The sequence below is a fragment of the Rhinatrema bivittatum genome, chromosome 4, assembly GCF_901001135.1.
Source record: "Rhinatrema bivittatum chromosome 4, aRhiBiv1.1, whole genome shotgun sequence".
Lineage (NCBI taxonomy): Eukaryota > Metazoa > Chordata > Amphibia > Gymnophiona > Rhinatrematidae > Rhinatrema > Rhinatrema bivittatum.
This window is the reverse complement of record NC_042618.1, coordinates 115346476-116398217: the sequence shown is the minus strand read 5'-3', so window position 1 is coordinate 116398217 and position 1051742 is coordinate 115346476. Positions and strand designations below refer to the sequence as shown.

The window sequence follows — 1051742 nt, the reverse complement described above, 5'->3', positions numbered from 1 at the left end:
TAATATGGGAAAATTAGAATGTATAGCAGTGAATGATGTCATAGACTTAATTGGCATCTCAGAGACATGGTGGAAGGAGGATAACCAATGGGACAGTGCTATACCGGGGTACAAATTATATCGCAATGACAGAGAGGAGCACTCGGGAGGAGGTGTGGCACTTTAGGTCCGGGATGGCATAGATTCCAACAGGATAATCATCGTGCAAGAGACTAAATGCACAATTGAATCTTTATGGGTAGAAATCCCTTGTGTGTTGGGGAAAACTATAGTGATAGGAGTATACTGCCGTCCACCTGGTCAAGATGGTGAGACTGACAGAGAAATGCTAAGAGAAATTAGGGAAGCTAACCAACTTGGTAGTGTAGTAATAATGGGAGATTTCAATTAGCCCAATCAGGACATGCTAGAGAGATAAAGTTCCTGGATGGAATAAATAACAGTTTTATGGAGCGATTGGATCAGGAACCGACGAGAGAGGGAGCAATTTTAGATCTAATTCTCAGTGGAGCACAGGATTTGGTGAGAGAGGTAACAGTGGTGGGGCTGCTTGGCAATAGTGATTTAATATGATCAAATTTGAATTGACTGGAAGGGGGACAATAAGTAAATCCATGGCTCTAGTGCTAAACTTTCAAAAGGGAAACTTTGATAAAATGAGAAAAATAGAAAAAAACTGAAAGGAGCAGCTACAAATGTAAAAAAGTGTGCAAGAGACATGGACATTGTTAAAAAAAAAAAAAAAAAAAAAAAAAACCATCCTAGAAGCACAGTTCAGATATATTCCACACATTAAGAAAGGTGGAAGGAAGGCAAAACGATTACCGGCATGGTTAAAAGGGGAGGTGAAAGAGGCTATTTTAGCCAAAAGATCTTCATTAAAAAATTGGAAGAAGGTTCCAACAGAAGAAATTAGGATAAAGTATAAGTGTTGGCAAGTTAAATGTAAGACATTGGTAAGACAGGCTAAGAGAGAATTTGAAAAGAAGTTGGCCATAGAGACAAAAACTCACAGTAAAAACTTTTTAAAATATATCTGAAGCAGAAAGCTTGAATGAGAATTCCCTTCCCTTTTAGGAGGAGAATGAAAGTTATTAGAGCGTTTCTAATCTGAAATTCTTTATGTGATTGACTAAGTTCCTTTGTTGAAGGTATCTGTCACCAATGTAACTTGGTGATGAAGTAGATAGAGTAGTGTTTCCACCTAAAGGATGTAGAGGGTTTGGCCACCAGCACAGTTCTGTTTCATTTCTTGTGAAATTCCTGCTTTGGTTGGCAGGGATTGAGTTAGCTGGTCTCAATGGGAGCAGAGGCCCTACTGCAAGAGCGGTATGTGAAGGCTGGTTAATGAATCTACGTGACTTGCAGCCACCACGTAGCTCAGAACAACCAGTACTTCTCTAGCTGTTGACGGATCCATGCTCAACAGTCTGTGTTTAAGGGGCCTGAGAGTGTTTAACTGATCTGAAGGAAAGAAAGCACTCTCGTGCAGAAAAACTAGTATGCTTCAAAGAATTTCATTTTCTGGGAGGGAATTTCTCAAGATTCACCAAAACCCTAACAACTTTAGGAGCTGGATTGATTCACCTTTCCAGGAATTCACTCTTACAAGCAGTTATCCACGACTATATTTAGCCCTTATCCGGCTACATTCTAGAAAAACTAGAATTTACCTGGATAAAAAAAAAAGGGGGCATTTTAGGAGCGTTCCAGGGAGGGTATATTTGGCTAGGTTAGCCAGACTACTAGACCAGGTTCTGAGCAGGCCTAAAGTTATTCGGCCTTTAAACAATATCTGGCTAAGCAGTGTTGTCATTACCCCAACAAAATAAAAGTACAAACTAGAGAGCAGCCAATTCCCTTCCCCCACCCCCCACAAAGCATGATACTAAAGTTGTACTCTCCTCCCCCCAAACCTTTTTAAAGCTTGAGGGCGAGGCTGAGCCCTGGTCCCGCTTATGTAACGAGCTGCTTCTCTGCCTTTCCACACCCCCCCCCCCCCCCCCGGAGGGTCCCTTGCTCCTGGCACAAGATAAAATAGGTATTGGCCAGGATGGGGGGACAGGAGTCTGCATTCTTCATTGTGGCTGCTGGGTTGGGGGGGAAGGCAAGGAAGCAGCCAATCGTCGTGTTTTACAAGTGGGACCAGGGTCTGGCATTGTCCTTAGTTTTAAAAAGATTTGAGGAGAGGAGGGTAGCAGCAGTGGCGGACTCACAATGTCGGACCAGCCTGGGTATCCACCGTCCAGGCCTGCCCAGGACACGTCACGTGGTCTGCCGAGCGCGGCTCTGTCATGGCCGCGCTCGGCAGACCACGTGACTGGAGCAATCGGCCCACCGGGGGATGCCCAATCCCCCGATAGGCCAATCCGGCCCTGGGTAGCAGTAGGGGACTACAGCTTTAGTATGATTCTGTCACTGGGGAGGGAGGGGGATTGGCCACCCTCTAACTTGTACTTTTATTTTACTGGAGTAATGACAGTGCTACTTAGCTAGATATTGTTTAAAGATATCCAGTTAAGTGGCATATTAGCCAGCCACACGAGGCCAGGTAACAAAAATGTAACCGGCTTCATTCAAGCGTAGCCGGTTAGGTTTTTGTTGTCTAGCTACACGTAGCCAGATAACTTTAGGCTGGTTATATTCAGTGGGACATTTATGCTGCTGATTGAGCACCCGCTTTCCTAATGCGCACCCATCCACCTCTTTCACGTCATACAGAAGGCTAATGAGCCGCTGCATTAAAAAAGGAGGCACTGGGGGAAATCGTGCATCCCTAGTGCCTCCTCTGTATCGGGCACCCAGGAGAAGTGGCTGTGCACGGGTAGTGAAACGGACGCTCAATTTTCCAAGTGTCCGTTTTCCTAACCCGTGCACAGCCATGGGTTAGGAAAATGGACGCATGTAAATTGAGCATCTGTTTTCCGAACCTGACTGCTGGCAAAACATTTTTTTTCTTGCTGCTGCTTTCTGTGGTTCCTCCGACTTAATAGTGCCATAATAAGTAGTGTTTTCTGCTTTTCTGTTAAACTTTAGGGCTCCTCAAGACTTAATGTTAATTTTTGAGGGTTAAAACGTGCACATCGGGTGCACATTTAGTTTTTCATAAGGGGTACTAGCTAATAGCCTCATCAACATGGAATTTACATGTAATGAATGCTATTAGGTATGTGCTGGTTTGGACACCTGTTTTGGACGTGCAGATCCCTTTATTGCATAAGGCAGTGGTTCTCAACCTTTTTTTTGGCTGGGACACATGCATGGCACACTGAACATATGACCGTCACGGGGCTACATGTAAACATACACTCTGCATCCACGGGAACCCCCCTTGATCCCTAACAATGAATGCAGAGCAGACTAGGGCATTACCCATAGAACTCACCATGCAAAAAAAAAAGATATTCTGGTTCTGATGACAACTCAGTAAAAGCAAAACAAACTCCTTTTACTACCAGGCACAATAACCCTCCTTATGAAAAGTTAATAATTTACCACTAATGCATATCCTATTGAGAAAACACAACAAATAAGATTGATACAATTGCCTACATGCTAGTAAAATACCTCACCTCGGGCACATGCACAGAACCTACCTTCACCAAATACAGAAAGACCACACATTTATAAATATGGAGACAAACTGGAATGGAAAACCAAAAAAAGCCACTCTGCATGCAGTGCAAACCTGGAGCAATGGAAAGAGAAATATAGCATCTAGCAAAGTCCCAGGATCTGCAATAATGCACACAAACTAATCCGCACAAAGTTACGCCTGCATTATGGAACACATAACAACCCTATCTATGAAAAAGCAACACTACAAATATTAAATCAGGTCCTAAACATTAGAGATGTGAACCGAAATCGGTTCCGGTTTTGGATTCGTGGACTATCGGGAAATTATTTTTCCCGCGGTCCAATCGTTTTTTTTTTTATTGGCTGTGCCGAGCCAATAACCCCAAAACACAGCCCAACCCTTTAAAAATTTGTTCTTTAGTATACCCCCACCCTCCGGACCCCTTCAACCCCTCCCCAAAATTTTTAAGTATCTGGTGGTCCGGTGGGGGTCCCGGGAGCGATCTCCTGCGCTCAGGCCGTCGGCTGCCAGTAAACAAAATGGCGCCGATGGCCCTTTGCCCTTAGCATGTGACAGGGTATCCATGCCATTGGCCGGCCCCAGTCTCTGTGTCTCACACACACCCCAGTCACCTCCCTGCCAAGTCTCTCTCTCTCACACACACACACACCCCAGTCACCTCCCTGCCCAGTCTCTCACACACACACCCCAGTCACCTCCCTGCCTAGACTCTGTCTCTCACACACTCCCCAGTCACCTCCCTGCACAGACTCTCTCTCACACACACCCCAGTCACCTCCCTGCCCAGTCTCTGTCTCTCACTCACACACCCCAATCACCTCCCTGCCCAGTCTTTGTCTCTCACACACACACACCCCAATCACCTCCCTGCCCAGTCTCTGTCTATCACTCACACACCCCAGTCACCTCCTCTCACACACACACACACACACACCCCAGCCACCTCCCTGCCCAGTCTCTGTCTCTCTCACACACACACACACCCCAATCATCTCCCTGCCCAGTCTCTGTCCCTCACACACACCCCAGTCACCTCCCTGCCCAGTCTCTGTCTCTCTCACACACCCCAATCACCTCCCTGCCCAGTCTCTGTCTCTCACACACACTTTGCTTAGAGCCCCCAATGCTGTGTTCCCCTTTAATTTCGCAGTGGCAGATTTCCCAGTGCTGCCGCTGCCTTCTCAGCCGCACTGAAGCAGCAAACATTGTTGGGATATCCTAGGCTCCTGCTGCGCCCCCCCCCCCCCCCATCCATCTGCCTGCTTTTATGGCTGCTGGGAGGTCCAATTGCCCCATCTGTAATCAGCATGGCTGAATGCCACTTTTACTTTAAACGCGGTTCTGCCGCGCTGACTGTTGCATTGGGGCGGGGGGGGGGGGGGAGAGAGAATCCCCTGAGCAACCGGCCTCTTCGTGCTTGTGACTCACTGCCGCTTTGGGGAATCCCTACTCTATCGTGGTTCCTGGTGCCACTGGCCTCTTTTCTTTGTGGCTCGCCGCTGTGTTTAATTTCAGCACTTCCAGCCCGTGGCGGCCACAGGGTTGGACTTCTTCGCCGCCATGGTCCTGGACACTGCCACTCCTTCCAGCCCCCCTCAAACCACCCCACCCCCGGGCTATGAGATGCCCCCCTTCTTCCTGCCCTACCAGCCAATCAGAGGCTTCCTCCTCCCACTGGCAGGAAGGGAGGAGGCTTCCAATTGGCCTGCGGGGCAGGAAGAACGGAGGAGGCTTCCAATGGGCCCGCGGGGGCAGGAAGAAGGGAGGAAGTTTCCCATTGGCCCACGGGGGGGGGGGGCAGGAAAAAGGTAAAGGGAAGTATTACTGGGGCTGTGGGACACCAGGAGCCACGACACACCAGCTGGTGCTTGCTGACACACCAGCTGGTGCTTGCTGACACATTGGTGTGTCGCGACACACCGGTTGAGAAGCGCTGGCATAAGGGGTTATGAAAGCGTGTCCAAAACATTTCCAACCGTGGGTTAACCTGTGTGCTAGCCTAAGCACACAGTATTGCATCAGCCTGCTTGTCTTTACCTACCTGAAATCAGTTCTCAGCTGCACCTGAAAGTCGAAAATCTAATACAAAAATTCTTTATTCTTAACAAAACATTAAGTAGTGTTCCAGTTACAAGTAAAGCACCACAGTCTGTACTTATCTGATTGGTTATACAATAGTTGAAAGAATGAGTTCTTTTCTAGTCAGGTTTATATTGTAACCTATATCCGCAAAGCAGGGGTACAGGGTGACTGCTGAAGTTGGTGATGCACCAGAAATTTTGCGGCTGCGAGATGCCCTAGAACACAGTCCACCCTCCTATATTACTCTGTGAGCACTACTTCCTTTGATGCAAAAAGCCTATCAATTTTATGTCCTAAGCATCTAAATTCTTAGAGGGAAAATTAGCTAAAGCCATCCCTTAAACTAATTGCGTGATCTACTAATATCATTTACAATAAACCATGCGAATGAAAAAAATATTTTCTGCAAGAACATTCAAAATCATTTTTATGCATGTAAATAAAATTAATAAAGAGCAAACTTCTGTTCAAAATAGAAATGAGAGAGGTTCATAATGCCATAAAAGACAGAGATAAGTACTATAATTTTCACAGCAAAAATTCATTATATAAGAACGGAACCTTTAAAATACAGACAAACCCTCACCAAATAGAAAATAGAAAAATGCCACCAAAAGCTGTACTGGAAACCAGAAGTCCAACTATTATTATTCCTCGCAAAACATCAAGCAATAAAATCAAGAGATATAAAACATTCATAATATTGAAGCCATGATAATAAAAAGAATGTGTCAACCCAGCCGACGAACATCCAATAATTTTTTAAAACTTGCATAAATTTGTTTTATTTCTGAAACATCAATAAACTATTTCAAAACATCTGATGAATAAAACATCCAATAATTTAAAAATGTTTTTAATATGTTCCCAAAAAAACAATAAAATGTTTCAAAACAATAGAAACATCAAATTGCACCCAATAATTGAAAATAATAAGGATTAAAAAATATCCTGCTCTCCATACCTGGGACCTTTCGATTTCCACTCACCCTGAGATTATCATAGATTGGGGAGGAGGGGCCACATAAACTATCTCCTCTCACTCTCATTTACACATACATACTAACACATTCATTCTTTCATACAGTCCCTCTCATATACATGCCAGTACTCTCACACACATACAAAGATTCTCTGTCCCACATGCCTTCCTGTCACCAGGCCCTAGAACACTAATATACCACCTACTGGGCAAATAGAAAAAGCCAGACTGCTACAAATCCCTACAGAGAAACTACACACTAGTCAAAATACTGCACCTCTGTCACACACATGACAGACCCTTACCTAATACAGAATAAGGGACTAAAAATTAGAAACAGAAATATTCAGGCAAAACCAGACTCTGTGAACTCTGGAATACTGAAGAAAAAGCAAAATACAAACATGTAAGAAATGCACATTCCCAAAAATAGCATATTCCAAATGCTGAAAGGCATTTATTTTTTTTTTTTACTTTTGTTGTCTGATCTTATTTTTCTAATCGGTTGGGCCCAGTCTCTTTTTTTCCCATTGTCTGTCTTTTTCTTTTTCTTTTTATCAGGGTCTCTTTTATGCTTTGTTTCTTCTCTCTCCTCCTGTCTTCTTTCCTTCCTCCATATACATACACAGGCTCTCTCTCACATGCATGCTCTCACACACAAGCTTTCTCTCAGACAGGATCTCACTCTTGCATGCTGTCTCTCACATACACACAGGCTCCCACTCTCATATGCTCTCTCTCACTCTTTCATGTTCCCATGCACACACAGGCTCTCACAAATACAAACACACACACACAGGCTCTCACTCTCACATGCTGTCTTACACACAGGCTCCCATTCCCCCTCAAATACATACAGACTCTCACTTTTACATGTTGTCTCACTCATGGATACATAGACTCTCACATGCAGGTTCCCACTTCCATACATACATATACACACACAGGCTCTCACTCTCACATGCAGACTGCCACTTTCTCACATACATACAGGTGCTATCTCTCACATGCAGGCTCCCATTCCTCCCCATAGACACACACACTCTCTTACACAGCTTCATATTGCCACTCAAACACACAAGTTTTCACATGCTCTCTCATACGTAAGGCTCCCACACTCATACGTACACACACACACACACACAGGCTCTCATTCTCAAGCACAGGCTCCTACTCCCACAGACCCATACATTCCCTCACACCTATACACAGGCTCTCACTCCCACATTCTCTCTCTCTCACATACCATACAGGTTCTCACACCCACATGCTCTCTCTCAAATACACAAACACACTCAGGCAGGCTCCCATTCACATCCCTCCCAAGCAGGCCCCCATTCACACACACTCTCCTAGGCAGGCTCCCATTCACACACACACACACACCCAGGCAGCTTAGCATTCTCTCTCACACACATACCCAGGTAGGCTACCATTCACATACACATACACTCAAACACAAGCAGGTTCCCCATTGGGTCAGGAAGGCTGCCAGCGATCAAGAAGAAGAGCAGTCCTGGTAAACTGTCAGTGGACAAGAAGAGGAAGAAGCCTGTTCTTCCACTGCTCCTTTCTTACCTGCTCTGCGCTATTCAAAAATCACGGGGCTAGCACTTCCTCTATGCTGATCTCGTGATGCACAAGATCAGCATAGAGTACATATTGGTTACATGTGGTTTGAAGGCCGGCACACAGAGAAACGAGAGAATGGTTTCTTCCTTTTCTCGGCCGCTGGTGGATTCCCGGGCCTGTTACTCTTCTCAGTGACTGTCAGCCACCCAGACCTGCTACTTTTCTCGGCTGCTGCAGGCTCCTGGACCTCTTCTTTCTTCAGCTGGCGGTCTCCTGTTGCCTCTCTTTTCGGCCGTCGGTGAGATAGGGTCCACCAGCGACCTCGCGGGCCTCTTCCTCTTCTTAGCTGCCGGTGAGATGGGAGTCCGCTGCCGGCCTCCCAGTCCTCTTCCTCTTTACAACCACTGCTCTCCTGGATGTGCACGCAGTTAGTGGTGCACGGCACACCCCGTTTCAAAGTTGGTGGTGCCTGTGCACTACTGTGTACTATGATTGCTACGCCCATGCAGGAAAGGAAAAAGTGTTAAATATTGATGTAAAAACTGTTAATTGATAATTCTGCCAATATTTTTATGGTGTTAACTTTTGTCTTTGGTTTTATTTTTTTTTATTTTAAATGTAATTGTAATCCATCTGATTAATGCTTTCAAACTCTATTCCCTCTCTATATCTGGGAGACTGCCTGTGTGGGTTCAGTCCTTTGTTTTCCTTTGAGAAGAGCAACCTTTTTTCTCTACCAGTCTTCAGTTTAGGTAACATCTTACAGTGGCTCACTCCCTACCAACAGAAACCCAATTACTATTGCCACTGCACCACTGAAGCAGAAGAGTCATTATCCCAAAGTATCTGACTGGTTAGAGAAGTAAGTCCAATCATTCTCCTGAACTGAGATGTAAGGCTCTCACAAACTCTTCTAGAATTTGGTCAATTCTTTCCGTTTGACTTGGATTTGGGGATGGTATGCTGAAGAAAAGTCAGAGGTTATTTTTAGATTCTTGCAGAGGCTATGCCAAACCTTGATATAAATTGTACCCCTCAGTCACTCACAATATGTTCAGGGAGTCCTGCAATCTAAAAATATTTTGGAAGAGGTGTTGGAGCAGAGCCGTGTTGTCTGTGGACCCTTGTTTCATTTAGGGCCACCAGTAGTGTTGTTGATGCAATTCAAGCATTTGTGCCCACCCAAGGTGACCTGTGACATGGGAGTCATGGGCCCATTTCAACACTTTCTCATGCAATCTGAACAGTACGACAGACTTCCTTGGAAAAATGGGTACTATAGAGGCCAGGAGTATCTTAGCAGGATCAATGATGTGCCTAGGAGGTTCTGGAACATCCTCTGTCTGGAAGGAATGAGAAAGGGCATCTGCCCATTGGTTCTTGAGCACTGGGAGATATCATAATTCAAAATCGAAGTGAGTGAAGAACAAAGACCAGTGGGCCTATCTCATATTAAGCTGTTGAGCTTGACATAGATGTTAAAGGTTCTTGTGATCTGTGTATATTGCAACACAGTGTTGAGCTCCTTTGAGTAGATGATACCACTCCTTGAGAGCTTGATTGATGGCCAAGAGCTCTCAATCTCCATTGCTGTAGTTGCGTTCAGCTGGAAAGAACTTCTTAGAAAAGAAGGTGAAATAGTTAAAATGCTTTAGATTCTTTTCAATAAAGAATTTCAAAGTGAAATATATATTGCTGGTTTAAACTTCTGCACTATGAGGTCCCAGGAACAGCATGAGTTGTTTGTTACACGATAAGGATGGTCGAATGTTTCATTGCTTCCATTGTGATTAAAAAGGGAAGCTGTAAACGTAATCTCCCTCAAGATGATTTCAAGGTTAAATTAGCTTTCCCAGAGTAGTTAGGAATACAGATGTCTTGACCCTGCCATCTTCAAACAAAAAGTGCTTATCATTACATTTTATCCTGGTAAGAAAATGAATTTCAACCTTGCATATGCCATGTCAATTTGGATTCAGTCAGCTTTTCACACTGATAACACATGCGCATGTAACTACAATTAAAAAGGTTAACCATAAAAGAACCTCCAGTCTCTAGTCCTTTTGTGCTGTTTGTAACTTTTTTTCATAACAGATGGTGCATTGCTCCAGGAATCGAAGGAGGGGACCACGCCAGCTGACCTGGAAAAGTACAGCTCCACTGGTCAAGTGCCCTTCTCTCGATTCAAACCGAAGACAGGACAGGATCCCTGAAGGTATTTGGTTTGTTTTAATCTCTGTCTTTTTGAGCTGTACCACTTGTATTGCACTAGCATGGAGATCTTCACGGGAAATGTTACTTATTATTTTTTGTGCTATGATATAGAGACTGGTATGTTCTTTTAAATAAAGTGTTATTTAGTTTAAAAGATTAAGGCCTTTATACAGTCTAGTAAATAGGCAATGATTTCAGGGAGGTGGACTCCTGGTGAATTACAGGGAGGTAAAAATCCCTGGGGATACAGCCTTGGTGAATAGGCTGGGACAGTCTAGGTCAGTGATGGCAAACTCCAGTCCTCGAGTGCCACAAACAGGCCAGATTTTCAGTATATCCACAATGAATATGCATGAGATATATTTGCATACAATGGAGGCAGGGCATGCAAATCTTTCTCATGCATATTCATTGTGGATATCCTAAAAACTTGGCAGTCTGTGGCACTCAAGCACTGGAGTTTGCCATCAATGGTCGAGGTAAATACACTGGGATAAGCATGGGAAGTGCATCCCTGCTTATGTGAGGTAGAAGATAGGAATTCCTGCCTGGGAGGTCCTGGATGCAGTGTGTGTATGTCTGTGATACGAAAGGGGGTGTGTACTGCTGGGTATGGGGGACCTACTCAGTAAAGTAATCCCAGAACACCCCCCCCCCCCTATTACTATAAGGCAGTGATGGCAAACTCCAGTCCTTGAGTGCCACAAACAGGCCAGGTTTTTAGGATATCCACAATGAATAGATTGAGAAAAGTTCAGCTCATTGTGGATATCCTGAAAACCTGGCCTGTTTGTAGCACTAAAGGACTGGTATAAGGTATATTTTAAGAGTCGCGCATGTTTGCCAATGCTCGCACATTAACACAATGATTTTATAACATGCACGATTTTATATCTATGCTCGTGATGCCGTCTCGTGTGAGTAAGTGGGGGGATTTTAGTAGATGTGCACGGCGACACCTTAGGGCCTATTTCCCTGTTCCCTCCCAGTTCGCCCCTGTAAAGAAATGGACTTCTTAAACCACTACCTGTCTCTCTTTTACCCAACTAGCCCTGACCCCTAAAACCCCTCTGACTACCCTAAATGTTTTAAATTTACTGCTTACCATAGTAGCAGCAACTTACGAGGTTGTCTGATCCTGGCGCGTGGTTGTCAGATCCCGGTGAACGCTTGTGTGCAACTCGGACTTGATGGCGCTGTTCCGGCCAACTCTGGCTTGTCCCTTTTTGCGAAATCCTTTCCAATCCGCGTACCAGGAGATACTTGCATGGCTGCGGGCCTCTTAAAATCCGTATGTCCCAGTCACGTACGTATCTCCCGGATTTGCGGCGCACAGGGCTTTTAAAATTCGCTCTTGTATGTGGAAAGATTACAGACCAGAAACAGTACAGTATATGTTTGAATGGCATCCTGCCACTAAGGGAATATTTCCAATTGACGGTACTTTCGAAAAGCTGTGACAATTAAGAGTTTTTACTGTTAGAAGGTTCCTGTACAATTTCTGCATTGGTTTCAGCTCCTGCATACAGGGAAAAGATGTCTATTATGGTTCAGGATATCTTAGATGACCCCGCATACCAAGCTAATTTATACCCCAGATCTCCCTTCTGCCCACAGCGACTACACTCCCAGCTCCAAGAAGTCGGACTCTCCAGGAACTGCTGCTAGCCCTAGCTCAGTGCCACCCATTCACATATCAGTTAGGAAAGTGTTGTGCCAATAATGATTGAAGTGTAAAGTAAAATATTTTGATCTATTAGAAACTCTAGAGTTGCTTCTGCCATAAGAAAGAGTTTGTTTTTACTGTCTGCATTTATTTTGGATACTATCTATCAGCATTCCAACTTTCTGCTCTGCACTATAGTATTGTGAGGAATGTTTGTGCAAAATGTGCTCATCTGAAACAGTTTTCATATGACAATTAGCTTTTCAAAGGCTATGAGTATTGTTTAATTTGTTATAAAAAAATGATAGATTGCTTTAATGTTCTTCCTTGTTTCTGAATTAAAAGGAATTATCTACAATGCATTGCTGTCTTTGAGGATTTATCATTGTAATGTTTGTGCTTTGTGAATGTTTAAAAATCATTCTGAGGGTCTATTTAACTTTTCATTTCCCTCCGAGTTAATGTATTCATGCACTTGGAAACACTGTCTTTTTAAAAATATATTATTTATTTATAAATTTGGCAATGTTAACACAATTTTTGTACCAGAAAAACATTGAGAAATGTGCCATATAATAAACGCTAAATAGCATCAGTGACATCATATTAACATTAAAAAAAACAAACCAAAAAGTAATCATCTCTGCATATTTCTCAAGTTTATAGGAAAAAAGGGGGAAGCAAAAGAAAAAAAAAAAAAAAGAGAGCAGTAAACATTGAAATAGAAAAAAAGAAATAGAGAAGCATACCAGACATCATCATTTCCAAATTGCCATACCATCTTAATGAGCTTCTTGGGCATGCAAATCCAAGAACAATTGCAATCGAGAAAGTTCAGAATAAAGATAGTTAACATTAAGATATTTCACTAAGCATTTACATGGATATCTCAAGGTAAAGTGTGCACCTAACGACAAAACCTCAGATCACATGGAAAGAAATTTCTTCCTACTCTCCTGAGTTACTCTAGTTAAATCAGAAAATATCCAAATTTTCTAATCTGTGAACGGTATTTCTATCATTCAAAAAAGCGAATGAGACCAATAAAAGTTAGTCTTTTAGATATGAGATCATGTGAAGACTCAAAGTCGGTTAAGTTTAAAGAAGGATCTTGTTCTTGATACTCACGAGTGCCAGCAGACTGCTGTGGTAAATAGTAAGCTTTAGTGATAACAGGCATTGGGGCAGATTTTCAAAGGGTTACAAACGTAACATACACGCGTAACCCCCGAAAAGCTGCCCAGCGCGGCCTGAGCCTATCTTGCATAGGCTCGGCGGCGGGCGTAAGCCCCGGGACGCGCGTATGTCCCAGGGCTTCGAAAAAGGGGCGGGAAGGGGGTGGGGAAGGGGGCGTAGTGCCGGTCCGGGGGCAGTTCCGAGGCCTCCTTCATGGGGCCATGCCTGAGGTTCGCGCGTCGGCAGCTGGCCGGCTTGTGCAAGATACGCCTGCTTCAGGCAGGCGTAAGAAATAAAAGAAGGTAGGAGGGGGGATTTAGATAGGGCTGGGGGGTGGGTTAGATAGGGGAAGGGAGGGGAAGGTGGGGGGGACCGAAAAAAAGTTCCCTCCAAGGCCGCTCCAATTTTGGAGTGGCCTTGGTGGGAACAGGGAAAGCCATCTGGGCTCCCCTTGGGCTCGGCACACGCAAGGTGCACATGTGTGTACCCCCTTGCGCGCGCCGACCCCAGATTTTATAACATGTGCGCGCATGTTATAAAATCGGGCCTAGATTTGTTCGCGCCGGGTTGCGCGAACAAATCTACGCCCACGCATAAGTTTTAAAATCTGCCCCATTGTGTCTTGGGGAATCTTGAGAACTTGTGAAATATAATTCTTGAAAAGTTCCTTAGGTAGACTCAATTTAATAACTGGAAAATTAAGAACTCTCAAGTTCAAATTTCTCATAACATTTTCAATGTTCTCAAGTTTTTTAGATTGAATTAAATCAGACTATACCAAGGCATTTTGTGTCTTTTCAACTGCGAACAAGTGTGACTCCAAAGCTTCAATCTTACTCCCTTGTGAGGAAACCAATTTGTCAATAACTGACACATGCTGGTTGGTATCCAAGGAAATCTTTGCCAAAGAGGAAATGGAAGCTCCTATAGAAACCAAAGCATTCCAAACAGCATCCAATGTAATAACTGGGGGCTTAGTTAAAATTGTCTTTGGAGCCAGATTATTCTCGGTATCCAAGCCACCTTCGCTCAAGGGAGAGTTATTAACACCTGGTCTCCTCCAAATAGCATTGGTAAGGTCTACATCAGGGGAAAATTGGGTGCAGTTCCCAAGATAGGCGTAGAAGAAGCATCTATAAAAAACCCCTCTGCAAAGTTAAGATTGGTAGCAGCCACTGCGGCAGTGCCCCCAGGCACCAGAACAGCCCGATCTAAAACAGGGTTTACCAGACTATGCACTGCTTCTACAGGCATCTTGCAGAAAGGAGGAGATGGTGTGGTAGGTGCAGCGGGGCTCAAAGATGTTTCATCAGCCCATGGTGTCAGCATCCGCTAGGGCCATCACCGGTGATAAAACCGATGTTGGGAGAAAGAAACCCTCAATCCGAGACTGGAGGAAGTTTTGACAGACTCCCTCAACTTGGCTTTCCTCTTAGTGTGGGCATAAGGAAAAAAGAGGAAACTGAGGAACAGAGAGAGCTCCAGCCCAGCTTCTCAGATGGCAGCCATCTTGCTTCCCCCTGGAAAAACTGTCTTTATGAATAATACTATTGGTTCTGAAAAAAACGTTTTCTATTTTTGATCATTTAAAAATACAATTTTGGTTTATATAAGACTGAACCGAATCCAAAGTGATCCCACCCTCAGGAATTCACTCATCGTTGCAGGAAAATTGCTTTATTCTGGCGAGAGGTACTTCAACTTAAGGGAGTCATTTATCAACGTGCTATATTGCGTTTTCGCATGCGTTAAGGTGTTTTCGCATTAAAAAAACCCACCTTTAACGTATGTGAAAATGCCATAATGCATAGTGTGATGCAAACTAGAAACAAAGGGGGGGAGGGGGGGAGTTTGAGGTGGGATTTGTGGCCAAGTGGGCTGGCTTCATAATTTGCGAAGCCATATCGCATGGCTTTAATGTGTATTTTAACTACACCTTTTTCATTTGCTTAAAGCCATTTGATAGGGCTTTATTGTGCTATGTGATGTAGGCTGCTGGAGATCCAGCCTAGCTATCAGGGCCCTTCTACAACCACTGGGGGGGGGGGGGGGGGGGGGGGATGGAGGGAGTGAGCCTAACCATAATGCCCTCATACTAGGTAGGTATTTATACCTCTACATGAGGCCTACCTAGTCACTTGAGGAGTGAGGAAACTCACACAAAGGTCATCAAATCTTCACAAGAGAGCACTGTTCTGTTCGTATGTCTCACTCTGAATGTCAAAGTGGCCCCTAACCCCTACACTAATACCTAACCCTCACCTCGAGTGACTAGGTAGGCCTCAGAGGTATAAATAATACCTACCTAGTATGAGGGCATTATGGTTAGTCTCTCTCTCTCAGAAGGGCCCTGATAGCTAGGCTGGATCTCCAGTAGCTTAAAATATATATCACAAAAGGTTATCACAGTTTGCGCTATGATAGCACACTTTGCAATAAACTGCCTATTACAATAAAACACTCCCCTTTTCCTATTGCCCAGTAACAATTTTTCATTAACTTCATATTACAAAGCACTAATATAAACTATTTCTGAGATAGTTTAATAGGTTCATACAAGCTTTAAGGACTTTAAAATTAACTATTTGATATATTTTTGAAAGACATTGGGGCGGATTTTAAAAGCCCTGCGCGCCGGCTCGCCTATTGCCCCGGGACACGCGTAAGTCCCGGAGCTTTCGAAAAGGGGCAGGAGGGGTCATGTCCGAGGCGTTCCCGAAACGACGCGGCGTTTCGGGGGCGTGCCGATGCATTTCGGGGGCGGGCCTGGGGGCGTGGCGCCGGCCCGGGGGCATGGTCGAGGCCTCCAGACCAGCCCCCGGGACCGGAGGACGGGGCGGGGCTGCCGGCCGACGCGCACAAAGTTACGCCTGCTGAAAGCAGGCGTAACTTTGCCGAAAAAGGTAGGGGGGGGTTTAGATAGGGCCGGGGGGGGGGGGGTGGGTTAGGTAGGGGAAGGGAGGGGAAGGTGCGCCTGGTGCGCGAACAAAAGTACGCGATCGCGCAAGTATTTAAAATCTACCCCCAAGGTAGGAACAGCAATACCGCATTGTGATGAAATTGGTGCCATGGCAAATGATCCAATGAGAAAAAAGGAAACACTCAATAAAAAATAAAGGATAGATGGACATTCATGGAATACAAAATGATAGTGTACAATAAGAAGCCCGCACTGTACATTCCCATAGTGCAGGCTTCTGAAAATTTCCAATTGGAAAAACTTCCAGTCTTTGCTCCTGGTATCAATGAAGTACCGCTGCCTTATTCATGGTGGAGAAGTCATCATGGAGACTGAGGATTATGTGATTTGTTATGGTCTCATAGCCACTTCTCCATCTCCGGAACAGTATTCAGGATCAAGACTTTAGCATTCACAAACAATTTCAACTTTGATGGATATATCATAGCGCAGCGAACATTCAAATGTTGAAGCTCTCATTTAACTCCAACAACCTCCTATCGCTTATGCTGTAAATCTACTGAAAAGAACATGATTTTATTGCCTTGGTAGGTTATCTCTTTCATTTCTCTGGCAGCATCAAGGACTCTATGCTTTGTCACAAAAACTGTGTAATTTGATATTGACCATCCTAAATCTTCCCCCGGAGGTGTAATCATGCCATTACTTCATTCAAGAAATAAAATGGTGGCCAGCCATTTTAAAAAGAATTCAACTGCGTTTGAGCCCTCTATATGTTCGAGAAAGCTGTGGATCCTGATGTTACACCAAGCAATCTATTTTCTAAATTGTTGATTTTATCCAATAACAATCCATAATTTCTATCGATCTTCTCGACTTAAAACCTATGGACAAGACTGACATTTCCATGTCCGTTACTTTTTGTTCCTGATCCTCGAGTCTCATAGTGTTATCCTGTACCATTTTAACTAAATCCATCACTTTTTCAATAATTCCCATGCGGGAATCCATCTTATTAGATATTTTGTCAGCAAACTGTTCCATTAGTTCACCGATAAAAGTTTCTTGTTCATTCATTTTGGGAGGCGTAGTTCCAGTGAGTCTTCTGCACGAACTGGCTACTGTGAGACTGCAATAGCAGTAGTTTACTTCATTGGGAGGCCCACTCAGCTCATTAATCAGTAATCAGTAATCTATTATCTGAGTCCTTATTTTGAGTCATGTGGACAGTAATAGGACTTAGGCAGCAGAGAATATATATTGTTAAACAAAATTAGCAGGAGCTCAGTCGGGACACAGTCACTTCCTTCAGAACATGACCCAGAAGTCCTCATTGCATAATATTTTATGTGCAATGAAAAATATAAAAATATAACAAATATGTTAGAGACCTAAGATTAAAATAACATCATTGGAGAATATTACTTCACTGAAAATAGAGTGGTGAACAAATTATGAAAGTCTCATTTATAAACATTTTATAAACTGGAAAATATCCAAGCAGATTTTTCTTAGATGAGCACAATTCAGTTGGTGCTGTTCTTGTACTACATGAACATGTGCACGGGAACTTCCTTTTCAAAATGATTGGGAATGCTAAACATAATTCTAATTAATTACCCCCTGGACACAGTGAAGGAATTTGCTCAATATTGGGGGTGCCCATACATCCACTGCACCCACAGAGCTGGCACCTATGACCTTGCGCCCATATTCAATCATGCTTTGGGGCACAGTCATTTTAATTTTATTCCTTTGGTTTTGCATTTCAGTTGGAACCATTTTCTAGCGGTGCTATGATACATTGCACATTCACATCCACATACAAGCTTTCCCCATTTTTAGCCCTTGTCCATCTTCTAGCCAACACAGTAACAATTCTTAGTCAGGAGTCAGAGACATCTACCTGCAGAACTCAGTACGCATGCCACTGGGGTTCAATAGTGCAGTGTTTCCTAGTTGTCTCCTGGAGGCACATCTATCCAGTCAGGCTTTCAGGATTACTACAATGAATATGCATGAGAGATGTGCATACAATGGACCCATCATATGCAAATCTCTCTCATGCATATTCATTATGGATATCCTGAAAACCCAGCTGGTTAGGTGTGCCTCCAGGAGAGTGCTGGGAAGCAATGCAATAGTGAATGACCACTGGGACTCCGTTCCAAGAGGCTGTAATTGGGGCCTCTTCAATATACCTATGACCAGCTAGCCCAAAGTGCCGATGCTAGTCTTGTTAATCCAACCAGTTTTCATTTACAATTCCTTAAATTCAAATTATGAGGAAGTTTCCAAAGAATTTGGCACCATTCTAAAATCTAACAAGCATGACACATTCTCGACTGTGAGATATTTTTAGGAATAAATAAAATGTTGTACTTCTAGTCTTTTACTGGAGTAGGGAGAGCAATTTCTTGTGAGCATTTAGGTTTAAGAAAATCACTCTGTTCATGAGATTTTGACATTCATATACTTTTCATCTAAAGCAAATGCCAACTGAAAGCAGCAGCCTTTTTAGTTATATTTCATCCAAGTAGATTAGCTTCAAGCGAAATGACACAAGCCATTCTGATGGAAAGTCTATTAAAGCTAAAGCAATCAATCATTAATGATGCAATCCATCCCATAGCTACTGCAGCAATCCATTTACACCTAAAGTAAACTCGCACCTGCAGTATCTAAGGACACATAGATTGTTTTCATTTACTGCTCTTCTGAATTCCCAAGAGAAGAACAATGAGCTTAATTTTAAACAGGTGGCACAAGTTTCCCATTTTTCATGACAAGTTTTTTTTTCTAGGCTCGGTTTGATGCTGTTGCATCTAAAAGAAGGCTGCTGGCACCCTCCAGTGTTAGGTTTAGGAAAAAAAAAAAAATCGGAGCCATATTCTTAGCCGGAAATAAAATAGTGTGGCTGCTATGTTAGTCCACTTGGACAGGGCCGGCTTTTAGGGCAAATAGCATCCTGGGTGAAAACTGTTGACAGCACCCCAACTCCTCCCCTCCAACTGATCCCCATATATCACACATATTTCTGAAAAATATGCATATCCTCTCACTCAGCCTTCCTTTTCCTTTCCTCCCCTTTCACCCCTTCCCTCTCACCATTCACCCTTTCCCTTCCATTCTCTTCCCTTTCACCCCCTTCCCTCCCACATGCTCACCCCCTTCTCTTTCACTCTTCCCTTTCAACCCCTTTCCTCTCATCCACTTACCGCCTTCTCTTTCCTTTCCTCCCCTCCTCCACTCAGCCCTTTCCCTCTTTCACTCCTCCTTCCTACCCTTTCTTTCCCTCCCCTCTCACTCATCTCCCTTCCCTTACCCTCACTTTCACCACCTCCCTTCCACTCACTCAGCTCAATTCTCATTTCTTCCCTCCCTTTACTGAGAGTAGGAAAGGGAGGGGAGTGAATTGCCCACTCAGTGAAGTAGCCAGAATTGATTTTTTGGGGGGGACCCAAGATTAACATGGGTGGTGGACAGTAGCATACAGGTCGAAGTCCTACTAGTTGTACTCTTATCAATAAATAATGCCTTACAATGCAGTCGACAATTGATTTCTGGCTCTGCAACAGCTATCGTTCATCAAGGGTGACAATTTATCATATTTTAACTCAATTATTTAAGGCACATACCAACATTAAATATTCCTTATTAATCTGTATCAATTCATTTTATATTTATTATATTTTATAAATATACAAGAAGAATATCATGTAAAAATACAAAGAACACAGAACATAAACATCAGATCCAATCGTAATAAACCAAATAATGTATTATTTTATGAGTCCTTTTTCAAGAAAGGCAGAGAACATCATATTTACAATAAAACAGCAATAATCATAATAATCATATGAACCTGAGATGTGCAATGGGTGCAGAGCAGAGCTAGGACAGTTCACATTACAACCCAACATGCAAAATAATATATTCAAATTCAGGTGTCATCTTAGCAAAACAAAATCCCTCCAGAGTTAAACACACTGGGGTACATTTAAAAAAAACAAAACACGAGCGTGTACTTTTGTTCGCGCACCAGGCGCAAACAAAAGTATGCTGGATTTCAATAGATATGCGCGTAGCCTTTAAAATCCGGGGTCGGCGCGCGCAAGGGGGTGCACATTTGTGCACCTTGCGCGTGCTGCCCGTTCCCTCCGAGGTCATTCCAAAATCGGAGCAGCCTCGGAGGGAACTTTCCTTCCACCTCCCCCCACCTTCCCCTCCCTTCCCCTCCCTAACCCCCCCCAGCCCTATCTAAACCCCCCCTACCTTTATCGCTAAAGTTACGCCTGCCGGTGGCCCACAGGTGCGCTATCACATGACCCGGGGATTGGTTCGGAGGCCTCGGGCACGCCCCCTAGAACGCCCCCAGGCCGGCACCATGCCCCCTGGAACGCCCCCCGGAACGCCCCGAACGTCGCGTCGCCCCTGACACGCCCCCCTGATGCGCCCCCTAGAAAAGCCCCTGGACTTACGCGCGTCCTGGGGCTTGCGCGCGCCGCCGAGCCTATCCAAAATAGGCTCGGCGTGCGCAGGGTTTTTTTTTAAGGGTTACGCGCGTAACTTATGCGCGTAACCCTTTTAAAATCCGCCCCTTTATGATGCAACATAAACCTTCTGCAAAAAAAAAGAAGTCATCTAGAATTTTGCCATACCATACTATAACAATACTAACTTTCAGGTCTCAAACAGCAGCAACCTTATCTATGAGATGACACTATATAAATATTATGACAGGCCCTAGAACACTAATACACCACTTACTGGTATAACAGAACAACCCAAACTGCTATAAATCCCTACAGAGAAACTACATGCTAGCAGAAATACTGCACCTCGGTCACACCCGGCAAAACATAGACCGATCCTTATCTAATACAGAAATAAGGGACTACAAATTAGAAACAGAAACATACAGACAAAACTGAAATGGAAAGCCCAAGAAACCAGAATCTGAACAGTGGAACTTTAAAGAGAGAACAAAATAGAAAAATATAAAAAAAAATGTACATTCCCAAAGATTCCAACCTTTGTCTAATCTTTATTTTTGTAATCTTTGTTGCATTTTTATTTTTCTAGTCTCTTTTGTCAACTTTCCCCTTGTCAGTCTTTTCCTAATTTCTTTTTCAATGACTCTTTTCTCTTTCTGTTTTTTCTCTTCTTCTCTACCCTTCCTGACTCTCTCTCTCACAACACACACGTTTTCTCAAACACAGACACACACTGTCACTCTCACATGCTTTCTCTCATAGGTTCCCTCAAACATACACACGTTCTGACATAAAGGTGAATTTTAAAATCCTGGCACATGCATCAATTGGGGGATGCATGAATAAGTCAGGCTCGTGTTGTAATGGTTGATGTGTAAGTCATAAAATAAAAGGATTGAGACATTTCTGAGGGGTTTAAAGGGTCTTGGTGTAAATGGGGGGAGTATAGGTTATCAAACTCGGGGGGGGGGGGGGTGAGGTTGGAGGACCTAGCTGTTAACTGGATGAACTGATGGATAAACTGGGAATGGCGTTGGCATGCGCCCCTTTTAAAATCCCCCAATTACATGGAAGAAGTGGGATTTGCATGCCCATGCATGCACCCACTTAAAATTTGGGGCACATGTATGTATGACCAGGCTATTAAATTAATTAATAGATTTATTTATTTATTTGGGTTTTTTTTTAATATACCGCGGCACGTTTGGAACATCACCTTGGTTTACAGTATAACATAATGCAGCAAATGGCTTTACATAAAACAAATGAAAAATAATTGAAAAATAATAGCAGTTAACATGCGCACATATATGTGCACAAGCTATAAAATAGCTGTATCCCTGGGTGCAAGCCGACGCATGCGTGCAAATGTGCGGCCATGTGCTGGTTTGAAAGTTACTGTCCCTCTGTCGCATACACATACAGACTCTCATATGCTCTCTCTCACAGGATCCCATACATGCATATATTCTCCCTCTCTTAGACTCTCTCCACACATATGCTCTCACTTTCACAGACTCCCCCCCACACACACACATATGCTCTCACTCTCATATGCTAACTCATACAGACACAAGCTCTCACTTTCACATGCTTTCCCATACACACAGGCTCTCATGAGCACGTTCTCTCTCACAGGCTCCCATACAATCATATACAGATATGCTCTCACACTCACAAATACACTCTCATAAACTTTCCCACTCACACATATGCTCTTGGTCTTAAAGGCTCTCTCATTCACACACACACACACAGAGGCTCATGTTCACACAAATGCACATATACAGAAACACTCTCACTCACACAGACAAACCGGCTACCATTCACACGCACATAAAGAGGCTCCCACTCATACATACATACACACACAAGCTCCCAGTCTTTCTCTCTCTCTCACACACACACACACACACAGACACACACTCCATCTCTCTCTCCTTCTCAGGGTCTCTTCTTCAGCCTCCACAGGATGGGGATCTGTGATAGCTCTCTCCTTCAGCCACTGTAGGATAGGTTCATGGCAATTCTCTCCTTTGACCACTACTGTTTTTCTTCTGCCTGTGGAGGGTGAGTGAGTGGAAACCTTGAGGACTTGTCATCACCATGTCATTATGGTTCCTTTCTTCTGCCCATGGAGCATAATTACTTTGCTGACATGGTTTTTATCTTCTGCCTGCAAGGGATAGGAACCCTGTGGGTGTGTCATCATCATGCCATCACTGTTCATTTCTTCTCAGCATGTGTGCGATGGTGCCACTTGTGTCTTGGTGCCTTGGGTGAATGGCCAGCCCACCCTAGCCAAGGCCGGCTCTGCACTTGGATATGTAGACCCTGTCATGCTGGGCCTGCTCCCAGGAACTACAGGCAGATGATACCTGCATCCAATGATAGCCCTAAAATCCAAATGAAAGCAAACTCCCAACACCCCCTACAACTTCCAAAACCAAACTGCACTGCCCCAGAGTTCTCAGAGAGAGCTGCTTTTATTTCTTCCAAAGGGGATGGCCATCCCATAAAGAGGAGGCAGCAAAACATTGCACGGAGCGGCAGTAGCCACAGAGGCATTCACGGAGCGGGATGCCAGTGGCCAGTGGTTGTTGTTCCACCTTCACGGAGCGGAAGGATGGAGGCCTGCCATCTCCATATTTAAAAAAAAACAAAACAGGGGTGGGCAAGAGTATGTAAAATTAACGAAGAGTTCATAAGCTATAGGTATTACCAATTATTAGGCTTATTCAATATTTGTTGATAGATAATGTGGCTACTTCACTTTCAATACATATCCAACATAGCTCTCTGCTTCAACAGCAGGGGAGAAGTAAAACTAATACTTCACGCTTATCCAGCATAGCTCTCTGCTACAATGGCAGGGAAGAAGAAAAACAACCAATAAGGGCTGAATAACATAGTCTGGGTAAAACAAATAAGCATGGGTGTGGCTTGCTTATTGCGGCGGTTACTACCCCTAACTAATCAAGCTTGATACTTCACTTGGATGCAGCTCCATCACTGCTCTCTGCATTAATGGTGGGGGTGAAAGGGAAATAGAACCTAAGGTTACTAAGAGCCAAGAGAAACAGATAAGTATGAGAAAAAAAGAAGTGTGAGGCTTGCTGGGCAGACTGGAAGGGCCGATTGGTCTTCTTCTGCCGTCATTTCTATGTTTCTATGTTTCTCAAAGGGGGCGAGGCTATAATGAATGGAACCTCCTCTACAATATCCAACCTATCTGTATTCCCCAGCTAAAGGCGTCAACTAGGGCCTTAATAATGAACCCCAGTGGGTCATTAAACATGCTTTCTTGAATTTATATCACTCTCAGATATATATTGAAAAAAAAGGGCCGAGTTTTCATTTTATCTAAAATGATAGAATGTTTTCAAATGTAAAAAACTGATTTATGACTGTATTTGCACTAATGAACACTAACTAGTATAGGGATTAGGGAACATTCCTTCCATCTTCAAACAAGTGTCAAAAATGTCCATTAATACCCGACACCAAAGCATCGCAACACTTTGTCCCACTTGAGCATTAAGAATGAAATTGTGAGGTCTGTAAGTTACAATATCATTTATGACTGTGCCACACCAAAATCTAGGAGTAAAATGTGTTTGAAGAAGCAAGTGTAATAACCTTGGAGGAGTAGCCTAGTGGTAAGAGCAACAGCCTGTGAACCAAGTAAAATAGAGTTTAAATCCTGTTCATGCTCCTTGTGACCTTTGGCAAGTCGCTTTACTCTCCATTACCTCAGATACAAACTTAGAACTTCGTTTACCAAACCTTTTTCCCCATTTTATGCCTATAGGTTAAAAAGCTTGTAAATCAGGCCGTTACCTTATAAGCCCTCTGGGGACAGTGTAGGGTGATATCTCCTGTTTATCAATGATGCATCAGTTATGAATTATAATAACCATGCACAGGAGAAATTCTGACAGGCCCACAAGAGAAGGACTTTTACCCAGGTGAACTTTAAACTGCATTGCATCAGTGGAAACTAGAGGCCTTGTTCTAATGCAGTATAAGATGCCTTATCAGAGAGACCTGTTTTACCAGTACTGTGCAAATAAAGAAACCAGACATAAGAGACAATAAGACTTAAGATCCTAAGCAAGTGCCATAGATATTCAAAAGGGCAGCCTGAAACAATACTGACACTCTGACACAGGTTGGTATGACGACGTGGCAGTTTCGTCCCCAAAGAAATGAGGGGGGGACGGGGGGGACCTGCCAACATTGCAGTACCCCTTCTGAAGTAATATAAAGGGGGATAAAAGATCTGCAATGCAGCAAGAGACCCTCCACCCACCACAAGGGTATGCATGAGCTTATAAGCAGAGAAATATAAGACGGGGGGGGGGGGGGGGGGGGAGTGCAAAGAGTCTGAGGGAGGTTTGGTTCCAGAAAAGAAAAAAAAAAGGAAGCAGGAAAAGAGGCCTGAAAGAAGAAGAGCCTCCTGGCAGAAGGACCCAGAAGCCAAAAGGGGAGCAGGTAAGGAGGAAGAGGGGGAAAAAATCCTGAGAGCGTGAACCTGTGCTGAGGTGTCCCAGGAAGAAAAAGGAGGGTCTGAAGTCAACCAGACCTCCCTGCTATCCCAAAGGGTGAGAACCAACCCTGCCTGCTCTGCCAGCCAAGCTAGGAAGTGAGCCTCTCCCCTGCCCATGCTCTCCAGCAAGCCAGCCCGGAATCTGCATCAGAGGTGAACAGAGGAATCGCCTGAATGTTGGAATCAGGGGTAAGTAAGTTAGCCACAAGTATTCATATCATAAGAAGGCTAAGGTTTATGGCATGTTTTGTTACCATCCATGATACAGAACTTTCTTTAGGGAAAACTGGTGTTTAGTAACCAGATGTTAAAGATAGGAATTATTTTTGTTATGGTTTTGAGGTGTTGGCCCCTATGACATAGTGAGGGCAAAGGTAGCGCCGGCGCCATTTTGAATACTGGCAATACGGCCGGAGTGCAGGAGGTCGCTCCCGGACCCCCGCTGGACTTTTGGCAAGTCTTGTGGGGGTCAGGAGGCCCCCCCAAGCTGGCCAAAAGTCCCTGGGGGTCCAGCGGGGGTCCGGGAGCGATCTCCTGCACGCAGGCCATATTGCCAATATTCAAAATGGCGCCGGCACTACCTTTGCCCTGTCACATGGTAAGGGCAAAGGGCCATCGGCGCCATTTTTTTTAGCGCAGCTGATAGCGTGGGAACGGGAGATCGCTGCCCGCGGCCACCCTGGACCACGAGGTATGTGTAAAAAGTTTTTTGGGGGGTCAGGAGAGTGGGGGAGGCTAAGGGGGTAATTTTAAAGGGTCGGGTGGGATTTTTTTTATTGGACCATCGGCGCCATTTATATTAGTGGCAGCCAAAATGGCGCCGATGGCCCGAGAGCGGGAGATCGCACCGGGACCCCCCCCCCCCCACTGGACCACCAGGTAATTTAAAACATGTTGGGGGGGTTTGTTTTAAAGGGTCGGGGTGGGTTTTAGGGTTGTTTTGGTGTGCCAGTTTTCCCGCCCTCCCCCTCCCCACAATTTACGATTTTTCACGAAAAATCGGGGGAATTTCTATTGTATCGCGACTCTAACGATTTTTGACGATTTAAAATATATCTGACAATTTTTTAAAATCGTCAAAAAACGATTCACATCCCTAATGTCTTACAGCAGACAGATCCCTGCACCCCCCAATCGGCCTACAACAGAAAAATATCTTCTGTACCTAAATGTAACTCACTTTGAGCTAACAATGAAAAGGCATGAGCTAAATAAAAAAAAAAAAGAGTAGGATCAATTTTTCATAAATAATATGTATGTACATAAATAAACAGTTCAATTAATGTCTAATTACTTTTTTTTTTTTGCAATATGGAATTTATTCTTAGGCCTTTTCCCTCCCATTGGTCCTAGCCCTTTATGGGCTTAATCTGACTCTGATCATGTTTAATTGATCCATATCAAAAAGCCAATTTAAGTGACTGGAAAGTTTGTAACCCTCCCAACCACCGAGCTAAAGTTGCAGAAAGGACTTAAGAAGGCAAGACACTGCATTCCCTTGTATCCATGGGTTAAAGTATGACCTGTCATTGATGAACCTGAAGGTTTATCATGGTCCCAAGGTAAAGATTCCTTGTATCCATTTTTAACTGCATTTCCTTCAACCCAGTCTTGCTTGGCTTTATAGTTCCTGACTTATTCTCATTATCTGTCTTATTTTTAATAAATTCCAGTTTGAACTTAGATGAGGCCTTTCTTTTCCTATGCAATAGAATAGAAGCAAAATTATTTGCTTCAGTATATGGCACTGGAGATGACTGATTAGGGTTTTAAATGTCTGCTGTTTATTAAGTTTATATCATATTCTGTGCATGTTTCTAATTGTGTCTGAAATATGTGTATTTTATGAAAGTGCTATATTGGAAGCCACAATGAACAGTCATTTGAATGGAATGAATAGGTTATAAGTTTTATTAAAGAAATCAAAGTAAAATAAAATGAGGCAGTTTGGCTGTAAACCAGCTGTCAGAGATCCATAGGGTGACACAAGGATTTTGGTCCAGCATCTTAAGTAATTAACTGTTAGTCTTGCTTTAATGCTAGACTCTGATGCCTCAGCAGATCTCTGTCAGAATTCCACTAGCCAATATATGATTTACCCTGGGTAAAAAATTAATTTATTGAATGTCACTTCTACACTAGAACTTTCCCAGCAAAACTAGGGAAATTCTGAAAATGCTGAATTCAAACCAGGATGAAATTTGCCTGTTATCAAGCTTGATCTCTATGAAATTCTCCTCCTGTGTCCTTACTGTAGAGAAGGGACTGTGCTAGAGGCTGCTAAGACTGGATACAACTTATTTCAGCCCTGAGATCTGTTCTGAACCAGGGGGAAGCTTGACTTCAGGTCCCTTAGGGATAGGATAATCAATCACATTTGGAATCCAGTGAGAGACATTCCACTCCAGGAATTGATGTTCCAACAAAATAAACCTTACTTAAAGTTCAATTTCTTTAATATTGTGACATAAAACACATTGATTTGGAGATGAGTCAATTGTTTCACAAGGTTACATCACAAACTAGGGATGTGAATCGTTTTTTGACGATTTAAAATATCGTCCGATATATTTTAAATTGTCAAAAATCGTTAGGGCCACGATACAATACCAATTCCCCGATTTATCGTTAAAAAATCATAAATCGGGGGAAGGGGGAGGGCAGGAAAACCGGCACACTAAAACCCCCTAAAACCCACCCCCGACCCTTTAAATTAAATCCCCCACCCTCCCGAACCTCCCCCAAATGCTTTAAATAACCTGGGGATCCAGCAGTGGTCCAGAACGGCGGCGGTCCGGAACGGCCCCCTCAATTGAATCCTGTTGTCTTCAGCCGGCGCCATTTTGCAAAATGGCCGCCGCAAAATGGCGGCGGCCATAGACAAAAACGATTCGACGCAGGAGGTCGTTCCGGACCCCCGCTGGACTTTTGGCAAGTCTTGTGGGGGTCAGGAGGCCCCCCCAAGCTGGCCAAAAGTTCCTGGGAGTCCAGCGGGGTTCAGGAAGCGATTTCTTGCCGCAAATCGTTTTCCGTACGGAAAATGGCGCCGGCAGGAGATCGACTGCAGGAGGTCGTTCAGCGGGGGTTCCGGACCGCCGCTGAACGACCTCCTGCAGTCGATCTCCTGCCGGCGCCATTTTCCGTACGGAAAACGATTCGCGGCAAGAAATCGCTTCCTGAACCCCGCTGGACTCCCAGGAACTTTTGGCCAGCTTGGGGGGGCCTCCTGACCCCCACAAGACTTGCCAAAAGTCCAGCGGGGGTCCGGAATGACCTCCTGCGTCGAATCGTTTTTGTCTATGGCCGCCGCCATTTTGCGGCGGCCATTTTGCAAAATGGCGCCGGCTGAAGACAACAGGATTCAATTGAGGGGGCCGTTCCGGACCGCCGCCGTTCTGGACCACCGCTGGATCCCCAGGTTATTTAAAGCATTTGGGGGGGGGGTTCGGGAGGGTGGGGGATTTAATTTAAAGGGTCGGGGTGGGTTTTAGGGGGTTTTAGTGTGTCGGCTCACGATTTTAACGATTTTCACGATAGTTTACACACCCAAACGGCAACAATACGATTCCCTCCCCCTCCCAGCCGAAATCGATCGTTAAGACGATCGAGGACACGATTCACATCTCTATCACAAACCTAATCTTCTAGACTCCCTGGAGTTTATTTTCTGAAATCTGATTCTCTTACTGAACGGCTCTAAGAGCTCCTCATCTATGGGGGATATCCCTTGTACCTGTTATCCAATGCTTTGAATCTTTCTGACCTCTTTTTGCCTCCTTGCTGTACCAGATGGGCACCCACTCCTTCTAGTATGTTCCAGATGGGTACACTATCCTCTGGAACACTGTCTGGGTGGCATTAGGTCATGCGGGCTGAGCAATCTAGGATGCAACTACTAGTTTCAGTCTACTGACTGGCAAATCCCTAGAAGCACAAAAATCTGATGGTCTCCAAAAGCAGGACTTTTTCCTGCAAGGGAAAAGAAACACTAAGAAATAGGAAACCATTGCTCCTGAACAAGTCCTATATCTTAGGACTGTGACACCAAATGAGGAGATGGAAGCTTATAATATATCTTTCTCTCTTGAGTAGCAGTCAACATTAGCAAGGAGAAATAACTCACTAGCTCTTTGCTTTGGGCCAGTAGGTTTTCTAGAGGGTATACCACAGATCTATGCACGGGAAAGAGAGAGACTGCACCATATCTGAAAACTAATGCTCGCTGGCTCCTCACTACTTCTGCTTACTTGCACTGCTTCTGGAACACTCTAGGAGTCACTATAATATCTGAAGGAATGATCCACTCTGGTACCTCCCCTGAGAGGGGTATATTGGTAAATTGTTCAAACCTACTATCTACTCTCACTACCATCTTGCCTTTGCTGTGAGAGACATTATGTATGGCACAATATTCTTTATTTATATTCTGCCTTTCAGGCACTTCAAAGCAGATTACATTTAGGTACTGTAGGCATTTCCTTGTCCCCAGAGGGCTTACAACCTAAGAGCCTCATTTACTAAACATTTTTCCCATAGGGACGGAAAGGGAGAAAATCCTTAGTAAATCAGGCAATGGAGGGTGATGCATCTCGCTAAAGCTCACAAAGTGAACCCTGGCTTCTCTAACCACTGGGCTGCTCCTGGGTTGAATCAGAGCATTTTCATGTAGATATGTAGAGGTTTGATCACATTTTTACACGCACAAAAGAAAGTATTGCACAATGAAATTGGTTCAGGCAAGTTTTTGTTAGTGTTCATGCGTTTCATGTGAGTTCCTCAAACTGAGAAATCCAGGAACTATAGAGTTAAAGCACAAGTTTTGCATTCTGGAGGACATACTTCATGTAAGCTGTGAATTTGTCTTATTACTGTGCTTTACACAGATTTTCATTGTAAATGTTGCTTCCTTCTACTCGCAGTCCTTCATGAACAGGGCTGATCTGCTGTGCCTGCTTCTAAGATCATTCAACATCATGTATACAAGCTGACGAATATTTTTGTGTTATATATTTTTTTAAAGGAAGAATGTGGTACCTCATATAACAGTTGAGCTTCTCAATTTTTTCAGAGAGTGCTCACAATTGAATATGCATCGCTTGCACAAGTACTATTCACCAGTCTGTTTGTTGACTGTCCGACTGGATAAACTTTGATTTTAATCATTGGTATCCACATTCCATGGTTTACATTTTTTTCTTTTTCGTATTTTAAATTTATGTCAGAGACGAGACACTTATCGTTTATATAGCGTGGTTGTGACAGCTTTTAACAACACCGGCCTGACCCGACACGGTACGTGTTTCGTAGGCTTCTTCAGGGGTAAGATATTTTTACGGTGTGTTTGCAAAGTCTGTCCCGTTGTGTTCCGTTATTGCACGATCTCAGGAAGCTCAAGGAAGAATCCAGCTGAGGCAGAACTTTGACGACGGAGCCAGATGTCATCCAAAGCACCACAAAGGCTGGCAGGACAAGATGGCTCAGGAGCACAGGACACCAGTCCACTGCCGGCATCTCCCATGATGAAGCTGCGTCACCCGGAGATCCATGGCCGGCAGAACAGAAGGCTCCGGAGCAAGAATGAACACCAAGGAGGGCTAGAACACCAGGAGGTGAGACATTAGGAGATGAGACACCAGGACACCTGGACGGGGACCTCAGGCAATCAAGACATGGCATGACGAGACGAGACAAGGAGCTCCACGAAGAAGACAGAAGACCTGACGGAGCTCTGGCAGGCAGGAGTCTCCAGACTGAAGTCACTCCGATGCAAGGCAAAGAACAATGGCAAGACCAGCCCTTTTATAGGGCTGCAACAGGAAATAGTCACTAGGTGGGGCCCAGGGCATATCCGGCCGTGGGCCCTTTAAATATAGAAGAGAGGCGCGGCCGCGCACCTAAGAGGAAGGAAGCAGGAAGCTGGCTGTGCAGGACCGTGGACAGCGGTCCTGCACCGATGTCCACGACACAGAGGCAGGGCTGGGCCGAAGACGGCAGCGGCTCCAGCCACTGCAGGAGGCCCCGGAGGCGGTTCCAGCCGCCAATCCAGGCCGGGGCTGAGATCGTGCAATAGCGGAACACAACGGGACAGACTTTGCAAACACACCGTAAAAATATCTTACCCCTGAAGAAGCCTACGAAACACGTACCGTGTCGGGTCAGGCCGGTGTTGTTAAAAGCTGTCAGAACCACGCTACATAAACGATAAGTGTCTCGTCTCTGACATAAATTTAAAATACGAAAAAGAAAAAAATGTAAACCATGGAATGTGGATACCAATGATTAAAATCAAGGTTTATCCAGTCGGACAGTCAACAAACAGACTGGTGAATAGTACTTGTGCAAGCGATGCATATTCAATTGTGAGCACTCTCTGAAAAAACTGAGAAGCTCAACTGTTATATGAGGTACCACATTCTTCCTTTAAAAAAATATATAACACAAAAATATTCGTTAGCTTGTATACATGATGTTGAATGAACTATAGTTAACTAATACATCTTATGTTTTACAGTTTCTAATTACAGTCAGTGCTTCTAAGATCAGACCAGACTAGTGGGTTATCAGCAGAGGGCAGAAAGAGCACAAACCAAGCTAAATCTGCTGTTTTACATCAAGAAAGCATCAGACAGTGCAAGCCTATTCTGTCCTCTCTTATTCACTGCTATTCTTTAGTTATTCTCTTTTCATGTTTCAATAGATTTATATATTTTGTCTGCCTCCTTTGTGCCATCTTTTCTTTTTTCCTACCTTTTTCACATATTCCGTTCTTTCTCCTGTCATTTTGTTTATAATTTTTAAGTGATTATCATCAGTAGTGTTACCACTAATGCACAGAGCAATTCATCTCCTACCCATTCATGCCTTCAGCAAGCTGTTCCCTATCAGCAATCACTTGATGAGACACAGGACTGTTTCTTGAAATGCCAATTCAGAGTGGTGCAGGGTAAGTAGGTCAAAGGCAGTCTTGGCATTCAGAAGCCCATATTCACAGTCACTGCCCAAATAGCAAACTCACAGCTGCATGAATCATGGAAGTGTCTCCACGATAATGGGCCCCTTCCCCCAAAAAACTTTGCAGCTGTATTGCAGCAAGGCAAAACAACAAGGCATAGGTCCTTTTGTGACCGGGGCAAGCTCAGGTTGGCGCCATTTTGAAAAAAAGCAATAACCAGGCTCAGGGCTAGGGAGCATTCTGGACCCCAATGCATCCTATGTTGCTTTTGGAGGTTAGGGGGTGTAGGAGGGGAGTTCGAGGGATGGAGAAGGATTGTCTGCTAGACTCATTGAGGTTTTCTACCACTTGGGGGATTGGGGGGAGGGTTAGAAGGACCCTATATCCCAACAATTTTTTTTTATCACGGGGGGTGGGAGGAAGGGGAGGGTGATTGCCAGGATATACTAGTATTGAAAGGGGGTGAGGAGATGCTCTTTTATTGTAATTTGTGAGGTTTGGGGGAGCCATCTCATGCAAACGGCTAAATTCTATTTTTAACTTGGGATGTCAGGGCCTCTTCGAGTGCCGGCCCTGGGGTGAGGGCAGCTTTGACCCCCCCCCCCCCCCACACACACACACCTTTTTTAGGTTTTTACTGGGATTTATTTTTATTTTTTTACATGGCCCTTTAAATTTAATGTGGGAGCCTTGGGACCCTCATTAAGATACCAAGATTCCCGCATCATATTAATGTTTCCTCAGGAGGTGGTGTTAAATTAACTCAGCTGCTTTACATGGATTTCAAAATTCATGCATGCAAATCCCATGCAAATCAGCTCATTGTCATAGGGGAGGGAATCTGGGCAGTGCTACGTTAAATATCGCTTGATATACGCTGTTTAATGCATGTTAGAGCCCTACTCCGGCTTGAAGCATCTCCCAGTCAGCCAGATAAACATAGTCAGCTAACTTTGGAGGTATATTCAATAGTGCAGCTACTGGCTAACTTTAACCAGCTAACTTAGGACAGCTCTTTAGCCCAACCAGACTTAGCCAGCTAACATAGGCCTGGATTTATCAAAATGCACTAAATATTGCATGTGATAGGAAAAGGGGTGTGTTTTATGGTAATAGGCAGTTTATTGTGATTTGTGCTAATACCTATGCAAAGTGCTATCTTAGCACAAATTTACAACAACTTGGGGGGGGGGGGAGAGAGAGAGAGACTAGCCATAATGCCCTCACACTAGATAGATATTTATATCTCTATGGGAGGCCCACCTAGTAACTCAAGGTGAGGTTTAGGTATTAGTGTAGGGGTTAGGGGCCACTTTGACATTCAAAGTGAGATGTATGAACAGAACAGTGCGCTCTTGTGAAGATTTGATGACCTTCGGAGTGAGGAAACTCACCCAAAGATGAGATTTGTGCAATGTTCTCTCAACCTAGCTTGATGGACTCCATGAAAGGTCATCAAATCTTCACAAGAGAGCACTGTTCTGTTCGTACGTCTCACTTTGAATGTCAAAGTAGCCCCTAACTCCTACACTAATACGTAAACCTCACCTCGAGTTACTAGGTGGGCCTCCCATAGAGATATAAATACCTATCTAGTGTGAGGGCATTATGGCTAGTCTCTCTCTCTCCCTCCCTCCCTCCCAGTGGTTGTAAGAGGGCCCCAGCTTCACAAAACTGTGAGCTTGGCTAAAATTTCCTCCCCTTTTTCTCATTTGCATTGCACCAAACATTATGGTGCTTTTGCATGCGTTAATGGCGTTTTCACACATGCAAAAATGTCATATAGCATTTTGACAAATGACCCCCATAGATGGTTAACTCAGATCCTCCCAGTTATGCCCATGGAATGCCCCTAACTTAGCCGGCTAACTAATTAGCCTGCTAAATTATAGCTTCCTAAGTGCCCAAATATTCATTTAGCTGGATAACTTCTGAGTTATCCCTCTAAATGCTTCTGAATATGAACTTCTCAGAATAAAAACAAGATAGAAACATAGACAGAAACACAAATGAGATGGCAGGAAAAAGACCATTCTGGTCTATCAAGTCTGTCTATCCACACCAACTATTCAGTTTTATAATCTCTATCACTCCCTCAGAGATCTTCTGTGTTTATCCCATGCCTTCTTGAATTCAGATATTATCTTTGTCTGGACCCCCTCCATGGGGAAGCTGTTCCATGCATCCATTACTTTCTGTGAAGAAATATTTCCTTAGATTACTCCCAAGTCTACCCTTCATCCCATGACCCCTCGTTCTAGTGCCTCCTTTCCTTTGAAAGATGTTAACCTCCTGTACATGGAAACCTTTCGAGGTATTTAAATGTACTTAGCCTATCCTTCCTTTCCTCTAGGGTATACATGTTTATATCTTTAAGTCTGTCCCACATGCTTTAGAACAAAGACCACTGATCATTTTAGCAACTACCCTCTGGACCAACTCCATCCTGTTTATATTCTTTTGAAAATGTGGTCTTCAGAACTGCACACAGTATTCCAAATGAGGTCTCACCAGGGACTTATACAGGCTGAATATCACCTTATTTTTTTTCTGCTAATCATTTCTTTCTCTGTGTAGCTAAGCATTCTTCTGGACTTTGCCGTTGCCTTATCGACCTATTTGGCCAATCAGATCCTGCTCTTCTTTCATACTTATGTAGCAGGTCCCCCGTCTGTTGCTTTATCCTTAACTAGGGATGCCATGGGACTGGGACTGGGACCAGACTGGGAGGAAGAATTATTTTCCAGGGCCCTGGGCACAATCACTCTTTGGTTTACTCACAGCTCTCCCACTAGGTAGAAAATCTCACCAAGGTGCAATATTGTCCAGAAAAGGAGCAAAGAAACAAACTAAGTAGAATAGGCAGGAAAAAAGACTCGACCCAGTGTCTATCCATTCAGCCCTTGCACTGGAATCAGCAGGAAAAAATTCAGAAGGAATATGAAGGTGGTGTTAAAAATAAATCCTTTGCTACAAATTAAAGAAAAGGGTCCAGGCACAAATTCTCAAAAATTGAGAATCAGCATACAGCAGCAGATAACCAGAATAGAACATAGGATTTCCTTGTCCATGGTAAACCTTCTCATCACTCTCCTATCTCTTGCATCTTCATCCTCAGTTAATATATATACTCGCTAGTGGGGCAGGACAACTAGAGTGTGGCTTTCCGCATCAGTCAATCTGTTAGAAAAATATTCCAAATCAAAAAATATCAAAAAAACTTTCCACACTTCCCAAAATCTTAAACTGTAATCCAATTATCTAACATTGATGCTCTTGATTCTCTTTTCATACTCTCTCCATTGTCACTTAGGCAAAAAGATATCCAATTCCAATCCCCTTCCCTTCCCTTTAGACCAAGAAGTCAAAAAAATTATCAAAAATCAAATACTTCTCCTCAGTTGAGACTCTGGAAAAATCTCAAAACAGCTCTCCTTCTCTATCTCACCTCTGCACTGAGATTAAGGGGTGATCTCCAGCTCCTACCCCCTCTGTTGAGATCCTGGAAAGGATGTCTAGCTCCTTCCTCCTGGCTTCTTTAGCCATGTCTAACTGACTATTGAGCATACTCCAAGGGTACTTATACCTCCTCGAACCCTATCCTCCCAAAAAGTGGAATTTGGCAAGGGAAGGATTCAAAATGCAAGCTCACTCCCACTGCCCATAGCTGGAAAAATCTAGGGATTATATTTAGTGATGGGCATTGCCTCTGTCACACTTAGAAGCATCTCATCCCCTAGAGAGTACCACCTCAAGATTATCCAATATGATCGCCCCCAGATCCTGCTCTTCTTTCATGCTTAGAAGCATCTCACCCCCTGTACTGTACCTCCCTTTTGGGTTTTTACAGCCCAAATGCAATGCTGCATTTTTTAGCATTAATTCTTAGCTGCCAATGCCTATACCATCTCTCAAGCTTTGCTAGATCCCTCCTCATATTTACCCTGTTTCAGATTTTGGTATCATCCACAAAAAGACAAACCTTTCCCAACAATGTCACTCATGAAAATATTGAAAAGAACTAGTCTGAGGACCAATCCCTGCAGTAAACTCGCTAGTAGCATCCCTCTCCTCAGAGGGAACCACCACTACCTTTTGTCATGGAGATGACATGGAGCACTTTCATTGTTTCCCTTATCTTTTATGAATCAATGCACATAGTACCAATTTCTTCAAAATAAAAGTTGTGTCTTCGTATGCTGTGATGCCTTTTAAAGGATCAACAACAACGGTATTGTTATTCATAAGCTTTCCAGGCATCCGTGGCCTCTTCCCTCACATGTCCCTTCAATTTAGAAAGACTCCATTTTTCTCTATTCTTTAGGAGCAATATGGTTCTTTCTTAGAACTCTACACTTCCAAACAGTGGCGTGGACAGGGCCTTCAAGGGATTCAGTGAATCCCCAGCCCATAGACATTGCTACAGGGTGGCAAGTACCACCCCAAATTTATACATCGGATTGGGCAGGGGTTTGGTTTATCCAAATGTTATAACATTTTCCAAAATACCAATATAATATCTCAAAACAGCAGGCATATCACATAACATCCAATAATCAAACTAAAAAGGATTTAAAAAATCTCCCTCTCTTCATATCTGGGATGTTTCCATTTCCAGCCACTCTGAGATGGTTATGGATTGGGGATGGAGAGCTGCATAAACTTTATCCTTTCACTCACACAAACACAGGCTCTCACTCCCTCACTCACATACACCCACACACAGGCTCTCCTTCACACAAACTTACACGCATTGGCTTTCACCTACCCACACTGGCTCTCACCCACACCTACCCACCCAAACACACACACACACACACACATACACACACACACACACACACATCCCTGATATTAGGATGTTCGGAGATGTGATCTGAAGCAATCCAATGTAAAACTGACAGTGCTTCTCTTCTGCCATACCGAATTCAATTTAGATGTTGCTGAACTCTGACTCTGACAGAGCGTGCTGTTTTGTCTATATATAATAAGTGGCAAGGGCACCGAATAAAATAAATCACCCCAATACTTGCACAAGTAGTATGACATTTCAATATATGCAGACCGATTTGCAAAAGAGACATCTAATGGCTTGAATAGAGAAATCAAGTGGTCTGTATTTTATTAGAGCTTAACCTCAAGTTGTCCTGTGGTTGGATGTCATTACATTTTCTTGGCATGTGTTGTGTGATTGGAAGCTGGAAATGTAAAATTTCTTATAAGATCAATGACATGTATGGTAGCCATTTTAAAGATCTATGAGACTACGGTTTTCTCTATCTTTAGCGTTTGTATCATTGCCTTTTTAAAAAATAAATCTGAAGAATAGTTCTGTAAGCTCATCTCTAGGTGATGATTAAAAAAAACAATGGGGACCATAAAATAATTTATGTATCTTGGGGCTAATTCCAACTTCAAACTCTCTCACTCAGTCTCTTTGACCCCAGGGCTGGGTTCTTTTACTGGAGGTGGAGGGGGGGGGGGGGGCAGGAATTTTTCCTCCATGGCCCTAGGTAGCAGGGGTGAAACTGTCTCCTTTACCTGGGAGAGATACACCTTCTCTTTCTCCTCACTGGATGTGAGTGCCAATAAACAATGCGAGAGACTCTGATGAAATGTCCAAAAATCAACTCTTCTCAAAGTGTTTTCTGATAATTCAATGGCACAGTTCACATAAGTTCTTATTACCACAAATGGCATGTGCAGCTCTCAATCGCTCTCACTATTTGTGCAAGGGTCTCTCTCTCTTTAGCAGGGCAAGGGAAAACACTTACCTTCCAGGGCTTGGATAAGTAAGGTTCCCAAGTAGGCAAGGTTATTCTTGTTTGGGCAGAAACTAGTAAGAAATTAGTAAGAAAAATGGTAAAACAGTCTTTGCACAAAGACCCTAAATACTTCTTCCCCAGTACTCCAAGGGGGGGGGGGGGGTCCTCAGAATATCTCAGATTTGATCTTTCTCACAGTTCTCTCTCTCTCTCTCTCTCTCAATACCTCGATGGGAAGAGGATCCCAACAGGAACATTACAGTTCTCTCGATGCTCCTCCTTCAGGTCAAGAAGAAAGCAGCAAAACCTTCCTACCAGCTCTTCTAATCAAAAATCGTCTTCCCCAAAACTGATTCCAAACACCAGAAGTAACTTGCAACAGGTCATCACCATTCCTCTGTCCTCAAGGAGGGTGCAAAGGGGAAGGTTATCCTTATCCTGGCCTCCCCCAAGGAGAGACTTCCCCAAAATCTCTCTCCAGGCCAAAAAACAAAAAAACAGGGGGGGTTCTTGCAAGGCTTCGAACAACAAAAAAGCAACCCACAAGATAGATCTAACCAGCCAATGAGTGGCCTGGAGAGGTAGCTTCTTGACCTTTTCCCATAGATTGCAGGCAGATGGCACCTAGGATTAAAAACCCCTGTCTTCCTCTAACTTCAAAAATCAAGCTGCACTGTCCCACCCTTGCACTGCTGAAATCTACTTTCATACCACAAGGGGAATGGCCATCTCTCAGCACCCTCAAGAGGATGGGCTGTACCCAATGGTGTCTCCTGTAATTTACTAATCTGTCTTTCCTAGCTCAGGAGGTAATTAGGGCCTTAATGGTAATGATGCCAAGGGACATTACAGTTCTTTTAAGATATTTCCCTTTTTTGTGACTTATAGGTTACTTTCTTTGGGCCTCTGAAGCAGGTGTTGGCATGGCAAAACACTGACAGTGTTGGATGCTAGCACAGAACAATTGATTACACCGCTGTTTGATAACTGCTACAACATCCTTCTTCTTGGAGCTCATGTAAGGGCCACATCTCTCGCTTAAGCTACGTTGACATTAGAATTTTAAGAAGTTGATGGGATATTGGTAACTTCAGAATTCAGTTTTAATATGCAATATAGATTAGAAAGGAAGCTTGAAAAAATGTTTTGTTTTTGTGACAATGCTGTGATTTGAAAAGATTGCACTAAAAAACTAATGGTACATGATTGTATGCGGTGCATTGTAGCCAGCACTTGGTTGAACAGCAGCTTGTATAATACCAGATGAACTTGTACTCTTTCAAGTTCTGTGGTTAAAAGATGAGGGTTATTAAAATTTACACTGCTCATTTTTGGATTTATATGTTTCCTAGCTCTGTCCTGGGGGAATACCAGCCAGTCAGGTTTTCAAGATATCCACCATGGATATGCATGAGATAGATTTGAATGCACTGCTTCCATCGCGTGCAGATTTATCTCTTGCATATCCATGGTGGGTATCCTGAAAATATGATTGATTGGAGGTCCTGGACAGATTTGGGAAGCCCTGTCATATGCCGATACACTACAAACTCATCACACTTGAGAGCTTTCAAAATGCTGGCAAACAGTATTTCAAAGAACAATAGTAACCTAGAAATACATTTAGAGAAAGCAAATTGTAAAAAAACCCAAAAAACATTTTTATGGAAGCATGGAAACTGACGTTAATGAGATAAGAACAAAGTACTTCATGCATAATTTTGATGAACATTGTTCTTTAACATAGATAAAGTGGGGAGTCTTTTAGCAGTTCATCTGTGGTAGCTCAGTCATGGACCCTGGTTTGGCTCTTGGGGATATGATGCTGTTTCCAAAGATTCTCTGTTAGAAAAGTGAGGTGGTAGAAGGGTGGAGTAACGTATCTCATGTGCAGCAGCACATTAGCTAGTAATGTCACATTGGAATCCACAATTCTAAAAACTTTTCATATAATATAGAGCTGCAGTCCTTCCTCCCCTGCTCCAGGGGAACAAGTAGATATATGTATATCATTTCTCTGCTGGATGAAGCATAGCAAACCCATCATTTGCCTTTTTGCCACTTCATGCACAAAGAGGCTTGCTGATGGTATTTGCTATCAGCAACATCCTGTACCTCACCTTTATTGAAGAGCCCCTATGGTGTCTGACCTTTTGTAGCTAATTAGCCTCTTGGTAATGACAGGAGTTCATTAAATAATAAATGTGTTTTATTGCTTCACCCATATATGATCTGAACATGACAGCAAATAAAGATCATATGGCCCATTCAGTCTGCCCATCCACATCTCTTGCTCAGCTTTATAGTCTCTTCCTGTTTCTTGAAAAAAAAAATAGTCCACCAATGGAACCTGAGAAATACAAAACAAAGGAGAGAAATTCTCTCCTATCCACCATAAACATAATAAAAAATGCATATCCTGAACATAAATAGATTTAAAACAGAGAAATGAGACAAAGAGAAACCTTTCTATGATTAGAGAGGCTTCACAGAAAAACAAAGCCTCCTGTAAAGAAACAAGAACATTTTGGCAGGTCAGTAGTGGAAAAGAGAGAACCAATTGAAGCCCTCCTAGCACTGTATAATTATATCTGTTTTTGTAATGGAACTTTTCTGTATGACTAACATTTAAGGATTTCTAATTTTATGAATAGGGCCTTTCTTAAGGGGTGAGGAAAAATTGACATTATAATGACTGTCAGTGGTAGGGCCGTGCCAGCCAACATCTGACATCGCTTCCTGCTCCTCCCCTATTACTGATACAAGGGCCAGTGGAAAGCGTGAACTCGTCACTCTTTCCCCTTCACCTGCGCTTCTGCTGCTGCTGTACAAGTGTACTGGTGGTCCAGGAGCTGCAGAGTGCCATGCGGCAGAGGTATCAGTGACAGGCCAGGAGCTATAGAGTCAGATGGTCTGGACATGTCCTATCCCCTTTCCTGCCCTTCAATCTCAGAATTTCAGAAGGCGTGCACTCCCTCACTCCCCCACACACATTCTGGGGCCAATGCTATATAAAATGCGGAAAACGGGCACTGAAAAGTCAGCGGCCGCATTCTTAACATGCACATGGCTCCCGCAAGGGGGGTGCCATGTTATAAGCAAATTAGGGGGTCGCGCTAGCAAGGAGGTGCTAGGGTCACTTGCACGACCTTAGCGCCTCCTTGCTAATGCAACCCCGCGGTTACCAGCAGTCTTCCGGTTATGACCACCGATGCTGATAAACTCAGCGTTGGTTTTCATAACTGCAGTCCGCCGGTTATGAAAACCGATGCCGAGCATATCGGCGTCGGTCTTCAATGCGGCCGACTGATGGTTTTTTTTTTTTTTAACCTTTAAATAAGAACAGAAAAGCATTTTTTTTCTGCTTTTCTGTACTTCCTTTCAATGCGCTCAGCAATGGACTCTCTACCTGGGTAACCTCAAGCTAGGTTGAGAGAACATTGCACAAATCTCATCTTTGTGTGAGTTTCCTCACTCCGAAGGTCATCAAATCTTCACAAGAGACCACTGTTCTGTTCGTACATCTCACTTTGAATGTCAAAGTGGCCCCTAACCCCTACACTAATACCTAAACCTCACCTCGAGTTACTAGGTGGGCCTCATATAGAGGTATAAATACCTACCTAATATAAGGGCATTACGGCTAGCTTTTCTCTCTCTCTCTCTCTGCAAAAACACCATATAGCAGTTTGATAAGTGAGCCAGAGATAAAGCCTCAGCCCTTTATTTTAACCACTTCTTCTTCCCTTCTGGGAAGAATAGTAATGTTGTTTTAGGACCAGTGTAATGATGTTTTGGCTGCTGCCTTTTCACGAGTAGAGTGGTTGCTGTTTGAGTTCTGAGAGCTAGTGTTGTTTTACTAGGGGCAGGTTTGCCGTATAGATTCTTAGCAATTTTTTTTTGTGGGGTTTTGTGTTAATTCAAAATGTGCCTGGTAAGGGAGAGGTTGGTTGTGTCACTGTTACGAAAGTAACAAAAGAATTTGAATTGTTTTTTTATGCTGATTAGTAAGGGGCAACATTCTAGTTCGGCCTAGCCAGAGAGCTCAGCCAATCATGTCAGAGACTACTTTCAGCCACAGCAATAAGATTTCTTTTACTTTATACATGTTTTGCATTTTTCATCAGACACTGTTCCATGCCTGCCCTGTGTCGGCGCGGGAGCTGGAGTAGCGCTGCACGTCCAACCTGCGAGGGGCCGCCCCGGAGCCAGGGACTTCCAGTTCACCTGCGGAGTGTGAGTGGTAGCGTAGGTCAGCGGACCTGAGGAACTAGGGAGCCGGGATGTCGCTACAGGGAGCGACCCGGCTCAAAAGCTGAGCGGGCAGTAAGGTGACTGAGGAACTCGAGGAAGGCGGGAAAGAGAAAATCCCCTCCCGGGGTGCCCTTGGTGGAAGTAAGCCCTGGGCTGCTTCTGTTTGGGAAGCAGTTCGGAGGAAAGGGGTTGTGAAAAGTTAGGTATTGGTTTCTTAGAATGTATCCAACAAGTTTAGTATTTTAAGTGTTCTGGTGTAAATTTTCTACAGTTGTATCAGTAGCATGGGATTTTCTCAGTTGTATCAGCAGCATGGGATCTTCTCAGTTGTATCAGTAGCATGAGATCTTCTCAGTTGTATCAGTAGCATGGGATTTTCTCAGTTGCATCAGTAGCATGGGATCTTCTCAGTTGTATCAGCAGCATGGGATCTTCTCAGTTGTATCAGTAGCATGGGATTTTCTCAGTTGTATCAGTAGCATGGGATCTTCTCAGTTGTATCAGTAGCATGGGATCTTCTCAGTTGCATCAGTAGCATGGGATCTTCTTAGTGTTTGGATAATTGCCAGGTTCTTGTGGCCTGGTTTGGCCTCTGTTGGAAACAGGATGCTGGGCTTGATGGACCCTTGGTCTGACCCAGCATGGCAATTTCTTATATATATGTAACTTCCAAGGGTGGAAAAGGAAAGGGAGTGAAAAAAACTAAACATCTGTCCCTCCAAAGGCAGCGACACATAAAAAAACACCTTTTCTCCGTATTGTGATTATAAACAACACAAATGGTTTCTCTGGAAGGAGGGGAGAGAAGTAATAGCCATAAGATTTGGTTGAAGAAAAAAAAAAAATCAAATAATCAAATCCCAAAGTACAATTATGTGTTAATTCACAGCAATAAACACCTTGATTCATTCTCAAATTCAATAAAATGTACTTTCAAAAAAGAATACAAACGGAAGAAATATTATTTTAGAAACAAGTAAAACTTCTTTTAATACTTTCCAGGAAAACCTTTAACAACTTCAAGTGAAATATTCAGCAGGTAAGTATATTTCTTGTAACTGTTTGCCTTTTCAGGTTTTTCAAAGAATTCAAATATTAACTTTCTTTTTTCCTTTTATCTTGAAGGTTCAAGAATTCACCACCACCCCCACCAACAACAACAACAAAAATCAGATAAGTTTCAATTCAAATGATCAACACAAACTTGTAGTGCAGATTTCTTAAACCGAGAATATGATGCTTTTCTCGAAATATTTTCACTCTTTGTTTCTTGCAGGTTTCAGTTCTTACTCAGAAAATCATCACAGAGATATGAATTATCTTTAATACTAAAGAGGTGAGAAGATTACACTTCTGTCCATCTTTCCTTGTCTCTCATTACTTGTACTATTTTCTGTGGGTTCAATCCTGAGTATTTCTGTGTGGATTTTCTGTCTGTGCTTCTGGCCAGAAATGTACTGAATTGTAACAAGTTCTGCAATCCTTGCCAGTGCTGCTGGAGTGTGTAGGCGTGCTTTCTTCTTCTTGAAATCTTTGAACATCTAGTCCTTGGGTCCTCTGGTCCACATCTGCCCACACCACCTACTATCCTGAGCAATATCAAATCAAAAAGAAAGGCAATTTACTCTTTATGCAAATTATCTTCTGGCAGAATCTAGGTATGCATTTGCCTCATTTGCTGGAACCACTGAACTGGATTGTGCACTAACTAATAAAAAAATAGAACAGAAAACATGTGTGTTCTTATTTAATTTCTATTTGTTATTCCAATTTACTTTTCTTCCTCAAATTATCAGGTGATTTTTCAAAAGGATTTACACATGTAACTACTATTGAAGCAATTTTCAAAAGCCATTTAGCTGTGTAAAGTGCACTTATGTGAATAAATCTTATGGACAAGTCAACGGTATGCATTGTAGCAATTTTCAAAAGCCCACTTAAACAGGTAAAATACATTTACAAGTGTAAAAGCCAATTTTAAGCATATAAATGCTTTTAAAAATCAGGCCCTATGTGTCTGTTGGTCTTACTGGCAAAGAGCTTTAGTAAAGAAGGCTTTTAGATAGCAGAGAAATTTTCCATAGATTTTCTCCCCAGTTATTATCTAGGAGATTTAGTTTCAATCACACACTGTTATAAGTCTCAAAGAAAAACTGTCTTTTTATAGCAGTAGTTGACTCTGCCAGGGTACTTGTACTTCTGTCAGATGTTACAGCTTCTGGATTTAATTCCAGACTCTGACTGAACAAATCCTTGGATTTAATGTCAAAATTCACAGTTACAATAAATCAAACAGAGCCAATCAACCTATCTCATCTCATCAAAGAAAAAGCCAAAAGAGATAGGAATTATATGGTGAAAAACAGCTAAATACACCAAAGCTTAAATGAAATTCATAAAGATTTTAGATGCAGAATAATATTGTATGGATGTCAGCACATCAGTTGTGGGTCTCACATTCGGCCATCACTGGACTTCTCAATCATTCACCCTAAATCATTTGTGTAATTTTTGATTTTTTATATTCATGTGAAAATATAATAACATACAGAAGTGGACTGTGAAAATCGAGTCAGACAATGTGGTTGAGTTAATAAAAAATGTGCAAGTGTTTCATAAGAACCATCACAAACAATTATAAGTCCCAGTGTGATAACCAACAGTCCCCAAAAGATGACGAGCGATTACCCATAAAATTTATATGGCCCTAGTGTCCACTCAGGAAAATAATCGCAGAGTCCAATGGTGTTCAACAAAAAGTTTACTTGAGTTTGAAAATCAAAATCCATGCCAGTATAGAAAAAAATGAGAAACAGCATCAGAAAAATCAAAGTTAGAAAAACCTTTGTCTCTTTGTTCATGACACTCCTCCTCCTAGATGTTGTTCTTACCCCCGCACCAGCATCTACTTCCAGAATCCCTTCCCCTTGGGAGGGTAGGGTAGCCCCTTTGTAACTCCAGCATGCGAGGGCTGGAAAAAGGTGACCAAAGCCCTTGCTCAAAAACACTAGTCTTTCATTCAAATAGATCCAAAAGGCTCCTTCAGAAATGCCCAAAATCTAGAAATCTTCACACTCTTCACCCTTGCCGCTGAACTTAACCATAGGCAAAAGAGAGGTAGAACCCATCCCCTCCAGACACCGGGGCAAATCCCTTCCTTCAGGAACTGGTTCAACTCCAAAAAGTACAAAACTCTTCCAGTCTCCAAAAACTCCTTTCCTGGTCAGTCCACTCTATACGGCAGCAAAGACCACCTCCTGACCACTCCTCTTGGGGCACAGCACAGCACAGCAACATCTTACTCCTTCCAACTCTCTTTAAGTCCTTCTTCCCTCTAACTCCGAGCATGCTCACTGGGGACATTTATATTCCCCAGACCCACCCCACAAAAAGGTGGGAATAATAGGGCAAGGTGAGGATTCCAAAATGCAACTCCCTGGAAAAGATGGGGAAACATTTTAGTGACAGGCAAAGTAGGGTCACATATATGATTTGACTGTATATTTCACACTTTCCGGCATTATAAAAGATACTTTATATAAATATTTTTAGGGTGATTTTTATACCAGTATTGATTAAGACATTTGTAGACTGCTGGCACAGGCATACAAGACGGCTTGCTGAAGTCTCAGTAAGTCATGAACTTGCTTTGTACCCTTATTTACTTAATTCATTCAAGATCTTTAGTATCATTTTGTTTATTTTTTTCTTTCATTATTTAGATTGTATAAAAGAGTCTGCTGCACATTAGTAATTATTAATGGTAGAGGATTTTGTTTGGATTTATACATAAGAGCACTACTTTAAAAAATATTTTTTGGTATACTGCAATTATTTTGCTATATCTATCTATGGGGGTCATTTATCAAAGTTACTATATGGTGTTTATGCATGTGTTAAGCACCTTAATGCTACAACCAGAGGGGGAGGAGAGAGAGAGAGAGAGAAAGAACCTAGCCATAATACCCTCATCCTAGGTAGGTATTTATATCTCTTTAGGAGGCCCACCTAGCAAATCGAGGTGAGGTTTAGGTATTAGTGTAGAGGTTAGGGGCCACTTTGACATCCAAAGTGAGACGTACGAACAGAACAGTGCTCTCTTGTGAAGATTTGATGATCTTCGGAGTGAGGAAACTCACCCGAAGATGAGATTTGTGCAATGTTCTCTCAACCTAGTGTTATGGTTGGAGTGGATTCTTGGGTACTGTGGTGATGACCACTCCCACATGGAGGAGCCCCGTGAGGAACCACAGTACTAGGCTAGACTCTAGACACACAAACACAGAGATTTGTCTTTTATTATACAGCAGAATGATACCATCAGAGGTGGCAGTAGTGAGGTGATCCAGAGGTAGCAGTCCAGGGGCCCTCGGCAGAGGAGACCCATCTCGCAATGATAGTGTAGGGAGTGCAGGATGCAGGTTCCCAGTGCTGATCTGTAGATGAGACAGGCTGACAATGTTAGATTACTCACTAAGTTGGTTGCTGTATAGATGGAGATCCCTGTAGGCAGAAGTAGTTGAATACAGGCACCGAGGCAGGGAGAGCAGGCCCTCGAGGAGCGAGTACCTGATCCTGATAGGCACCTGAAAGAAAGCAAAGGGCCCCCGAGGAGCGGATACCCAGGTTAGTGAATTACCCCGAAGGGCAGAGTGAGCTTCCAGTGGCAGCAAGGAAGCGGCAGAGTAGCTTAGACCAGACAAGTCCAATCCTTGCTAACTCGAATTGTTAGCAAACGAAGGGCAGGCTAAATACCCGGATAGCATGATGTCACTCGAGGGGGCCGCCCCCGAGGTTCCCGCCATGATGTGGATAAGGACGTGGGTGGTGTGCACACGCGCACCCTAGGAGGCCCTCAGGAGAAACATGGTGGATTGCCTTGCCATTGCTGTTCCGGGGATGCTGGAGAGAACGTCATGCAGATGCGGCAGTAACCATCTTCCCAAGGCTAGTGGAGAGAGCAGAGAGAAAGTTGAGGCACAGAGGTCAAAGCCGTCTGAGACTGACGGATGCAACACCTAGCTTGATGTTACCCAGGTAGAGAGTCCATCAAGCTAGGTTGAGAGAACATTGCACAAATCTCATCTTTGGGTGAGTTTCCTCACTCCAAACGTCATCAAATCTTCACAAGAGTGCACTGTTCCCAGGAGTGTGCCATCAGAGGTAAGCATGCATAGAATTCATGGAGGTCCAGCCATCACTGGTGAAATGCACGCTACTCTCTTCTGCCTTAGACAGCTGTTCCTGTATGTGACTACTGCACTAGTTGTATAGGGCAGGGTTGTCCTTCCTACTAAATGTAGTTCTGGAAGAGACTTTGTAATTGGGTGCTAATACATACAGCACATATTTAAAGCCCACTTTGTCCATTAATTGCTGCCTGCCTCTTACCCCAGAACACTTGACCCATGTTTAACCGCTGTTCACATGGCACCCTGCTCCATGTCGCCACGCTTTGAAGGCTCGTGCTCCACTCTTGGGGCCAACCCATTCCAAGGAAGCATGTCTCCACTAGAGTACATAGCTGTGAGGTCATAGAAAGAGTATAGATTATTCAAACACACTCCAATGGGTGGTGCCTGAAGTTTAAGAGAACAAACAAAGCCAAGGTTGGAGTCCCTTAATACGAGAGCAGTGAGTGAGTGTTTGGAGTAGCTGTAAGAGGCTCCAAGCTGAAATCTTGATGAAATTCCTATTGAGCTGTGGAAGCCAAATTTAGGCTTTTAGGTGGAAAGTCGAAATCCAGAACCCCAGAGGTAGGCCGGCGCCATTTTGCTGTACGGCAATATGGCCGTACAGCAAAATGGCGCCGGCCGTACGGCAACACGATTCGAGTGCAGGAAGTCGTTCCTGGACCCCCGCTGGACTTTTGGCAAGTCTTGTGGGGGTCAGGAGGCCCCCCCAAGCTGGCCAAAAGTCCCTGGGGGTCCAGCGGGGGTCCGGGGAGCGATCTCCTACACTCGTGACGTCGGGGAACAGGAACCAAATGGAGCCGGCGCTACCTTTGCCCTGTCATATGACAGGGCAAAGGTAGCGCTGGCGCAATTTTCTATCAACGCGCCCAACGCCCGAGAGTGGAAGATCACAACGGGACCCCCCCACTGGACCCCAGGTAATTTAAGACATTTTGGGGGGGTTCGGGAGGGTGGGGGATTTATTTTAAAGGGTCGGGGTGGGTTTTAGGGATGTTTTAGTATGCCGGTTTTCCCGCCCTCCCCCTTCCCCCGATTTACGATTTTTGACGATAAATCGGGGGAATTCCTATTAAATATCGCCTCTAACGATTTTTGACGATTTAAAATATATCGGACGATATTTTAAATCGTCAAAAAACGATTCACATCCCTATTAGGAACTGGGCAACATTTTGAGGATTCTGATCCTATTCTGAAAGGACAGACTCCATCTTAACCAGGGTGGAAACAAGCTGCTAGCACTAAAAAAGGAGATAGAGTAGCTCAACAACACATGCCTATAAATAAAGAACAGATTGAGTTAAAAGATTCCAAATTATCCCTGTTAATTTCTAGGAAAATATTTATACAAATAAAAAACGTACCTTGAAATGCTAATGCCAGAAGTTCAAAATATAAGATGGGAGATTTAGAATGTATAGCACTGACTGGAGAAATAAACATAATTGCCACCTTAGAGACTTGGTGGAAGGAGGATAACCAATGGGATAGTGCTATACCAGGATACAAATTATATTGCAATGAAAGGGTGGATGAAATTGGTGTGGATGTGGTGCTTTATGTTGGTGATGGCAAAGAGTCCAACAGGATATAGATCTTGCAGGAGACTAAATTCACAGTAGAATCTTTTAAGTGAATTTTAAAAGCCCGGTCCGTATAAAAACCAGGAGATGCATGCACAAATCGAGCCAGCACACTGAGCAGATTTTAAAAGGTGCCTGAGTACATGCGTATTTCCCGTGTGATAGCAGGCTGAATTAGCCATGCTGTCCTGGGATCTGTCAATCAGGTCCGGGAGGCGGAGCTTGATAAGCAGAGGTTAGTTTTTTGTTCCCTCTGCGGATGCGCGGCTGTTCCCGCGCAGGAAGTAACAGATTCTCCTCAGTCTGTTTCTTCCGCGTGTGGGATCGCACGCGGAGCTATCTTCTCCTCATGTCCAAATCGGGCTTTAAGCGCTGCCGCTGCGGCAAGGTGATGTCGGTCACAGATGGCCATGACCAGTGTTACCGATGCCTCGGCGGCACCCATGATGTTCAAAACTGCGAATTTTGCTCCAGAATGTCGCCCAGAGCCAAACGGCAACGGGCATATCGATTGAAAGAAATGCTGAGCACCTCAGACCCATTGGAGGCCCATTCTTCACCGGGCTCGGTAAAGAACCCTCCATATTCAGTTAAGAGAGCAGCCTCATGGGATGTAGGACAAACTTCACGGGAAGAGCAGGGCTCTGACTCTCCCGTTCAGATTCATTCGTCCGGTTACTCGACCGGGCGTCGACACGGGACTTCTCGCCGCGCCACAAAGCGCCAAAAAGACACAGTCAGGATATGGCCAGCGCTTCGGCGCCATCAGACAACAGTAAGGCGCCACCGGAATCTTCCACGCGCCACAGGGCGCCGCACATTTCCGCTCACAATAAAGCGCCGCGCCCATCGGCGCACAGGGTGCCGTCGCACTCATTGGTGTGCAAGACGGCGCCGGAGCAAGCGGCGCGCAAGACGCTGCTGCAGCCAACAGTGATCTGTGCTTTGACCACACAACCTTTGTCGAGTCACGTACGGACTATGGTCACAGTCAAGACAGGTCACAGACCGGAATTATACTCCTTATCTGGGAAACCGGTACAAAATCTGGACGAACACAAAAGACATCATAAGCGTAAACACCACGCACGATCACACTCTAATTCCAATGACTCTAGACATAGGACGTCAAACACCTCATCCAAACGATCAAAAGTCACACATAGTCCACCTGATTTCAAAGGACGAGATACACATAAGCGTAGACACCGAACGCATAGTCAGGAGATGCCATCAGGACACAAATCTAAAGACAACAGTCCATCTACCTCTAGGTCCTCATGGGCGTCACATCATCAGACAAAACTCCGGCATTCGCCAATCTGCCTCACCTCGTCGCAATCATCTCTGTCTTCGGCAAGTGCCTTAGGAGGATGGGAAGATATACCCCAACCACTCGAAAACGTGGAACCACATGGCAAGAGTAAAACCACCATGCCTCAGGCAACAAAGGACGCATTTTGGCTCTTGTCCCAATCATTGGCTGGCTTTTACGAATCTCTGGAAGCCTCGTTTGTGTTAGACAAATCAACACCAGATTCAGTTCTCGAACCAGTTACTACACCTCTGAAAGCTGCAAGGGCTGATCCACTTTCCTCCCCGAAGGAGATAACCCCGTGTCACTCGCCGACACCTCTGGATTCTCATACAGATTCTTACTCCCCGTCCAGATCTCCATCCTCATCTACGGGGTTTCCTTCAGATACACCGAAAGGCCCTCAGGAACCATATTCCCCACCGGAGGATCTTTCATATCCCAGATTCCTGGAGAAGATGGGTAATATCCTGCAGCGTCAGATCCAAAAGGATCCTGATCCTAGGTCAGAAACCCTAGGATTATTAAAAACCTTTGATGTGCCCGGGGAACCCACCACTCTTCCTCCGCATGATATCCTGCATCAACTGCTTCTGAAATCTTGGGAAACACCTCAGTCAATGCAAGCGGTTTCCCACAAATCAGACATAAAGTTCCGAATCAAGAAAGACATGCCTTACGCACTTCCACAACTGCCACACGAATCGGTAGTAGTGGAGTCGGCAATGAACCGCTTTAAGAAAACCAAGCTTCACGCCACCTACCCGCCAAATAAGGACCACAGATACCTGGATGAAGTAGGATGGAAAATTTATCAGAATGCGTGACTCACCACAAGGATAATGCATCATCAGTTCTACATGGTTCAGTACATGTATGAGTGCATCCAGGCAACGAAAGGCTTACTCTCAACTACGGGAGACCAACCACCTAATACCCTACATGACATGGAGGAATGCACCCGACATCTCCTCTGATCTGTGTATGAGGGCATGGAGACCTCTTCCAGGGCGTCGGCAACAGCCATAGCGGCACGAAGGACAGCGTGGCTTCACTCCAGTTCCATCAGGGAGGACGTCCACGAGAAACTGGCTAACCTTTCATGCACGGGGGAAAATCTTTTTGGCACAAAACTGCAAGAAACAGTGGGTAAACTGAAGGATGAGGCATTAGCGGTGCAATCCTTGCAATCTCAACCATCTTTCCAGTCCTCCAAGTGTTTCTACTCGTATTCTCGCAGGCCACCATTTGGCCACAAACCTTACAGGTCGTATCAGGGATAACGCCCCCAATCATATTCCACATATCAGAGACCACAAACTAGCCAACATCAATCACAGGTACCTCGTAGAGGTAAACTGTGTACCCCGAGTCAGCAAGGCCAGCAACAAGCCCCTGCACCTAAGGCGTCCCAGTCTTTTTGAACTTCAAGCCGCCACCACCAGGGAGAATTCAGGCGTGCCTTCATTTTTGGGAGCAAATAACAGCAGACCAGTGGGTATTGGAAATTGTGAGTCACGGGTACCGTCTTCAATTTCGGACAAAACCGAACTTACCCCATTTGTCCACCTCACGGAGTGCCAGGAATCAATTTCAACTAGAACTCGAGATCTCCAACTTATGCCACCAGAAGGCCATTGCACTCCTCTCCTGGAATCAACACAACAAGGGGTTCTACTCCCCTTATTTCCTGATTCCCAAACGATCGGGAGGCCTACGACCCATTTTAGATCTTCGGGAACTTAACAAATTCCTGATCAAGGAAAAATTCAAGATGGTATCCTTGAAGTCCATACTACCACTACTGCAACCCAATGATTGGATGTGTTCAATCAACCTGAAGGTTGCGTACACTCACATTCCAATCCACCCCTCCTCTTGGCGGGTCCCATGCTTTCGCTACAAACATCAGCATTACCAATACAAAGTTACTCCCCTTTCGATTATCAGCTGCACTCAGAGTGTTCACCAAGTGCATGGTAGTGGTGGTGGCTCATCTCAGACAACAGGGAATAACAATCTTCCCCTACCTGGACGATTGGCTAATAGTGGCCCTGACCAGGGAACTACTCCTGCGTCAACTCCACCAGATCCTCCAATGTCTACACCAGCTGGGGTTAGTAGTCAATTTCCAAAAATCTCACCTACAGTCAACTCAGCAACTACAATTCATAGGCGCTTATCTGAATACCAGACAATCCAGAGCCTATCTTCCACTGGACAGACAAACTCAATTGCAACAACTCCTACAGAGCTTGCAGACAAAACACATAACCTCGGCGCGACAAGTGCTGGTACTTCTGGGTCATATGACAGCGGCCAATTACCTGGTTCCAAATACCAAGCTACACATGCGACGCCTACAGTGGGGATTGAAGCGACAATGGAAGCAACACATACAACCTCTCAAACAACCAATCATCCTTACCACAGAAATGAAAAAGGAAATCTCTTGGAGGCTCCTACGGTCCACGTTAGTGAAGGGAGCATTGTTTCGTCCACCCATCCACAACACAGTCCTCACTACAGATGCGTCACGGAAGGGCTGGGGAGCACATCTAGATGTACACGAGACACAAGGTTTCTGGACCTTGGCGGAACAGAATCTACAAATCAACTTACTAGAACTCAGAGCAATTCACAATGCTCTGCAGGCCTTTCAGAAATTTCTACAGGGCCGGAGAGTCATGGTATACACAGACAATCAAGTTGCGATGTTCTATATCAACAAGCAAGGGGGGTCGGGCTCGTGGCCCCTTTGCAAGGAAATGTTAATCATCTTCCAATATGCACACCAACATTGCATACACCTACAAGCCACTTATCTGCCGGGCGTCGCAAACACAAGGGCAGACAGGTTAAGTCGCATCTTTCATCCCCACGAATGGTCCCTCAATCCAGAGGTAGCGCTCAGTATCTTCAACAGGTGGGGGACACCATCCATCGACCTGTTTGCAACGGAACTCAACAAACAAGTTCCCACCTTCTGTTCCATACGACCCAGCAATCTTCGGATAGCTCAGGATGCGTTTCTAATATCGTGGTCGACAGGTCTCCTATATGCCTTCCCTCCGATACCCTTAATCACCAGGACAATTCAGAAGTGCATAACGGACAGAGCTCAAATGATCCTTATTGCCCCGGCCTGGCCTCGTCAACCATGGTACACTTACCTTCTGCATTTATCCAGCGCCACACCAATCCATCTTCTGAATCGACCAGACCTTCTAATTCAGGAACACGGAACTCTCCTACACCCGTTGCACTCCTCCCTCCACTTAACAGCGTGGAGGTTGACCAGCTGTTATTAACAGAACAAAACATTTCTCAGCAGGCTCAACTTATATTTTTGGAGTCCAGGAAACCCTCCACCAGACGGAATTACAATTACAAATGGCAACGGTATTCTACGTGGTGTGCATCCAAAAACATATCACCACTGGATTGTCCACTGGAGCGGCTGGAAGATTACCTACGTAGGCTATACGACGATGGATTAGCCACTAGGGATGTGGAATCGTTTTCCCATATCGTCTTAACGATAGAAATCGTGTGGCGGGCAAGAAAATCGTCTTAGGCACGATTTTTTAGTTAAAAATCGTTAAAAATCGTTTTTTTCCGATTAGTGCGCACTAACTCGAGTTAGTGCGCACTAACGGGAGTTAGTGCGCACTAACTGGGAGTTAGTGCGCACTAACTGAAACATGATACAATTTGACACTTTTCAGGTCAGTTAAGGTCAGTTTTAGGAATGAATATGTATTCCTATTGGCTGCCCTCCTTATTTATTCATGTTACCAAGTTTCCTACTGACAGTATATGGGGGATGGGAAATGGAAACAGTTGGTAGCTTGACAAAACAAGTAATGTGATCAGTCAATGTGACTAGAACTGTGCCCTAACCCTGATACCAGGGGTATTGTGATCTTCCTGCACACAGTGCCCTATCCCTATTAATACCAGGAGTGTTGTGATCTTCCTGCACACAGTGCCCTATCCCTAATACCAGGGGTGTTGTGATCTTCCTGCACACAGTGCCCTATTCCTGATACTGGGGGTGTTGTGATCTTCCTGCACACAGTGCCCTATTCCTGATACCGGGGGTGTTGTGATCTTCTTGCACACATCCCGATATCAGGGATAGGGCACTGCATGCAGGAAGATCACAACACTCCTGGTATTAATAGGGATAGGGCACTGCATGCAGGAAGATCACAACACTCCTGGTATTAATAGGGATAGGGCACTGCATGCAGGAAGATCACAACACCCCTGGTATCAGGGATAGGGCACTGTGTGCAGGAAGATCACAATACCCCGGAGGAGTGAGGGTCAGGCAGCTCCCCCCTGTCTGTGAAGCCAGCCTCTCACTAGTAATGCAGGGAGGGAGCTGTCTCAGACTTCACCATCCTCCCCCCCCCTTACCCACACACCATTCACTAGCTGGACATGGGGGAAGTCAGGAGTGAGGGTCAGGCAGCTCCCCCCTGTCTGTGAAGCCAGCCTCTCACTAGTAATGCAGGGAGGGAGCTGTCTCAGACTTCACCATCCACCCCCCCCCCCTCACCCACACACCATTCACTAGCTGGGACATGGGGGAAGTCAGGAGTGAGGGACAGGCAGCTCCCCCCCTGTCTGTGAAGCCAGCCTCTCACTAGTAATGCAGGGAGGGAGCTGTCTCAGACTTCACCATCCTCCCCCCCCCCCCCCTCACCCACACACCATTCACTAGCTGGGACATGGGGGAAGTCAGGAGTGAGGGTCAGGCAGCTCCCCCCTGTCTGCGAAGCCAGCCTCTCACTAGTAATGCAGGGAGGGAGCTGTCTCAGACTTCACCATCCTCCCCCCCCCCTCACCCACACACCATTCACTAGCTGGGACATGGGGGAAGTCAGGAGTGAGGGTCAGGCAGCTCCCCCCTGTCTGTGAAGCCAGCCTCTCACTAGTAATGCAGGGAGGGAGCTGTCTCAGACTTCACCATCCTCCCCCCCCCCCTCACCCACACACCATTCACTAGCTGGGACATGGGGGAAGTCAGGAGTGAGGGTCAGGCAGCTCCCCCCTGTCTGTGAAGCCAGCCTCTCACTAGTAATGCAGGGAGGGAGCTGTCTCAGACTTCACCATCCTCCCCCCCCCCCCTCACCCACACACCCATTCACTAGCTGGGACATGGGGGAAGTCAGGAGTGAGGGTCAGGCAGCTCCCCCCTGTCTGCGAAGCCAGCCTCTCACTAGTAATGCAGGGAGGGAGCTGTCTCAGACTTCACCATCCTCCCCCCCCCCCCCCTCACCCACACACCATTCACTAGCTGGGACATGGGGGAAGTCAGGAGTGAGGGTCAGGCAGCTCCCCCCTGTCTGTGAAGCCAGGCTCTCACTAGTAATGCAGGGAGGGAGCTGTCTCAGACTTCACCATCCTCCCCCCCCCCTCACCCACACACCATTCACTAGCTGGGACATGGGGAAGTCAGGAGTGAGGGTCAGGCAGCTCCCCCTGTCTGTGAAGCCAGCCTCTCACTAGTAATGCAGGGAGGGAGCTGTCTCAGACTGGTATCAGGGTTAGGGCACTGTGTGCAGGAAGATCACAACACTCCTGGTATTAATAGGGATAGGGCACTGTAAGAGATGACTGTAGTAGATTGAATAAAGATCTGATGTTTCTGCTCTCCTCACACCAAACAAAAACAACACACAAGCAGAGAAGCCCTTCTTACAAAGCTGAGCTAGTGAGTTAAGTAGGAGGAAAAGTAAACATACTGGTGCCAGTGTGGCTACTTAAAAAATACACTTACCAACAATCAATTACATATATTTGAACTGTGTACAGTTCCAGCCAGGACCACCTTTCTAAAATGCACAGTGATTGGCAAATTCAACATGCACTAGCATTTCAGGTGCCTGCTAACAAAAATAATAAACAAACAAGTTCTAGTCAAGTGAGTGCTGATCATTAACATTACTTTTTTGTCAAGCTTCCAACTGTTTCCATTTCACATCCCCCCAACCATATTGGTAACATCAATAGATAAGAGCACAGCCAGCCAATAGGAATACATACATACATATTCATTCCTAAGTGACCTTTACTGACCTGGGAAGTGTGAACACTTTGTTTCATTTTCTGTTGGTGTTCGTTAGTTTCCAGTTCCATTTCCCATCCCCCCAACCATCACCTCAGTGGTAACCTTGGTAATATCAATAGATAAGAGGGCAGCCAGCCAATAGGAACACATATTCATTCCTAACTGACCTTCAGTGACCTGGAAAGTGTTTATTTGTATCATTTTCAGTTAGTGCGCACTAAATCGAGTTAGTGCGCACTAACGGGGAGTTAGTGCGCACTAACTCGAGTTAGTGCGCACTAACACGATTTAACGATTTTTAACGATAAATCGTTAGAATTTCTATTGTATCGTGATCTATAACGATTTAAGACGATATAAACATTATCGGACGATAATTTTAATCGTTGAAAAACGATTCACATCCCTATTAGCCACGGCTTCAATTCGCGTTCACCTCAATGCCATCGCGGCCTACCATAGACCATACAATGATGTCACAATAGCAGCTCATCCACTCCTCTCTCGTTTCATTAAAGGACTACTGCACCTTAGACCGCCTGTCACGAAGCCTGCAGTTCTGTGGAATATTAATTCAGTCCTAGAACAACTGATGCTTCCCCCCTTTGAATCAATGGAGACAGCACACATAAAATACCTGACATGGAAGGTGGTATTTCTTGTCGCAGTCACCTCGGCGAGACAAGTCAGTGAATTACAAGCACTGGTACACTATGAACCGTACTTACAGTTCCTTCATCAAAAGGTAGTGCTTTGAACGCATCCCGCTTTCTTGCCAAAGGTAATCTCTCACTTCCATCTTAACCAAACTATCGAGCTACCGATATATTTCTCGAAAACACATGCCAATGAGCGTGAAAGACTACTTCACACCCTGGACTGTAAAAGGGCGCTAGCGTACTACAGAAATAGGATGACCTCACCATCACGTCCGTCTCAACTTTTTCTTTCTTTTGACCCTAAAGCTCTGGGTACACCGGTGATGAAACGGACCATATCAAGCTGGATAGTCAAATGTATCCAATTCTGTTACGACAAACAAAACTTACTTCTTTCGCAGAAACCCAGAGCTCATCAAGTTCGTGCCCTATCCACTTCATGGGCACACCTGAGGAATATACAACCAATAGACATTTGCAAGGCAGCTACATGGACATCTCTCCACACCTTCACCTCACATTACTGCCTTGATCAGCAAGCCACTGCGGATACCAAGATAGGACAAGTAATCCTACAATCCGTACCATCTAAGTCCAGGTGATTGCCACATCTCTCTTATCACGTTCCATTAGAGAATAGATCCGAACGTGATTGGGAGCTTGTGACTCCCAGGACAGCATGGCTAATTCAGCCCTGCTATCGACAGGAAAAAACAAGTTTGCTTACCGTAAACGTTGTTTCCGTAGATAGGATGAATTAGCCATGCTGACCCACCCTCCTCCCTAGCAATCACGAGCTCCGTCCATAACATCTACTGCTTTAATCACAGACTGAGGAGAATCTGTTCCTTCCTGCGTGGGAACAAAAAACTAACCTCTGCTTATCAAGCTCCGTCTCCCGGACCTGATTGACAGAACCCAGGACAGCATGGCTAATTCATCCTGCTATCTATGGAAACAACGTTTACGGTAAGCAAACTTGTTTTTTCCCTCTACATGCACAAAAATCTTTTCAAAAAAAGGGGTGGGGTGTGGGCATTCCTAGATTTCTCAATGAAACCAGCGCATAAATACTGTTACGATCCTGCTGCGGCTAGGCTGCGAGGAGTCCCTCTTCCTTCTGCCAGCCTTCCGACGCCGAAGAACTCGTGTGGCCAGGAGGCCGCTGACGCTTGCCATCTCGCGGCCTGGAGGCCACTGCCAGTTTCACCACTTCCTGTGGTAGGAGACCACCGCCGAGCACCGCCCTTGTTCCTCTTCGTGGCCAGGGGGCTGCCGCCGAAGTTGTCTATCTTCACGGCTTGAAGCCGCCGCCATCGCCGCTGCCTTCTTCATGGCCTGGGCACCGCATCTGCTATCTCTTCATGGCTAGGCCGCCACCGAAGCCTTCAGTCTTCGCGGCTGGGAGCCGCCAACGTCAGTGCCATCCTCCGCGGCAGGAGCCGCCTCCACCTTCCTCTTCTTGCGGCCGGGAGGCTACCCTGGAGCTCCTCTTCAGGGCCTGGAGGCTGCTACCAGTATCTCTTCAGCAGCTGAAGCCGCCCCCAGCCTTCTCTTGTGGCAAGAGCTGCCTCAAGCCTGCTTCTCCTGCACAGCATGGCTGCTGTCCCTGGTCCTGCCTCCTTAGGCATGGGGCCGCACCTCCTCTCAAGATTTAAAGGGCCAGAAGTGGGTGAAGTCCCTGGCTCCTCCTCATGATGTCATCGAGTCATTTCCTCTTCAGCCCTACAAAAGGGCTCAGCCTTCAGTTCCTCTTCGCCTTCGCAAGGAGTTGGTCATGGAGGCGGACCTCTCCTGGATCTTCAGTTCCAGCTCATCATTCTAGGAGTCCTCCGTGATCCTTCTTCACTTCTTCAAGGCACTCTGTTCTTCGTTGGTCTTCCTTGTCTTCATCCATGGTTCCTGAACCTTCGTTGTCATCCTTGTTCCATGTCCTGGTCTTTCGACGGATCCTGTCCTCTTGTCTTCAGATGTCCTGATGTCTCCGTATCTTCAGATGTCCTGATGCCTTTGTGCCTCCAGATCTCCAGATTTCTTCCCGTCTTCAGATGTCCTGATGTCCCCATGTCCAGATGTCTCCCTATCTCTGGATGTCCTGATGTCCCCTTGTCTTCAGATGTCCAGACGTCTCAGCCTTCTGATCTCTTTGTCCATCATGTTCCAGTCATCTCTGTGGTCCTCCTCTCTAGAAGTCCACTGATGTCCAGATGCCATAGATGTCCTGATGTCCCGAGGTACCGATGTCCATTCATATCTGATGTCCTACATTCCAACCCTGATGTTCCAAGTCTCGCTTATGATGTCCTTTGTCAGGTTCTGATCCTGAAGTACCGTTAGTCCTCAAGCTCCTGGTGGCTGGAGCCCTCTTCCGGTTGGATCTGTCTTCGAGCACTGCCTGGATTCCTCCTTTGTCCTGAACCTCAGTCTTGTACTCGCTCCGCTCTCCGCGTAATATGCGACCAGCCTCTTCAGGTTGTGTAGGGCGCACCATGGGACAGGGTGGTCCGCGACCAGCCCACATTGGCTGTGTAGGGCACCCTGAGGGGCAGCGCCTGTCTAAGTCTCCGAGTATCCTGAGTCCTTATCCTCTCCTGAGTCTTCCCAATTTCCAAGTCCTCATTGGAGTATCCGGAATCCTCGCCTGACTCTCAAGAATCCACTTCTGATCTTCACCTTCATCTGAGCATCTTACGTCTGAGTTCCAAGCCACCTCAAGCCTTCATCTCATCTGAGTTCCAAGCCATTTCATGTCTTCATCTCATCTGAGTTCCAAGCTACCTTTGTCTTCGTTTCTTCTGAGTTCCAAGTTTCCTCATGTCCTCATCTCGTCTGTGCTCCAAGTTACCTCTTGTCCTCGTCTCATCTAAGCTTCCAAGTACCAAGCATCCTCATCTCGTCTGAATCTCCAAGTGTCCTCATCTTGTCTGAGTCCCAAGCTCCACATGTCTTCGACTCATCTGAGCCTCCGAGCTTCCTCATCTTCTTCAAGTCTTCAAGCCTAGTCCAAGTCCAAGATCCCATCTTGTTCCAAGCTCCAGTACCATCGCCTGTCCTCGACCTCTGTCCATCCTGCCGCATCTGCTGCTACCCAGTGGCAGGTCTGAAAGGGCTATCGAGTGGCTGGAGGGCTACCCCAGAGACCAGCATTGCATTGCTGGGTCTCTACCGGTGCGTGCAGGTTTGGCAGAGGTTAGGGCGGTGGTCAGCCTGCTCCTCTCATGCTGGGACACGTCTTGCCTGCCGCAGCACTTCCACAGAGCTCCTCTCTGCAGTCGCGTCGTGGTTCATGGGCACACATCCTCCAGAACTGGGAGCGCTCCCTAGCACTCCCTCCCACAGATTCCAACAAATACTTACAAGCACAGGCATGTACTGGGGTTCCCTGCCATGTAACTTTCCTTCTGCTATGGGATAGTGTGTAAGTCATAAAAAAATCTAGGCATGTCAGCAAGGTTTTATGGGTCAGGACTAACAGGGGGGAAGAGAGGCTATTAAACCTGGGGGATTTGAAAGTCCTATCCCTTGTTGGGTGAACTGGGAATGAACTGGGAAAACTGGAAATTGTGTTGGTGCACATGTCTACTAAAATTCCCCCAATTATGTGGTAGAAGCATTTGTACGCACACGCCCACTTAAAATTGCATGCACATGTGTGCGTTCAGCCTATTTTATATCATGCGCACATATATGCATGCATGTTCTAAAATGGTCGTGTCTCTAGATGCGATACAGCAAACACACTCACATGTGCGCCTGCACCACCGTTTCAAAGTTACCGTCTTAATGGGTAAACATTCCATGTGTGATGGGGAAGAGTAAGGCAGTGGGGGTATACTATCATCCACCTGGCCAAAATGAACAGGTGGCAATGAAATGCTAACAGAAATTAGGGAAGCTAACAAATTTGGCAGCACAGTAATAATGAGAGATTTCAATTACCTGCATACTGACTGGGTAAATGTCACATCAGGACATGCTAGGAAGGTAAATTTCCAGGATGAAATAAACAACTGTTTCTTGGAGCAGCTGTTCTGGGAACCAACAAATGGGGTGCCATTTTAGACCTAATTCTTAGTGGAACAAAGAATTTGATGCAAGATTTAAAGGTAATAGGGCCACTTGGCAAAAGTAATCATAACACAATCAAATTTGACAGAATGACTAGATGTTAAGTAAATCTACTGCTCTAGCATATAACTTTCAAAAAAGAGACAAATAAAATGACAAAAAACTAAAAGGTGCAGCTTTTACGTCATGCTTGGACATTGTTTAAAAATACCATCTTGGAAGCCCAGACCCAGATGTATTCCACATATTAAAAAAGATGGAAGGAAGGCCAAATGACTGCCTGCATAGTTAAAAGTGAGGTAAAAGAGGCTATTTTAGCCAAAAGAGCTTCTTTCAAAAATTGGAAAAGATCCATCTAAAGAAAATAGAAAAAAGCATAAGCATGTTAGATGTAAAACATTGATAAGGGTGGCAAAAAGAGAAGATAAAAAGAAGTTGGATATAGAGGCAAAATCTCATGATAAAATCTTTTTTTAAATAGATCCATAGTAGGAAGCCTTTGAGGGAGTCAGTTGGAGCATCCAGACCTCAGCCTCGTCTTGCCACTGCTTCCTCATTGCCGCTGGCCCTGGCTCCAGCTTGCCCCTGAACTTGGCCTATTCAGGCTTCAGCCTGTTCTTGCTCAGGTGTCTCCTGTCTGACTTTGGTTCTATTGGCGCCCGGGTCTCCGGGACTCTGCCTCATCCAGTACAGATTTCTTCATTCTATTGTTGCTGCCTCTGAGCTGACCTCTTGATTCTTCCATCGACGATGACATACAGAGGCCCACCTAAGCCCAGCCGGCCCCGGTACCCAAAGGCTCAACCCGCGGGGAACGAGGGCTGGTATTGGTGAAGCGCCAGCCGGCCTCCGTACTTCAGCCCACTCTGCCTGCTGACAGTGGGGTCCCGTAGAATCCCTCCTACGGGCAGCATCAACCCCACCTCGGCCCAAGGGTCCACCTCCGGCACAACAAGTCCTCCAGGCGACACTCCTGAGAAAATAAAAAAGTTATGGGTTAGGAGGCAATGTCCTACTATGAATTGTAAACTGGTTAAAAGACAGGAAACAGACAGTAGGATTAATGATCAGTTTTCTCAGTGGAAAAAGTAAACATTGGGGTGCCTTAAGGGACCTGTACTGAGACCAGTACTTTTTAATATGTTTATAAATGATCTAGAAAAGGGAATGACGAGTGAGATGATCAGATTTGTAGATGACACAAAATGATTCCAAGTTGTTAAATCACAAGCAGATTGTGAGAAATTGCAGGAGGACCTTGGGAAACTGAGCATCCAAATGGCAGATGAAATGTAATATAGACAAGTGCAAAGTGATGCACATAGGGAAAAGTAACCCACACTGTAGTTACACAATGTTAAGTTCCATATTAGTAGTTATTTCTCAGGAAAAAGCTCTGGGCATCATTGTGAAAAATACTTTGGAAACCCTAGTACAGTGTATGGCAGTAGTCAAAAAGGAAAGCAGAACATTAGGAATAATTAGGAAAAGGAATGGACATAAAATGGAGAATGTCACAATACTTATGTATCATTTCATGGTGAGCGTACACCTAGAATACCGTTACACTTCTTGTTGCCACATTTCAAAAAATATATACTTGAACTGGAAAAGGTACAGAGAAGGGCAATCAAAATGATAAAGGGGATAGAAAGGCTAAAGAACTTAGGGCTGTTCAACTTGGAGATGAGGCAGCTGAGAGGGGATATGATAGAGGTTTATAAAATCATGAGTGGAAGAGAAAGGAGCTGACAGCTGACCCCCAACTCCAGGTAGGGATGGAGGCCACAGATGTGGAGGTGATCCTCCTCCGGGACTGGAAAGGGGGTGGAGGCTGGTGGGAGGGCCAATGGACTCAATTTAAACCTGGGCTGGCCTACCCACCAGCCTCTTTCTTTCAACAGTTTTTGGCAAGTGCTTTGCTTTCCCTCCCTCAGCCTTTCTCTTTCTTAGTGGCCTTACCTCATCGATGAGGCCTTTGGCTACACTATGCTGGGGCCTATCTCACGTCCCGACCCCGGCCAGAAAAACTGCATCCTTTACTGAAGCATCTGCAGGTTTTATGACTCCTACTTCAGTAGTTAGTTGTATTAATTAGAAACTGTCATTTTCAAGTGCTAAGTCAACTTTGGCGTATGTTGCTTAATCAAAGCCCACATGATTATGTCTCTAGCAAAGAACCTGTTGCTAGGAGACAGTAGCATAAATATAGAATTATATTCAAGTGGTTTGAATCCTTCACTTTTTAATTTTGGTTCACAATGTTTATTAGTTTTAAATATTACAGCAATATCTACACTCAACAAATAGCTACAGAGTGGGAGTGAAGAACCCAAAGCATATAGAGTTCATAGCTCAAATAGGATGTTCCTCAGATTTATCTAAAAGGTACAGGAAAAGTCAAACTATAATGGCATGAGATATTGTACTACTTTTATTTTTCTGCTATGGCAATCTCATACCTTCTTGTTAAGCAAACCATGCTCCAAAGACGTTTTTATCAATTTATTTATGAGCTTTCCAGTTATTTAAGGTAACTTTCACAGCTCTAGAGAACTTAGGGGTCGATTTTAAAAGCCCTATGTGTGCCAAAGCCGGGAGATCTGCACATGACTTGGCCTCGTGCGCGCTGAGCGGATTTTAAAACCTGTGTGGGTACACGTGTATTTCCTGGTAAGCACATAAAAAATGTTCTCACCAAAGAGGCATGGGCGGGGCATGGGTGGGCTGGAACTGCACCATGAAGTCTTCATGTGTTTCGTGCACAAGCGTGCACCACATAACTTTACCTTTGCTATGGATGGCTTGTAAGTTGTGTAACAAAAAAAACTAGACTAGTCAGTAGGGTTTTAAGGCTCAGGGCTAATAGGATAAAAGGGAGGCAAGTTAGCTAGGGGGTTTAGAAAGTCCTCTTCTTTACTGGGCCGAACTTATTGCGTCTGTGCGCGTAGCTGCTAAAATTCCCCCCAGTTACGCGCTCCAGTTGCTATATCCACGCAGATGCATACGTTAATATAAAATTGTTCCCATATATACACCCATATAGTCAATTTTATAACACGCACATTTGCATGTATGTTATAAAATCGCTGGGTCCATGTGCGTGTGCCAGCAATTTGATGCACATGTGCACCCATGCACAGGTCTTAAATTTTACTTCATAATGTACATTAATCTCTTAGAATATTTAGACAAAGAATTGGGAAATAAAGACTATTTTATAAGGTGTTCAAATGATTCTGTGTATCATAAAATATAGAGTTTGTGCTGATTGGGTTACATGTATGGTTTTCTACTACTTCTTTAAGAGTTAGTCCCTCTATCAATGTGAATTTTTCTATAAAATTATCTTAGAAGTTGAAAAATGGAGTCTATTTGTTTCTGTTTTCTAGCAAAGAGCTAGGTGCAAACAAAAGAAAAATGCACATGATAATTTGGCTTGAGGATAAATTTAGTTTTTATTTTCTATAAAATAATTTTACAGTTGAGAAAGATGATGATCAATCTCACTTATGAACATGAATACAAAAAAAAGGAAAATATTAATCTCAAAATAAGAATAGTTTTATGTTATGTTTGTTTTATGAATGTATACATGTAATCCATTCTGAACGGCTATGTATCTTGGAAATTGAGAAATAGAAGACTTTGAAATAATAATAATATTCAGAGCCCCCCATTAAGCTCCAAACAATAGTTCAATCACAAAGAGAAAAATAAAAAGAAAGAGATACATATAAAAGAGAGGGCAAGATACCAGACAGTAATACACATATATAATATCTAAACTCTATTCAGAAGTTGAGCACAAAACCAAACCTAAATCAACCAAGTGAGGCTAATTCATGTGTTACCAACTATGGCAGAATTCTTTTCAGCATATGACTAATTAATCAAGGTCTCTGAAAAAAAAACCTATTGCCCTTATATTTAATCTTCACTTAGCAAGGTAGTTCAACAAAATTTGCACGCAAGTCAATCACTTCTGATCTTAAGGACAAAATTGTCTTTCTTTGCTCCTGGGATTTCTCATGAAACATCTTGTTACAATCTGATTTTAACACCAAAAAGTTTCTTATCCAGCTTTTGTAACGATAACTTTAACATCGTGTCTTGATCTGGTTCCAGAAGGAATATTACTAAAAGGATGGATATTTTAAACTGCAAACGTAAAGAGTCCCCTGATATCAAGGGGTGAAGTATCTCCAATAACAAAGGGTGCAGGCCGGCAGTCGCATGTTATAACATTCGGGGGTCGCACGCCAGATTTTATAATCCGCGCACGCACGTGCGTGCGGCGTGCGCAAGTGGGGCAACACTTTTGCAATTCCCGTGTGGCGACGCATCCTGGGCTTCCCCAGTTCCCTCCCAGTCTGCTCCAATTAAGGAGCGGACTGGGAGGGAACTTCCTTACCCCCTACCTTTCCCCTCCCCTCTCCTCTTCTCTCCTCCCCACCCCCAAACCCTTTCCCTTACCTTTCTTTTGTCTTATTTTGTTGCTTGCTGCTCCAACGGAGCAGTAGCAACCTGCGCGCGACCTCACTCCCTTCCCCGGTACAGCGGCAAATGGCCGCTGTACCGGCTGCCTCCAGTCCTGACCCTCCCCTCCCCGTCCCACCCCTATTCTCTGGCCCGGCACCTCTGCGTGTAACAGGAGTTATGCACGCAGCCGGGCCCCTTCTGAAATGCAAAGGGCGCACGCAATGCCCGGCTGCGCGCATAAGCCCCGTTTTTTATGTGGCACCAGCCATTTAAAATCAGCCCAAGTATGTCTTAGTTTCACCAGGAAGCAGATTTTTTGTTATGTGGATCTAACGTTTTGGAACTTTCTTCCATTTGAGCGTTATAAGGAAGCTAAATATTTAGTTTTCAGGAAAAAATCTTAAAGCTTAGCTCTGCAGTCAGCTAAGGGGGGGTCATTTATCAAAATGTGAAAAGCCCTGTTAACACATGTGATAGTACCATCTCGTATGGTGCGATGCAAATCCAAGGAGGGGTGGCTTTGTCAGGCTGCAGAGTGCTATTGCACAGACTTAACACTGATTTTAACTACACCTTTTTCAGTAGCGTTAAGCCATGTGATAGCTTGTGTACAGGGCAGTAAGGTGTTAATGCATTTTGTGATATCTCCTGAAAGGCCTGTTTTAGTAGGTTTGAAGCTCCTGGAGAGTGAGTGAGTGAGAGAGAGAGAGAGTGAGGTTTAGGTATTAGTGTAGGGGGTTAGGGGCCACTTTGACATTCAACGTGAGACGTACGAACAGAACAGTGCTCTCTTGTGAAGATTTGATGACCTTCGGAGTGAGGAAACTCACTCCAAGATGAGATTTGTGCAATGTTCTCTCCACCTAGCTTGATGTTATCGTAGGTTTTTATAGTTTATTTTATTTTGCGATTTATGAATATCTTATTGTATTGCTCTCCACTAATTTAATTAGTGGAAGATTATGAAAGTTAAATAAATATGGAGGGCTGTCTAGAGGAATATTACAGCAATGGGGAATGTTCAGTGCATGTAATGGTCCGTCCATCCTTAAAAAAGGTAGGTCTTTGTAAAAGTCTTTATAGGTGTCTTCATAATATACTGGGGAGAATCGATGCCTTGAAGGAGAAGAGAAAGGCAGCAAGAGTGCTGACCTATTCTCTGGAGAAAATCTCCAGCTTCTCACTTTTTCCATTGGAAAGGCTTTTTTTTTCACAAAGTGGGCTTGTTTCCAGTTTTGTTGCTGCTTTGTGAGAGTAAAAATGTTTCCCCTGAATATTCCTCCAAGAGAGGAAATCTCAACCCTTTGCAAAATCTTCTTTGCCAACAGATTTCTAGTAAGGTGTTAAAAATCCACAGCTGGGAGCAGGGCTGATGCAAGAATATTTGGCACCCTCGGGCGAACCTTTGGTCATGTACCCCTCCAACTCCAACTCTCTGGGCCTCATGCTAGGGGGATTTTGCCATCCCCAAAACTTTAGCTATCTAGGTGACCACCTAGTTTGCCTAATGGAAGCACTGGCCCTGGCTGGGAGTTGTATTCAATATTTTGTACAAAAGAAGTTAGTGAGGAATCTGTGGGTGCAACCTTTGGAGGGTGTCCATTTCACAGGAAGGAACTAGGAACCATTCCTGAAGTACTGTGCAACTTACAGGAAACTGCAAGAATCTGTAATGTTAACTGCAGAGCCAGCATTGTTCCTGGGAAGAGCTTAGAGGCAAAGGGACCAGGTAAAGGGCTCTTGGAGTTTATTTTTTTCACTGCTCTTTATTTTTTGCATTTTCTTATGAATTATAACTTTTGGAAGAATCCAAAAGTCTGAACTCGATTTTTGTGTTTTAAGTAAACTTTTTGTTTTTATATTGACAGATTTGGGTGTGTGATTCCCTTAGGTCTTACAGCAGAAGTTGTCCCCCAACAGGAAGAATCCTTATTCAGGTCTGCAGCCAGTTTTTCTCCAACACTGCCCTTCTTGAGGGTGGCCCCTTACCTTTTTCAGGGAGTGCCCTGACAAAGGGGGCCAAAAATAAATGGGCACACCTTCTGCTCCTTCCCCTCCCCTAAGCAGGAAGATTGGTGGGCTGTAAGGCAGAAGGCAGCAGGAGAGGCCGCTGGCCGCCACCTGGTTAGGTTCCGCCGGCAGCCTGCCGCCTTCCTGGGTGTGCTGCTCTGGGTCTGTTCTCTTCGGTCAGCAGGACTTGGGCTCCCTGCTGGCCGCTGCTCCTGCCTGAAACGTTCTTCTTCCCAGGTGACGACAAGAGATTGATTGGTTGCACAGTGGCTGGCACCCCCTCCTTGTTGTCACCCAGGGCGTACCGCCCTCCTCGGCCTCCCCCCCCCCCACTTAGGATGCCTCTGTGTTGATTTCAAACTGTTTAAAAGACAGGAAACAGAGAGTAGGATTAAATGGTCTATTTTCACAGTGGAAAAAGATAAACACTGGAGTGCCTCAGGGATCTGTACTTGGACCGGTGCTTTTTAATGTATTTATAAATGATCTGGAAAGGGGTTTGATGAGTGAGGTGATCAAATTTGCAGGTGACACAAAATTATTCAGAATAGTTAAACTACATGCGGATTGTTATAAATTGCAGGAAGACCTTGTGAGACTGGAAGATTGGGCACCCAAATGGCAGATGAAATTTAATGTGCACAAATGCAAGGTGATGCACATAGGGAAAAATAACCCTTGCTGTAGTTACACGATGTTAGGTTCCATATTAGGAGCTATCACCCAGGAAAGAGATCTAGGCGTCATAATGGATAATACTTTGAAATCGTCAGCTCAGTGTGCTGTGGTGGTCAAAAAAGGAAAGAGAATTTTAGGAATTATTAGGAAGGGAATAACGAATAAAACAATGGATATCATAATACCTCTGTATCACTCCATTGTGAGACCGCACCATGAATTCTTTGTGCAATTCTGGTCGCTGCATCTCAAAAAAGATATAGTTGCACTGGAGAAAATACAGAAAAGGGTGATCAAAATAATAAAGTTTATGGAACGGCTAGAGATGTGAATCGTGTGCCTGATCGTTTTAACGATCAGGTTCGGATGGAGGGAGAAAAAAATAGGATCGTTAGAGATATGAATTGGAATCGGTTCCGATTCCAATTCACATCGTTAATTTTTTAGTGAGGCCTGAGCAGATAAAAAAAACCCCACCCCGACCCTTTACAAATGACCCCTTTGCTTTCCCACCATCCCGAACCCCCCCCCCCCAAATGTTAAATTACCTGGTGGTCCAGTGGGGGGGTGGGGGGGGGGGTGTCCCGGCGTGATCTCTCGCTCTCGGGCCATCGGCGCCATTTTGGCTACCACTGATAAAAATGGTGCCGATGGCCCGATAAAAAAACCCCACCCTGACCCTTTACAAATTACCCCTTTGCTTCTCCCACCCTCCCGACCCCCCCAAAAACCTTTTACATGTACCTGGTGGTCTAGCGGGGGGTCCGGGAGCCATCCCTTCAATCATACCCTCGGTGCTGGACTGGTTTCAAAATGGCCCTCACTTTGTCACAGGGAGCGACGGTCGCTCCCTGTGACATAGTGAGGGCAAAGGCGATCGGCGCCATTTTGAAACCAGTCCAGCACCGGCACCGGCACCGAGGGTATGATTGAAGGGATGGCTCCCGGACCCCCCGCTAGACCACCAGGTACATGTAAAAGGTTTTGGGGGGGTCGGGAGGGTGGGAGAAGCAAAGGGGTAATTTGTAAAGGGTCGGGGTGGGTTATTTTTTTATCGGGCCATCGGTGCCATTTTTATCAGTGGTAGCCAAAATGGCGCCGATGGCCCGAGAGCGGGAGATCGCGCCGGGACCCCCCTTCACTGGACCACCAGGTAGTTTAACATTTTGGGGGGGTTCGGGAGGGTGGGGGAGGGTAAAGGATTGGTTTTAAAGGGTCGGGGTGGGTTTAGGGGTTGTTTTGGTGTGCCGGTTTTCCTGCCCTCCCCCCAAATAATTCCCGTACTCGATTTAACGATTTTTTATGATAAATCGAGGGAATTCCTATTGTATCGAGTCCCTTACCGATTAATGACGATTTTAAAATTATCGGACAATAATTTAAATCGTTAAAAAATGATTCACATCCCTAGGAACGGCTGCCCTATGAGTAAAGGCTAGAGGTTAGGGCTGTTCAGCTTGGAGAAGAGATGGCTGAGGAGGGATATAGTAGAGGTATACAAAATCACGAAAGGACTTGAACAAGTAAATGTGAATCGGTTATTTATTCTTTCAGAGAATAGAAGGACTAGGGGGCACTTCATGTATTTAGCAAGGAGCACATTTTTAAAAAATCGGAAAAAATTATTTTTCACTCAATGCACAATTAAGCTCTGGAATTCATTGCCAGAGGATATGGTTAAGACAGTTAGTGTAGCTGGGTTTAAAAAAGGTTTGGATAAGTTCCTGGAGGAGAAGTCCCTAAACTGCTATTAATCAATAAGGAATAGCCACTGCTTGTTATCAGCATAAATAGCTTGGGATTTATTTAATATTTGGGTGTTAGCCAGGTACTTGTAACTTGGATTGACCACTGTTGGAAACGAGATACTGGGCTTGATGGACCCTTGATGGACCCAGTATGGCATCTTATGTTATGTTGTTATGTTTTTATATCTGCTATCTCAAATGGTGTAGTGATGCTTTAATACATTTCCTCAAAAGGTACTTCAAAACAGACAGATATTGTTCTTTTCTGCAGCACCCTGTAGTTAGTACCAGAGTTCCGCTTGAATTTCTTTGTTGTTTTTCCTCTGATTTATATAGAAGATATCAGTCCATCCAGTTCACCTTTCATCAGATAATACCCATGTTAAGCAAAATATATTTTGATGTAGTGCAGAAGGCGGCAATAAATTATGCAGCCCTTCGTCTAATTATGTTCCACAGGTACAACATCCCTCCCTAATCCCAAGAAGACTATCGGATGCTGGTCCTCAGTGTCACTCTATTAAAATATTAATAACATGATAATGTAGGTTAATAATGCAATGTTGATGCAAATGAATTGAGTTGCAAACTGATTGACAAAAGAAGCTCATGACATCTCACTCAAATATGACTTCTTTACTGCACACCATGGTCACCCCAGAAGGAATGGAATACATATTTTTTCTTCACATGTAACAGGATATGACATACTGTTCTCTCTCATTGTGTCCTTGTCACATAATGTTCCTAGGCAATGTTATGATCCAATGCTTGTAAACATTTTGCGCTGTGCCCTTTTCAAAGGAGTAGCAGAAATGCACCAAGAAAGAATAAATGCTATTGTATTACTGAACTTATGAAACTGTCCATCTCATACAAATATCCTATTATCAAGCTCTAGACATTCTGAAAGGCTAATCAAGAAGGGCACAAGGCAATCTGCCCTTATTCCCATTATCCACAATATTAGTTTTATTTTCTCATTTCCTCATCTGTGGGTTATATCCACAGAGCTAAGGAAACAAGTCACGTTGTGCCAGGCTCCAGAGTTCTCAACCTGCTGATTCGGTAATGAATGATAATTTTAGGACTTGGGGAAAAAAAAAAAAAAGACATTCTGAAATTTGTGATGGTGATGTTATTAATGTCTGTAGAGACAAGCGATGAAAGAAAGAATTGACATGCTCATTAGAAGCCAGGCTGCCATATTCAGTGAGATTGAAGTGAAGCAGCTCCTCACCTTTACCCCCTCATAGCTGGAATTTGTCAAGGTTCTGCGTCAGATTCCTTTTTATTCTCTTTTTATCATTTTGACCTTAGTTATTACTATTTTTTTTTTCCAAATTCTGTTTCCCCTCTCGCTTTTGTGTAGAGGATTCATAATTCTTTCTGTTCTTCTGTCCTCTCTCTTCTGTTCTCACTTTGTGCTTGGATTGTCCTTCCTCTGTCTTTTCATGGATGTCTCATTCTTTGGAGTTGGAGTGCACCAGCTACCACGAATACATAACTAATACCTCAGCAGATTTAAAAATAGACAGAAACAGAATTTCTCTATCTACCATCTTTCTAATCTATCCTTTACCTTCTTTTAAATCCCCAGTTTGATAGCTACACTGGCTTCCCACTTCAGTTGTTATAAACACTGTAGTTTTGTCTGACACTTACATGTCACTCTTGCCCTAGTTAAATCAACCAACTTTCACCTCCTAGGCTCCTAAAGATTTCCAAATTTATTTATGAAACAACTTATACAAACTGCCACCCTTTAACTTGTTAAAGATCTTGTTACTAGATCTCTCGTGATCAGTCCTTGACTCCTTAATCTTTTACAAATGAACCAGAATAGAGACACTTATAGTGAAGCATAACATGCTAATTTCATTCTCATTTTCTCAGTCTTTATTGACTTCCTATACATCACAACACCCTGTTTAAGTTTTGGTTCAACTGGAACCAGTGCTGTGATTCTTGTAAACTAAAAGGTGAATTTTAAAAGCCTGGCACACACCAAAATAGGAGATATGTGCACAAGTTGGGCCAGCACGCGCCAAGTGGATTTTAAAAGCCTTCTGGATATGTGCATACTTGCCACTACGTGCACAAATGAAAAGTTCAAAAAGGGGGTGGGATGTGGGCATGGTCTGGGCGGGGCATGGGCATTCCTGGATTTTAACTTGAAATTAGCGTATAAATGCTTACACACACAGGCTCATGCTGGAGTCCCCTGGGGCGTAACTTTAGCTCTGCTATGGTTAACGTGCAAGTTATAAAATAAAGATAGACAGATCAGTGGGGTTATAGGGGAGAAGGGAAGCTATTAAACTAGTGGGATTTGGAAGTCCTATTCCTTACCTGGATGAACTGGGAACGAACTGGGGAAAACTAGTAATGCTGTCAGTGTGCTTCTTTTAAACCCCCTCTCCTTACGCAATAGAAGCAGCATTTGTGCACATAGGTGCTTGTCAGCTTAAAATTGTGCACACAGTCAGATTATTTTATAACAGCACGCATATACGCACCTATGTTATAACATGGCCGGGTCCCTTGGTGTGTGTTGACAAATGAGCACACATGTGCCCATGCACCTATTTAAAAGTTACCATCCCTATCTTTATTGTAATTTTAATAATGATACAACAACAGTTCAATACAATACATGTTACACAAATAATCATTGTATATGTCTCACAGAGCTGGGCTTCGGATACCATGAGTGTTCATTTACAACTATTTGAGGATATTTTCCATATTTTAATAGTCTAGTCATTGCAGCAATGGTTCTGAGGCTAGAAGCCATACATCTGGGCTCTTTCCAGAATGGACTCTAATGGACAAATTTTCAAAGGCCTATGTGCATAAAAACTGGGGTTTACACACGTGTCCAGGCCTTGCCTGCAAACCCTGGTACATGCACAGGTGCCGGGCCTCTCCAAAGGGGCTGGCCATGGGGATGGAGACCAGCTGGGACAGCGGCCATTAGCTGCTGTTCCAGGCAAGCACATGCCGGCAGCCGGCTGGCACGCGGAGATTACTGCTGCTCCAGAGGAGCAGTAAGTAATAAAATAAAACATTTTGGGAAACTTAGATTAGGTTTAGGGGGTGGGGAGGAGAGGGGAAAGGGAAGGAAGGTTAGGCAGGGGGGTAGGAAACTGGGGGAGGCCCAATTGTGTTGCTGTGCGTATTTAGCAAAAATTTGCCCCCCTGCACATGCCACCCGCGAAGATTTTAAAATTCGGTCGCATGTGTGCGCAGCCATCTGATTCTATAATGTGCGTGCTGGCGCGCACATTTTATAAAATCGGCGCAACCATGTGCGCACGCCGGGAACTGCACGCACATGGGCGGGCACGTGCTGCTTTAAAAATCAACCCCTAAATGTGGTCACTAGGTGTCATCTGCTTGATGTCATAACTCCTTCCCTCTTAGGAGTTGTAAATGTTGCCTCTTCAGCATCATGAACCCTAGTCAACCCAGGGGGCAGAAGACATAATCTGGCAATAAAACTGGCAACTTTCTGCAGGGAATTGCACAGTCCTTCCATTGAGCTACTGGGCTAGCCCTAGCCTTATTCTTGCAGCAGAGGATTATCACATAGCCTTTCCATTGTGGATATCAATCAGAGTCAGTAGGCATCAGCATGGGCCATATTGAGACTCTTGGGCCTCATGGTTTCAGTGGTGCATGTTACTCCCTTGGCACATCTTTACATGAGAAATGCTCTGCAAATTAATAGTGCATTACATATTGAACACCATGAGTCTTATTATACTGGGCAACAATGAAAGTGTTACTGACCTAAAAAGGTCCTACTCTGTAGTATCTTGATGTGCTGAACACGAATATGACCATGAAAAGTTTTTATTGGCTCTCGTTTTGAAGATATTTAATATAGTTCACTTTCTATGTTTAGTCATGTAAATTTATCCAGTAGTACTGTAAATAAGCCTAGAATGATGTAATATTGCATCATATTGCATAATACCATCATGCACACACCATCCAGAGTTTATTACATCATTTTCTGATGCAATGCAGTTCTACTGCCATGCTGCTGCTGAGTAAGCTGACGTCAGCTGTAGAGTATGGAGGCAAAGAAGACACTTGAGGCAGCTTTCATCGCAGGCAGGAAGAGAAGGGGTGAGCCCTCACGAGGCTCTTCCTTTTATTGTACATTCATACAAAGGCAGATGATGTGTCATTACATGATTGGCTACTTTCCCATAGCAACAGACGAGTCCCTACACTATTGGCTTTGGCTCAGGGGGTGTGCACGGATCATTTCATTGGCTGCTGAAATCTATACCTCCTGACTTTGTCCTGCCTCTGACTAGGGAACACCCAGCCCTACTTTCAGGCTATCAGGAATAATTATAAGCCAGAGAAATACATGACAGTCAGGTATCCTTTCCCAGGCAGAGACTTAAGCACAAGTGATGCTTTTATTCAGGCAAAGTTCAGGGAGAAGGGAAGTTAAGTGTTTAAACCCTGAAATGGCTTGCTGGCAAGCGCATATTTCCCACATCTCACCCTTTCTGTTTTTGTTTAGGTAGCTCAATAAAGCTTTAGACCCTTACTGAAATCTGTTATGTCTTGGTATGGGCTGGAAATAGGGGAAGGGGGATTATGGAGAGAAGAAAGCTAATTCGACGTGGTGTGCCAGCTGCCGATGAGCTCCTGAATTTCCATATCACCCAGAGCTGGTGCAGGTGGTGTGCCAATGCTGCAGGGCTCAAAATTCCCTATTAGGCATCTTACAAGACATCTTTGTATCAGGGCTGAGAGCAAGGTTTCAATATGGATATGAGGGTTGGGTATGCACTGAATACAGCATCACAGGCAAATAATTAAGATAATTATGGTCATTATAATAGAAATCACCCTTTTGAGACCAGAAATATCAGGGAGCCAGGACCATAGCCAATCCCATGGAGAAGTAGGTATTCTGCCTGAAAGTGGTGCATCAGCAACCATGGTTTCTATCTGCTCTATGGTATGTGTGAGGTTTGCTTTATAGTCTGATATGTACACACAGCAATGAGATCCAATTAATGCACAAACACCACCCTTTAAGGCTAAAATGGTTTCTAAGGTATAGCTGTTCTGTAATGCTACTTCTCTAATCTGAGACTTCTGTTGTGAGTAGTTTTAATGCATGGACTGTCTGATTAAATATGGCAGTCGTCCAGTTAGCTAGGATGTGTAAGTCTCTGTAATTCATAGCTGTCCCCATTGGGGGAAACAGGCTTCTAGCTATCTGAGTTTCTGTATACTTTTCTATGGGATTATTTATCGCCTCCCTTTTGTTACGGAGCCTTGCTTTGGGTAAATTTTTGACTGCATAGTATGAGGGGAGGATGTAGCCTAGAGTGCATCTGTCTCTCCATCTTGGGGAAATGTACATATATGCTCTACGCCCACATAACATCCATATGTTTCCTAACAGATAGTGGACATGTCATTGGTTATCATTTGGGCTATATAACTACAAAGGGTAAATCCTTCATCCCCTCTATACTTTCTGTACCTGCTTGGGTCTCCCACTGCACATCCTGAAATCTGCCAATTGCATACATATATGTGGTATAATTATGTAAGTGTTCAGTGATTAATACAAAAGTTTGGTTACAATATGGATATTTCCCACCTGAATTCCCTTCCCATCCCCTGTATCATAGTCCCAACAAAGAGCGGCAGTCTCTTGAATACAGCTACCAATCAGGCCTATCCTGTAAAGTGCGGCCGTGTTTACCCTGCTCCTAAGCCGCTTCTAACTCACGTTTCCGCCGCGTTAGCCCTTCCTGCGATCCCGAATCCCCTTTAACCTACTCCTACCGCGTCCTAAATTCCCCGGGTAACCCCTTCCGCCCGCGGCATGCATATTGCATGCAAACGAGCGAATTAGCGCGATATTGCATGCAAACGAGCCAATTAGCTATTCCCCTAGCATCCCGTAACCCGCGCCCCGACTAACGCTACCTTTCCCTGCCGTTTTGTCGCGCGTTTAACCTGCAAATTTACCGCCTACCCTGACCCAGGCGGTAGAGGCATGGGTAAGGGTAGGTGGCAAGCTTTCCCCCAGCCCCCGCTCACCTGCCCCGGCCGCGATCATGGGTGCCGGTCTCCGTGGCAGCCCCAGTCCTCTCCCCTCCTCCAGAAGCCAAAAAAAAAAAAAAAAAGCGAAAAAAACGTTGCAGCCCCCCTCCGATGTCCGGACTGGGGCTGCCACGGAGACTGCAACGGCAAAGCGAGTTTTCAGTGTCCCCCCTCCTCTCGGAGCAGGGAGCGAAAAGCCGCCTTGCTCCGGGAGGGGGGGGACGACACTGACGGCGGCGAAGCAACGCAGAAGCAACGGCGAAACGACTTTTCAGTGTCCCCCCCCCTCTCGGAGCAGGGCGCGAAAAGCCGCCTTGCTCCGGGAGGAGGGGGGGACACTGACGGCGGCGAAGCAACGCAGAAGCAACGGCGAAACGACTTTTCAGTGTCCCCCCCTCCTCTCGGAGCAGGGCGCGAAAAGCCGCCTTGCTCCGGGAGGAGGGGGGACACTGACGGCGGCGAAGCAACGCAGAAGCAACGGCGAAACGACTTTTCAGTGTCCCCCCTCCCTCTCGGAGCAGGGCACGAAAAGCAGCCTTGCTCCGGGGGGGGGGGGGGGGGGGACACTGACAGCGGCGAAGCTTTCCCCCAGCCCAGACACCGGCAAAACTTGCTGTTTTGCAGCCATGAGCAGGAACGCGAAGATCTGGCTCCGATAGCTCCTCCCGACAAGATGGCCGCCTGCACGGGGAAAGAGTACAATTGGCCGCTCAAGACGTGACATCACGACATCACGTCTTGAGCGGCCAATTGTACTCTTTCCCCGTGCAGGCGGCCATCTTGTCGGGAGGAGCTATCGGAGCCAGATCTTCGCGTTCCTGCTCGTGGCTCATGGCTGCAAAACAGCAAGTTTTGCCGGTGTCCGGGCTGGGGGAAAGCTTCGCCGCTGTCAGTGTCCCCCCCCCTCCCGGAGCAAGGCTGCTTTTCGCGCCCTGCTCCGAGAGGGGGGGGGGACACTGAAAAGTCGTTTCGCCGTTGCTTCTGCGTTGCTTCGCCGCCGTCAGTGTCCCCCCCCTCCCGGAGCAAGGCTGCTTTTCGCGCCCTGCTCCGAGAGGGGGGGACACACTGAAAAGTCGTTTCGCCGTTGCTTCTGCGTTGCTTCGCCGCCGTCAGTGTCCCCCCCCCCCTTCCCGGAGCAAGGCTGCTTTTCGCTCCCTGCTCCGAGAGGAGGGGGACACTGACAGCGGCGAAGCAACTTACTTTTGCACCCGATCGGACCAGACTTCCTGGTATCTGTCATTTCAAATGACATTTGAAATGACAGATACCAGCGTGGCGTGAAGCCTTAGGCCCGCGCACCCAGGATCCTGTATAGGCGCTCTATCCAGTATCCTGGGTTGCGCGGGACTAAGGCTTTTCGGACGCGGCTTACATTTACATATAATTAGGCTTCAGGATCGAGCGGTAGGTGAGCTGCACTGTGCGGGCGGTAACCGCGGGTGCCGTAGGCACTAACGCAGCTCTTCCTACCGCTCGGTACTGGATCACCCTGAATGTGTAGTATGGTATTATTAACTGGAGAGTTAATGAAAACCTCTCTGTAAAGGATAATTAGTCCATACTGTAAGGTTAAATGGTACAGCATGCATCAGTAGTTCTCCGCAGGCTTGGGTTCTCATGTGTGTGCAGATCCAACAGTCTGTTTGATTCAACAGGTGTGAAATGTTCTGTGCATCGAGGACGTACATGTTGTCCTGTCAGAGTCCTTGTTCTGAATTCGCCATAGCTGGAGAAATAAGGCAAAGGATGAGGGTGCAGAACACAATTGTTAATGAGTTGGCATTCAGGCAAGAAAAGGCGGCTAATAAGTTCTCTGGAGTTTTCTCAAGGCCTTGCTGTTCTAAGAGTTGTGCAGATTGGTTGGATAGGGCCTTGATCTGTCCCCAGGTCATGTGGTGCTGCTTTTTGCAAGGAGTCCGATCTCTGTCCTTCTGAGGGCTGTGGAGGCTCAGGGAGAAGTTTGGGATCGGGTCCTGTAGACCTGGACACCTTTCCATCATTCCACGGCTTTATATACCTGTGGAAGCAAGCAGAGAAACATATCCTCGTTCCCCATTTTAAGGGAACGGGACCGTACCAGACATTAAATATTCTATACAAAACTGATGGCTGTGGGTGACTAACCCTAGTCCCATAATAATTACTCATGGCTGTGGTCTTAAATTTGATATGTTTAGATGATTTAAAGTAAACAATACTTTGTTCAGGGGGAAAATCCAGGGGCAATCCCCCCTTTTTCTTTTTGTTTGGTCCAGAGCTCTTAAGGGTATGATTGGCTCTCTCCACAATGGCTTGCCCTGTGGTGTTGTAGGGGATGCCAAATAAGTATTTAATGTTCAATTATTGACAAAATTCATGCAAAGGAATGGCTGCAGTAAATAGAGCCATTATCAGTTTTCCGAACAGAGGGTAACCCCATTATCAAGAAAGTTTTTATGCAGTGATCAATTTTCATTCAGTAAAATAGCAATAAATGTAAATTAATCATTTAAAGGAAAAGTCATTTGCTGTAAGCTGAATCAAATGACAAGTATATTAGACATTACATTAAACATATGTTACACAAAACTGACACATATTCATATTCATTATGCATTTACACAAAACTGACACATATTCATCCATTCTGCAAATATTCATTCATAGTCTTCTTGGCATCAAGACAGACAACAGATAACACATAATTTGAGCTAAAAATCTTATCAAAAGGTATCAAAAACAAAATTAGATCAAGGATCAAAAGTCAAAAGGTGTTAGAAAAATGTTACAATAAACTGCAAAGTGTTCACCTTCACATCTCCTCATGGCAGGAAGGCTGTAAATCTGGAAAATATTAAAAACTGGCATACAGCAAAAAATTACTAAGGTAAGGATAAAAGTGAGCTTCTTACTTTTTTAACCTTGAAGAAATCAATTCTATTATTCAATTTAATAAAATCAATTTGGATTTGCAAGAAAAGGTTTGGGAGGGATTGCTGTATATGTAGCAACCTCTATCAGTAAAAATTTTAAGGTTCAGAATTCTGTATAAATTTTGTGAAAAAGAAAATAAAACTGAAGTTTCCTTAAGACAGAAGGTCTGTAGGCCTGAAAAATAAAAACTATTATACAACAGAATTATTAAAACAATAATATAATATAACTTGTAAAATAACATAGCGCCTCCTAGTGGAGACACCATCATTACTTTATAGAATGCTACTATTGTGCCAAGTTGCAATCAATAATACTCTGAGCTTACTTTCAATGTGGAATATCAGAATAGAATTTCTTCATATAATTATTAGAATAGGAAATTAAACACGCTGTTTGCTCTGCTCTGTCTGCTGCACGCTAAAGTGACTGTAACTACTATTAATCTGTCTGAGTTATAACATATATAAACTAGAGAGAGAAACTGCAGTACTAAGTCCAGTTTTTTTTCTTTTCAAAAGTTCTCCCTCCCTCCCCCATGAGTGGCAAGCAAGAGTTACAGTAAAGGGGGGGAGGAGCAGTGTTTCTCAAAAGAAAAGAACTGCACCCAAGGAGTTAATCCTTCAGTCAATAGGAACTTAAAGATAGCATTGTTTAACAAGAGATAACATCAACCATAGACAATGGCTGGCGAGGATTTGCTGATTCCTTGCAGACAGATACTATTTTAATTTACTTTTGTCCTGAAAGGGAGAATCACAGTAAAAATATAAGTTCTGTACGCTAGCAATTCAAACTATAAACTTAAATCTCAGAGAAATGGAGTCATTTTAAATGTGAGCCAAATTAATTTTGTAAAAAGTGAACATTTCACAGGAAAGTCACACAGCAATTGTTCAAATTTCAGTACAGTTTTAACATAAGGCTGTGCATACACTTTGTGGGGGAAATACTCTCAAAGTATGCAGATTTTTTGTAACTGAATTCAAAGACTAATAGAAACCATTTTTTCCAAATCTGTACTGTTTGTTAAGAGAAACCATTTTTTTTTCCATAGTGATATTTTCTTTGCTTGTAACGCAGGAGTCTAATTAAATCCTTTTTTTCATATTGATATTTTCTTTGCTTGTAACGCAGGAGTGCAGCTGCTTGGCCCAAGGTCTTATACGCTGATTTCTTTGAAGACCTGGGGGCATAGCCACTGCTCATGGCGTTTGCTGCCACACCCAGCTCTTTAATCCCCTTTGTAATGGGAGAAGCTTGAATCCCTTTCAATAATTCCTCTCTTGTGAGATTTCCATGTTCTAGGTGAAATCCCATGCTGACCGTGGCACATAAATTGTTACCGGGAGCAGTGGTTTGAGATGGTAATTTACCTGGACAAATTGATGATGCAGAGTCAATGACTGTCTCAGGCAATGGCAAATGAGGGTACAGGGAGTGGTTGGTGGGGGAAGGGGATTGCAGGCAAGATGGAGGAAGGCTAGTTTTTCTGACCTCAGTGTTTTCAGTTTCCTGGGGCCTTTTCTCTGAGGTGGACGCAGAGGAAGCCACAGGAGCCATGTGAGTGTGTGTCCCCAGATGTTCTATTTCATTTTCTGTCCCCCTTTGTTCATGGTTCTTTTCTGTGATGGGGAAGGCTTGAAGTCCTTCTAATAATTCTTCTTCTGTAAAGTTTTCTTTCTGCGGTTTCTGCTGAAATTCAATGCTAATCGCCCCACCCAGGCCAGGTTGTGGCTCAATTGTTCTCAAGGGTTGCTTTTCTAAAGAAATGGGGAAGGTGTGAATGGGCTTGGGTGTGGGTATGGAGCGCTGATACAAAGAATTTGCTGTCTCTGAGGGAGACTGAGCTGGGGGAAGGGTATTCTGATTGAGTCTGCCTGCTTCTAAAAGCACATGGTTTGAAACTGCTGTCTTTAAACTTTTTTTTTCTATGTGTTCGTGGCCTCTGTACATTTTTGCCAGATTAATCTTTGCTTTATGGGAGCTCTGGGAGCCGTATGAAGACAATTGCCGATTGAAATCCATTCCTGGGTATTTAGAGTTCCCGCCTCCATTGAATACCAAGGGCAACGGCAAGCTATTTCACTTATTAATTTTTCTAAGTCCCCCAGGCTGATTTGCGCTATTTTTCTTCTGGTGATGAAATAATGGATATTGATGATTTTCTGCAGCTCCCTGGCATGTAGCCTCTGCTGTACAGTCAAATCATTGCCCATGCTCACGAGTGTGGGGAACAAACTTGCTGAGAAATACTTTAAAGATACTAAAAAATACCTTAAAAATACTTACGATTGCAAATCTGTTGAACGGTACGTACCTTAAGCTATGACCAGCCGAAATAAGCATGGAGTTTATCATCACTGTCGGGCTCACCAGATGTAGAGTATGGAGGCAAAGAAGACACTTGAGGCAGCTTTCATCGCAGGCAGGAAGAGAAGGGGTGAGCCCTCACGAGGCTCTTCCTTTTATTGTACATTCATACAAAGGCAGATGATGTGTCATTACATGATTGACTACTTTCCCATAGCAACAGACGAGTCCCTACACTATTGGCTTTGGCTCAGGGGGTGTGCACGGATCATTTCATTGGCTGCTGAAATCTATACCTCCTGACTTTGTCCTGCCTCTGACTAGGGAACACCCAGCCCTACTTTCAGGCTATCAGGAATAATTATAAGCCAGAGAAATACATGACAGTCAGGTATCCTTTCCCAGGCAGAGACTTAAGCACAAGTGATGCTTTTATTCAGGCAAAGTTCAGGGAAAAGGGAAGTTAAGTGTTTAAACCCTGAAATGGCTTGCTGGCAAGCGCATATTTCCCACAGTCAGCAGTGCACTATATGAAACCCAGTCAGAAAGGGTGAGCATTTGAAATATTCATGCTGGCTGACTACTGCTGGACACTCCGCAGAGATGCTCCCGAACAGGTGTACAAGAGACAAGCAAAGAAATCTAAGACGTATTCTATGACTTCATTTTTCAAACGGTATTAACCGTAGGTCTCCTACTATTGGCATACAATTCAAGATGTAATTATATTATTGCGTATTACAAAAAAACTAGAGCCAATTTTGCATTTTCACAGTCACATTCGTGTTTAGCACATGGAAATGTATAAGAATTGACTAATTTCATTTCAGTAACATGACTTTTGTGAAAATTTGTTGCCCAGTGCCAAATGTGGTCTTTAATATGATCCTACATTTCATAATACACCTAACTGCTATTGGGGTTTTTATGTTCAACTTTTTAAATGTGTGGCAAAATTTAAACAATGGTTATAATATTAATTAAATATTAGTCCTCAAAGAATTTTCTTTAATCCCCCAATACACCAAAAACATCATTCAGTGAATTAGAAGTGTGGCAGGGTTCCAAAATCTGGGTCCCTACTCCCCTGAGCTTTGCTATGCTGGGACAAATTATTGGGCCAATGTTTACGACTGAGCTATTAAAACTGTGTCTTAAACCTACTTAAGAGAACTTTAAAATGCCTAGCTTGCTAGCTGTTCCCTGCTGCAAGAAGAAAGGTGCCAAAGGAACTGTTAGTTTGTTAAAAATAATTTATTTTCACTTGCATGGAACCTATGCCTCTGCAGAAGCAGCAACTGCAGAGTTAACAAGTTGGAAGAAAAAAATGCCCTGACATAATCTGAATCGAATGGAGGAGACCACATGACTTTGGGAACCAGGAAGTAATGGAAAAAGTTGTTGCATCTATCAGAAGTGAGAAAAAGGATAAAAAGGTGTGTTTTTTTCCTCTGGACTACTCAGGCTTTTGGGGGAAGTGTCCCAGAGCTGAGCAGGGGAAGGAATAGGCAGGAGCTTTTCCAATGATTGGAAACATGCAGCATGTAGAAAGACAGCAGATTGAAAAAAGCAGAAGGTAGAAAGCCTATTGCACAGACTTGGAGTTACCCAGGGACGATTGGAGGCCAGTTGCTTGATAGTGGATTATCCTCTGGAGTTACTGAGATAAGTAGATAAAGACACACAGGCTGATGCAATATTAGTGCGTGTAAAATGAGCGCTCATGATTGAGCATCTGCTCTCCTAACATGTGCGGATACACCTCTCCCAGGCACACAATTTAATATTAAAATGAGCTGCCATGGTAAAAAGGAGATGCTAGGGGAAATTGTGCGTCCATTTTTTCCTGCTACCGGCACATTATACATGCACAAGATATATAGCCTGCACCATGTATATTGGGTGCTCCAATTTTTTTTTTTTACTTAGTATCCCAATGATACTAAGAGGAGGAATCACAGAAAACAGGATTTTTTTGTTTTTTCCAATGAGCCCTTGAGCGCGGCAGACCTTTACACCAGCCTTAGGCTGGCGTTAAATTTGCTGTGTTGCAATGAGCACATTGGCTGTGTGGGAAACTTTTTGAATCATGGGAATTAGCTAATAGTCTCATCTACATGTACTTTACATGTGATGAGCACTATTAGTTTTGCGGTGGTTTGGATGTGCATTTTGGACAAGCTAATCCCCGTATTGCATCAGGGGATATGGAAGTGCATCCAATTGCGTGAAAAGCTGTGTGCTCGACTGAGCGCACTATATTGCATCAGCCTGAATGTGGGAGAGTGATATAGAAGGAAAGGGATGTCTGTTATCCCTCTTTCTCAAGCTGGGGATTACAGAGCAACATTAGAAAACAGAACTCTGAAAACAGAGAGGTACCTTCACAGTTGCTGAAGTAACATTTCCTTCCTGGGCTGCCAGGATCAGAAGCAGTGTACAACCAAGATTTCATTCTAATATCAGATCAATACACAATTCTTCGAAAATACTACTTATGATAATTTAGAAGACTTCATATAATGGCACTGAGACTGCACCATATATTTTGGTGTCTTGTGTCCTAAAGGATCATGCTGACGGTGGTATAACCATCGGTCTATAAAAGCCTCATTTCACAAATTAGTAATATGTGAATAATGCCGCCGGATCACTAGTTGGAATCGTCTATGGTCGGAACTACGACGGTATCTGATTGTCTTTGAACCTCTGACTTTCATTCTTAATTAATTGAACATATTCTTGGCAAATGCTTTTGCTTTGGTTTGTCTTGCATTGGTTCAATAATTTCACCTCTAGTGGCACAATATGAATGCCCCCAGCCGTCTCTCTCTTAATCATGGCCCCAGTTCTGAAAACCAACAAAATAGAACCGGAGTCCTGTTCCATTATTCCTAGCTGAAGAATTCAGATGACCAGCCTGTTTTGAACACTCTAATTTTTTCAAAGTACATTTTTTTTTAAATTTAGAAGACCTCATATAATGGTACTGAGCCTGCACCATATATTTTGATGGCTTGTGTCCTAGAGGATTATGCCAATGGTGGAATATTCATCAGCCTATAAAAGTCTCATTTCACAAATTAGTAATATCTTTTATTTTTTAAAGTCATGTTTTTGTTGCAAGCAAAATATATGAAGAATTGGTCTACTTATCTTAAATCCAGAGGTAACGCTAAATTGCTTTCATATTTTCTTATGCTCATGCAAACTTGTAGAGACACCTATGTGATAAGTGCATCTATTGGGCATTGTTGGGTTGGAAAGGGTGGGTGTAGGATTCATCTATTCCAGTTCCTATATCAAGTAACCTGCAGCCCTCATTCTCATTCCCTTCTATCATGGGAGCAAGTGGGGTTCTTTCTTCTGTTACAGTATACCCCCTTACCTGGTGATGATCTCTCTGTATTCCCTGAGGGGATGCTACACAAGGAATCAAATATATAAAAAGCTAAAAATGACTGGAATGTAACCTTAATATAATACTAAAACTAAAATTCAATGACTTGAAAACACAGAATAAACTAAATTATCTCAGGTCTACATAAGACCTGTCTTCTGTATGTTTGGTGAGTAAGTCATATTATATGGTCTCCAAATATGACAAAAGTTAGTACACTTTCCAAGTGGTTTGGTTCCAACAATTTTAAACTCCATGCATAGCAGGACAAATAGTTTCCCTTCCACATTAACACATCTGGAAATATTTTATCCAACCAACTAATCAGCTTATACTAGAAACAATTCATGGGATTTGTCAATAAAGACCTGTTCATTCACAAAGCTTAAAAAGCAGAATAATGAAGACACCAGTATCTTTTACCAAGAATCCCAGTCAAAAAAATATAACATTTCCCCAAAATAATTGAATTTTCTGACACAACCATAAACAAATTGGTAAAATACCTTTAGGCATGTTATGATTCCTACATTCGTTTGACATTGCATCTGCCTACCAAGACTCTAACTGGGGAAAAGATCATTTTATGCAGGATATATAACTGTAATTCTTGAAGTATCATATTTATCACCTTATACATGTTACAAAGCAAAAAATATAAATTCCTCTATTGTAACTTTATATCTTTCTGCCATACATCCACTAGCTCTGGTACTAACAGAAGGATTATTTAAAAATTTATATTAATGTGATACTGAAGCTTTATTGGTTTCAAACATAGTATCTAAAAAATATAAATAAAAGATGAGTATCATTACCTCACTCTTCAGTAAAAAGATAGCAAAACAGTCTTGTATCTTGAATCTGAGGGAGTTAATATGATATTCCAATTATTGTACATTGACGATGATTTTACCAGAAAATCTAGCACTTTAGAAATTCCCATCAAGCTTCTTGAAGACAAGATACAAAGCAGCTGGGGGTAATAACAACAATAGTAAATAAAAAAAAAGATACGACATGAGAAATATGTGATCTCACATATTTCCATACATTCTTAGCACATTTAAATATTAGACTATTAGCACTAAAGTCAGATAAATTGCCTTTAACAGCATGAAAAATGACTTTTAGACTTAAAAGGAGATACCAGTTGTATATACAGTACATGTGTTCAGTAACTAATCAGGATCACCAATAAACCTAAGAAGGCAAGCCATATTGTAAAGTTTAAAATGTGGATAAGCATACCTCCTCCTGCTCTGGTTGCCATTAATTAACTGTGGTATTTTCCTTTGCCATAAAATTTTAGAAATAGGCTATTCGGTAATCTGAGATCTTTTGCTAATAATATTATGGGAAATATCAGTAATATGTAGATCAGTTTAGGTGCTAGTATAACTGTAATTAAGACAATTCTTCCTTGTATACATGTTAAAGCACTTGTCAGATTTAGTACAAGAGAATAATCTGTCATCAGTATAATTTTTGTAACATAAGCATTTATTGTATTTCCTACTTGAACTTGATCTTGCTGATTGCTGGAATGTTGGGTTGCTTGTGAAATCTGCTTTCCAGTTGAAACATTTGTCACAATCAGAACATGACAGTGACCTCTTAGTATGGTTTTCCTGGTAAATTGTGAGGTTTGCTTTATTAAAAAAAGTTTTTCCCATATTCTGTAGTTAAACACAGTCTTTTCCATTTGTTGATTTTCTGGTGTTGCATTAGTTCCCTCTTCCTACTGAAACCTATCCCACATTCAGAACATCTAAAAGGTCTCTCCTGTGAATGTTTTCTGTTATGCCAGCATTTCTTCCTTCTAATTAAAGTATATTGTCTGTCTTCACTATTGGATCTCTCAAGGTCTGGTGTCCTGCTGATGAAGCCACAGAATGATTTAAAATGAGGCAGTCTCAGACCAGTTGTTAGCCTGGATCACAGATATGGCCCCAAGGATCTAGATTGGTCCTCTGAAGGCTTAAAAGGGGTTGCTGGGAAAGGCCTAGTGTTTAGGCAACTAAATGGCTGAGGACTGCAGAGTGGAGCAAGAGCTCCAAGGTGATACATCTGGGGTATGGCAGGTAGGCAGAGTGTCAGAAAGACACCTAAAGTGGTACATCTGGGCATAGCAGAAGACAGAGTGGCATCATGTCCCCCAAGGTGGTTCATCAGGGACAAGATAGGTAGGCAGAGTGGTAGCAGCAAGACCCCTAAGGAGGTACATCTGGGTATTGCAGATAGGCAGAATGGAAGCAAGGCCTTCAAGGTGCTGTCAGTCATCTTGCCACTCACATGGAAATTCTGGAAACTCAAGCAAAGGCAAATTGGTTTTCAAAAAGACTAGCTTTTTCATCAAATCTGGTGCCAGCCTTGAGCACTGAGGGCTCACTATGGAGAAGACATGTTCACTAGGCACACTGATTGGTAGGCAGGAAAAATATTGTTGAGCCATTTTGGCTAAGTCTGGCCAGACTGCAGACTTATATACCCAATATGCCAGTACATCTGTGTCCATCTCCTCAATGGATTCTGCAAGATTACGTTTCACAGAAATTTCTGCTTCAGTGCCTTTAGCTGGGTTGAGCCGAAGGTATCTCTTGACAGCTGCTTTAGCTATAGCATGTGTTAAGAAGGATGATTCTTTGCGGAAAACATGGCTTTGGTGAATTGGGGGGGGGGGGGGAGGGGGAGGAAGTGATAGCTGACAGGATGCTGCTCCTGCTTGTACTGCTCTTTGAGATGGCCACTCTTTCCTGGACTGTGCTTCTGCCTCTGGCACTCCTATTCACATATGTTAGTTACCACCATCTCCTTCATGACTGTGAGATGCTGGGATTGAAAGGTAAGACTCCTATTCACCCATGGATCACAAAGTATAGCAAACTTGTGTAACCTCATTTCAGTGGATGGATGGAATCCTAATGGGTCCATAAAAGATTGTATATATCTCAGGGCTAAATCCAACTGTCATGTTCACCAGTTTTCTGGACCCTAGGGATGGGTTCATTTCTATTGGGACAGATGACCTTCAAGGCCCAGGCAGATAAGTGGAATCCCCGACCTCCTTCCCTCTGTGTGTTAAGCCTTCTCACTGATGGTGCTGCAGGGACCAGACAGGACACAATTTGTGTGTTCAAAATTAAAGTTTACTGTGGTTTCTTCAGAATAAATAAGTTTAATCAATTTGAAATAATTAGTCCAAAATACGTCTGGTTTCTTTTCACTCTGACTCCTCGTCCCTCCCTATCTCTGCATATGTAGCCTCCATACAGACTCCTGGCTTATAGCTTACGCCTTCTGGAGTGAGTGTATAAGTTGTCCAGTTGGGCAGGGTAATCCTAGGTGTTTCAAAGATACCCTTATTCCCTAAAAATTGTACCTGAGATCCACGAGATTTCAGTTCTTCAAAACCTTACCTGTGTCCCAAAGAGAGGAGATCTCAGGGATGGAGCCCAAAGATCTTTGCTCTTCTTGTGGTTATTGTACACACTGAACTCCTGCTGATGGACCTCTCTTGGGGAAAGGTCTGATAATGGAAGAAACAGTGCTAATATAACCCAGCTTCAGTGTGAGGAATGGTGGTACTAATCTTCCTCACAAACCAAAAGGGGAAAAACACTTTCAAAGTCCAAACTTCCTCTGGGAAGCTGTCTAATTTTTCCTCTAGAATATTTACTTTATGGCTGACTCCCTCCCCCCTTCTCAAACAGATAGTGATTCTGTAACTCAGATCCTCCATAGCATCCTTGATGGGCTTCAGGATTTGTACCAGCTGCCTCAACACTACCCAATCATAATGCCCCAGAAGGTGAGCCACACCTATCTCTGTTTCTAGAGAGAGGTCATTAAGGGGTATATCTGCTGCTCCACTAAACTCTGACAACATCATATAAGTGGAATTCCAGGGAGGGCTAACTTCTAGAATAAGATGCTTGTGCAGCATTCCAAATTCTTCCTGCTTTTCATCCATATAGGTGGATGGTCTAAGATCTCCATCAGCCCTATCTCAGATTTAACTACTCTGGAAAATTCTGCCCTGCTTACCAATAAATAATCTATTTGAGAAAGGGAACCATATGCCCTTGCTAAATGAATGTACTCCCACTCTAACTAGGTCATTCATCAAAATGCATTATGACATTAACGCATGCGATAGCAATGCTAGCGCATAGCGCTAATGCAAATTTTGGAAGGGATGGGATCAGGGAAGAGTCTGGGCGGGATTTATGAAAATGAGGGGCGATATCACATGGTTTTAACTCCAGAAATAACTACACCATTTTTCCTGGTGTTAAGCCATGTGATATGCCTGAAATGGCGATAACGCAATTTGCGATAAATTTTTAGAATTGCATTTTGGCCATTTGGGGAGAGGGAGAGAGAGAGACCACCTCTGGGAAGGCCCTCTCAGTGTGCAACTATTTATATCTCTATAGGAGGACCATCTAATAGTTCGAAGTGAGGTGTTGGTGGTGCTTTAGGGTTTAGGGGCCTGTTTCTCATGTAGAGTGAGACATATGAACAGCACAGTACACCTTGGTGAAGATTTGACATCATTTGGAGTGAGGAACGTCTCACAAAGATGAAATTTTGTATTATGTTATCTCGCCCTAGCTTGATAGTACCCTGTTATAGAGTCCATCAAGCTAGGGTGAGAGAATATAGTAGAAATGGCATCTTTGTGAAACTTTCCTCACTCCAAATGACATCAAATCTTCACCAAGGTGTACTGTGCTGTTCGTACGTCTCACGCTACATGAGAAACTGGCCCCTAAAGCACCACCAACACCTCACCTCGACCTATTATATGGCCCTCCTAGGGAGATATAAATATTTCACTGCATGAAGGCCTTGTAGATAGTCCCCCCCCCCAGGGAGAGAGAAAGAGAGAGGGAGCTCTCTCTCTTAGCACAAGATGCAAAAATAGGAATTATCACAGGGCACAATAAGTTTAACATACTACTGATGTAAAGCAGTATGTTATCGCATGGTGCAGAATTTCTAAAATTTCCCTAAACACACCCCTTTTTCTTATCACGGGCATTATCCATGCATTAATAACGCATTTTGATGAATCTAGGGTTTAAGAGATATAGAGTTTGCCTACAATCTACCAAGCCCAAAGTTCTACCCAAATATGGGATGCCCTTAGTATGCTTCATAGGAGTGGAAGAACCTTGGGAAGAGTGATCCAAATTTAGATCAAGAGCACAATTAATATCACCTTCCCATTAATATAGGTAAATGGGAAAATTCAGTTAGAGGTTTAACAATCCTAACAAAAAACCTATGCTCATAAACATTTGGAGTGTATATATTGCAATTAATTAGCGAGAATCCATACAATGATCCCACCATTATTAAATATCTACCCTTTGTATCTTCCAAAATTTTGGTAGCCTGGAAAGGGATTTGCTTCCCAAAGAAGATAGCCACTCCCACATTTTGATTGTTTGACTGAGCTGAGAAGACTTCCCCTACCCACTGTCTACATAGCTTTGGGTGCTCCTCCCTATCTAGATGAGTTTTCTGTAAGAGAAATCTGGATTTTATGACTTTGCAAAAGTTTATACCTCTTGGCTGCAAGCCAATGCTTGAAACATTCCAAGAAGAACACCTAATTGTAGATTGGGTCTTGTTGGCCAATTATGCAGATTTTAAATGTTACGCGCGTGGGGTACATTTGTGCACGCTACCCGGCACGCACAACTGTACACCCGATTTGCATGTTATAAAATCCCGGGTCGGCACACGCAAGGGGGTGCACACTTGTGCACCTTGCGTGCACAGAGCCCGAGGGGAGCCCCGATGGCTTTCCCCATTCCATCCAAGGCCGCTCTGAAATCGGAGCGGCCTTGGATGGAACTTTTTTTTTTATCCTCCCCCACCTTTCCCTCCCTTCCCCTATCTAACCCACCCCCCAGCCCTAACTAAATCCCCCCCCTACCTTTTTTTCAGGAGTTACACCTGCCCGAGGCAGGAGTTACGCCTGCCCGCGCCGGCCGGCTGCCAGCGCACCATGCCCTGGCACAGGCCGCTGTGCCAGAGCACTCAGGACTGCCCCCGGACCGCCACCATGCCCCCGGCCCTGCCCCCGGCCCGCCCATTTTGGAAAGCCCCGGGACATATGCGCATCTCGGGGCTTGCATGCGCCGCCGAGCCTATGCAAAATAGGCTCGGCGCACGCAGGGGTAGGTTTTTGGGGGTTACGCGTGTATCTTACGCGCGTAACCCTTTGAAAATCTACCCCTAAGTGCACATAACACAGGTAAATGGGCTTTGAAAATTGCTCTGATAGTGTTACATTTACATTTTCCTTTGAAAATTACCCTGTTAGTGTTTGAAGGGAACCCTGGTGCATGAATCCAGTCCAAGGACTATTGCTGCAATGACTGGAAAAATCCCTGGATAGTTCTGAATGAAGGCTCATGGCTCCTGATATCAGCCCTTGTTCCAATTGAGCTGGCAGCTCAAAGGAGCAGGAGTGAACTGTCAGATCCTCAAAAAAAAAAAAGAAGAAGAAAAGAAACGAAAATAAATTTCAGCTTATTAGTAAAAATCATGCTAGATTTCACTTAGCATAAAGGACAAAGCAAAAGCTATTTTTCAACACATTCAGTTGTGTAAGGGTTAAAACGGACTTGGAATGGAGATTTAGAGGAGATTGTCAGACATTGGCAGGCAGTGTGTTCAGTGTTTTAATTAACTGTGGGAAAAGGCCTGCGATTTATTAATTATTCAGGTCTCTGGCCATGAGAGTTTTTTTTTTTCTTGACTCGCTCTTTAATCATGGAAATAGTTTTAGCAATTTTAGTTAAACCAATCAATCACTTGTCATTTTTCATTTATTCATCCCTGTAAATATTAAAAGATGCCTTTTGGATTGTAATCTACCCAATTTTCATAATTACTTTAGATTTCACAGTTTAAATGACCACATACAGTGGCAAATATCTTACTATTGACGTAAGCCTATGATTCAGCTCCTAAGAAAAAAGTGCAGGCACCCATTCATTGAAGCTGCATTGCCTCTCTTTGACCATCCCCCAGAAAATATGCTGTGGTCCTTTCAGCTATCTCTATTAAAAACCTCTCTCTGTGTCTGTCTCTCTGTATACATATACATAACCTTTGGATTGGGGTCCTTTTTAGGCACATACACAATACCTAGAGATAAGGGGGCCTTCCCACTTCTCTTAAATGCGTCCGTTCTGGTCCTACAGGATTCTCCAGAGGGGAAGGACAACTTCCTGGGCAATAAGTTGCTGCTTCTTTCATAGGTGCTAATAACTAAACTGGAGGCAAAGCTGGTGTTCCAACACCATCTTTACTGATGGTTTAGTGTAAACATAAAATATGGCTCTCTCAAATACCTTCCAGATAATATCCACAAAACAAGTCAAGTGGGCAAATAAGTGAACCTGTGGTTCTTGGATCTCTTAAATCCCTCCTTATTCTGGATTAGAATTTCGAAGCCTTCCTGGGCAACAATAAATAGTGAGGCCGTTTTCCCTGTTTAAACTCCCCAGACAAATACCTTGGATCTGGTTGCTGGATATTTAATTTTCCACTTCTCTTCCCGTTTTAGTGCTCTGATTATACCGGATGGGCATGGGACAGCTGATGGGCCACCCTGGAAGATTCTCCTAGGCTCTCCTCTCCTTTTCTCGTTTACTTAATGTTGGAACCTGGACTTTTCATTTCTTTTGGAAGATGAGATAATGCCCTTCCTCTTGAAGCTCCTGTGGAAGTGTGTTCCAAATAGTAGGAGCAGCTACTGGAAAAGCCCTTAATCTAGTTTCTGTTAAGTGCAAATTTCTAAAAGACGTAACTACTAGCAATCGAGCTATGGCAGATTGCAGCATATGAGCAGGAGTGTATTATGTCACAATAGATCAAACATATTCTGTGTTGCGGCCCCGGTCGCGGCGCTCGCGACCGGGACCTTACCTCGATCTTCCGGGTTTGGGACTTGGGCTCGCTGCAGGGGTCCGCCGAGTCCCAGGCCTGTTCTTCGGCGGCGTTTCCGCGGGGGTGACGCCGCCGGGACGCCAAAGCCAGCCGCCCTCCTCCTAGGCGCGCGCGCGCAAAGAGCCCGAACTTGTAGGCCCTTTCCCGCCACTCTATGCTCCGCCCACCTCAGTGACGTCAGACGCTGGCGGGTATGTAAGGCCGGCGCCTGCTTTGGTTAGACGCCTTGCAACGAGGTTACCTTGGGGTTTCTAGTTGCTGTGTGTCTCGGAGTTCGCTAACATCTGTTAGTATCTCGCTTCAGTTCCAGCCTGGTTCCTGCTTCTGTGCCTTGCTTCAGCTCTAGCCAGGTTCCAGCCTCAGTATCCTGCTTCAGTTCCAGCCTGGTTCCTGTTTCTGTGCCTTGCTTCAGTTCCAGCCTCAGTATCCTGCTTCAGCTCCAGCCTGGTTCCTGCTTCTGTGCCTTGCTTCAGTTCCAGCCAGGTCCCTGCCTCAGTACCCTGCTTCCGTTCCAGCCTGGTGCTAGCCTTAGTACCTTGCTTCAGTACCAGCCAGGTCCCTGTCTCAGTATCCTGCTTCAGTTCCAGCCTGGTGTCTGCCTTGACCCCGGATCATCATCTCTGCGTCCCCGCTCGCCTAAGCCCCAGCGGCCGGGCTCCTACGGGCTCCTCCCGGGGGAGTCTCTGCTTCCAGGGTGAAGTCCTCCTCCTTCTTCTCCTAAGTCCCAGCATCCCGACTCCCACAGGCTCCTCCCGGGGAGTACGGGTTTCCAGGGTGAAGGCCTACTCTTCACCTGCTCCAGTGTCCGCCTCCCGGCCTGCACCTCTTTCATGGAGACAGTGGTCCACCTTTCCCAGTCTCCGCCAGGCTGGCCCAAGAGTCCACTAAACACTCACAACATTCTGCAGCTGTATTTTCTAGTGCTTTAAAAACAATTTCATTAATTTTAAATTGGGTTATTTGAAACACTGGGAAGCAATGCGGAGCCCACAAAGTTGAGGTAATATGATTAGGGACCTACATTTTTCGTGTTTATTTTATTTTTCCTGAGAATTTCAATGTTTATAACAAAAAGAAAATCAGAAGAAAAATCACTTTTCCACTGATTTTTCTCCTGTTTATTATAATAAAGTCATTTTGCCACAGAATTTTTTTTTTGCTATAACATTGAAACTCCCAGGAGAAACAAATAAAAATTGAAAATGAAGGTCCCTAATTATGATCAAAACATGATATCCCAGCAATTAAATGCACTACAGCATTTTGAACCAGCTGCAATTTCTGTACTGGTAGCTCAGGATGACCTAAATAAAGAGAATTACAATAGTCCAAGTAAGAAAGAGATAAGGACTGTATTAAGTTACTACTTCTTTCATAGGTGCCAATAACCAAACTTAGAGGCAAAGCTGGTGTTCCAACACCATCTGTGATCTGCCATAATTGGATTGCTAGTAGTTCCGTCTTTTTTTTTTTTTTTAAACCTTTATTTATCCATATTTGCGTATGAAAGCGGTGATGGCCGTATGGACAGCATCCTTGATGGCGTTGGACACTTTCTTTCGCAATTGTGTGCAGCCTTGATCTGAGGGGACAGTAAGGGGGGGGAGGGGTATTTCTTGTTGTTTTTGGTTCTATTATTGCGTTTGCACAGTTGCCAATGATGGCTGTTATGTGTAGTTCCGTCTTTTAGAAATTTGCACTTAACAGAAACTAGATAAGGGCTTTTCCAGTAGGTCCTCCTACTATTTGGAACACACTTCCAAAGGAGCTACGAGAGGAAGGGTGTTATCTCATCTTTCATAAGAAATTAAAAGTCCAGTATACAACATTAAGTGGATGAGAAGAGGAGAGTTCGGGACCTCTGCTGGGTCACTGCCTGGTCATTTTGTTTGTTCTTTCTGTGATTCCTAAAATGACTGTCTTGCCACAAAGTATTTCAGTTATTTGTGGGCGGCGATGTTATAGGGAATTTCCTAAGGCTAGTTTTGATGAGGCAGCCTGTGGGAATAGGACTTTAGTAACACCTTCATGGTTATCGCTAACTGCAACTCAATGGTTTTCTATTACTAGTTTATCTCTGTTGGTTGTATACAAATATCCGTTCTCTGAAGTCAAAGTCTGATATTATTTTACAATTACTTGTATCAGAGAACTTAAATATTCTATTTTTAATCAAAAATTGGCATACTGCTGCCAATATTTCCTTCTTACAATTAACCTGTCCAATGGGATACCGATTTTTACATAAACCACTCCATGGGAAAAGGGGAGGTGGAGTAGTAATCATACACAAAAGTTGCCTTCCCTTGAAATCTCTTGTTTTAGAATTAGGCCTTGGAAATGAGAGTTTAACATTTACACTTAATCATTGGGTTTTTGCTTTAATATATTATCTTCCTCTTTGTAAGGTTCTCTCAGTTTTAGTTGATTTCTTACAATTTATGCAAATTCAAGCAAAGAATATTTTGGTACTTGAAAATTTACATATTCATCATAATTGTTCTCCTAAGGAGATTTATTTGGATTATCTTACTTTAAGTTTTGGACCACTTAATAATACCAGAGACACTTGTAATGTGTAATGTAATACTTGATCTTCAGGTAAACACAGTCCCTTGGTCTGACTATTTTCTGGTTACTTTTAAATTTTATCCTATATTTAATATTGCCAGTTAAGATGCTCAATGCTCATACTATGGTAATACAGTGTCATATTACAATTGAATTGGAGAAATTTAGAGACAAATGCCAGATAGGAAAAATGGACTTGGTTTGATACATCCGCTAAGCCTTGGCTTCTTCTTTAGTACATAATCTGAGCCAAATTATCAATGTAGTTGCTCCATTAACTGTTTGTACCTGTTACGACTGTCGCTGCCCGACGTCTCCACTCCGCCCTCCTTACCTCTCTGGCGATTCCTCCTGTGGTTGATGGACATTTGGCTGCTGCGGAGTCTGCCTGCCGTCCTCTCCGGCGTCCTCGGACCGGCTTGGGCGCTGCCACCCGCCATGCTGTTCAGTTGCCTTAGGGTGCATGCGCAGCGCGGCCCTGCTTCAAGTACCTTCAGTGGCGCGAACCTCAGGGGCGTCCCCCTGTGATGACGTCATGCATCCAGGATACAAAAGGCCTATGCGATTGCTAGCTAATCGAGTTAGCAAAGGTTTCCTAACGGATGGGATTCACTCTCCATACCTTGCAACTCTGCCTCCTTTGGACCTACTCTATTTGGGGTACCCGCTCCTCGGGGGCCTTTCTCTCTTTCTTATCTTTCAGGTCGCTATCTGGAACCAGTACTTGCTCCTCGAGGGCCCATGTTCCTGAACTCGCTACTTGGACTCCACTTCTGCCAGGAAGACACCGCTGCCTATCAGTGGCGTAGCCAGAATTGATTTTTTGGGTGGGCACAAGGTTAACATGGGTGGGCTGTAGGCATGCAGGTCTACTAGTTGTTTTTTTACTGATAAATAATGCCAAATTATGCAGCATAGCATTCACATCTACGCCTAAGTATGAGGTTTACTTAATGATACAAACATAATTCACGGTGATTTGTGGTACCTTAGCCTTCTTATTATTACGATTTTATACACGGCTCCTACCTGTCCATAAATTTTGAGAGAGCGGTTGTGTTGCTTATATTTAAATTGCTAACATCTCAAAATATAGATATATATTTTTACCTTTGTTGTCTGATCTTTGTATTTTTCTAATCAGTTGGTCCTGGTCTCTTTTTCCCATTTTTTCCCTTATAGCTCATTTCCTAATTCCTTTTCAGTGTCTTTCTTCTATTACTGTCTTCTTCCCTTCCACATACACGCTTTCTCTCACAGACTCCCTCTCACACACTCAAGCTGTCACTCTCATATGCTCTCCCCCCCCCAAGCTCACATTCAAGTTCTCACTTTCTCACCCCTCCCCAGGCTTATATTCTTATGCACACACAGACGCACATCCAGGCACCCATTCTCACCCACACATATTCAAGCTCCCATTCTCATCCATACATATACACATTTAAGGTACTATTCTCACCCACACATACACACATTCAAGCACCCATTCTTATCCACATATTCAAGCTTCCATTCTCACCCACCCACACAAACCCAGGCTCTCATTCTCACCCATATATACACACATTCAAGCTCCCATTCTCACCCACCCACAAACCCAGGCTCCCATTCTCAACCACACATACACACATTCAAGCTCCCATTCTCACCCACCCACAAACCCAGGCTCCCATTCTCAACCACACATACGAGCTCCCATTCACCCACATATTCAAGCTTCCATTCTCACCCACATACACACCCAGGCTCCAGTTTTCACCCACACACACTCCCATTCTCATCCACACATACACATTCAAGCACGTGCACAGCTTCCGCTTTCTCCCCCAAAGCAGGAAGATCAGCTGCCTCTCCTGCTGCCATCGGCCTCCTGCTATCTTCGGGCGTCGGGCCATACTGCCCGCCGATCTTCCTGCTTGGGGGGGGGGGGGGGAGGGAGGAAGCAGACGTTGTGCGCTGCGCTTCCGCTCCCCCCACCCCCCCCGACAGGAAGTTTGGCGGGCAGTACGGCCCGACGCCCGAAGATAGCAGGAGGCCGGTGGCAGCAGGAGAGGCAGCTGATCTTCCTGCTCTGGGGGAGAAAGCGGAAGCTGTGCGTGGCGCTTCTGCTCCCCCAAACAGGAAGTTCGGCAGGCCGTTTGGTCCGAAGATAGCAGGAGAACGGGTGGCAGCAGGAGAGGCAGCTGATCTTCCTGCATTGGGGGGAGGATGCGGAAGCTGCGCGCGGCGTTTCCGCTCCCCCCCCCCCGAACAGGAAGACCGGTTGGCCATACGGCCGCAGCAGCGCTTCCCCATGTGTGCCGTGTTGGCGCGCGAGGCGTGGGTTCTCTTGTTCGCTGTCGCGGGGATGGGATCCCGCGACAGCCTTGCAGTTCCGGTGCCAGTTGGGTGGGCCTGGGTCTAAGTTGGGTGGGCACCTGCCCACCCAGGCCCACCCGTGGCTACGCCACTGCTGCCTATAACATCTGTAAGTTACCATCTCTATCTCTCAGAGCTATTCCCTGGAACCAGGTACTCGCTCCTCAAGGGCCTGCCTTTACTCCAGCTCCTGTGCTCCACACAGAGAGACCACTGCGTGAATACATTACCAACGAGGCTCTATTCCTGAACTCTGCATATCCTGCTACTACTCACAATATCAGTTCTTTCTATTACAGCACAGCCACTGTGGGATCGCTGTTCCAGAGCCTGAGGGACTACAAGCCCAACTGGGCTACTTTCCAGCTCACTACTGCCACCTCTGGTGGTTCACCAATACTGTATAATAAAAGAACTAGTGTGTGTGTGTCCCCCCGACGCTGAGCCTGACCTGTGGCCCATCACGGGACTTCCCCCATGGGCGTGGTCATCTGCCACAGGTCCAGGGATCCACCCAAAACCCTTACAAATAATAACAGTTCCTTGAAGTGTAGGCATGCACTGGTAACTTGGTTCACCAATAACTTGTGAACCACAAAAATGAATATGTGTGAGCTTGAACATAAATGGAGGAGACTTCATATAGATGAATCACAGAATTTATATAGAATTGCAAGGAATGATTATAAAAGATTGCTCACTGCAGCCAGAAAATTCTATTTTACCAATAAGATTACTAATTCTCTTAATCGGCCTTACCAATTTTTTTTTTACCATTGTTCATATAGGGGCGGATTTTAAAAGGGTTACGCGCACCGAGCCTATTTTGTATAGGCCCGGTGATGCGCGCAAAGCCCCGGGATGTGTGTATGTCCCGGGCTTTGCGAAAGGGGCGGCCTCGGAGAGAACTCTTTTTCTGGCCCCCCCCCCACACCTTCCCCTCCCTTCCCCTACCTAACCCACTCCCCAGCCCTAACTAAATCCCCCCCACCTTTGTTCAGAAAGTTACGCTTGCCCGAGGCAGGTGTAATTTGCGCGCGCTGGCTGGCTGCCGGTGTGCCATTCCCCGGCCTGGGGGCTGGTTCGGAGGCCTCGGCCACGTTCCCGGAACGCCCCTGGGCCGGCACCACGCCCCTGCCCCTGGAATGCCCCCGAATGTCACGCCGCCCCCGACAAGCCCCCATCACGCCCCCGAGCAAAGCCCCGGGACTTTCGCGCGCTGGCGGCCTATGCAACACGCAAGTCCCCTGCGCACGTAAATCCAGCTGGATTTACCCATGCAGGGCTTTTAAAATCTGCCCCTCAGGTTTTGAAACAATCTAATTCGTCCAGTTATCAAAAAAGGAAATTTGCCTATTGATAAGTCACCTAGTTGTACACCAATTTATAATCAGTTATCCCTTGGGAAAATTTTAGAAAATGCAGTTTTTCATTACAGTTAAATAATTTTTTTATGTTCCGAGAATCTTTTGTATGATAAACAGTGCAGTTTTCAACAACACCGCAGCACTGGAACTCTCTTAGCATCGATGAATGGTTTTCTGTTACGTGGAATGGATTCCGGCAGAACTGTGATTGCTATTTAGATATCTCCTCCGCTTTTGATTCAGTTAATCATTCTGTTTTAATTACCAGATTAAAGAAATTTACTATTAGTGGGATGGTTTTAAAGTGGTTTGAATTTTATTTATGCTCACATGAGCAGTGAGTTAAAATTGGTTCTTCTTACTCTGATTGCTTTTTTTTTGGAAGCTGGGGTACTCCAGGGTTCAATTTTATTTCTAGTGTTATTTAATATTTATCTTTTACCCCTATGTAGGTTGTTAGATTCTTTGAATGTCAATTTTATATGCTATACAGATGACATTTAATTATATTTCTCTGCTTTATCTGATATTGCTTCTCCTGTGTGACAGATAAAGTCAGATTTAGATATAATTGTAAAATGGATGGCTGCTAATGCCTTGGTTCTGAATTAAAAAAAAAAAAGGAAGTTTTATGGATCTCCAGAAATAAGAGGCCTGATCACTTAACCCATTTACGGGCTGATACAGTACAGTGCGCTCCGATGGAGCGCACTGTTAACCAGCCATTGGACGTGCGTTTTCCCTTACCCCTTATTCAGTAAGGGGCAGAAAATGCGCGTCCAACCCACCGAACCTAATAGCTCCTCAACATGCAAATGCATGTTAATGGCCCTATTAGGTATTCGTGAGCAATTCAGTAAGTAAAATGTGTTGCCAAGCCGCTCTCCCGTGGACTTTACTGAATCGGCCTGTTAGTTTTTAATGGGGAAAATATAAAATTTTCAGAGTGTGTTCACAATCAAGGCTTTTTATTTGATTCAGAATTAAATTATTCTCAACACTTGTGCCACTCTTTATCAGTTGGGAATTTTAACTTGAAATTATTAAGACATATAAAGCCTCTTCTGGATATCTCAGATTTTCATAATTTAGTACAGGCATTCATTTTGACATCTATTGATTATAGTAATTCTTTGTACATCCCTCTTCTAAATTCCCTCTTGCGAGCTTTGCAACTTTTGCAAAATTCAGTTAAACACTTAAAGGTCAATTTTAAAAACCCTATGCGTGCCAACACCGGGAGATATGTGCATGTCTCGGTTCAGCCCATGCCAAGCGAGTTGTAAAATATGTGCGAGTATGAATGTATCTCCCAGCTTGCACACAAATAAAATTTTTTTAAAGGGGAGGGGCTATATTTGCCGCTGTGCCGGAGATCGCGACATTCGGGGCATTCCGGGGGGTGGGGTATGATTCCGGCCCGGGGGCGTTTCGGGGGCATGGTCAAGGCCTCCAAAATCACTCCCAGGCCGGGGAATCGCGCGGCGGTGGCCGACCGGCGCGCGCAAGTTATGCCTGCCTGGGGCAGGCATAACTTTCGCAATAAAAGTAGGGATGGGGTGTAGATAGGTCTGGGAGGGGGGGGGTTAGGTAGGGAAGGGAATTAAATTATTCTCAACACTTGTGCCACTCTTTATCAGTTGGGAATTTTAACTTGAAATTATTAAGACATGTAAAGCCTCTTCTGGATATCTCAGATTTTCATAATTTAGTACAGGCATTCATTTTGACATCTATTGATTATAGTAATTCTTTGTACATCCCTCTTCTAAATTCCCTCTTGCGAGCTTTGCAACTTTTGCAAAGCCGCGCATGTAGGCCGCACATGCTTCTTTTAAAATCTACCCCAAAATAATTTACTATTGTATTTTATAAACCTGTGTGCAAATGATTTGTGCAAGTTAAAAAATACAAGTACATATGTATGCATACATGCTCACTTATATCTAAACTGCGAGCCCTGCTAGTCTGGACTTATTCAGATAAGTTGTCGCACTTATCCGGATAAATTCCAATTTACGTGGCTAAGTAGTGGCACTTAGCCAAAGAAGTCTGAAAAGCACTATTTGTAAGTCTAATTAGCATTTTTGGGACTTATCCAGGTATGTAAGATAGCGGATAAGTCTAAAAAAAAAAAAAGCGCTATTTATCTGGATAAGTCAAATTTGTCCATCTTAGTAGCAGCAAAGGCGCTACTTAGCCGGCCATGTATACACAAATTGTTGTACTCTGATGGTTTTAGTGTGCCCTTGGGCCTCAGCTCGACCCAGACCTTCAGGGCCGAACCAAAGGTTGACGGTGGCTCTGCATAGCTGACGGTCTTACCCTCTGCCAGGCCGGCAAGCTCCCAAGGCCAACATCCAAGGATGTTGGAAGTTGAATGGTCCTCCGACCATTCCGAGCCCTTTCAGACCTGCTGTGAGCAGCATGGAGCAGCAAGCCTGGCCTGAGGTTGAGGGCAGACGGAGACCTTGACACGAAGACAAGACTATGAAGATTGATGCAACGGCATCCCATGACACGAAGACTTGGGTTGAAGACATGACCCCAGGACTATTGAAGACGTGACACCAAGGCTGATGCGAAGACATCACGGACCAGTGGTCGATGCGACGGCATCCCGGACCAGTGGTCGATGCGACGGCATCAGAAACATGACGCTGAAGTGCAGACATAACGAGGAACTTGGAATCCAAACAAGACGAGAAGTAGGGAAGGCGGACATTGGCACTGTCTCTCAGGGCGCCCTACTCAGGCCACCCACGGGACTGAGTCGCGGACCACCCTGTCCCACTGCACGCCCTACACAGCCTTTGCAGGCTGGTCAAGTACCACGAGGAGAACGGGACAGCGCAGGAAAGATCCAGGACATGACGGCTCGAGAGCGCAGGACACCAGTCCACCTGCAGGCCACTCCAACCCGGGAAGGACATCATCCGAGGGAGTCCGGCCCACAGGACCAGAAGGCTCAGGAGCGGAGAAGACGAGGACACAGGAACGAACATCCAGGAAGGCAAGAACACCAGGACGTAGAAGATCATCAAGACACCAGGTCACCTGAACGAGGACCTCAGGCTATGAAGACATGACGTGGCATGACGAGAAGACGAGATGAGGAGCTCCACAAAGACAATAGAAGACCTGACGGAGCACTGGCAGGCAGGAGCCTCCAGAGTGAAGTAACTCCGATGCAAGGCGAAGAACAGACTGACTTTATAGGGCTGGTACAGGAAATTAGTCCCAAGTTGGGGCCAGCACACTTCCTGTGTCTGGCCCTTTGTGGCAAGGAGATGCGGCCGCGCGCCTAGGAAGCAGCAGGAGAGCTGTGCAGGACCGCGGAGAGCGGCCTGCACTGACGTCAGACCCCGAAGAAGCAGGGCAGGGCCTGAGGAGCAGGCCCTGACGTCGGCAGCGGTGTGTCACGATGGGAAAAAGGTTGAGAACCACTGGATTATACGCTCCTTGTAGATCCAGTTTAGAAAACATTCTGGCTTCCTGTAGGCGGTCAAAAAGTTCCGCTATCAGCGGTAGAGGGTATCGGTCTTTGATGGTAATCGCATTGAGTCCGCGGTAGTCAATACAAGGGCGTAACGTACTGTCTTTTTTCCCAACAAAGAAAAACCCGGCCCCTGCTGGAGATTTGAATCGTCAAATGAATCCCTTCTGTAGATTTTCTTGGACATATTCAGTCATAGCATGAGTCTCCAATGCGGATAGCGGATAAACCCTACCACATGGCGGGGAAGTTCCAGGAACCAAGTTAATGGTACAATCAAATTCCCTGTGTGGAGGCAATGTATCTGCAGCCTTCTTGGAGAAAACATCGATGAATTGTTCATACTGGGAAGGTAGGCCCTCCAGACGAGTGGTGCAGATAATGGTACTAGAGGCATTGGTTCTTTAATGCAAGTTCCACGACAGACTGGACCCCAATGAACCAGTCTTAGTGATGTCCAGTCAAACTGTGGGTTGCAACCAAGGAATCCCAAGAACAACTGGGTGAATGGCTTTCTGAATAATATAAAAGGTGATGCTTTCGGTATGATTCGGTGCAATATGGCAATCCAAGGGAATCATGTGATGAGTTATTCTCCCTGACAGAGGGTCTCTGTGGATGGAAGAGATGATTAAAGGCTTGGGGCACAGGCTGGTAGGGATATGTAGTTGTTCCACCACATCTTGCAGGATGAAACTTCCTCCAGCCCCAGAATCTACTAACGCCAATGTAGAAAATTTGTGATCTCCTAGAAGCAGGGTTATTTGTAATGTGAGTGGAGGAGCAGGAGTAGTGATGCCTAGGGTTACTCCTCCAATAATACCCTAGGCTTGGCAATTTCCCGGATGCGTAGGGCAACGTGTAATGAGATGACCCACTCCTCCACAATATAAACAGAGGCCTGCCTTACGTTGCCTTTGCCTTTCTTCTGGAGAGAGAGGTCCACGACCCAACTGCATAGGTTCTTCGCCTGACCTCTCTGTGTTGGATGTAGATCGAGCTGCCGGGGGAGAGGAATGAACAGAACTAGACACAGTTGTGTGTCTACCGGTACTATGTCCTTCACAAGCTCTTTCTTGTAAACGGCAATCAATCCTGGTGACAAGATCAACCAAAGAATCCAAGGAGTGAGGCAACTCACGGGCTGCCATTTCGTCTTTAATTTTGGATGACAATCCTTCCAAAAATATGGTCCGGAGACAGTTCTCCTCCCAATGGAGTTCTGATGCAAGAGTTCTAAACTCTAAGGCGTAGTCTGCCAATGGACGACCTCCTTGGCGGAGTTGAAGAAGCTTGGAGCCAGAGATTACTTGTTTTCCTGGATCATCAAATACTGTTTGAAACAGTTTCAGAAACTGAGGAAGATTTTGCAGAATAGGATCTGATCGTCTCCAGTAGGGGGAAGCCCATGCTAGTGCCTTGCCTTCCAATAAAGATAAAATATATGTAGTCTTGGTTAAATCATCCGGAAAAAGAGAAGCTTGTAGCTGGAAATGTATACTGCATTAGTCGAGGAATCCTTGGCATGAACGAGGTTCACCAGCATAACGTGGAGGAATAGGCAAAGGAATCATAGAACGAGCATTACCCAGCCCTATGGATGGTGGTAGAAATGATGAAGGAGCTGTCTGGACCGCAGCAATGGAATCCAGCCGGGCGTTGAGTCGCTCCAGGGAGACGGCTATAGATTCTAATATCCGTTGCTGCTCCATGACTTTCTGGGCTAGTCCAGGAATGGCCTGACGAGCAAAAGCCTCTGCTGGGTCCATGGCCTTGGTATTCTGTTACGAATCCGGAAGTGGACCCCTGTTCCGAGGTAAGGTTAGCACTGCCAGAGAGGGAGTTAACCCTCTCTGGTCCCTACCGTCGGAGGGCAAAGCTTGAAGGTTTGCCAGTCGAGTACAAGACTTCGCCCTGGAAGCTTGCAGTTCCCCCAGGAGGGGCCTGTAGGAACCCGGCCGCTGGGACTTAGGAGACTCTCTCAGGACTGAAGATTGGTCTGGATGCAGGCGCCTCCTGCAGGTCATTGATTCCAGATGGCTGGCGTCTCCAGCAGGTTGAGTCAGTCCAGGAGTCAAAGCCAAAGAGTAGTCGAAAGCCATTCTGAGGGTCGAAGCCAGGAGAAGGGTCCGCAGCCAGTCCAGAAGCAAGCCAGGAGAGGGATCCGCAGCCATTCCAGAAGCAAGCCAGGAGAAGGGTCCGCAGCCAGTCCAAGGTCAAGCCAAACGAAGAACGACAGCCGGTCCAGGGGCCAGAAGCCAAGAATCAGTCCAACAAGGAAGGAGAACAGAAGCAGGACGAAGACCAGGAATGGAAACCAGGAACACCAGCGCAGAATCCGGAACCAGAAGCCTCAATACCAAGGCAAGGTCTGAGAAGCAGACCTTGCCTTCAATACCTAGAATGAGGGAGGAGTCTCAGAAGGGAGCCACGACCATTTCCTGTCGTGGCCCCTTTAAATCTTATCTTCAGCCACACGCGCGGCTCTAAGGCAGCCAGGAAGGGGGAGGAGTCAGCTCAGCCCCGCTGGGCTCTGCGGGCGGCCTGGGCAGCGGCCAGGCTGTGGGAAGAACACCGGAGGAGGCTCCCTGCTCCTGCAGGAGCCTCCGGGTCCACCCGATGCCGTGGGTGAGTACCTGGTCCTGGTTGCGGACCGCTGCGGCTGGCGCCATGACAGTCAGCCCCGGTTGCGGCTTGCTGCGGCCGGTGGCCATAACAATATTATAATTAGCAGCTAAAACACTGATAGGACTTTATAAATCTGTGAATTAAAAAATCAAAATGATCTGTAAAAAGATGTCTTGTTATAATAACATTTAGATATGACAGGGAGTTTATTTTCTGGCCATTACAATACATGTGAGAGTTTGGCCTCTCTGCGTTTGGCCAAGTACTCCACAATTCTCCAAAGACATGCTAGTTCAAGCACTCCCTATATGCCTTAATGTTATATTTTAGGGATGTGAATCGTTTTTCAACGATTAAAATTATCGTCCGATAATTTTAATATCATCTTAAATCGTTATAGAACACAATACAATAGAAATTCTAACGATTTATCGTTAAAAATCGTTAAATCGTGTTAGTGCGCACTAACAGAAAATGATACAAATTGACACTTTCCAGGTCAGTAAAGGTCAGTTAGGAATGAATATGTATTCCTATTGGCTAGCTGCCCTCTTATCTATTGATGTTACCAAGGTTCCAACTGAGGTGATGGTTGGGGGGATGGGAAATGGAAACTGTTGGTAGTTGACAAAAAAAGTAATGTGATCAGTCAATATGACTAGAACTTGTGCCCTATTCCTGATACCAGGGGTGATGTGATCTTCCTGCACTCAGTGCCCTATCCCTGATACTAGGGGTGTTGTGATCTTCCTGCACACAGTGCCCTAACCCTGACACCAGGGGTGTTGTGATCGTCCTGCACACAGTGCCCTATCCCTATTAATACCAGGAGTGTTGTGATCTTCCTGCACACAGTGCCCTAACCCTGATACCAGGGGTGTTGTGATCTTCCTGCACACAGTACCCTAACCCTGACACCAGGGGTGTTGTGATCTTCCTGCACACAGTGCCCTAACCCTATTAATACCAGGAGTGTTGTGATCTTCCTGCACACAGTGCCCTAACCCTGACACCAGGGGTGTTGTGATCTTCCTGCACACAGTGCCCTATCCCTATTAATACCAGGAGTGTTGTGATCTTCCTGCACACAGTGCCCTAACCCTGGCACCAGGGGTGTTGTGATCTTCCTGCACACAGTGCCCTATCCCTATTAATACCAGGAGTGTTGTGATCTTCCTGCACACCGGCCCTAACCCTGATACCAGGGGTGTTGTGATCTTCCTGCACACAGTGCCCTAACCCTGACACCAGGGGTGTTGTGATCTTCCTGCACACAGTGCCCTATCCCTATTAATACCAGGAGTGTTGTGATCTTCCTGCACACAGTGCCCTAACCCTGATACCAGGGGTGTTGTGATCTTCCTGCATGCAGTGCTCTATCCCGCCTGCATTACTAGTGAGAGGCTGGCTTCACAGACAGGGGGGAGCTTCCTGACCCTCACTCCTCCCCTCCCCCATGTCCCAGCCAGTGAATGGTGTGTGGGTGAGGGGGGGGGGGAGGATGGTGAGGCTGAAACAGCTCCTTCCCTGTATTACTAGTGAGAGGCTGGCTTCACAGACAGGGGGGAGCTGCCTGACCCTCACTCCTCCCCTCCCCCATGTCCCAGCCAGTGAATGGTGTGTGGGTGAGGGGGGGGGGAGGATGGTGAAGTCTGAGACAGCTCCCTCCCTGCATTACTAGTGAGAGGCTGGCTTCACAGACAGGGGGGAGCTGCCTGACCCTCACTCCTCCGGAGTGTTGTGATCTTCCTGCACACAGTGCCCTATCCCTGATACCATTCACTTGCTGGGACTTGGGGGAAGGGAGGAGTGAGGGACAGGCAGCTCCCCCCTGTCTGTGAAGCCAGCCTCTCACTAGTAATGCAGGCGGGAGAAGGCACTGCATGCAGGAAGATCACAACACCCCTGGTGTCAGGGTTAGGGCACTGTATGCAGGAAGATCACAACACCCCTGGTGTCAGGGTTAGGGCACTGTATGCAGGAAGATCACAACACTCCTGGTATTAATAGGGATAGGGCACTGTGTGCAGGAAGATCACAACACCCCTGGTATCAGGGTTAGGGCACTGTGTGCAGGAAGATCACAACACTCCTGGTATTAATAGGGATAGGGCACTATGTGCAGGAAGATCACAACACTCCTGGTATTAATAGGGATAGGGCACTGTGTGCAGGAAGATCACAACACCCCTGGTATCAGGGTTAGGGCACTGTGTGCAGGAAGATCACAACACTCCTGGTATTAATAGGGATAGGGCACTGTGTACAGGAAGATCACAACACCCCTGGTGTCAGGGTTAGGGCACTGTGTGCAGGAAGATCACAACACCCCTGGTATCAGGGTTAGGGCACAAGTTCTAGTCACATTGACTGATCACATTACTTTTTTTTGTCAAGCTACCAACTGTTTCCATTTCCCATCCCCCTATATTGTCAGTGGGAACCTTAGTAACATGAATAAATAAGAGGGCAGCCAATAGGAATACATATTCATTCCTAAACTGAGCTTAACTGACCTGAAAAGTGTCAAATTGTATCATTTTCTGTTAGTGCGCACTAACTCCTGTTAGTGCGCACTAATCGGGAAAAAATGATTTTTTAACTAAAAAATCATGCCAAACACGATTTTCTTCTCCTGCCAGACGATTTCAATTGTTAAGACGATAGGGGACACGATTCACATCCCTATTATATATAATAAATGACAGTTGTAGAGAATTATTGACTATTCTAAAATGGAAGGAAACAACTTCGCTAGGTGATTGGGTGCTGAAGGTTATTTCTGTATATTGATATAACAACATAGTGGTGAAGGTTAAATGCAAGCACTGTAAAATGACTTCAGCAAATATTGTGGTCATAATGAGCACTCCAGGGTTATAGTGTAGTGGCTTATTTTCTTGGTAGCTGTTAGATATTAGTGGATCTACTTATACTGGCTATCTGGTAGAGCGTAGTCTTGTGGTTAGAATAGCAGACAGAGAACCAGGAAAGCTAGGACTGAAGTCCTCTGATGCTCCTTGTGACCTTGGACAAACCACATCACCCTCCATTGCCTCAGATACAAACTTAAGAGTAAATTTTCCAAAGGGACTATATGCAGGAAATTAGCATATACATACATAAGTAGCCTGTACTCGTTTATATGCTATTGTATTTATGTCTAAAGTATGCACACATTTTTTGTTTTGTGTGCACATTTACCGGTGCAAAAAAAAGGGGCAGTCTAGGGGAGTGCCAGGGTGGGGCCAAGAAGTACACATGGAAGTTGCTATTTTATAAGAGATATTTGCGTATAAACTTTCTAACTTAGTGGCACAATTTTATACCTGCTAATTAACTAATATAATTGATAGCAAACTTGTCTATTGTCTGCAATATTTTGGAGGGAGGTCTGAGTGAGCTGGTAGAGATTAAGGGTGAAGTGCTAGAGGGTGTAGGTGAGCCTGCAGAGGTATCAGTAAACTGGTGATTTCAAATAAGAGCACAAGGAAATATTTATAGATGAATACGTTATAAAATACCTGATTTTACATGTACATATTCTATTTCTTAGACACCTAAAATATACATGCATATGTTTATAAACTAGGTAGGAAAAGTTAGCACCTTCATTGCAGTGAAACATATGAGTGTACTTTTGGAGCATAAATACCCAGTATTTTATTAAGTGCACAGCCCCACTATGCAGTTTAAAAAATAGTAGGATAAATCTCCATATGTTGATTTATGCACACACACACAGTAATGCGACTAGGTTGGAAAGTTATCCTCATTGATTGTAAACCCTCTGGGGAAAGGGAAAATACTTACACTGTCTGAGAGTGTAACCTACTTTGAGCTACCATGGAAAAGCTGTGAGCTAAACCTAAATATGCATGTTCATTATGGATATCCTGGAAACCAAATCGCTAAGATGTGCCTCTAGGAAAGGTTTGGGAACCACTGTCCTAGAAACCTCTACCCCAGATATCTTTACTCCAGCTCAAAGCAGGAGTAAGTCTAGCTGGTATCCTGTTTGTCTGCATATCTTCTATTGTATCCTATGAGAGGAACAATTTATTAACTCAGGCAGCCATAACCATCTGTCACTAGTGAAGAGAGTGGGGGGAAGTGACAGCAGCACACACTCACGTATACAGAGTACCATAAAGACCAGATGTGGAGTAAATTGGCCGCAACTTTCTTACAACAATAACAATATACAACCATAACTATGTACGCAAGCCATAACATAGATAAGCTGCCAGAGCACCCCCTTCTGGTGCAGGCAGCATGCCACCTCCAGCCCAGGACCCACCACAACCAAGTAAGGCCCTGTTTTCCGGGAGGTAATCATCTTCAGGGCATTCCAATCACCCACCTTATCCAAGCAAGGTGACTGCCCAATCGAAGGATGGGGGCATCCGGTCTGCCACCACTCCAGGGCCAGGGGTCCTAGCAATAGACAACTCCTGTCGCATTGAAGTAGGGTATACCACATGCTGTGCACTGCCTCCAATTGGTGGCCTCCCTCACAGCTTGGGTACCACCTCCATATGGCCCAGATAGCCGCACGGCTTATCCGGGTCCCTCCCCTAACCCAACTGCAGCCAATGACTGGGAACCCAACAGCACCCTGTAAATGGCCTGTTTCAAATTGTTCAAGAACAGATCCTGTCCCATATCTGAGAGATGCACCCCATCGTTGCGGAACAACTCCATGCAATCCACGCATATCCAGTCGTGGTGCCTCAAGTGCAAGCCACCCCGTTGTTCAATGAATTTGCCAATCTGCTTGTTTAATGTCTTCATCCACCGCCCCCAAAGTGGCACGTTCAGGAACTGGTATACCCTATGATGTCTGACCAAATGAGCTTGGTGCAGGACATTAAGGACAGGATGATCGTGATGTTATTCCTCATACTGTCCAGGAGCAGGCGCCCGGGCGTGATTCCCAGATCATTGCCTCCAAGGTGTATAATTAATACCTCTGGGGGGGCAAATCTTGTCAACTGCTGCCTCAGTAGGGGGACAAGCTGGTTCCAATGTATGCCCATCCGACCTAGCCATCGCACTATGCCATCCATCGGCGCTACGCCCAGCTGCCCGCCAATAGTATTTCTCATTGCGCGCTGCTCCACCTAGAACACAAACAAGTGTCCTGCGATCCATATCACCCAATGTCAGCAGTGTGGGCCTGAAAGACAGAAGGTTTTAACAGAATTGGCACAGGGAGGAAGGGGAAACAATCCCACTTGTGAGATCCCCTACCTAAATCACTACGGTGCGCCGAGTCGCGGGGATCCGTTTACCTGTCTAATATAGTACAAGTATGCTGAAAGTGCCATCTGTTGATACGCTGGATGGTGGTATCCGACAAACCAGATGCAGCCGTGCTGGAGGCTGCCCAGATTCGTAAGAGTGAGTTCCGAACTGTTCAGACTTCTGATCGGCCATGTCCAGGGCATGCTTAAGGATAGAGTTAAATTGACACTTGCTCAGAGGGAGTGAGTTGGCATGCAATAGAAATTGTGTTCCCCCCGGAGGCTTGAGCGCCCCGTAGCATGCTGCATTGCCAACAGGGCACGTGACCAGGCCTGGTACATCAGTGAGTGTGACCGATGCCTCCCGGCTGAGCTGATCGGTCTTTGATCTCCGTATCCAGAGTCAGTTTTCCATCAGCAATGGAAACGTCACAAGCTCAAAGACCGGAGTAGTTGTGTCTGGCACTGGCCGCAGAAACTAGTTCATGCGACATGCGGTAAAGAATGTAATGCAAAAGACGGCTTGGAACAAGACTAGTTCAAAATGGTCCAGAACAACTGAAGGCAAACAGTGCCATAAGGCAAGCAGGTAATCATGCAGGATAGGGTGGCGCGAATTAAGGACTTGTGGATTGTAATTGGCCCAACCTGTAAGAACATGCCTAACGGGGAAGTCCCTTACTGGGTTGATCAAACCTTGGGCCTTTGCAAAAAAGGCATAACCCACCAGATTGGTTTGGACTGTGCCTCAAAACGTGCTATGCTACTTGACCTGTGTGATATATTCCACCGTCTTGAGTGAAAGATTCAGGTTCCCTGACCAGTAAGAGGCTTCCAGGAAATCCATGACATCATTGTACCCCCTCAGGTATGCTCACCAGGTAGATGGTGTGATCGACTGATGCAGAAAGTCAATTGCATCCTGTCTCCAATGCTCCAGAGGTGTACAGGAACCAGCGTCGCCTTTTCTTCGGTGTCTGGAGCGAGCCTCCAGAAGTCTTCCCACTTAGAACGAGAAAGGCAATCAGCAATTTTGTTACGAAGACTGGGGATGTGCCAACACATTTATCTGCAAACACCTCAAGACCATTAGCCTAAGGAGTTCCAAAATAGGAGTGCATCTCGCAGACTGCTGATTGATTATGTGAATGACCGCTTGGATTTCACACCAGAATATCACTTTTCTGTTCATCAGTCGCTCATGCCAAATGTGAAGCACTACCACTATCGGAAAAAGCTCCAGGAAGGTGATGTTTGATGTGATCCCTGAATCTACCCAATTGTTTGACCATATCGCCGTGCACCAGCTACCTTGACAGTAAAGGCCAAAGCCAATGCCCCCAGAGGCATCAGAGAACAGCTGTTAGTCAAAGCTGGATACTGGTGGGGTTAGCTACACCACTGAGCCACTGAAATTGGCCAGGAATTTTTCCCACACTCTGAGATCCTCATGCATAATGCAGGTAACTCGCAAGTGGTGATACTTCTTTGTTACTGTAATGGACACATTAACCAATAAGCGTAAGAATGCCCACCCCATCGGGATGACCTGACAAGCAAAAGCCAGGCTCCCGATTAGGGATTGCATGGCAGATAGGGTCACCTTGTGAGCCAGGCATGCGCCCCGGATCAGTTCAACCAGCTTCTGAATTTTATTGGTCAGGAACCTGGACAACATTTGAATGGTGTTGAGCTCGGTATTAAGCTTGATGCCAAGGAACATAAGCATCTTAAATAGTGGTTCCAACATATCTGCTGCCAGCAGAACACTAAGATCTCTGGCCATGGATTGAAACCTGTTGAAGAGATCTTGGCATGCATCTGAATCGCAAGGGCCGATGAGTAGAAAATCATCCAAGTAGTGAACAATGCCTGTCAAACTGGTACGCCGGGATAACTCCCAAGGAAAGAAGGTGCTGAAAGCCTCAAAGTGCACACATGAAACTTAGCACCCCAAGGGCATACACCTATAAAAGTAATAGGCACCCTCAAAGTAGAACTCCAGCAGAGGGAAGTCATCCAGATGCACAGGTAAAAGCTGGAAAGCAGATTCTATGTCTACCTTAGTCACAATCCTGCCCACAATCCCTGAGGAGGTCAAGCATGCTGTCGAAGGAGGTGTATTGGACTGTATAGGCCTCCTGGGCGATGAAATCGTTCACTGCCCAAGCAGCCGGGTAAGAAAGGTTGTGTATAAGCCTGAATTTACCTGGCTCTTTCTTGGGCACCACCTCTAAAGGTGATAAGACCATTCTGTTAAAGGGAGTGGGGGAAAAGGGGCCCACTACCCTGCCAAGACTAATCTTCAGCGATAGCTTCTCTCTCACAACCTCGGCAAACCTGGTTGCAGAAGGTGTGTTCGTGTGGCTTGATGGGTTCAGCGGACCCTCATAAGGGATTCTGAAGCCATCCTTAAAACCCTTGTGCAGAGTGACAATTGTGCACCTATTACTGTAAAGGCTAAGACCCATTGCCAGCTGTTTCCACCTAACTGGAGTCAAGGCTCTTGCATAAGAACTACTTGCCCTTACTGCTGGGAGCTTTCTTTGTACATTTGGTGGCGGGGTGACTAGCAGCGCAGGAGGTGCAAATGTGTTTGTACTTACAATCCTGTGTCGTATAACCTCCTTTATTATATCGCCAACAGGCTTCGACAGTGGGGTTAGATGCCCGTCCCTGACCTTGGGAGCCCCCCTGGGGCTGAAAGGAGCAATTGGTTGCTTGAGTCTTCGAGCTCCATGCTGTCATGTGGGTCAGCCACAACTCAACATCTTGCATGTCCCAGGACATGGAAGGGGTGTCCGCCATCCTTTCTCTGAACGGCTCGTCATAGTTTAACCAAGCAAATCTCTCGTATGTGGAGTAAGCACTGACAATGGTATCTAGGTAGGACCACATTGCCAAGTGTTGTGAGGGGTCAGCTCAGCTAAATATTGATGCCAAACATGCAAAGGTCCATGCCCAGTTATTAATATTCCTTGAGACCCGCTTGGGACCCATAGGAGCTTCATGCCGCTTGTGTCCCTTGCGCGCCCCTTCCTCCCGTCTGCGCCCTTCCATCTAAGCTAAATATGTCAGTATATTGGTGATGGTGTATGTAGCACCAGAATGAATGTGGGACACCCTGCCAAAGCTGCTTCTTAGTATTAAGGGGAGGTAAACCAGTGCTAGCAGCAATGGTATTCCACAACCTCTCTGCCACCGACAACCCATGGGAACAGAGGAGGATACTAATGAGGAACTCCTGCTGCCCAAAGAGTCAGAGCAGCAGGAGTGCCTCCTACTTTTCCTTTTGTGCCTCCACTCTGACACTTTGTTGCCCTCTGCCAGGTGTTGGTCACTGGCTACCCCCGCCATCAATGGCAGTTGATTAGATGTCTCACTAACCCCAAGCACTGGAGTGTCAATGTTGGATTCGCCTTCAGTAGAAACAGATGCCATGGACTGTACTCCAGGTGCCAGAGACAGATCCACATCAGTGGCATTCTGGAGGTCCAGGGAGACCAGAGTACCAGCACTGTTGGCTGAAGTGCAGGCAGGAGCTGTGGCCAGGCATCCTCCAGGGCGTGAGGGGGCTGTCGCCACAGGCTCCTGCAGTGCGGGTAAGCTGCTACTCTGGGCTTGTGGGCATGTAGCGAACCCGGAACCTCATTGTCCCATGCCAAGGGGTGCCCCAGGTTGCCATTGCAATTGGGACCCCTGAGCAAAACTCGAAGGCCCTGAGTATGGCCATGCGGGCCAGGAAGAAGGTATGGCCTCTGTAGCCCTCCAAGCCAGCTTCTGCACTGATGATGTGCTGTACGGAAAGGCAGGGAAGTTTTATGGCTGGGCTCCCCCAGCTAAATATCACCCTGTTCCTGAGGGTGTGAAACCACCTGGATAGCTGGCTGTGTGGCCCCCATGAGTTCCCCACCCCATTGGCTGGAGGGCCGATGGGGAGGACTAAGGGTTGCAACCATCTCCAGCAGGGTAACTACCCACAGGATGCCCTGATCCTGTCCCCCCCGCTGCGCTGCCATTCGTTGGGGTGCTAAAGTCAGCTGGCAGGTCCCTAGCAGGTAAATGAGACCTATGTCTGGCTCTTCCCTGAGAGCCTTGCGACCTCCTGAACCTGAATACCCTTGGGGTTTCTGGTCAGCAACACACCCAGCAATTCCTCCTCAGGTGCAGCTGTGCTCTGAGGATCCCCCCCCCCCCCCCCCCCCCATGAGGCTGGGTGGTGAGCCGGGGCTCTCGGTTTGCAACTGCATGGCATGGCTGTGACTTAAGTGAATAAAAACGGCCTTTTGGCAGCCCTGGGAGAAAGATCCGCAGTGAGCCTTGAACCCTGGCTTCTCCGGTTCTCAATCCGCTATACCAGAGGACCTACCTGAGCTTCCTGCTGAGGACCTACCACAGCGAAGGCAGCAGCGTGGGGAGCAGGAGCCAATAGGGACTGAGCTAGGATGTGCTGACCAGGTAGCAACCCATGCTGCTGCCCTCACTCCTTGGGACGGTCCCCGGGCTTCAAACAGACCAATGAGCTGTCTCTGGCCATCCCGACCCAGCCTCCACGCCGTCGCCGGGACTCTCCCCCTTTTCCCTATTGCCCTTCCCACCATGGCTTCGCACCGAAGGGGGGGGGGGGGGGATGACATCAGTGGCAGCGCGCGCATGTTATAAAATCGGATGTACATTTGTACACGCCAGGTAGGATTTAAAATCGGCCCCTAGGTGTGTGTGTATATATATATATATATATATATATATAAAAATACGTATAGTCTAAATACTTGATATCAGGCAGTATGCAAAATTGGAGCGGCCTTGGAGGGAACTTTTTTAGCTCCTCCCCCACCTTTCCCTCTCTTCCCCTATCTAATGCACCCCCAGCCCTACCTAAATTCCCCCCACACCTTATTTCGCCGAGTTACTCCTGCCTGTGGCACGGCCGCTGTGCCAGAGGACTCGGGACCGCCCCCGGACTGCAGCCCCGCCCATTTTTTAAATCCTCAGGACATACGCGCGTCCCAGGGCTTGCGCGCGCCACCGAGCCTATGCAAAACAGGCTCGGCGCGCGCAGGGGTAGGTTTTCAGGCAATGTAAAATTGCTGATTAAAGCACTCAAGGGTGACATGTACATGAAAAACCATATTTATTCATATTTTTCAAAATTTTTCATCTGTAAGTTTATAACAATATAAATGTATAACACTATTTAATGTGTACTAATACATATATACATATTGACTTATACATACATACAATTAAAAAGCTCTATATCACACCCTGTGCAAAAAATGCTACAAAGACCATAAATTCTTCTAAATCTAACATATATTTTTATAATAGATTGGAAAAGTACATTGTTCATTGCATTGATATATATGTGGTTCCAATGCACTGCATGTGTTCACATGAAAGCATACATACACGCGTAAGTTGCAGGGTAGAGATTTGTGTATTTTATAAAAGGCACATATATTCATATGTGCAGGTTATAAAATACTTGTATAGACCTGCTCTTGACCATATACACACATATATGCTGCTGCATGTATAGTTTGAAAGTTACCCTCTTACTTTATTGTAATTGTAATTCAGATTACTCATGGCTTTCTGAGGGCCAATGCACTTTCCAATAGGCCTAATACTATATAGGTTCTAAGTGTCATTTTTGTAAAGTTTTCTAATTAGCACCACAAAAACACAAGATTTGTCATACTGGGCCAGACCAACAGTCTGTCAATCCCAATATCCAGTTCCCAATAGAGGTGTGCAATATTTTTTTTTTGTGTCGTTTTTGTTTCATTTTATTTTTTGCTCAATTTTGTTTTTAAAATGGTTCAGGGATTTTTTTTCCCCAGTTTCCCCTAATTTCAGAGTTAGTGTGCACTAACATAACAAAACAAATATTAAAATATATTTAACATTTTCCTCTTCCTGACAGCTGGATGAAAGCAGCTATAATAAGCATTTATTCCTATATGTGTGCGTGCTGGGTTTTCCCTCATCAATTCCTATGGAGCCAGAGTAAATATGTGATTCAGTGTAAAGGCAGAAAAGGCAGTATAGGGATTTAAGTGTAGGCAGGCATATTTTACTTCTTGCCCTTAGATCATGTTGACATCAATGCCCAAGTATACTCAATGTGATTCCCCATCTTTATCAGCAGGGGAATGACATCACCTTTGACTGAAATAATGAGCAGGGACCCTATTTTATTTTGAGTAGGCCCTGAAAATCTGCCATCTGCATGTGGCCTGCTGGAGAAAACTTGGTTGGATGCTGGTTCTCTCTCCCTCTCTAATCTCTGGACTTCTAGTCCTCCTATCCTTATCCCCATCACTCAGATGATTGGAGAAGAGTGGAGTTTCATATACATACCAGCTTTCTCTGCCATCTAGATTCAGTCTCTCAGTCTGAACCATATGGTGCCCCTTAGAAATTGCAGGACCTATGTAAATCATATTGTAAATCTAGATGCCAAAGGAGGCTGCCACCTGCAGATATGAATCACTTTCTTTTCCTGCCAGCCATGTTGGAAGCAGTGACACATGCCAGCTATAGGGTGAAGAGGGGGACCCTGGGTGAACAGATCACATCGATAAGAGCAGCAGGCAAGCAGCTCCCCATTCTGGTCAAGATCTGCTTGTGGTGAAAGCTGGAAGTGTCAGTAGCAGATAAGGAGCCCTGAAAGCAATAGCACAAGCCTCTGAGAGACATGCAAGAAAAAGCAAGTGTAAGAACTACCCCCTTAGCTCCTGCCCCCAGCAGCATCAGGGAGATTGGGAAGCAAAAAAAAAAAAGAAACGAGACCCTCCCTAACAAAATTGGCCAAGCATAATAAAATTGGGTCCTTATTAATGAGATTCATTCATAAGGAAGTAAGGCAACTAATAATTGGGAGGCCTAGAGTTTCCACTGTATGCTGCAAGAAATTATTAGTAAATTAATGTTTTCCATTCAAAACTTTCTTAGGAAGCAGGATTTGAAAACAGAAGTGGGTTTGGAGAAGGCATAACTAAAACACACTCTCTCTCTGAATTGGATTCATATTGCTTACTGTAATCACCCTGTTTTCTGCTGATGGTAAGCACAGGCTAAGCACTTTAAAGGAATTTGATGGAAGCATTATCATTCTTTCTGTAAACGTCTTGGCTGCTACATTAAAATTCTAGTAAAACATTGATCCAGTTCTTACTTACTTTTTCTACCTCTCTTTCCCTCTTCTCTCAGCTTTTTTACATTCCTAATTTTGTTTTTGTTTTTGCTGCTCAGTTGCTTCTGGCAGAACTTTTTTTGTAGTGGGATTTTCTTTGAGATTAGTGCTAGGGAAGGAAGGGTGAAATGAATTGGGTACATTTTCGCAGCTTGATTCAAATGCCTATGCAGATCACTACTGGGTCCTACTAAGAAGACTATTCCATCAGATAAAAGGATAGCATACCGCCTATTTTCCAGCTCCCCATGTGGGCTGCTACAGTGGTTGCTGCATGCTTTAATAAAAGACAGAGACCCCTAGTGAGAGTGTGGATTCTTGTCCCTAGATTTATCAAAATGCTATATTCATAGCAGAAATAGCACCCACGATAGATAAAAAAAAAAAAAAAAAAAAAAGGGAGGTGTGGTTAGGCTAATTTCCCTGCTCCCACATTGCGTAGATAATTTTTGCGTCGCAAGCAATGTTATCAACTTGTGTGCAATGTTATTGCATTCTGTGATGCATCAGCACGTCGCACGTCATTAGCCATGGCATGCAATATTAGCGCACCTTGCGTTGTTTTATTCACTTTGCACAATTTTTTGGTTACATAAATACCCACTTCCTGCAGCTGCCTCTTTGAGGTTATATCGGGAGTAGGAGAGAGGAGTTGTTGGAGATAGTTGGAGCTTTTTATACGATTACTGAGTTGTCCTGTTTTGTGTTATAATCTGTTTGCCTTTTCCTTGGTCTCATTTGTCATTTGTGTGTGAAAGTTTTTGTTTGTTTGTCTGTTGGTCTTTTTTTGTGGAGGTGTGTGGAGGAGGGGAGTGGTTGATGAGTGGAGGGATGTGGAGGAGTGGTGATTGTGGAGAGGATGGAGCGTGAGAAGCGTGGGGAGAGAGGAAAGGAGAAGAGGAAGGAGGATGAGGGCAGGAATGCTAGGTGAAGGAGGAGTAGGAGTAGGGCCAGGAGTAGAGATAGGCAAGAGGGAAGAGATAGGAGGAGGCGGGAGGGGGAAGGGATAGGCAGGCAAGGAAGGAGGAAGGCAGGCTAGGGATAGAGAGAGAGGGCAATGGGGAAAGAAGTTTGCAGGGCAGGGAAGGGGGGGGGGGGGGAGAAAGAGATTGGTCTGGGAGAGAGAGTGAGGAAAAGGAGGACACTTCTCCGGAAGGGGAAGTGGTACCTCATTCTAGCAGCCAGGCAGGAGGACGTCCTCGGCTGAGGGCTTTCAAGTTTAGCATCGAGGACAATGAGATGATTATTGCTGGTGTCCTCGAGCATTACCCCTTCCTTTTTGGAAACCATGCATCCAGGACCTCCAAGGCATCGAAGGGCCAGAGCTGGTGCACCATTGAGCAGGCAATATCCAGATGGAGCAATGTCCAGCCAGTGCTGAGCAGGTGGACCACTGATACTGGGATATAAAGGCACAATTAAAGATGAAGGTCAGTAGCCACAACAAGTACTCCTGGCAGACCAGCAGAGAAGCCCCGGGGCCAATTGTGCTCGTGCCCATGGAGGAGCGCCTCATCCAGCAGCTGGGACCGGACGTGTTCAAGGGCATGGCTGAGTGGCTAGACATCATGCGAATCAGAGCAGGTAAGTTTACCTCAACTGTTAATGGCAAGGCTGCTACATTTGTGCACATCATTTGGCATAACATACTCACATTGTTTGAGATACAAAGTGTGCATGTCATGCCAAATGTTCCATGTTAGATTTGTAAATTGTTTTCTTCTTTGCTTCCACAGCTCTCGTCCAGGACTCTGCCGGTCCCAGCCATCAAGCCCCAGGGATCAGTGGCACAACTGGAATGTTAACTGCACCCTTGCTTATGGACGCAGAGACCCAGTTCAGTGAGGAGGAGAAGCAGCAGCAACAGCAGCATCACAGCCCACTCTTGGATATTCTGGGCTCAGCAAGCCCGCAAAATGTCAGTTTGAATATCTCTGGCTTAATGGAAGAACCCAGCCTGCAATGGGACACAGTGCAGGCAACACTACCTTGCTCCAGCACACCTCATGCCCCTTCTGAGGCCAAAACCTAATCTCGCAACATGGTGAGCACAGCACCAGCTGTGCCACCAGCACTCCCAAAAGCACCGTCAACGACACTGGCCTCCATACAGGAGCAGCTGCATTTGCTGGAAAAAAAAAAAAAAAAAAAGGAGCGAGCACTTCAGGACGTAAGATATCATTTACCCAACTGGTGGAAATCGGTGTGCAGACATTAGTAGTGTTCACACAATGTTTGCATCCTAAACACTCACAGCAACCTATGATTATTCAAGCCCAGAGTTGCAAGGGCTTGACATTATAAGCCATTATTCTACTGCGGCTACGTATGACGGTTGCAATGTCAGTGTTTCCTATAGAGTTCCAAACATAGCTGGATTATTTTGTATTTTGACTGATTCTGATTTTCAGCTACCTTGAGTTTCTTTAATTCCTTTGCTGGAAAAGAGCCATCGTGTGCAGCTACACCAAATATGGGCAGAGTTAGTGTGCCTGAGGAGGGCTGTCAATGGGCAAGCCCAGGCCATGCATGCCCAGATGGCAGTTCAGGTACAGGGTCTCACTACAGTGGCAACATCAATAAATAATCTCACTGCTATCATGACCCAGATTCTCCAAAGAATGCCGAAGTCAGCACCCGTGCCTTCCCCAGCACCACAGGACTCAATGCCACGCAGCTGCCCCCATTCTGAGAGATGATTGAGGGGGAGGCCCCCCAAGGTCATGCTACCTCCAAGTGGCAAGCCACAGCATGGCAAAGGCCCATGAAACCCCCCAAACACCTGGCCTCTAAGGCCAAAGAACAAGACTTGTAGGAGAAGCCTGGCCAGGCCATTGTACAGAGTTCCTGTACTGGCTAGATGTATGAAGCTTGCTGGACCTGTCCTGACTTCAGAGTTCCTGTGCCCACTTGATGATGGTGATGGTCTAAAGCATGCCTCTATAGTCCTGCAGTCTACTTCTAATGCCCTCCTCTAGACTCTGCCCATACTCCAGCTTCCATGAGGCCGTCTCTAGTCAAGGTTCAGCTGCTGACACATCTCACATGTCTCATCTGATGCTGGTGTGTCATCTCATCGCAGCCTGCTGCTGCCTCATCATGTCTAATCTGCTGCTTCTGATGCTTGTGCCTCATCTCATCTCAGCCTGCTACCAACTCCATGCTGCTGTGTCTTCTCTTGGGTCTCCTGCTTCCATGCTGCTGTGTCTTCTCCAGGGGCCCCTGCTTCCATGCTGTGGTCTTTGGTCCAGGTCGTCTGCCTCCATGCTGTGCAATTTGGTACTGGCCCTGCTGCCTTCTTGCTGACCTCTGCTGTCTTGGCCCTTAGGCTGTCTCCTTGAGGGCACTCTTTCAACATGGACTGTCTGAGGCTAAACTATAGCTATTGGTGTGCCACTTCTGCTTTCTATGTTCTTTCCTGTAATCATGATTGTGCAAAAAGGATAAGATGCAAAGCCTGTATATGTAATGATGCCATATCTAATAATGTATGTACAGGTCTATACACAATGGGGCGGATTTTAAAAAGCATTTACATGCGTAAATCTGGGTTTTACGCATGTAAATGCACTTTACTCGAGTAAGTGGGCTTTTGAAAATTGCTACAATATATGCCATTGAATCGTCCATAGGATTTATTCGCATAAGTGCACTTTACGTGAGTAAATGGCTTTTGAAAATTGCTACAATAGTAGTTACATTTATGCGCGTAACTCCTTTGAAAATTACCCCCAATGTCTTGTTCACTTCATTTATTTATTTATTTATTTTTTATTTAAAAACTTTTCTATACCGTCGCTAAGTTATGTACCATCGCAACGGTTTACAAATAGGCACAAAATAAGGTATATATAGGTAGTTATCATACATTCTAACAGGTGCCAGATAAGAATGGTTACAATATCATTAATAAAATTAAATTTTGGGTAGTGATGGATTAATCCAGTAAAGTTATTGAGATACTATGAGTTGGTCTACTTCTTAATCGCATTTATGTATTTATATTATTGTGATGTCATTTATTCTTATCTGCGCTTTTCTGTATTACAATGTCATGTGCTATTTACTATCTTGTCCTTGCAGAATGTGATTACCAAAGATGTTGACTTGCTTTGAATCTGTTGACTAGTTTTGTTCAGTAATAAACTGGTCACAGGTTAGAAATATACATTTTCTGGTTGTGTCTTGTCATTGTGTGGTTTTGTCTTAAGGGTTAAGGCAGTCAAAGGTGTGGCCTCCACATGACCTTGCATGCTAGTCTGCCCTTGCACACTCCTACTAAGCATTTATCTGGCAAGCAATAGGGATGTGAATCGTTTTAGGACGATTAAAATTATCGTCCGATAATTTTAATATCGTCTTAAACCGTTATGGAACACAATACAATACAGATTCTAACGATTTATCGTTATAAATCGTTAGAATCGTGAGCCGGCACACTAAAACCCCCTAAAACCCACCCCCGACCCTTTAAATTAAATCCCCCACCCTCCCGAACCCCCCCCCCCCCCCAATAACTTAAATAACCTGCGGGTCCAGCGGCGGTCCGGAACGGCAGCGGTCCGGAATGGGCTCCTGCTCCTGAATCTTGTCGTCTTCAGCCGGCGCCATTTTCCAAAATGGCGCCGAAAAATGGCGGCGGCCATAGACGAAAAAGATTGGACGGCAGGAGGTCCTTCCGGACCCCCGCTGGACTTTTGGCAAGTCTCGTGGGGGTCAGGAGGCCCCCCACAAGCTGGCCAAAAGTTCCTGGAGGTCCAGCGGGGGTCAGGGAGCGATTTCCCGCCGCGAATCGTTTTCGTACGGAAAATGGCGCCGGCAGGAGATCGACTGCAGGAGGTCGTTCAGCGAGGGTTCCGGCGCCTCGCTGAACGACCTCCTGCAGTCGATCTCCTGCCGGCGCCATTTTCCGTACGAAAACGATTCGCGGCGGGAAATCGCTCCCTGACCCCCGCTGGACCTCCAGAGACTTTTGGCCAGCTTGTGGGGGGCCTCCTGACCCCCACGAGACTTGCCAAAAGTCCAGCGGGGGTCCGGAAGGACCTCCTGCCGTCCAATCTTTTTCGTCTATGGCCGCCGCCATTTTTCGGCGCCATTTTGGAAAATGGCGCCGGCTGAAGACGACAAGATTCAGGAGCAGGAGCCCGTTCCGGACCGCCGCTGGACCCGCAGGTTATTTAAGTTATTTGGGGGGGGGTTCGGGAGGGTGGGGGATTTAATTTAAAGGGTCGGGGGTGGGTTTTAGGGGGTTTTAATGTGCCGGTTTTTCGATTTTTCGATTTTTAACGATTTTTAACGATTTTTCACGATATTTTACCCCCCCAAACGGCAACAATACGATTCCCTCCCCCTCCCAGCCGAAATCGATCGTTAAGACGATCGAGGACACAATTCACATCCCTAGCAAGCAATTCCATATGGCTTAGGCTATACAACTGAAAGCTCAATGTATGCTCCCAAGGAAGACAGCAAGAGCTAAACCTGAAGCTCCTTACTGTGGAACTTCACTCTTGGCTCCTGTTGCCTTCTTCATTTAGCATACTGTTAGCTAAGTATTGGGTACATGGGCCTGTATGTGAGATGGCTGCTAGGTAGCTAGTATTCGGCACCATACGCTGTCCGGTACAATTGGTGTCAAAATGTTTGACTGCAGGTACAGTAGTTATTAGGGATGTGAATCGTGTCCTCGATCGTCTTAACGATCGATTTCGGCTGGGAGGGGGAGGGAATCGTATTGTTGCCGTTTGGGGGGGTAAAATATCGTGAAAAATCGTGAAAAATCGTTAAAAATCGAAAAATCGAAAAACCGGCACATTAAAACCCCCTAAAACCCACCCCTGACCCTTTAAATTAAATCCCCCACCCTCCCGAACCCCCCCCAAATAACTTAAATAACCTGCGGGTCCAGCGGCGGTCCGGAACGGCAGCGGTCCGGAACGGGCTCCTGCTCTGAATCTTGTCGTCTTCAGCCGGCGCCATTTTCCAAAATGGCGCCGAAAAATGGCGGCGGCCATAGACGAAAAAGATTGGACGGCAGGAGGTCCTTCCGGACCCCCGCTGGACTTTTGGCAAGTCTCGTGGGGGTCAGGAGGCCCCCCACAAGCTGGCCAAAAGTTCCTGGAGGTCCAGCGGGGGTCAGGGAGCGATTTCCCGCCGCGAATCGTTTTCGTACGGAAAATGTCGCCGGCCATACGTGTATGGCCGGCGCCATTTTCCGTATGGAAAATGGCGCCAGCAGGAGATCGACTGCAGGAGGTCGTTCAGCGAGGCGCCGGAACCCTCGCTGAACGACCTCCTGCAGTCGATCTCCTGCCGGCGCCATTTTCCGTACGAAAACGATTTGCGGCGGGAAATCGCTCCCTGACCCCCGCTGGACCTCCAGGAACTTTTGGCCAGCTTGTGGGGGGCCTCCTGACCCCCACGAGACTTGCCAAAAGTCCAGCGGGGGTCCGGAAGGACCTCCTGCCGTCCAATCTTTTTCGTCTATGGCCGCCGCCATTTTTCAGCGCCATTTTGGAAAATGGCGCCGGCTGAAGACGACAAGATTCAGAGCAGGAGCCCGTTCCGGACCGCTGCCGTTCCGGACCGCCGCTGGACCCGCAGGTTATTTAAGTTATTTGGGGGGGGTTCGGGAGGGTGGGGGATTTAATTTAAAGGGTCGGGGGTGGGTTTTAGGGGGTTTTAGTGTGCCGGCTCACGATTCTAACGATTTATAACGATAAATCGTTAGAATCTGTATTGTATTGTGTTCCATAACGGTTTAAGACGATATTAAAATTATCGGACGATAATTTTAATCGTCCTAAAACGATTCACATCCCTAGTAGTTATGCCTTCACTCTGTGGGTGCCCAATCAATGTTGTAGCTATGTGCCCATCATAGTGCAGCTACAACAAATCATTGCCCTATTCCATTGTGAAGATATATCACCTCTGACCTAACAATGGGCCTTCTCTTTGGCTCTGGGCCTGAATGCTCTCATGACATCACTCTTTTCTCAGAGGCCTACTTGAACAGTTACTAAAGTCCGAGGTTTGGTTCATCAGTAGTGAACTGAAATATGCAGCTGCAGGGGGCGAGGGCCAGGGCCAGAGAGTACATTTTGAACATGTCAAGCTTGTGTAGTGTTACTTTAGCTTGGGCCCCCTTACTTGTATCCTCAGTACAATTAAAATGCTATGGGGTAGATTTTAAAAGACGCATGTGCGGCCTAAATATGCACGCACTACCTGGTGCGCGCACATGTACGCCCAATTTTACAACATGTGCACGCAGGCGCGTGCATGTTATAAAATCCAAGGTCGGCGTGTGCAAGGGGGTGCACAATTATGCACCTTGCGAGCGCTGAGCCGCACTGCCTTCCTCCGTTCCCTACCTCCTAACCTAACCTTCTCACCCCTTCCCCTAACCTTTCCCTCCCAGGCCTATTCTAACCCCCCCCCCCCCGACTCGTCTTACCTTTTGCGCCTGCCTCCAGGCACATGATCCTCCATCACAGTGGCAATGGCCGCTATGTTGAAGGTCTCTGGCCCTGCCCCGCTCCGCCCCTAGACTGCCCCTTTTGTAAAGCCCCGGGACTTACATGCATCCCGGGGCTTCATGCGCGTCGCCGGGCCTTTTTAAAATAGGCCTGGCACGCGTAAGGCCGGTTGCGCACATAACCCTTTTAAAATCCGGCCCTATGAGTACTCAACCTTTTTTATGGTTCACACTACACCAAATAGATCATCAACTTTCAGCTGCTGGAACATGGTGTTATCTGCCATGTGACAACTAAGGAGGAGTTGCGTCGTGTAGAGAATGGCCACAGGCCAAGAGCAGATGTCTAGAGGGCTGCTGCTGCTGTTTGGGACCATACGGTAAATACAACACCAGGGAAATATTTGACTCGTTCTCTCGAGTTACTACACAAATACACAAAGAGAGAATCTACTATATATTATAATCATATCGTGCAAAACATCTTTTTTATTGTTCATGGTAAAGCATGATTCTCACTAGACAAAGTTAAAACTGACTAATCACATTCACTCACTCCATACACACCATTAAAAGAAAAACATCAAAACAATGTGACACACTAAATTTTACAATGTAACATACAATGTAAATAGTATAACATAGTATATTCTTCTCACACAATTTTTCTATAATTTGGAGTATTCCCACAGTGCACCACAAATGTTTCACAGTACACCATCAGTTCTTATATCATTGTTTCAAACAATGTAACTTTATACATCCTTATTTTCTTATATTATTTTATTTTATATGGGGATAACTCAATCCTATTACTTCACAATAGGTTGTATAATTATTACATTCAATAATACACTATGTACTGAAACCGTCCCGTTTCTTCATAGGGATTAAGTGACCTTCACTCTTCAACATACACTATATCTTCAATCCGTCCCGTTTCTCCACAGGGACTAGATTCACCTTCACTCTTCAAACTGCGCTATATCCAACAACAGCGCCTTGTTTCACCCCCGCCGGGGCTTCATCAGGGACTCATCAAAACAAACAGATAGCATAACTTTCTATATCTTATATATACAAGACTCACTCCCACACAGGGTTATCAAGACTTAGTCTAATGCAAAATCAGCAAGCAGTTTAAGCATGACTCACATCCTTCAATATTATTGTTCCAATCTCTTCACCGAGTATATCTCCCTCTTCCACGACAACAGAAGTCACATGTCAGACAAACGAGATATACTCGGTGAAGAGATTGGAACAATAATATTGAAGGATATATTACATGGGAAGATGAGCAGGTGAATGAGCCCCTGATGTTGTAGTTGATTTTGATGGGCCCTGTAATGGTGTTGTCTGTGTTAATAAATGGACAGAGTTGGCATCTGTGTTTCTGGCAGGGACTGGTTCCTGAGTTGGTGTCATTGTATAATTTGTGGTTGCTGGTGAATATCGGTTTGAGCTTAGAGGGTTGCAAGTAAGCCAGGATAGGTTTGCCACCCACAGCTTGTAGATTGTTGATGATATATTTCAGTGGTTTCAACTGGGAACTATGGGTAACAACCAGAGGTGTTCTGTTACTATCTTTTTTTAGATGATCCTGTAGTAGAGTGTTCCTGGGCATTTGTCTAGTTCTGTTGATTTGTTTTCTTACCTCATTGGGTGTATACTGTAATTCCAAAAATGTCCATTATATATTCTCAAGATGGGAATCCCTTTCTGAGGAGTCAGAACAGATACGATTGTACCACAGAGCTTGGTTGTAGATGATAGACCTGGTGGTGAAGGGTGAGTGGAATTGGAGGCATGTAGGTATGTATGCAGTCAGTGGGATTTTGGTATAATTGCTTCTTATGTGTCCTTCATGTATTTGGACAGTGGTGTCCAGAAAGTGGACTTGCTGGGTGGCTTGTTCTAGGCTCAGGTAGATGATGGGGTGGAGTTTGTTGAATTCTTGGTGGAATTCTTTAAGTGCTTCAAGTCTGTGAGTCCAGATGATAAAGGTGTCGTCAATGTACCTTAGGTAAAGGAGTGGCTTCTGAGTTTAGGAGTTGAGGAAACATTGTTCTAAGTCTGTCATGAAAATATTGGTGTAAAGGGATTCAACAACAATGGTTGCCAGAATGGGGTTGTCTGGAAGATTGCCAACAGAGTGGAGTTTCCTCATTATATCTGTGGTGTCGCAAAGGTAGCTGGGAGTGCTGGTGGCATAGGGTCTGAGGATGGAGTCCATCTAGCCAGATATTCCTACTGTGAGGGTGTTGATGCTGGAGACAATGGGGTGTCCAGGATTCCCCAGTTTGTGTATTTTGAGTAATAGGTAGAAAGCACCTGGTTGAGGTTCTTGGGGTGTGTCTAGGTAAATCTGAAGATAATCCCTTCAGGAGATTGTGTAGTTCCTTCTGGTATTCTACAGTGGGGTCAGGGGATGGGAGGACAAGAGCTTGTAAAATGTTGTGTTGGAGAGTTGTCACTTCACTTTTCATTTGTAGTCCAATCTATTCATGACAACCAAAGCTCCTTTGTAGGCTTCTTTGATGATGATGTCTGTATTGTTTTAGAGGCTATGGATGGCTTCTCGTTCTATGCGGCTTAAGTTGTGGGGTAAGTGATGCTCTTTATTGTTTATCTCAGATTGAGCACATCATCAGAAGCATTCATTGTAAAAATCCAGTCTAATTAATGCCTATCTGAGGATGTCCATTGGGAGTTTCTGTTTTTGATGTTCTGAACATTTTTAACTCCTCCCCAACATTCTCTAAAATCCTATGTAGGTGATGTGCGACATCCACTACCTTATCACCAGTCAGGCAAGTTACCAAATGATCCACACACCCACTCATCACCCAGTTAGATACATTCCTAATAATGCAATTGCCAATAATAACAGTGCTATCCTTACCCTCCTGGGTATACACCCCTGAAAATGCATTCGCACTACGAGAAGAAAATGCATCACCTGAAAGGTATATTTCAGCTATAGGATTACTTTCTGTCATTCAGAAACTGCCAGAGTGGAGGTGAGACCACTCTACTATATCCTTGAAGGCAAGGCAGTCAGAAAGGATGGGCAAGATAGGCACACACCTGGGGCAAAAGGCAGAAGTAGGATGCCAGCCTGTCATGCCGTAATTGTCATTTCAGTGGCAGAAGTAGGCTTCCAAATGTTTCTATTGCAGGGAGACCACCCAGCTCCCTCACCTGGCCTACTGCTACATCTGAAGGGGAACTCTCCAACTGGCCACAACATTGGATGGGGAGCCCCCTTCCTGAATACCCAGTGTGTCATTGAGCCCAGTGATGATCCTGCCTGAAGATGTCCTCTGTCTCCCTCGGCAACTCCAGATCTGCCATGCCAGCCTCAAGAAACTACATTCATTCTGAGAACTGGGAGCTCTTTATGCTAGATAGATATACACACACAACTTCTCCCCAGCAGGCAGATAATTGTATATGTGGCACTCTATGCAAAATACTGGATAAGCTCCATTCTGCTGAGGGACTGCCTTTTTCATTATTTTTTTGAAGTCAATATTCAAAGCCATTTAGATGGATAACTTACATTGTATATATCTAAATGGCTAGTTTTGAACATTTCCTTTGCTTATGCAGCTAAACGTTAGTTGGATAAGTCATTAAATGGTTAAGAATTAGACGAATAAGCAAGGGGTGTGTTCGGGGCATTCTCTGATATTTGGAACTAACCAGATAAGTTATTTGTGAAACTCTAGACATGCCTGAGAACAAGTTTAAAGTTATCCAGGAATGTGTTATGTGGCAAAGTGCAAAATTAAAAAAAAACCCCAATCACAAGCCTGCTGGATCTAACACAACCTTCCTCCTCCCTTAGTTATAAAGGTTTGGCTCTACTGGACTAAGCCTGCAACCTCCCTGAAATCCCCTCCATCAAATTTAAAAAAAATATAAGGTCAGAGGCCAGTGCTGGTCTCCGCCCCTTCCCCCTCCCCTGCTCCCAAGTCTGGTATAATTTTTAAAAAATGTTAACTCTTCAGGGCCTTCATTTGTCCTGGTACCTGAATTTTGTTGTGATCGGGCTCAGATCGCTGGGAGAGTGTGAGCCTTAGGGCCATGGCACAACCCCAGGGCAAGGCTCCAAGGTATGCACCATGGATAGGAAAGCACATCTGGACACAGGCTAGGCTTGAGGTTAGAACACTCTTGAATTTGGAACATGGCTTGAACTTGGAGCATAGCTTGAACCTGGAACATGGCTTAAACTCAGAACATAGCTTGAAAACCTCGCTGAACCTGCATGCAGAGGAGTGAGACTTAACAACGCAATGCTGGTCTCGGGAGTAGCCCTCAAGCCACTCAATAGCCCTTTCGGACCTGCTGCTTGGGAACGGCTTGTGGTCAGGACAGATGGAGGCAGAGGACTCAAGTCAAGATGTAATGAAGGCTTGAACATGACTATGAAGACATGGACCTAGATGAAGGCTCTGAAGACTTGGACAAGACAAAGACTCGGAGCTCTGTGCCACAACGTGCCCTATCAGCCTGTGGGCTTCTTGTGAGCCATGCCGACAGTGGTGCAAATTCTGGACTTGGAACATGACCAGGATCATCAATTGGAATGAGGAAGAAGGCTTGGAACAAGGAACATGCTAACCTGCTGGCTGGACCAGCTCCATGAGACCCGAACTAGGAATATGACTAGGAACTTGGAACTCAGAACATGACTTGGAATTTGAAACTTAGAAATAAGGGTGGACTCCAAGGACTTGATTCAATGAAGAGGGACTTGGAAGCTTGGAAGCAGGCCTAGTGCTACGAGGTGCCTTACACAGCCTGCTGTGTGATGGTCATGGACCACCACGCTGGCACGCCTATAGGAACTTGGAAAGAAGATTTGGACTGACACTCTGGAGATGAAAACTAGGACTCTGGAAACAAGGAGCAGAACTCCAAAGACTTGGAAGACTTGACCCCAGGACTTGGGCAGCGATGTGACCTACATAGCCCACTGTGGGCTGGTAATGGTCCACGCACTTGCAAGACTTGGATGCAGGGTTCCAAGGGCTTGGAGTACTTGGACACAGGAACATGATGGAAATTCAGGAAACGTGGAAGACCTGGACTCAGGAACACAATGAAAACTCAGGAACCAGGAACAAGATGAAGACTCAGGAACAAAGATTTGAACTTAGGAACAAAAGTGAAGACTCAGGAATCGGGAGCAAGACGAGAGTCCAGGAACATGGAACGAAGAACCGAAGACATTGATTGTGGTAGCAATCCATTGCGAAGACCACAAAAGACTGGCAGAGAAGTTCTTTTATAGGGCTGCAGGCTTGATGAGGTTAAGACATCATCAGGAAGGGCTGCGGAGATTTTCCCATTGTGGGCCCTTTAAATTGAAAGGAGAGACATACGTGCATGCCTAGAGAAACACCGCTAGCTGAGAAGGTGCAGGAGCAAAGAGCAGAATCATCCCAGCACCACAAAGCCAGTTGGCATCGGCGGCATCCAGGCCGCAGAAGGAAGGTGGCATATTTCCCGTTGCAGGATGCGGCGCCGGGTGAACGTGGCAGCAGGGTAAATAAGTCGCTCACAGGCCTGACCATGGGTGGCAAATGCAATAATTTTAGATTAGCCTCAGCCTGGATTATGTAGCAGTCTACCATGATCCAGGCCCAGTGCTTCTGCCATCACTAGATATGCCAGAAGCATTACTTTGCTATATTTTGGATTAAGTCATCTGGTTAACCACAGCTAGATAACTTTATACCTAAATGGCAATATTAAAAAATATATCTAGTTATGTTTAAAGTTTTTCAGCTACTGTTAGCTAGATAACAGTAATTGGGGATCTTCAGTGGGATGTTTATCCCACTGAATATCACAGAAAACCTATCTGGCTAACTTTAACCATTTTCCTTGTTTTTGAATATTGGCTTCAATATTAATTATAAAATAGAGTGGGAATGCTTAAACAAAGTTTAAATTCATTATAATGCTAAAACTGTGTGTAAGAGATTTAAACAACTAGCCTCTCATGAGTGATTCTGTTAGGGTTTTGTAGCCTACTGCCTAGTCCCCTGAGCCTTCTTCCTTTGTAACCTAACTCTAATGGTAGCACAACTCTCAGCAGTTCACTCTGCCAGTGTCTCACTCCACTAGGGGTTCTCTTGCAGAGAGATTTCAGTTTTACATTACCATTTGAATTCAGCCACATCTACAGCCTATTCGTTAATGGGATTTGAAGCCTTTGGTCCAGAATGAGGTATATTGTCTAACTAATCTGCCCCCCCCCCCCTCTCAGAATACCCAAATGCGGTATATTGCATGATTTCTTTCAACCCTAGAAAAGCTAGAAAGCTCAGGCAAGCCTTACTTTTAATTCAAGCTGACAGTGCCTAACCTCTTCATTTTAATCCTAGCTTTCAAATTCAAATAGAAGAAGCCTCCTTTTTCTTTAAAAAAAATAAAGAATGATCAAATGATTAAATATAATCAAAGAGTAAGTTTAAGCAGTTTTACCTCTCTTCAATGTAGTCCAACTCTCAGCTAGCATATCATTGTGCTAGAGGTTCTACTCACTGCAGTTCTTCATCTTCCTCTTTTGTGAAGCAGTTTCAATCTTATTGCAAATAGTGACAATAATGAAATGAAATATCCCTGTGCCCAATTACTTTGTGAGGGCATTCCTGAGTCTGGGACAGATCTGGCAAGGTCCCCTCTTCCCCCTCCAGTGGGCTCTGTTGGTGCTTGGTGCCTCCACCAAAGGGTAGCTGAGATTTTTCCTCCTTTCATCATTGAAAAAACAGCTGGGGCCGTAAATAGGGCTGGCAGTATATACAAATATGTACAAGTTTAATTAGACTATATAATTATATACATTTCTATAACATATCAAACAGCTCGCTTAGCTCATTGGGAATATTAGTGAGCACCACTCGATAACCCTGCCCCTTAATGAGGTCATCTCCTCTCGAACCCATAATAATGGACTAGACACTGGCTCAGAGTCAAAAACCTTCAGAATAGCCCAGCTGCAGCTTTGCCGCATTGCCACTCGTGCTTCCTGTTCCTGCAGTGCCAGCTTGCTCTGTTTGATAACCCTGCCCTCCTGCATGAGATCATCTCCACTCAATCACATAAAAGCAGACTAGCTGCTGGAGTCAGTTCGCCTTAGGCATGAGCCAAAGGAGACATCCTCCTTAGTGTGCCTTCTTAGAATAAATCTATGTGGAGATACAGGAAAATATTCTTTAGGTGGGTCGTGATGTTGAGATAATTGTGTGTCCAGAAGGATATTAGATTTATTGTAAAGTCTCATTCATTAGTAAAAACATATGAATATAGGATACTGTTTAGTCCTCTTGAAAGTTATGGTATGGGACATAATCTTTATTATTTGAATATTGTAATTAGTTTTGTGGTTGGATTTTCAGGTGAATGGAATGACTGTAGTAGACGGAAACTGTATTCAAGCTCACCCAATTGAGGTACTGGACATGATCACTATAGAAGTCTAGAAGTTATAACTAGAGGTCATATGGCCTATACTTACAGTAGTTTGCTGTATCCTACAAGAACTGGCCCAATTGAGCAAGCAATCCATTTTGAGCATGAATTATAGTAATCTCAAAGATGGATATGTCGATGCTAGATACAGTAGAAATATAGATGTTGAAACAGCAGAATTTATTTTACAACATTCTTTAGATATAGTGTTAATTGCTGAGTCTTAACGTACAAATATTGACACTGTTTTACTTTGACAATTATGCCCCTGGGCTTTACTATGAAGGGAAAACTAGAGAAGGTAAAAAGGGGATGGTGTAGTGATTATTTATACAGACTGAACTGGTTTGAAGCAACAGTATTTAGAGAGAATTACTGAGTTAGAGTGTTAGGCTGGTCAATTGTTCTTATATATTGTCCCCCAGGCCAACATATTGAAAAACCTCTTTTAGCAGAGAAAATGTCATTATTACAACTGAATTTGAATACATTAATTTTTATTGTAGACTTTAATTTACATGTGGATGATATTGATTCCTCTTTGGCTAAGGAACTTTAGTTGTAATATCTACTATAGGTCTTGTGCAATTAGCTCAATGGACAACACAGTGCTCTGGTCATATTCTTATTGTAGGGGGTGGCAAACTCCGGTCCTCAAGAGCCACAAACAAGCCTGGTTTTCAGGATATCCATAACGTATATGCATGAGATAGATCTGCATGCACTGACTTCATTGCATGCAAATCTGTCTCATGCATATTCATTGTGGATATCCTGTAACCAGACCTGTTTGTGGATCTTGAGAACCAGAGTTGGTCATCCCTGTCGTGAGTATCTTATTGAGTTGAACTGTATACGTGTACATCCTCTTTATTCAGTTTTATGGTCCGATCATGTGGTTCTGTTATTTTCTTTATGGTAGGATATTAAAAGTTATGAAAAAGATTAAAATCTCCCACTTAAGACCAGATGCACAGGAATTATTCTTTAACTGGCAAATTTTATGAAATAATTATATATTTAAAGATATAACTGATGCAATTGATAAATGGTATTCCACCTTATCTAAGATTATGATGACTTGGTAACTCCTAAAAAAAAAATTAGCGCAAAGGTCTTATAATCATCCCTTGTTTTCATCTGAACTAATTAGAAAGTGGTAAGAGATATGCTGACTAGAGAGGAGTTGGTGCAAGAGTGAGAAATAAAGTTAAAGGAAAGAATATGGATCTGCTTTAAAAAGTTAATTTGACAAGAAAAAAAGAAATAATTATTATTCTAATCAGTTAAGAAAGGCCATAAATGACCACAGAGAGTTATAACATTTGGTGAATAAATTAACTAAAAAAAGCACCAGTTGTGGATTTAGCCGACATAAATGTAGAAGCTATAGCAGGATTTGTCAAAGACCTGAAGCCAGTATTTCTCTTGGAGTAGATGCTAGTATTAGAGATATGATTTGCCCGACCTTTCGGTTCAGCATTCATTATCGACCCGCCACAGGAAATTTCGTTTCCCGCGGTTCGGGCCGGGTTTTTTTTGGCTGTCCCGAACCGAAAAATAACAACCCCACCCCAACCCTTCAGATTTAATTAATTACAACCCCCCCACCCTCCCGATGCCCCCAAAACGTACCAAATGTCCCTAGTTGTCCAGCGAGGGTCCCGGGAGCGATCTCCTGCTCTCTGGCTGTCAGCTGTCAGTAAACAAAATTGCACCGGTGGCCCTTTGCCCTTACCATGTGACAGGGGCTATTGGTGCCATTGGCCAGCCTCTGTCACATGGTAGGAGAGCAGGAGATCGCTCCCGGGTCCCCCGCTGGACCACTAGGGACTTTTGGTACATTTTGGGGGCGTCGGGAGGGTGGGGGGTTGTAATTAATTAAATTTCAAGGGTTGGGAGTGGGTCTGTTTTTTTTTTTTTTTATATGCCCTTTATCCCTCCCAAAACGATAAGAAAACCACACAAAATTTTGTGGGTTTTCCTATCATTTCGTCGGTCCCCTGAACCGCGATGAAATAGGAAATATCTATATTTCCTAATTTGTCGCAAACGAATGCACATCCCTAGCTAGTATTACTATCGATATATGGACCCAGTTTCAACTAGTATCTGTTGCGCCGGGAGGTGGACCCTTGGCCTAGTGCAGGATTGGTAAGTTCCCTGGTCGGACCCAGAGAGCACCTGCCACCAGGAGGTGGAGCACAAGAGGAGACAGAGGCTAGCTGGAGCTTCGCCACTAGCAACCCGGGGTTCCCTTGGATTGAGCCCTTGGTTATCCGGGCCGCTTTGTCTTAGGTGGGCCTTGCAGGGTCTCCGTGAGAGAAAGTTCAGAGGTGTGCCCACCACGATCAAGGGTGCGCGGTCAAGGTTCAGACTGGAAGTCCGGGGTGCCAGAGAAGGCCAGAAGAGAGTCTCTGAATGTATGGCAAGGATCAAGGCCAGAGTCAAGGAAACGTGGTCAGCCAAAGCAGGGGTCAATACCAGTAGTCAATCTATGGATGGTCAAACAAAGCAGGGGTCAGGTTCCAGGCAGCAGTCAGACGTGGTCAGGGGTCAGGCAGAGGTCAGTTCCAGGCAGTGTGCAGATGTGGTCAGTAATCAGGCAGAGGTCAAATCCAGGCGGTGATCAATATAGTCAGGAACAAGCAGAGGTCAGTACCGAGAAGATAGTCCGAAAGGTACTACCTGGGGAGACGAAGGAACAGGAGGACGCTGGAACGAGACTGGACAAAGACTGGAAACAGAGAGGCAAACTAGAAATCACAGTGTGATCAACCCGATTGCCAAGGCAAGGAAGTGATGGCAGGGACTTCCTCTTATACAGCATTCAATCAGGGTGTGCGGCGGAGCTGGGACCTGTCCCTGGCCATTTAAGGGACCAGGCGGTCCGCGCGAGCGCCTAGGGGTGGGACCGATGCTACGGAGGACGTCAAGCCCCGCCATGAGGCCTGGCTGGAGATGGAAGGCCCAGCGACCACCGCCATGGGACGCCGAGGCCTGATGGTACTCGCTGCTGCAGCTGGGGAGGATGACCCGGGACCAGTGGAGGAGTTAGTGAGGGGAGCAGGCCCAGGTGTGGGTTGAGTGCGGATGGGACACGCAACAATACCCCCCCTTCTAGGCCTCCCCCTCCTCAGATGAGGCTTGTCAGGGTGTGCTCTATGGAAGGCCTTTAGGAGGTCTTTGTCAAGGATGTTCTGTGAGGGCTCCCAGGAGTTCTCTTTGGCCCCATACCCTTCCCAGGCTAGAAGATATTCCCAGCGGCTTTGACGCCAATGTACGTCGAGGACTTCTCTTACCTGGAGGGTGTTGGGTTCTGTGGAGACCTGTGGAGTAGGAGGATCTCTGCGGGACGGCCAAGAGAGAATGAGAAGCTTTAGTAGGGAAATATGGAAGGTATTATGGATTCCCATGGATCACGGCAACTGGAGTTGGTAAGTTACTGCTCCAACACGGCGGAGGATTGGGAATGGCCCAATGTATTTCGGAGCCAGATGATGGGAAGGAAGTCTCGGTCTGATGTGCTTTGTACTCAACCGCACCTTTTGAATGGGTTTGAAGAGTGGGGCTGACCGCTGATGTGCGTCAGCGACTTTCTTAGAGCGTTCCGCAGCTTGGGTCAGACGCTTCTTCACTTGGTTCCAGACATTACGGATAGTCTGGGCGGTGAACTGTGCTGCTGGTGAAGGCATGGAGAGTGGTACAGGCAAGGGTAGTCGTGGTTGTCATCCAAACACTACTGAAAACGGGGAGACGTCCGTGGAGGCAGCAATGTGCGTGTTGTGTGACAACTCGGCCCAAAGTAGTAAGTCAACCCGATTGTCCTGTTGGTCATTTACATAGGACCTTAAAGTTTTCAGGGTACGATTGGTTATTTCAGCTTGGCCGTTAGCCTGAGGATGGTAGGCCGAGGTGAAACTTAGATAATCTCAAATTTCTGGAACAGGACTGGAACAAAACTGGAACAAGGCTGGAACGAGACTGGACAAAGACTGGAAATGCAGAGGCAAACTAGAAATCACAGCATGATCGACCCGATTGCTAAGGCAAGGAAGTGATGGCAGGGACTTCCTCTTATACGGCATTCAATCAGGGCGTGCCGCAGAGCTGGGACCCGCCCCGGAGGTCGCCTGGATGGAGGTGGAAAGCCCGGCGACCGCTGCTGCGGGACGCCGAGGCCTGGTGGTACTCACTGCTGCAGCTGGGGAGGACAACCTGGGACCCGTGGAGGAGTTAGTGAGGTGAGCAGGCCCGGGTACGGGCTGAGCACGGACAGGATGCACAACAGTATCTTTGGTAGAAGTAGTCAATCTAAACTAATGTCCACTTATTATCAAACTGACCCTTATCCTTTCTTCAACATACACCTTCCACTTCATTCTTAAAGACAGTGAGGTCTGTATTCAAAGGCATTTAGCTTAATAACTCAAAAGTTATCTGGCTAAATTAATATTTGGGCACTTATCCAACTACATTCTAGCTGGATAACTTTTTATCCAACTAAACTTGACCATATAAATTAGGGGCATTCTGGGGCTGTAATTGGGAGGAGCAGAGTTAGCTGGATAACTTGACTAAGTTAACAGCTGGCTTTTAAACGTGGCAGTTACAATGGATTGAAGTTGATCCCAGCACGTTCTTGGGGCGAATATATTTTTGTTACTTTGCAACCATTTGTTGGAGCATTCTGCTTCTGGGATATAACATCTGATAGTGTTCTGGGGAAATATTTAAAGATAATGTTACCATGTGAACTTTTTTTTTATGATGATTGAGATTTTCACAATAGTAAACTTAAGTGTGTTTAGTGTGTATATATTGACAATTGCTATATTTTTATTTATTTATTTAGCATTTTTATATACCGACAACCGTTTGCACATCGTATCGGTTTACAATTAACTTGGAACTGATAGGCAAAGGCCTTTACAAGGAACAGTAACAATCTATCACCTTATTAAAAAAAAAAAGAACTTGCTTTCTTTTTGATATAGTACAGTTACCCTCACCATTTTGTCCATTCTCACTCTGCCTCAAGTATCACCCATGTGAAGAAATGCAACTGGGCTGGTGGGTACTGCCAGTCAAAAGGGGAACAATCCATTATGTTCAAACTGCTGCTGATGCCTCTGCTTTGCTGTTTAGTCCACACCCTCCTGGGGGACCGAATGTCACCTCCTTAACCACTGTTGGGGGTCCACATCCTCTTGGGGGATTGATTCTTCTCCCCTGCTGGGGTCTGCACCCTCCTGGGAAACTGAACTCCGCCTCCCAATCTGCCACTGGCAGACTGAATTCCATCTCTCAATCCAACACTAGAGATCCACGCTCTCCTGGAGGCCACTCACTACCTCTTGATCAGCCATTAGAGCCATATCCTACTAGGGCTCCAATTCCACCTACCAATCGGCCACTGCATCTGCTTCTTGGACCAGCCTTCAGCCTACTGCTGAAAGAGTTTGTATTGATAGGATTTATAGTTTAGCTAGGCTCATGGGTTTCCCCTTCTTCAACAATTATAGCTGTCAGTAATTTCTTCTTTTTTTTTTATTTTCCTTTTTATTAATTTTCAATATAATTACAAAACATAAATCTTTGTACAGAAAAATAGAAACTGAGACTATGATACTACATCATTAAAGGAAACATATAAATCAGACCTCAAGTTCAATATGGAGGGGAGGAGAGTGATGTAGGAAGCGCAATAAAAAGGAAATTTTAAAAAGAAACAGCTTAACGTATATTTACTACCCATTACTATTTACCTAAGTTATAGGGCTTTCTTGAGGAGAGGAGGTGGGCAGCATCCTTTTATGAGATTCTAGAAACAATTTAAATTGTTCTGGAGCAAAACATATATATATATATATATATCGTTGTTGTGCTTTAAAATACATTTACAGGGATATCTTAGCTGGAAGGTTGCACCTAATGATTGAGACTCCTGACGCATTGTCAAGAAGCCCTTCCTCCTCCACTGAGTGGCCTTAGCTAGGTCTGGAAAGATTTGGACAAACTGACCAAGGAAATTAACCCTCAGATTCTGGAAATAGCTATGCATGACCAAGCCTTGCTCATATAAGAATGAAATCAATAAAGTGGCTCTTTTGCAAATCTCCACTGTAGAGGATTCCAGGAATTCAGTTAAGATCCCAAAGTCCAGTTGGTGTTGTGCAGCATTCTCTCTGGAGCAAGCAAATGGAAGAAAATATGCTCTGTTAAGTAAAGGGATGTTTTCTGAAGAAATCTGCAATATCTCAGTCGTATACGTCCGCAAAGTAACTCGTGGCTGCTCATCAATTATTTTAGGAAAGTTCAAAAGCCGTAAATTCAAACGTCTCAATCGGTTTTCAATAAACTCGACTTTCCTGTTCAAAACCATATCTTCTTGGATTATAGATGAATGAACATTCTGCGCTGTTTTCGCTTGGTCTTCTAAACTTTGAATCCTATTACTGTGATCATTAAGCTGAGATTTATGCTCTTGTGTCAGGGCATCCAATTTTGAAGAAATAGCTAAAATTTGTGAGGAACAGCTTTGAAAAGCAGGCCCTAGCTGGGCCAGTAATTCCCATAGGGAATCTAAGGTCACCACTAAAGGTTTGGGGAGTGGGGTTACCATAGATCTATGTTCAGACTTGATAACAGATTCCAAAAAGGTCTGGAAACTCTGAGACAAAATCACCGTAGGCTCACCTCCATCGGGAGAATCCACTCGTTGAACAGCTGCTGAGACTTGTCAGGTCTACACTGCCCACCATTGATGAAGCTGAAACGCTCCCAATCTCCGCGGCTGCTCCCTCTGCTGCGGATTCAGGGCCCACCGTCTCTGAAGCTGCAAACGCCGAATCCGGAGAATACTGGGAGGAAATCACCAGCGGTGTCCTTAGGACGGGGGGAGGGGGGGGCGGGCTGAGAGAAATTTCCCCAGATGAGATGGCGGCTCCTCTTCTGGTCCCATCAGCGGGGTTCGCCGCCCCTGGTTTCAGGTAGTTTGTAGCAAGCTCTGGTATAGTTCGCTGCCCCGGAGGGAAGGGAGGGTGCCGAGGGAAAACACCCTGACTCTTCCTTTCCATTTGGGAGGCATCACAACTTCACAAGAATAAGAAATCAGAGGAAATACTATGAGCAGGTCAGACCAACGCTAGTCACATGCCACCATCTTGGCTCCTCCCCCCTCACTGTCAGTAATTTCAGCTTGCTTAAGCATACTAATAAGATACAATCGTATTAGAAAAAAAATGCTGTCTTCTCTATCATAACACCAATACCCAGGCAAAGAATAAGAAAATCAAGACTATAAACTCTCCCTTCCTGGTCTTTCTTCCACTATAAAAAGCAGATGCTTTATGATTTTGACCACCCAATGCGTTCAGACTGAGGATCCATCTATTTGGTAAGACCGCCTTTTGATACATTCTTAACACAAATTCCTCTTTTAGTCAAAGTTCTGCAGTTTTATACTTTTACATTATTTGTTTGTGAAGTGATATTTCACTCTATTCAGCAGTAAGGTTATGGGGAGTGTCATATGAAAATCTCCAGCCTGACTCATACCTCTACAATAGGGGTTTGGTTACCTTCACAATAAGGGTTCCATCATCTTTTCAGTCTGTTTATGACTTTCCTAGGCTGATAGTTCATATTGCACTGCCTCTTCCTACTACAGATCATTTCAATTGCAACATGTTCTCTCTCTCCCTTCCCAACCTGAGGGGGGAGAGGGTGTTTCACAAAATTGTAGATCAAGTTCTTATCAGCCAGCAACAGTGTATATGACAGCAGAAGATATGTATATTTGTGTGAAACGAAATAGGACATTTCAACAAAATGTCCCTTTTTGTTTCATTTTGTTTTTAAAAGAAAATAAAAGAGCAATGGAAAAAATTTTTGGTTTTTCATTCATTTCGCTTTTTTAAAAACATCACCAACACCACTATCAAAAAATACTCCTGGGCACCCCCTACCCCAGACCTCTTTCCTGTAGTTCCTTCCTTTGTCTTTCACTCCCTCCTAGACCCTCTTATCCTGTAAGAAGCAATCCCCTGATCACTCTAGCCCCTCTACTGCTGCTGCTATTGGAAATGGTGCCAGCAGATCAAGGCTAGTGGCATTGTAAATTTTTTCCATACAAAATGGCAGTGGCTCGATCCTAGCAAGTGCCATTTTGTATAACTAAGGCACCAGCCTCAATCTGCCAGTGACATGTCCAATAGTGGCAGTGGTGGGACAAGTCACCAGGGATCGCTTTTTACAAGATAAACAAGTTTGCTTACCGTAAACGTTGTTTCCGTAGATAGCAGGATGAATTAGCCATGCTGTCATGGGATCTGTCCATCAGGTCCGGGAGGCGGAGCTTGATAAAGCAGAGGTTAATTTTTGTATCCTCTGCGCCTGCGTGTGTGTGTTCCCGCGCAGGCAGAGTAACTTTCCTCAGTCTGTGATTAAGCAGGTACACGTCCGGTGTAATGTGATTGCCAGGGAGGAGGGCGGGTCAGCATGGCTAATTCATCCTGCTATCTACGGAAACAACGTTTACGGTAAGCAAACTTGTTTTTTCCCGTCGATAGCAGGGCTGAATTAGCCATGCTGTCATGGGAGTCACAAGCTCCCAAGTAAGAGACACGTGGCAATCACTGGTCCTGATCCATTGCAGCTTGCAGGACTGTGTGACCCAATCGTGCATCTGATGACGTTTGTTGGTCTAGGCAGTAATGCCTAGTGAACGTATGTAATGAAGTCCAAGTAGCAGCCTTACAAATGTCTATGGGCTGTATGTTTCTGAGATGAGCCCACGAGGTGGCTAGGGCCCGAACTTGGTGAGCTCTTGGCTTGCTTGAGAGAACGGTATTCCTTTTGTTGTAGCAAAACTGAATACATTGAACTATCCAGCTGGATATGGTACGTTTTGACACTGACAGTCCTGGGGCCTTAGGGTCGAAGGATAGGAATAGCTGTGAAGGACGCGTGGAAGAAGACGTCCTATTCTTGTAGTAAGCGAGAGCTCTTTTACAGTCTAGAGTGTGAAGCAACGCTTCTCGAGATGATGCATGTGGTTTAGGAAAAAACGTGGGAAGCTCTATAATTTGATTAATGTGAAATTGCGACACCACCTTTGGCAAAAAGGTAGGGTGAGTTCGAAGGACCACCTTTTGATGAAAAAACTGTAAATATGGTTCATAATGCACTAGTGCTTGCAGCTCACTGACCCGTCTAGCCGAAGTGACGGCGACCAGGAACACCACTTTCCAGGTAAGGAACTTTATGTGTGCCGATTCCAATGGTTCGAACGGAGGAAGCATGAGTTGTTCCAGTATTAAATTTATATTCCATGGAACCGGCGGCTTGTGTGTGGGGGGTCGTATATGCAGGAGACCCTTGAGGAAACGGGTGAGTAAAGGATGCGTGGCTATCGAGGCCTGTTTATATGGTTTGTGATAGGCCGCAATGGCGCTGAGGTGCACTCTAATCGAGCTGGTGGCGAGTCCCGTTTCGAATAAGGTGTGAAGATAATCCAGTAATAACTGTGGTGAGCAGTCAATGGGAGATATCTTCTGGGCTACGCACCATGTGGTATACCTTTTCCATTTATATTGGTAATTACGCCTAGTAGAGGGTTTTCTGGATTCCAGTAGAATGCATTGAGCCTCGTAGGAGACCTGCTGCTCAGTTAGCAACCACCTGTCAATCTCCACGCTGTTAAGTGTAGGGAGGAGTGCAGTGGGTGCAATAGCGTTCCCTGATCCTGCTGTAGTAGATCTGGTCGCTGTGGCAGTTGTATCGGTGCCTCGGTGGAGAGGTGCAGTAGGTAGCTGTACCAGGGTTGTCTGGGCCAGGCTGGGGCGATGAGGATCAAGTGAGCCTTGTCCATTATGCATTTTTGAATCGTTCTGGTAAGCAAGGGAATGGGCGGAAATGCATATAGAAGCCCCTGAGTCCACGGAATGAGGAAGGCATCCTGCACCAGCCGACACTTGCTGGGACGAATCGAACAGAACCTTGGAAGTTGCGCATTGAGTTCCGTCGCGAATAAGTCTATCAATGGCGTGCCCCACCTGGCAAAGACACTGAGTACTACGTCCCGGTTGAGGGACCATTCGTGTGGGTGGAAGATTCTGCTCAATCTGTCCGCTCTCGTGTTTGCTATCCCGGGCAAGTAGGTGGCTTGGAGATGTATGGAATGCTGGTGAGCAAATTGGAAGGTGAGCAATGCTTCCTTGCAGAGGGGCCAAGAGCCCGATCCGCCTTGCTTGTTGACATAAAACATTGCCACCTGATTGTCCGTATATACCATGACTCGTCGCCCTTGCAGAAAGGGTTGAAACGCTTGGAGAGCGTTGCGAATCGCTCGAAGTTCCAGGAGATTGATTTGCATTGTCTGTTCTTTTACGGACCAGAGCCCTTGTGTTTCGTGAACTTCGAGATGTGCCCCCCAGCCTTTCCGGGAGGCATCCGTCGTCAGAACAGCGTCGTGCATGGGCTGTCGGAATAACGCTCCCTTTACTAATGTGGATGGAAGGAGCCACCAAGTTATGTCCTTTCTCATTTCCGCGGTGAGGGCAATCGACTGTGTGAGTGGCTGGGAGTGTTGACTCCATTGCCTCTTGAGTCCCCACTGCAGTCGTCGCATATGCAGTTTGGTGTTCGGGACTAGAAAATTTGCCGCCGCCATGTGGCCGAGAAGGACCAGGATTTGCCTGGCCGACGAGGTTGGCCGTGGTAAGAGGTCGCTTAAAAGGGCCCGCATCTGTGTTTGGCGGTCCTGCGGTAGAAACGCCCTGGATTGGGTGGTGTCCAGATACGCTCCTATGAATTGTAGGCGTTGCGTCGGCCTTAGGTGAGACTTCTTGAAATTGACCACCAGGCCGAGTTGGTGCAGGCAACGAAGGATCTGGTCTAGCTGATCGAGGAGATAGTCCTGCGAAGACGCTACCACTAGCCAGTCGTCCAGATAAGGAAAAATCATTATCCCCCGTTGCCGGAGATGAGCCACCACCACTACCATGCACTTGGTAAACACTCTGGGCGCCGCTGACAACCCGAAGGGAAGTACCCGGTACTGGTAATGTTGCTGTCTGTAAGTGAAGCACAGGTATTGCCAGGAAGAGGGGTGGATCGGAATGTGAGTATACGCGTCCTTCAGGTCGATGGAACACATCCAATCGTTGGGTTGCAGTAAGGGTAGGATGGATTTCATGGACACCATCTTGAATTTTTCCTTTTTCAGACACTTGTTGAGTTCCCGGAGATCTAGAATGGGTCGCAGGCCCTCCGATTTCTTGGGAATTAGGAAATATGGGGAATAAAATCCTTGATTGTGGGTGTGCGAGGGCAGTCGGACAATCGCCCTCTGTTGGCATAGGTGTAATATCTCCTGTTGGAGTTGTGGATGATTTTGGAAGGTCCTGACGGAGGGGACGTGTGGGAGATGCGGCCTGGACTGAAACTGCAACCGGTACCCGTGTCTGACTATGTCCAGCACCCATTGATCCGATGTTATCTGATCTCAAACTGCTAGTCGGGACTGGATTCTTCCTGGCGGGAAGGGTTGGAGTGATGGTGGCTGCAAGTTCAAAAAGACTGAGAGGTTTTCGGGGCAGTCGATTGTTGTTGGGCCTGCTGACGCTGCGCTCGAGGCCTACCCCTCCTCGGCAAAGTAGACTGTTGTTGTTGTTGGTGCGGCCTTTGGTATGGTTGATAAGTTTGATAGGACTGAGAGCGGTAACCTTGATATGGACGGAAGGGTCTCTTTCCGTAGGAGAGCTTACGAGAGTATGGAGTAAACCGCTTCGTCGGCTGGTATGTTGTATGAGAGTGCAGGGACTGAACGGCTAGTGCTTCGTCCTTGAGCTTACCCACCGTTTCTTGCAAATGCGCCCCAAACAGGTTATCGCCCATGCAGGGCAGGTTGGCAAGCTTGCTGTGAACATCTTCTCTAATGGAACTAGAGTGAAGCCATGCCGTTCTGCGAGCCGCTATGGCCGTCGCGGACGCTCTGGAGGAGGTCTCCATGCCCTCGTAGATTGAGCGGAGTAGATGACGTGAACATTCCTCCATATCGTGCAGGGTTTGCGGGGTCTGCCCCCCCGCAGTGGAAAGGAGGCCTTTGGTGGCCTGGACGCACTCGTATAAATACTGCACCATATAAAACTGGTGGTGCAGTATCCGTGTAGTGAGCATCGAGTTTTGGTATATCTTCCTTCCCACCTCGTCCAAATACCTATGATCTTTATTCGGTGGATAAGATGTGTGGAGTTTCGTCTTTTTAAAGCGTTGCATCGCCGACTCGACTACCACTGATTCATGCGGCAGTTGTGGAAGAGCGTACGGGGACTCTTTCCTAATCCGAAATTTAATATCCGTCTTCCGGGATACGGATTGCATGGCTTGAGGGGTCTCCCACGACTTCAGGAGCAACTTATGTAGAAGGTCATGCGGTGGAAGTGTGGTCGGTTCACCTGGAACGTCAAAAATTTTTAGAAGCCCCAACGTTTCAGCCCTAGGATCATGCTCCTTTTGAACTTGTAATTGCAGAATCTTTCCTATCTTTTCTAAAAACCTCGGATAGGAAAGGTCTTCAGGAGGTGAGTATGGTTCTTGTTGACCTTCTTGAGGGTCTGAGGGGAATCCCGTAGATGACGTAGGGGAATCCGAAAACGAATCGTCCCGGTCGCATGATACGGAATGGCCCGGTGATAGCGGACTAGCTCGCTGCGGACGGGAAGAGAGCTGTCCGTCCGCCTCATCCAGTGGTTCTGATGTCTGAACTTGCCTGGGGCTCCCTCTATCCTTTTCAGTGGTAAAAGATGCTTGAATGGCTTCGTAAAATCCTGATAAGGATTGTGATAACTGCCAGAAGGCATCCTTCGCCGCCGGCGGCATCGCTTTCAGCATGTCCTGCCCGCTTTGATCTTTCTGAGGACTAGGAGCATGATGTGACCGCTCCGGTTCAGACCCTGATCCCGGCGAAGCATGAGATGATGTGAGATATATCGCGGAGCCCTCGCTCCGGTGATGGGACCCTCGAGACGATCTGGACGTCGACGTGTTCGTTGGGGTATGTCTTGAATGCCTTGTGGTCTTGTAGTCTTGTGGTCTCGGTACGAGTCCCTCCTTCTCTCTTTACTACGACGAGAGACTAGGTCCTCTGCCGTGTCACGCGGGTCCCGTGAGCTGTGTGAGGAGGAACTGGATCTTTTATGATGCGAACTAAGCGAAGAGGAGTTCCTTGATCTCTTTCGCTTATGAGACTCCTTCCTTGTGTCCGACAATGCGTACAGCATTGGGTCTCGGTTTGTAGGTACAGTCACAAACTTCCTTGAGGGGTCCTTTTTATGTACCCTGGACGAAGGATCCCTCACAGTCCTGGAAGGCCCCGGTATTTCCCCGCCTTCTGTTGAATGTTCCGGCGTCTCGTGACTGCTGGAGTCCGGGCGCTTTGGCCTTGCCTGCGGTCGCTGTTTGTCTGGTACTTTAGGGCCTTCTGGTGCCCTGTGTAGGTGCTTTGTTTGTTGTGGCGCCGTATGCTTTCCTGGCGTCTTATCCTTCGGCACCGCACGCTTCTTGGCCGCCGTCTTGTCTTTCGGCGCCGTCTTGTCTTCCGGCGCCGTCCTGTCTTTCGGCGCCGTGCTAAGTACTGGCACCGTACTTCCTTTCGGCGCCGTACTTCCCTTCGGCGCCGTACTTTCTTTCTGCGCCGCACTGCCTCCCGGCGCCGTACGGTGTTTCGGCGTCGTACTGTCCCCCGGTGCCGTATGGTGTTTTGGCGCCATATGGGACCTCCGCTCCTTATGGGCCTGCGGCGCCATAGGGCTTCTTGGCGCCATTGTTAAGTGCGGCGCCGTGCTCTCCGTTTGCAGAGGCGCCATCTTTGCAGTAGCCGGCAGCGGTTTGTGCGGCGTCTTAGCGGACGGTGCCGCATCTTTGGCCTTCAAATCCTTATGGCGCCGTTTCTGCGGCTCATGACGCGGCGAGGGGCTGAGACTCGGCATCAAATGGCGGGATGTTTTGGGTTGCCTATGAGGCGAACGGCTGCGTCTCGAGTCTATACTGGACGTCGAATGAGAAGCAATTTTCCGGACAGGAAGGGTCGCAGGGCCCTGCTCCCTTGTTACCTGACTATCGGATAGAGCCTTAGGTGCCGAATACTGTATTTTCTTCACTGGTCCCGGTGAAGAGTGGGCCTCTGACGCCTCCGGGGTGCTGAGAAGTTCTTTGAGCCTGTAGGCCCTCTGTCGCTTCGCCCTGGGGGACATCTTTGCACAAAATTCGCAGGTTGACACGGCGTGCTCGCTGCCCAGGCACCGGTAACACCGGTCATGCCCGTCTGTTACCGACATCACCCGGTTGCAGCGGCAGCGCTTAAAACCTGATTTGGACATTTTACTGAGGAACAATTCAGCTCCGCGTGCGCTCCCGCGCGCGGAAAAAACAGACTGAGGAAAGTTACTCTGCCTGCGCGGGAACACACACACGCAGGCGCAGAGGATACAAAAATTAACCTCTGCTTTATCAAGCTCCGCCTCCCGGACCTGATGGACAGATCCCATGACAGCATGGCTAATTCAGCCCTGCTATCCACGGGAAAAAGAGAGAAGGGACAGAGAGGAACAGGGGAGAACCCAGGAATGTTTTTTTCTGGCTATGGGTTCCACAATTTTTTAGTTTAGTTTTTTTTTTAAATTTGGGCTTGTTTTTTTATTTTAAAGAAAGAAAATAAATAACAAATTAAACAGAAAACAAAATAAAAAAATATCTCCACATACCCCTATTAAGCACATATCCACTGTAAAAAAAAAATCTCTCAGAATTGTTTCTTCTAAGCATGAATTCTGAAAAAATGAAGCCCATCAGACTATAGAATCTGAAAGTAGAGAGATTTATATCACTTGCTAGCAACTGCATCAAACTCTAGCCTGTTATCCACAGAATAGCCCTTCTAGCAGGTGTTAGTAGTAGATTTTTCCCAGTCCCAGTACTTTTGTTTTCTACCTTCCTAGGTATGGAATGGAAAGCAGAAACAAAAACACAGGGGTGAAAGCAGGAAGGGTCTCACCCTGTGACATTTAAGGGTCTTCATGTTGCTTGCTTAATATCTTCCTTCACAGTTGAAACCACTGAGGAACGAAAGTCGCTCCAATCCAGACTGCACCAAAATATGCCTCTGAAACAAAAGGGAAGCCAGGACAGTAGAAATTCAAATAAAGAGTGGGTCACACTATGGAATGCAGGGCTATTCATACATGTAAATAAGTTATTTTCTCTAACATTAGTTAAGTATTTTAAGACAAATTGTCAATACGATCAGTAAAGTTGGTGCGGTGGTCACACCCTGAGGGCATAAAAAAAATTCTGTTATGAAAATCCTGTAACAAACGCTTCAAAAATTTGACCTAAAAAAAAACTTTTTTTTTTTTTTTAATATATACACTTCCAAAATTTAAAGCGTTAACAGAACTCTTGATGACACCTCATTTTAGTTTCTGCTGGGATTTTCTCCCTTCCTTCTTTTCCTCTAAACAGGCCTGCCAAAAAATCGGGAGCGAAGGCGGGTCGCCGAGGCAATCAGTCGCTCGGCCGAGCAGGTGCGGGACTCAGCCGGGCAGCGAGATCGAGCGCGCGCGCTCTCGCCCCTACCATCCGCTCCCTTGCAGGTCAGGTATGCGCCAGGCTGCAGCTCGGCTTCACCCCCGATAGCGGGCGCTGCCGCGAGTAAATCTTTTTTCACTTGAAGAGGCTTTCCGTTTTACCCTCTCCCCCTGCCTTCGCCGGTAGTTCTGTCTCCTGTAGCACGGGGCTCCCACAGCTGGAAGCTTTCTCTTTTTGCAGCCAGACGGAAGGGAAAAGACAAGTGAAGCAGTGTTGCATATGCGTGTGGTGTGTGTGAGAAAAGGATGAACATGTTGCTAGTGTCTCGTCAACCTTTCTTATTGATTTTTCTCTGCCGGCTCTGAACCTCAAAGCCCATATCTCTCTTCCCCAACTGGAAATAAATTGGGAAGAAAAATAATTTTGAGAAGAGGAATCCCTCTCCTAAAAGCCTTAAGGAACTGCAAGTGTCTTTCGGGTTTTTTTCTCTTCCTACCATGATCCAGGAGGCTCTTTCCTGTTTCTGAGGAGAAATAAAAAAAAGCAGAAGGGGGAGAAAGCCAATTCTTTGGTTGCTAAGGTAATTGTACTTAGTACTGTTAACATTGCCAACAGATTTTTTTTTTTTTTTAAAGTAAGTGTTTCTAGGATTTCCGCTTTGCAAAAAACATCATAGGACACGGGATGAAATTCTGTTAGTTGTTTTTAAACCGTAAATGATATTATAAGCTAAGGGAGAGAGGGGAATGGGCTTGCGAATATCTTTTTTTTCTCCTGTTGTTTTTGCCATTGCTGCTGCTGCAGCAGCTATGGGGATTTTTCAGGTTTTCTATGGATCCAGGCGATCATATGTGGTGGGGCTGCCATGCAGAAAATAAAATGTTCAGTTAAGGCTAATAGTATTTACAGACACGGCAGTGATAGTCTAGATTTAATTAAAGCAGAGACATTTCCGACAGTTTTGATCAGGAAGAAAGTGATCTTGTTTTTAAAGGGGTTGAAACGCAAGGAAATAAAAAAACAATGGCATAGCAGAGCAGAAATTGCGAGCTGGGTTTATCCTTGAATCGGGAGAATGTTTTCTTTGATTAAATGCCTTCCGCTGGTCTTCAGTAAAAGAAGTCGCAGATCTGGGAGTTTATCTAGATGAGGTGCGCAGCCTGACAGAACACCCGGGAAGGTCTCCGGGAAGCTGGTAACAAGTGAATGAGGGTCGAGGCAAGCGGCAACGAAGGCGAGGGCACGGATCTGGCTAAAATTCAGTTTGAAAGCCAGAGAGTGGAAAGTAAACATGCTTCCAGGAATAGGGGATTTAATTGCTTTTGAAGTACACTACTTTATGATTTTTGTGTATGCATTGGATGCCAAGCACATGGGCTTTGATGTGCACTTATTAAGATAAATACTTTAGAATGAGTCCTTCATTCATGCAAATACTATAGGGAAAAAAGATGGGCCTGAAAAATATGCCTCTAAATTACTAAAGAGAATTACAGATCTGAACAAGCTGAAGCCTTTTTTTTTTTCTTTCAAATGCAGAGGGAAAATAATTTGGGTAAAGGATTGCTGCGCTACTCCAACGTGGGCTCTTTAATCAATTAAATAGAAGACCTGAGTGACACTGGCAGTGGGGACTAGGAACTTGCTCTTTTCCTGACACATGCAGTTATAAGTGAAGACTACCCATAAGGGAGCAGAGCTGTCTTATAATAATTACAGTGTCATATTAGATGGGGCAGTTTGCTATATCTGCATGAATAATTATAGTTATTCTGCTAAATATGAGTATATTATCATCTTCATATAACCCCTCTTCACCCCTTTATAAAGGCTGCATTTTTGCACTTTTTGACATTTAGGGGTGTTTTCTTGCTTGAGGCCAGGTATTGGCATTATTTTAGGAAATAAGGAGGCCTTTGCAACCACACCATAGCTTTTCTAGTTTTATTGGATCATAGCTATGCATCAATACCCAGTAAATATTTACTACTGTATACTATACTGACAGTATTTTCATTTTCTGTGCATAAATAAAGGTGCCTCATCACTTGTAAAGCACAAGCATTGGTCTGCTCACAATGAAGGAGTATAGAAAAGGAAACAACTTGCTTTGTCTCTAAGGCATTTATAATAAGTGTTTCAGTAATGAGGATGCTCTTGATGCAGGACTGACATTTCAGCAGTTCTTGTGAACACCCTTAGATTTAGAGCAGCATATTAGAATTTCAAAATATATTAGAATTAAAAGTTTTTGGTTTAGTTATAGACTGGATTTTAATTCATGAACAGCAGATGTTCTTTGCTGTATCAGCTAAGCTTAGCGCAGTAGACAAAAGTCTTGGTAAATCTGTCATTAGAGCTCTCTAAAAAGAGGTCAGATGCTTCTGGAATGTAGTCATTTACTTAAGGACATTTTTTTTCTAGGCAAAATTAAAAGGTCTTTTTTGATCTCTAATAACAATGTAGTAGAAATTATTTTACTTGTGTCACTAGAGTTTATTTTGCATAGGCTGTTGCTGTTTTAATGTCCTGCTATATTATTATTGTTAAATATAAATTACAGTACAGAGTGCAAATATGATTCAATTTAAATGTTTTTATACACAGCACAAAATTGATTAAAGATTAGTGCCTCAGGGAAATATTGAACTTATTTGTATAGCTTAGTATAAGTTCTATATAAGCACATTGTTAAGTGCTGTATACTTGATGTATTACCTTTTTCTAGTATGCTGTCTTATGTTCTGGTTTGAAATAGAACAATTATCCAATAGCAACTATTTTTTTAAAATAGTCTCTTAGGGATATGGGTCAGTATTTTTTGAATAGTGCCATTACAGAAAGTAACATAGTTCAAGAAAGCCTGGGATAAACACAGAGAATCCTTAATTGCAGAGAAATTAAGTGAAAGCCAGAGATCTATGGTGCTCTATAATTAGCATCACAAAAGAGCACAAAATACAGGCTAAATGGGCTTTATGGTCCTTATCTGCAGTCATATTCTATATGTTTCTACATGCTGTTCAATGAAATGGAAACATTGAGTCTCATGGAATCTGACAGAGAATAAATGTAGTCATCAAACCACATTATTTTTCAAATGTATTCAAACTAACATAGATGTAGCTAATGGTAAGGCAAATGGAACTGGGGTACATAGGCTGAAAAAAGACCAATGGTCAACCAGAGGAAAAAAACAAACTGATACCAGATATTGATAAAGGCTGCAAGGGCCATCCAGTCTACCCATTTTCTCTACCTAGAGTCTTTGACTTTATCTTCACTTTACCACTATTATATATTCTTTGTACTTATCTCAGGCTTTCGTAAATTCTGATGCCATTTTTTTTCTCTACTACCTTCACTGGTTTCAGCCTTCTTTTAATTGCTTAATAGCTTCCTTTAAATGATAATCCTGAATAAGCCAACAACACTGTGTATTTGTAGGTAATTCTACAGCAGAGTGAAAAACTCCTTTCCAATCCCAAATTATGGTTTAAACCCACAGATTAGTATTTTTCTCTTAAAAAAAAAAAAAAAAAAAGTGTCCAGTTTCTTTTGAAGTTATTTAATGTTGTAGTCACTGAGCAGTGATGATATAATAGGGAATATATATAATTTACAGTGCAATGCTGATTTATGGTCAGATGATAGAGAATTCCACTTTTACTGTAACCATTGAAACATTTTACATTCCAAATAAAATGAGGGAAATCTAGTGAAATTTTTAATAGGTTGGCACATGAGCAGTTTTTAGAGTTTTGCTGTTTCTTTAAAAGCCTAGCGTTCCCTATCTTTAACTGCTTGTATGCAGTGAGACAGGTCATTCTAGAGTTGACAAATTGTTTGCATGGTCTGTTGGGGTTTTCTTTTTTTTTTTTTATTTGGAAGTCTATGCTTGGGAGTCCATAAGTAAAGGTTACATGAAAATAAATTGTAGCCTATTTTTAAAAAGCTGAAATTTGGGTATAAAAAACTAATTGAAATCCTACTACTTGCAAGCCTTACATTTGGATATTCGCTTGGTACACAGTGCCTACCCTGTCCCTAACCAGCTCCTGCTAAATAAAATGTGCCATTGATTTGGCCATTTGGCACCTGAGTGTATTAATACTCATTACTTACATTAATATAAGGGAGTCAAAGTACTGAGTTGCAAAACCTTTTGCCAAAATAAATCAGTACTGTGAACATTTTTTCATAGTACTGGCTCATTCAAAAATTATGAAATGAGATTTATAGCAATTAAAGAAAACCATAACTACACCTTCCTGAGGTGTAATTAGGTTATGCAGAAAATTACTGATTTCCACAATTTTCTGTGCAAAATTTAACTTTTTCATAAATTACTAATGATCTGATTTTCATGATTCTTCAGCTCATTAGTGATTTTGCATAAAATTTGTTTGCTTTTCCAAACACAATATTATGTGTGGAAAAGTGGCACACAACACATGCAAAAATGTTCAAATGTGATTATTTTCATTTTTTCTATGCGTTATCATATTTGCAAAGGTAAACACGTGTTTGGCATAGGCAACTCTGGTCCTGGAGTGTCACAAAATAGGTCTGGGTAATATGTGCGAGATAAAAAATTGCATTCAATGGATGCAAAACATGCAAATATACTTCATGCATATTAATTTTGGATAACCTTAAAACCAGACCTATTTGTGGTGCTTCAGGACAAGAGTTGCCTACCCCTACATGGGCCTCAAGGTCTATTTCTTGTAGTTATCTTGATTTGTAGCTAAACATCATGCCAAAGCAAGATTTGGGCATATTTAGTTTACAATGTACTCCTTAGTGCCTGAAAAAGTGGGTGGCTATGGGGGCGGAGTTAAGGCTGGGTAAAATTGTCACCTAGCATTAATTTTCACTGCTAGATTTCAGTTATTACCTCTGCCCACTCTCTAAATCTAGGCAAATGAATGGCAGTCCTAAATTCTGGTCCCCAAGTTTAAGATTCCTAAATTTAGGACATTTACATTGAAAAACTTAGGGACCTAAGTTCATTTCACAATTTTGTGAAATTTAGGTTCCTAATTTTTTTTTTCTTCTCCTTTTTCTTCTAGTTCAGTTTAGAACCAGGTCCTACAAAACTACAAAATGTATTACATTTAATTAATAGTGGTGTGGCCAATTGTATTGATATAAAGAGTTACCAGCTACCCGGCACACACAAATGTACACCCGTTTATAACATGTGCGCGCTGCCGCGCGCATGTTATAAAATCCAGGGTTGGTGCGTGCAAGGGGGTGCCGAGCCGAGCCCTTGGGGAACCCCGATGGCTTTCCCTGTTCCCTCCGAGGGAACAGGGAAAGCCATCGGGGAAAGGGCTCCCCATCGGGAACTTTTCTTCTGCTCCCCCCCCCCCCCACCACCTAGCTTGGTCCCATTTTAGCAAAAAAAACAAAACAAATTAACAAAGAACAAAAGAGAACAAAAATCTGACATGTCTTCCGACAAATAAACATCCTAACTCTTCCACAAAGAGAAAGCTCAGTGTCAATAAAATGAAAAAGGCAGCAAAAAGAAAAAAAAATAGACAATAAACATAGCCTTTATGGAGAAAATGTTGCTGGCAAAAAAATGAGCACAGCAAATGATGCTCCATAGTCCTTAGCCTTTGTGCGCCCCTTCATGTAGCCGCGGAGTGCAGTAGCAACCCCTTCCCTAGCTGCAACCACAACTTCCCACTTTAGCATTCGCCTTAGACTTCAGACAAACCAATATCTCTTCAGTCACCACATCCAGCAATTACTCAAGCAACCTCAGCCTCAACCTACTCTGGCATTTATCTTCCCAGCCTCCATCCAGCATTCAACTCACATCCAGCCGGCATTCTACGGACCTCAACTCCTATCCAATCCCCTCAGCTTGACTGGAATGCTATTCTCCTACTCGAGGTGGATCCATCAGGCACAGTCCAGCTCGACCCGAGCCCGCACCGGCCATCGTCTCTCCGCCCCTTCACCTCACCAGCTCCTCCTCCCGGATCAACACCTACCACTCTCTCCATGATGCGCTCCTTCGCTATCCCTATAATCTACAACCATTCAGCCAGACTGCTTAAACCCAAATCAATTGCTCTTCCTTCCAACCGTCAACAGAGGTTCATTCCCATCATGATATCACCGGTCACACAAATACTCGGCCTTTCACTATTCTCACTTACTCTATTCAACGCCCAATCCATCGCCAAGAAAACTCATATACTCAATGACTACCTGCTAGAAACCAAACCAGACATCTGTGCAATCACAGAAACCTGGTTGAAACCCATTCAAACCTACGACCTCCTCTCAATTCCTAGACCCAAAAAGAGAGGAGGAGGGCTGTTCTTAGCTGCAAAAAAAGGGCTTGGCCTAACACTTCATCTCTCAAATACTACAACTAACCTAGAATTCGCCTTCTTCAAATCCAGGTTCTTCAAATTGGCTTAATTTATGCCCCTCCAGGAACACTAGATTCCGACCCCTCTCCGGTCATTGAACTCATCGCAAAACACTTCAATGCGGACAAACCAGCCATCCTGATGGGAGACTTTAACCTGCATGTGGACGCCTGGCCACTCTCTTCGAACTGTGAAACCCTACTCACCGCACTCAGCCATTTGGGATTCAGGCAAATTGTCAACAGTCCAACCCACAAAGCGGGCCACAAATTAGACCTCATTTTCATAAATGAGGGCATCTCACTAGCAGCCAATCCAATTTGCTCTCTGGTCCCATGGTCGGATCACCAGATCATCTCCACGGCCCAAGAAATAAAGGATCACCCTCCCTAGGCTTTTCCTATAACCTCGGTAACTTTCAGGAAACCCTGCTCCAGAGAAATCCTTAGTACACAGCTCTCCAATGAATTAGCTAAATTAGACCTCTCTGACGCCAACACGGCTACCTCCTCCTGGACCAACATCACCAGCAAAGTAGCCGAACGAACCTGCCCATCAATCACAAAGACACTTCATCCAGATAGGGACAACAGGAAACCATGGTTCACTCCTGAATTGAAGTCCCTCAAGCAGGATCTCAGAAGTCACGAACATAGTTGGCGCAAAAATCCCTCCACCACAACCTTAGCGGCCTACAATTCACGCCTAAATGCCTATAGGAACGTCAACAGAACAAAGAGAGAATTCTTCTAAAAAAAGATCCATCACTTCATCTTCGATTCCAAAGCTTTATTCTCCTACCTATCAGCCCTCACCAAACTGTCCACTCCTCTCATTCCAGACGACCAAGCTACCAGTAAAGTCACAGAATTGGCAGACTTCTTTGAGAAAAAAATTGCCACCCTCATAGCGCCCCTCAAGGCGCCCACTCCACCGCCCCCCCCTCACCCCCCTCCAGTCATCAACAAAACTCATCTCTAGTCTCCTTCGAGTCTACGTCTTCTCTTGAAATAGAAAATATCCTCAAGAAAATTAAACCCTCTTCACACCCGTTAGACCACATACCGTCCAACCTGCTCTTCACCATTACAAATATCATCGCCAAGCCTATAGCAGAAGTCATAAACTGCTCTCTTGCTCAAGGGCTTGTCCCAGACCAACTGAAGCTCGCAATGCTGAAACCTCTATTAAAAACCCAACCTATCACCATGGGACCCAGCCAACTTCTGCCCAATAGCAAATTTGTCCATGATCGCCGAAAAAATCATAAACAAACAACTATCTGAATACCTGGAAGAAAACGATATACTCTTGCCCCAACACAATTTGGCTTCCGTAAGTCATTTAACACGGAATCATTACTATCCTCTAGAGATGTGAATCGTGTGCCAGATTGTCTTAACGATTAGGTTCGGCTGGGGGGGGGGGGGAATCTGATCGTTAAGATATGTGAATTGGAATCGTTTCTGATTCCAATTCACATCGCTAATTTTTTTTTTTTAGGGAGGTCCATGCCGCTAAAAAAACAAAACCCTCCCGACCCCCCCCCCCCAAAACCTTTCAACATTACCTGGTGGTCCAGGGGGGCCTCGGGGGACGATTTCCCATTCCCAGGCATCAGCTGCGCTAAAATAAAATGGCGCTGATGCCCCTTTGCCCTTACCATGTGACAGGGTATCCGTGCCATTGGCCGGCCCCTGTCACATGGTAGGAGCACTGGATGGCCGGCACCATCTTTAAAGATGGCGCCGGCCATCTTTTGCTCCTGCCATGTATATAGTATAATATATACCATGCCATGTATATGGTATATGTATATGTAAATGCCATGTATATAGTACATGGTATATACATATACATGGTATATGTATATGCCATGTATATAGTATAATAGAGTATTATACTATACTCTATAATAGGGGCTGATGAGTAAAGATGGCCGGCGCCATCTTTAAAGATGGCGCCGGCCATCCAGTGCTCCTGCCATGTGACAGGGGCCGGCCAATGGCACGGATACTCTGTCACATGGTAAGGGCAAAGGGGCATCAGCGCCATTTATTTTAGCGCAGCTGATGCCTGGGAATGGGAAATCGTCCCCCGAGGCCCCCCTGGACCACCAGGTAATGTTAAAAGGTTGTGGGGGGGTCAGGAGGGTGGGGGAGGCTAAGGGGGGTCGATTTAAAGGGTCGGGTGTTTTTTTTTTATTGGGCCATCGGCGCCATTTTAATTAGTGGCAGCCAAAATGGCGCCGATGGCCCGAGAGTGGGAGATCGCACTGGGACCCCCCCCCCATTGGACCACCAGGTAATTCAACATTTTGGGGGGGGTTCAGGAGGATGGGGGAGGGTAAGGAATTGGTTTTAAAGGGTCGGGGTGGGTTTAGGGGTTGTTTTGGTGTGCCGGTTTTCCCGCCCTCCCCCAAATAATTCCCGTGCCCTATTTAACGATTTAGGACGATTTATGATGATAAATCGGGGGCATTTGTATTGTATCGTGCACTCTGACGATTTAGGACGATTTTAAAATTATCTGACGATAATTTTAATCGTTCAAAAATGATTCACATCCTTACTATCCTCCCTCTCAGATACCATCCTCCTAAACTTGGAAAAAGGCCAACCATATCTTCTCGCTCTTCTGGATCTATCCACGGCCTTTGACACCGTGAACCATACTATTCTATTACAGCGACTTGCAGACATTGGCATCAAGGGCACTGCATTCAATTGGTTCAAATCCTTCCTAGAAAACAGGTTCTTCAAAGTGAGGATCAATAATAATCACACCCAGTCAGATCCAACTTGGGAGTCCCCCAGGGATCATCTCTCACCCACCCTATTCAACATCTACCTCCTCCCGCTCTGCCATCTACTCACCAATCTAAACTTAACTCACTACCTCTATGTGGACGACATTCAGATCCTCATCCCTATCACAGAGTTGCTTCACAAAACATGATCCCATTGGAATAGTTGCCTCCAGGCCATCAACCGACTTCTCACCAGCCTCAACCTTGTCCTCAATACCAACAAGACAGAGATCCTGCTAATAGCTCAAGAAGACAACAACATTCCTCTCAACTCGCCCAGCTCCTCCCAACTATCCAAAATTCCATTTAATCACGCACCACACATGAGAGACCTGGGTGTTCTGTTCGACAACCAGATTAACTTGAAAAAATTCATCAATAACACCTCCAAGGAATGCTTTTACAAATTGCAAGTACTCAGAAAACTAAAACAACTCCTACACCTCCGGGACTTCTGTTTGGTGCTCCAATCAATCATCTTGTCAAAAGTTGATTACTGCAACTCCCTTCTCCTGGGTCTACTGGCTAACACCATTAAACCCTTACAGATGGTCCAGAACACGACCGCCAGGATACTTACCAACGCCAACAAAAGAGATCACATCACCCCCATCCTTCAGAACCTTCACTGGTTACCTGTCAAATTCAGGATTCTCTTCAAAGCCCTCATGATGATCCATAAAGCCCTTCACAATATCGCCCCCCTCAATCTAACTTTCCAACTACGGCCTCACATCTCAAACAGACCGATCAGAAGAGCATACAGAGACACTCTTTACACCCCTCCTGCTAAAACTTCATTAAGGAAGCGTGCCCTGTCTACAGCTGGTCCCCCCCCCCCCCCCCCCTTTGGAACTCCCTCCATCCGGACCTCCACCAAGAACCCTGCCCCCTGGTTTTTAAAAAGAAGCTGAAAACATGGCTATTCAGCCAGGCCTTCGTGGAGAGATAATCCTCCCACTGTTACCGCCCGCTAGCTGATTCAGCTCTACCGGTTATCCATCAGCTACTCCAGTATTTCCCATTAGCATAGCATTCCCCTAAGCTCATTTTGAGGTTTCATCCTATATAGCCCTATGTTTATATTATACCTCAGTATACTTCTATTGTACCTAAATGTTCTTTGTTGCCTTTTTTGTTCATTATACCTCATGTTCTTTGTACCCGCCTCACGGCGATTGTTCAGTTTATATGTAAACCAGTTTGATATGTATCATATATAGGAACATCGGTATATAAAAATTAAAAATAAATAAATAAATAGTCCTCTCCATAATGTAGACAACATGCATTACTGTGGGAAATTCATGAAACAGGTATAATTTCACCCAGGATTAGTCCAAGTAAATAGGCACCGGGTGTCAGAAACTATAGCATTTATTCCATGCCATTACGCAACTCGATTCAGTGTGCCCCCCCCCCCCCCCCCCGGGGCAAACAAAATAATACAAAACTATGTTTTGTATCCTGAGCCATAGTAAGTATGTCCGCAGTGCAAAAAGGAAACTCTGCTATGGAAAAACAATCCATAAGAACATAAGAAATTGCCCTACTGGGTCAGACCAAGGGTCCATCAAGCCCAGCACCCTGTTTCCAACAGTGGCCAATCCAGGCTACAAGTACCTGGCAAGTACCCAAACACTAAGTAGATCCCATACTACTAATGCCACTAATAGGAGTGGCTATTCTCTAAGACAACTTGATTAATAGCAGTTAATGACATTCTCCTCCATGAACTTATCCAAACCTTTTTCAAACCCAGCTACACTAACTGCATTAACCATATCCTCTAGCAACAAATTCTAGAGCTTAATTGTGCATTGAGTGAAAAAGAATTTTATGTGATTAGTTTTAAATGTACTACTTGCTAACTTCATCAAGTGCCCCCTAGTCCTTCTATTATCTGAAAGAGTAAATAACCGATTCACATTTATCCGTTCTAGACCTCTATCATATCCCACCTCAGCCGTCTCCTCTCCAAGCTGAACAGCCCTATCCTCTTTAGCCTTCCCTCATTGAAGAGCTATTCCATCCCCTTTATAATTTATCATGCCCTTCATTGCACCTTCTCCATTGCAACTATAGCTTTTGAGATGCGATGACCAGAATTGTACACAATATTCAAGGTGCGGTCCCACCATGGAGCAATATAGAGGCATTCCTTCCTAATTATTCCTTACATTCTGTTTGTTTTTTGACTGCCGCAGCACACTGAGTTGGCAATTTCAATGTACTATCCACTCTGACACCTAGATCTTTTTCCTGGGTAGTAGCTCCTAATATGGAACCTAACATTGTCTAACTACAGTATGGATTCTTTTTCCCTATATGTATCACCTTGCACTTGTCCACATTAAATTTCATCTGCCATTTGGATGCCCAATCTTCCAGTCTCGCAAGGTCCTGCAATTTCTCACAATCCTCTTGTGATTTAACTATTCTGAATAATTTTGTATCATCTGAAAATTTGATTACCTCATTCGTCATATTCCTTTCCAGATCATTTATGAATATATTGAAAAGCACCATCCAAGTACAGATCCCCGAGGCACTCCACTGTTTATCGTTTTCCAATGAGAAAATTGAACATTTAATCCTACTCTCTGATTCTTGTCTTTTAACAGTTTGTAATCCAGAAAAGGACACCACCTCCTATCCCATGTCTTTTTAGTTTTCTTAGAAGCCTCTCAAGAGGGACTTTGTCAAACGCCTTCTGAAAATCCAAATTCACTACATCTACTGGCTCACCTTTTTCCACATGTTTATTAACCTCTTAAAAAAAAAATGAAGCAGATTTGTGAGCCAAGGCTTGCCTTGGGTAAATCCATGCTGATTGTGTTTCATTAAATCATTTCTTTCTATATGCTATGTGGTTTTGATCTTTAAAATAGTTTTCACTATTTTTCAAGTAGCCATATTTGAACAAAATGCATAAGCTCAGAATCTTTAAGCTGTTCTGGGAGACCAATTATCCGGATGTTATTTCTATGGCCTCTATTCTTCTGGTCTTCAATATGAGCCATGAGAAGCACATTTTCCCACTGTAAAGCTGGATGGTAAGTTGCTCCAAGTTCACTTCATGTGTTGCCGGTCTATTATCTATATCATCAAGTTTTGTAGTATGTCTTTCAACACTTTCTTTGATACCCTTGAAAGTTGCTTGGAACTTGTTCAGTTGCTCATCCATTGTAGCTGAAACATTTTTAGAAATTTCAGTGATCAGCTCATCTTTGAACATATGTAAAAAAGTTCACTTTCCTATGCCATTTTGGGTCTCCAGGTTTTGGTTTATCTCACAGCCCTCAAGCCGATTTTATTGACATAGCAATTGCACCATGGACCAAATAACCACTCCTTCCTTGTGGAAGCCAAAAAATAATATGGGCAAGAGATTTTTTTAAAAATCAGCACTGAGAGACAAAAAATTGCAAAGATAACAGAAGGCCCCAAGAGCAAAATGATTCTGCGATCTCTCAAGCAGCCATCTTGCCAGAAGTCTCCAATTTTAGGCTTCAAAGTGCACTGCTGAGCATTTTTTTTTAACTTTGAGGATGCATATGGCAAATAACCTCTATTTAATTACAGCAGTTTAAATCACTTGACTTAGTTCATTAGTTCATATTTGGGATATAACCATAATTATATCTATTACCTCTGCCTATTCCCTACAAAAGTCTTTCTTAAATATATCAATTCACTTCTCAGATTTTCCACAAAATTATGGATTGCTGCAGACATGCATATTTATATATCAAGCAGTCTCAAACACCAGCCTTCTTCCTCGTCTGCCACCACCTTCCTTCCATTCTCCCATGGAATCACAGCCTTTACATTGAGTGTGTCTATTAATAAGTTAAAACAACAGAAAGTAGGACAGCACAAGATCTGAAAAAGTGCATCCAAATATGTAAGACTACTGAGACCTGATAAGAGACAATCTATTGAGCATTATATTCACTGGAAAATTTCACATCGTATAAAATAACAACCATTGTTTCTTGCGCAAGAGATAGTTAAGTATATGCTCATCCTGCATGTGAAAGAAATCAATTCCCAAGATAAATTGCAGTATGGCAGAATGCTGCAAAAACAAAGGTGTGTTATATAGTGTATCCAAAAGTCAATGGCATAATGACATGGTTCCAGTGCAAGCAATAAAGGTTAGTGGGTACTCCAGAAGCAGTTGAACTCTCCAGTAGCATAATACAGAATAAAAGTTCACGTAAAGTAAATAAAATTAATGACAGAAGCTAGAACATCCTATAGAAATACTAAAGTTTCAATTCTCTGGCCTTTATGCTGATTGTATGTATGGAGTTCATTAAGTTCCCCATCAAAAAGCAGACAGGGTCATTTATCAAAATGGCATGCGTTAAGGGTTCATTGCATGCGAAAAGCACCCTTAACACATGCGATAAGCCCTTAATGCATGTGAAAACGCTCCCCTGTGAGGAAAGGCTGCAGAGGTTAGGGCTATTCAGCTTGGAGAAGAGATGGCTGAGGGGGGATATGATAGAGGTGTTTAAAATCATGAGAGATCTTGAACAAGTAGGTGTGAATTGGTTATTTACAGTTTTGAATAATAGGACAAGGGGGCATTCCATGAAGTTAGCAAGTAGCACATTTAAGTGTAGCTGGGTGAGAGAGAGAGAGACTAGCCATACTGTTCCAACACTAGATAAGTATTTATATCTCTATGGGAGGCCCACCTAGTAACTCGAGGTGAAGTTTAGGTATTAGTGTAGGGGCCACTTTGACATTCAAAGTGAGACGTACAAACAGAACAGTGCTCTCTTGTGAAGATTTGATGACCCTCGGAGAGCTCTCCGACGGTCATCAAATCTGTTCTGTTTGTACGTCTCACTTTGAATGTCAAAGTGGCCCCTACACTAATACCTAAACTTCACCTCAAGTTATTAGGTGGGCCTCCCATAGAGAGACAAATTCCTATCTAGTGTTGGGGCATTATGGCTTCTCTCTCTCTTGTGGCTCTTTGTATGTTGGAAATACCACACTTTTCTCAAAGTGTGAAAAAGTTATCGCAATTTGCGGTAACTTAGCTCTTCGCATAGGTATAAGTGCAATAAACTGCCTATTACCACAAAACACACTCATTTTTCTATCGCATGCGGTATTTAGTGCATTTTGATAAATCCAGGCCAGAATTAGCCATGATGCATTGGGTGATGTCATCTGATGGCACCAAACAGACCTATTTCTGTAACTCAGTAAAGTTTTTACTACTGAGCATGCACACTGACTCATGAGCCCCTCAACCTGTTTTTGTCCAAGCTTCTACAAGGATATGTACCATATCTCTCCTACATTTTTCTATTTATGGCTTTCTCTTTGCTGTTTTGCCTTTTGCCTCACTGCCTCAGCAGTAAACAGCACTTTTCAGTGCTAAAAAAAAAAAGTAAAATAAAAACTAGGCATTCTTCTTTACACAAAAGAAGAATGTCCAGTTCCAAGAAGGCCACACTTAGTGGCTTCAAAGATTGTGCCTGTGGCCACAGGCACAATCTTTGCCTGTGGTCACAGGCACAGGCACTTTGTTACAAGGTGCCTGGGACTGGACCATGACTTGGAAAATTGCTACGACTGTAGTCAGTTGTTCTAAGGAACTGGGGTTTGCAAAATGGTGGAGCTCCACAGGTCACTGGAGAGACAGAGCCAATCTTCTTCCTTTGTGCCAAGTCAAGCAAAGGCTTCTTGAGCTCACCCACCTATGGTGCCAGATTCCAGATCCATCATAGCTTCAGGGGTCGAGAAAGGTGCAAAAGTGCTGGGCTAAGGTACTGATATACTCCGTGATGCACTCCTGAGCCTTGTTTCCATTATGGGGCTCATCAGTGCTGATAAAGAAGCATCCTTCAGCATTGTTGGCATGGCTGATGCCATTGCTGCAGGCGCTCTCAATGCACATGGCACTCCTGAGGCATATGACACCATTGAAGCACCATCAGCACGGAAAACTATGGCACCATTGATGCAAAAAGCCTCAGTGCTGTTGATGCACAGATTCATGGTGCCATTGATGCATGATTCCTCAGTGCCATTAAATGTACTCAGTACCATCGATGCAGAAACCTATGGTGCAATCAGTACCTTCGAAGCCCATAGTGACTCTGACACATCACCCCTTATAAGCATTTGTGCTGACCTCAGCCTGCCAGTATTCTTTCTCCACCAGAAGGTAGGTGAGCAACTCATGCTGTGGACTGAAGCTTGATTTAGGGTAGTGGGACTTGATTGGTAGTAGGGAGCTACTGAGGAGAAAGATAAGTGTTCCCTCCCTCAGCTGAGCATAGTCTAGAGAGGAGTCAGGTGGAAATTTGATCTTAGGCAGCATCTGAGGTGAAAGATTGGTGCTCCTTCCCTTAGTGGAGCAGGCCTGGGCCAGGGAGCTACCAGTTCAGCTTGGTTTGTGTTCTCTCCCCTGCCCTCTTCTCTTTCTCTCTCTCTCTCTCTCTCCCCCTTTCTGCCTTCTGTTGAAAAAAATATTTTGGTTTTTTTTTTGAAAAGAAAAAAGGCAGCACAGAATCAGGTAGGAAGAAGGAAAGGGAGGAGGCCTCTGATTGGCCTGTTGGGGCAGAAAGAAGGGGATTCCATTTGACCCATGGCAGAAGCAGTATATGGCATGGTTGGAAGAAGGAGTCCCATCGACCATGGGGGCTCTAAAGAGAAGGTTTCTACCGCTGGAAAAATAGTGAGTAAGTATGGGAGGAGGAAGTGTATGTGAGGAGGGCATATGTGTGTGTGTGTGGGGAGGGGGAGGCAATGTATGTGAGTGGGCATGTATGTAAGAAGTCATTTTATGTGTGGGAGAATGAGGGGAATATGAACATTTGTGTGCAAATGAGCATATATGTATGTATGTGAGAGAAAGCATGAGTGAACATGCTAGTGTATTGAGTGTGTGTATGAAAGAGGAGAAAACTTATGTGTATACCACCTGACCTGCCCCCTTGCACTTCTCCCAGCTAATAGATGAAAATCTCAGGGTGACTGTAAATTGAAAGTTCCCTGGCATGGATACCTTTATTTCTCAGGTTGGTTCCAGAAATCTGTTCATATAGCTGCAAAGCAAAGTTCAGCCTTTGGATCATTATCCCTTTCTAGATACTGTCCATGGACTCATGACAGTATTACACTTGAAGTGGGAGAGTCTAGTTTTTTTGTGGAGATCAGTTACTGGTTCCACATTGGAGTTTCTGCATCTTTTTTCTTCACCCAGTAACACATTATGATGATGAAAAAAAAAAGAAAACTTGGAAGCCAGTGATGTCCAGAATGGGGTATATCTTAGATTTAAGAACTCTTGTGGAAAAGGGGCTCTATTCAAATAGGGATTCTCAGCAAGATTTATAGCTATTGTTCAGTCCTTGATCTAAAACTGACAAAATGTGGTGGTTATTATGTTTAGTAATACTCTTAGTGTGAAATTGTAAACACTGAAAAATAAAAATGGATGCGTTAATACATGAAAAACAATATTAAATGAATACCAATATAAAGAGGGGTAATGTATTCATAAGATAGGGGTAGTCCACAGGGATTGAATAGACAATGGGGTTTGTATATATAAAGTTCCATCCCTGAACACAAGAAACATTACACAAATATGGATTAACACCAGTAACAGGCAAGTATAGGAAATGATCAATAAAGACACAAACATTGAGGGGTAAATTTTTGATAAGGCCCTAACTGGCAATGTACATGTAACTCTTGTATGGTAGACCCGGATAACAGTTCCAGAGCCACATCTCACACTTCTGTTTGGGTTGATACTGTCACTATAGCACAAGATATATAATTCCAAGATTTCCTGCAAGGGGGAAGCTTCCTTTTAAGGCCCTCACATTGCATTACTTCAAGTCCCATTTTGAGTACTTGCATTCAGCAGTACTCAATAAGGTGACAAGTCAATGCGACTCTTGTTTATTTCCATTTCTCTTTTACTGATAAGATGAAATAAAGTTGTTTACAGCTGAGATTATTCACTTTGAGGTGAATTTTAAGACCTGCATGTGGGTGCACACACATGGACACAGCGATTTTATAACATACATACAGATGACTTTATGTTGATGTGCGCAAATGATGCCTTGATCACGTAAGTGGGGGGGATTTTAGTAGATACATGTGCTGAGCAGTTACCTGTTTTCCCAGTTAAAGAGAGGACTTCCTAAACCCCCTAGCTAACTTGCCTCTCTTTTCCCTGAATCTTAAAACCCCACTGAATGCATGCATACTTTGTTACAGACTTAGCCCACCCATGCCCCTTTTTTGAATTTTATGATTTGTGCATGCACCAGGAGATATGCATGTACTTTTGTGGTTTTTAAAATCAATGTGGTGTATACCAAGTCATGCATATCTCTCAGCTTTGGTGTGCATATCAATATGCACTATTTTATAACCTACTCACACTTATATGTGTGCCACTGCTCCTTGTTGGGGGAGAAAGAGGGAGGAGGAGAAAGAGAGAGAGACTTTTTATAGGGCTCAGCCTGATACTTTATATATGGACCATTGTAAGGGGGCACTTTGATTCAGGGTGAGTTTTCTGGAGGTCAGTTGGGGTTAGGGGGTGTTACAAACATATTCAGAGGTATCCATTTTAAAATTGACCTCATTAAAGAATTTTTGACCTTATAAGTGATGAAAAGGAGTTGATTTGTACAATGCATCAGACACTGCATTGTACAAATCAACCTCTTTTCCACACTTATAAGGTCAAAAATGTGTTAATGAGGTCAATTTTACAATGTGTCTGTAATAACACCCCCCTAACCCCAACCCACCTTCTGAAAACTCATCCTGAATCAAAATGCCCCCTTACAATGGTCCATATATGAGTATCAGGCTGAGCCCTATAAAGAGGCACTCTCTCTCTCATGTTCACCAGACTCCTGCAGCTAACAGGGAGCCATAGCAAAGTGGTACCCATAACACACATGTCAGTTGGGGAAAATTTGGAATTACGCATGTCAGTCCTGGCTCCACCTCTAGTACTATTTTTTGGGGGGCACACCTCTTCTTAGCATAGCTCCCACTCAGGCCACTTACATGCATAAGTGGCTATTTTTGCACATGCAAGGCTTAAAATCTACCTTTTTGTGAATAACTTCTCATAGTATTTCTTATATTGAATATGTTAGATCAATGTCATTTACTTCTTTATTTATGTCTTCCCTCCCATTGGATACAGGGCTAGTTAATGGCTTCCCTCCCAATGTAGGCAAAGCATGACTTAGTGCACTTTATATTACACAGTTATTTTAGTTCCTACACCTTTCTTGTAGTTTTCATTCTTAAAACTCTTCAGTTTTCTCACTATATCTCCTCTCTCCTCAGTTCAGTATCATTTTGATACCAGTAACTCCTCTTCATCATTGGTAGATGCTTATGGGCCCTTTTGAGGCCTGCTCTAACTCCCCGCTCTCCTTCTTCCTCTTTTCAGTATGGCTGGATGTTATACTCTCTTCAAACCTTGATGTTCTCAGATCCATCCTGCATGAAGTGAGTCTCTCCCAGGTGATAGACTAGAACTTAAGGGATACATTTTTAAACTTACGCATGTGCGTTCATCTGCACATGCTTCCCGGCGCTCACACATGGACATGCTGATTTTATAATATGTGCGCGCCAGCGCATGCATGTTATAAAATCCAAGAGCCACGTGCACATGCGCGGGTGGCTTGCGCAAGGGGGGGACTTATGCAATTTTCGTGCGGCGACACATCCCGGCCTTCCCCAGTTCCCTCCCATTCCACTCCAAATAAGGAGTAGACTGGGAGGGAACTTTCCAACCCACCTACCTAACCTCCTTTCCCCTTCCCCTCTCCCTAAACCTAACCTTACCTCTTATTTTTTTATTTTGTAAGTTGCTGCTCCTCCAGAGCAGAAGCAACTTGCGTGCTTCCCCAGCACAGCAGCAAATGGCCGCTGTACTGGCCACTTCCAGCCCCGCCCCTGGACCATTCCTTTCCTTGGGCTTAGCACTTCTGCGCATAACGGGCATTACGGGCGTGGCCAGGCCCCTTTGAAAATGCATGCGGTGCGTGCAAGGCCCGGCCACGCACATAACCCTTTTTTTGTACGTGCTTGACCCATTTAAAATGTACCCGTAAATTAGCTGAGTTTCAACTTTCTTAGAACTTCAAGCTTAAATAAATTAATTAACGTCTTTAAGGAGGATTGAGAGGGTGGAAAGAAACTCTCATCCAAAGAAAATACTCCATGGAGTCATAAGTTAATTAATAGAAAAATTGGAACACAGCACAGGACATCTATCTGTTCAAAAGCAAAGGGAAATCCACAAAGCAAAAATGGTGCCCTGGCTGTAAGTGCCAGAGGGACATACCATTCACTAGCTTCCACATAGTTGAATTGCTCACTCAAAATGTTATCACTGTCTTTCCCCACACCAATTGGTATATTCTTTTACCTAACTCTCGGGCTGATACAGTAAAGTCCGCGGGATTCAGTATTCAAATTAGGCCTGGAGGTAAAAAGAGGCGCTAGGGACACTAGCGCGTCCCTAGCACCTCTTTTCGGATCGGAGCGGCGGCTATCAGCGGGTTTGACAGCCGACGCTCAATTTTGCCGGTGTTGGTTCTCGAGCCCGCTGACATCCACTGGTTCGGAAACCGGACACCGGCAAAATTGAGCGTCCGGTTTTCAACCCGCAAGCCGCGGGCCGACTTCAAAGATTTTTTTTTTTTTAAACTTTTTGTAACTTTCAGGACCTCCGACTTAATATCGCCATGATATTAAATCGGAGGGTGCACAGAAAAGCAGTTTTTACTGCTTTTCTGTGCACTTTCCCGGTGCCCGGAGAAATTAGCGCCTACCTTTGGGTAGGCGCTAATTTCTGAAAGTAAAATGTGCGGCTTGGCTGCACATTTTCCTTTCTGAGTCACACGGGAATACCTAATATGGCCATCAACATGCATTTGCATGTTGCGGGTGCTATTAGGTTCAGGGGGGTTGGACGCGCGTTTTCGCCCCCTTACTGAATAAGGGGTAACGCTAGCGTGTCAAACATGTGTCCAGTCGCGGGTTGTATGGGCTAACCTTTCAGCCCATACAGTCGCGGGTTGTAAGGGTTAACCTTTCAGTCCATACAAACCAACCTGATATTTAAACATAAGGTACCCACATAGTTTGTGTTTGACAATTGGGTTGTTATGTGGATAAAAGGTATGCATGTACCTTAACTTGTTTCAAATGAAGGCATGTTGTATTTGCATTAGCTTTGCATGTACATTTTATTTTTAATTAATTGAACATGTGTAGTTGCAAACCACATATCTGAAACATCCATGGTACACCTCTTTTTAATGCAACCAAATGTACGCTCATTTTGTAAGAAGGAGCTGAAAATCCACTTTTTCAGATTCAGCTAATCCACCTGCATAATTCCTTTATTTTCAGCCATGAATTAAGCCTTTGAAAATGTATCCTTGGATGTATGAATAAAGACAACCCTGTCTGCTGTAGGCAAGGGTGCTATGATTGTCCAAGACTATATGAAAAATATACAATTTGTTCATCATTAGCATGTGTTGCAGGTTCGTGCTACTGGTCACTCTCCCAGTCGCAATCCAATGGGAATTCTCTGGTTACATAAGAAACTGATCCACTTGTTAAGTTTTTGGGGGCTGCTTTTTCATAGTCCCGCTGCCCAACTCCTCCTTGCAGCTTCCCCGCTTCCACCCTTGGAGGCTCTTCAGGCCAGGTACTCCAATCTCTACTGCCTGTACTTTACACTGTTTCTTCCGGAATGTCACAGCTTTAGGTTCAAATTCTCTCATTCCAGTCAGTGAGCTGGACTTAAGCACATATAGTCCCAGGTTATCTCTATAGTTTAAAGTCTCTATAGCTGTACTTCCATTCCATTCTTTCCAGGATGTCACAGCTACAGGTCCAAATCCTCTCAACCTTGTTAGTGAGCTGGGCTTAAGTATATATAGTCCCAGGTTCTCCCAGAAGATTAAAGTCTGTATATCTTTACTTTATCAAACCACAACAGTCTCAAATTCATGCGACAAGAAAGCAACTCTCACCTTAATCCTTCCTCACGCTGCTTACAGCTGATTCCTGCACAGCTAAAGCTTGGCTGCGCTCTATGGATCTGGTTCTTAGGGAACTAGGCCCTACTGCCACCTCCCACTGTAGTTTGCAGCTGGGGTTTATGTTGCCCCTTTTCACTATAACTACAACTACATCCACCCCATGGCAGTTTTCATTTAAAACTCCTGACCTGCAGGCTCCATGAGTATATCCTCCTCTGGAGATAATCTCCACCATTTGTCCTCAGGGTTGCTCAACACCTCCACCTCCATCTCCTTTGTCTCTTCATTTGGTTCTAGTAGGACTCTTTGCTGTTCCTGCCCCAGCCCTCCTTCACACAAGCTCTCACCCTTCTCCCACCATGCACGGGCTCTCTCATTGTCTTGATAGTGCAAGCCCTGGGAAGTTCCTCTCCCTCCAGACTCCCTGTGCCTGCTGAAAGTTGGAGTTCACCTCCTATTCTGATTTCTTTTACATACTGGATCTCCTTTCCAGGTTTTCCTTTCAGCCCATCACACATGTAAGGACAAATCTTTTTGTAATGCAAATTCTGATAATTACATACTTTTACCTAAATCAGGATGCATTATACACCTTTGGTCCAAAAGCGATTTCTACTCATTGTTATCAAATAAGACCCATTGGTATAATAAAAAGACCAAGTGATACAATAGGGTGAACAGTATCATGCGGTACTCAACTAATCTAAGAAATTAGCACCTTGGCAATTAATAGGATAATAATGAAAGTGCACCCATTTCCCCTAAAGAATATAATAGGAATATAAGATAAAATAGCAGGTGTACATAATCAAAATAATAAATGTAAAATAAAGAGAACAGTTTGTATATTTAATCATACTCATGGTGTAATGATCATAACAGAAAGCAATTTAAGTTCTCTTTTGATGTAGAATTCTGGGCAGCAATCTGTTTAACTTCTAATAATATGGCCTTCCCCACCAAAATGAATAATTTGCACATTAGATTTTGGGCCTGTGCCCATGTGACTGCATGAGACAAATTTTGAAGCCACCTCAATTCAAATATATTGATTTTCTTCTCAATTGAGGGCTTTCCACAAGGGATGTACATCTACTACCATTTTACAGTGTTTTGAAATTGCCGAGAAGAGGTTGTAACTGATGAGCCCAATTAGTATAAATGTCCTCCAGCAACTGATACTTTGCTCAGCATAACCTCTGTATCTATAGAGTTTAGAAAATTAAGGGCACTTGCTAAAACATCCCTTTTTACTTCACTTAGTGAATTTTGTCAACAATCTTCTGATACTGTAAATCTAGCTAGAGTTTCCAGCTCTGTACATAAGAGATACATCTAGGAATTTCTTGGGATATGTTCAATTGGGCTACAGTGATACCTGTTTGCTTTAGAAAATGGTGAATTTGGAACATCACATTTTCATGTGGTCTGTTTTTTTGTTTTGTTTTTTTAAATAGTTGGACCAATATAATTAGAACTGACCAAAAGATGTATCATGTTTCAAAGAATGAAACACACCTTATAGACAATCCATTGCTTTATAAATCCTGTTACCTTAGCAGAAATAGGAATATAAGATAAAATAGCAGGTGTACATAATCAAAATAATAAATGTAAAATAAAGAGAACAGTTTGTATATTTAATCATACTCATGGTGTAATGATCATAACAGAAAGCAATTTAAGTATCTATGTATAATGTCATTCAAGTATAACTCATAGCCACAACAGTTTTTTATACCATTCAAAATTTATACCAGTTAGAATAACACTTCTAATCAGGAATGAATTTCATTGAGAAACCTCTGTCTCCATACCTGCATATGCCACACCTCATAGGAACATACAGCATAAGAGAGAAAAAAAGACAATTAAGTTGAATTACATTTCTCTGCATGAGAGCAAATTACAGTATATCATCTGGTTTTATACCAGCCAGTGGTGGTAATTTTCATTTTATTTGTGGTGATAAACAATAGTACTTGTGTCACTAAAATCTTACATTATTCACTGCATAAAAGTCATATGAAACACAAACCAAAGCATTTGCTTTGATACTGTATCTCCAGTCAATGATGTTCATACTAGAGGAATGGATTAATAATAGTAATAATTAAAACATAATTTGCAATCAGATTGCTTCTTCAATAAAATCTAATGATGTCTGTGTCTAAAACACAGTAAACAGTTCTTATACAGTGAGACTGATAGATTGTAGTGTGTTCCTTTTACAGATATTGTTCTACTGTAGTGACTGCATTTTTCTCCATCAACAGTAAAGGCTGAATTATATATGACAAGTGGGTTATATCATCTGATGGCACCGAATAGATCAGTCTCTCTGATCTCAGTAACAAGTTTACTGGGCATGTGCATGCTGACTCATGACCCCCTCAGTCTGATTTTTGCCTGAGCTCATGCATAAATGTATGACCCCCCCCCCTCCCTCTCTTTCTAATATTGTTTCTTATTCCTTATCTGCCTCATGCAGCTTGTTTGTTCTTTGTACTCTTGCCTCAGTGGCCCCTCAACTTCATTTTTAAATGCTACCCAAAAAAAAAAAAAATGGGGTCAATATTCAAAGTCACTTAGATGAATAACTCACAAGTTTTCCATTGATAAGCAGGCTGGATTTGCCATGATTTGTGGCACCGAATGCACTCCTCTCTTAGGGGGGGTCATTCATCAAAACACGTTAGGGCCCTAATATCTGTGATAACACCATAACGCATGCGTTATTTTTCTCACCGTAAGACGCATAAGCAAATTTTCAAAATTTAGTCAAAGGGGAGGAGTTTATGAAAATGGGGGGTGATTAATATTGTGTAGAGATGTGAATCGTGTCCTCTATCATCTTAACGATCGATTTCGGCTGGGAGGGGGAGGGAATCGTATTGTTGCCGTTTGGGTGTTTAAAGTATCGTGAAAATCGTGAGCCGGCACACTAAAACCCCCTAAAACCCACCCCCGACCCTTTAAATTAAATCCCCCACCCTCCCGAACCCCCCCCCCCAAATGCCTTAAATTACCTGGGGGTCCAGCGGCGGTCCGGAACGGCCTCCTGCAATTGAATCGTGTTGTCTTCAGCCGGCGCCATTTTTCAAAATGGTGGCGCAAAATGGCGGCGGCCATAGACCAACACGATTCGACTGCAGGAGGTCATTCCGGACCCCCGCTGAACTTTTGGCAAGTCTTGTGGGGGTCAGGAGGCCCCCCCAAGCTGGCCAAAAGTCCCTGGGGGTCCAGCGGGGGTCCGGAAAACGATCTCCTGCCGCGAATCGTTTTCCGTACGGAAAATGGCGCCGGCAGGAGATCGACTGCAGGAGGTCATTCAGCGGCGGTCCGGAACCCCCGCTGAATGACCTCCTGCAGTCGATCTCCTGCCGGCGCCATTTTCCGTATGGAAAACGATTCGCGGCAGGAGATCGTTTTCCGGACCCCCGCTGGACCCCCAGGGACTTTTGGCCAGCTTGGGGGGGCCTCCTGACCCCCACAAGACTTGCCAAAAGTCCAGCGGGGGTCCGGAACGACCTCCTGCAGTCGAATCGTGTTGGTCTATGGCCGCCGCCATTTTGAAAAATGGCGCCGGCTGAAGACAACACGATTCAATTGCAGGAGGCCGTTCCGGACCGCTGCCGTTCCGGACTGCTGCTGGACCCCCAGGTAATTTAAGGCATTTGGGGGGGGGGGTTCGGGAGGGTGGGGGATTTAATTTAAAGGGTCAGGGGTAGGTTTTAGGGGGTTTTAGTGTGCCGGTTTTCCTGCCCTCCCCCTTCCCCCGATTTACGATTTTTTGACGATAAATCGGGGGAATTGGTATTGTATCGTGGCCCTAACGATTTTTGACGATTTAAAATATATCGGACGATATTTTAAATCGTCAAAAAACGATTCACATCCCTATTATTGTGTGTGATAGCATAATGCATGTTATCACATGTTTTAATGCTGGAAATAACTATACCTTTTTTCCTGGTGTTATGCCTGAAGTGGGATTTGTGATATTTATCCTGAACCCTGTTTCAGGCAGGAGGGGGAGAGTAGAGTAGAGTACAGTGGAGTGGAGTGTAGAGAGAGAGAGAGTCTCTAGGGTGGCACACCTATTTGTCAACTTTTTATACCACTGTAGGAGGGTCAACTAGAAACTCGAGGTGAGGTTTTGATGGTGTTCTATGGTTTGGGGGTAGTTTTACATGCACTACCAGTGGTACAAACAGCATAGTACACATCAGTGAAGATTTGATGTGACTTTGAGTGAGGAAAGGTACACAAAGATGAGATTTGTATATTGTACTCTTGACCTAGTTTGATGCACTCTCTACCTAGCTGCTATCAAGCTAGCAAAATGATGAATCTAGGTCTTAGCTAGTAGAGCTTTGAGCTCTACTGAGCATGTGTAGGAGATCCCATATGAGTAGTACCCCAAAAGCCGCCTCTGTCATTTTTTGTCTGAGCAAAGCATGGACATATGCTCAGTCTCTCCAGATATTTTTTTTTAAATCCTTTACATTTATAGTTTCTTTTTCATTTTTTCTTCAGTTTTCTTACTTTTAGTTTCATTGTTGCATTGTAGCATTTTTGGTGCTATAAAAAAAAAAGATTGTTGTATCTTCAGAATGTAAAGAAGTAATGTCCCTCACTGACTGTTACATTTTCTTCACTGTGAACAGATATCCCATGTTCTCAACACTCCACAGTATAAAGGAACTAAGTGAGTCTCTCAGGAGCCACAGTAAATTCTCCTACTGCACTGCAGCAGTGTCTGCCTTGCCGAGAAATGAATCAAGCAAGTGCTCCTCAAGGACTCCCCCTTTTGTCCTAAATTGAAGCCACAGGTTTGAGAAATACAATTGCCCTGCATCAAATCAGAGCCTTCTTGGAAGAAATGGAAAACACTAAGACAGCGTCGGTGAGGCAGGATACATCGAGTACGATGCACAGGCTGCATCCAGGAATCACCCAATGCACAGCATGTGTCTAGGCATCACCTGACGCACAGGATGTGTTTAGGAATCACCCGATGCACAGGATGTGTTGAGGCATCACCCAATGCACAGCATATGTCTAGGCATCACCTGACGCACAGGATGTGTTTAGGAATCACCCGATGCACAGGATGCGTCGAGGCATCACCTGATGCTTGAAGTAGGGGATGCCTCAAGGCACTTGAAGCACAGGATGTCTTGAAGCAGGAAGCATAAAGGTACTGGGAGGCTTATCTTATTTACACCCTCTAATTACTAGAGCCCTCATTCCTTCTAAATTGATAGCAGAGGGCTTCACATTAGAGACTCCAGCTCCATTATGCTTCATATTGTCACTTGTCTCAAAAAAAAAAAAAAAAAAGGAGAGGAAAAGAAACCTCAGACTGAGATGCAGGAGTCTATACTTGTCCTCAAAGGAGATATTCCTCACATCAGTCAGTTGACCAGATTGTAGAAATTCTAGTGGGAATTTTCTTATCTTGTTATTTTTGGAGATGGAAGGAATAATATAACTGCTCCTCTTCAGCACTGTGGCAGTAATACCTCGCACTGGAGTCCCAGCATCACACATTGGGGTGAACATATCATCGGAATCCTTGATTTGTGATTCTTCATCTTCTCCCTCCTGGTAGTGGAGCTGAATTGTTCAGAGGTGATTGACCAAGGTTCTTCCCCTTTGGACCAGAAGAGTCCCCTGATTTGTCGTCTTAGTTTTTGGTGTCCTAGATTGTAATCCCTCTTTTTCAGTAGGGGGTTCTACAGATATGACATCACCCAAAATACCTGTTCAAGGTTTATGGAAAAGTTGGGGATGACACTTAGCATCAAAGCACTCTGTTTATAAGTCTTTGGGCTCCTCCAGAATTTAGACGCTCATCAGTTCCGGAGGCTCTCCCAGTCCTCAACATTTAAAAATTGTTTGCAAATGAAAATGGAGGAAACACCTATCTCTGACATTCCTATGGCTAAGATGCTGCATTTCAAATGCAGAGTACATCATCTTTGGGTTCAGAGAGCTGTCATATCAGTCAGTCATTTTTATGTCCACTCTGATGAAGGCTGCCAGACAGTCTTCCAAAGCTTCATGCTTACTGCCCATAATTCTATGTACCAGTTCCATATGGTGCAATATCTTTATGAGTGTATTTAGAATTTGAAGGTTTTGTCTATAGTCTTCAGACAGAGGGTCTTATTACCCAAAATTGCAATGAGGGCAGAAGAGAGTATTTGTCATTTTCTCCATTCTGTCTACAAAAAAGAAAAAAAAAATTTCAACACTATTTTCATGCATCCTCAGCTTTGATTAAAGCTCAGTGTATGCCATGGCTCAGGGCAAGTGGCGACCAGGCCAATGTCCAAAGCAGTGATAGGACCTACTTGGTCTTAGTGACATATTAAGAAACGGAATGTAGTGGTCCAATGAAATTGAATTTAAGCAGAGGCAACATAGTCAATTGCCTAGGGTGCTAAAATTTGAAGGTGGAAAATATGCAGACCAAAGAGGAACCTGTCTTTGTTTTAGGGCCATGTGCTAGCACAGCTTCAAAAGGGGTATTGCTGTGGCACTCTGCCTATGAGCGACAAAATCTTAAATCCAGCCCTGGGTCAGTCCTATCCCTTCTGTGCTTACAAATGCTTTCATAGGTGTCAATTCCAGCTTTTCAAGCAGTACCTCCTATTGCCTTTTCTGGCTCGACGTCAGTACTAACTTCCGGCAGACCCTGGCAGCAAGCATGCTGTCAACTTATGACTACACAACAGATCTAGAACACACCATGGCCCAGTTTTTGTTCCGGAGGAGGACAAGATCTAAATCTTGGAGGCATAGTGCCAGATATCCAAGCACCTCTAAATCCTCCAAATCATGGAGTATGGATACTATCTGCATTTCTCCAACCTATCTTTCCCTCCATGCTGCTCAAATCTTGAGCTGCATCTGTCTCACTTAATGCTGCTTCGCCAAGCAGTGCAATCACTTCCTCACCAAAGAATGAAATGGCCAGTTTTTGTGTCTCAACATGACCTGGGTATTTACTCAGGTCATGTTGAGGAAGATTTGGACCCTTCTGGGTCTGAGACCCCTGAACAGGAATATCAGGAAGATTTGGACCCCTTCTGAGTCTGAGACCCCTGAACAAAAATCTATTTAGAGAGGAATTCCCTCAGCATGATTCTCCCTTTCATCCAATAGTAGGAATGGATGTGCAGTCATGATCAGAAGGATGTGTATGTTCATTCTTCCCACTACCAGTACAGGTTACTCCTGTTTGCCTTTATTGTTCCAAGAGTCTTTACCCAATGCCTTACAGTGGTAGCTGCACACTTCCATTGCCAGGGGATTCAAGTTCTTTCCTGAACCTGGAAGACTGGCTTTCTGCAATGAGCTCTCTTGAATAAGTGTTGCTTTCCCTATCAAAATGGTCCATCTTCTACAAAATGTGGACTTTTCTTGTCAATTTCCAGATGTTAAATCTAGTACCTTGGATATCTGGATAAAGGTGAACCGGTAGATGTAGTGTATTTGGATTTTCAGAAGGCGTTTGACAAAGTCCCTCATGAGAGGCTTCTACGAAAACTAAAAAGTCATGGGATAGGAGGCGATCTCCTTTCGTGGATTACAAGCTGGTTAAAAGACAGGAAACAGAGAGTAGGATTAAATGGTCAATTTTCTCAGTGGAAAAGGGTAAACAGTGGAGTGCCTCAGGGATCTGTACTTGGACTGGTGCTTTTCAATATATATATAAATGATCTGGAAAGGAATACGACGAGTGAGGTTATCAAATATGCGGATGATACAAAATTATTCAGAATAGTTAAATCACAAGCAGACTGTGATACATTACAGGAGGACCTTGCAAGACTTGAAATTGGGCATCCAAATGGCAGATGAAATTTAATGTGGACAAGTGCAAGGTGTTGCATATAGGGAAAAATAACCATTGCTGTAGATACACGATGTTAGGTTCCAAATTAAGCGCTACCACCCAGGAAAAAGATCTACTTATCATAGTGGATAATACTTTAAAATCGTCGGCTCAGTGTGCTGCAGCAGTCAAAAAAGCAAATAGAATGTCAGGACTTATTAAGAAGGGAATGTTTAATAGAACGGAAAATGTCATAATGCCTCTATATCACTCCATGGTGAGACCACACCTTGAATACTGTGTACAATTCTGGTCGCCGCATCTCAAAAAAGATATAGTTGCGATGGAGAAGGTACAGAGAAGGGCAACCAAAATGATAAAGGGGATGGAACAGCTTCCCTATGAGGAAAGGCTGAAGAGCTTAGGGCTGTTCAGCTTGGAGAAGAGACGGCTGAGGGGGGATATGATAGAGGTCTTTAAGATCATGAGAGGTCTTGAACGAGTAGATGTAACTCGGTTATTTTCACTTTCGAATAATAGAAGGACTAGGGGGCATTCCATGAAGTTAGCAAGTAGCACATTTAAGACTAATCAGAGAAAATTCTTTTTCACTCAACGCACAGTAAAGCTCTGGAATTTGTTGCCAGAGGATGTGGTTAGTGCAGTTAGTGTAGCTGGGTTCAAAAAAGGTTTGGATAAGTTCTTGGAGAAGTCCATTAATGGCTATTAATCAATTTTACTTAGGGAATAGCCACTGCTTTTAATTGCATCAGTAGCATGGGATCTTCTTAGTGTTTGGGTAATTGCCAGGTTCTTGTGGCCTGGTTTGGCCTCTGTTGGAAACAGGATGCTGTGCTTGATGGACCCTTGGTCTGACCCAGCATGGCAATTTCTTATGTTCTTACCTGCTCAGGGAATGAAATCCATTTAAGCCAGGATGGACTTGCAGGAGAGAGTGTTTCTGATGATGGATCAAGCATATGCCATGATAACACTCATATACAAATTACTGACTTATCACTGTGCCACAGCTGGAATGATTCTCATCACATCAGGAGCACTTTTGAGATATTTATTGTATTATTGTTGTTTTATGTTATGTTTTATTTGCTCGTTGATGGTTTATATGACTTGCTATTTTGTATGTTTTTAAGTATGTTAAAATTATTTGATTTTATGTTTATTAATCTTATGGATTTTTATTGATTATATATGTTGTTCTTGTAACCACCTAGTATTGTAGATAGGCAGGTCAAAGATTTATAAATAAATACATAAATAGAAATATGGTAGTGGCTATTGTATGTGGTCCCCCTAACCCGCCTTTATATCCATTATCTTCACTTGAGGTCTCCATTCTCAATGGGATCAACTGTCCCAATCATATCCACCACAATCCAGGTTTCCAAGTTGAGAACTCCTTTAGTGATAAAACCACCATATGATTCAGGATGGGGCACCACTTTTTGCACTTTTTCATCTAGTCTCACTACCAATGGACACCTCCTTGAAAGGGGGGGGGGTGCTCACACAGGATCATTCTGATTCCAGGGCACATAGTCTTGCCAGCACTCTTCCTTCTAATCTATGAGCAAGTTTGCATGCACACAGGTCATGAGCCATGCATTCATGGCAAAATATAGTGTGCACAAAAAATCCTGATATTTGCATTATTCTGGTTCATAGTGCACAAATTTGAACTCAGTTTATAAAATGTCACACAAGAGAATTTTTGCACACATAGCCTCTCAAATATTAGAAGGAACATTGCTCATGAGCAGAGCCATTGTCAGATCAGTCTGCTCAAATTAAGGGTGATCAGATACACTCCATCAAAGCTCATGCATCTTCTTTGAGGGGAGAGCATTTAATTCATACAGCCTACCAGGTTCCTGTGTTTCTATGTCAGCAAGCAGAGGAGTGTGGAATCATGGCTTCTGCAAGGAAGTGTTAAATATTGGCCTGACCTACAAGCTACCTATTGTCCAGGAGCATCCAACACACTGGATCACCTCAGAAGGAGTATTCCAACTGCATAAGTGGTCTTTGCAACAACTGACAACAGACGTACTATTCATTTTAAGGAGTCAGCTGTCCATTGTCCTGTTTCCATTGAAACAGAATAGAAAACCAGATCAAATATTTCTTCAGTTCTACTCAACAATCTCAGACTGGCTCAGGGTGCTTTCCTCTTTGATAGGAGGACAAGCCTCATGGATGTTTTTCCACAGCTACTTATGATTGCCAGGGAAGTATAAAAGATACTACAGAGCCATGTTAACTTGCTTCTTATAGCTGCAGCATGGCCTTGAGAGACATAGTTTGCATATCTTGTACTACTTTCCAGCAGTGCCCCATATATCTGGGAACAGATCCTATGTTGTTAACTCTGTCATCCAGGCCTTCCATACCTCTGTTGTTAACTCTGTCATCCAGGCCTTCCATACCTCAAGCCAATGGTTTAGATGCTGAATGCTCAGTACTTGCTCATCTCTTTGTCTACAGCAATCAAGAACATTTCGGTTCCAGCTAGCACACCATCTACTCGAGAGTGCTATACCTTCAAATGGATAGGATATTCTAAATGGTACTGACATAAAACCATGGACTCATTTTCTTGTGAACCCAAGCACTTGCTAATATACTTGTTCTTCCTTTCTGACTCAAGCCATGCCACATCACCAGTGAAAACATATCTCATTAACTTATAGGCTTACCACATTCATGTACCCACTAAACCAATCTCTATTCATCCATTGATATCTAGCTTTATGAAAGGCTTGTTTCACATTTAGCCCCTGGTTCAAAAATCTCCCCTTCCATGGGAGTCATCATTTCTCAACTTATGGGGCTGCCTTTCAGGCCATTGCAGAGATTTTCTTCAGTTCTTGACACTGAAAGTGGAATTCTCACAGGACAAACAGGATGGTAGTCCTCACATATGGTTGACATCATCAGGATGAAGCCCAATCATGGAACAATTTTGTCAAAGTTTTCAGAACTTTGACTGGTACCTACTGGGCATGCCCAGCATAGCACCAACCCTGCAGCCAGCAGGGGTCCCCCTTCAGTCTTCTTTTTTCCGCACAGCAGTAGCCATGTGGGTTAAGGAGCTCTTCAGAGATTCCTGACAGGAATTTTTCCTCACGGAACTTCATCAATATTTAAAAAAAACATTTTACCCCACAGGGGTCCCCTTATCGATATCTTTGCTCCGCAGTCAAAAGGTACGTTTTTTACCTGCTTGCGGTCGATTCCCGTCGAGTTTTTCCCTCGCGGCATACCAGCCATTGACCGCACCATGGCTAAATTTTGTCGAGGCCATGGCATCGGGTTTTTGTCGGTGCCCTGACTGCACTCAAACGATGTCCATCACTGACCCTCACATGGTCTGTGTGATGTGTTTGGGGTCCGACCATGATGTCCTTACTTGCACCAAATGTGCCCAAATGACACCAAATGGTCGCAAGGCTAGGCTGGAGAAGATGGGACTTCTTTCGGCCAAAAACCTCAACTCTATCGATTAGCTTCGATGTCATCTGAACCAGTGCCATCTACTTCGTGCCAGCACCAGGAAACTACTGCTGCCCGACCAGCTTCGACTCCGCGGGTGTCGACCCCCTCTGTTCCTCCTCAGGAGAAAGATGGAGGAGAACATCGAGAAAAACATCAACACCGCCATCGAAAAGCTCAGGCCACCGATACAGGCAAGCCCTCGGCATCGACGTCGTCTGAGCCACTGACAAAGAAGTCCTGAACAGAAAAGACCCCATCCTCTTCTGTCTCTGGGTCACCAAGGCGTTCCCCACCTGGACAGGTGCTGGGATCCGTGATTCCACCTTCACCGGTGGACCCTCTGTCTATGCCAGTGCTGCCTCCTACTCCGGAACCGGGTATCTATGCCCCAGATTTTCATGAGGAATTGGATCAGATGATCCAAGAGGCCATCGGTAAAGCACTCCAGGGGTTCAAACCTCCATCGATACCGGTGTCTATTCCTGCTCTGGCTTCCAATCCGATACCCATGGCGCTTGCACCACTATTGGCAAGAATGGATAAGTTAATCGGTGCCCTTCCACTGGTGCATCTGAGAGAACCAATGGCTCAGATTCCTTCCTCACTGACACCCTTGTCATCGGAAGAAGAAGAAGAATCATCTATCTCCATTCCGCCCTCCGGAGTGCTACCACCATCGATGCTTCAATCGATGCCTTCAGTTCCACCTTCAAGGCTATTGATGCCTAGGCCCGGACCTTCCGGAATAACACCGTTACTCCCTTCTGATGAACAGAAGGGAGTAACCGCTCTTCGGAGGGGAGGCCTGCGCGATCGGCGCCCAGACCCGTCGGGGTAAGGCCTGCTAAATTCCCTTCCCCCCGGCGGGCCCGATCGCCGACCGTGCGGACAGAGCAGCGAACCCACGGCGCTAAGACCCGCCCACCAGCCAGATCCGGCCAATCAGACAGCAGCAGAGGGAAGTTTAAAAAATCTGCTCCCTCCGGCGCTGCGTCTGACTGCCTGCCTGCTGCACATACTTACCTGAGGCTCTTCGGAGGGGAGGCCTACGCGATCGGCGCCCAGACCCGTCGGGGTAAGGCCTGCTAAATTCCCTTCCCCCCGGCGGGCCCGATCGCCGACCGTGCGGACAGAGCAGCGAACCCACGGCGCTAAGACCCGCCCACCAGCCAGATCCGGCCAATCAGACAGCAGCAGAGGGAAGTTTAAAAAATCTGCTCCCTCCGGCGCTGCGTCTGACTGCCTGCCTGCTGCACATACTTACCTGAGGCTCTTCGGAGGGGAGGCCTGCGCGATCGGCGCCCAGACCCGTCGGGGTAAGGCCTGCTAAATTCCCTTCCCCCCGGCGGGCCCGATCGCCGACCGTGCGGACAGAGCAGCGAACCCACGGCGCTAAGACCCGCCCACCAGCCAGATCCGGCCAATCAGACAGCAGCAGAGGGAAGTTTAAAAAATCTGCTCCCTCCGGCGCTGCGTCTGACTGCCTGCCTGCTGCACATACTTACCTGAGGCTCTTCGGAGGGGAGGCCTGCGCGATCGGCGCCCAGACCCGTCGGGGTAAGGCCTGCTAAATTCCCTTCCCCCCGGCGGGCCCGATCGCCGACCGTGCGGACAGAGCAGCGAACCCACGGCGCTAAGACCCGCCCACCAGCCAGATCCGGCCAATCAGACAGCAGCAGAGGGAAGTTTAAAAAATCTGCTCCATCCGGCGTCTCGCGCCGGCGTCTCGCGCCGAAGGAGCGCGACAAAGGGGCCTGCCCCTTTGTCGCGCCCCTTCGGACAGCCCCAAGGAAGCCCCTCGCCATTTCCACAGAAAACCGAAGGATATCTCCACTCCTGCTCAAACCGCTGACACTCCCGCGTTTACTACTGTTCGTGCATCAAGGAGGGGAGGCCTGCGCGATCGGCGCCCAGACCTGTCGGGGTAAGGCCTCAAGGTTTCATCCCTTCCTCCCGGCAGGCCTTAGCCCCAATCCCACAGGCAGCGGCACAATAGACCCGCTTACCAGTTCAAGCAACCAATCAGCGAGGGAAAGGATCATTTAAACAAACCTGAGCACGGACGCTGCTCGTCAAAGGGGTGCGAAAAGGTGGTTGCCCTTCTGTGGGCCCCTTCGTGCTGCACCTGAGCAACCATCTTTCCGACTCCACTCCCCCGCGACTCAAACAATCCCTCTTGAATCAATTAACTCATCGGAAAGTGAGGCCTGGAAATAACAACAACCACCCAGGACCCTTAACCAAGGCTCATCTCTGCTCTCACAATAAGTCCAGAGTAACACAAATATGATGACCCAACATATTCCCATCAGATATCACCGCCACCTCTTCAACATGCTCCCAGCTCAATCCCCTACAGCAAGAACTCCCAAATCTCTCATCCCTATCTTGATCACTCCCCTGACTCAGCTCCTAGGTCTAACACTTCTCTCAGTGACCCTATTTAATTCTCAATCTCTGACAAAAAAAACTCATATCCTCAACGACTATCTCTTAGACTGTAACCCTGACGTCTGCGCCATTACAGAAACCTGGCTAAAAAACTCGGATATAGCGCTAATCAACCAATTACCTACCCACAAATACGATTTTTTCTCTATACACAGACAAAAAAAACGAGGGGGCGGCCTATTACTAGCCTCCAAGAAAGAACTTAGACTAACATCTCATACAATCAAGACAGAATCCAAACTAGAATTAGGTTTATTCAAATCTAATCATCTGCAAGTCTTACTAGTTTATGCCCCTCCAGGAGTATTGGAAGCAGACGCCTCCCCCCTTATTGAATCCATTGTTAAACATATCAATATTGACTCTCCTACCATAATCTTGGGAGACTTTAACATACACTTTGAAGCCTCTCACCATACGCCCAATTGTGAAGCCTTAATCACCGCCCTCAATGCAATGGGATTCACCCAGATCGTCAACGGACCCACACATAAAGCAGGACATACATTGGACCTTATCTTTATCAACTCTAATTTCTCCATCACCAAGGATCCGGCTTGTACCCCCATCCCCTGGTCAGACCACTATCTGATAACAACCACCCTCACTTCAAATAAACAGACACCCAACACCCAACACCTCTCCTCCATTCACTTTAGGAAATCATGTGCTTCCGAGACACTCAATGAACAGCTCACTAAGGATCTCAAAAATATAGATCTATCCAACCCCAACACAGCAGTGCTCTCCTGGCACAAGATCACAGAAGATGTAGCAAATAAGCTCTGCCCATCTATCTCGAAAAGAATTAACCCCACAAAAAAAGGAAATCAACCTTGGTTCACCCAGGAACTCAAACAGTTAAAACAAGAACTGCGTCACAAAGAAAACAAATGGCGTAAAGCCCCTTCCCCCTCCACGCTTTCATCATACAGAGGAACCTTACATTATTACAGGTCATCAATTTTAAAAGCTAAAAAAGTTTTTTACGCAAATAAAATCCATGACTTCCAATATGATGCGAAGGCTCTCTTCTCATATGTGTCTCAAATTACAAAGTCACTACCACCACCGATCCCAGACAAACAAGCTCAATCCAAGGCAAATGAGCTAGCCATATTCTTTCAGCAGAAGATATCAAACACGATCTCCCTCCTCCCACCCAATACCAACACCCTCGTTTCATTTACCAATACCCATATGCTTAAGGAAGCCAAATTAGAAAACTTCGAATTAACTTCATCTAAAGAGATCGAATCCATTCTCAAGAAGCAGAAACCATCCAGCCATCCCACAGACAACCTACCAACCAAGCTACTTCTACTCATACCAAACACTATATCCGGACCACTGGCCAACATCATAAACTGCTGCTTAACCCAAGGACTGTACCCAAACATCCTAAAAAACGCCTCTCTCAAACCCCTACTTAAGAAACACAACTTAGACCCTAGTGAACTAGCTAATTTCCGCCCTATATCGAATCTTCCATTCTTAGCCAAACTCACAGAAAAGGTGGTTAACACCCAGCTATCAGAATATTTAGAAGATTACAATATTTTATATCCTTCACAATATGGTTTCCGCAAATCATGCAGCACAGAAACCTTGCTCATCTCCCTAACTGACCATATTATTATGGGACTAGACAAAGGACATTCTTTTCTTCTAATCCTTTTAGACATATCAGCGGCGTTCGATACCGTCAACCACGCCATCCTCCTGAATCGTCTATTAGACATAGGCATCTCAGGACAAGTCTACAACTGGTTCAAGTCTTTCCTTAGCGATAGAAGTTTCAAGGTCAGAATAAATAATAAAGAATCACCACCAACAAATTCATCACTTGGAGTACCTCAAGGATCCTCCCTGTCCCCCACCCTTTTTAATATCTACCTCCTCCCCCTATGCCAACTATTAACAAGCCTCAACCTTATTCACTACATTTACGCGGATGATGTGCAGATCCTGATCCCCATAACGGAATCCATCACCAAATCACTCTCGATCTGGAACAACTGCCTACATTCTATCACTAATCTCCTCAACAGTTTAAATTTGGTCCTCAATGCTAAAAAGACCGAACTCCTCCTCATTTCCGCCTTCCAAGATAACTATCAGTCACAGGCCCAACATAACCACGCCCTCTCTCATACTCAAGTTAGAGACCTTGGGGTTATACTTGATAACCGTCTTAACCTAAAGAGTATGATTAACACTATAACCAAAGATTGCTTCTTCAGACTACAGGTATTAAAAAGACTCAAACCCCTTTTATATTTCCACGACTTTAGGACAGTTCTTCAATCATTGATTTTTGCCAAAATAGACTACTGCAGCGCGCTCTTCACAGGATTACCCAACTCATCCATCAGGCCTCTCCAGATGATACAGAATGCTGCAGCTAGAATCCTGACAAGCACCAACCGGAATGATCATATTACACCCATCCTCCGAAATCTACACTGGTTACCAGTCAATTACAGAGTCCTTCACAAATCTTTAACATTAATACACAAATTCATCTATAATCTCCTTTATCTCGACCTTGAAATTCCATTAAAACTCCATACTTCTAACAGGCCAATGAGAGAAATATCCAAAGGAACGCTACAAGCCCCTCCAACCAAAGCCACACGACTCATCGCATCCAGGGACCGAGCATTTTCGACAGCAGGCCCAGCCATCTGGAACAACCTCCCTGCAGAACTTAGGCTGGAACCTTGCCTGCTAACTTTTAAGAAAAAACTCAAAACGTGGCTGTTCCGCCAAGCCTTCCCAGAACCCTGGGATACACATTAGGCGTTATCTACCCATGATTAATGGATCCTCCCCTCCTCTGAATACCTTGACAGCATGGATACCGACTCTAACATGTGGACTATCTCTAGTCTGGACTACCTCTAGTCCGGAATTTGTTTCTCTCCCTTTAACTTAACTTTATATTTCTCTTCTAGCTTCCTAAGCTTCCAAGTTCACAGTCCTCGTTGTAATGTAACTTTGTTTTTTTTCTTCCTTTATCTAGTTATTTTACCCCTGTTCGATGTAAACCGTCCTGATATGGTATTTAACCATGAAGGTCGGTATAGAAAAATGTTAAATAAATAAATATGGGAGCTGGTGATGAGCCATACAATCCCTGGACCGATGATTCGTCCCAGGATTCAGATGATTTGCCTTCACAGCCCTCTTCTCCTGATGAAAGGAAGCGTTCTCCTCCAGCGGACTTGTCCTTTATCAACTTTGTTAAAGAAATGTCTGAAACAGTTCCATTCCAGCTTCAGACCGAAGAGGACTCTAGGCATCATATGTTACAACTTCTCCAATTTCTCGATGCTCCTAAGGAAATCATGTCTATTCCTATTCATGATATCCTCTTGGACCTTTTAAAGAGAAATTGGGAGCACCTTGGCTCTGTGGCACCTGTCAACTGTAAGGCAGATGCCACCTATCTAGTTTAGCCAGCCCCTGGCTTCCAGAGAGCTCAAACAGATCATCATTCAGTAGTTATGGAGTCAGCCCAGAAGAGGGCACGATGCTCCAAACCCCACTCTTCCATTCCCCCAGGAAAGGAACAGAAATTTCTAGATGCGTTTGGAAGACGGGTATTTCATAGGTCAATGCTCATTTCTCGCATTGCTTCCTATCAATTATACATGATCCAGTACAATAGGACCCTGTTTACGAAGATTCAGGAATTTGCTGAAGCATTACCTCTGCAATTCCAGGACCAACTTCATGCCCTAGCACATAAGGGTCTAGATGCTGCCAAACATGAAGTACGTTCGGCATATGACATCTTCGACACTGCCTCAAGAGTTTCGGCGGCAGGAATTAGTGCGAGAAGATGGGCCTGCCTAAAGTCTTCAGACCTCAGACCAGAAGTACAGGACAGGTTAGCTGACTTGCCCTGTGCTGGGGATAATCTTTTCGGAGAAAAGATTCAAGAAGCAGTGGTGCAGCTCAAGGACCACCAAGAAACTGCGCCAGCTCTCCTTACTGCCTTCTGATCTCTCTTCCGAATGATCTTTTAGAAGAGATTCCAAGAGACAATTCTACCGGCAAAGGAGATTCTATTCTCCGGCGTCCAGGGATCGAGTTTCTAAGCCTTACCAAAAAGGACAATCCAAGCAACCTCGAGTTCAGGAGTCACAGCCAGCCCCCCAGCCAGGTCTAGTGTCTGGCTTTTGACTCCTTCCTAGACAGCAGTACCCAATCTCCACTTCCGACTATTCCCATCGGAGGCCGGTTGGGCCACTTCTCCAAACTGTGGCACACAGTCACCACAGATCAGTAGGTACTCGCTGTAATAACCCAAGGTTACCGTCTCAACTTTCTCTCTGTTCCACCGGATTCCCCACCTCGGCTGATGTGGGGTACATCTGACCACTCACCGCTCCTGAGCAGGAGGTCTCCCTCCTCCTCCTCCAGTCCCAAGCAAGAGAAACAGTGCCCCTCTCCCAACAGGGGCAGGGTTTCTATTCCCGGTATTTCATGATACCTAAAAAGTCAGGTGGTGTTCGCCCAATACTGGACCTTCGCACCTTAAAGAAATACCTACAAAGAGAAAAGTTTAAGATGGGACCTTGGGTTCTCTTCTTCCCCTTCTCCAAAGGGAAGACTGGCTCTGCTCTCTAGACCTCCAGGACGTGTACATACACATTTCCATTACTCCGTCACATCGCAGATTCCTGCTCTTCCTAGTAGGCCCAAAACACTTCCAATACTGGGCATTACCATTCGGCCTAGCATCTGCCCCACGATTCTTCACCAAATGTCTCGTAGTGGTAGCTGCCTTTCTCAGGAGTCAAAGTGTCCACGTCTACCCCTATCTCGACGATTGGTTGATCAGGGCTCCTACTCAGCAAGCTGCACTGACGTCTCTACGTCTCACGTGCCATACCCTGATCTCCCTATGGTTTCTCATAAACTATGCAGGAAGACCTTGTGAGACTGGAAAATTGGGCATCCAAATGGCAGATGAAATTTAATGTGGATAAGTGCAAGGTGATGCATATAGGGAAAAATAACCCATGCTATAATTACACGATGTTGGGTTCCATATTAGGTGCTACAACCCAAGAAAGAGATCTAGGTGTCATAGTGGATAACACATTGAAATCGTCGGTTCAGTGTGCTGCGGCAGTCAAAAAAGCAAACAGAATGTTGGGAATTATTAGAAAAGGAATGATGAATAAAACAGAATGTTGGGAATTATTAGAAAAGGAATGATGAATAAAACGGAAAATGTCATAATGCCTCTGTATCGCTCCATGGTGAGACCGCACCTTGAATACTGTGTACAATTCTGGTCGCCGCATCTCAAAAAAGATATAATTGTGATGGAGAAGGTACAGAGAAGGGCTACCAAAATGATAAGGGGAATGGAACAACTCCCCTATGAGGAAAGACTAAAGAGGTTAGGACTTTTCAGCTTGGAGAAGAGACGACTGAGGGGGGATATGATAGAGGTGTTTAAAATCATGAGAGGTCTAGAACGGGTAGATGTGAATCGGTTATTTACTCTTTCGGATAGTAGAAAGACTAGGGGACACTCCATGAAGTTAGCATGGGGCACATTTAAAACTAATCGGAGAAAGTTCTTTTTTACTCAACGCACAATTAAACTCTGGAATTTGTTGCCAGAGAATGTGGTTCATGCAGTTAGTATAGCTGTGTTTAAAAAAGGATTGGATAAGTTCTTGGAGGAGAAGTCCATTACCTGCTATTAAGTTCACTTAGAGAATAGCCACTGCCATTAGCAATGGTTACATGGAATAGACTTAGTTTTTGGGTACATGCCAGGTTCTTATGGCCTAGATTGGCCACTGTTGGAAACAGGATGCTGGGCTTGATGGACCCTTGGTCTGACCCAGTATGGCATTTTCTTATGTTCTTATGCAAAATCCAGGCTAGTTCCCTCTCAAATCCTATCATTCATAGGGGCCGACTTGGACACTCTAAAAGCGAAAGTTTTCCTACCTCAGGATCAAGCTTTCACTCTCACCTCTCTGGCTCATTGACTGCAGTCTCGACAACACTCAACTGCACGTCACTTTCTGATCTTACTGGGTCATATGGCCTCCTAGGTGCATGTCACTCCCTTGGCCCGCCTGGACATGAGAGTAATGCAGTGGACTCTAAAATCACAGTAAATTCAGTCTTCTCAGCCAAAGTCCACCATTGTCCACATCACCAACCAGCTCCGCTTATCACTGGCTTGGTGGATAAACCAATCCAATCTGCTTCAAGGCCTTCCATTTCAGGCTCCGGAACCTCAAATAACTTTGACAACAGATGCCTCCAACCTCGGCTGGGGTGCACATGTTGCAAACCTGCAAACTCAGGGCATTTGGTCTCCAGAGGAAGCCAAACACCAAATAAATTTCCTGGAGTTTCGTGCAATCAGATATGCTCTCAGGGCTTTTCAGGATCACCTTTCAATCAGGTCATCCTGATTCAAACAGACAACCAGGTGGCCATGTGGTACATCAACAAGCAAGGGGGAACAGGCTCCTACTCCTGTGTCAGAAAGCTGCACAGATATGGGCAGAAGTCCTTTCCCACTCGATGTACCTCAGGGCCACCTACTTGCCGGGAGTGGACATTGTGTTGGCAGACAAGCTGAGTCGCACTTTTCAACCACACAAGTGGTCTCTCAACCCCACTGTAGTGGACTCAATATTCCAACGTTGGGGTTACCCTCACATAAACCTCTTTGCGTCAATTCACAACCGCAAAGTAGGGAACTTCTGCTCTCTCAGTCGCAACCAACACCTTCAACCAAGAGACGCTTTCTCCCTCTCGTGGGCCAGCGGTCTCCTTTATGCGTACCTTCCACTTCCACTCATTTCGAAGACTCTCGTGAAGTTGTGAAGGGACAAGGGACTAATGATTCTCATAGCCCCTCATTGGCCACGCCAGGTCTGGTTTCCAATTCTCCACGACCTATCAGTACCCCTGCACATTCCTCTGGGGAAGGACCAGCTTCTGATCACTCAGAACAACGGCTGCCTTTGTCACCCCAACCTCCAGGCCCTCTCCCTGACTGCCTGGATGTTGAAAGGTTAATACCTCAACCTCTTAACCTTTGAGAGCCGGTTTTCCGTGTCCTAGTAGCTTCACAAAAAACTTCCAGAAGGCAGTCTTATCGTTACAAATGGAACAGGTTTACAGCATGGTGTACTTCCATGTCCATCGATCCCTTCACTTGTTCCACACCGAAGTTTTTGGACTATCTCTGGCATTTGTCAGAGTCAGGTCTCCAAACTTCTTCCATCAGGGTACATGTCAGTGCGGTAGCTGCCTTCCATAAAGGTGTTGGGGATGTACCTATTTCAGTGCAACCCCTTGTAACATGCTTTTTGAAGGGCTTGTTCCACCTTAAACCTCCACTGCACCCTCTGTCCCCTTCCTAGGACCTCAACTTGGTTTTGGGATGGCTCATGAAACCGCCGTTTGAGCCTCTCCAATCCTGCGATCTCCGCCATCTCACCTGGAAGGTGATTTTTCTTTTGGCGATCACATCCACTCGCAGAGTTAGTGAGTTACAGGCCTTAGTTACCTACCCACCTTAAACTAAACTTCGGCATGATAGGGTAGTACTCCGCACTCACCCTAAGTTTTTGCCTAAGGTAGTAAAGGAGTTTCATATCAATCAATCCATTATACTACCCACCTTCTTTCCCAGGCCCCACTCAAACCTAGGAGAACGGGCTCTGCATACCCTTGACTGTAAACATGCTCTAGCATTTTATCTAGACCGTACAGCTGCCCACAGGAAATGCACTCAATTGTTAGAGTCCTTTGATCCCATCAAATTGGGCAAACTTGTGGGTAAGCAGACTCTCTCCTCCTGGTTAGCGGACTGTATTTCCTTTTGTTACTAACAGGCAGGCAATCTGCTCCAAGACCGTGTTAAAGCACACTCTGTCAGGGCCATGGCAACATCAGTAGTGCACCTACACTCGGTGCCGCTTGCTAACATCTGTAAGGCTGCTAACTGGAGCTCTCTCCACACCTTCTCAGCCCATTATTGTTTAGACAAGGCTGGCAGTCGAGATTCCATCTTCGGCCAGTCTGTGCTATGCAACTTATTTGCGAACTGAGGTACCAACATTCTTCCACCAACCCAGTAGGGTTCAGGATGCCCTCTACTAAATTCCACCCCAGTTCTTGTGCCTGTTGCACGTCTCTGGGTACATTTGGAGCTTTGCTCGGGCATCCTCAGCTCGGTACTCACCCATATGTGAGGACTACCATACTGCTTGTCCTATGAGAAAGCAGAGTTGCTTACCTGTCACAGGTGTTCTCACAGGACAGCAGGATGTTAGTCCTCACGAAACCCACCCGCCACCCCGCGGAGTTGGGTTCGCTTACGTTTTATTATTTTATTTTTCGCATGTACTTTTTACTATAAGACGAGACTGAAGGGGGACCCCTGCTGGCTGCAGGATTGGTGCTATGCTGGGCATGCCCAGTAGGTGCCAGTTAAAGTTCTGTAAACTTTGACAAAAGTGTTCCGTAATTGGGTTCCATCCTGATGATGTCGCCCATATGTGAGGACTAACATCCTGCTGTCCTGTGAGAACATCTGTTATAGGTAAGCAACTCTACTTTCCTCACTGCAGTTACCTCAGCTATAAGAGTCAGCGAACTCTAAGTTCATGTCTGCAATATGCCAAACATATGATTTTTCCATGATCGGGTAGTTCTTCCCACTCATCTGAATTTTCTACCAAAGGTTGTTTCAGTTTTCCATATCATTCAATCCATTTCCGAGACCATGTGTCCATGAAGCAGAAAGAGCCCTTCATACCTTAGATAGTAAAAGAGTCCTCATCTAATAAAAGAAAAGAACTCAACTGTATCACCCTGCTTCACATCTATTTGTTGCATATGACAGAAACAGACTTGGTGTCAAAGTTGCCTAAGGTACATTGTCCACCTGGACAGTGGAATATGTTCAACACTGATACACTTTCTTAGGATTGCAATCTCAGTCATGGCTCATCAGCTCAGAGTTCTGCCTTCTCCTCTTGCTCATCTTAGGGTAGAGCCCTTAGAGTATGTTTGGCAAAGCTACAATTTGATTATCAGTTCGCACCTTTACTGAGTATGTGTGGGAGTTTCCACATGAGCGTTGCCTCGAGAGCCTTCTCAGTTTATATCATAGCTAAACACAGCTAGGTAGTCAACTCTTTAAAAGGAGGGCAGGATGCTCATGACTTATTCATCCTATTTATGGAAAACACCATTTATGCTAAGTAAATTTCCTTTTACTATCAATAAGCAGTCTGGATTAGCCATGATCTGTGGGGAGCCCCAAGCTGAGGATTGCAGCGGAGCTTATATTGAATAAGCAACCCGGACTTCATTATGGAGAGTAGATTACTGTGAGAAAAGGTTACGCAAATCTGCTTGTCCAAAGGTTACTGTCTGTCATTGATAGGTTGTTCAGGCAGCAATAGGACATAAAGGTGTGAACTGATGATCAAATTGTAGCTTTGCAAACATACTTTAAGGGTACTACTCTAAGATGAGCAACAGGAGAAGGCAGAACTCTGAGCTGATGAGCCGCAACTGAGAAAACGCTATTTATGGTAAGCAAACTTGCTTTATCTGTCCAAATGGCAATTTTCTAAATATTGAGTTACTTATACAACTAGTTTTTAGCTGGAGAAAAGAGGCATTCCGGGAGCGTTTCAGGGAGGAGTTAAGTTATCCAGCTAACTTAGAATTTCTGTTCTATCTGGCTAAGGTCCTCATTTACTAAGCATTTTTCCCATAGATATAGATTGAGAGAAAAGCCTTAGAAAATCAGGTAAGTTAGCTAGATAACTTTAGATCTGGTATTGGGTAGCCAGATAACTTTTTACTTAACTGGACAGAAGTTAAATTCAGCTAAGTTAGTGGGATAACTTAACTCCTCTCTGAAATATCCCCAGAAAGCCTCTGTTTTTTCTAGTTAGTTTTTAGCCGGATAATGATTTATCTGGCTACAATCTAGCTAGATATGTTTGGCTCAATATTTAGACATTTAGACATCTGCCATTTAGACATCTGCCATTTAGACAGATATCTTTGAGTAATCTGTTTAAATGGCTGTGAATATATATATATGGGGTTTGTTTTTTTTTTGTAGCATTTAAAAGTGATGTTGAGGGGCTGCCAAGGAAAGAGTAAATAGAATAAACAAGCTGCACGAGGCATATAAGGAATAAGGAACAATATTAGAGAGAGAGAGAGGGTCATACATCTATACATGAGCTCGGACAAAATCAGACTGAGGGGCTCAAGACTCAACCTCTGCACATGCTCTGTAAGAAAACTATTTAAGTAGTGCTGTAAAAAAAAAAACCCAAACAGAAATAATAGGGTCTGTGGTCTAATTCTCTACCTCTCCCTGTCCCCCTGTCAGGCCATGCAGATCCTCTACCTATTCCCCTCCTAAATTTCATAAAATGTTCCAGGCTTGCAAATTGGTCCTCCTCATTCCCTTCTGTTCTATTATTAATATTACATTGTACTACCACTGGACCCTCCCACCTCCCCTGCAGTTCTGTCTCACAGTGCATTTCCCCTCCTGCCCAGACCTTCCCATCCCCCGCCCCATATCATTTAAATCCCTGCCAGTAGTGGGGTATGAATTTACCTGCTCCTGGCACCCCAGCACTGCTTCTGTCACATTAATGTAGGAGACAGAGACCATAGCCCCCTTTGGAACCCTTGCACCCTGAATCCCACCTTTAAGGATCACTATTGTGCAATGGCTAGAATTCCTTCTCTCTTCGGGGACAGCAAATATCTTTGCAGCATCCCTAGCACCTGCCACCCCCATGTTCAGAAACCAGATCTTGAAATTAAACTCAAATATCTTGCATGGCAGCAGGAAACTGGGCCAGCCCCTTGTGCTGCATTTCTAATAATACCAAAGAGAGTTTTGGCTCTGTCTTTTGTAGATTTACTCTTTCAAATCATTTTATGCAAATCTCTGAATTTTGCAGAATAGAGATCTGTCTGAATAGACAGTGCTGAAATATTGTTGATAACATTGCTTTTGTTCTGTTTTTTTTTTCTATAATGACTTTACCAAATGATTCAGATGTATATTTTTCTTCTTCTTTCATAACATGAAACATTGAAATTTATGAACTATAAAATTAAAAACAAAATAGTTTCCCCAAATAGTTGAGCTGTTCCTGTGTTAAGATGGTGGCAACAGTAAATTGTCCAGAACAAAAATATAGTTGCCTATGTAGCAGCCTGCTTCAGATGTTATAGCCGAATTGGTTGCAGGGGTTACACTCAGTCCCAGGGCTAAGTCCCAGTTCACAGTCACCAGTCCTTTCACACCAGGGTATGACTTCGAGTGGGGAGGATGACCCTCCAGGGCCGAAGGTATAGCAGAGGAAAAGTCTCTTTCACTCATTGTCTCTCAAAGGTCTACTCACAGTTGCTGCTTTCCCTGTACAGTCTCTATACTGGTACCAAAACATTCACTGGATACTTGAATGGGGTTTCCAAATCAAATTTTGCTGCAACATAAATCTCCAAAGCTAATCATCTTGCTCTCATCAGTTAATCTCCAACAAAAATCTAGGTGCGAACTTGGTCTCAGTCTTGCTTCTCTGAGCGAGTGTCCCTCAGGGTAGCAGGCACTAGGAAAACCACCTTCTTCCAGGTAGTGGAAGTCAGATTCTTAGTAGGGGACCGGAGTCTCCAGTTCTCCTCTGGTATTAAATGGATATTTCAGTGAGAAAATCCCGAATGGCAGAAAGAGATGAAATCCTTATTCCCTCTCTCTCAGGCAGGAATGGTAGCAAAAACTTTCTCCCAACACAAGAAAAAAATCTTCTTCTATGGCAAGAAACTGCTGCCCCTCCATGGGCTATAGGATGGGTGCCACAGATCCTCATTTTCTGGACCTCTTCTAAGCAGGGGGAAAATGCTATGAAATGCAGGAATAGGAATCCAGAAAACACTTCAAAAATAAATTTCTCAAAACTGCTCACAGCACCTGTGACAAACCCAGACTCATCCTTGGCCCAGATAAACCCAGGTTGGGTACTGGGTCAAGGATGAGTTCTCGCCCTCCGAGGTATCTGGTTGAGGGCTTTAAATTGGGATTCACACCAAGGGCTCTTCTGCTTCTCCAAGAACTAAACCAAAATGTTACACACTACTATGTACACTTCTGCAGGTGCTGATTGGGATGGTATGCATCCCTCCTTTCTCTCCACCCAAAGCCTGAGCTAGGGACATCTAGTGGAGACCTTAGAGGTCTCTACTAGAGATGTGAATCAGAACCGGAATTGGTTCGGATTCCGGTTCCGATTCACATGTGGGGTTTTTTTCATCGGGGCCGGTCGCGGTTTGTTTATCGGCTGCGCCTGAGCCGATAAACAAAAAACCCACCCGACCCTTTAAAACTAATACCTTAGCTTCCCCCACCCTCCCGACCCCCCCCCCCCCCACACACAAAAAAACTTTTTACAGGTACCCTGGTGGTCCAGTGGGGGTCCCTGGAGCGATCTCCCGCTCCTGGGCCGTCGGCTGCCACTAATCAAAATGGCGCCGATGGCCCTTTGCCCTTACCATGTGACAGGGTATCTGTGCCATTGGCTGGACCCTATCACATGGTAGGAGCACTGGATGGCCCGCACCATCTTGTGCTCCTACCATGTGACAGGGGCTGACCAATGGCACCGGTAGCCCCTGTGACATAGTAAGGGCAAAGGCTATCGGCACCATTTTGATTACTGGCAGCTGATGGCCCGAGTGCAGGAGATCGCTCCCGGACCTCCGCTGGACCACCAGCAGCTTTTGGAAAGCCTTTGGGGACCCTCCTGACCCCCACAAGACTTGCTAAAAGTCCAGCGCAGGTCCGGGAGCGACCTCCTGCACTCGGACCGTCGGCTGCCAGTATTCAAAATGGTGCCGATAGCCTTTGCCCTTACTATTTCACAGGGGTTACCGGTGCCATTGGTCAGCCCCTGTCACATGGTAGGAGCACAAGATGGCGCCGGCCATCCAGTGCTCCTACCATGTGACAGGGTCCGGCCAATGGCACGGATACCCTATCACATGGTAAGGGCAAAGGGCCATCGGCGCCATTTTGATTAGTGGCAGCCGACGGCCCAGGAGCAGGAGATCACTCCAGGGACCCCCACTGGACCACCAGGTACCTGTAAAACGTTTTTTGGGGGGGTCGGGAGGGTGGGGGAAGCTAAGGTATTAGTTTTAAAGGGTCGGGGTGGGTTTAGGGGTTATTTTTGTGTGCCGTTTTTCCCGCCCTCCCCCAAAACGATAAGAGAACCCCCACGATCAATATCGTGGGGTTTTCCTATTGTTCTGGGGGAGCCCCCGATTTCTGACTATTTTGAAAATATCGTCTGATATTTTCAGTCGTCAGAAGCCCGATTCACATCCCTAGTCTCTACACCTAAAGCTGAACACATAAAAGATATTGTAGTAAAATGTCATCAAACTGGTTGTGTTTTGGATGTTTTGAATCAATCAGTATTAACAGCACACATAGGGGCCGATGCAATAAATCTGCGCAGAAAACGGGCACTCAGTGTTGAGGGCCCGCTTTCCTAATGTGCGTCCAATCACCTCTCCTGGGCAAGCGAGCGAATATTTAAATGAGGGGTCGCGCTGCCAAGGAAGCGCCAGGGACAAATGTGCGCTCCTAGCGCCGCCTCGGCAGCCCAGGAGAGGTGGCTGTCAGCAGGTTAGGAAAACGGATGCTCAGTTTTACAAATGTACATTTTCCTAACCTGTGCACAGGAAAATGGACGCTCATTAATTGAACTTCCCTTTTAAAACTTTTTTTTTTTTTTTAAACCTTTTGGTCCTTTTTGCTCCTCCAACTTAATATTGCCACGATATTAAGTCGGAGAAAGTACAGAAAAGCATTATTTTCTGCTTTCTGTACACTTTTTTTGGGCTGCTCAGAATTTAACACCTGTGCACTTTTTTTTTTTTTTTTTTTGGATCTGGGGAGAATAATTAATAGCCTCCTCAACATGCATTTGCACGTGATGAGTTCTTTTAGTTTCGTGGGGTGGGGGGGAGGGGGTTGGACGCGTGTTTTGGATGCGCAAATCCCCTTATAGAATAAGGGATTGTGGGCACGCGTCCAAAACCCGCATCCAACCATGGGTTTAAACAGTGCGCTCGGCTGAGCACACTATTGCATCGGCCCCCATATTGTTTTCAATTAGATTAACACAATTTATTTACTTTGCACATGTTCCTTGCCTTTCTCCTATTTTTCCTATAGAACAAAAACACAAAGCATTTTCTCTGCTCCATGCTGGTATATCTGCCTTTGGAGATGGAATGTGTCCTTATCATAGTTCTGTGTAACTCGGTGCTATTCTTGTCTTGCAGTTTTGAGTTAAGACCTCAGACATGGCACAAGGATCCAGTGAGCCAAGTCCTGTGGGAACAGCTGATCCAGAAGAAAGTACACCAAACATGATTGTCTACAGAAAAGTAAGGTCTTGGGTTTTTCTTTCTCTTTCCTGTACATTCTGGATGGATTGTGGTGTTGAGGCTGTGATCAATAATTGTATTTTGTGCTGGTTTGTTTAGTACTGGTTTTTACCTCTTGACATTTTGTTTTGGATGTTCACTCCCTTAAACTGGAAACAAAACAAGTCCATTCTTGTCATTTTCAATATTTTAAATGAAAGGGAATCTTGAAAAAATTAATAATTCAATGGTGGTTAGGCAGGGTCAATGTTAGCTGGGATCTGGAAAGAGCAGGGGTTTATGGCGCGTGGCCAAGAATTTGCTGTGATGGCTGGGCCGAGTTGGATGGAGTGGAAATATAGGATAGGATAGAAAACCCTGGGTAGTTGTGAATGAAGGCTTATGGCACCAAATGTCAGCCCTGTTTTGACTGAGTTTGAGGTATAAAGTGTAGGATGAAAATTGCCAGGCTGATAAAAAGGTGATTTTAGTTGTTCTGTACTTTGGAAATAAACTAATCTTAATTTTACGCTATTTCACTTAACATATGAAAGCGATTTAGAATAAAATAGATAAAAAGCGAATAATGTAAAATGCATCTATCTGTGTAATTTTTCAGCTACACATGCACAGGAACATAAACATATAGGGGTACATTTTATAAATCTGCGCGCACGCGTATTTTTGTTCACGCACCAGGCGCAAACAAAAGTACGATGGATTTTATAAGATACGCACGTATCTTATAAAATCGGCCACGCCCCCGACCGCCCCTTTTTGCAAGCCCCGGGACTTACGTGCGTCCCGGGGCTTGCGCACTCGCCGCCGAGCCTTTGTAAAATAGGCTCGCACGCGCAGGGCATTTTAAAAGGGTTACGCGCATACCTTATGCACGTAACCCTTTTAAAATCCGGCCCATAGCTTTCATGGCAGTAAAAAATTAAGTTGTTAACTTTAAAACAAGCACGCGGGTACCCAAATATGAGTGTATGTGCACGTGAGTGGACATACACTGGAATTTTAAATCATGCATGCAGTTGTGCACGTATGATCTAAAATATGTCTAGCGTGTGCAAGTGAGCTCCTAATTTTAAGCTGTTACTTGAACAAGTGTCCTTCGCTTATCTTCCTTAGGACATTATTGGCTTCAACACGTGCAGGTGAGTGCATTTAAAAACATGCTCACGTGAAGGGCATTCCCAATTTTACCAAGTAGTCCATTGGTTTTCCCAGTCGACCTTGAGGTCATCCAGACTTCTCTGGTTCTTCATCTTGCATTCCTCTCAGTTGATCCGGACCCCTCACTTGTCATGTTAGGCCTAAAAAGGGATTTCTGCAGACTTACACCTCATCAGGAGCAGCAGTAAATATACATAGCTAAAAAGCTGCTGCACACTGCTGTTTCCAGTTTTAAAATATGATTTACCCGTGTAACTGTTGGCTGTGACTCACCCCGGCTTGTCCATGCCCCTCCCCTTTTCCACCCCCTTTTTTTTTAGCTCACACACACACACACATGCACATAATTAGCGGATTTTAAAATATGCATCGCTCGCATGCAATTCACATACTTGCGTATATGGGCCTTTTAACACAAACAACGCTTTTAAAATTCAGCCCTTAAGGCAGCTGGAGGAGCAGGGCTGGTGGCAGTGTTGTCTGTAAATGTTTTGTGGGTGTGTTATTGGACACACAATTTCAGCTGTGAACGGCGGCAGGTCTTCTCCACATTGCAACCCCTGCCCCCGTCATGTTCCCTCTAATATTTTAAGAGGAGGAGATATGCATCTCCACCTCAACAATGTACTCTTTCTACTGTTTTGCCACCACTTCCTGCTGCCATCACCAAGGATCCAAGCTTGGCCTTTTTCCTCCTTTCTCCCTCATCCTGTCTTTCTCTGCTCAGCTTCCATCTGTTCACACCATTACTATCTCTTCTCTTTACACTCCTCTTTAGCTTTTCTCATATCTATCAGTTCCCTCACCTTCCTTTCTACTTCATTTACCTCTCACCTACACAACTATTCCTTTTCTACTCTCCCATCCCCTCCACTTCTTTCTCCTACTCCTCCATCTTCACATCATCTCTGTTTACGTGTGCGGTTAAATATCTGATTAATTCTAACTGCACAAAACTTGTAAACTGATTTTAAAACGTGCGCACGTAAAAAATCAGGGGTTACACGCATGGCTGGTCCCTGCACGCACTGCGCATGTTATAAAATCGGGTCTACATTTGTGCGTGCCGGGTAGCGCGCACAAATGTACCCCGCGTGCGTAGGATTTAAAATCGGCCCTTCCTTGTCTGATTTTTGAGGAGTCATGGGAAGGCCTGTCTCCCTTCTCATTCGGGCCCCAAGAAGTAGTAGGAAGCCCACCTGTCTCCCTGACTGGCCCTGAGGAGACATGGTAAAGGCCTTTTCCCCTATCCTTGCTAATCCCACTGAAGCCATTAAGCAAGCTATGGATTTACAGTGAACCATTTTATATATATTTCTGAAATACCCATTCTTTGAATTGTCATTTTTGGAATTGTAGTTAATTAAAGAACTTAATTCAACTTATTTAGGTGAAAAATATTGTTTCTTTTCAAAGAATCTAGTAGTACCAGTTTATCTGAAAAGCAAAGTAATTTTAGTCATTGGAAACCCCAAGAATGATCAAGTAAAAAATGACCCATCTATAATTTTCTTCTGGTGGCACTCAGTAATTTTGATAAGCTTTTAAAGTAGATAGAACAGGCCACTCTCACGTTATAAGGAAACATTGTCAATTATTGTCTTTGGGAGTTGAAGATATAAAAAGTGAGGCCTAACATATATTATTGATGGTGCTTTTGGGTTGAATAAATTTATAAAGTAAAAAATACAAATGCTTTTATTTAGCAAAATAAGTATTATAAGTTTTCGCTTTGTCGGACTGTGGAGTAATAGAATTATTTGGTAATAGTTTTGCTGCATTTAGAAGATTGTACTTTGTGCTTGCTAGGGCATTGATGATAAGAGTGTAAATTAAAGGGGAAAATAATGCAACATATTTTGAGAGAATGGTATAGATGTAGCAAGTAAAGTATGTATTCTTTTATTATAATTAAAGAAAAGGCAACTAAAGTGGCTTATGAAATCTTATGGTGGCAAGTACCATACTGAATTTGATATTCAGTTTATATGTGGGTTTGTGGTATGCTGACATTTTAATAATATTTAAATAAATAGTTGATTTGCAGATTGTGGTTAAAGTAGCACACAAAAGTGTAATAATAGAATAAATTGTATGTACATTTGGCCTAGGTTCTAAATTATGGTCTCATGCCACTAGTAACTAGATCATTCTCTCAAAATTCTCAAACTGTTTTGGTTATATTGGGATTAAGGTGGTGCAGAATAGAATGGTACTGTTTGCTTATTCCTTTAATTCAGTGTTTGGAGAGATGGCTTTTAGGGGGAATGTACCCTGTGTACATATAAGCCTGAGCTCAGAGTGGAAATTTGTGATTCAAAGAGAGAGATATTTCTGTGTGATTCTGAGTGAGGAGTCTTGGGACTCTTTTTAGGCCTGTTGGTGTTTTTTCAGTCCAGCAAGGCCATCCTTTACAAAGGATGTTGATGTGTTAAGGGAATTATCCCAGGCATTTGCCAAATGGTACCTGGGAGAAGGCATGGATGCTAATTACAAATGAGAGATCCTTTGGCTTTCTCTGGAAATTTCCTCCTCTGAAAAATGTAGTGAATCTGTGCGATTACTGATAGATTGTTTGAAGAATAACTAATACATGTAGGTTTTTAGATGAGCTATTGATCTAAAAGAACTGCTAAAGGAAGAGAAAGAATGTGATATTTTAATTTTTGTTACTGCTGTTATCTTTGCTGTGGAATGCTGTGACTCATTCTTTTGTGAATTTTATTGTTGGGTGACTGCTGCTACCATAGAAAAATAAAAGTTGTGTTAATTTTTAATGACAGGACATTGTATGAGACTTTGATTAAGTAATCCCAGGGTTGTTTTGAGGTCTATTGTTCTGCTAATGAATGGATAAAGACAGAAGATATTGTGCATGGGAACAGAAGAGAAAAGGTCATAGAAGAGAAAAGGTTTATTTTTAATTTCACTGTCCAGCATCTAACCGACTATAGCTGGGGTTTTTATCTTCCATTATCTCCATTATAGTTTTGAAAACCATATGCAGTTAGCTTAACTGGAGTTTAAAAAAATTTGGACATGTTCCTGGAGGAGAAGTCCATAAACTGCTATTAGTCAAGTTGACTTAGGAAATAGCCACTGCTTATTACCGGCATCAGTTGTTGCATGTGATTTGATTATAAATGAAATGTAAGTACTATACACATGAGAAATCATTACATGTGCATATATGTACATAAATATATATTTATATTCTGACACAGAAAACTAATTCAACCCTTTTATGTTTATATGTAACCCAAGTCAGGGGAACATATAATAAACGAGGTCCAATGCTCTTTTTTTGAGGTCCCACACTATCTCTATTAGTTAAAAAAAAACAAAACACACAAACAAAAAGCAATGACAGAAGCAACCTGCCACCACCAGTCAACTGTTCCTCCTAATCATACTGTTGTACCGGCAGTTTCCAAACCATGGATTTCAGAAGACCTCTAGGTAGATCATTAGATGAAGGACCATTGGGAATCTTCACCATGACGATCCTGAGTAAAAATAGACAGTTTTCAGCATTAGTTGTACGATTCTCAGAAAACTGTAGACTGCTCTTGCAAAACATTCTTTGCAAAAGCTAACAGAAAATAATGATAAGGGTTTAGAATGTTTGTACAGTAGAGCAACTTTTATCCAGAGTTCCATTATCTGGAAATTTCAAACATCCAGAAAAAATTTTTCTTGTGGCTGGGGATCCTCAGGGTCTTATAGAGCAGTGGGGAGAAGGAAGCAAAACTGGTTTGTGCCTCCTTTACAGGTGCCTCTCTCTAATACCTCCCCCTTTCCCAGTGGCCCAACTTGACCTCAACAGGCAAGCAGAGATAGTGCTTCTCTAACCCATTTGTCTTGCTGCCAGCACTCTTCCTGCATAGTTCACAGGCTCAGATAAACTGTTTAAACCACATAGTGCACCACAGATTTCTAGAAATGGCAGAGATAAGCTGGTGTTGTAGCCTATTGGAACAAAAAAAAAGAATGATGGCATTGACAGACTACGTAAGATCCAATGGGATAATTTGTATGCACACAGGCAGACATGAAGATAGAGGAAGGATGGGAGTGTGAATGAGTTAATAATTGATGTATGAAAAATAGGGGACAAGTCAGAGACATGTAGGTTGAGGGAAGGAAAACCTGAGAAATTAAATTGAAGTAGAACATCTGAGAACCAAGAAAAAGTATGAGGGAAGAAAAGTGTGTGTGTGAGAGAGTGGAAGAAAGATAGGGTATGAAAAAGACAGGTACTATATATAAGAAGGAGGAAACAATAAAGAGAGACCAAAGGTAGGAAATAAACTTAATCAATTTTGGTGGGAAAAAGACAAAAAAATCAGTAAAAATTAACTGGAGAAAAAGCAAAGAAAGGAAGATGTAATAGGGAGAATTTTGTAGCTGCATCATAAGGGTAGAAATCATTATTTTAGTTTTGGTTTACATTTAGTGTTCTGTTGTGCTTTTTCTGTGTTGTATAGCTTGACTCATGTTTTGGCTCATTCCTTAGCTCAGCTGTTCCTCGGCTCAGAAATCAAATATTCTGGTTTGTCTACCTCGTTACCAGACACATTCTCATTTATACTATCAGAGTGTAAGTATTGTGCCAGTAGAAAGAGGTTTGATTAACCAGCCTTGGCAGTCAGTGCTGCTAAGCAAAATATCCTTCCCTTTTTGCTCTATGATGATTCAAACATTTTTGCAAATTTGGAGCTTCGATCTATCAATATCCTCCCCCCCCCCCCCCCCCGCCTCCAGACTCCAGTCAGAGAAATAGTGATTCTGTAGATATTAAGTTTACAGATATTTTTATTTACATCACTGGGACTGTAGGAAATTATCCATAGTAAACCATTTTGGATTCTGCTATTAAGAATATTAGGGGTAGTTTTTAAACTGGCTGCATTGGGGCAAAGTCTGCGGGGACTTTTTATTTGCAGATGTTTCACCAATTTTCAAATCAAAACATTTTGCATCATTTCACTTTGAAGCTCATTACAGGTACAAAGTATCCATAGACATTTGCAGCTGCTTTTTGCGTGGGTAATTTTTAATTGAAAATGCTGCATGCAGATTGGAAAATCCAATCTACATATGTTATTTTCCTTCCCTGACCTAAACACGGCCTGGAAGTGCCTCCTCTAAATACAGCTCTAAAGGAGCACAATTTTCAAACATCCAATTATGCATGTAAATAGCTCTTTACTCTCATAAATGACTTTGAATATTGCCATCTTCAAGATCAAGAGCCCATTAAAGGATATTTGTGTGGCAGTCTAGTGGTAACTCTAGCACATTCTACTGTTGACATATATATTCTATTTTCCTGGCGTGTAGCCAGATGGACTCAGTACGAATGGGTTAGTATCCGCGTGCTAGCAGTTGGAGACGGATCTGACGTCAGCACGGGGTATATAGCCCCACAGGAAGCGCAGCGATTTAGTAATTTCCGTCTCCAAAGCAGTTTGGAGTGCCTGCACGCTGTTCAGCGTGCTTTCCAAGACTACTTTAATTTTTTTCTCTTTTCTTTTCGTTCTAGTTTCCTCTTTCCCTGTCTCCTCGACTCTTCCGCCCCGCGCTCCTCAGGGGACGTTCTGTCCATTCCCCCCAGTTGAGCTTCCCGGGGTGACTACCGTGGTCCCCCGGAGGTGAAAGTCCTCGGTCCAGCCGAACCGCGGCAGGGGCAGAGCCCCCCGGGGGAGACTCGGGTGGAGCTTCGAGGCCCTCGGTCCCGGCGTGGACGAGGTAGCGGGTGCTGTTCCTCAATCGCGGTGGTGAACAGTACTGGCCCTTTCCCCCGCAGCCGGAGACCACCTGAGTTCCAGCCCGGGAGCGCCGAAGATCTGGTAAGGCGTACGTCTCTTCGCCCAGGTCTCTGAAGCCTAGAGGATCGGCGGCGTGGCAAGCCGGGGAGGACGCCATTTTGTGGCCCTATTCAGGTATTCCGCGCCCGTAATAGGCGCGGCTTTCTTCCTCCTTGTGCGTATATGGTATTGTTTTCGCATATTGGCTGCCACTGTGAGTGTTTGCCGCATATTATTGAAAGCCTATTGCATGCCATAGAGCAGGGGTCAGGAACCTATGGCTCGGGAGCCAGATATGGCTCTTTTGATGGCTGCATCTGGCTCGCAGACAAATCTTTAATAAAAAAGTAAAAATTTAACAAAATCCCCCACTCTCCTGACACCCCCCAAGACCTGCCAAAAGTCCCTGGTGGTCCAGGAGCGATCTCCTGGACTTGGGCTGTCGGCTGCCAGTAGTCAAAATGGCGCCAACGGCCCTTTGCCCTCACTATGTCACTGGAGTCGACCAATGGTGGCGGTAGCCCCTGTGACATTGGGCAAAGGGCCGTCGGCTGCCAGTAATCAAAATGGCGTCGACGGCCCTTTGCCCTTACTATGTCACAGGGGCTACTGCCGCCATTGGTCGACCCCAGTGACATAGTGAAAGCAAAGGGCCATCGGCACCACTTTGACTACTGGCAGCCGACAGCCCAAGTCCAGGAGATCGCTCCTGGACCCCCGCTGGACCACCAGGGACTTTTGGCAGGTCTTGGGGGGGTCAGGAGGGTGGGGGGCTTTATTAGATTTTTACTTTTTTATTAAAGATTTGTCTGTGAGCCCTGGACCCCTGCTGGATCACCAGGGACTTTTGGCAGGTCTTGGGGCATCAGGAGAGTAGGAGGTTGTAGTAAATTAATTTGGTAGGTCTTGGGGGAGTCAGGAGGGTGGGGGGTTGTAGTTAGTATGGCTCTCACAGAATTACATTTTAAAATATGTGGCGTTCATGGCTCTCTCAGCCAAAAAGGTTCCCGACCCCTGCCATAGAGTGTATATTGCTAAACGGCTTACTGCTGATTGCCTATTGCCTACCGTTAAGCGTATATTGCTAACTGCTTAAGTGCTGATTGCCTATTGAATGCCATTAAGCGTATATTGCTAACTGCTTAAGTGCTGATTGCCTGTTGAATGCCATTCAGCGTATATGGCTCACTGCTTACGTGTTGATTGCCTATTGAATGCCATTCAGCATATTCTTACTATTGTGCGCCTGTTGTATTAGGCGCCTATTGTGCGCTTGCTGTATTAAGCGCCTATTGCTGCCGCATTTCTTCTTGTGCGCCTGTTGTATTAAGCGCCTATTGCTGCCGCATTTCTTCTTGTGCGCCTGTTGTTTTAAGCGCATAGTGCTGCCGCATTTCTTCTTGTGCGCCTGTTGTATTCAGCGCCTATTGCTGCCGCATATTATTACTATTGGGCGCCTGTTGTTTTAAGCGCCTATTGCTGCCGCATATTATTGCTATTGTGCGCCTGTGGTATTAAGCGCCTATTGCTGCCGCATATTATTGCTATTGTGCGCCTGGTGTATTCAGCGCCTATTGCTGCCGCATATTATTACTATTGTGCGCCGGTTGTAGTAGGCGCCTATTGCTGCCGCTTATTATTGCGCGCTTGTTCTATTTGGTATGGATCAGCACGCAGCCGCATCCTCAGCGGCGCAGCCGCTTGTCTCAGGCATTTCAGCCCTTGGCCTCTGCTCTGCATGCCACCTTAGGGCCACACGCAGTACTGCGCCAGACTCACTATGTGCCCAATGTGAGGTGGCAGGGGGACCCTCCGGCCAGGACCAGTCTCAGCTGCAGTTTCTTGACAGTTCCCCTGGGGCTACCCCGGATTTGGGGGGCAGTCTTGACCATTCGGGAATCCCGGGAGAGCTTGTACCCCGGTGATTCGAGGCTGCTTCCATTTCCTGGGTGGATCTCTTTAAGGGGATTCATGCCTTCGTCCAGATGCAGACGGCTTCCCATCCCGGCCCTACTGTCCCTGTTGCTCCGGTGGTTCCTGCTGTTGCTGCGGTTCCTGCGGTGGCTGCATCGGCGGCGCCTGCTGCGGCCGCCGCTACAGTGGCAGCACCTAGGGATCCTGTGCCTGGACCCTCACGGCCTTTTCGGGAGCGGGACCTCCCGCCTCTGGACAGTCCAGATCAATCGGACCAGGAGGTTTCGCCGGACGAGTCAGACCTCCCGGATGAGGGGGACCGCCCCCCGGGGATTGAGCCATATAGAACCATGAGGCGGTTCTTCCCTAAGGAGGACCTCTCAGACCTCGTGACTCAGTGTCTGGCGGAGTTGGATATCACTGGTCCCAGTGCTTCGGTACCTTCTGCGCAGAACCCCCTGCTGGAAGGTCTTCGTCCTACAGCTCGCCATTTTCCTTTCTTGCAGGCAGCTCAGCAACTCATCGATTTGGAATGGGCGGCGCCGGCGGCTTCCTTCAAAGGGGGCCGGGCCCTGAAAGGCATGTACCCATTGGCACCGGCTCTCCAGGACCTGCTGGCATGTCCTCAGGTGGACGCCTTAATTAGCGCTGTGGTCAAGCGCACTACTATTCCAGTGGAAGGGGGGCGGCCCTCAGGGAGCCCCATGACAGACGAATGGACACCATTCTGAAACAAACTTTTGAGGTGGCAGCTTTCTTTGCGGATTGCGGCCTGCTGCACGGTGGTGACACATGCCTGCTTGTCTCAGGTCAGGAACAACGCTCCAGCGGCTGACATGGAGTCCGCTCTTTCCTTCCTCACCGATGCCGCCTCGGATTTGGTTCGCACTACAGCTAAGGGGATTTCATCCTCCGTAGCCGCCAGGAGGCAGCTCTGGATCCGGCCATGGTCAGCTGATGCGCCTTCGAAGTCTCGTCTCACCAGGTTACCCTTTCAGGGCTCGTTTCTGTTTGGCAGTGACCTTGATAAGCTAGCCACTACCTGGGGTGCCTCTCCTGTGCCTAGACTTCCGGAAGATCGATCCAGGAGGGGACAGCGCTCCTTTCCACGGCCCTACAGGGGCAGGAGTTCCCAGCGCTTTGTTCCGTATAGGGGGCGCTATCAGGCGACTCGTCCTCCGGCCAGGAATCAGTCCTTTCGGACCAAGCAGCATAAGCGGGGGGCTGGCCGGGCTCGGGCCCCGGTCGCGCCCCGCAATGAGAATTTGCCGATTCATCTGGGGAACGAAGCCATAGGGGGCAGGTTGACCCTCTTCTACCCCAGATGGGTCGAGATTACGTCGGACCAGTGGGTCTTCGCCGTTATCCGGGAAGGATATTTTCTGGATTTTCATCATCTTCCTCCGGACAGGTTTGTGGAATCTTCATGTCCCCGGCACAAGACGGCAGCGTTAGAAGCTACCCTGGCGAGGCTCCTGTCCTTGAACGCCATCCTCCCAGTACCTGCCTGGGAAGTGACTTCTGGACACTATTCCATTTATTTCATGGTTCCCAAGAAAGGGGGCACTTTTCGGCCTGTGCTGGACCTCAAGTCAGTCAATCGCTACTTACGAGTACCGAGGTTTCGCATGGAAACTCTGCGCTCCGTCAAAGCCGCAGTCCAGCCCGGAGAATTCCTCAGGGCATTAGACCTGTCAGAAGCATATCTTCATATTCCGATCCATCCGGATCATCAGCGCTACCTGCGCTTCAAGGTTCTGGGCCACCACTTCCAGTTTCGGGCTCTACCCTTCGGGTTGGCCACGTCCCCACGGACATTCACCAAAGTGGTAGTAGTGGTGGCAGCGGCACTCAGGCGGGAAGGGATTCTGGTCCATCCCTACCTAGACGACTGGCTGATCAGGGCGAAATCTCGAGAGGAGAGCCTGCGGACGACCGGCAGAGTGATCGCCCTTCTGGAAAGCTTGGGCTGGGTAATCAACCTCAGCAAGAGCTGCCTACAGCCTTCCCAGTCAATCGAGTATCTGGGAGTGCAGTTCGATACTCGGGCGGACACGGTCAGTCTTACGCCCAAGAGACAGTTGAAGCTTCGACAGCGTATCCAGTATCTGATGGGTGCCAGTCGGCCCATGGCCTGGGATTATCTGCAGGTTCTGGGTTTCATGGCCTCCACCCTGGAAGTGGTGCCTTGGGCGCGGGCCCATATGAGACCTCTACAACATTCCCTGCTCTCTCGCTGGAGCCCCTGTCGACGGGACTATTCCACGCGCCTTCCTCTACCGGCCAGCGTTCGGACCCAGCTGCGGTGGTGGTTGCAGTCCAACCACCTGAGCAGGGGGTCGAAGATGTCCTCGCCCACGTGGACCTTGCTCACCACGGATGCCAGCCTGAGCGGCTGGGGAGCACATTGCGAAGAACTCACCGCACAAGGGCGGTGGAACAGAGAGGAGTCCACGTGGAACATCAATCGCCTGGAAGCCCGGGCGGTCCGATTGGCATGCCTGCGATTCGCTCACAGACTGCAGCACAGAGCCATCAGAGTGATGTCCGACAACACCACCACGGTGGCCTACATCAACCGGCAGGGCGGAACCAGAAGCCGACAAGTCTCTCTGGAGATCGCCCCACTGATGGTTTGGGCAGAAGCGAATCTGCAGGACATCTCCGCCGTACACATTGCTGGGAAGGACAATAGCACAGCAGACTTCCTCAGCAGGGAACGCCTAAATCCGGGAGAGTGGCAGCTGTCCCCCACAGCTTTCCAGATGATTGTCGATCACTGGGGGATTCCGGCCATGGATTTACTGGCGGACAAGTCCAATGCTCAAGTCCCCAGCTACTTCAGCTGCAGGCGCGACCTGTTCTCACACGGAATCGATGCCCTGGTCCAGCCGTGGCCTCCAGGGACTCTACTATATGCGTTTCCCCCGTGGCCTCTGCTGGGCGCCATCATCCACAGGATTCAGACGCACCGGGGCCTAGTTCTTCTAGTGGCACCAGACTGGCCAAGAAGACCCTGGTACGCGGACATGAGACGACTACTGGCAGGGGAGCCTCTTCCTCTGCCTCCTCTCCGGGACCTTCTACGTCAAGGTCCCATCCTCCACGCGGATCCAGCTCAATTCTCTCTTACGGTCTGGCCCTTGAGAGGGCTAGACTGAAGAAGAGAGGTTACTCGGGGCCCGTGATTGATACACTCCTCCGAGCTCGCAAGTTTTCCACATCCCTCACCTACGTCCGGATCTGGAGAGTATTTGAAGCATGGTGCGACACTCATGGCACCAATCCACATACCACCACCATACCTATCGTGTTGGATTTCCTGCAGGATGGGCTTCAGAAGGGTCTCTCCCTCAGCTCCATCAAAGTTCAGGTTGCGGCGCTGTCTTGCTATGGTCCCAGGAGGGATGGCAAGACCATCGCCAAGCATCCAGATGTTTCTCGTTTCCTGCAAGGGGTCAAGCATATTCGTCCGCCACTAAAGTGGCCTGTGCCCTTATGGAACCTTAATCTTGTTTTGGATTTCCTCGCGGGATCCACCTTCCGACCCCTTCGGGGCTTATCTCTCTGGTCTCTCACCTTGAAGTTGGTGTTTTTGCTGGCGGTGTGCTCCGCACGACGCATCTCTGAGCTACAAGCAGTGTCCTGCCGTGAGCCCTTTCTACGGATCAATCCGGAAGCTATCCATCTTCGGACGGTTCCCTCCTTTCTCCCTAAAGTGGTTTCACAGTTTCATCTTAACCAAACTATCTCCTTGCCTACCACGGTAGGTTTGAAGAAATCTGAAGAAGGCCGTTTATTACGCCATCTCGACATCGGCAGATTGCTGCCTAGGTATCTGGACGTGACACAAGACCTGCGAAGGACGGACCACCTGTTCGTCCTACACAGCGGGAAGAAGCAAGGTGACGCAGCCTCTCGGCCCACCATTGCCCGCTGGATTAAAGAAGTTGTCAGAGCAGCCTACGTGGAGGCTGGGAAGGCTCCGCCTCTACAGGTTAAGGCTCATTCTACCAGAGCGCAAGCAGCATCTTGGGCTGAATCCGGGATGCTGTCGCCGACAGAAATTTGTAAAGCAGCGACCTGGTCCTCCCTTCATACCTTTTCCAGGTTCTACCGTCTGGATGTCCAGGCCAGGGAGGACTCGGCTTTTGCAAGGGCGGTACTATATGGTCCTCAGGCAGCCTCCCGCCCCGGCGGGGAGTAAAGCTTTTGTACATCCCATTCGTACTGAGTCCATCTGGCTACACGCCAGGAAATGTTTGGATTACTTACCTGGTAATCCCCTTTTCCTTAGTGTAGACAGATGGACTCAGCATCCCACCCAGCTGCCTGTGTACATGGGTTTCACCGATTCCAGGTAAGCCATGGCATTTGTCTTACATATGGGCATACACTCTACCAGGTGTCTGCGCCTTCCGGTTGGGACTGCTGGCGGTCTCCAGCCACTGTCAATCGGTTAGGGGGGTCCTGTTTTCACTTTTTCACTTTTCACTGAGCGTCAGTACACACATCCATAACAGCTTTTGCAAGGAAGATTACTGAATCGCTGCGCTTCCTGTGGGGCTATATACCCCGGGCTGACGTCAGATCCGTCTCCAACTGCTAGCACGCGGATACTAACCCATTCGTACTGAGTCCATCTGTCTACACTAAGGAAAAGGGGATTACCAGGTAAGTAATCCAAGCAATATGGTTCCCAAACAGAATGAAAACTATTTTTATTGATAATCATTGCAATTTTATAAAATAAAGTTTTTTTTTAACAAACTTGTTCTAATCCAAACATAGAAAAGCATTTGGAGAGTAGAATGTTACATGGTATTAGTAGAAGGGATGAGATCTGAGTAAGAGATCACCTTTAAATGGATTGCAAGGACATTACAGTTATCATTACCAAGTATTTGATTAAATATATTTTAGAAGTTAAAGAAAATCATAACATTTGAAATTGTAGACTCATGAGTTTTAAGATTTGAGATTTATTTATTGTTAATAATTAACTTTATTAAATGGAGTTAATTTAAAACAATCATTTCATTAATCAAGCATAAAAAAACCAAAATATAAAATGTAAATTTGTATAAGCAACTGAAAAAATGAAAGGTTGACAAAGGATTTTAGATTTTAAAGAAAAAAGGACTACTTGGAAATCATATTTCTTCTGATTTGTTTTTAACAGTATTTTTTAAAATATATATTCTGAAAGTAAAATGCTTCTAAAAGCTAACTGAAGTCCTGGTTAACATCTTTGTATTGTTGAATTACAGCTTATTATAAATATTTCTAGTGCTGATTCCTCTGAGTCATAAAATAACTAAAATGTAGTTTTCTATACATTTACTAAGTTGCGTTTGAGGAAGACTTATGGATACATCCCTATTTCTGTTCCCAGTTTAGGTCCTTGGATCTTTGTTAGTAGCTGTCTATAAGCCTGTCCTGACTTAATATACACATGAATATCACTGACGGTTGTTAAGTCAAGTGTCAAAATGCTATGAGTAAGTTAGGAAAATACAGTAAAGCACTTTATATAGCAAGCTATCTCCTTTGAAAGTAACAAAGCTTTACAACCAAAGGGCCGGATTTTAAAAGCCCTACACGCCCCTACACAGGGGCGATCTGGGGGCGGGACGGGGTGGTCCGGGGGCTGGGCGGGGGTGGGACCAGAGGCCTCCCGCACAGCGGCCATTTGCTGCTGTGTTGGGGGATCACATGCCGGCAGGCTGCTGGCGCGTGCAACCTGTGCCTACCCTGAGGCAGGCGCAGAAGGTAAATTAAAATTTGGGGGAGGTTTAAGATAGGGCTGGGGGGGATAGGTTAGGGGAAGGGGTGGGAAGGTTAGTTTAGGGGGAAGGGAATGGGGGAAGGCTGCAGGCATCGGCACATGCTAGATGGATTAGTGTGTACCCCCTTGTGCGCGCCGACCCCCAATTTTATAACATGTGCGCACTTGCATGCCATCTTATAAAATCGGGCATACATGTGTGCACACCAGTAGCATGCGCACATGTACGCCCGCGCATAGGTTTGAAAATCTACCCCAAAGTTTGTGCAATAATGGGCAACACAAATAAATAAATTCTTCCCAAAATCTATAAATGCCACTAGTAGACTGTTGAGAAAATGTTTGTGAAAGCTGTATGAACAGAAATAGTGTTGTGTCCATCGGTGCCCGAACACCCTATCTCCACCCTCCTTTCCTCTCTGGCGCCTCCCTCTCCGTCCGCGGGAAGATTGGCTACTGCGGCGTCCATTTGCCGAGGGCCCTCGGGTGTTCCCGGACCGGCTGAATGCTGCAATCGCCATGTTTCCTGGAGGCCTAGGGGCGTGCGTGCAGCGCGGCCCCGATTGAAGTACCAGCATTGGCGCGAACATTGGGGCGTCCCCCAAAGATGACATCACCCGCGACGGATATTTAAGGTCTTGGAATTTGCTAACACATCGAGTTAGCAAGGACATGGATTGACAATGGACTCGCTTGTCTGTCTAAGCTACTCTGCCTCCTCGGACTTACCAGAGATACCCGCTCCTCGGGGGCCTCGCTCTCTCTTTGTTTTTTCAGGTGACAGTCTAGAACCGGTACTCGCTCCTCGAGGGCCCTCATCCCAGACTTACTTTGTATTTTCTTCTGCCTGGAAGTCTTCACTACCAGCTATCTCAGCTACATCAGTGAGTTACCATCGTTCTCTCTGAGCTTTCCCTGGACCGAGGTTCTCGCTCCTTGAGGGCCTTTACTTTCCAACTCCTGGGTTTCATTGGGACTTTGTGTGAGTGTTACATCTGCATACCCTGCCTACTCCCTATATCTCAGTCTCTCTTCAGCTCAGCCTCCAGGGATTGCTGTTCCAGTATCTGAGGGATACAGCCCTGCCGGGCTTGCCAGCTCACTACTGCCATCTTTGGCGGTTCACTATACTGTCTAATAAAGAACTAGTGTGTGTCTATCTCCATACTCTGAGCCTGACCGGTGGTCCCTCTCGGGATCATTCCCCCGGGGGCGTTGTCATCTGCTACTGGTCCAAGGATCCACCCACTACTCTCATATATAACTACAAATTCCGAACGGATTGCTAACTACTATCTGATTGCTCCTCCCATCATGTATCAGATCAAGAACAGATTGCTACTCCCTAGCAGATCCTGAACAGATTGCTAACTCCCTAGCAGATCCTGAACAAATACTTCATTAATAAAAATGTTTCTGCCATTTTTCTATGAACATTTACATATGATGTACAAACCTGAAATTAATTTGTGCAGTTTTAGGTGAATTTTAAAAACCTGGTGAGTGCATAAATTGGGGGATGCGTGAATAAGTCAGGCTGATGCGCACTAACTGTATTTTAAAAAGCACCCATATATGTGCATACAACCCACTACACACACATCTGAAAAGTTTCCAAAAAGGGGCGGGGAATAGACATGCTCTGGGTGAGGCATAGGCGTTTCAGGGCTTGGCCAAGAGAAGTATGTGTAAATATTTATGTGCGCCAAGGTCTCCTGCCATGTAACTTTACTTCTGCTACAGAGGACGTGTAAGAAATAAAAATAAAATGAACCAGCCATTTCTGTGGAGTTTAAGGTCTAGGGTACCTGGGGAGTGTGTAGGCTATCAAACCAGGGGGGGGGGGGGTTTGGAGGACCTAGCTATTAACTGGGTGAACTGGTGGATGAATTGGTTAAACTGGTAATTGTGTGGACGCATGGCCTTCTTAAAACTCCCCGATTCACGTGGTAGAAGCAGGATTTGTGCGCTCATGTACGCGCCCATTTAACATTTTGGTGCACATGTGTGCACAGCCAGGCTATTTTATAACATGCGCACATATACGCACGCAAATTATAAAATGGCCACACGATAATACACATGTACCTGTTTGAAAGTTACCATCCATCTCTAAGTTCAACATTTTGAAAGGAAGGAAGGGAGAAGATAAAAAATAAAAAAAAAATAGAAATTGCTGACTTGACATAGTTAATTAATAAATTAGTAGGGGAGACATTGCTGCACAAATATTATAAAATATGACTGAATAAACATTGTTTCCCCATTTATCATAGTACAGTTGTGAAGAGTATTAATGTCAATACCACTTGCTCTGCTCTTCCCTTCTGTCTAATATGCTTATATACACATGAAGAAGCTTTTGTTGCCTCCCAGGGAGACTGTAGATGCCAAACATACCTTTCACTGAAGAATGCGACTATCCAATCACGCCATCCAGGTTTAAAACACATAAGGTTGTGCTGATTTGTCATAATCCACTTAATGGCTAGAAGAACCACTGTAATCTTAAAAAGGATGCCTCTGCAAGAGCAAAGCTATTGTTACAAACATGAACTATGAGCGCAAAATTCACATATTGTACTGCAACTGACCAGATGTCATTTGAGCAAAGTATTTCTTATTTAAAAAATGCAAAACTAAATTTAGAAGTATTTGTGAACTATAACAAACCTTATCAACAGAAGAGTCACTATCTCACATCTTTACTTGCAGCTCTGCAGTTGTCACTGACTTTGGTTGTACTTCAGGAACAAAGTCATCAATATTTGTCACACTGCATGTGCACACAGACATTTAGTTATATCATATACATAATCCTTCCTCATCTTATTGTCATCATTCACTTTCCCCTTCTTCTCTCTTTGGCTCCCTTTAAACCTTTTTACCTATTTCCCCGATTCCCATCACCCTCTCTCCCCTTTCCCACTTATTCTCCCATCTGATTCCTTCTCTATCATCACCTCCCTCCATACATGAAAGGACCAATAGAAGCAGCAGTTCCATTGGAGTTGGAATCTGTGACTCTCTCTTGTCCCTGATTATTTGTCAGCAGTAATGCTTGCATTGTCGGTAATGTTGTTTAGAAGGTTGCATGTCTATGATGAAATTTGGCTTCTGAACTACATTTTCAATGCACAATTTAATGTGAATATATTAGCACATTTTGTAATAACATGGGCATGTTGGGACCTGCTGACTATCTCCTGAATTTCCCTCCCCTCACAAACAAGCCAAACAATCAATATTGGGTTTAAATAAGGTCACAGTTTATCCAACAATACCACTTTGCAATCTGAGCCCATGCATTATTACACAATTATTACACAATGCCCCTATTCCATTTCCTCATCTCTTTCCTCTTCAGGCCGAGCTTTGGGTGGTGGCCTGGGCATGATCCATTGGTTCCACCAATAGCCAACCCTAGCTTCCAAGCGGCCTTCCCCCACCTCCCCAGTGGACCTCTGCTTTACCAAATTCCTCCCACCCACTATGTCTCAGCAAGGGAGAACCCACAGCATGACTGACATCCCCACCAAGCCATCTCTGTTCTGGGGTTTCAACATAACCTACCCATCCCACAGGCTGATTCAATATAAAGAGGCAGATTTTCAAAGGGGTACGCACATAAGATACGCATGTAACCCCCAAAAACCTGCCCCAAGCTCCCCCTGCGCGTGCCAAGCCTATGTTGCATTGGCTGCCGGCGCGTGCAAAGCCCCGGGATGCGTGTAAGTCCTGGGGCTTTCATGGGGTGTGTGTCGGGGGGCGTGTCACAGCGGCGCATCGTCGGGGCATTCCGGGGCGGGGCTGTGGGTGTGGTTCCAGTCCAGGGGCATTCAGGGGGCATGGCCGTGGCCTCTGGACCAGCCCCAGACTGGAACATGGTGTGCCAGCAGCCAGCCCACACTCGCAAGTTACGCCTGCCTTGGGCAGACGTAACTTTTGAAATAAAGGTAGGGGGGAATTAGGGCTGGGGGCGGGTTAGTTAGGGGAAGGAAAGGAAAGGTGGGGGGCGCCAGAAAGAAAGTTCCATCCGAGGCCGCTCCAATTTCGGAGCGGCCTCGGAGGGAATGGAGGCAGGCTGCTGATTTTGCACAGCCTTGCGTGCGCCGCCCCCCGAATTTTAAAAGATACACGCGGATCTATTAAAATCCAGCTTACTCTTGTTTGCGCTGGGTGCATGAACAAAAGTATGCGTTCACGTACTTTTTTAAAATCTGCCCCAAAGTGCGGGAAAGCCGGCGCTCCGTGTTGAGCGCCCGCTCTCCCGACGTGCGCCCAGGCACCTCTCCTGGGCACGCGATTCTCTATTTAAATTAGGGCCCGTGCTAATAAGGAGGCGCTAGGGAGAATAGCGCGTCCCTAGCGCCTCCTTATTAGCGGAAGCGGCGGCTGTCAGTGGGTTCGACAAATGATGCTTAATTTTACTGTATAAGGGGTAATAGACGCACGTCGAAAACGTGCGGCCAAACGGGTGCTAAACTGTGCTCTCAGCCGAGCGCACTGTACTGAATCAGCCTGCCAGTATGCTTGTTAACATAAAAACTTCACCACCAAAATTTACAACATAAATTTACAGCATAATCAGGTTACCCACCAACTGTGACAATAATATAAACAACCATAGAACACTACAACACACCAACACAAGGGTCGGGAGGGAGGGAAAAAAGATATTCCAGAGAAGAGGAGGAAGGGTTTTAAAGGAGAAGGGAAGACACTTCCAGGATGTGACTCTCATGAGAACTGACTAACTCTAGGTCACTTAAGCCCAGGCTTGGTTCAAATTCTCATGAGGACCACCAGCAGCCCCATGAGTCACCTCCATTTAATTTTTTTTTTACATTCAAAATTAAACTCTGGCATAAGCCACATAATAGTTAGGAGAGAAAGGTGTGTGTGTGGGGTGGGGGGGGGGGGGGGAAGCCCACCACCACCACCACCACCACCACCACCACCACCACCACAACGTTAATGACAGCAGGCTGGATCTCACACTTCTGCCTTCCTGTTCTTTTCCAGTTATCCAAACTACTTAACTGTGTCTGGCTTTACAATAATTAGCCAAGTAACCCTTTACCATCTATCAACATTGTGCTCCATTGTATTTGTATGACTGACTGCTAAAGCTTTGTTTGTGTGGTCTATCATAAACAGCAAACCTGAAGGAGGTACCACCAGCATTGAATGTGTTAAGATATTTAAATATGCCTTCTGTTCTGTGAGGAAAATTGCAATTTTTTTCTGCATTGATAATGGGACACTGGACAATTATTTTTTAATTTACTTTTCTAAAAATATAAAAAGCTTAGTCATAACCGGTATGAATACAGATTGTTCTGATTCAAAATGGGGAAAATATATCTTGGACTGTGATAAGAAATAGTGACGTTATAGTGCAAACATAAAAGAAAAATCAGTGATTCTTTTATTTTATGCCAGTACCTGTCCTACTGTTGTTACTGCCTTAGTTGAACATTTTTTTTTCATTTGCTGCAATACACAATGTGCCAAGCTTCGTAACACATGTTTTCTGTTGTATCCTGGTTCTTAGTTTAACACACACTGATCTATAATTACATTTGCAAGACTTGCATGTGCTATTCAGTAATGATGTAAACATCTGCAAAATACAGGGGTACAAGGAGCATCAAAACAAGAGCAAATTGTCTTCTTGAGCACAGTATGATTTTGATCTCTGGTTATCCTATAAAGTTTCACTTATTAAGCTTTTTACATTTTTAATTACTTGTTAATCAATCATAAAGATGTTTGCCTATTGTAAATTGTGCAAGGACAATGGGAAGTATATTCACATTATAATCGCTATGTGGAAAAAGTTGGAAACAAGGGCAATGAATCAGCGCTGTTCAGCTACTTCCTTATTCTGCTAATATGAAATCAGATGAGTTCAATACACTCATCCTTCACCGCCACCCATTTTGATTGAAAACAAATTAGTGTATCCATAAGGCACATGCTAGAACAGCTTTTTGCCTTATTGTAATATGAAAAAACAATAGAAAGTTTCCTTGTCATTTTTTAGTGAAAACATTTCATATTAACAGTGATGACGTTAGGGCTGTTCTTATGGCTGAGCAGAAGCCTTGTGCCTTGCCATGTAGGTGACCCAGGTCCCAATTCCTGGTGCTGGCTCCTGCTCTGTGGAGTGGCTGTGTCTGGAAACACTGCAGAGCTAGCATGTAAAGCCCCTGGGAATGAGAAACTCACAGCCACCGTACAAAAGTGACACCTACTTGGCTGGCTTAAGTGCATCTGGGCTAGGTTCTAGGGGAACTGCAGTCCAACTCTCAGCCAGAGGATTGTTGCTGAAATGATTGAGTAGGATTGGAGGGAGAATAAAATGGGAACAGATTCCGGGTAGCTGTGAATGAATGCTCATGTCCAGCTGTGGCAGGTTCTGATTTAACTAGAAACCCAAACAAGCAGGAAGAAAGTGCCAGGCAAAAAAAATAATAAAATAAAGATGAAGCAGTATCCATGCTGAACTACTAAGGCCTCTCTGGCTTAATAAAATTGTGAACATTTCATTCAGAGCTCTGTAACAAAATAATAATACATTAGGGATGTGCAGCCAAAAAGTTTTCGTTGCATTTGTGATACGTATTCGTGGGGGGTCAATTCCGTTTCATGTGGAAGTATGGAGAATTCCATAAGTTGTTGATCTGTCAATACGTTACTACGGCGAGTTAAATTCCTGTCCCAGCTAAAATTAAAATTAACTACAACCCCCACCCTCCTGACCACCCCAAGACTTACCAAAACTCCCTGGTGGTCCAGCGGCGAGTCCAGAAGCCATCCCTGCATTCTCACACCCACGTTTGCCGGTTTCATCATGTCGCCGATAGCCTGTGTCACAGGGGCTACCGGTGCCATTGGTCAGTCCCTGTCACATGGTCACCGGCGCCATCTTGTGCTCCTACCATGTGACAGGGGCTGACCAATGGCACCGGTAGCCCCTGCGACATAGTATGGGCAAAGGCTATCGGTGCCATTTTGAGTCCTGGCATCGGACGGCAGGTCGCTCCGGGACCCCCGTTGGACCCACAGGGACTTTTGGCCAGCTTGGGGGGGCCTCCTGACCCCCACAAGACTTGCCAAAAGTCCAGCGGGGGTCCAGGATCGACCTCCTGCACGCCGGCCGTCAGATGGCATCTACCTGCATATCCCGATCCATCCGGATCATCAGCGCTACCTATGCTTCAAGGTTCTGGGACGCCACTTCCAATTCCGGGCTCTACCCTTCGGTTTAGCCACGGCACCGCGGACCTTCACCAAGGTGGTCGAAGTGGTAGCAGCGGCACTCAGACGGGAAGGAATCCTTGTCCATCCCTACCTAGACGATTGGCTGATCAGGGCGAAATCACGAGAGGAGAGCCATCGAGCAACCGACAGTGATCGCTCTTCTGGAAAGCCTGGGATGGGTAGTCAACCTCAACAATTGTTGCCTTCAGCCTTCCCAATCACTGGAATACCTGGGAGTACAGTTTGACACCCAGGCAGACAGAGTCATTCTCACTACCAAGAGAAGGTTAAAACTTCAGACGCGTCTCCGGTACTTGATGGGAGCCAGTCGGCCCATAGCTTGGGATTATCTGCAGGTTCTCGGCCTTATGGCCTCCACCCTGGAAGTGGTACCTTGGGCAAGGGCCCATATGAGACCTCTACAATGCTCCCTGCTCTCTCGTTGGAGCCCCTGCTTTCGGAACTATTCCACGCACCTACCTCTGCCAGCCAGAGTGCAGACCCAGTTACGGTGGTGGTTGCAGTCCAGCCACACGAGCAGGGGGTCAAAGATGTCCTCCCCCACGTGGATTCTGCTCACCACAGATGCCAGCCTGAGCGGATGGGGAGCACACTGCGAAGACCTCACCGCACAAAGGCGGTGGAACAGAGAAGAGTCAGGGTGGAACATCAACCGTCTAGAGGCCCGGGCAGTCTGATTGGCATGCCTACGATTTGCTCACAGACTGAGGAACAGGGCAGTCAGAGTGATGTCCGACAATGCCACCACGGTGGCATACATCAACCGTCAGGGCAGAACCAGGAGCTGACAGGTATCTCTAGAGATAGCCCCGCTGATGGCTTGGGCAGAGGCGAATCTTCAGGACATCTCCGCCGTCCACATTGCCGGGAAGGACAACACCACGGCAGACTTCCTCAGCAGAGAAAGCCTAAATCCAGGAGAATGGCAACTGTCCCCCACAGCCTTCCAGATGATCGTGGATCAGTGGGGGATCCCGGACATGGACCTACTTGCGGACAGGTCCAATGCTCAGGTACCAAGATACTTCAGCCTCAAGCGAGACCCGTTCTCTCATGGGATCGACGCTCTGGTTCAGCCATGGCCTCCAGGGACTCTGCTGTACGCTTTTCCTCCGTGGCCTCTGCTGGGCGCACCATCATCCACAAGATTCAGAAGCACCGGGGCCTAGTTCTTCTAGTGGCACCAGACTGGCCAAGAAGACCCTGGTACGCGGACATGAGAAGACTATTGGCAGGGGAGCCCCTTCCCCTGCCTCCTCACCGGGACCTTCCACGTCAAGGTCCCATCCTCCACGAGGATCCGGCTCAATTATCTCTTACGGTCTGGCCATTGAGAGGGCTAGATTGAAGAGAAGAGGTTACTCGGAGCCCGTGATACATACACTCCTCCGAGCTCTCAAGTTTTCCACATCCCTCACCTACGTAAGGATCTGGAGAGTATTTGAAGCATGGTGTGACACTCATGACACCAATCCACATGCGACCACAATCCCTATTGTTCTGGATTTCCTGCAGGATGGGCTTCAGAAGGGTCTCTCCCTCAGCTCCATCAAGGTTCAGGTGGTTGCGCTGTCTTGCTATGGTCCCAGGAGGGACGGCAAGGCCATTGCCAAGCACCCAGATGTTTCCTGCTTCCTGAAAGGAGTCAAGCATATTCGTCCGCCACTGAAGTGGCCAGTGCCCCTATGGAAGCTCAACCTTGTTTTGGATTTCCTCGCAGGATCCACCTTCAGACCCCTTCGGGGCCTGTCTCTCCGTTCTCTAACTTTGAAGATGGTGTTCTTACTGGCGGTGTGTTCAGCACGCCGCATCTCAGAGCTACAAGCGCTGTCCTGCCGTGATCCCTTTCTCAGAATCACGCCGGAGGGTATCCATCTTCGCACGGTTCCCTCCTTTCTACCTAAGGTGGTCTCACAATTTCACCTTAACCAAACCATATCCTTGCCTACCACGGCGGGTTTGAAGAAATCTGAAGAAGGGCGTTTACTACACCATCTCGACATATGCAGATTGCTGCCCAGATATCTGGAAATGACACGAGAAGTACGAAAGACGGACCATCTGTTCGTCCTGCACAGCGGAAAGAAACAAGGTGAAGCGGCCTCTCGGCCCACCATCGCCCGCTGGATTAAAGAAGTTATCCGAGCAGCTTACGTAGAGGCCGGGAAGTCTCCGCCTCTACAAGTCAAAGCTCATTCTACCAGAGCACAAGCAGCATCTTGGGCAGAATCCAGGATGCTGTCACCTGCAGAAATATGTAAAGCGGCGACATGGTCCTCCCTCCATACCTTCTCTAGGTTCTACCGTCTGGATGTCCATGCCAGGGAGGACACAGCATTTGCGAGGGCAGTCCTACAAGGACCTCAGGCAGCCTCCCACCTAGGCTGGGAGTAAAGCTTTTGTACATCCCATTCATTCTGAGTCCATCTGGCTACACGCTAGGAAATGTTGAGATTACTTACCTGATAATCTCCTTTTCCTTAGTGTAGACAGATGGACTCAGCATCCCGCCCAGCTGCCAGTGTACATGGGTTTCACCGCTTCAAGGTAAGCCATGTCATTTGTTTACATAAGAGCGTCCCTTTGCCAGGTGTCGACGCCTTCCGGTTGGGAATGCTGGCGGTCTCCAGCTACTATCAATCGGTCAGGGGAATCCTGTTTCACTATTTCACTGAGCGTCAGTACACACACACATCCATAACAGCTTTTGCAAGGAAGATTACTGAGTTGCTACGCTTCCTGTGGGGGTATATATACCCATGCTGACGTCAGATCCGTCTCCAACTGCTAGCACGAGCATACTATACCCATTCGTTCTGAGTCCATCTGTCTACACTAAGGAAAAGGAGATTATCAGGTAAGTAATCTCAACATTAGTAAACATGGAAGCAAAGAATTAATTTAGTCTTTCTGCAATGGTCTAATCTTTCCTAAGAGCCCCTTTAACCCCTCAGTCATCTAATGGTCCAACCAACTCCCTCACAGGTTTCTTGCTTCGGATATATTTTAAAAAGTTTTTATTATGAGTTTTTGCCTCTATGGCCAACTACTGTGGGAACACTGAGAGGAGAGGATCACCTTGCTGGTAGTGGAAATGAATCAGTAAGTTTTTGCTTGGGACATTGTCTTTTTTAAAAGTATTGGGGCAAAGTTAACTATTTGGGAATATTATTTAGTGTGTTTGTACCTTTAATAGTCAGAAAGGCAGTGAATAAACAAGTTAAACTGTTTGTATTTTTAAATAGTCAGTCAATAAGGTAGCTAGTAAGCAATAGGTAGTGTGTTTATTTTTAAAACTGAGTGTTCTGCAGACTTTTAAAGAACTGAGTGTTTGTATATAATACAAACTGAGTGTTTGTATTGAAAAAAAAACCCCACAAAAAAAAAATTAGCCAGAAGCTAGAAATAAGCTAGGAGCAGTGTATACCTAAGTAAAAAAGTTGAATAGTTCAGCTCAGTTACTCACCTTGGAAAGGTGTTGAGGTAGTGTGATTGGGTTTGAATAGGGACCAACATTTGTTAATCAAGAGAGCAGTGAGTCACTCTGGCTGACTAACTGAAGTTAGACTGTTTGTATTTCCCAACCCTAGCTCATCCCTTAATTTATAGGCAGTTGCCACTTTCACAAAAAAAACAAACAAACCATCAACAAAAACTTTATTGAGAATTCGATCAGACCCCGGTAGGCCACTACCAGACACATAGTGAATTCACTAATACATTTAAAGGACGTTAGACACATTCCTACTCCCATAGCAACCTAAAACTTAACTAGGAACTGATCAAAATTGAGATGAAGGCAGCAATCCAGCAGCAAGAGGGGGGCTTCCCAGTCTTTTGCATCGAGTGTCACATGTATGATTTTTTACCCACCGGTGAGAAGTTGTGCATGCGATGCAAAGAGCTCCTGGCTTTCAGAGAACGAGTCCAATGTCTGGAGGCTAGAGTGGCAGACCTGGAGGAGCTGAGGCAGACAGAGATGTATATAGATGAGACCTTCAGGGACATAGTAGTCAAGTCCCAACTTCAGACTGGCAGCCCTGGTGCTGCCTTGGAGGAAGAAGGTCTCATGATGGGAGAGCACCAACCAGGTGCAGCAGGAAAGGTTCCTGTAGCAAGGACCTGCTCTCCAGGTGATGCATTGTCCTTTCACTAGGGATGTGCATCACTTTTCCACGTATTTGAAATCTGCAACTTATTTTTTGCTATCTGTTAAATACGTGGGGAGGCGAAACGCATTGCGACTCCCCACGTATTAAACAGATTTCTGTTTAATTCGGCCTAAATAAAAATTTAAACCCCCCCCCCACCCTCCTGACCCCCCCAAGACTCACCAAAACTTCCTGGTGGTCCAGCGGTGGGGTCCGGGAACTCACTCAGACCCTCGGTGCTAGTTTCATCATGGTGCCGATAACCTTTATCACAGGGGCTACGGTGCCATTGGTCAGCCCCTGTCACATGGCCATCGGTGCCATCTTGTGCTCCTGTGACATAGTATGGGCAAAGGCTATCGGCGCCATTTTCAGTCCTGGCCTGGCGTCGGACGGCAGGTCGCTCCGAGACCCCCGTTGGACGCACAGGGACTTTTGGCCAGCTTGGGGGGGGGCCTCCTGACCCCCACAAGACTTGCCAAAAGTCCAGCGGGGGTCCGGGAGCGACCTCCTTTCACACCGGCCGCCCGATCCCAATACTCAAAATGGTGCCGATTGCCATCATAGTGAGGGCAAAGGTGATCGGCGCCATTTTGAGTATTGGCGGGACGGCGATTTTGAGTCTCAAAATGGCGGCGATCGACGCCATTTTGATTATTGGGATCGGGCGGCTGGCGTGAAAGGAAGTCGCTCCCGGACCCCCGCTGGACTTTTGGCAAGTCTTGTGGGGGTCAGGAGGCCCCCCCAAGCTGGCCAAAAGTCCCTGTGGGTCCAACGGGGGTCCCGGAGCGACCTGCCGTCCGACGCCAGATCAGGACTCAAAATGGCACCGATAGCCTTTGCCCATACTATGTCACAGGGGCTACCGGTGCCATTGGTCAGCCCCTGTCACATGGTAGGAGCACAAGAAGGCGCTGATGGCCATGTGACAGGGGCTGACCAATGGCACCAAAGCCCCTGTGATAAAGGTTATCGGCGCCATTATGAAACTAGCACCGAGGGTCTGAGTGAGTTCCCGGACCCCACCGCTGGACCACCAGGGAGTTTTGGTAAGTCTTGGGGGGGTCAGGAGGGTGGGGGGGTTGTAGTTAATTTAGTAGTAACGTATTTACAGATCGACAACTTATTGAATTCTCCATACTTCCGCATGAAACGGAATTGACCCCCCACGAATACGGATCGCGTATGCAACGAAAACTTTTTGCCTGCACACCTCTACCTTTCACACTGAGGATAACTCCCCAAGGCCTACTGCCCAGGATGGAAGGGTTAGGTCGGCCGTCATAGTTGGTGATTCAATTATTAGGAATGTAGATAGCTGGCTGGCTGGTGGGCATGAGGATCACCTGGTAACATGCCTACCTGGTGCGAAGGTGGCGGACCTCACGCGTCACCTAGATAGGATTTTAGACAGTGCTGGGGAGGAGCCGGCTGTCGTGGTACATGTGGGCACCAACGACATAGGAAAATGTGGGAGGGAGGTTCTGGAAGCCAAATTTAGGCTCTTAGGTAGAAAGCTTAAATCCAGAACCTCCAGGGTAGCATTCTCTGAAATGCTCCCTGTTCCACGCACAGGTCACCAGAGGCAGGCAGAGCTCCGGAGTCTCAATGCGTGGATGAGACGATGGTGCAAGGAAGAGGTATTCAGTTTTGTTAGGAACTGGGGAACCTTTTGGGGAAGGGGGAGTCTCTTCCAAAGGGATGGGCTCCACCTTAACCAGGGTGGAACCAGACTGCTGGCGCTAACCTTTTAAAAAGGAGATAGAACCTGGGGGTTCTGGATTTCAGCTCTCTACCCAAAATCCTAAATTTGGCTTCTAGAACCTCTCTCCCACATTTTCCTATGTTGTTGGTGCCCACATGTACCATGACAGCCAGATCCTCCCCAGCATTGGCTATAATCCTATCTAGGTGATGTGTGAGGTCTGCCACCATCGCACCAGGCAGGCAAGTTACCAGGCCATCCTCTCATCCACCAGCCATCCTGTTATCTACATTTCTAATAATTGAATCACCAACTATGATGGCTGGTCTACCCCTTCCCTCCTGGGCAGTAGCCCTGGGAGATTGTCCTCAGTGCGAGAGGACAATACATCACCTGGAGAGCAGGTCCTTGCTACAGGATCACTTCCTGCTACACCAGAGTGGATTTGGGACTTGGCTACTATGTCCCTAAAGGTCTCATCAATGTACCTCTCTGTCTGCCTCAGCTCCTCCAAGTCTGCTACTCTAGCCTCCAGAGATTGGACTCATTCCCTGAGAGCCAGGAGCTCTTTGCACCAAGTGCACACATACAATCTCTCACCGGCAGGTAAAACATCATACATGTGACACTCAGTGCAAAAGACTTGAAAGCCTCCCTCTTGCTGCTGGACTGCTGCCTTCATCTTCATTTTACTGAGTTCCTAGTTAAGTTTAGGATACTAAGAGAGTTGGAATGAGAGTACTTTAAATTTATAGGTGAATTTACTAATTAATCAGCTAGTGTCCTACAAGGGGATAATTAAACTTTCAATAAGGGCTGGTACAATAGTATGTTTTAGATAAGTCCCTGATTGATTTCTAATGAGAAAGTGTCTCTTGCTTAAAAATCAAGGGTTGAGTGGGTGTGAAAGACAGACACTAGAATAAACTAGAGATGTGAATCGTGTGATCGATTTCGGCTGGGGGGGAGGGAATCGGATCGTCGCGGTTTTGTAAATATCGCGTAAATCGGGGGAGGGCGGGAAAACCGGCACACTAAAACATCCCTAAAACCCACCCCGACCCTTTAAAATAAATCCCCCACCCTCCTGAACCCCCCCAAAATGCCTTAAATTACCTGGGGTCCAGAGCGGGGGTCCTGGTGTGATCTTTTACTCTCGGGCCTGCGGTGCGTTGTAGAAATGGCGCCGGCGCCATTTTGCACAAAATGGCGCTGGCCGTACAGCAAAACGATTTGACTGCAGGAGGTCATTCCCGGACCCCCGCTGGACTTTTGGCAAGTCTTGTGGGGGTTAGGAGGCCCCCCCAAGCTGGCCAAAAGTCCCTGGGGGTCCAGCAGGGGTCCGGGAGTGATCTCCTACGCTCCTGACGTCGGGGGACAAAAAACAATGGTGCCGGTGCTACCTTTGACCTGTCCAGGGCAAAGGTAGCGCCGGCGCCATTTCTACAACGCACCGCAGGCATGAGAGTAAAAGATCACACCGGGACCCCCGCTCTGGACCCCAGGTAATTTAAGGCATTTTGGGGGGGTTCGGGAGGGTGGGGGATTTATTTTAAAGGGTCGGGGTGGGTTTTAGGGTTGTTTTAGTGTGCCAGTTTTTCCGCCCTCCCCCTTCCCCTCCCCTTCCCCCGATTTACGATTTTTGACGATAAATCGGGGGAATTCCTATTGTATCGCGCTTCTAACGATTTTTGATGATTTAAAATATATCAGACGATATTTTAAATTGTCAAAAAACGATTCACATCCCTAGAATAAACTATCTCTGGTTTATTGATCTTCCCTCAGTTAAGTGTGGGGCCTCTGGAAGCTGGGGCTCCAGAATTCAATTCCTGGATTGCTTGTGGTGAACTCTGGCCTCCTCTCCCGGGAGATGCTGGGAGCAGTATGCAGATGAGCCTTCCAGTCCTCTTCTACTGACAAGACAGCATATGAACCAGGGGAGCATCTCAATGACAATGGTGTGGTAATAAGGGAAGAAGATGTCCTTCTTATTGTCTCCTTTCTGGTGAGCCAAGTTCCCTTACAGAGTTTTGTCTTTTAGCTGCCCAGTGAGCACAATGAAGCATATAAGGGAAATAGGAGGATAGAAGTTCCCTGGAATTGTTTTCTAGGTAGCCTGATTGGTTTAACTTCACAGAAGCAAGATATTGCTGTTATCAAGGGTTGGGCCACTGATAATATATCAGAGTTAGACCCAATAGGTATTGAACAAAATGATAAAGTGAGAGGAGAGAGAGAGAAAGATGATTGCAATCTGAAAACATAGAGAGACCTAGATCCAAAAGAACAGATGAAGAAAATTAAATCTAGGATAGCTAATAAGGTAGGGGAAGAGCAAATATCTTCAGCCAGAAAAGCTTCACATATAGAGCCACCCCTGAAGGAGCTAGGTGTTTGAAAAAATGAAGTAAAAGAGTCTGAAAGTTAAACAACTGGTAGAAACTGTGTGAGGAAAGACAGAGGTAGAACTGCAGTTTGAGGAAGCCCTGAGACAGTTGAAATATAAGAATGAACAGCAGGTGCAAGAAATCCAGATATTATTTGCATTATTCTGACTCATAGTGCACACATTTGAATTCAGCTAATAAAAAGTTGTACAAAAGAAACTTAAAAAATGGTGCGGGCCATCCATTGCTCCTAACATGTGACAGGGGCTGACCAATGGCACCGATAGTCCATCACATAGTAAGGGCAAAGGGCCATGGGTGCCATTTTGATTAGTGGCAACCGATAGCCCGAGAGGGGGAGGTCACTCCCGGGACCCCGCTGGACCACTAGGGACTTTCAGTAAGTCTTGGGGGGTCAGGAGGGTGGGGTGTTGCAATTAATTAAATTTTAAGGGTTGGGGTGGGTTTAGGTTTTGTTTTTTTTAATGTGCCATTTCTCCCCCCCCTCCCCAAAATATGATAAGAAAACCACACAAAATTTTGTGAGTTTTCTTATCATTTCGGCGCCCTCCCAAAATGCGACGAAATAGGAAATATCGTCTCTGTTTCCTATTTGGTCGCAAACGAATGCACATCCCTAGTGAAAAGACAAGAGAGTAAGCTGGAGGACATACTTGGGGAGGGGGGGGGGGGCAAAGAGCATGAAGAAAGGCTCAAGGTCATACCTACAATGCAAGGAAGTGTCATTGATTTTGATGATGTTTTATAATATAATCCACCTAGAACAGGCATGCTGGTAAGTGAGCTATAAATCTCTGTAAATGAATAAATATGGCAAGAAGACTCTGTCAGTAGACAGAAGATGAAGTGGCATTAGGCTGTTACCTGTAGTGGCATTAGAAGGCTTGATAAAGTTGAGGTCAGTTGGGGACAAGCCAAAGTTGGAAAATAAGATAGGGGAAGAAAAAAAGGGCTAAAATACCTACTAGTAGAAAGAAAAGTAATGGTGAGAAACTTTAGGACAACTATGTACAATAAAGACCTGCTGCAGATGCCAACTTATGCAAGATTTAGATTTGCAATAATCTGGAGTTCAGGTCAGAAGGGAAAAGGTCAGGTTTACAGAAATATAGGGGTCCTAAAAATGATCCATAATCACAGCAGAGGCAGCCAAAGGGGGGCTAATAAGACTGCAAGATACAAGACCTTTCTACAAGTACCCAGAGAGAAGAGTAATAGGAAGACTGGAACAGTTTAAAAAGTCTGAAAGCATAAGGGGACATGCAGGAAAAATAAAGAGTCAACAGCTTACAAAGTTTTTCTACGAATACCCATCAGGGAAAGCCCTAGAAGAAGACTACAAGTGCTCTCCGATGGAACTTAAAGCTGTGAGGTAGGATATGTAAGGGACAAAGGGTAGGGTAATATGCCTTCATCTTAAAACCTTTAAGAAGTTAGACTGATCCACTTAAAAACAAAACAAAACAAGAAAACAGAAACCTACTGATTCACTGGGAGATCCCTGTCTCTTGCAGTTTAAAATAGATTGGGAGAAACGGGGAAGTAGAACAGGCTGAAAGCAAAGAGAGAGAGAGAGACAGAACCAGGCGGAAGCCAAGAGGAAAGGCTTACCTGGACCCAGCAGCATAGATGCCTGCAGCCTTTGGCTAGGGCCGAAGTTGGGAAGTAAGTTCTATGTGGTCCTTGGAAATCAGGTTAGCTACAACTGACTATTAATGTACCTTACTGCGGTGATCCTGGTGTCTCAAGAGGGAAACTGGAAACTTTAAGTGTGAAGTAAACACTGATGCATGAAGTAAAGCCGTTTTGATTGCAAGCAGCTGGCTCTGGTATGTGTGTTCCAGAAAATTGTTAGCAGATCGTGCAAGGTGCAGCGGATGATGTTACAGCCTTATTAAGAAAATGCTTTCTCCCATTCCTGTGTATATCAAATATATGGACCTGAAACCTGAAATCTTTGTTGTCAGATGTCTTGAACATATAAACTTCAGATTAGATTAGATTGAAAGATAAGGAATTCAGTGGCTGACTAAGAAGTTTAATTAAACCAAGCAGCTGTATTGCTGTTCCAACGTTAGATGCCAATGAGTTTTTGAATACTGGAAACAGAATGAAGTGCATGATTCTTTGTAAGAAACTCTTTCTGGATGCATTCATTATTGCATTATTCCATAGGATCCAGGTCTAATTTTCTGCCAGATCACCAACCTGGAACCTTTTGTAGCTTGCTTCCTTTTCCCATTGCAGCTGAAGGGGAAGGTGGAAGCCACCACTGGCCCTGGTCTGGCACCTATTTCTTTTCTTTCTTTCTTTCTTTCTTTTTTTTTTTTTTTTTTTTAGAAAATTACCACTGATCTGATGCAACTCTCTCTCTCCCCCCCCCCCCCCTTTTCCTCTCTGTAAGACTATTTTCAGTCTCCTTTGGCAGTACCATAGACACTGACAGGTGAATTTTCAAAGGAGTTATGATTGTAAATGTAACATACTATTGTAGAAAATTTCAAAAGGCATTTACCTGCATTAAGTGCACGTAACACAGTTAAAACCTATGGACAATTCAATAGCATATATTGTAGTAATTTTCAAAAGCCACTTAATCAGGCATGTTCTGTAAGGAGTGCGGGAAAATGGGTGCTCAGTGTTGAGCGCCTGCTCTCCCAACGCACGTCCAGCCACTTCTCCTGAGCACGCGATCCTGTATTTAAATGAGGGGTCATGCTAAAAGGAGGCACTAGGGACGATTATGCACTCCTAGTGCCTCCTTGGCCCAGAAGAGGTGGCAGGCTTTAATTTATAAGTATAAAATGTGCAGATTGGCTGCACATTTTTTTTCAGTATCCCGGATGAAAAACTAATAGCCTTATCAACATGCATTTGCATGTGACGAGTGCTGTTAGTTTTGGGGGATGCACATTTTTGATGCGCTAAACCCCTTACTGTATAAGGGGTAATGGACATGCATCAAAAACGTGCACCCAACTGCAGGTAAAATACTGCACTTAGCTGAGTGCACTTTACAATATCGGCCTGAATGTGGATAAAGTACATTTATACATATAAAACCCAATTTTAAGAGTAAATGCTTTTGAAAATCAGGCCATGAGTGAATATTTCCTCTTCTGATCCCTTTCCATCCAGCTAATTTCAGGGTAAGTGAAAACCAAAAGTTCTCAGGTATGGACAGTATAGTTTGATGGCATGGAGCAACAGGGCAGCTTTAGTATACTCTCACATTGACAAAGGGAGTGATAATAAGTTAGTCTTAAATTTATATATTATATAAGAGAAAAAATACACTCTAAAAAGAGTGGAGCAAAAGCATTTAATGAACACAAAAAAGTCATAAAATAAAAAATAAATTGATTACAAAAATTCATTTATATATGTATGTCAAATAAAATATTCATATTTCAAAAATAAAGAACTACATGAAACTAATACACCAAAACTCTAATAGTCCTATAAGAACCAAATAAGAAGATAGTTTAAGAAGAAACTCAGTGTCCAACACATTTTTGTCTTACAATGTAACACTCATTCAGTGTGATAACAGAGAAAACTCAAAGGAGATGTACCTTTGAACAAATTGTTACAATATCCCTGAATGAATCAGCAGATTATGCTTGTACAATGTTACTGCTTAACAATGTTACCTTCATTCTCAATGTATTTAACAATAAAGATTAGAAAGTGTGTTCCTCTTGGGTAAACTGTTAGAATGCCCAGAGAAGTCATGAGTAGGAAAAGTCTTTGAACATGGGAACCAGGCTATTCCAGCACTGGAACTCTGTGGAAAGGGTGAGTCAAAAAAACCTCCTACAACAAAATCCAAATACATGCTTTCTGAAGAATCTCTTGGTGGCTGCTGCTTTACTATCACTGAAGCTTGCCCCATGTAGGGTGTAGATTAAGGCTCACAGGTCTTTAGCTCTTGTCCTTTGTGTCCGGGGGCAGCCTTCCCAAAGGATGCAAGGTTTAAGCAGGCATCCTTTCTGGAAAAAATCAGGATACATCTTGGCCATCAAAAATCTCACTCAGAAGATCTGTCACGGGTGCTTGCTCCATCTAGGGTGTAGAGGGGCTCACAGGTCTTAAGGTCTCTGGGATGAGAGCCCTTTTGCCCCAAAGGGAATCAGGCAAAAATCTATCTCATTGCAATTAAATAGTAAATACAGGACAATCATCTGGCAGGGCGTGCAAAGAGAGGAACTGCTTAAAAAATATAAAGTTCCTGATGAGGCAGGCAGGTCTCACTGGAGTGGAAATGCTACATCCTTACTGCTCTGAATCTAAATCATAGTGACTCCAAGGAACACTAAAATGGCTGGGCTAAACAGGATGAGACATCCAATCCAAACTCTCCATGTTGGGAGGGGCTGAAAGGGATGGAAGGCTCATAGATGTAAAGTTCTAAGCAGAGACATAGTGACATCTAGTGGCCAACTCATAGGGGTGCCACATAGGAGTTTTGTGTTTCCATGTGGATGCGGATTCAAACTGCTTGGTGATCACAGCAAATAATAAGCACACATTTTGTACATTGTGTTTTTGCTTGTATATGGTATTTAAATATGGAATTATAATAACATTTGATTAATATTTTTGCACATTGTGTTATTGTATATTGTTGAGAGTTTAACATTCCACGTATGAAGCTCTGACAGCTGAGATATTCTGATTTAAATGGGGTAGGAAGAAGGTAAATGATTAGATCACAATGGATTGATATGATTTTGTGTATAGCCCATTTTGGGCAGAAGATGGTGGATTTCTTTATCAGCATAAGCAATAAGGACATCATCTTCCGATTCCCTGTCTTCTTTTATATTCTAAAGGTGCGTAGATAGTATAACATTTTTTTCCATTAAAGGGAGTTTGGGCATCGTTGATTGGTTTTTGTGTTATTTAAGTAAAAAAGCTGCATCTCTTTTTGTTATTTAGAGAATGTAATGATATTATTCATTTAAAAAGAAATAGATAAAATATTTGCACCTATCTACAGTTTTCTTTTGTCATTAATGTTTATTTATCTATTTATTTATTTGTTTATGCATATTCCACCTTTTATGACTGTTCAGGCACTTCAAAGCAGATCACATTCTGTTACTATAGGCCTTTCCCTGACCCAGAGTGCTTGTTTCCTGATTTTCTTGGTTGTTTATATTGCAAATGGGCTCATGATCCAAGTAACAGCAACAACTGGTTTATGAACGGGTTTAACTATCACAGTTGTGGATCAGGATTTTTCAGCGTCTCAACTATTAGCAGTCACACCTGATGAAAACCCCTATGGATAGCTCATCTATTTTTTTTTCTATTGCACATTTCAATCAGAATTGTTCTAAATGGAAAACATCTTATATCAAACTCCTGCATCAGATTTTCTGAAGCTTTTAGTAGTTGATTTCTCACTAAAAATAGATTTTTAAGTTAATTATAATTGTACCCCAAGTCCTTAGGTAAGAATTTACATCAGTATTATTTCCCTGGTGTTAGTCACGTTAATAACCAGTATAACAAAAATTCAGTTTTCTTTAACGAATAACTGAACTTTTTGAACATTTTAATTTATAAATTAGAATTCAGTTTGGGGGTTTTTAAACACATCTGGTAAGACATGAAAATTTGTAAATGCTGGATTTTGTGAACAGCATATTATCCGTTGCTAGTCTACAATTCTCATCCATGGTATGTGTTCTGTGAAAGTCATCACCACTCAGAGGCAGCACGTACGCAGTGCTGAAATTGACTGAAAGTGTTCATAGAATGAATGAGGAAAAAATGTGGGTTTATGTATAATTATCAGCTAACTGCCCATTATTACCTGCTTCACCTTACCATGGGAGTTTTAAGTAGGAAGCCAGCTCAGCTGTCAACCTACAAGTAAAGCCATGATTGATGGTTTCAGCCACTCCTTTTTTTGTTTGTTTTTCTCATCCCTTTTCTCTAAGCACTGGAAAACAGGAGAAATCCCAGAATGCTTAGAAAAGGGAAGCTTAAGAAAACCCTTGGACTAGCTTATTATGTGACTCATAATATAAAGAAACTTGGCAGCTCTAAGCAGGCATACTCTAGGCTTAAAAGTCCCCCATTATCATCACAAGCCTCTAATTAGAAGAATCACAAGAAAGAGGCAGGGAAATCTCAGTGTTAGCCTTCTCAGTTTTGCCCATTTTTCTGTGTGCTCTCACCTGAATATCAATTGTTATTTCCTCTTTAGACCAGGCACCACCACATTCTCTGCATTCAGCAATAGCTTTTGCCAAGCTTTTCACTATTATTACTTTTATGCAAACAGGATTTGTTCAGATGAGTTTGAATGAAATCCAAGAAAGCTATTTCAAGTGCCTGAAAAAAAAAATTAGAGGCATTTACTATCAGTGGACAAATGGAAAGTATTTTGATTATGGGTGTTCTGTTGGTCAGAAAATCACAGTTAAAAGTGGAAGCAGTTTTCTGTTAGAGTGCACAGAGATCTTATTACTTTAACTGGCTTTAGCTGTGGGAGATCTTCTAATGTATGCCCATTTGGCGTTAATACAAAATAGCATCACTTCTTGGATATTCAGACAGGTGCTGCCAAGAGGGACAAACCTTACTCTGCCATTTTTTTTGTGTCAAAGCTTCTCTCATCAAGCTTCTTCCATCAGGATGACTCGCACAATTAAAGTAGGCTTTCAGAGACTGAAAAAAAATAAGTTTATAAAAAAATAAGACTATCGGATTATCTCTTGTTTTATGATTTGTAGGACATAGTCTCCTGGATTTAGTTTTAAAAAATAGGCTAGGAGCTAGATCAGTGGCAGTGCTCATGTGTTCAGCCATGCTGAGGATCTTGGTTTGATTCACAGTGGGCCAGATCTTAAAAAAAAAAAAAGCGCGGGCGTAGATTTATTCGCGCAACCCGGCGCGAACAAATCTACGCCTGATTTTATAACATGTGCGTGCAGCCGCTCACATGTTATAAAATCCGGGGTCGGCGCGCGCAAGGGGGTGCACACTTGTGCACCTTGCGCGTGCCGAGCACAAGGGGAGCCCCGATGGCTTTCCCTATTCCCTCCAAGGCCATTCCGAAATCGGAGCGACCTTGGAGGGAAATTTTTTTGCGATTTTTTTTTTTTTTTTCTTTTTTTTTTGTTTCCCCCCCCCCCCCCCCACCTTCCCCTCCCTTCCCCTATCTAGCCCACCCCCAGCCCTAACTAAATCCCCCCTACTTTTTTTTTCCGAAGTTATACCTGCCAGCTCACCATCCCCCAGCAGAGGCTGCTGTGCCGGAGGATTCAGGACCGCCCCCAAACTGCCACCACACTCCCGGCCCGGACCATCCATTTTTGAAAGCCCCGGGACATCCACGTGTCCCGGGGCTTGTGCGCACCGCCAAGCCTATGAAAAATAGGCTCGGCGCGCGCAGGGGTAGGTTTTCGGGGGTTACGCGCATAACCCTTTGAAAATCTACCCCAGTCTGATCCTTGGGTCAGCTGGTGATGACGTGGAGGTAGTGTTCACAGGCACTCCCGGGGGTGGAGATCATTGCATAATAGTGATACTTAGTGGTTGTATTTAGGCCCATAGTTGCAAGTTTCTGGAAGGAGCCCTTATGCTTTGCCCAGGCCAAGGGCTGTTGCTGTAATGAGTAGGCTAAATGAATTGGGAGAGAATATAAAATATTGGAAAAAATCTCAGGTTGTTGCAAATGAAAGTTCTTGGCACTGTAGCCCAACAGAGGCCAGATCTGATGGAGTTAGACAGACATGCTGAACAGCAGGAAAAAACTGCCAGGCCAAAAAAAAATTGATATCTGTTGCAGAATCTTAATATGGATAGAAGAGCACAGGGAGGTTCTTTCCTGAAGTAAGATTATTCAATAATTATATTTCTATGATTTCAGTTCCTTACAGAAATATCCTTAAATTTGTATTTGTATTTGTGTGCTAGAAGTTGTTTTTTATGGGCTGAATTTTCAAAGCCAGTTACACATGTAAAATCTAATTTAGAACATAAGAATATAAGAACTTCCATACTGGGTTAGACAAAGGGTCCATCAAGCCTAGTACTCTATTTCCAGCTGTGGGTAATCTAGTCACAAGTACCTGGCAGGATCCCAAATAGTACATAGTGTCCATGCTATTTACAGCCAGGAATAAGCAGTGGCTTTTCCCAAGTCTACCTGGTTAATAATGGTTTATGGACCTCTGGGAACTTGTCCAAACATTTTTTAAACCCAGCAATGCCAACTTCCTTTATCATATCCTCCAGCAATAAATTCCAGACCTTAACTGTGTGTTGAGTGAAAAAATATTTTCTCCAATTTGTTTTAAATGTGCTTCTTAATAACTTAAAATGTCCCCTAGTCTTTGTATTTTTTAGATCGTAAATAATCAGTTCATGTTTACTTGTTCCACTCTACTCATGATTCTATAGACCTCTTTCATATCATATCTCCTCTCAGCCATCTTGTTTTCTATGCTGAAGAGCTCTAACATGTTTAACCTTTCCTTTATCATTTTGGTTGCTCTTTTCTGTATCTTTTATAGTTCTATTGTATCTTATATGAGATGTGGCAACCAGAACTGCATACAATACTCTAGGTGCGGTTGCACCATGGATCTATGCAGAGATATTATCATATGCTCCTTTTATTCTCCATTCCTTTCCTAATAATTTTTTTTATCACTGCTGTACACTGAACTGAGGATTTCAACATATTGTCTACAAAGACACCTACTGTAGATCCTTTTCTTGGGTGGTAACTACTAATGTAGAACCTAACAATGTATAACTACAGTTTGGATTATTTTTCCCAGTGTGTATCACTTTTCATTTGTCCACATTAAATTTCATCAGCCTTTGGATGCCCAATCTCCAAGTCTCACAAGGTCTTCCTGCATTTTCACACAATCTGCTTGTGATTTAACAACTTGGGATAATTTTGTTTCATCTGAAAATTTGATCATTTATAAATATGTTAAAAAGCACTGGTCTCAGTATAGATCCTTAGGGCACTGTACTGGGACCAGTGCTTTTTCCTCCATTGAGAAAACTGACTATTTAGTCCTACTCTCTGTTTCCTATGTTTTAACCAATTCATTTCCTGTCCCATGACTTTTTAATTTTCTCAGTCATCTCTGATGATGAACTTTAAGTGCCTCCTGAAAATCCACATAAACTATATCCATCGGCTCACCATTATCCACATGTTTATTAACCCCTTCATATATTGTAGCAGATTGATGAGACAAGACTTCCCTTTGCTAAATCCATATTGGTTCTGCCCTATTAAACCATGTCTATTTATACAGTATGTTCAGTAATTTTGTTTTTTAGAATAGTTCTACCATTTTTCCTGTCACTGACAGGCTTACTGGTCTATAGTTTCCTGGTTCACCCCGGAGCTTTTTTGAAAGATTGGTGTTACATTGGCCACCCTCCAATCTTAAGGTACAATGCATGATTTTAATGATAAATTACAATGTACTAGTAATAGGTTTACAATTTCATTTTTTAGTTATTTCAGAACACTGGGGTGTATACCATGTGTCCAGGTATTGTAATACTGTGTAGTCTTTCAGGTTGCCCTATTACATCTTCCATGTTCATGTACTTTGTTCACTGAGATTTGTTTAAGTTCTTCTGAATCATCAACTTCAAATATCACTTCTGACACATGGTTTGAGAAATGGGATTTGAATTCATGCCTCCAAAGTGAAGAACAGGAAAAGAAAAAGGTTTATTGTATGTGAGGCTTGCAGAAAAACAGTTTGGAGGTAAAGCAGTGCTGCAATGTGTACCAGAGCACTGAAGAGGTTAAAGGAATATGGCTTAGGGAGCCCACAGAAGTGAAACAGCTGCCAAAATTTTCTGTTTGAACAGATATTGAGCAGAGGACTTGTGGTGCTAAACAGGGTACAGAGCCATAGGAGTGCATAGAGTGCTGAGGATTTTAAAAGACTGTGGCTCAAGAAGGAACACAGAGGAGAAAAAACAGGGTAAAAGTTTTTTCTTCAAAACAGAGCTGTATAATGGGCCTGAAAGAAAAGGTAGGTTTAAAGGTATCATTGCAAGTAAGGGGTTCAGCTCCACTTGCATAATCAGTACCATCAGTGAATAAGTAGCTGGAAAAGCAGGATTTTTTTGTCTTTTTTTTTTTACCTTTTCACAGAAAACTAAAAGGAGAGAGATTGTGTTTAAACAGGGTGTGGGCTCTACAGAAGTGAAACTGCCAGAGTTGCTGTGTCTCTGAACAAGGCTTTGCCCTCCAGAAGCAAGCATGAATTGACAAGTGAAGCAAGCACTGTTTCAGAGCCTCCGGATACAACTACAAGAAAATGCTCTGAAATGCTAGAGGGTCAATATTCAAAACTGGCCAGTTAAGTAACTTGGTTGATTAAAACTTATCTGGCTAAGTTATGGTATATGTTCAGCGGCATGGCAATGCCACTGAATATATGCATATAACTGAGCGCTTAGCCGTATAAGTCTAACCGGCAAAGTTTAGACTTGATCTATGGAACATCTAGCTTAGCCATACAATTTATGTGGCTAAGTCCGTATATCAGCAGTTAGCGCATAACTTGTATGGCTAACTCACTCCATCCTGATCCGCCTACCTTTTAGCTGTGTAAAAGACTTATATGATTAAGTGGCGGCTACTGAATGTGGGCGCATATTCAGCAGCTGCTACTTAACCACATAAGTCCTGCTTGTCTGGCTAAATAGTGCTGACTGTGCTTTGAATATCAGGCCTTAGGTTTTCTGAGCAAATGCCAGGAAAGAACAGAAAGCACACTGGACACGTGTAACTGTCCACCTGACCGAACTAAAGCTGGAAGCAGAAAATGCACAGCAGCTGAGTGAGTCACATGACTACAGCGCCACTTCAGTGGAAGCCGAAAGTGGTAAAGTGGATAAAGCCAGAACAGACCCTGAGTTGCTAGAACAGGGAGAATACCAGATGAATGAACCTGTAGTGATTGAGTCTGAGATATCAGAGAGCTCATGGTGAAGCTTTAGAACCTGGCCTGGAAAAGGCAACACAGACAGAAGGAGAAAGTATAGAATAGCCTGCTGGATGCAGCACTGATTGGTCTATGGAAAGTGCTGCAGAGCATCTAGTGAGATGTGCTGCAGAAGAGCCAGTGGGAGGTGTTTCAGAGAGAGGTGCTACCAGGAGCCCAGACAGGGTTGCTGCAGAGGAGCCAGAAAGGGGTGCTTCAGAGAGTCCGGAGGAAGGCATTCTAGAGTGTCCAAACACAGCCACTGTGGAATGGCTAGAGGGAGGGGATGCAGGTGGAAACAGCACAATTGAGTCAGAAAATGCTGTGGCAATTGTTGAAAGAGAGTGGAAACCTGAAGGAAGGAGGATTTTGCAGTGAGTGGAAAACAAGCCATTACAGGAACTCCCAAGTAAAGTCCAAAGAGTCCAGCTGGGGAATGAGTGAACTCAGAGCCATTAATGGACTCAGTTAAAGGACTGGGGGTGAACACTGGGCAAAGGGAAGAGAGGGTGGTGGTAATAGTATTATCTGGGTAACCCTAATGTGTGAGGGTGAGCTTGACCCTAGAACTCCGACCCCAAGCCTAGCTAGTGGGAGACCAGATGAAGGAACATGGGGATTTGAGGCCCTTCTCTGGATGGGATACAGGAAGAGTGAAGATGCTCAGACTAATGGGTCAAAACTAAGGGGGAGGGTATATGAAGTGGCCATACTTCCCCTCCCTAACCTGTGCTGAACCAGGCATCTAGCCTGGTTCACCATAAATCCTATAGGGAGAGGGAAAGAGAGAGAGCTATGTGGGCAAGATAAGAATGTGAACTCAGCTGGGATCACAATGAGTCAACAATGCCTAGATCTTTTTCCTGGGTGATAATTCCTAATATAGAATCTAATGTAGTGTAACTACAGAATGAATTATTTTTCCCTATATGCATCATCTTGCATTTATATACATTAAATTTAATTTGCCATTTAGATGACCAATCTTCCAGTCTTGCAAGGACCTCCTGTAATTTATCACAATCCGTTTGTGATTTATCACAATCCATTTGTGATTTAACTACTCTGAATAATTTTGTGTCATCTGCAAATTTGATCACCTAACTCATCAAGGTCTTTTCCAGAGCATTTATAAAAATATTGAAAAGCACCGGTCCAAATACAGATCCCTAAGGTACTCTGCTGTTTACCTTTTTCCACTGAGAAAACTGACCATTTAATCCTACTTTCTGTTTTGTGTCTTTTAACCAGTTTGTAATCTACAAAAGGACATAGCCTCCTATCCCATGACTTTTTAGTTTTCTTAGAAGCCGCTCATGAGGGACTTTGTTAAATGCCTTTTGAAAATCCAAATACACTATATCTACCGGTTCATGTTTATCCACATGTTTATTAACCTCTTTAAAAAAATAAAATAGCAGATTCATGATGGTAAATCCATACTGATTGTGTCCATTAAACCATTCTATGATTTTATTCTTTACAATTGCTTCCACAATTTTTCCCTGCACTGAAGTCAGGCTCACCAGTCACTAAAGTCAGGTTCAACGGACACAGAATGTCTCTAACATTTTCTCTACAATATTTACTATAGGAATGACCCCAGTCAGGGTAGTGTTTGGAATTCAGATTCTCCATGGCATCCTTGAAGGGCTTCCATCAGCTGCCTCATCACTACCAAATCATGATGCTGCAGGGGGTGATCCACACCTTTCTCTGTTTCCAGAGACAGATTATGAAGGAGTATCTGCTGCTCCACTAAACTCTGCAGCATAATATAGGTGGAATTCCAGGAGGTGCCAACATCTTGAATCACACACTTGTGATGCATCATGAATTATTCCTGCTTCTTACAAAGAAGCTGCTCGCCCTTCATGCTTCAGTGGAAATGTCCTTCTATTTTCCTACACCTCTCTATCAGGGCGGGGTAGGGCGGGAGAGGGCCAGTTGGGACAGTGCCATCAGGTGCTATCTTGGTGAAGCGCGCCAGCTAGCTGCTGGCATGCGGAATTTACTTCTACTCATGAGAGCAGGTAAATTTTAAAACACATTTTAGGTGAACTGGGGGGGGGGGGGTTTAGGGTCGGGGCAGAAAGGGGAAAAGGAAGGAAGGATAGTTAGGGGTTAGGGAAGCTCCTTCCCAGTCTGTTCCTTTTTTGGAGCGGACTGTGAGGGAACTGGGGAAGGCCTGATTGTATTACGTCCGCTTTTAAATAAAATCCCCTCCCTTGTATGCACGAGTGGGCACCCACGCTCCCATGCGTGCGCCAATATAAAATCGGGTGCGCATGTATCAGATTTTATAACATGTGCGCAACCTTTTAAAAATTTACCTTCCAGCACAGACTGATTCCACACAGAAAAAAACCTGTTAGTTAAAGACCGGCAGCTGGTAAAACTATTCTTCTCTTCAGTTTGTCAGTGTACTGTGCTTACCTCAGTGTCCAGAGACAAAAAAATCATTGGTCCTGCTACAATCTGCATACTGTTTTCTACCCTAACACTCCCCTTGTGAAGTGAAAAATCATAATCAGCAGCAGTGTACTGCCTTTGTTTTTCTGGTGAAGTGAGTGAAACCACTGCAGCAGAGAGAAGATCAGAAGCAGTCTTACATAGAAACATAGAAACATAGAAATGACGGCAGAAGAAGACCAAATGGCCCATCCAGTCTGCCCAGCAAGCTTCACACATTTTTTTCTCTCATACTTATCTTTTTCTCTTAACTCTTGGTTCTATTTCCCTTCCACCCCCACCATTAATGTAGAGAGCAGTGATGGAGCTGCATCCAAGTGAAATACCTAGCTTGATTAGTTAGGGGTAGTAGGGGTAGTAACCGCTGCAATAAGCAAGCTACACCCATGTTTATTCCCTTTACCCAGACTATGTCATACAGCCCCTATTGGTTGTTTTTCTTCTCCCCTGCAGTTGAAGCTATTCTGGATATGCGTGAAGCCTCAGCTTTTCTTATTCCCCTGCTGTTGAAGCAGAGAGCTATGCTGGAAATGCTTGATGTATCAGCTTCTCTCCCATGCCATGAAGCAGAGAGCCATGCTGGATATGCATCGAAAGCGAAGTATCAGGCACATTTGGTTTGGGGTAGTAACCGCTGTAATAAGCCAGCTACTCCCCGCTTTGTGAGTGCGAACCCTCTTTTCTTCTCCCCTGCCGTTGAAGCAGAGAACTATGCTGTATATGCTTGGAAAGTGAAGTATTAGGCTTATTTGGTTTGGGGTAGTAACCGCCGTAACAAGCCAGCTACTCCCCTCTTTGTGATTGCAAATCCTTTTTTCCACATTTCCTCTTGCCGTTGAAGCTTAGAGCGATGTTGGAGTCACAGTAAGCATCTGTATGTTTATTTAATAAGGGTATTGTCTCCGGGCAGTAGCCATCGTTCTGGTGAGCCACCCACTCTACATTGGCGGTCTCTTGACTTTATGGATCCACAGTGTTTATCCCACGCCCCTTTGAAGTCCCTCACAGTTCTGGTCTTCACCACTTCCTCCGGAAGGGCATTCCAGGCATCCACCACCCTCTCCGTGAAGAAATACTTCCTGACATTGGTTCTGAATCTTCCTCCCTGGAGCTTCAAATCGTGACCCCTGGTTCTGCTGATTTTCTTCCTACGGAAAAGGTTTGTCGTTGTCTTTGGATCATTAAAACCTTTCAAGTATCTGAAAGTCTGTATCATATCACCTCTGCTCCTCCTCTCCTCCAGGGTGTACATATTTAGATTCTTCAATCTCTCCTCGTACGTCATCCGATGAAGATCCTCCACCTTCCTGGTCGCCCTTCTCTGTACCGCTTCCATCTTGTCTTTGTCTTTTTGAAGATACGGTCTCCAGAACTGAACACAGTACTCCAGGTGAGGCCTCACCAAGGACCTGTACAGGGGAATAATCACTTCCCTTTTTCTTACTCGATATTCCTCTCTCTATGCATCCCAGCATTCTTCTGGCTTTTGCTATCGCCTTGTCGCATTGTTTCACAGACTTCATATCATTAGATACTATCACCCCAAGGTCCCTCTCCTGTTCCGTGCACATCAGCCTTCCCCCCCCCCATCAAATACATTTCATTCGGATTTCCACTCCCCATATGCATGACTTTGCATTTCTTTGCATTGAATCTCAGCTGCCATGTCTTCGACCACTCTTCCAGTTTCCTTAGATCCCGTCTCATTCTCTCCACTCCTTCCGGCGTGTTCACTATGTTGCAGATCTTAGTGTCATCCGCAAAAAGACAAACCTTACCTTCACCAGTGCCAAATCTACCTTGTACCAGTGCCAAATCTAAAAGTTTATAAGCTTATTTTTAAATCCTATGAAAGTTTCTACAAACAGCTAGAGAGTAAATTCAGACTGTTTCTTGCACATGCTCAGACTTTATGGTAGAAGTCGCTCAGCATTACTTAACTCAAATAGCAGCTATAGGCTATTTAAAAAGATGTTGCACTGTGATTTGTTCTCTGTGTGGTTTCCTTGCCAACTTGCCCTGCTTCGGTTCTGACAAGGCTGTGAAGTCACACAGGAAGAGTTGGTTGCTAGTTACCAGGTTTTTTTTTGTTTTTGTTTTTTTGCTCAGTAGTACACAGCCTAGACTTCAATGTGCCATATACTTGAATGGGAAACATAAACAAATGAGACATATTTTTATTTCATTCTTGGGTCCCCTCCATTTGTTTCAGGGGTCCACATAAGAAACAAATATGGACTCATTTGTTGTGTTTTGCCCATTTGCTTCAAACAAATGTGTATCCCTAACAACAAATTACATTCAGTAATGATAAGTTCTTGTCATAGAGATTATACAGTATAAGCAGATACTGTGGCAATGGGAAATAAAGTGACTTGTTGTTATGGATTGTACATCCTGCACACAAAGTACCGCAGGCAGACAAAACTAAATTAGGTAGCCTGTGCTATAGCAGCCCAGGGAAATGCAAAGGAAGACCAGAAAAGAAAAAGTCTTGCTACAGCGACAAGGGGGACCCTAGACATCCTGAAAATTGGTCCCCAAATTCCAAGCCTATTCCACTAAGCCAGTCTTTCTCCTCAGTTTCTTGTATTTGGATTAACTTATGCAGAATATTCTCATTTGGAGGACTTTGTTTTAAAACTAAGGGTTGTTTTTTTCAATTTTGTGACTATGGAGAAACACTTTGGAAAACAGGGCTCATACTGTTTTTCTGTTATATGTAGATATGTATGTTCATCTATTTGTGATAGGATTGTAAAATGCTATGCTACCTTGGCATTCTTCTGAGTTTAATAACACAAGCAAAATAGCAAAATCCGAAGCCTACATAAGAATTGGATGTGAACATGGTTGTTTAGAGGGATCTGTGTGACTGAAAAGAAATGGAGATGTTTATGAAGAAATGTCTGTCTGAGTGACAGTTTGAATGTAGGCTGGAGAGATTGCTATTAATTACAATAAAAAGGAGAGGTATAGCTTTTTAAAGAAAGACTTCCTTCTGTTGTAAATTAGCTGTATAAAAATTATTGAACATTTTCTGTTAAGCCTAACAGCACTATGATAAGTATATTTTTTTCTATTGGGATGTAAAGAGACTCCATCTTTTTAAAAATCAATTATATACATTTCTATTTGTGCCTTTAAGTTGCTAGTGTATAGTTATATGTTACATTAAACCATTATTGTGACAGGTGAGTTAGATTTATCAGACGTTGTCATAATGAATACCACTACAGTGGGGCTGGGGCTACTGTAAACCCTTTTTTTTTTTTTTGCCTAGTTAAGTGGTAGCAGCTGTCAAGTGCAGTCAATTGTGCCATAAATCTTTAGATGGAGACCTTTTGGCCTGCATCTTCTTTTTCTAGAAGCTGTAGGCTTTCTTAAAGTTAAATGGTCCCACAACACACACAGAACTGTGATTTCGGGCAAGACTTGTTGACTTACTTTTCCCTCTGGCGCTGACCCATCTGCGCCAGAAAAACCAAGAAGCTGAAATACTACGTCGAAACTTAAAGCCAAGCATTTGTGCTGAACAGCTGGCAGAACCCATGTTTAGCTGTCATGTGTCTGGTTTTTTTTTGTTTTTGTTTTTTAACCCAATTGTTTCCTCCTCAATCAAAACTCAACTCAATCAAAACTTCCAACTCAATCAAAACAAGGCCTAGGATTTGATGCCATGAATTTTCATTCACATCTACTTGGGAATTTTCCCCCTCTCCACTTGAGTCATTGCAAAATATAGTTTATGGCCTCTGGCTGAGGATTGTCTGTGCAACAATTGGGATAGATAGGAAGGAGGAGTTATAAAATGGGGAATTGTGAATAAGGGCTCATGGAACCATAGACCATTCAGATTCTGATTGATCTGGAAGCCCAAAGGAGTAAGAGTAAACTGATGGACGAGAAAATACTATCTCAAAGTTTTTCTTGCAACCCACCAGCTTAGAATAGTAATCATAACATTAATAATAATAATTTTGGATTTTATGCCCTGTCCAGAATAATAAATAAAGAAACCCCTAAAATAAATGGTACATAAATCCATACAAAATAGTCAGAATGTACAAAGATATGATCCCACTGTAAAAATCTTGTAGTGCTCAATAATTAAAAATCAGTAGACCAGATAAAAAGGGCAACTTATTAACAGACTACTGAGCTTTACAATATATTAGTGGCAGCGTTCAAGGGGAGCAGTAGTTCAAGATTCCAGCATTTATTTTTGAATAATTCCTTTTGACAAGCACTAAATGAAATAGAGAAAAGAAAGATGAAAGGAAGAATTATACAATCGTTTAAGCATCTTGTACTGCTCATTCACACTTAATCTTCCTTATAACCATCACATCTGTATGGTATTCTTGAAAAAGCAGAGGAATTCATACACTTTTATTTACATATTAGAGAATGATTAGTGGAAGTAAACCATCTTTAAAAAGATATCCTCTAATTGATATAAAAAGGAAACGCTACAGTAGAATTTAATTCTATATTAAATGTCAAGCAAGGATCAATTTGGCAGGGAAAGACTTCAATTTATTGAAACCAAGGTTTGTAAGACAGCAGTCTGTTTTAGAAAAGAGACCATTGCAATTAGCCATGGTAATGCACTAAGGAGTGAATTTTTACAGGGGTTCCACGAGTAAAAATAACATATATGCATGTAAGCAGTAGATACATGCATGTATGCTATTTCATAAACATCAAGAGTACATGCGTATTTTCAGTTTCACACATATATTTTACTGTGGGGACAAAAAGGGGTGATCTGTTTTGTAAGAGATACATGTATACATTAGCAAATTCATTTTACACCTATTAATTGATTCATGCTAGCGAAATTGGACTTATTTGTTATCTGCAGTTTTTGAACTGGTGGAGATTCAGAGTGAAGTCCTAGATGGTCTAACTGTCCTGGAGAAGGACTGGATGATCTGGTGGTAGTATCAGTGATTTGGTGATTTTAAGTGTTATGGGGCTATGCCAGTCACTAACATTATCCCTATGTGAGTTTTCTATCTAGGGGTTTTGATATAGATGATTCCTCTCATTGCTATAACTCCATTTTTTGTGGGATATATATAGTCTTTTGGAGCATGTCCAGTGCTTCAGTGGGAAGGCTACAGAGAAAAAGTTAGGAGTCACAGTTAGAGATTCTGTTATGATCAGGAGGTTCGTGAACCCTTGGACGGACGGGGAGGTTTGTACTACCTTGGGAGATGGCTCCGCAGGTTCCCCCGTTGGGTGGCAAGGCGGAACAGAAGTTGGAACTGGCTGGATCCTCGCTGTAGGAGACTCAGATGGACGCTGAGAGGACGCCGAGGTGTGAAGTCAGAGCAAGGGACAGTTGGATTTTCGCCACCGGAGACCCGCGGTCCCCCCAGAAGGAGCCCGTAGGGACCCGGGCCGCTGGGACTTAGGTGGACCTTTGAGAGGTCGAAGAGGCGTGAGGTCGGTGCAAGGGCCAACTGGATCTTCGCCACTGGAAGTCCGCGGTCCCCCCGGGAGGAGCCCATAGGGACCTGGGCCGCTGGGACTTAGGTGGGCTCTTGAAGGAGGATGGTCCAAGAGAAGTCCGATGTTGAATACCAGAGGATTGCCACTTGCCAGTCCAAAGTCACACACCGAAAGATCACCGCTTGCCAGTCTGAAGTCACACACTGAGGAATCACTGCTTGCCAGTCTGAAGTCACACACCGAAGGATCACCGCTTGCCAGTCCGAAGTCACACACCGAGGAATCACCAAGAAGAACCAGGAATCAGGAACCCAAGGCACCAGAAGACTCACCAAAGCAAGCAGACTTGCAGCAGAAGCGTTGCCAAGTCAAGGATTGACTGTGGGCAGTCTCCTTATATACTTCCCTGTGCCTGGCCCATCAGGCACAGGTGAAGTCAATTTGAAGGACGAGGCCCCTTTAAATTCTGTAAGGAGGTGCAGCCTCGTGCCTAAGGGCATGGTGGCCATCTTGGATCCTGGCTGCGGAGGAAAGCGGCCTGATGCCGGGAGGGAGGACCAGGGACGCCTCCCCTGCCGGCAGCCAATGTGGAGGTCTGCGCCGGTGTGCGGGGGCGAATGGAACCAGACTCCCAAGATTTCCCCGATGCTGCCGTGGCGGCCCTGCTGCCGCGGGTCACGTAGGGGGTTGCAGCCGCGGCCATCCATGGCCGCGGGACACAACAGATTCCTCCAGGATCTCAAAGCTGAGAGGATGGGAGAGCAAGAGAGTTCCCCAAGATCTCAAAGCAGGGTGATTGGAAAGCTGGAGATTCCCCCTGGATTTCACAGAAGGCAATTCAAGCATTTGGCAAAGAGGTAGGTATTGAGGAAGAATTTTTTAGAAGATTTTTGGATTTTGACTGACCAGTCTTTGAGGGTAGGGCATACTTGGGCTGGAATGAGAGATCTTTTGACTCATTTGACCAGGTAATAGATTGGGTGAAGAGAAGGAAGTAGACTTTTGAGCCACTAACTCAAGAGACTTGAATTTTTGATAGTTGACTTACAGTTGAAGATGTTTTGTTTGATGCCCTCTTTTGGATATTTTGCTTGGGGATATTTTTCTGGACCAGTTCATGCCAGAACTGGAAGAACACTCTAGTCATCCCATTCTCAATGGTGAGGATATTTTCAGTCAGGATGAAGGTGCAAGAGCAAGAAGAAAAGTGAGCAGAGGATAACTAGAGGTATGTTGATTCTTATTTTTGTCATCTTGATCTGGATCCTCTTTTTTAAATTATAGTAAAAATGATCTTTTATTTGAACACCAACTAATGACTCTAGTGTTTTCATTGAGTTTGACTGAATTGTGGACTTATTGGGATGGATGGACCCTTTTGTGATTCTTAGTATCTCCCTGTAGTGAAAATTTTGGCTTCCCTGCTTTTATTTTTCAATATTTGGCACTTTCTGGAAATCAATATAGAGTGTGAAGTGATTACGGAGATAGTGGTGTATAATGCCAGGGGCCCCGAGAGAAGTCTTTAGTCTTCCTCCCCTTCCGGACTTGAATCCAGACCTGTAGCACCCCTAATAGTGGATAAAGCATCCACACTGGAGACTGGCTACACAAGTACATGTGCAAGCAAGTATTTTAAAATACCTGCCTCCACATATAAAGCAGGGTTATTATGCATACATATTACATTTTTTACATACCAAATTATATGCATGTATGTTTATAAAATGGGTCGAGAAAGTATGTGTTTTCTGGAATTAAAATTATTCACCTGTATTGAAACATGTAGTTACTTTTGCAGCAGAAATATACAGTATTTTATAAACTGGGCAGCTCTTGTCATTTAGTTTATAAAATGCTAACAGTAATCTCAATGCTTCCACTTATGCATGCAAATGCTGTACTGCAGATAGATTTGAAAGTTATGCTGTAAGGGTCCTATATACTAAAAGTGCAATGCACTTAGCACATGTGCTAACCGCTTTAAGTGCACACTTTAATTACATGCTATTTAATTAGCCCCTAGCATGGGCTAAATTTAATTTGTACTTTAAGTACATGATGTTTAACTCCTGTCCAGAGCTGTAATAAACTGCTAGTGGCACCAGTTTTGCATACGGTCAGGGCCTTCAAAGGATTCAGTGAATCCCCAGCCCATAGGTGTTGCCCAGATTTATACATCTGATCGGGCAGGGATAAACCAAAACCCTGCTTGATCCGATTAACTGCATCACATCTAGCTATACCTCTCCCTCCCCCAGTGGGCAGCAGGAATCACTTTTATCCAAACGTCATCTCCTGCTGCCGTGGGACCAGTCTTGCAGCTCTTACCATGAGTCCAGCCCTGCAACAGCAGGAGATGACATTTGAATAAACGTGACTCCTGCTGCTGCCCACTCCACTACTCAGCAGGACGTGGCAAAGCCTGTCCCACGATGGCTGAAGAGAGAGATCTGATGTAATGGCAACTGAAGAGAGGAGAAAGATGCAGTGGCCACCAATAGACCCATTTCCACTGGCAGCCGAAGAGAAGAAGAAGAACGCGGTGGCTGTCAGTGGACCCCATCCCACTAACAGCTGAAGAGAGAAGGATGCTGTGGCCACCAGCAGACCTCATATTGGTATTTTGGGAAATTTTATAAACATTTTTTATGAGGTTTTAATTACTGGATGTTCTATTCATCAGTTTTTAAATATTCCTTTTTTTTTTTTTTAGTATGGTTTTATTTTTATTATTGATGGTTTATATTTTTTTATTTTTTTATTTTGTTTGTTGGTCTCTTATTTTGCCTTTGGTAAGAGTCTGTCTGATCTGTATGTGTGATCGAGGTGAGGGATTCTGCTGGTTTATGTGTGTTTATGTGTGTGATGGTAAATGGAACCTTCTCTGAAGAGAGAGCGGTTTTAAGTGGTGTACCGCAAGGATCGGTGTTGGGACAGGTCCTGTTCAATATCTTTGTGAGCGACATTGCGGACGGGATAGAAGGTAAGGTTTGTCTTTTTGCGGACGACACTAAGATCTGCAACAGAGTGGACACGCCGGAAGGAGTGGAGAGAATGAGACGGGATCTAAGGAAACTGGAAGAGTGGTCGAAGATATGGCAGCTGAGATTCAATGCCAAGAAGTGCAAAGTCATGCATATGGGGAGTGGAAATCCGAATGAACTGTATTCGATGGGGGGGGAAAGGCTGATGTGCACGGAGCAGGAGAGGGACCTTGGGGTGATAGTGTCTAATGATGTGAAGACAGCAAAACAATGCGACAAGGCGATAGCAAAAGCCAGAAGAATGCTGGGCTGCATAGAGAGAGGAATATCGAGTAAGAAAAGGGAAGTGATTATTCCCTTGTACAGGTCCTTGGTGAGGCCTCAGCTGGAGTACTGTGTTCAGTTCTGGAGACCGTATCTACAAAAAGACAAAGACAAGATGGAAGCGGTACAGAGAAGGGCGACCAGGAAGGTGGAGGATCTTCATCGGATGACGTACGAGGAGAGATTGAAGAATCTAAATATGTACACCCTAGAGGAAAGGAGGACCAGAGGTGATATGATACAGACTTTCAGATACTTGAAAGGTTTTAATGATCCAAAAACAACGACAAACCTTTTCCGTAGGAAGAAAATCAGCAGAAGCAGGGGTCACGATTTGAGGCTCCAGGGAGGAAGATTCAGAACCAATGTCAGGAAGTATTTCTTCACGGAGAGGGTGGTGGATGCCTGGAATGCCCTTCCGGAGGAAGTGGTGAAGACCAGAACTGTGAAAGACTTCAAAGGGGCATGGGATAAACACTGTGGATCCATAAAGTCAAGAGGCCGCCAATGAAGAGTGGGTGACTCGCCAGAATGATGGCTACTGCCTGGACACAATACCCTTATTCAATAAACATACACATGCTTACTGTGACTCCAACATCGCTCTAAGCTTCAACAGCAAGAGGAAATGGAAAAAAGGATTTGCACTCACAAAGAGGGGAGTAGCTGGCTTGTTACGGCGGTTACTACCCCAAACCAAATATGCCTGATACTTCACTTTCAATGCATATACAGCATAGCTCTCTGCTTCAACGACAGGGGAGAAGAATAACTGATACTTCACACATCCAGCAGAGCTCTCTGCTTCAACGGCAAGGGAGAAGAAAAAGGGTTCACACTCACAAAGCGGGGAGTAGCTGGCTTGTTACGGCGGTTACTACCCCAAACCAAATGTACCTGATACTTCACTTTCCATGCATATCCAGCATGGCTCTCTGCTTCAACGGCATGGGAGAATGACTGATACATCACGCATTTCCAGCATAGCTCTCTGCTTCAACAGCAGGGGAAAAAACAAAAAGAACAAAAAAAACCCAAAACTGATGCTTCACGCATATCCTGCATAGCTTCAACGACAGGGGTGAAGAAAAAAAGGATTCGCAATCACAAAGCGAGGAGTAGCTGGCTTGTTACGGCGGTTACTACCCCAAACCAAATGTGCCTGATACTTCACTTCACTTTCAATGCATATCCAGCATAGCTCCCTGCTTCAACGGCAGGGGAGAAGAAAAAACAACCAACAAGGGCTGTACAACATAGTCTAGGTAAAACAAATAAGCATGGGTGTAGCTTGCTTATCGCGGCGGTTACTACCCCTACTACCCCTAACTAATCAAGCTAGATATTTCACTTGGATGCAGCTCCATCACTGCTCTCTACATTAATGGTGGGGGTGGAAGGGGAATAGAACAAAGAGCTAAGAGAAACAGATAAGTATGAGAGAAAAAAATGTGTGAAGCTTGCTGGGCAGACTGGATGGGCCATTCGGTCTTCTTCTGCCGTCATTTCTATGTTTCTATCTATGTTTCTATGGTTTCTAGGAGTCTATAGCAGTCCGTCTTGTTCTTTTTTCAATAGGAGGTGCATTGGTCTTCTAGGGCCTAATTTAATATTTGCAGAGCTGCTCTTTCCTGGGTAGGGTTGATGCCTAGGAGTTCATGTGTGTGTTGAAATAGCAAATTTGTCTTTTGGGATAAACTGTATTCTTGGCAGGCTGTGATAACTTTTATTGGAGCTACCCTGTTTCCCCGAAAATAAGACATCCCCCGAAAATAAGACCTAGTAGAGGTTTTGCTGAATTGCTAAATATAAAACCTCCCCCGAAAGTAAGACCTAGCAAAGTTTTTATTTGGGAGCATGCCCGTCGCACAGAACACCAGAGCATGCAGCTGTGATTTTTTTACCCTGCAGGATTCACAGTTAGTTGTCATCACAAACCAGCATAACCAGACAACTATTCAGAATATAATAAATGTTCATTTTTTTGTTCAACAATATATGTGAATTCTTCTTCATGGAAAAATAAGACATCCCCTGAAAATAAGGCCTAGTGCATCTTTGGTAGCAAAAATTAATATAAGACACTGTCTTATTTTCGGGGAAACACGGTATATAAGTATTATCCAGAAATACTGTATATGAGTTATTGAGGCAGTATATGATCTGTCTTTAGATCTTAATATGTTTGAACTGACATCTGAAGAAGGGACTTATGTAGTTTTAAAAGCCTTTGTACAAAATTTTTAGGTACATGTATTTTTTTATTTTACAGGTATTTTAGGCAGCCTGGCTTGTTTTGTTTTCTAATTAGGAGGTATATTGGTGTTTTAGAGCCTCAAGTAATATTTGCATTGATGCCATCGATGCCTGCACCAGGGCCTTCATTACTTTCATCGGTGCCTCCGGTTATTCCTTCGATGCCTTCAGAGGTATCCAACTACCCTGTCCCTCTACAGTTCCTAGAGTGACAGGTGCTGATCCTTATGATACCTGGACTGATGATTCTTCACCAGACACCGATGATTTGCCTTCACCACCTTCACCCACTGAAAGTAGAAAGCATTCTCCTCCAGAGGACCTTTCTTGCATAAATTTTGTGAAGGACATGTCTGAATTGGTCCCTTTCCAGTTACTGATGGAACAGGACGACAGACATCAAATGATGGAGTTACTTCAATTCCTGGTCGCGCCCAAGGAAATTACCTCCATCCCCATCCATCAAGTTCTTCTTGATCTTCTCAAAAAGAACTGGGAACATCCTGGCTCCATTGCCCCAGTCCACAGGAAAACTGACTCTACCTATTTGGTAAAGTCAGCTCCAGGCTACTTTTCTGTGTACCCTCCGACTTAATATCATGGCGATATTAAGTCTGAGGCCCCAAAGGTAAAAAAAAAAAGTAAAAAGTAAAAAAAAAAAAAAGTAAAAATCAGCCCGCGGGTCGGAGGACTGACGCTCAATTATGCTGGAGTCCGTTTTCTGAACCCGTGGCTGTCAGTGGGTTTGAGAACAGAGGCCGGCAAAATTGAGCGTCGGCTGTCAAACCCGCTGACAACCACCGCTCCTGTCAAAAAGGAGGCGCTAGGGACGCACTAGTGTCCCTAGCGCCTCCTTTTACCGTGGGCCCTAATTTGCATAGGCCACCCTCCTGAATTGTGCGCCCAGGAGAGTGGCCTGTGCGCGCTTTTTTATGAATCGGCATGTGGGAGAGGAGTAGACAATAGTAGAATTTCACTGTGGGCTATCTATGCAAGAATAAATGACTCTAAACTCCATGGTAGTGTCCAAAATAAAGTTTTCTGGCAGACTAGTAGTTGGATATCGCACAAACGATTCAGTTCTTAGCCTCACAGTTAAGCCATTCAATTTACAGTTCTTTTTCTCAATTTATGCAGTAGTATCCCTCACAGGGTCCCAGGGTATTCCCACTTTCCAAGGAGTGGAGGAGTGAAGGCCCTGGGTAGAAGAGATACTCGCTTTTTTGCGTGACAGGGATTCCCCTCCGACTCTGGATAAAAAATGGACAAAACAATTTTGGCACAGAGAATTTACAAATTCCGTTCTCTCCCCAGGGGTGAAGACTCCGGAAGGGTGTCCTCAAGAAAATTCTTACTCACAGTTAGATCAGTATCCTTGCTCTTTTCCTAGGCACCTGGACCCCAGATGGGGGAGGGATCTTCCTGGAACTGCAACTCCTGGTGTTGCCGTCAGGTAGGAAGGCGCAGCCAAACACTTCCTTCAGAGCCTCAAAACCAAGTCTCTTCACTTGTAAATCAAATTAACACCGGAGGGTCCTGGCACCAGATTACCACGTCCTCATTGAGTTGTAGACAGGCAGGTCTTCCCTAACCTGTGCAGCCCCAAAAACAGAGTTCCCCAATCCCTGAGTCTAGATGGTACACAGGGTTTCACCAAGCTTCTTAACTACCTCCTAACTCTCCAAAAACTATGAAGGACTGACCATAGATTCCCTCTATGGAACTGCTTGAAAAGCTTTCAGGGGGACATCCATTTCATACCCCTCAGAAGGAGGGGCTGCATTTGAATGGTATCCTTCCCCGTACTGACCTGCATTCCTCTAGCTGGAAAATAGGACTTACCCAGGGCTTACTGGTAGTGTGACCATGGGGTTTGCTACAAGATTAGCTAGGTGTGGAAGAGAATAATCCTTATACAGTTAGGTTTTCAAGATTCCAACAGTAAATATGTATGAGGCCCCAAAAAAGCAGTCAAAAAAGCAAATAGAATGTTAAGAATTATTAAGAAGGGAATGGTTAATAGCACGGAAAATGTCATAATGCCTCTGTATCGCTCCATGGTGAGACCGCACCTTGAATATTGTGTACAATTCTGGTCGCCACATTTCAAAAAAGATATAGTTGCGATGGAGAAGGTACAGAGAAGGGCAACCAAATTGATAAAGGGGATGGAACAGCTCCCCTATGAGGAAAGGCTGAAGAGGTTAGGGCTGTTCAGCTTGGAGAAGAAACGGCTGAGGGGGGATATGATAGAGGTCTTTAAGATCATGAGAGGTCTTGAATGAGTAGATGTGACTCGGTTATTTACACTTTCGAATAATAGAAGGACTAGGGGGCATTCCATGAAGTTAGCAAGTAGCACATTTAAGACTAATCGGAGAAAATTCTTTTTCACTAAAAGCATAATAAAGCACTGGAATTTGTTGCCAGAGGATGTAGTTAGTGCAGTTAGTGTAGCTGGGTTCAAAAAAGGTTTGGATAAGTTCTTGGAGGAGAAGTCCATTAATGGCTATTAATCAATTATACTTAGGGAATAGCCACTGCTATTAATTGCATCAGTAGCATGGGATCTTCTTAGTGTTTGGGTAATTGCCAGGTTCTTGTGGCCTAGTTTTGGCCTCTGTTGGAAACAGGATGCTGGGCTTGATGGACCCTTGGTCTGACCCAGCATGGCAATTTCTTATGTTCTTATGTTCTTATAGATATGCATACATTGGATCTTCAATGTATGCAAATATATCTCATGCATATTCATTATGGATATCTTGTAAACCAGACTGCTTAGGTGTGCCTACAAGAGAGGATTGTGAAACATTGATATTGTGATGGAAGTATTAAGTAATATTGTACGTGATATTGTATTCCTTTTGTATATTTGTAAGTGATACTATGTATCTCCTCTTGCTGTCACCGTTAAGTGCATTCCTACACTCATCTGCCAACATGGGAGACTGCTAAAGTAGTACTTACTAATCCATCGAAGCACTTATTAAGTGCATGTTCAGCATTCAGAATGCTCATTTTCACTGTATGAATCACACTGTAGGCTTTGTGCCACTAGCTCCTGGCAAAGTATTCAATGTACTTAAGACACTTTTTTGTTTATCTGACTTCAATATAAATGTGATACTTCCCTGAGTCCTTTATATTATTTCCTTTTAAAAATATAGAGGTCCATATTCAAAAGATGTGACTGGGTAACTTGGGAAATTACTTGGATAAATCTTTGGTTTCAAATACTTCCCCCTTCTCCATTTAAATTTTGTCTGGGTAATTCAATACTCATACAAAATTCAGCCAGATAAAAAAGAGAAAGAGATATTCAGTGCTATCTGGATAAAATTATCCAGGTAAGTCTAGTTGTGCCGGATTGCTGTCTTAAACTTATCCAGGTAACTTAGACTTTAGTTGAGTATATTCAGCAGAACATGTATGCAGTTCCCTGTACGTACCAGGATCATTCCAGACTGTGGGTTATGTTCCCTGTCCAGCAGATGGAGTTAGAACCAAAAATTCCCAGGGGAGGACCTATATAGCCACGCCTCCCTCGCCTCAATCCTCAGTATAGTTCTAACTCCAGTAGATTGAGCAGGGGACACGGTGGTCCCCAGCACTTTTCTAGTTTTATTTTCTCTTTGAGGAATCAATTAAATAATATTAGATAAAGGTTTTCTTCTAAGGGATAGGTTTTGTAGTGTTCTGACAGGACCACTCCGTTCAAAGAGAGACACTGTTTTCCAGTCATGAACTTGCTGACAGGCTGTGTTTTTTGCCTGTCACTTTATTTCTCTCTTCCTATCTCTTTGTTTTTTTTCCTCTTCCTTGCCTGGCTAGAGTGTGGTAAGTGTTATTTTTATTTCATTTACAGTCATTGGTAGGAACAGGAATTTATGAGGGGTGAAAGTCTGTAGTGCCGACCGCTCCCCCTAGCCCCGGAGTTTTTCCTTTTCCCCTCCTCCCTTTCAGGGAGTGATTGGAGTTCCCGCCCTGCAGCTCTGCGACGACCCATTCCCCGGAGCTGCTCACCGTCGGGACGGCGTTTTTCCCCGACGGTCTCTTGGGGACGGTGAGGGGTCCGGAGGCCGAAGAGTTTTATTAATTCGCTGCTTCAGTTGTTGCCGCGCGCCGCAGCCGCCCCTCCCCCTCCCTTCCGCCGCGATGCAAAAATCGCCGAACGGCTCCGGAGCTCGGCACGGGCTTCAGCAGACCTCAGAGGGATTTTCTTCAGCTTTTCCTGAGGGGGAGTATGGCTTACCTGGTAGGCAGCTTGGAGGAGAGTCGGACCGCGCTGGCAGGAAGCGACATGCCCCTTTTCCCCTCAGCGTGGGAACGGCGGCCATTTTCTCAGCTGACTCGGAGGCAGCTCTCTCTGAGGAGGACGTCTATGCTCCTCTCCAGGTTTTCTCTAACAGTATGGCGTTTCGGAGCGCAACGGACCAGGGCAGGCAAGGGGACGACGTCTCGGGGGGGCCCCTCATCAGCACTTCCCGCTTTTTCGCCAGAATTCATTGTTTTAATGCACAAGGCATTTTTACAGAGCAGGGATCCGAATCTTGGAATTTGGGGTCCCCCTCCCCCCCAAACTGGCCTGCTTGACACAGCTTTCGACGGCAGACCCTCCCTTAGGGAGGGCTTCTTTGCCCACAGGGGGTGCGGGGTCCACTCAGGCCCCCCCCCCCGTGGTTCCTATACTGCTGCAACAACTGTCGGGGGATCCATGGCAAGATCCAGATGCGGATGATCCCTCCCTGGTGGCCCAGGTAGAAGGTGACGACCCAAGGGTCCTCCGTATTTTTCAAGCAGCGGAATTGGATGATCTCATCCCCCACATCCTCCAGGAAATGGACATTGACCCTCTTCTGGATCCTGTGGCTCAGGATCCGAAGATTAAGAAAGGGGATCCTCTCCTAGCGGGCTTACGACCTCTAGCGAAAGCTTTTCCCACGCATCACAACATCTTGCAATTGATTTCAAAGGAGTGGGATACTCCTGAGGCCAATCTTCGAGTCGGTCGAGCCATGGAAAAGTTATACCCTCTCCCCACTGATTTCTTGGAGATTCTTAAGGTTCCTGCTGTTGATTCAGCGGTATCCGCGGTCACGAAACATACTACCATCCCGATCACGGGCGGGACAGCGTTGAAGGATGTCCAGGATCGCAAGCTTGAGGTTTACCTCAAGCGTATCTTCGAAGTCTTAGCGTTGGGGATGAGGGCTGCTATCTGCAGTTCCCTAGCACAGCGAGCAGCTCTGCGTTGGGTACAACAGCTTCTCACTTCCCAATCTTTGCCACAGGCAGAGACTATTCAGGCTGATAGACTTGAAGCGGTGGTTGCCTATGGAGCTGATGCTTTTTATGATCTGTTAAGGGTCCTCGCTCGTTCCATGGTGGCGGCGGTGTCTGCTCGTCGTCTTTTGTGGCTACGCAACTGGGCGGCAGATGCTTCGTCTAAGACGCGCCTGAGTTCCCTTCCTTTCAAGGGTAGGTGCCTATTTGGGGAAGATTTGGATCAGATCATCAAATCTCTTAATGAGAATGCGGTGCACAAGCTACCAGAAGATCGTCCACGTTCTTCTAGATCTTTTTATTCCTCCAGAAATAGGTACCGGAATCAATGGAGGTCGTGTCCTACTAGACAGCAGACACCTCGGGCTTCTTCTACACGATCACACACCTGGAACCCGTCCTTTCGAGGGCGCCGCCACGATAAGGATACTCAAGGGGCAGGTCCTTCCTCGAAAGCTTCACAATGATGCCAGAAGGACCCAAGAGGGGATCCCCCACCTGGGGGGTCGCCTTACTCTCTTTTACAAGGAGTGGGCCCAAATTACGTCGGATCAATGGGTGCTGGACATCTTAAGACAAGGCTACGTATTAGATTTTGTACACGAACCCCAAGATCGTTTTCTGTTTTCTCCTTGCGGTTCCCGTCTCAAACAATTAGCAGTCCAACAGACTCTCGATCGTCTGCTACAGCTGGGGGCGATAGTACCGGTAGCGGCCTCCGAACTGGGAAAAGGTCATTATTCAATCTACTTCGTGGTTCCCAAGAAAGAGGGCACTTTTCGACCTATCCTGGATCTCAAGACGGTCAACAAGTGTCTCAGAGTTCCTCGTTTTCGTATGGAAACGCTCCGTTCAGTGTTAGCAGTCGTGCATCCGGGAGAATTCTTGGCCTCTTTGGACCTTACAGAGGCATACCTTCACATCCCAATCCATCATCAGCGCTTCTTACGCTTCAAGATTTTGGGACAGCATTTTCAGTTTCGTGCTCTCCCTTTTGGTCTGGCGACGGCTCCACGTGTCTTCACCAAGATCATGGTAGTGGTGGCGGTGGCGCTCCGCAAGGAGGGTATCCTTGTACATCCCTATCTAGACGACTGGCTCATTCGGGCGAAGTCGAGGACACAGGGTTACCGTGCTGTAGACAGGGTAGTACAGCTTCTTCAGTCTCTGGGATGGATCGTCAATTTCTCAAAGAGCAAACTGATACCGTCCCAATTGCTGGATTTTCTGGGAGCACACTTCGACACCAGCCGAGCCAAGGTATTTCTGCACCCGGACAGAGCTCGGGCTCTGCGTGCTCAGGTAACACGGTTCATGGCACTAGTTGCTCCCACGGCGTGGGATTATCTCCAGGTACTGGGAACCATGGCCTCAACAATCGATTTGGTTCCGTGGGCCTTCGCTCATCTCAGGCCTCTCCAGAGGTCTCTGCTTTCGCGATGGAACCCAGTGTCGAGAGATTTTCAAGCAGTACTGCCCATCCCGGATGTTGTCTTGCTCAGCTTACAGTGGGTGGCTGGACCCTCAACAATTAGCTCAGGGAGTGTCTCTACAGAACCCGGATTGGGTGGTCATCACCACGGATGCCAGTCTCACCGGCTGGGGGGCGGTCTGTCAGGACAGGTCTCTCCAAGGCCGATGGACGATGGAACAGTCCACTTGGCCCATCAATCAGCTGGAGACCAGAGCAGTCCGTCTAGCGCTGCAGGGGTTCTACCCACTGGTACGCAGTCGAGCTGTTCGGATTCTTTTGGACAATGCAACCACAGTGGCATACATCAATCGCCAGTGGGGCACCAGAAGCCATCTAGTCTCGTTGGAGACCGACGAGTTGATGACATGGGCGGAGCTACACTTACAGCGGCTAGCGGCTTCGCACATAGCGGGCGTGGACAACATTCAGGCAGATTTTCTCAGTCGACAACACCTGGATCCCGGAGAGTGGGAACTCTCGGAGGATGCAATGCGAAGGATAGTACAGCGTTGGGGGAGACCCCATGTGGATCTAATGGCAACCGCGACAAATGCAAAGGCCGCCCGGTTCTTCAGCCGCAGGCGAGAGCGCGGCGCGGAAGGAGTCGACACGCTGGTTCTTCCCTGGCCTCGACAGTGTCTCCTGTATGTCTTTCCTCCGTGGCCTCTAGTGGGCAAGGTTATCCGACGGATAGAGGCGCATCAAGGTCCGGTGATCCTAGTTGCACCAGAGTGGCCTCGTTGATCATGATTTGCAGATCTTCTCAATCTGGCAGTAGACGGCCCTCTTCGGCTCAGTCATCTGCCACGTCTTCTTCGCCAAGGACCAATATTTTTCAAGGAGGCAGATCGCTTCTGTCTTGCGGCTTGGCTTTTGAGAGGCGTCAATTGAGACGGCGCGGATATCCAGAATCTGTCATCTCCACGCTCCTGAAAGCTAGGAAGACATCCATGTCGGTTACTTATGTCAGAGTGTGGAAGTTTTTTGAGGAATGGTGCAAATCAAAATCGATTCTACCAACGCAGGCCTCAGTGACACGTGCTTTCCTTCCTACAGGCTGGTCTGGATTTGGGCCTTGCCTATAATTCTCTTCGTGTGCAGGTGGCGGCGTTGGGAGCCTTCCTACATAGTAATGACAGGGAGCTCCTGGCCTCACATCCAGATATCCTACGTTTTCTAAAGGGGTAAAACACTTGAAGCCTCCAATTAGACCACCTTGTCCTTCTTGGAATCTCAATTTGGTACTCCGGGCTCTATGTGCACCGCCTTTTGAGCCTCTGACTTCGGCCACACTCAAGGATGTCACCCTTAAGACCATCTTCCTGGTGGCGATCAGCTCAGCACGTCGGATCTCTGAACTACAAGCTCTATCATGTAGGGAGCCATACCTTCGTTTCACGCCAGGGGGAGTATCCCTGTGGACAGTTCCATCTTTTCTGCCGAAGGTGGTCTCGACTTTCCATCTCAACCAATCGATAGAGCTTCCGTCACTTTTATCCTCTGATTCTTCTGACCTGCGTCGGTTGGATGCCCGACATTCTTTGATACATTATTTGGAGGTCACTAATGAATTTCGACTCTCCGATCATTTGTTTGTCCTTTGGTCGGGACCCAGGAAGGGTTGCATGGCATCCAAACAATCAATCGCTCGCTGGCTGAAAGGAGCGATTATAGCCGCATACATCGGAGTGGGCAAGTCTTCACCTTTAGCTGTTAAGGCGCATTCTCTCCGCGCTCAAGCGACGTCATGGGCGGAAAGTTCTGCAGTTTCTTCTCAGGAAATCTGTAGGGCGGCCACATGGAAGTCTCTCCACACTTTCGCAAGACATTATCGTCTAGACATTCGCGCGCCGTCTCACGGTCAGCTTGGAGACAGGGTCATACGGGCAGGGCTGTCCGCGACCCACCCATGATGGGGAAGCTTTGGTACATCCCACAGTCTGGAATGATCCTGGTACGTACAGGGAAAAGAAAATTATTCCTTACCTGCTAATTTTCGTTCCTGTAGCACCATGGATCATTCCAGACCCCTCCCTGGTTTTGGGGGTTCTTTGTGGGCCATCCCTGCTTTCCTGTCTTCACAATATTTTCACTCTGTATCTCTAGTTATTGCGAGCTGTGTCTTTGAACACAGTGCTGTTTGCAAGTTCTCAGTTACAGTTTTTTGAGTACAAGTTAGTTGCTGTCACTTACAGCTGTTATTTTTTCTCTATATTTTTGAGATTAATTGATTCCTCTGGTTCTGTCTCTTCTCGTCTTGGCTTTGCTAGTCCAGTTACTGAGGATTGAGGCGAGGGAGGCGTGGCTATATAGGTCCTCCCCTGGGAATTTTTGGTTCTAACTCCATCTGCTGGACAGGGAACATAACCCACAGTCTGGAATGATCCATGGTACTACAGGAACGAAAATTAGCAGGTAAGGAATAATTTTCTTTTATGTTCTGCTGAATATCCAAGTAACTTTCACATCCCCAGCTTACTCAATATGGACCTCACAATTTTTTTGTGTAATAAAAGATTTCTGTTTATCTTAGTTTCCCCATTGAGTCACATGGCATTGATGCATGTAAGTGTTTTTGATCATATTTAAGTGAGGCGCATATCCCTTTGAAAATCTACCCCCAAGAATTTAGTTTATGCAGCTTCAGAGAGCAGATAATAATTCAGATAACCGCTTCAGATTTAAAATAACAAAATACAAAGAAAATAATATTTTAGCCAGAATGGTAAAGTATAGGCTCTGTTAAAAGAGGTTCAACCTCAGATGTGTAGGCTTAGATGTCTCATGTCCTAGGTACAGGAATTCAGCCTCATGTCTTTCTTTAGGCTCTTTTATCCTTCTTTAACCTCCCTCTCAGGGAGTATATTCAGGCTGGTGGGAAGAGTGGAGCAGGGTTTAGGAATTGAGCAGGGAGTTTAAGCAAACTTCCTCAATATCCTCTTTGAGATTTACGATCTCAGAGCTATCACACGGAGGAGCGCATAGCAATCTCCCTTAGCTCTCCATCTGAGCAGAAGTGAGCTGCCCAACCTGCTCCCTAATTAACGGAATCTTTCTACCTGGGCTTAGTTCATTGCTAGATGAAGACATAAGGTCTGCAATAGCAGGTCTCAGCCTGTGCCTTATCAGGGGATCCTTTTATCTCATCAGGATCACATTGTGATAGAGTTACAGTTTTCTTCAGCAGCTGTCGAAACTCTTGGCTGCTCAGTGGAAAACCTATCCTGGATTTCCAGAACAAGGCTGTAATCCAGTGTCAAATGCTTGCACCCTGTCACAGCTGCTAAGATACTACATGATACAGAATGGGAACCACTCTGAAAAACACTACAGGTATTTTATTAGATTTTTTTTTAGATATACAAGGCCTTTCAGCCTTGTTGTTTTAGCCTAAGATTTGTAGAATTTTATTTGCCGAGGTTGATAAATATGTTTCTGTCAAGTCCCAACTTTGGAGTAATCAAGCCCATTGAACTTCATTTGCTTCTGACATGGTGAAGCAATAGCTCCTTTTCTTCTCTCATTAATTGCTTTGAATTCTTGGTTGGCCTCTGCCATGTTGTCAATCTCATCTATATGTTCTTTTGAATCTATTATATCATTTCAGCTTTTTACAGATGTGCTGCAAGTCTCTGTTTCTGGTCCCTTGCTGTTTTTAATTTATATATGCCTGTGTTAGTGGTTTATGTTCTCTTTTGTTGGCTGTACTATCTATATGTAAATAATATGCAGCCCTGTTTTCCTTTTTTCTTATTTGACTAATCTTCTTTATCATATCTCTAATTGCTTCAGAATTGTTTGGCTATGGATGACTGAATGCCACCTTAAATTTCTAGTTCATAAAAAATAGCATAGGGTTGTTCATGGAAAAAATGTTTGTCTGTTTTTTTGTTTTGTTTTAAAATTCTTTTTTTTTTTCAGTTGATGTTTAACTTTGTTTCATTTATTAGAAATTAAATAAATGCCACAGCAGAAAGGAAAAAAGGCAAAGGAAAAAAAAAAAAAAAAAGGAAGGACCGTCCCCTTGCTAGAAACCCTCCCAGCACCCACATTTAAAAAGTAAGAGGTAGATTTTAAAAGCCTTGTGTGCGCAAAAACAGCCACATACACATGGACCATGCAAATTTTAAATAGCTGTGACGGTGAGAGAGAGAGAGCGACTCTTTATAAGGCTCAGCCTGACACTCAATATATGGACCATTGTAAGGAGGCACTTTGCTTTGGGATGAATTTTCGGGAGGTGGGTTGGGGTTAGTGGGGGGTGTATTGTTACAGACACATTCAGAGGTATTCATTGTGTAAAATTGACATCATTAAAGAATTTTAGACCTTATAAGCAATAAAAATTCTAACAAGAGGAGTTGATTTGAACACTGCAATCTCTGCTAGCTGCATTGTACAAATCAACCCATTTTCATCACTTATAAGGTCTAAAATTCTTTACTGATGTCAATTTTACAATGAATACCTCTTAATGTGGCTGTAACAACCCCAACCCACTTCCAGAAAACTCACCCCCAAATCGAAGTGCCCCCTTACAATGGTCCATATATAAAGTATCAGACTGAGCCTTAGAAAGATTCTCTCTCTCTCTCTCTTTCTTTCTCTCTCTCCCACTTAGATATGCGTGAAGAGTATTTTATACCAATGTGTATACTTTATAAAATATCAAGCAGCGAAATGCGCACATTCGGCCCTTTTAAAATCTACTCGTTTATGTGCCTGGGCCCTCTTATGCCCCACCCTCCCCAGATACCAAGTACCCCATCTGTGTGGCTCCAGTACTCAAAATAGGTCCATTTGCAAAATGATGGCAGCTTGTCCTAAGTTTGGTGCCATTTTGTTGTATGGCCATATGCTGTATAACTGAACAGCACACTGATGCTGTCCTCAGGGCTGGCCAGCACCATTTTGAAAACATACCTAGCAAAGTAGGAGTGACTGCGAATCGCTCCTGCCTCATTTTCACTACTGGAACCACACAGATGGAGTAAGTGGCTTCCAGGAGTGAGGGGGTGAATTTATGGGGAGAAGGTCTGGGAAGAGGGGGTGTTTAAATATTTAAATGTCAACCAGGGCTTTGGGGATTGTTTCCAAAATGAAAAAAAACCCAACAAATCCTGCCCTCCCCCCAGATTTTGGAATGCATTTTAAATGAAACAAAATGAGTTTTTCATTTCATTAGAAATCTAATATGCATCCCTACAGTAGATTAGATTTTTCTTCCCATATTTTGGTTTATTAACCTTTTTGTTTATCTGTAAAATTGTATTAGAAAAGACCATTTTATTTCTATTCATAGCAGTCTATAATCTCTCAGTCTTTCATGACCTTGACTATACTTTAACCGTATTTTAGCATTTGCTACAGTATCACTAAATTAATTCTTTGTCTCTTTAGTTATGTCACAATTAGATCTTTCTAATGCAGTCAAGCCTTTACTGTGCCAGGAAAATGTACACTTTGCCAAAGTTGCATTGCGACAAAAGTTAATTACTGACACAACATAATTTAAGAGAGGAAAATTTCAATCAATTATGTGCAGTGGTATGTGCGTGCATATATGGTCGCACGTAGATCGATGATAGTATTTTACAACCTGCATCTATAACATACGCGTGTATTATAAAATACATGTATCTTTAACCTGGAACATATGATGTGCAAATACATGCAATGCATTGAAAGCGAATATTTCAAAGCATTGAGTGCATGAACTTTTCCCACCTATTTAAATAAAAATACGCATGTAGGAGTAGATTTTAAAAGCTCTATGTGCAAAACCAGGGATATATGTGTGTCTCTCGGGCCGGTGTGCGGCACTTATTTTAAGAAGTGTCCCTGGATACGCATATCTCCTGGAACGTGCACAAAAGAAAAAGTCACAAAAGGGGCATGGTCTGGGCGGGGCATGGGCGTTCCAGGAATTTAAATGGAAACCAGTGCGTGAGTATTTATGTGCACAAGTGCGCGCTGGGGTCCCCTACTGATTAAATTTACTTCTGCTATACATGGGGCCAGATTTTCAAAGGGTTATGTGCGCCGAGCCTATTTTGCATAGGCCCGGCGATGCGCGCAAACCCTGGGACGTGCATATGTCCCGGGGCTTTGTGAAAGGGGCGGGGTGGGCGGGAGCGAGGCCTCCGGCACAGCTGCCGTACTGGGGGATTGCGCGCTGGCACTTGGCCAGCGCTCAACCTACGCCTGCCCAGAGGCAGGCACAACTTATTAAACAAAGTTGGGGAGTTTAGATAGGGCTGGGGGGTGGGTTAGGTAGGGGAAGGTGGGGGGGGGGGGGTGGGGTGGAAGGAAAGTTCCCTCTGAGGCCGCTCCGATTTCGGAGTTGTCTCGGAGGGAACAGGGAAAGCCATCGGGGCTCCCCTAAGGCTCAGCACGCGCAAGGTGCACTAGTGTGCACCCCGTTGTGTGCACCGACCCTGGATTTTATTACATGCACATGGATGTTATAAAATTGGGCATACATTTGTGCGCGCCGAGTAGCACACACAAATGTACCCCGCACGCATAGGTTTTAAAATCCGGCCCATGGTGTTCAAGATATAAAACAAAAAGAACTAGGCTAAATCAGTGGGGTTTTAAGGGTTGGAGCAGGTAGAGTAAAAGAGAGGTTAGTTAGCGAGGGGGGTTAGGAAGTCCTATCCTGTAACTGGGCAAAGTGGGATTGAATTGGTTTAACTGGTAATTGCGTTGGCACACCTGTAGATTAAAATCTCCCTCCACTTATACGGTAAAAGCGGCACATGCGCGCATCCATATAAAATGGCGTGCACATTTAAGTGCATCCAGCCGATTTTGTAAGATGTTATAAAATGGCCGTGTCCATGGGGGCAAGCCAGCATACGCAAATTCATGTATGCAGGTGTGGCTCTTTTAATGTTACCGTCATATAGTTTACATGTGAAAATAAAGTATGACTTACTTGCATAAAACCTGATTTACACGTGCAAGTCAGCATATTTTAAAACATGCGGGCATAATTGAAATTAACCAGTTCATCAATTACTCCACAGTTCGCCCAGTCCTTCTCCTGGTCATCAAGGCTCTCCTTGTTTTTCAGCCCAGACCTCTCCCTAGCCACTATTTCACAATATACAAGTCTGATATCAATTATGCAGATAATTAGCAGGTGTAAAATTATCCAATAAATTGCCAAATGAGCGCATGTGTTATGGGAGTCTCTGTTTAGTGGACCCTTTGGCCGACCTGCTGGAAACTGGGAAAGGTGGTCAATGTCTCTAGTGAATAGCAGGCCGGGAGGCAGATGTTCAGGCAGGACGTAGATCCTCTTCACCCTGGAAGCTGGTACTCCCCCGGGAGGAGCCCGTAGAAGCCCAACCGCTGGGACTTAGGTGGCTTCACCCTTGGAAGCTGAAGCCCCCCTGGGAGGAGCCCGTAGCGGCCCGGCCGCTGGGACTTAGGTGTGTTGTGGATCAGGATGGGTAACTGGAACCAGACTAGGACAGTAGCAGTACTGTAACTGGGCTCAGGTTCTGGAACCAGGCAGGAACTGTGGCAAGACTCAGGTACTGGAACCAGGCAGGAACTGTAGCAGGATTCGGGTACTGGAACCAGGCAGGAACTGTAGCAGGATTCGGGTACTGGAACCAGGCAGGAACTGTAGCAGGCAGGCTAGAACCAAGCAGGTACTATAGCAGGCAAGCAGGAACCAACCAGGTACTGAAGCAGGCAGGTGGGAACCAAGCAGGTACTGTAGCAAGCAAGCAGGAACCAAGCAGGTACTGTAGCAGGCAGGCAGGAACCAGCAGGTACTGTAGCAGGAACGGAGTGACGAAGCAAAGCGAGTTACTCCGGGGCACAGCGCAACAGGAAACCGGGAGGCTAACCCGTTGCAAGACAAAGACTGGATGGCCGCGGCCGGCTTATCAAGGCCGCGGCGTCTGACATCAGGAGTTGGGTGGAGTCACCACTGGCGGGAAATGGCCTAGAAAAGCGCCCAAGTGGCGCGCGCGCATCCATGGGAGGGCTCGCAGCGGCGCAGCCCCAGTGGGGACGCCACCAACCAGGCCGCAAACCAGGCCTCTAGAAGCGGGAGCAGGTCCGGGAGCCCGGAGGTAAGGGCCTGGCCGCAGTGCTCGCGGCCAGAACCGCAACAGCATGCATCTTTTAAAATAGCAACTTATATGTGCATAACTGTTGGCCCCGCCCTGGAGCACTCCTAGACCGTCCCTTTTTAATGTACATACTATATATGTGTGCATGAAACATAAAGTATGTGTACTTTTGACTTTTATAAAATATCAATTACGAGAGTATATGCCAATTTTTACACATGTCGCTCTTTGAAAATTATTCATAGGTAATTTCTAGGCTGCCTAGAAAAAGGAGGGAGGAAAAAGAAGTCTGGAAAATTGAAAAAGAGTAGCTATTCAGAGATAAAAGACAAGGGAATGAAGTATGTCTTCAACCAAGTGATTAATGAAGAAGTAAGCTAAAAATTAGAGGATGCTTGCTTCACTCCAGACACTAATAGAATAAAAGGTATCAAGGTAGTTTCACAACAGCTATGCTGAATTTTTACTGAGAGACTATGAGGGTAATTTTAAAAGGCATTTCTGTGGGTAAATCAGTGCTTTAACCACAGAATTGTTCCTTTTATAACATTGTCTGCACAATATGTAGGTAAAAGTGCACGCATAAGACCTGTATGTTTGCACTTTTACCTGCATTTGGGAGAGACATTCCAGGGGCAGGGTCTGAGAGTGATTTTTCATTTATGCTTTTTTTTTTTTGTGAGTAAATTTTTATGGCAAAACCACCCACACCACATAGATATAATTAATTATGTGTGTATAAGTTAAATTGGTGTAACCTATGACGGTAATTTTAAAACAAGCTCGTGTGCACACATACACTCGCATTTCAGCGCACGAGTGAAGATATGCTGGAATTTGCAATCGTAAGTGCAGTTGCATGTGCATGTAGTACTATAAACCAACCGCGAATAAGTATGCTCTTCATTTTAAAAAGTTACTCAAGCACAGCTAGCCTAGCATGCTTTTGTCCTCCATAGGACTTTGTCATCTTTTATGCACATATGTCAGCAGATTTTAAAACATGCTCGCATGAGGCACATTCCCAGTTTTCCAAAATACACCAGTTTGTCTAGTTAATATCGAGGTCTTTCAGACCCCTCTGATTTTTCATCCTGAACGTCGCTCAGTTGTCCTGGACCCCCTGTATTTTAAGCCCTAAATCTACAGACATGCTCCTTATCAGGAGCAGCAGTAAAGTTATGTGGACATCTAGTGTATTTGTGCTGCGGTTTTCAGTTTGAAAATATGGAGTCTTGGCCCTGCCCCGGAATACCAATGCACCACCCATACTATGCCCTTTTCCCGTCCCCTTATTCCTCTTGCATGCACAGGTATATATGTGTGTATTTTGTGGCTTTTAAAAATCCACATTGCTTGTGCGTGGCCCACATATGCATGATTGTGGGCATTTTTGAGTGAGCAACACTTTTAAAATCCACCCATGCATGATTAACAGCCTGAAAATGTACACGGCCTTTTACAAAATGATTTCCATGGTCATGAGGTTTAAGCAGTTTAAAGGTATGCTGGAAGAATCAGAGCAAGAATTTTTAGCTTCATGAGGTTCTTATTTAGAAGTTATCCAGCTAAATGAATATTTGGGCACTTATCTATCTAAATTCTAGCTGGATTACTTATTATTTGGCTAAAATTTGGCTGGATAAATTAGGGGCATTCCAAGTGTGCAACTGGGAGGAGCTGAGTTAACTAGATAAGTTATCCAGCTAAATCTGGTCATCCTGTAAATCTGTCCTAAAGTTAGGCAGATATACTTATCTAGCTAACTTTAGGATAGCTGGGTATAGCTGAGTATATTCAGTGGTGCGCTTGTGCCACTGAATATACAGGCTAAATTAGCCAGATAGGTTTATCCAGATAACTAGCCAAGCTGCACAGCAGCTGAATATGTACCCCAATGTATTTTTGATGTGGAAGAGACATCACAAAATGATCAGCAGGGTTTGTGCTCTTCTGTCTCCTCCTGTGCTCCGCCCCCTGGGGGCAGGTGCTTCCTGATCCCTACCAGGGAGCCGTTCTCCACTACTCCAGGACAAGGGTCCACCTCCAAGCGCAATAAAAGTGTTTATCAGGTAACTCTACCCATAGACCATTACAGTAATCTAGATGGCCAAGAACCAGAAACTGTAATACAGTATGAAATAGTTCTTTCGGAAGCATATTTTTCAGTTTTAATAATTAGAGCTTATGAAATGGCCCAATTAGCTAATTCTTAATGTGGGATTTAAAAGACCAGAATCTAAAATCACTCCTAAAATTTTTCCTTCTGTATTAACAGATAGCACAGTACATTCCTCCTTTAACATAAAATTTTGTTGTTCTGGTTCACGCTTCCCTATCCAAAACAACGTTGTTTTTTGAATGTTTAAAGACAACCCATGATTCCACAGCCATTCCTTAGTTTATAAACTAGCTTGTTCAAGCTTTAAGAATGGAAATACATTATGAGAATCGCATGGAACTAAAAACTGTATGTCATCCGCATACATAAAATAAATGTCCCAATCTCTGAAAAATCTCACCCCATAGAGATATATAAATATTAAAAAGGAATGAGGATATAGAGGATCCTTGTGGTACTCCTGAGTTAATAGAGTACCATTCTGATTGTTTACTTCCCAATATAGCCTGTTGTTTTCTCTCTTGTAGAAATCAAGTAAACCAGGACATTACTTTGCCGCATTTGCCAGCTTGTTGTAATTCCTGCAATAAAAGGTCATGGTGCACAGTATCAAATGCAGCAGAAATTTCTAAGTGCCCTGAGATCCCATTACCATTTTTCTGCAGATGACAATATAAATGATCAAGAAGAGAAGGCAAAAAAAAAGCTCAGTACTGTGTACTTGCCGAAAAGCAAATTGTTGATTATCAGATATTATTTTATTTAAAAACTCATCTAACTGAACTAATATACATTTTTCAAGAATTTTAGGCATACTAGGCAAATTTGAGATCAGATGATAATTCAGAGGAAGCAACCATTAACTCTTTCCTGACCGGAGTTACAGTGGCCATCTTCAAACAATTTGGCACTGTCCCCTCCTCTAAGGATGTATTAAAAAAATAAGAACAAAAGAAAAATCTTTCAAGTTTTTATTTGCTATGAAAGGACAGGGATCCAGCAGAGAGGTAAATTTCCTTAACTTTGAAACAACAATTTCAACCTCCAAGAGTGACACTGTTTTAAAAATTTCCCATAAAATAGGAGTATCAACATCAACAACACCTAATTGTGTTCCTCAAATTAGTTAAGGCTAAATTCCTCTGTGTGCTTAAAAGCTTCTGCACAAAAAAAGTGTCTTTTTCGTCACAGCCTGGCTAATTCTTCATGAGGCTTCACTCTCAAGTTTTTAACAATTGTGAATCACTCAAAGGGGCAGTTGACTCAATTATTCAAAGATTAGTATAATATTCTACTTTCACTTGCTTACAAAAAATCCTATAATCAGTCAGAGCAGAATTGTATGAGGATTCTGAAAATATATCACTTCTTTTTCTCCACACTCTTTCTGTTTGCCTCAACATCCTCTTTTTCTCTAAAGCCACTAATGTAAACCAAGGTAGTTTTTTATTCTTATGCTTGTAAGTTACCTCCCGAACTGGAGCAATCTCATTATTTATATTTGCCAATCACTGATTACTGATTCCATCTAGTAATTTCTTCTTCTCCTGATACAGCTTCCCAATTCTCGTCTGAAAAGTCTATGTGCCAGTGCTCTCGAAAGGCTGTCATTTCAATCTGAGGAAGCGTCATTCTTTTCACTTGATAATCTATCTTTTTTGATATCACAATTTTGAAACATATTAGGAAATGGTCAGACCCATAATGCTTTCAAAACCGTAAGATCATAGATACCTGTCTCCATTGCTGATGATACATGACCTGCACAATAAGTTTTAATATTCATTACCTGAACATAGTGCATGGCCTGATTGGCTACTAGTAAATCATATGCTCTTGTGGAATTAACACCATCCACTTGCATATTAAAATCTCCCATTATCAGCAACCTATTAAAACGTAAATAAAAACTGGCTAATAACTTAAGGCCATCAACTCAAACATTAATGTTGCTGATACATTTGGGGGGCAATAAATCAAACAAAAATGCCATTATGCTAATTTAAATATTAGGAATTCACATTGAGGAAGGGCCATAGAATCCTCGTTTTGCAAAGATTTGTGAGATCTATAAACGACCATAACTTCCTCACCTCATTTAACCGAGCGTGCCTGCTTTAAATATGTGTATCCTGGTGGACACATCTGATTCATAAGAACTAAATCATGATCATTATTCCAGGATTCAGTAATCATTGATATATTCAATTAATGATGGGGTAAATGCCAACATTAATATATTCAATTGATATTGGGATAAAGAGCCCGCGACTCCGTTTTGTGAGTGGGGCACAATGGGCGCGGGCAGAAGGCTGCATAGTCGAGAGGGAGGGAGGGAGAGAAGAAGGAAATGATGCGACAGCGTTAGGGGAGGGGAGGGACGTCAGCGGAGGGAGGCGCGGCATTTGGTTGGCCGGGGCCAGGCCTTAAAGAGGGAAGCCATGCGGCGGCAACCCCCTATTCACTGCCCAGCACCGGCTGAATCAGCATTCCCACCTGCCCTCCCATTACTACTGTACCTTAGGGAACCCTTAGATACCTGTTGCAGCCCTTGGCGTTGCGGCGCGGTGACCAGCGCATTAGCTAGGCCTATTGGGATTATACCTCTCGCCTTAGCAAGGGCCGGCGGCCCAGGAGCATGTGAGCAGGCAGACTATGAGCAGGCCGGCGACCTAACAGGTTAGGACCCTGACTCTCGACGCTTCAATGGCCTAGAGGGTGGAGGCGTGAAAGGGGGCACTGAGGGAGTTCAGTCGAAGACCCTGACTTCCACGGTTAGGTCGCAGGAAGCCCCATCCTAAGACTACACTGTGGCTATGATGGCCAGGTGTCTGCGACGTTACCACGGCTTCTATGGCCGGGGTACCCACGTTCGCCAGCTGCAGTCCTGGCTCATCACTTGCTAGTGGGGCACTGGTCACCAGGAGTTAACCCTATATATATATATATTAACCTTAGGTTAAGGAATGTTGTTGATTAGATTCATTACGATGCTTTATGTATTATTGTGCAAACTTGCAGTGTTATGTTTGGGCTGCGGCCATTATGTGACCAACAATAAAAGCAACTCTTGAACTTAAGTGACGTGATAGTGGATTATTATGGGCAGGTAAGGGAGACGGGGGACGGGAGGAGGGTGGGTTAAATGGGTGCAGCCATTACGTGCTGCCCACATTGTGCTGTCACTACTATGTTACTATATTGAATATTTACAATATAATCCATTTTGTTTCGTATAGACTGCATTTATATAACCTAACCACAGGTCAAAAAGACCATCATCTAGGTCACGTTTTAGTTCTTTCTGTAAAGGAACTAATACACTTATTCTTGGCACTATTCTTTTCTGGTACAAAAAATCTCCATATCTGCCATGGTACATGTGTACTGAGATCAGAATTGACAATAAAACTAATAATACTGATACATATGCCCTAATCATTATTAATAAAGAACAAATTCTAATAGAATAAATTAATACACTTGTTAGAACATCATATATTTTAGAGGCTCTATCATTAAAATACAAGAACATACAGACCTTTAATGCACACTCACTATCAGGATCTATTAAAATCACACACAGAAAGCTTTTTTTTTTTTTAATCCAGAATCCAGGGTCCCACTAAGGGGTAAACCGGCTTCCTTTTGTAAGAACCTCAGGGGATGCTCAGTGATGATTTCACTGCAAGCGCTGGCGTTTCCAGTCCAGCAGCAGTATCACTGTTCGCAGCTACTGCTATCAGAGCCGGGAAATAAAAGGCAGGTGCAGTATAGCAGCATTATCTCTCTCAGGAGGAGCACGGGACAATGTCTGATGTCCTTAACAGGCCTCCTTTTGTAAGTAGCTCAGGGGAAGTTCAATGATGATGTCACTGCAAGCACCAGTGTTTCTCACAGGACAAGCAGGATGGCAGTCCTCACATAAGGGTGACATCATCAGGATGGAGCCCAATCACGGAACACTTTTGTCAAAGTTTCCAGAACTTTGACTGGCACCTATTGGGCTTGCCCAGCATAGCACCAACCCTGCAGCCAGCAGGGGTCCCCCTTCAGTCTTCTTTTTTCCGCCCAGCAGTAGCCACGTGGGTTAAGGAGCTCTTCAGAGATTCCTGACAGGAATTTTTCCTCACGGACCTTCTTCAAAATTACAAAAAATGTTTTACCCTACAGGGGTCCCCTTATCGATATCTTTGCTCCGCAGTCAAACGGTAAGTTTTTTACCTGCTTCCGGTCGATTCCCGTTGAGTTTTTCCCTCGCGGCCTACTGGCCATTGACCACACTGTGGCTAAATTTTGTCGAGGCCATGGCGTCTGGTTTCCATCGGTGCCCTGACTGCACTCGAATGATGTCCATCACTGACCCTCACACGGTCTGTGTGATGTGTTTGGGGTCCGACCATGATGTCCGTACGTGCACCAAATGTGCCCAAATGACACCAAAGGGTTGCAAGGCTAGGCTGGAGAAGATGGGACTTCTCTTTCAGCTAAAAACCCCAATGCCATCGATAGCTTCAATGTCGTCTGAACCAGTACCATGTACTTCGCGCCAGCACCGGGAAACCGCTGCTGCCCGGCTGGCTTCGACGTCTCCGCAGGTGTCGACCCCCTCTGTTCCTCCTCAGGAGAAAGACCGAGGGGAACATGGAGAAAAACATCGACACCACCACCGTAAAGCTGAGGCCACCGATACAGGCAAGCCCGCGGCATTGATGTCATCTGAGCCACCGACAAAGAAGTCCCGAACAGAAAAGGCCCCATCCTCTTCTGTCTCTGGGTCACCGAGGCGTTCCCCACCTGGACAGGTGCCGGGATCCGCGATTCTACCTTCACCGGTGGACACTCCAGCTACACCAGTGCTGCCTCCTACTCCGGAACCGGTATGCATGCCCCAGGTTTCTGTGAGGACTTGGATCGGATGATCTAAGAGGCCACTGGAAAAGCACTCCAGGGGTTCAAACCTCCATCGATGCCGGTGCCAGTTCCCGAGCTGGCCACCGATCTGATACCCATGGTGCTTGCACCGCTATTGGTAAGAATGGACAAGTTAATTGGTGCCCTTCCACCGATGCATCCGAGAGAACTGATGGCCTCGATTCCTTCCTCACTGATACCCTTGTCATCGGAAGAAGAAGGAGAATCACTGATCTCAATTCCTCCCTACGGAGTGCTACCACCAACACATCCATCGATGTCACCGATTCCATCAGTGCTTCCATCGATGCCTCCGATGCCTCCCTCGATGCCCCCATCGATGCCTTCGGTCCCACTTCCAAAGCCATCGATGCCTAGGCCCGGACCTTCTGTAATAACACTGTTACTTTCTTCTGATGAGCATATGGGAGCTGGTGATGAGCCATACAATCCATGGACCCGATGATTCATCCCAGGATTCAGACGATCTGCCTTCACAGCTCTCTCCTCCTGATGAAAGGAAGCGTTCTCCTCCAGAGGACTTGTCCTTTATCAACTTTGTTAAAGAAATGTCTGAAACAGTTCAGTTCCAGCTTCAGACTGAAGAGGACTCTAGGCATCGGATGTTACAACTTCTCCAATTTCTTGATGCTCCTAAGGAAATCATGTCTATTCCTATTCATGATATCCTCTTGGACCTTTTAAAGAGAAATTGGGAGCACCCTGGCTCTCTGTGGCACCTGTTAACCGAAGGCAGATGCCACCTATCTCGTTCAGCCAGGCCCTGACTTCCAGAGAGCTCAGCTAGACCATCACTCAGTGGTTGTGGAGTCAGCCCAGAAAAGGGCACGACGCTTCAAACCCCATTCTTCCATTCCCCCAGGAAAGGATCAGAAACCTCTGGATGCATTTGGAAGACGAATATTTCATGGGTCAATGCTCATCTCTCACATTCCTTCCTGCTGCCTGCCCCTGCCTGCCAGAAGACCAGGAGGCATTCTCTCTCTCTTTTTGCTTGTTTTTCTTTTTTTCTCCCAACTAGGTTCGTCATTCATCCCCGCTCCATCCCTCCCTCCCCCCACCCCCCTCTCTCTGTTTTTACTCCCACAGAAGCCGCGGAACCCCCTGCTGACGGTCCCGGAAGCCGGCCCTGAGCCCCTCCATGATAGCCCTGGAGCTCAGTCTGTAGGTTCTGACAACATCTGACTACAGCAATCCCAGCAAGTTGGTCCTGAGTTGAAATATCCGCTCCCTCCGTACCCTTCTGAAGCTTGTTCCAGCCGGAACAGCCTGCTCCTCAGGATCCCTCCTCTCTGCCTGCTCCCTCTGGATCCTCTCTCTTCTGCCACGACCTCTGTTACCTGCCAAACCTTCTACTGCTGTTATCCTTTGGTGAACCCGCAGCATCATGAACAGCTGGAAACAATCTGAAATCTCCATCATATAAATCACAACAGAGCTGCATGGACACACAACCACACCACACCAATGCATGCAATAGAATAAAATGGCCTCTGAGTCGGCTCTGTCACTAAAAGCAAGCAAACGAATGGGTCTCCCTATTCAGCAAGTATAACCCTGGAATGTATTTTTACTATTTTGAATAACCCGCCATTGGACGCGCGTTTTCAACGCGCTAGCAGTACCCCTTATTTAATAAGGGGCCAAAAACGCGCGTCCAACCTCCCGAACCTAATAGCACCCGCAACATGAAAATTAGGTATTCCCGCATGATTCAGAAAACAAAAATGTGCAGCCAAAGCCGCACATTTTATTTTCAGAAATTAGCGCCTACCCAAAGGTAGGCGCTAATTTCTTCGGGCACCGGGAAAGTGCACAGAAAAGCAGTAAAAAAACTGCTTTTCTGTGCACCCTCCGACTTAATATCATGGCGATATTAAGTCTGAGGTCCCGAAAGTTTCGAAAAGTAAAATAAATTTGAAGTCGGCCCGCAGCTCTCAGTTCGAAAACTGGACGCTCAATTTTGCCGGCGTCCGGTTTCTGAGCCCATGGCTGTCAGCGGGCTCGAGAACCGACGCCGACAAAATTGAGCGTTGGCTGTCAAATCCGCTGACAGCTGCCGCTCCTTTTGCCTGTTTTTACTGCTGGGCCTAATTTGAATAGAGAATTACGCGCACAGGAGAGTGGCCTGTGCGCGCGCCAGGAGAGCGGGCGCTCACCCTCTCTCCCGCGGACTTTGCTGTATTGGCCCATCTGTGCTGCAGAAAAAATGACATATTTACATGAGTGATAATTCACTCCGCATGGCAGAGAGATAGGCGCTCAGCTGGTTGCAAATCTGCCTGTTCGGATGTTAAGATAAGCGCCTAGGCAAGGGCCTACCTAAGCTGACTGCTTGGACACGAAGAAAAACGCCTAGCTAAGCTGGCTGCTCAGGCGCCCAGAAAAGCGCCTACCTAAGCTGGCCACTCGGATACCGAAATAGATGCTCAGCTAGTTGCTTTTCAGGCCACTTAGATGCCGAGATAGGCACTCCAAGTCGGCTCTGACACTTAACTCGTGCCTTGACCATGTTTAGCTAATCGCCTCCTTTGCATACCCTTAGCATGCACTCACACAGTAAAAACCTCAGGTCTGTAAGCGCGTTTGTACGCGCTTTTTACCTGCGCAGAAAAACCTTATTACATCCCCGTACAGGGCTTTGTGCAGGAAACCACGCGTACAGGCGCTCACAAATGTGCGGCAAATTCAGCGCACCTTATTACATCAGCCCCAATTAATGAAAAATGTTCAGGCTAGCTTGGATGATATTTAACAGTATCTTGTGGATATTTACCCTGTGCTTATTTTTACACAGCTGTGAATTTCACATCCATAGTGATTAGACTGTTTAATTGTAGTTGGAAGGAAAAAGAAATATAAATAATCAAATACAAATATACCATTCTTATATGTCTGAAGAGCATAACTGATATGAGTCTAGTTAACAGGTGCCTGAGACTTAACAACATCTGTTAGTCATTCAAATTGATACATGCATGTTGTGTTCATAATGGGGGTAATTTTGTCACAGCCCATGTAATAAATGCATGCAGAAGTTACCGTATACCAATTTTCATAGCAAACTTACACATGAATGTTCACTTTGAACATTATCGCATGAAAATTACCTGTACACAATTACATCTATTAGTTTTTGCACAGGAATTTTTCAGATAGAATTTACATGTATACTTTAAAAATCCAAAAGTATGCACTTAAGTCCAAATCCATCTCCCAACTCTTACACTAGGGACACCCGTCATGATGTGTGAGCCCTTGAACCGTGGTGAGATTGGTGCCGCCCAACTGGTGAATCAACTGGGCCCCTCACCGATAGGAGGTGGACTCGTTTGGACTGGGACCAGATCTGGGTTTCACCTATACCAGCCTCTTCCACCACAGGTTGAATTATTGGATTCTGAGGCCGGCAGGACTTAGGAGAGAGTCCCGTAGACCGTAGAGCAGTGGTTCTCAACAGTTGTCGGGACACGCTGGTGTGTCCCAAGGTCCTGGGAGGTGTATCGCAGGGCCAGCAGAAGGCTGCTGTCTCCTTATCAGCCCGGATGGGAGTTGGTTGACTTCTCTTATATTGGGCCTGATGGGAGGCTACTCTTACTTCTTCTCCTCTTTCTGGCCCAGTGGCAGGCTGTTTCCTCTTTCATTCAGATCAGAGCGAGACATTGCCAGCTCCTGCTGTTCTGGGCCCATGGATGGAAGGCAAACTTTATCTTCCCCTGCTGAGTCTGGGAGCGATGCTGCTTATGATCTCTTCACCCTGTAGAGGTTGGGAAAGGAAATTGGGGATTCTGAGCAGATAGAAGTGGAAGGGAGATGGAATATGTGGGCTGCTGAGCAGGAAGAGGTGGGAAACAAGGGCTGGGATAGCTGGGTGGGGAGGGGGATGGGATGAAGGAGATAGGCAGAGTCAAGCAGGGGAAAGAAGGAGCACAGGGAAGAGGATTTGGGGAGTTGGGAATGCTGCGCAAGGATGTGAGTGTGAGCAGATGATTGAAAGGGAGTAACTGGGAGAAGTGAAGGATGATGCAAGCAAGGGAGTGACGGGGAACAAGAGACATATGTCAGTTTTGGGAATGTTCATTTCTTCTGTCTTTGGACTTTGCTTAGTGCAGGAGGAAATGTATCTCTGTTTCTAACTCTCCAGTTTTGCAGTGCATGCAGAATGGACTTTTGCGGTTTCTTTCTATTCCAATTTTGTCTCCACATTTGTAATTTGTGGTCTTTTATTTTGTATTTGGTGAAAGTCGGATCTGTATGTGTGAGTGGGTGAAATATTTTACTAGTATGTAGGGATTTGTATCAGTCTTATTTGTTGCATTTTTTCATTCTCAATAGGACGTGCACTGGTGGTGCACTGCTGTCTGAGTTCTTGGTGTTAGTATTGCTATGGTATGGCAGGTTAGCTATACATATGCTGAGTGTTTTGTTTTTTTTCACGTTTTGTATATTTAGAATGTGCCTATTAGCAAGGAAGTTTGTGTTTCTGTTACTGAGATAGCACCAGAATCAGAATATCTTTTTTATATGGCGAGTTGTATGGAGAAATCTCCTCTGCATCCATTGTTTGGGGACTCGGGGGGGGGGGGGGGAAGTTCCTGTGGATGCAGAGTACACGTTTACATTTAGTCCATGATGATCAAGTGTTCAGTGTGTCATGCATGTAAGCATTATCTGTCAGGTGTGTCCCAATAGAAAAAAGGTTGAGAACCACTGCCATAGAGAGCAGACAGGCAAGGTCTGAGAAGCAGGCTGGAGTCAGGGCAGGCAACAGACGTACAGCAACCATGCACTGGTCGAGGTAGGCAGAGGTCAGGGAATGTCAGAATCCAGGCAATGATCGAGGCAGGTGGAAATCAGGGAACGTTAGAATCTAAGCAGTGGTTGAGGCAGCAGGAGATCAATCAGAGGGGACAGGTGGGCAGGACCAGGAAAGTGCAGATACAAGGCTGGGGGTGAGGTACGGCTGGACAAGGCAAAGGCAGACTGGAACAAGGCAAGGCCAGAAAGGCAAGAGCAGGATCCAGTAGCAACACACACTGCGGCAAGGCAGGAGGACCTGTTGCTGAGGTGCCGGCTGGGAGCGTGGCTAGGTTTTAAATACCCAGATGCTCCTTTCTTTCCCGCCACAGGCCCTTCTTAACACAGTCCGTGGTACATGCGGACGCTTAGGGGGTGGTACTAACAGGAAGCAATGATGACGTCCTGAGCCACAGAGTCAGCATGTGATGTCTTGGTGAGTGAGTGAGGCCAGCCGCGGAGCCGTCCCACGGTTGGCCAAACATTACAGCACTTTTGCTAAATCTAGTTAAACTTAGGCATAAACAAGACATACACAAGTTTACCCACATTTCAGATGGGCATTTTATAACAAGCCTTTTCCATTTTACCTGTGGAATGCCTTTGAAAATTACCCTCCTGTCTCTAAATTTTTTTTTTCTGTACCCTTACAAAAAGAAACATGCTTTAGAAAAAAAAATACATATTGATATTGAACAAAGGAACATATATAGGATTTGATAGATGTTTCCAGAGAGAAACTCATTGTTGTTAATCTCATATCATTATCATATGCCAATACTTTTGTGTCTGGGGTGTCTTAAACTCTGATAACCATGAAACTGTGTGCTATTGTCATACTTTTGGTAAGGAGAAAATATGTTACCAAAATAAGGATAGTTTAGCATAGTTTCACGAGCAAAATGGCATATTTATATGTCTTCTCATATCTAATGATATTTTCATGTCATATTTGGTACATTATTATCCTTAATTATGACATTTAAATTAGCTCTGGACTAAAACCACAAGTGAAATGAAACCTTGATTCCAAGTCCTCAGTCATAAAGCTACGAAAACAAAACTCAATTAAACTGAATTTTTATTAAACGCATATATTATCTCCTGAATTTCTGTTCTAATTCATCTTTTGATGTATGGTATTCTGCACATTAGACCTTTTATTCCTGTCACTTGGACTTTTGACTATCTGTTTTCTGCAATACTGCAGTAGTTAATATGGTAGAGAGAATGAATGTTCTTGCAACTGTACCCCAGATAAATCCCTTTGTAATGAATCTCTGAATCTGCAGAAGTGATGCAATAATCTTTGCTATCCTTTAATTTTTTTTCTTCTTTGTTGGCAAGGTGGATAGTTGGAAGGGGAAAAATGGGGGATGCTAGCAGATGGTTATTATATGCAGAGCATCAAAATAGAAATACATTTTTAATCTGAAAATCAGTTTCACCACAGAAGGTGTTATAAGCACTTGATCTGAACAGATGAAATGCTCATTTATCAAAAAGAAAAATGATGATTTTAATCATGGTGAAGAATGTCTATTTAATTTGAAATTATCCATCCATTCTTGGCATCATTTTCTAGATACTAAATGACACACATCATAAGGATATCCCGCCCTCCCCCCAATCTGTTGAGTAGTTACCCTGCATATGAATGAAAGCTCTTCTCATGTTACTTTGCCAACTATCATTTCCTCCTCCTCAGCACTCTGTCCTTGCCTTGAATTTTCAGAGAAGGTGGGGATAAATCTGTCAAATTCCCTTCTTTCTCCTTTCCATACATTAGGTTTAATGCAAGACTCCATTCGTACTCCATAGAATATTTTACCATTTTGCTGGTTTGCGAATATAATTGGAATTTGACCTTAAATTTGTTTTTTCCTACTTATACTTTTTCCTACTTATAGTCTATAGGACAAAGGGTTTGTAGAAACAAGGGTGTGGTAAATGCTTTATATTCCTATTAATTAGTAGAAAACAATGGGGGTTCATGTTTTTACTGTGAGTTCATTGGCTTCTTCTGGAGCATGATATAAAGCAGTGGTTCTCAACCTTTTTCTGGCTGGGACACACCTGACAGATGGTTCTCACATGCGTGATACACTGAACATGTGACCATCATGGGGCTAAATGTAAACATGCACTGCATCCACAGGAATCCCCTCAAGCCCCAGCAATGAGTGCAGAGCAGATCTAGGGCATTACCCGTACAACTCGCCATACAAAAAAGATATTCTGGTTCTGATGACATCTCAGTAAAAGCAAAACAAACTCCCTTTACTACCAGGCACAATAGCCTTCCTTATGAAAAGACAGTAATTTATCACTAATACATATCCTATTGAGAAAACACAACAAATAAGACTGATACAAATGCCTACATGCTAGTTAAATACCTCACCTCGGTCACACACCCAGAACTGACCTTCACCAAGTACAGAAAAACCACAAATTATAAATATGGAGACAGAAACTGGAATGGAAAACCAAAAAAGCCACTCTGCATGCAGTTCGAACCTGGAGAAATGGAAAGAGAAATATAGCACCTAACAGACTCTTCGGATTTGCAATAATGCACACAAACTAACCCGCACAAAGTTACACCTGTATTATGGAACACACTCAAACAATAACGACCCTATCTAAGAAATACAACTATTAAACCAGGCCCTAAACACTAATACATTTCCTATTGGGAAAACAGAATAAGCCAAGCTGCTATAGAGCCCCACACAGAAATAATTGTAAAGCTATACTAAAAATGTTACAAAACAGCTGGTGAACAGAATAATATCCAACAATTAAAATCTCATAAAAATTATTAAAACATGTCCAAATATCAATAAAATATTTCAAAACAGCAGACATCGCATAATACCCAGTAATTAAAATGGCAGTCAATCAAGAAAAATAAATTTAAAAAGCTAACTTTACTTACCCTCTCCAGCAACTTTCCTACTCCTTTCCCTTCCAGGCCAATAGCACTCACCAGAAGCAGCAAGGACTGCTGAAGCTCTGTCCTCACAGTCTTCTTCCTTAGTGCCCACAACTAGTCACTCACACACACACACACACACACACACACACACACCCAGTTAGACCCCATGACCAGTCTCGGTCTCTCTCACACCAGTTATCTTCCTGACCAATCTCTCTCTGTCACACGCATGCTCTTTTTTTTTATGGTTTTGAGGTGTTGGAGTGGATTCTTGGGTACTGCAGTGATGGCCACTCCCACGGGGAGGAGCCCTGTGAGGAACCGCAGTACTAGGCTAGACTCTATACATGCAGACACAGAGAATTTGTATTTATTATACAGCTTTGTGGTACTGCCCAGGGAGCAGCAGCAGTGAGGTAACCCAGTAGAAGTAGTCCAGGGGTCCTCGGCAGAGGAGACACCGGTCCCATGTTCGAGTAGATGGTAGGCAGCGCAGGGTAGTAGAGGAAGTCCCGGATGCAGACTTCCAGCGCTGAAGCTGAAGGTAAGACAGACTGACAAGGTTAGTTACTCACTGAAGTAGATAGTTGTATTGATGAAGATCCTGGCAGGCAGAAGTAGTTGAATTGTAGGCACCAAGGTAGGGAGAGCAGGCCCTCGAGGAGAGAGTACTCGATATCCCAGGTAGGTACCTGAAAGAAAGCATAAGAGCCCCCGAGAAGCGGGTACCCAGGTTAGTGATGAATGACCCCGAAGGGCAGAGAGAGCTTCCAGCGGCAGCAAGGAAGCGGCAGAGCAGCTTAGACTGGAGGCATTTCAATCCTTGCTAACTCCGTTTGTCAGCAAACAAAGGGCAGGCTAAATACCAGGATGTCGTGACGTCACTCGAAGGGGACGCCCCCGAGGTTCCCGCCATGACGTGGATAAAGACGTGGGTGGCATGTGCGCGCACCCTAGGAGGCCCTCAGGAGAAACACGGCGAACACTGTCGCTGTTGCCGTTCCGGGGATGACGGAGAGAGCGGCATGAAGACGCGGCAGCAGCCATCTTCCCAAGGCTTGAGGAGAGAGAAGGAAGAAAGATGAGGCACAGAGGTCGAAGCTATCTGAGACCTACGGATGCAACACTCTTATATACAAGCTCTCAATCACACACAAATGCTCTCGCATCCATTCACACCAGCTCTCACTCAGGCACCCATTCACACCCACACACCGATTCACACCAACAAGCTCTCACCCAGGCGTACATTCACACCCACACACACAATCTCTCACCCAAGCATCCATTCACACCAGCTCTCACCCAGGCTTCCATTCACACCCACACATACAAGCTCTCACCCAAGCACCCATTCACACCAACTCTCACCCAGGCACCCATTCACACCCACAGACACAAGCGCTCACCCAGGCATCCATTCACACTCTCAGACACAAGCTCTCACCCAGGCTCCCATTCACATCCACAGACACAAGCTCTCACCCAGGCTCTCATTCACATCCACAGACACAAGCTCTCACCTAGGCACCATTCATACCCACACACAAAACTCTCACCAAAACCTCTTCTTCCTTCACTGCAGGGATGGCCTCCAGTACCTCTGCGGCTTTATTCCGGCGGGCCTTCTTTTTTTCGCCGCTCGGAGATGGGCTCCCGTGGCAGCCTCGGTCGGGGTCAGGCTTCCTTTTCACTGCTACAGGGATGAGCTCCCGTGGCGGCCTTGCTTGGTTGGAGTCGGATTTTCCTCTTCGCCGCAACAGGAATGAGCTCCCATGGTGGCCTTGCTTCGTCGGACAACACTGCCATTCCTCCCACCCCCGGGCTATGCAATGCCTGCCTCACCGGCCAATCAAAGGCTTCCTCCCTACTCCCACTGGCAGGTAGAAGGGAGGAGGCTTCCGATCGGCCTGAGCGGGGGCAGGCAAAATGAAAGAGGCTTCCCATTGGGCAGTGGGGGTAGGAAGAAAGGAGGCTTCCAATTGGCCCGCGTGGGCTGGAAAAAGGGTGAAGGAAAGTTTAACGGGGCAGTGGGACACCGGGAGACGTGACACACCTGGCGGGGCTTGGCGACACACTGGTTGAGAATCACTGTCCCAGACCATAGAAGTCAGGGTTATCAATTGTTTCCTGAATCCAATTTTCCTTTTCTCTCCTGCCATCAGAGTGGGGAGCAATGTTGCAGTTGCAATAAAAGAATCAAGGCTTATTGGTTAAGGGTAGTAATCTCCATGCCTTCTTCTAAGGGTAGTAACTGCTGCACCAGTAAGTTACCCCCCTAGATGCATTTCGTCATATCCTTCCTCTAGCCTTTTAGAGATCCACAGTGTTTATCCCATGCCCCTTCGAATTCTTTGACTGTTTTCATCTTCACCACCCCTTCTGGAAGGGCAATCCAGGCATCCACCACTGTCTTTGTGAAGAAATATTTCCTGATGTTGGTTCTGAGTTATCCACCCTGGAGTTTCATTTTGTGACCCCCTAGTTCTGTTGTTTTGTCTCTAACAGGAAAGGTTCAAAGTTCATGCATCATTAAAACCTTTTAGGTATCTGAAGGTCTGTTTCATATCTCCCCTGTACCTCTTGTCTTCCAGAATATTGCATATTCAGAACCTTCAGCCTTTTCTCATAGGTCTTCCGATACAGACCCCATACCATTTTGGTCGCCCTTCTCTGGACTGCCTCCACCCTGTCTCTATCCTTTATGAGATATGGGCTCCCAGAATTGAACACAGTACTTTAGGTGAAGCCTCACCAAGGACCTATACAAAGGCATTACCACTTTTTTGTTCTTACTGGTTATTCCTCTTTCTATGCAGTTCAGCAATCTTCTGGCTTTAGCTATCGCCTTGACACATTGCTATGCCATCTTCAGATCACCAGACAGTATCACCCCAAGATCCCTTTCTTGGTCTATGTACTCCAAACTTTCACGCCCCATCACATAAAGCTCTTTTGGATTACCACACCCCAGATGCATGACTCTGAACTTCTTGGCATTGAATCCCATTTGCAAATCTTTGACCTCTCTTTGTTGGAAACTGTGGGAGGGAGCGCTCCCAATTCCGAGGAGATGTGTGCCCATGGACCACGATGTGACTGCAGAGAAGAGCTCCGTGGAAGCACCATGGCAGGCAAGACGTATCCAAGCATGGGAGGAGCAGGCTGGCCACCAAGCCATAACCTCTGCCGAACCTGCACGCACTGGTAGAGAGCCAACAATGCAATGCTGGTCTCTGGGGTAGTCCTCCGGCCACTCAATAGCCCTTTTGGACCTGCCACTGGGGAGCGGCAGATGCAGCAGGATGGACAGAGGTCGAGGACAGGCGATGGTACTGAAATCTGGAACAAGACAGGACCTCAGCCTTGGACTAGGTTGACGGCTTGAAGAAGACTAGGAAGCTTGGAGGCTCAGATGAAATGAAGACACGTGGAGCTTGGGACTCAGATGAGATGAGGCGCTTGAAGACTCAGATGAGATGAGGACGCTTGGCACTTGGGAGCTTCAGACGAGACGAAGACACTTGGTACTTGGGAGCTCAGATGAGACGAAGACACTTGAAGACGAGGACATGAGGTAGCTTGGAACTCAGACGCAAGACGCTCAGACATGGGTGAAGATCGGAAGTGGATTCTAGAGAATCAGGTGAGGATTCCAGATACTCTGAGGATTTGGAACTGGGGAAAACTCAAACGAGGATAAGGACTCAGGATACTCAGACAAAGACAGAGGCTCCGGATCAGGGAGGAATCCAGGCAGTGCTCAAGACAGATCCAACTGGAAGACGGCTCCAGCCACCAAACTCAGACACCAGATAGAAACGGATTTACTCCCAGGAAGGTCAGCTGAAGACGAGGACCGGGGCGATGCGAAGCTGATCTCGGAGCTTAAGGACTGACAGTACTTCAGGATCAGAACCTGACAAAGGACATTAGAAGTGAGACTTGGAACATCAGGGTTGGAATGTAGGACATCTGATATGAAAGGACACAAGTACCTCGGGACATCAGGACATCTAGGCGTCAGAACATCTATGGCATCTGAACATCAGGGACCTCTAGAGAGGAGGACTTCAAGGACGTCTGGAACATGATGGACAGAGACATCCAAAGACAAGGGGGTGTCAGGACATCCAGAGATAGGAAGACGACAGGACATCTAAAGACGAGAAGACATCAGGACATCTGGAGACACGAAAACATCAGGACATCTGGAGACATGGGGACATCTGAAGACAAGAGTACGGGATCTGATGAGAGACCAGAACATAGAATGATGATGACAACAAAGGTTCAGGAACCATGGATAAAGACAAGGAGGACCAATGAAGAACAGAGTGCCTTGAAGGAAGTGGAGAGGGATCATGGAGGACTCCTGGAATGAAGAGCTGGAACTGAAGATCCAGGAGAGGTCCGACTCCATGACCAACTCCTTGTGAAGGCGAAGAGGAACTGAAGGCTGAGCCCTTTTGTAGGGCTGAAGAGGAACGCCCAGGATGACATCACGAGGAGGAGCCAGGAGGACCAGCCCTTTAAATCCTGTGGAGAGGCACGGCCCCATGCCTAAGGAAGAAGGCAGGACCTCGGCCAGCAGCCATGCTGTGAAGAGGAACTGAAGCAGGCCTGAGGCATTGGAGGCGGCTCCTGCTGCGAAGAGAGAAGACTGCAGGCAGAGACTCCCCGCACAGGGGAGGAGATGATGTCGGCAGCCTCCGGGCTGTGAAGAGGAACTCCAGGGTGGCCTCTGGGCCCAGACGAAGAAGGCTTCTGCGGCGGCCTCCAGGCCGCGGGAAGAAGGAGCTTTGGGGCGGCCTCCAGGCCGCTGAAGAGGACGTTGGTGGCGGCCTCCAGGCCGTGAAGAGCCAGAGGAGGTGGCGCCACCTCGGGGAAGACTGCAGAGTCAGCAGCAGCCTCCAGGCCACGAAGAGCAGTGGTAGCGGCCTATGCCGCGAAGCTGGACGGCGGTGGCAGCATTGGCAACGGCGTCTGGCTTGCCGCAGAGGGGAACATCGGCCTATCCCACAAGCAGGATCGCAACACACTTCAAGCTTTCTTAAATCACTTTTCATTCTCTCTATGGCCACTCAGTTGCAGATCTTGGTATCATCTGCAAATAGGCAAACTTTACCTTTTATCCTTTCCATAATGTCGCTCACAAAGATATTGAAAAGAACTGGTGCCAATAACCATCCCTGAGGTACTCCACTTAACACAATTCTCTCTTCAATATAGTTTCTATTTACCATTACTCACTGTCTCCTATCAGTCAACCAGTTTGTAATCTATGCTTACTCCCAACCTTCTTATTTTATTCACTAGCCTCCTAAGTGGGACTATATCAAAAGGTTTGATAAAATCCAAGTAGATCTCACCGAATGCTCTTCCTCGGTCTAATTCTCTAGTCACCCAATCAAAACAAATCAATCAGATTTGTCTGATAGGACCTTCCCCTGGTGAATCCATGCTGCCTTGGTTCCAACAACCCATCGGATAGTAGATATTTCACTATCCTTTCCTTCAGCAGTTTCCATTCATTTTCCCACCACTGAGTTGAGGCTAAGCAGCCTGTAGTTTCCAGTCTCCTCTCTGCTGCCACTCTTGTGAAGTGAGTCCATCACCACTATTCTCAAATCCTGTGGCATCACTCCTGTTTCCAGAGATCTATTGAACAGGTCCTTCAGCTCACCCACCAGCACATCTCTGAGCTCCCTTAGTATCCTGGTATGTATTTCATCCAGCCTCGTGGCCATGTCCATTTTCAGTTTGCCTAGCTTTTCTTATACATTCTCATCTGTAAATGGAGTTTCATCTATCCTATCCCATTTATAGTCTTGTCAATCAGCAACTGTCCTTCTCCAGGGTCTTCTTTGGTGAACACTGAACTGAAGTTTTTGTTTAATCTTTCCACCATTTCTTCATTTCTCGCCACACATTGCTCTGTGTCACCTTTCAATTTCACTATACCACTTCTGGCCTCCCTTCTTTCTCTGATATATCTGAAAAATGTTTTGTCACCTCGCTTTACCTCTTTAGCAATTCTTTCTTTCACTTAACCTTTTGCTTTTCTTATTTTTTTCTTCATCTCCCTCAATTTTAACAGATATTCTTCCCTGTTCCCTTTTTTGGGATCCTTTATATTTTTTGAATGCTCTTTTTGCCTTTATTTTTTCAACCACTTCCTTAAAGAACCAAATTTCTTTTTTTTAACTCTTACTCTTGTTTACCTTTCTAACATATAGATTTGTTGCCACTGTATTAACTCCTTTTAATTTGGCCCACTGTTGTTCCACCTCCCCCATTTTCTCCCACGTTTCTAGCTCTTCCTCCAGTTATGTCCCCATGTTGACAAAGTCCGTATTTGTTAAATTCAAAACTCGGGTCATCATGTGACTTTTCTGCATCTTATTTGTGATATCGAACCTTACTGCATGATGATCACTGGTGCTCAGGTGAGCCCCTCTCCATTGGTCAGCCCCTGTCACATGGTATGAGCACAAGATGGCGCCAGCCATCCAGTGCTCCTACCATGTGACAAGATCCGGCCAATAGCACGGATACCCTGTCACATGGTAAGCGCAAAGGGCCATCGGCGCCATTTTGATTAGTGGCAGCCGATGGCCCGGGAGCGGAAGGATGGCCCGGAGCGGGAGATCGCTCCCGGGACCCCCACTGGACCACCAGGTACCTGTAAAAGGTTTTTGGGGGGGGTCGGGAGGGTGGGGGAAGCTAAGGGGTTACTTTTAAAGGGTCGGGGTGGGTTTAGGGGTTATTTTTGTGTGCCGTTTTTCCCGCCCTCCCCCAAAACAATAAGGGAACCCCCACGATCAATATTGTGGGGTTTTCCTATCATTTTGGGGGAGCCACCGATTTCTGACTATTTTGAAAATACCGATGATATTTTCAATCTTCCGAAGCCCGATTCACATCCCTAATTTCTTATGTTCTTATGTTCTATGGGGCGGATTTTCAGAGCCCTGCTCGTGTAAATCCGCCCGGATTTACGCGAGCAGGGCCCTGCGCGCCGGTGCGCCTATTTTACATAGGCCCACCGGCGTGCGCAGAGCCCCGGGACTCGCGTAAGTCCCGGGGTTCTCCGAGGGGGGCGTGTCGGGGGCGTGTCGGGGGCGTGTCGGGGCGGTCCCTGTCGACGCGCCGTTTTGGGGGCGTGTCGGCAGCGTTTTGGGGGCGGGTACGGGGGCGTGGCTACGGCCCTGGGCGGTCCGGGGGCGTGGCCGCGCCCTCCGTACCCGCCCCCAGGTCGCGGCCCGGCACGGAGGAGGCCCGCTGGCGCGCGGGGATTTACGCCTCCCAGAGGGAGGCGTAAATCCCCCAACAAAGGTAAGGGGGGGGTTAGACAGGGCCGGGCGGGTGGGTTAGGTAGAGGAAGGGAGGGGAAGGTTAGGGGAGGGTGTTAGAGGATTCCCTCCGAGGCCGCTCCGATTTCGGAGCGGCCTCGGAGGGAACGGGGGTAGGCCGCGCGGCTCGGCGCGCGCCGGCTATACAAAATTGATAGCCTTGCACGCGCCGACCCAGGTTTTTTAGTAGATACGCGCGGCTCCGCGCGTATCTACTAAAATCCAGCTTACTTTTGTTTGCGCCTGGAGCGCAAACAAAAGTAAGCTATTCGCGGAGTTTTGAAGATCCGCCCCTTAGTGAGCAATAGATCAAGTATCACAACCTTCCTCAAGGGTTCCAATACTATTAGTATTGAAACTTCTTGTAGATTCCACAGAAGGGATACTCCAATCACATATGGCAGATTAAAATCTCCAGGAAGCAATACATCTCCTTCTTTTGGATATCCTTGATGAGTTCTCTCTGTCCAGTTCTTCTATTTGAGTCAGTGGCCTGTAGATCACTTCAGTAAAAATGGAAGCACCGTCTTCTTTTTTTTTTTTTTAGGACGGTCCATAATGCTTCTTCTATACCCCATGTCCCTTGCAATTCAGTTGCTTAGATATTGTTTTTAACATACTCCTCCCCCTTTTCTATCCTCTCTGTCCTTGCTTAACAAGTTATAATTTGAGATGGCCATATCCCAATCATGCGATTTTGTTGACCAGATTATGAGCATTTGTACTCTAAGCTTTCCAGCTGCTCTTCATAGTCACCTTTTCTGCTATTTTTGAACTGATTGATTTTGCTACTGTCTTTTCCCTCTTCCTGTTTTGCTTCAGGGTGACATGCCAAATGCACGGGCCACCTCCTGCCACCCTAGTTTAAATATCTCATCATGTATGATCTTAATGTACTCTTTCCTGCCTCAGACAAATGTAGTCCATCCTAACCATATAGTCTTTTATGGTTCCATTCACGGCTCCAGCTTCCAATGTATCCAAAACCATTTTTCTTACACCAGAGTTTTGAGCAAGACATTTAAATTATCTATATGGCAAAACCTTTCTTTTCCCTTTCCAGGAACAACCTTTTGAAAAGGCAATAGTTTTTGCTATGTCTCTAATCTTCTTCCCTAGATTTTGGAAATCTTCCTGTACTTTATGGAGACCGTTTCTAGTGAGGTCATTGGACCCCAGATGGATGATAACATTGATATCAGAGCTCTTACTTTTTTTTCTATAATTGCATTGACCACCTGGTTTGCTTTTCTATAGGCTGAGAATCCTGGAAGGTGTTCCCATCAAACTGAGTTCCCAAATTGGTTCCTCTTATGACTGAGTCTCCCAGTAGAAGCAGCTTTATTTTATGACATTTCATCATGTTGAAGGGTTTCTGAGGGCATTGGGGGCATAAACTACTATGACTGTAATTAATAAGCAATAGTAGCTTGTGATCTATCTAATGTTTGGGTAATTGCCAGGTACTTGTGACTTGCATTGGCCACTGTTGGAAACAGGATACTGGGCTTGATGGACCCTCGGTCTGACACAGTATAGCATATCTTATGTTCTTATATTCCTATGTTCTTATGGGTGACTACTTCCCTTTCAGACATCCCTTCATATTCTGTTGCTGAGGCTTCTTCATTTTTCAATGCAGAAAATACATTATGTAAGGGTAACAGTGGGGAGGATGGATGACTCTTCATCACAGGCCTTATTCTGCCACAGCCAACTATAATCCAATTATTACTGGGATTCTGAATCCTGAATGTCTGACTTTTCTGTGGGAGTGGGGTCAGATACACAGGATACTTCAAAGTTGGAGAAATTGGGTGTCTCAGAGTCACAGGTCTTGTTCTAACAGAGCCCACTCTACACCATTTATACCTGTGAGAGTTAGAAGTATTCTGGATGATGCATGGAAAAGGAGATTTGAAACTTAGACAATATCTCTTTCAGGTAATTTAGCTCCTTATTCATGGCAAATTGGACAACCCTTAATTCTCCAAATGATAGGCCTTCGGACATAAGCACTGCAATTGTTGCACTAAATAAAGGACATTGTGCTAATAGTGACTAATAAAGAAGTTGAGAGATTGGTACCTCAGTCCTAATATTATTCAATTATCCTATGTCCTTGGAAGAAATATTTAATAAGGAAACACTCGTGGGAGGGAGGCAGGAGGGTGGGAGGGAATAAACAGCAGAGATAAAAGCAAAATATATTGGAGAAATAAAGAATGAAATTATATTAAATTAGACTGTTAAATTTAGCCAAAACAGGAACCAGGTAATCTGTGCAGCCTTCAGCAAGATCACATGTGCTAGAGACTTGTGCTTGGTTCAATACCCCTTGCTGTGCAACTGATTATATCACACCAAGAATGTCTGCTACATAGGGTCCTATATTTCTCTCTTTAAAGCACATAGGGATTTTACAATAATAATTAGCTATACAATACCACAACACACAAGATAGAGTAAAAGCCTGCAGAAATACAACACTGTCTTTTGGAGAAAATTTTGATTTTAATTTTTTCTGACTATTATACAGCCACACACAAGGCAGAAGAAATAATCAATGTCTATTGGAAAACAATATTCCTGCAACCCACCAGAACAGATTGAAAACAACAGAGACAAAGCAAAATAAAGTGGAGAAATAAAGAATAAATGTATATTAAATTAGACTGTTAAACACATAGGGCCTGATTTTTAAAAGCATTTACTCATGTAAGAGGGCTTTTGAAAATTGCTACAATATATGCCATTGAATTGCCTATAGAATTTACTCACGTAAAAGCACTTTACTTGAGTAAATGACTTTTGAAAATTGCTACAATAGTAGTTACATTTATGCACTTAACTCCTTTTGAAAATTAACTCCTTTATGTGTGTGTGTGTAAGAGAGAGAGCCTGTGTATGTAAGAGAAAGGGAGTGTGTGTGAGAGCATGGGCATGTATATGAGAGAGGGAGTGTGAGAGAGAATGAAAGTGTTAGTGTGTATGTGAGAGAGAGAAGATAACGTTTGTGCAGCTCTACCTTCCCCAATTCATGACAGTCTCAGAGTGACTGGAAATCAAAAAATCCCAGATATGGCGAGCAGGAGATTTTTTAAAATCCTTATTAGTTTTAATTGTTTGGTGTAATTGTATGTTTCTCTTGAAATATTTTATTGTAGTTTTGAGAAATACAGCATTAGAACATTTTAAAATTATTGGATGTTTTATTCATCAAATGTTTAAAATATTTAATTGGTGTTTGAGAAATACAAATGTATACAATTTCTTTAAATTATTGGATGTTCATCTGCTGTTTTCATTTATTTATTCTTTTTATAAGTATGGTTTTATATCTCTTGATTTTATTGCTATGAAAATGATGGCACTTATCTCTGGCTTTTATAGCATTATGGTCATCTCTTCCTCATTTTCTATTTTAAACAGAAGTTTGCTCTTGAGTCTTTATTAATTTCACTTGCATGCAGAAAATGGTTTTGAATGTTTTTGTAGAAAATATTTTTTCATTCAGATATTTTATTGTTGTAACTGCTATTAATAGATTATGCAGTTATTTTAAGGGATGGACTTAGCCAATGTTCCCTTTAAGGATTAGGTTGCTGTGAACATAAAATTGATAGACTTTTTGCATTAAAGATACAAAAAGTATATCTTTACGATGTGCAAACGGCTATCGGTATAGAAGAGACTCTAAATAAATAAATAAATAAAATAGGGCTCACAGGATAGAAACATAGAAATGACAGTAAAAAAGGAACAAATGATCCACCCAGTCTGCCCAGCAAGCTTATGCCAATATCTGTTGCACTGTGCAGGTTACCTTCATGCTTATCAGTTTCCCAGAACGTAAAAGTCAGAACCCTCGGATGCTGTCCAAATCCAATATTCCCTAACCCCTGCTATGGAAGCAGAGAGCAATTATGGAGCCACATCAAAAGTAAGAACATAAGAACATGCCATACTGGGTCAGACCAAGGGTCTATCAAGCCCTGCATCCTGTTACCAACAGTGGCCATTCTGGCCAATACAGGCCATAAGAACCTGGCAAGTACCCAAAAAACTAAGTCTATTCCATGTTACCGTTGCTAGTAATAGCAGTGGCTATTTTCTAAGTCAACTTAATTAATAGCAGGTAATGGAGTTCTCCTCCAAGAACGTAACCAATCCTTTTTTAAACACAGCTATACTAACTGCACTAACCACATCCTCTGTCAACAAATTCCAGAGTTTAATTGTGCGTTGAGTAAAAAAGAACTTTCTCCGATTAGTTTTAAATGTGCCACATGCTAACTTCATGGCGTGCCCCCTAGTCTTTCTATTATCCGAAAGAGTAAATAACTGATTCACATCTACCCGTTCTAGACCTCTCATGATTTTAAACATCTCTATCATATCCCCTGTCTCTTCTCCAGCTGAAAAGTCCTAACCTCTTTAGTCTTTCCTCCTAGGGGAGCTGTTCCATTCCCCTTATCATTTTGGTAGCCCTTCTCTGTACCTTCTCCATCGCAATTATATCTTTTTTGAGATGCAGCGACCAGAATTGTACACAGTATTCAAGGTGCGGTCTCACCATGGAGTGATACAGATGCATTATGACATTTTCCGTTTTATTCACCATTCGCTTTCTAATAATTCCCAACATTCTGTTTGCTTTTTTGACTGCCGCAGCACACTGAACTGATGATTTCAATGTGTTATCCATTATGACGCCTATATCTCTTTCTTGGGTTGTAGCACCTAATATGGAACCTAACATTGTGTAACTATAGCATGGGTTATTTTTCCCTATATGCATCACCTTGCACTTATCCACATTAAATTTCATCTGCCATTTCGATGCCCAATTTTCCAGTCTTACAAGGTCTTCCTGCAATTTATCACAATCTGCTTGCGATTTAACTACTCTGAACAATTTTGTATCATCTGCAAATTTAATTATCTTACTCATCGTATTTCTTTCCAGATCATTTATAAATATATTGAAAAGTAAGGGTCCCAATACAGATCCCTGAGGCACACCACTGCCCACTCCCTTCCACTGAGAAAATTGTCCATTTAATCCTACTCTCTGTTTCCTGTCTTTTAGCCAGTTTGCAATCCACGAAAGGACATCACCATCTATCCCATGACTTTTTACTTTTCCTAGAAGCCTCTCATGAGGAACTTTGTCAAACGCCTTCTGAAAATCCAAGTATACTACATCTACCTGTTCACCTTTATCCACATGTTTATTAACTCCTTCAAAAAAGTGAAGCAGATTTGTGAGGCAAGACTTGCCTTGGGTAAAGCCATGCTGATTTTGTTCCATTAAACCATGTCTTTCTATATGTTTGTGATTTTGATGTTTAGAACACTTTCCACTATTTTTCCTGGCACTGAAGTCAGGCTAACTGGTCTGTAGTTTCCCAGATCGCCCCTGGAGCCCTTTTTAAATATTGGGGTTACATTAGCTATCCTCCAGTCTTCAGGTACAATGGATGATTTTAATGATAGGTTACAAATTTTTACTAATAGGTCTGAAATTTCATTTTTTTAGTTCTTTCAGAACTCTGGGGTGTATACCATCCGGTACAGGTTTGTCAATCAGGTCTACCACATCTTCTAGGTTCACCGTGATTTGATTCAGTCCATCTGAATCATTGCCCATGAAAACCTTCTCTAGTACGGGTACCTCCCCAACATCCTCTTCAGTAAACACTGAAGCAAAGAAATCATTTAATCTTTCCGCGATGGCCTTATCTTCTCTAAGGGCCCCTTTAACCCCTCGATCATCTAATGGTCCAACTGATTCCCTCACAGGCTTTCTACTTCGGATATATTTAAAAAAGCTTTTACTGTGAGTTTTTGCCTCTACGGCCAACTTCTTTTCAAATTCTCTCTTAGCCTGTCTTATCAATGTCTTACATTTAACTTGCCAATGTTTATGTATTATCCTATTTTCTTCTGTTGGATCCTTCTTCCAATTTTTGAATGAAGATCTTTTGGCTAAAATAGCTTCTTTCACCTCCCCTTTTAACCATGCCGGTAATCGTTTTGCCTTCTTTCCACCTTTCTTAATGTGTGGAATACATCTGGACTGTGCTTCTAGAATGGTATTTTTTTAAGAATAACCATGCCTCTTGCACATTTTTTACTTTTGTAGCTGCTCCTTTCATTTTCTTTCTAACAATTTTTCTCATTTTATCAAAGTTTCCCTTTTGAAAGTTTAGCACGAGAGCCAAGGATTTGCATACTGTTCTTCTTCCAGGCTTAATGATTAAGTTACCCCCATGTTTATTATTTTTTTCCCCAGACTGTAAAAGTCGTGACCCTTGGTTGCTGACTGAATCCAATTCCCCTTCTTCCACTGCCATTGAAGCAGAGAGCAATGATGGAGTTGCATTAAGCCTTGATACTGTTATTTGTTAAGGGTAGCAACTGCCATACCAGCAAATTAATATCACCCCCATGCACTCTTTTCTTTAATTCTATCCTCTATCCTCTATCTTTTAGCCTTTAAGGATCCACAGTGTTTATCCCATGCCCCTTTGAATTTCTTCACTGTTTTCATCTTCACCAACTCCTCCGGAAGGGCATTCCAGGCATTCACTACTCTCTCCATGAAGAAATATTTCCTGACATTGGTTCTGAGTCGTCTTCCCTGGAGTTTCATTTCATGACCTCTAGTTCTATTGATTTCTTTCCAATGGAAAAGGTTTGACGATTGTGCATCATTAAAACCTTTCAGCTATCTAAGGTCTGTATCATATCTCCCCTGCATCTCCTCTCTTCCAGGGTATACATATTCGTATCCTTCAGCCTATCCTCATAAGTCTTCTAATGCTGACCCCTCACCAATTTGGTTGCTCTTCTTTGGACCACCTCTATCCTGTCTTTATCCCTTTTGAGATACGGGCACCAATACTGAACACAGTACTCCAGGTGAAGCCTCACCAAGGATCTGTGCAAGGACATTATCACCTCTCTTTTCTTACTGGTTATTCCTCTCTCTATGCAGCCCAGCATTCTTCTGGCTTTAGCTATCACCTTGTCACATTGCTTTACCGCCTTCAGATCATCAGACACTATCACACCAAGGTCCCTCTCCCAGTCCATGCACATTACGCTTTCACTACCCATCACTTACAGCTTTTTTGGATTTCTGCACCCTAGACGCATGACTCTGCACTTCTTGGCATTGAATTCCAGCTGCCAAATCTTTGACCACTCTTCAAGCTTTCTTAAATCACTTTTCATTCTCTGTAATCCTTCAGACATGTCCACTTTGTTATAGATCTTAGTATCATCCTCAAATAGACAAACTTTACCTTCTGTCCCTTCTGCCAGATCACTCACAAAGATATTGAACTGAACTGGTCTCAAAACCAATCCCTGTGGCACTCCACTTAACACCATTCTTTCTTCAGAGTAGGTTCCATTTATCATTACATGATGTCTCCTGTCAGTCAACCAGTTTACAATCCACACTTCTACCTTAGCACCCATTCCCAAGCTTCTCATTTTGTTCATGAATCTCTTATGTTGGACCCGTATCAAAAGCTTTACTAAAATCCAAGTAAATCACATCATGTGTTCTTACCTGATCTAATTCTCTAGTCACCCAATCAAAAAAATCAATCAGATTTGTCTGACAGGACCTTTCCCTGGTGAATCCATGCTGCCTCACATGAGCAACCCACTGGATTGTAGATAGTTCACTTTCCTTTCTTCAGCAGAGTTTCCATTAATTTTCCCACCACTGAGGTGAGGCTAACTGGCCTGTAGTTTCCAGCCTCCTCTCTTCTCCTATTCTTGTGAAGCGGGACCATCACGCTCTTCTCTAATCTTGTGACACTGCTCCCGTTACCAAGGATCTATTGAACAGGTCCTTCAGTGGACTGATCAGCACATCTCTGATCTCCCTCAGTATCCTGGGATGTACCTCATCCGGCCCCATGGTTTTGTCCACTTTCATTTTTTTAGCTCTTCTCATACATTCTCTTCTGTAAATGGAGAATCATGAACTCCACCCCCATCCATAGTCTTGTCAACTAGCGACGGTCCTTCTCCAGGGTCTTCTTTAATGAACACTGAACTGAAGTATTTGTTTAAGAATTTGGCCATTTCTTCCTCTCTCTCCACACATTGATCTTTGACACCTTTTATTTTCACTATACTACTTCGGACCTTTCTCCTTTCTTTGATATATATGAAAAATGTATTGTCACCTCACTTTACTTCTTTGACAATCCTTTCTTCTGCCTGACTTTTTGCTTTCTTGATTTCTTTCTTCGTCTCCATCAGTTTCACTAGATATTCTTCCCTGTGTTCCTTTTTTGCAATCTTTTATATTTCTTGAACACTGCTTCTTTTGCCTTTATTTTGTCAGCCACTTCCTTTGAGAACCAGATCGGTTTCTTGTTTCTTTTACTTTTGTTTACTTTTCTAACATACAGATTTTTGTTGCCTTTGTAATTGCTTCTTTTAGTTTGGCCCACTGTTGTTCAACCTCTCTCATTTTCTCCCAGTCTTATAGTTCTACCTCCAGGTACATCCCCATTTTGACAAAGTCCGTATTTTTGGAATTCAAAACTCGGGTCATTGTGTGACCTCTCTGTAGCCTATTTGCGATATCAAAGCATACCGTTTGATGATCGCTGGTGCTTAAGAGGGCACTCACCTGGACATTAGAGACATTATCCCCATTAGTTAGCCCTAGGTCGAGTATAACTCCGTCCCTCGTGGGTTCCATTACCATTTGTTGAACAGAGCCCCTTAAAGGGCATCCACTATCTATCTACTTCTAGTAGATTCCATGGAAGGGATTCTCCATTCTTCATCCGGCAGAATAAATCTCCACAATCGACACTGCTCCTTTCTTTCCCACTTTTTGGATGTCTTCAACCAGATCTCTGACTAGTTCTTCCATTTGAGCCGGAGGCCTGTAAATCACTCCAGTAAAAATGGAGTTGTTTACAGGCCTCCTTGCAGTTCAGTTGCTTGGACATTGTTTTTGACATAAAGAGCTACTCCTCCCTTTTCTCTGTTCTCTCTGTCCTTCTTTAAGTTATAGCCCAGCACAGAGACAAATGGGGACAACAAAAGGAAGTTCAAGACAGATGAGCAATGCCACAGAGACTACTTTAGTTTAGCCTCAGCAGAAAAAGCCAAGAAAAGTGTAGGCCAGAAAATCCTCACTGTAGAGACAGATCACTGTAGAGACACCCTATTTCCCTCCTCCAATAGGGTGGGTTCATACAGAGGAAAGGAAAAGAAGAAGATATTGGCCAAAGGTCTTCATTCTCTATATTATAAATAGTAATTCCTGTCCACCGCAGGAGAGAAAGATTCAGAGGTGGTAAAAGACTACATTCTCAAAGCAGAGAAACTTATAAACAGACTTTTGGGGCTGTAAGTGATGTCTCTTAAGGCAGATTTCATTCCAAATTTTGGGCCCAGCAACTGAGAAAACATGATGTCTAGTAATATCTAATCTTGCTATTTTAAAGGTCAGAATTTCAAGTAAATTTTTAATTTGGGAACGAAGTTGTCTGGTCGGTTTATAAATATGAAGAGATGTATTTAACTAAATAGAAGATTCTTTATGTAATAAATTAAAAATTAAAGTGAGTATTTTATATTGGATTCTGAATGAGATTGGTAACCAATGTAAAGAATACAAAACCGGTTTAATGTGATCCCTCAGTCTTGATCCGGTTAAAATTCTAGTTTCAGTGTTTTGAATAAGTTGAAGAGGATGGATTGAATATGTTGGTAAACCCAAGTATAAAGAGTTATAATAATCCAGGTTGTTCAGAATCAGAGCTTGTAATACAGTGTGGAAGTCATGTGCTTCAAGTAGGGGCACATAAACTGACAAGTATCCATGTGAATAGATATGAGCAGCACAACAGTGGCTTTGTGGATCCCAGAGGTCATTTGGTGAGGCCAGATTGGTCTAGAGAGAAAGTGGCACCCAATCTAGAGTCCAGGAGGTGAGAGTTCCAGGTCACTGCTCTTAAAGGAATACACTCTCAAGGGACATGGCCACAAAGCAATTACAGGTGGGAGTGCGATAATCACCTAAGAAATCCTGCAGAGTCCACAGTCTTCTCTACCTGCAGCATTGCCCCGAAGTATTATTCATCATATTACTATTTTTATTCTGTAGGGCTCATCTGTTCTATTTTTAATAGCAATAAAAGCAAAAATATATCTTGTTGGTTGGTATTATATCTGGAGGAAAATATGTGGTCAGTTTGCTTATGTATATAGTTAGGTACCGTTCTGGAAACCAAAAAATCTGCTGTGTACGTTCCCTGCCCACTTTCTGATGCTCCTGGTTGTAGTTTATACAGGAGAAAATAGTCTCATTATTTATGGGACCAGTTTTTAAAAAAATGCCGCTTTCTGTCTTCATTTATTTTATTACGAGAAAACAATTGGCATTAGGAAATTGCTGTGAGTTAATGGAAAACTCATCACAGGAAACAATTTAAATGCTAAAAATGTATCAAACAAAAAAAAAACATTTTATGAACTTCATAATCTTGTGATCATTTGCAGCTGGGTGGCTCCATGGTTAAATCTGCACTGCTAAGTGGAAGAGGTAGGCTATATTAATTTTGACTTCAGCATCACTAATAGCCACAGGATGCTGAAGTAGTTCTCAATGTCTCTGCAAGGTAAGCTGAGACAGGAACAGATTTTATTGTGACCTTTAGCAGATGGCCATGTAACAGAATTGGAAGTGGCTCTTGAGGGGTGTGTAGTTAGCTCGTTCAGTCACAGGATATTCTTACAGTACTAAACTGTTATTTGAAAAGTTATATAAAAGGAAACAAGGTAGAAAATGGAGAATGAGCATGATGATTACTGATGAATGCTAAATCTGATGGATTAAGGAGAGGCCATTGAGATGAGGGTGAAAAAACTAACAATCTACAATGCTTTAACAAGCTTATTATTTTACTAGCTATCACTGTAATGAGAGGAAAGCATTCATTGGGGATTTGATTGACGTAAATCAGAACATAGCCAAATTATTCCCTTATCTACGCTGAGAATGGATGTAATTTACTTTATGTATGTATTTTTCTTATTATTCATTATAAGGTTTTCAATCATTTGGCAAATATTAATATATATTTTTTTAAATCATTGCATTTTCATCAGGGGTTTGTGTTCATAAGACTGTATTTTATTGTAGTCGCTATCCCATATATGCCAACATCTACAAGCTCTGAAGAGGAGAAATTCCTATTGAAATACATTAAGTACAAAAAATATTAGGGAAAAAAGGAAAATATTTGCTTTCCAAAAAATATTTTCTCTTCATCATAAGGAGAGTTGGCAGTTTCCCTCCCTTTATTTGAAGTGTTGGGGCAGCAATATACTTGGCACAGAGTGTTGGCACCCAATCATGACGTCTAGTATATCAGTGGATAGAGTGTTTGAGTAGGCATAACCGTAAATTAAAAAAACAAAACAAAACATTAGTAAATATGTGGCCCCTGTGTGACACAGAAAGGATTGCAGAGTGTATAATGTTGAGAGTGGGAAATACAGTGTGCAGAGAGTGTATTGTGATTAATGTGATTTCCCCCTATGGTAAGTACTAGAGAGGGCAAAAGAGCAGAGAAGGTTCCAGCTAACAAAAGGTTATCTGTTGGTCAAGGGGTGGTTCTGAATTTTTTGACAGACTATGCGGACGTGGACACTTAGGCCGCGGTGGGGTTGGTGCAACCTGTAGGGAGGAGCCCTGCAAGTCCCCACCATTGGCAGGTAGAGCTGGCTGAAGCAGAGGCCCATCTGGAGCTTCACCAATACCAGCCCTCCTTCATCTTAGGTTGAGCCCTCAGGTGCTGGGGCTTGCTGGACTTAGGTGTGGACCTCTTTGAAGGTGAAGATCTATTATATAGTAGATGATGTGGACCAGCACAAAGGAGGAGGTGAAGTCAGGTTGGACAGAGGTCTGGGCAGGCAGCAGGCAGACAGAGAAAGGTTCAGACCGCAGTCTGAGGCAGGCGGAGTTCACTCAGCATTGTGGTTCAGGCAGTGGTCAGGGAAGGTAGAATTCAATCAATAATGATAAACAGGCAGTGGTCAGTGGCAGGCGGAGGTCAAGCAGCCCCAAGATCCAGTCCAAGTTCAAGCCAGAAGTCCTATCCAAAGCCAAGCCAGTCCAATCCAAGTCAAAGCCAGAAGTCCAATCCAATGAGATGAGGATCAAAGAAGAGGAAGGAGGACAAGGGACCTCAAGAACAAGATGAATGCTGAAGAGAGACAAAGGGAAGGCTGACCATAAAGACAAGAACTCAAAAGACAAACCAGACTGCCAAGGAACTAGGATCAAGACACAGGAACTCAGGAGCAACACACAGCGGAATCAGGAACCAGGAAGCAAGGATATAGAAACAGGAAAAAGGAATGCAGAGGCAATGGAGTTGACCTATTGCCGAGGCAAGGAGCAGTGCAGCTGTGGGGCTTAAGTAGTCCTTGGGTGGTGATGTCATCAATGGATGTTCTTACCCCATTCACGACAGTGGCCCTTTAAGAAGGGCAGGATTGCGTGCATGTGCCTCTAGAAGGGGCTGGTTTGGCTGTGGCATCAGAGACCAGGAGATTGTGGCAGCCTGAGGGTGAGCAGGAAGGAAGCTGTGTCGGGATCCCACAAAGCAGCAGCCACATTCTTCTTGGAAGGCCTCCCCCAGTGTCTAGCAGAATCGGCACAGGTTTGGGACCAGAGGTAAGAGTGGCAATCTGCGAGATGGGCCCGCAGACCGCCGATTGCAACAGACTGGTTCAGCCCCTAGGGGCTGGATTTTGGAAAGGATATGTTACCCTGCATAGAGCAAGGGTGGTGTCTCCCTCAGAGTAAAGGGAAGACAGCTGCTGGAACCATCTCCCAGGGTGCCAGGGAATAGAGGTGAGAGTTGGCAGAGATACATCAATAGTGGCTCAAGAGAGCCTGAGTGAAGTAACCGGAAATTGGATTTAAGAGTTAAAAGTACTGGAAAGGAAAGGAACTGTGAATGGACCAGTGGGACCAGAAAAGGAAAAAAACTTGTGCCTGGTTGCATCCTGGAAACAGGGTTGAAAGTCTCCCGTTTCCTCCTGCAACAAGGGGAAATGAGTTGATTGAAACCATCCGAGATCTAAAGTGAGTACATTGAGATTTACTGAGCTTGACAAGAGATTTTAAACAGTGTGGCTTAGTTCAGGCTGAAGAGCAGTATATATATATATATATATATAAATATATATATATATATATATATATATATATATATATAATATACTGTAACATAAGTTGTCTAAGGCTTTCTTGAAGACTGAGAGTGAAGTCTTACTGGATTTGCTGTGAGACTGCAATGTATATTTTCCTACAATAATTGAAGATACCGCTAATAAACTATCTTTTCATTTATGAGCAGCGGTTTTTGGAGGTGCATGTGTGTGTGTGTATCCTGCGCTCAGTTTGGCCCTGCAGAATATCTGCTTACAGCCCACGACCTAGCTAAGATTAATTTCCTCACTTTGGGAGAGTTAGCCCAGGCTCCCTGAAGCAGAGAAGATGACCCCCAATGGACAGGGGGTTATAATATAAAGTAAAATTAAAGAAATGTGACAGTATGTATCCATTTCTATAATAAGTGGTGCTGTTATATTCTCTTTGGGGTCAATATTCAAAACTAGCCAGTTAAGTAACTTAGGCCTGGATTTATCAAAATGCGGTAAGTACCGCATGCGATAGCAAAAGGGGTGTGTTTTATGCTAATATAGTATTTATCGCAATTTGCGATAATTACCTGTGCGAAGAGCTAAGTTAGTGCACATTGTGATACCATTTCAGATTCTGCGATAAGTGCCAAACCTGATGTATTTCCTGCATTCAACCACTGGGGGACCAGTTTTTCAATGATCCCAGACACAGGAGAGAGAGAGAGAGAGACTGGCCATAATATCATGGCCCATAGGCAGGTATTTGTATCCCTAGGGTAGGCCCACCTAGTAACTCGAGGTGGGGATTAGGATAGCCTTTGCCGGCGCCATTTTTCATTACGGCAACACGATTCGAGTGCAGGAGGTCGTTCCCGGACCTCCGCTGGACTTTTGGCAAGTCTTGTGGGGGTCAGGAGGCCCCCCTAAGCTGGCCAAAAGTCCCTGGGGGTCCAGCTGGGGTCCGGGAGCGATCTTCTACGCTCATGACGTCGGGGACAGGAACCAAAATGGCGCCGGCGCTACCTTTGCCCTGTCATATGACAGCTAATACATATATTGTGACATCAATCTAATTTTATCAAGCTTTATTGGTGAAAATTTTTTTTATAAAAAACATTCACAATTTATCCCAAATACCCCACACAATAGATATAACAATAAAACATAATCATACCCACCCATCCATCACATATCATCCACACTCATTCATTCAACCTCTCATAAAACCTCATTTCCAAATTTCTGAACATTCAAATGCTTCGACGTGAAATACAAATCATCTCATAACACATTATCAAATATAGATACAATATATTTTGTAAGCAGAAAGAGTCAAATTGCACATAAGTTTATGCGTTACATGAACGCCAATCCTCTTGATCTCCTTGTATTCTCTCTACATGTTTCGCCTTTCCTCAGGCTTCTTCAGGAGAGCTTTTCCAAACAATCTCCCACTGCTCATGTATCCAACATCTATCCACAGGGCTTTCTAAAAACATTTTAACACAATTTACAATTTTTGAATTATTCAAATTAACACATTTCACAATTTAGTACTTTATAAAATTGTTTGAATACTATCATACCTGTACGTCCCAAAGAACTTGCCCAGACGCACAGCTTAACACTTCCCCGACTCCAACTTCACATCGTCTCAACCATTCAAAAACGTGGAACACATATCTCAGATTTACTTAAACAAAAAATAAAACCAATTAGAAAAAATCAAAGTAGATGAACTTCTCCCAAGAGACCACCAGCATGACAAACAACAGTCCTTACCTTTCTCATCTTAGGCGAAAGAACGCCATCACCACATCTCAAAAAAAAACGCTCCCATCGAGTGGATCAACGGAAGTAAGCCTATCCTCCTCCTAATTCCTTTTATACCAAGCTCTACCAATCAAATAACCTTAACTACACACTATCTCCACCCCTAAAGAACATTACATCCAAACCAATCAATGGTGCTACCATTCCAAACAGTCCACACCCCTTCAAGCCCGCCAAATTCAAACCTATCAGCAGAAGGCATTTAATAAGACTATACGGCTATGATCGAAAAAACTTTAAAAACATGTTACCCAATCGATTTTATCATTCAATCCTTTTGGCCATAAAGTCTGTAAATTAAAAATCCATCGCTGTTCCTTTTGCAATAATATTTTATTTATATTACCACCCCGTCTAGCAGAAACCTTTTGTAATACAAAAAAACGGAGATCTTCCACCGCATGATTATACTCCCGCCAATGTTTTACTAGGGGAGCTGTTTCCACAACATTTCTAATTCTGCTGCAATGCTCCAGTATACGAAGCCTCACCATCCTTGATGTTTTTCCTACATACAACAGCCCACATGGGCATTGCACAACATACACTACCGAACTGGTTTGACATGTAGTGAAATGCCTTAAGAAAAATTTTTTCCCAGACACAGGATGTGAGAAATCCTTTATTGTTAAACAAAGTTTGCATACACTACATTTAGTGCAAGGGGAATGTCTGCCTACTTTCTCATACACTTGCTCACTATCACCCAAATCCGAATGAACTAAAATGTCCCTTAAATTCCTAGATCTCCTAAAAGAAAACATAGGGGGATCCTGCATCCCCACAAAGCCACTCACAAGGTGCCAATGATTTTTAACAACCTGTATAAGGTCTCCTACCCGATTAGAATAGGGTAAGACACACACTAAAGCCGGTGTATTTCGTTGTGGCTTCGGATGTAGTAGTAATTCTCTATTAATATATCGAGCTCTTTTATAAGCTTTCTTCACTATACTTGTAGGATAGCCCCTTGCTCTCCTGAAGAAGCCTGAGGGAAGGCGAAACATGTAGAGAGAATACAAGGAGATCAAGAGGATTGGCGTTCATGTAACGCATAAACTTATGTGCAATTTGACTCTTTCTGCTTACAAAATATATTGTATCTATATTTGATAATGTGTTATGAGATGATTTGTATTTCACGTCGAAGCATTTGAATGTTCAGAAATTTGGAAATGAGGTTTTATGAGAGGTTGAATGAATGAGTGTGGATGATATGTGATGGATGGGTGGGTATGATTATGTTTTATTGTTATATCTATTGTGTGGGGTATTTGGGATAAATTGTGAATGTTTTTTATAAAAAAAAATTTCACCAATAAAGCTTGATAAAATTAGATTGATGTCACAATATATGTATTAGTTGTTAATTGGTTTGTGATATATTAATAAATTGCCAGTTTGGGTATCCTGTCATATGACAGAGCAAAGGTAGCGCCGGTGCCATTTTCTATCAACGCACTTGTGGCCCGAGAGTGGAAGATCACAACGGGACCCCCCCACTGGACCCCAGGTAATTTAAGACATTTGGGGAGGGTTCGGGAGGGTGGGGGATTTATTTTAAAGGGTCGGGGTGGGTTTTAGGGATGTTTTAGTGTGCCGGTTTTCCCGCCCTCCCCCTTCCCCCGATTTACGGTTTTTGACGATAAATCGGGGGAATTCCTATTAAATATCGCCTCTAACGATTTTTGATGATTTAAAATATATCGGACGATATTTTAAATCGTCAAAAAACGATTCACATCCCTACTATGTATACATTTAAAAATCCTATGAATGCATACTGTTTTACTTTCCCAAACTTAATACATCCCAGGAATGCATCTTTTTAACACAGCTAAAAGTACATGAACTATTGAATCCTGTGCATACTTTAGCTAAGCAGAAGAAAGCATTTTTCAGCCAGCCATGCTAAACTGCTTTGAAAATTTCCTTTATTATTTGTAACACAACCTATAATGACTCCTATTTATTTTTTAGGTCAGAGGAAGAGATGGGAATGAGACACTGATTGAACAAGGGCTTTTTAACAACAAATTAGTGTGAGTGTGTATGTGAGTGTGTAGGGTTGTTATTACTATTGGATTTATACTCATAAAGGAGACCTCTCAAATGAGATACTGAGGGGCAAAGTTAACATGATCCTACCTGACTTGCCACTCTGTCACTCTCTGGGAGGGCTCTGTTGTGGGCTATAAATAAATATAAGAACATAAGAGTCCATCAAGTCCAGTATCCTGTTTCTAACAGTGGCCATTCCAAGTCAGAAGTACCTGGCAAGTACCCAAACATTAGATAAATCACAAGCTACTATTGCTTATTAATTACTGTAATAGCAGTTTATGGATTTTTCCTCTAGAAACCTGTCCAAATCTTTTTTAAACTCAGTTACACTAAGTGATGTAACCACATACTCTGGCAATGAATTCCAGAGCTTAACTATGTGCTGCGTGAAAAAGAATTTTCTTTGATTTGTTTTAAATGAGCTACTTGCTAACTTCATGGAGTGCTCCCTGGTCCTTCTGTTATCTGAGAGAGTAAATAACTGATTTATATTAACTTGTTCATGTCCTTTCATTATTTTGTAGACTTCTATCATATCCCCCCTCAGTCGACTCTTCTCCAAACTGAATAGCCCTAACTTCCTTAGCCTTTCCTCATAGGGCAGCCGTTCCATGCCCCTTATCATTTTGGTCGCCCTTCTCTGCACTTTCTCCAGTGCAGCTATATCCTTTTTGAGAAGCAGTGACCAGAACTCCACACAGTATTCAAGGTGTGGTCTCACCATGGAGCAATACAGAGGCATTATGAGATCCTCCATTTTATTTTCCATTCCCTTCCTAATAACTCCTAACATTCTGTTTGCTTTTTTGATCGCCAGAGCATACACTGAGCCGATGATTTCAATGTATTATCCACAATGACACCTAGATCTCTTTCCTGGGTGGTAACTCTTAAGATAGAACCTAACATTGTGTATCTACAGCAAAGGTTATTTTTCCCTATATGCATCACTTTGCACTTGTCCATGTTCAATTTCATCTGCCATTTGGAAACCCAATCTTCCAGTCTCACAAGGTCCTCCTGCAATTCATCACAGTTTGCTTGAGAGTTAATGATTCTACATAATTTTGTGTCATCCACAAATTTGGTCACCTCACTCATTGTACCCCTTTCCAGATCATTTATAAATATATTAAAAAGCACCGGTCCAAGTATAGATCCCTGAGGCACTCCACTGTTTACCTTTTTCCACTGTGAAAACTGACCATTTAATCCTACTCTCTGTTTCCTGAATTTTAACCAGCTTGCAATCCACAAACGGACATCGCCTCCTATCTCAAGACATTTTAGTTTTCTTAGAAGCCTCTCATGCGGGACTTTGTTGAATGCTTTCTAAAAATCCAAATACACCACATCTACTGGTTCACCTTTGTCCACATGTTTATTCACCCCTTCAAAAAAATGTAGGAGATTTGTGAGGCGAGATTTCCCTTGGGTAAATCCATGTTGGCTGTGTCCCATCAAACCATGTCTATCTAAATGTTTTGTGATTTTATTCTTTATAACAGTTTCCATGATTTTTCCCAGCACTAAGTCAGGCTCACCAGCCTATAGTTTTCCAGATCACCCTTGGATCCCTTTTTAAATATAGGGGTTACATTGGCCATCTTCCAGTCTTCAGGTACATCGGATGATTTTAATGATAGGTTACAAATTAATTGAACTAGGTCTGAAATTTCATTTTTCAGTTCTTTCAGAACCCTGGGGTGTGTACCATCTGATCCAGGTGATTTACTACTCTTCAGTTTGTCAATCAGGCCTACCACATCTTCCAGGTTCACTGTGATTTGGTTCGGTTGATCTGAATCATCACCCATGAAAATTTTCTCCGGAAAGGGTAACTCTCTAGCATCCTCTTCACTGAACACCAAAGCAAAGAAATCATTTAATCTTTCCACGATGGCCTTATCTTCTCTAGGTACCCCTTTAACCCCTTCATCATCCAACGGTCCAACCGACTCCCTCACAGGCTTTCTGCTTTGGATATAAAGGTGAAAAATGGGAGATACATGAATGTGTTGGGCTGGTGCGCACTGAGCAGATTTTAAAAGATGCCCATGTACGCATGTACTTGCCACTATGCGCACAAATGACAAGTTCCGAAAAAGGCGTGGAGCATGGGGGTGACCTGGGCAGGGCATGGGCATTCCTGGATTTCACCTTGAAATTACCCAGTAAATACACACACAAGTGTGCACCAGGGTCTCTTGCCATTAACTTTATGTCTGCTATGGAGAATGTGCAAGTTGTAAAACAAAAAAATCTATATTGATCAGCAGGGTTTTAAGGGTTGGGTCTATCAAGAGAGAAGGAAGGCTATTAAACTAGGGGGTTTGGAAGTCTTAGTCCATAACTGGAAGAAATAGGAAAGAACTGTGAAAATGGCTAATGGCTTCGGCATGTATGACTTTTAAAATCCCCCCACTTATGCGATAGAAGCAGCATTTGCACTGATAGGTGCATGTCCACTTAAAATTGCGTGCACATATGCCCGCAGCCAGGTTATTTTATAACAATTTCAGGTGAGTTTGGCCCTTATCACACATATATCAGCATGTGAAATAGGGAATATTGACATTAAAAATCATTTGTCAAATTCGGTCCCCCCTCCCAGGAAGAAGAGAGCAGAAAATGGCCAATTGTCTTTTGTTGCGCATTAACCTAACTAATGTAAATGTTTGAGGGAAGTGGATTGGCTTTCAAAACTTATCAGTAACTTTTTCTGAGGGTCACTACCAGTCAGAGCAAATGCAAGGCAGTAATAATATTCTAGCTAATCCTATAAGACCAGCACAAAGGTTAGCTAGATGGTGAAAAATAAAAACATAGGTGAGCTGGGTATACTAAAATTGATAAATTCTCCCTTTTGTGATTTTCAAAACCTGTTTAGCTAAGCAGATCTAAACTTAAACTTTCTTACGCATACCATGCTACCACACACCATAATTACACTTATACATACCCATAAACAACTTACAGTAAGTCCATATTTATAAAATTAACAGATTCTAAAAGGAGAGCTCTTTCAATTCTTTTGACCAGTTATTCTTGATCACCCCAGCAAGTAAGGAAACTTCTTGGTGAGTTTCTATTATTCCTTTGCTGGTTTCATTGGCTATTTGCTCTTCTGTGTAGAAGAGGGTTTCTGAAGCACTTATAGTTTAAAAAGTAATGCATAATTTTGTCCCATTGGATGGGTTTAATGGGGTTGGTCACCTTCTTTTCACTCAATGATGGAGCTAGATATGTGGAAGCATTGATTCAGCAGTTGTCAGAGAAGTTAGGACAGATGTACCCAAGGGTGACTTGGGATGTGTCAGAAGATAACATTCTTTTGAAAATTCTTTCTCCATTCAGAAAAAGACACTTGCAGTTCTTAAAGTTATTTGTTCAGTAGCATGAATGGGGGAGGGAACACTTGCTATTTAATTTCTGAAGAAGATTTCTCAGATTTTGGGCCAACCGTATGAATCATTTGATTGAATCAAGATGAAGTAGGTTCAAGAACAAGATCAACAGGGCCTTGGCAATCAATGTCAAGCAAGGAGGTATTTGGCAAAGCCAGGAAGTTTGGAAAAGGATGTGACATGGTGTCTAGGTCCCCTGAACTTCTAAAATATAGAAGTATGAAAATAAGTAACCCCTGAACCATTCTAGGCCTCTGAAATGACCAGTGCTGTCATGCCACTTCTAGTTTAAATTTTTTAAAAAGTCTTAAAAAGAATACTTTTTTTCTTCTTTCTCAGAATACCTGCAGTTGTTAGAACTGTGAAAACAGCCAGCACTTTGTTAGGATAAGAAACAGAGAATGTCCTTCATAATTGATATATTCTAGCATGGCAAATTTCCTAGAATTTGTGTCTTAATTAACACCAAACTCTAGATAAATTATGTCTTTTGACCTTCTGTAATTTAGTATAGATATATGCGTATTCCAAATTGTATTCACATATTTATTCATTAGGAGCTTTAGATGCTCGATGCCTATGGTACTTTGGCATTTCTGTATCTGTACTCAGGTGCTCCTCTGTCAATTAGATAGATTGATGAAGTAAGAACAAAACACCCAGCTATCTTCACGAAGCACATCTGATGTAAAGGTTAAAGAATTTTTATAGCTAAATTTTCCTGGACATGTAACCTGACTTGTATGTGTAATTCTTTAGTAATTAGAACACATGAGACCAGATGTTTCTGAGATACTTTAACTTGACTTGTATTGAAATTGTTAATATAAGCGAGAAAAAGGTCAGTAAGAGAAAGTGTATATAAACTATGAAATCCAGACACTCAAGGCTGCTGAGCTATCCAGGTATGGCATGCCCGAGACCCTGGCTGATTTAACTTGTATTTGGTAAGAATCCATTTTGATTTTCATTTTTTGCTGTATCTATTACTTGACTTGATTGATTAAATATTTTCCTCATGTAAAATAAAAATCATATTCTTTTTTGAGAATATATCTCTGACTGAGTAATTGAGTGGCTCTGATCTCATAAATAATTAACTGAGCTCAATAGATGCATCAATTCTCAGGAACACTGATGTGTTAGCTTTATGTGACATGCAGTTCTAAGGTAAAGAGAGTAAACTTTAAAGGGAACTCCTTTTGTATTGTCTTTCTTACTTAGAATTTTGTATCAGAGCAGTGTTGCGCCAGAGGTGGACCCTTGGGCCGAGGTGGGGCTGACGCTACCTGTAGGAGGGATCCTATGGGTCCCCACCATTGGCAGGCGGAGAGGGCTGACGGATGGAGGCTGACTGGCACTTCACCAATACCAACCCTCATTCCCCGCAGGTTGAGCCTTTGGGTGCTGAGGCCAGCTGGATTTAGGTGGCCTCTGTCAGTGGTCGTCGATGGGTGGATCGAGGTCAGCCCAGAGGCAGCAACTAGTATAGGTAACAGTCTGTACTGGACGAGGCGGAGTCCCGGAGACCCGGGCGCCAACAGGAACATAGTCTGACAGAGGGCACCTGAGGAAGAGCAGGCCGAAGCTTGAATGAACGACGTCCAGGACAAAGGCTGAAGAGGCGTCTTTAAGCAAGCTGGGTTCAGGACTGGCGGCAGGCTGGGAAGCAGTGGCAAGCAAAGCTGAGGTCTGGATGAGGAGAGAATCAAAGGATGGTCAGACGAAGTAGAAGTCCAGGGCTGGAGAGAAGCAATGGAGTAGTCAGGCAATGCAGAGGTCCATGGCTGGAGAGAGGCAACGGAGTAGTCAGGTGATACAGAGGTCCAGGGCTGGAGAGATGCGACAGAGTAGTCAGGCAATACAGAGGTCTGGGGCTGGAGAGAGGCAACGGAGTAGTCAAGCGATGCAGAGGTCAAACCAGGTTAGCAATCCAAAGGAGAGATGAAGGAACAGGAACTCAGGAACTGCAGCAGAGCAGGAGGCCCCAGGGGCGGCCTGAGGATGGAACCGGTGGCCCACAGCCACCAGAGATGAGGGACCAGGTGCTGGATCATTTAGAAAGAGGTGAGGGGGCCAAGCCGCGGGTCTGCTGCGGCTAGCGTGCGTAACAAGCAGAACCGAGAAAGATGATAATTCTCAGAATCAAGGGACTGATGATAAACATTAGGAGAAGTAGAATTGTCCACAGGAATGTAAGATAAAAAGTTTGTTTTGTTATAGTTCCAGAGTCTGTATTGATAGAACATATTGCATTTTTCTTCCAGTCAGGGAGAAGAGCAGAGCTTTCATTAAGGAGAGCTTCAACAATGTAAAGACTGTGATTATTTATCCTTATGAGGTCATGATGTTTCAACCATCCTTCTCAGAATGATCAAGGTACAATTTGATAATGATGTAATCATAACTTCATAGGAAAACTTTTTCAAAGCACTCCTACAACTCCATGTCAAAGTCCACCAAAAACAACAATGGAGAAGACTGAGGAATGGTGGCTACTACTGGCTCAACATAAAAAAGGCTGGCAGGAGTCAATCCCTGTTCTGATCAACATAAGAATGTAAAATATTAAGACTTAACAATATACAACCAAAGAGACAAAACAATTCATTTATCAACCGTCTTTATAGTTTTTGAACATGGAGAACAACGTCATCAGAACTTAGTGCAGCAATTTTTAATCCACTGTCTCTCACCACGCAATGGGCCGCAAACAGCATCAGTCATTTTTTTTAGCACTTTAATGTAATCACTTGATGTTGTATCTCACTTTTTTAACCACCCATTCATTTATTTATTTAATTAATTATTTAACCAACCCAATTCCTTCATACCAAAAAAGTTCTATAAATTTTATTAAACTAAATATTTTCAATAAAAGTACTTAGCTCCCACTGTAACATTCCAAACACTGCCCCAACATGGACCATGTTTCGGCTGTCACCAGCCTTCGTCAGGGGACACCTCATAACAACAGATCATCAAGATGCCTCATTTATTCATGTTTTAATCCTAAAATAAACGAACCATTAAAAACATCCTCACACTATCACTCAAACCCGCCATATAACAATTCCCATATATGCCAAGCCATATCAGTTCTATTACTTCTCGCTCTTGTTTTATAATCATTAGTATCAGAACACAATCTTCATAATCTCAGAAACTGTCCAATGGGAAGATTAGATCTTAAGTGCTGTGGGTGACAACTTTCATATCGTAGTAAAGTGTTTTTATCAGTTGGTTTTCGGTACAATGTAAATTTAAAACCCTAATTTGGATACTTTTATTAAAGTACATATTTTCAATCATCAGAAAAATGATTCACATCCCTAATTTGGATCCCTTTTCCATTTCTTGAAATATGTTCTTTTAGATATTATAGTTCTCTCACCTCACCTTTTAACAATGCCAGTAGTTGTTTAGCCTTCCTTCCACTTTTTCTAATGTGTGGAATACATCTCCAAGGCCCACTTACTCTCCCAGAGAAATGAGTCTTTTGGAAAGGAATGGTATGGAAGTAGATTTACAGTAGTAGGGAAGGAGATAAGGTATTTAGCAATGCAACATATGAGAGAGTTTGCCAATATTTTATTTCTATACAAATCAGAGGATGGCACGTCTCTCAAATTTATGAGCTTTAGTTTTAGTGTGACAATATTAAGCCAAAAGAAACATATAGAAACATTAGGAGTGTGCATTCGTTTTTGCCGTATTGGCGATCCGCAATGTATATTGCACTATTCGTAGTATTCGTGGGGAAGTGAAACGTATCGCGATTCCCCACGAATACACGAATCTTCGCCGAATTATACGGCCACCTAAATAAAAATTTAAACAACCCCCCCCCTCAAGACTGAACCCCCCCAAGACTTACCAAAACTCCCTGGTGGCTCCCGGACCCCCCGCTGGTGGTCCAGCGGGGGGTCCGGGAGCCATCCCCTGCACTCACACCCTCGGTGCTGGTTTCATCATGGCGCCAATAGTCTTTGTCACAGGGGCTACCGGTGCCATTGGTCAGCCCCTGTCACATGGCCATCGGCGCCATCTTGTGCTCCTACCATGTGAAAGGGGCTGACCAATGGCACCGGTAGCCCTTGTGACATAATATGGGCAAAGGCTATCGGCGCCATTTTGAGTACTGGCATCGGACGGCCGGAGTGCAGGAGGTCGCTCCGGGACCTCCGTTGGACCCCCAGGGACTTTTGGCCAGCTTGGGGGTCCTCCTGACCCCCACAAGACTTTCCAAAAGTCCAGCGGGGGTCCGGGAGCGACCTCCTGCACGTCGACCGTCCGATGCCAGTACTCAAAATGTCACCGATTGCCTTTGCCCTCACTATGTCACAGGTACCGACGGTCGGCCCCTGTGACATAGTGAGGGCAAAGGCGATCGGCGCCATTTTGAATACTGGCAGCAGATCGCCTTTGCCCTCACTATGTCACAGGGTCCAGTTGGGTCTCAGGTAGCACCAACCTCGTCTCAGTCCAAGGGTCCACTCCATAATACTGGATAAGTCTAAAAAAAATGCAATTTATCTGGATAAGTTATAATTTGTCTAAGTAGCGGCAATAGTGCTATTTAGCTGTATAAGTTGGAATTTAGCTGGATAAGTATACACAAATGATATAACTGCATATTTGTATTTCTCACAGGACAAGCAGGATGGTTGTCCTCACAAATGGGTGACATCGAGGATGGAGCCCACCACGGAAAACTTCTGTCAAAGTTTAAACAGAACTTTGACTGGCCCCTACTGGGCATGCCCAGCAAGGCACTGACCCTGCAGCCAGCAGGGGTCTCCCTTCAGTCTTCTTTTTTCCGCGCAGCAGTTGCCACGCGGTGAAAGGAGCTCTCTTACCACGTTCCTGACAGGAATTCGGTATTTTTCTTTCCGAAGAAAATTTGCCCCTCAGGGGTCTCCCTTCGACAAATTTTTGTCACCTCCGCGGAAACCGGTAAGTTTTTTGCCTTTTTTCTTCGACTACCGTCGAATTTGGCCCTTGAGGCCTGTTGGCAATTACCGAGCCCGCGACTAAATTTGGCCTTAAGCCATGGCGACGGGGTTCCGTCGATGCCCGGATTGTACCCGGACTATGTCAATCACTGACCCCCATAGGGTTTGTGTTTTGTGTTTGGGAAGTGAGCATGATGTCCTGACTTGCACCAAATGTGCCCTAATGACACCTAAGGGTCGCAAAGCCAGGATGGAGAAAATGGGGCTCCTCTTCCATGCACCCACCCCAACGCCATTGATAGCATCGACGTCATCGGAACCGGCACCGTCGAAGTTGCACCACCATCGTCAACCCTCCGGTGACCGTCCACCATCGATGACTTCTCGGCCGTCTACTCCTGTCCCCTCCCCGGATGGGCGAGGAGACCGGAAGGACAAGCATCGCCATCGACGGCACAAGTCTCGGCCTGTCGAGGATCCACAGTCATCGACCTCTGAACAAGCCGAGCCACCGACTAAGAGGCCTCGATCAGACTTGGCACCGTCCACGTCTCGTTCGCAGGCATCGAGGAAACCCTCACCCTCTCGGGGTGTGGGAGCCGTGATCCCACTGGTTACGGTGGTCCCTCCGGCTCTGCCTCAGCCTCCCTCTCCCGTCGAGCCGGGTATTGTTACCCCTGGTCTCCGGGCAGAACTGGACCGGCTGGTCCAGGAGGCCATCGAGAAAGCGATGCAAAAATTCCAACCTCCATTGGCACCGTCTCCGGCACCGATTCCAGCACCGCCACCGGCATCGACCCCGGCACCGACTCCGCCACCGAGGAAGGAACCGACCACCGAACCTTTGGTGGAAGCGCTGGCACCGCTACTACAACGTATGGAGGCACTTGTACATGCCCTTCCATCGATGATTCCAGTAGCACCGACAGCGCCATCGTCTCCGACTGGATTTTCATCGGCGGGAGAAACACCGTTCCTGATTCCCCCTTCCGGGGTGGTCCCATCGGTGCCTTCTCGAATATCTCCACCGATTTATCCTTTGACTCCATCGGTTCCAAGACCGGCACCGACTCCATCGGCAGCACCGAAACCCTCGATGCCGTTCCCAGTACCGATTGTACCACCGGTTCCTCCAAGGTTTCCTTCGATGCCTTTGGATCCTCAACCTGGTCCATCGGGGCTTCAACCCCCAAGTGATCCCTATGATACCTGGGGTGATGATACATCTTCTGACACAGATTTACCATCACCGCCTTCTCCTACAGAGAGTAGAAAAAGATCTCCTCCAGAGGATCTCTCCTTTATTAATTTTGTAAAGGAGATGTCCGAAATTGTACCTTTTCAGCTGCAATCTGAGACCGATGACAGACACCAGATGATGGAACTGCTTCAATTTTTGGATGCTCCAAAAATCATCGCTTCCATCCCCATTCACCAGGTGTTTCTCGATCTCTTAAAGAAAAACTGGGAATCTCCTTCATCTGTATCACCAGTTAACAAGAAGGCTAACTCCACATACCTCGTCCAGTCAGCACCAGGCTTTCAAAAGCCTCAACTGGATCATCGCTCTGTTGTGGTTGAGTCCGCACAAAGAAAGGCCAAGCGTCTAAAGCCACACTCCTCCACTCCGCCGGTCAAGGACAATAAATTCCTGGACAGTGTGGGACGGAAAGTGTACCATGGAGCTATGCTGATTTCTCGCATAGCCTCATATCAACTCTACATGATGCAATATAACAGAGCCATCCTTAAACAGATGCAAGATTTTGCTGACACATTACCTGACCAATATCAGCCACAGCTTCAGGCCCTTCTTAACAAAGGGTTTGAAGCAGGGAAGCACGAGATCAGAACGGCTTATGACATCTTTGATGCCTCCACAAAGGTTTCAGCTACTGCCATTTCGGCCAGACGTTGGGCTTGGTTAAAATCATCCAACCTTCGCCCAGAAGTCCAGGATCGTTTAGCGGATTTACCCTGCTTAGGGGACAATTTGTTTGGGGAACAAATTCAGCAAATTGTAGCTGAATTAAAAGATCACCACGAGACGTTGAAACAACTTTCTTCTGTTCCGTCTGAGGTTTCCTCCAAACAACCACTTAAGAAGGACTCTAAGAAGTCGTTCTTTCGGTCACGCCGTTACTACCCTCCATCGGCCAGGCCTCGTCCAGCTCGATCCTCTACTAGGCCTCAGCCGCGTCAGCCTAGGAAACAAAGGCCTACTGTAGCCCCTCCACCGGGGCCTCAAAAAGAGAAGTTCAAAATGGTAACCCTAGGCGCACTGCTCCCTCTGCTACAAAGAGGGGATTGGCTGTGCTCTCTCGACCTCAAGGACGCTTATACCCACATTGCGATCACACAATCCCATCGCAAATATCTGCGGTTTCTCGTAGGCCACGACCATTATCAATACCGTGTCCTACCTTTCGGTCTGGCTTCTGCCCCACGAGTCTTTACCAAATGTCTCGTAGTGGTAGCAGCATTCTTAAGGAAGGAAGGTGTCCACGTCTACCCCTACCTGGACGATTGGCTAATCAGGGCCTCCACCCAACAGATAGCTCAATCCTCCCTAAAATTGACAATTCAAACACTCCTTTCCTTAGGGTTTCTTGTCAATTACGAGAAATCTTGCTTAGTCCCGTCTCAAACCTTATTCTTCATTGGAGCAGACTTGGACACCTTACAGGCAAAGGCTTACCTTCCACTTCAGAGGGTCCACACCCTAATGTCCCTGGCTCGCCAGCTCCAGTCTCAGAACACTGCCACGGCTCGCCAGTTCCTCATTCTCCTAGGACACATGGCATCCTCGGTTCAAGTCACTCCCATGACCCGACTAGCCATGAGAGTAACACAATGGACTCTACGACACCAATGGATTCAAGCTTTTCAGCCTCTGTCCTCCATAGTCACAGTCACACAAGCACTGCGCCTATCCTTAACCTGGTGGACGACTCAGGTCAACCTCCTTCAGGGCTTACCCTTTCTTCCACCGGATCCGCAAGTAATCCTAACCACCGACGCTTCTCACATCGGTTGGGGAGCCCATGTGGACGACTTTCAAACCCAAGGGTTATGGTCCAAAGAGGAAGCCGAACACCAGATAAATTTCCTGGAACTTCGAGCAATCCGCTATGCGCTCCGCACTTTCAAAGATCATCTCTTTCATCAGATAATCTTAATCCAGACGGACAACCAAGTGGCCATGTGGTACATAAACAAGCAGGGAGGCACAGGCTCCTTCCTTCTGTGTCAGGAAGCTGCGCAGATCTGGGCGGAAGCCCTCTCCCACTCCATGTACCTCAGGGCCACTTACCTGCCGGGAGTAGACAATGTATTGGCAGACCAGCTGAGCCGAGTCTTCCACCCACACGAGTGGTCACTCGATCCTCTGGTAGCGACCTCTCTGTTTCACAAGTGGGGTTCTCCCCGCATAGACCTCTTTGCGTCCCCTCAGAACCACAAAGTGCACGATTACTGCTCTCTCATTCGGAGCCAGCACTCTCGGCCGAGGGATGCTTTCTCCCTCAAGTGGACAACCGGTCTGCTCTATGCATTCCCTCCACTCCCTCTTGTGTCAAGGACTCTCGTGAAGCTACGCCAGGACGGAGGAACCATGATCCTGATAGCACCTTACTGGCCACGCCAAGTATGGTTTCCAATACTCCAGGATCTCTCCATCCGCAGGCACATTCCTCTGGGAATGGACCCGCATCTGCTCACTCAAAACGACGGATGCCTCCTCCATCCCAACCTCCAAGCCTTGTCCCTGACGGCATGGATGTTGAAAGGTTAGTCCTTCAACCATTTAACCTTTCAGATTCCGTTTCTCGAGTCCTGATAGCTTCACGAAAGCCTTCCACAAGAAAGTCTTACTCATACAAATGGAAAAGGTGCACATCATGGTGCACTTCTCAGTCCCTTGATCCCCTTTCCTGTCCAATCTCCAAATTCTTGGACTATTTATGGCATCTCTCTGAATCAGGTCTTAAAACCTCTTCTATCAGAATGCATGTCAGTGCGGTAGCCGCCTTCCATAAGGGTATTGGGGGTAATCCTATTTCAGTACAACCCCTAGTAACACACTTTCTTAAGGGCTTACTCCATCTAAAGCCACCCTTGCGTCCTCCGGCCCCATCCTGGGACCTTAACCTGGTTCTTGGTCGTCTAATGAAACCTCCTTTCGAACCTCTGCACTCCTGTGACTTGAAATATCTCACTTGGAAAGTGTTATTCCTTTTGGCTGTTACTTCAGCTCGCAGGGTTAGTGAATTACAGGCCCTAGTTACCTATCCGCCTTACACTAAGCTCCTGCAGGACCGGGCGGTACTCCGCACTCACCCTAAATTTTTACCTAAGGTAGTTTCGGAGTTTCATATCAATCAATCTATCGTACTACCTATCTTTTTTCCCAGGCCCCACTCCAACTCTGGAGAGCAGACTCTGCATACCCTAGACTGTAAACGGGCTCTAGCTTTTTACCTAGACCGTACAGTTTCCCACAGGAAGAGCACTCAATTATTCGTCTCTTTCCATCCTAATAAGTTGGGACAACCTGTGGGTAAGCAGGCTCTTTCTTCCTGGTTGGCGGACTGCATTTCTTTTTGCTATGAGCAAGCTGGCATTCCTTTTCAAGACCGTGTTAAAGCACACTCTGTGAGGGCCATGGCGACGTCAGTGGCACACCTTCGATCGGTGCCGCTTCCCGACATCTGCAAAGCTGCAACCTGGAGTTCTCTCCATACTTTTGCAGCCCATTATTGTTTGGACAAGGCTGGAAGACAGGACTCCATCTTTGGCCAGTCTGTCTTGCGTAACCTTTTTCCAACCTGATGTACCAACACCCTTCCACCTACCCGGTAGGGTGCGGATGCCCTTTCCCAAATTCTCCTCAGTTGTTGTGCCTGCTGCACACCGTTGGGTACATTTGGTGCAAGTCGGGACATCCTCAGCTCGGTACTCACCCATTTGTGAGGACAACCATCCTGCTTGTCCTGTGAGAAAGCAAATGTTGCTTACCTGATGTAACAGGTGTTCTCACAGGACAGCAGGATGTTAGTCCTCACGAAACCCGCCCGCCTCCCCGCGGTGTTGGGTTCGTTTTATTTTTACTTTCTAGGCACTGCCTGTAGCTTTGAAAATCAGACTGAAGGGAGACCCCTGCTGGCTGCAGGGTCAGTGCCTTGCTGGGCATGCCCAGTAGGGGCCAGTCAAAGTTCTGTTTAAACTTTGACAGAAGTTTTCCGTGGTGGGCTCCATCCTCGATGTCACCCATTTATGAGGACTAACATCCTGCTGTCCTGTGAGAACACCTGTTACATCAGGTAAGCAACATTTGCTTTCCCATTTTAAAGGGATATGCAAGTAGATGTTACCTGTAATTCGACTTTTACACATGTAAATCAGGGGATTTTCTAACGTGTGCAGCAATGAAATAACAAGCTTTACAAATTAGTCTACCAATTCACCCAGTTCATCTGCAATTCATGAATACCCTCTTGGCTGTTCAGCCTAAAGACCTCCCATTTCAATCTGATCTTCACCCAGTCAGTTTTTCACTTTTAAGATGTTTATAATCACTTATACCAGATCATGACCAGGCGTAAATATATGCAAGTAAACGACTTGCACGCGTTACTTTAGTAGGTTATAAAATAGCAACTTGCATGTGTAAATATTCACCCCTTCCTGGAATGCCCCTGGACTTCCCCTTTTTTATTCATGCAAATTTACTCACAGATCCTGATGTATACATGTATGTTGAGGTTTTTAAAATGGTATATACTCGAAAAATGCTAGTTAACGCGCACAAGTGCTATTTTTTATGCACACAACTTTTGAAAATTCAACTTTTAGAGAGAGACAGAAAAAAAAAGAAAGCTAACTTATCATCAGATTAAGCTGGTATACAAATTTTTAGAAGTTGTCTTGTTCAATGATAAAATGTAAACCAACAAATATGTGGAGGACAAGAGCACACCAGAGGATAAATCCGCTAAAAGCAGGGTGTGTTCAAAAGGTTGAGAAACATCTACAGGCACAAAGCCCATCTTGAAGTATCCGTAGAATTTTTATGCCATCAAATCAATTGTCAGGCAGACGTATTTTGCAGATTAAAGCAGTATAATCAATACACAACAACAGCACTGTGAGTTGCCCAAAAAGCAAGTGCTGTCCAAACGTAGTCACAGATTTATTTATAGATTCAGTCAAAGATGTATATTAGTCATTTCTGGTTTAATCTGAAATCCTTTTCCTTTTTAACTCACTTATTCTCTGCAATTCCCAAGTCAAAGGTCACACACACACACACACACACACATATATATATATATATATATATATATATATATATATATGTATACTGATCCAATAGCATAGCTTGAAAACTAAAGCCAATCAGCAGTTGAAGCATCGTTTTCAGTGACCCAGATTTAGTAAAATTTGACTACATTCATGTTGGAAGCATTTTGGCTGTAGACCAGTGTTAAATATAAACCATCTTAATTGCAGACAGAGAGCTATTCATAGGTGTGCAGATAATTATTCCAGGGTTTGAAGCTTTAAATTAAAATCTTAAGAGTATCCTTGATAATCCTAATTATTATCATCCTTTCCTTGTTACTAATAAATTTATTGAAATTAAGAAACAAGTTGATGATGAAAATCTAATATAAACATTCAAAACTGAATGGACCAATTAACTAGGAATCCTCAATCCTAACTGCAGGTTATGAGGGTAGTCATACTCTACAGAGGACTAAAAGGTTTTGTTTCTAAAATGTTGTCCTTTTAGTTATTTGTCATTGATAATGCTGGGGAAGAGCAAGCTGTCTTAGTACTTGTGGATACCAGTAAATTAGGAAAGTGCAGGAGGGAGATTCTGAAAGGCAAATTTTGGATTTTAGGTAAAAACTTGAAATCCAGAACCTCCAGGGTGTTGTAAACACCGCCACGGGACTGGCCCGCGAGCAGCTTGCTTACCTTCCTTGCCTTCTGATGCCGTTGCTCCCCACTGCAGGAGGAGTGCTACCGATGCCGACGTCACCACTTCCCGCCATCTTCACAGCTGTGCGCAGCCGCCAGCTTCCGTTCCTTTACACCCTGGAAGAGACACCGACAATCCTCTTCATGATGCACTGCCTCCCTAGGTGCGCACACCTCTGTCAGAATTTAAAGGGCCCGCAGCAGGAAAAGCACCGCGTCCCTTCCTGATGACATCAGCCTGCTTGCCCTATAAAAGGGCTCTTCGGTTTGTCCCTCATTGCCTTCATAAGGAGTTGTCCTGTTCCTGGGGTCCTGTTCAAGCTCTCCCTCCAGGAGTCTTTGGTGGTCTAGTCTTTGCTTCTTCAAGGCTTTAGTACATAAGAACATAAGAAATTGCCATACTGGGTCAGACCAAGGGTCCATTAAGCCCAGCATCCTGTTTCCAACAGTGGCCAATCCAGGCTACAAGTACCTGTCAAGTACCCAAAAACTAGTATATCCCATACTACTGATGTTTTGTTGGAGCTCCACCTTGTTTGTTCCATTTTCATGGTCTCTCGACGGTCCCTGCATCTTCTGTTCCTGATGTCAAGTTCCTGATGTTCCATTCCTCATCTCTAAGCTTCATCTTCCTGGTTTTTTTCTCTTGTCCACTCCTCCAGGCGAGTTAGTGTCAAAGACTGTGACTAGCTCACGGAAGGTTGTTAGGGTACCTAGTGGCACAAGGCCTGCGTGCTTCTCTGGTCCAGTCTCTGGGAGTCCCTTGTTTTTATATGCTGGGGTCCCATCCTTGGTTCTCAGTTCCTGAGTCCCTGAATCCTGTTTTTGGTCTTTGGGGTGCCTTGTCCAGCCTCCGTCCATATCAAAGTCCGAAGTCCAGAGTCTGCTTCACCTTTGGTGTGGTCCGCAACCAGCTCTCGGGTTGTGTAGGTGGTACAGCAGCGCAGGACTCTCCCAGAGTCTTTGTCATGTTTCCAATGCCAAGTCTTCATCGTGTTCCAAGTCCAGAGTCTGCTCCGCATTTGACGTGGTCCACGACCAGCACATGGGCCGTGTAGTTGTGACAGGGTCTACGTCTCAAACCTGAGAGGTCAGTTAAAAACCCCGGAACCAAAAATCCAAGGGGGGGGGGGAAGGAAAACACAGCGACACTGAGCCAGGGATGTCCCCTGGTTCCTTCCTCCGGTTGCTATTGAGACAGAGGAACCACAGGTGTGGGAGGTTAAGGGTGGAACTATGGAAGCCAATCCTTGGCTTCAAGGGGAGGGCCAAAGTGAGGGTGGAGGTTCCCGAGCCAATCGCCTAGCAGAGGAGGAGGAGTTTACTGAGTATAAGAGAGACTCCCTAGCCCAGCAGTTTGTCTCCTGCTGGGGACTGAAGGAGAAGGTCCTTGCTACTGGCTGCTCTAAAGGACTGGAACTTTGGTGCTCCTACTCAGATGGAATACGGACGGCTGGCGTAACTTCAAGGAAGGTGAGCCAGTGGATAAAGACTTTAAGTATCTGGATTTACCTACCTAAAAAGATATTGTTTCAAGAAAGACTGCCAGCGGGTGGTTGTATCTGAAGGGACAAGTCGAATATCCTGGAAATACAGTGGAAGGTGGCAGTTAGGCCCATGGGAGGGGAATGCAGCAGATTTCAAAGAGTCTCAAAACAAAATTGTCATGTTATAACGACATCGAGCTAACCCCGCAGTAGAACAACAATCCTAACCGAATACATCGCACGAATTACAGAAGAATAAGATGCACGATTAAAAATGTGTGATTATCGGGTCTTATTCTTCTGTAATTCGTGCGATTTATTCGGTTAGGATTGTTGTTCTACTGCGGGGTTAGCTCGATGTCGTTATAACATGACAATTTTGATTGTAATTTTAATTCAATCTTTGATGTTTTGCTATAGATTAACTGTATGCTCGTGATTATTCAAGAGTTAATGAGGGGTTAGTCCGATGTTTTATTGTTAAGTTATTTTTGTCCCATTTCTGAATGATACCGATGTGCTGTTATAAGCAACTTCTGACTGTGATTGCATAAGTTTATGTAAAGAGATGATTAAAAAATCCTTATGTAATTTTACCACTGTGGAGCTTGGCAGTGATCACTAATCTATATACGTTTCTTCGTTTATTCTTTCTTACTGCATTTTTGTCTGTGCTTGCATTGCACCTATTTATTTGATTGTCAGGATTGCGTTCTATTCTTTACTTTACTTTACTCTTTACACTATTTCTTAGAGCTAAAAACTTTTTTGTTAAAATGCATATGAACACCACATTGAGTTGTTTTATGATCAAACAATAACTATTATGCTTTGTTTATCAAATTCGAATTACTGTATGGATCCTTACCATGAGTCCCTCCCCCTTTTTGAAATATTGTTTTCTGTTACAGCATACGAATTCCGCCTTAAATACATCCCTCCCGATGCAGCCGCGTTTGGCGAAACACGGGTCCGTGTCGGGGGACCTTGCCTAAAAAGTGTGTTCTTTTCAAGCAATGGAGTTGCCGCCAATAAAAAGTTAAAATTTTTTACAACGTTGAAGTTGTTTTGGGACTCATTGAAATCTGTGGCATTTCCCTTTCTATTACTATTGTATGTTTGAAGTGCAGCACTTTGCTCCCATTTTTAGTTAGGCCCATGGGGCCAGACTTTTGAACTTTGTGAAAACATATGGAACTTTAGTTGGATGTTTTCTCTGACTGAAAAACAAAGTTAAAGGATATAAAGGCAAACTTGTGGAAGCCAACCTTTGCTGGTTGGGCCGGCTGGCTCAACAGGGAGGGCATTTGCCTTACACCCTAATCCTGGATGGGGTGTAAGGGGACGTGTGGAGAAAATCTGTAAATAATTTCTATTTGAGTTTTCAAGTGTCCAAGAGAGCCATCTTCAAGACTGGACCCTGGCGAAACTGAGTGTTTGGAGTCTATTGGCCAGGGGAGGCGTGACAGTAGTGCACACTGTGGTGCAAGGCTCTACCTGAATCTGAGTCTGAGTCTAAATCCTGAACCCGAGTCGTTGTCTAGTTTCAAGTTTTCAGTGCCTTTGTTTAAGTTCCAAGTCTTCAGAGCTTTCATCTAGTCCTTGTCTTCAGAATCATCTTCTGTTCTCCACCTCCATCTGTCCTGATGCACAAGCTGTTCCCAAGTGGCAGGTCCAAAAGGGCTTTTGAATGGCTGGAGGTCTACCCCAGAGACCAGCATTGTGTTGCTGGGTCTCACTCCTGTGTGTGCAGGTTCAGCGAAGGCTTGTGTGTTCCAAGTCTCTAAGTGCTTCCAAGCTTCTGTCCTGCCCATGCCTGGTTGTGTTCACCTACCACATTCGTTAGCCTCTAACCTGTTGGTTTCTCCTCTCAGATGGGCCTGGTGGACTTTAATGAAGAAACTGAAATTGTCTACAAATTGTATGCCCTTTTTGCCCATACAGGGGAATTTGGAGTTCCAACCAGGCATGCATTCCAAATGTTTTTTCTTATTGGTCTGAGTGGGGCATTACTCATCTTTATCAAGTTATATCGGGAGGGGGTGCGATGTTAACTTTACTGGAGCTACAATTACAATTTGGATTAAGAACGGTGGAACAAAAGTCATTCTGATTACATATAAACATGGAAGTAGCTGGATAATACAGAACTGAAGGCCTATGCAGGACTCCTCATTTTGAGTGACTTGTTTCATGGAGACCACAAAACCTGAAAGAATGGTGGTTTCTATGCACAGGGCATCCTTGTTTTCCTGCCACAATGAGTCTTGAAAGATTCCGGCAAATAGCAGTGCACATGTGTGTAACCCTTAACGGGGTGTGTTAAGTCCCAAGGGCATACAATCTTCTTTATATCTTCTGGAGCTGCTCCGGCTAGCTATTCCTTCCCACGCTGACTCTTAATCCCTGAGGGGACTCTTTTTATGGGGGGAAGCTCTCACTTATGGCCAGTCTGGGTGCTGTATTTTAGGTGCTTGCTATGAGGTGAGAGGCGGTAAGAACTCAGACAGGACCAGGACTGGGTGTTAAAATAAAGTTTACTGATTCTTAAAGTTAAATTAAAGTCCATTGTCCAAAATGATGAGTGTACATCTGTCTGTAATTACAGGGTTTCTTTCTTTGTAAGTAGGTGTCCTTATTACAGACCTTTGGGTAGAGCCCATGGTGATTTTAAATGCGATACTCTCCCAGCAGTTGTGGTGTGGGAATCTTAGTGGAGGGGTACCCTTTGCTTTGCAACAGTCCTACCTTTAGAAATCTTCTCTCCCATGGATACCCAGCCTGTCCTGTTTCTTTGGGGGGAAATCCTTCTCTTGTTCTTCCTTGGATTCAGTTGTTCATTCTCCTTATCTGTTACTTTAGGTGATTTTTCTGGTGGAAAAATCTGTGGACCATACTATTCACAGCACTGCAATCCTAGTGGGGAAAGGTGATCCAAAAACCTCCCCACTACTCTTTAGTCCAAAAATATGTTAACTCCTAATCTGGATAGCTTCTCTGCCCTCACTGTCTCTCGTAGCAGGAGCCATCACTGGTGCTTGCCTATCCAATAAAAAGAGTAGGCTACAGGTCTCCTGAAGAGAGCCCCTTGTCCCAAAGGGGTATCAGGCTTTAAAAGTCTATCTCACTGTAAATTATAAGAAGGACCCTCTGGCAAGGAGTGTACAGGGAGGTGTCTCTTCTAAAAGAAAACTCCTTTGGACCAGGCCGGGAGGCCCTCCCAAAGTGTGGGAAAAATACATGTTGCCTCTGTAGCTGCTTTCTCTAACTGAACCCTACTAGTGGTAAAATGGTTGGGCTAAATAGCAATTAGTCATCCAATCAGAATCTTCAGGTGGGAGGGTTTGAAGGGTATAGATGGCTTCCTTTCTAAGTGTGATCTCAGGACAGGGATACCGGGATAGTGGCATCTAGTGGCCAGACCTGATAGGGGTGCCACATGTGTTATGATAATAAAGTTACATGGGATGAAATGATAGCTGTGGGCAAGTTTGCTGTCTTCCATGTGTAGCCACCGTTTGTGGAGGAACTTAAAAATTAGTATGTTCCAGGGATATACCTGACTGTGGACAAGCAGCTGGTAGCTTTCAAGGGTTATGTCCCTTCAGACAGCAATGGTGTAATTATAGAACATTGTTTATAGTGGTAAAGTCTGAGAATACCTGTTAAACACAGACTGTATTGCAAATTTTCAAAGGAATTTTGGGGTTAATTTTAAAAAACATTTATGCACAGAAAATGCAGTTTTATGTGCAAAAGTGTACTGTTTGAGAATTACTGCATGAGTTGTGCGTGTAAAAATACCCAAGGATGTAATTTCGCGCTTACTTTTACACGTATTGCAGATTTGCATCAGGAAGCTCATTTACTTGTGTACTTTTGATTTTTGAAAGTATGCATGTAAATATTAATCAGGCCATTTACACCTACTCTCTAGCAGGTATAAATGTGTGTGTCTATGTCACACTAAGGTATGCGTGGTCCTGCTAATTTTCAATGTGGTCTTACACGTGTAAGTCTGCTTCAAAAATTAGGCCTGAGGTCCCTTCAGGTTTATGAAGGCTGCTATAAAATTCTTCTCTTTATATGCATAAAATCATAAAATGTTGGGCAAAAATTCCTAGAATGCACACAAGGAAGTATACTTGCTCCTAGCAGTGTGTAAATTCTAAATGTAAATTTATATCCAGACTTATGAAATCCAACTCTACTCCCTGGAATGACTACCACAATTGTCTGTAAAAGTACATGAATAATCAGGTTACATATGTAATTTTACATGCCTGCCAAGGCTATTTTCAAAGAGCCATTTAACATGCATCTGGGGGTGCTGTTATGCAGCTAAATTGTATCCTCTGAATATTGGTGTTTACCCAGCTAAATTAACTGGATAGCTGACTTTTTTCCCCCAGAGTGCCCTTGCTCTGCCCTAAACCTATCTACTTAACCTTTTAGCTATGTAAAGAGATGGCCAGAATAAGGGCTGGCTGTTAAGCGTGGCCAGATAGTGAAATGGTTCCATTTGTTGGTTAAGTCCAAACTTAGCTGTAAAAATGGCACTGAATATGGACTCTAAATCTATTTAATGCCACAATTTGCAAACTTTCTAAATAGAAACATAATTGAGAAGCATTAAAGATATTTTAATATGCTGATTCTGTCAAAATCTTTTAAGCAATCATTAGGGATGTTCACACCCATGATTTTTGTTCTCGTTTGTTTATGTGTTTTTTTAAATTTTGTTTTGGTTAGTTTAATGTTTTTTATGTTTGGTTTGTTTGTCAAACAAAAAACCCCATTAAAAGCCAAACTCCCACCCCCCAAAAACAATCAAAACCTCCTGGAGGCTTTCTGACTGCCCCCCCCCCCCCCCCCCCCCCACCACCACCTTAACACAAGGACCCAGATGGGGCCCTCTTCACACTGGCCAGAATCCCAATGGGGCCTGGGCCTACCCAATTGAGCTATAATCCATTCCCAGTTTGGGGCCTCCTGGAACTCTCCAAGCCCTTCATCCCGCCTCCTAAAAAATCACCAGGCAGAGACCTCCCCAGCCCCCACTTACCACTTCCATATGGGTCCAGTGCATTGTAAAGGGCAGGAACATTCCCTACTCACTACTTCCCTGCATCTGTGTATTGAAAAATGGTGGTGCTGGCCTTCCTGAGTGGTGCCGAAGTAACGTCACTTTAGTGCCTATCTCAGATGTGGCCAGCACCATATTGTGATGTCACTTTGATGCCACTCAGGAGGGCCAATGCTACCATTTTCAGGCACTTAAAAAAGGATTACTTTCAGGTGTCATAGGTATGGATGGAGACAGGGCAGAAGTGAGTAAGGATTGTTCCTGCCTTTTACAATATCAGAGCCCCTTGGGCTAAGTAGGGGATGGGAAGGTCCTTGGTTCCAGCAGTTTTTTTAGGAGAAGGAATGAAGGGGGTTGGAAAGGACTGGGGATGCCCTAGCTGGTCTTGGCTAAGTATTGCTGGATAGTTCCAAGCCCCATAGGTATTTTGGTCAATATGGAAAGTTGAAGGGGTCTGGCTGGCTTGTGTTGAGATGGGAGGAGGGTCAGAGGACCTTCAGGAGGCCTTTTTTGTTGTTTTCCCATCATGACAATGAAAATACAGAAACATTTTGGGGTATTTTTGTTGGGAGGTCTTTTTTGGATAAATCCATTTGGAATAAAGCACAAATGGCTCATGTGTCCTGATTTTTAGCATTCATTTCACACAAATGTAAATCCATATCAATATATCAATCAGTTTTCTGGATTGCCTTGATCATGACTTTTATCAATGGAAATTAGAGAAGGACTATTCTTTTTAAGTCTGGATACAAAGGGGGGAGGTACAAGCTGCTTTTGAATCACAGTCACTAATCCAGTTTTTGCACTCTGGAAAAGTCTGGATAAAACCAGCGAAAACCTTGCTATTTTCAGCCCACTAGTTACAGATCACAAAACTCTGCCTCCTCATAGCTGAATAAATGCATCTAATGCTCTGAGAAGTGCCTTGCCAGAAGGTACAAATATTTACAATGGCTGACTCCAGTGTGAGATTTATGTGATTGCACAAATCTGACCATCTTTCCAGTTCATAGTATTTGGTACGGTTTCTGTCAGAGGCAGGAAATTAATTTTTATTTACTTAAATTTTACCATGAAAGAAAGGAAATCATCATTTGGTTGATGTTGAGGATATGGGAAGAAACTTGGTATTTAGTGATTAAAGCTACTGTAATAAACATGTTGTATTGTGATATTGTAATAGTTCACAGTCTTTCATGTTGCATCTATCAAATGTCAGCAATTTTTTGCTAACATTTGCAACAAAGAAATCAACTCAGTGTTGAAAAATATCTAGAATAAAAGATGCAAAAAAATGATAATCCTAACTATAAGCAACATGGAATTTTTTTGTTTACTTTTGCCAGCCTTTCTTTTTTCCTCCTACAATGAATTCTGATACAAAATCAAGGACTGTGGAGAAATAACACTTCATAACTTATTGTTTCCAGTGCTAATAAGCTCTAGAGGTCTAGCAGCTGCTTTCAGCATGAACTGGAATATTTTGAATAACAAAAATAAGAGATATCTCTCCTAGCCTGTAGAAATCAAATATAGTATTGGCTGAATGGTGCTGAGTGATAAAAGATTTTGCACATATAAAAGCATAATTAAATATAAAATATATCCAAACCACATGGACACACATCCAGGGTACTCTAATTTGCAAATGTTTTTCATCTAGTTTTGTGGCCCTTGTAAAAAGCTTTTTATCAATTTAAGTCTTTACTTCTGTTCATGCATGAAGGTAGTAAATACACAATTGGGAGAGAAAATCAAATTGAAAGCTTAGATGAGGCTACAGACATATGTAGATTTTTATGAGAATGATGGTAGCTGGTGAATTAATTGGAAAGGGGCAGGAATACCTGAGTTATGCTTGCCTCATAATATTCCCCCAGGTCTCCTTATTTTATTCACAGTCAGATTATGATTACAACTGTTCTCTCCCACTTTGACTTCTTTGTTTGCAAAACCAGATATTTGCCATCCCTTTACAATTGGCAAGATAATCATGCCATGGAAAATTAGCAGTCTCAAATTCAAGGTAGTACAGAAAATTGCATTTCATTTAAAAGCATTTAAAGGCATATGTTCAGTAGTAGTTTAATTTTTTTTTTAATGCCTACATTTAATTCAAGGCCAATCTCCTGCTTTATCTCCTCAGAGCTGCCATTTCCTTGCCCTGTACAGGAAGTCAGCTTGCTAGCTCAACAGCCACATTTTACACCTCTATCTTTTGGAATGACCACCATATAAAATGCAATTCTATTCTTCACGACGGGTAATTTTCAAAACGATTTATGGTGTATTAATCCTGGTTTGTACATGTATTTCGACTTTTGAAAATCAGCTGGGGGGGAGGGGGAGGAGATCGTGCAAGAAAAAGTATGTACAAAACACGATTTCTTACATACTATTCCCAGCACTTGTGGTAGATATTCTGGGAGGAGGAGGAGGGGTTGGTGGAAACATTTATACATATACTTTTGATTTTCAAATGTATACTCATAAATGTACATGCAGAAAGTTACACTTGCTTGGGAGCAGATATAACTTCATGCATGTTTGTCCACGTTTACCAACACAACACATACATTTTTAAAACGCAATTATACGTATAGGTCTGCTTTGAAACGTCTGCTTTGAAAAGTCTCTACACCATCAGGTATTACAGGGCTATCCTCCAACCAAGAAGAAAGACAGTGGGGCCAATGTAATAAGATGCACGCTGAAAACGGCTGCTCTTATAGAGTGCCTACTTTCTTAACGTGCATGCAGCCACATCCCCTGGGCGCCCGATGCAATATTTAAATGAGATGCAGTGTTAAAAAGAGCACAGTAATGGAGAATTGACCATCCATAGCACTTAATAGTTTATTGCATCGAGTGCCCAATTGCAATGGGTGCTCAGTACAAACATCCGTTTTGATCCTGCTTCTTTTTTTTTTTGCTATAATTCACTTCAGAAACATCAGCAAAATATTTGGTGCCCCCTGCTATGGACATCCAAATTATGTGGTGCTTAAGAAAAGTGTTTTTTTTTTGTATTTTTTTTTTAATGAAGTGAAAATATAAAATTATTTTTCTCCATGAAAAGCAGTAAAGTGTCACAGTGATACTAAGGGGGAGGACATACTTACCACATCACAGAGAACCTATTTTTTCTTTTTTATGAGCCCTTGACTGTAAGTTGACTTTACTCTACCTCTGAGGCTAGAGTTAAATTTGCTGCATTAAAAATTGTGCGTTGGACACCCAACGTTTTACTGCATTGGGTAATAGTTAATGTCCTCATCTACATCAATTAACATTTGATGGGTGCTATCAGGTTTGCGTTTGTTAGGGCATGCATTTTGAATGTGCTAATCTCCATAGTATATCTGGTGCTAGTCTAGCATGTCCAGAACATGCGTCCAACCATGTGTAAACCCATGTGCTAGGCTGGGCGCACTTTATTGCATTGACCCCAGTGTCTGGAGGAGGCCAGGAATCTGTGTAATTAGCGATTTAGAAGTGAACTCAAAGGCACAGCACCTGAGCAGTGTATTTGCCCAATACAGGGGCTGTTCCCCACAGACTGACCTGTAGATGCAGGTCAGAGCTGGGCCTGGCGATCTGTGGAGTGCATGAGGGTATAGGTAGGTCGAGGCTTGGATTTAGGCATGAATCAGGAATTTGGTGAGAATCCGAAGTCAGGCATTGATCAGGAATCAAGGGCCACTCAGTCAGTGTTTCCACAGATGAGACCTCAGAAGACTGTTTGGACCAGCGTAGGTAGGATTCTTTATAAATATAGCTTCCAATCAGGGTACACACCCAAGGCTGGTCTAATTAGGAGCTTCCAGGGGTGTGTACAGATGGATAGACTAGGAAATTACTACCAGTGTTTCTTGATCAGCCGGTTCTGTGGCTAATCCTGAGTGTTTGTGCCCCAAGTTTTAAGAGCCACTAGCTCAAGAGCCCCTGTTCCTTTCAAAATACTCTCCCCCTCCAGATTGCTCCTCCTGAGATCTAGGTTTATCTAGGTGTTCTCTGTAGAAACAAGCTATGAGTCTGTGGGTGTGTACATACGAGGGATGTGAATTGTTTTTCTAACGAATTGAAATATCGTACGATATTTCTTAATTTGTTAATATACCAGGTAAAAAAAGAAACTATCACTTTTCCCCACGAATTTTCGTAAAGTTCGTTTTTCGGGTTAGTGCGCGCTAACTCCTGTTAGCGCACGCTAACTAAAAAAACATTTTATTTTTGTTATTTTTTGTTACTTTTTGCTATTTTTGTTAGCGTGCGCTAACAGGAGTTAGCGCGCACCAACCCGAAAAATGATTTTTCACTGAAAAAAAAACAGGGATCTACAAGAAAATGAGATTTTCCCGAGGCCAGACGAACCCGAAAGTGGGAACGATCGGGCACCTGATTCACATCCCTAGTACATACTCTGCTGTTTCCCAGCTATAATTCTCTGGCCCGTAGCCCTTCTAGTCAATAAGGCGGTATAGCCATTCTTGAATGTACATTGCATCCAAGATTTGCTAGACAATGAAGTCTTATTGGCCCTGGTCTGAAACCAGTTATGAAGGGGGCCATTGGCATCTTGGAAATGGCTTTGGCTTATACGGCTTCAGAAGGGCAACATGAAACATTTGGTGGACATGTAGGCTGATGGGGAGTTGTACCTTAAAGGCTATGAGGTCAGTTTGCTGCTGAATGGTAAATAGACCCATGTATTTTTGTTCCAGCTTTACCTCAGGCTTCCTGCTTTTTTACATAGCAAGTGTTGATCCAGACTTTGTCACCAGCTGCAAACTGTGGAACCTGTCCCAGGTCTCCGGGAAGAACTGGACCGGCTGGTCCAGGAGGCCATCATCAAGGTGATGCAACGACTCCAGGTTCCTCTGGCACCGACACTGGCACCGAGAGTGGAACCGGTCACGACCCGATTCCAGCAGCGCTGGCACCGCTGCTATCCCGGATGGAAGCGCTCATGACGGCCCTTCCACCGGTGATTCCCGGGTCTCCGATGGCTCCAGTGCGCTCCCTGATGACAGCTTCATCGGGAGGAGAAACACCGTTCCGCATTCCTCCTTCGGGGGTATTCCCTCAGCCATCGATGCCATGTCGTCCCTCGCCACCGATTCATTCATCGGGGGCGATACGCACATCGGCGCCTTAGATGCCGGCACTGATAGCTCCCAGGGCATCCACAGTGCCCCCGGTGATTCCTTTGATTTTCTCGGAGCCTCAGCCGGGCCCTTTGGGTATCCAACCCCCTTCTCGTCCTACAGGTCAGCCTGCTGATCCTTATGACACCTGGGGTGATGATACTTCCACAGACACTGATGACTTACCTTCACCTCCCTCTCCTACTGAAAGTAGAAAGCATTCTCCTCCAGAGGACCTCTCTTTCATTAAGTTTGTGAAGGAAATGTCTGAGATGGTCCCTTTTCAGCTTCAGACAGAGCAAGATGAAGGGAACCAAATGATGGAGCTCCTCCAGTTCCTGGATGCCCCTAAAGTGATCATTTCTATTCCCATTCATCAAGTTCTTCTTGACCTCCTCAAAAAGAACTGGGAAAACCCTGGATCCATTGCCCCAGTACACAGAAAGGCTGACACTACCTATCTAGTACAGTCAGCCCCTGGCTTTCAAAAATCTCAGCTCGACCACCATTCAGTTGTGGTAGAATCAGCTCAAAAGAAAGCAAAAATGATGAAGCCTCACTCCTCTACCCCTCCTGTCAAGGAACACAAGTTCCTAGACAGTATTGGTCGACGAGTGTTCTAAGGGGCCATGCTCATCTCCAGAATTGCTTCTTACCAGCTGTACATGACCCAATACAACAGGGTCATTTTCAAGCAAATACAGGACTTCTCTGAAACCCTGCCTGACCAATACCAAGAACATCTTCAAATCCTTGTCAACAAGGGGTTTGAGGCAGGAAAGCATGAGATAAGAACAGCTTATGATATCTTCGACACCTCCACTAGAGTGTCTGCAACTGCCATTTCGGCAAGACACTGAGCCTGGCTCAAGTCTTCTGACCTTCGCCCAGAAGTACAAGACAGGCTCTCTGACCTGCCCTGTATAGGAGATAACCTGTTCGGTGAACAGATTCAGCAAATAGTGGCTGAATTAAAGGACCATCATGAGACCCTCAAACAGCTCTCATCGATACCTTCTGACTTCCCTTCTAGACAGCCCTTCAAGAAGGACTCTAAGAAGTCATTCTTCCGCCCAAGGAAGTACTATCCTCCACCAACAAGGTCCCGAGTTATGAGGCTTTATAAAAAATCTCAGCCTCGCCAGCCCCGGAAACAAAAGCCACAAGCAGCTCCCCAGCCGAGGCCTGCTTCAGGTTTTTGACTTTCCCTTGGAGAGCAGCAGCCTGATTCCTCTGCCAGGCATACCAGTGGGAGGTTGATTGTGCCACTTTCACGGCATGTGGCAATCAATCACAACCGACCAATGGGTGCTAGCAATTATTGCTTAGGGTTACCACCTGAACGTTCTTGCTCTTCCACTGGAATTACCTCCTCTACAAGCGTGGAGAGTAACCGACCACTCTGTCCTTCTGGAGCAGGAGGTTTCCCTTCTTCTCCAGTTAAGGGCAATAGAACCAATTCCTCTTTCACAACAAGGCCTAGGGTTATATTCCCAGTACTTTTTGATCCCGAAGAAATCCAGGGGGCTTCGTCCAATTCTGGACCTAGGTGCCCTCTACAAGTACCTCCAGCGGGAAAAGTTCAAGATGGTAACCTTGGGCTCGCTTCTACCTCTTTTACAAAGAGGAGACTGGCTCTGCTCTCTGGACCTCCAGGACGCATACACCCACATTGCGATAGCTCCGGCTCATCGCAAGTACCTCCAGTTTTTAGTAGGCCCAAGGCACTATCAATACTGGGTGCTTCCATTCGACCTAGCATCGGCACCACGAGTCTTTACCAAATGTCTCGTAGTTGTCGCAGCCTTTCTCAGGAAAGAAGGTGTTCACGTCTACCCCTATCTAGACAACTGGTTAATCAGGGCCTCAACCCAGCAAGCCGCTCGATCGTCCCTGGATTTGACCCTACACACTCTAATTTCTCTAGGATTTCTCGTCAATTACGAGAAATCATATTTAGTCCAATCACAAACCTTGTAGTTCATTGGGGCAGACTTGGACACCTTACAGGCAAAAGCCTTTCTATCTCAACAACGAGTGCAAACCCTCGTGTCCCTCGCTCACCAGTTGCAGTCTCAGTATACAGCAAAAGCTCGGCAATTCCTTGTCCTTCTCGGACATATGGCGTCCTCAGTCCATCTCACACCAATGGCCCGCCTGGCCATGAGAGTCATGCACTGGACTCTGAGGTCACAATGGATTCAAGCGACTCAGCCTCTGTCAACCATTGTCCACATCACCGACGCACTCCGTCTGTTTCTCACCTGGTGGAAAGATCAGAACAATCTCCTCCAGGGACTGCCTTTTCGCTTACCAGATCCTCAACTCATTCTCACCACCGAAGCTTCCAACCTCGGGTGGGGAGCTCATGTGAACGATCTACAGACACAAGGATCTTGGTCTCCAGAGGAAGCCAAACACCAGATAAATTTCCTGGAGCTTCGAGAAATGCGATATGCTCTCAGAGCTTTTCAGGATTCCCTATCAAATCACGTCATCCTGATTCAGACGGACAACCAGGTGGCCATGTGGTACATCAACAAGCAGGGAGGCACAAGCTCCTTCCTTCTGTGTCAGGAAGCTGCGCAGATTTTGGCGGAAGCGCTCTCACACTCGATATCCCTCAGGGCCACCTATTTGCCGGGAGTGCACAATGTCTTGGCAGACAAACTGAGTCGTGTCTTCCAACCGCACGAGTGGACTCTCAATCCCTCAGTAGTGACCTCTCTCTTCCAGCAATGGGGTTATCCCCAAATAGACCTCTTTGCATCCCCTCAGAACCACAAAGTGGACAATTACTGCTCCCTCATTTGGAGCAAGCGCTCTCAGCCCAGAGAGGCATTCTCCCTCTCGTGGGCAGCCAGTCTGCTTTATGCATTCCCTCCACTTCCTCTTCTCTTGAAGACTCTCGTGAAGCTCCGTCAGGACAAGGGAACCATGATCCTGATAGCACCTAACTGGCCACGCCAAGTGTGGTTTCCCATACTCCAGGATCTCTCCATCCACAAGCACATTCCCTTGGGAACGCACCCGCATATGATCACTCAGAACGACGGATGTCTACACCAACCCAATCTTCAGGCCTTGTCCCTGACGGCATGGATGTTGAAAGGTTAATCCTTCAACCACTTAACCTTTCAGATTCGGTTTCTCGTGTCCTGATTGCTTCACGGAAGCCTTCCACAAGAAAATCTTTTTCCTATAAATGGAAAAGGTATACATCATGGTGTTCTTCGCAATCCCTTGATCCCTTTTCCTGTCCAATCCCAAGGTTTTTGGACTATCTCTGGCATTTATCGGAATCAGGTCTAAAGACCTCTTCCATCAGAATGCATGTCAGTGCGGTAGCCGCCTTCCATAAAGGTGTCGGGGATGTCCCTATATCGGTACAACCCCTCGTAACATGTTTTCTTAAAGGCTTGCTCCATATCAAGCCACCTTTATGTCCTCCGGCCCCTTCTTGGGACCTTAATCTGGTTCTCGGGCAGCTCATGAAACCACCGTTCGAACGTCTTCACTCCTGTGACCTAAAATATCTCACATGGAATGTGATTTTCCTTTTGGCTATCACTTCAGCTCGCAGATTTAGTGAGTTACAGGCCCTAGTTACCTATTCGCCTTACACTAAACTCCTGCAGGACCGGACGGTACTCCGCACTCACCCTAAGTTTTTGCCTAAGGTAGTTTCAGAGTTTCACATTAATCAATCCATCCTACTACTTACCTTCTTTCCCAGGCCCCACTCCAACCCAGGGGAATAGGCTTGGCATACCCTCGTCTGTAAACGGGCTCTAGCGTTCTACCTACACCGTACAGTTGCCCACAGGAAGAGCACTCAGTTATTCGTCTCTTTCCATCCCAACAAATTAGGGCAACCTGTGGGTAAGCAGACTCTCTCCTCCTGGTTGGCGGACTGCATATCTTTTTGCTATCAGCAAGCAGGCATTCCTTTCCAAGACTGTGTCAAAGCACACTCTGTGAGGGCCATGGCGACTTCAGTAGCACACCTACGATCGGTGCCACTTCCTGACATTTGCAGGGCTGCCACCTGGAGCTCTCTGCACATTTTCGCAGCCCACTATTGCTTGGACAAAGCCGGAAGACAGGATTCCATCTTTGGCCAATCTGTCCTGCGTAACCTATTTCCATCGTGACGTACCAACACTCTTCTGCCTGCCCGGTGGGGTTCAGGATGCCCTCTACCAAATTCCACCCCAGTTGTTGTGCCTGTTGCACGCATTTGGGTACATCTGGTGCATGTTTGGACATCCTCAGCTCGGGACTCACCCATATATGAGGACTACCATCCTGCTTGTCCTGTGAGAAAACAAGGACAAAGGAGAAAGCCAACAGTCACTCAGCAATGCATGGTTTGGAGAAATGTATCCTTGAAGGATACTAATGAAACAGGTGAGTTAGGGCATCTCAACAGAGAGGTTCCATTAAAAGCAAACATAGTCCATGTGCCTATATGTAAAAAATAACTGAAGCTAATGATTTCAGAATTATCCCTAACAACTGAAAAGCAGTTTGCTAATACAAACTAAAAACACACTTTGAAATAGCAAGTGTTGCTTACCTGTAACAGGTGTTCTCACAGGACAGCAGGATGTTAGTCCTCACGAAACCCGCCCGCTGCCCCGCGGTGTTGGGTTCGTAATGTTTTCTTGTTTTATTTTTCAGCACTGCCTGTAGCTATCAAATAAGACTGAAGGGGGACCCCTGCTGGCTGCAGGGTTAGTGCCATGCTGGGCATGCCCAGTAGGGGCCAGTCAAAGTTCTGGAAACTTTTACAGAAGTTTTCCGTGATTGGGCTCCATCCTGATGATGTCACCCATATGTGAGGACTAACATCTTGCTGTCCTGTGAGAACACCTGTTACAGGTAAGCAACACTTGCTATTTCAAAGTGTGTTTTTTGTTTGTATTAGCAAACTGCTTTTCAGTTGTTAGGGATAATTCTGAAATCATTAGCTTCGGTGATTTTTTACATATAGGCACATGGACTATGTTTGCTTTTAATGGAACCTCTCTGTTGGGATGCCCTAACTCACCTGTTTCATTAGTATCCTTCAAGGATACATTTCTCCAAACCATGCATTGCTGAGTGACTGTTGGCTTTCCCCTTTGTTCTAGTTTAAAAGCTGCTCTATCTCCTTTTTGAAAGTTAGTGCCAGCAGCTTGGTTCCACTCTGGTTAAGGTCGAGGCCATCCTTTCAGAAAAGTCTCCCCTTTCCCCAAACGTTTCCCCAGTTCCTTACAAAGCTGAATCTCTCTTCCCTGCATTGAAACTCTGGAGCTCTGCCTGCCTCTGGAGACCTGCACGTGGAACAGGAAGCATTTCAGAGAATTCCGCCCTGGAGGTTCTGGATTTCAGCTTCCTACCTAAAATCCTAAATTTGGCTTCCAGAACCTCTCTCCCACATTTTCGTATGTCGTTGGTGCCCACATGTACCATGACAGCCGGCTCCTCCCCAGCACTGTCTATAATCCTATCTAGATGATGCATGAGGTCTGCCATCTTCACACCAGGCAGGCAAGTTACCAGGCGGTCCTCATGTCCACCTGCCACCCTGCTAATAATCGAATCACCAACTATGATGGCCAGCCTAACCCTTCCCTCCTGGGCAGTAGCCCTGGGAGTCTTGTCCTCAGTGCGAGAGGACAATACATCACCTGGAGAGCAGGTCCTTGCTACAGGATTACTTCCTGCTACACCAGGGTGATGTTCTCCTACTGGGAGACCTTTCTGATCCAAGGCAGCACTAGGGCTGCCAGACTGGATTTGGGATTTGGCTACTATGTCCCTGAAGGTCTCATCAATGTACCTCTCTGTCTGCCTCTGCTACTCTAGCCTCCAGATATTGGACTTATTCCCTGAGAGCCAGGAGCTCTTTGCACTGAGTGCACACATACAATCTTTCACCAGCGGGTAACAAATCATACATGTGAAACTCAATGCAAAAGACTGGAAAGACCCCCTCTTGCTGCTGGACTGCTGCCTTCATCTTAGTTTTATTGAGTTCCTAGTTAAGTTTAGGATACTAAGGGAGTTGGAATGAGAGTACTTTAAATTTACAGGTGAATTTACTAATTAATCAGCTAGTGCCCTACAAACTTTCAATAAGGGCTGGTACAATAGTATGATTTAGATAAGACCCTAGTTGATTTTTAATGAGAAAGTGTCTCGTGCTTAAAAATCAAGGGTTGAGTGGGTGGGAAAGACAGACACTAGAATTAACTATCTCTAGCTTGCTTATTACCTCAGACACACACAAACTCTAAAGAATATATCCCTTAATTTCACCTTTCACCAAACTTTTATAAGCCCCAAAATTTCTGAAAGCTATACTTACCAATCCTCTTTAACCGTTAAATTAATCTTCACTCAGTTAATGGAAGGGTTTGAGATTCGCACGCCTCACGGTGCACGCTTCCAGTCCTCTACTGCAAAGGGTGCGGGGACTCTGGAAGCTGAGGCTGTGGAAGTCAATCCCTGGATTGCTTGCGGTGACCTCTGGACTCCTCTCCTGGGGGATGCTGGGAGCAGTATGCAGATGAGCCTTCCGGTCCTCCTGTACTGCCTAGAGCATGATACTGGGATCGTAGCCCAGTCCTAGGCCAAGATCCCAGTATCATGCTCTAGGCAGTAGAGGAGCACCGGAAGGCTCATCTGCATACTGCTCCCAGCATCCCCCAGGAGAGGAGTCCAGAGGTCGGCCACGATCCCAGTATCATGCTCTAGGCAGTACAGGAGGACCGGAAGGCTCATCTGCATACTGCTCCCAGCATCCCCCAGGAGAGGAGTCCAGAGGTCACCACAAGCGATCCAGAGATTGACTTCCACAGCCCCAGCTTCCAGAAGCCCCGCACCCCCCAAACAAATGTATCTGATCCATGGGGATCTGTGGAAGCGATCAGGCTGGGTCCTGATGAGTGGGCCTCAGGATAGGTCAGAGCATAATCCCTGACCCACCATCACAGCCTGGCCCAACGGCTGAGACCCAAAGTCTCGGCCTTGGCCAATGCCAGAGCCTGGACCCAGGCCCAACACCAGGGCCTTGCCCAGAGGCCAGGTCCTGATGCTGGGGCCTCAACCCAGACCCAGGCCTGACGCCGATGCCCAGGTCTCAGTCTAGACTATGACCTGGGCTTAGATCGGGTACCGACACCAGGGCTTTGGCCCGGAGGCCAAGGCCCAATGCCTGGACCTTGGCCTAAGCCAGAGCCTGGGCTCAGGTCCAATGGCACATCTGGCCTGGAGGCCGGGTCCTGATGCCTGAGCTTTGGGTTGGACCCAGGCCCAATGCTGGAGCCCGGCCCGGAAGCTGGGTTCTGATGCCTGGGCCTCAGCCTAGTGTCAGACCCAGACCCAGAGCCCAGGCCTTGGAGCATCCAGTGTCTTTTTATTTTCTTCTTCAACTGACTGTGTCCACTGTGGTTTATTAACTGGTGCATTTACTCCAGTAGACTTCGCCATTTTGATGTATGGCATTGCTGAACATTGTTATACATCAAAATAGAGCTGTCCGCTGGGGTGAATGCACCAGAGTTAATTAACTCTGGCACAGCCCCAATGGATGGCATCAGTTGAAGTAAAGAAGAGGACATCAGATGCTCTGAGATCTGGGCTCCAGGCCTGGGCCTCACCCTAGGCCAAGGCCCCGATATCAGGACCCAGTCTCCAGGCCAGGCCACACTGTCTGGCCTCAGCCCAGGCATCGGGACACAATTTCCTGGCTGGGCTGGAATGTTGAGCTTGGTCCTGGGCCCTGGCAGGGGGTGCTTCGCTTCTTACATTTGACCATCCAGGTGCTGCAATCTCTGGGATTTGTCATCAATTACCTCAAGTCCCACCTCAACCCGTCGCCAAACTTGGGCTTTATCAGGACCAGACTGGACATGGTTCCAGCCAAGATGTTCCTGCTCCGCGTTTGGGTGCTTGTCCTGTCGTCGCTGGTGTGCTTGATCTGCAGCCGTCCACATGTTTCTGCTTGTCTGCTGCTTCGTCTTTTGAGTCACATGGCTGCGTCTCTCCATGTCACCAATTTGGCCCGTCTGTGCACGCACAGGGCACAGTGGACCCTGTGGTCACAGTGGACCCTGTGGTCACAGTGGCAGCAGGCATCCAAGGACCTTGAAGAACGTGTCTGCATCACACCGCCTCTCCAGGTCTCCCTGTCCTGGTTGGAGGATCTATCCAATCTGGAACAGGGGATCCCTTTTCAGGTTCCCCTGCCTCAGGTGGTACTTACCATCAATGCCTCCCCTTTGGGTTGAGGTGCGCATGTGGACGACTTCCAGACGCAGGGTCGGTGGATGGCTCAGGAATCTCTATGGTAATACAACACAGAGAGAAATTCCGTTCCCCAATTCCTAATACTCTTTATAAATATAAAGGGAACACTACACCAATTATTTGTTAAAGTATACAATCAATAATAACAATATCTCAAATATATCTTTTATATAACTCTATATTAATTCACATAACTAAATGTTTCACAACTTTATTTGTTCATATATAACATCCACATAATACAAAAGTTATTACAGATTTATCATCATATCAGTTCACATAAATATTTATTTCATGGACATGGCAGTAATGTTCAAAGATATTTTCTTAAAATGAATGAAGGGAAAATGTATGGGGGTTATATTTTAAGAAAATATCTTTGAACATTACTGGCATGTCCATGAGATAAATATTTATGTGAACTGAAGTGATGATAAATCTGTAATAACTTTTGTATTATGTGGATGTTATATATGAACAAATAAAGTTGTGAAACATTTAGTTATGTGAATTAATATAAAGTTATATAAAAGATATATTTGAGATATTGTTATTATTGATTGTACACTAACAAATAATTGGTGTAGTGTTCCCTTTATATTTATAAAGAGTATCAGGAATCTCTGTCAGATCAGCTTCCTGGAGCTTTAAGCAATTTGTTACGCACTTTGGGCATTTTGAGACCATTTGTCCCACAAGGCAGTCCTGATCCGGACTGACAATCAGGTAGCAATGTGGTACATCAACAAACAGGGAAGCACTGGGTTGTTCCTCCTCTGTCAAGAGGCGGTACAGATTTGGTCCTGGGCTCTGTCGCAGGACCAAATCTGAGAGCGATGCACCTAGCTGGAATAGAGAATGTAGTGGCAGACCGTCTGAATCAAGCGTTCCGGCCACACGAGTGGTTGCTGAATCCAGCAGTGGTGGTCCGGATCATCCACCATTGGTGAACTCCAGACGTGAATCTTCTTGCCTCCCCTTACAATTGAAAATTCTGCTCCCTGTTCAGGATGGATGGACTTCCAACCTCAGAGTCCTTTGCCCGACATTGGGGCATGGGCCTCCTCTACGCATATCCCCCTCTTCCACTGGTCATGAAGACTCACTTGAAGCTCCAGCAGGACCAGGGGACAATGATTCTCATGGCCCCGTATTGGCCCAGACAGGCCTGGTTCCCACTCCTTTGGGACTTGTCAGTCAGAGATCCCGTCCATCTGGGGACCTCTTCCGATCTGATCACACAGGATCAAGGCAGGCTGCACCATCCAAACCTCCGAGCATTGGCCTTGATGGACTGGATGTTGAGCACCTAGTCCTGCAGCCCCTGGACCTCTCTTTGACGTGTCTCAGGTGTTGGTAGCTTCCAGGAAGCCTTCCACCAGGAAGTCTTCCACCAGGAAGTCTTATGGAGTGACGTGAAGGAGGTTCTCCATCTGGTGTGAGGGTCATGGCTTGGATTCCTGCACATGCCCCACTCCGAGGTTGCTTGGCTATCTGTGGCAACTTTCAGAGGTTGGGTTAAAAACCAACTCTGTCAGAGCACACCTGAGTGCCATCAGCACTTACCATCAGGGTGTGGGTGGTACGCCAATCTCTGTGCAACCCATTGGGAGGCAGTTTCTGCGGGGTTTGTTTCAGCTGAAGCCTCCCCTTCAGTCTCCTGTTGTATCCTGGGACCTTAATATAGTTTGGGCATGGCTCATGCATGACTCTTTTGAGACTTTGTGCTCCAGTGATCTTAAATTCCTGTTATGGAATGTTATCTTCCTGGTGGCGATCACTTAGGCACGCAGGGTTAGTGACCTTCAGGTGTTGGTTACGTATGTACCCTACACAAAATTCTTTCATGATAGGATGGTCCTGTGTACACAGCCTAAGTTCCTGCTTAAGGTGGTGACTGATTTTCATCTTAATCAGTCCATCATTCTGCCCACCTTTTTTCCGAGGCCTCATTCTCACCAGGGAGAAAGGGCTCTGCACAGTCTGTACTGTATCAGGACTTTAGCTTTCTATCTCGAACACATAGCAGGCCACAAGCAGTCCTCGCAGCTCTTTATATCCTTTGACAGGAATAGGCTGGGCGTTGCAGTGGGCAAGCAAACTCTGTTCAACTGGCTGGCAGATTGTATCTCCTTCTGCTATGAGCAGGTGGGCCTTCAGCTTGGAGGCCACCTAAAAGCCCACTCTGTGAAAGCCATGGTAGCATCGGTTGCCCACTTGCAGCAGTTCCCATTGCCGAAATCTGCAAGGCTGCAACGTTGAGTTCCCTACACACATTTGCTGGCCACTCCTGCTTGGACAAGGATGGTCGATATGACAGTAGCTTTGGCCAATCTGTCCTTTCCAACCTCTTCCAGGCTTAAATCCAACTCTTCCTACTTAGCCTGAACCCAAACAATGGGCCCTATCTCCCTACGTTATCCACAGCACTGCAGTTGTTTTGTGCCCATTGGCACCCGGTTCGGTGCCTGTGGATCATGGTAGTTATTGGGAGCAGCCCGTAGCTTGGTAGTCACCCATCTGTGAGGACTACCATTCTGCTTGACCTAGGAGAAAGCAGAGCTGCTTACCTGTAACAGGTATTCTCCTAGTACAGCAAGATGTTAGTCCTCAAGAAACCCGCCTGCCACACCTCGGAGTTGGGTTCTCCTGTCTTTTGTTATTTTATTTTTCGCTTGTAAATTCTATGTTACGAAATTGAAGGGGGACCTCATGTGGACATGCGGTTAGTGGCATGCTGGGCATGGTCAGTGTGCCAAAGTTCTAGAAACTTTAACAAAAGTTTTCCGTGCCAGGCTCCATCTGATGTCACCCATCTGATAGGACTAACATCCTGCTGTTCTAGGAAAACACCTGTTACAGGTAAGCAACTCTGCTTTACCTGCTTAAATGCCTTTAAAAATTATCCTCTAAAACTGTAAAAATACCTTGACAGCCTTTTGCTGTGTCTTTACTGTCTTATGCATGATTTATTCTAGTCTTATTTCTGAAAAGAGCATAGTCATGGATTGTCCTAAACTACAGTAACTATACTGTATGTGACTAATATACATTCTTTCCTTGAATTATGACAACTCCTCTGCACCCCCGTCAGATTTCTTTTTTTCTTTTGTGAGCATATGAAAGAAAGTGTGTCAAACAGTACAGCAACAAAAAACCCACCCACATATTTAATGTGAAGGTGAAGTAACAATTCTAGATTATCAAGCAAATTTATTTCTACTGCAATTACCAATTGTTAAGCTAGCATCTTTTAATGAGAGGTTAGTTGAGTCAGGTGGTATTCACTGCATAGAACAGAAGTGATTAAAAGATGTATTACATTGAAATATACTTTAAATTGTCTTCTAAACAGAATATGATGTTGGCAAATAAGAACCCTTGTCTGCCCAGTACATTTTATTGAGGTGTAAGCGAATGCATTAAAAAGCAGCTAGTGCAATTAGCGCCTAACATTTCCTGATTTAAAAAGTTGGGGGTTGAGTATTTTTAATTCATACATCACTGCACCTACATGCTAGTCAGGGCAAGTTCTTCACAAGAGCAAAAAGGGATATGATCCCATGTTCATCATCAATTACTAGAGTCAACGAATTTGCTGTCATAGGAACTGCATCTGGAAACACCAGATCCTGTTTGCTTTCTGGTGCTTCTTATTTCTAATTGGCCTCCAGTTCAAATTCTATAAAAACCAGAAGATGTACAACATGTGATTCTAGTATCAGAAGATGTTCCATCACCTACACCAAGACAGAGGGCATGTCAGTCACTTGGCCAAGTAGCAGAGTTGGTGAAAGGTTTCTTTACCTCATAGTAGCTAAGAATAAGGAGGGCACGATGCAACCATTTCTTTCCAAAATGTCAGCTTTACTTCCATGAGAAGGAGTCCCGGAATCCCCAATACATGTGGCGCCTAGCCAAAGGCATTCAGATGCAACAGACTGTAGCCACTCTGAGGATATTCACCATGAGTTCTCTCCTCCAAGGTAACTGAGGATCCCTCCTCAGTCACCAGCTTCATCACTGGAGTCCTGAATCAATGTTTCATCACTTCTAGGCTCTAAGGAATGATCAATGTAAATACTCTCCATGCCACTTTCAAAAAGTCCAGAAGACTTGTCTCCACCAGAAGTCCTTTTCTACTCCAGGTTTCAGGACAAATTGGGAAAAGCACTTGGAATGAATGTATGTAAGGGCAAAAATCCCTGTGAGAGGGATCTTGGGCCTCTTCTAGGTTTTAGAAGCTCAGCAACCCCAGCAGCAATTACAGTTCTTCATATCCTGCAAGATTTACAAATTAAAATGTGGGAAAATCCCATTTCTTGTGCCCCAGACTTGACCTCAGGGCAAAGTTTAAAAACAATCCCCATACTTTGGAATAGTATAATTACCAGAAGTGGTAGAATCAGCTCTTAAAAGAAGGAAGAAAATAAGAATATATTCGAATATGCCGCCACGGAAAGATCCCAGGTTACTGGACAATTTTGGCAAAAAAATGTTACAAAGCCCCATGCTTAATGCATGCTTATCAATTCTATATGGTTCAGTATTTACATGACTGTATACAAAAACTGACACTGTTGCTTCCAGCTGATATTATTTATTTATTTATTTATTTAACATTTTTCTATACCGAACTTCATGACAAGCTTCATATCAGACCGGTTTACATCAAACTTAGGGATTAACTGAACATTACCATATAACAGGAAGGCCGAAGCGCAGTTACAAATAACAGGAAGAATGAACTTGGGGACTAGAGTAGCCAGGAAATAAAGGACAGAAAAAAAACTGGAGGATGAGAACGTATGTCTATACCGTGGCTGGACCGGTCATTTAGCCTATTGGGCTGGGACTGAATGAAAAGTACTGTTGAAATGTTAGGCTTAAGGGAAGGCTTGGAGGAAAAGGCAAGTCTTGAGTTTTTTTTGGAAGGTAGTTAGGCAAGGTTCCAGTCTTAGATCAGTCGGCAGGTTGTTCCAGATGATGGGGCCCGCTGTGGAGAATGCTCGTTCTTTCGTGGAAGTTAGACGAGAGGATTTAGTTGGGGGAACTTGAAGGGTTCCTTTGTGTGCCTCTCTGATGGGTCTTGCAGATGTGTATAGTTTGAGTGGGAGCTGAAGGTCTAGAGGTAGTTGGTTGTGGATGGATTTGTGGATAATGGTGAGTGCTTTGTGCAAAATTCTGTATTTAATAGGTAGCCAGTGTAGGTTTCTAAGTATAGGCGTGATATGAGTTCTCCGGTTGGTGTTGGTTAATATCCTAGCTGCTGAGTTCTGGAGCATCTATAGTGGTTTGGTGGCAGAGATCGGGAGTCCTAAGAGGAGAGTGTTACAGTAGTCAGTTTTGGAGAATATTGTTGACTGAAGGACAGTTCTGAAGTCCTGGAGATGGAGAAGGGGTTTGAGTCTTTTCATAACTTGAAGCTTGAAGAAACAATCCTTCGTAATATTGTTGTTTGATTTTTTTAGGTTCAAATGGTTATCAATGATGACTCCTAAATCTCTAACTTGAGTGGTCTGAGGAATAGAGGTTGTCTGATCATGGCTGGTAGAATGGTCGGTGGAGATAAGAAGGATTTCTGTTTTGGCTGCATTGAGAACCAGGTTCAGGCTGGTGAGTAGGTGGTTGATGGACTTAAGGCAGTTCTCCCAGTAGGAGAGCGTTTTTGGAAGGGATTCTTTTATAGGGATCAGGATCTGAACGTCGTCAGCATATAAGTAGTGAATTAGGTTAAGGTTTGTGAGAAGCTGGCAAAGAGGCAGTAGGTAGATATTGAAGCGGGTGGGGGATAGAGAAGAGCCTTGGGGAACGCCTAGAGTAGATTTGAAATTAGGAGATTCTTTATTATTGATTATGATCTTGAAGCTTCTATTATTGAGGAAGGAGCTGAACCATTGGAGGGCGTATCCAGATAATCCAATGTCTGAGAGACGATTGAGAAGGATGCTATGGTTCAGGGTGTCAAACGCCGCGGAGATGTCTAAGAGAATTAGCAGGAATGAAATCCCTTTATCTAGGCCCATGAGGATGTGGTCTGTTAGAGAGATGAGGAGGGTTTCGGTACTGGATGACTTACGGAAGCCATACTGGGAGGGGTATAGGATTTTGTGATCCTCCAGGAAGTCCAAAAGCTGTGTGTTCACCACCTTCTCGGTGAGTTTTGCTAGCAACGGGAGGTTAGATATGGGTCGGAAATTGGAGAGTTCATTTGTGTCCAGGTTGGGTTTCTTCAAGAGAGGTTTAATAGATGCTGTTTTAAGATCATCCGGGTATATTCCTTGGGCTAGGGAGCAGTTAATGATGTCGGCCAGTAGGGATGTGCAGAGCAAAAGTTTAAGTTCATATGTCCATATGTCCAAAGGGGGTCCCATTTGCGGTCAATATGGACATAAACAGAATCAATGAGTTGAGTATATGTCCATATGTGCAAATAAAAATTTAAACCCCTCACCCTCCTTAATCCCCCCCCCCCAAGACTTACCACAACTCCCTGGTGGTCCAGCGGGGTCAGGACGCCATTTCTGACCAACTTTGCAAGGAGCACGTGACGGCGTCACGTCGGAGTGACGCGGCGTCACGTGATTCCCCGCGAGTTCCCTCCGGCACCCTCGTTTGGCCCAAAAGGAACTTTTGGCCAGCTTGGGGGGGCCTCCTGACACCCCCAAGCTGGCCAAATGTTCCTTTTGGGCCGAACGAGGATCCCGGAAGTGACCCCGCGGGGAATCACGTGACGTCGGCGCCACGTCAGAGTGACGCGGCGTCACGTGATTCCCCGCGAGTTCCCTCCGGCACCCTCGTTCGGCCAAAAGGAACTTTTGGCCAGCTTGGGGGGGGCCTCCTGACCCCCTCAAGCTGGCCAAAAGTTCCTTTTGGGCCGAACGAGCGTTCTGGCGCGAATCCGCGGGGAATCACGTGACGCCGTGTCACTCTGACGTGGCGCCGACGTCACGTGCTCCTCGCAAAGAATTTCAGAAATGGCGTCCTCACTCCTTGCTGGATCACCAGGGAGTTGTGGTAAGTCTTTGGGGGGGGATTAAGGAAGGTGAGGGGTTTAAATTTTTATTTTGGATCAACAATCGCGATTTCCAACTTATTCAACATAGCTATGTTGAATAAGTTGGAAATCCGATCGTTTATGTCTCATCACTTTTTTAAGTTAAAAAAAAAAAAGTAGCGTTTTACATTTATGTTCAATACGAATGCACACCCCTATCGGCCAGTGATGTGGAGATAGTGCCTGGGATGAGGAGCAGAAGTTTCGTTGGGATGTGGTCCATCGGGTGGCTGGATGGTTTCAACTTCTTGAGTGTTGATTCTATCTCCAGAGGGGTGGTGGGCTCGAAGGAGTCTAGGGTGGCTCTGGGGGAACATGTGGTGGTGAAGTTTAGAGCTGGTGGTGTTGAGTTGGTAGGGAGAAGCGCTAGAGTGTTTGCAATTTTATCCTGAAAGAAGAGTGCGAGTTCATTGGCTTTGGATTGAGCCTGATCGTCAGGAATGGTAGGGGCAGAGGGTTTAGTGAGTTGAGATACATAGGAAAACAGGGCCCTAGCATCATACTGAATATCATGGATTCTGCTGGCATAATAGTCTTTTTTTGCTTGTAGAAGAGAAATCTTATAAAGATGCATGGTGCATTTGTAATCGGACAGTGTTGTGGTGTTGGGGGTCTTCCGCCAAGTGCCTTCCTTGTGTCGGAGGACTTGCTTCATCCGTTTAAGTTCAGGTGAGTACCAAGGTTGCTTCCTTTTTTATTTATTTATTTATTTATTTATTTATTTGAGTTTTTTCTATACCGGCATTCACGGAGTTCGTATCATGTCGGTTTACATAAAACAAGGGGTGATCAATAAATTATAAACGTACTTAACTATAACATGAGTATACATTTACAAAATATAACAAATTATAACAAGTGCGCAGAAAAAGCAGTTACAATAAAACAAGGATGGTTCTAACTGGGAGTAGAAGAAGAGGATGATAGAAGTTTAACAAGAAGTTTAACAAGAAGTAGAACGTGCAGTGGTTGGTAAGTCTGTATCAGTTTATTGGGTGATAATCAGTCTTGCTGTATTTGGCGGTCGAGCATCAGTCAGATTTTTGAGTCCAATTGATTTTGAGTCCAATTGATGGTTTTCGTCTCTCTGGGGCAAAGTTTGTTGGCTATAGACTCCGTGATATTGCTCCAGGATAGAAGGGCTGAGTTGGGGTTGGAGATGTCTAGATTGGGGAGTTCCTTGGAAAGATGTTCACTGAGAATGTCGGAGCTACATTGTCTTCTGAGATGGATGGTGGAGTGAGGGTTTCCTCGAGTCGTGAGAGTAGCTGATATAAGTGAATGGTCGGACCAAGGGACTGGGGTGCAGTCTGGAATGTTGATGTATGATAAGTGTGAGTTTAGGAAGATGAGGTCTAGCGTGTGTCCTGCTTTATGGGTGGGTTTATTGACCATTTGTTCAAAGCCCATTGCCTGGAGTGTGGATAGGAAGGTTTCGCAGTTTGGGGAGATTGGGGAGGCGTCGACATGCAGATTGAAGTCCCCCAGAATCATAGCAGGTGAGTCAATGTTAATGTATTTAGCAATGGTTTCTATAAGGGGTGAGGCATCAGAGTCTAGTGATCCTGGCGGAGCGTAAACAAGGAGAATTTGAATATGTTTTGACTTGAACAGTCCGAGTTCAAGTTTTTTGGAGGAGGTCTTGACAGGTTGCTGGCTAAGATTCAATTCTTTCTTGGTTGCTAGAAGCAGAACACCCCCTCTTTTTTGCTGTGGAATCGCATTCCCTCAGCCATTATTGGATGCTATCTTTTTCGATTTGTCCATGAGGTGATCAATACCATCTCATCCTCTTCATTAAACTCCATTGCAACTCAATAAATGGCCTTGTTGAGAGCCAGTACCCTTTATGAGGATGTCCATGAAAAGTTGGTGAACATGTCCTGTCTTGGTTATAACCTTTTTGAAGAAAAGCTTAGAGAAACAGTGGTTCAAATAAAGAAACAGCACAAGGCAGTGCAGTCCCTCTCTTCTGCCAGACACCCATGATACTTAAAATATATAAGGTGATGGGAGCCAGATAGGTTACATCCAAGGGTATTGAGGGAATTAGAGAAGTATTGGCAGCTCCACTGGCTGACTTTCTCAATGCTTCTTTAGAGTTGGGAATAGTTCCGGAGGACTGGAGAGGGGCAGATGTGGTTCCTATTCTTAAAGGTTGAAGTAAGGAGGAGGCTGGAAACTATAGGCTGGTTACTCTAACTTCTGTGGTGGGCAAATGAATGGAATTACTGTTAAAACAGAGGATAGTGCAACTTCTGGAATCCAGTGGATTACAAGATCTAAGGCATCATGGTTTTACTAGAGGTAAATCTCGTCAGATGAATCTGATCAATTTATTTGATTATGTGACCAGAGAGTTAGATCCAGGTAGAGCAATAGATCTAGTGTATTTGCATTTCAATAAGATCTTTAACATGGTTCTGCATTGGAGACTTATAAATAAATTGAGCATCCTTGGTATGGAACCTAGAGTGACTGACTGAGTTAGAAACTAGCTGAATGGGAGGTGACAAAGGATAGTGGTAAATGGAGTTTATTCTGAGGAGGGAGCCATTGCTTGTGGTGTGCCTCAGGGATCAGTCATGGGGCCAATTTTTTTCAACATTTTCATGAGCAACATAGCAGAATGATTTGTCTTTCTGCCAATGATACCAAGATCTGCAACAGGGTAGATAGCCAGGAAAGTGTGGAAGGCATAAGGAGGGACCTAGCGAAGCTTAAGGAATAATCTAGAGACTGGCAGCTAAGATTTAATGCTAAAATATAAAGAGTAATACATTTAGGATGTAAAAACTCAAGAGGAGAATATTAAGATCCGCGTGCAGACGCACATGTGTGCATGTTTGCCAGCTTGTGCACATGGAAACGGCAATTTTATAACATAAGCATATACATGTGCCTGATATAAAAATGGTTATTTATTTATTTATTTATTTATTTATAATATTTTATATACCGCCGCTCATCAAAGATATCAGGTCGGTGTACAGTGAACAAGAACTTACGCCGGAGCGTTATACATTTAACAAGGTTATACAAGCGTTATACATTTAACAGGGTTATACAAGCGTTATACATTTAACAAGGTTATACAAGCGTTATATATTATATGTGCATATATGAGCCTATGAATTTATATTGACACGCGCATGTGCTTGCAAATGCCATTTCGATCGCATAAGTGGGGGGAATTTTGGTAGATATGCGTGCCGATGCAATTACTTGTTTCCCCAGTTCATTCCTAGTTCACCCCAGGAAAGGAGAGGACTTCCTAAACCCTCTTGCTAATTTGCCTTCCTTTTACCCTATTAGCCCCGACCCTTAAAACCCTACTGACTAGTCTAGTTTATTTAATATTAATACTTACATACCATCCAAAGCAGAAGTAAGGTTATTCAGTAGGGGATTATGGCGCGTGCTTGTGCATGTAAATACTTATGCGCAGAATTCATGTCCCTCCCATGACCCTCCCAGACCCCACCCATGTTCTGCCCCTTTTCTGAACTTCATGATTTGTGTGTGTACCGGGAGATATGTGCATACTCACGCGCTTTTTAAAATTCACACTGCGCACACCAAGCTGAGTCACGCATGTATCTCACGGCTTTGGTGCATATAGGCTGCAGAAAGGCAGTGGCGTGGTGTCGGGCTGGTGGCGGGCTCCACGCTGCAAAAGCAGCGACTCAGCGGCGGCACCAGGCCTTGAAGACAGTTGGCGGCATGGGGTAAGTGAGAGGCCTGCTCGCGGGATGGGAACCGCGAGCAGGATCGTAACACAAATCCATAATAGTATAGATAATAAGCTTACTTTTACCTTCAGGAAAAGAATGAGATGGAAGTACTTGCTGAAGCAATAGAAAATAAGCTCCATGAACTAAATCAAACCATCAGCATTTGATTCCTGGGTTAAGATTGTCAATGACATAGCTGAAAACTTAGTATTGTTCAGATAAAAACTATTAACAATGAAAGGAATAACTCCAAACATCAGAAGCCCTGGTACAATGATGAATTAAGAACTAAACAGAACCTTAGAAAATTAGAGCTACAATGGCAGAAATGCCCATCTGCTGAATCCTAGGAATATATAAATCTTTCCTTACAAAATACTATACATTAACCAATAATGCAAAAAAATATTACTATGCTAAACAGATTCATGGGGTTATATTTAATTCTAAACTGCTCTTTGTGGTTGTTAAACATTTGATTAAAGACCTGACATCTTCCATCTCAAGAAACTATAATTTCTAGGGATGTGCAGAGGGACGCCATACGTTGCATTCGGGATTCATATTTGTCGGGGAGCAGATACGTTGCATTCAGCAAGGGGGCCCCCGATACGCTTATATGTTAATTCTTATTCGTCCCGGCTAAAATTAAATTAACTACAAACCCCCCCCCCCCACCCTCTTGACCCCTCCAAGACTTACCAAAACTCCCTGGTGGTCCAGCAGGGAGTCCGGGAGCCATCTGCACTCACACCCTCTGCTGCCAGTTTCAAAATGGCGCCGATAGCCTTTGACCTACTATGTCACAGGGGCTACCGGTGCCATTGGTCAGCCCCTGTCACATGGTAGGAACAATGGATGGCCGGCACCATCTTGTGCTCCTACCATGTGATGGGCTGACCAATGGCACCGGTAGCCCCCTGTGACATAGTAAGGGCAAAGGCTATCGGCGCCATTTTGATTACTGGCAGCCAACAGCCCAAGTGCAGGAAATCGCTCCCAGAGCCCCGCTGGACCACCAGGGGCTTTTGACAAGTCTTGGGGGTCCCTCCTGACTCCCACAAGACTTGCCAAAAGTCCAGCGGGAGTCCGGGAGTGACCTCCTGCACTCGGACTGTCAGCTGCCAATATTCAAAATGGCGCCGATAGCCTTTGCCCTCACTATGTCACAGGGGCCGACCGTTGGCCCTTGTGACATAGAGAGGGCAAAGCTATCAGTTGCCATCCATTGCTCCTACCATGTGACAGGGGCTGACCAATGGCACCAGTAGCACCTGTGACATAGTAGGTCAAAGGCTATCAGCACCACTTTGTAACTGGCAGCCGAGGGTGTGAGTGCAGGAGATGGCTCCTGGACCCCCCACTGGACCACCAGGGAGATTTGGTAAGTCTTGGGGGGTCAGGAGGGTGGGGGGTTTGTTTAAATTGGCTCCTTTAGACGGCTGAATAATTTGGCAAAGATTCGTTGTATTCGTGGGGAATCGTGATGCGTTTCGCTTCCCCACAAATACAACTAATATGTCCCTATACGTTGCGGATTGCCAATTCGTAGGGAATGAATGCACACCCCTAATAACTTCATAAAAGCCGCTTGCAATGAATGTGCCACCACAATCTCAGACAAAATCAATAAGTTGAAAATTGAATTCCATATCTGTTCTCCAACAAAAGCACCTGAAGATTTGAATGGCATGGTTAAGTGGTCCACGTTCGACATAATATCGAAACTGGAAATTAGTCAAATCATTACTAAAATTAAACCTGCCATTCACCCATGTGACACAATTCCAGCCAGTTCCTTGAAACAAGTACATGGGTTATCACTCAGGCAATCACAACATTAATTAACCTGTCTCGAGTTAAATATTTCTACTACTATAGCAGCTTTAGTTGCCCAATTCCAGTCGTGGAGAACGCTGCCGCTTTCTCTCTTTGATAGATGTGCTTTGCTTAAAATGGTTCTCTTGCCTAAGTTATTATATAAGATGGACATGTTACCTTGCTGGCTAATAGGTAGAGATATCAATTGGTTACAAACTAATTTCCAAAAATTTGTGTGGGCTGGGAAGAGGGCCCGGTTGAAATATAAAGTTTTGACATATTCTAAAGGGGAGGGAGGCCTAGGGATGCCAGATATTAGACTTGTAATTCGGCATGTCAATTACGCTTTGTAGGAAAGTGGCTTCTTCATCGATACACCTTCTGTGAAGATGGGCTAATTATTAGCATGGTTTCCCTGTGGTCTCCATTATATCTTATGCAAGCCCGATCCCAAGTCTATAGTATTCTACAAATCCCGCGTAGCTTGGTCCACCCATGTCGACAGGCTTGGCGATGGATCCGGACACAGGGTAGTATGACTGGCCTTGTCTCTCTCCTTATGCCATTGCTGGGTAACTGGGATTTCCTTCCAGGGCGTGAACAGTTTGCTATTTTTGATGATTGGCTACAAAAAGGACTTCCGTTTATCTTCCAATTCTACTCAGAGGACGTACCGTTGGTGAGAGACTTTGCATCATCGGTCACCAATTATCAATTATCTGCTAAGCATTTTTTTGCATACTTACAAACACATCATTATTTGTCGAGTTTCAAATGGACTGAGGAAGAGTATAGACAGGAACGTCTCTTTGCCCAAAATTTCTTTGATGTTGCCTTAAAGCAAAATTCAATCAAGGGATGGTGCAGGATGGGTAAGAAGTATTGCACTCCTCGACATATCACATATTTGGCACACTGTTGGATAGAGATGGGGACGATGGCCCTTTCCCACTACTTACTTGCTCTCTTGCTTCAAAACTATGCCAAAGAGCTTACCAGATTTATCTCTTCAGGAATTAAAATTTAAAATTTTACATCATATTTGTGACGGGTACTTCGTTACCAAATGGGGAGGCTGACATCGCCTACGTGCATCAAATGTAATCAAGAGAGGGGAACTTTGGTTCATCAGTTGTTCACATGCCCACAGTTGGCGGGGTTTTGGAATGAAGTATTGATTATGATTACTCAAAGCATGCATACCACTATTGGCAAGACTGGCAAACTCCTCCTGTCTGGTTAAAGGACACTATGCCAGTTTATCAGGTTTCTCTGGACTGGTTTGGTCATACTGCAATACTATTGGCTTGCCTCATGATCCTGGCGGACTGGATAAGGCCGAAAACACTTCCCACAACAAGAGCATGGTACTATAGGCTTGCAACATCTATGCAAATGGAGAGAATGGCCTCATTACAAGGTTTGCGGACATCGGATCCCGAATATAGAAGTTGTTGGGCAACTTGTTTCACCTTATTACCACTGGATATTCAGACTCAACTGCTCACTGCGGATTATAATCCTTTATGGAAGTGATATGACTTTAGTAGCCCATTGTTGTGAACCCTAAGTCGGTTGGCATGAAAAATTTTTGGACTAAGCCTCAGTGTGTTATAAAGATTCACTGCATAGGGGATGGTGGGCTGGCAGGAGGGGGGGAGGTTGGGAGAGAGAGAGAGATTGGGGATGCTTGGTGTGAGTGGGTTGTGTGTCTGATTCCATAGGCTTTGTCTGGTGGACTTGGTTTGCTGGATTTTGAAAAAGGGGTGGGGCAGCGCGTCTGGTAAGCAATGGGAGCACAGTGGGGGGCACGTTTTTGGCATGGTTGTTACTGCTTTGTTGCATTATGTAGTGCACCTTTTATGTATTTTGAAGGATGTACTGCCCACACTCTTCAATAAAAAAATGATTTTGACAAAAAAACCCAAACCTGTCTCTCTCAGAAGGAACTGTTCCAAATTGATTTTAAAAAGCTGTAATAAAGCCGATCCTAAAAAATAAGACTGGTAGAACTGATGATTGGGACAACTATCGTCCAATATCCAGCTTGTCATTTCTCACAAATGTTCTTGAGAAAGCAGTGTTATCCCAGCTTGTAAATCACCTGGAAGAACAAAATATTCTCTCCCCAAATCAATTTGGATTTAGGAAATATCACTCAACTGAGACATTACTCCTCTCATTAATGGACTCGGTTTTACAAGGGTTTGACGCAGATGAATTTTATTGTCTTGTGCTAATTGACTTAACGACTGCCTTTGACACTGTGGACCATAACGTGTTATGCCATCAGATGAGAAACATTGGGCAGGGTTCTCAGATGGCTCTCATCATTTCTATCTATCAGAACATTCCAAGTCAAACTAGGCAACCATATATCTGATACTTTCCACTTGTGTTACAGGTGTCCAAGGCTCAGACCTCTCAGCAACACTATTCAATATATACATGCTTCCTCTATGTAAATTACTGACAAATCTAGGAATAACTTTCTTCTTGTATGCTGATGACATACAGTTTTATATCCATCCTCTAGATCATTTGAAAATATAGCTTCGATACTCTCTACCTATATGAAAGCAATACAACAAAAACTTTCACAATTTAAACTAATATTAAACCCAAAAAGACTGACATCATTTGCCTGAATAGAAACTCAGTGATAATTAAACCACCTGCCCTTAACCTGGGTAATTTTCATATTAATCCCTCAAACCAAGTACAAGATTTAGATATACAGCTAAATGAGAACCTTACAATGAAAATGCACATCAGTAAATTAATCAAGACAGGTTGTGCTAAGTTGCAGATACTACATCGGCTGAAACCATTATTAACGTTTAATGACTTCCGTACACTATTGCAAACTCTAATCTTCTCAAACCTAGACTACCGTAAATCTTTACTACTAGGTCTTCCAGCATGTCACTTAAAACCAATACAACTTTTCCAAACTGCTGCAGCAAAACTCTTATTACGATCTAGAAAATATGATCACATTATACCCTCACTGATTTTACTTCATTGGTTACAAGCCAGAATCTACTATAAAGTATTAACGATAATATTCAACATCATTCTTTCTAATAATACCAGCCTGTTAAGAGTGACACTACAACCATACAATCTGCAGTCAACACTAAGATCTCAAAATAAAGGACTATTAACTATTCCCTCAATACAGAGCACACATCTGATGCAAATAAGAGATTATGTGTTTTCCATAGCAGGTCCAAAGCTCTAGAATTCTCTGCCTGAGACACTACATATTTTACCAGATAGAAAGAGATTTAAATGTGAGCTAAAAACATGGCTATTCAGAAACACATATAAACTAACTTTAAACATCAGAATATACAGAGCAACAAAGACAAGAAGGACAAAAGATAATAATCAAATCATGAAGAATAAACCAAACGAGAGAATGTAAGATTCTCAAAACAACCCTATAACTAAGATGTGAAAACTATCATTTCATTTTAATTTTTCCATACTCATTGCCTTAAGTACTAGATCAATTATTAATATATACTAGATAATTTCACTTGATAGATATTAATCTGTCTATTAGGGGTGTGCATTCGTTTGCAACGTATTGGCAATCCGCAACGTATATGCCATATTCGTTGTATTCATGGAGGTCACGAAAAGTATGGCAAACCCCCACGAATACAACGTATCACTAACGTCTAATTCATAGACGTATCCCTACTGTCTAATTCATAGACAGTAAGGATGTGCAGCAGGGACAGATTTGTCCCATTCGGTATTCTGATTCGTCGGGACCCAAATCCGTTGCATCCGTTCTCGGGGGAACCCGATCCATTCATTAGTTACATATATATTTGTTTCCAAAAAAAACCCCATTCCAACCCTTTAAATTTAATTTACTATAACCCCCACTCTCCTGACCCCCCCAAGACTTGCCAAAAGTCTCTGGTGGTTCAGCGGGGGTCCTGGAGCGATCTCCTTCACTCGGGCCGTCGGCTGCCAGTATTCAAAATGTTGCCGATAACCTTTGCCCTTACTATGTCACAGGGGCTACCAGTGCCGTTGGTCAGTCCCTGTGACATAGTAAGGGCAAAGGCTATCGGTGCCATTTTGAATACTGGCAGCCGACGGCCTGAGTGAAGGAGATCACTTCTGGACTACCAGGGACTTTTGGCAAGTGTTGGGGGCGTCAGGAGGGTGGGGAGTTGTAGTAAATTAAATTTAAAGGGTTGGGATGGGGTTTTTTTTGGGAAACGAATACATATGTAACTAATGAATGGCTTGGGGTTCCCCGAGAATGGATGCAACGGATTTGGGTCCCGACGAATCCGAATACCGAATGGGACGAATCTGTCCCTGTTGCACATCCCTACTGTCTATGAATACCACCTCTGTAACCAATCATTGTTTGTTTTTTGAGTTATAACTATGAATGTCACTTTGCAAACTGTTGTGATCTACATATGGAAAGATGGTATATAATATGTCTCAATAAATAATAAAAATAAATTAAATCCATGCTTCTTAACTCAGGAAGAGTCTGTTCATCTGAACCTTCCCCTCTCTCACCTTGACAGCTTGGATGGTGAAGGCTCAGTGATAAAAGACTTGTTGTTAGTGTCTTCTAGAAACCTTCAATAGATCTTATGGTTTCAAATGGAAAAAGTTTTCCACATTGTGTCAACATAACAATTTGAATACATTTGCATGTGAACCAAATGAGTTATTGAATTATTTGCTCTCACTTTCCAAATCAGGCCTTGCTATCACATCAATAATAGTACATCTCAGCAGCTTACCATGTTCAGACTGAGGGTAAGCCCATCTTCTTTCATTCATTAGTGTCCAAATTCATGAAAGGTTTCTGGCATACTAAACCACCAGTTGTAAAGCCTCCCATTCCATAGGATTTAAATGTGATCTGGTACAACTGATGAAGCCTTGCTTTGAATCATTGGAGACAGCCTCACTCAAGTTTCTAACATGGAAAATAATATTCCTGGTCGCAATAACATCAGCCAGAAGAGTGAGCAAAATTCAGGCTTTAGTTCATTATCTTACATAAATGCAATTCTTTCACAATAATGTGGTGGTCCGCACCCACCTGAAGTTTCTACCAAAGATTGTGTCAGCATCGTGCTACCTATGTTCTTCCCAAAAACTTTACGCACATAAAGGTGAGAAATTGGCCTTGGCTTACTACAAGAGAACTCAGCCTCATTATCATACTTCTCAACTATTCATCTCTTATGATCCCAATAGTTTGGGCATAGCAGTGCCCAAATGTACATTGTCCATCTGGCTTGCAGACTGCATCACATACTGCTGTAAGATAGCAGGCTTTCAAATAACAGTCACTATCAAGGCTCATCAAGTTAGAGCCATTGCTGCATCAGTAACTCATCTGCGAGCCATTTATCTCAAAGACATCTGGGAAGTTGCAATGTTGTCAATACACACCTTTATGTCCCTTTACTTTCTGGATAATCTCTCAAAGAGTGACAGTAAATCTGGATGATTCAGTTTTGCATACCCTATCTGGATAATCAGTTTTGCGTAGTCTACTCTCCGTGGTGGGGTCTGGGTTGGTTATTCCGGAAAATGCTCTGCTGAAGTCTTCAGCTTGGGACGTCCCACAAGTTATATTTTCCTAGCGTGTAGCAGATGGACTCAAAACAAGTGGGTATAGTGTGCTCGTGCTAGCAGTTGGAGACGGATCTGACGTCAGCACGGGTACATAAAACCCCGCAGGAAGTGCAGCAATTCAGTAATTTCCGTCTCCAAAGCAGTTTGGAGCTACCTCACGCTCGCTGACCGTGTTTCCAAATTCTAACGACTAAATTCCTAGAAGAAACCTATTGAAGCAAGCCCCGCACTCCTGTGGTGATACCAGGCAGTCACTCACCCAGTTGAGTTTCCCGAGCTGACTTCCGTGGTCCCTCGGAAGCGGCCTCACGGCCAAACATTGCCTGCTGGATTAAAGAAGTTATCAAGGCAGCCTACATAGAGGCGGGAAAACCACCGCCTCTACAGGTCAAGGCTCATTCTACCAGAGTACAATCGGCCTCTTGGGCAGAAGCTAAGCTGCTGTCGCCTGCAGAGATATGTAAAGTGGCGACATGGTCCTCCCTCCATACCTTCTCCAGATTCTACCGTCTGGACGTCCAGGCCCGGGAGGACACAGCATTTGTGAGGGCAATCCTAAACGGTCCTCGGGCAGCCTCCCGCCCAGTCCGGGAGTAGCTTTTGTACATCCCACTTGTTTTGAGTCCATCTGCTACATGCTAGGAAATGTAGAGATTACTTACCTGATAATCTCGTTTTCCTTAGTGTATGCAGATTAGGGATGTGAATCGTTTTAGGACGATTAAAATTATCGTCCGATAATTTTAATATCGTCTTAAACCGTTATGGAACACAATACAATAGAGATTCTAATGATTTATCGTTATAAATCGTTAGAATTGTGAGCCGGCACACTAAAACCCCCTAAAACCTACCCCCGACCCTTTAAATTAAATCCCCCACCCTCCCGAACCCCCCCCCAAATGACTTAAATAACCTGCGGGTCCAGCGGCGGTCCGGAACGGCAGCGGTCCGGAACGGGCTCCTGCTACTGAATCTTGTTGTCTTCAGCCGGCGCCATTTTCCAAAATGGCGCCGAAAAATGGCGGCGGCCATAGACGAACACGATTGGACGGCAGGAGGTCCTTCCGGACCCCCGCTGGACTTTTGGCAAGTCTTGTGGGGGTCAGGAGGCCCCCCCGAAGCTGGCCAAAAGTTCCTGGAGGTCCAGCGGGGGTCAGGGAGCGATTTCCCGCCGAAAATCGTTTTCGTACGGAAATTCCGTACGGAAAATGGCGCTGGCAGGAGATCAACTGCAGGAGGTCGTTCAGCGAGGGTTCCGGCGCCTCGCTGAACGACCTCCTGCAGTCGATCTCCTGCCGGCGCCATTTTCCGTACGAAAACGATTCGCGGCGGGGAAATCGCTCCCTGACCCCCGCTGGACCTCCAGGAACTTTTGGCCAGCTTGGGGGGGGCCTCCTGACCCCCACAAGACTTGCCAAAAGTCCAGCGGGGGTCCGGAAGGACCTCCTGCCGTCCAATCGTGTTCGTCTATGGCCGCCGCCATTTTTCGGCGCCATTTTGGAAAATGGCGCCGGCTGAAGACAACAAGATTGAGTAGCAGGAGCCCGTTCCGGACCGCTGCCGTTCCGGACTGCCGCTGGACCCGCAGGTTATTTAAGTCATTTGGGGGGGGGGTTCGGGAGGGTGGGGGATTTAATTTAAAGGGTCGGGGGTGGGTTTTAGGGGGTTTTAATGTGCCGGTTTTGCGATTTTACGTTTTTTTTCGATTTTTTTACGATTTTTCACGATTTTTCACGATATTTTACCCCCCCAAACGGCAACAATACGATTCCCTCCCCCTCCCAGCCGAAATCGATCGTTAAGACGATCGAGGACACGATTCACATCTCTAATGCAGATGGACTCAGCATCCCACCCAGCTGCCGGCATACATGGGGATTAACCGACTCACGGTAAGCCATGTTTCCTTATAATAGGCCATCCACCCTGCCGGGTGTCGACGCCTTCCGGTTGAGAACACTGGCGGTCTCCAGCTACTATCAATCGGTCAGGGTAATCCTGTTCATTTAATCGATCGGTCAGCTACAGCTTTTGCAAGGAAGATTACTGAATTGCTGCACTTCCTGCGGGGATATATGTACCTGTGCTGATGTCAGATCCGTCTCCAACTGCTAGCATGAGCACACTATACCCACTTGTTTTGAGTCCATCTGCATACACTAAGGAAAACGAGATTATCAGGTAAGTAATTTCTACATTATGTTTGTTTATTAAGTATTATATATTAAGTATTATATATTATATTAAGTTATTTTACCCATGTAATCTGTTCCAAGTTTAATACCCTGTTCTATGTAACTTGCATTCCTCATGCTTGTCTTTTTCAGTTACAATGTAAACCGAGATGATATGCAAATTCTGCATGAATCCCGGTATATAAAAATGTTAAATAAATAAATAAATAAAATACCGTTGTCTTACATGAACCTTCACAAAGGTTTACAAGTATTTTGGAAGACAGGAAATACAATACATCAATTAAGAATCACAAATATCAAATAAATAATTAAGATAATAGTACAAAAATTAAACAATCTTTATAAAAGTATAATAAAAGAATAAAATAGATATAAACATCATAAGATCATAAATACTATAAGAACCTAAAATTTACTTAGCTGGACCTGCATGAGTACCAAAAGTGTTGCCATTAAAAGTGCTTGTGCATCTCTAACTTGTTGTCTCTGTGTATGCACAATCGAACAACCATGTCTTAAGATCTTTCTTGAACTTTTTGCTGTCGGCTTGCAGTCGCAATTGAGAAGGTAATATGTTCCACAACTTTGGACCTGCGATCGAAATTGCTCTGTCATGTACCTGACATAAATGGGCGGTCCTTATAGTTGGAATATTTAATAAGGCTTTATTAGCCGACCTGAGATTTCTCTGTGGTATGTGTTAAATGGATGGTAGAATTCAGCCACTCAGTGTTTTCCCAGTTACAGCTAATTTAGCCCTGTTTATTAATGGATAAAACAAATTTGCCTACCGTAAATGGTTTTTCGTAGAGAGTAGGATGAATTAGACATACTAAATACCTGCCTGCCTCCCTGCTGAGTACAGAAAAAGCTCCAGTAGCTGTGGATGATATTTCCCACTTGTTATGGCTAATTCATTCTGCTATCTATGGAAAACACTACTTAAGGTAAGCAAAGTTGCTTTCTTTAAAATCTGCAGAACTAGATAATGCTTAATAAACACTGTCCCCCATCATTATTGTTTAAAATGAATATAATGGACTCAAATGTGCAAGTGGATCATACAGGATGGTCCAGAATATTCTTCAGAATGTCCATGGTTTTGGTAAAGAATGTGCTATAGAAAATTTTGTAAGAAATACATACTTAGTTAATGCTTGCTAATTGGAATAGTGTGATACCTTATGATATGACTCATATATATATATGAAAAATAATTCTTGTACTATCAAAAAGGTATCCTCATTAATCATCTACACACAATTAGTACTTGAACTGTTCCAAATATATAAATGTTGTAAATATATTGGACCATCATATTAAGCACTCCCAGTCATCCGACCTTCTTTGTTTTACTTATAATCATGGGTCCTATTATTCCAACACTTTTTATCTCTCTTTTCTTTTGCAAATAAAATTGACAATAAACTTATCTTAAATGTTTGTATGTGATCTCATTTTCCCTTCTCACGACATGAGCTGTGTTTTGAATCTTTCGTCTGCATCAGGGGATTAGGATTGTCAGCAAATGCTTATTCTACGTTTATAAAGGAACAAAATAGTTCAATTAGAATGCAGCTTCTGGCACAAAGAATAACAACCAGCACTTACCCCCTATATTTTAGTCATCTTCCTTGGGTTCGATTCTGACCCCGGAAGTGCAATACATTACTTTTAACCTATTCAGTTTCTGTTTTTGTACCAGTGAAGAAATATAGCCACAGTGACATCATCAGTATCTGGGCTTGTTATCCCAACTGAAAGCAATCACAATAGATGATCAATGATGTTATATGACATCATTAACCATCTCCAATCATCACATCAGAGAGTACCATTCTATCTCAGTATTCAATACTCATGGTATAGTAGAATTGAGAGAATCAATCCAAAACTGCTACCTAAAGTTCAGTCTTGCATCCAACTTTTCCTCTTGGTTTGAAGGTGCAACTTGATCAATAACCCACCACTACAGATCAGAAAATGCATGAGAGAGTTCCATGCAATGGGCCACCATAGGTGCCTGTAATTTTTTAGTATGGATACTGCTTTTATGTTCCAAGAGGCGCATTTTAATCATCTTTCTTGTTTATCCCATGTACAACAAACTACATGGACATTGGATGACATAAACCATGTTCTTTGATGTACAATCTGTGTCCATAAATCATATGTTCTTCTTGACACCGGATCTTGCTATGTCATAGTAGTTGTATTTATTTATTTATTTATTTATTTATTTATTTATTTATTTATTTAGTGACTTTTCTATACCGTCATTTAGAGCAATTCCTTCACAATGGTTCACAAGAGGCACAAAATATAAAACAGTATAAAAGAAATTAAAATTAGATCAGGTGCCAAACATCTCATTTAAAATACAATTTTACATAATAACATCATTGATCGTCTGTTGTGATAGGTTAGCTTTCAGTTGGGATAATGAGCCAAGATATTGATGATGTCACTGTGAATATATTTTTTCACTGGTACAAAAAGAAATTGAATGAGTTAAAAGGAGTGTATTGTACTTTCGGAGCTGGATTCGAAGAAAGAAAGATGCTAAAATATAGGTGGTCAATGCTGGTCATTACTTTTTGTGCTAGAAGCTGTATGCTAATTGAATACTATTTTGTTCCTTTTTAGAGAAATGTAGAATAAGCATTTGCTAACTATTCTAAACCCCTGATGCAAACGAACATTTTGAAAGATGGCACATAGAGAGAAGGGAGAATGTGATCACGCACAAACATTTAAGTTCAGTTTATTCTCAATTTTATTTGCAAAAGAGACAAAAAATATTGGAACAATGGGACACGTGATTATAAGTAAAGCAATGAAGGTTGGATGACTGGGAGTGCTTAATATGATGGTCCAACATATTTAAAGTGTGTATATGTTTGGGGGAACAGTTCAAGTACTGATTGTGTGCCATCAAAAAGGTATATATTCTTACTAGCAACAGTTATCTGTTTTGACTATCTGTATGCCAAACTGTCAGACCAGTTTAGAAATGATTTGGCATATCTTTTACTTGTGAAAAGTTCATAGCTACTGATGTAAGTACACAAAATTATGGACAAAATCAATTATGACAATAATGGTTACTATTGACTGGATGGTGGGCTTGTATTAATTCTCAAAATTTACAAAATAATCATTAAAAAGGCCAGCACTCAAATTACAAAATATATAGAAAAGAGAATTTTTAAAAGCCATTTACCTGGATAAAAAATTATTTATTCAGGTAAAATGGCTTAGCTAAAAAATGCACATTTCAATCCAGACAGAAGTATGCCTGGGCTTCTACAGTGCGTGTGCCTTTAGCCAGACTGTAACTAGGCACTGCCATAGGTGTGCTTAGGATGGAGGAGGAAAATATGCATATTTTATATATTTTAGATTTATATTTAGATTTTTTATATTCCACTTTTCACACTTTTTTCAGCGCTTCAAAGTGGATTACATTCAGGTACTGTAGGTATTTCCCTATCCCCAGAGGGCTTACAATCTAAGTTTGTACCTGACATTTTCACAAGTACATGCAATATTATACCCCACTTTTCTTCCAGGCCCAGTGCTACCAGATGTGCAAACTGTGCTATTGCACAGGGTGGTACTCCCTGGGGGTGCTGATGGCAGAAAAGAGGGAGAGGTCCTGAGTGGCCACCAGAAGAGTCTATCCCACCGGCACCTGAAGAAATGAGAATGAATCCCCAGTGAAACCCATCCTGCCAATGGCCAAGGAAAGAAAAGAACATAGCTCCAGCGTAGTTCATCTTGTCGGTGTCTGAATAAAGGAGAGTGAGGTCCTGATAAAGCTCATCACATTGGCATATAAAGAAAAAAGAGAATGAGGTCCTAGAGGGGGCCACCAGTGAGACCCATCCCACCGGCAGCTGAAGAAAGAAGAGAAAAAGGCCCTAGCAGGGCCCATCCCACTGGCAGTTGAAGAAAGGAGAAAGCAAGGTCCTGGCAAGACTATCACACCAGTAGCTGAAGAAAGGAGCAATTGGGGCTCCAGCATGAGTGAGAGAATGTGTGTGTGTGTGTGAGAGAGAGAGAGAGAGAGTAAGCATGTGTGTATGAGTGAGAGGGGTGAGTATGTGTGAGTGAGTGAAAGAGCATAATAACATAAGAAGTTGCCATATTGGGTCAGACCAAGGGTCCATCAAGCTCAGCATCCTGTTTCCATCAGTGGCCATTCCAGGTTACAAATACCTGGCAAGTACCCAAAACATTAAATAGATCCCATGCTACTAATGCCAGTAATAGCAGTGGCTATTCCCTAAGTCAGCTTGATTAATATCATTGACTTATCCTCTGAGAACTTATCAAAGCCTGTTTTAAACCCAGCTACACGAACTGCCACATCCTCTGGCAACAAATTCCAGAGTCTAATTTTGCATTGAGTGAAAAATAAGTTTTTTCTGATTAGTTTTAAATGTGCTACTTGTTAAGTTCATGGACTGCCCCCTTGTCCTTCTATTATCCAAAAGAGTAAATAACCATTTCACATTTATTCATTCTAGACCTCTCATGATTTTATAGACCTCTATCAGCATGTGCGTGTGAGAGAAAGGGTATAGCATATGCGAGTGAGAGTGTGAGTAAATGTGTATAAGAGTGTGTGTTTAGTTTTAAGTTATAAGAAAATCAAAGTGTGTATGAATGATATTGCAAGTGTGTGTGAGTGAGTGATAGAGTGTGAGAATATATATGTGTGAATGAGAGAATGAGCACGTGTACGAGAATGGGGAGTGTGCATTTGTGAAAGCAAGCATGTGTATTTATGAGTGAGAGAGAAAGAGACTGATAGAGGTAGTGTATGTCTGCATGTGTGTGAGTTTGTGAAAAAGGGAATGTGTATGTGAGAATGCATGTGTGTATGTTTGTGTGTGAGAAAGAGAATAAATAAGCATGTGAAATGGTGAGCATGTGTGCATATGTGTGTGTAAGAAAGAGAGTTTGCGAGAGAAAGCATGTGTATATGAGAGAGGGAATGTATATGCAAGCATGTAGACTGGCAATCTAAATTTCCCAGGTATGGTGAGTAGTGTATTTTTTATTCTTATTAGTTTTAATAATTGATTGTTTATCTGATATGTCTCCAGTTTTGAAACATTTTTGTGTTTATCAAATTTTAAAATTTTTTTATGGGTTTTTAATTATTGGATGTTTTATGTGTCAGCTCTTTTGAAATTGTAATCCTTTTTGTTAACATGATTTTACTATTATAATTGATGTTTTATATTTCTTGATTTCTTGTTTAATGTTTTATAAATAATGGTGATGTTTCTGTATTTCTATTGTTGCACTGAATATAGAACCTAGCTTATTGCTGTTTCCTGTTCAGATTTTGTCTAAATGTTTTTATTTATAGTTATGGTGTCTTTATTCTGTATTTGGTGAGGGTCTGTCTGTATTCTGTATATGTGACCGAGGTGAGGTATTCTTCTAGAATGTAAAAAATGTAACATAATGAAACGTAGTTTCTGTAGGGGTCTGTAGCATTTGGCTTGTTCTTTTTTCTTAATAGACGGTGTATTGGTGTTTTAGGGCCTGGTGTAATATTTGCAGGGTTGCCTTTTCATAGGTAGGGTTGTTTGAGTGCTGGCAATTACTGCTCTTTTGATATGGGAGGTTTACTGTGCTGTAATTGTAATTGTTTACTTATGGCTTTCTGAGGGCTAAGCTCACACTAAACATGCATTACAACAGATCTAATACCATATGGGTTCCAAGTGTCTTTTTTGCTTTTTTTGCAAAGTTTTCTGGATGATACCATAGTAGTTGGAGAGAGAGGTCATTTGCCTTAGCACTCCCTGAGTGGGACCTGAACCCTGGCTTCCCTGGTTCAGGGAAGCCAGGGTTCCATTATGCGTCCCTCGTTCAAGCGATTAAGATTTGTTCTACTATGTTCCTTTAACAGTTCGATGTAATATTTGTCCTACTATGTTCCATTACCAGTTCGATGTAACAATTTGTTCTACTGTAAACCGGGGTGAAGGCTTATTGCTAAACCTCGGTATATAAAAGCTCCGAAATAAATAGTGAATATAAATATAATGGGGTAGATTTTTAAAAAATGCGCGTTCGCGTACTTTTGTTGGCGCACCAGTCGCAAACAAAAGTACGCTGGATTTTAGTAGATACGCGCATAGCTGCTAAAATCCAGGATCGGCATGCGCAAGGCTGCCGATTTTGGGCAGCCGGCGCGCGCCGAGCCGCGCAGCCTGCCTCCGTTCCCTCCGAGGCCGCTCCGAAATCGGAGCGGCCTCAGAGGGAACTCTCTTTCGCCCTCCCCTCACCTTCCCGTCCCTTCCTCTTCCTAACCCACCCCCCCGGCCCTATCTAAACCCCCCCTACCTTTGTCCACGGATTTACGCCTCCCGGAGGGAGACGTAAATCCACGCGCGCCAGCGGGCCGCTGGCGCGCCGAGACACAACCCGGGGGCGGTTCCGGAGGGCGCGGCCACGCCCCCGGACCGCCCCAGGCTGAAACCACGCCCCCGGGCCCGCCCCAAAACACTGAGTCCCGCCCCCAAAATGCCGCATTGATCGGCCCCGCCCCTGACACGCCCCCGACAAAAAACCCCGGGACTTACGCGAGTCCCGGGGCTCTGCGCACGCCGGCAGGCCTATGGAAAATAGGCGCGCAAGGCCCTGCTCGCGTAAATCCGGGCGGATTTACGCGAGCAGGGCTTTTAAAATCCGCCCCAATATACTTGTTATGATATTTTTACCTTAGAAAACTGTACTTTGACTGGCCTTTTTCAGGTAAAAGCTGCTATTATAAATGCATAATATTTAATTGTGTATAGAGAGAGCTATGGAGGAGGGTGGGACAAAGGCTGTAAGGTTTGTTTAGGTCACTTTATACCCCTGCACTGGCCTGCACCCACCCACCCCCTCAGTGAACTGATCTTATCCTGTCTGTGGGTCCAAATTCCTAAATGGGACAGGAATGATCCTCAAGAGCATCTGCCCTGACTATTATGTAAAAATGTACTTCTGTACAACAAAATGGTACCAGCCACAGGGTCAGCCAGTGCCATTTTTACATACTAGCAAATGGGCAGGACCACCAGCTTTAACAGCTTTACTTGCCCAGATAAAATAATTTAAGAATTGTTCTCATAGCACATAGGCTTCTTAGTGACTTCTAACAGATATCTTAAACTTGATCTGGAAGGTGGAATAAAAGTAATTCAGAGGTGTTTAAAAAAAAAAAAATGTGCAGAAGTTAGTCCCTATAGGACACTGTCAAATATCTCCCAAACCAGACTGATATCTTTCTATGTGTAGTATAGAAGATATATTAAAGCATTTTTTCAATATCTTCTGTTTGGACACAGTAAGTTATTTTTGCTTTTCATTACTTCCAGAAAAATAAATGACTTTTTATTAGCGTTGATAGTTCATAAACAGCAAATTCCTCTATAGAAAAAGCAATGGGCTTGTTGGAGTCTGATTTCTCTGTTTTATTGTTATGCACAGCGCACATGCAATCCATCAGTGAAGAAGACAAACCAGAGCCAAACATACTGCACGTGGTATCTTGTGGTGCAGGACACAGTGACACAGCAGCATGGCTGGTGGGCAACAGGCGACACTAGTCCAGTTAGGAGTATTACTGGCCACAGCCTGCTGGTTGGGCTGGAGGGAAGGCCCATGTTCTGTCAGCAGGCTAGGATGTAGAACCTCCTGAGCTGATTGGTGCAGGTGGCTCCAGAGAACATGATCCACAAAAGTTGGTACCCCTAGGGGAGATGTTGGGAGGCCATGTAAGCCCTTAATTTGTGATGGGCCTTTTCAGATACTCTTTACCAAAATAAAATGGAAATGGAAAGAATAATAACATATGACTGTTTTCTGTGCTTCAAACTGCTGTAACTTTTAGACACTTCAGCAGATGCTTTTCTAAATTATGTTAATTTAATGATCTTCATGATTAACAATGAGGCCACACATCCCACGTGGGACCAAACCTAATTTACTTAAAATAATAAATGTAAAGAAATGAAATTTGTAATGGGTAGCATAGTCACAAAGGAATATGTTGTTCAAGAGGTGAAGGTTTGCAGAGAATCTTGCTAATCAAGAGCATATATGAGTCATTAGAGAATACATCTGCAGCGGGTGTTTGGGAGAGGTGGATTTAAAATAAAGGGAATAGAGCAGTTATATAGTAGAACATGGTGATAATTTCTACACAGTACTAAATATCATGTGGTGAATGCATGCAAGTTCTCTTTTTGGAATAGTGAGATTTCTATATACAGTTCTATTCTGTGCATTAAGTGTTCAGATTAGGCACTAAGCCACTTCAACAAATATATTGTATTGTAATGTATATTTCAATGACATGCTTGTTTTAGTTACCCATTTTATGAAAGTTCATTTCTGTTTTTTTCCATGGATGCTTACTGGTAGATTTTCAAAGCCCTGTGCATGCGCAATCATAGCGATACGTGCATGTGTACCGGGCGTTCGTGGACAATATTTTACCTATGCAGCATTTGTGCACATATGTAGCCATGTGAGCACAACTCTGAGTGCATAAAAAAAATGGATGTGTCAGGGGCCCCCCGGGAGCGGCCTTCATACATATGTGCATATGATGTATATTATAAGGGATGTACACCTATGAGGTGGCGTGTTTAGGCACATACATGCATGTATATTTTCTACTGCTTATCTTCGCAAGGTAGTACAAACGTTCATTTTTGCTCGAGTGCTTTCCTTGGCTGGGCTGATCACTCTGGGTGAGTGGACACTGAAACAGGTTAGGGGGTGGGAGGGAGTGTGTCAGGGACAGACTGGGACTTACTGGGTGAGGCAGGGAGAGGTATATAGGGACATAACACCTGGCTTGCAGGTATTGACTCATGGATTAAAAAAGTAACGCTGATGTCATCAGATGTTCAGGTGTAGACTGGTGCTTACAGAATTAGGATTGAGACAGGAACAGAGGGTTTACAAAGGAGGCTAGGAGAGTGTGTGGTATCTATAGCTATTGAGGGGTGATACTTATTCTTGGGAGTCCCTTTTCAAGATAATGATTATAATAGCTGCATGGGTACTCATATCAATACTGCTGAGAAGAGAAAGAGAGAGGAGGAGAAGAATGCACAGGAGGAGGAGGTACCCCTTAAACAGAGTTTACAGAACTAGGACACTGTTTCTGGTTCTTCCAGAGGAAGAAGTCATGTACAGGTTCAGATTCAACAAGGAAACCATACCGTACCTATGCCAACTGTTAGAGCAGGACCTGCAACCTACCACCTAAAGTGGCCATCCCTTGCCAGTACACGTCAAGGTCATTACTGACCTGGCCTTTTTCGCTATCAGCACCTTCCAGACATCTCTAGAGGTCACATCTGGAATCACTCAGTCTGCTACTTCTAGGTGTATAGAGCAGGTCCTGGCTTCCTTATTTAGGAAGATGCAACACTTTATATCCTTCCCTTGCAGAAGACAGGAACAACAGCAAATTATGACTGATTTCTAACAAATAGCACATTTCCCCTCTGTCTTGGGAGCTATTGATTGCACTCACATCCCCATAAGGGCACCTTGGGGAGATGAGACTGCCTACAGCAACCGCAAGGACTTCCACGCCCTAAATATTGCAAGTGGTCTGCAATGCCAAGGGCATCATTATGAATGTTGTGCCTCGGTTTCCAGGATCCACTCACGATGTCTAATTCTCTCGCAATCAATAATTCATGATCGCTTCCAGCAAGGACACATCACTGGGGGATGGCTTCTAGATAGGAAGGCACTGACCACTTCTACCACATACCAATTTCACAGCTTCCTATTGTTGACTGAGTTTTTCCGCTGCAGGCCTGCTCTCAACTAGTCCTGGGAACTATCCCACTCTCAAAGCCCAAAGGTGTATCCAACCCAGCTTTTCTGTGGCTTCTCCCCTACAGATGACAGAGGCTATCCACTGAAAACCTAGCTCATGGTCCCCATAGCTACCCCAGGGACTGCAGCTGAGTGTTGCTACTACAGGGTACACCGCAAGACCAGGGCTGATAAGCTACATAACCTTGCCAAAAATAGATGCATGCCTCCTCCAGAGGGACAGCAAGAGAATCAGGATGAAAAGGATGATACATTTCAGAAGGTGAATGGATTTATTTACAAAAAAATGCACGGCTTCCTTGGCCTGCCACTTTTTCTGGCTGCAGGAAGCTCACAAGGCTTAGGCTGGCCTAACCGGGAGCTCCTGTGCGATGGAGTTCTGTCACTGCTCTAGCTGCCTTCAGAGGGCAAAGGAGCTTGTGGCATTCAAGTTCATGGCTGCAGATAGGTTCAGCTGGAGGCAGCACTGGCTGTGGTGGTGGTGGTGATGATGACGGCAGCATGACGGATGGTACAGGCAGTGGTGGTACAGCCAGACCCTGTGCCTCCTGAGGTGGCATCCAGGCACAAGGTGATGCAGGGTAAGGTGCAGGTGGCTCGGGTACAGGGGGACTTTCAACATGCGGATGTCCAGTCATGCATACGGTGCACCGTAAGGTGTTGGTGGCTGCGGCTGGAAGAGGGGCATCGTCTGCAGCATCTTCCTCCACACTGCAGTTTGGTACTCTGTGGCCCAGCAAAGGGCCCATACTGCCTGCTGAATACCATGCGCTTCTTCCTGGATAGTCTCATGGAGGCCCTGTGCTTCCTCCCAGATGATGTCATGGAGGCCCTGCGCTTCCTGCCTCACCACATCCTGGAAGCCATGTATCTCCTCCAAGAGACTGCCACTTTGCTGTATCAACAACCTCTCTGCCTGATTGGCCACCAGTTTGTTTTTGGGCTGTTACCCCTGGTCAGACAAACTGCTGTCCTGTGGGCTACCCTTTGGGAAATTGGCCTTTGGGTTCTCCTTCTCCTCCACAGCTGCTCTTCATCCTCCTCCACCATGGGCCGTTGCTGCACCTCAGGGGTTTCCTCTCCCTCTTTATCTGAGATGTCATGCATGACTTGCAAGCGATGGTACAACCTTTGTGGCCCTTTAGGTGCAGGACCAGCATGCTCCTCAGCAGGCTCTCCTACCAAATGAAATACATAAATGTCAAACAATGCCATTCTATGTGGTTTTTCCTTATATTAATATCCCCAATGGTCTCTAGATGGCCCTAGTTCATAGCCCTTCAGTACAGAACTAAAAAGGTGCATACCATATTATTCCACCTCTCCCCTGAAATAGATTGAATTTGGGAGTCCCAGAGCAAAAAGGAGGGGCTAATCCAGGATGCATTGTGGCAGGGTATTTTGGATTTCAAAGGAGAAGGAGCAGTTTCAGTGTGCTCTATATGTTAGGTCCCCAGTCTAGCGCAGACACAGAGATACTGTCCTATCTTTTGAAGATGAGTGAAAAGGAGAGAAGCAGAGAAAGTAACCAGGACACCACTAATGGAGTTTCCACTGCTGGGACACAGGACACTGGCAGGTTGGACTTTGGGATTCACCTTGGACCCCAGATACTGTGGTAGTGGATGCAGTCACTGGTAGATGATCCTAGCCCACCCCATGGAGGCTAAGCATGTTCCCAGACCCTGCCTTGAGGTACACATCCATAGAGATAGAAAACCTTCACAACCTAACACTGTTGAAATCTGGGAGCCATGGATATACTTCCACACCAATTGTAGGCACCGTCTTCTTTTTTTTAATCCATCCAGTGAATCCGGCCTCCTTTGTAAGGGTGCTGTTACGCGGGCTGGCCGCACCAGGCAGTGACAGGCCCCGCTCACTGTCATGGCAATGACATCCTCTGGCTCCCTTGTCGCGGTGGGAGACCCCCGACGACGTCTCTTGCCATAAACGGGCAACACCGGCCACGATATCCTCCCCAGCATGCCGCGACGGGGATGCTCTCATCGCGGCAGCTCCCGGCCTGCTCCCTAGGTGTGCACACGTGCCGTTCTACCTCTTTTAAAGGGCCAGCGGCAGGAAAATGACTGTGGCCCATCCTGATGACATCTGACCCGGGGCCTATTTAACCTCGAGCCCTGCAACCACCAGACACTTCAGCAACAGGTCAAACTCCTTTGGAGCTGCTAGTTGCCATGTTCCTGACTCTGTGTTCCTGAATCCGTGTCCCTGGCTCTGTTTCCAACTCCGTGTCCTCCTGGATTGTCTTCTGGCTTCTGTCTCCTGGTTCGTTCTTTTGACTCCCAAGTTCCTGCCTCCGTGCCCTTTGGATTGTCTTCTGGTCTTGACACCTGGTTTGTTCTCCAGATTCTGCTTGACTGCCACCTGCCCCGACTTCTGGAACATTGTTTGGACTTTGCTTGCTGGCTGCCTGCCCTGATTCTTGGAATGTTGCCTGAACTCTGCTTGACCGCTGCCTGCCCTGACCGAGGATCACCTGACCTCATCTTCTCCTCTCGTCATGGGATTTCTCTTTGTCAGAGACCTGTGCCTAAGTCTAGCCGGTACCCAAGGGCTCAACCTGTGGGGAACGAGGGCTGGTAGTGGTGAAGATCCAGTTGGGTCTCCACACCGACCTGCTCTGCCTGCCGATGACGAGGACCTGCTGGGGTTTCCCTTGCAGGTAGTGCCAACCTCGTCTCGGCCCAAGGGTCTACTCTGCTGCAGGTGCCTTTCCCATAGAGCTATGGTAACACACACACACACACACATACAGACTAGATGTCACCTCTGCCCTTGGCATAGAAGGTTCTCTTTCTCCCCAGATAAATTTACTACCCCTTGTTAAATTTAGATGTGGAAAGTGACAGAAAAGATAGCATGAACAAAGAACATGTTTTCTGCCCTTTATGACACAGTCTATGCACAAAATGGTTTAACATGTACTTTGCTTTCCTGTGTTGAGAAAATGGCAGCTGTATTATTCCTGACAGCATACCTTCTAGCACCCCACAAATAGCACAGAAAGCTTTATCATGCTAAATAAATACCTCTGAGCACCAGCGTAGGAAGCAACAGAAATTAAATAGTAAAGGCTGTCTTTATAGCTGGGTGGGGGGGGGGGGGGGGGGGGGAACTGCCAGGCCAGGAATGTTGCCAGAGCTGTCCCACAGACCTGTCCTATGTGGTGGATCAGGAGATGACTGCAAACAGATTTTTGGGTTACACTGTGTGCATACTGATAAATAGACATGTAACCATTAAACTTTATCTATATCATAAGTGAACAAAATGTTTATAGGGTCATTAATTGTAAGAAGCATTTACTGTCTCAGAGATGAAAGTACATGATGGATAATCACTAGACAGCTTTAATGTCTGTATCCTATATTCAAATCAAGGAAGCTTGTTAGTGCTTGAGCTTACATCAGTGCACTAGTGTGCACCTAACAATGACAATGTTTATGAAAACAAGGTACAGTCCAGAAAAAAAACAGTATTGGGTACACACATTTCATTATGCTATATACTGTGCTCACCTTGCTGCCAGTGAGGTTCCATGATGTCTAGGTGGCCAGCTCCTCTCACAGCAGTTTCAGATAGAGTACTGAGTACTAGAGATGTGAATCGTGTGATCGATGGTCTTAACGATCGATTTCGGCTGGGGGGGGGGGAGGGAATCGGATTGTTGCGGTTTTGTTTTTTTATATATCGTGTAAATCATAAATCGGGGGAGGGCGGGAAAACTGGCACACTAAAACATCCCTAAAACCCACCCCGACCCTTTAAAATAAATCCCCCACCCTCCCGAACCCCCCAAAATGCCTTAAATTACCTGGGGTCCGGGGGGGGGTCCCGGTGTGATCTTTTACTCTCGGGCCTCTGGTACGTTGTAGAAATGGCGCCGGTGCCATTTTGGTTTTTGTCCCCCGATGTCAGGAGCATAGGAGATTGCTCCCGGACCCCCGCTGGACCCCCAGGGACTTTTGGCCAGCTTGGGGGGGCCTCCTGACCCCCCCAAGACTTGCCAAAAGTCCAGCGGGGGTCCGGGAGCGACCTCCTGCACTCGAATCGTTTTGCCGTACAAAATGGCGCCGGCCATACACCGTATGGCCGGCGCCATTTTGTACGGCAAAACGACATCAGGAGCATAGGAGATCGCTCCCGGACCCCCGGGACCCCCAGGGACTTTTGGCCAGCTTGGGGGGGCCTCCTGACCCCCACAAGACTTGCCAAAAGTCCAGCGGGGGTCCGGGAGCGACCTGCATTCTTCCTAAGGCTTTCTATGTGGATTGGACTTGTGCATGCAGTTGCTATTGCCCCAGCATAAGGTAGTTCAGGAATTAAGATTACAATGCAATAACATAAGAGGTCTGGAAGATTAAGCCTAGGGAATTTGTCTATTCTATCCATCTGCTTATGGGAAATAATATTGGAAGTCTGTAACTCCTATTTATTTCTATGTGTCCTGTATTTCTAAAAGCTGCATGGCCTGAGCAAGCTGCTCTTGAGAAACAGGCTCAGCCCCTGGAGCAAGTGCTCCAGACGCTGAGCCTGGTTCTCCAACCAGCTGCAGTAGCAGATGCATCAGCGGGGGCTGGGGCTGGGTCGTTATCGGTGGCCTCCTCCTCCATTTCCTCCAGCGACGTGTTGTCATCTGTGAAGAGAACAGCAATAGTGTTTCATGTGCTTTCATTCTGTTAGAGGGTAGTGCTCTAGTTGGGAAGGTGCAGGGCTAAAAGGTATGAGGCTATGATATCCTATATGTGGTGCCTAAATGAGAGATATATCTTTGGACATTGAGAATACCTATTTCAGCTAGCTGTTGTTTGATGCTGCCTTACATGTGCAATGAGCTGTGTGTTAGGTTCTGTGACAGGGTTTGAACTGATGTATATTGGTCTAAATAGCAAGACATTTAGGGCTATCAGGCTGTACATACCAGTTGTGTTGGATAGGGCCCATATCATTTGCATGCAATGAAATGTTTGAGTGTTTGTACCAGAAGGTATCCCAGCTAGTCCAGAGGGTACCTTTCAAAGAACACCTCATGACAGCGGTGACTGTGAACCCTGAGAGCATTCTTGGTGTGTGTGTGTGTGTGTGTGTGTGTATGAATAAGAATTTTGGTAATCTGAAAGCAGAGGCAGGGTCATGCAGACCAGTAGGCCCATGTGTGTGTGCTGATAGAAACAAGACCTATATAGACCATGTGAATATGGCTAGAGAAGAACTTACCTCCAGCTCCAGCCCGCCAAGCACACAGCCAGTCCAATCACCTCCGCTTGTGTAGGAGGAGCCACTGGGCCTTCTTCTTCAGGTCATTGATCTATAAGAAGGAATAGGATGAAAAAGATGACTGAGCACTATAACTGTAGCAGGGATTTCCAAAATGGTATGTCATCATATATCCTACTGATGTCTGAAGTTGGTAGCTTGGTTCTTTGCACTCCATTACTGTACATAGAAGTGATGCGATGGAACCTCTACAGGCAGCCTGCAGGAAGGGCCCTAATATTCTAGGTCACTATTACGTTAGCTGTGCAGTGCAGGCAGTGAGCATATCCTTTTACATAGAGGGGGCAGCTTTGTGGAGTATGAAGAACCATGCAACAGGCCCTAATATACCACCTAAGTCAATATGTTTACCTATATAATGTTATATATGTATATAAAAAAATGCTTTTTAACATATGTTACATTATACAGACAACATATTGACTCAGGTGCTAAATTTTAGACAATTATGGTACCCTAGTACACCCCCACATGTACCTCCTACCCATCGCCCAGCCCCTACAGGCCCACCCCATCCACCTCCTACCCACCTCTGCTCCTACTGGCCTACCACATGCACCCCTGCCCACCCCCAACCCCTACTGGCCTAACCCCACATGCATCCCAACCCATCCCTGGCCCCAACTGTCCCCCCCCCCCACATATATCCCTAACCACCCCCTGCCCCTACTGGCCCACACCATGCAGCCCCTACCCATCCCTAATCCCTACTAGCCTACCCCCACAAGCAAGTCCTACCCACCCTCACATACACCCTTTACTCACCCCTGCCCCTACTGGACCCCCACATGCACCCCTACCCATCCCCAGCCTCTACTGACCCTCTACATGCACCCCCTACTTACCCCAGCCCCTACTGGCCTACCCTTGCACCACTTACCCCACATGGGTCGGAGGCTCCTCTATTAAATGCAGCCTGGAGGTCCGCCCAGACCTCCCTGCTTCTCCACAGGTTGCACCTCTCACCAGCACTCAGAAAAAGTCTTATATTATTGGTTACCACCAGAGACGCCAAGCGGGCAACTTCCCTGGTGGTAAAATTGGGCTGGTGCACTGGTGGAGGCAATTTGTGTCACAGGAAACCCAGAAGAAGAGGAAGTTCTGCCCTCATGGAAATGTGAGTGCGTGAAAGTACATTTTCTTGAGTGCGAAGATATATACATTCGCATGTGCATGCACACATATGCGAACAATCGACCACATCTACATGTGCACATTTTGCAAAGTGTGCACACACTTACGCACACGTTACAAAATGCCCTCTTTTGCACATGCATGCACATATACATGCATTCAATGGCGTGATTGCGCATATTTTAAACGTACTGCCTTAGGCCTGGATTCATCATTCATCGCAGAATGATGAATCCAGAGGAAATGGGGGGTGGGGGTGAAGGGGGGGCGGGCCTGCGAAAGCCCGCAGCCTTCGCACTACCACGGTGTGCCAGCTACCGGCTTTCGCATCGAATAGCGCCACCATGAAAGGTGATGCTATTCAGCACGCTACTGCTGACAATAACGTTGGTAACGTTATCGTCGGTAGCAAAGACACCACTGACTCCACCCCCTCTCCGCCCGACTCCTCCCCTCCCCCTAATTTGCATGCTATCGCACGCGAAAATGATCCCATTGGGTAGCTATACTTGTGTGCATAGAGTTTGGTGTGAGTGAGGATCCCACAAGAGGGAGGATATTCTTTGTTTCGTTTTTGCCTGTTGTTAGTTGTGCGAATTAAGTTCAACATCAACTATCATGATTATTGCTTCGGCAAAATTTCCCTCAAGATGTATTGGGTTCATGATGGAGCTTAACCAATTTGAAATTATTTCACAATACATAACTTGTTTTACTATATTTTACAACTAATAAAAAAAGTTTGAAATAGTGTCATAAGTAGATAATGTAAAGCTGTACGTGTAAAATGCCGTATTCATTATTATAAAACATTATCTCTAAAAGAGTGATGGCAGGTCATCATAACTCATCACCTTTCCTCTTGTCATTCATTTTTATTGTGAATTGTACACTGGAATTAATCTCTGAATGAATTTAATCAGGGATTCTCAATCAGTGGTCAGAATGAATATGACAAAGTGGAGGATTAACTTGATATTATGAAATTTTATGTACATTGTTATAACTTAATTTGAAGTCATTTTGTATAATTTAACATTAGTAAATTATTTGTAAGTGGTGCACTTTATTATGGAAATATAATTAGGTTTTACTGTTTGTATTACATTTATTTTCTGTATCCTGAAGAATAAATAATCATACTTTGTAAAGGTGCTGCTGAAGAATGAACATTAATCCCAGATGAAACAGCCATGAATTAAATGTATCAAGGGCTTGCTATAGCTTGCTTTAAGGTTTTCTTTGTAGCTGAGCAATAGTATAGTTTTAAGTTAGTTTAATCACTTTTGATACACTGCCTTTCTAAAAATTCAAGACAACTTCTGTACCGCATTTTTACTTTGATTCATGTTTCTTCTTATTTCTGAAACACCACATATTCCCCAGTTAACTTTTCTTCTTCTTTTCACATATAATTTTTCACATTTTTTACCTTTTTATAGTATTTGTTCATAGGACCTTCATGAGTACAGCTTGGAAATTATTACCAACTGTATTCCCCTTAAGTCCACTTTTGCTTATTTTATAATTTATCAATATCATACCACATTGGATTTCCTTTTTTTTATATATATTAAAAACTTTCTAAGTCATCATATTAGTCTTAAGAACATAAGAAATTGCCATGCTGGGTCAGACCAAGGGTCCATCAAGCTCAGCATCCTGTTTCCAATAGAGACCAAACCAGGCCACAAGAACCTGGCAATTACCCAAACACTAAGAAGATCATTATTACTCATTTATGAAGATTCCTTCCCAGGTAGCCTAACGTCTTGTTTAAATTTTGTCAATGAGAGCAAAAAACCTAGCTTTAGTATTCTCTTCTATCACAGCCCCTTTTTTTTTTTTTTTTGTAGGACCTTCGTGATCGAACACGGTACTAAAGCTAAGTTTTTTGCTCTCATTGACAAAATTTAAACAAGACGTTAACTAGTAGGCTACCCGGGAAGAAACCTTCATAAATGAGTAATAAGACTAATATGATGACTTAGAAAGTTTTTATTATATAAAAAAAGGAAATCCAATGTAGTATGATATTGATAAATTTTAAAATAAAGCAAAAATGGACTTAAGGGGAACACAGTTTGTAATAATTTCCAAGCTGTACTCATAAAACAAAGCGGAAGCCGATCCAAGATGGCTAGCAGCGATAAACACGAAGAGAAGAATCGACATAAAAAGGACTTTTATTAAATCTTGCCCTAAATCTTGCCCTACATGAAATCTTGCCCTACATGAAAGTCCTACAAACAAATACTATAAAAAGGTAAAAAATGTAAAAAGAAGAAGAAAAGTTAACTGGGGAATAGTGTGGTGTTTTGGAATCTTTGATTTCCTCAGAGTTCTGAGTTATTTGGGCTAATTATTGTTGATCTAGTCCTTTTATTTCTGTACATCTGCTTTCATGTGTGTAATATTAATGGCTTATGAATTGTCCATGTATACTGGTAATTTGGGCTATGTGAATATATGAAATTTCAATTCAACAAGAAATATAGTAGTCAAGCAAAAATTTAGCATCAACATCTATCATGCCAGTTCCAAATTTATTATAGATCATCGTTGGCCCATCTTTTCCTAGGTCTGCTTAGATCTCTTTTTTTTCCTGTAAATCCAAATTTCCTTATCCTTAAATTCAGTTGTTCCTTCTGGTTGATTCTGTTTTTAAGTTAATGACTACGTTTATGATTAAGGTAAAAGTGGGGAGAGAAGAAAGCACAATCTAGCAGCACATGTTTACGTCTTCATAGATCTGTACTGACCTGATTCGATAATGAGTGTTGGGTCTGCTAGAACATATGACAGAGTGGTTTGTATGAAATGTTAAAAGTCCTAGTGGTAACATAGGCATCCACATGGATGTGTTTGTCTGTGATGATAGAACTGACTAGCAGCTGAGTGTGTTTGGCAGGCTGCAAGTTCTATAATTACTAGAAGATCTAATGGAAACATAGCACTCACATAGCCAGGTCTGTTGACATGCTAAACAGAGAATGTAGGAGGCCAGATATATTAATAATGGCCAAACTAGTTTGCTGGCTATTTAGATTATTATAGAACGTTTCTAGTCAAGCATGGGAAAGGTGGGAGTGGAAGAAACTAAGTGGGGATTGGAGATCTTATATTCTCTTCTATCCAAGATGGTGGAGTACAAAGGAGGAAGATAAAAAGGCTATCCTGAATAAGGAGAAGTCTTGCAGGTGGTCACAATCCATAGTTGGCAGCTGGGATGTATCCTTAGCAGTGGGGACATAATAACTGGACAGACTGGATGGACTGAATGGTCGTTTTCTGTCGTCATTTACTATGTTGCTACTGTAAATATGTATGTTACCATCTTATAGCATAATGTGTTCCACTCTTTGCTTGACTCTTCTCTGGAGACATGTTTAGCAAGTTTGTCCCTACCAGGAGCCTATGCTCTGCTGAAATATTGAGTAAATACTGTAATTACAGTCTAATCCAAATAGTTGACTGACAGCTCATTTACATAATGAAAATAGTGAGCAAAGTAGACATTGACAGGTGAATTTTAAAAGGAGTTAGATGTATAAATGTAACATACTATCATAGCAATTTTAAAAATCCATTTACATGCGTAAAGTGCACTTAACATGAATATTCTATGGATAATTCAATGGCATGTATTGCAATTTTCAAACTCCCACAGGTAAAATGCATTTACATGTGTAAAACCCAATTTTGAGTGTGTAAATGCTTTTTAAAATCAGGCCCTCTATGAATTTGATTGTCTTCTACCACAGACCAGTAGGCTGTCCTCTTCTTCTTCTTAGTAGATAACTTTTTCCTCTTGCGCCTTGTCATCCAATAGATCACACAGTTATGACAATACAACAGCCAATGACATGACTACAGGCAGTAACAAGTTTATAGCAGAATTTTCAGCTTCATAGAAATCTGACAGGGACCCCAAAATGAATGTTTCTGCTCCCTACCCCTGATCATTTAACTGAAGAAAACCCTTCCATGAATGTTTTTTTATTGTTCAGCATCTCATGGCTGAACAATAAATTGTTGTATCTCCAGGATGTTTAAAAGTGAATGTGAAAAAAAAGAATAAAATCCAGCAATTTTGCAAGTCCTTTGTCATTTCAGTAGCTGCCATATTGCTTTTTATGCCCCACAGGAAAATTCTAAGTGAGAGCCATCCAGTGTGTCTGAAAATAATTCCTGCCAGCATCAACTACCATATCAGGAACTGCTGATTTATTATTTATTTGTTCATATTTACAGCTCAACCCTCCATAAAGGCCCAAGGCAACAATACATAACATACAGCATAAAATACAGTTCAATAAAAAATACACTAAATCCAATACAGCATAAAGATTTGGGGTGAAGGGCCAGGATTGAGATTGATATTCCTAGCTGAAAGCAAAAGGAGGAACAGAATACGGAGAAGATAGGCAGAGGTGTGTCAATTGCGACAATGATGAGAGGCATCAGGGATAGTGGAAAAGGCAGGATGAGGTGAAAAAAACTTTGAAGTTCAAGAGCAGTGGCCAGTGCAGATGACAGAATGGCAGGTGAGATAGAGAATGTAGGGATAGGGGAGGGTGAATTTCATAGTAGTTGTGGTTTGCAACAGGGAATAACATTAGGGAGGATTAGCAACAGGAATAGAAAAGATATTGGAGACATGGAGAATAAGAAGAGGCCTGCAATCACTCTGGAACCTGAGGGTGGTGTTCTAACTGGAAAATCTCAATTATATTGATGAATCTAATTATGATTATTATGATAGCTATTAAAGAAAGCTAAACTTGGGGGTGGGTGGGAAGGACTAAACACCCAGAGAGAGCAGGAGTAAAAGATTAATCAAGGGCTGGATTGCCTCTTTTTCTTTGCTCACTCCTGTTAAACGACAGAGCACACAACTGCACTCCAACTCCTACAGAGACTCCCAAAGTTCAGCTGCCTTAGAGCCAGACTACTGAGCACGGTTACAAGTCTCCTTATTTTCAAATATTGGTCCTGCCCTAGCAGCAAAAGGCTAAGCAACAGCTCACCCTCTGACTGAACTGTTCAGCTTGGAGTGTTTCTATTCAGCTGTGTAGAGTCTAAAGACCCAGAGACTGCAGGAGCATTTTACACTATTAAACATGAGATCTTGCAGTTTGGACTGCAAAGGGCTGATTTATCTGGTATTGTTTTGAAGTGGTTTTGCTCTTATTTATCTAACACATCCTACAATGTGTTTTAACCACCCCTCCCTCCAATTTCTCTAGATGGCAAGCCTTGGAATCCAGTGTCCCCCAGGGCTCAGCATTGTCAGCTGCATTTTTTAACATCCTTTTAGCACATATCTGTAAACTATTAGCTAGGCTCTGTGCAGGATATCAGATTTATGCGGACAATATTCAATGTTTTGCTCCTCTCTCTTCCTCATTGTCTTCTACAGCTGCCATTACTTCTTGTTTCTGGGCTGTAAGGAATCGGATGGTTCAGAGTAAGCTATCATTGAACTTGAATTAAACTGAAATGATGGTCTTGCAGAGTTCAGACAAGCTTGCTGTTCCATCCTCATTCATATTTGACAGTTCTGTCATACCTATTCTGGACCAGGCATGGAGCTTGTGAGTAATATTAGAAGAATCTGTGGATGCAGCAGCAGATTAAGGCTGTTATTAAAGCTGGATTTTCAAGCTTTGTTTGCTCCGCTGTCTCAAAGCTCTCTTAAACCATTCTGAATTTTGTTCAGTGGTACAAGCTATGATTATGCCCAGCTTTGATTTTTGCAATTCCTTATATCTTGGGCTACCTGCTTGTGCTCTCTGGGCTTTACAGTCATTGCAAAACTCTGCAGGTTGGTTGATTTCTGGTCTGAATATGAAATTTCATATTACGTCTGTGCTGCTTAACCTTCACTGGTTCCTGATTTTGTGGTGTGTCCAATATAAGGTTGTGATGCTTGTTCACAAATTGTTCAGCAGTATTCTCTATCCTGGGCAAACTAGATGCTAAACATCTATAACCCTGATAGAATGCTGAGAGCCTCTCAGAGAGGCATATTGGATATTCCATCGCTTTGTAATATGAGGCTAGCCGAAATTCATGAACAAACTTTCTCAATCGCTGCACCAATTTTGTGGTACTGTCTGCCTGTTGCATTATATCTTGAGAACAGTACCAAGGAGTTTAGAAAGGCCTTGAAAACCTATTTATTTGAGCTAGAATTTTATGCCTTCTAGCATTAGGTTTTACTCTGCTTGTAATATATTTGGAGACATTCAATGTGGCACTGCTATTTATTTTTTATGTTGTTTTGTTTTTTTCTTTTCACTTGTATTTTTTCTGTGAATTGTATTTGTATGTTCTTATGTGTGTTTTATCAGAAAGCTGGTTAGGACTGTGTATAAACAGCATACAAGAAACCACAAATAAATGAATAAATAAATACATCTGGGGGGAATTGAGTCTAACAGGTTGTTGCGTCCGTCGGTTGCAGACGGCTGCGCTCTCTCTGCCTCACCTCTTTTTTTCTCTTTCTCCGCTCCATTGGGCAAGATGGCGCCTCTGCATCTCCCCGCCAACCTCTCCAGCATTCCCGGTCCGGCATGGGCGATTGCGTTTACCATTTTCCCTCTGAGGTCACCTAGGGCACGTGCGCGCGCATTGCCCCGCCTTTTGAATATGTCATGGTGAGAACCTCGGGGGCGTCCCCACCGCATGACATCAATACCTCCGGATACTTAGCCTCCGCTCTCCATTCCAGCTATGAGTTAGCAAGGAATCTCCCTGCTGATCTCTGCCTGCTACCTGAAGCCTTCGCTCTGTGTACCTTTGCTCCGAAACGACTTAGGTACCCGCTCCTCAGGGACCTTGTCTTCCACCTACCTTGCCTTTGGGGATACCAGCTACGGACTCTCAAGGTACCCGCTCCTCGGGGACCTTGCCTCACTCCTTCCTACTCTCCGGGGTTACCAGCTTCATCAGGATGCCTAAGGTACCCTCTCCTCGGGGACCTTACTCCGTCCCAGACCTCCGCCCTCGGGGGGTTCCTCTCTACAGCAACTTCCAGCCTCAGAGTGAGTACCTCAGCTCTTGGTCTATCTCTGCCTTGTCTCAACTCTGCTATTGTGGGTTCTCGGCCTACCCCACTCTGCGGACCACTACCGGACCCATTATCCTCTCAAGACCTGGTGAGACTCTTTATCTGAGCTGCAGAGTACAAGACTGGACTACGCCATCAGAGACTCTGCTCCTCTGGCTGGGTTCACAGCCTGTTCCCCGGGCCACCATCTACATTGCTGTATAATAAAATCCATTGCCTTGCTGTGTGTATTACTGTTAAGAGCCAGCCTATCACTACAAGTCCCCACAGGGCGGAGCCATCTCTTGTAGTGACCAGTGGTCCACAACTCAATTAGGGATGTGAATCGTTTTAGGACGATTAAAATTATCGTCCGATAATTTTAATATCGTCTTAAACCGTTATGGAACACAATACAATAGAGATTCTAACGATTTATCGTTATAAATCGTTAGAATCGTGAGCCGGCACACTAAAACCCCCTAAAACCCACCCCCGACCCTTTAAATTAAATCCCCCACCCTCCCGAACCCCCCCCAAATGAGTTAAATAACCTGCGGGTCCAGCGGCGGTCCGGAACGGGCTCCTGCTCCTCAATCTTGTTGTCTTCAGCCGGCGCCATTTTCCAAAATGGCGGCGAAAAATGGCGGCGGCCATAGACGAACACGATTGGACGGCAGGAGGTCCTTCCGGACCCCCGCTGGACTTTTGGCAAGTCTCGTGGGGGTCAGGAGGCCCCCCACAAGCTGGCCAAAAGTTCCTGGAGGTCCAGCGGGGGTCAGGGAGCAATTTCCCGCCGCGAATCGTTTTCGTACGGAAAATGGCGCCGGCCATACGCGTATGGCCGGCGCCATTTTCCATACGGAAAATGGCGCCGGCAGGAGATCGACTGCAGGAGGTCGTTCAGCGAGGGTTCCGGCGCCTCGCTGAACGACCTCCTGCAGTCGATCTCCTGCCGGCGCCATTTTCCGTACGAAAACGATTCGCGGCGGGAAATCGCTCCCTGACCCCCGCTGGACCTCCAGGAACTTTTGGCCAGCTTGTGGGGGGCCTCCTGACCCCCACGAGACTTGCCAAAAGTCCAGCGGGGGTCCGGAAGGACCTCCTGCCGTCCAATCGTGTTCGTCTATGGCCGCCGCCATTTTTCGCCGCCATTTTGGAAAATGGCGCCGGCTGAAGACAACAAGATTGAGGAGCAGGAGCCCGTTCCGGACCGCTGCCGTTCCGGACCGCCGCTGGACCCGCGGGTTATTTAAGTCATTGGGGGGGGGGGTTCGGGAGGGTGGGGGATTTAATTTAAAGGGTCGGGGGTGGGTTTTAGGGGGTTTTAATGTGCCGGTTTTGCGATTTTTCGATTTTTCACACGATTTTTCACGATATTTTACCCCCCCAAACGGCAACAATACGATTCCCTCCCCCTCCCAGCCGAAATCGATCGTTAAGACGATCGAGGACACGATTCACATCCCTAAACTCAATGTTAAAAATACAACAAATACAACACAGGCTCATGGACTGACTGAATTTTTGGAGGATTTTCTTCACTTCTTGGGGAACGATTTTGAAAAGCCATTTATGCACATAAAGTGCACTTATGTGGGTAAATCCTATGGATAATTCAATGGCATATATTGTAGCAATTTCCAAAAGCCCACTTACACAGGTAAAATGCATTCACATGTGTAAAACCCATTTTTAAGCATATAAATGTTTTTGAAAATCAGGCCAATATAAATCTATTTCACATTGCTCACACAGGTATGGTCCAAGGTCATAATCTCCAGGGAAATCAGTTCCTTCACTTCAAATATACAGACAACTTACATCACTAACAAGACTTCACAGATTTCCTACTGGGTTCTCTTGTATAGCTCAACAGCTTTCAAATTGCTGGGAACAAGGTATTGTTCCCAGAGAACCCTTTTGTAAGCTCTGAGGACCAGTTTGGTTCCTCAAAGATGGAATTGCAGATCTTAATCTGGTTTACTCAACCTTAAACTTACCAGAGCCACCTAGTAGCTCATAGGTGGAGCACTGGCTCAAGGCCAGCCAGAGAATTTTTCTTATAGCCCCTGACAACTCCTCCCCCTTCTTGACACACACACACATTTAGAATTGCTGTTTATTTTTTACTTAGTTTCCCTATGGAGAAACAGGTCAGTTGAACTCCCAGGGAGATCAAAGTTCATTGTGAAATCATCAAGAATTTTGAAAATTGCGCTGCTGTTGTTTAATAATCATAACATATGCAAGTTTCTGTACTAAAGAAGGAAACTAGACTTCATGAATTGCTCACATTTCTTGTTCTAAAATAATGATTCAGCCACTCTGACAGTTGAAAAGAGCAATTTGCTGTTGCAACAATTTAAAAGCAAAGGGTTTCTGCTTAAAGGTGATCCTTTTGAGGGTCTTTCTTTTTTTTTTTTTTTTCCTTCAACTTTAACTATTATCAAGCTTTTTTATGCTAGCTAATGGAGTGGCTACTTGACCTCATAGTGCTACTTCTTGCCTTTTCAGGAATGTGACAATTGGTGATGAACTGAAGAGGGCTCTTGGGAGACCATTGTTACATTATTTTCTGAAAGTAAAGAGTGCTTTACCAAGTAGAACAGAGCTGATGATGATAAATGGAGGAGTGGTCTATTAATTAAAGCAGCAGGCTAAGAAACAGGGAAGCCAGGGTTCAAACTCTGTTTTTCCCACTAATACCTTGGGCCTGTGATCTTGGGCAAATCACTTTGTTCTCCATTGCCCAAGTACCAACTTAACATAGAAACATAGAAATGACGGCAGAAGAAGACCAATAGGCCCATCCAGTCTGCCCAGCAAGCTTTCACACTTATTTTCTCATACTTATCTGTTACGCTGACTGCTGAGTTCAGGGCCCTAATTGGTAGCTTTTTGATTGTAATTTCCTTCCACCCCCACCATTGATGCAGAGAGCAGTATTGGAGCTGCATCAAAAGTGAAGTATAAGGCTTAATGTTTGAGGGTAGCAATATGGCCGGCGCCATTTTGCCGTACAGCAAAATGGCGCCGGCCGTACGGCAACACGATTCGAGTGCAGGAGGTCGTTCCCGGACCCCCGCTGGACTTTTGGCAAGTCTTGTGGGGGTCAGGAGGCCCCCCCAAGCTGGCCAAAAGTCCCTGGGGGTCCAGCGGGGGTCTGGAAGTGATCTCCTATGCTCGTAACTTCAGGGAACAGAAACCAAAATGGCGCCAGCGCTACCTTTGCCCTGTCATATGACAGGGCAAAGGTAGCGCCCGCGCCATTTTCTATCAACGCGCCCGACGCCCGAGAGTGGAAGATCACAACGGGACCCCCCCACTGGACCCCAGGTAATTTAAGACATTTTGGGGGGGTTCGGGAGGGTGGGGGATTTATTTTAAAGGGTCGGGGTGGGTTTTAGGGATGTTTTAGTGTGCCGGTTTTCCTGCCCTCCCCCTTCCCCTTCCCCCGATTTACGATTTTTGACGATAAATCGGGGGAATTCCTATTAAATATCGCCTCTAATGATGTCTCCCTAAGCTTAAGCACATTACTTCCATGGCAAACTATGGCACAACTGGCCCTGGTGGATGTGAGATTTGAATTCAGATCTGCACTGTGGCACACCTTGAAACAACATGTGTATTAAGGCTAGCCCATCCTATTTTTAAGTATTGATTGTTTACATGCATGGGTGGAAATGTAAAATATAACCTGCTGCATTGTAAAATCCTGGGACAGTGCAAATATTGGATAAATTCCCCCCCCCCCCCCCCCCCCCAGTGTGCTACCTGAGAACAATATATTGCTTATAAACATAAAGGTAGAAATAGTTCTGACATCAGCAAAAATACAGAACAAAGAAAAGTATTAGCATGTGAGCAAGTAACACTTTAGGAGAGTTGATGGAATAATACATAACTCCTGGGTTCTTAATACGTAAAAGCTGGCTTTGTTTTCATGAGCTGGATGGTAAACAATATTTTTGTATAGTTTTACTTGTCAGTAATATAATAAGAATACTAAATGGGCTAGTGATTAGAGTACTGAAGTCTCAGAATATAAGCTCCACGCTCTCCTTTGCTAGTGACTTTGTTTGTGACCTTGAGCAAGTCACTTTATCTCACTACTTCTCTGAGTTTAGAATTCTTGACTTTGACCTTGGGTTACCCTTCATCTTGGACATGCCTTATAATTTTTGTTTGTAAAGGTAATTTGATCAGTAGCATTTTATAAATCTATAACAAAAACATGTGTCAATAACTCCTCTGGGGAAATAGGATTTGGAACTAGAAATGATCTGATGTAGAGGAAAAAGCAGAGTAAAGAAAGATGAGGAGGAATTCTGTTTGATCAGAAGGAACAACTTCAGTATTTCATGCTCTTCAACAAGTCCTTTGCAAGCCCTGTATAGTAAGTGTGTGTGGGTGATGTGTCCATTTAAATTCAGACAGATACAACTTTCTTACCCTTGAGATGTTTTAAGTACTCCTTTCCTGCTCTATTCTGATTAAAGTCTGGCAGATGTCTTTTTTATTTTTAGCTATGTACTACAGCTGAACAACTGATGACTTATGGAGGACCTGTGTTTCTGTAAGTGAGCATCCCATTAGAACTATTTGTGTATGAACTGCATTAGCAGTGATAGGAAAATTCTTAAAGGCATTTCAGCTGGTGAAACAATGGGCTTTTACAAAATGGCCCATCTGATATGTGGATAAACTTGTGTGAATATATCCTGTTTATGCATAAATTTACACAAACTGAGCAGAGGCATTCCCAGTGTCAGAGTTTGGGAGGAGTTTGCATGTTCATGGATATTTTAGAATTTTCAAAAGAATGCATGCACATTTGCTTGGTGAATTTGTGTTGAAATTTTAGCAGATGTGATTGTGTGTTGGAAAATTTGATGTGGTTGTTTTCAAAGTGGACTTATGCATGTACATCCAGTTTGAAAATTGATGTAACTTATGCATATGTTTACTGGCTAACTTAACTATGATGTTACAAAATTACCCCCATAGATCATAAGAAACAGACCGAGTTCAATTTTCAAAGGGTTTGTCTGAATAACTTCAGGAGTTAGTCAAACAAAAAGCCAAATTGTAATATTTCCCCCTGCTGAGTGGATAAATTGTCGGGTAGATTTAAAAAATGCTGCACGTGTAAAAAATGGGGGTTATGTGCATGGTCGGGCCTTGCTTGCATCGCGCGTATTTTCAAAGAGGCCCGGCCATGCGCGTAACCTCCGTTATGCACCGAAGTGCTGGGCCCAGAAAAAGGGGCAGTCTGGGGGCAGGGAGGGGCAGGGCTGGAGGTGGCCAGTACAGCAGCCATTTGCTGCTGTGCTGGGGAAGCATGCACCGGCAGTTGGCCGGCGCACGCAGGTTGCTTCTGCTCCAACGGAGCAGTAAGCAATGAAACAAAAAATATGAAAGGGTTTAGGAGGTGGGGAGGAGAGGGAAAGGTGGGGGGGGGGGGGGGTAGGGAAGTTCCCTCCCAGTTCGCTCCTTAATTGGAGCGGACTGGGAGGGAACTGGGAAAAGAGACCATCGCATTGCCGTACGTAAATTAAAAATTTACCCCCCTGCACATGCAAGTCGCGGGCCGAACACACATGTATTTTATAGCGCGTGCGTGTTATAAAATAGCCACTTTTATGTGCGCCTGCCGGGAAGCACGCGCAATCTACCCCTGTGTGTGCACACAAAATTTATCTATATAAAAAGTGACTTGCTGGAGGTTTTCCAGGGATGGGGCTTAATTTTAGCCAGTGCACACAGATATTTATTTATTTTATTTATTTGGGCATTTTTATATACTGAACATATTGTATACACTTCACGTCTGTTTACATCATATGTGGGGACAGTCTTTAATGACTCTGTCCCAAAAGAAAAACCTTAAAACAAATAAATACATAGCCCTATAAATACTAAAAACTCATAAAATTGTCAATACTTAAATTTAACAAAATAATAAATTAAATAAAATTCATAAATATCATGCTAACAATAAAATAGGATTTATAATACTAGTAACCATTCTTTATCATAGTCTAGATTGACAGGGAGAGTTGATAAAAGAAGACATACTGTATTATTAAAAGCCTGCGCGAACAACCAAGTTTTTAGTTGTTTCTTAAAAAGTTGTATGCTAGCCTCTAAACGTAAAATGGGTGGAAGAGAGTTCCAAAGTTTTGGCCCAGCTAGGGAAAGGGCCCTTTCCCTGACTGCAATTAGGGGCCTCATTTTCTAAAGTATCGCAGGCCTGCGATACTTTAGAAAATCACGCTAACAGGGGGGGGGGCCGGGGGCCGAAACGGGGGGGGGGGGGCAGGGGCCGAAGCGGGGGGGGGGGGGTGGTCCAGCAGCGATCGCACTGCCGCGGTGCGTTTGCTGCCTGCATTGCGCCCAATAACTACACCATAGAAGGTGTAGTTATTGGGCGCGAAATAGAGAGCGAAAAGGGCCTTACTTTTCCACTCGGCGAGCTGTCCTCGCGGAGGATGGCCCCGGTGACGCCCCCGACTCCTCCTCTTCCGGGGCCGACTCCGTCCCGATTTCAGTGGCGCAGGCCTGCGCTACTTTCGCTAGCTATCGCAGCTTTGGAAAATGAGGCCCTAGGTGAGCTGATTTGGGAGATGGAACTGGAAGGAGTGCTTTGCCTAAGGACCTTAGATTACGAGTGGGTGTATGGATGCGGAGGGATGCATTTAGCCATTCATTGTTATTGCCATAATGGTTTTATGAATAAGCGTCAAGCATTTGTACTGAATTAAAAAATGTATAGGTAACCAGTGAAGGCTCATCAGAATTGGGGTGATATGATCGAATTTTTTGGAATTGGTCAATAAGCGTGCGGCAGCATTCTGCAAGAGTTCTAAGGGGCGAATAAATGATAACGGTAAGCCCAGAAAAAGGGAATTGCAGTAGTCCAACTTCGACAATAAGAGAGCTTGGAGCACTGTTCGAAAATCGTTATAATGTTAGCATTACTATGGAACACGATGCCCCCCGAACTCAGATTACAAAATAATCTCAAAACTTTTAAGAAAAATCTAAAAACATGGCTCTTTAAAAAAGCCTTCACTAAAGAGTGTGGAGGGTAGAGAATGAAAGTACAGGGTAATGCAGATGAGAATGAATTTACTCAATCCTACATTTAAGAAGTAATATTTCAAAGCGATAGTAACTCAATAATATACCTGGACTTGACCAACATTACTCAAATAATGATTTTATTTATGAAATTGTAACTGAACTTTATTGGCACCTGTTAGAATGTAAGATATCCTACATTTACTTACCTTAGTCTGTGTGCCTATTTGTAAACCGTTGTGATGGTATATAACTTAGCGACGGTATAGAAAAGTTTTTAAATAAATAAATAAAATAAATAATGTAACAAAGTTTTTAATTTCCTTAAGATTTGCAGTTTATAGAAACCATCTTTAATAATGGTTTTTATAAAAGCCTTTAAATGGAGTTCACTATCTAGTATAGTGCCAAGACTCCAGACTTCTTGTCTGATGTTCAAAGAGGATGAATTTAAACTAATATCTAATAAAAAATTTTCGGTCATCTTATTACAAATATAAAGGATCTCTGTTTTTGTGTCATTGAGAGAAAGTGACATATGTGTAAGTAATTGTTTTATGGAACTGGAATATATATCCCACAGTTTGTGTATTGTCTAATGAGTCTTTAATTGGAATGAGTATTTGCTAGGGATGTGAATCGTGTGCCATATCGTCTTAACGATTGAAATCGTGTGGCGGGAGAAGAAAATCGTGTTTGGCACGATTATTTCGTTGAAAAATCGTTAAAAATCGTTTTTTCCGATTAGTGCGCACTAACGGGAGTTAGTGCGCACTAACAGAAATTGATACAATTTGACACTTTTCAGGTCAGTTAAGGTCAGTTTAGGAATGAATATGTATTCCTATTGGCTGTCCTCTTATTTATTCATGTTACCAAGGTTCCCACTGACAGTATATGGGGGATGGGAAATGGAAACAGTTGGTAGCTTGACAAAAAAAGTAATGTGATCAGTCAATGTGACTAGAACTTGTGCCCTAACCCTGATACCAGGGGTGTTGTGATCCTTCTGCACACAGTGCCCTAACCCTGGCACCAGGGGTGTTGTGATCTTCATGCACCCAGTGCCCTATCCCTATTAATACCAGGAGTGTTGTGATCTTCCTGCACACAGTGCCCTAACCCTGGCACCAGGGGTGTTGTGATCTCCATGTACACACAGTGCCCTATCCCTATTAATACCAGGAGTGTTGTGATCTTCCTGCACACAGTGCCCTAACCCTGGCACCAGGGGTGTTGTGATCTTCATGCTCCCAGTGCCCTATCCCTATTAATACCAGGAGTGTTGTGATCTTCCTGCACACAGTGCCCTAACCCTGGCACCAGGGGTGTTGTGATCTTCCTGCACACAGTGCCCTATCCCTATTAATACCAGGAGTGTTGTGATCTTCCTGCACACAGTGCCCTAACCCTGCTACCAGTGGTGTTGTGATCTTCCTGCACACAGTGCCCTAACCCTGGCACCAGAGGTGTTGTGATCTTCCTGCACACAGTGCCCTATCCCTATCAATACCAGGAGTGTTGTGATCTTCCTGCACACAGTGCCCTATCCCTATTAATACCAGGAGTGTTGTGATCTTCAGACTGGCTGGGAGCAGGGATGCAGCTCTGCATGGATTACTGGGACAGACAGCCCCAGACTGGCTGGGAGCAGGGATACAGCTCTGCATGGATGACTGCGACAGGCAGCCCCAAACTGGATGGGAGCAGGGAAGCAGCTCTGCATGGATTACTGGGACAGGCAGCCCCAGACTGGCTGGGAGCAGGGATGCAGCGCTGCATGGATTACAGGGACAGGCAGCCCCAGACTGGCTGGGAGCAGGGCTGCAGCCCTCCATGGATGACTGGGACAGGCAGCCCCAGACTGGCTGGGAGCAGGGCTGCAGCCCTCCATGGATGACTGGGACAGGCAGCCCCAGACTGGCTGGGAGCAGGGATGCAGCTCTGCATGGATTACAGGGACAGACAGCCCCAGACTGGCTGGGAGCAGGGATACAGCTCTGCATGGATGACAGGGACAGACAGCCCCAGACTGGCTGGGAGCAGGGATACAGCTCTGCATGGATGACTGGGACAGGCAGCCCCAAACTGGATGGGAGCAGGGATGCAGCGCTGCATGGATTACAGGGACAGGCAGTCCCAGACTGGCTGGGAGCAGGGCTGCAGCCCTCCATGGATGACTGGGACAGGCAGCCCCAGACTGGCTGGGAGCAGGGATGCAGCTCTGCATGGATTACTGGGACAGGCAGCCCCAGACTGGCTGGGAGCAGGGATGCAGCTCTGCATGGATTACAGGGACAGACAGCCCCAGACTGGCTGGGAGCAGGGATACAGCTCTGCATGGATGACAGGGACAGACAGCCCCAGACTGGCTGGGAGCAGGGATACAGCTCTGCATGGATGACTGGGACAGGCAGCCCCAAACTGGATGGGAGCAGGGAAGCAGCTCTGCATGGATTACTGGGACAGGCAGCCCCAGACTGGCTGGGAGCAGGGATGCAGCGCTGCATGGATTACAGGGACAGGCAGCCCCAGACTGGCTGGGAGCAGGGCTGCAGCCCTCCATGGATGACTGGGACAGGCAGCCCCAGACTGGCTGGGAGCAGGGATGCAGCTCTCCATGATCCGTGATCTGGTGGCCAGTGTGGCTACTTAAAAAATACACTTACCAACAATCAATTACCACATATATTTGAACTGTGTAGTTCCAGCCAGGACCACCTTTCTAAAATGCACAGTGATTGGCAAATTCAACATGCACTAGCATTTCACATGCCTGCTAACAAAAATAATAAACAAACAAGTTCTAGTACATGAGTGATGATCATCACGTTACTTTTTTTGTCAAGCTTCCAACTGTTTCCATTTCACATCCCCCCAACCATTACCTCAGTGGGAACATCAATAGATAAGAGCACAGCCAGCCAATAGGAATACATATTCATTCCTAAGTGACCTTTACTGACCTGGGAAGTGTCAACAATTTGTATCATTTTCTGTTGGTGTTCGTGAGTTTCCAGTTCCATTTCCCATCCCCCCAACCATCACCTCAGTGTGAACCTTGGTAAAATCAATAGATAAGAGGGCAGCCAGCCAATAGGAATACATATTCATTCCTAACTGACCTTCAGTGACCTGGAAAGTGTCAATTTGTATCATTTTCAGTTAGTGCGCACTAACTGGGAGTTAGTGCGCACTAACTCCCGTTAGTGCGCACTAACACGATTTAACGATTTTTAACGATAAATCGTTAGAATTTCTATTGTATCGTGTTCTATAACGATTTAAGACGATATTAACATTATCGGACGATAATTTTAATCGTTGAAAAACGATTCACATCCCTAGTATTTGCATGTTGTCACAAATATATAGTGGACTAGTCCTAGACCACCCAGTAACCTGCACAATGGGGCCTTATAGATGTTAAATAATGTCAGGGAGAGGGATGATCCCTGGGGTACTCCAGTTGTTATCAAGACCTTTTTTGATTCTACTATACTTATTTTAACTCTAAAGGATCTATTAGGTAGGATTTAAACCAAGCAAGGGTAGTGTCTTTAAGCCCGATTTCTTGAAGCCTGCAGATCATGGAATCATGGTTTATAGTGTCAAAAGCCGCCGAGATATCTAGTAAAATTAAAGATACGAATTTCCATAATCCAAACCTCTCAGAGTGGTGTCAGAGAGGGATGTAAGCAAAGTTTCTGTACTATGTGATTTGCAAAATCCATATTGAGAAGGATAAAACAGATGATGATTTTCTTCAAAATCCATCAATTGTTTGACAACCTTTTCTAGAAGCTTAGCTAGGGAAAGGTATAATAGAAATGGGACTATAATTACCTAAATTTTCTGGATCTAGATTCGATTTTTTTGATTAAGGGCTTCACCACTGCACATTTGAGGGAGTCTGGAAAACAGCCTTCTTCTAAAGAGACATTGATAATGTTGGCTAAAGGCCAAGCTACAATGTCTGGTACTGATTGTAGTAATTTAATACTGAGCATTGTCCAGCTAACATTATACATGTAAGTCTGATCAGAAAAATACCCATCCTAAAGTTATCTGGATAAAGTAATACACATAACTTTACCTGGGTATATTCAGTGGCAGATAATATCCAGATAAAGTTGCACACATAAATTTGCCCAGATAACTTACCTGTTTGCCAGCTTTCTGAATATTGACCTCACTGATATTGTCTAGTGGCATCAAAAGTAGTGGGTGCTAGAAAAGAGGAGAGAAGATTGTTAAGATTTCAGGATGCTGAAATGTAGCTTCATTATTGTATTCCACTTTCCCCTCTAGTAATTGAAAATTTAATTGGCAAATATTCAGTAGACTATGTATTCTAACAAGCATGTAGAATTGCAGCACTGACATAGTAATGTAGTAATGATAACAGAAAAAGACCAAATGGTCCATCCAGTCTGCCCAGCAAGCTTCTCATGGTAGCAACTGCCGCTCCATGCAGGTTACCCCTAAGCCTTATGTTAACGATAGTAATATTAACAATCAAAACCAAGCAACTCTCAAACCTATAACAAAATTACTGCTAGCAACATGTTTACAGGGTGAGCAGCTTTCTGGATAATTCATACAATGCTGCTGCTTGAACGTGCTTTGCTTTTGGACTTGGATGAAGAAGCAGTCCTGCGCTTTGTCCAAATGTCTGTGTAACAGTACTCTGGACCGTAAAAGTCAGAGCCCAGTGTTGGCTGTCATATGAATCCAATTCCCCATCCCTGCACTCCCACCCTCCCATTTTCAAAGCAGAAAGTAATGCTACAATTGTGTCAATATCATGTAAGCAAATTGGTTAAGGGTAGTAATCTCCAATCCTTCTGGTAGGGGTAGAAACTAATACTCCATGCTAATTACCCCCATGCATCTTCTTCTTAATTTAAACACTAGGGATGTGAATCGTTTTAGGACGATTAAAATTATCGTCCGATAATTTTAATATCGTCTTAAACCGTTATGGAACACAATACAATAGAGATTCTAACGATTTATCGTTATAAATCGTTAGAATCGTGAGCCGGCACACTAAAACCCCCCCCTGACCCTTTAAATTAAATCCCCCACCCTCCCGAACCCCCCCCAAATGAGTTAAATAACCTGCGGGTCCAGCGGCGGTCCGGAACGGCAGCGGTCCGGAACGGGCTCCTGCTCCTGAATGTTGTTGTCTTCAGCCGGCGCCATTTTCCAAAATGGCGCCGAAAAATGGCGGCGGCCATAGACGAACACGATTGGACGACAGGAGGTCCTTCCGGACCCCCGCTGGACTTTTGGCAAGTCTCGTGGGGGTCAGGAGGCCCCCCACAAGCTGGCCAAAAGTTCCTGGAGGTCCAGCGGGGGTCAGGGAGCGATTTCCCGCCGCGAATCTTTTTCGTACGGAAAATGGCGCCGGCAGGAGATCGACTGCAGGAGGTTGTTCAGCGAGGCGCCGGAACCATCGCTGAACGACCTCCTGCAGTCGATCTCCTGCCGGCGCCATTTTCCGTACAAAAACGATTCGCGGCGGGAAATCGCTCCCTGACCCCCGCTGGACCTCCAGGAACTTTTGGCCAGCTTGTGGGGGGCCTCCTGACCCCCACGAGACTTGCCAAAAGTCCAGCGGGGGTCCGGAAGGACCTCCTGCCGTCCAATCGTGTTCGTCTATGGCCGCCGCCATTTTTCGGCGCCATTTTGGAAAATGGCGCCGGCTGAAGACAACAAGATTCAGGAGCAGGAGCCCGTTCCGGACCGCTGCCGTTCCGGACCGCCGCTGGACCCGCAGGTTATTTAACTCATTTGGGGGGGGGGTTCGGGAGGGTGGGGGATTTAATTTAAAGGGTCGGGGGTGGGTTTTAGGGGGTTTTAATGTGCCGGTTTTGCGATTTTTAGATTTTTAGATTTTATTTCACGATTTTCACGATATTTACCCCCCCAAACGGCAACAATACGATTCCCTCCCCCTCCCAGCCGAAATCGATCGTTAAGACGATCGAGGACACGATTCACATCCCTATTAAACACTAGCCTTTAGGGATCTACAGTGTTTAACCCATGACTTTTGGAATTCGTTTACTGTTTTTATCTTCACCACCTCTTCCGGAAGGGTATTCAGGGCATTTACCACCCTCTCTATTAAGAAATATTTTCTGACTGTTCTAAGTCATCCTCCTGAAGTTTCATATCATGATCCTTAGTTCTGTTGTCTGCGTTCCTATAGAAAAAGTTTGAGGAACATGCATCATTAAAATCTTTCAGGTATCTGAAGGTCTGCTTCATTTCCCCACTGCACCTCCTCTCTTCCAGGGTATACATACATATTCAGATCCTTCAGCTTCTCCTCATAAACCTTCTGATACAGACCCCACACCATTTTGGTAGCCCTTCTCTGGACTGCCTCCATCACGTCTCTTTCCTTTTTCGCGATACAGTCTCCAGAATTCAATACAGTACTCTAGGGGGCTGATGTAATAAAGTGCGCTGAAGTTGCTGCAGGTTTTTCCGTGCCTCAACACCTGTTTGTATGTGTGTTTTCCTGCACAAAGCTGGGTATATAATAAGGGTTTGGTGCATGGGAAAAAAAGCCCATACAAATGAGCTTACTGACCCATGGTTTTCCTGCATGAATATATGCTTAATGGCATGCAAAGGATGCAATTATTTATTTATGGGTAATGCAGGGAGCCGCACTATCAGGGAGATCTGGTTAGAGCAGTTTTTTTAATGTGGGTTTTTAGCGCCTGAGTCAGGGCAGGACTTAAGTGAAAGCGCCAGTGTGGAGACCAGTTTTTTGATGTTTTTGCGAGTCAGCCAAGTGGAGGATGGATCTGGTAGAGAGAAGGCAGCTTCTCAATGAGGTAGAATCGCCAATCTGCATTTCAGGCTCTCGACAGCAGTCGGAGACCAATCATGAAGGGGTTAGATATTGCTCTACCCACCTTAACATCAACTTCCAGACCACTAATTTATTCATTTTTTCAAAAACGAAAGGCTTTTGCTCTGAGAATCAATCATGAGTGTTCACACGCCAATAGGTGTCCGTGTGGTTTTCTGCGTAGATGTCTGTGCGATTCACTGCAAAGGGCCATGAGCACATGTTTCTGTGTGCATTATTTATGTATCTCGAATGTTAATCTCACCCTCCTGTACCCAACAATTTTTTATATATCAATTTTTTTGTTTTAAGTAAAAAATAATAATATGGAATGGAAAAAGGTAAGTTTCATACATATGAATGCATGCCTCCTCGGCCTTGCTTCAATTTTGTAGTGTAATCATAAGCTTACCAACCTTCCAATCCTTTTGTTATTTATGTTTCTTCTTTATTTTAATCAATGTGTGAATAAATAATGAAATTATTCTCTATATGTCGCCAGTACTGGCTTTTAGCTTATTTGCTTTGTATAAAATATTTATAGTCAAAACGCCATTAATGTGAACCTCTGTAAGGTAAGATTTTATACTAGGAAAATGTCCATGGTGAACGCCATGATAGTAAGGTATAGAAAACGTGTCACTTATCTCCCAACACAGCTGTGTTTCGAAAAGTATCCTTTCTTCCTCAGGGGAGTTTGTATCCTTTTAATGGAACGCGCTCTCAAGTTCCGCCAGTTCTGCAGACTCTTCTCCTGGCCCAAATTTGAATATCTCCTGCCTCAAAATGGCAAACGCTAATTCAATGGCGTGCTGGTTTCCTCGGCATTATCCTTGTGCTAACTAGCACTGATCCATGGCTTTAGTTATTCCTTTCTCTCAGGCTTAATCAGCTCTGAATGGCGGCGTTTCAGAGCTGATTAAGCCTGAGAGAAAGGAATAACTAAAGCCATGGATCAGTGCTAGTTAGCACAAGGATAATGCCGAGGAAACCAGCACGCCATTGAATTAGCGTTTGCCATTTTGAGGCAGGAGATATTCAAATTTGGGCCAGGAGAAGAGTCTGCAGAACTGGCGGAACTTGAGAGCGCGTTCCATTAAAAGGATACAAACTCCCCTGAGGAAGAAAGGATACTTTTTCGAAACACAGCTGTGTTGGGAGATAAGTGACACGTTTTCTATACCTTACTATCATGGCGTTCACCATGGACATTTTCCTAGTATAAAATCTTACCTTACAGAGGTTCACATTAATGGCGTTTTGACTATAAATATTTTATACAAAGCAAATAAGCTAAAAGCCAGTACTGGCGTCATATAGAGAATAATTTCATTATTTATTCACACATTGATTAAAATAAAGAAGAAACATAAATAACAAAAGGATTGGAAGGTTGGTAAGCTTATGATTACACTACAAAATTGAAGCAAGGCCGAGGAGGCATGCATTCATATGTATGAAACTTACCTTTTTCCATTCCATATTATTATTTTTTACTTAAAACAAAAAAATTGATATATAAAAAATTGTTGGGTACAGGAGGGTGAGATTAACATTCGAGATACATATATATTTGCTAGGTCTCACTTTCAGCGGAGATTGGGAACGTTAATCTGTGTGCATTATGTCATGTTTGTTTGGCATGTGTGGATTTTATGTGCATATCTAATTAGCATATGCGATCATTATTACATCCCATACTGCCAGTGATTTTTGCTGCGTGCGCCCAAAAATTCCATGCAGAAAAATCTGCACGGGTCTTATTACATTAACCTTCAGGTGAGGTTTCACCAAGGACCTATACAAGGGCATTATCATCTCTTCTTTCTTACTGGTTATTCCTCTCTCTATGTAGCCCAGCATTCTTTTGGCTTTAGCTATCGCCTTGTCACATTGTTTCACCACCTTCGGATCACCAGACACGATCACCCCAATGTCACTCTCCCAGTCTGTGCATATTAACCTTTTACCCCCATCATACACAGCTCTTTTGAATTACCACACCCCAAATGCATGATTGTGCACTTTTTGGCATTGAATCTCAGCAGACAAGTCTTCAACTACTCTTCAAGCTTCCTTAAATCACTTTTCATTCTTTCTACTCCTTCAGTCATTTCCAGTCTGTTGCAGATGTAAACCTTGGTTGGATGTAAACCGATGCGATATGACTTGTACCATGAACGTCGGTATAGAAAAGAATTTAAATAAATAAATAAATAAAATCTTAGTATCATCTGCAAATAAACAAACTTTACCTTCTAACTCTTCTGCAATGTCGCTGACAAAGATATTGAACAGAACCGGTCCCAAAACTGATCCCTGTGACACTCCACTTAATTTGGGTCTCTCTTCAGACTATGTTCCATTTACCATTACATGCTGTCACCAGTCAGTCAATTAATTTGTATTCCACTCCACCACCTTGACACCAAGTCCCAGGCTTCTCATTTTATTCATGAGCCTCCTATGCGGGACCATATCAAAAGCTTTGCTGAAATCCAAGTAAATTACATAGAGCGCTCTTCCTCGATCCAATTCTCTAGTCACCGAATCAAAAAAACAATAAGATTTGTCTGACAGGACCTTCCCCAGCGTTTCCATTAATTTTCCCACTACTGAGTTTAGGCGAAGTGGCCTGTAGTTTCCAGCCTTCTCTCTGCTACCACTCTTGTGAAGCAGGACCACCACAGGTCTTCTCCAGCCCACAGCACCACTCCTGTTTCCTGCAATCTATTAAACAGGTCTTTCAGGAGACCCACCAATACATCTCTGAGCTTCCTCAGTATCCTGGGATATTCCTCGTCTGTCCCCATGGCCTTGTCCACTTTCAGTTTTCCTAGCTCTTCCCATACATTCTCTTCAGTAAACAGAGTTTTGTCTACCCCACCCCAGCTGCAAATGGCTTTTAAAAAATTGCTACAATATATGCCTTTGAATTGTCAATGGGTTTTACAGATGTACATGCACTTAGGATGGTAACTTTCCAAACAGGCACACAAGCACACATATACATGTGTATATGGGTGCATGGCCAGATTCGCAGCAATTTTATATCCTGTATGCATAATTGCACATATGCACGCATGCTATAAAATGCCCGGGCTCCTAATTTTACAAGTGTGTGCACACAGCCATGTGTGCAAGTGGGCTGTGCAAGTGAGGACATTTTATAACAGGTGCGTATCCATGCCATAACCAATTTCACCAGTTCATCCACCAATTTGCCCACCCTAGAGCTAAATCCTGCATATCCCCCTGGTTTTTTAGCCTGCACTCCAGTTATCTCAGACACCTCAAACACTTCAAAGATGTCTGGAAATTATTTTATTTAGAATTACACCTCTTCTGTAGCAGAAGTAACTTTGCGCTCAAATGTACCTGGGTGTGCATCCACGTGTGTAGGTACTTGCACACACATCTCTTGGCCCTGCCCTGGAATTCCCATATCCAACCCACACCGTGCACACATTCCACCCCTTTTTCCCCTTGATATGAGATATTCACACATTAGGACTTGTGAGTACATGTGGGTGACTTATAAAATTGGGTGGGCACACGCATGTGTTGTATGTGCACTCAGCACCCGATTTTGGTGTGCACCCGGCTTTTAAAATTCACCTTTAAGTTACTATTTTGGACTTTATATTTTGCTACCATTTTTTCTTCAGTAAAGATTTTAATTTGAGCAACAGCCTTGGGAGTGAAGAGTGATCATTGAATTGTCTGGCTGGTGTGCAAGAAGAGCCCCTGATAGTGAGCAATCCCTAAGGGCCTTGAAAACTTGTGTGTTTTGCCTTCTGTGCGGGACCTCCGGGCACAGTCAGTCATGGGGTCTTGCGTAGTCTGTGGCCTTTCCCCTATGCCCAAGAGCTGACTGATACTAGGGCTATATATGGTACTCCTTGGAAAGGGTGAATTTATCTGTCTTAGATTACAGCTTTGTATAAACTGATCTAAAGTCAATAATCTACTGAAGGGGCACTGTTTCTAGTGTCAGTCCTGTATCAGGCACTTTCACAGAACCACTCAGTAAATAACAAAGAGCTCTGCATCTGTATAGCTGACAGTAGCATTGTCTACATATGGTTCATTCCAGCTGACAGTGCTGACAGGCAAATGACCACAAGCTTTCAGTGCATACCAGTTCAAAATCGAAAAATCATTTCTGCACATAAAATAATGCTTTATATGCAAAAATGGCCTTTTACAAAATTGCCCACCAGGTAGCTGGTAAACTTACTTGTTTGTGTGCAAGTTTACCTTTACTGAGGAAAAGCATTCCCAGGGGTAGGGTTATGAGCATTCTTTTCAATTATAAAAAAGTATTCACATGAAATTTCTCAAGAAATTTGTGTGGCTGTTTTAGCAGGTGTAAGCGTGTAGCAGATAGTTTTGATGGAATAATTTTTAAAGCAGATTTACGCACATAAGTCCACTTAGAAAACCGGTATAACTTGCATACATGTTTGCTGGCTAACTTCTGCGCAATGTTTCAAAATTACCCCTTGTACGTCTGACTCTTTTACATTGTAAAGCATGGAATATTTCTTGTGTGGCACAATCTGACAGCACCAGGAGGAAAAAATATCTTATCTTATTACTGTGAACCTATGTCTCTTCAGTTCCAGCATGTTTGTCCATCTAGGAAGCAGTTTTCATTAGGTCAAATAGTTTTACTTTAGGTCTCTTTGAAAATCCGACCAGCAAGGTACTTTTTTTCTTGTAGACGCTTATATCTGCTATTTGTGCAGGATGGATCTATAGAGAAAATTATGCAATGGGATTTGAAAATCAAATTCCCATGAGTTATTACCTTCCCCCCTCCCCAATCTAGGAGTACCCCCTTTTTTCCTTGGCTAAAAGCATGTGCATTGTGATACTGCATGCAGAATTTTGGCTGTTGACTGAAGGGCAATTTTCTCCTGTGGGGATTTACCTGGGAAAGACAGTAACTTTTAAACAGTTGCGTGGGCAAACATGTGCGCACGTTTGTCGGCCCACGTTCAGGGAAGCAAACATTTTATAACATACATGCATATAGGTGTGCATATTACAAAATAGACTGACCGTATGCACATGTGCGCACAATTTTAAGTATGTGAGCGCCTATGCGTGCAGATTCCGCTTCTACCACATAAGTGGGAGTATTATAGTAGACACATGTGTCAACACATTTTTCCAGTTTTCCCTGTTCATTCCCAGTTCACCCAGGTAAACAATAGGACTTCCAAACCTCCCTAATTTAATAGCCTCCCATTTCCCCTGTTGGCTCCTACCTTTAAAAACCCCGTCGATCTATCTATTTTTCTTTATTTTAATATTTACACTTGCTCCATAGCAGAAGTAAAGTTAGGCGGCTTGGGACCCTGGCGCATGCTTGTGTGCATATGTATTTATGTGCAAATTTAAAGTTGAAATTCAGGAATGACCAAACCACGCCCATGCCATGTGTCCCTTTTTCAGAACTTTTCATTTGTGCGTGTATGTGGGCGCCTTTTAAAATCCACTTGACATGTACCAGTCCAACATCGGGCTTTTAAAATTCACATTTAAATGACTTTGAAAATTGAGCTTTCCATATGTTTGCTAATTTCAAACAAGTCTTTAATTCATGGAGGAGGAAGATCCCAAAAAGGCTCTGATTCTTATTAAAAGACTCAAAACTGATCTTTTTCTGTCCTAGTGCAAAAGGAGAATGTTCTTGGCAATATTACATATCATTAAAAGTCGTCAAACATTAACAAAAACTGTGAGGTTATAGGTAGACTTGCACCATTACATTAAGTACTTGTCCCAATACTGTAAACTGTCCCAATACTTGTCCCAATACTGTAAACCGTTGTGACAGTACCCATCTTAATGACGGTATAGAAAAGATTTAAAATAAATAAATATACAGTTGTCTAAATTTATGGCAGAATTTTAAAAGCTCTGTGCACAGTAAAACTGGATTACGCACAGGGCTGTGCCCTGTGTGTGTACCGAGAGTATTTTCGAAAGGGCCTGGCCACGCGCGTAAACCCCGGTATGCCCAGAAGTGTTGAGCGATTGAAAAGGGGTGGGCCAGGCGGCAGGGTCTGGGTGGGTAGGGGGGAATAGGTAGGGTTAGTTTAGGGGTCAGGGAGGAGAGGAGAAGAGGAGAAGAGGGAAGAAGATAGGGTTAGAGGTAGGGAAGTCTCCTCCCAGTCCGCTCTTTTATTGGAACGGACTGGGAGGGAACTGGGCAAGCCCTACTCGAGTCGCCGCACATAATCAACCCCCCCTCCCCCCCATGCGTGGAGGAGGCCACGCATCCGCACATGCGGATATTAAAATCCAGTACTCACGTGTGCGCGGGAATCCTATTTTATAACATGCATGTGCAGATGCGCACAGGAATCCTATTTTATAACATGCATGTGCGGATGCGCGCATGTTATAAAATAGCCATGTCCATGTGCGTGTGCCGGGAACCTCACGCACATGGATGCACGCACATTTTCAAATCCACCCTATACTGTATAATCATGTGGCAATGAATATAATTTCATGTTTCTCAAATTAATAGGAATAAATCTAAAAAGATATCATTTAATTTAAAAAGTCTTTATTTAAAAAACTTGCCATAGCATTATCTGATAAAACTCTTTCTAAGCTCATTACAGTGTCCTCATTTAGCAATAAACCAGCAATATTAGCAAAATTATTTATTAGCTTGTTCAATAATAGTTAAAACAATAACAAGCACTAAGATGTCTTTTTTTATTTTGAATTTCACTTCAGTTCTGAAGCTTTTGAAAGCTCAACCTACTTAGCCAGTCCCATCATTATAAATCTAAATAAACCAAGGTGCTACTGTGCTGAGTGGATATGACATTTTCAAATGCAAAGCATGAATGAATGCTGTACAACTGAAAAGTGAACTCAAGAAATGATATTAAAAGATGCATCAGTAATTCTAAACAGTATAAATTATGAGAAGTAAAATATATTAAGATTAAAAGAAAAGGACTGAAGAAGCAATAAGACAAAATGCATGTGGCCAAGATTCTTGTATGTGCAGTGACTTTCACAATATCTAACCCTGTTGGCAAATCAGGTTTAATATCTTGAAATAATTGAGTATCTATAGACTCAGTACTGGCATTCCAATCAGTGTTCCACTGGATTAATGAATAATCATTGTATAGTCTTAGGAAATAAGTCTTTGGTAATCTAAATCTTAGGCTGAGCTGGTGTATCTTGACTGTTATTTCTTGAGGATAAAAACTCAGTGAGGTCCATATTAAGCCACCATGTGGCTGTGCTAGTTAGCCAGATAAATGTATCTGCCTAACTAGTGCTGTATATTCAGCGGTCAGTTGCACTGCTGAAAACACCTGGCTATTTCAAGCTTAGCCTTATAAAGTAAAACCAGTTAACTTTAGGACAGCCCTATGGCCCGACCAGAGCTGACTGGATAATAGGGATGTGAATCGTTTTTCAACGATTAAAATTATCGTCCGATAATGTTTATATCGTCTTAAATCGTTATAGAACACGATACAATAGAAATTCTAACGATTTATCGTTAAAAATCGTTAAATCGTGTTAGTGCGCACTAACGGGAGTTAGTGCGCACTAACTCCCCGTTAGTGCGCACTAACTCGATTTAGTGCGCACTAACTGAAAATGATACAAATAAACACTTTCCAGGTCACTGAAGGTCAGTTAGGAATGAATATGTGTTCCTATTGGCTGGCTGCCCTCTTATCTATTGATGTTACCAAGGTTACCACTGAGGTGATGGTTGGGGGGATGGGAAATGGAACTGGAAACTAACGAACACCAACAGAAAATGAAACAAAGTGTTCACACTTCCCAGGTCAGTAAAGGTCACTTAGGAATGAATATGTATGTATGTATTCCTATTGGCTGGCTGTGCTCTTATCTATTGATGTTACCAAGGCTAACACTGAGGTAATGGTTGGGGGGATGTGAAATGGAAACAGTTGGAAGCTTGACAAAAAAAGTAATGTAATGATCAGCACTCACGTGACTAGAACTTGTTTGTTTATTATTTTTGTTAGCAGGCACCTGAAATGCTAGTGCATGTTGAATTTGCCAATCACTGTGCATTTTAGAAAGGTGGTCCAGGCTGGAACTGTACACAGTTCAAATATATGTAATTGATTGTTGGTAAGTGTATTTTTTAAGTAGCCACACTGGCACAAGTATGTTTACTTTTCCTCCTACTTAACTCACTAGCTCAGCTTTGTAAGAAGGGCTTCTCTGCTTGTGTGTTGTTTTTGTTTGGTGTGAGGAGAGCAGAAACATCAGATCTTTATTCAATCTACTACAGTCATCTCTTACAGTGCCCTATCCCTATTAATAACAGGAGTGTTGTGATCTTCCTGCACACAGTGCCCTAACCCTGATACCAGTCTGAGACAGCTCCCTCCCTGCATTACTAGTGAGAGGCTGGCTTCACAGATAGGGGGGAGCTGCCTGACCCTCACTCCTGACTTCCCCCATGTCCCAGTTAGTGAATGGTGTGTGGGTGAGGGGGGGGGGGGGAGGATGGTGAAGTCTGAGACAGCTCCCTCCCTGCATTACTAGTGAGAGGCTGGCTTCACAGACAGGGGGGAGCTGCCTGACCCTCACTCCTGACTTCCCCCATGTCCCAGCTAGTGAATGGTGTGTGGGTGAGGGGGGGGAGGAGGATGGTGAAGTCTGAGACAGCTCCCTCCCTGCATTACTAGTGAGAGGCTGGCTTCACAGACAGGGGGGAGCTGCCTGACCCTCACTCCTGACTTCCCCCATGTCCCAGCTAGTGAATGGTGTGTGGGTGGGGGGGGGGGGGGGAGGATGGTGAAGTCTGAGACAGCTCCCTCCCTGCATTACTAGTGAGAGGCTGGCTTCACAGACAGGGGGGAGCTGCCTGACCCTCACTCCTGACTTCCCCCATGTCCCAGCTAGTGAATGGTGTGTGGGTGAGGGGGGGGGGAGGATGGTGAAGTCTGAGACAGCTCCCTCCCTGCATTACTAGTGAGAGGCTGGCTTCACAGACAGGGGGGAGCTGCCTGACCCTCACTCCTGACTTCCCCCATGTCCCAGCTAGTGAATGGTGTGTGGGTGAGGGGGGGGGGGGGAGGAGGATGGTGAAGTCTGAGACAGCTCCCTCCCTGCATTACTAGTGAGAGGCTGGCTTCACAGACAGGGGGGAGCTGCCTGACCCTCACTCCTGACTTCCCCCATGTCCCAGCTAGTGAATGGTGTGTGGGTGAGGGGGGGGGGGGAGGATGGGGAAGTCTGAGACAGCTCCCTCCCTGCATTACTAGTGAGAGGCTGGCTTCACAGACAGGGGGGAGCTGCCTGACCCTCACTCCTGACTTCCCCCATGTCCCAGCTAGTGAATGGTGTGTGGGTGAGGGGGGGGAGGAGGATGGTGAAGTCTGAGACAGCTCCCTCCCTGCATTACTAGTGAGAGGCTGGCTTCACAGACAGGGGGGAGCTGCCTGACCCTCCCTCCTGACTTCCCCCATGTCCCAGCTAGTGAATGGTGTGTGGGTGAGGGGGGGGAAGGATGGTGAAGTCTGAGACAGCTCTCTCCCTGCATTACTAGTGAGAGGCTGGCTTCACAGACAGGGGGGAGCTGCCTGACCCTCACTCCTGACTTCCCCCATGTCCCAGCTAGTGAATGGTGTGTGGGTGAGGGGGGGGGGGGGAGGAGGATGGTGAAGTCTGAGACAGCTCCCTCCCTGCATTACTAGTGAGAGGCTGGCTTCACAGACAGGGGGGAGCTGCCTGACCCTCACTCCTGACTTCCCCCATGTCCCAGCTAGTGAATGGTGTGTGGGTGAGGGGGGGGGGGGAGGATGGTGAAGTCTGAGACAGCTCCCTCCCTGCATTACTAGTGAGAGGCTGGCTTCACAGACAGGGGGGAGCTGCCTGACCCTCACTCAAGCAGAGAAGCCCTTCTTACAAAGCTGAGCTAGTGAGTTAAGTAGGAGGAAAAGTAAACATACTTGTGCCAGTGTGGCTACTTAAAAAATACACTTACCAACAATCAATTACATATATTTGAACTGTGTACAGTTCCAGCCAGGACCACCTTTCTAAAATGCACAGTGATTGGCAAATTCAACATGCACGTGTCTGCTAACAAAAATAATAAACAAAGAAGTTCTAGTCACGTGAGTGCTGATCACATGTCAAGCTTCCAACTGTTTCCATTTCACATCCCCCCAACCATTACCTCAGTGGTAACCTTGGTAACATCAATAGATAAGAGCACAGCCAGCCAATAGGAATACATATTCATTCCTAAGTGACCTTTACTGACCTGGGAAGTGTGAACACTTTGTTTCATTTTCTGTTGGTGTTCATGAGTTTCCAGTTCCATTTCCCATCCCCCCCAACCATCACCTCAGTGGTAACCTTGGTAACATCAATAGATAAGAGGGCTGCCAGCCAATAGGAACACATATTCATTCCTAACTGACCTTCAGTGACCTGGAAAGTGTCTATTTGTATCATTTTGAGTTAGTGCGCACTAACTCGAGTTAGTGCGCACTAACGGGGAGTTAGTGCGCACTAACCCGAGTTAGTGCGCACTAATCGGAAAAAACGATTTTTAACGATTTTTCAACGAAATAATCGTGCCAAACACGATTTTCTTCTCCTGCCAAACGATTTCTATCGTTAAGACGATATGGAAAACGATTCACATCTCTACTGGATAATTATCTGGCTACCTCTGAATATTGAGTTAGCCAGTTAACTTATCCGACCAACTTGACACCCATCCCTGACATAGCCGGATAAAACTTAGCTGGATAGGTCACTCATCAAGTGGCACCTGCTGATCCTAACCAGATATTCAGCAGCAGTGTTTATCCAGCTAAGTGCCATTTTGAATATCAGTCTCAATATACTTTGAAAGTAATGCTGACTTACGGACATTAATTTAAAAATTAAGCAACATATGAAATGAGGGCATGTTATCAACTGTGTGATCAGTTGTTTTTGTACTACTGATAATATCCCCTCAGAGATTGCTATTATTTCTGCTTTGCATTTTTTTGTGATATTTCAGCCATTCTAATACAATACCATCATCCATCTTAACTTGCTAAAACGTAATTTAAATTCTTAATTTTTTGTCAGTTTCAACTGATCCTTAAGCAATTTCAAGAAAAATAGAGGTATGAAACTCAGTTTCTTAACATAATTCCTCAAATTTCTGAATAACAGCTTTGTTATGCTTCTTGGTGTACTCTGTTAATTTTGTGTTGTTTCTAGAATGGAATGCAGTTGGTTTATTTTGCATATTTCAATCTTCTCTTCAATTTTGCTTAATATGTTACAACTTTCAATGCTCTCCTAGAGCAATTCCTATCCTTATATCCTTTGCTACTCTTGCATCAGAAATCCTGTATTCATAGACTCCTTATCAGCTATAGGAATTGGATTTCATCCTGTGCATATAGAGCCACTCTAGCAGCCAAGGAAAGCAAAGGGCCGATCAGCTATCTCCTGAACTCCTCTGCAGGTTTATTAATATTCAGATGGGCAACAAATTGTTATCTCAAATGAAGGAGAAAATGAAAAAGTTAGTTTTTGTACACCAAATATGGTAAATTAGGTTAATGAACCCATTTTGTTTTACTACTTTGTGCTTTTCATTCAATTAAAATCAGTCTTTCCAGAAATGAAGTTTCATACCAAGGCTGAATGGAGTTAGAAAACAATATGGATGTACCATGCCCTATAGACAGGTGTGCTAAAAATAAAACTGGCATAAATAAAATATATTCTAGAATGGGGATATACAAGTTATAGATTTTATTTTTAAGAATAATATTCATTAGCATGTAGGTTAATTAGCAATAAAAAATGTTAAATATTTGCAAATTCATCATCCAGTCATTACCAGGGTTTGAAAAAATTCAACCAGGAATTATTCGCCAGGGACAAAATGCTTTCCTTGCTTCCCACTAATAATTTATTTTGATGGGGGAATGACAGGAGGAAATAGCGAGTGCATTTCTTTTCTGGTGAATGTATAGCCCAATCTCACTCAAAAGCAGCCCTGTCTGTCTCCCTTCTCCACCCCATTTCACCAGGTTCATCCTCTTTTTCTCCTCCTCTAGTCACCATCCCTTTAATTTGAAATTAATTTAAAATATATGTATAGTCTGCACAATTCATTGTACTTGGGAGGTTACAACCAGCACATATATAAAAAAAACCAACATATGCAATTAACAAACCCAAAACATTACAACAAACATTGTTGAAACACCAAAAATATCCAACTCATCTTATAGAATCACAAATACTTAAAGCATATTCCTTGTACTCATATTAGCTTTTTGTTACACAGTATGCTTGATTAAAATAAAATGCTTTCAATTGCTTTAAAAAAGTTAGGTAGCATTTGATTAATCTGATATCCTCAGGCAAGTTGTTCCAGAGATGTGGGCCTGCAACAAAAATGTTCCCTCTCTGGTTTCACACAACTGAGTCTGTTGAACTGATGATACATCTAGTATAAATAAATAATTAGATAGATTACATCCTATAGATCTCAGTGTTCTTGAAGGCTTATAAACTTATATTAGCAAGCTCTCACATACATATGTTTCATCACTCTGGGGTAGATTTTATAACATGCGCACGCGGCCTACATGTGCATGCACTACCCGGTGCGCACCCATGTACGCCCGATTTTATAATATGCGTGCGCAGGTGCGCGCATGTTATAAAATCCGGGGTTGGTGCGCGCAAGGGGCTGCACAATTGTGCACCTTGTGCCCGCCGAGCCACGCTGCCTTCTTCCGTTCCCTCCCAGGCTGTTCCGAAATTGGAGTGGCCTCTGAGGGAATTTCCCTTCCCCCTAGCCTGACCTTCCAACCCCTTCCCCTAACCTTTCCTCCCCCAGCCCTACTCTAATCCCCCCCCCCAAAAGTTATATCCTACTTTTTGTGACTGTCGGCAGGCTACCAGCACACAATCCCTCAACACAATGGCAATGGCCACTGTGTTGCAGGTCTCTGGCCCCGCCCATGCCACACCCAAGCCCTGCCCCCTGCCTGGCACGTGTAACTTTTGAAAATCTGGCCCTCTGTGTACAATGAAGCAAAGTCACTATTTTCAGTTTTATTTTCAGTTTATTAAAATTTGTATCACACTTTCACAAGGCATTTCAACACAACTTACAATATAATATTCATAATAAAAATACAAAACAAATCAAAAACATAAAAACAAATAAACCTGCAATTAGTATAGAACATCTAAAACAAGCTGAAAAAAAGTCAAAGGGCACTTAACCTAACCAGTATGCCTGTTTGAATGGGTAGATCTTTTATTTCTTTTAAAACTGATTTATGCTGCTCAGGTCATTGGGTAAATGACTGGATTCTCCAGAAAATGGGCAACCAGTAAAAAGATCATAATACAGCAGAAATATGATCATACAGCCATACTCCCATGGTCATTCTCACTGTCTCATTCTGTACTGCTTGGAGACATTTAAGAACAACTGCAGGCATCCCAAAATATAATGAATTACAATAATCCAGCTTTGAAAGCACCAAAGATTGAATAATGGTATGGAAGTCATTGGAGGAAATGTATGGTTTTAAATCTTAAGCTTCAGAAAAGGATTCTTATCGTCAGATGTTATTTGTTTTTTCAAAGATAAATCACATTTCAACTGGATCTCTAAATTTCTCACTTGATGGGAGACAGGAATCTCCTCAAATGTAAATGAAGAAGGGAGATTACTCAAGGGAAACCTACTCAGTATAATCAATTCTGTCTTGCCAATGTTAAGTGCAAGTTGATTAGACATCATCCAATTCTGGATTAAATCAAGACAGTTATTAACAGTCTCTAATGTCTCAGTTAGATTGTTAGTGACAGGGACAAAAAACTGAATATCATCAACACACAGCCTATAGCCTACCCTACAAACTGGATGCAGATAAATATTAAACAAGCATTTGGACAAAACTGAACTCTGAGGAACACCAATTTCAAAACAATATCGATCTGATGCTTGATGCGCATTGTCATCTGTTGGGTACAGCACGAAAGAAAAGAGAAAAATCATTTCAGCATGGTTCCAGATATTCTCATACATTTCTAATGGGATAACAATATTTGACAATTTACTATATCAAATGCCTCCGAGATGTCCAATAAAACTAGCACATAGCTGACAGACATCTCAAAGCCACATGTGAATAAATCTAAACTAATAAGTAAAAGAAATTCTGTATTATGTCCAGGGCGGAATCCAAATTGATAGAGATCTAATATCTCATTGTCATAAATAATTCCCGAAACTTTTAATAAATCTTCCTAACTACCTATGCAAGAAAAGAGAGAGATGAAATAAGGTGATAATTCAGTGGATTATTTTAATCAAGTTTGGGATAATTTAATATTGGTCTTACTAATGCACACTTTACTGTGAATGTGCTTAAATGACCATTGAATAGACGAATCAGAGACTCAGGTAGGATTTGCATGTCACAGTCCCCTGGACTACTGTTGGTAGCTTTCAGTGAAATATCACTTTAAATCAAAGGATAGCAAAATCCTAAATTAAAGAACTATGACTGCAAAAGTCCTACATTGGAGAATTCTGAATAAGATAGGGATTTGGGAGAAAAATATATTGAAAAACAGTCCTAGGAAGCAAACAGATTCTTACCCTGACTAACAAGAGGAGTCAGAACCTTGGGTACCAGTTCTCAGACAAGAAAAAAAGGCTTGGCAGGATGGGAGGGTGTGCACACATTCTCTTTCCATGGTCCTGCCTGGGTCTTGGACCTTTGGATGAGAGAAGGTGATACATCCAAATAAGGTAACAGCGAATGATTGGCCATGAGCTTAGCAGAGCTAAAATCACTGAAAGCTGAGACTGCAGAGAGCCTGAATCACTGAACACTAAGCAAGCCATGAGCCTAGAGGAGCTGTACTCCCAAGATAGGGAAAACCCTCCTACCAAGGGAGAAGAACTGAAGGACAGTGGCAGATCCAGAGGTGATCCTATGTCCCTCTTGAGAAAGGGGGCCCCAGCAGCAGATTAAGAGATCCCCCAAGAGGAAAGGGACCCCAGCAGTAGATCGGGAGGTGACTCTGAGTCCCCCTTGAGCAAGGGGACCCCCGTGACAGATCATGCCATCCCCCAGGAGGGTGTGGACCCCAGTGGCACTTCAAGCAGTCCCCCAGGAGGAAGATGACCCCAGTGGTAGATTAGGAGGTGACCCTGGGTCCCCCTTGAGCAAGGGGATCCGAGCAGCAGATTGAGTGGACCTCAAGGAGGGTGTGACCCCAACAACAGGTCCAGAGGTACATTTGGTTTCCCCGGGAGGGTGATGACCCCAGCAGCATTCCAGGAGGCACAATCAAGCCCCCAGGAGGGTTTGAACCCCAGTGATAGACCAGGAGGTGGAATCATTTCCCCAGGAGGGCATGGATCCCATCATTGGCCCAGACCTTTCAGTGGAGCAGAAGTGGCACTGAGGAGATGACAGCAGTTTAGATACAATGGATACCCCAGGCCAACACTGCCCACCGGCTCAATTGCATCTTTTCACATATGTGAGACTTGGGGAAAAAAGGGAGAGGATAATAATAATTGATTAAGCAGGAGCTCAAGAGGTCCCTTCTATTCTAAATGGTGGTATACTGTGGGGGCCAACAACCCCAAATTGCCAAATATTAAATGTTCTTGCTATCTTAAAGAAATGTATATAGTTGTTTGGCCTGAGACTATTAGCCACGAGTAGATAAGTGTGATGTTTGACATCCTATTAGCGATGTACATAGTCATGTAGAAATGTATATACTTATATAGTCTAATAAACCTGTATATATTTGTACATCCTGCCAGCCTTGTTCACAGTTCCATTTGTTTTCCTGGGGTGAAGGGAGGGAAATCCCACCCACTAACACCTTCCCCAGGTGGAGGCACCAGGCGCCAAGAACATGAGGACCAATGGAGTCTCTTGCAGCAAGTCACCCCCTCATCTATCCATGGTGTGTGTGATGGAGAGCAGCAGAATCTCCTCTACTCCTGGCTTTCCTAAGAAAAAATGATTCCCCAAAAAGTCTCTGACCCAGGTACCAGGGATCTTACAGAAAAACTCAAAATAAATCTAAAAATCTCTTACGCAACCCTAGGACACTCTTATTGTAAGGTTTGTGTACCAGCACGAAAACTGCCCTCTTTCTATTTAGTACAGGTTAACAGGCCATACTGCCCTGTACACCTAAATAGCAGGAAAATGAACTCAGGAAAAGCAGCACCTTCTTCTCTGATTGCTAACTAAAATGCCACACTTTGTAATGCTGCAAGCCTCTTTTATATCAGTAGGGGGCTAGCCATTCCAGCAACCTCTGTGGAGATGCTGTTCTGATAATGTGCACCCTCCCTCTTCTAACTATTGACTATTCCTAGCTTTCAAAGAGTTTAGGAACTAGGACCATATAGTAGGGAATCCAAGGGATCCTCACATATGTATATTGTTTTAGTATTTCCATCTCAGGAATCTAAATGTCAGGTAAAGAAAAATGGACCTTTAGCTTGAACACATAGCTCGCTTATCAAAACGAGACTGAACAGGGCTTACTCTGCAGGAACACAATAGATTATGTCAGAAAAATATTAATGAGCCTATCTAGTCAGCCAAATTACCACCTAGTCCACACTGCCATGGATACTGTCATGCCATCTCCCAGTCAGAGAGAGCATGCCAGTGGATAGGAGGAGGAAGGTAAGCGGTGGGGTAGGGGGGTGGGGGTTAGAATGTTAAGGAGGAATGTTAAGAGGCAGGGGAGAGGTTTCTTGAGAAGGGAGAAGGAGGGAACCCCCACCTCTGCTCACTTGCAAAAATTATGTGCTCAATAGTAGGTATATTCATACATATCCCAGAAAAACATAGACGGAACATTTTTGCCCAGCATCCCATTCTCTCCTGCCTTATTAAAGCCTCCTTCCCAGCATCTCTGTTTTCTCTTTCCCCTTGTAAAGCCCCTGGCCAGCATCCCCTTCTTCCCCTCCCTGTCCCCCTCTTCCACTCAGTAGTATCTCTGCTTTCTCTCTCCTCCTTTAAAGCCCCGTATCCAATATCTTTGCTTCTCTCTTCCGCCACCCTTTGCCCAACATCCTTGCTTCTTCTCTTCCCACCTAAAAGCTCTCCTGACCAACAGGCTTGTTTTCTCCCTTACCCATCTTAAAAGTCCCCTTGTCATTTCTCTTTTCCTTTCATCCTGAACTTCCTACTCTTTCTCACTCCCACTATACTGTGTCAGCTTCAGACTCTGTCACACTTGTATATCCAGTAGGCCAGCAGTGAAAGCATTCCTCCTCTATCTGTCCATCAGGCATGGGCAGCAGGACAAAACACAATTGTGTTGTCTCCTGCACTATCTGCAGTGCCCCCTTCCCTATGCCTCTTCCCCCCCCCCCCCTGCCCCCATGGTCTGTGCAACTCTGCTCTCGTGCTGTGTGCAGGCAGGCAAGAACCCGCCTGACAACACTTTGATGTATCCCTGCTAGGCTGTCAGCATTTCAGTTCTGTGCTGGGAGTGGTGCAGAAAGCAAATGAAAGCTGTGGAAAAACGTCTTTATATCCCATGACCACGAGACTGTGTTGGCAACTGGTGATGCTGGCAGTGGTCAGAGCAACCATTGTCTTTCAGTGCCATGGGCAACAACCCAGCTTGTCCTTCCCAAATGCTGGCAGTGGCTGTGTGTTATGGATAGAGGCCGGGATCATTATTAATATTGATCTCATCTTTTGATACTGTGAAGCACTGAATACTATTATCAAGATTAGAGGAAAATGGAATAGGTAGACAGTTTAGCCTGAACTGAATAATTTTTTAAAAGGGAGATCCAGTAAGTAAATTCAGGTGATTTCTTCTCAGACCTGAGGACATTAGATTATTTTTTTATTTTCTGTTTATTAAGCTTTTCATTTACACAAGTAAAAATAAAATAAAAATAAGAAAATCACAGGCAAAACAATCAAGAATACACAAATAATAATTTTCAAATACTTGATCTAGTTCACATTAGTTAGGGGACCTTCAAAATAAAAAAGGAAAAAAAAAAAGAAAGTTCTTATAAGGGATAGGAGAATAATATATACTATTGTCTACATGTATATTTCATTACCCCACAGATTTATCTCTGATGAAAGTTTCAAGATGAGATGGATCCACAAACACAAAGTTATTCTTTTGAAAACTAATCATCATTTATATGGATACAAGCCCTTAAGCCCGTTAAAACGGGCTACATCCCTCTGTCTCTCACCTCCCCCTCATTCTCTCTCCCCTACCTCCCTCATTCTCTCTCCCCTACCTCCCTCCCACCCACTCACCCACTCCTCCCCAGCCTCCCTCTCCTCTCACTCAGTCCCTCCCTCCCACTCAGTCTCACTCACTCCCTCCCCCTCTCTCCCTCTCACTCACACTCAGTCCCACTCACTCTCCCTCAGTCCCACTCCCTCCCTCCCTCTCCCTCAGTCCCACTCACTCCCCCTCAGTCCCACTCCCTCCCTCCCTCTCACTCCCCCTCACTCAGTCCCTCCCCCTCACTCAATCCCTCCCTCTCACTCAGTCACTCCCTCCCACTCTCTCTCTTCGTCCCTCCCACTTAGTCCGTCCCTCCCTCTCCTCCCTCCCTCGCTACTGGCCGCTGCCGCTACCGCCGCCACTGCCGCCCGCCGCTACCGCCGCCGCCCCCGCTGCCGCTACCGCCACCACCGCCGCCCGCTACCGCCGCCCGCTACCGCCGCCGCTACCGCCCGCTACCGCTGCCCGCTGCCGCTGCTACCACCGCTGCCGCCATGTTTTTTGGTTTTTTTTGACGCTGCCTAAGACTGACGTGCTCGCCCGCACATGCGCAGTAGAGCTGCTCTCTACTGCGCATTTGCGGCACGTCGGTCAAGCGTCGTTTATCTAGTTAGATTTGAGAAAGAAAGTGGCACACAGTTCTAAGACCTTCTGTCTATCTTGTAAAAACTGTTTACTACGAAGCTGGGTAATATGAGAAACATCAGGAAAAACTTGAACTCTATATCCACAAAAGTTAATATTCTTATTTTTATAAGCCATCTTAAAAATTACATCCTTATTTTGCTGGGAACAAAAGGAAACTAAAAGTGTTGCTCTAAGAGGAATAGTATCGATAGATGACTCCAAAAAATCTGATAATGGAGGACTGTCCATCACCTAAGTATCTAGTCCTCCTTCCACAGGGGCACTAATTATCTTGTATTTAGATACATAGAAAATGTTTGACAAAATAGATATTTTATCTTCAGGAAAAAGCAATATTTCAATTAGATATTTTTTAAATAATTCATAGGCTGATAGCAATCTAGAGACTGGGAAGAAATTCAAGAACCTGAGATTCTTCCCCCAATCTGATTTTCCAAGGATTCTAATTGATTATGCAATTGCAAATTATCTTTAATTTAAGCCACTCCCGTGGCTTGTAAGGAAAATATTTGAGAACCCATAATAGCAACTGAGTTATTAACCGAGTCCAATCTCACTTCATGCTCTTGCAATTTACATTTAGTATCTTGCATTATTTCAATGAGCTGAGACACAGTAGATGACATAATTTTCTCTAGTCTATTAACCAGTCTCCAGATATCAATCAAAGCAATGCTTCGTGGTTCTTCACCCAGCTCAGGTATATCATTAGGAAGCAAAGCAACTGGTAATGGAACTCTTGCTTTAGAGTCTGCCTTATCATAGGAAGAAAAAGACAAAGGGGCCACTCACCCTTGAAGTTAAAGATATTACAGCTGGAGAAATCTCAATCTCCAGCTGATTTTGCAAGGTGAAAACAGAAGGCACAACCAAACCAGCAGAGTCCAAATTACTTGCAGCTTTTGAATCAGAAGGAGCAAAATCTTTCCCAGGATAACTGGGAGTGATTATTGCCCTTCTACCATCAGAGGCTGTGGAGAAGGGAGACTCATCCCAGGGGCTTAAGAAGGCTCCTGAAGAACTTGAAGCTCCCTTATTCACCCCTGTTGGGGCAAATAGCAGTATTTGTCACACATGACGGTCTATTGGATCACTAGCAGTGGGAATGATGTCCATCTTGCCTTTCCTCTCTTTCCCTCTATAAAAAGGTAGGAGAAACAGCGAGGCAAACTTTCCCCCGGGGGCTCGCTCCTTTGGCATGCAGCTTCGGCAGCACGTTGGCGGCTGAGCGCCGCAGCCCTGTGGTTTAAGTAGGCTGCAGTCCTCAAATAACATCTCAGTTCAGCGCCGGTAGGAGGCAGGAGGGGGGGGGGGGAGGGCACATCCAACACCCGCTCTCACTTCCCTCTCTCCGTGGGTCCCAGTAATCACTGCAGCCCTATGGTTTATATAGGCTGCAGCCCTCAGATGATGTCAGCGCCGCTAGGAGGGGGGGGGGGAATGACATATCCAACACTTGCTCTCATATCTGTTTCTCCGTGGGTCTAGGACATTAGATTTTTATGTTCCACACCCATTGATATTGTCCCCTTTATTTTTTAATATATATGGAGGGAGACGAAGAAATGGCAGAAATATTAAACGAATACTTCAGCTCTGTGTTCACTAAAGAAGACCCTGGAGAAGGACCATCTCTACACAACAAGAAACTGGAGGGAAGCGGAACAGAGGAAAATCCATTTACAGTAGATAATGTATGGGAAGAGCTAAAGAATCTGAAAGTGGACAAAGCCATGGGGCCTGATGGGATTCATCCAAGGATATTGAGGGAGCTCAGAGATGTGCTGGCGGGACCGCTGTGCGACCTGTTCAATAGATCCCTAGAAACGGGAGTGGTGCCGAGTGATTGGAGAAGAGCGGTGGTGGTCCCGCTTCACAAGAGTGGGAACAGAGAGGAGGCTGGTAACTACAGACCGGTTAGCCTCACTTCAGTGGTGGGAAAAGTAATGGAGTCACTGTTGAAAGAGAGAATAGTGAACTATCTACAGTCCGGAGAATTGATGGACCAGAGGCAGCATGGATTCACCAGAGGAAGATCCTGTCAGACAAATCTGATTGACTTTTTTGACTGGGTAACCAAGGAATTGGATAGAGGAAGAGCGCTCGATATCATATACTTGGATTTCAGCAAAGCTTTTGATACGGTTCCGCACAGGAGACTGGTGAATAAAACGAGAAGCTTGGGAGTGAGTGCCGAGGTGGTGACCTGGATTGCAAATTGGTTGACGGACAGAAGACAACGTGTGATGGTAAATGGAACCTTCTCTGAAGAGAGAGCGGTTTTAAGTGGTGTACCGCAAGGATCGGTGTTGGGACCGGTCCTGTTCAATATCTTTGTGAGCGACATTGCGGACGGGATAGAAGGTAAGGTTTGTCTTTTTGCGGATGACACTAAGATCTGCAACAGAGTGGACACGCCGGAAGGAGTGGAGAGAATGAGACGGGATCTAAGGAAACTGGAAGAGTGGTCGAAGATATGGCAGCTGAGATTCAATGCCAAGAAGTGCAAAGTCATGCATATGGGGAGTGGAAATCCAAATGAACTGTATTTAATGGGGGGGGAAAGGCTGATGTGCACGGAGCAGGAGAGGGACCTTGGGGTGATGGTGTCTAATGATCTGAAGTCGGCGAAACAATGCGACAAGGCGATAGCTAAAGCCAGAAGAATGCTGGGCTGCATAGAGAGAGGAATATCGAGTAAGAAAAGGGAAGTGATTATTCCCTTGTACAGGTCCTTGGTGAGGCCTCACCTGGAGTACTGTGTTCAGTTCTGGAGACCGTACCTTCAAAAAGACAAAGACAAGATGGAGGCGGTACAGAGAAGGGCGACCAGGAAGGTGGAGGATCTTCATCGGATGACGTACGAGGAGAGATTGAAGAATCTAAATATGTACACCCTGGAGGAAAGGAGGAGCAGAGGTGATATGATACAGACTTTCAGATACTTGAAAGGTGTTAATGATCAAAAGACAACAACAAACCTTTTCCTAAGGAAAAAAATCAGCAGAACCAGGGGTCACGATTTGAAGCTCCAGGGAGGAAGATTCAGAACCAATGTCAGGAAGTATTTCTTCACGGAGAGGGTGGTGGATGCCTGGAATGCCCTTCCGGAGGATGTGGTGAAGACCAGAACTGTGAAGGACTTCAAAGGGGCGTGGGATAAACACTGTGGATCCATAAAGTCAAGAGGCTGCCAATGAAGAGTGGGTGACTCGCCAGAATGATGGCTACTGCCTGGAGTCAATACCCTTATTAAATAAACATACACAGGCTTGACTCCAACATCGCTCTAAGCTTCAACAGCAAGAAGAAATGTGGAAAAAAGGATTCACACTCACAAAGAGGGGAGTAGCTGGCTTGTTACGGCGGTTACTACCCCAAATCAAATAAGCCTGATACTTCACTTTCAATGCATATACAGCATAGTTCTCTGATTCAACGGCAGGGGAGAAGAAAAGAGGGTTCGCACTCACAAAGCGGGGAGTAGCTGGCTTGTTACGGCGGTTACTACCCCAAACCAAATGGGCCTGATACTTCACTTTCGATGCACATCCAGCATGGCTCTCTGCTTCAACGGCATGGGAGAAGACTTATACGTCACGCATATCCAGCATAGCTCCCTGCTTCAACGGCAGGGGAGAAGAAAAACAACCAATAAGGGCTAATAACATAGTCTGGGTAAAATAAATAAGCATGGGTGCAGCTTGCTTATTGCGGCGGCTACTACCCCAAACTAATCAAGCTAGATATTTCACTTGGATGCAGCTCCATCACTGCTCTCTACATTAAAGGTGGGGATGGAAGGGAAATAGAACCAAGAGCTAAGAGAAACAGATAAGTATGAGAGAAAATGTGTGAAGCTTGCTGGGCAGACTAGATGGGCCATTTGGTCTTCTTCTGCCGTCATTTCTATGTTTCTATGTTTCTATTTGAGACCACTTGCTGCTTTTATTAGAAAATTATATTTACTGTTTTATGTGTGCAGAGGACAAGTGTGAGGTAGATATTCAAAAGCCATTTAGATGGATAATTCACAAGTTATCCGTCTTCATGGTAAGCGTAGGATATTCAGCTGTTTAGAAAAGTAGTTATACAGCTATAATTTAGCCGTATAAAAAAGGGGTGTTTCAGGGGCATTCTGGGAAGGGGTTGAATTATCGGCTAACCCAGCTACTTCCAAGCAGGTCTAAAGTTGTCCGGCCTTGTGTGGCTGGATAAATTTCTACTTAACCAGATATTTTTAAAGATATCCGGTTATGTAGTGCTGTCAGTGTCACAAAAAAAAAAAAAAAATCAAAGGGCCTGTAGCCCAAATGTGAGCCTTCCCCGCCCCCCTTATACATAAACGGCCCTGTCAAGCCCCTCAGTCTCAAAACATGAATGATCCCTTCCCCTCTGCCACGATCTTTACCCAGATTTATTTAAAATGTTCCAATCGGTACCCCCTGACTTTATCCCCTGCCCCCACAATCCCACAAGAAACAGACTCACCTCTCCCCCATCCCAGACTCCCCATCCCCTACCCTGTTGGCCATAATCCATCCCAGTCAGGAGCTAGGGTCATACTAATTTGCTCCCAGTAGCTTCAGCATTGCTTCTGATAGGCAGCCCTGGAAATGTAAGCTATGCTCATGTCACACTTCCAGCTTGAACCACTGGGAGCCAGTGAATAAGACCCTTGCTCTCAAGGGTTTATGTATATTGGGGAGAGGGGTGTGGGGAAGGCTCACATTCAGGCCATGAGCCTGACACTGACAATGCTATTTAACTGGATATCTTTAAAGATGTCAGATGTCTGGTTAAGTGGAAAGTTATCCGGCCACACAAGGTTTTAAAGTTATTCAGCTAACTATACTAAATATTGTCCTCTCAATCTTTAGAACAAGAGAAGGATCAGATAATTAGTTACCTGAATGAAAGTTCTAAACAGATTAGGACTTGGTTTATGTCAAATACTTTTTTTAAAATTATGTAAAATAGCCATGTGCTTCGTTTAAAGATATCGGGTCGGGCTTCAGATTGGCCGCTCCGCGAAAAAGTTCAAGTTTTTTTAGGCGAATTCCGCCGAAGTGTGTTAGTGAGCACTAACAAGCCTTAATGCGCATTAACAACCAGTTAGTGTGCACTATCTCAGCATTAGTGAGCAGTACACTGAACGAGATAGTGCGCACTAGCTAGATGTTAATGCGCATTAAGGCTCGTTAGTGTGCACTAACAGGTTAGTTAGTGCGCCCTAATAGAACTTACAGTGCACTAAGTATGTGTTAGTGCGCTGTAACTAATGTTAGTGCACACTAAAAAATGCAACTTAAAAAGTATCAATTCAGAGGAGTTCGTTAGCTAGAAAAATAGTGTGCACTAATTGGTATTACTGCGCACTAACAGGTGTAGTGCGCAGTAGGGGTGTGCATTTGGTCCCTACGTATTGGCAATCCGCAACAGATGTTGCCATATTCATTGTATTCGTGGGGAAGCGAAACGTATCGCGATTCCCCACGAATACACGAATCTTTGCCGAATTATTCGGCCGCCTAAATCAATTTAAGCAAACCCCTCACCCTCCTGCCCCCCCCAAGACTCACCAAAACTCCCTGGTGGTCCAGCGGGGGGGTCCGGGAGCCATCCCCTGCACTCTCACACCCTCGGTGCCGGTTTCATCATGGCGCCGATAGCCTTTGACCAACTATGTCATGGGGCTACCGGTGCCATTGGTCAGCCCCTGTCACATGGCCATCAGCGCCATCTTGTGCTCCTACCATGTGACAGGGGCTGACCAATGGCACCGGTAGCCCCTGTGACATAGTATGGGCAAAGGCTATCGGCGCCATTTGATTACTGGCAGCTGATGGCCCGAGGGCAGGAGATCACTCCGGGACCCCCATTGGACCCCCAGGGACTTTTGACCAGCTTGGGGGGGCCTCCTGACACCCACAAGACTTGCCAAAAGTCCAGCAGGGGTCCGGGAGCGACCTCCTGCACTCCAGCCGTCGGATGCCAGTACTCAAAATGGCGCCGATCGCCTTTGCCCTCACTATGTCACAGGGCCCGACGGTCGGCCCCTGTGACATAGTGAGGGCAAAGGCGATTGGCTGCCAGGGTGTGAGAGTGCAGGGCATGGCTCCCGGGCCCCCCGCTGGACCACCAGGGAGTTTTGGTAAGTCAGCAGGATAGCTGCTGAGAGCAGCCGTCAGTACACGGAGCTATTCAGACTGCAGTGACAGCACAACAGTCCACTCTTGACAAAGAAATCAACTCTTTATGGAATCTTGCTGCCACTACACAGATATACAGTGTTCCACGAGTCCCTCTTGACAACATTCAGCCCTTGAAGAAGGAGCCTCGCTCCGAAACATCTAGGTGTCGGCTGTACAAGATCGACCACAGAACAATACAAGATAAGTGATTACAAAGGCTTTACTTTGGCCAGTTTTGACGCAACATTCTCTCAATGTGGAAGTGGACATCAAGTCACGCAGAGATACAAGAGACCCAGGTACCTAACGATTTTTGAAGTCCAAATCAATGGCTCACAGACACGATAGCTAAATCATTTTTTAGCATCGTATGAAGGTACACATGGTCTCACTTAAGACATTCCTCATATAACAGGTTATATATCATTTGGATTTAGTTACATGTTATACAGTATTGGTTTTTTTTATTTATAGTAGTACTTATAAAATGAGGCATATTTTTTGCTCGCACTGCAATACGTGCATTTATGGGCACACGCGCATTCCTTTTAAAATGTACCCAGTAAAGTTAGAATGGGAAAAAGCAATGTAATATGTGTAATGTCTTTCTCTTATTATCTTTAACTGCTACATCGTTTATTCAATTATACTGTGATCTTTGTAGGTTTAGATAGCTTTTAAAGGACAAACAAAAAAGGATCTTGTAGTACATGAGATTTTGAAACCCCAAGGCCTCTTCTCTTGACAACAGAAGAAGAGGCCTATGAGGTCTTGAAAGCTTATGTACTACAACATCTTTTTGTTGATTCTTGTGGGATAATGAAGTATCTGAAATAGCAGGATGGCTCATTCACACCAGGAAACAGTTCCAAGCACATTTATTTTAGAGAATCTTCAACAAAAAAGAAATTGCTTTTCAGCAATGAAAAACAGGAATAACCAATTGGAACTCCACTTCAGCTTTACAAAGTAAAAAGGAACGTTTATTCATTGTGGGCAGTAGGTCACACTGGATACTATGGTGCAGTCTCTGTCTTTCTGTCTAAGGCTAGACAGGGAGCATGTGGTTTCCTAGAAACAGTGCTCTGGCAGAAGCTAGTTTTCTGCATAGCAAGCGTTAGCCCTGTCTAGGTAAAGGTTTCCAGCTGAAATACACTATAGTTATAAAAAAAAATAGCTCTTTTAGAAAGGGAAGAAACTGTTACAGAAGATGTACACATTCAATGAAATAACTTTCAGTGGCCCATTTGATCTGAAAAGGTATACTGTTATCAGTGATTGTACAACTGCCTGCTTGTTGGGAAAGTGCCTTTAGAATTAGATTTAGGTAGCAATTTGAACAAAAGCTAACTAGTGTATGATAAGCTATTTGTTGAGGACACAGAGAGCTCCATCAAGTGATAGAGAAATGATTGAATAGTGTGTCTGTGGAAAGTAAATCTGCAGGTACTAAGCACCAGGATCAGATTTTTCATTTTAAGTGCCACAGGGTCCTCCTTTTAACAGACAGACAACCCACTGGTTAACATGGATATATTTTGATTGAACCTTTGTGGATCTGATGTCCAGCTGGGCTTCACTGCCAGTCTTGACATGACTTTTAAAGTTTTATTTGCTTCCTTTTCTTTACAGAATTTGTACATTTGAATGCAAATTATTAGGATTACAGCCAAAACAATTTTATTGTGTTACTTTTTTCCTTCTCCCCTCCCTCTTAAAGAAAATAAGTTGAATTATTTTCTGACATTCCCAGTCCTGGCTCATAGATATTACAATATCCAAAATAAATAACTTCACCTGAATATTATTTACTTAAATTAACTTATAACATTTCATTTAGAACTGCAGACTTTAAATATAGGTCATCATAACTGTATGACTCATACCCTTGTATTTCACTGATCACACAATATTCTAATCTTTGGTTCAAAATGTCCATTTTTTAAAAGAATTTTAATAGCATTTTTCAATTAAAAACGCATTATCTTTCACATGTAAGCTACCAGCACCTCAAACACTGGTTTCCTTCCCTGGTTCACTTGGGGGCTTATAGTTTGGTGAATATTTCACAGATATTACAACCATTTAGGGCTAGATTTGCATTTTGGGCAAAAAGTAGGATAAAAATGTTTTTAGAAGTTTGTAAGTCAGGTTGCTTGCATGATTTTAAAATGGGTATTTTTCAGCTAGGCTTGAATTTCCTGCAGTTTTTAGAACAGAAAAAATGTCACTAAAAAATGTTTAAGCAAAGAATTGTGCAAAAAGCAATATAAAATTACTGCTGGATTTTTGAAACCACTAAACTAGTACATTTAGGAAATACCCTATAGCTCTTTTTGTACAAGTTATCGTTTGCACAACTTTTCTGTGGAATTTTCCCATCCTTAAGTTACAGGAAGTTCAAGCTTTAACCAATAGATGCACAATTTTAAAATTATACAAACCGACTTGCATGCTTTGTGCACTTTCTTTTGCTGTGCTTTTCTAAAAATATATTTTATTAATGCAGTTTTCCAGGTTACATATATCAAGAACATTTTAAAAAGGAAATCAGATAGAAAAGTAGAAAATAATTAAAAATGAGAAGAAAACATCATCAAGAGATGCAATTTCACTTATATTTATTTAGCAACAAAGAGTAGCACCAGAATATTGTATATTCTGCAACACAATATTTCTGGTGATCCAGAAGAAATTTCAGAAGCTAACATTTTTGGGAGCATAGAAAATATAATTAACATTTTCCTGTTTAAACATTCTAACACCCAGGCAGGAAGCCTCCTGTCATAAGGTCTGGAATTGCTTTCTCCTTTCCTATGCTACTCAAGAAAGATGAGGAAACATAAGGGCCAGTACAAGGGTAGTAGGCAAAACTTCGGCCTTGCACTCTCCCTCTCTCAGACCCAGGATAATTCCCTTTTCTATCCATCCACCCCACTCCTCAACCCAGGAGTATCTAGATTCCTTTTCCCTGACAGCAACATCATCTTCCACTCCCTTCATCCATGATTCCACTCTCCTTGCCTCCTATTGAGGTTCTTAGGGCACAGCAGTACTGTCCCAGCTGGGGTTGGACTAGCCTTTGAAGTGTGAGTGCTGGCCTCAACAGTTGCTGAAACACTTTTGGAGGTGACAGCAGAAGCTGTAGGCCACAAAACAAAACAACCATCTTTCTCCTCCCAACTGTATTACTCTTCCTCCATGCACTCCAGTACTACCTCTGTACATGCTCAAGGCACAGGCTGAGCATGATACCATGGGGCAGGGGATGGGGAATAGTACTCCAGCCTTCATCAGATCAATCTATTACTGGCTTACTTCTCTTGGGCTGCAGCGGGTAAGGCTGGCCCAGCTGGCCTGTTCATGCTGCCATTGTCATCCCCAAAATGGTATCACCATAAATATCACCATATACTTGGAAACTGATTTTTAAATTAGTGAAGCCAGACCTCATATATTAAAGAGAGCTTTCAATGTGTTTGCAGTGCTCCCATTAAAAAACAGAATATCTGTTTACTACATGAACACGACCTTATGTAGTTATTCAGCTTTTATAATCATTGGTCTGGGTTCCACCTTTTTCTTGAAATTTTTGTAGTGAAAAAACACTTAATAAGAAGCACTTACCCTTTTTAAGATGAGCGATCGAAACGCTGGGGAAGCTCTTGTTCTTTCAACCTGCCCGACACGGCTCGTGTTTCTGAAAGCTTCGTCAGGGGCAATACATCAATTCTTATTTAGTTGCTCCAAATGTTTTTGCTCATTCCATACTTTCAGCGTTTCCCAAAATGATCCTTCCACTACATAAGGACATAAGGTCCTTATGTGCTCAATAGTAAGTATATTCATACACATCCCAGAAAAACATAGACGGAACAGAGATTCTGTTGTTTAATGGGAGCACTGCAAACACATTGAAAGCTCTCTTTAATATATGAGGTCTGGCTTCACTAATTTAAAAATCAATTTCCAAGTATATGGTGATGTTTATGGTGATAGTATGTTATGAGGTACATCATTCAAGCAGTTTTTGAGGTTAAGATCCCCAAAATGTTGGCATTCTAGGCAGCTTCTTAATTAATCTAGTGCTTCTACCAGCCCTGGGAAATACCATATTCCTTGGCCCCATAATGTGACATCTTATGTCAAAATGTCATACATAAAGTCCAGTTATGGTACAGCAAATAGGGCACATTCTTACAAACATGGACCAGCAAGAGGCTTAGGCCTAGGCCCAATGCCAGGGCATAAAAAAGGTCAGGTCCATTGCCCAGACCAAGGCTGGGTCCCATCACCAAGGCCTGGATCTAGGCCTAGGCCCAGGCCTGAGGTTCACACCCAGGCTCAAGGCTAGGTCCAGTTGCTGAGGCACAGGCCCAGGCCTGGGGTCTAGGACCAGGCCTCACATCATCCTCTCTCATTTGGCATCTTCTTCAAAGGACACAGTTTTATATAAAGAAGCACCTCAGTAATGTCACTGTTGTGCTTTCCTCCTGAGCAGGCAGTGCCATATTGATGTACAGCCATTCATGTGGTGTCGTCCACTCGAGAGGAAGGCATCGCAGTGATGCCACTGAGGCTTGTCCTTCCAGCACACATAATTTGAAAAGGACTTTGAATGGAAAAGGATGAGGCCTGGACCTAGGCAATGGGATCTGGCTTGATCCAGGCCATGGTGTCTGGCTTGAGCCTGGGCCTAGGTGATGGGACCCAGCCTCAGGCCTGTGCATAGACCTAGGCCTTAGTTTCGCCTACACAGCTGGCTTCTTCAGGGGACACACACCAATCCAAAAAACATAGTAAGTGCACACAATTGAACATGATTCATATATTCAAATACATTTTGAACTATAGCTGCCTAAATGTTCATGGCATTCCAAGGGTGCTAGAGAGCAAGATGAACAAATCAGCTACAAAGCTGTATATCAATGTTTTAACACAAATATTAGAGGGTATGCATATACGTATGTCTGTATATGCGATCGTAGTGTCGGATCATTGTTGCTTTCCAAAATTGCTGAATAAACAGTATATATAACCAACCACAAGACTGCATTACCCAAATTTTATCACATCAGCAAATGTCCAAAATATTAGTCCCAGCCCCAGTCTGTTATTTTTTTTACATTAAGGTCAATGGGGCCTAAGGATTACCTTCCCCATTGACTTTAATGGAAAAGAAATTATACAAATAAAAAATATTTTTGTTTATTATGAACCAAACAAAGTTAGCTGACCTACAAAACAAATGAATGAATCAAAAATATTTTGGCTCTGCACATCCCTTCTTGACCCTGTGTCAGGAGTAAATTTAGCCCTCTATTAAATATCTGCTGTTATCCCAGTCCTGCCTGGTAATTGTTAATGTACTACTACTGCAGACTAAATGCACAGTAGAATTTTTATGGGTGGAAATTTCATGTATGAGGGGGGAGAGTATAGTAGTAGGGGTATAATACCATCCATTTAACCAAAATGAACAGACAGACAATGAAATGTTAACAGACATTAGGGAAGCTAACACATTTGGCAACACAGTAATAATGGGAGATTTCAGTTACTCCATTATTGACTGGGTAAATGTCACATCAGAACTTAGCAGAGAGGTAAGTTTCTAGATAAAATAAATAACTGCTTCCTGGAGCATCTGGTCTGGGAATTCATCAGAGGGGGAGACATTTTAGAATGTCGTGTGAGAGGTAATGGTAGTGGGTCCACTCAGCAAATTAGGCTTAATGACTAGAGAGAGGACATTAAGTAAATCTACTACTCTTGTATTTAGCTTTCAAAAGAGAGTCTTTGATAAAATGAAGATCATAGACAAAACTAAAAGTTGCAGGTACAAAGGTTAAGAATTTATATCAGGAGTGGGCATTGTTTAAAAATACCATTTTGGAAGCTCAGACTAGATGTATTCCACACATTAAAAAAGGTGGAAGTAAGGCCAAATGACTTGCTAGCATGGTTAAAAAGTGAGGTGAAAGAAACTATTTTATACAAAAACAAATTGTTTCAAAAATTGGCAAAAGGATCCATTAAAGAAAATAAGTAAAAGCATAAGCGCTGGCAAGCACTAATAAGGCAGGCACTGGCAAGCACTGATAAGACAGGTAAAAAGAGAATTTGAAAAGTAGCTGGCTGTAGAGGCAAAAACTCATAATAAAAACTTTTTAAAATATATCAAAAAAAGGAAGCCTGTGAGGGAGTTGGTTGTACTGTTAGATGATTGAGGGGTTAAAGGGGAACTTAGGGAAAAGAGGGCCATAGTGGAAAGACTAAATGAAGTTTTTTCTTCAGTGTTTACTGTTGAGCATGTTGGGGAGATATCCATGCCAGAAATGATATTTAATGGTGACCATTCAGAAGAGCTGAAACAAATCACAGTGAACCTGGAAGGTGTAATAGGACAGATTAATAAACTAAAGAGTAGGAAATCACCTGGACCAGATGGTTTATACCCCAGAGTTATGAAAGAACTCAGAAATGAAATTGCAAAAATATTATTAAAAAATAAACTAATTGATTTTAATCAAGATAATGCCTTCACAGCTTTTGTCTCCTGGGATAAAATCATCAATGAAATAGCAGATAAACTAAGCCCAGTCTAGACAAAAGTGTTCCAAAAATAACGTAATACTTCTAAACAAAAAACTTCTAACAAAATAATACTTCTAACAAAAATACTTCTAAAGAAAAAACCGACCACTAACATCCCTATACCCTCGATCCAATTCAGAAAACCATGTTCCATGGAAGTCCTCAACAACACCCTTACCAAGGACCTATCTAACCTGGACCTCACAAATCCGGACAATGCTTTGAACTCTTGGCTAACTATCACCCGTGACGCAGCGGACAAAATATGTTCTTTAACATCCAAAGAGATCAACCCCGCCCGCACCAACAAAAAACCCTGGTTTTCCACAGAATTAAGAAAACTCAAGCAAGATCTTCAACACAAAGAACAACGCTGGAGGAAGGATCCCTCGCCTACCACACAAGCTTCCTACAGAACGGCAATGACATTTTATAGAGCCACCATTCTTCGCACAAAAAGGGACTTCTACGCCAAAAAAATACACGGATTCCTATACGACCCCAAAATATTATTCTCATATGTGGCAGCTCTCACCACCTCCATTCCTCCCACCTTCCGAGAAGAAGAGGCCCAAAACAAATCTACTGAGCTAGCAATTTTCTTTGATAACAAAATCAAAAATCTACTTATCCCACCAACAGCCTCCATTTCTACTTTAAACTACCAGCCTCCACCTCACCAAAACTACTCCTCAAGGACTCACAAACAGTCCCTAGAATCTTTTGATCCCACATCACCCTTAGAAATTGAAAATATCATCAAGAAAATGAAACCTTCATCGCACCCAATAGACCAAATCCCGACCAAACTCCTTCTCACAATCCCTAACACCATCGCCAAACCACTGGCCAACATCATAAACTGCTCGCTCTCTCACGGAATTGTCCCGGACGCTTTAAAAACAGCCTCCCTGAAACCACTACTAAGAAAAAACCAACTTGGACCCATCCAACCCTACAAACTTCCGCCCAATCGCCAACTTACCTTTTATAGCCAAGATAATGGAAAAACTGGTCAACTCTCGTCTCACAGACTTCTTGGACTCACACGACATTCTACACCCATCACAATTCGGATTCAGGAAACACAGGAACACAGAGTCGCTTCTTCTCTCATTAACGGACAACATCTTGATGGGCTTCGACAAAGGTCAGTCATACCTGCTAGCTCTTCTAGACATTTCCGCTGCGTTTGACACAGTTAACCATACAATCCTCATCAACCGCTTGATGGAAATAGGCATCTCATGATCTGCACTCCGCTGGCTAAAATCTTTTCTAAGTGACAGGTATTTCAAAGTAAAAATAATCAACAAAGAATCTTCCCCCATAGCGTCCAAACAAGGAGTACCCCAGGGATCCTCGCTTTCCCCGACCCTATTCAACATCTATCTTCTCCCTTTATGCCATCTACTCAAAAACCTCAATCTCACCTACTTTATTTATGCAGACGTGCAGATCATTATCCCCATCAAGGATCCCATCTCCGATACTTTAATCTATTGGAACAGCTGCCTCCATGCTATTAATATCCTTCTCATGAGCCTCAACCTGGTTCTCAATACATCCAAAACTGAGCTTCTGGTCATCTCCCCCAACGATAACAACCCACCAAACAGCACCACAAACATACCATCAGTAAGTCAAGTGAGAGACCTTGGAGCCACCCTAGACTCCAGAATGAACCTTAAAAAATTCATTAACAACACCACAAAAGAGGGCTTTTATAAACTTCATGTCCTAAAACAATTAAGACCTCTCCTCCACTTTCATGACTACAGATCTGTCCTTCAAGCCATACTATTCTCAAAAATTGATTACTGCAACGCTCTCCTGCTTGGTCTCCCGGCCTCCTCAACTAAACCTCTTCAGATGCTGCAAAACGCAGCAGCCAGGATCCTTACTAACACGCGCAGGATGGACCACATCACACCGTTACTAAAAATACTTCATTGGCTACCCATACACTTCAGAATACTCTTCAAGACTCTGACCATCATTCACAAATCCATATATCATCAATCCTCTCTGCAACTCACCATACCCCTCAAATTACACTCCTCATCAAGGCCTACCAGATCTGCATACAGAGGCTCCCTACAAGTTCCTCCCAGCAGTTCCACTAAACATTAGGGGTGTGAATCGTGTGATCGATCATCTTAACGATCGATTTTGGCTGGGGGGGGGAGGGAAATCTTATCGTCGTGTTTTTTTTTTTTTGTTAAAAATCATTAAAAATCGTAAATCGGGGGAGGGCGGGAAAACCGGCACACCAAAAAAACCCTAAAACCCACCCCGAACCTTTAAAACAAATCCCCCACCCTCCCGAACCCCCCCAAAATGTTTTAAATTACCTGGGGTCCAGTGGGGGGTCCCGACGTGATCTCCCTCTCTCTGGCCACGACTGCATTGAGAGAAATGGTGCCGTGGCCCTTTGCCCTTATCATGTGACAGGGCAAAGGTAGCGCCGGCGCCATTTTGGTTCCTGGTTCCCGACGTCACGCGTACAGGAGATCGCCCCTGGACCCCCGCTGGACCCCCAGGGACTTTTGGCCAGCTTGGGGGGGCCTCCTGACCCCCACAAGACTTGCCAAAAGTCCAGCGGGGGTCCGGGAGCGACCTCCTGCACGCGGGCCGTATTGCCAATCTTCAAAATGGCGCCGGCGCTACCTTTGCCCTCACTATGTCATATGGGTGACTGTTATGAAGCAAAAACAGCTATCTGTCTCTCTATTTCCTCAGCTGCAGATTCTACTTCTCCCTCTCAATAATTAGATCTTCAGGAGAAGATCTGATTGCAGGGCTTCCAGATGCACTCCTCTCTTCCTGGATCCAACTCCTGGCTGTCCCTGCCCCTCACACACAGACAGAGCCAGCCAATTTGAGGCTTTTCTTCCTTAAATGGTCTCCCAGCATTCCTTTGGATTCCTCCTCTGCTAGCTATGTCGTGCTTTCCCTGGGCATATTCAACAGTACAGCCCTTTCCCCCAACTTAATACTATGAGTGCTGGATATTGGTTTCTGCAGAACATTTGTTTTCAATTCTACTTGCAGTTTCTGCAGGATTGAAAACCCCTTTTTGATAGATCCAAAATGTATCACTCAGATCCAGACATAGCTCGGTCCACATTAATAAGGCTCAGCTCGTGGGGGAAGGAACCTGTCTTATAGTAGCGTTCTACAAATATTATTAGTTTCCATAAGTTGGGTATTTGATCCTTCCCAGTAGTACTCAAAGCAGAGAAAAATTTAAGAATTTGATGCCCCTCCCCATTCACTCTCCTCTCCCCCTGAGCAGAAGTCTAAGGCACAGTCCTCTAGTTTCTTGGGGTAATTCAGAGATAGATTCTGTAGCAAAAATTTAAAAATTCTGAAGCAAATTAGCAAACATTTAAATCTTTTATATTACATTATAAAAAAAGATTAGTTTTACATGCTCCAGTCCTGCTCCTCCTTGCATCCATCTCTAACATTCCACCCAATATGATGTACAGATACACATTTTGCACTAATCCCTTCTCTCTCTCTCACACATACACACACAAACAAACACTGCCCTTGTTCCCCTCTCTCTCACACACAGACCTACACTCCCCAGCTAATTCCCCTCTTATCCCCCAGCCTCTCTTTCCACCCTCCAATGATCTCTACTCAGATACTTCTAATCTCTCCCAAAATGATCTCCCTTTGCTCTTTGTGCTGCAAGCTCACTCCTCTTCCTCTCCTGTTCCCTGCACTGCCTGAAGGGGTGGATGTGGATAAGGAAACAGAATGCTTTTCTCTGCCTAGTGAGATTCAGCACAGCTAAGAGGCAGCAAATCTTTAACGAGCTTGCGCCCCCCCCCCCCCCCCCCCGATTTTTGCTGCCCTGGGCACAGGCCTAGTATGCCTATTCAGAAATTTAGGCCTGTTACAGGTCCCTAAAAAGCCTATTAGGAAGCAGTGTGGTCCTTTAGTGGTGTCTGATAAATTCTGCAAGTTGTTAACAGCAACCAGGGATATGTAACAGAGTCAAGGCTTTAAATCATGGAGAAAATACATAAATTTCAATTCATGTTTTTTTTCAGAGTACATAGTGCTATATTTTAAGCCTGAAAACATTTGAACCTCATAGGCTTAATGAATTAGAGGGGTGGAAATGCCTCTTTAATAATGGTGCTTTCAGTGATTACCCATGTTTCTTCATTTCCCAAGCAACTAATTTCCCCTTCTCTCTGGAATTCCCATGAAAAAAGGGAAACCCAACAGGAATAAACAGTAATTTCAGATTACTAAAAAAATTGAATGCAAGTTACTGGTAGTTGCAGGTGTCTGGAATAGCTTAAATTCACATACTTTACAGCTATCCAATCTGAAGGACTGTTTAAATAAATGATTGGGAAATGTAGTGCACTCAACTGACACTTCAATTGATTAAACACCCTTGCTTTCTGCTTTGCTTTTAACTAAATATATTGCAATGCCATTAGTAATGCTTGCAAATATATTGTTTCTAATATTGCTTTTAAAATTAATTATGTTGATTTAAACATACAGTGATACCCATTTCCTTAGGGAGTTTTTAATTTTTCCTTGCTTTGGATCACATACGTCATTGATATTGCTGAGATCTCACTTTGGGAAATTGAAAGCATTAAGTATTTCATGAATTTGACAATTTAGTTCACTTTACATAATTGATTACATTTGTCATAAATAGCCATAATAATCATGTATATTTTGAGAGGTTCTTTGGTAGTAACAAGTATTTGACCTGAATGTAGATTGGGCATTTGAATTTAATGTAATATTCCAAAGATATCGTCAAAAAAGTCTACCTAGAATTCATATAGTAAATTCTGGGTGTGTCTCTGTTACATTATAAATGTATAGGTAGTAAAGCTTAGCCTTATATTTTGTGACAGTATTGTGTTCTGATGTTTTTGATAGAAGATATAAGATATGGGCTAATCCAATGGCTTGGTGATAGTACTGCTGTGCAGGAGACTTTGTTTCAGACCTGGCTTCTGTTTCTTGAGCTGGCTGAGGTTGCTAGAGGCCAGGTAGACAGTGGGGAGACCTCTCAGCCATAGTAAAATGGTACTTTCCCGTGGTCAGGCTCAGAGGGGAAACATACTGGGTTTCAGAGGGAGCCAGCCATGGTCTGTGGCTGCTGGTTGAGGGTCATTGTGATGGCTAGGCCAGAATAGGGGGAGAGGGGAGAAAAATGGGGATAAAAAAAACAGTTAACAATGAAGGTTTTTGTAGCACCATAGCCCTTCAGTTTTGATTGTTTTAAAATTTAAAAAATAAAAATAAAAAAATGTGTTTCAGTCAAAGATAAGTTGAAAAAAGATCTTAATTATTTATTGTTATCTTTCCAAAAGTCTTAAAAATATTACAATTCCTATGCCTGAGTGAATGTAAATGATTTCTGAAATGATAAAAATACATTTTTTCAAACAATAGCTCATTGGTTTTGATTTATTGAGTTGATTTTACCTTTTCTTTCAAAATCAAGACCTGGCATATGGTTGGTATTTGGTAGATACTCCAGTGTAATGATAGAAAGTTCATTTTGAGCATCTCTGGTAACAAAGCAAACTATTTGATCTCAGCTGCAAACTAAATTAGGCCTCATAATTGCCTTCATTATAATAATACCCTTTAATAACTCTTGGTATGCCTGATGCCTGAGGCTGGTGCTATAAAGGCAGACTCAATACAAGTAACTGATTAAATGTGTATTGTACATCAAATGGTTTACTTATGTGGTACAAATGCATAATACCAACTTATTTATTTTCAAGCTCTTACACAGTTTTACAAAAGTAGCCATGCATATACACCGATTCACTCACAAGGTTCTTTTTTGATTGCTTTGAGTAAGTCACTCTGCTATTTTCAGCTGACTGGTTTTCCATAAAAGTGTCATTTGGAGTGCTTTAGAGTACGCTTCTCTTTCATATGTAAATGAAGTTTTAGATTTTCAAGTAGGGATTTGTTTAGTGGCTTTGGCAAAAGTCATGTGAATGCCATTGTATATTATACTATACCATGTAGCAGAGGAAGTTTTCATGAGTTTCCCCTGCCAAACAACATTCTTCTCAATGCTCCAACATAAAAGTACAAGTAATTAATTTAAAGAGAGATACTGAGAATTAAGGTTCAGCAAACAAGATCCTTTCAGTACTCTTATTGTGAGGTCATTAAGGGAATGATCTTCCTTTGAGAAGTTGATCTATGAGCTGTCATTCTGTTATTCTCTATAATGGTTTATCTTGTCTATGAAAATTGATTCTTGTCTAAAATTTTTAGCTTGTTTCACCAATATAGCATTCTTCTTCACATTTTTTGCATTGAATCATCTATACAACTTTCATAGAGAAGCATGAATATGAAACTTTTATTTTGAATGTCTTTCAAATATGGGTAGCTGTAGGTTCCTGTGATATTTTGCTGGCACAACGTGCATTATGGTGTCTTGCAATGTTTTATGCCATTTTTTTCTATTTGGGTTTCTGTTGGTGATTACTCCTTTAAATTTTTTTTAGGTGGTTGCTGGATGGTTACAACTGGTGGAATAGGGAATATTTCATTCATCCTCAAGTAGTAGTGGTTGTAGGTCTTTTATGATTTTCCTTAGTTTTTCTAATTCCAGATTATAAATTATTACAAGTAGTACCCACTCCATGGTTTTCTTTTCCTTGTATTGTAGTAGATTTTCCCTGGGTGTTTTAACTAAGGATGCAATTTGCTTGCCGATGATTTTGGGATGATAGCCCATGCTATTATTGGCATTCATAGCATGTGATTTATTTATGTTTGGGTACTTGCCAGGTACTTTTAGCCTGGATTGGCCACTATTGGAAACAGGATGCTGGGCTTGATGGACCCTTGGTCTGACCCAGTATGGCAATTTCTTTTGTTCTTAGCATAGGCCTCTGATGTCATTTTTTAAATGCTGAGAGTTAGAGATGTGAATCTGTACTGGACTCGTTTCGGGTTTGTAGTAAAACCGCGGGAAATCTTCGTTCGCAGTTTTGAACGCTTTTTTTTTTGGCTTTCCAGAGCCGAAAACCCCCCATGTCGACCCTTTAAATCTCATTATCCCTTACCCTTTTGCCTTGTTCGCTGTATTTCTCTTAGTTCCTTGTAAACCTATATGATGTATCCACGAATGTCTGTATAAAAAGTTGTTAAATAAATAAATAAATTTAGAATCTCCCACCCTCCCGACCCCCCAAAATCTTTTCTAAAGTACCTGGTGGTCCAGCGGGGGTCCCGGGAGCAATCTCCCGCTCTCGGGCTGTCTGCTGCCAGTAAACAAAATGGCACCGATGGCCCTTTGCCCTTACCATGTGACAGGAGCTATCTGTGCCATTGGCCGGCCCCTGTCACATGGTAGGAGCAATGGATGGCCGGCGCCATCTTTAAAAATGGTGCGGTCACTCTCGGAACCCCTGCTGGATCACCAGGTACTTTAGAAAAGTTTTGGGGGGGTCGGGAGGGTGGGAGATTCTAAATAATGAGATTTAAAGGGTTGGGGTGGGTTTGGAGTTGTTTTTGTGGGGTTTTCCTATCGCTTTTGGGGACCCCCCCGATTCCTGACGGATGAGAAAATATCATATGATATTTTCATCCGTCAGAAAAACGATTCACATCCCTACTGAGAGTAAGGACAGGAATGATGAGCTTCACTCCTGCCCTTCCAACTTTCCAGGGCTATGAATTGGGTAAGTGAGGGCTAGGGAAGTCCCCTATCTTTGGAAACTTTCAAAGGGTGGGAGTTGATAGGTCCCAGGGAGGGCCCGACTGGGCGTGGAGAGGCCCAGCCAGTTAGGTCCAGGCTCTTGGCTGGATTTTTCACTAGTGGGGGTGGGATCAGAGGGTCCCAGGGAGGCCCCAGCTGGGCCCAGGTATTTCCAACTATGTAGACCTGGGCTCTGGGCTTCCGCTTGCTGGGTGGGAAAAAGTTTAGAAGGTCTCAGGAGGCTAGGTTTTTTTTTGAGGGGGTGGGGGTGTTATTTGGGGTCTTTTTGGCTATTTAATATCTTTTTTCAGTTTGGGAAACAAACCAAACTGAAAAAAATGAAACTCCTGCCTCCCAAAATAAAGAAATGAATTGAAATGAAAATTTGTAACTGCACATCCCTACTTAATAGTGATACCAAAGATATTTTAGTTTTGACTCCCCTCAATCCTGAGTCAAATTTTTGGCATAAATTTAATTTTTAATATTATTTTATTTGCTTTAACATGTCAAAAAAATACAGAAAGTTATGGATTGTCCGACAGAATTAACTGTCCCATTCAAAAAACTTTTAGTTGAACCCTAATACATCTCAAACAATATAAAATCAGTAAACATTCAATATTGTAGCTACTCCCAAATTTGCTATTTCTACTGTAATTATCTTTTCTTCAGTACAATGTAGACAGCATACAAATTAGCTATATTTTTATATCCTTTATCTGCCATAATAATAAATATTTTGCAGTAATGAGTCTGTTCATCTGGAATCCATTGTCATGAAAAAACCAGAGGTAACTGATTTCCATTAATACAATATACCGTTCTGTATCTTCTAAAGCATTTATCCATCCATTTTACTTCATGCACAATACACTCAGTGGGGTTTCTTCAAAGGAAGCTTTATTTTCATATACTGGTACTGTAACAGCAAATGGACAGATTGCCCTGGTCAAAGTTATTGTGTGTGTGAGGTGTGACTTAGACTTCATAAGAGGGAAGTATGACAGAGAGGCCTTCTAGGAGGTTAAAAAAAACCCAACAGGAACATTCTGAAATAAAGACTTTGATACCTTGAGCTAATACCAGCTTTATTTGCTGATGCATGATTTGCTATTTAGAAATGAAAATGGATGTGCAGGAATAACAAAATATTAATAGAGTGATATTCAAAAGGGTTTGTATGGCTAAGTTCAGGACTTAGCTAGGTAGGTCCCCAGTTTTAAATATCCACACAGTGTGGATAGCTAAATTTTACCCAGATAAGTTATTGCCCCGAAAAAACTTACCTGGATAAAAAAAGAGGCAGCGGGGGTGGGGGGGGGGGGGGGATTCTGGAGGTAGGATTTAAATTTAGCTGCATAGCTGTGATATTCGGCACTATCCGATAAGTTTAGCCAGGTAAGTCTGGTCAAGATGGAGATGAGTTCTAAAGTTACTGGGTACGGACACTCAGATTATTTTACACCTACCCAGCTATATTCAGCATATAGCTGGGTAAATTAAAACAAAAACTCACAGGTCATTAGTGGGTTTATTCTTCTCCCTCCCTCCCACCCTGGCCCAAATTGTGAAAAAATATGTTGGATTTTCCACAGCTTCAATGTGCCCCCCAACCCCTACCTCACACCACCACCACCACCACCTGAGTTTTAAAAGTAAAGTTACCTCCCATGCTCCATTCCCCTCTTGCCTGCCCGAGTTTTGACTGTCAGTGAACAGACCAAGCCCCGTTCAGAACTCATTTCTAAATGGGGGATTGGTCAGCTGTCGGTGAAGCTTGACCATTCCTGAAATGAGTGAACTGAATAAATCACTATCTACATCTTAGTACCTGTCAGTAGTAGGGATGTGAATCGTTTTAGGACGATTAAAATTATCGTCCGATAATTTTAATATCGTCTTAAACCGTTATGGAACACAATACAATAGAGATTCTAACGATTTATCGTTATAAATCGTTAGAATCGTGAGCCGGCACACTAAAACCCCCTAAAACCCACCCCCGACCCTTTAAATTAAATCCCCCACCCTCCCGAACCCCCCCAAATGACTTAAATAACCTGCGGGTCCAGCGGCGGTCCGGAACGGCAGCGGTCCGGAACGGGCTCCTGCTCCTGAATCTTGTTGTCTTCAGCCGGCGCCATTTTCCAAAATGGCGCCGAAAAATGGCGGCGGCCATAGACGAACACGATTGGACAGTAGGAGGTCCTTCCGGACCCCCGCTGGACTTTTGGCAAGTCTCGTGGGGGTCAGGAGGCCCCCCACAAGCTGGCCAAAAGTTCCTGGAGGTCCAGCGGGGGTCAGGGAGCGATTTCCCGCCGCGAATCGTTTTCGTACGGAAAATGGCGCCGGCAGGAGATCGACTGCAGGAGGTTGTTCAGCGAGGCGCCGGAACCCTCGCTGAACGACCTCCTGCAGTCGATCTCCTGCCGGCGCCATTTTCCGTACGGAAACGATTCGCGGCGGGAAATCGCTCCCTGACCCCCGCTGGACCTCCAGGAACTTTGGCCAGCTTGTGGGGGGCCTCCTGACCCCCACGAGACTTGCCAAAAGTCCAGCGGGGGTCCGGAAGGACCTCCTGCCGTCCAATCGTGTTCGTCTATGGCCGCCGCCATTTTTCGGCGCCATTTTGGAAAATGGCGCCGGCTGAAGACAACAAGATTCAGGAGCAGGAGCCCGTTCCGGACCGCTGCCGTTCCAGACCGCCGCTGGACCTGCAGGTTATTTAAGTCATTTGGGGGGGGTTCGGGAGGGTGGGGGATTTAATTTAAAGGGTCGGGGGTGGGTTTTAGGGGGTTTTAATGTGCCGGTTTTGCGATTTTTCGATTTTTCACGATTTTTCACGATATTTTACCCCCCCAAACGGCAACAATACGATTCCCTCCCCCTCCCAGCCGAAATCGATCGTTAAGACGATCGAGGACACGATTCACATCCCTAGTCAGTAGTACCTTTATTTAGATGTTTACCCTGTAAGAAGATGTAAATCTCCTCCTCTTCTTTCCATTGGTGTACTGGAGGCTTTTGGCAGTTTAAGAGGGTGGTGCCCCACTTTTTTAAGAAGGAGAAAGGGTAAATCGGGCAGCAGGGTCAACTTTACTGTTAAAACGTGAGCAGGGGGTGGGTTGAATTTGGATGCAAAGGTAACTTTGATCTTATAATTTGGGTAGGGGTGGGGGCTGGGGAGCTGCAGTCACAGGGGCCCAACATTTTTTTTTTTTTTTTTTTACAACCTGGAAAGAGGGGGGAAGGGATAATTGCCACAGCTGGCCTGTGAGGGTTTTTTCCCCCCTTATATTTAGTAATCTCAAAGTTACCCAGATAACTTTATCCTGGTAATTGACAAGAGATCACCATGAAATAAATAATGCATGTTATTTCACTATTTATATCTAACATTACGAGTTCTTTACCAAAGGGATGAGGAGCAAAAAAACCTCTCCTGCGCTCTTTGTTTAGTAAAAGTAATATTCACAGGTACAATGATTAGTGCACACTTCCTAGACATCTTCTAGTAAGATGTCTATTAGATGTCATATTAGATATAAGATGTCTTATATAATGTCTTATATAATAAGATGTCTTATATAATGTCATATTAGGTATAAGATGTCTATTAGATGTCACATTAGATATAAGATGTCACCCTATTGTATTATATTACTAGTTTTCTGCCATCATATTAGATATAGATATATATAATGTCTTATATATAAGATGTCATATATATTGTCATATTAGATATGATGTCTATTAGATGTCATATTAGATATAAGATGTCACCCTATTGTATTATATTACTAGTTTTCTGCCATCCTAGGCCTCTCTTTCCAGCTGATTAAGCCTCCAAGTTTTACCCTCCTTGTTGAATGTAACTTTTTTTTGCCACCTCTGATTCATAAAGTTTGGACACACTGCGGGCCATAGTTGCCCCATTGCTATGCCATATTTCTGCAAGTAAAACAAATTTTGGAATAAAAAGACATTTTTTTGTCAGGGCGATCTTAGCCAATTGCAGGATAAATTCCGTAGGTATCTTGAACATTGAACATTAAGGACTGATGATTTTTGTAAAGCAATGAAAGTCTTTTTGACTAGGAGTGCTTAGTATGAAGGTCCATTTTTAATTCTGGTTATAGTCACTATTAATATCATTGATTTGCTTGTTTTCCATTACAATTACCTAGAGCCATACATACTTTACAAGTCCTGTCTGATGTAATTTCAAAGAAATGTTTACTTAAAACAAATCCTGAATGAGAAGTAAATGAACAGGGGCTGATGTGAAGTACTGGAATGGCATCTTCCAGTAATGTAAGTGTCTTTCTTAGCCTAGATGATTGGGATCTGCTGCCACAGCTTGAAGGGTTTTTGAGACTGGGAAATCAGGAATATACAGCATGAGCAGAAGAGGGTGTTGGTGCCGGTGGGTCTAAAGTCCTGACCCCATTCCAAAGCAGAGGGATGTTGATCCAGTTTCATTATTGGTGACAATGTGGGGCTTGAGCAAGAAGAACAGACAGTGCTGGAAGGAGTTTGTAGAATCTATCTGAAAATAAAGACCTGGACCCTGCTGCAACTCCTGAATATGGAGGAGACACAAACCCAATGAGCAGTTATGTCAATGAAATCAGATTTTGCTTTTTCCTTGGCTAGCGTGGAAGGATTGCTGATGGATTGTGTGTCACTATTTTTTTTTTCTCTCAAACAGCTGATAAATTTCAAGAACATAAGGACTAATTGGCAATGCATGCCTCTCAGTGAAGTCATCTTTCCTCTCAGCCATTCTTGATTGGTGACTTTAAAGCTGCTTTGATCAAAGATAATTTATTTTTAGTGCTAGAGATGAAACTCTTATGAATTCTGAAAGATATAAGAGTGTTGATTTTTCTAAATTGAGATTTCTCTCTCTGTACATGATTTTAAAAAAATATCTGCTTGAGAATATGAAAATCTCACCTCAGCAAATCCTGCTGCCTCCCTTCCCTCTAAGAGTAGGATGTATTATCTACCAACTGCTAAGAGGGGTACTCTAACAAAAGAAGGGGGCATAGAGTCTTTGGTTTCAGAGGATAGCCTTGATATGTAGAAGCCTCTACGGATGAAGTTATAGGGACACTAATTGTGGTATTTGCTTTAGAAATCAATAAAGATCTAGTTTGAAACCTCTGTTTTCAGAATCATTCTTCCTTGTATTTTGTCAAAGGGTAAATATTTTTCCTCACCTATCTAGGATTACTTTGGAAGCAAGTGTAAAGGGTATTCTATTCCATTACTACTTATATTTTCCTTGTTTAACTCTAGGGGGGACTTGGGCACTTTTTAGACCAACCCTAATGTTTTCCCTCAGCAAGGGTGGTGGGATTGGTCACGCTCTGCCTTTTAAACCTGGTTGAGCATGTGCAGTATCTGGTTGTTTCTTTGTTTTTGAGTGAGAGGAGTAGATATTTCAGTGGACCCTGGTAGGTCCCACAGCCTGCACTATAGGAAAAATGACTTTGTTTTTACTGTTACCCTTATGGACCTAGGAGGCTCTGTCCTTGGTGGGAAGAAAAGAGAAAGTGGGGGCTTTTTTTTACCTTTTTGGAAAGAGCTTTGTTTTCCTTGACATATTTCAGCTCAGGAGGAAAGTCACCCTTGCCTGAGGAGAATAGGATAGGGTTTTGCTTTGCCCTGCTACCAGTCTGAAAGAAATTGCAGTTGCCCAGAAGAGAGAAGTGACTGAGAAGCGTTTGTTTTTCCTGTTTTGTTGGAAGGAAACTTTTTACCATCAATTTCCTACCCACCAAAAAGAGGAGGGAGTTTTTCCAGACTTTTCCTGTTACCAGGAAAGACCACTGACTCAGTGGATGAAGTGAGAAGAACAAGGCACTTGGATATTTCTTATTATATCATGAAAATTTGAAGTTTTTGTGATTTGGACTTTGATCAAGTTTTCCTGAATTGCAGTAAATATTTACTGAACACCACTCCAAATGTCCAGACTGCTTCTTTCAAGTCTACTGAAGTACCTGTGAAGACATCAATAAGTGAGTACATTTGTGAAAGTGATTGAGGAGAACATGAGAGATTGTTCAAGGGTTCCCACCCCTGAGAGCCCAGGGCTCCAGTGGCTTGTCCTCCTCACCACCGGAAGAACCCTGGCAACCTAGTGACCTACTGCGGAGTTTTGAACTGTACTAGAGGGAGAGAAAGGAGATGCGGGAGAGACAGTGACCCTGGGGACTGTTGTGTGCTCCTGCATTCTGGGAGGTCATCAAAGAGGGCGATTGCATAAGATGGTGCCTGAAAAGGGACCCAAGGGCTTTCATTTGGTGGTAGAAAATGATTATGACAATGAAAGATCTATTTTTCAACTTCTCTACAGTTTTATAGAAAAAATACAAACCTGGAGAGGGTTGGAGAGCAAGTTCACACCAAAACTGCAAGAAAGAGAGGGTTGTGTACATGAGCATGATGTAGAGCTGCACATCATCATGAGCCAGCCATTCCAGAGATACAAATTTTCACGAGTCAAAGGCAGTTTCAGTTCAGCATGAAAAGAACAGACAAACACTCCATGCGCAAGTGAGTACCATGGAATAAACGACTCTGGTACTCGTGTCAAACTTATGTGAGTGGTTCCATGTAGGCGTTGGCAGTTTGCTGTCGTGCCTGGAAGAAGGTTGGGCCTTGTCTGCTATTTATTTATTTAGAAAATAGTTATCAATTGCCATTCCTAAGGTCATGGCAATTTACAGGAGAATCAGCTGGAAGCATGTTGAGAGTGGATGCCACCAGTGTTAGCCTCCCATAGGCCTCCAGATTAGTGGTTCCCACCACTGAGAGTGTTTGATCTATCCCCAAGTTTGGTTGAATTTGTTTCTCGATGGATGTGTTATGATTGGCTCTACTGAGTGCACCGAGTGTCACAACTTTCAACAGCCATAGCTGATGGCCTTACAGTGCTCCTGTTGCAATGCTGCCATATTTTTAGAGTCTAATGCTGATGCTCTCCTAGCCCTGCCCTTTTACATCCAGTCCTATCTGGTAAGTGTACTGGAGTGGTCTAGGCTCACGACATGAAACAGGGCCCTCTTCCCTGGTAGGATTAGACAGAAGTTGGAGGAGTACCAATGGTTATAGTAAGAGCCAAGAGAAGAGTATGGTAACGAGTGTGATGATCAACTCTTAACCAAGTCTTCCAGTTGATAGTGAGAGGGTGTTTGTCTATCTGCGATACCTGTGCTCTGCCCAATAGAGGGGCCAAATGTTGTTGAAGAGGAGAATGGGGAGATTGCTGTGGCAGAAGTAACTACAGAGAAAGGGGCTGAGCACTCCTGGGCTAAGTGTGTAGATGCTGCTGAGCTGCCGCACAGGAAGGAAATGGGGTTTCTTCAGTCCGAATGTGGCCATCCTTGAACAAGTCGTTAATATCTGTTTGACTGTGAGCTGGGCCTAGAAGCTTGTCACCTATCCCATCAACTGTGTGGAGGTGGAGGGGAGAAGGGCCTACTTGCCGGATGAAAGATCTTCAGGATCACGTTCTTCCACAAGAGGAGTGAGTCGATGATACAACTCCTGCGAGTGGAACATTACAGTGACTGCATCAAGTGCTAGAAGGTTGTTTCCCTAAGTGACTCCACACAGCAACATGCTGGTGAAGGGCCCTGCCATTATGCTAGAATTTTGTTGGCAGGCAATTAATCTGTCTACCCCATTTTTAAGTTCAGGGATATCTTCCTTGGGGTTGAATGCAGCCAGCCTGTCTCAAATTTCTTCTATGAGTGTGCTGAGAAAGAACAAATACATGTCCCCTGATGAACTTTTATCCCCCAGCAGTGGGCTGGGATGTCTTGTGGACACTGGAGTACTAGATCATCCCATTTTGCCTGAAGTAAGGAATCAATTATGGTGGTCCCTAACACTGTAGAGAGAGGACATAAAATTGGGTGAGCCTCTCAGGCTGAATGTTTAATCTGGAGAAAAGTTCGAGCCTTGTTTAGGTTGCATTACCCATATGTCCCATTCTACATAATGAACTATGTGGAATGACACAGAGAAGAATGGAGCTGGGCACATACAGATAAGTGTGTTATAAAAGATGAGGTAGACCATAATTTCATGGGAGCCCACCCAGAATACCTGGAAGAGAAGGAAAAGAAGCTAAAGGAGATGAAAATTGGCAGAAACATTCACAATATGCTGAGGTATACCATCAGGGGGATGATTCAGTGGACAGGTACCACACTGAATGCTTGATGCCATCTGGGGTTACTATAAAAAATCCTCACCCTGACTAATATGATCATCTCCCTCCAGAGAGTGTAGAGGATGAGGGCTGTGAGTGTCTTGGTCCTTCTGCTTTCATTTCCATTAGAGCAGGGTTTCTCCAACCTGTCCTGGGGACCCCACAGCCAGTGGGATTTTCAGGATATCAGCAATGAATATGCATGAGATAAATTTGCATAACCTGCAGACTCAGAATATATAAATTTATCTCTTGCATATTCATTATGGATTTTCTGAAAACCCGACTGGCTGTGGGGTCCCCAGGACAGTTTTGGGGAGCCTTGCATTAGAGGGTGGAAATAATTGTGAATACTGCCTGTTATGTTCCATTGTTGAAGTTTAAAAGATTCTAAACTGGTTAATGTATTATGTTTGCTGTTGTGGGAGAATTGTTTTATTTATTTCAGAGGCTCCCCAGGTTTTGATCTGCAAGCAGCTTGCACCTGGCCATGAAAAGGCTTAGAGGTCTATAAGATCTGCTTCTGTAAGATGAACTTTCTTGCTCCCATGGAGAGAAGGAAAGTTGGATTTTATTGTTTTGTTTATGCATTATGGTTAACTCAAAATATAAAGCATCGTCCTATAAAAAGCTAAAAACTGTTTAGAAATGTTACTCCTTTCTGAGGTACTATAGAGTACCAGTTGTCAAGAGGTTAGTTACCATAGAAGAAATAATCTTACAGATTCGCTCACCTAGAAAAAAGTAAGACAGTGTTCCAGAAGCCCTTGATCACCCAACAGATTTTCTGAACAGTAATAGAAACATAGAAACATGAAGGCAGAAAAAGACCATATGGTCCATCCAGTCTGCCCATCCGTCCAATTAATTTAGCATTATAATTCAGATGATGTTTTTGCCTCCAGCACTTCCACTGGGAAGCTATTCCACACATTCAGCACCCTCTTTGTAAACAAAATAGAAACAGAAACATGGCAGAAAAATACCATATTTCCCCTCAGTTCAGCAGATCTAAATACACTGACAACAGGAATAAGAGTTTTTACTTTTACTGAAAGCAAATAAAATAATACAATATGAAATGGAAATGGTGGAGACAAAAACAATATCTCAATTCACGAAAGCATGGGATAAATACAAGGGATCTCTAAGAAAGTGCTGAGAATTATAATGCTAAATTAATTGGATGGATGAGCAGACTTGGATGGTCCATATGGTCTTTTTCTGCCGTCATGTTTCTATGCTTCTAAGAAGCACTGGTATCATGAAACCCACAAGTAACAATAACAGAAAAAAGGGAAACTTCAACTCAGTGAAGCACCGTTTGCACAACAGTCAATTATGTATTAGTATCATTCACTTATAGCAATTAGCTGATTACCTAGTTGATCAATTTTAACAGTAAACATAGCATAAGTATTGTCTGGTATTTCTAAATGTAGAATACCAAATTTCTCACTCAGTTTTTCAAAATGTTTTCATAACTCAGGGAATTAGTATCAGAATGTTTTGTGCTCAAGCCTTTAGGCTCTTGCCCTTACAGGGCTGCAACCATATTCATGGCAAAAACAGCACTTAGTTGTTAACCTCATTTACCAATTCCCATTAAACCACAATTTTTATTTATTATTATTTTAAAACCACTCATTAATTTACTAAATCACTTATCTTTTAAAAATGCTCCATGAAAACTCCAATTACTTCTGTCACCTCCTCTCGTGGCTCAAAACCTGATGTGCTCATTAACACCCGTTCAGTGCATCTGTTTCTGTGGCTGTTAAAAACTTTTCAACCTCCCGACATTGCAATGTTTCGGCGGCTCATCTCGCCTGCTTCAGGGAATTCTTCCTAATAATGAAAAAACAACACGCACACTATCACACTATTCCCTTACAAAAGATTTTTTTATTTTGCAGATTTACCTGGCATTTTAACACAACGGGACTCACTCATTTAGTTGGCCGCTCACGGCTCCACCCTGCAGCACAAAAACCGAATGGCGTCTCCACGCTCAAAGTTTTTCTTCCGGACTTCCTGATATTTAAACAACCCACCTCTCTAAAACTCTCACCAATCGAAGCGCTCACCTAACCTCTCAGCCAATCAAATCCCTTACTGCATAAAGACCAACCAGTCAACCTCTTTGTTCAGGCCGGCTGGATACGTGGTTTGCAAATTAAAAATCCATTTCTGTTCTTTCTGCATTAGCTTTAAATTTAAATTGCCTCCACGCTCATCCTCCTTTAAAACTTCTAACATTGTACATTTCATGCTGTCAAATACATGGCCCTTCTCCAGACAATGTTGCACCATCGGGGCTTCTTGCCTCACGCATTTCAACGCACTTCTGTGCTCTATAAGCCGAGTTTTCAAACTTCTCACGGTTTTACCGATGTACACTAACTCGCATGGACACCAGATTGCGAACACCACCGCTTGGGTGGTACAAGTTGAACTTACTTTAGGTTTATAAAATTGTAACTTCGATATTGGAAAATCTATATTTGAATGTGCATTCACACACACAGTACAAGCATTGCATGGAAAATGACCTACTACCTCGATGATCTTCTCCTGAGGTTTTTTAAACATAGAATGAACTACTAAATCCTTGATATTACTTCCTCTTTTGAATGCCATCCATGGGCGCTCTGCAAATGCTTGATGTACTTGCAAAATATGCCAGTGTTTTTTGATACTGGTTACCACCTTCCCTATACCCACTGAGTGTGGTAAAACACAAGTGAGTTTGTTCTTTTTCACTCTTGGCTGGGAGGTTAAAAACAAATCCCTGTTATTCCACCTTTTCAGGTTAGCCCCTACTCAAAAACTTTTCACTCATCTCTGAAGCAGGCGAGATGAGTCGCCGAAACATTGCAATGTTGGGAGGTTGAAAAGCTTTTAACAGCCACAGAAACAGATGCACTGAAGGGGGTGTTAATGAGCACATCAGGTTTTGAGCCACGAGAGGAGGTGATGGAAGTAATTGGAGTTTTCATGGAGCATTTTTAAAAGATAAGTGATTTAGTAAATTAATGAGTAGTTTTAAAATAATAATAAATAAAAATTGTGGTTTAATGGGAATTGGTAAATGAGGCTAACAACTAAGTGCTGTTTTTGCCATGAATATGGTTGCAGCCCTGTAAGGGCAAGAGCCTAAAGGATTGAGCACAAAACATTCTGATACTAATTCCCTGAGTTATGAAAACATTTTGAAAAATTGAGTGAGAAATTTGGTATTCTACATTTGTTTTGAATATTGAGTATAAGTATACATTGTGAGGAAATATTAGCCCCAATAGTAGGATTATTGATTTCTAAATGTAGCACATAAACTTCACCATTGGGGCCCATGCTGAAATTCCAAAGTGGCAAGCTGAGGTTTTATTTTCTTGTCTTTTATACACAGACCTACCTATATCACTACTCTTCACCTTTGAGTCCCCAGGATACAAATGCCCAACTGACCACAGCAATTTGGTGCAGATCCCTGGTGAAGCACAACCTCACTTCAGTAATGTGTAGTTAAGTCAGAAAATGCTGGCAAACTCTGGGGGATATTTTCTCTTTCATAGAGCTAGCCCTCCACTCAAACAGAGTCCAAGACTACCTTCTAACTCCAGAGAAATAGAGTTCACGTAGTTGTTGTTCTCCCTTATGGGGCTGGATGCATCAATCACTCTGTCCATACAAGGTAGGGTAGAGACAGACACTCAGCTTGGGTCTGTGGATTCCTGGAACAACTGGTAAAATGCTCTATAAAACAACCAAGGCAAAAATGGTTCTCTCTCTCTCTCACAGCATGGCATATCCTCTCTCTTCTCTCAGCTGCCTGGAAGATTCCAAAGGCCAAGCCTGCACTGATTTTTTTTCTTGTCATCATTCATTTGGACAGTAGTTCTACAGCTCCCATTGGCTCCTGGGCTCAACTGACTCCTTGTTTCTCTTTGCAGCTTCCCTTCTCCTTTCCAGCTCATTTATTTTGCCTGTTAAACCTTTGGTGGTGGGTTCTGTAGACAGCAGCTCACAGCTATAAAACAACTATTTTAGTCTCCGTTTTTTTTTTCTCAGTCAGAACAAGCATCAGGTTGAATGCTGCTCAACCTTCAGGTTTACCAAACTCCTTGATTCTTCTGGTGCTGGGGGTAATTAATTAGAGACTCCTGGCTAAGCAAAACAAGTCTGACACATCACTCGAAGAAGGGAAAAACTCCAGTTTGGTTTAATGTTGCAGTTCATAATCCTGGTATAGCATCAACTCAGGAGTACAGGAAGTCAACATTTTGAGAGTCAGGTTACATCTGCCCTTATTTAATATGGGCTTGACCTCACACTTCTGGAATTGAAGGCACATGGTTAGCACATATATAACTAAGTACATAAGAAGTTGCCATACTGGGTTAGACCGAGGGTCCTTCAAGCCCAGCATCCTGTTTCCAAGAATAGTCAATCCAGGTTAAAAGTACCTGGCAAGTACCCAAACATGAAATATATCCCATGCCACTAATGCCAGTAATAGCAGTGGCTATGCCCTAAGTCAACTTGATTAATAATAGTTTATGGATTTCTCCTCCAGGAACTTATCTAAACCTTTTTAAACCCAGCTACACTAAATGCCCTAACCACATCCTCCAGCAACAAATTCCAGAACTTGTGTGTTGAGTGAAAAATAATTTTCTCCAATTTGTTTTAAATGTGCTACTTGCTAACTTCATGGAGTGCCCCTTAGTCCTTCTTGTTATCTCAAAGCGCAAATAATCGATTTACATGATTCCTGTTTTAGTCCTCTCATGATTTTATAGACCTCTACTGCATCCCCCCTCAGCCGTCTTTTCTCCAAGCTGAACAGCCCTAACCTCTTTAGCCTTTCCTCATAGGGGATCCATTCCATGCCCTTTATCACTTTGTTCACCCTTCTTTGTATCTTTTCCAGTGCAACTATATATCTTTTTTGAGATGTGGTGACCAGAATTGCACACAGTATTCAAGGTGCAGTCTCACTATGGAGCGATACAGGGGCATTATGATATTCTCTGTTTTATTCAGCATTCCCTTGCTAATAATTCATAACATCTGTTTGCTTTTTTAACCACTGTAGCACACTAAGCCAATGATGTCAATGTATTATCCACTAGGGTGCCTAGATCTTTTTCCTGGGTATTAACTCCTAATATGGAACCTAACATCATATAACTACAGCATGGGTTATTTTTCCCTATATGCATCACCTTGCATTTTTTCACATTAAGTTTCATCCGCCATTTGAACTCTAAATCTTCCAGACTAGCAAGGTCCTCCTGCAATTCATCATAATCCACATGTGATTTAACGACTCTGAATAATTTTGTACACTTGTTGTATCCCTTTCCAGATAATTTATAAATATATTGAAAAGTATTTAGTTTTCTTAGAAGCCTCTCCTGAGGGACTTTATCAAATGCCTTCTGAAAATCCAAATACACTACATCTACTGGTTCACCTTTATCCACATGTTTAATAACCCCTTCAAAAACACATAGCTGATTAGTGAGGCAAGACTTCCCTTGGCTGTGTCCCATTAAACCATGTCTATCTATATAATTCTGTGATTTTGTTCTTTAGAATAGTTTCCACTATTTTTCTCAGTATTGAAGTCAGGCTCACTGGTCTGTAGTTTCCTGGATCACCTCGGAGCCTTTTTTAAATAAATATCGGGATTACATTGGCCACTCTCCAGTCTTCAGGTGCAATGGATAATTTGTATGGTAGTTTACAAATTTTTACTAATAGGTCTTAAATTTCATTCCTACCTACCACCAAGGACAGTATACATCTATAATTGGCAAAATATATTATGTCAAACCCAATGCTCTCTTAATATCAATAACAGTACTCTTAGAGACAGCTTGCATAGGGGCACTAGTAGGTATCCCTGTCGTATTGTAGGAAAGTTTCTGAATGGGCCTAATGGTCTTTTTTTCTTTTGGTTCTAACCTGTCCCCAGCATTACTGATACTGAGCACCCCATTCATAATAGGTTTCATTGTGCCCGCTGCTTTCTTTCCTTTAATTCTCCCAAGGAGCCCCAACTTCCTCACATTCTTCTTCAGATACAGATTCTTGTTCAGTCATCCCAGGTAGTGGTGGTGGTGGTAGGGGGGGGGGGCAATGATTCACCCACCAGGTCTTCAGGGGGTGAGACATGCATGAAGCACTGGTGAGTTAGAGGAAATTGGTGTAAGAGGGAGTTCAATAGGAGACCCTACCACATACTTGGGCTTAGGAAGTAACAAATTTGGTAGACCATTTGTGAATTATCTCACTAATTTAATAGGATCTAAATCTAAGGTGAGTTTCCCCAGCAGCAGTATATCCCAACTCAGACTGGGAATCTTCTAACTTGGATCCAGAATCTGAGGCAGGCTCAATAGAAGGGCCAGCAGACTGTTGCCTGGAATTCCGTAGAGGCTGGGGTCCAGGTCTGAGTACCTATTACATTCATCTCGAGGGAGTTGAACCATATGTCTGATGGGTAGCAAATGATTTCTATGGATTGTGTCTCTAATTGCAGGTTGGTTAGTTTATAAACAATGATATAGGGTTCTTGGGACCACAATTTGAGAGTTTATATTTGTTTGGGATTCCCAGAGCCCTTAAATGCACTCTGTACTCTAGGTCCACATGAGCAGCATATCGGGCTTTGTTGTGGGTATTGTGCTTGCCAGCTGCTTGCACTGCATCTTAATAATTAAGTTGCTTTTTCAGATTTTTTTATGTATTGTAAGTGATCACCAGCAGTGTCTCCATTGGGTGTCACCCCAAAACACACATCAATGAGTAACTGTGCCTCTCTTCCAAGCATAAGAGGGAGTACCCGGTGGCATCATTCACAGTATAATTGTATGCATATACTAACTGACTCACATCTTGGCTCCATTGCTTTTTTGCTTAGGGTTCAAAGTTCCCAACATATTCAGTAGCATTCTGTTGAACTGTTCTTGCTGCAGATCTCCTTGTGGATGAAAAGAAGTGGTTCATGGCTTTTTTATGCCACAAACTTGAAGCATTTCTTTGATTAATTGACTCTCAAAATATTGGCCTTGGTCTGAGTGGAAAGCCAAGGCACTGGTTCCATAGCACTTCGGCAACTGTGGTGGATCTCTTATCCTTAGTGGAGAATGCTTGTGTGTATCTGGTAAAATGATCAGTGAACACTAATGTTACAGATATTATGACTGTCATTCTCCAAAGAGAGAAAGTCAATGCACACTAGGTCTATGGGACCTTGTGGCAAGACCAGCTGTTTCCTAGCTGCATGATCTGAACAGAAGTTCTGAAAGTATATCCTGTATAGTCTGCATGACGACATAGGACATCTGGGAATTGACCATACAGCTAAGTTAATGATAGCCCATTTCTACTAACCACGGTTGTCTGCTGAGGTGGAAAGTGCATTATAAGGAAGACACAAGCTGCAGCATTAACCTATATCACCAGCAAAGGTCCCATAGACCTAGTGTGCATTGACTTTCTCTCTTTGGAGAATGACAGTCATAATATATGTAACATTAGTGTTCACTGATCATTTTACCAGATACACACAAGCATTCTCCACTAGTGCCACTTCTGTGGCAAGACCAGCTGTTTCCTAGCTGCATGATCTGATATAACAGATCATCTCTCAACACCAGACGGTTTCACTCTATGAGAAGAAGAGTTATGTATAGATGCTTCGAGGAGATGGAGGTAACAGGTCTACAGTACTTTTTAGCTTTCCACATTTCCACTCTGTAAGCCACACTTGGGCACTCTGTGAGTCAGACTTATGCAAGGAAAGCAAACCATGCCCATGCAGAGAGATGACATTTGTATAAGCTACCAGAAGCACTCCTTCTGACACTTCTAATGAAGTCACTATTCTTTTCACCTGAATATGTTGGAATAATGCCTTAACTCCATCTTTGGAGACCTGCACCCAGGGTTCAGCAGATCCCCACTTGAAGGTCATATGTGAGAGGGCATCAACATCAATGTTAACGATTCCCGGTTGATACTTTAGACTGAAATCATACTGACTAAAATTTCCATCTGTGCCCAGCAGCAGTCTTCGTGATACTAGTCAATACAGAAGTCATAGGATTGTTGTTTGTGCACACCATGAACTTTGCCCATAAAGATAATAATGGAACGTATCTACTATTGCCCACTTTAGTGCAAGATGCTCCAGCTGATGAACCAGATGCTTCCTGTCAGCTTCGAACAGCTTCCAGCTAGCAAACCCCGCAAGCCCTTGGGGTGCTCCTGATACAGGACAGTGCCCAAGCCATCTAGACTAGCATCTTTGTGAAATATATAGGGTAAATTTCTGTGAGCAAAAGTCAACACTGGAGCATGTGTCAAGCAGTAGCACATTTAAGACTAATCAGAGAAAATTCTTTTTCACTCAACACACAATTAAGCTCTGGAATTTGTTGCCAGAGGATGTGGTTAGTGCAGATAGTGTAGCTGGGTTCAAAAAAGGTATGGATAAGTTCTTGGAGGAGAAGTCCATTAACTGCTATTAATCATGCTGACTTAGGGAATGACCTCTGCTATTACTGGCATCAGTAGCATGGGATCTTCTTTGTGTTTGGGTACTTACCAGGTTCGGCCTCTGTTGGAAACAGGATGCTGGGCTTGATGGGCACTTGGTCTGACCCAGCATGGCAACTTCTTATGTACTTATGATCCTCTTTAAATCTTTCTCATACTTCTTTATCCATTTTGTTCCAAAAGATTCAGACGGCTTGAAATAGAAGACAGTGGCTTTCATCAACTGTACCTTTTTCCTTTCCAGGGATGGGAAGGTAACTCTTTTTGAGGTATGTCAATGGGCATATAATAGTGGAGTCGTTTTTATAAACCAGCAGTAGTGCCTGCAAAAGCCCAAAAAGGATCTTAGAGCTTTCAAATCAGTTGATCTGTGGCAACTGGAGTGATCTTTTTGGAATCTGTAGCAATACATTTCTCTGATACTTCACCTGGGGTAAACAAAACTGACATTTATCCAGGGAAAGCTTGAGTTCTTGGGCCTCAAGATGATCTAAAGTCTTCATGAGCTAGATCTCATGCACCTCTAAGGTTTTTCAAACATGATGAGGTCATCCAGGTACACCAATACCTCCATGAGGTTCATATCACCCATAGTGTTTTCCATAAACTGCTGGAACATATTGGGAGCTCTTGTGATGCCTTGGAGCCTCTGCTCAAACTGGTAGAACCCCAGCAGGTAAATGAAGGCAGTTTTCTCCTTGTCACTCTCTTTCATGGGTATCTGGAAGAACCCACTTCTTAGGTCCAATACTGAAGACCACTTTCTCCCCATCAGACAGTTAAGTATGCCATTTATCTGTGGTAATATGTACTGGTCAGGAGTGGTACTTTTGTTCAACATCTGGTAGTCAAAACATATCCTGATAGTCCCACTATTGGAGATGCATTGGGGCTTCTTAATTCTTTAATGATGCCTGAATTAGCAACTCTTGCAAATGTTTTCTGACATCTTCAAAGTCCCCAAATGCTAGGTGACATGACCTTTCATGAAAAGGATATGACTCATGGAGGGGACTAGGGTGCTCCACCCATTTGGCTAACCATACATCCCACTCATGGGTTGAGAATACTTTGGACCTTTGGGACAGCCAGTGAATCAATCAGTCCTTCTACTCCTGTGAGATTGGGGAATCCCCAAAATTAAACAAAGTGGGATCAGTTTTGGTCTTATCAGGCTCAGCAGGGATGACCCACAGTAACAAGAGTCCACACTGTACACTCAAGCTACATCAGAACCTGCTGGTAAGATGATCTGTTTCTTTGATGTATTCCCGACCCAGACTGGCAACCACTTGTGCTTCATTGTAGAGATTGGTAAAATTTCTCATTAGACCAATAACCCCTTTGGGTAGGCTAGAATCTGGAAGGGTCTTGAGCAGTAGTGGCTGTTGTCCCACCAGGGAGCTAAACTCTACTTGGCAGATAACTATTGTCATTATCTGAGGAGGCAACCTCAAAGGCTTTGAAAAAACATTCCTCCCTAGCCACAGATCTTCATCAAGCACTTGTGTTTGATGCCTCTCCGCCTTACTGTAGGCCTCCCAGAACAAAGGTGAATGTTGAGAACCTGGGCATAATCAGTTCTCACCAGTTCTTTACACTTTTGGGCTAACCGTCCAAATAGGCTAGCATTAGTTCCAATGATGAGGGGTGTATTGTCCTACCCCCTTGGATTCAGGGCACACCGGATCCATCATGGAACAGTTTCCTCAATTCCAGTTAAATCTTCAAGGAACTCTACATTCATAATAACATAGCCTCAATATGGGTAACGTGAATCACTCAGTTACCAGATGGTCAATCCCTTTACTTAACATAGCCTCAGATGTGCTTCATACCAGTGGTTGAAGTTAATGGTGATCTGTGACCAACTGCCAATAAGGGTTTCACAGGGTGCCCATCCACCTTCACAGTCACTGTATGCTTGGGCCTAGTCAGTCTCTTTGGAGTGTTTAGCAGCTGCTGAAACAGAACCAATAGGGTGGATGTTAAAGCTGTTACATTACAGGTCCCCAGCTGCTCCCTCACTGTGCTCCACTGAAGTTTTCCAAGGACTGTGCGGGATGTGTTAACTTCTGTGCCACCAACCGTAGATCTTCTGGATTCCTATAGGATCTGACCATGTGTCCACCCTTCCCACACCTATAACATAAAACCCACCCCAAGTGACTGGCTCAAGGGAATGGCAGGCTGCCTGATTCATTTGAATCCTCTTAGGTCCCCTCAAAATCTGGGGTGGGGAACCAAAACACTCTGGCCCTGGTGCAGGCCTTAATACCATTTTCAAGGCAGCAATCTTCTGGTGCAATTCAGTAAGCAGGTAGGACCACTCTTCAGCAACTGTCTTAGAGACAGCCCCCGGTGCAGGCTTTTGTGATGGGGGGTGGGGGTGGGCAGAGGTGCACTGTACTCTAAATTAAGCTACATCCGCTTGCAGCTTATTAACTGATTCAGCCAGACAGGATACTTCAGCAATCTTGGCAAAGGTTCTAGCAGGGATCTCCCAAGATTGTTGGTTTCCTACAAGTGTTTGACTGGCTGCCTCCTGCTTCTCTTCATTACAAATCTCCTTTAACACTTGAAGGAAGCCAAAGGGCTTTCCCTTCCTTTGACAAAGCTGTAGGCATACAATTAACCTGTCGGACCGTTGTGCAGTTCTTACCAATTACTCCAGCATGGCCAAATCTTTTCAGATTTGGCCATGCTCTCTGCAGTAAGAACTTAAACCACCTTAAGTAATCAGATAGTTTTTTCCTCTTCTCAGGCTGGTCACAGGGGCCAACAGTCGGCCCCTGTGACATAGTGAGGGCAAAGGCGATCGGTGCCATTTTGAATTCTGGCAGCAGATCGCCTTTGCCCTCACTATGTCACAGAGGCTGACCGTCGGTAGCTGTGACATAGTGAGGGCAAAGGCGATTGGCGCCATTTTGAGTACTGGCATTGGACGGCCGGCATGCAGGAGGTCGCTCCCGGACCCCCGCTGGACTTTTGGCAAGTCTTGTGTGGGTCAGGAGGCCCCCCCAAGCTGGCCAAAAGTCCATGGGGGTCCAACGGGGGTCCCGGAGCGACCTCCTGCACTCCAGCCGTCCGATGCCAGTACTCAAAATGGCGCCGATAGCCTTTGCCCATACTATGTCACAGGGGCTACCGGTGCCATTGGTCAGCCCCTGTCACATGGTAGGAGCACAAGATGGTGCCGATGGCCATGTGACAGGGGCTAACCAATGGCACCGGTAGCCGCTGTGACAAAGGCTATCGGCGCCATGATGAAACCGGCACCGAGGGTGTGAGTGCAGGGGATGATTCCCGGACCCCCAGCTGGACCACCAGGGAGTTTTGGTAAGTCTTGGGGTGGTTCAGGAGGGTGGGGGGTTTGTTTAAATTTTTATTTAGGTGGCCGTATAATTCAGCGAAGATTTGTGTATTTGTGGAGAATCGCGATGCGTTTCGCTTCCCCACGAATACTTCGAATAGTGCAATATACGTTGCGGATCGCCAATACGGCAAAAATGAATGCACACCCCTAGAAAAAAGGCCATCAATCTCTCCTCGTAGGATCATATCTTCGCCCTATCCCTTTTACAATCTTCAGACGAGTGGCTTTTTCTATAATGCTAGCAATCTCCTGCAGACCTGAATCTAAGAGAATGTTTTGGACAAGGAATGCCCTAGCAGAGTCCACTTCATGGATGTCTACACCAGTTTTTGAGAATATGCAAAGCCATTGTTATTATTTACACAAGAGGAATTTCTGGAATAATACCTGAATTTTCTGGGCATGATATAAGCATACATTTCCATATAAATGGGCCACAATTTCTATATTACCTCCCTATAAGGTAGAATAGAGCACCTGTTGCCAAGAGAAGGGTAGTTATTGTAAAAGGGTAATTAAAAATAATTAATTAATTTACCCAAGTCCTAAAGACCATGGATCTGGTAGAGATGGAAGAGACTACGGTGATGTAAAGATGGCTGCCACAAAAGGGGAGCAGGAACAGACCCAGTTGAGGTGGAGAGAATAGAAGAGGAGCTGGAATAGCTCGTGGCCTAAGTGATAGCTCAGCACCACAATGGTATGCAGGCCAGATAGTGGTCAGCGGTCAGCTGTGATTGTGGTCGCTGCTGATGCTGGTGGCTTTCCCTCCTACGCTCGGGTTATGATCAGGAAAGTGCCCTGTTGTTGCACCACTGCAGTTTTAATTTTCACTAAAAATGGAACAAGTGGTGCTGGGGCCATGGGGAAGCACCTACGCGGCAGACACCACTAGGCTGCAGTCCCGCTGACATCACTGATGATGTCAGCAAGAGACCTGAGTTCTTGGGGGGGGGGCATCAAAAAATTGATAAAAAGAAGGTAAATAAAATAAAATTAAAGTAAAATGAAGGTGAAGGTCAGGTAAGAGGGCCCTGGCTACTTGACCAGCCTCTCCTCCACAGATCTGGAGGAAATGTTTAAAGTTGCTATTTGCCCCGATGGGAACTCTGCATTTTTGGGGGTTAAAATCCATCCAAAGCTAATGGTGGCTACCAGTAGGGGACCTAAAGATCCCAATCTAATCTTTAAGAATAACACCAAAATAATAGTTTTTAAAAGAAAAAAGTATATGCTGACAAAAGAATGAGATGCTTTAAAAGTTCAGAGTGACGTAAGGAAAAATAGATGGACTGGGGAAATATTTATGCTGATGAGAAAAACGCTTTTTGAAATCCATAACAGGAAGAAGGTTAATGCTTTTGGGAAAATGGTAGCATCCATTCATCCCAAAAGTAAGTAGTTCATTCCAAAGCATCCCTGAAAAACTAGGATTGGCATGGCGAGGGAAGAAATTCTGAAGCAGTAACAAGGTCTACGTAGAAATTACTTTGCTAGCAACCAGGAAAGAGGCAGGATTACCATCAATGAGGATGGTCAAAGCACAAGTATTTTCTAAATCATCAAGCATTACAAAAAAAAATTAAATTATAGAAAACTTTTAAATGACTTTTCACTTAAACCAGGGGTTTGGGAGGGCTGCCACTTGCCTTACAAGGGAATGCCTATCCAGCATTAGAAAACTGAGACCTGATGATATCACCAAGCAATGAAGCATAGATATGGGGAAGCTAAGAAAGACAGAGACTGTTTAGAATTTGACAGATAGAGATGAGCTGCAGTGTAAGAGAGAGGAAGTGCTGCACTAGCGCTTCTCTCCTAATGTGTAAAAGTTGCTCAGAAAATGATAAAACCTGGCAGGAGCAATAGTAAACACTCTAGAAAGAGTATGAGAGAATCACCTGGAAAAACATGAAACTCCCTGAGGCTTACTAAATATGAAAAAACACAAAGCTGAAGCCCAAATTCTGAGTCCTGTGTATATAAGTCTGGAATTTCTTGCCAATTCGTAGAGAGATTTTCCTGAAACAAAGCTCAGAAAGAAGAGGTTGCTATCTGTGCTTGGTCATTCCAAGTGGAAACAGAGAGTGTCTCAGACTGATCCCTGAAGTGCTCATCATAATTGAGCCACGACCATCCTTCATATACCAGACTAGCCGCCAGAATGGCATCAGCATACGCAAGCAGAGGCCAGTACTGAGCAGGATCGCGATGACCCACCACGCTGGCCAATCGAAGGAAGGAACGGATCCAATTGAGCATATTGCGAGCCACCTTCCGTTGAGTACCCTGAAACCTATCCAGCAAAAGGAATAAGGAGGTTTCACTCAAAGAAAAGAGAGAAATTTGAAATCAGAAAAAAACATTACAAATATGGGAAGCCTTCCTGATATTAAGTATATCAATCACCTCTGTTGTTCCTGACCAGCTTAGTAAGGGAATAAATAATTATTCTTCAATTATAATAGCTCTGCTAGTTCAATAAGGCATTATGGACACTATACTTCAGGGTACATAATTAGTTACTGGAAGAATTGTCGGTGTTGGGCAGTCAGTTTTTCTTATTGATTTTGTAAAGTGACAGGCAGTAGGTGTAAAGCTGCAAGAAACAAAAGGAACAATCAACACACCCCAGCAACGAATTCAAAGAACATCAAGTAAGCTGAGACCAAAAAAGGTAAGTGTGTACACACTAGTCAACAAAAATAGGTCTGTTCATTAAAGACAACAAAGGACACAACAGAATAGGAAGATCATTGAAAGAAAGGAAAAGAGTAGGAAAAGCACCACAAAGAGAGACAGTAAACAGGAAAGAAAAGTATTTAAAAAAATACCTACCCAGGAATGCTCCTGAAAGAAGAATAAGTATTCAGTATAGCAGAATAATGAGTCACGAAAAGAAAAGGGGAGGGGGCGATAGTGGGCAGCTGGCCGCATCGTGGCGGTGCGGTTTTGCCCGCTGCGGTGCAGCCAGGCCACATACTATCGCCTCCATAGCGCCATAGGAAAAGGTGGTATTTCCCACGGGGCTGCCAGCAGTAATGTGGAAAACATTAGCGCTGGCAGCACTGCCGAGTCATTACCCCACCCAAATCCCACCCACACTCCTCCCCTTCCCCTAATTAGCATGGCATCGCCACAATGCGGCCGTTATCGCGTGCATTAGGTCCTTATTGCAGAATAAAGAATGACCCTGTGTGTTTGAATAACAAAAATTGTATTTGCTAGAAAAATAATGGACTAGGTTCATCAAATTGCTATATTTATTGTGGGAATATCGCGCAGTTAGTGGGCATGATAAAAAAGGGTTATGGCTAAGCAAATTTTTGAGATTCGTCATCAAATTGTTACCCAGAATATTTTTTTGTATCACAGAATGGCTTATCATGGTGTGCAATGTAATAGCACACCGTGCACCCAAACTGTGAGGTAGATGCATAAGTCAGACCAATAGGTGCAGAACAGGTTTTAAAAGCTGCCCAAGTATGCACATGTCTCCTGCTATGCACACATGTGAAAAAGATAAAAAAAAAAACAAAACGGAGGAGTGTAGGCATGTAGGGTAGGCCAATAGATGTGCTTATATAATTAAGTGCACAGGCGCACATCGGGGTACCCTATCTCTTAATTTAACCACTGCTATGGATGCAGTGTAAGGCAATAAAAAAAAAAATCTTGGTAAGTCAGAGGACTATTATGGATTGTGGCTAATGGGGGAAAGGAAGACAAAAGAACCAGGGGGTTTGGAATCCTAGCCCTAGCATTGGCAAACTGGAAGTGAACTGGCAATGGTGTTGGCACTCAAAAGTAACCAAATACACAAACCTGGGGATTATAACTTTAAAATATGCGCATTTGTACCCATGAATGAACATATATGTGTGTGCACATATCAAATATGGTACACATGTAGGCGCGTTCATCTTATTTGATACTATGTGCGCATGTACATGTGTATGTACTAAAATGGCCTAACCATTTTAACATAGGCACATATATGTGCGTTTGGAATCAAATAGGCTGAAAGTACCTACATGTGTGCCCTGTTAAAAATGTGCATGCACATGTGCGTGCAAAACCCGATTCCATCACTTAACTGGACCAGTAAAGCAGCCAGAATCCCACTACTAGTACACTTCCCCCTAACACAGAATATTTTGGAAGACATGATAGGTAAGAAAAGGTATTTTATTTGGCCCAGCAGGGCTGTGTAGGCATGTGTGAGAAAAGCCGTCATTTTTGTGATCGCAATATTAGCGCCATTATAGCTGCAAGCCATGATGTCCTGGAATAAAAACATTTTTCCCCTCTTCTGAACCAAAAAAAGGTGTTATTTCTGATATAAAATTCCGCATTAGTGGGCCATAAATTTTCACAACATGAGGTAGGAGTCCCTCATTTTCATAAAAAGCTAGCTTTTGCATATTATAAAATTTGCATGTAAATATATGACGGAATAAACATTGCGCGGGTATTTCACATTAGACCCCTTTTCTTGTGCAATGAGGTCCTAACGCACTTTGATGAATGACCCTGTATATTCTGTTTTAAATAAATGCTGTTAAATTTCAATATCTCTGAGGGAAATGAATTCACTTGTTTTATCCTTGCCTCCCCTCTTAACCCTTGGATATTTTGCTGTGTGGGTTTCGGATCTTTATCCCTTTGGAGAACTTGATTGGGAGGAAGACTTTGGGACTGCATAACCTGTGTAGCATCAGAAAATCCTAACCTTCAGCACAGTGAATACATTTCTATAATAATAGCCACAATAGCAGGAAGGAAACTTTGCCATGGGAGAACCAATCCATATTACCATAGAAGAAATAATTTTCTAATTTCTTGCCAGTTCACTTGCTTAGAAGGGGATTAGACAGTGTCCTAGAAGCAACCCCACCAATACCACACTTGGGTCTTCCAACACAGATTCTCAGAAAAGTAATTTTTCCCCTTGGTTCAGCAAATCTAAATACACTGTCAACAGGAATGCGAGTTTTAACTTTTACTGAAAGCAAGTAAAATAATGCAGTATGAAGAAGCACTGGTATCATGAAACCCACAAGTAACAGAAAACAGGGAAACTTCAACCAAATGAAGCGATTTTGCTCTACAGTCAATTTTGCATTAGTATCATTCACTTATAGCAATTAGCTGATTACCTAATTAATCAATTTTAGCAGTAATTAATTATAGCATAAGTATTGTCTGGTATCTCTAAATGTGCACATAACCTTCACCGTTGGGGCCCATGCTAGAATTCTGCAATGACAAGCTGGGGCTTTATATTCTTGTATTTTATGTGCAGGCTTACTCAATTCACTGGTCCAACCCATGTTGTTTGATAGCCCACATGTTGTTTATACCTGTGGGGGGAGGGGGGGATTGTGCACAATTTTTCAGCCCTCAAGTTTACCTAGCTAACTTTTTAGTTTCCTCAGTAAAATATTTTGAAAATTGTCCTCCCCATGTGTCCTGCTTACTTGCTCCATTGAGCTTAGTTTAAATCTCCTCCTCACTAGGTTGCCAAGTTAATGCACAAAGATACTCTGTTTCTTGTCAGGTGCATTTCCTCTTTATTCAGTAGACTTTCTTCATTGAATATCAGATCATGATCCAATAACCAAATTCTTGTTGTCGACACTATCGTTATGATGAGTCTGTCCCTTGCCATGCCTTTATCCCTAAGTAAAACAATAACTTTTTTATTTATATATTTTCTCCTATCTCCATCCCTCCTTCACAATGCATCTGTCTCTCTATCATTGCCAGTTTTTGACTCTATTCCTCCTCTCTGTCTCTTATTTCCATCTTTCATTCCTCTGCATCCTTATTTCTCATCTCCATTGCCTTGTCAAAGCCTCAGTTTGCTGACTCATAGACTTCTCATTTCCTTCTAGGGATGTGCAATCGTTTTTGCCGAATTGGAAAATTTCAAAGAAATAGTCCAATTCAGCATGGGTTGGAGGACCCGAATCCTGAGACGGATTTTCCATGAACTTCGGGGAAAATTCGTTGTTCGGGTTAGCGCGGGGGGGAGGGGCACATTTATTTAAAAAAAACCCCAAACCCACCCCAACCCTTCAAATTTAGTTAATTACAATCCCCCCCCCCCCAAAAAAAAACTTGCCTAAAGTCCCTGGTTGTCCAGGGGGGTCCCAGGAGTGATCTCCCGTTCTCAGGCCGTCGGCTGCCAGCAAACAAAATGGCGCTGGTGGTCCTTTGCCCTTACCATGTGACAGGGGCTACCAGTGCCATTGGTCGCCCCCTCTTACATGGAAGGAGCAACAAATCTGACACCAGTACACGCTTCACCGACAGCTTATTGTTGACTTCCATGACACTCAGGTTGTCACATCAAAACACTACCTGCCTATCTTTGAGACGCAAACCTCACAAGAACACAGAGACGACAATGGGGAACAATTCCAAGAAAGCAATATTCTTGGTAACACCAGCATCCATCCAATCCTCCGGCCAAGGTGCCACACACCAGGTGTCCTGAAAGTAGGCACCGAAGCCAACAGATCTGGTGGTGTCGGTAAACAATTCCAAGTCTTGGTTTGAGACTGACTTGTTTTGCCACAAGGAACAACCATTGAAGTCAGACAAAAAACGGTCCCAGATCCACAAATCTTTGCGCAACTGTTGCGTTATGCGGATGTGATGACCACTCTTCCGCAAACCAGTCATACTGAAGCTCAACCTGTGCAGGAGAACCCTGGCCATAGGCATTACTTGACAAGAAAAATTCAGACTACCCACTAGGGAATGCATCTGCCGCAAAGTTAACTTTTTGGTAAGCTTCGCCTTGGCCACGAGATCTCCCATAACTGCCACTTTTTCTACTGGCAGCCTTGAAGTCATCTTGATCGAATCCAACTCAATGCCTAAAAAAGTCAACCTAGTACAGAGGCCCTCTATCTTGCCCTCAGTTATGAGGATACCAAAATTAGAGGCAGTGCCCTGAAAACAGTGCAACAGGTGCTGGCAAGTTGATGAAGATGAGTCACCCACAAACAGAAAATCATCCAGATAGTTTGCCACACCAGACTTCAAAGTAAGTGCAGGCAATGGAGCACCCCATGGGCAAGCATCTATCAAAGTAAAATGCGTCTTGAAAATGAAAACCCAACAAGGGAAAACACTCTAGATGACTAGGGAGCAACCTGAAGGCAAACTCGATGTTAACGTTTGCCATCAGGGCCCCAACACCGCAACGAAGGACCACCGCTGAATCAAAGGAAGCATACCGCATGGTGCAAAGATCTCTGGGAATGTAATCACTGACCAAATTGCCTTCCGAGAACAAAAGATGGATCAAGAGAAACTTCCTAGGTTCCTTCTTCGGCACTACCGACAAAGGCGATAAGACCATGTCAACAAATGGAGGAACAAGAAAAGGACCCAGAATCCTCCCCAAGTCAATCTCATGCTGCAATTTAGCAACGACCACATGAGCCAATTTCCGCACTGACAGACAGTTTTGTCCCCTCCCCCCCAACCTCCACAGGATCCGCAAAGGGAATATGAAAGCCGTACTCAAATCTGCACAACAAGAGACGCGCTGCCTCCACTTTAGGATACCTACCCAGCCACGGCAACATGGCCATCAAACAGATGGGAGGTAGGAGCCCTCTCCGCTACCTCATGTCTGGGTGCTCTTGGCAGTGACACCACTGCCACTCCTGACGCCAGATCGCTTCTGACATTTAGAGGCGGGGAGACCCATCCCACAGCTGAAACACGCGTGTTTAAATTTACAGTCAGGAAAGTTGCAGGCTGAACAGTTATACCTCCATCACACATCCAAGAAACTGACCCCCGCTCGACCTCCACTTGCTGGACCTGCTCCCACCCAAAAGGGCTGCACAGCAGACCCACTAGAAACTCCACAGGCATCCATTCCACTGGAAGACCCTACCTTAGTGCTCATCTGGGTCAACCACAACCCAACATCCCTAATACCCCAGGTCATGAATTTGTTCTCCTCCATCTGATCCCTGAAGTGCTCATTATAATTGAGCCACGACCATCCTTCATATACCAGACTAGCCGCCAGAATGGCATCAGCATACACAAGCAGAGGCCCATGCTGGGCAGGACCGCGATGACACACCACGCTGGCCAATCAAAGGAAGGAATGGATCCAATTGAGCACATTGGGAGCCACCTTCCGTTGAGTACCCTGAAACCTATCCATCCCCCCCATTTTTTCTTCCTCTCCCTTCTCTTCCCCCTGCGTCCCTCCAACAACTGGAAGATATCGATGTACTTACGCTGCCTGATCTTCTTTCAAAGGGTCTTAGGGACATCCTCCCACAATTCCGACAGGCTAACTAGCTCAGGAGCCCCTCTCCCCAGCCCCTTCCCACCGTCATCCCCTTTCTCACTAGAGCCCACTATTGTAGTGCCAGAAGAGGCAGAAGAAGATGATGAAGAAGAAAAGGAAGAGGAGTCGGAAGAGATAAACCAAGCTCACTTCTTTTTCTGCTGAGACTTCTCCCATTTCTTGGGAGCTGAGGAACTAGTAGCCGGCGGCTCTGAAACCCCCCCTGTGAAACAAGCCTGTTCACTCGAGCTGGCCATCCCATCGCTGGAGGCAACCGGTACTCCACCCTGTGAAGGACCCACTACCCCAGTACCGATAGTAGCATACGACTCACCAGGCTGCCCGCTGACTGGACTGGTCTCACTGGGATTTGGGCCCACAGAACCGGACGTATTTGCCACGGCGGAAACAGGCTAATTGCTCCATCCTTCTCGTCGCAAAAGTCCCGGCCATCAATCAACTCCCCAGCTGGATACATCTGCGAACAAGAAGGAGCAGCAGAAACCACAGGCCCAGAAGATCCCAAGACCGCTGGACCCCCAGGAGGAACCTCAGAGAAGAAGGACCAATGGCAAGGGCCCATGCCAAAAGAGGGCGAAGCTGGAACCCCATGCCAGGAGCCAGAGGGAGCTCCTCAAAGGGACACCATAGTAGGAGGAAACCTCCCGTGAGAATGACCGAACCAAGAAGGTGGAGGCCCCTCACCCCAAGGTGGAAAATAAGGACCCCAATTTTCATGAGAGCCCCAGAAATACCTAGGGCCCCTAGTGGCACTATGCCAGTCATTCTTAAAAGCAGGACCCAAAGCGGGACTCGGATGCTGTTGCCGATTTGCTTTGGTAGTTAACAATCAGTTATGAATATGCTGCTCGAGTTAGCAATCTGTTAGGAATTTGATGTTAGTTAGATTGTGGAGTTAGCAATCTGATGCTTGGTGGGAGGAGCAGTCAGATAGGAGGAGCAATCTGTAGAGAAGGCTCTGTGTAGCGGGCTCCTGGAGAGGGAGGAGTCAGCAATCTTGTAGTGTCTCAGATATCGTCTTGCTAAGGAGTAGCAATCTGTAATGAATCTGATATAGTAGTGGGTGGATCCCTGGGCCAGTGGCAGATGACTACGCCCCCGGGAGGATATCCCGAGAGGGACTACCGGCTAGGCTTGAGTATGGAAACAGACACATATTAGTTCTTTTATTAAACAGGTAATTAGAAACCACCAGAGGTGGCAGTAGTGAGCTGATATGCCCGGCAGGGCTATAGTCCCTCAGGTACTGGAACAACGATCCCAGGATGGCTGAGCTGTTGAGAAACTGTAGAAAGTGAGTAGGCAGAGTAGGCAGAGTTCATGAACAGAACTAGATGACAAAACTCACGTAAGGTCTCAAGTAAGCTCAGGAGCTGGAAAGGATTAGGCCCTCGAGGAGCGAGTACCTGGTTCCAGGGAAAGCTCTGAGAAGAGCGATGGTAACTCACCTTTGTTTGTAGCAGTGATAGCTTCCAGGCAGTAGAGAATCTTCAGAGTGTTCAGGAACATGGGTCATTGAGGAGCGAGTACCGGTTCCTATCTGTAATCTGAAAATAAAGAAAAGAGCTAGGCCCCCGAGGAGCGGGTACCTCTGGTATGTCCGAGGAGGCAGAGTAGCTTGGATAGGGAAACCTTGTCCTTAACCTTATCCCTTCCTTGCTAACTCTGTCTGTTAGCGTTTTCAAAGACCTTTAAATATTGGAAGCAGATGACGTCATCTCAGGGGGACGCCACTGAGGTTCGTGCCCTTGCTGGTACAAGAGTCGGGACGCGCACACCCTAGACATCAGGACAAGATGGCGGAGTTGCATTGTCGAGCTGGTCCGGGGATGCCGGACGGAGATGGCATGGATATGCCGTGGCAGCCAGCCATCCATCAGACCTGGAGGGAGTCGCCACAGAGGTAAAGATGGAGGAGTGAAGACATCGAGCAGCAACGGTCGCAACAGATGCCAAATCCCAGAAGCAACCTCCCCCATGCGACCAGGAACAACCCACAGAGGCAGCCTGCACCAGTCAGCCCGTCCACTGGGGCCACCACCCGGCTCACTCCCGGCCCCACCGGGCCCAGGATCAGCACTGGGAACAGGCCTGAGTGAAGGATTCAAAATTACATTCTCAGGCACTGTGTTTCCCCCAGCTTCAGCACCAGATAGCTCCGTGTGCGAAGCTGCAGCCAACACAAACACTGGCACAGGCACAGTAATCTCGCGAGGCCCGGACGTCTCACGAGACAGAGGGGGAGGGCCACTGCTCGACCGTGCGTCGGCACTCGACAAGGCCACAGCAGCACCCACTTGCCTTAACGCCACGCACTTGGGACTGCGAAACCTGCCCCCCGGGACCACCTGCCTCAACATTCACTGCTGTCCGAAGCAGCTCCCCGAACCGAACTGCTGCAGACCTCCTCAGATGCCGACACGGATGGCTCCCCACCCAGCATTGCTGCCTCCTCTGACACCATCCCATAGGAATGCTCCGAAACAAGGTGAACCGACCAGAGGGAAGCAAGGAAGGTTGCACTGTCTGGCGCAGCAGCAAGCAAGTGAAGTTTGCCCAGTAGTGCACCCAGAAGACCACCCTGACTCCTCCCACTCCCATCTACCCCGGGCACATGGGAATCAATCGGTTCCCTAGCAGCAGGTGGTTTGAACTCAAACCACAAACCCAACCTAACTTACAGGCTGCAAGCAGCCAATGGCCACAGGCCACCTGTGCCCACCCCCTCCCCACTAAACCTAGCCTGCCAGGCTTGCATCAGCGAGTCTGGCACCATATCACACCGGCCAGGCAGGTACAGAACCTGCCTGACCTTATATTCCCAGTGCTCTCTTTCTGAAAAAAAAGGTACCGATAATCACATGCAGGTTGAATGGTTTTTAAGAGACCACAGAGAAATCAAGCAGGTGGATGGAAAATATGGTGCCGATACTCAGTACCAGCAAGTACCCTTTAAATAAAACGCCCTCAGAATACCATCATCTTCCAACTGATATGTTGTTTTCTAGTTTTCACACTACTGGTTGAAATGGTAAGTTTCTTCAATTGAACCACCCAGAAAAGGGTTTATTTTGTGACGCAGAGACCTCCATTAATGTCTTCAGAAGGGAAATATTCAAGCTAATGTGATGGAGTAATCCAGTAGTTAATTAGAAAAACAACTATCTAGGTTAATGAAATTTTAATGTCTCCTTTGTAGGTTTTTACAAAGAAGGATGCAAAACTGCAAGGCATTCATTGAAATGTATGTTTATTTTATGGTGAGCCATCCCATATTCTTTTTTAATTGTTCATCAGTTTTGTCATTGCAAAGAGAAATTGATTTTTCAGGTAACAGAAACAGCAGAATCAAATTCCTTGTTTTCTTAATTCTGCTTGAAATACCATGAAAAGTACTTTAATTGTGGGCATTCTGAACAGCTGTGCCATGCTGCCAGTCAGACACTCAGCATGTTAGAGATGGGTACCTCCATTACAGACAGAAGTATCACTAATTTAGATATTATTATTTTAGATAATGTCAGAACTGAAAACATTCAAAAAGAAAAACCCAATGAATCCCCCACATAAAGATTCAAAGCACTCTGTGGTTTAATCAAAAAATGTATAACTTACAACACATATGAAATACTTAAAAAAAATTCTACAAAAATATAATTAAAATTGGAAGTGAGCACTCATAGAATGTGATAAATCTATCTCTAAGGACAAAATGTACCTTCATGTATAAACTGCTAATGTTTATAGTCATAGTCCATATAACCACTTGCTATACAGATTAAGACAACTGTTTTTAGGAGAATTTTTATGGCATAAAATCATGTACATTGCAAAGTCTTCAGATACAAAACAAAATAATTTCTTCCAGCCAAAATTGGCAACATATAAGTCTGTTGTTTATATCTTTTTTACATGAATCCATCTGAGAGGGAGTATACAGAAAACTCCCTCCGACTACCTTAAAGGACAGAGTGCAGCTGTCTCGCCCGGTCCTCTTTAAGATTTGGACCTACAGGGAATCTTGGATGAAGGGAGGAGCCTTTCACCAGAGTATTAGAACTCAGGGTCTAGAAGGGTTAGGAGGGCTTTGGAGAAGAGATAGAGTCCCACCATATGAGAAGATCTACTACCTTTAAGGTTTGAGACTGACATTGTTAATACCTGCTATGTTTAAGTTTGGAACTCGCCTGAAGTCAAGGTAAGCTGTCTCCATGTGATTGTTTTGCTTTGCACTATCCTTTGTGATGTGTGAGATACCTGAAGCCAGGGTGAGCTGTTTAAATTGTTTGGTTTTGCTGTGCACTGCACTTTTGTTTGTTTCCACACAGGCCGAGCGCACCGCTAGCCCCCGTTTGGACGCACGTTTTTCTCGCACTATTATTACCCCTTATACAGTAAGGGGTAATAGCGTGTGGAAAATGCGTGTCCAACCCCCCCCCCCCCCGAAACTAATAGCGCCCTCAACATGCAAATGCATGTTGATGAGCCTATTAGTCCTGCGCGATATAGAAAGTAAAATGTGCAGCCAAGACTCACATTTTACTCTCAGAAATTAACACCTGCCCAAAGGCAGGTGTTAATTTCGGCCGGCACCGGGAAAGTGTACAGAAAAGCAGAAAAAACTGCTTTTCTGTACACCTTCTGTCTTAATATCATAGCGATATTAAGTCGGAGGCCCCAAAAATTAAAAAAAAAAAAAAATTAGCCAGCGGGTCGGAAGATGGACGCTCAATTTTTCCGGCGTCCTTTTTCCGAACCCGTGGCTGTCAGCGGGTTCGACAACCGACACTGGTAAAATTAAGCGTCGGCTGTCAAACCCCCTGACAGCCGCCACTTCTGCCAATAAGGAGGCGCTAGGGACGTGGGCCCTCATTTGCATAGAGAATTGCGCGCCCAGGAGAGCGGGTGCTCACCTTGGAGCGCCAGCTGTCCCGTGCATTTTATTGAATTGGCCTGACTGTGAATAAACTACAATTAAGGAACAGCCAGAGCCTGCTTCCATTTTTTGTCTGGCTTTTCCCATACAGCTGCGTTTTGACAAGGTCTTGCCTGCTTCAGTGACTCCACTCTATCAGTGCCGCACACTATTTTCATACTGTGAAGACACAAGATTAAATAGCATCACTGTCAAGTCACAGAGTATCATTGATTAGTCACTTCAAAGAAGGTTACTGCCATTCCCTCTCACTTGGCATTTTTTAATGAATCAGTTTATCGCAGTAGGAAAGAACCAGCAGTGAAACAGTCACATGGCCAATAATAATTAATCCAAATATATAGTTTTGTTCTTAGCAAGTGAGAAAGGAAAACCTTTCTTCAAACATCAAATAAGGGATATGACATCAAACAAAAATGTAATTAGAACACAGATTCTGATTTCATATAAAGATTCAGTCCCTGTGGTTAATCCACCATGTGTTTTGAATGTCACAACTGAACCATGTCCTTCAAGCTTCTGCCATTTGGCCCTTTCATCCAATGCAAAAGGAAAAGCACAACTGCATTTTAATCTTTCAAACTGAGTATTTGCAGCAGCGAAACTAACGATACTATAGCTGGACGGGGCACGTAATTTAGGAAATATAGCATGTGCTTAGTTATGGTGAAAATGTAACTTTTACAACATATGGAACACTGATTCTAGTTCACAAACAATTCCTGTTCCACCATCTTAGGTCATTCCCTTGATGTTGATAATAAAAGTTAAAACAATTAAGTGTCATGGCACAGATAGGAAATGGTTAAAATCACTGCCTTGCCTAATAAGAGAAAAATGAAATTTTTACCTTTTATGTCCTTTGTCTTCCAGATAATTAGATTGCATACTGATGTCAGGGAATGGATATAGGCTCAGTAATTGCCAAGAAAATTAGATTTCTTATGTCTCCCTTCTTGTTCACTATGGGGGTAATTTTAAAAGCCATTTGTATGTATAAAAGAGTGATTTATGTGTGTAAATGGCTTGTTTCAAAATTGCACACAAAAAACACCACCATGAACATACTAATCGTAGCGGTGGGCCAACCAGGGTTCCCTTGCCGTGACTGGCCTGCACTCACCCCAACGCTGTCAAACTGTCTTCGTGGCAGGAACGTCACCATCAGGCCCTCTCCTGGCCATGCTGTGCCATCCCGTAGGCGCGTGCATGAAAACATTCCTGGGTTTTATGGGTTCCACAGCATGAAAATTTGCTGCGGCCCCAGTTTATGACATCAGGCCTTGGGGCCATTTAAATCCACGGAAATCCATAGCTTCAGCAATAGGTCCATCTGCAATCCCTGCAGTGCGTGTTGCTGGTGTTCCTGATTGTGCTTGTACTCGTGCCTATTCCTGTTCCTTGACTTGTCTTATCTATACCTTGGCCCTGTTCCTTGCCTTGCTTGTCTTGTCCCTGCTGTGCCCTCATCTCTGCCTTGCTCCCTGCTGTGTTGCTCTCCTTGTGCCCTCCCTAGTTAAATTCCTGCTCTTGACTGTCAATTCCATGTCCATCTCAGACTGCCTTCCGGTTCTGACCTCTGCCTGGATCTTCATGTTACATGATCTCCACCTGCCCTGACCTCTGCCTGGATCGTAACACTGCTTGATTTTCACCTGCCCTGACCTCTGCACAGATTTCAATGCAGCCCATCTGCTGCCTGCCCAGACCTTGGCCTGTCCCCAGTCTTCACTCCCAGTGTCCGTTCTCTGTGGGTCCCTCGCCTAAGCCCTGCCAGCCCCTGGAACCCAAGGCCTCAACCTGAGGGGAATGGGGCTGGTTTAGGTGATGACTAGTTTTTGTCCCAGATAGTGTGTCCACCAGTTGTTGGCGTGGGCCTAGTGGGTTCACCTACCAGGCTTCATCAACCATGCCACAGCCATGCATCAACCATGCCACAGCTTATGCTCCGTGACACTAACATTTTTTGAAAGGAGAGACAATCATATATGGAAAAAATTCTGAAATTAGTTATTCAGTGAAAAACCACTAAAATTGTATCAATTGTCCTATTCATTGTTTCAGTGATTAAATATGATTTAAACAGTCCTCTTTAACAATCTTGTAATTGCAGTTTTAAAAGTGAAACACTTCCCTATACTTGGAGATGGCATCCGACACGGTTCCGTTTTTTTGATTTACTGCTTCAGGAGTGGTCACCAAGAAATTCTTCCATTTTTTGATTTACTGCTTCAGGAGTGAAGTCACCTTTGTGGATTGTCCCTTTACACAATCTCCTAAAAATCTAGAGATTTTAAAGGCTTGCTCCTCTCCATGGCATAGCCAATCAAAACACAAGTTGTTAATCACTTAGGAGTCGATTTTAAAAGAACCACGCGGGCATCCATGTGCGCACAGTTCCTGGCACGCACACATGGACGCGGCTATTTTATAACATGCACGTTGGCGCTTGCATGTTATAAAATACGGTTCCCACGTGCACATGTGTGCACATGTGCAGGTGGGTCGGGACTCACGTGCACAGGGGGGTGGATTTTATAAACTATGCGCGGCAACGTGATCAACCTGTTCCCAGTTCCATCCCAGTCTGCTCCAATTAAGGAGCGGACTAGGAAGGAACTTCCCTATACCCCTTCCTATTCTGCTTCTCTTTTCCCCTCTCCTCCCCGACTCCCTAAAACCCCTTTCCCTACCTTTTTTTTTCTTTATTTCAGAACTTTCTTCATCTGAATACTATTGAAATTTCAGGCAGGGACAAAATCTTCTCTAACCTCAAAGAAATTAAGACAATTGAAAGTCTCATCTCAAAAATTACTTATCCCACTGACTAGGGTTTTCCAGAGAATAAAGAACTGAAAAGAACACTCCTTCCCTCTGACTTTCAGCCAAAAAATCCAGAAGGTCTCTAGAGGTTCTCTGTCTTATAAAGACACAGGAAACACCTTTACAGCAGCCACACATAGGGGTGCTGTAGCATAAATGACATATTCCTCTCTCTTTCGCTGACTACACAGTCCTTCTAAAGGCCACACTTTTGTAGGAACCCCAATGGGACCTTACATGTATATCAAACCAAGTGGCATCTTCATAGCTCTTTGAGAACTGCTATTGTAACCACGTCATCCTTCCCAATATAAAAGAAGGCTCAGTAGAAACAAAGACTTTCAATACCAATAAACTTCTATAGGATCCTTCAGGATTTTACTTGGCTGCAAATTTTGCATTGAGAAAAAGAAAAACAATCACAACAAAGTATGGTTTTGGCACTGAACAACAATGACACTGACTCAGTTATAGTTTCTAGGGATGTGCATTCATTTATAATTAAAGCTTCAAATACAATGAATGAGGTCAATTTCGGTTTCTTCCAAATATTGGAACAAAATTTAGATCTATTGTTGTTAACAGAAACAAAGCATCTTAATAGTGCTGCAATTATCTTGAATTCATTATGCCCACCCAGTTACACATATAATCATCAACATAGAATCAAAAAGATAGGAGGAGGTGTGATTTAATCTGTAAAGAATTTTTAGCACTGTTTGACATATATTTAGACCTTGGTAATGGTTGTGAGAACTTAACTATGTGCTACTGGGGTAGATTTTAAAAATCCCACGTGCGCATGATTCCCGGCATGCGCACACGGACCCAGCTATTTTAAAACATGTGCGTGTTGGTGCATGCATGTTATAAAATGTGTTCTCACAGGACAAGCAGGATGGTTGTCCTCACAAATGGGTGACATCGAGGATGGAGCCCACCACGGAAAACTTCTGTCAAAGTTTAAACAGAACTTTGACTGGCCCCTACTGGGCATGCCCAGCAAGGCACTGACCCTGCAGCCAGCAGGGGTCTCCCTTCAGTCTTCTTTTTTCCGCGCAGCAGTTGCCACGCGGTGAAAGGAGCTCTCTTACCACGTTCCTGACAGGAATTCGGTATTTTTCTTTCCGAAGAAAATTTGCCCCTCAGGGGTCTCCCTTCGACAAATTTTTGTCACCTCCGCGGAAACCGGTAAGTTTTTTGCCTTTTTTCTTCGACTACCGTCGAATTTGGCCCTTGAGGCCTGTTGGCAATTACCGAGCCCGCGACTAAATTTGGCCTTAAGCCATGGCGACGGGGTTCCGTCGATGCCCGGATTGTACCCGGACTATGTCAATCACAGACCCCCATAGGGTTTGTGTTTTGTGTTTGGGTAGTGAGCATGATGTCCTGACTTGCACCAAATGTGCCCTAATGACACCTAAGGGTCGCAAAGCCAGGATGGAGAAGATGGGGCTCCTCTTCCATGCACCCACCCCAACGCCATCGATAGCATCGACGTCATCGGAACCGGCACCGTCGAAGTTGCACCACCATCGTCAACCCTCCGGTGACCGTCCACCGTCGATGACTTCTCGGCCGTCGACTCCTGTCCCCTCCCCGGATGAGCGAGGAGACCGGAAGGACAAGCATCGCCATCGACGGCACAAGTCTCGGCCTGTCGAGGATCCACAGTCATCGACCTCTGAACAAGCCGAGCCACCGACTAAGAGGCCTCGTTCAGACTTGGCACCGTCCACGTCTCGTTCGCAGGCATCGAGGAAACCCTCACCCTCTCGGGGTGTGGGAGCCGTGATCCCACCGGTTACGGTGGTCCCTCCGGCTCTACCTCAGCCTCCCTCTCCCGTCGAGCCGGGTATTGTTACCCCTGGTCTCCGGGCAGAACTGGACCGGCTGGTCCAGGAGGCCATCGAGAAAGCGATGCAAAGATTCCAACCTCCATTGGCACCGTCTCCGGCACCGATTCCGGCACCGCCACCGGCATCGACCCCGGCACCGACTCCGCCACCGAGGAAGTAACCGACCACCGAACCTTTGGTGGAAGCGCTGGCACCGCTACTACAACGAATGGAGGCACTTGTACATGCCCTCCCATCGATAATTCCAGTAGCACCGACAGCGCCATCGTCTCCAACTGGATTTTCATCGGCGGGAGAAACACCGTTCCTGATTTCCCCTTCCGGGGTGGTCCCATCGGTGCCTTCTCGAATATCTCCACCGATTTATCCTTTGGCTCCATCGGTTCCAAGACCGGCACCGACTCCATCGGCAGCACCGAAACCCTCGATGCCGTTCCCAGTACCGATTGTACCACCGGTTCCTCCAAGGTTTCCTTCGATGCCTTCGGATCCTCAACCAGGTCCATCGGGGCTTCAACCCCCAAGTGATCCCTATGATACCTGGGGTGATGATACATCTTCTGACACAGATTTACCATCACCGCCTTCTCCTACAGAGAGTAGAAAAAGATCTCCTCCAGAGGATCTCTCCTTTATTAATTTTGTAAAGGAGATGTCCGAAATTGTACCTTTTCAGCTGCAATCTGAGACCGATGACAGACACCAGATGATGGAACTGCTTCAATTTTTGGACGCTCCAAAAATCATCGCTTCCATCCCCATTCACCAGGTGTTTCTCGATCTCTTAAAGAAAAACTGGGAATCTCCTTCATCTGTATCACCAGTTAACAAGAAGGCTGACTCCACATACCTCGTCCAGTCAGCACCAGGCTTTCAAAAGCCTCAACTGGATCATCGCTCTGTTGTGGTGGAGTCCGCACAAAGAAAAGCCAAGCGTCTCAAGCCACACTCCTCCACTCCGCCGGTCAAGGACAATAAATTCCTAGACAGTGTGGGACGGAAAGTGTACCATGGAGCTATGCTGATTTCTCGCATAGCCTCATATCAACTCTACATGACGCAATATAACAGAGCCATCCTTAAACAGATGCAAGATTTTGCTGACACATTACCTGACCAATACCAGCCACAGCTTCAGGCCCTTCTTAATAAAGGATTTGAAGCGGGGAAGCACGAGATCAGAACGGCTTATGACATCTTCGATGCCTCCACAAAGGTTTCAGCTACTGCCATCTCGGCCAGACGTTGGGCTTGGTTAAAATCATCCAACCTTCGCCCAGAGGTCCAGGATCGTTTAGCGGATTTACCCTGCTTAGGGGACAATTTGTTTGGAGAACAAATTCAGCAAATAGTAGCTGAATTGAAAGATCACCACGAGATGTTGAAACAACTTTCTTCTGTTCCGTCTGAGGTTTCCTCCAAACAACCACTTAAGAAGGACTCTAAGAAGTCGTTCTTTCGGCCACGCCGTTACTACCCTCCATCGGCCAGGCCTCGTCCAGCTCGATCCTCTACTAGGCCTCAGCCGCGTCAGCCTAGGAAACAAAGGCCTACTGTAGCCCCTCCTCCTGGGCCTGCGGTTGGCCTTTGACTCCCCTGTAGAGAACACATGCCAAACCCCTCTTCCAGACATTCCTGTAGGAGGTCGACTGTACCATTTTCTACAACCTTGGTTGCAGATCACCTCAGATCAGTGGGTGCTAACAATTATCGCACAGGGTTACCACCTCAACTTCATAACTCTTCCGGCAGACTCCCCGCCTCTTCAAGCGTGGAGTCTATCCACCCATTTGGCTCAATTACAACAGGAAGTGTCTCTTCTTCTGCAATCAAATGCTATAGAACCCGTTCCTCCCTTTCAACGAGGCAAGGGATTCTATTCCAGATACTTCCTAATACCAAAGAAATCAGGGGGACTACGTCCCATTTTGGACCTTCGAGCCCTCAACAAATACCTTCAAAAAGAGAAGTTCAAAATGGTAACCCTAGGCGCGCTGCTCCCTCTGCTACAAAGAGGGGATTGGCTGTGCTCTCTCGACCTCAAGGACGCTTATACCCACATTGCGATCACACAATCCCATCGCAAATATCTGCGGTTTCTCGTAGGCCACGACCATTATCAATACCGTGTCCTACCTTTCGGTCTGGCTTCTGCCCCACGAGTCTTTACCAAATGTCTCGTAGTGGTAGCAGCATTCTTAAGGAAGGAAGGTGTCCACGTCTACCCCTACCGGGACGATTGGCTAATCAGGGCCTCCACCCAACAGATAGCTCAATCCTCCCTAAAATTGACAATTCAAACACTCCTTTCCTTAGGGTTTCTTGTCAATTACGAGAAATCTTGCTTAGTCCCGTCTCAAACCTTATTCTTCATTGGAGCAGACTTGGACACCTTACAGGCAAAGGCTTACCTTCCTCTTCAGAGGGTCCACACCCTAATGTCCCTGGCTCGCCAGCTCCAGTCTCAGAACACTGCCACGGCTCGCCAGTTCCTCATTCTCCTAGGACACATGGCATCCTCGGTTCAAGTCACTCCCATGACCCGACTAGCCATGAGAGTAACACAATGGACTCTACGACACCAATGGATTCAAGCTTTTCAGCCTCTGTCCTCCATAGTCACAGTCACACAAGCGCTGCGCCTATCCTTAACCTGGTGGACGACTCAGGTCAACCTCCTTCAGGGCTTACCTTTTCTTCCACCGGATCCGCAAGTAATCCTAACCACCGACGCTTCTCACATCGGTTGGGGAGCCCATGTGGACGACTTTCAAACCCAAGGGTTATGGTCCAAAGAGGAAGCCGAACACCAGATAAATTTCCTGGAACTTCGAGCAATCCGCTATGCGCTCCGCACTTTCAAAGATCATCTCTTTCATCAGATAATCTTAATCCAGACGGACAACCAAGTGGCCATGTGGTACATAAACAAGCAGGGAGGTACAGGCTCCTTCCTTCTGTGTCAGGAAGCTGCGCAGATCTGGGCGGAAGCCCTCTCCCACTCCATGTACCTCAGGGCCACTTACCTGCCGGGAGTAGACAATGTATTGGCAGACCAGCTGAGCCGAGTCTTCCACCCACACGAGTGGTCACTCGATCCTCTGGTAGCGACCTCTCTGTTTCACAAGTGGGGTTCTCCCCGCATAGACCTCTTTGCGTCCCCTCAGAACCACAAAGTGGACGATTACTGCTCTCTCATTCGGAGCCAGCACTCTCGGCCGAGGGATGCATTCTCCCTCAAGTGGACAACCGGTCTGCTCTATGCATTCCCTCCACTCCCTCTTGTGTCAAAGACTCTCGTGAAGCTACGCCAGGACGGAGGAACCATGATCCTGATAGCACCTTACTGGCCACGCCAAGTATGGTTTCCAATACTCCAGGATCTCTCCATCCGCAGGCACATTCCTCTGGGAAAGGACCCGCATCTGCTCACTCAAAACGACGGATGCCTCCTCCATCCCAACCTCCAAGCCTTGTCCCTGACGGCATGGATGTTGAAAGGTTAGTCCTTCAACCATTTAACCTTTCAGATTCCGTTTCTCGAGTCCTGATAGCTTCACGAAAGCCTTCCACAAGAAAGTCTTACTCATACAAATGGAAAAGGTACACATCATGGAGCACTTCTCAGTCCCTTGATCCCCTTTCCTGTCCAATCTCCAAATTCTTGGACTATTTATGGCATCTCTCTGAATCAGGTCTTAAAACCTCTTCTATCAGAATGCATGTCAGTGCGGTAGCCTTCCATAAGGGTATTGGGGGTAATCCTATTTCAGTACAACCCCTAGTAACACGCTTTCTTAAGGGCTTACTCCATCTAAAGCCACCCTTGCGTCCTCCGGCCCCATCCTGGGACCTTAACCTGGTTCTTGGTCGTCTAATGAAACCTCCTTTCGAACCTCTGCACTCCTGTGGCTTGAAATATCTCACTTGGAAAGTGTTATTCCTTTTGGCTGTTACTTCAGCTCGCAGGGTTAGTGAATTACAGGCCCTAGTTACCTATCCGCCTTACACTAAGCTCCTGCAGGACCGGGCGGTACTCCGCACTCACCCTAAATTTTTACCTAAGGTAGTTTCGGAGTTTCATATCAATCAATCTATCGTACTACCTATCTTTTTTCCCAGGCCCCACTCCAACTCTGGAGAGCAGACCCTGCATACCCTAGACTGTAAACGGGCTCTAGTTTTTACCTAGACCGTACAGTTTCCCACAGGAAGAGCACTCAATTATTCGTCTCTTTCCATCCTAATAACTTGGGACAACCTGTGGGTAAGCAGGCTCTTTCTTCCTGGTTGGCGGACTGCATTTCTTTTTGCTATGAGCAAGCTGGCATTCCTTTTCAAGACCGTGTTAAAGCACACTCTGTGAGGGCCATGGTGACGTCCGTGGCACACCTTCGTTCGGTGCCGCTTCCTGACATCTGCAAAGCTGCAACCTGGAGTTCTCTCCATACCTTTGCAGCCCACTATTGTTTGGACAAAGCTGGAAGACAGGACTCCATCTTCGGCCAATCTGTCTTGCGTAACCTTTTTCCAACTTGATGTACCAACACCCTTCCACCTTCCCGGTAGGGTGCGGATGCCCTTTCCCAAATTTTTCCTCAGTTGTTGTGCCTGCTGCACACCGTTGGGTACATTTGGTGCAGGTCGGGACATCCTCAGCTCGGTACTCACCCATTTGTGAGGACAACCATCCTGCTTGTCCTGTGAGAAAGCAAATGTTGCTTACCTGATGTAACAGGTGTTCTCACAGGACAGCAGGATGTTAGTCCTCACGAAACCCGCCCGCCTCCCCGCGGTGTTGGGTTCGTTTTATTTTTACTTTCTAGGCACTGCCTGTAGCTTTGAAAATCAGACTGAAGGGAGACCCCTGCTGGCTGCAGGGTCAGTGCCTTGCTGGGCATGCCCAGTAGGGGCCAGTCAAAGTTCTGTTTAAACTTTGACAGAAGTTTTCCGTGGTGGGCTCCATCCTCGATGTCACCCATTTGTGAGGACTAACATCCTGCTGTCCTGTGAGAACACCTGTGACATCAGGTAAGCAACATTTGCTATTCCCACGTGCACATGCGCAACGGATTTTAATGTCCATCCGCGCATGTGCAGGTGGCTGGCCTCCTCCACTCATGGGGTGGAGGATTTTAAAAGAATTGTGCAGCAACGAGATTGGGCCTTTGCCCAGTTCCTTATCCCTAACCCTAGCCTTCCTCTTTCTTCCCCTCTCCTCCCCGACCCCTAAACTTACCTTAGCTATCCCCAATTTTTTTTTTTTTATACTTATTGCTCCTCTGGAGCAGGCGCTGTCTTGGCCTGCTCCCCGGCCCGCCCCTTTCTTCAGGTCTGGCATTTCCGCACGTATCAGGAGTTACGCTCGTGGCCGGGCCCTTTCTAAAATGCGCTCAGCGCGTGCAGGGCCCAGCCACAGGTGTAACCCCCGGTATTTGCACATGCAGGCCTTTTAAAATCAACTTGTAAATGACTGGTACTAGTTTTACTGTATTGTCCTCTTGGGTTGGATAAAAGTCATAAAACGTCAATCAATGACTATATAACGATTACAGCTACACATTCTCGAAAAATACTCATATTGAGTGATTTTAATATTCATGTCCCCTAAGAGCGATTATATTGAATTCCAAACATTGTTGAGTGCACTATAGTTAAGACATTTTATATCAGCTCCAATGCACAGTGTTGGTCATATTCTGGATCAGTTAATAATAGCTAAGGAGTATATGAATACTGGTTTAATTAATAATTTTACAAATGAGTCAGTATTATAGTCCAGCTCAGATTACCAGTACCACGAAAAGATGTAAACAGACCTGATACCTGAAAACTATGCTGCACCCCTATAAATTCTGAAGCTTTAGTTCTCAGTGGTTTCAGAAGGCATTTGATATTACTCAAAACTCAGTTGATTTAGTAAATACATTTATCATACAGTTAGCAGAAATAATGCACCTTCAAAATGGATGAGAGTTATCAGACCAAAGGTAAGTTGCCCTTGGTATGATCCAGAGGTAAGAGAGAAAAAGTAGACCCTCCACCAAGTGGAAACGAAATGGAGGAAAGATAAAACACAGGAAAATGAGATAGCTTTCCAGGTGGCATGCAAAGTGCGTAGACTAGTATTTACCTGAAATAAGAGTTTATAAGAAACAGTTGCACAGAGCTACAAATAGACCATTTGAGCTATTCTATACAGTTCGTACCTTAAGCAGATCTCCCATGAATAATATGGGGAAAAAATCTCTTAAGTTTAGCTGACTATTTTGAAACCAAGATTGATTTACTCTTACAGGGTATCATTAGTAAGAGCAAGGATGAGAAAATGATCAAAGAGCCAGTAGTTTAATGGGATACCTTTGATGACATCTCCTCAGGGTAAATGAAGAACTCTTTAAAATGATTTAATTTAATCTTATTGTGTATTAGACCTCATGTCAAATAAGTGTGTGTTCTAATTGTAAAGAGGTTTTTTTTTTGCAAATATTAGCTTTCATAGTAAATCGCTCATTGGAATCCAATGTATTCCAATAATCATTTTAAAAAAAGGCTATAATCTGACCAATCATTACACAAGAATATTAATTTAATACAATATAATATAAATATGTGTTAAGATAGAAAGAATGAGAGAATCTTTACCCCACTGAGCAATGCTCTAGGTACAGGCCAATATCAAATTTACCAACTATGGCAAAGATTACCGAACGTTCAATACACCTCAATTTATAGAATTTCTGGCCCAGAGGTCAAAGTACTGAAACATTGATTTCAGTCTCCAATTTTCTTCTGTCAGGTAGATATTGAAAAGACTATTATTGCATTGTTTTTAGAACTATCCTCAGCCTTTGATATGGTAAATCACAAGCAGTTATTGCGCCATCTTGCTGAATTAGGGCTTGGAGGGCAAGTTTTAGCCTGGTTCAAGTCCTATTTATCAGGAAGAACATTTAAGAAGAAAATGTCCATGACGGTTCTTCATGGCAGAAGTTAAAAGTAGGTATACCCCAAGGAAGTATATTGTCTATTATATTGTTCAATATATATCTCTCTCCCTTATGTAAAATATTGGAAGAATCTGTCACATTTTATAAGATCTATGCTGACGATATTCACTTGTTTTTTCCAATAGGGGTTGACTTAAAAACAACAGAATAGAAAGTTCTAGGGAGCATCCAGGCATGTAATACAGAATGTAAAGAAGATTGAAGCCATGTTAATTGGTAAAAACTTTGATTCTAGTTTTTGTTCAGGATTAAAATATATGTTAATTCCCTTTGCAAGAACAATCCATAATTTAGGTTTCTTAATGGAGCCTATTATAGAAACATAGAAGTGACGGCAGAAAAGGACCAAATGGTCTATCCAGTCTGCCCAGCAAGCTTATGGTAGCACCAGCCGTGCCATACAGGTCTCCCCCATAAAGGTATCACTGGTGGGTGGCAACTGGCTTGAATACACAGGTCTCCCCCCGTAAAAGTATGATCAGGGAGTGGCATCTAGAGATGTGAATCGTGTGCCAGATCGTCTTAACGATCAGATTCGGCTGGGGGGGGGGGGGGGGGAATCTGATCGTTAAGATATGTGAATTGGAATCGTTTCCGATTCCAATTCACATCGCTAATTTTTTTTTTAGGGAGGCCCGCGCTGCTAAAAAAAAAAAAAACCCACCCGACCCTTTAAATCGACCCCACCCTCCCGACCCCCCCAAAACCTTTTAAAATTACCTGGTGGTCCAGGGGGGCCTCGGGGGGAGATCCAGGGGGGCCTTGGGGAGAGGAGAGATCCAGGGGGGCCTCGGGGAGAGATTTCCCATTCCCAGGCATCAGCTGTTCTAAAAAAAAATGGCGCCGATGCCCCTTTGCCCTTACCATGTGACAGGGTATCCGTGCCATTGGCCGGCCCCTGTCACATGGTAGGAGCACTGGATGGCCGGCGCCATCTTTACTCATCAGCCCCTATAATAGGGGCTGATGCCTGGGAACGGGAAATCTCTCCCCAAGGCCCCCCTGGACCACCAGGTAATTTTAAAAGGTTTTGGGGGGGGGGTCGGGAGGGTGGGGTCGATTTAAAGGGTCGGGTGGGTTTGTTTTTTTTTAGCGGCGCGGGCCTCCCTAAAAAAAAAAGGGTCGGGAGGGTGGGGGAGGCTAAGGGGGGTCGATTTAAAGGGTCGGGTGTTTTATTTTTTTATCGGGCCATCAGCACCATTTTAATTAGTGGCAGCCAAAATGGCGCCGATGGCCCGAGAGCGGGAGATCGCGCCGGGACCTCTCCCCCCCCCCCCCCAACTGGACCACCAGGTAATTTAACATTTTGGGGGGGTTCGGGAGGGTGGGGGAGGGTAAGGAATTGGTTTTAAAGGGTCGGGGTGGGTTTAAGGGTTGTTTTGGTGTGCCGGTTTTCCCGCCCTCCCCCAAATAATTCTCGTGCCCTATTTAACGATACAATACAAATGCCCCTGACGATAAATCGGGGGCATTTGTATTGTATCGTGCACTCTAACGATTTAGGACAATTTTAAAATTATCTGACGATAATTTTAATCGTTCAAAAACGATTCACATCCCTAGTGGCATCTGACTTGCAAGTCAGGGCCCTTGTTGGTCTCTGTCTGAGTCCAATTCCCCTTTATCTCTTGCCATTGAAGCAGAGAGCAATGTTGGAGTTACATCACAAGTATAAGGCTTAATTGGTTAAGGGTAGTAACAGCCGCACCAGCAAGTTACACCCATGCTTATTTGTTTTCCCAGAATGTAAAAATTAATGTCCTTGTTGATTGCTGTCTGAAATGAATTCTCCTTTGCCTCTTTTCCCCCTGACATTAAAACAGAGTGTAATGAACGCTCCTGCCCGCGGGTTCCCCTGCGAGCAGGCTCACTCACCCCATGCTGCTTTCTTCACCGACGCAGCAGGACGCCGCCGTCGGCCTTCCCATGCGGCTGGAGCCGCGCTCTGCTTCTCTCCCCTGCGGCCCGGAGGCAGCCCCAGATCTCCTGGTGCTCCGCGGTCAGAGCCGCGGCTTTCTTTCATCTTCTTCGGGGCCCTGGACCGCCCCCGTCGCTGACTGCATCTTCGTGGCGCTAAGGCCGCAGCCCCGGGCTGGAGTAGCGGCTGGAGCCACCCCCAGGCACAGGAAGTGTGCTGGCCCCACCTTCTATGGGACTTCCTGTACCAGCCCTATAAAGGGCTGCTCCGTCAGTCTGTTCTTGGCCTTGCATCATGATGACTTCCCTCTGGAGGCTCCTGCCTGCCAGAGTTTGTAAAGTCCTCTGTCTTCGTGGAGCTCCTCGTCTCGTCTGCTTGGTTCCATGTCTTCATGTTTTGGTGTTCCGCCTGAGGTCCCAGTCCATGTTTGATGTCTCGTCATGATCGCCTTCCTCCATGTCCTGATGTGTCTTCCTGCCAGGATGTTCTTCCCTTCGTCTTAGTCTGCAGTGCTCTTGAGCCTTCCGGTACCTGTGAGGCCGGGGGTCCCTCGGATGAGGTTGTGCCTGAGTGGACCAGCCCACAGGTGGACTGTGTGTCTTGTGCTCCTGAGCCTCCGTTCCTACCAGTCTTGGGGAAGCTTCAGATGACACCGGCTCCGTCATTGGAGTTCCTCCTTGCCTGGACCTTTCCTGTGCTGTCCCGTTCTCCTCGTGGTCTGTGACCAGCCTGCTGGGGCTGTGTAGGGCGCGCAGTGGGACAGGGTGTCCATGCCTAGTGTCTTGCCTGTTTGGATATTCAGTTCCTCTTCATGTCCGAGATGCGGACGCATCGGTCAAATGTCATGTCCCAGGATGCCGTTGCATCAATCCAGTGTCTTCGTCAAGGATGCCGTTGCATCAACCCTGTGTCTTGTCCGGATGCCGTCACATCATCCAAGTGTCTTGTCTGCGATGCCGTCGCATCGACCATAGTTCTGTCTTCATGTCAAGGCCGTCTGCCCTCAACCTCAGGCCAGGCCTGCTGCTCTATGCTGCTCGCAGCAGGTCCAAAAGGGCTCGGAATGGTCAGAGGACCATTCATCTTCCAACATCCTTGGATGTTGGCCTTGGGAGCTTGCCGGCCTGGCGGAGGGTAGACCGTCAGCCATGCGGAACCACCGTCAACCCTTGGCTCGGCCCTGAAGGTCTGGGTCCGGGCTGAGGCCCAAGGGCACACTAACCACCCCCAGTTCTCAACACAGAGAGCAATAATGAGTTGTTTGAACAGTATAAAGGCTTGTTGGTTAGGGGTAGTAACCACCACATCAGCAAGTTACCGCCATGTGCTCTTTTCCTCATTTCCATTCTCTAGTCTTTAGGGATCCACAGTGTTTATCCCATGTCTCTTTGAAATCTTTCACCATTTTTGTCTTCACCACCTCCTCCAGAAGAGCATTCCAAGCATCCACCACCCTCTCCATGAAGAAATATTTCCTGACTTTGGTTCTGAGTCTTCCTCCCTGGAGATTCATTTCGTGACCCCTAGTTTTACTGATTTCTTTCCAATGGAGAAGGTTTGTCGAATGTGCATCATTAAAACCTTTCAGGTATCTGAAGGTCTGTATCATATTTTCCCTGCCACTACTCTCCTCCAGGGTATACATATTTATGTCCTTCAACCTCTCCTCATAAGACATTTGATAGAGACCCCCCACCATTTTTGTCGCCCTTCTCTAGACCGCCTCCATCCTGTCTCTGTCCTTTTTGAGATACGGTCTCCAGAACCGAACACAATACTCCAGGTGAGGCATCACCAAGGACCTGTACAAGGGGATAATCACCTCCTTTTTCTTACTTGTTATTCCTCTCTCTATGCAGCCCAGCATTATTCTGGCTTTAGCTATCGCCTTGTCACATTGCTTCGCCGGCTTCAGATCTCTAGACACTATTACTCCAAGGTTCCTCTCTTGCTCTATGCACAACAGCCCTCTCCCCCCCCCCTCCCCCCCATCACATACAGCTCTTTTGGATTACCACACCCCAGATGCATGACTTTGCACTTCTTGGTATTGAATCCTAGCTGCCATATCTTTTGACCACCGTTTAAGCTTCTTTAAATCATTTCTCATTCTCTCCACTCCTTTCGACGTGTCCACTCTGTTGCAAATCTTAGTATCATCCACAAAAAGACAAACTTTACATTCTATCCCTTCTGCAATGTCGCTCACAAAGATGTTGAACAGGACCGATCCCAACACAGATCCTTGTGGCACTCCACTTAACACAGTTCTTTCTTTAGAATAGGTTCCATTTATCATCACACGCTGTCTTCTAGCCATCAACCAGTTTGTAATCCACACCACCACCTTGGCGCTAACTCTCATGTTTCTCATTTTATTCACAAACCACCTATGCGGGACCATATCAAAAGCTTTGCTGAAATCCAAGTAGATCACATCGAGCGCTCTTCCTTGATCCAATTCTTTAGTCACCCAATCAAAAAAATCAATCAGATTTGTCAGACAGGACTTTCCCCTGGTGAATCCAAGCTGCCTGGAGTACAGCAATCCTCCTGACTGTAGATAGACCACTATCCTTTCCTTCAGGAGTGTTTCCATTACTTTTACCACCACCAAGGTGAGGCTAACTGGCCTGTGGTTTCCAGCCTCCTCTCTGCTCTCTTGTGAAGTGGAACCACCACCGCTCTTCTCCAATCACTCAGCACTACTCCCGTTTCCAGGTATCTATTGAACAGATCTTGTAGCAGACCCACCAGCACATCTCTGAGCTCCCTTAATATCCTGGGATGAATCTCATCAGGTCCCATGGCTTTGTCCACTTTCAGTTTTCCTAGCTCTTCCCATACATTCTCTTCTGTAAACGGAATTTCCTCTACTTCACCCCCCTCCAATGTCTTCTTAACTAGCGATGGTCCTTTGTCAGGATCTTCTTTAGCGAACACAGAACTGAAGTATTTGTTTAATATTTCTGCCTTTTCTTTGTTTCTGTCCACACATTGATCCTTGTCACCTTTCAATTTCACTATACCACTTTGGAGCTTTCTCCTTTTTCTGATGTATCTGAAAAATGTTTGTCTCCTCTCTTTACCTCTTTGGCAGTCCTTTCTTCCACCTGACTTTTTGCTTTCTTGATTGTTTTTTGTCTCCCTCAGTTTCACCAGATATTCTTCCCTGTGTTCCTCTTTTTGGGATCCTTTATATTTCTTGAACACTTTTTTCTTTTTACTTTTATTTTATCAGCCACCTCCTTTGAGAACCAGAAAGGTTTCTTACTTCTCTTCCTTTTATTTACTTTTCTAACATATAGATTCATTGTTTTAGTACTTGCTCCTTTTAGTTTGGCCCACTGTTGTTCCACCTCTTTCATTTTCTCCCAGTCTTCTAGTTCTTCCTCCAGCTACATCCCTATTTCAACATTTTTGAAGTTCAAAACTTGGGTCTTCGTGTGACTTTTCTGTATCCTATTTGCCATATCAAACCATACCATTTCATGATCACTGGTGCTGTGATGGGCACCCACCCAGACATTTGAGGCATTTTCGATTTGACTTCCACAACTCATTTAAACTTGGTTCTAAGAGCCGGATTTTATAAATTACTATTATTATGCCATCTGTGTTATACAGGGTGGCTCATGGAAAAGTAGCCTGCTTCCAATGCACTGGTATTGGAGGCAGGCTACTTTTCCTTGGGCCACCCTGTATTTTACCTAGCAATGATTTTAGAACAATTGTTCAAGCATTTCTACTTACAATACATCGGTAGACTATTATAATGCTCTCTTAATGAGATTGCCAAAGTATCAATTGTGTGCAATACAATTATTTCAGAATGCTGCAGCCAGTCTAGTGCTACAGGACAAATTTAGAGACCATGTGAATTTAAAATCTTGTATTAGTATTTAGGGCCATAAATGGAGATGGTCCACCATACTTGACTGGCCTCTTAAATCAATATAAGCCTACTTGTTCATTATCACCTGAAGATGACCTCCTGTTGTTTGTATTCAAATTTAAGCAGGTTGGATGTACTGAAACATGTGGATGGCATTCTCAGTAGGTCCACAACCATGGAATGCATTACTCCATTCCTTGAGGTTATTACAAGATGTAAAAATCTTTCGCAAACAACTGAAAGCTTGTCCTTTTACTGAAATATTTGCAGTCTAATCACTAGTATCTATTGAATTCATATCATTTAAATTAAATTGATGAATCTTGTAATTGGTAAATGTTCTAACTCTTGTTTTGTTTTATGTCTGTTTATATGTTTAAATTGATTTTTATATTCAATTGTACACTGTTTAGATCAATCTATTTGTAATTGGCGGTTTAAAAGTTTTTTATAAATAAATAAAAAAAAATTAGCCTCCTGTAAAAATACCCCAAAATTTATTTTCATATTCAGGACTGAGGCTGGAGTCCTTCTTCTTTATAAATGCCAGAGCCGTGGTGCTCCCACCCAGGCCCATACTTACTGTTGTGAATGCTGAGGTGCGGCCGCTTGCTCAGAGAGATATGAGCCCTTGGGCCACGGCGCGGTTCAGGGAAGAGCCCCAAGACACACATTAGGAGGTGAGAATGTTCAGGCACGGGCTGGAGCTGGAACAAGGCTGGACCAAGATCAAGACTTGGAATATCAGGAACTAGAACAAGGCAGGCTTAGCCCTCCACTGGACCTGCATGCACCGGTGAGACTCAGCAACGCAATGCTGGTCTCAAGAGTAGCCCTCTGGCCACTTGGTAGACCTTCCGGACCCACTGCTTGGAAATGATGAGTGCGTGAGGCCAGATGGAGGCTGAGGGCAGAAACAAGATGAGACATGGAACTCAGGAACTTGGAAGATTCAGACGAGGACTCGAGGAATTTGGAAGACTCGGACGAGGTTTCAGGATACTTGGAAGACTCGGATGAGGATCCAGGATACTTGTAAGACTCAGGTGAGGATTCAGGCACAAGTACAGGGTGAGTGCTGCACTGCAGTGCACCCTACACAGCCACCCATGGCTGGTTGCGGACCACGCCTAAAGTGAAGCAGACTCTAGATGAGAAAGTGAAGAGTTGGAGCTGGAAACATGTCAAAGATTCAGAAGAGGCCTGCACTGAGGTGCACCCTACACAGCCATCCGTGGCTGGTTGCGGACCACGCTGAAGCGGAGCAGGTTCTAGCTTGAGTCTTGGGCATGGGCAGAAGCAGGCACAAGGTACTCCGAAGACCTGGAACAGGATTCAAGACTCAGGATTCAAGATTCGGAACTCGGATTCAGGAACAGACCTTGGAATTAAAAGAAGGAGCCTTCCGGAGACTTGCGCTTGCAGACATGAAGACAGGCCTTGTTCCACAAAGTGCCCTACACAGCCCCCTTGGGCTAGTCACGGACCATGACGGTGGCACACCAGGAAAGGTGGACAAGCAGGGAACCTGGAAGCAGGGCGAAGAGCCGGAGATGAGGATATCAGGACCAGTGTTATGGGAACAGGCCGCTGTAGGCCGCAGCCTGCTCCCTCCACCTACCACTGCAGCTGTCCGCTGCTTGCTAGCTCTGGAAGTCTCATGGCTGCAGGGTGCCGCAGTCGCTGTGCTCTCCCCACTCCGAGCTCCTGCCAGGCCCCCGACTCTGTTGCTCCTTCCTGGCCATGCGCCTTCACCAGGCCTCTGAAACTGCTGCTCCCTCTTGGCCTAGATGCTCTGGTGCCCTGTCCAGTCCCGCAGGGGTTCCCTGCATTCCTAGTTGCATGCGCGACCTCTGACGTCATTTAAGGAATTCGCTGTGGGAGGTGCTAGGGCCCCTCCCTCTTGACCTGGGGCTATTTAAACTGAAGCCTTCCTGCATGCTCTCGCCTTGGCTATTAGGGATGTGAATCGTTTTCCATATCGTCTTAACGATAGAAATCGTGTGGCAGGGCAAGAAAATCGTCTTAGGCACGATTTTTTAGTTAAAAAATCGTTAAAAATCGTTTTTTTCCGATTAGTGCGCACTAACTGAAAATGATACAATTTGACACTTTTCAGGTCAGTTAAGGTCAGTTTAGGAATGAATATGTATTCCTATTGGCTGCCCTCTTATTTATTCATGTTACCAAGTTTCCTACTGACAGTATATGGGGGATGGGAAATGGAAACAGTTGGTAGCTTGACAAAACAAGTAATGTGATCAGTCAATGTGACTAGAACTTGTGCCCTAACCCTGATACCAGGGGTATTGTGATCTTCCTGCACACAGTGCCCTATCCCTATTAATACCAGGAGTGTTGTGATCTTCCTGCACACAGTGCCCTATCCCTAATACCAGGGGTGTTGTGATCTTCCTGCACACAGTGCCCTATTCCTGATACTGGGGGTGTTGTGATCTTCCTGCACGCAGTGCCCTATTCCTGATACCGGGGGTGTTGTGATCTTCTTGCACACATCCCGGTATCAGGGATAGGGCACTGCATGCAGGAAGATCACAACACTCCTGGTATTAATAGGGATAGGGCACTGCATGCAGGAAGATCACAACACTCCTGGTATTAATAGGGATAGGGCACTGCATGCAGGAAGATCACAACACCCCTGGTATCAGGGATAGGGCACTGTGTGCAGGAAGATCACAATACCCCGGAGGAGTGAGGGTCAGGCAGCTCCCCCCTGTCTGTGAAGCCAGCCTCTCACTAGTAATGCAGGGAGGGAGCTGTCTCAGACTTCACCATCCTCCCCCCCCCTCACCCACACACCATTCACTAGCTGGGACATGGGGGAAGTCAGGAGTGAGGGTCAGGCAGCTCCCCCCTGTCTGTGAAGCCAGCCTCTCACTAGTAATGCAGGGAGGGAGCTGTCTCAGACTTCACCATCCTCCCCCCCCCCCCTCACCCACACACCATTCACTAGCTGGGACATGGGGGAAGTCAGGAGTGAGGGTCAGGCAGCTCCCCCCTGTCTGTGAAGCCAGCCTCTCACTAGTAATGCAGGGAGGGAGCTGTCTCAGACTTCACCATCCTCCCCCCCCCCCCTCACCCACACACCATTCACTAGCTGGGACATGGGGGAAGTCAGGAGTGAGGGTCAGGCAGCTCCCCCCTGTCTGTGAAGCCAGCCTCTCACTAGTAATGCAGGGAGGGAGCTGTCTCAGACTTCACCCTCCTCCCCCCCCTCACCCACACACCATTCACTAGCTGGGACCTGGGGGAAGTCAGGAGTGAGGGTCAGGCAGCTCCCCCCTGTCTGTGAAGCCAGCCTCTCACTAGTAATGCAGGGAGGGAGCTGTCTCAGACTGGTATCAGGGTTAGGGCACTGTGTGCAGGAAGATCACAACACTCCTGGTATTAATAGGGATAGGGCACTGTAAGAGATGACTGTAGTAGATTGAATAAAGATCTGATGTTTTCTGCTCTCCTCACACCAAACAAAAACAACACACAAGCAGAGAAGCCCTTCTTACAAAGCTGAGCTAGTGAGTTAAGTAGGAGGAAAAGTAAACATACTGGTGCCAGTGTGGCTACTTAAAAAATACACTTACCAACAATCAATTACATATATTTGAACTGTGTACAGTTCCAGCCAGGACCACCTTTCTAAAATGCACAGTGATTGGCAAATTCAACATGCACTAGCATTTCAGGTGCCTGCTAACAAAAATAATAAACAAACAAGTTCTAGTCACGTGAGTGCTGATCATTACATTACTTTTTTTGTCAAGCTTCCAACTGTTTCCATTTCACATCCCCCCAACCATTACCTCAGTATTAGCCTTGGTAACATCAATAGATAAGAGCACAGCCAGCCAATAGGAATACATACATACATATTCATTCCTAAGTGACCTTTACTGACCTGGGAAGTGTGAACACTTTGTTTCATTTTCTGTTGGTGTTCGTTAGTTTCCAGTTCCATTTCCCATCCCCCCAACCATCACCTCAGTGGTAACCTTGGTAACATCAATAGATAAGAGGGCAGCCAGCCAATAGGAACACATATTCATTCCTAACTGACCTTCAGTGACCTGGAAAGTGTTTATTTGTATCATTTTCAGTTAGTGCGCACTAAATCGAGTTAGTGCGCACTAACGGGGAGTTAGTGCGCACTAACTCGAGTTAGTGCGCACTAACACGATTTAACGATTTTTAACGATAAATCGTTAGAATTTCTATTGTATCGTGTTCTATAATGATTTAAGACGATATAAACATTATCGGACGATAATTTTAATCGTTGAAAAACGATTCACATCCCTATTGGCTATAGCTCGGCTTCTGCTTGCATTCCTGATATCCTGTTCCTGAATTCCTGCTTCTGACCGACTTCACCTCTGCTTGTTCCTGACTACCGAGATTCGCTGCCTGCCAAGACCTCTGCTTGTTCCTGACTACCGAGATTTGCTGCCTGCCAGACCTCAGCCTGTACCCAACATCCTGCCATGTCATCTGCCTTGTCTTGGAAGCTCTTGCCTTCTACACCTTCCTGCCTGCTAGAGCTACCTCTGTGCTTGGACTCTGTCACCTGAGGTCCCATGTAAGTCCAGCCGGCCCCGGTTCCCAAGGGCTCAACCTGAGGGGAACGTGGGCTGGTAGTGGTGAAGTGTCAACGGGGCCCCAGGCTTCCCAATAGCCTCGCCTGCCAATGGTGAAGATCTGTGGGTCTCCTCCCCACGGGTGGTACCAACTTCCCCTTGGCCCAAGGATTCACGTTCCATAACAACCAGGACATGGAGCATCAGGAACTTCTGGGCATGGAACATTAGGATTTCAGGACAAAGGAGATCAGGAACATCAAACAAAAAGCCATCAAGACACAAGAAGACCACGGAGGACCTTGACCAGAAGGAGGCAGAGTCAGGTCCAAGCTGGAGTCAGGACAGGCGGCTGGAGATGAAGTCAGGTGCTGACTGAAGTTAGGGCAGGCAGCTGGAGACAAAGTTGAGTACAGGCTGAAGTCAGGGCAGGCGTCTGGAGATGAGGTCAAGGTACGAGCACAGGTCAGAGCTGGGAATCCATCCAAAGCATGGTCAAGGGCGAGTGAGGGTCAAATCCAGGAATCCGTCCAAAAGCGTAGTCAGGAGTGGCAAAGGTCAAAGCCAGGAATCTGTCCAAAAGCGTAGTCAAGAGAAGCAAAGGTCAAAGCCAGGAATCCATCCAAGGTAATCGGTAAAAGGTACTGGAACTCAGGAATGGAAACAGGAACGCAGGACTGGAACAAATGAGAACAGGAACGAAGGAGTAGCAACTAAGCACCTGACAAATGTGGAGACCTGTTGCCAAGGCAAAGACCAAGTGGTGGAGCCTGCCTTAAATAGCAGGGCCTGGCAACGTCATCATCCGGGGCCGTGGGAAGATTTCCCGCTGCGGTCCCTTTAAAGTTGAGAGAGGCGCGGCTGCCTAACACGGTTAGAGAGGAAGGACCAGGTCCGGAACCCGGGCGCTGGGGGTGAGTAGGGCCAGTCACGGGCCTGCTGTGGCCAGGACACGCAACATTTAGCCGGACGTATCCAGTTAATTTTGTCTGGGAAGCTCTGAATATCAGCACTGTCCTGACAAAATGAAACCATGAGAACACCCCCATTGCTGCCTCTTTGTATGTGGATAGCGAGTTACCTATGTTAATTTATCCAGATAACAGGGCAAAATATTCAGATCCTAGAGTCTACATCTTGGAGATCCTAGGTCAGTGTGTGGCTAATTCTTTAACTTCCATTTGCCTCCCATAGAAGGAAATAGAAGTTAAATTTTACTTCAATCCCCGAGGTGAAGTAAAGTTTTAGCACTGCACTGAAAGTAATTCCATATGCAGCTCATTAGCATTTAGTAGTATGCCAAGTGTGCTAAAATTAGCTCACTTTTTTACTTTCCACTTCATGCACGTTTTGTCTGCTAAAACCTTTATTACATAGGAAGTAATTTTAGTGCATGTTAAATATATGCTAAACCAGAAGTAAAGCAGTGCACTAACCCTAGCACACTTATTAGATCCACTGTTTTGTACAAAACAGGATCTCACAAATGTCTTCTTCTACTCCCATTGAAATAATGTCATTCAGTACCCACTGGTCAGATCAATGAAACTTATCCAGGGGAAAGTTCCCAACATTAAAGTTGCCATGTGGCTTTTTCAGAACAGGTTGATCCAATCCTGGTTTTACCCTACTACATTAGTTTGTAGTCTTGCTTTTTTTTAAGGAATGTATAAGTAAGAAACACTTTGGAGGTAACATTTAGTCACTGGCTGAATTCCAAAGTTTATTTAATTCAATTTTTTGTATACTGCTTATCAACATTTTCAAGCGGTTAACAATTTAACCGCTAACTTGAAGGGATATTCGGTAGTGCAGTCACATGATTGGATATAGCTGGCTAAGTTAAAGATAGCTAGATACATTTATTTGGCTATCTTTAGAACTACTTTATGATATGATTAGAAAACAAATGTCCCTACATAAAATGAAACAAAAAAAAAATCCTTCCCCAAACAAATTAAAAATTCTTGACTGCAAACTTCTATCTGATTTCTAAATTAAACAAACATTTTGAAGCAAAATCAAAGGGTATTATTCATACCAGTCAACCATGTTACTCTGACAACAGCAGCATCCATTTATTTTTACAGAAAAACTATGGCAATAGAGCTTCAATCCTCTTCTATCTTACATTGATTATTTATAGGTACCCACCTTCTCTTCCTCTCCGGTGCCCATCAGCACCAGCAAAGTCCTTGTGCACTGCTGTGAAGAAACAGGTGCAGTAACCATCATGGGTCCAATGCTGGCTGATCTCAAGGGTGTCATGTCCTTTTTCATTTCATGGATAGCTGCCGTTGTACACTAAGGGGGATTCTTGGCACCATCACTGAAACAGCAGTAGCCAAAGGACATTGCTTTATTTTCCCACTTTTACAGGAAGGCTTATCTAGTTCATTAGGGTTTTAGACCCCGGGATGAGCTTTGTGGAATTTATATGTTGTATACCTCTGTGCTACTTAGTCCATTTGCTCTTCAGTTATCAACTAACACAGTGTAATTTCCTGCTACATTAAACACCTTCTGTATTGCACTGAAATGAACTCTTAAAAATGATGTAGCTGCTTCTATTTCACTGTTTCAAGCACAATGTTTTCTCAGTCCATTCTTTGGAATACACTTAGAGGGGAATTTTCAAAGCAATTTGTGTGGATAAATCGCTTTGGTTTCTTCAGGACAAAAGGTTGACAAGACCCAGCCAGATCCCACAAAATAAAAAAATTGCATCCAAGAAAACACAAGCAACCTTCCCTCTCCCCCAATCCCTCAAGCACTCCAATTGGAGCTCCACATATGTCAGAATTCCATTTTGGACATAGTGACTAAAAAGCCAGTAAAGGATCTAGTCACCAAAGCTAAATCCAGCTACTAAAATCTCGACCCAGGACCCTTCATGCACATGCTTAACTCATAATTGCAAAATGGCATCCTCTCTCAGAAGATGAAAGAGACTATAATTAGAGTCATGCTAAAAAGAAACAAATTTTGACAAATTTGTATTTGGTAACTACAGACCCTGCTCTAATCTACCCTATCTAGGGAAACTAATTGAAAGAGTCACTGCGTGTCAATTGATCTGGTGGAAAAAGGGCAATTCTTTGACCCTTACCAGTCAGGATTTCATGCAGGCCATAGCACAGAAATAGCACTGATAACTCCAACTGATGACCTAAGAAAGCCCTAGGTCCCTTGTAGTTCTTTTTGACCTCCTGGCATTCTTTTCTTGGGAGTGGGGCAGGGATTGGGCCTGTTGATCTGTAAGGTTTTTTTTTTTTGTTTGTTTGTTTTTTACTAACCTGGTTACATTTTGAATATAGCTGGGTAGGTTAAGCTTATCCGATTAGCTTTAGCCAAGTATATTCAGTGGGAAACTTGTTCCACTGAATATTCATGATAAGTTTTCTGGTTAACTTTAGCTGAATAACTTGTCCATTTGCTGCTTTTCTGAATATTGGTGTCAGTCTGACTGTTCCTAAGTTTTTCAGTTGCCTGTCATTCTTATTAAGGGGTCAGACTCTGACAGCAATGTAATGGCTCTAAGCTCGCATTTTGAAGTTTGGTGAGTTGCAAGGGTGGGGTAAAGATTGTGGGTAGATTAGGAAGGTGAGGTGGGGTGCAGAAGAAGGACTCATAGGACTTTTTATTTCAATATCATGGAGGATGGTGTTTGGCCTTGGCTTGCTATGGCCTGTGTTGTCTTATTTTTCTATTTTGTTGGGATAGGGATGTTGGGGAGGTATCAGGTGCTACACCTGAACATATTTTAAAGTAATTTATTATTATTATTATTATTATTATTATTAAAAAGTTATTACACACTCCACTGTTCGTGGCAAGTCACATAAAAGCATACACAATTTTAAAACTACACAGCTTAAAATAACATCATGTCTTTAGATGTGGAGAATGCCTTTGACAGGATTTCTTGGCCATTCTTATTTGCGATTTTGTGGCATGCAGGTTTATCAGTTGGGTGAAAGCTATGTATGCTAACCTGAGAGCTCGGCTTTTGATCAATGTCTCACTTTCTCCTTTCTTCTCTATAGCACATGGTACCAGGCAGGATTGTCCCCTCTCACATCGGCGCCATTTTGAGTACTGGCAGCAGATCGCCTTTGCCCTCACTATGTCACAGGGGCCGACCGTCGGTACCTGTGACATGTGAGGGCAAAGGCGATCGGCGCCATTTTAAGTACTGGCATCGGACTGCCGGCATGCAGGAGGTCGCTCCCGGACCCCCGCTGGACTTTTGGCAAGTCTTGTGGGGGTCAGGAGGCCCCCCCAAGCTGGCCAAAAGTCCCTGGGGGTCCAACGGGGGTCCCGGAGCGACCTCTTGCACGCCGGCTGTCCGATGCCAGTACTCAAAATGGTGCCGATAGCCTTTGCCCATACTATGTCACAGGGGCTACCGGTGCCATTTGTCAGCCCCTGTCACATGGTAGGAGCACAAGATGGTGCCGATGACCATGTGACAGGGGCTGATCAATGGCACCGGTAGCCCCTGTGACAAAGGCTATCGGTGCCATGATGAAACCGGCACCGAGGATGGGAGAGTGCAGGGGATGGTTCCCGGACTCCCCGCTGGACCACCAGGGAGTTTTGGTAAGTCTTGGGGGGGTCAGGAGGGTGGGGGGTTGTAGTTAATTTTAATTTTAGCTGGGACACGAATAGAAATCGCCGTATTAACGCATCGGGGCGTCATACGGCTGAATGCAACATATCTGCTGCCCGATGAATCCGAATCACGAATGCAATGTATGGCGTCCCTCTGCACATCCCTACAAAATACACACCATCAGTATACCTACCCCCCTCAAAGCAGGTTTCTTCACATCAAAAAAACTTACAAATACATCTACTCTACACTCCACCTGGAATCCTTGAGAACAATATATCCCCCCTAATCAAAACCATAACAAACAATATAAACATGGATATCCCAGCAATAATCCTAGGAGACTTCAACCTGTATGTCAACAAAAAACCTCTCTCAACCTCCAGTGAACTCCTTCTGGACACCATGGCCACAATTGGCTTCAGTAATTCAAAATACCATCATAAGCAGAAGCTGTGGTTTTTTGTATTTTATGATTTTTTTAGTAGAGGGAGGAGTCCTCATATATTGATATAGAGAGTTCTGTATTCATATACTCACACTATCAAGTAAATTCCTCAAAACCATTTAATTGGCATTTCATGTTTGCCATATTTCAGGATATATAATCATTGGTCTCTTAACTCTCTTTTTTTGTTTTTTTTGTTCATTTGTGTAACAAGCATAACTTTAAACTTTTGTTATGTGCTTTCAGGCTATATAGCAAAAAATAGCACTTATTTAAAACGGAGGCTGGGTGGTGGACGCTGTAGTAGTGCTGCACAATGAACTGCCCGACATGACTCGTGTTTCGTCGGCTGCTTCATCAGGGGCTCTCGGTGTGTCGATGTTGTTGACTCCGTGAGTCTTTTTGTCCAATTTTTGCTTGTTGTAACCCGCTACAGTGTTTCCTCTGGATACAATTGGCTTCAGACAAACAGTAAATACTCCCACTCAAAGATCAGGCCACTCTCTTGACCTAATATTCCTCAATGAAAAAATCACTAACAAACAACCACCCACAACCTCTACTATACCATGGTTGGACCACAAACTCATAAAAACTAAAATACATCTGCAAAACACCCACATCCCATCAAACCATCCCAATAAAATTATTGAATTTACCAAATCATGCCCCGCTGATGAAATAATTGAAGTTCTGCCTGACACACTCAAATCCTTAAACATACCCGACCAAACTCTGCCGTTAACTCCTGGATCAACCTTATCTCAGAGATAGCAGCAATTAAATGCCCAGTCATTAAGAAGGAAATCAAATCTTCCACAAAGTATAACACCCCAGAACTAAAAAGAATTAAACGCACACTAAGATCAGCAGAAAAAAATTAGAGAAGAAACCCAACACCCTACCTCAAGGACAAATACAGAACCATCCTTTACATCTACAAAACAGATACCGAGAAGGCAAAATGAGATTTCTATGCCAAAAAAATACACGACTACCAAATTCAATCCCAGAGTTATTTTTGCCTACGTCAAAGACCTCACACAACCCAATCAAAACGCAATACTTCATACTAACCAGGCAAAAACGTGCGAAGAACTGGCCCAATTCTTCAGAGATAAGACACTAAACTTATCCACAAAGAATACAACCCCAAACGAGGAAACAAAACTTCCAAAAAAAGCATATGCCAATTGGACCCACATTGAAAATGTAGCCTCAACAGAAATTGAAGGAATCATCTGTAAAATGAACCCTGCAGCACAACCCCTCAACACATTCCGATCAAAATACTAAAACAAACATCCAACATCATCTCCAAACCCATAGCTGACATAATTAATCTATCATTAGATCAAGGTATCTTCCCAGAAAAGCTGAAAGGTGCCGTTGTCAAACCAATCATCAAAAAACCACAACTAGACGAATCCAATCTTGTCAACTTCAGACCAATCTCGAACCTTCCATTCATAGCCATAGGCGATCACCTTACCAGTTTTCTGTCCGGAACCTCACACCGATGCTCGACAAAAACTCCTTCATACCCTTGATTGTAAAAGAGCTCTGGCCTATTACAAAACCGCGACTGGACACCTCAGGCATTCTTCACAATTATTTGTTTCCTTCAACCCAAATAATCCAGGATGGCCAGTATCGAAACGGACGCTCTCCAACTGGCTAACAGCTTGTATCCAATACTGCTAAACCTCTAAATCGGTACCCCTAGTGGGTTCCGTACATGCCCATCAGATCAGTGCAGCAGCTACTTCCATCGCACACATTTGCGGAGTCCCGATTCAAGACATCTGCAAAGCAGCGACCTGGTCTTCTCTACATACCTTCGCTTCTCACTACTGTCTTGACCAACAGTCAGCAGCAGATTCCTCATTGGGATCAGCTATTTTGAAAACATTTTCTGACTCTCATTAGCTGTCCACACTTCTACCGGTTGCAATAAAAAAAAAAAAAAGTTTCTGTTCACTTCATCTTTCTTATTAAATGCTCTCTTTTCTTGGCTATGGCCTTTTGCCTGTTATTACAATGTTTTTCTTTGCAACCTATTTGCTTGGGACTCCCATCATGCATGGCTAAATGCCCTGCTTATCGCCAGAAAAAAGCAAGTTTGCTTACTGTAAATGGTGTTTTCCGTAGATAGCAGGGAATTTAGCCATGCATTCCCTCCCACCTCCCTGGACAGCTCTATCCGTACTACACATCCTACTCCATTAGCTTGAAAAACCAACTGAGGCAGGCTCGAGGAGTGCGGGAAGTGGTGCTCATGCACACTTCAAAGCTCTTCGAGCTCTGAGAGAAATGCTCTGCCCCGTGACGTCACGGACGACACCACCCATCATGCATGGCTAAATTCCCTGCTATCTACGGAAAACACCGTTTATGGTAAGCAAACTTGCTTATACACATCTCAAGTTGCCAAAGTTCCAGACAGTTTGGAATACTCAGTCAGAGTTGTTGCCATGGGGACCTGCATGTGTCATACTGTAATACAGTGTAAAGTGATAGGTGGAAGAACACTAAAGCTTAAATCATGAATACTAACTATCCCTGTATTATTTTTCTTAGAGAAAAAGTTTTCAAAATTCTCTTTTATACTCAATAGGCAGTATTAAGGATGTTTGGTTGAATTCCATCCTTTTTAAAAGTTAAAGCTGAAAAAACAGAGCAGGGATTAAAGTAGGCATACATGTATGAGAGTGGATGAATGAATATACTCTTTTAAAGTTAATACATGTTTACATACCAGAAAGTCAGGTAAGAGATAAAATGTAGCTAGATAAGCGTATGAGTTAGCTGTTTGAAAGCAAAGCATGAGAGAAATTTTGTGATAAACACAAGTGAGAAAAAGGGACAGTATAATTTTAAACCATGTTAAACCCTAGTTTAAAGCTGGATTGATCTAATAACATTTAGTGCATTGTACCATCCATAACACTGAAAGTGCATAAAACACATACTGAGATTATCCATATATGAATTTGCTCATAAATTAGATTCAAAATTACTCTGAGCAAAATTAGAGATCCCTGTGCTTTGATAGAAACTATTGTCTTTATAAAAGTACTGAGAGAAGAGAAACCTATCACTTGATTTAAGTAAAGAGTTTCTGATCTAAAAAGGATTATTACATCTGTTCAGAATTCTTTGAACAAAACAGGAAAATAACTTTCCTTATCAGAGAGATACAAGATACTTTGAGATTAAGGGGCAGATTTTTAATCTTACGCGCGTGGGGTACATTTGTGCGCACTACCCAGCGTGCACAAATGTACACCTGATTTTATAACATGTGCGCGCATGTTATAAAATCCAGGGTTGGCGCGTGCAAGGTGCTGCACACTTGTGCACCTTGCGCGCGCCGAGCCCTAGGAGAAGCCCGATGGCTTTCCCCGTTCCTTCCGAGGCCGCTCCAAAATCGGAGTGGCCTCAGAGGGAACTTTCCTTTCGCTCCCCCCCCCCACCTTCCCCTCCCTTCCCCTATCTAACCCACCCCATTGCCCTATCTAAATCCCCCTACCTTTATTGCAGTAGTTACGCCTGCCTCTGGCAGGTGTAACTTGCGCGCGCCGGCCAGCTGCCGGAGGAGTCTGGACCGGCCCCGCCCCTGGACCGCCCCTTTTTCAAAGCCCTGGGACATACGCGCATCCCGGGGCTTGTGCTCGCCACCAAGCCCATGCAAAATAGGCTCAGCGTGCGCAGGGGTAGGTTTTAAAGGGTTACACGCGTAACCCTTTGAAAATCTACCCCTAAGTATAATAAAAAGAAAAGCCAAAGTTTATGTAAGAAGCCTAACTAAAGAGTTTGCTTACATCAGTCGGATCAACTAGGACAGATATCCTTACAGCCTTGAATTCGGGGATGGTAACTTTATCAGCTGCACAGGTACACATGTGCGTGCGTATGCTGGCTTGCGCCAAAGGACATGGCCATTTTATAACATACGCGCTTATGTGCACGCATGATATAAAATAGGCTGTATGCGCATATGTATGCATGCAATTTTATATGGATGTTCGCATGTGTGCACAAAAGCTGTTTCTACTGTGTAGTGACTGTGAGCATATTTTGGTACCTATGCGCAACGATGTAATTACAGGTTTCCCAGTCCATTCCCATTTTGCCCAGTTAAAACATAGGATTTCCTAACCCCCTAGGTAATAAGCTTCCCTTTTACCCTTTAAGCCCCAACCCATAAAACATCACTAAACTCTTTAGTTTTTTTTTGTTTCAGGACTTACATGTCATCCATAGCAGAAGTAAAGTTACACGGTAGGGGACCCCAGCGTGCACTTATGCACATGCAGATTTCATTGAGAAATCTAAGAATGACCATGCCTCACCCAGATCACACCCACACCCCGCCCCTTTTTTTGCAAAAATATTTTTATGCATGTATAGGGACATACGCGCATATTCATGCTCTTTTTAAAATCTGTGCGGCGTGCGCTGGCCCAAATTCTGCACATATTTCCCAGCTTTGGTGCACATGTGGCTTTTAAAATTTACCTTTCAGAGAATACTTGAGAAACTGAATGAAGTATATTGAAAGGTTCATAAAATTCCTCACAGGGCAGTAAATTACTTTCAAAGCAAGAACATACAGCACAATGGTGATTAATGAGAACTGTTGTGTGCTACCCAGAAGAGAGAGGCTGTGTGTGACATTGTCCATTCCATACTTGCACATATTAGTCCTTCTGTATATCTAGCAATAGGGATTACTGATTATCCTTTTTTTCTCTACTGTTAGCCAGTATAAAGTTTTTACAATTGACCAGCACAGTTAAGAAAACATACTAGCCACTTTTTGGAAGATTGATGCGATAAGCCAATTAGGTTCTCTCCTTTTTATTTTTTTAAAGAATAGCGTAATAGGGTATAATTACAGCCCCAGTTCCAGATGACCGGAGGACCAAGAGACAGATGGACTGGAACCCCCCCCCCCCCCCCAGTGCTCAAGCCTACATAGCTAGCTCCACTCTCAACCAGCACCCCCTCGCTTTGGAGGGGAGGGGACTCTTCAAATCCCACCTATGCTGCTGTTGAACAGGAGATAAGTGATCATACCATAAAACAAAGGTCTAGCTAGAGAGTAAACATCTATAGAAACAGTGATGCATGAGTAAAGTAAGAAGCAAATAAAAACAAGAAAAGACAGTGCATGCATAAAAAAAAAGGGGGAAGAGAAGTGAGAGAGAAAGGAAAGAGACAACAGAGCGAGCAGGAATAAAATAGCAGTCACCATAAAAGAGAAAATAATTAAGCAACACAAGAGTACAAACATATGAAAGGACACCATAACAATATTAATACTTACCTTAAATAACATCTTTAGAAAGACTTTATATCACCTGCAAGAAAAAAGTACCCAGAAAGAATCAAATTCTTCACAGTTGTCTTAAGTATTGTACATTTATTTTTTTTTTTTAGAGAAAACCAAGGATAAATATTAATCTTTCAGTTTTCATGCTTGTTTAATAATTCTTGTCCAAGAATACTGATGTCAGATAGTTGTTAATAGCTACAAAGGAAACGAGAGCTCTCATTAGTAAAAGCTAATTTGAATGCATACTGAATTTTAAATTAGTTTGTTTAAACAAAATTATTGCAAATAAAATGTTGTTATTAAAGAAAAAGAAATTCTGATTTGGTTCCCATCACTTTGAGGTCCCTTTCCTATTTTATTCCTTCTCTCCCTCTTTTTCTCCAGGAGACTGGACTGAGTGAGGCTTGGGCCCTAACTAACATACCTAGTAGGGGAGAGGGCTGTTCTGAGAGTGACCCTTTCAAGCAGCATCATAAGCCGCTACATGTACTCTCTTACCATCAGCCTATGATCATCATCAAAGGAGGAAGGGTTTTCCCTTGAGAAGCAGTTTATATTAGCTTCCAGTGAGGAGGTGGAGGAAGCAGATGATATATAGGAAACGGGAAGACCAACCCCAAACCAGAACAGTCAGCTCCTTCATTTAATGATGCCATACAGAAATATCAGGTTTTCTCCAGGGGTTTCCTCTTGTTTCTCTCTGCATAGAGCTTTGTAACAATTTGGTTGCCCCTCATTTGGATCCCTGAGGTGTATTTGCCACTTTGAGTGGCTACTTTGCGCCTCTCATGATACTTTGAGGTTATTATGCCACTCTTTATGTTGCTTTGACCCTCTATCACTGCCTTTCAGGTTTTCATATTTTAGGATCCTGCCTGTTATGCAGCCTCTCAAACACAGAGAGCTACATCTACTCTCACTCCAGTCATAGTCTCCGTGATCCCATGACTCAGGAGGGCCCAACCTACTTAGCCCTGCCTCATGCACAGCCCAATGGCTTGTCATTGAGTCTCCACGGCTCTCTGCTTGGTCCTGTCCTGCCTTGGACTACTCTCTGGCCTCTGGGCCTTCTAACCTTACTCTGTGGTCTTTTAGACCTTCTATTCTTGCCTTGTCTTGTGGCTTCTCAGGCCTTATGTTTAGTCTAGCCTTGTGGCCCCTCAGCCCTCTATCTAGCCTGCTGCTTCCAGGCATTGGTGTTCCTTGTTCTCTGTTCTGTCTAGTCCTGTCCTTGTCTTGTCTTTTCCTGTCTTTCCCAGTCTGTTCCAGTTCCATACTTACCTAAATGCTATTCTAGTCTGTTCCAGTTTCATGCTTACTTGCACCCTGTTCCATTTCCATGCCTGCCTCTAACTCCAGCCTTGCCTTGCCTTGCTCAGTCTCCAGTCCTGCACCACCTGCACCTCGACTTCAGCCATAGCCTAAGTCCTGCCAGCCACCAGAACCCAAGGGCTCAACCTGCGGGGGAGGTGGCTGATATAGACATTGTCTTGCCCTAAAGTTCTGGGCTGCCCCTGTGGGGGTTCACCAGCCCCAGTCGGGCCGTCAGCCATAACATCCTGCCTCTTTTGTTGCTTTGTTCCCTCTTCATGATGCCTTGAGCTGTTCGTGTCACACTTGGTTCTGTATTGTCCTTCTCATGCAGACTTGTGGGGTTCATGCCACTGTTGATGATGCCCTTTGTCCCAGTTTTGGAGCCTTGGGTATTCTGTTCACTCTTTCTGCTACTTTGCTCCTCTGATGGTGCTTTGGAGATCTCTTGCCATGGCTGTTACTATTTTGCCCCATTGTGGGTCCTTGGGCTCTTTATGCCACTTTTGGGGCCACATTGACATAGTCTTGATGTGTTGGCATGCCTACACCTTTCCAATGATGTCTACCTACCGGTTTCATTAGAAATGATTAGAAAACCCCACTCTGGGAGTCCAAAATAAGGATGCATTTCTTCCCCTATTGAATATAATGGGAAACAAATACATAAAATGAAGAAACAAATTGGGGTTTTTTTTCATTTTAAACAAACCAGATGAATGACTGTGACCTACAAAATGAATAAATGAACCAAAACAAAATTTTCCTATGTACATACTTACTGCCCATCCACAATATCTGCTCAGCACTATAAACCCTACCAGTTCCTCAGATACCCCCTATGCTTTTCCCATGCTTTCTTGAATTCAGATACTGTCCTTGTCTCCACCAATTCCACTGGGAGGCTGTTCCAACCCTTCTGTAAAGAAATATTTCCTTAGAGTCCTGAATCCACTCCCTTTCACCATCTTCTTATGATGACTCATTCCAGAGTCTCTTTTCCATTGAAAGAGGCCCACCTCCTGGGTATTAATACCTTGGAGATATTTAAATGTCTCTGCCATATCTCCCCTACCTTGCATTTTTTCTAGGACGTTTAGATCTTTAGTCTGTCCTCATAGTCTATACGGTGAAGACCACTGACCATTTTAGTAGCCACCTTCTGGACTGATTTCATCCTGCTTATATCCTTTTCAAAGTGTAGTCTCCAGAATTGTTACAGTATTGAGGTTTCACCAGGGACTTATTCAGGGGCAATATCACCTTTTTTTCTGCTGTATATTCCTTTCCCTTTGCACACAAACATCTTTCTGGCTATTGCCATCTCCTTATGCATCTGTTTGGCCATCAATCACCCCCAAATCCCATTCTTGTTTCATGCATTTGTGGCAAACCCTGGTCTGCCACTAGATGGCCCTAGGTCCCTAACAAAGAGGTTAGCTAATAAAAGGAGATACCGCTTATCAGCACCTCCCTCAGAGGCTGTCTGGAGTGTCTCCTTTGACTATAAGTGGTAGCTAAGAGTATCCTCTCCCATAGAGGCTAGGCTCTATAGTCTGATCACTGTCATCTATAGACTTTTCCCTTTGAAAGGTCATCAGAACTGAGTTTGGAGAAAGAAGGAAGAAGACCAGAATTGGAGACCCACCACTGGATCTCCCCCCAGGGACACAGGCACAGGCTAGGTGAAAGGAAAAACAACTGTGGACTCAGATAGGTTTGTTCCATGTTATAAGGGGATCTGTGCAGAGTAGGATTTTTCCCCAGAGAGTGCGCCTCTTACACACTCATTGCTTGAGTGGTAGGAATTAGGGACGTGCAATCTTTTTTCCCGAATTAGGCAATGTCAACAAAATTGCCTAATTTGGAATGGTTCAGGAGAACTGAAAAACAATTGAATTTTTTCCGAAATTTCGGAAAAAATTCATTTTTGTGTTAGCGCGCGCTAACTCCCGATAGTGCGCGCTAACTCAAAATAGTGCGCACTATCCCGAAAATCGGGGCCTCAGAAAAAAAAACCCCGAACCGTGGGAAAAATGAACTTCCTGCGGGAGGCCCCCGAAACGAAGCCCGACACAAAATTTTTACCTAAAGCACATCTCTAGTAGGAATCACTAGAGGAACCTGAGCCAGATACATTTACACAGAGATAAGTGGACATTCATTTAACTTTTGACAAAATCAGTAAAATATTATTTGTACTCCCAGTTCCGTGTCCAGCTCATCTGTCCCCATTCAGCAGCACTACAGCACATCACCTGATAAACCAGACACACACTGTTGAAATATTCACACCACTGCCTGGGCCATAAGCATCAGCTTCCCCCCACAGAAAGGACTCATCCTTTAGGTAAAACAATCAGGAGGGGACAAATACCAGTGAAGACTGTTCCAAGTTAAATTATTTTTGTGTGCCTTTGGAGAATATGCCACTTCAGAGAAAAGGGTTACACATAGAATTTCATCCCCTATACTGTATTGCTCCTTCAGGTTTATGTAGCCCAAATTCATGACTGCACATTTCTTAGCATTAAATCTTAGCTGCTAAACCCTCAAAGTTTGCTAGATCCCTTCTAATGTTTTCTACACCTTCTTATGTGTTTTACTCTTTTGTAAATTTTACTATCATCTGCAAAAAACACAAACCTTTCCGGACAGTTCTTCCACAATATTGCTTACAAAAATATTCAAAAGAATCCGTCCCAGACCAATTCCTACAGCACACCACTAGTAACAGCTCTTTTCCGGACATCAATACCATTTTCCAAAACCCTTTGTTGCCTCCCACTCAATAAGTTTCTGTCACTTTAGGGCCCATACCTAGGGCTCTCAGTTTATTTATGTCACCTATGTGGAACTGCATGAAAGGCCATATTGAAATCCACATACACTATTTATTTTAAGAATTTATATGCCACATACATATTGTATAGAATAGTAGCTCAAAGTGGCTTATAAGTCTAATACTATCTCCTCCTCCAACTCTCTGATCACCCAGTCAAAGCAATTGACCAGAATTATCTGACAAGACCTACCTCGGGTGAAACCAAGCAGCCTTGGATGTTATAATCCACTGTGTTTCCAGAAAGTGCACTATGCTCTGTTTTAGAATTGATTCCATTAATTTATTCATCAAAGAGGCAAGATTAACCAGCCTTTAGTTCCCATCCTCTTCCTTACTACCACTTTTGTGAAAAGAAAACACATCTGCCTGTTTCCAGTTCCTCCGGAACTACTCCTGACTTTAAAGAAGCATTGACGAGATCAGCCAGAAGAGTTATCAGAGCTTCTTTAAGTTCCCTTAAAACCTTTGGATGTATCCCATCTATCCAGCCCCATTGCTTTATCCACTTTTAGTTCAGTCAGCTTCTCATGATCTTCTGGAAATCATTTTAGCTTACCTCACATCAGTCCCTATTTGTGTCTGTTTTCTGTGGTCCTACTCCTGGCCCTTTGTTAGTGAACACCAAACAGAAATGTTTTTTTTAAGCAGTTCCGCTTTTATTTCGTCAGCCTCTACATATTTCCTCTCCTTCATCTCTGAGTCTCACAATACAACTTTTGCACTTCCTCTTATCAAACCCCTTTTGGGCCTGCAGCTCCTGTCCTCCAGCCTCCTGCTCTGCCAAAATATATAAAATATATGGGGTAGATTTTCAAAACAGTGCGAGCTACCCGGCACTCACACATGGACACGCGATTTTATAACATGCGCGCGCAGGCGAGCGTATGTTATAAAATCGGGAGTCGGCGCAAGCAAAGGGGTGCACAATTGAGAACCTTGCATGCACCGAGACCACGCCAAGCCACGCTGCCTTCCCCCATTCCTTACCCCCACCCCACCTTCCCTTCCCCTACCTCCCCTGCCCTTTCCCCCTTACCTTTTTCTTTGTTTTTTTTTATTCCAAAACTTACTTCAGCCCTGGGGCTGAAGTAAGTTGCGCGCACTGGCTGACTGCCTGCATGTGATCCCCAGCACAGTGGCAAATGGCCGCTGTGCCTGGAGCCTCTGGCCCCGCCCCCTCCCTGCCCCTTTTTGCAAGCCCCGGGACTTACATGCGTCTTGGGGCTTTAAGTGCGTCGCCAGGCCCACTGTGCGGGTATAGTGACCTAACCCACCAAAATAAAAAATAAAAAGACACAAGCCAAAGCAACTTGAGGCTCACCCCTCTTTCCTCATTGATATTTAATTTAAAGGCCCTGAGCACATTCTGGCACCCTGTCCCATTTCAGTAAAGTTTTATGTTGAAACAACATCACACTGTCTAGCTCCTTTATTGACATTTGAAAATTCAGATTATACCTAATGCCCAAGGTCTTGGAGGTTTATCCTTCCACCCATCAGAGGATATGCATTTGGGAGAGAAAGAGAAAACATGAGAACTTAGTCCCAGTATTGAGTGTGTTTCCCTCTCTCCAGGGACAGTATTGGTGAATCCTGCTTTTCACAACACATGCTTTATAAAGGGAGCATAACTGTTCATTTGAGCCTTACAAACATGACTAGTCTAAACATAACTATATGGCCACATAATCTATTTTAATTAAAAAGGGGAATAATAAGGCCCTAACCTTTCCATAGAAATATATTTAATTCTAAACACCTATGTCCATACTTGGGGGAAGAAGAAAGGAGAGGGAAGGGGCAGTAGCATGTTCTTAAAAGGAAAAGGTAGTTAAGATAAAATAAACACAGCCCTACCCAATTATAAATAATTTGACTGCATTGATGACCAGTTACACAGCTAATCAGCTACCTATATAGATTCCCAAGTATACTTAGCCAGCTAAAAGTAACCATGAGGATCAATAATTCAAATACTTCTAGCACAAAATTCAGTTCCTCTCCTGCTGAATGACAGGAGGGGAGGCACTGAATTAGGGAACAGAGCAGCTCTTCTTTCCTCCGCTTTATCTGCTCCCGCCTCAGAACCTCCCCTCTTCCTGTTCCAAGCAGGCTGCCTAGGAGGGGAGAGGCAGGTGCAGAAAGCAGAGGGCTGTTCTTTGTTGAATGAGATACAGATCATCTGGGAGGCAGAAAATCTTCAGCTGGCCTGCTGCCTCAGGGTTTTTGACACTTCAGACATAGGTTAGTGTGTCTGTTGGCAAATCGAGGCCTAGTTATAACTGCAATCAACATTGTTTCTAATTGTATATAATGCCTTTAATCAGAATTATCTGCAGGACATGTATTTTCAGGTGTCATTCTATCCATGGAACAAGTTTCCACGTCTGTCCATATTATCAGGGCCGCCATCAGGGCAGTATTCTTGGGCCTGCAGTATGGGGCCCCAGGATCTACTGCCACATATGGGGGCCCGCAGCCGCCAGGCGGCAGGTGCGCTTGGGGGCCCAGACATTTTGGCTGTATGGGGCCTCAAAATTCCTGATGGCGGCCCTGCATATTATAGCATAGTTAGAAAGAATAAAAGCCCCCACTACAATTGCTCCACTAAGCTTGAAACAACACATTACTGCCAGAGCGATCTCTGAGTGTCGCACTGTCTTTGTGGGTACCCAAGGGACAGGAAGAGGAAAGAAAAGAAAAAAAGAAAGATTGCGGTGCTAGATTTAAGATTTGGGTCAACTACTGCGCATGGTGCTGGAATACAGAAAGTGTAAACGCGTTTCTCTCTCCTTTAAGCAGAGACCATTTCCCATGACTTAATGTTTTTACCATATTCAATCTAATATTAGGATTGTAAAAACTGCATTTCCCATATAGTTTGGGGGCGTATGTATTTGAACTGGAACTGAACAAAGAAGGGAAGGGATTTGTATCCATGAACTTTATTATTATCTCAGAATTTCTTTATACTTAGTACATTGCTAATCTTTTAAAATTGCTAGCAATTTGCGATAACCTGCAGATATTCATAATAAGCCATAAAAAGTATTAAATGTCACTGGTGAAATTTAATGGTGAATTTTGTGAATGCAACATGACCATGGATTACCTCCATTTTTTAAATATCAACATGCTATGCTTGTTGCTTGACAATGGTGTGCTTCTGTAAATATAGAGCACTGAATGGCTATGAGCATACTACATAGCAGTAGAGCACCATTTAGCTGTTAAAGTCCATCCAGAAATTAATTAAAATGAAAAACACATGTTGGATCTATGGAGGTCCAATTGGGGAGTTGGGGGGGGGGGTGAATTTATCCAGGTAATTTTAAGTGAGAAATTCAGTGGGAAATGAATTACCTAGAGAAGCCTCTGAAGATACTCTTCTAAATTTACCTGGATAACCTTAGGCCGGCATTTCCTCTGACAAGACTTACCCATGTGAGCTTAGCTGGGTTGCGCTCAATATTGGCAATTAACTGCTTAAAATTGAGTCCTGTCCCCAGAACACACCCACACCCTCCCTTTTTTTTTACTTGCCTAAATATTACCTGAGTAAAATTTAGCCAGTGAGAATGGAAAATGTTCAATTAAAGCTTTTTATCAGGGTAACTGATAAGCTACAGTACTCAGACAAACCCCTTTGAATATGCACCTTATTGTGAGAGACACAAAAAATTGAATTAGCACACGTCTGAAACTTGTGATCGCTTCAACTCTTCAAGTTTCAAACTTGTTCTGATTCAATCCTTTTTTATGACTGAAATAAAAGAAAGAGAAAGAAAAGGATTTAAAAAAACATAATGTGTAGAAAATGTCTTGCCCTCTCATTCAGTAAGCTCCATATGTCAAAGAATTGGATGTCAAATCAAGTTGAGCATTCTCCAACAAGAATGTATTATTTTTATTTCTAAATTAATAAAATTTAAATAAAAAGAAAAGAAAAGCTGTCCTCAGTGTATTAAAAAGATATACATCAATTCCTTTTCTCCTTCTTCTGCAACTCAATTTCCTCCCTTTTTCTCATTCCATTGCTGTGATTGCCACTTCTGCTGTTCTTTTTGAGGTTATGTCTCTTTTATTTGTGATAACCAGCAGTATCGTCCTTTATTCTTTTACTTTCTTTTTATCCCACTAGCAACAATAGCCATGAATGGATTTATTATGCTGTACTTATCGGTCTAAATGATTATAGTACAGTACATTATTTATCCTGTGTAGTAGTGATTCATTCATTTAAATAGTTCTTTTCCTTTAAGTTGTCTGTTTTCAGAATTTTGAAAACGATAATTCTTTAAAATTGACTGCAACAGCTTGGCCCAGAGTAAGACATGTCTTTTTGTTCCACCTCTGCTCTTTTGTTTCAGCAGTTACTGGATCAATTGGTCTTGTTCTAGTATCCAACGTAGTGAATGAAGGAAAATAGCAAAATAAGGCCTGGATTTTCTAAGTTCGCAGAACTTAGAAAATCCGGCGGTAACGGGAGACAGGGGGCGAAGCGGGGAGGTGAAAGGAGGTGCTATTGGGCGTGATACTGGCGGTGATAAGGATTCTTACCTTTCGCTATCAGCGAAGTCGTCGCGGAGTCCACCCCAAGGCCGCCCCGACTCCTCCCCTTCCGGTGCAGACTTTCCCCCCGATTTAGATATCGCACGCGAAAAGGGACTTTTCACGTGCAAAATGTCCCTTTTCCCATGCGATACCTTTGGAAAATGACCCCGTAAGGTTCTTCATGTACTATTTGGAGCCCTTCATGCCTCTCTTTTCTCTTTAGTACATCCTCTATCATATAACTCAGAAGCTTTCTTTATTTTTCAGCCCCTATTATATGGGCTGACATAGACCATATTTGAGCACCTAATGGTCATAGTTATGGATTCAATAATAATAACAATAACAATAATAATGATAATGATGATGATGAAGATGCACATCTAAAAATGTCTAAAGTGTGGAAAAGGATTTTATCTCAATCCATAAAAAAGATTACCATGTTAGCAGCAGCTATTGAAAACAGAGTTTATGTCCACATCTTTCTTCCTTTTGTCTTTCCTGCTTCTTTAGTCAGTGTGATGTGTTTGAGAAAAAAATATACTTGTACTTTCTAGACTTCTAAATTATAGAATAAGGAGAGTGTGTATATATTTAAATCTATATGTATAGACAGAGAAAGAGAGAGATGTGTGTGTGTGTGGTGAGATATTTTCTCTTATATAGTTTTTATCATCATCATCATCATTGTTTATTTATGATATGCATTTCCAACCAGAAAGTTCAAACCGTGTTACTTTAAGAGTTGTATGCCAAGTATAATGTTGTTTGTATTGTAAGACATTCAGAGCTGCTGACAGTAGTTATATAGCTCTTGCTGAGGCAAAGTATGTCATAAATACTAAATAGTAGATATAATATAAGATACTCATTACATATAAATACAACTGCTATATTACAGTGATTAAATGGCATTGCTGAAATAAGGTGTATCAAATAAAAAGTGCAATAGTGCAATATCTATATCTATGTCTTTATCTACATATATATATATATAGATAGATAGATAGATAGATAGATATAGATACTGTCTTAGTATTGTGTCCTTACTTGGAATACATAAATAGTGCAATCTGTATACATAGTGGAATACAGTCTTTAACAGGGATTTTGTCCTTAGTTGGGATAAAGAATCTCTAATGGAGTTTGTTTCTTTAGTTGGGATTAAAAGCTGCTTTAAAGAACCCATGTTTTCACCCATTCTCTGAAAGCTATGAGATCTGGGGCATAAATGATGCATAGTGGTAGGTAAGGCATATTAACAGCACATCTGGAGCATGGCAGGTAGACATAGCGGTATCAGCAAGACCCCCTAAGATGATATATCTGGGGCATGGCTGTTAGGCAGAGTGATAGCAGTGAGACCTGTCAGGTGGTATATAAGGGGCATGGCAGATAGGCAGAGTGGTAGCAGTAACAATCCTGAAGTGGTATATATAATAGGGATGTGCAGAGCAAAATTTTATGTTCATATTTTTTATGTCCGAAAGGGGGTCCCACTTGCGGCCAATATGGACATAAAAAAAATCCAATGAGTTGGGTATATGTACATATGTGCAAAAAAAAAATTTAAACCCCCTCACCCTCCTTAATCCCCCCCCCAGACTTACCACAACTCCCTGGTGATCGAGCGAGGAGTGAGGACGTCATTTCTGCAATCCTTGGCGAGAAGCATGTGACGTCGGTGGCACGTCGAGTGACGCGGCGTCACGTGATTCCCGGCTCGTTCGCGCCGGACGGCTCGTTCGGCCCAAAAAGAACTTTTGGCCAGCTTGGGGGGGGCCTCCTGACCCCCTCAAGCTGGCCAAAAGTTCTTTTTGGGCCGAACGAGCCGTCCGGCGCGAACTTGCCGGGAATCACGTGACGTCGCGTCTGAGTGACGCGGCGCCACGTGATTCCCGGCGAGTTCGCGCCGGACGGCTCGTTCGGCCCAAAAAGAACTTTTGGCCAGCTTGGGGGGGTCAGGAGGCCCCCCCAAGCTGGCCAAAAGTTCTTTTTGGGCCGAACGAGCCGTCCGGCGCGAACGAGCCGGGAATCACGTGACGCCGGCGTCACTCGACGTGCCGCCGACGTCACATGCTTCTCGCCAAGGATTGCAGAAATGGCGTCCTCACTCCTCGCTCCATCACCAGGGAGTTGTGGTAAGTCGGGGGGGGGATTAAGGAGGGTGAGGGGGTTTATATTTTTATTTTGGCTCAACAATCGCGATTTCCCACATATCGAACATATCTATGTTCGATATGTGGGAAATCCGATCGTTTATGTCGAATCAATTTTTTAAGTAAAAAAAAAATATGAGTTGCGTTTTACTAATGCGGTCAATCCGAATGCACACCCCTAATATATAAGTGTTACTCAGGTTAGTGGAACCTAGGTCGGGACCGCTTACCTCAAGCCCGGGGCCCTCAGGAACAGACGACGACCCTCCCTGGGAGTTCAAGGTGGTAATCCTGGAAGGGCGGACTGTAGAGCATACAGGAGACAGTCCAGGTCAGGGCAGGCAGCAGACAACGAATCCAAGGCAAACAGGTCCGGTAGGCAGGTAGCAGGCAGGGTAATCCGATAAGGCAGTCCAGGTCAGGGCAGGCAGCAGACAACAAACCAAGGCAAGCAGATCCGGAAGGCAGGTAGCAGGCAGGGTAATCCGATAAGGCAGTCCAGGTCAGGAGCAAGAGCAACAGGCAGGGAGGACAGCAGAAACACTCACCAAACGCACTGTGGCCGAAGCGAAGAGCTAATGTGAAGGCTCTCCTTAAATCCCCTTCATTTCCCGCGCAATTCGCAGCAGATCAGCGTCTGATGTCAGGGGGCGTGTCCTCGGTGCGTTTTCGCGCGAGACTTGCCTCCGGCGTCGGAGTGGATCGCGGATGTCCTGGGGGAAGATCAAGCCCTTGCGGAACGACGGCGTGTAGCTGGCATGACGGGACTAGGGGTGGTCGAGGTGGCAGCGCGCTGGCCACGGCGAACAACCTTGCAGGTATGGAGGGTGGTAACAGTACCCCCCCCCCCCCCCCCGCAAGGCCCCCCTCTGCTTCCCTAGGGACCGGGCTTGAGGGGAAAGCGAAGGTGAAATTGTCGAAGCAATCGGGGAGCATGCACATGGTCCGCCAGTTCCCACGTGTTTTCTTCAGGACCAAAGCGTTTCCAGGAGAGTAAATATTGCAGCTGCCCCCTGACTTTTCTAGAATCCAAAATCTCTTGTACCTCAAATTGATTATCATTTTGAACCATGTGAGAATTGGACTTGCGCTTCCTATGTGGCCATGTCATGACGGCAGGTTTGAGTAAGGAGATATGGAAGGCATTGTGTATCCGTAACGAGGAGGGCAGACATAGTCTGTAGGTGACGGAGTTTATCCGTTTGTCAATGGGGAAAGGACCAATGAAACGAGGAGCAAATTTGGCAGAAGGTAATCGTAGGCGCAGATTGCGGGTACTCAACCAGACAGAATCACCCGCACGAAGACGTGGCTCCAGGCACCGTCCCTTATCCGCCTGCTTTTTCATCTTGGCCGCGTTCCGGAGGAGTAAGGCGTGAGTCTCCGACCAAAGGCTGGACATGGAAGCAACGGTGGCGTTAACTGCCGGACAGCAGGAAGGTCCAGGAAGAGGTAACGGAAGGCGAGGATGTCTACCAAAGACCACAAAAAACGGAGACTTTCCAGTGGCCTGAGTCTGAAGATTGTTATAGCACATCTCGGCCCAAACCAGGAGAGAGGCCCAATTATCCTGTCGCTGGTTGACGTAGGTACGCAAAAATGTCTTCAAAGACTGATTTGTCCATTCCGTGAGGCCATTGGATTGGGGATGATAGGCCGAGGAAAAGGCAAGATCGATCTGAAGGAGCTTGCATAAATTAGTCCAAAACAAAGCCGTAAACTGTACTCCTCTGTCGGAAACAATACTGACGGGTAGTCCGTGAAAACGGAACATGTGCTGAAGAAAAAGGTGGGCTAACTGAGAGGCAGAGGGCAGTCCCGGTAGGGGAACGAAATGAGCCATCCTGGAGAAACGGTCCACTACTACCCAAATAACCGTGTTGCCGTCAGAGAGTGGGAGATCCGTAATGAAATCCGTGGCAATATGAGTCCACGGGGACTCAGGGATGGGTAGAGGCTGTAATAAACCACAGGGTTTTCGACGAGGAGTTTTCTGTGCAGCACAAACGGGACAGGAATCCACATACCGTTTGACCTCATTCACCCAATGGGGCCACCAGTAGTGCCTGGAGAGGAGGTCCTTGGTTCGGGCTATCCCAGGATGACCCGCCAAACGAGCATCATGAGCCCAGCGAAGGACTCGGAGACGTAAACGTTTAGGGACAACGGTCCGACCCACTGGAACAGTAAAAGTAGCAGCTACCTGAATACGAGCTGGATCTATGATATAACGAGGAGGGTCCGGAGTCTCGGCCAAATCAAAGCTTCGGGAGAGAGCGTCGGCCCGAACGTTCTTGTGGGCTGGTCGAAAATGAAGTACAAAATCGAATCTGCTAAAAAAAAGTGCCCATCGGGCCTGACGGGGATTCAGGCGTTGAGCCGTAGCCGGATAGGCTAGATTCTTATGATCCGTGTAGATCGTAACCGTGTGTCGGGCACCCTCCAGAAGATGACGCCATTCTTCCAAGGCTAACTTAATGGCTAGAAGCTCGCGATCTCCAATGGTGTAATTCCTTTCAGCCGGGGAAAATTTTTTGGAGAAGAATGCACAGGTCACCAGATGATCATCGACAGTCTCTTGAAGAAAAACTGCCCCCACCCCTACTGCGGAAGCATCAACCTCTAGAATAAAAGGTCTGGTGGAGTCCGGACGTCTGAGGCATAAATCCTTGGTGAACTCTTGCTTGAGGCAAAGAAAAGCCCGAACCGCCTCTTCAGGCCAATTCTGTGTCGGAGCTCCCTTCCTGGTGAGCAGCGTGAGGGGGGCCACTAAGGAAGAAAAGTTGGGGATAAACTGTCGGTAATAATTAGAGAACCCCCAGAAATGTTGTAGGGCTTTCAGTCCCACCGGTTGTGGCCAAGCCAGGATGGCCTTCAGGTTGTCGGGATCCATGGAGAGTCCTTTATTGGAAATAATATATCCAAGAAATGATAGCTGGGATACATGAAAAACACATTTCTCCAATTTGGCGAACAATTTGTTCTCACGAAGACTTTGGAGTACCTGTTGAACATGGAGTAGATGGTGTTGCAAGGTGTCAGAAAAAATGAGAATGTCGTCTAAATAGACAATGACATGCGAGTATAACATATCCCGAAAAATGTCATTGATCATATCCTGGAAGACCGCAGGAGCGTTGCATAACCCAAACGGCATGACTCTGTATTCGTAGTGGCCGTCATGGGTGTTAAACGCCGTCTTCCATTCATCCCCTTTGCGAATTCTAATCAGGTTGTAGGCCCCACGTAAGTCTAATTTAGAAAAAATTTGGGCTCCTTTAATGCGATCAAATAATTCAGAAATAAGCAGAATCGGGTACTTATTTTTCTTAGTGATGCTATTGAGGCCTCGGTAGTCAATGCAGGGTCTCAACGACCCGTCCTTTTTTTTAACAAAAAAGAACCCTGCACCTGCAGGGGATGTAGATGGTCGAATAAAGCCATTAGCTAAGTTCTCCTTGATGTATAGTCGTAACGCCTCGGATTCAGGCTCAGACAACGCATAAATCCTTCCTGTGGGTGGAATCTTTTCTGGAAGAAGCTCTATCGCGCAATCATATGGTCTGTGCGGAGGTAGTGTCTCAGCTTGTTGTTTACTGAAAACATCCTGGAAGTCTTGATAGGGAGCAGGAATGTCGATGGAGATTTGTGTGATCTGGACGGTGGTTTTTTGAAGAGGAGTTAAACAGTTCTGGAAGCAAAAGGAACTCCACGAGGTAAGTTGCAAGGAGCCCCAATCGAGCTGGGGTTGATGAATTCTTAACCATGGTAAGCCTAAAATGATTTGATTGACAGAGGATGGTAGGACGTATAGCTGAATGTGTTCTTGATGCAAGATCCCTGTGGAGAATAAGATGGGTTCGGTGACGTAACAGATGCTCATTCCTACCGAATGACCAGAGACCGAGGTGACTGAGAGAGGAACGTCTAAGGGTTGGACCGGAATCTGATATAGCTTAACCAGTCTCTCCTGAATGAAATTACCGGCCGCTCCTGAATCGATGAAAGCCTGGGCAGAATGTGCTTGCTCCTTAAGCCAAAGGGTAACTGGGAGTAGTAATTGTGGAGAGGAAACAGTAGGACCCAGGGAGGCCTCTCCTACCCGTTCTAGGTCCGGAAGTTTCCCGCTTTATTGGGACATTTGTTGACGAAATGTCCTGCACCAGCACAATATAAACAGAGATTCTTGGTTCTCCTTCTGTGCCGTTCTTCTGGCGTTAAGCGAAGCCTGTCAATCTGCATAGGTTCCTCAGTGCCACCTGACGCTTCTGCCATAGGTGGAACAGAAAGGGGCTGCTGAAAGGTTGGAGCTAGGCGAAAAGTCCTTCGAGAAGCAGCACGCTCTCTTGTTCTCTCCTGGAACCGTAAATCCAACCGAATAGCGAGACGGATTAAACCCTCCAAGGTTTCTGGAGGATCTCTGCCAGCGAGTTCATCTTTAATGTTCTCCGCAAGTCCCTGTCGAAAAATTGCCAACAAACTCTCCTCTCCCCAAGCGAGTTCAGAGCTTAATGTCCGGAACTGGACGGCGTATTCTCCCACGGATCGAGACCCTTGTTTAATGTGTAGTAATTCGCTCGCCGCTGAGTTAGAACGTCCAGGTTCGTCAAAGATAAGGCGAAATTCTTTTAGAAATCGTTCCAGATTAGACAGAAGAGGGTCATCTCTCTCCCAAAGGGGAGAAGCCCAAGCCAGAGCGGATCCCTCCAATAAAGAAAGGATAAAGGTAGTCTTGGTTTTGTCATTGGGGAAGGAAGCAGGTTGTAAGGAGAAGTGCATCCGACACTGATTGATGAATCCTCTACAAAGTGTGGCAGTTCCATTAAATCGAGGTGGAGGAGGAATCCTAAGAGGAGCAGGAGTTCCAGCGGTACTGGCTATAGGGATTGCCGGGGTATGGGCTAACGCATCCATTCGAGCAACCAGGCGATCCAACACTCCTGTGACTTGGTCCAGGACCCCCTGCTGCTGCTGAATGCGATTGGCCATTCCGGGGATTGCCTGAAGTGCGGCCAAATCGACTGGTTCCATGGCTTCGGCCAACTGTTACTCAGGTTAGTGGAACCTAGGTCGGGACCGCTTACCTCAAGCCCGGGGCGCTCAGGAACAGACGACGACCCTCCCTGGGAGTTCAAGGTGGTAATCCTGGAAGGGCGGACTGTAGAGCATACAGGAGACAGTCCAGGTCAGGGCAGGCAGCAGACAACGAATCCAAGGCAAACAGGTCCGGTAGGCAGGTAGCAGGCAGGGTAATCCGATAAGGCAGTCCAGGTCAGGGCAGGCAGCAGACAACAAACCAAGGCAAGCAGATCCGGAAGGCAGGTAGCAGGCAGGGTAATCCAATAAGGCAGTCCAGGTCAGGGCAGGCAGCAGACAACAAACCAAGGCAAGCAGATCCGGAAGGCAGGTAGCAGGCAGGGTAATCCGATAAGGCAGTCCAGGTCAGGGCAGGCAGCAGACAACAAACCAAGGCAAGCAGATCCAGAAGGCAGGTAGTAGGCAGGGTAATCCGATAAGGCAGTCCAGGTCAGGGCAGGCAGCAGACAACAAACCAAGGCAAGCAGATCCGGAAGGCAGGTAGCAGGCAGGGTAATCCGATAAGGCAGTCCAGGTCAGGAGCAAGAGCAACAGGCAGGGAGGACAGCAGAAACACTCACCAAACGCACTGTGGCCGAAGCGAAGAGCTAAGGTGAAGGCTCTCCTTAAATCCCCTTCATTTCCCGCGCAATTCGCAGCAGATCGGCGTCTGACGTCAGGGGGCGTGTCCTCGGCTCGTTTTCGCGCGAGACTTGCCTCCGGCATCGGAGTGGATCGCGGATGTCCTGGGGGAAGATCGAGCCCGTGCGGAACGACGGCGTGTAGCTGGCATGACGGGACTAGGGGTGGTCGAGGTGTCAGCGCGCTGGCCGCGGTGAACAACCTTGCAGGTACGGAGGGTGGTAACAATAAGAAGTATGGCCTAAAGGCATGTGGCAGCAAGACCCCTAAGGAGGTACATCTGGGGACGCCACTCTTTGTGCTACTTTGTCCCTTTATCAGTGCCTTGGGGTTTTTCCTGCCACCTTCTCTGCTTTGTTTCCTCTTCATGGTGCTTTATGATGTCACTCTTGCTGTCACGTTTCATCTTGTGCTGCCTTCAAGGGTACATGCCACTGTTGCTGGTGCCCTCTTTTTAAGCCTTGAGGTGTTTTTGTCATTCTTACCTCTTTTCTCCTCTGACGGTGCCACTGCTGGCACCCCTTTGCCTCCTTATGCTATTCATGCCACTTGTCATACCACTTTGCTACTGTCTCGCTACCATAGAATTCTTTCTCCCTTGTTGTCCTAAAAGTTTCATTAGCATTGATGAGAAAACTCCTATTTTGGAGCCCAAAATAGGCTGTAGTGATTGTCCCATTGAATTTATTGGTAAATGAATGACTGAAGAAAACAAAAGAAACAAAAACACTATTTTTTGTTTGGATCTAATGAACCGAATGGAGGTACACCACAAAATGAATGAATGGACCAAAACAAAAATTTCCTCTGCACATCCTTACATTCCATGTTCAAGGAAAATCCTTTGTGTATGCATGGAATAGAGTAGTCTTAGGAGGGAAATAACAACTGCCAGTGAGAGAAAAGTGAGAGTCTGAGGAGAGAGCCTTCAGCAAGGAGGTTGGGGCAGGACCTCTTTTATACAAAAGAGAGAAAACTTTGGTTCTAGGCAATGGGATAATGAGGGGGGAGGGGCAGGGGGAGTCAAAGCTCACAGGTGCCAGGCTGAGGGGGCTCCCAGAGGCCTCTTTTTCTATTTTCTTCAGCTGCATGCATGTAAAAGGCATTAAGAGGGTTTATTTGAAATGTCTGCTGTTTCTGTGACCTTAAGCATTTCTACAAGGAGGATGGTAATGGTGGTAGGAAAGGGGAGGGAGGCAACACAAATGTATTGGCCCCTCGGTGCTGGAGAACCTTGCTATGGAAGAAACAAGGAGAGAACCCTTTCAGATCATTAGAGAAGTTCACTAAAGGGTCTTCATTACGGATGTGCTTTTGTTGAAATGCAATGAGACATAAAAAAAAATAATTCGTTTCATTTCATTTTAAAACTGAAATGAAAGAAAACTGAATACAATTTTGATGTTCTTGTTTTTCATTTTCAAGAAGGCCCCAACTCTGGCCCCCCCTCTGAAAAAAAAAATCATTGCCAATTCTACAAATATTTAAAAATTGAAGTCCTTCCCCCAGGCCTTCGTCTCTCTTTCCCACACCCCAGGGAACTATAGAAATTCAAATGGGGCAGTAGCAATCCTTAGGTGCTCCTACCTTGACAGGTCCCTTCTTTTTTTTTTCCAATCTTTATTTAACACAAGAGGTATACAATTCGAGAGCGCTTGATTTTACAATATGTGCATAACTTTCAAAATACAATTTGATGGTGCTTGATTGTACATTGACTGCAGATTTTTGATTAACAACAACTGTTTATGAATGGGATGCTAGTTTGCAATAAATGCTTATAATATCCCGTTCCGGTGTGTATTTTTGAGTTTTACACCATTCACACTAACCATTCATACCCTAATCCACACAACCACACTTCAATCATTCTATCATTCAGCCAGCTGTGCCATGATGTCCTCTGTAGACATTGCAAACAATTCACCATTCATTCATTTAGTGGTTAGGGTGCAGTCAAGTGGAGAGAAGTGGTTTGAACTTACACCTAAGATATTTGCAAGTTACCAATCTTTGGAATAGCCGCTAATCAGTAGTGATTGTCGGAGTGTTTCTCACAGGACAAGCAGGATGGTTGTCCTCACAAATGGGTGACATCGAGGATGGAGCCCACCACGGAAAAACTTCTGTCAAAGTTTAACAGAACTTTGACTGGCCCCTACTGGGCATGCCCAGCACAGCACTGACCCTGCAGCCAGCAGGGGTCTCCCTTCAGTCTTCTTTTTTCCGCGCAGCAGCTGCCACGCGGCGAAAGGAGCTCCTATCCACGTTCCTGACAGGAATTCGGAAATACTTGTTCTGAAGAAAAATTTGCCCCTCAGGGGTCTCCCTTCGACTAATTTTTCATCTCGCTGAACTCCGGTAAGTTTTTTGCCGTTTTTGGCTGACTTACGTCGAGTTTGGCACTTGAGGCCTATCGACAGTCACCAATCCCGCGACTAAATTTTTGGCCTAAGGCCATGGCGACGGGGTTTTGTCGATGTCCGGATTGCACCCGGACTATGTCAATCACAGACCCTCACAGGGTCTGTGTTTTGTGTTTAGGCAGCGAGCATGATGTCCTGACTTGCACCAAATGTGCCTTAATGACACCCAAAGGTCGCAAAGCCAGGATGGAGAAAATGGGGCTCCTCTTCCATGCTCGCACCCCCATGCCATCGATAGCATCGACGTCATCGGAACCGGCACCGTCTAAGTTGCACCATCATCGTCAACCATCCGGTGACCGTCCACCATCGATGACTTCCCGGCCGTCGACTCCAGTCCCTTCCCCGGATGGACGAAGGGATCGACCAGAGAAACATCGCCATCGACGGCACAAGTCTCGGCCCGTCGAGGATCCAGAAACATCGACCTCCGTACGGACCGAGCCACCGACTAAAAAGCCTCGATCGGACCTGGCACCGTCCACGTCTCGTTCGCAGGCACCGAGGAAACCCTCACCCCCTCGGGGTGTGGGAGCCGTGATCCCACCAGTTACGGTGGTCCCTCCGGCTCAGCCTCAGCCTCCCTCTCCCGTCGAGCTGGGTCTTGTTACCCCTGGTCTCCGGGCAGAACTGGACCGGCTGGTCCAGGAGGCCATTGAGAAGGCGATGCTGAAGTTCCAACATCCTCCGGCACCGACTTCGCCACCGAGTACGGAACCGACCATCGAGCCACTAGTGGGAACACTAGCACCGCTACTACACCGTATGGAGGAGCTTCTAAAGGCCCTTCCATCGGTGATTCCAGTGGCACCGACATCATCACCGTCTCCGACTGGATTATCATCGGGAGGGGAAGCACCGTTCTTACTTCCCCCTTCAGGGGTGGTCTTATCGGTGCCTTCTCATCCCTCACCACCGATATATCCTTCGGTTCCATTGATTCCAAGGCCGGCACCGATTCCATCGACAGCACCGATGCCCTTGATGCCATTTACAGTTCCATCTTCCGCACCGGTGCCATCGAGATTATACTCGATACCCTCGGTGGTTCCTCTTACTACCCAGGACCCTCAACCAGGACCTTCAGGGCTTCAAGCTCCGCATGATCCCTATGATACCTGGGGTGATGATACCTCTTCTGACACAGATTTACCTTCACCACCATCCCCTACAGAGAGTAGAAAGCGTTCTCCTCCTGAGGATCTCTCGTTTATTAATTTTGTGAAGGAGATGTCAGAGATAGTCCCCTTTCAGCTACAATCAGAAACAGATGACCGACACCAGATGATGGAAATACTCCAGTTTCTGGATGCTCCCAAAATCATCGCTTCCATCCCTATTCACCAGGTGTTTCTGGACCTTCTTAAGAAAAACTGGGAGTCTCCTTCTTCAGTTTCCCCAGTTAATAAGAAAGCTGACTCCACATACCTTGTCCAGTCAGCACCGGGTTTTCAGAAGCCTCAATTGGATCATCGCTCTGTTGTAGTTGAGTCAGCTCAAAAGAAAGCTAAGCGCCTGAAGCCGCACTCCTCAACTCCGCCTACCAAGGATAACAAATTCCTGGATAGTGTAGGAAGAAAGGTGTATCACGGAGCTATGTTAATTTCACGCATAGCTTCGTATCAGCTATATATGACTCAATATAACAGAGCCATCCTAAAACAAATGCAGGAATATGCAGACACCTTGCCTGACCAATATCAACCGCAGCTTCAAGCCTTCCTTAACAAAGGGTTTGAGGCTGGGAAGCACGAAATTAGGACTGCATATGACATCTTCGATGCTTCCACAAAAGTTTCAGCCACAGCCATCTCAGCCAGACGTTGGGCTTGGCTAAAATCATCAGACCTTCGCCCAGAGGTCCAGGACCGGCTATCTGATTTGCCCTGCCTAGGGGACAACTTGTTCGGTGACCAAATTCAACAAATAGTAGCCGAGTTAAAAGACCACCATGAGACGTTGAAACAACTCTCATCCACTCCTTCTGAGGTGACCTCCAAACAACCCTTTAAGAAAGACTCTAAAAAGTTGTTCTTTAGGCCACGTCGGTATTACCCTCCATCGGCTAAGCCTCGACCTGCACGGTCTTCCAACAGAGCTCAGCCACGTCAACCGCGGAAGCAAAGACCTACAGTAGCCCCACCCCCTGGGCCTACGGCGGGCCTTTGACTTCCCTGTAGAGAGCACATGCCAAACCCCTCTTCCAGCCATCCCTGTGGGAGGTCGACTGTGCCACTTTTTAGACCACTGGCTACAGATCACCTCAGACCAGTGGGTACTAGCAATTATAGCACAGGGTTACCACCTCAACTTCACTACTCTTCCTGCAGACTCCCCGCCTCTACAGGCATGGAGCCTAACCAGCCACTTGGTTCAGTTACAACGAGAAGTATTCCTTCTTTTGCAATCAAACGCTATAGAACCCGTCCCTCCCTCTCAGCAGGGAAGAGGATTCTATTCCAGGTATTTCCTGATACCAAAGAAATCAGGAGGGCTTCGTCCCATCTTAGACCTCCGAGCCCTCAACAAGTACCTTCAAAAAGAAAAGTTCAAGATGGTAACCCTGGGCTCGCTTCTCCCTCTGCTGCAAAGAGGGGATTGGCTGTGCTCTCTAGACCTCAAAGACGCTTATACCCACATTGCGATTACACAATCACATCGCAAATACCTGCGTTTTCTAGTAGGCCGAAACCATTACCAATATCGAGTACTACCTTTCGGCCTGGCATCTGCACCACGGGTCTTTACCAAATGCCTCGTCGTGGTAGCAGCATTCCTCCGGAAGGAAGGTGTCCACGTCTACCCCTACCTGGACGATTGGCTAATCAGGGCCTCCACCCAACAGATTGCTCAATCCTCCCTAAAATTGACAATTCAAACACTCCTTTCCTTAGGTTTTCTTGTCAATTATGAGAAATCTTGCTTAGTCCCATCTCAAACCTTATCTTTCATTGGAGCAGACTTGGACACCTTACAAGCAAAGGCTTATCTTCCTCATCAAAGGGTTCAAACCCTGATATACCTAGCTCACCAGCTTCAGTCTCAAAACACTGCCACGGCTCGCCAATTCCTTGTTCTCCTGGGTCACATGGCATCCTCAGTTCAAGTCACTCCCATGACCCAACTAGCCATGAGAGTAACACAATGGACTCTGCGACACCAATGGATTCAAGCTTTTCAGCCTCTGTCCTCCATAGTCACAGTCACACAAGCGCTACGCCTGTCTTTAACCTGGTGGACGACTCAAGTCAACCTCCTTCAGGGCTTACCCTTTCTCCTCCCAGATCCACAAGTAATCCTAACCACCGACGCTTCCCACATCGGTTGGGGGGCCCATGTGGACAATTTCCAAACTCAAGGGTTATGGTCACCAGATAAATTTCTTGGAACTACGAGCAATCCGCTACGCACTCAGAACTTTCCAAGATCATCTATCGAGTCAGATAATCTTAATCCAGACAGACAACCAAGTGGCCATGTGGTACATAAACAAGCAGGGAGGCACCGGCTCCTTCCTTCTGTGTCAGGAAGCTGCGCAGATTTGGGAAGAAGCCCTCTCCCACTCCATGTACCTCAGGGCCACTTACCTGCCGGGAGTAGACAATGTAGTGGCAGACCAGCTAAGCCGTGTCTTCCAACCACACGAGTGGTCACTCGATCCTCTGGTAGCGACCTCTCTGTTTCACAAGTGGGGTTCTCCCCGCATAGACCTCTTTGCGTCCCCTCAGAACCACAAAGTGGACGATTACTGCTCCCTCATTCGGAGCCAGCACTCTCGGCTGAGGGATGCCTTCTCCCTCAAGTGGACAACAGATCTGCTCTATGCATTCCCTCCACTTCCTCTTCTGTCAAGGACTCTCGTGAAGCTTCGCCAGGACGGAGGAACCAAGATCCTGATAGCACCCCACTGGCCGCGCCAAGTGTGGTTTCCCATACTCCAGGATCTCTCCATCCGCAGGCACATCCCTCTGGGAACGGATCCGCATCTGCTCACTCAAAACGACGGATGCCTCCTCCATCCCAACCTCCAAGCCTTGTCCCTGATGGCATGGATGTTGAAAGGTTAGTCCTTCAGCCTTTTAACCTTTCGGATTCGGTTTCTCGTGTCCTGATAGCTTCACGAAAGCCCTCCACCAGAAGATCCTATTCATATAAATGGAAAAGGTACACATCATGGTGCACTTCTCAGTCCCTTGATCCCCTTTCCTGTCCAATCTCTAACTTCTTGGACTATTTATGGCATCTATCAGAATCAGGTCTTAAAACCTCTTCCGTCAGAATGCATGTCAGTGCAGTGGCCGCCTTCCATAAAGGTATTGAGGGTCGTCCTATCTCGGTACAACCCCTGGTAACACGCTTCCTCAAAGGCTTGCTCCATTTAAAGCCACCCTTACGTCCGCCGGCCCCATCTTGGGACCTTAATCTGGTTCTAGGTCGCCTTATCAAGCCACCTTTTGAACCTCTTCACTCCTGTGACCTAAAATATCTCACATGGAAAGTGTTGTTTCTTTTGGCTATCACTTCAGCTCGCAGGGTTAGTGAATTACAGGCCTTAGTCACCTATCCGCCTTACACTAAACTCCTGCAAGACAGGGCGGTACTCCGCACTCACCCTAAATTTTTACCTAAGGTAGTTTCGGAGTTTCATATCAATCAATCCATCATACTACCTATCTTTTTTCCCAGGCCCCAGTCCAACTCTGGAGAACAGACTCTGCATACCCTAGACTGTAAACGGGCTCTAGCATTCTATCTAGACCGTACAGTTTCTCACAGAAAGAGCACTCAATTATTCGTCTCTTTCCATCCTAACAAGTTAGGACAACCTGTGGGTAAGCAGGCTCTTTCCTCCTGGTTGGCGGACTGCATTTCGTTTTGCTATCAGCAAGCTGGCATTCCTTTTCAAGACCGTGTTAAAGCACACTCTGTGAGGGCCATGGCGACTTCAGTAGCACACCTTCGATCAGTGCCGCTTCCTGACATCTGTAAAGCTGCAACCTGGAGTTCTCTCCATACCTTTGCAGCCCACTATTGCTTGGACAAAGCTGGAAGACAAGACTCCATCTTCGGCCAATCTGTCTTGCGTAACCTTTTTCCAACATGATGTACCAACACCCTTCCACCTGCCCGGTAGGGTGCGGATGCCCTTTTCCAAATTCCACCCCAGTTGTTGTGCCTGTTGCACGCCGTTGGGTGCATTTGGAGCAAGTCAGGACATCCTCAGCTCGGTACTCACCCATTTGTGAGGACAACCATCCTGCTTGTCCTGTGAGAAAGCAAATGTTGCTTACCTGATGTAACAGGTGTTCTCACAGGACAGCAGGATGTTAGTCCTCACGAAACCCGCCCGCCACCCCGCGGTGTTGGGTTCGTTTTAATTTTACTTTTTAGGCACTACCTGTAGCTTTGAAAATCAGACTGAAGGGAGACCCCTGCTGGCTGCAGGGTCAGTGCTGTGCTGGGCATGCCCAGTAGGGGCCAGTCAAAGTTCTGTTAAACTTTGACAGAAGTTTTTCCGTGGTGGGCTCCATCCTCGATGTCACCCATTTGTGAGGACTAACATCCTGCTGTCCTGTGAGAACACCTGTTACATCAGGTAAGCAACATTTGCTTTTTCCGGCAATTGGGCATAGGTCAATTCCCAAAGCTTCAAGTATTCATATGATATCTTTCGGCCGGTAAATTTGACATCTATTCTCTCCACTTGCATCCAATCTGCAAGAGGCGTAGGGCCAAGAGGCTCAATCTAATTAAATAGGATACACGCTTTAGCTAAACAGGTCACAATAAGTACATATTTCACGATGGCTTTAGTATTGACAGATAGCACTGTGTGGAGCCCAACAATATAAAATCAACAGTAAGGGCTAGTTTCTGCTGGATAGAACCTTCAATAACTTGAAAAACTATATTCCAAAAAGAGAATATAGAAGGGCAGAATACAAAATTATGTACCAATGTGCCTCTATCCCTATGACACTTCAAACAAGTATCTGTATCGGAAATATGCATCTTACAGGCATGAACAGTATCTATATACATTTTATGCAGCAGCTTATATTGCATTTCCTGAATTTTGACATCCACCATTGTGGAAAAGGCATATCCAAAATATTTTAACATTTCTTTTCGTGATATCGAGTGTCCCAGCAATTTCGTCTATGATTTAGCTATTGGTGCACAGAGCTGCTCAGACTCTTTTTACTAAATCAGGACAGGCGAAAAAAAAATTGGCCAAACCGTGGGAAACGAGATTGCTGCAAACTAGGGATGTGCAGAGGGACGCCATATGTTGCATTTGGGATTCGGATTCGTCAGGGGGCAGATACGTTGCATTCAGCCGTATGGCACCCCGATATGTTGATTCCTATTCGTTTCCCCACTAAAATTAAATTAACTACAACCCCCCACCCTCCTGACCCCCCCAAGACTTACCAAAACTCCATGGTGGTCCAGCTGGGGGTCCAGGAGCCATCCCCTGCACTCACACCCTGGGCTGCCGGTTTCAAAATAACGCCAATAGCCTTTGACCTACTATGTCACAGGGGCTACTGGTGCCATTGGTCAGCCCCTGTCACATGGCCATCGGCGCCATCTTGTGCTCCTACCATGTGACAGGAGCTGACCAATGGCACCGGTAGCCCCTGTGACATAGTAAGGGCAAAGGCTATCGGCGCCATTTTGATTACTGGCAGCCGACGGCCTGAGTGCAGGAGATCGTTCCCGGACCCCCACTAGGCCACCAGGGACTTTTGGAAAGTCTTGGGGGACCCTCCTGACCCCCACAAGACTTGCCAAAAGTCCAGTGGGGGTCCAGGAGCAATCTCCTGCACTCCATAGCCTTTGCCAGTATTCAAAATGGCGCCGATAGCCTTTGCCCTCACTATGTCAGAGGGGTCGACCATTGCCTGGTCAGCTTCCACAGGCTGGATTAGCCTGCTCTCCTTCACTGGGCCTGAAAAAACAACAAAAGGCTAAGCTCCTGAACTATCTTCTAATTTCACAAAACCCATAAAGGACTGCCCACAGACTCCCTCTAGGGAGTTCCTTAAAAAACCTCCCAAGGAGATGGCCATTCCAGACCCCTCAAAGGGAGGGGCTGCATCTGAATGGAATCCTCCCCCTATCTTACCTGCACTGCTTAACTTAAAAACAGGACTTACCCAGGGCTTATTAGTGCTTATTAGTAATCAAAAATGGGTATCAGTTACATATATATCACCTTCAAGACTCATCGCTTTTCAGTGAAGGACCCTTCTTTCACTCACTTTTTCTTTCATACCCCCTTGCAACCTCTAATTGCTAGAAACTTTTACATTTTATAGAATAGTATTCTACTAATTAAGCCAGAAAGTGTCACATATGAGGTCCCTCAAGTCTATATTTTTCCCATGTCATATGTGACATAAAATAGACAAAGAAAATGTGTATCCTTGCATGCAGACTTTGCCCTCATTCAAGCAACTATATCAGTCCTATATCCTGCCAAGTTGAGGGTGGTTATATATGAAAATAAGTTTTTATTTATAGAATATGATGATGCCAAAATATTTTCTGATATGGTTCACATGTTGATTGAATTGGCTTTTAGAGAGTTTCCTGCTTACTTTCTAAAAATATCCTTCCTTTTTTTTACTCCTCCTCAGATTTTATTTGCCCTTAAATCATGTTCAAAAAACCTAGTAATTGCCTGATCCTTGCTGTTTGGACAAAGCAGGGTTTTTTTTGTTTTACTTTTTATTTATACTTTCAAAACATAAATGTCAAGCAATACCCTTGGAGTACTATGCAGCAATGTTTCAATAAAAATATGCCAAGAATCCTAAACACAAAAAACCCTTAAATATCTAAACACTGCATACCTAGTCCATAATTAAGGGGGACTCTGCAATATTATCACAATATTTCAACTCATAAAGAAAAAGAAAAAGAAAACACAATGGTGTTCGACCAAGACAGAGATCTATTTAAGGATGTTTCACTCTGGTGAAGACCGGCCTGGGGATTCGCCGCCCAGGAGATACCACATGGTCTGTCGAGCGCGGCTCTGTCACGGCTGCGCTCGGCAGACCACATGACTAGCGTGACCGGCCCACCGGGGGATGCCCAATCCTCCGATAGGCCAATCTGCCCCTGATACTTCCCCTCAGCCGTCTCTTCTTCAAGCTGAAGAGTCCTAACCGCTTTAGCATTTCCACACAGGGGACTAGTTCCATCCCCTTTATCATTTAGGTTGCCCTTCTCTGTACATTTTCTAACTCTGCTAAATCGTTTTTGAGATGTGGTGACTAGAACTGCACACAGTACTCAAGATGAGGTCGCACCATGGAGCAATACAGAGGCATTATGATATTCTCTCTTTATTCTCCATTACTTTCCTAATAATTCCTAGCATGCTATTTGCTTTCATGGCTGCTGCTGCACACTGAGCAGAAGATTTCAATGTATTTTCAAGGATGGCACCTAGATCCTTTTCCTGAATAGTGACTGTTATTGTGGAACTTTGCATTGTGTAGCTATAATTTGTGTTATTCTTCCCTAAGTACATCACTTTGCACTTATCAACATTACATTTTATTTGCCATTTGCATGCCTAATCTCCTAGTTTTGCAAGATCTTCTTGCAATTTCTCACAATGTTCATGAATAATTTGGTGACATCGGCAAATTTGATCACCTCATTCATTGTTCCCATTTCCAGGTCATTTATAAATATATTGAAAAGCAGTGGTCTCAGAACAGACCCTTGAGGCATTCCATTATTCATCTTTCTCCATTGGGATGTAACCCTTACCCAGGTTGTTTAATCCTAAGGGCGCACAATCACATTTATAACCTCTGGGGCTGCTCCGGCTAGCTAACCCTTTGAAAATCTGCCCCTTAGTGTTTTACTCTACCTTAAGACACGCATTAAATACATCACATTGAAATATATCCTTTGGCCAATTACTCCTGTAAGATGAAAAGTGGTTATTCTGAACTGGCCAGCACTGCCACTGCTGAGGAAAACAGGAGGATGCTGCCACCACCTGAAATGAGGTAGATTCTCTCACTGTCAATTATAAGGAAAACAGTTTACACAATATGAAGTAGATATCAATGTATTAGCAGCATATTCATCCAATATCCCTGTAATGGAAAGCCAATTAAGCTTCTTTTATTCAATGATGTACTCAGAAATTCTGGTGCATCCTAAGGGGGACATCACTCAACCTTTAAATATATTTTTATTACCCATCATAATTCTTTCCTTTCTAATATACTTTATAGCTTCAGATTAAAATTTCCTCTTTTGACTTCTCTCCTTCCCATCACATATAGAGTAACAGAATTCTTTAAAAGGCAGGAGCACAGGTTCATCATTTTAATTTCAGAGGTACCTCTCCTGAAAACAAATAATGAGTTAGTGTGTAAGGTGTTGAATCTTATTAGGAGACTCCACCTGAGAAGGAAAACATTACTCACAAAAAGGCAATAAATGAATCAAAACACCCGTTTTTACAATTTTTCTAACAGTTTATATACAACCATAGGCAGGGAAACACTCAACAGTGCAATAACATGATAATAGCATGGAACATAAGTAGCAAATATCCAAACTTTCATGTTATTAATTAACAGCTTTAAACATTTTGAAAATCTCTCAAAGTGGGGGGGAAACTCTTGCCTATGGCCCAGACAGTGAGAAAGGACTTTAGTTTATCCCTCGTGTGTTTTTGTAGCTTTGGCATCCCTGGGAGGGAGATGCTGCAAAAGTACAGGCAGGACCAAGAACTGGGTGTTAAATAATCATTTGTCAAAGTGGTATCAGGCTTAAATTCTCTCTTTCTCTGTAAACTAGAAGGACCCTCAGGCAGGGAGTACATTGGGAGGTATCACTTCTAAAAGAAACTCCTTTGGGAGAGACTGGGAGGCCTCACCAGAGTGTAGAGAAAATATATTTTCTCTTTGACTTCTCTCTAACTGAATTCCATGGTGTCTTATAATGACTGGGCTAAACAGCACAGTCATCCAATCAGAATCTCCAGATGGGAGGGAATGAAGGGTATTGATGGCTCCCTTTTAAGTGTGTTCTAAGGACAGGGATAGTGGCATCTAGTGGCCAGACCAGGAGGTCTGCCACAGGTAAAATGTACCATGTAGCCCTATTCTCTATTTTCTATTTTTTAACCAGGTCTTAATCCATAACAGGACACTGCCTACATCCCATGACTTTTTATTTTCCTAAGAAGTCTCTCATGAGGGACTTTGTCAAATGCTTTCTGGAAATCCAGATACACTATATCAACTAGCTCACCTTATTCACATATTTTACTCCCTCAATAAAACATAGCAGATAAGTGAGGCAAGACTTCCCTTGACTAATTACATGTTGACTTTATTTATTTTATTTATTTACTTATTTCTTTTTACCATACCGATGTTCAGGACAAATAGTCATATCACACCGGTTTACATCGAACACGGGGAAATAGCGAGACATGAGAGTTTGCCCCATTAAATTAAGCCTATTTGTATATTCAGCAATTTTGTTCTTTGTGATAGCTTCTACCATTTTGCCTGGGACAGATATCAGACTCATTGGTCTTTAATTTCCTGGATCACCTCTGGATCCCTTTTTAAAAATTGGTGTTATATGGGCAACCCTCTAGTCTTCAGGTAACTTAGATGATTTTAATGATAGTTTACAAATTACTAATAGCAGATCTACAATTTCATTTTTCAGTTCTTTCAGCATTCTGGGATACATACCATCTGGTTCAGGTGATTTGCTACTCTTTTGTTTGTCAATTTTCCCTATTACATCCTCCAGGTATACTGAGTTTTGATTCAGTTCTATTGAATTATCACCTTTGATCATTATTTCAGGTATGGATATCTCTCTTACATCTTCCTCAGTGAAGACCGAAGCAAATAATTAATTTAGTCTCTCTGCTATGGTTTTGTCATCCCTAACTGCCCCTTTTACCCTTGATCATCAAATAGTTCATTTGACTCCCTCACAGCTTTCTACTCCAAATGTACCTGAAAAAGTTTGTATTATGAGTTTTTGCTTCCATGGCAAGCTTTCAAATTCTCTCTTTGCCGTCCTTATCAATGCTTTGCCTGCAACTTGCCAGTGCTTATGCTGTTTCCTGTTTTCTTCATTCAGATCCATTTTTCATTTCTTGAAAGATATCCTTTTAGCTATTGTAGCCTCTCTCACCTCACCTTTTAACCATGCTAGTAGTAATTTAGCTTTTCTTCTACCTATTCTAATGATTGGAATATATCTGGTCTGGGCTTCCAAGATGGTATTTTTAAACAACCTCCATGCCTAATGTAAACTCTTAACTTTTGCTGCTGCTCCTTTCAGTTTTTTCCTAACCATTTTCCTCATTTTATCATAGTTACCTTTTTGAAAGTTAAATGTTGTCACAGTAGATATTTTAGTGTCCTTCCTCCAGTTATTAAGTCATGTTGTGATCACTATTGCCAAGTGGCCCCAACACTGTAAACTCTTGCACCGAATCCTATGTTCCTCTATGGACTAAATCTAAAATACTTTCTCCTCTTGTAGGTTCTTGTACCAGCTGCTCCATGAAGCAGTCATTTATTTCATCTCTAGTGTGACCTGATGTGACATTCACCCAGTCAATACTGGGATAATTGAAACCATCCATTATTACTGCCCTGCTGAGTTTGTTAGCTTCCCTAATTTCTTTTAGTATTTCATTGTCTGTTCATTCAGGTCAAGTGGATGGTATACACTCCCACTGCTATTTTATTCCCCTTTTCACCTGGAATTTCTATCCATAAAATTTCAACATTGCATTTTGTTTCTTGCATAATTTTTATTCTGTTTGACTCAATGCCCTCTCTAATATATATTGCCAACCCTTTACCAATTTGATCCATCCTATCATTTCGATATAATTTGTACCCTGGTATCACAGTGTCCCATTGGTTATCCTCCTTCCACAAGGTCTCTGGGTTGCCAATTTTATCTACCTCATCATCCAATGCTATACATACACTCTAACTCTCCTATTTTATTTTTTAGACTTCTAGCATTTTTATACAGACATTTCAAAGTATGCTTTTTGTTTCTATTAACAACCTGCTTATCAGTTGACAGGGGTGATTTAGAATCTTTCTGCTCTATCTGTTCTATACATAAAGGCATCTTGTCCATTTTAGAATTTATTGCAACCACTCTACTGGGATGCCGTATTTTCCCTGTTCTTTTCATATCTTTCATAGATACATCATTCTGACCGTGCACTTCTCGGTGACTGTCGGCTTTCCCCCATCATCTAATTTAAAAACTGTGCTATCTCCTTTTTAAAGGTTAGTACTAGCAGACTGGTTCCACTTTGGTTAAGGTGGAGCCCATTCTTCAGAAAAGACCCCTCCCCCTTTCCCAAAATGATGCCCAATTCCTAACAAACCTAAAACCCTCTTCCCTGTACCATCAACTCAACCATGCATTGAGACTCTGGAGCTCTGCCTGCCTCTGAAGTCCTGTACGTGGAACAAGGAGCATTTCTTAGAATGCTACCCTGGAAGTTCTGGATTTCAACTTTCTACCTAAAACTCTAAGGGGCAGATTTTCAAAGGCTACGTGTATAACCTGAGAAAATCTGCCCCTGCATGCGCCGAGCAAGCCCCGGGACATACGCATGTATTTCCCGGGGCTTGCAAAAAGGGGCATTCTGGGGGTGGGGCAGTGGGCAGGGCGCCGGCCCAGGGGCACGCCAGGGCGGGATCGAGGCCTCCGGCACAGCCGCCATGCTGAGTGATGGTGCGCCGGCAGCTGGCTGGCGCGCGCAAGTTACGCCTGCCCAGAGGCAGGCGTAACTTTCAAGATAAAGGTCAGGAGGGGGTTTTAGTTAGGGCTGGGGGGCAGGTTAGATAGGGGAAGGGAGGGGAAGGTAGAGGGGGCGGAGGGAATGGGGAAAGCCATCAGGGCTCCCCTAGGGCTCGGCGCGCGCAAGGTGCACAATTGTGCACCCCCTTGCGCGCGCTGACCCCAGATTTTATAACATGTGCGTGGCTCTGCGCGCATGTTATAAAATCAGGCATAGATGTGTTCACTCCGGGTTGCACGAACAAATCTACGCCCTCACACTGTTTTTAAAATCTGACCCTAAATTTGACTTCCAGAACCTCTTTCCTGCACTTTCCTATGTCATTGGTACCCACATATACAAAACAGCTGGCACCTCCCCAGGATTATCTAAAATCTTATGTATGTGACATATGAGGTCTACAACCTTTGCACCAAGCAGGCATGCGATTCTTATGTCCACCAGCCACTCAGCTCTGTACCTTCCTAAAAATTGAATCATCATATATAATAACCATTTTAACTCTTCCCTCCTGGGCATGTGCCCCTGGAGACATATCCTTGGTATGAGAAGATACTACATTACCTTGAGGGCATGTCCTAGTTTCAGAATTGTTTCTTGCCTTTCCAAGTTGATGCTGTCCTTCCAGATGACCTTTCTCCACCAAGGAGAAGATCTTCTTTCTATATCTCTCTGCTCCCTTAGTTCCTCCAGATTTTCCACCCAGAGATTGGATTTGTCCTCTGAGGGCTAGGAGTTCTTTACACTTAGTGAACACATACAACCTCTCTTCAGCTGGGAGATAATCATACATGTGGCACTTGGTGCCAAAGACTGGAAAGTCTTGCTCTTGCTGCTGGACTATTGTCTCCATCTTAATTTTGTTGATTGGATATTGAGTTAAAATTTCTAAGGGAGCAGGGATGCAAAGCTAATTTAAAGTTAGTCTATTGATTTATTTTAGATTTGTTGTCAATGCTTCTCAAAACACTACAATTAATCTAGTTATATCTACCTAGTTACCCACCCTATTGACTCTTGTTTTGAATTAAATTCTTTCGGTATAAAATATGTAAGTAAAAGCAAGTTTGCTTACCGTAAACGGTGTTTCCGTAGATAGCAGGATTAATTAGCCATGCTGTCTGGGAGCATCGTTGCGCGACCGGCAGGCGGAGCTTCTCCTAGAGTGCAGAGTTTTGAACTCTGTGTGTCTGCACGGTGAGGTTCCCACGCAATTCCTTAGTTTACCTCAGTCTCTTGTTTCAAAGCGAGAAGAATATAGAAAAATAAAATGTATTTAGCGCATTTGTATAGACTGTCTAGGGAGAAGGGAGGGATCGCATGGCTAATTCATCCTGCTATCTACGGAAACACCATTTACGGTAAGCAAACTTGCTTTTTCCCGGTGATAGCAGGCTGAATTAGCCATGCTGTCTGGGAGTCCCAAGCTCCCGGGTGGTGTCTAGATGTTTGCTTGTAGGTTAGGACGCCACCCGTAAGTCTTTATACAGTAGACAGTCTTATCTTTGTGTCATGGTTGACAGGATTGCCGAGCCCATGGCCGCATCAGAAGTGCTTTGCTGCTGTAAGCAGTAGTGTACTGTGAAAGTATGTAAAGAAGACCAAGTTGTCGCTTTGCAAATGTCTATCAGTGAAACGTTTCTGTAATGGGCGACTGATGTTGCAGTTGCTCTTATTTGGTGTGCTTTCGGTGTCATTTGTAGTGGTACATTATGCTTATTGTAGCAAAAGGTAATGCACTGGGACAGCCAACTAGCCAAAGTCCTTTTGGAGACTGGTTGGTTAGGAGAGTTTGGGTTAAACGAGAGGAATAACTGGGATGGTCTGGATTCCGAATGAGTTCTTTGTTTGTAATAAGCCAATGCCCTTTTACAGTCCAAGGTGTGGAGAAGTTTGTCTCTGTCGTTCTGATGAGGTTTTGGCTTGAAAATTGGTAGAGTAATGGTCTGATTGATATGAAACGCCGATACCACTTTCGGGAGAAAGGTAGGAAGAAGATGAAGTGTGACTTTATTATGAAAAAATTGTAAATACGGAGAGTAGTGAACTAGGGCTTGTAATTCGCTTACTCTCCTTGCTGATGTTACCGCTACTAAGAAAATTATTTTCCAAGTAAGGTATTTGATATGCAGGCGTCTAGAGGTTCGAAAGGAGGTAACAGTTGTTCCAGTACTATAATGAGATTCCATGGTACCGGCAGCTTTGTGACCGGTGGTCTGAGATGTAGAATACCACGCAAGAATCTGGAGATTAAAGGGTGGTTGGAAATAGGTAGTCCGTTTTGAGTATTGTGAAAAGCTGCAATTGCACTAACATGTACTCTAACAGAGGAGTATGCGAGACCCGCTGCGAACAGAGTATGGAGATATTCTAGAAGCTGTGTTATCTTTGTAGAGAAAGGATCTAGGTTTTTTGGTCTGCACCATTCTGCATACTGGCGCCATTTCCCCGCCTGGTGGACAACTTTCTGGATTCAATGAGAACATCTTCAAGTTGAGATGAGAGCCACAGATAATTTAGTACGTGCCTTTCAATCTCCACGCTGTCAGATGGAGGGATTGATGCATTGGATGAAGAAGTGATCCCCCTTCCTGAGTCAGAAGTTGGGGAAGATTTTCTAGTAGAATCGGTGGGCGAATGGATAGTCGCTTGAGATATGGATACCATGGTTGTCTCGGCCAGGACGGGGCTATGAGTATCATGTCCGCTGCATCTGTGATACATTTTTGTATTGTTCTGGAAATTAGTGGAATGGGAGGATAAGCATAAAGTAGGCCCTCCGTCCATGAAATGAGGAAAGCATCTGGAGCGTAATGAAGTTTGCTTTAGTAGTGAATTTGGAAGAATTTGGATGGACTTCTACGCCTGCAGAAGTAACTGTTCCTGTAGATCTGTTGAATAATTTGATATGCTCTTGAGAGTAGGGATGTGAATCGTTTTTTGATGATTTAAAACAATCATCAGATATATTTTAAATCGTTAGAACCGCGATACAATAACAATTCCCCCGATTTATCGTCAAAAAATCGTAAATCGGGGGAGGGGGGAGGGCGGGAAAACCGGCACACCAAAACAACCCTAAAACCCACCCCGACCCTTTAAAACAAATCCCCCACCCTCCCCCACCCTCCCAAAATGTTTTAAATTACCTGGGGTCCAGTGAGGGGGTCCCGGCGCGATCTCCCGCTCTCGGGCCATGGCTGCGTTAATAGAAATGGCGCCGTTGGCCCTTTGCCCTTAACATATGACAGGGCAAAGGTAGCGCCGGTGCCATTTTGGTTCCTGTCACCCGACGTCACGAGTGCAGGACATCGCTCCCGGACCCTCACTGGACCCCCAGGGACTTTTGGCCAGCTTGGGGGGGCCTCCTGACCCCCACAAGACTTGCCAAAAGTCCAGCGGGGGTCCGAGACGACCTCCTGCACTCGCGCCGTATTGCCAATATTCAAAATGGCGCCGGCGCTACCTTTGCCCTCACTGTCATACGACCCCCCCCACTGGACCCCAGGGTGGGTTTTAGGGTTGTTTTGGTGTGCCGGTTTTCCCGCCCTCCCCCCTCCCCCGATTTACGATTTTTTGACGATAAATCGGGGGAATTGTTATTGTATCGCGGCTCTAACGATTTTTGATGATTTAAAATATATCTGACGATTGTTTTAAATCGTCAAAAAACGATTCACATCCCTATTATAAACTGTGCAGTGGGATCCACACAGTTTATAAAATACCATGTATCTCTACCCTGAAAGTTTGTGTGTATGTTTGAGTATGCACACACTTTTTTATGCAGGGATCCACAGAGTTTGCACACCTATTTTATTAGTGCATGCATATATTTTATATTCAAAATAATTGTAACATGCCTAATAATCCTCAGTTTGTACACGTAGGCAGATATTTTATGCACATACCTCATTAATGCAATACTTGCTTGGAAAAATACTTTCAAGCACTGGTTTGCTAAGACCTCCATCAGTTGATCCAGACCTGCTTCACTTGACCCAGGCCCTACATCAGTTCACTCATAACCTCCACTACTTACTCTAGACCACCTACCCAAAAACTAAGACAAAAGAGAAATCAGATTTAATTTCCATGACTTGATTAGCAGGTGTAAAAGGATGTATGCATGTTTGATGATGTATATATATTGCAGATTCACTGTGTAGGTATGGTAGGATACAAGGACAGTGTCCCCCAGGTACCTCCCTGGTGAGATCTGCTACTCCAAGACACAAAACGCTACACTCACACTCTGAGTCAGTACAACTTTAGATTCCGGAAAAGGGTTTATTATGTGCTTGCTTACACTTCAGAATGCAACATAGCAGAGATAAGGGAGGGAAAGGGGGGAATCTTTCTCTCGTGTCTCTGTTTCATCTACACATCTGAAAGCATGTTTTGAGAAATGTATGCATTCTTTCAAAACATAGGCCGGAGTGAGAAACAGCTTGTTTTCTCTTGTGACTTTAACTTCCACACCGCAGAGCCTGTACATCTGTGGTTTACCTCTCCCTTTCCTTCATTTGTTTTACAGTCACATGATGTAGGGTCAGTGAGAGAGCACGGAGGCCTGTCTTCTGTCTTTCTGAATACATTCTTAGCTACATTTGTCAGATTTAGGATAAGCAATCCTATTACAATATACATATTCTGCTTATAAAATGTGTGCATCTACATTATGACTCCACTTGGTACTCACTTACAGTGCCCTTGTGATGCTCACTCTGTGCATACTTTTCTGCGCAGCAGCGAAGGTATACTTACACATAATTGCGACCTTTAAAATAGGCATCTGGGTGGGGGGCGCGCTGACGTCATCGCATGGAATGGTCGCCTGAAGCGAGAGCTCCCTGCGGCGTTTTTTGCTTAAAGCCTTTTTTATATGATTTTTTAAGATCTCCGAACGAATAACACCTAGGCACCCAGCATGATAAGGAAGAGATGGCATCGAAACGTAGAAACCTTGATTTAACGCAATTCTCCTATGCCAAATCAGCTGATAATGTAGCGGACATGCTGGCGGAGCAGGCCGTGAGTGAGACCTCGGGGCTCGATTGTGAGCATGCTGCGCCTGTGTCCTTTGCCGAACTTACCACCCGGACGGAGCTTAGAGAATGGTTCATAGACCTCAGGCGCGATCTTAAGCAGCATAAACAAGATTTGTTAACATCTATCTCCGAGGTAAGAGAAGAGCTGGCTGCGGTGGGACACAGAGTGGATGAATTAGATATTCGTGTTGAACAGCATGAGGAGGATCTGCATAAAATGGCGGGCGACTCGAAGCAGACTCAGGCCACTATTAACATCTTACATGAAAAGGTCGAGGACCTTGAAAATAGGTCCCGCCGCAATAATATCCGCATCAGGGGTGTCCCTGAACTCCCTGAGTATTCGAACTGCATAGAAGTGGTGACTCAAATCTTTCGCAGTATTTTGCAATCGGAAGCCGGGGGAGAAGGAGAATCGGCGGAGAACGCTGAGATCTTTCATATTGAACGGGCGCACAGGGTACAAGGACCCCGTAACACTGAAAAACCCAGAGACATTTTAACATGCCTTCAGACTTTCCAGGAAAAATCTCTCCTTTATACGGCCGCCAGGAAACAAAAAGAGTGGATTTGGGAAACTCATAAATTGAATATTTTCAATGATTTGGCAGCCTCTACTATGCGAAAACGCTTTGACCTGCGACCGGCTACTATGGTACTCCAGGAAAACAACATTCGATACCGCTGGACTTTTCCTTTCAGCTTACTGTTCACGGTTGATGGGGTCACTCATCGGGTCAAAGACATGGCGGAGGCAGCTGAAGCCTTTCGTAAAACTAAATTTTCGCTACCACCTTCTGCCATTCCTAACCTGACTCGCACAGGGAAATTGTCTAGTACTCCTAGGTGGCAAAGGGCTGGTGACTCTCGGCGATTGGAACGCCAGAGAGGGCCTTCAGGCTCTTCGTTACAATCATCGGTGCGCTGACCAGAAACTGCACTACTCCACATTGATTACTTTTTTTTCTGCAACGCCTGATCATCTGTAGCTGGGTGTCAAATGGACTCCACTGTTCTACAGCAAGGCTTTATTTCATTTTTACTTTTTGTTTGTTACTATACGCCGCTAGGTGGGCGGCCTTACCGTAGGTGACTACGACCCCTGATCTGGGAGGTATCCGAATGGCGGATACATATGTTTTGGGTTTGGGATGGGAAGAAATATCGTTCATATATGAGCCACTACAGAAAGAACACCGACTCAGCAGAGATATGCTTTCTCTAGCAATGCTTGATTTCTTCTTTTTCTTTTTATGTTTGGGGGCTACACAGGAGAACCTACCGGATGACTCATGGCTTTAAAATTTTGGTCACTAAACGTCAAAGGCCTAAATTCCCCTGCAAAGCGTCAACTGTTAGCTCGAGTTTTATTACACCATCAGGTTGATATTGCCCTTATCCAGGAAACTCACCTCCGAAAACGGCATGAACATCTTTTGCGCCTGCAGAACTATTCGACTCTATTTCTGGCCGCTAGTACCAAGAACTCCAAGTATGCTGGAGTGGGCATTCTGATTGCTAACACGGTGACTTTTACTGTGAAGGACTCCTTGGCTGATCCCCTGGGCCGTTTCCAGTTTCTTAAAATACTCTGTGATCACAAGACTTTAACCATTGTCAATATTTATGCGCCTAATGCAGGCCAAGACCATTTCTTACATGATGTCCAGGAGAAATTGTTGGCTTTTGTTGAAGGACCAATCATATGGGGAGGTGACTATAATCTAGTGCGCAATCCGAGGCTGGATACATCTAATCGGCAAACTGCAGGAGGTTGGAAAGCCTCTTCTCAGCTGTCTCTCCTGATGAACACCTGGAGTTTAGTTGACATATGGAGACAGCGACATCCTACCGAACGTACATACACCTTTTACTCAAACCCCCATAATATGTATTCTCGCTTGGACTATTTTCTCATTGACAAACACTTACAAAATTTGGTGGTGGACACTGACATAGGCGCAATCACGTGGTCTGACCACGCACCGGTGTGGACAATACTGGACCTTACTGATTCCGATCCTGGTATACGTTTTTGGCGGCTTAGAGATGAGCTTCTGAAATCAAAGGAACACCTTCCTTCCATGCAGGCAGCCTTGCAAGAATACTTTGAAATCAACAGGGGGTCGGTACCCAACGCCGGCTCCGTATGGGAATGCTCGAAACTGGTCATTAGGGGCAGACTTATCGGACTTGCCGCAGCGTTAAAAAAGCAGCGAGATAAGAGGCGGTCTGAATTGCTCCAGGTTATCTCCTCGCTATCGCGTCAACATGCTGGCTCTCTCGCTTCGGTACTCTTGAAACGAATCCAGGCCGCCCGATCGGAACTGCACATCCTAGATTCTACGCAGATTGCGCATGATCTGGATCGACTCAAGCAGAGACACTTCGAGGGCAACAATAAAGCAGGACGACTATTAGCGAGGAAACTCAAGCAACGTCAGCTCTTAAATACTATCGCAAAAATCCAGGATGGACATGGCAAGCTTCACACTTCCAGCAATGATATCCGACGGTGTTTTACGGACTTTTATTCCAAGCTATATAGTAAGGCCAGTCATATTACACAAGAGGACATCCAAAATTATCTGTTACCCATTACATTGACGGCTCTGACGGATGACCAGCGGGCCTTCTTGGATGAGCCGATCACCGCGATTGAACTTCAAACTGCTATTAAGGATCTGAAAAGCGGGAAATCACCGGGACTTGATGGTTTCACGGGACTGTTTTATAAACAATGCCAAGCACAGATCATGGAACCCCTGGTGGACTATTACAACAGCCTATCCGATGACGTCCATCTTCCACCTCATTCTAACGTTGCGGGAATTACAGTTATTGCCAAACCAGGCCGAGACCCAACTCAGTGTGGGTCCTACCGACCCATATCTTTACTGAACATTGATCTTAAATTGTTTGCTAAGGTCTTGGCAAATCGCTTAAATGTTATCCTTGGACAGTTAGTCCATAAGGATCAGGTGGGGTTCATACCTCAAAGAATGGCAGCCGATAATGTTCGTAAAGTGATTGATATATTGTGGTGGGCTAAACAAGAGCAAACGCCTCTCGTCCTACTAGCGGTAGATGCCGAAAAGGCGTTTGATCTTGTCCATTGGGACTTTCTGTTTGCTACTTTAACTAAAATGGGCTTTGGTGAGCGCTTTTTGGGATGGATAAAATGTTTATATTGTAATCCAGGGGCTAGGATAAAGGTGAATGGTCGGTATGGTGATCTTTTCCCAGTGCAGAGAGGGACTAGGCAGGGGTGCCCTCTTTCGCCTCTCCTCTTTGCGCTTTTCCTAGAGCCTTTTACCACCCGGATTCGAGCATCTAACCAGGTTGAAGGGGTGACTGTTGGAAACAGTGATTTGAAAATGTCGTTGTTTGCCGACGACATTCTCTTGACACTCACCAACCCTCTGGTCTCTTTAAGGGGCGTTACAGATGAGATTGCTTCCTTTAGCGCAGTCTCCGGGTTTAAAATCAATCTGGACAAGACCGAATTACTGAATGTGTCGGCAGACCCTGCTGTTATATTGACAATAAAACAGACATATCCGTTCAAGGTAGTACATAATTCCCTTAAGTACCTTGGCGTCCAGATTGGTCCTGATCTTCAACAATTATTTCAATTGAATTATAAACCACTGGTGGATAGAGTAAAAAAGGATATTCAGAAATGGGATAGGGATTTTTTTTTCTTGGGTGGGAAGAGTAGCAATAGTTAAGATGAATATTTTACCTAAATTTTTATACCTCTTTAACACGCTACCTATATTTATTAGTAGTGCTATACTACGGTCCTGGCAAAAGATCTTATTTGATTTCATTTGGAGGAGACGACCCCCTAGGGTGGCCCGGCGGATCTTGCAACAACCATGGATACGGGGAGGATTGGGGGTTCCCAATATAGAGTACTACTATGTGGCTGCGCAGCTTGCTGCTATCCCTGATACTCATAGAAGGTGCTATATCAAGCAATGGGTTAAATTTGAGGAATCCCTATTAGGGGGATGCCCTCTTAAAATACTTTTCTGGCAACCTCGCGATACATGGCCTCCTATACGGGCAGTGCCTATCTCCTTGGGCACCACTCTTAAACTGTGGAATAAATGGAAGGGACGCCTTGTTGGCGACAGGTCGTATTTCTATTCGACTCGCCTTTATAATAACTCCCTCTTTCCTGCGGGACAGGACAATAACTCATTTCAAAATTGGCACCGTCAGGGGATTATTAAGATGGGGGATCTGCTTAGCGGTGGCATACTTATGACATGGGCGGATATGCAAGCTAGATATCATATACCTAGACAGGATTTTTTGGCCGGTAGCCAACTGCTTCACTTTTTACGGACACCTCTTATCACTAAGGATTTGGCGCGAGGAAACACCCTTTTTGAACATTTTTGTGAGTCTGTTGACAAGAAAAGGGGGATGATATCTAAACTATATAATTTATTACTGAACCCTACTACTCAAACTTTCCCATATATGGCCCACTGGGAAGCGGACTTGGGTTATCCTATTAGCTCTGACTCTTGGACACAAATTTTCACCGCAGCTCACAAGTGTTCAGTGTCTACCACATTGCAGGAAAATTGCTATAAGCTTATCACTAGATGGCACCTCACCCCCAGTACTCTACATAAACGATATCCTCGTTTGAGTGATAAATGCTGGAGAGGATGTGGGCAGACTGGCACTTTCTTCCACGCCTGGTGGTCTTGTGATAAGATATCCCCTTTGTGGAGACTTGTGGCACAGTGGCTAGGACAGGTCTTAGATGTGCAGGGTCTCTTTGATCCTGGCTTTATGTTGCTTTTACTTCCACACAAGCCTATGAATAAAGCACACATCGCTTTTTGTCATCAAGTCTTTATTGCCACCAGATTAACCATAGCCAGTTATTGGAAACAGGATCTTACACCGTCATTAGCAATAATACAGCATAAAATACATTATTACTGTAAAATGGCAGCTATCACCGCGGAATTACATGATTCCTTGTCTAGGTTCCGGAACACATGGTCTCCCTTTTTGCAATGGGAAAAAAAACAAGCGGAGCAGTGATTTTTTGTTTTTTGTTTTTATCCGGACTATGTCAGTTGTCTAGCAGACATGGTGGAAATTAGGCATAGAACTCCTGTTCACCCTAATTTGTTACTATTCTGATCTTGCTGAGGTCGTTTGTTTCTTTCTTTTTTTTTCTTTTGTGTTCACTGTTTTCTTTCTCACGGTGGCTCTAGTTAATGTACTTATGCTTGGCTTCCTGGAAGGGTGGGGTGGGGGGGAGGGAATTTGAGGGTGCTACCCACATGGTTTATGCTGAATATCTGTTTGGTATGTGAACTGTATTTCATGATATGTGTGTACAGATGTTGATTATATGGTTTGTCCTAATGGGTGTGTTATTCCCTTGTTTGAAAAGCTAATAAACTTTAAATTGAAAAAAAAAAGAATAGGCATCTGGGTTGCACAAAGACTACTTACATGCAAATAAGATGATTTTACATGTGCAAACCGCATGTTATTCTTTGAATATTCACCACTTAAAGTATAGTGGGGCCTAATCAGCGCTACACTACTATCAGTCATTTTTGCTCGTTAACTTGCATGTGTCTAATAGTTACCTTCATAAGAATGCTGTCTGATTTATGAACACTTATCTTATTCATTATGTTTTCCTTGTCTATTTTCATTTCAACTGTTACAAAACAAGGCAATTGCCATCCTGATTATAATAACATTTTGAAAAGTTACTGTAGGTATGCACTGTTACATTTACAATTGCTATTTTATTTTTGTATGCATATAATGCTGTTTATCAAACTTTTTTTTTCCATTTATGCAAATTCTGAGTCTGTCAGTTTCTCCCACTTGTTACTGTTGCTTTGTTTTTCACTCATAATATGGAAATTCAACTTGTGATTCTAGGATCGATACACATTGTAAGATTTGTTATAAAATTGCAATAGCTAATTTTTTTTCTCCAACCTCTTCTGCTAGCAGCCCCTTATTTGTGAGTGAAGTTAAGGTTTATACCTTAGCCATTTGTAAACTAAAGTTCTAGTTTGAAATGTTAGTTGTGTTAACTTTTATCTTTGATTAAAAATATGAAAAATGTAACTTTTTATTTTTTTCTCACAATACTTATGGGCCCACAGTGGATTAAGAGTACTTTAACAATTTAAATTACATAAGTCTATGCATGGGATAGACATAAGGAGGACAATTTAATAGCAACTCTTATAATGTATGCATTGCCAAGCACATAATTTATGCCAATTTTCAAAGCAAACTTATCATAAGTTCATTTTGAAAATTATCCCTAAGAACTTGTAGAAACTAGCCTATACAAAGTTACACCTACTCTTTGCAGAACATAACTTGTGAAGGTTAATTTATGCATTAAAATGTGAATTTTCAAATCCTGATGCTGCCGCACGCATGTTATAAAATCCAGGGTCAGCTCGTGCAAGGGGGTGCACGCCAAGCCCAAGGGGAGCCCCGATGGCTTTCCCTGTTCCATCCAAGGCCGCTCCGAAATCGGAGCAACCTTGGAGGGAACAGTTTTTTCGAAACCCCCCACCTTTCCCTCCCTTCCCCTATCTAACCCAGCCCTAACTAAATCCCCCCCTACCTTTTTTTTCAAGAGTTACGCCTGCCCGAGGCAGGCATAACTTACGCGTGCGGGCCACCTGCCGGCGCTCCATGCCCAAGGACAGGCCACTGTGCCGGAGCACTCAGGACCGCCCCGGACCGCCGCCATGCCTCCGGCCCTGCCCCTGAACCACCCATTTTGGAAAGCCCCAGGACATACGCGCGTCCCGGGGCTTGCACACGCCGCTGAGCCTATGCAAAATTGGCTCGGCACGCGCAGGGATAGGTTTTCGGGGCTACGCGCGTATCCCTTTGAAAATCTACCCCAAAATGTTACCAAAATGGGGCGGGGCATGAGCATGGTCTGGGTGGGGCATGGGTGTTCCGAGATATTAACCTAAAATTTGCACATAAATACTTATGCACACTGGCGCAGGCCTGGAACCCCTGCTGTGTAAGTTTACTTCTGCTATGGATGATGTGTAAGTTATAAAACATAAAACTCTGGGCAGATCAGCAGGATTTTAAAGGTCAGGGCTAAGGGGTGGGGGTGGGGTGGGGAGGAAGGCTATTAAACTAGGGGGTTTGGAAGTCCTATCCCTTAACTGGGTGAACTGGGAATGAACTGATAAAACAGCAAAGGTGCTGGTGTGCGTGCCTTTTAAAATCCTCCCACTTACATGGTAGAAGCAGCATTTGCGCGCATAGGTGCGTGCCCACTTAAACTTGAATGGACATGTGCATGTTGCCAGGCTATTTTATAACATGCGCGCATATGTGCATGTATGTTATAAAATGGCCACATCCCTGGGTGCAGCCAACAAACGCACGCACATGTGCAACTCTGTACCTTTTTGAAAGTTACCATCATACTTTTTAAAATCAAAAGTATGCGTGTAAATCCCAACTCTTTCTCCTGGAACACCTGTTTTTTGTGCACATAAAAGAATGTGCAAAACAGGTTATGCACATACTTTTATGAGTAAAATCCACATACAATTTTATAACAAGCTATTTACGTACATAAATCCATGTTTTATGTGTGCAAATGGATTTGAAAATTACCCCAAAGGGATCTTAGTGGCATAGGAAAGGAAAGGACTACAAATCAACAGGCTGATGTATAAAGATAAGCATTAAGACTATATGCTGAAATTCAATGCACAGTTTCCAAACATACAAGCATTTTTTTTTTTTTAATTCTTGATGCAATAAGCTAATGTTATGCTAATGCTTTAGGAGTTAAAATGAGCTCATACAGAGGCTAATGTAATAAAAATTAAATTTAAGCATGGGTTTTTCTTTGCACAGACGGTAAAACACAAGATCCCCGCAGGATGCTGTAAATTAATGGCATGCAAATGACCCATGTGTAAAAAAAAAAAAAGCATTCTTTTTTTTACTCAGAGGCTATTTGCATGCCAACACGAGTATAAACTTCCCCCCCCCCCAAAAAAAAAAAAAACCACAAAAAACAAGTCCTATCTCCCACCCCAGCATGCCTAACCGCTCTGTAAGGTCTGGCTCAGCAGACAAGGCAGTCTGGGTCCAGGGATCCTCCCTTTTTGTGTACTATCCTTTAAATATTAGGTGCCTGACACATAATATTAAGTTATTCACTCCTTTACTACTGCTGATTGGACCCTCCATTATCATAGGTCAGAGTACAGACCAATCCCCTTTCAGAAGACTGTCCTGAAAAGAGATTGGTCCTTTTCATTGACATGTGACAGTGAAAAGGACCAGTAGGGAACAGCCCTACTGGAGGATGTTCTCCAGTAGGGGTTCCTGGATGGGGAGGGATTGAGAAAGGGGGGAGGATTTGCAGACTGGAAAGCCAGCATGGGGAGTGCTGGGAAGTCAGCACAGGCCTTTTATTTTCTCTAAGGGGAGCAGGAAGGGCCTCAGAGAGGAAGACAGGGACCTACTGGACAACTAGCATTTAAAGGTTAGTTTAAAAAAAAGTTAGTTAAAAAAAAAGATCGGGAGGCGTTCGTCCAATTTTGGATTTACGAGCCCTCAACAAGTACCTTCAGAGAGAAAAGTTCAAGATGGTAACCTTGGGCTCTCTGCTTCCTCTTCTTCAAAGAGGAGACTGGCTCTGCTCTCTTGACCTTCAGGACACATACACTCATATTGCTATAACTCTATCTCATCGCAAATTCCTGAGGTTTCTAGTAGGCCCTAAGCACTATCAATACTGAGTGCTTCCATTCGACCTAGCATCTCTACCACGAGTATTTACAAAATGCCTCGTCATAGTTGCAGCCTTCCTCAGGACTCAAGGTGTTCACGTCTACCCCTATCTGCATGACTGGTTAATCAGGGCTCCAACTCAGCAATCCGCTTTGTCATCCCTACATCTCACCTTACACACTCTAATTTCACTTGGATTTCTCGTCAATTACGACAAATCCTCCTTAGTCCCATCTCAAACCTTATCGTTCATTGGGGCAGACTTGGACACTTTACAGGCAAAGGCTTTCCTACCTTGACAACGAGCCCTCACTCTCGTGTCTCTGGCACAACACCTGTAGTCTCAACACTCGATGACTGCTCATCGTTTTCTCATCCTTCTAGGACACATGGCGTCCTCAGTTCAGGTCACACCAATGGCCCGCCTGGCCATAAGAGTCATGAAGTGGACTCTAAGGTCGCAATGGACACAGTCCCTTCAGCCCCTGTCAACCATTGTCCATGTCACCGAGTCACTCCGTCTGTCTTGCCTGGTGGACGAATCACATCAATCTTCTACAGGGCTTGCCCTTTCAAGCACCAAACCCTCAAGTAATTCTCACCACCGATGCTTCCAACTTCGGGTGGGGAGCCCATGTGGCCGATCTACAGACATAAGGTTCCTGGTCTCCAGAGGAAGCCAAACACCAAATAAATTTCCTGGAGCTTCGAGCAATAAGATACGCTCTCAGAGTATTTCAGGATCGCTTGTCCAATCAAGTCATCCTGATCCAGATGGACAACCAGGTGGCCATGTGTTACATCAACAAACAGGGAGGGACAGGATCCTACCTTCTGTGTCAGGAAGCTGCACAGATATGGGCGGAGGCTCTCTCCCATTCAATGTACCTCAGGGCCACCTACTTGCCGGGAGTGGACAACGTGTTGGCAGACAAGTTGAGTCGCAACTTCCAACCGCACGAGTGGTCTCTAAACCCCTCAGTAGTGAACTCCATCTTCCATAAATGGGGTTATCCTCAAATAGACCTCTCTGTGTCACCACAGAATCGCAAAGTAGGGAATTTCTGCTCTCTCACTCGCAGCCAACATTATCCACCAAGAGACACGTTCTCCCTATCATGGTCCACCGCTTTCCTATACACATTCCCTCCACTTCCGCTTCTCTCAAAGACTCTTGTGAAGTTACGTCAGGACAAGGGAACCATGATCCTGATAGCACCCCATTGGCCCCGCCAAGTGTGATTTCCAATTCTTCAGGATCTTTCAATTCGCAGGCACATACCTCTGGGAACAGACCCGCTTCTAATCACTCAAAACAATGGGTGCCTTCGCCACCCCAATCTTCAGGCCCTGACCCTGACAGCATGGATGTTGAAAGGTTAATCCTTCAGCCGCTTAACCTTTCTGATCCAGTCTCCCATGTCTTGATTGACAGAAGCCTTCCACGAGAAAATTGTATTCATACAAATGGAACAGGTTCACGTCATGGTGCTCTTCTCAGGCCCTTGATCCCTTTACCTGTCCAATCTCGAAGTTTCTAGACTACCTCTGGCACTTGTCAGAGTCAGGTCTAAAAACTTCCTCCATTAGAATGCATGTCAGTACGGTAGCCGCCTTCCTTAAAGGTATCGGGGGTGTCCCTATCTCGGTACAACCCCTTGTAACATGCTTCTTGAAGGGCTTGCTTCACCTCAAGCCTCCACAGCGTCCTCCAGCCCCTTCTTGGGGCTGGAGGACGCTGGATCATCTCATGAAACCACCATTTCAGCCTCTCCAATCCTGTGAACTTCGCTATCTCACATGGAAAGTGATTTTCCTTCTGGCAATCACTTCGGCTTGCAGGGTTAGTGAATTACAGGCCCTAGTTACCTATCTGCCTTACACTAAACTTCTGCAAGACCGGGCGGTACTTCGCACTCACCCTAAATTCTTATCTAAGGTAGTATCAGAGTTTCATCTTAATCAATCCATTATACTAGCTACCTTCTTTCCCAAGCCCCATTCCAATCCAGGAGAGCATGCTCTGCATACCCTTGACTGCAAACGGGCTCTAGTGTTCTATCTAGACCATACAGCTGCCCCACAGGAAGAGCACTCAATTATTTGTGTCTTTCCATCCTAACAGACTGCATATCCTTTTGCTATCAGCAAGTGGGCATTCCACTCCAAGACCATGTTAAAGCACACTCTGTGAGGGCCATGGCGACTTCAGTAGCACATCTACGATCGGTGCCGCTTCCTGACATTTGCAAGGCTGCCACTTGGAGTTCTCTCCATACTTTTACAGCCCACTATTGTTTAGACAAAGCTGGAAGACAAGATTCTATCTTTGGCCAGTCTGTCTTGCATAACCTATTTACGATGTGACGTACCAACACACTTCCACCTGCCTGGTAGGGTTCAGGATGCCCTCTACCAAATTCCGCCCCAGTTGTTGTGCCTGTTGCATGCTTTTGGCTACATTTGGTGCATATTCGGACATCTTCAGCTCGGTACTCACCCATATGTGAGGACTACCATCCTGCTTGTACTGTGAGAAAGCAAATGTTGCTTACCTGTAACTGGTATTCTCACAGGACAGCAGGATGTTAGTCCTCATGAAACCAGCCCGCCACCCCACGGTGTTGGGTTCGTTTTATTTTATTTTTCAGCACTGCCTGTAGCTTTTAAATAAGACTGAAGAGGGGACCCCTGCTGGCTGCAGGGTTAGTGTCATACTGGGCATGCCCAGTAGGGGCCAGTCAAAGTTCTAGAAACTTTGACAAAAGTGTTCCGTGATTGGGCTCCATCCTGTGATGTCACCCATATGTGAGGACTAACATCCTGCTGTCCTGTGAGAACACCTGTTACAGGTAAGCAGCATTTGCTTTACTTGCTCAATGCACAATAAAGCTCTGGAATTTGTTGCCAGAGGATGTGGTTAGTGCAGTTAGTGTAGCTGGGTTCAAAAAAGGTTTGGATAAGTTGTTGGAGAAGTCCATTAACGGCTATTAATCAAGTTTACTTAGGGAATAGCCACTGCTATTAATTGCATCAGTAGCATGGGATCTTCTTAGTGTTTGGGTAATTGCCAGGTTCTTGTGGCCTGGTTTGGCCTCTGTTGGAAACAGGATGCTGGGCTTGATGGACCATTGGTCTGACCCAGCATGGAAATTTCTTATGTTCTTATTTAGATGTATTTACCCCTCATAAGTTGGCTTTTACATGAGTAAGTTGGATTTTCTAATAAAATTACAGGTTTTACCAATTAGTCTACCAGTTCACCCAGTTCATCTGCAGCTTGTGAAGTCCCCCCATGTCACCCAGACCCCTCACCTAGTCATTTTTTCAATTTTAAAATGTTTACAATCACTTTCACCAGATATTGAGCAGAAGTACAGTAAATATACACAAGTAAAAGACTTATGCATGTCACGTTGGCAGGTTGTAAAATAGCAATGTTTGGACCTTCCCTGGAATGCCCCTGGCCTGCCCCTTTTTTGTACGCATAAATGTACTCTCGATCCCTGATTTATGAGTGCATGTTGCAGTTTTTAAAATAGCATTTCCTTGCATGTCCTATTTTACACACGCACATGCTATTTTGGATGTGCACATCTTTTGAAAGTTCACCTCGTAGTGAACAGAGACTTTCCTGGGGGTAGGGGTGGGGAGAAGGTTTGTATTTATGCACATATGTGGTCATTTTCAAACTGGTACGCGGGCACACATTGAACGCATACGTCGGCCCGCAACCAGGGACGTGGCCATTTTATAACATATGCGTGCATATCCGTGCATGTTATAAAATAACCTGGCCACATGCTGAATTTTAAATGGTTGCGCGCATGTACCCACAAATCCTGCTTCTACCACATAAATTGGGGGATTTTAAAAGGGGGGTGCACCTACGCCATTCCCAGTTTTACCATTTCGGCCCCGGTTCACTCAGTTAAACGATAGGTCCTCCAACCCCCCCAAGTGGTTTGATAGCCTTTACTCCCCCCCAGGTAGCCCTAACCCTTAAAACCCCGCAGATCTGCCTAGTTTTCTTTTATTTTTAACTTACATGGCATCCATAGCAGAAGTAAAGTTACGTGGCAGGGGACTTCAACGCACGATGGATTGCGTGTTTACATGCACATCTCAGGTTCACGCCCCAAAACGCCCATGCCCTGCCCAGCACATGCTCATAAGAACATAAGAAAATGCCATACTGGGTCAGACCAAGGGTCCATCAAGCCCAGCATCCTGTTTCCTACAGTGGCCAATCCAGGCCATAAGAACCTGGCAAGTACCCAAAAACTAAGTCTATTCCATGTAACCATTGCTAATGGCAGTGGCTATTCTCTAAGTGAACTTAATAGCAGGTAATGGACTTCTCCTCCAAGAACTTATCCAATCCTTTTTTAAACACAGCTATACTAACTGCACGAACCACATTCTCTGGCAACAAATTCCAGAGTTTAATTGTGCGTTGAGTAAAAAAGAACTTTCTCCGATTAGTTTTAAATGTGCCCCATGCTAACTTCATGGAGTGCCCCCTAGTCTTTCTACTATCCGAAAGAGTAAATAACCGATTCACATATACCCGTTCTAGACCTCTCATGATTTTAAACACCTCTATCATATCCCCCCTCAGTCGTCTCTTCCTCAAGCTGAAAAGTCTTAACCTCTTTAGTCTTTCCTCATAGGGGAGTTGTTCCATTCCCCTTATCATTTTGGTAGCCCTTCTCTGTACCTTCTCCATTGCAATTATATCTTTTTTGAGATGCGACGACCAGAATTGTACACAGTATTCAAGGTGCGGTCTCACCATGGAGCCATACAGAGGCATTATGACATTTTCCGTTTTATTCATCATTTCTTTTCTAATAATTCCCAACATTCTGTTTGCTTTTTTGACTGCCACAGCACACTGCACCGACGATTTCAATGTGTTATCCACTATGACACCTAGATCTCTTTCTTGGGTTGTAGCACCTAATATGGAACCCAACATTGTGTAATTATAGCATGGGTTATTTTTCCCTATATGCATCACCTTGCACTTATCCACATTAAATTTCATCTGCCATTTTGATGCCCAATTTTCCAGCCTCACAAGGTCTTCCTGCAATTTATCACAATCTGCTTGTGATTTAACTACTCTGAACAATTTTGTGTCATCTGCAAATTTGATTATCTCACTCGTCGTATTTCTTTCCAGATCATTTATAAATATATTGAACAGTAAGGGTCCCAATACAGATCCCTGAGGCACTCCACTGTCCACTCCCTTCCACTGAGAAAATTGCCCATTTAATCCTACTCTCTGTTTCCTGTCTTTTAGCCAGTTTGCAATCCACGAAAGGACATCGCTACCTATCCCATGACTTTTTACTTTTCCTAGAAGCCTCTCATGAGGAACTTTGTCAAACGCCTTCTGAAAATCCAAGTATACTATATCTACCGGTTCACCTTTATCCACATGTTTATTAACTCCTTCAAAAAAGTGAAGCAGATTTGTGAGGCAAGACTTGCCCTGGGTAAAGCCATGCTGACTTTGTTCCATTAAACCATGTCTTTCTATATGTTCTGTGATTTTGATGTTTAGAACACTTTCCACTATTTTTCCTGGCACTGAAGTCAGGCTAACCGGTCTGTAGTTTCCCGGATCACCCCTGGAGCCCTTTTTAAATATTGAGGTTACATTTGCTATCCTCCAGTCTTCAGGTACAATGGATGATTTTAATGATAAGTTACAAATTTTTACTAATAGGTCTGAAATTTCATTTTTTAGTTCCTTCAGAACTCTGGGGTGTATACCATCCGGTCCAGGTGATTTACTACTCTTCAGTTTGTCAATCAGGCCTACCACATCTTCTAGGTTCACCGTGATTTGATTCAGTCCATCTGAATCATTACCCATGAAAACCTTCTCCATTACGGGTACCTCCCCAACATCCTCTTCAGTAAAAACCGAAGCAAAGAAATCATTTAATCTTTCCGCGATGGCCTTATCTTCTCTAAGTGCCCTTTTAACCCCTCGATCATCTAACGGTCCAATTGACTCCCTCACAGGCTTTCTGCTTCAGATATATTTTAAAAAGTTTTTACTGTGAGTTTTTGCCTCTACAGCCAACTTCTTTTCAAATTCTCTCTTAGCCTGTCTTATCAATGTCTTACATTTAACTTGCCAATGTTTATGCTTTATCCTATTTTCTTCTGTTGGATCCTTCTTCCAATTTTTGAATGAAGATCTTTTGGCTAAAATAGCTTCTTTCACCTCCCCTTTTAACCATGCCGGTAATCGTTTTGCCTTCTTTCCACCTTTCTTAATGTGTGGAATACATCTGGACTGTGCTTCTAGAATGGTATTTTTTAACAATGACCACGCCTCTTGGACATTTTTTACTTTTGTAGCTGCTCCTTTCAGTTTTTTTCTAACAATTTTTCTCATTTTATCAAAGTTTCCCTTTTGAAAGTTTAGCACAAGAGCCTTGGATTTGCACACTGTTCCTTTTCCAGTCATTAAATCAAATTTGATCATATTATGATCACTATTGCCAAGCGGCCCCACCACGTTACCTCTCTCACCAAGTCCTGTGCTCCACTGAGAATTAGATCTAAAATTGCTCCCTCTCTCGTCGGTTCCTGAACCAATTGCTCCATAAAGCTATCATTTATTCCATCCAGGAACGTTATCTCTCTAGCGTGACCCGATGATGCATTTACCCAGTCTATATTGGGGTAATTGAAGTCTCCCATTATTACTGCACTACCAATTTAGTTAGCTTCCCTAATTTCTCTTAGCATTTCACTGTCCATCTCACCATCTTGACCAGGTGGACGGTAGTATACCCCTATCACTGTAGTCTTCCCTGACACACAAGGGATTTCTACCCATAAAGATTCAATTTTGTATTTAGTCTCATGCAGGATGTTTATCCTGTTGGACTCTATTCCATCCCGGATATAAAGCGCCACACCTCCTCCCGACTGCTCCTCTCTGTCATTACGATATAATTTGTACCCCAGTATAGCACTGTCCCATTGGTTATCCTCTTTCCACCATGTCTCTGAGATGCCAATTAAGTCTATCTCATCATTCGCTGCTATACATTCTAATTCTCCCATCTTACTTCTTAGACTTCTGGCATTAGCATACAAACATTTCAAAGTTTGTTTTTTGTTTGTATTTTTATTCTGCTTTTTAATTGATAGGGATAAGTTAGAATTTTTTAGCTCAGGTGAGTTTTTAGTTACAAGCACTTGGACTACTTTTCTAATTATTGGAACCTCACTTTTGGGATGCCCTAATTCTAATGCATAATTAGTATCCTTTAAAGATACCTCTCTCCGAACCATGCGCTGCTGAACGACTGTCGGCTTTCCCCTTTGTTCTAGTTTAAAAGCTGCTCTATCTCCTTTTTAAAGGTTAGCGCCAGCAGTCTGGTTCCACCCTGGTTAAGGTGGAGCCCATCCCTTCGGAAGAGACTCCCCCTTTATTTTATTTATTTATTTATTTTTAATTTTTATATACCGAAGTTCTTGTAGGGACTACAAATCACTCCGGTTTACATAAAACAATGAACTGCCCAACAGAGAGCGGAGCTTTACATAGAACTGTAGAACATATGGAACAATATAACTAGATGACAATTTAACATAGTGATAAATAAATATTATAGTTTAACTGGTAATACTAGATGACAATTTAACTAGATGACAATTTAACTTAGTGATAAAATTATAGTTTAACTGGTAATACATAAAGATTATATTATTTAATATAAGCAGTATAACTATTTAATGTAGAATAAAGGCGTATTAACAGTGCCAAATATATATGTAGAAATGAATTTTTTGAACTCAAAGATAGTTGAGTTCCCCAAAAGGTTCCCAAAAGGTTCCCCATTTCCTAACAAAACTGAATCCCTCTTCCTTGCACCATCGTCTCATCCACGCATTGAGTCTCCGGAGCTCTGCCTGCCTCTGGTGACCTGCGCATGGAACAGGGAGCATTTCAGAGAATGCTACCCTGGAGGTTCTAGATTTAATCTTTCTACCTAAGAGCCTAAATTTGGCTTCCAGAACCTCCCTCCCACATTTTCCTATGTCGTTGGTGCCCACGTGTACCACGACAGCCGGCTCCTCCCCAGCACTGTCTAAAATCCTATCTAGGTGACGCGTGAGGTCCGCCACCTTCGCACCAGGTAGGCATGTTACCAGGCGATCCTCACGCCCACCAGCCACCCAGCTATATACATTCCTAATAATCGAATCACAAACTATGACGGCCGAACTAACCCTTCCCTCCTGGGCAGTAGGCCTTGGGGAGATATCCTTAGTGCGAAAGGACAATGCATCACCTAGAGAGCAGGTCCTTGCTACAGGATCCTTTCCTGCTACACCTGGTTGGTGCTCTCCCATTATGAGACCACCTTCCTCCAAGGCAGCACCAGGGCTGCCAGTCTGAAGTTGGTACTTGACTACTATGTCCCTGAAGGTCTCATCTATATACCTCTCTGTCTGCCTCAGCTCCTCCAGGTCTGCCACTCTAGCCTCCAGAGATCGGACTCGTTCTCTGAGAGCCAGGAGCTCTTTGCATCGCATGCACATGTACAACTTCTCACCGGTGGGTAAAAAATCATACATGTGACACTCGATGCAAAAGACTGGGAAGCCCCCCTCTTGCTGCTGGACTGCTGCCTTCATCTCAATTTTGATCAGTTCCTAGTTAAGTTTTAGGTTGCTATGGGAGTAGGAATGTGTCTAACTTCCTTTAAATGTATTAGTGAATTCACTATGTGTCTGGTAGTGGCCTACCGGGGTCTGATCGAATTCTCAATAAAGTTTTTGTTGATGTCGTTTTTTGTTTTTTTTTTTTGTGAAAGTGGCACCTGCCTATAAATTAAGGGATGAGCTAGGGGTGGGTGGGTTGGGAAATACAAACAGTCTAACTTCAGTTAGCCTGAGTGACTCACTGCTCTCTTGATTAACAAATGTTGGTCCCTATTCAAACCCAATCACACTACCTCAACACCTTTCCAAGGTGAGTAACTGAGCTGAACTATTCAACTTTTTTACTTTGGTATATACTGCTCCTAGCTTATTTCTAGCTTCTGGCTACTTTTTTTGTGTGTGGGGGGGGGGGGGGGGTTGTGTTTTTTGTTTTTTTTTCAATACCCTTTTTCAATACCCTTTATGAAAACTTTCAAGATATTTGCACTGCGGCATTTATGTTTATCTCTGGCCGCTTTTTAAAATACGGTCGGCGTGTGAGAGCCCAACTTATTTGCACATCTCCTGACTGATGCGTGCACCAGGCTTTGAAAATTGACCTCACTAGTTTGCATTTTCAAAAGCATGCACATAATTTTTCTTAAAAAAAAATGCACAGGCATTAGCAGGTGTAAATATGTGTGGGTGTTTATGGTAGGATAATTTTCAAAGAAAACATATGCACAGACTTTACACTAATATGGTCAGTTGTAAAATTATCTCCTGCATGGTTAAACCCTGCTCAGAGAAAGACTTTTCAGCCTATTACTCTTCAGAAAATTATAGATGTTTTAATGGTTGGCTGAGTTGATCAATATCATGTTAACTAGTTGTGAAAATGCAATAATACAGTGTTTGGTTTCAGGAAAGAAGTTCTTTCTGTTTCTTTGTTGCAACTGTCTGACTTCGGTACAAGCTTTTATAATTAACTGCTATGAATTAATAATTAATTTTCTACCTTACTAATTATAGGAGAAAATGACAAGTAGATTACGGTTTCTACTAATTACATGAATCTTATTATAAATGATGACATGATATTATTACTATTATTGATTATATGAATATGAATATGCAATTGTGAATGTATTAATTAGTGCAGGTGCAGAATATCACAACTTGAATAAGACAATAATCTGGACAATTTTCAAAACTATGTGGAAAGTTAAAAAAAAAAAAAAATCCATGGGTATTTTTACCCGCAGACTTTGCAACTGTTCTCAAAGGAAAAGTACTTGCATATTTGACCTTTGAAATTTGTCTAGAGAGAAGAACCCACAGAAATTTATACCTGATTTTCCCTACAAATTTGCCCTACAAAACAATTTATGTGATTTTGAGCTGACCCCACCTACTTTGTCCGCAAATAAAAAGTATGATGCGCCTTGCTGATCCCTGCACATACTTTTATATGCATACAGACTAGGCAATTTTCAAAAAGCCTATTTTCCCAGGTAAATGGATTTTGAATATTGCTCTCCCTATTATTCAAATACCATTTGCTTTCAAGGTTGAGAACTTGTTTTGACTAATTAGGGAATTTCCATTATTCGTGGGAACGTCACATGACCTAGACTTACATTCAGTAAATGTAAAATGTGTATCCTCATCAAGTTATTTACATCGCTCATTTATTTCTATTTTCTATCTACATTTTTCATGCCTTTTCAGTTAAAAAAAAAAAAATCCTAAAATGACTTACAGAAAATATAATACAGTTCATAAAATACAAATAAAAAACAAATCAGTATATAATTAAAAGATCAATAATAAAAATATACATCCTAACAGCCCACTGAGTTCAGTTCTCACTCTCACCAAGAAATGGAACAACGGCATCACCATAAATATACATAAAAAAAACTAACATGTTAAGGCTCCCTGCGTCTGTGGCCAGTAAATATAAACATATTCTGGGAAGTAGGTTCAGATATTACTAGCGTTGGACAAATCAATACTAATCTTCAAGCTATTGCTTTTCTAATTTTCCTATTTCCTGTATTCTCTCAATTTTTTTAAAATTCGTATTACTTTTTCAGAGTTATACACACAGGCTACCACAGTAGTCAGCAAAAGGGGCAGCCCGGGTCGCTCCACCCCTGCACTCCCCCAGCTGTCAGTGGCTCATTCCCTCCCCCCCCCCCCCCCCCCCCCCCCCCCCGTCGACGCACACTTACCACCTGGTCCTGGTCCCAGCTAGGTGGGTGGAGTAGATGTGGGGTCCCACTGGTGGGGATGGGAAATCTTCCTCTTCCGAGAGCAGATGTCTACCTTGGCCACGTGGCCATATGGCTGCTTTCGGGGGTATCCTGGCATGTCATATGGTTATGTAGAAGGGCAGCTGGCCCTGACATGCTCTGGGATTGGCCGGCTGACCTGGGGGGAGGGAAGAGATGCGCTGTTGTGCTTATAGGGGAGAGGCTTTCTGGTCCTCTCCCCTTTGGATTTCCGACTATGCTGCTGCTTTTGCTTTAGCAGTGCTATAGCACCCTTTCCCCTTGTTGCTGCTCAGCTTCAGGGAATAGACAAAAATATAAATAAATAAATAAATAAAACAATAAGAGAGTCAGGGCTAAATATATTAAAAAATATATATATTTTAAATTTGTTTTTCTGGATCCCAGGCTGACTATTGTTCTCCTCTGGTATCCCAGTGCATTTGGCCTTAATTGGAATACAAGCTCTGCCTGCAGCTGTATACCCTGATCAGCTGCTCAATAGGGGTAGACCCTTGACCTTGGAGACCTGTACCCAGCACATGAGTACCTTGTTCCCGTCGGTGGCATCCCCTGCAAATGCCCTGTCAGTCAACTGCCGTGACATGAGCCTTCACAACAGGTATAGATATGGTGCAGGAGTAGCCAAACCCTACCCCTGCGAAGCAAGTGGGTACTACAGACCTGCAGAGGACCTGATGCTCATGTTGGTGAGGCAAGGAGGGTGACCACCCCTGGAGCAAGAGGGAACTACACAGGTGGGCAATGAGGTGGCCAGGCTCCTGTCCAGGTGTCAATCAAGGTTTAGCTGGCAGTAGGGGAACCCTCCAAAGGGCCCTCCAGCAGCTGATACAGACTCTTTCTGTTCCTGGGTGGCCATTTGGCGAGGGGTCAATGATCCTAATTTGGGCAGTGAGGCAGTGATCCTAATTTGGTCAGTGAGGCAGTGATCCTGGGGATTAGTGTACTGCCAGTTGATCTTCCAGCCAGATGGGAACGATCCTCATATAGTTTCAGGGTGGAGGTTCCTTATGCTTCCATGGATGGATTCCAGGGTGGATCCAGAGGTCTGACTGGTGGCCCAGAGGGCCAGGGAAGAGGACTGGGCCCCAAGCATTTACCTGCACATCCTTAGCAACATGGCAATTCCAGTTTTCCAGATGATTACAGTCACCCCTCTTGATGGGGAAATTGCAAGCAATACAGAGAACTATTTTCTCTTTGTTGGCCCGGGAGGGATCCCCACTCTGCTCCCAGCTTTTCAAGCTCTTCAAAGAAGTTGCTGGTGAGCTTGGGATATCGCTTGCTGTGGACAAATCCTAGTCTCCATCTGCAATCATCACTTTCCTGGGTACCGAGCTGGACTCCAAGCTGATGGTGTCCCGCCTACCTCAGTACAAAGTGATGGCCCTATCTGTTTTTCTGGGGAATATCATTCGGAGGCCCAAGATCACCCTCAACAGATACGATCAGCAGTTTGGCTGTCGCCACCAAAGTCATTCATATGGGGCGTGTCTTTCTTAGGCACCTCACCCTGTCTACCAGCAGTGTGCAGTGGGACCATCACTGATTCCAAGTCAGTAAGGCTATTAAAGAGGATTTAGTCATTTGTTCACACTTCCTTGAGGGTTTTAATGGTATAGTGATATGGTTGCCACCTTTGGTCTCCAGCGATGACCTGAAGCTCTTTTCAGATGCAGCCAGGGAAATTGGGTGTAGGGTGTATTTTCGTGGGGCCTGGTGCGCCTCCTAGAGGTCCCCTGATTGGGCTGAGTGCGGGGTCACATAAAGCATCTCTTTCCTGGAATCGTTCCCCATTATAGTAGCCTTACACATTTGGGGTTACAGTTTATTCAGCAGGAGAGTTCTGCTCTGGTGTGACAATGCTGCTGTCATTGAGGCCATCAATGCCCAGTCAGCAAAATGTCCGCTTGTGTCAGAGCTTCTCCAAGAATTTATTTTAATTTGTTTATGTCTAAGCATTGCTGCTAGAGCACGTCACATATTCGGTACGCAAAATGAGATTGCTGATTCTCTTTCTCGTTTTAAGTGATCCCAATTTTGGGAACTGGCACTAGAGACAGATCAGTGAGGGAAGCCCTTACTAGAGCATCTGTTGACCTTTGGATCAAAGAGGTATGGGACATAATGCAAAGGTCCATTGCCCCTGCTACACGGAGAGCCTATACACGAAGATTCAAAGTGGTGACTTCCTTCTTAACTGGTAGAGGTTGGGATGGGGGTTTCATATCTGCCACCTTGCTGGTGCAATACATCCTCACAGCTAAAAAGGCCAGCATACCTAAAGGCAGTGTCAAATCCCACTTAGCAAGCCTTGTTTTCTTTGCCAAGGCCAGGAATTGGCTTAACCCAGTGGCATCCTTCCTGGTGAAGCGGGTAATGGCTGCCTAGGCACAGAAGGAGGGTTCATGCATAGATGAACAGGATCCAATAATTCATGCTCTTCTGGCCTTATGAAATGACCCTTTTCTGGGCTGCATTTACAGTTGCTTTCTTTGCAACCTTGAGATTGGGAGAACTGGTGCGTGCATCTCCAAAGTCGATGACCCAAGTGGTAAGGCCCTATCAGAAATCAATTACCAGTAGTAATTGAGTCTGATAATCCAGCATTCCAAGACTGACCAGAATGAGAGGGGTCAGCACCTTTCCCAGACTGTGGTGTCTGAACTAGCAACATGCCCAGTTGCTCCCTAGCCCTGTGGCCTTTCAGAGGTCTTCATTTCCTCATACATGAGGACTTTTGTTCACTTAGCTGCTTCCAGTTCATGGCTGTTTTCAAGTGGGCACTGAAGATGGTTGGTCTACAATCTAATTTATATGGCACCCATTCCTTCCGAATTGGTACGGCCAGTAGTGTGGCTGCCTTGGGGGTATTGGTCAGGGCGATTCAGCATCTTGGGCATTGGCATTCCAATACCTTGTTTTATTATGCATGAGGATGGTTCACCGGGAGTTTCCCATATTCCCCGTTAATTGTTTGTGTTTATCCCATTGCAGGTGTTTTAGGGGAGCTTGAATGGTATAACTTCTGGAGCATTCCTTCATTCACAGAGTAGAATGGGCAGCATTGTGTGGATGGCTCCAAGGTCATGTAGTGAATGGTGAAGCCCATATGGAAGTGAAATGGATGAGCAGGCCAGCATGCTTTGGTTTGAGCTGGTCCTTTATCTCCAGCAGCGGTTGGCAGAAATGGCATACTCATCACACTGCCAAGACATCCTAGTGATATATCTTGGAGGAAACGATATGAGCTGTGTCTCCACATGCTGTTATCTGCTAAAAAACAATGATATGTGACCTGACACTTTTATTGTCTTACATGCTGCAGGCCAAGTTGGTTTGGTCTGAAATTATACCCCATTTGAAATTCGGGCACTCCAGATTGTGGACGAGGAAAGTTGCCAGGATCAACAGCCAAGTGGGTAAAGCAATGACTTTGCTGAGTGAGCTATGTGTGCGCCACAAATGGGCTATAATTTCTTGTGCGGAACTCTTCAAAAGAGATGGAATTCATTTATTGGGGATGGGCATGGTTTTATTCCTTAATGCTAATTGAAAGGTTTTGTTTGGACTCTGTTAGGTTTGGCTGCAGTAAGTTAATTTGGGGACATGTCTCTTCCCAGGGAATGCATGGGCCCTCCTGGGGAAGAGCCTTACCTTGGTGAGTATCTGGGGTAAGAAAAGGGAGGATGGTCCTGGTGGCCAGTACACGATGAGCCTCATTCAGCATGGCAGGCCTGGGTGGTTCCCATCTTGGGCAGTAGAAGTCAAGGCCTTGCAATATACAACAAGCCTTAGGAGAGAGCTGCTCTGCAAGAATGCTCACACTGGGCCAGAAAACGGCCGTGGGAGCATCCCTGGTCAGGCACGGCGATTGTCAGCCTGAGTAGCTGCCCCAGAATCTTGGCAGGTGTTGGACTTCGGGTGGGGGGGGGGGGGAGGTTCGTGACTTTGAGGCTCAGTACCATGTTTGTTGTTATCTTCTTGCTATTTGTAATAAAACTGCGGCCACATTATTCCAAATTGAAACAATGGTTTTTGGTGATTTTTGAGTGTCAAATATCTCTGGTTTGCGGGGTGGGGAGTGGACCAATCCTGGATGCACCAGTTAGTAAATCTAACAATCTTTTATCAGATATTGCCTGCTCTTCCACAATCCATACTTTCCACAATGCATAATTCCCCTTTTCCCCCTGCTTCAATGGCTTGGGGTAAAGGGGAATTGAAATTCAGACAGCAACAAACTAGGGCCCTGACTTTTACAGTCTGGGAAACTGATAAGCATGGGGGTATCCTGACTGGCATGGTAGATACTACCATAAGCTTGCTGGGCAAACTGGACTAAACAGTTGGTCCTTTTCTAATGTCATTTCTATATTTCTATGTCTCTGTGAAACATGGAAGACAGATACTGATGCAGAGGACTTCCTGTGTATTCTTTGTTTCTTATTTTTGTTTTCCATGCAGGTAGTTCTATTTTCTTGGCTGGGGGAAATTTGTGGTGGAGGACTAGAAGGCCTTTAGACAAAAGATTCTGAATAGCTCCTGATTAAAGAATTGTTTTATGTTTCTTTAAAAAAAAAAAGAAAAAAGATCATCAAATTACAAAAAACATTCCCCTTGGTATTGGATTTACAAATGTTCACCTCCATTTTTTTATCCATATCTTGTTTTCCTTGGCAGTTTGATTTTTTTCCTATGACACAAGCATTATGTAAAGCATATTGAGGATCTGTGTATTCTGCCTTTGGTTCTTTCACAGGCATTGTCAACCAACAGGAATCCTACTTTTTCTTAATCCCCTGGATCCCTTCACAGACATTGCGGAAAAATAGAGGCTTCCTTTTAATTATAAATTCTGAACTTTCCCTTTGAATATTGTCTATGGGTACAAAGAGCTCACATACAGGGTCATTTATCAAATTGCTATAAGGCGTTTTCGCATGCGTCTCTCTCTCTTGTGTCTCCCCCCCCCCGTGGTTGTAGAAGGGCTAGCTCTCCAAAATTGTGATAAACTGCCTATTACCATATAACACGCCCCTTTTCCTATTTAGTGCATTTTGATAAATCCAGGCCATAATTTGCACATGCTTTTGTGGGTGAAATTTCAATGGAAAATAATATGCATAGATTTCAAAACTCAGTTTGTACATGTTATTTTCTTCTCCTTATCTAACCTCTAGGAATGCCTCTTTACAGTCTGGCTAAAAGAATATGTGTTATGGAAGACTGCATGTACTTTCAGCAAAATTGAGTTAAGACAGTTACCAGGCAGTCAATTTACTTGGGTAAATAGCTTTGAAAATCATCCTCTGATGTGATAAAATTAAGATGCTGATACGAAGTATTATTTTGTGAGATACTGAAATGTTTACATTGAATGTAGTGAAGGCATTTTATATATAAAGATTTTAAAAAAAGAAAATTGGCCTACTCAAGACCCATAAAACTTTTCTGTACTAAATGAGAAACTCAAAGGAATTCAACCTATTTCTCTGCCGACAAGCAGAATGAATCAGTCACATAAATGGGCGATGTCATCCAGGGGCACTGAAGCAGAGCATTTCTTTGAAGCTGTAGAAAAGCCTAGAATGTTTTTCTTGATATGCATGGGACTTTCAACCCTGGCATCACTGCAAAGGGCCCCTTCAGTCCTTTTTTGTCCACCAATGAATGTACTGTAATTTGTTTCATTTCATTTAGTACACATCCAATTTTTTAATGCGCACTAAATTGTATTAGCACCCACTAAATTTATTTAGTGTTTTAAATCTTGTTAACTTGCACTAAAAGGATTTTAGTGTGCACTGTTACTGTTAGATTCGTGGACCCTTGGGCCGGCTGAGACGGGTGGTGATGCACTGTGGGGAGCCCACAGGGGACGTCGCTGCCGAGAGGCGGCGCTGAAGAAGTTGTCCTGGGAAGGCTTCACCACTGGAAACCTGAGGTCCCCCCAGGAGGAGCCCGTAGGGATCCGGGCCTCTTGGACTTAGGTGAGATCCTCTGTGACCGAGGACCAGAAGAGAAGCCCTGAAAAGGTATTCCAATGAAGCGTCTGAGCCCAGGAGAACCGAAGAGACTTCACCTTTGGAAGCCCGTGGTCCCCCCGGGAGGAGCCCGTGAGGACCCGAGCCGCTGGGACTTAGGCGAGACCTCCAGGTGGGTGAAGAACAGGATACCTGTGGAAGACAAGAGGCCTGGAGCCGGAGTCCAGGCAGAGGCAGAGGCTGAAGCCGGAGTCAGTGGATGAGCCAAGGTCGGAAGCCAGAAGTCAGAAGCCGAAGACAAAGCCAGGGTCGGAAGCTGAAGCCGGAGTCAGTGGACGAGCCAAGGTCGGAAGCCAGTAAACAGAAGCAGGAGAAGTCCGAAGAGCAGCAACTAGTGACTCAAGAGAGTGAACCTCATTGCAAGGCAAGGCATTGAGGCAGCTGCAGGGTTTAAATAACCCTGCAGCGTCTGACATCATCTCTAGGGCTGTCCGTCAATTTCCGCACTGGCCCCTTTAAATCTGGAGCCCCCTGCATGCACGCGCGCCTAGGGGCGGGGCCAGTGACGGCGTCTCCCTCGCAGAGGGAACGCCGCGGCAGGAGGCAATTCGGGCCTAGACGGCCGAAGGAGGCTTCCAGCCGCCAGGCCGGCCCCGAGGTAGGTGAAGGGACCGGGGCACGGCCCGGGACCGTAACAGTTACAATTTGGGCTTCTTCACTTAGTTCCTCTCCTCTTCTTAATCCCTTTCAGAGTTTTTTTTTATCATTTAAGTAAGTTTATTCATTTAAAAATGTATATTCTGCCATTTGCAATTTTTATATTTCTAGCTGGATTATAAAAAATCAACCAAAATCAAAATGACTTTCACCAGATGTTGTAAAGTATTAAACACTACCAATGCTGAATTTGTTGTATACAGTGAATGGAGGAAAAGGCCCTAATGCCCATGATAATGCCATAATGCATGCAATAAATAACACATTGCGAGAGTGTATGCAAATTCTAAAAATGTAGTCAAAAGGGAGGAGTTTGGGCAGAGTTTATGAAAATGAGAGGTGTTTAATGTTGAGTGCGATAGCATAATGCACACTATCGCATGATTTAACATCGGAAATAATTACACTTTTTTCCTGGCGTTATGCCCAAAATGGGATTTGCAATATTTATCACAATATCCCATTTCAGGAAAAAAGAGAGGGAGAGAGAGAACCTCTAGGGAGGCATACATATTACTCAACCTTTTATACCACTGTAAGAGGGGCAACTAGTAACTCAGGGTGAGGTTTTGGTGCTGGCCTAGGTTTTGGGGGGCAGTTTTATATGCACAGTCAGAGGTTCTAACAGCACACTAGACATCAGTGCAGATATGATGTGATTTGGAGTGATGAAAGGTACACAAAGATGAGATTATGTATAATGTACTCTTGACCTAGCTTGATGCACTCTCTGTTATGTGCACTGACCGCAGGGCCCTGCAGTTGGCTGCACTCACCTCCTGCCGGCCCGCCCACGCAGCCCCGGGCTCCCTGGCCACGGCTGGGAACCAGCTTCGATGTCGCACTACTTCTCCTCCCGACTCTGTCCTTGATGCGACAGCCCTCCCCAGGCTGAGCTGTCTCGCTAACGCTGCACTGCGCCTTCCTCTCGCACGCGCATTTTCCCAAGATTTAAAGGGCCCGCAGCGGGAATCATCCACGGCCCTTGCTGATGACAAGCTCTCCTGAGCTGCGCTTCACTGCTCCGGTACTTCAGCCTTCTTGCATTCCCACCTTCTTGTGTTCCTGTCTTCCTGCATTCCCGCCTTCTTGTGCTCCTGCCTTCCCTCGCTCCTGACTCCGGACAGACCTTCGGCTTCTGACCTTCTGCTTGGACCTGACGAGTATTGCCACCTGCCTCCGAACTTTGGCCTGGACCCAACCTTGTGTGCTATCACCTGGTATTTTCTTCATGGGATCATCCATTCAGAGGCCCACCTAAGTCCAGCCAGCTCCGGTACCCAAGGGCTCAACCTGCAGGGAATGAGGGCTGGTATTGGCAAAGCTCCTGCTGTCCTCTGCTCCCAGCCCGGCCTCACCTGCCGACGCAGGAGACCTGTGGGGGCTTCTCCCATAGGCAGCACCAACTCCTCCTTGGTCCGAGGGTCCACTTCTCCAACACTCTCTACCTAGCTGCTATCAAGCTAGGTTGAGAGTACAATGTACAAATCTCATCTTTGTGTACCTGAGATCACTCCAAATCACTTCTAATGTTCACTGATGTCTACTGTGCTCTTTGTACCTCTGACCGTGCATGCAAAACTGCCCCCCCAAAACCTAAGCCACACCAAAACCTCACCTCAAGTTTGTAGTTGCCCCTCTTGCAGTGGTATAAATAGTTTACTTATAGAAGAACCTTGTAAAAAGTCTCTCTCTCTCTCAGCATGTGTTTCATTATCTGGAAAATTACCCTAATTTATAGCAAAATGATGAATCTAGGCCGAAGTAAGGATTTAGCTGGCTAGATCAAAGCCTTTGAAAATTGACCAGGTTAATTGTCTAAATTTTATTAGATGGATAAATTTAGCAGTCAAATTCTAGGTGGGCATGAGGGCAGTCAGAGGCAGTTCTATCATTAGGCAGGGTGAGGCAGCTGCTTCAGGCAGCAAAACTTTGAGGCAGCAAAAAGTGCCCCCAAAAACACCTATGCAAAAGCTGCCTTGCCTTGTATCCAAACCAGGAAGAAAGAACACACCAGTGGCTCGGAAGGATGCCAAAGACAGTGGCAGTGGTGCAGATTTCTGATGAATCCACGAGTATCCCAGGTCTCATGGGTAGGAAGAAGACAGCAGCAGTGGTGGCATTGAGGATTTATGTCATGCATGCAGGGGATCCCAGCCCTCAATATCAGGAAGAAGACAGAGGCAGTAGCAGTGCAGATTTATGGTGTACCCGCAGGGGTCCCAGGCCACGTAGGCAAGAAAATAATAGCAATGGCAGCTGGAATTATGACATGCCCACGAGGATCCCAGACCCTGAGGGCAGAAAGACAAACTCCAGGCCAAAGCTGGATTATATTATGCCTATGGGGTTCCAACACCCTATGGACAAGAAAAAAGAAGAGGCCCGGTGTGAGAGGAGAGGAGAGAAAGAAAGGGAAGAGAAGGGCGAGGTGAGTGAAAGGAGATGGCATGGCAGGGGAGGGTGTCATGATCCGCTATGCTGGTGGGAGGAGCAATCAGATAGGGGTGTCAATCTGATGCATTCCGTAGGTGGACTTAGCAATCTGTTGTTATAGACTGCTGGCAATAGTAGTAAGTGGATCCTTGGGCCGGTGACAGATGACCACGCCCCCGGGGGAAGATCCCGAGAGGGACCATCGGCTAGGCTTAGAGTATGGAGACAGTCACACACTAGTTCTTTTATTAAACAGGTCTTGAAACCACCAGGTGTGGCAGTAGTGAGCTGAAGTGCTCGGTAGGGCTGAAGTCCCTCAGATACTGTAACAGCGATCCCTGGATGGCTGAGCTGTTGAGAAACTGTAGACAGTGAGTAGGCAGGGTATGCAGAGTTCATGAACAGAACTAGATGACAACATTCACAAATTGGTCTCAGGGAGCTCAGAAGATGGAAAGGATAGGCTCTCAAGGAGCGAGTACCTGGTTACAGGGAAAGCTCTGAGAGAGCGATGGTAACTCACAATGATGTACATAATGATGACTTCCAGGCAGGAGAGAATCAGCAGATAGTCAGGAACGAGGGCCCTCGAGGAGCGAGTACCGGGTCCTGTCTGAAACCTGAAATGCAAAGAGAGAGAGCGAGGCCCCCCGAGGAGTGGGTACCCCTGGTAGAGATGTGCAGGCAAAAAGTTTTTGTTGCGTACGCGATACGTATTCATGGGGGGTCAATTCCATTCAATGCGAACGTATGGCGAATTCAATAAGTTGTCGATCTGTAAATACGTTACTACTAAATTAACTACAACCCCCCACCCTCCTGACCCCCCCCCCCCACCAAGACTTACCAAAACTCCCTGGTGGTCCAGCGGGGAGTCAGGAAGCCATCCCTGCACTCGTTTGTGGTTTCCTCACAGTGCCGATAGCCTGTGTCACAGGGGCTGCCGGTGCCATTGGTCAGCCCCTGTCACATGGTCACCGGCGCCATCTTGTGCTCCTACCACATGACAGGTCATGTGGCAGGAGGTCGCTCCGGGACCCTCGTTGGACCCAACCGGAACTTTTGGCCAGCTTGGGGGGCCTCCTGACCCCCACAAGACTTGCCAAAAGTCCAGCGGGGGTCCGGGAGCGACCTCCTTTCACGCCGTCCGTCCGATCCCAATACTCAAATACGCCGCCATTTTGAGACTCCATTTGCACTGCACCATTTATAATGATATTTATTTGGATTATTTTTGACCACCTTTAATTGAGTTTTTACTGTTTTTGATTACATTATTTATTCTTAATATGCTCTTAGAATTGTCATTTTATCTTCGTAATTATTTTTTTTAAGTTTTTATGATTCAGATGGCTTGTCCTTACTTAATTATTTAATTATGTAATTATTTAAGTATTCTATTAAGCACTTTATGTTATATCCTTGGACCCCAATGTTTAATTTATTTTATCGAATTGTAATAGCATTTTTATTATTTTACAGTTTTACCATTTTCCTATATTAATTTTTTCTTGCTTGTAAACCGTTGTGACGGCATGTTCCAAACAGCGGTCTTTAAAAGTTTATAAATAAATAAATATTATTGGATGTTATTTGATGTGTCTGCTGTTTTAACATATTTTATTGGTTTTGAAAATTTTTTAAATTGTTACATTTTTAAAATTGTTAAAATTGCTAAAATTTAATTTTAGAATGTTATTCTGTTCATCGGCTGTCTTGAAATATTTGTTTATTACCTTGGTTTTACTATTATGACTGTGTTTATATTATCTGATTTTATTGTATCCTGAAGAATGGTGAAGTTTCTGTTTTTCCTTTGTTGCGCTGCATAGGAGTCTGTAATTTTGTGATTTACAATTTAGTATTTTGTGTGCACTTTTCTATTTATAATTTATGGTTACTTTATTCTGTATTTGGTGAGGGTCTGTCTGTTTTATTTTATATAACATAAGTGATGTATTCTGTTATTGTGTAGTTTCTCTGTAGGGATAACAGCCAGTCTTGTTCTGTTTTCTTAATAGGTAGTGACTTGATATTTTAAGGCCTAGTGTAATATTTCTATTGTTGCATTTTCATGGGTATGATTCTTACTGTTTGAGTGCTGACAGTTAGAGCAGTTTTGGTATATTATAATTTTAGTTCAGTTTATGTAAATTTAATATACATGTTGTTGTAAGTGATATTTTTACATCAGAAGATTGTATTTTGAATATCCTTTTTCATGTAAAATCTGTTATTAATGCATAATTATTAATTGTGGGGGGTGAGAGCTGGTGGGGGTGGGGGGTGTAAGAGTGTAATGTAAGGTTCACCAAACACCTAATACTCTTGTACTGGCCCTGAGGGGCAACACACAGACCCTCACCATTCACCCATCTCCCACTTCTTCAGGGTGCAAATGATAGGGAAGTGTGGGAAGCAGATAATAGGGTTCTGAGGAGTGTGGCAGGATTGCCAGCTTCCTAGAAATATCAATGACACTCTTACCTTCCACACTCTGGGAACTCTGACCCCTGCCTGCCAATTATCTCAGCATTTGAAATCATTGAACGGGCCACGTTCCAAGGAGGACACTGTCTCTTTGCCATCTCAGTGATTTGACCTACACCACACCTTTGGAAGGGGGGGGGGGGGAGAAGGGGTGCCATCTCTTTCTTCACCTCAGGCAGCAGAGTGCCTTGCGTCATCCCTGGCCCCTATATAGCCTGACCCCCTTCTCTCCTTCCCTTCCAGCTCTTTCAATTAAAAAAAAAAAATCCCCATGTAACATGACTTCTTCCTTTTCTCCCTTCCATCTCTTTAAACCAAAAAAAATGGTCCTACAACTTCTGACCTCTTCCCACCCTGCTCTCTAAATATCACTTAACAGTGCAATTTCAAAGCAAACGTATCCACCTAATGTTTATACACAGACTTTACCCGCACAGTTATAAAATTACCCTCTTAAAGCATTGGCCCATTAACAGGTCAATCCAGTAAAGTGCGGCCACGTTTACCCAGCTCCTAACCCGCTTTCTACTCACTTTCCGGCCGCGTTAGCCCTTCCTGCGATCCACAATCCCCTTTAACCTACTTTTACTGCATCCTTAAATCCCCGGGATAGCACAAGAGAACTCCCTTGACTGTAAGCAGCCTAGTATATTTTTAATAAATCAGTTTAGTACACTTTTAAGCCTTAATCCTGATTTTTGAAACACACAGATCCAATACAAAAGACAAGTGTTATCAAAGCAAAACCACCTGTTTCTCTTTTCATTAATATATTAGGAGTAGTAGTTTGCCATAGAAAAAAAGAAAAAGCATTGGCAAATGTTATTCAGGCTTTGTTGGGCAGGTGCCAGCTTACTGAAGCTTGTATTCTTTGGATTAAGAAATATGGTTATGAGTCTCTTGTGCTCTTACTGCCTCCAGGACTGATGAGATAAAGGAGCAAAGGACTCATCTTTTCACCACTTCCCAGATACAGGAAATATAAGGGACAAAATGAAATACAGAAGTCAGAGTGATAGCTATTTGCAGTTATGAAAAGGTATCTGTTTGCAAAACTAAGATGAATTACTTCAATGAAAACAAAAATTCCCTTCATGCAAGGCGTTTACTTTTTTGTGATTTTATTTTTGTTGTTTTCACATGCTCTCAATGTACTTTATCAGATAGATTTTTTTTTTTAAATCCTAAGAAAATTGTATCTATTTAAATAGGATCTAAACAACTTCAAATACTGATTGCAAATTATAATGGGAAAATAGTAAGAAGGTTCCAAAACTATGCTTTTTATTCATTATTAAGCAGGATTAACCAAAACAAAGAAGGCAGAGAAGGGATGGTAAGAAACACATATGCATTATCTAGAGGAAATAGAGCCATGATGTAGAGTTTGGCATGTTATCACCATAGCAGCTGTGTAGTTGAGCAATATGATGGATAGTTTAATCTTAACTTGACTGCGTGTTTTTCTTTAGGCTATAACAAATGACTTTAATTATCTTGCATTCTGTTCCATACATAACTAAGATTACAGAAAGGAAGGAGTGAGAGAGGTCTTATATTCATATTTAGGCCTTTATGGGGCAAGCTAATTTTGAAAGGGATCTGCCTCCCCCCCCCCCCCCCCCCCCCCCCCCCCACTCTCAGCAGCATTTCCCTTTGAAAATAAGACCAGTAGGGCATGGCGGATATTTAGTATCTGTGTAGATTTGCACTTGCTTTGAAGAAGGTGCAAGTGTACATGAAATCCCTGCCCCCATCTTCTCTCTGATGACAGTAGCTCACATGGTAGGTCATAGGCCGTTGCACCTCCCATCTCCCAGGTTCTTCCCACACAGGGAGAAAGGACAAGTCTTTTGAGGCTCTTCGGGTTTTCTCTGGATGTCTTCTGCAACAGTTCAGCAGGAAAAATGCTTACCACCACTTTAAGTGTTTTTCAAAATAAAACCCTTTACTGCTGAAACCTGATTGCAGGTAAAAATCACAATAAGTGAAATTTAGCACAGAAAAATAAAATTCCAAAAAATCACAGTCTGTCAATAACACAACTGTATAGGCTGGAAATAAGTACTCTTGGCAAGAAAGCCCTCCCAAGACATTTCCCCTGTTAGTATCTGCAAATCTGAATGCAGATCCTGGAATCAATAACGTCAGGAGTCAAGATCTGCGCTTGGCTCTTACCTTCCCTCCCAAATAAAACACAACACTTTCTTGGCTTTATAAAAGGCTGCAGTTTATTAACTTACCCAAGCCCGAACAATATATCTATCATGCTGACAGCATACCAGCCAAAACACTGGTTCCCCCCCCCCCCCGCCCCCCACATACATTTTTCCTAGCTCCCACCACGTCCCCGTGGTAAGCTAGTGCCCTGCCTCCTCGTCTTACCCCGCCACGTCCCAGCGAGGGTAAGACTTGGCCTTGAGCTCTAGCCGCCTAGCTCATTCTGGCCTTCTCGTGCAGCAGCCCCCCCAACTGCACGAGACTCGCCCCCAGTGTCCTTTAAACATCCAATATATTAACAACATTCAACTTGGGCTCGGGTTTCTGCCACAAACAAAGAAGCTCTGCTTCATTGTTCCCCCTGCGGCCCCTTATATACCTTCAATTGCCTCCTCCAATCCTTCTTGCAAGGCATTGTCAACTAGGTCTAACCCCATGTCGGATAAGTGCACACCGTCACCTTCAAATAACCCTGCCAAGGTTTCCTATGCTCATCCCTGCTTAACACAGAACCCCCCCCTTGCTGCACTACCCAACGCCCCATCTGTCTGTTTATTTTTTAACTCCCCTCATCCATATAGCCTCATCCTTGCATGTAAAAACGAACTATAATTTCAGACCACCCCACTTAATCTCTGGCCACTCTGTCATCACCTTTACCTAGGTCCTTACGCATGGCTGTGATCAAGTTTACAAATTCTCGAGCTATGTCATTCCCGCCAATAAAACCGCGGGACCCCTTTTAAATTAACCTGCTCCTGCAAGAAGGATAAAAGTTCATTCCATCTCATGCCCCACCTTCCTTTCCAGCCAATCCTCCAATTCAGCCTTTCCAATTGCAGATTCTCTCCACATGGTCACCTTCTGGCCCTCGCTCCGCCCAATGAATGAATGAGTGGCCCACGACCCAAGCAGACTCCTGTTTTATTAACCATTATGGGTTCTGCAAAAGAAAAGAACGCAGTTAATACCAAATTCTCCCCCTTGTCTACCCCTTAATTCCGCACGTCACTTCTGAAAGCCTTAGATTTCCACCTTCCAAGTGATTTAATCTCATCCTCTACCATGACCGCTATCTTGGCTGCCCCTGTATGAAAGGTATGCGAGCTGTCATAACTCGCATCCTCTCCTATTGTCTCTACTACCTATTCAATACCCTCGAAAATGTAAAACTTGTCAGAGGCGAACCATCATCATGCACTAAGTAGGAGCCTGCTGCCTTGGACGCACCCTCTCATACTCCTGCAAATTTCTTACATGGCGCACTAAGCCGTGGCCTGCTCTGCCCAATCAAATCCAACACCCTTTCCCCAATTGATCCGTCTTTGACTTTTTCAAATGAATCCCTGCGCTATCTCATTGTACACAAACATGCTCCACCAACACCCTGCCCTATGTGCGTTTACCTTTGAACTCGCAACCAGCTTGCTGATTCTCATGGCTCCGAAGAAGGCTAGTATGAAGGCCACCCTGAACAAGAGAACCTTCAACATCGACCAACACCCTTGCTCCAAGCACCTCGCCATCTTTAACAAATCTATGCACTTAATGGGTCTCCTCCTATCCCCTTCCCAACTCCGTTCCCTTTCCCATCCTTGCAAAATTTGCTTCACCCGAAAACTTAAGGCCGGGTTCCTCCAACCCCTAAGTTTCTGAAAGAAGGCAAACCCTGCTATATGCGACTTGACTGCAGATAAAGAATATTCCATGGACTTTGCCCATAAGATGTATACAACTACAGCCTCTTCTCCCACGGCCCCTCCGGTCCATCCCCTAGACAGCAAAATTCTGATAACACCTGATGCCCTACGCTGTATGCTGCTCAAGTGTTTGGGTTACCACCTTTTTTTTTTTTTATTAGTATCCACTCTTCTTCTTTCCTAGCTCCCAGAGGTATTCTGGGCCCCGCTCCCTGTTCGAATGTGAAGACCTTCCCCTTAAAACGAGAAAGGGCATCAGCTATAGCATTGTCCACTCCTGGAACATGCTTTGCTGCAATGCTTACAATTCAGCCTCAAATGCCAGCCTACTAGCTCATGTAACACTGAAACCATTGAACATTTTGCTGACAATCGATTCGTTCTCTGAACCACTCCCAGGTTATTGCACCAAAAAACCACCCATTTATTGCTAAGCTCCACACCCCAAATGGCCAATACCACAACTATAGGAAATAACTCAAGGAACGTTATATTCTTTATAATGCCCTTTGCCACCCAGTCCTCGTGCCATGGCTCTGCACACCTCTTACCTGGGAAGTAAACCCCGAAGATCCCGCTGCATCCGAAAACAGTTCCAACTCCCAATGTGTAACTTCTCGATCCGGTGTTATGCACACCCTGTTGAAATCTTCCAAAATACTTCCCATATCTTCCATTCGTCCTTGATAGCCCGCGTTACCCTAATAAAGTGATGAGGCGATCTAACTCCGGCAGTAGCCATAGATGGCCTCCTGATGAATGCCCTCCCCATTGGAATAACTCTACATGCAAATGTCAACACCCCAATCAAGGACTGCATCTTCCGCAATGTGATCTTTTGACTCACCCACTTGATGCACTAAATTCCTTAATTTACATATCTTATCATGAGGTAGTCTGGACTCCAATTCTCCGTGTCTAGTTCTATACCCAGAAAAGTTAACTTTGTAGTCAGTCCTTCCATTTTGTCCTGAGCTATAGGCACTCCCCTCCTTCGCACAACTGCCAAAAACCTTCTAACTGCCTACCGCACTGTTCCAACTTTCCTCTTCCTATAAACAGGAAATCGTCTAAGTAGTACAGCATACTATAGTCACCTGTCTTACTTTCTGTCTCCCACTGCAAGAAAGAACTAAAAGCCTCAAAATAAGCGCAGGATTTAGTACAACCGATGCGCAAACACCGCTCCACAAAAAAAAAAAAAACAACCTCCCCTCAAACGAAAACAGTAGTAATCTAAAAGCCGACTCTATGTCAGCCTAACAACACCCCTTTCCGGCCTTTTTAACCAGTTCTAAAGCATATTCGAATGACATAACCAGCACTGAGCACTCACTCCTGGGAATACAATCATTAACGGATGCACCTTTAGGGTAAGACAAATTCAGAATTAACCTGAATTTTCCAGGAACCTTTTTAGGAATAACCGCTAAAGGAGATAAATGCATCTTATTAAAAATGCGGTTCGTTAAACGGACCAGCTATGCGCCCCCAATTCTATCCCCGCCTGCCATTTTTTTTTTTTACCACTACCTCCCTCAACTGCGCTACTGACCTAGCATTTCTAACTCTGCCCCCTTTCCCCGGACCCTTGCACGGGATTGGAAAACCTTCCGAAAAACCTTTAGCTAACAAAGTCGTCAGAAAAGCAAACAGCTGGCTTTATTAAACCGCCAGCACACATCCGCTCCTCCCCCGGCCAGTTTGCCTGTTGCCCCCCCCCCCCCCTTTTGTGAGCTCCCTGGACCCCGAACAGAATTCTCTACTCCCACCCTACTGCTCACCCCGCCTCCACTACCAATACCTTTTGGGGTACCGGCACTCTCATTTGACACCTGGGTCAGCCACAAATTTATGTCTTGTGACCCCACGACATGCGTCTATTACCCTCCATCTTATCATGGACCTTCTAACACAGTTAAATATTTACGCATTTATGTTTCCCAATGCACTGGCACATTCTTTGCGACATTTCCTCCCATAATTCGGTTAAAGAAGCTAATGCCAGGTGACCCATGTACTGCCTGGGGCCTGCTAAGGGACCTGGCCTCGTTTCCGATTCTGACTCACTAGAAGACGATAAGGATGAATCCTCCTAACTACTGTCTGCCTCTGTGCCTAATGTCTGCCTCTGTGCCTAATGTCTTCGCCCTCTTTTTCCTTTTTTCTTTGTCTTACTTACGCTTCACACATGTTTTTTTTAAACTCACCCGCATTACTCCATAAAAAGGAACCTCCAGCTCTGCCGATTTCCTGTCCTTTTGCGGCCAACTTTCTCTCTCCATTCTCACGTCCTGGCATGAAAAGGCCCTGTCCTTCCATGCTTCTTGCTGGGAAGTGCCAGGGTATGCGCTTGAATCTGCCTCTGGGTAAACAGATGAAAAACCATCAGAACTACCCGTGCCCCTGACGTCAGTGTATCCTGCCCAACCGTCTCCCCAGAACTTGGGTAAAGCACTCCTTATCTGAGACTTGCTTCCCCTATTGCCTGTCCCTTGCCAAAAGCACCAGGTCCCTGTGCTCGCTCCACCATCTACCTGACACACCTCCCTTACCTCACTTTCCTCCCAGCAATACCGTTCGAAGCCTATAACCCTAGCCATGATTGAACCTGCTTACCTACTGCTTACTAACGCAGCGCACTTGTGCTGCCTGTAGAGCTGGACCCCCGGCAGCAAACTGCAGCCTCCATACTGGCATCATGCATTTTATTGCCCTTCAATGCAATTTTACTGCAGTGTTTCCCTAATTCCTCCCCAGGTTCAAAACCAAGTACATTCTCCTGTACCTGGAAACTGACTCTCCTACCTCTGGCCTGAGCACCCTTCCCCTGTGCCGCCTGTCGCCGAGCGGGGCCATTTTTATGCACATATCCCTGCCTAACTGGAACCCAGGACTGCTAGCTGCCTCCTCCCTTGCCTCCCCTCTCTCATCCCTTTCCAGAGGAGTCACCTGGATGCACGGAGGAGGGGTATTAAACAATCCCCCAGGCCCAGGTGATGAGGTCTCTGGGACATCCAAGTCCTCACCACTGAAATCTGAGGAAAGGAAGGGGCAGGGCCCGGCGCCGGCCCACCACCGCCTGGGGCAGAAAGGGGAAAAAAAGGGGGGGGGACCGATGAAGGAGGAACAGGTAAAAGACTTGCGTACAGAAAAGTCTCCCCAGGGTCCTGGAGCCTCCCCGCGGCCGCTGGTTTCACGCTCGCCGCCCTTTGTAGTCCATCACCTCCCAGCAGGGCACTTCTCTCTTTTCACTTGTGGTTCATCACAGGCCCTGGTACGTAATCACGACCTGCCCTTGGAACTGGGACTTAACTTTGGAGGTCTGAATTAAAGTTCAGATTTTTTTTTTTTTAAATCACACGCTGGGTCCCTAACTTGGGTGCAGGAGGGAACCGCCGGCTCAAAATTCATGGAACTCTCTTAAATTTGCACTAAGAGGACTGGTGGGGAAGCAGAGAAACCCCGCGCAGCCGCTCGTATCTGCCGCCCACTCCGTCTAGCAGGCAAGAACCAGAGCATCAGCCGTTGCTTGCCTGCTCGACTAATAGCGCTGCCGCGATTTGAGTCGCTGGCGCTGTGCTATTGGCCCTTGCTCTCCTCCCGGCTTTTTCCTCGCAACACCCTTGCGTCCCCCCTCCCTCCAACGGACCTCGCCGCCACATGCCTTTCCCTGAGTTATAGCATGTGGCGTGGGACGAGCCCGCGCCGCAGCTCATATAGATTAGAATTAGATGTTCATCTTTACACAAAGACAATATGTTGTAAGCCTTCCTCAGACACAATTCTAAAGTGGCTTTTCTCCAAGCTTGGCAGTCCTCTTTATGACTCCAGCTAGGAGAATGGAGTCATAAAGAGATTGCAGCAATTTCCCTGGTAGCTGAGAAGTAGGGAAATGTTCCTCTTTTCCTTGAGATCTCCTCCAGTTCCTCAATAAATCCAAACGGTCCCCTTGGACACAGCCTTCCTAGTCCTGAAGGCTTGGGACCCTAACCTTGGACCCCTGCTACCTTTCTAGGACAGGAGAATTCTCTAACCTTGGAGAGACCACCTCAAGGAATCTCTCTGACTACAAGAGAGACCCCAAAGAAAAAGAACCTTTGAAAGGAAAGACCTAAAGAACCCTGAACCATGAGGGTGCAGGAGTTTTGTTAAAATACTGACAACTCCCACTGGGGTGTGCCAACCACTGCTACCATGCCTATTCTACTCTGATCTCATTTTCAGGGTCCTTTGAAACTCTGAGGCCTATAAATAAGGGAGTTTGTTTCCCTCTTACATACACATATGCATAGCATGAGTGGGGCTTTCAAAATGAAAACCCTGCATGTACATTCCCTCCCCTGACTTATCCCTGTCCTTTTTTTTTTTTTGCTACAAGCAAAACTACCTGCATTGTGATGAGCATGGGTGCTTTGACCTGCGGTAAGGGGGATGAGGGGTAAACAATTTTCTGTGCATTTTACCCAGGTAAACAGCTGCTTACCTGCATGAAAATGTTTGAAAATTGCCTTGCTTATGACAAGAGATGTTGACAGCAATTTTTAAGATTGTAATGAGAAGTGTGCAGTCAAATTTTACTAAATAAACCAACATTCTGTTCTCTGAGGTTCTTGCTCATCTTGTCTACTCCCTTCTTTCAAAGTAGGTGGTTCATAATACTAACAGCATAATAATCAACTGAATCAGTATCGGGCTAAAGATTTTGCAAGTCGTGATGTTTTTGCTCACATCCCACTATTAGTGTTTCTACTTTTCACAGGCTTCTTCCTGCAATTTGTTGTCTCTACAGAGTGCAAAAGCTCTGAATTAGAAAGTGCAGATTTTGTACGAATAGGATATCATAAAGCAGTCCTCCCACTCAGTTCTTTTTAGAGTTCTCAAAAGCACCCTCTCCTCTCATTATTCAGATGTTAGAACATAATAGTCATTAAATTTTAGATAGACTTGTTTGCAATCTTCTATAACCTTATATTGACATGTACTGAATTGCAATTAAGATGCTATAGAGTGTAATTAGCTCATTCCCATTTTTTCTTTCGCTTTCTTCACTCTCAACTTGCAACATATTTCTTCTTACAGATGACTGAGAAAACTTGTAAATCTTTTAGCTTTCTGTTCATTGTATGGTGCTTTTTTTTTTTTTATTTGGTTTGTCACACACTGTATATCTATGATAAGGCTAAAGACTTCTTATTTGACATGTTGAGATATAAAATATCTCTTTGGGACATATGCAATTGCTATTTCTGACAGCTGTAGGCCATTTCTAAATTTGTAATTGTATACTTGTTTGACATAAAAGGCACATTTTCCATAAATTCTATAGCACTCCTCTCTCTGGATTATTGCTGACGTATTTCCATTTGAGTAAGGGTATTTATTTCCTGCTACATCTGCATGGAATGGTCCACAAATGGTTTAGCAAAGCACTAGGTTACTGAGATGAAACAAATGGTTTGGTGCTATTTTAAAACAGTCTTGTTTTTAATAGCTTTGTTGACAAGAAGGATTAAAATGGATATAAATTAGTTATTACCCATAAAGATCACTCTACTGTACTGATTTTCCAAAGGAACAACAAAAAAAGAATGTGATACTTTTTGTTTGGACAGACATGCTAGTTATAATAGTTCTGTCTTTTTGCCTTACATTGGTTCTTTTTTAAGTAAAAAAAATGATTTGAAAAGTTAATATTTTTACTACTTTAAGTTACTTCAGTTAAAGAGGGGATGAGTCTAAACTAGTTTTTTTAATCAAATATGTAAATAGTGCCTACTACAGGCAAAACCTATGAACACCATTGTTTTCCATCACAATTCTTATTTTACTTATGTACACAAATACACAGTATTTAAATTGGAAATTAATCAAAGATAAAAACATGTGTTAATCTCAAAAACAAAAAAGAAAAGATTAGGTCCTGTAATAATAGCATTGTATAATGTTATTTATGAACACTGTTTATGAAAATAACAAAGAAAGGAAATGCTGTTCTGCTGCTTTCTTCTTGTGCAGTAACAAAATAAGTATAGTTGATCAACTTTTTAAATAGCTCTAGCCACTGTCCCTACAGATATATTTTCTTTGTTTATTTCATGTTACATTTAACCAATTCATCATTAACAAATTCCCCCAAAAAGATTTGAAAGACAGATTGAGTTGACTTTGCTGTTTTTTGCTTCTTCCAGATTGAGGATATCATTACCAAGATGCAGGATGACAAAGCAGGTGGAGTGCCCATTCGGACAGTCAAGAGCTTTCTGTCTAAAATCCCTAGTGTAGTCACAGGTAAGACTAATTAATTTCTAATGCTGAGCCACCTCTTTGTTATGAAGAAAATGAATTCCTACAACCTACAGGAGAGAGGATAATGAAGAGGGCCACAATAAGTTCCTGCACCTGTTATTTAATGGTTTTTAAAGGGGAATGCCATTTAGTCTTAATCTATAAAACTATGAGAATCTCTTCCTGTTCCTCATGAGTTAATTCACAGTTAGCATTGCAATATCAAATAATGACTGCATGGTGGACCTTACTTGTAGGCTTTTAACCACTGATTTAGTATTTAAGTATAGAAAAGTTTATTGCAGTTTGCAGTACAGTTTGTATTAGTATAATATGTAAGTACAGGATTACATATTATATACTAACAATAACAATAAATATTTCTTCATGGAGAGGGTGGTGATTGGTGAATGCCTGGAATGGCCTCCCAGAAGAGAAGGTGAACACAAGAACAGTTAATGAATTCAAAAGGGCTTGGGACAAACAATGCAGATCCCTAAAGGCTTGAAGAAAAGGAATGGTGTAATATTTGTGCATGGGAGTAACTTTCACAGAGCGGCAGTTAGAGCCCTTAACAGAATTCTTAAGGGTAACCTAAACAGAGCGGCAGTTATAGCCCTTAACAGAATGCATAGGTGTTACCTGCACAGAGCGGCAGTTACAGCCCTTAATAGAATACATAGGAGTAACCTGCGCAGAGCGGCAGTTACAGCCCTTAACAGAATGCATAAGTCTTTCCTGCACAGAGTGGCAGTTACAGCCCTTAACAGAATGCATAAGTCTTTCCTGCACAGAGTGGCAGTTACAGCCCTTAACAGAATGCATAGGTGTTACCTGCACAGAGCAGCAGTTACAGCCCTTAACAGAATGCCTAGGAGTAACTTGCACAGAGCGGCAGTTACAGCCCTTAACAGAATGCATAAGTCTTTCCTGCACAGAGTGGCAGTTACAGCCCTTAATAGAATACATAGGAGCAACCTGCGCAGAGCGGCAGTTACAGCCCTTAACAGAATGCATAAGTCTTTCCTGCACAGAGTGGCAGTTACAGCCCTTAACAGAATGCATAAGTCTTTCCTGCACAGAGTGGCAGTTACAGCCCTTAATAGAATACATAGGAGCAACCTGCACAGAGTGGCAGTTACAGCCCTTAACAGAATGCATAGGTGTTACCTGCACAGAGCGGCAGTTACAGCCTTAATAGAATACATAGGAGTAACCTGCACAGAGCGGCAGTTACAGCTCTTAACAGAATGCATAGGTGTTACCTGCACAGAGCGGCAGTTACAGCCCTTAATAGAATACATAGGAGTAACCTGCACAGAGTGGCAGTTACAGCCCTTAACAGAATGCATAGGTGTTACCTGCTCAGAGCGGCAGTTACAGCCTTTATAGAATACATAGGAGTAACCTGCTCAGAGCGGCAGTTACAGCCCTTAACAGAATGCATAGGTGTTACCTGCACAGAGTGGCAGTTACAGCCCTTAATAGAATACATAGGAGTAACCTGCACAGAGCGGCAGTTACAGCCCTTAACAGAATGATTAAGGGTAACCTGCACAGAGTGGCAGTTACAGCCCTTAACAGAATGATTAAGGGTAACCTGCACAGAGTGGCAGTTACAGCCCTTAAAAGAACACATAGGGGTAACCTACACAGAGCAATATTTACTACCCTTAACAGAACGCATGGGGGTAACCTGCTGGGCAGACTGGAAGGACCATATGGTCTTTATCTGCTGTCATTACTATACTACTTGGTAATAAATAATGAAGTAAGTGATCCTACAACCTGTATTTTTCACCTTGATGCTGACATTTTTTTAATCCTTCATTCAGTTCTGTGATTACATGATTTCCACGAGTTCATTATTAAGAATATATTATTTATAGCAGGCTTTTTTCTTTGTTTAGGGGTTTGGTTTTTTTTTACAGGTGGTTAATCATCATTATTTGGCCATGATATAAATGGTTTAGAGTCCATAATGGGTTTCTAAATGTCAACCAAAAGCCCAAGATGGTAAAATCCTCAGCTCAGGATTCTGATTTTCATTAAAAAAAAAAAGGAGCTTTATCACAGGTCTTATAACCTTTATGGAAACATACAGCACTAGAAGAAATGGACTTTCTGGTTTAGATGATGAATACAGTAAGATCCATAATTACTCTGAGAAGCATAAGCAAAGGAGGAATAAGAAAGAACTTTAAAATCAGAATATTCAATCATCCATCTCTAAAAGTGTAAAAAAGCTGACTTGAAAATATTTGTTGAGGAGAGATCATGAGGCAAAGCAAACATTTATTTATTTAAAAAATCATTTATCTACTGCCAGCCCAAAGATTGTGGCAGTTTACAAAATAACAAACGCCAAACAATTTCGTCCAAAGATGGAAACTTGAAATAACAATACATACAGCACATTTCCACCCAGTTAACTTTTGAGAAAATGGATATAAATTCCAGCTTATATCAAAATAACTTTTTTCACTGATAACCTATGCAGATTCATGGATATTCTTAAGTGAATCAATACCTATAAACGACACTTGACCGACGTGCCGCAAATGCGCAGTAGAGACCAGCTCTACCGCGCATGTGCGGGCGAGCACGTCGGCCTCAGGCAGCGTCAGGGAAAACAATGGCGGCGTCGAGTGGCGGTTCGCAGCGGCGGCGGTTCGCAGCGCCGGCGGGCGGCGGCGGTTCACAGCGGGCGGTGGCAGCAGCGAGGGAGGGAGGAGAGAGAGAGCGGGAGGGAGAGAGCGGGAGGGAGGGAGTGAGTTCAGGGAGGGAGAGGGGGGACTGAGTGAGAGGGAGTGAGTGGGACTGAGGGGGAGAGGGAGGGAGTGAGAGGGAGGGAGTGGGACTGAGGGCAGAGGACAGAGGGAGTGGGACTGAGTGAGAGGGAGGGAGAGAGTGAGAGGGAGGGACTGAGTGAGAGTGAGTGGGACTGAGGGGGAGAGGGAGGGAGTGGGACTGAGGGCAGAGGACAGAGGGAGTGGGACTGAGGGGGAGAGGGTGAGAGGGAGGGAGAGGGGACTGAGTGGGACTAGGGAGGGAGTGGGACTGAGGGCAGAGGACAGAGGGAGTGGGACTGAGTGGGAGGGAGGGAGAGAGTGGGAGGGAGGGGAGGGAGACTGAGTGGGAGGGAGGGACTGAGTGGGAGGAGTGGGTGGGGGAGGGGGGTGGTGAAGAGTGAGGGGAGAGAGAATGAGGGGGAGGTGAGAGACAGAGGGATGTAGCCCGTTTTAACGGGCTTAACGGCTTGTTTATACATATTTAAAGGACCATCATATTTTATAATCATCAGTCCTGTACTCATTTTTATCAAAAGTTTTTATATATGCATTTAAAACAATTTTTATAGAAAATATTTGTACTTAACTTCGTATTGGCTGTGAGACCCGATACAACTTGTACACATATGCTTCACATGTCTTGAAAACACCTGACATGGTCCATGTTTCAGAAGAAATTTCCTTCTTCAGGAGCTAGTTAGAATATCCTTTAGAGATTTCCAATTGCAGCAAAGTTTCTCATGGTTCAACAGCCTCTTGAAAAAGGTGCATGCAGCAAACCCCACTACCCGTGAATCTTTATATTACCTGAAACCAATTACATGAGTCCACATCACTAGTCAAGCTTATACAACTTTATCAGTAAGAACATTCCAACACAGTTAGAGCAGTGTATAACATTCGATTCCAACATTTAAACCCTTAAAAAAAAAATACAAAACTTGCGCTGGTTAAGTTTTGTTTCCCGGTCCCCACCGCAATGAAGTTCTGGTACTTGATCAATAATCATCCACTGTATTTGCGTGAAATTATGTGAATGCTCCAAACAATGTGACACAATAGAAGTTGTGATCTTCTTAGTATTGATACAGCTTTTATGTTTGTTGAGATGTTTGATCATTCTCTTGGTGCAATCTATGTAAATCAGATCACACGGACAAATCAAAGCATACAATACCCAATGGGACGAGCAATCCATGGAGAATTTCAGTGTAATCCGACAAGCCCTACCCGGAGGTGTCCATTCTGTACTAACAATAGCTTGGCTACAGTGAAAACAAATACTGCAAGCTGAATGACCACTGCCTATCACTGCAGAATTTGGTGCACTTTACAGAGATGTCTGAGTAACAATCTTTAATATGTTTGCCACGAGTATATGCAAAGATTGGTAAATCCTGTAAAATACCACAGCCTGAAGTATGTGCCAATGCTTTAAATAATGGCTGCAACCTGTTGTGACTTATTTGAATGCCACAAAACATATTTTAGTTGGGAATAAACTTCAGGAGTCCAATATTGTAACAACAAGTCCCTATTGGCCCTCTTGTATGCCCTTGCCAGATAACCTCACTGGGCAAACCAGGTGCGCAGTAATGCAGCTTGTACCTTAAACTCTTTCTTGCTCAAACAAAGCCTACACAGTTGTAAAAATTGACTGATAGGCAGATTCATCCATAAAGACAAAGGATGGAAACTCTCAGATCTCAGGAGATTGTTCCTTTCAGTATTCTTCTGAAAAACAGTCATTGAAAACATACCCCCCTCAATCTTTATGTTTATATCCAAAAAACGTATAACCCTTACACTGGAGTCCATCATGAATTATAAATGTGGATCAAAAGTTGCTGAACAGTCCCTACCCAAACACAAAATACATCATTGATGTATCTATCTATACCATGCACTGATGTGTTAGAACCATGTTGATGTGTAAATTTGCAGCCCTATCGTTTCAGTTGTGTATGATTTACAAAATAAAACATACACAATTTACATTAAATTGTACATTTCTTTGTTGATCAAATACAATAAAATTAAATAGATATATATGAACAATAAGCGTAAGTCTGCAATTCACTCTATTAATTACTTCTTCTAAGGTTTGCTGAAACAGCCATGTTTTTAGTGATTTTGAAAAGGTTTCAAATTGGATGTGGTTCTAAGCTGTTCAGGCATTTTGTTCCATATTGGTGGACCTGCTACAGATATATCACGGTTTCTGACTACACCCAGATGGACTTGCGGGACACTCGAGTCCACCAGTAGACCCTTGTTGACTAACCTTAGGGTATGATAAGGGGTATAAATGTATAAAGATGCCCATCATTACTATTGATTATTTTGTGGATAAAAATCACGAAGAGTGCCAGTAAGGTTATTGAACTTTCTAAGCATGACTTGATGAATTCAGAGAAGTAGATCATATAGGCTTAAATGATATCTGCAGTTATTACAGATTATTCTCCTTGCCATTTACAGTATACTGCTACACAGAATTATATATTTTAAGCTAAATATAAAGGAAGGGAAAATTGCATGCCTATTTTTGTAGAGGCAGGTAAGAAATACATTCACGGGTAGCTTTTGTAAGGTGCGTGCACGCTTCCCGGTGCCAGCACACACATGTTATAAAATCAGTGGGCCGCATGCATGGTGATTTGGGGGTGGGGGGAGAGGGGGGGATGGTTCCCCCATAGTCGTTGTGATTCTGGTGCTCCGGGGTCGGCCCTCAGGGCCACATTGGATCCTGATTGATCGGCCCCGGTGCATCAGGGTCTGAATAATTATTTTAAGTTGGGGGATATAAAAGGGGGCGTTACCAGGTCATGCCGCCCCTTTTGCTCTGCGCGGCCGGCCTGCTCCTCTCTCTCCCTCCCTTTGCTTGTTATGGGGCATTGTTTATTGTTTGTCGCAGCTTGCAGGGTTGGCGGAGTTACCAGAGCCATTATTCTTTTGGGGCGGGGTTTAGAGCAAGGAATCCGCTAGGTGGCGGGCTTCCTTGACTCTGGTTTTAGTTGCATGTTCAGCCACATGGTTGGGACCTCTTGCTGGGCTGTGGTGGGGCTCCCGGTTAGCGGCGGGATGCTGCTGGATATTGCAGGTTTGGTGGCCTGCGAAGGGATCATCTTGCTGGGGCGAGGCGGATGATTTCTTGGGGTGGGGTATTTGTGTTGAAATGTTGGCTCTGGTGATTGAATGACTAATAAAGCTGCAGCCTTGTTTTACTTCCAAATACTGTCTCAGAGTATTATTTTGTGACTGTGTAACTGTAAGGAGTCGAGGGGAGGGGCCATCAGTCCTGTAAGAGAATCCAATTGTTATTAGTCAACTATTGGAAAAACTTACTTCATGGGCTAAGATTGCCAAATGTCTACAAAAGAATATAATTATAAACAAATAGATTATTCAAATGAAAATACTAACATCACCTATTTCCCATATAAATTATTATATAGCTTTAACTCAAAATATAAAATTTTACTTAACCTTTGGCAACAACTTGCACACTTAGGGGTAGATTTTAAAAGGGTTCCGCGCATACGTTATGTGCGTAACCCTTTCAAAACCCCCCTGCGCGCACCCAGCCTATTTTGCATAGGCTCGGCGGTGCGCGCAAGCCCCGGGACGCGCGTATGTCCCGGGGCTTGCAAAAAGGGGCTGTTCGGGGGCGTGGTCAGGGGGCATGGTGTTGGCTCGGGGCATGTTTGGGGCGTGACAGCAGTCCGGGGTGGTCCGGGGGCGTGGCCGAGTGCCCTGACACAGTGGCCTGTGTCTGGGCCTGCCGCGCCAGCAGACATTCGGCACGCGCAAGTTACGACTGCCAGGAGGCAGGCGTAACTTCCTGGATAAAGGTTAGGAGGGGGATTTAGGTAGGGCTGGGGGGTGGGTTAGATAGGGGAAGGGAGGGGAAGGTGGGGGGAGGCAGAAGGAACGGACAGCGCGCGCAGGGCTCTGCACGCGCAAGGTGCACAAATGTGCACCCCCTTGCGAGCGCCGACCCCGGATTTTAAAAGATACGCACGTATCTATTGAAATCCGGCGTACTTTTGTTTGCGCCTGGTGCGCGAACAAAAGTACGTACTCGCGCTTTTTTTTTAAATGTACCCCTTAGAATCTGTGGAGTTCTCCTCATTTATGGGCTCAATTGACATGGAATACTCTACAGTAGATAAATAATGATTATTATAATGTAATGCTCAAAAAATTCAGGTATTGCCATATCAAAAGAAATGTTTATAATCGTTATTTACCTCTCTCATATAATCTTCAAAAATGTAATCAAGGGTTCTTAATAAGTGAAAGGAACCTCTCTGTCACACTTTATTTTCACTGCTGTTCTATATCCAATCTCTGCAGTAAGGGATCCCCTTTCTGGATGGTTCAATTCCTCTTTTTTTTTTAATTATTTTTATTGGGGGTTTTCTACTAAAACAAACAATTAGCACAGTAACATATGAACATTGGAATGGAAATTCCAGTACAGAAGAAAAACTGAACAATAATACCCATATAACTCATATACAATCTGATACAGTCAGGTCAAATACAGACATGCAACATCATGTTTGTAGGTTCTGGAGGGACAATCATTGACCATTAAACATTAGAAATGTAAGCCCCCTCATCCTCGTGTCTGTGCTACCTATTAGGCATGCATCAAACAACAGAGATTATTGGCTGGTGTTGGGTAGCCAGGGTCTTCTGTCAAGAAAGCCATTTTAATACTTCATGTTCATAAATCATCAGTATAATAAATTACAATATACCTTCCCCCCACCCCCTCCCTCCCCCCACCCCCAGTGCGGTATAAGAGTAGTGATGGATGGGTGAGAGTGCGTGTTGTACCAGCATTAGGGACCCTCATAAACCCTGCGTCTTGTGACATAGGGAGTGATAGTCTTAAGGCGGTAATGTGGAAAAGAGGATTAGCATTCAGACAACAACCAACAAGGACTGAACTTTATAATCTGGGTAAACAAATAAGCGTGGGAGTAGCTTGCTTATTACGGTGGTTACTACCCTAAACCAATTAAGCCTGATACATCACTTTGATAGCATATACAGCGTTGCTTATCTGCTTCAACAGTAGGGGGAAGTGAGGAAAACAGGATTTACATTCAGATATCATCCAACAAGGCATTGATCTGTGCAATCTGGGTAAACAAGTATCGGGGTAACTTGCTTGATGTGGCGATTACTACCCTTAACCATAAGCCTGATGCTCACCTTTGATGCAACTCCAACATTACTCTCTGCATCAATGACAGGGGATGGCAGGAAATTTGAATCAAACAGTTACCAACAAGAGCCCTGAAGTTGGTGGTTGGTGAAACAGATAAGTATGGGAAAATAAGTGTGGAAGTTTGCTGGGCAGACTAGATGGGCTGATTGGTCTTTTTCTGCTGTCATTTCTATGTTTCTATGTAGTAACGGTGGGGTTAATATATGTGAGAAAATTGTCCCATATATCCGCCCACTCTGCCTGCTTGGAGGATAGTAGGTGCTGTAAGATATATTGTTCATGTGTGCATAGGCGCAGCACTTGTTTAAACCATTGGTCCCTGTCAGGGGCTGTATCTTCTAACAATTTAGTAAGGATGGCTTTTTTTCCCACCACTGCCGCCTTAGAGATGAAAAGTCGTAGGGAAGGGGAACTAGCACTATGTCCCATTGTCTGAGCCCCAAACAGCCACAATCCAGGCTCCAGCGGGATTGTACACTGCCATATCATCGAGCAAAACTTATGTATGTCCTCCCAAAACGCCCGTATAAATGAGCATTCCCAAAAAACATGGTAATACGATCCTAGCGCTGATCAACATTTACGGCATGCTGGGGATTCGCAAAGGTGAAATTTAAAAGCTTGGGTGGGAGGGATGAACCCTTACCATAAAAATGTATACTGAGTTTCCCACAAATCTTCATTAGTAGTTATAGTGGAAATTTGGGAGAAGGTTCTCAGAAAACCATTGTAAGTTAATGGAAAGTCAGTCCAGGAAGACCATTTGTTAAGTGCCCACAAGTTTTTCATAAAAACATAGAAATGACGGCAGAAGAAGACAAAACGGCCCATCCAGTCTGCCCAGCAAGCTTTCACACTTTTTTTTTTCTCTCACATACTTATCTGTTTCTCTTGGCTCTTAGTAACCTTTTTTTATTCTATTTCCCTTCCACCCCCACCATTAATGTAGAGAGCAGTGTTGGAACTGCATCTAAGTGAAATAGCTTAATTTAGTTAGGGGTATTAACCACCGCAGTTCCCGGCATTACAAGCCCCTAGCTCCTTATAAAAAGAGGAAATGTTCAGGTCTCTCGCAGACTTACGGGACAGTATGTTTTGTAACCGGTCTATCATGCCCGCCATCCACCAGTGCGTAGCGTAAGACTGCATAAAGTGCCGGATTTGTAAAAAGGTATAGAAATCCTTGTGCAAGAGATGAAACTGCTGTTGGAGCTCAGAAAAACTAAACATTGTCCCTGTCTGTGGCTTAATCAGTTGGTACAGATATCGTAAGCCAGCACTGTGCCATCTCCGAAAAGGAGTTTCCCCGTTACCGGAAATGAAATAGGAGTTATCCATCAAGAGTAATAGGGGTGTCACCCCTTGCAGCTTCCCAAGCCCCTTGCATAATTGTGCCAGGTTATTTGACACGTCGAGACAAGGAGGTGGTCCTTTAAAGTGCCTGGAACATGCCTCGTCCCCATATGTAATAGGGTATTCAAGGACGATACCCCATACCAGGCGGCTAGGAGGTGATAAGGTAGGTAATGGGAGGATGCAAATACCCAATCTCTTAGAAACCTTAAATTACAAGCCACATTGTAAGTAGCCAAATCAGGGCACTCCACGCCTCCTGCTTTTTCAAGTTGCTGTAGCATCTGTAGGGGAATCCGGGCTCTCCTCCCTCCCCAAAGAAAAGAAAGTAGTGCTTTATTAATAGTCTGAATGTCCCTGGCATGCAGTCGAATGGGAAGCATTTGTAAGACGTACAGTCATTTAGGTAGAATCACCGTTCAATTCCTCTTAATGCCTCAAAATTACTGTACCAACTGATTAAGCCACAGACAGGGACAATGTTTAGTTTTTCTGAGCTCCAACAGCAGTTTCATCTCTTGCACAAGGATTTCTATACCTTTTTACAAATCCGGCACTTTATGCAGTCTTACGCTACGCACTGGTGGATGGCGGGCATGATAGACCGGTTACAAAACATACTGTCCCGTAAGTCTGCGAGAGGCCTGAACATTTCCTCTTTTTATAAGGAGCTAGGGGCTTGTAATGCCGGGAACTGCGGTGGTTAATACCCCTAACTAAATTAAGCAAAGAATGTTTAAACAAAGTTATATTGTATATTATTCAAAAAAATAAAAATAAAACTACAGTATCTTCAAGAGTTAATTTAGTACTTGCTGCTTACCATCATCGTTGCTGCCGCATCTCACTATTCATGAAAAAATGCCACGATTGCGCATTACACTCCTCCATATATATTTATCCTTAAGCCAATTAAAAAAGACCTTTGTGCGACGTCACAGCGTCACCACCACTGCACTACTGTGGTAATCAAAGGCATCGCAGTTCCATGTGTGTTCTCGTATACTGAAAAAGCCAAAGCTAAAAAAAGGGAAGAAGTATTTGCTACCTTCATCACAGAAAACTCTATAAAATAAAAAAAAAATTCCATCTCATAGTAACGACAACCATTCAATCTCATGGTTTAAACTTAATGGGCTCATTGTTTTCCATTAATAAATAAATCTCTGTTCCTTATAAATGAGAATTTTAGAAATGGCTCCCCCCTCGGCCCTGGTTATTTGATAAATGACAAAGAATTTTAAGTCAGATTCACTGTGTGTCATTTTGCTCCAATGCTCGACTAAAGAAGCATGTTCCTTATTAGTACTTATGCAGCTGAGGTGTTCTCTTATGCGTACTCCTACTGCGCATTTTGTTTGTCCTATATACATTAGATTGCATGGACATATAATAGCATATACAACCTGCATTGTTTTGCATGTATAATAATCCTTGAGTTTATATTCATGTGATAATGTGGGATGCTTAAATACTGTGATGTTTAATGTATGAATACACACAGAGCATTCACCACATGGATACTGGCCCTTCAAACTTCCTTCTATAGCACAAGGGGTATCCAAATGAGAGTGGACCAAGTAATCTCTAAGCAAGTTTTTTTTAAGATTAGTTAGATAGGGTCTAGATGCATGAGTGAATGCAGATAGTGTTTTTATATGATATGGTGCAGAATTAACACTAATTTTTGAATATTATATGTATCCCCACTGTATTGTAATTATGTATGGTTACGAGACACATTTTCAAATTGTTTTTTGTTAATCAATTAAAGATGTTCAAAATATGTGATTCCTTCATGTTCAATATGCCTTTTCTTTGTCATAACACAATAGGAGTCTGAGTTACCTTTCTTGACTCCTTAAGACTGTTGTGAGAATACTGCGCGGTGGGGGGGAGAGGGAGGGAGAGAGAGAGAGAGCACACACTGTAGGAGAGACAATTTGATACTATATATATATCTATCACTGTGAGTGGGGCACTTTCAGTTCAGGATGGGTTTGAATCATAAGAACCTTATCCAAAACATTTTAAAACCAATTAAACTACCTGCCACAACTACATCCTCTGGCAATGAGAGAGTAAATAACCAATTTACATTTACCTGCTCAAGTCCTTCATTTCCTCCCCTGTGGCCAGGGTGCAAGGATTTTTAGTGAAACAATGTAACACCGCAACCCCCCCAAACCCACCTGAGATGAAAGTGCCCCATTTATAGTGTCATATTGTCTGTCTGTCTGTCTCTCCCCCCCCCCCCCCCAAAATAAGGAAATAAAACTGAAATTAATAATACAAATTTCTATAAAAAGGAAAAAGGTTTTCCTCTTGTGTGAGCATACATGCGTAAAAGCCCTGCTGGCAATATGCGCAGGACATTTACTTGAGCTACCTCTTAAGATTACATGCACACATATGTGCAGCAGGGGTATTTTAAATGAGGAGCACAATAGGGGTGTGCATTCATTTGTAACATATTGGCAATCTGCAACATATATTTATTTATTTATTTTATTTTATTCTTTTATATACCGACCTTCATGACGGGTGTCATATCAAATCGGTTTACATGGAAGAAGGGGTAAACATTCTTATCAACCGTTTAACAGTAAAATAATCAGAGGAGGTAAAAAAGTTACATATAACAAGGAGATCAAACTTGGGAATAGAAGAAAGAGAAGGACAGAGGGATAACCATTTGTGATTAAAGGGTTTCGCTATGTAAGTTGTCAGGTAGGCTTGAGATGTAGAGTTCCGAAAGTGAAAAGATTAAGGGAAAGCTTGGCTAAATAGCCAGGTTTTAAGTTTTTTTCGAAATGTTTGTAGGCAGGGTTCCTGTCTGAGGTCCGGCGGTAAATTGTTCCAGATAGTGGGTCCTGCTATCGAGAATGCTCGTTCTTTGGTTGCGGTGTGGCGTGAAGTTTTGTTAGGAGGCACATGGAGCGATCCTTTGTATGATTCTCTGATGGGTCTGGATGAGGAATGGAGTTTGAGGGGGAACTGGAGGTCCAACGGGAGTTGATTGTGGATCGTTTTGTGGATTATGGTGAGGGATTTGTGTAAGATTCTATAGTTTATTGGCAGCCAATGTAGGTTCTTTAAGATGGGGGAGATGTGATCTCTGCGGTTTGTATTAGACAAGACTCTAGCTGCTGCATTCTGGAGCATCTGAAATGGTTTTGTGGTGGAGAGTGGAAGCCCCAGAAGGAGTGTGTTGCAGTAGTCAATCTTGGCAAAGAGCGTGGCTTGGAGGACTGTCCTGAAGTCATGGAAAAACATATGCCATATTCGTTGTATTCATGGGGGTCATGAAACGTATGGTGAACCCCCACGAATACAACGTATCACTAACGAATAACCCCCCACCCTCCTGAGCCCCCAAGATTTGCCAAAAGTCCCTGGTGGTCCAGCGGGGGTCCTGGAGCGATCTCCTGCACTCGGGCTGTCGGCTGCTGGTATTCAAAATGGCGCCAATAGCCTTTGCCCTTACTATGTCACAGGGGCTACCGGTGCCATTGGTCGGCCCCTGTCACATGGTAAGAGCAATGGACGGCCGGCGCCATCTTGTGCTCCTACCATGTGACAGGGGCCGACCAATGGCACCGGTAGCCCCTGTGACACAGTAAGGGTAAAGGCTATCGGCACCATTTTGAATACCGGCAGCCGACGGCCCGAGTGCAGGGGATCGCTCCAGGACCCCCACTGGACCACCAGGGACATTTGACAAGTCTTGGGGGGGTCAGGAGGGTGGGGAGTTGTAGTTAATTAAATTTAAAGGGTTGGGATGGGATTTATTTTGGGAAACGAATACATATGTAACTAATGAACGGATCGGGATCCCCCGAGAACTGATGCAATGGATTTGGGTCCCCACGAATACGAATACCGAATGCAGTACATCTCCGTTCATGCGCCTTTATGTGTGTTTATGGGTGCACGCACATTCTTTTTAAAACTAGCCAGTAATTAGGCATTATTTGTGTTAAGTGATTAATAAACTTGACAAATGAAAAAAAAAATGAAGCCCCTAGTACCACTGAGGCATGCTTTCAATAGAAAGGGAGAAGAACAGATCCTTAGGGTAAAAGAGGATTAGTGTAACCCTATCTGGCTTCCATGCTAGGCAAATAAATGCTCTAGGGAGGTTCATGTGGAAAAACTCATTTAGAATTTCCAGCCTGGAGGAAGTGTAGAGGCCGAATCATAGAAATATGAGTATGGTAGGATATCCTATCATGGAGAATGACTAAGTCAGTAGCACCTGGAAAACAGTAGAGGAAGAAAGCTCAGCTTATACCAAGGAAGTAGCCCTATGTTGATATTGGTTGCACTGAAGTAGCACAAAGCTAGTTCAACTTGGTTAAGACAAATAACTTAAAACTACTATTGAAAACTGTTGCATAATTAACTGATCAAAAATGTGTAAACAAGTTATCAATCGCATCTATCAAATAGCATATACATAAAATAGAGATACAATATATTTCAATATTATCAAAATAATAGTCAAACATAATTCAAATGGGTTTAGGAGTTAGGAGGGGAACATATATCCTACTGAACTCCCTGTGAGGCTGGCTGGAATGGTGAACTCTTGTCTATTTAAAGGCAGGCAGAGTGGCTTTCTGAGTTTGCAGTCTAAGTAAAAGGAGTGGACTTATATTGGTCCCCTAATTTTTGGTGGGCTAGGCCTCAAGACCTAGTGTTCTCGGGATAGAAAGGAGGTGATATACTCTTTCAGTAAACATCCTAGCTGGCAAGGTTGCCTCAGTAATTTACAGTTTGTTGAGAATTTTGGGATTTTACTTTTTGGTGTTTTTCCCTGGATCCTCTAGTCCTTTCTTGAGGAGGGAAAAACCTGCTGCCTCTGGGAAAGATCAGGATAAAAGAAGCTCTTTTGTTCCATCTCACACCCAGTAGATGGTGAGGGCCTTGGCTCTTGGGTTGTCGTGTTGGTTATGTTAGCTGTTCAGGGATGCTGGTCTGACTATCTCAACTTGTATGCACAAAGACGAGGCCAACCTGCTGCCTGAGTGCCAGATGATTAGGATGCCACTTCCTGTGCCAGAGAGGTGTCAGTTTCCTCACTCTTGCGCCCCTCCCTTCCCTCCCTCTGCACTTGCCCTGCCAAATCCCCTCCCCTTTGCTCTCCCTGTCTATCCCTACCCTGCCATCCTCTTCCTGCCACACTCACCTGCTTATCCCCTTCCCCCTCCCGCCTCTTCCTATCCCTTCCTTCCTCCCTATCTCTACTCCTGTCCCTACTCCTAGTCCTCATTCTCCTACCACTCTTGCCTTCCTCCTACCTCCTCCTCTCCTCCATCCTGCCCTCCTCCTCTCCCTCTTCTCCTCACACCTCTCCTTTCCTCATGCCTTCCACACTCCATCCTCTCCAGTTCCTCACTCCTCCATTATCATTCCTCACTCCTTCTCAACTCTCCACCACACAAAGACAAAATGACAAACAAAACAGACTAACAAAAACTTACACACACAGATAAAGACAAGAGACAAAGGTATAGGAAAACAGATGAGAATACAGAACAGGACAGCTCACTCAGATAAATCGCTGATAACCTCCACTAAACTCCAACCAACTAAGAACTTGCCTCCTCTCCTCTCTCTCCCATGCCTGACACACCCTCAAAGAAGCAGCTGCAAGACGCCAGAATATATAAACAAATTAATGCACCAGACGTAAACTGACGTGTGGCACATAGAATGACATGCAACGCAATAAAAGTATCATGAGTTGTGAAACTTACATTTGTAATGTGGTATGTCAGTAATTTCCCTAACCATGCCCCTTTTTTATTGCAGAGACTAGCATGCCGTATTGCTGCTTTATTTACAGCATTTTGATGATTCTAGAACTTAGTTGATTAAACTTAGCTAGATAGCATTGGTATTCGGTATTATCTGGTTATGTTTAACCCCCATTCCCAGATCATCTCTTTTTTATCCGGATAAGTTTTAGCAGGATAATGACTTATTCAGACAGTGGGGAGACATTCTTAAACCCCCAGGTTTATCCAGCTAAGTCATGAATTTAGCTGGACAAACCATTTTGAACATTGACTTCTAAAATATGAGCATATACCCACTGAATAGACATTTACTCTGCTCCTTGGGCCCTAGAGGTTTATTATCCCCTACCCATTCAGAGAATCCACACTATGGTTTAGTGGAACTTTACAAAGAGTAAGCAAAGCTGTGGTACTGAATATTCCCCTTATCTTCATTGCTACAAGGAGAAAAGGGAGTTACATACATTTTCCACACTTCAATAGCCTCAGTCCTGCCCCACCAAGAACCAGTAGCAATTTCTAATGGGAAGATTGAGGATTTTCTTGAAAATAAGTAGACAGTTGTGATAAACTGGGTCAAATTCTATAAAGTAGCTTTGTACATTTTATATGCATCTAGCTGACAGGAGAATGGTCTAAAAAATAAATGTGTTTTATATAAAAACTCAAGCTGGACTTCAAACCTAATAGGGATGTGAATCGTGTGCCCGATCGTCTTAACGATCAGGTTCGGCTGGAGGGAGAAAAAAATCTGATCGGTGGAGATGTGAATCAGAATCGGTTCCAATTCACATCGTTAATTTTTTTTTAGTGAGGCCCGACCCTTTAATATTGACAGGGGCCAGCCACTGGCCGGCCCCTGTCACATGGTAGGAGCACTGGATGGCCAGTGCCATCTTTACGATGGCGGCGGCCACCTTTAAAGATGGCGCCGGCCAGCCAGTGCTCCTACCATGTGACAGGGGCCGGCCAATGGCACGGATACCCTGTCACATGGTAAGGGCAAAGGGCCATCGGCGCCATCTTTATGAGTGGCAGCCGATGGCCCAAGAATGGGAGATCACTCCCGGGACCACCACTGGACCACCAGGTAATTTTAAAATGTTTTGGGGGGATCGGGAGGGTGGGGGAAGCTAAGGGGTCATTTTTAAAGGGTCGAGTGGGTTTTCTTTTTTATCGAGCCATCGGCGCCATTTTTGAGTGGCAGCCAAAATGGCGCCGATGGCCTGAGAGTGGGAGATCAGTCCCCACGCCCCCACTGGACCACCAGGTACTTGTAAAAAGTTTTGGGGGGGTTCGAGAAGGTGGGAGAAGTTAAGGGATTAGTTTTATAGGGTCGGGGTGGGTTTAGGGGTTGTTTCGGTTTGCTGGTTTTCCCGCCCTCCCCCCAAATAACTCCCGTTAGTGGACACTAATGGGAGTAACGATTTTTCATGATAAATCGGGAAAATTTATATTGTATCGCGCACTCTAACAATTTTTGACGATTTAAAAAATATCGGACGATTTTTTAAATTGTCAAAAATGATTCACATCCCTAAAACCTAATACCAATGGTGAAAGGTGAATATTTTTTGTCAACTAGAACAAAAGATCATCTTTTTCAGGTTATGTATTCTTCCACTATATCAGAGTCTGGATTAGATACACTGAGCCTAGGATTTCTCCTTTTTATGACTGTAGGAAAAATGATTAATACATCCAGCCCTTGGTGCCCAAAGTAGAAATGACAAGATAGTGTTCAAGGCTTCAAGCCTCAATATAGGCAGTAATGTGTAGGCTGTAGTCTTTAATTCTTCATCATATTCTGCCATCTTCTTTATTCAAAATTGTATTGTGTTCATCTTTAAGTCCTACAATTAGAGTTGATCTTCTTTATGCTTACTAATAGTTTTCTATTTTTAAATATTACTAGAACTGAGCTGTTTTTGTAAAATAAATACATATTTTCATCTTTTGTGATTTGCTGCTGAAGATGAGCACTGTCCAGTAATCTGCCAGATTATTTACCCTCACATTGATATTCCTATATCAGTGATGCATAGTGATTTCTAACATATCAGGAGATTTATTTAAAGTCTACTCATTTGCTGATGTGTAAAATGCATAAAAGTATACGCAAAACTGAATTACACTCAAACTTTTATGTGTACTGACTCCAGGGCTGTTTTTCTGGGTAGATGGGAGGGATGGGTGGTGGGGCTGGAAGGTCCCATTTTCATTTTTTCTTCGTTTTGGGGTTGGTTTTTTTAATGTTTGATTTATTTTTTTTCACACAAATGAAATGAATCAAACATTCCACAAACCGAAATTTGTGTGAAAAAATCCTCCCAAAAATGAAGCAAAAAACGAAAATGAATTTCTAATCCCTGCACACCCCTAGAATTTACTCCCCGTGAAGGATACTATCCACTGTTTCACAAATGCAAATCCTGTTCATGAGTCTAAATAACTGTGTATATATATATATATATATATATATATATATATTTATAGTAACATAATAGTATATGTAGGCAGAAAAAGACCAATTAGCTCATCCAGTTTGCCCAGGTATTCCAGATCACACTGCAAGGACGTGTCCAAACTGCCAGCCATAGAAATTTGACCACTTTTTAGCGACAATGAGAAGGAATTAAGCATCCTATGGGAACTTTCAGCCTTTTACCTCCACTCAGCTAGGATTTGATAATGATGAACCCTATCACCACCCCTCCCAGAACAATCCTATAAAAACACATAACTGGACATCAAACTTTCATAAATATATATGAAATAAAATTTTATATTTAAATGTTTGATGTCCAGTTATATGTTGCTCAGGCTTGTTATGAGAGGGTGATGGTGGGATTCATCATTATTGTTATATTTTGTATATATGAGATCAATATTAAAAGGTTTTGTACGGGTAACTTTTGAGTTATTTACACAAAACCTGATGTTTGTATATTTCCCCTAACTCACTGCATAATTTTTGTGTGCACAAAAATTAATCTGGATAAAAAGGGAAATTGTTGAAGGCGTCCTGGAGTTAGGGTTAAACTGGTGAGTGCACATATTGAGTGCTCTTCAACTAAAATTATGTGCACGAGTGTAATCAGAAAAATTGTTGTCCTAACGCATCTAACATGTATATTCAGCAGCAGATTTATTTGTCTGGTTGAATATCTGTAAAAAGTTTCACTAGTAACTTTATATGGACAGATTTGCTGCTTGCTAGTTTTCTGAATATTGACATCATACATACATAAACACAAACACACAGTATCCCCAGGATCCTATGTTTCCACAGCTGAGGTAGAAAATGCATAATTAGCCTGTTGCGACAAAATGTACATCTTGCAACAAAATCAGCAAACCTGAAGCTTCCCTATTACAGTCATCTGAAGGAAGCTACATTGTACATGCAGGGCTAATTCAATTAAGCAAACGAACTGGCCCTTCTGTTTCAGCGTTTTCTGCTTCCTGCTTTAGCTCCTCCCCTCCCAGGCAAGATCCAGGGAACAGACAATGCAGAGAAGAGAAACATCACTCTGCTCCCTAATCTAGCCTCTTTCTTCCCAAACCCCCCCCCCCCCCACCCTTTCTGAATGGAATAAGAGAGGAAGGGGGTGAGGTTGGAGTAGACAGACAAGCAGACAGAATGTTTGACACACAAAAGATCTTAAGATGATTTTGATGTATGTAACGCCTGGGCTGGTTTATCCTGGATAGCGGATCCAGAGACCATCTCTCAAATACAGTCACTGATGGTAAACCTCCTTACTAAATTCAATATATTAATAACCAGGGTTTCCTGATCGGGGGGGGGGGGATATGACTTTCAAGGCCCTGGGCATTGCAAGTACTTAATTCCCAGTTCAAATTGATGGTAGATAGCAGTGATGACAGCAGCATTCCTGAGTTAATCAGTTTCTATGCAGTAAGAAACACACTGGAAGCTGACTTGGTTTTCAACATTACTTTTACTGAAATGTTGTAAAATGATGAAAATGATCTTTACGGGTTTTGGTTCACTTATCAATATTACAAATATCTCCCAATAGAATGTGACTTCTCAAAGTCTTATTTAAAGTTTAAGATGAAGTATTTTGATTTTTTTTCATCAGTGATTCTTATACAATGGTGCGACTTTTATGCTGTTTTTTTCTAAATATCACCAGATCTTTTTCTGTCTCCCCCCCACTGTGCATTGCCTCTGAACAGTGTTTCTTTACTGTAAGAGCATCCGTGACACCTATGACCGCAACCCTCCGTGCCGCCTCTTGTACGTCACTAAGGGGACTTACTTTCGCCACTCGCCTAGTATACCCAATTCTCCCATACACCATAACTGTGATTAGCATACTCGCCCTACGCAGCCGCTGACTCTTTCTGAGTGACATGGAAGATTAAGATTTTCTGAATCTGATTAGGCAGTGATATTCAGGCATAGCGTAGAACAAAGCATAAACGCATCAGCCCCTTACGAACAGGTGCGTCTTATATAAAGGTATGACTTATGCACAAACTTTTTTGTTAAAATGGCTATTTATACAGGGGTGCAACTTATACATCAGAAAATATGGGACTTTTAAAAATCTAAAAAATACACATAAATCCTTTCTCTGCTCCCAACCCCAACCCTTGGAATGCATCTTCCAAGTACACTCGTAATCAAGTTATGTACATACTTTTGCATGCACTGGCCCCAATTGATTTTCAGAAGGTGATTTATGTGCTTTAATCCTTTTGAAAATCAGTCCCTTATATAGCACTAGAAGGTGTATGCAACATTGTACAGATACACATAAGAGACAGTCCCTGCTCCAAGGAACTTACGATCTAGTCAAGATAAACAAGACAAGCATTTGAGAATGAAGGAAAACATTTAGGGCTTGATTTCAAAGCCCTTTGGGGCGGATTTTAAAAGCCCTACACGCGCCAAGCCTATTTAAAAAGGCCCAGCGATGCGCATAAAGCCCCAGGATGCATGTAAGTCCCGGGGCTTGCAAAAAGGGGTGGTCCAGGGGTGGGGCATGGGCGGGGCCAGAGGCCTCTGACACAGCGGCCATTGCCGCTGTGTCATAGATCGTGTGCCGGCAGGCTGCCGGGGTAGGCAACTTGCGCCTGGCCGGAGGCAGGCGCAAAAGGTAAGCAAGAGTCAGGTGGGGGGTTAGAGTAGGGCTAGGGGGGGAAAGGTTAGGGGAAGGGGTGGGAAGGTCAGACTAGGGGGAAGGGAACAGAGAAAGGCAGCATGGCTCGGCGCGCGCAAGGTGCAAATTGTGCACCCCCTTGCGTACACTGACCCCTGATTTTATAACTTGCGCGTGCAAATTATAAAATCAGGTGTACATGTGCGCACCCTTTTAAAATCTACCGCTTTATGTGCATAAAGGGGTAGATTTTCAAAAAGTACGTGCACACATGGACGCGGGATTTTATAACATGCACGCGCATGCAAGGGGGGCTATAATTTTCCAAATATGTGTGGCGACGCATCGAGGCCTTCCCCAGTTCCCTCCCAGTCCGTTCCAATTAAGGCGTGGACTGGGAGGGAGCTTCCCAACCCCCTACCCTAACCTCTCTTCCCCTTCCCCTTTCCTACCCTCCCCCTATCCCTATCCTAGATACCCCTAATTTTTTTAATTTACCTTTTGCTCCTGCAAAGGAGCAGGAGCAAGTTGCTCGCGTTGGCACTGTGCCAGCGCGCAATCCCCGGCATAGCAGCAAATGGCCGCTGTACCGGGCACCTCTAGCCCCCCCCCCCCCCAGACTGCCCCCTTTTAAAACTCTGGCACTTACATGCATGCCAGGGTTTACGTTTGTGGCCAGGCCTGTTTGAAAATTTGCCCAGCCCACATAAGGCCCGGCCATGCGCATAAACTCCGGGATTTATGCATGCCAGGGTTTTAAAATCTACCCCAGGGGTTGAGTGGGTAAAAGTGTATGAATTCCGATTTCATGCCTGTTTTTATCCACACTCACAAGAGGCATTTGAGGGGTTGGAGTTGGCATAGCAAAAGGATTTATATGGATAGTTTTGATTTTCAAAAGTATGCATGTAGATGTACATGTAAAATGCTACAACTGCCCTGAGCAGGGTTTAACATTCTGTGTGTTTGTCCATGCATATCCCAGGAATTTTCAAATTGAATTTTCAAAGCGGACTTATATAAATACATTTTGAAAATTCAAGCTAAAATCTGCGGGTATAAAGTAGTCCTATGAAGGCTGTTTGAAAATTACTCTCTTAAAGGAGGTAGTTTTCAAAGAGATTTGGTGGGGTTGCACACATAAAATTAGCATATATGCTTGTAAGAAGCATGCACATGCATTTATGCTAGTTTATCAATCTCGAGAATACACACATAAATGTTAACAGAGAAAGAAAATAGCAGTTTAGGGTGTTCCAGGGTGGGGCTCAGAAGTATGTGCACAAGTTGCTATTTTGTAAGTGGTATACTGCCATACATTACCGAATTTGTCTGAACACGTTTGCACCTGCTAAATGATTTGTGCAATTGAAAATGGATTTGTCATTTGTCTGTGATTTTTGGGTGGGAAATCTGGGTGAAGTGCTGGAGGATCTTCTAGATGTAGGTCTGTGTGTACTGGTGGATGTATCTGCAACTGATGATTCCAAGTATGCATGCAAGTAAATATTTTCAGAAGTGGAGTACACACATTCTTTATAAAATATCTGCCTCCATGTTTAATTCTGCTTTATTATGCAATTGTTGCAATTATTGCAAGTGAAAATATGCGTATGTATTTTTATAAAATGGCTAGAGAAAGTATGGATGTTTCTGCATTACAGATATATGTGCATACTGAAAGATATGCTTGTACTTTCAGGATAGTTTATAAAATATTAGCATAAATCTCTGTGGGCTCACTTATGCGAGCAAATGGTGTACTGTGGACAGTTTTGAAAGTTAGTCTCAAAGGTTGATTTTTCTTACTTTCTTGTAATATTGATTGCAGTACCTCCCCCTGTTTGGTGGACTTTTGTGTAATAAATGAAGTTTTTTCTTCAGTTTGTTTTGTTTTTTCCTTTTCTTATGTTTTTGTAATTATAACAACTTTTCCTAACAAGATGAAATTTCTTAGTATTAAAGTTAAAACAAATAAACATCTAATTTAAAAAAGCTTTAAAGGTTTAATTAAAGAAAAGGTCTATTTTATCTCATTACCAGGCACTCTGTGAAGTAACATAAACATTGCGAAAAATACACTCGGCACATATATAACACACCTCCTACTGGGAACACAGAACAAGCCAAACTGCCATAGATTCATACACAGGGATAAATAATAAGATGCTTTGCATGTTTTTGCATTGCAACAGCTAATTATGAATTGAAATTAACTTTTGTGCATATTGAGCTACACATAAATGTTTACTATAGAGAGAGGTTGAAAATTGCAGAATTGCTATGTGTAGAAAAACACATGAAAACACAATAAGGTCAATATTAAAAAAAACCAGACTATGTAAGTTATTTATTTATTTTATAGTCTTAAAGCCCGTTGCCTCCAAATTAATGTTCAGTGTGGATAACAAAAAGCAGTTACCTACACGACATTTTTTTAATGGACACATTAAAAACATAATAAAACAAGACAGATACAGGGAAAATGAAAAATACGCGTATATAAAACTATTTACAAACAGCATTATACAACATGGTCTTTAACCCTTCCTAAAAGCTTTCAAAATCTATTTACATCTGTAAGTTATCAGGAAGTGAGCTCCACAAAGAAGGTGCTATAAAAGAAAAAGCTCTTTTCCAAGTCAACTACTTTTCGTTTTCTTGAGTAGGAGGTATTAGCGCATGTATGGGGTTGGATATGCATCATTTTAATTTGTTTAAAACAATATACTTAGAGGTCCATATTCAAAAACCATTTAGATGGATAACATAATAGTTATCCATCTAAATGGCTTACTCAGCTAAATTCAGCCTTTATCTGGCTAAATTCTAACCAGGTAACTAGTTACTAGGCTAGAATTTAGCTGGATTAGATGAAGGTTGGGCAGGAGGAATTCTGGAGAGGAGCGGAGTTAAGTCACATAAGTTAACCAGATAACTTCAATAATCGGGTATGATAGCCAGGTATATTCAGTGGTGCAACCGCACCATTGACTATAGCCGTATATTCAACGTGCAGCCCCCAGTATGCCAGTGGCTACCCCAACTTAAAATCAGCACATTAACTTTCATTTTGACAATGCCTACCACACCAACCAGCAAATTGGCTTGGGTTTCCCGCCAAAGGTAGTCCATGACCCCCAATACAATAAAGCTATACAGAATCAGACCTGAATAAAATAAAAGGGGAATGCTTCCCAGGAAACAAGCCTCCTGCTTCACTGAGAGCCAAAGGCAGCCATGCCAAACCCCGCGCATCAGTTAGTAGGGTTAACCCTGCAACCCTTCAGCCAAGTACCCAGAGCACCATTCCAACAAGTGCCCATAAAGCACACCCCGACCTTACAGGCATCTCACCTCCACGTCATGCAATAGGTACCTGGCAAACTCAAAACACTGTAGACTTTCACCCAACTCAGTCCAGCCTGACCAGAGCCACACCCAAAAGACACATGCAAACCATCACCATGCATAGTTCCCCCCTCACACACTGGACTAATAAATCTCTCAATGGCTAGCCCCTCACTCTGCCCTCCCTAATGTGTGCTTCACCAAGCCCCATATCCTGCACCAACCAAAAAGACTCCCGCTCCACTAAGTACCCAATCCCCATACCACAGAAGCCCCAGCACTGAATACCCCCATACTGGGAGAAGCTCAAACATGCATGACTTGATGGAACCACACTCCAGCACCTCTGCACACATCACCTACCCCAATGAGTCCATACTACCTCAGTACCCGGCCCCCAAGACTAAGCCACAGCCATGTTTCCAGAATGTGAGGCAATGCAACGCTCCCTCTCCAACCTCCCTGCTTCAAGGCTGCTTGGAGGAGACAGAGTTCATTACTGAACCCTGCCTGGAATACACAGAAAACCTCAAATCCTCCCACTATTCCCAAGTAACTCAAAATACCAAGATCTCCCGCCAAGCAACCATTAAACTGAGCAACCCTCCTCCCCCATCAGAACATTCCCGGTGTGGGAAAAAGACCATTACGAATGGAGCAATCACAAATGCCAACATTTCAGGCAACCACACCTGCCACCTATCCCTTTATAACACAACCTACAAGCCAAAATGCTCCAGCTAAAAAAAAACAAACCAAAAACCACAGACATGGGTAGAAAGCAATCACCTATACCCCATAACCAAACACCTTGGATCAGGTTGGGGAGGGGAAGCACACTTGTACAACAATAAACCATGAGGCAATCCTAACAGAAAGATAACAAAGAGGACAGATAGCGCCAGATTATCTCAACCCAGTAATAAGGGCAACTACAATATAGGCAAATAGGTGCAATAGGGGGACTACCAACTCAGATATCACCACAGGCAGGCCTCCTGCTCGCTCAGGCCCCACTCATAAAGTCCAGTGACCCGCTGTAATCTGAGGCAAGCAGGGCACCATTGCCTGCATCAACAACCTAGGAAACACAGTAGTCATCAACTTCTGCCTCCTCCCCCAGCCCTTGCTTCCCTGCACCATCTGGAACTGAGATGGAGGTATAACACATGCTAAGCGACAGGCATCACCAACTTTAAAAAGGCTGTAACAGAACCCAAACTGCTGCCATCACAACTCTCAATCCAAAGCCAGGAGGAAACCAGCACATCAGGACAAAGACAACCCTTAAGATAAGTCAACGTGGATCATCCGCCCAGTGTGGTAAATACCACAACTCGAAATACTCTGTGTGATCAGGACAGACCAATGTGGGCTTAAGTCACCAAGTAGCCTTGAAAAACTCCCCCAAATACCCAGAAAGAAAAGGCATGATAAGAGATTAGATACCAACATCCAAACATGCACCACCCACAAGTACAGACTATGAACCCATACCACGTGAAATAAGGCACCCTAGAACAAGGGATCAAGGTAACGAGATAAACCAGAGGGTGAAATGCAAGGACAAATCTAAGATACTTGCCTAAAGAGAGAACACTGACTGGAAGTATAAAGTGCTACAGCCCCTGAACTTGGAAAGTAGAGAGAAAAAAGTTAGATTATGATGGAACAATGGGAAATGTAACATTAAAATGAGTCAGGAAGATGGGAAACTGAATAGGTCATACAGAATCATTCAGCCAGCTCCCCCCACCCCAAAGTCAAAGTTGGCAGGACCAAAACTTCCGATAAAGAACCCACCCAGCAGGTCAGCCATGACCACTGCTCGACGCCCCCCATCCCCCCCCCATGCCCAGAATCCCCGAATCCAAACTCGTCACACTGAAAGAAAATATGAGAGATGCCTGCAAATAAATAAAGTACCCCCATACAACATATCTGCCTGTGCAAAAAAAAGGGGGGGAGGGAAAGGGGGCATCCTAGACCACAGATCATACCCACAAGCCCCCTAGAGAAACATGCACAGCAAAGTTCTCTCAGAGTTGCGCCTGCAAATGCCACATGTTATAGCAACAGCCCCTTAGCCACCTAATCACACCAAGCAGCCTAACTCACCAACGATCAACAGTTTCCACTTTCACCAATGTGCTAGCAAACCTCTAAAGCCCACCCACTAAAGTGCTGGGGCACCAGCTATAGCCAGTCACAAACAAGGAAACAGCTGGAAAATCAGGCCACCTCTTCCTGTACTCACCTCCCGCTCCACCACACCCTATTGCCCTGCTACCCTTTTCCTGATAGTGCCATCCAGTCTTGACCCACCAAAACATGACACCCAACAACTAGGTCCCACATCCCCCTCCTCTTGGGGAATAACCCTTATTGAAAGAATATCCCCTCCTCAACATAGGTGCTTGCCAGACCCCACCTGAATAAAGGAAAGAATGGGGCTGAGAAGACTCCTGCCTCCCCTGTCATTCCAGCAATCTGCAATCAAGATCTGCTTAACTGCTTCAGAGCCTCCACACTGATCCAGGTCCTGAGGAGTAGAGTTCTAAGGTATCTGGAACTGGCACCACAGGTCGACACCAAACTCAAATAACATCACCATTTTCCTGAAAAGAAAGAAAACCCAGCACCACCAGATCCCAGACCTGGCCATGAAAGCACCATGCCCCCTGCCATAAACCAATAACCTACTCGGAATATGCCATGGCCCCCACTTTCCACATCACACTCCTCCTAACCCACACAATGTTCCTCTCCCCAATGTCTCTCCTGCCCAACCCCCCTGCAACCCTCAAGTACCTCTCCCCCACCTTACATTGAGGCACTACCTGGAACACACCATGGCCCCTCCCTTTGAATCACACCTCTCCTGATCCACAAGAATTCCCTCCTCCATGCCCCACCCCTCAAACTTCTCACATCAGCAACATCCTCCCTCCCAAACCTAAAGCCTGAGGTGCTGCCCTGAAGTAAACCAGGAACCCACAAGATCTAACCAAAAATCCCACTCTGTCATAACAGGTCAATACACACCCCCCCACATTGCACCTTACCTGGGGGTGGGGGGCAGTAAGATACACTCCCAATCCCTGTCCAGCAAATGTGTAGGAGAACAGGGGCAGTAACCCCCTCATAATAGTAAAGACATGCTAATAATAATATTCCAAAAACAGCTGACAAATAAAAGATCGAATTATTAAAAACTCATAATTTTGTTTAAATGTCCCAAATAAAATATTTCAGACACATTAAATAACACCCAAAAAATAAACTAAAACTAAAAAGGATTTAAAAATTCATGCCCTCCATACTTTGGAACTTTTGATTTCCAGTCACCCTGTGATTGTTGTGGATTAGTGGGAGTGGAGTACACACAGACATACACACACATGCTTATTCTCACACAAACCCCAGGTGTCTCCAGTTCAGTTCTTCTTTGGTTGGGATCTGCCAGCAGCCCCATCCCTCCTCTTCATTTCAGCTGCTGGCAGGTTGTATCCACCTGCAGCCACATTCTCTCTTTCTCTCACACACACACACAACCGAGGCAGCTCCCATTCACATTCACCCAAATATCAAGCAGACTCCCATTCACACACAGAACCCAGACAAGCTCCCATTCACACACACACACACACCTCCTCTCAGGCAGCCTCCCATTCACTCATGCAAACAGACCAGGCAGGCAGGGTCCACTGGTCATTCCTCCTCTGCTGCTGATGCCACTAACCTGACCTTCTTTTACATTCAGGTACTGTAGGTATTTCTCTATCCCCAGAGGGCTTACAATCTAAGTTATTGTACCTGAGGTAATGGAGGGTAAAGTGACTTGCCCAAGGTCACAAGGAGCAACAGCAGGACTCAAACCCTTGTCTCCTGGTTCATAGTCCACTGCTCTAACCACTAGGCTATTCCTCCTCCCCTTCTTTGTTGAGAAGAGCAGCCATTCTACACCACCTCCTGCATGCTGGCCCCATGGTAATTCAACACTCATGGTACTAGCACTTCCTATAATCCCATATCGTGCATTGCGAGATAAGAATACAGGAAGTGCACTTAAGGAGGAGCTGCAGGATGGGCTTATTCCACCCCCCATGGAATGAAGCCCACTGATGGCTGTACAGGTTTTCTGATTCTTCCATCGCTGGTAGGATCGGATCCACCGGCGGTAGCACGGTCCTCTCCTTGCTCCCCATGCTACCCAACCCGGGTATGCCGTCCTGTGCCATTGCATGGTTTGCACACCCGGTCGTACTGGACCTGACTCCATCCTAAAACATGTGCAGTCACACACCTGCCATTCATACTGCAAAGGTCTTCAGACTGCAATGCAATTAGGAAAAGGAAAAGAGAAACCAACAAAAAGGCAACAAAAAACCAAGGGATCCAAGAAAACCTATCTGCCTCCCCTGCAAACCCGCCCATCTAGCATAGCAACCCCAAACTCCCCAAAAAACCCAAGCAGCATCACCACTACCAAAGACCCCTGTCCCTGGCCCCACATCAACCACCTACCCCAAGCCTGACTCCCCTCCCCCCCATGGCCTGCCCCATATGCAACACATCCTAACCTGAACCTGAGGCCATGCAACATCTCAACACCCATGAATTCTTCCAAAACTCTCAGAGGCACCACCCAAACCACCACCATTGAATCCTGCACACCACCAAGCCAGCCAGATGCAGCAAAATCCCCAGTGCACTTACCCATGGAGCCCAACTGGACAACCATGCACCAGGGACTGCAAAAGGGGCAGATGCCACGAACCACCAGGTCCAATCAAAATGTCGCACATGTGTACTCCTGGCTGACCATCCATGCCCCCCACCCCCACCAACTGAGTCACAGCACACTTACCATGCAAACCCCCTGACCCCAGCCCCAGGCGACAATGCACTACCGCAACTTAGCCCCGTTTCCCTAGCCACAAAAACCCTGTGAATTTCAATACAATCCAGACTGACATTCCCATAGATCTGATTTCCCCCCCCCCTCCATTCCCCCCAATCCAATGTCTCCCTGTACAACAACTCCCAATTCCTTTCCCCCATCAGCAGCCCAATAAAACAGGCCCAGGCCCCCATGCCAAACTCTGATGAAAAAAAGCAAGTCTGCACCAAGAAAAAATGATTCCCAAAGCTTTAGTATTCGCAAAAGCTCTGACAGGAGGGTGGACCTGCCACATGGCCTCCACACAGCCACTGGCAAAAAACCAAGTACACCAGAACCATTGGAGACACCCCCCCCCCCCCCCCCGACACACACACACTCACACACACACATATACTATTCCCACCGCAGAAAGCACATCCTCTTGCCGGTAAGTACATCTTGCCGTATGTCTGCTGACCTGGCAAAAGAAGTTCCCAACTGCTATCCCACCTTTATAGCAAGAAAATTCAAACCTCCTACCACACCTCTCCAAAACTTATTGCCAATCAACATCAACCACCACTTCTGACCAGAATGCCTCCTTAATGAGGCACACCCATCTCTCCCTTTCTTCCCATCCACAATCTTCACTTCCTTGGGTCATGAAGAGACGGGTTTGGTCCATCTTGGCCCCATGTAATTATGACAGCTAAGACTGGGCTTGGCAGCCTCTCAATTATTTGGCCCAAGTATATGTGTATTCAGTAATTTTTGTAACTTTGTGAAAGCTATATAGCCATATAGTTTGGAGACATTTTTAGCTTAGGAATTACTCTGAACTGGGGAAGATATGAGTTATGTACAATATCATATGGTTGTGTGCTGTCTGTGTCTTTCACTTTTGTCTTGGCCTGATGGAATGAAGGACATAAATAATCCATATTTGGGCTATTATGACATAATAACACCAAGAAATCCAAGTATCAGATTTAAAAATTCCCTTTTTTCTGTGTCTTTTCAATAAAAATACAGGCATAAAAAGAAGGAAAATATTTCTTGAGCAGGTATAATGTTGGTTTTTTTTCTCAGTAAAAATATGGTGAGTCATCATGGATCTAATTCCTTCTGTTGAGAATTTAACCTGTTATTTTGAACTGCATAGAAATATATACAGGTCTTTATTAAATGCCTAATGAAACCCTATGGATCTCAAGACATCATAAACAAACAGGAATATTAAAAGCCAGTTATTAAGTATGCTATATAACTGTGAAGCATGAGAAGGTTTGCTAGCTTCCTAAGTTGTTTTGAGATTTATTCAACATTTCAACTTATTACTCTGCTGCTTTTGGCTGTTTTCCATCATAGTAAATGAAAAAAATAACTACATTTACCATGTGTAAATACAAAAAAAATATTAATTTTAATCCATGTGACACTCACTATTTTGGAAAGTTTAGTGAGTGCTACATAAATTAAACAGAGGGATTGTTTTGGAAGGTTTTGTATTTATAAATGGTTCTGGTGTACTGCGTTTTGGGTTTTTTTTTAGTATTTTTCCACTATAACTCTGGCACCCAAAAATTGACATTGTGTTTTTATCATGAATGTATGAAATGTTGAAAGTGTAAAGGTACTATGTTAAAACAGGATTGAAAACAACAATCTGCCAATCACCTCTACCTGCATTCACATATCCTCCACTGTAAATGTAAACAAACGCATAATCAGAATAACGTGTGTTATCTCTATGAGGCCATAATGGAGTTGCATCAACAGTATGAAGGCTTATTGGTTAAGAGTAGTAATTGCCGCACCAGCAAGTTAAAGTTATCCCCATGCACTCTTTTCTTCTTTAGGGATCCACATTGTTTATCCATGCCCCTTTGAAATCTTAGCTGCCAGTGAGGAGGTGGAGGAGGCAGATGACACTGACAAGTTTGAGAAGTAGATTATATACAGGAAAGGGGAAGACCAACCCCAAGCCTGAACAGTCAACTCCTTCACTTAATGATGTCATATTGAAATGACATCAGGCTTCTTCCAGGGATTTCCTTTGGCTTTCCTCTACCTAGGGCTTTATACCAATTTGGTTGCCCCTCATTTGGAGCCCTAGGATGTTCATGCCTCTTTGGGTGGATGCTTTGGGGTCTTCATGCCACTCTTTTTGTTGCTTTGACTCTCTATCACTGCCTTGGGGGTTTTCCTGCCTCTTTTGGTGATTGTTCCCCCTTCATGGTACCTTGAATTGTTCATGCCACACTTGATGCCACTTTGCCCCTCTTGTGCAAACTTGGGGCCACTATTGTTGGTGCCCTTTTTCCAAATTTTGCTCTGGTCACTCTTGCTGCTCTTCTCTTCTCATGGTGCCTGGAGAACTCCTGCCACTGCTGGTAGGTTTGCCCCATTACCGGACCCCGGGCTCTTTATGCCAGTTTTGGTGTCCTGTTGTTGTAGTCTTGATATATTGGCATGTCTTTACCTTTCTGATGATGTCTATCCACCAGTTTAATTAGAAATGATTAGAAAACCCCAATTCAGGAGCCGAAAATAGCTGTATTGCTTCCCCCATTGACTATAATGGAAAAAAAATGAACAATTTATAGTTTCCTTTGAAATTAACCAAATGAATGACTGCAACCCATGAAATGAATACATGAACCAAAATGAATTTTTTGCCTTTCCACATGCCTAGTGAGTGTGCTCCATGCTCATACCCCTCACCTCCTATTCCCTGCAGGCGTACTGAAGGGAAATGACTGGAGTAGTAAACAGAGAGATCCAGAGCTTTTTAGTGTTTCCTCAGAGACTGGCAACTGATGCAAATTCCCTGAGTCTCCAAGTGAAATCTGGAGAGTTCCCAGGTATGAGAATCTTCCTTCTCTTCTCTTGTTTTTCCTCATCCTGATCTTCCCTCCTATTCCCCCATTGCCATTCTTCCCTCTTTTTTATTCTCTTCTCCTATTTTCTCTCTTTCTGCCTACCCATCCTTGATCTTTCCTTTCCCTCATCCCCTTCTTCCTATCTTTTCTTCCCTCTCTTCCTGCCTGCCCATCACCAGTCTTTCCTTCTTCTCATCCACCCTCATCCCCAATACTTTATCTTCTCATCCCTGAGATCTCATCCCCCACATGAATATCTGAAATTCCCCAGCCGTAAAACTTCCAAAAGAACAAAATAAATTATTCAGACACAAAGTAAGGTTGAAAAACAACTTTATTTTATAAAGCAAAATAAATTTACATTTTTTTTGATATGCAGCATAATTCAACTGCATAAAAATGTCCTGCATAATTGGTATAGAATTTCAGACACTGTGCTTCAGAATTTTCTAGTTCTTTCTGCAGAATCTATCCTGAGCTGCTGCTGGGAATTGTGTTAGCATCTGGTTTCATTCAGAACTAAAGATTGTATTTTTTTTTCCTGAAACACGGTTGTGTTATATTCAAGCACACCCCCTGAGATCAATCCTTAATCATCCTAACTCACTTGTTTGGGACTGCATAGACTGAAAGCAATTACTTAAACACTGCCAGTGAAAAATTCCATTTCTTCCTTCACCTTTACTGATTTTACAGTTTCCTTTCTTTATTCATTTACATTGTGGTTGCTTTATTTCCTTGTAAATAATTGTGAGTGTCTTTTTGTTGTTGATTAATACAGTATGGTTTTTAATTGCTCTGCCAAAGCTGTGTGTAGTAGTAATAGTGACTTATTGTGAAATGAGTGTATGAGTATGGTTTTGCTTGAAGTACTACTTAAAACGTGTATTGTACAGAAGAAAGGGGCGCAAAGAAAATGTTCTCGTCTGCATTGTAAGACTCTATTCTTATTGACATATAGAAAAATTAATATATTTTTATGGTGAAACTTCCAGCTCTGTACCAGCTAAGCATCTTAGGCAGTGGTAACATCCATATTTGTGACGTTACACATATGTGGTAATAAAGTTAAATTAAAAAAAAGTATTGCATTCAGGATATACAGCATGGAAGTTGTGGAAGCAATTAACCACATGTACATATTAATGCAAAAGGTGCTTAGTCTCCTTAGTTTGCTGATTCTGCATTGCCTCCTGGGTAATGTTGTCTTTCGTGCATTACATGCCCCAGAGGATATGTAATGTATAAAAGAGAATTACATTGCTGGCTCAGTTTCCCATTTTAAGTGGTCTGCATTCCGGTTCCTGGCACCAGCAGATGTTGCAGGAAGACCTGCCTTTGAAACTATGTGGCAGTTTGGCTAATAATCCTGAGCTCTATGTCTCTGAGCACCAGGAGAAACTACATCAGAGCAATAGCAGAATTCAAGTTTTTTTTATTCAGAAGGATGATGAGTGTTGGTGGTCTATACAAACTTGACAGCAGCTTTTAAACTAGAAGATGGGTGAAGGCTGACAGTCACTTAACACATGGTTCAGAGGGAGGAATCTTCATAGGATACTGGCAAACAAAGTAAGTTAGAATGTCTTCATAGAGAGATGTTTGTAAAAAAGCAGAAAAAGTCCTAAAGTATTTAATTACAGAGCATGCAGATAAACATGACTCCAAATTACCTGTATCATCTGATAATAAGCAAGTTGTGGCTTCATATAAAAATAGAAATACATATAGATCTACTTTAAAATGTCTGTATGTTGTTGCGTCGGAGGTGGACCCTTGCACCGAGGTGGGGTTGATGCAACCCGTAGGTTGGGAAATGTCCTGGAAACTTGGGCGCCAATGGAACGGAGACAGACAGGGGCGCTCGAGCAAGAGCAGGCCAAAACTTAAGTAAACCAGGTCCAGGGAGTAAGCTGAAGAGGCGTTGAAGAACAGGCTTCAGTCTGAGATGACGACAATCCGAAGGCTGTGGCAAGCAAGGATGAGGTCTGATCATGGAGATAATGGCATGGACAGGCGAAGCATAGGTCAAAGTTCGGAGAGAGTCAATGGCATGGTCAGGCGAAGCAGAGGTTGAAGTTTAGAGAGAGTCAGTGGCGTGGTCAGGCGAAGCAGAGGTCGAAGTTTGGAGAGAGTCAGTGGCGTTGTCAGGCGAAGCAGAGGTCGAAGTTCGGAGAGGGTCAGTGCAGAGGTAAAGGACTCAGGAACAAGAAGGGTCACCTGGAGGCAATATGGAGTGATGGAGTCTGTTGCAAAGGCAAGCTCTGACTGATAGAGCTTGCCTTAAATAATCCTAGTGATTGACAACACCTGGACAGGACCAGTGGCCCCGGCGCGCCACGGGCCCTTTAAGTCAGGGTGAGGGGCGCGCACCTGAGGAGCCCGGGAGAGGAGGCAGTCATCGTCGGCACATCTGCTGCGAGGCAGAACTGTGGGAAGGATGGCAGCGGCGCCTCCACCACGCCATAATGCCGAGGGCCGCAAGCAAGGCCGCCGAGAGGAGGGCAGTGCAGGAGGTGCTCCCTCCACATCGCAGAAGGGACCGTGATTACTCTGGCAGCAGCAGGAGGTAAGGAAGGTCGGCCACGGGTTCCGTGGTTGGCCAACGTAACAGTACCCCCCTCCTCCAGGCCCCCCTTCTGAGAGTTTTTGTGGCCTGGGGTACTGAATGCTTTCAAAATCATGGGAATCCGATGGCTGAGGTTCCATGAAATGTGAAAGGGGACATACTCTGGAGTTACTTAGGGCACCGGCTAGAGCCGGAGTGGAACAGTGTTTCTCCTTCCCTTGCTGCAGAAGAGCATATAAGTTCCGGATCTCATTTTCTTTGAAGGTCAAGAGGGCCATGAATCCTTCCATGGCCCGGGTATGCTTCTTAATGATGGTTTCATTTTCGGCCATCTTATGTGACAATTGGTCTTCCAGTTGGGCGAAGACTGCCCTCAGGTCATCCTTCCGGGGGGAACTGGATCTGGTCTGGGTTTTCTGACTAGGAAGAAGATTAGGAAGGGCAGTAGTCACAGTTAAAGACCGGGGAGACTCCATCGATTCCAGATAGGATTCTGAACACTGTGGTCCCCACTGGATCAGATCGGCTATGGCCCAGTCAAATTGAGGTTGATGCTTTCGCAGCCATGGTAGGCCCAGAATGACCTGGTTCACAGCCGTAGGAAGAATGTAAAAGGGGTAGGAGTCCTGAACTTGGGTGCAACTTCTCCGGCCCCTCACTATCCCTACCGGTTACTCTGATCTGGGACTCCTGGGCCTTCCCGGTCCTTGCTGTGGTAGATTCTGGAGCAGGGGGTAACTTTATCCTTAAAGACCTTGTGCAGCTTTTGGGTATAAAAACCCGTTCGCTCGATCCATCAATGTGCATTGCTTCTATCTATGGAGAGCTGTTACCCGGCCAAATCTCCTTGACTACGGAACATGTCCAGTTACGTATTGGGGCCTTACATCTCGAGGAACTTGAATTACTAGTATTGGATAAATCTATCCGTCCTATAGTACTTGGGCTCCCCTGGTAACAGAAGCATTCCCCCAATTCAACTGGGCCTCCTTGCAACTAGTAGAGTGGAGCTCCGCTTGCCATCAGTCTTGTCTCCAGAAAGTGACACCATCTACTGTGGCTCCCCTGGCTACTATGTCCTCTGGCTTACCTGCTCCGTATGCTGCCTATGAGGACGTGTTTTCTAAACAGAAGGCCGACCTTCTTCCGCCTCTCCGAAGGTTTGATTGTACAATTGAAATTTATAATTTTTATTCATTTTTTCAATACATAATTACAATATTTGCTTCCATCTAAATTTCATTTGCAAAAATGGTTAGCATGAAATTTCTTTTTTTTTTAAATTTATTCTTTATTTGATTTTCATTCAAAAAGATTTTTAAACAAAAATATGCATATGTAATGTTGATACAATAAAATAAAGAAGAAAAGGAAGTACAAATATATCACAATAGCATGTATCTCAATTACATCACCAATAATAGGGGGAGAAAAAACACATATCTCATATAACAAATCATAATTGTAAATGAGAGGAGAGAGTATTCATTTACTTTTGACAATCTATACTACCACCTTCAGTATTGTTATCACGTATAAATGTCTCCAAATGTAATGGGTCAGAGAAACTATACTTATTTCCTTGATAAGTCACATAACAAGCACAGGGATACTTAAAAAAAAAAAAAACTAGCACCAATTGCTATCAATTTTGCTTTCAAGGAAAGAAAATGTCTTCTCTTAGCCTGAGTGGCCCTAGAGACATCTGGGAACATAAATATTCTCTGACCACAAAAATTAAAGTCCTTATGTTTGAGAAAATCTCTAAACAATCTTTCTTTGTCTTACTCTAAATATAAGGAAACAAACAGCGTAGCTCTTTTCTGTATGATGTCAATAGATTCCTCGAGGAACATTGAAACTCCAATAGTTGAAGTCTCAATCTCTTCCTCTTTCTGTTTTACCACTTTATCAGGAAGATAGAAAATCTTAGAGATTAAAGGCAAATCTTTATCTCCATACTGCAAAATATCTCGCATATATTTTTTCAACATTTCTGTTGGAGATAAGAGCCTAGTCTGAGGGAAATTTGTCAGATGTAGGTTTTTATACCTCATCATATTTTCTAATTTTTCCAGTTCTTTGTGGGTAGATAAACTATCCCTTATATGTATTGTCTCAGTATCTTCAAAAAGTTTTATTTTAGTTGTTATTTTCATCATATCTTCCTTTAAATTAAACACATCCTTTTTTTGTTCCTCAATTTGTAACTTATTTGAGTTTACAACAGCAGACAAAGACATATTCATTTGTGAAACATTTTCATTCATTTTTTACAACATTTTCCAAATGTCTATTAATGTTACATCTTCAGGAGGGTTAGTTGGCCATTGCTCAGGCCTCTTTGACTCTCCTTCAGAATCAGCAATCATCTTAACATTACTAGAAGCAATGCAGTCATTTCCCTTAGGTAGACTGCTTGATTCTAAATGCCATCTGGTAGAGTTGCCAATGGTTGTGGGAGGAGTGTTGGTCCAGTGCCGGGGCTCAGGGAAGCTGAAAATTGCCCTCCTGAACTATCCCCTGATGGCGTTTCAACCTGTCTAAAAACATGGTTGTCCATCGGTCCTCTAGGTGTTATTGGGGATATGGGAAAACTTTAAACTTTTCTCTTCTTCCCCATTAAGGGTTAGAATAGGCCAGCAAAGTCCACCAATATCCAAAGCAAATCTTAGACTCACCTGCTGATTCTCCGGACTTCCGGTCTTCTCCGGGCTAAGTCGGGCAAAGCCTCGTGCCCCTTTGGAGCGCGCGGCGGCGATGCGCCGCTTCCCTGCCGATTTTATGGGCAGTCTCGGGCCGATGATGTCACTAATCCCGCCCCCCCCCCCCCCCCCCCCACTCAGGGCTCAGCTGTTTTTTCGTGATGTTCAGATGTTCTTTAATCAGGCACAAAGTCCAGGATCGCTGGGGAACCTCTCTCTCTCACCTCTCCACAGGCTCCCCAAATAAAACGCCGCTTCCCTGCCGATTTTATGGGCAGTCTCGAGCCGATGACGTCACTAGTCCCGTCCCCCACTTGGGGCTCAGCTGTTTTTTCACGGCGTTCAGATGTTCTTTAATCAGGTACAAAGTCTAGGATCGCTGGGGAACCTCTCTCTCTCACCTCTCCACAGGCTCCCCCAGCATGAAATTTCTAAGCAAATTTTCCATTAGACTGATAAACATAAATTGAAATAAGCAATACAAGAAAATAGGGGCTTGTAAATAGCAGTCAATAAAAAAAGAAACAATTTCAACATATATCAATTAGCACGCAGGTGATCTCTGTGACCTTTAATATATGCATCAAACCCAAACTAGCTTCAACATTAGGGTTGCCATCCAAAAACTTGCTTAAATCTAGTGGGTCTAAGAAAATATATTTATTTTCTTTATAGCTTAATATATATTTACATGGATATTTTACTATAAATCTGCTTCCCCTACTCTCAACCTCAGGTTTCATAGAAATAAAGTTTCTCCTTGTCTCTTGCGTGAGCCTAGATAGATCTGGATAGATCCAAACATTTGCTCCATAAAACAACTTCAACCTATTTCTCATAAAGAATCTAAATACCATATCTCTATCAGTTGTTAAAGTAAAGGACAAAAATAAGGTTCTTCTACTTGTTATCACAGAATCTGATAATAATTCTAAAAATTAGGTTATATCCAAATCTATATTAGTTTGATTCTTATTCTCCCTATCAGCACTTTCAGACAGATAGTAAATTTTATTAAACACAGGCATTAACTCTTGAGAAATTTCCAAAATATTAGTGAAATATTTCTTAAACATATCTATTGGGGTAATGGCAACTGAGTAAGGAAAATTCAATACACACGAATTAGAATATTTCCCCATATTCTCCAAAGTCTCAATTGTCTTTGTATTTATATTTTCAACTCTCACAATTTCAAGCTGGTTTTGTCAAGTTTTGCAACTCTACTTGTAATGTTCTCAATTTTTTCCTCCTGTTTTTTAATCCTCCCATACATCTTCAATAAATGCTGATTATTTTCCATAGTGATTTTTGTTAAATTTAATATCTCAGTCTCCAGATCTTTTAAGCCCAGAGAGCCCAGAGTTATTACCTGGGGCTTATCTTTCACTAGAATTTCAGCAGGTTGTTTGGAGGGCTCTTTCCCCTCGGCTAGTATGGTCCCAATCTCGACCCACAGTTTTTCTTCCTCTTCCTCCGAGGCTCCAGCTGACTCTCCCGAAGAAGATCCTTCCTTTGGCTTTGAAGATTTCTCTCCCGCTGGTCTCAAAATCCTTCCTGCATTGCTGACCTCTGCAGTGCTCAACTGCTTCTCTCGGCTCCCTCATCTCAACTTCCGCACTGCTTCTTCTGCGGTAGAGGGCGAGGGAGGGGTGTCTGGTGCACTGGGACTCAGTGAGAAGTCTTCAGCCTGCAGGTTCAGCACCTGCTCCACACCCACCTCTGCTGCGGCTCCCTCCACCGGCTTCGGGTTCACATTCTGAGCGAAGAAGGTCTCTATTCTCGGACTGAAGGACTGAACTCTCGTCTGAAAGATGAACTCTCTGCTCGAGAGATGCCTGAGACCTTGGCTGAACTAGTGAAATTGGCAACCAGGATCGATCACCGACTTCGCGACAAAGACCAGGAGACCAAGACTCCTAAGATGCCCTTTCTGGGTGAAGTTCGAGTCAAGCCCATACCCAAGTCTGTTCCTTCAGTCCCAGCAGCCAGCGAAGAGGAACCTATGCAGTTAGGCCACAGGCATCTGACATCAAAAGAGAGAAGAACACGGAAGAAGTTAGGGCTGTGTATGTACTGTGGACAAGCTGGCCATGCTGTCCAAAATTGCCCTATATGTCCGGGAAATTGGCAGACATAAGTCCTGCGGGAGGACTCTTAGGTTTCACCACTCCTTCTCCTCCGCTCTCTCTTCCTGTATCCTTGATCTGTGGACCCTTAGAGTATCAGACTCTTGCCCTAGTGGATTCCGGGGCAGGAAGCAATTTCATTTTTCAACGAGTAGTGGAGCACCTACTGATCCCCACTTCTATTATGAAGCCTCCACTACTTCTTTCATCCATCCATGGAGAACCCTTACCGGGAGAAGTAACCCTATGCACTGAACCAGTGTGTCTGCGAACTGGTGCCCTCCATTCGGAGACCATCTCCTTCTTTGTGTTAGAGAAGGCCATGCACCCTATAGTACTAGGATTACCTTGGCTACAGCAGCATATGCCTCAATTTGATTGAGCTACACTGGAACTGTCAAGATGGGGTCCAGACTGCCATAAGACGTGCCTGATGGAGGTAGCGCCATTACTCTGTATGCCTACCACTCCAGTAATGCTGGGGTTGCCGCCTCAATACGTATCTTTCCAAGATGTCTTTTCAAAAGAAGTGTTATCCATCTCCTCCTGTAGAGGGAGGAGTTAGCAATCTGTTATCAATCTCCTGCTGCTAGGAGTAGCAATCTGTTAGAAATCTGCTCCTCAGGGGGGCGGAGTTAGAATCTGTAATAAATCACCCCGCCAAGGGGAGGAGTTGGCAATCTGTTATAAGTCCGCCAGGGAGTTCTATGCAACAAAGAGTCTTCAGTGTATTCAGGAACAGGAGCCGTAGGCAAGTACTGGTTCCTATATGCAGTCTGGAATGAGAACTCACAATATCTGTGTATGAGATGGCTTCTGGAATAGAAGAGAGTCTTTGGAGGGTTTTATGAACATAGGCCCTCATGGAGCGAGTACCGGTTCCTATCTGCAATCTATAATAGTAATTGACAAGATATAGGTATATGATAGCTTCTGAAATAGAAGAGTGTCAGTGAAGGGTTTTAGGTACATGGGCCCTCATGGAGCGAGTACCGGTTCCTATCTGCAATATGAAATAGTAGTGCACCAGATATAGGTATGCGATAGCTTCTGATATAGAAGAGAGTTGAGAAGGGATTTAGGAACATGGGCCCTCGTGGAGCGAGTACCGGTTCCAATCTGCAATAATGACTCACGATCTCCGTACCTGCGATAACGTCTTAGACAGAAGAACGTCTTCGGAGATTAGGAACATAGGTCCTCGTGGAGCGAGTACCGATTCCTATCTGTAATAGAAGTGGCGAGGAGAAGCCGCGGCAACATCTGTCTGTCAGACCCGAAGGGAGTCGCCACAAAGGTAGAGAAGGTGGAGCGAGGGCGAGAACAGGTACGAACGAAACAAGAAGCTGCAGATGTTCTTCCACCTCACCGACCTTATTACTACGCTATTAATCTGAAGTCAAATACGTAGCCACCCAAGGGTAGAGTGTACCCCCCTGTCTGTGGCAGAAAATAAAACCATGTCCGAATATATTCAAGAGAATCTCCAGAAGGGCTTCATAAGACCATCCAAGTCCCCTGCTGGCACAGGCTTTTTCTTTGTGGGCAAAATGGATGGAACACTGCGCCCATGTATAGATTACAGGAGCCTTAATGAGATAATAAAGGATCACTATTCCTGTGTTTTGTGTATACGAGTCTAGCCCAGTACTGTGGCTCCTCACGGGGCTCCTCCCCGTGGGCATGGTCACCTCCACAGCACCCAAGGATCCACCAAAACACACGTAACCATAACATCATGGGAGCCAGCCCGAAACATCCTGGATAAAACCCTCCTCTTGAACTTCCACCATGCCCATCAGAGCAAACCCCGACCTCCAGGAAGGGGGCTTAAAGGGGGGGTACTGTTACGCATGCTGCCCTTGGCAACCTCGCGGCGTGGCCCTCTCACCTTCTCAGACAGATTCCAGTGCCTGGCTCCTCTTCTCTGGTGGTGGTGGGTCGCTAGCTCCGACCTCGGGTTCCCTCCAATGCTTCCGATCCTGCCACACTACCCAGTGTTGCCAGCCAAGATGTCCCTGCTCGTCGGGCCTCTCCGCATGGCCCATGGAGAGACACCGCCATCAGCACCATGCCCCTTCCTAGGCACGCACGTGCGCATCACTAGTTCTTTTAAAGGGCCCAAGACGGGAACCTGGCCACGGACCTGGATGCTGACGTCTGACTCTTCAGCATATACAAGCTCAGGCCTCGCTCCATAGCATTGTCTTTGCAACAGGTCTCCTCATACTCTGAATACTCGTTGCTGATCCTAGAATTGTGTCTTCATGGTGTTCCTGTTTCCTGTGGTTCCCGGTTTCTGTTCTCCTTGTTCCTGTTTGTCTTTGTGTTGGACTGACTCTTGGATTTGACCATTGCTACGCCTGACTATTCTTCAGCTTCTCTCCAGCCCCAGACCTCCACTACACCTGACTACTCTTCAGTTTCTTTCCAGTTCCGGACCTCCGTTATGCCTGATTATTCTTCAGCTTCTCTCCAGCCCCAGACCTTTGCTACATCTGACCACGTCTGCCTTCTCCATGCCCTGACCATTACTTTGATTGACTTCGCCTGCCTTCTCCATGTCCTGACCCTTGCTTTGAATGACTATGCTACAGACTCTCCTGTGTCCAGAGTTCTACACTGCTTGCCACAACTTCCACTTTCCGCCAACCCTGATCCTCACCTGTCAGTGATGCCTCTCCTTGCCTATTCTCTGGACGTGGACTTACAAGGCTTAGGCCTTCCTTTGCTTGAGCGCTTCCAGTTACTTACTGTTTCTTTGGCACCTGAGTTCCAGTACTGAATCCTGCTGTCTCTGGGCTGAACCACCTTCCATCCCTAGCTAACTCTGAGGCCCACCTAAGTCCTGCCGGCCCCGGCACCCAAAGGCTCAACCCGAGGGGAACGAGGGCTGGTATAGTTGAAGCTCCAGCGGCCTCTAGCTTCAGCCCACTCCACCTGCTGATGGTGAGGACCCATAGGTCCTTGCCTATGGGTTGCATCAACCCCACCTCAGCCCAAGGGTCCACCTCCGACACAACAGTAAGGGTGTGCTGAGCACCCTCAAGCCACTGATGCCATTCTTTTGTCTAAATATTAGACTTTTTGAAAGATGTCTTGATAGCCAGCAGCTTCTTGTCTCCAATGCTGTAGTTCTTCTCAGGCAGGGAAAACTTTCTTGAGAAGAAGGAGCAGGGTAGTAGTGATCCCTTGATTGATTGCTGGCTTCGTAGCGCCCCCATGGCGGTGGTAGAGGCGTCGACTTCGAAAATGAATGGACGCGTGGGGTCTGGGTAGTGCAGGCAGGTCTCTCTAAGGAAAGCCTGCTTCAGGTTGTTGAATGCAATAACTGCTTCTGGTGGCCATTGCTTAGGGTTAGCCCTTTTCTAATCAGGGTAGTGAGTGGAGTGACCAGCTGTGAGAATCGAGGGATGAAGTATCTGTAGAAGTTTGCAAATCCTAGTAAGTATTGTAAGGCTCAGAGTCCAGCGATTGAGGCCACTCTTGGATACAAGCCACTTTTCCCGGGTCTATATGGAACCCTGTCCTGGATATAATATACCCCAGGAAGGGGAGAGATTCTTGCTTGAACAGACACTTTTCAAGCTTTGTGTAAAGTTTGTTAATCTGAAGTCGTTGGAGTACCTGCTGGACGTTTCGATGATGAGATTGGAGATCTTTCGAGTAGATTAGGACATCGTCGAGGTATACCACTACTGAGGAATGCAGCAAGTCTCGGAAGACCTCATTCATCATATGCTGGAAGACAGTAGGAGTGTTACACAGGTCAAATGGAATGACCAGATATTCATAGTTGCCGTCCCTGATATTAATTGCGGTCTTCCACTCTTCACCGGGCTTAATTAGGACCAGATTGTAAGCGCCTCGGAGATCCAACTTGGTAAAAATGTTAGCCCCTTGCATGCGGTCCAGGTGCTCAGGTATAAGATGTAAGGGGATAATGATCCCTTCTGGTGATGGGGTTTAATCCCCAATAGTCGATACAGGGCCAGAGTGACCCATCCTTCTTTGCAACGAAGAAGAACCCGGCTCCTGCCAGGAAGGTGGATGGCCGGATGAAGCCCCTCTCCAGGTTCTCTTTGATATGCTGAGACATGGCTCAGGTCTCAGAGAGAGATAGAAGATAGACACAACCTCTAGGAGGCGTAGTGCCTGGCAGCAGGTTGATGGCGCAATCAAAGGGCCAATGTTTGGGGAATGTCTCTGCCATCTTCTTTGAAAAAACATCCTCGAAGTTGGCATACTGAGGAAGTAGGTTGATGGAGGTGGTTGCCAGGGGAACAGGAATGCACCAAACTTGGAGGAGGCAGTCACATTGGTACCGTGGGCCTCATGAGGTCAGCTGGAGGGTGCCTCAATCAATAAGGGGGTGGTGTGTGCCTGCAGCCATGGCAGTTCCAAGTCAAGCGGATGGCTTGATTTCTCGAAGATGAAGAAAGGAATAATCTTTTCGTGCAGTAGTCATACCGGAACAGTGATCTGGGTAATCCACCTGGTAATGGAACCCAGTGGATCGAGGAGATAACAATGGGCAGAATCCTGGGTAGAGCAGGGAGATTTAGCCGAGTTACCAGCTCTCTATAGATAAAGTTCCTTTCAGCGCCGGAGTCCACCAGCGCTAGGGTAGGATAAGAGCACTGCGGGATGACAATGGAGACTGGCAGTGTACATTGGAGAGTGGTGGTGGCACAACCTAGGGACATCTCCCTGCTGACACCTAGGTTTGGCAGTTTCTCTGCCACACTGGGCACTAGGCCAAGAGATGACCCTTCCCGGCACAGTAGAGGCAGAGACCTAGGGAACGTCTCCACTGCCTTTCTTCTGGAGAGAGGCAGGTCCAACCCAACTGCATGGGTTCTTAGGAGTGCATTGAGCCAACCTTGGCTGTGGGAGTCAGTCCAGAGGGTATGAGAAGGATGGAGCCAGCAGAACAGGTCGGTGGGATGTCCGGGACTCTTGAAGCCATTGTTGGATGTGATCTTCTTAGGCATTTTTATATACCGAACATATTGTATACACTTCATGTCAGTTTACAATAAGACAATGGGCAGTCTTTAATGACATGTCCTAAAATCAAATAAAATATCATAAAATAAAATAAAATAACCCTATGAATAATATAACATAAAATTATACTATAATCAGTTAAAATAATAAAATACATACAATTCTTTCAAAATCAAACTAGCAAAATAGGGTTAATAAAAAATAAATATCTTCTTAGGCATTTTTATATACCGAACATATTGTATACACTTCATGTCTTCCTACTAGGTCTATAAAGGTATCCAGCCTATCAGGAAGATCCCGAGTGGCAAGCTCAACCTTGACCCTAGAAGACAGGCGCTCCAAGAAGATGCTTCGGAGGCTATCCTCCAGCCAGCCCAACTCTGTGGCCAGTGTACGGAATTCTATAGCATATTCTGCCTGAGTCTTGGAACCCTGCCGGAGATGAAGGATGTCGGAGCCCACTGTGGTTAGGCGTCCAGGCTCATCAAAGACCTGCTTGAAGGACTGCACAAAGCATTGCAGGTCCTGCAAAATTGGGTCACCAAGCTCCCATAAAGGGGGGGCCCAAGCCAAGGCCTTCCCATCGAGCAAGGAGAGAATGAAGGTAGTCTTGACGCTGTCGCTGGAGAACTGAGCTGGTTGAAGAGAGAAATGGCTGAAGCATTGATTGAGGAAACCCCGACACTGCTTGGGATCACCGCGGACGGAGCTGGTGCCAGACCCAGAATGGCCTGCAGACCGGGAAGATCCGCTGGGTCCATGGCCATAGCAAACTGTTGTGCGGTGGACCCCTGGCTGAAACGAGGTTGGTGCTACCTATAGGAGGAGACCTCCAGTAGGTCCTCGTCGTCAGAGGTGGGTACGCTAGGTGTGGAGACCCAACAGGACCTTCACCAATACCAGCCCTCGTTCCCCGCAGGTTGAGCCCTTGGGTACCGGGACCGGCTGGACTTAGGCGCAGGTCTCCCGATGAAGATGAATCCCTTGACGACAGCAGGTGCAGTCAGGCGTACCAGAGGTCAGGGCAGGCGGCAAGCAGTGGTAACTGGAAGAAGGCCAAGGGTCAGGGCAGGCAGGGAGCTGGAGGCAGACAAGGCAAAATCCAGGAACGTACCAAGATCAGAACCAGAAGAGCAGTCACAAGAAGGAAGGAGAGGAGCAGGAACACGGAGCAGCAACAGGAACATGGAGCAACCAGCATCTCTGAGGCAGAGCAGGACCTGTTGCTGAGGCAAGGAGTGATGATCAAGCAGGGTTTAAATAGTCACCCTAGCCTGACATCATCAGCTGGGGCTGTGGGAAGCTTTCCCACTGCTGGCCCTTTAAATTGCAGAGAAGCTACATGCATGTCTGGGGGGAGGCCGACGGAGGAACTGGCATCAGCTGCAGGGTGTGAGGAGGCACACGCTGAGGAGCAAGACTGGGCAGTGCAGGATTGGCAGGGAACCAGAGCGGCCCAGGCTAAGGTAGTAGCGGGCTCCTGTCCCAAACGGTGAGGGTCGCCAACTGTGAACCTCTGCGGCTGGTGACCATAACACCTGATTCCTTCCTGGGAATGTCCTCCATGTCACTATGTGGTGGAGCTCTCAAAGTTAAAAAATAGATCTTTGCCAGTGAGGAATGCCTGCTTGCATTAAGCTGCGCTACCCAAATCTCCTCAGTCTGTTTTTTTCCACGCAACTAAGTGCACGGAGCTCTTTCTTTCTCCTCAATGTTTAAAAAAAAATTTTTTTTGAAAGAAATGTAAGGGAGACAGAACATCCTCTACGAGTGACAGGAATTTCATTCAAAACTGATATTGCCAAAAGTAAATAGATGTTCTCCTCAGCATTTAAAAAGAAAATACAAACAGTAAGAAATAGGGATGTGAATCGTTTTTTGACGATTTAAAATATCGTCCGATATATTTTAAATCGTCAAAAATCGTTAGAGGTGATATTTAATAGGAATTTCCCCGATTTATCATCAAAAATCGTAAATTGGGGGAAGGGGGAGGGCGGGAAAACCGGCACACTAAAACATCCCTAATACCCACCCTGACCCTTTAAAATAAATCCCCCACCCTCCCGAACCCCCCCAAAATGTCTTAAATTACCTGGGGTCCAGTGGGGGGGTCCCGTTGTGATCTTCCACTTTCGGGCCACGGGTGCATTGATAGAAATGGCGCCGGCGCAATTTTGCTTCCTGTCCCCCGACGTCACGAGCGTAGGAGATCGCTCCCGGACCCCCGCTGGACCCCCAAGGACTTTTGGCCAGCTTGAGGGGGCCTCCTGACCCCCACAAGACTTACCAAAAGTCCAGCGGGGGTCAGGGAACGACCTCCTGCACTCGAATTTTGTTGCCGTATTGCAAAATGGCCATATGGCCGGCGCCATTTTGCAAAATGGCGCCGGCCGTACAGCAACACGATTCGAGTGCAGGAGGTCGTTCCCGGACCCCCGCTGGACCCCCAGGGACTTTTGGCCAGCTTGGGGGGGCCTCCTGACCCCCACAAGACTTGCCAAAAGTCCAGCGGGGGTCCGGAAATGACCTCCTCCACTCGAATCGTGTTGCCGTATGGCCGGCGCCATTTTGCAATATGGCCGGCGCCATTTTGCAAAATGGCGCCGGCTATACGGCAACACGATTCGAGTGCAGGAGGTCATTCCCGGACCCCCGCTTGACTTTTGGCAAGTCTTGTGGGGGTCAGGAGGCCCCCCAAGCTGGCCAAAAGTCCCTGGGGGTCCAGCGGGGGTCCGGGAGTGATCTCCTACGCTCGTGACGTCGGGGGACAGGAAGCAAAATGGCACCGGCGCTACCTTTGCCCTGTCATATGACAGGGCAAAGGTAGCGCCGGCGCCATTTCTATCAACGCACCCGTGGCCCGAGAGTGGAAGATCACAACGGGACCCCCCCACTGGACCCCAGGTAATTTAAGACATTTTGGGGGGGTTCGGGAGGGTGGGGGATTTATTTTAAAGGGTCGGGGTGGGTATTAGGGATGTTTTAGTGTGCCGGTTTTCCCGCCCTCCCCCGATTTACGATTTACACGATATTTAGAAAAACAAAACCGCGACAATCCGATTCCCTCCCCACCCCCAGCCGAAATCGATCGTTAAGACGATCGATCACACGATTCACATCTCTAAGAAGGGATATAAAAAAAATAACATCCTGTGAAACTGTCAGAAACAATATCGAGAGCTATGATAGCCTCCATCAATCTTCGATATCAACCTTCAATCAACCAGCAGATACCTAACATAGAATGGATTCTCTGCACCAGAGGTTTTTTGTCACCACGAGTTCCTTGGTAACACTGGCACTGTTGTCGACATGGAATCCAATTATGTTTCCTTCCGTAAATGATGACTTATGGGTGGCCACTGACGAATCCACCCTGGGAGCCAATCTTCCCATACCACTATTCTTGACAGGTCAATCTAGGCTTACTAATCTCTTACAAAAAAATAAAATAAAATAAAATTTCCATATGCAATCCACCCATGTCTTGCAGCTCATCGAGGCTCCTGGCACCCATTCAGGGCAGACCCTGCCTTCTGAAGCACATGCACGTACAGTGCAAGCTGCTTGAACCTAAGAAACCACCACAGACCTGCATGTGACAAATCCTCTCCATTCTCGGTCACAGAACACGTGACTACATATTCATCCACAGTGCAGCCTAAGAACCCAATGGAGTCAGTTCTTCCAGCCTTCCTCCACTACGGTCTCACTCCCTCCTAGCAGGCACAGAGATTGGCGTACTGGCTGACCGCATTGTTGATGCCAGCGGCCTTGCCTCTCTGTTCCTCTATCCAGAGTGGTGCACTCACACCAGGGAGTGGAGTTCCCCCTTTTTTTGCCCAACTATGCATTCAAGGTCTGTCGTCCGCTTGACAACCAGCGCGACACACGACTTGCTGGGATCTTCGAGCCCCCGGCTTTCTTTTCAGACATTTGAGCACACCTCAGTGGATGTGCTCTGGTAGTCCACCCGAACAACCAGATTTCAATTTCTACTCCACCAAGGGAGCTCGGTCAGGTTCCTACTGCCCTGCAAACATCTGTAAAAGTCCTCGAAGGAGGGGGAAGCATATCCATCTACCTGCACCTTGCTTCCTGCCCATAACTAATACCTTCAGGGCATACAAAAAAATAAAATATATATATGTAGCTTATATTTGTTTCCGAACTTGGAATCTCGGCCTCTTCCCGACTGAGCACAACAGTGTACTCAACCTTCTTTACAGTCAGTGCCTCACTGCATGCTGGCTACCACAGGTTACATTCCTCAGAGACTGAAGGGAAGACACTCCCATGAACAGCCTTCCCTGCACATTACACTGCTGCATCGCACATACCGCGAACAAACTTTCCTAATTCAGTTATCGTGGCCAACCGATACCCATGTGAAGCAACCCACGTCTCCTCACCCATGCGGTGATCTCCTCTTCCACCTGCTTCACTGATCTCTAGATTGCATGAATCTGATCCTAGGTGTGGGAATTTTTCTCCTCAGCATGAAATTCTTCTCATCTCATTCCAAGGCACACTCCGCTCACATCAACTGCCGAGGGGGAAAGAGGTGCTGCACCTTTGAGTGCTCAACGTGGCGCAAACCCGCTCACCTGCACGCCATGATGTCTCGGGGAGTTTCTTCATCTATTTTTCCAGAACTGTCTGGCCGGTTTCCGGTTCCGACATGCCTCAGGCCATACCCCTACCACTCTCTTTCAATCTAGAGCCAATCTCTGGACCGGCTTGCCTCCAAGCTCACATCGAGAATCCTACCTCTCCAGTCCAGGCCGAGAGATACATTAAATAAATACATAAATAAATAAAGTAAAATAAATAATATATTTCCATGGCATATACACGAAGTGCTGGAGCAAATTCATGCTCCCATCGGATGACCGGCTAGACACTTGTCCTCTAATGTTACTCGCCTGGAAGCTGCATGTTTCGGTCGCCCTCACCTCCTTCAGACGCAAGGTCAAGCTGCATATGCATCCCACCTTTTTCATACAAATACCTTTCGGCTTCCACATCAACCACTCCATCACCCTCCTGTTTTTTCCAAAAACCTCAAGTCTACCAAAACAAGCTTAAGCTCCATATACTGACTGTAATCAAACTATTGTTGGAAGGAGTACTGTAGGACTTCTTCCAACTATGGAGTCCTACAGTACTCGGTCTCCTTTGTCCGAATGCCCAGGACTCCAAATCTTCTTTTTCACGCTCTTGTACTAATCCTCAAGCTGCATTCTTTCTGCTATCGACCGTGTTCACAGACCCTATCCATTCCCTGTGACACGCTCCACATCCGTACTGTGTCTACTTCTCAAGCTCATCTCCATGACAGACCTATCCTGGTACTTTGCTATAGCTGGTCACCTCCTGCTACTGCTTATGCCGACAGACGGCGGGTGATGCACACATGAGAAACAAAATTCTTGGGTAACACATATCTGCACACTGCGACAGCAACATCATAAAAACTGTCCGCCTGTTGTCTGTCTTGAGCACATTTTATTTATTTTATCATGGAAACATGATATCGACTATTTGCGCTCAATATTTTAGCTAGAGACTCCCAGACAGCATGGCTAATTCATGCTGCTTATCTACGGGGAAAAAGCAAGTTGCTCACTGTAAACGGTGTTTTCCATAGATAGCAGATGAATAAGCCATGCTGACCCTAACGCCTCCCTGGACTGTTCTTTTATCTTTCCATCTCGTCTTGCTTTGATATGAACTGAGGAGATTTGGGGTAGCGGGGCATAATGCAAGCAGGCACTCCTCACTGGCAAAGATCTGTTTTTCAGCTTTGAGAGCTCTGCCACCTAGTGGCACGGAGGACGTTCTCAGACAGAATGGCTAATTCATCTGCTATCTACGGAAAACACCATTTACAGTGAACAAACTTGGTTTTATTAGTTATTTTATGAAGAATGGTAATGTTTCTGTTTTCCATTGTTTTATTGGATACCGAGTCTGGCTTCTTGCGGTTTCCAGTTCAGTATTTGTTTGCATGTTTCTATTTATACTTTATGGTCTCTTTATTTTATAGTTGTTGAGGGTCTTTCATTGTTCTGCATGTGTGACTGAGGTAAGGTATTCTGCTAGTGTGTAGTTCCTATGTAGGGCTCTATAGTATCTTGCCTTGTTTTGTTTTCCTAATAAGAGGCGTACTGGTATTTTCAAGGCTGGTATATTTTCAACTTTGCTTTTTCAAAAGTAAGGTTGTTACTGTTTAAGTGATGGAAATTAGTGCTGGTATAGGAGGTATACTATATTCTAATTGTTTACTGATGGCTTTTGGAGGGCCAAGCCCACATTCAACATCTAATACAATAGGCCTAATATCATATGGGTTCTAAGTATTTTTTGTGCAGGGTTTTCTGGTTGATACCACAGCACTATACGTAAATATAATATACATTGATATTTTAACCTCAGAAGACTGTACTTTGCATAACCTTTTTCATGTAAAATATGTTATTATAAATGCATACTTTTTAATTGTGTGTGGAGAGGGCTAAGGGGGGAGGGGGCACAGGTCTATAAATTTTACTTAGGGCACCTAATACTCTTGCATTGGCTTTGATTGGGGGACACAGTAATTGTTTGCAAGAGGCAGATAAAAAGCTAGCTGAATGGCAGCTGAGATGCTGGAAGAAAAACTCCTTCCTGTGTGTAGCCTCTCAGCTCATTACTCTTTAATGCATAGCATATACACTCTGCGGGATCTAGAATTTATGCAAATTTATGCAAATGCACCCCCCCTCCCTGTAATCCTCAAGTGTTCAGTCCTGGGCTGTGGAAAAATTGGCAACCCTACTTCAGGGTCTTCAGCTGGCAAGACCTTGTGATCTCTGATAGCCATGCTGCTTTTGATATCAGCTTCTTTTCTGTTCTCAGCAAGTGGGCCCTGGCAGTCCCACTGCGCCAGTGCTTATTTTTGCTTTATTCACTTTCCCTCTGCTATTCCCTATCTGTAACATCAGTGTCACAAGTAGATAGACAAAGCAAAACTATAAGCGCTTTTTTATTTTATAAAATTTGCTAAAAATTAACATAGAATGGTACTAGGATCAGAAAATTAATAAGAGTCCTGTCACATGAAAATATTGGACTAACTGGAAACCAGATTTCAGTTTCAGGCAAAAACATTTCATAAAGCCTGCAAGTTGGTTTGCTTGTACCATTTTGAAATAGCACATTATTTGCTCAAAGTGTTAATTTTTTGTAAATTCTGAAAGTGGAAACATTTCACAGAAAAAAATATACAAGCATAAACATCTTGCAAAATGCACTTTGGGTCTTTTGCATAAAAGGGTTAAATTTAATATCTAGGCATGGGATTGCATGGGATTTTGCTTGCATTATATTTTCTGTGGACTTGTTTTGCTCCAGAATTTAAAGGACATTTTGGAAGCAGCCTCTGCTTAACTGGCAATGAGGTAATCAGCCAAGTTAAGGCTAATTTTTAACTGCAACTAAAAATTATAACAAACCTAGCCAACTATAACATAACTGGTTGAATTTAAACCAGACATCCTTCCCTGAATCCTGATATGAAATAGTAACAGCCCTGTACCCTGAACTAGGGATATGCAGCAGGGATGGATTCTTCCCATTCGGTATTTGTATTCATCGGGACCCAAATCCGTTGCAGCCATTCTCAGGGGACCCCGATCCGTTCATTAGTTACATATGTAATCATTTTCCCCCAAAAAAACCATCCCAACCCTTTAAATTTAATTTACTACAACCCCCCACCCCCACCCTCCTACCCCCCAAAGACTTGCCAAAAGTCCCTGGTGGTCCAGCAGGGGTCCTGGAGCGATTTCTTTCACTTGGGCCGTCGGCTGCCAGTATTCAAAATGGCGCCGATAGCCTTTGCCCTCACTATGCAACAGGGGCCAACCAATGGCACTGGTAGCCCCTGTGACATAATAAGGGCAAAGGCTATCGGCGCCATTTTGATTACTGGCAGCTGACAGCCCACGTGCAGGAGATAGCTCCCGGACCCCCGCTGGACCACCAGGGACTTTTGGCAAGTCTTAGCCGTTGCCCTTACTATGTCACAGGGGCTACCGGTGCCATTGGTCAGCCCTGTCACATGATAGGAGCAATGGATGCCTGGCGCCATCTTGTGCTCCTACCATGAGACAGGGGCTGACCAATGGCACCGGTAGCACCTGTCACATGGTAGGAGCAATGGATGCCTGGCGCCATCTTGTGCTCCTACCATGAGACAGGGGCTGATCAATGGCACCGGTAGCCCCTTGACATAGTAGGTCAAAGGCTATCTGCGCCATTTTGAATACCGGCAGCTGAGGGCGTGAGTGCAGGAGATGGTTCCTGGACCCCCCGCTGGACCACCAGGGAGTTTTGATAAGTCTTGGGGGGGGGGGGGGGGTCAGGAGGGTGGGAGGTTTGTTTAAATTTGCTCCTTTAGACGGCCGAATAATTTGGCGAAGATTCGTTGTATTCGTGGGGCATCGCGATAAGTTTCGCTTCCCCACGAATACAACAAATATGGCCCTATACGTTGCTGATTGACAATTCGTAGGGAACGAATGCACATCCCTAGTAGGTAGTGACATTCCAATTTCCTTCTGCCATCCCATAAGAACATAAGAAATTCCATGCTGGGTCAGACTAAAGTCCATCGAGCCCAGCATCCTGCCTCCAACAGTGGCTGGTCCAGGTCACAAGTACCCGGCAGATCCCAAAACGTAGATCTCTTTCCTGTTACTCCCAGTGATAGCTTTCCCAAGTCTACCTGGCTAATAATGTTTTATGGACATTTCCTCTGGAACTTGTTCACGCTTCCTTTAAATCCTGCTATGCTAGTCACCTTGACCATGTCCTTAGGCAACTGATTCCACAGTTTAATTGTGCACTGGCTGAAAAACTCCTTTCTATGTTTTGTTTTAAATCTGCTAGTTGTTAAATAATTTCATGGCACGTCCCCTTCTTTTAGTATTACGTGAAAGAGTATAAACATATTACACCTCACTCATGTGCTCTGCTGAAGAGAGAATAACTCTTGAAAAGTCTCAGATGTATTAAGTTAATCCAATAAAAAGGTATTGCTTACATCTTGTTTGTTGACCCTTAATTCTGCATATCCAAATGGACTAACATTAAACATTCTTTGCTTAATGAATTGTATGAAATTTAAATTGCTGAAAGCCATCTTGGGCATTCTGTAAAGCAGCGGTTCCTAACCTTTTTTTATGTTGTGACACACCCAGCATAGGTTCAATTTGTCACCTCTCCTCACCCACCCCCTGGCATAATCACCTTCCCCCCACCCTCTGGCGTCACTATCTTCTTTTTCCTCCCCGCATGCTCTGGTTTAATCACTTTTCCCTTCTCTCTCCTACCCTTACCATTTTGGCATCATCATTTTCCCTTCCCTTCCCAACCCCAAGCCCCCGGCATCGCTACTTTCCTTTTCCTTCTGGCACCTTCGCTTTCCCTTCTCTTCCCTCTGGCACCATCACCTTTTTCTTCGCTCTCTCCCACCAGGCATCCCCATGTTCTCTTACCCCACACAGCACTTGGCATCGATTTCCCCCTACACCCCAATTACTTTCAAGGCAAATCAGCAGCTGCCTCCTCCTCCGCAAGGTTCTCTCTGAGGCTCAAGCCGTGAAGGGACCCCACTGGCCTCACACAGTTTTGACTTTAGAGGGAAAACAGCAGGGTAGGAAAGTAGCAGCAGTCAAAACACCCTGCTTGCTGACTCCTCCTGCTGCATGGAGGCAATCAAGCAGGGGACAGGGGAAGAAAGAGAAGGCTTTTCTGCCAGCAGTGGGAGCTATGACCCATCCTTATCTTCTCTCTGTGGGTGGCACAAATATTCTGACACTCCTGAGGTTCTCCTGCAGCATACTAACAAGCCACGGCATACAGTTTGGGAACCTATGCTGTAAGGAATGTAAAGGTGGGATATTAAGTGCAAACAGAAATATATATGAGCTGTAGTGAGCAGAGACATGACATCAATTTATTTCAGAGGAAGCCCATTATCCTCCCCTGTATATAATTGGCAGTTGTTTGGGTGATGTTTTTCTGTCTTAGTGCTGCTGCAACTACATGCAAATGTAACAACCTTCACTCAATGCCTACTGACTCTCCTGACGCATATTACTCCCTCCCTCTGCCCACACTAACCATTACACTCAACCACGCATAATATGCAGTTGTGATTTCTGTTGATTTAAATGTCATATGTTTGTTTTAATTTGTTCCTTTTTAAATCTCTTTTGTTTTTGATATTGTTTTATGTTCCATGTGATGTGGGTGCGAAGGGCCCTATTAAAATCATGACTTGTGATGGATAGTGGTGCAGAGGCAGTGAAATACTTTTTGGCATGTCACACAAGGAGTCCTTATTCTTGTTCTCCAAAATTTTTTATTTTTTGATCATAAGTAGTTTTATAAATACTCAATGAGTATTCTATAAAATGTATGCTTACATTTTGTGCTTTGCTTTGGCTAGACAGATGCCGCAGAAGAGAAGATGCTAGATAAAAATGCTGCATAAGCTAGAAAATTACTGGGCCACAGTGTGTTAGAATTATGTTTAGAATATACCAAAAGCCATGCTGACACTTCAGCCTAGCTACAAGCTTATAGATAGAATTTGCATACTGAACAAGAATTAATTTACATATACAAGAATTATTTTACATATAGCCACTTGGATTAATTTTTTAAATTAAATAGCCAGTCATAGGATATTTTTCCCTGCCACAGACAGATGTGAGCCATCTTTGACATAGAGCCTTTTACTGTTCCATACATGGCCCCAGCCCCCAATATATCCAAAACTTTCTTCCTTACACCAAGTTTTGAGTCATGCATTGATGTTATCTATATGGCTTAGCCTCTCCTTCCCTTTCCATGAACAGGTAACACTTCTGAAACGGTATAATGTTCGCCATGTGACTAATCTGCATCGCCGGAGTCTGGAAATCTTTCTTTACTACTTGGATGTTGTTTCTAGCAAGGTCTTTGGTTCCCAGATGGATGATAATGTCAACTTCAGAGTCCTTGCTTTCTTCATTGATTGCATTGATTATCTGATTAGCATTTCTACCAGTCGATGATACCGTAAAGCTTTTAACTATAGTGTTCCCCTCGAAAAGACTGAGTCACCCAGCACAATGAGTTTTTTCTTATGGCTTTTGGATGTATTATGGAATTTTTGTGTGCATTGGGTTTCTTCTTTCCTTTCAGATACTACTTCAGTCTCCATTGTTAGAGCTTCTTCATTATCCAGTACAGAGAAGGCATCTTGTACTTGTGTCTCTTGAGAGAGTGGGTGTCTCTGCATCACTGGTCTAATTCTCCAGAGTCCACTACAATCAATTTATTCTTGGGTTTCTGGGTGCTTTCTGTAAGTGGAGGAGGTCATCTGTGCTGCACTGTTGTGAGGAACGGGTGTCTTTGGGTCATGGGTCTTATCCTACCTGAGCCCACTGTAAACCAATTTTTTCTATGTTTCTGAATTTTCTATGGTAATGGGGAAATGATTACTGAATGCTGTAAAGTGGGTGAGGATTCTTTGGTGGTTGCTAATACTTTTTTATTGTAGTTAATTCAGCTTTAGGGTGAGCCAACTCCTTTATTATAGAAGAGAGATCTGAACAAATGGAGCAATCCCTAATTTTCCAGATGGTTTGCCTCAAGATAAAGGCTCCACAATTGTTACATTGAATAATTGTCATTTTGTTCATTTGGTTTGATAGAGAGCACCTATAATGTGATAAAAAAAATTACAAAATTATCTTGTTACCAATTATGTATCCCAGCCAGACTATATTAGAACAGCAAGCCCTGGGGAGGGAGGGTAGAATGATAGGGTGGTAGGGAATTAAACAGTTGATATTATTAGCTACTATAATTTTAGCTTACATGGAGTTATAGGAATCTTGTCAGATCCTCTATATACTTAAGTGATGGATATTTTGATTTTTTGTTTTTGTTTTTTGTCTTTTTAATCCTCTCTTTTAGCACTACTAACAATCAATATCGAATAATCCACACTTTCTGCCCGAGAACATTGTACAAATCTCATCTTTGTGTGAGTTTCCTCACTCCGAAGGACATCAAATCTTCAGAAGAGTGCACTGTTCTGTTCGTATGTCTCACTCTGCATGTAAAAGTGGCCCCTAATCCCTACACTAATACCTAAACCTCACCTCGAGTTACTAGGTGGGCCTCCTATAGTAGCATAAATAGCTAAAACTACCATACAGGCCTTGTAAATAGGTGCTCTCTCACTCACTTGCTCTCTCTCTCTCTCTCTCTCTCTGAAATGAGCACTTTGCAGGTAGGGAAATGTAATTATGTAGGTATTACTGCAAAGTGCAAATTGAAAGTGAAAAGTTAACACACTTTGCAGTAATACCTATGTGAAGTACTAAGATAACACACATTGCAATAAATAGGTTATTACCATAAAACACACCCCTTTTCATATCACATGTGATATTTTAGTGCAGTTTTATAAATCTAGGTCTAAGTCGCAAGTACCCAAACATTAAATAGATCTCAAGCTTCTGTTCCTTATTGATCTATAGCAGTTTATGGATTTTTCCTCTAGGAACTTATCCAAACCTTTTTTAAACCCAGTTACGCTAACTGCCTACAGACTCTGTAGGATGCTTCTCCTTTTTACTACTAGGCTGTGCAGCCATTATCTGATGGGCTCAATATGAAAAATAAGCAAGGTGAGAAACAGGGGTCATGCAGGACCCCAGAGGCAGGCAGAGCTCCAGAATCTCAATGCATGGATTAGATGATGGTACAAAGAAGAAGGGTTTCATTTTGGGGTAGAGGAGGTCTTTTCCAAAAGAATGGGCTTCATCTTAGCCAGATTGGAACCAGGCTTTTAGCACTGAATTTTAAACTAGATGATGGGGGGAAAGCCAGAAGTGCATGGTTCAGACAGGGAAATTAGGGTATCCCAATAGAGAGGTTGCAATAAATGCTAAAATGGACCAGGTATCTTTAAGTAAAGAGCAGACAGAGCAGAAAGATTTCAAATTACCCCATCAACTGATAAGCAAGTTGTTAATATAAACAAAAATATACTTTGTATACAAAGGGTAGAATTCTAAAACAATAAGATGAGAGAGTTAGAGTGTATAGCATTGGATGAAAAGGTAGATATAATTGACATCTTAGAGACCTAGTGGAAGGAGGATAACCAATGGGACACTGTGATACCAGGGTATAAATTATGTCAAAATGATAGGATGGATCAAATTGGTGGAGGAGTAGCTTTATTTATTAAAGAGGGCATTGAGTCAAACAGGATAAAAGTTCTGTAGTAATCAGAATGTAATGTTGAATCTTTATGAATAGAAATTCCAGGTGAAAAGGGGAATACAATAGCAGTGGGGGTATATTACTCCCCTTGCCAGAATGAAGAAAAATACAATAAAATGTTAAAAGAAATTAAAGAAGCTAACAAAATCATCAGCACAGAAATAATAGGTGATTTCAATTATCCCATTTTTGATTGGGTGAATGTCACTTCAGGACATGCTATAGATATAGTTCCTAGATTAAATAAATGACTGCTTCATGGAGTAGTTGGTACAAGAACCAACAAGAAGGGAGCTATTTTAGACCTAATCTTTAGTGGATAACAGGATTTGGTGCGAGAGGTGTTGGAGCCACTTGGCAATAGTGATCACAACATGATCAAATTTGACTTAATAACTGGAGGGAGGACACTAAAGAAATCTGCTGTGAGAGCATTTCATTTTCAAAAAGGTGACTATGATAAAATGAGGAAAATGGTTAGGAAAAAACTGAAAGGAGCAGCTGCAAAGTTAAGAATTTATATCAAGAAAGGACATTGTTGAAAAATTCCATCTTGGAATCCCAGACCAGATATATTCCACACATTAGGAAATAGGTAAGGAAGGCTAAATGATTATCAGCATGGTTAAAAGGTGAGGGGAGAGAGACTATAATAGCTAAAACAACATCTTTCAAGAAATGGAAAAGGGATCCAAATAAAGAAAACAGCATAAGCACTGGCAAGTTAGATGTAAAGCACTGATAAGGAAGGAAAAGAAAGAATTTGAAACGAAGCTTGCCGTGGAAGCAGAAACTCATAATAAAAACTTTTTTGGGTACATTTGAAGTAAAATGCCTGCGAAGGAGTCAGTTGGACCATTAGATGATCAAGGAGTAAAAGAGGCACTTGGGGATTATAAAGCCATAGCAAGCAGAGAGACTTTGCTTCGGTCTTCACTGAGGAAGATGTGAGAGATACCCATGCCAGAAATGGCATTCAAAGGTAATGATTCAGCAGAACTGAAATAAATCTCAGTGTACCTGGAAGATGACATAATAGGGCAAATTGACAAACTAAAGAGAAGATAATCACCTGGACTAGAGTGCTTAAAGATTTGAAAAATGAAATTGCGAACTTGCTATTAGTAATTTGTAAACTATCATTAAAATCTTCTATGGTACCTGAATACTGAAGGGTTGCCAATGTAACACCAATTTTTTAAAAAGGGATCAAGGGGTGATCCAGGAAACTATAGACCAGTGAGGCTGACATCTGTGCCAAGTAAAGTGGTAGAAATTATCTTAAAGAATGAAATTGCTGGCCATATATATAGGCATAAGTTTAATGGGACAAAACCAACATGAATTTAGCCAAGGGATGTCTTGCCTCATAAATCTGTTACATTTTTTTGAGGGTGTAAATAAACATGTGGATAAAGGTGAGCCAGTTGACATAGTGTAGCTGGATTTCCAGAAAGCATTTGACAAAGTCCCACATGAGAGACTTCTTAGGAAATTAAAAAATCATGGTATGTGGATCAAAGTCCTATTATGGATTGAGAACTGGTTAAAAGATAGAAAATAGAGTGTAGGGTTAAATAGTAAATTTTCCCAATGGAGAAAGGTGAATAGTTGAGTCCCCCAGGCTGTTCTGGAGCCACTGTTTTTTTTTATATATTTATAAACAACCTGGAAATAAGAACAACAAGTGAGGGAATCAAATTTGCCAATGACACAAAATTATTCAAAGTTGTTAAATCACAAGAGGATTGTATGAAATTGCAAGAGGACCTAGCAAAACTGGGAGACTGGGTATGCAAATGGCAAATGAAATTTCATGTGAACAAGTGCAAAGTGATGCACTTAGGGAAGAGTAGCCCAAATTATAGCTACACAATGCAAGGTTCCACATTAGAAGTCACGATTCAGGAAAAGGATCTAGGTGTCATTGTTGAGAATGCTTTGAAATCTTCTGCTCAGTGAGCAGCAGCAGCTAAGAAAGCAAATAGAATGCTAGGAATTATTAGGAATGGAATGGAGACTAAAATAGAGAATATCATAATGTCTCTATATCGCTCCATGGTGTGACCTCATCTTGAATATTGTGTGCAATTCTGGTCACCACATCTCAAAAAAGATATAGCAGAATTAGAAAAAATATAGAGAAGGGTATCCAAATGATTAAGGGGATAGAATGATTCCTCTATGAGGAAAGACTACAGAGATTAGGACTCTTCAGCTTGGAGAAGAGATGGCTGAGGGGAGATATGACAGCGGTCTATAAAATAATGAGTGGAGTACAATGGGTAAATGTGAATTGGTTGTTTACTCTTTTAAAGAGTACAAAGACTAAGTGAATCATTAAAAAAAACAAATAAGAGAAAATATATTTTTTACTCAGCGCATAATTAAGCTCTGGAATTCATTGCCAGAGGATGTAGTGAAAGCTATTACTGTAGCTACACTTAAAAAAGGTTTGGACAAGTTCCTGGAGAAAAAGTCTTTAAACTATTATTAAGGTGGAATTGAAGATATCCACTGTTTATCCTTGGTATAAGCAACATGGAATCTATTTACCTCTTGGGAACTGCCAGGTACTTGTGATCTGGATTGGCTACTGTTGGACCTATAGTTTGACCCAGTATGGCAAGTCTTATGTTATGTTCTAATCTTAGAATCCTGCAGGATTGGCTTGTCTGTGATTGGTCCCCGAAGTTAAATGAGTGGATTAGAGATTGCTGGAGAGTACTTATTAAGCCCTGGGTCAGCTTTCCCTATTATTTGGAAACATAGACAAATTAAATTTGAATTTTAAAGCTGTTGCATCTTATTGCACTTGACTGGAAATGGACCCAACTATATATGCACTTGTAGGGGCCCATTAGAATGCCTTCTAAGATGTGTTTCCTTCAACAATGTCATGCAGTATAGAATAAAGGAATATACCATCTTTGCCACTCCACCCCTCAATAGAGGTTGCTGTAGTGGTTTATTCCAACATTCATATTAGCAAGTGACCCCTAGTATCTGTTTGGATTTTTCAGTTTGAGAACATTTTCTTTCAGTTCCCTTAAGTTTGCATAGTATAGGCCAAAGCCATTGCTGAAGAATCTTAGACAGTTAAGAGATTTATTTCCAACTCACATCCAGTGGTTGGTAACATCTCTTTTTTATTTTGAGTTTTTACTCTCTGTGTGATTTTTTGGGGGGAGGAAGTTTACCTACCTTTTACACCTGAGAGAGAGAAGATCTGATTGTTTCTCCCACCCAAGGGATTCCATTGCCAATCTGGCTATTGATAGTGAAGTCATGGATATCCAGATGGCACCATAACTGGAAAAACAGAGAAGGAAAAAGGTGTTCTCCTAGAGCCAGTAGCTATGGAAGTGTCCACAGGTATAGGTGAGGAAAGGAGAGAAATGAGTATGTGGCAGGGTCCCCTAATTTGGGGCTTTGCCCCCATGAGCCTAGGTTGTGCTGGGACTATACAATGTGACCCAGGGTCATTGGCTAACAGCTGGAGTGGTAAAAACAGTACTTCAGGTTTGCAGCAAGAAAATTGGCTGTGCACTATTTATTTTCCCTGCTGTGAGAAGAGAGATTAAATCCAGGACCTAACTTGTGCTGCAAGAAGGATGTGCATCTGTAGAAACCAGCAGTTATCTGATTAACCAGGCATAGTAACAGAAGAGAGATTACCTGACATCAAGAGCCAATGAGAACAGCAGGATTACTCTAACCAACCAGCAAGCAGAAAGCTGGAGAAATGTTTATTTATTTAGACATTTTAAATTCTGTTGTTCCATGTAAAGATCACAATGGTTTACAAAGTGACATTCATAGTTATAACTCAACAAACAAACAAAAATTGGTTACAGCGGTGGTATTCATAGGCAGGCATTAATATCTATCAAGTTAAATTTTCTAGTACATATTAAAATTGATCTAGTACATATGGCAAAGAGTACGGATAATTAAGACGAAATGATAGTTTTCACATCGTTTTCATTGGGTTGTTTTGAGAATCTCGCATTCTCTCATTTGATTTATTCTTCATTATTCGATTATTATCTATTGTCCTTCTTGTCTTTGTGGTTCTGTATATTCTGATGTTTTTAAGTTAAATTATATGTGTTTTTGATTAGCCATATTTTTAATTCACATTTAAATCTGTTTCTATCTGGTAAAATACATGACGTCTCAGGCAGAGAATTCCAGAGCTATGGACCGGCTATGGAAAACACCGGTCTCTTATTTGCATCAGATGTGTGCTCCGTATTGTGAGAATAGTCAATAGTGCTTTATTTTGAGATCTTAGTGTTCGCTGAGGATTATAAGGTTGTAGTGTCACTCCTAACAAGCCGGTGTTATTGGAATGAATGATGTTGAATATTAATGTTAATACTTTATTGTATATTCTGGATTGTACTAGTAACCAATGCAATGTCATCAGCAAGAGTGTAATGTGATGATATTTCCTGGTTCCTAATAATATTCATGCTGCAGCATTTTGTAATAGTTGTAGTGTTTTAAGTGGCTTCCTGGAAGACCTAATAGAAAGTAGTCAAGGTTTGAGAAAATTAGAGTTTGCAATACAGTACGGAAGTCTGCAAAAGTTAATAGTGGTTTCAACCGTTGTAGTATACACAACTTGGCATAACCTGTCTTAATTAATTTACTGGTGTGCATTTTCATTGTGAGGTTCTCATCTAGCTGTACACCTAAATCCTGTATTTGATTTCAGAGATTATATAATGAGTATAAGGCTGAGCCCTATAAAGAGTATCTTTCTCTCTCTCTCTCTCTCTCTCTCTATCTCCAATGTTCACCAGACTCCTATGCCTACTGAGAAGCTGTAGCAAAGTTATACCTGTAGCTGAGGAAAATTAGGGGTTATATGTGTCTTTGCTGGCTCGGCCTCTGGACACATGCCCTTCCTGGCTATTTAAAATTTGTGTAGCTCCTGCGCATATGTGGCCATTTTTGTGCAAGCAAGGCTTTTAAAATCTACCTCTATGTGAGTAAATGGCTTTTAAAAACTACTACAATAGTACATTTACACATGTAACTTCTTTTAAAATTACTTTTAAGTGTATTCTGCGGTCTAAAACATTTTCTGGACAAATCTGACTTTCATACCATAGTCCAAGCCTCTATTTTACCTATCGTCAACTTCTGTAATTTGATATATTTCTGCATTCCAGCAACAACCTTAAAGCCATTGCAGCTGTTACTTAACTCAGCCGCACGACTCATTTCAAGAAGTAAGCACAAAGAACACATTTCACCAGTGCTCATTGATCTACAGGCAGGTAGACATTTCGCAGCAAGACCCCTAAGGTGGTATATTAGAGGTATGGCCGGTAGGCAGAGCTGTAGCAGAAAGACCCCTAAGGTGCTACATCTGGGGCATGGCAAATACACATGGGGCAGCAAGACCTTCAAGTTGCTTTCAGTCACCTTGCTTTCGAGTTGCTTTCAGTCACCTTGTCACTGGAAACCCAAGCAAAGGGAGATTGATTTTCAAAAAGACAAGCTTTTTCAGCAACTTTAGCGACAGCCTAGAACGATCAGAGCTGACGATGTCCCCTGTTATTGAGAAGACACGTTTCTGGGCACATTGATTGTCAGTCACTGGCTTTATAGGGTGGTGATAAACCTTCCTATTAAATGTAGTCCTGGAGAGCACTTTGTAATTGGGGGCTAACATACAGCAGATGCTTAAAGCCCATGACTGCACTACCTGCACAAGCTAGAAATCATGAGCACTTATTTTCCTGATCCTCCTTATTGGTGTTATGTTTTAACTTGGTTTGTGGGCCCTTGGGTCATGGAGAGAGCTGACTCCACCCACAGGGAGGAGCACTGTGGGGACTCTCCATGACAGGCAGGGTCTCAGCAGTGATGGACACAGGAGTCAGAGCGTATTTATTATACAGCAAGAGAAACCCAAGGAGCAGGTTAGTAAACTCAGTCCTGAAATTAGAAGACCTGAGATGGATTCTCTGGTAGTGGTCCGCACAGTGGGGTAACCCAGGGAATCCTTACTTCTTGATAGGCTTTGTACGTGATAGCTCCGGTAGTGGTCCACAGCGCGGGGTAGGCTGGAGGCAGATGTAGGTAACTGGCAAAAGACAGTGTGAATCCGGTAGTGGTCCACAGAGTGGGGTAACCTGGAAAGTACTTGCTTCTGGTATACCTTGTGCGTTGGAGCTCTGGTAGTGGTTTGCAGTGCGGGGTAGGCCAGAGGTAGATGTTGGTCACTGGCACAAGATGGCGTGGATCCAGTAGTGGTCTGCAGAGCGGGGTAACCCGAGGATCCACCCAGCAAGACAGACGTGGTAATGCAGACTAGGTCTTGTACTCACAGTGTAGTAGAGAATTCGTAGTAGCAGCAGCAGAGATCCAATGCAGAAGAACTCACTTAGCTGGTAAAGGTGAGACAGGCAGAAGAGGCTGTCCAAGGAGTGGATAGCCCTGAGTGCAGCAAGGCCTCCGAGGAGCGGATACCTGAGTCACTCAGCCTGGAACGCAGGAACAGCAATGTGAAGCGTATCAGAGTAAAGGAATTAAGCAAGATGAAACTTGCTAACTCGTGGGTAGGAAAGTCCGGTAGGTTTAAATACATGTAGGCAGTGATGTCATGCGGAGGGGATGCCCCCGAGGTTCCCACATGACGTGCTTAAGAAGGAGGCAGGCGCTCGCATGCCCTAGGTCACACCAGATTCAAGATGGCGACCGGGATCGCCCTCACTGTCCCAGGAATGCCAGGGGGGTCGGCATGTAGAGGCAGAGGCGGCCATCTTAGCCAGAATCGGAGCTACTGGGCAAAATGAGGTGAGCAGCAAAGGTCACAGCCATCTGTGACCAACGGGCGCAACTATTGGTATTTTAGATTCTGATAGTCTCTTTCCTCAGGACAGTACTACATTTCCTTTATAGTGAGTTGTCACTTTGAACGCATGACAAGAGACTACAGATCTGCCACCTGACTGCTAAAAAGGGATGTGGGATCATAGAAACATAGAATTAACGGCAGAAAAGGACCAATGGTCCATCCAGTCTGCCCAGCAAGCTTCCCATGGTAATATCTGCCGTGCCATGCAGGTTACCCCCATGTATCAGTCACTTTTGTTTGATGTGCTTTGTGTAAGGACTTGGCCGTAGACGCATTCCTGTTTTTTTTCTTAATGTCTGTGCATCAGTACCCCATACTGTAAAAAAGTCATGGCTCATGTTTGTTGTCTCTGATTCCAAATTTCTCTTTCCTTTCACCACCCCCCCCCCCCCCCCCCCCCCACACACACACACACACACACACACACACTCCCCTCCTTTGAAGCAGAGAGCGATGTTGCAGTTGCATCAAAAGCCTCCAGGCTTATTGGTTTCATCTTGAGGAAAATCTTGCTCTTTTCAATCTCTTTCCTCTGACTTTTATTTGGAGTGGCAGAAGGGGTCACAAGGCTAGTACTGACACCCCTGATGCCAACCCTAGCATGTGCTCCTTCTGCAGATGATGCTGCCTACCAGCATATGTGAATTGCTCCATTTACTTCCCTCAACTGATATTCTTCCTGTAGTGAATACACTGAGCAAAACATGGGTCTTCCCTCACTTTATGTCGCAACCATCGCTGCCCGACGGCTTCACTCCACCTACCTTTCTTTTTCTGCGACGACTCCTGCTCCTTGTGGAGCATCCCCAGACCGGCTTGGGCGCGGCCTCCCGCCATGCTCCTCAGGTACCTTAGGGCGCGCGCGCCGCACGCCCTCATTCTTATTTCCTCTTTGGCGCGATCCTCAGGGGCATCCCCCTGTGATGACGTCACGCTGCCCGGATATTTAAGCCTGTTGTTTATTGCTAGCCTCTGAGTTAGCAAGGGATTTCCTATGGATGGGATTCGCTCTCCATACCCAGCTACTCTGCCTCCAACTTCTATTTGGACTCTTTGCTGTTAATGGGGTACCCGCTCCTCCGGGGTGTCTCTGCTTCTTTCAGGTCGCTATCAGGAACCGGTACTCGCTCCTCGAGGGCCCATGTTCCCTGACTCGCTGCCTGTGTCCATCTCCTCTTCTACTTGGAAGAATTCGCTACAGACACCATCTGTGAGTACTACTACCATCTACTCCTCAGAGCTGTTTCCCTGGAACCAGGTACTCGCTCCTCGAGGGCCTGCCTCCGTTCCAGCACCAGTGCCATCTTCTACAGAGAACTGCTGCATGAGCATTTGCCAACGAGTCTCTGCGCCCAGGAATCTGGTACTCGCTCCTCGAGGGCCAGCTTTCCCTATCTCGGGGCTTCTCCATACTGGGGACTTTGTGAATGTCTCAGGGTACTCATTTTCTCAGTTCTTCTTCTTTCAGCACTGCTACCGGAGAAGCCGCTATTCCAGCGCCCTGAGAAATACTAGCCCAGCCGGGCTCCATCTTCTACTCACTACCGCCACCTCTGGTGGCTTCACAAACTGTCTAATAAAAGATATAATCTGTGTTTGTATGTCCAGAGCTGAGCCTGACCTGTGGCCCCTCATGGGACTTCCCCCTGTGGGCATGGTCAGCTGCCACAGTGTTCAAGGGTCCACCCAAACCCTACAAAAATAACACTTTATAGTGCCTCCAGATCAGGGATTTCTTCTGCAATCCCTTCTCTACATCCATGAAGGCTGATGATGGCACCCTGAAGAAAAGTACCAGGGGCATCACTTATACTTTCTATCTGCATTACCTGCCCTTCCTGAGAGTAGATCTCAATATTGTCAGTACGTCTGTCTCCTCCATCACTTCACTGGAGGCTAAGACACTATTGATTAAACTTCCCAAATTCTCTTCAGCTACTTCCTTTTCAATATTATCTGATTCAGAGAATCCCAGACAAGAATCTTCCTCAAAATCTGTTTGTGCAAATACTGCCTTCACTGCCTTAGAAGGAGGAACAAAAGAGGAACACACTGGTGGTTTTGGACATCACATTTCTACTATCCCCTGCCCTGCTAATGCCAATCTTGGATGAATCTTCCATCTTTTCCCTCTGCTCCAAAACAAGATGAAGAAGTATAGGTGGCGGTGGCACAAGCTCTCCAAATTTAATTTTTTTCTATGTTGAGCTATCTTCTTCGCATGCCATGCTGCACCTAAAAAAGTCTCTCTTCAATTTAGGTCACAGAACTAATTTTTTTGCTGCCCAGGCCAAACTGTGAATGCTCCCAACATCCTCTTTTCTCTTTTCCTGACATGATGCACTGTTTACTGGGAGTTTGGATATTACTATGAATTTGATACTATAACTGTACCCCCACTTATAGTACCACTTACTATATGAAGACTGTGTCACACACATACATATACATTGTATGCAGTAGTGTTGACTGACTCTACACAGAAAAAAAACTGGTAAACAATAACAGACAAAAAAAAAACTGGCAACCTGGTAAGACTCTTCAGTTTCTGGGCATACACTGCTCATCTCACTGGTGTCCAGTTAGAGACAAAAATACCACTAGCTCTGCCATTGTTATGCTCTCCTTCTCCAAAGGGGAGGAGCTAGCAATCTGTTATGCTCACCTCCTCCAGAGGAGGGAGGAGTTAGTAATCTGCTATCACTCACTTCGCCAGGAGGGCAGAGTTGGCAAACTGTTTTGCTGTGCTCCTGAAAGGGGAAGGAGTAGTGATATGACATGACCTGCTCCTCCAGAGGGGAGGAGTTAGCTATCTGTAATTCTGTTAGCGAACTGCTGTTAGATACTCCTGTAAGGAAAGGAGGTAGCAAGCTGTATCAATCTGCTAAGGAGTAGCAATCTGTTATGGATCAACTCTCCAAGGAAGAGGAGTTGGCAATAGGTATATAGTACTTTGCTATTGAGATAGCAATCTATCATGCCCCCAGCTATGGAAGAGCAATCTGTATTAGAGATGTGAATCGGAACCGGAATTGGTTCGGTTCCAGTTCCGATTCAAATCTTATAATTTTTATTGTCCGGCCCGATTGGTTTTTTGTTTATCGGCTGCACCCGATCCGATAAACAAAAAACCCACCCCGACCCTTTAAACCTGACCCCTTAGCCTCCCCCACCCTCCCAAACCACCCCAAAATGTTTTAAAATCACCTGGTGGTCCAGTGGGGGCACCGGGAGCGATCTCACGTTCTCGGGCCGTCAGCTGCGCTAATAAAAATGGCGCCGATGGCCCTTTGCCCTTACCATGTGACAGGGTATCCGTGCCATTGGCTGGCCCCTGTCACATGGTAGAAGCACTGGATGGCCGGCGCCATCTTAAAAAATGGCGCCGGCCGTCCAGTACTCCTACCATGTGACAGGGGCCGGCCAATGGCACGGATACCCTGTCACATGGTAAGGGCAAAGGGCCATCGGTGCCATTTTTATTAGTGGCAGCCGATGGCCCAAGAGCGGAAGATCACTCCCGGCGCCCCCACTGGACCACCAGTTGATTTTAAAACATTTTGGGGGGGTTTGGGAGGGTGGGGAGGCTAAGGGGTCAGGTTTAAAGGGTCGGGGTGAGTTTTTTTTTATCGGGCCATCGGCGCCATTTTTATTAGTGGCGACCGGCCCGAGAGCGGGTGATCGGTCCCGGGGCTTCCACTGGACCACCAGGTGATTTTAAAATGTTTTGGGGGGTTTGGGAGGGTGGGGAGGCTAAGGGGTCAGGTTTAAAGGGTCGGGGTGAGTTTTTTTTTATCGGGCCATCGGCGCCATTTTTATTAGTGGCGACCGGCCCGAGAGCGGGTGATCGGTCCCGGGGCTTCCACTGGACCACCAGGTGATTTTAAAACGTTTTTGGATGGGGGTTTGGGAGGGTGGGGGAAGGTAAGGGATTCGTTTTAAAGGGTCGAGGTGGGTTTAGGGGTTGTTTTGGTGTGCCGGTTTTCCCGCCCTCTCCCCAAATAACTCCCGTTAGTGGACACAAACCCGATTAACGATTTTTGACGATAAATTGGGGGAATTTCTATTGTATCGCACTCTTTAACGATTTTTGACGATTTAAAAAATATCGGATGATATTTTAAATCGTCAAAAAACGATTCACATCCCTAATCCATATATATATATATAAGCTGCTGACAAGTCTCAGAGAAAGAGGAGTAGCTGTCTATATAATACTTCCTTGAGCGGAGTCAGTGGTCTGTAGTGGTTGGCTCCCACAAGGTGACAATAGTGAAAGGAATGACCACTTAGAGGAAATGGTGAATCCCTGGGACGATGGCAGATGACAGCGCCCCCAGGAGAAGATCCTGAGAGGAACCACCGGCTAGGCTAGAATATGAGAGAAACACAATAGTTCTTTATTAGACTGGAAGCTGGACCACCAGAGGTGGCAGTAGTGAGTCGCTGTGTCCGGCAAGGCTGAAGTCCTTCTGATACTGGAATATAATCTCTGGGTCGCTGAGCTGGAGAGAGAGACTAGAAGTAGTGAGTAGACAAGGTATACTGATACAAGATGGAACACTCACAATAGTAGATGTCTGCAATGGTCTCTATGCCACAGAGAGTCTTCAGTACATTCAGGAACAGGAGCCGTAGGCGAGCACTAGTTCCCACAAACAGTCTGTAATAAGAACTCACAATTGCTGTATATGAAATGGCTTCTAGAGTAGAAGAGAGTCTGTATAAGATTCTAGGAATGTGGGCCCTCGTGGAGTGAGTACCAGTTCCTATCTGTAATCTTGCCAATGTAACTCTTGATCTCTGTACCTGCGATAACGTCTTGGACGGAAGGGAGTCTTCAGAGCAATAGGAATGTAGCCCTCATGGAGCGAATATCGATTCCTATATAATATAACTCACTGTGTTCATGTCCGCGATCGCTTCCAAGAATGAGGAGTCTTCTGAGTGTTCTGGCAATCTGAAATCAAGAAGAGAGAGCGGAGCCCCCGTGGAGCGGGTACTCCTGGTAAGTTTGAAAAGGCCGAGCAGTGGGGATGGGTTCCCCGGCTGACTCGGATCATTGTTGCAAGTATCGTGGACTGCCGAAGCAAGTCCCGTTGGAGATCCTTGCTAACTCATTAGAGGTTAGTAAACAAAGGGGGTCATTTATCAAAATGCGATAAGGCGTTTTTGCATGCGTTAAGGGCTTATCACATGTGAAACACCTCGTTAACGCATGCGATAGGCCCTTACCGCATGCGAAAACATGTTTAATGCATGCGATAGCACCATATCATATGGTGCGATGCAAATTTGGAAAATAGGAGGAGTTAGGGGCGGGGTTTGCCTGTCTGTGAAGAGCTATTGCACAGACCTAACACTGATTTTAGCAACACCTCTTTGAATTGTGTTAGGCTGTGTGATAGCTGCTGTGACTGTGCAGTAAGGTTTCATTGCCTTTTGTGATGTCTCCCGTAAGGCCTATTTGAGGTGAATTGAAGGGGGGAGGGGGGGGAGATAGAGAGAGAGAGAGAGAGAGAGAGAGTGCACCTGGCCATAATGTCATCCCCATAGGTAGGTATTTGTATCCCTATGGTAGGCCCACCTAGTAACTCGAGGTGGGGTTTAGGTATGAGTGTAGGGGGGGTTAGGGGCCACTTTGACATTCTATGTGACACGTACGAACAGAACAGTGGTCTCTTGTGAAGATTTGATGACCTTCGGAAGGTCATCAAATCTTCACAAAAGACCACTGTTCTGTTCGTACGTGTCACATAGAATGTCAAAGTGGCCCCTAACCCCCCCTACACTCATACCTAAACCCCACCTCGAGTTACTAGGTGGGCCTACCATAGGGATACAAATACCTACCTATCGGGATGACATTACAGCCAGGCTCTCTCTCTCTCTCTCTCTCTCTCTCTCTCTCTCTCTCTCTCTCATATATACAGGAAATACAACAGGGCTGACACTTATCGCAATGTGCACTAACTTAGCTCTTTGCATAGGTAATTAGCGCAAATTGCGATAAACTGAATTTTTGCATAAACCACGCCCCTTTTGCAATCACATGCGGTACTTACCGCATTTTGATAAATCCAGGCCAAAGACATTTTAAAGTGCAAATGGATGATGTCACTACGGGGGAACACCCCCGAGGTTCGCGCCCTTGCTGGTACAAAGTCTGGAGCGTGCACGCGCCCTTACGTCATCGGGAACATGGCGGAGCCGTAGCGTCAGGCCAGCCCGGGGGAACCAGGACTATGGAGGCGGAGAGAAGCTGTGGCTGCACTGTCTGTCAGAGCCGAAGGGAGTCGCATCCCAGGTAGAGAGGGTAGAGCGAGGGGCAAGAAGAGGCACGAACGCAACAGCCATAGCTTCAGTTTCTACACTGTCTGAATCCCTGACTCTCAGCTAATGACGAGAAAAAAATCATCAGCACTCCACTGCCTCCCTTTCTGGCCCAGTGAGCATATGAGACTACTGCACAATAGAAAAGAGCAGAATCAGCCCTTAATCAGTGCCAAATCCCAAAGTTTGTGAGTGTTTTAAAAACTCAATGAGACCTTCTCTGCCAAAAACTAAAGAGGAACTATAGAGCTTCTTGGACATGCTCAGACTTTAAAGTGGGAGTAGGTCAGCCAGTGGCGTAGCCAGAATTGATTTTTTGGGTGGGCACAAGGTTAACATGGGTGGGCTGTAGGCATGCAGGTCTACTAGTTGTTTTTTTACTGATAAATAATGCCAAATTATGCAGCATAGCATTCACATCTACGCCTAAGTATGAGGTTTACTTAATGATACAAACATAATTCACGGTGATTTGTGGTACTTTAGCCTTCTTATTATTACGATTTTATACACGGCTCCTACCTGTCCATAAATTTTGAGAGAGCGGTTGTGTTGCTTATATTTAAATTGCTAACATCTCAAAATATAGATATATATTTTTACCTTTGTTGTCTGATCTTTGTATTTTTCTAATCAGTTGGTCCTGGTCTCTTTTTCCCATTTTTTCCCTTATAGCTCATTTTCTAATTCCTTTTCAGGGTCTTTCTTCTATTACTGTCTTCTTCCCTTCCACACACACACACACACACACACACATACACGCTTTCTCTCACAGACTCCCTCTCACACACTCAAGCTCTCACTCTCATATGCTCTCCCCCCCCCACCCCCCCACAAGCTCACATTCAAGTTCTCACTTTCTCACCCCTCCCCAGGCTTATATTCTTATGCACACACAGACGCACATCCAGGCACCCATTCTCACCCACACACATAAACCCAGACTCCCATTCTCACCCACAAACCCATGCTCCCAGTCTCACCCACACATATTCAAGCTCCCATTCTCATCCATACATATACACATTTAAGGTACTATTCTCACACACACATTCAAGCACCCATTCTTATCCACATATTCAAGCTTCCATTCTCACCCACCCACACAAACCCAGGCTCTCATTCTCACCCATATATACACACATTCAAGCTCCCATTCTCACCCACCCACAAACCCAGGCTCCCATTCTCAACCACACATACACACATTCGAGCTCCCATTCACCCACATATTCAAGCTTCCATTCTCACCCACATACACACCCAGGCTCCAGTTTTCACCCACACACACACACACTCCAATTCTCATCCACACATACACATTCAAGCACGTGCACAGCTTCCGCTTTCTCCCCCAAAGCAGGAAGTCCCGCTGCCTCTCCTGCTGCCACCGGACTCCTGCTATCTTCGGGCGTCGGGCCGTACAGCCCGCCGAACTTCCTGTAGGGGGGGGGGAGCGGAAGCGCAGCGCACAACGTCCGCTTCCTCCCTCCCCCCCCCCAAGCAGGAAGATCGGCGGGCAGTACGGCCCGAAGATAGCAGGAGGCCGGTGGCAGCAGGAGAGGCAGCGGGACTTCCTGCTTTGGGGGAGAAAGCGGAAGCTGTGCGCGGCGCTTCCGCTCCCCCAAACAGGAAATTCGGCGGGCCGTTTGGTCCGAAGATAGCAGGAGAACGGGTGGCAGCAGGAGAGGCAGCTGATCTTCCTGCATTGGGGGGAGGAAGCGGAAGCTGCGCGCGGCGCTTCCGCTCCCCCCCCCCCCGAACAGGAAGACCGGTTGGCCATACGGCCGCAGCAGCGCTTCCCCATGTGTGCCGTGATGGCGCGCGAGGCGTGGGTTCTCTTGTTCGCTGTCGCGGGGATGGGATCCCGCGACAGCCTTGCAGTTCCGGTGCCAGTTGGGTGGGCCTGGGTCTAAGTTGGGTGGGCACCTGCCCACCCAGGCCCACCCGTGGCTACGCCACTGAGGTCAGCATTACTTGATTCAGATAGCTGCTGCTATAGGCAAGTTGAAAAGATACTGCACCATGATTTGTCCTCTGGCTAGTGTCCTTGCTAATTTATTCTGCCTGAACTCTGAAAAGGCTGTAACAAGGCAATGATGTCACACAGGGAAGAGCTAAATGCTATACTTACCAGTGTTGTTGTTTTCTCAGCAGTACACAGCCATATACTTTAAAGGGCCATAGAAATGAATGGAAAAAATAAACAAATGAAATGAAGACTATTTGTTTTATTCATGGGACCCCCCTCCATTTGTTTTAAGGGAGCCACAAATTGAACAAATATGGATACATTCATTATGTTTTACTCATTTATTTCAAGTAAATGCACATCCCTAGAAAACATTGCCATTGTTTACAATTTTTAGTACATATTTGTGTTATAGGAAGCAGCGCAAGCTTGTCTTGCGCTGCGGATTTTAACATGGGAGATAGAGGCCGGGAGCACGAGGCAGGGAAGAGACGTTGGGGGGGGAAGGGGGAAAACAAACCAAGGCAATGGCAACAATTTTGAATTGCTGCATTGTCATTGGTTGTTGGGCTTCCAAAGTAGTGGGTAACTGGGGGAAACGGTGGCAGTTGAGCAGCAAACCTGAAGCGAGCAGCAGAATTTTGCTTCTCTCGCTTCGTGGGTGCTGTTCGACTCCAGCGTAAGGTGTGGTGTGCGGGTGGATTGCGTGTGCGGCGGGAGCGCAATGAGAAGGGGCAAGGTCGGGAGGTCCGCGGACGCGGCGGTGTCGGGTGTGCCCCCCCTGTTGGGGGACCGCGGTGAGTTCGTTGGGGGCATGGGTTCCCTTCTGCCTACCGGTGGCCCCAGGGCAGGTGGTGAATTCCTGGGGGCGCGCGTCGGCAGCGCTGCGGCCGTCGGGGGTGGGGCCCCCTTTGCTGCTTATTCGCGGCGCTTACCTTCCCCGTCGAGTTCCCCGTTGCTTGTGTCGGAGTCCGGGGAGAGCGGGGCGGAGCCGGATGGCGAGGCGGAGGCCTCGGCTAGGGTCCCATACCACGGCGCTGGTTTCGTTCCCCGATCGCCGGCAGCCACCTCGCGCGCGGGTGCTTCGGGCCTCGGGGCTTTGGGTCAGGCTGGAAGTGCACGGGGGGGCGGAGTACGGCTTGAGGCGGCGGTAGTTTCTGCCGGGGCGGGCAGGGGGAGGAGGGAGGCCGTCGCTGCCAGTGGGAGGGACAGCGGGAGGCCCAGGCGGTCCAGGGCTCGAGGAGGCATCGTGCAACCTGCGAGCACTGCTGTTTCGTTGGCGGGGCGGCGCGAGCTAGTCTGTAGGGGGGGGAGTCCTGAGCCGCGGCGGGGGGTCAGTAGGACGAAGCGGAGAGCTGGTTTGGGGGCGGGGGCAGGTAGAGCTGGGTCGCGTGCAGGCGTCCTTCGAGGGAGGAGCGGGCGGGGATCAAATATGGACCCGAACCTCGGATCGGGTCAGCATTTCGGTCCTAGACCGGCAGCGCCTGTCCCGACTTATTCGGGGGCTGGCAGGGATGGTGTGGGGCCTATACATTTGGCGGAACTGCCTTTGGGGGCGGAGGGAGGGGGGGAGGTTCTCATTCCTCTCTCCGCAGTGGCAGATATCATTAGGTCTTGCCTCGGCGGAGGTCAGGAAGGGTTGGGGCCACAATGCCTTGAGCCTATTAAGGGTGCTTATGGGTTGGGTGGGGTGACAGCAGGGGCTCCCAGGGGTTTAGCGGGGGGTAGCGGACTGGGGGGACGGGCTGTCCCAGACGGGGAGTTATTTCAGTTCGGGGGTGGAGGAGCGGGATCCAGGGTACAGTGGCGGGAGGGGGGAAGGGGGGGTTTGGGATCTTTTTCAGGTACGGAGGGTGAGGAGGCGGCAGGACCTTCGCGGCGTGAGTCGTGGAGAGAGCGGGAAGCAGAGGCGCGGCGCGAGGTGTACCGGAGAGGGCAGGAGGTGCAGAGGACGATAGCAGAGCCATACGAGGGAGCCTCGTTCAGGGGCGAGGCTGGAGCAGCGGGAGCGTCTAGAGGTAAGAACATAAATGTAACGGTTGAGAAAGGTCAGAGTCCAGTTAAGAAAAAGAAGAGGGTGAGGAGCATTAGTTCAGTTAGTTTATCGTCTTCAGATACTAGTTTCAGTAGTGAGCACAGGGTGATTAGATCGGTGCTGGGTGACGGTCCAGGCCAAGATATGGGTCATCCTGCGCTGGCCTCGCTAACGGAATTATGGGAGGAAGTGCCAAAGAGACTAGTAAAAAGGATACGTAGGAGAAGATTTGTAAATATCTTTAAACTGCTTGAAGGGAGACGTGGAGGGCGTAGGAAATCCAAAAAAGGTAAAAAGAAAGGTAAGGGAGTTAAAAAGGGGCCAAAAATATCAAAAAACATAGTTAATTGGGTACGGGGTTTTTTGAGATTGGCGAGTGTAGTGAGTCATTTTGACGGCACACAATATGGTGCTTTGCTGTCTTATGCGGACAGCATTATAGGAGCTTTCAGAGATTACGAGGGTTGGGCTTGGCTCAACTACGACGAAAAATTTAGGGATAAGATGGCAGGAAATAGGTTTATGACATGGGGTACCCAGGATATTCATTTGTGGCTAACACAAATGACCAATAAGGGGGCGGGAAGCGTTAAAAGTGGAGCTTTAAGCGGTGCGGGAGGGTCGGGGGGTAGCGGGGGAGCGGGAGTAGGAGTCAGAGCGCATTCCTTTCGTAGCCCCGGGGTGCCTAGACGGAGCGAAGGGGGTAGTCAAGCGGCAGGCAGCCTTGGGGATGTGTGCTGGCGTTTCAACAAAATCACCTGTCTGTTCCCGGAGTGCAAGTTTCGGCATGCATGCTCTGCTTGCGGGGGAGCTCACCCAGCAACGAAATGCGGGCTGGGACAGAAACCTGCCATTACCAAGGGTATTAAACAGTGAAGGGTTATTTCAAAAGGCGGCCTCACCCATTGTGGTACGAGTATTGTTGGGGTATTTGCGCACTTATCCCAATGTGAAGGCAGGAACCTTGTTAGGGAACGGTTTTCAGGAAGGCTTTAAAATTCCTTATGTGGGGCCGGGATATGGGGGAAGGGCTAGGAACGCCAGATCGGCTGACAGGTTAGCTGAGGTGGCGAGGGTCAAATTAGGGGAGGAAATCAAGTTGGGTAGAATTATTGGGCCTTTCGGGGATAAGCCTTTCGAGTTAATGCATTTGTCACCGTTGGCAGTCATCCCGAAGAAGGCGGCGGGAAAATACAGGTTGATATTGAATTTGTCCCATCCCAAAGGAGCGGCGGTGAATGATTTTATTCCAAGGGAGGAGTGCTCGGTGAAGTATGCATTGTTTGAAGAGGCCATTGATTTAGTGAGAAGAGTGGGTAGAGGGGCGCTCATGGCTAAGGCGGATGTAGAGGCGGCGTTTCGATTGCTCCCAATTCATCCATCGTGTTTTCCGTTGCTGGGGTTTTATTTTGATAAGGGTTACTTCATCGATCGTTGTTTGCCGATGGGTTGTGCAGTTTCTTGCGCTTATTTCGAAGCGTTTAGCACATTCTTGCAGTGGGTCACTGCACAGCACAATCGGTGCGATCAGTTGTTGCATTACTTGGATGATTTTTTGTTCGTGGGGTCGAGTGTTTCCGAGGACTGTCAGAGGCAGTTGCAGGGTTTTTTGGAGGTGACTAAGGCATTGGGAGTACCGATAGCTCATGACAAGACTGAAGGGCCGGTGACGAGACTTACTTTTTTGGGCATAGAATTAGATTCGGAGGACATGGTATGTCGGTTGCCGGGGGACAAAGTGAGCAAGTTGCATGAGTTAGTTAGGACGGTGCAGGGAGCAAAAAAGGTGACTTTGCGGCAGTTGCAGTCCTTGATAGGATCTTTAAATTTTGCTTGTAGGGTTATCCCGGTGGGAAGAGCGTTCCTGCGTAGATTGTCTAATAGAACGGTAGGGGTCAAGGCGGGGCATCATTACATTAGAGTAACCAGAGACATGAAAGAGGAATTGGTAGTGTGGGACAGATTTTTGGAGGCATTTAATGGAGTGAGGGTGATGCAGGAGGCTGAAGTTTCAAACGAAGAATTGGAGCTATTTTCTGATGCGGCAGGGTCCTGCGGCTTCGGACTATATTTCCAGGGTAGGTGGTGTGCGCAAGCGTGGCCTAGGGACTGGGTTACTGCAGGGGTGACAAAAAATATTACGTTATTAGAACTTTTCCCCATAGTGGTGGCGTTGACGATCTGGGGGACAGAGCTTCAGAATAGGAGATTAGTCTGGTGGTGTGACAACTTAGGTGTGGTGCAGGTGGTGAATAAAATGGCAGCCAAATGTTTAAGGGTATCGGGACTTGTGAGAGAAATGGTTTTTCTGTGTTTATATCGGAACGTGACGATACGAGCGCGGCATGTACCGGGGAACGTGAACTTGATTGCGGATGCTCTTTCTCGTTTCAAGTGGGACGTTTTCCGGGCCGAGGCGCCTCAAGCTTCGTTACGGGGGGAGATCTTTCCGGAGCAGCTGTGGCAGATCATCAAGTTGACGCCTGGGAGATGATTCGTCGATCGTTGGCGCCGTCCACGTGGAACTCTTACATGTCTGGCAGAGGATCCGTTGTTAGGTTTTTGCGGGGTAGAGGTTGGAAAAAGGGAGCAGTGAGGGATACAGAGATAGGGCAGTACATATTATGGGCTAGGAGCGTGGGTTACACCTTGGGGTCGGTGCGTTGCCAGTTGACCGGTTTTGCGTTTTTTCAGAAGTTAGCGGGCGAGAAAGATCCTATTAGTAGCTTCTTAGTTAGGAGAATGTTAAAAGGGTGGGGGAGAGGGTATCGGCAACGTAGGGACCGGCGGTTGCCGATTAGATATGAGGACTTGGTGACAGTGGCGGTTCGTTTAGGGGAGGTTTGTCATTCTAAGTATGAAGTCTTATTATTTCGGGTAGCGTTTTCGTTTGCTTTTTTTGGAGCCTTAAGGGTTAGTGAAATTGCGGCTCGGTCCAAATGGGATGTGGGAGGGCATGGTTTGGGGGTTCAGGACGTGTGGGTGTCGGAGACATTGGTTCGGATTCGGATTCGTCATTCCAAGACGGATCAATGAGGAAGAGGAGTATGGATTTCGTTGGTACAAGCGCGTGACGTACTCGTGTGTCCGGTACGGACCGCTTCGGCTTTTCTCAGAGTTAGGCCGATCGGGAGGGGCAGTTTTTTAATGCATGAGAATGGGGAGGTATTAACGATTTTTCAGTTTGCTAGGGTGCTGCACAAAATAGTAGACAGGTTAGGGTGGGACACGAGGAGGTATACGACGCATTCATTCAGAATAGGGGCGGCAACAACGGCTGCGGAATTGGGGTGGTCAGCTGGTAGGATCAAACAGTTGGGTCGTTGGAAATCGGAAGTTTTTCGGGCTTATGTTCGGACATAAGGGTGGTTGAGGTGGCAGTTATCTGGGTAATTAATGCGGACTTTTGCATTACAGACGCGGCGGGGGTGGACCTTTTCCGTGACTGTGCCTGGATAGTGGGCCACTCGTTTGTGCACCGGGCGAGGAGGAGAGCAGACAAGCGCCCTTACGGAGAGAACTTGAATTTGAATAAGGATCGTTGGAGAGTTCAGTGGTTCGGAAAAGGGGGAATGGGATGGGAGGACTTGCTGCCTTTTTTACAAAAGAAAGTGAGGGTTCAGGGGCCTCCGAGTGTGTTAATTATCCACTTGGGGGGTAATGACATAGGTAAAGTGTCATGTCGTCAGCTGATTGGCATTATGCGGAAGGATTTGGCACAAATAATGAATCTATGGCCGGGAACGAAAGTTGGCTGGTCTGAGATTATCATTCGGATTAAGCATAGGGCGGAGAGGGTTTGGAAGAATGGGGTGAAAAAAGTGAATAGGCAAATTGGGAAATGGGTAGTCCAACAGGGTGGGTTTTGGATTCGGCATGAGTGGTCTTGGAGTACATTGGGGGGATTCTTTTTAGGGGATGGTGTACATCTGTCAGATGTAGGCATGGATTTATTTAACAATGCCTTGGAGGAAGGGCTTGAGCAGCAAGTTCAGTAGGAAGGCCGCAGTGGGGGGGGGGAACAAAGTCAAAGTATCTTTGTCTTTGTTTGTGGCGGAAAACCCGAGCCAAGAGTTGATTTGTTTTGTGGGTATGGGGAGGGGGGGGAACTGATGGAGGAGGTGGGGAACCCAAAAATGCCCTGGTAGTTTTGGGGCTGCTACAGGGGAAGGCCTAAAGAGCAAGTTGGGGCCGATGCTCAGGCCGAAAGCTTACCCTCGCTGGAGACGAGGCGGGGTGAGCGCGGGGGAGGGGGGAAGGGGACGACGAAGGCTTACCACTCAGGGAAGGTGGTAAGTGAAGAGGGGAAAGGTGTGGGGGCGGATGGGTCAATGATGGGGTAGGTTTGGACGATTGTATTAATTATTAGTGGCTCGGGTTATTATTATGATTATTATGTTGGTTAATAAACTGCGGCCTGAAATTTTATGCCATTAAATGGTCTGTTGTGAATTCTTAAAGGGGGTCTTCAGGAGGGGGAGAAGCGGAGGGCCGTCTTGCTTCCTCATGTTATAGGAAGCAGCGCAAGCTTGTCTTGCGCTGCGGATTTTAACATGGGAGATAGAGGCCGGGAGCACGAGGCAGGGAAGAGACGTTGGGGGGGGAAGGGGGAAAACAAACCAAGGCAATGGCAACAATTTTGAATTGCTGCATTGTCATTGGTTGTTGGGCTTCCAAAGTAGTGGGTAACTGGGGGAAACGGTGGCAGTTGAGCAGCAAACCTGAAGCGAGCAGCAGAATTTTGCTTCCCTCCCTCCCTCCCGAGTTACGAAGTGTGTATAATGTATGTTCCTATTTATCGTCGCAGTTTGGGCGGAAAACCCGAGCCAAGAGTTGATTTGTTTTGTGGGTATGGGGAGGGGGGGGAACTGATGGAGGAGGTGGGGAACCCAAAAATGCCCTGGTAGTTTTGGGGCTGCTACAGGGGAAGGCCTAAAGAGCAAGTTGGGGCCGATGCTCAGGCCGAAAGCTTACCCTCGCTGGAGACGAGGCGGGGTGAGCGCGGGGGAGGGGGGAAGGGGACGACGAAGGCTTACCACTCAGGGAAGGTGGTAAGTGAAGAGGGGAAAGGTGTGGGGGCGGATGGGTCAATGATGGGGTAGGTTTGGACGATTGTATTAATTATTAGTGGCTCGGGTTATTATTATGATTATTATGTTGGTTAATAAACTGCGGCCTGAAATTTTATGCCATTAAATGGTCTGTTGTGAATTCTTAAAGGGGGTCTTCAGGAGGGGGAGAAGCGGAGGGCCGTCTTGCTTCCTCATGTTATGGGGAGTTAGAGATGTGCCGTCATAATTTTTTAAATTTGTTTTGTTAAGTTGTTGTGATTAATTTTTTTATTTTGGGGTTTGTAATTTTTAATTTTTTTGTTTTTGGCAAATAGTACATACAGCAAATATTGCCACATTACATATTGCTATTTGCAACAAGAAATGCATAATTTTTCTTTTTTTCTTTTTGGTTCATTTGAAAGAAAAGAAAAATTTGCTCATTTGACCCATTTTACACTTTTGTTTCAAATGAATGCACATCCCTAATGGACAGCACTAAGGAGATTTCTTTCATACGATTATGAATAGATTTAAGTTATCTTGAGCCAGATAACTAGAATTTTCAAATCTCAGTGAAAAGGAGCAACTTTAGCAGCCCTCTTCTTCCAGGGAATTCATAGCTGAGTTTGTAATAAACTTCTATATCTGATGTTATCATGGTTGATTTATTCCTTTTATATTTTGATTGACTAGATACCTCTATTTTAAGTGAGATTCACTTTATGCATGCCTTCTGGTCCTTCAATGGAATCTGTTATTAATTCTGAAATTAGTTCGCTATGATATGATCTCTCGGGTCAAACCAAAAACCATAAAACCTCACGCATAAAGGCAGCTGTGAGTAAAATGACTTGATTGAAAAATGCTACTGAATGAAGAGGGCAGAGCTGATCAAACAAAATGCAGTGTGGATCAAGTGAGCTCATTTTTATCAGTGGGTTAACCATGATGAATTCTGCAGAAACATCTGCTATTCCACTCTAATTGCATATGAGCTGAACAACAATGAAATGCAGGCAGTGAGCCAGAACTGTCATGGCAGAGGTTTAAGCAAAAGGTTCAATGGGACAGAGTCTAAAATTAAACTGACTATTGAGCAAACATGTTTCATTTTCTAATTAATCAAGGGAATAAAATAACTGCCCTTTAGATGTTACACCTAACAGCTCTATACTTCATTAGTGAAACAGTATAGCTCAGTTTCTTTGATAGTCAGAAGCATTTCTGAGAGATCTTTGAAGGGATCACTGGCTCTGTTTGAAATATTCCAAAGAACATAATCTGTTTAATTCTCAATTAAATAGCAATTTTGATTATGAAGAATGATAGTGAATTGTTTTGGTATCTTAGCTCTTTGAAATAGCAGTGAAATCTAATTCCCATTTTAGTGCACACATGAAACTACTCAATATGATGTCTTCCTTTGGAATAACACATTCTCTTATCTTTTTCGTGAAATAGTGCAATTAGTGTGACTTTCCCCCTTCCCTTTCCCTCTTTCAAAGAAGCATGCATTCAAGCTCTGCTGAGCACAGATCCACTCGATCCAGGGTTGAGAACATGGGTTCTGAGATAGAAAACAGGCTTAATTTCTAAGGCTGTAAAAAGGATCACATTCTAAAAATAAAACAGTCCACACCAAGAGTTATGTTCCAAACAAGGATATATTTTATTGAGGAGTATCAAAGGTTCAGCAGGTACAAAAATAGAAACAGTTCAGAATACAAATATAGAGAACCTTATGAGTTCCTACTAAGAAGATTGTCCCATTTTAGGAGAGGGAACTAAATAAGTAACTAAAAGGCTACTTAAATGTGCCTTTGATGCTAAATAAGCATTCCATTTTTTCCAGCTGTGTTTCCATCTAATGCAGACATGATTTACTTTATTTTGTATATTCGAATGAGAGTATTACATTGTGCTCAAGAACTATTATGCATTATGTTTTATATTTTATTTGCATTTGTGTTTTAATTTTTAAGTACATTTTAGTTCTGACTGTTTTATTTTTATGAAATTGTTTTTATTTTACTACATTATGAATATTATCTTTTGTAAACCACCCTGATCTATTTGGAAGGACGGTATATAAATATTTGTAAATACATTATTAAAATAATAGTGTATTAAGTTTTAGCTCCCCCATGTGAGAGAATGGAAATGATGGTGTCTCAGACTTTAAAACCCAGTGCTACCATTTTAGTGTATGGACTACTTAATTATCACTGATAATGGCAGCATGCCCTTATGCTGACTCCTGTTTTTATTTAGTTTTGTGTAGGAGGGGTAAGGTCCCTTGGACCCCTAAGAATGAAGCCTGTGTAATGAAAAGTAGAAAGACACCTTTGTCCATATTTAAGACACATTTTTTTTAAATCCTTTTGAATTTAGAGAAGGAAGTTGTTCCAGCTTTCCTCTCTCTATTTTAGTTCCCTTTTTCCAGGTTTAGTTTTACAACATGCTTAAGTGCCCTAGGGCCGAGGGGATCCGTATGTTTCATCTAAAGGGAATGGTATCTCTCATTTGGAGAGAACCAGTGGACTATTGGAATTCTTGGTGGAGGAATTAATCTGGGTTCATTCTTGAGGCGAAGGAAGTGGTGAAGAAGATCGTTGGCACCCATTCGGTTTTACCCACATTCAGATCATCAGGATGTTAAAGAAAGGAGTTTGGAGGTACTATCCACTTACCAAGAAAGGAGAAGGAGTAAGAACTTTGTGCTGAATAACTGGACTAAACTATGAGATATGGGACTTTATTGTAGTACATCTAAATTGAGAGTATCATTCTATCCACAAAATTCTGGAAGATCCAAAACTACCACATTAATTGAAAATGATTAGAAATGAAATAAAGCAATACACTTTAGTAACAAGATAAATTGGAAGCCTAAAATCACAGATTTATTAGAAGATCTGAAGTTGAAAAATGGATTGTAAATACCAAGAACTTGTAACCTAATATTTTCATCAGTTTTCTATCTTTAAACAGTAAAAGTTAAGTTGGAAACATTAATTGCTTGCAAAGTAATTATTGATGCTGTATACAAGGACTATAGAGTTGAATTACATGTGGATCAGCGCTCAGGGCCTAGAAGATAATCTTTCCCAGACAGGGAATCTTGGACTTTCAGAGAGGATTAGCATCATGAAAGGAAAGTTATACACTTAAACCCATGACTTGAAGTGTGGTCTGGAGTCCTGTGAAGGGATGCTAGCTCAGGGGTTACACAAAATTCAAAATGAAACAGTTCTTTAATGTTCAAAACTCATATAAAGGTAGATCAATTTGTTTTGCAATTTAAGTGTTATTCAAGAACACCGAATATGTTAAGGCTCTCAAAAAGACCTCTGTCTCTTCAGACCCAAAAAAGAATTTCAGAGAATCCTTCTCATGTTACCCATATTATTCATATGTAACCCCAATTCCAGGTGAAGATCATACACCAATACTGCCATACAATAATTTATATATTTTGGGGCAACTTCCAACTCCAAACTCTCTCACTCAGTCTCTTTGACCCTAGAGTCGAGTTCTTTCACTGTTGGGGGGAAGGAATTTCTTCTCCATGACCCTGGGTAGCAGTGGTGAAACTGTTTCTTTTATCTGGTAAAGGTTTACGTTCCATTTCATCTGCATGATGTGAGTGCCAATAAACAATGCAGGAGCCTCTGGTAGAGGGTCCAAAAATAAACTTTACTGAAAGTCAATGGCACAGTTCACATGTTAAAGACTCAGCAAATGGCATTCACTGTTCACAATCCATCCTCTTATCTGTGCAAGGAAAACACTCGTCCTCCAGGGCTTGGATACATATGGTTCCAAAGTGAAGGGTGAAGAATACTGATGAGGTCCTCAAAACATCTCAGAAAATGGTCTTACTCATAGTTCTCCAGCAGGTGTCATTCTCTCTTTCTGGATATTCCTTATCTTGGCTCCCCCAGGGAGAAACCTCCCCAAAATCTCTCTCCAGGCCAAAAAACAGGGGTCTCATAAGGCTTCTTACAACAAAAAAACTGGAAAATACCAAAAGCAACCTCGAAGACAGACCCAACCAGCAAAGGAGTGGACTGGAAAGGCAGCAAGACTACAATCAGGTGATTGCTGAGTCCAAGGTAGGCCCCAAAGTCCAAACTAGGCAAAAGCTCCTACCCTTCCTCCAATTCCAAAAATCAAGCTTCACTGCCCCAATCTCTAAGGGAGAAAGCTGCTTTTATAACCATAAAAGGAAAGGCCATCCCAGCACCCTCAAAATGGAGGGGCTATACCGAATGGTGCCACCCTTAATTTACTAACCTGTCATTACCAGTATCACAAAGTCCCGGGAGGTGCGTCGCAGAGCCAGCAGAAGACTGATCTTTCCTCACCTGTCTGGGCAGAAGTTGGCTGACTTCTAATTTATTGGGTATGACAGGATGCTGCTCTTGCTTCCTTCTCCTCTTCCTGGCAAGTGGGCGGTTGTTCCCCCCTCCTTCACCAGATGAGAGCACGATATCACCAACTCCTGTTCATATGGGCCCAGCAGTTCACTAACTATCTTCCTTTGCCTGGCCTGGCAGTGAGGCTGCTGATGCTCTCTTCACCCCTTGGGGCCTGGATGTGAAAGCAGGTGCAAAAAGGAGAAAGGTGAATGCTCTGTAGATCCACTGCTGCTGCCGCCTCATCTTCCTCTCCTCAATGCGTCTTGCCCTCACCTGTTGCTGATAAAGATGGAGAGAGACTCTGGTTTGGACTGAAGGCTTTTCTGCTGGCTGGGATCCAGGAGGAAGGGGTAATGTACTGGGTAGAAAGGTGTTGGAAGATAGGAGTTCAAAAGTCTGCTGGGCAGGAAGGCATGGGGACATAGGGAATCAGGGATGGGAAAAGGAGGTTAGGGTTGCTGGGTAGGGAGAGGTGGAAGAGGGAGGGGTTGGGGCTGCTGGGCAGGGAAGAGAGATGGAAGTGGAGAGATGGATGTGTGGAGCTGCTGGGTTGGGGGAGGGGAAGCAAGGAGTGAGGAATTGGGCTGCTGAGCAGGAAGGGGTAGGAAAGACTTCGTTTTTGGGTACTTGCCAGGTTCTTATGGCCTGGATTGGCCACTGTTGGAAACAGGATGCTGGGCTTGATGGACCCTTGGTCTGACCCAGTATGGCATTTTCTTATGTTCTTATGTTCTTAAAGAGGTGGTCAGAGGTATTCTGGGTAGGGAAGGGGAGAGGGAAGGGCAGAAAGTTGAGCAGGGGGTAGAGAGGAAGCACGGGGTAGAGGATGTGGGGTGGGGGTGTCGGGAATGTTGGACAGGGATATGATAATGTGAAGAGATGATTGAGTTGGGAGAAGTGAGGGGTGAAGCGGGCATGGAGAGGAGTGATTGGGTGCAAGGGCCATACTATGTCAGTTTTGAGAATATGCATTTCTTCTCTTTTTGAACTTTGCTTAGTGTAGGAAGAAATATTTTTGTTTCTAGTCTCCTGTTTTCTCAATATTATATTGCTGAAATGTAAATATTGTGCTGTTCAATTTCTCCCCTTCCATCCCAAGTTTATTTTCCTTGTTTTTTGTAACTTTCCCTCTCCCTTTTTCTGATTCACTGTATTTAAAGTTCAAGGTTCTTATTGAAAATATTGTTTTTTACGTTACGTTATGCTTTACACTCCTTGTTATTTGTAAACCGGGTTGATGTGATGCCTATCATGAAACTCGGTATAACAAAAAACAATAAATAAATAAATAAATAAATAAATTGCAGTGGTGGTGAACTGCTGCCTTTGTTGCGATCCCTCCTGTGCTGTGCCACAGGAGGCATCTTACCTTTTTCTTTTGGAGGCCGCTCCGAAGCCAGGGCCTTGCCTGTGTACTATCCAGGATTTGTTCCAGAGCCTGGGAGGCCTCGATGCTCTGGGGCCTGCCTGTGGCTTGCTTGGCTCTGCATGGACTTCCTGGTTGGGCCACGCCCTCTCCCTAGGGGCCGGCCCGCAGCACTCTTCCTCAGTTATAGGGCCAGTGAGGGGCGGTCCATGTGTACTCCTCCCAGGGAGTTGCCCACATACAGCAGTATAAAAGAACCTTCACTCCAGATCTTCTTTGCCTTGCAATGGGGTTCCTTGCGGTCCTCTGTTGCTCCGTGCCCTGGAGTGTGCTATTGCGTTAGTGACTCCGTTCCTGCCTGAGACTTGTTTTGCTGTGTGCCCAAGTCTTGCTTTTGAGTGGCTTGCTTGCAGTAACCTGTTCTGCTTCAGTTCTAGCTTGGTTCCAGGTTCCAGTAGCCAGTCTTGCTTCTGCTCCTGTCTGGTTCCAGTAGCCAGTCCTGCTTCAGCTCCTGCTTGGTTCCAGTTCTGAGTCTTGCCACAGTTCCTGCCTGGTTCCAGTTCCGAGTCGTGCCACAGTTCCTGTCCGGTTCCAGCTCCAGCTCGCTTCAGTTCCTGCCTGAGTCCGGATCCCTGCCTGCCTGCTCCAGCTCCAGCTTCCGTGATCTCCTAAGTCCCAGCGGCTGGGCTCCTATGGGCTCCTCCCGGGGGAGTACCAGCTTCCAGGGTGAAGCTTACCTCCAGCTCCTGCCTGGTATCCGCCTCCCGACCTGTCAATCACTAGAGACTATAGTACTCCTCTACCCAGTCTCTCACAGGTTGGCCCAAGGGTCCACTAAACAGTTCACTCACAACAGCCTTTTCATGGGTAAGGCTATTGCTTTTTCATTTCTTGGAGTTAGTGCTGCTGAGGTATGGCAGGTTTGATAGACATGTACAGAGTGGGGTTTGTTTGTGTTATTTTACAGTGCACCTGGTAGTAGATGGAGTTTGTGATGCAGTTATTAAGATGACTTCAGAATCAGAATATCCTTTTGTATGATGAGTTGTACAGGGAAATGTCTTAGTTCTGCTCTGCACCCATTGTTAGGAAGTGGGGGATTCCTGAGGATGCAGAGCAAATGCTTATATTTAGTCCCATGATGGTTATGTGTTTGGTGTGAGATGTATGTAGGCATCATCTCTCAGGTGTGTCCTGATAGAAAAAAGATTGAGAACCACTGACCTAGAGGAATGCTACATCCTACACTGTCATCAATCCAGCTTCAAGAATAGTAACAGAACTGAATCCATCCTATTGGCTATGTCCAATAGTATCTATCTATATGCTGATCTTGGTAATGATTCTCTCCTTGTCCTATTAGATCTTTCTGTTGCCATTGACATTGTTGATCGCCAACTCCTGATTCAGCACTTAAGAGACATTGACATCAAAAGCACTGTCCTTAAATGCTAAAGCAGCAAGGCAGAGTGGCATCAAGACACTTAATATGTAGAGTCTAGGATATGGCAACAAGGCTGCATGGTAGCAAGAAGACCCCTAAGATGTATCATCAGGAGCAGGCCAGCTTCACTTTGATTGGTCCTCTATCCTGTCAACTCACCTTCTTCTCCCACCTTGGCTCTGTCCTGGCTACTGTATCACTCAGGAATTTCTTAGTTGCTACACTTATTAGTCTCACTGCAGCACTTTTCAATAGGCCATAAACTTGAATGGAAAACATAAACAAATTAAACTAAAATTTTCATTTAATTTATGGCAACCTTCCATTTGTTCCAAGGGTCCACAAATGAATCTCATTTGTTGCATTTTACCCATTCATTTCAAGCAAATGCACATCCGTAAAGAAAAGGCAAACCACCCTTACCTTTCCAGGAGACCCTGGAAGACCACAGCCCATTGCATGTATCTCCCTTAAGCCTCTGGTTGAGTCACTTCTTCTAGTGACTGTCAGCTATATACCATTTAGACAGAGATGCACCAGGAAAAAATCAATCAAAAATCATTTCCACCCCTGGAACCTCTCATTGCTGGAATCTGACTTACTTTAATCTATGGTGAAAGCTTAAACAGATTAGTTTACACCTCTACAGGTCTCATCAATCAAGTGATGACTGCTTGGATGTACAGTCACTCTTTTTTATTAGGCAAGAAAGAGAACATGCTAGAGAGGGGATCATGCGGATGATGGCTGAATCTCACCATCGGATCAGGCAGGGGTTTGGGTTATCCGTGCCCAATCCTATGTATGAAACTGGGGTGACAAAGAGGTAGCAAGCCATTTTTGGAGGTGGCACTTACCACCCCTGCCACCCCATAGTGAACCACAATGCCTATGCCTGTAATACTGCTAAAGCAGATGGTGGAACAAATACAGCATTACAGTAATCTAACCCAGGGAGTATCATAGATTGAAGAACTGAACAAAAATCATTTTGACATAGAAAAGTTTTTAAATTTTTATAACAATTGAAGAGAGTTATCCTCTAGATGTAATAGGGTATAAACATGCAAAAATAGACAAATTACGCGTTAAATGCCTGATTTCTTAAATATGTTTACTTCATGTGAAAAAATAGTGCAATCCACATTAAAACTTTTTTCACTAATTATTATGTAAATATGCAAAATATGCTGACGAAAGAGTGTAACTGCTTCACAGAATATAATGTCACTCGTTAAAGCAGGAAATATTGTAGATTTTGGGAAAAAAGTACAATTCAGGAGTTATTTGTGTCAAGACATACAATATCATGTGAAAATCGCTTATATCTTGCAATATTTTTTGGTCCACACCCTTCTGACCCATCTACTTAGCTCTAGACCAATAAAAAGATCTTCCTTGCTGGCCTAATTACTTCTTGTCAAAATGTTTGGCTATTATTGTCTGCTTTTGGCTACCTTGCAGCAGAGATAAGAGAACCAGCATCAGTGAGAGGCCAAGGAGGCTGAAATGCCACCCAAAAGGGTCACTAGGTCAGGTGAAATTGAAGGGGGCTGGGAATCTTGCACCACAAAGGAGGTGACACTGGGCCAGGCGGGAATGAATATATCATGTCTGTACACACTGCTCAGCCTTCCCGAGGAGGAGGTAATCAGGAGGTATCAATTGAGCTCACAGACCATCATGGCATTATATGAGGAGCTAAAAGAACTGGATCCTGTCACAACCAGGTCCCATGCCATTCCAGATCTAGTGAAAATGTTGAGTTCACTGCATTTCCTGGCTTTTGACTCCTTCCAAACAACTGTAAATGTTGTAGGGGGCATAAGAGTACAAGACATGCCATACTGGGTCAGACAAAGGGTCCATCAAGCCCAGCATCCTGTTTCCAACATTGGCCAATCCAAGTCACAAGTACCAAGCAAGTACCCAAACATTAAATAAATCCCAAGCTACTATTCCTTATTGATTAATAGCAGTTTATGTGCTGTAACCACATCTTCGGGCAATGAATTCCAGAGCTTAATTATACATTGAGTGAAAAAGAATTTTCTCTGATTTGTTTTAAATGAGCTACTCGCTAACTTCAGGGAGTGCCCCCTAGTCCTTTTATTGTCTGAGAGAGTAAGTATCTGATTTACATTTACCTGTTCAAGTCCTTTCATGATTTTGTAGACCTCTATCATATCCGCCTCAGACATCTCTTCTCCAAACAGAACAGCTCTAACTTCCTTAGCCTTTCCACATAAGGGAGACATTACATCCCTTATCATTTTTTTTCACCCTTCTTTGTACAACTATATCTGTTTTTAGATGCGGCAACCAGAACTGCACACAGTATTCAAGGTGCGGTCTCACTATGGAGAGATACAGAGGCATTATGACATCCACTGTTTTATTTGCCATTCCCTTCCTAATAATTCCTATCATTCTATTTGCTTTTTGACTGTCATAGCACACTGAGCCGACGATTTGAATGTATTATCCACTATGATGCCTAGATCTCTTTCCTGGGCAGTAACTCCTAATATGGAGCCTAACATCATGTAACTATATCAAGGGTTATTTTTCCCTATATGCATCATCTTGCATTTGTCTATATTAAATTTCATCTGCCATTTGGACGCCCAATATTCCAGCCTCAAAAGGTCCTCCTGCAGTTTATCACAATCCGCTTGAGATTCAACTACTCTGCATAATTTTGTGTCATCCGCAAATTTGATTACCTCAATCATCGTACCCCTTTCCAGATCATTTATAAATATAGTAAAAAGCACTGGTCCAAGTACCGATCACTGAAGCATTCCACTGTTTACCTTTTTCTACTGTGAAAATAGACCATTTAATCCTACTCTCTGTTTCCTATCTTTTAACCAGGGCATGTCTCAAACAAGCTTTTCTAGGTATTTGCACCAAGTGCTCCAAGCTTTGCATATCCATGTTTGTCAGCACATCAGATTTCTCTCACACAGATTTCTATGTTGTAGCACATTTCCCTAATGTGTTTGGGTGCCATAGACTGCATTCCACTCTGTGAGAGGGAAGAGTACCACCACAACTGCAAGCTCTTCCACTCTGTCAATGTGTAAGTTGTATGTAATGCTCACACATGTGCATCCTTAGTGTGGTGACGAACTTCCCGGGGGCCACCCATGATGCCCATGTTCTGTGGCACTCAGCCATTATTCAGAAATTTGCAAAGGGGAGATATGGCGATAGATGGCTACTGGGTAAGACCCTTTAACAATTATATCCTTGCATGCTCTGTTTAAGGCCTCAATCATATGGCTGGAAGAAAACTATCAGGATCTAAAGAGCTATAATATGTAATGCCTACAGAGGCTATCCATATGCATCGCCTTCACTGCCTATCCCAGCTACAGAGTCAAGGTTCTTGTGCGTGTGGTCCTTAGAGTCTGCACACAGAGCTGGTCCTAATGTATTGGTGTGCCAGCAGTTCCATCATGACAACTAAATATCCCGCTTACTGTGGGATCAATCTCACACAGGTACTTTCATAATCACATGGCTAAAATCTGTAATGTACTATAGCTGGAGAATCAGTGAATGGTAAGCTCTTTGGCAAAGTGGAAGTGATGAGTGGAAAAGTAGATATAAGGTATAGGAACATAACGCATGCAAAGTCTTGCTTTGTAGAGTACCTCACATAGAGAGACAGGCAATCTCTGGTCCCATTCTATGCTACTCACTACAACCTTGGAGTAGTTGGAGTAGCCCACGTAACACTGCTTTCAAGATGCAGTCTGTGATGCTCCTTCTTTGCCACCAGTTACCCTTGTAGGTCATGTATTTGGCTTGCTGTGTCACCCCTCATCAACATTCTAGGTGTTTAAACTTCTGGCTTGGGCCCTTTTCATATCTGCAGTAGCTTTCTTCTTAATGCCCTACCAGTGTCTTTCACAATCAGAGCTCTATCTGCTGACATGACACATTTAGTCATGGCAACCCAGGTGTGGACAAAGATGGTAGCCTTTAACAAAGATCACCTGCTTTAGTGTTGTCAAACACCAAACTCTAGCTGTCAAGTACTCCTGACACACAAACTTATTTGCATGGCATGCTTATAAAGCTTAGGAGACAAAAAATGAGGCAAACGTGGTAGTAGGGTGATGAGGAAACCAAACGTTTGGCTTCTATGTAGTAATGGATGCAAATACTATAGATGTGTACACTTGAATCATTCAGTATCCATTCTCATATTATATAGAAAGATACCTTATAAACAGTGCTTGTATGTGGCATCACAAGGTAATGGCTGGCTTGAGTCGACTTTAAAATGAAAACTGAATTCTGCGACAAGGTTGGTTTATTTTGGCTCACTCATTCAAGATTCACATATTATCCAATGGCAGATCTTTAAAGGGGAGTGGTCAGACAGTGGCCAAACCTCTACAGTATACCGTGTAATGAACTGTGACTGTAGCATCTACACTTTTAATGCTAAGGTAATTTAAGGGTGACTGGTTAACCCTCTCTCTATAAGCTGTGCTACACATAATATGGTCAGACTCAGCATCCAGTACTTCACAGGTATTTTATTTGCTGCTCAGGTGATGCAGGATATGGCTACTGACTGGAGATTCTCACCCCTGTTCCTGAACCTCAGACACTAGCAGAGAGGAGATACAATGAGGCACACTCATCAATTCGCTCTGTAATAGAGCGCACCTTCGGCTGATTAAAAAGTAGATTCTGCTGTTTGGACAAAACTGAGGTGTGGGGTGAGGTGCCCTGCTGTATGACCCTTATACAGTAGGTCAGATAGTGCTAGTCCACCACATGCTGCTTAATGCAGCTCTCAGGTATGGCATCCCAGTAGCGATAGACCCTAATCTGGAAGAAGATCCCATGTGTCGCCGGCATATTGTCAGGAAAACACACTGAGAGGTTTGCAGCAGAATCAATGAGAGTTTCTTTGCCTGAAGGTCGTGATGTTGCCTAGTTAGGAAAATATAGAAACTGAACACTGTGTAGTTGTTCAGAAGTGTGCAGTCCTATATGTAATATTTTTATTTGTCTTATTATTCCTCGGTATTAATTTGTATTTGAGTTTCTCATGGAAGAATGAGAATGAATTCCAGCTACATCTGTGGGAAATGGAAATGGGAGTGAGAGGAGTTATACAAGGCACTTTAGCAAAGAAAGAGGATGCAGCTACATGTGTTACCTTAGCATCCCTTATAGGCACAGAACTGCTCTTTCTATAAAGACCTCTTATCACTTTTCTTGTACTCCATATAGTTAAGGCAGCTACCTGTTTGCAATATGGGGCCTCTGGTGTGCTCTTAGGGCCGGATTTTAAAAGGGTTACGTGCATAAGGTACGTGCGTAACCCTTTTAAAAACCCCCCTGCGTGCGCAAGTCCCGGGGCTTGCAAAAAGGGGCGGTCGGGGGCATGGTTTTGGATCGGGGGCGTTTGGGGGTGTGTGGGTGGTCCGGGGGCATGGCCAAGTGCCCCGACACAGCGGCCTGTGTTGGGGCCTGCCGCGCCGGCGCGCGTAAGTTACTATTGCCCGGAGGCAGTAGTAACTTTTCAGATAAAAGTAGGGGGGGTCTAGATAGGGCCGGGAGGGTGGGTTAGGGAGGAGAAGGTGTGAGGGGTGGAGGGAACGGGCAGCGCGCGCAGGGCTCGGCGCGCGCAAGTTGCACAAATGTGCACCCCCTTGCACGCGCCGACCCCGGATTTTATAAGATACGCGCGGCTACGCGCGTATCTTATAAAATCCGGCGTACTTTTGTTCGCGCGCGCGTAGAATTATAAAAACTACACCTTAATGCATATGGTTCCAGCATTATTATGTCTTTTTACCTTCCAGCAAATTTATTTCCATAAAGTATAATAATGGTATTGCCTTCAGGGCCCGTGCAATCCCACCCATTCTTTTCCTCGTATCCTCTCCTGGTACCTTCAGGCTAAAGGATCTGTAGCTTGGATAGCAGTTTCAGCCTACCTCAACCCGGGGCCAATTCTTTTTGTGTTGATAGAAGAGCTACAATGGAAGCTAATACTTCCAGCATGTTTCCCCTAGCAATTTCAGAAGCTCCAGGCCTGGTTTCGTAAGGTGATACCGCAAACCAGGCTACAGATCTTTCAGCTAGAAGGTACCAGAAGGGTAAGAGGGAAAGGGAAGTAGGCCCTGGAGGTTTATTAATTTAAATACATTGCCTGAACCAGGAGCAGGCACGCAGGGATGGGGGTCAGGAAGCACCATCTTCTATTATTTACTAGAGATGGAGGGGGTTAGGAAGCGATTCAGACTCTAGCTTTGAACCTTGGGTGGGAGGGAGGAGGAAGGGCCTGATTGGGCCAGTAGGCCCACAAAATGTGAAATATTTGTGCATACCTTTTTCTCACAGGACAAGCAGGATGGTTGTCCTCACAAATGGGTGACATCGAGGATGGAGCCCACCACGGAAAACTTCTGTCAAAGTTTAAACAGAACTTTGACTGGCCCCTACTGGGCATGCCCAGCAAGGCACTGACCCTGCAGCCAGCAGGGGTCTCCCTTCAGTCTTCTTTTTTCCGCGCAGCAGTTGCCACGCGGTGAAAGGAGCTCTCTAACCACGTTCCTGACAGGAATTTGGAAATTAATTTCCTAAGAAAATTTGCCCCTCAGGGGTCTCCCTTCGACAAATTTTTAGTCATTTTACGGAACCCGGTAAGTTTTTTGCCTTTTTCCATCGACTACCGTCGAATTTGGCCCTTGAGGCCTGTTGGCACTTACCGATCCCCAGCCTAAATTTTGGCTTCAGGCCATGGCAACGGGGTTCCGCCGTTGTCCGGATTGTACCCAGACTATGTCCATCACAGACCCCCACAGGGTTTGTGTGATGTGTTTGGGTAGTGAGCATGATGTCCTGACTTGCACCAAATGTGCCTTAATGACACCCAAGGGTCGCAAAGCCAGGATGGAGAAGATGGGGCTCCTCTTCCATGCACCCACCCCAACGCCATCGATAGCATCGACGTCATCGGAACCGGCACCGTCGAAGTTGTACCATCATCGTCAACCCTCCGGTGACCGTCCGCCATCGATCACTTCTCGGCCGTCGACTCCCGTCCCTTCCCCGGATGGGCGAGGGGATCGGAAGGAAAAGCACCGCTATCGACGGCACAAATCTCGGCCTGTCGAGGATCCACAGCCATCGACCTCTGCTCAAGCCGAGCCACCGACAAAGAAGCCGCGAACAGACCGGACACCCTCCACGTCTTGTTCGCAGGCATCGAGGAAACCCTCACCCTCCCGGGGTGCGGGGGCCGTGATCCCACCGGTTACGGTGGTCCCTCCGGCCCTGCCTCAGCCTCCCTCTCCCGTCGAGCCGGGTATGGTTACCCCTGGTCTCCGGGCAGAACTGGACCGGCTGGTCCAGGAGGCCATCGAGAAAGCGATGAAGAAATTGCAACCTCCATTGGCACCGTCTCCGGCACCGGTTCCAGTGCCGCCCCCGGCACCGACACCGGCACCGGCTTCGCCACCGAGGAGGGAACCGACCACCGAGCCGTTGATACAAGCGCTAGCACCGCTACTGAGCCGCATGGAGGCGCTCATGACGGCCCTTCCATCGGTGATTCCAGTGCCATCGACAACACCACCATCTCCGACTGGATTTTCATCGGCAGGAGAAACACCGTTCCGGATTCCCCCTTCCGGGGTGGTTCCATCGGTGCCTTCTGGTATATCTCCACCGATATATCCTTCGGTTCCATCCATTCCACGCCAGGCACCGATTCCATCGACAGCACCGAAGCCATCGATGCCATTTCTGGTTCCACCTACGGCACCGATTCCACCTCGGTTTCCATCGATGCCTTTAGAGCCTCAGCCAGGTCCATCAGGGTTACAAACCCCACTTGATCCCTACGATACCTGGGGTGATGATGATGATACATCTTCTGACACGGATTTGCCTTCGCCTCCATCTCCTACAGAGAGTAGAAAAAGATCTCCTCCTGAGGATCTATCTTTCATTAATTTTGTGAAAGAGATGTCAGAAGTTGTACCTTTTCAACTACAATCTGAAGCTGATGACAGACACCAGATGATGGAACTCCTTCAATTTCTGGATGCTCCAAAAATCATCGCTTCCATCCCTATACACCAGGTGTTTTTGGATCTGCTCAAGAAAAACTGGGAATCTCCTTCATCAGTGTCCCCAGTTAACAAAAAAGCTGACTCCACCTACCTTGTCCAGTCAGCACCAGGTTTCCAAAAACCTCAACTGGATCATCGCTCTGTTGTAGTTGAGTCCGCGCAGAAGAAGGCCAAGCGTCTTAAGCCACACTCTTCTACCCCGCCTACCAGGGACAACAAGTTCCTAGATAGTGTTGGACGGAAAGTCTATCATGGAGCTATGTTGATTTCACGCATAGCTTCATATCAACTTTATATGACTCAGTACAACAGAGCCATCCTTAAGCAGATGCAAGACTATGCTGACACGTTACCAGACCAATACCAACCGCAGCTTCAAGCCCTTCTTCACAAGGGATTTGAGGCAGGGAAGCACGAGATTAGGACTGCCTACGACATATTCGATGCTTCCACAAAAGTTTCAGCCAGACGTTGGGCTTGGTTAAAATCATCCAACCTTCGCCCAGAGGTTCAGGATCGTCTTGCTGATTTACCCTGCTTAGGCGATAATTTGTTTGGAGAGCAAATTCAGCAGATTGTGGCGGAGTTGAAAGACCACCATGAGACGTTGAAACAACTCTCATCTGTCCCACCTGAGCTGACCTCCAAGCAACCGCAAAAGAAAGACTCTAAGAAGTCATTCTTTCGACCACGCCGTTATTACCCTCCATCGGCCAGGCCTCGTCCAGCTCGATCCTCTACTAGGCCTCAGCCGCGTCAGCCTAGGAAACAAAGGCCTACTGTAGCCCCTCCTCCTGGGCCTGCGGCTGGCCTTTGACTCCCCTGTAGGGAACACATGCCAAACCCCTCTTCCGGACATCCCTGTAGGAGGTCGACTGTACCATTTTCTACAACCATGGTTGCAGATCACCTCAGATCAGTGGGTGCTAACAATTATCGCACAGGGTTACCACCTCAACTTCATAACTCTTCCGGCAGACTCCCCGCCTCTTCAAGCGTGGAGTCTATCCACCCATTTGACTCAATTACAACAGGAAGTATCTCTTCTTCTGCAATCAAATGCTATAGAACCCGTTCCTCCCTCTCAACGAGGCAAGGGATTCTATTCCAGATACTTCCTAATACCAAAGAAATCGGGGGGACTACGTCCCATTTTGGACCTTCGAGCCCTCAACAAATACCTTCAAAAAGAGAAGTTCAAAATGGTAACCCTAGGCGCGCTGCTCCCTCTGCTACAAAGAGGGGATTGGCTGTGCTCTCTCGACCTCAAGGACGCTTATACCCACATTGCGATCACACAATCCCATCGCAAATATCTGCGGTTTCTAGTTGGCCACGACCATTATCAATACCGTGTCCTCCCTTTCGGTCTAGCTTCTGCCCCACGAGTCTTTACCAAATGTCTCGTAGTGGTAGCAGCATTCCTCAGGAAGGAAGGTGTCCACGTCTACCCATACCTGGACGATTGGCTAATCAGGGCCTCCACCCAACAGATAGCTCAATCCTCCCTAAAATTGACAATTCAAACACTCCTTTCCTTAGGGTTTCTCGTCAATTACGAGAAATCTTGCTTAGTCCCGTCTCAAACCTTATCCTTCATTGGAGCAGACTTGGACACCTTGCAGGCAGAGGCTTACCTTCCTCTTCAGAGGGTCCACACCCTAATATCCCTGGCTCGCCAGCTCCAGTCTCAGAACACTGCCACGGCTCGCCAGTTCCTCATTCTCCTAGGACACATGGCATCCTCGGTTCAAGTCACTCCCATGACCCGACTAGCCATGAGAGTAACACAATGGACTCTACGACACCAATGGATTCAAGCTTTTCAGCCTCTGTCCTCCATAGTCACAGTCACACAAGCGCTGCGCCTATCCTTAACCTGGTGGACGACTCAGGTCAACCTCCTTCAGGGCTTACCCTTTCTTCCACCGGATCCACAAGTAATCCTAACCACCGACGCTTCTCACATCGGTTGGGGAGCCCATGTGGACGACTTTCAAACCCAAGGGTTATGGTCCAACGAGGAAGCCGAACACCAGATCAATTTCCTGGAACTTCGCGCAATCCGCTATGCACTCCGAACTTTCAAAGATCATCTATTCCATCAGATAATCTTAATCCAGACGGACAACCAAGTGGCCATGTGGTACATAAACAAGCAGGGAGGCACAGGCTCCTTCCTTCTGTGTCAGGAAGCTGTGCAGATCTGGGCGGAAGCCCTCTCCCACTCTATGTACCTCAGGGCCACTTACCTGCCGGGAGTAGACAATGTATTGGCAGACCAGCTGAGCCGTGTCTTCCAACCGCACGAGTGGTCACTCGATCCTCTGGTAGCGACCTCTCTGTTTCACAAGTGGGGTTCTCCCCGCATAGACCTCTTTGCGTCCCCTCAGAACCACAAAGTGGACGATTACTGCTCTCTCATTCGGAGCCAGCACTCTCGGCCGAGGGATGCATTCTCCCTCAAGTGGACAACCGGTCTGCTCTATGCATTCCCTCCACTTCCTCTTGTGTCAAAGACTCTCGTGAAGCTACGCCAGGACGGGGGAACCATGATCCTGATAGCACCTTACTGGCCACGCCAAGTATGGTTTCCAATACTCCAGGATCTCTCCATCCGCAGGCACATTCCTCTGGGAAAGGACCCGCATCTGCTCACTCAAAACGACGGATGCCTCCTCCATCCCAACCTCCAAGCCTTGTCCCTGACGGCATGGATGTTGAAAGGTTAGTCCTTCAGCCTTTCAACCTTTCAGATTCCGTTTCTCGGGTCCTGATAGCTTCACGAAAGCCTTCCACAAGAAAGTCTTACTCATACAAATGGAAAAGGTACACATCATGGTGCACTTCTCAGTCCCTTGATCCCCTTTCCTGTCCAATCTCCAAATTCTTGGACTATTTATGGCATCTCTCTGAATCAGGTCTTAAACCTCTTCTATCAGAATGCATGTCAGTGCGGTAGCCGCCTTCCATAAAGGTATACAGGGTGTCCCTATTTCAGTACAACCCCTAGTAACCCGTTTTCTTAAAGGCTTGCTCCATCTGAAGCCACCCTTACGTCCTCCGGCCCCATCTTGGGACCTTAACCTGGTTCTTGGTCGTCTAATGAAACCTCCTTTCGAACCTCTGCACTCCTGTGCGTTAAAGTATCTCACATAGAAAGTGTTATTCCTTTTGGCTATCACTTCAGCTCGCAGGGTTAGTGAATTGCAGGCCCTAGTTACCTATCCGCCTTACACTAAGCTCCTGCAGGACCGGGCGGTACTCCGCACTCACCCTAAATTTTTACCTAAGGTAGTTTCTGAGTTTCATATTAATTAATCCATCATACTACCTATCTTTTTTCCCAGGCCCCACTCCAACTCCGGGGAACAGACTCTGCATACCCTAGACTGCAAACGAGCTCTAGCTTTTTATCTAGACCGTACAGTTGCTCACAGGAAGAGCACTCAATTATTTGTCTCTTTTCATCCTAACAAGTTAGGACATCCTGTGGGTAAGCAGGCTCTTTCCTCCTGGTTGGCGGACTGCATTTCTTTTTGCTATCAGCAAGCTGGCATTCCCTTTCAAGACCGTGTGAAAGCACACTCTGTGAGGGCCATGGCGACGTCAGTGGCACACCTTCGATCGGTGCCGCTTCCTGACATCTGCAGGGCTGCAACCTGGAGTTCTCTCCATACCTTTGCAGCCCACTATTGTTTGGACAAAGCTGGAAGACAGGACTCCATCTTCGGCCAATCTGTCTTGCGTAACCTTTTTCCAACGTGATGTACCAACACCCTTCCACCTTCCCGGTAGGGTGCGGATGCCCTTTACCAAATTCCACCCCAGTTGTAGTGCCTGTTGCACGTCGTTGGTGCATTTGGTGCAAGTCAGGACATCCTCAGCTCGGTACTCACCCATTTGTGAGGACAACCATCCTGCTTGTCCTGTGAGAAAGCAAATGTTGCTTACCTGATGTAACAGGTGTTCTCACAGGACAGCAGGATGTTAGTCCTCACGAAACCCGCCCGCCACCCCGCGGTGTTGGGTTTGTTTTGTTTTTACTTTCTAGGCACTGCCTGTAGCTTTGAAAATCAGACTGAAGGGAGACCCCTGCTGGCTGCAGGGTCAGTGCCTTGCTGGGCATGCCCAGTAGGGGCCAGTCAAAGTTCTGTTTAAACTTTGACAGAAGTTTTCCGTGGTGGGCTCCATCCTCGATGTCACCCATTTGTGAGGACTAACATCCTGCTGTCCTGTGAGAACACCTGTTACATCAGGTAAGCAACATTTGCTATATCACTACTTTAATACCTATATTATTTGGAATATAGCTGGTAACACATTTCCAGATAACTGTAAACCTGTTCTGGTGCACATCTAGAGTTTGGCCACTAATATATCTGGCTAACTCCTGATATCATGGTTAGCTGGATCAGTTATTCACCTAACTCTGCCCTGCCCCAGAAGGCCCCCAACATGCCTCTTTCTTTTCCAGCTCTAATTGTGAACTGGAGAGGAAAGGGCAAATGCCAGACTTGTCATTTAGAGGGATAACTCATAAGTGTACAAAAGGCCTCTGCTTTGCCATCATTCCCTTTCTTCTCCAGCTGGAGAAGAAAGGGTGGCAAACTTGCCATTTAGATGGCCATTTAGATGGCAAACTTGCCATTTAGATGGCCATTTAGATGGCAAACTTGCCATTTAGATGGCCATTTAGATGGCAAACTTGCCATTTAGATGGCCATTTAGATGGCAAACTTGCCATTTAGATGGAGAACTCACAAGTTTTCTGTCTAAAGGGCCAATAAAATAAACCACAGATTAGAGAAAAATAAATTATTTTTATTGGCAAACAATTTCACATGTATTCTTTGCAAGAACAACATAGAGATAAAGGATAAGTGACAAAGGCCATTATTACCTTAAGGCCTTTGTGGTGAGTCTCCCACAACTGGCCCACTGAGCAAGGGTTACATTGCAGGCATGTCATTTTATCCATAAACATACAGGTGAACACAAAAAAACAATTCATATTAATCAGCAGAAGTTTCAACCCATTTGAAGAAAGCACAGGCCCCATAACTAGATGATGGAACATGTCTATAGATCTGTTGGATAGCAGTGTGAGTTCCTGCTAGTAAGAGTCCATAGGTTTGGGGCAGGCAGCAAAGAATGAAACACCACAATACAATCTAGAGGTTTGTTGCTGGTAGCCTACTGTCATTGCCTATGTAGGAAAATGTGTATGGGATGTCTGTTATAAAAGATGTCAGTTAATTAAGAGGTCAGTCTAGGAGCACTGACACCAGATGCAGGGGACTGAAGACCAGGAGCCAGAAGATCAGATGTAGTGACCGTGCTGCTGAATATACCCTGCTAGTTAGCTGATATTGTTTATTTATTGGTTTTTATATACCGATTATCGTTTGCACATCGTATCGGTTTACAAGGAACATTGTTATTAAAGGAATAGCATAGTTAATAAGATTAAACCATTTAATAGAACAAATTGGTAGAGTGCATAATAACTGGAACAAATTAAACTATTTTCATAGAGCAAGTTTGCAGAGAGTAGGGTTAACATAAGTCTAAGTATAAAATAAGCTGTAAATGATAATAACAAAACGCAAGAATATAGCAGGAGTTTAAGAGTTTTTATATAGTGCGGTTGGAGGCATGTGGGGTTGTGAAAACTGGACAAAATTATACATATATATTTATACATATTTAAGGGCGAGAGCATAAAGGACATATAAATGTAACAGGGGAGACTGGGGAGAAGGGAATAAAATGTGAGGTTAGACTGGGGAGAGGCTAAGTAGCCAAGCAGCTGAAAATGGACCCCTGTGTGTATAACTTGTGGACAATTCAATGACATATATTGTAACAATTTTCAAAAGCCCATTTACATGGGTAAAGTACATTTACATTTGTAAAACCCAATTTTAAGCATGTATTATTGTATTAGTATCAAAACCTCAACAAAAAATGTCAAAGCATGACAAGAGTTTCAGTTCTGTGACCTGGTCAAAATCCATATTGATGATGATCAAGAATTTCATGCTCTTCAAGATATTCTTTAAGTTGCTTTAGCATTGCACCTTCTGTGACTGTAGTTAAAAACGTAATTTTACATGCACATTGACCACATAACTCATTGAAATACCTCATATACATATATATATATATATATATATATAAAGATATAGATAAATAAATATACATATATATATTCTCTCTCTGTGAGATGGCTCAAACTTGTATTATAAATAGAAATGGATGAAAAATTTAGGGGAATGAATTTTAAAAGAATTGCCCATGTTAAAAGGCCCATATACGTGAGTATATGGGCCAAGCACAAGGAACTCTTATTTTAAAACCGGCAAATTATGCGTGTATATGTGCGTGCAACATAACCCACTAAAAAGGGTGAATTTGGGCGGGGGAGGGCATTTCAGACGGTGCTAACATTTACGCGCATAAATCCTGATTTTAAATCTAGCGAATGAAGCATGCGTCGGGCTGTTACCTGCGCATATTTACTAAGCTCGGTGTAAGTTAGAATAAAACTCTTTATAGCCAAAAACAATTGGGTGAGGGGTCTGGGTAAACTGGGGAGAGTGCAGGCTGTAGAACCAGACGGGTCTTCATGACCGCTTTGATCAATTATGCAATTGCTAAAACGGTATAGAAATAATTTAAATAAAATAAATAAATAAATGACATAGACTAGGCAAACTGGTGGACTAGGTGGTCAAATTGGTTATTTCCTTCATGTGCGCATGTTTTAAAATGTGCTAACTTGCACATGTAAAAGCTGACAAGTCTTAAAAAGGATATGCTAATGTTTCCTCATGTAACCATTTAAAATTAGAAGCAGACATACACGCGCTAGGCTTATTTTAAATAGTATGCACACACTTGCACGGATAATTTAAAATTCCAGTGTACGTGAACTCGCACCCACATACACGGTTATGTGGCACATGTGTGCTTGTTTTAAAGTTACCATCCCTGTATGAATATAGATAGATAGATCTATATCTACCTATGAAGGTATATGAAAAATATAAGAAAATGTACTCTATTCTGACATCTAGCTTACATACATTCTTAGCATTTTCTAGCTAACTTCTGATCCTTCCTAGAAAAATCGCTGCTTCTGGAACACTATAGGAGTCATATCATCAAAACCTGGAGTGATCCATTACAACATCTCCCATAGGGTTGTTAGCAAATTGTTCAGTCTACACTACCCAGGCATGTCCTCAGGGGCAAATTGGCCTATAGGGGGATCGGGCTTCCTCCCAGTGGGCCGGTCGCTCCCATCACATGTTTTTTTTAGCTTCCTGGCCAAAGAGAGACTGCTGCAGTCTGAAGAGAAACCTGCGGGACCGCGGCAGAGCCCATCCTGCCTTGGCAGTGCCCATCCTGCCTTGGCAGTGCCCATCTAGCTGCAGCCGGAAGACAGGTCTGCAAGGCTGCATGACCCTACCCCCCCCCCCCCCCCAACCTTGCAGGAGCAGCGCAGTACAGTTGCTTCCTTCCACTTCTCTTCCAGCAATGAGGAACAGTGCTGCCATCCAATAGCAGAAAAGACAAGGTACAGAAGAAAAGGGGAGTCCTGAAAGCTGTAGGTGTATATGCTTGTGTATGTGTGAGAGAGAGACTGTGTATGTATGTGAGTCAGCGTGCGCCTGGGTGTGTATGTGAGTGAGAGCACCTGGATGTATGTATGAGACAACCTACATGTATGTGTGTTAGAGCCTGCATGTGTACAAGACAGTGAGAGAGCCTGCATGTGTGCATGAGAGAGTGAGTGAGACTGTATGTATGTGTGTCAGAACCTGCATTTATATGAGAGTGACAGAGCATGCATGTGTCTGAGATTCTATGTGTATATAAGAGAACAAGAGAGTCTGCGTATGTGTGAGAGTCTGCTTATGTATAAGACAGCGAGACAGCCTGCATGTGTCTGTCAGAGTCTGTGTGTATGTGAAAACAAGAGAGACTGCGTGAGTGGGTGAGAACAACAGAGCCTGTGTGTATGACAGAATGTGTGTATGTGAGGGGAGGACAGAGAGGATAAAGATTGTGAGGACCCCTCCCACAATCCACAACAATCTATGGGTGACTGAAATTCAAAAAATCCCAGGTATGGAAAGCTGGAGATTTTTAATCTTATTATTTAAAGTTTGGAGTGTTATTTCATGTGTCTGCTGTTTGAAATATTTGGTGTTTGGGAAACATTAGAAAACATGTGAGTCATTTTAATTACTGAATGTTCGTTGGCTGTTGCCTGATTGAAATATTTATTATTTTTATTAGTATAGTTTTAATATTATGAATGATATTTTATATTTATTGACTTTATTGCTTAGTTTTATGACAGATGATCATATTTCTGTTTTTCCATTGCTGTACTTCATAATACAGTCAGGCTTGCTGTGGTTTCCTGTGCATGTGTGTGAGCGAGAGTCAGTGAGCCAGAGAGTATGTGTGTGAGTGAGAGAGAACAAGTGAGACAATGAGCATATGTGTGAGCAAGAAGACTATTTAAATCAGTGAGCATGTATGTGAGCAAGAGTGAGCCAATGAACATGTGTGTGAGCCAGAGTTTGTGAGCCAGTCAGCATGTGTGTGAGAGAATATAAGAGAGTTTGTGTAAGAATGAACATATATGTTAGAATGTGTGTATATATGAGAGAGGAGAAAGTTTGTGCACACCTCCTATCCATGACAATCTCAGAGTTACTGGAGTCTAATGTTACCAAGCATGGAGAGCAGGGGATTTTTTTATCCATATTTTTAATTATTGGGTGTTATTTGATGTCTCTGCTGTTTTTAAATATTTTATTGATGTTTGTAAAATTTTAAAAATCAATGTTATGTTTTTAATTATTGGATGTTCTATTCATCAGCTGCTTTGAAATATTTATTCTTTTTATGAGTATGATTTTACTGTTATGATTGATGATTTATATATCTTGCTTTTATTGTTTGATGTTTTATGAGGAATGGTGATGTTTCAGTTTTTCCATTGCTGCACTGCATACAGAATCTGTCTTGTTACAGTTTCCAATTCAGTTTTTGTCTGCATGTTTCTAGTTGTACTTTAATGTCTCTTTATTCTGTATTTGGTGATCATATCTCTGTGTTCTGCATGTGTGACTGAGGTGAGGTATTCTGCTAGCATGTAGTTTCTGTGTAGGGCTCTTAAGCTTGGTTTGTTCTGTTTTCCTAATATCATGTGTATTGGTGTTTTAGGGCCTGGTGAAATATGTGCAAAGTTGCCTTTTAATAGGTAGAGTTGTTACTGTTTGAGTGCTGGCAGTTAGTGCTGTTTTTGTATGGGAGGATTACTATATTGTAATTCAGTTTACATAAAGCTTTCTGATGGCCGACATGCTTTATAATAGTCGCAATAGCATATGGCTGCAGGTGTCTTTTTTTTTTTTTTTCAGAGTTTTCTGGTTGGTACCACAGCAGTGCATGTAAATAATACACATGGGGTAGATTTTCTAAAAGTGCGCCTGTGCGTACTTTTGTTCGTGCACCAGGCGCAAACAAAAGTACGCTGGATTTTATAAGATACGCGCGTAGCCATATCTTATAAAATCCGGGGTCGGCGCGCAAGGGAGTGCACATTTGTGCAACTTGCGCACGCTGCCCGTTCCCTCCGAGGCCGCTCCAAAATCGGAGCGGCCTCGGAAGGAACTTTCCTTCGACTTCCTCCCACCTTCCGACACAACCCTAGTGAAGCCCCGGGACTAACACACGTCCTGGGGCTTGCACGCACCGCCGAGCCTATGCAAAATAGGCTCGGCGCCGCAGGGGGGTTTTAAAAGGGTTACGTGCATAACTTATGTAATTGTAATTGATATTGTAATTGATATGTTTACTTAGAACACTGAATATTCTTTTTCATGTAACATTATTTGTGGAAAGGATGGGACCAGGAGTGTGTGCAAGGCTGTAAGGTTCACCTATGACACCTAATACCCTCGCACCAGCTCTGGCTGCACTGGCTCCACAAGAGAAATCAGGATTCTATCTGGAACTGTGCTACTTTGGGTTAGTGGCTCTCTCCAGTCTTGGCCAGGACCTAATTTTCTCTTTTTATAAGCCCAGGGAACAGTGTGGATCACTTCTGGTGCCCCCTTCCCTGATGTTAGTAGGCAGACTAGAACCTGGGCATATAAGCAGCAGACTGTGTAGCCTGCAATTAATAGGAATGCTTTAGAGTGGTGGGAGGGTTGTGGAGTAGTGGAAGCAAGCTACATGCACAGGAAGGAACTGGGTAAGCCAGGAGGAAGTGTCTATGCAGTGCTGGGGAACCAGTGGGTCCCCAAGCGAATGGGAATGGGAAAGGGAGGGGGCAGCTGCAGAATGGGGAAGGTCTGGCAGCAAGCAAGAACGATACCCCATGATGCAGCAGTGCTGTACTGGGGACACTCACTGTGTGAGTACATAAGCAGCAGTACAACAGTAGTATGTCAGAGAGAATGAAAGAGAAACATACACCCATACACACTTTGTCTGTGAGAGAGAGTGTTCTCCCCTACTCTCCGTGCTTGGGAACGTTAGACTCCAGTAACTCTGAGATTGTCATGGATTAGTCATGGATAGAAGGTGTGCACAAACTTTCTCCTCTCTCATATATACACACATTCTAACATATATGTTCATTCTTACACAAACTCTCTTATATTCTCTCACACACATGCTGACTGGGGGGGTATCTTTCTCTCTGCTATAGTCACACACACATACACACACTCTCTCTCTCTCTCTCTCTTTCTGTGTATGTGTGTCTTTGTATCTGAGAAAAAGTATGTGTCTTTGTGAGTGTCATTGTGTATGGGCCAATAAAGTTTCTCAAATCAAAAAATCTGTTTGTGACTGAGTGTGTGTGTGTGTCTGATATTGGCTGGCAGGTCATTACTTGCAACTGGTTCAAGAGCCAGACCAGGAATCCAGGATATATCTCTATAAGAGGTATAAACATAGATATATAGGGGGTCCAACCAATTTGCACGGATGAATCGGGGGCTGAAACTCTGCTCACCCCTGGTCTATTTAGAAAAGATGAAGTTTATTTTGGAGATAGTTTGCTCAATTCTGCCAGGTTCCAGGGTTGATTTGGTGTGCTTTTGGGAGCTGTTACATGTGCTGCAGGGAAAGTGCATAAGGGCGTCAGATACCTCATGGGCCGGTTTTGAAAAAATCCTCCGGGCTGATATTTTCCTGTAGTTTGCCCCTTCATGTCCTTTTCTAAATGGGCTATGTATCTTAGTAAGGATTCAAGGAATCCTTACATATTAGAGTGGCCTATTGTAATAGGTCACTGCACCATAATCACATAACACCACTGATCTGCATTCTTTGGTCGCTTATACAGTATGCACTCTCTGAATGGATTTGAGGGAGATAACTACATTTTGTTAATAATAATTTTGTTAATGTATCATCACTGTGGCCTGGTGTAGTAGTAAATAGTAAAATAAAACAAAAAACAAAACACCCAATTAGAACAATAAATTCCATCCCCTTGTGCACTCTTATTTTCTTTTACTGGGTAGATTGGGTAGGTCAAGAAATCTCCATCTGCTGACATCCACTATGAGAACAATTCTCAATGCATGTTTTGCTCATTTATTGACTGAAAATTGCCTTCCCTCAATGTGACTAGAAGTCCACATATTGCTGTAGAACAGTGGACTTTTAGACACATTGAGAGAAGGCATTTCTGGAAATGTGTTTAGGTCAGGTGAGGAAAAGCATGTGCAAAGATCGCTTTTCAAAATATAAAAGTGACAATGACTGCACAAATTTTGAATCCACACAAGTTTCAAAGCAAAAATGCATGCATACTTTAACTATGAAAAATTATGCAAAACCTGCAGGTAAAATGTATATATGGTCTTTGTCACAATGTGGGTGATCCATAAATTGCTCCCTATGCTATAGCAGCTCTAAAAGATGCATAGGGAAGACATTTCTGCTGACATATACATAGATTTGTTTTATCAGACCACAATAACCCTTTTTTGATAACTCACAAACTCATTCAAGGTTTACTGAAAACTTTCTTGTAAACAATCTTCAAAATTCCCTTTTGCCCATCTAAATATAAAAACTGCAATATTATAATTAGAAGTGTTAATTAGATAATTGAAGTTGGTTGGGGGTACAACGGTTTACACGTACCAACTGTGAGATGTCTACTTGTGTAGGCAAGTAGACAGAGACCAGCAAACTCATTTTCACTTATTACACATTTAAATTCATATCTCAAGAGGTAGGAATGCCCATGAAATCATTCAATGCAGCAGCAACCTCAGTGCCTGTCCTGCCCCTTAGAATGTTGCTGTTTTTTTTGTTGTTGTTTTGATTTTACTTTTCCAAGATGAACATTTCATCGATGACAATAGTATACAGAAAATAGAACATCAAAGAAATATGAAGCTGTCAGAAAGAACTCAGTCATGACTTTCTGCTGTCAGTAGAGCAGAACTACAGCAAGCCTCTGGTTCTGTCTCATATTTTAGTGCTAGAACATACCACTATACCAGAAGAGCATACAATTAAGAACATAAACATAAGAACATAAAAAGTACCAAGCTGGTCAGACCAAGGTCCATCAAGCCAAGCATTCTGTCTCTGACAGTGGCTAGTTTGGGTCACAAGTACCTGTCAGATCCCCAATAGTTGATCTGTTTCTTATATCTCACTCCCAGGAATAAGCACTGACTTTCCCAAGTCTAACTGGCTAATATGAACTTTTCCTCTAGGAACTTGTCCAATCCTCTTTTGAACACTATGGGCCTCGTTTTCTAAAGTATCGCAGGTCTGCGGTACTTTAGAAAAATGCGGTAATGGTAAAGGTGTAGTTATTGGGCGCGAAATAGGCAGCGAAAACACTCCTTACTTTTTTGCTGTCCGCACCGTCCTCGCAGAGTCGGCCCCGGTGACGCCCTGACTCCTCCTCTTCCGGGGCCGACTCCGCCCCGATGTAGGTAGCACAGGCGTGCGCTACCTTTGCTAGCTATCGCAGGCTTGCGCTATTAGCGCAAGCCTGCGATAGCCTTAGAAAATAAGGCCCTATGTTAGTAGCTTTGCCTATGTCCTCCGGCAACAGATTATTTCCTATATGTTTTAAATTTGCTGGTTATTAGTTTCATGAAGTGTCTCCTAGTCCTAGTGTTGTTTGAAAGGGTAAATAACCATTCTCTACTTACCTGTTCTACCCTACTCATGATTTTATACATTTCAATCATATCCTCTCTCAGTCATTACTTTTCCAAGATAAAGAGTCCTAATCTGTTTAGCCTTTCTCCATAACAAACCTTTTCTATCCCCTATATCAATTTTGTTGCTTTTCTCTGTACCTTTTCTATATCTGCTATATCTTTTTTGAGATGGGGTGACCAGATCTGCACACAATACTCAAGGTGCAGTCATACCATGGATCTATAGAACAGCATTATGATATTCACAGTTTTGTTCTGTATTCCAGGCAGGGGCGGCGCTAGAGTTTTTGCTGCCCTGTGGGAAAAAATTACAGTGCTGCTCGCCCCCCCCCCCCCCCCCCCCCCGATTCATTCAGTGCCTATCCCGGGCCTATCAAATAAAGCCCAGCTCTGTCCTGCAATCTATATTTTTAAAAGCTGACAAGCCCCCTCCCCCCCAATCCAGAACCTATGGATAAGGAAGTATATTAGGTACCCTAGGCAAACCTTACAGCCTTGCACACATACCACTCCCCCATACACATACACACTCCCACACCCTTTACAGACACACACAATTAAATTATGCATTTATAAACAATTTTACATGAAAAAGAACATTCAAGAGTACAGTCTTCTGAGGCAAAAATATCACTTACAACCTGCATATTATATTTACATTCACTCCTGTGGTGCCAACCAGAAAACTCTTCAAAAGAGACACTTGGAACTCCTATGGAATTAGATTTTTTTGTAATGCGTATTAGGTGTGGGCTTGGCCCTCAGAATGCCATGAATAATTACCATTACAATATAGTAAACCTCCCATACCAAAACAACCCTAACAACCTTATCTATGAAAAGGCAACATTGCATATATTACACCAGTCCCTAGAACACCAATAAAAACTCTTTTTAGGAAACCAGGCTGCTATAGAGACTTACACAGAAATTACATGCTAGCAAAATACCTCATCTCAGTCACAAATGCAGAACATAGACAGATCCTCACCAAATACAGCATAAAGAGATCAGAAAGTATAAATAGAAACGTGCTGAGAAGAACTGAACTGGAATCCACAACAAGCCAGCCTCTATATGCAGGGCAACAATGGAAAAATAGAAACATTAACATTTTTCATAAAACATTAAATAATAACATCAAGAAATATAAAGCATTAATCATAACAGTAAAGTCATTCATAAAAAGAATATTTCAAACCAGTTAATGAATAGAATATTGAAAATTTCCTAAGCACCAATAAAATATTTCAAAAATCTGATGAATAAAAAATCCAATTAAAAAAATATTCTAGTCCCCTCCTAAAAAATAAATATTTCAAAGGAGTAGAATTATCAAATTACATCACTCTTTTGCCCATACATACAAGCTAACACATGTGGTCTCCTGTTATCATCGAGCTGTGGTGGGATGAGCTCCACCACGGTCCCGCGGACCTCCTGTCCTTTTGTCTTTGCGCCATGTCAGATGAGCTCCATCGCAGCCCAGTGGTCCTCCTGCTCTCTTTGGGCTGTACAGCCCACCAGTCTTCCTGCTTGGGGGGGGGGGGGGGGGAGGGAGTGGAAGATTTGCGTGGTGTGCGCCCACACAAGCCCACACAGGGAAGACAGGCTTCTTCGGTCGCTGGTGCTCTCTCCTTCTTCGGCCGCCAGCTGGTTAGGCTCTGCCAGTGGCCCGCAGCATCTCCTGCTGTCGCCTCCCTGGGTGGTACTACTCCGTGCAAATGCACGGTATTCGCACCCGGTCACACCAGGCTCAATTCCAGAAGTGCTGAAAACAATCCCCAGGCCTCCCCACAGTCAGTTGGATTTTCAGGATATGCCTAATGCACATGCATGAAAAATATTTGCATACATTGGAGGCAGGGCATACAAATAAATCCCGAGGTCAATGTTCAAAAAACATTTAGATGGATAACTCAGAAGTTAAGAAAGGGAGGGTCTGGGGGCATTATGGGGCAAGACAAAGTTATCCAGCTAACTCAGTTGATTTTTAACTAAAACCGGTTAAGTTAGCTGCATAACCTTTGACCTGCTTCCAAGCAGGTCTAAAGTTTTCCAGCCTTGTGTGGCCGGATAATGGTACACTTAAACTGCTATATTTAACAGAAGTAGCATTTCTGTGGCAAAAATAAAACACAAATTGTGGGCCTGCAGGCCCAAACCTGTCCCAGCTTCCATCCTTCCCAAACTCCAAAGGTCCTTCAGGGCCGAACTTGCCCGCCCCCCTCTTTGGTCTTTCTTCACCTGGATTGCTGTAGCATCCTACTGTGATCTGGGCCAATGCCTGGGGAGGTGGGGGGAGCAGTGTAAGAATGAATGGGAGCTTGCCTGGGGATCTGAATCTGTGTGTGTGTGTGTGTGTTTGTGAGAATGAATGGGAGCCTGGCTGAGAGTCTGTGATTGCATATGTCAGAATGAATGGGTACCTACCTGGAGGTCTGTGTGTGGGAGAATGAATGGGTGCCTGCCTGGGGGTCTGTTTATGTGTTAGCATGAATGGATGCCTGCCTGGGGATCTGTTTTTGAGTGTGTGAGAATGATCGGGTGCCTGCCTGGGGGTTTGTGTATGCATATGTGAGAATGTATGGTTGCCTCCCTGGCAGTCTGTGTGTGCGTGTGTGAGAATGAATGGGTGCCTGCATGGGGGTCTATGTGTGTGTGTGTGTGTGTGAGAATGAATGGGAGCCTGCATGGGGGGTCTATGTGTGTGTGTGTGTGTGTGTGAGAATGAATGAGAGCCTGCCTGGGGATCTGTGTTTGCGTGTGTGATAATGAATGAGAGCCTGCCTGGGTGTCTGTGTTTGCGTGTGTGAGAATTAATGGGAGCCTGCCTAGGGGTCTGTGTTTGCGTGTGTGAGAATGAATGGGAGCCTAGAACATAAGAACATAAGAAAATGCCATAGTGGGTCAGATCAAGGGTCCATCAAGCCCAGCATCCTGTTTCCAACAGTGGCCAATCCAGGCCATAAGAACCTGGCAAGTACCCAAAAACTAAGTCTATTCCATGTTACCATTGCTAATGGCAGTGGCTATTCTCTAAGTGAACTTAATAGCAGGTAATGGACTTCTCCTCCAAGAACTTATCCAATCCTTTTTTAAACACAGCTATACTAACTGCACTAGCCACATCCTCTGGCAACAAATTCCAGAGTTTAATTGTGCGTTGAGTAAAAAAGAACTTTCTCCGATTAGTTTTACATGTGCCCCATGCTAACTTCATGGAGTGCCCCCTAGTCTTTCTGCTATCCGAAAGACTAAATAACCGATTCACATCTACCCGTTCTAGACCTCTCATAATTTTAAACATCTCTATCATATCCCCCCTCAGCCGTCTCTTCTCCAAGCTGAAAAGTCCTAACCTCTTTAGTCTTTCCTCATAGGGGAGCTGTTCCATTCCCCTTATCATTTTGGTAGCCCTTCTCTGTACCTTCTCCATCGCAATTATATCTTCTTAGAGATGCAGCGACCAGAGTTGTACACAGTATTCAAGGTGCGGTCTCACCATGGAGCGATACAGAGGCATTATGACATTTTCCGTTTTATTCACCATTCCCTTTCTAATAATTCCCAACATTCTGTTTGCTTTTTTGACTGCCGCAGCACACTGAACCGACGATTTCAATGTGTTATCCACTATGATGCCTAGATCTCTTTCTTGGGTTGTAGCACCTAATATGGAACCCAACATTGTGTAATTATAGCATGGGTTATTTTTCCCTATATGCATCACCTTGCACTTATCCACATTAAATTGTCATCTGCCATTTGGATGCCCAATTTTCCAGTCTCACAAGGTCTTCCTGCAATTTATCACAATCTGCTTGTGATTTAACTACTCTGAACAATTTTGTGTCATCTGCAAATTTGATTATCTCACTTGTCATATTTCTTTCCAGATCATTTATAAATATATTGAAAAGTAAGGGTCTCAATACAGATCCCTGAGGCACTCCACTGTCCACTCCCTTCCACTGAGAAAATTGTCCATTTAATCTGTTTCCTATCTTTCCTATATTTTAGCCAGTTTGCAATCCACGAAAGGACTTCGCCACCTATCCCATGACTTTTTACTTTTCCTAGAAGCTCTCATGAGGAACTTTGTCAAACGCCTTCTGAAAATCCAAGTATACTGCATCTACTGGTTCACCTTTATCCACATGTTTATTAACTTCTTAAAAAAAAGCCTGCCTGGGGGTCTGTGTTTGCGTGTGTGAGAATGAATGGGAGCCTACCTGGGGGTCTGTGTTTGCGTGTGTGAGAATGAATGGGAGCCAGCCTGGGGGTCTGTGTTTGCATGTGTGAGAATGAATGGGTACCTACCTGCGGATCTGTGTTTATGAGAATCAATGGGTGCCTGCCTAGTGTATGTGTATGAGGGAATCTGAAGGAGTATGAACTTGTGTGTGCGTGAGGGGGAAGAGAGAGAGGGTCTTAGAGCCTAGGCATGCGAGTGTGTCTGTGTCTGTGAGAGAGAGTTTGTGGGTGTGTATGAGAGCATGTGTGGGTGTGTGTGTATGTGGCTATGTGTGGAAGAGAATAGACATGTGAGTGTGTTTGAGAGAGAGAGGATAAAGTTTGTGTGCCCTACTAGCCCCCTAATTCTCAACAATCTCAGGGTGACTGGAAATTGAGTTCCCAGGAATGAACCGCAGGGGCTTTTTAAAACCATTATTAGTTTTAATTATTGAGTGTTTGATGTGTCTGCTGTTTTGAAATATTTTATTGGTGCTTGGGAAATTGAAAAAGAATGTATATGACTTTAATTAAAAGTTATTCTATTTGTCAGTACTTTTGAAATATTTATTATTTTATTAGTATGGTTTTACTATAATAGTTGATGCTTTATGTTTCTCAATTTTATTGTTTGTATTATGAGGAATGGTGATTCTGTTTTTCCATTGTTACACACAGTCTGGCTTCTTGGGGTTTCCATTTCAGTTTTTGTTTCCATATTGCTGGTTCTAATTTGTGATCCTTTATTCTGTATTTGGTGAGGGTCTGACTCTTCTCTGCACGTGTGATCAAGGTAAGAGATTCTGCTAGCATGGAGTGTCTATGTAGGGATCTAAGCAATCGGGTTTGTTTCATTTGCCTAGAAATTGGTGTATTGGTAATATGGGACCCATTGTAATATTTACCTGTGCTTTTTCACAGATAGGGTTCTTGTTTGTTTGAGTTCTTAGTGTTACTACTATTATGTTATGATAGGTTTGCTGTATAGATTCTGAGTGTCTTTTCTGCAGGGTTTAGTATTAATTCATAATGTGTCTGGCAGTGGAAGATATTTGTGCTGCTATTACTGTGAGGTGACACCAGAATTTGGAAATATTTTTTTGTATGATGAGCTGTAAGGGAAATATTCAAGCTCCATTGTTGGGGAAATTTCTGTGGATGCACAATGTGTTACAGAACTGGAGGTGCAGGATTTATATTGACATTCTGTCCCTTCCTGTATAAATTCCAGACTTCACTCTCATAGCCATATATAATTAGTTGAATGAGGCTATCAAATCATTTTAATAGTAGTTTTACTAGAAGGGTGAGACTAACCAGCTTTTTAAAAATTATGCAGAAGACCCTTGGGACTTTCTTATTGAGAACTTTTTTATAGCCAATTTTAAAGCAAGGGGCCATGCTATGGAGGTGATTGTGATATGCCAAAATGTCATTTTGGCTTCCCCCCAAATTCTTCTGTCTAGAGATGCCACTGATTTTCTGTGACCTTAAGCATTAGAACAAGAAGGACTGAGAGGGGTGCTGGAAAGGTACACAAATACATTGGCACCAAAAATCCTCAATCTGCTACTGTTAGATTATCTTGTTTGAAAATTTCCCACCTCAATGGAACACACACATTGGTTCATAACACAGGTAACTTGAGCCACTTTTAGTGGAGGCATTCCTGGGGGCTTGTTTTGCACTGGGTTGGGAAACAACATGCGACGATTTGATTTTCTAATTTATGTGTATTATTTCCTATCCAAAATTTAGCCACAGATAAAGCAGGTGCAGAGTCACTGGGTCGTTTGTACCCATAGGCAATTTACAAACAGAAAGTATGCCTAGACTTTCACATAGGTGACCAGTTTGAAAGTTGCCCCACTCCACCCCCCCCCCCCCTCAATAACTCCACAACTAGCAACATTCACTTTTGGCTAGTTATACAAGTTTGGCAGCATGTGGACTCTCTTCGCTGTAAACATTTTTGACACCCCGTTCAAATTTTCTAGGACAACACAAGTATCTACTGTCAAATCCCTATTTGGAATTTAAAATATATTGTTGGACAACCAGTTTTAAAGATTTAAAATCGACAATTATTCATAGGATCTCTTAAATATTCCGTTGAAACAGGCATTTATGCCAAAACAAGGTCATGTTGGGACTTCAGTTTTAATTATTTTTGAACCATTTCCCTGTTATTTTATGTATTGATTTGTGTTATTTTATATTAATATATTTTATTTACTATATTTACTAAAGGTATTAGGTATGTTACATGTTTTTGAAATTTTTTAAAATAGTTGTTATGTGTTACATTAACAGTATAGATATTTTACCTTTCAGATATTTTTCTTCCCCTGTTTCCCAACATTTCTTTCATCTGTGCTTCGTGGTGGTATTGCTCTTTGTGATTTCTGAATTTCATTTAACTTCAGATTTGGCAAATGAATTGTATACATACTGGCTCACTACCATGAAGTCCACAGGCTGCTGACCTGAACAGAAATTTCTTCAAACAGCAACACTGATCAGAAATCCTGTCAGCCTCTAACCCCATAAGCAAGAACCCTCACACATTTTGCTGTCACAGACCAGAATTGTACTGTGACTTCTTATATTAATTGGTTGTATTAGACAAAGGCAGTACAGATTTGTTTTCTAAGCCACACCATTTTTATTGAATGTCATACCTAAATTCCAGCATTAAATTTGAAGAAAATATAGGGCCTGATTTACTGAACCTTTTTCTCATAGGTACAGAACGGAGGAAAAAAAGCCTTAGTAAATTAGGCCAATAGTAAAGTGTCCAAATACTGCACTGCAAATTTATGTTGCTTGTAATGACAAATCTATAGTTTCCTAGGATAATGCTGTTTGGTCATAATTTCTTTCTCCACTTTAAGCAGACATTCAAGGTTTGATTTTTAACATGCTCATAAAAACTAAAACATTAATAAATTCCCCTAGCGAAGCTCATCAAGCACAGCACTTTTATATCATTGATTTTTTCTTTTGTCTTATTTAAGGGCAAGGAAATAACAGAGAATAATTTAGAGCATTTATGCTATACTAAGCATTAAGGGATAGATATTCAAAAGCCAATTAGATAACTAAAATGTTGTCTGTCTAAATGGCTAAGCTGCTTTTCTAAAAAACTTAACTTAAAGAGTTATCTGGCTAGAATATAGCCAGTTTAGTTGGGGGCATTCCGGGGGCAGAAAATAGGCATTCCCTGTTATGAAACAATGTGTATTGGTTAATGGAACCCACTCTGATAGGGAACTGTGTTAAATGGAGTGCCTCAAGGATCGCTTATGAGACCGGTTCTGTTCAATATCTTCATGAGTGACTTTGCAGAAGGGATAGAAGGTAAAGTGTGTCTGTTTGTGGATGATACTAAGATCTGCAACAGAGTGGAGTAGAGAGAATGAAAAGTGATTTAGGAAAACTTGAAGAATGGTCAAAGATTTGGCAGCTGCAATTCAATGCCTGGGGTGCAGAAATTCAAAAGACCTGTATGTGATAGAAGTGAAAGATAATTGTGCAAAGACCAGGAGAGGGGTGATTGCATCTGGCAACCTGAAGGCAGTGAAGCAATGTGACAAGGTGATAGCTAAAATCAGAAAGATGCTGGGCTGCATAGAAAGAGGAATAACTAGCAGGAAAAGGGAAATGATAATGACCTTGGGCAGCTCCTTGGTGAAGCCTCACCTAGAGTACTGTGTTCAGTTCTAGAGACTGTATCTCAAAAAGGATAGAGACAGGATAGAAACTGTCCAGAGGAAGGCGACCAAAATCGTGGGGGGTCTGTTTCAGAAGTTCTATGAGGAGAAGCTGAATGATCTAAATATGTATACCCTGGAGGAGAGGAGGTGCAGGGGAGATATGATACAGAGCTTCAGATATCTGACAGTGATGCACAAACTTCAAACCTTTTCCACTGGAAAACAAGCAGTAGAACTAGGGGTCACAATATGAAACTCCAGAGGGGATGACTCAGAACCAATATCAATAAATCTCTCTTCATGGAGAGGGTGGAGGATGCCTTGAATGCTCTCCCAGAAGAGATGGTGAAGACAAGAACTGTTAATGAATTGAAAAGGGCAAGGGACAAACACTATGGATCCTTAAAGGCTTAAAGAAAGGGATGGTATAACATTTCTGCATGGGGGTAATCTGCACGGAGTGGCAGTTACTACTCTTAACAGAAAACATGGAGATAACCTGCATGGAGCGGCAATTACTACTCTAAACAGAATGCATGTGGTATCTTTATTGAGGAATACTATTCAATACAAACTACCATTCAATTTGTAAACATACAAGTACTCCCACAAGTTTTTTTGTTTCATTCCCTTCATTCCCCTCCCCCACCCTCCTCCCTCCTAGTCCAGGCAGGTTCCTTAGGGTGTCTACATCTTCCCTTGAACTTTGAAAATCATATGTTACTCAGGCATATAGTAGAGCCCTAAAAGTATCTTGCCAACCATAAAATCACATCAATCCTTAAATGGAAAGGCAACTCGCACACTGTTGGGTAAAGTCTGAAAAACATGCACTATAAAGATCCATATTCCAACTGAAACAATTCTATCATTAATGACTTCCACATTTCCACTGTAGATGTCAGCTTTATCCAATGAAACAAAATGTGTGTGTGTGTGTGTGAGAGAGAGAGAGAGAAACTAGCCATAATGCCCTCATACTAAGTAGGTATTTATACCCCTATATGGGGCCCACCTAGTTACTTGAGGTGAGGTGTATGTATTGGTGTAGGGCAGGGGTCAGGAACCTTTTTGGCTGAGAGAGCCATAAACGCCACATATTTTAAAATGTAATTCCATGAGAGCCATACAATATGTTTAAAACTAAATACAAGTAAATGTGTGCATTTTATGTAAGATCACACTTTTAAAGTACAATAAGTCTCTGAAAATATTACACCAGGACTTAAGACACCAATACATCTCCTATTAGGAAAACGGACCAAGTCAGGCTGCTATAGAGTCCTACACAGAAACTACACGCCAGCAGAAAACCTCACCTGAATCACGTGCTGTCCCTCACCTAACATAGAATAAAGAGACCAAAACGCATAACAAGAAGCATGCAGACAAAAACTGAATTGGAAACTGCAACAAGCCAGAGTCTCTGTATGCAGTGTTACAAAGGAAAAAAGAAACATCACACATCCTTATAAAACAAATCAAGAAATATAAAATCATCAGCAGTAAAACTGTACTAACAAAAAGAACATATTTCGAAACAGCTGATGAGTGGAATATCCAATAATTAAAAACTCATATAAAACATTTCCAGATACCAACAAAATATTTCAAAATAGCAGACACAAAGATCCAGTAATGAAAAATAATAAGGATACAAAAATTTTTTTGCTCTGCATACCTGGGAACGTTTGATATCCAGGTGTCCTGAGATTGTTCTGAATTAGCAGGAGGTGGGGTGGTTTGCTTGGAACTTTCTCCTCTCTCAGTCACATACCAGCGCTCTCTCTCACACTGGCTCTCAATGACACACCTATACACACATGCTCTCAGTCACTCACATATACAAATGTTTTTTCTCTCTCACTTATATAGGCTCTTAATTACACATTTACACACATGCTGTCTATCTTTTCACGCTTACACACACACAGGCTTTCAATCACATAAATACATGCTGTCTTTTTCTCTCACACACAGACTCTCATTCACATGCTTACAAACATGTCCTCTCTTTCTCTCATTTACACACAGGCTCTCAATCACATACTCACATGCTCCCTCACCTAAATCAGCTCTCAATCACACACATACACACATGGTCTCTCTCTCTCACTTAAACACAGGCTCTCAATCACATACTCACATGCTCCCTCACCTAAATCAGCTCTCAATCACACAGACACACATGGTCTCTCTCTCTCATTTAAACACAGGCTCTCAATCACATACTCACATGCTCCATCACCTAAACCAGCTGTCAATCAGACACAGACACACATGATCTCTCTTATTTATACACACAGGCTCTTAATCATACATACACATGATCTCTCTCACACACAAAGGATCTCAATCATACACACATACTCTTTCAAACAAACAGGTTTTCAATTACAAACTTACACATACAGGGTCCCAATGGTAAACTTACATTCATGCTCTCTCTCTCACAGGCAGGATCTCAATCACAGACATACTCTCTTTCACATATACAGGCTCTCAATCATTCACATACATGCAATCTCTCACTCACACACACAGGATCTCAAACACACATGCTTGCTCGCTCATTCACTCTCTCTCTCCCCCCCAGGGAACTCGCGGCAGCAGCAGCCACCTCCCAACGCTAACCTCCTTCATTTTCAGCCCTCGCGGAGGCGAAGGCGGAGTCCCATCGGCCGCGGTTGAAGATTTTCATTTTCCTCCGAGCCGCGCTGCAATCTTCTTCCCGTCGGACACTAGCGTGCCTGCGCGGGTCTTGCTGCGCAGGCACCCGATGCTCTCCACTTCCTCTTCCGGGCCGCGGGAAGAAGAGAGCACGCCGTGCTCTCTTCCCGCGGCCCGGAAGAGGAAGTGGAGAGCATCGGGTGCCTGCGCGGGAAGACCCGCGCAGGCACCCGATGACTCCAGCGCTGGCACCCGGCTGACACCCGATGACTCCCGCGCAGGCACCCGGATGACTCTAGTCGGCGTGCTCTCTTCTCCTCCCCCCCCGCGGCCCGGAAGAGGAAGTGGTGAGCATTGGGTGCCTGCGCGGAAGAAGAGACCACGCTAGTGTGGTCTCTTCTTCCCGCGCAGGCACCCGATGCTCTCCACTTCCTCTTCCGGGCCACGGGGGGGGGGGGGGAGAAGAGAGCACGCCGGTGCCGCTGACTCCAGCTGTCCTGCCGCGTTCCGCCCGGGCTGACAGCATTTTAAGCCCGGGCGGCGGAGGACCGGGGAGCAGCTGGGTCAGCAGGGAACCGCGAAGTATGGCGACACTTGTCTGCGAGCCAGATGCAGCCCTCAAAAGAGCCATATCTGGCTCGCGAGCCATGGGTTCCCGACCCCTGGTGTAGGGGTTAGAGGCCACTTTGACATGCAGAGTGTGGCGTACAAACAGAACAGTGCACTGTTGTGAAGATTTGATGACCTTCGGAGTGAGGAAACTCACCCAAAGATGAGATCTCAACCTAGCTTGATATTACCCAGGTAGAGAGTCCATATGTAGATATCGTAAAGGAGCTGGTGGAGGAGGTAAAATTGTTGTTTCTGGTGAATACACTAGGAAATTATTGGTGTTTCTGGTAATTAAAGACATTATACAACCATTTTTTATTATAGAAATGGTTAGGTAAGGGCTGCTTTTGGGAGGTTTGGAATGCATTATGGGTATTTACATTATTTCCTATGGAAAAAATAGTCTTGACTTACAACCAACTTGAGTTACAACCAGCCCTCTGGAACCAATTGAGTTTGTAAGTCAAGGGACCACTGTATATATCTCTTTTTGCACAGCCTCCCAGAACACCTGAGTGATGGAACATTCCCACAAACAATGAATTAATGAGGCTTGTGTGCACCCACATTTTAAAGAATTATTAACCTCTATCAACCCCAGTTTGTGAGGCGAAAAGATGGTGTGATGGAATATCCTTAATTGCAGTTCCCTCAAGCTCATATTATTGGATACCTTATATACCAAATCATGACAGTTCCTAAGCATGATGTAGACGAATTTCCCCTCCACCTTCCCCTGCCATTTACCTACCGAATTCTCAAAAATCAGGTACTTTATGTACTGCAACAGAAATTATTAGAGGTGTGACAGTGATCCCTGCCTGGTAGCAAAAAGTTTTAACAGCGCCTGAAAGGACACACTGTTTGACTCTCCATCCATTGCAGATATGGCCTTTTTAAAGTATGCTCATATTTGCCCGTATAATAGGAAATGCTGGCTTTGAAAACCCAAATGATTTTCACCCTGTTCAAATACGAACAGCTCTCCACAGGGGCAACTGGAATGAGACCAAAGTTTCCAAAGACAAAGATAAGAACATAAGAAAATGCCATACTTGGTCAGACCAAGGGTCCATCAAGCCCAGCATCCTGTTTCCAACAGTGGCCAATCCAGGCCATAAGAACCTGGCAAGTACCCAAAAACTAAGTCTATTCCATGTTACCATTGCTAATGGCAGTGGCTATTCTCTAAGTGAACTTAATAGCAGGTAATGGACTTCTCCTCCAAGAACTTATCCAATCCTTTTTTAAACACCGCTATACTAACTGCACTAACCACATCCTCTGGCAACAAATTCCAGAGTTTAATTGTGCGTTGAGTAAAAAAGAACTTTCTACGATTAGTTTTAAATGTGCCCCATGCTAACTTCATGAAGTGCCCCCTAGTCTTTCTTTTATTCGAACCAGGATCCAAATCTTCCTAACCACTCCCACCAATAGTGAAGGCATTGGCAAAATACGCGGTTCCTCTGGCTTAGCATGCAAGGTGAATTTTGGCCCAGAAGAAGTACAGAGATAATGAACTAGCTGATGGTCAGTGTACTCGGACTAATCACATAACCAGTCCCCCAGAAATCGTAAGTTTGCTATTTTGCTGTCCAGGTGTGCATTTTAAACTCAGGTATCCCCATACCTCCTTTTTCTTTTGGGGCAATCATGATTAAATATGGCAACCATGCTCTCATGCACGCCCCCCCCCCCCCCCCCCATTAGAATTTTCCAAACATTTTTTATATGGTGTTTTGGTCTTTCACCTTCAATTAGATGGGGAGCATCAGTAATAAATACAGCAATTTGGGGGCTATGATCACCTTAAGCAGTGTAGTACGTCCCTGTAGTATCAGAGGAAGAGACTGCCAGCTGTCCAGCTTTTTGTGAAGTTTTTCTAATAAAGGAAGGATGTTAATGGCATACCACTGATCATGCCGCCTATGAATTTGCAATCCCAGATACTTTATACGATCCTCAGCCCACTTGACCAGAAAATTATCCCAATTCTGTCAAAGTGAGTTTGATGTGTCCAATGCTTCAGTTTTGTCAAAATTTAAATTGAAACCTGAAACTTTACAATACCCAGAAAAAAATTTGTAAAGCCACTGGCAATGTTGTTTGTGCATTGGACAATAGTAAAAGAATATCATCAGTGAACAGCAGAGTTTTTATTTGAAATTCATTTAACTATATCCCCATAATCTCCTGGGACAGTCACAGCTTCACCACCAGTTGCTCTATTGTCAATGTAAATAATAAGGGTGAAAGGGGGTATCCTTGTAGAGTACCCCACTGAAGATAAAAAGCCTCAGATAATTGGCCATTTACTAAACTTCTGGCTGAAGGGTTCATATACAATAAAGTAATATACTCAGATATTCTCCCCTTGAAGCCAAATTCTTGAAGAACCCTAAACAGAAACCTTTTCTGCATTACAGCTAACCAGCAGGGGTTCCCTAATTAGTTTATGCATGCAACACTCCAGGGCTGCGCACAGCTTATGAATATTAGCTGTGGAGCATCTCCCGTAAACAAAGCCCACCTGGTCATTGGATACTAGCTTAGGCATGAAGAATTTGAGGTGTGTCACCATTATTTTTGCATAGATTTTGATATCCAAGTTGAGGAGTGATATGGGCTGATACAACGAAGGTTGCTGCTCATCTCTGTCTGGCTTTGTGATTGCCTCTCTCATAACATCCGGCATTTTACCCAAGTCACACATGGCTTCAAATGTTAACCACAAAGAATCAGGTATTTCATCCAATAATGATTTATAAAAAATAGTATCAAGCCATCAGGATCTGGCGTCTTCATTGATGGCAACGATATAATAGCCTCTCTGACTTCACCCCAATAAATTGGGTGATTCAATTTCTGCAGCTCTTCCTCTGACATACCAGTACTGTTGCGCCAGGGGGTGGACCCTTGGCCTAGTGCAGGATTGGTAGGCTCCCTGATCGGACCCAGAGAGCACATGCCACCAGGAGGTGGAGCACAAGAGGAGACAGAGGCTAGCTGGAGCTTCGCCACTAGCAAACCTAGGTACCCCTAGGTTGAGCCCTTGGGTACCCAGGCCGCCTGGTCTTAGGTGGGCCTCGCAGGATCTCCTTGTTAAGAAGTTCAGGGGTGTGCCCACCACGATCAAGGGTGCGCAGTCAATACTTAGACCGGAAGTCCTGGGTGTCTGAGAAGGCCAGAAGAGTGTCTCTGAATGTATAGCTAGGATCAAGGCCAGATTCAAGGAAGCGTGGTCAGCCAATGCAAGGGTCAAAGCCAGTAATCAGTCTGTGGATAGTCAGGCAAAGCAGAGGTCAGTTACCAGTAGTCAGTCTGTGGGTTGTCAGCCAAAGCAGAGGTCAAGTTCCAGGAGGCAGTCAGATGTGGTCAAGTTCAGACAGAGGTCAGGTCCAGGCAGCGTGCAGATGTGGTCGGTAATCAGGCAGAAGGTCAGAGGCAGGCAGCGAGCAGACGTGGTCAAGGGAAGCCAAGTGTTATTGTTTGGGATAGTTGTGGGTGGATCCTTGGGCTGGTAGCAGATGACCATGCCCCTGGGGGAAGATCCCGAGAGGGACCACCAGTCAGGCTTAGAGTTTGGAGACAGACACACACTAGTTCTTTTATTAAACAGTATATTGAACCACAAGCGGTGGCAGTAGTGAGCTGGAAGCGCCCGGCTGGGCTGTAGTCCCTCAGATACTGGAAAAGCGATCCCAGGATGGCAGAGCTGTAGAGAAACTAAGTATAGTGAGTAGGCAGGGTATGCAGAGTTCAGGAAAAGAACCTTGATGGAAACACTCACATAATAGTCTCTTGAAGCAGCCCAGGAGCTGGAATGGATTAGGCCCTCGAGGAGCGAGTACCTGGTTCCAGGGAAGCTCTGAGAGAAGGATGGTAACTCACTGGTGGTGTAGGCAGCGATGACTTCCTGGCAGAAGTGGTATTCAGAAGCAGGTCCGAGAACGTGGGCCCTCGAGGAGCGAGTACCGGTTCCAGACTGCTACCTGAAAGGCAAAAGAGAAATGAGGCCCCCGAGGAGCGGGTACCCCTGGTAAGTCCAACGAGGCAGAGTAGCTAGGAGAATAAGAAACTTTCCTTGCTAACTTGATTAGTTAGCGAATTCAGAGACATTAAATATCCAGTGCAGATGACGTCATCTCAGGGGGACACCCCTGAGGTTCATGCCACTGCTGGTACTTGAGTCGGGGCCGTGCCGCATGTGCGCCCTTAGGCTTCTGGGAAACATGGCGGAGTGCAGCGTCTTGCCGGTCCGGGGACGCCGGAGGAGGGCGGCAAGATGACGCCACGGCAGCCAAATATCCAACAAGCAAAGAGGGAGTCACCACAGAAATAAGGTGGGCGGGGTGGAGACGTCGGGCAGCGACGGTTGCAACACCGAGATCAGTACCGAGAAGACAGTCTGAAAGGTACTACCTGGGGAAGCGAGGAAACAGAAGGTCGCTGGAACAGAAGGACGCTGGAACAGGACTGGAATGAGACTGGAACACAGACTGGAACGCAGAGGCAAACTAGAAATCACAAGGATTGACCCGATTGCCAAGGCAAGGAAGTCAGGGCAGGAACTTCCTGATGTAGGTCCCTCAATAAGGTGCTGGGCGGTCCGCGCACGCACGCGCGCACCTAGAGGCAGGGCCAACACCACAGAGGACGCCGAGCCCCGCCGTGAGGCCTGGCTGGAGGATGAAGGCCCAGCAACAGCTGCTGTGGGATGCCGAGGCCTAGCCATGCTTGCCACCACTGCAGGGGTGGACGACTCGGGACTACCGGAGGAGCTGGAGAGGTGAGCAGGCCCATGCGTGGGCCGAGCACGGACAGGCCACGCAACAAGTACCTCCTAGATCTGCAAGAAATGTGTCCATTATATCACTATCCAGACTTTCAACTCTATATAAGTGTTGGTAGTATTCTGAGAACACTTTTGCAATGTCCTCCATGGAAATCAATATACTATCTAGCCCATTTTTTATGGATGGGATAAATTTATGTTGCTCCTGACTCCTCAAGCGATTTGCTAAAAGCTGTCCCCGCTTATACCCAAACTGGAAAAGTTAATACTTTCTTTGGCGTTTTGAAGCAATGGCCCTCATATGGAGAAGACTATTCAGAGCCATTTGCACTGCTTTAAATTCCTCTAACAACTTCTCATTGGTATCATTAATTATGCTTACACACTCTTAAGTTTCTTTCCAGTTCAGTGATGTCTGCATTTAGCTTTTATGCTTATGTCGGACCAAACTTATAATTTCCCCTCTTAATGCTGCTTTAGCTGTTTCCTAAGCTTCGCATTCTCATTAGGAGTTAAGTACGTTTCTTGGAGAAATATTATTTTGGATTCCAGTTTATTTAAATAACTCTGTACCTTCTCCCTTTTATCAGGGTGCCCAGCCCAGCCACATTCCATTGTTATTTATTTATTTAGATTCCGCTTTGCACACTTTTTTCAGCACTTCAAAGCAGATTACATTCAGGTACTGTAGGTTACCCAAAAATAAAGAGCAGAATATCCATCTATCTTTTCCCCACCAGAAGCGCTTTCCTTCCCTTATGTGTCTCCCAACCAGGTTGGATAGCTTTCCCATTATTTCCCCTTTTGGCTTATTCCACAAATGATAAATCCTTCCATGTCAACAATCCTGGACACTCCCCAGCGCTACAACCCACACCCACGCCTTACCCAAGTTTCCTTCTGTTCTTCCCTTAGAAAATAAGTGCAGGCATCCCACCCACCCCCTTCCCCCTCCCCCTAAACTAACCATCATGCAGCTAACTCCAACTAGGATACATGACATCATAATGACATCTTGAGGTGCTCCTGTGTCCCCTTTGCTGAAATACAATGCATACAGACTCCCACAGTTAACTCAGAGCTGTAGCCAGGCAATTTGGCACCTATGGCCAAGTGAAAAACTATGCCATCGCCCTTTACACAACACATAACACCACGAGCTGGGAGACTCTGTTCAATGTTTGTACAGCAATGCCCATGGCCAGTGCAAGGGTATTAGGTGCCCTAGGAAAACTTTACAGCCTTGCACCCCTCATCCCATCACACCGTCCTCACATACAATTAAAAATTATGTATTTATTATATATTATTATACTACCTATCTTTTTTTCCCAGGCCCCATTCCAATCCAGGAGAGCAGGCTCTGCATACCCTTGACTGCAAATGGGCTCTAGCGTTTTACCTAGACCGTACAACTGCCCACCGAAAGAGCACGTAGTTATTTATATCTTTCCATCCTAACAAACTGGGGCAGCCAGTAGGTAAGCAGACTCTCTCCTCTTGGCTAGCAGATTGCATTTCCTTTTTGCTATCAGCAAGCAGGTATTCCGCTTCAAGACCATGTTAAAGCACACTCTGTGAGGGCCATGGCGACTTCAGTAGCACACCTACGCTCGGTGCCGCTTCCTGACATTTGCAGGGCTGCCACCTGGAGTTCTCTCTATACTTTTACAGCCCACTATTGCCTAGACAAAGCCAGAAGACAAGATTCCATCTTCCTCCAGTCTGTCTTGCGTAACTTATTTACAACGTGACGTACCAATACCCTTCTGCCTGCCCGGTGGGGTTCAGGATGCCCTTCCCAAATTCTACCCCAATTGTTGTGCCTGTTGCACGTCTTAGGTACATTTGGTGCATGTCCGGACATCCTCAGCTCGGTACTCACCCATATGTGAGGACTACGATCCTGCTTATCCTGTGAGAAAGCAAATTTTGCTTACCTGTAACAGGTGTTCTCACAGAATAGCAGGATGTTAGTCCTCACGAAACCCGCCCGCCACCCCACAGTGTTGGGTTTGTTTTCTTATTTTATTTTTCTGCACTGCCTGTAGCTTTTAAACAAGACTGAAGAGGGACCCCTGCTGGCTGCAGGGTAAGTGCCATGCTGGGCATGCCCAGTAGGGGCTAGTCAAAGTTCTAGAAACTTTGACAAAAGTGTTTCGTGATTGGGCTCCATTCTGTGATGTCACCCATATGTGAGGACTAACATCCTGCTGTCCTGTGAGAACACCTGTTACAGGAAAGCAACATTTGCTATACTAGCCACTACCCCCAGGAGGCTGTTGGCTGAGGAATTACTGAGAGTGGCCCCCAGCACTTCATAAGTGAGCTTCTGTACCGGCTTAATCACCCTTTTTCCTAATGGTTCTTCCCCTTCCCCATCATTTTCCATACCATTGCTGTAGAAAGGTGCATAAAATGCTACCTGGACTTACATATGTCGACTTTTAAATGTGGAATTTGGTGCATTTTATAACATACATGTGTGAATGAAATCACCAGTTTTACCAATTAGTCCACCAGAGCTCTCCCAGTCCTTCTGCAGTTTATCGAGACCCTCCTGTTTCTTCAGCCTGAACTCTTCCACTTCAGACTTCCCACCTGGCCACTAGTACAAAATTAAGAAATGTAGTATTATTTACACCAGATAATTAGCAGTTGTAAACATATGTTAATAAGTGTGCAAATGTACAAAAATGACTTTTAAAATAGCAAGAACATAAGAAAATGCCATACTGGGTCAGACCAAGGATCCATCAAGACCAGCATCCTGTTTCCAACAGTGGCCAATCCAGGCTGTAAGAACCTGGCAAGTACCCAAAAACTAAGTCTATTCCATGTTACCATTGCTAATGGCAGTGGCTATTCTCTAAGTGAATTTAATAGCAGGTAATGGACTTCTCCTCCAAGAACTTATCCAATCCTTTTTTAAACACCGCTATACTAACTGCACTAACCACATCCTCTGGCAACAAATTCCAGAGTTTAATTGTGCGTTGAGTAAAAAAGAACTTTCTACGATTAGTTTTAAATGTGCCCCATGCTAACTTCATGGAGTGCCCCCCAGACTTTCTACTATCTGAAAGAGTAAATAACCGATTCACATCTACCCGTTCTAGAGCTCTCATAATTTTAAACATCTCTATCATATCCCCCCTCAGCCGTCTCTTCTCCAAGCTGAAAAGTCCTAACCTCTTTAGTCTTTCCTCATAGGGGAGCTGTTCCATTCCCTTTATCATTTTGGTAGCCCTTCTCTGTACCTTCTCCATTACAATTATATCTTTTTTGAGATGTGGCAACCAGAATTGTACACAGTATTCACACATAAGTGTCGGCCCCAACCCGGAATTCCTCATCCCTCCCCTTTTGTATATGCCTATATATGTGCTCGAAAGCAGATATACGTGCATATGTCTGAAGTTTATAAAATAAGGAATATGCGAGTAGAGGCTACTTATAGACGTATAAGCTACTTTATATGTGCGTAACATTTTTAAATTCATCTTGATATATATATATATATATATATATATTAGGGATGTGAATCATTTTTTAATGATTAAAATTATCGTCCGATAATTTTAATATCGTCTTAAATCATTATAGAACACGATACAATAGAAATTCTAACGATTTATCGTTAAAAATCGTTAAATCGTGTTAGTGCGCACTAACTCCGAGTTAGTGCGCACTAACTCGAGTTAGTGCACACTAACTGAAAATGATACAAATTGACACTTTCCAGGTCAGTAAAGGTCAGTTAGGAATGAATATGTGTTCCTATTGGCTGGCTGCCCTCTTATCTATTGATGTTAACCAGGTTCCCACTGAGGTGATGGTTGGGGGGATTGGAAATGGAAATGGAAACTCAGGAACACTAACAGAAAATGATACAAATTATTGACACTATCCAGGTCAGTAAAGGTCAGTTAGGAATGAATATGTATTCCTATTGGCTGGCTGCCCTCTTATCTATTGATGTTACCAAGGTTCCAACTGAGGTGATGGTTGGGGGGATGGGAAATGAAAACTGTTGGTAGTTGACAAAAAAAGTAATGTGATCAGTCAATATGACTAGAACCTGTGCCCTATTCCTGATACCAGGGGTGTTGTGATCTTCCTGCACTCAGTGCCCTATCCCTGATACCAGTCTGAGACAGCTCCCTCCCTGCATTACTAGTGAGAGGCTGGCTTCACAGACAGGGGGGAGCTGCCTGACCCTCACTCCTGACTTCCCCCATGTCCCAGCTAGTGAATGGTGTGTGGGTGAGGGGGGGGGGGGAGGATGGTGAAGTCTGAGACAGCTCCCTCCCTGCATTACTAGTGAGAGGCTGGCTTCACAGACAGGGGGGAGCTGCCTGACCCCCACTCCTGACTTCCCCCATGTCCCAGCTAGTGAATGGTGTGTGGGTGAGGGGGGGGGGGGAGGATGGTGAAGTCTGAGACAGCTCCCTCCCTGCATTACTAGTGAGAGGCTGGCTTCACAGACAGGGGGGAGCTGCCTGACCCTCACTCCTGACTTCCCCCCATGCCCCAGCTAGTGAATGGTGTGTGGGTGAGGGGGGGGGGGGGGAGGATGGTGAAGTCTGAGACAGCTCCCTCCCTGCATTACTAGTGAGAGGCTGGCTTCACAGACAGGGGGGAGCTGCCTGACCCTCACTCCTCCGGGGTATTGTGATCTTCCTGCACACAGTGCCCTATCCCTGATACCAGGGGTGTTGTGATCTTCCTGCATGCAGTGCCCTATCCCTATTAATACCAGGAGTGTTGTGATCTTCCTGCACGCAGTGCCCTATCCCTGATACCGGGATGTGTGCAAGAAGATCCCAACACCCCCGGTATCAGGAATAGGGCACTGTGTGCAGGAAGATCACAACACCCCTGGTATTAGGGATAGGGCACTGTGTGGAGGAAGATCACAACACTCCTGGTATTAATAGGGATAGGGCACTGTGTACATGAAGATCACAACACCCCTGGTGCCAGGGATAGGGCACTGTGTGCAGGAAGATCACAACACCCCTGGTGTCAGGGTTAGGGCACTGTGTGCAGGAAGATCACAACACTCCTGGTATTAATAGGGATAGGGCACTGTGTGCAGGAAGATCACAACACCCCTGGTGCCAGGGTTAGGACTCTGTGTGCAGGAAGATCACAACACTCCTGGTATTAATAGGGATAGGGCACTGTGTGCAGGAAGATCACAACACCCCTGGTGGCAGGGTTAGGGCACTGTGTGCAGGAAGATCACAACACTCCTGGTATTAATAGGGATAGGGCACTGTGTGCAGGAAGATCACAACAACCCTGGTGCCAGGGTTAGGGCACTGTGTGCAGGAAGATCACAACACTCCTGGTATTAATAGGGATAGGGCACTGTGTGCAGGAAGATCACAACACCCCTGGTGCCAGGGTTAGGGCACTGTGTGCAGGAAGATCACAACACTCCTGGTATTAATAGGGATAGGGCACTGTGTGCAGGAAGATCACAACACCCCTGGTGCCAGGGTTAGGGCACTGTGTGCAGGAAGATCACAACACTCCTGGTATTAATAGGGATAGGGCACTGTGTGCAGGAAGATCACAATACCCCTGGTATTAATAGGGATAGGGCACTGTGTACATGAAGATCACAACACCCCTGGTGCCAGGGATAGGGCACTGTGTGCAGGAAGATCACAACACCCCTGGTGTCAGGGTTAGGGCACTGTGTGCAGGAAGATCACAACACTCCTGGTATTAATAGGGATAGGGCACTGTGTGCAGGAAGATCACAACACCCCTGGTGCCAGGGTTAGGACTCTGTGTGCAGGAAGATCACAACACTCCTGGTATTAATAGGGATAGGGCACTGTGTGCAGGAAGATCACAACACCCCTGGTGGCAGGGTTAGGGCACTGTGTGCAGGAAGATCACAACACTCCTGGTATTAATAGGGATAGGGCACTGTGTGCAGGAAGATCACAACAACCCTGGTGCCAGGGTTAGGGCACTGTGTGCAGGAAGATCACAACACTCCTGGTATTAATAGGGATAGGGCACTGTGTGCAGGAAGATCACAACACCCCTGGTGCCAGGGTTAGGGCACTGTGTGCAGGAAGATCACAACACTCCTGGTATTAATAGGGATAGGGCACTGTGTGCAGGAAGATCACAACACCCCTGGTGCCAGGGTTAGGGCACTGTGTGCAGGAAGATCACAACACTCCTGGTATTAATAGGGACAGGGCACTGTGTGCAGGAAGATCACAACACCCCTGGTGCCAGGGTTAGGGCACTGTGTGCAGGAAGATCACAACACTCCTGGTATTAATAGGGACAGGGCACTGTGTGCAGGAAGATCACAACACCCCTGGTGCCAGGGTTAGGGCACTGTGTGCAGGAAGATCACAACACTCCTGGTATTAATAGGGATAGGGCACTGTGTGCAGGAAGATCACAACACCCCTGGTGCCAGGGTTAGGGCACTGTGTGCAGGAAGATCACAACACTCCTGGTATTAATAGGGACAGGGCACTGTGTGCAGGAAGATCACAACACCCCTGGTGCCAGGGTTAGGGCACTGTGTGCAGGAAGATCACAACACTCCTGGTATTAATAGGGATAGGGCACTGTGTGCAGGAAGATCACAATACCCCTGGTATCAGGGTTAGGGCACAAGTTCTAGTCACATTGACTGATCACATTACTTGTTTTGTCAAGCTACCAACTGTTTCCATTTCCCATCCCCCATATACTGTCAGTGGGAAGCTTGGTAACATGAATAAATAAGAGGGCAGCCAATAGGAATACATATTCATTCCTAAACTGACCTTAACTGACCTGAAAAGTGTCAAATTGTATCATTTTCAGTTAGTGCGCACTAACTCCCGGTTAGTGCGCACTAACTCCCGGTTAGTGCGCACTAACTCCCGGTTAGTGCGCACTAACTCCCGGTTAGTGCGCACTAACTCGAGTTAGTGCGCACTAATCGGAAAAAACGATTTTTAACGATTTTTTAACTAAAAAATCGTGCCTAACACGATTTTCTTGCCCTGCCACACGATTTCTATCGTTAAGACGATATGGAAAACGATTCACATCTCTAATATATATATCAACATAGGGTTGACCCAGGGTTCGAATTCCATTGCCGCTCCTTGTGACCTTGGGCAAGTCACCTTACTCTCCATTGCCTCAGGCACAAATTTAGGCCTGGATTCATCATTCTTCACAAAATGATGAATCCTGCGAAAACGGGGGCGAAGGAGGGGGCGGGCCCTCGAAAGCCCGCAGCCTTCGCACCACGGCGGTGTGCCGGCTGCCGGCTTTAGCTCCGAATAGTGCAACTGTGAAAGGTGGTGCTATTCGGCGCGCTACTGCCAACGATAACATTACTAACATTATCGCCGGCAGTGAAGACACTGCCGACTCCGCCCCCTCCCCACCCCGACTCCTCCCCTCCCCCTAATTTGTATTATGTCACATGCGAAAAGGCCCTTTTCACAAGTGATATGGCCTTATCGCGTGCGTTAGAGCCCTAACGCATGCGATAAAGCTTTAGAAAATAACCCCCTTATACTGTAAGCCCTCTGGGGATAGGGAAATACCTACAGTACCTGAATATAATCTACTAAAAGCAGAATATAAATCAATGAAGAGAATATTTCTTCTTTAAATCTGGATAGTCAGATCCTGTTTTTACTCACCTATGAAAATTACTAGTGGTGGTTGTGTATAGTAACTACTAAGTACAAGTCAAGTCAGCTGTGATGAAAGAAAACATATTTTCTTTTTTTTACCTTAAACAGTGTGGGAGAGTATGATGTTCTATTACACCTTAATGGATGTTACTAGGAGTAACTGAACTGAGAAATATTAGAATCTTGTATCATCCAAGATGTAATTTTTTTGGTTTTATAACCACAAACCTATGTAGCATTTCATTGTAATATATGATTACATACTCCACAGAGGGCTCTACGATCAGCAAACAAAGGCTTACTACTAATTCCGTCAATAAAAACAGCACGTCTTGCACAGGTCAGGGAAAGGGCCATTTCATTAGCCGGACCAAATGTCTGGAATGCAATGCCAGCTAATCTGAGACTGCAACAGGATTATAAGCAATTTAAAAAGGAACTGAAAACATGATTATATACACAGGCTTTTAAACAAATGGAAGGAGATGCAAAGAGAAAATAAGTGGTATTTTACTAAGCTTTTAGGATTTATAATGTTATTTTACTGGATTTTTTTCTTTTATGCTTTTAGTGATTTTATATAAATATGATTGTTTTTAAGTTTTATTTGAATATTGGTATTTAATTGATTATTTTATTATTTTAGCATTATTTTATAACTAATTGATTGATAAGATTGTTATTTATATTTTATGTGAACTGTGAACCGTTGTGATGGCACCCCAAATGACGGTATAGAAAAATTGTCAAATAAATAATAAACTGAATTTGGAAACATATTTATATAATTCTCTTTTAGCAAAGGTATACAACATTAAACATACTGCATATAGTAACACCAGAGAGATCAATATTCAAAAGCATTTAAACAAATAGCTCACAAGTTATCCATCTAAAAAGCAAATTTGGCATAATAGGCCACTTATCAGGCTAAATTATTTCTTTAAAAGATAAGCCAGATAAATAGCATTGTTGTCAAAGCCTTAACAAAAAAAAAGAAATAAAAGAGCCAGCGACCTGATCCCCTCCCTCCCTCCCCCCCCCCCCCCCCCCCCTTATCGAGCCCGTGCTTCCTGCACCTCCAAACCTTTCTTAATACTGTAAAAGTCTCCGGTTTGTAGGTCAGGCCCTTGCCCTGATTTTTGACGTTTATGAAGATCGGGCTGCTCCCCTTCCCCCCCCCCCCACCCACTTGCAGTGTTGATATGTCTTATCAGCCATCCCCATTCCCCCTGACTCTCCCCATCCCTCCCCCAGATATCTTAAATTTCCCCTGCCTGGGGCCAGAGACCCACTTCTCCACTCCATTAGAGCAGTGCTAGAGGCGCCAGGAGTGGGGAAGTGGATCCCTTGCTTCTAGCAGGGAAATTAAAGGTTTGGGGGGTAGATGGGGAGGGTCCGAGGGAATAGGGGCTGCCAGCATGAGATATCAAACTGCAACTGGGTTGGGGAAAGGGGCAGCCCGAACTTCATAATTGATGAAAACCAGGGCAGGGGGCCCGGCTAATGAACCCAGGGTCTTTTACAGTATTAAGGTAGGGATGCAGGTAGCATGGCTTGACAGAGCCATGTATGATGTTTTGGGGGGGAGGGGGAGAGGAGTGAGGTGACCAAGCTACTGGTCCTTTTATGTCTTTTTTTGTTAAGGTTTTGACAGAACTATCTAGCCAGATATCTTTTAAAGATATCCGGTTAAGTAGCACATCATTTTATTATATTTAGCAGGACATTTATCCCGCTGAATATATAACTAACTTTAGCAGGATAACTTGTCCACTACTCATCTTATTGAATATGACCCCCAGAGGGTCAGGAAGCTGAATATTTAGAAAGGATTAAATCATCTGTCTGACTTTAAATAATGGATTTTCTTTTTTTTTTACATGCAAGCTTTGCCATTTAAACAGTAAAGATGTGATCTAAGACAGTAAAAAATGAACATCATTCCATCTGACAGATATTCAACCTATATGCCAACATTAAAATGCTATCAAGTAACTATAGTATGAAATGATAAGGGGTTGTTTATATCAGCATTTTGTATAAATGAAAAGAGTTTCTTCTTGTTGCTCAAATAGGGAGCTGAATCCTCTATTTACATTGTACTTTGAGTGATTATAGGTAAAAGTTTTAAGTTTAAATGTTTAAATTTCTTCTTGATTGATTGTAATGTATAATCACTCAATTTTGTAAATGACAGTGTTATGTCATGATTAAATTGAAACTTAATAAAAAATATAAATATTAAAAAAAAAAAAATGCTATCAAGAAAGAGCTATTTAGTTTCTATTGAATACGCTGGAATAAGAAAAATTTTAGGAGGCTAAAAGTGAAAATATTCAGTATATTATTGTAGCCAAATTAGAAAGTCTTCCTCTTAAGAAGAGCTAGCAAATGACATGCGGTGACCTCTATAAGATGAGTTGGTATTCTCAGTGCAATTCCCACCCTAAAGAACTGCAAAGATATCAATTGGCACCTCTGACTCCAATTGCTAAAGAGAAAGAACAGAGAGAATAGAGATGGAAAATAGATTTCACTATCACTTCTAGAATGTTCACACCAGGACAGAGCTGAGACAGTGCGTTAAAGTTTGTTTTGGTGCTGTCCTTTATTACACATTCATGATGAAAGTGAAAAAATGAATCACGGGGAGACCATGTCTGACTGTCCCTCCATCCTTTCCAAACTTGTTATACTCTCTTGCAATGTGGATATATCAGACTTCGTTTTTCATGGCCAGTTCTGGAAACATTTGTAGATATTAAATCCACAAAAAAATTACTGTTTAAAATAATGAGCATTTGTATACTCTATTTTTAAATTAGCACTACTTTGCACTCTCTGCAGGTGCTGACATTGTACAGTGGCTAATGAAGAATCTCAACATTGAAGACCCAGGTAACATAATATAACAATAAGAGATATCATGATGTATACGGGAATTAAGAGTTGGCTAGGCTACACAAAACCAGTGGTTATGCAATTAATTTTAAAGAAGTCTGAAGCCTCTGCAGTTACTCAAGACTTATGGTTTTATGGTTCATCATATCTTTCAAACAGACGGCACAGTAGAATTAAACTGGTAAAACTGAGTGTATATTCATTGTTTAACAACTGTAGTAGGAAATCATTTTAAGACTGACGAGATATTATTGCCTTCTCTTTCTAAGAGGCCAGTGTACTAAAGTACATTAAGATGGGCTGTTATTGCACATTAAGTAGCTTGCGTTAATGGCCTATGTTAATGACATGCAAACCACTTATGTGTTATATTTCTTGCATTAAAATTAGCATGTTAACACTAATGTTACAAAAAACTTAACTGCACCTACCTGATATGTAGTAAATGGATATGCATTAATGTGCGCACATTTCAACATGTATTTTACTGTGCATATAGGTAATGAGCTGATTTGCATAATTATTCAGCTAATTGTGCATTTTGCATAATTGCATGCTGATATGCATTAAAAGCACTAATAATGTGAATAATCAATATGGCACATACTGATGATGCCTTTATCTTGCAGTAACAGTATTGCGAATACCAGCACAGTTTAATACATCTGCCTCTAAGTATTAATTACAGCTGGAGTTTCTCGGCTGCATGAGACTATTTGCACATGAGAAACTGATGAGATGTACAATGGTCTGTGCTCTGCCACACTTGGCAAATATGAGGTGGTATCTAGTGGCTCATTCTTGCCTTCAGGAAAGACACACAAGGGTGAATTTTCAAAGAGTTGCATGCGTAAAATTTGCATAAACACATGTAAGTAGCTTGTATTCATGTAATCGCTGTTTTATAAACATCGATACTACGTGCACATTTTATGTTTCACATGCACATATATGCATGAAAAAAGGAGCAGTCTGGGGCATTATGGGGTGGCATCAGCAATTCCGCGCGTAAGTTGCTATTTTATAAAACACTTATGTGCATTTACATATGGAATTTTACACCTCCTAATTATCTGGTATAATTGATATCAGACTTGTTTATGCTGTACTATTAGCTGGGTGGGAGGTCACAGAACATAAGAACATAAGAACATGCCATACTGGGTCAGACCAAGGGTCCATCAAGCCCAGCATCCTGTTTCCAACAGTGGCTAAACCAGGCCATAAGAACCTGGCAAGTACCCAAAAACTAAGTTTATTCCATGTTACCGTTGCTAGTAATAGCAGTGGCTATTTTCTAAGTCAACTTAATTAATAGCAGGTAATGGACTTCTCCTCCAAGAACTTATCCAATCCTTTTTTAAACACAGCTATACTAACTGCACTAACCACATTCTCTGGCAACAAATTCCAGAGTTTAATTGTTCGTTGAGTAAAAAAGAACTTTCTCCGATTAGTTTTAAATGTGCCACATGCTAACTTCATGGAGTGCCCCCTAGACTTTCTATTATCTGAAAGAGTAAATAACCGATTCACAACTACCTGTTCTAGACCTCTCATGACTTTAAACACCTCTATCATATCCCCCCTCAGATGTCTCAGCCGTCTCTTCTCTTCTCTTCTCTGCTCCTACCATGTGACAGGGGCCAACCAATGGCACCGGTAGCCCCTGTGACATAGTAAGGGCAAAGGCTATCAACGCCATTTTGAATACTGGCAGCCGACGGCCCGAGTGCAGGAAATCACTCCGGGACCTCCGCTGGACCACCAGGGACTTTTGGCAAGTCTTGGGGGGTCCCCCCCCCAAATACTGGCAGTCTTGGGGGGTTTATTCATTAGATACATTGTATTCGTAGGGGTTCGCCATATGTTTCGTGACCCCACGAATACAACAAATAGGGACATATACATTGCGGATTGCCAATACGTCAAAAATGAATGCACACCCCTACAAGACTGTTTCTACGGCCAAGACCTAAAGGAAAGAAGAAAGCATGCATAGAGGTAGCTTGCTGGTGCGGTGGTTTCTACCCTTAAGCCCAAATTTTGGAAGCACTGCAAGCATAAAATTCAGGGGTTACACGCATGGCTGGACCCTGCATGCGACTTATGCATTTTAGAATGAGCCCAGCCATGCACGTAACCCTTGGTATGTACAGAACTGCCAGGCCAAAGAAAAGGGATGGGCTGGGGGGGGTCTGGGTGGGGAGAGGCGGGGTGGGGGCAGACCGGGCCAGCGCCATTAGACACTGTCCTGGGGAAGCGCGCACCAGTAGCTGGCCGACGTGTAGAGTTTATTTCTGCTCCAGAGGAGCAGTAAATATCAAAACAAAACAATTGGGGAGAGTTAGGGTCTGTTTAGGGGGCGGGGAAGAGGGAGGAAGGTTAGGGTTAGGGTAGTTCCCTCCCAATCCACTCCTTAATTGGAGAGACCTGGGAGGGAACAGTGGAAAAGGCCGATTACGTTGCCACGCATAATTGAAAAATCCCCCCCCCCCCCCCCGGCATGTGCGAATGAGGCACCCACCCACACATGCGCGCGCTGATTATAAAATTGGGTGCACATATGCGCGCAGATATCGCATTTTACAACATGAACACGGCGACACATGCATGTTATAAAATTGGCATGTCCATGTGTGCTTGCGGGTTTGAAAATTTACCCCTTAATCAATAAGCCTTGATACCTTTGATGCAGCTCTGCAGGGCAGGGGAAAAGGTGGATTGGATTCAGACAGCAACCAACAAGGGCCCGACTTTTACGATCTGGGAAATTGATACGCCTGGGAGTAACCTGCACAAACCAGAAATTACTATCCTTAACAAGTAGTATTGTGGGTTTTAGCTCCCCTATGTGGCAGACTATATGGTTGAGTTCTCAGAGTATATGACTTCATGCCACCATTTAGTGTGTGGACTTTTTAGTTATCCCTTGTAGGGGCAGCATGTCACCGTGCTTGTTCCTGTTTTGTTTAATTTTCTTATGAAAGAACCCTTAGGCCTCTAAGGATGAGGTCTGAGTATTTTTGTTTGTAAGGTTTTGGGTGGACCCTTGGACACTGTGGCAGATGACCACGCCCACGGGGGGGAAGTCCCGTGAGGGGCCACAGGTCAGGCTCAGCTTAGGACACACAACAAAGAATTATCTTTTATTAAACAGAGTTGAGAAGCCACCAGATGTGGCAGTAGTGAGTAAGATGAAGCCCAGCTGGGCTTGTAGTCCCTCAGGACACTGGAACAGCGATCCCTCAATAGCTGTGCTGTAGTGGAGAGAAACTGAGATAGTGAGTACAGTGGAGCATCGACAGGGTTCTGGTATAGAGCCTCATTTTTTGATTACTCACATAGTGGTTTCTCCCGGAAGGTAACACAGAAGCTGGAATAGAGGCAGGCCCTCGAGGAGCGAGTATCTGGTTCCAGGGAACAGCTCTGAGAGAATATAGATGGTAATTCACTGATGGTTTAAGCAGCGGGTTCTTCCAAGCAGAAGTGAGCTCAGGCAGCGAGTCCAGGAACATGGGCCCTCGAGGAGCGAGTATCGGTTCCAGACAGCGACCTGAAAGAAAAGGGAGAGGCCCCTGAAGAGCGGGTACCCCAGTAGAGTAAGTCCAATTAAGGAGAGGCAGAGTAGCTAGGTATGGAGAGCGAATCCCATCCGTAAGGAGTCCCTTCACCTTGCTAACTCGATTAGCTAGCAAATAGAGTAGGCTTTTGTATCCGGAATGCGTGACATCATCACAGGGGGACGCCCCTGAAGTTCATGCCAAAGAAGGAATAAGAAGCAGGGCTGTGCGGCGTGTGCGCACTATGGTAGCTGAACAACATGGCGGGATGCAGCACCCAAGCTGGACTGGGGATGATGGAGAGGACGGCAGGCAGACGCCGCGGCAGCCAGATGTCCATCAACTGCAGGAGGAGTCGCCAAAGAGGTAAGGAGGGCGGAGTGGAGACGTCGGGCAGCGACAGTCGTAACAGTACCCCCCTTCAAAGGGCAGAATCCTCTGCAGGTACCAGGTTTAGGCTTCAAAGGATGCGCAAGATGAAATTGACGGAGAATCTCTTTATCAAGGATGTTAGCCTGAGGCTCCCAAGAGTTTTCTTCGGGGCCGAAACCTTCCCAAGAAAGAAGGTATTCATGTGTTTTGCCTCGTCTTCAGACATCAAGAATCTCTTCGACCTTAAATTCTAGGTCATCTTCTGCGTTGATGGCAGGTGGTTCCTGAGTCTTAGAAGAGAATTCACTGAGTATGAGAGGTTTCAAGAGTGAAACGTGAAAAGCATTGTGGATGTTTAGTCCGGGTGGAAGCTTCAGACTGTAAGTGATATTGCCAAGATGTCGGAGGATTGGAAATGGTCCAACATAGCGAAGAGCAAACTGAGTGGAGGGTAATTTCAGTCTGAGATGTTTGGTATATAGCAGACTTTGTCACCGGGTTTGAAGACAGATGCTTGAGAATAGTGAGCGTCATAAAACGTCTTAGTACGGCCACTCGCTTTAACTAGCATGTCTTTCGTCTGAGTCCACAGGTTATGGATTTCAACAGCAGTAGATTGAGCTGCTAGGGACATCACTGAAAACTTCAGTGGAAGTGGCGGTGTTGGAGAGCGTCCATATACCACTTCAAAAGGTGTTGATCCAGTTGATGTTGCTGGATGAGAATTGATGGCAAATTCAGTCCAAAGTAACAGTTCAGCCCAGTTATTCTGACGGCAACTCACGTAGGCTTGAATGAACTGTTTTAAGGTTCTATTCATCCATACTGTTTGGCCATTTGATTGCAGATGATAGGCTGAAGTGTAGTCTAGAGAAATGTTGTATAACTTCTTGCCATGAATTGAGATCCTCGGTCTGAAACAATGTGTCTTGGTAGGCTGTGAAGGTGAAAAATGTGTGACATGAAGAGCTTCACAAGCTCCAAGGCTGAAGGTAAGCCAGGCAGCGCCACGAAATGGGCCATCTTGCTGAAGCGATCAACTGTTAGCCAGATGGTATTCATTCCTCCAGAAAGGGGTAAATCAACTACAAAGTCAGTAGCGATGTGTGACCAGGGCTGTTCCAGAACTGGCAGAGGCTGCAGCAATCCCCATGGTTGGCCAGAAGCAGGTTTGTGTTTGGCACAGTTGGTACAAGATGCCACGTAGGATAGGGTATCTTTCTTGATAGTAGGCCACCAATAGAACTTCTAGATCTTAAGCAGGGTGCGGCATTGACCAGGATGGCCAGCCAGCTTGGAATATTGCGCCCAAAAAAGCACTCTCTTCCTGAGGTGTTTAGGCACGTTGGTCTTACCAGCGGGCACAGAATGTGTAGTCGCCAAGATGACTTTCTTTGGGTCAATTATGTGCTGAGGTTCTTCAGGCACATCCTCCGAGAGAAAGGAGCATGACAAGGCATCAGCTCTGGTATTTCTGTCTCCAGGGCGATATTTAAGCACAAAGTCAAAACGAGTGAAGAATAAGGACCATCTAGCTTGTCTGTGGTTAAGACGTTGTGCATGGTGGAGATATTCTAGATTTTTATGGTCCATTAATACGGATATTTGATGTTGAGCACCTTCGAGCCAAGACCACCATTCCTCGAATGCTAGCTTAATAGCCAAGAGCTCTTTATCTCCGATCCCATAATTCTTCTCTGCCGGGGATAAACATCGTGAGAAGAAAGAGCAGGGACATACGGATTTAGAGTCTCCAGTTTGGCTCAATACAGCCCCCATGCCGACATCCGAAGCGTCAACTTCTACGATAAATGGCTTGTTGGGGGTCAGGATGCCACAAGCATGGTTCTGTGGAAAAGGCAGTCTTTAATTTCTCAAAAGCGGAAATGGCCTCCTCAGACCATTTTGAAGCGTTGGCACCCTTGTGGGTCATTGCGGTCAAGGGTACTGTTAAAGAAGAGTAGTTCTTTATAAAGCTTCTATAATAGTTGGTACAAAAATCGTCTCAGGGCATTCAGGCTGGTAGGTTGGGACCAATTTTTGATACTCTCTAGCTTTTGAGGGTCCATCTGGAAGCCATCTTTAGATATAGCCAAGAAAAGGCACGGAGTCTTTATGGAATTCACACTTGGATAGTTTGGCATAGAGCCGGTGTTCACGGAGTCGGTGTAGTACTTGCTTGACATCCTCTAGATGAGTGGGCAGATCTTGAGTAAATATCAGGATATCATCCAGGTATACCACGACACTCTTGTACAACAGGTCCCGCAAGATGTCGTTCATCATGTTCTGAAATATAGCAGGTGCGTTGCACAGGCCGAAGGGCATTACTAAGTACTCAAAATGGCCATCTCAAGTGTTGAAGGCTGTTTTCCATTTGTCACCACTGCAAATGCGAACTAAGTTGTAGGCCACCTTCAGGTCAAGTTTTGAGAAGAATTTGGTCCCCTGAAGCCGGTCAAAAAGCTCTGAAATTAAAGGCAGGGGGTAGCGGTCTTTAATCGTGATTTTGTTCAGACCTCGGTAATCGATACAAGGACGTAAGGTACCGTCCTTCTTCCCCACAAAGAAGAAGCCTGCGCCGGCTGGAGACTTCGATGGTCTAATAAACCCTTTCTGTAAATTCTCCTCGATGTATTCGGATATCGCCTTGTTTATTTATTTATTTATTTAAAACATTTTATATACCGATTTTCACGGAAGGTATCCGACCAAAACGGTTCACAACTTCAAATTATAAAAGATAAAATAATAATAATACTAAAGAAAATAAAAAACATAATAAATAAATAGGAAATAGTAAAGATTGAAAAAAAATACATTGTATAATTATAATCCTTAACACTCTGCATGACTTAACTAGAAAGAAAATTTTTTTAACAAAACAAGAAAAGTCAGAAATTTAAGAAGAATTACGAATTCAAGGTCCTCATTATCATGTAGTTAGCAACAAATAGTCTATTAAGCTCCAAATATGTATCATAAACCGATACTGATATTATAAGGAGCTTTGAGGAGAGGTATTCACTTCCTCAATTCCTGCATAAACTATTTTAAATAGATAGGTTTTTAGAGCCTTCTTGAATTCCTTGTGGTCCATAATTGATCTCAGGGAATTTGGAATCGAGTTCCAAAGGATGGGTCCCGCCACTGAAAAGGCTCTCTCTCTTGTTATATTTAGCCTAGCCAATCTGACTGTGGGCACCTCAAGCAGATACTTAGAAGTAGATCTAAGATTTCTAGTAGGCTTATATAACCGCAATGAGGTGCAACTTGATTGGCAACCAATGTAACCCATACAGGATGGGAGAGATATGATGTCTCATGGATGCTCCTGTTAGTAAACGGGCAGCAGAGTTCTGAATTTGCTGCAAAGGTCTTAAAATAGAATCCGACAGGCCCAAAAAGAGGCTGTTACAATAATCTAAACCTGAAAAGATGATAGATTGAATAACCGTTTGAGAGTCTGATTTAAGTAGTAGTGGCTTTAATCTTTTTATTGTCTGTAGTTTGAAAAATGAGGTCTTGGTCAGATGTGAAATGTGATGTGTTAAAGATAAATTGGTATCTAATTGTAATCCCAAATTACGAACCACTCTTTTTATCTCGATCACCTCTGTACCTAGCGTGATTGAGGAAGGTGGACAATTAATAGGATTCTCAATCACACTTAACAAAAGGAATTCCGTTTTTTTTGAATTAAGTTTAAGCCTACTATGACTTAACCATTGCTCAATTGTCTTTACATACAAATTACATAATGAGATGGTCTCTGTCCAAGATGTTTTAGAAGGAATGTACAGTTGTATGTCATCCGCATAAATTCTAAACTGAACATCCAAGGCTGATAGTATTTAGCACAGTGGGAGGAGATATATATTGAACAACACTGGTGATAGTGAGGACCCCTGTGGAACCCCTGTATTTTGTGTATACATTTGTGACAATTTACCTTTAAAGTTTACTTGCCAACAACGATCTGAAAAGTAACTCTCAAACCAGTTTAATACTGTGCTTTGTAAACCTATCTTTTGAAGTCTGGATAGGAGAATTTTATGATCAAGCGTGTCAAACGCTGCGGATATATCCAGCAAGACTAACAAATAATCTATATTGGAATCGAATCCTCTTATATAAGTATCAAATGTAGAGAGGAGAAGGGTTTCTGTGGAGTAACCCTTTCTAAACCCATGTTGGTTTGGGTGTAAGATGTCATAGTCTGATAAGTATTCTCTTAACTGGTATAATACCGAGGATTCGATAATTTTTGATAGGGATGTCAAAGCTGCAATTGGCCTAAGATTTGTGAGATCCAATACAGAAGATGATTTTTTCTTTTGAATAGGAGTAATGGAGGCTTGCTTTAGATAACGTGGGAAAATTCCCGTTTCTAAAGATTGATTTATGATAGAACATATCAATTCTGGATAATGAGCCCCCAGCTCTTTAAACAGGATGCTTAGAGTGGATAGACACGTCCTTTAGGAGGTTCAGTATTGGGTTTCAGTCTTATGGCACAGTCATAGGACCTATGCGGAGGAAGAATGTCAGCAGTTTCTTTGGAAAACACATCACTGAAAGATGCATATTGGGGTGGCATTCCCGGCATCACTGGAGTTGTAGGCATGCAGATGACAGGAGCAATCTCCTTAAGGCACTTTCCATGACTGTTATGACTGTCGCTGCCCGACATCTCCACTACGCCCTCCTTACCTCTCTGGCGACTCCTCCTGCGGTTAACCGATGTTTGGCTGCCACGGCGTCTGCCTGCCGTCCTCTCCGGCGTCCCCGATCCGGCTTGGGCGCCGCCTCCCGCCATACTGTCCAGTTGCCTTAGGGCGCGTGCGCCGCATGGCTCTGCTTCAAGTACCTTCATTGGCGCGAACCTCAGGGGCGTCCCCCTGTGATGACGTCACACATCCCGGATACAAATAGCCTACGTGATTGCTAGCCATCGAGTTAGCAAATGTTTCCTAACGGATGGGATTCACTCTCCGTACCTAGATACTCTGCCTCCACTATTGGACTACTTTATTTGGGGTACCCGCTCCTCGGGGGCTCTCTCTCTCTTCTCTTTCAGGTCACTGTCTGGAACCAGTACTCGCTCCTCGAGGGCCCATGTTCCTGAACTCGCTACCTGGACTTCTCTTCTGCCTGGAAGACACCGCTGCCTATACCATCAGTGAGTTACCATCTACTTCTCTCAGAGCTGTTCCCTGGAAGCAGGTTCTCGCTCCTCGAGGGCGTGCCTTTACTTCAGCTCCTGTGCTCCATACCGAGAGGCCGCTGTCACAGCCATTGTGGGATTGCTGTTCCAGAGCCTGAGGGACTACAAGCCCAGCTGGGCTACTTTCCTGCTCACTACCACCACCTCTGGTGGCTCATCAATACTGTTTAATAAAAGATCTAACTGTGTGTGTGTCCTAAAGCTGAGCCTGACCTGTGGCCCCTCACGGGCCATGGTGTGATCATCTGCCACAGAGTCCAGGGGTCCACTCAAATCCTTACAAACAATGACAACCTGGGCCCCAGTGGGAGAGTTCCAAGGATGCCCAGTCAAATTGGGGTTGGTGCGACTGCAACCAGGGTAACCCCAGGATGATAGGGTGCATGGCCTTCTCTAACACAAAGAAGGGAATTGACTCAGTGTGGAGAGCTCTGGTGCGAAGAGTTACTGGTACAGTTTGGCAAGTCACATCACCCGGGAAGGGCTCCCCATGGATGGAAGATAGGATAAGTGGAACCTTCAAAGTGATGAGGGGGATCCTCAAATGTTCCACTAGGTGTCGAAGAATAAAGATGCCTCCTGCCCCTGAATCCACCAGGGCAAGAGTTTGAAACTCAGACAGTCCGCAGATCAAGGAGACTGGGAGAGAGAGAGTGGAGGAAAGGGCGTAGTAAGGCTTAAGAACAGTCCTCCTGCAGGACTTAGGCCCGGCCGTTTCCCAGATAGGAGGTGATGTCCTATTGTAGATTACAAACTCGTTAAAAGACAGGAAACAGAAAGTAGGATTAAATGGTCAATTTTCTCAGTGGAAAAGGGTAAACAGTGGAGTGCCTCAGGGATCTGTACTTGGACCGGTGCTTTTCAATATATTTATAAATGATTTGGAAAAGAATACGATAAGTGAGGTTTTTAAATTTGCAGAAGATACAAAATTATTCAGAATAGTTAAATCACAGATTGTGATACATTGCAGGAGGACCTTGTGAGACTGGAAGATTGGGCATCCAAAAGGCAGATGAAATTAAATGTGGACAAGTGCAAGGTGTTGCATATAGGAAAAAATAACCCTTGCTATAGTTACACGATGTTAGGTTCCATATGAGGATCTACCACCCAGGAAAAAGATCTAGGCATCATAGTGAATAATACTTTGAAATCGTCGGCTCAGTGTGCTGCAGCAGTCAAGAATGTTAGGAATTATTAGGAAGGGAATGGTTAACAAAACAGAAAATGTCATAATGCCTCTGTATCGCTCCATGGTGAGACCGCACCTTGAATACTGTGTACAATTCTGGTCGCCTCATCTCAAAAAAGATACCGTTGCGATAGAGAAGGTTCAGAGAAGTGTGACCAAAATGATAAAGGGGATGGAACAGCACCCCTATGAGGAAAGGCTGAAGAGTTTAGGGCTGTTCAGCTTGGAGAAGAGACGGCGAAGGGGAGTTATGATAGAGGTCTTTAAAATCAAGAGAGGTCTTGAACAAGTAGATGTAAATCGATTATTTACACTTTTGGATAATAGAAGGACTAGGGGGCACTCCATGAAGTTAGCAAGTATCACGTTTAAGACTACTCAGAGAAAATTCTTTTTCACTCAACGCACAATTAACCTCTTGAATTTGTTGCCAGAGGATATGATTAGTGCAGTTAGTTTAGCTGGGTTTAAAAAAGGTTTAGATAAGTTCTTGGAGGAAAAGTCCATTAACTGCTATTAAGCAAGTTGACTTAGGAAATGGCCACTGCTGTTACCGGCATCAGTAGCATGGGATCTTCTTAATGTTTGGGTACTTGCCAGGTTCTTGTGGCCTGGTTTGGCCTCTGTTGGAAACAGGATGCTGAGCTTGATGGACCCTTGGTCTGACCCAGCATGCAAATTTTTCATATTCTTATGTCAATATATAGTAGGTTTTTGGGGGTCAGTGAAGAAATTTATAACACCAAAGTGTCCATAGTATCATTAGAGACATATTCAGTAGGCCAATGAGTGTACCAAATAAATTTAGCAGGTATATTCAGTGGTACTTAACAAGTTAGCGTTCCTACTAAATATAATTGGCTGAAGATACCCGGATAAAGTTAATCAGGTAATTTTGCTGCTCACCGGGATGACATGGAGTCCAACAGGATAAGCATCCTGCATGAGACTAAATGCACAATTGTATCTTTATGGGTAGAAATCCCTTGTGAGTCGGGGAAAACTATAGTGATGGGAGTATACTACCGTCCCCCTGGTCAAGATGGTGAGATAGAAAGTGAAATGCTAAGAGAAATTAGGGAAGCTAACCAAATTGGTAGTGCGGTAATAATGGGAGATTTCAATTACTCTAACAAATACGTTGTAGGCAAAAGGTTTTTTAACTTCTATGTGCAAAATCTCTTTAATTTTGAGAATAGGACCATCATAACACCCACGGTATACAAGCAAGTTAGCCTGAATTTTAACCGCTATGGGTCATATATAATCATCGGTCCAAATTTGTCAAAAGTCTCTTTTTATTAAAGAAAATATTTTTGTTTTTTATTTTTTGTAAAAAATGTGGAACTGTACTTCCCTTATTTGTTGATGGCACTATCGTGCTTCGGAGATCCAGTCACTGAACAAAAGCAAGTCCTTCATTGGTGGCGCAACCACGCTTTGGTGATCCCATTGTCAGTGCAAGTCCAGTCCGACGTACATTTCTCAGGGCTGCTACTTCAGGGACTGTAATCGACTTGGTTCTCCTGGGATACCTTCTGAGAAGTCTAAATGATTATGTCCACATAAAATTCAATCCTTAGATTTCACTCCAGTCCTTAAATCTTACTCTAAAAATGAAGTCAAAACTTTTTATCGCACATATGCTTTCACAAAAAATGCTGCACATCCCAAGGGTATGTTTAAACAAGCAACTCACCACTCCATGGCGCCTTTTCGTCTTGTCGGCGTCTTAGCAGAAGAACCACGAGATCAGTGTAATTATATATGAATTTACCGTGATGCACCTGTGTATCAGGCGCATCTAACGAGATGGAACTCACATGAAGTGAATCCACTCTATCTCCCTATTGAGCCCATGCGGAGTTACTGTTTGTAATTGATGTATCCATCATTGTTCACATTGACAGAGATGTTTAATCCTGTCTCCTCATCTCCAATGTGACGAAACAATTTCTAATACTGTCCATTGGATGTCCAAGAATGTATGATTTTGTTCCTTAAAATGAGTCACCAGAGGTTCTTCCATTCTACCTGTTTTTATACAGCATTTGTGTTCTGTTAATCTAGTGCGTATGGAACATTTTGTCATGCCCACATATATTAGCGGACATGGGCAGAATATTGCATGGGAGGTCTTACAGGTGACACGAGGTAACGATATGATTTGGCCTGTTGGTAAACGAATGGAGGTTTGCGGTGATTTTAATGCACAGCGAGAGCAATTGATGCAACTGTTCACATCGTCTGTAGTACCTGGTGGGTTGTATGTACTGGCATGGACTACGTGGTCCCTAATATTTCTGCCTCTTGAGTGCGCTATGCGAATGGGTTCCTTGAACAAGGGGTGGATTTCTTGAAGAATTGCCCAGTATCTTCTGATGGCTCTGCTGATGGTTGGCGATGCCAATATATGTCTCAAGACCAGTATCTCCGGGTTCGAATCTGCAGAATTTTTTTGAAAAAATAGATAATACCTATTAGAGTAAAGGGCTCGCCGGTATGCCTATTTTACGCATAACACCGGGTACCCACTCTGTAAAAATCTGCTAGCCATTTGTTGAGCTTGTTTCTTAAACTCAGACATGTCAGTGCATAAGCGTCGCAGACGCATGAATTGACCTACTGGGAGATTTAATTTCAAAGTACTAGGGTGAAAACTATCAAAACACAACACCTCCTCCAATATTTCAGATGTGCCGTCCACTGATTCTGCTGAATGTGTTCTTTCTCAAATGCAGTGACAGAGAGATTTGCCACGTCTGGCGCCATTGCTGCCCCCCATTGCAGTTCCACAGATTTGTAAAAAGAACTGGTCATGAAACATAAAATAATTGTGACTCAGTGCAAAATGTAATAGTTCTATGATGAAGGATGTAGGTATGCGTTGTGGGGATAGACGGTTCTTTAATACTGTGGCTATAACTGTAAGTAATTCTTCCTGCGGGATAACTGTGTAAAGTGATTCAATGTCCATGGTGACTAAAAGACTATCGCTGGTCAGAATGATTGTGACAATCACTGACAATCGGATCACCAAAGCGCAGTAGCGCCACCAATGAAAGACTTGCTTTTGTTCAGTGACTGGATCTTCGAAGCGCGATAGCGCCATCAACGAATAAAGGAAGTACAGTTCCACATTTTTTACAAAAAATAAAAAACAAAAATATTTTCTTTAATAAAAAGAGACTTTTGACAAATTTGGACTGATGATTATATATGACCCATAGTGGTTAAAATTCAGGCTAACTTGTTTGTATACCGTGGGTGTTATGATGGTCCTATTCTCAAATTTAAAGAGATTTTGCACATAGAAGTTATGCCTACAACTACTGTTACTATTTTGTGGTAGATTTCAATTACCCCAATATTGACTGGTCAAATGTATCATCAGTACATGTTAGAGATATATAGTTCCTGGATGGAATAAATGACATTTTTATGGAGCAATTGGTTCAGGAACCGACAAGAGAGGGAGCAATTTTAGACCTAATTCTCAGTGGAGCATAGGATTTGGTGAGAGAGGTAATGGTGGTGGGGCCGCTTGGCAATAGTGATCATAATAAGATCAAATTTGAATTAATGACTGGAAGGGGGACAGCAAGCAAATCCATGGCTCTTGTGCTAAACTTTCAAAAGGGAAACTTTGATAAAATGAGAAAAATTGTTAGAAATAAACTGAAAGGAGCAGCTATAAAGGTAAAAAGTGTGCAAGAGGCATGGTCATTGTTAAAAAATACCATCCTAGAAGCACAGTCCAGATGTATTCCACACATTAAAAAACGTGGAAAGAAGGCAAAACGATTACCGGCATGGTTAAAAGGGGAGGTAAAAGAAGCTATTTTAGCCAAAAGATCTTCATTCAAAAATTGGAAGAAGGATCCAACAGAAGAAAATAGGATAATACATAAGCGTTGGCAAGTTAAATGTAAGACATTGATAAGACAGGCTAAGAGAAAATTTGAAAAGAAGTTGGCCGTAGAGGCAAAAACTCACAGTAAAAACTTTTTAAAATATATCCGAAGCAGAAAGCCTGTGAGGGAATCAGTTGGACTGTTAGATGATTGAGGGGTTAAAGGGGCACTTAGAGAAGATAAGGCCATTGCGAAAAGATTAAATGATTTTTTGCTTCAGTGTTTACTGAAGAGGATGTTGGGGAGGTACCCATACCGGAGAAGGTTTTCATGGGTAATGATTCAGATGGACTGAACCAAATCATGGTGAACCTAGAAGATATGGTAGGCCTGATTGACAAACTGAAGAGTAGTATATCACCAGGACTGGATGGTATACACCTCAGAGTTCGGAAGGAACTCAAAAATGAAATTTCAGACCTATTAGTAAAAATTTGTAACCTATCATTAAAATCATCCATTGTACCTGAAGACTGGAGGATAGCTAATGTAACCCCAATATTTAAAAAGGGCTCCAGGGGCAATCCAGGAAACTACAGACCGGTTAGCCTGACTTCAGTGCCAGGAAAAATAGTGGAAAGTGTTCTAAACATCAAAATCACAGAGCATATAGAAATACATGGTTTAATGGAACAAAGTCAGCATGGCTTTACCCAAGGCAAGTCTTGCCTCACAAATCTGTTTCACTTTTTTGAAGGAGTTAATAAACATGTGGATAAAGGTGAACCGGTAGATGTAGCGTACTTGGATTTTCAGAAGACGTTTGACAAAGTTCGTCATGAGAGGCTTCTAGGAAAAGTAAAAAGTCATGGGATAGGTGGCAATGTCCTTTCGTGGATGACAAACTGGCTAAAAGATCGGAAACAGAGAGTAGGATTAAATGGACAATTTTCTCAGTGGAAGGGAATGGGCAGTGGAGTGCCTCAGAGATCTGTATTCGGACCCTTACTTTTCAATATAGTTATAAATGATCTGGAAAGAAATACGACGAGTGAGATAATCAAATTTTCAGATGATACAAAATTGTTCAGAGTAGTTAAATCACAAGCAGATTGTGATCAATTGCAGGAAGACCTTGTGAGACTGGAAAATTGAGCATCGAAATGGCAGATGAAATTTAATGTGGATAAGTGCAAGGTGATGCACATAGGGAAAAATAACCCATGCTATGCTTACACAATGTTAGGTTCCATATTAGGTGCTACCACCCAAGAAAGAGATCTAGGCGTCATAGTGGATAACACATTGAAATCGTCGGTTCAGTGTGCTGCAGCAGTCAAAAAAGCAAACAGAATGTTGGGAATTATTAGAAAGGGAATGGTGAATAAAACGGAAAATGTCATAATGCCTCTGTATCGCTTCATGGTGAGACTGCACCTTGAATACTGTGTACAATTCTGGTCACCGCATCTCAAAAAAGATATAGTTGCGATGGAGAAGATACAGAGAATGGCGACCAAAATGGTAAGGGGAATGGAACAGCTCCCCTATGAGGAAAGACTAAAGAAGTTAGGACTTTTCAGCTTGGAAAAGAGACGGCTGAGGGGGGGATATGATATAGGTGTTTAAAATCATGAGAGGTCTAGAATGGGTAGATGTGAATCAGTTATTTACTCTTTCGGATAATAGAAAGACAAGGGGGCACTCCATGAAGTTAGCATGTGGCACATTTAAAACTAATCGGAGAAAGTTCTTTTTCACTCAACGCACAATTAAACTCTGGAATTTGTTGCCAGAGGATGTGGTTAGTGCAGTTAGTGTAGCTGTGTTTAAAAAAGGATTGGATAAGTTCTTGGAGGAGAATTCCATTACCTGTTATTAATTAAGTTGACTTAGAAAATAGCCATTGCTATTACTAGCAAAAGTAACATGGAATAGACTTAGTTTTTGGGTACTTGCCAGGTTCTTATGGCCTGGATTGGTCACTGTTGGAGACAGGATGCTGGGCTTGATGGACCCTTGGTCTGACCCAGTATGGCATGTTCTTATGTTCATTAGTTTACAGAATATTGTAAAATAAATAATAAGCAACCATGCTGTCTTATCTTCCCTCCTCCTCCCCCTAAGAACTATTTAAAAATAGTGTGCATTCAATACCACCTCCCCCTCCTACCTCCAAATCTCTTTTTTTAAATTTTGCAGGCCAAGCGGCACTGTTCTCAGCCCCTTTCCTCTATCTTCAAAATAATATTAATTGAAATCTCCTTCATCTCCAAAAGGCTCCCCAGTACTGAGCAGGAGGAGTAGAGTCTCTTACTTTGTCCCGCTCACTTAATACATAAGTGCCAATAGCTCTGAGAGTTCCGGGTATTTACATGTTAATTTATTCACCTCACTCCTTCACTGATTGGCCCTTTTGACAGTTGAAGAGCCAGTCCCCATTCAGAACTCAGTTTTTCTTTGAAGATGAGCTTGCAGTTGAACATCATTATTGCCCTCCCTATAAATGCACAAAACTACACTATATTAACAGATTTTATTTTAATTACTTAGAAAAATATCTACTATGAGGTAGAAATTAACAAAATAATTTTAAAAAGTTATCCATCTAAATGACAAATATGGCACATTCAGCCACTTATCGGGCTAAATTATTTTTTTTCCCCAGGGAAGTGCTAATTAACTGGCTATATTCTTTTTAATATCGCCGGTTATGTTTCAAGTTATGCGTCCACACAAGGCTGGATAACTTTATACACAACTGACCATATTGAAAACAGTATCAGATTATGTTTAAAGTTATCCACCCTTGCCAGATAACTTTAATCGGGGATATTCAGTGGGACATTTATTCCACTGAATATCCAGGACAAGTTATCCAGCTAACATTAACCCGATAACTTGTTCACTAAACTCCTTACTGAATATTGGCTTCAGTATGCATTCATGTTAGGAAGCTCAGGAAGCATCCAGATGCCAAATATTTGAAAGAGTATTCAGATTAACAAGTCAGTGGGTCATATATGCTATGAAATTGTTTTCCTCTCTACCGCAAGAAGTGTTGTACATGCCACTGGTACAGATTCATCAGATTTATTGTGGAGGTCTGCCAGATGTATTATCGAGGTGATTTAATTTTCCTTCATTTTTTCACAGTGGAAGCAATACACGTAGGAAGCCTAATATCAGCACAAGGCTACATCTTCCCCATATCAGATCATGTTCTCACTTTGAAAGATGACAGCACCTTTTATCGCTTTCAGGTCAGTCATTCCTTGAACTCTTGTCATCCTAATGGTGAGCTAAGACTATGCCGATGCTATGGCCTCACTTCATCCCTCTTCTGGACAGGGCTCAAGGGCACAGTCAAACTTCTTTGTGATAAAAAAAATGGGTCACAGACTCAAAAAATAAAAATACAAATTTTTAAAAGTTAAGAATCAGAGATTGGTGTTTGATAGTTATTATTATTATTAGATTACATTTATTCGTAGCTGCTTCATAAAGATGCTCAAATTGATTTACAAAAAACATGCAAAACAATTTAAAATATGTCACATATAATCAATACTCCCTATAATTGCAATTCCATACACACTATGCCGGTACTGTAATAATTAATATTAACACACATAACGAGATTGATATTCAGTAGGCCAGGTAACTTTACCTGAATATTCATCTGAACATACCCAAATAATTATTCTACTGAAAATACCCAACTAGAGTTACCTGGTTAAATGTAGGGAAGTAATTTTTTTGACCAAATATACTTCATTAACATAGCCTGGTAGCACTGAATATTAATGATCACTGACACAAATTTTGCCACACCTCTGGAATGACTCTGAAACCGCCTCTTTTCATTTGGCTAAATTTTGTGTGGGTACTCGCTACCACCAGACCTTCGCCTTGAACCTTGCCATACTACTTTTAAAAAGAAACTTAAGACTTGGCTCTTCATACAAGCATTCCCGGAGAGCTAAGAGCAGGAAGAACGACAATCTCAAACCAGTCACTGTTCCCCACTGCCTCCCTCCCCCTGCATACAAGTTCCTGAAGAATTCAATTACTGAAAGTTAACTTATCATATATATTCTGTTCACTGGAGTTGCACGAACGCCCCCTCTGCGCCTTCATGCTGTTGTTCTGTTTACAGCAACAATGTAATTACTAATTGTTTTATTTTTGTTTTTGTTTTTAATTTGTTTTCTAATGGTTTTAATGTACCTGCTTTTCTAAGGGTTTAATTGTTTCAATTGTTCTATATGTTCCATGTAAACCGCCATCCAGGCGACAGTTAGTCATTTCCTTGTAAACCGGAGTGATATGTATATTATACAGGAACTTCCGGTATATAAAATGCCCAAAATAAATAAATAAATAAATAAAATGTTTCCCAGACCAAATTTTGCTAGGAGCAAAATTTTCAGGTCTCGATTGCCAATGTAATTTGAAAAGTAACCTGGACAAAGTCTTGAATATGGACCTCAATATGTTAGCCAGAATCACACCATAAACTAAGCATCTATTCAATTCAAGCTTGTTACTGAGCATCTTAATTACTTAACCCATTTTTTAGCAAATAGCATCCCTTATTTATTCACTCAGTAAATGCCTAGTGAAAAAGCCTTGTTTTGACTCCTTTTCTAAAACTTCCAGGGGTCCATTCTCTGTCGTTGGGTGCCCGTCAAAGTTAACTTGCTAACTTGGTTGTGATATTTAGCATCCTGGGTGTGCTGCTGATTATACTCAACTATTTAAAAGTTAGCTGGATAAGTTTATCCAGATAATGTTTCTTCTTTCCACTGCATATCAGCATTATTCGGCTAATATAGTCAGATAACATGTCACCACCCCAGAACACCCTTGATAAATGTTTTTAAGTTAAAAACTTATTGGGCTATGTTAGGGGCGTTCAAACTGGCAGGATTTTTAAATCTCATGGTCTGTCCAGCTAAGAAATTAAATTTGATTTGTTGATCACTTTTGCCTGATTCTTTTCTATAGGGCCTTTTTTTGTTTTGTTTTCTTGGTGACTAATAATGTACTGTTTTACAGGCTCCATACTTTTGGCCCTCAAATTGCTGGGAACCTGAAAACACAGACTATGGTGAGAATTTCCCATCCAGTTTTTAAAGTTAAAGGTGAATGTGTATATGACAAAAGTCACCTTCTCATTATTGTGTTGTCTATCTCTCTTGTGTGCTTCATTCTTTTGCCTTAAGTATTTAAACACTATCTGCTGTTTCTACAATTGGTTTATTCCCCCATCTCTATCACCTTTTTTTCCATATGCACAAAAAGCATCACAGATATTGAATCCTGCTAAGTTGGAATGGAGAATAGTTACAAATCTACCCCTAATTTCATCAAAATGCTGTAATTTTGCAGGCCTAACACCTGATAAGGAAAAGGTGTGTGTTTAGGGTAATTTTTACTTACCGCATCACTCAGTAACATAGCGCTTCGCATAGGTAATATCGCATGGTATAGTAAACTTCCTATTTTTTGGTTGGGGGGGGGGGGGAGAGAGAGAGAGCCTCTGGGGAAGCCTTCACAGTATGTAATTATTTATATGCCTATAGGAGGGACAGCTAATAGCTACTATGGGTACTATCAAGCTAGGGTGAGATAACATAGTACAAAATTTCATCTTTGTGAGAATTTCCTCACTCCAAATGACATCAAATCTTCATCGAGGTGTACTGTGCTGTTCGTACATCTCAATATACATGAAAACCTGGCCTCTGAATCACCACCAACACCAATACCTCACCTCAAACTCTTAGCTGCCCCCCTATAGGTATATAAATAGTTGCATAGTGTGAAGGCCTCCCCAGAGGCTCTCCCTTCTCTCTCCCCCCCCCCCACCCCCCCACATGAAATGCAATTTGAAAAATGTATCATGAATTGTGTTATGGCTGTTTTGGTCATATCGCACAACTTAACGCCAAGAAAAAAAGGTGTAATTATTTCTGGTGTTAAAACTGTGTAATATTGCCCCTCATTTTCATAAATCCCACCCAAATTCCTCCCTAATCCTGCCCCATACGCACTGTGCACTAGTGCTATTATCGCATGCATTAATGCCATAACGCATTTTGATGGATGACCCTGTTAATGAGAAATTGTTCTGGGCAAAAGTTGGTAACCTGATAACTACATGTAGGTCGCTACTTTTTACTGCAAGTACATTTTCATTGTTATTATTAATATATATATATATACAGTTGTGCTCATAAGTTTATATACCCCTTGCAGAATTTGTAAGATGTGCAGCATTTTAAGAAAACGAGTGATCAGACAAAACACGTTATTTTTAATGTGTTTCAAATTAAACTATTATGCATCACAGAGTAGCACAATCATTGTGGCCTCCCCACCCCCAACTAAGGTGGGAAGGCCACAACCAGCAAGGTGCTCCGCCTCTGTAGCAAGAGAGGGGGCAGGGGCTGGGCCAGCAAACAGAATTTAAAGGTGAGTCGGCCTACCCCCCAGCCTCTTCTTTCAGCAGTTTTCCCATCCAGCCCTTCCATGAGGGGATGGCTTATATGGTTCTAACATGGTGTGGTGGGGAACCGCAAAACAGTTGCAGCCTGGGGGCGTGGGTTGACCACGACCCAGAGTACATGGCATGTGCAATTCTTGAAAGCTAGCTGGGTAGAGAATATCAAGTAGCATGATATTCCTGCTCCTACATTGCATCGGTGGGTGACAGCGAGTTGAGTTGACTGTCAATTCTTCGGCTTTGACAGCTGGGATTGGCCTGTGCATCACCCAAAATTCTGTTGGCATGCTTAAGGAGTGACACCTGCACTTTTATGGAGCAGGACTTCAGTGCCCTGCTGAGAACTTCGATGATCAGGATTGAATGCAAGACAACCTGAGTGGCAAGGCTTCGACGGCCCTGTGTCCCCCAATGGCGCTACATTGCTGTAGGATGATACTATAGAGCCCTTGTGAAATTGAAGCATAGCTTCGACGGCCTTGTGTCCATAATGGTGCTACATTGCAGTAGCACGATCCTATGGAGTATTTAGCGAGTTGAAATTCAGCAGGTGAGAGCGTAGTCATCCCTGGGGATTGAGAATATTTTAGTAATTGATGTTTTGTAAATTGAATGAATGTTAGTAATTGTTTTGTAATATAATAGTTGTGTGCTGTGACCTATGCTGCAGCCAAATCCATCCAATAAAGATCTTCTATTGAATAATGAACTGACAGTTGTTTCTTACAAATATGATAGCATGGGACAAGAGTGGGGGGTTAATTATAGATGGGCGAGATGAGGCACTTGCACCTGAGATGGTTGGGGAAATAATAAAATGGTCCTGTTCAAAAATGTGCATACTCTTAGGCCTGGATTTATCAAAATGCGATAGTAAAAGGGGTATGTTTTATGCTAATATACAGTTTATCGCAATTTGTGCTAATTACCTATGTGAAGAGCTATGTTAGCACAAATTGTGATAACATTTTCAGACTTTGTGATGTGCCATACCTGTTGTAATTCCTACATTAAACCACTGGGGGATGAGAGAGAGAGAGATATTTGTACAAGTTTCTCTCAACCTAGCTTGATGGACTCTCTACCTGGGTAACATCAAGCTAGGTGGAGAGAACATTGCCCAAATCTCATCTTTGGGTGAGTTTCCTCTCATTGTATGTCATCAAATCTTCACAAGAGACCACTGTTCTGTTCGTACGTCTCACGTTGAATGTCAAAGTGGCCCCTAACCCCCTACACTAATATCTAAACCTCATCTCGAGTTACTAGGTGGGCCACCCATAGGGATACAAATACCTATCTAGGGAGAGGCCATTATGGCCTCTCTCTCTCTCTCTCTCTCTCTTCCCCCTCCCTAAGCTGGTGCTCCAGGAGCTTCAAATCTACTAAACAGGCCTTTCAGGAGACAAGCCATCACACTACTGAAAAAGGTGTAGTTAAAATTGGCATTAAGTCTGTGCAAGAGCACTTTGCAAACCCAGCCCACCCCCAACATTTTCACATGGGGTAAGCCCTTAACGCATGCAAAAAACACCTTAGCACATTTTGATAAATGACCCCCTTAGTTCTTAATATCATGCATTGTCCGCTTTTGCATCAATAATAGCTTGCAATCCTTTGTGATAACTGTGAATGAGGCCCTTTATTTTCTTATGTGGCAGAGCTTCCCATTCCTCTTGGCAAAAAGCCTCCACATCCTGTAAATTCTTTGGTTGTCTAGCATGAACTGCATGTTTGAGTTCTCCCCAAAGTGGCTCAATGATTTTGAGGTCAGAAGACTGTGATGGCCACTCCAGAACTTTCATTTTCATCTGCTGCAGCCACTGAAGGGTTGACTTAGCCTTTTGTTTTGGATCATTTAAGTGCACCCTATGCGTAGCTTCCTGGCTGATGAATGCAAATTCTCCTCCAATATATTCTGATAAGATCCTGCATTCATCCTGCCATCAATTTTGACTAAATTCCCTGTGCCACTGTAGCTCACCCCCCACCAAAACAGCAGAGATCCACCTCTATGCTTCATGATAGGGATAGTGTGCTTCTCTTCATAGGCCTTCTTGACTCCTCTCCAAACAAGGTGCTTGCTTATGGTTGTGACTATAAAGTTTAAGTTTGGTTTCATCACTCCAAATTATTTTGTTCCAGAAGTTTTGAGACTTCTCTAGAAGCTGTTTGGCGAATTGTAAGCAGGCTGTTTTGCAGTGTTGGTACAGCAATGACTTATTTTTTCATTTTTGTTAAAATATCTCCTTATTGTGCATACTGAAACACCCATATCACTTTGTTTCAGAGAAGCCTGTATTTCAGTAGAAGTTGCTTATGGGTTTTACTTTGCATCCCAAAAAATTTTCCTGGCAGTTGTGTCTGAAATCTTTCTTGGTCTACCTGACTAAGGCTTGATATTAACAGAACCCATAATTTTCCACTTCTTGATCAGAGTTTGAATGGTACTGACTGGCATTTTCAAATCTTTGGATATCATTTTATATCCTTCTCCTGATTTATATTTTTGTTTGCAGATACTTTGACAGTTCTTTTGCTTTCCCTATGCTTCAGTAACCACACATGTTATCTTAGTATTGGGATGTGTGTGGGGTTTTTTGAAAACAAATTTTCCATACATTTGAACTAAATGCACATCATACGTTTTCAGGCTCCAAAGTGCATATATCCTGTTCACTGTGCCAAAGTTTGATTTCCTAAGAAAGCAAAAGTGAAAGGTGTAGTTGCAGTTCTGGCTACTCTTGCTTAGTGTGAAGAGTTTCTCAATGCCTTAATATGTACTTAGTGAAATATGGTGAAAACTAGTATGGCTGACAACTGTTATGCAATAGAGATGTGCATTTGTTTTTGCCGAATTGGAAAATTGCAACGAAATTGTCCAATTCGGCATGTTTCAGAGAGCCCGAAAAAAATCAGGATTTTCCTGTTTTTTTGCAAAAATTCGTTTTTCCGATTAGTGCGCACTAACGGGAGTCAGTGCACGCTCGTTAGCGCGCGCTAACTCCCGTTAGCGCGCACTAACAAAAGCTAACAAAAAGTAACAAAATCTAACGGTTTTTGTTAGTGCGCGCTAACGGGGAGTTAGCGCGCACTAACTAAAAATCGATTTTTCGCGAAAAAAAATACCCGAACTGAAAAAAACCCGACATTTTCCATGGCGGACGAAAAACGAAGAACGACACGAACACAAAAAACAATGCACATCTCTATTATGCAATGGATCTTTGTATACATGCCTGCAGATTTGTAAATAAGCATACTTTACTTGTCAGCAACTATATTTGGGCCTATTTGGAGTAAATTAACAAAAACTAGATGTGACTATGTAGTCCATGCTTGTATTTTGCTGGTTGATGACAGAAGCTGCACACAAGAATTTCTCAAGAGCTAAGAAACTCATTGATTATTTATACACAGACACTAATTACAATCAGACAAGGCACAGGTTTGGAATCTACCCATCATTGCCATTTCAACCTGTGTGTGTCACAGCTTAAGTGTATATTATCAGCCCAAACATTCAAGAGTATGCAAACTTTTGAACAAGACCATGCTATTATTTCCTTTATGGCTATGATTTGTGTAATTGTGCTATTCTGTGATGCATAATAGTTTAATTTGAAACATATTAAAAATAACAGACATGTTTTGTCTGATCACCCATGTTTTCTTAAAATGCTACACATCTTACAAATTCTGCCAGGGGTATGTAAACTTATGATCACAACTGTATATATATTTACATAGATATAGAGATATAGATATACAGATAGATAAATATGCCCCCTTAGAGTATGTGCCAGTAGTAGGATAAGAATAGAAAATCACAATTAAGATATTCCCCAACATGTAAGGAAAGAAAATGAATTCCATAGAGTCTTGATTTGATTATTATCCCCAAAGAAAAGGGACTGTTTCCTATATGTATCTGTCTAGTAGTACTATATAAATGATAGGTAGTAATAGAACAACTTTAGCAAATGTAAAGGATCCATGATACAAAAGTGCTCTTGTTATGATTAGTGTTTATGTGGACCCTTGGCCCGAGGTGAGAGTTGATACAGCTTGTGGGGAGGAGCCCCACAGGTCCACACCGTCAGGAGGTGAGGTGTTGGAGTGTAGGGAAACTCTGGGCACAGTCGAGGGGAGAGCCCCAGAGACCAGGAGATGACCCCCGTAGGGTAGCAGTCTATAGATGGCACTTGGAAAGACTGAAGAAAGAGGGCGCCAGGCAGATCACGGGATATGGGCGCCCGAACAGCCAAGCAGGATATTCTCCGATGGAGCAGCCTAAGGGGGCAGGGCCACAGCACAATGGGCGTAGAGGGAGAGAATGTAGGCGAACCCCCCGAGGCGGAAGACCTGATCCTAAGTCCAGTAGCTCACGTAGACAGGTACCTGGAGTTCGGAGGGTAGCTGGCTGAGTAAAGGAGAAACAGGCCGTGGAGCAGGACAGCTGTCAATTGTAGAATCACAAGGAGCAAGCCCCGAGGAGCGGGGAAGCTCATGGTGGTCTTGGAGTAGGTGAGCGCAGCCCGAGGAGCAGGGAGGCATGAACAGTCTTTGAAGGATACGGCGCAACCCCGAGGAACAGGGAAGGCCGGCTGAGAACTCACAAGTCGCTGCAATAGTTCCCAAGGAGAGCCAAGGTAGAGCAGGAAGCCAGAGGGAATCCAAGAGGCGCAGGGCCAGCCCGAGGAGCAGGGTAGGCCAGGGAACAAGTCCCCCTAGAGCGCACACTGACCCCCGAGGAGCGGGTGCCAGACAGGGTCCACGATACAAGCAAGAACGGCGTCTCAGGAACAAGGTAGGCGTAGGACTCATACGGACCTTGTTGCCAAGTCGGCTTGCTGGAAGCAAAGCAGGAGCGTAAATACCGGAGTCCGATGACATCATCAACAGAGGATGCCCCCGAGGTTCCCACCGAAGTGGCTTCAAAGGCGGGACTTGTGACGCGCGCGCCTAAGAGGACCAGACATCGGAGCCGGAAGTAATGGCGTCCATGCCTCCGCGAGGAGGCCCGTGTAACGCGGCGATGCAGAGAAGCCCGTGCAGTGAAGAGACCCAGGGAGGGTAGGAAAGCAGAACAAGCTGTGAGTACTCGCAGTCGCAGCCATCTGCGACCGACAGGCATAATAGCTCTGAGCTTGGCACATTTTGTGTTGAAAAACACAGTCTTTCTAGTTATCCCTCTTCTTGAATGTATTAACTGAAAGAATACAATAGAGTGTAGTAGTCTGTGGTTAGAAGGCCATGGGGCTTTCTAACATAGCCAGAAGCAGGACATAATGACTTGCACCATTCTCGTACAGCATATGGGATGTCAGTTTCTTTGTAAACTAAGAGAGATCTGACTCTCTCTAATGTATGCAAACATATTTACTTTAGTTTGAAAAGGTACAAGTTTATGTGTGCCACTATTCCTGCTAGTCTTTAGTAATTGACTGGAAACTTTTCTTGATACCTTCTAGCATAATTGAACATGTCCCCAATATTGCTATCGTTTTGCTTTCTACATAGTGGAGTTATGATAATAACTTATGGCTGCAGTGGCAGAGTGTGTCTTTTACTCCTACTACAAACCTGAAAATATCTAAAACATTTGTAAGTTAGCTGCTTCTCCAACAGGGTGTTCAGTACAGCTGATGAAAGTCAGGCTTTCCTCAATAATGAGGGTTCCCAAATCAGAATGAGTTGAGCTTCTTCTCTCACTGTAGGAACCAAGAGGCTCTGGAAGGATAGAATGTGAATGCCTTCACTGTTAGACTATTGCAGCATTTCTTATATTTAAGGTTTTCATATGTTAAACTTTTTCTATATTTTGTTTATACTGTATATTTGGATCTTCTAAACCTTTTAAATCAGCTTGTTTACATAACTGGCCTTGTACAATAAAGTTAACATTAGCATTTGTCTTTTGTAGTGTCAGTTCCTTATCAAATCTTATCCATTGAGATCCAGGCCTTGAAATCTTGTTCTTTACTAGAAACCATTAAATTTAGGTAATTCAGCTTGATTATCTGTCTCTTGTTTTGACATTGATTTCACCCAACAGTTTTCCACCTGCTCCTTTGGGCTTTCAACTCAGTTAGAGCCAGAGCTGGGATCCTGACACCACAAGCCTTCAATTACAATTACCTGGGGATTTTCCTGTATTTTATATTCCCTCCTAACTTACCTAGACCAATCGTTGCAATGGAAGTCCTCAGCTGGAGACCATGCTCCAGGGCTCCTTCCAAAACCCTGCAATCAAGGGCACTGAATCTGGCCATGAGTTATTGCCAATGCATGATGACTATGAGGCCGATATTCAAACATTGCTGAGTAGGAACCTAATTTAGGTCCCTAAATTAGGCACTTATTTTCAGAAAATTTTAGGGGCCTAAAGTTTGGGCTGAAAATAGGCACCCAATTTAAATTTTAGGGACCTAAAACTGAAGTTCATAAACAGCTATTGTTTCTCTTAAGGTTTGTCACCTAAGTTAGGCGTTCAGTACTGTGTACCTAACTTCATTCCTCTGTCCTGGCTCCATCCCTAGCCCTGCCCACTTTTAAGATACCTAAAATGTGGCACCTAGTAAAAATATGTTCCTAAATATAGATGCCCAGCAAAGAATAATATTTATTTAGGTGCCTCTAACTCATAAACTCAGGTGCCTAGATCTTTTGAATATCAACCTCTATGATTCCATCCCCTATGAGCTGTGAACGCTGCCTCCTCAGTATCCTCCACCTCAGCCACCCTGGTGAATGGAAGGCCTGAGCAAGGAATGAAATCCAGGTTGCATAGCATGGCAGTGTGTAGCACACTTTGATACCAACCACTTAGATCCATGTGTTTATTTATACTGTTTCTCCTCCATTAACATACTCCAGTTACAGATGAAATGTAATTCATATATTTATTTCTGCTATAGGAATGACTCTTTTTGTTTATATATTTTTGGCCTCTTACAGCTATTTATCTTTGCAAGCGGACCATGCAAAACAAAGCAAGACTTGAGCTGGCAGATTTTGAAGCTGTAGGTACCAATGTTAAGATTTTCCGATATTTCAATGCAAACATACTATACCATATTATAACATAATATGACACCTGCAATATTATAGATCCTTTGAAAAATCTAGATTTGTGTTATTGAGTAGTAATGGATGAGCCTAATATGGGGAGCTGTTCTTTTCCCATTAAGCTTTTTTTGATTTGCTTGCTAGTTTTGGGATAATAGTTCTCAACTGCAAGCAAACATGTCTGAGTTTCTGAGGAACCAAAATAGGCAAATTAAACTGGTTATTAGACTAAGTGTTTGTAAACATGTCATGAATATTCATGGTTGATATCCTGAAAACCAGAGCTGCATGGGCGCCTGAAGACTGAGAGGTCAGCATCTCTGTTGTAAAGAAAGATACTAGAATGCTATTTGAATACAGTGAACAGTGAAATAGAGATCTGACACACAGTGCTAAATCTCTTTTCTTGATTTGTTCTTCTTGAATTTACTCGCTTGCCAGGAAAATTTAGCAAGACTGCAGAGGGCCTTTGCAAGGAAATGGGAATTCATCTTTATGCAAGCAGAGGCCCAAGTCAAGTAGGTATCATTTATATGCATTGGACAGTGAGACTCCATGAAAGAAATGTAGACATACAATACTATAGGTATCCATTGCAGATAGTTCACAAACAGGTCACAGCAATGAGGATAACTTTCAAAACTATTTGCAGTAGAGCATTTATGCATGTACAGTAAATAGTCACACGAAGATTTACCCTAGTATTTTATAAACTGTGGCAAGAACTGCACAATTTTATAAAATACCACCTAGTTCGGCTCTGAAAGTACAAGTGTATATCTCAGAAAGCACAAAGATTTCTAATGTGAGAAAAGATCCAGAAAACAAGAAAGGAACACTACTGCACGCAGTCAAATAAATCAGGAAAATGTGCAGAATAAATTCAATGTCCACACAGTTTTGAAACGGCAACTCCACAGTATTGTAACAGGATATAATTTAAAGCGGGTCCCCCGACACAGACTCGTGTTTCGCCGCGAGGCTGTGCTGGGAGGGACGACCAGAACTTTATTTCTTCTGTAACCAGTTTCACATTCAGCACTCCAGTTACAGAAGAAATAAAGTACTGGTCGTCCCTCCCGACGCAGCCTCACGGCGAAACACAGGTCCGTGTCGGGGGACCCGCTTTAAATTATATCCTGTTACAACACTGTGGAGTTGCCGTTTCAAAAGAATACATTTCCTCACTCAAAATTATGTGTGGACATTGAATTTATTCTGCACATTTTCCTGATTAATGTGAGAAAAGCACATACTTTTTCTATCTATTTTATATGCATATGCGCATGTATTTTACATGTGAAAAAAATATGTATGCATAAAACCCTGCTTTTTACATGGAGACAGGTATATTTTAAAATATGCACATGTACCTGAAATCACCAATTTGTCAATACCAGTTCATCCAATCCATCTCCAGTTCTCCTAGACCCCTAGTACTTCATCCTGAACTCCCCTTAGTTCATTCTGACCTTTCACTCAAAAATATCAGACAACAGACAAGTCCAGTTTCACTTGTCCAAATCAATTAGCAATTATAAAAGTGCGTGAATAAGTTGGCTAATGTATTTGCGTAAATCTCTTATAAAACAACAATTTCTGCATGTACTTCTTGACTCTGCCCTAGGATTGCTCCTAAACCACCCCTTTTTTGCACCAATAAATGTGTACATGAAACAAAAAAAATGAAATTACTTTCATTTTTTATAAAATAGCATGTACACGAATACAAGCTACTCACGCATGTATATGCTAATTTTTCACACGTAACTCCTTTGTAAATTTATTCAAGTATGTACATTAAAATCTTTCCCAGATTATCAGTTAATCAGTTCTTTCCATTTCATTTGTAGCCGTCTCTTGGTTAGACTTCCCTGTGTCCTAGTAATAATGAGGTCCATATTCAATCATTGACCGGATTGCAAAGTTAGCCAGATACACTTAAATTAATATTATAGACAATTAATATTACAGGCACTATTGAATATAACTGGCTATCTTAGAGTTAGCCAGATAACTTAGCCAAGTAACTGAAGGACAGCTCTATGGTACGACCAGACTTATCTGGATAAGTTATCTGGCTAACTCTGAATATTAGATAGATAACTTAACCAGCTAACATAATTCTTCCCCAAAATGTTTTTGGAATGCCGCTAAGTTATCCGGATAAATTTTAGCCAGATATTAAGGTAACAAGCTAACATTTACCGTGATAAGTGGCCATATATTCATTTAACCGGATTAAATTCTGAGTTACCTGGCTAAATGCTTCTGTATAAGGAACTTGACAGGTCAGATAGTTTACTAAACAGGTGGCAGGTAAAACACAAATAGTCCCCTCCTCAGGGATAAACTGTATCCAAAACCAGATATACTTTTACAAGAAGGCAAAACATGCTCCCAACTTGGCTGCTTCTATTCACAAAGTTCAAAACAGGATTCATTTACATGGTGCTTTAAATGCTTGCTCCAAATGGTAGCACTTGCAACTATTTTATAATATTCATAACATCCTTGCAGAAGGATTTTCTTTCCCACTGGCGAACAACTTCAGGGACATTTGTTTTTCACTATTGCACCCATACTACATCAGTATTCAGGGAAGGTACCTGGGATAATTGTCTAGTTTGCTTACATCTCTGGTTCTCTTCCTTGGAAAATATTACTTCTACAAAGGATTCTGTTCTCAGAATCTTAACGCTTGCCAGGCATCCACTCTTTGGGAATTTACAGGACTGACTCACATTTGCTCAAAGATTTATGACACTTCTCACCAGTCTTTGAGCTTCTTTATCTGGAGTTTATACTCCTTCCCTTGGATATTGGCAGCCCTGCCACAGAGTCTTTTGGTTCTGGTTCTCTCCATACCAAATGCTTCTCCCTGCATGTTGCAGACTCCCTCCAGAACTCTCTCCTTCTCCCAGGACAAGCAGGATGGTAATCCTCATATGGGTGACATCATCAGGATGGAGCCCAATAATGGAACACTTTTGTCAAAGTTTCTAGAACTTTGACTGGCACACTGAGCATGCCCAGCATGCCACCAACCCTGCATCCAGCAGGGGTCCCCCTTCAGTCTCTTTTCTTCCACGCAGCAGTTGCCTCGTGATTCTCAGGAACTCTGTGAGATTTTTCCTCACAACTTTTTCCTCACGGAACTTTTCAAAACTTTTTCTCCATCCTGGGGCCCCCCATCAACTGTCGACCTCCTCTAGCATTGGTAAGTTTTTTACCTCGTTCTTTGTGGTCAGTACCAGACGGTACTCTCATCGGTGTCCGACAACCACTGACCGCGCGCTGCGTTTATTTTTTCAAAAATGGCAACTGGCTTTCGGAAGTGCCTCAAGTGTCCGAGGACTATGTCCATTACCGACCCGCATGATGTATGCGTTTTATGCTTGGGACCTTCCCATGACATCCAACTGTGTACCAGTTCTGCTCATATGATTCCAAAAGGCCGCCGGGCCTGCTTAGAAAAAATGGAACACCTGGTCAAATCTAAGCGCTCGACCCCTGTCTACTCCAGCTAAGAGTGCATCGACTCGAAAGCCATCTTCGTCATCGACCCCATTGCCATCGATGTCTCAGCATCGAGACACCAGTGACCACCAGTGACTGGGATGTTTGCGTTCAAAGCATTGACCTCCTCATCCTTGGCGCTGGAGAAGGATCGGGCCGAGCACCGACATCGAAGAGATACTTCCTCCAGTGCCGGCACCAACAAGCCACCAACATCGGCATCGATGGAAGCACTGACAAAAAAGTCCTGGGGAGAGGAGCCCCCATCCTCCTCTGGACCCGGGACACCGAGGCGTTCCCCACCTGCACTGTTGCTGGGAGCTGAGACTCCACAAATTCCTGTGGACCCTCAGGCAATGCCTATGGAGCCTCCAACTCCAGAAGCTGTGTTACTAACACCAGCCTTCCAGGAGTTCAAGAGGCAGTTCTCCAACCACTTCAAGTTTTTCAGTCGCCACTGGCACCAACTCCCATGCTGAGGCCTGACCCGGTGCCTACCATGCTGGCTCCGCTACTGGAAAGACTGGACACCCTCATCGGCGCACTTCCATCGGTGCCCGTGCCTCCCGGACCGGTGCCTCAGAGGCCGACGATTCCTCCACTGCCATTGACTCCAATTCCTCTGTCATCGAACGATGAAGATCATGACCCGTCGATGCCGGACCTGATTCCAGGGCCATCGAGTATATTGCCACCCCGATGCCCATCAAAAACACTGATACCATCGGTGCCTCCACCGGCCTTGGTGCCGCCTTCACTCTTTTCGGTGCCTCCACTGATTCCATCGGTGCCACCTCCTGATCCGGCTGGATTAGGGCTTCTCCCTCCATCAGATGAACCACAAGGTGCAGGAGACCACCCATACGATCCCTGGGGTGATGATTCCTCTGACTCACAGGATTCTGAGGACATCCCATCCACCTCCAGAGGAAAGGCGATGCTCCCTTCCAGAGGACATCTGATTTGCAAGCTTTATAAAGGAGATGTCTGAAACCATCCCTTTTAAGCTGAAAACTGAAGAGGATGCCATACAAAGGATGCTAGAAGTTCTGCAATTCATGGATGCTCCCATGAAGTGATGGCAATTCCAATCCACGAAGTACTACTTGACCCGTTGCATCGTACCTGGGAGCACCCAGGTACAGTCCCACCGGTGAGCAGGAAAACTGATGCTACCTACCTGGTTCAATCAGTTCAATCAGCTCCAGGATTTCAGAAAACCCAGCTCTCTCACCACTCTGTAGTGGTTGAATCCACTCAGAAGAAGGCAAAGAGGTCCCGTATTCATTCTTCTGCCCCTCCTGGCAAAGAGCAGAAATCTTTGGACACTTTTGGATGCAGGGTGCTCCAGGGGTCTATGTTGATGGCTCATATAGCCACTTTCACTGCTGTCCCTGCGCCTAGTTGTCATGGTGGCCATAATATCCAACTAGGTAGCCACCAGTGACTGGTTATGCAACTGTGCCCCACTTTCATACAATGAGTAGGGTGTTTCCAAGATCGTGGATGACCCGGTTCTCTCCCTTCCCTTTGGGGATGGGAGATTTGGCAATTGGCTTTTGAGAAGTAACCTTAGAAGGTTCCCTCTCAGAACCTTGTTTTCAGTTCCAGGAAGGGGTTGTTTTCATTCCCCATTCTCTGAGTGGGCTTTATAAAATATTTTCATATTGGGTCAGACCAAGGGTCCATCAAGCCCAGCATCCTGTTTCCAACAGTGGCCATTCCAGGCCATAAGAACCTGGCAAGTACCCAAAAACTAAGTCTATTCCATGTTACCGTTGCTAGTAATAGCGGTGGTTATTATCTAAGTCAACTTAATTAATAGCAGGTAATGGACTTCTCCTCCAAGAACTTATCCAATCCTTTTTTAAACACAGCTATACTAACTGCACTAACCACATCTTCTGGCAACAAATTTCAGAGTTTAATTGTGCGTTGAGTGAAAAGAATTTTCTCCGATTAGTTTTAAATGTGCCACATGCTAACTTCATGGAGTGCCCCCTAGTCTTTCTATTATCCGAAAGAGTAAAAAAAATGATTCACATCTACATGCTACCTACCTGCCTCTGAGTGGCAGTCGCACTCTGTTTCCTGCTGGATCTGAGAGTCCATTTCGGCAGGAGTACTCACTCCATCTTTGCACTTCTGTTCAGCGGAGTTGCCTCGTGTCAGGTTGCAAGCTATCCTGGACTTGAGCCCCCCACAGTGTTAGGGATTCCCTCTCTTGGAAATCTGCTCCCCAGATACAGATAAAGATTTCTCCCACATGGGGGATTACCTCGTCTGATACCTGCTGGGCACATCATGCATGTTTTACTTTGTGACTGCTCTTAGCATCAATGTCATATTTGGATGGTACTTTTCCTCTGAAAGGAGGGTTCTATCCCCTCTGCAACCTGATAGCATGTGTACCTTCAGACAAATCACCATATACATAGCTGCATATATCAGGGGATAGAAGATCTTGAAAAAGAGGCCTTGTGCCCTTGTTACAGTCAGTTAAGGGTTGTCATTTCCTCTTGTCATTTCCTTTTTCAGGGAAACAAGTAACTTACATATGAATGTAGAAATAACTGTACATTTCTACAGATCGAAGATCACGCCAGAAAGGGGGAGAGGAAGTGAAAAAGGAGAAACTAAGTAGTATTTGTAACAAGTTGTCTCTCAAGCATGTTATAAGCATCTTTGGTGTTTGTGGGATATAAATGGAGATACTGGGGCTTTGTAATGAAGATGTAAATATGGTTATGAGTCTGATTGATTCTGTGAAAATATCCTCAAATCAAGATGAAAATGATACGCCAAGAAGCATTGCTCAAAGAATACTGCAGCAAACAAGCTGTTTGGGAAGAAACTGAAATGAGGGAGACAACAAATCAAAGACCACAGAAAAAGCGGACTTTCCCTAAGACACCATGATAAAAAAAAAAAATGTATATTTATTTACAGCTTCTTAACTGTACCTCAAGATGAAATGCAGACTAGTTTTGGAAACAGTACACTGCTCACTTTTAGCTGCTTCAGATTTATAGTACTTTTTCTACATTTTTTGTTTCTTTTTTACTTTTTATTTATTGAAGTTTAAATTTACATGACAGAAAAAAAAGACAAAATTCCATTGAAGAGAAAATATACAATGCATACCTTTATATAAAAACAAATAATGAAAATTTTAGACCACAATAAAATCTGGGATTGGTGCGTGCAAGGGGGTGCACACTTGTGCACCTTGCACATGCCGAGCCCTAGGGGAGCCCCGATGGCTTTCCCTGTTCCCTCCAAGGCCGCTCCGAAATCGGAGGCTACATATAGCTACATATAGCCTCCGATTTCGGAGCGGCCTCGGAGGGAACTTTCCTTCTGCACCCCCCCCCCCCACCTTCCCCTCCCTTCCCCTACCTAACCCGCCCCCAGCCCTACCTAAACCCCCCCCCCAACCTTAATTATTTAAGTTGCATCTGCCTCTGGGCAGGTGTAGGTTGTGCGTGATCCCCCGGCCTAGCAGGCTTTTGGAGGCCTCTGGCCACGCCCCGGACCGCCCCCACCCCGCCCCCTTTTTCAAGCCCCGGGGCATACGCGTGTCGCCGAGCCTATGCAAAATAGGCTCAGTGGGTGTAACCCCCCTATGCACGTAAATCCAGCGCACAGGGCTTTTAAAATCTGCCCCATGGTGCGTAAAGCTAATACCCTCTGTCACTTGATCAAAAACAATCTACATCTTTGCTGGGTAGTTCTGGCAACATCAAGAAAAACAGATACTTTACCACCTAAAAAGAAACAAGATTCAATATGAAAATACTTTTTTAAAGTCCATTCTTCATCAGGTTTAAAAAATAAATCACTAACAGAATGGCACCAATCTCGCTGACAATTTTCCAAAAAGGCAGTTAAATCCACATCTCCTTCTAATTCCCAGAATCTGAATCATTACCCTTAACATCTAATGCCCTTCTAATTTTATTTGGAAGCTAATGCCCTTCTAATTTTATTTGGATACCCTTAACATCTAATGCCCTTCTAATTTTATTTGGAGCACTGGCTGGCCGGCGCCATCTTTAAAGATGACCGCCGCCATCGTAAAGATGGCCGCCGCCATATTTAAAGATGGCTGCCACCGTCGTAAAGATGGCCGCCGCCATCTTTAAAGATGGTGCCGGCCATCCAGTGCTCCTACCATGTGACAGGAGCCGGCCAATGGCACAGATACCCTGTCACATGGTAAGGGCAAAGAGCCATCGGCGCCATCTTTATGAGTGGCAGCCGACGGCCCGAGAACGGGAGATCGCTCCCGGGACCACCACTAGACCACCAGGTAATTTTAAAATGTTTTGGGGGGCTCGGGAGGATGGGGGAAGCTAAGGGGTTGTTTTTAAAGGGTCAGGTGGGTTGTTTTTTTTATTGGGCCATCGGCGCCATTTTTGAGTGGCAGCCAAAATGGCGCTGATGGCCCGAGTGCGGGAGATCAGTCCCCGCACCCCCACTGCACCACCAAGTAATCATAAAACGTTTTGGGGGGGGTGTTCGGGAGGGTGGGGGAAGGTAAGGGGTCAATTTTAAAGGGTCGGGCCTTACTAAAAAAAAAATAACAATGTGAATCGGAACCTATTCCGATTCACATCACCACCGATCAGATTTCTTTCCCCCTCTAGCCGAACCCGATCGTTAAGACGATCGGGCACACGATTCACATCCTTACTACCAACCTTGTTTCCCAGCCTCATGCATACACAGCTGAGCAAACATTACATGCCCTAGATTGCAGAAGAGCCTTGTTGCTTTACCTAGAGAGAACAAAAACACTCAGGTCTTCAATCCAGTTGTTCATTTCTTATGACACAACTAAGAAGGGAACAGCAGTTAATAAAATAATTATTAAGATGGTTAACACAATACATTTCATATTGCCACACAAGCTCAAACATAGAAGTGCCTACTGCAGTAAAGGTGCACCAGGTGAGAGCAATGGGCACATCAATGATCCTTCACAATATGACATCACTCCAAGAAATATGTAGAACCACCACATGGTTACCATGTACACATTCTTGAAACATTACTGTCTTGATAAAGACCCATGCAAAGTTCATTTGTACAAGTAGTACTCAAGAATATTTTTAAATAAATAACACAAACGTCCTACAATGTACCAACCTTTCAAACTAAAACCTAGTTCAAGTAACCCTCAGTTGCGTAGTCCAGTCCATGTGGCTACTTGGGATGCTTTTCCATGGAGAAAGCAAAGTTGCTTATTTGTAACAGGTGTTCTCTATGGACAGCATAACAAATAGTCATACAATCCCTCTCTCCTCCCCAGGAAATTCACAAAGCTTTGAAAGAGACTGAGACTAGAGTGAGGACACTAGCATGGAAAGGAGTGTGCATGCTCAGATAGCAAAACTCATACTTTCTGAGCTAAGAGAGAGAAACAGTTGACTCGGTGCCATCAAATGACATCACCCGTCTATGCAGCAGTTTGTTATGCTGTACACAAAGAACACCTGTTACAGGCATGCTAGTTCACTATATTTTATATCTCTTCTTATTGTACCACTCCATTCTGTCACTGCATATTCATATTTGGCAAATCATCAGAAAAAAAAATGGTGCAAAAATCAAGAATTTTTTTTTCTGTTTACTCACAGAATCGACAGGAAAAAGGATAAAACTGAAAGAAAAATTTTGGACAGTCAAGAGAGGGGCTTCTGGGATGTGCACCGACCAGTGGTGAAGTTTACATTTTTCATGCACTATACGGCTAAAAGTCACATTTTGTACATTGTTAGCTGACCCATAAGGACCATAAGTGAAGGGAAACCAAATGATCCAGCATAATATTGTATGGTTGAAAACAATTAAGTCTGAAGCAGTAAGGCCAGCAACTTTCAAAAAGCTATGTCCACTTGCTGACTTCCCAGAGATAAGCAAAAGAAGCAAAATCTGCGCACTTAAGCAAAGTAAAATATATTTAATTGTTACAAATCAAAGTGCTTGCCCTTAAATCCAGTGACACTAACATTTCAAACAGGATGATTTTTAAACTGAATGCAGATACAATACAATTTTTCTGTTTGAATATTTATCATTCAAAAAAAAATACAAACACCCCTTTTTCTCCCTCAAAGACCTTAGATTTGTTACTTAAAGTTTTCTTGATTTTTCTATAAAATTAAATTCCTGAAGCATTCTTGCTCCACTTCAAAGCACTATTGGCTCTGCTGTGTCTGCAGTTCAGTTGACTCCATCTAGGATGAAAGCAGTTATAGCATGAGTCCTGAAACCCACTGAGGTTCTCAGGCGTGTAGCTTACCTGGCTCATGATCTCAAGTCTGCTGCCTTTACCTTCAGAGTCTTAACAGGACTACATAAACCCTATAAGTAGTTGTCTCTTGCAATTTTGTTTGCACTGAGCATGTGCAAAGTCTCTCAACATGGCTCCCTGCCTCCATTGCCACAACTGCATTTCGTATAAGTACTGTGCCCCTCACTGTTAGTTCCTCTTAAAGGGGAATTCACCAATGCTGACAAAGTGAATGAAAATTATACAAAGTCTGCAGGTAAAAAGTACTCTGGGCAGTTTGAAAACTGATCTCCAAACTACTATCCCGCAACCAATCACCATCATACTTATTATTCAAAGAAACCACTACAATGTTTGGATAAATGCCTAATGGGAGTACCAGCTAGATTTCATCAGTATATATACTGGGTATATATAGTATATATCCAGAAAGACCAAGGCTCTTAATAACTTTCCTCAGTGGTGACATGAAGATATTAAATAGGAAATGGGAAAGAACAGAGCCCTGGAGGACCCTACAGCAGATTTCACTTAGAAATGACATAACAATTATTTAGACACCAACTCTGTTTGCCCCACACTATTTTTTCTGCACTGTTTCACAACGTGCATACTTTTGGCTGCTGAAGGGAAGGCAATTGTAAGGCAGGGGAACTTGCTCCTTAGTTATTTTTATTGTTCAAACATATATCGGAATAAATACAGTATAGTATGCTGAAATCCTCAAAATATCCAGAGCATGTTTAATTACATTCCCCTTTAAAAAGCTTTTTGTCTCATATAGATCCATCTTACCAGAGCAAAGAAAAAAGAGTCAGTTAAAACATAGCATGTTGTTGATTTGTAATTTAAAGCTATACTTTTGCTCTGGTACTTCTGTATATGTAAAGGGGGTAATATACTCTATGGTAAGATATGAATGTAAATAGTAATCCGGTAAATGTCTCTTCTTCAGCCGGGTTGTGTGAACACAACAGAAATGGACATCAGAAAGTGCCGTCGGATGAAAAATCCCCAGAAGATCAAAAAGGTCAGTTTAGATCAAAGTAAATTAGAAATATACAAACATTGATGTCTCCTAATTATTTTTGTATATAGGTAGGTAGATAGATTAAAAACTGCCAAACTCGCTCATCCGACTTAGTATTCTGTCTTTGATAGTGTACAGCAATAGGTGATTAACGGAAGTACAGTATATATATCTATTTCTTTCTTTCTTTCTTTAACAATACTTATATACTGCCTTCTTAGTCATAAAAAATGTCCAGTCATAAAATGCAAACATAATAAGAAAAAAACAGTGGGGCGGATTTTAAAAGGGTTACATGTGTAACATATGCGAGTAACCCTTTAAAACCCCTCCTGCGCGCGCCGAGCCTATTTACATAGGCTCAGTGACGCGCACAAGCCCCGGGACGCGCGTACGTCCCGGGGCTTGAAAAAATGGGCGGGGAGTGGGCGAGGCGGGGGTGGGTCCGAGGCCTCTGGCACAGCGGTTGTGCCGGGGGCTCGCACTCCGGCACTTGGCCGGCGAGCGCAACCTACGCCTGCTCAGAGGCAGGCACAACTTTGTCAACAAAGGTCAGGGGGGGTTTAGATAGGGCTGGGGGGTGGGTTAGGTAGGGGAACGGAGGGGAAGATGGGGGGGCGGAGGGAACAGGGAAAGCCATCAGGGCTCCCCTAGGGCTCGGTGCACGCAAGGTGCACAAGTGTTGCACCCCTTGCGTGCGCCGACCCCAAATTTTATAACATGCACATGTAGATTTGTGTGCGCCAGGTTGCACGCACAAATCTACGCCCGCGCGTAGGTTTAAAAATCTGGCCCAGTGTGTGTAGAATTATCCAATTTGTTATACCTTCCAGTATCTAGCAATTGTGGTTAAGAAAGCACTGAACTCGGAGTGGCATACAGACATACATAATTTAATTTTTAAATTCCTTGCTTCATCAAAATTTGGCTATAAATAATTTTTTACTTTCAAAATTAATGTTTAAGTGAACTCTTGAAAAGGATCCATTCAAACTTTTCTTTCATAAAGCAGATACATTTTAATACTCCTGATAATAACCAGTAAAGTAGGTATTAAAGCAGCTATATTAACAAAAATTATTTAAATTAATTCTTTCAAAAGTTAAAACCTCTTAATTAGCAGCTTCCAACATTATGGAGTGAATTTTTAAAGAAATTATGTACTTAAAGGTAATATATAGCAATTTTCAAAAGCCCATTTACGTGTGTAAAATCCATTCTAGTGTAAAACCTTTTGAAAATTCAGTGAAATTCCAAAGAAGTTATGCAAGTAAAGAGGATAGCTTTCTAACAGTTATGTGCACCCTCATATATGTGGATACATGGGTGCATGAAAATCTACTCCTGTATTTTATAACCTGCGTGTATATGATGCACGAAGGTTATAAAATACATGTAAATCTACCCTGCAAACATGCACATGCATGTAAAAATACACGCAAACAAACCAAAGAAATAGAGAGGAAATATCTCATTTATTATCCAACCTATTAATATCTAATTACTACCATGAAAACAACATCATCAGAAATAAGTGCAGATCTAATTTAATCCACTGCCTCTCACCACACAATGGGCCGCAGGCAATATCAGCAGTTTGTCAATCACTGTATTATAATCATTTGATGTTGTTTCCCATCTAATCCCACTATTTTTATTTAATCCACTTAAAAGCTTTATTTTCTTTAAACCCAAAACCCCAAAACTTTCATTAAATCTAATTTCTATTTAATGAAGCATTATTCACACTAAAAATTATACTTAGCTCCCACTGTAGTTCATGTTATTTTAACACTGTCCCGACATGGGCCATGTTTCGACTGTTTCCAGTCTTCATCAGGGGATGCCTTGTATCATAATTTTATATCTGCCTTTCCAACGCTCAAGTCAATCAATTCCAGAATTATTTCGTATGTAGTGATACTTTCTGAAGGTTGTATCCTTAATCTGGGCACGTGTACAAGCATGTACACGCACCCTTCCCAGCTTCTTAAAATTTGCATGCATATGTGGCTGTTTTTGAGCAAGCAACACTTCTAAAAGCAATGCATTTAGTCAGTCTATATTGGGGTAATTGAAATCTTCCTTTATTACTGTGCTGCCACATTTTTTAGTTTCCCTAATGTCAATTAGCATTTCATCATCCGTCTGTTCATTTTGACCAGATGGATGGTATGTTCTCTCACCGCTACACTCTTGCTCATTGTAAATGGGATTTCCACCCACAAGGATTCTACTGTGCATTTAGGGGCAGATTTTAAAAAGTACGCACGCGTGTTCTTTTGTTCGCGCACCCAACGCAAACAAGAGTACGCCAGATTTTAATAGATATGCGCGTAGCCACGCATATCTTTTAAAATCCGGGGTCGGTGCACGCAAGGCTGCGCAAAATCGGCAGCCTGCGTGCACCGAGCCGCACAGCCTGCCTCCATTCCCTCCGAGGCCGCTCCAAAATCAGAGCAGCCACGGAAGGAACTTTCTTTCCGGTGCCCCCACGTCCCTTTCCTTCCCCTAACTAATTCCCCCCCCCCCCCCATTTTTATTTCAAAAGGTATGCCTGCCCGGGCCGGCTGCCAGCGCGCCATGTTCTGGTCTGGGGGCTGGTCTGGAGGATGTGGCCACGTCCCCCGGAACGCCCCCTGATGACGTGCCGGCTGTGACACCCCCCGACACGCCCCCCCAGGAAAAGCCCTGGGACTTATGAGCGTCCCGGGGCTTGCGCGCGCCGCTGAGCCTATGCAACATAGGCTCGGCGCACGCAGGGGGTGGAAGGGGCAGCTTTTCGGGGGTTGCACGAGTATTTTACGCACATATCCCTTTGAAAATCTGCCTCTTAGTCTCCTGCAGGATCTTTATCCTGTTGGACTCTATGCTTCCCCTTATATAAAGTGCAATCCCCACCAGGTTGATCCATCCTATCATTATGATATAATTTGTACCCTGGTACAGCAGTGTCAAATTGGTTATCCTCCTTCCAATTATGTCTAACTCTTCAGCAGGTGCTAACTGTTCCATCTTACTTTTAGATTTCTCACATTAGTATCCAGACATTTCAAAGTATGTTTTTTATTGGTGTTAACAATCTACTTATCACTTGACAGGAGTATTTTGGAATCTTTTAACTCAGGTAGTTCTTTACCTATAGGCACGTGAATTACTATTGCTTTTATTGGAACTTCTCTATAGGGATGCCCTAACTCTTCTTTGATTTTAGTATCCTTTGAAGATACTTTCCTCTGAACCATGCACGATAAATGACTGTCAGCTTTCCCCCATGTTTTAGTTTAAAAGCTTCTCAGTCTTCTTTTTGAAGGTTAGCACCAGCAGCCTGGTTCCACGCTACTTAAGTTGGAGCCTATCCCTTTAGATAGGCTCCCCTTTCCCCAAAATGTTGCCCAGTTCCTAATAAACCTAAGGTTCCCTTCCTTGAAAAACCATCTCATTCACACTGGAGCTCTGCCTATCAATGGGGTCCTGTGCATGGAACAGGGAGCATTTCAGAGAATGCTACTATCGAGGTTCTGGATTTCAACTTTCTCCCTAAGAGCCTAAATTTGGCTTCCAGAACCTCCCTCCCACATTTTCCTGTGTTGTTGGGATCCCGGCAGCTGCGTCTTCCTTTGCACTAAAATCTTATTTAAGTCACGTGTGAGGCTTCCATCTTTGCACCAGGCAGGCAAGTTACCCAGTGGTCCACACATCCACCAGTCACCCAGCTATCTACATTCCCAGTAATCCAATCACCAGCTATGACAGCCGACCTAACTGTTCCCTCCTGGGCACTAGTCCTTGGAGACACATTATCAGTGCAAAATGATAATATTGATGGGGAGGGGGACAGGTATTTTCATTTTTCTATGGGTGGAAAAAAGTTAAAAATAAAAACAAAAAATGCCTCCTAGAGGCCCTCCAAATCTCCTCCTGCTCCAAGAAAAGCACAGAGCCTGAGCCATGTCGAGCTGGGGCCTTACCAAGTACCTCCAAACTTCCTCTCTCCTGCTACAAAATAACTTAGGGCCCAGGACTGCTAAACAGGGCAGGAACAATACCCACTAGCTCCTGCCCAGTCGCAGGCTCTTATTAAATGGCACCAGCCCTCTTGAATGGAACCAAAGTGATGTCACTTTGGCACCTGTCTCAAGTGCATTTAGCACCATGTATAAAAGTATGACCATACAACATAGTACCCGCTACATGTGAGACAGGCCCTAAAGTGACATCGCTTTGGTGTCACCCAGAAAGGCCAGTGCCTCCATTTGTAAAGAGACCGCAACAGGACAGGAGTGAGTGAGTATGACTCCTTCCCTTTACAACCATGGAAAGGGTAAATGTGGTCCTGGGAGGTGCCTGTCCCTAGCCCTATTTTTGGAAGGGGAAGGAAGGGAGTTAAAAAGCCCAACTAGGTCGGAGGGGCCTGGAGACACCCCCAGCTGCGCACAGCCAAGTTCCTAAGGCTTTTGTTGGGGTGGAAGTGGATTTGAAGAACCTCTTGGAAACCTGTTTTGATTTATTTTTTTTGTTTTGAGGTTATTTTGTTTTTAACAACATTCATATGAACTAAAAAAATACCCCCCCCCACCACACACCCCTGAAACAAAATAAAAGAACCAAAACAAAAATCTTGAATGTATTAACATAATATAGACAGCTGAAGAGTGACCTCAAGGGTTGATAAAAAAAAAGAGAGATTGACCATAAGAACATGTGACAAAGCCTAAAGAATTAAAATATCTTTAGAAAAAAGGAAAATGAGATTTAAAAATAAGATCAAAAGAGATCAATACAGCCAAATAATGGATTCATACTTTGAGAGCCATAGTCAGTTCGTTGTGCATCTGTATAGTGTTACATATCAGTCAGAAGTCAATGTGGAAGTGAGGTAAACAAATATAACCCCTGGCTACTTCTTACCCAAAAAGAATAACCAGAAGCTAAACTGTCAAATATTGAACATGCTAAATTGAAGCATCATTGGGTGGGAGATATATACTACGCTTCTTCAATTAAATTAAATCTGTCTAATATACATACATCACTTTTCCTTTGTTTAATGCCTCTGTTTTATACAACATTCAAAATGGTACGGGAATGATATCATACAATTAAATCTGTCTCATATATGTATATCACTTTCAGCTCAAGTGGTTGTGGCAGTTTTAATAGAAAAGTGGATCTCTTTTCATTTAATTAAAAGTGTCTATGATCGTAAAGGTCATTTTATTTTGTTACGGGGTACTTTATTGGGTAAATATTACTTAGCAAAACCCGTATTGCTATGTAATATTTATGACCCCAATAGTTACTTACTAGCATGTTTTTTTCAATATATAACTCATCTTATAAGTAATTTTGGAATTTCTACTATTTTGATAGAGGGTGGTTTTAATTGTGTGCATGAAGAATCAATGGATAGAACCATTACTACAAGGAGGAGTAAACGATGTAAACTCCAAGGTGTTGCTTATCTTAGTCACGCAATAGAGCTTATAAATACTAAGAGAGCTCTTCATCCTTTAGAAATGGACTATACCCATGTTTCATGTGCACATGGTAGTTCCTCATGGATTGATTATCTTTTTATATCTCGATCTTTGTTTACAATAAAAGAGACATGATATCTGAAGTTGAATTAATAAGTTTCCCAGACTTATCTCTCATGGAAGTAATATAACGAGAAACCTCCCCCCCCCCCCCCCCCATGACTTACTTGCTTTATTACTGAACTTGCTTTATTACATCTTACTTGCTTTATTACTGAACTGAAAAAAATCTAAATTTATAATACATTCAATTTTTTAATACATTCAATATAATACATTCAGTTTTAAAGGTTGAGATAGGTCCCATTGTTATTTATGATCATTTTCTTGTGTGGTTATCTCTGGGACATTTTGATAATATACCTATTTGACTGACTTGGCGTTTTCCTTTTTTTTTCATGATAAACAGTTTCACTCTTACTTGGATCAGAAATGGAAGGATTATGATTTATATAATCATCAACACTGGCAGAATCTTTCTCTCTATGGGAAAACTGTGAAAGCTGATCTTAGAGGAGAAGTTATTAGTTATGTAGCAAAGAAATGAAAAGAACTGGATAACTCTATTCTCTCTCTAGAGAAGCAATTGTGTATTAAAAAAGCTAATTTTGCAAGATACTCCAACTGTGCCAATTGAGAGAAATTTTTCACTACCCAAGCTATACTAAATTTACTGATTCAAAAATGCACCAAAAAAAATTGAATGTATTATAAATTTAGATTTTTTTCAGTTCAGTAATAAAGCAAATAAGATGTAATAAAGCAAGTTCAGTAATAAAGCAAGTAAGTCATGGGGAGGTGGAGGTTTCTCGTTATATTACTTCCATGAGAGATAAGTCTGGGAAACTTATTAATTCCACTTCAGATATCATGTCTCTTTTTGCATGATATTACAAATAATTATTATTCCTCTAATTCAACTCCCATATCTTCTATACAACATTATCTCTCGTCAATCTGCTTACCTGTTGTTTCCACAACAGTTAATGTTTTTAATTGAGTCTCTTAAACTTACTGAGATCACTGGAGTTCTTGCTTGCATGGAATTGAATAAAGCCCCAGGACTAGATGGATTAACCACAGAATTTTATAAAATTCTTATTCAATCTATAGCTGAACCATTATTATTATATTATCAGGATTTAGTTGCTGCTGGTAAATTTAGGTATGGTGTTGTTAAAGCTATTATTAGTGTTATTCCAAAACCAGGTAAAGACTCATTGCAAACTATTCTTACAGACCAATTTCTTTGTTGAACCTGGGCATGAAAGTTCTAGCAAAAATAATGGATGACAGATTGTCTCATGCCCTTCTTGATTTGGTTCATGATTCCCAGGTGGGATTTGTTTAAAGGACATCTTGTGGTGCTAAATGTCTGTAAAATTATAGGATCCATTGAAATATCTAGGAATATGCAATGAGAATCTTTATTAATCAGCTTTGATGACAAAAAGGCATTTGATAAGGTTAATTGGGATTTTTTATTCATGGTGTTAGGCCAATATGGGATTGCAGGTTTTTTCACTCAAGTTTCCCTGTTGGAGTACACTCGGAACAATTCCCAGTTAGTAGGGGTAACAGACAGGGTTGTCCTCATTCTCCTTTATTGTTTTTGCTATCTTTAGATCCTTTTATACATTCTATTCAAAATAATCAAGATAGTCCAGGTATCCCTCTGGAAAATTCGGTTTTTAAAATAGCATTTGCAGATGACCTATTATTGCATATTCTGTGTCCCACTCAGGTTTTACTATTACTGCTTTCCAAATTTCAGAAATATGGAAATGTTTCAGGTCTTACTTTAATCCTCGATAAATCTGAAGTAATGCCTGTTAGATTTTTTACTCCTTTGCAATGGAGGGGGTATTTTCCTCTAAAACACGCAACTGATTCCTTTAAATATTTAGGTGTATTTCTTGCTAATAATCCCACTACCATTTTGGATATGAATTTATCTCATCTCCTTCAAATTTTGGTGATACTCTGAAGACTTGTGTTGAGAATAGCCTCGAAAGGCCTTGCATTCTGTTACGTAAGGGTGTTTTAGTGTGCCCATGGGCCTCAGCCTGACCCCAGATGGATCCAGGACCGAACCGAGGGTTGACGGCGTGTTCCACCATGGCTGACGGTCTTACCCTCCGCCAAGCTCCCATGGCCAACAACAGATGATGTTGGAATGTGAATGGTCCTCCAACCATTCCGAGCCCTTTTGGACCTGCCGCTTGGATCGGCATGGAGCAGCAGGCCTGGCCTGAGGTCGAGGGCAGACGGGCCTTGACACGAAGACATGACACCAGGATCGATGCAACGGCGTCACAGACAAAGACTTGACACCAAAGCTGATGCGAAGACATCACAGACCAGTGGTCGATGCGACGGCATCCCAGACCAGGGTCGATGCGACGACATCAGGAACAAGACATGATACCAAGAGTGATGCAACGGCATCCAGGACGAGACGAGGAACTGACGAAGTCCAGATGAGACGAGAAGCTGGGCGGAGGACATTGGCACTGTCTCTCAGGGTGCCCTACTCAGCCCACCCAAGGGACTGAGTCGCGGACCACCCTGTCCCACTGCGCGCCCTACACAGCCCGAGGAGGCTGGTCATGGACCATGCTGGGAGTGGACAAACGCAGGGAAGGATCCAGTTGAAGCAGAACTCCAACAACGGAGCCGATGTCATCCAATGCTCCGACGGCTGGCAGGACATGACAGCTCAGGAGCACAGGACACCAGTCCACCTGCAGGCTAGTCCCCACTCGGGAAAGACGTCATCCGAGGGACTACCGGCCTACAGGACCAAAAGGCTCAGAAGCGTTGACGAAACAGCAAAGGGCAGAACATCAAGGAACCTGGGATATCAGGAAACAGAACATCAAGACGAGACACCAGGACACCTGGACGGGGACCTCAGGCACGAAGACATAACTTGACATGGCGTGACAACAAGAACTCCATGGAGAAGACGAAGAAGACCTGATGGAGCTCTGGCAGGCAGGAGCCTCCAGAGTGAAGCAACTCCGATGCAAGGCAAAGACTGACTGACAGAGCAGCCCTTTTATAGGGCTGAAGCAGGAAGTCCACTCCCTAGATGGGGCCAGCACACTTTCCTGTGCCTGGCCCTTTAAAACCAGCAGAGAATCGCGGCCGGGGGCGGCTCCAGCCGCCACTCCAGCCCGGGGATGCGGCCTTCGCGCCACGAAGATGAGCAAGACGTCGGAGGTGTTCCCGGCCGCGCTGAAGAGGGCAAAAAGGCCCGCGGCTCCGGCCGCGATGGAGGGAGACCCAATGGGCGGCCTCCGGGCCGCAGGGGAGCGCAAAGTCCATGGCTCCGGCCGTGTGGGAAGGCCGACGGTGGCGTCCTGCCGCGTCGGCAAAGAAGGAAAGCAGCGGCAGCATGGGGTGAGTGAGCCTGCTCGCGAGGGGACTCGCGGGCAGCGTTCATAACAACTTGGCTTTCTTTCCCCATTTCTTTGGTGGAAAAGATACATCTTTTTAAGATGATTTTGCTTCCTAAGTGACAGTATGTTTTTTCTATGATACCTATTTTCCTTTCCTGTAACACTGAATGGTTTCTTTTTAAATTATTCAGAAAATACCTTTGGCCGACAGGAAAACCCCATATTGCAGGAAAATACCAAGGGGGTTTGGGGTTTCCAAATAGAGCTGCTCTTTTACGACATGTTGAGGACTGGATGATGTCTTCTTCCTATTATACTCCAATTTCTGTAGAATCTGCTTTAGTGAAGCCCATCTCTTTACATTTTGCTTTACATGCATATAAAGGGCTCCTTTCGAAAGAGGCTATAAATAGTATTTTGATCTTTCTTGTGCTTAAAACATGGTGATGGCTTTGCTCACGTTTACATCTTAAATATTCTGTTTCTCCTTTTATGCCTTTTATTGGTAATTTGCATTTTTTGCCAAGATTGCAGCAAAAGGTTTTTTCACTATTGCCTACTAAGGGTGTACTGACTCTTTTGCTCAGTTGTTTGATGATACTGATAAGATTTGTTCATTTAATTTCCTTCGAAATGAGTATAATCTTACAAGTGTGAATTTTTTTAGATATCTGCAGGCCAGACATTATATACAAAGTATACCTTCTATGGTATTGCTGACTAATCATTGGAAGTTATTGTTGGATTTGTTTGATTTTCCAGACCCCTCATGACACACATTATCAGGTCTTTATAAATTTATACAATGTACAGAGACTCACTTTGATTTTCAATCTTTGTTGCACTCCTGGCAACGGGACCTGTAATTTATACTATAATTGAAGTTTATTTCTTGTTTCTCTTCTGTTAACTCTTTGTCTATGAATTTCATACTATGTGAACCCCATTATAAGTTTCTTATCAGATTCTATATGTCTCAACATAGGGCTTTTTTGGCCCATTTAACAGATAATGATTTATGTTTAAAATGTGTTGTTTTCAGGAACATTGGGTCACATGTGATGGTCCTGTATTGTTACTCAAAATTTCTGGTCTCATAATCGTACATACATGACAAATGTAGTGGACTTCATGATACACAAGGATCTGGCTTTAATTCTATTGAGGATTTCTCCTCCATTCCTTTCTGTAACAGTTGACTCTTGTGAATTTATATTATAAATTGTTCTATTATCTGACTTGGAATGAGGTTTTAAGAGTCAATCACTTCATGCCTTTTGTTCAATTTATCTTTTTAATAAATATAATTAAACATAAAAAAGAATAGCCAGCTTGTTAACATGGGGAACAGTTTATCTTCAGGATGATCCAGTGAATAGTAGACACTTTAAACCACTTGTTTTCACTTAAACTATCACAACACAAGATATGTAGTTTCCAAAACAAAGTGTTTTCACTTGATGAAAGTGGCAAGAGAAAATATTGATAACAGAACAGTTTCTTTAGATTTCTGATTGTCTTAACTTAAAGGGATATTACTTCAGAAGGAAAAGCATTCCCTTTTTCCAATAAAACTTAATAACTGATGCAGTTTACTCCAAAGACAGCCCTCATATCAAGGGACCTCTGCATCCATTATTGTTACAATAAAATTACACAGCTTACCTCTCCTTCTCTCTCCTTCGTTACATAGTCTGGATCTATTCCAGGAGTGAGGATGGATCTCTTCTTCTCTCTTACTGGAAATTGCAAAGGCTGAACTCTCCTGTGCCAGGACAAGCTCCAGCTCCTTCACAGATTTTTTTTTTCTGAAAGAGCAAATCCCTTTCTCCCAGGACAAGCAGGGTGGTAATCCTCACATGTGGGTGACGTCACTGGTCGGAGCCCTATCACAGAAAACTTTTCTGTCAAAGTTTCTAGAACTTTTGACTGGCACACTGAGCATGCCCAGCATGCCATAATCCCTGTAGCCACAGGGGTCTCCCTTCAGTCTCTTTTTTTCCACGCTGCAGTTTGCCTCACGGTTAGGAGCTCTGTGAGAATTCTCTCACTCAATTTTCCTCAGGGAAAAAACTTGAAGATTACTTCATTAAAAGTTCCCTCATAGGGGTCTCCCATCGCAATAATGTTTTTCATCGCTCGGTGAGTAAAGTTCACTGTCCCCGGTCAGTTCCTGCCCCTATATTTTTTGGTGTTCGTAGGCCATTGACCGTTTTTGGGCTTCAACCTCTGCCATCATGGCAACTGGTTTCCAAAAATGTACGGAATGTCCCCGTACCATGTCGATTTCCACCCCCATGATGTCTGTGTGCTGTGCCTCGGCTCATCACACAATGTTTCTCACTGCCCAAGTTGTGCCCAAGTTCGTGACTCTGAAGGGTAGATGGGCTCGCCTCGATAAGATGGAGACTCTGTTTAAAATCAAGCTGACTCCATCGACATCCACCCAATCGTCACCAGCAGGAGCATCGAAGAAATTAGTCATCAAACCTCACCGGAGCACCAGGGCAGCAGTGACCATCCATTACCGACTCCTTCTAAGGCATCGGTATCATCTTCTTTGGTGCTGGAGAAAGACCAGACCGAGCACCAAGGGAAGCACCAACACTGGCACTGATGCGAGTCTACCCCCAGTGACGGCACTGACACCACATCGGCCTCGATGGCTATTGAGCTGCTTGCGAAGAGGACATGGGTAGAGGAGCCCTTAACACCCTCTCCACCCGAAAAACCAAGGTGATCCCCACCGATATCGGTGCCGAGTACTGAGCTCCCACAAGTCTCTGTGAAGGTGCCAGTAGAACCTAGCCTGCCTCCCCCTGTAGCTGCGATATCTACACCAGCTTTCAGGGAGGATCTGGACGGTTTCATCCACCAGGCAGTGCTCAATGCTCTCTGAGACTTACAGCCATTGATGCCAGCCCCCATCCCGACACCGGAGCCATTGATATTTACTAGAGATGTGAATCGTGTGATCGATCGTCTTAACGATCGATTTCGGCTGGGAGGGGGAGGGAATCGGATCGTCGCAGTTTGGGTTTTTTAAATATCTTGTAAATCGTGTAAATCGAAAACCGGCACACTAAAACATCCCTAAAACCCACCCCGACCCTTTAAAATAAATCCCCCACCCTCCCGAACCCCCCCAAAATGCCTTAAATTACCTGGGGTCCAGAGGAAGGGTCCCGCTGTGATCTTTTACTCTTGGACCTCCGGTGCGTTGTAGAAATGGCGCCGGTGCTACCTTTGCCTTGTCATATGACAGGTCAAAGGTAGCGCCGGCGCAATTTTGTTTTTTGTCCCCCGATGTCAGGAGCGTAGGAGATCGCTCCCGGACCCCCATGGACTTTTGGCCAGCTTGGGGGGGCCTCCTGACCCCCACAAGACTTGCCAAAAGTCCAGCGGGGGTCCGGGAATGACTTCCTGCACGCGAATCATTTTCCGTACGGAAAATGGCGCCGGCCATACGCCGTATGGCGGCGCCATTTTCCATATGGAAAAATGATTTGCGGTAGGAGATCGCTCCCGGACCCCCGCTGGACCCCCAGGGACTTTTGGCCAGCTTGGGGGGGCCTCCTGACCCCCACAAGACTTGCCAAAAGTCCAGCGGGGGTCCGGAATGACCTCCTGCAGTCGAATCGTGTTGCCGTACGGCCGGCACCATTTTGAAGAGCCAATCCAAGCAAACAGTTCTCGATGCCCTCAAGCTCACTATCAATCTGCTACACTCGTTGGGATTTCCCATCAACTACCAAAAATCCCATCTGACTCCATCTCACCTTCTGACTTTCATCGGAGCAGATTTGGACACCATAGTGGCAAAGGCCTTCCTGCCCAATGGTCGTGCAGACACACTTTCCAAGCTAGGTATGTCTCTGCGCACGAAACACACAGCTTCAGCCCATCAATTCCTAACATTGCTGGACCACATGGCTTCCAAGGTCCACATCACTCCTATGGCCAGATTTGCCATGAGAATAACTCAATGGACTTTGAAGTCTCAGTGGCTCCAAGCCACTTAACCTCTGTCAACACAGGTTTATGTAACCCACCAGCTATGTTAATCACTTCTCTGGTGGACAAACAACTTGTTACAGGTCTACACTTCCAGCAACCAGTTACACAAGTGACCTTAACCACGGATGCCTCCGACTTGGGTTGGGGAGTTCATGTGAACAATCTTCAGTCTCAAGGTACTTGGACGAAACTCGAAGCAACATTTCAAATCAATTTCCTAGAGCTTCGAGCTATATGTTATGCCCTATATATGTTCAAGGACTCCTTTTCACACAAGTTTGTTCTCATACAAATGGACAACACAGTTGCAATGTGGTACTTGAACAAGCAAAGCGGCACAGGCTCTTATCTCCTCTGCCAAGAAACCGCGCAGATCTGGGCCTGGGCCCTTGCACACTCCATGTATCTCTGGGCCACTTATCTGGCAGGCATACAGAACGTAGTAGCAGATCGCCTCAGCCGACAGTTCCATCCCCACGAGTGGTCTCTGGATCATGTGGTAATGACCAGAATCTTCCAACGCTGGGGTCAACCAACAATAGACCTCTTTGCATCCGAACTATATCACAAAGTGGACAGATTCTGCTCCCTGTACAAGCAACAAAACAAGTTAATCATGGACGCCTTCGCTCGCCCCTGGAACACAGGCCTCCTATACGCATATCCCCTGATGCTGCTGATAGCCAAAACTCTAGTGAAGCTACAACAGGACAAAGGGTCAATGATACTCATAGCCCCGTATTGGCCTCGACAAGTATGGTTTCTAGAGATGTGAATCGGAACCGGTATCGGTTCAGATTCCGGTTCCGATTCACATCATGAAATTTTTATCTTGCAGTCCGATCAGGTTTTTTTTATTGGCTGCGCCCGAGCCGATAACCAAAAAATACAGCCGTCTCTTTAAAATGAGTTTGTTAGTATCCCCCCACCCTCCGGACCCCCCCAAAAATGTTTAAATACCTGATGGTCCAGTGGGGGTCCCGGGAGCATTCTCCCGCGCTCGGGCCGTTGACTGCCAGTAAACAAAATGGCGCCGATGGCCCTTTGCCCTTAGCATGTGACAGGGTATCCGTGCCATTGGCCAGTCCTTGTCACATGGTAGGAGCAATGGACGGTCAGTGCCATCTTTAAAAATTGCGCGGGCCATCCAGTGCACCTACCATGTGACAGGGGCTGACCAATGGCACCGATAGCCCCTGTTACATGGTAAGAGCAAAGGGCTATCAACGCCATTTTGATTAGTGGCAGCCGACAGCTCGAGCACGGGAGAATGCTCCCGGGACCCCCGCTGGACCACCAAGTATTTAAAAATTTTTGGGGGGGGGGGGTTCTGGAGGGTGGGGGGATACTAACAAACTCATTTTAAAGGGTCAGGTTATGTTTTTAGGTTGTGTCCTTTCTTCCCGCTCCCCCCCCCCCCCATAACGATAAGAAAAACCACTAAATTAATCATGGGGTTTCCTATCGCTATCGGGGACCCCCCCGATATCTGACAATATTGAAAATATCAGACGATATTTTCAATCGTCAGGTAAACGATTCACATCCCTAATGGTTTCCCATACTTCTCGACCTCTCGATCAGAGAACCCATTCACCTGTGTACAGCGCGCACTCTCATAACTCAGAACCAAGGCATGTTATGCCATCCAAACCTTCAGACCCTATCCCTCACAGCCTGGATATTGAAAGCTTGATCCTGCAATCGCTCAACCTTTCAACTGATGTCTCTCAAGTGCTTGTAGCTTCACGAAAGCTTTCCACAAGGAAATCTTATTGTTCTAAGTGGAATAAGTTTACCATATGGTGCACACAAAAAGGTATCGACCCCCTTTTCCTGCCCCACTTCGTCTCTATTAGACTATCTCTGGCACCTTTCAGACTCTGGTCTCCAGACTTCTGCGGTGAGGATACACCTGAGTGCCATCTCAGCGTACCACAAGGGAGTAGGGGATGCCCCGGTTACAGCGCAACCCCTTGTGAGTCAGTTTATGAGGGGCCTGCTACAACTTAAGCCCCCTCTATGGCCACCAGTCACCGAATGGGACCTAAACTTAGTACTTGCAAGACTCATGAACTCCCCGTTTGAGCCTTTGCACTTCTGTGATGTTAAATTTCTTACATGGAAAGTCCTCTTCCTAATAGCCATTACATCTGCTAGAAGGGTTAGTGAGTTACAAGCACTTGTAAGTTGTCACATACCCTATACAACGTTCCTACATGACCGAGTGATCCTCTGTACTCACCCTAAATTCCTTCCCAAGGTAGTTACTGACTTCCACTTGAATCAGTCTACAGTCTTGCCCACATTTTTCCCAAGACCCCACTCTCACCAGGGCGAGAGAGTTTTACACACTTTGGACTGTAAACGTGCACTTGCATTTTACCTATACCGCACTGCAGTCCATAGGAAATCCACTCAACTTTTTGTTTCTTGCAATAAAAACAAACCAGGAGTTGCTGTGGGCAAACAAACTCTCTCCAATTGGCTAGCAGACTATATTGAATTCTGCTATGACAAAGCAGGCCTTCCTCTCCAGGGACAAGTGAAGGCACACTCAGTGAGAGCCATGGCAGCCTCAGTAGCACACTATCGTTCAGTACCGATTGCTGAGATTTGTAAAGCCGCAACATGGAGCTCTCTTCACACATTTGCAGCACATTACTGCCTGTACAAGGAAGGATGCCAAGACTCTGCCTTTGGCCAATCCGTCTTGAAGAACTTATTTCCAGTATAATCCCAACTCCTTCCACATCCAATCAGCTGTGATTTTCAGGCTGCCTCATTTTTATCAACAGTATGCCAGTTGTTATGTCTATTGCTCAAGTTGTATGCTGTTGGTCCAAACAAATATGAGTCAGCCTATAGCTTGCTAATCACCCACATTTGAGGAATACCATCCTGCTTGTCCTGGGAGAAAGCAGAGTTGCTTACTTGTAACAGGTGTTCTCACAGCAGGATGTAGTCCTCACGAAACTCACCCACCTCCCGAGGAGTTGGGTCCAAAACGTTTTATTACTTTACAAGCCGTAAAGCCCGTTAAAACGGGCTACATCCCTCTGTCTCTCACCTCCCCCTCATTCTCTCTCCCCTCACTCTTCACCACCCCCCTCCCCCACCCACTCCTCTCCACCCTCCCTCTCCTCTCACTCAGTACCCCCTCTCCCTCACTCCCTCCCACTCAGTCCCCCTCTCCCTCCCTCCCACTCAGTCCCTCCCTTCACCCACCTCCATTTCCTCCCGGCGCCGTAAGCGCGACTTCCCGCAACCCTCACCCGGCTCCATTGACTCCTCCCGCTCCTGCCGGCAGATCTCGGGGGGGGGGGGGGGTGTCACTCCCGCGCGCGTGGCAGTGACCCCCGCGAGATCTGCCGGCAGATCTGGGGAGGAGAAGTAGCGGCACCGCGCGCGCGCGGCGCCGCTGCTTCTCCTCCCGCTCCTGCCGGCAGATCTCGGGGGCGCGGGAGTGACACCCTCCCCCCCCCGAGATCTGCCGGCAGATCTGGGGAGGAGAAGCAGCGGCACCACGCGCGCGCGGCGCCGCTGCTTCTCCTCCCGCTCCTGCGGCCCCACCGCCATTTTTTTTTTCTGATCGACGTCCTTGCCCGCACATGCGCAGTAGAGCTGCGCTCTACTGCGCATTTGCGGGCCGTCGGTCACAGGCCATTTATAAGGTAGATTTTTTCGCTCGCACCTTTTGCTACAAACAAGACTGAAGGGAGACCCCTGTGGCTACAGGGATTATGGCATCTGGACATGCTCAGTGTGCCAGTCAAAAGTTCTAGAAACTTTGACAGAAAAGTTTTCCGTGATAGGGCTCCGTCCAGTGACATCACCCACATGTGAGGACTACATCCTGCTGTCCTGGGAGAACAACTGTTACAGGTAAGCAACTCTGCTTTCCCATAGGAATCTATACTTAAGGTTTAGTTTCTCTTCTAAACCAAGGGAATAATCAGGCAAGAATCCCCTTCTTCTTGAGAGCTCAAACTCTTGAGTCTCTGCACCTGTATTTCTCCTCAGATAAATGCAAAACTTGGCTTCCTCATTTAGGGCAGGCCCAAGACTCCTCTCCGTGCCCTCTTCCAGGGAAGAGGTCGATAACTGCTTCCTTCCACTAAAACAAGCATCTCACAATTTAACTCATGCTCTCTTCACTCCCTCTACTGGCAGAAACAGATTGCTGCACTCCCAAAGGGGAAGGTGCAAATCTAAAACACTCTTTACCAGGGAATATACTCCGTAGTAAGGCCAAAGAGTCCTTGTACAAGTATCATTGAATCCTTAACATTTTCAGTTACTTGTTCCATTAGGTTATAAAGCTTCATAAAATAGAATTATTTTTATTTTACAACTATAGGAATTTCTTTCTTGTGAGGAATGACCTCATTTTATGTTCTGGAGTTTTGAATTGAAGTACTATATATTGTAAGGAAAAAATACTGTTATTATTTATATTATGATACTTGTTTGCTAATGTTGGTCCCATATAAGCACAAAGATGTAGAAATGACAGTAAAGAAGCTGTTAGCATTTTAATGTTTTATTTGTAGTAAGAGCCAGGATCCCAAAGAGGAAAATGAAGCATGCATAGCATATGTGTTTTTCTATATTAGCATGTGCAATAAGATAGTAACTTTGAAATGTGCACGCACGCACCCATATGTGCATATATGTGGATGTGCACCACATATGCATGCATCTTATATTGTCCATGCAAGTGTGCGTGTATTATATAAAATATGTCTAACTGCTAGTCACACATTTTCCTTAGGAATTGTCAGCTTTTACACACGCAAGTGAGCTCATTTTAAAATATATGCACATGAAGGAAATGATCAGTTTTACCAATTAGTCCATCAGTCCACCTAGTCTATCACTAGATCATCAAGACCCCTGGTTCTTTAGCCTGCACTCCTCCCAGTTTATCCAGACCCCTTACAAAATTGGTATTTGGCTATAAATAGTTTTATTCAGACTTACACTTGATAAATGAGCACATAGGCACCCATATATATGCATATGTGCAAGATCACACATATGCAGGATTTTAAAATCATTATTCACATATCTTCCTTAGGAATTTGTCAGCTTCTAAGCAGATTTTAAAATGTGCACAAGAAGGAAATAGCCAGTTTGACCAATCAGTCCACCAGTTTGCCCAGTCTACCACTAGGTCATCCAGACCCCTGTGATTCTTCAGCTTGCTCTCCCCCCAGTTTAACCAGGCAACTCAGCCAGTTATTTCAAGCCTAAAACAAGTTTTCTTCAAAATTACACCTCATTAAAAGCAGAAGTAATAAGTATAGGTAACTGCACAACATGCGCAAAAGCACTCGGGTGCAGCATTTAAAATCCATATTTATGCGCATAAATGTTCGCCCCACCCTGGATTGTCCCTGACATGCCCTAACTCTGCCCATTTTTACACATATAAATAGGCTGTTTTAAAATATGAGATGCTCGGGCTCGGCCCAGATACTCATGTATGTGGACCTTTTAACACGAGCAATTGCTTAAAAAAATTCAACCTAATATGTGCCATTACGAACCATTTGCGCACTGCATTTGCAGAATATAAAATAGCCACTTATGCCCATATATATTGGCCCCACAGCATAACTCCCGTGTACTGCCCCAAATCTGCACCTTTTTTATGCCATGAAAGATATTTGCGCATCAGTACTTGTGCACGTATGTGCAAGGAGTATAAAATAGCCCCAGCGTGAATAAGTGCTACTTGCACATGCAGTCACCATTTTATGTGCATGCATCTCTTTTAAAATTCACCTTTAAAAGTTTCAACAAGGCACCTAATAGGCAATGTATGCAAGCAATTTTCAGCCCACACAAACTAAACTGATTTTCAAACCCAAGGTACCATCATAAAAGAGATAATTTTCAAAGAGATACAGAGGGTTTGTGCACATAAGGGTGAATTTTCAAAAGATGTGCGCATAAAAGATAGCACATGCATGCCCTAAAATAGTTATACGCTATTTTAAAAACACAATATATGCATGTAAATCAAGGTCTGCGAGTAAATTCCACATGTAAAAAAAGGGGAGGGCCATGGGCGTTCTGGGGAGTGGCCAACATTTGCACGCATAAGTTATTTTACAACATGCCAAAATGATGCGCCTAAGTCTTTTACTTGTGTATATTTATACCTGATCATTATCTGGCATAAGTGATCATAAACATCTTGAACATGAAAAATGACTGGGTGGGGGGGGTCTTGGTGAAATGGCGGGACTTCAGGCTGAAGAGCCAAAAGGTCTTCACGAGCTACAGATGGACTGGGCGAACTGGTAGACTAATTTGTAAAACTGGTTATTTCACTGCCGCGCACATGTTAGAAAATCCCCTGACTTATGGGTTTAAAAGACGACTTATGGGGGCAAATGCATGCAAGTATAATCTATTCATATATCCCTCTAAAATTCAAAGTACGGTATCTGGTGGGAGGAGTCAAAATGGCCGCTTGTTAGCAGCACATCTCAGCAGCCCCCATTAAGGTTTCTACATTGAATGCTTTTTTACTTTAAACTATGCCTCCCAAGTGAAAAGGGAAAGTAAGGGTTTTCCCCAACAGGACAGTGGACCAGCGTGGAATGCGCTCAACTTTACCCGAAGGAGAGGCCTCTCTCCGCTGACGAGTCTGGCAAGGAAGCCACCATCTTGCCTGGGGAACTTTCATTGAACCCTCCAATACTAAGGTCTCCACAGGCGATATCCTCATCTCTGCCGCCAGAATCTGCGATGGAACCACCGAGAATGCTGAGCTCAGAGGAAACCATCGAGGGAGCAGAGGCGAGCAGTGCGACGGGCAGAGAAACATCAGAGCAAGGAGGCATTTCAGTTCTGAGTTCGGCAGATAATTTGAATTTTGATCATCATGGTGGTAAGACTGTTTTGACTATTACTAGAGATGCTGCTTTGTTACCGGGTTCAACACAGTTACAGGAACATCGACCAGAACTAATTTTGCCATCTAAGCCACCATAGGTCACTTTGGACTCATTATGGGAGTTAATGGCCCAGCAGAATTTGGCTCTTCATAGCTGTATTGCACAGATAACTCAGTTATCATTGAGATTGGATATTGTGGCTCAAGTCCACAACACTAAACTAACTGAGCAAGGGAATAAGATACAATTGATGGAAAACCAGCTTAAAGACATCCAAAAAGTACAGTCAGCTACGATTCAATACTGCACTGCTCTTAATAGGAAATCTGAGCTGCAGGAAAATCGTTTAAGACGACTCAATTTAAGATTATTAAATTTCCCCAGGATAGTAGTGTTGTGAAAGGGGTGTTTTAGGGTGCCCTTGGGCCTCAGCCCGACCCCAGATGGATCCAGGACCGGACCGAAGGTTGACGGCGCGTTCCACCATGGCAGAACACAGTCTTACCTTTCGCCAGGCCTGCAAACTCCCAAGGCCAACAACAGGATGATGTTGGAATGTGAATGGTCCTCCGACCATTCCAAGCCCTTTCGGACCTGCCGCTTGGAACGGCATGGAGCAGCAGGCCTGGCCTGAGGATGAGGGCAGATGGGCCTTGACATGAAGACGTGACACTATGACGAAGGTGAAGACGTGACACCAGGGTTCTTGAAGACATGACACCAGGACTATGGAAGACATAACATCAGGGCTGATGCGAGGACATCACGGACCAATGGTCGATGCAATGACATCAGGAACAAGACTCTGAAGTGCAGACATGACGAGGAACTTGAAATCCAAACAAGACAAGATGCAGGATGGAGGACATTGGCACTGTCTCTCAGAGTGCCCTACTCAGTCCACCCGCGGGACTGGTCGCGGACCACCCTGTCCCACTGCGCGCCCTACACAGCCCGAGGAGGCTGGTCACGGACCATGCTGAGAAGGGGACAAGCGCAGGGAAGGATCCAGTCGAAGTGGGAATCCGACGACGAAGCCAATGTCATCCGAAGCACCAACACGGCTGGCAGGATGAGACTGCTCAGGAGCTCAGGACACCAGTCCACCTGCAGGCCTCTCCAACCCGGGAAATACGTCATCCGAGGGAGCAGGACCGAGAGGACCAGAAGGCTCAGGAGCGCAGACGTGAGTACCAAAGAGGGCAGGACACCAGGAGGTGAAACACCAGGAGACGAACACCAGGACACCTGGACGAGAACTTCAGGCACGAAGACATGGCATGACGAGGAACAGATGAAACAAGGAACTCCATGGAGAAGATAGAAGACCTGACGGAGCTCTGGCAGGCAGGAGCCTCCAGAGTGAAGTAACTCCGATGCAAGGTGAAGATTGAAATGACGGAGCAGCCCTTTATAGGGCTGGAGCAAGAAGTCCACTCCCTAGGTGGGGCCAGCACACTTCCTGTGCCTGGCCCTTTAAATTCAGAAGAGAGGCGCGCGCCAGCGCCTAAGAGGAGCAGGAAGCTTGTGCAGGACCGCGGACAGTGGCCTGCACCGATGTCGTCACGTAGGAAGCAGGGCTTGCCTGAGAAGCAGGCCCGATGACGGCAGCGGCTCCAGCCGCTGCAGGGAGGCCTCGGGGGCGGCTCCTGCTGCTAATTCAGGCCGGGGCTTGTGGCCTCTGGCCGCAAAGATCACAGAGATGTCGGTGGCAGCTTCATGCCGTGAAGAGAGGCAAAAAGTCTGCAGCTCCGGCTGCGGTGAAGGCAGGCGATACGGGCGGCCTCCGGGCCGTGAAGAGCAACTCAAGACCGCGGCTCCGGCCGCACTGAAGGACCCGACGGCGGCGTCCGTGCCACGTCGGGTGAAGCATGGGGTGAGTGCCTGCTTGCGGGGGGACCCGCGGGCAGGGTTTCATAACAAGTAGGAGAACTTCCTAGGGTTACTCTTCGCAGATACCTGAGTGAGACTTTACAAATTTCCTTCCTTTAACAAGGTTTAATTTTTGCCTTTTTCTCGCTCAAGAGATAACATGATGCATAACCAGCTAGATCTGGGGAATTTAACTGATCTATTGGAATCATCTATAGAGATAGTGGAAAGAGCTACTCTATTAATCTCATTTATCTATGAGCAAGATATGGGGTTGATTATGAGGAATTATTTTCAGAATATGGGGGCAAATTTTATGGGCCAATTTGTTCAGATCTTTCCTGATCTGGCAAAAGCCACACAGGAGAGAAGGAAGGGGTTTCCTAGCGTTAAGGCAGGAAACAAGATCTTTGGGTGCAACTTATCAACTCAGATACCCATGCAAGTGTGTTATTAAGTTAAATAATAATACTTATATCTTTCTGACTCCTGAACAACTCAAAGTGTGGCTTATTTCCCAGAGAAGGTTGATGAATATTTCATCACCTATTGAGAGTCCAATAAAGGTATACAAGTTATTGGCATTTTCTTTTATATTTTCGAATGTAATAGGATTTCATCTAGGGCTTCCAATATTTCTTTTCTCCTCCTTCACACAGTATATTTTGTGGACTGCTGTGAAAAAATTGTTTCTGGAAAAAATATTATGTGAAATGATCTAATAAGATCTTTTATGATTTGTTTTCTTCTGTTTCTGTGCAAAGATATAAATGCTTTGTAATTATTTGAAAATCTAATAAAAAGACAATTAAAAAAATAAATAAAATTCAAAGTACAAATACATGAGTGTATGATTTGTGCACAAATTAGAACTAATCCGGATAAGCAGCACTTTTTTTAGACTTACCTAGCTATTCTACATACCCGGATAAGTTCAAAAAGTGCTACTTAGATGGACAAGTAGAGCTTTTCAAACATATCCGGCTTCAAAGCTCACATTAAATCCATTTTCAAACATATCCGACTTCAAAGCTCACATTAAATCCATTCTTAAGGGAGGCTTTTACAAACTCCACATCATGAAAAAGCTAAAACCACTGCTCCACACACAAGATTTCCGTCTAGTCTTGCAGACCACTATCCTCTCCAAAGTGGATTACTGCAATTCCCTCCTCATTGGCCTTCCACAGTCGACCATCAAACCCCTACAAATCCTGCAGAACGCGATGGCGAGAATCTTAACGAACACCCGAAAAAGAGACCACATCACCCCCATACTCAAGGACCTCCACTGGTTACCCATCTCTTTCCGTATACAGTATAAAACCCTCACTATACTACACAACCTCCTCTACAAATCCAACCCCTGGCTCAAGGACTCACCGCACTTCCGCATAACCAATCGTCCTACCAGATCCTCCCACACAGGTATCCTACATACTCCCTCCCTCAAAATTGCTCATCTCACCTCCACGAGAGAAAGGGCCTTTACCATAGCAGGCCCTTCACTCTGGAACACTCTCCCCACCTTTCTCCGCCTTGAACCCTGCCTGGCCACCTTCAAAAAAGGCATAAAAACGTGGCTTTTCAGAAAGGCCTATCCGGAAACCAATCAAACCTAGTCACTCCTACCCTAGTTCCTCTCTTACAGCCCCCAGCCTTAATCCCTCACACCCTGCCAGCCCTTTAAGGCACCTCCTTATCGCCTCTCCTTTGCCCGCCCTCGTTCTACTATTTTACAAAATTGCTCATTGTATCCGATGTAATTAATCTATTGCTAGTTGTAACTGCTGTAAATAGTCCCTTCTGTAAATAAGTTCCTCCTATTTCTTATTTTTGACAGTTGTTCCTTACTCTCTTTCACGCTACCTATCTTTCTCTCTCTTCTCCTGTCTCCCTTACCCCCCTCCTTTTTTCTTGCCTGCTCCCATCCCCTGCCCCCTGTTCTTTGTAATTTCCTCCTTTAATTGAGTTACTTGTAAACCGGCGTGATGTGCCATACGAACGTCGGTATATTAAAAGTTGTTAAATAAATAAATAAATAAATAAATAAATAAATAAATAAGTTATGCTGCTTAGCCACATAAATCGAAACTTATCTGGATAAGGACTGCTACTTTTTCAAATAAATCTGAACTTATGCAGCTCATAGTTTTTACATGTGTGAGCATATGTACGTGCATATGTACCTGTATTTTATAATCTGTACATATTGTATCCACGCAGTTTATAAAATATAGTAGCAACTTTGTGTGCACCCATATATACACATAAATGCGTGCATGTAAGCAGTTTTGAAAGTTATCCTTCCAGGGATGGTAACTTTAAAAAAGTGTGCATACACCCATATACATGCATATGCGGGTGCAAGCGCACACATGCTGGAATTTTAAATTGGCCGCGCAAGTGCAAGTGTACTATTTAAAATATGCCTAGAGTGTGTATGTGAGATCCTTATTTTAAGCAATTACATGAGAAAAGTTATTCCCATATTTTGCCTTAGAACTTGTCAGCTTTTACATGCACAAGTAAGCACATTTTAAAACATGTGCATGTAAAGAAAATAACCAGTCTATCTCTAGGTCATCAAGACCTCTGTGGTTCTTCAGCTTGCACTCCCCCCAGTTTACGCAGACCTCTCACTCAGCCAGTTTTAGACTATAACGAATTTTTGCAGACTTGCACCCGATAAAAAGCAGAAGTAAATATGTGCAGGTAACAGCCTGATGCGCACTGCATTCACCAGTTTTAAAATTGGGACTTATGCACATAGATGTTGGCCCTGCCCCATAATGCCCCTGACCCTTCCCAAATCTGCCACTTTTGTGCATTTTGTTTCTCATGCATGCATATATACTCGTGTAATTTGAGGGTATTAGAATAAGAAGTACTTGCTCTTGGCCCATATACTCGAATATATGGGCCTTTTAATGCAAGCAGTTCTTAAAATTCACCCCTAAATTGGGATATATGTGTGTATATAAACTTGTGCATAGTAAGCGAATTTTCAGAAGTTTGGAAGTAAGTACGTACTTGCCATTTCACGTCTATTTTCATTCAAATAAAATAGACGGCATTTCAAGGAAGTTCTGGGGTGGTGTTAGGAAGTATGCACATAAGTAAGTATTTTGTAAGCAGTATGGACCTGAATTTTAATAGCATTTATACGCTTAAACTAGGTTTTGTACATGTAAATGCATTTTACTCATGTAAGTGGGCTTTTGAAAATTTCTACAATATGGGGTGGATTTTCAAAGGGTTACGCGCGTATATTGTGTGTATATTATGCATGTAACCCCAAAAACCCGCTCCTGCACGCGCCGAGTCTATTTTGCATAGGCCTGGTGACGCACGCAAGCCCCGGGACACGCGTGTGTCCCGGGGCATGAAAAAATGGGCAGGGAGTGGGCGGGCCGGGGGTGGGGGTGGGATGGAGGCCTCCGGCACAGCGGTTGTGCTGGGGGCTTGTGCACCGGCACTTGGCCGGCACACGCAACCTACGCCTGCCTAGAGGCAGGCGAAACTTCGCCAACAAAGGTCAGGGGGGGGGGGGGTTAGATAGGGCTAGGGGGCGGGTTAGGTAGGGGAAGGGAGAGGAAGGTGGGGGGGAGTGGAAGGAAAGTTCCCTCCAAGGATGCTCCGATTTTGGAGCGGCCTCGGAGGGAACAAGGAAAGCCATCGGGGCTCCCCTAGGGCTCAGCATGTGCAAGGTGCAAGTGTGCACCCCCATGCACGCACCGACCCCGGATTTTATAACATGCGCATGGCTACGCCCGCATGTTATAAAATCGGTCATAGATTTGTGCGCGCCGGGTTGCGCACACAAATCTACGCCCATGCGAAGGTTTAAAAATCTGGCCCTATATGTCATTGAATTGCCTGTAGGTTTTACTTGAGTTAAGAGCACTTAGAAGTAGATTTTCAAAGGGTTACACGCGTAACCCCCGAAAACTACCCCTGTGCGCACCAAGCCTATTTTGCATAGGCTTGGCGGCGCGTGCAAGCCCCAGGACGTGCGTATGTTCCGGGACTTTCCAAAATGGGCGGTCTGGGGGTGTGACCGGGGGCATGGCAGCGGTCCAGGGGCAGGTCGAGTGCTCCGGCAGAGCGGCCTGTGTAGCACATTTCAGCCTCTTCCAGACTGTCTCACTGAGGTTACTGTGCCTCTCACCATCCAGATTAGTCTTCTCCATAAGGAGGTAATCTCCTTCCATGTGATACCCAGAGCACTTAATCCCATCATCCTGGATCTGCCTTGGCTTCAGCACCAACTTGTCATCAACTAGAACACCCTGCAGTTGGCACGCCTGCCAAAAGTGCCGTTTGGGTCCAACGAGGTGTCCGGGAGCGGAACCGCGGTGGACCACGTGACGTCGGCGTCACATCGGAGTGACGCGACGTCTCGTGATTCCCCGCGCGTCCGCTCCCGGACCCTCACGGAACTTTTGGCCAGCTTGGGGAGTTTTGGTAAGTCTTGGGGGGGGGGGGATTAAGGAGGGTGAGGGGTTTAAATTTGTATTTAGGGAATCGGTGCACGTATGGACATAGACTCAACTTATGGAATTGTACATATTTATTTATTTATTTATTTATTTATTTCTTTTGTATACCGACATTCGATCGAGATATCACATCGGTTTCCAGATAACTAAAGGAATAGGGTGATAACAGCCCTATTTTACATTATAACATGGTATTAAATAGATATAAGAATATTTTACATTATAACATGGTAATAAATATAACAAGAATATTTTACATATGTCCATATTGACCGAAATTGACCCCCCCCCCCCCCCCCCCCTTTCGACTTATGGACTTATGAACTTAAACCTTTGGTCTGCACATCCCTACTGCCTGGCACATTGGTGTCAGGATCATAGATATCCCAGGCAGAGGGGGTTCCCCTTTCCTCTAGGGATACGGGCAATTTTTGGTGGATTGGGTGTAAGTCCTGTCAGGGCCCTAGTAGACAGGTATATCAGTGCAGCTGAGTGCTTCCTCAGCAGCAGCACATTGTTACCTAGCACAGTCTCTTTGCTCTACAACAGAGTCCAGCAATACTTTTTTTTTTTTTTTTTTACTTGGGCACATAGGTCTTCAACTTGGTGCTTTAAGTCAGCCACACCCATCTAAAATGTATTCTGACTATCAGATAGCTACCATAGCCAGCAAGCAGACAAAAAACACCCAACCTGCTAGTGAACTACCCCGGTTTCCCCCAGCTTCAGCCAGGAGGGACAGGTAGTGGTATCTCAGGACAATGAAGTGGGGCTCTGTCCAGCTCAGCGTGCCACTTGTCATCAGCTATTATTGTCTGACAGGGCAACTGCACAAAGGAGCACCATGCTTCACAACCAGTCAAGCTTAGAGCATGAGCAGTAACCTGATCAGTGAAATGCTGACACACCTGATATATTATCTTGTCCCTATGTTAGCAGCAATAAAGTCATGTATTCTATTGGTCTCTTTCTGACACTTACAACGTAGCAATATCTCCAGTGGACTACGAGGCAAACTATAATCCCATCCTATCCTATCCATCCCACACTCGTCTCTTAGTGTGGCCAGGGTTGGGAGGTTTCCTTTTATTACCCAGCTGAAATAAGGCGCACATACTGAGAGATATTGGCAAAGAGTATTTGTAAATTTTATTCCTACACAAAAGCTAATAGCAGTAATAAAACTTGCAGCAAACACTTCCACAAAATCCTAAGCAATGTAATCAGTAATGTAATAGCAAAGCATCTGATTATGAATAGGTGCACACAAAAGAGCAATATATACAGAAACACTAATGAGAATGGTTTAGAGAGAAAGGGGTATTTAGTAGACATGTCCCTGATGGTGATCCCTAACATAGTCAGCAATGTCAGGGAACAACTCTGGATTAGTGAGCGAAGTTGGCGGCATTGGGGTCACTTGACAGGGGTCACTTATCTGGCAGGGATAGCAATACTGGGACACAGTGGGTCAGTGAGTGAGTCAGGATCATTGCTCAGATCTGTGCTAATGATCACTTGAGCTATCCTATCCTATATACAGTACCCCATTTTGTAGAATTAGTACCTGGCTGACATCCAATACTGGGCTGATAATTGATTCTGAGTCCACATCCAGCTCTGGGCTATCAGCAGTTCTGGGTTGACAGCCAGGGACTCTTATCTTATGATAACTGATGGACCTCACTAAAACTGTAGCAAATACAGAACTTTGCATATATGCTTTCTCTAAAGTCTAATATAGTGACGAGATCATCTTTTCTAGTTAGGGAAAGTCTCCATGTTATCCCAGTGTCTCCACGTTGTGCTTCTATCTCATTGGGGTCCTACTCTGGCCATCACGCATACATCTAAGTCTCTTCACATCCCCATTTTTTTCATTTTAATACAACAATCTCCTCTGAGTTTGGTGTATGTGTCCAAGGTCATAATCAAGTGGTAGAAAAACAAAGGTGAAATTTCACTCTGTAAGTCTCAAGAGGGCATCAAACTATCACTTGGAAAATATGAAGTTCTTCAAGAAATCTGAACAATTATTTATCTTGTACGGTACTGATACAAGGGGTCTACTTGCTTCTATCTTGAAATATATTCTTTATTTCAACATTTACATAGCATCCTAAAAGATACAAGATCTAATGCAAGAAAACTCATAGAACTTCTAAGAGTTTTCTCCAAGAACACTTGACTAAAGCAAGCTACTACTTCATATGTGGCAATGAATTATTCTTTGATGGAAGAGATATGCATAGCAGCAATATGGGTTTCCTATATTGCCTTCATGAAACACCATAGAGCAGACAAATGGTCATCAGCTGAGATAAAATTTGAGACAATTGTAAGGAGTACTTCATTCCCTTACCAATTATTTTCCCTTTCTCCATTCTAGGGAGAGTTATGGGCAATTTATGGACCAGCCCTAAGATCTTTCACCCACTTGGGTGCTGGGGTTGGTCAAGTTCCCTCTATATAACTTGGGTTGACCTTGTGCAATGTGTGGTTGGTTGTAGCTTTTGGTTTTGGAAGGAGTGTAGTTATTTGGTGGTTACCCAAATTCAGGCCCCACAACCTGTTCCAGAGGGGTAGGAGTGTCCTTTGTGAAGAAGAAGAGAGTTTTTGCCTTTTGAGAAACTTGTTTTTGTTTTGACCTGCACCCAGCTCAGGAAGTTTTTTATCCCCAGCTTGAGAGTTTGGTTAGGGTGCTACTTTGCCCTGTGGACAGTTAAAGTGGGGACCATAGTTGACAAGGAGTAAGAACTGTTTTGGAGAAGTTGTATTTATTCTTGGACTGGAAGAAGGCTTTTACCACCACTTTCCTACCCACTTTTTTTTTGAGAAGAGAATTTTCAGTCTTTCTTGTCACGAGGAAGGGACATTGATTCAGAATTGGAGAAAGAGAGAGAGAGACTACGGTACTTGGAATTTCATTCCACCTGTATTAAGAGATTTTTATTTTTGTGATTTTTCCAGTTTATCTTTCATTAAGTTTTTATGAGTTACAGTTTATATTTTATTTGAGCACCGCTTCAAGCATTTTGCCTGCTCTTTCTGAATTGGAGAAACTGCCTACTGGAGTGAGTACCCTTGTGAGAAAGGTTGAGTGGGACTGGAGAGATTGGGTATTGATCCCCATCTATTGTGCACCTGGGGCCCCGAAGGATTGTCCTCCTCCCTGACTGTGGAACCCCACACCCCAGTGGCTAAATGTGTGGGGAATGGAGAGAAGACTTAGAGGTCCAGGACAATGGGATTGGCCTGGCAGTAAACTGAAGAGAGGATTACACAAGTTTCCCAAGCTACTATGAATCTTATCATGTAAGGAACAGATATGCTACATCCCACAAGTTATGATTGCTGTGAAGTGTAATAGAAGAAGCATTTTCCCTAATCTGCAGTCCCTGTTCTTATAACTTCTACAACAGTCAGGACCAACCCTCCCATGCTTGCTAATATAAGAAGTCTGCATCATATATATAGACTAGTGAATGTTACTAAACATCAGTGTTGAGATGTTTAAGAAGGGTTTCAGACCATGAACTGCTGGAGAATGCATAGACTAGGCAGGAAGGGCCATTGCAAAAGGGGAAGGGGACAAGATAGGAAGTGTTTTCATTTTGATGCAGCTTTTAATTTGAAGCTGCTGGACTTAATTATATTCCTTGAGCCCATAGGTTCTGACTAGTGATGGAGTTAATAAAACAGGAATGGACAGAAAGGAAAATTCCCATTTAGCTTGAGTAAGGTCATCAGCATTTCTGTGGTTTGGTAAAATTAAAGTTGAATTTCATATATAATATGATAATCCTAAAAACCACTAGCAAGTCCTCAGGCACATAATAATGCTAGTATATGTGTAACTATCTACAGTTGATGCACAGAGCATCTATTGACTGATGTGTCTAATTTTCATAGAAAAATAATTGATTTAGAAGTATGAGGTTAGAAAATATGAATGGATGAAATGTTGAGAAATTATATGAGTGTATGAAGGGTCATAGTTTACAGCTGCTATTGTTTTAATTAATTTTACCAAAATGCGTGTTCACTACTCTGAGTTGTGGGCAGCTTAACTCTACCTTTGTTGTTCTACAGTATGAGGATATATCCAAAAACCCACTTTCCTCCAGGATACAATCTTTATTTTTCAGTTCTTTAAAGCTTTTATACAAGCCATGGTGTACTGATATGAAGGCAGCATAGAAACATTCATGGAGATCATATTACAGATTTTCAGGTGTAGAATGTATTTCTCTCTAGCTGAGGGAGTACATTCCTTGATTGAAATATGTTTCTTATGCACCATTGGTGGCTGCCAGGGAGTATTTGTATGCTGTTGCCTGGTAGAACATTATGAAATATATGGATGCATTAGAAATTAAAATCTAAGGATTGTCTCTTTCACAAAATATTATGGGGTCGATTTTAAAACTCACGCTTGCGGGGTTCCCGGCATGTGCACATGGACGCGCCAATTTTATAACATGCGCATGTCACCACACGCATGTTATAAAATACGATTCCTGTGTGCACGTGTGGCTGATTTTAATATTGGCACTTGCATGTGCAGGTGGTTGTCCTTTAACGCGTGCAATGAGGGGGGAATTTTCTAAAGAAACATGCGGCGACGCAAGTAGGCCTTTCCCAGTTCCCTCCCAGTCCACTCCAATTAAGGAGCGGACTAGGAGGGAACTTTCCTATACCCCCACCTACCCTTCCTCCTTTTTCCCCTCTCCTCCCCGACCCCTAAACAAACCCTATCTATCCTAGAATTTTTTGTTTTAAAACTTACCCGCTCCTCCGAGCAGGTGTAAGTTTTGCACGCCATCTGGCTGCCGGCGCACACTTCCCCAGGACAGGGCCTAATGTCCACTGTCCCAGCCAGCCTCCGCCTGGCCCGCCCCTTTCACTGAACTCGGCACTTTAGCTCATATCGGGAAATATACACGTGGCTGGGCTGATTTTAAAATGCGCTCAGCACACACAAGGCCCAGCCACGCGTGTATCTCCCGGATTTTACGCGCACCTGCATTTGAAAATTTGGGCGTATATTTCAGAGTACATCCTGACACTGGAGTAAGACAAAGCTGCCCACAACCCACAGCTGTTTGCCTTTTTGGAGCTGTACTGTTTTTCTTTGGTGCATAATAACTTACTCAAATATTGAGTTGAGTGTTGGTGTTTTGTTTTCATTATAGTCTGTATATGGAGTTACAGAAGATTCTCAGTCCCAAAGCCCCATTCATGTGCCCTCACAAGTAATAAGGAAAACCACAAAGGATGATGTCCGTAAACAGGTGAGTAGGGCATGCAACAGTCTGTCTTATTGGAAATCATTAAAGGTCTGATTATAGAAACATGGAACACATTGGCAGATGAAGGGCATAAGGCCCATCCAGTCTGCCCTCTTCATCTTCCATCCCACTTATCGCAGATCTTAATCAGTCCTTTCTCTACCCCCAGAGGCCACTGTGCTAATCCCATGGTTTTTTGAAATCTGACACTTTTTTAAATCTCCACTACTTCACCCTTGCGTGTACCACCCTTTCCATGAAAAAATTTTCCTGTGATTACTGCTGATTCTTTTCTCACTCTCATCCCATGACTCCTCATTCTTAATCTTTCCTTCACTTGAAAAAGGCTTGCCTCATGTATTTATTCCTTGAAGATATTTGAAATTTTCTATCACAACTCTCTTCTCCCTCCTTTCCTCCAGAATATACTTATTTAGGATCTTATTTCTCTCCCCATAAGTGTAATGATGAAGACTGCTGATCATTTAGTAGCTGCCCTCTGAACCAGCTCCCTCCTGTCTATATAATTTTATAGGGTTTCTAGAACAGGACGCAATACTCTAAATGAGGTTTCATCAGAAAATTATACAGTGGCATTATCACAGATTTGTTTTTTATTGGTTATTCCTTTTTTTATGTATCCTAGCATTCTTCTGACTTTTGCTACAGCTTTGTCACATTGGCCACCTTTAGATCTTATAATAAGATAACCCTCAGATGCCTATGTGGTTTAGTGTACATTAGAAATGTTTCCCCTATTTTGTAACTTACCTTTGGGTTTCTGCTATCCAAATGCATGACCTTGCACCTTTTAGTATCACATTTTACTTGTGAAACTCTGAAATATTCTCCCAACCTTTTTAAATCACTGCTCAACTTGTGTATGCCTTCTGAGATGTCTATCCTGTTACAGATCTTAGTATCATCTGCAAAAAGATGCATCTTTCCCAATATGTATATAAATGTTGAACAGAACCACACAATAATATTGGGGCTTGCTTTGTGTTTCTTTTATTTACTGTATATCATTGATTGTAAATGTTCAATTTGATTTACTCAAAGCATAAGGCCTCCTGTTCAGTCTGATATTTGTGTTTGTATTGGGCCTTGAATTATTTAGAGAAGTAGAGTGCAGTGGTTTAAAAATTATGAATTGATCTTTGTCCATCAATCAATATCTTTCGAATCAATCAACATCAAGTTGCAACCAAAACAGAAACAGAATTCAAGCATGCTAGGAACAGGATGATAGTAAGAGGGAGCATGGGATAGAAGACCAGAGATTATCAGGATCAGGTCCTCAATAGTTTCCATCAGTGTTTGGAAGAAAAAACATTGGGTAGAAAGAGACAGAGAAAGAGAAACACACAAACTAAGAAGTGAGATGAAAATAAAGGGTGCAGAACAAAAGGGATGAGTCAAGGACTTCGGGGACAGTGCTAAGCCACTGCCTAGAGCGCCATTGGTCTGAAAGCAGCAACAGCATGGCTTCCCCTTCTTTCTGCCCATGTGGCCCAGAAGAGGAAGTGATGGGTCCATGCAGGCGGGAAGAAGGAGAGGCCATGCAGTTGTGGCCAGAAGCAGGAAGAGGCAGCATCAGCCGCGGGTCCATGCGGCATTCTAGCACAGGAGAAGCAGCAACAGCAAGGCCCCCTACCTCCCCTGCACTTCAGAAAGCAGGACAGCATCAGCCCCCTGCCCTCAAGAAAGATGAAGACGGAGGCTGCCACTGGACTTGTGCTTCTGATGGGGAGAGGGGAGGAAGTGAGTGATTGTGTCTGTGACTGTGTGTGAGAGAGCATGTCTGTGTGTGTGATTGTGTGAGAGCATGTCTGTGTGTCTGTTTGTGTGAGAGAGCATGTCTGTCTGTGTGTGATTGTGTGAGAGCATGTCTCTGTGTGTGATAGAGCATGTCTGTGTGTCTGTGTATGTGAGAGAGCATGTGTGTGTGTGAGGGCAATTCTGTGTGTATATGTGTATGTGTGTGAAAGAGCATGTCTGTGTGTGCGAGCATGTCTGCACGTGTGTATGTATGAGACTGCATGTCTGTGTGCATGTGTAAGAGAGCAATCTATGTCTGTGTGCATGTGTAAGAGAGCAGTCCATGTCTGTGTATATGTGTACGAAAGAGCATGTCTGTGTGTGTATGAGCATATTATGTGATTGAACATGTGTGTATATATGAGAGAGAGGAGAAAGACTGTGAAAGACAACCCCTCTCCTCTCTCCTGCTAATCCACAACAATCTCAGAGTATCTGGAAATTTGGTGTGGATCGGATACAAAACCCAAAAGTTACTAAGTGGCATAATTGCATGCATGTATTTGTAAAATACATGAATTCACTCCAAACAAAACCCTTGCATAATCATCTTAGACCTCCTGACATTGCCTGAAAATATGGTAGGATGAGATACCAAACCAAAAAGATATTAGGTGGCATAATGTTGCATGGGTATTCATGGAATACATAGATCCCTCAGAAAATTCCCTTGTTATGATCCTTGTAGACCCTTCACATTTCCTGAAAATATGGTGCAGATCAGATGTGAAACAAAAATAATCCTCAGGTAACATAATTACATGTGTGTATTTGTGAAATATGTATATGTGTGAAATATACCCCAGTCATGATTATTGCACACCCCCGATATGTCAAGAACGTTTGTGTGAAGTGGACGCAAACCCTCAAAGATATTCATGGATAACAATTGTGTGCCCTTATTCATGGACTACATGGATTAAAAAAGAAAACCCTTTCAGAATCTTCATTTCCCCTTGCCGTTTTCTGAATATTTGGTGTTTATTGGATGGAAAACCCAAGGTGCCATAATTGGCTTGAGTGGCATAATTTTATACATGTATTTAAGAAATGCATAGCTTCCCAAAAAACACTCCTTCATGATCCTTGTGGATCCCTAGCCATGTCACAAAAAATTGTTGTGATGCAAAACCTAAAAACCTATTAGGAAATGATGATAGCAGTTGGGTATTCATGGAATATGTGGATGGAAAAAAATATCCCGTCAGAATCTTCATGCCTGCCCCTCCCCTTCCAACCCCTCCACCATCCTCAATGTGCCCTTATAATTTGGTGTTTTTGGGAAGCTATGCATTTCTTAAATACATGTATAAAATTATGCCACTCATGCCAATTATGGCACCTTGGGTATTCCATCCAATAAACACCAAATATTCAGAAAACGGCAAGGGGAAATGAAGATTCTGAAAGGGTTTTCTTTTTTAATCCATGTAGTCCATGAATAAGGGCACACAATTGTTATCCATTAATATCTTTGAGGGTTTGCGTCCACTTCACACAAACGTTCTTGACATTTTGGGGGTGTGCAATATTCATGACTGGGGTATATTTCACACATATACATATTCTACAGAGGACTAGATCTAATATAGCATCCCTCTTGTCAGTTCCAGGTCAAACAACTCCATGAAGCAGTTATTTATGTAATCCAGAAACTTTACTTCCTTAGCATGTCCTTAGGAGACATTTACCCAATCACTACTGGAGTAATTGGAGTCTCCTGTTATTAATGTATTGCTAATTTTATTTGACTTTCTAATTTCTGTTAGCATTTCACTATTTGATTCTTCATCTTGGCCAGGCAGATGGTAGTATACACCCATTGCTATTCTCTTCTCTCATACTTGGAATTTCTATCCATAAGGATTCCACAGTGCATTTTGTTTCCTGCAGGACTTTTATCCTACTTGATTCTGTGCCAACTTTAACAAATATTGCCAAACCTCCACCCATTTGATCTGCCCTGTCATGTCAATATAATTTGTACCCTGATATCAAAGTGTCCCATTAGTTATCGTCCTTCCACCAGATCTTTGAAATGTCTATTGTGTCTATATAGTAACATAGTAATGACAGCAGAAAAAGACCAAATGGTCCATCCAGTCGGCCCAGCAAGTTTCTTATGGTAGTAACTGCCGCTTCATATAGGTTACCCCCATGCTTTCTGTTAAGGGTAGTAACTGCCACTCCATACAAGTTACCCCCATTCTTTCTGTTAAGGGTAGTAACTGCCGCTCCATGCAGGTTACCTCCATGCAGAAATGTTATACCAGCCCTTTCTTTAAGTCTTTACGGATCCGCAGTGTTTGTCCAATGCTCTTTTGAATTCATTAACTGTTCTCATCTTCACCACCTCTTGTGGGAGGGCATTCCAGACTTCCACCACCCTGTCTTTGAAGAAATATTTCCTGATATTGGTTCTTAGTAGTCCCCCCCTGCAGTTTCATATCATGAACCCTAATTCTACTCTTTACTTTCCAGTGGAAAAGGTTTGAAGTTTGTGCATCCCTGAAATCTGTCAGGTATCTGAAGGTCTGTATCATATCTCCCCTGCACCTCCTCTCCTCCAGGGTGTACATAGTTAGACCCTTCAGCCTCACATGTTTTCTGAAACAGACCTCATAGCATTTTGGTCGCCTTCCTCTGGACAGTTTCTATCCTGCTCTATCCTTTTTGAGATACGGTTTCCAGAAATGAACACAGTACACCAGGTAAGGCTTCACCAAGGAGCTGCACAAGGTCATTATCACTTCCCTGTTCCTACTAGTTATGCCTCTCTCTATGCAGCCCAGCATCTTTCTGGCTGCGTTAAATGCTGACATTCTACCTCACCAATCTTATGTTTTAGACTTCTGGCATTTGCATTCAGATCATTTAGAGTATGTTTTATTTTTTTTGAATTCACAATTTGCTTGTTAGCAGTTGATATAGGTAATTGTTAATCTTTCATATGTGTCTGCTCTTTATTATATTCCAGTTAGGCTATGTCAGCCTTTATCACAACCTCTCTATTGAGAAGCTAGTATCCTTAAAAGATACCTCTGTTCTAACCATGTGCTTCCTTCTGTCAGCTTTCCGCCATGATTTAGTTTAAAAGTTGCTCTATCACCGTTTTCAATGTTAGCACCAGCAGCTAGGTTCCACCCTAGTTAAAATATAGTCCATCCCCCTTGGAATAGCCTCCCCTTATCCCAAAATGTTCTCCAGGTCCTAATAAATCTAAAGCCCTCTTTGCTGCATCATCATCTCAACCACACATTGAGACTGGCACTCAGCCTGTCTTTGGAGTCCTGTGCACAGAATGAGGAGCATTTTTGAAAATGCAACCCTGGAGTTCCTCAATTTCAATTTCCCAACTAAACCCCTAAATTTGGTTTCCAGATCCTACCTTTTGCACTTTCCTAATTTGTTGGTAACCTCCACGTACCATGATAGCCAACTCCTCCCAACAAGCTCTAAAATCCTAGCTAGGTGACTCATGAAGTCTGCTACCTTTGCACAAGGTAAATAACTTACAAACAGGCCACTACAGTACAGTGCGCTCTGATGGAGCGCACTATTAACCTGCCCTTGGATGCACGTTTTCCCTTACCCCCTTATTCAGTAAGGGGCGGAAAACGCGCATCCAACCCGTGGAACCTAATAGCACCCTCAACATGCAAATGCATGTTGATGGCCCTATTAGGTATGCGCGCGGGATACAGAAAGTAAAATGTGCAGCCAAGCCGCACATTTTACTTTAAGAAATTAGTGCCTACCCAAAGGTAGGCGCTAGTTTCTGCCGGCACCGGGAAAGTGCACAGAAAAACAGTAAAAACAGAAAACTGCTTTTCTGTGCACCCTCCGACTTAGTATCATGGCGATATTAAGTCGGAGGTCCCAAAGGGTAAAAAAAGTAAAAAAAAAAAAAAAAAAAAAAAGAAAAAATTTTTAAATGGGCCGGCGGCTGTCGGGTCGAAAACCGGACGCTCAATTTTGCCGGCGTCCAGTTTCCGAGCCCGTGGCTGTCAGCGGGCTCGAGAACCGACGCTGGCAAAATTGAGCGTCGGCTGTCAAACCCGTTGACAGCCACCACTCCGGGCTATAAGGAGGTGCTAGGGACACTAGCGTGTCCCTAGCACCTCCTTTTGCCCATTTCTAGCCCCGGGCCTCATTTAAATAGAGAATCTCCCGCGGACTTTACTGAATCGGCCTGAAAGTGATCCTCATGCACATCAGCCATTCAGCTAACCACATTCCTAATGAAAAAATCACCAACTGCAACAGCAGTCCTAACCTTTTCCTCCTTGGCACGTCTTAGTGCAAGAGGATAATGCATTACTTAGAGGGTAGGTCCTATCTACAAGATCACTTCTTGCCACACCGAGGTAAAGTTCTCCTTCCAAGTGACTTTGCTTCTCCAAAGCAGCACATGGGGCTGTGAGAGTAAAGGTGGGTCTGCAATACTATGTTCCTGAAGGTCTCCTCTATATAATTTTCTAAGTTATGTTGGGTCTACCACTTTAGCCTCCAGAGATCAGACTTGTTCTTTGAGAGCTAGGAGCTCTTGCACTGAGTGCACACATGCAACCTGTCACCAATAGGTAGATCATACATGTGCACTCGGTGCAAAAGACTAGATAGCCTTCATCCTGCTACCCAAACTGCTGTCTGAATCTTAATGTTGTTGAATTGATAAAGTTATTTAACATTGTATAAGTAATGACATGCTTAATCCAATTTAAAATACCCTAATAAATTTAAGAGGTTTTATTTTAATCTGTCAATGATATGCAATAGAACTAAAGTTAATCAATTTCTAAGCTTTGAGTTAATTATTCACTTACTGATGTAAATCCCTAATTAACTCCTACTGTGAAGAATCTTCTTCCTAATCTTCTAATTTGGTAATGAAGCTATGTGACTGGGGTGGTGGGAGATGGGAAGGGTGGTGCACAAGTCAAACACAGTTGATTATTTCTCCAGGAAACAGCTCTTGCACCTTCTTAACATGCCCAGAATAACTTAACCATCTATTTTCCTTCACGTACTGTATAGCCATACAGAATAAACTTTAAGCCTCTAACTATTTCTTTTATAGACTTTAAACACACTCTTTCGCTAGCAGACCAAAATGTGTAAGCCCTGCTTATCCACCAGCAGATGCCATCTCTGCTGTCAGCACTCCCTCAGAACATGCTGGGAAAAGAGAATGAGATATCTAGAATCCAGTTGTTTACAGGATTTGAGGCAGCATGATTATACTGGAGGGAGACTGTGTCAAATGAACCTGATCAATGTATTTGATTGGGTGAGTGATGAATTAGAACAGGAGTGTGGGTTGAATGTGATTTACTTGGATTTCAGCTTTCTTATTGCCTTACAAAGGAAGCTCATAAATAAACTGAGCAGCAGCCTATGGATAGGCTCTAAGATGGTAGACAGGATTAGAAACTGTTTGACTGACAGACAACAGAGGGTAGTAGCAATGGAATTGTCTTTGAAGAAAAAAGAGTGATTAATAGAATTCCTCAGGGATCTGTCCTGGAGCAGGTTCTATATAATATCTTTGTGAGTGATATTGCACAAGTGAAAGAAGGAAAAGTTTGTCTCTTTGCAAATAACACAATTCTGCAACAGAATGTACAACCCTGAGGGAGTAGACAGAATGAATTGTGATCTAAGAAAAGTTAAGGAATGGTCAAGTGCTTGGCAGTTAAGATTCAGAGCAAAAAAATGATAAATCGTGCACTTGAGGTGCAGAAATTCAGGGGTTCAGTACATGATGTAGGGTGAGATGATACTGTCCACCAATTAGGAGAGAGACTTCAGGGAGATTATTTCTGAAGATATCAAGGTAATAAAATGGTATAATAAGGCAGTGTCCAGAGCCAGAGGGATGATGGGACATGTAATAAGAGGCATAACCAGCAGAAAAAAAGAGGTGAGATCTCACTTAGAAGAGTATATAATTCTGGAGGCCACACCTCTGAAGGGATTTAGTCAGGCTGGAGGTGGTCCAAAGAAAGATTACAGAAATGGTGCAGGGTCAACACCAGATGTCATATGAGAAGAGACTTAAGGACCTACATATATATACCCTAGAGGAAAGGAGCAAGAGGAGGAACATGATAGACATTCATATACCTCATAGGTATAACATATCTGGGAACTCTCCGGATTTAACCTAGAGACTCTGTGAATTTGTGTCAATTGCCAGGTCTTCAGGGAAACACCAGAAAGCTCTGGGCCTCTCTGTAAACAGCTCCAGGCCCTCTCCTTCCTCAGTAAGCCTGCAGGTGGAATATTATTCAAATAAATAAAATAAACAGGAGAGGGAGGGCTGAATCTGGAGCAGACACTGCAGGAAGCATGTGAAGAGAAACTGGAGATGGACTACAACACACACAGTTCAGTCTGCAGCTGTACTTGGGACTCAGCTGAGAGTAGTGTGAGGGTACACAAGTCACATATAGCAGGTGGGAGTGGAGAGAGTGCTGGAGTCAGTGAGAGAGGAAGGGGAAGAAGGCTGTGGTCATCCCTGGAGGGGAGACAAGTGATGGAGGGTGAAGAAGGAGAAAATTGGATTAGTAGGTGGTGGTGGTGGTAGAAGAGAGAACGTTGATAAGCATTATTCCCTAATGAACAGAATCTCAGGTTGATCACAAATCAAAAGTTCAAAGGTATGGGTATAAATCAAGCATATAAAGTAATCTTTTCAGAGAAAAAAATGCTTTGGAATAAGAGCTCACAGTATGAAACTCCATGGGATAGACTCAAGATGTACAGAATAGCCTTCTGGTGGATAAGATGGAGACGAAAACAGTAACGGAATTGAAGAAAGTATGAGATAAGCACAGAGGATCCTAAGTTATGAAGAACTGAAGGAAAAGCCTGAGATTTACTGGAGATTATGATTTTTCATCAAGAATAAAATTGAGTAAACTAAATAAAAGTAAATAAACATAGGCCTTATGATCCTTATCTTCTGTCATATTCTGTCTGGGGAAGATATTCAAAAGAAAATGTCTAAGTAAGGAGGTCATTTTTCAAATCACGATGGGCTGTTATCACATGCGTTAAGGCATTATTGCATGCAATAATGTCCTAGCGCAAGTGATAACTACCGCATTGCGATTTGGAAATTCAAATTAGGGAAAGGGGAGGAGTTTAGTTGAGGTTAAGGAAATTTAGGGGCCTGTAGCACTGTGGGTGATAATGTATCGCACATTATCACCCACATTAGCGCCGGAAATAGCTACAGCTATTTCATTGGCATTAAGGGAGCGATAGTGTGCTGCGCAGTCGCAACCGCAGCAGGCGAAAAGGCACTGTCGCGATGCGGCCGCCTGCTCACTATCACCCTGCCCCTTTTTTTCCCCACGGGCAATCATTTCGCTATAATTATAATTATAGCGAAATGGTAAATCTAGGCCTTACTTAGCTAAATAAGACTTATCCAACTAACTTACAAGGGATATTCAGCAGCATGGCTATGCTGCTGAATATCCCCAAATAAGTCGCTAGCTAGCTAGATAAGTCTTATTGGCTAATTTTAGACCTGCTATTGAGCAGGTCTAACTTATCTGGTTAATTTAACTTAACCAGATAAGTTTAAATATCAATACTTATACAGCTAAGTAAGCTGGATAAGTAGCTCCTCCCCAAAATACCCATTTACTGCCCATCACTTAGCCTGCTAAGTGGTGCAGAATATCAACTTCTATGTTTTTACTATTAATTAATTATTTGGTACCTGACTACTGATTTATCCATCGCTGATTTTATAGGGTTCTATAGAATTTTCGAAAGTACATAGTTTCCAAAGGGTTTCTAGTATGTCCAAGTCTTGCCAAAATACTCGATTTTACTGGGTAGCTAAAAAATGTGGCTCAGTTATCTCACTGTATCTAAAACTACTAAACTTGTGCAAGCCTAGCAGCTAATCAGAATTCCTTCCTTTTTATTTTGCCATCCATCTCCTTTCTATGTTACGGTACCCCACCTCCCACAATACAAAGTCCTGGAAATTGGTCTAGGACAGTTGCTTTTTGAACCATATGAGTCATCCCAAATAAACATAGCCAGTTTATTCTAGAGTACTGTACATGTGTAATCTCATTTCACTTGACAATAAACATAGATTATAGTATTGATTGTTAAAATGTGCTGGCAAACTATGGGTGTGCCTGCATGAGTTAGTGAACTGTATATCATGTTCTGGACAACATTTTTAAAAGTTCAGATACATTAGTTAGTACTTTTATATTAACTTCAAATGTCACAGTTCAGTTATTATCTTTAAATATACTCTGATCAATCAGAACAGTTGGGCTAATATGACACACACTGCATTAGTAGGCCCATGTGCCTAATTGTAAAGCAACTCCACTTACAATTTGGATTTCCAATAGGAATCAAAACATTTTTAATGACTACCATTATACTTTAATGAATTGTAGCAGGAGAAGCAGCTGAGTGCTCCATAATGAGTTTAACAGACATCCAAAAAGTAGAGCGACATATTCACTTTATACCGGGTAAGCATATTGCAAATCTTTGACAAGCTGCCCAGGAAATAGTAAACATACTTTCTTTTTAATCTCACTTTGAAGTAAACACAAAATGACTTAATAAGGACATCAGCTTTCTCACCCATTATCAGATGTAGGCCCTTTCAATTGTAAAGTTTTACTGTCTCACCACCTCTGTTATTCCTGCCCCCAGGCCCGGTGCGACCGAGTGTGCACACCGTGCATTAGCACTGGGCAGCACACCTTTTGGGGGGAGGCAGCAGCAGCAGGAAAGAGCACAGGGCCGCCAGCGGGCAAAAATGAGAAGAGACCGTGAAGAAAAGAGGTAGGCTGTTGGAGAAGCTCAACCTGGCGGCAGCCAAAACTGAGGAAAGGCTGCAGCAGTTTTTCCTCTTAGCTGTGCACACGCACTCACAGCTTTCTGTCCCTCCCCCCCTCAATCGCTGGCAATGCCAAAGCAAGGAGTAGCCCGCAATCCCACCACGGTCCGAACTTAAGGGAGAAGAAGGCCGTGGTGGAGCTCATTCCACCACTCCCTAAAGTGAAGAGGAGGGTGGAGGGGGGCTACAGTGGAGCTCATCCCACTGTGGCCTGGAGAAAGGAACCCTTGTGTGTGTATGAGAACCTGTGTGCATGTGGATGTGTGTCTGTGTCTGTGTCAGAGCTTGTGTGCATGTGTATGTGTCTGTGTGAAAGCTTTTGTGTGCATGTGTGTATGAGAGCCTATGTGCATGTGGATGTGTGTCTGTGTGAGATCCTATGTGTGTCTGTGTATCTGAGTGAAAGCCTGTGTGTGTGTCTGTATGAGAGCCTGTGTGTAAGTGCCTGTATGTGTGTGCCTATGAGAGCCTACATATCACATGTAGGCTCTCACAGGCATTCACATACAGACATAATGGGGTACATAGTCAAAAGCCATTTAGACGGATAATTCACAAGTTACTCGTTTAAATGGCATATTGAGCCTATTATCCGGCTAAATTATAGCCGGATATGTTGTTATCCCACTGAAGATATGGGACAAGTTATCTGGCTACTGTTATGGTTTTAAGGTGTTAGAGTGGATTCTTGGGTACTGTGGTGATGGCCTCGCCCACGGGGAGGAGCCCCGTGAGGAACCACAGTACTAGGCTAGACTCGAGACATGCAAACACAGAGATTTTTCTTTTATTATACAGCTGAATGATACCTCCAGAGGTGGCAATAGTGAAGTTATCCAGTAGTAGCAGTCCAGGGACCCTCGGCAGAGGAGGCCTGTCTCACTGTCAGGCCAATACAATACAGTGCGCTCCGGTGGGGGGGGGGGGGGCGCACTGTTAACCCGCGTTTGGACGCGCGTTTTCGACGTGCTAGCTTTATCCCTTATTCAGTAAGGGGTAATAGCGCGTCGAAAACGCGCGTCCAACCCCCCCGAAATTAATAGTGCCCGCAACATGCAAATGCATGTTGATGGCCCTATTAGTTATTCCTGCGCAATTCAGTAAGTAAAATGTGCAGTCAAGCCGCACATTTTACTTTCAGAAATTAGCGCCTACCCAAAAGTAGGCGTTAATTTCTGCTGGCACCGGGAAAGTGCACAGAAAAGCAGTAAAAACTGCTTTTCTGTACACCCCCCGACTTAATATCATGGTGATATTAAGTTGGAGGTCCCAAAAGTTAAAAATAATTAAAAATTTAAAAAAAAAAATTTAAATCGGCTCGCGGGTTGAAAACCGGACGCTCAATTTTGCCGGCGTCCGGTTTCCGAACCCGTGGCTGTCAGCAGGTTTGAGAACCGATGCCGGCAAAATTGAGCGTCGGCTGTCAAACTCGCTGACAGCCCCGCCGCTCCTGTCAAAAAAGAGGCGCTAGGGACGCGCTAGTGTTCCTAGCACCTCTTTTTACTGCGGGCCCTAATTTGAATATTTTTTGTTACTGAATCGTGCGCACAGGTGAGTGGCCTGAGCGGGTGCTCACCTGCTCTCCCGCGACTTTTACTGTATCGACCTGTATGGTAAATGTTAGCAGCACACGACAGTTTAGGGAGTTCCGGTTGCAGATTCCCAGTGCAGGGCTGTAGACGAGACAGACCGTTAAAGATTAGATTACTGTTGGTAGCTGAATAGATGTAGATCTCAGCATGCAGAAAGAGTTGGATTGCAGGCACTAAGGCAGGGAGCGTAGGCCCTCGAGGAACGAGTACCTGGTATCCCAGATAGGCACCTGAAAGAAAGCAGAGGGGAGCGGGTACCCAGGTTAGATGAAATTCCCGAAGGGCAGAGAGAGCTTTCGGCAGCAGCAAAGAAGCGGCAGAGTAGCTTAGACCGGAGGCGTATCCAATCCTTGCTAACTCGAATTGTTAGCAAACGAAGGGCAGGCTAAATACCCGGAGGGTGTGATGTCACTCGAGGGGGACGCCCCCGAGGTTCCCACCATGACGTGGATAAAGACGTGGGTGGCGTGCGCGCACGCACCCTAGGAGGCCCTTAGGAGAAACATGGCGGATAGCCTTGCCATAGCCATTCCGGGGACGCCGGACGCTGAGGTAGCCATCTTCCCAAGGCTAGCGGGGAGAGCAGAGAGAAAGGTGAGGCACAGAGGTCGAAGCCGTCTGAGACCGACGGACGCAACAGCTACCTGTAGCCGGATAAATTGTCCATTAAACGTCCTACTGAATATGAATTCCAATATGTCTGTATTGGTGCAATTTTATCTTTCTGCCATTTCGCAATATTTTATTGCTTTTTTTGGGAAATATTAGTACATGTTTTAATTATTGGATTTTTGAATTCATTAGAGGTCTTGAAATATTTTATTGGTGTTTGGGAAATTTGGAATATTCTATTTAACTGGTTTGAAATGTTTATTTTTTTATGACTATGATTTTACTATTATGATTGATGTTTTATAGTTCTTAATTTTATTAGTCAATGTTTTATGAAGGATTGTAATGTTTCTGTTTTTCTATTGCTGCTCTGCTTATAGAGGTTGGCTTGTTATGGGTTCCAGTTTAGTTCTTCTCATCATATTTCTGTTTATACTTTCTGGTCTTTTTATTCTATATTTGGTCAGGGTCTGTCTGTCTGTTCTTCATGTGTGACCGAGGTGAGATATTCTGCTATCATATAATTTATCTGTAGGGATCTATAGCAGTCTGAATTGTTCTGTTTTCCTAATAGGAAGTGTATTGGTGTTCTAGGGCCTAGTATAATATGTGCAGTGTTACCTTTTCATAGATGAATTGTAGTGTTTAAGTGCTGGCAGTTGGGATTGCTTTGATATGGGAGGTTTACTATATTGTAATGGTAATTCTGTTTATTCATGGCTTTCTGAGGGCCAAGCTCACACCCAGCTCACATTACAAAACGTCTAATTCCATAGGAGTCCCAAGTGTCTTTTTTGCAGGATTTTTTAGTTGGCACCACAGCAGTGCAAATAAATATAATATGCATGCTGTAAGTGATTTTTTTGCCTCAGAAGACTGTACTTTTGAATGTTCATTTATCATGTAAAATCTGTTATAAATGAATTGTGTGTGTGTGTGTGCAAGACTGTAAGGCTTATCTAAGATACCTAATACCCTTCCCTTGACCATGGGTTCCGTTTAGGCGGGTGTCAGTTTTTAAAAATATAGCTTGCTGTGGAAGCAGCTGGGCTTTTTTTGATGGGCCGGGGACAGAGACTGAATGAATCTGGGGTGGGGGCAGCACAATAATTGCTCGCACAGGACAGCAAAAATGTTAGCACTGGCCCTGCTGCCCCATTTCCTTTATGGAGCTGTAATTGCATATACAGACAACATAAGACCTAGATGACTCTGCACTATTTACTGTAAACCCTGTATAGCTGTGCTGTTTCTTCACTGACCTGATGAAGAGAGGATAACTCTTGAAAAGTAGTCTAATAAAAAGCTGTCATCAACAATGTGTTGTTTGACCCTTAATTTTACATATCCAAGTGGACAAACATGACTTTTTGAGCTCACAATGTGTTATGGTACACTTTAAGCATTCTGTAATAGTAGTGTTTCTTCTTCTTTACTCATTAGATAACTTTTCTGAATGTGCAGATAGACAGGCATTGTCTGAAAATGTCCAAAGTAGCTGACAGGTAAGTGAAACTCCAATGTCTGTCTATTCCTTCTTGATAGCACAAGTTTGGAGAACTTCTTGTACATGTTTCTATTAAATCAAAAGTCCACACCCTATGACAAGTGATTGAAAATTGATTAGGAATAGGGCCATAATGAAAATCTTCATGGTATGGCTATTCAAAAAAGGAGAAAGATGATGGAACTCAAGATTGGTGAGCCATCCAAAAAGGATGTTAAAAAGGAGTGAAAAAGGAGTGAAAAAGTTAGGGGTCTATGCAATAAACTTGAAGTGCTTATTAAGGCCCTTGTATGCAAGCTAAAAATAGAGAGTTTACTGTATATGTTAAAAGTGTCCAGAAAGATGTTAGTGTAAGCACACAGACATTTGTGTGTGTTCACACATGCAAAAGAAGAATCATCATATTCAAATGAATGTTTTGCATATATTCAGTACATAATGTGGTATGCGCATTCTCATGCTATTTAATGAGTTCTTGCTAACTGAATGCTATTTAATACTTATCTCTGGCTGGTTTTAACTGACGAACATGATCCTGTTACTTACTGAGAGCAATCTAAATACCGCAATCATGCTAAACTGACCATGCTTGTGAGAGGGCTCAGCTAAATGGAAAGAGAGAGCTTAGAAAATGAAGTGCATGGAAAGACAATAACCCTGTAGAAATGTACTCATAGGCACTTGAGGATAATACATTTGACCATAGGCCTCTGCCAAAACAAAACACAACTAATACACATTTTGTTCACAAATTCTTATGTACATATGTAACCCCTAGACTGGTGTCCCTTCACTGGACCCCAAGGACCACAATTTGTGACTGGTAGTTTATTCTGAGTGTCTAGACGGGAGAAAATTACTCTTCTGGGCCCTGTGCCTTGTTTGAGTTTTTAATCAAACAGTAAAGTCAATTGTAAACAGCACTAATAACCACCCTGGAAGCTGAGATAGTTTCCAACTTAAGCTTTTACTGATTAAGGATAAAAAGTTGCTAACAAATTCCTTACCGCTCTTGACATTTACAAAATCCTTGTTACAGTTTTAGATCTCCAATAAAGTTGTGGCATTATGCTTCCAATAAGGCTATTCAGTGTTTCAAGCCAATTTAGTTCTCTCTCCATGCCACTCACTGAGGTAAGTTTTTAAGTGTCCTCCAAATAGCTGGTGGACAGGATTTCAACCCAATTTAGTTTTGTGTATTACAAGTCCTATTTGTCATACCCTTCCTTGTAGTTACTCCATCTTCTCCTACTTTCTCCTGGTTTGTTCCTGGATGGTACCTTTATGCTCCTGTTCTCCCTTGATGATCTCCATGAGATGATTGCATGCAGATACACCCGAGAAGTTCCACTGGTCTTCTCACTTCCCGTACTCCTTCTCCCTGAGAATGAATGTAGATTAATTCCTCCATGAGAACACAGATGATCCTAAGGTTCTTTCTCTGTGAGAGACACCACTTCATCTGTGTGGTAGAACCCTAAGTCCCTGGGTCCTAGGGTACTCAGATAGAATTCAAAAGAAAAAAGGGGAAACATTGAAGGCAGGAAGAGTGGAAAAACTTCCTCCTGATAAAATAAAAGTTTCCAACAACCAAAGGAACAATAGGAAAAGGCACCCTGTGTTCTTTACTTTACCCAGGAAATAAATCAAAATGGAGGGTCAACTAAAATTTCAACAATTTAAGATGATGCAGGAGATTACGGTATATAGGCTCTCAATTTCCTACATAGGGGAGCTAAAACCCACAACACTGCTGTCTATTTCCCCTGTAAAGATAAAACATTCCTCTTAGTAGGAATCCACAAGATTCTATATACACACACATATTTATACCACAAATATGTGTTCTAAAACAAAACAGCGACAAATCACAGTAGCTCTTCAAGCATTGCTTCACACCTCACAATGGAGAAGGCACAGAGACTTCATATTGGTGTAAAAATAGACAGACTGCGTGGTATTGGCATGATTCTCAGGATCATTGCTGGCCACTGATTACCACTGGCATTTATAGGTCTAGTCATAAAAGTGGGGGTTCTTCCAGGCAGTTGTCTCTCCCCAGGGCAAGTGACTAGCCATTTCCTTTCCCCCCAGGTTCTTCCCCCCACCCCTTCCCCAGAGAGACAAAGAAAGGTTTCACAGGGCAGTAGCAGCAGAGGGGAGACATGGCAGATAGGGAGAGAATGACACAGAGAGAGAGAGGAAGGTGACACAGGAGAGACCCCTGACACATACTTGAGCCCTTCAGAGATAAATCCACCTCTGTTTATATAAGACAAATATATGTCCACAGGACAAAGGTCTTGCTGTCTTTGACATTGTTACTGCAACCAAAGCCTATAACAGGCATTCAGAGGCTTGAGGCCAAAGAGCACTCTGAGCTCCAAAGCTCCTATGAGCTCATCAATTGTTTTGGTTTTAGTGTAGAGTTCATGTCCGTGAATTTTGAGGCAGCAGTAGTGTAGAAACTGCAGCCACTACAGTATCTCTGCCACAGGATGGCTGTAGATGAGAGATTGGTTAGATGTTGGAGCTCTACTGAGTCAGGTGAACAAATTCCGCCCTGAGTTACCTGCTTGCATGCTCCCTTCTGTCCCCAACTATGTCCTCCCACATAGATCTTTGAAGACCCTTACTGAAACAGAAGACAGATGGTTCTAAACATATATTCATGTCAGTTCTCTGCTCTCCTGGAACTCTCCACTGTCCTTTCACCTCCTCTCCTGGAGTGCAATAGGTGTCCAACTTTCTCCCTCTGCATTGACAAACAATCTCCATGTGCCAGGCTTATATGTATACCTCTTGGAAGCCAACATGAGGAACCAAGAAGAAAAGAGAACTGAGCATACTCATTTATTTATTTAAAATTTCTTTTATACCCCTTATAAAAGTATAACCATGCTAGATAGTTTACAATCAACATACACAATATAATAAACAGACAAGTGAAAGTAATCTCATATTAATAAATAAGCTAAAAAAAACACAATTGTTAACAGTAATGCAATAATTAAAATAACACAGCTTAGTGTAATATGCTCACGCCACACTATTTAGCTTGCTGATAAGTACCATGCTCATGCTATTTAACCAATGCATGTTCGAATTTCCATGTATAAGAATAATGTGACCACGCTATTGGGGACATTTTTTTTCTGTGCCAAATATTTTTGCATCATTCAAATGAATCATCATTCAAATTAATTTTTTACATGCACGCAATCACATAAATATTTTTGCAAGCCCATGCTAATCTTCATTTAGTAATACAAGTTAAGCATTATGGCGTTTTTGCATGTGTTAAGCACCTTAATGTATGGTGTGATGCAAATCAGAAAAAGAGGAGGAATTAGGAGTGAGTTTACTGTTAGAGAGAGGGAGAGAAAGAGAGAGAGAAACTAACCATAATGCCCTCACACTAGATAGGTATTTATATTTCTATGGGAGGCCCACCTAGTAACTCGAGGTGAGGTTTAGGTATTAATGTAGGGGTTAGGGGCCACTTTGACATTCAAAGTGAGATGGTCGAACAGAACAGTGCTCTCTTGTAAAGATTTGATGACCCTCGGAGTGAGGAAACTCACTCAAAGATGAGATTTGTGCAATGTTCTCTCAAGCTAGCTCCGAAGGTCATCAAAGTTCACAAGAAAGCACTGTTCTGTTCGTACGTCTCACATTGAGTGTCAGTGGCCCCTAACACCTACACTAATACCTAAACCTCACCTCAAGTTACTAGGTGGGCCTCATATAGAGATATAAATACCTATCTAGTGTGAGGGCATTATGTTTAGTCTCTCTCTCTCTCTCTCAACATGGTCCCCCCAGTGGTTATATGTAGGAAATACCACAATTCTGGCACTTATTTCAAATTGTGAAAAAGTTATCACAATTTGCAGTAACTTAGCACTTCACATAGGTATTAACACAAATTGCAATAAACTGCCTATTACCATAAAACACATCCCTTTTTCTATCACATGCGATATTTAGTACATTTTGATAAATCCAGGCCTAGGTTGGGTTACTATGCAGTTATCTGTGTAAATTGCCATGGCTGAAATTATGCATAGGCTTTCACAATGCATGTATTTTTAGGTGTATTAAAAGGCTGCACTCCCTAGAGTTGGGGAGGGGGATAACTCTGCATGTACATTTGAATTCTCAAATGTACACATGGTGTTTTGCGCCTATTCTGCCGCTTGCAATAAAACACTTTCAAAGTAGGGAGGCGCTTTTGTGCCCATATATTTTATAAACAATTTTCAAAGGGAAACTACCTGCATTGTTTCCCTTTGAAAACTTGCTACAAGGTTCATAGGTATAAACATACCCAGGGCCAGATTTATGATTATGGGACCCATAGGTGAGGGGGACCAGTAGTAGATGATTTTGCCTACAAAATCAGACATTAGCAGAGGAAATCCCAGTTTTTAGGCATCTTCAGAATTTGGCACCCAAGGCACATGCCTATATTGCCTACGCCTAAATCCAGCCCTGAATATACCTGTTGTATAAGTCAGCCACATTTTCAAAGGAATGAACTTGCAGTCCTGCGTGTACTTTCTGCAAACTTTGCGGGGAAACTAAAAATTGCCCTCCCCATGCATTTTTCAAGTTATGCGCTCTAAATTGTATATGTAATTCCTATTTAAATTATACTAGAATTTTGATATGTTTTCTACTTATTTTGGAACACCAGAGAGTAAATTTACTTTGCTGACCTGGATAAGAGGTTATGTACAGAAAATGTTTTGTTTTTTCCTGAGGACCTCTCCCAGCAATTTTGCTTACTCTTGTGTTGCTTCCAATCACAAACCATTAAATGAAATCCATATAATGAACTTCCCCTTCCCCCAGCTAATCCAAACTCATAATAGTGGCAGATGTTTGGATCATGAACACAGATCTCATCATTTGTAACTGTAATGATGTTGTTTCTTTCTTCCCCCAGAACCAGTTCTGCCAAGCAGCAGCTTATATACTAATAGTGATGCAAGGTTTCCTTCACCTTTAGTCTCTTTCAGATTAGAATGACTTGATAAGTGCAAGATTTTCCTTCTTAGGAACAAAGAGGTCGATATCCAAAAGGAATTGCCAGCTAAATTCAGGGCTTAACTGGATAAACCTGCAGATTCAATATCTCCGCTCACTAAGCAGATAACTTTTACTTCTTATCCAGCTAAACCTTAGCCAGATAAAAAGGTGGTATGGGGGCATTCTGGGTCGGGGCTTCAATTTAGCCAGATATCAATGATTATCTGCCCTACCCAGCTGTGTTTAGCCAGGAAAGTCTGCTTATTATGCAGAGCAGATCTAAGCTTATTCAGGTATGTTTATTGTTTACCCGGATAACTTTAAAACTAACCAGGTATATGCTGAAAATAGCTGATAAGGTTAAAAAACAAAATCTTAGCCGGCAATTAGCCCCAGCCCCAGGTTCAGTCTCAATGTTCCCATTTCCCACCCCCCACCCCCACCCCTCCATCAACAGACACCTCCCCAACTTTCCAAAATAATTACAACAAATTGCAGGATATAGTGACCCAAGGCTCCCCACTCAAAATATAAAAATGAAAGACCTGTCTCTGGGTCCTTCCTGCCCTCCATCCCACCTTCATGCCCTACCCAGAACCCCTACTCCCAATCCACCTGGAACTCACCAAGACCCCCAGGCTAAGTCAGGAGATGGAAGTCCTACCATGCTCCCAACAGCATCCAGTATTGCTCTGACAGCAAAGCTGGTATCATACGCTATTAACGTTGCTGTCAAGTAAGATTCCATGCTCTGCCCTCAGAGTTCGCTCTCTAGTTTGAATTTCTAGACTGTCAGCTAAACATTATCTTCCCAGTTTCCAAACATCAGAGATTAAGTTCTTAACAATGTTTATTAAAATGAAAAGTAACAGTTTTAACACTCACAGTGGTTCCAGGGCCGGTGCAAGAGTATTTGGCACCCTAGGCAAACTTTCAGTCATGCACAACGTACCGTATTTTGTGGTCCATAAGACATCCCTGACCATAGGACACACCTTGAATTTAGAGGAGGAAAATAAGAAAAAACAAATTCTGTCCCCATGATGGGCTCTGTATGGAGCTCCCCCTGGAGCAAATGTAGCGTCTCTCCCTCTCGCGCGCCGTCCCCCTCCTCCTCCTCCCAACTCAAGCCAATCAGTATGGTGGCGCAGGTCAAATTATTTTCTAATATATCTAAACAAATAAGAAGGAAATGGCCTGTACTAACTTTGATGCCATGTATTGTCTTCTGCCGGCAGAGCTTCAGCTCCCTGCCGGTCTTCTGATCCCGGGGTGCATCTTACTGCGAAGCTTGGCAAGGCGCAGGTCAGACATCAGCTGTTTGAACCACGTGTGCTACGGAAGCACCTCCAGTTCAACAGCTCCCTGCCGGTCTGCTGTTCCCGGGGTGCATCTTACTGCGAAGGTCGGTGGCACTCCGGGAACAGCAGACCGGCAGGGAGCTGTTTGAACTGGAGGGGCCTCCATAGCGCACGCGGTTCAAACAGCTGATGTTTGACCTGCGCCATACTGATTGAGCTGAGTTGGAAGGAGGAGGAGGGGGACTGCGCACGAGAAGGAGAGACACTACATTCGCTACATAAGACACATAGACATTTTTGGGGAAAAAAAAGTGCGTCTTATGGAGTGAAAAATATGGAACCTCTTGGTAGCAGCTCCATCACAGTACTCCCTTATTTGTCAGTAATGGCTTTCCCTCTCTGAGTCTCATACTTGTGGCATTTTGCAGTTCCCAAAATTATGGTGCTTTAGCTGACCGCCTAGTTTGCCTAATGTAAGTACCAGCCCTGAATGACTTGCAAGGCGAGAAGAGTAGCCATGCAGACAGCAGCCTGGTAGTTGTTATGAGCTCTGGAGTTCAGCAATCAGACAAAGGCTACTGCAGCTTGTGGTAGAAGTTGTAGCTCCTAGTAATTAAGGCAGACTAACAACAATCCAATAAAACAGTAATCCAATAACAGCTTCCAATAAAATGTAGAATTCAATATAAACTTTTGACCATAATTCATTCACTTATATTCAATCCATCCTCAACCTGTCTATGTTCCATTTTATGCATTTATAAACCAACACAACATTTAAGATCTTTATCTAAAAACTTGCTGAATATTCCGTCAATCCGCCTTGCAAGGCTAGATATCACACGAAAAAGAGCATTCTTAGTCACTGGTCCATCAATTTGGAACTCTCTGCCCAACATTCTCCATCAAATATCAAATTCACAACAATTTAAGAAATCTTAAAAACTCATCTATTTCAAATTGCCTTCAAGATTCCAGTAACAGAACACACTTAAATCCATATTTCTTATTATCCTTGGTACCAACTTCTTTATGTGATTTAGGCACTTGATTTCTTAGATTAACTTATTTTATTGTATGACCTTTATAATTTTTAATGCTTTTATTTGTTAAATTAGTTTTTATTCTTATGTTTCTATTATGTATGTTTTTTGTTATGTAAACTGTTTTGATTAATTTGTATTTATAAAAGCGGTATATAAACACTTTTAAATAAATAAATGGGGAAATAGGCATAGAAAGTAAGGTGAAAGGATGATGGCTTTCCAGGAGGATGAAGAACAGCTGTTGGCTTGTAAGTTTGCCTCTAACTGAAACTTCAGCAGGAAGTTAGACAATCCCAGCTTGCTTTGAGTCAAGAGACCAATAGGAAGAGGAGAGAAAACAAAGCCAGAGACAGAGGGTATGCAAGAACATATTCAATAAGAGTTCAGCAACATTCAAACAATATCCAGTTAAAAAAAAACAAGAATAAGTTGAGGTGAACAATATCACAAAATGGAACCTCGACCCCTTAAATCTTAACAACTATAGACCAGTCTCCAATTTACCCCTATTAGCCAAGCTAATCGAAAAAACAGTACAAAAACAGTTGTCAAACCACATCAAAAGTAACAACATATTATACCCAACACAACATGGTTTTCGCAAACACTACAGTACTGAAACTTTGCTCTTAGCCTTATCAGATACTATCTTAAAAGGTTTCGATACAGGAACACACTACATTCTGATGCTATTAGATCTCTCTGCAGCATTTGACACAGTAAATCACAAAATACTACTCAATAGGCTGAAAGAAATAGGACTCACTCACAAACCAATAAAATAGTTTGAGTCATACTTAAACAATAGATGTTTTCAAGTTCAAATCAAAAATACACTTTCAGACAAAGTCAAACTTTGTCCCATAGGGATCAGCCCTGTCAGCAACACTTTTCAACATTTATCTACTCCCAGTATGTCACCTACTAGCAGGACTCGGAATCATAGATTACATATACGCAGATGATATACAGCTACTGCTACCTATTGTAAACACTATCGAAGAAACAATGAAACTTGCCAATATGTATCTTGAAATAATCAAACAGCTCTTAAATCAGATGGAACTGGTTATAAACATCGACAAAACAGAATTCTTACACCTTGAACGTAAAAACATACATCATATACAACCAACAATCAAAAATACTCAAACATTGAGTTAGCAATAAAAGTACGAAATCTAGGAGTAATAATTGACCCTGAGCTAAACATGAAACAGCACATCTCACTGAAAATAAAAGAAGGATATGCAAAACTAATGATGCTGAGAAGACTAAAACCTCTACTAACACTAAACAATTTTCGCACAGTTCTACAGGCAATGATATTCGCAAGCACGGATTATTGTAACTCCCTGCTTTTAGGGTTACCACAATCCACAATTCGGCCACTACAAATATTACAAAATTCAGCCGCTAGAATTTTAACTGGCAAAAAAAAGAATGACCACATTACAGGAACACTCACCGATCTACACTGGCTTCCACTTGAACAAAGAATACAGTATAATTCATAAACTAATACACAATGAAAAGACAGACTGGCTTAACAATGCACTGCACGTACACGTCCCGCAAAGAAACCTGAGATCTGCTAATAAGGCTTTACTAACTGTCCCCTCTGTCAAATCAGCACGCCTCACGCAAGTAAGGGAAAGAGCACTGTCACTGGCTGGCCCTGTGCTATGGAACAACATGCCTCTTGAAATAAGGCTGCAGAGAAATTTGAAAATATTCAAAACCAATCTGAAAACCTGGCTATTCAAACAAGCTTTTTACAAAGATAACGATAAGGAAAAAAACAGTTGAATGGTAAGGACGCACCTAACTAGAAGTTAGTACTTGTAACCTACAAATGCATTTTAATATTAAATCAAATCCACCTAATATATTCCTAACTATCAAGTTTAACGTACAACACACAGGTTTTTTTAATATTAATTTGTTACCGCTCCACGATGGCACATAGTTAATTTGTAATCTATACCACTCATATTTTTTCATTATCGTGCCTTTTTGTAAACCGTTGTGATGGTTATCTAACTCAAAGACGGTATAGAAGAGTTTTTAAATAAATAAATAAATAGACAAACAGAATGCAGCAAAATAAGAAAACATATATACATATAGATTTAAATATACTATGAAGGCAGAACATCCTGAGAAGCCAATATTCAAAGGCATATAACTGCATCATTTATAAGCCATATGGTTAAATGGCAAGTTTCAATATCACTGATACTTATCTAGATATTAGGGATGTGAATCGTTTTAGGACGATTAAAATTATCGTCCGATAATTTTAATATCGTCTTAAACCGTTATGGAACACAATACAATACAGATTCTAACGATTTATCGTTATAAATCGTTAGAATCGTGAGCCGGCACACTAAAACCCCCTAAAACCCACCCCCGACCCTTTAAATTAAATCCCCCACCCCCCCCAACCCCCCCCCCCCAATAACTTAAATAACCTGCGGGTCCAGCGGCGGTCCGGAACGGCAGCGGTCCGGAACGGGCTCCTGCTCCTGAATCTTGTCGTCTTCAGCCGGCGCCATTTTCCAAAATGGCGCCGAAAAATGGCGGCGGCCATAGACGAAAAAGATTGGACGGCAGGAGGTCCTTCCGGACCCCCGCTGGACTTTTGGCAAGTCTCGTGGGGGTCAGGAGGCCCCCCACAAGCTGGCCAAAAGTTCCTGGAGGTCCAGCGGGGGTCAGGGAGCGATTTCCCGCCGCGAATCGTTTTCGTACGGAAAATGGCGCCGGCAGGAGATCGACTGCAGGAGGTCGTTCAGCGAGGCGCCGGAACCCTCGCTGAACGACCTCCTGCAGTCGATCTCCTGCCGGCGCCATTTTCCATACGGAAAATGGCGCCGGCCATACGCGTATGGCCGGCGCCATTTTCCGTACGAAAACGATTCGCGGCGGGAAATCGCTCCCTGACCCCCGCTGGACCTCCAGGAACTTTTGGCCAGCTTGTGGGGGGCCTCCTGACCCCCACGAGACTTGCCAAAAGTCCAGCGGGGGTCCGGAAGGACCTCCTGCCGTCCAATCTTTTTCGTCTATGGCCGCCGCCATTTTTCGGCGCCATTTTGGAAAATGGCGCCGGCTGAAGACGACAAGATTCAGGAGCAGGAGCCCGTTCCGGACCGCTGCCGTTCCGGACCGCCGCTGGACCCGCAGGTTATTTAAGTTATTTGGGTGGGGGATTTAATTTAAAGGGTCGGGGGTGGGTTTTAGGGGGTTTTAATGTGCCGGTTTTTCGATTTTTCGATTTTTCGATTTTTAACGATTTTTCACGATATTTTACCCCCCCCAAACGGCAACAATACGATTCCCTCCCCCTCCCAGCCGAAATCGATCGTTAAGACGATCGAGGACACGATTCACATCCCAGTAGATATTAGAAGTTAGCTGAACAAATTTTTCGGCTAATTCTAGCTAGCCCCAGGAGCAGATCTAAAGTTATATGAGAACTCTTTCCCAGATAATTCTAGACTTAACTGGCTGTATTCAAAATAGGATCCAATCAAGCCTCTTCCATTCCTAGTCTCTATAATTGTCTTATATCCATACCCAATGGCTCAGTAAATACAAGCTCAAACTAAATCCCTTCAAATCTGAACTCATCTGGTCATGGTCATCCCCTACTACTTCTACCATTTTTTTTTTATCAGGAACCCTCCTTCAGCCCAAAGACTAAGTACAAAGCTCAGGTTTCAACTTGACAAAAATCTCTCAATGGAATTCCCATATCCCAAAGGTAGTAAGAAATGTCTTACTAGCTTGGGGCCGGATTTTAAAAAGGTTATGCGTGCCAGGCCTATTTTCAAAAGGCCAGGCGACGCGCTTAAAGCCCCGGGACGCATGTAAGTCCTGGGGCTTCACTAAAGGGGTGGGAAGGGAGCAGGGTGTGGGCGGGATGGGGTGGAAAGGGGGCGGGGCAGGGCCGAGGTCAGAGGTTCCAGGCACAGCAGCCATTTGTCACTGTGCCAGGGATCGCCAGCTGGCAGTTCAGCCCCAGGGCTGAAGTAAGTTTGGAAACAAGAAAGAAGAAAAGAAAAAGGTGTAAGGGGAAAAGGGCAGGGGAGGTAGGGGAGGGAAGGTGGGGTGGGGGTAGGGAATGGGGGAAGGCAGCGTGGCTCGGCCACGCACAAGGTGCACAATTGTGTACCCCCTTGCACGCACGACCCCTGATTTTATAACTTGTGCACGCAACAGCAATCAGACGTACATGTGTGCGCATCAGGTAGCACATGCATATGTCCGCCCGCACGCACCCTTTTAAAATCTACCTCTTGATTAACACATCCTAACTTATATAAATCATCCACTAATCACCTGTCAAACTGATTATTGTAACTCACTTCTGAGTGGCCTCTCTCAGTAGAATTTGAAGCTCCTCCAACTTCTACAAACACTGTGGCCAGAATTTTGTTAGGACCCAAAGCAACGGACCATATCAGTCCCATGCTACACAAATTGTACTGTCTACTAATAGAAACCAAGATAAAATTAAAAACTCTTTGCTTTGCCTTTAATTGTATGACTAAATAAGCCCCAGAGTGTATTTCCCTTCTTCTTGTCTCTTATACCCTCACCAGAGATGTGCGATCCTCCCAGAAGGTCGTTCAATCTCCCCTCCTTCCCCCCATCTTCCATAAAATTGAACTGCAAAAGACTGCTTTCAGCTGCTATGCACCCAAAATCTGGAACAAGGTACTACTACCCCTTTGCAACCATGCTACCACATTTTTCTGGAAAAATCCAAAGGCATGGTTGTTCAACCAGACCTCCCCCAAGTATGTTCATTAGTAAAAAATTAACATCCACTATGCCTGGACATTTATGCAGTGCTGACTGCACATGACCACACAATTACTGTTGCTGCTATTGTACCTGTTAGTTTACAATAATTTAATTGTAATCCGCTTTGAGACCATTCTGGAGAAAAAGTGGAATATCAAATATTTGCATATAAATAAACATAGAATATGAACCCAAGCATTGCTCAAGCCTATGGCATTTAGGCAGTCAGGCTAACTAGCCGATGTTATGTTGTCATTCTAATACCAGAGTTGCTAGCTGTCCCACTTTAGGAACGATTTCCCTCTTTTGTGGGAAAAATTTGCTATTTTTTTTCACTTTCTCCTTCCAAAAAGCACCCTAATCCAAACCATTTCAATGGAAAATGAAAACCTCCTTAAGCCTCCAAACGTTTCTATTTAAGGGATTTGAAATAAATGTTGATATATATGCACGCAGTACTGTTTGGTAAAAATGGAACTTTTGTGAATAATGAAAAAACCCAGCCTTACCACACTAGTCAGAGGCAATATTCAAAAGAGCCCAGAACACCTAGAGTATTTGACTAAAGTTAGCTCTGTGGCATTCCTCACTAGAGGTTTTTAAGAGTAGAGGGTTTTTTGGCCCATGAGACAATATCTCCTGCCTATACTTTCACTCATCCAATTAACTGCCTGGAAGTAAAACAAGGCCTTAATCAGCAGTTATGCTTCTAATTCAGGTACTGCTTTCAGGAAGTACTAAATATTTTCAACAAGTAATGGGTGAGTCATACAGGCAAAAAAAGTACTTAATATGATAGCAAGCATTTTGACACTTTCAGTTATTTAAAATAAGCTGCCAGTATGCTTTCGTTGTACAATTGCTTCCAGTCACCAGTGACACTTATTATAAAAGAATCAGTTTTCTACTCTCTCTCTCTTGGATTTAGAAGAAAACTCCAATTTACAAGCAAAATTGCTTGGAAGAAGGTATGAGAAATGAGTATATATAGAGAGGAGAATAGTCATATATATCTATATATGTGTGTGTGTATTTGTGTGTGTGTTCAAATATATACACAAGTAAATATAAGATTACAAAGAAAAGAGAAATAAAAAGTGGAAAATTATATACATATATCTATAGATATAAACATAGTATATGTATATGTATCTCTCTCTCTCTCTCTCTCTCTCTCTCTCTCTCTCTCTCTCTCTCTCTCTCTATATATATATATATATATATATACACATTTATAAATCTGGATTTGAAAAAACCCTTAATCGGTAAAAAAAGAATTGGGAAAATTAATTAATTTAGATTAACACAATGCTTTCTATTGTAGAAATTAAATTATAAGATTATGAGGCAAGTTTATTAAAAGATGTTAGCATTTTAATGCACTTGTTGCGCTGGAGGTGGACTCTTGGCCTGGTGCAGGATTGGTATGGCCTTCCGGTCGGACCCGGAGAGCGCCTGCCACCAGGAGGCGGAGCACAGGAGAAGACAAACTAGCTGGAGCTTCGCCAATAGCAACCTGAGGTTCCCTCAGGTTGAGCGCTTGGTTACCCAGGCCACCTAGTCTTAGGTGGGCCTTGCAGGGTCTCCTTGAGAGAAAGTTTAAGAGAGTGCCCACCACGAACAAGGGTGTACAGTCGGTGTCCAAACAGGGAAGTCCATAGGTCGCAGGAGGCCAGAAGAGAGTGTCCGAGTGTATAGCGAGGATCAAGGCCAGAGTATCAGTCCAGAATAGTCAGCCAAAGCAGGGTCGGTAAGATTGGTCAATCCGGGCGTAGTCAGGTCAGGCGAAGGTCAAGTTCCAGGCAGTGATCAATAATAGTCAAAAAACATGCAAAAGTCAGTACCATGAGATCAGTCCGAAGGGTACTACCAGGAATGAAGAGACGAAGGAACAGGAGACGCTGGAACAAAGATACTGGAACAGGAGACACAGGAGCAAGACACTGGAACGCAGAAGGCAAACTAGAGACACCGGAGTGTACGACCCGATTGCCAAGGCACCATTCAAGAGAACAGGCCTGGTCTTATATACACGGGAGCTGTGATGTCATCGGAGGGCAACAGGTTGGAGTTTCCCGCTCTGGTGTCTTTAAATACCATGATGTTGGCCATGCGCACACCTAGGGGCGGGACCGAGGAGCAGGATGATGCAGAGCCCCTGCGGGAGCTCCGCTGTGAGGTCGGCGTTGAGCGCTTGGTTACCCGGGCCACCAATTCTTAGGTGGGCCTTGCAGGGTCTCCTTGAGAGAAAGTTCAAGAGAGTGCCCACCATGAACAAGGGTGTACGGTCGGTGTCCAAACAGGGAAGTCCATAGGTTGCAGGAGGCCAGAAGAGAGTGTCCGAGTGTATAGCGAGGATCAAGGCCAGAGTATCAGTCCAGAATAGTCAGCCAAAGCAGGGTCGGTAAGATTGGTCAATCCGGGCGTAGTCAGGTCAGGCGAAGGTCAAGTTCCAGGCAGCGATCAATAATAGTCAAAAAACATGCAAAAGTCAGTACCATGAGATCAGTCCAAAGGGTACTACCAGGAATGAAGAGACGAAGGAACAGGAGACACTGGAACAGAAGACGCTGGAACAAAGATACTGGAACAGGAAACACAGGAGCAAGACACTGGAACGCAGAAGGCAAACTAGAGACACCGGAGTGTACGACCCGATTGCCAAGGTACCATTCAAGAGAACGGGCCTGGTCTTATATACATGGGAGCTGTGATGTCATCGGAGGGCAACGGGTTGGAGTTTCCAGCTCTGGTGTCTTTAAATACCATGATGTTGGCCATGCGCGCACCTAGGGGCGGGACCGAGGAGCAGGATGACGCAGAGCCCCTGCGGGAGCTCCGCTGTGAGGTCGGCGTTGGAGACGGTGAGCGGGGGAGCTGGGGACGCCGCAAACTCACTGCAGCGGCAAAGGGAGTGAGGCCAGACCTGGAAGATGGACGGGAGAGGTGAGCAGGACCGGCCACAGAGCAGACGCAGCTGGGAAGCGCAACAGCACTTTAAATGCATTCAACATGCATTAAGTCAGCATTTATTCATTTGCATTAACAGTAATTGGCTTGCATTACAATTAACCAAAAATTCCTGCCCTTTGAATATTGGCTTCTCAGGATGTTCTACCTTCATAGTATATTTAAATCTATATCTATATATGTTTTCTTATTTTGCAGCATTCTGTTTGTCTATTTATTTATTTATTTAAAAACTCTTCTATACCGTCGTTGAGTTAGATAACCATCACAACGGTTTACAAAAAGGCACGATAATGAAAAAATATGAGTGGTATAGATTACAAATTAACCATGTGCCATCGTGGAGCGGTAACAAATTAATATAAAAAAAAACTGTGTGTTGTACGTTAAGCTTGATAGTTAGGAATATATTAGGCGGATTTGATTTAATATTAAAATGCATTTGTAGGTTACAAGTACTAACTTCTAGTTAGGTGCGTCCTTATCATTCAACTGTTTTTTTCCTTATCGTTATCTTTGTAAAAAGCTTGTTTGAATAGCCAGGTTTTCAGATTGGTTTTGAATATTTTCAAATTTCTCTGCAGCTCTTAATTAAATGAGCTGTGTCACATGCAAACACATACAAAACAACTCATAAATATTCAAATGAGTTATCGCTATAGACTTGCACTTTGCATGAACCCACAGTTTTGCAAAAATGTAACTACACTTTAGAATGTGTGGTTAATATGCCTTAACTCTCCATGGCTAATGCACAACCTGATGTTGGTCACGATCCCCCCCTCAACCCATTCCCTCCCCTCAGTTACATCAAACAACCCCCTTTGAGCCAATCTTCCCATCCTCCCCATGATTAAATAAGAGCCCCCTATGGTGCCAATTTTTCTCCCCTCCCCCACTTAAGCTCTTAGTGGTTTTCAAATGGAATTTGAGGGCAAGAGTGAGTGCTCCTTCTTCCTGCCCCAATTGTGCCATTTTATCCTCCATCCTGTTCCCAGCATTCCCTTTGAAGGCAACCAAGGGAGTAGAGAGGGGTAGAGGAATTAGACCTGAGGGGAGAGTTTGATGTGACTGGGGTGTGGTGGGTAGGGAGATCGGCCTCATAAGGCCTCTTGTTCACTCATGGGGAGTGCTTCAGCTCAGAGGGACCGCTGCTTAAGTTGGGGTAGGGAAGGGGTGCCACCCATAATGCAGATATGTTATCAGCAGCGGTAACACAGTCACATTAAATCTAGTTTTAATGACAGACAAGGCTGTTGCGAGTATTAGGCAGGACTCGGCGTCCATCTAGGGCACTGGAAGTGGGCAAGGCACCATAGGCAGATGCAAGGTCGCCATCTTTAAAATGTGTGTAGGGGCAGCGATTTCGGAGGAGGGAAAGCACCCGGAGAGCTTTGATTTCCATTTCCTGGTTTCCTGGTTCATTGGCAGCTACCCCGACGTCAGCGGGAGGGGTCGAGAGACGCAATAAGAACAGCGTCCCAGAGGTACCTGAGTTGCAGCGATTTCGGAGGAGGGAAAGCACCCGGAGAGCTTTGATTTCCATTTCCTGGTTTCCTGGTTCATTGGCAGCTTCCCCGACGTCAGCGGGAGGGGCCGAGAGACGCAATAAGAACAGCGTCCCAGAGGTACCTGAGTTGCAGCGATTTCGGAGGAGGGAAAGCACCCGGAGAGCTTTGATTTCCATTTCCTGGTTTCCTGGTTCATTGGCAGCTACCCCGACGTCAGCGGGAGGGGCCAAGAGACGCAATAAGAACAGCGTCCCAGAGGTACCTGAGTTGCAGCGATTTCGGAGGAGGGAAAGCACCCGGAGAGCTTTGATTTCCATTTCCTGGTTTCCTGGTTCATTGGCAGCTACCCCGACGTCAGCGGGAGGGGCCGAGAGACGCAATAAGAACAGCGTCCTCTTGGTGCGCCACCGTCGCCGGCACGCCACCGAAGCCGCGCGCACCTAAGGGGCGCGCGGCTTTGTTCGGCTTCGTTCGGCGTTGGGAGGAGTTGGAGGTGAAGCCCAGCCGGAGTTTGCTGCCACAGAGGCAAGTAACATTTTAACATTGTTCCAAAGAACGAACAGCCTGTTGTAAAGTATAAGATTCCTTAAGATGCCGCCAAAACGGAAGGGGAGAATAAGGGTGTACCCCTCTCTACCGCCTCCGTCACCAATTCAACAGGAAATAGTCCGTTTTTTGTCAGCACCTGCAGTAATTCCAGTGACTAAGGATACCGCTGGCTCGAGTACTTTGGGAGGAGTATCCAAGTCTATGGAGGAGGCATCACTGAGCCCGAACTTGGATAAACCACCTATGTGTAGGGCAACAGAGGGTCCTATAACGGGCACACCTGAGGAACTCAATACTATTGAGTCACAATCCCATATCGAGAACATCATAAGAGGGACTGGAAATGAGACACAAGATCAAGTCTCAGATGGTGGTCATATAGAGACTCCTGAACGCCCTCCGGTGGTAACACTGGATCTGCTTTGGGACATTATGACTAAAATGTCTATAGATATAAAGAGGTTAGACAGGAAAGTGGATACAATGGCAGGGAAAGGTCAGCAGGATATAATGGACATCCGTGATACAGTAAAAAAATCTGAGGAAAGAATTACCTTATTAGAGGACAGGGAGAAAAAGAACTTGGGATTCCAAGGTTTGGTGGTATAGGATAGAGATTCACTATCTAGAAGATTAGAAATTTTCGAGAATAATAGTAAACGATTAAATCTTCGTTTGCTCAATTTCCCCCGAGTGGTTGGGCAGACATTGATGGAAACGTTAAAGAAGTTTTGGATAGAAGTAGTGAATTTTCTAGAAAATGAAATCCCAGTCATTAGTCATTGTTATTTTCTTCCTAAGAAAGATCCAAACTTAACAACAGAGGAAATGCCCTTTCAAGGCAACCTCACTAATTTCCTTGAAAGTACCAATAACTTAATAATAGATAGGGGAACTTTAGTAGTATCTTTTCTTAATTTAACTGATCTTAATAATGTTATGAAACAATACTTTGCTAAGTACCCTATCACGTTCTATGAAAGTTTGGTAAAAATCTTTCCAGATTTATCTATTACAACACAAGCAAGGAGGAGAGAATTTTTGTTATATAGACAAGAATTGATTACAATGGGATATACATTTACCCTGCGATATCCCTGCAAATGTGTGATTAAGAAACAACTAGACGTATATATCTTTTTTGTCCCTGATCATTTAAAAACATTTGTCGAACAAAAGAGATTAGAAGTAATCCCCTTACAGTCCAGTGATATAGCATAAAATGTATGCAGGAATACAATGTTAATTACTGGTTATTGTTTCTTTATATCTCCCTATAGTTTCATATTGCCTCTGTTTACAGATAATGATTGAAAAGTTTCTGTTTGATTATATCATAATTAGACTATAAATATCAATGGAATTTATGATTTGAGGTCAGATGATTTTATGTTATAGTTCAATAATTATGTTGTTACATGTCTAAATATGAAAAATCAATAAACATATAATTATTAAAAAAAAAAAAAATGTGTGTAGGAGTGGGAGCGGTGTGTGAGAAGAGGTTTGTGTACTCGGAGAGATCAGGTGGCGAATTTGGAAGTGCACACACAGTATGCGATTTTTTTGTGGGGAGTCAAGAGAGAGAGAGAGATGATATCATATCACGTGGTACAGCATTGTCATTGAGGCTAGACCCCCTTTCAGTGGCCCTCATGACAGATTTACTGAAGGCTGGGAGGATAACTTTCAAATAACCTCATGCAGCAGTATATGTGTGTATATATGGTCATGTGTAGTTTAATATAGTATTTTATAACCCATGCATAAATTCTAAAATATGGATATCTATATCCCACAATATACGTGCGTATATATATTAACGCATGAATACATACAATGCATTGAAAATGAGTATTCAATGCATAATGTATCAAGTCTATGGAGATACATGTATATTTTTAAAATCGGTAGGAAAAGTACATACTTTTCCTACCGATTTTAAAAATATACATGTATCTTTTATGCACAAAATAATGTGGTTTTGAGGTGTTTGAGTGGATTCCTGGGAACTGTGGAAGATGAACACGCCCATGGGGAGGAGCCCCATGGGGAGCCACAGTACTGGGCTAGACTCAGGATGCACAAACACAGAGTTTTGTCTTTTATTGCACATCTGATGTATACCACCAGAGGTGGCAGTAGTGAGGTGATCCAGAGGAGCAGTCTAGGGACACTCGGCAGAGGGAACCCGTCTCGCCAGGATGGTATAGGGATATCCAGGTGTAGGTTTCCCAGCACGGCAGAGCTGTAGATGAGACAGACTGAGAATAGATTACTCACTAGATGGTAGCTGTAATGTTGACCATTCCACCAGGCAGAAGTAGATTAGGGGGAGAGCAGGCCCTCGAGGAGCAAGTACCTGATTCCAGTAAGGCACCTGAAAGAAAGCAAAGGGCCCCTGAGGAGTGGGTACCCAGGTTAGAAGAATACCCCGAAGGGCAGAGAGAGCTTCCCGCGGCAGCACGGAAGCAGCAGAGTAGCTTAGACCGGACAAGTCCAATCCTGATCCTTGCTAACTCAATGAGCTAGCAAACAAGCGTAGGCTAAATACCCGGATGGCGTGACGTCACTCGAGGGGAACTTCCCCGAGGTTCCCGCCATGACGTGGATAAAGATGTGGGTGGTGTGCGCTCGTGCATCCTAGGAGGCCCTTAGGAGAAGCTTTGCCATAGCCATTCCGGGGACGCCAGAGAATGTGGCTTGCAGACGCGGCAGTAGCCATCTTCTCAAGGCTAGCGTGGAGAGCAGAGAAAAAGGTGAGGCACAAGGGTAGAAGCCATCTGAGACCGACGGACGCAACACAAAAATAAAGTAGGACTTACCCGCATAAATCAGTATATTTTAAAACATGCATGAATAAGTGAAATTACCAGTTTTACCAATTACTTCACCAGTTCTCTTTTTCAAGGTTGAGACCTTCCTGGTTCTTCAGCCTAAACTTTCCCCAATTCACTCAGACCTTCCATCTGGCCAAGAGTACACAATAAAACTCCCTTAATATCACTTACACAAAATAATTAGATTTAAAATTACACAAGTAAGTTGGCAAATCTACATATGTGTTTTCTAAATTATCTTCTTATGCATGTAAATGTTGGCTCTGCTGCAAAATGCCCCTAGATGCCCCTTTTTTACATGCATACATGTGCGCACAAAAGCAAAAATATATTTAGGTTTATAAAATATCATGTATGCAAGTAGATTTTATTTATTTAATTTATTTATTTATTAATAAATTTATTAATAAAGTAGATATTACTTATGCACATAAGTCCTTGAAAATTCATCCCTTAATGTCCTTTAGTAAATTAGGCATTAAAGTAGAGGCTCATACCCATGATGAAATTGAGCGTTAAAGCTTAATTTTAACCCATCTTAATAAATAGGCCCCTCTATATCTGTATCACTTTATTAAATGATCCAACATACAAGAATGGCAAAGTGCATAAAGTTTCCTTTTACATTATACAGCCTTGTTAAATTGGGAGTAAAGGTGTATCCAACTAACTTTACTAGCCGCACAGTGGCTATGAGCACAGTAGTATAGGAGCATGGATGAAGTGTATTGAGACATAAAGCAAATACATATTTAGTATAATGTGTAGGGAATTAGCTTCACCCATATTGTTAGCTTTTGCATGAGTGAGTCATTGTGTATCATGCTAAAAATGTATTGCATGTCCTGTTTCCTTTTATCTCCTTTTTCCTCCTCCTAAGGAGATGAATAATCTCATAGTACATGTTCTTTCTTATTCTCCATCAGATAGAATCCATTTAAGTATGAAAAAGTACATGCAGATTGACATTCAAATACGAAACTTTTCATTTCTGGACACTGATTTTAATTAAGCACTGATTGTAATCTGACCCTATTGCAACTAGCGCACCAAATTTAAATATATTTTCTGGTTGGGATGGGATTTTGCATTTCTCTCTCAAAGGGCTGGCATCGCAAGTATGATTACATGCACATAAATGGTAAATTACATGTGTAATCATGTCTGTAAATTAATTTTATGCATGCAATTTGCCATTTTTATATGTGGAATATTTCTATTGGCAAGATTTATGCTAACTCACTAATGAGCTAAAAAATCATGAAAATCAACTTATTAGCTATTTATCAGTAGCAAAATTACACCTAAAAAACTGCACAAAGCTGTGATTTTCCTTGAAATCAACTGCACCTTAGGAAATTTTAATTACCTTTATTTGTGAAAAAGTCTGCAATTTTGCACAGACATTTTTGCTAAATGTATACCCGTGAAGCAATTTGCATAATAAATAAAATGTCAACACTATAAGAAAAACTTACCATGGTACTGGCTGTTAATGAAAATCTTTGTTGTTTGATACAGTAGCCTCAGTGTTGCTAAGGAAAAACCATTTTACCCACATAAAAAGTGATCAGGAGTCACAGCCCTATAGCCTCTGCAAGTGATAAAAGCAAGTGATAAGCAGTGATAAAAGGCTATTACTACTGAACTTCATTAGTCAAATTAAACAGGTGAAGAACCCTTAATGATGTCTCTACAAGTGAAACAAAATTCAGGTGATTGTGGGAAGGCATAAATGACCGCATCTGGAGTCTAAAATAATCCCTGACTATGATTATAAGGCAGTGAAACCACAATCAATTAAATCACCTCTACTGGGTTGCTTAGGAAGCCCAAATTAAAGAGGCTAAGATTTGTAAAAAGCTTTCTTTTAAAAAAAAATATTTGTAAACCATGATAATAAGGTGTGCGGGGCTGTATGCGCATGCTAGCGAGTGGCTGTACACACATTTTTGTGCAGAGAACTTTATTCCCAATTTAACAAGGGTATATACACAAAAAATGTGTATACAACCATGCGTTAGCATGTGCACACAAATTAATGCTCCTCCATGCAAATCCCATATTAATGATGGCATTAGATATTACTCCCCCTCTCCCCACTGTAGAGAGTTGCATGGACTTCACCCATGGTTTTTTAATGCTCAAAATTTAACTCCTGGTCAGAAATGGTGTAAAGTTCCTGTGGCCAGTGAGTCTGCGGGGATAAACCTGGAGTTTATAGGAGTACTATACTCTGGATTTCTGTGCAGAAAAACCCAGTTTGGAGCAAATCCTGTTTTATGCTCAGTAAAAGGGTTTGTAGACACACATTATGCTTTGTGCACAAATCAGGTTTTCTGTGTGTAAATCAGGTTTTATGTGCGGACAAAAGGGTTTGTGCACAGAACACATTATTCGTGCCGAAAACGATGTATGTTCATAAATATTGTTTTTACGTGCACTAGGCCTTTGTGCACACATTTTTAATTGTCAATGCATTAACATGCCATTAGCTTACTGCACTGGGAGTTGTCTTTTTTTAGCGCATGAATTAAGAAAATGTTCGCTGAGGTTTAGCGCATATTTTTTTACTCATGTTTTATTCCATCAGTCCCCATAGCTGCTAAACAAATCTTCATCTGCTTGATTCTGTTAGGGTATAAGACTTTTGCCAGTTACAATTTATTTTTTTTTCACAGCTTAATTGCTTATTCAGAACAATATGTAGAATATGATCCTTTCTTGACCCCAGCCGAACCTTCCAATCCTTGGATAAGTGATGATACCATGCTATGGGATCTAGAAATGAGGTAATAAGTGGAAATATCATAATGACCTTTAACCTAACTTACATGTTTTCATTCTAGGAAACCCAGAAAAGGAATATTTGTAGAAGAGCAAATTACTTTAGACAAGGTACTAATGCGTTCACCCAGTCATCAAATTAATATAGTATTCACCACACAGCTTCTAATTTAGCTATATAATTCATATCTGGTATAATGCAGAAAAGGTTAAGCATTGGGGCACGCTCTGATGTCATTTAGATTGTGTTAGAACAGCATGATAGAACAGCACATAGAAATTCAAAACAATCCACTATAAAATTCCAGATTTCTGTAGGCGATCAGCCCACAGGAAACTCCCTTGCTTTACACAGAAATCTGCAGCTTTGTAAAGGCTTAAACTGTATACACCTGCCATCTAACTCTATGTAGCCTGTGTGAGGTTAAAATCAGTGGTTTTTCAGGTTATATCTCAAAGGGCTTTGAGACTTTTAGTCCTGGTTTTTTTTTTTTCAGAAAAAGGACTTAGGGTCTGTACAACAGTAGCTTACAAGGGAGCTTTACTCATATCCACCTCTCTTTTTTCTTATATTTTTATATTTTCTCCTAAAATGGGTAAAAGGAAAGGTAAACTAAAGACCCATCCAGTGCTGATTTTCTCTAAAAAAAAAAAAAAAAAATACCGGCTTATTGGCTAATAGCAGCTTCCACCTTCCACTTCAGTTACAGTTTGGAAATGGAAGACAAATGCTACAGTTTAAAAAGCCCCCTGGCCGGTGACTGGACAGCAAATCAGCATTGGTCCTACTCAACTGAATCTCTGATATCCACTGGAAGCGCTGTGGATGGCTTTGTTGCTCCTTCTTCAGCTATACAGTCTAATGCTGTAAGCACTGAAAGGACACTATTGTGGATGTGTTCCCCTGTGCTTGGAGATGTCTGTGAATTTGGATAGAAGAAGTTCCTTGCCCCTCTCTTGGAAGGTTTCCTTCAGTTCGACATGCTTCCTATGCCTGCTGTAGACCAAAGTACCCGAGCGTCTGGCATCTTCAGAGGAACAGGTGCTGAAAAATCATCTTCTGGGAGCAAGTATCCAGGAGGATTATGGACAGAGTTGCAGATGCTTGTTAAAGATGAGCAATAGTGTCTGCCATTGAGGTAATTGGTGGGGAGATGGGAGCCAGCAAAGGGCCCCATTCCAGCTTTTGGCACATCAAAGATAGTGCTCCCTGCAGGAAAAGGACTTAGGTCCTTGAAAGATCTCTGTTGTATGAAGACCAGAATGTAGGGAGTCCTGGCTGGCTGTGTTGTTCAACTCTGCAAATTCATAGACAATGCTGAAGCCAAGTTTTAAGCACAGGATGACATATCAAGGTGTATCTACTAATTTAACTTTGTGTTTAATTTTGTGGCAGACACGATTTCTACTTGCAGATATCCAACAATTGGCTCTGTATGAAAAGCTTGAATTTTTGGAGAATGCATCAAGATATAGAAACCTGTGGTTTCTAAGTTACCCTTATTTAAAATTAATTTCTCCTCAAGATACAATAAAGAAGTATTTTTTGGATATATTGAAAATTGTTCTTGAGGCTGTTCCTCCTGTTTTCAAAGCTTATTATATCCTACTGGCTAAACAAGAACATAATTCAAAGTCAGGGGCTAAGGATGTGCTAACTTCTTTAGAAAATTTGGACATCTCTGCCATGTTGGATCATCAGTTTTATGTAGCCTCAGTGTAGTGAAGATGTCCCTTTTCTACTCCCTGGTGAGGCCTCCCAGCCTTACCATGCTTCTTGCTTTTGAAGAGAACTCTCATCTTGCACTCTCTGCCAGAGGGTCCCTCTGTTATTAGTTACAGTGAGATAGAGTTTTGGGCTAGATTTCCTTTGGGAACTCTCATTCAAGGCCTAAAGATCCATGAGCTCCACTTTATTCCCTAGGTGGGCAAGTCTGGTGACATCACTTTCTAAGTGAAGTTGTGATGGTTGAAGATATATCCATATGTTTGTACTGTTTGTGGGGAGGGTTTTTAACTCACTCCTCCCATAAGGGTTCCAGGGCTGGGATAGCTAGGTTCCTGATACTTAAGACTTGTCCTGGATGAGAAGTCACTGACACCAAGACTAAGGAGAAGGATTAAGATCTATGGAGTTTCCCCACCGGATCTCCTTCCCATGGGAACAGGACATGCTGGGTGTCCATGAATAAACTGGACTCAAGTAGGATTTTTTTGTGTTTGAGTGGACCCCTCTAATAGGATTCTTGTTTGGCCACTGGGAAAGCTTTGTGCACTTTAAAATCACCATGGGAAGCTTTACCTAGATACCTGAGATAAAGGACACCTACCCAGAAGAAGAAGATTACCTATGTACATCAGTCAGCTGTAATTTCACCTTTATGGAAAAATGGACAATCATTTAATGGTTAAAGAATGTAAACATTTAATTCAACACCAGTGCCTTGTCCTGCCTGGTTAGTCCCAACATCTCACCCCTTGAGATGCAACAGCTAACACCATGCAGGGAGAAAAACACCATTGCCTGGGCCATAAGTTATCCGGTGAGCTCAGGAGTAGGACAGGGGTGTTCCTGGGCGGAGGCAGCTATTCAGCTAAGTTAGCTAGATAAATACCATTTTCAGCATTATTTGGTTAGCATAGTGGGATAACTTTAAGACTGCTCTTTGGCAGTCTTAAATTTAGCTGCATAAACGTTTCTGGCTAAGTTTGACATAGTCACATGTATTTAGCGGTATGGATGCACTGCTGAATATCTCAGCAAAGTTGACAAATATGTTTATCCAGTTAACATTGCCTAGATGCTCTAAACCGCAATGTTTTTTTCGGGAGATGGTCCCAGTATTACGTTGACACCCCCTCCCCCCCCCTTGATAGTGGGAACCCTCCCATGAAGAAATATCGCAGCTGTATGGCATGTTGTTGTGTCTCATGGCAAAGCACAATGGGACAAAATCTCACAGCACCTCCACTGCCTTAAAGGGCTGATGCCTTAAAAAATTTCCCAAAAGAAGAATTGTTGAGCGAGGATCAAGGTTGACCCCCTCTCACACCAGGGCAGCTATTTGAGGCAGTTCCAACACCTGAAAGTTAAAAAAATTAAGTAGTGGTGCAGCAATGGTCCCCCCCCCCTCCTCTCAAACCTGTCTTCAATAAATAAATTGTCCCCTACCCAATTTCCATCAAAATAAGGGATGCCATTGTCCCCCCACTCCCCACCACAATAGTCAACCAAAATCATTGGAGGTATAGTGCCCCCCCATACCTTTCTTCCCCAGCACCCAAATATTCCAAAAAGGCATTGGGGTTCAGTGGACCCCCTTCTACAAACCTCAAAAAATGGAGGAGGATCCTATAATGGGGCCTGGAGTGCCCCCTAGCCCCCAGCCTGATCGGTGCCATTTTTAAAAATGGTGCTGACTTGATGTGACTGGGGCAAGGTCTGGGATTCAGAACTAGGCAACGTGATAGGGGTAAGGTCATGTCAGCGCTGTTTTGAAAAATGACACCGACCGGGCTCGGGGCGCCAACATCATGGGATCCTCTTCCAAATTTTGAAGGTTTAGGGGTATGGAAGGGGTGTCAGAGGGGTAGGGGTCCTACTGAAACACAATGAATGGAACATTTGAGGGATTGTAGAGGGGGAGGTATTGGGGGACACTGTACCCCCAATGATTTTGGTTGATTATTTAGGTGGGGGGACCATGGTATCCCTTATATCAATGGAAGGGGGAAATGGAGGGAGAATTTATTTTTTGAAGACAGGGTTGGGGTGGGGAAGCCATCACTATGTGACTATTCTTTTTTTTAACACTTAAGGCGGCCCTGAGTTGAGCAGGGGGGTCATCCTTGACCCCTACTCAACTTGTTTAGTTTTTTTCAGCATAGTCCTTTATATCTAATGTGGGATCCTCGGGACCCACGTTAGGGTCTTGGGCTCCAGTGTTAGATTTAACGATTCCCCAGGAGGTGTTGATAATTTATCATGGCTGACCACTTTCTAACTGGACCGCAATAAATGATTAACATGGAATTGCCTATTAATGAGCTGTTTTGCATAGATTTGCAAAATTCATGCATGCAAATTGCGTACAAAGTAACTTATTGTAATAGGGGAGGGAATCTGGGTAGGACCATACAAAATATTACATATATCATGTGATATCACTGTGAAAGGGCTCTATCATGCGATATATGCTGTTTAATACACATTAGAGCACTATCATGGCTTAATGCATCTCCCAGATTGCTAGCTGGCCAGCATCTGAATATGAACCTCAGAGATTCTTTTTTTGGTCAAAAGTTTAAGGTTTTTCCAAATATTTTATGGTCTACCCAGGTTGTAAGGAGGAGATTTTTAGATTGTCAGACACATGTTAACTCAGTGGAAGTTAAGTTACCCAGAACATCTAAAACGTTCTTCTGAAGAATAAGTGACGCAGCCTTTCTAGAGCCCTTCTTGAAGAAAGCACTCCCAGGCCCCATGTAGAATAAGGCAGCAACATGTCTTGAGTTCTCAGATTCAATTTGAATTTTGCTGTGCAGAATGATTATGTTTTTGGATAATTCCTGGTTCTCTTGACCTTTTTCTTCAATTTGCTCTCACTGCCATATTGCAAAATCTATTGCTATAACATGTATATGGTTGATTTTTTTTTTACCTTTTTATTTTTTCCTTTTTTTCTTTCTTCTTAAACAAGGCATTTTGCCAGATAACTTGTGAATTAATGCCAATTTTTATTATATCTGGCATATATACGGTTACATTTTATCCGGATAAGTCATTATCCAGATAAAATTTAGCTGGCTAACATAGGGGCATATCAGGGGCATTCAGGGTTAGAGCTGATTTATTCAGAAAATGCCTGTAATCAGTATTATCCAGTTAACTTATCCGGCTAACTGTAGGACTGCTGCAAAGCAGTCCTAAAAGTTAGCCAAATAAACATTAACCCCACTCTCCCAAAAAAAAACAAAAAAAAAAAAAAAACATGGGGCTGAGCCGCCCCTGCCTTCTCTTGATCCGACCTTTAAAATTATTGGAGTAATAACAGCATCCCCCAGCTCCCTCTGGATCCCAATCGTAAACTCATTAGAGTGGCAGGCTGCACCCACTCCTCACTGCAATAAAATAAAATAAGAGCAGAAGAATGGATTCCTTTCCATCCCCCAAAGCTACCCCCACTCCCAATCAGAACCCTCAGAAGTGACTGAAATGTAGAGAGGGTGGAGTATAATCTCCTATATTCTCCCGCTCTGTTAGTACAGAAGTGCCTGGAACTCTGAAAGCTCTGAGCACTAGGCATGTGAATCGTTTTTTGACGATTTAAAAAAATCGTCAGATATTTTTTAAATCGTCAAAAATCGTTAGAGTCACGATACAATAGAAATTCCCCCGATTTATCGTGAAAAATCGTAAATCGGGGGAGGGGGAGGGCGGGAAAACCGGCACACCAAAACAACCCTAAAACCCACCCCGACCCATTAAAACAAATCCCCCACCCTCCCGAACCCCCCCCCCCCAAATGTTTTAAATTACCTGGTGGTCCAGTGGGGGGGTCCCGGAGCGATCTCCCGCTCTCGGGCCATCGGTGCCATTTTGGCTGCCACTAATATAAATGGCGCCGATGGCCCGATAAAAAAAAAAACCCCACCCGACCCTTTAAAATTACCCAATTAGCCTCCCCCACTCTCCCGACCCCCCCCCCCCAAAACTTTTTACACATACCTGGTGGTCCAGGGGGGCCGCGGGGAGCGATCTCCCGTTCCCACTCTATCAGCTGCGCTAAAAAAAATGGTGCCGATGGCCCTTTGCCCTTACCATGTGACAGGGCAAAGGTAGCACCGGCGCCATTTTGAATATTGGCAATACGGCCCGCGTGCAGGAGATCGCTCCCGGACCCCCGCTAGACCCCTAGGGACTTTTGGCCAGCTTGGGGGGGCCTCCTGACCCCCACAAGATTTGCCAAAAGTCCAGCGGGGGTCCGGGAGCGATCTCCTGCACGCGGGCCGTATTGCCAATATTCAAAATGGCGCCGGTGCTACCTTTGCCCTGTCACATGGTAAGGGCAAAGGGCCATCGGCACCATTTTTTTTAGCGCAGCTGATAGCGTGGGAACGGGAGATCGCTCCCCGCGGCCCCCCGGACCACCAGGTATGTGTAAAAAGTTTTTGGGGGGTCAGAAGAGTGGGGGAGGCTAAGGGGGTAATTTTAAAGGGTCGGGGTGGGGTTTTTTATCGGCGCGGGCCTCACTAAAAAAAATTAGTCATGTGAATTGGAATTGGAACCGATTCGAATTCACATCTCGTAATGATCAGATCCCCCCCCCCCCCCCCCAGCCGAACCCAATCGTTAAAATGATCGGGCACACGATTCACATCCCTACTGAGCACTTATGTATTTATTTATTCTCATCGTGGTTTAGTGTTTGGCCCTTCAATGACAACTGAAGGCCCTGCCAGAACTTAACTAGTTATATTCAAAAGAATATAACCTGTTAAGCCTAAAGTTATCCAGCTATCCTTAGCTTAGGTTAAGTTTAAAGCTATCCGCCTAAAGGTAGCTGGATAACGTTCTTCAGGGATATTCTGTTGCGGTTCCGGTCGCGACCCTCGCGACCGGATCCTTAACTTTGCGGTCGGGAGGGAGGCCAGCAAGAGCCGCGGTCCAGGTCCTCACAGGCTCCTCCTGGAGGGATCATGGGCTTCCAGGGTGAAGTTCCCTTCAGTCTTCAGCTGCAGTTCCGCCTTCCGGCCTACTTCCATCAGCGGAGATTCTCTCCATCCAATCTCTGTCCGGTCGGACCAAGAATCCACCTCCGAGCACAACATATTCAGCAGGACTTTTAACCTGCTGAATATCCAGGATAACTTTAGCCTGCTGTTAGCCATTTTATGGTGTTTTGAATATTGACCCCCATAAATGTTTCCTTCCTTCTCAAATATTTCTGACATTTCCGATATTTTTTATATATCAATTTATTATAAATTTAAAAAAAAAAAATTGAGAACAGGAATTGGGCTGGCCAGGTGGGCCAGTACAGGGGCGGCTCAAAGCAATCTGTCGCCTGAGGCAAAGGGATGAGATGGCGCCCCCTCCGTCCCACCCCCCCCCCCCGCTCACCCCACCCCCGTCCCTCCTCCCTTCAGCTGCCGCTGGCCTGGCCTCCACCAGTAGTGTGCAACAGTGTCCGTCCTCCCTTCAACCGCTGCCAGCCTGGCCTCCCGTGGCGGTGGCCCGTGGCAACATCTTCTTCTCTCTTCTGCCGCCATGGTAGGGCCAGGCAGGGTGAGGCGGATGCCACAGCAGCGTTCTGAGAGGGGCATTTTTTTTTTTTTTGCCACCTCAAAATTCTGATGCCTGAAGTGTACCGCCTCACCCTGCCTCATTATTATAGAACCACCCCGGGTCAGTAGCACTGCTATTCATTGCCATGTGTGGAAGACCCAAGCTGCATGCCCATGCCTGGTGTCTGCCTCTTTGGCCAGGTTGGGCTGGAGATGCTGCAGAGAGGTAATGTTTATAGATCCTGGTGGTGGAGAGGGAAGGGGGAGTCTCCATCACAACTTAATGATGTCACCTAATAGCCTAATTAATGCGCATGCATACCAGGTTCCAGAGGGCACGGAGGACTACGGTCTTTGGCTAAGAAGCATCCCTGCAACAGCAGGACTAAGTGGCTTGTAAAAATAGGGGGGGAAACCCTGAGTAACTTTGAATGAGGACTCATGGCACAGTAGCCTGATGTTGGTTCCAAATGAGCTGGAAACCCAAGACAGGAGGAAACCTGCGGCCCAAAAATTAATGAATAAATGCAGCACTTCAATTTTTATTATGCCTTCAAATGAGAGCATTGAATCGAAAAGCAGCACTGTTACAAAGGCACACAGGTGACCAGAGTTACTAGGCAGGTGTGATTGTTTAAAAGTATAATAACAAATTAATGATATATATTTCTGTTAAGAAAGTAATTGGTGACCTCTGGTGGTATATACATGCTTAGTCAACAATGCATGCAATATCATGATACTGAAGAACTGAGTATCATCTGTATCAGACAATGAGGTGCAAGTAATTTTTAGTGTTTCAACTTTTTCTACTCTCTTGCTTGCTCTAAAAGCAAAGAACCCAGCCAACAGCGCGTGAAACGATGGGGATTCTCCATGGATGAAGTATTAAAGGACCCAGTGGGACGAGATCAGTTCCTTCGTTTTCTGGAGTCAGAATTCAGCTCTGAAAACCTCAGGTAAAACCCTGACTTACTGTCAATAGCATACATTAGAATGTTGTGCATTGTCATGTTGTTATACAAATGATTCTTTAACATCTATTTTGGGCTGATTTCTTTCAAGCATAATTACTGGCAAAATATAAGAGTATCTGCTGGCTTCAACTTCTGCATTAGTTCCTGCCAGAGTTTTCTAATGGGATACTTCAAAATTATTGCAATATCATGTAACTGCATGTTATTCTGAACACTAATATAGTATAAAATAAATGATACAATTTATTGTAGTGCTTCCGCATACAGATTACATTAATGAGTTAGTCTATATTTAATTTCTCATGAAGAGATGCAAGCAGGATAGATGGCTGTTCTGCTTAGGTTACTGAATAATGTATTGTGCTATGAAACCTGACAGAGAACAATTTGTAATTTGATTCACTACTATTATGCATGTAAGTTGCTATTTTAAAAGGCACTTATGCGCATGTATTTTCCAACTATACTCACAAATGTTTACATCTGCTGGTGTACGTAATATGAAATGTGTTTATTGTATAGTATTGACTGGGTGGGAAGTCTGGGTGAACGGGGAGTTCAGACTGAAGAACCAGGAGGGTCTCGATGAGCTACAAAAGGACTGGGTGAACTTGTGGACTAATTGGTAAAGCTGGCCATTTCATCGACACGCGCATGTTATAAAATACCCCAACATACCCAGATAAGTGCTACTTTCACATGTAAAATATACGCACCTGTATTTTAAAAATAGATAGGTAAAGTACATGCGTTCAGTGCACTGATATACGTAGTTTCAATGCATAAGCCTACAGACGTACTGGTGGTCCAGTTGGGGTCCCGGGAGCGATCTCCCGCGAACTCCTGCTCCGGGCCATCCTCCCACTCCCAGGCCATCGGCTGCCACTAATCATGGTAAGGGCCCTTTGCCCTTACCATGTGACAGGTATCCGTGCCATTGGCCGGATCCTGTCACATAGTAAGGGAAAAGGCTATCGGCGCCATTTTGAATACTGGCAGCCGATGGACCGAGTGCAGGAGGTCGCTCCTGGACCCCTGCTGGACTTTTGGCAAGTCTTGAGGGGGTCAGGAGGGTCCCCCAAGACTTGTCAAAAGGCCTGGTGGTCCAGCGGGGGTACTGGAGCGATCTCCTGCACTCGGGCCATCAGCTGCCAGTAATCAAAATGGCGCCGATAGTCTTTGCCCTTACAAGATGGCGCCGGCCATCCAGTGCTCCTACCATGTGACAGGATCCAGCCAATGGCACGGATACCCTGTAACAAGGTAAGGGCAAAGGGCCATCAGTGCCATTTTGATTAGTGGTAGCCAACGGCCCTGGAGCAGGAGGATGGCCCAGGAGCGGGAGATCATGGGAGATCGCTCCCGGGACCCCCACTGGACCACCAGGTACCTGTAAAAAGTTTTTGAGGGGGTTGGGAGGGTGGGGAAGCTAAGGGGTTACTTTTAAAGGGTCGGGGTGGGTTTAGGGGTTATTTTTGTGTGCCATTTTTCCCGCCCTCCCCCAAAACGATAAGGGAACCCCCACGATCAATATCGTGGGGTTTTCCTATCGTTTTGGGGGAGCCCCCAATTTCTGACGATTTTGAAAATATGGACGATATTTTCAATCGTCCGAAGCCTGATTCACATCCCTAGTAAATCTACACGTGGCCACATATACATGAATATGCTGCTACAGGCAGTTGTGTGAAAGTTATCCACCCTGTGCACACTTTTAGAAAATAGGTGAAGAAACTATGCAGTTCTCTGCATTAAAAAAATATGCTTGTACTGAAACATAAGTCACACATCAAGAGAAGAACTATACTTTATAATATATAGTTTCAACACTTTTATTATGCAATCACATATGTTCCAACTACCTAGACATTTAAAATCTAACACACACGTACCCATACATTCATCACTCATATCACATAAAATCCAGTGAACATTTTAAATATGTGTCTCATACAAGAATATTTTGTTGCTCCCTTAAATTCTTTAACAAAGTGTTCTTCTGCTTATAATAAATTCAAATCCTTCTATATAAATTGAAGTCCATCCAACAAAGAACTTTGTTTCACCCTATTAAAAGAGGGCTTCTTCAGAGACAAATTAAAGAACTTCAATGTGTTGAACGGAGCAGATTTCATCACCAAAACACAAATACCCGTGAGTCTTCCTTCAACACATGATGAGTACCGAGGTTTCAATGTCTTCAACCTTCTTCAAACATCAAATTGCTTCACGTAAATTCTGTAACATGAGCATTGTAAAAATTACTATTTATTAATTTAAACAAATATGTACCTTCCTATACCATCACAGCAAGCCCGAATATTCATACTATACAAGACTCACCAAGAGTGCATGAAAATTTCTACACCATACAAGATCCCTGCCTGCCCTTCCTTGCCTTGGCAATCGGGTCCTGATGGGAGGGATCTCTTGGAGCAGGATTCTCAATTCTCCCAGCAGGAAGGGCAGTCAGAACTTCCAACCTGGCTCTTGAAATTAGGCTTACAAAATGGAAGATAACCCCAGGGCAGGGGCAGATCGGGCATCCCCCAGTGGGCCGTCGCTCTGGTCACGTGGTCTGCCGAGCGCGGCCGCGACAGAGCCACGCTCGGCAGACCACGGGGTATCTCTAGCCAGCCTGGGCGGAAAATCCTCAGGCCGATCTTTACCCGGAATCTGCCCCTGCCCCGGGATGACTCGCAACAGGTCACTGGCATCGCATTCCTCACCGAGGCAATGGGGGGGGGGCAGGTCTTCTCTAACCTGCCCAGGCCCTGACCCAGAGCTCCCCGTGCCCTGAGCCCAGGAGCTGAACACTCCTTTAAAGGTAAAAGTTCAACAAATGCACTCAGAGGGATCTCTCACCAGACAAGTTAAGTACTGGCTAGGCAGAAATCCTCCCAACCCTGGCCAGGACCACCAAACAAGGCTTGCTTGGCTAAAACTGGCTGGGCCTGTAAAACAATAAAGGTTTAACTCTCTCTCTCTCTTGCTGAACTCTGTTCTAAACTCATAGGACTTTCTCCCAAGCTGTAGCAAACATGCAGTTATATAATGTTCCGAAGGGGATGGCCATTCCAGACCCTGCAGAAGGAGGGGCTGTATTTGAATGGATCCTCTCTACTAAACATCCTACACTAGCTGGCTGACACCTGACACCCAGGCCTTAATGGTAACAGGACAAAGGGTCTGTTAAATATGAATCCACATGCTGACCATGCAAATGCATATGCATACATCCCAGAAAGTAATCTAGATTATTCTGAGTGAAACCTTTTGTTTTTTAGTGGATCCAATCATTTTGTAAACAATAATATGAAGATGTATACAGATTCCTAATTTTATGTCTCAATACACAGTCCACAGGAATCCCAATTTAACATATTACTTCTAAACATATCACACATAAATATCAATATAAAATATTTTATTTTACTTTGTAAATACAATACATTAAAAATATGTGCTCATACGTATTTATTTTAACGTCTTAAATACAATAAATTTAAGGTGATAAAATGATATTATGAAATTAAGTAAGTGTGTATTTACCTTGTTTTCAGGTTTTGAATAGATCCGTTGGAATCGTTGTAATATTACAGATAGAATGAGATAATGAGAGGTCCCATAGAGGGGTAGCATGAGATGTTTTAGTAAGCTTAAGTATGGGTGTTTTGTGCATTGTGACTATATGTGAGTAACATGAGTTAATTGTGAGTAGATATTTTTAGGAGCATGGGAGTCCTTGTAATATCGTGGGCATGAATTCCTGTTGCCAGAGTGGGTGGTGAGATGATGGTTTAAATCTCAGCAGTGTATTGAAGAATTCCTTAGAGTATTACTCATGAAGTTTTGAATCCCCCTGTAGAAGCTGTAAGGTGTAGTACCTAAAAGTGTTCTAATTTGGAGTATCGTTTAAGAGGTGTGATCTCCCCTTGAAGAAGCTGGGTTTGGTGAAACAAGCAGGCCCTATTATTTGTTGGGGACATAATGTGATAGGTTATTGAGGGATATATTTGGGTAATAGAATATTGGTTATTATAGTACAACAGGGTATTGTCTATGTAATTTTGTATTTTATAGATGTACATGTTTTTAGAAATATGATTTGATGCATATTATTGTATTGTTATGTTGATAATTTGTGTAAGTACATCTTAAATGTATTTAAGAGGTTAAAATAAAATACATGTAAGCACATGTTTTTAATGTATTGTATTTATGAGGTAAAATAAAATATTTTATATTTATATTTATGTGTAATATGTTTAGAAGTAATATATTAAATTGGGATTCCTGTGAGTTGTGTATTGGATCCAATAATTTTGTCATAATGTATCCCTTTGGTGAACTCAGAAGCAAAATAATTGGTTGCCACTACACAAGAAATGATTTATGACAACTGAAATATTTTCCTTTTTGGTTAACTGAGCATAGTATAGTATAGTAAGTCATGTAACTGAAGGGTAGGGAAAAGTCCATTTCATTTCATCTTTTTTTCCCCTTTGGGTAGTACAGCATCTGTCAACTACCAAAACACCAATCTCTGTATCTTTTGCAATTTTGCTTTTCTCTTTCCTGCTTGAATGTTCCTCATGCCCTTCCTTTTATTTCTTCATCATATAAAGAATCCAGAAAGAAACGTTTTATTACAATATTTCTTCTATGTTTTTAGATATCACTCTAGAAATTTGATGCAGAGTTAATTTGCTCTAGCAGAATCTGACTGCTATGATAAATGTTATCGAAGGTTTTCTTTAGGGACCATGGTTAACATTTTTAATATTAAAAGGGGCCATCATACATCTGGAAAGAATAGCATTTTAAGATTAAAATATTCACAAATAAATCAATAATATTGTAACCTCCTTTGGGGAATATAAAATGATAGAGGTTCTGATGCTAGTTTTGGAGCCTCACACCAGTTTCTGTGGGCTCAAAGTCACAAAATGGTCAAACAGATGGGTGTAGTGAACCTGGTCCAGAGACAAGGGCTGCATGGTTTTCTTACTGGACAGAGAAAATAATTCCATACACTCCTTTCCCCTCTGTGAATTATCTGACTGCACCCCAAAAAACACGTCTTCCACTCAAAGGGACTGACTCACTCTTACAAACTCTTGCCCTGAGATCAAGTAAGCACTAGCAGTCTCTCTCAAAAGAGTATCTTCAAAACAATATAAACTTTTATTTGATTTTCTGGGGTTTCTAGCAGTCAACAAAAGAACAATTAAAAAAAAAAATGGATACATTCACAGGAATATCACTGCAGAAAATAAGCAGCACAGCAAAACATAATACACTTTACATCACAAATAATCCAAAAGAAGAGATTAAGTAGATAAATTGCAAAGCATTGTAAAGGACATATTTCCAGTGGTAAGGACCTGATCATGGGCCTGGGCCACAATATCTTAACATAGACTTAAAGGCTAACTTTCAAAGCTCTCCATGTAGCTCCATATACGCGCATATAGGGAATGCAGAGATTTACTATACCACTTTATAATCTATGGGCCGATTTCGGAGCGGCCTCGGAGGGAACTTTCCTTTGCCCTCCCCCCACCTTCCCCTACCTAACCCACCCCCCCCGGCCCTATCTAAACCCCCCCCCCTTACCTTTATTGGTAGATTTACGCCTGCTAAAAGCAGACGTAAATCTGCGCGCGCCAGCGGGCTGTTGGCGCGCCGTCACCCGACCCGGGGGCTGGTCCGGAAGCCTCGACCACGCCCCCGGGCTGGTGGCACGCCCCCGAAATGCTGCGTCGTTTCGGGAACGCCCCCGACACGCCCCCCCTCCCCGCCCCTTTTAGAAAGCCCTGGGACTTACGTGCGCAGGGTTTTTAAAATCCGCCCCAATGTGTATCTGGTCTGCACAGATTATAAAATCCACGTAAATACACATTCCTGCATATGCGCATATGTTTCAGTAAATATTTGTAATGCAATGAAAGCAAATACTTTCTCGACCTATTTTATAAACTTGTTCTACATGCAAAAAATATATAACTTGCATGCGTAAAACCCTGATTTACATGTGGAAATGGATATATTGTAAATGTGCATGTACTTGAAAACAGTAGTTTGCCAATATCTCTATCAGTTCACCCACTCTGTCCCCAGTTTACCAAGACCTTCCTGCTACCTTTTCCCAGTTCACCCAGACCTCCAATACAAAAGCAGTAGGCAACAGACGAATCTGATATCAATTGGGCTAGTTAATTAGCAGGCATAAAATCATGCAACTGAGCTGCCTAATGTAGTCACATACATTTCTTATATAATAACAACTTTTGTATGAACTACTTGGCCCACACCAGAAATCCCTAGACCATCCCTTTTTTTGTGCAAGTAAATGTACGTGCGAAACTGAAAATACTAGTGTATCTATAATAGCATGTGTGCAAATACAAGCTACTTACAAGCATTTATGCTAATTTTACACTCATAACTCCTTTGTAAATTAACTCATTAGGTTTCAGTCTTCCAAAGGAACATCTGAGTTGAATATCACATGGAAAACAACTGATTTATAACCCTAGATGGTAACTTTCAAACCTGCATGCGCACGTACATTTGTGCATGTGCGTCAGCCCGCGCCCAGGGATGCAGCCATTTTACATGTTATAAAGTAGCCTGGTTGCACGCACATGTGCATCTAACTTTAAGGGGCGTGCACATAGATGCGTAAATCCCACTTCTACTGAGGAAGTTGGAGGATTTTAAAAGGGGCACGCGCCTATGCAATTCCCAGTTTACCAGTTTGTCCACCAGCTCACCCATTTAACAGCTTGGTCCTCCAAACCTCCTGGTATGATAGTCCACATTTCCCCCAGTTACCCCAGACCCTTTAAACCCCTCAGATATGGCTCGCTTCCCTTATTTTATAACTTACACGTCATCGATAATAGAAGTAAAGTTATGCGTCAGGGGACCTCGGTGTGTGCCTGTGTGCGTAAGTATTTACACACACATCTCTTGGCAAAGCCTCAAAAAGCCCAGGCCCCGCCCATGCCCTGCTGCTTTTTGGAAACTTTTCAGATATGTGCCTAACCTGCTCGCGGCAAACACTGTGTGCTTCTCAGGGCCGCGAGCACACAGTGTCACACGCCCCCTCCCCCTACCTGTTTCGGCTACGACTGTTTCTATTTCTCTTTGCCGTGAGCGGGATAGGCCCACTTGTGGCACCACGTGGCTGCTCTTCGGCACCCCCTACAGCTCTGCGCCGTGAGAAGCTCACAGTCGGCGCTGAAACAGGTAGGGGAGGGGACGCGACCGGGGGGGGGGGGGGGGGGGCAGCGCAAGGGTCACCTAGGGCGCCCAATACCCTTGCACCGGCCCTGATACTGAGTCAAACCAAAGGTCCATCAAACTCACTTAAAGGAATAGAAAATACAACTTCATCCTTTGTTGCAGACCATCCACCCAAAAAATGGTAGAGATTAAGCAGTACAAGCAAAGAACAAATAAAGGTATACCTACAGTCTCCAAAATGGCTTTAATAGCTTCTTTCACAGTACCACTAAAATACCTTATGTCTGCAGCACCTTGAACTCCATGTGGAAAAAAAATGCAAACATGATGCTTCCATTAGCTTTTTGGATCTTTTATTCTTTCTCTTTCAATTAAAGGCTACAATAGAATAAGACTATTAAAACACTATTTAAAAATCAACTTTCAGACAACTGCACAGAGCAGCATATATGCGCATATATGGCCACACATATCTCTGTCCCACAACATACACACAAATACATGCAATGCATTGAAAGCGAGCATTTCAATGCACTGACTGCACATAATTTTCATACCTATTTAAAAATATACAGGCGTATATTTCACATGCAAAAATAAAGTAAGGCTCGAATAAATTCCAATTTTAAAACATGTGAAGGTAATTGACATTACTAGTTTTGCCAATTACTCCAATAGTTCACCTGGTCCTTCTCCAGGTCATCAAGACCCTCCTGGTCCTTCAGTCTGAACTCTCCCCCAGTTCACCCAGATCTCCCACTGGGCCAATAGTGCACAATAAACATGCTTAATACCACTTAATGCAAGATAATCAGTAGGTGTAAAATTACAAAAGTATGTTTCTGTCGTAGCTGCTTAGTGACACCTGATCCGCTGGGCCCAAGTCACAGTAGGAGGCTACGGCAATCCAGGCTAAAGAGAAACTAGTATTTAAGGTACAGGGAGGATAAGGATTGGGGCAGTGGGAAGGAGGGGGCCTGCAGATTAAAATATTTTTAAAAATAAAGATACAACTTGGGAGCAGGCAGTGGGGGAAGGGGAGAAGCCAGTGCTGGCCCCTATATTTCTAAAAAATTATGATTTGCGTACTTTGGGGAGGAGGCAGCAGGGTTCAGCCTTGGAGTTTGGGTTGAGGGAGGAAAGGGAAGGGGGTCTAGTCAGTGCCTGTAGGCCCGTGGGTTTTTGGGTTTTTTTCACTAGGATTGCCACTTAAGCAGGTAGCTTTTGAAATATCTGGTTAATGGCAGGTTATCCGGCTACCTTACCGGGTCATTCAGCAAAATCTGTTAGGGCCCTAACTCATGCAATAAATACTGCTTTATATTTACAGGTAGATTTTAAATCGGCCCCCATGTGTAAATCCCAGGGTTTACGCGCGTGGCCGGGCCTTACACGCACCTGGCCAATTTTCAAACAGGCCCGGCCACGAGCGTAAACCCTGGTACACAATTAAGTGCCGGGGCCTCTAAAGGGGGCAGGGCTGGAGGTGGCCGGTACAGTGGCCAATTGCTGCTGTACCAGGGAAGGAAATCCTGGCGCCCGCAAGTTATTACTGCTCCATTGGAGTAGTAAGCAGCAAAATAATGAAAAAAAAGGTAAGGGAAAGGGTTTAGGGGGTGGGGAGGAGAGGGGAAGGGGAATGGGAAGGGAGGTTAGAATAGGGGCTAGGGAAGTTCCCTCCCAGTCCGCTCCTTAATTGGGAGGGAACTTGGGAAGGCCGCAATGCATCGCTGCGCAAAACTTGCACAAGTCCCTCCCTTGCGCGCACCGCCTGCACATGCACGCGTGGATTACAAAATCCAAGGGGCACTATAAAATCAGCACGTCCATGTGCGCACGCCGGGAAGTGCGCACACATGCACACACGCGCGCATTTATTAAAATCTACCCCTTAGTTTCCAAGTGTGAGGAGCTGGAGAGGAGTTTATTAAAATGAGGGTCTGCTAGTGCGGAATGCGATAGAGTAACGCACACCAATGCAGGATTTAATGTCAGAAATGACTACACCTTTTTTCCGTGCGTTATACCCATGTTAGCCTTACATACCAGGAAAACAGGTTGAGTTTGGGGGTGGGGAGGGCTTACATGCACAATCAGAGGAATTAACTGTGAACTAGAAATGACTGATGAATTTCTATCATTTGAATCAGTAAAAGATGCCAACAAGAGGAGTTGATTTGTACAATGCAGTAGAGACTGCTTTGAAGTGTTGAAAGTGTATGCTCTTACAGTAGTGTATATACACATATATATATATAATATATATATAAGCATGTCACATTGACTCTATGCAGTGATGCTCTCTCTCTCTCTCTTTCGCATAATGTTGTGATATTTATCTATGTTTTTTATCGCGGGCGCTATTTCTGCTATATTTATAGCATTTTGATGAATCTAGGGGTTAGCCGGTTATAGTTTAAAATTGGATAAGTTAGCCAGATAACTTAACTCCTCCCTGAAATGTCCCCCAAACATCTTTTTTTTATCCAGCTAGATTTTAGCTGGATAATGACTTCTCTGGCTAAAATGTAGCTGGATAAGGATTGAATATACTAAACCTTGCAATTTGGGTGGATAACTTTACGTTACACATGTAACATTTTGAAAATTCATCTTTTAATGAGGACGGAAAAGGTTAAACATAAGTAAACCATTAAAAGTTTTTGTATAGCCTATTTGTTCAGTTAGTAAGTATCAAAGAAGAAACAAAAGAGGACTAAACATGCATATGCATGGATTTGGAGTGCTTTTCAGCCTCCATCCTTTGAAAAGGACCTTGCCCTTATCAGACTGAGGTCAGTTACAATAAGGTAGGTGCCAAGACCAGACCTACCTTCCCTCCAACTTTGATCTGATCGAGTCATGGACATGGGCACCGTCATGCCCTCAGGCAGACAGATGGAAAGATTGAACCACTGCTATAGCACTTTTAACCCTAATTGAAAAGTGTTAATAAAACCTAGATGAAAAAAATACCATAATTGTAAGCTAAATTATATATTGAATTAACTTAATTAGTGGCTAAGCAATATCTTGCTTCCCCCATATCTGGGTTCCCCACATTCTAGTGTGTATTGTTTTGTTATTTTTATCAGTTTAGGGATGAAAAATGCTATAACAGTGATTCAATCCATCCATATATCTGTGGGAACAATAAGACCTGTAAAAAATGACCAGTCAGGCTCAAACTTGAGGGGAAGGTGAAACATTGAAAATGATCTTCTTCACTGAGTAATGATTTGTGTCATTCTTGGTTCAACCAACATATAGATCCAGCTTCCAAAAACTGTCCTGGGACCCCATAGCCAGTTGGGTTTTCAGGATCTCCACAATGAATATGCATGAGATAAATTTGCATATATTAAGTCTCCATGATATGCAAATTTATCCTGAAAACTCATCTGTCTAAGGTGTCCCCAGGACAGATTTGGGAAGCCCTGGTTTTAGATTGTGGCCATGTGGAAAATGTTTAATGCTGGATATCAATAAAACAAATTTAAAATAAAATTATCTCGATCTATTAAAGATGTGGTTGTGATTGCCCCTGGTTAGCAATTAAGTGGATCACAAATACTGCATTTCTCACTCACATAAGTTAAGTACTTCTTTGACATAAAAGAAAATTGAAAGATTTTATTTACAACAAAAAAATACAAAAAATTGTTTGGACTTTATATGATATATTCCCTGTGATGATAGTGTTTCCCTGCAGCATTTTTGGCTGTTGAGGTGTAAAGTTTGTCTATGTTTATTTAATATAAGGCTTTGATGTTGTTTAATGTGAGGTTGATTTGAGATTTACAGCGTGCCTTGAGTGTGTGGTGCAATTAGTTGTGTCAACTATATATACTTCTGACAGATGTCTTTTATGCATTCAGGTGTAGATGATGTTATGTGCCAAGTAAGGACTCAAACTTCCTCATTAGCAGTTAAGGACCAGGATGCCACAGACCTCAAAGATGTTTGTTAACAAACAGTCTAGAAACATATGCATTGGCCATGTGTAAGTGCATGAAATGCTGCAGTTAGTACCCAACAGATATGTGAGGCAGTGTGCATCTGGGTAAGTGACATGCAGTGTTAGCCTCTGTTTGCTCTAGCTAACAGCTATTATACAGATCCACAAGCCAGGCCAGTACAGGGGTGGCAGCCAGTCTGTGGAAGTCTGCCTGGTTCCAAGTAGCAGCCCTCTAAACTGTAAGCTCTTGAGCTGTGGCCATTGACTAAATGATGCAACTCCCTCACTTTGTCCTCAGTTGTCATGTAGCACCTGATACCCTGTTCCAGCATCCTGCAAGTCAATGACATATTTGTCGTGGTGTGAAACCTAAAAAGGGTTGGGTCTACATAGCATTTTTTGTTGCACTAAGGACACAAGTAAGGGGGCCTATGATAAAGTCTTGTGTGATGATGACTATAATTTCCCCTTAACACCACACAAGCTTTACATGTACTCTCTGATCCTGCCACCTGCAGCTTGCACATTTCAGCTTGCTGTTACTTTTCAAATAGATCTCTGACAATAGAGTGACGTCATGAAAGCATTCAGTGCCAGAGCCAGAGAGAAGGGCCATTGTTTGGTCAGAGGTGATATATCTTCACAATGGAAGAGGCCAATGGTTTGTTTAGGCTGCACTATGACTAGTGCATAGCTAATCAACCCATTGGACCCTCACAGAGTGAAGACCTAGCTACTGCTCCTCTAGTCAAGCATATCAACATCTATTATACCAGACAGCATATGGAGCTGAATACTAGCTAGCTAATGGCCATCTCACATACAGGCACATGTACCCAAGATTTACCTAAGAGTATGCTGCCTGAAGAAGGCAACAGGAGTCAATAGTGAAGCTCCACAGTAAGGAACTTCGTGTTTAGCTCTTGCTGTCTTCCTTGGGAGCATACATTGAGCTTTCAGGTATATGGCCTAGGCCATATGGTCTTGCCTGCCAGATGAGTGGCTAGTTGGAATGTGCAAGGTCATGTGTAGACCAAACTTTGGACCTAGTGAACCCTTAAGACTAAAACCACACAATGAAAAGACACAACCAGAAAGTCAATTTTTTAAACCTGTGACCAGTTTATTAGTGAACAAATCTAGTCAACAAATTCAAAGCAAGTCAATGTCTTTGGCAATCACATTCTGCAAGGACAAGATAGCAAATAACACATCGGTTATTTACTCTTTCGGATAGTAGAAAGACTAGGGGGCACTCCATGAAGTTAGCATGGAGCACATTTAAAACTAATCGGAGAAAGTTCTTTTTTACTCAACGCACAATTAAACTCTGGAATTTTTTGCCAGAGGATGTGGTTAGTGCAGTTAGTATAGCTGTGTTTAAAAAACAATTGGATAAGTTCTTGGAGGAGAAGTCCATTACCTGCTATTAAGTTCACTTAGAGAATAGCCACTGCCATTAGCAATGGTAACATGGAATAGACTTAGGTTTTGGGTACTTTCCAGGTTCTTATGGCCTGGATTGGCCACTGTTGGAAACAGGATGCTGGGCTTGATGGACCCTTGGTCTGACCCAGTATGGCATTTTCTTATATTCTTATGTTCTTAACACATGATATTGTAAATGAACTGAACAGCAGATTGCATGTAGACCTGTACATACATTGTTAGAAAAGGCATCATTACATATACAGGCATAGCATTTTATCCTTTTTGCACAATCATGATTACAGCAAAAAACATAGAAAGCGGAAGTGGCACTCTCAATAGCTACAGTCAGCTCTAATGTTAGAGCTGATTGCAGCATAACTATGTGATGGCAAGAAGAAGACTCCAGATAGTCCATGTAGAAAAAAGTGCATTCAAAGGGGGACAGCCTAAGGGCCGAGGCAGCAGATTTCAAGTGAAGAGCCCAGACAGGCCATGTAGAAAGAGTGCACTTAAAGGGGGCCAGCCTAAGGGCCAAGGCAGCAGAGTTCAGCAAGAAGGCAACAGGACCAGGACCAAAGAGCACAGCACGAAGGCCAAGGACCAAGAGAAGAGCGCAGCATGGAGGGCAAGGCACCAGCAGAAGAGTGCAGCATGAAGGCCGAGTACCGGGAGAAGACACAGCATGGGCACAGGAGCCCCAAGAGAAGACACAGCAGCATGGAGGCGGCAGCCTCAGGAGAAGACACAGTAGGAGTATGGGCAGAGCATCGATGAAGGCATTAGAAGTTTCCTGGAGATCAACAGTAGCACACAGTAAACCATATCCATCATTAAGTGAGCACAGGACCTCTGTAGTCAGGATGAGCCCAGCAGACTTCTTCCATCTAGTTGGCACAGGAACTCTGTACAGAGACCTGGCCAGGCTTGTCCAACAAGTCTGGTTTTTCACCATTAGAAGCTAGCTGTTTGGGGTCTTCATGGCCCTTTGCCATGCTGTGGCTTGCCACTTGGGGGTGGAATGTCTTTGGGGGGCCTACCCCTGGGTCATCTCTCAGGCCGGGGACTGTTACACTGTGTTGAGACTTGTGATGCTGGGGAAGGCACATGGGCAGGCTCTGGCATTTGTTGTAAAATCTCTGTCATGACAGCAGTGAGGTTATTTATTGATGTTGCCACTGTTGTGAGAACCTGTGTTTGCACTGCCATCTAGGCATGCAGGGCCTGGGTTTGCCCGTCGACAGCCCTCCTCAGGTGCACTAGTTCTGCCTGTATGTGGTGTAGCTGAACACGATGGCTCCTTTCCAGCTGGTCCAGCTGCTCATGCATGGAGGCCTGTGGTGATGACAGGGCTGATGGCAGTGCTGGTGCCAGAGCTGGTGCTGTGGCCAGTGCCAGTGCAGTGCTTGTAATGTGGTGAGATGCAGGTTCGGCTTCCAGAAGGGACATGATGAGGCTGGTGGACTGGTCCGGCTCAGTGCCTGCTGCCTTGTGCTGCTGATGTGGCCATTGCAGGCTGAGTTCCTCCATTAAAGCCAAAATATTCAAATTGACATCAAGTGGGTTGGCTGAGCCCAGAACTTCCAGGAGTGGGCTGTGCTGCTGTTGCTGATAATGATGATGATGATCCTCCTCCTCCTCACTAAACTGGGTGCAGGCATTCATATGCAAGGGACCATGTAATAGACCAGCTGTGCCACTGGTCCCTGGGGCTTGATGGCTGGGACTGGCAGAGTCCTGGGTGAGAACTGTGGAAACAAAGAAGAAAACATAAGTACCAAAGCCAAGAGGTACACACATGGAACATTTGGCATGACATGCGCACTTTGTATCTCAATGAATGTGAGCATCTTATGCCAAATGATGTGCACAACTGAAGCAGTCTTGCCATTTACAGGTCAGATGAACTTACCGGCTCTGGCTCGTGTGGTGTCTAGCTGCTAAGCCATCCCTCAAACATGTCGGACGCAGCCACTGGTTGAGGCGCTCCTCCATGGGCGTGAGTATTATTGGGCAAGGTGCTCCTCTGCCGCTCTGCCAGAAGTACTTGTTGTGGCTGCACACCTTCATCTTTAATTGGGTCTTGATGTCTGGGTAGCCGTGGGCCACCTCCTCTGCATTGCACTGGATACCTCTCCGCCATGAGATTGCCTGGACAATGGTGTACCAGATCTGGCCCTTGGATGTCTTGGAGGTCCTGCGCAGCATGGATTCCAAAAAGCACTGGGTAATGCTCCAGGACCCCAGCAATAATCAGTTCATTGTCCTGGATGCTGAACTTGAGAGCCCTCAGACGAGGGCGTCCTGCTGCCGGCTGCCACTGCCACTTCCAGAGAGATGTCCTTCCTTTCCTCACGCTCACTCCTGTCTCCCCTCCCTTCCTCCCCTCACTCCTGCTCCTGCCCTACAAACTCCCTTCCCCTCTGCTCTTTCTCTGTATCCCTAGCCTGCTATCCTCCTCCATTCATCCTCGCCTGTCTATCCCCTTCCCCCTCCTACCTTCTCCTTTCATTTCTCACCTGCCTACCTCTATTCCTACTCCTCTTTCCCCTAGCATTCCTGCCCTCATCCTCCTTCCTTCTCTGTGCCCTCCTTCCTCCTCTCCTCACACCTCTGCTCTCCTCTCTCCCCATGCTTCTCTCACTCCATCCTCCTCACCACAACCACCTCACGCCTCCTCACCACTACCATCACTCCTTCTCACTCCTCCTCACCACTAGCACCACTCCTTCTCTTGCCTCTTCACCACAACCATCACTCCTCCGCAATCCTCCAGTCCTGCTCACTTCCCTACACCACCACCGCTTCTCCTCACTCCTCCTTAGAAAAAGACACACAGACAAATGTGACAACCTAGAAAAAATTTCACACACACCAAAAGACAAAAGAGACCAAGGAAAAGGGAAACAGAAAACACAAGATAAAACAACTCACCTAGTAATTGCTACAATAAACTCCAACTATCCACCAATAATACCTACCTACCTCCTGTCTTTCCAAACTCTTGACACACCCTCAAAGAGGCAGCTGCAGGATGCTGGTATATATAAACAAAAAAATAGTGCAAATTGCATAAAATAACGCAAGCTGAAGCTAATACCACATGATGTGCTGATGCATCACGCTTCACGGTACGGTATCACATGTTGCGGTAAAGTAACACACATTGCAGAAATTCCCTACGTGATGCAGAAGTTTGGGAATTAGCCTAACCACACCCATTTTTGTATTGCGGGCACTATTTCTGCTATATTTATAGCATTTTTAAAAATCTAGGGGTAAAAGGGAAATTTTGTAACAGCCCGTCTAGATTTAAAGACAATTGCACACCTTCCCTTTGAAAATTGCCCACCAAAACTACCTGCACACATTTACACCTGTTAACTTGTGTGCATTGATTTTTGAGAAAAAATACTTGCATACTTTTAAAAATGTACAAAAGTATAAACTCCTCAGAAATGTCTCTGCCCATTACAGGTAAAAGTACGCGCATAGAGGCCCTATGTGCATACTTTTACCCACATATCGGGCAGGCAATTTTGTAAAAGCCCATTTCTGTGAGTAAAGCACTGTTTTAGCAGTGGTAATGGCTTTGAAATTACTTTTTCTTTGGCCTCATAAAATTGTAATTAGATGCCTAATCACTAACCTAATGCAATAAAAAAAAACCTATGCAAATGGTAAAAGGCCCATGTTCAAAGTCCCCTGCACTAACAGGCCAAAGTTCAAGGACTACTTAGCATGGATGAATTCCCCACACCTTAACACAAATACCTCCATACAGGTCATTAAGGAGATCTCAGCTAGAATATCATGCTCAGTTTTCAAAGCCATACCTTCATGTGAATATAGAAAGGGCTAGAGGGGGTTTAAGAGAAAGACAACCAAAATGGTGCGGCTGGTCTGCATCAAAAACCTTATGAGATTGATTTATTCAATTTTTATTTATATAAATTATTACCTACTTTTCCAGAGATTGTGTTCAAAGCAGGGTACGTCAGAAAAAAGGGGTCTTAAGAACTAAATATATCTACCCTGGAAGGAAAGACAAAAGGTATATGATAGAGATTCCAAGGTGTTAATGCACAATAAGGAAACCTTTTTCAATATAAAGGAAGCTGTAGAACTAGGGGTCATGATATGATGCTCTAAGGATTTTTTTCACAGAAAAGTTGATGGATGCCTGGAATAACCAGGTTGGTGGAAGCTAAATCAGTTAAGGGTATGGGATTAAACACTTGCAAGATTGAAGGGATAGCAAAATTGAAGGGATAACAGAAACATGACTTAGTGGCACCACAGACCATGGGAGTAGCCAACGGGTAACTTGCATGCAGTGGTATGACTGCATCGGGCTTCCAAGAAGGCACTGGATTAAGCTGCACAGAGTGGCATTTATGAGCCTAACAGTGGTGATATGGTTACATCAGGCTTCCAAGAAGGCATTCAAATGACCTGCAAGGAATGACTATGATTAAAAAACAGATCTCAATGAGCATGGGGAGGCTGGATGTTTTAGACAATGGCTTCACTAGCTTTGGTAGTTGTGTGGATTATTAGACTTAAATGTTGGATTTAGTGTTGATCTAGTAAGAATCATAGAAGAAAATGGCAATGCCTGAAATAGCCTACAATGAAAGTGATGGAGGGCAGCATGTTAAATTCTGGGCATGCTTGGGACTAACATGGAGGTCAGTGGTAAGAAAGGGATCGGGCGTTCAGGTAAAAGAAATGGGGTGTGGGGAACTGGTGTTGGGTTTCGTATGGGAATTTATATGCTCATCTATCCAAAGTGAAAGACTCATAAATGGACAGAATGGATGGACCAATTTGGTATTTTTTTTTTGGCATCATATACTAACAAAGGCCATTTCTGTAGATAAAACATTAATTTACCTGCAGAAGTCCCTTTGAAAATTATCTTCCCTATGTCTAGTTGACCACCAGAGGGCACAGAAATTCTATCTTAAAAGCACAGAGTAAATTGTCACAGAAGCAGTGTAGTAATGTAGAACAATAATAAAACACACTGAATGAAGAATATGCAAAGTCATAAAAGTAAGCAATCACTATCAAATCCATAAAATGGGCAACAATCAAACTATTTATGGCATCCATGAGGAATCCTCTAAATAATCACCTAAACTGGTATCCTTATATTTGACAGAGCACCAGGCAATACATAAAACACATACCTATTTGCTACTGGTGTCAATCAATAATACAGAATACCTACTTGCAAATACTCTCTGCCACTAAATATGCTAGTTAGAGTTAATAAAACCTTTAGGCATATGACCTTGTAGAAAGAGTTGGTTGTGGTTTCAGAGAACTGGTTTAGTTATTTTAAATTTCATATTATAGAATATTTATTTTGAGTCATTTATAAACCACCTTCCAGATTTAAAATCACCCAAAGCATTGAACAAAATATCAATAAACAATAATTATATTCTATTACAAATAAGTATTAAAAGCAAAACCCAAATGTAATAAACCAGACCAAGCTTGCAGCACCCCTTACACATATCATTGTCAACACAAGTTAAGCAACTCCCCATTCAAGTTCCAACCACCTTTCCCACCACCCATCAAAACCCTTTCACACCTTCCTGAAATAACTAGGTCTTTAATTTTTTTCTAACTGCTAATAAATCCCTTGCCGATCTTAATTCTGTAGATAAGCTATTCTACAGCTTATAGGCAGCTGCCGAAAAAGTTCTATTCTGAAACTACGGGTGTCGAAACACCTTTACTGATGGAAGTTCTAAACAATTGGCCTGACTTGAAATTAAATGGCTCTTTTGTAGAAGAATCCAGTGGAAGGTAACATCTGGCCCTACATTTCATTCAGCTAAGGGATTTCTCCTATTTTGTATCCATATACAGAAGAATAGTTGAAGTTTGAAATAGATGAACAGTAATACCCTCATTAGATGTAAATCAAGCAGCAACAGGTTGCTGCCTTGACAATGGATTAATTGCTAATCAGCTTCAAAATTCTTCTAATTCAGCCATTTTTCTTTGCAATTAAATGTGCCCAACATATGTTATGTGTGTTATGAAAAAAAATGTATCTGTATCTGATGCTTAGACCAATTTTCTATTGACTTGCTCGCCATGAGACAAAAGAACAAATCAGATGATATTTGGAATGGAATGGTATAAGGTTCTCTGAATAGCAATAGGTAGGAATCCAACACTTAAGGACTGCATAACACATGAGTTTGTGACACTCTGATACATATGTGCATCCATTTGCTTCAAGAAAGAATAATTTGCATGTTTTGATTCCCCATAAACAGGTCAATTTTTGGCCCTAAAAAATACAGAGTTGCATACCCCCTACTTTAACTCTAGTTTCAATACATTCTGGCTCAGTGATTTTCTTAATGGGCCTGATTTTCAAAAGTATTTGGGCATATAAAACATGATTTTATGCATGTAAATGAGCTTTTTGAAAATTGCCCTGGGGATCATGCCTGTAAAAGCATGAGAGGAAATTATTTTGCAGGTACTTTTATGCGTACTTGAAAGAGGTGTTCTGGGCAGCGAGATTGGGACAGGCAAACATTTACATGCACTCTTTCAACTTTCAAAAGTATCCACAGAAATGTATGTGTATTGTGTACACACTTACATCTGCTCCCAAGCTGCAGGGTTCCATGTACACCTGCTACTTTTCAAAGAGGACTTATGTGTGCAAGTCTGCTTTGAAAATTTAGTCTGAAGTCTGCGGGTCCTTCCTATATGCAAACTTCAGCCCTACATGGGTTGTTATAAAATTATCCTGAATAAGAATAACTAATACTACAAAACATTACCAAATTACATTGGGATGGACATTAATTAGCATGTAGTTGAAAAAATAAGTGGATTGTTATTAGAAAATACTAATCAGTACTAGACACTTGGGTCAATTTTAAAAACAATCTACCCAGCTAAACAAGCAGTTAGCCAGCTAGCTTCATTAGAGTGAAAGTTTTCCTCTGCAGAGTGGCTAAATATAAGTGCCTTTTGCCTAGACTCATCAAAATGCTTTGTTCATCATGCGAATAACACATGTGATAAAGGAAAAGGTGCGTGTATATTCAAATTGCCAGCCTGCCACATCACATAGGTAAATAATGCACGCTTTGTTACGTTATCACACGAGGCATTGTGTCATCGCGTCCCACAGTGCAATATTTTCCCCCCACTATAAAAACTGGCTTTCTGCACGTGCCTGTTTGAGGGTGTGTCAGGAGTTTGATCAGAGGAGAGTTGGTGAGTGTATTGGTGGTAGTTGGAGGTTCTAGATAGCGATTTTCCGAGTGCGTTGTCTTGTTATCTTTCTCATCTGTTTCCATTTACCTTGGACTTTTGTCATCTTTGTTAGAGTGAAAGTTTTTGTCAGTTTGTCCTGTTTGTCTGTCAGTGTTTTTGTCTGGAGGAGTGGAGGTGGTGAGGAGCTGCGTGTGTGTGCATTGAGGAGGTGTGTGTGTGAAGGATTTGCTTTGAGGTTCAGGAGAGGATGGAGCGTTAGAGGCATGGGAAGAGAGGAGAGGAGGGAGGAGAGGAGGATGAAGGATGAGGGCAGGAGTGCTAGGGGCAGGAGTTAAAGTAGGAGTAAGAGTAGGGACAGGCGCAGGAAATAGAGAGAGGCAGAAGGGAAGTGATAGGAGGGTGCAGGAGATGGAAGGGGTTAGTCAGGCGAGTTTGGGGGGAGGAGTAGGACAGGTATAGGGATAGGCAGAGGGGAAGGAAGGCTGTAGGGCAAGAGCAGGGAGGGGACAGAAGGGAAGGAGAGGGGAGCAGGATGGCGAGTGAAGAAAGGGAGGACACTTCTCTGGAAGAGGAAGTGCCACCCCCTTCAGACAGCCAGCCAGCACCACGTGCTTGTATCAGGACCATTAAGTTCAGCATGCAGGAGAACACCCTGATCATTGCAGGGGTCCTCCACAATTATCCCCATTTATTTGGCAACCGGGTGATCAAGACCTCCAAGGCAGCAAAGGAGCAGATATGGAGAAATATCGCCCAGTCCATTACCAGGTGAAGTGGCATTGGAAGAAGTGCAGAGCAGGTTGCCTATTGATACAGGGACATTAAGGCCCAACTCAAAGCCAAGGTGGCAGCGAGAGCGAAATACTGTCAGATGACAAGAAGAGGAGCACCCTGTCCAATACAGCTCACAGAGATGGAGGAGCAACTAATGGAGAGGCTGGGACCAGAAGTGTTCAAGGGCATGGCCGAGCAGCTGGACACGAAGTGAGCTGCAGCCGGTAAGTTCACCTCACTCCTAAATAGGCAGGCAGTAACGGGTGCACTCATTATTTGGCATAAGTTGTCATTATGCAAAGAAGCAAAGTGCACCTCTCAAGCCAAATCCAAAAATTATACTTGCTGGCATATGTACTTATGTCTTCTTTTTTGTTTCTTCTCTTTGTTTCCACAGGTCTTGAGCAGCAAGCTGCCGGTCCCAGCCAGGAATGCCCAGGACCGAAACTGGGAAGCCCCAGGGACCAGCTGGGATGCTACAGAGGCCCTTACAGATGGATGCTGAGATGCAGTGGAGTGAGGAGGAGGAGGAGAAGCAGCAGGCATAGAAATCACAACCAGTGTTCTTGCTCCAACATCTAGCATCAAGAAGCCCACTTGAGATCTCTCTTGATCTGGCCACATTAATGGAGGAAGGCAATCTGGACTGGCATCCTTCAGACCAGCATCTACCAGGAGCCAGCACACCACACCAGCCAGTGGACTCACCAGTACCAGGCCACGTGGTGGGCACAAGCCCACCTATGCCCATCTTGCGTACTCAGGCACCACCAGTGCCTTCAGCACCATCATGGACACCGCCACCTTCATGGACACCACCACCACCATCACAGATACCGCCAGCAGCACTGATACTGGCACCAACACCGGCACCTGCAGTAAGCATGTCTGCAGGTGAACTGCAGTACTGCGGAGAGACATACGGGTCCTGAGAAGATCAGTGGACCAGCAGAACAGGATCCTGCTACAAAGTATGGCTGCCAGCACACAAAATGCTGACACTGTTGTTGCTGCCATCAGCAACCTAAACGTGCTCATGCAAATTCTTCACCGCATACCCGAACAGCCTCGGAGTCCTCAGCTCCATCCCTAGAATCGACACCCCGCAGCAGTCCTGGAGATTCAAGATGCTGCACAGGTAGCCCCAAAAAGATATGAACACCCCCCCCCCCTCCACCAAGTGGGAAGCCATGGCGTGGCAAGGGGCCTTGAAAGAATTGAGAAACTGACCAGTAAGGGTAAAAAGACAAACTTTCCAAGAAGACTGAGCCGGCCTCTTCACAGAGTTGCCGTGCCGTCTAGATGGAAGAAACCTGCTCAGCGTGTCCTCACTGCAGAGTTGCTGTGCCACTACGCACAATGGATGGTGTTCTCTGAAGCATTTTCATGCAGCACACTAACTAAGAAACAGTTCTTCAGGCTCTGCCCCTATTACACCCAACTTTAAGTAGCCTACAGTCACTTTGTAGCTGCTGGCTCTTGTCAGCATGTCCCATCTCCTGCTCCATGCTACTGGGTGTCTTCTCTTCTCATCTCCTGCAAGTGCTGCCTCCATGCTGCTGGGTGTCTTCTCTTCTCATCTCCTGCAAGTGCTGCCTCCATGCTGCTGGATGTCCTCTCTTCTTATCTCCTGCAAGTGCTGCCTCCATGCTGCTGGATGTCCTCTCTTCTTATCTCCTGCAAGTGTTGCCTCCATGCTGCTGGGTGTCTTCTCTTCTTATCTCCTGCAAGTGCTGCCTCCATGCTGCTGGGTGTCTTCTCTTCTTATCTCCTGCAAGTGCTGCCTCCATGCTGCTGGATGTCTTCTCTTCTCATCTTTTGCAAGTGCTGCCTCCATGCTGCTGGATGTCCTCTCTTCTCATCTCCTGCAAGTGCTGCCTCCATGCTGCTGGATGTCCTCTCTTCTCATCTCCTGCAAGTGCTGCCTCCATGCTGCTGGATGTCCTCTCTTCTCATCTCCTGCAAGTGCTGCCTCCATGCTGCTGGATGTCCTCTCTTCTCATCTCCTGCAAGTGCTGCCTCCATGCTGCTGGATGTCCTCTCTTCTTATCTCCTGCAAGTGCTGCCTCCATGCTGCTGGATGTCCTCTCTTCTTATCTCCTGCAAGTGCTGCCTCCATGCTGCTGGATGTCCTCTCTTCTCATCTCCTGCAAGTGCTGCCTCCATGCTGCTGGATGTCTTCTCTTCTCATCTTTTGCAAGTGCTGCCTCCATGCTGCTGGATGTCTTCTCTTCTCATCTTTTGCAAGTGCTGCCTCCATGCTGCTGGATGTCCCCTCTTCTCATCTCCTGCAAGTGCTGCCTCCATGCTGCTGGATGTCCTCTCTTCTCATCTCCTGCAAGTGCTGCCTCCATGCTGCTGGATGTCCTCTCTTCTTATCTCCTGCAAGTGCTGCCTCCATGCTGCTGGATGTCCTCTCTTCTCATCTTTTGCAAGTGCTGCCTCCATGCTGCTGGATGTCTTCTCTTCTCATCTCCTGCAAGTGCTGCCTCCATGCTGCTGGATGTCTTCTCTTCTCATCTCCTGCAAGTGCTGCCTCCATGCTGCTGGATGTCTTCTCTTCTCATCTTTTGCAAGTGCTGCCTCCATGCTGCTGGATGTCTTCTCTTCTCATCTTTTGCAAGTGCTGCCTCCATGCTGCTGGATGTCTTCTCTTCTCATCTTTTGCAAGTGCTGCCTCCATGCTGCTGGATGTCTTCTCTTCTCATCTTTTGCAAGTGCTGCCTCCATGCTGCTGGATGTCCTCTCTTCTCATCTTTTGCAAGTGCTGCCTCCATGCTGCTGGATGTCTTCTCGTCTCATCTTTTGCAAGTGCTGCCTCCATGCTGCTGGATGTCCTCTCTTCTTATCTCCTGCAAGTGCTGCCTCCATGCTGCTGGATGTCTTCTCTTCTCATCTCCTGCAAGTGCTGCCTCCATGCTGCTGGATGTCTTCTCTTCTCATCTTTTGCAAGTGCTGCCTCCATGCTGCTGGATGTCTTCTCTTCTCATCTTTTGCAAGTGCTGCCTCCATGCTGCTGGATGTCTTCTCTTCTCATCTTTTGCAAGTGCTGCCTCCATGCTGCTGGATGTCCTCTCTTCTCATCTCCTGCAAGTGCTGCCTCCATGCTGCTGGATGTCCTCTCTTCTTATCTCCTGCAAGTGCTGCCTCCATGCTGCTGGATGTCCTCTCTTCTCATCTTTTGCAAGTGCTGCCTCCATGCTGCTGGATGTCTTCTCTTCTCATCTCCTGCAAGTGCTGCCTCCATGCTGCTGGATGTCTTCTCTTCTCATCTCCTGCAAGTGCTGCCTCCATGCTGCTGGATGTCCTCTCTTCTTATCTCCTGCAAGTGCTGCCTCCATGCTGCTGGATGTCCTCTCTTCTCATCTTTTGCAAGTGCTGCCTCCATGCTGCTGGATGTCTTCTCTTCTCATCTCCTGCAAGTGCTGCCTCCATGCTGCTGGATGTCCTCTCTTCTCATCTTTTGCAAGTGCTGCCTCCATGCTGCTGGATGTCTTCTCTTCTCATCTCCTGCAAGTGCTGCCTCCATGCTGCTGGATGTCTTCTCTTCTCATCTCCTGCAAGTGCTGCCTCCATGCTGCTGGATGTCTTCTCTTCTCATCTTTTGCAAGTGCTGCCTCCATGCTGCTGGATGTCTTCTCTTCTCATCTTTTGCAAGTGCTGCCTCCATGCTGCTTGGATGTCTTCTCTTCTCATCTTTTGCAAGTGCTGCCTCCATGCTGCTGGATGTCTTCTCTTCTCATCTTTTGCAAGTGCTGCCTCCCTGCTGCTGGATGTCTTCTCTTCTCATCTTTTGCAAGTGCTGCCTCCATGCTGCTGGATGTCTTCTCTTCTCATCTTTTGCAAGTGTTGCCTCCATGCTGCTGGATGTCCTCTCTTCTCATCTTTTGCAAGTGCTGCCTCCATGCTGCTGGATGTCCTCTCTTCTCATCTTTTGCAAGTGCTGCCTCCATGCTGCTGGATGTCTTCTCTTCTCATCTTTTGCAAGTGCTGCCTCCATGCTGCTGGATGTCCTCTCTTCTCATCTTTTGCAAGTGCTGCCTCCATGCTGCTGGATGTCCTCTCTTCTCATCTTTTGCAAGTGCTGCCTCCATGCTGCTGGATGTCTTCTCTTCTCATCTTTTGCAAGTGCTGCCTCCATGCTGCTGGATGTCTTCTCTTCTCATCTTTTGCAAGTGCTGCCTCCATGCTGCTGGATGTCCTCTCTTCTCATCTTTTGCAAGTGCTGCCTCCATGCTGCTGGATGTCTTCTCTTCTCATCTTTTGCAAGTGCTGCCTCCATGCTGCTGGATGTCTTCTCTTCTCATCTTTTGCAAGTGCTGCCTCCATGCTGCTGGATGTCCTCTCTTCTTATCTCCTGCAAGTGCTGCCTCCATGCTGCTGGATGTCCTCTCTTCTTATCTCCTGCAAGTGCTGCCTCCATGCTGCTGGGTCGTACTCCTGCTGCCTTCATGCAGAACTTTGCTTCCGTGGCCCTTAGGCTTTCCTCTTTGAGTGAACTCTTTCAACATGGCCTGTCTGGGGCCTTTGTTTTGAGAGCACATAGTAGTGCTGCATGTAGCTGTTACTTTAAAGCACTACTATAGCTTTTGGGGTGCCACTTCCTCTTTCTGTATTCTTAGTTGTAATCATGATTGTGCCTAAAGGATAAGATGCAATGATGTGTAATGATGCTATTTCAATCTATTAATATACTGGTGTACACCGAATGTGCTGTTCATGAAATGGAAATAATCCAAAAAACAGAGAGGGAGCAGCGGAGCACTACTGCACGCAAACAAGCAAATCAATCAGGCAAATGTGCAGAAAAATTAAATGTCCACACATGATTTTAGGTGGAAAGTGCTGTAATTTTAAGATGGAAACTCCACACTGACACTGTGTAGCAAGAGTCACCAAGTTCAAAGCTTAATAGAACTGAACGTTTGGTTACTATAAGAAGTGAAGCTCTTACAGTGTTTAGGAAACGGTGGCCCCTCCCTTTGTAGGCAGATATAGGCGCACCACATCTAGCTTTGAAAAGGTATTGTTCAAATGGGCATCTACACAGCACAGAGGAAGTGATAAAAAAGGGGGCTGGTTTGGCAACTTCTATGTGAACTGTGCATGATATCAGTTATGGATAGGTGCTAAATGAGAACAGTGACAGAAAAAAAGGACTCTGTAATAGGAGTATCCCAACGCCTGTGTGACGTTGCAAGGCAAGCACCAGCTACCGCACCCCCCTATACACACTAGAGATGTGAATCATGTGATCGATCGTCTTAACGATCGATTTCAGCTGGGAGGGGGAGGGAATCGGATCGTCGCAGTTTGGGTTTTTTAAATATCGTGTAAATCGTGTAAATCAAAAACCGGCAACCTAAAACATCCCTAAAACCCACCCCGACCCTTTAAAATAAATCCCCCACCCTCCCGAACCCCCCCAAAATGCCTTAAATTACCTGGGGTCCAGTGGGGGGGGGAGGGCGGGAAAACCGGCACACTAAAACAACCCTAAAACCCACCCCGACCCTTTAAAATAAATCCCCCACCCTCCCGAACCCCCCAAAAATGCCTTAAATTACCTGGGGTCCAGAGGGAGGGTCCCGGTGTGATCTTTTACTCATGGGCCTCCGGTGCGTTGTAGAAATGGTGCCGGCGCTACCTTTGCCTTGTCATATGACAGGTCAAAGGTAGCGCCGGCGCCATTTTGTTTTTTGTCCCCCGACGTCAGGAGCGTAGGAGATCGCTCCCGGACCCCCGCTGGACCCCCAGGGACTTTTGGCCAGCTTGGGGGGGCCTCCTGACCCCCACAAGACTTGCCAAAAGTCCAGCGGGGGTCCGGGAATGACTTCCTGCACGCGAATCGTTTTTCCGTACGGAAAAACAATTCGCGGCAGGAGCGTAGGAGATCACTCCCGGACCCCCGCTGGATCCCCAGGGACTTTTGGCCAGCTTGGGGGGGCCTCCTGACCCCCACAAGACTTGCCAAAAGTCCAGCAGGGGTCCGGGAATGACTTCCTGCACACGAATCGTTTTTCCGTACGGAAAACCGATTTGCGGCAGGAGCGTAGGAGATCGCTCCCGGACCCCCACTGGACCCCCAGGGACTTTTGGCCACCGTATGGCCGGCGCCATTTTCCGTACGGAAAAACGATTCGTGTGCAGGAAGTCGTTCCCGGACCCCCGCTGGACTTTTGGCAAGTCTTGTGGGGGTCAGGAGGCCCCCCCCCCAAGCTGGCCAAAAGTCCCTGGGGGTCCAGCGGGGGTCCGGGAGCGATCTCCTATGCTCCTGACGTCGGGGGACAAAAAAACAAAATGGTTTCTACAACGCACCGGAGGTCCGAGAGTAAAAGATCACACCGGGACCCTTCCTCTGGACCCCAGGTAATTTAAGGCATTTTGGGGGGGGTTCGGGAGGGTGGGGGATTTATTTTAAAGGGTCGGGTGGGTTTTAGGGTTGTTTTAGTGTGCCCGAGAGTGGAAGATCACACCGGGCCCCCCCACTGGACCCCAGGTAATTTAAGGCATTTTGGGGGGGTTCGGGAGGGTGGGGGATTTATTTTAAAGGGTCGGGGTGGGTTTTAGGGATGTTTTAGTGTGCCGGTTTTCGATTTACACAATTTACACGATATTTAAAAAACCCAAACTGCGACGATCCGATTCCCTCCCCCTCCCAGCCGAAATCGATCGTTAAGACGATCGATCACACGATTCACATCTCTATAGCTGGTGGATTTTTAAATTGAATATAGGAAGTCACAAGCATATTTGTACAAACTGAACACGCTCCACAGGCTGTGTGTGAGCCAGCACGTTGTCCAGATGAATAGATCGTAGAGTCAGAATGTACCAGCTGATCCTTTAGGCTTGATCCTCTCGTATATGTAAATCTCGGTCTCGACTCAAATTCATCGTGAAACTGTAACATATGTCAATTGCGATGAATCAATTTTTTGAATGTTGATGCCATAAGAGAAAAAGGCACCACACATGTAAGCAAATCATCTGTTGTTTTTTCTTTCGGTAAGAACAACCACTCCCTGTTTGTGTGTTTGGCTCGAAGAAACGCTCATTTTATACACCGTCTTGGATATCCTCTCTTCAAAAATCGCTCACTTAAAATCGTTGCCTGATATTGATAATGTTCTTGAGATGAACAGAGGCGTCGAATTCTAAAAAATTGTCCAGTGGGTAAATTTTCTTTTAGGCTCCGTGGGTGAGCACTACTGAAATGTAAAAAGGTGTTACTACTCACTGGTTTACGATAGACAGAAGTTTTGAATCCATCCGCTGTCTTCATGATAGTGATGTCCAAAAAAGTAATACTATCTGTTTGAAAATTAGCTGTAAAATGAAGGCTGGTGTTACGTAAATTTAGCCAAATCAAAAAATCATTAAATTCTTGTTGGGTCCCTCGCCATACAATCAAGATATCATCTATATATCTCCTCCATGCAAAAATATTTAGAAAAAAAGGCTGAGTATCATTAATCCATTTCTTCTCAAAAAAAACCCATATAGAGATTGGCTAAGTCTGGAGCCATTGTGGCACCCATTGCGGTGCCACAAATCTGTTGGAAAAACATTTTTTCATATGCAAAATAATTTTTTGTCAATGCAATGTATAGTAAAGATTATAAAAATTCTGAAGGGATGCGTTGTGGATGAATTCTGGATTCAAAATATATCATAGCAATCTCCATCATTTCATTTTGTGGAATCGATGTATATAAAGACTCAACATCTAAGGTCACTAAATGTAAACCACTAGTGTCATAATGAATACTTTCCAAAAAACAAATCATTTCCTGGCGTGTAGCCAGATGGACTCAGAACAAATGGGATAGTATCCGCGTGCTAGCAGTTGGAGACGGATCTGACGTCAGCACGGGGGCGTATATATCCCCACAGGAAGCGTAGCTATTCAGTAATTTCCGTCTCCAAAGCAGTTTGGAGTGCCTGCACGCTAGTTGAGCGAGCTTTCCAAGACTACTTTAATTTTTCTCTTTCCTTATCATTCTAGATTCTACTTCGTTTTTCCTGTCTATTCGACTTAGAGCCCCGCGCTCCTGCGGTAGATACCCAAGGGTTCCTCCCACAGCGAGCTCCCGGGGTGATTGCCATGCTCCCCCTGCGGTGAAAGTCCTCGGTCCTGCCGAAGCGCGGCAGTGACACAGCCCCCGGACGACGTTCGGGTGTAGCATACGAGGCCCTCGGTCCCAGCGTGGACGAGGTAGCGGGTGCATATCCTCAATTGCGGTGGTGAGGTGCTCCCTTCCCCCGCAGCCGGAGACCGCTTGTGTTCCAGCCGGGAAGCGCCGAAGCTGGTAAGGAGTACATCTCTTCCTACGAGTCTCCAAAGCGCAGAGGATCGGCGGCGTGGCACGCTGTGGAGGACGCCATTGTGGGGCCTTGCTCAGGTACTCCGCGCCCGTAATAGGCGCGGCTTTCCTCCTCCTTGGCTTGGTTTCGGTGGAGGCTGCTTCCATTTCCTGGGTGGATCTCTTTAAGGGAATTCATGCTTTTGTACAAAAAGATGCAAACGGCTGCCCATCCAGGCCCTGCGGTTCCTGCTGTTCCTGTGGTTCCTGCGGTGGCTGCGCCTGCGGCGGCTGCTGCGGTAGCAGCTCCTGCCGATCCGGTTCCTGGACCATCACGACCTTATCGCGAGCGGGACTTCCCACCGATGGATAGTCCGGATCAGTCAGACCAGGAGGTCTCACAGGACGAGTCCGAACTCCCGGACGAGGGGGACCTCCCTCCAGGGACTGAGCCATATCGAACCATGAGGCGGTTCTTCCCTAAGGAGGATCTCTCCGACCTGGTGTCTCAGTGTCTGGCAGAATTGGATATTACAGGTCCCAGCGCTTCGGTACCCTCTGCGCAGAACCCCCTGCTGGAAGGTCTTCGTCCTACGGCCCGCCATTTTCCATTCTTACAGGCGGCGCAACAACTGATCGATTTAGAATGGGCGGCACCAGTGGCTGCCTTCAAAGGGGGTCGGGCTCTGAAGAGCATGTACCCATTGGCACCGGCTATCCAGGACCTGCTGGCGTGCCCTCAGGTGGACGCCTTGATTAGCGCTGTGGTCAAGCGCACTACCATTCCGGTTGAAGGGGGGACGGCCCTCAGGGAGCCGCATGACCGACGACTGGACGCCATTCTGCGTCAGGCCTTTGAGGTGGCAGCTTTATCTTTACGGATCACCACCTGCTGCACGGTGGTGACGCGTGCCTGTTTGTCACAGGTTAGAAACAACGCTCCAGCGGCGGACATGGAGTCCGCTCTTTCGTTCCTTACAGATGCGGCATCTGACCTGGTCCGGACAACAGCTAAAGGGATTTCATCCTCCGTAGCCGCCAGGAGGCAGCTCTGGATCCGAAGATGGTCGGCTGATGCGCCTTCTAAAACACGCCTCACCAGATTGCCCTTCAAGGGCTCTTTTCTATTTGGCAGCGACCTGGATAAACTGGCCAGTGCATAGGGCGCCTCTCCAGTGCCCAGATTGCCGGAAGATCGGTTCCGAAGGGGCCAGCGTGCCTTTCCAAGGCCCTCCAGGGGCAGGAGTTCCCAGCATTTCGTTCCTTACAGGGGTCGCTACCAAGCACCACGTCCTCTGGCCAGGAATCAGTCCTTTCGGACCAAGCAGCGCAAGAGGGGAGCGGGCCCGGGCTCGGGTCCCGGCCGCACCTCCCAATGAGAATCCGCCGATTCATCTGGGGGATGGAGCCATAGGGGGCAGGTTGACCCTCTTCTACCCCAGATGGGTCGAGATTACATCGGACCAGTGGGTTCTCGCCGTTATCCGGGAGGGATATTATCTGGACTTTCATCATCTCCCTCCGGACAGGTTTGTGGAATCTTCGTGTCCCATACACAAGAAGGCAGCATTGGCAGCTACCCTGGCGAGGCTCCTGTCCTTGAAAGCCATCATCCCAGTACCTGCCTGGGAAGTGAATTCTGGACATTATTCCATTTATTTCATGGTACCCAAGAAAGGGGGTACCTTTCGGCCTTTCCTGGACCTCAAGTCAGTCAATCAATACTTACGGGTCCCGAGGTTTCGCATGGAAACTCTACGCTCCGTCAGGGCCGCAGTACAGCCAAGAGAATTCCTCACGGCATTAGACCTGTCAGAGGCATACCTGCATATCCCGATCCATCGGGATCATCAGCGCTACCTACGCTTCAAGGTTCTAGGCCGCCACTTCCAGTTTCGGGCTCTGCCCTTTGGGTTGGCGACGTCGCCACGGACATTCACCAAGGTGGTAGTAGTAGTAGCGGCGGCACTCAGGCGGGAAGGAATTCTGGTCCATCCCTACCTAGACGACTGGCTGATCAGGGTGAAGTCTCGAGAGGAGAGCCTTCGGGCCACCGACAGAGTGATAGCCCTTCTGGAAAGCCTGGGCTGGGTTATCAACCTCAGCAAGAGCTGCCTACAGCCTTCCCAGTCACTGGAATACCTGGGAGTACAGTTCGACACCTGGGCAGACACGGTCTGTCTCACAACCAAGAGAATGTTGAAACTTCAGCAGCATATCCAGTATTTGATAGGAGCCAGTCGACCCACAGCCTGGGATTATCTGCAGGTTCTTGGTCTCATGGCATCCACCCTGGAAGTGGTACCTTGGGCGAGGGCCCATATGAGACCTCTACAATACGCCCTGCTCTCTCGCTGGAGCCCCCGTCTACGGACCTACTCCACGCACCTACCTCTACCAGCCAGAGTGCGGACCCAGTTACGGTGGTGGTTGCAGTCCAACCACATGAGCAGGGGGTCGAAGATGTCCTCACCCACGTGGATCTTGCTCACCACGGATGCCAGCCTGAGCGGCTGGGGCGCACACTGCGAAGAACTCACCGCACAAGGGCGGTGGAACAGAGAAGAGTCGGCGTGGAACATCAACCGTCTAGAGGCCCGGGCTGTCCGATTGGCATGACTTCGATTTGCTCACAGACTGAAGAACAGAGCAGTCAGAGTGATGTCCGACAACGCTACCATGGTGGCATACATCAACCATCAGGGCGGAACCAGAAGCCGACAGGTATCTCTGGAGATCGCCCCTCAGATGACTTGGGCAGAGGTGAATCTTCAGGACATCTCCGCCGTCCACATTCCCGGGAAGGACAATACCACAGCAGACTTCCTCAGCAGGGAAAGCCTAAATCCGGGAGAGTGGCAGCTCTCACCCACGGCCTTCCAGATGATTGTGGATCATTGGGGGATTCCGGACATGGATTTACTGGCGGACAAGTCCAATGCTCAAGTACCCAGGTACTTCAGCCGCAAGCGCGACCCGTGCTCACACGGAATCGATGCCCTGGTTCAGCCATGGCCTCCAGGGACCCTACTGTACGCCTTTCCTCCGTGGCCTCTGCTAGGCGCTGTCATCCGCAAGATTCAGAGACACCGGGGCCTAGTCCTTCTAGTGGCGCCAGACTGGCCAAGAAGGCCCTGGTACGCGGACATGAGAAGACTACTGGCAGGGGAGCCCCTTCCCCTGCCTCCTCTCCGGGACCTTCTACATCAAGGTCCCATTCTTCACGAGGATCCGGCTCAATTCTCTCTTACGGTATGGCCCTTGAGAGGGCTAGATTGAAGAAGAGGGGTTACTCGGAGCCCGTGATTGATACCCTCCTCCGAGCTCGCAAGTTTTCCACATCCCTCACATACATCCGGATCTGGAGAGTATTTGAAGCATGGTGCGACACTCACGGCACCAATCCACATGCAACCACAATCCCTATTGTGTTGGATTTCCTGCAGGATGGACTTCAGAAGGGTCTCTCCCTCAGCTCCATCAAGGTTCAGGTGGCTGTGCTGTCTTGCTATGGTCCCAGGAGGGATGGCAAGACCATCGCCAAGCACCCAGATGTTTCTCGCTTCCTGCAGGGAGTCAAGCATATTCGTCCGCCACTGAAGTGGCTTGTACCTTTGTGGAACCTCAACCTTGTTTTGGATTTCCTCGCGGGTTCCACCTTCAGACCCCTTCGGGGCCTGTCTCTTCATTCTCTCACCTTGAAGATGGTATTCTTGCTGGCTGTATGTTCAGCCCGCCGCATCTCAGAGCTACAAGCATTGTCCTGCCGTGATCCCTTTCTCAGAATCACTCCAGAGGCTATCCATCTTCGTACGGTTCCCTCCTTTCTACCTAAAGTGGTTTCACTGTTTCATCTTAATCAAACCATATCCTTGTCTACCAAGGCGGGTCTGAAGAAACCTGAAGAAGGGCGTTTATTACGCCATCTCGACATTGGCAGATTGCTGCCCAGATATTTGGAACTTACACAAGACCTACGAAAGACGGACCATCTGTTCGTCCTGTACAGCGGGAAGAAGCTAGGTGCAGCGGCCTCGCGGCCCACCATCGCCCGCTGGATTAAAGAAGTTGTCAGAGCAGCGTAATTAGAGGCCGGGAAGTCTCCGCCTCTACAAGTCAAGGCTCATTCTACCAGAGCACAAGCAGCATCTTGGGCAGAATCCAGGATGCTATCGCCTGCGGAAATCTGTAAAGTGGCGACGTGGTTCTCCCTCCATACCTTCTCCAGGTTCTATCGCCTGGATGTCCAGGCCAGGGAGGACTCGGCATTTGTGAGGGCGGTACTACATGGGCCTCAGGCAGCCTCCCGCCCAGGCTGGGAGTAAAGCTTTTGTACATCCCATTTGTTCTGAGTCCATCTGGCTACACGCCAAGAAATGTTGGGATTACTACCTGATAATCCCCTTTTCCTTAGTGTAGAAAGATGGACTCAGCATCCCGCCCAGCTGCCTGCGTACATGGGTATCACCGATTCAAGGTAAGCCATGTCATCTGTTTCCATAAGAGCGTACACTCTACCAGGTGTCCACGCCTTCCGGTTGGGCATGCTGGCGGTCTCCAGCTACTATCAATCGGTCAGGGGAATCCTGTTTCACTTTTTAACTGAGCGTCAGTACACACATCTATAACAGCTTTTGCAAGGAAGATTACTGAATAGCTACGCTTCCTGTGGGGATATATACGCCCCCGTACTGACGTCAGATCCGTCTCCAACTGCTAGCACGCGGATACTATCCCATTTGTTCTGAGTCCATCTGTCTACACTAAGGAAAAGGGGATTATCAGGTAGTAATCCCAACATTTTTTGTGAATCCCTAATGAAGGAAGGTAACTTTGGTACAAAGGGAGCCAAAAAAAATCGACAAATTTTGATAGGGGTTCTAATAAAGAATCTCTGCTGGAAACAATAGGTCTGCCAGGTGGATTTTGTATATCTTTATGAATCTTAGGTAAAAGATAAAAAAAATGGGGACCACAGAATGTTTTTTAATCAAAACATTTTTTTCTTTAGATGTCAAAAAACCTAATTTCTCGCCTTCTTGCACTAGTTCTTCAATTTCTTTCAATAAAGACATCGTAGGATCTTCCTGTAAGGGGTAATAAAATTCCCTGTTAGACAATTGGCGATGTACCTCACTTGAATATTGAGTTCTGTCCATCAAAACAATTTTCCTGCCTTTATCCGCGGGTTTTATAATTAAATCATAATTATTCCACAATACCTGTATTGCTAAGAATTCTTCTGATGTTAGATTACAGAATTGGTTGTTGTCAGTAAATTGTTGATGTAATTGACTCAAAACAAGTTGGTGGAATGTAAAAATGATAGGGTCCAACGGGCCTGGTGGACTCCAAGTAGAAGGATTTTTTAATACTGAAATATCAATATTTTCAGATTGATCAACAAAAACGTGTTTTATATATAATTTTCTGACAAACTTGAAAAGAGCTACTTCCAAATCAAACAATTTGGCTTTTGTAGTTGGCACAAAAGTGAGACCTTTATTCAAAACCCTTATTTGTGCTGGAGAAAGATTGACTTTAGAGAGATTCAAAATTAGGCATTCCGGTAGGTTTGAGACCGAGTTTGTCTGAAATTGTGTGCAGTCTCGTCTGTCCATGCTCTGCCTCGATATGGTCGGCGACCTGACCACCCCCGAGATCCTAAAAAATGTTGATCTTGTGTACGTGGTTCAGGATCACCTCTCAATCTTGGTTCTATTTCATCACCAGAAGAATTGTTATATCTACGTCTCTGTTTATATTTCGACTGAATTTCATCACCAGAGAAATCGTCGCTATTCGAATCAAAGGTAACCTTCCGTCCCTCTGTTTTATTTTTATCATCAACCATTCAAGGATATACATAAGCTTTAGTGTAATCCCGTTCATCACGATTAAATTTTTGTATCTTAGTTTTTTTTATTTCTCCTCGTAATTTTTCACTGGATTTTTAAACAAGGACCATGCTGATGTAAACTCTTAACCTTTGCAGCTGCTCCTTTCAGTTTTTTCCTAACATTTTCCTCATTTTATCATAGTCAACCTTTTGAAAGTTACATGCTGTTGCAGTAGATTTCTTTAGTGTTCTTCTTCCAGTTGTTAAGTCTAATTTGATCATGTCATGATCACTATTGCCAAGTGGCTCCAACACTGTTACCTCTCGCATCAAATTCTGTATTCCACTAAGGACTGAGGGCTGGATTTACTAATGCCGCAAGGTATAGTGAATTCGGCGGTAATGGGGGGCGGGGGGTGAAATGGGGGTGGTGGTCCTGTGATAGCCAGCAGCGTTCGCTCATCCACGGTACAATTGCTGCCGGCATCTCGCCAAATAACTACACCATAAAAGGTGTAGTTATTCGGCGGAAACTGGCAGCGAAAACGCAGCGTACCTTTCGCTGTCGGTGAAGTCTTCGCGGCATCAGCCTTGGTGCCACCCTGACTCCTCCTCTTCCAGGGCTGATGCCACCCTGACTCCGCCCCAATCGAGTGCGAAACGTCCCTTATGGCGTGCGATCCGCTTGGAAAATGACCCCCTGAGTCTAAAATAGTTTCCCTCTTGTTGATTCTTGTACCAGATGCTCCATAAAGTAGTCATTTATTTCATCTTAGAACTTTACCTCTCTAGAATGTCCTGTAGTGACATTTACCCAGTCAATACTGGAGTAATTGAAATCACTCATTATTACTGTGCTGCTGATTTTGTCAGCTTTCCTAATTTCTTTTAGCATTTCATTGTATGTTCATTCTGTCCAGGTGGATGGTAATACAACCCCACTACTACTTTATTCCCCTTTTCACCTGAAATTTCTATCTATAAAGATTCAACATTGCATTTTGTTTCCTACAGAACTTTTATCCTGTTTGACTCAATGCCCTATTTAATATATAGTGCCACCCTTCCACCAATTTGATCTAGCTTATCATTTTGATATAATTTGTACCCTGGTTTCACCATTTCCCATTTCTTAACCTCCTTCCAGCAACTTACATATATAAATCTTTACCTCCATCCCAGAATACCCCTACTCTGCCCCTTTTTGCATATAGATTTGTATGCAAAAGCAAAAATAAACATGTATTTTGATGATTATAAAATAGCGTGTATGCGAGTACTTACATATGTACTGTATATGATATATTGTACGAGTATAACTCTTTGAAACTTAACCCCAAGTGTAATAACATTTTCTTGGCTAAAGAAAATAACGTTTGTTTTGCTTTTTGTCATCATGTCTTGACCTATTTTTGTCAGCAGGTGGCAGCATCCTTATTCCCAGGTGCTTCTCCTTTGCTGGACACAGACTCAAGACAGCCACTTGATATTCCACACATATGGGAGATTCAATCTGAATTGGCTGTTGCCTCAAGAGATGTTTTGTTGGTTTTTTATGTGTACAATGTATTAAGAGAGATGTTTACTGGAAAAAAAATTGTTACCTGCAAGTTCACAATTTTTTATTTGGAGGAGAGATGTGGACCCTGGTTGGCCACTAAAAGTGTATTGAAGTGTCTATGTTCTAATACTGAGACTCTTTTAGCAGCAGGAGGGCAGGAGGTTCAAAGGAAGTACAAGGGGTATATGTAATTTTCTGGAGTAATAGATTGGCTCTTCCCCCTAAAGGTATGGAACAATTTAGAGTATAAAAATGCTTCCCATGAGACACAAAGGGGATTTGATTAGGAGTTTCTGATGTTGACATACCTGTGTATGTTATGCTGTTTTGGAGAAGCAGTTTGAAGAGTAAGGAGCTGGGAGAAAGGAAGGAACAAACAGAAGTTGCCTCTCCAGTTCTGTACTTTGTCTGTGAGAAGAAGAGGACCTTTCCTGGACAGACCAGAAGTTAGACCTGGAGCATCTGTCCACTAAAAGCAAGTGAGAGGATTTTCATGGGTCATCAACTGTGTATTGTGGGAAAGATCAAGAAAGATACTGTCACTTCTTCTGGGTAGAAAAAATATATAAGATGATAACTTTTTATTGGACTAACTTAATAAAATAAAAAGGTGTAAGTAAGTATATATATTGTTTTTGTTTGTTAACCTTTATTCTATGCATTCAAGTGGACTAACATGGCAGAGCAGAGAACCTGGGGAAGAAGGAGCAGAAGGCTAATCTTAGAAAAGGGCTTAGGGGTATAAACCTGATTTCTGGAAAGTAATTTTGGAGGAATATCGAACTTTGCATTTTTGTATTTGGACTTTTCTGCTATTTCTGCTGTGGACTTTGTTTTGTACTGCTGAAACTGGTTATTTTCTCAAGTAAATTTTCTTTCTTTTTTGAGTACCAACGTTGTATGGTGTTTACTTTGAAGGTCACTTTTGCCCAGTTCTGATTTGTAGGCGTCTCCTGCCCCTATTCCAGAAACTGTTTCTCCTACCCTGGTTGAGCAAATCCAGAGGTGACTCCTGGCAAAAGGGCTGGGTTACAAACACATACGTTTCACCAATTTTAAAAGAAAAGCATATGCATACATGTGTACTTTCCTTTCTGAAAATTATCCCATTGATATTACTCCTACACAATTATACCTGCTAAATTGTCAATATTCAAAGCCATTTAGATGGATAATTGTCAGGGTCGAATACAAAAGGAATATGACTTAGTGGCCACACTGTTAACTGACCTTTAAGGAAAAAACAAACTCCAAAAGACATAACTTATGTACCCTGTTTTACACCTGCAGCAGAGGCAAATCAATATTAATCAAGATGTGATTTCCCCTTACTGGGTACCAAGGGAAGAGATCCAACACCAACATGGGTAACAATGTTCCAGCAGAGCTCTGTACAGTCTCCTAGCTTTACACTTGAAAGAACTTTGTGCCAGTAGTGGAGTCCTTGCTGGCTGGCACTTAAAAACAGCTAACTAGGGTGGTTCTGGTTTGACAATGAGAACCTGGCTGAGCATGGCCCAGACCATCATTTTATGTACTTTATGATTGTTTTAAATTGTAAACTGCTTAGCAATGTTGATAAGTGGTCTAGAAATGTTTCAAAAAATAAATAAATTCACTCCTGCAGTAACCTCTATTTATTTATTTATTTTTTATTTTTATATACCGATGTTCCTGTATAATATACATATCGCACCGGTTTAAAAGGGTTATTGAGTCTCTACAGATGAAAAACTCATTACACTCTCCCAAGATGACATTCTTTGAGTTCCTGGATCTAAAAGAAGATAGATAAAAATAAAACCAGTTTCAAAAGACAATCAAAAAATGAGAAAACTAGGGTGGATACATTTCTTCCCCACAACAAAAAGGGTAAAAAGCTGGAATCACTAAAATGGGAAAAATGCACCTCTTCATCTAGTCCAGGGGTGGGCAGTTCCGGTCCTCGAGGGCCACAAACCAGTCTGGTTTTCAGGATATCCCTAATGAATATGCATGAGAGAGATTTGCATGCACTCTGCCTCAGTTGTATGCAAATCTATGTCATGCATATTCCTTAGGATATCCTAAAACCTCGACAGGTTTGTGGCCCTCGAGGACTGGAATTGCCCACTCCTGATCTAGTCCATACCCCAAGTCTCTTTCCAAGAAATCCAAAGGTCTTCTTCCCAAAAACTAAATGAAAGCCAGGAGCAGGCATGATAGCATGCAGTCTCTGGAAAGGGCAACTCAAAATCCACACCTACAAAATGGTGCCTTGATTTTTTTATAGGCCAGGATACCACCAATAAACTTTCCCACATGGAGGAGCTATAACCCAACTAAATCTAATTTTTTTGTCTACCCACTTAATTTGTATGCTCCTTTAATAGAGACCCAGTAGGTCTGTTTACACTAGGAAAAACCTGAGGACATCCACAAGCCTTAAGGGTCTTGAAAGCTTACCTTTGCCCACTGCCGGAAAGAATTCAGGAGCTCATGGAATATTTAGTGGCTTTACAATTCTCAGAAGTACTCCATAGACACTGATCCATATTTCTGATTTCTCCTCTTTTCTGTCATTTATGTTTTGCAGCTTATATACTGTTTATTGTTCTATATTTTGTATTCTGTGTGACATATGCTTTGTAGAGGGGCATTATTGCTCTTTGGATTTTCTTGTGTTCTTTTTATGTTTAATAAAAGTAAGCTTAAAAAAAAAGTACCTCTGTGTTTGACCAGCACGTGGTGCAAGGGTTATGTACAAAATTAAATATTATCAGGTCCATATTCAGCTGTTGTGCAGCTCATCTAGTATGCCATTAAATTTATCTGGCTAACAGCTTATAATCAGAGACATAGCCATGACACTGATATTGTTAGGAAGCGCCAGGAGAGCGGTTCCTCTTACCAGGGGATTGTGTGTTCTTGAACCATGGCTCGACCCCAAAGAGGTGCCGCGGCAGGCGAGGCATGCCCAAGCATGGGCTGGACAGGAACGAGGCTGGACTGAAGACAGATGACTGAAGATACTGACCCTCCTCCTGACCTGCACACTTTGGAAGACCAGCAACGCAATAGTGGTCTTGATGAATAGTCCTCCGACCGTTCCAAGCCCTTTCGGACCTGCTGCTGGGTAACGGCAAGAAGTGGCAGGCCAGATGGAGACCAAGGCAGTGAAGACTGGAACATGGAGATTCAGAGAAGACACAAGAACAAGGTACTTGGGTGCAAAGACGAAGACTCGGGAACGAGATACTTGGGCGCACAGACGAAGACTCAGGAATGAGGTACTTGGGCGCACAAACAAAGACTCAAGAACAAGGTTCATGGTATTCAAAAGACTAAAGCAGGGTTCAAGGTATTCAGAAGACTCAAGCAAAGTACTGGTTGAGACTACGATGAAGCGCACCCTACACACTTTACACAGCCCACCCACGGGACTGATCGCGGACCATGCTGGACTCAAAGTAGGCTCTAGACGAGATGTGGAATAATGAAAGAAACATATCTCAGAAGCTTTCAAGACCTGCACCAGGGCGCGCCCTACAAAGCCGCCAGTGGCTGGTCATGGACCACGCTGGAACCACACAGGTACTGGCAGAGTCTTTGGCATGGACGGAGCAGGCACAAGGAACTCCGTAGACCAGGGACAAGGACAGAAGCAGAAATCTCCCAGAGGCTTGTGCTGCAGAAGTGAGGAAGGCATTGCGCCACGCAGCGCCCTACACAGCCCGCCCGTGAGACTGGTCGCGGACCACGACATGGCAAGCCAGGAAAGGTGGAGACAAGGAACCTGGGGTTCAGGACAACAGGACTGGATCACAGACAACAGAGACAGGAGACAGACATCAGGACTGGATCATGAACATCAGGAACAGGAGATGGACATCAGGACTGGATCACGGACATCAGAAGCGGAAGACGGACATCTGGACTGGAACACGGACATCAGGAATGGATCACAGACTTTAAGACGAGACATGGAGCGCCAACAGGAAATGAAGAACACAGGACCTTGAAGAAGAGCTGGAACAGAGAAGACTCCTGGAGCGAAGACAGGAACATCCAGGAGCAACTAACTCCTTGCGAAGGCCACGCTGGAATGAACACTGGGCCCTTTTGTAGGGCTGAAGAGGACAACGCCCAGGGAGGAACCAGCATGGCGGCACACCTGGCTGGCCCTTGAAGAGGAGAAGTGAGGCGCACGCCCACACCTATGGAAGCTGGAGGAGAAGAGAGCGGGGATGTTGGTGGCGTCCTTGCTACGGGAAAGCCCACTGAAGCAAACAGGAGCGGCTCCAGCTGCGAAGAAAGAAGAGAGGACTTCAGGCTGGCTGCAGGCACCGACAGGGAAGTCGTCCCTGCTGGGCAAGGACCCGGGCAGCAGCAGGCACCGTCAGGGATGGCCTCCCTGCCGGCTGAGGACGACGGCAATGGTAAGAACGGCTCCCTGCTGTCCTAGGACCCTGGGAGTGGCAGGAGCAGCAGCAGCAGTCCCTGCTGAGAAGAAAGGAGGGCAGGAGCTGCAGCGGCTGACCCGGCTGCGAGGGAAGGCTCCCAGCACTTGGCCCTGCCACGCAGGGCAGGAGAACACAGCTCCTGTGCCGCATTGGAAGGAGCTGCATCAGCGGCCCGACTGGCCGCGGGAGGTAGGGGGCCTGCCCGCGCTCCTCGCAGGCAGGTTCACAACAGATATATATAAGGCTATTTTAAAGTTAGTCGGATACATTTATCTGGCTAACTTTAGGACAAGTCTATGGGCTGAGAATAGTTAGCTGATAATTTATCTGGTTAATTCTGAAAATTTCAGTTAGCCAGATTACTTATCCAGCTAACCCAACTTCTCCCAATTACAGCCATGGAATGCCCCTAACTTATCTGGCTAAATTCTAGCCAGCTAACTTATTATACTGCTAGAATTTAGCTGGATAATGTGCCCAAATCTTCATTTATCCAGATAACTTTTGAGTTTTCTGGCTAAATGCTTTTGAATATGGACTTTAAATTATTGTGATACTGACTAGGTGGAATAATTCTTTATACCGTATTAAATGCACAAGTACTTCATACTATGTGGGGAAAACCAATAGAAAGCTTAAGACTAGAACTTCTGAACACAAATATATCATTAGGAGTGGATCTAAACCTATCATTATTGTTTATCTTTATAATTACATTTATTTATCTCCACTACAAAATTAGCTCAACCTTGCAGTTGTAAGGTTCCAAGGATTTGAGGTTGTTCCTCAGTGCTGTGGAGGAACAGATGAAAACTAAGGGTCTGATTTTCAAAAGTATTTACATGTTTAAAATTGAGTTTAATACATGTAAATGTATTTTATCTTATTTATTTATTTAATAGTTTTATATACTGAAATTCTTGTAAAAAGTTACAAATCAATTTGGTTTACATTGTAACAGTAAACAGTGCCTCAAAGAGTGCATTACATTGAACAAGGAGTTTCAAAACTAGGATCATAGAACTGAAGAAAACCAGGGGGATAACTCAAAAATACATTGAACGGCTAGCAGGGCAATGATTTGGTTTAAAACCGTGGTACTGGCAAAAGATCTTGGGATTGGGACTTAAGAGCGACATAATAGTGTTCGTCTATACAGAAAGAAAGCTGGAGAAAGTCAAAGGACTACTAGTGAACGAACTGATTTAATTCTGCAGAACATCTGATTTACATCTGATTTATCTGTGTAAGTGGGCTTTTGAAAATAGCTACAATATAAGCTATTGAATTGTCCATAGGATATTCACATGTAAGTACACTTTGGGGTAGATTTTAAAAGAAGCGCTCGCTACCCGGCGCGTGCACATGTATGCCTGATTTTATAACATGTGCGCACAGGCGTGCGCACATGTTATAAAATCCGGGGTTGGCGTGTGCAAGGGGTTGCACCGCGCGCGCACCGAGCCGAGCCACACTGCCTTCCCCCCAGGCTGACCCCGCCACCGGACTGCCCCTTTTGTAAAGCCCTGGGACATACACGCGCGTTGCTGGGCCTTTTGAAAATAGGCCCGGCGCACGTAGACCCGGTTTTCATGTAAATCCAGCCCTTTTTGCGCATAAATGGCTTTTTTAAATTGCTATGATAATATGTTATATTTACATGCATTATTCCTTTGAAAATTTACCTGTAAGTTCTTGCACTATGAAGCATACAGGATTTATGAATATGGGACCTTTATTTCATAAGTCTTAATAATGACTTTAATTTGCCCTGTTTTTGTTTTTTTTTAAGTAAACATTGAATCTCAGAGAGACTTGCACGTATGAAAATATCTAATTCTTTACCTAGCTACTACACAATACACATGAGGGGTGTGAGCTAGATTTTTAGGATAATTATCTATCTGGCTGTCATACATGAGGCGTATGGGTGCGACCCTCATGCAACCATATTTTCTTCTACGATATAGAGTTTGATCAATGGGAAATAACCTAACCAGGCTAAAATGCTATTACTGCAACAACTCAAGTCCATACACCAGAAAAAACTGAATAGGGTACACCCGTATAAAATAGAGTTCCTTGCATCTCCACTTCAAAATTTATCACTTTTTTTTATTTTAAATTTTGATATAAAACTGCTAAATGAAACCTTGCCAACCCCCAATGTATGATGGTCCTTTAGTTTTATATTAAAATTTAAAGTAAAAATTGTGCTAAAAGTTTGAAATGGAGGTATAAGGAAGAAACTCCAATTTATATGGCTTACTACTGCCACTCCATTGTTCCAGTTGAAAAGTGTGCCTAATTCAATGTCATTTTACATTTGGATTGATGGCTTTAGATAGATTGTTCCGTATCCTGCCAGTTGATATTAAATGCCTCCTCTCATATGAATTTTCAATTAAGGAGAATCCCTTGTGTAGTTCCTGATCTTTGCTTTTTGAAAAATGCAATATTGCTATTGCTCTGTTTGTGAGTTTCAGATCTCATGTTTTTTATCTGTTCTTGTTCAAAGGATACAATAACTAATGAATTTGTTTTCTTGTGTTTAATTGTTCAATCACACATAAGCCCGGAGTTTAAAAGCCCTGCGCGCATAAAGGGCTGAATTTTTAAAAGGTTATAAGCGCCGGACCTATTTTCAAAACGCCCGGCGATGGGCATAAAGCCCCGGGACGTGTGTAAGTCCCGGGGCGTGGGTGGAGGTGGTCCGGGGCGGGGCAGGGTCGGGCTCCCGGCACAGCGGCCATATTTGCTGCTGTGCCGGGGACTGCGGGCCAGCAGTCAGCCGGCGCGCTCAACTTGCGCCTGCCTGGAGGCAGGCACAAAAGATAAAATAAAGGTCAGGGGGGGTTAGAGTAGGGCTGGGGGGGGGAAAGGTTAGGGGAAGGGGTAGGAAGGTCAGGCTAGGAGGAAGGGAACAGGGGAAGGCAGGGCGGCTCGGCACGCGCAAGGTGCACAATTGTGCACCCCCTTGCGCGCGCCGACCCAGGATTTTATAACAGTGCACACGCATGTATGCAGCGCGCACTTCTTTTAAAATCTACCCCAAAATCTGGGCTTTGCACGCGCTGAGCCTTTTTTCAAAGGGTCCCGGCCACGCGTGTAAAGCCCGGTTCATGCACAAGTGCCAGGCTTCCTCGAAAGGGTGGACCAGGGGCATGTTCTGGGCAGGGAGGGGTGGGTGAGGGCCAGGACAGCGACATTGTTCGCTGTCCCGAAGACTCGTGTGCCAATGGCCTGCTGCTGTGCGCAACTTACTTCAGCTCAGGAAGTCAAGTAAGTTGCAAAACAAAGAAAAATTTTAAAAAGGGTAGGGTTTAGGGGGAGGGGAAGAGGAAGAGGGAGGGAGTATGGGTAGGGGGGTAGGGAACTGGGGAATGCCAGAATGCATCACCGCGTGGAAATTGCTAAAGTTCTCCCCTCCTTGTGCGTGCCGCCCGCACATATGTATGCGGATGATAAAATCTGGCGTGCATGTGCACACCGCCCACATATTTTATAACATGCGCTGGGAAGCTGTCATGGTATATGTGGGTACAAATGACATAGGACGTGGCAGAAGGGGATTCTGGAGGCTAAATTTAGTCTCTTGAAATCCAGAAACTCCAGAATTGCATTCTCAGAAATGCTTCCCATTCTGTGCACAGGACCCCAGATGCAGGCTGAGCTCCAGAGTCTTAATCCGTGGATGAGATGATGGTGCAAGGAGGAGTGTTTTAGGTTTGTTAAGAACTGGGGAACATTCTGTGGAAGGCGGAGCCTATTCCGATAGATAGACTCCATCTAAACCAGAGTGGAATCAAACTGCTGACACTAACCTTTAAAAAGGAGGTAGAGCAGCTTTTAAATTAGAGGATGGGGGAAAGCCAACAATCACTCAGAAGCACATGGTTCGCAATGATGTATCTTTGAAGGATACTAACAAAATTAGAAAGTTAGGGCGTCTTGATAGAGAGGTTGCTCTAAAAGCTAAAGTAGCCCAGATAAAGAACAGAGAGAGGAAAGTGATTCCAAATTACCCCTGTCAACTGATATGTAGATTGGTAATACAAACAAAATGTCTGAATACAAATGCTAGAAGTCTAAAAAAAATAAGATGGGAAAGTTAGAATGTATAACACTGAATGAAGTAGATATAACTGGCATTTCAGAGACCTTGTAGAAGGAGGATAACTAATGGGACACTGATACCAGGGTACAAATTATATCAAATTGGTGGAGGGGTGGCATTATATGTTTAAAAGGGTGATTCTCAAACATTATATGTTAAAGAGGGCAATCCTCATGCCAACCAGCTAGTAACATGCCTACCTGGTGCAAAGGTGGCGGACAAACTAAAGAGTAGTAAATCACCTGGACTGGATGGTATACACCCCAGGGTTCTGAAAAAAACTAAAAAATGACATTTCAGATCCATTTCAATTCATTTGTAACCTATCATTAAAATTATCCATTGTACCTGAAGACTGGAAGGTGGCCAATATAACCTCGATATTTAAAAAGGGCTCCATGGGTGATCTGGAAACTATAGGCCAGTGAGCCTGACTTCAGTCCCAGGAAAAATTGTGGAAACTGTTATAAAGAATAAAATCACAAAACATTTAGATAGACTTGGTTTAATGGGGCAGAGCCAGCATAGATTTATCCAAGGGAAGTCTTGCCTCACAAATCTCCTACATTTTTTTGAAGGGGTGAATAAACATGTGGGCAAAGGTGAACCAGTAGAGGTGGTGAATTTGGATTTTGAGAAAGCATTCAACAAAGTCCCGCATGAGGATAGGAGGCGATGTCCTTTTGTGGATTGCAAACAAAAGACAGGAAGCAGAATTGGATAAAATGGTCTGTTTTCACAATAGAAAAAGGTAAACAGTGGAGTGCGTCAGGGATCTGTATTTGGACCTGTGCTTTTTTTTTTTTTTTTTTTAACCTTTATTTATTCATTTTCGCATAGAAAAAGAGAAGTGCACACAATGCAATAGTTATAACACATAACAGCCATCATTGGCAACTGTGCAAACACAATAAGAGAACCAAAAACAACAAGAAGAAGTACTCCTCCCCCCCTCGCTGTCCCCTCAGATCAAGGCTGCACATGGGTGCAGAAGAAAATGTCTAACGCCATCAAGGATGCTGTCCATACGGCCGTCACCGCAAGGCCAATAGGTTGTTCCTGGCTGTGGTGTTTAGTGACATCAAGTATGCCTTGGATGATGTTCGGTGAGCTGTTAATATTTCGAAGGTTGCCATCCGGTGAAAACGTATTCTCCAGTACGTGGCAGTTGGGACATCCATCACAGTCCAATGTTCCAGTATGGATTTTATGGTTATCAGAAAGACCTTTTGTAGCATTATCCATTGGTCATCTGAGACATGTTGAGGTAAACTGTCCCTCTGCGCAAATAGACAAATTAAAGGGTCCAGTGGAATTACAATTTGCAGCCACTTAGCAGCAATACATAAAACTTCACCCCAGAAGCTGGATGTTCTTGCACATTCCCAGAATAAATGTGATAAAGTACCAGATTTCTCATTACACTTAGTACATTTGTCAGAGGGCAATAACTTTAACTTAAATGCCCATATCGTGGGTTTATACATCCGGTGGTAAAATTTAAATAACGACTCTCTATGCAACATATGTTCCGAAATCCCCTTGCAGCCCTGAAAACATTGAGCTATTACCTTGGGGGTGATAGGGATCCCCAGTTACCGGGACCATCGTTCCGCCAAACTTGGAAATACTGGGACTTGCCTGCCTGCCATTAACCCTCGGACAATTACCGCACAGGAAAGTGCTTTCCCCGGTGGCGGGGCAAAAAATGTCTTCACACAGTCTGCAGTAAAGGAGGGCCAGTGTGGTATCACTTCCTTTTCTACGAAATGTCGAATTTGAAGATAGGCAAAAAAGGAGTGATAGGGAAGATTGAACTCCCTCCGAAGGTCCTCAAAGGATCTTATCGTCCTTGTCTCCCCCACTAACTGTACCAATTGCCGAAAGTGGCGAAGCCCTTGTGCAGCCCAAGTAAGGAAAACTGGGCTGTCCACCCCAGGGAGAAACTGGGGGTGACCCATGATATTCATATATGGAGAAACGGTCCAGGCAATATGCAGACGACGGTATAGCCATTTCCAGGTGGACCTGCACGCTAACACTATGGGGTTAGCTTGTATATAGCCAGGGAGCATAGAGTGGGGCACGTGTAGTAAATTCCCTAACTGGAGAGGTGCACTCCAGCCACACAAAAAGCGCACTGGAGAAAATTTTTCCTCAGTGGTTAGCCACTCATAAACATGCCGAAGGAGACATGCTCGGTTGTACAATCCCAAATCTGGGCACCCCATTCCCCCCCCCCCCCCCCCCCCCGTCCCCATTGCAGTTGTAATTTCGCCAAGGGAAGGCGAGCCCGTCGTTGTTGCCATAGGTATCTGCTCAATGTTTTCTCTAATTCAACAAGGTGGCCCTTGTTTAACTGAATGGGTAACATTTGTAAGACGTACAGCCAACGTGGTAATTCCATCATTTTAAACAATTGAATTCGACCATTAAGCGACAAAGGCAATGAAGTCCACTCCCTCAACCGTTGTTTTGTTTTCTGTAACAATGGCAGAACATTACTGTCATACAGGGATGAACAATCTGTGGGAATGAAAACTCCCAGGTACCTCATTGCTTTCTCTACCCATTTCAAAGGGAAAACCCCCAGCCACCTCTCCTTCAAAGTTCCAAGGACATCCAAGCCTCTGACTTATCTTTATTAATCTTGAGGCCTGAGAAAGTACCAAATTGGGTCTGTAGTGCCATTACCTGCCGCAACGAGTGCGTCGGATTCAATAAAAATACTAAAACGTCGTCTGCGAAAGCAGCTACCTTAAAAGTTTCCCCTCCCTTAGTAAAGCCCTGGATATCCCTAGATTCATCAATCCGCTGCAGTAAGGGGTCTATGGAGAGGATGTATAACAATGGGGATAGGGGGCAACCCTGTCGTGTGCCCCGATGTAGTTCAAAGTCGTCTGAGACTCCCCCATTGGCCACTATAGCAGAACAAGGGTGTTGGTATAATAGGGCTATGCCTTGAATGAACAGGTCATCAAAGCCATAGCGCCTTAAAACTGAAAACAGGTAGGGCCACGAGACCCTATCGAAGGCCTTCTCCGCGTCAAATCCTACGGCCAAAGCCTGTGTCTGAGTATGTTTGCAATGGGCCAAGGCTGTCCACAATCGAGCTATATGTTTGCTTGCCGTCCGCCCTGGTACGAAACCCACTTGATTATGCGAGATTAGATTAGGCAAAATAGTATTCAGTCGGTTAGCCAATATCTTTGCATATAATTTTATATCATAATTTAACAAAGAGATGGGGCGGTAGGACGCAGGGGAGGTAGGGTCTTTGCCCCCTTTTGGCAAAACAGTAATAAATGCTCGTTTGGCCTGTTTTGGGAATGCTCCTTCCTGTTTAGCTGCCTGGTAGAAATCTAAAAGAGGGTGGGACAGTTCTACTTTAAGGATTTTATAGAAATTGGCATTATAGCCATCAGGGCCTGGCGTCTTGTGTAGTGTACTAGTTTTTATTCCCTCCAAAATTTCAGAGACTGTGATTGGGCTATTTAGAGTAACTAATTGCTCTTGTGTGACCTTGGGTAACGTTAAGGAGTGGAAAAAGGACTCCTCCGCCTCCAGGGCCCCTGACTCTGTCTCCTCTGAGTATAACTGGACATAAAAGGACCGCAAAATGCGACAAATCTCAACAGCCGAGGTTTTTTTCTTCCCATCCGCATCAGTCAACGCTTCAATATAGTTATGGCCGCGTTTGACTCTCACCAAGTTTGCCAAGAGCTTGCCCGCCCGGTTCCCAAATCTATACAGTCTATGGGCATTATTGAGCAGAGTTCTAGTCGTTCATTGGTGGAGATGACAATTTAAAGCCGTTAATGCTTCTCTATACGCCCTTCGGGTCGAACTGTTAGGGCTTGCCATGTATCTCGCCTTAGCTTGTCGGAATATCTTCTCTAAGGCGAGGATCTTCCGATTAAGGAGTTTGTTCCTCCGTATTTGAAAGGCGATGATATCCCCCCTCAAGACGGCCTTCCCCGCCTCCCAATATAGCAACGGATTATCTTTGGCTGTGTGGTTATGCTCCATGTAATCCCGCCATTTCTCCTTGAGGTAGGTTTGAAATTCAACATCCCCTGATAGGTGTCCCGGGAATCTCCACCTTTTGGCAGCTTGAGTATCAGTATGACGCCTCACATCTAACCAGATCATCGCGTGATCAGAGCACTCCACCGGGCCAATCTCCGCCCCACTGATGCACGCAAAGTGATTACCACTGGTTAATAAATAATCAATGCGTGACATAGAGTCGTGCGCCCTGGCAATGTGTGTGTAAGATCTATCTTCCGGGTGCAAGACTCTCCACGCATCAATCAACTGTAGGTGAGTGCATATGTAGGAGATCCCTTTCTGTTTCCCCAGTGGGTGTACTAGGGTCCGAGAATTTCTGTCAATAGTAGGGTCGGCCACACAATTAAAGTCCTCTGCGATGTACAGTATACCTAAGGCCCTATTGGTTATATCATGCATCAAAGTGTCAAAAAAACCTTGAGAATAAACATTGGGAGCGTAAACACTGGCAATGGTCACCAGTTCACCATAAAGCCTGCCAGTAATAAGAACCAAGCGGCCCTCAGAGTCTGCATAGGTAGAAATATGGTCATAGGCTACCCCCTTGCCAATTAAAATTGCTACCCCCCGTTTTCGTCCCGCTGCCGGAGAATAGAATACTTGGTTAACCCAGTCTCTGGCCAGCTTTTCAAGTTCCTTTCCATTTAAGTGGGTCTCCTGAAGGCATGTAATTTTAGCTTTATGACGTCTAAGTGAGGCTAGGACCTTTGCCCTCTTTATAGGAGAGCCCAAGCCCGCTACATTCCAGGAAATGATCCGAGTCAGATCAGCCATATTTTATCCAATAACCCTGATGGAGCAAGGTGAAAGCATTGAGAGTTCGTTTTATGGTCCAGGGTCCCCCCAGCCTAGGGATCCCAGACCTACATTCCTATTACCCATGTGACAGCACCCGCCATAACGAGCCTTTAGCTTCAACAACCTTGATCCGCCCCCCCTACCCTTGCAGTGATACGGGCTCTGATCCCCGTCCCCTCCCCCCCGCCTTCCCCTGCTAGCAATCTGGTATCCCCTGCCAGATTGTGCGCTTCCGCACCTTTCCACCTCCTGTAAAAATAGGAGGATGAAGAACCACATTGTGAACCATTCCGGGGCTCCCCTCCCCTTCGTCAGATACACATTAACCTTAAAACATGTTCCCAAATGGGAAGCTGTCAACACTTAGCCACACAAAAATATCACAATCCTTTAGCCTGCAGTCCCAAGACCCAGAGACTGTCCATATCCTTACATTCGCCAGGCTCACAGGCTGTTCAAGAAATCCTGCGCAGCAGAAACTGTGTCCAATACTCTCCAGGATCCCTGGTGTTCCACTCTCAGCTTAGCCGGGTATTGTAGATTGAACCGTACTTGTCGCTTATGGAGTTCTGCGCAGATAGGGGAGTACTCCTTCCTGTTCTGTGAAACTTGCGTGGAGCAATCCTGGAAGATCAAAATTCTCTGCCCTTCATATGAAAGAGAAGAAACTTTTCTGTAGGCCCTGCAGTACAGCGGCTTTGTGTGCAAAATTAAGAAATTTGGCTATTGCCACTCTTGGTCTGGGCATATTAACTGCCCGTGCCCCCAGGCGGTGGGCCCTCTCCACAGAACATTGTCCCACTAGGTGTGCAAGGCCCAATTCCTTGGGAAGCCAGCTTTCCAGTAATCGGTGGAGCTCTGGATCACTCACAGTTACAGGGAAGCCGACGAAACGAAGATTGCTCCTCCTGCCCCTGTTTTCCAGATCATCTAGTTTGGCTTCCAGAGTTTCCACTTGTTTTACCAGGTGCCCCTGCTGCTGACTCAGAGTCTGTGCTTCCCCTTCAACCGCTGCCACTCTGTGCTGCGTTTCCTCCACCTGTTGTTTTATAGCAGAGAGTGTCTCATTCCCGGCAGCAATTTGTTGGGAGAGCTCCAAAAATTTCCCTTCCAGAGCTGCTGCCACTGCTCGAGATACCTCCTCTACCAAGCACGCTCTGAGTCTCCGGCGCCGTTCTCGGGCTCGGCGGCCCGTCCGCCATCTTGGGATCTGCCGGCTTGCTGCCCGTTTTCTTTTCGTGTTGCGCTTTGCTGGCCATTTTATCCCCACCGCCGTCAAAAAAGTCCACAATTCGCGTTTGGGAAGCCACGGATGTATCTTTGAGGGCAATTGGGAGCTTTGAAGAGTCAATTTCGCCGAGTTTTGGAGCGGGCCCCGGGAGCGAGTGAAGAGGACATGTCACTCGCTCATCGGTCACGTGGTTCCTCCTCTGGACCGGTGCTTTTTAATATATTTATAAATGATCTGGAAAGTGGTAGATGAATAAGATGATCAAATTTGCAGGTGACACAAAGTTATGCAGAGTAGTTAAATATCAAGCAGTTTGTGATAAATTGCAGGAGGACCTTGTGAAACTGGAAGACTGGGCTTTCAAATGGCAGATGAAATTTAATGTGGACAAGTGCAAAGTGATACATATAGGAAAAAATAACCTTTGCTGTAATTTCACAGTGTTAGGTTCTATCTTAGGAGTTACCACCCAGGAAAGAGATCTAGGCTTCATAGTGGTTAATACATTGAAATCGTCGGCTCGGTGTGCTGTGGCAGTCAAAAAAACCAAACAGAATGTTAGGAATTATTAGGAAGGGAATGGTAAATAAAACGGTGGATGTCATAATGCCTCTGTATCACTCCATGGTGAGACTGCACCTTGAATACTGTGTGCAATTCTGATCACCACATCTCAAAAAAGATATAATTGCACTTGAGAAAATGCAGAGAAGGCTGACCAAAATGATAAGGGGCATGGAACGGCTCCCCTATGAGGAAAGGCTAAAGAAGTTAGGGCTGTTCAGTTTGGAGAAGAGAAGACTGTGGGGGGATATGACTGAGGTCTATAAAATCATGAAAGGACTTGAACAGGTTAAGGTAAATTGGTTATTTACTCTCTCAGATAATAGAAGACCTAGGGGGTACTCCATGAAGTTAGCAAGTAGCGTATTTAAAACAAATCAAAGAAAATTCTTTTTCACTCAGTGCATAGTTAAGCTCTGGAATTCATTGCCAGAGAATGTGGTTATGGCAGTTAGTGTAACTGGGTTTAAAAAAGGTTTGGATAAGTCCCTAGAGGAAAAATCCATAAACTGCTATTAATTAATAAGAAATAGTAGTTTGAGTTCTATTTAATGTTTGGGTACTTGCCAGATACTTGTGATTTGGATAGGCCATTGTTGGAAACAGGATGCTGGGCCTGACCCAGTATGGCATATCTTATATTTTTATGTTCCTATGTAGGATAGAAGTTCTGCAGGATAGAAGTTCTGCAGGAAACAAAATGCAATGTTGAATCTTTATGGATAGAAATTCTATGTGAGAAGGGGAATAGAATAGCAGTGGAAGTGTACTACCATCCATCTGGGCAGAATAAACAGACAGACAATGAAATGCTTTAAGAAATTAAGGAAGCTAACAAAATTAGCAGCACAGTAATAATGAGTAATTTTAATTACCCAGTATTGTCTGAGTGAATGACACAACCGGGCTTGCTAAGTAAGTAAAGTTTCTAGATGAAATAAATGATTGCTTCATGAAACAACTAGTACAAGAACAGACAAAAGGGGGAGCTATTTTAAACCTTATTCTTAGTGGAACACAAGATTTGGTGTGAGAAACAATAGTGTTGGAGCCACTTGGCAATAATAGTCATAACATGATCAAATTTGGCTTGCAACCTGGAGAGAAGACATCTACTGCAATAGCATTTAACTTTCAAAAGAGAGACTATGATAAAATGAGGAAAATAGGAAAAATCTGAAAAAATCAACTGCAGAGGTTAAGAGTTTACATCAGGCTTGGACATTGTTTAAAAATACCATCTTGGAAGCCCAGACCAGATGTATTTTACTCATTAATAAAAAGGTGGAAGGAAGGCTAAACAACTGCCGTCATGAATAAATGTGAGGTGAGAGAGGCTATTCGAGTCAAAGGAACATCTTTCAAAAGCTGAAAAAAAGTTGTGAATGAAAAAAATAGGAAACAACATAAGCACTGGCAAATTAGATGAAAACCATTGATAAGGAAGGCAAAGATAGAATTTGAAATGAAGCTTGCTGTGAAAGCAAAAGCTCATAATATAAACTTTTTCAGGTACATTCAAAGCAAATAGCCTGTGAGGGAGTCAGATCATTAGATGATCGAGGGGCAAAAGGGGTGCTAAGGGAGGAGAAGGCCATAACAGAAAGATTACATTTATATTTTTCTTCGGTCTTTACTGAGGAAGATATAAGGCAGATACCCATGCTAGAAGTGATATTTAATGGTTAGGATTTGAGGAATTGAAACAAATGTCAGTGAATCTAGAAGATGTAATAGGGCTAATTGACAAATTAAAGAGTAGAAAATCACCTGGACCAGATGGTATACTTCCCAGAGTGCTGAAAGAAATGAGAAATGAAATTGCAGACCTATTAATAGTAATCTATAAACTATCATTAAAATCAGCCACAGTATGTGAAGGAGGAGGGTGGCCCACTTAATGCCAGTTTTTAAAAATGGTTCCAGAGATGATCCAGGAAACTATAGACTAGTGAGTCTGATATCAGTGATGGGCATAATGATTGAAACTAATATAAAGAAGAAAATTACTGAACATATAGATAATCATAGTTTAATTGGACAAAGCCAACACAGATTTAGCCAAGGGAAGTCTTGCCTTACCAGTCTGCTAAATGTTTTTGAAGACGTGAATAAACATGTGGATAAAAGTCAGTCAGTTGATACAGTGTATCTCAATTTTCAGAAAGCATTTGACACAGTACATCATGAAAGACTCTTGAGGAAATTAAAAAGTCATAGGATAGTTGGTAATGATTTTGCTATTGTGATGACCTAGAATATGAAAGCCGACAAAGATGTAAATGCTGACTAAGAATTCTAAAGCTGACTTTGTAGAATACTGTGATCTTCTTTTGGAATGATAGTATATTAAACACCTAAATAATAAATATATAAATAATGTTTGTTACGCTTGCTACCCATGGGAGGTCTGCGGTGCAGCCCTCTCTCCTTCCCAGACAGACCTCAGCGCTCAGTTCTCTGTTGCTGGCGGCAGTTGGCCACCGGCTCCAACCTCGGGCTCCTGCCAGTGTCCCTGCTCCTGCCATGCTGCCTGGAACCTCCAGCCAGGATTCCTCCTCTAAGCAGGCCTTTCCGCTCGCTCCGCAGAGAGATGCCACCAAAGGCGTCGTGCCTCCTCCTAGGCGCGCGCGCACAACTTTAATGCTTTTAAAGGGCCCGCGGCGGGAACCTGGCCGCGGACCCAGATGCTGATGTCATCACTCTCAGCATACTTAAGCTCAGGCAGCGCTCCTAAGCATTGCCTTTGCAACAGGTCTCCTTGGTTCCCTGTTGATCAAGTGTTCGTTGCTTCTAGAGATTTGTCTCAGCCTTGTGTTCCTGATTCCTCGTTGTTCCTGGTTCCTGACTTGTCGTTCCTTCCCTGCTCCTTGCCTCGGATTGACTTCATGGACTTCGACTTTGCTTTGCTTGACTCTGCATTGTGATTACTCCAAGCTTGACCTCTGCTATGTCAGACTATGCCTGCCTCCTCCATGCCTTGACCATTGCTACACCTGACCACGCCTGCCTTCTCCGCGCCCTGACCATTGCTATGGATAACCTCGCTATAGACTTTTTCTTGTCCAGAGTTCCCTGTTGCTTGCCTCAGCTCCCATTTGCCGCCAGCTTCTATCTGAGCTCGACAGTGACGCCTCTGCCTCTATCCTCTGGATGTGGACTTTCAAGGCTTCAGCCTTCCTTAAATCAAGCACCTTCAGTCGCTTCTCGTTCCTTGGCGCTTGAGTTCCAGTTCTGTAACCCGTCTTGGATAGACTTATGCCACCTGCTTGCTGCCATCTCTGGGCTGAACCGTCTACCTTCATTGTCCTATCTCGAGGCCCGCCTAAGTCCTGCCGGCTCCGGCACCCAAAGGCTCAACCCGAGGGGAACATGGGCTGATCTATGTGAAGCTCCAGTGGCCTCTAGCTTCAGCCCACTCCACCTGTTGATGGTGGGGACCCATGGGCCCTTGTCTACAGGTTGCATCAACCCCACCTCAGCCTAAGGATCCACCTCCAATGCAACAATGTTCTGTTGTGGTTTGAGAAGTGGTTAAATGATATAAAACAGAAAGTAAGACTAAATGGTCAAATTACTCATTGGAGAAAGGTAAATAGTGGAGTGCCCCAGGAATCTGTACTGGGACCACTGCTTTTTAACATATTTATCAATGACCTTGAGATAGGAACAAGAAGTGAGGTTATCAGATTTGCTGATGATACAAAATTATTCAAAGTTGTTAAATCACAAGAGGATTGTGAGAAATTGCAAAAGAACATTGAGAGACAGTGCATCCAAATGGTAGATGACATTTAATGTGGACAAGTGCAAAGTGATGAACTTAGGAAAGAGCAACCCAAATTATAGCTACACAATGAAAATTTCCATATTTGGGGAGGTACCACCCAGGGAAAGGATTCAGGCATCATCATGGATAATATGTTGAAACCCTCTGCTCAGTGTTCAGCAGTGGCCAAGAAAACAAATAGAATGCTAGGAATGATAAGGAAAGGAATAAAGAATAAAACAGAGAATATCATAATGCCTCTGTATCGCTCTAAGGTGCAACTGCACCCTAAGTACTATTCAATTCTGATCACTACATCTAATAAAAGATATGACCAACTACAAACAACAGAACCTCAATTCCCCATCCTAAAATATCATCAACTATCAACTACTTCAGGGGAAATTTTCGATGTGTTGTGATATGCGGTAGCTCTATATATGTAATAACCACTGGATGTTCGACATTTTTTAAGGCGTTCACATGAGGAAAATTCTTTTGAATGCGATGAATGCTCTCCAAAGTCCCTGAAGCAGACAATTGATGTTGAAACACAGCCGATGTCAGGCCAGCAGCCCCGTCTCACGTAAGAAGACAACATTAATTGGGTGGGCTTTGGCCCACAACATTGAAGAAGATAAGTACAGAATTAATAGGCATTTACAATAAATGTGAGTCGGGTTGACCGTTAGGGAGAGTAAGCACCGTGAAGTAAAGGGCTAAGATAAAGATACCATTTGATAATTTAATATAATGAAAAATTAAAAATATAAGATAAACCAGATGAGAAATAAGATAAAAAAAATCTTTAAAAAAATAAAGACAGTACACTATAAAAGGTTATAACCACCCAGTGGTTATTACATATAAAGAGCTACCGCACATCACAACACATCGAAAATTTCCCCTGAAGTAGTTGATATTTGATCTAAAAAAAGATATAGCAGAATTAGAGAAGGTACAGAGAAGGGCAACCAAAATAATAAAGGGGATGGAACAATTCCTCTATGAGGAAAAGCTAAAGAGGTTAGGGCTCTTCAGCTTGGTGAAGAAACAGCTGAGGCGAGATATAATAGAGGTCTATAAAATAATGAGTGAAGTGGAATGGGCAAACTCGAATTGGTTGTTTGCTCTTTCAAAAAGTGCAAAGACTAGGGGACATGTAATGATGTGACTAGGTAATACATTTAAGACAAATAGAAGAAAACATTTTTACTCAACACATAACTAAACTCTGGAATTGCCAGAGGATGTGGTAAAAGTTGATTTTAAAAAGTTTGGACAAGTTCCTGTAAGAAAAGTTCAAAACCCATTATTAAAGTGGACTTGGGGAAATTATACTGCTTGCCCCTGGGATAAGCAGCATGGAATCTATCGACCTTTTGGCATCCTGGCAGGCACTTATGACCTGGATTGGCCATTATTGGAAACAGGATATTGGGCTTGATGAACCTTAGATCTGACCCACAATGGCAAATCTTACATTCTTATATATTTTTTCTTCTTAAAAGTGGAGAAGAAACATTACTTCTCCACTTTAAAAAAGCATTATTTTTGTTTTCATCTATAGAAGGTTGTAAGCAAGAAAGTGGCTATTCTGAGTCAAAGTTTCTATTGCATTACAAATACCAGAAGATGATGCTATAATGATTGCCTGATTAGAGAAAGGATATTTAGAGACTTTAGCATGGGTGGATGCTAGATGATTGGAGAGACTTTAGAATGAATCAAAGACTGTAACATTTGCAATGGTTTGATACATCAGTTTGATACATGGGATGGGACAGATCCAGGTTTTAGTGATCTTGAACCTGGACTATTTCATTGCTCTTTGGGGTGGATTTTCAAACCCCAGCACACGGCCGGTCCTTAACGCGCTGGGCCAATTTTCAAACGGCCCGGCCACGCACGTAAACCCCCAGGACACGTGTAAGTCCTGGAATTTGAAAAAGGGGTGGGCTGAGGGCAGGGCGGGGTGGTCTGGGAGTGGGGCAGGGCAGGGCTAGAGGCACCCGGCACAGCGGCCATTTGCCGCTATGCCGGGGGATTGCATGCCGGCGCAACTTGCTCCTGCTCTGAGGCAGTGGCAAAAGGTGAGATTAAAAAAATCTAACTAGTTAGGATAGGAATAGGGGGAGGGCAGGGAAGGGGAAGGGAAATTAGGCTAGGGGCTTGGGAAGGCCCCGATGCATCGCCTCGCATAATTGCATAACTCTACCCCCCTTGTGCACACCGACCTGGCATTTTATAATATGCATGCACATGTTATAAAATCGCACGTCCAAGTGTGCGTGCGTAAGTTTTGAAAGCCCACCCCTTTATGCTGAATTACTGTGCAGAGTTTTTGGGATTCTTGTAATTGGTCCAAAATGCAGTGGCCCTTTTACTCACCAGAAGAAATCTGAGGGAGACAAATTTAAGCTGCTTTGCCTGGTATTTAAGGACTTGAATGGGTTGAGTCCAGTCTATCTTCAGGAGAAATTGATAACTCCCTCTCAGGATGAGGGCTTCTTAGTTGTTCCTCCTGTTAAGGAAATTAAGGGGGTTATTTTGTAAGCCTATCGGACGCGAAAAGGGACTTTTCGCGTGCGATAGCTTGCTAGGGGCGGAGTCGGGGCGGCGAGGAGGCGGACGCGGCAGTAACTTCGCTGGCAGCGATAAGATAAGACCCATTATCGCCGCCAGTAGCACACCCAATAGCGCCACCTTTCATGGTGGTGCTATTGGGTGCAAAAGCCAGCAGCGGAAACACCGCGGTGGTGCGTTTGCTGCCGGCTTTCGCAGACCTGCCCACCCCCCGTTACCGCGGGATTCACTAAGCTGTGCGACATAGGAAAATCCAGACCTAAGTTACTTATCGGTGACTTAGCCTGGAATAAGTTTCCTAGAGAGCTCTGTTCACTTTTAGGGAACAGGTAAAGATGTGGCTCTTTACCCATGTCCTTTAGAGTTGAATAGGGTAAATTGTCCTCTGGCTTAAAAACGAACTTTATAGTGCTAGTTCTTTCCGCAGTTTGCGGCAGGATTCTATTTTCATTTCTGCAATTTATTTTACTGTTAGCTTTTCCAACACTATGGCTTGGAAATTAAAAATTTGTGTTATGTACTGTATATCAATTTTATAATTCTTGTAGTTGTGTTTGATGTCTCCTGTTTCAGGATTGTATCTTGCTTTTTGAGCTATTTTGTTACAAAGGAGTAAGAAATGTTTTAAATACATAAATATAAACTCTGCTGCTGCATTCATAGTGGCTTACAGAACATATTTAAATTATTTCATAGGTTGCCTTGTGAATTTAATCTCTTCTGGGCCAGCAATAAGGGAAGGAACAGATATCTCACATTTTTGTTGAATACTATTACCATAACAATGGAAGATCAAAACTTCTGTGGTGGCTGTGAGCATGTATGAACAGCCTGGCCAGTCATTTTTCCCTAGAAGATACACAGAGACTAGGTATACTGTACACAAATGATACATGGGATGGGACAGACACCATGGCTTTCTCACGTACCGAGAGAAAGCCATGGTACACCGCTGAACTAAGAAAACTAAAGCAAGACCTCAGAACCAAAGAACGCACCTGGCGTAAACAGCCTACACCCACACACAAAATGGCCTACAAACACACTTTGCACACATACCGGCAAGCAACCATCCACGCCAAACGCGACTTCTACGCAGCAAAAATCCACAGTTATAAATTCAATCCAAACGCCTTATTTTGCCTTGTTACGGAACTCACAAAGTCCCCCTCTCCCTCCTCACAAGTAATTAACAGCAAAGAGAAATGTGAGAATCTAGCCGACTACTTTCAAAATAAAATCTCCAAAATTCTAACACGCCTACCCCTTAACCCCGCACCCACAGACCCACTACCGATTGACAACAACATTAACCTCAACTCCCTTGACACTACCTCCGTGATGGAAGTGGAATCCATATTAAAAAAGATGCGACCATCCACTCACAGCGCAGACACCATCCCATCAAAAATCCTCCTCTCCATCCCCTCTGCCATTGCAAAACCAATAGCAGATATCATAAACTGCTCCATCATTTCCGGGAAAGTCCCCGACTCACTTAAACTCGCCATCGTGAAGCCACTACTAAAGAAACCCACCCTTGACCACAATGACCCTGCAAATTACAGACCCATTTCCAATCTGCCCTTCATATCTAAAATCATGGAGAAAGTGGTTAACACACAACTCTCCGATTTCCTAGAAGAAAACAATATCCTACACCCCACTCAATATGGTTTTCGTAAAGACCGCAGCACCGAAAAACTCCTACTCGCATTAACGGATACCATTCTTAAAGGCATGGACCACAGCCAATCATATATACTCGCCCTTCTCGACATCTCAGCCGCGTTCGATACCGTGAATCATCAAATCCTTTTATCACGATTAGCAGAGATAGGCATCTCAAACACAGCCTTATCCTGGTTCTCCTCATACCTGGACCAACGTAAATACTTAGTCAAGCTTGACAACTTTGAATCCACACACATTCCCCTCACACAAGGGGTACCCCAAGGCTCCTCTCTATCCTCCACCCTCTTCAATATATACTTACTCCCTCTCTGCCACCTCCTCTCTAAACTAGGGCTAAAATTCTTCCTGTATGCTGACAACGTACAAATACTTATTCCAATTCAAAAATCCATCAGCGAAACACTTCAACACTGGGAAATATGCTTGACATCCATTAGCTCTCTCCTCTCCAATCTCCACCTAGCACTTAACACCTCAAAAACTGAAATCCTTATCCTAGCTAACCAACCCCTCAACTCAATCCACCAAATGATCCTCAACGCCTCACAAACTCACACACTACCGCCCAGTGTCAGAGATCTAGGAGTAACCCTAGACAATCAACTCTGCTTCAAATCTCACATTAAATCACTTCTAAAAGGGGGCTTCTACAAACTACAAATCCTCAAGAAACTGAAACACCTTTTACACGCCCATGACTTCCGCACGGTTATGCAAACCACCATACTCACCAAACTCGACTATTGCAATTCCCTCCTCTTAGGCCTCCCCTCCTCTACCATTAAACCACTCCAAATCCTCCAAAATGCCATGGCAAGAATCTTAACAAACACCAGAAAAACCGACCACATCACTCCCATACTCCAAGACCTCCATTGGCTCCCCATCACCTTCCGTTCCCAATATAAAACACTTACCATCCTCCACAACACTCTACACAACAACAATTCACCCTAGCTTGAAGACATGCCACAATTCCGCCAAGCCAATCGCCCCACTAGAAACTCCCTTGCTGGCACTCTCCAAACCCCTTCACTTAAAATTGGGCACCTCACCGCCACTAGGGATAGAGCCTTCTCCATTGCGGGCCCTACCCTCTGGAATTCCCTACTCGTCAAACTCCACTTAGAACCGTCCCTGAGCCATTTCAAAAAAGGAATCAAGACATGGCTCTTTAAACAAGCATACCCCAATTCCACCCGATCCTAACCGATGTTTTACCATGTTTCACCTCAATTCCAATCGAGCCTATATCCTTTTCCCCGATCCTTATCTACCATCCCAGAACCCTCCCCGCTCCCTCCCCTAACCCCTCTCCCCCCCCAACCATCCCTGTATATCAAGTACACATGCCCAGCATCACTGTAAATAAGTTCTGTATGCTAAGTGTATCAAGTGCACATGCCATGTAACATTGTATATTAGTTACATGGCATGTAACTAATATGCAACTAATGCCATGTTACATGGCATTAGTTGCATATCTAATCCTAATTGAATGCAAATAGTTGTAACGCTGCTTGTAAACTCTCCTCTCTTATACTTGTGTACTCATCCAGTTTTCCCCTTCCCTGTTCATTGTAATTTTCTTTCCTTCTCAGTTATTTGTAAACCGACATGATGTGTCCTACGAATGCCGGTATAAAAAAGTTTTTAAATAAATAAAAAAATAAATAAATGATGAATGAATGGACAGATTTTAGAAAGAATGCTCAGGAGTCTGTGAGCATTGTAAATATTTTGCTATAGATTCAAAATTTATTGGCACGCTTATTTGAGAATGGACTGCATTTTAAATCCACCAGTAAAGGCAGTGGACAGAAACCCCAGAGTTGTGTGCCACCACAACAGAGGCTGTAACATCTGTGGCAGCTTTGAGCATGTGTGAATGCTGCAGATCATTTTAATTTTTTCACTGTTCTGTTTTGTGTGTTAATTGATTATAATGTCATACATTTAGTATGTTTGCTCATTTTGTACTGTATTTTATAAAAGAAATTATAAGCTCAACAGTTAATGAAATCACAATATTGGCAGGAATAGATGAAAATTATGGGTTAATGCTGATTATCTGCTTTTTACAAATATGTTGGTGTTTGCTAGGTTAATTCTTGATGATAGAATAAAACTAGCAGCTGGGTCTATCTGGCAGGCTGCATGTTCTGTAATAATTAGAATTTATAGCAGAAACATAGGTGTTCATGTAGCCAGGTCTGTCTGGCAGGCTATGCAGAGGATCTGGAACACTGGTTTTTCAGACAAGGGCCATGCTAATATTGCTGCCTATTTAGATTATTATAGAGCTTTGAGATTGGGCATTTGAAAAGTGAGTGCTGGAAGGAACTAATTGGAAATCATGTATGCTCACTCCCCAAGATGGTAGAGTACAAAGGAGGAAGACAAAAAGGCTTTCTTGGATAAAGAGAAATATTGCAGGTGGTCACACGCTGTGGCTGATAGCAAAAATGTATCCTTAATGCAAGCAGAATAACTGGGCAGACTGAATGAGCCAGATGGTCTTTTCCTGGCACCATCTACTATGGTACTGTTATCCTGATGAAGGTCCTTTTCAGAGATTGAAATCTGATGCCTGTAGAATTTTGTATTATTAATTTAAAAATATATATTTTTCTAGCTTGGGATATGCCTTGTACTATTTTGCTTTTTGCATTAAGTAGTATGAACTGTATTACCTGTCCCATATTACTTGAAGTCACCTGGCAAACCATCATTCCAGTAGTCTATTCTATAGGTAAGAAAACTGGGTCAAAATGCACATCTTGTTTATGTAATAATAATAATACAATATTTTCAAGGATCTGTAGTTGAATCTGCTCTTTTTTATTAAGCCACAGAAACTCTGCAATGTGGTGAGCCGACGCTGGATTTCCTATAGTTTTTCACACCCACAGGATGTTAGAAAAGGGAAGAACAATACATTTTCCATTAGGAATTAATACTTCTTAGTGTTCCTTAGATATAAATTATTGGTGCAGAATAGTTTGACTCTGATCCCAAAAGGAAGAATTGGATATTATTTGGAAAAATTGACTAGAAAGTCCCTAGACTTTGATGGCAATTAATCCATGCTATGATGGGAGTGAAGCCATGTGATGATTATTAGTGGAGGTGTCCTAGGTTTAGAGAGAATATGGGCTGGACCGAGCATGACCAAAATGAAATGCCTTGTTTTTTAAAGTAGGAACCCATTCTGCAGTCCAATATAAAGTGAACCCTTGGTGCCTCTCTCTAAAACAGATCTGTCAGTGGCTAATTCATAAAATTCTGTCTTTGAAGTTCTTCAGAAGAGGTAAAGCAAGAAGTTATATCTAAGATTTTTAAAATGTTTTTCCTTCTGTATTTTGTAAGGTTTTGGTTGACTGTTCAAGACCTCAAGAAGCAGCCCTTGCAAGATGTACCCGCCAGGGTGGAAGAAATTTGGCAAGAGTTTTTAGGACCTGGAGCCCAATTTCCTATCAACCTGGACTCCCACAGTTATGAGAGAACAAACCAAAATGTCAAAGATCCAGGGAGGTACACCTATGAAGATGCACAGGTTGGGATTTTTTAAAATTAAAATCAGATTCATATTTTATTGCACAATGAAGTTTCATATTCCAAATTTAAATGTTTTGTTATGCATGCTGAGGTAGATTTTAAAAACATATGCACACATGTACTTTTGTTCGCGCCACCGGCGCGAACAAAAGTACACCAGATTTTATAAGATACGCGCGTAGCTTATAAAATCCGGGGTTGGCGCGCGCAAGGCTGCGCAAAATCAGCAGCCTGCCTCTGTTCCCTCCGAGGCCGCTCCGAAATTGGAGCGGCCTCGGAGGGAACTTTCCTTCCGCGTCCCCCCACCTTCCCCTCCCTTCCCCTCCCTTCCCCTATCTACCCCACCCCCCCGCCCTACCTAAATCCCCCCCCCCCTTACCTTTGTTGGGCAAGTTACGCCTGCTTGAAGCAGGCGTAACTTGTGCGCGCCGCCCCGGCATCCCCCGGCACAGGCTACAGTGCCGGGGGATGCCGGGGGATTTACGCGCGCAGGGGTTTTAAAATCTACCCCATAATGTAGAGGTATATGCAGCATAGCATCCCCAGATATTCTAAAACTTATAAATTTTAAATTCAGTTTTTATAATTATGCAGTAAACCCCAAATTAGAGTTGTAGTTATAGATCACAATCTTGAGGCCAATATCTAATTTTTAATATTAACTTTCTATAGCATCCTACTTTCTAGAACAAATGTTATGCTTTTTGGTTCAAACTCTGTACAAACAAAGATTTAATATATCTCAGTCTAGTGGTTTCCATTGGCTTAGGACAGTTGTACTAAAATCCTGTGACCATCCTAGAATTATTCATATGTCTTGTTACTTTACACAATAAGGGCAATATATTTAGAAATTCAATAAAAGTTTATATGAAGCAACACAGCAAGAGTGAAAATTGTATGTGGGTTCTTTTGTCAACAGTAAAAGATATGATTCACTCATAGATCTTAAATTATGATCTGCTGAAGAGCACTCAATAGTAAATACCTGATGATGGGCAGGCTACAAGTTCACAGTCCAAAAGATCATTATTTTTGCCCATCTCTAATTTTGTGCCCTAGTCTAGGAATCCTTAACATTACTGAGCTATTGAATTGGCTTCTATCAAAATAAACCAGTAAATCTATACTGTGCATGAATATTGAAAGACCATATCTGATCCAATGGACTGTATTGAGGGAAGAGACATTTCCTCCATGACTAATGTAAGAAAAGTGCTGCCCATATCCTCACTGTTGAGGTTGTGGACCCTTGGGCCAGGACGAGTGATGGTGTGGCCAGTGAGGGATTGCCCCCAGTAGTTCTCGTCTCCGGTAGGTGGAGCTGGCGAGGAAAACCCGGCAGGACCTTCACCTATACCAGCCCTCATTCCCCGCAGGATGAGCCCTTGGGTGCCGGGGCCGGCAGGACTTAGGTGCAGGTGCCTCAATGAAGACAACGAAGCTGAAGACGAATACAGGGTCAGAGGTCCTGGTCAGGGCTGGCAGCGAAGGTGCAGAACGGAGTCCTATCTGAAGGTCCGGGGCAGGCAACAGTCAAGCTAGAACAAAGTACCAGGCCAAGGGTCAAGACGGGCAGCAGACAAGCAGACACGAGAGAACAAGCCGAGGTCAAATCAGGAGATCAAGCCGAGGACTAGGACAGAGGAACTGAGGATCAAGGAGGAGGCCGGAGGCAGGGACGAAGGCACGGTCAGGAAGGCAGGAACTGGAACGCAGGACTGGACACAGGATCATGAGGACTGGAACAGGAGCCGTTCCATCCCCTTTATCATTTTGGTCGCCCTTCTCTATACTTTCTCCAGTGGCGACCAGAATTGCACACATTTTTCAAGGAGCGGTCTCACCATTGAGTGATACAGAGGCATTATGACATCCACCATTTTATTCGCCATTCCCTTCCTAATAATTCCTCACATTCTCTTTGCTTTTTTAACTGCCACAGCACACTGAACTGATGCCAAAATCTCTTTCTTGAGTGGTAATTAATTCTTAATGTGGAACCTAACATTGAGTAACCACAGCAACCTTGCACTTGTCCACATTAAATTTCATCTGCCATTTGGATGCCCAATCTTGCAGTCTCACAAGGTCCTCCTGCAATTTATCACAATCGACTTGTGATTTAACTACTCTTAATAATTTTGTATCATCTGCAAATTTTATTACCTCACTCATCTTATTCCTTTCCAGATCATTTATAAATATATTGAAAAGTACTGATCCAAATACAGATCACTGAGGCACTCCACTATTTACCCTTATCTACTGAGAAAATTGACCATTTAATCCTACTCTTTTTCCTGTCTTTTAACCAGTTTATAATCCATGAAAGGATATTGCCTCCTATCTCATGACTTTTTACTTTTCTTAGAAGCCTCTCGTGAGGGAATTTGTTGAACACCTTCTGAAAATCCAAATACACCACATCTACCGGTTCACCTTTGTCCATATGTTTATTCACCCCATCATAAAAATGTAGGAGATTTGTGAGGCAAGACTTCACTTGGGTAAACCCATACTGGCTGTGTCCCATTTAACCATGTCTGCATGACATTGCCCCTAAACCGTTACCACCCAGGTGTATTATAATGATGTCCGGAATGGCCAACGAATCCCTCTTGACCTGTAGTGTGGGCAGTAACTGCTCCCAGTGCATTCCATGCTTTCCCATCCAAGTGATGCATACCCCCCGATGCGCCAAGCCCAGACACTGGGCCGTATTTGTGCTGCTGTGCCCTCTGTTTTGCCTAATGCACGAATGAGGGCCCCACGATCCACACCTGTACCGACCTAGGACACGATTCTTCAATGAAATAAGCAAATTAATCAACCTGTTGCAATATGCCGGCTCGATCCAGCCTGACGTAGGAATTTACCGCAGCAGAGCACCATCTCCCTATCTGTTGTATGGCCTCCGCTGTGAACCCTGCCTGCGCCATGCTAGTGGCCGCTCCTATTCTGAAAGAGTGTGTCCCAACGTTATCTGCATTCTCTCCTATCTCAATTAAGGTTCACTTGAATAACGCTGAAAACTGGTATTGCATTAAGGAGGTCCTGTCCGCATGTATAAGTAAATGATCCCCTTTCCTAGGACGCACAGCTTGATATTTCTCTAAGTTGGCCAACGGGCAAGTGACCTGACTGTGCAGTCGTCTTAGTGTCATGGTCGCTCCCCTCCCCAATTGATCTGTTTTGGACCTTGGTATAAACATCCTCTTCATGTCCCTCTGCTTTGTGACATTCCGCATCAGCATTCCCGTGTGACTGACATCCTTCTTGGATGTCGCTACCTGCTCGCCAATGCGTAGCGTGCCGAAGAAGGCTAGCGTAAAAGCTAATTTAAATAACTGTGTCTCGAATGTTGAATGGCATATGTCACCCAACCTATGCCACATTAATATTAATAAATCGTGGGTTATGGGATGCCGCCCATCCCTCTGGGCCCCTAATCTCCTTCCCCAACCCTTCAACATTTTTTGAGTCAGAAATCCTTTGGTAGGGTCCCCCCAACCTTGGGCTCCTATGAAAAATGCCAGCCCAGCTAACTGCTTCACTACCATGCCCCTGGACGCGTCCTTGGCCTACGATATCTATGCCACAATCTGTTCCTCTGCTACCGGTCCATTTTTCCAACCATGTTGTCTCAGGAAGGAACACACTAGATGGGTGGACTGGCAGCAGCTAAAATGCTGATTCGATGTCAGTTTTTGCCATGACTGAAGCTCTCCGCACCTCCGAAGAAGAGTGTACTGTCAAATGATGCATATTGTATGGAACATTCTTCCTGTGGCAGGTGGTCGTTGACCGAGAGCCCAGGTGGAAACGATAGGTTTTGGATCAGTCTGTATTTGCCTGGCTCCTTCTTTGGTACTACCGCCAGAGGAGATAATGCCATATTTTGGAATGGAGGTGTTGCAAAAGGGCCTGCCATTCTACCCAACGACAGCTCAATGTTTAACTTGGCTTGTACTATTTCAGGATGTCTCATTGTCAACGCTGCATTATTGGCTGTAAACTCTCTGATCTTTCCTTGGTAAGGAATTCAGAATCCTTCACTAAAACCACTGGCAATCCTCCCAGCATCCTCTTTCTTTAGGTATCCCAAGCCATTCTTGACATTCTGTCCAGTCGAATCGGCGAGGCTGCTTTTGCCATTGCCTCATTTCATTTTCTTGGTGAAGAACTCCCCGTGGCTAACTTCTTTGTACATTTGTTTGCTGAATGGGGTGCCTCACAAATCAAGCAAATGTGCTTGAACTTGCAATCTTTGAACGTGCAAGAAGATTTGTTAAATCTCCAGCAGGCATTATTTTGATTGTTTGCCAATCCACCGTAGGCTGCTCCCGTGTATGATGTCCTTGTCGATGCTCTTCTGCACCCCCCCCCCCCCCCCCCCCGCATTGGCGGCCTTGTTCGTCATTTGTTTTAACCATAGGTCGACATCGTGGGTCCCCCATGACATCGTTCCGGAGTTCTCCATCTTGTCCCGGAAGCGCTTGCTGTAATTTAGCCATGCCCAGCCTTCATATGCTCTTTGCGCCTCCAAAATTGTGTCTGCGTACCCGAGCATCGGTCCGCATTGCAATGGATCTTATTTTGTTATGACACTCATCAGTCTGAGATATGCTCTGGTCCAGGTCCATATGTTGCATGGGGTGATCTTGCTGTCCTCTGGCAGTGCATCTCTGCCTTTTTTCTTTTTTTTGTCTCTTGAGCTTCTCCTTCCTTCCATAAGTTGGAAGATGTTGATGTATTTTCTCTTTATAATCCTTGTTCGCAGCTTCCTCAGCATGCTTAACCATAGAGGGGCTATGCTGTTCACCGGCATCGAGGTTGCTGCCCTCGTCTGCGCTATCGGAGTCCGAAGATGAGCTACTGTCACTGGAACTTCCTTTCTTTTTTGACACATGCGCTAACGCCGTGTCAGTGAGGGGCTGTGGAATTGAAACATTATGCTCTGATAACTCACCCAGCTGTTGTTGCTCAAGCCCAGCTTCTGCTGCAACTGCGTCCCCTGCATGCACCTCCAGTAGTATCATGTTCTCTCCGTCGCTATCGGTCATTGCACCGGTTGTCTAGATGCGCTGGGTCTCTCCTTCGGACTGACTATTGGCCGCAGTGTTACTACTATTTCTTCTTCTTGGCATGTGTCCAGCACGCCCACTGCGCCCTGCTGCCGGTGAGTTCTCATCATCTCTCCCTTGGGCCTCTTGGTTGTTCTGCGTGCCCTGCTGTCCTGGCCAATATCCCCACGGATATACTGGGTATGGCATCCCTCCAGCATAGGCCATTTGTGACCATTGCGGGAATATGTTAGGTCCTGGGCAGTCGGTGTTGGCTGGCGGCATCCAAGGTCCACAGGCCCAAGGTAGAGGGAATCCTGGTAAATAAGGGAAACCCATAGTCTGTGTCTGGTCCCCCGTGCCAGGGTTCGTGCTTGCAGTGTTATTCTTGCAGTTTACTGCAGTCGTACACCGCCCCCTGTTTCGTTGTGGGACCCGTGTCCTCAGCGCGCCACGATGCATGTTCCGCCGTTCATAAGCTCGGTCCCGCGCTGCAGGGGGTCCCTTCCATGACCTCTTCCCTCCGCCGTCCCGTGCTGCGGGGGTCCCTTCCACGAACTCGCCCCTCCGTCCTCATTCCCCTTCAGCTCTGCATGCCCTGAGTAGAGGCACCTCTCTGCCCCACGTAGCGGGTTCTCGATCCCCTTCCCATTGGGTACTCACTGTTGTGCTGATCTTTTTCTCTCGCGCTTGATGCCTTCTTCCCTTCGCTCCTGGGTGGGGGCGGCTGCCCGGCACATAAGGCTACCCTGCACCCTGTGCCTTCCTTTTCTTGTCTTGCTCGCTGCTGCAAGTATTTTAATGTATTAAAATTTATTTATTTGCCGCCTTGTGGACTATGTTTTCAAGTCCCACGTGGCTGCCGTCCTCCTTGGCTTCTCCTGGATCATAGGCTGGTCCGCCGGTTTTTTTTTTAAATTATTTTAATTCTTTCTTCCCGGTGAAATTGCCGCCTCCGCGAGCGATTTCACCATGTGGTCGGCAATCCGAGTTGCGCCACAGCTGTGCCTGTGTTGCTGGTCCCTGGGGAGAGGAGAAAGAGGACGGCTATGGTGCAGCTCTTGCCTTAAGTACGTGGGCCGACGTCATCAGGGCTGGCCGCGGCTGTCCCCGATGACGCCGCCCGTAGGAATGCCCCCCTCGAATTACGCGGCGCACCCCGATGACACCGGCCCCACGCCACCCTCGGAGTGCAGGAGCACTCTGAAGCCATTTAGTCAGCGCCACTCCACTGGCGTGTCGCCGCCCAACTTCAGCCCACGGCCCCAGGAAAGCCATGGGCCCTTTGCATGCTCACGGGCCCACCTATTATGAGTTTTTGCCTCTACGGGACTGTTTCCATTCAGGTCTTGTTTTACTTCACATCCTTGCCTGTTTCTAGCTGCAGGTTTATATCATGTCGGTTAGGATTGCCAACTGGCTCCAGATTTTCAGGACAGGTAGATCCAGTCCTGGTTTTACTCACCTCTATGCAGGTACTTATAGTCTTGCTTTTCTTAGGGGATGCAATAGGGAAATCAGAAGAAATCCCAGCATGCAGTGGGGTAAAACGAGGACTGGATCAAGCTGTCCTGAAAATCTGGAGCCAGTTGGCAACCCTAGTGCCACTGTTTCATTGTTTCTCCAGCATCAGCAGCCCCGGTTTTTCTTTGTCATTGTTCTGTTTACCATCACTCTGACCCCTGTTTGATTTCTGTAGTTGCTGATTTTTGCTCTTTATTTTTAGGGCTTTCCTATTTTTTGAACTCTTTATCTAACATTTGTGGGGCCCTGGGGATGATTAGTAGAATTTTTAGCTGCTTTTAAAGGCAGTACATACAAGAAAAATCAAAACTATAGAGGAAGAGCATAAATGTTAGAAAAGGCTCAAAAAAGAGACAAACATCTCCTAACCAAAAAGGAAAGAAAAAACTAAACAAAATAAAATAATGATCAAAGTAAAAACAAAACAAAACAGGTGACTAGTAAAATTATTTTCAGCTCTGGCTCCAATTGTTCTAAATATTACTCCATATTTACTACATACGCACACACACATAGATAGATATGTTATTTTGAACTTACAGATTTATTGTCAGATAGCTACATATCTGGGTGATAGTTGCCAAAAACAGATTTAATTCAGCTATGTACAGTAAGTATTGCAGAGGTACAATATAGTATGAATAGACTCCTTTGTTTACTGTTCAAGGGCCAGGATAGTGCATATCTCCGCATAGCAAAGACTTGTGTACCAATGAGATTCAATCATTTGACCTTTTTCAGCATGCAAATCCAATATATACCAGGGAAACCTGCCAATCTGGAAGACCTTAACTTGACCTTGTGTTCTTTTTTTTGTCATTACTAGAGATGATACTAACCTCATTCTACAAAAGGTTACAATCATTTTAGCACAGAATAACTTAGAGCATTTAGCGTTCCTTAATGAGTGCCATCAATATTCCATGCTCAGTCAGACCAAAGTTCCATTGAGCCCAGCATCCTGTCTCAGATAGTTGCCTTTCTGGATCATTAGGAATTACCCAGAAGATCCCAAAGAGTAGATCCACTTCCTTGTTGCTCACTCTCATGGATAGGTTTCCTCAAGCCCACCATGGACCTTTCCTCCAGGAACTTGCTCAAACTCCTTTTAAACCCAGCCAATAAAGATGCCCAAAAAGTAAAGTTCTCTTCCTGGCTTTGGGCTTAATAACCAAAGTTATTTATCTATTTATTTATTTATTTAAAAATTGTATATGCCAGGCAATCCTATGTTGTAAGTCGTTGACAATAAAAACAAAGGCACAGATATTTATATAAAACAGCACAGCCAGAATAACAAAAGAACCTCCTATTAGAGGGTCTTCTGAATGCCAGTGCATGATGCTTACCATCCGAGTCACCGTGTAAAACATAAAGGGGTCGATATTAATACCCGCGTGCGATTGTCGAAGCGCGCACATGGATGCGGCTATTTTATAACATACACACGTCAGCGCATGTCATAATATATGATATCCACGCACGCATGCACGGTGGATGTTAACATCCGCGCGCACATGTGCGGGGAGGGGGGGGGGATTTTAAAAGGCTATGCCCGGCGATGGGAGTAGGGTTTCCCCAGTTCCAATTAAGGAGCAGACTGGGAGGGAACTTCCCTATACCCCTACCTAACCTTCCTACCCTTTCCCCTCTCCTCCCTGACCCCTAACTCCTTCCTAGCTACTTCCTTTTTTTTTGTTCGATTACTTACTGCTCCTTGGGAGCAGAAGTAATCTCCATGCGCCAGCCAGCTGCCGGCGCATGCTTTCCCAGGACAGCATCGAATGGCACTGTCCCGGCCCACCCCATGCCCTTCCCCCCCCCCCCCGGCTCGCCCCTTTGGAGAGGCCCGGCACTTCAGCACATAACAGGATTTACACATGTTGCCAGGCCCTTCTGAAGATGCACATAGCACACGCAAGGCCCAGCCACACGCATAACCCCCCAGTTTTATGCGCGTGGCCCTTTTAAAATCGGGCCAAAATTGAATAAACTGTTTACTTTTTAGAGTGCAGAGAGATTTCTCCTGGCATTCTATGAGTATTCACAGAAAAATCTATTGCTTTTCATAAAGTTATCCACAAATTGCCACAGAAATTCTACAGAAATATGCAAGATCATTAAGATCAGTGTTTATACATATACCTGTTCTTTGAAAACATTTTTATAATAAATAAATTCTCATTTTTCAGTAGGTTTCGCTATACAGACCATTTTATACTACTGCAGCATGTATGTAGGTTCTGCAAACATGCTTTTCCTGTTGAAGATGTCTCTTAGACGTAGCCCCAGCAGAGCCGTACACCCATTACTATTTAAGCCGTTATGACAGCTACACATTTTGAAGGTATAGCCTCTGGATACAAAGCTTCTGGAGAAAAAGTATTAAGAGATCATAAACAAAGAAACCATATGTAAAACAATATCAATAATGTCCATTAGGGGGTTCTAAGCTTACAATACAGAGAGAACATATTTATCATCATACCTCTCCATGAAAATAAATGCTATGGATGGAATCTCATGTGATCATTAAGTGCTAGGTAGTGACAGTATAATATTGTTAGGCACATCAGTTTTTCTTACTTCCCCTTCTGCCATAGATGAATTTGATGGAGATTGGTATCCGGACAGCACTGCTAAACAATTCTTTCTTCCAGAGGACTCTTTCCTCTGATCAGCCAAATGACATCCTAGGGTTCGTTTTAAACTGTAACTTTTCTAAACAGATGTAGATTTAAATACTCACCTTTCCAAACCCATGTTCAAGATGACTTATATCAGGTACAGTAAGTAGGTCTCTGCCTCAGGGACGGCCACCACAATATTTATAAAATACTGCATATTTCTGCTCCGAAGATATACGAATATGTTTCAGTAAACGCATATATTTCCAATGCAATAAAACGCATATATCTTACTCATGAAATAATTGTGAAATTGCATGAATAAACACCCAGAATTAAATGCAGAATCAGATATTTATAAAGTAAAAAGCACATATACCATTTTGAAAATATTTACTTGTGCAAGTACTTGGAATCACCAGTTTGCTGATATCTCCACCAATTCTCCCAATCCTTTTCTAGCACTTCACCAGTTCATGCAGACCTCTCAGACAAAAACTACAGACAAGTCTGATTTCACTTGCATCAAGCAATTAACAGGTGTAAAAGTGTACAAACAAGTTCACTAATGTATAGATGTCTATCGCTTACCGATTGGCACCTACTAAACATACTTCTGAACCCCGCCCTAGAACAACTCTAAACTGCCCCTTTTTTTTGCCAGTAAAACAATCATGCATACTCTTGAAGATTATAAAGTAGCATGTACATGCTATTTTTATGTGCAAAACCCTTTTGAAAATTCACTCCTAAGTTAGTATCTGAGGCAAGAGAAGGTGAGGTCATTTTCCCAAGGATGCAAGGAAGTGGGAAAAGCAGAAGTTGAACCCCGTTTTCCTTGAATTTACAGGCTGCTGTTTTAACAACTAGGAAACTCTTCCACTCCAATACCAGCTCTGTCTAGCATGCTATGCATAGGAAATATAGCAATGGATTTCGCTGGTCCCTGCTATAATATAAATAACAACAGCATAGTAGTGATTGCCTATCTTCCATCACAGATATCCACAGCCTTTATTGCGTTACTAATCATAAGAAGTATCAGCTTATTGTTTGACATAATTGATTTTGCTTGCTGAGTTAATTTCCTGCCTTGTGTTTTTCACTTTGCCTTCTTTGTTTGTATGGTTTTTCCAGATAGCTGGCCATAAATCTTTTCCCATTCTAAAACCATGACATTGTATACCAGTATCACAAAAACACACTGGGTTTCCTGACATTAATTCCTGATAGGAAGACATTTGGGGGGGTTGATTTTGTTACCACCCGGCTGTTTACAACAATTGCACAATATTTCTCTTAAAATTATTTTATGGTTTTAAAACCAAATGCAAGTGTTCACAATGGTTTATTTATTTTATTTATTTACTATTTTTCTATACCGGCTTTCATGACAGGTATCACATCAAACCGGTTTACGTTTAACAGGGTGTGCAATATACAGAGAACTCGAGCAACTATAACAAGTGTGTGGTTAACGGAATTGCAATTACAATAAAACAGGGAAGTACACAATGTTGACCTCAGCTGTTATGTTTTTAGAGGGTCAGTGTTAGAAACCTTGAGGTTCAGGGTATAAACTAAGGAGTGAGCCCACCTTCTCCCCCCTCCACCCCCTACCCATCCCAGGTCATCTCTCTCCTCACTTTTACCCCTATTCCGAGTTTCTTGTCCCCCCATCCCAAACAATCCTGATCCTTCCTTTCTCCCCACCCCTGATCTCCAGTTCTTTATTCCTGTGACCCCCCAGCTCATGTCAGTTAGTCAGCCCCTGCCCTCAGCTTCAAGCCTGGTCTCCTATCATTCTCTCTGTTACATGGCACTGATATGGCATGCCCCAGTCTTCTCATGCATGAACCACTGCTGCAAAGCCCCACATCATTCATACCACAAAAAGCGTCCTGCCCTGAGCAGGTGAGAGGTTGACTTGATGGCAGGTAGATGAAACAGAGGTGACACTCCTCTTACTGGTTGCCAGTGACAACTGTCAACAGGTTATCAGGAAGAAGAAAGAGTCAGTTACCAGGAATGAGGGAGGGATGATCATACCCCTTTAAACTCAGGGACAGCATTAGTGGGCCCTAGTGAAAAAAAACATATTTAGAAAACTTCAACAGCAGCTAATAGTTTTTAGGAGCCTGCAAATTTTCACTTATTTTTTGACATAATTGATTTTGCTTGCTGAGTTAATTTCCTGCCTTGTGTTTTTCATTTTGCCATCCTTGTTTGTATGGTTTTTGTGACTTTTTTTTGCTCTTTTTCATCTATTTTGTGCAGGGGGAGTTGCACTTAATTGACTCTTTTGTAGGGAAGCGTGTTTTTGGGGGGAGGGTTCTTCTTTTCTATTATTTTCTTTGCTCTCTTCATTCAATTTCTTCCTTTCCTTCAGCAGCTCTCCTTCCTACAAGTTCCTTTCCTTCCAGTTTCTTCCCTCCATCTAACTGATCCCCAAGCCCCCAACCTCTCTCCATATATGTGGCCCAGTGGCAGCGAGCAGACATGAACCACATTGTCTCCACTTCGCTCAGACTGGTCCAGATGTCTGTAACGGCAGCAGACTGCTTCTATGAGCTGCATCAGATCCTAAGTCCAGTCCATCCACAGCAGCAGCAGCATCTCATCCTGGACCAGGCTGGTGCCAGGCACCCCAAAGTAAGCCACAAGGCTTGGCTTAGCTTACAATACTCAAGGGGCCTCTTGTGCGATTGGGACCCCAGACAGTTGCCTTGCATGCCCCCAACCCCATATCCAACACCTGTATTGGTGCTTAGAAATCTGACTTTAACCTTTCTTTCCATTTTATTATATAACTTCAATGATAGCATCATCTGGACATGGAATTCCAGGTTTCTTGTATGTTCTCTCTCTTTGCAGAATCTGGATTCTTGTAATTACTTGTTTACTCTATGAGTGGCAGGAGCTTATTTCATAACCTTTGTTCTCTCTGTATTCTGGTTCTGGAAACTGAAAGAGGGCTAGTTCAGACAAGTTATTCCTTTTTCTCAACCCCTTGTTTTCTCTGTTCCTCTGCTATATCATTTTCCTGTACATTAGCTCTTCTTTCAATTAATAGTTAGACAACTATTTTTAATTATTACTGTGTTATTTAACACGATGGCCCCTCTTTCAGTCTGGTTGTGCCCTTTGATATGCTAGTATGTGCAGTTTAGCTCAGTAAAAGGTTTTAATTACAAGCCTTCATGTACACTCACTAAGAAAGACCAGATCACAGTAACTAATACAGCCTTTAGTACAACAACACTGTTCAAGAGGCCATGTCCCATTACTCAAGGTCATTATCTCTGAACGTGCTACAGAGTTGAAACTCTGGTATTCATGTTCAGTTTGCCAAATGGTTTCTGTTGTTTTATTGTCCAGATGTTTTCTGGATAGGTTATCTCCATCTGACCTGACTGTGTCTAGGAGGGGATGGGGAGGAAAGTTGGGGGGGGGAGGGGGTAGATGGAGATGAAAGAAAGTGAGATAGATGAGAAACACTTATTAGTAGCATGTGCAGCTTCAAGACTTGGCTTGTGCTATCGCCACAACCTTCTGGATTTCATTGATTACTTTTCCTCACTTGTCAAATAAAAAAGAAATGCCTACTCCTTTCTCACCAGAGATAGGCATGTAAAAGGAAAAAGGCAGTGGGGCACCTTATCAGCATTTACTTCCGTGTATTTCAGTTCTCAGCCAGCATGGAGGCATGTTTTCCTCCCTATTTTGTCATAATTGTGGATTAGAAACTTGTCTCATGATTTACAACATTGGGAATCCCTAGGAAAGAGTGTTATGCAATTCACAGGAATTCTAGCCTTTTCCCTTTTTAATTTCAATGATTTAGGCTATGTGTTATCTCCAAAACTAGTTACATTTCTGAATGTTACTATAAGTTTTTGTAATTGTATGCTTGTTTTATATGCATATATACAGTTAGCTACTTTGTGTAATAACTCTATTGGGACCAGTTGTCATAAGTTAATGGTTTTCACAACAAATATTACTTTTGCTAGAAGTAAAGTAATTTCAAAGGCTGAAAGCAGATCTGATTATTCATTTAGCTTTAGGTATGTCAGAAGGTGATACTGTCTGTCTTAGAGTTGTACTGTATAACTTTTCTCCTTCTCCGGTAACTACATTGTCCCTTATAGACCATTTTATGCTGGTTATTTAGATATAACTAGGCCCCATCCCAAAGAGACTCAGCCACATGGTCTGAATAGGAGCAGTGAACTTCTTTTTTATTTCCTAGGGCATCTTCTCATGCCCCATAACCTTTATTAACTTTCTTTATCAACACAGCCTTTAACTAAAAATTATACTCCACATTGCATCTTCCCCCTTTTCTATTTTTTATATTTTCTCACTATTAGAAATTATTATGCTCATATAGGAAAACAAATGAGCATTTCTGAACAACCCTTGGAGCAATGAATAGACTGTCATATTCTCCCTGAAACAATTGAAGATTATCCTTCACCAGCTGTCCATCTCCAGACTTTAAATCTAGTTTAATAATGGATTTCACTATTCAGTCTGATCTGGTAGCCATAACCTTTTACAGACACTGACTACCATAAGTAGACTCCAAGCAACTTGGAGGGTCTGGTACAATCTCTTGGATCAGTGCAGAAACTACCTCATTAGTACTGATCAGAATGCCATATGGGATCTGGAGCAAGTAAGAACACGGTGTGTCATGTTGTTCAGTAACTATGACCATCCTGTTCCAAAGTTTTTTCCATCTGTTTTCAGGAGAACCAAGTCTCCTGGGCTGAGAGCAAAACCAGATTCATATAAAGGTAGATTTTAAAAGGGCCACACTTGCGCCATTTTATAACCTATGTGTGTAGGTTATAAAATGCTCTTCATGCATGCCACAGCTCCTTATTAGGTACAGGAGTCTGCTGAACATGGGGGATGGGGGGGGGGAAGAGGGAGAGAGAGAGCCTCTTTATAGGGCTCAGTCGGGGTGAGTTTTTGAGAGGTGGGTTGGGATTGGGGGTATTGTTATAGTCACATTCAGAGGTATCCATTCATTGTAAAATTCACATCACTACAGATTTTTGGACCTTATAAGTGATGAAAATTCTAAAAAGAGGAGTTCATTTGTACACTGCAGTCTCTACTAGCTGCATTGTACAAATCAACTCCTTTTCATCATGTTGGTCCTGGAACACCCTGGCTATTTAAAATTTGCATAGCTCCTGCTCAGGCCACTTACAACACAAGGCTTCTAAAATCTACCTTTAAATGTTTATTGCAGAAAGTCTTATAGCAGCATTTAGCTTTAGCATCATTTTGTTATATGACAGTAAAATCGCACCATCGTGGACAAGTGTTATCATTAGCAAAGAAAAAGAAGTGCCAAGAGTTCAGCCTAATAACAGCTTAGCTGGACCTTCCCTCATAGATTCTGTTGGTGTAGTGTGATAATTTAAAAGGGCTAGATAGGGTTTGGTTGACAGGAATCTTTTTTCCTGTGGTTGCCACTCTTTCTGCCAACTTGGGAAAAATATGGGCACATCATCACCTGGTGGACATTGTATTGAGCTAAGAAGTTTGAAAACAATTGGACCTTGAACTGTGGTCTAAGGTTAGTTACTAAGGACTCAGGTGATCCAAATCCGGTAAAGAAGTTCTTCAGTCTTCCAATCACTGCTGCATTAGAGAGGTAGGTAAGTGCAAGATTTTGATCCAGCAAGTGTAGACAATGACCATTAGGTAGGTTTTACCTTCAACTTCCCATAGGTCAGTTGCCAAATTCTGCCAAGGGAGGTTGGACAGTTTTGACAGATGGCAAGGCTTCTTGCATTGGCTAGGCCTATGGATGAGGCAGTGTTAGAAAGAAAGAGCATTTTCTTTTACCTGCCAACTAATTCCTGGCTACTAAATGGTTTGTTTGTACCTCTCCCTGATTTTGGTAATACATCTAAAGGGCTGAGATGCATTATTTGTACTATCTCTGACTCAGTCTCTTGGGGATTACTATGGCGAAGGGGCATTGCAGAAAGATTTGCCTAACTAGAGAGAGAGAAGGGGAGGGGATAGACTGGCAAGCCGATCCCTGATTATTTTTTGTTTTTTGAAATCCATGGAGGGGTTTGTGGGGCTCGGCCTGGCAGGGCCCATTTGTGTGACTCAGGGTGAGGAATCTCTAATATAGGTTAACAGGCCCACGTGGGACCTTTTTTTTTAACAGCACGCCATTTAACTGGCAATATTCTTTTGAATCTAATCAGTTAAGACTAAAGTTATCTGGCCACATGAGGCCAGATAACTTTAGGACGTCTCTGGTTATCCAAATAACTTAGCTGGATTTAGTTTTATATTGGTTAAATTAGATGGATAACTTTATACTGGCCCAGAACACCTCCAGAATGCCTCTTTTTATCTGGCTAAATTTTAGCCAAATATGTGTCTCAAATATTTAAAAGTTGACATTTAACTGGATAACTCACAAATTATCCAGCTAAATACTCTTGAATATTGGCTCCAAAGTCTTTGCTGCTCTCTGATGGCAAGCAAACAAAATCTACAGTGTACACCATGGAACTGATACACCAAACAGTTCAGGAAATAAAGTCCAAAGGCACAAAAATTCACTCACATTTGCAAATGCTGCTCATCCTTGGTAGGTAAACTCTCTGGAGAAGGAAACTTCCACTCTTGGTTCTCCCCTAGTACATTTTTGGATGCAGTTCTCATTCCTTCTCTCACTTCTCACAGCAATTGAGGCTCTAGATGATTCTGCCTTTCAGTCACCAACTCTTCAGGATTTTCTCAGCTGGGCAGTTTGTCACTGAATTCCTGCCAAGAACAATCCTCTTTTTTCTCCAGACTTCTCCAAGTACTCTTTCTGGACAGATGAGGAATATGGGCTTAAAACCTTTCTTTCTTGAGACTACACCTCTCAGGAATTCATTCTTTGGAATTCCAAGACTTCTTCCCACTCCTGGAAGCCTGGGCACCCCGTGCATGGGCCTAACCACTGTCCCAGGACAGGACTATTCTCCAGGCACCCGTCTATTGAAAGATGGCCTCACTCTGGGTCCTTTCCCTGTGGAGGGAAAGACGCCACACCAGCACCTTTATATTAGAAAAGCACCATCCTCACCCCCCTGCACTCACGTGTGCACAAAATGTTTGTTAAACCTATGACATGTCCCACTGGAGAGTGTCAACCTTTCTAAACTCTCCTACTCTACTCTGATATCACTCACTGTTTTCAGGGTCTGTTGAGACCATTGACTACACTAGCAAGTCGCATCTACACTAGTAAGGGGCAAATTCTAGATCCCTTTACAAATAAAATAAATGCAAAAGGTATATTAGTGACTTGGAACTTTAGTCATAATTACAATATCCAAACAGTCCTTGAATACCAACATCATCTGCTTGTTATTGAAAAGATGCTATTCCCAGGAAATGTTACTGTAAAAAAGCAATAAGGCACCCCAAGGACTGAGCTAACACCTTAGGCCTCTTATAGTGGGATTATCTACTTGCACTCACCCTTGGGTCTGCCTACTAAATGCCTTAAATGTAAACACCTACATTTAATATGCATTAGCAAGTTAATGAAGGCAATTATTTTATTTAAAATGTCTTATAAACCACATTCTCAGTCTACCTAGGATGCCCAAGGCACAGGGCCAGCTAAAGAAGGAGAGCCCAGGGCCACTAGTGGCAGAAGCAGGAGGAGACCTGGTCTTAGGAGGGGAATGAATGCTGGGGAGGGGTGGAGAGAGAGAGAAGGTACTGGGTGGGTGAAGGGTATATAGAGAAAAAAGAGGGTACTAGGTGAGTGAAAATATAGATAAAGTATCCTGGGATAGGTTTGCGAGAGTGTATACTGAACATGTGGGAGTTAGAGAGAGATTATGTATGCTGTGCAGGTGGGGAGGTGAAGAGAATGAGTAGAATAGTTTGCGGGGTAGAGAAAACGAGAAGGTGCTAAATGTGTGGAAAGAAAGAAAAGGTGCTGATCAGTTGGGAGGGTGGAGAGAGAGAGAGAATGCTGGGAAGATGAGGATGGGGTGGAGAGATATAGGATACTGGCAGTACAGAAAGAGGACAAAAAGATTGAAGTGATGCTGGTATGCTAGGTGTGGAGGTGAGAGAGATACTGAGCAGGGAGAAAGAGACTGCATGCTGGGTAAGGAGAGAGGGTCAATGCAGTGCACTTTGGGCAGAGAGCAAAGAGGAGAATGCTGAGCAGAGGGTAAAAGAAAAGATTGAGAGGGGTTCTGTACCAGAGCATATGCTACCAAAGAAGGAAGCACTGTGCTAGAGCTGGAAAGTCTTGGGTGTGGGGTACAAGACTAGGGGTTTGCCTACAGTGCCTAATATCCTTGCACGAGCTCTGCCAAAACAGTACAGAAAAGCAGCATTCAGGGCGGGGATCTAAGATGGTGCTGGAGGCATGTGATGTCCTTCCCTGCTTTGCATGCTAATGTTTCTTTCCTCCCTTTTTGAACTTTATTACCTGTTTTGATGGTGAAGAGGAAAGGAAATACGATAAAACATCTCCCAAGTGGTCAACTTTCCTCTCAGATGACTATTTCATTTTGTGAGTTGGGTTATGGAACAAAGAGACTCAGGGTCTGTTTTTGCTGCTGGTGTAAAAGAGGGAATTTCATGCCAGCTAGAGGTTTCTCTTAACCCTGAGAGCCACAACTAGCCCTAAATCCTGCCACCAGTGGGAGAGATGAGGCTTGCAGCATAAAAACCCTTCTAGGAGTACTGCAATGGAGCCAGGAGGTAGAATTGCAGGAGTATAAAAAGATAAATTCCATGCTGGGTCAAACCAAGGTCCATTCAGCCCAGCATCCTATCTCTGATAGTGGCCAATCCAGGTGGCAAGTACCTGGCAGATCCCATAAAGAAAATCTATTTCCTGTTACTCACTCCCAGCGATAACTTTCCTTAATTTAACTAGGTAATCATGTATTATGGACTTTTTGTCTAGAAACTTGTCCAAACCTCTTTAAACTCTGCAGTGCTAGTCATCTTGACCATGTTCTCTAGCAACAGATTCCACATCTTAATTGTGTTAAGTGAAAAAGTACTTTCTACTATTTGTTTTAAATCTACTGGTTGCTAGTTTCATGGAGTGTCCCCTTGTTTTAGTATTTTTTGAATGGTAAATAACCATCCTTTATTTACCCGTTCTAAGTTGTGCTGCTCCTGCGAGACTGCCTTTTGCTTTATGCAGAAGTGATCTCCACACTCCCCAAAGAATCATTGATGAGTTCAGTTGGATGCACTAACTTTTAGAGTGGAGGAAGGGGAATTGAACCCTTCCCATCAATGCCTCCTGCTCTCTCCTGGACCTCTTGTCTGGAGAGACCAGTTAACGTCAGACTGGAGGACATCTGTTAGGTTATTGTGATCCTCAGGAAAACTGTGAGTATCACGCTGTGTGATATGGCCACTTCCATGGGGTCTGTTAAAGAACAAATTACTAGATTGAAAAGTGGAACTTGCAAAGAAGATTGCTGCCTTTTCTAATTGTAAGTTAGCCGCAATATAGGATAGCCTTCTAACTCAATGTACATTGGAGATGTTTTAAATAGACTGAGGCATTTGAATGTTAGAACTCTTAGTTTTCTCTCATGTGCCCATTATCAGTCTAAGAGACCTATCCAAGAAGCATCTGACTAAGGTTCTTCATATTTCTGGAAATGTAGTCCCTCTCTTGAATAAGTTTTTTTTGGTTTTTTTTAATCTTCCATTAAAGAAGCATGAGGAGGGAATATCATCAGCTACAGACTCTTCTCAAGTGTCTGCAGAGAGTTTGGATTTGACCACATTTCTAGAGAGTTCTACTGAGGAAGTGGTATATCATGCTACTTTATTAATTTCATTTGTCTTTGATGTTGTGGGAGTCTCAGTTTAGTGGACCCTTGGGCTGACCTGCCGGAGACTGGGAAAAGATGGACAATGTCTCTGATGAACAGCGGGCCGGGAGGCAGATGTTCAGGCGGGACGTAGATGCTCTTCACCCTGGAAGCTGGTGCTCCCCCGGGAGGAGCCCGTAGGAGCCCAACCGCTGGGATTTAGGTGGCTTCACCCTTGGAAGCCGAAGCCCCCCCGGGAGGAGCCCGTAGGGGCCCGGCCGCTGGGACTTAGGCAGGTTGTGGATCAGGACAGGTAACTGGAACCAGACTAAGACAGTAGTGATACTGTAACTGGGTACGGATTCTGGAACCAGGCAGGAACTGTAGCAGGCTCGGGTACTGGAACCAGGCAGGAACTAAGCAGGTACTGTAGCGAGCAGGCAGGAATCAAGCAGGTACTGTAGCAGGCAAGCAGGAACCAAGCAGGTACTGTAGCAGGCAGGCAGGAACCAAGCAGGTACTGTAGCAGGAATGGAGTGACGTAGCCAAGCAGGTCACTCCGGGGCGCAACGCAACAGGAAACCAGAATGCTAACCCGTTGCAAGGCAAAGACTGGATGGCCGCGGCCGGCTTATCAAGGCCGTGGCGTCTGACGTCAGGAATTGAGCGGAGTCAGTACTGGCGGGAAACTGGCTACAAAGGTGCCCAAGTGGCACGCGTGCGCGCCTAGGAACAGGGCATCCACTGGAACCTTCACAGCGGCGCTGCCCCAGCGGGGACGCCACCAAACAGGCTGCAAGCCAGGACTCCGGAGGCGGGAGCAGGTCCGGGAATCAAGAGGTAAGGGCCTGGCCGCGGTGCTCGCGGCCAGGACCGCAACATTTAAGACAAATATTCCGTGATAAGACTTTCTATCCATCATAAGGATAATTTGTTTATGGATCAGAAGATTTGGTTATTTCCAGATGTTTGCAAACAGACATAGAACAAGAGGAAAATATTTCTTCAGATGTCAGGAAGTGAAGGATTTGGATGTTGATTTTTTTCTGAGATAACCTTCAAAATGTTTGATTAAAGTTTTCTTGCACCGAAGGTGGACCCTTGGTCTGGTGCAGGATTGGTACAGCCCTCTGATCGTACCCAGAGAGCGCCTGCCACCAGGAGGCGGAGCACGCGATGAGACAGAGGCTAGCTGGAGCTTCGTCAATAACAGTCCGGGGATTTCCACAGGTTGAGCCCTTGGGTGCCCAGACCACCTGGATTTAGGTGGGCCTCTGAGGGTCTCCTGGAGAGATGACGGAGTAGTCAGGCCAGCTGTGGTCAGGCTTGGAGAAGTCAGCGTAATCAGGCAGGCAGAGGTCAGGCTTGGAGAGGTCAGCATCGTTGGCAGGTGGAGGTCAGGCTTGGAGAGGTCAGCGTAGTCAGGCAGGTGGAGGTCAGGCTTGGAGAGGTCAGCGCAGTCAGGCAGGCGAAGGTCAGGCTTGGTAAGACCCAAGGCACGAAAAGGCAGGTTCTGGAACCACGGAGCCAAGGCAACTAGAACAGGAGGACTAGTTGCAAGGGCAATGCTTCTGAGAGACTCCAGAGGATTTATAGTCGGCAGGAGATGATGTCATCAGGAGGAGCAAGAAGGCCTGGCCCTTTAATGTAGGAAGGAGGCGCGGCCCCGCACCTTAGAGGCAGGTAGGAGGCAGGACCCTGGAGAGTGGCATCCATGCCGCGAAGAGGAACAAAGATCGGACAGGCCGCCACCAGGCCCAGCGACATCGGCGGCTCCCTGCCGCCACGCAGGAAGGCTTCAGGGCAGCCTCCAAGCTGCGAGCTGCTGGGATGCAGCAGGAATGCCAGCAGCCTCCAAGCCACATAGGGGGAAGAGCGCCGGAAACGCTGGCGGGCCCCTGCCACGGACCGGCAATGATGTCAGTGGCTCCAGGCCACATGGACGTGTGGCGGCCAGGCCCGCTGTGCCAAAGAGAACCTGGGTGGCCCCTGGCCACGAAGAACAACGGCGTTGGGGCGCCGGCCGGCAGGAAGGTGAGAGGCTGCCCTAGCCACGGGCAGAATCTCAACAAGTTTCTAATCTTAGATATATTTTCTTTGAACCTGCAAATATAAGATCTTTTCTGGATTAAAGAATTGCTGCAAGATCTGTCATAATCCCTAAGGATGTCCATTAAAGAGTAGCTATTGGAATTTGTCTTGCCTTCGGCAATTTTTCTTAAGTTCTTATATTTTGAGATTTGTGCGTGTGTAATTTAGTTCCATTTTTTCTGCTGGACCCCTTCCCCTATTATTTAAAGGCTTAGTGGAAAGTAAACAGTGATATAGTAAAGTGAGTGTGGTTTTCCTTCTGTTTGTTATATGTTGTATGATTATTCTTGTTTTCTGTGCATGTTTTGTTTTTGCTTGTATTTGTAATTGTAAAATGATAAATAGAAAAAAGCAACATGAATAAAAATATAAAAATGCAAATAATAATATCAGAAACCCATGTACAATGCATATTATTTGCATGCAAATTAGAATTATGACACAGTAATACACATTTAAATAATGTTTCTCCTTCTTCCCAAAAAAGTATGCAATGTCCTTGTTAGGTATTAATTCTGTGATTAGTACTATTTTATGTTCTGTGTAATTATTTTATCCTCTTTTATAATTATTTGTCTAACGGGGTCATTTATCAACTTGCCTTAATTTATGTGATAGTTATTGCAAATTTATTCAAGGGGGAGGGGTACTATTGCTGGAAATAACTATATCTTTTTTGGTATATGATATGCCATTTACAATGGATATCACAAATGAGAGAGACAGAACCTCTGCAGTAATGTATACAGTAGTCAACTATTTATACTGCTAGTAACTCAAAGTGAGGTTTTGGTGGTAGTCTAGGGTTTGGGGGCCAATTTTACATGCAGAGTGAGACGTACAAACAGTACAGTAGACCTTGGTGAAGATTTGACGTGATTTGGAGTGTGGAAAGTTACATAAAGATGAGATTTCTACAATGTTCTCTCACCCTAGCTTGATGGACTCTTTACCAGGGTACTGTCAAGCTAGTGTGAGAGTAGAGTGAGAGAACACTGAAGTAATCTCATTTTAGTCTGACTTTCCTTACTCCAAATAACATCAAATCTTCACCAAGGTCTACTATGCTGTTTATACGTCTCACTCTGCATATAAAACTGGCCCCAAAACCCTAGACCATCACCAAATCCTCACCTTGAGTTACTAGCTGGCCCTCCAATAGTGATATGAATAGTTGACTACTATAAAACTCTTATAAAGTGTTGTGGTTTTGAGGTGTTGGAGTGGATTCATGGGCACTGCGGAGATGGCCATGTCCATGGGGAGGAGTCCCATGAGGAACCGCAGTACTAGGCTAGACTCGAGACACGCAAACACAGAAGATTTGTCTTTTATTATCCAGCTGGATGGTACCACCAGAGGTGGCAGTAGTGAGGTTATCCAGTAAGAGCAGTCTAGGGATCCTCGGCAGAGGAGACCCGTCTCACAAAGGCAGATGTTAACAGCACTCAATAGTATAGGGACTTCCGGATGCAGGTTCCCAGTGTAGAGCTGTAGATGAGACAGTGAGATTACTCACTAAGATGGTAGCTGTATAGTTGGAGATCCCAGCAGGCAGAAGTAGTTGGTTGCAGGCACCAAGGCAGGGAGAGCTGGCCCTCGAGGAGCGAGTACCTGGTCCCAGAGAGATACCTGAAATAAAGCAAAGGGCCCCCGAGGAGCGGGTACCCAAGTTAGAAGAAATACCCCGAAGAGCAAGGAGAGCTTCCAGCGGCAGCACGGAAGCGGCAGAGTAGCTCAGACCGGAGGCATTCCAATCCAATCCTTGCTAATTTGATTTGTTAGCAAACGAAGGGCAGGCTAAATACCCGGATGACGTGACGTCACTCGAGAGGGACGCCCCCGAGGTTCCCGCCATGATGTGAATAAAGACGTGGGTGGTGTGCGCACACGCACCCTAGGAGGCCCTCAGGAGAAACATGGTGGATAGCCTTGCCATAGCCGTTCCAGGGATGCCGGAGAGAGTGGCAACCAGACGCAGTGGTAGCCATCCTCCCAAGGCTAGCGGGGAGAGCAGAGAGAAAGGTGAGGCCCAGAGGTCAAAGCTGTCTGAGACTGAAGTACGCAACATAAAGAGGCTTTCTCTTGTTCTCTCATGAGGAAATGCCTTTCTGGGTTCTTCATAAGTAACAAAGTACAAATATCAAAGGACAGAAAAACTTTAACATGCATTGCAATAAACAACTTATGCAAAGCACTATCTTAGCAGATGGTGGAATAACTCAGAAATTATCATAGCCACACCCCTTTTCCTTATCATGGGTGTTATTCATTCAAAGATAATCACATTTTGATAAATCTAGGTCTAAATGATTTAAGTAATTTTGTATCCTGCCTAGATCAACTGATTTGTAATAAGCAGTTTATAAGAATTTTAAATAATAATAATAATAATAATAATAATAATAATAAATAATGCTGGTTAATGAAGGCACTTAAGTAGAAAATTTACACCTCAGGAAGTGTAATTTAACTTTCTTGCTAGTGGACCACATTAACATACACCACCAAAACACTCCCCCAGCACAGTTATGAACCTCTGTGGTCCTTCATTACACACACTGCCCCACCCCCTCAAAATTCAAATGATTGAAACACAGAACATAACAGTTTAGAAACATAGAAACATGATGGCAGAGAAAGGCCATATGGCCCATCCAGTCTTCCCATCTGTCCAAAACATATGGATAAAGGTAAACCAGTAGATGTAGTGTACTTGGATTTTCAGAAGGCGTTTAACAAAGTTCCTCATGAGAGGCTTCTAGGAAAAGTAAAAAGTCATGGGATAGGTGGCAATGTCCTTTCGTGGATACAAACTGGCTAAAAGACAGGAAACAGAGAGTAGGATTAAATGGACAATTTTCTCAGTGGAAGGGAGTGGGCAGTGGAGTGCCTCAGGGATCTGTATTGGGACCCTTACTTTTCAATATATTTATAAATGATCTGGAAAGAAATACGACGAGTGAGCTAATCAAATTTGCAGATGATACAAAATTGTTCAGAGTAGTTAAATCACAGGCAGACTGTGATAAATTGCAGGAAGACCTTGTGAGACTGGAAAATTGGGCATCGAAATGGCAGATGAAATTTAATGTGGATAAGTGCAAGTTGATGCATATAGGGAAAAATAACCCATGCTATAGTTACACAATGTTAGGTTCCATATTAGTTGCTACCACCCAAGAAAGAGATCTAGTCGTCATAGTGGATAATACATTGAAATCGTCGGTTCAGTGTGCTGCGGCAGTCAAAAAAGCAAACAGAATGTTGGGAATTATTAGAAAGGGAATGGGGAATAAAATGGAAAATGTCATAATGCCTCTGTATCGCTCCATGGTGAGACCGCTCCTTGAATATTGTGTACAATTCTGTTCGCCACACCTCAAAAAAGATATAGTTGTGATGGAGAAGGTTCGGAGAAGGGTGACCAAAATGATAAAGGGGATGGAACAGCTCCCCTATTAGGAAAGACTAAAGAGGTTAGGACTGTTCAGCTTGGAGAAGAGACAGCTGAGGGGGGATATGATAGAGATGTTTAAAATCATGGGAGGTCTAGAATGGGTAGAAGTGAATCGGTTATTTACTCTTTCAGATAATAGAAAGACTAGGCGGCACTCCATGAAGTTAACATGTGGCACATTTAAAACTAATCAGAGAAAGTTCTTTTTCACTCAACGCACAGTTAAACTCTGGAATTTGTTGCCAGAGGAAGTGGTTAGTGCAGTTAGTAGTATAGCTGTGTTTAAAAAAGGATTGGATAAGTTCTTGAGGAGAAGTCCATTACCTGCTATTAATTAAGTTGACAGCCACTGCTATTACTAGCAACAGTAACATGGAATAGACTTACTTTTTGGGTACTTGCCAGGTTCTTATGGCCTGGATTGGCCACTGTTGGAAACAGGATGCTGGGCTTGATGGACCTTGGTGTGACCCATTATGGCATGTTCTTATGTTCTTAATTAACTTATCATTATAATTATCACTACTTCCTTAGAGATCCCCTATAATTATCCAATGTGTTTTGAATTCAGATACTGTTTTTGTCTCCACCGCTTCCACTGAGAGGCTGTTCCACACATCCACCACCCTCTCTGTAAAGAGCTATTTCCTAAGATTTCTCCTAAGTCTATCCCCTTTCAACCTCGTCTCCTTTCCCCCTTGTTCTAGAGTCTCCTTTCCATTGAAAAAGGCTCATCTCCTGTGCATAGAAACCTTTGAGATATTTGAATGTTTCTATTATATCTCCCCTATCTTGCCTTTACTCTAGGGTATTCATGTTTAGATCTTTAAGACTATCTCCATATGCTTTAGAACGAAGACCATTGACCATTTTAAAAACCACCCTCTGACTGACTCCACCCCGTTTATATCCTTTTGTACACAGTATTCCAAGTAAGGTCTCACTAGGGACCTATACAGGGACAATATCACCTCTCTTTTTCTGCTGACCATTCTTCTCCCTATGCAGCCAAGCATCATTTTGGCTTTTGTCATCGCTTTATCCACCTGTTTGTCCATCAGATACAATTCACCCCAGATCCCGCTCTTCTTTTGTGTTTAGAAGAATTTCACCTCCAATACTGTTCCTTTCCCTTGGGTTTTTGAATCCTAAATTCATTACTCTACATTTTTTAGCATTAAATCAGCTGCTAGATCTTAGACCATTCCTTGAGCTTCGCTAGATCCCTCCTCATGTTTCCCATTCTTTCCTGGCTGTCCACCCTGTTGCAGATTTTGATATCATCGGCAAAAAGACAAACCTTTCCCGACAACCCTTCCGTTATGTTGCTTACAAAAATGTTGAGTATGAACTGATCCCGGAGGCACACTACAGCAACCCCCTCCTCAGAAAAAACTCCATTACCACTACCCTTTGTTGCCTCCCACTCAGCCAGCTTGTAACAAAGTCAGTCACTCTAGGATCCATACCAAGGGCACACAGTTTATTTATAAGTCTTCTGTCCAGAACCATGTCAAAGGTCTTCCTGAAATCCAAGTACACTACGTCTAGCCCTCTCCCTTGATCCAACTCTCTGGTCATCCAAAGAAATTGATCAGATTCGTCTGACAAGATTTACCTCTGGTAAAACTATGCTACCTCAAACTTTGCAATCCATTTTATTCCAAAAATTGCACTATCCTCTGTTTTAGCAACCATTCCATCAAACTATAAAATCAAGAAATATAAAATATATTAGTAAACATACTAAACAAATGGACAATATTTCAAAACAGCTGATAAATAGAACATTCAAAAAATAAGAACTCATTGGGAAAAGTTTAAAATATTTCCCAATCACCAATAAAATATTTCAAAACAGCAGACACATCAAGCATAAATATAAAAATAAAAAAAATTCACCACTCTCCATATCTGAGAATTTTTTATTCTAGTCACCAAAAAATGTAAATAAATGTGCAGACAAAAACTGAGCTGGAAACCACAACAAGCCAGACACTGTATATTAAAAACAAAAACATTACCATTCCTCATAAAACATCAAACAATATAACTAAGAAATATAAAATAAGTGTCTTTTGCCCCCAATACCAATACACATGAGAAACAAATATGTCTTTTGTTTACAAGATATTGGTGGAAGGAAAGAGAACAGTGCACAAGAGTGCAGTGTTTGACTGCTCTCCAAACTCCTTTAAAGAACATTTGCTAAGCTCCTTGTTAAATATATAATTCCTTCTAGCAATATAGTACTGTCTGACCTTTTTTGGCCCTTCCGTCAAGTGCTGTCTGTCCCTTGTAATTTTCCAGACAAGTCAAAAATGGCTTGCAAAATTACTTCCTCCCCCTCACCCCCCCCCCCCAAACATCTGTCCTCTTTCTCATGCCCAAAAACAAGCCAGCTCTGGGAAACTTCTTGCTCCAAAATGTATTGCTTCACTATCTACTATTAGCAGAACTTCCCCTTTTCCTCACAGCTGCAGTTTTCCCCCTTGCCCACTCAGATTTCCATATACCAGGTTTGTAGACTTTGGCTCATTCTGTCTGACCTTAGGTGCTCACTGATATGCATTTTACAAATACAATAGCAAAACCATAATAAATAATGAACAAATATTTCAAAATGACTGACAAATAGAAGATCCAATAATTAAAAACTTTTTTTTAATTTACTGTTTTGAAATATGTTTTTGGTGTTTGGAAGACACATCAAATAATATCCAATAATTAAAAATAATAAGGATAAAAAAAATATTGTGCTCTCCATATCTGGGAATGTTCAATTTTCAGTCATCCTAAGATTGTTATTCATTAGCAAGAGAGAGTTGATGCACAAACTTTCTCCTCCCTCCCTCCCACCCACGTACACTCTGACAGAAGCAATCTCCATTTCTCACACACACACGCCCCTCTCTCACAGCCACAGCCAGTCAGAAACATGTTCCATCTTTCTCACACACACACAGACAGAAGCATGCTCACACACAAACACAAAAACAAACACACAGAGAAGCACCCTCCCTTTTTCACATGTACAACACACACACAGAGAAGCACCCTCCCTCTCTCACATACGTACCACACACTTAAAAGCACCCTCCCTGTCACACATACAAACCACAGACACACAGAAGCATCCTCCTTCTCTCTCTCTCTCTCACACACACACACACACACACACACACACATACATACATACAGAAGCACCCACCTGATCTCAAATGCATAGACACACCAGCCCCCAGCTGAGCAGCTCCAGTCTTCAGCCCCCCGGCCTGGTCTCTAGCAGTGGTCATTGACTCTGATCTTTGGCCCTGCCAGCCTGGTCTCTGTCAGTAGCCAGCGGCTCCAGTCTTCAGCCTTGCTGGTTTGGTCTCTGGTGGCAGCCAGTGGCTCAGACTGATATAGGCTAATGTTGGATACAGTGGCTCTGCAGGCCATGTGATTGGGCCTACCAGCCTACTGGAGCATGCCTGAAGCCCCGATACGCCATTCCGCCCCTTTCCAGTCTGCACATCCACATCTCCTGCTCAGCTTTATAATCCCTTCCTATTTCCCATGTTGTTTTGAATTATGCTACAGTTCTTGTCTCTGCAACATCCACAGAGAGGATGTAACATGCAGCCACAACCCCTTCTATAAAAAGATAAATCCTTATATTATTCATGAATCTATTTCCCTTCATCCTCATCCCATGACCCCCTGTTCCAGAACCTCCTTTCTGATTAAAGAGGCCCGCCTCAGGAACATTATTTCTTACAGGTTTTCAAATGCCTCAATTCTATCTCCACTTTGCCTCTTTTATCTTTAAGTCTGTTCCCATAAGCTTTATGATGAAGACTGTTGACCATCTTAGTAGCTGATCTCTGGACCAACTTTATTCGGTTTATAACCTTTTGAATGTGTGGTCTCCAGGCTTGTATATAGTACTTCAAATTAGATTTTTCCTGAGACTTATACAGATGATCCCCAATATGACTCCAAAAAATCCTCCCTATTTGTAAGCCCCAGGGCCAGTATCGCTCCCTCAAGTATCACTTCTGTAACCAGTTGTTGAAACAGTTCTTTCTGCATTCAGTCCAAGATCCCCCTGCTTCTAGATTACATCACAGCTGAGATGTCCATATCAATATCCAGCAGATTGAAACCAGGCTTTCATGGCTTCCCTCTATCCCAAAATAGGCCTCAAAGTCTATAAGCTCCCCCCTCCTCTCTGCTGGCATATCGGAAATGGCCCTTCTGGATCACACCCCTCAGCAGATTAAAAACTGGCCTTCATGGTCTGCAAAGGCCTTCACTTTGTTATGAACTTGCTGCCCGTGGGTTTCACTGACCCACGCTGCTTCTTCACCTGACGCGACATGGACGCCGCCATCGGGCCTGCCCACGTGGCCGGAGCCGCAGACTGTGATCTCAACTACGGCCCGGAGGCCGCCCGGACTCTTCCTCCTTGCTGCGGCTGGAGCCGCGGACTACCTGCCATCCTTCCCTGCGCCTGTCCCGCTCCCTGCGTGGTCCATGACCAGCCTCCTCGGGCTGTGTAGGACGCACAGTGGGACAGGGTGGTCCGCGACTCAGTCCCGCGGGTGGGCTGAGTAGGGCACCCTGAGAGACAGTGCCAATGTCCTTCCACCCAGCTTCTTGTCTCGTCTGGACTTTGTCAGTTCCTCGTCTCGTCCTGGATGCCGTTGCATCACTCTTGGTATCATGTCTTGTTCCTGATGTCGTCGCATCGACCCTGGTCCGGGATGCCATCGCATCGACCACTGGTCCATGATGTCTTCGCATCAGCTTTGGTGTCAAGTCTTCGTCTGCGATGCCATTGCATCGATCCCGCTGTCATGTCTTCGTCCGCGATGCCGTTGCATCGATCCTACTGTCATGTCTTCGTCCGCGATGCTGTTGCATCGATCCTGCTGTCATGTCTTCATGTCAAGGCCCGTCTGCCCTCGACCTCAGGCCAGGCCTGCTGCTCCATGCTGTTCCACACAGCAGGTCCGAAAGGGCTTGGAATGGTCGGAGGACCATTTACATTCCAACATCATCTGTTGTTGGCCATGGGAGCTTGCCGGCCTGGCAGAGGGTAAGACCATCAGCCATGATGGAACACGCCGTCAACCCTAGGTTCGGTCCTGGACTTGTCTGGGGTCAGGCTGAGGCCCAAGGGCACACCAAAACACCCCCGTCACGTAACAGAATGCAAGGCCTTTCGAGGCCGCCTCTCAACACACTTAATCCTAGACCCTTGCTTACAGCCTCCTTGGTGTCCTCAAGTTGTTACTGCTGGCACTCTGACCATTTTCTAAGTATGTGCATACCATCCTGGACTGAGCACCGAGGCTGTAAGTGGGAAAGATCAGTTCCCTCCTGCCGTCAAAGATTCTGGGACATTGGTAGGGTTGCCAGCTGGCTCTAGATTCACCCAACGTGGTTGATCCAATCCTGCGTTTACCCCATTTCATGCAGGATCTTGCAGTCTTACTTTTCTTATGGAGTACAGTAGGAAAACCATAACTACATATCCCTGTTTGCAATGGGGTAAATCCAAGTCTGGACCGACCCTATTGAGAAAATCTTGAGACAGTTGTCAACCCTAGGCATGCAAGAGGTCTTGGGCAGAGGGTAATTTTGCAGTCCTGGAAAGCCTGTCTTTGATCTAGGAGGGGTTTCTGGAGGAGTCCTACAAAGTACATCTTTGCTCTGGGGCAATTGAGTGCTAGAAAGCTTGTTTTTTTTCACTAGAGGTTTTGTGGGAGGCGGTGGATCTGAAGGCCAATCTGTTTCAAGGAAGTGTTGGGGTGGGGGGAAGGTTCTCTGCACTAACTGGTCCTTTATCTTTGGAGTGGTTAGCAAAGGGAAACCTAATATGCAGTTCATTACCATATCTGCACTATCTTTAATGCGGTTCTGATAACACTACTGCACTGTGTATATCAGTTTTGTACATTATTTATTTATTTATTTATTTTTGACTTTTCTATACCGACATTCATGTAGAAAATTTACATATCATATCGGTTTACAGTGAAAACACAAGAGTTGCAAATAGCATTACATAGAACAGGGTGACATGGAACTGGGAATAAGGGATCAAAAACAAAGGTAAATAATGACAACTGAAAAAGTGTGAGCCACGTGAGGATTAGAATGACTCTTAAACAATATTAAATCAAGAGAAAATCATATGATGATAATATGCCTTGGGCCCCACCTATGGACTATTTCCTGCTACAGCCCTATAAAAGGGCTGGTCTTGCCATTGTTCCTGGCCTTCCATTGGAGTTACTTCACTCTGGAGACTCCTGCCTGCCAGAGCTCCGTCAGGTCTTTTTCGTGGAGCTCCTCATCGTCTCATCTTCTCCTCATGTCATGTCTTGATTGCCTGAGGTCCCCGTCCAGGTGTCCTGGTGTCTCGTCTTTGATCTTCCACTTCCTGATGTCCCAGGTTCCTTGGTGTCTTGCTCCTGTGTCTTCAGCGCTCCTGAGCCTTCTGGTCCTGTCAGGCCTTGGTCCCTCGGATGACGTCTTTCCCAAGCGTGGAGTGGCCTGCAGGTGGAATCCGTTCCTGTGATCCTGAGCCGTCTTGTCCTGCCAGCCTTTGTGGAGCTCCGGATGACATATGGCTCCGTCGTCGAAGTTCCACCTCGGCTGAATTCTTCCCTGCACTTGTCCCGCTCTCCACGTGGTCCATGACCAGCCTCCTCAGGCTGTGTAGGGCACGCAGTGGGACAAGGTGGTCCACGACCAGCCCATTGGGTCCACCCGTGAAGGTGGGCTGAGTAAGGCGCCCTGAGAGACAGTGCCAATGTCCTCCTGCCCAACTTCTCGTCTCGTCTGGACTTCGTCAAAGCTCCTCGTCTCTGATGCCATTGCATCAGCCTTGGTGTCATGTCTTCAGCAGCCCTGGTGTCATGTCTTCAATAGCCTTGGTGTCATGTCTTCGCGTCAACCCTCATCCATGATGTCGTTGCATCAGTCCTGGTGTCCTGTCTTCAACTCACATTAACCTTGGTGTCATGTCAAGGCCTCCATCTGGCCTCATCCTCAGGCCGGCCTGCTGCTCCATGCCGATCCAAGCGGTAGGTCTGAAAGGGCTCGGAACGGTCGGAGGACCGTTCCCCTACCAACATCATCTTGTTGTTGGCGCTGGGAGCTTGCAGGCCCAGCAGAGGGTAAGACTGTAGTCCCGCCATGCTCGAACATGCCGTCAACCCTCAGTTCGGTTCTGGATCCATCTGGGGTCGGGCTGAGGCCCAAGGGCACACTAAAACACTCCCTTCTCATAAGAATGCAAGGCCATGTGCCCGATGATTGTGTTCCAGTGATGGATCCGCCTTGTTCCTGAAATCCATTTTCAGAGTCTTGTTTGTTCCTGGACTTGTTATGGGACCGAAAAATTTTTTTCAGGACTTTGTGTACTCGACCTGCTGGAGGCGCCAGCTGTCTGGATTTTTTACGACCTGCAGGAGGTGCCTGCACCCCTACTGGTTTGCTGGTTTTGTTTGCCCGCCCTGCGTTCCCTCCCCCAGGTCTTCTTGGTGTCTTTTGTGGTTCTTGTCTTGTTTATGCTATTCTTTGTTTGTTGCTCATTTCTCTTGTTCTCTGTTTGTTGTTTGTTTGTTTGTTTCCCGCTTGTTGCTTTCCGTTCTCGTGTTCCCCGTCATCCTCGTTCCCGTGTTCTCGTTCTTTCGCTCTCTGTTCTTTCGCTCTCCGCTCTTTTGTTCTCCGCTCTTTTGTTCTCTGCTCCCTTGCTCTCCGCTCCCTTGTTCTCCGCTCCCTTGCTCTCCGTTCCCTTGCTCCCTCTTTTGTGTTTTTTGTGTTGTCAGTCGCGCGGTCACTGTTCGTGCGGTCACGGTTCGCTCTGTCACTGTTCGCTCTGTCACCACTCGCTCGGTCTCGTGTTCCCTCGGTCTCGTGTTCTCTGGTCTCTCGTCGTTGTCTTCTTGTGTTTCTGTAGTTTCTTGCCTTTTTTATGCAGTCCCCAGGATTACCAGCTTCCATTTTTTGGACCCTCGAATACCTCCATTCGGTATGGACTGATACCCTTTTCCTCGGACGGTTGACAGGAGGTTTGAGGAGGGGGTACTGTTATGAACCCTGCCCGCGGAGCTAACTCCCGCGAGCAGACCCTGTTTACGTAGCTTCTGCTACCTTGCTGCCTTCTTCACCCGATGCGGCACAGATGCCACCGAAGTCGGGCCTTCCAACGCGGCCGGAGCCGCACACTGACTTCCTCCTGCGGCCCGGAGGCCACCTATCTTGTTCCTCCCTTCACCACGGCTGGAACCGTGGACTTCTCCTTGCTGCCTACGCCATCTTCGCGGCACAGAGCTGCCGCCAATGTCGCCGACTTCTTCGCGGCCGGAGGCCACAAGTCCCAGCCTGGATTGGCGGCTGGAGCCGCCCCCAGGGCTTCCTGCAGCATCTGGAGCCGCTGCCATCATCGGGGCCTGCGTTCAGGCCCAGCCATGCTGCCTCTGATGCTACGTCAGTGCAGGACCACTGTCCACGGTCCTGCACAGCCAGCTTCCTGCCTCTAGGCGCGGCCGCGCCTCTCTGCAGAATTTAAAGGGCCCACGGCCAGATATGCCTTGGGCCCCACCTATGGACTATTTCCTGCTACAGCCCTATAAAAGGGCTGGTCTTGCCATTGTTCCTGGCCTTGCATCGAAGTTACTTCACTCTGGAGGCTCCTGCCTGCCAGAGCTCCGTCAGGTCTTCTTTGTGGAGCTCCTCATTGTCTCGTCTTCTCCTCATGTCATGTCTTGATTGCGTGAGGTCCCCGTCCAGATGTCCTGGTGTCTCGTCTTTGATCTTTCGCTTCCTGATGTCCCAGGTTCCTTGGTGTCTTGCTCATGTGTCTTCAGCGCTCCTGAGCCTTCTGGTCTTGTCAGGCCTTGGTCTCTTGGATGACGTCTTTCCCGAGTGTAGAGTGGCCTGCAGGTGGAATCCATTCCTGTGTTCCTGAGCTGTCTTGTCCTGCCAGCCTTTGTGGAGCTCCGGATGACATATGGCTCCGTTGTCGAAGTTCCACCTCGGCTGGATTCTTCCCTGCACTTGTCCCGCTCTCCGCGTGGTCCGTGACCAGCCTCCTCAGGCTGTGTAGGGCGCGCAGTGGGACAGGGTGGTCTGCGACCAGCCCATTGGTTCCGCCTGTGAAGGTGGGCTGAGTAGGGCACCCTGATAGACAGTGCCAATGTCCTCCTGTCCAGCTTCTCGTCTCGTCTGGACTTCGTCAAAGTTCCTCATCTCTGATGCCGTTGCATCAGCCTTGGTGTCATGTCTTCAACAGCCTTGGTGTCATGTCTTCAACAGCCCTGGTGTCATGTCTTCAATAGCCTTGTTGTCATGTCTTCGCGTCAACCCTCGCCCCTGATGCCGTTGCATCAGTCCTGGTGTCTTGTCTTCAACTCACATCAACCTTGGTGTCATGTCTATGTGTCAAGGCCTCCATCTGCCCTCATCCTCAGGCCGGCCTGCTGCTCCATGCCGATCCAAGCGGCAGGTCCGAAAGGGCTCGGAACGGTCGGAGGACCGTTCCCCTACCAACATCATCTTGTTGTTGGCGCTGGGAGCTTGCAGGCCCGGCAGAGGGTAAGACCGTAGTCCCGCCATGCTGGAACATGCCGTCAACCCTCGGTTCGGTCCTGGATCCGTCTGGGGTCAGGCTGACGCCCAAGGGCACATTAAAACACCCCCTTCTCAACACACTACCTGTCTTTAGGTATTGACTTTCTTCAGCAACCATTACTTTTCCTAGTGACAGATCAAATACTGACGAAGCAAGATTAGTCTATTTTGGGGATCTCATTTGAAACAATTAAATTCTAAGCATGTTGATGCTATTCTGGTGAGACTTCTAGAATGAAATTCTTCAGTTTGATGGTATAATAAATTGGAGAAAGAGCCTAAACTAGTCAGACCTCTGAACAGCTCCTTGCTCAAATGTGGCAACAACAGTGACATATTAATTAATAGTTTAGCACAATATACTGTACAGTATTCTGTAACATATAATTATATTAAGGGATAGCCATTGCATTGTGGCCATGTTTCACTTTACTTAGCAAACGTTTTGGAAAATATCAAAGCAAATGTGCAATTAATGTGCATTATATTTTATGCATAATTTAGATCTTCGACCATTTCAATTATTCAATCCCTGCAAAAAGGAAACTATTTCCAACATGTTTTTCTCTAGTCTAGTCCTTTGGTAAAAGTCCTCTGACTTGTAACTCATGTTATATTTCCTTCTCTTTTTCATAGGTGACATAAAACATTATGGGGCAGATTTTCAAAGGCTACGTGCGTAACATATGCATGTAACCCAAGAAAATCTGCCCCTGCGCGCACCGAGCCTATTTTGCATAGGCTTGGCGGTGCGCCAAGCCCCGGGACGTGCGTATGTCCCAGGGCTTGCAAAAAGGGGCATTCCGGGGGCGGGGCACCGGCCCGGCGGCTTGCCGGGGCGGGACTGAGGCCTCCGGCACAGCCGCCGTGATGAGGGATGGCGTGCTGGCAGCTGGCCGGCGCTTGCAAGTTACGCCTGCCCAAAGGCAGGCGTAACTTTCTAGATAAAGGTCAGGAGGGGGGTTTAGTTAGGGCTGGGGGGTGGGTTAGATAGGGGAAGGGAGGGGAAGGTGGGGGGGAGGGCGAAAGGAAAGTTCCCTCCAAGGCCGCTCTGATTTCGGAACAGCCTCAGAGGGAACAGGGAAAGCCATAAGGGCTCCCCTAGGGCTCAGCGTGCACAAGTGTGCACCCCCTGGTGCACGCCGACCCCGGATTTTATAACATGCGCGTGGCTCCGCACACGTTATAAAATCGGGCTTAGATTTGTTCGCGCTGGGTTGTGCGAACAAATCTACGCCCTCACGCTGTTTTTAAAATCTGGCCCTATGAATGTAATTTTCAAAAGAATTTACACACATAAAAGTAGCATATTTGTAGTAATTTTCAAAAGCCCATTTACAATCATAAAGTCTATTTATGCTTGTAAAATTCAGTTTTATATGTATAAATACTTTTGAAAATTACCTTCTGTGATATTTAATAGAAATGGACCAATTTTTGAATTATGAAGCTCACCAGAAGCAGACCAGTCTTTGGACTGTAAACTGTGATATGATTTTAACAATCCCCCAAAAGCAGGGTGAAATGTCTAAATTTCTGATCATCTAAGGAGCATAGTTTTTTGTTTGGTTTTTTTTTTTAACTCTGGTGTTTAATGTTGTTTTATAGATTACAATTATGAATCACAATCCAAGAACAGGCTTGTTCCTCAGACTATACCCAGACCTAGCCTTTGCTTTTCGAGTGTCAGTCTTCGCAATCCAAAAATGTTCATTTGACAGTTTTTAAATACTATTTTATAATAGGTGCTTTCCTTTTTTTTCTCTTTCTCTACAGGAACATATTTACAAGTTGATGAAGAGCGACAGCTATGCACGATTCTTGCGCTCTAATGCATACCAAGACTTGTTGCTTTCAAAGAAGAAGGTACCTTTTGGGATGGACATGCTTGCATCTCTTGCACATACTAATGCTGGCCTGCTGCTTGCTGCTCATGTGGAAACTAAAATAATGTTTCTTGTTTGTTATTTTTGTTTTGTACAAGGAATGAGTACAGCCTTTGGCTCTTTCCCCCTTTGTAAGTCCAAGGCAAGGTTTTCAATGCAAAGCTCAAAACAATGTAGGAAAATGAGGAAAATAGTCAACCAATCAAATTACAGAGTACTAAATAATAGTGCAGCATAGAATAGCCTTCCACAAACTATAATAGACATTACAACTATGAAGCTTCATGACAGGACAGCGATTGTCATGACAGTAATTGTAATCATGGTGGAAAGAAATATAAAAAATAAGATTTTTATAGCCATAGCCATTGTTAACTTAAGCATTTTAACTTCCAACATTCCTTGCAAATGCCTTACTAAGGATCACAAGGATTTTAGGCCTTTGAAATTCATGGAGCATTCCTATTCTCTAAAATCAAGACTACATATTAAGTCAAGTGAAGGAACCTTCTTGACTATTCAGTTTAGTTTAGATTGAAGAAATTTCTTTACTGAAACTGAAGAGCATCCTTTTTGTGCTAAGAGAGTAGTAGTGTAGTCAGTGATATCAATATGACCCCACCTTCCACAACAGGGTATTCTGACATCACCACTCTGATGTCAAAATAGTTCTCTGATGATAATATGTCCTTCAATGAATGCTGATTCATTGTGCAATTTTTCTAAAACATATTGCAAAACTAAGTGACTACTCTTGTCTGGCTACACAATGATACCTTGATTTTTGGACATGGATGTTTTTAAAGAATGATCATTCCCCACAAAATTTTTTTTGTACCAATTCTAACCATTTATGCATGATAAGATACCCCAATTAGGTCACTCAGGGCAATTGGATCAGTTCAGTAAGAGCCTGAAAGCTGTTGAAAGGTTAGTTATCTATGCCATTGTGGCTGCATTTTAATGCTTTCTGCTTATTTAGTGTATTTCTAGAAGAGGAAAGAGTGTGTTTGCATGCCTACATACTGTGTGAACTGTACTTTCTGTATGTAAACCAGTAAGTTTGCATAGCTACATGACAATGGCAAATAAAAAGTAATGAAGATTGATCCTAGTAATCAAGTTTTCATTTATGTTATATATATCAGGGTATCTTAAAGTATCTAAGTATTCGTATTAAAGTACAAAAGCATGGAATAAAGCAACCTTTTAAACACAGACTGAAATACAGAACACTTTGAAATATTTTTCAAAGTAAGTGTATGTGACAAACTAAATGAAAGACAGAATAATTAAAATTTGTTAGAAATCAAATGTACAATTAGAATTAGCTATCATTCAATATATATTTTTAATTTAAGTTTTTTAAATGTCTTAACCCTTTGATACAAGAAGCCAGGCATTTTAGACTCTTAATTTTACCTAGATATAATATTACAGTAAGGGTGCAAAACCACATACCTATATAGTATGTGCAGAATTGGTTGTTGGAATTCCTGCTTTCACTTGAATGATGATCTGTAGCCTGATAAAGTTAAGAATAATAAATCTGTATTTAATGAGGATAATTTTCAAAACCAGTTATGCATGTAAATAGCAATTTACACACATAAATTGTGTATCTGAAAATTGCCCTCTTGCAATTCAGCTAAAATTACGCACATTGTTCCGCAATGCACATACTTTTGGCCACATTTATGGGAAGCAATTCCAGGGATGTATTTTGGGGCAGATCAGAAAGTAATTAGTGTAGATTGTATTTCCAAATCTACACATTTTATTTTCTAAGATAACTGTACCCATATAAAAGCAAGTTCAAAAGTTTCAAAAGGATGTGTGTACTTTCTCTTTGAAAGCTAGTCAAAGTCCATGAGTAAAATGTTCCCCCAGATTTTGTCCTGAATTGGACATTCTGAAAATTGCCCTCAGTACGAGTCAGTAGAATGAAGATAAAGATAGTCATACATGTCCGTTTTAGTGTTTATTAATCAAAGGGGACAGTAAGTGTAGAATTTCAAGATGGTCTAGCTGGCTAACTTTGGGAGTTAGCCAACTTGTCCCAAGCTTTTGAAAATTTACCTCCACTGAACAGCTGGATCTAGCAGCCTGTGTTCACTGGTTGAGTCAGGTGGAGGGTACTTAGCCAGCTAGCGCCCATTTTCAGCACTAGCCAGCTAAATTATGAAGTTACTACCCCTGTACAAAGAATAGCAGGTTTAAATCTAGCTGGCAATTTGAGAAGAATTTTCAACTACAGCCTAGCTGGCTAGGTTGCAGCTGAAACTTCACCTAAAGACACCTTTCTTAATGCTGAGTGACCTGCTGAAAATTTGCCCCTTATTCAGTAATATGTGGTAACCTATTTGTAGTTTCTCAAAGAAAGATCTATACTGCTTTTACTAGGATATAATATTCTCGATTATTGAAACAAGGCATAGGTTAATGAAATATATGTTATGGGAGTCTCAGTTTAGTGGACCCTTGGGCCGACCTGCAGGAGACTGGGAAAAGATGGTCACTGTCTCTAGTATATGGCAGGCCGGGAGACAGATGTTCAGGCTGGACGTAGAGGTGCTCTTCACCCTGGAAGCTGGTACTCCCCCGGGAGGAGCCTGTAGGAGCCCAACCGCTGGGACTTAGGTGGCTTCACCCTTGGAAGCCGAAGCCCCCCCGGGAGGAGCCCTTAGGGGCCCGGCCGCTGGGACTTAGGCGGTAGTGGATCAGGACTGGGAACTGGAACCAGACTAAGACAGTAGGTCAGTACTGTAACAGGGCTCGGGTTCTGGAACCAGGCAGGAACTGTAGCAAGACTCGGGTACTGGAACCAGGCAGGAACTGTAGCAAGGCTCGGGTACTGGAACCAGGCAGGAACTGTAGCAAGACTCGGGTACTGAAACCAGGCAGGAACTATAGCAAGACTCAGGTTCTGGAACCAGGCAGGAACTGTAGCAGGCAAGCAGGAACCAAGCAGGTACTGTAGCAGGCAAGCAGGAACGGAGCGATAGCGAGGCAGGTCGCTCCGGGGCACAGCGCAACAGGGATCTGGTAGGTAAGCCCGTTGCAAGGCAAAGACTGGGTGACCGTGGCCGGCTTATCAAGGCCGCGGCGTCTGACATCAGGAATTGGGCGGAGTCACCATTGGCAGGAAATGGCCTAGAAAAGCACCCAAGTGGCGCGCACGCACGCCTAGAGACAGGGCGTCCATGGAAGGCTTCCCGGCGGCACGGCCCTCGCAGGGACGCCGCCGAATAGGCCAGAAACTAGGCCAATGAAAGCAGGAACAGGTCCAGGAACACGGAGGTAAGGATCTGGTCGCAGCGCTCGCAGCCAGAACCGCAACAGTACCTCCCCTCTTACACCCCCTCTTAGCTGGTCCGGGTTTACTCGGGTGGTCCAGATGGAACTGCCTTAATAAGTCTTTGTCAATGATGTTACGGGCCGGTTCCCAAGAATTATCCTTGGGTCCGCAACCCTCCCAGGCAAGCAGGTACTCCCATCGGCGTTGGTGAAACCGGACATCCAAGACCTCATGTACATGATACGTGACCTCATCCAGTACTGAAGGGTCCGATGGTTCAGGAGCCCGGGAGTGGTATCTGGATAAAACAAGAGGCTTCCGCAATGACACATGGAACACGTCATGTATGCGCATGGAGGAGGGTAGGTTTAGTCGGTACGAGACTGCTCCCACTCGTTCGGCGACTCGGAAAGGCCCACAGAATCTTGGAGCTAGTCTTCGAGACGGAATACGTAGCTGTAGATTTTTGGTACTAAGCCAGACACGGTCTCCTGGGAGGAATATAGGTGCTGGCTGACGATGGCTATCCGCCCATTTCTTGGCGGACTGGGTGGCTTTACGGATCTTTCCCTGGATAGACGTCCACAAGGAAAGAAGCTGGCGGGCTGAAAGTTGCACTGCTGGGAGTGCACTAGGTTCAGGTGAAGGCAAGGGTGGTCGAAGTTGCTTCCCATAGACAACCAGGAAAGGCGAACTTCCAGTAGCAGCATGCGTGTGATTATTATACGAGAAATCCGCCCAAGGGAGTAGCTTGGCCCAATTATCTTGACGTTCGTTCACGAAGAAACGGAGAAAAGTCTTCAAGGTTCAGTTAGTTCGTTCCATTTGCCCATTACTTTGAGGATGGAACGCAGACGAAAGACTAAGTTGCACATTGAAGTGTTTGCAAAGTGCCTTCCAATAACGAGCAGTAAACTGTGGTCCTCGATCGGAGACTATATTCTGCGGGAGACCGTGAAGTCTAAAGATATACTGGGTGAAAAGGTTAGCTAGGTCAGGTGCAGAAAGCAATTTTGGCAGGGGGACAAAGTGCGCCATCTTGGAGAATCGGTCTACGGTTACCCAAATGACCGAATTACCTCCTGAGATGGGGAGGTCCACGACGAAGTCAGTGGAGATGTGTGTCCAAGGCTCCACCGGGATGGGCAATGGTTGCAACAGGCCCCTGGGCTTCCCGAGGAGCGGCTTTTGCATGGCGCAAATCAAGCACGAGCTCACAAATTCTTGGACGTCCTGTCTCACCGTCGGCCACCAGTAGAATCTGTTCAACAAGTCTAAGGTCCCTTTACAGCCAGCATGGCCCCCCGTGAGGGAGTCATGGGCCAAAGTGAGAACTGCTCTCTGGGAGCGACGTAGAACGACAGTCTTCCCTTGGGAGGACACCAAGGTTGTTGCCAAACTAACTTTCACAGGATCCAAAATAAACTGAGGTGTATCAGGGGTCTCTTCGACCTCAGAAGAGCGCGAGAGCACATCGGCTCGAACATTCTTAGAGCCGGGTCGATAGCGTAAGGTAAAGTCGAACCGGTCAAAAAACAGCGACCACCGGACTTGCCTTGGGTTCAAGCGTTGGGCTTGCTTCAAGAATGCTAGGTTTTTGTGATCGGTGTAAATCGTAACCGGATGGTTGGCTCCTTCCAACCACTGTCTCCATTCCTCCAGGGCAAGTTTCACGGCTAGCAACTCTTTATCTCCAACACAGTAGTTGCTCTCTGCCAGAGAGAATTTCTTCGAGAAATATGAACAGGGTAGCAATTGTCCAGAATCTGAGTACTGGCTCAGCACCGCCCCCACGGCCGCATTGGAGGCATCAATTTCCACCACAAAGGGCCGGCTGGGATCCGGATGACGAAGGCAGGAGTCTAACAAGAAGGCTTCTTTAAGGGCCTCAAAAGCTTGGCAGGCGGGAACAGGCCAATCCACCGTGTTGGCCCCCTTTCGGGTGAGGGCAGTCAATGGGGCCACGATGCGGGAGTAGTTAGGAATAAAGTGACGGTAGAAATTGGAAAAGCCAAGGAAGCGTTGCAACGCTTTAAGGCCCTTAGGTTGGGGCCAATTCTTAATTGCCGCCACTTTCTCAGGATCCATTTGAAAGCCTGTTGCAGAGACTATGTAGCCCAGGAACGGCAGGGACGTCTTCACAAAGCTGCATTTTTCCAATTTCGTGTACAGACCATGCTCCCTAAGTATTTGGAGCACTTGGTGGACATGCTGACGGTGTGAAGGCAGGTCCTGGGAGTAGATTAACACATCGTCGAGTAAACGATTACACAGTTGTTCAGAAGGTCCTGCAACACCTCATTCATAAGGTGCTGGACACCGCCGGGGCATTACATAAGCCAAAAGGCATCACGAGATACTCGTAATGCCCGTCTCTGGTATTAAACGCGGTTTTCCACTCGTCTCCGGGACGGATTCTGACTAAGTTGTACGCTCCTAGTAAGTCCAACTTTGTGAAAATCTTCGCTCCCTGGAGCCAATCGAGGAGCTCCAAGATTAGCGGGACCGGGTAACGGTCTCGCTTAGTAATGGAATTTAGGCCTCGATAGTCTATGCACGGTCTCAGCGAGCTGTCCTTCTTGCTGACAAAGAAGAAACCTGCCCCTGCAGGCGACTTGGACGGGCGAATGAAGCCCTTGGCCAAATTCTCTGAAATGTACTCGGACATAGCCCGGGTCTCAGGTAATGATAAGGGATAAACCCTTCCTCGGAGAGGCATAGTACCAGGTAACAAGTCTATAGCACAGTCATACAGACGATGCTGCGGAAGGATCTCCGCCTTGGTCTTGGAAAATACGTCTGTAAAGTCCTCATAAGGTGCAGGAGGACCTAAGGCAGAGTGCATCAACGGAAGTGCGGGACTCCTGGGCACTTTCATACAATTAGCTAAGCAGGAAGGACTCCACTTGACAATCTGTAACGTATCCCACTGAATCGTGGGTGAGTGCTTCTGTAACCACGGCAACCCTAGCATCACAGGGTGGACAGCCTTATCCAACACTAAGAAGGCTATCTCCTCCGAATGGATCACCCCAGTGCGGACCATAATGGGAGCCGTGGACTTCAGGACAGGTCCTGGAAGTAGTGTCCCCTGGATAGAGGTAATTCATAACGGGACCTCCCGTCTATGCGTAGGGATTCGCAACCGGGAGACTAGGTCCTGCAGGATGAAATTACCTCCAGCTCCTGAATCCAGGAACGCCATTGTCTCAAAAGAACCTCCAGGATATTCCAGGGTAACAGGGACAGTACATTGAGGAGCTGTAGCACAGCCTAGGAGGAGCTCCTCCCGACCTCCTAGGCTTTGGCGTTTTCCGCATGCTCGTGTCAGCGTGCCAAGAAGTGGCCCTTCTGACACAATATAAACACAACTTCAACGAACGGCGACGTTGCCTTTCTTCAGCAGAAAGCGGGGCCCGTCTCAGCTGCATAGGTTCGCAGGTGGGAGCATCTGGACGAGAGCTCTTGGGAGAAGATACAGGTCTCGCTGGCCCATGGGCAGGACTATGGCGAGAGGAGCGCTGCTCCTTGGCCCGTTGTTGTAGGCAGCGGTCAGCGTGAGCAGCCATCTCTATCAAGGCATTGAGGTCCTCTGGCAGCTCTCGAGCAGCAATCTCATCCTTTATGCATCCGGAAAGACCCTCCAAGAAGATGGCCTTAAGACTGGCCTGTTTGGCGGCATGCGGCAACCTGCCAACCTACTTCTTGGGCTAAAGTCCGGAACTCCATAGCATAATCTGCCAAGGAGTGAGCCCCCTGTCGGAGTTGCAGCAGATCAGACGTAGCCGTGGCTACTCGGGCGGGCTCATCAAAGGCCTGACGAAAGTTGGAGATGAACTGTTGTAAGTTCGTTAGCGAAGGATCATTGTTTTCCCAAAGGGGAGAAGCCCATATTAAGGCTTTCCCATCAAGCAGGGACAGGATATATGCCACTTTCACCGCATCCGAGGGGAACTGCCGAGGCAACAGAGAGAACCGTACAAAACATTGGCTTAGAAAGCCGAGGCAGGGCCTTAAATCTCCAGCATAGCGGGAGGGTGCCGGTAGCTGAGTCACAAAAGAGCTGTGTCTCTCGGGAACCCTGCCAGCAGGAGGCAGAGACTCCAAGCGCGAGGATAGCTGTTCCACCGTGGCTGCCAGTGTATCAATGCAGCTCTGGTGCTGTAGCATTTGCCAAGCCATCCTGGGCAGATCCGAGGGAGCGGACACATCTGCCGAGTCCATGGCCCTTCAATCTGTTACGGGAGTCTCAGTTTAGTGGACCCTTGGGCCAACCTGCAGGAGACTGGGAAAAGATGGTCACTGTCTCTAGTATATGGCAGGCCGGGAGGCAGATGTTCAGGCTGGACGTAGAGGTGCTCTTCACCCTGGAAGCTGGTACTCCCCCAGGAGGAGCCCGTAGGAGCCCAACCGCTGGGACTTAGGTGGCTTCACCCTTGGAAGCCGAAGCCCCCCCCCCTGGAGGAACCCATAGGGGCCCGGGTGCTGGGACTTAGGCGGTAGTGGATCAGGACTGGGAATTGGAACCAGACTAAGATAGTAGGTCAGTACTGTAACAGGGCTCGGGTTCTGGAACCAGGCAGGAACTGTAGCAAGACTCGGGTACTGGAACCAGGCAGGAACTGTAGCAAGGCTCGGGTACTGGAACCAGGTAGAAACTGTAGCAGGCAAGCAGGAACCAAGCAGGTACTGTAGCAGGCAAGCAGGAACAGAGCGATAGCAAGGCAGGTCGCTCCGGGGCACAGCGCAGCAGTGATCCGATAGGTAAGCCCGTTGCAAGGCAAAGACTGGGTGGCTGCGGCTGGCTTATCAAGGCCGCGGCGTCTGAAGTCAGGAATTGGGCGGAGTCACCACTGGCGGGAAATGGCCTAGGAAAGCGCCCAAGTGGCGCGCGCGTGCACCTAGAGACAGGGCGTACACGGAAGGCTTCCCGGTGGTGCGGCCCTTGCAGGGATGCCGCCGAACAGGCCAGGAACTAGGCCAACGAAAGCGGGAACAGGTCCAGGAACACGGAGGTAAGGGTCTGGTCGCGGCGCTCGCGGCCAGAACCGCAACAATATATTACTGTATAAAATTATAAATATTAGTGGAAACTGTTCATCTTAAAATCCATTACCAGCTGTATAGTATGAAGTCACGTGACTAAAGTTAAGATGTCTCAGTTATATCATGTGTAAGTCAGGAGAGAGTCAAATGTATAATAGCAAACCCTCTGAATGCTAAAACCCTAGGGTAGGCCAGTGAATGCTGATGAAAAGTAAGAAATCTTTACTGAGAATATTTAAAAACACTGAGATTCCACAGTGATCAGAAACAATCTGATACCATACATTCCCCTCAAATAAATATTTATGACATTCTGTAGAGTACATTAGCACTATTAGAATTATCATTTTCCTCTCTTAAAATAATGTAAGCATCAGTTGTTTGCAGGATGAAAGATTGTGTTGGGATGTGATTCTGTGAATCTGAAATTTACACAGGTGTCACAGGCACATATCAACAGGCCTTTAACATGATAGCAAACATGCATTCACTTTAGACTTACGTCTGCTCTGATTCACATCAGATGATCAATACAAATGTCCTCGTTCATCCTGGAGTAACTTATCCCATTCCATCCAAGGATGTAATTTTCCTGCTTACTTTAGAAATAGCTAATGCTAGAATAAATGTGTGTATATGGCATTTTGGAATCAATTTCAGTATTAAGTATGAACAGAGCAGGAAATGAATCCACAGTTGTCACAGAAATATTTTCCTACTGTGGATAGAACAGGGAGTGAAACTAAATGAACTGATTCAAAATTGAAAATTGAATGAACTAATTGAAAACCAAGGGTTTCTGTCTAAAATCCATACAGGACTGGGCATCAGTCTATGTGACTCTTTTGATCATTGTTGTAAATCTGCGTTTATGCCTGAATAAGAAATTTATGGATGCTTTTGAATAAGTTAAGGTGTGCTAGGGTACGTTCTTTTTTCTGTATAAAAGTATTACCACTTACAAGTTTGTTGTGGCAAAAAAATTTGCCTTGCTGCACTCATTTGAGTTCCTGTTACCAAACATTCAAGCTGTTGCACTCTTACATAGTTTGAGACCAACGTCACCAGTCTTAACTTGTAGAACACTCAGAAATTCCAGTATACTCTTGTCTTTCATTGATTCCAAGAGAAATCATGACTTCCATTGGCTGCAGTCTAATACAGCATGATATGTAGAACCTATATTGCTACAGCTGGGAAGAATGCCCATTGCTGACATGGAAACCCGTCTATTAGGATATATCATTTAATTAACATGGGCATGCAGTACTCATGGCATTCCTCCCAGTCACCCTTAATAAAGAACACAGACATATATATGGTATTAACAAGGCCGTAGTTTATTGTTACAACCATGAAATCCGAGCCAACAACAAAAAAACAGCTCCTAACCCAACTCCCCTCCCCATGGTGTTCCTCACGACAACTTGCCGCCATGTCCTAACAGTATGCCATCTGCAGCCCACCACTACCCCAAGCCCCCTTCTGGCAGTGCATACCTCCTGCCGAATCCTCTCTGCCATGTCCCAACAGAGAGCACCATCATTACGGTTGCAGATCTCAAGTACCGTCAATAACATCATGTAGCAGCCCTTCCTCCAGCTACACATGCCCCCCATATCCTGCACACATAACAAAGGCAGCCAATAACATTTTAACATAACTTAAGCTCGGGTTTACCACCACAGCCAAGGGCATTCACCAACAGCCCCTCCCCACACTGCGGCTTATACCCTGACATGAAACACTACCTCCAATGCTTCCTGCAAAAATTTATTAAACAGGTCAAGTCCCACATCAGATAAATGAACCCAGTCAGCTTTATGCAGGCCTGGGCATCTATCCATAGCCCAATCATGTGCACATGGAAACCTCCTTGTACAACTACCCAATTACCGTTCTGTCGATTGACCTCTCTAACAGCCTTTGCCCATAAAGACTGATCCTTAAACTTTGATCAGATTAAAGTGTCTGACGACAAAAACCTGGACAAAAGCATTATATTCATTAAAATTCCCAAGTCCTTCCTAGCCTCCGTGAAAAACTCACAGTAAGATGAGGAGCCTAGGTTGTTGCCCCCCAAATAAATGATGACGACTTCCAGAAAACACCTTGTCTGGAGCAATTACATGATGGTTGGTATCAGCTGGTCCCATTTCATGCCTCTTCTGCCGATCCAACAAATCCATTTGCCAACTACCACCAGTCCCAAATGTTTGCCATATGGGTGTCTCAAAGCCCAGTACTGTGCCCAGTGGATGAATAAGTGGCCCACAACCCAGGCACACCAAATTCAATGCTGCCTCTCCCAGATGCTTCAAAACAAAAAAAAACTTAATTACGAAGGCATGACCTTTTCTGAATGTATCCCCTGATGGCCCGAGACCCCCACTGACCCAATCTCCTAATTGCCCCTTCTGACAAATCTACCTTCAGCCATACTAGTAGATTCCCCAATACAAAAAGAGTTAGTCCTGAAAACATCCTCCCTCTACCCTGGGCTCCAAATGACTTTCTGTAAAACACTTGCAAATTGACATCTTATCAAACAAGAGCTGTCCATATGCACCAAAAACAGCCCACTCACCACAGGCTGAACATGAAAACAATTCTTTGTCACAAAACTGGACACATCATCCAAACAATACAATATTACTTCATCACCTTTTCCTGCCTGATCTGTCCTTGACCAAAGAAAACACATCCTCACATGCTCATCCATTAAAGAAACATTCCCATTCAATAACCCCACAATTCCTGGCCGACCAGTCAAGTGCACCTCCGATTCGCTCATCCGCATAGTGCCGAAAAAGCCAACACAAAAGCTGAATAAAACAAAAGCACCTCATACTTCGATAGACAACCTCCGGGAGCTTTCCCACAATTGTTAGCAAGTCCCGAAAACCAATAGGGCAATGCCCATCTTTCACTTGCCCTTACCCTCTTTCCCACCCCACAAGCATATGCTTCACCGGGAAACTATATGCCAGGTTACCTCAACCCATTGTCTTCTGAAAAATTGAAAACCCTGCTATATGCACCCTCACAGAAGAAGCCCCTGCCTATCTAGCCCACAATATGGATGGTCCCAAAAAGCAACACGGAAGTCAATCCAATGTAGCAGAAAAGCCAAAAAAACAAACAGGCCGATTCAGTAAAAACGCGGGAGAGCGGACGAACGCCCCCTCTCCTGGCACGTGCACCAGCCACTCGCCGGTACGTGTGATACAGTATGCAAATGAGGTGGTGCGGTAAAATCTGGCAAAAGGAGGCGCTAGGGACACTAGCGAGTCCCTAGCACCTCTTTTCGGACAGGAGCGGCGGCTGTCAGCGGGTTTGACAGCCGATGTTCAATTTTGCTGGGGTCGGTTCTCGAGCCCGCTGACAGCCACAGGCTTGAAAACCGGACGCTGGCAAAATTGAGTGTCCGGTTTTTGGCCCGACAGCCGTGAGCCGAATTCAGTTTTTTTTTTTTAAATCTTTTTTTACTCTTCGGGACCTCTGACTTAATATCGCCATGATATTAAGTCGGAGGGTGCACAGAAAAGCAGGTTTTACTGCTTTTCTGTGCACGTCGGAGCGCACTGTACTGTATCGGCCTGAAAGAGAGGAAGGATGTCAAATTAAGTGCATTTTATTGATCAAATATTGCCCGACTCGGGCCGAGTTTCACCCATAAACAAGGGCTGCTTCAGGAGCTATGTTTTGAATGTAGCCAGTAATCCTTTATCAGGAGAATGGTGCAAAGCTCAGACTCTTCTCTATTGTGGTCTATGGAGGATGTAATTAATCTTAGCGGCTCTTTCAGAAGTTTGTTGTGCTCCAAATAGTGGTTTAAACATATATCAGCACAATTAAGCAAGTCAAGATGCTGTTCAGGGAAAACACTCAATTAAGGAATCCATCAGCTATACACTAGCTGCTTTTCTGGTGCATGGAACTCTGAGTTTAAACCTCTATTTGGAGCACAGCAAACTTCTGAAAGCGCCGCTAAGTTTAATTACATCCTCCATAGACCACAATAGAGAAGAGTCTGAGCTTTGCACCATTCTCCTGATAAAGGATTACTGGCTACATTCAAAACATAGCCCCTGAATCAGCCCTTGTTTATGGGTGAAACTCGGCCCGAGTCGGGCAATATATGATCAATAAAATCCACTCAATTTGACATCCTTCCTCTCTTTGGTTTTTCGGCTAGCCCACAATATGTACTACATCACTGCCAAATTCAGTACTGCCTCTGCTCCCCAACCTTTCTTCCAGAGGAAACTGGACACAGTACCTCGACCCTTTATGTTTCATAGAAAATTAGAAATGACGGCAGAAGAAGACCAAACGGCCCATCCAGTCTGCCCAGCAAGCTTCACACATTTTTTTCTCATACTTATCTGTTTCTCTTAGCTCTTTGGTTCTATTTCCCTTCCACCCCCGCCATTAATGTAGAGAGCAGTGATGGAGCTGCATCCGAGTGAAATATCAAGCTTGATTAGTTAGGGGTAGTAGAGGTAGTAACCGCCGCAATAAGCAAGCTACACCCATGCTTATTTGTTTTACCCAGACTATGTTATTCAGCTCTTATTGGTTGTTTTTCTTCTCCCCTGCCGTTGAAGCAGAGAGCTATGCTGGATATGCGTGAAGTATCAGTTTCAACATTTTTATTAATAATAACAAATAGAGGCACAAGAATACAAATAACGTTGTCACAATAACAAGTTGTTGGCTTGCGCCAGTGGATGGAGAAGCCGTAGCTTTAGCGGATCCAGTATTTTCTCAGCAGGTTAGGTCTCCTAGTAATCCCTCCCCCTCCCTCCCTCCCCCCCACCTCTTTAACCCCCAGCCCTCCTCCCTCAGTGTGAATAAAAGCAAAAATATTGAGTAATAATAAGCATAAATACTGCTAGGATCCTGATAAGATCAATCATGAAGTCATTCCTCGGCCAGAGTCCTTCAAGAGTAGATTCCTGGAAGTCATTGGAAGTGTCTGGATGTACGAATTCCATGTCTGCAGAAAGCGCCGTTTATGTTTAGGTGAGGTCCGAGATGCCATCTCGTCCATTACCATCATTTTATGAACGTGGTTGTGCCACGCCCAATAAGATGGAGGGTCTCGGCTCCGCCAGTGTAACAAAATTAACTTTTTCCCCACATAACATGCCTTACCTCAACCCTTTATATACACCAGCCTAGTAGCCAGTGCCAAAGATGCCTGGATCATCTCCCATGCTTCCTCATTCCAATCCATCATAAATGATCTGGAACTGCAGCTCCTTTCTTGTCCACTTGTGAGGCCAAATGCTGAAAGATTTCCTATTTGGAATGAGAAAGGTCATCAGTAGAGTTATCAACTCCGGGCCCATGCCTCACCCTAGAGGAAACATTCCATCTATGGCATAGCAATACAAACTCCCTCAACAATGCAGACACCTGCGCTCCCCTAGCAGCCTGCCGATTTATTACTTCCACAACCTCCAAATTTTCACACCAAAACAACACCTTCTTGTTCTGCAAACCCTAACCCCAAATGTTCATAGCTACAACCAAGGGAAACTGTTGTAAAAAGGTGATGTTTCTGGTGAGCCCTGATTCTACCTATGCTGCCGGCCACCTATCTGTGCACTATACCCAAAACCCAATGTCCCCACCGCATTTGAATATAAATATAAATCTGTACTGGTCACCTGCTCCATCTGCATGACCTGCCCACCATTGTAAGTTTTCAGAAAGACTTCCCAGATACACAGCTCCTCCCATATACCCTGGGTAATTCTAACAAAATGATGAGCCCTCTGCACTCTCTCAGAAGCCATAAAAAGTTGCCTGAAAAATGGCCTGCCCATTGGAATGATGCTGCAGGCAAAGTTCAACGAACCAATTAATGACTGCATCTGCTACAAACAGGCCGATTCAGTAAAAGTCGCGGGAGAGCGCCCACTCTCCTGTGCGCGCGATTCAGTATTTAAATAAGGGCCCGTGGTAAAAAGAGGCACTAGGGACACTAGCGTGTCCCTAGCACCTCTTTTTTGACAGGAACAGCGGCTGTCAGCGAGTTTGACAGCCAACGCTCAATTTTGCTGGCGTCGGTTCTCAAACCCGCTGACAGCCACGGGTTCGGAAACTGGACACCAGCAAAATTGAGCGTCCGGTTTTCACCCACAAACCACGGGCCGATTTTACATTTTTTTTAAATTATTTTTTACTTTGGGACCTCTGACTTAATATCGCCATGATATTAAGTTGGAGGGTGTACAGAAAAGCAGTTTTTACTGCTTTTCTGTGCACTTTCCCGGTGCCGGCAGAAATTAACGCCTACCTTTGGGTAGGCGCTAATTTCTGAAAGTAAAATGTGCAGCTTGGCTGCACATTTTACTTAGTGAATCGCGCGGGAATAACTAATAGGGCCATCAACATGCATTTGCATGTTGCGGGCGCTATTAGTTTCGTGGAGGTTGGCTGCGCATTTTCGATGCGCTATTACCCCTTACTGAATAAGAGGTAAAGCTAGCATGTCGAAAACGCGCATCCAAACGCGGGTTAACAGTTCGCTCCACCGGAGCGCACTGTACTGTATCGGCCTGAAAGTAACTTTCTTAGCCCCACCAACCACTCAAACCATTTCCTGCAATTTCTGCTCCTTCTCCAATTGCAGCTGAGACATCATAGCTACCGAATCTAATTGAATGCCCAAAAAAGTCAACCTGGACACAGGACCCTCCGTCTTGCCTGCTGCAATCGGAATCCCCAAACAATCTGCCACATATATGAAACTCTATAACAGCAATGCATGATGCCTCTGGGCCCACAAATAAGAAATCATGCAGGTAATGTAACATATTATCCAGACCTGCAGCCTGAACCGTCACTGAAAGTCTCAAAATAAGCACCAAGAGACAGAACACCCATGAGTAAACACCAATTAAAGTAATGCAAACCCCAGAAAATGGAAACTATCAGAGTGAATCGGCAACAGCTGAAATGCAGACTTTATGTTGGCTTTTGCCAAAAGTGCTCCAGCATCTGCTCTCCATACTAAAGTCACCACTGCATCAAAGGAAGCATAATGCACTGAACACAACATCTCTTTAGGGATGAAATTGTTAACTGAATTCCCCAGAGGAAAGAATACATTTAAAAATAAATCTGAACTTACTTTCCTCCTTTTTCGGAACAACCACCAATGGAGACAAATGCATGAAACTAAAAGGAGACTCTATGAACGGACTTGCTATCCTCCTCAGACCAAACTCACCCACCAATATTCCTCAACAAACTTGACAAAATGAACCAATGACCTGGAATTTTGCACTAACCCTCTCCCCTCGGGCCTTCATAAGGAATCTCAAATCCCTTCGAAAAACCCTCTTATAAAAGCACAGCCACCTTCCTGTTGGAATACGCCCCCAACAATTTGATCAAAACGTCCACAATAATTGGAGGTGGGGCCTTCTCAAACACCTCAAGCCTTCGCACCTCTATCAGATCCTCCAGCTCCATGCTTGGTGCATTTGGAAGCAGGGCAACCTGCCTCACAGGAACAAGCATGGTGGAACTTACAGTCTGGAAAAAGACAGGAGGACTTATTGAAATGCCAACAGACATCTTGCCCTCTGCTGTATCCCTTAGACTGCACTCCCGACCTGGCTGACCTGCTAGACTCTTGAGAAGCATAAAAGGAACTACTGGATGACCCAGGCAGCCCCATCCTCCCCACAGCATCATGTCCTTTAAGAGTCATCCTCGTCAACCAAAGGTTAATATTTTGGATACTTCAAGACATAAAGCGACTCTCCTCCATCTTGTCTCTAAACCATTCATTGTAGTTGAGCCAAGCCCAACCTTCATAGTCCTGATACGCACCCAAAATACTGTCAGCGTACGCCAATAATGACCCATACTGAGACAGATCGTAGTGCCTGAGTACAATTGCCATCAGCAAAAAAAAAAGAGCACCCAATTTAATATATTGTGAACATCACTCCTCCTGCTGAGATCCGGATCTCCCCTGCCATCCCCCTGACCTGCTCCAAAGCCAGACGCCACTCACCACTGACCGCATCTCCCAGCACTTCCACAATCATGACTCCCTCCACCGCAGCCCCAGAGACTACTTTCCCTCTCCTGGTATGAACCAATGCACATGCACCACAGCCATCAGGAAAGAGAGGATGCCTTGAGCCTGCAGGGGACAGAGTGAGTAAAAACTGCAATAACCCAGGCTAAATTCCCTTTATCCTCCTCCTACACCCTTCCCACTAACCTAACAATTGTAGCCCTATCTCTTCCCGCCTCTATCTGACTCCCATGAACACCCAGGGCTTTAGGTGGGAAAATCAAAAGAAAACACTGCCATGGAGGGAAAGAGGGGAAGGGGGAGGGGAGAATGGCCAACCAAAAGCATGTGCTCCTGCTCAGCCATTCCTATCCTGCCACCCTGTTAAGGGTAGCAGGGTGAGACTATGCTACCCTGCCTTACACTTACCATTGGAAAAACGTTTTTAAGATCAGTTATATGGCAAAAGAGAATAATATCACTACCTTATTTTAAAGGAAAATACTAGAGCCTATATTTTTAAAGACCAGCAATTTTCTGTTAAGTGGGATTTTAGCCAACCTGCTTTGTGTATACAAAAACAAGGCAAATTTTCAATCAGCATTAAATGTCTAGATCTCCATCTGAAAATAAGATTGGCTGCCCAAATGAGGTGCTTTATTAATAATGTCTGAAGTCCCAGTGATCTAAGTTATGGATGACAGACAAATAGCGTATTACAAACTGGATGAGTACATCCAATTGTAAGGCAATGTCTCTAGACAACCTACTTTATAGACACCTACATTTAGCCATGTGCCTTCACCTAGATGCCTAGCTTTTTGTTCTGAAAACTTATTAGAAACATAATGCTAGGGCTAAATGTTCTTTTGTTTACATGACAGTCAGATGTCTAAAACTGTAATACAATATTAGACATCTGACTATCATTTACTCTATCTCGCTCATTTACTCCAAGCTAATCTATTTCTCTCTTTTGAATAAAAGGATTTCAAAGCACCTTTAACATAGGTTATCTAATGAGTATAGCATTGATAATGACTGTAACTTTGTTTTGTTTACTTTTGCATGTTATGGTACATGCTTGAATGAGCTTTTTATTGGTTTGTATGTTTTGCATTCATGGTGTTTCTACTAGTGTTGATGAGTGATGTGGTTGCCTTGCTGTAATGCTGTGACATATAAATCTGAAGTAACCATACTGTGTACCAGTTAGTTCTCAGATCATGTTTCATGCTCAGTCGTACAATAATACACATATACCCACATCCACACCCACCTACCTTGCCCTTTTCATTAACCACAGCTTCATCCAAAACGTTTTTAGGGGCTCTAACCAGTGCTTTTCCATAGACTTTGTCTCCATTTGCACTTTTATAAACTTAGATCTCTTGCTGTGCTAACCCAGGTGCCTTCATTCAGTCAAGCACAACTGAGCTTTTCATAGGGTTGTGGAGAGAGCTGAACAACATATCTGCATGCGTTTTACATGCACGGGATATTTAGCTATACTACAGCTGTAGTTACTGGCAAATGGCTGCACATAACAAAACTCAGATCTAAGCAGAAAGTGACAAGTAGCTCAAAAGGTTCTGTTCTTTTTTTGGGACGGGAGGGTGTGTGTGTGTGGAGGGGGACAAGATAGTTAAGAAATTATATCCCACTTGCACCAATTTGTTTAAAAAAAAAAAAAAGCTATCCTTTCCTGACTGAAATGTACAGCTGTTTTAAGGCTGCTTGGCCCTAATTTGAGGTCTTAATTGAACTTCAAATCAGAAAATTATAGAAGAAAAGATATTAAGCAGAACTCGAGCTTGGGCTGTTTTATTGTGGCATTTCATCCAGGATCTGGATTGCACTTCAAGAAAAAAGGGCGAGAAGGGGACATTAACCTTAGGGAGGCAGCTGTGACCTTTCACGTTTCTTCGAAGGTCTCTCTGTTTTTTTGTTTTTCCATTTGTTTTGTTTGCTGTTGCAAACTCCAGTGGCCGCTTTTTTTGTTTGATTCGCTTTTCTATCTTTTTACTGCCATTAAAAGCACAAAACTGCTCTAAGCTGAAGATTTTTTTTTCTGTATTTCTCCTTCCTCCTCTCCCTTTTTTAAGCCTGAGAATGAGCAAGGTCGTAGAACTTCTCTAGAAAAGTTCACTCGCAGTGTGGTAAGTTCATTTTTTCTCAGCCTTAAGTTTGTCAATTTTTTATGATTATTTGCTCATGTCCTGTTTCAAGTTTCCCTCTTTAAAAAAAAAAAAAAAGGCATTTGTCATACTTTTGTGTAGCTTGTCCAAAGTTCACATCAATATTAGTAAAATAGAACATGTATAGGAGTTATAGTGACATGTTGCATTGGGCACAACATCGCTTTCTTTGGCATGATAGTATTGTATTGCCTGATTTGTGCTATGCTTCACAGCTGATGCATTTAGGGGGCAAAATTTGAGGATTTTCTGCATGTAAATGTCTGTTTGCCTATGGAGAAAGCCCTTACAAAATTGCCCTCCGCCCCCACAGCACAAGGAAAAGAGACAGCGCCAAGTCCATCCTAAGAAAGCACACAAAAGGCATTTATTTTTAACTCCCTATTGCATACCTCCCGGCCGGGAATTTGCACTTACAAACAGTGTGGGTACTTATGTACCTGCAATGCCCACCAAGCAAGAGATTTTCAAAGGGAAACTCCCAGGGAGCTTCTCTCTGAAAATGATCTTCCAGGCCACTGGATATCATGCACTCTTAGGCCTACAAGCTGCCTGGAGGGGGCTGAAAATTGCCCTCACAGCTACTGTATAGACAAAATATACTCTATATGTAACCCATTTAGATGGATTACAGCATGCTTCTGCAATATTATTGTATATCTTGGCTGACATGCCTATTATGTATATACAAGTAGAAGATATAAAGGTAAAGAGCTGTTATGAATTCATCTAGTTGAGACTATATATTTTACAAGCTATTGAGCTCTACCAAGTATGATTTTTGTGACCTTCTGATTTCTAATATCTGAGGTGAATGATATGAGATACATAACAAGGCATTGCTATTCATATCTGTGAAAGTGAGTAATGTGGTTAGGAAGGTAATGGTTGTCCTGTGACAGTGTCCTCTTTTCGGTGAAGGAGAGCATTGAGGTAGGAGACTAATAAGATACATGAGGAAGAGATTGTAAGTCATTCTCTTGTCAAAGAAAATTAACTTAGTTGCTGAAACTCCTTCTAATGTCAAGGGATTTCCTGCAATACTGTGCATTGGGTTTTAGCTTGCCAAGTAAACTGGAAAACGTATATTATCTTTAAAATACTATTTCTCTCCCGAATCTGTCATGATATTTGAGCAATGATCAATTGATCATTTCATAGTGCAATGCTGACTGAATGACTATGGAATAATGGAGAGCTTCAAAGACCTTGCCCCTGCAAAACAATGCAACCTGGGGGGGTTTTCACTAAAAGTCAGACTTGAACAATTTTCTAAATCATGAGCAAAAATGGGCCGAATTTTAAAAACGTTGCTTGCACTAAAAGGCCCAAATATGCAAGATTGTGAGCTGCGTGTGAGTAATGCGGATTTTAAAAGCTGCGAATTACTCACCTATATGTGCATGCTAAAAAGGAGAGGGTGGAAAAGGGGTGGGGTATGGGTGGGGTATGGGTGTTCCAGGGCGGTCTAATAGTTCCATGCATAAATCTGTATTTTAAAACAACCCTCACCCACACACATGCGCACCCCACCCCACTCCATACACACTCACGTACCCAAACCCCACCCTACCCTATCCCCCACACATGCACCCCCAACCCACTCCACTGCATCCCACACATGCACCTCCACCCCCAATCACCTCCAGACTTCCCCCAACCCCCCCATACATACATTACATCTGCTCAACCACACCCTGACACACCCCACATGCTCAACCACTCCTTAACATGTACACACCCCACATGCCCAGCCACTTCCTGCCATGCACACACACCTTCACTTATTTCCCAACACATTTCAGTCAATTATACCAACCCTATAACAGATACCCCCGCCCCCCCCCCCCCCCCCACCTACATAACTGAGGAGAGATGGAGGTGCAAAGTAGAGAGTGGGCGGAAGAGTGCACATACACCCACCCAGCTCATTCCCTCTCATATGCACATATATCCAAGTCATTCCCTCTCATATGCACATATACCCAAGTCATCACTAATACCACTCTCACCAGCCTCATAACACACACACACACACACACACATATCCTCTCACTCCCCCACCCCCACACACATACACACAAGAAGGGGAGAGGTGAGTCTGTGGAGATTGCAAGGGGGAACATGTCAACTTACCAACACACACACTCTCATTCTCACCTTCCCACAACACACACACATGGGGAAGGAAGGAGGACATGGGGAGTGCAATGGAGAGAGGGAGAAAGTGCACATGTATCCACACACACTCGCACAGGACAAGAGAGAAAGAGAGAGGGTGAGTGGGTAGGTAGAAAATAGGGATGAGTTCTGCTCCCCCCCCCACACACACACACACACACAAACACATACACTCTCCACTCACCTCCTGATATCAATCTACCTATCACAACTACAACACATACACACTATTTCCAGACAGGTGAAGAAGAGAAAAGTAGGAGAAGAACATGGAGAGTGTGAGGGGGAAAAGTACCCACACATCACTCACACTCCCACAAGAAACCAACAACACCTACCACATACACTATCACATACATGCACCCCCACCCCTCACCATATACTCCACCTCCACCCCTATTTCCGCCACCACTACCCTCAACCCCTCATCTTTATACCCTTTGCAAGCCTTCTGCCTTATATCCTTCTCCACTGAATGCCCCCCTGCCCACCACACACATATACATACAGACAGACACCTATCCCCATTCCTCTACCCCCAACAGAGCATGTACAAGATACCGATAATGTACATATCCAGCTGATGGAGTCATAAAACTTGCTTTTTGACGTTGCCATACAAATTATCACTTTCTCCTTTTTTTGGGGGGGGGATTTTGTATACCTTTTTGAATAAACCCTTATATTCTCATGGCATTTTTTTTTACCACTGCTGCATACTGAACTGAGGATTTCAATGTATTGTCCATAGTGGCTGTCCTTTTACTGACTAGCAATGCCTAATGTACAACTCAGGATTCTAATCATGTATATATACATATATATATGTATGTATGTGTGTGTACATATATGAATATATATTTCTCACAGGACAAGCAGGATGGTAGTCCTCACATATGGGTGACATCACAGGATGGAGCCCAATCACGGAAAACTTCTGTCAGTTTCCAGAACTTTGACTGGCCCCTACTGGGCATGCCCAGCATGGCACCAACCCTGCAGCCAGCAGGGGTCCCCCTTCAGTCTTCTTTTTTCCACACAGCAGTAGCCTCGCGGTAAAGGAGCTCTGAAGAGATTCCTGACAGGAATTTTCCTCACGGAATTACTAAACGTTAAATTGCCCTACAGGGGTCCCCTCCTCTAACTTTTTTCAGTTTGCGGTACTCCGGTAAGTTTTTACCCGTTTCCCATCGATTACCGTCGAGTTCGGCCTTCACGGCCTACTGGCCGTCGACCGTACCGTGCCTCGATTTTTTCCATGGCCATGGACTTACCCGCACCATATCTATCACAGACCCCCATAAAGTCTGTGTAATGTGTCTAGGATGCGAGCACAATGTCTTGACCTGCACCAAATGTGCCCTAATGACACCGAAATTAGCGCATGAATACTTATGCGCACTGGCGCGCGCAGGAATCCTCTGCCACATAACTTTACATCTGCTATGGTTGACATGTAAGTAATAAAATATAGATAGATCGGTGGCGTTTTAAGGGCCTGGGCTAACAGGGCAGGAGGAAGATTATTAAACTAGGGGGTTTTAGTTCTATCCCTTACTCCTGAGAACTGGGAATAAACTGGGGAAACTGGTAATGGCATCGGTGCGTGTATCTATTAAAATCCCCCCACTTACACAGTGGAAGCAGCATAGGCACCCATCCACTTAAAATATCGCACACGTGTGCACGTTCAGTCTATTTTATAACAGCGCGCATATACATGTGTATGTTATAAAATGGCCATGTCCCTGGGTGTGGGTCGACGAAAGCACGCACATGTGCGCCCATGTGCCTGTTTAAAAGTACCTACATGCGCGTGCGCAAGCTAAAACAAAAGGGGGCTGGAAAAGGGTCGAGGAATAGGCAGGGCACGGGCATTCTGGGTGAGGCAAATAGTTACAAGCGTAAATCTGTATTTTAAAACTGGAGGCCACACCACGCAGTGTAGTCATGTATAGTTACTGCTGTTCCTGATGAGGTATAAGTGCAGAAATCTCATTTTAGGACTAACACGACAGGGTGAGGAGTCTGGGTCAACTGGGAGGGGAGTGCAGGCTGAAGAACCAGAGAAATCTGGATGACCTTGAAATAGATTGGGCAAACTGGTGGACTACTTGGTAAAACCGGGAATGTACTTTGTGCAAGCATGTTTTAAAATCCACTTTCTTGCATATGTTAAAGCTGACAAAGTCCTAAGGAAGATATGCGAAGTGCGTTTGCTCGAGTAACAGCTTCAAATTAGGGGCACACTTAGGTGCATGGATTTCCTAGGTAACAGGAAACCCATGTGGAAGAAGAGGCTGCGTCGCCACAGAGCTGAGTATCCCTGCTCACAGATCGGCCCCGCGATTACTTTCTGTTTGCTTGCTGTTGCCTTTTGGCAATGCAGCTTTTGTACAAGCACATCCTTCCTGCTTTCTAGTCTCAAGTCTTCCTGGATCAGCTGAATCAAGCCAGATGAGGAGGAGGAGGACTCAGGATTGTGGCCCTAGGGAGATGCTGGACAGAGAGGGAACTATGGGAGATGCCAAGCAGCAAGTTGTTGAAAGAGTAGTGGGAGATATTGGGAAAGGTGCTTGTGCAGGAGAGAGGAAAGGTACTGGATGAGAATAGTGAAGGAGAGAATGGTGTGCTGGGAAGGATGGGGAGAGAGTGGTGGGATATGCTGGGAAAGGGGGTTGTTGAAATAGGGTAGGTGCTGGGTGGGGGCTGTGGAGGAGGGAGGGGAAATACTGGGAACGGGGCAGAGAGTGATGGGAGATGCAGAGAAGGGGGTTGTTGAGAGAGGTGCTGAGTGGGGATTATGGAGGAGAGTATGGTGGGAGATACTGGGTGAAGTTTAGTTGAGAAAGGAAGGTGCTGGGCAGGGGTATTGTGGAGGAGATGCTGGGAAGTGGGGCAAAGAGTAGTGAATGATGCTGGGAAGGGGCTGTTGAGAGAGGGAAGATGCTAGACAGGTTTTGGAAGAGAAAGCAGGGATGCTGGTAAAGGGTGAGAATAAAGGGAGATTTTGGGAAGGGGTTGTTGAGGAAAGACTAGGTGCTGGGTGTGGTTGTGGAGGAAAAAGGAGATGCTGGGAAGAGAGAGAGAATGATGGGAGGTGCTGGGACGTGAGGAAAGAGAGAGGCAATGCTGAGTAGGGGGTGGGGTGAGAGAGAAAGGGAAAAGATAATTGTCAGATGATGTAGGAGAGGAATGGAAAAGACAAAAGGAAAGAGAAGAAACAGAAAATGGACAGGAAAAACAGAAGACAGAAGAGAAAAGCAGAAAGCTGGAGACCAGGACCAACATGATTAAAAAAACTAAAATGTCCAGACGACAAAGGCAGAACTTTTTTTTTCACTTTGGTAATTGAAATATGTCAGTTTTGGCAATGTATATGTCTTAAATCTTTGTACTTTTTTAGTACAGGAGAAGATGTATTTCTATTTGTATTTCTCCAGGGTTGCACTGTATGTAGAGTTGGGTTTGTTGGGGGTCCCATTTCATTTTTTGTCTGAATATTTCATATTTGTGGTCACTTATTCTGTATTTGGTGAGGGTCTATCCTGCCGTGGTGACTGAGGTGAGGGATTATGTTAGCGTGTAGATTCTGTGTAAGGCTTGTTCTGTTTTCTCAGTAGGAGCTGTATTAGTGTTGTAGGCCCGGTGTAATTTTGCTGTGCTGCCTTTTCCTAGCAAAGGTTTTCTTGTTTTGGTATGGAAGGTTTGCTTATGTAGACTGTTTGTATTTTTAAATAGTCAGTCAATAAGATAGCTAGTAAGCAGTAGGTAGTGTGTTTATTTTTAAAAGGCTGCAGAACTGAGTGTTCTCCATGGAGATTGTCCACTGGATAACTACCTCCTCTTCCTTCCCAGTGAATTCTTGCTCATTACTGGTATAGGGAACAAGTATTCCAGATTCACCCAACAGGAATGTGTTAGCCTTGCTCTAACCCTGCCACAACAGCTCCCTATAAATGGAATCAAGACTCAAAATTATTGCTGAAAAAGAAGAGAAACCCGTGAAGGGCTCCAATTGAATCCGGCAGTGGTATTGGTGGTGGCGGGGAGGGCAGTAAAACAGCTAGCACTGGCCCTGATTCCAAGGCACGGGGCAAAATCCTCCTCAGGATCTCAGAAAATACAAAATTACAAAACACAAGCAAACCTCTCAGATCTTCTCTTCACTCTCCTAGACAATCCCTTCCAAACCTTAGAGATACTGGCAAGAGAATAGTCTGCTTCCCCTGGTACAGGCCATGGAGCCTAAATTTGAGACCAACTCCTCACTGTCCTAGTTTTCAAATCTTCAGCTTAGGACACAACATAACCACACTACTTCTCGTACACAGCCTGCTTTTACAGTGCCCTCCTGACCAATCCAGACAAGCTTCAGTGGAGGATGTCTGAAGGGATAGTCTACAAACTACTGAATCCCAAGCCAGGGTTTACTACTAGGAACAATTTAGAAAGTGAGGGAGTAAAGTGGTCTCTTTTAATAATTTAATAAATGTGTACAGTGCAGAAAGTAGGTGCATATCCTTTGCATGCAGACTTGATTCCAGACTTTCTAAGTGAACGTACGCGCACAAGTTAACTTTGAAAATTTGCATATAAGTGCCCTAGTATAAACAAAGTCACCCACACAAATGTAACCCTGGCTAGGGTCGCTAGGAAGTTTCTGGAGGGTTACTGCTCTCTAAGAGTTCATCTGGAGCACACAGTGTTCTGTTACTACAAAGCACTGGCAATGTGCAAGATCCTTCCTGAATAGGAGGGGTTTGGAAGAGTTTAGTTATGTTATAGCTAGTGGGAGTTTTGGTAGGAGGTTTCATTCCCCCAAAAGGGCTAAGTTGAAGAGAGGTCATAAATGGTGCCTACATAGGCATGAGTGAGAGAGATCAGGGGAGCGAGACAGAGGAAGAAGTTGAAGTGTGTTAGTGCCTGAAGGATTATTCATCCTAGGATCCAAGGGGGTTGTCCTTGCTGGGAAAGCCCAAGGTGAAGATATTTTGAGGATTTTAACTATGGAAATGTTACTCTGTTTATCTATGGAAATGCTAAAGCCTGAGTCTTTTGATTGAACAGTTTTCCTTTGTCTGCTTGGAATGTATTCAGATATTGCTGGGTGCATTTTCTTGAAGATTTGGGATTCTTTGGACTTTAAATAAATTCTGTTCTTTGGAATGAACAGACCTGTGTGGACATTGAGCTTGTTTGGTAAATCTCCCTTTGGGCTTCCCAGAAGATTTCTGGTCCCCAGTTGGTGATCTCTGGTGGCTGAGACTGATCCTAGGGTTGCAGTAGAGACATTCACCACCTCTGCAGTCTCCAAAGGTGACCCCGAGAAAAGGAGGGGTTACACAAAGTTATATCTGCTCTATCAAGGGCATAACGTGTGCAGGTGAACTTACCCACATACTTTCTAACATCAAAGAGTGTGCACATAAGTCCTAATGCTGCCACTGGAATACCTCACCTCTTCCCAGTTTGCTTAGGAGTTTCCGTGAAACTAGGTTATGCACAAACTTTAATGTGAACTGAGCCCCAGCTATTTTACAGTCTTAACAGTCATTTATGCACATAAAACTTACTTTTATGCACAGAAATGACTTTTAAAATCAGTCCATAAAGATTTGCAAGGAGCATGAACCATGATGAACAGAAGAATGGCTGCTCGATTTAGTATACATATAGGGGCAGATTTTCAAAGGCTACGCGCGTAACATACACGCGTAACCCAAGAAAATCTGCCCCGCGCTTGCCGAGCCTATTTTGCATAGGCTCGGCGGCACGCGCAAGCCCCGGGACGCGTGTATGTCCCAGGGCTTTCAAAAATGGGTGGATCGGGGTGGGGCCAGGGGTGTGGCGGCGGTCCAGGGGCAGTCCGGAGGTGGGGCCGGGGGCGGTTCCAAGTCCTCCGGCACAGCGGTCGTGCCCGGGGGGTTCGCACACCAGCAGCCTGCCAGTGCGTGCAAGTTACGCCTGCCAGGCGTAACTCCATCAAATAAGGTGGGGGGGATTTAGGTAGGGCCAGGGGGTGGGTTAGATAGGGGAAGGGAGGGAAAGGTGGGGGGGATCCAAAAAAAGTTCCCTCCAAGGCCGCTCCGATTTCAGAGCGGCCTTGGAGGGAACAGGGAAAGCCATTGGGGCTCCCCTTGGGCTTGGCACGTGCAAGGTACACAAATGTGAACCCCCTTGCGCACCCCGACCCCGGATTTTATAATATGTGCGCACAAATCTACGCCCACACATAAGTTTTAAAATCTGGCCCATACTATTTTTGTCACTTCCTCACGGAATTTAGTGTAGAGGTTATTAGCACATTGGAGCTACAGTTTTGTGGGTTAGGATGCATGCTAATAATGTTTATATGCAATTGAGGCTATTTTTAGCATATGCTCCAAAAAAGATAGAGGCCGATATTTGGCGCTACATAGCTAGATAAATAGAGACTTATCTGGCTAAGTGGCAGCTGCTGAATATCCAGTAGTGGCCACTACTTAGCCGGATAAGTATTTATCCGGCTAAGTAGATAAGTATTTATCTGGCTAAATAGATACCCAGATATCTTGGGGACAGGCAATGGGTGTATCGAGGTAGTGCTGCTGAATATCCCTTCTAAGTTATCCGGATCAATTATATCCGAATAACTTAGATAACCATATATATTTGAATATTGGGCCCACTGTGTATTACCTGTTAAGTGCCAGTTTAGTTTATTCTTGACAAACCACCTTTCAACAATCAATCAAGGCATGTAGGCATAGAAAAAGATCTTGACAAGACATTCCACAATTTATGCTAACTTTTAAACAGCCACGTGGGTGTACATGTGTGCTTGTATGGCGGCATGTGCAAATAGATATGGTTATTTTATGGTATACCCATGTATATGCACATATGTTATAAAATTGGCTGTATGCGCATAAATGTGCCAGCTCTTCCACATGAGTGGGGGGATTTTATTCGATACGTATGTTGACGCAATATCCAGTTTGCTCAGGTAAAGGCTTCTGACTTCCTAACCTCCCTAATTAACCTTCCTCCCTGTTACCCTAGTAGCCACGACCCTTCAAACCCTGCTGACTAGCCCTGATTTTTTTTTATTTTAAAACTTACATGCCATCCATAGCAGAAGTAAAGTTACGTGGTAGGGTTACACGCACATTTCAAGTCACCTTCCCGGAACGCCCATGTCTCACCCATGTTCCACCCAGACCAGATCCACACCCCTTCCTTTTTTAACTTTTTGATTTGCATGTACCAGGAGATATGCACGTACTGGGCGTGTCTTAAAGTCCACATGACATGCACTGACCGGAGACACGCGCATATCTCCCGGCGTTGACATACGTAGGGCTTATAAAATTCACCTTTATGCATACATGTTACATTTTTTAGCAAACACACGCCAACAATGTTTAGCCCAAGTTTTAATAGATAGGCCCCTTAGAAGCATTTGTGATGTTGCAAAGGAACGGTGTTGTCATCGCCAGGAGTGACCAAGGGAAAACATGCAAAATAAACATACATGCAAGACATGCAGAGCTTAATATCAATGTTATGTATTGAGCATAACATATAATTGTTAATACTTTTCACTAGATACCAATTTTATTCTAGCTGAGCACATAGAGGATAATTCTCAAAGGTAGATAACAATTTACTTGCACATATTGACTAAAAGTCGCATTGTTCCACAATATGCATACTTTATCTGCATTTAGAGCAGATGTTTAGATCGGGGAGAAAAATAACTTACGTAGATTGCATTTTCAAATAACACAGCAATATAATAGATGACGATAGAAAAAAGTCAAGGGACCCATCCAGTCTGTCCACTTATTCTGGACTGCATTGCCAAGGATATGTCCCAGCTGCCAGTCACAGAAGTTTGACCTCTTGTAGGGTATTGTGCCTTATCGAAGTATACGTGAGTTATTATCCATGCAAAAAAAGAGCTCAGAAAAAACGCAGGAACAGATGTCCATGGATACTTTGTACCTATGGCAAGTTTGAAAGCAAAAGTATGTGAGTACTTTTGCTTTGAAAAGTGGTACATAATCCATGGGTACAAGATACCTGCAGACTTTGTCCAAGTGCGGACTGTTTTCTGTCTCTGCATGCTACAGGAAGTGCTGTATTCTGTTCCTCTGTAACAAACGGGCTTATTCAAGAGCTTAAAATCTGCGCATAAGTTAGTTATGTCTCTGCCTCACCTCACTCTGAGCAACAGCATGAGATCATTCACATATTGTTTACATGGAAAGAATGCAACTTCCTGTAGCATGGATCCTGTGTACATCTAGTAAAAAATACTTGGCTATCACTAATGGCCAGACCTAACAACTGCCGTCACAATGAGTAGCAGGAGAGTGCCAAGCCAGGGGGGGAGGGACCAGAAGACAGGGGAAAATGGGGTGAGCCTGCACACTGCCATCCTCTTTCAATATACTACCCCCTCCCCAACCCCCACCTCTGGACATGCGTGTATGCTCTCCAAGCTGTCTAACAGAGACCCAGCCCTTCCCAGTGTGGAGATGGGAGCTGCGCAGTCAGCTGGGGTGAGAGATGGCACTGATAACAGCCTTATCTCAGAATGCCATGCTCTCCATCGGTGATCCTGCCTAATAACTAATGCTAAAGCTATGGACACCTCAAAAGGAAATATGGACAGACCACATGAGCCTAACAGTCTTTATATACCATTAATTTTTATGTTTCTTGGTATGGAGAAAACTTCCGCAAAGCAAGACATCAATTGTTGTTCTCAGTCCTTTGCCATCATCAACAGCAGCATCCAGTGATGAGTCTAGATGGTTTCAATACAATGGATAAGAGACATGTTAATAAACAGTTAAAAAAAAAGACTTGGCTACACCAGATATATTCAGCTTGGATGAAGGAGGCTGACTGAGAATATAATACAATTTTTTAGGGGCCTGACAGTGAATGCCACAGAACATTTTTTAATCAGTTAGTTATCGAGGCTTGGAAATTGGTTTAAGGAGAATAAAAGGAAGCTTTTTTTTTTTTTTTTTATAGAATATGATGAATTTCTAGAGTAATAATACAGAGAAAGTTTTAGAAGCAAGCAGCATTCATTCATTAATATTGGCTAAGACAGGAGAATCTGGTGGTTCAGAGACATGCAAGCCAGGCTTCCGCTCCGTGGGCTGCCCAATGCTGGTGATGCTACAGATGTATTGTTTATAGCTCCCGGGAGGAGGGAGATTGTCATTGCTTAAGTGGCCAGACTTACGGTCCACCTTAACCAGATTCTGGTATGAGCTGCAACTTATAGTTCGTGGCCAAGAACTGTCACTGTGATAGCTGGACTGATGTGAGATGGGGATATTAAAGAATAAAGGAAAAATTCTTGGGTAGCTGTGAATGAAAGTTTATGGCATCGTAGCTTAAGAGAGGCCAATTCCAATTCAGCTGCAAGCCCACAACAGAAGGCAGAAACTGCCAAGGAAAAATGAATTAGGTCAGACAATTTTTTTTAAATCAATAATAGAAAGAGTTGCACAGCTTACAGTAGGATGGGTCATTGTCTCCATAATGTAGAATGCCTGGAACAGGCAGGCTGCTATCTATTCACAATTCTGCATTTGCATATGGAAATGGACATGCAGAGATTTAACGTAGTATTTTATAACATCTGCAGTTCCTGCTGCACCATTTGTAAAATACTGCATAGTTCTGCTCTGAAAGTATGCGTGTGTGTGTTTCAAGTCCATCTTCAGTTCACCTAGACACTTCATCCTGAACCCCCACCAGTTCACCCAGGTGTCTCACCCACAAATTGCAGGTAACAGACAAATCCTATTTTGTTTGTGCTTGTCAATTAGCAGGTGTAAAACTGTGCGAATAGGTTTGATAACTTAAGCACTCCTATCTCTTATAAAATAGTAACTACCAAATATACTTCATGACCCCACCTCGGAATGCCCCTAGCTTGCACCTTTTTTGCATGTGTGAAACAAAAAATACATGTCTAATTTCAGTGCTTATAAAATAGCATATATGTGAATACATGCTACTTAGCTCATACAGTATATGCTATTTTCCATGTGGAACCCCTTAAAAATGTACTCATTAGACTTCCATCATAGGCAGTTTTTCTTCCCTCATATATTGTATTTCAGAATGCTAATAAACCTAAATGTCCATGCTGTATATAATCAATCTAACAATATTCCTGCAGGAATAAAAGAAAGTTAAAGTGGGACTGGATCAGGGGTGGTGCTGTGCAACCATATGAGAATCCTGGATTTGATTCCCAGGCTAGTCTTCTGATCCCAGCTCTTGGAAGGGAGAAAGTCCAGGTCATTGTGCAACAGTGATCCCTAGTGGTAAGACTTCATGTTTACAGGGTTCCAGATGATACCCTGGTGTCTGGCCTCCTCCCGGGGATTGTTGCCGCAGTGAGAAGGGAGGGAATACAAACTAAGTAGTTGCAAATGAAGGCTGATGACATTGTATCCCAACAGAGGTTAGTTTAAAGCCCAAGACACAGGAAGAAACCGCTGAGCTCCCACCCCACCCCTACCCATACACACACACACGCACACAAAAAACACACACACACACACAAAGAGAACTGAAAGCAAGTTAGAAAGGTCTGTAAAGAAAGGTAGGAGATTGGTGCATTTAAATATATGTTTATAATGTACGAAATGAGCTTTCAGGTGAACATGTAATCACTTCCAGTAATACACTTTATTGGGAACCTGCTGCATTGAAATTCTTTATTATTTCTTCAGTATTGTACAGCATTGGGTCCTAAAACATATAGTGCTATACATAGTAGATTAACCAGTAGCTGCCAAGTCTTCCAACAATGAACAATTTACTTATACCAAATATTACATTTTATGGAAGAGTAAAGCCTTTGGATGCAAATCACCCATTTATACAGTATATGCTCAATGATATGGCTTTTTGAGAGTGGATGTGCTGATTTCAATACAGAGGTGGGATTTAAGAGTGTACATTCTGATCACAATTTTTCTACAATTTCTAAGGATAATCATAATGTCATAGGGCATACACATATAAGTCATTTTGACAGTAATAACGCCAAACAAAAATCTATATGCTTCTGGAGACTTTAGGAGAATAACATATTGTAAAAAAAGTCATGACATCTAAGGTAGAGCTCGGTCTGTATAAACTGAGAGGTCCATATTCAACCACTAGGCAACTGGCTAACTTTGGTATGATATTTAGCGATGCAGCCACATCACTGAATATACCTGTTTATCTTTAAATTAGCTGGATACATTTAATCAGCTAAATGTAGGGCTGCTCTTTGCCATTTAATTAACTTAGCTATGTAAATGATGCTGCCCAGGGATGCACGCACCCCCATTCCTGATATAGCCAAATAACTTTTTAGCTGGATAAAAAGTTTTCCAGCTTTCTCAGTGGGGATGAGCATAGAAAATTTTTGCCAGAAAAACACCATATAGCCTATCTGGTCTACTCATCCACACCAAGCACTCAGCTTTACAATCCCTATCACTTCCTCAGAGAGTCCCCTGTGCTTATCCCATGCTTTCTTGAACTCAGATACTGTCATTGTCACCACTATCTCCTCAGGGAGGCTGTTTCTTGCATCCACTATCTTCTCTGTAAAGAAATATTTACTTAAATTACGCCTGCATCTACTTCCTTTCACCCTCTACCCATGACCCTCTCATTCTAGAATCTTCTTTCCATTGAAATAGGTCCACCTCCTTAGCACAGAAACCTCTGCAATTCTACAATGTTTCTATCATATCTCCCCTATCCTGCCTTTTCTCTATGGTATACGTGTTTAGATCTTTGTCTGTCCCCATATGCTTCAGAATGTAAACCACTGACCATTTTAGTAGCCACCCTCTGGACCGACTCCAACCAGTTTATATCTTTCTGAAGGGGTGGTCTCCAGAATTCAACATAGTAAACTTAACTGATCAAATGGCATTGAATATTCCCTTCTTATTGGAATTAAATAAAATTGCAAGATGTATTTCATAACTTCTGTATGTTTCTTTTATAATATGCTATAGTGTCCATTGAAGTGTGAGGGTCTCTCTTGCCTGGAGACTAGTTAGATTATAAAGTAGTTTTCCAATAAAGAGATATGGAAATCCCCCTTCTCAGCTGGCAGGTGCATTCATTTCATGCTCAGCAGCAGAAACAGTGATGTTTTATTGTACACCCTCTTCATTAGAGAGGGGACAAGCCAATGTCACAGACTACTCCTGCTGTTGGGCACAAAATAGATGTTCCCAGAAGCTGAGAAACTCAATTTTCACATCAGTTTACCAGCAATCTGCTCTGTTTTGTAATTTGCATCCAGCCAGGGAGATTATGTGTTTGAAGGACATGATAGTTGCCTTTTAAGCACTATTCTGTAATTGGGTTGGGAAGATGCAACAGATCGCCTCTAGTCAATCAGATGTGATTGATCTTACAGTGGTCGATAATATCACAAAGGTACTGACAGTTACAACCAAACAAAAACAGCCTGAAACAGCTAAATTAGAATGAATCAAGCATTTAAACAAAGAGATATCCATGTATAGCGGAAACAGCATACAAAATGGCTTAGATGTATAGCTTATTCTCACAATTAACTCATGAAAGGAAGGTTTTCTTTAATTTTATGTGTGTTTTTTCACATGCCATCTATTAAAAAAGACTTTTATCACTCATAATGGTTAACAATAAAATATGTAACTAATGTGCAACCAATATGTATTTTGTTATATATTGCTAAAATGCGAATGACAATGTGAAATTTCTGATTGACTGAGAGCACCATCTAGCCATGGGTAATTATAGGAGCCACAAAACAGCTTGACCCAGGTCAAGCCAGTTAAGCACTGAACAAGGATATGGAGCTTAGTAGCGGCAATAACTGGTGTGCTTTATAATTTTTTTTTCCAGTTGCTTCAAAAAAAATGTGTCTCTTTCACAATGTTCAAAATGAGATTTTTTTTATCCACATGCCGAACTCCCAGATGCCCAAGATATAACATCACATATGTGACAGACACCATTCATCCAGAGTCCTTTTTTAACCTCAGTATACTTTTGCCATTTCTTCTGAAGATCAGCTGAAAAGTCATGAAATATGTATATGTGCTTGCCTTGGTAGTTGAGATCTTTAGCCTGCCTGCTAGCCTGTAGCCTCTAGTATTTTGCATTTGTCACTGTAGTTATGAAGAAAGATAAGTACTACTCTTGGGCGGCCATTTTCCTTGGGAACCAGCATGAATATTCTATGTGCCCGGTCTATTTTTACCTTTTCTTTCTTGCCAGGGAGATTCAAAAAAGGAGGAAGCCAGATAGAGAAAAAGTCAATTGGATCATTTTCCTCTATCCTCTCCGGGAGCCCCACAATCTATATGTGATTTTGATGGCTTCTGTTATCATGGTCATCCTGCCGCTCAGCCACCCATCTATGAAAGTATTCCAGGACCTCCAGCTTTTGCCGTGTGGTCATGAGAGACAGTTCTATCTCTTCAACTCGCTTAATTTATCCAATCTAGTTGTAGAAACCAACTGAGACACTCTGTCTACAACAGAATCAAGCTTAGAATTGAGGCTAGAGTGAATCTTATTACTGAGCTGGCTCATTACTGCTTTCATGGCCTCTACCTTTTCAGTGGGACGTGCACGGTTAGCCATACGTTCATCCTCCAGCACCAGGTCCTGACTACTCACTAGTTTCTTTGCAGCTGTTCAATGGCAGGTTCATTTAACTTGTTCTTCCCACATTATGGGAGGCGATTTCTTAGCAAGTTTGTCAGCCATCTCCTGCTGTTCAGAGTCAAGAAAAGTGAAAAAGAGATGTAAAACAAATAAAAAGAGTGGGAACCACAGGAATCAGCGTCCTCTCAAAACAGGATATAATTATCAGCTAGGCTAACCCCTTTAGCAACTGACTTTTCACTTTATTTCATAAATATCTTTAGCAATTGGTTCTTATTTTTATGTGACCCCACCCCCCTCTTTTGAGGTAGTTTAAGTTACCCAGGCTAAGGGAGAGGCAGCTAACCATAGAAGAAAATATGATAAATCCTTGTGGGCTCGCTTAAGTTGATGGGGGTAAGACATTGTCCCCACCTCAATATCACACCTGGTGCCCCTTTTTAAGAACTACTTACCTGTAACACCATTTAAAATCTTTCTCCACCCGGGAAAGGACAAGGCAAATCTTTTACTAAACCAGAGAAATGCATAGGTGAAGGAGAAAAACAGATTAAGTGACAAATGCACAGTACCAAATGAGCAGTAATAAAAGCAATGCCAATGACAAGTTATGTGATATTTATTTCTGTCCAGGAGGAGAGACTATCAGCTTGAATCCCTGCTTTGGTGAATCCTGGGGTGGAGATCACATTGCTGAATGCGCCCACACCTCTGATCTCATAGAAACATAGAAATGATGGCAGAAGAAGGCCAATAGACCCGTCCGGTCTGCCCAGCAAGCTTTCACACTTATTTTCTCATACTTATCTGCTACTCTGACCACTGAGTTCAGGGCCCTTATTGGTAGCTTTTTAATTCTAATTTCCTTCCACCCCCACCATTGATGCAGAGAGCAGTGTTGGCGCTGTATCAAAGTGAAGTATAAGGCTTAATGTTTGAGGGTAATAACCGTCATATCGAGCAAGTTACCCCAATGTTTGTATACTCATACTGCTCAGATCAATGCCTTGTTAGATGTTGGCTGGATGAAAATCCTATTTCTTCATTCCCCCTGCTGTTGAATCAGTGAGCTGTGCTGGATATGCATTCAAAGTGAAGTATCAGGCTTAATTTGTTAGGGGTAGTAACCGCCACAATAAGCAAGGTACTCCCACGCTTATTTGTTTACCCAAACTGTGCAATTCAGTCCTTTGTTGTTGTCTGAATTTAAATCCTCTTTTCTTCATTCCCCCATGCCATTGAAGCAGAGATTTACACTGGATATGCATTGAAAGTGAAATATCAGGCTTAATTGGTTTGGGGTAGTAACCGCCACAACAAGCAAGTTACTCCCAAGCTTATTTGTTTACCCAGACTGTGCTATCTTGTTGGTTGTTGCCTGAATGAAATCCTTTTTTCCACATTTTCTCTTGCCATTGAAACATAGGGCAATGTTGGTTGTTGAAGCATAGAGCAATGTTGGTTGTTGCCTGAATGCAAATCCTCTTTTCCACATTTCCTCTTGCCGTTGAAGCATAGAGCAATGTTGGAGTCTCATTAACCGTGTGCTTTGGTAACTGAATCATTTGGAGCTGGGATCTTCATGAACCAGAGCCTTGCCTGTTGAAGTTAAGTACAAAATTGTTTGGTTATTTACCAGTGTTTAGAACTAGGGCATTATATTTGCCAAAACTTGTGCTCTGTCTGTTACAAAAAGCTAAATTGAAATTGTAACTTATGAGAGCTTTTTAGTCTGCTTTCAAGGGTCAGCCATTAATTCAGATCAGACACTTCCTCCTCAGCCAGTGTTTGTGGGGGTGGGACTGCTTTCTAGCTAAACTGCTTTTGGCAGCAGACTTAGTGTATTGCAGGGGCATTCAAGTCCTCAGTCTGATTTGAACTTGAAGGAGGCAGCTAGAAGCACAAACTCTTAGGGAGAAATAAGGAAAAGCTCATATTAGTAGCCAAATCTGCGGGAGGGTGTGTTCAAAATCAATAGCAGATAGTGTCCAGTGAACAACCCTGGCCACGTGTTAACTGTTTAACTCTCTCTCACCCTGCCCCTCTACCCACCCACCCCTAGGTGGGTGGGTAGAGGGGCAGGGTGTTTTTCTGATATAGTCTGCCTGAATACATAATTGGCAACTAGATAAATTAGTAATTTGGTAATCCCTTAGGTGTTATCCTTCAAATACATTTACCAAAATGAAGACTATCCAATGTAACTATTGTGGAGCCTTTATTCTGAGGGAAATCATCTGGAAACTAAGGGCTTGCCCCATTTGCTCAGAACTCTCTTCCTTGAAAAAGGAGTTGGCTCAAGTTAAAGCTAAATTTGCTTCATTGAAGAAAGTCTCACCCACTCTACATTATTCAGGAATTAATTCCCCATTACCACAGCAAAACCAAACGTCAAGCAAAAAGAGATTTACAGTGGGCTCAGGTAGGATAAGACCTGTGACCCACAGACACCCATTCTTGACAGCTGTGCAGCATACAAGTCTACCCCACCACTCTCACAGGGCATTAATGAACTCAAAAAACAACAGGATTACACTGGGCTCTGGTAGAATTAGACATGTAATGTGGAGACACACACTGTATCAAGTGCAACAAGTACAAAACACCTTCTCTGTATTAAATACTGAAGAAGTTCTTGAGAAAAAGATTGAAGTGTTGTCTGAAAAGAGAGAAGAAACCCAATGCATACATAAATTCCAGATCAGTAACCAAAGGAAAAAGCTCATTGTGCTGGATGAATCTGACATCAGAGGCACTAATCTTGCGAAGGGAAAGGGTGAAGTGGATAACAAAACTCAACTAAAGTCACAAAAGGAGTCCAGGAAAAACAGTAACCTGAATGATGAAATCTGGAAAGCTATGTGCACAAATGCTCATAGTTTGGACAATAAAATCCCAGATCTTCAAGCCCTAATGGAGGAGGTGGACTTGGACGTTATTGCTGTCACAGAGACATGGTTCATGGAATCGCATGATTGGGATATGGCAATACTGGGCTATAACTTGTTAAGGAAGGACAGAGAGGATAGGAAAGGGGGAGGAGTGGCTCTCTATGTCAGAAACAATATCCAAGCATCTGAGCTGCAAGGAAGATGGGGCAATGAAGAAGCTTTATGGGCCAACCTAAAAAAAGATGGGGCATCCATTTTTATTGGAGTGGTTTACAGGCCTCCAAACCAAAAGGAAGAGCTGGACAGAGATCTGGTTGAAGACATCCAAAAGATGGGAAAGAAGGGAGAAGTGGTGATTGTTGGAGACTTTAATTTGCCGGATGTAGACTGGAGAATCCCATCTGCAGAATCTAACAATAGTAAAGAAATAGTGGATGCCCTGCAAGTAGCTTTGTTCAAACAAATGGTAATGGAACCCACAAGAGAGGGGGCTATACTCGATTTAGTGCTCACTAATGGAGATGTCTCTGATGTCCAGGTGGGTGCCCACCTCAGCACCAGTGATCATCATACGGTATGGTTTAATATCACAAAAAGGATACGGAAAAGAAGCACAAAGACCCAAGTTTTGCAGTTCAAAAACACTGACTTTGATGAAATGAAGAAGTATCTGGAGGAAGAACTAGTAGGCTGGGAGAACGAGAGAGACGTGGAACAACAGTGGACCAAACTAAAAGGAGCAATTACCAAGGCAACTAATCTATATGTTAGAAAAGTAAAGAAAAGCAAAAGAAAAATGAAACCTATCTGGTTCTCAAAGGAGGTGGCTGACAAAATAAAGGCTAAAAGAACAGCGTTCAAGAAATATAAAAGATCCCAAAGGGAGGAGCACAAGGAAGAATATCTGGTAGGACTGAGGGAGACAAAGAAAGTAATCAAGATGGCAAAAAGTCAAGTAAAAGAAAGGATTGCCAAGGAGGTAAAGAGAGGTGACAAAACATTTTTCAGATACATCAGTGAAAGGAGAAAAGTCCAAAGCGGTATAGTGAAACTGAAAGATGAAAAGGATCAATGTATGGAGAGAGATGAAGAAATGGCAGAAATATTAAACAAATACTTCAGTTCAGTGTTCACTAAAGAGGATCCTGGAGAAGGACCATCGCTAGTTAACAAGAAACTGGAGGGGAATGGAGTAGATGTAACTCCATTTACAGTAGAGAATATATGGGAAGAGCTGGGGAAACTGAAAGTGGACAAAGCCATGGGGCCTGATGAGGTTCATCCCAGGATACTGAGGGAGCTTAGAGATGTGCTTGTGGGTCCGCTGAGTGACCTGTTCAATAGATCCTTAGAAACGGGAGTGGTGCCGAGTGATTGGAGAAGAGCGGTGGTGATCCCGCTTCACAAGAGTGGGAACAGAGAAGAGGCTGGTAACTACAGACTGGTCAGCCTCTCCTCACTGGTGGGAAAAGTAATGGAATCACTGTTGAAAGAAAGAATAGTGAACTATCTACAGTCGCAAGAATTGCTGGACCAAAGGCAGCATGGATTCACCAGGGGAATATCCTGTCAGACAAATCTGATTGACTTTTTTGACTGGGTAACCAAGGAATTGGATCAAGGAAGAGCACTCAATGTCATCTACTTGGATTTCAGCAAGGCTTTTGATATGGTCCCGCACAGGAGACTGGTGAATAAAATGAGAAGCTTAGGAGTGAGTGCCGAGGTGGTGACCTGGATTGCAAACTGGTTGATGGACAGAAAACAATGTGTGATGGTAAATGGAACTTACTCTGAAGAGAGAGCAGTGTTAAGCGGAGTGCCGCAGGGATCGGTGTTGGGACCGGTCCTGTTCAATATCTTTGTGAGCGCATTGCGGATGGGATAGAAGGTAAGGTTTGTCTTTTTGCGGATGACACTAAGATCTGCAACAGAGTGGACACGCTGGAAGGAGTGGAGAGAATGAGACAGGATTTAAGGAAGCTGGAAGAATGATCGAAGATATGGCAGCTGAGATTCAATGCCAAGAAGTGCAGAGTCATGCACATGGGGTGTGGAAATCCGAAAGAACTGTATTCGATGGGGGGAGAAGGGCTGATATGTACGGAGCAGGAGAGAGACCTTGGGATGATAGAGTCTCTAATGATCTGAAGTCGGCGAAAGGCGGAAGGAAAGTTCCCTCAGAGGGAACGGGCATCACGCTCAGGGCTCGGCGCGCGCAAGTTGCACAAATGTGCACCCCCTTGTGCACGCCGACCCCAGATTTTATAAGATACGCGCGGCTTTTTCAGAAAAACAAATTTGTGTGTGTACCAGGAGATACGTGTGTACACAGGTGCCTTTTATAATCCATGTAGCATGCTCCGGCCCAAATTCTGTGTGTATCTCCCGGCTTTGGCATGGCCTGAGCTTTTAAAATTCACTTCTAAGACGGTAACTTTTAAGCATGTGCATGGGTGCACATGGGCAGGCATTCGTCAGCCCAAACCCAGGGATGCGGCCACTTTATAACATTCATGCTTATATGCAGGCATGTTATAAAATAGCCTGACCCGGGTGCACATGTGCTCACAATTCTAAGTGGACACACACCTATGCGCGTAAATGCTGCTTTTATTGCATAAGTGGGGGGATTTTAAAACACACGTGTGATGACACCACTACCAGTTTTTCCAGTTCGTTCCCAGTTCACCCAGTAAGGAATAGGTCTTCCAAACCCCCTAGTTTAATAGTCCCTCTACTCCCCTGTTAGCCCTGACTCTTAAAACCCCGCAGATCTGTCTATTTACCTTTATTTTATAACTTTCATGTTATCCGTAGCAGAAGAAAAGTTACGTGGCAGGGGACCTCAGTGCTCACCTGTGCACATAAGTATTTACGCGCTAATTTCAAGTTATAATTGAGGAACACCTATGCCACACCAAGAGCATGCCCCGCCTCTTTTTTTTTTAACTTTTCAATTGTGCGCATAGTGGCAAGTACTTGCATATCCAGGTGGCTTTTAAAATCCGCTCGTGCATGCCAGCCCAACTTGTGCACATATTTCCTAGTTTTGGTGCATGCCAAGCTTTTAAAATTCACCTTCAAACCATGTATATCTTTAAGACCAGTACTTGTGTTTTTAATAATAGCTTCTGCCATTTTATTCAGCACCAGTGTTAGGCTCACTGGTCTTTAGTTACTTGGATCACCCATGGAGACCTTTCTAAGAACTGGCATTTTATTGGCTGTTCTCCAGTCATCAGGTGCAATGACAGATTTGAATGATAGGTTACAGATTACATATTTGAGTTCATTTAGAACTCTGGGGTAAATGCCATGTTTCCTAGTGATTTGCTACTAGTTTGTCAGTTTCCTCTAGCACCTCTTCTACATTCAGACTGATTTGTTTCACTATCTCTGAATCATCACCTACAAAGAATGGTTCCGGTATAGGTATTTCTTTAACATCCTCTACAGTGAGGATGGAAGCAAAGAATTTGTTTAGCTTTTCTACTATGTCCTTATACTCTCCAAGTTCCCCTTTTGCCCTCTGATCATCTAATGATCCAACTAATTCTCTCTCTCTCAGGTTTCTTGATTTTGGTGTACTTTAAAAAGTTTTTTTTATTAGCTTTCAAATCTTTGGAAAATCTTCCTCATATTCTCTGTCTGCTTATTAATGTTTTACATCTGATTTGCTGGTGCTTATGCTCTTATCTATTATCATTAGTAGGACCTGCTTTCCATTTTTTAAAAGATGCCATTTTGGCTAACAGACCTCTTTCACAGCACCATGGCCTCAATATTCAATGCTGAATGGCTATGTAAGTTAGCTGGATAAGCGTTATCTGGTTAACTTACAAAAGATATTCAGCATCACAGCTATGCTGCTGAATAGCCCCATAGAAATTGACATTTACCTGTTATTAAGCAGGTCTAATTTATCTGTCAACTGTAGGTGATAAATCAGAATATCAACATTTATCCAGCTATGATAGATGGATAAAGAGATCTTCACTGATCTGCCCAATGCCCGCCCATTAGATATCTGACTATCTACTTAGCTGGATAAGTACTTATCTGGTTAAGTGGTGACCATTGAACATAGCCGGATATTCAGTGGCTGCCACTTAGCCAGATAAGTTGCTACTTATCCGACTAAGTAGTGCTGAATATTGGTCTCCCTATAATTATGCTAGCAGATGTTTATTATTCTTTCAGTCTTTTTTAACTTATGGTATACATTTTATCTGAGCTTCCAGGATGATATTTTTTAAACGATTTTCACACCTCATGCAGAATTTTAACTCTCACATTTGCTCTTTTTAAGTTTTTAGTGTCCTCCTTTTTACATTAAGATGCTACTGCTGTAATGTTTTTTGTTATTATCCCTCATGTGATTTTGTCACATTTCATTTCATTTATTTGTTATATATTGCAATATCATGTAACAAAAATCTGCCCAAGACAGTGAACAACAGAGTAAAAATTACATCAGAGTAAAAATTACACCAGAATTACATCTCTCCCTTCCTCATCATCTACCCACCAATCTTTTTTAAACCCATCCCATCCTCTCCTAAAATCCCTATACGCCCTTACAAATATGAGTCTGCAAGTAACCAGAAGCCCTTCAAATAGCCCTCTTTTCCACCTCTACAACCATTCTTTCACTTTTTTCCTGAATGCCAGGTAAGTCAACTCCATCCTAACATCAAGTGGGACCCTATTCCAAAGTGAGAGTCCTCCTACTAAAAATGCCTATTTCAATATTAAGCTTTCAGTACCTCCTGAAAGAAAGGCGCAGCGCTCCATGATTAGATCTTTCCATTTGCCATTAAATGCCCTTATTACCTCAGTTTATTTTGCAAATATGCTGGGTCATTTGCTTCATCATCTTAAACTGCACTTGCACTTTGATAGGACGCCAGTACAGTTTAACCAAGAGCAATCTGGCATTGTACCTATGCACCCAGCCAAAGTTGATTCTAGCTGCCATATTCTGGATTATTTGCAGTCAGCACAGGGATCTAACAGGTATTTAATTGCATTAGGATTACTATTGCCAAGGGGCTCCACTGACATTTCCCCCTGCACTATGTCCTGCATGCCTCTGAAATCTAGATCTAAAGTAGCTGCCCCTCTTGCCAATTTCAAGACCAGCTGCTTCATGATAAAACTTGCAATTTTCACTCCTAAGTTGTTTATAAAGCTATTTTGAAAACATAACTCTTTTTAAAATTTCATTTTTTTAGATCACTTCAGTATTATTTTTAATTTTTGACAGTTTATTACCATAACAGGAGCTGTTAGGAGCCGTTCACACCATCTAGATTTTGTTTCCAGTTCATGAGTATCATTGTACTGCTGCTTGCCTTATAAAGAAATAATGTATGTAACTGAAAAGCATAGATTTATAATTACAAAAAATCTTCACTTGAAAGATTTTAACTTTATCAGGAATCACAGAGACTTAAGTATAAGACTGCTGATGCCTTTTTCAGTGACGCTCTAATACACCAAGGTAGCTGCAGGGGGTGGATGTACAAGGGAGAGATCCCACCAACAGTTTGGTTGAATTATGTTATAAGAACAAAGAGTGTGTCATCAAGTGGAGCAGAGCTGGGAGCTTCTTGATAAGAAACTGGTAGCACACCACTGGGTAACTAATTGTATTCACTGAGAAACAGTAGTAATTCTCCTTTTCTGGTTCAAGTTCAAAATATCCATTGGTAACATTTTTAATGGAATCAGTAAATGTATTAATGTAATACATTTAAGTAGTTTGAATTATTTCAGTAGTATTCTCACTAGATTTAATGAATAGTTTCTTAACTTTTTTAAAATTTGGTTTAAAACTTGTCAACTCTGCAGAAGTGAACAAAGTTAGGCAGAAATACATACAGAAGTTTTTGTTACATCATTATGGTGCTTCCAAGAAGATCAGCATGGAAGCAAATTCTGGCAAGCCAGCATCACACAGATATTGTGTAAGGATGGTGTCACCATAGAGACTGACAGAGAAGCTTTCCCCCTTTCTTGTTTATTAACTTGAATCTCTCCTAAACTTCAGCATGTTTCAGCTGGGTGTAGACTGCCCACACCAAATAATAAAGAAATTCTAAAAAAATCTTTTCCTCATCAGTTGAAGGTTTCAACTTGCTGTCAATCACACATATCTGACTTGAAATATGACATTTGTAATTCCTCTTCCATTTGTCACTAAGAGGCTGCATGATAGAAAAAAAACAGGAAACGGGAGCAAAATACTACAAGTTAGGTGGGATTGTGGTGTTGAATGATGATAGCTAGAGATAGAAGGGGTTAGTCGGCTAATGCGCACCAGCTCTTTTAAAATTAGATTTTTGAACTGTTATATTTTTTATTTGTGTAGCCAAGAACTGGCTGATAATCACTGAAGATTAGAAAGAATTCAAATTGCCAAATTGTTGAAGGGTTTGGTGGTGAGATGAAGGGTACACGGGCATTGATTGTTGTTGGCTTGGAGTGAGATCTTGTGTAATCCTTGGCCTAGGATGGTGGAAACCCAAAGTTTCAACAAAAACCAACTAAGATAAGAAGCAGTATCTTGTAAGCAGTCAAGCTTCTAGGGCTGGCAGCTAGGCTACAACCTCTACAAGTTGGACAAGAATAACTGGAAAGACTACTTTCATCTACTTTGTTACTGTGTTAAATAAGAACAGTGAAAATGCTGAAGCAACAGCAGTCATCGGGCCAGGGAAGGAAAGCAATTACCACTACAGTGGCAGCAAGAAATAGATGTACCACCCAAGCTGTTCATTTGGGTAGGAGTGAAGGCGGCAGAGACCCTAAAAAGAGGAAAAAAGACAAAAAAGTGAAAAACGTTGAGTATGAAATGACTTAAAGGAGTTCATCAGCATTCCTTTTATCCATATTCAGCATAAAAACATCTATAAAATAGCAGGCTTTACTGAGTATTAGAGATGTGATATTACTGTACTCAATTCACAAAGCAGTTATGTTATGTCTATACATTACTTCTTTGAAATACTGCCTTTCTAAAGGAAATCACCCTGAGGATGTACGTTGTACTTAGATTATGGTGGTCCCTCCCATAAGTCAATAGGTATCTACATAGTTTGTCATTTATTTACCTTTTCCCCAGTAGTGCAAGGACCTATGTGGTCTCAGAAGGTCATACACTACAGTATCTTTGGAGTCTTTGTAGGCTGTAATAACTATTATTAGGCCAATCTCCTTCCCCCATTATAATTAATTTAAGAATAAAACAAAAGGATAGTGGTGGTATGAATATGGTATGGTGGTATGAATATGAATATAAAATTATATATCCATATATATTGTTCCCAAGCAGATTAGTGTGAGGGAATCTGACACTATCCCACTATCTGTACTGTATCTGCTCTATGGATAAAGAGGGGTCTTTGTTGTCAATTTGCCATGTTTGCAAATATTAAAGTTCACAAGAACTGTCTGTTACTGTTCTCTCATGGCTTGGTCTTCATATTTTTTTTTTTATAGGGAAAGTCTCTGACATCCAAGCGCCTCACAGGTCTCATGCAATCCTCCTGACAGATACAGCGAAATGAGCAGTCACTGATAACATGAAAGACATCTATTCTTGAACTCCATGGAGAATTTTTGCTTTGGAAGAAGAATGGACCACTGTGAGAGAGAGAGAAAAAGGAGATCAAGATAGGTCAACCCCATCGGAGGTGGTTCTTTTCATAGTTTACATCAACACTTTCTACTTGTACAGCTTTGTAATAATACTAAGTTGTAAAGGTATTTTTGGTTTCTAGCTTGATTGGAGAACACATCTCGCTGTAAATGGAAGGTCAACAAAGGCAGATGATTTTTTTTTTTAAGAATTCAGCAATAACAGGTAACTAGGCAAAGAAGAAACTGGTCTGAGTGAGATTGGTATTAAACTTTAATCTCCTCTCTCCCTGGTTTTACAATTGCAATTGATTCTTCCACTACCACCACTTCATTCCCATTTGCATACCATCTCGGTCCAATAAGTAAACCTCCAGAAGCTGCTACTCCTTCTTAAAAATTTATGAGGCATTTCTTCTGTGGTCTCACTCTGCAGGCATTTAATTGACTTTTTTTCTATTTGAAAGAGTTATTGAAAGCCCTTGTGTTCTGCATTTGCTCTCTTTCCAAGGTCACATAGCTAGTCCAAAGATAAAATTACCAGACCAGGTTACACATGTACATGTACAAGTTCATTGCATAAAATCACAATATATATTTTATGCTGTCTTTTGGCTCATGCTAATCGCAGTTAATATGGGTTTCAGTAGTCAGACTGGTTAAGTCCAATCATCTGGTACATTTAGATTTTACTCAGTTTTATACATCGGTGGTGCACATGTTCTCTAAGATTGGTTATACTGTAAAATCTTTCAGATGCCAGATATGAGTAAAATTAGCATAGAATAATCAGGTACCATCTGTGTTGAACCAATTGCATTCTACATACATCTTGCCATCTGGTATAAGTGTGATGTGGCACATTAGCCAGATGTGTAGAATTATATTAGCTCAAGATACCGCTGATAATGCTGCTCTAGATACTGATTTACTTGACAGTTAGAATTTCCTTAAACATGAGTCTAATTGGTTTCAAAAATCAAAGACATAGAGGAGACATTGTTCAATGATTGCTCTGTCAAGGTAATGCACAATAATACAAATTATTGTTTTAATGACTCACTTGTTGCATTATCTATCATTATTTTTTTAATGACACAACACATTATAAGCATACACCTCGCATCACATCAACAAAACAAAGGATTCCAAAGGTGCATTCCAGGAGTCACATCAAAAACACCTCTTCATCTCGACACAGTCTCACATCTATAATATGGCGAAGCGAGATATTTTTGATATGACCCCTGATGAAGGCATAGTATTGCCGAAACACTGGCCATGTTGATTAATAAGTGGGAGCACAATGAGAAAGATGATGTGTGGGAGCACATAAGAAGCAAGGAAAATAATATTTGATGAGTATTTTTGTTACTTTTTTGACACTTTATTGTTATATTTGAGTATTGTAATAAGAAGTAGTAAATGATTTGATTTTTAGTGCTTATTTATGATTCTGTTTATAGTCCATTGTGGGCAAAAGACTAAGCACATTGAGGCTCTGATACCACTTTCTTACACATAGTATAGTGTTTTGTGAAATGCACCTTTAGAATTCTTAGTTTTATAATAATGCAGTCATCTTCATACTACGCCTCCAAATAAAATACGGCAATGGGTATATGTTCAAAATGCACAGGTCAACTTGTTCTTTTCCTACTCAAGGTTTCAGTGTGGGCACCTATGTAATTTATTAGGTTTCCCCCAGAAATACTTAATTTGTAAAGAGTAATTATGTCCAGGAATGATGTTGCACCATTAGACTGGTTAATGTTGTGAATGCCATTCCCAAAAGAACAGCCTTATAGAGGTATTTCATCAGGATCTGGTTTTATAGCTCAGTTATTCAGTGCCTAGAGCAATGATGTTTTGTATGCCCGGGTGGGCAGAGTGGCTGTTTAGAAGGTACCAGTTTATAGAGTTAAATGATTCAAAAGTCCTAATACATAAGGCCAAAGGGAGGTGTGGAAATTTAGGATTCTTCATTCACTGCCACATTTTCATCACAAATCAAAAATAAAATTAAATCTTAAAGTATTATGGGATTCAGCCGTTGTTTCTCTTTTCATTAGCTTGAAAAGTTACAAAATTCCAGAGAAGCAAAGCATTTTTTTTTCCCTAAAGGCCTGGACTCGAAAAGATCAATGAATCAGTGTGAATCTCATCACTTAGCTCCATTTTACCTTAAAGAGATAATAATTAATATTTGATGTCTGAGGAGCACTATGAATAAGAGAAAATTATCTTAGCTTGCTTAGTCGAAAATAATAGTTGGGTGTGCTCCAAAACGGTACAAGTACCCAGCATCACCACATTGTGATGTTATTCTTAAAAGTGCTGTCACCGGGAGGTAGAACATCCAGACATTATATCTCAGCACTTGTCTGTAGTCGGTTTATTTTAGTTGCATCTCACTGCTGGAGTTCCCAGCACTCCCTTTCTCCCATCTTGTCAGATTCTCCCACCTCTGGGCAATGGCTGCACACTACATGTCTCTATGCTGATAGCAAATGTTATCAAGGTTTTTGACTTTTTTTTTTGGTAAAAGTCATGTAATAAAAAATAACAATGAAGAATGTGCCTTCACAGAAATAGATTGTATATATACAGCATGCAAGCACTCACGAAATGATTCCCCAAGATAACATGTAGGGAGCAAATATGAATGTTACTCTTCAAAGAAAACTGTGGGAACAAAGAAGATCTATATATGAGACCTCAGGTTACTCACAGCCTCCACGCTGAGGCGTGGAAACTGTGCATTGCAAAAGGAAATTTTATAGATGCAGAAGTGTGAAGGAAGGACGGGAAAGTTTTACTGAGGTCTGTGAACAATATTTTCACTGAGCTAAGGAGTGTCTCAAAACAAGGGGCTGCAGGTTCTGCTGGCATCATTTTTACAAAGCTCTTTCCATTTCTTCTTTATCAAATTTCTGTAAAGAAGAGGAGTATCATATATAAAACATATAATGGACTTGTTTGCTCTCTTTATTTAAGCATGATGGTATTTATATAGTGCTCTATCTGATATTTATTCTCAAGGGTTTTATGTTAGATTGCATGTTCATATCATATGCTGGTACTATACTTTGCCTGCTTAGTAGACTCCCTTCTGCTACTGCAGCAAAGTAATCCTCCTCTGCCTGATGTGTGAGCAAACTACCTCACCTCTCTGAAAAGAGGTTAGGAAGACTGTAATGAATCCTTAAAACAGCTTTCTATCCCCATGCATGGTCTAAAAGATGCTCTTTCTGAACAATGAATGTAGGAATGTGGTAAAAATGGATGACGGCAAAGAATTTACAGATCCCTCTAATAATGGAGACCATTCAAAGATCGTAACAACTTACAATCAAAAAAGTAATGCAGTGGGCCATCGGGCCTGCAGCATGACACATTAAAGTTATTGCAGTAAGGCAACAAAGTAATAAAAATTGACATAGCTACCTAATGAGGTGCATAAAAAACCAAGCTTACCCTTATCATAAAGAATTGGATACTGTATGCTCTTATTTTAGCAAACTTAGGGCAGTGTCACGTCATTTTAAATTTTTAAGAGGAAAGGGGGTGAGAGAATAAAATGAAAATAGAATAAATCATTATAAAGAAATTCTATAAAGAATCAAATTTTGCTTTATCTTGTTTAGTAGTCTAATAGGTTGGATACTGATAACATGAACCGGTCAGAACACATTTTTTGGATGGTCACCATTATGAATGCCTTTTTTGTTCCGACTAAATTTATTTAGTAGACATGAATAACAATTCTTGCTGCTATGATCTGCAAATAAACAATCTGGCACAATCTCTATCCAACTAACTTTGGCTCTTTGGACTGGGGATGTATTGTACATGATTCAGTATTTCAGAAAAGAAAGGAGCCACTGAATCTTTTATCTGGAACTGAAAACATGAAAAATATACATAGAAGAGTATACAAAAAATAGATGACAAGGTAAAGATATCAGAACTTGTGCAGTGAGCATATATCGGTAAATGTTTTCACTATTCCATTAGTATTTCAGGCTTTTTGTTTTTCGAATACTTTGAATAAAGTATAATAGTTTAATAAGTTACAACATAAGGTGTTCCACTGGAATAAGTACAATACTGTTCTATACATTATTGATAAAACACTTGGGGCCAGATTTTATAACATGCGCGCGGGTGTAGATTTGTTCACGCAACCCAGCACGAACAAATCTATGCCCGATTTTATAACATGCGCGTGCAGCCGCGCGTGTTGTGCAACTTGCGCGCGCTGAGCTGAGCAGTCTTCCTCCGTTCCCTCCGAGGCCGCTCTGAAATCGTGTGTATTTATTTATTTATTGTTACTTACATTTAATATCCCACTTTCAGCCATAGGCTTTAAAGGGATGAACAAAAAATCATCATAGTAAAATAACAAAATACAGAATTGAAACCTAGAACTCTAAACAGACTACAATACAACAACCTTAATCCCCAGAGAACAATAACTCCAAACACATACAGAACTGCCCTCTCCAACACAGTAAAGCCACATTGAACCTAACATAAATAATCTTATGCCCTATAAATCAGGGATGGTGACTTGAAAACAAGCACGCAGGTACCCGTATATGTGTGAATGTGCATGAGCACACATACTCAGGAATCTTCAATTGTGCGTGCGATTGCGCATGCAAGATTTAAAATACAATCATTGTGCTTGTGTGTGCCCTAATTTTAAGTGGTTACATGACAAGCATAGTTCGCGTATCTTTCTTAAGATTTTGTCGGCTTTAATGCTCGCAGGAAAGCATATTTTAAAACATGATCACGTGAAGGACATTTCCAGTTTTACCAGTCTATTTCGAGGTCACCCAGATCCTTCTGCTTCTTAGCCTTCATTCCCCCCAGTTTACTCGAAACCCCCCCCCCAATCCTGTTGTTTTAGGCCTAAAAAGAGATTTCTGCCTCAACAAGAACAGCAGTAAATATACAAGGCTAACAGCCCTCCGCTTGCTGCAGCCGCCAGATTTAAAATACGGATTTACAGGTGTAACTGTTGGGCCTGCCCCGGAATGCCCCCCAATAAGCCCTAACCCTGCCCCTTTTTCCCACGTGTTTGGTTGCTCATGCACGCGTATATACATGTGTAATTAGGCCATTTTAAAATACAAGTTGCTCGCGCTCAGCACAGATACTTGCATACATGGATCTTTCAACACGAGCAACTCTTAAAATTCACCCCATATTCTCTGAAATAGCAATACTGATAATAAGTCAGGTAGATAATCCCAAAGTCAAAAGGCAAGACAGTAAGTCACAACAGTCCTAGAAAATTGATCAAAGAGCCAGGCTTTAAGTTTTCTGCAAAGGTTTATATAACTTCCCCTGAGCCAAGCAAGTTCCACATATAAGTGGTATAGCATGTGAAAGCCAAATAATCAACAACTGCTGCAATGATCTTAATGGTGTAGCAGATACTAAGAGGATAACTTTCAAAACTGCTCGCATGCGCCCATATATACATCTCTATGAGTGTATGTAAATTTACTGTATTTTATAAACTGCATGAAAATAATATGCGCGGGTTATAAATACAAGTATGTATGCGTGCATACATACTCGCATATGTAAAAACCATGAGTCATGCAAGTTTGGACTTATCTGGAAAGGTACGAACACATCCGGATAGATTCCAGTTTATGCTGCTAAGTAGCAAGATAATCAGATAGGTCTAAAAAAATAAGCTTTCTTTATCCGGATATGTTCAAATTTGTAGCAGCAAAGACACTACTTAGTAGATGTAAGGTGTCTAGGACTGCCAACCCTGGAGGTGGTAGGCTGGAGCTCTGCTAAGAGAGTTATCCTACCCATGGAGAATTGGGGAAAGCACTAGTATTGCTAACTTCCCAGGTATTGTGGGCTGGGCTATGCCCAGCCAGGCATTCATTGGCTATAGGTAGGCCCACCCTGTTCTCCCAGCTGTTTTAGCTCCTAGCCAGCAGGAAGTTCACTGCATACATACATGTGTATATATAGACTGATAGATAGGGAAATAGTCTCAGTATGTTTGAGCTTGGCTGAGCTAGGATTTTTTTCCCCTTTGTTTTATTTTTGATTGAGCATCCAGTTGTAATGCCTCTGGAGAGTAAAACCTGAAAACTCCAGTGTTTCCTAGAGATAAGGATGAAACTCTCAACTCCATTGGGGAACTGCTGAAACCAAAAGCAGTTTTTTTCTTTTTTTCCCTCCCTTTTTTCCATCTGGACAATGACTACTTTATAAAATCAATAATAGCAAATTCAGTACCTGTTACAGCAGGAACAGAGAATTCAAGCACAATTTGAGGAACTTCCCAAATCTTGGCACCTGAATTGTCAGCAGCTGGAAACAATGTATATGCCCTGTGATGTAGATTTGAAAAGCATTGCTCGTGTATAAATGCCCACATATGCATGTACATGGGCTGCACGTCTGCAACACGGATTTTAAAAATACGCAAAGTGCGTGCGTATACACCGGTGCGTGCAGCAAAAATAAGATGGCAGAAAAGAGGTGGGACATGAGTGTTTCAGGAAGAGCCAACAGTTACACACATACCTCCATATTTTAAAACTGGAGACTGCAGCACAAGTTGGCTTGTTATCCGCGTAACTTTACTGCTACTCCAGATGAGGAGTAAGTCTATGGATCTTGAGTTTTAGGGTTTACAGGACAGGGTGAGGGGTCTGGGTCAACTGGGGGGTGTGCAGGATGAAGAACCAGAAAGGTATGGAAGACCTTGATATTAACTGGGCAAACTGGTACACTAATTGGAAAAACAGGATTGTCCTTGCACGAGCGTGTTTTAAAATGTGCTTAAATATGCGCTTAAAAGCCAACAAAGTCCTAGTAAGTTAAATTTAAGACCTGCATGCAAGCACACATGTGCATGCATTTGCCTGCACACGCACATGGCTATGGTGATTTTAACACATACAAGCATATAAAATCAGCTATACATGCGTACATGTGTGCATGATTTTATGTTAAGCGTGCATCTGCGTACATATGGCCACTGGAGCAGATAAGTGGGAGGAATTGTAGTTGTTATGCACACGAACGCAATTATCTGTTTCCTCAGTTTGTTTCCAGTTCAGCCCAGTAAAGGAGAGGACTTCCTAAACTCCCTAGCTAACTTGCCTCCCTATTTAGCACCAAGCCTTAAAACTCCGCTGACTAGCCTAGTTTTTTTTGTTATACAACTTACACGTCATCCAAAGCAGAAGTAAAGTTAAGTGGTAGGGGACCCAGGCGCGCGCTTCTGCATGTAAACACTTACTTGCAGACTTCATGGTGCAGTTCCATCCTGCCCATGTCCCACCCATGCCTCACCCAGACCACATCCCGCCCCTTTAGGTGCGGATAAGTTTTATGCATGTACCATGCGGTGCGTGCCAGGCTGAGTCACGTGCATAATTCCCGACTTTGGTGCGCATAGGGCTTTTAAAATTGACCAGTATGGAAGACACACATGCTTGCTGTGCTTGAGTAACCTTTTAAAATTAGGAGCTTACTTACGCGTGGTTTGTATATTTTAAAACATACGTGCATAAATGTGCGCACGATTTAAAATTCCAGTGTATCTTTGCTCGCATGCTGACTTGCGCGTGTATGGGTGCACGCCCATTCATTTTAAAATTTGTCTGTGTATGAGCATAATTGCCAACAGCTTGAGGCTGCAACAAAAAGAAACTACCCAGTTCCTAACCTATTGCTCCCTGAGGAATTTCATGGGGCTAGAGGGTGCTACTGACAGTCCCTGCATCAATGTAATCTATATTTCAGACTTTATCCAGAATACTTCACTGACAAAGTAAGACATTATACTGGGTGGTAATCTTCCTTACAGGCGATTCCTTAAAATGGGCCACCAGCTTGCTAGAATGGGACCCAAATACCATGTGAGATACCTTTCTGCAAGAGTTTAAAAGGATGTTTTCCAATCCACATTTAAAACATATAGCGGAGAGGGCTCTTACAAGGCTATGACAAGAATGGGTTCTGCCCTATCGTATGTCGCCCATTTTTACCAGTTACAGGCAGACATGGGTGGACTAAGGAATCATTATGGAATCAGTTTTGGCTTGGATTAAGGGAAGAGATTAAGGATGAATTGGCTTGGATAGAACCTCCTTCTTCCCTAGAGGACTTAATCAACACCTGCATCCAAATCGACACACATTTGAGGGAGCATCAAGGAGAAATGAGAGGAATTCTGGGATGGATGTGCCCCCTATGCGGAACTGGCCATCAGTAGTTGAAAAATGGCATGCCCCAGAGCCAATGCAAATTGCTGCCACCCCCTCCAGTGCCAGGGAATGTCGTCCAAGAACCACAATTGCAACCCCATTCCTACAGCTTGTGGTGTGGGGTTTTGGGACACTTCATGATCCACTGTTCTCTTGCAGACATTACGCAAAGAAGTAACCCGTTACCCTGAGGGAAGGGATTCCGAGCAGCAGGGCAACTGTGGAATCAGAAATATCTTCAAAGCAATGAGATAGGGGAGAAAAGAGAATAGATTATCTATGCAATACAACATCAAATGGCTAAGGTCAGGCAAAAAGACCATCTCAAAAAAATAGAAGTAATACAACAAACCCGGAAGATCTGTATCAGGGAAATGGGAGAGGTAGAGGCACCTCTCATCTCATGGTTGAACAAACTAGACACTGTAGTTCTTCCTGCCATAACTAACTAGGACAAGGCCATCTACTATATCCAAAAAGATCTGTGGGCAATTACTCATGGCCTCCAAGAGGGGCTATTAACGGAAGCGGAGCAAGGTAAAATCGAGTCCAGGGCACGCACAGATAATCTTCAAAACCTGGCACTTTTAGGAGAGGATTTTGCAACTATGAAAAAAACAAACCATCAGCAGTGGGTTGGCCAAGCTGGAAGGAAGATAATGTCATCAACGAAGTGAGCTTCAAGAATGGAGTCAAGAGATACCTTTGACATTAGTGAAGAGGAACTGAGGTACACTGACACGGGGTCAGAGGAAGCCTTGTCAGAATCTATTCTGCCACAAATAAATTGTGTGTCATGGACAGCAGGGCCACTTTCACTACCTTTGGGTTAGTGGCCCTGAGGAGTGACTTGTAAGAAAAGAGAGAAAACCTCTGACTTGTCTTTCTTTTTTATTGTTACAACCCATGTCTGTGCCTCTTATAATGGGAAGGTCAGGGGAAGAAACAGGCTGGTATGTTAGAAGACGTTCTGTGGATGTTCTGGAGTGGTCCACAGGGGCCCAGAATTCCCCCTTTGGAGAGGGGAATGCTATAAGGTATCCGGGGATTTGAATCACTAGCCCTGATCGTTGTAGTCTGGAGCTCTGCTAAGAGAGCTATCCTACCCATGGAGAATTTGGGGAAGCACAAGTAGTACTAACTTCTCAGGTATTGTGGTCTGGGTTACACCCAGCCAGGCATTCATTGGTTATAGGTAAACCCACCCTGTTTTCCCTGCTGTTTTAGTTCCTAGCCAGCAGGAAGTTCACTGCTGGCACAATGTCTTCCAAACATCTAAGACTGAGTCAGAGCAGGGTTGAAGTACATTGAATTTCTTTGATCTCCTTTTGTTTCCTGGTAGAGAAACAACATTTTTATTGTTTCTGGATTGTTCTCCTGCAATCTGTAAACAGGGACCATTGTTAGTTCTAATGCTTACATCTTTTCTTTAATTAAACTTCAGCTGAAAGCAAAGCCCCTACATTGTGTTCACTGACTCTGACATCCAGATAAGGCAGATTAGGCCAGATAAGTGTATGCAAATATACTCACATATTTGTACTTTGAATTTTGGCTCTTGGCTCTTCAGCCTGAAGACCCCCTATTTCACAGACTTCCCTAACCAGTCATTTTTTCACTTTTGAGATGTTTACAATCTCTTATTCCAGATGTTGAGCAGGAGTAAATAAATGCAAGTAAAATACTTACACATGTCATTTTGGCAGGTTGTAAATAGCAACTTATGCACATAAATGTTGGCTTCCTCCCCAGAACACCTCTGGCCATCCACTTTTTTACAAGTGCAAATTTGCTCATGGTCCCTGATATACACATGCAAGTTGTAGTTCTTAAAATATCAGTACTCGCATATATACCATTTTATGCACACAGATGATATTTTTTACGTGTGCATCTTTGAAAATTCACCTCATAATGTACAAGTAATGCTACAAGATACTCTGCTTCAGTCTGATTAAGACATTTATAAACTAGGTTCAGGACCTTAAAATAGATTCTATTTGCAGTTAAGAACCAATAAATATAATAGTGTACTGTTTAAAACAAATGACTTAGGGGGCCGTGTCAAGATGGCACCCTGAGTAGACATGTGTGCTTGAGTTTCCAAACCTTTTCCTGTATTTCTTTGTAAAGCAACTTCCTAGTTGGCCATGGACAAGATTAAAGGAATTGTTTGAACTTTTCCTTCAATGGGAATGGCCTGACAACCTACCATGCTAGAGTATTCACCTATCTTGACTTTGCTGATATCAGAGGTTGACTTAGCTGCCGGCTGGCTCTGGAGCTGCCAGCCTGTCAACGGCTGAAGCTTCGCTAAGTTCCATTGATCAGTCGAAGCCAAGGCCTCCTGGTGCTCCTGCCCGTGCAATGGCTGAAATGCCAGAATGTATTTGGACTGCCGGCACTGCCATCATGTCATTGGTCAATGCCTGCTTGTTTCCTCCTGCGTGTGAAACATGGCAAGATGTGGTGGAGGAGTGCCAACATCCCAAGGAGCCAGAGAGTCAGGCTGAAGTCTTGTTGTCAGGAGAACTTTCCTCGTCACTGCAGGCCATGGGTGCTTCTTTGCAGAAGGTTCAAGCAGTAATTTCATCTCTTCAGGTTAGAACTGCTTTGTCTAAACCCACCTCTATCATGCTGGATAGTCTCTGGTCTGCAATGGCGAAAATTGAGCAGTCTGTTTCTTCGTTGGTAACTATAACTCTTAATATTCATGCAAAGTTACAAAATCAAGATCAACATTTGTCTTCTTGTGAAACTAAAGTTACTAATTTGTAGGCTTCTGTTTCTCAAATTAAAGAATTGCAAGTTAAACAAATTGTGGACCAGTCTCGTGAAGGGTTGAAAACATAGAACATTTTATTAAGAACCTAAACTTGCATATTTTAAATTTTCCTCAGATTCCAATGATTTCTCCCATTGAGATGTTTAAATTGTATATGAAGGAAGTATTGCAAGTTTCTGAATCACTGGTGCCTCCTATCCAAAAAATATTTTATTTACTATCTGCTAAGAAGAATATGGATAGAGGAGAGCAGAACACTCCTTGTGTTTTAACTGATTTTGGGAAAATTTGGGGTCATCAGCCTTCGCTAGAGCTACTATGTTGGTTTCATTTGTGTTTCTACAGGATAGAAATCATATTCTGTGTTTATTTTTTCTACAATGAGAGGCCTTATTTAAGGGCGAGAAAATGTGGATATTTCCTGATTTAGCCAAGGCGATGCAGGAGTGAAGAAGGACATTTTTGGCAATGAGATCAGAGGTCATTTCTTTCAGAGCCACTTGTTTAGTTAGGCACCCTTGTAAATGTTTGGTAATGCTGTTAGATATGGGTTTTTTGATCCTATACAGTTGAAGGACTTCATTGACACTAAATGTAACGCTACTCCCCAGCCCTCTTAACGTGTCACTCTTTATGAAGAGGCAATGCATGCTTAGGGTAGCTGACATAGGTGCCACAGTGTGGGTAAATGAGCATACCCAGTATGTTGAGCAAACTACTTCACTGTGTCCAGGAAAAAGAAAAAGACTGACCTTATATAGGAGAATATGTGGATAATGGTGAGTATGTTGATAAAGTGTATCTGGATTTTCAGAAGGCATTTGACAAAGTCCCTCATGAGAGACTCCTGAGAAAATTAAAAAGTCATGAGATAGGAGGCAATGTCCTATTGCGAATTGATTAAAAGAAAGGAAACAGAGAGTAGGCCTAAATGGTCAATTTTTCAATGGTGGAAGGTGAATAAGAACATAAGAATAAGTCATACTGGGTCTGACCAAGGGTCCATCAAGCCCAGCATTCTGTCTCCAACAGTGGCCAATCCAGGCCATAAGAACCTGGCAGGTACCCAAAAACTAAATCTATTTCATGTTACCTTTGCTAGTAATAGCAGGGCTATTTTCTAAGTCAACTTAATTAATAGCAGGTAATGGACTTCTCCTCCAAAAATGTATCCAATCCTTTTTTAAACCCAGCTACACTAACTGCACTAACCACATCCTCTGGCAACAAATTCCAGGGTTTAATTGTGCGTTGAGTGAAAAAGAACTTTCTCCGATTAGTTTTAAATGTGCCACATGCTAACTTCATGGCGTGCCCTTAGTCTTTCTATTATGCGAAAAAGTAAATAACTGAGTCACATTAACCCGCTCTAGACCTCTCATGATTTTAAACACCTCTATCATATCCCCCTCAGGCGTCTCTTCTCCAAGCTGAAAAGTCCTAACCTCTTTAGTCTTTCCTCATAGGGAAGCTATTCCATCCCCTTTATCATTTTGGTTGCCCTTCTCTGTACCTTCTCCATCGCAACTATATCTTTTTTGAGATGCGGTGACCAGAATTGTACACAGTATTCAAGGTGTGGTCTCACCATGGAGCGATACAGAGGCATTATGACATTTTCCGTTTTATTCACCATTCCCTTTCTAATAATTCCCAACATTCTGTTTGCTTTTTTGACTGCCACAGCACACTGAACCGATAATTTCAATGTGTTATCCACTATGACGCCTAGCTCTCTTTCTTGGGTGGTAGCTCCTAATATGGAACCTAACATTGTGCAACTATAGCATGGGTTATTTTTCCCTATATGCATCACCTTGCACTTATCCACATTAAATTTCTTCTGCCATTTGGATGCCCAATTTTCCAATCTCAGAAGGTCTTCCTGCAATTTATCACAATCTGCTTGTGATTTAACTACTCTGAACAATTTTGTATCATCTGCAAATTTGATTACCTCACTTGTCGTATTTCTTTCCAGATCATTTATAAATATATTGAAAAGTAAGGGTCCCAAGACAGATCCCTAAGGCACTCCACTGCCAGTGCCCACTCCCTTCCACCAAGAAAATTGTCCATTTAATCTTATTCTGTTTCCTGTCTTTTAGCCAGTTTGTAATCCACGAAAGGACATCGCCACCTATCCTATGACCTTTTTACTTTTCCTAGAAGCCTCTCATGAGGTACTTTGTGAAGCATCTTCTGAAAATCCAAATATACTACATCTACCGGTTCACCTTTATCTACATGTTTATTAACTCCTTCAAAAAAGTGAAGATTTGCCTTGGGTAAAACCATGTTCTGTGATTTTGATATTTAGAACACTTTCCACTATTTCTCCTGGCGCTGAAGTCAGGCTAACTGGTCTGTAGTTTCCCGGATCGCCCCTGGAGCCTTTTTTAAATATTGGGGTTACATTAGCCACCCTCTAGTCTTCAGGTACAATGGATGATTTTAATAATAGGTTACAAATTTTTACTAATAGGTCTGAAATTTCATTTTTTAATTCCTTCAGAACCCTGGGATGTATACCATCCGGTCCAGGTGATTTACTACTCTTCAGTTTGTCAATTAGGCCTACCACATCTTCTAGGTTCACTGTGATTTGGTTCAGTCCATCTGAATCATTACCCATGAAAACATTCTCTGATTCGGGCATCTCCCCAACATCCTCTTCAGTAAACACTGAAGCAAAAAAATAATTTAATCTTTCCGCGATGGCCTTATCTTCTCTAATTGCCCCTTTAACCTCTCAATCATCTAACCATCCAACTGACTCCCTCACAGGCTTTCTGTTTCGGATATATTTTTAAAAGTTTTTACTGTGAGTTTTTGCCTTTACGGCCAACTTCTTTTCAAATTCTCTCTTAGCTGTCTTATCAATGTCTTACATTTTGGGGTAGATTTTAAAAAACTACGCCCGCACGTACTTTTGTTTGTACGGCTGGCTCAGACAAAAGTATGCCGGATTTTAATAGATATCTTTTAAAATCCGGGATCGGCGCGCACAAGGCTGCGCAAAATCGGCAGCATGTGCGTGTCGAGCCACGCAGCCTGCCTCCATTTCCTCCGCCTCCCCCCACCTTCCCCTACCTAACCCACCCCCTGGACCTAACTATTCCCCCCCCTACCTTTATTCCAAAAGTTATGCCTGCCCAAGGAAGGCGTAACTTGCATGCGCCGGGCTGGCTGCCGGCACGCCATGTTCCGGTCCGGGGGCTGGTCTGGAGGCCACGGCCATGCCCCTGAGCTGGAACCACACCCACGGCCCTGCCCCCGGAACACCCCCAATGACGCGCCACCGTGGCACTCTTCCGACACGCCCCAACACATCCCCCCAGGAAAGCCCCGGGACTTACACGCGTCCTGGGGTTTTGCGCATGCCGGCAGCCTAAGCAACATAGGCTTGGCACACGCAGGGGGAGCTTGGGGCAGGTTTTCAGAGGGGTATGCGCATATCCTACGAGCGTACCCCTTTGAAAATCTGCCCCTTAACTTGCCAACGTTTATGATTTAGCCTATTTTCTTCTGTTGGATCCTTCTTCCAATTTTTGAATGAATATCTTTTAGCTAAAATAGCTTCTTTCACCTCCCCTTTTAACCATGCCGGTGATTGTTTTGCCATCTTTCCACCTTTCTTAATGTGTGGAATACATCTGGACTGTGCTTCTAGGATGGTATTTTTTAACAATGACCACGCCTCTTGCACATTTTTTACCTTTGTAGCTGCTCCTTTCAGTTTTTTTCTAACAATTTTTCTCATTTTATCAAAGTTTCCCTTTTGAAAGTTTAGCACAAGAGCCATGGATTTGCTTACTGTCTTTAAATTCCAGTCATTAATTCAAATTTGATCTTATTATGCTCACTATTGCCAAGCGGCCCCACCACCGTTACCTCTCTCACCAAATCCTGTGCTCCACTGAGAATTAGATCTAAAATTGCTCCCTCCCTTGTCGGTTCCTGAACCAATTGCTCCATAAAGCTATCATTTATTCCATCCAGGAACTTTATCTCTCTAGCATGTCCCGATGATACATTTACCCAGTCAATATTGGGGTAATTGAAATCTCCCATTATTACCGCACTACCAATTTGGTTAGCTTCCCTTATTTCTCTTAGCATTTCACTGTCCATCTCACCATCTTGACCAGGTGGACAGTAGTATACTCCTATCACTATACTCTTCCCCAACACACAAGGGATTTCTACCCATAAATATTCGATTGTACATTTAGCCTCATGCAGGATCTTCATCAAAGTTAAAGCAATCGCTCATGTCGCTTGTTTATATCTGTCAGGCCATACATGTTACAGTGCACAGGGGAGCCCCTACACCCATTTCCTTGGATAAAGGGGTTCTTTGAACATTGCCCACCCTGTGTGCGGGTAGTTTCATGCAGGATGTTTATCCTGTTGGACTCTATGCCACCCCAGACATAAAGTGCCACATCGCCTCTCTGTCATTGCAATATAATTTGTACCCCGGTATAGCACTGTCCCATTGGTTATCCTCCTTCCACCAGGTCTCTGAGATGCCAATTAAGTCTATGTCATTATTCACTGCTAAAAACTATCAATGAGCACCAAAACAATTTGAGAAGGATTACTACAAACTCATGAAAAACCGCAAAATGAATCCTTCATAATAATTTTATCCCTTCACTCTATTAAATTTCAAACCTCAAAAAAGAGTATAATAATTCACAAATATTGATTGATGTTACAAAAAAATTTTTGTGGAAGGAGAGGAACGTTTCATATGCAATTATCATAAATCCCCACCAGGGGTAATATGATGGTAAATATAATCATAAACGGACCTCCTCCATCCTGTGTGAACCATCGACATGTGAAAATGCTCAAGTGGAACAATTTTTTTCAAAAAACTTTTTTTATGTCTATCTAAAATGAATTTATCTTGCTAATCACGGTGAATGAAATCACAAGTAGGAGCTTATTTTTTAAGCCATCAGAGACTGCCTATTATGCCTATCTAGGTTGTTGTACAAGCGCTTTAACAATTCTATCTATACCCCTCGTCGGGATCAAGCAATGAGGCTGCTGGGAGTGTCAGTTTGAAACAAGTTCACCGTGGGAGTGATTTCATTCACCGTGATTAGCAAGATAAATTCATTTTAGATAGACATAAAAAAAGTTTTTTGAAAAAAATTGTTCCACTTGAGCATTTTCACATGTCGATGGTTCACACAGGATGGAGGAGGTCCGTTTATGATTATATCATATTACCCCTGGTGGGGATTTATGATAATTGCATATGAAACGTTCCTCTCCTTCCACAAAAAGTTTTTTGTAACATCAATCAATATTTGTGAATTATTATACTCTTTTTTGAGGTTTGAAATTTAATAGAGTGAAGGGATAAAATTATTATGAAGGATTCATTATTCACTGCTATACATTCTAATTCTCCCATCTTACTTCTTAGACTTCTGGCATTAGCATACAAACATTTCAAAGTTTGTTTTTTGTTTGTATTTTTATTCTGATTTTTAATTGATAGGGATAAGTTAGAATTTTTTAGCTCAGGTGAGTTTTTAGTTACAGGCACTTGGACTACTTTTCTTATTATTGGAACCTCACTGTTGGGATGCCCTAATTCTAATGCATCATTAGTATCCTTTGAAGATACCTCTCTCCGAACCAGTGGAGTGCCCAGATAATTATACTGGGAGTAGTGCTTTTTAATATATTTAAAAGGATCTGTAAAAGGGAACAATGAGTGAAGTGATCAAATTTGCAGATGGCACAAAATTATTCCAAGTTGTTAAATCACAAGCAGATTATGAGAAATTGCAGAAGGACCTTGTAAGGCTGGGAGATTGGACATCCAAATGACTGATGACATAGAGACTGTAACTTTCAAACTGGCACTCAGGTGCACATTTGTGCATGTGTGTCAGCCCACACCCAGGGACTCAGCTATTTTATAACTTGCAGAAGTTATAAAATAGCCTGACCACACACACGTGCCCCAATTCCTTTTTCTACCGTGTTAGCTAGGGGATTTTAAAAGGGACGTGCGCCCATGCCATTTCCAATTAACTGCTAGGTCCTCCAACTCCCACTGGTTTGATAGCCTACCCTCCCCCCAGTTACCCCAGGCCTTTTAAACCTATCAAAAATAGCTCAGTCCTTTTAGTTTATAATTTACACTTCACGTGCCAGGGCGCATAAGTATTTACGTGTGCATTTTTTGGCCAGACCCCACCCAGACCATGCTCGTGCCCCGTCCATGCCCCACCCCCTTTTGGATACTTTTGAGATGTGAGAACCAGGATATTTATGTGTGTATGTAGGTGCTTTTTAAACTACAGTTGGCACATGTAAGCCCGACTCCTTTGCTTATCTCCTAATTTCAGCGCATGCTGGTTGTTAGTTTCATAGAGTATCCCCTTGTTTCAGTATTTTTCCAAAGGGTAAATAAACGTTTTTTATTCGTTCCACCACTGTCCATGATTTTATAAACCTCTATCATGTCCCCTCTCCGCTATCTCTATTCCAAGCTGAATAGCCTCAGTCTGTGCAGCCTCTCATCATATACAAGTTGCTTCATCAATTTTTTTCGCCCTCCTCTGCAATTTTTCTAGTTCTGATGAGATCTGTATTCAGTCAAAATCCAGATAGTAAAGATAGCCAGATAAATTTATATGTCATATTTGCTACACCAAACTATGGGGAGCATTTATCAAAATGTGTAAGGGCGTTATTGCAGGCGCTAGGGCCCTAACGCCCATGATAACATCCTAACGCATGAGAGAGAGAGAAAGAGAGATATGGTAACTGTGCTGTTTGTACGTATGATTGTGCATGTAAAATTGCCCCCCCCCCCCCCCCAAACCTCACCCAGAGTTTGTTTTTTTTATTGCTTGATTCATTTTTTCACACAAATCAAATGAATCAAAATCATGAAACAAAATTTGTGGGGAAAAGACCTCCTGAAAATGAACCGAATAATGAAAATAATTTTTTTTCCCTGTACATCCCTGGTGCCTGAGTAGTTGTTAATGAAAGCTTATGGTGCCATATCCCAGTGCTGGTTCTGATTGAGCTAGAAGCCTAAAGAAGGAGGAGGAGGAAATTGCCAGATCAAAAAAAATTCAGACCTCTCTAAACAATACAAAATAATGCCAGAGCAATCACAAAACATAATCTTAATTTAAGAGCATTTAAAGAAATGTTATTTGTCCCACAATGCAGACTGTTTGACTTTGAAACCCTTCACTCTCCTGCATTCACATGATCTCTTTCAGATTGATGCCTCCTGTCTCCATTACAGTATACACTAAAAATTGAATTTTAAAAGCCGGATTTGTGCCAAAATCAGGATATGAACATCGGTATAGAAAAACAAATAAATAAGTAAAAACATCTAGCATATGCGCATGTACACACAATTTTGTAAGCTGCCCAAATTCGCACAAAAGTACCGATGTATGAATATCTCATCTCAGGGAAAAAAAGGGACAGAATGTGGGTGGGCCATGGGCGTTCTGGGGTGGGCCAAGATACATGTGTGCAAGTAGCTATGAACCTGGGTGCATGACCAGGTATTTTTCAATGTTAATTTACTTCTGCAATGTAGGAGGTGCAAGTCTTTATAAAATTATTTCCAGGCATCTATGAAGTGTTTGAGGCATCTGGGTTAACTGGAGAGAATACAGACTAAAGAACCAGGGGGTTTTGGAGGACCTAGCTCTAGACTGGGCAAACTGGTGGACAAACTGGTGAAACTGGTTATGGGCTGGACGCATATCTATTTTAAAATTATCTTGCGTGTCCCAAAGTCAACTTACAAAGCTGTGTGCTCACAAGCTTAAAATTAGGAGCACAGATATGTGCGTCAGGGCTATTTTATAACATGTGCATATGTCGATGCAGGATATAAAATTGCTATGTATCTGGCTTTGTGCCCATAATCACATGTATATGAGCATCTGCGTGCCCATTTTAAAATTACCGTCCCTGTGCCCAGGAAAACATGATTTATGTGCATTGCATATTATATGCACAGAAAACATGGTTTATGTACACAAATCATGTTTTCTGCATATAAAATATGATTTTTCCACACAAAAATGCTTTGGAGTGAATTTTAAAAGAGTTGCTCATATTAAAAGACCCATATACATGAGTATATGGGCAGAGCATGAGCAACTCATTTTAAAATCCGCAAATTATGTCGGGCGGATTTTAAATGCCCTGCTCGCGTAAATCCAGCCAGATTTACACGAGCAGGGCCGTCGCGCGCCGGCGCGCCTATTTTGCATAGGCCGCCGGTGCGCGCAGAGCCCCGGGACACGCGTAAGTCCCGGGGCTTTTTTAAGGGGGCGTGTCAGGGGCGTCGCCAAATGACGCGGCGTTTCGGGGGCGGGCCCGGGGGCATGGTTTCGGCCCGGGGGCGTTCCGGGGGCGTGACCGCGCCCTCTGGAACAGCCCCCGGGTCGGGTCTTGGCGCACCAGCAGCTCGCTGGCACGCGCGGATTTAAAGGTGGGGGGGGTTTAGATAGGGCCAGGGGGGTGGGTTAGGTAGGGGAAGGGAGGGAAAGGTGAGGGGAGGGCGAAAGAAAGTTCCCTCCGAGGCAGGCTGCGCGGCTCGGCACACGCAGGCTGCCCAAAATCGGCAGCCTTGTGCGCGCCGATCCCGGATTTTATAAGATACGCGCGGCTACACACGTATCTTATAAAATCCAGTGTACTTTTGTTTGCGCCTGGTGCGCGAACAAAAGTACGCGATCGCGCTATTTTTTAAAATCTACCCCTGTATGTATATATGCATGCATGAGCAACAGAATGCACAGAAAAAATGGGTGGATTTAGGGCAGGTCAGAGTATTTTGGAGCTGGGCCAACATTAATAAACTGTACTCTATATTTCAGTGCACAGTTTTACATCTTTATTCATCGGCCCCTTTGTGATTACAAAAGGATAACACTGCCCTGGAATGCTGCTTCTAAAACTGGATTTCGTATTGTAGACAAAAGTGGAACATTTTAAAATAGTCCTTGTACCTCTCAAGTATGTGGGCACTTTTAGCGCTCATATTTAATACTAATTGTCAAAGATCCAGGATACAAGTACTATGTTTTTGAAAATTAGCTTAAAGTATGCATACTAAAAGTGGCTAACTGTTTTGCATCTGTTCCTTTGTGCAGGCAGCTGAGAGGGATTAAATAGTGCACGTACTTATGAAAATGTCATATACCCTTGTGTGACAGGGTATATACCCAGAAACCCCAGAACCTCTTAAGCACAGTGCTTAACTATCCAGAACCTGTCCACCTTAAGAAAGGGAATTCTGGATACAGGCTGTCTCGTCTGGCCCAGAGATTTATTGTACGCTAAGAGGAGAACAAAGGAGAGACCCTGGACTGTAGGAGAGGACAGCTTGTGATTTGATTGTGAGTAATAAGAGTGAGTAATAATACTGAGCTGGAATTTTTGAACCTGAATACTGTCATTTTGCACTTTATATAAAAGCACACAAAGAGAAAAAGTGTTGACTGTTCTTTCTGTGCCATATATGGTGATAGCAGTGGGCCTTTCTGTGCTAAGCATTGCATAGCCAGAAATCCACACCTTAAGATGGAAATTCTGAAGCATAGCAGAACAGAGCAGTGCTTAAGGAAAAAATCTTTTTTTTTTTTTTTAAGTTTGGGCCTCATTGCAGTGGTCTAGGAGTTTTGTACAGCAGGCTAAAGGGTAAGCTTGCCTGAGTATTCAGGAAACCATTGAGTGAGTTTTTGTTGGACAGGCAGGCATTTAGGGGTAGATTTTAAAAGGGTTACACGCATAAGTTATGCACGTAAACCTTTAAAACCCCCCCTGCACGCACCAAGCCTATTTTGCATAGGCTCGGTGGCGCACGCAAGTCCCGAGATGCGCATAAGTCCCGGGGCTTTGCTGGGGGGGCGTGTCGGGGGGGGTGTCGTGACATACTAGTATTTTATAATTAACGTGTGGGATATAAGTGCATTTTATAAAATATGCACATCTCTACCTTGCAACATATGCGTGTACATAAGCTTACATGCGAATACATGCAATGCATTGAAAGAATGTATATCAATGCACTGAATGCATGTACATTTCCTATCTATTTAAAAAATATGCACGCATATATTTTATGCACGTCAATAAAGTAGGACTTTCTTGCATAAATCAGGATTTAAACATGTAAGTCGGTGTATTTTAAAACATGCCTGCTTCAAGGAAATTACCAATTAGTCCACCAGTTTGCCCAGTCCTTCTTCAGGTCAAGACCCTTCTGGTTCTTCAGCCTGAATTCTCTAGCCCCCAAGTCAGTACTACACAATAAACACGTTTAATATAATTTACACCAAATAATCAGCAGGTGTAAAATTTTAGTAACTTGACAAATCTACATGTATGTCTTTAAAATAGCAACTTACATGCGTAAATGTTGGGCCTACCCCAGAACACCTCTAGACCGTCCCTTTTTTACACACATATATGTATGCATGAAAGTGAAAAAGCATGCATATTTTCAACTTTTATAAAATACAGAATACACAAGTAGAGATTACTTATATGCATACATGCTCATTTGTATGCAGGGAACGTTTTGAAAATTCACCCCTGAATTGGTAATCACCAATAGACTACTGTAATTGAAAAAGACCAAAAAAGTGTCTATCCACGGTCCCAAATAATGAAAGAAAGCAAAAACATCTGCATTAGTAAGAGCCACTGGAACTCATATAGCTGAAACGGATTAAAATGAGTCTATCCAAGGATACAGCTGTTGAAACAAACCAAAAAAGTCTATATTGGTAACTGCCAATGGACTTCTAAAACTGAAATTGACCAAAAATGTGTCTAGCCATGGACCTAACTATTGAAACAAACCAAAAAAATCTGTTTTAGTATGTGCCGCTGGAACTCATACAGCTGAAATGGACCAAAGAAGTGACAACAGCCACTATTTTGGCACTATTGTGCCTTCCTTTATTAGAGATTCCTCAGATATTATTTCTTGATTAGTGAATTACTCTGGAGATCTGTCCAATGCTCCTTTGGTTACACTGGACATTGAATCACTTTATACTAATATTCCCACGATAGTGCTCTAAGTAGTATGAAAAAATATTTGGAGTCAAGTATTTTTATAACGACATATTCTTTTAGATGTGTTAACATCTATTGCTTTACAATGGAACTATTTTCCTTTTGAAGGATATTTTTACAGATAAATTAAAGGAAATCTGAGGTGGAGTGTGGTTAGGGAGAAAACAATGGACATAGTTTTATATAATCGAAAGCCTTCAAACCATATGCACTCCCTGACTCAGTTCGTTGGCTTTACCTCCCAGCTAGCCTACTGAATCCTGACTCTTCTCCTCAGAGCACAGCTCTGTGGTTCCCTCACTCACAGGCCGATGCAATAAAGGTGCGTCCAGCCTAGTGCGTGGGTCTACTTGTGGTTGAGCATGTGTTTCGTGCGTGCAATAATAGCGTCCAATGCAGTAAGGAGATTAACGTGTCTACAACACGCATCCTAACAAACACATACCGGATAGCGCCCAACGCATTTAAAATCTACGTACATGAAGACATTAACAGTTACCACCTGATTCAGGAAAATGTGCCCAAAGGTTGGGCACCCAATGTCCTTTTTCAGAAGAGCAGGATGATTAACTAAAGGACACCTTAAAAAACCATGGGCAATTCCTTTCCTTTTGGTCAAACAACAGGCATCGCAGATTTCCATAACTTCATGTAAAAGATGCACTTTCATTAGGACCACACAATTTAGATGCCTGTGCACCCAATGCAATCAACTTTTTGAGTGCCAGAGACACTCATTTCTCCATTTGCGCACCCTTTGTTTTGCCACTTCAGTTCCTTTGAATGCTGCATCGGGCACACGGGAGATGTGGTTGTGCGTGCGTAAGCAAAATGGGTGCTCATATTAGGTGCCCATTTCTGCGCGTATTTTTATTGCATCAGCCTGACAGAACAACATAGCTCTTGACACTGTTCATTGGACTGATTGCTCACTTCTCGAAGACTGGAACTGGATCAAGCAGGAAGGATGGTGCAAAGGAGGGTAGTATGAGGACGCGCTGCTGGTATCGGTCTGGTTTTCTTGCTCAGCATATGATCTCTGAGGTTTCCAGGCTAAGGATGGGAAGTAACATGTCCACCTGTAGCCCCAAGAATGGGGAGATACCGATTGCTGAGCTGCACGACTTGAGGAACATAGGTGGCAAAGCAGATTGCGTGAACTCTCCGAGCGTGGGGCCACCCATGGCCTGAACTCTGTATACACCAGGAAAAGTGCCGCAGGATTTGAAAGCTGAGAAATAAATAAAATGTGCCTGGGATCTGGGATGGCATGACAGGGACGCGATCCAACCCTGTATAGGAAGGAGAATCTCAAAGTGAAAGATGAATTAAGCTTAATGATGAAGAGAATGAAGGGGAACGGGAGTGTGGAGCAATGAAGGGATGGATGTATCAAGCCTTCAAATGAGAGGATCTGGGTAGAAAGGAGAAAGGGAACCTAATAATTATATTACATATTGCATATAAGCAGGTTTACTTTACACTGTCAGCAATTTGTAATCTTTGCTTCCACTGGTTAAGTCTAGGTCAGGAAGCTGGGTTTTCTGGGCATTCTGAGTTCACTGTGAATCCTCCGATTATACACAGCAGCTGCCAGTTAAGCCTGCAGCTTCTTGTGTCTCTTTTTCTCTGACTCTCCACAGAAAGCACTGCTTTTCCATTTGGTTCAGCTGAGTATTTAACGATGGCCTCAATCCAGCTATGATACAATTCAGAGACTTTGTTCCAGTTATACTCTCTCTGTTTCCTCCACCAGTAAGATCTATGCCTCTCAGTTTGTTTCTTTCAATAAATATCTTGAAGTTTAAGTATGGGTCCTCCTTCCATGTATGAAGTTGAACAAAAATTTAGCTACCTGTAAGGCAAGGACAGAATAGGTCACATGACTCTTCCCCATATCAATGCCACTTGCACTGCTCTGGATATTTAAACACAGGCTGGCTGCCCACACTCATGACACTCCATGCTTTTTTCTTCTTTTTCGACCTCTGGAGGGAGATTTTATAGTGTGTTTCGCATGACCAATGATTTAAAAAAATTAGCTAATATGTTTTCTCCAGAAAGCATTTCAGCACTGTGATATGTAGCAAGGCATAAATAAATGTGATAGTTCATAGTCCATGTCAAGCAGTGCTCCAAAGAAAAGTATAGAATAGCTCCCATACTCGAGTTCATAGGTATACTAAATCTACTTTCATACTGTTGCCAAAAGGCTACAGCAAAATCAGTCAAGTCAAACTTAACCTAAGAGAGAAATTGCTGGAGGAGTGGAGGTGCAAGAGAAATATGATACAGACCTTCAGAAACCTGAAAGGTATTATGCACAAACATCAAAGCTTTTCTGTTGGAAAGGAAACTGTACAACTAGGGGTCACAATATGAAACTCCACGCTGGACCACCAGGGACATTGAGTGAGTCTTGGAGGGATCGGGAGGGTGGGAGGCTTTCCGTTTAGTTAAATTTGAAGGAGTGGGGTGGGGGTTTTTTTTTCTTAGATGTGCAGTTCCTGGAAAAAAAAAAATAGGAAAACTCACTATCGGGTTTTTTTCTTCCCGAAATGCAATGAAATTGAAAATTTCATCTTTATTTCCTATTTTGTTGCAAATGACTGCACATCTCTAGTTATAATATTACCGTTTCGTTTGGTGCGAGCCTGTATACGCGCATACATGTGCCCCACAGAATGGTATAAAAGTTACCATCTTTGTGAATTAGACAGTTAGTTGGTTACAACTGAAAATCGGTTAAGCTAGCTGACTAAATTAGTCACGACCTGGAACATCTCTGGAAGTTTTCTTTTTTATCTGGCTAAATTAAAAATTTTCCATTGAGCTGGATAACTTGTGAATTATCTGGCTAAATGGTTTCAGATATTGACCTCCCTATGTACAGAAGCATGTAACTGTGTTCATAAAGTCTATTGTTTTTCTATCTCAGTTTCACAAGTAAAGAATCCTTATTTCTGCTTTACAGGAAGAGGATACATTTAAAACAAGTGCACATGCGCCCATATATGCAGCTATATGAATGCATGCATGTACATGTATTTTATATCATGTGCACAAATCCATGCTCAACGGAGGCAGGCTGTGCGGCTTGGCGCGCGCAAGTTGCACAATCGTGCACCCCCTTGTGCGCGCCGACCCTGGATTAAGCCCTTGAGACTTATCCAGCTAAGTGGCAGCAAAGCCACTAGTTACCTGGAAAAGTAAAAATGTATCAGGAGAAGTGGCACAAATCTCCTATACATGAGTATTTTTGCTCCGAATTTTAAGCATTTACACGTGGAGATTCCAATCATGTATTTTCCTAGGCACGTCTTGGCTTTTACACATCTAAATCATCAAATTGTGTAACATGCGTGCATGAAGGAAATTTGTTTTACCAATTAGTCTAGCAGTTTGCCCAGTCTATCTCTGGGTCATCATGATCCTCCTAGTGCTTCCGACTGAACTCCCCCAGTTTACCCTGACCTCTCATCCAATCAGTATTTGGCTATAAAGAATGTTATTCTCGCTTACGCCTGATAATTAGCGGGTGTAAATATGCGCAGGCCACAGCTGTATGTGCATCTCTTTGGCAGGTTATAAAATAGCAATTTATAGTGTAAATGTTGGCCCCACCCCGGAATGTCCCTGGTCCACTTCATTTTTCATACTAGCAAATGTATTTGCACCATTACTTGCACATATAGGGGCAAATTTTAAAAGCCCTACGCGCGTAAATCCAGCTGGATTTATACGCGCAGGGGGGTTATATGCGCCGAGCCTCATGGGCCCGGAGACACGTGTATGTCCCAGGGTTTGAAAAAAGGGGCGGGGCCTGGGCGGTTCGGGGCGGGGGCATGGCCAGAGGCCTCCATAGGGCCTCTAGGCTGGGGGATCATGTGCTGGCACTCGGCCGGTACTCGCAACCTGCGCCTGCCCAGAGGCAGGTGCAACTTGAGAAATAAAGGTCGGGGGTTTTAGGTAGAGCTAGGGGGTGGGTTAAGTAGGGGAAGGGAGGGGAGGGGAAGGGGGGGGGGCGGAAAGAAAGTTCCTCCGAGGCTGCTCTGATTTCGGAGCAGCCTCGGAGGGAACAGGGAACGCCATTGGGGCTCCCCTAGGGCTCACGCGCGCAAGGTGCACAAGTGTGCACCCCATTGCGCGAACAGACCCCGGATTTTATAACATGCGTGCGGCTGCGTAGATTTGTGCGTGCTGGGTTGCATGCACAAATCTACGCCCCCGCGTAATTATTAAAATCCGGCCCATATGTTTCAGATTTATAAAATAGCTTTTACATGAATATATGCTATTTGCACGCACATCTGCTAATTTGTGCACGTGCAACACCTTTCAGTGTTTCTCCTGGAGGTATGGGGAGTCTCTTCTGTATGCACCTGGTTCTGGCCCTGAACAAGTATATTGGGCTAGACCGGTACCAGAGAAGAAGAAAAATATATCAGCTCAGGGGTGAGGGGACGGAGCCAGTTATCTGGCTAAGGGCCACATTCACTAAACTTTTTTCCCATGGACACAGAATGGGAGAAAAGCCTTACTGAATCAGGCCCTAACATAGCAGGATAAACACTTATTTTTGGCGTTACCCGGCTAATATAGCCGGATAACTTTAGGATTGCCAAATAGCAGTCCTGAAGTTGGCCGGATAAACTTATCTGACTAACTTTTGTTTCCACCATATGTTCATAAAATAATGTGATAGCGCAGATAAAAATATATGAGAATCTAGACTTCTAAAAGTTACATTTCAATAGATAGACACATTTGAAAAGGAACTAGCTGAGTATGTCTTATTTTTACTCATACTAACAATATTTCTAAAATGTTTATTTTGAATATTTGGGGCAATGGCAAGTTAATGTGAGAAAGCTTCACATTCAGTGTTAGTTAAATTAATAGCCTTTTGTCTGAAGAACACTGTTACCTAATGGGGAATCGTAAGGATGAAAAACAAAAGTTCCAGAGTCGAGTATCTGGATGGAAAATGAACTGCTACCCTGTGTATATAAAAAACAAAGTAAACATTATTCTTGTTATTATCTAACAACTTCAAAGCAGAATTCTGCTTCCTGCATGGAGGGGAGGCCAAACAATCCCCAAGCATGTTTTCAAGGTAAGTTACGATTGATAGATACCAGCAAACATACTAGCAGATATTTATTTAAAGAGTAAGGCTTTTGGCTGCCTTGCAAAAGGGAAGACTTTTGAACACCACATATCACATATGAGATATTTCCCAGTGTTAACCTGCTTAGCAGGCAATTATTAATTAGACTAATAGAAGAGCCTGTCAAAAAGACCAGGCCAAAACGACAGGTATGCACATAAACCCACTGCCCCAACCCCACTGTGCTCCCGGGAATCCCCTGTCTCTTGGACTCACGTTCAGGACACACATATCGAGCCTTGCAGCAGGTAACGTGCTTGCTTTGTTACACAGCGCACGTGGTTTTACTTGCAAAGATGCTGGAGTCTATTCCGACACATCGTGTATGCATGTACTGACATTTGCACCCATGGGAAACATGTAAAAGGCCAAACTCATTGTTATTTCCCCGTTAATTAACATTTCCAATGGACAATTTTTTTTTGGGCTGGGGGGGGGAACAGAGGAAAGCCTAAGGAACCGTAATCAAGCATCAAATGGTCTGAAAATGCACTGGAAATCTGTTGGGGGGGGGTTTCAGTGGAAAAGGTAAAACTAATTTTAATAGTATTTCTCCTTTAATTAAAATTCCTAAGGGCCAATTTAGGGTAGGTCACTGACAGGCAAGCCTAAGGAACCGGAATCAAGTATGAAATGACTCAAAAAGGAAGCAGAAATCTGCATTTTTGAGCATGACTTACAGAGTATTAATGGCTTGATTTAATTTTTCCCTTTGAAGTTAGCAAATGTAAGGTCTATGCGTCAAATGCACCTGCTGTATGAGCAGGTAGCAGAGGGCATGTGCTTTTGAAAATGCCAGGCCTACACACCGTTTTACTCCCTGGACACCGTTTTACTCCCTGCTAAAAGTAAGCACATTGTGTACCCCATGTGTACGTTTTACCTTCTCTAAGGAGAGCAATTTTCAGACAGGCCAATTGATCCTTATAAATCATTATTTACCCAGGAAAATGGCTTTGAAAATTGACCTCATAGAAATTGATGTCAGTAAAGAAGTCATCAGTAATGCTACATAAATGTAACAAACGTAGGACTAGCTTGCTTAGGAGGTGGAAGATTTGAGCCTGTTAAATGAGGCTGTGTGTTTGAAGCTGAATCGGAGAGGAAGGTTGTGTGACTGTGAACAGGACTTGGCTGTAGGAACTTGTGTCCACAAGCAAGACAGCTGAGATCAATGTCCATCCGGAGACTGTGCTCTCCTTTTGGAACGTCATTATTTCTTCTCTGTGGGCCAACAAGCCTAGCTGCAAGTGCAAGAAAATATCACTTGTTGTCCCATCTATGATATAACTATATCATTTCTGTGATGATCAAGAGACCATCTCTAATGACAGGGAAGTATAAGCAGGAAATATTCAGGAACATAGCACAAGGCCACATTTCCACATTCAACATGAAATAAATTCTTAAGGACTGCTTTTAATTGCTTTGGTCTGTTCCTTTATGATTACCTGTCCATGCTTCTTCACATGAATCTCTTTGGCTTTGCACACGGCTGTATGAAAAATGTAATGTAAGTTTAATACAGTATATTGTTCAATCTTTTTCTACATTAAATCAAAGTGATGTACAATGTAAAATCACATATATAATCTTAAATAAAACAGGACAAACCCCTGAACACAACATTTTCTTAAATAGCCTGTTTAGACTAAAATCTAATAAACTAAAAAATAAAACTTGATAGACCAGAAAGGTAGCTTAGATCAAAAAGCATTGTAAAAATGCTTAACAATTGTTAAAAATTGAGTAAAAAGCTAGGTCTTTATGCTCTTCCTTAATTTAGGGTAATTCATTTCTTGACACTTCGCAACTGGTAAAGCATTCCAAAAAAGGGGATATCTGATAGGCAAAAAAGGTTAGCTGAGTAGATTCCAACCTGATCTATATTGGAGAAGGTAGTCTCAGAAAATCCAAGTGTGAAGAACATATACAATGGCTTGGTGTATAAGTTAGAAATAAGTCCGATAGGTACAGCAGGGAACCTCTATGGACTGCTTTAAAAGCCACACAAAATATTTTGAATTTCATTCTGCTTAATACTGGCAGCCAATGAAGTTCCTAAAAATTAGTTTGGCTGCTGTGTTTTGTAAAAGCTGTAGGCACTTCAAGGATACCATAGACAAGTCCTGATGAAGGGGTTTGCAGTAATCCAAGTGCTTTAGTATCAAGGCATATGTAAATAATTTAAAATCTTGCTGATCTAAAAAAGGGTATTACCGACAAATATAGCATAAATCTGGGGTGGTCAACTCTGGTCCTAGAGAGCTACAAACAGGCCAGGTTTTCAGGATATCAACAATAAATATGCATATAAGATAGATTTGTATGTACTGCCTCCATTGTATGTAAATCTATCTCATGCATATTTTTGTGGCTATCCTGAAAACCTGGCCTATTTGTAACTCTTAAGGAACAGAATTGGCTACCCAAGCATAGATAATAAAAAAAAGCATTGTACCACTGAAGATATTTGTTTGGTAAAAGTTAGCTCAGCATCAATTTTTATATCAAAAGTGATATGTTTTACTGGTATAATAATCCCTGCCAACTGTAGGGGGATTTTGCAATATCACTCCTTCTGGAAAACCACATCACCTCTGACCAGGGATGGCAACTCCAATCCTCAAGATCCACAAACAGGCATGGTTTTCAGGATATCCACAATGAATATATATGAGATGGATTTGCATGCACAGTCTCCATTTGTATGCAAATCTCTTTCATGCATATTCATTGTGGATATCCTGAAAACCTGACCTGTTTGAGGATCTTGGCTACCCCTGACCTCTGACTTAACTGATATTCACTTTGGGGCGGATTTTAAATGCCCTGCGCGTGCTGGCGCGCCTATTTTGCATAGGCCGCCGGTGCACGCAGAGCCCTGGGACGCGCGTAAGTCCCGGGGCTTCGTAAAAGGGGCGGGAGGGGGCGTGGCAGAATGACGTGGCGTTTCGGGGGCGTGATGCGGCATTTTGGGGGCGGCGACGCGGGGCGTGGTTTCGGCCCGGGGGCGTTCCGGGGGCATGGCCGCGGCCTCCGGACCAGCCCCTGGGACCGGAACACGGAGCGGGGCAGCCGGCCGTCGCGCGCAGATTTATGTCTGCTTTTAGCAGGCGTAAATCATGAAACAAAGGTAAGAGGGGGGTTTAGATAGGGCCGGGGGGGGTGGGTTAGGTAGGGGAAGGGAGGGGAAGGTGGGGGGAGGGCGAAGGAAAGTTCCCTCCGAGGCCGCTCGCCGCCTCGGAGGGAACAGGCGGCGCATGCAGGTTGCACAAATGTGCACCCCCTTGCGCGCGCCGACCCGGGATTTTATAAGATACGCACGGCTACGCACGTATCTTATAAAATCCAGCGTACTTTTGTTCACGCCTGGTGCGTGAACAAAAGTACGCGATCGCGCAAATTTAGAAAATCTACCCCTTTAAGCTTAAGAGACAAAAGCCAATTTGAGGTATTATTAAGACAATTAGTAAAAGCAATTTATTAAGAGCAACTTAGCGCTTAATAAAACAAAACAATACCAAATTATTTTAATATTTGCATTTTTAAAATCAATTTAGCTTTAGGTTGAATCATTTTATTTTTTAGGTTATCAATTCTAGCGAGGTAGAACTATAGCTAATATGTGTACTATAGATACTGCCAAGGATTCTACTACAAAAGTGCAATAAAAGGTCTGCATTTGTTCTTCCTAATTTCTTTCCTTCTTCTTTCTCCCACTCTCATCACGTTTATTCTGGCAAACACCTCATCTTTCCTTTTCACATCCTGTGATTCAGAAGTTGCTTCAGTTTGCAGTAGCGACTGAATGGGATATAAAGGCAGAAAAGTGAATGAACTATATAAGAAAGGTGTGTAGATGCAATTAATTTCCCCTGGCAAAGAAACATGTTACGTAAAATCAGGGTACATTTTATGAGAGAGCTGCAGAAACACTAGCAAATTGTAACATAGTGTTTTGCTAGCCTTACCCTGCGCCCTGAAATCCAGACCATCAACAAGAAGCAGGTTTCAGTATCTAAATCCATATATAGTATATCAGACACATACTGTCTTTTTTCAGTTGCAATTTAATATACTATGCTGTAGGTACAGCCTGCATTGTATTTCTCAAGCAGTTTTGGTAAACTTTTTCCTGAAACACCCCCCCCCCCCCCCCCCCCCCCAACCTCACTCCTTGTTGTTTTCCAATTAAATCATTGAACACCATGTGGAGTTACCTTTCAAAGGAAACCTAAGTTCAAACTTTGAAAGACCAGAACTGTGCATGTAGTTTTCTTCTCTGACATAGGCCCCATTCCGGGAATGCCTCCACCACAATGCGTGTAAAAATCCGTGGGTGGCAGAATTACACACCTACTTCTACCCACATACTGGGGGGGCAGTTCACAGACAGCCGATTTACCTGCAGAAATCCCTTTGAAAATTGCCCTCATTATTCAGAGGATAACAACAAAAATGTTAATTTGGTTAATTGATATATTTGAATTAATAGGAAGACAAATTTCTTATTCGGATCAAACTACAACTGTGGTTGAATGACTAATCATATTTTAAATACAGCTTGTAGAGTTCTGGCAGGCACCACCTCTCTGCTTGCAGTAGAGCTGTGTTCCACTCAGAGAACCAATACTGTAGACATTGTGGTATCCTATAATAATTAAACTGATTAACCTGGCAACTCCATCTATTTCAGAGAAATAGGACATTACTGGCATGTTTCATCCAAATAATCAAAGTACAAATCTGAACCTAATATGGCGTTATTTATAAAAGATTAAAGCTCTTGAATGTATAGCATACTTAGTTTTAGAAAGCTAATTGAGATGAATTAAAATTGCAGTCAATTTTTATTGATCACAAACATACCTTTCTGATTTTAACTGATATTGGAATGCAGAAAAAATGTATCTGTTAAGCAATCCTCCTGACTTTATCAGAGTGATCTTTTTAACTCTTCCCTCATCCCTTTACTTTTAGGCTCTGATTGTACATGCAGCAGTTGCAAATGTTTTAGAAGCTAGTTAACATGATTTCCAAGGCAACGTTTAGGTGCTAAACTTGGTCACGATGAATTGTGTCCTTATATTGGTTGTGACACAGATTTGCTTTGCTCTTCAATGAGGTGATTCTATAGGAGCAGTAACTTCTTTGCATGTATACAGATAATCTATAGCAACAGTTTCTCGAAATACATTTAAAAAATGTACCAGAAAACTGCAATAGTTTATTAAGAAGGTAAATAAAATCCTATACCAATTTCATTAAACTGTGAGTTTTTCATTTTTGATGTGGTCAATGGCTCTAGATTCATGTTCTCTTGACACCAGTTTTGCTATGATAGCCCAAAACAAATGTTGGCAATTATTGGAGATGAGGATGTCACATAACCTGTTTAAAGTGAAGCTATTACAGGTAATATTTCTAAATGTTGGATGAGATCTTCTTAAATCTACCCCTTACCATTGTGTGCTAAGTCTGCCTTTTCTGCTGTGCAGTAGGAAGTAGTAGTGTTAATTAAGGTACCAGTCTTTAAAAAAAAAAAACCCTACAAAAATAAAATTCCTAAAATAAAGTAACAAACCTTAAAACTAGATAGGGAAGATTGATCAGATAAATGTTAATATATTTATTTAAATGGGCAATCACTTTGTATTTTGCCCCAGTAGCAAGCAAGACAGTGTCACTTTCCCTTCCTTTTGCTGCCTCCCTCCCTCCTGATAATACATACAATAGGAGACATATCTTCCTCCCTGCTCTTCACATACACCCAGAGCTGACTCTGCACAGGCGGGAGGAGAGAGGGTAGTGGAGCAGGGCTCAGGACGATTTAGCCAGAGCGTACACCCCCCTCCTATCACCAATTGTTGAACAGGAGGAGGTAGGGAGTCCCCCTCATCCCCCAAGATATTGAAAAGCAGAGGGTGGGAAGGAGAGGAGGTGTCACTGTACCTGTTGGCCTGGCACAGAAACCTCTGCCGCGTGAGCTGACGATTTCTGGCTGGCCGGCACTCCTGAGTGATATCAGACGTCAGGCATAGGGGGCTACCAAAGAAGCATTGGGTCTGGGGCAGTTGCCTCATTGTGTGTCCCCCTTCTAAGGACTACTAAGCATAAACCCTCCCAATTTTGACTCTCATCAATCTCACCCAAGTGCTTGAAGTTTCTATATTTAAATAATTTTCAAAGAAGGAAGTCAGAAAAAGAAACAAAGTGGGATAAAATAACTTGCAATTTAAGTAAAATGAACAATATGGCCTGGAGGTTGGAAACATCAGTAATTTCTGATTTTATTGATTCCTAAGTGTAATCCCAATTCAGTGGCTGGGCTGAATCTCGATGGGGCAATAAAAAACTCAGGGCTAAGTCCCAATAGTATAGTTACTATTCCTTTTGCCCTGGGGTATAGATTCTTCGTCTCTTGTGGGGAGGGATATCCTTCAAGGCCCCAGGGCTTGAGTGGAATCCCTTCCTGGTGTTCCAATAGCTCTTTGGGGCAGGTACACAGAAAAAACAGGCTAGACTCACTAGCTGAGAATGATTTATGAATAAATAATAAAATGTCCAGTTACATCCAGGTTTGTCTGCCATGTGCGTGTCAGGTTTAAAGTCTTGTTACTTCTGTGGAGATGTCCCTCAATGCAGGGACTTGAGACTTGCTTATCCTCCATGGGATGAAATGCTAATTGTCCCAGGTTGGCTGGAGTGTCCTAGGTGTGGATGAATTCCCTCCCCACAGTACCTGAGGTCCAAGGTAATGCTGGATTTTCAGCCCTGGTAGTGTCCTATCCCAGAATGGAAACTGGGGGTCCCCAGCTGTCCTTCTCCTTTACAAACGCTCATTAGTGGATGGCTTTCCTTGAGGAAAGGCCTTCTCCTGGAGACAGTTGCAAAGCCTTCCCAAAAATGAAGTAAGGAAGGGTGGCAGGAAAGAAAAACATCCTTCCCAAATACAGGCAGAGAGAAAAACATAAGAAAATAAAATCCTCTCTTCATCTTAATGGTTATTGCAACTCTCCTCTTGGATAAAGCAAAGAGGTATACAGCTCCCTCCTGGCTTCCTAGGCAGAGGAAACAGCCTTCCAGAAAGATACAGGTCTTCACCAGAAAATGACTCAAAACTCAGAAAAAAAAAGGCACAAAACTCTTTCTCTCTTAACTTCCTTCCAAGCCCTAAACAAGGAGCTGGCAAGGCAATGTCTCTCCTCTCCTGATTAAGGTTGTGGCCTTAATCCAGGAAAGCACCAAAACCCTCCTGATCCTCAAAACTAAAACTCCAGACTGCCACACTCTCGTCTGTCTTAGTCTGTTCCCTGCCCCCCTCCCCCCCCCCCTCTGCACCAGAAGCTCATCATTCCAGCAAACCTCTGGAAGGGGAGGGGGGATTAAAATGATATGCCCCTCTTCTGCCCTCTAATCCAAGGGCTGGGAGCTAGGGCCATCTAGTGGAGACACAAAGGATCTCTATGTAGGTGTATACAGTTCCCAGCAGCCATCGTCAGATCTGGTTCTGGTAAAACCCATATTCTTTGCACATCTTTTATGTAACTAATACATGGTCACATCTAATGAAGGGACATATTGGTCTGAATGCTCAGAAACAACACCTTTCTTTTCTAGGAATACTCTGGTATAGCTGAGTTAAAATAATGCATGGGCTATTTAGATATTTCTTCTATGTTCCAGTTACATTTTTCTACATTTTACACAGAAAATAATTTTTAGACATTCTAGTACATTCTGCGTATGCCACGTCCCTTCATCTGTCTGTGTCCTCATATCAGTGGTGAAACAATGGCAGCTATGGGCTTGTGCTTTGGAAGATTTAGGCTCTATCCTGTCCAATTTCCACATCTGAAGTTTCATGGTTGTCAGTAATGTCAGTCCAGTGGATGGATGTTGACAGTCTGCATTATAAGAAAAATTCACTGCAGCAAACAGAAGGAAACTCCACCGGAGACAAAGCACTTCACATACCGCAGATTTCACAGTGGATATGAGTGGACAGCAGCTGGACAGATGGACAGGGGTGTGGACAAGAGTATGCACATAATGCCATGAGAATAAGAACTCACATATTCTTAGTGGGAGACCACCTTCTTTCATTGTTTTTCTTATGTTTATAATACAGTTGATGCCAGAATAAAAAATCTAGAACATTTAGGATAGAGATGCAAATCTGGCCCATTCTGTGTTTTAGGATCCTCTGCCTACCCTTTGTCCAGCTATTATCAGAAACGGGAACATATTTATGATAAATACAAATCAAAATAACATTCACAAAAAGCACAAAATCAATTCAAATGAACAGAGAGTATATTTTAAGTTTTATCTTGCGTTCCTAATGATGGCAGAGTCTGAACCATAGCCGTGTGTGTATATTCATGCATCCGGGTTAATGAGAATGTCTACAAATTATATTCCAGCAGCAAAGCTGCATGAGTTACCCTCTCCAAGAAAAAGAGGGCCTGGGTTTATTAGACATGGACTAACCTGATTTGCTGATATGCTCTTTTACTTTATAAAAATTCATAAAGTGTGTCCTTTGGGAGGGCATTCTATTGATAACAGAGCTTCAACTGATTAAAATGATCAATAAATGAAGGAAAGCAGTGGATAACATTCAGCCTAGTGGATAATGGAAAATCCATTAAGCAATGGAACTTGTGATGTGTGAACTATCTGTAACAGAAAGTCTTACAAATTAAGCTATCCCTGACAGAACATATTATTTTACAGGTTCAAGCGATATAGTATTCATTAAAAATATTATGACTGATTTTGCCACCAATGAAGTCTTTCAGAAACTCTCAATGACTTAATTAAAGTTTCTATCATACTTATTGATCTACACTGAAGCCAAAGAAGATTGGATTTAACCAAGCAAATAGGAATAGGTCAATAGCAGACCTCACAAGCAGTCTGATTTTATTATGATGTCCTAGCATCAGACCTCTTCATCCTTGTATGCAAAACTGGGGTCCAAGTCCTGGTTCATCATTATTCTGTTGATCACTGCTGGCTAGGAAGCTGACATGAAATGCCACCTGTTCACAAATTGCAGCCAGACATTTACTTATTTTGTCTGTCCAGCAGGCTGCACTGCAATAAATTAACTAGCAGCTGAGTTTGTCTGGCAGGCTGCAAATGCATAATGACTAGAAGTCTGAGTAGAAATGCAGGCATTCATGTTGCCAGATATAACTAGCAGATTATGCAGGGGACTAGTAGGCTGCATATTCAGGCAATTGCTACACTACTATTAGTGACTGCTTTGGTCCTCTCTTTTGCGTTATAAGAGGTCTTTGGGTTATTCTTTAAAACCTTCCAGTTCTGGCAACATTTCTGGTCTGGCTCCATGTTTGCAGATAAGCCAGTTTTTCTATTATGCTCAGTTTGTTTGGGGGATATTTGTGCCACTAGGGAACAGAGGCATACAGAAGGCCAGAGTTTAAATTCTAGACTCACTTCATATTTTTCAGGCCAGCTGGGAGCACTGTGGAGTAGAGTTTCCATCCATTGTGTACAATGGTGACACCTAGGGATGGATTTCAGAAATCGCCTGTAACTGCTTCTGGGTTATAAAAGGATGAGGATTAAGCCTAATCTGTGATAAATGCTTGGTGGCTAGAAATGAAAATCCATGCTGTCTCAGTCTTGGACCTCTTCCTGACATAAATGGCACTGAGAGGACCTTAGGCAGGTTCCCACTGAGCTTGGATGCTCAAGTATGCAAGGCAGCAAAAAAATATCACCCATCACCCCTATCTACCTCATAAATGTGTGTGTATTCATGTGCCAGATGTATCGTTGGCTGATTGTTAACCAAAAGGGTCAGAGGATGAGAATTGATAGACACATTTCTTTAAAGAATAATGGCAGGCACGGGCATGCATGGATGTAGGTGCAAAGCAAACCAGAGATTACATCACAGTCATCTTCTTTTACCCTAAGGGAGCACTTTAATGAGGCTCACAGCTGTTATATCACATGGATAACACCAACGATAGTAATTGCCTCAAGTTTAGCCTGTCGAGAGAGAAAACCTCTGCTATGCCTTGAAAACTGCTTGTTATTTTGTCCCAAATAATCTGTTGATAATATTAAACAGAAGTTGGGCATGCAAATGTTTACTGGACAGGATGTCAGGCAAGAAAATGAACCTTCATGCGAGTAGTGTGCTAGCATTCACAAAGTGCTGTTTGGAAAGAAGGAGGACTTGAAATCTTATTATAAAAGATGCATTTTATAATGATTTTTTCTTATATCTTTGTTTCTTCTTGGGTTTTAGTTTAGTTTAGGAAACAAAAATGATTTACAAAGAGAATAAAGCAGAAATGGTGCTTAAATTTAATAGTACTAGTAATAATAATAGTATTATTCCTTCCCTCCTAATATTTTTGGAAACCTCATACAACCTAAGTGCCAGAAATGTGCTGCCACCTCACTCAGTGCTAGAGTTGGCTGATTCCATGTTTTTGAAGTATTAAATTGTAAGACAGATTGGAATCCTGTTTGGGAGAAGAAGTCCACATTAATTTAAAATATTAACCATGTTCACCCAGGCTCATGACAGGGTTGCATGTCTTGATCTTAAAATTTTCTAAAATTAGTTAAATATAGTAAATCAGAAAAATGTATCTTAACCCCAGTCTTGCTCTATAGTTGTATTAAATAATTAACAAGAAGAGAAATGGTAATTCGGAAAGAGCTCAATTTAATTAACTCACTAGATGGAGACTGGAGTGGAGAAGAAGCTTAGAGGTTATGACAGCAGGATGCAAACCAGGGAACCAAGAGTTTAAATCCCACTGCTGCTCCTTGTGACCTTGGGCAAGAAACTCTAGCTTCCATTGCCTCAGATACAAACTTTAGTAAGCTTTTTTCCCCATAGACATGTAACCCTGGCTAGGGTCACCAATCAGTAGGGAAGAAGTTTCTGGAGGGTTCCAGCTCTCCAGGTCAATTAAGGAGGGTGCTCATTGGGTTCTTGCTCTCAAAGAAGTCATCTAAAGGACAGAGAGTTCTGCTCTGCAGAGCTCTTTCAAGCTGCAAGCCTCCTCTTAATTAGGGAGGGGATGCAAGGGAGTAAGTAGAGGAGGTAATTCCCTGCCAAGGGGAATGGAAAGTGGGATGCGAGGTTTTTTAAGATGCTTCCTGGCATCTGCTAAGGAAGAGTCTTGGGAATCTGAGTAAGAGACAAGATCCCTGAGGCATAAGAAGTTGCTCAAGGATTGGACATTCCTACAAGCCAACCAGAGGGAGGAAACCATGAGATCAAAGGGTGTAAATCTCTGCTGGGGAAGCTCCAGGAAAAGATTTGCTTGGAAACATGCTGCCCCCAAAGACCTTGGGGATGAATGTTGAATACTGGATTTATCATTTTCCTAGAAGCTGATTTGAAAGTGAAGAGTTATGAATGTGTTTATTTTTGGACTGTGTCAAGTTGTCTAATTTAATATTTTTTGACCTGAAGAATCCTGTTTCTTTTAAGTTTACAATAAACTTCTACTTTGGAATCAACTTTAGGTATGGACCTTGGTCTTTGTTACATGTTATGCCTTTCCTTGGGCCTCCCAGAGACAGTCTGGTCCCCAGCTGGCGATCACTGGTGGACTTTCCTTGGTTTCCAGGGCTGCAGTAGGGGCTCTCACATCCATCTGCAGCTCTGAAGGTAATCCCCAGGGAAAGGGGGGTTACAGACATAAAATGGAAGAAGCCCCTTCGATTGTAAGCTCTGTCAGGATAGGGAAATGCTTTGAAGTACAACAAAAGTTGGAATATAAATAAAACGTTATGGAAAGATTTCTTATGAGCCAAGTAGTTCTCCCATCTAATCATTGAGGAGGCAGTTTTCAAAAGGATTTCCTCAGGTAAACAGGTATTTATCCATTGGAAAAAAAATCTTTTAAAAATTGTCCCTTCTGCGGAGAAAAGGTGCAGAGCCAGGGGGTGGAGTTAGAACAAGCCCACAGAAGTACATGCAGGGATTTAATTTAGAAATCCCTGTGCATTCTTTATTCCCATGAACTCCTCACAGCACCAGCCACTACAGGATTTTCAAAAAGAAACTCTGTAAGGTTCCAAGACATTTAAAAAGAGCAGATGAGGTATTGCACCACAAGAGTGGAAACAAGGAGAAAGAAGAAATGTTATCTTAACCTCAATAATAGGGAAAGTAATAGAAACAATACTGAAGAACAGAATAGAGAAGTACCTTGAAGCTAGTGCAGGGACTGACAACCCACAGCTCCCAAGCCACATGTGGTTCTTTGAAGATGAGAATGTGGCTTGGGCCTGCACCATTGTGCACTGACATCCCTATGGCAAAGACAGAAAATGCAATATCAATGGACTGCACCAGTGTGGGAGGAGGCAGTGAGGGAGAGTTGGCACCCCCATGGCAAAGGACAAGGAAGCAGCATTAACTGCAGAGGCCAAAAAAGAAGGAAGTAGTGTCGGCCAACTTGGGTAAAGGGCCTTCTGGTTGAAGACAAGGTAAGGATGGGGTAAGAAAGAATGCAGGGGATGGGAGTTGGGACAAAAAAACTGATTGAGCAGCAGAACTTAGAGAATGAAGTCCACTCAGAAGGAAAAATGGCCTGCAGTGTACCACTAGAATCCTTGTTAAATCTAATTCTCTTTAAGATCTTTATGTGACAAGTTAAAAGGGAAAGTGTACCTGTTTGCATATGATATGAAAATTTGCAACAGAGTAGATATGTCAGAGGAGGTAAATAAGATGATTAAAAATAATTGTAGAAATGGTGAACAATATGGCACCTATGCTTTGTCCAAAAAATACAAAATTATGGGGTATATTTTATAAAACTACGACCGCGCAAACAAAAGTATGCCGGATTTTATAAGATACGTGCGTAGCCGCGCGTATCTTATAAAATCCGGGGTTGGTGTGCGCAAGGGGGTGCATATTTGTGCACCTTGCGAGCGCCGAGCCCTATGTGCGCTGCCCGATCCCTCCGAGGCTGCTCCGAAATTGGCCTTGGAGGGAACTTTCCTTCAGCCTCCCCCCACCTTCCCCTCCCTTCCCCTACCTAACCCACCCCCCCAGCCCTATCTATACCCCCCTACCTTTATCGCGAAAGTTACGCCTGCCCTGGCCGGCCGCCGCCGCATGATTCCCTGACCTGGGAGCAATTTCGGAGGCCTCGGCCAAGTCCCCCGAAACGCCCCCGGGCCGGAACCATGCCCACGGCCACGCCCCCGGAATGCCCCTGAATGACGCACCGCAGCGATATGCCCCCCCCCCCCCCCCCCCACGACACGCCTCCTCAGGAAAGCCCTGGGACTTACGCGCATCCCGGGGCTTGCGCGCGCCGCTGAGCCTATGCAAAATAGGCTCGGCGCGTGTAACCCTTTTAAAATCAACCCCTATGTGTGGAAACGAGTGGTGATTCCCACAGGCCTGGAGGCATAAATTAGTCTGTCTCCAGCCTTTCTTAAAACACTTATCTTTATTATAACTTCACAATCACACAATAGAATGTATTCCTTTCAGAACAGCACAGTTCAGCTTCATCTCAGCTCAGGGATTGGACAGCAATATTCTACAGGAGCTGCCTTCCTCTTGGAGACCGGGGCCTGGCCTGCTGATCCTAGCTAGGCTCAGACCTCTATTCTCCAGTCTCCGGCTATGCCCTCTGAGCTCCCCCTGCCCTGCAGGATCCCACCCACAGAGCATACTCTCCTTAGGGGATTTAAGGTGGACCAGACATCTAACCTGGCCCTGCATAGGTAAATAGGGGAACACTAGGGGCACTATATCACATCATGTATTTGCGATTTCTTCATCTACAGAAGGATATTTGGGCTTTTGATTTTTGCATCCCAATCACTAAACAGGAAAGGCATCTAGTGGTCATCATCTTTGATGACCTCAAGGTATCCAGTCAGTGTAACAAAGCAATTGAAAAAGCTAATAGTGTTGTAGAAAACCTTACGGGCGGATTTTAAAAGCCCTGCTCGCGTAAATCCGCCCGGGGGCATGGTCCAGGCCTTCGGACCAGCCCCCGGGTCGGAGCACGGCGCGCCAGCAGTCCACTGGTGCGCGTGGATTTACTTCTGCTTCTCGCAGTCGTAAATCTATGGACAAAGGTAAGGGGGGGTTTAGGTAGGGCCGGGGGGGTGGGTTAGGTAGAGGAAGGGAGGGGAAGGGGAGGGGAGGGCGAAAGAGAGTTCCCTCCGAGGCCGCTCCGATTTCAGAGCGGCCTCGGAGGGAACGGTGACAGGCTGCGCGGCTCAGAGGGCGCCGGCTGCCCAAAATCGGCAGCCTTGCGCGTGCCGATCCAGGATTTTAGAAGATACGCGCGTATCTTATAAAATCCAGCGTACTTTTGTTTGCGCCTGGTGCGCAAACAAAAGTACGCGAACACGCTTTTTAAAAAAATCTACCCCTTAGTTTCTCTTGAGACTGTTAACAAAAGAACTCATATAGTTTGTCAGATAGCCGTCAACCACGTCCCTTTTATTTAGGAATGGGTACACAGATTTTTGCTACTATCAAAAATCCATAAGTAGTGCCTGGTTATGCAGATACAATGCAGGCTTAAATACATCTTTTAACTTCTGCTTTTTACAAAAAAGGTAAATAATTGTGATTTAACCTATACCGTAAGGGATTGAGACTGATCTTATAAAATGTCAGTTTCTATACCCTCTTATTAATTATTCTCTGTTCATTGGTTAACAAAAAGCGGAACTGCAGTACTTTGCTTATTAATATTCACTAATCACTGGTGCAGCGAGACTTATGAAATCCTAATGGTTTCCTTTGCAGTAAACAACTTGGTTAACTAGTTATTCCTTACTTTATGCCTACATGCTTGCTGCATAGCCTTCCTGTCACATATTCAGCCTTAAAGTAGTTTCTGCATTATTTAATTATATAGCTAACTGAGGAACTTCAGCTATTTCTAACTGCGTAGTTCTGGCCTTGTCAGTCTCAATGCATCAGATCAATTGGGATCTTAACCATAAGTTCTCTCTAGATCCGACAACTCCTCCCTTTTGATGCATTCAGATTGACCAAGGCCCTAAAAGGCTGTGGATGGTGCCATTTGCAAGCCATGGATTTCAGGGGGTTCAGACATATCAATATCAGGAACAAGGGTGGCCTCTGAGTCCATATTGGTGAGAGGTTTCTCCCTGTAAAGGCGGGTACAAGGTGGGGTTGAAGGGAGAGTGATCAGAGTCATGAGGTTGGTAGTCTTCATGGGGATACTCTTCCTACAATGAGACAAAAAGCATTGGAACAGGAAACAAAATGACAAAAGGAACACCATAACAACAGCTGCAATAATGAAAACATAAGCAATCTGCTTGTCCAATCCTCCAAACCATGAGCCAATTCCCAGGAAGTCCCAGCCCCACACCCCTGACCTTTCCCCTTGGCTTAGTTCATGAGCCTGCTTTGTCAAATCTTTTAAGGTAGTAATGCTGCATTGGATTTCCCCACTTCAGTCCACATAGGTACAACAGGAAGTATTGATGATCTGGCATACTTCTCCCTCATTGGCAAGTAGAATGTCAAGGGCCATTCAGTTCTGTAACACAACTCCTGATAATGAAGTAATCTCTGATTGCAAAGTCTGAATGGAAAAGGTGGTTTCATTGGCAATCTTTTCTACTATTGAAGACAAATTGAGAACAAAGGGGTACATTTTAAAACCCAGCGCGCGCGTACTTTTGTTCGTGCACCAGGCACGAACAAAAGTATGCCAGATTTTATAAGATATGCGTGTAGCCGCACGTATCTTATAAAATCCTGGGTCGGCACACACAAGGGGACGCACATTTGTGCAACTTGCATGCGCCGATCCCTGCGCACGCTGCCCATTCCCTCCGCCTCCCCCCACCTTCCCCTCCCTAACCCCCTGGCCCTATCTAAACCCCCCCTACCTCTGTCGCACAAGTTACGCCTGCTTGAGGCAGGCGTAACTTTGCGCGCGCCGGGCCAGCTGCCGCACGCCATGTTCCGGTCCGGGGTTGGTCTGGAGGCTGTGGCCATGCCCCTGGAATGCCCTGGGCCAAAACCACGCCCACGGCACCGCCCCCGGATGACGCGCCGACCGCGACACACACCCCCGACACGCCCACCCCAAGAAAGCCCTGGGACTTATGCGCGTCCCGGGGCTTTGCACATGCCGGAAGCCTATGCAATATAGGCTCAGCGCGCGCAGGGGCCTTTTAAAAGGGTTACGTGCATACCTTATGTGCGTAACTCTTTTAAAATCCGGCCCAAAGTGTTCCAGTTCATTTATTCCAATGGAGGGGAAAAGTCTATGCATGTACCACATAAACACATGCTGCTTCAGAGGGGAGTCTACGAGTTCAGCTAATTCCTCCTGTGGAGAATCCCTCTTAACTTTCCTTTGTGGATCAATATCATAATGGTTAAAATAATTTTGGTATTTCTCAACTGGGTAAATAGTATATTTGAGATAATTTCCACCTGCCTGGAAAGAACTATCAAATGATAAATGTCAATTGGAGTATAGCTGCAAAGTTATAATGGTGTCCATTAATTGCCACTGGGGAAACCACATCATGCAGGTAGTAGTCTTAGTCTATCCATCAGGGAATATATACCTTCCATTCGGGTAACCATAAACAGTGTAAAGGCAGGATAGATAATCATGAGTTTACCCGAGTAGGAGGAGTCTGCCTTTAAGGGCTTGACACACTACTCAGCATTCTCTGAAATTTCAACCAGAATGATTGATTCAAGGGAAACAGGTTTTGGGTGTTCCAGTCATCATGTTTCCCATAGAAAGATCCCCATGGATTAGGAAGGGCAATAAAAGTATGTTGAGACATCTTAGGAAGACAGGTGCAAATCCAGCAATGTGTGAGATTAAGACTCCCATCTATTAGACAGTGTCAGTTGAATATAGTGATTCTCATGATTATTGTAGACAGACAAGTCCACCTTCTGACCTGGGCTTCCCAAAGGTGGAAATAGCAGGGGTATCAGAACCAGGCAAAGCAGTACTATTCACCACATCCTGACTCCAGGGGACACCTGGCTATGTCAGGGAACTAGTGAAGACTAGAAGACGCACTGGATTCTTCTGCTTACGGGGGTTCCGGGCGTGCTTCACTTCCATTGATGAGGATCATTGGCTCTGGTTCATAAGTCTTTTTGCAATGGCTAGTATGCATCCAGTGATCAAGTACTTATAATTTTAAAGCTGAATGACTTACCAACAGTACTCGATAAGGGCCCTTCTACCTAGGCCTCAAACAGTTCTTTTGCTGAAATACCTTGTAATAGACAAAAATCTCCAGGCTGAATGTCTGACAGAACCTGGTTGGATGGCTCTTTGAAGACTGGAGAGACTTTCTGATGGATTATTTTCACCTGTTCATGCAGTTGAGAGACAAAATGTAGGATCAATTCATCTTGGGCAAAGTCTGTGTCCACAGGCAGCTTTAGGGATATCCTGGGTCAAAACATTCTATCTTTTAAGTTATCTGACATCCATCTAAGAGTAATGCTCTCAAATATAATGGGCAGGAGTATTTGGAGGAGGCTCTGGGACCTCTTTAGAACTTCTGAAGCCCATAATCAAAATCTAACCCACTCAAATGTGTCTTTATCATATCTCAAAAAACAAAAATCACTCGCTCGTCTCTGCCACTAGAATTCCCCAAAGGCAATAGTATAGTTCAACCTGAACTATGCCTGGACCCATAATAGAACAGACAAAACAGCCCCACAGTATTTCTCACAGAACCTGAAACTAAAACCACCACAAAAACAAAAACCTGTAGAGACTTAATTCTCCCTAAAATCACATATAAAAGAAGCTTTACAGACTGTTTCTCTGCTAAGACCATAGAATCAAGAACCTAGTCCTGGACTTACTCATGGGAGAAATCCAGGATTTGTACTTTTTCAGAACCCTGTACGCCTTATGTAAACCAGTTAGAACAGCACAAAACCAATTCCAAAGAGTCAGATGCCACTGACCACACCTAAAGTATTCACACATCTGTGAATATTACTAGTATTCCAAAAAGCTTAATTTCAGACTAACAGCTGACAAAGACCGCAGAACACCCCCCCTCCCCTCCCCTTGGCACTGCTGATGAGCAAGAGAGCCTGGAAGTGGAGCCAAAAGGAGAGAGGAAAGAGCAAAAGAAAAGATAAGAACTCACCTGGAAAGCAAAGGAAAAGGTACCAGGAAAGGACCAGAGGGACACACCATAGAAAAAGGGTCACAGGCCTAGCAAGGTGCAAATACAAAACCAATACCAGAAGCCCCAAAGGAAAAGTAACAGGATGTCAGACATGTAAAAGAACAATAAAAGGGAGAAACCACAAAGAAAACCCCAGGAGGGAGATAAAAATATTAAAAGTCTCCTCCTGGCCGGGTTTCGAAGCACCAGTTGTAGAAAACCCTGGTTTTTCTCTTTAGACTATTAAGAAAATAACTCATACAGTTTGATTTCCTCTAGATCCAACAGTATACTTTGCTGAATAACTGGAGGCATCTCTACAGGTCTCTGGCGAGACTCCACTTTGAGAACTGTGTTCAGCTCTGGAGATCACATCTATAAAAGGATATTGATAAAGTAGAGGCAGTTCAAAACAAGGGCCACCAAAATGGTACATGGACTGCACTGTAAGTCATACACAGAGAAACTGAGGGAAATAAAGATGTACCTCTGTAGAAGAAAGAAAGGAAAGGGGAGATGAGATACAAACATTCAAATATCTAGCAGGTTTCAATAAAGTACCAGAGAGAAGCATTTTCCACAGAATTAAATGTTCAAGAATGGGGAGAGGGGGCGGATTATAGGAGCCAAAACAGTGGCAGAGCACAAACATGCATGAAATAGACAGAAAGGGATCTTCATGACTGATGGAGCATAGTAGGCAAGTGGACCTAATGGTCCTTTTCTGCTGATATTGTCTATGTTTCTCAGTCAAGCCAATTCAATTTTTATCTGACTTAGCTCTAACCTCCAAAATTCTGAACCACACCAAAAGCGCCTCCTCCCTTCCAAAAGCTCAGACATAGTTCAAAATTAAATCTGAATGAACTCACCTTTATCTGTCATTAAATGAATGCAAATAATAAATTTGTTTACCTGTAACACTTGTTCTCCATGGACAGCATGACAAACCATCCACACAGAGGGTGTCATTTCCAACAGAGCATATAACAGAAAAATGCTCTCTTTTCAGCTTAGATAAACTGAATTCTCTGAGCATAAACGAGACTTTCCCTAGGTAGCCTCTACCTCACTAGCTTCCTCAGTCCCTTCCCTTCAACTACAGGGGAGTTGGGAGAGATTGTGTGGATGGTTTGTCATGCTGTCCACAGTGAACATATGTTACAGGTAAGCAACTGTTTTCTCTGTGAACAAGCAAAGCCATGCACACAAGTGGAGACTCCCAAGCTAAGGGTTGCAATTATTTTGTGCTTATCATTTCCTTCTATACTTTCTTTTTTTTGCAAACCAAGGATGGCAAGCAATAAAACTCTATTTAAAAAGATTTCGCAAAACTGCTTGTCCAAAACTACTATCCCTACATTAATCCTCTTCTAAACAGTAATGTTTTGTGAAATTGAAGACCAACTAGCTACTCTACAAATATCTTGTATTAATGCTGACCTTAAATGCATTACTGTTACTGATGTAGCTCTAAGCCAAGTAACAACAAGGGCAAGCAGTCCAACCAAAAATAATCAATGAAGAATCCAACAAGGAAGGACAACAAAATTATTAATGTCCTTTATAACTTCAAATATTTTTATTGTATGTCAGGCAAATGTGTCAGCATACTAACGTGGTTAACAGAAGCTTCACAGTCCCCCTGACATGGGCCGTGTTTCAAAAAAACTGCGTCAGGAGGGAACCCAGGACAATCAATAGAGATAAAAAGTGTTTAGGAAACAAATTATGTCGAGGCTGAAAATCCTTAAAAGCAGGCAGCTTCACCAACTCTTTAGAATTTTAATTCAGGATAAATCAGCACTAATCTTGCCAGGAATATGGGAAAACGTTAACAGGATTTGCGGACACAGTTTTTCGAAACTATTTGCGGATGATACTAAGATCTGCAACAGAGTGGACATGTCAAAAGGAGTAGATAGCAGGAGATGTGATTTAAGGAAGCTTAAACGGTGGGCGAAGATATGACAGCTGGGATTCAATGCCAAGAAATGCAAAGTCATGTATCTGGGGTATGGTAATCCAAAAGAGCTGTACATGATGGGGGTGAAGGACTATTGTGCACGGAACAAGAGAGAGACCTTGGGGTGTTAATGTCTAGCGATCTGAAGATGGTGAAGAAATGTGACAAGGTGACAGCAAAAGCCAGAAGAATGCTGGGCTGCATTGAGAGAGGAATAACCAGTAAGAAAAAGGAGGTGATAATCCCCTTGTACAGGTCCTTGGTGAAACATCACCTGGAGTATTGTATTCAGTTCTAGAGACATATTTCAAAAGGGACAGAGACAAGATGGAGGTGGTCCAGAGAAGACGACCAAAATGGGGATGGGTCTCCATCAAATGACTTATGAGGATAGGTTGAAGGTCTTAAATATGTATACCCTGGAGGAGAGGAGGTGCAGGGGAGATATGATACAAACCTTCAGATACCTGAAAGGTTTGAATGATGCACAATCATCAACAAACCTTTTCCATTGGAAAGGAATCAGTAGAACTAGGGATCACAAAATGAAACTACAGGAAGGAAAACTCAGAACCAATGTCAGGAAATATTTCTTCACAGAAAGGGTGATGGATGCCTGAAATGCCCTACCAGAGGAGGTGGTGAAGACAAAAACAGAAAAAGATTTCAAGAATCATGGGATAAACACTGTGGATCCCTTAAGGTTAGAGGATAGAAGTGAAGAAAAGAGTGCATGGGGGTAACTAGCTGGTGTGGCAGTTACTATCCTTAACCAATAAGCCTTTATGCTGTTGATGCATCATTGCTCTCTGCTTCAGCAGCAGGGGGAAAAGAGGAAAAGAGGAATTAGATTCAGAAGCAACCAACAAGGACATTGAATTGCACAGTCTGGGAACAAATAAGCATGGGAATAACCTGTTGATACAGCGATTACTACCCTTAATCAATAAGTCTTAACGCTGTTGATGCAGCTCCAACATTGCTCTCTGCTTCAATGGCAAGAGGTAATGGGAAATTGGAATCAAACAGCAACCAACAAGGGCCCTGACTTTGACAGTCTGGGAAACTGATAATTATAAAGGTGGCTTGTATGGTCAGCAGTTACTACCTTAAGCTTGCTGGGCATGGATGGATCATTTGATCGTTTTCTGCCATCATTTCTATGTTTCTCTGTTTCTTTTGATTTAAACTGATATTCACCTTGATTTCAGGCTGATTAAAGAGCTGCTCCAAAGCTGCAGATGCAGAATTTCAAGGTTTCCAGCCAGGGGTAGTTCTACCATTAGGCAGAGTGAGGCAGTCGCTTCAGGCGGCACAATTTTGGGACAGCAAAAAGTGTTCCCCAAAACAGCCCTCTGGTGACCGCCTCATAACCCTGTCAAAAAAGAACTAAAGGTCCACTCAGTAGCATGTATAGATAAGGTGTTGGAGAGCTCCCAACCCTAAGCAGGAGGAGAGCGGTGCCATCTGAGGAAATGCCGGTGGCATTCCCACCCCCACCGGCAGGAAGAGAGCAGCGCCATTTGAAAAAGTGCCGGTGAAGTTCCCACCCCCACCAGCAGGAAGACAGCGACACGGTTTGAGGAAGTTCTGGTGCTGTTCCCACCCCCACTGGCAGGAGGAGAGCTGAGCCGATGAAGTTCCCACCCCCACCGACAGGAAGATAATGGCGTGGTTTGAGGAAGTACCGGTGGGGTTCCCACCTCCACCAACAGGAAGAGATTAGTGCCATTTGAGAAATGCCAGTGAGGTTCCCATCTTCCCCGGCAGGAAAACAGTGGTGCGGTTTGCCAACATATTGGCAACAGAGAGTTCCGCACGGGTGCAGCAACACTTTTTAATGACATACAGGCGGAGGTTCTCATGCCCCATCAGCAAAAAGAAGAATGGCACACTAGTGAAGATGGCAGATGGCAGATGGCGGATGGCAGCCTTAGAGAAAGTGGTGCTGGAAAAGGACGACAACATTTATGATTTAGAGAATCGCAATCGGCGGAATAACCTGGTTTTTCGGAATCCATAGCAGAGGCTGACCTCCCGCATACTCTGGAAAATTGGTTGGTGGTGAATGTTCCAGTGCTAGCTGGCTCCAGCGTGGGCCTACTCGAAAGGCCACATCGCATGGGCCGCAAACCAGAGGGAACAGAAGATACCAGACCACGTGTAGTCATAGCCCGGTTTCTTAATTATGCGCAGAAAATCCTTGTGCTCCAGCAATACCGGAAAACTAGAGATCTTATGTTCAAGAACAAAAGAATTATGATCTTTCAAGATTTCTCAACGAGGGTCTCGCTTCAGCGCAAAGAGTTCTCCCTGGTATATTCTGACCTAGTAAAAAGGGGAATCAGATTTGCATTGATGTATTCAGCGAAACTAAGAGTACAATACCGAGGTACTATGCGGCTTTTCGAGTCGGCCACTGCAGCAAAGGAATTTCTGGTGATGTCAGTGACCAACGATCAGGGAAAGTCTAGCTTAAACAAGATCTCTTTTCAAGTGCAAAGTCGAAACCAGCATGATTGACGAAATTCTATTACATTGGGACTGCATCATCGGAAGTACCAGTTATATATTCTTTGGTGCTCTGGGATCCCATATGTAGTCTGGTTTAAATTGTGTTCAACTTGTGTTTTTGTGACTGCTGCTCGGGGAGAGAATTGTTCAATATTTACCTGCACAGAGGTGGGTGGGGAGTGAGCACACAGATTGACCATCAGTGTGATCTATGTCCCGGAATCTGGGACTCTTTCGAATTAGGGGAATGGGGGGGACATTAGTTGAATGCATTCTTTGTGCATTTGTACATATTTTTCTGTTTATTAAGCAATTAGTTAAGGGAATGGGAACAGGGGGGAAGGGAGGGTTAGAGTGGGCAAACCTAAAATATTTATTATTACAAACCAATGGTATATATGGAACCAAGCATGCTTCTGCATATGCAAAGAACAGGTAGTTCACAACTCAAGTCGCCACGGTTGGCGGGTCCTCCTCTGGGAGTATAAATTCTTGCGTGTTATAAACACAACCTGCATGACAAGTATGCAATGGAATTTAAATGGCGCTTGAAATTGTAACATGGAATATAGCTTGGGGATGCCTGTAAAAAGGGGTAAAGTGTTAGCTCGCTTGAATAAACTTCAGGCAAATGTATGCTTTTTGCAAGAAACATCTGCTAGAGGGCAAAGCTCTAAAATTAAAAAAGCGTTGGGTGTCCAAGGGTCTTCAAAAAGCCATGGGGGTAGCAATCCTACTTCATAAAAACATAGCCTTTCAAGCTAACCAGATTGTAAGAGATATACAAGGGCATTATGTATTGGTTATGGGGAACTTGATGGGATCATAGGTCATTTTAGTATCTGTGTATACTCCAAATTCATATAATCATACATTCTTTGTAGACCTAGTGACAATATTGTCCAGATTAGGAAATTACCCAATTATATTGGGGGAGATTTAAATTTTGTAGTTGATCTAGTTTTGGACAGGCAACCCCCAAGAGGGGGACATCAGCTTAGTAAAAACAAGGGCCCTACCTTTTTATGCCAACTTCTCAAACTGATGGATTTATGGCGAACCTTACACCCTGGGGAAAAGGAGTTCACCCACATGGCGAAAGCACATTCCACTTGTTTATGCATAGATTATTTATTAGTATCTGAGTCTATTTTCCCCAGATTTCAATTGGCCTCTATTCAAGAATTAATGGTATTGGATCATTGTCCTGTGATGGGAAAACTAGGATGTGAGGGACCTACGGGGAAAACCCAGTGGAGGCTGCCTAGTTTTCTGGGGACTGACCCTGATGTCCCATCCTTTTTGCATACACAATGGCAAGAATGTATGACATTTAGGGCCGGATTTTAAAAGGGTTACGTGCATAAAGTATGCGCTTAATCCTTTTAAAACGGGCCTGCGCATGCCGAGCCTATTTTGCAAAGGCTCGGCGGCGCGCACAAACCCCGAGACGTGCATAAGTCCCGGAGCTTGCAAAAAGGGGCGGTTGGGGGCATGGCCAGGGGCGTGGTGTTGGCTCGGGGGCGTGTTCAGGGGCATGTGGGCAGTCCGGGGGCATGGCCGAGTGCCAGCAGACAGCCGGAGGCAGTAGTAACTTTTCGAATAAAGGTGGGGGGGGGGGGGGTTAGATAGGGGAAGGTGCGGGGGGTGGAAGGAAAATTCCCTCCGAGGAAACGGGCAGCGACCCCGGAGTTTATAAGATACGCGCGTATCTTATAAAATCCAGCGTACTTTTGTTTGCGCCTGGTGCGTGAACAAAAGTACGCGCGCGCGTAGATTTATAAAATCTACTCCTTAATGCGCAACATGTGGACCAGCCTTCTCTCCTATGGGAAACAGCGAAAACAGTATTGAGAGGTGACATCATTGGATATGTGCGTTATAAATAAAAGAATCTGGATGCGGACGTTCTTGCTCTTGAAAAAAGAATGACTATCTTAAAACGGAAAATCAATCTAAGAGGTGAGCCAGCTGATAAATCTCAATATAAGTTAGATCAGGTGGCATTAAATACTCTCCTACAAGAAAGGGCTTCCCGCTTTCTTACACATCGTCAATTTAATCTATTCCAATATGGGAATAAGGCGGGAAAATTATTAGCTACACTTTTAAAAGCTCAGGAGCCCTCTAAATTTATTCCTAATTTAAAGAACTCGCAGGGGCAGATAAAAACAGATTCTAAAGATATAGCGCATATTTTTTTTGGAATATTATCAGGCCTTATATTCTGCGCATCCTATAGAGGAAAGGGAGATAGAGGCCTTTTTAGTTGGAGTGCCACTGCCACAACTCACGCCAGATATGAAGGTGACTCTTAATCATGAAATCCAGGTAGAGGAGGTTACCCATGCAATCCAAGCATTACATGAGAATAAAGCACCAGGTGCAGATGGCCCTAGAGTCATATTTTATAAGTCTCTTGGGTCAGAACTAGCACCAGTAATGTGTTCACTATTTGAATCTATGTCTGGGGAAAGGTCCATGCCCCCTACTAGGTCTTACCTAAACCGAGACAGGATCCCTTGCAATCTTCTTCGTATAGGCCAATCTCTTTACTGAACCTAGATATAAAAATATATGCCAAGATACTAGCCAATAGACTGAAACCATTTATGTCATTCTTGGTATCGGAAGATCAAGTGCAGATGGCCTTACAGCCATATTTTATAAGTCTCTTGGTTCAGAACTAGCACCAGTAATGTGTTCACTATTTGAATCTATGTCTGGGGAAAGGTCCATGCCCCCTACTAGGTCTTACCTAAACCGAGACAGGATCCCTTGCAATCTTCTTTGTATAGGCCCATCTCTTTACTGAACCTAGATATAAAAATATATGCCAAGATACTAGCCAATAGACTGAAACCATTTATGTCATTCTTGGTATCGGAAGATCAAGTGGGCTTCGTACAAGCCGGAGATCCATGATTAATATCCATAAAGTGTTGATGGCCCTGGAAACCTGTTATATGCTAGCCACACCGCAGCCACTTCTAGTTACCTGTGATGCAGAAAAAGCCTTCGACAGGGTGGCATGGTCTTTTCTTAGATGAGTTTTACAAAAAATGGGATTTGAAGAAAGGTTTATGACTATATAACCCTTCTTTATACCAATCAGATGGCAAGGATTTTGGTTAATGGCATGCTATCTGAAGAATTTGAGTTGGCTAGAGGTACCTGATAGGGCTGTCCCCTATCCCCACTTTTGTTTATTCTCACGGTGGAACCTTTGGTCCACAAATTGAGGAGGGCATCTACGGTAAATGGCATTTTTGTGGGGAAACACCAAAACAAAACCTTGTTATTTGCTGATGATATTCTATTATTATTAACTAATGCCCGGCAATCCTTACCAGCAGCTATAGAAATCTTTACATCTTATTAGCAAATATCTGGCTTTAAGTTAAATTTAAATAAAACAGAGGCACTGGACTTGATGGGAAACCTTCAAGCCGACTGGTCAGATTTCCCAGTAAAATGGGCCACTGATTGTATCAAATATTTAGGAATATGGATACACAAACTTCCAACACAATGGTATTCTTTGAACATACCTCCCACGAAAGAGAAAATTAAGAAGAAATTAAGTGGATGGAGGGGCCTTCCATTGTCCTTATCTAGCCGAATAGCGGTCATTAAGATGGTGATACCTCCAAAGTTTATTTACCTCCTTCTTTTTTAGGGCAAAAGACTGACAGAAGGTGCAAATAATCATTAGTGAATTCTTATTTCAAGGCAAAAAAGCCTGCATCTCTTAAGCTACGGGGAGGGGGGGGGGAGAATATGGGTTACCAGATTTTCGTCTATACTTCTGGGTGGTGAATCTCAGGTTTTTAGGGGATTGGTGCTATAGCACCTCAGAGTATACAGATGGGAATCTGGTGGTAAATATTTGTGACCCCTTTGACCCAAGTTATGTTTTACATGCTTCTGCAAAGGACCTACAATATAAATTTCAACACTATACATTGCCGCAGGTTATTAGATGCATATGGAGAATAACCCAAAACATGCTGCATTTACCTGTCCATCTCTCACCACAATATCCTTTAAGAGGGCCCTCGAAGGAATCCATATTAATATTACCCAAACAACATAGCTTTCGGGTATCTCCTAATTGGAAGCTAAAATATTTACTCGACCCGATAAATGGGGACATTTACTCATTCAAGCAAAGACATGAAGCAACGTGCCTTGCACATCAGAAAATATCCACGTATACAACGTGCAAGGAAATGGTAAATCAAGTCCCCCTTCAAGTTATAATAGTTTTTTATTTGAATTTTCTCAGTATTGTTAATGGCAACTCCATATATCTTCAACAACAGTCATTTAAAGTCCCCCGACACGGTCCGTGTTTCGCGGTAGCTGCATCGGGAGGGACCCACAATCAATATCATCTAGAATATAAAGACAATAAAGCTGATGGACTTGACAGATATGGCTATATAATTTCAAGTTTCTTACAAACATACCTTGTATATGCATCATGGAGCGCATCGGCTCACACGACTAAAGGCCATTTTAAAAGGTCGTTTGGCGCCAAAAGACAGAGGCTATCGCGATAGATTCATTGGTGTAAACCACGCCCACCCTGTACACGGTTCACCCAAAGAGGTACCATTCTACGTCCTTATTCAGACCCTTGGGATGGACAGAAGAGAGCGTGTAAATCCATTTCTGTTCCCGTCTTCCCAGAATCTCAGAGTAATTCCCTCCCCTATACGGGGGCACGACCACCTCTAAGACTGAGAACTGCACTTCAGCAATGGTGTGTTGATGTTGAACCCAGTGCGTAACCAGGGGTTCATCCATCCTCAGGAGACGGATATTTGAACAGTGTTCTATAATGCAGGTCTTGACCATCCTAGAGGTCTTACCCACATACAACATGGAACACGGGCATTGTATTACATAAACGACGCCCTTGGTGGTACAGTCTGATGAATTTCGCAGATACCCCACCCACATTGGACATGTCAGTGATTTCAAAGAGGTCTAGATGGACCCCTCCTGGTCCAGTAAACCCTTTGTTGGGAGCCTTTGAAAATTTAGTAAGTACAGAGGCTCAACTCTTTGCTACTAGAAATCAGTATGCCCGGTACAACTTATCCCAACAAGAGGCTAAAGCAGTCAGGGAGCTTTCCAATGATTCCTCAATAGTCATAAAACCCGCCGATAAGGGTGGTGGTATTGTAGTGTGGGGCAAAACTGACTATGAAATGGAGGTATTGCGCCAGTTAAGCGATACCTCTTTTTACAGACTACTTCCAGGAGATCCCACACAAGACCTCCTAAAAATGATTAAAGACCTTGTCCAGGAAGCCCTTGACTGCAATATGCTCACCAACAGGGAAGCTAAATTTTTGGTTAACTCTACTCCGACTATGCCCTTATTTTATCTTTTACCGAAAATTCATAAGACCCTGGTGCACCCTCCAGGACGCCCCATAGTTTCCGGTATAAACTCTTTGCTCGAGCCATTGTCCAAATTCGTTGATATTTTTTTGAAACCGTTTGTTGCCCAGATTCGCTCATATGTTAAGGATACTACACATCTTATTACAATTTTGTCCAATTCCACTGTACCACCGGGTGGGTTCTTCTTTGTGACCCTAGATGTCATCTCACTATATTCAAATATTCCCCAAATGGAAGCATTACAACTTATTGAAAATATTTTAGACCAGCGATCAGCCCCACATCGGCTGTCTACAGCTTTTTTGGTACAACTTGCTACCTTGGCTTTAACAAAAAATTTTTTTATGTTTGACCAGAGCTATTATCAACAGATAAAAGGGACGGCAATGGGGGCCACTATGGCCCCCTCACTTGCCTGTTTGTACATGGATCACTATGAATCATCTTTAGTATATCCTTCAGAATGGTTTTTCCATGTAGCTTTGTGGTTACAATATATCGATGACATCCTAATCATTTGGACTGGATCAGACATCCAATTTTTTTGTTTTTTTGATTGGCTTAACTCACTGAACCCACACATACAGTTTAATTTCTGTATTCATGCCTCAAAGATTTCCTTTCTTGACATTACGATTTCAGTTGAACAGGATCAATTTGTTACTTCTTTATTTAGGAAGGAGACAGACAGAAACACTTTATTAGCCTATTCCAGCTGTCATCCCAAGCCCCTTAGAGACAACATCCCCACGGGACAATTTTTAAGATTGAAACGTATATGTTCATCTCGGAGTGACTTTTTACAGCAAGCACGATTGATGTCCCAGCGGTTTTTGGATAGGGGTTACCCTTTACGAGTTGTAAAAAAGGCTTTTAAAAGGGCATTATATGCCAACCGAGACTGGCTGCTCCTCCCGTCAGTAAATGATGACAGTCAAAGTTGTAATTGTATTTTGCCGTTCTCGATAGCAAGTAAGGCCATAGCATCAATGATAAGAAGACATTGGGATAATCTCTCTTTATCACAGCTGCTCCAGACATCGCTACGATTTACATTCCGGAGAGCTAGCAAACTCCGTGATCAATTAGTACACGCGAGCTTTAATAAACAAGCGAGGAATATCAGGGGTGGTCAACACGGCCCCTGTGGGCACTGCACAATGTGCAATCACACTTGTCAATCAGACTCATTTACTCATCCAGAGACTGGGGTTCAGTTTAACCTTTGTAATTCATCAGACTGTACCACCAAGGGCGTCGTTTATGTAATACAATGCCCGTGTTCCATGCTGTATGTGGGTAAGACCTCTAGGATGGTCAAGACCCGCATTATAGAACACTGTTCAAATATCCGTCTCCTGAGGATGGATGAACCTCTGGTTACGCACTGGGTTCAACATCAACACCATTGCTGAAGTGCAGTTCTCAGTCTTAGAGGTGGTCGTGCCCCCGTATAGGGGAGGGAATTACTCTGAGATTCTGGGAAGACGGGAACAGAAATGGATTTACACGCTCTCTTCTGTCCATCCCAAGGGTCTGAATAAGGACGTAGAATGGTACCTCTTTGGGTGAACCGTGTACAGGGTGGGCGTGGTTTACACCAATGAATCTATCGCGATAGCCTCTGTCTTTTGGCACCAAACGACCTTTTAAAATGGCCTTTAGTCGTGTGAGCCGATGCGCTCCATGATGCATATACAAGGTATGTTTGTAAGAAACTTGAAATTATATAGCCATATCTGTCAAGTCCATCAGCTTTATTGTCTTTATATTCTAGATGATATTGATTGTGGGTCCCTCCCGATGCAGCTACCGCGAAACACAGACCGTGTCGGGGGACTTTAAATGACTGTTGTTGAAGATATATGGAGTTGCCATTAACAATACTGAGAAAATTCAAATAAAAAACTATTATAACTTGAAGGTGGACTTGATTTACCATTTCCTTGCACGTTGTATACGTGGACATTTACTCATTCCCCATATGTCAAGAAAAACTGGATTTACAGCCACAGCATTTTTTATTGTATGGATACCTGAGGGCAACATGCAGGGATTTACTGAAGGGGGCAGATGGGGAGATAGAGAATTCTGATTATAGGGCTTTATTTGCCTGTTTTGAGGCTAAAGTGGGATCATTATCGACCCTCTATAAGTTCTACATGTCTGTTATTCCCTTCTCTATATATTCCAAACTGGTTTCTAAATGGTCCAGGGACTGCCAGGAAGAGCTTGATATTGCCATGCTTAAGAACAGTTATCTTTCCATTCCAAAAATAACAAATTATATGAGCCTGAGGGAATTGCAACACAGAGTTTTCCATAGAAGTATATACTTCCCAGCTAGAGCATATAAAATGAATGTAATCGCCTTGGCCTCCTGTCTTAAATGTGCTACCCCCCCCCCCCCCCCCAAGCCTCACTAATTCACTGTTTGTGGGATTGCAGGGTAATTCAGGATTTTTGGGAGGATATTTGCTCTTACTTGTCAACTGTTATGGGAACGGAAAGTAAGTGGTCATGTTCGATTTGCATCCTACACATTGATATGGGAGAAAGTAGTCTAAATCACGATAATCTGGGTTTTTTTTTCTAAAGTGTGTTTGATAGCCAAGAAATGTATTCTAACCTGATGGATAGAGGATCTCCCGCCGTCCAGGGAGATGTGGAACACTTTGCTTCTGGAACTGTTTCAATTGGATTATGGATCTATGTATCCCCATTTCTCCAGTAAGAAGAAGCATTTGCTCAAAGACATTTGGTCTCCTTTATATGGACATACGCTGATCTCTGTTCGCAAAATAGCCCCATTAAGGGACATGTAACATAACAACTATGATCAATAGTTTGGGGTAGGGGAGAATGGGGGGGGGGGGGGAGGGAATTCGTTTGGATAAATAATGTTAAAAACAAAAAACGAGGAGACTGTAGAATATTACTTTATTAAACTTGTTTATTTGTACTATGTTAGTCTTCACAATAAAACAATTTAAAAAAATAATTTCACATACACGTGCATGGCCAGGATATTTTATAACATGAGTGCATATGCGTGCACATGTTATAAAATGGCCCGTCCTTGGGCGCGGGCTGATGAGCACAAATGTGTGCACGCACGCCAGTTTGAAAGTTAACATCCCTGGTAGCTAGGCATGGAAAGACATTTCTGTGTGGAGCTGGCTTACAGTAGGTTCTAATTTTGTGCTTTGTTTATATACTAGGAATATAATAAATATTTTAGTATCACTAGTTGATTTCTCCTGTGTCTAAATCCCATGCAGCTTCCTGCTAGTCATGTTAGTGGCTCTTACAATGTCAGTGCTCGTCACACCAGTCTCTTTGAGAAGAAAGGGAAAGCTTGTTTTTCATTGGTGATGCAAACAGATCTATCTTCATAGTTTCCCAACACAGAGATGCTTGGCAATGAATGGATATAGTAATCACGCATGAGGGGGTCTAGATTTATTTATTTGTTTGTTTTATTTAGAAATTTTATATACCATCGTTCTATATAAAGATTTACAAAATTATCATTCATATTATAAATCAACAAATGGTTACAGTTTAAGGAGATAGTATTCATAGACAGGAATTAATATAAATTGAATGGAATGTTCAAATACATGTTAACTAGAGATCTAAGACTTAAGGTGAGTTGTACAGGAAAATAATCTGATAACAGTTTTCACATGATAGTCAATATATTATATTGACATTCTTACCATCTCTCGTTAATTTAATCCTAATACCTCATTTAATTTAGGTTATAAGCAGTTTTGAATAGCCATGTTTTTATCTCATTATTAAGCCTCGTTCTCTCTGGAATCAAGCGTAAATTCTCAGGTAGAAAATTTGCAAAACTTTGGTCCAGCTATGGAAAACACAAGGTCTCTTACTTGCGTCAGATATGTACTTCGTATTGTAGGAATGGTCAATAGACTTTTATTTTGAGATCTTAGTGTTTGCTGATGTAATGTCCCGCCCATCAGACTCATGTTACTGGCGTGAATAATTCTGAATATTGTCAATACTGTATAATAGATTCAAGATTGTCCTGGCAGCCAGTGCAGTGAAATCAGTAAGGGTGTGATGTAATCAAATTTCCTTGATCCTAATAAAAGTCTTGCTGAGGCATTTTGTAATAATTGTAATGGTTTTAGGAGACATGCGGGAAGACTGAGTAATAGGGAGTTACACTAGTTTACGTTTGAGAGAAGTAGAGTTTGCAATACAGTATGGAAGTCTTCAAAAGTTAATAAAGGTTTCAGCTGATGTAATATATGTAACTTGGCATAGCCTGCATTGATTAATTTTTTTATGTGCTTTTTCATTGTCAGGTTTTCATCTAGCTGGATACCTAAATCCCGTACTTGGTCTCAGGGAGTCATTTGAAAATTACCCAGGTCAAGAGCTGGAGGTTTAATTATAGAATTTCTGCTTAACCAAATCATTTCTGTCCTTTTTGGGTTTAACGTTAGTATAAGTTGAAATAGTTCATTCTGTATTGCTTGCATATGTGTTGAGAATGTCAATGCAGTATTTTCAAATAATTTGGAAAATGGAATGTAAAACTGTATGTCATCAGCATACAGGAAGAAGGTAATTCCTAAATCAGCCAGTAATTTACACAGTGGGGAGCATATAAATATTGAATAGTGTAGCTAAGAGGGCTGAACCTTGAGTGACACCTGTATTAATATGGAAAGTATCAGCTATGTGATTGCCCAATTTGACTTGGTATGTCCTATTAGATAGAAAGAAAGAGAACCATCTGAAGACACTACTGTCGACCTCGATATTGCTCAGCAGATGCACAACAGGGTATGATCCACAGTGTCAAAGGCGGCTGTTAAATTGAATAGCACAAGAAGGTAAGATTCCTCAGCATCAAACCCTCGTAGAACAGAGTCCATTAATGAGAGGAACGATGGATATTGAACATTAGTTGTCCCAATTGTTGATTCTGCCATTTTTATTTTTTAGGATTGGATTAATCACAGCTTGTTTTAACCCATATGGAACAGATCCTTCTGACAGAGAATGATTAAGTAAGACTGCAATTGTTGGAGTGATAACACTGTGTACACTGTGAGGATGCACTTTGACCACATAAAAGATTCACTGGATGCACTCACCAATCTAAGGAATCCAGGAGAGGATGAGTAATCCTGATTTTGAAAGTTAAGGGATGTGTCTTTTGGTTCCCTCGTTGTTTTAGATACCACTGAATTTTCCACATATACAGATAAGCTAGAGGAACTATATGTACCATAGCTGCCATGTGGCTCAGGAGTTGTTGCCAAAGTTGTTGTTGTCCATTATTTGTAAGGGTGAGTAAGCTTTGTTCTTTTCTGTATCTATATAGGTCTCTATAAACCTCCTTTGACATGCTGGCTATAGGTTGGATTTACTGACTGGAGAATCTGCAACGCGACTAGTTTTGCTGATTGTGCTGGTGTTTGGTTGGATAGGAGTTAGTCATCTAGGCATAGAAATATAAAAACATTGTTTTTCCTGATGTAAGTGGCTACTAATGCTAGGCACTTTGTGAAAGCCCTTGGAGCTGCTGAAAGTCCAAATGGAGTATGCAATTTATAAATCACATTTTGCACACACACACACATACACAAAAACAGACATGCCACCAGCACTTTTTTCTCATACTTTTTAATCAATATGCTATCAAAAAAAGAAAATATGCATACAAGTTCTACGGTCATTTCTTTAGTCATTTACATTTTCTCCACACTATGTAACAAAGTATGGTGAACAGGTAGTCAACACTGCTAGCCAAACCAAACTACAGTACAAGATACTAACAGCAGTTGGCAATGCCTTTAATACGCTCATACAAATACACAAATATCAAAGAAGAAATGTTGTGGCATCTGAAGCAGAAGTAATTATCAAATCACATCTCAGACACGTGCAAATATCTCATTGTCTTATTATCTAGTCAGGATTCTTTTAGGGGAAAAGTGTTAAATTTGCACTGGTCAAACAGATTTCAGTGAGCACATGAACTGTTATTAAATCTAGAGCGGAGCAGAAGTTACTATAAGCTGAGCAACGGAGCCAATGTTTCTTCTCATTATTTCAAAATAAATGATAACATAAGGTATTACATCAAAATGGAATACAAATGATGTAAGACATGGGGGAGGGAGGTTGCAGGATGCTGGATTAAGTGTGAAAACCCAGGATGGCAGAGAACCAAAGAACTACAACAGAAACTGAATTGGATAAGGAGCAACATCCTAAAAGTGATCAAGTTTCTATGGCTTGCACCTGGGATATATATCTCAGCAGTATAGAGAGGGAATAAGAGGGCTAATTGATCTTTACTAGCATCCTCTACAATATTACAATATTAATATTTGTCAAAATAGTCTGTTATATATAATACTTAACCACATTTCTAAAGTAAGATTGTTTTACAGAACTGGCTTGTGTGAATTTCTTGAATTTACCACTCCCTACTCCTCCTGGAAGTATCTTTACAGTAATAGAACTTCATGGCACCACTCTCAGTGATTTGATATTACATTTAAACATTTCTGACACCGCCCATGATTTTGTCAGAGTGTGATATTTTATTTTCCATGATTTCTACATAATCACAGAGTTCTTATACTATTGAAACTATCTGGAAAAATAATCTTTGGATCTTATCATTTCAGTACCTTCCGAAGGAATGTTTAGTAGCACAATAACCCCAGAGATTATTTTTAAAATACTGTATTTTCCACATGCCTCCATTTTAAAATGTTTGAAAAGATGTCTTTAGAAATTCCTGTAAGAAAAAGCCCTGGTTTCTGTGAGCTTTTAACTTGGCTAGTCAATTTATCATGACAGATCTACAGTATTCCCTTAGTTTGGCTATGGTAAGGTAGTTTCACTCCCACAACAAAAAATTACAACAGGACCAATATGATTTTTTTTTATTTTTTATAAAGAGGTTTATGAATGTTAAGAATTTATGTTGCCTTATGACTAGACAAAGGAGATCAGAGGATCTTGGTCGTCTAGGTCAGATCTCAGTCTCTAAAGACCCATCTTCCCACACATTTTAGCCTTTTAAACTACATAAAATGTATAAAATGAAAGATTTTACAAACACAATACCTTCCCCCCTCCATGGAGCATATTAAAGTGATGCTCCAGTTATGAAACACTGATATCATTAGAGAGTTAGGGTAGCCACCTCCTGAAAGAATCAGCTTTCGTTTGTTACACTGCTTTGTTGTACAACAACTTCTGACCACCGATCTGAGCAGAAATTAACTGAAAGCCATAGAAGAGGCACACACAAATAACCAAGGGTCACATTTTTTGCCGAGTTACTTATCTTAAGAGGGAATCCTTTAATGAAAGCCTGAGTGGTCATACCAGAAGGCAGCAAGCACTCAGCTCTGGCTCCAGTTCAGTGCATCCTGGAACTAGGGTTGCCACCTTTTCCATGGAGCAGAACCGGACCCTTGGGGAGGGGGCGGGGAGCTGGCCGCAGCTCCCCCCCCCCCCCCCACTTTTTTTTCCCTTTTAAATGGAGTATAGATTTTTTTCCTAGGTAGAGTCTTCCTGCCTGTCTTTGGGGCTCAGTTCGACTCTCCTCTCTCTCTGTGGACTCCCAGGAGCACAGCAGGAAGTAGCAACAAGGGTCACACAGCTGTGGGAGAGGCAGAGGAGGAGGAGGAGGAGAGTCAACCGAGCCTTGAAAACAGGCAGGTGATTGGAGCTCTGCCAGGCTGCCACCACTGATTGGCTCCTGGCCTTGCCTGACCGGGTTTTACAGTGTCCGGTTACCCATGTAAACTGTCCATCTGAAAATCACCCATCTTCAGTGCAGCGACTCCCAAAAGTATTTGTATTTTAGCCTCACTGAGAGGAGGCACTGCAGGGCGGGGAGGCAAATAATACTCACCGGTTGAATTTGCAAATCTGCATGCGCTATTTTCCATTAAAAAGGTGCCCATAGAAAAAGTAAGTGCAAATGCAAGTTTCAAAGCAAAAGATAATGTATACTTTTCCTTTGAAATTCGGGCAAAGTTCACTGGTAAAAAAAAGTACATTGGGATCCCAAAATGCATAGTTTGAAAATTGCCCCCTTTTTACATAGCAGCTTATTGTATATATTTACTTGGGATCCATATAAATTTAAATACTGTAAATTTTGTTTGAAGAGAAAAGAGTTTTCCAAAATTGGCAAGGGCATAAATCTATAAAGATATATGATTTCCAAAACTGAGTTTGATAATCTACGGGAAAAAATGTGATGGTGCCCAGATCACCCATTCACCCAAGTTGTCATCAATAACTGGACACTGGTCTACTTTACTGAGGGGGTATCTTTGCTATCTGAAAATGGAGTATTATCTGGAGATGATGAATCCTACAGCAAATAAACATCACCTAAAAGAAACATAATAACACCATAGCAAACACATTTTTTTTAAATGTAAGTATTTATACTGATGGATATTTTGTAAATGAGGTACGGTAAATAAAAAAATAATTTAAATAAAGCTGTCATATCATAAGATTACCAACCATGAAGGCCTCTAACTAGCTCTTTATGAAATATAGCACCAATATGGCTAATTTTGTTTTACAAAAACAGAAGCGCGACTGAAGCTGTGACCAGCTCCAACTGTGGGTGCAAATGGAAACCTGCAAGTCTGAGACATGGGGACTACAATACAAGCAGTCAAAAATACTACAGATATCCATGGGAATCTGGTATAAAATCTACTGACAGCTTCATTCATAGTAACAGAGATAGATGCATGCTGTGTCTATCCACTAAATCCCCAATGTGATGTGTGATGAAGTGGATATGACATTCTACAAAAAAAAAAAAGAAAAAAAAGTGAGGGGTTTTTTTCATGGTGCAGGACATCCCCATGATAACATAGTGCAAGGTGTACACATGATCTGCAATATGAAAAAATACAAGACAGGGAAAAGGACAGTCTATTACTGCACGCTCAAGATTTACCTACTGAACCACTGGTGCATGTGGGAGTTCTAACTGGCTCTATTTGTGTTTTTTTTTAATAAACAGGCTGATCTAGTTCTGGTTTTATCTAGTTGCATGAATGGACTTATTCTGATTTCCTGATGGATTTCCTTAAGAAAGCAAGAGAAGTCAATGTATGCAGCAGGATAAAACGGGTCTGGATCAGTCTGTTCTGAAAAAAATGGAGCCAGTGCTAACTGGAGTATCTGCCTTTAGAGAATTGCAAGTGGCAATTGGATTATCTTGGCCAGCTGCTGCAGTTCTAGACAAAGAATCAATGCAGATATTCAGCTGGCTTGTAACTGTACAAAATCTTCTTTCCACTGCACAAGCAAAGCACAATAGATAGCAATAAAAATATTTGCACCACTCTATCCAGATGCCTCTACCGGATTTTGATGGGAAAGTATAAAAAGGCAGCAAAATCACCATGTGTATATATTATAGAGCGAGAGAGAAAGAGACGAGATTGTTTTCCTGCTACAGAGGACACATTAGAATGCCTGATCTTGATAATTATGATATTAATATCTATAACTTGAAGGCTGGACTGGAGCACTAATTATCAATACAGCAACTGTTCTCTCTGCTGTCAGCATTAGACTATCTTGCCAATTTATAAATGCCAAATATTATTCTTTACTTTTATAATGGATCTGGACATACTAGGTATAGTCTGTTAGATAGCATTACTAGATTTTTATAAGTGCCTTGCAAAAGGCTTCACACTTGTATACTTTTTACATCCTATAAAAATATAGACCAAATGCATTAATGAGGGAATTTGTGTCACTGATCTACACAACATGCTCGACTCTTTCATTGTGAAAGAACAATTATATAAATATTTCAAAAGTAATTAAGAAGAAACATCCAAAAATTCTTGATTGCACAAGTCCTCACACACTCTGTCATAGCAAACCCAAGATCTGGTTCAAAACATTGCCTTAACAAGGTCCAAATAAGTTCCAATAGAGCCCATCTGTGTCCAGTTACAGTAGGATGAGCTGAGTCAAATACTCCTGGATGAAGAATCAAGCAGTTTCTACTGTATGACATGAATTTGAACAAAGAGCTACTAAAAAATACTCCAGGGTAATGTTATTCAAAGGCACAGATTGGAGGAAAGATCTGAGAAGATGTCAATGTGTTTGAATATCCCTTGGGGCACTGCGAGGTCCATCACTGTAATGTGGGAACAGGTTGGCACCCCCAAGAAACTGGTATAACAAAACAAATGATGGATCAAGGTGATACAATCCCAGATTCAAAAAGGTTTATACATCCAAAAGTTCTTTATTCAAAAAGCGGCAGCTCCACAGTGTACAATCAGCATGATCTTGTTTTTTGAGATCATGCTGATTGTACACTGTGGAGCTGCCGCTTTTTGAATAAAGAACTTTTGGATGTATAAACCTTTTTGAATCTGGGACTGTATCACCTTGATCCAGCATTTGTTTTGTTATACCATAGTATGTTGAGTGCTGGTTAGTGCTCGTTTGACTGTGGATTGTACCCCCAAGAAACTGCCATGATCAGGTCCGTCCCTTCAAGTCAATAGCTGTGGATTAAGGAAACTGCAGCAGTAGGTCACTGAGAGCCTTAAAATTACTTTAAAAGAAGGACAGAGGTCTGTGGCTGAGATTGGGGAAAATGTTGATTGCTCAACAAATTCAAGATTACTCCACAAACAAGGCCTATATATGGGAAGGCGGCAAGAAGGAAGCCACTGCTGGAAAAAAAAAAGCCTTATAATGTGCCGCATAGCATTTGCAAAGAAACACTTAGAGGACACCGCACATGGAAGAGTTTTGAGATCTGATGAGAAAAAAGTGGAACATTTAGGTCTCCCTGCTAAGCGATATGTGTGGCATATAACAAACACAATGCGGCCCCCTGCTAACACCATCCCTACAGTAAAGCATGGGGGTGGCTGCATTATGCTGTGGGGATGCTCTGCAGCGGCGGGGACAGGAAGCTTTTCAAAGATCAAGAGAAAGACGGATGGTACAAAGTGCAGGCAGATCCTGAAGGAAAACCTGTTCCAGTCTGCCATGGATCTTGGACTGGGGAGAAAATTCACCTTCCCGCAGGACAATAAACCTAAGCACAAAGGAAAAGCAATAATGGAGCGTCTCAGCAAGAAGAAAGCAAATGTCCTTGGAGTGGCCCAGATCTGGATCCAATAGAAAATCTATGGCAAGATTTGAAGCTGGGACGTAGCCAGAACTGAAATTTATTTTTTTTTGGGGGGGGACCCAAAATTAATATGGGTGGGCACTTTGGTCAGCCCCCCCCCCCCCCTGCCCCCTGCCCCTAATCCCTTACCCCATCCTATGCAGGTCTTCAAGGCAGTGGCTACCTAATCCTTTTAATTTCTGGCAGCACAGTATCTCCTCTCTTTTCACTGTTTCCCACTCTCCCCTCCTCTGTGGTTAATGCAGCCTCAATGGTAACTCTGAAGAGCAATATGTAATAGACTTCCAGCCAAAGCAAGCATTCCTGAACTTTAAAGGTGCTGAGAGGAGGGGGAATAATTACCTGCCAAAAGTAAACAGAAAATCTTCAATGTCATCAAACTTTTACAGGTCTAGCAGTGATGTTTCCCCTTCAAATTCTCTCTCTCTCTTAAAGAAGCAGAGGATCATAAACTGGCAGTGATTCCAGTGCTTCCAGGCCTTCTAAATGCTGCACATTTAAGAGCTGACTCAGATGGGACATGACCCTGCTGCTAGGGGTGGGAGTCCAAGCCGAAAGTGAGAGGACACGGGCACCCCCCCCCCCTGCAGCTGCCCCCTCCCCCCCCCATGTCCAATCCAGTGGCTATGCCCCTAACTTGAAGGTTGCAGTCCACAGAAGATCCCCAGCCAACGTGAAAGAGCTTAAGATCTTCTGCTAAGAAGAATGGGCAAAATTTGCTCCATCCCGCTATGCAAAGTTATGGCTCATGGCTGTTTTGCTGCAGAAGGGACTTCCACCAAGTCCCTTCTTCTGCAGCAAAACAGCCATGAGCCATGAAGACTTATGCAAGCACACAAAACTTTTTTGTTTTTTTATTAATTACTTTTGGAATATTTCTATAATTTTTCTTTCACAATGGAAGTGTGCAGTATGTTGTGTAGATCAGTTTAACAAACTCCAACTTTAATAAATTTAGATTTGTATTACGGTATTTAGGCAACATACTGTGAAAAATATACAAGGATGTAAAGTGTTTTGTAAGGCAATGTATATGCAGCAATTACTTTGATTTATTTTTCCATTGTAAACTTAATCTGCTGTAACAGGCTTTGAACTCTCAGGCTTGAAAATTGTGATATAAAGAAATGATGATGATGATTAAAAGGGACCGTTAAAATGTACTACTACTACTTATTTTTAAAAAACTACTAGATGTATGCAGCACAGTACAGATACATACAAAAGACATGTGACATACTTTCCAACTTATCTTAAGCAAATATCTAGGATACAACTTTAAGTAATTTAATTTACATTTCAATCCATTGTTCTGAACACCTGACTGGAGCGCTGATCAGGGTTTAAATCCAGCCAGAGATGGCTGGAGCCCAGCTCCGGGAGATATTTTCCAACCGAGGCTGGGGATGAGCTCTCTTCACCTCCCTGCTATTGGGCATTAGCACCACATCCACACGCTCTCCTGCCCTGCACTCCATGTCCTCTCGTACAGACAGCCTTCCCAGTGGTGTCTACCATCTTCCCAAGCTTCTTTTTTTTTTTTTTTATTCCAATGCATATCCCGCCGATACCTACGGCTCTAGGCAGTTTACATTCTCAAACATACATATTATTTGGTTCAGAAAAAGAACACGCAACAGCTGAATTAAACAAGGTAAAAACTCACTACTACAAAGGAACCCGCTTAATTAAGCAAATGCTTGCCTAAAAAAAGAAATTCTCTAAGTAAGCTCTTGAATGTCTTTGTGGAACTAGCTAGCCTTAATTCTACTGCCCAGGCTTTGGGTCCTCCATCTGAACCCGAGCAGGATACTATCCACTGGTTGGTAAGTTTTGGTGGGAGAGGAGAGCAGTGTGTGTGTCCTGTTCACTATATGCAGAGGCGGGGGGAGGAGCTAAATAGCTTGCAGCATTGTAACCTGATGCATAGGTAAATCTGTTCCTGCTCCTGGCAGTGGGTCTGACAGGCAGAGAACTGGGGGGAGGGGTGGAAAGGGCTCCAGGAAATACTGGACAAGAAATGTAAAGGCTGCTGCTGATACTGCAAACACCAAGGCAGAGCACCTTTGAATACAGAAAGTGATATCTGCTCCTGTCAGAAGAAAAGGTCCTATTTAGGTAGTATTGGTATTAGCCTTTTTTTTTTTTTTAGAATGTCCTTCCCCTCCCCCTCTCAAAATAAAGCATAAAACACAAACATAGTAAAAGAAAAATAGAAATTCAAATTAAGGTTGGGTCCAACATGCATGCTTCACAATTAGCCACAGGAGAGCAACAAACCACTTTCTATCATCACTTGTAGAGCATTTTTCCTTCTTTCTCGTGAAATCAGTTTGTCAGAGCTTTGCAAACATACAAATTCCCTGAAGGACAAACTCTTGGATTTTTCTTGGACATAAACTTAAAGGCTGATTTATTCGCTGCTGCATCTGAATCAGCACTCACTTAAGTGCCCCACAGTATTGGATTTTGCCATTGAAATAACCCAGGGTGATTAATTTTCAATTGCAATTTATTTTTATTTATCACAAAACTGTCAATTGAAATTATCGTGTAGCCTGCCCAGCCGTGACTTTATGCGCATCTACCTATCCAATTCCCACATAGAACCCAACCCCCAATCCCACTGTGTGCCCTTAAGGGTTATAACTGCTTCTCTGCGCTTTGTCCTCATGCCTGCAAAAGCAGCAGTATTCTGCACACTGAAAGAAAGCATTCGGGAGTCTTCCTTACACGAAACTGAACATGGCCTTAGACATTTTATTCGGGAATATAAATGAGCAGATCTATTTTTCAAATCAGCCGAGGTGCCTACTGTTCCTTTTTCAGATCTTTCTGTAAGACAGGCACTTCAGCTGCCTATTCTGAGAGCTCTGCAGAATATTTTCAGTTTAGTGTTTGCTATCACTTTACTGCACCACAATTTTTTCATTGTAAAAAAAAAAATAAATATTGATCTAAAGATGGTTCTTTCTAGTGTAACTGCACTCAGTAGGATTGCCTTCCTCTATTGATGTCACTAAATTGTCTATGGCACCCGCTCCAGAGAAGATATGAAGCTCAAGTGGTCTTCTTTCTGGAGTTGATGTCATAATTCAACCGCCTATCACCATTAGACAATGACAATCCTATTATCTGGTGACAGCAGCTCCAGAAAGAACACCTTCCAAGCTGAGTGTTCTATGTGGCTGGTACACTGTGTAGATAAATGATGTTAACTAGTAAGCTAAGCAGATAAAACTCAATGGTTATAAAGCTGCCAGACACACAGGCCACCCAAAAGCCCAATTTTTCCACAGCAACATTTAGCACTGAAAAGAGAGATTGGGCCTTATTCAGAAAGGATTCCTTCCCATTCTATGCCCATGGAAAATTAAAATCTCTTTCTTGAATAAGTCCCATTAAGAGATGTCAGTCCATTAAGAGATGTCAGTCCATGAAGGTGTTAAGAAGCAGGTTACTATGCAAAATTATTTTAGTGTATTAAGCTGTATATACTGATACTTTTCCAAAAGGCAGCCATTTTGGCTCCCTGCCCACCTGTTGGGCATTAAATCCTGATACTCTACAAGGAATGATGACACCTGTGTGAAACAACCAAAACTCAGATGAGCTGCTGCTGCTATAGTTACAGAACAATGGTATATGCGCTGTACAGCAAGGCTTGATCTCTAGAGGCCTCACCTTAGTTAAAGGACATGCACACAACATCCCCTGCCTTTCTCATTCCACTGCCAAAGACATACACATTTATTTATTTATTTGTATTATAGAAGCCGTACAGTTCATTGTACGCTAGTCCTGCAGATCCCTCCTGATTTGAAGAAGTTAATTACCACACCCTTTATATACTGTCCTTAAGACAATGTGGCTGCCTGCCTGGCTTATTTTCTACCCTTCTTTAATCAAAACAGGGAAGCCTGCAACTTTCAAGTAAAAAACCCCAAAAAACCCCACCTTTTCCTTTTTCAAAGTTTGGCTTTTCAATAGGAAATGTGCAAAATCTATTTGAGTTTACCTACATCTACATTTTGCTTATATAATTGTCCTGAAAAGGAAGGCATTTTCCTAGTTTCATGTCTCATATAATGTGACAATCTGCTTGAAACTAACTCCAGGAAAATATAATAATGGTCTCATTCTGTTGAGTCTAGTACTGATGCTTTCAATGCCCAATGCATGCATATCAAAGCAAAAGTTGTTATATGCCAATTCATAATTTGGTTTAAGTCATCAATGGCACCACAACAAAGATCTCCAGGCAAGCACACTGTGAGAGAAGCTAAGAAAATCAGCTTCATTAGCTCAGTGTTACAGAAATGTATTTTGCTCAACTCACAGCTTCTATACATCATATAGCTAGCTCAACATATGGGACAAATGACCTCTTTCTCATTGCTCAGGCCGGGTCAGATATGCTAAGCATTTTCCCCGCAGTCTTGAAATGGAAAAATCCTTTAGTACATCTAGCTCACTAAGGCATAAGGACCTATTTTAAGTATTGATTTAGGGTCATACTGTAGACTTCATGGCTGGCTCAGGAAAGAGGATAAATGGTATTTAACATGAGAGAACTCTACCTACACCATTCACAAGTTATGAGCTGGCACTGTCCAAATACAAACACGGATAAAGGATGGATGGATAACTAAACAAGACAGATGGATACAGCTTACAAAACATTACCAAAAATATAATTTGGATGTGTCAAATTAAATAGTAGTACAATTACAATGAATATGAAAAATTTGTGTAATAAATTAATTATTCCTGGAAAACCAAAATTTTATAAACTGAAGTCTTATTTATTTATTTATTTATTTGACAGGCTCTAGGATGGATGTTAGAGAGGAATCAATTTAATTTTTCAATATTTTATTTACTCAAAATTTAAAACCATGAAATGACTAAAGTGCACACAACTAATTAACTGCAACTCAATCTGCAAGTACACTAACTAAATTCAAACAAGTCTAAGTGCACAACAACCAGGGAAATATTAAGAGTAATACTGCACAATACAAAACAGACTGCCCACTTAACAAATACATTCAAACATCTCATTTAGAAGAAAGAGCAGATGGTCTAATAGTTCGACTAATGATGTAGGAACCAGAAAACCTCGATTCAAATCCTACTTCTGCCACCGTGCTCACTGTGACCTTGAGCAGGTCGTTTTATCTCTTTTTGCTTCAGATACCCACTTAAAATTAAGCCCTCTGGGGAAGGAGCTCACTGTACCTATATATAATTTATTGTAAAGTGCCCTGGATTTAGGGCAATCTATATATACTGAAATAAAAATAGTATGTGGTAAAAGGAAATATGGTAATTTTCTATCAAACAAAATACGTTTAAAATATGTAAAACAAACAAGTCCGTGCATGCAATTATAGGGATAAAGACAGTAAATTAATTCCAAAAAGAAGCAAAACAGAAAACAAGAAGCCCACCTATAATGTAAAAAAAAATGTAAAAGACCTGTTTAAACATTAATTTTGATAACTCATAAAGGGGAATTTTCAAAAGTTACCTGCATAATAAATAGCACTTATGCATGTAAAATAGCATATACATGCGTATGCTATTTTATAAACCTCAAACACACACATAAATTAGGGTTTACGAGTAAATTTGCAACAGGCCAGGGATGATTCGGGGAAGGGCCAACATTTAAATGAGTAAGTTGCTATTTTCTAAGCAATTTATGAATGTACATGTGGCAGCTTACTCGTGCATATTTACTCCTGAGCAATATCTTGAATAAGTGATTGTAAACATCTTAAAAGTGAAAAAAGGACTGGGGAGGGGGGGATCTTGGTGAAATGGTGGGGACTTCAGGCTGAAGGGTCAGCAAGGTATTCATGAGCTGGAGATAGAGTGGGCAAACTGGTAGACAAATTGGTAACACTGGTTATTTCATTGCCGCACCCAAGTTAGAAAATTCCCTAACTTACACATGTAAAAGTGTCTAAATTGTGCGTGTAAAATCTGCTCACGTAGCCCTTTAAAATTGAAAGTAAAGATATGCATGTATATTATTTGCACACACTTATCTGGCTAAATTCCAACTTATCTGGCTAAGCAGCGACTTTGTTGCTACAAGGACAAATTCCGACATATCCGGATAAGTAGCGGCACTTATCCAGGTAATTAGCAGCAAGGAGCTATACAGTCGGATAAGTCTGAAAAAAAAAGTACTATTTAGATGGATAAGCCTAAAACTACTACTTATCCGGCTAAGTTAAATAGCCAGATAAATCTAAAAATCACTACTTATCTTGCTTTCTGATTTAGCCAGATAAGGAGAAGTTTTAAACTTATCCAACGATCTGACTTAGCTGGATAAGTAGTGTTTTAAGACTCATCCATCTAAGAGGCACTTTTTTTTTAGATTTATCCAGCTATCTTACTTAGGCCTGGATTTATCAAAATGCTCTAAGTATCGCATGCGATCGCAAAAGGGGGGTGTTTTATGCTAATATACAGTTTATCGCAATTTGACTCTCTAACTGGGTAACATCAAGCTAGGTGGAGAGAACATTGCCCAAATCTCATCTTTGGGTGAGTTTCCTCACTCCGAAGGCCATCAAATCTTC

At 44.0% G+C, this 1051742-nt stretch overlaps 1 protein-coding gene and 1 long non-coding RNA gene across 9 annotated transcripts; one reads left to right on the top strand and one right to left on the bottom strand.

The window, feature by feature from the left end:
* Window positions 1-148245: 148245 nt before the first annotated feature.
* RGS6 (regulator of G protein signaling 6) lies at window positions 148246-979562 on the top strand. Of its 7 annotated transcripts, XM_029598734.1 has the most exons (18): window positions 148246-148754; window positions 197681-197785; window positions 583679-583778; window positions 718392-718442; window positions 735813-735919; window positions 737718-737769; window positions 746128-746192; window positions 746680-746756; window positions 755400-755481; window positions 757011-757085; window positions 788527-788625; window positions 802984-803045; window positions 825792-825902; window positions 834018-834143; window positions 897190-897376; window positions 933395-933484; window positions 952001-952054; window positions 978367-979562. In XM_029598734.1, exons 2-18 carry the CDS (start codon window positions 197702-197704, stop codon window positions 978415-978417), a joined length of 1473 nt encoding a protein of 490 aa, XP_029454594.1. In that variant the 5' UTR covers window positions 148246-148754; window positions 197681-197701; the 3' UTR covers window positions 978418-979562. The 7 variants fall into 7 exon arrangements, with proteins under 7 accessions (XP_029454594.1, XP_029454596.1, XP_029454591.1 ...); XM_029598736.1 differs by lacking the exon at window positions 952001-952054; XM_029598731.1 differs by lacking the exons at window positions 952001-952054; window positions 978367-979562 and having other exon boundaries at window positions 933395-934593.
* LOC115090080 lies at window positions 198915-229752 on the bottom strand. 2 transcript variants are annotated; one of them, XR_003856302.1, is made up of 4 exons: window positions 229624-229752; window positions 214856-214978; window positions 202365-202449; window positions 198915-199083 (listed from the first exon to the last, which is right to left on the bottom strand). It is a non-coding gene; the product is annotated as an uncharacterized LOC115090080 (long non-coding RNA). The 2 variants fall into 2 exon arrangements; XR_003856301.1 differs by lacking the exon at window positions 198915-199083 and having other exon boundaries at window positions 201862-202449.
* Window positions 979563-1051742: the final 72180 nt, after the last annotated feature.

Bases quoted from the DNA above. Each gene is read 5' to 3' on its own strand.
- RGS6 (XM_029598731.1), top strand. From the start codon at position 197,702: ATGGCACAAGGATCCAGTGAGCCAAGTCCTGTGGGAACAGCTGATCCA. The intron at 718,443-735,812 runs GTAACATAATAT...ATTTTTTCACAG, and splicing joins TCTCAACATTGAAGACCCAG to TGGAAGCAATACACGTAGGA. The intron at 803,046-825,791 runs GTAAGTGAAACT...TTTTTTTCACAG, and splicing joins ATGTCCAAAGTAGCTGACAG to CTTAATTGCTTATTCAGAAC.